This window comes from Aspergillus tubingensis (assembly GCF_013340325.1).
Source record: "Aspergillus tubingensis WU-2223L DNA, scaffold_7, whole genome shotgun sequence".
Lineage (NCBI taxonomy): Eukaryota > Fungi > Ascomycota > Eurotiomycetes > Eurotiales > Aspergillaceae > Aspergillus > Aspergillus tubingensis.
In genome coordinates, this window is record NW_023336281.1 from 445983 (window position 1) to 1254004 (window position 808022).

Sequence of the window (808022 nt, forward strand, 5' to 3'; positions counted from 1 at the left end):
GATTCAAAACCTGGATGAGAGACCACAACGTGTGTAATCGTACCTTATTCCGTGGAATTGATCTTAGTACTACGAGCAGCATCGGAATATTATTTATTGCAATGGAACACAAGTCTCCATACATATTTGAATTCTCTATCGACTACACTGATTATAAGGATATAACTGTGTTAGTATCGCTATTCACATCCACAAATCTCAACATTCCGTCGGAAGAACACACTCGTCGTCCTGGAGCTATGTTAGCTGGAAGTATACCAAACAATAGTACTGTATAACCCACATCGTTCAGGATATACCCTGTGATGCATTGACACCCCGCGGCGCATTCAAGTCGGCAGGATGGAGTCAGGTTAGTACATGTTACAGGACAGGGTGTACCGCATTCCGTATATTCCTGATTGGTTCCCTGGATAAAACTTCTTAGCCTTGTGATTGACATGATATGAGGGTATCAGGTTCATACACATTGGCTTTGGGCAGCAGCCAGGAGTGGGGTGCCTAGAAGGCTAAGGGCAAAGAGGAATGAAAATTTCTTCATAATGAATCATGGGTCTTGCGTCAAAGGGTCTTCGGATTTCTGATGAGCGTACTTCAGGATAAAAAGATTAACCTAGCAGAGCATGGGGAATGTCGGCTGTATTTATATGTTTGGAAGCGCCATGCCCAGCATGACGTACTTAGTCTGGGTATACTAGTATGGTTCTCAGAAATCTACTATATGTAACTACATAAACGGTGCGTAAAGATCGTCAGCGTTGTCAGTGGACCTTCGATTTCTGTTAGCCTACTAATAATCTAGGATATTCCTACTTGCTTGAAAAGATGCAGTAGTGCTCGTCACATATTTGCCACGAGTGAACCAATAGATGGTACTAAACATCTTTTCGCACTCAGCTAAACTATATTGAGAATCTGAGACGATGCGTATCTAAGGGTTGTTGGTTCTATTAGTGCACCTCCGATATCAGCCAGCCCACTACGCACAATAGATTAATATCCAATATACAAAGTACCCCACCAATTTCAGGCGCTGGATAACCTCAGCTTGGGGGAAATAATACGAAAGTGGGCAGTCTCACATGCGGCGGGCATAGATATCAGTGCGGGAAATATTCTGCTGAGGCCCATCGGGTGATATATCCGACTAGATTTTGGGAAGCCGACCCAAGGATTTTGAACATTGGTTAGCCATGAGATCTATTATTTTAGGGTACTTAAGGTTTCGGCGATCGTCCGTAAACCTTTATCTTATTTCCAAAGCACTCCCTTTTATTACTTGCAGAGCCGACGAGTATCAGGATATTAAGAGATCATGTGTATGAGGTCAGTCTGCGTCAGGATGACTCTAACAATATCTTATCTGACCTATTTTTCCATCTCCGGTTCGACACTGCTGCACTAAATTCTGACTCCGGTACTCAGGTAATTTTTGAATCCTAATGCAGCTGATGACTCTTAGCCGGAACACCTCTGTGATAGTGTCTATAGTATACTTGCCACAAGTGGGTGCATGTGTGGCAATCAATACGTGGACACAGGCTATTCGAATTTTCTTGAGATTAGCCAAGACTGCCAAAGTCGTTCATTGGCAGGAATATATTATGAGAGGGGTCGAAGCTGAAGCCGTGGGGCCGGAGCTGAAGGTGCGGAGTGTGAGCTGAAAGATTGTGGGGCAACCGGGGCAAATATTGCCCACTATTATTCTCACTACCAACCCCTGACCACCAGTCTTACTATTAATTATCTTGTTAGCTAGGATTTACTCAGTCAATCACTTACTAGTGATTTCAAGTATGATGATGTCTGATAGTGAGTAAATTATACATATGGACACATATTTCTGGATGTTTTCGTCTCTATTACCTCCGCCACAAAACCCCTAACATGTGGCGAGCTTTTTCATCTACTTTCTGAGTCTACTAGTGATGTTACTGCCAGGAATGCTCCCTAGGTGTATAAACCCTTAAAGATTAATATATATCAATAAACTATGGTTTATAGAGATATATTGCCACTAATGCAATATGGCTAGTATAATATATGTATACCTTGGTTTGTTTCAACACTCTGATAGAAGAACACATTGACCACTTTGGTGATTTTAGCTTGGAAGACATATATCAGGAATACTGTAGAACTTACATTATTTAGAAAATAGCTTTTGCTACGTTGAGACTTCCGAGAAAACCAAAGGACACATGATTGGATTCGGGTCAGAATTACAAGATCGGCCTGCCCTGGCACTTGACTGGGTCTCTGGTGCCTTTTGTGAAACACTTTTCGCCTGCTCAGCACACTACATATTTGAAATGCAGACTTCAGCATAGCTATATGTTTAACGTGGAGGGTAGATTATAAGAGATAATTGTGATCACACAATTAACCAATCTAGGAATAGCTTCCGGCTACAGTATTCAGTACACTAGCTCGCCTCAATCCTATAACAGTATAGGCCCTCAGCTTCTAACATTGCGATGGAAGAATGCATGCACCAGCCTGGACAAGGTTAGTTGAGATAATGTATATCAATGGTAGGGGACTCACATCATTCAAGACATAGCCTTGGATACACTCGCATCCGATCACACATTGAAAAGTACAGTCAACCTCCGGTCCAGAAGTGCATGTCTGGGGACATGCAGAACCACACGTAGTATACTTAGAGTTCACTGGCTACATAAAATTCAGCTTTCAGAACAGAATTATCCAAGGGTGTAAGGTTCAAACACAAGGGATTTGTGCGACAGCAGTCGGAAGTAGAGTACCTAGAAGTCCAAGGGCGAAGAGTAATGAAAAGTTCTTCATAATGATATATCTTATATCACACGATCTTTGTACCGTTCTTCAAATAATATGCCAGTGTCCCGGTATGGCCTGGCGGAAATTGTCAGTTTTTATATCTTTGTTAGACATGATAACAGCATCAGCATTATACGACCCGGTCAACATAACTCACCCCTTCGGGAATGCATGTACAAGCTGATGAGGTTTATCACATTCCTCCACTTGTAACCAGGACAATTGAGCTGCGAAGGCATCAACTAACGAGATGAGAGCTTACAGAAGGCTTGAGCATGTCGCGTGATAAGACCTGATAATGTGATAGGAGGTGCCTTTGCAGTTTGCTAGCTTGTCGAATAGCAACAAAACAACACTACGGGCTGAAAGTGAACATCATTGTGCATAACCCATCTTCCCGGGTGAATGGAAATATGCGTTCTGGGAAGTACGAAGTCACAAGGAATCTGCTAGCTCGAGGAGGCTGGGTACCCAAGGATGAGTCTGCTGCACCTGGTTATAGACTAGTGGCATCTGTACAACATGCCTCTGATGATCAACAGAATACCCACCCCAATGACGAGACTTTGTCACAAAGAAGAAAACACTTACTTGATAGCTGGTCTCCTCAGACCTGAAGAAGGCCAATGGACTCTTGATAAGTGGAGAGCTTTTGTTTTGTATGATAGTGATGCAGTGTTGCTTACATGAGAAAGCTCGAGAATGAACCAGGCCCTTATCTGGGACCTCCTAGCAAAACCAATGAAGTCAAACCAGGAGTGACGAGTAAGGAGATCCCACCAGTAGCGTATGAAGAATGGTAGCCAGTCGTTCATTGCCCCTGTTGTGTGACATTCTTATAACAAAAAGAAACGATAGCCGAGATATGTGCACCCGTGACAGAGTTCAATTGCTTTTCCTACCCCGCTCCTTATCACACCGCCGCTATAACAGGAACAAATAAGACCACTTGTGTAATCGTCGGATAATATATCCGATCGAGAGAATAGATTACTCTCTCCTCTCACCCTCGAAGTTCAATCGATATTCAAAATTGGTGCAGCATTTTGGACAGAAGAATTACTATCACAAAACAACCAAATGCGAGAACCTCCCACTCAACCTTCTTCCCCACCACCTTCCCCAATTCCCCCATCACGATCTCAGCAATGCTCAACACCGACGTCGCCAAATCCATCAAGGTCAAAAACGGGACTTCCACACCTATCGAACTGAATATATACTGTCTTAGCTCCGCCAACAACATACCATTAATGCCATACCCACTCAATGGCAACTTCAAATCCAACTTTCGTAGCGGTAATAGAATAATTTTTGACATCTTCTTCGCCACTGCTCAAACCACCGCTTCGCGTAGTTGCTTCTCGTCGCCTGACGCCAGTACAGTTTGAACTACCACGTAGGGGTGTTGCTTCCGTCTTCGGACTGGGATGCCTGGCGCTGCAGAGCGTTGATGAGTACCGAGAAGCGGATGTTGTCTAGATTGTGCCAGAAACCTGTAAGCCTCGTTTGCGGTGATCTTGAAGTCCGGTTTTTTCGAGGCCATTTAGAATGTGGCATTGTGCGAGACGATACCGAGGGACGGTTTGTTCTTGATCGATCTCGAAAAAGAGGGCGAAGTCGATGGCTTGGAGGGCTTCATTCTCAGGGAGTGGGCGGATGCCCTTGCGAAGGAGGAGCTCGCCGATTTCGCTGTGCCCATGGAGGTATCCGAGCTCAGATATAGCGCACAATCCGAGGTAGATGGCGAACAGCCCTAGACTCCGGCGATAGCTAACAAACACGTCCAAAAGTGGTTTTCAGCACAATATTTGCCTTAAGCGGCTGTGCCAATCTCTCCAGCGACGGAGCTAATCAAAAGCAAGAATCCAGAGCCGACTCGTACTTGAGTTTGCTCAGGGTTTTGGTGAATGTTCCATGTTCCATGTTCCACGCACTTCGGCCTGCGTGCCTGTGAGCTAGTGCGCGCGAGGCATGTGCTCGAAGATGGCTTCGTGGAGGCTCATAGCCGCCTGAATCACTCCCCCTAGAGGCGCATCAGCAACTGCTGCCGCTACTACACGCTCGACGTCTTCGTACACAATGTCGTCGCCGGTTACGACGGTACAGCGTCCACCAGTCTCTTTCAGCTCCTGGACAATTTGCCTGGCAGCTGGCTTGGCTAGACCTGTGCGGCCAAGGAATACGAAGCAACGGGCTCCGCGGCTCACCATCCACTGTGATAGACTTCTACTGAGGCGGCGTAGACAGCCGACCATTGGGTAGGATTTGTTTGAGTGAGGACGGTAGTGTAGAGCTCAGGGACCATGGAAACGATTTTGGTCTGGCCTCAAGGAAAATACGATCTTACCTATCCGGTAGGCGTTATTGAAGTGGTTACAGGCGGCACTTAGTTTTGAGATGGGGAATCCAAGGGCTCCTGGACGGGGTGAATATGTCCGGCGCATATCAATGGCATTTACAACGTCTACTCGTCTATACATTGAAATGTTGGTTCCGCGCAGTCATAGGAATGGGTTAGGGGTGATGATGGTATCGGAACTTCGGACTCACCCATCAGCTGAAGTATCAGAGGCATGGCAGATAGATGTTAGCCACAGGAACCCGCCCTGGGATACTGTGGCATGTCGCTCGGGAGACTGAATCAGGTTGATATGTACTATGGTGGCTGAATCGCACTCGTTATTCTGTAATGCAGTACAAGCAAGGTCGAGTGTGTAGGAAGGGGATGAATAACCTGTGTCTACTTTATAGCTTTGCCCTTGGGGGTTGAAGACATAACTGATGCGGTTCCCGAGGATAGTGGCGTCTATTTCCAGGTTACTATACTGTGTTAAGCTCCCTGGGTCTTTGTCTGTATGGCAATGTAATATGGTGTGACTGATGCCCCTGTACTTATGGTAAGCAACTTGAGTCTTGATTAAGTCAATTATAAGGCAGGTGATGTACTATAAACTCCCGCATTGGCAACGCATAGTTCATCTAAGGCTCCGACGGCACTATCAAAGGTCCCAAATATTATCTCTAGTATTTTTCTCCGCGGAGTGCTCATAACAACTGCATCGCCATTATTGATTCCGAAGAACTGTTCATCGAATTTACGATTGTCATCGAGGATAAGGTTCGTCTAATAGGGTAGTTGTGCCCGGCTTATCCTTCTTGCCCCTATAGCCATGGGTGTTGAAATGATTATTAGAGACCCACCCAAATTAGAGCGGGTTTCTCTCATGAATTCCCAAAGCTGAGCGGGATTAGAAACATCGCGGGGAAGCTGGCGGCCTGAATAATTCTGATGTAAGATTTGTTCAATTGCCGGGTTTTATCGACGATGATGATAAGGTTGGTATTTACTAGTACCGCCGGCGGTAATAGTCATGCCTGTTTGCCGCGCACCGGCAGGAGTACCTGGCAGTCCTGAAACTGCGTCGATGTCTGGCAATTGCATGGTAATATTCAGGTCTCTGCGACGTCATGCACACTATATAGCGTTTTTGAAAGGGATACATTCGAGTTGCTGTCTAGGCACCTCAGAATTGAGGTACATATACAGCACTGTGACTCCAGTTCATAAAATGAGTATATTAGATAACTACTACGGCATTACATCTAGAAGTTCGGGGTTATTTTTCGAGACATTGATCGGGTTTCAAGACATTTGGAGAAGGTTCCCGGAGCTAGAAGGGACCTGCCCACTGTCAATTGTCTACGTGGGGTAGTGGAAGCAGGTTGTTAGTGCAAGGGACGCAGCCGTGGTTTGTGGGTTGTCAGTGAGAGGGCGCTTAATGGAGACCTGGAGACCCAATTGGGCTGCGCAATTAGCTCAATACCATCCAGATAGTACGGAGTATGAATTCCGGAATGAGTTCATCTATTACTGCACTTAAACACCGGCAGTAGTGCGACAGAATGTGAGGTTCTATAATCTAGGCGCGGCAGCACCCGCGCACGCCCCCTCCTCCAGCCGCCGTATTATCCGAACTCCTGTCTCATGAGGATGGCAACAAATTTAATAGTTCCCTAGCTTAGATTATCACTGGCTACGGCGGTTAATAGCGGCCATCGGGCAAATGTGTTGAAGTCCCTTCACCGCTCTGCATACCGCACCCGAATTAGAATTTTATGATACTCTGTAGGATGCTGGAATAATAAATAATAATAAATAATAATAAATAAAAATAAATAAAAATAAATAATCATAAATAATTATAAATAATTATAAATAATCATAAATAATTATAAATAATTATAAATAATCATAAATAATTATAAATAATTATAAATAATCATAAATAATCATAAATAATCATAAATAATCATAAATAATCATAAATAATCATAAATAATCATAAATAATCATAAATAATAATTAAATTATATTTAATTATTAATTTAATTAATTCAAGGGCCAATATTCAATTAAAAATCCTAATTTAATATATATAATTAAATAAATTATTTTTTAATAAATTATAAATTTAATATAAATCTTATTAATAATTATATTAAATATTTAAATTTAAATTATATTCTAACCTGCTCCTAGAATATTTTAGAATTAAATTATTTAATTATTTAAATATTAATAATAAATTAAAATACTGAATTAAAAGACTTATTATTTATTATTTATAAATTTAAATTTATTATATTATTTAATTTTAAAATTGGTTATTATATAATTAATATAAAATAATAATTAAAAATAAATTATAATTATATAATTTATTAATGATTAAATTTACTTGTCATGATAAAAAATTTATTAATTAAATAAAAATTAATTATTAAATATTAAAAATATTATAGCAGATCCGCTGGCTTATTATAATTTATTTTTTATATTATATTTTATTAGTATTCTTAATAATATAAAAATTAATAATTAGTTTCTGTGATAGTGAATAATATAATTTTTATTTATTTATTAATTATATATAATTTAATTTATTTATTTTTATTATTTATATATATAATTAAATTTATTATATTTTTTATATTATTTTTTATAAAAATCATAAAATTTTTATTATTAATAATAATTCTATAATTCTTATAATTATTATAATATATTATTTTAATAATATTACTTTTAATCATTCTAATAATTTAATTATTTTATTAACTTATTAAATAATATTATATATAGAATATTTTTTATTCTTAAATTTTAATTTTTAGAAATTAAATAATTTTATCTTAAAAGAATAAATTATAATAATAAAAATTTAATAAATAAATATTATTTTATTGATTATATATCTATATCTATATTATAATATATAAATAGTTTTAAATTTTTAAAAATATTAGTTTCTACTTTCTAACCAGAAAAATTATACATATAATAATTAAATTTTATATATATATATATAAATATATATTAATAATAATTATAAAAATATAATATTGATTCAATTTTATTTATTTTATATAAATAAAAATTTATATAATAGTTAATTCTATGATTAAAAAATATAATAAATTAGAAATTATAAAAAATATATATTTTAAGTCTAGTAACTTAGAATTCTAGTTTTTTATTATATATTTTACTTCTATATTATAGAATAAATTAAGAAAATTATATATATAAGATTAAAAAGATTATTATTACCTGCAGTTATCTGTAAATCTTTAGAATCCTGTCTATATAAATATATATATACAGGAGTAGGTGGTTGTTACTACTAGTCTATTTATATTCTGAAGTATACCAGGAGCGGATCATGATAAATTCTGCCGGCAGTAAACAGCAAAAATTGGATTTGCCCGATGGCCGCTATTAACTGCCGTACACTGGCCGACCCCTACCTATCATTCATCCAGTCTATCGACGTACTTCAGCTACTTGGTTGATAAAGCTTGCAGCAATTATAAAGACCGAAAGGGGATGTAGCTATAGTTCATATATATCTGGTATGATTATGTTTTAGAACAGCATTTCTAGCTCTATACGTGAGTAAATTGACTCAATCTTATGCGAGCTTGTTCTGAATACAGCAGGGCCTCGCTGCTAGACTTTAGAAATAACAATGCAAACTTCATGTAACATATCTCTGCAGAATGTTCAGGGGGCCTCAATGTAAACCGCTATATCCTGTCATTCTGCTTATCTCGTCTTGACAAACCCTATACTATATAGCTCGCACTAACTCCGCCCCCATAGTGGAGCGAACCCTCCCCCTTCACTTCTCACTTTTCTGCCTCTCACCCTCCACCACAATCCCCTCCTCCCCAGGAAACCTAGGCGGTCCACCCAAACTACACAGAACCGCCTCCCCATCCGCCGTCAACCCATCCAAAACTCCCAACTCCTCCGATCCAAACCACCTCGGCATAACCCACACCCGGAATGGAATCAACCCTATAATCAGAATTGGGAACCCTATGGCCGCAATAGTCTGAGAGATAGCCACGCACGCCGCGACCCCCACAATCTGGCACATCACATATAGTATAATCTTCCGCTTGGGAACACGGAGTAATTTCTCATCCCGCGGGATGAACCGATCCTCCCGAAGTAGAAAAATGATCTTTTGCAGGATACCGTTCGATTCAATGGAGCCCCAACCTACTATGAAGAAGACACCTGCGAAGACGGCAGCGGGCATGGTGTGTAGGACTATCAAGAGGGGACCTGTCATGGTGCCTATTATGGCCAGGCCCATGAGGAAGTGGGAGATGCGTTGCTCGATCACGGCTATGGGGGTGGTTATGGGGTGGCGGAGTTCAGTACCCTCGGGGTTATCTGGGTCGGAGGTGGGGATGATGTGGAGGGTTGTTTCGGTGACGGCTAGGGAGGTGGTGTGTACAGGGGCCTGGGTTGGTAGGTTGTTTTAGTATGGGGTTTATGTGCGTGGGGGAAAAGTGAGTTGGGGGGTTGTACCTGTGGGACGAGGCCGTTGGGCATTGGGATGCCGGTGATTCCGGCGATGAAGGTGGTGCAGCCTAAGAGGAAGAAGTCCCAGTGGAACCCGGCTGGCTTTTTCAGGGGGTATTGTCTACCTTGAGCACCCAGGCTGCTGACGTTCTGCTCGGTGTTAGTATGTCAACCAAGGTAAAATGCTAGTCGTGCTGACTGGTGGCGATGGAACCACTTACATGGTCATAATAGAAGAGCAGCATGACCAAGAACCCGAAAGGTAGGGCTGCAAAGACCCATTTTGTCTCCAATTCCCAGAAGTGAATCAGCCAACCACGCGGCTGTGTTGGATAAAATGCCCGAGTAATGGGCACGAATGAAATACCAGTCTCCTTGAGGTTGCCGGGGATATGTGCAAATCCTACCCAGAAGATGGTTCCGATCTGATGAACAGTAAGTCGAAGGGATCAAAGTTTTGCAGGAGTTCGAAGGACGTGATCTTACCACATAAGCATAATCAGCCAATAGTCCACGAAGCCATGGTCGACAGATGGTGCTGGAACCCAACAGCTCTAGGCCGTAGATCGTGAAGAAGTACAGAATAGCGATCATGCAACTCATGAATCCTGCGGTTGGCCCGTAGACAGTGAACTCATTCACGAGCTCTTCGACGCCCTTTACTGCTTGACTTAGTACTAATCCCTGCAAGAAACTATTCTCTATCAGACTTACTACAATAGATAATCCCAACATATGCACCAAATGACTCAGATGAAAAGTCGGTCACATAGCGCATATAGTCGCAGAGGTTGCACACAGCAACAATCCAATGAAAGATCGCCGCCCAGATAGCAGTCCAGCACATGAAGTTAGCGTATATGGCAGGCTTGTATATGACTACAATATCATATATGGTGTAGTCGAACAGCGATATGAGTCCAGTGATACCGACAATAGTAAGTGGTTGTGCGCCTAGGACGCTGAACACCATAGCTGCGAGTGCCGAGGAAAACAGCGCTTCGTTAATGCCGTAGAACTCTCCTGTTCGGCGATACATATCCAATGTGTAGGCGATGGCAGGGAGAATACTGATTACGTTAGAGAAAACAATACAGAAGTGGTGTACTCAGGGACCTAGGACCTACTTAATGAAGTAAATGCGAATGGTACTTGCAATGGTTCGATAAGTGAGCGCATCTCGAATATCACTCCAGTAGTAGGGTAGTCGCCGACGGACATCGTGATACATGCCTCTGCATGGATTCAGGACACGAAAGCGTCTCCATCCTGTCCGGTTGTCATAAGAGTAAGTATATGGACTCTGCCTACTGAGGTATTTGGTGTCGGGCATGATGGTTTGGATGTGTGTCATGTATAGGAAGGGGACGGTACGAAGAGAGTGTCTCTTATTTATACTAACAATAATTGGGCCTGTACCAGACCTAAAACCCTTTCGCCTCTACACATATCCCAACCGACCTAGCCGTTTTTGTAGGGCCGAAATGGAAAGCTCTCATGTTGGGGTGGACGGTCAACTCCCCTTGAAGGATGCGTCAACACAACATACTGCTCGCACCCCTGGAGAGAAAAATACCTGATTCTAATATTACCTACTCTCTAGCACAAGAATTCCATATATATACTTTTAACCTGCCTAACTTGCCAGATCAAAGAACGATCTTGATAACTGGGTTGAGCGATGAGAAGGAAATTAGTCAGCAATTCTGCCCGAGCAGAATCTGCCCTTCTTGGCATCCCAGAGGTAGCCGATAGCCGAGTAAGACCCTATTCATGATAGTATGCTCTCAATATCTTCAGTAATAAGCTATTGTTGAGGTATAATGGATGCTATAGCACTAGCACTTGTCTCACAGTTGTCGAGCATTCTTCAGAACCCAACATTTCCGGCGCATCTTCAGTCGGCCGTACAGGCTATGCGGCAGAGTGTGAATAAGAAGCAGAAGAGTGCAAGTAAGGACGGTGGCTCGAAAGAAAATGGCGACTCACAGCTCTACCTGAAGATGGAAGCTTCAGTAGTCAATAAGGAGATGACGGAAAGAAGCGGTTTGACTTTGGTAATTATCGGTTTTCCACCTACGATTCCCACCCTTGCCTGACTTTGCCTAGGGATACATTGATCTTCAAAGTGGTCAGGCAGTGCCATTGCCACCCACCCCGGTCTCAACGCCTGACTCTAGGGTAGGTTTACTGGTGCCCAATAGCAGAATAGTACAAGTAACAGGTTTTACAGATTAGCACTGAATATGCTACTACCACCATTGACTCCAACAAATGCCGTGATAACGAGGACGCTCAGAGCTACCCCAACAAGCGGCGCAAGACCATAAGCAATCTTCGACCAGCAAAGGCGACCACCATTCATCCAGGCAGATCACTTGATGCTGAGTACGAAAGCTTATCCTCGGCAGCCGCTGCCGATTCCAGTGGATCCAAGCCTTCTGTGCGACAGGTGCACAGTGACACCCGCTTTCCGCAACGAAAGAACCCACGGCAGGAGTATTCGTTGCCTGTGCTGGAACCGACCTCGGCCGATAAGCTTATAGCAGGGATATGGCGACAGTTACATTCGCCTGTAAAGCTGAGTCGTCTGCCTTCGGTATGATTCCCTTATGAAAGGAAGTACGATTCATTCACTAACAGAACCAGATCATACAATCAAATACAGACATCCGAACCGGTGTTAGTCTTGAGGTAACTGTCCCGAGAGCATTAACATGAGCTTGACTAATATGAGAAGGTATTTCGCGAGATCAACACCCTATGCTTGAAATACTACAACCAAAGCCAATCCTCTCGTGCTCTGGAAATGATCGTCCAAGCATACTGGGTAGAATGTTTTGAAGCACGCGTAGCCGTTATCCGACTAGAGAAGCCTCAATCATCAATGACAGATGCGCGAATGATGGCTCTGAAGGAGGCTTGTGTGGTGCTCAATTGGAAGGAAAAAGATCTTCGTAATCGAATGTACTGCTTTCGCCTCTCCCATTGTCCGATTGCATGACTAACATAGACATAGGGCAATCTGGCGCGGTTACAAAGAAATCAAAGATACAGGCGGTTGGGCGTGCCTCATATTCGCCAGTACCGGTATATATCGATTCTGCAAGTATCGCACGGAGTTCGGGGAAGGATTGTTTACCCGCCTACGACATCTGCGATCCAGCTTCGAGGTAGCGGCCGACACTCTTCACCCGGGATGGCGGGACCTGCTGCAAGTTATCAGGCAAGATACCTCGATCGCCTATCACGGCCATCCGCATGAGTGGGTAACCTTGTCTGAGGGTCCAGCTGTCCCTCTAGCTTCAACATACGCGCATCTTGACCTTCCTCAAGGATTTCAGTACCAGTTCATTGACCAGAGTGTGCTAGATACTGCTGCCTTTGGGACACAGGATCCACGTCGTGTACCGGAGCTAGATCTCGATGTGTGTCTGGTATGCAAAGCAAGACAGTCAGATGAGATTGAGAAGAATCAATGCTTGTGCTTCCCGGCGCTATTTGGTGGTGTTAATCATCCGGTGCCGGTTCAGGTATTTCGGACGTCGACTGGGAAGAACAATGGTGTCATTGCGCGCTGTGTGAGTTAGCTTGTTTTATTTGCCGAGCATCGTGCTCTTCTTGTTTTTAGTCAGGTTACTGACGCAGAAGTAGAGCTTCGATCGCGGAACCGTCATAGGGGAATTCACCGGCCTCATCACAAACGGCATAGAAGGAGTAGACGTGATGCTAGGTGGATCGCGCGGTCGAACCTACCAAATATATCAGGGGCAGATGGGCAATTTTACCCGATTCATCAACCACTCGTGTCGACCGAACAGCCAGTTCCAACGGTTCTACTGGAGGGGCATGGAGCGCATAATAGTGGTCTCACGGGGCATTATGGCAGGGACTGAAATCACTATCGACTATTCAGATAATTATTGGCGCCAGTTGAGCAAGAAGTGTCTTTGTGGGGAGTCGTGTTGTCGATTTGCTGGGAGGGAGGGATAATATTCTCTACATGGGGCATGCTTGCTATGAGTTGGGGGGTGTATATGGTCGGCACCGATCCCTTTATGGGAGTCTGGACGGGATGCGGATGCCTGCTGGAGACCCTATTCATACTTCCCCTTCATTAACTAATGTCATTCACGAAATCATATGTGGTTAGAGCATTTCATATGCCCTGGTCCATGTCGCATTAGACTCTCCTTATCTGTTTGGGCCAAAGTGATTGTTGGGTACGGCATGACTGGCTCAATATCCAACCCGCTTTGAATTCTAGTAATAGAAGACCATCTAGACGCTTCATGGGGTAATGACGTTTTAGTCTCAGATTTTGAAAATAGCAGAGAACGTTTATAACAGGCTACAGTGCCTCGGAAGAAAGTCCTAAAAGCGGGGAGGGGGGTTCAAGATACGCGTTCGCAAGCTGAGCAGCAAACTGACCGATAGCATGAGAAGGAACGCACGCGCCACGACGTTATCTGTACCATGTCCTTTTATAGCCTCTCGTTTGATTGGCTTACGAGAATAGGCACTTCTTACGGGAGTTCTTGTTGGTCCAGTAACCGCAACTGCTCAGCAACCCCAATCCGGCCAAACGCAGATTTTTAGACCTTAGTATATGAGTTATAAGTATTTTTGTCTCTTGCTATCTATCTCAGCAAAAAGGATCGGTGTGTTTCTAGCGGGAAGCCGACTATTGCACCCTACTGTTCAACAGAATCCCCTCAACGACTCAAACGTTGACACGCCATTTTACGTACGGTACCACTTGCACGGTTCCACTGAGGCCTGTGTCGACGGGCTCCGGCAAGTGCCCGGGATCGGTGAGGCTAATAAGCGGTGGATAACCTGCCATTACGATGCGACCAAAGATGCTTCGAATACAATTCCACATTACGGTGGGAACCTCAATCACGACTTCGTTTCGTCCCTTCTGCAAATAAGAGCCGATATCTAGCTTGGGTGCATTGTAGTCGGGTGGTGGTATTTGGTGGCCGTTGACTTTCACGCGAAGAGTATGCAGGACCTTAGGGAGCAGGATATATGCGCCGTCTGCCGAGCCCGTATGGGGTGGCCAATCGAAGCCGGTACTGTAATACCCCAGTCCAGATGCATTCGTGAGGCTTGGTATCTGAGTCCATGGGACGAGGGCGTCCAAGTGGTGGGTGGTGTTAAACTTATAAGCGATCCGGGAGGCATCAGACAAGTTGGCCGGAGAGGCCCAGTGCTCCGCCGTGAGGGACCAGTTGCCGAGGCTGAAACTCTTTGCTACTCTCTCGCCAGGAGGGAAGGTGTAGTTTCGGCCATTGGAGAGGACAAGAGGCCGGTCAATCGGTCCAGCGGTGGCATGAAGCTCAAGTGAGTCGGAGGAGTTTCTTTCAAATTCGTACCCTTGGATCGTGGAAGGGGCCTGAATGGCGTGAATCTTCGGTGCACGTAACCACTGAACGGAAGGCCCGCTAAAAGCGATCAAAGTAGTCTGATTTGCCTCAAGCGCGAGAGGAATGATGGTTTTGCCGTCAGCCTGATGGTACTCAAGTACCGGCTTACAAAGCCCAGTCCACATGTCAAGAAGATGTGGGGTTTTGTCGCTGGACACCACAAGGTGTCCAGTGCTGGCCTCACCGTCATTATAGACGAATGCGAACTGGACATCTTCCCTGACTGACTCACGCCAGGTCGTGTACCAGGTGCTGTTGGTTTGTACTCGAATTTGAGGATCCAGGTTGAGAGAAGCTAACCTTCCAATCAGCTCGCCTTCGGAGACCGCAAAGACGTTCTTGGTGTGTTTCAGCTCAGATATAGCCTCTGTGAATATTGCGTGACTAGGAGCGCTAGCAGTGGCGTATTGGGGCGGATCCCCACCAACTAAGATGACCGGTAATCCGCCTCTGCGAATTGTCGAATCTTACTGATGGAATCGTATGTCACATTTGACGTGCCGTAAATAAGTAGGGCCTTGTAAGCTGGGCTGTCTGGTCCAAGGGTCATGTTCCCGACATATGCTTGCTCAAGGTTCAAGTTTTCAGGGGATAGGTAGTTGTAACTATAGCCTACGACAAAAATGTCAGCTAAGGTGAATGGGCAGCTGATAAGGGACAAAGAGGCCTCGCTTACCTGCATCAATCAGCCCAGTCATATTTCCTGCGTGCCAGCGGAAGCTAGGGTCCGTGGCAGACTGCTTGTTGTAGACAGCGATATCCGTCTTCAGAGGACCTGCTTGTTGACTGAATTGAAGCCGGCTCACGTATTCCAGGAAGTCGGCGAAGCCATGATCCCAGGCCGGCTGTTTATTCGACCACAATTCACCGTAGAAATATGAGAATGCGGTATAGCCTGGCCATGTTGTTGCCCAGTAGTTCCCAGTATAGGACAGACCATGAATGACAAACTGATTGACGCCTCCCACAACCGCGCGGTTGATAGACCACAATAGACTAGAGATCTTATACCGGAATGCAGCCATGGACACGGCGCCCATTTCGTTGGATACGATCCTCTTGCCCGCCAATATAGCCGGTCCAGAGAACTGCCTGTAACCATCAATATTGTCCTGGAATCCAAGGCTCTCGTATTCGGGTGCGTTCACTACGGGAACAGTCGCCTCCATATCCATGGGAAGGTTGTAGGCGGGCTGTACTGACATCTGTAGACCGAGATCTCTCGTCGCCCATTCTGTCAGTCTCTGTAAATACTTACTGTATCCCTCCACCAGTGCTTCGCGAAAATCGTTGACGTAGCGAATCCCTTCGTCGAGCGCGTCCGTAACGCACTGGACGGGCCCCGGATTGCTTGACTGGATGGCAATATTATTATTGTCAAACATTATCAAGGGCAAATATTTGATGAGACTGTATCCATGCTTCTGCTCAAACAGGTTCGGAAGGGACCTGGACCAGGAGATATTCGATTTGATTTCGATGCTGTCCTCCCAGGCTATAAAGCATGTTAGACAGGATTTAGAGGAGTCATTCTACCTTGGGCCCGTCTTACCATAGTTTCCCACTTCAGCAAGCAGGGATCTCACATTCTCATTGAGGACGTATTTATCCCAGAAATCGATCACCGTTTCGGCGCCCCGGGAACTAAAATGATCAACCATATATGCTCCGTTTTCAACAATCGCATCCGTTTCATTCGACGTGAATATTAAATTTTGATCCTGGGTCAACCGTTGATAGAATGCGAACAGCCAGTATGTGCGTTGGCTGGAGCTTGTGGGATAGGTGATAGACAGATGTCCAGTGGAAGACACCTCATCAGTTCGATCCGTGAGCGAAGATTCTTTGACAACGAGACGAGTGTGGGGAACATGAGCAGAGGACAACGCAGTTGAATTATCAATTCTTTCCAACACTTCGGCTGAAATGACTGCAAGTAGTTCACTGGTCCCCCATCCCGGAATGATCCCAGCAAAGGTTCCATTGGCAGGAATCGCTGTCGAGAATGGTATCTGATGGAAAGAGAAAAGAAGGCGGGAACGTCAGCTCACAATTCAAGGTAGATGACCTCTTTTCGCCGCAGGGAAAAGAGGAAAAAATGAGGATATTGTGATAAAGCTTTTCAATCTTTTACCACTTCTCGTAGACGTACCAAGTCCCACTGCAGGCCTTCGTCATTGGGATCCGCCGGTACACCCTGCTCTTGATTGGGTCCGATGGCAAAGTCCATCACTGTACCAGCATCCCGATGGGCTTCTAGAGCAGTCTGAAACAGTCTGTTAAATGCGGGTGTGCCAACTCCGTATCTGCCCCAGTCGTCCCCTGGAGGAGCAGGACCAAGGAAGCCGCCGGCGTTATACCAAGGCAAGTATTCCACGCCTCCAGCTCCCACATTTGCGGCTGACTTTATGTCGTCTCTCATGGTCTGCTCATCAACGCTGGGATCAGGAAGCCAGTATCGAAATCGAGGCCGTGTGACCGCTGATGGGCTTAGGAATGTTCCGGGATCAATGTCGCCGGAGAATTGGTCATTGCTGCCAGCCCTTGAGCAGCATACTGTAGAAGTCAGAGCAAGAACTGCCCATAGGCTGGATCGAAACATAAACATCAGGCCGTGGGGGATATATTCGAACGGTTTGACTCCTTATAATGTGAGATGAGGGGGGTGTCAACCCATCATTTAAATAGGCGATAGGGAAGATCCGTCTAAACAGGCATCTTTAGGACGCCACATGGCACCGCTGATTGAGGATACTGATTCACATTATTATCGTATTCGTGTTCGTAATAGCGCTGAGAATTCTGCCCTTGTACCGATGACGACCCCAGAGAACATCGGTTTTCCACCCTGAACCAGGGTGATCATTACCATGGGTTTGCTACCCAGTCTCTCCCAGGGTGCCTAATCTGTATTGTTGCGTACTCGGGGTCACTCTGACTCTTTGACCTTGCTGGTGATAAGTCCCTTGGCTTTGGATCCCTTTCCTCTAAACATATTCTAGGAAGGCAGAAAAGGCAGTCATATTGTCGCCACTGGCTGATCATCTAAACATTCATCAGGTACCACTGTAAATTCCACATATTGCCATCTCGTCGGTCGCAGCTATTTTATGTGCTTCGGTTTTCTATATAAGCGTATACCCCTTCTACCCAGTGCCATAGCGATATTTTCTGTCGCAGGGCTAACAGCTGCACCAAAACAACATATTCTGGCTGTTCGGCCAGCTGACGGAGGGATCTCCCCTAGCTTCTAATAATTTGTGTAGTGGTGTTCATAGAGTAAAGGCCAACTTGTTCCTGCTCATCAACATACTTGATTGATTTTCTCAGGCGCACTTTTTGCTTCTCTGCAAAGATTCTGCCGGGCAAATTGGTTTATGATGCATGAAGCGATTACTGTCGTGACATAATTGGCCGCACGATATACTTCAGTGCCCCCACGGAATTTGCAGATCGATCTGAGGATATAACAACGATACATATTGGCCGCGATAAGCAAGATTTTAATTATATAGATCAACTGCGGTTTAGATCCTCTGCCTTTCTGACACCTTGCATTCTGTGAAGGAGCCGGCATTCCGATTCGAAGCGAGCCAAATATGCACGTTGCGTCGCATATCTCGTGTAAACCCGATCCGAGGTCTACAACCTGTGACAGTATACTAAAAGTAGAAATAAATGTGGTTATCGGGTATCTAGTGTGTATAATTACAATATTCTCAAGTTGAATGTCATCGAGCTTTGCGCCGCTGTCGTCTAGTGCCTAGGATTGAAGGGCGATGTACTTCACTCTGCGAAGATCGAGAATATAATCAGGACTTTAATATGATGTCTCTATGATTATGTCGTTTACTTTACCAGAAAAGGAAAATTTAAAGCTAAAGATATCCGGCGGCCGGCTTGACGAGGCATTGTAGGGGAAGACGCATATCGTATTTCCAGATATGCGACCCAAAAGGGAAGTTTAATCTGAACGCTGTAACAAAGCATGTTAAATCCCGTTCCATAAGGCGATTCACAGGGAAACTATACTGCCAAACCTGGGCGGGAGCGCTGAGGAGGTGGAGAACTTGTCGTTCAGCAAAAGTAGCTTGGGATCGTGATTGAGAAGGCCACGCGGTTCCTTCATACTCTCTAATTTCGCGTGAGAATCTGCGTACGGTTCCATGTTACTGATGGACATTGTGAGTATGTAGGAATAGCCGGGTTCCAGAGGATCAGTGAAAAGTAGCTTCTGGGCGTATATTCACATCCAGGCCACAAATGGAGAAACATCGACCTCAGCTCAACAAGTGCGCGAATGTGAAAACTTCCCTGGCTAGTGCGAGAGAATGAGGACTTGGCACCGTTCGCCACGTGGTGGCCTGATAGAGAATGGAACCTGCGTGATAGCCATATTGACTAGCATAGAGCTCTGCGGATGTGATCAGTCTTCGGGGATTGTTGGTGGGGCGGTGGCCACACAGGATCCAACTGTGGTCATCGTAGCACGTTCCAAGCAAATCGAGGAACTGTCACTCTGCCAGCTCAACATTTGGGGCCTCATACTTCAAGCGGCCCAGTAATTAATTGTTTCTACCTTGCCTTTCGATGTTTTGTGTTGAACGCAAAAACAGGGGCAAAATCCACAACTGGCAAAGATCACCTCGATTTCTCTTGTTATATCTAAATTCCCAGTGGGGGACAGTATCCAGCTAAATAACGGGGTGGTTGTGGTACACCAATGATAGTAGTGGACGCCCTATTTCCATAGGATACGATAGCACAGAGAATTACATGTCCCCTCAATACGTTCTGGGTCAGATAAGAAACCGAAGGCATCGATGATCAAATACGTTCTACAGTTCCAATGGTATTCATGGCCAATCAGAGATAACAGAGCATGACTATTATGACCTGCTTCTTTTTTAAGTTTTGGGTCAGAGTTTGAGGCTAAGCCATTAATGCATTAGAGAACGAATACGGGCGGTCAGTGATTCCCGTTCCGGAAACGCAAAGAAATATCCACATACCGTGGTCAGCACAATTCTGCGTGAGCATCGCCCTCGGCATAAAGTTGAGTCTGATAATCTGCTGGGGACGCTTCAGAAGGAGCGGGTGGCAAATGCGTCTATCCGTCTGATATACCACACCTCGCCTAGGTGCCTTCAGAGCGTGGACTGACCTTAGAGTGTCTTTCCTATTCGCCTCAGTTATAAGGCGGAACGCTTGCCTTTTCTGCAGGAAGCTCCTCGACTAAAAATACCCCGAATTTTGAGGTAAACCGCCAGATACAGGACTGAATTATCTGATGTAGCTAGGGATGACTTCTAGGAGGTGCCACCGCCACATTTGTCAGGTTTCCTAAGGTGATCGAGAGAATTGATTCACATATTCAATTTCCCCTCTGGGAGCCAAAGATGGCCTGATTCGGTTAGTGTACGAATACCAGAGCTGAGAAGTTTTCTGGGCTCGGGCTTGAATGACCCGTACGGTTTTATTCCCAGGTACATAAGAATGTAACTGGAAAGTTAGGGATAGAACCTTGTGCTAAGAGACTAACTCGTAGAAAGTGGGTAACTATTGCATGGGTCTTGTGGGGAAGCGGTCGGGCTACAACATCTGCCGTTTCTTCCCTTTTAGGCAAAATCGCCAACCCTATAAATATAAGGATAAAATTAGGTTTTCTCTCGTTGATATCCTTCTCTTGCCCCCACTTGCTCCATTAGCGAGAAAATAGCAAAATGGGTACCTAGGACTTTGTTTGGGAAAGATGAGAATAAGATATTGACAGTGGAGAAGCAGAGTAGAAATAAGTTGAACAACTAGTCATACGAGTCCTACCGTGCAAGGCAGTATGGGTCTTCTGCTTGATTATCAGGCTACTCATCTCTCACATCGGACATTAGCCGTGGTTATCACACAAGAATGTAATAAGTCTTCCCATAACTCGCATGCCTGGACAACAGAGGTAATATGGGGAAGCGATACAGCCACACAGGCCTTGCTACCTATCAGAATTTCGGACACTTTGTGACGGGGAATCATACCTGCGATTTGTCCATAAAGTTTCTATGGGGATTCTCATGTGACTGAACAGATCATGTTAGGTCATGAAAGGCTAACGATTTATTGAGATAGCTTTGTGCAAGCCCACATTAGTAATTGACTCTGCTGAGTTCTGAACCATTTGTATTTTACGTAGTGAAGGCCATCATATTCTGGGTACTTATATAAGACATCGGTTAAATACTAGCATCTCTATGTTCGTTCAAGGATATTGTACATCACGCTGAAGCGAAGCACGTGTTCTAGGATTGACTCTTTTTCCCCGGCGGTCCTCTCAATTGCCACTTATTTTTTGTATCTTATGCTTTTTTTTCCTCCCACCGTTTCGCAGTAGCTTACACAAAGAACGGGCGCAAGCGGACACTGCTAGACTGGCCATTTGGCAAGATTGCCGTCTTTCCTATGGAGATCAGCTCACTCGGATGGCACATATTGTAGAGCAACATCTGCATGAACATGAGGACCCCGTCGAAGATGTAGAGAAAGACCTCGTGGCGGAGCAGGTAGCCGTTGTTCCCTTGAATATACTCAATAACGCGAAAGACTGACCGCGCCATAATAAGAAGACAGGCGGCGTACATCACTAGCAGGTTCTTTCGCCATGGAAGACCTGGGATAGTAAGCCGGGCAGCAGACTGGTTGCGCTGCATACGCCAAAGGAACACGGTAGCGGTGACTATGAACAGTCCAAAGAAGGCGATCTGGATGAACAGGCCGGCAATTACAACATCTTCACCCGTCCTCATCCCGTTCGCTCCGGTGACCATTATTCCGGCACCTGAATTCATTATAACGTCAGCATGCGCGTAACAGGACAGGCAGTGATACGTGAGCAAGGAAAAGTAGGATAAATTTAAAGGGAAAAGCAGATCAACCAAAGGCTTTTTCTTATGAAGAAACACAAGGAGCCATAGACTCACCGGCAGCTTGGACAAGGAAAGATATTACATCTCCGGAGACGAAGAATCTCGTCAACCATCGTGGTTTCACAATGGCATATTCTGGATGCTTAGTGATGAGAATAAGTCTCCCCAGCACCATATATATGGAAGCGGCGAACAAGGCAGGAGCAACGAGAATTAGAAGGCTTTGCAGTACATAAGGCCCCAAAGTCCAATTCGGTGTCTCATAATGTCCTAGAGCACGGCCAATGTATCCGACACACTCAACTAAAAGATATCAATCCATGATGGTCAGTTATCTAGTTCTCGAAGAGGCTCCACTCTCTCCACCCTTGAGGGTAATGAGAGAATTTGTGGGGATATGGACAGCATATTGCTCACAGTAGCCCCCTATAACATAAGGAATAAAGCACCAAGTGCGTGTACGCAGCATTTGAATCGTGTGAACCACCGAGCTTATGCCGAACAGAATCGTGAAGATCAAGGCCGCTGGTAATGAAGGATCATAGTGATAGTAGGTCCAAGTAGAGTCATCGTTGGACATGTTGAATGCTTTGCTTTCTGAATGGGATAGGTAATAGAAGAGGGTGTTGGTATTTCTGCTAGTCTAATGATCCCCCCTTTATAGTATTGGATTCAAAGGGCAAAAGAATCCTTCACACAGGGACCCGAGAATTCAATTGACCGTACTCGTATTATTTGTATCGCTCTAGGGAACTTTGGCGAAGGAATGGAAAGAGATATTTCTACGGATAGCTACAACTGACACGAACCAGGGAAATATATGCTGAAGAGTCTGTTGGGTCAATTTTTGGGTTGCTTCCACAAAACAAGCTTAAAAGGCACGTTCAATTCTGTGCCTTCTTTCCCTGATAAATTACGGTATCGTATTCGTATCTGGCATGTCTCTGGACACCTTTCTTACAAGCTCTACTCCACCCCACAATTGACCCTCGGATCGTTTAACCAGCCTTGTTGGTTGGTCCACAGTGGCTAGGGACGGTCTACCGCCACAATCCGAAATCCCACCTGGTGCATCCGGCGTAGACGAAGATGTGTACTCCATAATTTGATGTTGTTAGCAACGTCTGTCCAACCAATCAGGGTACCCTGCGTCAACTCTGTGTGGGTTAGTTCGGCGTGATGATAATGAAGTGCATTATACAAACATCAACTGCAAATGGCATGAAACTCAAGGCTGGATAAATCTGCTGCTAAGCATTGTTCACGGTATTTGAGGCACGATCTCCGCAGTCGTGACTTCAATCACATCACCATCAAATCCCTAACATCGGCATCCACTGTCTTCTATGAACCTGGTTTGTGACTTAGGTTGAGAATAGCTTGGCCTGAACGCTTTCTGAACATGAGCCCTCAAGATGCGCAGTCCCAGACACGGAACGATGATAGGCCCATGCTTTTGAGGCAGACGACCTGGTGTGACCTGTACCTGCGAATGATAACTGGTTTGCTGTAAGTAGTCCCTCGATTTACTTCATTTCTCCGCCCCCGCCTGGGCTGCTCTTTGTTCAGCCAATGGAAAGACATTGTGTGCAATGGATTGGAGATTATTCGTCCCTTCCTTCATTTAGTTTCGTACGTGAAGAATTTGGAGTCATCAATGGCTCGAACAGAAGTCCAGGTTAACATGTACTGGGAGCAGGACAAAAACGCTGTGGCCGATTAAGTTTTATTCTATAATAATTCTATAATGTAGCAAATCACGTAGAAGGGGATACCCGAGGGCTGAGGTTAAAGCTATTCTTGAATGACTGTTATCTCTGGATACATAGCTGGAGGTGATTTAGAAGCCATAAGACAAGGAAACGGTCACTTTATATATCTATGGATAGGGAGGAGGTGCCCCGCAGTATACAGGATATAGGGTACAGTATCATGCATATAAGAGAACAGTGTAGTTGCTATATGCCGAAAGCGCGCTCGGAACGCCGTTGGGGCGGATTCAGCCTTACCGCACGTGATAGTCCGGTACGGGAAGGGGTTGACCCCAAAGATGAAGATGGGAATGAGATCACCGACCGGCTCATGCCATCTCGCAAATGGTATTTTTTTTTTGTCTTTTCCCGCTTTTCTTTTCCCTCGCCGTTGGCTCTTGGCCTTGCCAGGATTTGCCATTGGTCGGTCTTCTACAATGCCATCGCGTCGGTCACATCGCAAGTCTCGTCATGGATGCATTGCCTGCAAAAGGCGAAGAGTCAAGGTACTGTCATGCTAGCTCCCCCTTGCCTCACTGCGCGTTCAGTATATGTTAGTTCAACCGTGTGTTGTAGCTCTGCTGTATTATATCCAGTCCCACGGTGTCTCACCAGTCTTCTTACTCACGTGCGCTTGCAGTGTGATGAGCGTCAGCCGGAATGCAGCAATTGTTTGAATCGCAGCACTGAATGTGTCTACGCTCCGAGGGATGAGTGCATGCAGCCTCCACAGACCGAGAACTCGTCTGGTCGCCGCAAATCACCCACTACGTCTTCGACTCCATCATCATTAGGCTGGATGGGCAGCAGCGATCCTCTTCCGCAAGCCCCCGAGCTAAATCTTAACAATATGGAACTGCTTTTGCAGTGGTGCTCTTCGACATACGCCACCATGGCCCACGACCAGCAGTTCGAAGATCTATACCGATGGGTGTTGCCAAAGGAGGGCTTAGAGTATCCATTTGTCCTGCACGGCTTACTAGCATTATCTGCTCTCCATATCGCTCGCACTAGCGATCCCGTCGCTAGGACCCGCTACTTCTCAATCGCATTGGAGCATCAAAACCGAGCACTCGCTTTATTCCGACCTGTCCTTCCTTCCATCAGCCGTGAAAATAGCCACCCCATCTTCTTATTTGCCAGTTTACTTCTGCAATTGGCGTTCGCCATTCCTCCTTGTTCTCCGCTCATGGCGAACCACGACTCTGTACAGGACCTCATCCAGGCATTTACACTATGCAGAGGGCTTCGAGAGATTCTGGGCGCATCATGGAACTGGGTCAGAGAAGGGAAGTTGGCGGATGTGTTCACCCAAGTGGATGACACCAAACATTGGCCTCTACCCGAAACCGTTGAGGTTGCCCTATCCCAGCTGAAGTCACTCAATGAGACTCGGGGCGGACAATTTGGGGACCATGACGTGGACTGCTACGATACGGCTATCAGTCATTTGAAAGACATGATGGAGATCTACCAAGATAAGCCGCGCCGTGTCGAATTGGCCCTGCGGTGGCCTTTCGGCCTTGAATCCAGATACCTGAAGCTTCTTAAAGAGAATGACCCAATGGCACTAGTGATACTAGCTCATTATTGCCTTGTACTTCATCATTTCAGGCACCATTGGTGGATGGAGGGTTGGAGCTTACGCGTCGCGCGCAGTATTTGGGATCACCTGCATGAGTCCTGGCGACCATATGTGTCCTGGGTCGTAAACGAGGTGGGCTTAGAGGTGTGAACGTGATTAGACCCACACAGGTGCTTCATCTCTTAACTTGTTCTCAATATTGCTTTGGGAAACCCCAAAATTTAAGCCTCAACTGCAGCTCGTGTGTCTGGGTCAGCATTGGGCTTCTAATGACCTGGGCCATGGTGAGTGACTCGCCTATGTGATGCCGTTTCTGGCAGTGTACAACTGCCCTGGATCCCTAGTCCAGGAGCTGTTCACGTTTTGGGCAATTCAACGTAAAGAGCACCTTGGTCCCAGAGAGTCACTAACCGCAAAATGTATGCAATTCCAGCATGGTTGACCATGACGGAAAATGGCAACCTTATATAACAAACCGCTCTCCCCCGGGGTCCCGGTCATGCACTAACTTTGATCGGAACTTCAACTCCATTGGTCTGCCATTTTTTGAAGTCACGGACAGTCCTGAGTCGGTCGCCAGATTCTCTCCCTGCTAAGGGAAAGGAGACAGTGTTGGTTTACCCTGCAAATGTCTTTTGACGGGTGAGCATGCGGGAGGACTCGGCCAGAAACAAACTCCTCCTTACCTCTGCACATGTGGCAATGCCAATAGTCTTTCATCTGGGTAGGGGCCTTTCAACACTCACCTTTTCGTGGCTTTGGAAACAGCCTTCCCGCTTCCTCTTCGCCGCCTTTACTTGATTACCCATTATCCGGGAATCGGCAACATACTATTCTTTGCGAATCATTGTCTCTGGGTGGACTTGCGCCAGCCATTTCTGGCTTTCCGTTCATAAGCCTGCTCCCATTATTGATTGTTCTCGTCCAAATTCCAGCCATGACTAGAGCGATTCATGATGCCCCGTTAGCCTATACTGCTCGACACCATATCTCACGTCCGTAGCAACTGTTAGGCGGATTTGACGGACTTCTGATTTGAAAGGCTAATTTTTGCTGATCCGTCTTACCAGTGAGAAAAAAAAAAAAAAAAAAAAAAAAAAAAAAAAGGGAGGGGGGGGAAGGGAAAGCCTCAGATCAGCGATCTTGGCTTTCAGGTTGCTGTTTGAGTCGTTTTGACTGATCGAAGACCGTTATGCTAGAAACATTGATGAGTAACTGAATGAAGCGTTACCAAGTCGGTAATACAGAAGTGGTCGCAATGAGCGGTTCTATGGAAACCAACTAGGGAGAAGCACGGGAACCACTGCTCCTCAAAATTCGGCAGCCGATCATGGAAATATCCATTGTCATTATAGACCTTGAAAATTTGATGGAGAAGTAACATGGGCATGCAGAACTTTCTTAGAGAATGCTATGGTAAATATGAAGACTATCCTCTGGATTCAACGCGTAGATAGCCTAGCTGGGCATTTGAAGAACGACAAGATGCTTAGACCAAGACATTCGTGGGTCCCAACGTGCCTATGTTTCGATATCCCGAGATCTATTCGTAAGCCAATATCTTAATAATAACTCTTAAGCTGACACGCAATTATGGTGAGGCTTCTGAACCGAGACTCGAAGAACACTAACAATAATATCTTGAATAGAGAGTAATGTGGAAGAGTGACATCAATAGAGCTACAGATATTATGAATGCGAACAATATGTCCTATTTCCATAACATACTGGTTTTCCTCCAACCTAGGCCAAAAATGATACTGAACTTCAAAGGAATTATAGCACATGGTCTTTGCACATTGGCCCTGCATTTTACTTTCGGCTCCACGTGTAAGTCCAGAGAAGAGCTGGCGCGCAATTTTAAGCTTACATTTCGTAAGCACTATACCCGAATTCAAATACATGTAGGAAGACACTATACTCAGGGGGCGTTTAACCATGGAACTCACAATGGACTGCGTAAACCAACAAGACCCGCTTATGCGAAGATCCCTTGCCTCTATTCGTCAATTTTACTTATAAGAATGTACTATTAAGGTGTAGTAGCCTTTATGGTCTTGCTCGTCGCCACGCACAGAATCATTTCCGTTTCATATCTTGCCTCGTACAGGCAAGCTAGAGCACACATACTGTACAGTGCAGTTAGTGGGCTATGCACTCAGACCAGTAACCTAGCGGGCTCTCTTGCAGTATTCTGATACTCTAAGGAGAAGGAATACTGTCAGAAATATTTACTTTTTAGGTCGAAGAATGGTCCGAAATTAGATTGACCCACTTACTAGACAAGCCAACCAGGGCGAGCCCCGGTCCTACAGTCAAGCTTTGCCATGCCTAGATTGTGTGATCGGACGAATTAGGTGTAGAATAATAGAGTACAGATAAAGTTTTAAGCCATGATCCAAACATTAGGATTCAATACTCCACCAAATAGCCGCCTGGTCAGCTCGTATTCGTTAACTAATGATATTCTTGATACTATGTACTCCGTTCACGATTGCACAGCTCCACAGTATTCTAGGCGCTACTATATTCATAAACTCTTATTGCCAGCCATACCCCTTATTACTGTTTGGCGCTTCGTCACATTATTTATTTTTCTCTGACAGACCAGGACTTTTGCTTCGTATGTTCTCATTTTGTCAGCGGCAGTCCCTACTACATGACAACATTCATTTGGCAATTTCAGACACTCAGTATCCGAGGAGAAATATTGGCAAACTTCAATCCTACGAATCGCTCCTCAGACAGCAACGTCAATGGCTGATAGTAACGATGGGTACTCGCTCTACAACTACAAGCCAAGTGTAGCGGCTAGTGTTGTTTTTGCACTGGTATTCGGAATCAGCGCAGGTCTCCATGTGTGGCAAGCATTCATTAGAGCCAGGGCCTGGTTCTTCACGGCCTTTATTGTTGGGTCATTCAGTACGTTCGAGTTTATCCCTGGGAAAACACAGGAAGAGTTGGCGAGTTTGAAGATGAGAAATGATCCTTGACTAACGTAGGAACGGAAAAAATAGTGATGACATTCGGATACATAAGCCGCGCCGTCTCTGCCACAGACCCCAATAGCCTCGGCCCCTACATCAGTCAATCCCTGTTGATTCTGCTCCCACCCTCACTCTACGCCGCCACTATTTACATGTGCTACGGACGAATTGTGAGGTGCACCCAACGACCAGAACTTTCTATAATCGCTCCGACAAAAGTGACCAAACTCTTTGTCATTGGGGATGTCCTCGCCTTCCTCCTACAGTGCAGCGGTGGAGGGATGATGGCGATAAACGGCCTGGGCGACATCGGTCAGAAGATTCTCGTCTTTGGCCTATTTATACAACTGCTCTTCTTCGGGTTCTTCTTATACGTGTCGGTCAAGTTCTCATTGCGGATCCGCAGCAGCCCGACCAGGGTGCCAGGTGGGCCGTGGAGGAATCTGCTCTACATCCTCTATATCATGGCCGCCCTCATCATCTTCAGATGTGTTTATCGAATTGTTGAGTTTCTGCAAGGTCATGACGGCTACCTTGTTTCGCATGAGATATATATGTATCTGTTCGATACCATCCCGATGCTGCTCGTGCAAGTTATCTTCCACCGATGGAAGCCGTACAACATGCTCTCGATGACCGAGACTGATTTAGGATGCGGTGAAAGCTACGTGAATCTCCAGGGGCTACGCTAGGGAAAGGGGTTGTTGGCCTTCCCTTGGTTATTTTGGAACCTCGTGGCGCGGAGATCGAGTATCTTGCCAATTTCGCATGCCATGATGGGTTGGCCATAGCTGCCGTCTTGAGTCCTAAGGGCCGTTCTAAAGAGAATAAAGGGTCGGTGCATTTCTTCTTCTGTACAAGTGAACTCTGCCTGCCTGTTAGAAGTCGCGTCGATGAACCAGGAGGTTACCTTGTAAAATGGAGATATGTATCATAGTGTTAGATAGCGTCCAAATTCGATCGGCTTCGAGGCACACATACTACCTTAGATCCTCTCAGTCGTGACCTACTTCGTGCCCTATTTTCTACTTTTATATGTCATGTTTAGCTATTCTTATATTAATTTACCTTTCTTTCGATTTCCTTTTAAGACCCTGTCCGATACGGTTTCCCCTCAAGCATTTTCTGCTGGACAAACCAAGGTCACTTACATTAAAATAACTCAATTCCCAACACTCGCCACCCCTATCTATACATTCTCCTCCTCTCATCAATCCCCGTCGTTCTAGACTAGACATGAAGCCCTGGTTAAAACGCCGCAAGTGCGGGTCGGGCTCGGGTGTTTCCGCCTGGCTCTCCTCGTATTCGTACGCTAAAGAAGACCAGAATCTTGTCAGTGTAAAGAAGCTGGCTATTTTGCCGATTAAGGAAATACTTCCCGCTGGGTCGATGCCCCACTACTCCCGAAAGATATTTGTCACAGACATAACGCAGAATTTTGGATGGGATTCGTCCGAGTGGCAATGTTTGTGGGCTCAGCATACCATTGGAGGACATCGATAATTAGAAGCAGGGGCAGGGACTGAATGGCCTGGCCTTCATTTGTAGCCAGGTCCGTTACTGAGATGTAGGAGATGAAAACCCAGTGAGAATCATTATCAGGACCTATCGCGCGGCCGTATAACAGAGCCAACATACAATATTTTGATTGGCATGCCATATCAACATCCCTCACATCTCGTTTTTTTCTGGTTGAATGTTTTTTCTTTCTTTCTTCTTTTCTTTTCTTTTCTTTTCTTTTCTTTTTTTTTTTTTTTTTTTTTTTTTTTTTTTTTTTTTTTTTTTTTTTTTTTTTTTTTTTTTTTTTTCCTTGATGGGAAAACATACACGGCGTTGGACTATAATGACTATAACCTGAAATCTCGTGTACGAATTTTAACTGGCTTCACAAGTCAAGTCCAACAACTCCTATCACGCATACCATTTATCTCAACCTCACTATCTGTTTCATTTCATTCTCACGTTCCCTCCCAACCCCCAACACCGCCCATATCATTTTCCGGTTTCAAACTATGAGCCCTAACAAACAGCGTAACCACCAACGCCAACCCCGCAAAAGCAACATACATAACCCAGACCATCCGCAGCGCCCGAAAACACGTCCCTCTGACAGCAACTTGTTCACTTTCCTCGAGACCACTAATCTTCTCCACATTCGACGCCGCATGGTCCCCATTAAACTCCCTCGCCAGCGCATTGTCACCACAAAGTCTATCGGCCAGTGCTCCTTAGCAGCCGTCGTCTTGTTCTGGAACACCACACCCCCAACTACTACTGCTATCGAGGTGACAAGCGAGCGGACGATGCCCATTGTTGCCGATGACCAGGGGTAGATTACATCGCCGAGGTCGAGGGCGAGGAGGATCATCAGTACGGGGCCGAGAATTCAGAGGATGCCGGTTCAGTCGATGGCTTTTAGGCCAATCGTTCGGGGTGTTCGGGGATTGAGGACGTGAAGGTAGAGAAGGAGGACGGCGAAGTCGAGGGCGCCGATGGGTACTGTTATCAGTTAGCTGTGGGTTGGTGGGTAAACAAGTGGGTGTAGACGTACAGTTGATCCAGAAACACCATCGCCAGCTGAGTTTCGTAAGAGATACACCACCGAGGACAGGTCCTACTGCGCTTCCAACCGCCCATACTAATGATGTGATGGCAAGATATAGACCCCTGTCTCATAGTGAAAATAGGTTGTTAATGATTATATCGACCATGATACTCATGCCTGGGCCACCAAGGCCCTGGAATACTCGGCCGGCGAGGACGTCCACATTCGGTGCTGCGGCGCACAGCTCACTACCCCCGGGAAATATAGCCATTGCGATCAGAATCACTGGCATCCGGCCCCATACGTCGGCGACGGTGCCTAGTATGTTACAGCGGCGTGTGCGAGAGTGTATGCGCCACCTATCCACGTGTAGCCGGTGGCGGAGTGGATTGTGCCTACTATAGCAGGGGTGGCGGTGGTGATGTTAGTGAGGTCAAGAGTAGAGGGAGAGCATTGTGCATGTTATGGTTGTTTTAGTGTTGATGGGTTGATTTATGTTCGGGGGAAGGTCAGTTGGCTGATCATTGTTAGCTGTAGATAGTTGTGGTTTGCTGGTAACATAAGGGCTGTCGGTGTTGTTCTGGGTCGTGGATACAGGTGCGGTTTCCATCTCCTGAGTTTTCGTTGTGAATGTCCTGGTATGAAAGGTGGTCAAGGGAGCTTAACGATACAGGCTAGAACTATGAAAGATCGTGGTTAGATAGAAGTGGTTAATGAAGTGTTGACGGGCGAACGAGCGAGGATTTGAATCCTTCTTTGTTCATTGCTGGACATATCAAGGACTACTGCATATAGGTAGAACTTGAAGCAACTTCATGAATGCGGTCGGACTTCTCATTTTACATGCGAGGAATCTAGAATCATCGACATATGTATAATTGAAAAATTCTGGACGTTGCTGGTTATATGGAGAGGCTTCACAAAGAAAGGAATATATATGTTCATAAAGTGTGTTAGAGCAACACAACACATCAGTAGAGATATGTACAGTCTAGTACAATCTATCTAAGTAAATCTATCGATCAAGCGATCTATCATAATCAATGATGATCATGAATACATGTACAACACCCTTACTCATCAAGGGCAAACCTATCCACGAAGCGGAAAGTGTAGAGTCCCTTCAAGACCTCCTTGGCGATGTTCTCGGTGGTCTCGCTCGAGCCAGTGTACACACCAGAGCGGGAGGTATCAATACCAGCGTTCTTAAGCGCAGCGCTACCGCTACCCACAGCAGCGACAGGCTTACCGTACCTGAAAGAGTCGACCAGGATCTGGTAAGGTCTAGCAGGAGGGTAGAGAGTAGAAGTGGCGGTAGAGTTCATCTGGTTGGCGAGGGAGGGAGAGGCAAAGAGGCTCTGGACACCATCGGCGATGATGAGAGCATCGAAGTCGATAGCGTCGGAGAGGGCGTAGGTGGTGTTGACACCATCGGCGTAGGCCTCGGTAACGATGTTCAGGTCGACTCCAGCAGCAGAGAACTGAGCGGCCATGGCCTGACCCTGCTTGATAGACTCGGGGTGGGAGTTGGAAGCGAGGAATCCAACCTGCAGACCTTCGATGCTGAGGAGGGGCTTGCCGAAGGTGCCGACGTTGGAGGTCTTGTTGGAGGTGTAGTAGGTAGGGTTGGGGGAGGGCTCGTCGAGACCAAGACCACGGGCGACACGGACGGCAAGGTTGTTGTTGACCATGTTCAGCTGGTTGACAACGTTCTTACGAACGTGAGGGCTGTTGACCTTGGAGTTCTCGAAGACAATGGCGTTGACAACCATCTGCTGCTCAGCGGGGATCAGAGAGTTCCAGAACATGGCGGGCTGGGACCAGTGGTCGTGGAAGGTCGGGCTGCGCTCGCGGATGAGGTGGCCAGAGGCGTAGCGGTAAGGGGAGGTGAAGAAGCCGTGACCGTGGGTCTGGTTGGCTTGCATGGGGTAGCCATTGCTCATGGTGTTGGGGGTGTAGGCCCAGTTGTTGGTAGGGATCTGCTGCTGACCGAAGCCGTCACGGTTGTTGTTGTGAACGGGCTTGCGAGGACGGTTGACGGGGATTTGCTCGAAGTTGGGACCACCGTGACGCGTCAACTGGGTGTCCAGGTAGGAGAACAGACGGCCTTGCAGCAGGGGGTCATCGGTGAAGTCAATGCCAGGAACGACGTGACCGGGTTGGAACTGCGAAAGTTAGATTGTGTCTGGTCATTATAGTTTGGGGATACATACACCAGCCTGTTCAACTTCAGCAAAGTAGTTGGTGGGGTTGGCGTTGAGCTCCATCATTCCGAGAGGAGTATAAGGGACAACCTCCTCAGGGACCAGCTTGGTGGGGTCCAGAAGGTCGAAACCAAACCGGAGCATGTCGGCTTCGTCCATGATCTGGGCTTGCAGCTAGAGGATTGTCAGCGACCGAAACTACGAGTGAAAGGGAGGACGATTGGGGACTAACCTCATATTTGGGGTAGTGACCGTTGGCGATCGCATTGTACAAATCCTGACGGTGGTAGTCGCTGTTCTTACCAGCAGCAGCCTGAGCTTCATCCCACACCAGACTGGCAACACCCTGCTGGGACTTCCAGCGGTAGCGAACCACCTTGGAAGTGCCATTGGCAGCGACAAAGCGGAAGCTGTGGACACCGTATCCATTCATGTGGCGGAAAGAACGAGGAATACCGTTACCAGACATCAGCCACAAGGCACTGTGGAGGGCAGTGCTCTGCTGGCTGAAGAAGTCCCAAGCGGAAGTGTGAGCAGTCGCGGCCTGAGGGATCTCATTGTTGGGCATAGGCTTGATAGCGTGAACAAGATCGGGGAACTGGATGGCATCCTGGATGAAGAAGGGGGCAAAGTTGATTCCGACGATGTCTAGAAGAGACATAATTGTTAGCATGTACAACAATCATTGTTATGTTGTGATATAGAGCATACCATAGTTACCCTCGTCAGTGTAGAACCGACAAGCATGACCGTGAACATCACGCGCGGTATCAACACTTCCACGGAAACCGACAACAGTAGAGAAGCGACAGAACATCGGAGTCTCCTTTTCATTGGCACTCAAGAAATCGGCAGCCGTGACGTTGGACCAGTCGGCATAGGACTTGAAAGTACCGTATGCACCAGCACCACGGGCGTGGACGACACGCTCGGGGACCTAATTGAATAAGAAAACATCGTCAATTGATTGTTACACACGGTGGCAGCTACTATACTTACACGCTCATGGTCGAACCGTTGGAGCTTCTGTCGGAAGATAAAGTCCTCCAACAGGGTAGGTCCACGGCGACCGGCCTTGAGACTGTACTGGTCGGAGATCGGAGTCCCAAAGTCGGTAGTCATGTAGCTACCAGTGTCATTGACATAGAGAGTGTTGTCAATGGTCTGTTCCGTGACCTCAATGGTATCGCCAGCATTGTCCTGCTCCTGGGTGAAACTCATTTCACCCGACAGGTATGGGCATTGAGCCCCAGCGATACCAGCAACAGCTGGCAAAAGCCAAAAATGACGCATGGCGGAGGAAACGAAGACGAAGAGAATTTAGAATGCTGGGATCTTCCGAGAAGCCTCACTAAGGGGAGTCCCCTCGGGTCCTTATATCGGCTTCCATGGCGAGGCCGGTAAACAGCCCACGCGTCTTAGTTAAGCTACGAATCCAGAATTTGAGTCGATTTACAGCCAAACGGTGTCGGGACTTGGTAATCCGGACCCTCCTGTTGGGGAGACGAAGGGGCTCCACCAGGGTCATGCAATGTTGATCACTCGATGTGATGAGACGAGGAACGCAATGGGCTCAATCAAGATAGATCACCACAACAAGTGACAAACTGGTACTCGGTGACAAGAACAAGTACCTTCTGCATGAGGCTAATCGGAAAGTACACCCACGTTGAGTTAGCACATGCGATTTCTATAGGCTACTAATGACTTCGCGTCATACCAATTTCGGAGATTTAGTGTTGTGCCTGCTGCAAGCCGAATAGAAATGCGCTGAGAGCGGGTGGCTTGCAGGCATGCCAAGGCCGTGGGTTAGGCGTGGGTTACTTCAGCAAGCGGTTCTGGACACGCGCTGCTTGGTAAGAGGCCAAGCCGATGAACATCATCATCTCCACCGACTTGGTTTCAAGAGGTTAGGGCTGGTGGCCCGATTGGTGCGGCTGCTTGGTAATCCCCGGAATCTGGATCGTTCCGCCGGTTCCATAGCCAGACCAGCTACCCAGACACCTCTATCTACATGTTGCGAACGAGGTTTCTGCACGTTTCTGAGCTCTGGACCTCTCCCAGTTATTAATCGGTCATCATCCCATGCCTTTAACCTAGTGCGTCATCGAGGGTGGGAGGATCGCCGATGGAAAGATGACAATTGTCAGAGAAAGGGCTGGTCAGGTCATCACCCGCCCACGTGATCGGGTCTGGAGCAGTGGGGGGTAAACGATGAATAATAACTGCTACTAATCAATGAATGTCGCTAATGAAGGGAACCCCCAGAGTTATGCAGAGGGTAGTTCGCTACGAGTGTCTTCACTAAACCTCCTTTGTAATACGGCCAGCCTGGAGGCATCTAGTTAGTCTACCATGACGCGCGACGTCGCACGGTCCTTCACTAGAGCACCAATCTGGCTCGAACTCTCTCAAATCCTCGATGCTGGCTGGCTCTCTCCCCGCACTTGCCACTCTTAGTCAGTTGCAGTTCTGCATCTCTGGCACCACCCAAACTTCCTCAATTCTCCAATCGTTCTGGCTACAATCCCTTGACTCAGCAGCCGATGACCAAGCACCTCCCCGGATTTGTAGATCCTTGCGGGGTGAGTAATCCGGCGAATTCGAGCTGCCGCAATCCGGGTGCTACGAGGGCGTGTGACCGGGCCATTTCGGGCCAGACAGAGAGGGGTTGATGAGGGGAAAGTGCAGAGGGGAAACCCTATATAAGGTGCATCCCAGGGACAGGCAAGGGTGTGACTGGAAAAGTTTATCGTGGCATCATCATTCTTGTCTGAGAACCATCATCCATCCCATCAGACATCTGCCATAGATATCACATCTCCGCATATCCACATCTAATATCCAACCATGGCCGAGGCTAAGTGTCCTTTTAGCCAAAGCAGGTCTAACGCCAACGTTGCTGGTGGAGGCACCCGCAACACTGACTGGTGGCCTGATCAGTTGAACCTGGGCATTCTTCGCCAGCATGCCCCGGCATCCAACCCTTACGAGCGGGACTTCGACTACACCGCCGCTTTCAATAGCCTCGACTACTATGCCGTCAAGAAAGACCTTCATGCCTTGATGACCGATTCGCAAGACTGGTGGCCTGCTGATTTCGGTCACTACGGCGGCTTGTTCATCCGCATGGCATGGCACAGTGCCGGTACCTACCGGGTCTTCGATGGCCGCGGTGGTGGAGGTCAGGGTCAACAACGGTTCGCTCCTCTCAACAGCTGGCCTGACAATGCTAGCTTGGACAAGGCTCGTCGCTTGCTGTGGCCTATCAAGCAGAAGTACGGAGCAAAGATTTCCTGGGCGGACCTGATGCTGCTGGCCGGTAATGTGGCCCTGGAGTCGATGGGCTTCAAAACATATGGATTTTCCGGTGGTCGTGCAGACACATGGGAGGCGGACGAGTCGGTCTACTGGGGAGGTGAGTCAACCTGGATGGGTAACGACGTACGTTACTCCGATGGCTTCCCGGGAGTCACCAAGCATGGTGCGCTCTCTGGGGACGAACCACCCCATCGCAACATTCACACCCGCGACCTGGAGAAGCCGCTGGCTGCATCGCACATGGGTTTGATCTACGTTAATCCCGAGGGTCCCGATGGCAACCCAGACCCGGTTGCCGCCGCACGCGACATCCGCACCACCTTCGGTCGCATGGGAATGAACGACGAAGAGACGGTCGCCCTGATCGCTGGTGGCCACAGTTTTGGCAAGACACACGGTGCCGCTCCATCTGATAATGTCGATGTTGAACCCGCTGCTGCTGGTCTCGAAAACCAAGGGTTGGGCTGGTCCAACCGCTACCAGTCCGGCAAAGGGCCACACGCCATCACCAGCGGTATCGAAGTGACCTGGACCAAGACTCCCACCAAGTGGAGCCATGCGTTCCTCGAATACTTGTTCCGCTTTGACTGGGAACTCACCAAGAGTCCTGCGGGCGCCAACCAGTGGCAGGCCAAGAACACCGAGGCCATCATTCCCGATGCCTATGACCCCTCCAAGAAGCACCTCCCTAAGATGCTGACAACCGATTTGTCGCTCCGTTACGATCCAACCTACGAGAAGATCTCCCGGCGCTTCTTGGAAAACCCTGACCAGTTCGCCGATGCTTTCTCTCGCGCTTGGTTCAAGCTTCTCCACCGTGACATGGGTCCCCGAACCCGGTACATTGGGCCTGAGGCACCAACCGAGGATCTGATCTGGCAGGATCCCATCCCGGCTGTCAACCACACTCTGGTTGATGCAAACGATATTGCTGCTCTGAAGCGCACTATCCTTGACACTGGATTAGACAAGTCCAAGTTTGTGTCCACAGCCTGGGCCTCCGCGTCGACCTTCCGCGGTACCGACAAGCGCGGTGGTGCGAATGGTGCCCGCATCCGCCTGACACCCCAGCGCCAGTGGGAGGTCAATAACCAGCCATGGCTGGAGGAGACCTTGTCCGCTCTCGAGAAGATCCAGAAGGACTTTAACGACCGGAATTCCTCAACTGGAAAGAAGATCTCCCTCGCCGATCTCATCGTCCTGGCTGGTTGCGCGGCTATTGAAAAGGCTGCGCAAGAGGCTGGCCAATCGATCACCGTTCCCTTCACCCCCGGCCGGATGGATGCCAGTCAAGAGCAGACCGAGGTGGAATCTTTCTCTCACCTCGAGCCTGTGGCTGATGGATTCCGCAACTATGGAAAGTCCTCGTCTCGGGTGCGCGCTGAACACTATCTCGTCGACAAGGCACACCTGTTGACGCTCACTGCGCCCGAGATGACCGTCCTGGTGGGTGGCCTGCGCGTCCTGAACACCAACTACGATGGATCGAAGCATGGTGTCTTCACCTCCACTCCTGGTCGCTTGACGAATGATTTCTTCACCAACGTCCTTGACATGAACACGGCCTGGAAGGCTAAGGATGGTGGTCGCGATCTGTACGAGGGTACGGATCGTAAGACGGGTCAGCCAAAGTGGACGGCGACACGGGCGGATCTGGTCTTTGGCTCGCATGCTGAGCTGCGCGCTCTGGCTGAGGTCTATGGCAGCTCGGATGGACAGGAAAAGTTTGTCAAGGACTTTGTTACCGCTTGGGATAAGGTCATGAATCTGGACCGGTTTGACCTGAAGACCTCGGGTATTGCACGCTCCAAGCTGTGAATAGTGCTTGCATCCGTTCAAATTGATTTAGTTAGCATGAGTAATGAAATAGTTAATGAATGACTCTTGGATCTCACCGTTTTTAATTGGTCAAACTTACCTTATCCAATGATGTTTTTAATGTAAATGAGTGCCATGTAGAGCTACTTTCATCCTAAGGTTGCACAGGTGCGCCTTCCCACCGATACTCTGTTGTCCCGGCGGGTTTCCAACTGGGCAGGTCACAAGCCACTCTCGGGTTATATTGTCGAGCTGTCGAGCCGTCAAGAGACTGACCAGGCCGGCCTGTTGAGACAAAGCTCAGATTTCTTGATCTCAGCAGATGATAATAACCGCAAAAGCCATGACTCTCCATCTCCTTATTCTACTCCTCATCTCCCTCTTCGCAGCAGCCTTCTCCGTCTCGGAAGTGGACGTTGCAATCATCGGCGCAGGCTTATCCGGCCTCTCCGCAGCCAAGGACATCGCCGCCGCTGGTAAAACCTTTGCCATACTTGAAGCCCGCGATCGTGTCGGTGGTCGTGTCCTGAACGTCGAATTTCCTGGCGGTATCGTCGAGGAAGTTGGGGCCGAGTTCGTGGGTCCCACGCAGGACCGAGTCCTAGCACTTGCAGCTGAACTGGGGCTAGCTACCTATCCAACCTATAACACAGGAAATTGCACTTTCCTGAGAAACGGTACAATTACCAATTATACATGTGAATTGGGTAGTGCTAGTCTTCCGCCCTTAGCCACTGAGGCTTTAATCGAGGTGGGAACACTCCAGCAGCAGCTTAATGCCCTCGCCGCCGAAATCGATGTGCGGGCACCATGGGACCATCCTAACGCCTCTATGTGGGATACCATGACTCTGGGGACCTTCTTCGCCTCGCAGCTTACCTTGTCTGATGCGAAGTTTCTTCTCAATACATTCGTTACTGGGGTTTTGGCTACCGAGACTAATGAGCCCTCGCTACTTTATACGCTCGCTTATATTGCCGCAAGTGGGAATGAGACGGAGGTGGGAACTCTGGATCGGCTTATTGATGTGGTTGGGGGGGCTCAGGAGAGTCGGATAGTTGGCGGGACCCAGCTGATAGCGTTGAGGTTGGCGGATAGATTGGGATTAGAGAACATTCACCTTTGCAGTGCTGTTCGGAGAGTGGAACACAACAACGGGCAATACATGATTATCTCAAATGAGACTCGGATCATAGCAAAGCGAGTCATCATCGCAATGTCCCCTCCTATGGCCTCACGCATCTCCTACGACCCACCCCTCCCCCCGGCACGAGACCAACTCACTCAGCGCATGGGCATGGGATCAATAGGCAAAGCAATAGCGATTTATCCGACACCTTGGTGGCGTGAGCAGGGACTGAATGCGCAAGCACTTGCCGATACCGGCATCATCCACATAACTTTCGACAACACCCCGGTTGATGAATCCGTTGGTGCTATTATGGGGTTCATCGTTGGTGATGACATGAGACTAGTGGACAAGATGAACGAGACAGAGATTGAAACAGCAGTTATTGACAGCTTCGTGGGTATGTTTGGTCCACAAGCCGCGCATCCCGACCATGTTATTGTTCAGCGCTGGGACTGGGAGGAATATTCCCGCGGTGGACCAGTCGCTTTTGCGCCTCCTAGTGTGCTCACTGATTATGGTGAGTATTTGAGAGAGTCGGTGGGTGGGATTTACTTTGCTGGTACGGAGGCGTCATACTATTGGACTGGGTATATGGATGGGGCTGTTCGGTCGGGAGAACATGTGGCGGCGGAGGTGTTGAGATCTTTGGAGTGACCAGCTATTCTTAGTTCCTTTGCTCAGAGGGTATTGAGGTATTATTATTATAGGGAAGGGGGTCGCCTATATGGTCCTGGCGACGAATGACAGTTGCTGCTTTCATAACTTCATGGTAGTTTCATGGAACAGTCAAGTGGTGGTCGACTCCACAGTAATATTACTATGAACTTCCTCAAACAACCTCCAATTTGAGCAGGACCGAGAATATATATTGCTCCATATGATGTGAGCTAACACAACCAGCCGTTCTGACCATTGAGTCACATGACTACACAACTGTGATAAACTGTCCCGGACAAGTGCAGGAACCTAGAAAATCACCCTGTGAACTGAACGGAGTCCGCAAGGTTCTGCTTCAATCCCATTGCTCCGGCGATCTGTTCGATGGGGCGTAAGCTGGCCACTTTTATAGCCCGGGCGGCTCCGTATCAAATCATAGCAAAGGAAGGCCCGCCAGACCCACCGCAAACAAAAGCACTGCTGCCCTACCATATATCAGCCTGGCAGCTGAGCTGAAAGTTGAGCAGTCATGTCTCGTGAGATTGTCACCTCTTTTTCCCTCTCTTTTTAACCACTTGGCACACATATTCCTCTCATCTATGCATGTAATACCTCCTGATTCCCGATCTGTGAGAACAAACCGTTCTAAACAAAGACAATGCGCTTGATAAACGCCAGAACCATCGAATTGGAGGAATTTGTTGGCCAGAATATTCCTAGATACGCTATCCTGTCTCATACGTGGGGAAAAGATGAAGTCACTTTTCAGGACATGCAGACACCGACAGTCACCGAGAAGTTGGGGTACGCCAAAATCAAGCATTCCTGCGAACGGGCTCTGCAAGATAGTCTAGGCTATGTATGGGTGGATACCTGCTGCATCGATAAAACGAGCAGTGCTGAACTTTCTGAAGCCATCAACTCTATGATGGCATGGTACGCGCAGTCCAAAATTTGCTATGCCCACCTAGCAGACGTACCTCCGATCACTGATCAAGGGCTTGATAAAGCTGCTTTTTCACGGAGTCGATGGTTCACTCGAGGATGGACTCTTCAGGAGCTCATTGCACCAGCAGAACTGGTATTTCTAGCTCAGGATTGGTCAGACCTATATGAGAGGGAGATTTTAGCTGGGCTTATAAGTGATATCACTGGTATCCACCACTCATTTTTAGATTGGAGGCTAGATAATTCGATGCTTGGATTCAGATTGAAGTCGACAAGTATCGCTGAAAGAATGAGCTGGGCTTCGAACCGTGAAACCACTCGAACTGAAGACATGGCATATTCCCTGTTGGGTTTACTTCAAGTCAACATGCCGCTCCTGTATGGGGAGGGCTCCGCTGCCTTTCGAAGACTACAAGAAGAAATCATCAAATATTCCGACGATCAGTCATTGTTTGCGTGGAGTTTCAGAGGACCAGAACATGATTTGAATCATAAACGACCATGGTCGATATCTCAGTCATTGCTCGAGAAAATAGTTTTTATCTTTAAAGACTATGAAACCCCTCCAGAATCTTCTGGAGCAATGCGAATAGACATCTCAGACATCTCGGAGATCCTCGCTGAGTCTCCAGCGGCATTTCGAGGTTGTGGCGACATAGTTCCATGCGACGTCAAAAAGCCGACCCCTCCTTTCTCGATGACCAATAAGGGTCTAAGCATAGAACTGCCACTTCTTGAGCTCTCAGACGGCTACTTCGCTCTCCTACAGTGTCAAACGAAGACAGACCCTACAAAGCTAATAGCCCTGCCATTACTGAAAATAGACGATACCTACTGCCGATCCAAACGGGGGAATTATGTGGCTAATCATGCAGCCTGGTTGAGATGGCCACGTGCTCAACTTTATTTCTTTCCCGACGAAGATTCAACCATTGCAGGTATCATGAATTGCCCCTGCTATTCTGTCGTTATAAAAACCCTTCCACCCAATCTTCGGATAGCAAAAGTGCTCCCATCTAGTCCATACTGGCAGCCCGATTCGATGGTCATATTCAAAAAGGCCCGAGACGTTTTCGACTCCGATGTTAAAGACGTTTTCGTACAATTCCAGGATATTGGTGATAACGGACAGACATTCATATTGGCTGTTCGTATGCAGCAAAATCTCTCCTGGCGGCCTAACGCCAAATGGCAGGATACTCTCACACCTTATCTATTTCTTCCTCCATCCGATAATATCAACGTGACGCTAAAGGACTTACAGAACGTGTTGCGACAGGAAAGTTTAAGACCAAAGCTGTCAGTCCCATACTACGTTGAAATAACTACACAAACATTGTCTCGGAGTGGCCTTTACATGGTTGATATTATACCCAAACGCCGTGCCAAAAGGGAGGGGAATAAAGAGATACATAACTTGAAATTCTGGACGGGTCTGCTGCGTCGAACTTTGATACGTGATTCGCTAGTAGAGCGCGTCTATGAAGACTGGCTTGATCACTTATGTGACCGAGGGCTTAGGTCTCTTCGGTTGCTCGCACTTTTATCCTTGTTTTTCGCTTTCCCCTTCGACCTCATACTCAAGGTGGTTGTGTCACTGACCACGCCAGTGCTATCGCACATTGCTTTCTATACAAAGTGTCTGACAGCTGCCAGTTATGAGAACCGTCTCACATCTGTGGTTCATGAAATGAGCCGGACAGTTATGGCCCATAAGTTCAGTATCGCAGCAGTTGTCTCGGCAAGTGGTCTACTACTAAGCAACACCGCTGCCATGCGCAAGATTTTCATCTGGGTTCTGAAGTATTCACGTTCCAAAGGTGTTTTGAAGATCCTTCTACTGTACATCATCTGCAAATGTATTCCACCGAGGACGCTCTTGTCTTTTGCTGGTGAAGAAGAAATCTATCATGAAGATTGAAGGACAGTGTTGTGGTCAGGCTGACATATACCATTGATTATCTTTCTTATTTTCTGTAGGCCGCGCAGTTGGTGTACGTCCGATCCAGCTGGCAGCGATACCCATTACCACTATGTCGAACTTTTCCACTCGCATTAAGGATATAGTGAAGAATTGACTATAATCCCAAATAGAAAAGGGAAGTAATGAGTTAGCACATCTACAGGATCTAACCAAAATAATATTTTGTGCCAGCACTATAGTACAAAACTCACACCTCGCCCTCCGAAACCTCTCTATACACCTTCAACTCAACCACACTACCAGCCTGCCTATCCAAAAGATCCCTCTCCGTATCATTCGACCCCCTCTCACCCCCTTCATTTTTTACCCCCCTTGCTTCCCCATCAACAGTATTGGCTCTCATCCTAGTACTTACATGAACCCCCACACCCCCCTCCTTAACCCACTTCCAACTCCAACTCCGACTCCTCCCAACACTCCAACTCCACGACCCCACCCCACTGCCACTCCTACTCCCACTTCCCCCCTTCCTCCCCCCACCACACCACACACTCCTCACAAAAACATTAACCCCGGGCAAACACGAACACCACACGGCAACATCCACCTCCAACATAGCAAGCACCCAGCAATACCAAACATCCCAACTTGCATCATAACTCACATAAAACATCCTATAAAGAAACCACACCCTCACCCCAGCTACAACAGCAGCCAAATACCCCAACCCAAACACCACCCCATTGAGCAATACCTTCTGCCTCAATCTCATCTGCAATCCCCAACACAACACAGCGGGTAGCGTTGTGGCCACAATATCCTGCACGAGACTTATAAACGTCGCGGCGATGAGATGAGCAGGTTCGTTGTAGCACGTGTATTTGTGCGTGGCGGTATACTCCGGGTCGACTTCCATCCAGTAGGCCGAGAAGGGACGACAGGCGACCCAGATTACGATGAAGAAGGCGAGCGTGTAGGCTGCTACGCTGGCGATGCTAATATAGATTATGTTGAGGAAGCGAGGGGAGATGGTCGTGCGGTGGCCCATGCGGCGGTAGAAGAGAAGGACAGAGATCTTAGTGAAGCATGAGGAGAGGATGTAGAAGAGCTCTTGTGCGATGGCAAGTTTGCGCGATTGGAGGAGTTGGGGGAGTGTGTTGTCCCAGACGTGGTGGTTTTCGCCGTAGATGTAGGCTCCTGGGTGGTTGGTTAGTACAGGTGAGTTGATGAGGAGACGGCTTGGGCAGTACCGAGGGGGAAGCTGATGTTGAGGCCTATGGCTGGGATCTGGGGGATGTTAGAAGGTATTGGGTTGTGATAGGAAGAGGTTGTCTTACTAGTGCTAATGCGATGAATATGTCGTCTAGTTTACCCTGTCGCTGAATTACACAGCGAGCCCATAGTCGAAGTATGACTGCTATGACTGCGATGGATCCGAAGATAACTGGGAGCACAATGGACGCTGCCCCATGGGTTTCCGGGTTGATGGTGTTGCGTGCAGGCCATGATTCCATGACCGAAAGCGGTGGATGCAGGCCCCCTGGCATGGTGAAGGAATGAATAGAGCTGACAGGATGATGACCTGCAGTCAAACTCTACGTGCAGCAAACCAGGAACCGCATCCTTTTACATACCTGCCACAGCAAGCATAATCTAAGCTCCAGTGTCTGTAAATTTAGCTCAACGCACAGAAAGATATGATCCACAAAGCAGGGCTCCCTATTATGGATACAAGTAGGAATTGACACGAACAAATTCTCCGAATCAATATAACCATAACACCAATGACTAGTTGGAGCCAATAAGGCCCCGAAGCTCAAAAATGGGACAGCCCGTTGTGGGGCGGCAACCCTAAATTGGCCGTCGATCTGGGGCGTTTCATGGTGAAACGCCCACACAAAGAAGAGCTGGTGGTCCTGGCACCTGTCAACTGGATTAGCCTGCAGGTGGATGTCACAGTGGCGTGAGGGCAGTGGACGTATCAATATTTCATCCCGGCTTGTGGTCTCCAGTCCCGGATTGATTAGACGGGCCGATTCTGACGTTGATGGATCAACAGGCACCTTCGGGATTCATTCTTTATCTTGCTTCTTATGGGAACCCGTCCATTAACATTATTCGCCGGTTATGGTTCCAGGATGTTGATCAAATCCCGATGTCCACGATAACTCTATTGGCTTTACCAGCCTTGCTTGGAGCTTTGATCGCACTTTAGTTTCGGCCGAAGGGGCTTGGTCACGTCCCCACTAGCATGATCCCAATTCGACGACCGAAAGACAATTTGAATTGCATTCTTCGCTAACTGCCTATAATATGATTTAATCCATAAGTCACGTCCATGTTACGGGTGTGAAGATGATCCATTATTTGAGGGTGCATATTAGCTCCCCGCCACTTCCCTCAGTTGGAGTGCCATAGGGCCAATCTCTGAACAATAACCTGGATCGGGTCTACTCCAACCGGGCGGCAAAAGCGTCAAGTCAAATTTTTGACTGGAAGTGTGGAGCCTTTCGGCATGTTATGGCAGGCCTTGCAGTTATTGCTCCGGATATGACAAGTTAGCAGTCCGGGTACCAGGCGAGTCATAGCTGCCAAGCCCTCTTTCACTGAGACATGCTTTGCCTGAGTACTCCTTTGCGCAAGACGAACTCCAACTGCACATTTTGTGTGAATTTCAACTGGAAAAGGTCGTTCGGGTCTAAAAGCTAACATGGCTGCGCTAGCCCTGCAGGCATCAGGAGAAATACCCGACCGTGCCTGTCTGGGACTGCGTGCCATCAGAATGGCATGCATTCATCCCCATCTGCAGCTCGTTGTTCCGCCAATCAGAGTTCATTCTGTTTCCGGCAATGCCCTATAAATGTCAAACAGTTCACAGCATCTATGAAGAGTATTGCATCATGTTCCTACGAGTACTGTCCGAACACACGCGGATATTAGCCAAGTCTAAGGTCCTCTGTCAATACATTGATGGCTGTTATGTCGGAGGCTGCTCCGTGATGAATCAGTCACGCAGCAACATCTGCCCCAAACCTCCTCATAATTAATCTATTCGGCTATTCGGTCCTTTCTCCGGATATATGTCCTCGTCCCTGCATCCACAGAATCAGATCATCCATTACTTCGCAGGTTACGATTCGTCCGTCTGACCACACAATGCCTTGGTCCGTTCCAGGTCAGGTATAGCATGTCCGTTCGAGTCACTAACGCAGGGCCAGCTGCATGTCACGCATGTGCTAACATCGTTGTTTGTAGAATTGTGCCTGAAGAACATTTCCGGCACTTGAACCTGCTGGATATATAAGCTTCATGCTCTCCCACATGGATTGACAATCTATCAGCAGCACCAGGATAATCACCAGTCGCAATGTGGCGTACAATCACAGCCCTGGCAGCAGGCTACTTGATTGACTCGGTCCAGGCAGCCGCTTCTCAGGAATATACCTGGAAGAATGTAGTCACAGGAGGTATGATTTATTTTTCGGCATAGGGAATGAACAAGCTAATGTTCTCAGGTGGCGGAGGCTTCACGCCGGGCATCGTGTTCAACCCTTCAGCCAAAGGTGTCGCGTATGCTCGCACCGACATCGGCGGTGCATACCGGTTGAACTCGGATGATACATGGACTCCCTTGATGGACTGGGCCAACAACTCCAATTGGTACGTAAGCCCCTCCTACGGTATGCTCGTGCTCACTGTTCAGGCACGACTGGGGCATTGATGCGATCGCGACCGATCCCGTTGATACCGACCGAGTGTATGTTGCAGTAGGCATGTACACCAACGATTGGGATCCCAATGACGGCTCAATCCTGCGGTCAACCGACCAGGGCGATACCTGGGAGGAGACAAAGCTTCCCTTCAAAGTTGGAGGGAATATGCCCGGTCGGGGCGTTGGCGAAGTATGGCCCATGTCTGTTTCTTGCAAGCATACACTGACCACTGCAGCGACTGGCCGTGGACCCGAATGACAACAGCATCTTGTACTTTGGAGCCCGCAGTGGCAATGGCTTGTGGAAGAGCACGGACTATGGCGCGACATGGGCGAACGTGACTGCCTTTAAGTGGACTGGCACTTATTTCCAAGACTCCAGCTCAACCTACACTTCTGATCCGGTGGGAATCGCCTGGGTCACGTTCGACTCGACCTCAGGGTCCAGTGGCTCTCCGACTCCGCGCATCTTTGTCGGTATGTTAGGGACTTCAGAACCTTCAGGATAGTTCATTGACAATTATAGGCGTGGTGGACACTGGAGAATCAGTCTTTGTTTCTGAAGATGCTGGTGAAACTTGTAAGCACCTCTAATCTTTTTCCACAAACATCATCTAACAAACACAGGGGCTTGGGTATCCGGAGAGCCATCGTATGGCTTCCTCCCTCACAAAGGTGTTCTGTCACCATCCGAGCACACTCTCTATATCTCCTACTCTAACGGCGCCGGCCCATATGACGGCACCAATGGCACTGTCCACAAATACAACATCACCAGCGGCACCTGGACCGACATCAGCCCGACCTCTATGGCGGACACCTACTATGGCTATGGTGGACTAGCAGTCGACCTCCAGGTCCCTGGCACCGTCATGGTAGCAGCTCTCAACTGCTGGTGGCCCGATGAGTTGATCTGGCGTAGTACAGATTCAGGGGCAACTTGGTCACCTATCTGGGCTTGGAATGGCTATCCCAGCATCAACTACTACTACTCGTATGACATCTCCAATGCCCCGTGGCTACAAGACGACACCTCAACGGACGAGTTCCCAGTCCGCGTCGGGTGGATGGTCGAAGCCCTCGCCATTGACCCCTTCGACTCTGACCATTGGCTTTACGGTACTGGTGCGACCATCTACGGCGGTCACGACCTCCAAAACTGGGACAGCACACACAATGTAACCATCGAATCTCTCGCCGTAGGTATTGAAGAAATGGCTGTCCTCGGTCTCATCACTCCCCCGGGCGGACCTGCCCTCCTGTCTGCGGTCGGCGACGACGGCGGCTTCTACCACACTTCCCTCACGACCGCCCCTTCACAATACTACCACACCCCAACCTACGGGTCAACCAACGGTATCGACTATGCCGGCAACAAGCCCGCCAACATCGTTCGTTCTGGATCCAGTGACTCCGATCCCACCCTCGCTTTATCCTCCAGCTTCGGTGAGTCCTGGTATGCCGACTACGCCGCCTCTTCCTCAACTGCGACCGGCCAAGTCGCCCTCTCCGCAGACGCCGACACCATCCTGCTCATGAACAGCGATGGCGCCTATCGTTCTCAAAGCTCAGCTACTCTCAGCGCAGTCTCTTCTCTCCCATCGGGAGCCGTCATTGCCTCTGACAAAGCGAACAACACCTACTTCTACGGAGCGTCCGGCTCCTCTTTCTACCTTTCATCTGACACCGCGGCGACCTTTACCGTCACCACCACCCTCGGCAGCAGCACAACCGCCAACGCCATCCGCGCGCATCCCTCCCTTGCTGGTGACGTCTGGGTCAGTACTGACACAGGCCTCTTCCACTCAACCAACTACGGCAAGTCCTTCACGCAGATCGGAAGCGGATGCACAGAGGGATGGAGCTTCGGATTCGGCAAGCCCTCTTCCGATAGTGATTACCCTGTGCTATTCGGCTTCTTCACCGTCGATGGCGTCACAGGTCTCTTCAAAACGGAAGATCAAGGTGTCAATTGGCAGATAATCTCCGACGCCGATCACGGGTTCGGGGCTGCATCGGCGAATGTCGTTAATGGTGATTTGCAGAACTATGGAAGGGTATTTGTCGGGACAAATGGACGGGGCATATTTTATGGTGATCCGAGTGGAAGTCTGCCGAGTGCGACTGCTACTGCATCTAGTGCTTCGTCGACAGCGGTGAAGACTTCGACCTCAACTTCGACTTCTAAGGTAGGTACGAGCACAACTATTTCGAGCACAAAGAGTACGGCTACAACTATCACTACGAGCAGTATTAAGTCGACGACCTTGACGACGACTACGAAGTCGAGTAGTTCGACTACTTCAACGACATCGACTGCTACTGGGACGGCGTCAGCGTATGGGCAGTGTGGTGGCAGCGGATATACGGGAGCGACGCAGTGTCCGAGTGGGTGGACGTGCACGTATGAGAATGAGTATTATTCGCAGTGTAAGTTATTCCTTGGTATTGGATACATGGAGACTGACTATTGCAGGTCTTGAGGGTTGAGTGGTTGTAGTAGGGGGTGAGGGGGGTTGATGAATACTACCAGATATCGAAAGTATATTTGACATTGATACTGAACCAATTCCTACTCTGAATTATGAAACTACTCTACTCTGTAAGGGCATCTAATAAGAGGTGCTTATCGACTATAGCCTAGTATGCGTTAGTCTACTACAATGCGCTGATTGATGACATTTCCATCCCTTTCATACCATATATATAACCCTCTTAACACACATCTACTCCCTTACCAAACACTCCCTATTCAAATCCTCCTTCCTCACACTCCTAATCCCCCCCAAATGCAACGACAACTGCAACTCACCCAACAAACTCCTCAACACATGCCTCACCCCCTCCTCCCCAGCAATCGCCAACCCATAAACATACGGCCTACCCACTAGCACCATCTTCGCCCCCAACGCCAGCGCCTTCATCACATCCGCACCACATCTCACCCCGGAATCAAATAACACCTCAATCTGCTCCCCCACGGCATCCACAATCCCCGGCAACACCGCCAACGACCCAACGCCCCCATCCATCTGCCTACCCCCATGATTCGAAACAACAATGCCCTGCATTCCACACTCCACCGCCCTCCTCGCATCCCCCACACTCTGCACCCCCTTCAACACAATCGGGCCCTCCCAATGCTCCTTCAAAAACGCCAAATCCTCCCACGAATGCGACACCCCGGGGAACACAATCTTCGTCCACTCCGCCGCAGCAGTGCCCTTATCCTCCTCCACCTCCTTCCCATATCTGTCCTTGAAATGCCTCCTAAACACCGGATCACTAAATCCCATCTCCACCCCGATACTATCCGCCCTCAGGAACGGATTATACCCATTATCCATATCCGTTGGCCTCCACCCCAAGATATACGTATCCAATGTGACAACCAACACATCATACCCGTTCTTCTTGGCCCGCTCTAACAAACTAACCGTTATATCATTATGCTCATTCCCAGGCCAATACAGCTGAAACCACCGCTTCCCATCCGCCCCGTTCGCTTCCGCTACATCCTCAGTAGAAGTCGCTGTCGCCGTGCTCAACGTATACGGCACATCCAGCTCCGCCGCGGCGCGCGCTACGGCACGTTCACCCTCTGGGTGGAAGATAGTTTGTACCCCTACGGGGGCGATGGCGATAGGCGAGGAGTAGGTTTTGCCGAAGAGGGTGGTGGATAGATCGGGGAACTTGGCCGAGGGGACCAGTCGGGAAGGTATTACGGACCAGCTCTGGAATGCGGTCCGGTTCTTGCGGTCGGTTTCGCCCGTCCCTGCCGACCCGTGCACGTAGCTGAAGCTGTTGGCGGAGAGGCGTGCTCGTGCGAGGTTCTCCCATTCGCTAGGGATGAAGGTTATAGCTGGTTTTTGGTCGCGGAGGCCGTGCGCGTACACTTCGGATTGGTAGGCGTAGGGTGAGGGTGACATTTTGCGTTGTGTTTTTGAGTTTGGGGATTTATTTATGTGAGAGCGTAGGTGGAAGTAAGGATTGTAGGGGTTTGATGAAGGGAAAAGAGTTATGGGAGTGTAAATGGGAGATATATGCGTCAAGAGCTGCTGCAATTCAGGTTTTTGACCAGGAGGTTTGATATCAGCGATGACGACATGGATGGAGCGGGTGGGGCGGATCCTCAGGCACCGACGCTGTGCAGCGGTTCATGCACTGAGTTCAGGGACATTTACCCTGGTAGAATAAAAGCACCATACTGAGCGACGCGATGGAAGGTAGGAGATCTATACTTGTGATATAGTAATCGCGTACGAGCTCGGGTGAGTCCTTGGCTTAGGGTCCCGCTGTGGTGTTCTCCTAAGAGGCATCTTACCCGTCTGCAACGCTTGTCTCGACTACCACTTTTCTCGGTCAGGTTAGGTATGTTATCTAACAACCCATTGGTCACTCCTTGTAGTTATTATGTTGTTCTGAGTAAATAATTTCCCTTTTAATGCACAAGGTACTATTGAACCCTTAACGCTCAGAGAGGAAATCGCTCCACTATACAGCAGCCTGCCGGACGGTTAAAAATGTGCATCGGATATGGTAAAAAGGGTTCATTACCATAGAAAGACATGGGAAATTTACCCTTTGCTAAGACCAATACTAGCAGCACAGTATAGGATGCCGTTGCTCTTCTGTTCGAGCACACTGACATCTCCCCTCCATGGTGCGATATCCACCCTCGTCGAACGGATAACTCTTGAGGACATCTGCCAGTGCAGTGCTTGTGGAGCGGTCAACGCTGTCAACGACACAACCACTACCATCCCACGAAAGGATCACACTGGTGCCAAACAGACCCTCTTAACTCCATCAACGAGATAACCAAATGGCCAGCAAGATAGTCCGGATGGTCCGTGGCACAGTGGGGCGATGTGGATCATCCGTGACTTGGCTCAAAGTTTTGATGCTCTAGAACGCCACTGGTGATCCACCCGTTAAGACTTTGTCTAGGCCTTCAAGGTCCCATTTATCGCCATCTCTCATCCTTCGGCCTTCTAGACTTTGGTAAACAAAGCCCTCACCGCCACCTCAACCTTATCTTTGCTACTTACTGTACCTCTCAGCTCCTACTAGCTGGAGATATCCACATCGCCGCTGCCGTCCAGGTGCCTTCCGCCCGTGTCCGGTCCGCTGCCCCGTTAGGGTATGGTGTCTTGACGAGAGCGTGGTGGAGATGGAGCCAGAGGCAACCAATTGAGCAGTGTGTTCTCGATAGCCGACTGCCAGTTGTTTATCCCTATGTTTACCTTAGTGTCTTGGATAATAGCTATTGACTGATCAGACCTGGTCTATGGAGAACTTACCTTACGGTAGATTGCGGGTCCTTGTACGGTCGCTTGGGCATGCTTCAGTTAATAGCGCGCTAGAAGCGGCCCTTTCTGCCATAAAATTCTCGTGAGAAAATAGTCACCCACGTCAATGACAAAAGTATCAGGGACACTCAGGTATATCGGACAATATCAGCCCCAGACAGCAAAAGCAGAAGGCGTAGCTTCCCGCCAGACATCCGGGGCCTGACAGTTCTGCCTAAACGCATACTCCATGATGAAGAATGATCACCAAACATGCATGCAATGAATGGACATAAAAGACATTGATCATCAATCAGACTGTCAGCCCAAGGGAGGAGGGGGGTGGGTGACGATTGAGATTAGCGTTTCAGCCATCACACTTATAACCAGATCTAGCATCACTTTGAAGCATGACCTCACAGTAGAGTACGTCACTACCATCCAATTTCGCTTCACTTGCTATAGTATAAAAACTGTCAGCCTGGAGAACCAGCCCTTTCAGTAGCGGCTTGGTGGGGCTTGTGATACACCACATCGAATTATTGGCAAGTCGACCTGGAAAGTTGGGGGCGCCCCTGGCATTGGAATCCGGGTTGTCTGTCGTCATCTCATTCAAGGGGAATCTGAGACATGGGGATTGTTGGTCAAAACAGGGTTATCTAGGCACCGTTTTCTTGGCCAATTGTTTCGTGGGCAAGTCTGCCGAGGATGGATTCCTGGCGATAACAGAACGATATGGATGGAATTCGACACGCTAGCTGATTTTCATTGCAGTACTTTGGTTGGTTGGTGAGGGAAATCTCTAGCTTCACTATCACCGCTACTATTGATATACTACGCTGACAGATTTATTTAGTTCTTTCTTTTTATTCTTTATGACCCGCCATCCATTCAACGTGGGCCAGTCAATGCGAGATTTACAACCACGCTGTCGAGCTGCATGGATTATATACTTCAATATCAATAGCTCCATAGCAATACAGTATCAGTAATCAACTAGTGGGAACTGCGATAACCCGTAGGGTTGTGTTGGTTGTAATGCTTCATTAATATAGTATACAGTTGTGGGTTCAACGGACATGTCGCTCCCTCTTGGCTAAAACGGTTGTTGCTTGAACTGCATACTATGGGGATCTGCCACCTCTCATTCTGATCTCTCCCCCTCTCAGCCCCTCCAAAGTACTGACAAAAAAGCCACCCTTGCGGGAATCAGTGGGTGATCATGGTGATCATGACGAATCCTCTGCATACTTACCTACCCCTGAGTACGCAATGTGCGGAGATTAACATGGCGGACATCAAAAAGCGGTCGCGCAACAGGGTCCTGATTTTACCGGATGCGGTCAGGGCGGTTAGGGTAATCATTCAGGGCCCGGTGGATTTGTTGTTGTCTCGGCCCGATAGTTTCGGCATTGAAGCTTCTCACTATTTGTCGATCGACCCAACGGGAGCGACGGCTTGGGTCTCGGGATGGAAGGCTAAGAAGGTAACGAAAAAGCAAGCAAGTAAGCAAGCAAGCAAGCAGTGGGAAAAAGGGACCGGATTAGCTTCCCGCCGCACACGGGTTCATCCGGACGGTGATCAGTGGCTAGGATAGAGATAGGGGTGCTACAGTAGGGATTCCAGACACACTCAAACTAAAGGAGCACGCAATCAGGTTTCGCTGACTGGTTGAATAATAATCCATTCCAAATTTTCAGAGCTGTTGTATTTTTTTTTTTCTTTCTAGGCTTAATCCACATCGCCGATCGATGAACAGCTGGTCACACAAGCTTTCCAAGCAATACTACTATCCATTCATGGACCCTTCACAGACCACATGTCAAGCGGCGATCGTGGAGCAGAAAGCATTGGATATCCACCCCGTAAATCCACTATCGATAGCATCGTTGTAACGATCCACTCTGTGGCGAGCATGTGAACAGTTACTCGACTCTGCTGGAGTCGTAACCCCCGTCTGGAAAAGGGAAGAGGAGAAGGATGGGGGTGGTAGTGTTATTCAGCAGGGAGGCGAATGAGAAATCACAGACCTGATCCACCAGAGACAATGTGGTCGCACTTCGCACTGCAGGGTGAGACTGGGGGAGACAGATAAGCCAGTAGACTATTAATAAACTAGCGATAATGCGATAAACGCAATGGCAGGGTCAACTGAACTATGCTGGACGCGCAATCGATGAAGAAATGCTGCAACACCAGAAATTAGGGCACGGAGCGCGACCGAAAAAGAAGTGTGGACGGAGAGAAAGTCTATCGATGCCACACCATCACTGCCTTCCCCCAGCTGAGAGAACCCACTTTTTCCTCAGATTCTTTACAGACTTTTTTTCCTTGCGCCCCGCCAATCTACTATTTAAAAAATGACCCGGCTGTCCCTGTCTCGTAGTTCCTCAATTCAGAATCTCTATCAAAATGGCCATCCTCGATCTTTTGCGAGGCCGCCGCGCGCAGGAGCAGCAGCAGCCGCAGCAGTTTGACGGCGATACTCCCTCCAAATTTCCCCAATTCACTATCTTTTCTCGTCCGGGCTCGTCGTTAGGTGATGACAGTAGCACGCCTTCATCGGGTATTGCCACCCCAATTGAAGAGAAGCAGCTCACGAAGCTGGGACCATGTCCCGAAATTGGTCGTCTGGCCTCGTGGAAAGGCGCCCTCATTCTGCTCGTCACCTCCGGCTCCCAATTCCTCGACAATGTCTTCATGACCAGTGCCAATGTCGCTTTGTCATCTATTCAAGAGAACTTTGACGTGTCGGACACCAATCTCCAATGGATGATCTCCGCATACACCCTTACGTTTGGTGGGTTCTTGCTCCTTGCGGGTGTTCTTTCCGACCGGTATGTACCATGTCCCCTTGAGACAATATCCTTCACCAAGCTAACTATAGACTTTCTCATCCAGGTATGGTCGCAAGTTGATCCTCTGTCTGGGTCTAAGCTGGCTCTCCCTCTGGACCCTGGCCATTGGCTTCGGCCAATCATTCATCCAACTCACAGTCTTCCGCGGTCTGCAGGGCATGGGAGCTGCGCTCACTGTGCCTTCAGCGATCGGAATCATCAGCTCCTACTTCAGTGGGCTTGATCGGACCCGCGCACTGTCCATCTACGCCTCCTCCGGAACTGTGGGGTTCTGCGTGGGTCTTATTTTTGGTGGCTTCCTTACTTCCTCTCTGGGATGGCGATACATCTTCTATTTCATCGTCATCATCACCGGTTCGCTAGGCATCCTGGGTGCTATTGTCCTGCCCAAGGACAACCTTGCTGGCAAGGAAAAGCCCAAGATGGACTATGTTGGCGCCATGCTCTCCACTGCGGGTCTTATTCTCCTCCAATTCGTGCTGTCCAGTGGTGGCTCCTATGGCTGGGGCACACCTTTCATCATTGTCCTGCTGGTGCTGGCCGTCGCCCTACTGGTGGCTTTTACTCTCTGGGAGAAGTTCATTTCGTACCCACTGATGCCTCTGGGCTTGTGGAAGCTCCCTAACTTTGCTGGTCTGTGGATCGCAGGATTCAGTGAGTTCCCCCACCCCTAATCTTCCTACATACAGAGAAACTAACAGACCCCTCCAGCCTGCTACGGCAGCTACCAAAACGTCATCTACTACATCGTCCTAATGGCCCAGGAAGTGGACAAGCTGTCCGCCGGCGACACCGCACTCCGCTTCCTCCCCATGGGAGTGATCGGGTTCATCGCCTCCATGGGCACCGGCAAGGCCCTGGAATACGTCAATGGGAAATACACCCTGCTGGCGGGGTTGATCCTGACTGTTCTCGCCCCAGTCCCGAGCGCTATCACATCCAGCCCAGAAACCAGTTTGTGCGTGACCCACTCTATCCCCTGAAAGAATGAATGCATGCTAATGATTTACATCCAGCTGGGTCAATGTCCTCCCCACCTCCCTGATCAGCATCACTGCCGTCTCCCTCATCTTCGTGACCACCAGCACTGCCATTCTCACTACTGTCCCTGTGCATGTGAAGAGTCTATGTGGTGGAATGGTAAGCTCCATCCCCTATCCCCTTTCTTACATCACATTGGAAACCCCAAACTAATGAAGGAAATAGCTCAACACAGCCTTCCAAATCGGCTCCGGCGTCGCCCTTGCCATCTCCGCGGCCGTCGCTGAAGAAGTAGACATCAAAAAGGGACATGATCTCGCGCATCAATACCGCACGGGATTGTGGTGCTCTGCCGGTCTAGCGGGTCTAGGCCTGATTATTGCATTCTTTACTGTGAGCAGGAGGGGCATTGGGCCGGGTGATAGGGATGATACTGTTTGCGCGATATAAATAGACTTTTCTTCTTCTTTCTCATCTTTTCTTTTGACTTCGATTCAGTTCTCTGGCCCCATTATTTGTTTTGCTTTTCGATGATTCCCTTCTTACTGGTTTTGATTTGAGATCTGTTGTGTTTGGTGTTGGTGAGAGGGTATTTCTTTACTTGCTTGCTTATTTCTTTCTTTCTTTTTCTCCCTAGATGGGATGGGATACAACGGGTTATAGATGGGAAGCAGCGGGACGGAAAAGTGGGCTATGCATTATCATTGGTTTTTTGGGATTTGATCTTCATCTTTCCTTCTTGCTAGATGATATGACATGTTATGACTGCTATGATATATAGATAGATAGATGGGGCGAATATACATACATACATATATTGATTATTGTGAACATCACTTGTTCACTTTTGTTCATGATACCAGTGAATGAAAAAAGTGAATGAGTATCTCCTGATCCATTAGATGAAATAGGAAAGTATCTCAACTGGGGTTGTAGCTCAGTGGTAGAGCGCTCGCTTTGCATGCGAGAGGTCAAGGGTTCGATCCCCTTCAGCTCCATTTTTTTGTTTTTTCCTTTCCCCTTCCCACCCCTTCCTCTCAAACTTTTTGCTACCCACCCATCAAAACTAGGTAGGTCGGTTTGGCACATTTAAAATTTTGCTTTTTGTGACTTAATGCGACACATTTCTATTAGTGATATGAACATAAATAGAGAAGAATAGAGTTTCACCAGAACAAAATCCTGCTTCTGGATCACTTCGCTTACAACTAGTACGGAGTAGATTGCAATGAGAAAAACTTTAATCTGGGCGGGTCCGGCAGACGGGAGGGAGGGGAACCATTACCCACCTCCATTCTACCCAGTATCCAGTGATAGTAATTTTCAGGGACTCGTGGGTGACTTGGACCATGTATGGGTGATTTGGATATTTGGTTTTGTTTATTAGGGGGTTTAAAGTGGCGAATTCTGTGAAGTTCGAACTGGGTGAGGTTTTTGTGGTTGGTTTCTAGGTCTAGTTCAGTTGCAGTCGTTCTCAGTAGCAGTAATATATATTTCTGCTAAACATCGACTTCACCACCAAGGTTCTCTGTGATGCACTCAAGTATGCATCAAAGGAGTGACATACTACCAGTAGCATTGACTACCAAAGATGATCGGTAAAATCAGTAGTACTATGTGGCATTCTCAACTCGCACTCCCCCACAACTTAACCTCCCCCATCATCCCTACAAATTCCTCCCCTATCCTCTGCACCGGTGCCTCGATCGCAATGGGCGCCCACACCGAGTACTCCCCATTTACTCCTAATCTCGCTAGAAATTCCATCTTCTCACCCCCGTCAACAGATAAAAATGTCTTATTTCCCTTTCCGATCAAGCTCACATCCGACCATTTTCCGACCGGGAGACTGTAGTTCAGTGTGTATGGGTTCCCGCCGCTCACAAGGGTGATATTACTGATTGACCCGTTGCCGTTGAGGAGGGTAGAGTCCCTCCCTGAGAATAAAGGTGACGGGTGAGTTGTGGAAGGATATACAGAGAAAGAGAGGGTATAGTCTCTTCCTTTGCTTTGGATAGGGGTGGTGAGGGTGCATGTTCCTGTGAATTTTATAGTTGAATTAAACGTATTGATGGGACAGGTGTGGTTTAATGTAGCGTGATAGTTGTTTCCAGATAAATCCGGGACAGTTGTCCCAGTGGTATTGGCGAAGTTGTAATGCAGAATCAGATCCGTCTTGCTCGGTACATGACGATCCAGGTTCTGGCCTGGGATCACAGCGTGGATTGTGTCGAACACATCATCGTATTCATCTTCCAGGATATCACCGCCCCATTGCTTGTCTGCTAGTGCGGGGAGAACGTCACGCCAGGAGTAATACGCCTCGAGATAGGTCGTTGCGTTGGGACCGTAGTCGTTCCAGAGGGCGGCGATGTGGCCGAGTACGTAGGGGTTATCTCTTGGAGGATTATCGGTTGCGTTAGTGGTAGAGAAGATGTTGGGGGCGTAGGGGCCGTTGTTTGCTGGATCGCCGTGGAAGACTCGCGTCTTGTTGAGATACTGAGGATAGCTTCCGGACCACTTTCCGACAATGTAGAAGGCGTCGTCGGAGTTAAGGACTGAGTAGTTGTTCTTGATGTAGTCGAAGTAGGGGTTGTCTTCGTAGAATTCCCAGTGCTGGATGGTCACGGCTTTGGAGACGTTGGCGCCTTGCGATGGAGTGAAGGTGCCCCAGATGCGGGTGTTCTTGTCGGATTGCTCGGCAATGTAAGTGTGCATGTCGTTGACGAAATCGGTATAGTCGGACACGTATGAGGAGGAGTATTCGTCTGCGCCGAGGTGGACGGTTTTGCTTTGGAACCAAGGAAGGAAGGTCTTCCAGATTGTTTTCATGGTCGGGATGGTGTCTGGATGGCTGATGTTGAGCATGCTGAGGTCTGTCAGGCCGAGTTCTGGTCGCCATTGCACGATGGCGAGGGCATGGCCGGGCGCTTCGATTTCAGGGATGATGGTGACACCACGACGGGCGCATTGGCGCTGGATGTGATCGAATTGGCTGCGCGTGTACGATTCGTTGGCTCGTTTGTTGAGCCCGGATAGGGCGGGGTCGTCGGACCAGGGCCGGAATGCTGCGTAGAGACCCAGAGATTCCTGGGTGGAGTAGAGATCGACGTTGTTGTAGAGATTGTCGCTCAGATGGAGGTGGAAGACGTTTTGCTTGAAGAAGGACAGATACGAGCACATTTCAATCAAGAAGTCGGGTGGGTAGTAGTGACGTCCGGTATCGAGCTTATCGGTTAGATGTATGGTCGTGTACAGGTGTTTGAGGGCTTACCATGACGCCTCGCGTCCCCCATCCTGGAGCATCGATGGCAGAGCCTTGAGGGAGGTTATGTTTACTAACCACAGCAGCCTGGATTAGCGAACGTGTTCCCCACCAAACGCCTAAGGGGCTTGCCCCAGAGATGGCAATTCCATGATTGTCGATGAGCAAGGCATATGCCTCCGCTGTGAAGCGTCCCGCAACATCGCGGAAGTCTGTGTCATTGGAGAGGGTCAGGAAAATTGCATGATCGCTAGAGGTACTACTGGTGACAAGCGGGAGGTCGATCCCAAGAGAAGAACGAAGGTCCTCTTGAAAGGTCGCGGCAAATTCTTTCAATGTCGGTGGAATCAATGTTTGGCCTTGAGTATCCACAGTACTGGCATGGCGAGTATCCACGACAATCTTGGTGAGTTGTGACAGTGCATAGGTGCCATTATTATCAGCAAAGGGAATAGTGGGGACCGTCACCAGACGGGCGAACCCTGTAATTGTAAGAAATTACATGAGCTATAATATGTCAAGGTGCATACCGCAGATGGTGAAGTCGAGAATAAAACCGACTGTGCCAAGTGTCCTCCACCGCATGGTGATACCTCAATATGTCTTGTCGTTTTGGAATGGGCGTGCGCCGCTGAATAAATAGCACCCTGGCAGACCCGCATGTAACCTACAGACACTAGAGAAGGCCTGCAGCACGATAGCAAGGTTGCAGCTCGGCTAGCAGGGTTATATTGACCGTTTCATGCGACTTGGAAACGATACCTAGAAGACATCCTTGATTGGTTATGATTGCCAAGTTGAGGGCTAAGTCGGAACCCCGCACGGAGTTGATATGCGCTTCACTCTGATAACCTATGAGGGGTCGGGTTATCATCGGATTGCCCCGACACTTGGATGCAGATCATATACTAGAGCATACTAGTAGTGTCACCTTCCCCTCATCATGTAACGTACCGTTGTGCAGAAGATACTGATAGATCGGAGATTCTTCAATGGGAGGATGTAACATATAGGCCATGGAAGGTCTGTGTTGAAGGAAACGATAAGCTAAAGCAGCACTAGATATGATGTAGTTGCTGATCAGGGTATACGTCAATCTACAAGGCGCATGATTCGATATTGCGAGTAGCCTTATCTACGTAGATGTACTGATATGTACTGATACCCGATGAAAATAAGAGGTAGAGCATAGGAGACCCACATTCAAGTTAATCATTATATCGGGAACAGCTAAAAGGTCCACAGTTTATATAATATGACACTATAATCCCAGAACACAGGAATGTGTATATCAGTTCAGCAGCAAGCTTCATATAGTAGTATCAATATGGTAAATCCAACCACCACACACCCACTTCCCATCCCAGATACAGACAGTCTATCCATCGGATCTACACTGAATCTATATCCTAGCCGAACAAAGTGTTAAAATCCTCCTTTTCAACCTCCACCTCGGAGCAGTCCGCATCCCCATCACTTTCCTGCACCTTAACCTTTGCTGGAGGTGACAAACCATGTTTCGGACTCTTCGTAACCGGACTCTTCACTGCATGATGCTGATGCTGATTCTGCCCACTTTCCTTCATCACTACCTTCTTCTCTCCCTGTGACGCCTCTTTCTCCTCAACTCCGAGAGCCTCCATGGTAGCCTCTCCCTGTGACGCCTCTTTCGCCTCAACATTGAGAGTCTCCAAGGTAGCCTCTACTTGTTCCAGTCCTCGGGCCAGTTGATCACGCAGTTCCTTGAGATTGGTTACCTGCAGTCCCAGACACTTGGAAATATCGTCCATGTAATCCAACAGTAAACTAGTCTGGGAAGATAAGAAGTAGTCGACTTCCTGAGACAGTCTTTCCTGTATCCTCTTCAAGTCTCTATCATGGCAATTCAGATCCTCGGGGTTGAATGATCTTGATGGGGAAGACATGGTGGTGAGGTTGCTGCTAATGCTGGGGGATGAGTATTGAACACGATACGTGGTGAGTGATGAGTGGTGAGTAAGTGACCAAGTTACACAATATGATCTCTACAACAGAAGAATCAGAAGAAAATAACAATCATATTTATGTTCCTCAAAGACATTGACCTAATATCATCCTAAATCCATAAATACCCCTATCCCCGGAACATTCCAATGCCCCCAATTTACCAATATCATATCAAACCACCAACCCCCAAACCCGGAACTTCCCACCAACCTCCAAACCCAACAAAGACCATTGCAATACTACCTACCCACCTACTACTCATCATCCCCCTCCCCGCCATCCAACCCACAAGAAAGTAAACTCTCCGCCTCACTCCCCCCATCACTCTCCACCAAACTCTCGGGATACTCCACGCGACAACAAGCGCACGCGCACGCACACCCAGACCTACACTCGCACTCACTCCCATCCAGACTCGGATCGATTTCCACCTCCGTTTCGGAATTGCTCTCCTCCTCACTTTCCGTCTCGGACTCGGTACTTCCCTCGTGGTGCTCCTTCTTCCCGTTTTCCTTCTTCTGGATTCCGTTTCGTTTGTCCGGAATGTAAAGTGGCTCCAGTTCCTTTCCATACCCATATGCAAACCCCATTCCAGAACATTCGGCATCTGCCTCGACAGCGTCATCGATCACTTGATCCCATATGTCTCTGCACTTGTCCTTCAGGGTGCGGGAACAGCCCTGCTCGGTCATCTTTGACATGTAGATTTTGCGCACTTGGCCGAGAGAGGAGGCCGAGATGGGGGGTTTATGGTGGTGTTTGTTGGTCATGGTGGTGATTGTGGTAGTTTTGGTGGGGGTGCGATGGGAGGGATGAATGGAGGTGGTAGGGTCGGAGGGGTGGTGTTGATTTGCGGACCCCCCCTTTTTTTTTTTTGCCTTTTTGTGGGTTTAGTTCAATGTCGTTGAAGTAGATAGAAGGAGAAAAGAGTCTCTAGAAAGGATCAAGATGGTATGAGGGCCAACGTGGCACCCGTGGAGTACGAAAGACTGACGGAGAGAGATGGAAGAGACACGGAACGTCAAAAGGGCGTCAGCTTGAGTTTCTCTGGATTGGGATTGTGTTGCTACCTAGCAGGGTGATTGAGGTACCTGTGATGATTGCTCGGCGGTAGTGAATGGGCTAATATTAGTCGTTATAGCGGGTCATTTTACAAGAGAAAAGTGCACGCTCAGGGGAAAAGGAAGATAGAGCTGCGTGAACGGATGCATAGTATTAAAATCTGACATCCCGACCACATCTAAAAAGCGGAACGCACCACCTCTCCAAGAAATTAAATGGCTCTAGCATACATCTGTAAGCGATGAACTGGAATCGTGCCAGAATCCCATCGCTATAGGACAATGTATAAGGAATTGGGAACCTCCGACGTCTGGCTGTCTCGATCGATGGACGGCTGTTGGCGTGAGCTCGAGTTCAGTAGCGCATAGGGCTGAACCGTATCGGGATGGTAGACGTTGAGAATATCATCTATAACGGATGATACCCCGTCCTATATCGACGTCTCTGGAAAATAAGCATGAAATAGTCGGAATTATCTTCTGGCGTTAGGGCAGGGGCACGTGCGGTAGTATACGCGGGGGTCTTGGCGAACGATTTGTCGAACCGTTGACGAACAGGCGCATGGGCATTGGGAGGTCTCCGATTGCCGCGTCGGGTCGTATCCATCATGCCACTCAAGGCTTCAAAGGGCCACAGCAAACAAACGAACAAGCATTCTCAACAGCAAGCACCAGGTAAAATCATTACTTGCAATAAATGCAAGAACTTTTGGAACAGTATATACAGAACAACGAGCAAGTCAACAATCTCCCACACCAGGCAGAACCTCATGTGAAGAGAAACCTTCCTACATATGGGCCACTAAACAAATTTCTGGTTGCTGGGGCATCGATCCGGTCGGTCCATTGTCGCAAGGGAAATTCGGCACACGCACGGGCTTCGGTTTGTTGCTACAGGGCTTCGTCCAACGGAGGTCGCTAAGGGATGGTATCGAAATGGGGGATTAGTAGTCACGTGGCGCAGGGAAAATCCAATACTCGCTGGGATGGCCGGTTGTCGCAAGGGATCCAATGGGTGGGTGAAGGGCTTCGTATGGGGATGTTATGTCGCTGGGTATATAACAGGTGCTGGGTATAGATCGCTGCGGGGCTCGCTTGGGTCGGCATACGGGCTGTCGCTCAAGGGATCGTTTCGTACACGGGCTTGTTGCAGGGGTTCGCTCGGGTATCATGTCGCGGGGGTAGATATAACAATGTGGGTGTGTCGAAGAGCGCCTCGGGCAAACATAATGGCCGTCCATCAGTTCTCTCGTCCGTCCTTATCCGATTTGGTGTCGCCGGGTAGGTTGCTTTCGGAGGCTGAATCTGCTACAACTGCTTCGGTAATAGGGCCATGGTAGAAGCGCTTGCCGCTGATGAACCAGTAAACCAGCGCAAACAGCAAGACAAACACCAGGAACACACAGGCATAGTTCATCTGAGGTAGGGTGATTTGGTCAGCCCAAAGAGAGCACGGGTATGTAATCATTTCCACTTACGTTGTCAGGGGTCACGGGACGATCCGTGGGAAGAACGAAAATGATGCTGACAAAGAGCGTCCAGAGGCAGGCCCAGACATTTACGAAGTTGCTGAAGATGCCCATGTGCCAAGGTCCGGGTCTGAATTGGCCAAACAGCAGTTTGCACAGAACGGGGATGCAATAGCTCCAGTCAAGAGCGATGGAGCAAAGGGTGAAGACGGCATCAACTGCCGTGTAGGAGCCCAGAGCGATAAGATTGATCGCAATGCAGAAGAACACGGAGATCCAGACCGCATAGAGGGGAGTGCCAGTCATGGGAGATACCTTGACCCAGACGTTGGAAAAGGGAAGCATGCGGTCACGGGAAAAGGCAAAGACAGTTCGGCCAAGCGACTGCATGGCTGTGAAGGTCACAAACTTGATAATGAGCAGAGCAGAAACGGTGAAGAAGATGGCACCACCCTTGCCAAGGCTGTTATAGAAGATCTGTGCAACTGGCTGTTCCATCTTGGAGTTAAGGATAGCGTTCGGGTCACCCATGCAGAAGCACAAAACGATGTTGAACAGGAAGCCAGCCAGATAAGTGAACAGCATAGCCATTGAAATCGCCCAAGGCGCCTTGATCTCAGGGTTGCTGATCTCTTCGGTAATATGAGCTGTGGCATCATAGTCTGTCATGGTCCAGCTGACAGACAGGAAGCCAAACAGCCAACTGAAACCGATAGGCTGCCAACCAGTGGTCGATTCGACATGGGTGAAGACATACGAGGCATCGTGTTTGTCGTCCGTCATGACCAGAAGAGCAATAGCACAAGCCACGAGGATGCAGACGTGAAAAATGACATAGAACTTGGTCATCTTTTCCATCCAGTATGTAGACAGAGAGTTAACTAGACCGGTGATGAAAGTCAAACCAGCCATCACACCAACGGTGGTTGTGGTTTTGATCTCGTAATTGTCCATCCCCTTGCACATCGAGACAATGGCCAGGAGCATTTGCGCACCACCATACTCAGATGAAGCCACACCGCAGATCTGGCCAAGAAAGTTTAACCAACCGGTCACCCTAAACAGTATCAACATTTATCCTCTGGAGCAAAATCATCAGTGTTTCCATACCAACTGATCGATGGAACCCAATCATGTGGAGCAAGTCTCGAGATCGTAAAATACCTATCGCCTAGGGTCAGCAGCCGTCGTCCCGAGCGAACAGTGACACCTACAGGCCTCCAGATGTCGGGTAGGCGGATACAAGCTCAGCAACCGAAAGCTGCAGTATGTCTCATCAGCCTCAGCAGAGCGCATTGTAATATCGGACTACCTACCGCGATACACATGCACCCGGCTCCCGAAACAAACCAACACCATACCACCGCGCTGCTTCCTCCCGCCTCGAGAGGATAGGACATGGTGGTCATGATGGTTGCAAACAGACCACTGATACTGACTGCGAACGAAAAAGTGGAGAGATAACCGAACTCTCGCTTGAAGACGGGCTTGTAACCAAACTCTGCGGCGAGTTGAGTGTCGGCCTGATTCGTACCGGCGATGCGGACTTTCTCGAGTTCGGCGCCGTCAGTCTCCATGGCTGGATTCGCAGCTGCTTTGATGTCTGCCATGATTGCTTGTCGATTATGCAGCGTGGTTGAGGCAGAATAGAAAGGACAGGCAGAGTTGGGAAGCGTTAACTGGCAGAAAACAAAGAGAACGAAAAAAAGTTTTAAGAGAAACCGAAAAGATTTTAAAGGTGCATGCAAGGCGTCAGCAACAATAAATTCGGTCTAAGATATATCCGGTTTAGTCCCATATCGGCAAGAGCAAGTTGCGCGTCGGTGGGACGAGTTATAACGAAGCTCAATGGTCAAGCGACGCAGCGACCTGGTAAGCTTCGCCGGCGGGTCGTATAGAAGGCCGCTACGGCGTACTGGCGTCCCGGAGTTGCCCCTCTATCTCCCTATTCCACGGAGACGAGGCACAGGAACATGGGCAAGTGGACTCGAGTGGATCACCATGACATCCCGTCTGCGATTCCTGGCTGTTTCGCGGGACAGCTTTCCTACACCCAGTTTAGCGGGTGCACCGGACCTTGAATCCAACGCCTCCCCAATGGCCAACCGTCCCCCGCCGGCGCTCATTTCCCAGAGGCTCTCCTCGTCTATCGGTGCCCCTGATTGGTGTTATCCGTTAGCCACGACGCCACGTGGGACCCCCGATACCGCTGATGTCATCGCACGGGCCTGGGGTCCTCTGGTGACTCGGCTAACATGCCTAGTGTGGTGATAATAGAAACCATTGGAAAGGCAGAGCAAATTGCATGTGCGAGGTGACTGAGTCGTATGAATCGTGGTTGCGAATTTACGTGATTCTCTCAGGTAACCTGGCTGAGAATAGGGGAGAGACGGAGGCAGTCTAGCGCAGCGAAGTCATTAATCGGGCCGAATGTCTTGGTGGGACACTGTTGGATTACCTAACTGGCTTATCTTGCAGCTGGGAAATGCCATTGGCGGACTCTCCGATAGGAGTGCGTCTTGGCTGCAGTGATGGAAAGGCTTGTCTTACTGGCCAGATAAGGTGTCGGGGCCGTATCTTTCCGATGCTGACAATGACTGACGGACACAGTAGGGATGAGCATTCCTCGAACCAGCTCTCCCCTGTCACGTGCAAGGGTACCGGATCAGGCAAGTTTTTCCAGGATGCCTGACCAGCCAGCCGTGGGTATAGTCCGGCCATATTATACCCTTACACTATCCCAACAACAGACTGGTCGATATTGTCTAAAGTTTCATCGACATAGTGTCTGGAAACTATCACTCTATTGGGAAGGATTAGCTATGGTCCATGATAGAACAGCAGTGCTTATCTGTAATTGCGCGGTCCGCGACCGTGCCTTCGACCCTCAGTCTATCAAGCCCCGACACTAGTCTGCAGGCCCATTGGTTGATACCAGCAATGAGCAGGTACTCGTATGATCAGCGGCCCGGCTAGATCGGTTTGCCTGCCCGTGTTCCGTCTGAAGCGCCTCAACATTTTGCGATGTACTCCACATGGGACGGTCCGTCGTCCCTGGCCAGGAGCGGGGACGGGGAAGCTTGCTGTATGGGACTTTGGTCGGAGATCTCGTAGATAACAAATATCGATTGAGAGATATCATTACAGATTAGAGATAGTATGGGAGGTGATTAGACGATGACAAATGTCTTGACAGACGATAGATTGGTAACGGTGGGTTGACGGGAAGATTAAGGATAGAGGAATGAAGTGAGGTGAAACTGGCAGGAACCCGGTCACCTGAGACGGTGTGACTTCTACAAACTCTCAAACCTCTACACGGTCCTCAAGCTCATTACTATACGCTGAAAGATCTTGTCCGACAGAAAGTTTTGCGAATATCATCGCCCAAGTTATGCTATCGTGGATGATTTGCGACCATATGAAAATGATATGTCTAGAGCAACCGCAGCCTCTTCGCAAGCAAGCAGCAAACCACGACGAATGCACACATGCACCCTATGATACCAAAGAACCATCCAAGATTCTCTACATTCTGTCCAGGCACCTCGACGTTCATACCAAACAACCCAGTGACCATATGCAAGGGCACAAAAATTGTCGCCAGGATGGTCACCTTACTCAAGACCGCATTGACATCGTAACTCAACCGGATATTGTTGACGCTGAGCTGCGCCAGGAAATTCGATTGCGACCGTCCCACAATCTCATCGAAATGTGACAAACTGGTCAACGTGGTCACGAGATGGTCTTGCACGTCGCCCAGGTACACCAAAAGATCGCCATCCGGGAACATTGGGTTTCTGTCCTTCGCCTGACAACGCTTGACGAAGCCATTTAAGACATCGTATTTACCGGTCAGGCAGCGGATGAGCTGAGTGATGCTTTTGCGGAGGCTATCGAGTTGAGGAATGAGCGCTTTGACGTCGTCGACGCGGGCGATGAACACTTGATCTTCGATCGCATCGGCTTCGCGCTCTGCTGCGCGCATGTACGGTTCGAAATCGTCGATGATCTCGTCACTATTGTTTGGTTTATCAGTAGTCGGGAGGATTGGAACAAGAAATAGCGGGCGTACATAAGAGCGTAGCAGATCCAATCACTCGATACGAGATGCGTGTCCTGTGTCCGACGGATTCGGTCCCGGACTCGGGCGATGTGGTGACAACCACTGGGAGAAAAGGTCACGGTGGCATTCTTGAATACCAGAATGTAGAACCCAGAGGAGCCGGGGATAGACGATGATGGCTTGAGGCTTCGAGAACTCTTGAGGTCGTCTGTTGGAAGCAAGGTTTGAAAGGATATCAAATAGTAGTTCCGAAATGCTTCAATCTTCTCGCGAGGTTCCCTGGTCGCAATGTCCTCTGCTGTCAGAGGGTGGATGGACAATGCCTGGCAGACAGTGCTGACCTCTTCCTCGGTGGCGTCGCAGATGTCAACCCACCATGTGTCCCGCTCCAAACCTTTGGTATCAGCAGACAAGGTGGACTGCTCGATGAGCAGGCCCTCCCAAGTGGACGAGGTGACGACCTGCTGGGACCGACAGGAAAAGTGGGAAAACCGGTGGAGTCCCTTCGCGTCCATTCTGTGAGTCCAGACTGAGCAGCCACCTCAGAGAGGGAGAAAGAGCGATACAAACAAGATTTGATACACCAACGGATGTAACCACAAGAAAAACGCGAAAGCCAGAAACGGGCAGAAAAGGCGTACACTCAGCCCATTCTATGATATAGACGCTTGTTGACTGATCGAACAAGCAAAACGTCAAAGATCGACACGATTCTCATCCGTGAGCGCCTGGGCCGGAATATGTAGAAAGCGAGTGATTTATTTTGCAAGAGAAAGCAGCAAGAAACAGGACATCCACGTTGCGCAAAGCCAGGGGTCAACTGATATTTCACAGAATCCAGCAGCAGCCTTGTAGGGCTGAGGGAGCGGGCCCCTTTCCCTCCCGAGAAGCCAATAGTGGAGCCCCCACGCAAGTTTTCCGGCTGCCCTGCCCAGTCAATTTTCGCATCTGGCGCAACTTGACCCAGCCAGCCCTCCTGGTTGGCCAGCTCTTGAGGACCCCGTGGACAGCTTACGGAAAGTCGGAAGGCAGGATTTGGTAGGATCATCGGGTTCAGGCAGCATTTTTCACCACTGGCCTTCCTGAATTGGATTAGACAATTCTATCTAAAGATCCAGCGTCTTTGGCGCGGTGCAACGTTTACCCACGCTGTTGTGGCTCGGACGAGACCCGTTGGAAATGACGATAGCAGGCTGCCACCTTGGCAATGGCGCAAGCAAATGAGATATAACCTTGACATAAGAGCCTTGGCTTGTTTTTCCCACCTTCCAGGATCATGCCTTGATTGTTTTGTTCATCATTGAACTTTGAAAGCCCTCTCCCTCAATACCACAAAGGCCCTTTGTTCGTTGAAAGAAAGAACGCCCACGACTAACGAGATGTCCTCCACCTCCACTCTCATGTAAGTTGCAGCAAGATTGCTAACTAACTTTGCTAGCGAGCTGACCTGATTCCCTACAGATCCGCAGTAGGGGTCGTGTGGAGATATGCCTGGTTTCTGGCGTTTCGTCCATTGGCCATCCTTGTGCTGACGGGTGCAACCATATCCCTTATTCGATCTGGTGTCTCACTTTGCAAGGATATCCCCTCTATGGCCTATGAGATGTAGGTATTTGCTTGACTTGAGATTGCGTTTTTGGCTAACCTTGATGCCCCAGATTCATGTGGTTCACCTCCTAATGGGATGGGAAGGGGGATGTGTTATTACCTGTATTACGTACTGAAGCAAAGGTATCTTGGCGTTGATGATTTGTCACGGTTGCATTGTGTGTCTTATGAAGCGATACTTGCATTGCATATGTACATTGTATTGTTTTTCCTGCCAGCATCTGCTGTTCAAACTATGTGTCATATTCATTGGAGTTCAGTGTGTGCAAAATAATTCAAGCTGCTATGTGTCCAAAACAAAAGACCTGTCATGTTGGGACTTGGAAATTTCATTGTTAAAAGGTATTAAAACCCGACATTCTTTGATTATCAAGCAATTTCAAAATAGAAGTCCTGTAGACCGATTTATTGATTGTATCACGACTGACAACAATGATTTGCATCGTGTGTGCCGGTTGAGGAGAACAGGGCAGGGAGAAGGCGACCGGAATTGACCGGTAATTGGAGGGGTCACATGACGCAAGTGTATTTCCAAAAATGGGTATTCCGACAAGGTTATCGAAGAAGGTACTGGATTGTTCACTTTTCTTGAAAGCATGGAAGATTAAGGAACCGCGTGAACAAGTCTCTAGCACATAGCACGGTTCACCGGGATTGGATTCAGCAGTCCGCCTGGGGATGACATACCAACTATCAGTGACTATAGCATAAACAGTCCATATATCTAACCTCATCACATTATTATGCGGATTAATAATCGCTGCCATACAAACCGGTCGCTGGCAGCCAAAACTGGACTTGAGAGAAGCATCCAAAACCAGCCAATCAGATGCGATGACTTTCGAAGCAAAGCGGCCACAATTCCGACCAATCATCAATCCCCGGCATTGAATCCGTTATAAGTCCCAGTCACCTGCCTGAGGCATCAATACACCCCGCCATCCAATCCAAGCTAATATCACCGATACCGCACCACCATCAATCCAACAATAACAACAACAACACCACCACCACAATGGATAGCCTCAACTTCCCCATCGAAGACCGCACCTTCTTGGAACCCCATCTCCCACCCAAAGATGGCAACCCATCATCGTCATCGCTCCCCTTCACCACCCTCACCTTCGCCACATCCCTCGACTCACAATTAGCTCTGGCCCCGGGCACGCGGACCGTGCTGTCCGGCCCGCAATCCAAAGCTATGACGCACTATCTACGCTCGCGCCATGACGCTATTCTTATCGGCGTAGGCACCGCCGTGGCTGATAACCCCGGCCTGAACTGTCGATTGGCAGGGGTAGGCGGATACGGCTCCGAAGGTTTGGCGGGCCAACCCCGACCAATCATCATCGACCCCTCAGCCAGATGGGAGTTTACGGCGCAGTCAAAGATCTTTGAGCTAGCGAGGAATGGGCGCGGCAGGGCTCCGTTTATCGTTACGGCTGCGGAGACGGCGCCTTCTGCGGCTCAGAAGGAGGTCCTGGAGAGTCATGGGGGCAAGTATATTGCGTTGCCGATGGGGGTGGGTTCGGATGGTGCGCATCGGATTGATTGGACTGCTTTGTTGGAGTGTCTTGTACAGGAGGGACTAAAGAGTGTGATGATTGAGGGAGGTGGTTCAATCATCAACTCGTTGCTTGAGCCGGGATGTCAGTCGTTGGTGGATTCGGTGATTGTTACGATTGCTCCGACTTGGTTGGGCCAGGGGGGCGTGGTGGTTTCACCGAAGAGGAGGGTCGAAGGGGGTGTGATTGTTCCGGCTTCGAGGCTGACCGGCGTGAAGTGGTATCCGTTTGGGGAGGATGTAGTGCTTTGTGGGAGGATTAAGGGGTCTGAGTAGGGGTGGTTGGGTTCGTCAAAACGCAGATTTCTCCATTCAGTATAGAATAGATTGTTCAGTTATGGTGCTTTAGTTTTGTTCAGACTCTGCCGTTATAGCATCTTCACTGTATTCAGTATAATATCCAGGCAGTTGAAGATATTCGTCTCCCCCAAGAAGTTTTCTTTGCTGGAAGGCCTCGAACCTTAAAGAACAGGTTTTTCGCAATCCTACATTACGAAAGGGTGTTGTTAACGCGGATACCTAATGCCATAGTAAATGCTCATGATAGAAAAGGAAAGGAGAGCAACAAGCATGGTATCTATGTAAGGTATGCGGCTCCATGACGGCACTAACGACAGGAAAGCGGGAATGCATTTCCGGGTCAATTAAGTGAACCTGCCGCCGGGTCCCGCATACATTTTTGACGTGTCGAATCTGAGAGCGCTATTCTGACTACGCCGAGGAGAGAGCGTCTTCAAGAATTTATTCAATCGGTCTCAGGGCGATACATCCATGGCGCAGATTACGGTTGAGTAATAGTCACCTTTCTTATGAGTGCATATCCTTACCAATACCTCTGCGAGGGTGTCACCGGGGCTATGGTTGGTTATTGCTTTGATTAGATGCACAGTTCTATCCTCTACACCATCCATGTCAGTCGTCCCTTTGTTACAGATGTATGAGTGGTGCTGCAATGGAGACAGATATGTTCCGTACCATCAGCCGTGATCCTTTTCTTTGTGCCCAGTAATCATAGAAAATAACTTTGCGGCACAGCACATTTACTTACAAGAAAAGTTTATTGGCGGTCCCATTATAGAGAATGAGGTCATAACCGTGAATTACTACCTTTTAGGCCCCGTGTGACTGACCTACGTGAATTTTTCCTCTCAAAATCTTGCTTTCTTTTCGGAGTCTTCCACAGCGCACTTTCCAGTGATGAAGTTCTTATTTCTGTGGCGTCTGGCACAAAGAATCCAGATTCTCACTTTTCCAGCATGTGAAGACTGAAGTACTCCACAAAATCAACAAGCCCTTTGTGGGCTTTCGGAACACGCCAGAAAATGTTGAAAAGCACCGGTTCCCAAAACGGTTCATTAGTAGGCTGGCTGGTACAGGATCAGCTTTCACATCTTACTGGATGGTAAGCAGGATATCCTCAAACCTACTAATCTCCCAGAATAATGCTATAATCGGGGATTTTCCAAGATCCCAAAAGTATTACTGACAACACAAAACCATGGTACCTTTATAAGGTGCTGTGATCCTATAGATGATTGAGCACATCTTGATATATCGCCACATGCCCATAGGCACTACGAAATCGGAAACGCAAGCATCAAATCGATCGCCACGATGTCTGACTTTTCTCTTATGGAAGATGTCTGGAATGAGATTTGCGAGTATCTCGAGACCGGAGACCTCAACAGCATTTGCTTGACATCCCGCACACTAAATCGTGTTGCCACTCGCTATCTCTATCGAAAGATTCAATGGGATTGGAATGACAAGATGTCTCGATACCGACTCATGTCGCTGTGGACAACTCTTGTCCGAAATAAGGACTCACGCAGCCGCCTGTGTGGCTTAATCCGAGAGGTGCACTTACTGGGGCGCAGTCCTCCCCAAAAGACTCAGATCTTTGAGAGTCCTGGGATCCAAGGGTGCAGTCCTGACCTGACCTCTATCATTAAGAATGATAAGATGCCCTTTTCCCAGGAACTCGACTATCTTCGATATATTGTGAGTTGTATCATAGAAAGCCGGAAGGACCGTTCAGATTGGTACAAGTCCATTGCAGCACGAAACGTCTACGCCATGGTGGCCCTCCTCCTACCTTTTCTCTATAATCTAAGGTCTCTCAAGCTCGATTACACCTTCCTTGTTAACGGCGGACTTCCTGGAGTGATAATTGAACGCCTCACTTCTGGTGAGAATTTATTTTCCGCAGAGTTGCGAAATAACTTTGACCACCTCGAAGAAATCGATTACGGAACCAACGCACTACAAAAAAGTCTTCCATGTATGCTTGATGACACACACGTTCCGAGTCGTTTTTCATCACAAGTGATCCCAATATTTCGGTTACAAAAGATCAAGCACCTCAAAGTCTGGCTACGTAGCCATCATGGTCTTCAGCTCGAGCGGGTTCCAGGTATTCAAATGGACTATACGGCACTCGAAACCCTTATCCTGGACCACGTTTCAATAATGGACTGCGCGCTCTTCAAGATCTTACAAGGAATGAAAAGCCTTCGAACTCTTCACCTTGGTATGAACAACGAAGAGGAAAGATTTTGGCATCAGTCTACACCCTCTTACGTTGATGGAGAATGCATTTTGAATGGACTGGAAGCATTATATGGGTGTCTGGAGCACCTCTCAATCAGCTTCTCTAGCACACCATTAGTCCTGGAGAATACCAGTGACATCGACATATGGGGTCCTTTATTCAGATCTATGATGCCTGGATTCTTTCAGGGGTTTACTCGGCTCAAAACACTCGAATTACCGGTCCAGCTGCTTAATGGATTCGAGAGGATAGAAATGTCTCGTATAAATCGAGGTTTACCAGTAACACTGGAAAGACTTGGCCTACGGTGGGACTTTCAATATGTGGGAAGGGCAAATGGGTTGACCTCCAATACAGTGCGCGTTCTCCAGGATGTGTTGGCGGATTTTCTTCGGTTGTCGGTCCGTCATCGGCGGGTGCCTCTATTGCAGGAAGTGATTATCCGTCTGTTCATAAGCGATGATGAGCCTGACATAACAGTGGAGGAATGTGACGACTTGATTGAGGACTTCAACATGTATGTTGGAGTTCGCTTTGACCATATGCGACCAGGACTCTGGACGAACGGACCTTGATGGTCGATTATGTGTCACTGGATATAGGCTTTTGATATCGTCTATCGAATCAACGCCAATGAAAGCCATATATACAGCCACCCCTTTAATTCTCCCTCCCGATACTTGAGATGTAAAATACGTTCTCTATACCAAGGATGCTGGGCGCGGTTTATTCTCCTGATTGTCGCCAGAATGGAAGACACATATTTCATCAAAAGTACATCTTTTCACAACATTTATATACTACACAAAACAAACAAGAATCAAGCCATCTACATACACCTACCAAATTCTCATCTTGATGCAACATTTTGTTCATGATTCATGATGCACCAATAATTCCCTCCTTTCATCAGACACTTCCAAAATGACTACACATCTATTAATTAGTGAGTAAAAGGATTGTTGGAATATGGAATCCCTGATAAATATCGTATTATGTTTGGTCCCATCAGCAAAGCTCATCGCATCATGAGACGTCCAAAGATCGACTTATTGCTGCCGACCCAGGATTATACTTTGAGCAAGGCAATCTTCATCTCCCCACTACAGTTATTCACCACCAGAATCCTTAGCAAACAATGAAATAGACTCAGAAACCCTGCAAATCACCACATCGCACATGCCTGCACCCGCAGCCTTGTATCTCGCTCAGCCAGTCAGCATAGCCACATCATACACACTGAGCCACGCAAACACGAGACGAGGCGGAGTTATCCGCATGACTACGCCCATCAGCAACCTCGTGCAACATAAACAAGGCTGAGGCTCTACGCACAATGTTTTATAACGATCTCTGTCCCTACTCAATTTACCGTGCCACAAGACATTTCACTTTCTACTTTATATAAAAAACTAAAGACATATATATCATTCCCGCGTTAGACAAGGCATCTTCCGACTCATTAAACTCCACACTCCACATACACAAACTCAACCATAACATAAATACCACCCACTAGCTCCACCAAATTTTTGCAAAATTAAAGACAATGTGCTTTACCTCATACTCTGACGAACCCGCTTCCCCGTACCGTCCTCGACCCACAACCACGTCTCGACCCGGTCAGGGAACATCCTCGTCCCGACAATCAAGAACAACAAGGAGACGAGGCGGACGATACTATGGAGGAGGCTATGTTCCTGGCGCAGCTTGTGGCGGAGGGGGAGGTGGGACAGGCTGTGGTGGTGGTGGAGGAGGTGGAGGAGGCGGCGGAGGGGGAGGCTGCGGAGGAGGTGGAGGGGGAAGCTGAAGATGCGTCTTGATGTTATTCATTTTGCTTGGGTGGTTGTTCTTCTGTTCCGTTGGACCATGGGGAAGAATTGGTAATTGGCTTGAGAGCGTAGATGTTCGGCTAGATTATTTTCAACATATTTAGGGTTAATTTGAGTTGCCTGTGGTATTGATATGAGATACTATAATCTATCTTTATTTCACGTTTTCCTTTAGCCTATACCAAGACATTAAATGGATGCGTCAAACGCTCTATAACAAAGTGACTCGGCTGAAACAAATATACACGAGTAGTAATCATCGAGTAGTCAGTGTGCTTATGAGATATATGCTAGTGTATTTGGATCACAAATTTCACTGCATTGGACAACCGAGCAATTTGAGCTCGCTCGGAAATCGGAATGGAAGCACACCCTGGGAGCCTCATTAGCAACCACAACATAGTCAAAACCCCACTCACTACCTAGCAAAATTTCATTTCCAGAATACTCTCATTATTAAAGTAAGCACGAAATCTTATCCTCTTATCTAAACCACCAAGAAGTACCCAAATGCATACAAACTCGGAAAGAAGCAATATCCGACAAATACCGCCGTTACCCGCGAAATATCCGTCAACACCCCCAATAGCACTGTTGTCCAACGCACATGATGCATGAGGAGCAATTTACCCGGACCCTGAATATATTAACTCATTCCTGGCGCAATATCAAGATCCATGAACAGCTTTCAAACGGTCCAAAAGCGTAGATCGGACGCCCTTTCCAAGACATGTCGGAACACCTTCGGAACCAATTCCGGCACCAACCCCACCGGCCTTGGCTTATCGATAAAAGAAATCCAGATCCTTATTCCTGCCTCCTCCGAACTCTCCGCTGAATTTCATTTCAGTCCTCACATCTGACTTGCTCAATTCCCCCTTGGATCAAGCCTGGGACTCTCATATCTATCCAATGGATCGCGAACAATTCCGGGAGGCCGCCCACTCGGCCATCGACGACAGTTAGTCTCTGTACCCAATCCCTGCACCCCGCACTTCTCCAATCCCCGCCCGCATCACCACAAACACGCACACACACACACGGAGAGAGAAACACAGCTAACCACCCCAACAACAACAGTAATTAAATACTTCGATGACCTCCCGAACCAGCGCGTCCTTCCCACCATCGAACCAGGCTACCTCCGCCCCTTAATCCCAACCTCACCCCCCGAGAACCCCGAACCATGGAGCGCCATCCAATCGGACATCGAAACCAAGATCAAGCCGGGCATCACGCACTGGCAATCCCCCAACTTCATGGCCTTCTTCCCCGCAGGCGTCACCTACCCCAGTATTCTAGGTGAAATGTACAGCGCAGCCTTCACAGCCCCCGCATTCAACTGGCTCTGCTCCCCGGCGTGCACGGAACTCGAGACCATTGTGATGGACTGGCTCGCTCAGGCGCTCGCATTGCCGGAATGTTTCCTCAGCACGTCGGAGAACCGCGGAGGAGGTGTGATCCAGGTTACGGCGAGTGACACGGTCGCGACGATGATGATTGCTGCAAGGGAAAGGCGCGTGACTGAGATCGTAGTCAGTGAGGGGTTCAAGCCTGATACAGTGGAGTATGAGGATCGGATGATGGAGTTGAGGAGTCGTTTGGTCGCATTGGCGAGTAACCAGGCGCATAGCAGTACGGCGAAGGGGGCGTTGTTGGCGGGAACGAGGTTTAGGAGTGTCGAGGCGAGGTTGGAGGATAACTTGGAGATGACTGGGGAGAGGTTGAGGGATGTTTTGGAGGGGTTGGATAGGAATAACCTGACGCCTTACTTCATTACCTTGGGTCTTGGTACGACGAATTCGTGCGCCGTTGACCGGTTCAGGGAGATTAAGGCTGTTCTGGCGGAGAAGGAGCATTGGAAGAGGATTTGGGTTCATATCGATGCTGCTTATGCGGGTGCGGCGCTGGTCGCAGATGAGTGGCAGTATCTGTCGAAGGAGTTCGCCGAGGGAGTCGACAGCTTCAATCTGAATATGCACAAGTGGCTGCTGGTTAACTTTGATGCTAGGTTTGTGCTTTCTCCATTCCTTTACGATCATATAAGTTGCTAACTGGCATAGTTGCCTCTTCATTCGCAACCGCGAAGACCTCACTAACGCCCTTGACATCACCCCTGCCTACCTGCGCAACCACTACTCCGACTCCGGCAAGGTGACCGACTACCGTAACTGGAGCATGTCTCTGGGCCGTCGGTTCCGTGCCCTGAAGATCTGGTTTGTCATGCGCAGCTACGGTCTCACCGGCATGAAGGACTATATCCGCAAGTCCATAGGACTGGGAGAGACCTTTGCGGGTCTGGTCCGCAGTCGGGCTGATCTTTTTGAGATCATCACCACTCCTGCATTCGGGTTGACTGTGTTCCGAATTAAGAGCCCCAAGTCGGGGTCGACGATGGTGGAAGCTGAGAATGGCGTTCTTGTTGCGCAGCCGGATGAGGCTGCCAACGAGTTGACCAAGGAGGTGTATGAATTGGTCAACTCTCGAGGAGAGATCTTTATTACTTCGACCGTTATTTGTAAGGTTTATGCTATTCGGGTTGTGAGTACGAACCCGGCGGCCGAGGAGAAGTATGTTAGGAGGGCATTTGAGATTTTGGTCGAGACGGCGGAGGAGGTCATTAAGCGGGGGTAGATGAGATGTTGGATACCATTTTTGAATGTTGTGAATACCTTTGATTCTGCCTGTAGATATGATATATGATATTGCATTCAGATAGTACTTTATGGGTCGTATGTGGCATAGCTCTCCCAGAACAATGGCCTTGGATGATTGGCAGCGAGTTCAGATATCACAAGACAATAGAGAAAGAAGCGAGCAAAAATCAACAAAGCAACATTCACGTATAGTGAAAGTCAAACAACTCCCATTAAGCGGATAATCCCATCCTTACCCATACGACAAAGAGTGGATACATTCTATATTTCAAAGCCATTGTTAACCTACAAAGTACAAAGGAAACACACCAGATATCAGTGAAGGTATTGTTGAGGTAGAAGTGAGGTCTTGATGAAGCAGCCGTTTTACCGAATCAAGTCTGACCACCAGTTCTTTCAGTAAACTGAACCTGACGATCCGTTCTAATAATCAGTCACCATGTTTGAGATAAATTTCAACGGGAACAAATTATCTCCGGCCCTCAATCACTTCATCATCCCGGGGTTGTTCGTCCTTTGGCACATTAACAAGCCCAAGCTTCTTCGAGTACAGACCTCTTCTACCCTTCTTGATCAGCGCGTCCAGAATATCTGGCCAAGATGTTGGTTTGGTGATTTGATGAGCATGCTCATCCATGATATTTCCAATGTAATATACGTTGTTAGACGAGAATGTAGAGAGGCTCTCCGGTCTCCGGGGTTGTTACCAGGACAGGAGACACATTCTTGAGGCCATGGTATCTGGCGGATTCTAAGTGGGACTTCAGTAGTCTAGATCGAACATCAATCATTTTGTTTTGCTGGGCGATGCTTGGCTGTACATTATCTCGACTTCCGGGGAGCTCCATCTCCTTGACTTCGTAAAAGGGGTTGGCGGAGTTTCGGATTGGCATGTCTATTATGGCGGTATCCGTGTCTGGGAGAAATGTTTTCTGGAAATTCAGATAAATTCAGCAACTGAACCAACAGTATGAAAGAAGACACATATCAATGAAGGAGAACTGCACATGAAGTCTCAGCGAAGTAGATACGCCATCTAGTTATGCAAATGGTCCAAGGGTACGACCCGGCAGAGTCAGTCATTAGTTTCTTAGATGTAGGATTATAATGACTGTTAAATCCCCTGCCAATCCCTACGATATAAAGAAGTACATCAAGCTAAACATTAAAGTTCACTTGTGACAAAAACATTTGCTTTCCACAACGCAGAGAAACCGCGAATGGCCGCCCACTCACGCAAGAAAGACCTTATGATGATAAAGTCATTGTAAAGCAGTGACAAAGCCACACTATGCATGCAATGGAAGATCCCACTGCAGACCGTACATTACATCGAAGGACTACCGTTTTGCTCAACGGAAACAATGCACCAACCACAATCTCTCGAAGACATCCGCAGATCATATAAGTACTTATCACCTCTTCAGAAACCCAGTTTTGGTCAACACGTTTCATCTATCACCCCCTATTCTTCCTGGCCTTTGTAATGCGCGCAGCCAGAGAAGGCAAACCCCATGCCATGCATTACCAGTACTATAGAGTAGCAAACCAACATGGATGTCTCCGAATCATGTTCCCCTGGACGAAAGATAAATAGGTGTACATGTACCGCTTGAACAGGGTGATGTATCGACTGCCAACCCTAGTTCCATCACCTGTCACTGCCAGCATCACTATATAAACGTCATTGGTCAACACACGCAAAATTTGAGGGAAAAAAAAACCCCATTTGTCGTTTGTCTATTCAAGATGCACCACGTCGAAGAACCAATCGCTCAGATGGAGGACTTCAACATGCTCAGTGATAGTGATATGGATATGGTTGATGGGTTGGTGCCAAATTCTGTCGCCTGTGGCTTTATCCCTACCTCCAACCCCGCTGATTTCAAGGAGAATATACCTCCTCCAGCAGAGGATGAAGGCACCATTGACGACGATGCTACCGATGTGGCTACTGAGGTAGCTACCGAGGTTGATCTCAACGAAGTCATGGAGGACTTGGACATCGATCATGACTATGAGGCGTCCGAGAGTGGGGATGATAGCGAGTACAGTGAGGAGGATATGGACCTTGCGGATGGTGATAGCGAGCAAGGTGTCGACAGCGACTGGGGGGATGATGAAGAACGGAGAGAAGATGAAGAAGATGAAGAAGAAGACTACGATCCTGAAAACGCGCCCATCAAGAAATCCAGTGTTGATCGCATCGAAGACACCTTCGATCATCTGTATGAAAATGAAACAAATCTATCATCTTCTCATCATGATGAGGATGATAGCATGGAAGATCTGGTCTACGGGGATAGCGAAAGCGATGACTCTGGATCAGATGAGTCTGATGATGGGGACATGGAGGATATCTCAACCGACGACCAGGATGAACCTGTCTGTTGCATCTGCTCGAAAATGGATATGTCAGACGATGACGATGAGAGTGAATCTGAGGATGAATCTGAGAATGATTCTGAGGATAATTCTGAGGATAATCCTGAGGATGATTCTGAATACGACGATGAACACGTCCACGACGATGAACACGTCCACGACGAGGATGACGCTGTGTGCTTCCCTGGATGCGACTATCTAGGATGGACCAACTATGTGGAAGGGCGCAAGAAGAAGCAGGGGATTATTCATGATCTGCGCCCGTACTCAAAGGATCCAACGGCGAAACTAGATGTGTTGATTAAAATCACAACTTACTGTCTACCTACCCTAATTCGCGTCCCCGTGAAGCCACTAGTCCTTTCATCCAGGGTCTTCGCCGAAATCTTCGGATATCAAGAAACCGACGACGCACAGCCTAACAACCAGGCTCACTGGGACGAGGATGAGCTTGTCTGGGTGAAAGATCTGTCATACGATTGGCCCAATCCCGCAGCTATGCTATGGGTTCTGCAAACCCTGAACAGGGGATGGGTCAATTGGCAAAAACCTGTTGAGCTTGTGTTTCTCAAGGACATCGCGGTTATTGTGGATAGATTCGAGCTACGAGATGCCATGAAGCCCCTTTCGGCTGCCTGGCTGGAAAACACCTGTGTGAGACCGGAAAGATATGTGCCCTCACACAAAGAGCTAGTTGACTGGGTGTTGTTCATTACTTGGGTATTTCAGTCTGGATCCGGACGGGATTTCCGATATGCTACGCGTGGTGTGATTATGGATTACACGTTCAAGTCCAAGCCAAAAGACGGACTTCTGCCCAGGGATATGTATGAAGCTATTTACCAGGCTCGATCGGAGCTGTATCAGAGCTTTGAGGAAATTATCCGGAAATACTTGAGTTTCACGCTTGATAACGAGCAGAAGATTTATCGGACTCCCTGTGAGCATCAATCATTGCATCCTTGGCTACTAATCTTTACGGCCGTGGAAAATCCAAGCGCGCACAAGGTGTCGCTGAGTCGTGTTCATCAGAAGATGAAATCGCTGGTGTTCAACCCCCTAAAACCTGAGACTTTATACTGTGCGTGGTGTGAGGGCACATGGAGAACCCTACAAGCCTGCGAAGATGAGATGCGACGGACACTGGGGATCGACTGTGATGGGAATCAGGTACAAGAGTCCGACAAATGCGAGAGTACGTGTTTGCATCTGCCGCAGTTCAACTTCGAGCGATGGTCCTGGCCTAGTCCAGACTGGGTGGGATGTAGGGCTGATACAAAGCCGTGCACGAAGGTCGATGGGTTTGACGCAAGTCCTGAAAAGGATGAAGACAGCAAAGTGTGTTTTTAGAAGGCGCCTTTCGCTGTGCCATACACGGGAATGGTCTCTGTTTAGGTTCAATCCACTCGGGGAATTTCCCCGCACTTACGCCATGAATGCATTATTAATGCAACTGTATCACATCAGCAATAACTAGTAAATATTTCTCCTCCTCTTTTGCTCGCTCTCTTTACTTGTTCCTTCAACATACAAGCACTAGTGCAACTCATCTTCCCCTCCCCCATAACCATGCCCCTCGCTAGAGCAACCTTCAACGACATCGTCCTCGCCGAATCCCCCACCTGGGAGACCGTGGAAGGGAACATCTACGTAAGCCCCTAACACTACAGCCTACATACCCGAACCGACTCACCACAATATCCAGTTCCCACCCACAGCAATCAAAGATAAATCACTCTTCGTCCCGATCGACAAGGCGACATATTGTCCGTGGAAAGGAGATGCATCGTATTACTCTCTTGTGATTGGACGTGAGGATCTCCCCACCCCATCTCTTCGTTTGTTTAAACTGCCCCCTACGGAGACAGAATGATTGTATCGTTGCTAACAGCTTGATATCCAGCCACGACAATCCCCGGTGCAGCGTGGTATTACCCCAACCCTTATGATGCTGCAAGCAATATCAAGGACCATGTGGCGTTTTGTATGCTTGACCTATTGATATCTTTCAGGCTGGGTGATATGAGCTAACGGCGCATGGGCTCAGACACAACAGACAGTATTAAAGTGACCTTGGAATGAATGGATAGTTGGGATTGATGTTGTGAGTGGCATGTTTGTAATGAGGATGGATGATTGATACAGAAGTACTAGGTGGATGTAACTCTCACGTTTAGCATTCCAGTACATTAAACCTATTATCAAAGAAAAAGCAAGCACGCCATACTCTCTACTTCCCTTCCTTCACAAGTCCATACTTCTCCTTCAAATGCTGAACAGCGGCTTCCGCCAACCTTCCAACCTTCCCGATCTTCGCAATCTCCACCATACTAATATCCCAATTGAGATCGCTTCGCAACCCGCGCTGAATCTCCACCGCCATAAGCGAGTCAATAGGCATCTCTACAATCTCCTCCGTGGACATCTCAGCAGCTCGCGGCATATGTCTTGCCAGGTGCTTGCTCAATTCGTATGTCAAATTGTTCTCCACCTCGGGCTCAATCAGCATGGCCGGGTTCTGGTCGACCCTCCGCAGGAGCTCTTTGATTGCTGCACCGCCGGCTGTTGCGCTCTGTCCTTCCTTCATCTCGATGTTGGCGTAGACGGAGAATCGTGAGTCGGAAGGCACCCACGCTGTCCGGACTGTAGGATCGCTGGTTGTACGGGTATTTCCGAGGCCGATTATACAAGCGTCTGATGTTATACCTTGATTGATAGAGGTTGGTGGAGAATTGCATTGGCGTATTGCCAGCTCTAGACCTTCCAGGAGCTCGTCCTCTCTGACAAGTCGTACGGAAGCTGCTTGCATTGCTTGCAGCAATTTTGCATCACGGCTGACGATACCACAGTCTTCCACTGCTCCAAGAGCAAGGGTAGCCGATGGGAGACCCAGGTGACGGCGGTAGCGCGTAAAGCTGTCGAGGAATGTATTGGCGGCGGCGTAGTTTGCCTGGCCGTGGTTGCCACAGATGCCGGCGATCGAACTGAAAACGACGAAGAAATCGAGCGGCTGGCCAGAGGCAGCGTGGTGAAGATTCCAAGTTCCCTGAACCTTTGTGGCAAGGCAGGTATTCCAGTCATCGTAGGTCATTTTGGCGAAACTCTGGTCTTTCAAAACCGCTGACAGTTGGAGAACCCCAGCCAGGGGTCGTGGACATCTAGCAATAGCCGACTCGACATCGGCAGCGGTGGCGACACTTCCTGCCACACGAATGACTTGACAGCCTTGTTCTTCGAGGTCGTGGATAAATGCCAGATCGGCATCGGACTGTCCAGCAGAACGGGACAGAATCACCAAATGTCGTGCACCACGCTGCGCCATCCATAGGGATACGGAACGGCCCACCCCACCCAGGCCACCCACGAGAAGATATGACTTGTCGGGCGAGAAGCTTACCGCAGGCTGGGAGGTCGGGGCCAGCTCCATTGGATCGGAGGGCATTCGGATTAATATCTTCCCCATGTGGGTGCCCTGCTGCATATACCGGAAGGCGTCGGTCACCTTCGGCGCCTCAAAGATTGTAACGGGTTGGATAGGCTTGATATGGCCACGATCGTACCAGTCCTGAAACTGTTGCAGCAGCCTAGAAAAGCCTCTGTTAGACTAAGAACCACAATACATTGTCTTCCGGCCCTGCATGCATGCGCTTACTGTTCATGTTCTGGGAGGTTCTGCTTGCCCATTTGGAAGAGGTCGAACCCGATATAGGACCGATTCTCAATAAACGGGGCCATGTCCAACTGGCCGTTGGCCAGAAAGTCTCGTTTCCCGACCTCGATGAACCGACCGAAAGGTGCCACACATTTCCACGAAGTGTGCAGTAGCTTCCCAGATAGCGAATTGAGAACGATGTCCACTCCACGGCCATGGGTCTCCGCCATCAGATTTGGGAGGAAGTCGCTGTTTCGGGAGCTGAAGATATGATTTCGCGGAATTCCAAACTCCTTGATCAAATACGCAACCTTATCCTCATTTCCGACCGTTGCGAAAATCTGCGGGCAATAACCCCATCGTCAGTCCAATTATGGGATGTACTTCAGGCCCAGTGTCTAAACCTACTTCTGCACCCACCGTCCGACAAACCTGGATGGCTGCAAGGCCCAGTCCGCCGCAAGCCGAATGGATTAACACGGACTACCGTATGAAGTATGAATGTCAGCAAAGATATAGGAAAGGAGGGGTGATCGCGCCGGGCCACTTACATCGCCCTCTCGGAGGCGCCCAAGGTGACAGAGGCAAAACATAGCAGTCATATAAACGGACGTCATCGTCGCTGCATCATCCATGGCCAAGCCTGCTGGGATCTTCAGGCAGAACCTAGCAGGCACGACTACGCGAGTACGAAAAAGCCCGCCGGATAACATCATGACTTCGTCCCCTGGTTGCAGACCCTTCACGTCGGATGCGACGCGGTTGACGACCCCAGTACCCTCAAGACCGAGCTCGTCGGGGTTCCCAAAGGCGCCCATTCCTACTAATATATCCTATATAAATAGGCCTTTGTTAGTCCCTATTTATTTGGTATGTGAGAAGCTCATATAGGGGAATGATGATGTTGATTAGAGGAAAGACGATATACCCTGAAGTTCAAGCCGACATAATGCATATCGACCTCGATTTGGCCTTTGCCCAAATCTCCTCGATGATCATTTACTGCCACCCAATGTGTCGTGTCTATCAGGCCAAACGAACCGACATCCAGCTTCCGCGGGGAGTGTGTTTTTGGCCGCGGTGAAATTTGCTCCGTATGCATCCAGTGGCATCTGCCGACGTGTATCGCACCCTGGAAGAAGGAATATTCGGACTCAGCCATTCCTGCATCAGAATATTGTCCTACGCGCTGCAGCTTCTCAAACACTTTGATTAGAGCCCCAGCTGCCGGTTGCGTGTAACAATCAGTCTCGAACAGAGAAAATCTGCCGGTCATCTCATGGCGGAGGGTACGCATCAGCCCCAGGATCAGCCCGAAGCGAGGGTCGACACAGTCGATCTGCGAGCTGTTTGTTACCCAGATTACGTGTGATTTGTCAGTTGCCAGCAAAAAGGATTTGAGAGAAACATAACGTTCCTCAGAAATATCATTCAGGAATGGACCGTCCAGGTCTAGAAGGGAGATGATCCAACGATTTTCTGGGGGAGTGTCTTGCAGCGTTACCCAATTTACGACGCAGCCCACCTCACGAAAGCGGGTTGCCACTTCGTTCGCCCATGGTCCGGGAGAGCCCATTATCAGCAGAGTTACTATCTCATACGTCTCAGTCTCAGGCTGCGGGAAAGGCACGCGAGAGAGCATGGAGAAGTAGGTCTGATATGGAGGCGGCACATCGTAGGCCATCCCTTCCGCGCCAACAAAGCCGGCATTTCGGAGCTCTGTATCCCATCGATCCGGCGATATATACGGTTTATTGTTTACTCTGAAGTCTTCCGCTGATGACCATTGAATGAGAGACCCCTATTTGGATTTTAGCCAGGAGGCAAATGGAATGCTGCAGACGTCAATGTTCAGATCGACTCACCATCAAGTACTCGGTGATCAGTGTTTCTATGACAGTTAGCGTATTGTTTGAAACAGGCTGGCTGTAATGGAGCTTCCAACATACCAGGGCAAAGTTCATGAAGTAACAATCGACCGTTCGGGGCTAGCAGCTGGCGTATATGCTGTAGGGCTGTCCCGAGTCGCGGCGTCGTGTACAACTACTCTCTTGGTTAACTAGGATCGACAAAAACACATGTCCGAAATCCAGGAGTCTGACATTAGAAGCAATAATCAAGTCATAGCTTTGCGGATCAAATCCTTGTGTCTCAGGCTGGACAGAGATATCGAGCAATGTATAGGTCATGCCTTCGTTATGCTCCAAGGTCTTCTGGACCGCCTTGAGGGACGCTTCGGATGTCTCCGTCACCGTGTATTGAGAATAATGCCGTATGCCTTCAGGAGAGCGAAGGTGTTGCAATATGGCTTTTGTTGAAGCTCCAGTCCCAGATCCGATCTCTAGCACGCGAATAGTCGGGTTTGAATGACCGAAGAGTGACAGAAAATAGGTCCAATCACACTGAGATTGCATCCATTCGTTGTATTCTTCGAGCCGACCCTCGACCTCGAGCACATCGAGGGCTGAAACCTCCCCAAGGACAATACTATCACAGTTTTCCATGATCTGGCCGATGCATTTGAACAGAATCGACTGAGTGCCTCTTGTATTCGCGTAGTCCGACAAGATTCGGGATATCGTCTCCTGCCGCGACCTCATGCTGGCACCTGTCTCTGACTCCGGCTGATCAGAATCATCCTGTTGACGCAGTCTGATGGCCTCGGCTGTGATCCATTGTTGCCATCTGCGCAGATGATCATTGACGGGGGTAACCTCTTTTAAACGTTCATACGTCTCCATGATACACAGCTCACACACTCTGTTGGCATCTTGCCACAGCTGATCCTGCTCAACATCCTGATCACCACGAAGCAAGGTATTCGGTGCGACCATATCAATATCTGGCATCCATCTGATTTGGGAGCATAGCTGTTGCGACGCCTCGAAGCCCTGGGTGAGGCTGAGGGGGAATCCCACGAGGCCGGAGACGGAGAAGAGTATCTTGTTTCTGGCAGTGCCAACGATATCCCCAAGGGATTGACCCGAGCTCGCTTTGGTAACTCCGCCCTCGAAGCTGAGCTGGGGTGCACTTCCTCCCACGTAGACCTCACTCATGACTGCCGGAATGATAGTTCCCATTGAGGAATTCTGGTCTTTGGCTGTGAGTATGTGGAACATCTGCAAGTGACTGTCCATAGTGGCTGGGTGGAGAGGGTAATTAGAGAGTTTATCGTCCATGTCTACTACTGTTCCTGATGCCCTAGGCTCTGTCGGATGGAGAGAAACGCTTCGAATGCCCCGGAAAATCTCGCCGTAAGCAAAGCCAAGCCGCTCAAACATCCTATAGCATCTGTCAACATCAACAGACCTGGCATACGGCTTGATCTCCCGAAATTTAGGTGCGTGTTCGACCCCGGCTCTGACCACCCCATGGCAATGTTTGACCCAACTGTCGTCCGTACTGTCGTGTGACATGATGGAAAACGTATACCATTCTGAGTCAGCGATATCAGAGATGCGTAACTGTTTCAGGGTCGTGAGGATTTCAATCTCGACTGAATCTCTCAATAATAAAGGGGTTTTGAGGATCAAATCCCGGATGGAGTAGCCCTCCTGGCTCGTATCGAGCTGTCTAACGGCCTCCCCGGCCATGGCAATGTAGCCAGCAGCTGGGAAGACAATATTTCCTTGGAGTATATGGTCTCCGATCCAGTGTACATCTTGCAAGCGTAGAATATTTCTCCAAGAAGGTTCCCAATCCGACGATTCTACAACACGGTCGCCGAGCAGTTCATGGTGCGGATGGTCTCGGAATCTCCACTTGCGAGTCAGACGGCTCTCATGCAGATATCTGGTGGTGTGCTGCCAGGGGTACAAGGGTAGATTAGTCAGGGTGACTCCTTCCCCGTTAATCGCTTGGAGGTCGACTGAAACCCCATTTGCATGCAGAAATCCAGCAGTCGTCAATAGCTGATCCCGTGCCTCCACAGCATTACGGATCAGTGTTGAAATATAAACTAATTTAGATTTAGCTTCTTCAGAGTGGAATGTTTGGCGGAGAGGCGCCGATAACGCTGAGTGAGGTCCAAGCTCTAGGAAAGCTCTGGCCGCGGGGCTAGAGGCAGCTAGGACTCCTCGGACAGCATCAGTAAAGAGCACGGGTGATTGTAGATTAGACCGCCAATAGGCTGCATTGAGCTCTGAAGGGCTTGTGATGCACGCTGCTGTGACGCTTGAATATAGAGGCAGCATGCTGTCCGTGGCCTCAATGTATGGCGAGATGCTCGCTTCATAGTTTTGCCCCAATTCATGCATATGGTCTTTAGCTTTTCTCAGCAGTGTCTCAAAAATGGTATTATTCTGAAAAGCACTTACGGGAGTGGTAGGCAATTGAGACCTTCAGTCGTCTACACAGAACGTCCGGTAAGTCTGACTTGATTTGGTTAATGACAAAATCCATGACAGGCGGGTCCCCGGATAGCGTGACGCTACTAGGGCTGTTGTGGCACGCAATAACTACTCCGTCTTGCAGATAGGGTTTGACGTCTTCGGGACTAAGACCGACTGCGGCCATGGCGCCCGTGCCATCTTGTCTTTTAGCGGCTAAGCCTCGATAGTACGCAATGATGATAGCTGATTGCGCGGTAATGGCACCAGCAGCATACGCTGCTGCAATCTCCCCGCTCGAGTGACCAACAACGGAGGATGGTCTGATTCCCCAGCTATGCAGAATATCAATCAGCGCAATCTGAAGAGCGGTACACAGCGGCTGCGAGAATTCGGCTGTATTGACTCGACTTTCTCTACCCTCCTTGCTCAATTCCTCTGTTCGCGTTAGCTAGGCTTCACATTATAAAGCTGCTAGGGATAGAGAAATGGACCAGTCACCTTGTAACGACCAGCTGGGCCCATCAGGCAGCTGCTGAAGCGTCGCTGTTAGCTTCGTGATGCAGTGTCTGGCAATGGAAAAGCTCTTGATCAACTCCTTCCCCATTCCAGCCCACTGTGCGCCCTGGCCTGTAAATACCCAAACCAACTCCGGAGCAACATCTGCCGCGGCCTGGAAATTGGATGAAGATATGGTCTCACTAAACTGAGCCACTGTGAACGCCCGATGTGAGAGATGTTCTCGTCGACAGCCAAGCGTGTATGCCAGGTCATGAAGTAAAGACTGGTTTTCATTGGCGTACTTTATAATCTGTTCGATCCGCTTCTGCAGACTCTCTGGATTTCTCGCGGATACAACAAGAAGGCGAGAGTTTCCATCTATAGACCCTTCCGGTGAGCTTGTATTTTCACCAAGGAAACCGCAACTGGAATCGAGAATAACGTGGCCATTTGCGCCGCCAATACCGAAAGAATTTACGCTGACCCGATGGCTGCGACCCTTCGGCCAAGGAATGGGGTCAAGGGGCACATGAAGCAATCCTTCTTTGAACGGAATATCGGGATTGGGAGTATCAAAGAACACATTTGGGAGGATCGTCTTGTTCTCGAGGGAGACAACGGCTTTGATAATGCCCGTGATTGCGGATGCCCCCTCACCATGACCCAGATTAGACTTCACCTGTTTCTTGTTAGCACGTTACGAAGGACGCTGGTAGAAGGAAGGAAGTACGAACAGCTCCAATGATTACTCCCTTACCCTTGAAAAGCTTCGCGACAGCCGAAGTTTCAGCGGTATCTCCAGCTACAGTTCCGGTTCCATGGCATTCAAAGAACCCAGTCTGGCATAAGTCGTCAATACCCGCTTTTTCATAGGCCCTTCTGACTAGTGCTTCTTGCGAGTGCGTGCCGGGAGTGGTGATACTGGGCGTTTTTCCATCCGAATTGGTGGTCGTTGCGCGGATAATCGCTCGGATGGGGTTTTTATCCCGTATAGCATCCTGGAGCGACTTGATATACAGTACATTGAATGCTTCAGCACGACCATAGCCATCGGCCTTTGCATCAAAGGTTTTGCATGTTCCAGTGTGAGACAAAACGCCGTTATCCGACATCGTGGCCGTCATTGTCGGTGCAACTATAAGATTTGTTCCTGCGACAATAGCCGCACAGCTGTCTCCGGAGTAAATCGATTGGCAGGCTTCGTGCAATCCTATCATCGACGCTGAACACCCCGTCTGTATGGTCATGCTACGTGCAAATCTCAGCCAAGGAGAAAAGCAGAAAGAGGCAATGATTTCTTACCTCGGACCTTGAAAATCATATTCATAGGAAAGTCGATTTGCTAAAGCAAACTGCCCCGTACCAAGGACGTGGTAGCGACTCGTGGCTTGGGGGTCCTTACTTGCAAGATCAAGCCAGTCCTCCCCATACACTCCAACATAGCAACCGATGTTCTTCCCCTTCCAGTTCGTTTCACCTGCGCTTTCCAGACATTCCCAAACAACTTCTAAAAGCTGTCGCTGCTGAGGATCCATGCGTTCGGCCTCGTAATCATTGATCGAAAAGAACGGTGCATCAAAAAGCATCGGGTCCTCCTGCAGGAAATAGCCATGGCGGGTTTTAACGCCCCCGGCGCTGCTAGGATTGTAGAACGAGTCGAGTGTATACCGGGTGCTTGGAACTTCGCACAAACCATCTTTTTTCTCGTGCAGGAATTTATATAGTTCTTCGGGTGAATTGACGCCGCCGGGAAGTCTGCATGCCATTCCCACGATGGCAATTGGAGGAGGGGTGCGGTTTGGTTTGCTGGCCTGCAATGTCGTTAGGCTATCAACAAGAGCTGGGACTTGTAGAACATGGTGCGCAGATGCGATTGGTACACACCTTGTGTCCATCCCCACACGATTGGCACCGCGAGGTATTTAGAGTGACTGGCTTCATCTCAGGCGTCTGTATCGGAGTTTGAGTACTGTGTAGGAGGCTATCCTCGCTATTTTGCTAACTGTAGAATTCGGCGTTATGTCCTTGGAATCCGGATTGGAGCATGAACGTATCCCAGGGTTCCATGAATTTTTGCCAGCTCAAGACGCTTCTCACTATGCGTTTATATTTAGAAAGGCTAAAAGACCGACCTTGTCTACTACTTACATCTTTCAGAAAGCCCAATGCGATGATCTCTGCAAGGAGCGGTCGTACTGTTCGGCAATCCAATCATGCAAGGACAGGCTATACCTGCCGAAACAAAGGAGCCCCGTATATGAAGAACCGAAACCTAAATTACCGGGCCCCTTGTCTCTATTTCACGAGATGGAGGCTGTTGGTCTTTAACAAAGTATTATGTATCCCGTTTGACTTTGGAGATAAACGCGCGGAGCACGAAACTGGTAGTTCTGGCGTGGTTGTGCCTGCACATCCTTGCGCACTAACGGTGCCAGGGTTATGCAAATGCCCCGTTCATGAAGTACTGATTCATTAGTCATTTCATATCTGAGTTACATGCGATATTTAAGCTGAACGTAGGGACAGGAAAATGGTGTGTCATATCAAACAACCCTGCAAATCCCATGTCTTCATCTGCTGTGTCAATATCCGCCCCTGTTTTTCCACCCGCGCTTTCGCATATTCTTCAAAGTCATGATTGGCGAGCGACAGGCCAATGGGGCCTTCAGTGACTTGAAAAGGTTGCGAGCGAGAGCAGTCGAAGAACCAACCACGGTGACCGCGACGCATTGTGTCGTAGGCCTGTCTGGCTAAAGCACCATTTTGTTCTTTATTCAGCCTGGCCATACGGAACTCCAAGTCTTTCGGTCCATACTTCTGCCATTGGAGTGTTAAGTCACTCAGAGTTCGAGGTATGTACAGTTGGCATCCGAGATGGACAATGCCACGGCTCCCGCAGGCAACGTGAAGGAGACATCCGTTAGCAGTGAGGTCGACTGGGATTTCATCGACTACTGTCTCTTGTGAAAACTTTTTCGTCTCGCTAAATGATCGGTAGACTCCACTTTGTGTAAAGAGATGAACAGCTGTATCAACGGGAGTGGAGCCGGGGACACCATATAGCGGATATGGATCTCGAATGGCAGGTCCAATGCTCGCTGGTCGAACCACCAGAACGGGAAAGGACTCTTCCTGGGCGAAGAGCAATCTCTCAGCGAGATATTTGGCCTGACTGTAGGAGGTCGGGAATCGGTCGGAATACGGCGATGAGTGTGTTGCCAGAATAGAAGCCACCTGTTCTTCGGGATCGGGCTCGTCCGCCGTTACCTTCATGAATTGTTCCTTAGCAGTTCCGTCCGAGAGCAACATGCAGACTGTGATGGAAGATATATACACAAAAGCCTGGAGGTGGGTCATTTGGCACGCGAGTTGGATCATGTTCGTCATGGACGAGCAATGTTGTTGGACTGCCTCGTGGAGCTCCTGAAACATGGATATGGAAGCCGCGCTGTGGATAATGACAGTGACTTCCTGCTGCAGTCTATCTCGATCGGCTTTCCTCAATCCCAGGTGTGGCTCGGTGGTATCGCCGATGATGCAGTGCACTTTGCCAGAGTCGAAGATCTCTTCCACCTGCTCCGGCATCGATGCCTCCCATTTCTCCATGGCCTGTTGGAAAGAGCGGCGACATAGTACGTAGACTTTTTTGGTGGGCAGCTGCACGGCCAATTTGTATAGGATACATCCTCCAAGATTGCCAGTGGCTCCGGTCAGGAAGACCACTTGATCGCGATACCAGTTGACATGGTCAAGACGGAGGAGATCGTCAGCCATAGTCGTCCTAGACTGTCCGGATATTGGAATGCAACGCTACTCAATGACCCTTTCGGTATAGCTAGAGGTGTATTTATTCCCATCATGATCCCCAAGGCATGCGACGTAAGGGCCAGTGTCGTGCTGCAAGGGATACTAGCGGACTGACCCTTGTCGCAGGTCTCCATGAAGTTAGTAGCCTACCCCTGGCATTCTTGCTTTCTCGAGATATGTACCCGAGTAAGGACAGCGTGTTTACCTACGCGTTTCTTCCCCGCCCCCAAGATCTCTCTATGAAGATCCCCAGAGAGGCCCAACACGTATGAAAATCACTACCTAATGAAGCGTCACCTCATGCATAAATAATGTGGACAAGCAGCAGTAGCAGCAGCATGCAATGGAATGCCCCTTACCTGGGCTTCCCATGTCTCATCTTGACTTTTTGGCGTCCGATACATTGACATCAAGACGAGTCATTTTATGATTGCAGCTGGTCGCAATAAATTGGGGAACTAAGAAAGTTAAATGTTGAAACCTTCTTCTCTTAGTTTTTGTTTCTCTTCGAACTGGATACCGTGTTCACCACCCAACCACCCAGGCATTGCCTTTCGGCCACCCACACAGCGCATAACAAGATCAGAGTATAGACTGCAACACAGTAATGACACCACCGATAGTCATTTTAAACGTTAACGGTCACTGATGGTCGAATTCACCTGCTGGAAGGCGCAATAGCTGCATGACGGATGAAGTAGGTTTATCGCTGACCTGGGCGGATTTCCTTCCCGCTGCCAGCCTTCTATAAAAACGCTGCTGGTTCTCTTGATTAGGCGGTGGAGACATTCGAGTCTCACCTCTGCTAACCCAGTCAACCTCTTTCTGTTCATTGATTCAGACGATTCCGGGTTTATTTTCCCAGGGTAATCCGGCCATCGTTGTGCACGAACGAGAATGCGGTATACCATCGGGAATGCTGGAGTCCGGCCATGGTTGTTCATGGCCCCCTGTCTTAGAGTAGGGGTATGCCAGGAGTAGTGCTCAAATTTTAAAGCCAATAAGTATATTTTCCAGTGTCCCTCCTTCCCTTTCCACAGAGTCAACGCCCATCCAAAACTCCATATTCATTACCCTGTCAACAGAATCGACAATAAGCATCATGCGCCTCCTCAATTTTGCCCCATTTCTGTGTCTGCTCGGATCCACCCTGGCCCTATCATTAGGCCAACGCTGTCTCGAAGCACTCAATACAATGAGCACCGTTCCCGGCCAATACATCGCAACCATCGAGCGGGATACATGCAGTTGGGGCTGCAAGCCTCGGCCAGAGGAATGGGATACCGCGTTCGAAGGGGTCATTCAAAAGGTTGTTGAAGATGGGGCGCGATACACTGGCATTGACGATCCCAAGGCCCAGGCTGCTTTCGCAAGCTACCTGAATGACGTCTTCCAAAATGTCAACAGCAAATGTGGTGATCGCCTCGGCGATGACAATCTGTGCAGCGATTCTCCCCAAACGGCGGCGCTGAAGCAATGCGTCGATGATAACGCCAAGTGGGCGGCAACGACAGCTGCCTTGCGACTTGTGGGCTATTTGTCCGAGGACAGGTGCGAGAAGGTATCGGACTACTTCAAGAGTGAGCAGCTGTGGAACAAGGATTTGCCGAACAGGTCGCAGGTCTATATTCAGAACTGTTAGGGGGTATAGACTTTGCCTGAGACGGTGGAGGGTTATAACGCGACCTCTATGGTCCACGGAGGGAAGAGGAATTGTCGCTTTCCGATGGGGTCAGACAAAAGACAAATGATCTGGCTGAAATGAAAGGAATAACTCGTGACGGATAATGGAAGAGCCATCTGGAAATAATCCTTTCGGAATCAATTTTCGCGGTGATCAGTAGGGCATGATGTTGGGCGGAAATGGGATCCGTGGCAGGAATTTGCGAAGATTAGCCAGGCGTCTATATACAATTGAGAAGCCAAGGGCTTAAAGTAGAGGTCGGCAAACTTGTACCTCTTGATAACGGCGTAGCATTGAGTAAATGTAAACCTTACTTGCATACTGGAACAGAGTGAAATGACGGGAGATGCTCTGGAGTATTACTGGGACTGCCTGCAAATGAAATGATCATCCCCGAGACAACTCCGGGTCTGTCAGCTCATTCAACAATACCGTCCAGTCTGCAGTGTCCAGAGCTAGGTCATTTCCTGTCTCGAGCATCTCCGTCCATATGTCCTCCAATTGCCTCTCTTGGGGAACATTGTCACCAGTGGCAGCTGGGGGATGTGGCGGGACATTGCTTAATTCAGTTCTGAGAGTTTGTGTGTAAGTCTGTGGGTGACCCGGCTGATAACGCGCTGCGTCATTCCCATGTGGAACAATAGGGGGGTTCTCGTCACTCCGCTGCAGCTTTCCGGTCCTCCAATGCTTTTGTAGTACACCCATCATGGCATTTATTCCTTCCCTGACCAGGGCAGACGACTCTTGCGCCTTGCTCAGCATGCGACAGGCATCCAGCACTTCTTCCTTTCGTTTCTCGGCTAGTATATCGTCCCAGTTGAAGCACACGTCCAGTAATAGTATCACGGCGGCAGCGAAGACATGATGCATAACTGACCAGACGACAGAATTTGGCGGAGTGTAGTTTGGTTCGTTTCCGTCCATGATCCTCTTGATCTCCAGTACCTTTCGGGCAGACTGTAGACAAATAACATGGGAGTAGGAGTATGCCGGTTCACGAGCTCCTCTGATGAAGAAGTCACGATGTAGACGGCACAAGCGTGAGAAGAAGCCCTGTTGCAGGAGACAGCCTTGCCAGGCAATGGTCGGGCGCTCCTCGTAGAGCGAAGCGAAACGTCGTCTGGACGATGGATCCAGGCGGAAGAAATCCGGGATTTCCGCCACAGCTTGATGGAACTTTCGGTCTAGCTCGAGTACTTTCTCGTATTGTGGCTCCAAGCCATGCAGGTGCTCGTATGATGTTGCATCAACTACCTCCCGGCTGACAGACGCTAGTTTCAGACGTTGGAGAAAGAAGGACATGTCTGTTGGTGTGGAACTTGGCAGTGATACCATGTCGTGGGACATGGCATTGTCATCGATGTTCAATGGCTGGTTGACGTTCATGTGGCGCGGCTGGATGAGATAGGTCCACTCTTGAGGGCCTGGGAGGAAGCCCAATAGCCTGCAACTTTGGTAAGCACTTGGCATTCATAGAGCTTTGGATAGTTCTTACCAGTCGAAAGACGTCAGATCCCACCAAATCCGTCTCTTGAGTTCCAGATCTACTGAATTGTAATCAACACCCTCCCTCTCATTCTGAAACCGTGGAGAGTCAATACAATGGAGCATAAGACTCTTTGCTTGGCTGACGATAGCACCGTGCACAAAGAGACCGCTCACAGACGGTGGAATGTTCCAGTTGGAGACATTATGCATGACCACCATGGTGGCCTGCAAGCCCACGAGCGTCGGAGACAGGGAGTAATGGCTCTGGATCAACGCGGCTCCAGTAAGAAAGGCAAACTCTCGGCTTCGATCTTCTACATCGGCGGATGCCACCACAGTTTGTTGCAGACATAGAGAGCTGGCTAGGATGCCGAAAAGAAGCGCCAAGTGGCTGAGATCTACGGGCTTGCCACTTTCGATGCAACAGTAGATGCCATCTATTTGGTCCTCCACGCGATCAGGCACAAGGATATGGTAGAGATAGTCGACGTAACGATGATAATATCGAAAGAGATCCAAAGCCTCCGACTTCGTGGGGATAAAGTCAATCAAATTAATCGACGCCGGATTCTCGTTAATGGCGGACCGATTCATGTATGGCATTGAGGGAAATGGTCTTGCAGGCCTTGTCTCCTGGTTCACGCTTAGGTTGCGCCCTCTTACCGAGTCGTCTAGTTCATCTCGAAACCATTTCGGGGTTGCTGTTGGCACCCGATCAGCCATGTGGATGTTCTCCAGCCAGTCCGCTGTGAGTAGCGACTCCCGATTGTTTGGCCGCAATGGAGCTTCAGTAGGTCCGGTAGAAACATTTTCGGCTCCCGGAGGTACACTTGAGCTACTCGCGGGTGGCGTCTGCATTGCGCCAGCCGGTGATGGGTTCGGAACCCTTGCGGCCTCTGGTCTCCCATAAATGCACGCCAACCGGCGCGCGGAGCAACTGCCGCATGGCTGCTGGCGATCGCATTTGATTTTCTTGTGCCGACAAGAGTCGCAAGACACGGGGTCCTGTCTGGGAGCGCGTCTGGAGGTATGCGGCAATTGTAATGCAGCCTTGCGCTTCATGATGAGATGAGATGCCGAGTTGATGACTTGACCGGAGGCGATTAATTTACCGAATCACGTGAGTGTCAGTCTCCGTTCTAGCAACCAGTCATTTCCCTTCTGCACTACAATCTTGTAGAGAGAAATATTTTGTGATGCTGAAAGAGTTGTTGTCGGTTGTTTCTTGCGGTGGTGTGGAATTGTTGAGCTTAATGGCTAACCTCCGCCGCCCGGAAGCTCCGCGGACAGTCCGAGCCGATCCATCAAGCTTTATACATACTATCACAACACCATGAACCATGTCCCCGGAGGCTCCGGGGTTACAACTACAATATGTATCCCCTTGCCACTGTATACAAATGATATATATGCGCTCGGAGGCTCTGGCTTCAAACATGTTCCATCAACCCAAAATAACATTGAGCCTCACTGGACACTATCTTCAGCTTCACCTCGTCAAACCTAACTAGCAACCATGGCTCACCCTAACGATGCTCCCTCCACCAAAACACCCTCCGAATACACGTACATCACCCATTTCCCTAAATAACAAGCACATCACTAACCACTCCAGACCCGTCGCAATAATGACCCTCCTCGGCTCATTCTGCGGCATGTTCTGCACCGTCGGCTTCGTCAACTCCTTCGGCCTCTTCCTCGAGTACTACAAGAAAGACCAACTCTCCAACCAACCCGAATCAACCATTGCATGGATAGCATCAATCGACATCTTCTTCATCTTCGGGGTGTCAGTCGTATCGGGGCCTCTCCTGGACACTCTCGGACCACGAGTGCGTATCCACCCCACACACATCCACACTATACACTCATAACTAACTAATGTAACAATCAAGCTCCTCCTCTGCATCGGCTCCCTCGGCACCATCTTCTCCATAATGATGACCTCTCTCTGTAAACAACTCTACCAATTCATCCTCGCGCAAGGCATCCTCCTCGGCATCTCCCTATCCCTACTCACCTGTCCCATGATCGCCCTCGTCGGCCAACACATCAAGATCAAGCGCGGCGCAGCAGTCGGCATCGTGATCGGGGGATCCTCCCTCGGCGGCGTCCTCTGGCCAATCATCGTCAACGAACTACTCAAGAAGCCGAACATCGGATTCGGATGGACCATGCGCATCGTGGGGTTTATCATGTTGCCGCTACTCACAGTGACTTGTTTCTGTTGTAGACCTGCTGCACCTACACCATCACTATCACCATTACAGGCGCACCCAGAACCAGAATCAGAGAAACCCTCCCCCCAACCTTCTTCTCCCTCCCCAAAAGAATCAGAATCAGATACACCACCCCTCCTCAAAAACCCAACCCTCCACCTAACCTGCCTCTCCTTCTTCATCATCTACTTCGGGATGTTCTCGCCCTTCTTCTACGTCTCCAGCTACGGCGTCGCGAAGGGCTTTTCCTCCTCATTATCATTCTACACGATCTCAATGCTGAATGGCGCGTCCCTGTTCGGGAGGATCATCGGGGGTATACTAGCTGACAAGTACGGACGGTTTAATGTCTGTATTGTGTTTACGATCCTCTCCGGGGTGGTTTGTCTCTGTTGGACGAAGGCGACGAGTGTGGCGGGGTTGGTGGTGTTTGCGGTGGCGTATGGGTTTGCTTCGGGGGTGAGTTTCTCCTCTATCTTTGAGTTGGTTATGGATATGAGGGCTAATGATGGCTGTGTATAGGCTATCCTCTCCCTCCAACAAGCATGTGCATTGCAGCTTGCTACGCCGAAGACGGTGGGGTTGGCGGTGGGGGTTGTTATGGGGGCTACGGCTTTGAGGTATGATCTATTATTTCATATGTGATTTGTGTTTGTTGTGATTGTGGTAGTTTGCTGATTATGTCTGGAATGTGATAGTGCTATGGCTGGGATACCTATCTCCGGGGCATTGGTGCAGAAGTATGGGTTTCTTGCGCTGTCGATATACGCCGGGGTGAGTTTGTTGGTGGGTGGGTTGTTGTTGGGTGTGGCGAGGGGGAAGCAGAGGTTGGAATTCTGGGCTGTTGTTTGAATACTTATATACTGGGGGTGTTGAGTGATAGATGGGATGTTGTGTGGTTCAGTTGTTGGTGTGGTATGGTATGCTGGGTAGACTAGAGGGTGATGGCGGTTATATAGATGTATTTCATGTTTAGATCCATCGATGCTGTATTAGTGCTAGTTAATTAGTCCTCTTCTAATAGGCCAGATATCTCCACTCATCTGCTACGCTACAACTAACATCCCCTAGGAAGAAGTGTACTCCCCCTCCGCATCCGACTAAACCCACCATCACTATAACCCGCTCCCTGTCCCAATCCTCTCTTCGCAAACCCCCTCCAAATCTCACATCGATTCTTTCCCCCGGTCAACACGATATCTGCGTCGAGGATCGCATCTCTCGCTTGCACGAAGTTCGGATTACATGGTTGTCTTCATTCAATCAATTATTAGTCAAGATACCACGGACACTCCGAAGGTTAAGAAAAAATAGAAAGTTATTCTGTGGATCACTTACAGCGCCATCCCATACACCACCAACTTCATCATCAAGTACTTCCCATCTGTCGGCACTCCATCTCTGAACACCGGTCTGGGACCATCATTCTTCCCGTACTTATCGATGAGATTCCACATCACCTCGTACAGCATAGTCGCCCAGACGGTTCCGATAGCGTGTACACCATTCATGGTATTCACGCTCGTGTAGTTCAGAGGGTTCTCGGCGAATGAAGTAGAATAGGGATATTCGCGGACACCGCGTATATCGTTATCTGCCCAGGCGCCCATTGTGTAGGACGTCCTGCGCGTATCGTTGGGTTTTATTCGGATGGCTGTGGCCATAAAGTCGCCCCAGCCTTCGCCCATACCGCCCGATTCGAGGGTGTTGAGACATCCGGCGTTGTGGGAGCCGCCGGTGAGGCGGTTCGAAACTGAGAGGTTAGAAGACTGAGTGAATTGGTCAATTGGTAAGGGGAGGCGGGGCTTACCGCCGTGAGTGTATTCGTGGATCACGATGCCCGCGTCGAAACTTCCGTCACGCGACGGGGTGGATTCAATCCAGATGTACATGCGCATACGACCGGGGATACCGTCGGGAGGAGTGGCAAAGTTTGCGTTGCTATATCCGGAGCCGTCTTGTGCGTTGAGGATCACGTAGTCTTTGTCGCGGCCGCCGCGGGCGCTGTTGTTCCATTGGAAGTTGCCGGCGGGTTCGGTGAAGCCCAGTGCGTAGAGGAGGTCGTGGTAGGTGTTTGCTGTGTAGAAGAGCTGGACGATGGAGGCGTTGATGTATGATCGGGGTGGGGACATGTTGGGGGAGTAGGGCCATTGGAAGTTCAAGTCTGGGTTGGAGGGACGTAGGTTGTAGAGATAGGAGCCACCGCCGGTTGGGTTCCAGTGCGCGATGGCGTTGTTGCCTCTGGTTGTGGTGTAGTTGTTTTGTCCGTCGCTGATCCAGGTGTATTCGGATGCGGATAGGTCCCACGGGTTGGTGAGGATGGTGCGATGTCCTTCTGTTGGATCGTTGGTGCCCCAGGGACTGTTTCTTAGCTTCGTTGTTAAATTGGTAGGGTCACTTACTAGACTTGATATGTCGCGTCTGCTACGTAGTCGACTACGCCATGGACAGTGGTGGTTTCTGCATCAATGTAGGTCAGTAGCCAGTGCTCGTACATGTCTGTTTCTACCCGCCATGTGAGTGCCAGGGTCCCATCTGGCTTGACGAGGTAGACTAGTTTGGCTCTGGGATCAGATACCGCTCCCGCTGCCTGTCTGAAGATGTACTCGTTTAGTCCATTAGCAGCTTCTGTAGAAACATTGTCAATAGTGAGTGGAAGCTGTAACGCGTCCCTTGCTCCTCTAAGAGCAGCTACGGGACTGGACAGGTTGGGGTTGTCCAGGTAGCTGCTCGGCAACACGCCTGTAAAGAATGAATGTCCGAAAGATAGAAGCTGTCCGTCTCTTCCAATCTGTGACTGTGAGCTTTTCTTTACCAGAGTTAGCGGGGAACATACATTAACATTAAAATCCGCGTTGTCAATGTCAATATCATGAGCCGTTTGGCGAAAGTATACATGCGCAACACCATTATCGCCAACATAGTGGTCATCGACAAGACGGAAGCTTGCTCCAGAAACAACGTTCTGAACTAGTCGAGCTGCTGTATTGGTATAGTGTTCTTCAGCGGATACTACCACTGATCGGTTTGCGTTCACATCGACTGAGTTAACATATTCCGTGTTAGAGGTCAAACGGAGGGAGTTCAAATCCACGGGTGCTGGAGTTGAGGCCGTGGGATATGCCAGGATGGCCAAAGACAATGCTGTTATGCTGCAGACTAGGCGCAGTCCATGCATGTTTGTTAATGGGTGGAGGGAATGAAAGATGATTTAGGATCATAGATAGACTAGAACATGGTTTATATATACTGCCATTTTGCTCAGGTACTATAAGAGGAGTCAGTACAGCCATAGCTACCCCTATCCTTCCCATTTCCCCATAGAATCCCCTCTCAAGGAAAGCTACTGTCCGACGTTGCATGGCTGTCCAACAATGGCGATGTACAACCTCTCCCCCTCCGATATCATTGGCCTACCGATGACTGACCTGCCGGGTTGTCTCACAAGCTAGCTTCAAGCTAGCATGCAGTTGTTAAAGGATCCCATAAGAATATATTCCTTCAACAACAATAGTCAAATCCAGTCTGTGTAATACTAAAGAAGTGCTGGTAGTACACATCCTGAGGACGGAAGATCGTCCCGCTGTGAGACGAGACAGACTTCCCAGAATTCGCCGGCACTAGTCAGCCACTTTAATACTAACGGATCACCAGTTGCCATGCAGATTACCGCCATTGTCTCTCATAGGAGACAGAGAGCTCCGCTGAGGAATCGCTTAGATAGAATTGTACGTTGCAAAGCAGCGGCTTTGGCAAGGGAATAAATCAGGGTCTGCTGAAGTCGAAGGGTATTTATTGTTGGTATTTAATATGCTTGCATGATGGAAATTATATCTTAGCAGACTGTTCCAGTTTCCGTGCCCGATCCTTTGCGATATCGCACATTGCCTGAAAGAGCCCATTGTCAGCACTGCTCCGTGGTTGGGTGGACAGCCATCTCACCTGTATAATCTCCTCCACTTCCTGATCGGCGTCACCCCGGTCGATTCGCGCCCGCATCTCTTCCATGATGACATCCCTGTTGCGGCCGTTGACGAAAGTACTATGCCACGGAGATGTGTTAGACCAACACAAGTCATTGGGTGATTGGGAACATACACAAATCGCAAGCCAGGGAACTTCTCCTCATATTCCGCATTCATACGCTTCAGCTTCTCTGCTTGTTCCTCTGCTCCGGTGTTCAGGTTTGCTTGTTCCTTCTTGCTCAGTTCGCTCAAGTGCTCCGTCGGGGCTCCCTTGGGCTGTCCCAGGCGGGGATGCGACCCCAAAATTCCCACCAGGATATCGCGATCTTTCGACGAGTTGGCAGCAGACAGGGCAGACATGCGACCGCCCACCGCATCAATCAGAGTGGAATAGGATGAGAATGTCTGGTTTGCGAGAACGGGAGCCATGAGGGTGTGCAGCTCCGGCGACGACTCGAACAGGGTATCCAGGACGCGGAATTGCTGCTCCTGCGGGAGTGATGTAATGGACGACGGAGCGGGGAGATCGGAGGACATGATGGCGGGGAGGGGAGGAGATTAATTGACAAGAACTATGAGCTGAAGGTGATGTTTTCGAATGAAAGTAACTGGATCGAATTTCTTTCAAGAAAAGCAACAGTGATAGTTAAAGTGGGGGGTAGTTGGGTATATGAATACTGCTTCGATGAGTCCCCGCATCGGCAGCCTCCGAGCGATGAAGAGGCAGCGGGCCGGAGACCTCCAGATGCGGACAGTTTCAACCACCCCCATACCCCATCACAATTGTGGATGAGATTGATCTCATTTGCAACGTGGGATCATTATTCACAGAAATTTGGACTGGGACTGAAGGTGCACGGACAAGAGCTGTAAAGCTAGAGCTAGAGCTTGAGTTTTAGCATCCGGTAGAATTACATTGCAGACTGACGACACGGTCGGACATGCTTAGAATTTCCGCAGGGGTTCTAGACCCCTGACCTTCCATACTGGATGAAATCTGGGGAGGGGGTAAAGCGATGACAAGAATCGGATTGTCCATCGATAGTGGCCATGTAAGGTGGGATAAAGTTTAAGTGGGCAACCAGATAGACTCCATCCAGGAGAATTTCTCAGCGATAGAGAGATAGATATTGGGGGCCTGGATAATTAGCAGTGGACGATCGCATGGCTATCCTGACCGATTTTGAGCCTAGCCGATACGTATTAAGTATTATTGACACCATACCGTCGTGTAGGACCTTGGTATCCTATCGGTAAAGTAAGTAACCGTCGCACGGCCCTGGCAGCGACCAGGTAAGCCACCTGCAGATGAAAAGCAAACCCGCATTATCATCCCTGCTGCTTCTTCTTGTTGTTCTTCCTCCTCCTCCCGTTCACGCCGGTTGTCGGATGCCGAGAGGAATTGAAACCACGAGCAACATGAGTCGTTCTCTAATAATTGTATTCCGCGACCGTGGAGAAGGGGTGTGAACTAGTACTAACCACTACTAAGTAAGTCAATCGGTACCTGAGAGTTCAGTCAATTGGAAATTGGTTCAACCAATAGTCCCACGGTCGGACTTCCTTCTGCGGCGTCATTATTGGATCCCCATCTGGTGTTGCCTTCAGGGACATAACTTCATCAAGTACTAGTAGTAGTCCACTTGTCAATGGCCTGATTAATGAGAGTGGGAGACCAGAGACAGACAGACACATTAATATAGGGATTAATCTACTTGACTTCCTTTCTTTTTTTCTTCTTCCTTCTTTCCCATTCTCTCCCTCAGTGAATGAATGAACTTATTCAAGTTATTTCGACTTGTGACTTGAAAGTGGAGAGAGAGAAAGGCACCCGGGCCAATCCACTTTTTCCACACCCATTATTATTAACCAACCAACCAACCATCACTCACCATCTTTCTCTCCCCCCATTTCTGCCCCTGAACGGTCTCAAGACCGGGCTGAACTCCTGAGAGGTTCGTGGGCACAAAGTCACCAACCAACTCGGTCCCCTCGGCCGTCTTTGCGGATGGATCAGCATTCTTGTTCACAAAAAAGGAATTAGTTATACATTGTATCTGATTCTCAATCCATCCCCCCGTTTAGTGTGTCCCGCCCGTCTTGATCTCGCTCCACCGCTGGTGTGTGTGTGTGTCTCGCTCTCGCTGCCATCACACATCGAGGACCGGCGCACTGCTTATGCTTTGCTTTGCTTCCTTACATCCTGAACCTTTCCGCTAGACCCTCCCTTTCCCCTCTTTTTTCTCCTCTCGCCCCTCCTCTTTCTTCTCTTCCCCTCCTCCCCCCAATCGTCCATCATCATCATCATCACTTGAATCGTGATCTGTGACGGTCCTGGGCATCTGCCTCCAATGCAGTTCCCGTCATGTCGCTCAATGGGCTAGATAATCCCACCGTCATCGATGCCTACCAGACCGCGCTCACCGAGGCCGGTGGATGGTAAGTACTTAGTCCGTGTGTCTCGGCTATACCCTGCAGCACCTTCGGGTCCTCCGTTGCAAGGGTGGCCATTGCAACCCAATCGCATCAACTGTCGCTAATGCGCATGGCTTGGGTCTCTTCTAGGTTTCTCCTCCGGTATGTATCAAGGGATGAAGTTGATCTCCTTGATCGCGGCACCGGCGGGGTGCCCGACGTGCGCAACGCGATCGACAGCTACGAGGAGAAGTCTCCGCTCTACGGCTTCCTACAATATCGGCGACGGAAAGTGGTCCTCAGCTATCTGCCAGAGGGCATGTCCCGTCTCGTTCAGGGTTCGTCCAGATATATGGTCCCGTCCTGACAATCTTGCATCCACTGACCTCGTCATCTCCCTGCAGCCCGAACGACCGTCCAATTCCAATCGATTCTAGACAAGTTCTCCCCGCATGATACGGTATTCTCGGTGACGCAGCCATCGGAACTTACAGAAAGCGCATTGTCCTCCGCATGCTTACTGCATACGGCTTCCGGTTCGATCACTTCCTCTTCCAGCTCCCTCCGCCGTCGCCGATTGAAAGAGATCGCGGAAGATGCCGAAGAGACTACCGTAGGCAAGGACGAGACCCAGGCGCAGTCCGCGGCCGATGGAATGCCGCGCCAGAGATCGTTCAGTCAGCTGTCCGAAGCCACAGTGGTTCCTCCATCCGTGGTGTCGAGTATCCAGCAATCACCAGTCGGGAACGAATCGACCCCGAAAAGTTCCGAAAACGCCTCCATTCGAGAGCGGTCGTCTTCCGTGGCCACATCGGAGCGGGCTCCTTCCTATAAGAGCTTTCGAGAAGACGCATCCTATGCTCCGTCGGAGCCCCGCCAATCTTCGCAATCCGCCAGGCCGTCCGTACGTGACCTGGAGCGTGCCGGATACAAAGCTAAGGTGAAGCTGGGCCCCCGCCCTTCAGTAGATGGCAGCGGACGCCCTCGCACTGCAGGCAACCTCTCTCGGAGCGCGGAGCGACGGCCGGTGGCATCTTTGCCTGCGGGCGTTCGATCATCGTCCCTGCGCAAGTCCAATCCCAGTCCTTCGCGACCTCGATCTTCTGGAGGCAACGGGACCCCCGTCGCCAGCAAAGTGCCGGCGGTGCCTCCGTTACTGGTGCCTCCCTTTTCCATGCCCATCTCGCGGCCCAAAATATCGCCCGGTGCCAAGTCACTGAGCGCGCTGTCTTCCTCCACCACGTCCAACGAGAAAGAGCGGTTGATGAAGGCGCTTCAAATGCGGAAAACGCAAATGGAGAAAAAAGCAAAGGAAGGGAAGAACAGTTCCGCGACAGATAAGGGAGAGACGTCCGGGCTGGATATGACCGAAAATAAGGAGAACATCGGTCATATACCAAGTAAAATGAAGCACGACGGGGGCGATGACCGAATGGCCCACTTGGCAGGGCCGAACAAGGAGCCCCTTTCCGAAACTCAGCCAAGCCTGCAGCCCACGCTCCGTCTTCAGGGGGCTGAAGAAGAAGACGGTCGTACTACTCCTAAATCCCCTGAGCCCTCGGGCGACCACCTCTCCCTTAGCCAACCGGCACACTTGAGCGACAGCAGTAATGAGTTTCAGGCGACAACACCCACTCGTTCGGGATCTGAAACGCAGGAGGGCGACAGGGACTTGGACGCATCCAATTCCGGAGGCGTCTCGGGTGGCCCCAGCTCCCCGACTAGGCTGCCTAGCGCCATCGCCGCTCCACTCGAGAACAATTCTGGAAAGGCTCCGGACGAAGAGATTGTTGGCCCCTCGCCACCAAAACCAGTCCCCCATCCTGTTGTTCCTGGCGAACAAGAGGTCCTCCCTCATCACCATCACCAACCCAGCACGCCAGACGTGACTGAGTCCGATCTATTCGAGTCGCCTGCTCGGCCCGATTCCCCCCACCATCTTCCAGCGGCCACCTTCACCCCCAAGTCCTTGTCGATCGCCGCTCCCCCTCCGACGGAGCCGCAGCATGACTTGACCCCTGAATCCTCGAATGTGGAGCGACAGCACAGCACGTCTCGAAAGGAGAAACGCAAACCCTACCTCGAACCTATTCAAGTCCCAACTCCCGACTACTCGGATGACGAGAACCTTCTTTCAGACGACTCCTTCATGGAAGAATTGACCAGTGCCACGGTTGAGGAGGCCAAGCCCATCTCCGTGGGCGTGTCACCCCTCTCGCCAGGCTACTCCAACAGCAGCAACGGCAACGTCTCGCCTGATGCGTGGAGGAATTCGCGTGCCGTTTCAAACCCCAGTGCCATTGGACACCAGTCCCCCAATATGTCGACCGTAGCCATGGGCCGCTCCGTCTCGACGACGGGTGCCGATTCTGGTTCCCAGAACGGGCCGGTCCTGGTGGCAAGGAAGATCAATGTGTCGTCGGGCATCTCCAGCCGCATCAAGGCATTGGAGAAGTTCTCCAGCAGTCGCGACGCCCCTTCGACGAACGGCCAAACCCTCGCCGCTCCCTCCGCTGCCTCCTTCGAGACTCTTCGCAAAGGCTACTCGGGACCTTCGATGCCCCGACCCCTCTCATACGCCCCTGAATCCTTCTCGCGCTCAGCAAGTGTGAGACGACCTAGCTCACAGGCGGGCCCTGGCCTCGCTGGTCCTGGCCTCTCGCGCTCTCCTAGCTCGGTCTCTGTGACTGCTCGCATTGTTCGCGATCCCACCGCTGCTGAAATCAACCCGAACGCCGACCCATCCGAGCCGGCCGCCCTCAATCTACAACCCAGCCAGATTACTGTCGAACAGGAAACTACACAGCTCCCTGTGTTGAGTCTGCAAACAGAACCTACCATCACTCCGTCGGAAGATGATACCTTGCCCCCGTCCTCTGCTGGATCCGACCAGCAATCCTCCGTCTCCATGCAGCGTCCGGAGAGCCGAATCTCTACTCCTACATCCATCAAAGAAGAAGAGGTAGCATCACCCGCCAAGTCGTCTGGTGATGCGCCCTCCTCCCCTGATGAGAAGAAAGAATCCCGTGCGACGCGACTCCTGCGCCGCATGTCCTCTATCACTTCGCGTAAGAGCGTTGTTGGTGTGCTGAATCCTATCAAGGGAGATGACCATGTGGTCCCCATCAAGCTTGAGGAACCCGAGAGGCCAGTCTCGAGGGCGACGGAGGTGGCTCCGGCGATTGATATTGGCGAGGTCAATGTGCAGTTTCCTGACACTCTCCTGTGGAAGCGTCGGTTTGTCCGAATTGATGACCAGGGATATCTGATCCTGACGCCTGGCAATCTGGACTCGACCAACCGCAACCTGGTCAAGCGGTATCATATGTCCGAGTTCCGCGCTCCTTGCCTGCCGGACGAAGACCGCCAGGAGCTGCCCAACAGCATCCTGCTGGATTTCCTGGACGGCAACACTCTTCAGTGCGCCTGCGAGTCGAGACAGGGGCAAACCTTTGTGCTTCAGAGTAAGTCGCCCGCCTTAATACGTTCAACGGATGGTAACTAACACAATGCAGCGCTGCTCGACGCTCACAACACCTACCAGACCGTCTCTCATTAGCCTTGATCTCCTGCATAGAGCTTGTGCCTTTCCTTCTCCTTGACCTGCATATATTGCGCATTCCTTCCTCCTTTCCTTCCTCATCCGGTGTTTTCAGCGGTATACCCCTCAAAACGGTTTCCTTCTACCCACTGTTTTGTATCCATCACATTCTACTCTTCTATCCCCTTTTGTTGGACTTGTTGGTGAGACAGGATGTTCTGTCGGCTTGCTCTGTAGGATGTGGGTCTTGGATTATTCGTGTCGACATTAGCAGCATTGGCGGTTGGTTCTTTAATAGCGTGGCGTGGTTGTCCAGACATTTAGATTGTTCTACTGTCAGCAGTGCGGTCCCGTTACGTCTTGGATTGTAGCCTTAGACTGTTGGTTGACTGGCTAGCTCCTGCTTGAGCAAAGTCGGAAGACTGTTCCCGACATGTTGGCAAACATTTACTCATCCTTCAACATCCAAGAATACATGCGAACATTTATTACATCTCCCAACGCCGACCTAGTAGCTACAGACTAATTCTGTTTCGGGGAACGCGGAGACGACGGCCGAGCCAGTCGCTTCTCCTCCCAGTCCTCAAGGAACTGTTGAACCTTGGGACCCCAGACCTCCTCGCCGGCCTCGAGGTCCTTGTACTCGAGCACCTTGTCCGGGTGAAGCTCGAACTGGGCCTGACGGGACCGGATGAGCGAGCTCATCAGACCGCAGCTTCCGACCGCCTTGCCCAGATCGTGCGCCAACGAGCGCACATAGAAACCAGACGACACCGTCATGGTGATCTTCACCGCAGCCGGCTGGGGCTGCGACTGGGGCTTGGACTCGGAGGCTTCCTCCTTAGCTTCCTCCTTGGTAGCCTCCGAAGACTCCTGCTCGGCCGGCTCAACAGGCGCAGCCTCACCCTCAGCAACCTTCTGCTTCTTAGCCGAGGGAGCAGACTCAGCATCATCACCCTCAACCTTCTCCTCCTTAGCATCCTCCGCAGGCGGGGACTTTCTCTTCGCAGAGGCCTCTCCTTCACCCTCACCCTCCCTTTCCACAACGGGCAACTGATCCTCCTTCGCCAACAACTTCTCCGCAACAGCCTTCTCCTCGCCCTCAGCCTCAACCTCAGGCCACTTAAACTCATGCGATCCAGGCTCATACCACTCCAGGATCCTCAAATCCGTGACCTCGACCGGCCTCTTCTGGATCTCAATCGGCGGCTCCTTACCTTCGCGCGCATACTCATAAAGCTTCTTTCCATTGACCCTGAGCGCCGAGAAGATCGGCGGCCGTTGCATGATCTTCCCGCGGAACTGCTCCAATGCCTTCTCGACCATCTCCCTCGTCACATGCTCGTAGGGCGCCTTGCGCACCACCTTTCCCAGTCGATCATAGGTATCTGTCTCGGCGCCGAACAGCACAACGGTCTCGTATTGCTTCGTGCATCCCAAAAACTCGTTCAGATGTTTCGTGCCCTTGCCGACGCCCGCGACGAGAACGCCGGTCGCCAGGGGGTCGAGGGTGCCTCCATGGCCGATCTTGACGTCGAGACGTTGCGTGCGACGACGCTTGCGCTGGAAGTTGCTTTCGCGGGCGCGACGGGCGCGCTCGTCGGCTAGCCAGGGGGCGAAGAGCTTGGAGGGGTTGAAGTGCGTTTGGAGGGTGCGGACGACGTCGGCGGAGGAGACGCCTTGGGGTTTGTGGACGGCTGTTCATTACCCATTGTTAGTTCACAGCTAGCATAGAGGGAGTAATAGTAATTGGGATATGGCTTACCGAATACGCCTTCGTAGATCTTTTCACCGGACATGGTGCGACGGAAGGGTCTGAGGGCTTGACGGAAGCTCATCGGCGAGCGATGAGGGTCGGAAGGTGAGTGAGGTTAATGGATAGCACAATTGATTGATCGACTAGCACAGCTCAGTGATGCGATCGTACACAAATATATATAAATATAGCCCAATAAAACCGAAGAAAATAGAGGTGCAACGAATACTACACCAAAAGTAGTAAGTAGTAAGTAGTTTGCAGTGAAGTTCGACCAAAATATATTTTCAGCTCCGCAAAGTTACAGACTTACCCGCAATGCAAGTTTCCCATTACGGGACCGAGTCTAGTCCAGTCTAGGCATGAAAGAAATCCCGCTGGTAAGTAGTAATTTACCACTCCAAATGCAGTAATTACCCGGTAAGCTTGCCCACCTCCGCACCAGTTCCCTGCATAATCAGTGGTGTAATTGTCTGGTATTTACCGGACTGTCCTCCGGCTGGCAGCGCAACAAGCAGCATCATCGCTGTGACTGCAGTCAGTCAGTCAGTCAGCTTCACCCCTCCGTCCCTCTACTACTACTATCCCTCACTTCAGTTACCACTCCTCACTCACTCTTTCATTCAATTTTCCCGTCACTTTACTACCTACCCACTACCTCATCCATTGCCTTTCTTAAATCTATCTAACCCCTCTCCAAACCGAGAGAAATCACTTAACAAAGCCCCCCTCCCGAGCATCGAAAGCAACATGCAGTCCCCACCATGACCTCCCGCGAAGATAGTGTCCTGGCCGCCAGAGACCCCTCCCTCACCGACGAAAACGACTGGGAAGAGTTCAGCCTGTCGGAAGTTCGAGTCCTGGTTCCGGGCAAATCCCGCTATGCGAATCTGTTGACTGCCTCGCCGGAGAATCCGGTCCAGGTGACGGGGTGTTTGGATGAGGTGGAGGAGGAGCAGGAGAAATTAGGTAAATCCCCTCGTTTTCTGTCTATGTAGCTACGGAGAGGGTGAGGTGCTAACTGATTACTGGCTAGTGCTCGACCCAGAATACTTGACGAAACGCATCGTCCTCGAAAACGTCACCCACTTCGCCTACGGACAACATAATGACGGGGAAGTCGGGTTCTGGGTGGCTGGGAAGGCGGGCTGGTTCTCGATATCTCCGGCGAAGGGATACAAGGCCATCTTTAATGATGTGGTGGAGGCGATTGATTTGTTGTATTTCCTGGCGGATCGTCATCAGTCCAAGAGGAGGAGGAAGAGAAGGAATTGGAATCCGAGTGTAGAGTATTTGTGTGAGGAGGTATGTCCTGTTTCTTTCTTCTGTGCTTTGGTGGATGTTGGTTGCTAATGATGTGGTTGGGTTGGGGTAGTATGTGAGCCATACGCATGGGATCTGCGAGGATGCGGATGACTCTGCAGAGGTGTTTTATAAACATCATGACTTTCTGCTGTCGAGGATGTTGAAGGGTGAGGAGGATGTGCAGTGGACCACTACGTGCATTTTCGAGCATCTGTGCGAGAAGTTTCCGGTATGTCGTCTGTTTTTTCTTAGGGGAGAGGTGGGAATGTGCTAATTGTGTAGGATGATTACGAGCAGATTAAAGCGCAGTACGAAGGGGCGAAGGAGGTAGAGTCGGAGGAGGAAGAGGAAGATGAACAAGAGGAAGACAAGGAAGAGGACGAGAAAGAGGACCAGGATGAGGCGGAAGCACAACCGGATACATCTGGACTATCGAAAGACCAGGCAGATGCTATTTACAAGGTCATTCTCGACCTCAAAGAAGCAGGATACCTGGCTAAGCGTCAATTGACGTTCGAACTTCTAATCAACACCCTCGTGGAGCGCTTCGCAATCGACAGTACCGACTACGCGCACGACCTTGTCGGTGCACGGGCCGAAGCTATTATAGAGATGATGGACGAGGCGAAAACATACAATTTTGACTGGTCTCGCAAGGTCATCTACCGCGAGCTCAAAGCCGCGGCCAAGAAAAACAGAGTTCAGCAAATTACGCTCACGCCGCTGCGGCCTCGCCCGACCGAGGACGATGAATCGTCCGAAGAGAGTGAGCATGAAGACCATCCCCGACTGCGAAGACGTAGGGTCCACAAGTCGGTTTTGCGACCGAAGAGCTCTGTTGCCACGAAGCAGACCGGCAAACGAACACGAAGTGCAGTGGATGACCAAGATGACGACTCGGACAACGACGACGATGCAATGAACGAGTTTGAGACTCCGAGCAAAGTCCGCGGACATGATCTCGTTCGCGACCCGTTGTCGACCCGCGCGAAGCGCAGGACGCGGTCGCTTCTGTACGATGCAACCCCCATCCAAAAGACACCATTGCAAGAGACGCTTCAGAGCCGGAACACGTCTGTTTCCGGAGCGGACCGTGAGACAAATGCGGATGCATCAGATTTGGAAGCCACCCATGAGGATGATATGATGTCCGATACTTGGACGTGTCAGGTTCGAGGCTGCGAAAAGGTTATCCACAAGAGCAATTCCAAACGTGGCAAGGAGCTGATCCAGGATCATGCTTTGGCTCATGCGGATGACACTAAAGCGAAGATCGATCTTGTCTTTGCTGAACAGAGACTCAACATTGGACTTCCTGTTGATAATCTCCTCAGTCGCATCAGAGAGTTGGGCGCATTTGATACCGAGCATCCGGTGGATGGCGCCTTCACTAATGGAGTGAAGACATAATCAGGCATCAATGCGATGCAACAATTTAGATACAATTTCTGTGCACAGATGATGTGCGTGTGCAGTCTACAAGGTATGTTGCTTATTGCTTCTATATTCAATGACATACTCACATTTCTCAGTAGTGTAGCTCGCAGCACTTACGGAGTCAGGTTAGCGGCGTTGAGTGGCATGATACATGGCGGGTGGGATTCTGCTTCTTGAGATATGATGTGATACCAGAGATACCAGCATAATGAAGTCCCCTACTCAGGTTCAGCTAGATAGACAGTCACCATTCCATGATTATCAATATACAAATCAAACTGTCTATGGAAACACTGCTTTTATAACCCGACCGGTATCCGACAAGCTAACAATAAAACAAACCGTAAAGAAATGTACAGCGAATGGAATCAAGAACGGCCCTTAGCAGCAGCCCTCCTGCTCTTGCCAGGCCTCTTCGCACCACCGCCCTTAGGACCACCCTTCATCTTCTTGACCGAGAAGTCACGCATATCACCACTCGAGACAGCATCACCACTCTTCGCAAAGCGCTTCTTACCACCGAAACCGAACTTCTCATTCTTCTTCTGACGCTTCATCGACGGACCACCCTCAGCATCACGACCGCGCTTGCGACCACCACCAGCCTGAGCCGCATCATCAATAGCGACATCGAACATGTTGGACGAATCATCCGTAGGACCGCCAGTCTCAGCCTTGCGCTCTGCACAAAACAGTTAGCCACTTAAACCAACCAACCCCAAAAGGAAAATGAAAATGGAATAGTAAGAACATACTCTTCTTCAACGCATTAATCTTCTCCAACGTCTCCCTCTTCTCCTTCGCCCTCTGCTGCAACTTCGCAACCTGCACCTGTTTACCAAACTTCTTCAAATCGCGCTGCTTTCTCGCCTCCGCAGCAGCCTTCTTCGCCGCCGCCTCATCATACAACTTCTTCTTGATCTTGCCCATGTGCTCATCCGTCTTCACCATCTCGGCAAAGTAATCGCCCGGTCGCGTAAACGGCACGCCTTCTTTCTTAAGCGTGCTCCGCGCCGTCATCGCCGCCGCTTGGCATACCTTGTAGAATGCCAGTTCGCGGTTCAGGTCGTCGTTGGCGTCGGGCACTTCAATGGGTTCCTGGGAGACAAGACTGTTGTGCTCGGAGAAAGGCGTCGCGGGAGTGAGGAAGGAAATGCGTTTCAGACTGCTGGTGATGGCGGCACTGTTGTTGATTGTGAGGCGCTGGTGCGTGACGACGTCTTCGCGCTCGTCGTCCTCCAGGTCGCTGAGGGGGATGTCGGATTCTTCTTCTTCTTCGTCTTCTTCTTCTTCTTCTTCTTCCTCATCTTCGGAGGGTTCTTCGGCGTCGGGGGTTTCTTCCTCTTCGGACTCTCCCGAAACTTCCTCCTTCTCCTCTTCCTTCTTCTCCTTCTTCTCTTCAACAACCGATTCCTTCACATCATCACCCTTGGTAGTAGCATTCTTCTTCTTCGCCGCCTTGACAAGCTTCTTCTGCTTCTCGGCCTCGTAGTCGCGACCGCGGTGCTCGTCCAGAGCCTGAAGGAGCTTGCTGCGCTTAGGCATGGTGAAATTGTATGATATGTGGTGTGGGTGGGATTGGGGTGTTGTTGGTATGAAAGCTGCCGGCTGGAACTTTGCTTGCTGCAAATCAATGGGAATATTTTTTTGGGGAGATTTGGTAGCGCTAAGAATGGATTGGGTTTAGTGTTGTGGGGTTGGGGGAGGAAGGTTGTTCCGTTATCGGCTTATCGATAAGGTGTGGTGAGGTGATAAGGGGGATGGGTGGATTGTTATGGAGAAGAGGAGTTGGTTATGATTGATGATTGCACAGTTCATGATTGGGACTTGAGTTGACTGTGATTGGTATTGTAATTAGGGAAATATGTAAAATGTGATTAAGATGGGGATTGGCAGTTTAGGAGCATGTCAACTTTCATCATCCATGAGAGAAGAAACATGTTACCCAACTACTACTAGTATATATATACATGATGGCTAGGGTAACCACCTCTTCTGCAGACTGGCCATTACTAGTACTTACTATTCCGAACTACTATGACAGCGCACGCAATAGGATATAATGAACATTCATAAACCCCCGGCATCAGTCCTGACCCTTGAATTTTTGATAACGGGAGAGGTGTCACTACTCGGTTCCCTTGAACAGCCAGGGAGTCCACAGGCATCAAGCATGGCATGTCCATGAACTTCCTGCTAGTCATATGGGACAAAATATAGTCCATCGTCGCTTGTCTAATTTGATCAGCAATAAGCTGAAATGTTAGACCAGCCCAGCCAGGCGACGGAGAGATATGTGTCCTAACCTACTTCTTATCGGCTTTTGAACGATTATGGTACCTCCTTCCTTTCTTGATGCTGGCGTGGTGGTAGTATTCCCATTCAGATATCCTATCCTCGAATCTGCAGACACTAGGAATACTCAAACAACTTCAACAAAGGCTGCGTCACAAATACCAGAGACAGCTACTCTTGGAGGTAATGTTCTCCAATGAATGGTTAGTGTGTCGAGGGTGCAGCATTAGCGCCGCACCATCAAATTTGGCGCACTCCGCACTTATTGACCCGAACGCAGCTCGTAAGAATACCTAATGACTACCCAAGCTACCGGGAATATCTGAGACTATTATACACTAGCACGACTGCTACCCCATCTCGAGCCTGTTACTTCCCAAGATGCCGTTATCATACAACAAGTTAGACCCCAGTGCCAAACAGATCCGTCTTTTGACTATCTTTCCCGATGAGAATGACGAGAATCCCATTCGAGCATCGCTCCATACCGTATCTCTCAACGATGCCTGCGACTTTGAGGCCCTGTCCTACGTATGGGGCGACACCTCTGTGACCGTTGACATCTCGGTTGATGACTGTATAGTCGGTGTAACACCGAATCTGCATGCTTTCTTGCGGGGACTTCGCCAGCCTAATACAGAACGCACGGTATGGGTTGATTATGTCTGCATCAATCAGAATGATATCTCGGAGCGGAACTCGCAGGTTGTTTTGATGTATCAAATCTATTCAACTGCCAGGTCGGTGGTTGCTTGGCTGGGAGATCTGCAGCCGGAAGCACTGGAGCTCATCGAGTGGTACCATGCCAACGAAGATGGGCTTTACATCGCAAGCACCGGCCTTGGTCCTTTGGAGTCTATACTGGTGCTCTGTGTAGCTGCTAAGGCACTATGTGCCGCGCAGTATTGGCATCGGCTATGGACATTCCAAGAGTGGCATCTCTCAAGAAATGCCGTTGTATGCATGCATGAAAAGACGACTTTTACCATAGGGAATATCTTCAAGCAATTATACCAGGAGATCTTCGTTGCCAGGATTTTTATTGCTTCAATGTTAGGGGATACATCATCGGTAGCAAATACATACGAGACGGAAAATCTTTACAAGAACATTCTCCTCCTCCGTGCAATGCAACAAGACCTCGACAGCCTCTTGAATAAGATCCCTCGGGATATTCTGCGCCTCAACCCAGGTACCCCGTGTCCATCTGGACTTGGAGACTTGCTATTGCTTACGGTTGACCGGCTTTGCAGTAATCGACTGGACAATGTATATGCGTTATATGGGCTTTCTCCCTCGGCTAGGGAAACATACCCTCCTGACTATCGAAAGACCATCAGTCAGGTCAGTCATGAAACAACGTCCTTTGTCTTGGGACACGAAGCCAATATGAGTATATTCAATGGCTTTGATTTTTCTTTCAACTCTTTTAACCAGGACGACTCACTCCCTTCATGGGTTGTGGACTTCACCACGACGGATCCGGAGCATCGAGCAAAGATGCAACAAAGCTTCTCCAAATCATTATATTTGAATAACGCTCCCTGGAAGCCAATTCAAGATCTTGCGCCTATAATCACAGATGATATGCAGACTCTCAAGCTCTGGTGTCAGAAAATAGGAGTTGCCTCTCCTCCAAAGTTGTTCGACTCACCTGCCTTGAACTGTGTAGGGCAGGTACAGGTGCTTGCGGAGAACGCCACAAGGCCCGATGATATCTTAAAAGCTACTTATTACTACACTGATTGCTCCGATTTTTTATGCTTGATACGTTCTTCGAAATCATGAAAATATCTATCTATGAATCTATCTATGAGGATGATGAGTTTTGGGAGGCAATGAGAGGTTCTATTCCAGGGCTTTGCTTCTCTTTTCGCAAACTTATAGGACAGCGATATTTCACCATAGCCACCTCAACTGGCAGCAGTATAGGTCTTACGGATTGTGGGCTTGAAGAGGGTGACTGTCTTGTCATCCCCTGTGGAATTGCTCAAGTGTTTGTTCTTCGTCCTATCCCAGACGAGCTGCTTGTGGATGGTGAAAAGGTTCATTGTTTCAAGGTCATAGGGCGGGCTTACGTCGAGGGAATATCAAATCGAGGGGAAACTGATCCGGATCCTCTTTGTTCCGAGATGGAGAAGACACCTCCTACACAGTTTTGTCTTCGATAAATTATTGTAAACAGGCTAGGCAGGGACACGCCTCACTGTTGCATGGTCTACACCCCTATGTTGGCGTGTACACAATAGAGACTGCAAGTTTGCTTTTTTCAAGAATTATAATATAGAGATACTGCCATGAGACTACCATAATAAGCATTGTATGCTAGTCTTGAATCAAGAATAGGCCACGCCTATCATTGATTCGATAGGACTATACGCGTATATAGCTTATTAGGATATGCAAACTGATTACCACATGACAATGTCTACTATCCAATATAGTAATAACTCTACATTTTCTTGCAATCACCTCCGGGGTAATCTGTGCTTACTTTGGAAGATTTGATGGATAAGGGAGGAATGGAATTAGTGTTAGGCATGATGCTAGGACTTGAGAGGGATGAGGAGAGGGCTAGTTGATGGGGGAGTTGAGTTGGTGTCTAGATAGATTGAAAAACGTCATACCACTATCTTCTTGAAATTCAATACCTTTGTTTCTTAGTGATTCTTTCTGCGCAAGGCAAATGTCTAATGAGACTACACATTACTCCAATCAGTCCATTAGCTATCATGCTGCTTCATCCCCTCCCACAACCACAAGAACGTTGCCACTAGACGTGAGGTTCTTTTTCCCTTGCTAGAGGCGTCTTCCAGATGCAGTCAACGACATCGAGTATGCCGGTTGACCCTACAGATCAACTAAAAGCCTAGATCGTTATGATGAAGCATCCCAGAAGAACATGTTGGGAACAGACTCACCCAGTGCATCAAACTCAAAGTAGTAATTGTACCACGATCATCTCGAAGAGGTCATAACCGACAGGATGTAGTTACACTAGGGCAAAAAGTCTGCTATACCTTACTGGCGGCGGCAATGAGGACAAACCTGGCCCTGCATAGGGCTGAATAAATTGACTCTTAATGCACCTGATTCTTTCCGGGTCATCCTATAGATAGAGGACGGATTGTCAGAACTCTAAACCCCTGACTGCAAGGGACACTACTATCACCGTTTTTGTGAGACGGAGTCTCCGCCTCTTATGCAGGACACCAAATCTCGTTCAAACTCTATTGCCTTCTACACATGCCATAGCCTTTTGTGGTAGGCGGACGGAAAGGCCGAGGATACTATGCTCTGCAAGGGGAGAAGATTTGACATGTTGTGACACTGGAACCATGAGCCAGAGAGGGTAGAGTGTTGAATTCAACGATGAAAGTGCAGGATGGTGACGGAAGGGTCTATCAATAGGATACTGCATAGGGCTGCATCGTGCGGGTTTTGTCCCATTTGGTAAATGGCATGTATACTTCGGTGATTCCGAGCTCGGAGCCAACCGTGTAGTATTACTACCTTTAGCAGGTATAGATGATGGATGCCTTGTAGAGATTTCAGTTAACCCAACAGTCCCAACACATCCATTACTTATCTAAGGATGTAATACACACAAGCTACTTCCCATTGCCAGACATATATAGCCCTAAGTTCATCACAATGCCGATAGCCATCCACCCAAGTCCAAACTACACCATCATCCACCTCACCACGACACTAAACAATCACCATCACAATGAAACACACAAACACAAATACAAACACAAACACCCCCCTCCACCTCCACCACATCCACCACCTCCCCACCCAAATTTGGCACTTCACCGAAAGCAACTTCCCAACCTTCGTCCTCCCCAACTCCGCCTTCGGCTTCCTAGGCGCCCTCTCCGGCCCAGCCCTAACCACCTCCCATACCACCCCCGACCTATCCACCCTCCTCCCCCGCCTGCCTCTAATCATCCTCTTCAACTGGGCCCTAGTCTTCATCTTCGACCTCGCCAACCAACGCCTCCCGGAATCCATCCAGGAAGACCACCTCAACAAACCCTGGCGCCCCCTCCCAACAAACCGCATAACAGCCGACCAAACCCGCCGTCCCCTTCTGGCTACCATCCCCATCGGCCTAGGCATCACCTACACGCTAGGCATATGGCAAGAAACCTGCCCGATTTTGATCCTCACCTGGATGTATAACGACCTGAAGGGGGGTGATGAACTCATCCGTGATGGGATTATCGCTGTTGCTTATGGGTTGTATAATATTGCTTCGTTGAAGATTGCCTGTACTGGGGACGAGGGGGAGATACAACCCTCCGAGAAGGGATATCTCTGGACCACCGTGATCAGCGGCGTTATCCTCACCACGATGCAGATTCAGGATCTGAAGGATGTGGCGGGGGATCGCACCCGCGGGAGACAGACGATTCCGCTGGCGTTCGGGGAGTGGTGGTCCAGGTGGTCTATTGCGGGGCTTGTTGTCGGGTGGAGTGTTATCTGTATGTGGTTTTGGGGGTTGGAGGGGTGGGTGTGGTATGTGGTTATTGGGGGTGTAGGGGGGTTGGTTGTGGGGAGGGTGTTGACGGTGGAAGGGGATGCGGCGGCGTGGAGGTTGTGGAGTGTGTGGTTGATGGTGTTGTATGGGTTGCCTTGGGTGGGGGGGTTGGAGTGGAGGGGTTTGGTGTAGGGGATTTATTATGTAAAATAGATTGAGGGAGGGAGGGTTGAGGGTAATTGGGCTTGAATGCTTGTTATAGATATTCGCAAATTATTTATTCATTAGCAGTCATTGGATGATGTACGAGTCTAGGGATTATTAGAGAATTGTCAGTATTCTCCGGAAAGGGGAATCACTCAATGCAATGTTTGTGATGCACAGACTTAAAACGATTAGAGTTAAAGAGTGCCAGAATCCAAAGAATAGGGACATGTCTGGGTGAGTCTAACATTAATAACATGGGTGGACGGACCAATGGTATCTGGATCAGGAACAGGGATGTCCCTGAGAACTGCTTACCTGTAAGCACTAGTAGCTTCTTTGTTCACTACCTATAGCCATGAGATGATAGAATAGATGAACTAGATTGTATACTGCCCTCTACTGCTACCTACAACAACAGCATCCAACAGTATCCGCTTCCCCAACTCTCACTCCCAATAACTCTCTAATACGTATACTTAAACCCAGCCAATCCCTCAATCGGCTTCCCCCCACGATCAACCCGCTTATTTGCTCGCCAGAACTTGAAGCTGAGTCCCGCCACAACCACGATAATCAGCGCGTTAGCGATCATCGTGGTCAATAGCCCGGGCCGGTAGTTCGGGGCATCTTGGGCCCTAAAGACTGTTGTGCCGATGATGCCTCCGATGCTACCCCCGCCGATGAGGGTGGCGGATGTGAAGGCGCGTTTCCATTGGCCGCGGACGTTGTTACTAGTTTGCTGCATTAGCCCTGAGATATCAGGTAGAGAGGGTAGTAATTATGGGGAGGGGCTTACCTTTGCCATGAGACCAATGCCGGACAGTTCGCGTTGGCTACCCATCCATCAGCATGACGATTATACAATCAAACAAAGGCTACTCACCAGCAATAGTCGCCAGAAAAACACCAAAATACCGCGGTCCCGACTCCTTGAGATACCCCAACAAGGCAAGCCCCAGCAATCCCATAGCAGCATTCGCGGCAATGATCGGCCCTCTGAGGTGCCATTTATCGGCATAAACCGCCTGGGTGTACATCACTATCGCCGCTGCAACATACGGCGGAGCCACGAGACACTGGGCCTTTGCTACCGAGAACCCCATACTGTCTTCCAGAATGATGGGAAGAAAGTAAGCGATGGAGTAGCTATTCGCTGTGGTGAGCATATACATGGCAGCGTATGCCCAGACCTTGCTATCTGCGCCGCTGCGGAGATAACTCTTCAATGTGAATGGCTCCATGTAGACGTCCGAGCGGTCATTCTCAATGGTAGCTACCACGTAGGCGGCCTCTGATTCGTTGAGGAAGTGCCATGACTTGGGGGATTGTTCGGGGAAGTCGACGAGGATCGCGTAAGAGCCGATGCCCATTACGCAGGTTAGGATGCCCTCGATCTGTGGTGGTCTGCATTAGTGTCTGTCTGTAGGGTCTGTGGGGTAGGGGCAGTACAATGAAGATCCATCTCCACCCGGACTTGCCGCCGAGTCCATCCATCTGCATCAGTCCATATGCGAGAATACCGCCGAATCCGGATGCCGTACTGCCAATCAGGTAGAAGAGGGCATTCCGCTTCTGTAGCTCGAAGCGAGGGTACCAGGTACTAAGGAGGTAGACGCAGCCTGGGTAGAAACCTGCTTCCAGGGCACCGAGGATGACCCGCAGTCCAGCCAGCACTGGCCATGTTGGCGAGAGGCCAAAGCCCTAGTTGTAATCAGTCAACACCTCCACTATCACCTCTAAACAGTATAACACCCCATAATCGTAAAACTTACGATCATCACGATTCCCCACATCAAAACGATAGCAGATAGAAACAGCCTCGGTCCAAGTTTCCGAATAATTACCGTCATGGGGGGCTGAAACACAGTATAGGTAATGAAGAAGACCAACGAGCTAATACTGTAACCATTATTCTTGGCATTCATCTTCAATTCTTCCTGCATCCTATCAGTACAACAAATTGAGTTAGCTTAATCTCTTGGCCAAGCCATGGCCTTGAAGCGGGGTTGAAAGAAGTCTGGAAAGCCCATACCCGGCAACCGAGGCAGCTCCCAAGTTGGTTCTATCCAGCAAACTGATGCAATATAGACAACCCAGTGGGATTACAAGACGAATGTCAATTCGTCTCGTGAGTCTTTTTTTCTCCTTGGGAGTAAAGTAGTCAAGGGATTCTCCGGGTTGAATGCTGTTCTTCTCGGCATCTTCAATGTGAGATGCCTCTAAGGACTTTTCTGTTTCCATTGCTGCGGGTACGGTGGATTCTTCTTTCATGCTTGAAGGCTTCGGGATGGAGGATTGGGATGCATTCTTTGACTGCTGTAATGGGATGGCATTATATAGCTGTCAAAGGGATAGACATAGACGAAAGTTTCCCCGCATGATGACCCCGCAGATCTATTACCCCGGATTTCGCCATCCCAGGCCAAGGTTAGTTATGACTCGAGGAGAGAGGATTGAGTTGTGGGTAGCGATAGGACACGTCACGAGTCCCGCAGCTGTACGGTAGATGGAAAGTCCACGGCAGGTCACTGTGTACTTGGCACCGAAGGGACAAGAGAATCAGTGGAAGAAATCGTTTGGGCCCTGTTCCGTGTGGCGAAGGACTCGTATAATACGACAGAATGGATCTTGGTTTTCCTATAGCCAGAGCCTGGATCATCTCTGGGTATATTAAAGTTATCAGTATCGTTCTCGAGTCTTTCGGCTCTCCCGAGGCAGACCGGGGAGGAGACTGATATGGGAATTTAGAGTTTGTTATCTCTATTCCAAGTCATGACATCAACATGTCCATGTGAGAGATGATTGAACAGTCTGATTTGGCAAGCTAATGGTCCAAAGTACCTGAACGGAAGTCTTTCCGCGATTCATCAGCATTTCATCAGCCGTCCGGGCTGCAAGTTCAGCCTGCGGGGGCTTCTTATAAGCTATTAATCCATGTAAATTGCATATTATATCAACTGGGGTCACACAAGAGGCTGTTGGCATATAGTCCTTGTTCATAAAAAGGAAAGATAATCATCTTTGATGAAAGTTTGTGAAGGTTGGGGAGATCGCTAAGGATATAAATGACATATTCCCGCCCAATGCAAGATGAATCACCGATGATATCCGTGTCTAAGCATCACGGCTGATGGTACCAAAACATAAACCTCACAACTCTAGTGGTATCTAAACAAATCCCTTCCATAAATCAAACCAGCCAAGCCACAACGCCAGCAGAAATATAGAGACAGCTACACAGTTAAAAACCCCCAAAAGGATAATGGCTAATGGAACGATGTGGCGCAACATAGTAATCCTGGTATGGATGATTCTCCATCGAGAAGTCCGCAGTCGCCATGAGCGGATTGATCACCCCAGCTGGCACCTTGGGCCGGGCAGGAGTATGATCCGCGGCCAAAGGATGGTCACTATTAAACAACGCCAGGATATCTTCCGACATATGCATTGGAGGACCGTGAGAGTCACTCCAGCCCCAGGCTTCCTGGAGCTCCTGCTTCACGTGCTCTGCCTTCCAGCCCGTCTGCTTTATAATGTCCTCGAGGATGCCCAAGGCCTCTTGCTGAGCTTCCCTAGTCGCCAGACACTCTGCGGCAATAGCGAGGAAACGTATTGATAGACTTGCGACTCCGCTGCTTCACATTAGCCATTGATTCAGTTATACGCATACTGACAACGTACCGATCCCTGGAGTGTGCCACGATGCCGCAGATATCCCTTGCATGGCTTTGCTGGACAGTCTGCATCTCGGCACTGTACTCTGACTCGACAGGATTTGTCTTCGTAAGCAGGATGCGTGCAGTATGGTATAGTAGTCGAGCGATGATCGTGGAACGCTTGATCAGCCTATAAATGTTAATATGGCATGTGCGAATAGATCAACCGATGCTCACCATATCTGTGGAAAGACGGATTTAGAGTTTGTCTGCCACGATTGAATATATCCCAGAGGCATCATGGACCGCGGTACAGCTCGAGCCCACTGATCGCACCACTCATTATAAGTGCACCATTCCTGATAACGTTGGCTAATCCGCGCGTCGTTGGCAGCCTCCAGTGCCGGCGGTTGGGCTAACGATCGAAAGTTGGCAATTTTGGCGCAAATAAAGACCATCTGATGCGTCCAGGCTTCTTCATTGCCCGCAACACTTGGCTGTGCATGATTCAGATCCAGTTCAACGCCCCACGTGTCCGGGTCCCAGGAAAGCGTCCAATTGAAATGCAAACAGCTGAGTAGTTCCATGCTTACATTCAACCAGAAACAAGCACCTCCCAGTCCCGGCGTTTTGGCATTCCAGTGACACTCTTTGATTAAAGCTCGCGCACCGGCAATGTGGCTCATGCCTTGAATTGGCCGGCCAGACATTAACTCGTAGATGTTCAGAAGAATCGCCGTAGTTGCGCATAGAGCCGAGTCACGATCAGGGTCTTGTAATGAGCGAAGAAGATATTGTGAGGCGATATTGTGATGTTCTGCGGCCTTCTCCTCCCCGTATGAGGCGTCCACGTGGAAAAGATGCCTCGCACCGCATGCCAACAGGGCTTTGAGAAGCATAGGTTCTTCGAGCGCATGGAATGGCAGAATATGCGTGAACTATGGAAATAAGCAACTGACGACACGTCGCAAGGATCGACAACTTACATGTTTCACCGCATCCATCGAATCCATCCATAGTCCAACCTCTTCAACAAATACCTGTAGCAGGTATACTTCTTCTGGGTTGTTGAGACAAGTATGGTTGGTAGCATTGATATGACCATCTTTTGTGGACCTGAACGGAGCAAAGGATGCACTTTGGTCGTAAAAAGCAGGGGCATTTGGTGGGCCGCTAAACGGTCCTGCCAGACTCCCGGACTGGGGCGTCCCGAAGCCATGTACGAACGAGGCACTCAGACTAGGAGTCAGACAAGGCCCTGTCGCATTCCCCTTCTCCAACGAAGGTTCCGCCACTTCGGGAGGATATCTCTCAATCCCGCCCACATATTCAGACGCTATAAGCCGCGACTCATCCCGAAAAGTCACACCCGTCGCTGGTATACGGACTACGCAGTGCGGGGGTGTCGATTTCTGAATATCTATGAAGTTTAAGCGAATTCCACGCCTGCATACTCTGCCCGACTTCCGGCAATTTTGGCATCGGTGCAAAGCCTCGTCGCACTTCAGGTGACGTTCCCGACATGTTAAGCAGCCTGTCCGCACTCGCCTCGGCTTCGCAAGGACAATCTTGCTTTTTCGCTTGGCGGCTGACGGGCGTGGCGCATCCAACGATGTGCTGTTTGGTGTTGAAACTCCGCCCTCGTCGGATGGGCTCGTGTCTTGTGTGATAGCCTCGGTCGTAACAGCCAAACTGTTTTCGTCGAGATCGAACTCGAGTATATCGGTGATCTGCCCTGAAGCGGTCAGGTCCAGTGAAAGATCCAGGTCCGACGGGACAGAGACATGGTCGCTGAGAGCTGACGCCATGTCAGGCTGCTTCAATCAACGATAACCCGTCGAGCCTGAATCACAGTATATCGTCCAGTCTTGGGTTATGATCATCAGCAAACCCCAGATTCAGCCCCCGAAACTGTCACTCCCGAGCATTCTGCCAACCACAAGATCTATAGCGCCGTCCGGCTTCCTAACGCAGCACCACTTCACATAGATATTCGGGGCCGATAAGATAAGTGACGTGGTTGACAGGGATGGCCAACTCTGATCGAAGATTTGCGCACGATTCGAAGGTTTTCAAGGTGACACCGAAATTTAAATGCATAGGCACCGGTATTTGGAAGCGATCTAAGGGTCGTTGATCTGCTCGAGATTGCTGTTAGCTTATGTATAGTAATATGAAATAGCGTGCAGTCACAGTCAGACCTTATGGATTAACAGCAGAAGGAGATAATGAAGTGTCGTCAACCAACTCACACTGGCAATAGAGACAGACCGGGGAATCTCAAAAGATCCGCGGGGAATCGTGACTCCGGGTAGGAGAGACTAGTCCCAGAATGGTCTAGGCGACCGATCAATACCGCGGCAGAACAAAGAAGCGATACGGTCCCGCTCAATTATTTCATTTCATAGTCTACTTGAAGTGGCATCTTTCACAAATTCGTATTTTCATTTATATGATTTGCTGTAAATTGTTCGCATCTCTTTATAAAAGCTCGCAATTTTGTTCAACATTACCTTTATCCATAACTTTTGGCATTGGGTCGTAAATCAATGAGGTCTTCAGCAACGTGCTGCTCAGATAGCAGCTGCAAGAGAGGTCTATGTTATCGCCGTCTACATTCCTTCGGTCAACACCAGGTACTGTAGCAGATCAGCAGCTCAAGTTCTTATGCTTTAGTTCCCAGTCTGGGGACTCGGACTCGAAGGTGCAGAATGAGCATAAGAGCACCCCAGATGGCAGCAGAGAAGAAAGTAGCGCGAAGGGCAGCAGCATACGCTCCGATCACTAGTCAAGGTTTAGTATCTCTAACTTCCACGGGTACATATATGCAACGCTTACCTTGTTGCTGATGCATTGAATCGAGTTTCGCGATTGCTTGGACGGATTTGCGAACAAGGAGGATGACATCCTCCTTGTTTGGTCCGGTGACCATCTCTTCGAGTTGATACACGAGGGTGTTCTGGAAGATCCAGCTGCTGGTTGCGACACCCATCACCGATCCGAGATTTCTCCACAAACCCAAGGTCGTCGTGGCCACGGCCTGGTCCTCTTGATCAGTAGTGGCAAGAACCGATACCATTAGCGAGGGGAAAGAGCATCCTTGTCCGAGACTGGAGAGCGAAACGCAAACCATCGCAAGCCAATCAGGCGTACCAACGCCCATGGAAGCGGCAGCGCAACCACCGAGCAGTAGAAAGATGTCGCCAAAGATGATGGTTGGCTTAAGCCGTTTAGTCCAAGTGATAATGAAGCCTGTCGACACACTGGAGATCGTCACCGCAAGAGTTGAGCCAATTAGCCTGAGACCCGAGTCAGTCGGAGTAGCTAGCTTGACTGCCTGAAAATACAGGGGCGCATTGAAGACCATAGTGTTAACGGAGATGGCGCCGAAGAAGTTTCCAAAGATAAGGCTGGCACGAGGCTCCTGTACCAATAGCGAAATTGGCATAACTCCCCGCTCCACGGTCCGCTCATAGCGAACAAAAACAATAGCTAAGATGAAGGATGAGATCAAGGACGTGATAACAATGGGGTGAGTCCAGCTCAACACATTACCACCCAGATTCAGTCCCATAATCAATGAAGTCACACCGACGACAAGTATGAACGAGCCGACAAGGTCAATGCTCTTGAGGAGCTGCATCAGACTCTTCCTCTCTGTTTTGGCCCTCTTCAAGCCCAGGTCGGCAGGGGTTGTCCAAGCTGCCACGATGAAGTAAACAAAGATGAAGGGCAATTGCACGAGGAACGCACCTCTCCACCCCACTTGGTCGCACAGGAACCCGCCGAATGCCAAACCAAGGCAACCACCAATGCCCAGACAGAGGTTGATGTAGGACTGATAGACGCCTCGGTATTCAAGGCGCACTAGATCACTGGAGAGAATCATGCCCATGGAGAACACACCACCAGCTCCGAGTCCGCAAAACGCTCGAGCAGCGATGAAGCTGAACATGCTTTGGGCGGCTGCGCACCATGCCGTTGTGACGAAAAAGATGGCAATGGCGAAAAGGTAGACTGGCTTCCTTCCAAATGTGTCAGAAATGCGCCCAAAAAGCGGGAGGAAAGCGGTAGATGTCAATAGGAATGCGGTCGATAGCCAAGATGCGGAGTTCGAAGCGTGGAAGTAGGAGGTAATGACCGGGTGACTCGAAGCCATCAAGGTGGAGTCAAAAAATCCGATCACGTATCCCATCATGATACCAGAGAAGATGAGCCAGAATCTCATGGGTGAGACATTGATGAACCGTGAAGCATAGCCAGTAGGCTCACCGGCAACTCCATCTTCAGCCTCTCCGGGCACTTGTTTCTGGCTCACTGGAGCAGAAGGGAGTCGCTCGAGATTGGGTTCAATATCGAGCCCTTGCGGGATTGAGGTGACTCTGGAGAGACTAAGCAACGCCGGGTCTTCCTCGGGGGCGAAGAGGGTTGAGGACAGGCTTGGATCAACATCCTTATCTACAGTCGTATCCTCTTGACTGGTGTATAATGATTGACGGGAAGATTGATGCAATAGTGGCGTAGACTCAGTAGCTTGGAGTGAAGATGGTGGCTTTCCATCTGTTGCATGGGGAGAAGTCATAATCGCAGTAGATGCGGTGAAAGAGATTGGATCAAATAATCACTCTAGAATACGACTTTGGAATAAACTTAAAGATCACAGAACATAGTATATGAAACTGAATATCTCCACTGAAACTTTGTTCATACAAAGAAGAAAGGATAATTGAGAAAGGAAAGGAAAGAGAGCAGCCTACAAAGGGAGGTGTAATTCAGACGGGGAGACTGGCTGAGACAAATTTTATAGAGGGATTTTCTGGTGAGTGGCACTAAAGAATGCACGCTGCGGCACGGTGGATTCCCTCCCGCACGGAACTATGGATATGACTCGACTCGGTCAGCCTTTGCCTCCTCGACTTTATTGCGCGGAAAGACCAACCCATTCTCCACCGATTTGGACAGCTGCATTGGTTGGTTCACAGGCACGAGGAGCCCAAAATTTGACCTACGTACCCGTCCAAGTTCTTCAAGATTCATGGTAGACGTGAAGCCAACGAACCCTGGAAGCTGTTTTGATAAGCGCAGATAGCGGCATTGCTGCCTCCAACCCCTCATCTTTTTAGTATGAATTTAGGATGCATGTGGACAGGATCCTTCTTGATGCAGGCAAATGAGTGTCTTGCTCGTGCTGCGATTTCGGCCCACTCCCAGAGCATCACGTGTGATTACTCTTGCTGATTGGCTCAACTGCAGTCATCGGACCCCAAACCGTGTATGCACCCTGCACAGTCTAACCCTAATAGGGATAGCGGTCCTCACAGCGATACCGGCAGAGTACATCTCGGTAAGGCATCAATACCGAGTGGACTATCCACTACTTTAGCACTTATCTATGGGGATGCAGTAGTCACCTGTGTCATCTGCGGAGCTGATGGCGTGCGAACTGTCAGGCCCAGGTACCATCATCTCTCTACCAATGGTTACTTTTCTCTTATGACATTGATCGGACCACTAGCCGAGCTCTGTCGTTTTCCGAAGCCAAGGATGAGTGATTTCTTTTAAACAGGTGAAGAGAATGAAGCCACCGGTACTGCACAAGTCAATGGATCAGCCTTAGCAGATGACACAGTGCTGTATGCACGCAGCTTGCATGTTCAGTTAATGCTGCTGAAAGAACCCTGCCACATTGCACCAACTAGTTGCAGGATTCAATCCCGACTGCATGCGGTGTGCAACTGGATACTTTGTATTCGTCTCTGCCCAATGCTTGAACAAGATTTACTCTTCAACCCTCCAATCACCTCCAATCCAGAAAGCAAGAGCCATCCGGTGGCCGCTTTGCTATGACATCCTCCCCGCATCAAGATGCAATGATCAACCACTACTTGCAAAATTTTAGTCAAGGCCATCCTATCAGGTGCACCGTGTATACTCCGTATCAAGAACACTGCATTGTCTTTGAGAGATTTTCAAGAGAGACATAAAACCTCTTGAATAAAAGACTTTGGATGGAATCGGTCCGAGCGGGAGGCACAGCCGAAGGAGGTGGCGGGACTGATAACAGACTAGCGCATTCGATAAGAGCATCCAACGGTGATTCATACACCAGATTTACCTGTCCAGGCCACCATTTCCGACACAGTCATTGCGCATACCCAACAAGCAGATTGAACCATAATCTGCGGACAGCTTGCATTGCAGCTAACTAACTTTTCAACCTGCTCCCGCAGCTGCTTTCCTCTCCGGCCTCCGCCTTCGAATCACCGGATTACCCCTCCCTCCACCACAATGCCCCCGCTTCGTATCGCCATCCTTGAATGCGACACCCCAGTCGAGAAAGTAAACAACAAATATGGAGGCTACCGCGGTGTATTCTCCCTCTTGCTCCGCGAAAGCGCTGCAGCACTAGGTCAGCCCGATAAGCTAGACCCAGAAACCGGCCTCGAGATTAGCGGCTGGGACGTGGTGACGGCGCAAGAATACCCCAACCTGGAGGACGTAGATGCAGTTGTTTTGTCCGGGTCCAGTAAGTTACTTTACCTTTCCACCTTTCCCCCGTACCCTTCCTTCCCTTATTCCCGCGCATCGTGCATCATGCACTCTCTCTGCAAGGCGCTCCCTGTGACTCATATGTCATCTAGAACATGATTCTTTCGAGAACCACCCATGGATCCTGAAGCTGGTTGAATTCACCAAGAAAGCTTTCGAAGACAAGCGCGTTAAGATATTCGCCATCTGCTTCGGCCATCAGATCCTGGCACGTGCTCTTGGCGCCAGGGTTGGTCGCAACACTGCAGGATGGGAAATTGCAGTGTGTGAGGTGGACTTGACGGAGACTGGAAAGGAGTTGTTCGGGAGGGATAAGCTTGTATGTCACCCACCCTTCTTTCCCACAATACTCAGAGCTCTCGTATAGCTTCTATGATGGAGTCCTGAACCTATGCTAACAAGTATGCTTACAGCGCATTCATCAAATGCACCAAGACATTGCATACGGATACCCGTCCGAGGTAGTGTCCCTGGGCGCCTCCCCGAGATGTGCAGTGCAGGGCATGTATGTCCCGGGGAAGTTGATTGCTCTCCAGGGCCATCCCGAGTTCAGAGAGGATATCATCTCCGAGATCATTAATATGCGGACTGCGTCTGGTCTCTTCTCGAAAGAACAATCAGAAGATGCCTTGAGTCGCGCAGGTCTCCCACACGACGGCATCGCGATTACCATGGCCTTCCTGAAGTTTTTGATCTGAGCAGACCTGACCATATAAAGCGATCCTATACTTTCTGCCAGGATTAATGGCTGATACACCTTCATAGAGCTAATAGCCTGGCTACCCGATAAACTTCACCTCATGCGACGCACATAGACAGATCAAGAATAGAAATCATATCTTTTATCCACTAAAGATGCAAATGGTTAAAACCTCAAACCCAAGCGCATCTAGCCAGATGACCATAAACGATGGGTATAGAGCGACCTATGAAATCAGAGACACCGAATTTAATAAACCACCGAAATGCAAGCGCTCAAAATCGACAAACCCTCCGAACTAAGCAATGAATCCAAATCAACCAAGCACAACCCAAAACCTCCCCCAGATCAACCCGAAGCCGACGGATCCTCCCTCTCCAAAAACGTCGGATCCATCTCAACCTTCCTCTCAAACTTCGTCCACCAATCGCGGAAAGTCTTCAAAGGAACAGTTTCCTGTCCTCTATTACTGGGATCCTCAGACGCAAAACTAGCCAAGAAATTAAACGCATTGCCAATAATCCTCTGCGCCAGCACCTTCGTAGTAATTTCCTTCTGCTGGCGGTTATGTCGTACCAACTCCAGCGACTGCCCCGCGCCACCACCACCAGCTTGCTCCGCCTCCAGCGCAGCAACCTGCGGTGCAACAGCCTGAACAGGTTCAAGCGAGATCCCCAACGTCACCATTGGCGCTGCGCCGCCCATCGCATTGCCATTCTGCAATCCTGGGATTTGCGGCGCCTGGACTTTAAGAATCGCAGAGGGTCTTTCATTCGCTAGCGCTCCGATAAACTTAAACTGGGGCGCATTGTTGTTCGGATCAGGGAATTGAATGTAAATAGCAGCGGCGGTATCAGGCGGGAGGACAGTGCCGGGGAGGAAGAAGACGACGAGTTCGGTGAGTTTGGGCGGGAGAGGGAAATTGAAGGCGAATTTTGTGGTTTGGCCGTTTGGTTGTGTTTCGACGGCGACGATGTCTGTGAGGCAGGGGTGGTCTGGTATGATGACGGAGAACATGGTGGGCAATTAATGATGATGATGACGACTTAGGAGTGTTGTATTGTATAGAGCATGTAGATCAGGTCTCGATCTGGTTGGAGTGGTTTAAATCTTAATGGTGAATTGTTATAGCTGGACTAGAACAGATCGGAGGGAATTGCGACGCATGGCTTAAAAGAGTGGTTTCTTTGGAGCTTCTCCGGGAGGTGGAGAAAGTAAGCTAGCTAGGCCAGCCTTTTGAAGAATTTCCTGGCGCGTTCCATGATGGAATCTCAAAGAAAGACTCGGTGACGAAATACCCGTCTTCTGGCTATTGCCCTTATCGATAAGGGTTCCCTTCCCGCCCGCCGTTGCTCTAGGCTGGTTGAGGAACATCCCGTTGGTAGGGGGGGCATCCCCGCGGCTGACTTTTGTGATTGTTGTTGTTGGTGATAGACTCACTAGACTACGAGTTTTGTATATATACGTCCTTTATTGATACATTGTTTTGGCATCATGGGCAAGTCAAATCTTGAATTGGTTATTGAGTGCGATAGGTAATTATTTCTCTTTCCTCCGTCCCCATCGCTTGGATTCTAATCGTCAGATCCGCATGGCAGATTTCCGTACTACCAAGATAGCCCCGCATCCTATCTTGAACATCTGAAGAACTACCATGTTTTCAAGGTCGCCGGCTGCGATGCTACTCTCGGATATATTCTGAACTCGACAGTAGAGCGGTTCGACTTGCCCTCGGAATGGTGGGCAATTGACTCCGACAACCGGAGCGTCACCCTCCTCGCTTCGGCCGATGCGACTCCCCAACAGCGCAGCGAGATTATGGCCAAGACATTGAATAAGGCCGTGGAGCTGGGAACATTTGACATTCTCAAAGGATGGCGCAATGAGATGTATCCTATCTATGGACCAGGTGGTAAATTCCTCCTGGAGATGGAGCGATCTGCTACCCCGCTATTCGGTGTCGTTTCGTACGGCGTGCACTCGACCGTCTACGTGGAGGACGAGAATGGTCTACGCATCTGGGTACCCAGGCGCTCGAGAACCAAGCAGACATACCCCGGTATGCTTGATAACTCCGTGGCGGGTGGAATGAGCACCACAGAGCACCCGTTTGAATGTCTTGTCCGTGAGGCGATGGAGGAAGCCTCTCTGCCGGAGGACGTTGTCAGGGCTAATGCCACTCCGGCCGGATGTGTCACGTACACGTATGTCCGGAGTGCAAAGGCTGGAGGCGAAACGGACCTGGTGCAGCCGGAGGTCGAGTATATCTTCGATGTTAAGGTCGGGGCCGATATCATCCCCAAGCCGTGCGACACCGAAGTCGAAGAGTTCAAGCTTTTCACTATCGAAGAGACGAAGCAGGCATTGGCTAATGGGGAGTTCAAGCCCAACTGTGCCGTTGTCTTGATCGATTTCTTCGTTCGGCACGGTATTTTGACACCGGAGAACGAGCCGGACTATCTTGAAATCATCGCACGGATGCATCGGCGCTTGGAGTTCCCGACCGCATCACACGTGACGGTATGAGCTACAGCTGACTCGCATATATGGAATCAGAAATGTGTTGAGAAGCAAGATTTAATGTTCTATTTGATATACCCTATCACCAATCAAACGCCGGCGCTGCAATCAAAGTACCCCAAGCATGCAAAAGACTTTTCTGACTATCCGAGACAGAACGGGCCAACGCCTCAGACCTTCTGAACACTATATGTGATGGTCGTGAAAGTTCTTTTTTGTCTATTTCTTCAGGAGCAGATACACGTAGTCGATCCTCAAGGGTGCCAGCTTCTTGTAAGGACCTTCGAGGTAAAGCAAAAGACCACCGAAAGAGATGAAAACGGCCCTAGACACGAATTTAGTCAGATGTTGTACAAAAAACGATCGATCTCCGTCACACGGCGAAGAAGTCCGCAGCAGACCGCGATCCGCGACACATGGGATGATCTTACATGTTACCCTGGCTGGAGCCTTCCTCAAAGCGGTAAACCTTGCCGTGGCAGACATAATCGTAGTCATTAGCCAAAGTCTGCTCGCCCATTCCGACCTCTCTCCAGCCCTTCGAACCGGAGTCGTCCTTGCCATCCAGAGAAAGCGTCGAGGCCAGAGCCATGTTCAGCGACTCGTTAACAACGCAAGGGTAAAGCTCGGAGTTGACATCGAGAGTGAAGTGCGAAAGGGTGTCGGTAGAGTTGCAGCTCAGACGCGAAACACGGTCATATTTCTGGGAGTTGATCGCGGTGATCGTGAAGGTGTCTTCGAAGAGTAACGGGTCGGACATGGTTGCGATGGTGGCTTCGAGCGTTCAATTGAATCGCAAAATATGTAGGGTATCGGATTTTACGCGACAGACGGTAATCGGGGGGAGAGACAAGACGTGCGCTGGCAACAAGCTGATGTGGTGGTCGTGGTAGCGCCAGAAAGAGGTGAAAGCGAAGAAGTCGAGGGCGGACAGCTTTTTTGCTCGACTTTTAGCGCGGCGCCGCTTTTACTTTCCCGGAGCTGCCCCGCAGCAAATCTTCAAAGTATTCCCGTTCGGTTCATTGCGTTCCAATCATTCTACCAACTTACACGATGTCTTTTCGCAAGAGAAATATTGGTCTTTCGGCAGGCGCTGATCGCACTGGTGCTGTTAATGCTAATGCACAGCCGCAACAGCCTTCTGCGACGCCAGAATTGACTCCCGGTGTTCGCCCCTCCCCCGACGATGGGCGGCCAACTACTTCCACTGGTACTCCGTCGCTGGATAACCTTTTGGCTGGGCATGGAGGTCTTCCCATAGGGAAGACGCTACTGATTGAGGAGAATGGGACTACGGACTTTGCGGGTGCATTGCTAAGATACTATGCGGCAGAGGGTGTGGTGCAAGATCAAAAGATTCACGTCGTGGGAATGCCTGAACAATGGGGAAGGAGTCTTCCGGGCTTGTTAGGTCCGGCTGATGCTGTTGATGACAAGCAAGATAAACGGAAAGGAGAGCGCATGAAGATCGCTTGGCGATATGAGCGTCTGGGCGAGTTTGGAGCAGGGATTGCTGGTTCAAGAGGTATACACCTTGTCATATTGTCATATTGTCACTGCAACAGTTTAGGGTAGTGTGCTAACAGACGCGATTATGCAGCGCCCTCAGGAGACCAGAGCCAATCTGCCACTGATCCAAACGTGGACAAGCGACCAGCATTCTGCCATGCTTTTGACCTCACGAAACGCCTCACTCATCCATCCATCGCCAATGTGAACTATATACCCCTCGCCCCATCGAACGAGCCCTTATTCGTGTCGATTCATAAACGACTTCAAACCGCAATAGCCTCTTGTCCACCAAATACTGTCCATCGTATCCTCATTCCTTCCTTGCTGAACCCCACGATATACCCGCCCGATTCCTGCCAGCCTGACAACCTTCTGCCGTTCCTACACTCTCTCAGAGCTTTGATGAGCGCGCAGGGTGCGCGAGTGACGGCGATGATCACGTTGCCCTTATCTCTTTTCCCCCGCGCCACAGGACTTGTGCGATGGATGGAATTATTGAGTGACGGTGTCATTGAGTTGTGTCCTTTCCCGCACTCCTCCGACGCTCTCGCAACCTCAGGTGCCGCTACTTCTCAGGAGGAACCACCACAGGGCATGCTGAAAGTCCATCGTCTGCCAGTACTGCACGAACGTGGCGGTGGTAGCGATCAGAACATCGGACAGGATTGGGCTTTCACGCTGAGCCGTAAGAGGTTCGAGATCAAGCCATTCAGCTTACCGCCAGCTGAAGGAGACAAGGAAGGGCAGGATGCAGCGGTGACGGGTGCAATGCCAAAAAAGGCGGATCTTGAGTTCTAAGTTTCACGATGGGTTGGGATAGCCAAAATCAGACCACAATCACTCCTCGTGATCCGAACCGTCCAACATATTCTGCAGCTCGATCTGCTCGGACATGGCGGACCCAGTGTTGACCATTGATCGGAGGTAGTGTCTTCCGTATGAGTCAAGCCCCGGTCCAGCAGGTGATGCTGAGAAATGAGACCGAAGACGAGGTGCGATGAATCTCGAGAAGCCTAGATATGCTTCGAGCTGTCAGCAGCTGTCATTAGAGATAGGCGAGTCGTGGTACCTAGGAGTAGCAGAAAGGGTGCAAAGAACACCAGGAACAGTAGGGACAAGAAGCTCATTTTGACTCGTGGCAATAGAGCCACTTGAACAGCTTCAGATAATGATTATACGACTCTTATTATCTAGTGGTAGCTTCCAGCATTCGCCGAAGAGCATCAACTCTCCCACATAACATTACTAAGCACATACAATCCACTAGCTTGAATAGGAAAGGCGTACTTCCAGCGCAGCTCTTTAAGAGCTTCCACCCCACCGAATATTTTTTCTCGCTTCCATCCTCATCGCTCATTCAACGACAATCTGGATTTGCTGGCCAAGTCCACGAGCCTCATTCTTCAATTCGATACTCTATAATGCTGAGTTGTATTGATGGTAAGCAGTGATCCTATCCTTCTGCGCAATTGTCCCTTGCTTGCATGATTATACAAATACTATAATCTGTCAATCCCCTGAAGCTCATTAAATAATCTCATTAAAACGAGCATATGTGATTGAGAAACGTATCGAAAATGAATAGCATTTTCTTGCGCTTTTACATTTCATCCATACCATTCATTGGAATCTGAACGCTAACGTTCATATTCAGTCGCAGCAGCAGATCCCTTGATAAATTGAATTGTGCCCCTTAGTCGCTAAAAAATGGATATCGAACCCACCCTTCCTATTCCGATCTCGTATATTGGGGGTAGCTACTTTCTCTTCTCAATTGATGCAGTTACGTATGTGAGACGCGAGCATCACATTTGCGGCGTCTTAAGCGGCACATTGCCTCAAATCCCACAACAGAATGTCTTCCTGGGCTTGCCCTTGAAGCTAATGCCGGAAGAGGCCCGGTTGCTCGTGGAGAAAGGTGTAGCATGCATTGTAGACGAGGTAAAAGTCCAAAAGGACGGAATGCGAGCCCTCATGGAGGAGGATCGCAAGAAGTATCTCCGTGAGCTAGAATCTCAAGGCCAGCATGCTATGCGATTACAACACGACCGGAAGGAGCAGCAACGCGAGAAGGCTTTAAAGAAAATAGAAGAAAAGAAGGCTGCCAAGGCCAAAAAGTCTGCTGAAAAGCAGCAGCAGGAGGAGCAGCCTGACCCTGTTAATAATGAGGCTGCTGCTAAGGACCCGGTTGTTGACTTGTTCGCACACGACCAGCAGTCGTCGCGCCGTTCTTCGACCGCCACTGCTGTTGCTGCTCCCTTTGGCACTGCCATGGGAGTCACGCCTGCTACGTCTTATCCGCCTCTTCCGTATGAGTGGTCTGCTGAGCAAAAGCTACCGCTTCCTGATGTGCCTTCCTCATATCCTTTGTTCGCTCACCTTCACTCTGAAGGATACTACCTGTCTCCTGGGTTGCGATTCGGGTGTCAGTATCTTGCCTATCCTGGTGATCCTTTGCGGTTCCATTCTCACTTCTTGAGTGTGTCTGCTGAATGGGATGAAGAGTTGGATTTGATGAGCATTGTTGCGGGAGGTCGACTAGGTACTGGTGTGAAGAAGGGTTTCATGATTGGAGGAGCTGAAAAGAAGCTCGAGGGATCGGACGCTGGGGATCCCAGTAGTGTGAGGACTTTCAGCATTGAATGGGGTGGAATGTGATGTGATGCGAACCATATTCGACGTTCTCTTCGGTCTTATTGATCGTCTCTGAGCTGAGCCCCGCATACTGCGCGCGCAGCTTGCAGCATATTCCATTGCTGCTTTTCTCCTCGGTGGAGTAGAAGCGCAATGTCGGAGGGAGCTGTGCAGCGCTGCAAACTGCACTTGAACGCTCTCTCAAGTCCAGCAGAAATGCATACGGACTTGATGGCAGCAGCCAATCCTCGAAACAGCCGGTAGAGCTGTTACCTGACAAGGTTAGGAGAATACTCTACAACTGTCGATTCTCCAGCACACCCAGGCAGCGCAGTCCGACGTAAAGGACTCTATTGGAGGGTATCACAACCTTGAATATCATGCTATGGCTAAATAGCAAACATGGAATCAAATGAAATCATTCTTCAACTATACAATTCAATCTATCTCCGCGTACACTTGTAGTTGCTACCAAATCATCAGGTCTCGGCCTCTTATGCACAAGGGCACGCCTCGAAAGCCTTGGGATATCCTGCTGGACCGTGCTGACAAGGCAATCGGTCTTGGTTCACTCCAAGGACTCGGCAGCAAGACTCGTTCAATTCGTGAGGAGCATCAATCCCTTCATCGATAATCAAATGCTGGTGCGAAGGCTGAGTACCTCGTGTCTTTGTAGGAGCTGCCCCCTCATAACACCATATGGATTAAAATCTCCGTAGCGGCCCGTGCCTGCTTGATGCGAAGCCTGTCAGATGTCCTGCAGACGGCGGTACTCTCGATGGTGCATCTCCTGGCGCGTCAGCCTCGAGTAGTCTGCCACGACTATGGTCAGACTGTACTCGGGTTCCAAGCTCTGCAGGATAGTCTCCCTGGCCGAACCCTCACCCTGTCCACCATCAAGCGATCTAACGATCATTTCCAATAAAAGTCTTCCACCGTCCCAGCAGCCTAAATATAATCCACATTCCGCCACTTGAACTTCTTATTCGCTCTGTCCACCGGACGATTCTGGAACTGACTACCATGAAGCTCAAACACGAGCTCCTCCTTCTTCTCAGAATGAGCACTCGCCTCCCCAGCCACCGCCGCCCCATCAGCATCATCCGCCTGAGGCAAAGGCACACTAAACCGGAAAATAGTCTGCTCCTTAGGAATAGCTAAACCAAGAACCACGTTAGCAACACACACAACCCAAACTTCATCAATCATCAAAAGCAAAGAAAAAAAAGAAGGGGAAACACATACTCTTAACCTCATCCCCCCTCGTAACCACCACAAACGTAAACTTCGTATCCCTCACCACAATCCCCCGAACCCCAACCCTCCCCTCACACCGACTCCTGACCACCTCGACCTCCGCCCCATGAAAATCCGCACTGGAGAGTTTACTCCCATGCGACAACGGCGTCATGGGCGGCTTGAATTTCTTCTCCCCCAAGTCCAACATATCCTGCATATACCGCACCCACATGCCATGCAGTTCCTGGAAAACCGCATACTTGCATTCTTCCTTGGGGAGGTCGTACAGTCCCGAGGCGCGCTTCTGGCGCGCGGATAAAGGCTGCGGCTTTTGTTTGCGCAGGAAGTATTCTTTCTTGCGCAGGCGGTGGAGGCGACGCCGTGAGCGGTTGTCGGCGGGTGTTGGGGATGTTGGTCGCACGTAGAGTGGCTTTTGTTTTATGCGCTCGGTGAAGAGTTGGGTTGCTGTGTCGGGGGAGTGGGCGCGTGAGAGGAGGGTGTGGGCGATGTGGGGTTTGGGGGTTGTCATTTTTCTCGATGGGTCTGGTTCGGTGGTGAGGGGGGTGTTTGTTGGGAATTGGGATGGGGGAGGTATGGAGTGGTGGCTTGCTGGTGGTGGTGACGGGGTGATGGTGATGGTGTTGGTGATGGAAAATTGGTGGTTATCGGAGTTGCCGATAAGATCACATGCTGATTGGGTTGGGTCCACTGGTTGGATATGTATGCTACTTAGACTCTTGCATTCAGCATCAATTCATCGGGAATAGATTCGCATGTGAATTTTTCCATTTGTATGAATTGATGAAGTTACAGTATCGTCAATGGGAGGAGATTGATTAGTTTGAAGCAACTTCAGCGCCAATTGTGACTTGATGAAGCTAAGCCAAGGCCTCGCCTACGAATTGATTGCCATAGCGAATAGCTTGATTGTGACGACACTATAGTGATTGATAATCTAAAGACGATTTCTACATCAGGAATGCTACAAGCGTTCTCAATTTGGCTCACAAAAAGGATTACACATATGTACATTCATATACAGTCCCCGCATCTGGTCTTGTCTGTCAATTTACGCCTCCACAACATCAACCTATGCGGTAATGAAGTCCTCAGATCAGATATAGAGCACGATGTATCGCTCAGATAAAATGAGAGCATGATTATCATACAATATATGCTGTATGTCTGAATGTTCGCCTCTTTTACAAATCACATTATGGTTGCCGATCATCCCTCGGCATGAAAGTCTTCCCCGCATATCACAAACTATATATACTACCAAGTGTTGATGGGACATTTCCACCAGAATGCGCATCCAACATCAATCAAAATGTCCGATCCAACCAGCCTACCTCCATTCCCCTCCTCCGTCCCTACAGCCCCTCTCCTCCGTCTCTCACTTTCCAAATTACAAGCCCACGATGCCACCGAAACCCACAACCTCCTACAAGCCTGCAAAGACATAGGGTTCTTCTACCTCGATCTCCGCGACGCCGACGAGGGCATTGCCCTCTTAAACAACGCAGACAAGCTCTTTCCAATCGGCGAACGTCTATTCGACCTTCCCCTGGACGAGAAGAAGAAATACGACCTCGCCAGCCAGAACTCCTATTACGGATACAAAGCGCAAGGCGCCATGATAGCAGACAGACACGGCAACCTAGACGGGAACGAATTCTACAATGTCCGACACCATCCCCACTACACCCTCCTACTACACACACTTCAACCACATACTAACACTCACCTACATAGGTCTCCAAAGACGACATCCTGAACCTCACAACCCCCCTCCCAACCCCCCAAATCCTCCAAGACTCCCGCCCCCTCCTCTCATCATTCATCCAAACCTCCCACAACATCGTAACCCTCCTCCTCTCAATCCTAAGCACCAGTCTCTCCCTCCCCTCCTCAACAGCCCTTCCCAACCTCCACCGCCTAACCTCCCCCAGCGGGGACCAAATCCGCTTCATCAAGGCCCCTCCTACCGCTACCCAGAACCCCACCCTAGGCGAACACACCGACTTCGGCAGCGTCACCATCCTCTTCAACCGCCTCGGAGGCCTCCAGGTCCTCCCTCCCGGAGCGGATGCAGAATGGACGTACGTCCGCCCCTTACCCGGCCATGCTATAATCAATCTCGGTGATGCGATGGTGAAGTTCACGAACGGGCTGTTTCGATCGAATATCCATCGCGTGGTTGCGCCTCCGGGACAGCAGGCGGGGTTCACGCGGTATAGTCTGGTGTATTTTGCGAGGCCGGAGGATGAGGTTCCTTTGCGGCGGTTGGAGTCGGATAGGATTCCGGCGTTGGGGGAGGGCGTCGTTGAGGAGGAGATTAGTAGTAAGGAGTGGGTGATTAGGAGGGCGTTGGGGAGGAGGGTGGATTTGGGAAGGCCGGTGGATTATGAGAAGGCGGCTGGGACGGAGGGGGTGAGTAGGAGGTTGGGAGTGTAGAGTTGGGAGTTTGCAGTATGTTCACAATGATTTTCGTCTGTGGGAGTGGTGGTTACAGGAGCGTTGGGGTACATGGAGAGGTTTCTTATATGATTCCTCTTGGGAGGGGTATACTAGATGATTATGTTGATCTTAAAAGTAGCCAGTATCTAGTGCCTGTAATTTATATGATGAAAATCTGGTAAACGATAGTCAGAGCCTTTGGAGCATTACTATTTCGTTTCTTCAATTGCTGTAGACTTTTCGCGTGCAATTAGACACTAAACTCACAACACAGTCAACGAGCTACCACATTACTCAAAATCATCAGGATAATCATCCTCATCATCGTATGGCAGACCGTGCGAATCCGACATGCCGCGTCCAGTAGACTCCTGAATCTTCTGCATCTGATGCCTCGACTGAGACTGATACATAGCCATTTCATCAAAGTCATCACGTCTATCAACTTGCCACTGCTGAGCACCTATAGTTCGAGGAGATCCTCCAACTCCACCCGCACCACCTACAAAATCATTCGCGCGACCACCACCACGACGCCGATTCCTCGGTGGCGACATAACCTCCTCAGAAGCCCTCATAGACTGCTGGTTATAGCCAGAAAAGAATCTATGCAAAGGCCGATCCCCCGACATATTAGGCAACCAGTCATCTGACCGTAACCGTTCAACAAAGGCGCGATGCGCCATATCAGCTCCGAGGACCCGCGAGACATAGTCATAGAATTCCTTGGACGCAGCTGCAACTTGCTGGACGTGCTTAACCTGCAAGAAAACCGGCTTGGACGTTTCCTCGGCCTCGAATTCCGCCAGCGCGATGGCCGTTTGACATCCGTTGCGAATCTGTCGCCCGTTCCAGCGGGTTCTGGATTTACTGTTCTGCTCCCAGTTTGCGTCAGCCCACTCTAGGATGGGGCCGGTGTCGATGGTTAGTGATGTCTTTCGAGACTTGGCTTTTTCTAGATTCATCTCCCAGATGGCGTGGTTCTGGCCTTTGTTGAGCCCCGGGTAGTAGAGAGCTAGGTGGATGCGAGAGACGAAGGCTTCGTCGAAGGATCCTACTCGGTTGGTGGTCAGGAATAGTAGGCCTTTGTAGTATTCTAGTACTCGTAGGAAGACTTTTCGTTTGGAACGTCAATGTCAGTAAGGATGGAAGACCCTGTCAAATAGAGTAGAAGGGGGATATGCTCACCTGATACAATTGCGTTCCTTTCCAACTCCGTTTTGCTGCGCGCCGCAAGGAAGACGTCGGCTTCGTCTAGTAGTAGGACGCAATTCCACGCCTCAGCCTGGGCGGATATACGATTCAGCTTGTCCTCCACTACTTCCGCGCTTGTCCCCAAGTCACCGCAGGTGATCGGATACAGTGGTCTTTCAAGCCAAGCCGCCATACATTCAGCAGTCGAGGTCTTGCCTACACCCGGCTCACCGTGGAGCAAGATAATAAGACCTTCTCCTTTTCCTCTGACCACATCCGGATCAATTTGTTGGCTTTCTCCGTCCTCTTTCGACTTTCTATCTGCAAAATGGCGCTTCACCTGCGCGTAGAGCATTCTCTTGTGACCCGGCCGCAATTTGAGATTCTTCCAGCCATCGTCGGTAGGAACAGGACGCATGCGTTCGAGGTCGCAAAGTGCCCAGCGGCGGCGATGGAGATCCCAAGCGCAAGCACGGTCGGGCATCATAACGAGCTCATCATTGCTCCAGAATTCCTTCCTGGGTACTTGCTGTTCCGGGGCAGACTCTTGCCGAGCCAGGAAGGCATCGTCGCGGATGAAGTCCTTGGTTAACTCTGCGTCCACCCAGTCGTCGTCGTAGATCGTTTCGGAAGACGATCGAATATATTCCTTAGACTCGCGGTTTGCTAGTACTTGGATATACAAAGATTCGGATACTTCGCTTCCTGATCCTCCCATGGTACTGGGAATCGACAAGCTGGGCACCCACTCCTGGTCTTCGTTGCGGGCTGTTTTGAAATCAACAATGATATTACCCTTTATGTAGTCGGTTCGTCTGTTAAAGCTTCCCGGGCAGGATGCGCCATCCATGTGGCATGTTAGGGTGGACCCCGAATAGAAACGATGTTGTGGGGTAGCGAAAGTAGCAAAGAGTTCGCCCTGCTTCAATAACTTATCGCGCAGCGCTGGGTAATCGCCCACAAACTGAGTCGGAACTATGCCCAAAGTCCGAATCGGGCGCTCTCCACTGAAGTGAGGAAGATGAAAGTCTCGTGAAAGCACGCCGAATTGCTCTCCATCGTATCCAATCTTATAAAGTCGGATGATGAAAGGGTTAACCCGTCCGGAGTAGCTGGAGTCCAGGACTGGTCGTCCCTCAGAAACCTGCAGCACTTTCCATATACTTGGACGATTGGTTGGCTGGACATGTGGTGCACTTTGCTCCGGAGTGAACCAACAAACCACCTGCATACCTGGGTGGAATAGATACCATAGATTGCTGAAAGAGATTGCTGGGTCAATTGTCGATGGGCTTGGAGTGAAGTTATTCAGTAGAGCACGATGGCGGCTTATTACCGGACTGAGATGACGATCCATGAAACTGACAAGGCAGTCGAGCGCGCGAAAGGCCTGACGAGAATTAATTGGCTCTTTGCCTGGTTCTAGAGGTGCAGGGTCATCGAGCTCCTCATGCCCACTTGCTATTTGCCATCTAGCAGCTAGCTGTCGATGCCGCTCGCGTATCTCCTCGTCATATCCGACGAGTACTTTGTATGGGCGTAAGACGACAAATGGGGCAGGCTGGTCAATCTTGGAAACAATATCCCTCAGAACGGACGCTAAAAGACTGGAGTTGATTCGAATACGCTCAGGGAGATCGTCTTCGGCGCCGCCGGTATCTAATTTGGGCTTTGGATCTCCTTCTGATTTCTTTTCGTTCTCCTCAGCCCTTATCAGGGCAAGGATTCCGAAGCGGCGGATGCTTCTCTCGGTTTGCTGCCAGCAGTATTGCGCAGGGCCCTCCAAGACATCGATGACGTGACGTTTTTCCTCAGCATACATGGTCTTAAATTCATTCCATTTCACGTAACGGAGATCCATGATAACATCATCGGAATCATCGCATGGGTAATGCCTGGACTCTTCGTCTTCCGTACCGATGGAAACAGAGCCATCACGGCTGTGGTTGTCATCTTCCTTATCATTTGCAGCTTGCTCGGGAATCTTAGCATGGTTTTCTTCGAGATTTTGTATTCTAGCGCGAAGGTCCTGCAACTCTTTCAACAGCTCCAGAGTGGCGTCCTGGTTCAATAATTTCGTAGGGGTATCGACCGGGATCTCCAGTACCGGTTCTTCAGTGATGGTCACCATGCTGGGATGATATTTTCAAGTGTAGATCAGATCGACTGGCGAACTTTCATTCGAAGCGAAGACACCACACTGAAGGGCCAAAGACCATGATTCGTGTAGCGCTCTTCTGAGTGTGGCTTTATATGCCTGTAGGCTCAGCACATCTCCATTGAGACAGTTGAGAGACGCGCGCTCTAGCCAGGAAAGACATAGCACTGCACATGTAACCCATAACGAAGCTAATTGTAGTTCGGACCCCCGGAAATGAAATCTGGCAAATGAGAAGCTGAGGATGGTGGTAAATACGAACTATCCCTGTCTAGGGTCGGAGCCTCGGGCTACCGTGCATGAACTACATGGCGAGACCGTGTCCAACATGCAACACTCGTTCAGATTTGGGGGAAGGAGTTCTTCATGAGCCGTCATTGTATGAGACAAACGGTATCCAACCACTCCTAATCCAGAAGAGCTAAGAGTGGCTGGCCGAACAGCCTGGAGATAGCATCTGGCACAAATAACAGCGTGAGTAATCCCGCAAGTGCACGGCTTCCCCGCTTGTTAACCCACATGGAAGGATCGATCTGCACGTTAGCGTATCTATAGCAGTAGGGAATGCTGTCATACTTCTCCGCGGGCTGGACTTTGCTTGCTAGTCAGTTTGACCTTCTCGTACGGGGAAGTCCGTGGATAATTAGAGATCCAGCCTCTCAAATGTCGATAAAGGCTAAAAATGTCAGGCCGTAAGTCTCGTTTACGGCATCCAATCTACGTACTTTACCGCGCGAGAATGCCAAGCGCGAAAGTCACCCACCTATAGGTCAGCAAGGAAGTGATTCGACTGCACCTGTCTTTGTGGCTGAACTATGCGTGCTAGCCAACCTGGCCTGATCACGCGGGGGTCATATAGCCGTCTGTAAGACGAATGAGGCCCACATATCTATACTGGTAAGCCAGATAACGAAGGCAAGAGTAGCTCTGAGGAAGGCAGTAAAACCATCATAGCCGCAGGCAAAATGGAGCCATCTCTGATGCCTAGAATGAGTCCGGAGCAAGAAACTCACATGGCAAAAAGCTGGCTTAGAGGACATGGCTATCGACTCCGGTTACCGCTTACCCACAAGACCCAGCCACAGCCGTCAGCCCCGATCGAACTCGCAGACACCCAGCAAGATCTTAAGGAAGAGTGAGGCGATATGATGCTCCTGTTCCACCATGTTCTGACCCTTTTATTTTAGTGTCGACGAGGTAGATGAGTTTTGCCAAGTTATCCAATGCTATTCGAACGAGACAAAGAGTAGTAGTGAGCATAATGCTGGCCAAGGGGGCGTAAGGTTTGATATATATGGCGCGCACAGCTGGAAAGAGGTGGTTAGTATCGTCCAAGCGGTCGAGAAAGATTACAAGCACAGCGCCACTGGCTGGAAGGGGGCTGCGAGATGGGCCTTTCGCAAGCTCGGTGAGCATGCAGAGGACTTCAACCCTTGGTTGGACCTTTTGCCGGATGACAAGTATTTTAGCATTGCTTGTGGCGGGCTCAAGATAATACTCGGTGTTAGTACGCTTTGTGTCGCTGGCTTCATGCATACTGATCCAAGTAGATGGCAGCGCGAAGAAGCGAACAGCGGGAGGTTATTCTTGCATTCTTTGCTGAAATTCCAGAAATTATCTTCTGGACCGATCGCTACCATTCTCTTTTCCAGGATGAGGAGGGTTTGAAATCCTACCTGTACGAGTTTTATCTCGCTCTCCTGGCCAGAATTCAAGGCATGATTGCAGCGTTGGTGGATGTATCTCTGTGTAGGTGTCGTCGGCTTTTAGCTCCAGCGGAGATGACACAAATCCAGTCCTGTACTAACATGCATATTTGAATCAGGGAGAAAGATTATCTCTGGTCTGCGTGTCAAAAATGCAGACAAATCGCTTGGACACGTCAACCAACGCTTCTCGCGGGCCAGGACCCAGCTCGACAAACATCTCCAATTCGTGCGCGATCGGCTACAAGTGGATACAAATCAACGAGTCGTTTATATAAAGCCGATCGTGGACGATCTTGCAACAGGGCAGAAAGAAGTGATTCAGCAAAATTCAGATTTGCGAAATGACATGCGCGAGGGCATAAATCGACTGGAAAGGCGGTTGAAACCATGGGGCATTGTCGCGGAGCAGATGGAGCAGGTCCTTCAAAATGAGTTGCAGAAAGCGCAGTGTAGGTTCTTAGTGCTATTTCTATTTAACTCAGACATTGACCTTGCACTTCAGGGCGAATTAACCGGGAGAATATACAACGAGAGAATCGGCAGTGGCAGATTATGCGCCAAGGGTATCCCAGAAGCGACCTCTACTTCTTCCTTCGTTTGGATGAGCAGGACGTGCGGCGGCAGCTTATTCAAGATCTCGATGATACGGGTCGCGATGGACAAGATATTGATATGGCTGCTCAAACCCACGCTCAACAACTTCTCCGTATGCCACAATTTCAGGATTGGATCCGGTCTGACCAGCCAGACATGCTCCACGTCGACGGAAACTGTGACAACTATGCTATGGCGAGATGTTCTCCATTCAGTCTCCTTTGTTGCGTACTTGCCAATGAGCTACTACAGCAACCGCAAGCCCAGGTTCTATTCTTCTTCTGTGGACTGCACAACCTTGCTGGGGAGCCCATGGCAGGGCCGGTAGGTCTTGTCAAATCGCTCATCATACAACTGCTCCTGGATAGGGACGACAAATATGATCTCCTTTTTCTGACCATTGGGCGGAGAGAAGAAGCGTTGTATCAAGATGATCTTCCCTCTCTATGTGAGACATTTAGGGAAATGCTGGTCCAAAACCCCTCCGCTGCTCTTTTCTGTATCATCGACGGTGCATCGCTCTTCGAGGTGCGAGAATGGCATGAAGAGATGGAGTATGTTGTTCAGCAGTTGTTCAACCTAACGACTGATCCGGACATTGCAACGGTGTTCAAGGTACTTATTACGAGCCCGGGTATTAGCCGACTCGCAAGTGGTGTGCCTCAAAACTGTCGCTTGTATGTGCCAGAAAGCAACGAGAGAATATCAGACGCTGGCTTCCGGAGCCCAGAGGCATTCCAAGACGAAGTCTATCGTCGTCGAGATGACTTGGCAGATACTGCGGGAAAATATGAGGTCAACCCCTATGAGGCAATGTACAAGGTGGACATGTACAGTGAAGAATATGAGTAGAAAGTGAGAAGCACTATTAAGTATGACCGATCATGGTGATGAATTAAGATAGCGACAATCCTTTCGACGAATCTAAGTTGTAGAGTTGAAAGATATACCACAGTTGCAGTAGTACTTACACAGTTCTCCATACTATGTTGCTCTTTGATATTCTATGTCCACACAATATTAATGAATACGTAATGCAATGTGCCTTCGAGCCTATTTCCATCATCGTCTCTTGCCACGACTAAATCTTTACTAGCACATAAGCAAATTTACCACTCGCTCACCTCATCTACCTGGCTATATTGACCCTTAATATGGCTACTTACAACATAAACAAAAAAGACAACAAACATAACAATACCAAACCAGTGAAAACCACAATACACCGACTCAGGATACCAGCGAATACTCCGTACAACCCTACGTAAGTAACAAACGTAGGCTGCCTAATAACCCGCCAAGAAGGCAACTACGCATACATGCATGCACAAAAGGAATGAGTCAGAAAGAAGCAAAATCAAACCCAGCCCACTGGCACATTTCTTTTTTTTTTTCATTGCTTTTTCTTACAAGGATGAACTCCTATTCGGTTCCGGTCTGTTGGGTCGCCATACATGAAAAAGAAATGTCCACATTGATCATCTGAGTTTTGCTTTCTTTCTTTTGTTCTTGTTTTTGCTTTTGTTCAGAGTTTGGGGGCTTGGCTCGGTGAAGACATACATAGCAAATAACTTTTCTGAGTGGGAGTATCTGTGGGTTCGGTCTTGGTTACTCTCTTGGGAGGGATGCGTTAGGTGGCTTTTTCTTTTGTTTTGTTGTCAGTCTTATATTATGTTTATCATATGTTACTGTGGTGGGTTATGTGGTCATGCTACTCTGTATAAATGGCATGATAAGAGCTAGGAATGAAATTCTACTCCGCTGTATGTATTGACCAAACATGAGAAAACCAAAACCAACAAATTCGAATCCCGTGTATTCCGTATCAATAGAGTTTACCAGGATCTTCAATCCCAAGTAACCCTGACCCGACATGCCAAGAAAATGATCGATGCAATGCATGGATTGCCCTGTTTCTGGTTGATGGTCAGTCGACAAATCGCCAGATACTTCCGGTAGGCAGGGTGGCTGCAAGAGAACCCTTCCACCGGAGCGGTGACGATTCTTTCAAGCAAGCAACTGGTCATTATGCGAGGGTAAGCGGAGAAAAAGTAAACATGATGGCTGGGAATGACGCAAGTGGGCGGATGAAAGCGGTTATATACATGACGAGGCTTTACTTGGGATTTGTCATTGAGTTGGTTTTTGTATGTCTTCAATGTGATTATTTTCAGCTTCGTTGTGTTTATGGCTGTATATGATCTCCATGCTAGGGAGTCGCTCTCCTTGGATTTCTCATCAGATTTATCCAAATTAGGATACTCTTGAGCATTGTAAATATGTATAAAACTATATTACAGCAAGTAGCATACGATGAAAGGTAAGGGTCAAAGGAATGAGGATATCATCCAAGGTACTCAGTAGTTATCCGCAATTCTCCGGCGGGTCGTCGACGGACCGGACCGTTTGGAATGGCCCATGGTAACTGAATGTATTTCCATGTATACCTCAAGGTATGATACAGTGACAGTATGAGGAAATATGTATATAGATAAGGCATGCCATGATCATCACCAGGATGACGCTCCACGACTCGGAAGATCGGCCAATTTAAAAGAAGCAAGAATTATCTAGCCCCCTTGATCGACGTAAGGGGCTAGTATCTCACTAATTGTCGTCTTGATTAAAAATTTGTCATCATCATGATGATAAAGTAAAGTTACACAAGATTGTCAAAAATCCTTCCGTAAGTATACACCGGATTTTGTCAGGAGTATACACACCTTACACTCATTCCGTTCCCTCTCTGTGTCGACAATTATTGGGCTGCTTTACCAACAAAGCCAAGCTATCGCGCCAAGAGGCAATATCATGAAGCCTTGAAGTTCGGTCTACTATCGATCATTGAAGATGCGAATTGCTCGAACATAAATTAACCACTTTTTTGAGTTTATTCCTAGACACGGACTTCCAGACTGTCTGCTAGCAGTCATCGGAAGAGGAGCTTTGCACATCACACCTAGCTCTCTCCAGGCTATTGCACAGCCTTTCAACTAAGCATATAGTGTTCATCAAGTCATTGCACAGCTTATCCACATACTGATTCTCCTCTCTTGGAATCCATACATATTGCACATCTCCCTTCTGCTTAAGCCGGCTATCGAGAACCACTGCTTTTTCGAGGAGATCTCGGTTTGCTACCTCAACTCCTTTACGATTTATCCATCCGTTTTTGATCCATTTGTTGATCCACTTCTCCATGCAGCTCACTGCATATGTCGAGTCGGAGTATATCGTGACATCCAGCCGAGGGTCAGAACTTAGTTGCTTAGATTTGTTCAAGGCCATCTCTAGACCGAGGATAATGGAGGTGATCTCGGCTCGTTGATTCGTCGGGGCGGTATATGAAAGCAAATGTTCTGTTTTCTCGCCATAGAATTTGCCGGACGCGCCTTTGAAAGCAGCGGCTGCAGCACCGATCGAGCCTGGCTGGCCGTTGGCTCTACAGCCACCGTCAACATGAACCTTCATGATGTAAACCATGGTGTGATGGGTGGTTTTAGAGGAGGCGGCTCAGGTCTTTGACTACTGCGGATACGCAAGCCTTCTTGTAGGCGCCTCCAGGCATCTTAAGCGCGCCTTTCCGCGGATATTTCCACCGGCTGTATAGTTTCAATTTTCAGAAGCTTGCCTGGGTCCTACATAAGATCTTTGCAAGTTGGTGCTTCATGTGTTTGAATGGGCAGTTCCCGGCAGTTTCCCTGTACCCACGAAGCGTGTTTAACTGTCAGCTCTACCCTTTCTCTGTGGTTTCTGAGCAGATTCTCTTCAAGGCTTTTGGCAAGTCTCAGGATAGCAATGCAACATGCATAAGTAATCTTGAGTTCACGTCTGCTCTGTCTCCATTGCTACCTCCCAGTCACATGAGCATGATATATAATGTCAGTACAGTCACGATGTCTTTCCAAACACCACGATATATCCTTTGTGTTGTCGTTAGTATCTTTGCTCTATTATTGGATAGATATGCTGATAGATAGTTTTCATGGATCTGAGAGAATTACCTAGTTGTCAACGCTATCTATGCTGTGATTGAGACGGTTTCATGCTTTTGAGGTATATATCAACTGGATGAGAAGTAAGAGACCAATGCCTTAGTGAGTAATCAGTAGAATGATAATATACAATACCGTTATCAGCTATCACACTATCATTACTTTCCTACCATATTGATTCTCCTTGGCCGGGATGATTATACTACTAGTCAACCCTGGCTTTTGTGTGCCTCTTCCACCTCTATTTCAATCTTTGCTTCCGCTCCTCCAAACGCTTGCTTTTGCGCGTCTCTTCTATCTTTATTTTAATCTTTGCTTCCGCTCTTTTAAATACTTGTTTTTATATATCTTTTTCATCTTTGTTTTTATTTTCATTTCTGTTTTTTCTAATATTCATTTTCATTTTTATATTTATTTTTGCTTTTGCTTTTGCTTTTCTAAATACTTTATTTTTATTGTTTTTCTCTTTTTAATTAAATATTTACTTCCACTCTTTCGAATATTTATTTTTATATATTTTCTATTTTTATCAACCTTATTTGAAGTAAGCCCCTGAAATGCTGAGGTTCCACTTAGTTCAGTGGAGCAATTATTTACTGATTACATTGAGCCGCGGCAGTATCAGTAATCAAGGAGGGCACAGCAAAGCTTACGCAAGGCAGATAATATTGAGATAATTAAGTAGCTCCGTTTAATCCGAACCAGAACGGAATAAATATCAGCTTAGGGCAGATAGGTGTGGGTATTCAAATGACCACGATCTTCCCAGGTATCTTGTTTTTTTAATATGGCACGCTACGTCTACAAAAGAGGGGCTATGCAGCAAGAATATCGGGCTTGGCTTCCTAATGAGCTCATCCTGCACGTATTATCATACAGTGATCCCTATGATTTACTGAATTTCCTACGTGCCAACCCTAAGATCTCTTGGTTAGTGACCTCTCGACATACTTTACGTCGGGATGAGCTGGGAAACAATATACTACACCTGCTCATATTAGAGGAGGAGACCGACTTAATTATGCCTCTACTGTCTAAGGGCATTCAGATGGATTCAGTTGACAAGAGTGGCCGTACCCCCCTATTACACGCGGCAATGAGAGGAAACGAACTCGTTGTACGGGAGCTGGTAGGCAAAGACAGTGTTGTGGTGAATATGCCGGATCATTTTGGGCGTACACCACTCTCCTATGCAGCTGCGAATGGACATGAAGCAGTCGTGAAACAGCTGCTGAGGCATGATGGTGTAGCACCAGACTTGAAGGATCTTCTAAGCCGAACACCCCTATCATATGCGGCTGGCAACGGACACCAAGCCATTGTGAAGCTTTTATTGGAACGACATGACGTTGAGGCCGATTCTAGGGATCATCGCAGCAGAACACCACTGTCTCATGCAGCTGGTAATGGATTTGAAGAGGTGGTAAAGCTCTTCCTTGCGCGACACGACGTTGAGGTGGACTTTCCGGATTGCGCTAACCAGACACCATTATCTTGGGCGGCCGAGCGAGGATATGAGGGAGTTGTGAGGATATTGATCCAGCGAGGAGACGTACAGACTAACCTCATTGATAACTCTGGTCGGACACCACTATCCTATGCGGCGGGAAACGGTTACGAAGGGATTGTGAAGCTCCTGGTACAGCACGGCGATGTCGACATTAACTCCAAGGATCACCAGGATCTGACGCCGCTGTCGTGGGCGGCAGCAGCTGGCTGCGAAGGGGTGGTACAAATCCTCACGCAGCAAGATGGCATTGAACTTGACTCAACTGATGTTTTCGGACGAACACCAATGTTATTAGCAACCTTTGGTGGATACGAACGAGTCTTAAAACTGCTCTTGAGATAATCTAGGTTGGCAATAGTCACTAAGACAACTAGGTTCAAAAAGCTGAGAAAAGTGTTAACCTAGACATGGGCAAAGGAGCTTGTTCAAAACGGAACAAAAATGGGGTTACTAAGTATTCTATAGCCCTCGTAATTCTACAAGCTTTGGCTATTTCAGGATATGTAGATAGCCCGGCTAACTTTTATAGTCTGTTCTGTGGCTCTCTCTCCCGCTTGAGAGTTCCACCAGCGGTGCAATAGCAAATCTTAGGCTTTCCTGGATATGGTGCTTTAGAGGACTCAACATCTACTGCATTTGGGCAGCTCTCTCCTACAGACCATACAAACGGTCAGCGTCAAGCATGTTAATCTACAACTGAAGCCCACAGGAAATAAGACAAAGTAGAATGGAAATTTAGGTAAAAAGACTCTCAAGACAAACAAAAAGAGATTGTGGTTATCCATTCCTCCTAGTATCTTCCGTCAGAATAAATAGAAAGACTCGTGTGACCATCCGCCCTGGTGATGCAACCCCTAGCGCATACACAATGACCCTTTCCGTCCGTCTTCAGCTACTTTCAAAATTGGCCGCATTTTCCCTGGCTGTACTCTTTCCTATAGCATGTAGACTCGCTATTGTAATCTCTGCTACGATAACCAAGCTCGCTCGAATATGCCTCGAAGGTATATAGATTCTTGTTGTAGTCTATAGCTAAGTTCACCACCCTAGCAACTGGCGTTTTAATGAGATGCATATAAGCCAGTTTAAATTCGGCAGTCTTCCTCGCTGAATATCTGAATTACTCTATCCGCTTGCCATTGTAAAGTTATTAATAACCTCCCAAATATCCTCCCGAGCTATCTTGTGAGGTACGAGCCCCGAATAATATTCAGCTGCACTGGATAAGATAAGCTCTGCATCTACCCCAGTTACCTCGCAACTCATTTCAAGATCCGCCTACGCAACTGACCGCCTACAGATGTGCATAGATTTAGGATGTCTTTGTGTGTATGTTATCTATAACCTTGCACCACTGTGCAATCTACTTGGATGACTGCAGTCTGGAATTATTTCCGTAAAATTATCTATTGAATATCTGGAATTAATAGAATAATATATCAAATATTTTGTTTGTGTATCGGAAAGAAAAATACAGACTATGATTAGCACATTTTCCGTTAATTATAAGGCATTTTACTGTTTGGATCTCATAGTTCTAAACTGGAAAGCTGAAGAGAGAGAGGATAGTATCTGCCGACGTTTCCGGCAGCAAAAAGAGCATGACCTAATAAACTATCCAGTCAGTCAGACAATGTCCCACAGCGAACACCGCCAACTCATTGCGGGCAAGCTAAATCCACAGATTACTGAGCCAAGTGCCGATCCAGGGGTCGCAAATTCCGTCCCAATGGTCAGGCCGTAAGGAAGCTTGAGGGTACTATAGGCGTCAACCAAGGCTGGCGCCTCCCGTCCCTAAAAGGGGGCTGCCGAAGGATCCTTCGAGGAACCCGAGCACCGGAAGTCTTGCGAAATTCTTGATGAGCACAGTGGAAATATTGAGGATGACGAATAACCCAATCGTAAGGATGTACGACGGGTGCCGTCCGCCATTGTATCTCGATTACACAGTACTAGTACACAAGAATATGCGTTGTATGACTTCATAGAACTAATTTTGTAACCCATTGCACATTAGCGCCTTGACAATATGGTCTGGAGATGACCCCGTTTTATAATGCCTGCGTCTGAAATACTGCGTATAATACCGCTTAATCTGAACGATTGCAAGGACTCAAAGTCATCTAAATCGTTCAAGGATGATGGGGTATATTCATGATCAATCTTGACCGCTGGTTTCGGACTTCGGATGTTGAAATCTGTGTCGTCAAGCGTAGTGTAGGGGCAGTTCGCTCTACCTAGCAATAGCTGTCAGTCGTTGGAATCCTCTGTACTTAGATCCACCCTGAGTCTCAGACATTGATCACTAATCGTGCGGAGGCATACGTAAGTGATATAGATCACTAATCATCAGTTGCTAAATGACAATCAACCTTCTTCTTTTTTTTTTTTTTTTTTTTTTTCTTTTTGTTTTCGCGAAGAAGTGAGAGATATTTATATCCCGGATTACCTCCGGACTCGCTATCAGAGTACCTCCCAGTTTTGAAATTCGTACAACAGTCTCTGTTACATACTTCTGTCTACGTCAAATCGATCTCGCTATGCCGGCTTGGAGAATCTACCACCCGACTGGGACATTCACCGAACCCAGTCACAGAGAGGAACTTTCAGAGGCGATTACTTCGATATATACACGTGCTGGAATCCCACCCTTCTATGTTGTTGTCTTATTCATGGAGATGCCTGCTGGCACTATGTACCGAGGCGGAGTTTCATGTGTAAGTATACGAAGATCACGGTAGTCTTCAGTCTGCTGATAGTATCCACTCGGGTAGTCGACAGAAGGTGTGAAGCCTTTTATTAGGCTTATATTTAGCCATATCGCCAGGCACTTTCCTCCTGGCGAGAGTCCGGAGAGGACTCGTTTTATGAATACCGTCCACGAGACCTTGAAGCCGCACATTGCAGACAAAGGTTACAAATGGGAGGTCAGTGGTGAGGAACTTGAGCGCGAATTTCTGCGTATCGATGGTTTCACGATTCCTCCTACCGGCTCTGAGGATGAGAAGAAGTGGTTCCGTGACAATGAAGCATCTCCTTGGGGGCCTTATCTCACAGACTAGTCAGGTAGCTTATGACTGCTCAAGCGAGTTCCTGCCTGGTCATGCACTCAAGTTCAGGAACAACACCGCCTTCCGAGGTCGCACTATTGGATATACCTCGAAATATCAAGAGTAATAGCACCTGTCATTCCCATCTAAAGCAGCTTGTGATACCGTATTATACACAGTTTGTCATGTTATGTAAATGTACTATGGCCACTCAGCAGCTGGATCATATCTGGCATGCTATTAATAAGACAATTCGCGTAAAGGGACTTGACCGTCCTTACTAAATGCTAAGAATCTGGAACTCCGTACCCAGTCTGCGGCCTGGGCTGATTTGCAATCCCAGTTTCAAAATATGGGACCGCACTGTTAACCACGAATATGTCCACGAGGGCCGATTTCTAATAAAGATGTCGTGTCGGGGTACAGCTGGGGTTGTGAAATTCTGCCAGGCTCTGTACGGAATCGTAGGAGGGTGGGAGTAGCTAGGGGTATTTCATGAAGCGCTATACCTCCTAATTGGGTCATGTGGAACACTATAACACCATCATGGCTACTCTGAATTGAACTCATTGACAAAAACCCCCCGATACCTGCTGAGCAAGCTCTTTCCCCGTCTCAAGACCATCACCCATCCCCATGATGCCAATGACGCCACCCTGATGTTGATTCCAAACCACCTTGCCCCGGAGAATCTGCGTCGAGGCCTGTTGAACTCGGTATCCTCTAACGGAGTGCAATCAGAATCATAATACAGTATAGAATTTCCTGAACTAATCGGACTCATTGCGCTTCCTTCCCACTGGCGGCAACCTGCTAACGTGTAGGATAAAAAATGACTAAATCTGCATCGAACCCAGGAACAAAATAGAGAGGTTCCACTTTCGTTGCAGTTGCTTTCACCTAAAGCCAAGAACTCGGAGTTCCGTTAGTAATGCAATTCAAGCAATAGTCGTAGAGATGCATAAAACTGCACTGTCGTAAGGATTCAGTGGACGTAGACAGAACATGGGAAAATGGACTATTGGGAGTATGCAGGGTGATGCAAGACGTGGAGAGGCGGCAGAAGAGGAGGTGTGCGGTTATCAGTGGTGCGTGATTGTGCCTATTTGGGTAGTTCAGCCAACCTTTAGGTTATCGTCAATCAACCCCGCCCTAAAGAACTTCCTTCCTGGACTGACTCTTTGGGTATTAAGCAGTGAACTCGTTCGCAAAACAAACACTACTGCACTACCTCAGCATTCCATCCATCATCTGCATTTTGTCGTATAGCCGCAATGTCCACCTACGAAGCCAAGCTCTCCAAAGACGGCCATGTCTACACAAAGAGAGACGGTCTAGTCGGGGGTCTTAATACTTATGCTGTCATTCAACCCCACAGGAAAGTTCGCTCCGTCGATGAAGATAGTGTCTGGGAGGCCATCGTTATTGGTGCAGGCTACGCTGGATTAGTTGCTTCCCGAGATCTGGTCAAAGTTGGTGAGTGAGAGTCATTCAGATAATAGCAGGATAATTCCCCTAATACCCCTTAGGGAAGAAGACTTTGCTTGTTGAAGCCCGTGATCGTATAGGTGGTCGAACTTGGAGTGCGGAAGTCGATGGAACGACATACGAGATGGGCGGTACCTGGGTTTCGCATGTTCATGGCCGTCTGTTCGCAGAGATGCAGCGTTACGGCCTCCAAGACCAAGTGATGACGACGCGTACTGAGGATGGCGGATGCTCCTACTTCACTCTCGATACCGGCTCAGGAACGCGCAAGTTCAGCCTTCAGGAGGCCGCGGAGATGACAGCCCGAGCCTGGCGAATTTTTATCAACATTGACGGTAATGAGGGACGAGGCATCTGCCCACTACCTCACTCCTCTCTCGGAAACGTCCGTGTCTCTTTCGACCAGATCAAAGCAGTCGATCAGCTATCGTGCCGTGATCGTATCGACCAAATCCGGCATCTCCTGACAGCCGATGAGCTAGCCTTGATCGAGTCTCTGGTTCCTCATTGTGGCGGTGGCTCGGTCGAGAGTATTAGCTTCCTAGAAATGATTCGTTCGCAGGCTCTCCAGGGCTACAGCCCCGAGACCTTCGAAGATATTTGGACTCTCTACAAGGTTCGCGGGGGCCAGTCCACACTCGCCCGTCGTATCTTTGACGATGCAGTCAAACATGGTCTTCAGTACGCATTCGAAACTCCGATCAAGTCGATCAGAGAGAAGGACAGCATGGTGTCCCTCACCACAGTCAGTGGCAAAATCTATCGTGCTCAGCGCGTCATCAACACTATCCCGATCGCTGTCCTTCCCACGATCTCATTTGACCCTCCTCTCTCACCTCTCCGCCGAGAGGCCCTCGAAATCAACCAGGTCTGCTACCTTACTAAGATCCATGCGGAAGCTGAGGGTGACCTTCGTGGCCTCAGGGGATGCACCTGGCCCGGAGACTTTCTCTACATCTACGGCGATGGTTTCTGCGCCGGCGGCAGGTCGACACGCATCACCTCGTTTGCCGGTGATAATCGCGGTGTCCTCGACCCTCTTAAGGAACCAGAGCGGCTGGAGACTGCCCTACAACGATTCCACCCCATGAATATCAAGAAGGTCGTATTCCACGACTGGGTCAGCGACCCTTATGCGAAAGCTGGGGCCGCCTGGTATCCCGCTGGCTTTCTCACAAAGTACCTGGCTGAGCTGCAGAAGCGCCATGGGAATGTCCTCATGGCTAGCGCCGACTGGGCACACGGATGGAGATCTTTCATCGAAGGTGCCGTCGAGCAAGGTGCCCTTGCCGCCAACGTGGTTATGGAAGAACTTGGTGTTCTGGGTGCGAATCCCCCTCCTGGAACATTAGCAAAGATATAAGGACATCATAAGGATTTAGTTAGATTTCACAATCTGGTTCGATCGGAAGACAGGGATAGAACATAATTTGACACAGAGCTGGATCAGGAGGAGGCTATGGCTAGTCAGTGGTAGTATTTTGGACGATGGGCGCATTTGTAAGAGGATGCCGATCCTCTGTTTGTAGGTGGTAACCTGCATATAAGACCTTTAAATCTCATTGCATTCATGTAGGGATATGCGGTGAATTTATCACAGCGCTATATTGTATGATCGTGGCAGGGGGAGCACACGAGGGGAGGCGTGTTGAGACTAGTATTGAGTCACCACCCTGGAGACTACCTACAGCCCCGAGCAGGAAGTGCCTTGGCAAAACAACAAGTGGCCGTATTGTTCGTGTACAGTATTGAACAGCACAGAGTTTCCAGATCAGGTAAATTCCCCAGCAGCCCCTACCAATGAGCCGAAGCGGCTACCAGATAATTACTCCACTCTTCAGCTAGGCCTCAACAGATTCCAGTCAATATATGGGCCCTCGAAGTTTTTCCGTCCTATAGCGAACCACAGGAGATTGATAAGAAGAAAGACCGCAATTAAAATAATACAGATATAGTTCATCGATCCGGTGGTGACGGGGAGATTTGGAGGCATGCATATCAGAACAGCAAGCAGGACAATCCACAAGACTGAGAAAGCATTACACATGTAGCCAGTGAAATTTAGTTTCAGGTACCTCTGCGGCAGAAGTGATCTGCCACGGACTAAGAGAATTGCTTGCGGGACAGTGTATGTGATGTTGAGAAACAGAACAGCTGACGTAATGATCGAGTTGAAGGCAGTCGTTGAGGCGAGGTAGAGGAGACCATACAGGCAGCTGAAGATGACAGCTGCGACGGTCGTGCGAACAGGGAAGTCGAAGCTGGTGCTAACCTGGGCAAAGAAGGCAGAAAAAGGGGTTCCATTCTTCAAGAGAGAGAGTCAGCCACGCAATGTGAAAGAATAGGGAACGACTTTGGCCTCATGGCATCCACGCACATCACGAGCAAATGCCCACGCGATTCGACCGGATCCAACCCACTGAGACGGCAAACACGCTTGAAAATTTTATCTCATTAGTGATACTCAAAAGGAAAACAGCAGTGGGACAGTTACACATGTATATAATCAACAGAAGGATGAATAATCCCAAGGTCACGTTCCTATTTCTGGTTCTGCATTCTCCGCGTTAGAAGCAAGACTCGCGGCAATTCTCCACCTACTCACATTTGGTAGACCAGCTCCAGGCTGGGTAAGGGTGCTTCTCGAATGGCATCCATATCGTCGATAAATATCATGAGCATGACGAATAGCGACAAGGACGTAACAATCCCAATAATCATCGTCACGATCATGACTTGTGGCACGCGCTTACCCGGTCGTGGCATCTCTTCAGAGATATGAATCACTATAGAAATGAGCTGTAAGCATTGTTCAAGAGACTGAAGGCCACAGAACGTACCGCCGTCAGTGCCCCCAAATGCATACATGGAATTGCTGATTGCTAACAACCACGCTGTGCTTCCATTCCAGCCACTATTGCCTTGACCGGACTCCAGGATAAAGGACTGAGGCTGCACGTTGCCGTGCATGATCAATGGAACAATGAAGAAAATCAAATACCCAGAGAGTGTGAGATACAGGGCAATCTGCATCACCCATGAGATCCTCTTGGGGACTAGGAATACGGGGAGGCCTGGTCGAACGTAGTTTTCAGTGAAAGTAGATTGAAGGAGGGGGGCACTCCTGGGCCCACGTACTAGTCACAACAGAAACAGCAACGTATGTGAGGTACGTCTGCCACTGATTTGCTGTATATTCTGGGACACAAAAGTGTACAATTCCATTGAGGACAAGGGTCGCTAGGGAGATTCCGGAGCACCTTGTACTTGTATCAGCTCTGGAGGCACCATCATGATTAGCAAACTCCACGAACGTACGTCACAATCCACCAAGCCAAAACAGAGAGCCATCCGACCATATATGCACTGTATCTTTTGGTATTATCTGAGCTGAGGATATAGCAGAAATGATATTGGCCTCCACTCGACTGAAGTAGCGTTAGCGACCGGTCGAGAAGATCATATCCAAGGTCCCAATGGATACACTCACCGGAAAGGCCGACCCTAACTCTGCAAGACCTGTGGTGACGGCAAGTTGAACGACGAAGGCAACTACCAGACTGAATATACAGGCCTGTGCACCCCCGTAGATAAGGTTCTGTCCGAAGCAGCTCTGTCCATGGCGAGTTTCAGTCACAGCGTTGTACCGATAATGGATTCAATTCATCAGATGTTTATACCAAATATCCAATCCATGAGTTTGTGATTGAGAAACCTAGGCCAAGAGCAGATACCCAATTAAATTGGCGAGGCATTGAATGATCGTGGCCGTTGGCCCTCAGGATAACATTGTCTTCGTTCTCATATGCCTGGATGGTTTGGACAGTGCCAGGGCCAACATCTTGGAGATCAACGGGAGCGGTTTCCTTGTCGGAGATCCGTTTATCTGTTTCTGTTCGGGGCATTTTGAGGATGCAGGAATGTCAAGTGTGTTGTTATTCTGGGAGAATGGGGATCCTGGAGCAAAGTCTGAGGATGAAGGGGTTATCCTTCGATCTCTTCCTCTTGGTCTTTATAGCAAGGGTTATCCCTAGCTTATCACTGTCTCGGTCATACTGTATACAGAGTCCAAGAATGGCCATAAACACGTCTTCACGCTACCCCAGCCCTATAGCAAAAATTACTACATATCAGGACCAGTTGATATCGACTGGTGGCGAATGTACCCATACTGTCCCGTTTGCCCCACGAACTTAAAACCCCCAAGTGTCCGGTCGAAGAAATCCATTGGCTTGTCTGGCCTGGTGATAAGCTTGGGAGGACGGGCAAGGTGATCGAAACGTTCATTTGGATTAGTACATTCCATAATTCGGTTTCCTCGTATTGTCTGAGTTACTAGACTGCTGCTGTTTTTGCCACTTTCGACATCAACCCCACCATCTTTGAGCGCGACCAATACCACAACAAGCATTGAACATATATCTGTCGATCCAAAGCTATGGTCGTGAGTCCCCGCAACTCCCATTGGAAAGGGGTACTGTTATCTTCAAAGTGTGCCAAGTTTTGGTGTGGGGAAAAGGGAGGGGCTGGACTTCAACAAGGGATATGCACAGTGATGTACCACATCAGGTAGATTGCTCAACTAAGTACGCTGAAAAGAATACTTGTCAAATACAGCGCCCGCTGAGACGCATTTACTGTGTACTATCTCACGGAACCCGACTGCAGACCTCGGATTTCACATGGTGTGATCCCTACCCGATTCAGTCCATTAATGCACGACGGTGGTGCGGATATTTTCCATAGCAGTATCTAGAGCTGCCTAAGGGTGCATAGTAGATACGACTTCTTTGGGCACCACAAGAATGATTTCTAGCGTCATCATGTGCAAGGAGGAGGGCGGGAGGTGCATGAGTTCACACAGGTTCGCATTTATGCCAAAGTAGGCAATTCAACGCGCAGAGGAATAGCGTTCTGTTGTTTTCGCTTATCGGACCACGAAAGCCATCAAGTTCTTTTTTGGGAATTGAAGATTTCCCAACGGTCTTTTGCTACTATCAACTCCATCACAAGGATTAATTCCCTGTCCGTGCGGGGAAAATGCCGTTGCTTGTATCTACAACCAACCTAGCATGGAAGCCCCATCGCAGCGCAGCCGAGACTGTTCCCTCTTTGGAAATTCGTTCAACATACCCTTGAAGGGACCTTGATCTCCAAACAAGGGCAACGGCGCAACTCTTGCTAGATTCATCCAGCAAGTTGGGTATAGTGGAGATCCCGCATTCGCGGCACCAACATCTCTATGGACGGTATAAAGCTATAGGTCTGCAACTTGAATGCCACGAGTATCTCTTCCAACCTGCAACACAGAGATATCGCCTTATCTACTTCTTAGTGGTACTGTTCTTTGTTTTCAATATGTTCCACCCTCTAGATCCTCTTTCGCCCGCCGAGCACCGCAAGGCGTCCCAGATCCTGAGGAACTACCATGCACCGGTTCCCGTCCGCTTTAAGGCCATTGACTTGCTGGAAGCGCCCAAGCAGGATCTTCTGGCGTATCTGCAGGATGGGAAGTTCGAGCTGCAGCCGCCGCCCCGCAAAGCCTACTCGTACTATCACAGGAACGACGATGGGACCCTTCGCAAGGCGACGATCAATCTCGCGACCGAGACGATTGAATCAGATACGGAACATCCCGAAAGTCAGGGCCCAGCTGATATCGATGAAATTGATCGAATCTACAATTTGTGCAATGCACATCCTGCGATCCAAGAGGAGATCAAGAAACTTAAGTTGCCAGACGGGTATGCCACCCCATCTCCACATTTGGAGGAATTGGTTAGCTAACTGCTTCATAGGGCTTACGTGACAAATGACCCTTGGACATATGGCACGGATGATCCGAACGAACGCCGTCGGTTGTACCAATGCTACATGTACATTGTTCTGAAGGACGATCCTGAAGCAAACCACTACTCCCTCCCGGCGCCGTTTGCGCCCATTTTCGAAGCTAATACGTTCGAACTTCTTAAAATCCAAAGGCTTCCGCTTGGAGTTGATGCGCAACTGGATGAAGAAATGAAGCCCTGGGATCCCGTCAAGCCTGTCGAATATAGCGCATCACTGCTAGGTGACTCATACTTTCGCAGGGACCTCAAGCCCTTGCATATAGTCCAGCCACAGGGGCCTTCATTTCAAATCGATGGCCGGCATGTTTCCTGGCAGAAATGGACATTCCACATGGGCTGGACAGTTCGTGAAGGACCTGTGCTGAACAATGTGTTTTATGATGGAAGGTCCCTTTTCCACCGCGTGTCTATGAGTGAAATGACCGTCCCATATGGCGATCCACGCTCACCCTATCACCGCAAACAGGCGTTTGATTTGGGTGATTCGGGATTCGGAATTACTTCCAATACTCTGACACTGGGTTGTGACTGCCTCGGCCACATCGCCTACTTCGATGGGATTCGCACATCTGGTTCTGGAGAGCCAGTAGTCATGAAGAATGTTATCTGCATGCACGAGGTGGATAATGGAATTGGCTGGAAGCACACCAACTTCCGCAACAACAAGGCATCCATGGTCCGGAACCGCCAACTAGTTATTCAGTGCACCGCAACAGTCATGAATTACGAGTATGTCCTCGCTTTTGTTCTGGATCAAGCTGCCAACCTTCATATCGAGGTCAAGGCCACCGGTATTGTCTCGACGATGCCAATCCGTCAGAACACGTATTCTCCTTGGGGAACTGTCGTTGCCCCTGGCGTACTAGCCGCGAACCATCAGCACCTTTTCTGCCTGCGAATCGATCCGGCCCTTGACGGAGTACAGAACAGTGTCGTTTATGACGACCTGGTCCCTGTCCGTGGGGAGCCCGACCTTGACCCCTTCGGATGCGCCTTTCGGGTCCAAACTGTCAATATCACTCAGCCGGGCGGGTATGACCTGGACGTCAGTCGGTCCCGGACGTACCGAATTATCAATCCCAAGCACATCAATCCTGTTTCAGGCCAGCCAGTCTCCTACAAGCTACATGCAGCGCCAAGCCAGATGCTCATGATGGGCAAACAAACCTTCAACTACAAGCGGGGAGTTTTCTCTTCCCGACCAATCTGGGTGACGAAGTATCGAGATGGAGAGCTCTGGGCTGCCGGTGAATTCACAAACCAGAGTCGCAAGGATACTGGTATGGAGATCTGGGCAAACCGCAAGGAATCTGTCGAGAATGAAGATGTTGTCCTGTGGCATACTTTCGGTGTCACGCATGTTACTCGACCTGAAGGTAATGCATCGTCTCCGTGAAATTTGCTCCCAGGTGTACTAAATTGAGATAGATTTCCCCGTCATGCCGGTCGAGGTGATGAATGTCTCACTGAAGCCAAGCAGCTTCTTTGAGCTCAATCCCTCCAATGATGTACCACGTTCCAGCCAGAGCCATAACCAGTCCACTATGGTTGAACATGAGGAGGTTAGCCTGGCTGGCTGCGGAAAGTGCTGTCTATAAATCGTGCATGCTCCGAAGGCTCCGTCTTCTACAGTGTACAATAGCCAGTGAACTTTGCTCGGCACAGTGACCCTACAATATGCCTCTTTTCGGGCCAAGATCGACTTTGCCGTAGTATCTCTTGAAAAGGGATTTCTTTGCACAATTTCTCGGCAAAGTTGTTGATACTTTTGCCAGTACGGGCAGAGACCTCATTTCTAGACTGTGAGTTCGAGGTTTGCCGTCCCTTGCGTTATTGGACCAATATCCACAGCCAAGAAATTGAAAATGAATTATGGACTAAGGATGATCCCAGAGCCCGGCAGGGGGGGGGGGGCTGCTGGGCGTACGTAGAAACGGTGACGATAAAGAAGAGTTGAGTACAGTGATCTTCGGCTGCACCTCCTATCTCACGTTTATGTACGGTAGCCACACAGCTGATCTTGCCTGCCTGTGTTTATCCTGCGGCAGAGACAATCGTTCGGGGAAGGTGGTGCGATGGAACGCAACAGCCTATCGGAGTATGTGGGGCTGAGCTTAGTCGGTTGGCAGTTTTGCCCGATTGGGCTAGTTCGTTTCGCCTTGGCGTTTCTGGCTATCGACACAGTGATGGCATAAAGACGATGCTCTCGACAGTTTTGCAGAGTAAACTGACGGTGCAGAGAGTCGCCAGCTTAGACAATCATATCACGTGGCGGGTTATACAGAGTCAATAGGCCCTTACGTTCATATTGATTGCTGCGAATAGCGGTTGAGGGTCATAGAACTCCTACGATACTGTCTGGGCCAGGCCAATACAATGATACTTCATTGCGAGCTCATCCTGCCTTAACTAGCTACCCGTTAGTAGTAACTTATGTCGTCAGACAACCCTGGCCCTATCCGGATTCTCCTTCACGCAAATTAGTCTTTTTATCCAGCTTTGTCAATGATTTCCCTAGGAATCCTGCTTGATCACGTCTGAGACGTACTCCGCAATGGCGTAGATATTAGCTGTGGGATGGCCACATAACTGCAACGGTTGAATAGAGGCATCAACAACTCGGACATTCTTGGTTCCATAGACCTTCAATCGATCATTTACAACACCACCCATATCGTGAGGCAACATCGAGGTCGTTCCAATGGCATGGTAGTTTGGCGTGTCTAAAGCGACGTAGGTGAGCACACAGAAGTTGATATGAAGGACATCATGAAAGAGAATCCACTTACATTGTCCCTCGATCCAACTCTTCCAGGTCTCGTCCGACGCATCTTCTTGAACAGTCACAAACCCAGGCAGAGTCTCATTAATACCGAGATTCTTGAGGTCTCCGGTCTGATACATCCGTCGAAGGAATTTTGACATCGCGATCTGGACTTCGATATCCCAATAAAGCATACCGTAGTTCGGGTTAACCTTCGGTGGGGCCATTGGGTTGGAAGAGTTAATATGGACACTTCCTCGCGCGAAGGGAAGAAGACCCCAATAACCAGTGTGGATCTGATGGGGGCTCTCCAGGATAAAGACAAATTCGGCGACTGGCACTCGTTTCTTGAACATCAAGTCATACTGAAGGTTGTATAATTTCTCCAGCACGTCCTTCTCCATACCTCCGTTAGTTCCGTTTGCTGTAGCCTCAGCATACTGCGGTAACTGTGCTTTGACCCGCGCGGCAATTGACTCGCTTGTTGGCCCGAATATGTCAGCGACAGTGGCAAATGCAACCGTTCTTGTACCTGAGACGGGAGTATCTGTAGACACAACAAGTGAGGTATTAAGCTGGTCCTGCAGGTTCTCCCCAACGCTCGGGAGGTCGATCTTGACCGTAATCCCATATTGTTCCAAGATTCTATCATTGTGTAAATTAGCACCCATATATACTCCCACTAGGTCAATAATCAGATTGACCGTACCTTGGATTACCGACGCCGGAAAGCTCCAGGATAAGAGGGGTGCGTAACGCACCTGCGGCTAAAATAACTTCCCTCCGAGCGTTGATATTGAACTTTTGTCGGTCGCCTCCACCCTGTTCGAGGGTCTCCACACCCTTAGCAACCACTCCGTCCTCGCTGTCCTCGTCACTCCATAAAATCCGAGTGACAAAGGAATTCAATTTCACTTGGAGATTCGGTCTCTTGGCATAGGGCCAATAGTACGCTCGGGCTGCATCACTGCGGATATTTGTTGCATCGATGGTATACGGATGGAGGGTGAATCCTCTCATGTGCCCGGAATTCAGGTCCTGATTCCAGGGAATTCCCATCGATGCGAGAGTTCGATTCATAGATTCTGTGAGGTCGTTCTCACCTTTTCGCATATCCATGAAGCCAACATTGACGGGCCCACCGACACCATGGTACATAGGCAGAGTAGAGGCCCCCGCTGCCGCCTGTGTCAAATTCGCAGCGGTAAGGTTCTCACTCTTCATGTAGTAGGGCAAAAGTCTGTTCCACTCCCATCCATGAATACCGATATCTCGCAAGGCGTCAAATTGCACCTTTTCTGCTCGTGCGTACGCGGCCCCTATCACGGTGTAAATACTCCTGAATAGAAAAAGCCGCTCTAGTTAGAAACACCCACCATTCATGACACTGGTGCCTCCGAGAGCTTTGCCAGCTCGCATAACCTGGGGCCGGTCTCCAAAGCTTTGCTTTGTGGTTTGGTAAGCCCAGTCGATGGGGCTGTCGTATGTATATGGCAGATTGCTGATATCCGTAACGTTCTCATTGTCGAACACCGCCGATCCAGCCTCAACAACAAGCACAGATACCGCCGGATCTTGAGATAGGCGATTCGCGACGGTTAGGCCACTTGTTCCCCCGCCGACAATAATGTAGTCGTGTTCGGAGGCCAGGGCACCTCCTATAAGGAGAAGCACGGAAGGTATGACGAGCATGTTGATATCTTTCAGTCCCGGCATCGCCACTGACTGCTAAACTATTGTTTGTATAGTAGTCTTTCGTGGCGGGTTCACTGCGTTCACGTTCACAATTCGCGGGTACAATGCGGTTTAATAGCATGGAAGAGTACCCAGTTGGGGTAGAAGGCTGCTCACAAAAGCACAACGCAATGTAGGCGGTTTCGACCGTGCTTGCTGGGTATGCCGGCAGCAAACGTACAGTTGCTGCACCGGGACAGGGTAGAGTATTTCCCCGCATGCAGAGACACCCCATAGTCGGAATTGATTGACGTTACCAGTTGGGATCAAGTATCTTCGGGCATGCAACTCCTTGCTGATAATAACGAATAGTTCTTGGCTGCTGGCTATTTTACCTATTTGGGATCACCCCGCTGTCCATCCCGGGTTTTGCCGAGGTTTTGCCGGCGTTCCAATCAAACAGCAACGTGGAATGGACGTGTCCTTGCACTCACGATATCGGTACCATTATGCAGTTATTCAGGAACGGTAGTTACTCGATATGTGCTACTAGACTGGCGGATAATCGGGCCGCTACTTCCAGGAAGGTGCAGGGCTCTGCCGGCCGTGGAACCCGGCCAGGCCGCCGCTGGTGAGGCCGCTCCCGTTGAGGAGACACCCCCTTCTCCCGGCGTGTTGATTTAAAGCACCAGTAACTTCTTCGTTCCTAGCTAGCTGGAGTACTGATCGGCTATCAATCACCTGAACATACGCTTTTCTGCCGTACAGCCACGTCAATCGACCACCATGGGGTCAGCCACTTCGGATGAGTATTCTTGGAGAGAAGTCAGACCGCGTCGATGGGAACGGAACATTGATGAGGCAGAGCAGTTCTACACCTCGCTAGCCAAGGCATACGAGGGCACCGGGAGAACCTTTTTTGCTATCACTGGTGCGATTTCCCTGGCTATCCCAGCGGATGGCAAGTTATCTCCACGGGAGACCGAGGAGAGGTCTGTCGCGGCACTGCGAGCTGCTTGGGTCCAAATGAGATATCACCATCCCACGATTGCTTCGAGGGTGGAATATAATGTCGACGAGAAAAGGTGCAAAAAGGTTTACGAGACCTTTCCTGGACCTTCATCCATACGAGAATGGACTGACGAGACATTCCGAGTTATGTCGAACGGAATGACCGCCATCGAATGGTGCAATGCCGACCCTCCTGTGCCGAAGTTACCAACTCTTTTCCTTTTGAGGGTGCCCTCAGGCGATGGCACATTCCGAGCGGATCTTGTACTTCGTGCGCATCATGATATAATCGATGGAATGGGAACGCTGCTCCTCTTCAAGAATCTGTTCACCCATGCTGCACTGGCCTATACACAGGACATGGGGTACTCTCTCCCCAACTTCGGAAGCGAATGGCACAATCTGAGTCCCGCTTTTCGTGTTGCCGCTGCAATTCCCGACTCTTTATCCACAACTCAGCATGATAGGATGCAACAGATCTTGAATTTCAACGCCTCGGCCAAGGAAGACGTTGAAATTGCTAGTCCACCGTTCAAAAAGGAGAATGATTTGCCAGGAAAGCATCAGCGCATCGCGATTACTCTTTCTCCAGAGCAGACCAAGCGACTTCTGGACAGATGTCACGCAGCGGACCTTAGTGTCACGCAGGCGTACCATACTGCGATTGCGCTTGCTGTGCGAGATAAACAGGAATGTCGTGGAGAGGCACGCAAAGTCCGCTACATGAGCTACTGCCTGATAAATGAACGACCGCATTGCAAACTACCGTACAGTACCCCATCGCATCCTGCATCGGTATACCATTCTGTTTCGGGACGATGCTTGGCAATCGATATGATTGTCCCAGCATTGTCCAGCACAGTCGAAACTGCCATTGACAGTTGTGGTTTCAAATTTGAATTCTCAGATATTGCGAGATCAGTTCGGAACTTTTACCTTTCCATCCGAGACGACAACGAGCACATCTTTCTTGCCCCGTCTTATTGGGCAATGTCTACCATTCCATACACATCTGATGGGTCTACCCAATCGATTCCGGCACGAAACAATGCGCCGTCCGTTTCTATCTCCAGCATGGGTGTCCTGGATAAGGTAATACACCATGAATATGGGCCATTTCAACTGGATGACCCATGGGTTACCGGAGAAGAACTAGGGACGGGGATTGGAGTGTTTCTGAGCAGTTGGAAAGGCAGACTGACCTTGAGTGCCGCATACAATGATGCTTGGCATGATCAGAGGGAGGTGATGGATTTCTTAGAGTGCTGCAACCGCAGCGTATTCGCGGGACTTGAGGTGACGGGATGAACGTGACACAGGGAAATAGTTAGCCATTAGCATGCGCTATATTCTGCCGGTGATATACCCGGTTTGAGACAAGAGAAGCCGCCGTTCCCTTGTTTCCTGATGTGAATATCAACTATCCCACCCGATTGTTTTGTCTTCGGCATAGCGGCCCGTTGAAGGATCATAGCATGCTCCTATTAAGAATTAAACCAAAACTTACCACGAAGAGGAACAATAAAGAAAGCCCACGACTGTTCAAAATGGGGAAGAGGAAGTGTGTTGGAAGTTTTGCGGCAGTAGATGCTACGCAAACTAACTAATCTGCAACACTCCAACCCCTCCACGACCCCAGTTGCATCAGATGGAGCCTGGTACACTTTCATAATATTTACTATTGTATTTTTGCTAAGTAGGCATTGAACCTGCCTTTCATCTGTCTCCTGGGTCAAATTTGTTCCCTACTCTGAAGTAGATCCTATTACCATGATTACCTTGCTGTGACAGAGACGTCGTTTGTGAAGCCTAGAGAGGTTAAGTTGTTAAAAAGGGTCGGAGAACCGTTTATGATGACTAAGAAGTCATTAGGGGGGGTTTTCTGGAGTGAATGAATTAGGCTGGCATTGTGCTGTAGCTAGGGGGAAGGAAGGAGGTAGTAGTAGAGCTAGTATGCTATGATTATTTCACCGACTATCTGCGAAATACAATCAGAGGTGCGCCACATTCTGTGTCTGCGCCACCTTCTCATATACAATCTCAAAGCTATAAGCAGGATCATAATGCATAGCCCAATAAGTATCCCAGATCTTCTTCGTGATCGGCCCAACCTTGCCATCCTTCACCGGCCGATCATCCAAACTAGTGATGGGCATAATCCCACCAGCAGTCGTAGACATGAAAATCTCATCTGCATCATATGCCAATTGCACAGGGACAACTTCAACGCGGATCTCCAACCCATTCACCCGCACAGCATCAATTACACTCTTCCGCGTAATACCTTCCAGAACCCCGCGCGAAGGCGTGTAAAGCACGCCATCCTTCACCAGTACAATATTGAATCCAGACCCCTCAGTCAAGTTCGTATCACCATCAGTAAGGAAAGGATAAGTAGCTCCCCGATCAGACGCCTCGAACAACCCACGGATCAGATCACCCCATTGCAGATTCTTAACCGTCGGGTCCATCGATCCAGGAGGGTTGCGACGCACAGTCCGCGCGATAATAGCACTGCCGCCGACAGGCTGCACTTCGGGCTCCATCACCCAAACGTAAGGCTGAATGAACATATAGATACGGTTGACGATATCTTTGGGGTCAGTGCCTCGGACACCCTTCAGTCCGCGAGTGACAATGATCTCCACGAAGGCATCGCGGATGCCTGATTTGGAAACCATGTCGACGAGGGTACGCTTTATCTCCTCGCGTGGTAGAGGAAGCTTCAGTCGCAACTTGTCGCAGCTAGCGTCAAGTCGGGCAATGTGGTCGTCTAGGCGGAAGAAGCGCCCATCCCAGACTGAGGGAACATCGTAGGTGAGATCGCTGTGCATGAAGCCTTGGTCTAGGATGGGGATGCGCGCTTCATGGAGAGGAGCTAGTTCGCCGTCAATCCAGGCGACGCCTTGGGCGTAGGGATTTGTGCTGGCTGCGAGCGCTGCTTGGCGCTTTTGGTAGGCAGAGAAGACTTGTTGCATGGTAGCCATGATGAAGTCGTGATAAAGAGATGGGTTGATTGGAGAAATTGTAGAAGCAGTCCGGATGATAGCTGATGACTACAGGCGAATGTCGAAGTACCTATAGATATTTATGAGTACGGAATATTGTAATCAATGTTTCGTCGACTAAAGAGGTTAGAAAACATGTTCGAGTCTTTACTTTCCCGAAGCGGAATATTTTCACCTTCCCGCAAGGGAAGGAGGAGGAGATAACTTATTCATATCACATCCTTGTGCATGTGATGGATATTGCCCTTGAATCTTGGATCATACTAGTTTGTCCTCATGCAAATGATCTTTTGTTGTACAGTCTGATCCGTGAAGGAGTCACCTTCAGAAACAGTATTTCCGTCATGCCTGCGAAGAATGTGGTCGTTATTGGGTATGTACTTTACTGAGAAGTAGGATTGACACTCTAGGCTAAGTTTTCTACAGAGCCGGAGTGGCCGGGCTGACAACAGCACTCCTGCTGTCAAAGAAGCCGGGATACAGAATTCTCGTTGCTGCCAAATATATGCCCGGAGACTACGATATCGAGTACGCGTCTCCCTGGGCAGGCGCCAACTACATGCCGTATGTAATGCAAATATGGCATACCATTGAAATTGCAGTGCTAATATAGTCTCAGCGTTTCTGTCGCCGGTACAGATGCAGCGGATTGGGATAAGAATACATGGGGACCATTAGCCGATCTTGCAGCGAACTATCCGGAGGCTGGCGTTCACTTTCAGGGTATGTTCTGCCCTATAACCCTAGCTGCCCAAGATGTAGCAGGTTGCTGATCTAAAATGAAGAATGTGAGATATATACCCGCGAAGAAGACAAGGGTTCTACAACTGCAGACTGGTTTTCTGAGCTTCTGTCGTCCAATCCATGGTTTGCAAAGGTCGTTCCGAACGTAAGTACAGGACACAGGAATCAGATCATCGTTGGCTGATACTCACAAACGGTAGTTTCGGAGCTTGCCAAAGGATTCCCTTGCGCCTGGGATTGACTCTACAACATCGTTTACTTCTGTGTGCATTAACACCGCCATCTACCTTCCTTGGCTTGTTTCGCAGTGCCTATCTAACGGTGTAGTCTTCAAACGGGCACACTTTAAGCACATTCTCGATGCTGCGAACGACCACTTTCACCCACATGGCAAAGTCGACTTGGTAGTAAATTGCACTGGACTAATGGCATCCAAGCTAGGAGGAGTGCAGGATTCATCGGTGGTTCCTGCCCGAGGACAGATAGTGATAGTGAGAAATGAAGCGGGCAAGATGCTGAGTGTGTCTGGCACGGATGACGGCGATGACGAGGCTTGCTATGTGATGACACGCGCCGCCGGCGGAGGAACAATTCTGGGAGGCTCATACCAAAAAGGAAACTGGGAGTCTCAGCCAGATCCGAATCTGGCAATCCGGATCATGAAGCGGGCTGTGAAGATATGCCCATCTTTGACTGGTGGCAAAGGTATTGAGCACCTGGATGTTATCAGACATGCAGTCGGTCTTCGTCCTGTCCGAGAAGGGGGCACTCGAATTGAAAAGGAGAAGATCGGGGGAGTTTGGGTTATTCATAACTACGGTGCTGGAGGTGCTGGATATCAATCGTCGTATGGATGCGCGCAGGCGGCAGTGGATCTGGTTGAAGATGCCCTTGCTCCCTTTGCTAGACTATGATCGAATCTGAACAATATCGATGGAGTTTTAGGTCTCAGTGCCTAGTAGAAATCTACAAAATCCACAATATAAGGGTGTATCGCAGTATGCCCATGTATTATGGTATCTATTCGGTTCGTATTGGTCGTTGGATTCTCATTACTCGTAGTTACCGACAGATACTTCTCTCTTATCCGAGTTATCGGAAGGCGATTGGCTGTCCTGCCCAAATAAGAGAATTCCCCAATGCGGACATACCATGTGGGGTGCGGCGGGGCATTCCAACTCGGTTTCCCCATTAGGCAAACCTGCTATCGCTTCTTGCCCCTTTGGGAAGCTAAGAATGAACAGGTGACAAATTTACCCCTCAGCAAAGGGGATTACGAGGCCCTGTAGCAGACGGATATATAGATTTGATAGCCTCTGGTGACTTGCAGGAATGCGATAACAAGTTCTTAAGTGTCCAGTGTCTTCTAGCTGTATCTCCATTACTACATCATCAACACAATGTCCGATTTCTCAGGTCTGTCTCTGAAAGGAAAAACGGCCATTGTCACCGGAGCTTCCAGGTAAGGAACTGTATGAAAAAGGAGACGAATATAGCCGGATCTAGCTAATGAAAAGTACTGCTCTAGGGGTCTCGGGGCCGGTATTGCTACCCTTCTCGCTAAGCGCGGAGCGAACGTGGTTGTCAACTACGTCTCCGATAGCAGCCAGAAAAGAGCCCAAGAGGTAGTAGATAAGATAACCGAGATTGGAACAAAAGCTATTTTGTGCCAGGCTAGCGTCAGCAATCTGGATGAGATTCCAAGATTGGTTGAGGCAGCGCTGAAGATCAGCGAGACTGGGAAAATTGATATCCTGATCCACAAGTACGTAACTAAGCCGCGCAGGATAAATGTACGGATGTGACTGGAATTTAGCTAATCCCTGATAGTGCCGCACAAGGGCTCGAGGCAAACCTCATAGACACCACACCTGAGTTCTACAATGTTCACTTCGACTGCAATGTGCGCGGTCCTATTTTCCTTACCAAGGCGGTTGTACCTCACTTGCCCCGGGGCGGTCGTATTGTTTTCATTTCGTCGGCAGGTGCACGCTTGGGTGTAGCTGGACAGACCGTGTATGCTGCCACTAAGGCGGCGAACGAGGCACTTGTTCGTGTTTGGGCAAAGGAACTTGGTCACTCACACGGTATCACCGTGAATTGTGTGAATCCTGGGCCGATTGCAACTGGTAAGCTGTGCACATGACTCCACGCGGCGATTTTGCGCTAAATCCATTATCATCCAGATCAATGGTTCCAGAGCGATGAACAGTTCCTCAAGGACATGCAGCCCTTGATCGAATCCACCCCGGCGGCACCACGGGTAGGTGAGGTCGACGATGTCGCTCCGTTGGTTGCTTTCCTATGCAGCGAGGATGCGAAGTGGACGACTGGATCATGCCTCTCTGCCAACGGTGGTCTTTACAACTAGAGCTTTAGGCTATCTACGTAGCAAAATATAAGCACTCTGCGTCTTTGTGTTGAATAGAGCCGACAGGAAAGTGCCCGTTAGGACGCTATATCACACTGATAAGGGATTTCTCAATTTGACCAATTCCACTTTCTAGTAAGAGAGTCGCGTAAGCCCAACGTATAAAAGTCACTTCATGACCCTCGAGACAGCTTTGTGCTTCTCCCCATCCACGTCTCCTCCACGACCGACACAATGGCGGGACGGACTCTGGACCCTTGGTCTCATCTTCTTAAAGTGCTTTCATCTGTTAAATACAACAAATATGAACCGTTCTATATCATTAACACTGAGTACAAGTCCTTTGGCCAGACTAGTGCAGGGATCGACGTCGACATTCTTATTCCTCGAGCCCTCTCGGCAGAAAGAGGATTGCTGACATGCCCGATCATAGTGCGCATCCACGGGGGATTCTTGGTAGTGCAATCCTACTACTGGTTCCGTTTGTTCTTCACTGACAGATTTATCTACCTTGCAGATCACCGGTTCCAGTCTCTATCCCCCGTGGTTTTCAAACTGGATCTTGGACTATGCCACCCAGAATGGAGCCATAATTGTATCCCCTAACTACCGACTCCTCCCTGAGGCAACTGGAGAAGATATTCTGGAGGACATATACGACTTCTGGACCTGGCTGCAGGGCGACAGTCTGAGCCATGCGGTCAAGGATGCTGGCTATCCACGTATCAAGCCGGCGACCGACAAGACCCTTATTGTGGGAGAGAGCGCAGGTACGTCACCTTGCTTATATCGCCTGCTTCCCCTAGTCAAAAAGAAACCTGACCCTTTAATTCACACTGACGTTGAAAAGGTGGATATCTGGCTATGCAATTAGCTCTCACCTACCCGTCTGAAATTCGTGCCGTTATTGGGGCCTACCCGATCTTGGACCCTAAAGCCAGGTTCTACACTGAAGCATATCAGAAGCCAATTCTTCGGGTTCCGAACATGCCCAATGATATCATTGAGCAACATGTGGCTTCCCTGAGAGCATCCCAACCAGGAAGAATCGTCACCGCTGCGGAATCCCCTGAGAGACTGAAGCTAGCATTCGCTGTCTTTCAGAACGGACGTCTACTGGAATTCTTAGGGTCTCAGAATCCGGAGTTGTTCCCAATAGAAAGAGTCGAAAGGCTTGCGGCTGTCGGGCGGCTGAGGTTGCCTCCATTATTCATTTTCCACGGGGAGCAGGATTCTGCTGTTCCCTCTGCGGGCACAAGAAGATTTGCGGAGCTGTTGCACGAGAAAGGTAATGCTGGGCAAGTGAGTGTGTATATCCAGGATGGTGATCATGGCTTCGATTTTGATGCGACGTTGCAGACACCTTGGTTGAGGAAGGGGCTGGAAATGATATCTAAAGCTTGGATGGACTCCAATCATGGTACTCTGCATTTGTAAACTGTCATAAGTCAGAATTCTAATGGGATTGGCAAGCCTGATCCTCTCGCTGGCTCTCTAAGCTTCAATTCATTGCATCCTAGAAATAATAGAGAAACGCACAGTTTAACGATCTAACATTGCCAACTTCGACTTTCTCTGCCAGGAATACCTCTGCTAGGCTACTTCAGGCTGCTTCATGGACATTGCTTACGTACATTACTATTTCCCTATGCCAATGTGCTACATGTCATAGCCTCCAACAAGCTTTACTGATTACCCACTGAATGGGATTCTCCCAGGGCTCGAAGCATAACTGTGCAGGGCGGGAACAGGGAGATCCGATGCCAGAATCACCTATTTAGGAAGGTGAGAATTATTGACTGCAATCCAGGAAAGGCAACTTAATTGGCAAATAGATGGTTTCCCCATCACCATTCTGTTTGCTACTCCGCGATCCGGGGTAATGCATGGTGGAGTATCTTCATACTGTCCAATGTCCGGCGAGAGATAATGTGTTATCACAAACAAGGTTTCTTTATCTCTTCATGTGCTGATAGGATATCTTCTAGTGCCACGTCAATGAGTGCTATTCGTTCGGCGCAAGGGATAGAAGGGGTTAATTGCGATAGGTGAACAAGCATGCCTACAACAGTCAGAGTACTTAAGCCATTCTTATAAATGGGTCTGTGCCTCACAGCATGGTCCTATTCCATTTCTATCGGCAAATCAGTATCCCTCTTCACTCTCAAAGTAATCAGTATCATGAAAGACCATATACCTCAACATGACCTTGAAGTATGCCCCGACAGTCAAGGGGATGCCAAGGGTCTCGGTCAAGCCTTTGACCTTGATGAAGCCATCCTGCGGGCTCAAGGCCGTGAGGCAGAGTTGACACGGTCCTTTTCTTGGGTTGGTGCTCTCGGTTTGGCGTTCAGGTCCGCACTCCCCGCTTGCATCCATGATGATACGCTTGAACTCATTCATTGTCAAGTATCGTCAATTCCTGGTTAACCTACGCTTCCTGCTTTGGCGTAGCGTATAGCTATGGGGGAGGCCAGATTGCTACCTTCAGTCCCCTTCTTTCAGCACTGACACAGTTGGTTATGCTTCAAGGTGTTGCGGAGCTTGCATCTGCCTTTCCTTCGTCTGGTGTAAGTCGAAGCGCGAAACATATTGACGGACCGTCAGGGGACGGAGTGACTAATATATACCGCCTTTTGAGCAGGGACAATATCACTACACGTATATCATTGCACCTAAGCGATTCAAGAACTTTGCCGCCTACGTTGTGGGAATGATCAACGTCATTGCTTGGTGGATCAACACAGCCTCTGGCACTATATACACGGCCATCTCTGCTTTTGGAATCTGTAGATTCTTGATTCCTGGCTTTGTGGGCGCACAGTGGCAGGTTTATCTATGCTACCTCCTTGTTATTCTCCTTACTTGTGAGACAACCAACCAACACTGGTCCAAGGCAGAGGAAGCAAGAAGCTCACATTGATAGTGCTCCCTATCTTCATTATCCCCCAACACCGAGTCGACACAATGACCCAGAGCTCCATGTTTCTATCCATTCTGGGATTCTTTCTGGTCATGATTGTCTGCCTCGTTATGGGCAAGGGAACATACCGTCCCAGCAGCCTGGTCGAATACCAGCCTAGAAGCGGCTGGGCCCCAGGGCCAGCATGGCTTCTGGGAATAGGGAACGGAGAATACGCATTCGTTGCAGCAGGAGCCTGTGTGCATATATCCGAGGAGATCCCGAAACCGAGTCGTAGGATTCCACTCGTAATGTCCGTTCTCCCCATACTACCTCCTCTGTATATATATACATTTCTAACAATTGCCTTACAACAGCAATCTAACAATTCTCATCGGTGTGCTCACCCTCATGCCTTGGATCATTGCAATGACATGCGTTATACAAGACATCGACAGTGTGCAGAATTCTTTCCTCCCCAGTCTGGAGCTCTTCTATCAAGCCACGAACAGCAAGGCCGCTGCTGCTGTTCTCCAGGTGTATCTTACTATTTTGTACTACAGTAAGTAGCCACACCCCTTCACACAATTCCGCTCTCAGTAAACTATACATCACTAACACCTACAACACTCAGCGTGTGTCCCCAGCCAATGGATCACCAGCAGCCGAATGACATGGGCGTTCTCGCGCGACGTGAGTCACCCTTCCTACACCTCATCCTACTCCCAAAATATCACCATCAACCTAACCACAAATCCACATCAACAGAACGGCCTCCCCTTCTCAACGCACTGGTCCAAGGTCGACTCGAAACGAGGTATCCCAGTTCGAGCAACGCTACTCTCCGCCGGCTTCTGCGCCGTCTACGGCCTCCTCTACATCGCCAGCACACAAGCATTCAACTCGATCATCAATACCGCTATCCTCATGCTGAATATCACGTATACAGTTCCCCAAGGGATCCTGGCTTCCGGTAGACGCGATAGGCTTCCTGCTCGATATTATAATTTGGGCCGGGTTCCGGGGTACGCAGTTAACTTCTTTTCGGTGGGATGGTTGGTTGTCAGTGGGGTGTTCTTTTGCTTTCCGACGACGAGGACGCCAACGATTGGGGATATGAATTAGTAAGTGTCTGCCTTGAATAAATTTGCTAGAGGAAGGGCTTCTTGTTAACTCTAATATTTTTGTTTATTTCTAGCAATTCGATTGTTATTTGTGGGATTTTTGCCATTATCTTGCTGTGTTGGTTGGAGCGACGGACGAAGTTCTCTGGTCCAACGATTAACTGGGAGGCTCTGAACGCTGCGCAGGCTGTGCATGGTTGATGATGGCTTCAAAGCATTGACGGACTTGATCGAGATTATCGATTTGGCTTATTTTCCGGAGATCTCTAATTGCATTTTGTTCTCACCCTATATATCTCACCCAAATAGCAACTGCTCAGGAGCCTTTCCCATGCCAGGTGTTGGCGATTTCGTCCTACTATCAATGACAGCACCCCACCACTTCTTCTTAGCCCATATCTCATCCAACAGCGCCGGAACAGAGTGAAACATATTATACCGGCTCTTATCACCCCAATACGAGCAGTAATCCTTAACAAACCCCCTCATCTCCTCATCCGAAGTTTCACTTCCCGCCAGGAAGATCGGCAGAAGCAGCTGCTTCTGGGTTTGAGATGATCGTCGACAGCATCGAATATGGTCTAGAGTCCGGCGACTCAGCCTGTTAATGGCTGGCTGTCGTTTGATTCTGTCACTTTTGAATACGCGCTCGATGTATAGAAGTAGAGCGCAGCGCCAGGCTTCGGCACAGTGGTACCGGTCTCGTTGCTCGTGGTCCTGCTTTTCGATATCGGTGTCAGAAACATCCATTTCTTGCTCCTTATGTCTTGAAAATGATCCTTCTTCGTTATACCACTGTATCAGTTGTTGTTCTATGTCCATTACTGGTGCGACGTTGAAGGATAGCCATTCCATGGACATTGCAATTTCACTTTGTCGGGCTAGCTCTGTTAAGAAGAAGAGATGGGCGAATAGGTCGCGAGGGCAGCCAGTTAGGTCGAAAAATGACCATTCGTCTTGCTTTTCCCAGCGTACGAGGAATTCTAGGTATGAGCGATGCATGACAGTTCCTTGTCGGGATATCAGAGCGAGAGTCGCATCCCACCTACGTAATTGGTTATTTATAGGCTTTGATGGAGCGGAAGTATGTCCTTACCAGAGCAGCATGCCAACTTGGGATCGTACTCGAGGTGTCGTAAGAGCACTGGGGCCACCACACGCTTGAAGGAGCGAATGTGCACGGTTGAGGTGGGTCGTCCACGATCCGGCAGCGGACAGGGCGCACTAGATACGTGGTTAGACATCTAGGTTCGAAATACAGGGTTCAGGTTGCATACATCAAGCGTAAAAAGAATAAGTATTGGCTCTAGCAGGTGAAATTGATTGTTGGCTTGTTTGCTCTGCAGCACCCCTTCAAGCAACTGAAGAGCCTTGCGCCGATGTTCCTCTGCTTCAGCTGACCAACTGCCCGTAAGGCGTTTCAAGTGCTGGCAACATAGTGCCAATATGGAATGGAAGAGTATGTGCGACCCCTGCGGTAACTGGCGCTGACAGCGAAATGGGTTGACTGAAATATCTGACGTCAACGGCAAGACACAAAACTCAGAATCGTCTGGCGGTGAATGTTAGTAGCCCCCAAGGCGTATGTCTCAAAGCGCTGCCAAGAGCCTTACACAAATCCAAAAGGAGATCATGGTCCTGCGGTGATGGCTCAGAGATTGTGGACTTTCTAGGAAGAAAAGAGGGGCCTTGTGGAATGGAACACCTCGAGTTATTGAGATCAAGGTCCTCACATCGGAGGTTTTGGATAGACTCAAAAGGTGTGGAACCCAGCGTCTGGATTACGAGCTGGTCTTGGGGTGAGTCTTCGGCAGGCATTGATTCATTAAATTCGTCAATGCCAGAAAACGGGTTCGATTGGGCTAGTAAGGAGGGGAGACCCGGGGAATCCGTCATCAATGGCTCCTGTAGACCAAAATCAAGATGTGGTACCGACTCAAAGATGTTCGGCGCGAAGGAGTCGTTTAAAGTGAAGTCCTCCCATAGCCTGCCGTCGAATATCTCTGATAGTAAATAACACTTTCTGTAAGTTTATCCCCAGAGTCACAGTCATACCGAATACCCTTACCTGGTTCATGGTTGGCCAGATCTTCCCCAGATTGGGCATCTCCTGTCCTAAACGTGTCCTCCTCACTTACCCCTTCGGGAAGTATCTCGGCATCCGTTCCAGTCACAGCCTCATCACGATACTCCACTGCTTGGCTCTCTACCGTTCTAGTCCCCCCGTCGTTGCGGGTTCTCCGGCGCTTCCTTGGCTTGGACCCAGCTGTGACGAAACGGAAGGGCCGACGCGGTGCTGGCATAGTACTATTACTATTAAGACCTGATGTGGCCGAGTCCGGTTGACTGGTCACGAATGCAGCAGAATTATTTTTTGTATTCTCCCCACTTGGGGTGTCATCATGGGTTGCTGAAAAAGTCTTGGTCCACATCCGTCTGGAGTCCCAGGATAGAGGAGTCGCAAACCCGCCACACTTTCGGCCTAACGAGAGGCAGGTTGAACATTGCGGGCGGCGGCGATCACAATGCTCCCCAGTTGATGTGCAAGTATGACAATCTGACTGGGCAAATGCAAGGGAGTTCGTCCTCTTTCCTTGATTGGCAGAGGCAGTAATTGTATCTGGTCGCATTCTGTGTGCAGACAGTGGAATACGGCGTGTGAACAGCGTGTGGATGAACAAGAAGCAAGCGTGGGTGAAAGCTGTTCTTCTATATGAAGAGTAGGAAAGATACCTGCTCGATGAGGTGCCGGGAACTTTCACGGGAATATATCGGAATGACTCCACACAAGTCATGTACTATTTCCCACAAACTTGGTTCAGCCAGCAACCGAAGATTCATTGTGGTGTAGATACTACTAACTACACCTAGTTCGTATCTCCCCGCCCCCAATTCTAAGTTTACACCCCCCACTCCATATCCCAGCTATGACAGGACAGCCAATATTTATTCATAACATGATTTACATAAACACAGGCTATCTATCTTTGGACTATCCTACCGGTCCTCACGAACCAAGTTCCGGTACGGGTTATTTGGGTCCTGCGCCTCTTCCTCCGGGGACTGGATGGTCTTCCTGACGCGGCAAGGGCTACCAACGGCAACAGAGTACGGTGGAATATCCTTGGTTACGATAGATCCGGCACCAATCGTCGACCCCTTGCCGATTCGAACTCCGGGAAGAATCACCACGTTTCCGCCGATCCAGCAATCATCTTCGATGAAGATCGGATGTCCAAACTCCACGAACTTCTGACGTGAAAGTACGCTCGTATCGTGACCAGCGCTGAAAATACTCACATTGGGTCCGATCTGCACCCGGTCTCCGATAACAACAAGACTTGTGTCCAGGACAGTCAAGCTAGCACACAGTCAGCCTGCCGATACTCTCTGGTTCGGCACGTATACTACTCAGTAGTACTCACTTCCAATTAATGAAGCAATTGCTTCCAATGATGATATTGCAACCGTAGTCTGGCAGAAATGGCGGCTCCACAAAGGTGCCCTCGCCTACCCTGCCCACCACTTTGCGAAGTAATTCTAGTCTCTTGTTGAATATTTGGTCGTACGATACGGTCCTTGTGTCCAGATTATTATAGTCTGCGGCCAGACCGCGGCAACGATGACGTGCTTCGAGCAATTCTGGTTTATTCGGGTTGTACCTGACATTCGTCATTAAGCATCACTATATCCCCGGCTCTGTGAGTTAACCTACATCATGCCTGAAATCATGCGCTCGTAGTCTTCACATTGTGGGATACCCCGCAATCCACGGGAGAGTTCGATAATCTCGGGGCGCTTTTCTGTTGCCGCCATTTCGAATGGCCACTAAGATGGTCGGATATGAAATATTTGTGAGAGAAGAATTGAAGATAAGCAAGGTAAAGAAGGTGCCAGATAAGTATCTAGCAAGGAATAATCAAAAGTAACTTATGGTCCATCCCGCTTTATATCGATGCAACCAATCCAGGCAACTGAAGCGGGTCGCTGCCTTGGCTGCCTATTCGGGTAATAATGCCAGCCCCGAAGTTTCAACGAGCAGTAGTCGCATCTTCCCCCCGCCTTCCGGTTAGGGTATATCTTACGGTAGAATAGGTGAATCCTACTTTTGTTGAATTCCTGTGTGGCCGTTGCCTTATGCCGAGGTAATTAGACGTTTTGTTTGTTTGTTGAGCTAGGCCTCATATTGATACGATCTGGACAACCGGTCCATTCCGATGCTAGGGATCCGCCAATTTGCCATGGATGGCAATCAAGCCGGGAAAATCCCATCGGTTGTGAGGCAAGAATGTCCTCTCACATTTGCAACCAAGATGGCTACCGAGGAATGCTTATTGGTAATTAAGGATTGGGTTACTACTCCGTAATTGGGCCAATATTCGTAGGAAAGCGGGACGATATGGGATGAGCCTTCGCGTGAGAGGGTGGATAACCGCCCTCGCTGGAAATGAGTCGAAAAACATCCGCCCATATCTCGTCTAGAACTTAGCCTTGATAGTGGTCTTGGCTTTTGGCTCGATCTCCGCGGCGATGTCCTGCGCTGCTAAACAGCCCTGTTCCAAAGCCCCGTCAATCGCGGCTCTCCAACCATGAGCCCAGTCTGCCGAAGCGAAAAGCACATTCCCATGACGACTCTGTAATTCTTCCTGGTACTTTGTCATATATTCTGGCCGCCACCAGGCTGGTCCACCAAACGACCAAGGATCCGTAATCCAATTGTGGAATATCTGACCAGTATTAGCCATGTGGTAGATTAGTGTCGAGACAAGATCTTCACTCACCATCTTTTTCACTTCCATTGGATGTAGGTTCTTGAATGCGTCAACAGTCCGCTCAGGCTCACGCTCGGGGACGTAGTTTGCCCTCTCATCCTTTCCAAAACCAACAATATGTGCATTTCCGTTCTCGGTAACCCCATCGCCGTAGCCAAACATGAGCAGATTGGGATACCGCATTCCGTTCCAAGATGCCAGACCTGAGCCTTCCACCTCTGCATGGATCTTGGTCATGAAGTTGACATGTCCGATTTCAAGAGCTTCCCTTCGCTTCGAAGACAACGGGGGGCTGAACTGGATAGTATGAAGGACGTTGAGAGGAATAGTGGACACGAGTCGCTGCGCCCGGTAGACCGTTCCAGCAGTTGTCTGCACTTCAACTATGTTCCCAATGTCACGTATCGCTTGTACTGGAGTCTGGAAAGAATAATCAAGCTCATGAGCCACAGCGTCGTCGAACATTCGCTTCGCCAGCTCTGACTGGCCCTCACGGAGCTTAAAGGTCGTCCAGATGGGCCCAAAATTCTCAGAACTATGCGACATGAGAGCATGAGAGCGGATCATATCCCACAGACTAGAGTTTTCCATGCTCCCACCCGAGATGTGAAGGAGCATGGCAACCAGAACCCCGGCTTCCTCGGCCGTGAGCAAGTGTTTGATTTCCTCGAAGCGGTCACGGCAGGAGATTTTATCGTAGAGCTCAACCTCCTTTCGGTCTGTGAGGATGTTCTCTAGCTGTGCGTGTGGCAGCGGGCAGATCCGACGACAGTTTGCGCCATCCACGTTGACGAAGATGTCCCATGCTCGGGAGGCGATCTTTCCCCCTTCTTCGTGGGTTAATTTGCGGGGAGCAGCACCTACATCAACATGTAAGTCGTTGCCATCCAAAACAATCACTAGACAGAATGTAGAAAGTACCTGGGACATTCAGAGTGTAGTAGTCATTCTCATACTCGCGGTGGTGGGTCAGGAGAAGATCACGATCCATTTTGTACCTAACCATCTCCTTGAATAAGTAGGCCATGTGATGGGTGACCCAAGTTCCACCCATTTCGTACTTTATTCCTGTCTGCAGTTAGCCCTATAAGTTGACACCAGCTAGTTATATTTACCATCTGCTTCCACTGTATACGTGCGACCGCCAACCCGGTCGCGGGCCTCGAGCATTAGCACCGAATGGCCTATTACAACATGAGTTCTGACCTCTCACAGAGAGCCTGTATTCACCTTGAACATACCACGGTCTGTCAAGTCACGAGCAGCCATAAGACCGGCATAGCCCGCGCCAATAACGATTGCATCGTAACTGTGCCCGGCGGGAGTGATTTTCTTGTATCGAGGCTCCACCACGCCTCTACAGACAAGGTCCCCTTTTCGCATTCCCGTCGCACGGGTCCAAGAATATCCATCTTGGGTTTTCCTTACTGGGAACGACATAGTGGCTAGGGATGTTAGAACCAAGAGAAGTGCTATACTATGTGTCGAATTGCACTTGGGGATGGCAAGCGGAAGATCCACACGGGCGAGTAACTTATTTAATCCTTAGCTGTCATTTTCTTGGTTTTTTACCCAAAGAGGCAACCGAGACTGGTACAACTGTATCTTTTGTATTATATATCATATTCTAGTAGCCTTGTGGTAGATGTCATATGTATAAATCAATTCAACATGTTGCTCTTCCCATGCCTACGTTTCATATACTATTCGTCAGTTCCCCCTTAACTATATATTCAAGTCTCACAACAACTGTACCCAACATCATCCCATCATTCAACTAGAATGTCCTCTCCAACAATTACATACAAAAACCTCCCAGGTCCAGTAGGAGACTGCCTCAAGCCCTCCTCCCTCTCAACAACCGCCACCGTGCCCGTCTCACCCACAACCTCCCTCGTCTTCACTACCGGCCATATCGGTCTCGATTTGAAAACCGGTGCTCTCGTCAACAGTTCCCCTGAAGCCGAGTTCGAAGCTATATTCAACTGTCTCGATGAAGCATTGAAGCATGCGGGAATCACAACCGGACTCTGCCAGGCGTATAAATTCGTCAGCTATTTGACAAGCGCCCAGGATGAAGCTGTCATGCAGCGTATTTTCCATCAGAGGTTTCCCGATGCTACCCCTACTTGGGCTACTGCTATTGTGAAGGAGATAAATGTGCTTGGTATGCGTGCGGAGATTGTTGCGGAGGCAGTGCTGTTTAATGATGCCTGAGTTTGGTGGTGGGATGCGGGTGAAGGCTGCAGTTGCTTCTCTATTCCGTCAATAATCGTTGCAGGATGAGGTGGGCTTGTGGTTTGGCTCTGCAGGTGCTCACTTCTTTATTCCATCACTACTGTAACCGTCCGTTATGTTATTGAGCTCTAATCCTAGTTAGGTGATACCATTACATTCTAGTCTGGAATGGTTTAAAACTTCGAGCATCTTGAGACAGTTGTATAAGGTTGAAGAGGGGATGAAGTGCAATCTTGAGATACAAACTGTTTATATAATTATTCATATAATATAAACTTATTTTCTAAAGCTGGTATACAAAATGTATATTTTCAATATATATGATTTATCCAACTCATATACATACCTTTTTTAAATGTCCTGGTCTATATACATTCCTAACCCTGGTTGTTTTATAATTATTTTTCTTTTTCATCTTTGGGAGGAGGCGGGGGGGTTGAAGAGAAATGTATTCAATGATAAGCAAAGCCTTTTTATGATACTGAGGTAGACTGATCTAGTCTGTAGTGAAGTAAATTCAGGAATGGGTTAACGATCGCTCTTTACAGCAGTCTTCTTATAAGATGAAATTTCTATACGAAACATTAACACCCTCGTGTCGGAGTTTTCGAACAGCGTCTTCTCTTCCTATAGCCGTCAAGGACGAGGCGCCCTCTTCACGCCCCGAGAAAAAGCTTGAATAACGTCGTTGACAATTCCCGGATCAGCCAGCTGGACATGTTAGCACCTTCACCGGAAATAGTATTCAACTGAACATACCGTTGAGGTATCGCCAAAATCAGTATCGCCACTCGCTATCTTCCTCAGGATACGGCGAACATTTTTGCCGCTTCTTGTCTTCGGAAGCTCGCGAACAATGATCACCTTCTTTGGGACAGCAAAGGGACCAATCAATCGTCTAATCTGAAGCACTAAATCGTTCTCAATTTCTGGTGGTTTGTCTAAGGTCTTGAGCGACACGAATGCATTGATTGCTTGGCCCGTCAGGTCATCCGCGACACCGATTACAGCGATTTCCGCCACAGCTCCTGGACCAATGATTCATCAGTTGTCTGCTGGCATTGCGTCCACTCAATTTACCAACGTATGGGTTGTGAGTCACTTACCGTGTTCGATAGCTGCACTTTCGATCTCTGACGTGGACAACCGGTGGCCAGAGACATTGATAACATCGTCGATACGGCCTCTAATCCACAAGTGGCCGTCGAAATCACGAAACGCGCCGTCTCCGGTGAACTTTGAAACTCATTAGTAACATTCTTGACGTCGTACTTATTTGTGAGTATTCATGTACATAGTAACCCTTGTAAACGTCAAGATAGCTCTCCATGTATCGCCTGTGGTCCCCACGAATGGTTCGGGCCATACTAGGCCAAGGTTGCTTAATAGCCAGAACACCCTCCACTGGGTACCCCTCTAGTTCCTTTCCGCTTACCGGGTCAATAATAGCTGCGTCGATCCCAAAACACGGTAGGGAGGCGCACCCTGGTTTCATTGGAGTGACACCAGCCATGGCTGCTATGATGTGGGAGCCTGTTTCAGTTTGCCAGTATGTCTGAAAGTAGCATGCTGTCAGAATACAGTCGCAGATTATAATTAGCTTTAGAGGGCCAGAACTCACATCGGTAATATAAGCCTTAGCATTTCCCATGAAGTCAGAGTACCATTTCCAGACCTCAGGAGCAATTGGCTCGCCAACTGACCCAAGTACGCGCAACGACGACGTGTCAAATCCTGCTACATCTTCCTTGCTGACTGACCTCTTCAACAACCGTAGGGCTGTGGGTGCAGCATAAAAATGTGTCACGGCATGCTTGGCAATTATCTCCCAGTATCGCGTGTAGCTTGGATAGGCAGGGGTTCCTTCGAACATAACTGTCGTGCAACCAAGCAATAAAGGCGCGTATGCCACGTATGTGTGGCCAGTGATCCACCCAATATCTCCAGCACAAAAGAATATGTCGTCTTTGTGAACGTCGAAAACGTATTTCCCCGTCACTGCAGCCCCTAATAGATATCCTGCCGTGCTATGAAGGACACCTTTCGGTTTGCCAGTTGAACCGGACGTATAAAGCATGAAGAGGTAGTCTTCCGAGTCCATAGGTTCTGGCGAGATATACGTAGGGAATTTTTTAACCTCTTCATTCCACCAGAAATCTCTGCCAGTGACACAAGGCACTTGGCTACCCGTCCGCTCGTAGATTAATACAGTTGAAACACAAGGGCAGTTCTTGAGTGCTTCATCAACAATGTGCTTTGTTGGAATTGATTTTCCACCGCGGCGGCCTTCATCAGCTGTTATAACGACCTTTGAATTGGCATCTACGATGCGGTCCCGTAAGGCCGCCGCTGAGAATCCTGCAAAAACAACCGAATGAACGGCTCCAATCCGAGCACAGGCGAGGAGGGAATAGATAACCTCCGGGACCATTGACATGTATATTGTGACGATGTCGCCCTTTTTCACTCCTTGAGAACGCAGGAAACCAGCCAGTTTTGAGACATGGCCGAGGAGCTCTCCGTATGTCACTCGTTTAACAACCTGGTTAGGGTCGTCTGGCTCGTATATGATGGCAACGCGGTCCGGATCGTCAATCATATGTCGATCAATGCAGTTGAAGGAAGCATTTAGTTGGCCCCCAAGGAACCAGGCGTTATACCCGTCCTCAAATGAACCAATATGAGGGGTATGAAAATCTTGAGTAAACCACAGAAGCTCACGGGCCTGGTTTGACCAGAATTGCGACGGTGATTCGATGGACTGCTTGTAAAGATCATGGTATTGGAGCATATTGCCAAGGTGTGGTTGGCTGGGATGTCTTTCCCGCCATTCGAAGGCGACAGTCATGACATCGGAGGCCATGTTTCGATAAATGAAGGTAGCTTAACGTCAGTTCACTGACAGTTGAGATAAAGGAATTTATATCCGCTATTATCAGCCTCACCTTACGACTATATCCTCATCGGAAGCCTTTGGCACAGACTAAAACGGGAATGATGTGACTGCCGGCCCACCTTCCTCGTTAGGTATATTTTGTTCGGGAGTCACGCACTCACAATTGAGGATAATTTGTACTCTCCATCCGGCAGGAACATCCCTCAAAGAAGAGCATGCCACAGTAATCCCATTCGGAGACTCAATCTCGTCAATAGTAGCCATGCAACTTTTGGCAGCCGCTGATGTTGCTGCTCGCGCCGAAATAGACAGTCGAACCGATGGTGTCTCCCCACAAATCCCCGGGCTTGTATACTGTGCTGTGAACAGGGCTGGAAACACGATTTTCAGTCATGCTTCTGGCAAAACATCTCTGGATGGAAACTCTCCTATGACCATGGACACCATCTTTTGGCTTGCATCCTGCACTAAGCTCGTCACCAGCATTGCATGCATGCAGCTGGTAGAGCGCGGAACACTCGAGCTAGACAATAGTGCTCAGCTTGAGTCACTTGCACCCGAGCTCAGAAATGTTCAAGTGCTTGAACGTACTGCAGACGGCAAGTTTCACTTGGTGCCGAAGCAACGGAGCATTACTCTGCGAATGCTTCTGAATCATACATGTAGGATAAGCGCATTTCTTCCATTTCTCCCATTGACAATCTCCCGCTAACGTTTTCGTCATGAATCCGACAGCTGGTTTTGGATATGCTTTTGAAGATCTCAAATTACGTGACTGGTCACGGCCAGTCGGGCTCGATGACTTTTCCGGCAATGTGAGTGATGTGCTTCATCGCCCGTTAATCAATCAGCCTGGTACGAAGTTCCAATACGGAGTTGGTTTAGACTGGGCCGGCGTTATTGTCGAACGAGCCTCTGGTTTATCACTCGAGGACTATTTTCAATTATTTATTTACCAGCCACTGGGTATCAAAGACATCAGCTTCTTTCCCACGACTGAAATGAAACTTTCTCTTGCTGCTATGCATCAACGGGCCAAGGATGGGACGTTGAGCGTCAGGGATCACCTCTATAGATATCCGTTACTCCCTCCAAATCCAGGCGGGGAGGAAGACCGCTTTTGCATGGGAGGAGCGGGTTGTTTCGGGAAACCACTTGAGTTCTGCAGTACGTATATCTACTCCTTTTTGACTTGGGCGTTGCTGGGGGCTCACCGTGTATGCCTGTCCCCTCAAATAGGAATCGTCGCAGCACTTCTTAACGATGGAACAAGCCCTCATACGGGCGCAGAAATTGTTACTTCGGAAACAGTAGAAGGTAGGATCAGGATTCCCTCATGTCTGGTCCTATCTACTAACCGAATGTTCATAGAAATGTTCACAGACCAAATCCCCACAATGCCACGATACTGCAACGAGTACACACCGTCGGGTAAACCGGAACTCGCGAACCCTTGTCCGCTAATCCCCTGTTCAGAAGACCTCACAGAGGGCTGGGGCCTATCCTTCTCATTAAGCCACACCGAAAGTCCCACTGGAAGGGCTGCAGGATCAGGTTCTTGGGAGGGACTAGCAAATCTCTTCTGGTTTGCCGATCGTACGAATGGAATCGGCGGCATTATCGCATCTCAGATTCTTCCTTATGGAGGTAAGTGACGGGCTATTTCAGGCGAGCTGGAACCTTATATACTAAAGGTTGACTATTAGATCTTGAGGTCATCAATTGTTCTGAAAGTGTGGAGAAGATTATCTATAACGGGCTTTCTAACAAAGAAGATGGAGGGTGCCATTGATAAGGTGCCTGTTTTGGATAATTTGATATATGGACACTGATCGCTGTTTTTACTCATGTTATCCTATTGAAGTCGATGGTTAGAGTAGGCTCGCGACAAAGTACATTCATGGATAAAATAACTTTCAAACTGAAATCATAGTTGGAGTAAACTGGGTTTTCTTGGTTCCAGATGTTCAGGCACCTAGCCTCTGATTGACATAATTATGTTTGTCTACCTTGAAACATGTATTCTTCTAGTGCTACTTAGTACTACATACCATCACAATATTGGTGAATGAGAAACAACGTAATACAGTTTCTGATAGCAAAGGTGAAGCTTTTATGTAGCTAGTACTCAATCAAGCCAGCTGTTTTCTACTTATACTATCTACAAAGAGCTTTATAAACTCATTAGAACAGCACTTTCAACCTAACATCCCAGCATAAGTTGATAGTATATTTTCCCACGAGATGTATATAAGCAGTAGTAGTTGTGCTACACCGCGAGCACTTTTATTTGACAACCTTAAAAAAAAAAAAAAAAAAAGCTTTTACAGATCTGGAAACCCAATGCTTTATCATCCATCAAGCTCACAAACCAACTCTACACAGCATTGCTATCATCACTAAACGCGACAGTGACTTTTCTCAGCCACTATCTCAGAAAGCTGTCCCAGCAGTATGATATTCTCCATCAAATCAAAAACAGCTAGCTATACTTGCACTAATCTCTTTATCAAACTAGTGCTTAAAATATATTATATTAAATAAATCCTTTCTATACATGTGTACAGGCTTAAAGAGATTCATATTGAAAATTAAGAATCTTAATATATAAATAATCTTAGCTACTATTGACCCAATAATCTGATTTATTTATTTCTCTATAAAAGAAAGTATCTTTGAATTGCTATCCTACCTCTAGGTACTAAGTACTAAGTACTTTAGGTATCAGCGATAGCGTAGATCGCCAAATCGCTAATACCACTAGAGAAGTATTCTGTCTCCTCCCAGGGCCTCTAACGAGTCATGACATGACATGACATGTTAATATCGGAAAAGAAGGAAGAATAGGGAAAGAGATCGGGGGTGTGTGGGAGTGGAGGGAAGATCAGCATTTGGGATTGGGGATTTATCCTGTTCGGGGTAAGCGTAACGGCTGGTAGTCTGTTACCTTTTTGGGAAGGGAGGGTATACAGTAGGGTGGGTGTGGGGGGATATGACAGCTGGATCATGACTGAGTTGGATTCATGGATTACCTGGTACTTATTACCCTACTAGTACTAAGGAGGATGAAAGCGGTAAAGTAATACTATTTGTAGAGAATTGAGTACTGGTATAAGTTATGAATTACATCTGCACCATACATTAATTCAATTAATGCAAAAGCAACATCAATCCCTACTAGTACTTGATTTGAAAATACACTTTTCCATACAACCTCTCTTTTCTAAATCGTTTTGAAAGATGTAAGTATAATAATAAAACCCGGAATATAACCTACAGACCAGACCAGCACAATGCCGAAATAGTAAGTACTCTGCTGTTGCTGTTGGTGGCACAACACCCCCTCACTCACTCACACCACACACACCACACCACACTACACACCAGGCCACGCCAACAACCCAACCCAACCCAACGGGTCACTCGATTCCATCACTTTGGACTCATCCATCCCGGTAACTTAACATACCGTCTTATGCATCGGCATTCCGCATTGGGTCCTTGGCACAGCGAGACTACCGTCTACCTGCATTTTTGTGGGGAATAAATAGTAGACCCTATTCCTGGTTTAATATGATGATAGTATCCTACCTAAAGAGAAGAAGTACCTATACAGTATACACATATATTTCTTTGTCCTGTGGTTATACCGTATTTATCTACCTATCTACAGAGGTGAGAGTGAGTGAGTGAGTGAGTGCCAAGACCCACTTCCTTCCTTCCCTCCTACTGTGTACACTGTACACTACACAGTACACAACTGTAGGATAGCTGAAATCTACTCACATTAATTAACAAAATGAATAATCTTCATAATATATGTAAGCACTATAACCCCTCCCCTCCAACAGCCTACCTGGTACCTACTACTAACTAGCACCACACTACTACTACCATCCCACCAAACGTCCATGAATGATCCGTGCATGAACATCCGCTATCCGGCCGAATCCTCCTCTCCTTACGGGATTTGGTCGGCGTTTGCACAATCGACACCAAAAAAAATTCTACTCCGTATCTGCGCGAGTCAGGGGTAACACATCGCCAGCCTCATTGGCAGTACATACGTATCGAATAATTTATTTTAGTGCGTAGGGGCTATTTAAATTTTTTAATTTATCGGGTTTCCGGTTTGCTGGGACCGGGAAATTGGATCAACTTGATGGAGTATCAGGTTAGTAAGTAGTTAGTAGATACTAGACACATCGCGTGAGGGATGTGATGTGGGCAGTCTCTGCATCCATCCATCAGTCCTCATGCACAGTGCTCGGAAGAGGATAACCAAGTCACCGGGAGTTGGAGTGACAGGAAAAAGTACTTCCTGCCCAATGGACAATTCCAATCAAGCCAAGAGAGCTTTGCTGTCATACACACTGTTACAGACTTACTATAGGAGAATTTACCCCCCGTGCATCATGCGATGTGCAGTCAACTTGCCGGATGAGAAGAAGAAAGACAACGCCAAAGCGCCCGGGAACCGGACCCGGCCAACATCAATCATTCTTGCGGGGCAGTGGAGCTAGCTGGGTACTCCCTGGAAGGATTCAGGAGGCCAAGCTGATGTTTGCTCGATCCCACGCCAGCCATCATTTTCATCGGGGGGGTCTGGATCCCTCAACCTAAGGCCAGGGTACGGAGTATACCGTTACTGCTGCTGGTTATTGGTTGATAACGGCCATTTAACATACGCAGCGGGGCGTACCGATTCCCACCGTGCCATTTAAGTTGGGACCACAAGTGGCTCCGGTTGACCCGTGGCTTTGGCCTTTCCCGACCAGCTGGCTGACTAGTGGCTCCTGCTCAGCTTAGTTTGCAGGGCATTGTGCCACCGTTCAGCTGGTTCGCCACGGCGTCCAAACTAAGCATAACAAGAGGATTACACAACAGGGAGTAACCAGGAAAGAATCGGGTGCCACAGAGTAACATCAGGATTCAAACAATGCTAGGTCCGCCAACCATCGTTGCATTTCAGTGCCTTGTGGCACTCGAGCTGCAAAGGTAAAGCTTGCTGAACTGCTATTCTTGTCGGGAGTGCGAGCACGTAAGTGAACAGACGCAGCTTGGCAGCCAGTGTAGGCCTGACTTGCCATTTGCGCTGCAAAACGAAGTAGATTGATTGTATACCAGCCAACTATCTACCCAGTACTGATCCTGACCTTTGCCAATCGCTCTTCAACCCGTCGAACAATCTCGGGGTCTGGTTTCGGTTTGTCTCGGCGGGGTCTGTGATGTATTAGTAACTGCGGGAGACACTTGAGCAAATGTATAACTTACGGATCTCGTATTGTTTCAGGTCCCTTCTCTTGCCCGCAACCGGAGCAATTCCTCTCTCCCGATCGGTACAATGTCGAACACTTGTGGCATGTATAGCGTACTCGCTGCCGCGCCTTCTTCCACGTCCGTGCAGGAGGTTCTGCGGGAGCATCGACATCTCCAGGATAGCCATGCGGGTATTTGCCGAGTTTAGGTCTGAGTTCATTAGTACAGACGCCTTCAACAAATGCAATTGATGTGGGGTGGACGCACGGGTCGCGAGGGCACATTGTGCACCGAATATGCTGGCAAGTACTGCATTCCGTAGCATCCGGAGCGAACACAGTGCTACACTGATGACATGTACGGCGGACTCGTTGTCGGGTCGGGTGGTGGATGACATCCTGGCCGCCGGTGCGCGAGGGCAGCGTGAGAGGAGGTTGCTTGGGTTTATGCTGCACAGGGACAGTTTTGTGCAGTTTCTGCGCGACAATGGCCTGGAGTGCAGCTTGGGTGTCGTCCCGGTGGTCGTTGGTCTTGGTGGAGGGGTGGTGAGGGCAGCTCTTGCAGCGGACGTGTTGGCAGTTGACGCAAACTTTGTTCGGGCCAAAGGTGGTCTGGCAGCGATGGCAGGTACGGCGCACTCGCATCCGAATAGGTCTGACAACACGCTGGACGGTCGTATCGCTAGGGGACCTCCATTCTCCAGGCTCAAGGGTCAATCCGTATTTCGCAAATAGAGCCCGTGCCTTCTCTTCTTGAATGGCGCCCCAGTTGGTGAAAACGGTCGCATCGGGTGTAGCTTTGACGGTAGGAGCCTGCGGGATACGTTGAGGACTGTAACGCAAGTCAGTGCCACAAAGTAACCAGAATTACTCGGCGATGAACATACGCGGGAGCTTGGCTTGGCTCGGGCTCTCTTGATTTCTGCATGACGGGCGAGGTGGTCCGGACAGTCGAGCTCCTCCTCAAAGCCATCTTCATGCGCTTAACATATTTGGACAAGCCATCGTGCTTGCCTTCATTGGAAGGGTTGGGATCCTGTTGAGTCGACATTTCTCCGGTAATATAGTCGATCTTTATTATTGCTTGCCGGTCGTATTTAAATCAGATCATGTGTGGCGTCGCACGACATCGACAAGGCGGGTGACGGTTTTGGCGGTGTCGGAAAAGGTCGAACAGTGTAAAGACACTTTTGGTGTGGGCGCGATTAATTCATACCAGCTGGAATCGGAAGGGATGGTGTTGAGTAATTATGGCGGTGGTGGATGGAATCTTGGGAAGCAAAAGCGCCGAAGAGCGACTACCCAGATTGGGGGGGGTAACGACAAAGTGGGTGGAATAAGGTGGGAAACGAGGGAGCCACCGGTTAAGTATGGCAGGTCGCACGGGCGTGTACCGTAACCGTAGGCTTGGGACAACCCGACAAGACGGTGAGATGGGTGAGAAAACCCAACAGGAAGGGTCGCAGGGAATTGGAACAGCCTGGGGGGAAATCCAACGGGTGATTGGCTGAAGGGCGGTCAGATCCTGTGGACCGGGCGTGGATGAGATGTCCGATGTAAAGTATAAGGTGTGTAAAGTATGTAGGGGAAAGGGAGGTGACGTTGTGAAAGGATGGGTTGCAGTGGTTGCAGTGGTGGTTGCAGTGGAGAGGTGGTGGATTTGCACGCTGGGAGCGGAATAAAAGTCACCGGCCAAGATGGTGGAAAACTGAAGATTCACGACTGACTGACTGACGGGGAGGAGAGGAAGATAAAAAGAAGGCAACGACCAGCGCGAGCCGAACGTCAAATAGAAGCCGAACAGACTTTCTGGGGGAACCGGACGAGCGAGAGGGGGGTGGGTAAGGAAGTTGTATGTAAAGTAACAGTCAGTAAGTAAAAGTATGAGTGGCAGGCGCCTAAAGTAGTAACAAAGTAATGGCACATGGCTTCTCACCCGACACTCTTTTCTATACCGTTGTGGTTATTTTCAGTTTATTTAATTTCCCTTTCCTCTTTTCAATTTTTATTCTCTTATTTTTATCTTTATTTTCCTTTCTTCTCCCCTTCTTGCATTGAGATGTACCTTCTAGATTTCACCTCTGCTTTATTAAGGACACCAACGGACCAAACATTGACATGAACCGGAGCCTCTACTAACAAAGTCAAAACTATGGATTAATTCCCCCCCACCCACTTATAGCCACCCAGTCTATTCTCACTAGAAAGACTCCATACCCAGCTCCTATCGAAAATCAACTGTCCGTTCTCCGTGAAGAAACCAACGATCAATTACCATGGCAGGAAGCAGCACGATCCGAGCGGGAAACAAAGGAAGTAAAGTAAAAGAAGTAGCAGAAACGCTAGAATCAAGAATCAAGACCGATTAGGCAAAGCCGTGCGTCTCTGTTTTGCCGATAGGCCAATCTAGTCAGGAGCTGGTTGGTTGATATACGCCTCTACATCCTCATGCAGCATGATGACCAGCAACTAGCGGGCGAACCGATGCGACGGGGCGCTTTGGGGGGGAGGGAAGATGGAGTCTAATGCCGTGGCACCCTACCCACTCTGGAACAATGCCCGAACCCACCGCGTCTCGCCCGCGGGTCTGAAGAAGGTCGCGCCGGAGGGGGTGTTGTTTTGTGTTTTGCTGATCCGGAAATATTATCAGCTTGATGCTCCTGATCTTGAGTAATTAATAACAGATAGGAATAAATATGAACATGACATCCTTTCATATCCGCGTGGTCGGAATCGGATGCTGCTGCTGCTGCTGATGATGTCAGCTGGAAAAAGTGAGCGGTTACCAAACATAACCATCGCGTATTTTCCGGGATATGCTTCAGTCAACCAAAGCCCGTGTGTTTTACAGTTTGTCACATAACCCCAACAGCCACGAAGCTGCAAGAAGACGATAGTGATGGGAATAATAGCAACGCTCTAAGTACAGAGTACATAGTGGTCAGTTATTAACGGTCCAAGGCTACCAAAAACGTTTCTGTGCATGGACTGGAGAGGATGGCAACTGATTTCCAGCAAATAGAGAAAGAAGCCTTACGTAGATGGCGGTGCCGCCTAGATCAGACAACCTGCTGCAGGCAACATGATGAAATGAATCATTGGGGGATGCTTTTCCCTCGATTTCACGCCAGAATAGCGATACGCCGTTCAATCAGGAAGCCCCATGGATGATGGAACTACCTCCTGAGCTGAGACTCAACTCACTTCGACCGAAGATCCGGCCGAAGGACAGACAACTTCTTCTAAGGAGCGAAGCCTACCAATTTATATTATATTAACTGTACCCGGGAACCGATTCCTAGTGAGAACTCTAAGGAATTGCAGTGTCATCATAGTGTCTGTCTCGACTGGTGTTGTTCATAACCGACTATCCCAACTTATTCAACCATTCATGCATTAATTCTGGTGTGACAATGGCTTCGGACATTCCTCAGGAAGGAAATAAGGATTAACTTACAATTTTTATTCTCATTTTCTAGTTACCTTAACTACTAAAGAGTAAACCCCAATATTATAGAAATCTCTAACTATCTAACTTACCTCAATCACAACGAACTAACCCACAAAGTACTAATTACCCTCCCGGAAATTCTAGACTCCCTGACCAACAACTCACCACACAACGCTGAAACCATAGTACATACATACATCTCCATACCGAGGTATCCCGACAGACTGGTCTAGTTATTTACTCTGTGTAAATACAGCATTCCATCCCATCTCATCCATACAGCTAGACCATGCATTGCATAATGCATGACACCACACCACACCACGATTCCTACCCTACCAGAGAGAAAAAAAAAGAAAAAAGAAAATAAATTAGAAACGGCAACGGCTTCATGCAGCCTGTCTTGTTCTGCTGCAGTGTAGGCGCCAACTCAACACGCTAGATAAGTACTTACCTGCCATTCATTCCTTTGCAAAGTAATCAACACCGGCCCTGTAAGTATGTGTGTATGTGTATGTATATATGTATGTAATATATCCAAGCGGAAAAAGTTAATAGTAGCACGTAAATATAAGAATTTGTCAGTAGTGAAGAATTAAAAACATGAAGCAACGGAAGAACTTTAACTTGCAGCTGAGAGCGCCTGACGGAGTAGATCGGAGAAATATGAACCTACCGGGTTGCGTGAACTTGGAGGGTTGGGTTTGCTCCACTGGTTTGTTTTGTACAGATACTCTACTTTACTTTTAAGTAGTTGGAGGGTGGGTTTGTGTTGGGTGGGTAAAGTAAATAAGTAAGGATTATCTTTGTTGTTGTGGACACATGGTTTGATAGTGATGATAATGATGATGGTGGTGTTGTTATGCTTATTGTTGGAACCGTGGTTCTGGTTCATTATTGCTCCTTGCTTTTGAGGGAGGAGCTTTTTGTTGTTGATTCGGGAAAGCCGACCGGGAGGTACGTAGTAGCTAAGTAACAATCGAGTACTTAGGTAGTAAGTAGATAGGTTAGAAAGATAGCCGACCGTCAACTATCAACTACAAAGTAGATATTACTCACTCTCTACTCAGCATCGTACCAAATATCCGGAAACAAACAATAAAACGATGGACCCCGGTGCCAAACACCCGGGTACACTGGACTCGATCTATCAGACAATCAGCACTTCACTTCACAGTCAGCCAGCCAGCCAACTACCTGACTTAGTAACCCGTAATCTGCAGGGCTGAATAATTAATTAATATAACTACAACAAGAAAAAAGAAGCAATCATGCTGAACACCACACCACACCCCCTCAGTAATCAATCAATCAGTAAGTAAGCTTCACACATAGCTGACCGACCACCAATCTCCGTCTGGGTCAGTCAGTCAGTCACGGAGTAAGAAAAAGAGGGGGAAGTGGAAGGGGGTAGGAAAGGGGAAGAGCATGGGCCCAATCATAATTCAGTTTTCTATGTATGGCCGGGATATCCAGTCCCAGCGCCGCGGAGAGCACCCAACACAACTGAACTGGAACCTAAAGAATGTCGAGGGGGCTGTCAGAACTCCTGCCTTTAGTGGAATGGTGAGATGTTGGTGTAGTGGAGATCCACTGGGTGTGTGGGGGCTGGGTATGGAGCTAGTATTGATGGTGTTATTCATGTATGTTTGTATGTATGGGGTTTTACGAGGTAGCTATGTACTACTAGTTAGCTTTGGAGAAGGGTAGATTGGGATCATTGGAGGAAGTAGAAGACGTATGGAAGGTTCTATGCCCGGCTTCGATTGATTAAATAATTGATTGATTGAATGATGAGTCTTAGGTAAGTAGAGATACCTTTGTGTTAAGTATCTCGTGATCATATGTCTGTGTTCTATGTTACATTGCATGCAATTATCATTTCTACTGGTCTACCTTTGTACCTATAGTAGTTCTACTACATCTCATTTAACCGGAAAAGATATCCCAACAATATGTTCAACCTGTTTCCACTTTATATCATGATTATAGGAGTATAGGATGAGATAATTTTCTTCATCCAACCAAGACACGCTCGATTTAACACCTACCTCCTAACCATTATACACCCCTCCCCCGATATCACCATCATCACCCATCAACTGATAAAGATCAAGCAAAGACAACATCTACTCCGCACCCCCCCAAACAACCCCACACACTACACTACAGTAGATTTACTGCAGACAATCCCCAAGTAAAAAAGTAGATAGATAGCCCCAACAAACCAAAACAAGAAAACAAAAAAATAAATAAATAAGAAAGAAACAAGGTTCAAGGCGCATATTTGCCCGAGTGGATCCCCCATCCAACCCAGCCCAACACACCAGTTGGTTTCAGTTTAAACTACTAACTTACTCCCAGGATAGAACATGTCAAACAGTCAACCCTGGAAAAGGATTCCGGTCTCATGTTTGTGAGTACTTCTATCTAGGTGGTTCTTCGCCATGTGTGTATGTGTATATCATGGTGAGGCGATTTTATCGATAGTCATGCAAGGGATTATAAGAGTAGGTAATGACAAATTCTGTCGGGGAATTTGTGATTGCTTATGAATCGTTTTGGGTAGTAGCCGGCTGTGCTGTATGCCTCGGTTTGGTTTCTAATGAGTACTGTGGTGTAGTGTTTAGTGGTATAAGACTTCTCAGCTCCTATTGAGGTATCCGAATCTAACCTGATCATGTATACAATGCCAGCACTATAATTATAATGTAAACGCGTAGGCGTCATGAATGACCAATATGTAGGCCTCAGAGCCTACCACACGGTAGTACGACTAATCCGCACTTTGCAGCTTCGACTCGATCGAGATGATATCATCCTCCTCATATACCTCAATCACCCGGTTAACCTCCGCCGTATTGCGCATCAACTCGACAGCGCCCGCATACATCATGCGCTGATTCGGGTTGCAGTTCTCGGGGAGGTAGTAGAGCATAACGTAAGGAACCGAAGGACGGCCGGAAGTCCGATGCCAGAATCATACGTTAGGTCTATTTCAAATGTCTGGGTGATATAAGTATAATACTCACCAAGGTCAGAGGATAGCTGAGTAGGATAAACCGAGGAGACGATTCCGGAAGCTCATCGGCTACATCCTCCATCTTGGAGTAAACCTCGCCATCTTCAGGTCGAATCTCCTGGGTCTTGTTGTCGATGATATCTGTCAACCTGTTGTCAACCACCCATTGTTCTGATGTCCGACGTGAAGCGAACAAGTTCGCGCGACAGCTGTGACGGTTGTGTTCGTGATAGATAGGTAGGTAGAAAGCGGGGCTATGGAGGGACGACAGGAGACGGGATCCTACAAATAATGGCCTGCGGATCCTTGGCGCGGGAGGTTCCCAAGCGGAACTTGCGAAGCTTTTCTTTGGTCTCGGGGGAGAAGGAGTATAGTCGTGATTCAGACTGCATGGAGAGAAGCTCAGGTTAGCAGGGGGGAGGAAGCGGGCACGCGATGCGGGGCAGTCCAACCACTTACCATGTTGTGAATGGGTGATGCGACAGTAAGGCGGAAGCAGAAACAGGATATCGGAAGTGCGCTAGAAGCAAGAGGAGTAAAAATCGGTAAACCCCCAGACGGGATGTGAGCGGGGATGGACGGGGGAGCTATCTGGTTGGGGATGAATTTGACCGAAGAGACGAAGGAGGAACAAGCAAGTGGTGGTTGCTCCGCGTTTTCGGCCCGGTGGGATGAAAGGCGCGGCACTTACTCCACCTCCTCCTCGCTCTCCTTTCACTTCCATTCAATAATTCTCCTCCCCGCCCGCGCTTGTTTGTTACTCCGCCATTCCTCTCCTCCTCCCTTCTCCCTCATGTTCAGTCGTCTCGGTCAAGTCGCCCGCCATCTCACTCGACCGTCACTTAACCTCTCTTCCACGTCTACCTTCACTCCGCCCTCTCTGACCCCGCCCCTGCTTCGTACACCATCCCCCAAAATGACATCATCCGTCCTCCCGAAGAACAAGAGGACCATTCACACAGCGGCATGCCTGATCATTGGTGACGAGGTCCTTGGTGGAAAGGTAAGAAGCGAATGAGCTGTCTGTTGTTCAATTCTATATTCCCTTAAGCATCGTGCATACCACATCCTTGGCTTGGACTGACGATTTCCGATATCCCAGACCATCGACACCAACTCCGCCTTTTTCGCCAAGTTCTGCTTCTCCCTCGGCATCCAACTGAAGCGCATCGAAGTGATTGCCGACGATGAGAGCGAGATCATTGAGGCAGTGCGACGTATGAGCGACCGCTATGACTTCGTCGTCACCAGTGGAGGCATTGGCCCAACGTCCGTACACCCCCCACATCGATTTAATAAAACCCCCACGCGATATGAATACTGCATGTGGCTTGAAAAGCTGACTGATATATGATGTGAATCGCAAAAGCCACGACGACATCACCTATGAATCCATAGCCAAGGCCTTTGGTCTGAACCTAAAGCTCCACCAAGCCGCCTTCGAGCGTATGAAGAAGCTCTCCAAGCCCCATCCTATGCAACCAAACTTCGATTGGGACACACCCTCCCCTAGTCTGACGGCGAAGCTGCGCATGGTCGAGATCCCTCACGACGAGTCTGTGCCTCTGGAGGAACAGGCTGTGTTTGTTGCGGATGATATGTGGGTGCCCATTGCTATCGTCAACGGCAACGTCCATATCCTTCCTGGTGTTCCTCGTCTCTTCGAAAGGCTGCTCGAGCACCTGAAGCCGAATCTGTTGCCTCGCTTGGTCAACCCGGAGGGAAAGGGCATCTATCGCTACCTGTTCAGCACACCACTCCCGGAGAGTACGGTCGCCCCTTACCTGACGGAACTTGCTACTCGTGTGGCTTCGAAGAACATCAAAGTTGGCAGTTACCCCCGGTGGGGTAATAAGCGCAACACTGTGACTCTGGTCGGCACTGACAAGGAGTTTATGGACTCGCTTATCGCAGAGGTGGAGCAGAATGTCGAGGGAACCAAGGTAACTCGGGAGGATGAGCTTGACCCTCCCTCGGACGCTGAGGAGGGCAAATAAGTGGAACGTTGGCGGTCATAATATGCCTTTGCAAACAAGACTTGCTAGATATGTAGACAATGACACGCTATTCCGAATATGTCATGATAGCAGTGGGTGTATGGACGTTAAAATTCATGAACCTGCGTAGATGCGTTATCTTCGACAGTGTCCATCCACATCTGCCATTAGGAACGTGTGCTGTTCAAACAACGTACCACTCACCACTCAGATGTTGTTGTTAAGGTTTGAAGACCAGCCACTAAATCCCCAAGACATCACTAAGTAACCCACTATAAGATACTAACCACAGAGGTAAAGAATGAAAGCTTATTCTCAAAGACCAAAATTCCTGAATCAAATAAAATTACCCAATAGTTCAAGTGTATACATGAAGGAAGAAAACCAGACAGACTAAGATAGAGATGCTTATGGCGCGCCGCTGCTGAGTGCAGAATAGGGGAAATGAAACCAAGGATAGACCAAGATGAAAGAGGGGAAGAGGGGGAGAAGGAAAACGGGCAGAGACGTTAGGTGGCACAATGATATCGCAACGTCTAAACACCTGACAGACGGAAGTATCAACGTGCAGTCCATCTCGCCGAAAAAGGTTCAGCAGGTGAGATCCTGCCCGACAGAGTGCAAAGTTGGTAAATGAAAGAAAGGACCAAACGTATCCCGGATGCATATAGGAAAGAGATCAATGAAGATGAAAGTAAAGACAGATAGTTAAGATGATCAGCGGCTGCTGAATGTGCAAAAGATCTGAATTGCTCGTCCAGCGTGACCGACAAGACGAAAAGGAAGGATGATTCTGCAGCTCCGGATAGTACCACATATGCGGACCGCGACAATAGCGTACCTATATTAATGCACAGATCTATTGACAGGCTCCGTTCTCGTCCTTTCAAAGATCGAGAAATCGTCAAAGAAAATCAATCTTCCAAAAAAGAGGTAATAATAATAAACAAAATAGAGGAACAAAGGGGGAATCGAACGTTCATGGAGACGATGGCGGCATTAGGGTGTGAGAGCAGACATCATCTGAGAGTGAGGCTCGTATGGTATAATGATCACAAAATCAAAACGCGTTGACAAGCCACATGTTGCAGCAAGGCAAGTGGCCCGTCTCTGTTGCTGACCTCTCTTTCCAACCGGGGGTGACTGTATGTGTTTTTGCTTTCCTTCCGTATCTCGACCTGTATGTATTTCTTTTAGATCCAACGCCTGTCCCATTACATAATTATACATTTTCCACAGCAGCCAGCGTCATCGCCAGGCTCGCTGACGTCCATCTTTCCTTCCGGGGCGCGTGAGCCGCCACCCGCGCCAGACGGGTACGATGACATCTCTTTGTTGAACCGACGAATCTCGCGCACCAGGTCGTAGAAGGCGTTCTCAACGTTGATACGGGACTTGGCGGATGTCTCGATGAACTTGCAGCCAAACTGCCGTGCTAGAGCCTCACCCTCTGTAGAGATAAAATCGTCAGCCAAAACCTCCCGCGACAAGCAGATGCTAGGCCGGAGAACCCACCTTCTTCAGAAACAGCCCTCTCCTTTTCCAAATCGCACTTGTTGCCGACCACGATAATGGGGAAGTAGTCCTTGTCCTTGACTCGCAGGATCTGTTGTTGGAAAGTCATAATTTCCTCGAATGATTGGCGCGACGTTATCGAGTAGACGAGAAGGAAACCTTCGCCGGTTCGCATGTACTGTTCACGCATCGCCGAGTATTCTTCCTGTCCGGCAGTATCTAGAACGTCCAACAATGCCACCTCCTCATCGATGACGCACTGCTTGCGGTAGGAATCTGTTCAAACACGAATCGAAAGATAAGCCACACGGTCGGAAAGGTACAGCAGAGCTCAGCGCCCACCTTCAATTGTCGGGTCATATTCATCCACGAAGTGGCTCTGGATCAATTGGATGGTCAAGCATGACTTTCCGACACCACCACCACCGACGACGACGAGTTTGTATTCTCTTAAAAACTATATGCGACCGAGAGGTGAGCGATTCGTCATGTTTCCGGGAGGGGGGCGAGGGAGTTCGGAGATCATGGAGAGAAAGTGAAAGTCGGGAAGGGAGGTGACAGGAGGCACATGGAAGCTAATGACGGAAAGTGGAAAGCGCAGCGACAAGGCTTACCTTTGAAGCCATTCTGGTAGGTTCTGGCTTGGTATTATGCTGTGAGGGAGGGAAGGGAAAGAGGGGGAGAGAAAGAGAAGCGGTTAATCGAAGCTATCCCAACAGGAGCTGTGACAGCGGGTCGAAGGAGCAGCAACACAAATTTCTTTTGCAGAAAAGAGACAAGACGAACAAGAGTCGGGGCCCAGGTCGTCGGGGGTTTCGCGCAAAGCAAAGGCGCCTAAAGGGCAGTCCACAGCAACGGCGGGTCTAATTGATTAGGCCAAGCTTAAAGCAGCAGACTGGGGGGTAGTAGTAGTAGTAGAAGCAGAAGTGCGTGTGGGAAGCAGGATCCAGGGGGGGGGTCGTGGAACTTTGCAGGCAGGCGGGAATTGAAAGGCGAACAGGCAGGGTTTCTGCGTAGTCTGCAGTTCGTCTTGACCCAATTCGTTCTAAGCGACCAGGGAATATGGAAAAGTCAAAGGGAACTACTTAGAACACCTTCGAGAATCAGGGTGGATTCAAGGAGGAGAAGAAGAAGAAAGAATAAAAAAAAGAAAGTAAAAAGAAAAAGAGGGAAAAGGGAAAGAGAATGGGGTGGAGAGACTTGGGGAGGGGAAAGGGGAGAGAGGGAGACACAGAGAGAGAGGATGATGATTAAGGAGAGTTAAGCCAACTGAGGAACGGAGGTGGGGATAGGCAGAGCAGCCCAGAAAGGAGGGAGAGTCTAGATAGTCAACTACTGAATACTAACTAATTAGTGGTGGACAGAACAGACAGTCCAGTAGTAAGTAGTATAATTGGAGAGGAATTTCTTCCCAGAGAACACAAGCCAAAGTCACAAAATGAAATATGTAAATAATAATTATTAACCGCGGGATAAGCGCCTTGATTGGTGTGGAACATCCCTACCGACGCAGTGAAAAGAGCGCACTTCCATGGAGAAATTGATATGATGCGGCTGCTGATTGGAAGGAAGGGGATTTCGAAGGTTCGCCAGAATTAATCTTACCATAATCACTAATGATATGATAATCCTCCTAGTGCAGGAGTCGGTTAAGTACAAAGGTCCTAGTCTTATCTGACTACTGCTGGTCTTAAAACAACAATTTGCCTCCGGTTAGTGGACAATAAATATGAGTACTGAATTGAAAGGGGGGAAGAAGGGTAGGGGAGAGACAGAGACAGAGAGAAAGAGAAAGAGATGAGCAGTGGGTGTGGCATTAACCGGCAACGCGTGTGGATTCCCACCAATCCAGCCAACTGTTTAATTTCACTGGTCCCGGTTGGGCCCACCCGCCGATAATTAACCTCAATCGTCCGATCGCAAGATATGAAATGAACCTGAACAGCCAGCAGTCAGTCAGTCAGAAGTAGTAGATTCCCCAGACAGACAGACGGCCTAGTAATTAAAATGGTTCTGTCAATCCTAGTACTACTTATCTTCACTCAGTCTGATCATCCTTGATAGGCTACTGCAACGGTATTGGAACAAAAATGAGTCAGTCAGTGGGTGGGAGGAGGAGAGAGGGAAAATGGTTGCATAGTGAGGTAGCCTGAAAAAAGGGGCCGGGGATCGAATTCCCAGGGCACACCCAAGATTAATGATCCATTGGGTCTAGTCTCTCGCTGTCCCTCTCTCTCTCTCTCTCTCTCTCTTCCTCTCTTTTCTCTTTCTCTCTTACTGCCAATACCCGTAAGAATTTGGTGGTTAATGGTTAAATAATACGAAGAAAAATAAATTAGTTCCCTAGTACTACCTAGTTACTATCTGGTTCACTTACTTAGTATAATATAATGGATTTCATTTCGTATTGATGATCTGACCCAGCAGATACATACCACCACCACAACTGCAGCACTCAATAAATGGTGACTTTATTTATTAGGCTGGCACACAACAATATAATCCCCGACTCAACTAGCAGTTATTATGCAACATGATTCGACTACATGACTTGTGAGACCATTCCATTCATCATACTATCTATCTCTCTCCCAGATTAATCTTCACCAAGATCCACCCACTTTTTTTTAGCGTCGGTCGTTAATGCTTCTAAATCGTCCAGTGTGTCTCCATCCCAACTTTTCCCCCCCTGAGGGTCCTTTTTCCCCCCCTGCTCACCTTACGCAACACAGTAAACGAACGAATAGCTTCCGGACTCCAAGCCAATCACCGTGAATCCTACTGGGTGGATGCGCTCCTCTCTTGACTCTGCGTCCCGCTCCGGTTCCTTGAACAAGTGAACTCCTTCGGTCCCAAGGGTGCAGTCTTACTTACGCAAGCACGGTAAGAAGATGCAACAAAACGAACACCCATTGCTAATAAGTTTCCCGTCCGACTCAGTCAAAACTCGGAACGATCCATTGAACTAAAGGCCCTGGCCGTTACGATTTAATAGAAAAAAACGGGGGCGGATTTCCCGAGAGGAAGTTCTACTGGATGTGAGTTCCTTACTGTGGGCGCGTGGAGAGGAAAAGAAAAAAAGAGGGTAAATGTGTGAGAGAGAGACAGCATTCATCCGAGAGGTTCTTGTCCTTTCCCGGCAACCGTTTTCCTTCTAGAAGGGTAGAAACCCATTCTCAGCCTTAACAGATGCTACATGACAGCTCCGATTTGACACACCGAATTACATCATGATTCGAAATATTGAGTCTGAGTTTGGCTTCGGTTTGGCTTCGACAGCGTCATGGAATTTGTGTCCCTGAGGGGGGGAAGGGAACCCGAGTCCAATGGAGGGAGTCGTGCTCGACTAGTCCAGAAGAAGCCTAAAATAGCCCCAGAGACCGAGTTCAGGATGTTCTCCACGCCTCCACTTTGCCAAAGGTGATATATTGGTCTGTGAGACCGTCCGATCCCATAGCCCAAGTTGCTGCTCAATCAACCATTGGCGAATGAGGCGGCGACATCGATACAACTCCTTGCTCCTCCTTCGGTGATGAGCGGAGTAAATCCCGGATGATACCCTCGAGTTGTCAAAAGATGACGTCCCGCAAATTTTAACCCCGGAAGTTCTGAACACATTTTTGCATCCTTGCATCCCAGCTGCAGCTGGGGAGATTTTGCCTTGCTCCCGTAATACCACCACTACTTCCTGTAGTGTCGTGCGTTGATCCTTTCCAACCACATGCGCTTCTCATTGAGTCTCTCCAGGGTCGTCTTATCTTCTGTTTCTGCTCCTACCACTACTACCCTAGAGCGAAACTAAACCCACCCGTGTTCCCGAGCCATGGCACCTAAGCCACCGACTCAAGTCACATTGCCTGATTCTGCGCACAACTGCTGATCACGGAAATCTCTTCCATTCTACCGACTCGTCACATTGACAGAGCCATGGGCTTAATTTGGAGGCTACCCAAGTCTGGGCAACCGACCGCTTCAGGGAACAAAGATACGGCGGCGTCCCTGCGCCATACCTGCGGGGTCGTCCGGGCATGCGACCGAGATCGGTACCTGTCACCTAACCTGACTATCGTACCAGTCATACTCCAGACCTCAATCCATGTGCCTGGATGCCCAAATCATGATCAAACATTCTCCTGCAGCAACTACCAGCCCAGCAGAGCACTAATTTAGCTGCGAAGATACCCTAACCGAAGCACATCTCCACCGCCCTCCGATGTGCGGTCTGCGTGTGCGTGCTTGCTTTATCTTCGAGCAACGAGATGGCCAGACCGAAACTTCAATGACTAGACAGCCATCAAACACGTCCATGACGTGGCCACACAAGAAACGGCATGCAGCATCAAGCCATCACATTGAGACTTGCAGTAGGCAGTGTACCTAGGCCACACCCAGTTCAACTACCTGAGTGGGGTCAGTCACTTCAGTCAATCTTCTCTCTCCCCTCTGTGACACATCCAACGCCTCCAACTATGTTGTCAAACGTCAACAATAACTTTGTTCCATGACTGGGCGCATATCAGAATGATCTGCGGGGTACCAAGACCCAGATAGGCGTCGCTTAATCCATCACAACTGACTTTTAGCTGACACAAAAACCCTGAGCCACAAAGGGGTCATAGCTAAATACTGCCCCCTTTTCGGATCTCGGATATTTACCTACCTTTTCTATATTGGCTATCAGCATGTAAGTACAGTGACAGTATTTAGGAATTGGCACATTCCAAATCAGCAGCCATTTATCGTAAGAAAGACCAAACCAATTATCATGTTTGAATTTCAAATCATACATAATTCTTCAGTCGTCCCTTTCGGCCCCCAATTGATAATATGCAGGGGTATGTAGATAGTCTACTTAAGCTTGGGGGCCGGCCGGGGGTCTCCGCCTTGCCCTCTCTGTCTATCTCCTGGAGAAACTTCAGTGGAGAAGGAGAGGAAAGGACCATGATATTTCCAAACTAGCGATTGGCTGCATACGCTCTTTATACTTTCAATGCTTTTCGTGTCCAGCTTAAGCGATGCGCGGTTAAAAGCCCCCTCATAACTATTCTAGAGTAGTCGTCTGCAAGCGACCACTCAATATACCAATATAGATATGCCTCATTAATTGAGATGCGATGTGAAGCTTACTTATTATTCCCTCTCTGGAGAGTACTATAGTACACAGCTATCTCGATATGTTCATGTTCATTGTATTGATTCAATGTCTTCGCTACGTACATGCCCGACTAGACTTCCTTATCTTGCTTTTTGGTTTTCTTTTTTTAGAATAGACCTTCTGGGACTTCCCTTCTCTTCTCTCCTCAAAATAGAAAAAGAAACATGTTATGAAGTTTTCTTGTTAAAGTGAAGTAAAAGAAACAAAGAAATTCGTAGTGAGACGTCATCATATCATATCATCCATGCATGGGTACTTAACATTGCCCCAGTAGTATGAAAGAGCATCCAGGATCCTAAAGTGACCATTATCAAGAGATCAAACCGGTATTGAACCCAAGGTGAAAATCACAGTCAGCATGGAAATCCCGAATGCAACAAGAAAAGAACCGGTTCTTCTCCAGCCGGCTCCCAAGTCAGAGTCGTAGTGAAGGTATCGTAAAAGACAACGTCTCCGTGTTCCCAGGTATGCCAATAGCAAACCCTACGGTCGTAGAGAAGAGGATTCAGAACATTGCATAGTCTGTTTGAGTCAGCGTCTGAAATGTCCTTGATGGCGTAGGTAGGTTCCGAGGTGATGTTGCTTTGAGAGAGGAGTGGGTGGTAACGGAAGCAGGGCCGGCCATGCGAGAAGTGAGGTATGATTAAGGGCAGACTGTTAGTTTTAGTCTTGGTGTTGGTGGATGAGCTCGAGCTCGATGCTTTCCAGGAGAACTGCTGGAGCATTTCGACGGTGTAGCTTGCTGGGAGGTGAGAGAAGAACAGAGATGATGCCGAGAAGAGACTGCGTCGGGTTTTCTCTGAGATGGGGACAGTGGCGGTGATTATTTGGTATCTGAGTTGGGAGAGGGGTTTATGTGAGTGGGAAGTTATGAGGTTTGAGTGAGAGGAAGGAAGGCTTACTTGGATGGAGATGAAGTTGTGGACTGCTTCGTGTTGTTGGCGTCTTTTTCCTCATTTGGTCCATCGAAGGGCACCCAACCTACCCGGATAAGCTCTTCTAGCTCCTGTGAATCACTGTCTTCGGCTTCTTCTTCTATATCGAAGTCGGATGCCGAAAGGTGAGAAGCGTCCATACTCTCGGCTTTCTGCGCGATAAGCTCATGGTCATGAGTGTTTGTGATACCGCGGAGGACGATAGGTGAGTTCTCGTGTGCTAGAGCCTGCACTTTCTCCTTGTCGATTTCGCTAATTGAGGTTGAATTGACAGGAGTAATCATCATGCCGCAGGGATAGATGGGGTCGACTGTCACCGGCGAAGACCAGTTATACAGCTCAGATTTAAACCGGTAGCACCATGGACGTCCGTTCTTGTGAACCAACTCCATTTCTGGATCCGCGTCGAAAATCTCGCGCCATAAATACATGAAGCCGCCGTCAACAGTATAGCAAAGTGCTGAATGCCATGGTGTGACTGGCGTTGGAGTTCTTGGCAGAACGTTTATGGAGATCTTGGTTAATCCATTTGAGGGGTGGATTGAAAGACGAATGTAACCTGGGAAGTTCTTTAATATAGCTTCGGCGAAGGCCTACAGTGAAACCACACGTGTTAGTGACAGTCAATACTGTGCATGCTTGGTTAGCGTCAGGGCTCTGGGTGAATTATCCCACTCACCGCGCCTCGTTCGATCATGGATTTAGCGACATCTCCCAGATGTTTCTTATGCGACTTGCGAGATTTGGTACCATCATCTACATGAAGATGTTCCAAGTCCTTGGTCAAGAACTTGATATATCCTCGGTACGTGGTACAGATGTTTTCATCGGACTTGATCTTAACAGCGGCGTCAAATCCTTCCGGTGTGTACCTTTTAATCAGCTCCTGACGAAACTCTGGGGCCAATTTCTCGTATGTCTCGCCATCAAGGCTGACGTCCTCATGAATGTGAACAAGATTGCGCAGTCTGGCGAACTCGATATGGTCGTACTTGTTTTCGACTACCATTTCCCTCAGTGCATGGCTATACTCCCAGACGTCTCTGTCCGACACGCCCAAGATATCTATCAACAGTCAGTTTCTATCTGAGCATACAAGATTATGAGTATCGTCTTCTCGACTTACCGTTATACACGAGGCCATCAGACACGATGGTGAGCTTAGCTCCATATTCATAGACGTCACCAATAGCAGCGCAGAGTCCACTAAGGTGCGCGAGAGAAATCTCTTCGCCTTTATCAGGAAGGCTTCCCAAGACCTTATTCTCCCGGTTCGGAGATTTGAAGGGGAAAGCCGGTAAGATCATTTGGATCGGCTGTTTGTCGCGTATCTGATTACACATCTTGGATAGAAACATGATGTTTCCATCGCTTGTGTGGTCTCTTGCCGTTGCTGGCACCACGCTACGATACCGACCGATGACTTCCATGACTTTGAAGGCCTTGAGCAGTGGATCATCATCGTACTTGTATTCTGAGGCTTGTGGGTCGATGGTGGACTTGTCCAACTCCATATGGAAGATGCCTTGGTCCTTATTGAAAGGGTCTGCCTCCATATGGGGGGTATATGATCCCATATGGGGATGGTCTGACTTCACAGGAAGGGTGTTTGACTCCATAGGATTGACATCCGACTCCATAGGGAGACCGTCTGACACCATATGGACAGGGTCTGATTCCATAGGGAAGGCATCCGCGTTCACAGGGAGCACCTCTGACTCCGTATAGATGGTATCTGATTTCATGAGGACCATATCCGTCCCCAAAGAGACGATATCTGATCCGAGTTTGGGAGTGTCGTCCATATTGGCGCAGTTGAGATCCAAGTATGGGCAGGTGTGTTGTGTGCATCTCAGAAGACTGAGACGTGGAGGAGTACACGTCCAGATAACACGGTGTGAGACTGCACTTCACTGGCGACACGACGACTAAGCGACGCAAACTCATGTTCGACTCTGGCTTGAGCTCGGCGTGAACCGTTCAGGGCTCAGGGACCGTGATGTCAATCACGGAAATCAACATTGCTCGGTGCCGGATGCAGTAATGCATGTACCCGCCGGAACCAGACGATGATAGCCCCATTCGTGGACCCTCATCATCCACTATCATTCTCAGGGTGACAGGTGGGTGCAATGTCTTGCTGGCATTATCTGCAGAATGCGTATAACTCGTTCAGCCACTTCGAAACGAGATGCCTTAAGGGTGGTGCGAACAAGAGAGAGAATGGGTTGAATAGTACTCTACCCTAGAAAAGTTATATACAATGAGCCGGCAGGGATAATGCAGATCGATTGTTTCCTCGGGTCGCGAAAATGTCACCGTTGCATCGGCACCAAATCAAGAGATTTAACGGTAGATTGGGAGTGCGGTTATATATACCCGGTCGTAGATCCACTTCGCGACATGGCAAAATTCTACTTACGAACATTTCGCAAACCAAAATTGCTGGTTGTCCATGTTATGGGCAAAGGTATTGGAAAGATATATTTCATCAACGTATGACCGATGATACCGGATATAGTTGGCAAAGGCGGACTCGGTAGCATCACGTCGCTCCCTTCACATGGCGGAGTTAATGCAATACGGCTACTTAGATCCAGATATGTACTCTCATCATGTAATATCATTTGACCATATTATCTAGATCTACCCAAACCAAGCCAATTCTAATGTCGCTGCACAACGAGTGCTTCTACAAGCCCACAAATCAGATATGCGTATACACTAAGCCTTGCGGTGCATGGAAGTCGGCGATGCCTAAGAGACGATGTCATCAGCTATACTGTTAGAGTTTGTATGCGAGTGACTCACCTGGTGGCTAGGGAAGATCAATGTATCCGCAATCACAACATTCTCGCGCCGACCGGCGGCAAATACAACCACCTCAGCAATGTCATCGGGTGTAAGTGGCTCGCAGCCGCTGTAGTACCCATTGTGGTCAGTATATGTCCATGTGCCTTTAGTCTGCTGAGAGTAATATAGAAGGGGTCCTCACGCATAAACTGCATCTGCCTTGGCCTTGTCACCGTAGAATCGTACAACGGAGAATTCCTATCGAAAAACATGCATTAGGTAGGGCCATGCGATTCACATATGCGAAGTCTTACAGTCTCAACCTGGCCGGGATCGATCTCAATGATACGGATTCTTGTGGCAATAAGCTCCTTCCTCAGAGCATCGGTGAAGGATCTGATAGCCGCCTTCGTGGCGCAGTAGATGCTACCACCAGGGTATGCCTCACGGCCAGCGATACTGCCAATGTTGATGATATCTCCTCGGCCACCATCAGCCCTCTTCTTGAAGATGGGAAGGATGGCCTGAGTCATGTTGATCAGTCCCGTAACGTTGGTCGAGAACATGATGTTGATGTCTTCAGCTTCAATTTCTGGGGCCTTTGCAACACCCTTAACGAGGCCTCTGTATTCTTCTTAGTACGGACCTGGGATGGACCATGGAACAAAGTTGTGACTCACGCATTGTTGACCAAGACATCAATCTCCTTGAACTCCTCGGGCAGAGAAGGCACGAATTTCTTGATATCTTCCGGGTTGCTCACATCCAGTTGCACAGGCAGCACCTTCACACCCTCACCAACTTCCTCCTTGATCTCCTTGGCCAGCTCCTGCAGAGAATCGATCCGTCTGGCAGTCACGATGATCTTCAGGTCCTTGGGAGAAGTGCGAGCGAATTCCTTGGCAGTGCTTCGTCCAATACCGGAAGAAGCACCAGTCACGAGGATGGTCTTGCCTTCAAGACGCTTTGCCATTGCTGTAGCCATTGTGCGTTTGATGAATGCTGGCCTGATCGCAGCACGAAACGGAAGTGGGGTGGATGCGGAGAATGTCCCGGATGAAGGGGAGAGCTGTCGCAGGGATCTGATAGAGCTGTGACACGCTTGTAAAAGCCGCATAAAGAGCCTGTCAGCTGGCGTTGGTGACGGTTAAGTTAAGGAGAAAAGGATTCAAATCGGACGAGAGGACAGGGGCTATTGGTGGTTTCTTATGAATCACAGGCCGAAGGTCGGGATGGCGTGCGGGGATCCGGCGAGGCCATTTCGTGCTCGGCGGGGGGGCCTGGCCTCGGCTGATGGTTATGCCGGTCGGACTGGCTTCCGATGGCTGCTTTACATTCTTCCAGCTTCTGCTTCTCCCCCTACTTTACGTCTGCTGGGATGGATGGCTCATTGGCGATAAGCTCACCCCTTTATTCGACACAAAGCGCTACCAGCTTCTCAAAGTACACGTTTGAGTCATTGATCAACATGAGTACCTTGACTCGACCTTTAAAATCTGTCAATATATGTCTCTTGAAAACTTCATGACTCACCCGTTGAGTGAACTCGCTCGTTTTCCGATTGCCGGAAACACCACGGGATAACCAGTCATACAGAGACAATTTTCAAGGCCATTAGCAGAGGGGGTCATGTTTATGCTTAAACAGAGCTTTCCTCATCCAAGCATACCATCTTGCATGGTTGGCTAGGCCCGACGAAAGCATTATCCGCACTCATGCAAAGATTATACTGACACTGCTGATAGACCACCGCACATGATCTTCACAGAACAATCTATATAACTATCGCATATATATTTCCTTCTGTTATTGGCGCCAGTGTGGGAATTTCCGTTATTGGCAGATACCCTCATACGACATGGACGTATTGTTTCAGTTGGCGATAGCTTAACAGCGGGAAATCTTCGAAGAAGGAGAAATCAAATCCATTTTTCCACAGCGTTCCGGATGATGAATCTGGCAATTCATGTCACGATGATGGGGAAGGCAGTTCATTCGCGATCTTGACCTCTTAGCGACCTTGACCTTTTAGCGATCTGATGACCGCGAGATAGTCTTATTGCCTGCGCAATGAGCGGCCACGAAACCAAAATCCCCGATGAGCGGGCTTTGCTTTTCAGAACGCAGAATACGCCAAGGCTTCCATGCATTTCTAGGTAAATAGCTGTGCATGACTATGCACAACTAGCCTATTGGGCTGGATCAAGATATATGCTACCTGTCTGCGAAAATTAACTACAAAGACGAAATCGGACATAATTACCTGTTGGGTCTGTTGGACACGGCGTTATTGCATTAACTTCAATAAAGATGTACGCCAAAAGGCACAAAGCCACGGGTCCGTGAGGAAAGCTACCTATTCGCCTTGATAATGGCGACATGAAAGGATCAGTGCGAGGCGACAGCTATAAAAAGCCACTGGGCATATGATAAAGAAGATCTTCCTTCGGATACTTTGATGTGCGAGTTCCAGTATTGGTCTGGTGCTGGCGATCGTTTGTTACCGAACGTGCTAGCAAAGAGCTCAAGAGTTCAGGCCGCGTTCGTACAGTCCATCCAGTGCATCCACTATGATGAAAGACAAGACAGCCTAGTTTGAACGAACCACGGACTTTAGGGATCTGCAAACTCCAAGCGAAGAGATCGTCATCCCGGTTTTCAACCTTAAGATCATGTGCTCGGGCACGATAGGCACGCTCTCTGGTTGTAGCGCGTGTATGAGGTGCCGGGCACTATGAATGCTCATAACGTTGACACCTCAATATTCGTGGATTTCACATCAGTAGGACTGAACTGACATAGTATCTACCAAGTCACGATTTAGCACGAAAATAGAAACAACGAGGTTATGAGGTAACAGAATCTGCGAGCATAAAGTAGGAAATCAATTACGGGTACCAAGCCAGCAAGTCTAAAGCCCGAAAACCGAAGTCAATTAGTGGAGTGTATTCCTTTTTCGGCGAATGGCCGGCGCTCCGAGGGGCGTTGATTGCGGGATTCGGAACTCATGGTGGTTAAGAGGTTAACACCAGGTAATCAGGTCCGACGTGGTAAGTACTTAGTCTTCGGGATCCTCAGCCCTATTGGAGGAATCACAATTTGTAAACAAAAATGTCTATAGGAGATTAAGGTTGGGGTCGAAGAATCAAGGAATTTTGGACTATTCTTCAGCCATGTATGTAGACTTTGAGCCCGGAAGTGATTCCGATGCTCGTGCAGTGTTTGACAAAAGTCTGAGGCCATGACTTGGACAGTCCGTCATCTGAAGGTAACTATTGAAATGGTCTTGGTATCTCCTTGTCGAAGTACCTGACAATTGCTTTGAAATTGGGGTTTGGGGGCAGTGGATCGTCAGGGATAGTGGCTGGTCACTCGCTCTTTGACCGCTTCGGTGCCTCCTTTCCCTTTTCCCTCTCCGGCCGACGATCATCGCTAGCTTTTGACACTCCTCCAGAGCCCCAGAGTCAAGACATCTGTGCCAATGAGAAAGGCCTCATGTTCCAGGAAAGTTCGACGGGCTATTTCCGTGGGCCAAAATGACATTATTGACATTTGACACAGGTCTATTCCACTGTTGACACCTCCCTCGTCCGTCGATCTTTCGCACCTTGACTACAGCCTTCACTCCAAAGCATTCGATGTGCACGTCAGTTGCGACCTACCCCGTTGCACGTACCCCATGGTATCTATCGTGCAACTGAGAACTGCCCCTTTTGTGACACCTGGAACTTCGCATGGGATGGTGCCTTGAGAGGACCATGGTGGGGACTTATCCACCCATTAGTTGGCACCAATGAACGAAACGCCACCACGCATAGGCTCAAAGACAAATACCCAGCTATCGAGACCAAGCTTCAGAGTCAAAAGGCATTTAGTCATCGGGTTGCATGGCAAGAAATTCAAATAGAACGTCGGGCAGCTTCCCCGAACTTCCGTAAAAGGTCTCTGCTGCGTTTCTTTTACTATTCAATGGTGGCGCTCTACCAACTGGCTGGTAGTGGACATCCTTTGCCGCTTAGAGCTTACCCGGCGCAGCAATAGCGCCGCGCTATCCAGCCTCGTCCTCCCCATCTCCTTTGGACCTGCATGAGGGACCCATCGTCTATTGATGATCATAGCCACATTCTCGCAGCTGCACCGCTGAATTGGGATGAGAATTTGCAACAGCCGTAAGACAATCGAACCCCGAGTCTTCCTTCGGGTTCCATTCCCCCGGAATCATGTATGTCATTTGAATTATCGAGCCACGAGGAGCAACAATGGAAAGCACGCCCCTGTTCTATGCAGACTCGATGCGAGGGTTGTACAGCATTCTCCACATGCAAGCTCGGATTCCACAGCTTTGATGCAGCCAAGCATGGCAACGGCTGCTGGCTTGCGACCTGGACTCGTATGGTCCCTGGAGGCACGAGTCATGCGAAACAAACAATATCTCCGCTCACAATACACGCTACCTTGTGGAAAAGTAGCTAATATCTTCTGCCTTTGTCTAGACATCCGCGGTTTCAGTGTTTCTTCCATTTATGAAAAAGGTGGCACAGTATTTAGTGTCCAGGCAAATCATGCAATTTCAAATCCCAACCTGGTCAAACTTCGGCCATGGTGTGCTCTTTGAATTGATGTGATCGACGGTTACAGGTGAGAAAAACGGAAATAGAAGACTATGACTACTAGTAGTTGTCGCTTGCCGGCCAAGGTTGTGAGGAGACAGGGACCTGCGTGGACAATAGCACGAAGCGCGGACACGCTGCCTATCGAGCACTCGAGCCTACGTCAAAGACTTCCCCAAATATGCCGATCAATCACTGAGCAGATAGCGATCTATCGTTTTAGGAATTTTCCGACCAGTGATGAATGATAAGTAAGAAACCATGGTTGCTGTTGTCCACGTTTGACCAGAACGGGTGAACGCAGAGGATAAATGTAAGAAACTGGCGAACGCTAAGAGAATATCTGCTCCACAGCGAAGCTGATTGTGCGAACTGTTGTTGACTTTCTTTACGACAGCCCACAATCTTAATATGCAAGTTTAGCTTTTATCGAGGCGCGAAACCTTGTTGGGGAGGAGCCATCCGGGGTCTTCCGCTAATCGGGGTCTGGTGATGGCCATCTTTTGCCCTGCTATGCATGCTCTTCATGTCCTTGTTGCCTTGGACGTACCTTGAATCAGTCAATTGCCAGTGTTAGCCAGAACCCAGGCTCCCAGAAAGGAACTAGTTCATGCAAGGCATTGGACTAGAGATCTCGTGTTTCTCCTCGCTTGGTGACCCACCGCCACGCTGAAGGGCAGATCATTTCTTATCCTGACCTATTCGCAGGGACAGAATGACATGGACGAGCGAATGAGTGCTCGAAATCGTGCCATACACGTTTTAGTCTGCCTAGTGCCAGAAGACTTCTATGCCGCTTTAGGATTGTGTGCCTCCACCGACACTATCCACACCAGCACGGTCGTGGCCGAGTCCCATCAATTTGAAACCCGTGGAAGAACATTCTTCAACATTATCTAAGCCAGATTGAGAAAGCCACCCGGCGTTCTCCATGTGGCTATTGATCCTGGTCTTATTTTGCAGCACCCCGGGGACTTTGCTTGCGGTCACTTAAGGGGCACAAGATGAGCTGGGGATACACGAGCCAGAAGGTTGAAACGGGCATTTTGTGTTTTGAACTTCCCTCCTCTTTGGTGGAGCCAATCTAGCCGAATCAACGGTACCGTACGAGGGATATTGCCGAGTCCGTACCAGCCAAGTCGAAAAAAGCACTATACTCCAGGAGGGAAGTTCTCAAGACACCATTGTGGCGTCCCATGGATCGACCATCGGAGAGAGACTCCAGTGACAGGGCGTTGGGTGCCATTCTGGGTCTCGCTCTACAGGCCGCCGTCTTGATTGACTAATGTCTCCCCTACAAGCGCATCCACTCTGCCGTCTGCCCACGACACCAGTGGAGACCAACAGCTTAGTGCCATAGATCATTACTGCAATTTGGAAGGAGTCCGGGTCATGTAGCCACACTGTGCCGGGCAACACCGAGCTGAAATTGTCTACTACGTATGCTATGACTCTCCATCCAGGGCTCCCCAGCAGTCTAGCGGCCTTCGCACGCTATTAACTACTATCAAACTTTGAGCTATTGCGGGGGGTATTCGGGCTTAATTCGCTGGACTGTTAAAAGCAGGACCCCCGATACTTTTCTTTTCCCTCTTTTACCCCGGTGCAAGATTCTAAAAAGCAACCCTACTTCAAGAGTTGGCGTTAGCCCACACATTCCCTTCTTGAAAGCTTGTCGGTGCATATTCGACCCATGTGGTAAAACACGTTCCGGCCTCTAGGTTTAAGAACCTGGAGACTGTACATCTACGCAGATCGATCTACTGACCGCAAACCAATGCAATAACAACAACCTACGCTTCATCGTTTACATCCACAAATTACACGCTCTTTTGTGCAACACTTATCTGCTCAACTGGCCCACTCCTTTGCCATGCTGAACGAAATGATGGGAAGCATGCTGCTTCCCCGGACTACGGATGATGGTACAGCTCGCGGACAGCGAGCCCTGGTAGTGACAGCCGTGCTTACCGCAATCTCAATCGTCATCGTCGCTATGCGAATGTATGCGCGAATCGGGATAATGAAATTGACTGGTCGTGAAGATTATACGATTCTCATTTCTTTGGTACGTATCCTAGTCAGAGGATTTGAGTGCTTGCTGGTGATGTAGCGTATATTGACATTGGTTGCATGTAGGTGTTAGCATGCACGTATCTCGGTCTTGTTGCTGCTGGTAAGTTGTGGCCATCCGCCAGCTACTTAGAACATCTCTCTTACATGCTGCAGAGGTACATTTTGGACTCGGAAAACATGACGACGATTTGTCCGATGTGGTTGTGAAAGAACAATTAAAGGTAACACTTCCCAAGAATACTCAGTCTCTAAACCTATACTGATCCTCTCTGTTATGAAGCGACTCTGGGCTGCTATCCCTTTCTATAATGCCAGCTTGATCTTTACCAAATTTTCCATTCTTTTCCAGTATCTTCGAATTTTCCCCGACCGTCGCTTCCGGCTTGCTTGCTGGATCGTATTTGGTATTGTGGCTACTTACGGAACATGGGCAGTAGTCAGTGGTTTCTTGAACTGTGTCCCAGTGGCCAAATTCTGGGACCGCAAAATCTCCGGCTACTGCCTTAGTTTCGAGGCAGTCTGGTTTTTCAACGCATCAATGAACATCGCTACAGACACGACCCTGTTGATCCTGCCGATGCCTCTTCTGTCGCAATTACAACTTCCGCGCATGCAGAAATTGGCCCTTATGGGTGTCTTTGCTGTCGGTGGACTGTAAGTCATGGCGAACGCCAAGTTGTCCAATACATGCTAATCGCTACGCTCCAGGGTTGTAATCACAAGTATCCTCCGTCTATCCAGTCTACGGAGCGTAGCTCAGAGCACCGACACCTCTTGTATGTACACTTCCGCCGCGTATCTTCTATGGGATTCAGACTGACAAACGAATCAGACAGCAACGTCGGCGCTGCCTATTGGACCGCTGCAGAGTGCAACGTCGCCATCATCTGTGCATGTCTACCATTCCTTCGTCCGATCGTCAGCCGCCTCTTCCCTCGCTTCCTTTCGACCAACAGCTACAATCGCTACACCCGCAACCCCACCATGTCAGCCAGTCGCATGACCGCCACTCGGATGACCGCGCGCTCGCACCGGCAAAAGGTCGAGCTTTACTCCCAAGACCGTGACTACGGCATGTACACCATTGACGTCAAGTCCGGTGAAGCGAGCCACGATGGCGCGCTAGACGGAATCGCAGTCACAACGACGACAATGATTCAGGAGACATCGAGAAACAACGACGAGTCGACCAGTCAGCGTCGACTAGTTGTGGATGTCTAATGATCATTTTGTCTCTGACCTTTCTCGATTTTGCACACACTCATTACTTCCCATATATTCACGAACTTACTTTCTTCTGATACCACGATGCATGATATATGACGCTGCATCTTCAACATTACCCCTTCTTTTTTATATACTCTTTGATCCTGATATCCCACACCTGCACTTTGTTTTACGCATACCTACCTACCGATCCACCTTCGTGTACATTCTTCTCATTCTTCGGATGTCTAATCATCGACGACTTAATGACCATGCTACAAGCTAAACCCCTATGTACATCCATTTCCCCCTTCTTTCGCTCATCTAACGAGCTCCTCAAATAATCTCTCTGTACAACAAACACTTAATAGATAGTAGACGGAGAAAACCGGCAACAAAGTAAATAAATAGATAGACAGATAGATAGACAAAAAAAAAATCAAACACCACTAATAAACCAACCTAGCGTCCCGGATAAATAGAAACCCGCCCTCCCTACGGAGTATTTATCTACCTACCCACCCAAATCTAAGATTAATAATTCTCACACGGTCAGAATCTCTACCCCCCCTCCCCTCCCCCTCTCTAATCTTAATCTTATCAATCGCATCACATCATACCATATCTCAATTGGTAGTGAAATTCGCCAGATCTAGAACAACACCCCCTCTCACTCTCCCCTGTACCCCTCCTTCACAGCACAGCACAGTAGATAGATAGATAGATATTGTTGTTATACACAAGTAGAGCGATACAGTAGGGAAGGTCATTACCGGACTAATTTCACTCACTTAGGTAGCAACCTACCGCTAGTCCACACAATCCGAATCAATCGAGATGATAAACGCCTATAGCATACTCGAAGTATACTCATTATCCTATAACTTGTTCCCACCACTTCCCAGTTTACAATCCGCTCAAGAATAAGAAATTTCACCACACCATCCCATAAAAAACCCCCCACACATCCACCCAAAAACCCAAGCTTTACTAGCATCCAAGCTTTACTAACATCCAGCCCATATTCATGAATCAGAACTCTGATGATCATAATAAGCGATGATCCTCCGAAATTAGCCGAGCCAGTCAATCAATTTACATTCCCTGCGTAAAATGTACGTAGTAAACTAACCAGACGTATGCTTGTTTACACTCAATTATCCCCAGACCAGACCGGAAAACCCGGACGTAGAATCTACTATTCACTACCGGTAGGGATGGGCAGGAAGAAGAACCCAGAAACAAGTATTTTACCTATAGATAGAGAGAACTAGTAGGTACCTACTCTCTATGAATATCCAATGACGCACAACCCACCTACCTGTATTATAGCTGCTTCTTGTTCTATACGTGTGAATATTTACGGTTCGCAGTGTGACAAAACAGCGATCGACTTGTTTTTGTTTTTGTTTTCGTAATGAAAGAAACAGAAAGAATTATCCCGAAGATCAAATCAAATCAGATCAAATCCCTTGCAGTGAGGGGTAAAATGTGTTAAACTAGACTAAACAATTGTGATGATATAATAACAATTACATGAGAATAATACTCTTAGCTGTAGGAGAGATTTTTGAGTACTGGAAAGGCCGAGGTCGGGCCGATCCGATCTAGTGAAAAGGAAATCTGGCAGTTAAGCTTATCAATCAGTCAATCTATGGTTGAGAGATAAAAAGACTGATTTAATCAAATTTATGGGGTTTCAGATAATCAATCGGTCGCTACAGGCTCGATCGAGCAAAGATCCTAGTGAACTAGTTTACTTTAGATCAATAACAGCCATCATATGATCTTGATAAGTCCCATATTACCGAAATCTATTCAGTTATTCCATGACCTTACGAACACAGTCATCTCACATCCGGTTATCCCGTGATTAATAGCCTTGTCCACACGTCCGTCCGCCGGTACAGATTTAAACAAGGTGAAGGGGAGAGTGAGAGAAGAAGAGAAAATAAAAGTGAAAAAAAACAAGCCTCCGTAATGTCTTTCTTTTGTAATCGCTTATCCCGCCAGCGCTTCAAACAAATTAATCCCAAGTAAAATAAATGAAATGTAGAGAACTTTTTTTCCCTTAATAGTGCACAAGTCCCGTGAAACTCATCGTGTTGCAAATGGTATCTCGTCAGAAAAAGTCTGCGCCAAATATGTGATTGGTGAAAGAGTAAAGGTAGAGAGCAATAGCAGCATACACAGTCCTTGGACAATTGGATCCATGATCATTGTTGTCCTAGTTCCGCTAGCTCTCGCTCCTTGGCTCGCAGCATCTCTCTCATCTCTTCCGCCTCTCGTTGCAACTTTAAGCGACGTTCTTCCCTGATGTTGTCGAACTCCGACACACCGGGCAGCAACTGTGAGGGAGGGGGCGCAAGAGGAGAAGCTTGGTGAGATGGATGGTGCTGACGGCTGAGGGCAGCGAGTGAGGGATCTAGGCGCGATTCGTCATGGCTGTTGGGGTTGAGGAGAGAAGAGATAGAACTGAGGCGGGCCGGAGGGGAAGGATTGACAGAAGACATGATCGGAGGAAGTTGGTTGGACCCGTTTTCCAAAGTGGTCGGGATAGACAACGCTTCTGCTGATGACGCGGTTTCTGCAAGGGTGCGTTTCTTCGGATTACCCGAGGGATTTGGCGAAAGAGACCGTCGACCAAACTGAGACACCGGAGAGTGGCTTGGAGCGTTGATGCGATCCGGCTCTAACAATCTTGGTGGCGGGGGATGGTGCGGTAAGGAGACGGGGCCGGAACTAAATCCGGTAAAATCGACAGGCGGGGGTGCAAAGCCAAATTGCTTGGGCGCGGCCGGTGAAATCCTGTCTCCGGACATCGGTCCATAGTGATCCACCGGCTCAGAGCTGTAGTAGCGGTAGTGATCGTCGTGGACGCGAGCCAACGTCGCTGGGGAGGCCTCTGGCGACGCAGAAGAGCCATTCGACGACTGCGTGGCAGCAGTCGGGGAGTGTTCCCGCAGCGCCGGCACAACGCGTTTTCGCCGCTTGATTATGGTCTTCTTCATCGTGGTGGGGCGATAGCACCCGTGGAGCTTGTAATATAGACCTAAAGGAATGTTAGCCGCTTCAGGGCTTGTTTTGATTCCCGAGATAAGGCAAAAGAACATACCACACGCATTGCAGATCGGATGACCATTCTCGTCTCGTCGCCAGAGCGGGGTCACAGTAGTTCCACAATTCTGACACGATACCAACATGTTTCCCTCGGCCGACGCACCACTTTTTCCGGGTACGTCCGGTTCCTGTGGTGGCAGAGGCTTTTCGCTATCTGGATTGGCGGGTCGACCCCAAGCGTGCACCGGCACTGTCCCTCGGGCAGAGGACTTGTACACGCGGTTGTTGTAAGCTGGGCACCCGTCACACCCCTCAGCACCCCCTGTGCCGTTACAGTTGCCCCCACCTGGGCAAGATCCTTTGGAGCCATGACAGCCTCCTTCGCTATGGGTGTGTGCCTCATGCTGGGGTGCTATTGATGGTGGCTGTTGCTGTGTCGGTTGGGGTTGGACAGGTTCCGTGCTGGACTGTATACGATTCCGCTTTGTGGGCCGGGCAACATTCCGTGCCTTCAAATACAGACCACAGGCATTGCAAATCATCGCTCCGGTCGGTGATCGTCGCCATAGCGGAGTGCTTTTCGTTCCACAGTTACTAAGTGTTACCAAGGAAGTCAGTACCGCCCAGGTAACAAACTAAGAGAGCCCAGGAAAACTCACCTGCAGGAATGTCCTAGAAAGGAAGTGTCCTTCTGAGACTTGGGTGATGTCCTTTCTGCGAGTGGGTTCGAAGCGGATTCGGTCGACGGCAGTGTAGGCCGTTCAGCATCGTAGGTAGGTGTATGTTTTCTCTCGTAGGCATCGTAGGTATCGTAGCCTCGAGCCACATCATCGTCGCGGGAACGGTCCACAAGGTGTTCTCGACCAGCCTGAGCAGATGAGATCAGCTGCTGAGCAGCGTCCAAGTCTTCCGCCGATGGATGCCGCGCAACCATATCCCGATTTCGAGGGAGCGATCGCACCGTCTCCATCTGGGGGATTGATGCCAGCATTGCCAACAAAAAAACGCCCGCAGAAGATATTCGCTTTCCTTCTCTATCTCCCAGCGACAAGGTCCCCAGATCAAGGCAACCTGTGAGAGTAGAGCGAGTCACTCAAGATAAGAGCGTGGTCGAAATAAGGAGAAGGCTTTGTCGTGAAGGAATGTCGCACCACAGTCGGGGGGGCAAAGTAATGTATCGTATCACAAAGTCAAAAGTCGGTCAAGATGACAGTGCAGGGGGAAGGGAGAAAAAAGAAAAGAAAAGTCTAGCGACAGCCTGACTGAGAGGCAGGTAACTGCAGCTAGTGAAACTCCCAGAGCCAACCAGGCGGAGCCGGAGAGACGACAGAACACTGATCCCTGACGGTGACCTAAGCGTACTAGGCAGAGATAGGGGGTTCTCGGAAAAGTTGAGCGATCGTAAAGTTAAAAGGCAAAGATCAAGTAAGCAGCAGTCAAACTGTATTGATGGGACAACAGATCTGCCACGAAACGCTCGTATGTTGGCCAATCCAGGACGGGATGGTGTGAGTGGCGATCCTGTCGTAACGGATAGTGTGCCCCGGAGTACTGGGTGCGGATGAACAGGTGAGGAAAGGGTTTAAAAAAAGAAACGAGAGATCAAAAAAAAAGAAAAGGGTCGATCTCAAATAGATTGGGGGTGGGAGGCAAAGGGGAAAAGTACGGGAATAGAGGAGGCTCGAGAGACAGAGAGAGAGTGAGAGAGAGAAAGAGAACGGTCTGGAGAAACGGGATGATAGATCGATCGTTGTTTGGTGGGAGGGGAGGACAGCGGCGACAGGACAAGAAAGATCGGCGGTAACAGGACGATCAAACAAGACGGATGGAATGTCGGATCAGATATGAATGAGGGGTGTTGAGAGAGTAGTAGAAGATGATGATGAAAGGGGGATGGAAGAAAAAGAAAGGGAGAGAGGATTAGGGGGGGCTGAGTGGATGGTGGAGAGAGTGGTGGTGAATGAGCAGGAAGGCGAGAGAGCCGAGGAAGAGATTGATAATAGAGGCAGGAAGTGGGTAAGTATGGAAATGGATGGTGGTGGTGGTGGTGGTGGTGATGATGATGATGATGAAGGTGAGGGTGACCAGATAACCACGGGCCAGACCTTTTTCGGACGGTTCTGTCATGAGACGGGCAAATAGAAAGTACCAGATTACTTACCAACACGCCTCTCGGTCTGTTTTTTTCACTCAACTATTTTTAATGCCCTCTCATTTTTATCTTTTTTTGGGATGTCTCTGCCTTTTCTTTTTGGGTTTTCTTAATTCGATTTTTTCTTTTTTTCGCTCCCTTCGCTTCTTCGCGTGCTCTGTCGGTCTGTCAACTTTTCCCAGCAGTATGGTCTTTTTGCTTATCAGGCAGCCCTTTCTGTTATCGATCTCCCAGGGGGATCTACGACCGGGGGCTATTCCTTTTCCTTCTTCTCGTCAGGGTTTTGCTTTTTCCTACTCTGCAATCTGTAGGTTCAAACCGATAGTTTGACACAATAAAAGTCTGAAAGTCTCTAAACTTCGTTTATCTTCTATTTTTTCCATCCGCTAAGGAAGGGTGTGGACAGATTTTTTGCGCGTGAGAGCTCGGTCGCGCAGTTCCCTCACCCTTTTTTTTCTTTGCCCTCTTTGCTGGCCAATTCCCATCCCATTTGCCTACGGCCTCCCCAGATCGAATCTCCCGGGCTCCACCGCTTCCTATTATGGTTTAGTAAACTGGGTCTAAGGGGCACTGCGCCTTCCCGAATCGTCCGTAGCGTGTCCGTTCACGAATAAGCGTTATTCATCGGCCTATCATTGGCGAACCAAATCCTGACGCTTCAGTCAGCGGCATTCTAGGCAACCACATTGGCTGCTTCGGAGATTCTATCACGATATCCCGAGCTTCCATGCTCCGCTCCGATGGTCACACTATGCACTCTTTCGTTCGGTAGTCGGCCATAACGAAGCACCGCCCTAGTGGTGCTAGCTGTTGGACTAGGTAACCAGACTGCATAAGATGAGCCCGAAGAGTCCCACTGGTCCCTATTTGGGACAATGTGGAAGCCCGTAAGGCTACTGCCTAAGCACACCGGAACAGGTTGTTATCTCTCCGACGGGCGGGCTGACGAAAGAGCCCGGTTTGATCTATCTCGCTCATGTGATTGGATTCTTATCCACCCAAGAACTGACAGCAACAACAAGAACAACAAAGTACCTCTCTTTATTTTCCCCTTCCGGATTGCCGATTCGCCCTGGCGTATGTAAACCATCATCTTCTAGACTTTTCATAACCTTCCGACACTGGCTGCACAAGGCGCAAGGCGCAAGGCGCAGCTGCGTCTGACTTTTTGACACTCTGACACGCCTCCTCTTTTTTTTTCCCTTCTCTCCCTGTTCCCACTCTTCTAAGCATGCCCACCGAATGGATCTGATAGGTAACATTCACAATAATTGGATGGTTGGATGATTGGATACTGAAGATGAGAGGAGAGGCAAAAGAGGGGGGGCCGAAAGTATCCATCCCAAACGCCGACCTCCTTATCGAAACGTTCGCTTATTTTGTCTCTCAACTTTCGGAAATAATCTATTTCTGACCGTTTCTACGGAGAAGTAACCCATTTTAAAAATCCATCGTCATTCCTCCGTACGGAGTACTCCGTAGTACTGTTAGTTACAATCAATCAATCAACCAAACCCAGCCGATTCATCCGACCTATCTAACCATGTATCAACTCTAGCCCGTAAACCAACTAATCTATCAATCAATCAATCAGTCGAATCAAATCAACCAACAGAATCAACTTAATCAAGCGCCACTAAGTACGTAGGTACGTAGGTAGTAGCCCACCACCCCCTTAGTCGATCGTGGCGTGATGTATGACCCCGATAACCTGACCACACACCCCCCTCTCCTCTCTCTTTCCCCCCAACCCGCCAGCCCGGCACAAAAATGGATACGATATGATATGATATGATATGATGTGAGATGGATATGATATGATCACAGCAGACTACTACGCTACTACCTAGTACCTACCTACCAGGCTTACTTACTTACTTGCTTACTTACCTGTACCGGTAAAGTCCCTAACCGATAACGCTAAAATCGGCAACCTGCGTCGATTTAGCTTTCGACACACCCTTTTTCTTTCTTTTTGCCCACCCCCTCATCAACGCGGATTTTAATTTGCCGCCCTACACCGACTCGGGGGTTCCAACGCGCGGATGTTCCGCAACTCCGGGATAACTTGTTGGTACTTGGGGAGGGTATCTAATTAATGCTGCATAAGTGTGTGTGTCCGTGTGTATGTGATGACGACCATCACATACATACATACATACATACATACATACATACATACATACATACATACATACATACATACATACATACATACATACATACATACATACATACATACATACATACATACATACATACATACATACATACATACATACATACATACATACATAGTCTACGCAAACGAATTAGGAAATTCATCGTCGAGTTAGTTTTGCCTTGCGTACGTAAATTAAAAATGGAAAACCCCCGGATATGGTCGGAAATGAATACTATTCGTCTGAGCGTGTCGCCTAGGATGTATACGAATGTTCACTTCATCGGTTATTGCTTTCGAGTTGAAAGGGAGGAAAGAGCGAGCGAGCAAATAACTCGGGCCCCCCTTCTCGCAAGGTGAGGCTGATTCTGGATCGATCCGTTGATTGATAAGTCGATATCAATTTCTTGGCAGGGCTTGGCAAGGGGCTTGGCGGTATAGCTGTGGACGGAATTCTTGAAAGAGGCGCGCGCGCGGATTTTGACTAGGCAGTCGGAGGGGCTCGGGAGTCGGGCTCGGGAGTAACGGTTTTACGCTACGATTAGGTTGATCTTGCGCGTTAGAATAGTGGAGGAAGGGAGGGGGAAGGGGGCAACGACAGCTGCAGTGATAGGCTCGCTCTGTGTGAGGTTCTACTGTCTAGTGTCTGGTCTAGACTAGTTGGTATTGGGCGAGGCATACGACAGGTGGGTTTATCGTTCCTCGATGATTGATAGCATTGTTAAACCGAGGAAATTTTTTTTATCTGATTCAACAGAATATTCCTCAGAGGGATGGGGGAAGCGTGTCCTCAACAAGTGAAAAGAAAAAGCCGAAAACATAGCCCCGTGACTCGAGTGGGACGGCGCAGAAGTTTACCGCATCCGGAACGAACACACAACGGCCCCATCTTGATAATCAGTCGACCTGGATAGGGTGAAGAAGGCCCTTCTGTAACACTTATCTCCGAGCTGGGGTATCGCCATCTCCGAATTCTGGGACCGGAAGATCATACCGAACCGGCCGCTCGTGCTTGTTGGTGTCAAACGTTCCTATGGAGCAGGTTTTGCCCGAGGCGATCTTCGAGTTGTTTGAAGCCCACGCCCCCCCCTTGGTCTACTTTCTACGTGTGGGGGCGTGGGATGGGGATGGCTTAGTTCTGGACTTGATCGAGCTAGTTCGAGTAGTTTGCATGTTGCCTGAGCGGCAAGCCGGATCAGATAACTCTACCCACACATGCTTAGCATGGGACTGTCCGTGGTGGCTGTCGTCGGAGAAGACGAGTCCATGTGTTTCCTTGTCCCACATGGGTAGCTTAAGACGGCGGGACGCCGCTGTTGTGGTGCTGTAGCATCGCTAGCTAGTACTCAGTTTGTATACTGTAGTGCTTGGCCATGATAGGCGATTCATGTGGTGTGATGTTCGTCTCGACACCCCATACTATACTAACTTACTAGCTGTTATCACGCCACGCGGCCATATCTGGACTGGCGGGTCCACGTCAGACTTCGGCTTAGGATTTATTATATATCATCTACTACTTATTATACAAAACTAATGGGCATGAAACAGCGCCATCCGGTACGAACGGACCACTGGCCCCACAGGACAGCCTATACCTTTAAAATTCTCGAATGCAAACATCCACCATTTGAGAAAAGAAAAAAAAAGATAACGTGATGTAGAATGATTCGGTGTCATCTTCTGGCCGGAAAACCCGGCCCAAACCTGATCGTTTTGTCTTTGCAACCACCATCACTTGAATCATCGCTGAGAATCAATCATCGCGCTCGTCGATCATCAAACATCGCATAAGAGTTATTTTCGCTTTCCCTGACTCTCACTCGTGCTTCGAACGCCTCGTTTGCAGCCACGGTGTCTTGTTGTACTTGTCAGCGAGAGGGATCGCAGACGATAACCAACTCTGAGAACACAAAGGATTATGCGTCATACACCATCACTCCGTTAACAAAGAACAGATTTTACACCGCGTTTAGACCTGCTCGGCACCCCAACCCTGGTCGTTCTCACGCATGTTGGAAGGGGGTTCGATGGAGGGAATGAACTCCAGGGCGAGGTAGCCCAGGCCGATGAATCCGATGATGGAGCCGGCAATGTACCGCAAAACGAGATCGTGCAGCAGGATAGATCCAACGAAGATGTAGACTACGCAAGTGGTCAACTTATTAGCAGGTGCCTACGGCGATCACGGATAGTGTGACTTACAAGCACCACGTCCCAGGAAAGAGAAAAGGAAGGACGCGTAGCGGTAAACGTAATCGGGAACGTTGGGCAGGAATTCCAATCCACCGACAACTAAGGCCATGGTGTAAGTATGCTGTCAGATGCGCTATACTGCTGCCTGGTCCGAGACTTACTGAGACCAAAGAGAATCACGTAGATGCCGACGATGATGGAGCTCATAGACGCAGGGAAGAACTGCGAGATACCACCGAGAACCATCAACACGCCGACGGCGATGTTAACAATTCGACTGCAGGTGTTGACGTTAGAGCATATTCCACCAAAACTACATGTGATGCGAGGCCATCCTCGACGTACAAGATGTTAGAAAGATCCATTTTGGCAAGTGTTGAGGCCTAAAGAGCTCTTCCTGCTAATATGCCGGTCGTCGAGATATAGATAGGGCGTTCAATGACGAAGATTGAGTATCGGAACGGGTAGAATGGGGTGAAATTCTGTAGTTCAACTGCGTTAGCCGGTTCATTCAACAGGATGAGACCAACGCCGGATTGGGCTCCGGCAGGTCAGCCAGAACAGCTACGTCAGCTATGGTCGCGCGAGTGATGGCCACTCCAAGGGATTGTGGGCAGCATTATAACGCAGCCAGGGGATGGAAGCTCACCTTGGAAGCCAAGCTTCTTTGACAGATACAAGTTGGAAGGAAGAGGGCGGAAGGGAAATCAAGGAGATGGAGAGGCTCAAGCATCAGTTGTCGCGCTGTCGCAAGCAGCGGGTCTGCCAAGCCGCTGAGTAGATGACTCAGCAAGTCTCGTCTCCGGAGCGCCCGCAAATACGCGAGATGAAAGACCCATTTCAGCTACTATTTCTGGATGTGCGAGGATAGCAATTCTACAACGGAGCTTTTATGCCGCATTAAGGTCAGGGGATGGGGCTAGATGCATTCCACAAATCTCATACTATTTTTTCGTTTGTCTCCAGTGTCTCTGGAAAGACATGTGCAGACTCATTGATCACGAGGGCCACTCATACGTCATATCTGATAGGCAGCTACGATCTGTCAAGGTATGACAGCTGTTGACAGGCATACTTTGCTTCGAACAGATGCCTGATGAACTCCCAAACATGTACCAGTGCCAGAAATTCCTACACTAGCCGTTTAGATCGCCATGAGATCTCCTTGCCTCTTCTCCAGTCTCACGGCCGACAATCCATTGGCTAGTCGGCTCATATTCATGGAGTCGCGTCCTAAATCGGCGTAGATAGCGTCCAAATCCGTACCAAGACCGACGTTATCAGCAGTTTCCAAACTGCGCCCATCAATGAAAGGTGCAAGGGAAGGCCACACAGCCTGGGCATTGTTGAAAAAGAGATCTACGCCCAGGTCGCCTAGTCCTTTGATCTCCTTGATCAGCTTCCTAGTTTCCTCTCGGTCGTTATGGGCCTTCTTCAGCAGATTATTGAGATCTCCGTCTGCAAGATGCAGTCAGTCACCGGCCAAAATCTTACATGACGCATTTCTGCAGTGAAACACACGTACCGTACTTCTCATTGACGAACTCTGCCAGATCGCCTAGATTCGTTGCACCTTGCTCCCGATAGCGATTATATCCCCCATCCTTGAGAACCATCGTTCTCTCCTCCCAGCTGCTCTCCCCTAGTTTCCGTATATCATGATACCCGACCTCAATAAGCTTATTGACTGCACGCTGTGTCAGGTCATGCGAGATGGGGCGCGACTTCAGCATCGCGTCCATGACCATAGCAAGTAGAGTGTCCGGAGAGCTCTCCAGGCCTTTCTCTGCGATTTCGGTGCCATACAAAGGCGGGCGACCAAATTCCTTGACGACCTTTTGCAGTTTGGGCTTGTTCGACGCACTTTCTGCTGCTTCTTCGTTGTCTTCCTCGCCTTCTGCGTCCTCATCTTCTTCCTCTTCACCACCTTGCTCTTTCACAAGGTCGACGTTCTCGTCATCTGCCTCGTCATATTCTTCCTCTTCATCGAGTTCTTCATTGTCTTCCTCGTCCTCTTCCTCGAAGTCTTCGTCCTTATACCCGGAGTCCTCCTGGATCAAGTCATCTTCTTCGGCAGTGTTTGCAGCTGACTTGGACGCTTTGGTAGGCGGCTGCTCCTTCTCTACCTCGAGACTTCCTTCACCGGTGTCGATACCAGGGTCTCGCTGATCGAGCTTGCGCTTGGGGGCATCAGCTGCGTCGGTTTCGCTTTCTACCTGGGGCGATTTGTACTTCATCTTGGCGGGAAGCTGCTAAAATGTGAACGAGATGGAAGTGGCATATATCACAATGAGAATTGTTATAATATAGAGCAATTGAGTTGAGATAGCGTGAGTTGTCGTAGGAGAAAGCTTTGATTGATAAGTAGTCTGGGGTAAATAGCAGATGGTTTCGCCGCGGCTATGGCGTCATGATGAATTCAGACGCTATGTCCGTCATTCATGGCTGGGTTCGAAACAGTTCTTGCATGTAACGTACCAGTAACCAGAGCGAAAGAACTACGCTTTTTAAGGTTAACATGCTAAACTTTATAGTCTGGCCCCGAATTAAATGCTATGTCTGCGTCTACAGCTTCGCTTTATCCTTGCGGCGCAACGTTTCCTGGACCAGCTTCACAGCATCCTCCGCACATCCAAATGACGCCTGATACCCAAAGCCACCATGGCCATAGTTATGCACAACGGACACACCATCGACCTTTTCCGCTTCAATACGCGGCCCGCCCTCACGGAGGGGGCGCAATCCAACGCCATGTCTGATAATATCCAGACCTTCAATACCCTGCCCCTTCTCGACCAGCTCCGGGCATAGAGCTATTGCCCGCTTCATAATTCGAACAGCCAAATTCGGATCAGGCAGCGGATCCCACTGGTTCTTTTGATACGAACCTCCAATGACAGTTCCACCACCCGCTGCACGGGTCATCATGTAAACGACCTCATCCTCGCCATCGTCGGTGCCAGAAATAGACACCATCTTTCCAGGGTCATTACGCACGACAACAATCTGACCGCGGGCAGGGTAGAGCTTGTCATCGAGCACACCACCCAACTTCTTGGACGAGAGTCCGGTGCAATTGACTACCACATCGGCTTTTTGGCCGGTGTGGTGACCCTTTGCTGCGTCTGCCACGTGCTTGAGAACGGCTCGTTTGAAGACGACGCCGTTTTTCCGGCATTGCCCGACTAGCCAGGGTAGGTAGACGGCGGTGTTGATGCACACTGATGTGAATTTGGATGCGTTGTCGATGCCGGGGGCTAGCTGGTCGGCGGGGATATCTTGGAACTTGATGAGGTTAGGAGAGTGTTTGTGATAGTGAGTACATGTGTTTACTCACGTCAGGAACTACTTCCATATACCACGGGTCTTTCTGCACCAGTTCGGAGAACCATTCCCCGGTTGCTGACCCCTGATCCTTTGTACGGTTGTAAACAATAGTTTCTGATGAGGTATGATCAGTAGAGGTCTTCAATTAGAGCTTGGAGCGTACCTTGAAAATGAATGCCCGCTTCGGGGTGGTTCTTCGTGAGCTCCCTCAGGGTGGGCCAGGTGTTTCGTTCCCATCTCTCATGATCGCTTCCGGCCTTGCCCACACTTTGAGAGGTGAAGACTTTGCATTAGCCTTTGATACGGGCAGTGAGATGCACAGCTGAGGGCCTACCCTTGGAGGACATACGGAAGATAGTTGGCACCAGCCCAGGGAGAGGTATATTCGATGTCGTAGTCACCAGGCATGTGCTTGGCCAGAACAGTAATGCTGTTAGAGGCATCTTGGGACAGCAGATATGCGGTGGTGAGACCGGAGACACCAGCCCTGTTGATTCTCGAAATCAGCATACGCTGGTGACATGTGAGCTTGCGGGGAAGTAGTTCTTACCCCAGGATTACAATGCGGTTGTTCGCCATCTTGCGTTCGGCAATGGATTAGAGATTATTGAAAAGACGGTTCGCAAAAGACTCCAATGGCATAGACAGGCTTATAAGCAAGCACTCGGGCATAGAGATACAGAGATAGGAATAAACATGAGTCAAGCCAAGGAGAGGGGATGTTGAGACACGATCCCCGTCAGTCAAGTTAGTTATCGGAGGCCGATCCCGCCATTCTGATAAGACTTCGACTCCTCTTTTTCTGTCTTTTGCTCGGACCTCATTCGGCGATTACAGGTAAGGTACGGGCGGCTTCCGGTAACCACTAATGTATAATTGGTGTATATACGGTACAAAGTACTTACCCAACGGAACGCGTCCCGACCGCGGCTTACCATACGGACCGGTCGACACAGCCTTGCCCGGCGGTAAGTATAGACCAGATCTAGGACCCTGAATGAATTGTTGATTTAGTGGGTATGAGGAAGAGGGGATGATGATGTGCAGAAAGGCTGATCTGCCAAATTTGTTCAGGCCACTTCATCAGGTATGCCTGCATGTGCCGGAAAGATGTACCAGCAAAGCGCCAGGATCTGTCTGGCCTGACCGCTCCCGAACGGACAGATCCATTGTAAGCGCCGAGGCGACGGAGGGGAAAGGTCTTTCGTCATCGGTGACAACCTCACGCCCCCATTACAGCCAATCACAACTAACATATTAGCTCACCGCCTCGTCCTCGGTAAGGAACGGGGCTGTAAGAGGGTAAGTTTTTTCCTGGTAAGGTAAGTTAAGTAAGTTGATTCTGTAAGTAAACGGGGTTCCTCCGCACTCTCCGTCCGAACAAGAAAAGTCTCGCCTGTCTCTCTCGCGTGTAGATCGTGTGTTGCTTTTCTCTCCCTCCTTCCCCCCCAATTTATTCACTCTCTCCCCATTCTACTGCTCCAGAACACTCCGCTGTTCCTCTTTGACTATTGTGTGGCTCTCCACTTTTCCTATTGTCCCGCCTCTATTCTCCTCTGCTCGACGAGGCTCTTCTGTGTTCCCCTTGCGCCAAATGAGGGCCGTTCGTCGGGCAGGGCTATACATCAACCATGGCGGACGCTCCAAATGGTGGCAGAATCGTGCCTATAGTCACGACTGCCCGTCAACACTACTCCAGCTCTCCGACAGATGAAGCCATGGCCAAAACATCTTCGCAGACCTCTCAAAAGGCCAAGATGCCTCGCAATGCTCGCAACAAGAATGCAGAGGCGGAAACTCTGGAGATTCCTTGCCTCAATGCGCTAGGGCTCTATGCTCTCCCCACTGAGGGTGATGGTAACGTGGTCCCTGCCATTGGGCATCTAGCTTCAATTTAGACCTCAATTGGGTCAAAGAAGCATGCTCTCCAATCTATCTAACTCTGCATCGTAGGCAACTGCCTTTACTACGCGCTGTCGGATCAGACTTATGGGGATTTCACGCACGCCGACGAAATCCGTGATCGTCTTGCAGACCACATATCCGCCAACAAAGACTACTTCATGAGCTTCATAGCCGCGGCCGGTGGGGAGCGTCGAGCCCCTCGACGAGCTGCGGCTGCAGCCGCCCGACAATCTTATTGTTCCTCTTCGTCCGCTAGCCCGGCGCCTCCTTCAGCCAAGGATAAAGAGCGGAGCTTTGACTCCAAGGTGGCAGAGTCCCGGAAGAAGGGCGTTTGGGGAGGAGCAGAGGAAATCCAAGCTTTCTGCCAGGCCTTCAAGAAGGACGTTCGCGTCTATACCATGTACGGCATTCAGAATTTTCGTGACGTTCACGCCCCTGAAGGAGAGGAACGCGACATCATTCATATCGCATTCCACGTAAGATACATTGTGCTATGATATCACTGTACAGTTGTCTAACGGGCTTAGGATTTTCACCACTACTCCTCTGTGCGGCATAACGATGGGCCTCACACCGGTCTGCCTTGTATTCCCACAGTCGGTAAAGAGCAGGAAGCAGAGGCGTCAGCTGCTGAACCCACAGTTGTCGACATGGCTACCCCTTGGAAGATCTCTGCAATTCAGGAGGGTCTGGGTGGTAAGTATGATCAAGGCGCTATAGTAGAAATGCTACAGCAGTGCCGCGGCAATATTGACCGGGCATTTATGAATCTCCTCGGCGAGGATGGCAATACGTCTCTGGCAGACGCGCCCTCATCCAAGGCCATCATGAAGTCCCGCCTGCAAGCATCCTCGAGATCTTCTTCGCCTTTTAGCGTCGGCAGCAAACGTTCAGCAGATGAGAGTGACGCTGATGACAACCCTCAGCCAGCTGTCCGACGTACCCGGACTCGCGAGAGTAAAAGGCGTATCCTCCCTGATGTCATGGTCGGGATTGAATTTAGAGACGATCAGAATGATCTGGTCTCGTTGCGGTTGCGAGTCAGCCCAGACACTGTCGTTCCCAAGCCTGCAGTCCAGCCAAGCACCGAGCAGACTGAGGCCAGCTCTTTCGAGTCTGCAACGGATAGTCCCAGTCTTTTGCCGCAGGACAGGAAGCTCAGATTTCGGTCAAAAACCGTTTCAAGTGAAACTTCTAGCATTCCGAATGAGTCCAACGATGAGCGAAAGCCACCCCGACGAAGCCAGCGGATTTCCAGGACTCGTCCGGCGCCTAGAAGTGCTTGAAACAGCACCTTGTATCTTCCCTTACTCTCATCTACACCGTATGAGAACATCAATTTCGATTCACCACAAATTCCTCTACGCATACGACATAACGACTCATCCTTCACCTTCGCTTTATTGCTTTCCTGATCATTGCATTACGAGCGCGTTGGGTGTTGATCATACTTTCCCGCTTTACCGTTAGAGCATCTGTCGACATTCACATTTCTCTTCTTTCCATACCACCGGCGACTTGGAGCACTTACGACCCAAACCATTTTCATCCCGCATATTTTCACCATCTCCAAAGACATAGTCAATGACGACTTTTTGACTTGACTTACACGCGAAGCATACGACACACATACCATTTACATCTTCATGAGGCGTTATTGGACGGTTGCACATTGCATAAATCCCGTGAGATTTCTAACTTGCATACTTGCATTGGGTCGGTGCGCCTTTCGGAAAAGTTACCTTCTCATCCATTGATTGGCCTGGCGGTCTTCTGGAGAACACTTTCACATCAGGATGATTCTGCTAGTTATACTGCTGCACGGATTACAATGTCTATGATAGAAGGAATGTTTGTCTGCCAAACACACTATCTTGCTTGATATCACCGGCTATTGCAGAATAGACTGGTAGAAGTCCACTATTTCTTATTCCTGGACTGTTTTGTGGCTAGTTAGCTATTCTACTAGCGATGATTGAGCCGATGAGACTCATTTGCCACGAAAATAAAGGCACAATACTCGACCATAGCATTTCAGTTCCACTTCTAGTACGTAGACTTGTAGACAGTATCAAGTATACCACAACAGAGTCAATAGTTCACATCGTATAGGATACCTGGTAGTAAGCTAACGCTACAAAATAATCCACATACTCACACGAGCAAGAACAGAACCAAACCAAAACTCTTCATTCTCAATAAACATCAAGCAAACAAAATGCAATGCAATGCGATCGTTAACCAACGTTACCCAACCCGACAAAGTACCTTAGCCATACAGCCCATACTAGACCTACCTACATCTGAAGCCCAAATGAACCCAACTCACCATACATGATATAATGACAGACAATTCATCAGGCACCAAACCAAACCCCGCCCTCCTCTCTCATTTCCTCAAACATGCACACACACCACCTAGTAATTTCTCCCAACCAACCATTTAATCCTACAATAACCCCTCCCTATCGAGTGTTCACAGCTATGCTATCAATTACACATAATAATCAAAATTACCCCTCCTTCTCCTCCACTATCCCCACCACCATTACTAGTACTTAGTCAGAGTATAGGTGACCGACCGACTGACCAATAACCAGCTAGGCATAACAAACCCGTTATTTCTCTACTTGTGCCTTTTGTTGATTTATATAGCATATTATAAAAAAGTTATCCTATCAATTCCTCGATGGTCTAACGGTCATGATTTCCGCTTGTCAATCCCACTTTGGGAACAAGCGCGGGAGACCTGGGTTCGACTCCCAGTCGGGGAGATTTTCTTTTGTTTTTTACTCTTCTTTTTTACTTGGGGATATTCTAGGTTAGCTTTGGTATGTATGTATTGTGGTTTATTTTTTGGTTCGTAGTTATTTGTGGGTATTTGATATGGAGGAGGTTGGTTGATGATTGTTTTCTCGATTGAGAAAGCTGGGGAGAATTATGTTGAGCGTAGTTGATGGTATTTTGAACAATCATGCGCTGGGAGGCAGGTGGGTTGTTAATGAATGCTTAGGTGTGATTATGGGGAAAGTCTTAGTTTATGTCGCTCATTGTATGATTAACGTATGTATAGGATAGTAGATACTGTCTATATGTACATGACGGGAATGACGCCAGAGTGGGTTGCTTCAATTCGCTAGTATATGGATGTCAGGTAAGAAAAAGGGAGAGAGAGACATGTAATCTGCTTGCTGAGTGTGAGGACATTGCGATACGATGTGATCGTTTGACGGGCGTGAAGTCGTGAAGAGATGTGTGCATAGCCGTATTGCCTGCAGGTCCATGCTATGGCCTTCTGGCCAACCCTTTATAATCTGTTTCGTGGGGTGGACGGCTCTGCTCTTTTGCAGCCGGATGTCTCCAAAGGCCGCGTGCAGGCTAACTCTTTTCTGGGTGCACATCTGGCGCACACTGTATCTGATGGAGGACCTATTCTCCAAGGTTTGGTGTATTCCTCTTCTGGGTGAGAGTCAGGCATCTGGCTCAGGACGGTGTTTGAGAGTAGGATAGTTCCACTCATGCTCATCCTGTGGCCACTGAGCTCCGGGCCATCGAACTCCGAGTAATGGCTGTATTTGGTCGCAGGCGAACACCAGGTGAATAGCAAAGATTATAGAGTTCATCCACATAACTGCTGGTAGCCAGGTCACCAGCAACAACGGTGGCGTGCGAAGCATGTTTGGTAGATTCCAGTGATCGCGTGGATAGCTTAGCGACGTCCACCTTAACCTCCTTGCGAACCATGATATCGCCCAACTGCGAAAGCTCCGTCAGCGTTTCCTGGGAGAGATCCCCGTGGGTGGGATCCATATGCCTGCGTGGCCAGAGTTTCAGAACAGAACGGATGGAAGGTGTAATGTCAGCTTCCGTTGCGGAGCTGCTGCGTGCGTTTGAATAGTACAGTTCCCTGCCCAGTTCTTTTGCAAACCCGTCGCCTCCGATGTTCGTGTCGTTGAGTTGCTGCTGTGCGCGGAAGAGGCGTAGAGGCATGAAGGTAAAGTCTGGGTTTGAGACTTGAGTATCCAGGTTTCCAACAGCGCAGAACGGTAGTAGAATAGAGTTTGACACATCAGAATCAGATAAAGCCCGGCAAGGGGCAATAAGAGGTTTGGCGGAGAACTTCGAGGCCATGTTGATATCGGGAGGAAGTGCGCTTGCAAGCGATGTCATTGCATGGATCAGTTGCTCGCGGAAGTCATCGATATCCCTGTTTGACTGTGCCGCTTCGGATTTCAGCCAAGACAAGCAGGTCGATATGGTCCATCCTTCCATGTGTGAGATCAAATCGAGGTGCTGAATGTTGATCCGTTTGATCGGTAATGTTGATGAAGGCAATGGGTTCCCGGTTCCCTTCGCTGTTAGTACCTCAAAGTGGTCGGAAATAGTAGGGCGCATAACAAAGGACACGAGGTGGACGCCCGGCTCATAATTGCGGCCTCCGGTCGCGTAATCTCGCATGTCTTTAAGATGCTCGCCCAACACAGGCAGCGGAATGTGCATTCGGCTCGACAAAGCTGATGTGACATTTTCGATCGTGGTGAAACGGAAACCTGCGGCGGCCAGTCGATTCGCTTCCTGCTTGTCCAGATGGCGCACTGTGAAAAGCATCTGACCCTTGCTATTGTTTAACCGAGAGTATCCCATTGCCCGAGAGAAGCGCGAAGTGGGAGCAGTCGTAATCAGTACGTCGTCGTATAGCTTTCCGAGCGCCGGCAGAGGCTGTCGAACCTCATCGGCGAGATCCTGAGCGGTAACGCAAAAGTGTCGCTTGAAGAGCTCGTCGAAATCGTTCTGCAGCTCATTCTCCTGATCCAGGGCCTCTCCCTTGGCAAGGAAGTGCTCCGCCGCCTCTTTGTCAGTCTCGATCCGACTCCTCATGAAAGGAACGACATCCTTGACCAGATTCCAGTGTCTACTCGCTCGGTACGCCCAAAGGAAAGCGGGATGGCTTCGGGTAAGATCATCATCGTTGAACGTCTATCGAGTCGGGGAAGAATCCTGCATCAGCACAAGTCGAAAGTGGACTAGCTTGTGAACATACCTTGCCAACATAACGATCGACAATCTTCCGGCTAGGAAGCAGCGCGTGAGGAGTGACCATGATCCGTCCGGACTGGTCAAAGAAGGCACAAGTCAAAACGAGCTGTCGAGCTTGTATGTTCAGCCTTCTCCGGTTTCCACCAGCAACTACGGCACACGCCGTCAGAACTCCGCAAGCAGCGCATGCCTATAATCCGTTAACATCCGCCAAATTCGGTACCTCCTGGACTTCAACCTACCAAAACAGAACTGATAATGACAACTTGGCTCCGCGAAAGCTGACCATTATGCTTCATGGTTGTGTCATGATTGTAGTAGTATGTGCCGACTGCAGCAGTCCAATGCATGCCAGAGACAGCAAGAGCAAGGACACAGCCGCAAATACCACGTCGCCACCAACTATCTGTCCAAGTGGCCCTCCACCGAAAGAAGACCGTCAACGCAACAGTACTAGCAAACACCGCAATGATGGTGGCACCGATGATGTTTGCAATACGGTAGCTACAGCGGTAGTTGCTGATACCGAGCTGGCCGATATAATGCATACCACATACTGCACCACCTGTGAGGACACCACCCGTCAGGATTCGGAGATAACCGGCTTTCTCGCTGGCTCCTATGCTGTAGAAGGCAACGAGCAAGACGACAACCGGGAGCACGAAAGATACGCCTGTAAACGTCATGCTATAAATGATCTGAAGTTGCGCATCCCCGTTTCCTAGGACAATGGCACGATTTCCAATGTAATGCATACACCAGATACCGACACCACCCATTGTTATGGAGGAGGTGAGCAGTAAATACCTATACATACGGTCAGACGGATGCTTGTTGTTATCAGGGCAGTGTGGATATCGTACCAGTTGTACAGACCAGACCTCGATGTCCGTCGGTGCAGAAGCTCCAAAGTGGTTGTACATCCCATCACACTGACTACGTAAGCCAGAAAGATGAACCCTCCCATGTAAGACACATGGACATTGTCCCCGTGGGGGGCCCTGTCCGTGAGCAACATTCTCGGCGTGAGAAGCTTGTTAAAACCAGATATTACCCGCAAGACATCGGCATGGAGAGGATGATAAAAGAGCCCTCACTGCATTTGCGAACATACAAGACTGGGGAGGTTACACAACAGCAGCAACGCGGCGTTGCATGAGGGGGGCAAAAACAGAGTAAGCCTGACAGGAGCAGGCTTAACTAGTATCACGCGGGAATTCTTTTTAATATAACAATGGCATTCAGCTTCCAGGGACTCCACGCGGCTGGCCCGTACTACGTACTAGCCACGATTCTCCAGGTACCAGATTGACGGACCGTAATGCAATTAAGGACGTTAATTTATCGAGCAGACTAAAAGGTGTTATGTCCGAGTGGGAACCGCTTATTGCCCTTCGGTGGCCGCAGACCCTTCATTTTTCACATTGGTTGTACGCGTCCAATTTGTGGACGAGGGCCCCAGAATGAGGGTCTGGCGCTCTTCCAGCGTTCACATTGGGCAATGTAAATTGAAATGTCCAGTCTCCTTCCAAGATGTATCAGCGTTTGTCCGTGTTTGATTGGATCAGAACCATCGATCGAGGTTGCACCAGGAACCATGGGGCATTGAGTTTACCGGATCGGTTCCAGACTTGCAGCCTTGGTTGGCGAGTCAGAAACATGACTGAAGGGCCGAAGGCTATGATCAGATTAGTCCAGGAAACTAAAATTCTTCCCATCTGTCAAAGTCGGTTATTACTTGTCGACCAGATGGGTCTACATTTGTGGTTCTCGGCGGATAAGGACCGCTAAAGCCAACCCTGGCGGACAAGGGCCAAGAAGGTTCAGCTGCGCCGTCTGGCTGAACCTTCGCTCTTCTCCGAAGATAAACATGCTTTGCACTGTAGGTGAGCCATGCAGGACAATTTCATAGCTCTGAAAAAGACTATTAAGAAATTGGAAGATAATTACGTATCAGGATACCAAGCGTCTAAACTTCCCCTAATGGCGAGAAGACCGTCAGCACGTCCTCTGGAACTCCGTCGGCTAAACCATCCTCGAGCCACCAATACGTCACGAGTCCTCAACTTAGGTAGCAACTATCCAAACTCCAGAGGGGCATGTTGTACCGTCAGCAGATGAAACTCAAGGCGGAACCAGACAATCAGAACCGAGCATCATGACTGATGGTACACTCCAAGTTGAGATTTTCAACGGGATCTAAAGAGCAGATTTTCGCCAATTGCCAGCATCCACGCGATTGACAAAGACCCTGAGTGGTCAATGGACGCAGTGGCGGGCTTAGCTCGGGGCACGTCCATTGGGAATCATGCGATTCACAGGCGTGGGTAAGACAATCAATCTCTAGCAGTGGAACTGAGAAGGGTGAGCTGGAACCCGACGGATGGGACCAAATGGAGACGAGAGACCATCGGTAGCACGTTTTGAAACCTGAGTCTTGGACCGTTGGATAAGCTGAACGTGGCCGAGTGGGAAGGAAGAGAGGGGAGGATCCAGACAGAGGGTCGGAGATGCACTCCCGTTGGACCATCACGCGCTCACTAGCCCTGTTCGGGGTTAGGCCGCTGCCCCGTGACTCAGATCGTGGGTTCCATCTCTCGATTGGCCAATCCCGATCTGGCTAGCTGGCCGAGCATGATTCCGCTAGTCTGTTTGTGGTCACCACCCACTCGCGCTGAGAGATCCTCTTCTGTAAAATCTGTAAGCGATGCCATCTCCTCTCTGGCACTCAAATCAATATATGCAAGTCGGGCCGAGGAAGAAACTGGGAAGTGTCAAACTCTAAAGAATGTATTTCCTCTTTTTTAGGGCCAGAATCCTTGGTAGGATACTATAAAGTTAAACGGACGGAGTGCCCAACCCTTTCAGGTCAACAATGATGCGAGATACTACCTAGTTTTAGTCCAGGCTGAACTCTAATAGAGTCAGTTGAAGTAGTAGGTAAGGTACTTTTGCCTCCGTGGAAATAGCAACAAATCAATATGGATCCAGCTTGCGAGCGTCTTATCCCGTCAGCAGCAGTACGTAGCAGCAAGAGAACGCAACAACCAATTGATTGTCCGCCAAATCCTTCCGGCTAACCCCTGCCGGATATTCCCCCTGCTAACCTTACTGCGTAAGCGTCAGAACTCAATGGTCGATTCGCCCCTTGTGTTGACTATCTACACGGTATACATCAGGATGAATTTCTGTTCTCAAGAATTCCAACGCAAATTTTCTTTATAACCGAGCCAGAAATCAAAAGCCCACTTAAGTTCGGATTTCACGGGAAGTAAATTATCCTCCCGAACGACCCGCGAAAAAAAAAAAATAAAAGAGAGAACCAAACAATCAAGTGATTGATAACCATGGAAGGCAATGTTTCCAATTCCATAACCATTCCATAGAAAGCCCTGACCCACTGTAAGCATATCAACACAGTACACACAGTAGCACAAGCATGAGCCTGCAGCAGCCAGATTAAATGAATTCGTCACCCTTTCCGGCTTGTGCTGACAGCACTGGCGTTGCCGCCCAAGTGATCGGATCCTTTTACTCCTCCATCGCATTCGTAGACATACTATTGAGATATCCAGGAAGATCCTCCATCCTTCTACAGCCCCCAAGAATCATATTCAGGATGCGGAACACCGGAAACAGCCCCATACCACATATATCCTTTTCTCTCCGCGATCAACACACGCTTCGATCATGCAATCCTGCGTATTCCGGAATACCTCGGCCTCACTCCTATGCGGTACAGCCGAGCTGCAACTGGGCTAGCCAGGTCCATGACTAGATTAATTCATATGACAGCCAATATCACCTAATTAATTCATAGGGCACGGGCCTCATTAGAGCTCTTTTCTGTTGCATAATAAATAGGGTGTAGCCGCGGTATGTATTCCGCGGTTTCAGGGGATAAACAATAGAGACGAGCACAACAGTACAGCACCGCATAACCCAGGAGGGCAGTGAAGATGTAGTCATTAGAGAAGTGGCTGTGCGCACAGTGCAGGTGTAGCTGAATGATGGAGCCGTGAGCCGTGTTGAGGTGGTACTCTGGCCCACTCCCCTGGAAATCCTTTGGTGTGCCGAAAGATGTCCGCACTCGGACGGGGCTAATGCGGTAGTTAAGCCTGATAAGGTAGATGAAGTAGCAATCTTCGAAGAGTTTTGGTCGGAGGTGTTTCTGATGGGAAAGGAGTTGGAATGATAATATTTTCCGCGTAGCTGAGAAAAACGATAGTATTTTCCGTAGACGCACACCCACTTGTGACATCTGCACGTGTTAATTGCCTTGTCAATGCGTCTAGCCGGTACCTTGCATGAATTCTCTGCATTGACTATTTGCAGCCTTGGATAAGCTTCTGATATATCTCAAACCATCGCTATAATATAGTATCTGTGTATTATATGTGGTACCCCCAGTCGATAATAATATGGTTCTTGGATCCAGTCTTGACCAAATGCTTGGGAGACCTGCAACTGACTCGAAGACCCAGTTTTTGATCAGACCGCTTCTTTGGCTATGATTAATCGGTGAGGCCAGTTTCGATGGGAACTATCTCATCTAATCGGGGTTTTTATCCATTGCATTGTACAGTACTGAGGGGTAGAGCCTACACTGCATTTTTGGTCGAGTGTCAAATCGATAACAGCAACTGACCAATCCCTCTCTATGTCCGTTTGGGGGCTGCCCAGTAGCCGATAACAGTGGAATCATCTCATTCCGAGTATTACGTGGACGTAGTAGAGCTTTAGGGGGCCCTTGCTTAGCTTGACTGTTCTTGGTAGGCAACCACAATGTTGGTGTCACAGAAACAAGCTTCGATTTTTAGTGCCGACAATAGACCAAGGAGTATGTACCACCTTATCAACAGCCGGGTTTGACACCTAGCTCATAGGCCCATGAGACATACTTGTCGACACTATGCTACTCTTCTCCCCAATGATATAAATTCTTTCCTGGGAGTCAATTAAGATAATAATGCCTCTGATAAGAGCATCATCTACGCCACGCCCACTACAATTAATTGCTATCAACTGACTAGTGGTATACTGCTGTTCTCTGACGCCACAAATAGATACGCCATGTTTAATGCTTACCATTTGAGGGTAAACCAAAGCTTCACCGAGTATATACTCTACCTGACCTGGGTTGTTAGTCATCGAGATCTATCTGCAGCCACCTTCCTCAATATCCAGATTCTATCGTACTCACATGCTTACTATTTAGCCTCATCAGATCTATTACACTTCTAGTTGAGCTGTTTTGGGAAGCAAAAACAGCAAAATAGAAGATTTCAACCACAATCTTCTCCATAAGTAGGGCCCGGAAGGTTGTAGATGAGTTGACTAGGCAGAGTAACAACACTTGTGCAACTTATGATCATGAAACAGACTAGAAATTAAAGGAGGATTCCATGTATTTCGGTTGGAAATACATCTAGTAAAGACTTCTGCTCTCATTTGGTATAACGGAACGTGAATGACATATAGAATTGCAGCTCACTGGCACACATTTTGAGCAGGTTGCGGCCCGCCAACTATAACCAAAATCACCAATGGGACCAATTAGTAGTGTATGTCGATAAATGTGGCCGGGTATATGTTCATTCCAACTGATTATTATTACATAGATACCTAAATAATATTCAACGCAGCATTCGGTTAGTTTCCTCATTCCAGAACTGGAGGTAATACAGTCACGGAGCTACAAGGAAAATATTTGAGCAACATAGTTGCCAATAGTCTGCAAGGACTAAGTACTATAAATTAAAGCTATTCAATTCGGGAAAAGAGGAGTCTAGTCTCACTTCAGATATAATATAAAGCTGTCTCCAACTCAAGTCTGACTTATATAAAGCAGTTATCCATATCTCACCATGTCAGGTTAACAGGTATGTCTGTCAAGTTAGCTATTGTTAGAATATCAGAGGCGAATTATAGAAAAGCTTAGGATGAATATCCGGCTTACATTGGAGCTTGACCAGAAATGATCAAGCCAGAATAATGAATGAGATGCTACTAGTACTATATTATGCAGGAGTGATATGACCTAATACAGCTGTGTGTGACATAGCTAAGCTACTCCAGTGAATGTCTACGATAATTAAACTATGTCTGAATGTTTATGTTTATATCATTTACTTGCACGGAAAGCAGTATCAGAATTGGATAGTTACGCTAAGGATAGTTTACCAGTTCGATATGCATCACATATATCATCCATTCAAGTACTACCACGTCTAACTACTACACATGAAGGGGGTTAGTTCGCAAGCTTGGAGTTTCCTGGCCTATTTGCCCCAGAATGGTATCATACTACTATACAAATTCAATATACAAAAGGTCCAGCAGATGGGGAAAGTCTCCCTATGAATGATTGACGATGCTTCTCGAATGGAACAACTGGTGTAATAAGTAGCATCTGTCTGCCTTAAAGGGATGATATCACTTTCAGTGTGTTGCGAGTACTACTCACTGTATGGTGCTTGTTGTAGTTACTATCCAATAACTATGTGGTGGGAGATGTACGACAGACTGGATATATATGGATTTGTTGAAGGTATTGTCATAAATGTATTGGTCCAAAAGACCTAGTCAAAAGTAGTGGGAGACTCAGATCATGTTGTCGAGCGGTTTAGTTTACTGTGATGTCTGATCAGAGTGTAAAGTGTCAGGCAAGCCTGATGTCATCTTACATTAGCGTATGATGTGGTTCGATGACAATAAATGATCAAAGTACCTGCATAGTGATGAAGGTCTTAATACAACGGCTACTATGGTCCAGGAATACGGTCATGACTACATCTACAACAAATATTACCATCGACTCATATGGATCGTCGCGTGTGTGTGTGTGCGGGGTAAGAAGCCCATCAATTAGATTTCATCTGTAACTAGCATAACCATCAAGGTATCCCCTCATTATCGTCTATCGACGGGGAATTTATGCAAGCAGAGCCTTGATCTTCTCCTCCAGACCCTTGGGGTTGGCACCGGTGAGGTCGTCGAACTTCTGGCCGTTCTTGAAGAGAAGGAAAGTGGGCATGGCACGGATACCGAGCTCGGCAGCAACCTCGGACAGCTCGTCGACGTCGATCTTGTAGAACTTGGCGTTGGGGTACTCGTTGCTGAACTGCTCGACCTTGGGGGAGATGGCCTTGCAAGGACCGCACCAGGTAGCGAAGCAGTCAACGACGACGGGGCCGGTGGACTCGCCAAGGACCTTCTCGTTGAATTCGGCCTTACTGTAGAGACAGATAAGTTAATTAAGGTCTCAAGAAAAGAGGGAAGGGTAAGGCGTGAGGAGAAGAAGAAGGGCGGATGTTATCTGAAGGTGAGACGATAAACGTCAAGGGGAGGAAGGGATTGCACATACGACGTGATGTCGACAACCTTGTGAGACATGTTGGAGGATGTGTGAGAGAAAGCGCGACGGCTGTGGATAAACGGAGTTGAACGGAGGAAAGAGGGCGCTACTGCGGTTCTAGTGGAGGACTGGATAGAGAATCTAGCGGAGGAGGAAGAGAGAAGGCGTCGGGAGGCCAGAGTGGATGGTTTAAAACTATGGGAAGGTTGAGACGATGATTAGCTCCGAATGAGGGGCAGCCCAGCAACGGAGGGGCACAAATCGAATTTGTAGTGGAGAGTTGAGTGGCTGACACACAACCCCGAACAGTGACGTTGCACCGCCGCCTGACTAATCGCTCGGGGCGTCGAAGCCTCTCGGTCACAGTCGAAGGCCAGGGTCGCTTCTGGGCAATATGGGCTTACCAAGAGACACCTCGTGCAAGACGAAGGCGCGATTGATTTGTCAGGCTAACAGCAGACATTCTGGCTGCAATTGAATAAGTAGTAATAGGCAATATATGGAATGATATAATCAACAGTAAATTACGGGCCGGTTGGGCAACTTGGTTGGTGGAAGAGAAAGGGGAAGGAGATGCACGAAACGGTGAAGGAAGAAACCAAAGGCAAATGACGTGCTCCCGTCGCTTATGAATCGCGACCGGTCTGGACAGGCGCTGTTGGCCTGAGGCAGCAGCAGCAACAGCCGCCATCGGCGAGTCTCTCCGATCACCTGATCCGAGTGCGGAATAACATGGCAGTATCGTTTATGGGTGCAGTTGCGCAGAGGATTAAGGAGTCAGTCATATCAAGTCGGGTAGTTTATTGTCTAGGGCGTGGGAAAATTCCCTCTGGTGATATTTACAGGCAATGGGCAAGCGGGCCATGATGTCATCCATCTCTCGAAAGATAACGAGCCGCAATACTCGAGCATATAGTACAGTCAAGACATTAAACAATAGCACGGGTGGTAATCGTAATAAGGAAAGGTGAACAGGTAGAACTTGTGTCACAATATGTGCATTGAACTGAAGAACGAGAATGCTTCGAGTCTATCAAAAACGCGTAAGTGCCCGCGATCACCACAAGACAGTGATCGGGGCAAACTCATTCAAACTTCCGCTGATGTGGGGGTATCAACAAATTCGAGAACTAACAATGCCCACCGACAAGACAAGAGCACGGACAAGACCTGTGCTTGACCCGGTGAGAGCGTTGGAGAAATATAAGCATGGCTACATCCAGCGCCATGAACCCTGAGGAAATCCGCCGGGGAAGTGGGAGGGGAAGGTGAGGGGGATCTGGAAGGAAAAGGAGCGACATAGGAAAGGTTTTAACGAGCGACTGGGGTATATACGGGAAATATTAGATAAATGCACCATGCTGACATCAGAATAATCTCAACACGCGCAATTATTCCTCATGGTAGCAAGGGCGTCACTGGTTGATCCAAGCAACGTTGCGCACAAGGTTGTGCGCTGGCAACCGGGCTCAATTTGGGCGCCCATTTGCGTGGTGGTCAGACGTTTCGAGCTCAAACTCGGCAGAATGCTCTTCGATGGGGCTGAACTCTTCTTCGGCACAGAACGACTGGACATTCTTCAGGAGTCCTTCGTTGGACTTTGGACGGATTGCTGGTGTCACAAGTACAGGTCGCCGGGCGATTTGATCATGCCAGGTCTCCTCGGCTTGCTCTGGTACGCTATCCATAGGCGTATCCTTGTCAGGTGACGCACCACCTACATCAGGACCAGATTTGGGACTCTCATCCTGGTTGGTCCCAAATCTGACAAGAGGTTCGCTAACTGGGGCCTCATCTCCATGGGAGGATCCCTCACGGCCCTCTTCCATGATGTTTCGCGATGAACTGAGGCTGGTGCGCAGTGGATTGCTCGCCTTTTTCTGAGATATGCGGCGTAGAAATTGTCCCGACATCCATGACCCTTCGGAGTCAATCGATGCTAACGATTGGGACAAAGGAAGATTATCCGGGTCACCTTCCCAGCTTTCGCCTGTCCAAGAATGGTGAGGATTTCTCGGGATGTCCTGTGGTTCTGATCCAGAACTGGGGATGGGATACTGGGTCCCCATGTTGATATCTGACATCTCGTCCTCTCTCTCAAACTCATCCAACACCTCTGGAATATCGGGTGATTGAAGCCGTGAGTCAGGTGGAGAAAGGGGCTCGTCACCGAAATGTTCGGTAAACTTAGACTGCGACCGCTTGATGGTACCTGACCCTAGGAATGTCCGAGGAGCAGCAACGAATGAAGGAGGTGGTCCAGACGATTGCGTCTGGACCTTGAAGAAAGATTCATGAGACGGATTCGAGTGCTCAGGGCTGCGTTCATGGAAACGTTCACGATAGCTGCGTTTAAGCCGCGAGCTACCACGTCTGAAAATGGAAGTAAGCGTATTAACACGTCCGCTACCGTGGTCAGACAAGCGCCGGTCTGAGTCAATGGTTCGCGAAATATCGGATGTAGATTCTCGGCCTATGCCATAGAGTTGCGAAGAAGTTGGGCTATACAGTTCACGCCTCGACGGCGAATGAGACAGACTGCTGCCGGACATGCCCATGTCTTGCGAGGGAGCAAAGCTGCGACGCATCACAAGCTTTGGTTCCCGAATGGAACTATCGTCGATGTTACCAATGACATGCACACTATCAACGGACTCGTGGCCACGTCGCTCTGTGTCTTTGGAAGCACCTCTCAGCCAAGATCCAGAAGTATTACCGCCCAGGAAGGCATTGGTTTCATTTGTCCGAGGGGCATATTCTTTTGACCGATCAGAGACAGCCCGGCTCTCCGCGCCCGGCCGACCACGTCGAGCTAAAGATGTGTCTTCAGCCTCGCTGGATGGTTCTTGGGGAACGGCATCGGCTTCTGCTTCTACTTCTGCTTGCCGTTGTTGTTCCGCAGCGCGTTCTAACTTCCGGTGGAGTCTGGCTTGATCTTCAAGTTGCTTCCTCTCCCTGCGCCGACGGTCCCTTTCGAGCAATTCCCTTAGGGCAGCGGCATCCAGGTCGTCGGCCAGCTTGTCTACTCTCTTCTTAGAACGCGAGTGCTCGTTGTGTGTGGCATAAGCAGGGGTCTTATCCTTCCGAATTGAAGGCTCAGACGGTCTTTGACTCTTAGCTGTCGGCACCCGAGGAGTTTCCACATAGCGTATGACCGGACGAGGCGTCCATGCAGCAAAGGTGTTAACCTTGAACGTATAGGATTCGAAAATATCCGAGAGTGAGGATGCAGCGGAGTCACGCATAGAAAGGCTGGTATCAGAACAATGCCGGTCGGAGCGTCGACTCTGGGCCCCATTAGCCCGGCGTGTCTCAATGGAAAACCGCTCCGCGGGTAGCGGAGAGTGACGGCGAGGAATATCGATGGGAGCAGAAGCCAGCATCCGTATTTCCCGTTCCCTGGCAATCTCGTATGCCTTGCGCTTACTCAGCTTCTTCTTTAACACTGCCGGACCATTTTCGTTACGCTTGGATTTCAACAACGATGCAGAGCGAGACAAAGAGGGTTGTTCGTGGCTCATGGTGGAGTAAGTAGTGTAGGCGTCGGAATGCTGACCAGCTCGGGAGACCGGGGCCCGGTTTTCTTTGATCGGGGTCGGCTGCTCACTGTGTGACGTAGGTGGAGGGTACTGGACGACAGGGGAAGACGTCGGATGAGAAGCATCGTGCAAAAAGCTCGGGACGACTTCAACAGGCTGGGCGTGTCTGTTCTTCTGACGTTTGGAGTGCTTGCGGGACAGTCTGCCGAGCTTGCCGTCATCGAAGCTGTGGCGAGACTCTTGCGACGACTGGACATCCGCCACAGCAGGTGCATCCAGTTGGATTGTATGCCGCTTGTTCTTACGACCAAACGGCCATATCGCCATGGCGTCTGGTTGATGATACCTCGTCCCGTCTGACCAGTCAAACGTGGACACTGAAACTATCGGAGGTGACGTTGGACCGGGTGACTGGACTCATCAGGAAGGACCGAGGGGGAGAAGGATTAGACACGCGACCAGCAGGCGAATCTAGAGCAGATAGCAAGGCACGGGGAACAGCCTGAAATAAACAAAGCACCAGACAAACAGGGTGGTGACAGAAGAAAAGAAGAGGAGGAACAATCCGAGGTAGCAGTTTGTCTGGAGATGGAGGCGAACCGAGACATGCAAAGCGGTGGGAAGGGACTAGGGTGCAGCGGAGCGTGTGGGTTGTTGTAAGTAGTAAGTAGTGTGTGTGTGTGTGTGAGTGAGTAGGCAGTGGAAAGTAGTAAGTGCAAGGATGATCCAGGCGCTGGTAATTGGCTACCTGAGTAGTGTAGGTATGGAGACCGGGGCGAGGATCAGAAGGGGTCGTAGCAGGTGACTATTGGTTTAGAACGAACGGGTAATCGTAGTCAGGAAAAGTAGTGGGAATTCGGTTTAGTAGCAATAGTGAGACCTGGAGCCACGCCACATGGGGTGGCGGAAAATCAGAGATACAGAGGGGTGGAAATCTCGTTTTCCGGTCACAAACAAAACAAGGAGTTTAGAAAGGAGAAGAGAAACAGAAAGGAGTGGAAAAGATGGGAAAGGGGGAGGGGAGGAGGGGAGAAGAGGAAAAGCGAAAGAGAGAGAGAGACCCCGATGAGATGAGAAAGCGAGGAAGATGAAGAAAGGAGAAAAAAGAGAGGGAAAAGAGGAGAAAGGGAGACAAGACGACGAAGATGTAGAAAGATGGTAAGTAACGAGCGAGACGAGACGAGCAAAGAAGGGTAAGCAAAGCAAGCAAGTACCAGGTGATGAGCCCAACGAGGAGCGACAAGCTGCCTATCTTTCGCAGTGGATTTTCCTACTTGACAGCCAGAAGAGAAGCAAAGCAAAGCAAAGCAAAGCCAAAGCTATTCTGCCTACCTCCTAGTTTACCGACTAGTACCAACTTACTATGACTACTTTACCTAGTAAGTACCTACACAAAACGGTCCCAAGTCGAGAGCGAGGGACTGAGAGGGCCGAGACACAAACAAACCCGCCCGTTTCTGAACCAGGGGATCTTCTCGGTTGGTTAGTGGTTACACACCGTCGACCCTCCCCGGGGCCGGCCGTCACAGCAGAACCACTTGGAACCAGTCCCAAATAATCCACCACCGGGACGCTTGATTTTTTATTTTCTTCATTGAATTATTTTCTTCTGGTTATTATCATGGATCAATTTATTATTATTATTATCATTATTATTGTTATTATGAGTTTTTTTTTTTTTATTATAGTCATTAACAGAAGGAGATTAGTTCATTACCGACTTACTTACTTACATCCTCCATACATACAGCTCTCGCTCTCTCTTTCTCCTCTCTCCCTCTCTCCCTCTCTTTACGCTGCTGTTCAGGTGATGGATTATATGCATCAACCCGTTCTTTCTAATTGACCACCCCCTCCCCTCCCCTCCCCTTTCTTTTCCCTTACCCACCCAGATGTTCCTTCGTCTAGTAATACTAGTGGATAAAGATCCGACCCATTTTAGGGTCATTAAGAGATAATGTCCAGCACATACCTGCAGATGCCGCCTCTTAACTCTCCAACGGTGATCCGTTGGCTCTCTTTCTGTGTGGTCCTTATTTGGTACGTATCTAGCTAGTGCTAACCCAGGAGAGAGATCATAACCTGAATGGTAAGGAGAAAATGAACCACGGAAGACACAAAAATCAATTGTCGAAAAAAATTTCTTCCAAATGTGGAGAAAAGACCACTAGTGGCACCTAAACTGCCAGATTGCAACCCAATCCGATTATTGTTACCAGAAACTAGGGGCAACTTCATTGGTACCTGCCTTAGGGACTGCCTAGCCAGTGAATGACCCATGGTATCTGCCGTACTCCACACTCCATACTTAGAAACCCACTAAACCACAGCAGCTAGTAATTTATCCGGATATTGTTACTGCACAACGCAGCCCACTTTACAACACACTCGGTATGTGCGAGCTCCGTCAGTACCACCTCAAAACAAGGCGCCAATCGATACAGCCTCAGCTCCTCCCGGGGAGGGGGGGGGGAGCCTTTCGGGGCAGGAGGCAAGGCGTTTTCTCCCTTGAAGATCATATTATCTCCTAGAACATACCTAGCCAGATACTGTTGTTCTCTGAGATCATTCTTTACTTAACTTCGTGAGATCTGCTAACTAAGACGGATTGTATAGCCAATGATGTCATGCTAAAGCTTACTATACTCTTCCAACTACACTCACAGACGAGATCTATGCAACCTGATCGGAATTGAGTTTATCGTGATAAGAGAAAGGAAGCTTCTCTGAGAATGTGTAGGCAGCTGCTGCTTAGCCTTTTCGGCCGATGCCAAGGCAGTCTCCTCTTAGTTACCGAGGGCGCGCGCCTACTATGACATATATTCAGTGAGCTCGACATGACCTGTAGATGTGGTCACCACCGCGGAAAGTACCGTGCAAGACCTTTTCAGACCTACCTACAGGAGCCGGATGCACGCCCAATACCCCCGCTCATCTTACCGACGGCAATAACCGCTCCTCATTCACAAAGTACCCTGGAATACTGAGAGCCATGCATGATTGCTCCCCATGCCTACTTGGTGGCTTCGCAGTATCTAAGCGATCACACTTACAAAATACAGTAAGCACGATGAAAGATTTTCATGTTCCGCGCCCCGGCCTTAGCTAAGCAGTTAGGCCCCATCCTCGCGACATGAGGAATGCTTAGAGGGGGCGAGATGACGGTCCAACGGGCTTCTTGGGGTGGGGAGACACCGTCCACAGGAGCCATAACCGCGATGCGAAAATCTTAGCTTGGCTTCAACCGAGTTTGTTAGAGCCGATGACAATTTTACCAGCCGATACGATCAAAGATCCAGACCAGCAGAGATGCAGTGTAGAAGTTTGGTGGGTGGGTTGTGTTCGTTCCTAGTCTGGCGGGCTAGGGATTGGTACTTGACCACTGATATCCGATAGGTATCTCTGCTGGTTGATCGTATGAAGTAATCCTACTCAGCAGTGTCTTACTCACCTGATACTACTTATCTCCATCGGTCGGACATGGCTGACTTTTCACTCTTCTGCACTCTTCCATCACCTGAAAACCACTCTGACACATTTTAGTCAGGTACCTCCCACATCAAACAGGGGTGGATGGAGTACCACGATGGGAGTTCATGTTAAACTTCCCGCTCCCAGCCCATCCAATTTCCGCTGGCCACAAGCTAATAAATTGACAATTTTGACAGCCATTGACAGGTCGAGTATGCATTGGCCAAAGCGTGCAGCACCCATCACAATAACGTAAACCGCCCGTAACCCGTAACGGTCGAATCTCCATTGTCAGTTAGGGAGCTGCTGCTCGCAATTACAGTGGGGCCTCTTTTTTCCGACTAAAAAACCTTAGGGTCCAAAGGTTGAGAACTCCAAAACATCAGATTCAGTGCGATGTCCGTCGATCACCGTGATTTTGATCCGGTCGTATGTTCGAAATGAGAAAGTCGCAGGCCTGGGCAGTATCGACCTGCGTCAGTGGCTCACTCTAGTCAGCTGCTATCAGACTGGGAGCGGTTCGACTCTCCCGAGTTTGAGTGACCTGAGTCATCACCACGCCGAACCCCCGGCAACGGAAATAATCTCCTGTTGTTTACTTTGGTCCTTGCAGATTGCTTAGGCGGGCCCGACTCTCCCTAGTCCCTACAAAACAATTGAGAACAAGCGAGTTGGTGTCTAGCCCACTCGAGTCTTCAGTTGGTTCGTACTCGACCCGAAATGCCGAAGCCAGGCCCATGCGAGCCCACTTACGCGCGTGCTGCATTAGAGCTGGAAGAGCGCAGAGTAGTCGCGGAATTTTACTACTGACCTTGATACTATCTAGTTACTACACAATATTGCTGGCATCCTGTCAAGCTCCCGATTTAGGTAAACGTTAACGATCTCTCTCATCGTTACCTATCTCGTGCTTAGAGCCTGTGATTGTCATGACATCTGCTGGCCCGGCGCATCATCGGACTACTAGTTACCGATACGCTCCTACTAGTCTCAAGCTTGTCAGTTTGTCTACTTCGTGACTTCGTCCATTGAGTTCGGCCCATCACCCCCTCGCGATATACCCATAGGTTTGAAGGGTCATCCAGCGCAAATCAGTGGACCAATGTTCCTGATTACTTGGAGACCCGGCTAGATCTCAGTGTAATGAGAGGCACAAGATGGGAGAGTGAGACATTCCGTCTGACTAACATCCGCCGGAGCACACAAAGCAGCGGCTAGCTTTTCCTGCCTTGCATGTACTGAGGCGAGAGCAGGTGGCCGTCAACCCCTGTTAATGGGGTTTCACTCGGAGAGTTCAGCGTGGCTTAACTCTGTGTACAGCATTCGGGTAGGCAGGGAAAGGTAGCCAACTCTCCCAGTACCATGGTTTTAGGGCAGCTCTAATTAAACGCACAGGACGCCCAGAGTTTTCTTGGTATCAGTAGTATGTTTTGTCCAGTGCCGGCGTCCCCCTCGTTCTAGATAGACAGATAACTACTCGTGCGCGCTCCGCTACCTATGCATGTCATGCTCCATCGGCCATATGGAGCTTCCATATTGTGGGTTTTCGTAATCAGTATTCAGTCACTAGTAAATTATCACCGAACAGTCTCGGTGTAAACGCCCTTGTTGATAGGCGGATTAATTTCCCATCTATGAGGGGGTGTGGGTCTTCCTAACATTAAGAAGCCGTTGTGTATCCAACCATTTTTGGTACCTGACTCCCCAACTTATTAGGATAACCGGGTGCGTTACCCTTCGCATTTTGTGTTACCTGCTGGGCTACAGAGTATTTTACAGAGCTGCTGAAGTGTCATAGGCAACGGAGTATGTTTAATGATAAGTATGAGTGAGGAGAACCATGCAGCAATGCGCTGCAATATAAATGTCCATTCCAGTACGCTGTGCTGCAGTGTGGATGGGCACTGCATTCAATACGTCCATGCACTCTGCACTCCATACAGAATAGTAATACTAGTACTTCATCCTTGCGTCGATTCTTTTACTCTTTTCTGAAGTATATACCATCCTACATACATGCAGAAGCATATGCTGCTGTTGGATTGCCCTGGCGACAGTCTATACAACTCAACACACCGGCGTAATAACACCTACTACTCCCAGGAGACTTCTACCCAATATCTCATTATGCCAGTTCACACCATCTATATGATGTCTAACTAGTCTTCTCACACAAGAACATTACATGTCCTAGCTCCTTCCTATAATAGCTAAAATCACTAATGTGGTTTCCCCGAACAGACCTCCGTCAACTGCACTATGCTGTCGATTCGATATTTATATATAGAATCGAACAAATAATACTTCAATTGCAGCATCAATCAACACCATCCATGTAAGAAAACACATCCACTCGATCCAACATATGCACAATCGGAATGCCGCGGAATCTACCACTGACTCGACAACAAAGTCATGATCAAATCATGGAAGACCGCAACACACCCCAATATTTCTACCAGTGCAGTATATAGACCACCAGCACGAGGCGCCTAGACCACAAAGCCAGCAACCAGATGCAACTACTACAATTTATAATTCAAACGCACATCGCTAATATCAACCAGAACACAAACCCGATATGACATATCCGACTGTCAAGGCAACCAGACATTTGCATCTACATACATATACACACATATATACATACATGCTATAACGTCCAAGCATTAAACTCAAACTCAACTGCCAGCGATTTAGCCAGTCCACTCCACCTCCAACGAACCTTGAAAGAAAGAAAGAAGAAAAATCTTGTTTTGGTTTCCCTTGGCACGGAGCTAACGTGAAGCCCGGGACGTGTTGTAAGGCACCACGTCGGATTGAGCTGGCAGGCAGGCCAGCAGGCAGACAGAACTTACAATCTCTGTGTGCGTGCATGCATGCATGCATAAGTGCTTTTCTACGACATCTATCCGCCAACATTTTACTACTACTATCATTTCATGATTCTTTGCTGCGTGGTTCGCATGCTCACTATACCCATCCACCATTAAAACACCTAAGCAGGCAAATACCGACATTACATGTGGCATCACCAAAACGCATCGAGATGGATGGGATGGTGTCTTGGACTCGACTCGACTCGAGCTTGGTCATCGTTCCACACCAAAGCCCCCGACCCAAGTCCACCGAACTACGGACGATGTGAGACATGAAAAGAAGTCTAGATTCGACCAGACCCGTTTAGTCTCTAACGGACGTGCGCGCCACGTTGTTAGGAGGGGGACTGACTGACTCCACAAAATCTTGGTCCCATTGCCCATGTCCGACGGCTTCCTGCGCCCAATATAATTTCCATCAATATCTGTCGTCGGGATAACACCGGAGTTCGGGCAGTTCATTTGGGAGATACGGTGCGATGGGGATATTTGGTTAGTACCAACGCCAAGATCCGAGATAAAAATAAAAATCAGAGGAGCCATGGTACAGGTCTGGATGGAAATGGGTAAAGTAAATGATAGTCTAGGACAGGAAGGAGAAAAATGCAATTTATGAGAGTGGAAAAAAAAAATAATAATCACTCCGTCGTCCTGACCCATCCATTCATTCCAATGATCCTTGGGACAGAGAGAAGATGATCGTGACATTGGAACCAGGAGGCAGGAAGAGACACCCGCCCACTGATAAGCGTACATGATAGTAGTCCAATAAAAGAAACAAAATAACGTGGGAGGAAATTTCCTGCGGGTGCCGATAGTAGATAGTAATACCCACCAACCATTCCGCGGTTGGGCTTTGAGCGGAATCCGTGGGAATGAATGGTAGTACAACACCAGTAGTAGTACGTACTAGTAAACAGAGGAGGGGATAACGATGGTTCTAGCCATCGATCTGAGCAATCGAAGTATAGCAAAAATATACTATGAAACCCCCAGTACCATAACGATAGTAATAACGACAGGCATCATCACAATAATAAACAACCAGAACAAAATCACAACCCATGTCCAAAGTGATCAGTCGATAGATAAATACATTCACACCCCATTCCCATATCTTCATTTCATTTCATCTCATTTCCAATCAATAAATACAAAATCACTACTGAGTAAACCTCTTCCTCAACCGATTCGGCTCACGTTCCAGAACCCGATAATATCGACGAGTACTAACATGTCTCCTCAGAAACTTCTTTAACGACCAGGACTCGTCGCGGCTTTTCTCCGCTGTCTGTTTAGTTTTGGTAGTATTGTTATTATTGTTCGTAGTGTAGCCAGTTACATGGCCGAAGAAAGACGACGCTCGTCGTTTGTTGTAAGGTTCAGGATTACAACTCAAATCCACATCCTCTTGGTCTGTGTGATGGCGTCGGAGTGAGGTTGTCATTGACTCTGTGCTCATTTCTTCTCTTTCTTTTTTTCTTCTTTCCGCACTGGGTGCAGGGTATGCGTGCTTGCACGCGGCGGCGAGACTAATGGAATGGATGTGGTCCGTGGGCCTGGTTTTTTATTTGATGGACAGCCACTGACATACACAGTCACACACACACACACACCCCTGTACGCCACTAGATGGGTGGATAGATCAAATGGATATATTTATCTGCCTGGTTTTTGGTTTGGGCAATAATAGATCTTAGGGTATATAGCCTGGCTGGCTGGCTATCTGGCTGGCTGTTGGCTGGTGGTGCCGCTGGGGCTGGCTGCGTGTGTATGATGTTTCCGGGGTCTTGATGCGGATTCAGGCCGAGAGATGGAACAGGTAGTAGACAGGCAACGAAGATTGTGAAGGCGGGGTTGGTTGGTTTGGTTTGGTTCGTTCGATGGATGATTGAATGAATGAATGCGTGATGAGTGGTGGGTGATCGGATCGGTTTGTTGCGGTTATGCAGGTATGGATCTGTGTCTTGTATATTGCTAATTTAAACAAGGGTTGTAGTTAAAGAACAGTTTGGCAAATCCGAGGATTATTTGTTTTGGACTGGCGTTAAGTTCCTATTTGGTAGGTAACTAGATACGTATCATGTACGAAGACGCAAAACGGCAATAAAGAGGGCATATGTCAGTTTTACGATTATCAGTAATACGGAGGAGACAGTCAGTAGGTTTAGTTAGTCAAGTTGTTCGAAGTGTGAGACTAACAAGCTACATTGGGAAATGGGAACTTTCACTTGCGCGGGCACAGGCAGCATGGTTACTTAGTCTGTCTAGTGTCTACTGACTACTCAGTGTGATTGTTCCGGGTCCCTCGGAGGGGCGGCGGGAATGAAAGAGGGACTTGATCCATGGTTTGCCGACCCGGACTGAGAGCCAGTAGTGAAGCAGCGTGGTGGATGATCCAGTGTTGGGACCGGTATTCTGCGAGAAAAAAAAAAAAATGCACGTGTTTTTCAAATTGATTATTTACCCCACCTATAGGTGACAGATGTGGTACTTCGCGATCGATTGTTTTGCTTCTAGAAGTGTTCGATTATCAGTATTTGCTCTCGTTTGTTCCTGGGGAAGTTCGTGATGGTATGATCCCCTAGTAACTATGCTATGAGCATGGAGAGAGCCTGAAAGATCATAACGATCGATTGATTGATTGCATGTCTTACAGCCGGCTGATTCGTCTCTTCGGAATTCGTTCGTATCCGATGGTATCGTTAATTGATAAGCTTACAGGGATCCATCGGCTGACGTGGAAGAGCTCCAGTGAGGACGGCTTGGCTGAATGTTTGTCCGTTAGTTGCTTGCTACTCTTCGCTGTCCAGAATTATACACTCAGACTGAAGCTGCTGAGAACCACGGTTCAAGGAAGGACAAAAATAGTTGACATGGTATGTTCCGTAATTTCCTTTGCGATGGTAACGAAAGTTGGAGTTCGATGATCATGTTGATCTGTTGGGTTGTCAGTGCTGTGGGCCATGACAAAGATATACTATCGGGCTCGGTTGGTTGCACTTCACCGCCAGGTTCAGTACTATATGACCGGATAAACGTATCAGGTTCATTGTTTGGCTTACACCGCCAGGTGGATGGGAAGTAAAAGGCCCTGCCTCTACCGATGTATCATTTGATGATCCTATTCAGTAAGATATCTTGGGCTCTGTGGGCTCCTTCGAGAAGCTGTACATAGTAGTGTTTGGTAGTAGTACTAGGCCTAAGAGAGGAATATATAACTACTGTGTTCTAGTGTAGCAATCTTCCTATATACCTTCAGTTTATGCATATCAGCAGTTACTAGAGGGCAGTAACTTTCTGACCAGATTTGATGTGTTCATGTGTCGCACAATATATATAGGTCAGACCATTTGATTGACATTTTCCTTGAGCGCCTCATAAAGTAACTAAGTTTAGGCTTGGGATATAATATATAAACTGGATGAGCATTACAACAACCCAAGCATGTTAGCTCAGGGGAAGAGCGCCGGGCTCATAACCCGGAGGTCCCTGGATCGAAACCAGGACATGCTATCTGATCTCTTTTTTTGTTTTTTCCCCCTCATTACTTATCCTCAGTTTTGATGATCTTTATTATTTTGATTGTTTGATTCCTAGTTCAAGTACATTCTGACGCCCGCAAATAAATTATATACCCGCTTTCCAAAGCTCGAAAGGGTTCATGATATACTTGCTCGTTGCTAGCTTTACTCTCCGTGATTAAGCTCACCGTGCCAGCACGTGATGCGCCGGCCGCCCTTGAGGGATGCCAAGCCGGCCAACTCGCAAAGGACGGGCGAGGCTCTCGACGACCTCGTTGCTGCTGCTGCATCCGACCATTACTCCCTGACCCCGTCATTCTTATTTCCTCCATATCACCGACCTCCGGATTGCGCAGACTGGTCTCTTCGCATCCGTTCTTTTTCTCCGACCCTCCCCTTTACGTCGATCCTCTCCCTTCTTTTCACCTCCCCGTCCGGGGGTCCTTGTGGCCGCCATGGCATCCCGTAGGTGTCCTTGTGTTGAACCCTCCCCCACATTGCTATACTGCTCCCATGCCCCTGTCCCCGGAATTCGATCGCTAACTGTCGCCCCCTCTCCCGCCTATCATGTTTAGTCAAGCAGTTTATCCGAAATGTGCGGTCTGCCAAAACAATCGCCGATGAACGAGCAGTCATTCAAAAGGAGAGTGCGGCCATCCGTGCGTCTTTCAGGGAAGAGAGCCATGATTCGGGCATCCGGTTAGCATTGGCACCGCCAACCTCTACAACCCCTCGAACCCGCCGCTTACTTCTTTGCGCAGGAGAAACAATGTGGCCAAGCTTCTCTATTTATTCACACTCGGTGAACGGACACACTTTGGTCAAATTGAATGTCTGAAGCTACTGGCCTCCCACCGTTTCGCCGACAAGCGCCTGGGATACTTGGGGACGATGCTGTTACTGGATGAGAACCAAGAAGTTTTGACGCTGGTAACGAACTCATTGAAGAAGTGAGTTTCGTAAACAAGATCGGCATGAATTTCCTGGCTGATGTCTTGCAGTGACCTTAATCACTCCAACCAATACATCGTCGGCTTGGCCCTCTGCGCCCTGGGCAATATCGCCTCCGTCGAAATGTCCCGAGACCTTTTCCCCGAAGTCGAAAACCTAATGTCTACTGCAAACCCTTATATTCGGAGGAAGGCGGCACTGTGTGCCATGCGTGTATGTCGCAAGGTTCCCGACCTGCAGGAGCATTTCCTGGAAAAGGCAAAGACTCTTCTGTCGGACAGGAACCACGGTGTTCTGCTGTGCGGTTTAACACTTGCGATTGATATGTGTGAAGCTGAGGAAGCGGAAGAAGGACAGGAGGGTGTGATCGAGATGTTCCGGCCGTTGGCTGGAGGTCTTGTGCGCTCCCTAAAGGGGTTGACCACCTCGGGATACGCCCCAGAACATGACGTCTCCGGTATCACCGATCCCTTCCTTCAAGTGAAGATACTGCGCCTTCTCAGAGTACTAGGAAGAGGGGATGCGGCGACCAGCGAAATGATCAACGACATTTTGGCCCAGGTGGCCACCAACACTGATTCGACGAAGAACGTCGGCAACGCTATTCTCTACGAGGCTGTCCTGACCATTCTCGATATCGAAGCAGATTCTGGACTGAGGGTGCTGGGTGTTAACATTCTTGGAAAGTTCCTGACCAACAAGGACAACAATATTCGTTACGTTGCTCTTAACACGCTGAACAAAGTTGTTGCAATTGAGCCCAACGCCGTTCAGCGGCACCGCAACACCATCCTGGAGTGTCTCCGCGACCCGGACATCAGTATCAGAAGGCGTGCCCTTGATCTCAGTTTCATGCTGATCAATGAGAGTAACGTGCGCGTTCTCGTTCGCGAGCTGCTCGCCTTCCTGGAAGTGGCCGACAACGAGTTCAAGCCAGCCATGACTACTCAAATTGGTATCGCTGCTGACCGATATGCCCCCAACAAACGCTGGCATGTTGATACGATTCTCCGTGTACTCAAGCTTGCCGGTGCCTATGTTAAGGAGCAGATCCTCTCGTCTTTTGTTCGCCTCATCGCCACCACACCAGAGCTGCAGACCTACTCTGTGCAGAAGCTTTATCTCTCGCTGAAAGAAGACATCTCGCAAGAAGGTCTTACCCTTGCGGCTACCTGGGTCATTGGCGAGTACGGTGACAACCTTCTCCGTGGCGGTCAGTATGAGGAAGAGGAGCTGGTCAAAGAGGTCAGGGAGAGCGACATTGTTGACCTATTCACCAACATCCTCAATAGCACATACGCCACGCAAACAGTGGTGGAGTACATCACTACGGCCTCTATGAAGCTCACCGTGCGCATGACCGATGCAGCACAGGTTGAGCGGCTCCGTCGCTTCCTCAGCAGCCGGACTGCCGATCTGAGTGTTGAGATTCAACAGCGGGCTGTCGAGTATGTCAACCTGTTCGGCTACGACCAGATTCGTCGTGGAGTTCTCGAACGCATGCCCCCGCCTGAGATTCGCGAAGAACAAAGAGTGTTGGGTGCACCGACCAAGAAGCGCCAGAGCAAGATTCTGAAAGATAAATCCAAGAAGCCTGCTAAACAGGCCGAGCAGGACATGCTTCTGGACCTCATGGGCGGCGACGCCCCACCGACCAGCCCAACTACCAACGGTTCCCAGAATACGGCTGATCTCCTTGCCGATATCCTCGGCGGCGACTCCAGCTTATCCTCACCTTCTCCTCAACCCGCACAGAAGCCTGCAGGATCTGCCAGTACCAGCGCTATCATGGACCTGTTCAACACGAACGGAAGCACGCCGTCTCCCAAACCTGCCGAGCCTGCATCTTCTCTGGATCTCCTAGCAGGCCTGGGATCTTCTGCCTCGCCCGCACCCGCTCCTGCCCCTTCGGCGGCTCCTGCTCACACGGCCTTCAACAAGAACGACCTCTCCCTTGCCCTCCAGGTCCAACGTGGCAGCGGTGGGAGTGCGCAGATTCAGGCTCGTTTCCGCAACACTTCAAGCTTTGGCCGCTTCTCCAATGTTGGATTGCAAGCAGCCGTGCCCAAGAGTCAGAAGCTACAGCTCAGCGCGATCAACAAGGCTGATCTCGATGCTGGTGACGAAGGTATCCAGATGCTCAAAGTTGCAGCACTCACTGGGGTAAGTGACAACCAACCGCGACATTTTTGCTTGCTTTTGACTAAAGTTCTTTCAGGCCCTCCCACCTAAGCTCCGCCTTCGTCTCCGTATCACGTATGCCAAGGACGGTTCCGATCCCGTAACAGACCAGGTGGACTGGACCGAGCCGTGAACGGTCACCAGGGCCGTTCTTTCATAAACCCTTATATTCACCTTACAAGAACCTTTTAGACCGCCCATCTAATCTTACTTTATCAACCCAATTATTGTATCAGGAGGGAGGATGGAAGCAAGCAAGCCAACCCTTGGGAGAAGTCTACCTACTTGACCATTCATAGTTCCTCACATTACATACATGCATGTTCATACATACCCGGTCCGTTTCTAGCTCTCCATTTTCATCATCTCTTCCCTTCGCTGTCATGTGTTCCCTTTGCCTTCTATGTAAATGCTTGGTATGTTGCTGAGGCGGCCTAGGAGTGGCCGGTTTTCCCATATGTGGGGTCTAAAATGAAAATGTTCCTCTTCACTTCACCACGGACTTCTACTGTAGTGATTAGTATATATCTCGGAGTTAGGAGATTTGCGACTGCGGCGTTAACAACAAGTGCCCGGTGATCGCACGGTCGTTTGTTTGCGCTTCAGTGATGCTTTGCAATCCCCAAACCACCAAGATTGTGACTATGACTACCCAAAACCGGGTGAGACAAAGAATCAGAAGTTCCACACGTCATCGATAACAGAATGAGGCAAATCGACAGGGACCGGTGTTCTACCAAAGACAGCTGCGGCCTCCGATGCACTCGTGCCTAATGAGCAGTGCCGGGTCGAGGAAGATTTCATCAGTCTGAAATGCGAGAAGTGAGACATTAAGCTTTTGTTTGATGATGCCGGTCGGGAATTTAATGGTTGATTTATATGATAGCTATTAGCAGTGATCTTCATTCTTGCATGGTGTCGAGGCCTTCCTTATCATCTTCTTTATTGATCTCTTCTTCTATTGACTCAGGTTTGGCTTTCCGGCGGGTTTTTCCAAGGGCGCGTATATTGACCAATTCGCTCGAGGCGCTTATGCGTCGAAGGGGAGGGGTGTGGCTCGGGTGAGCTGGCTTCAGTGGGACAAGGCGTCTAAGCTGCAGCCGACCGGATTAAGGCTGCTTGCTTTCGCCCAAGTTTGATCTACTCTACTGGTCACATTGTCCAGGCACAAGGACGCCTGTAGCTATTCTGACTGGCTGCTTCATGATAGCCTCAGGCCGCTTTGTATGTAGATAAGTGATTGTGATGTGATACTTGGAGGTCATGGCTCCTGAGTCCTGGGCTAAGATCCTACCCTCCTTGTAACCTTTATAAATCAACAAGTAGTGGTGGTGGTGACTGTTGGGTATGAATCTGCAAACTTAATGATAACGTGAATGAAGCACTTGGTGGATGGGTGCCTTTGTCCCTTATCCCCACCATCTTCGAGCGTTGGGCTGCAGAGGTTCCACTTAGTAGTCTCGCCTGATGACAACCATAAAGTAGGCTGTTTCACACTTGAAGAGAGGAATCCTCAAGATGGTGGTGTGGACAGTGGTTACTACTACTTGTTTATCAGCAGCTTCCATGCGGTCATCCTTGACTGCTTTGTTTGACGATTTGGGTATAAGATTGAAGGATCCATTTATACATTGGTGCCTGATATGACACCTGCTATCCGGTCCACACTTTAGCCAGGATTCTACATCCATGCATGAACTCGGTACATTTGACCATGCAGTCTCAGCCAGGGTAGCAACGCCTCTTATTTCAGTCTGCTCAAGATGTGGACTCTAGATCGGCCAGAAATTTGCCCATAGTGCAAGCTCATGGGATGTCAGACCAGAGAGATGCAGGATACAGATCAACGGGGGCCATAGCCTCGATTATGGGGAAAGCTTGCGCTCGAGACGGATGAGCTCGGAGATAGCCAAATCTGAAACTTACTATACTGCAGATGCTCCGTAATATATTCGCGACAGAGTGACCCGAGAAGATGTATCCCAATTGTCGATCGCATGGTTCATCTCTGGCAAACTTGATGATGACGATGTCAGGCCGACATCACGTGTAATACCGTATTGTGACACCCCTCATCTCCCCTCACCCGCAATTGAGGGTCTGCACCTTTCCGAAAACAGACCAATACACAAGGATACCGCGTAAGGGGAGCGTAATAGAGTCCTGAGGCCATCAGCAGCGTCGCGCGTTTCCTCGTCCTTTCTGTCTCTCACTCTCTCGCGCTCTCTCTCTCTTCCCTCTTCTCTCTCTTTCTCATCTATCTCTTGAGAGTGAGCAAGCATTCAACGCTCATCAATCGCGATTCCATTAAATCTAGCATCATCATCAATTTCATCTATCAAGTCCCCTCCGTTGGAAAACCACCGTTTATATCTAGATCTCCGTCCGATCTCATTGGTGTCGGGGGACTTTCTCGCAACAACCAGTGATCGTTGCTCGTCTTGCCAGGGACTTCTGGTTCGCCAATTGATTGCTGCGCGCATCGCGGCCGTCCCCAGTAATACCTGCCCTACGACCATTTGCCTGCTCTCTACTGGACGGTAAGCCATTAACTCTACACGCCCCATCCATCCCCCAGCGTCGTGGGCCACCGGAATTTGATCCAATCGCCTGGTCGGTTGCTCCCTCTTTAATTGTTGGTTTTGCTGCTTTTCCCAGCTGCGCAACGTGCCACACTGCCAGTCTGACCCACGGTTACTTCCGTGTTGCATTACCCGCGTCACATCCCGCCCCGACTTGTTCCCAGATCTTCCGGGCTGCTGGAAACTGTCAAGTGCGCATGGCTTGCTGACGTGACCACTCCTGCAGTCGCGCGTGCGCTGCCCTCTAAACCTCCCTCCACACTGAGCCACAGGGGCTTTGCCAAAAAAAGAGTTTCCAGGTTTCTGGTGCTGTATTCATCTTTACTCTGGCTAATCAAATCAGATCTTTCCATTTAGAAGAAGAAAGACATTAAATCAAAAAAGAAAGAAAAAAGAAATACGAAAAAGAAAACGCGCTGGAAATCCCAAAAAGACAGACAGGCAAGACAGATTTAAAGTACCTTAGAAAACAATAACAAACAGAAACGCCTGCTGCGACCAAACACACAACCCACCCCCCTCCCTCCACCCTCCTCGTCGAATAATAGATCCCGCCGGTCCTTGCTCACGACGCTAAAGCAGGACTATCGCAGAAGCATTGCCAATCCCCCACACGCGCAACTACGCCCGTCTTTCCCCGTTCAGGCTGTCGTGAAGCGAATCGCTGCCCAGCCAGACGCACCCTCGTTGTCCTTGGCGCGGCTGTATCATAGCGCGCGAGTTCGAGAATCCACCGCGTGCTGCACGCAGCTCTGACGTGGTTTGCCAACAGAGCAGTTAGAGACAAGCCCCCGTTCTAAATCCAGTATCTCTGCACGTTCTCAGAACAGCTAAAAATCATGTCGTCGACCTCTCCCTCGAAGGAACCGGAGGTGGAACCCGAAGTTCAATCGGGTGAAGACCAGGAACAAATGGATAAGGACCAACAAGACACTCAGGCGCAGGGTCAGGGAGAGTTCGAGGTAAAGGAGCAGGATAGATGGCTGCCAATTGCAAATGGTTAGTTGCGTTCCCTTGCAGCTTTCTCTTTTTCCTGATTTGCGCGTACCTTACGTTTATCTGCTGGTCAACCGCCTCTTGCCCTACTATGATGGTTCACCCACCCCCCTCAACCGCACACCCCCGTTGCCTTTATTTGGTCCTAACCGCCAGTCCTTTTGTATGTTTTGTGACTTGAGTTTTCATGGCTTGGATAACGCCTCTCCGTGCTCTTCCCTCATTCGTCTCTTGGTTGTTCGCGCATTCCCCATCATATAAGCCCGCCTACCCTCCTAATGTCTGGAAGTAAAAGACGCCTGAACACTTTCATTCATGCCTGCGACCCCCGCATATATCACAGTTGATACCAGGTCAGGATACTAATGTTGCAAATTAAGTGGCCCGTATCATGAAGCTGGCTTTGCCTGAAAATGCCAAAATCGCAAAGGAGGCCAAGGAGTGTATGCAAGAATGTGTGAGCGAGTTTATCTCATTCATCACTAGCGAAGGTTGGTGCGACCACACCTGCTCTACAAGCTCATTCACTGACGGAGTCTTACCCATTTGTCCGTAGCCTCCGAGAAATGCCAGCAGGAAAAGCGCAAGACCGTCAACGGGGAGGACATTCTATTCGCCATGACCTCCCTCGGGTTTGAAAACTATGCAGAGGCCCTTAAGATTTACCTGTCCAAGTATCGCGAGGTGAGACCTGTGCAACCGTCCCCATTCATGTTGCCTTCCCTCGTAACAGGCGACATTGAGTTTCATGACGTATCCGGACGCTAATTATTCCTCTAGACCCAATCCGCAAGAGGCGAGCACCAGAACCGTCCAACAAGCAGTGGATATGGTGCTGGCGCGCCCGTAGGGGCCCCCGGGCCTGCCGGTCCTGGTGGCCGTCCAATGGGACCTGGTGCAGGGTTTCCTGATGCTGCTGATAGCGCCAACAATATCATGAACCAAAGCTTGGACCCGTCTGAGCAGGACACTTCCGCTTATGGCTACCCCCCGATGGTCGGCCAGCCGCACAACGGCACCACCGGTGAATCTTATTAGTATGCTACTGTGCGGGAGAACCATCCGCTGGACTTGACGACTATCCTGCAGCAAGGGGCTTCTTCGGAATCGGACAAGCAGAGACTCGAACATCAGCCCCCCTTCAACCCTGCAGAGGCTGAATGCCCCTCGTCTCCAGCATGAAAGGCGGCTGGGATCACAGGCCCAAGCGACGAACGTTTCCGGATGTTACTCCCTGTACAGCGATCCTAATTACGCGGTACGATACAATGGGTTACTTACGGGATATTAACGGAACGAACACGAATCAAGCAATACGACAGAAACAACGGAGCCGAGAGATAGTTTTTCCCCCATGATTTGGTTTTATTTTGCTTCTGATTCTTCATCTTCTCTTCTACAACCGGCTGGAGCACTAGCCGACCCTGCCAGGCCCACTTGGCGTTCTCAGTCACCTCCATATAACCAAAGCAACTCACCTCTCAACATCAAGCCAACCAAAAGAGAGAGAAATTGCCCATATATTTTCATGCCTACGAGTACAATATTCATCTGCGCGTTATGGTTGACCAGAGAAAAAGGGGTACCCACACCCGATTGCTAGGGGGCCAGTTACATGTAATTATTGTCTGAGTTGAGTATCTATTATTTGCGTGTGTATGTGTGTCTTTGTCATTATTTATTGCAGAGTATGGGATACTGTTCAGAAGGAGGAAGAAGAAGAAGAAGAAGACAACAGGAACCTGACAAATAGAACACGGATTGGACTTCACTGTCCCCTGACAGCCAAAAAAAATCACGTGGTTGCATTTCAAACCGTACAGTAGAAGCCAAGTCTTATGGTTACCGCTAGATAACTTCTGTACGACGGGAAATAGTTCATGAACGGCTTGCGCGGTGTAACGTGAATCCCCCTAATTGCGTACGTACTCAAGAGAAGAACGGGCTAAATGTCCATCATATAAACAACGGGACGAGCGATAGACAGAAACAAATTGAAACGAGATGTCATCATCATAGTCATCATCATAAGAATAAAATGCCAATCTAACCAAACCAGAATGAAGATACCACGACTCGCTAAATTAACAGGAAAACAACCATAGATCCAGACACCTGGGGTACGAGATATTTATCCATGCATCCACCCTCCATCTAACAAAAGATCCGACATCGGAGTCTCCTGCCAGTAGATCTGACGCCACTCATCCTCTAACTCGGGTAGTCCTTCCATGGCCATTGGTAGCACGGGTTGGTCCAGATCCGTGAAGGAGAAGAGTTGGCGCCAGTCGAGGGATTCGCGGGGTGCGTCGGCGTCGATGGCGTCGACGACGGGGGTCATGGTGGCGGAGGGTGGAGGTGGGGGGATCCAGGCGTCTAGATGATGATGGTGAGGTTGTTGTTGTTGGGGCTGAGGTTGAGGGTGGTTGTGGTGTGGGCTTGTTGGGAGGTGGTTCGTGGAGGAGTCTGGGGTGGGAACTTCGAAGGGAAGGGGGCGGTCTGTGGGGTTTGGGTTAGTGGTTCGTGTTGTTTGCATTGTTGTGGGTGCGGAAGTGGAAGTGGAAGTAGTGGAGTGTAGGGTGGTTTTGAGTTGGTCTTGAGGGTTGCTGAAGCGGCGGGGTGGTCGTTCGCTGGTGGCCATTCGGAGGTCTTCTTGAAGCCGCCTGGAGTCTTCGAAGAGGCGGAGGATGGTGTTGGCGTGGAACCAGTAGCTTGCTAGCTCGCGGAGGGAGTAGGAGGCTGAATCAAAGCGGCGGAGAGCGTTGATGGCTAGGACGGGGTTGGAGAAGCGGAGTTCGACGCGGACTTGGATCATGGCTGTGAAGAGGGTGTGCACGCCGGAGTACCAGAGGAACTTGAGGCGGTCGTTTAATCGGAGTTCTTCGAAGATGGAGGTGATGACTCCTGCGGCTGCACTGCAGATTTCGGCATCGTGTGGCCCGTAGTCATCTGAGTAGGCGGATGCTCGGGGGTGTGGGCGGTGGAGGAGGATCAGGAAGTTGTTGTAGGTGAGATGGAGCATGGCGGACCAGGGGTCCATGTCGGATGCTCGGAGACGTAATTTATCGGGCAGTTTCAGAGACCAATTGGCAAGGGCTTCGTCGGCTTCGAGGAGGACGGCTTTGCGGCGCTCTGGACTCACTCGTAGTCCGAAGCGGCTTCGAACGATGTACGAGATCATCACTGAGAGTTCAGAGAAATGGATCACATAGTCGGATTGAACACGAGGTCCGCAGCCTTCAAAGTCGGAGATTGTCAATGGAGACACATCGGAGTCTTCGAGATTGCTGTGTATAAAGTAAGCAACCAATTGGAAAGGAGAGGAGGGATATCTGCTTACATTGCCTGCGGTCGACCATAGGAAAGTGATACCATAACGTCAAATTGCACTATGATGTACCATAGCCTCCTCCACATTCGGCGATCACGGGAGACAAACCGGCTGGAGATAGGATTTCGGTGCATTCCAAGACCAGTAGCAATCCTGGCAGCCACACCCACCCAATAGTGCGCATTCGCTGCAACATCATCGTCGGCACCATCTGAGTGCCAAGTCAAGAGGAGGGCAGCTTGCACCAGAATGTCGCGATTACGCTCAATACGGGAATCAAACAGCCACTTGGCACGACGGAAGAAAATGTCCTTGAGGGCATCGCGTTCTGCTTTGGGACGAGTGACATGGGCTCCCACGAGTAGGATGGCTTGTAGCAGCAATATTGGGGGAGGATCAGCGGGGTCCCGATTGCGATACTGCGCCATGAACAGGTCCTCGTCAATGATAGGATACCCCGGGTTGACGTGGTCGAAGTAAGCTTGCACCAGCTCATCTGCTAGGGCCGGCTCAGGCAAAGTGAGAGCATCCATGAGCAGCTGATCATGTCCGGTCCTTAACTGTCGTCGCGGAATCTCATTGCCTGCAAAGTGATACACGTCGTCATCCTTGTCACGTTGCTGACGGATCAAGAAAGACATGTTCGACAGCTCATGGCCCACATATATAGCTCGCACACCCCGACGAATCTCCCGACTGCCCGATTCTTCCTCATCGATCAGCTTCACTAGTCGTTTCTCCAAGTCCGCGTGTGAGTCTGATTCGGCCGAGACATCCTGGCCCGGAGGACGGTTATATGTCGGAGATTCTGAAGCTGACCCGGTGCCATTATGGGGAGGGTGGTGATTAACATTATGATTAAGCGTTTGATGAAGGTTATGTAGGCTTGAGGTGGGAGGTGCGACAGGCGTTGTCACTTCCGGTTGGACGCCGCGGAAGGTGGTGGTGAAAGCGTCAGGCGGGGTTGTAGCCGTGAGGGGCAAAGAGTGTCTGTGTGTAGGCTCAGAAGAAGCAGGAGGTGGTCGACAGCGGATTGGAACAGGGTCGAGAATTGATCGCACAGCCAGACGCTTCTTCTTTTCATGAATCCGACAATCCGTCTTTCCCGCGGAACGGCAATTGGAGCATGGGAGACCGACGATGCGGGCATCGCATCGGACTTTGCGCCGATGGCAGTGGACGCAGGCCGCGGAGCCTAGATGGGAACCTTCATTAGAACCATGAGAGGAATAGCAGAGATATGCAGAGTCCTTGATAACATTGCAGAGCGTACCTGACTTGCGCTTAGTCACCCCATTCCCGGCGGGTGGATGACTGCTGTGCGCTGCGGAGGTCATTGCCGAAACATCGACACAGATCCAAGGGTCCGGAGACTCGCTAATTCGTCATCCCTTATCCGAGAGATCTGAGGGATAGAGCATAAGGTCAGATCAGGACATGATCTACCCACGAACAGAAGGATTGGAGAGGAGAATGAAGCAGACGGGAAGAAGAAGAGAGAGAAGGAGGAGGAGAAATGGCAGACCTGAAGAGGAGAAAAGGCGGGAAAGTCGAATTGCTTTGCTCGGCATGGTTGTGATTGGTCGATAACGGGCAATCGGGTGGGGCCCATACAGGGCGGGTCTGGGGGAGTCACGTGGCGGGGTGCTGATCGATTCCCTTGAATTTAGTCAGACCTTCGATGCTTTTTCTCCTCGTCTTCTGGAAGCCTGTCATTGCCCGCCGTTTGAATGCTACCATCCTGCCCATGGTTAGTTTAGAGCATACCTAGTTTACTACCCACGCTCAGGACCCCTCCCATTATCCTGCCCTGCATCTGTGTGACAGCCGGTGTCTTCCTCCGTGCGCTTATCCACCATGGGATCCACTCCTGGCGTCAGCTCCGTTATCAGTCCGCCTATCGTCCATTCCTTCTCTCTCACTGGACCGTTGGTAAAATTCCTTATCAATATACTACATTCTCGAGATAAAGTGTTTGACAAAAATGTACGGCTAACCGGATCCATGGTACTCATACCGGATTCTCCTGCATCGCAGACAGGTCCTGAATTCACGCCAATTCGCACTCTATCAAGCTCTCCACTCCCTTTTCCACCGTCCAGATCTTGACTACTTTCAACCCCGCCGATTCAATCAACGTAGTCCAGTGCTTCTCCGTCCGTTCCCCGGAGGCAATTGACATCATGATCATGTCAAGGCTTGTCGTCTCGAAATGCGCGTCGAGACTGGGGACAACATACTCGTTGATCAACAGCTTACTGTACCCCGGTTTCATGGCTGGGATAAGGTTGGACAGGATCTGACCGCACACATCATCAGGCCAGTCATGTAGAACCGAATGCATAAAGTACACCCGTGCCCCTGAACCTTGTCAGCCCTATCTATCAATCGCTAAAAGTAACCGTTTCAAGCCTTACCTTTCACCGGCTGTTCCGTAAAGAAATTATGCGCCATTGGGTCAATGGACACATGCACGTCCTTCACAGTTTCTATAACCTGAGGGAGATCCTGCACCACAAGACGCCCAGGCACTTCCGGCCACTTGCGACGGAATTCAGACACATCGTGCCCGGTGCTACCACCCACATCAACCAAGAAGACGTCCTTCTCGCTCAGCTCAGTACCCTCAATTAACCGCTCCTGGACTGGATAGAAGCCCTTGTCCATCCAGCTCGGTCGTCCCTGATGGTACGCCGACATGTGATTGCCGAATTGTTTGGCAAGGGTCGGGTTCTTTTGTACCAATTCGAAGAAGTGTTCGTCGACACGCTGTCCCAGCTGATATGGGGACTTGGTGGGATCGGTTGGATTGCGGAATCCGTTTTGTTTAAGGAAGGCTGGGATAGCGTAGATACCTGGGTATAACCAACCTGAGCTGGGATTTGTAAAAATAATATTAGTACCTTAACCTTTTCATTGGCATTCTGGGTGTCACCTACAGGGCAGGGAAAGCATCTCCATATCGCTCCACACTCAGTGTGATCGAGAGATTCGTTGCGATGTACTCGTCCGGTCCCGCTTCAGTGATTACGGTCATAGATGCCAGATGCTTCATGATGCGCGCTGGGAGGCGTAAGTAAAACACAACTCGACCTGAGAAATACATGCCAGAATTGCAGGTTGATTAGTGAATACTTACACAACAAGACCGGATCACTTTGTGTAGTCACCGCAAGCTCTGCGACAGACTTGGGTTTGTCCCGAGATAACTCGCTGAACACACCTATAGCTAGAGCTGTTTCAATAGCAGCGTGCAGAGTAGCCTACAGCCGAAACCGTTAGTTAGATCTCAGCCTGAATACACATCGCAAAACATCTTCTAAAATCCAACTAAAAGACAAGGACTTACTGTAGTCCAGCACTGTCTAACAATCGTTTCTCGCGGGGTCTCCAGCGCATTCGCTAAGGATCTCGCAGCATCTCGCAGTCTTAGTCTTTCTTGTGAATCCTCCAGAGAGATGGATTTGTGGGATGCGATCTGGTCGATAAGAGCCGGAACAGCGTCTGGTGCATTGGGTGTAATGGCAATCGTGTCCACGCTCACGTTCGATGTGGACGGCACATGGCCGTTGGACTGGGTGCCTTTCGTATGGTGTCCATTGGTGTGATTGCCATTGGTGTGATCTCCGTTGTTATAATGTTCAATGACTGTTGAGCCGTTTTTATGAGGCATTTTGTAGTTATTTTGGGTATGCTTTCGGAATGGGTTACCAGAGCTATGTAAGAATGTCTATTTGGATGGCGCCTTCTACTACTTAATATGGGTCGGGAGCCAGACGGAATGAGCAGCCTATGTAGGCTTCTCGCCTTGCGCGCTTCCATAGTACTGCAATATAGCCCGCACTAGAATACTTTATCCATGATACTTAGAGCGATATAGTTAGCCTCCATTCCCCACCGTGCCCACCGAGGATTTAAATCAAGGAGACAAGCCTGATACTGCAACCTCCACTGGTCATTGATCTCAAGTCTGCCCACTCTGGCGACCTGCAGTAGGGTCGCTAATGTAACGGCGACGCCTTAGTGACTCCACTCCTTGGAGAGGGGTAGTAATGACCCTGGTTGGTTGCTTGTACTGCCCTTGGCAGATAATGAAAGTTCATACCAATGGTCCGGCTAGGTCAAAGACGCGTGTGACATTAACGCAGGCTCCATATCGCTAGATGCAATGGCGGAAGACAGACAGGGTTTACAGAGCTCCTTCTCCATGTTCTCTCTGTGATTAGCTGGCACCGTGGGTAACTAGACATGATGGTTTGAAACGGAGAATTAGTTTAGAGGATCCGCACGAGTGAGGTGGCAGCGGCAATATGACATTGTGTTAGTCTCTCCGCCGATTTCTGGTGGGTGTTCGAGACTGGATGGTCTAGCTTTCTTAGTGCGGCACCCTCACTAATAAGATCACGGAAATAGCAGTATAATTAGTTCTGGATCAGAGATAGACGGGGTTCGAGGACGGGCGTCCGCTCATGACATAGAGTCCGGCCCCGACGGCTTCGCACCAAAAGCATTTAGCGCACTTTTATAGAGTGCCACTGCTGCGCCGTATTCTGGGACTAGTCTATCTCAATTAACAGGCGCCAAACGGGATTCGCGAGATAGGTGCCGTGTAAGTACAAGGGTTCATACCAATAGATCCTACAATCGCAAGAATCGAAGTACCAGGGGTAATTCTGTCATCTTGAGCCAGGAGTAGCTGGCATCAGCGAAATGATTATACTTGTGCCACGCGTTTCAGTGAGCGTAGTGAAGTTTGTCTATGCCAGTGCTGTTAGAAGCATCCGTGTCTCAGTAACAAAAGCAGAGGTACCCCTGAGACGGACAAGGGTTGCTTTCAATAAATTATCACCGCGCAAACCGCACTGCTGGCTTGCAGGGATACTCGGATAGCGCATGACACTACACTTCGCGCCATTGACATCCATAGGCCCGGGCCTGCATCGTACTTTTGAACTGCCCATGTGTTACTAGTCTATAGTGGGACATCCGATGGATAATTTAATATCAATAGGAGATGGTTAAATGTTAGCACTATGGTACGACCCTGTAGCGACGGTGTACTTGGCTGTTGGGGAACTCTGCGGTGCCAAGAACATGGTGGATCGTCCAGGTAAGACAAGCAATATAGGCTCATGATGTTCAGCCTTAAATGGTGCTGTAGGGGAAAGTGACATTCAGCCACATGTACTCAGTGTTCGGGAGCGCTTTTGAAGTTGCGCACAAGCACTATCTTTTGATCGTCTATCACAAAAGAGGATTGCAATCTAAAAAATCACCGATTAGCTGGAAATACTTGAATGTATAGCAGCAATTTTTATTATCAATCTAAATTGCGGGCAGTGGCGTCCAAAAGGACAAAGAAAGCAGCGTACGTAACTCACTAAGGCATTGCACTATAGTACGCTAGGGATAGAACGGTGTGAGATGGTGCGTTACGCCGGCGCCGGCACCGTCGCTGGTGGTACCGGACTCCAGGCAGAAGCTCGTTCGGAAGTCGGAACTGTGGGAAGGTCAAGAAGCTCGGTTAATATTGGGACCTTTCATTTCATGTGCTCTTTGCCTTCCTTGATCGATCCCAACTATTCCGTAGTAGCGTCCAATCCACTAATCTCGATCTAGCAATGACCGTCTCCTGCTTATTCCAACACGGACAGTGTGTTGAACCCTGGAATGTCGGGCATGTTACCTCGGCCGACAATATGATCGAGGCTCGGCTCTAGGCCGAAAGTGATTTCACGTCATTAAATGATGTTTATGAGGGTGCCACGTTTCTGTGCCGCTATTGGTTTGCTTGCCTGGGGATTTACTGGACGGCTTCGATGCTATCGTTTGTGTCAGACAGTAGTAGATCGCACATTATTCCTGGTCAGAGTTTTAATGAATTTACATTATTCTGGATCTAGGTGTCTCGGCTCCAGAGCCTAGAACCAAAATAATATAAAGGTTGAAGGCAAAAGATTCTCCATGAAACTCTAAGGCGACTTCGGATGCACGAGATGGTCCGTAATCGGCCTTCCAAGAGACAGGGATTATGTTGCACAGCTAGTGCACTGATTGGCACTAGAGGAAAAGCAAATCCTGTCAAAGTACAATGAAAGGATTGTACGTAAACCCCTTAGATGGATCTCTGGAAAGCCTGAGTCGCGAATTGAACTCTTTGCTGGAATCACATCAACGGAGGACTGTTTGATATTTGCGGAATTCGACTTATCCATGTCCAACCAAAGCTGTGGATGCTGGATACGAAGCGATGGCTGCTGTATCTCCAGAATATGCCCACCAGACTAAGGGCCCACGAATATTGGCTGTCTTTTGGGCCATGACCAGTCTTGCAATTCTAGCTGTGGCAGCCAGGCTCTTCATCCGCATTAAAGTCTTGCGCAACCCAGGTGCAGATGACTGGCTGATCGCAGCGTCAATGGTGAGTCAATTACACTTTTCCTCAGGTCCGACTGCCACAATTGTCCTTTTGCCGTAAATTCTGACGATCAATTTAGGTTTTCAGCATATCATATTCTGTAGTAACAACGGTCGACGTCGCTCTAGGTTACGGAAAACATGCAATCGTCATAGCAGATAGACTAGAACTCGTTTTGCTAGTCAACTATATCAACTTCGCCTTGGGTATAATATCCTTCGCCTTACCCAAATTAGCCGTGGCAGCCCTGCTAAGCCGTTTCCTGAACCCGACAACTATACAACGTGCGATCTTGTGGGGACTGACGGGGTTCGTGGCACTGGTGTCGTGCATCTGCATCTTGGTGCTATTTACCATGTGCGATCCAGCGAGAGCTCTTTGGGACACGTCCCTTCTGTCGAAGGGCGCACATTGCCGGAGCTCGTGGATCCTTGTGGACTATGCCATCTTCACTGGAGGTAGGTGCGACCCTAATTGAATGAAGCCGAGCTTAAACAATGATAGCCGTATCTGCTTTTACGGATCTCTATTTGGCAATTTATCCGACAATCATTTTGCTGAAACTCAATATGTCGCTGCGAAAACGATTGGCATTGTGTACAGCGTTGGGCCTGAGTGCGGTGTAAGCAAGAACTCGGAAAGCTCATTGTCATCAGTAATCGCTAACAAACAAAAATATAGCGCTTGTGCAATGGCAATCATTAAGTGCATGCAGCTGCCGGGCCTTGCTGATCTCAGCGATACGACATGTAAGTTGCTTTTAACGGAACCCCGTATGACCGGAGTCCGACTGACACTATAGCAGATGCCACAGCAGATCTTGTGATCTGGACAAGGTAAGCCAATTTGTGTTACTCTGTGGCACCAAGCCGTTGTTGGGAGAAAATCCCGGACATTGACAATATTCTCGACAGTATCGAATCGAACGTCGTGATCCTAGCCTCATGTATCCCCACGTTACAACCGCTTCTCGAAATAATTCTCGGAAAGCGCAGTCTGAGAAGTACCAGCAGATATCAGTACAAAGAGAGCAGTGCACAACTGCCCGAGTCCAACAAATGGAGCAGCAAGCGGTCTGCACACCGGAAAAGCAAAGGCAATATGATGGTCGCAGATGTTGGCAGCCAGGACAGCATTTTGCAGACAGTTAACGATCACGGGGACGAGAGCCATTATATGGGGCACATCCGTCGTACAGATAACATCACCATTGTGTACGAAAGCGTGACGCCACACTCGGGTGGTGCTGATAATACAAATTACCATGTAAAATAGGAGGGCTACACTGACGACGTCTCTAGCATGTTATTGTCTTTTCTGCCTTCTTTTTGGGTTGGTCTATAATAACGTAAATGTCGTTTCCCCATTGTCTAGACGCAATTTCATACGAGTGCTTCTAGACATCCTGGAGAATTGGAGTATTATAACTAGTTTGGGTTCGAATGCTTGCTAGGTTGGGAAGTTAGCGTGATGGTCCAGCACTATAGGCTGAATGTTGCGTTGCTTCCATACCTTCAGATCGCTGGCACAACGCAAATCTTTCAGTATGCGATTATGTACGTATGCCGGCTCTGGACTACTAGCTTTGCATGTGCCTGATATCCCGCAGTTGGATGTATCATCCAAAAACGAACCGTTTCCAGTTTTCAGCGAGCTGTTGAACGCCTTGATGTAAATCCCATCCGCGGATATCGCAGATCTGTCGAGCGATTTCCTCAAGCAGGTCATCCATTTGTTGCCCCGCCGTATGCAGATCGCTCTCAATGAGTACCCTATCATCAGGCAAAGCCTTGATAACGTCGATGACCTTCTTTGACGAAGGTCCACCGAAGTTTATCACAGAAGAGAAGGAGAAGTAGACGTCTGATGGATTGGATTGATGCAGGAATTGCTTCAATGGCTCCACCGGTCCGGAGTAAGAATGCATGCAGATCCGTGGTGGGAATGGGAGAGACTTTTCTTCTGGCTTTGCAGGCTCCTGTTGCTTTCGTTCGTCCTCTGCGTCGCTCTCTGCATGCGCATCTGCAACGCTATATCGTCGGCGTCTCTCCCGCCGTGAGGCGCTCTTCCGCTCATGCCCAGACCAAAGGGCCTTGAAAAGGTCAAAGACCGCCCCATGAGCTTGAACGCTGTGCACAGAAACTGGTCGTTGAAGTTCTCCAGCTAGGCGCAGCTGAGCCTCCAAGACGGCTTTTTGATGCGCCAACTGAACGCGATACGGCGAGAGCTGTCTACCTTCGCGCGACCCGGGGGTCATTCGCTCATCCCGAGTTTCTTTTTCCTCCTCGGTCCACGCCTTGGGAAGCCTAAAAGCACGATCAAGGCCTACCTCACCCACAAGAGAACGGGGATACGCCAGCAACCGTGCTCGAGATTCCGACAGCAACTCTGACAGCGGCTTCGGATCAGGTAACGACAGGATGAAGTCATCATCTGGCTCTGGAGTAAGGACCTTTTTATAGTGCAGCTTCTTCCGCTCAATTGGTGAGGTATTATCATTGGTATCGGGTGAACCAGTCACATCGTCGATGATTTGATGCGAGAACCATGGGTGCCAGCCAAAGCACGGAAGCACAGGCCCTGTTGTCGAACTTTGGCCGGACTCCTGACCCTGGGTCAAGGATGTGGCGGTCTGAAGCACCAAGTCTTGGTCCTCTCCGCGAGTGGACATGACTGTCAATGTTGATACTTTCATTTGGGGGATTTCCGCAATGGATGACATGGTGTCAGTGGGGTGACAATGGGCGTCAAACACCCCCAAGTGCCAAGGGAATGCATCATTCTGATCGGTCTCCGACATGGTGCATGTGAAAAGAAAATGCCAAAGAGCCGAGGAGGAGTTCGAGTGTCAAGGCAAAAAGAATAATGTTTCCAGAGGTAGCTTGGGGATGTGTTGATTGACAAACGATGGATGATGAGTGAATGGAGAGCGAAGCTGTGACGTAAGGAAAAGCCAGCTGATACGAACGCGATACGCGGTGTACTGATGCCTGGGGCAGACAGCGGATATGGAGCATCACATGCTTCTTCATTGTCTGCTTCTCCGCATTTTAGATCTGAGGATGCAATCATGATTGCTATATTCCCTGCATGGACACTGCAGGACTATTCCTTCCTACTATAATCATGCCACTTGCTTCTCATATATCTAGTAAGGAAACATATATTCCCATGTATTCAACATCCTCCTTCCACCTTCTATAGCCCGCTCTATAGCTGCCCTAGTCCCCTCATCTTCATGTCCTCTATCTCCGCCTTCGTGACTCTTCCCCTCCTCACTCTCTTCTCCCTTCCTCTCGCACTGTTCGCATGCTTTACCACCTTCATTTCCATCGTATTTCTTATCCTCCGCTTCTCTGTCATATATATCGAACTATGTCTTGCCATAATCACAAATTACTTTGTCATCCCAACAGCTGCCAACACCTCCCTCCTCAACTTCTCCGCATCTGAGCCCACCACTCCAGCAGCCTCCACAACGCCCAAGCGTCGCTCCGTCGACCACAGCTTAAACAACGGGCTCCTCACTGCCCTTGCAACATATCGTCCAGGCCCCAATGCTCCTCGCCGAACAAACAGTTTGACCACTACAGCCTCCACGTCCTCAACCCAAGACACCAGCACTGTTCCACTCTATCGCAAAGATGAACCCCCAAGAAACACACCCCCACGCCACTCCGCCCCCTCCGCCCTTTTAACCCTCATCAGTGGCGACGAAGGCCGCGACTTCGAAGGTCTAGGTGGCTGGCGCTGTGCAACCACAACAGCAGCAGCAACAACAGCAACAACCACCACCACCGCCGCCACAACGATAAGATATCCAAGCCATCATCTCCTCTCTGACACCGCCTCCCCCTCACCAAATCTCACCAGTACCGACCACGACGAAAGAGCATGGCTATCCATCAACGAGCGACTAGAACTTCCCTCTCAACCACTACTCTCCATCCGAAACAACAGCAACAGCAGCAGCACCAACAGCGAACCCTTCGAAGCCCTCCCCTGGAGACATCGACAAATGGCTTCAACCAGCCCTCCCCCCGGAGGCAACAGTAGCATCCCCCGCCATCACCATCGCTCCGCAACCACCTCCTTACTATCCACTAGCCTGTCCCCGAAATCCTCACTGCCGGATGCTCCAGATCATCCACAACGTAGGGCTACCTCGCCACCACTATCACAGCAACAACAGAACAGAAACACGCTCTTCTGCACCCCCTCACCTACCGAGAGGTTTCCAGGCGCATCGATCCCTCGAGTATCGAGTCCGACTGATGGATCGGGGGGATATTTCTCCTTCCGACCCGGTAGCACAAGCAGCACAAGCGGGTCAACGACACCAGGTGAAGAGCGACGATCACCTAGACCCTCGGCCAAGTCTATGGTGCATTACCCCGCTGGGGTGAGATATCGGAGGAGAAGTATGTCGGGGCCGAATAGTGGGGTGAAGTTGACCAGGGCGTCGTCGGGGACGGAGCGGGCGTTATAGTTAATCGTTATGATTGTGATTATGGCCATGTAAACGCTCGTTTGGTGGCGTTGTTTTGTGGGATGTCTGGATAATGTGCTATCTAAGTAGTATTTTCCGACTGGATATGACAGGGTTAGATTTACAGTTTCCTAGCGATTACCAATCATGATACACGACTCTTCTTATATGTTCTATACTTCGATGCTATCTTTTCACATTCCTACTTCTACCGTTAAGGTATTTACATTCCACGTAGTCCATGACCGACAGATACCTGTTGAGACAAGACATCGCCCGATCTATGAATAAACGAACCCATCATGTATTTACTGATTCCACAAGAAAACAAAAGAACAAAACCCGCTATTTAGTGACCCAACATATCGTGAACACCTCTTGAAACAAAAATGAAAGTTCTGACCTTTGGTTGATCAGACTAGACTGCATAGACATGCAGAGCTCTATGAAGATCGATTAGCTCTCTCCTTCTCAGCCACCTGCTCCATCTCAGCCAAGACAATTCGGTTGAATTCTTCCCATCCGTCTAGATAGATATGATGGCCTGCCCTCTTGATGATAACCACCTTGGCTGAGCCATTGTCCGTTTCGCGTTCCTCTACCGTCGCGTTCTGCAGAATACGCTCCTTCTCTTGGTCCAGCTTAGCCTTCGCGGCTATTCCGCCCTTCACGTCCATCCAGTCGTGGTCGCCATACATGAAGATGATGGGGAGACCGTTTTCGCGCTTGGATGTCGTTGAGGGGGGCTGGGAGGGGGCAGAGTTGGTAGAGGAGGATTCGGAAGTAGATTGGGAGGTGGTCGTTGCAGCTGCGGCCTTCGCAGACTCAAGGACAGCAGATGCGGGGGATGGGTTTTGCTGGATGTATTGACGACCGACGCCCTCGATGCGGCGGATTAGCGGACTGCGGGCGAATGCGCCCGGGGCGAGAATGTACGATAGAGCGTATTCGCCGCTGCCGCGCATGCTAAAGATCGAATACGAATAGTCATGCAGAGCCTTGGCCTCCTCTGCCGGGAGATGGGAGAAGCGCCGGGATGTCCACCCGGAGACCAGGCGCGGACCAAGCGGACCCGCCCATCGCACCAAACTGAAGGGGGAGATGTTGGCATCCCAAAGGTAGGCGAACCACTTGGGGACCATGCGCCGGGGCGGCTGGTCCGGGGAAGCACCACTATTTGTAGGGGAACCCTTCAGCAGAATATTGTTGTCGCCTTTCTGAAGCTCAGCCGGGGGAACCGAAGAGGCGGATTCGGTGATATTGCGCTGGTTCTGGGTGAACTCATTCGCCATAGTCGACTCGTTTGGCGCAGGCATTTCTGCCCGCACAGCATATGGATCCTCTGGGATTCCCACGGGGGAAGCTAGGATAAGCTTGTTGAGTCGTCCCGGATATTTGAGAGCGTATGCCACGGCCATGTAGCCTCCCAAACTATGGCCGAGGAGTGTGAAACGGTCGATGTTGCGCTTGACTCGCCATTCTTCTAGCGCATCCACGAACCATGCCTCTGCCTCTTCGATGGCCTGCTCACGCTCCTTGGCCTTGATGCGAAAGGGCGGTCGCGTACTGCGGCCCATGCCCAGGAGGTCCAGCGCATGGAGTTGCCACCCTTTCAGGCGACTAAGCGGCTCGAAATTTTTGTAGAAGAACCCCAGACCAGCACCGTACCCATGAAGCATGACCAGATGCTGATCTGCTTCTTCACCAATCCGTTCGACTGAGAACTCGTTCAGAGCCCGATTTTTCCCGCTCAGCTCCACCATGCTAGAGCGCCACATTCGAGGGCCGTACGGGTCATTGGTAGAACTGGCTGATACCTCGCCCTGTTGGGTTTGATCGGCGGACTGGAGACTGCCTGTCCCTCCGGAAACATTGCTCGTTTTACCGGTCTGGAGGTGGGTTGGGGGTTGATGCTGGAGATAAGGGAGGTGGGAAAGAACTCTGTGTTCGGCTGTGGCGGCGGGTAAAGACGCCCACTGGAAGAAAACCCAGTCTCAGTCACCCATGCGACAATTGACTTTGTTCCTCAGTAAAGAAACGTACCCATTGACTAAAGCCTTCCCTGTAGCCTAGGGGAAACCAGGCCAAGGGAGGAGGCGTTGCGCTGGCTCCGCGCGCTGCATGTGGCGTACTCTCTCGGCCAGAAGCCACGGGTTCCTGGCTGCGGCCGCGGAACTGGCCGCTGGGCGAGTTGAGCGACTCGGAGGCCATCGTAGATGTAGACGACGAGCGTCTAGATTCCGTCGGTCGGGAAGAAGAGGAGATGTATCGAGCGCTTTCAAACGAGGTCCAGGAACGTGAGACTGGGACCTGAAAAGAAAGCGAAGGGAATCGCGCGATCGACACTTTGTCGCCAGGAAAGACGGAGTGACAGAGGGAAAAGCTCTGTCACTCTCTCGGGCTGCAACGGAGAAGAAGGGGGTATTTAAAGACAGCGAGTGGAAAATAGATTAACTTCTGTTTTTAGGAGGGCGCAGTGGAGAGAGTAAGAAACTGGTCAGTGGAACAAAACGAGAAACGGTTGAGGACAACGCCTAAGACCGTTAACCCCGATCCGAGATGGAGTTAAGGAATATGGTAGTTTGTAAGTTAGGCAACCAGAGATGATGACGCTGAAGATAATAAATGAGTCAGCAGTACCTAACCTGCACAATTAAAGACTCTGAATGTCAAAGACAGCACATGCATGCAAAAGAGAGGCAGCAGATTGGAACAAAAGAGGGGGAAGAGGAGAAGGCACAAAGTTGAGAAAAGGAACAGCTGAAAGTCCAGCGGAAGTGGAGCCTCAACCAAGTGTTGGCCGATTGGAATGAATGGATGACGATGCTTCACTCTTTCTTGTCCTTTCCTTCTCCCTCTCTCCCTCTCCCCATACCTTTTTCCTGTCTTCCTCGAAACCTCTTCTTTTTCTTCTTCCATGCGATGAGATAGCGCTGGGCCGCAAAGGCCAAAAATTCACCTCCGTGTTATTTACTTTTCTCTGCGATCTGAGCCTCGGAGCTTAATTCTGGTCCATCTATTCTTTTCCGTCCTGACGAACCCGATCTCCCTGGCCTTCCCTCGTCTTTCCTCTTTCTCTGGCTTCCACTCCAGAGCTCATCATGGCCTCAGCAAGCCTAGACCAACTGGTCAAGGGCTCTCCAGCACCCAACAATCGTCTTGCATCTTCTGCGACATCCTCCTCCGAATCATTGGCGCCTGCATTTCACTCCCAAGCTCCCTCGAGCGATCCCTCTTCCCCGCCACGGTCATCAACTCCCGATCCACTGTCGACCCTCCCCTCTTCCCCACCCCAGATATACCTCAATCTCCTGATTCTCGAGAGCTCTCTGCGAGCTCAGTATCTGGCTCTCCGCGAACGCCGCCGTCAAAATACCTTTTTCCTTCTCTTGCTTGCCGCCTGGATCGCCTACTTTGCCTACGCGCTCTTTCTCCGCCCGCGCGAAGATGGCCGCGGTGTCGGAGGATCGGTCTATTGGGTAGTCGAAATGGGAGAAAAGGTCGCCCTGATGGGTGGCGTGGTCACTGCCCTCCTGGTCTGGGGAACAGGGCAATGGGAACGGGGAGTTCGTTGGCCGCGGCGCTGGCTCGCCGTAGCCAACCGCGGCCTCCGCACCATGAACACCAAGATCGTGGTCATCCGAGGTCCCTGGTGGCAGGAACTGTTCTCCTACCTCTCTTTTCTCTTTCCCTTCTCTGCGCCCTTTTTCCCGTCCCCCGTGGGCGATTTCCACTACGTCGAGCGCCCTGCGTCCGAAAGACGTGGTAGTCGGCAGCACTACCAGCAGTACTACAACCACGACGCGGAATCCGGTCTGGTACAGGAAGACCTCAGCCCGGGAGGGGACTACATTCGACTTCTTCTACTGCCGAAGTCATTCTCGCCCGAGTTTCGCGAGAATTGGGATGAATACCGCAGCGAATTCTGGGATAAGGAGAATGATCGTCGTGCTCAGCTGCGCCAGAAGCTGCGCCAAAGGGAGCGTCAGCTCGCCCAGCAGGATGGCGGCTGGTTCTGGTGGTTCGGATTGAGTTGGAAGGCGTCGCAACGCCGACGAGTCGCTGCCGCAACGATCAGCCGACCCGGCGATGCTGACAAGATCCCACATCGTCCTCATCACCACCACCATTCGTCCAGTATCTCAAAGCTTGTCCATGAATCCAAGTCGCCCTTGCGACGCGGCGGACCACGCTCCGAATCCCACTCCCGCACGCCATCACGCAGTACTACCCCCGTTGACACTGACGACCGACCCCCGTCCAGGTCTTCGGTCAGTGGCCGTCCCCGCCGCGGAAGCACAAGTCCAAGCACAGAACAACAGATTCAGCAATCACGAAAGAAGAAGGCATCCAAAGCCGCCACTCGTGGTCTGTCTCCTCTGACGCAGGCCCAAATCCGAGAGGGCGTGCGCACCCCATCCTTTTCATCCGACGATTCCTCCTTTATGGGCACTCCCAGCGAAAAAGAGAAACCCAGGGAAGATGGTCCTGAATAGAAATTCTCTCCGGTCCTTGGTCTCTCAAACCAACACCTATTCTGGTCTAATCTACCAATTATCCCCCGTATGTCCATCGCCAATATTATACCCTCTGAATTGCACACTACACACAAACACAAACAAATACTATCTCACCTCGATGTACTTACCGCCGTCGTCGTAGGGTGTGTGTCGAAATAAAGCTCTTCTCTTCTCTTCTCCCTCCCCTTTCTCTGCATTGCCGATTTTTGTCTCATACATTTCGGTATTTCCGTTTTCTACCCCATATCCGATGGATTTCTTCTCTTTTTAATACCCCTCATATTCTATCATATCTACGGTGCATTTTTACTTTACTTTTCCCGTTTTTGGCATCAGGGGGTATGGTATAATTATGCGACTGAACTTACGTCCCTTAGAAAAAGATTCGAAAAAAGATTAGATCAGAATCAGTTTAGTCCTTGGTCTGGATAGTATATACGCATACATATATGACTCACTCTCTTCTCTTGTCCTTTTGGTTTTTTGGGGGGTACTGCGTAGTAGATACACTGAGTAGTGAGTGGGACAGACTAGACTAGCCTAAGTAGTAAGTACGAAGTGGGCAAACTCAAATCCAGGGCTGTTCCTGCGCCTCGGATGTAAGGGGTATGCATGATAAAGGGGCAAACTACTGTAGTAGTGAAAAAAAAGCAATGAAAGGGAAGGACTATCTACTAGACTAGGGGAGGGGTTGAAAAAGGAAGTATAGTTAGTACTCCGTAGTCTAGTATCTAAGTTTAGTCTCTCAAGAACCTTATTCCGGCCTATCATATCATGTTATATCAATGTATATCAGGAAGCCCTAAAGTCCGGGCTTCGGTAGATAGTTAGCTTGTAGACATTGGTGTGTGGAGAATATGATGGATTGCATTTCAATTAAACAAGAGATGCATGCACATGGAGGATGAAGTAGAAGATTAGAAGCCAAGTAATATAGATGATCAGTTTCCGAGACGCCGAACTATCCGTAACAACAGGTGTATGTATTCAGGCAACATAGGTGTGAAAGAGTTCATGCGCGTGATGGTATCCATCCCATTTATCTAGGTCGTATAACGTTGTAATATGAGTTCCAGTGGTTTTTTGTTTATTTTTGATTAGATTCTGTAGACGGTTTCGTCATCCTCAAGGTACCTGTTTCGCAGAATTCATTAGCACTTGTATCATGTTACGGGGACAACGGTTAGGGAGCTTACATCAATTCGTTCCTCTCATTCATAGCCCTCAGGGCTTGGATCGCTTCTCCGCGCTGGAAGACGTGCGATTCGCCGAGGGAAGGCGTGTTGCGCAGCGCAGTGTTCACAGCTCCGATGAGCGATTCGACGTCGGCGGTGTCACCGTGGGTGAACAGTCGTGTGCCCATCAGAGGACCCAGTGCTTGCCTGAAGACAGTCAAGCGAGCGGGCTGGATCAGCTCAGATGAAGCAGTCGTGTTCTGCGACTGCGAGTTGTCTGTCTGGGACTCGACTAGCTGCGATGCGGGTCGAGATGAAGCCACAGACATCCGGGACTGGCTTTGTGTTTGTGTCTGCGTGCGGGATGTTTGGCTAGAGCGGAGTCGTTGTCCGCGGGGACTAGAATTGTACAAGCCATCGCCATCCTCGGAGACAGCATCTCCGTCCGCATCCATCTCTGTGTCCTCGTTGGTGGCCGAACGAGCGTTGGCTGCACGGGATCGGAGACCGCCTCTCCTGGATGATCTGGGGGTGGCGCTGGATGTTTGCGCAGGAGTGTTATCGTCGTCAGAGTCAGAGTCGCTACTGTCTGAATCTTCGTCAAACGAAGCGACCTTTCTCCTCTTGCGGCGCTCATCTTCAACGAGTTCCTTGAACATGGCGAACCGGAGGATAGACTCTGCGACCTTGGCGTCGCGCTCCTCGACTCTGTTGGAGAGGCGTGACTTGGCGTGGGCGGTGGATAGACGGATCAAGGTTTCCAAGGTACGAGCAGTAATGGGCGATGTTCTGCGCTGGTTACCAGACAGTTCGTCGTTTCTCAGAGCAGAATATGTTGCGACAATGTGGTCGGCGGCACCCTTGGTCAAGACGGGCTTGACACGAGACTTGGCGTATTGAATGTATTTCTTGATGAAGGGAATGCTCAAGATTTCAATGTTCTTGCTCTTGGACCGGCTCATGTGGGCCATGCCGGCGTGAAGCATGACATTGAACTTCTCGTAAACATCTGTAGGCTGGTTCGAGTCTTGCGTATCCTCGAGGCCGACACCAAGCGTTTGGTGAAGCTGTTCGCGGACAGGAGCACCCTCCTCAGTACCGGGCTGGCGGTAGCGATGCATACGGAGGACGTGCTCTGACACCATTCTGTCCCTTGAATCCTCAATGTCATCGGTCACGACGAAGAGCAAATCGAAACGCGACAATAGAGAGTCCGGAAGGGCAATGTTCTTGTGGGGGTCTTTGTGGGGGTCGTATTGTCCGTAGATCGGATTGGCGGCGGCCAGGACACTGCATCGGGCGTTCAAACTCGTGTGAATACCGGCCTTCGCAATGGTGACAGTCTGCTGCTCCATGACTTCGTGGATAGCCACACGATCGACATCGCTCATCTTGTCGAACTCATCAATACAGACCACACCGCGATCACCCAGAACCATGGCACCAGCTTCAAGTCTCCGCTCGCCAGTTTCCTTGTCAGACGTGACGGCAGCCGTAAGACCGACACCGGAAGATCCTCGACCTGTCGTGGCAATCGCAAGCGGGGCGGTGTTCAAAACGAAACGAAGCAGTTGAGACTTGGCGGTCGAAGGGTCACCGACCATGAGAATGTTGATATCACCACGCAGATGAGTGCCGTTGTCCAGGTTCTTCTCCATACCACCGAGCAGCATGAGCAGGATGGCCTTCTTGATGTAATCATGTCCATAGATACTGGGCGCGAGCGAGTGCGACAAGAGCTCAAAAACGCCCTTCTTCTTGGAGACTTTGTTGATGTTACGGATGTCGGTGTCGGTAATGGTGGCCTGCGCGATTCCTCCACCGGATTTCGAAGACAGTTGGATAATGTTATTCGCAAGGACAAGCGTGCGGAATGTAGCAGACGTAGATGAAGCGTTTCTGTTACCCAGAGAGCGGTAAACTCCGACCAACTGGATTCTGTCTCCTGGCTTAGCCCGATCAACCAGATCATCGTCAACAATCACATCCACACTCCGAGGCAGCTGGCCAGCCGGGGCTCTCTCAGGCATTTCTTGGATCGAGATAGTCTGGTGGTCCATATACGTGGAGAAACCGTATTCTGTGACAAGCTAATATGACGAAAAGTATTAGCCTCAGGATATAGGTACTGTACCAAGCAAACATACCGGATTCTTCTCCTCGTCTTCCTGGGGATAGATGCTCATGCTCGTGGCACCACTGGCCGTCATCGTCGCATCGATGTACTTTCTTGTAAGGAACTTCTGACCGCGCTCGCTCCAATGCACACTCTGAATAATCTTGGGTCGGACCAAAGAGCACTTCGTGACGATACCCTCGAGGGAGATCATTCGGTTTAGGTGGGAGGAGCCGAGCGTCCTAGGGTTGCAGGAATATTCTCCGAATGCGCCAACAAAGCCGCAATGGTAGTTCTAGATACTGTTAGAAGCCAAACGAGCATCGTGGAGGTGCCCTGTTTCCCATACCACATCGTCTCCCGTTTCCCTCGATGGCCTATTCGGCAAAGTCTTGATGATCTCTTTGAGAGCCTTTTCGAAGGCATCAGAGTATTCATATGGTGACGTGAGAAGGCTGTAAGCGATTAGCCAAGGCATTTGTATGAGGGAGCGAGTGTTTCATACCCATCGGCCATCTCACGGTTATGCGCTCGGATCTCATCGATGCTAACCTGCGCAACGTATGGCATTAGCTTCGGGAACCCATATGCTATGTCCAATGTATGAGGTTATATGCATACTATCAATCGACGCAATCCCCGATTCAACATCAACAAAATATCAGCCCGGTAACTAGTCGCTGGTTAGCGTCTGCCATGGCGTGGTCATCCATAGTTGTTGGATATAGGTTGGTGAGCAACGGACCTGCGCGCTCTCGCATCACCTATATTAGAATCGAGTTAGCATATTGCAATCCATTGGAGCAAGTCTGTCCGGGCTTACTGGGGTCAAGAAACTCGACGGCGGCACGCACTCGATCCTGTGCGGCGTCGTCAAACTGTCCCTCCATGGCGGCGGACTTTCCCACGGACTGCTAGTAAAGAAGAAAATAATGGGTATCTTGCGAGAATTGGCAATGAAGCGTGAAAACAGAAAGCAGCTAGAAGGGTGGGGTCCAGTGGGAGAAAAGCAAGCGGGGAGAAATGTCGAGGTGATTTTTGATGCTCGTTGATGGGGAAGAAAGGGTGGGTTGCCGGGAGGATCTTTCAGGTTGCCATACGCGACAGCTCAATCGGGTAATATTGGAGCGCGTCCGCCAGAAGGACGCGTGCTACCGTGTCAATGTATTAGATTAGTCAGCCATACATAACGAATGCATATAATACGTGCATACTAGGACTTGCGCTCTAACAATTACCTACGCCGTACAACAGCACTAGTAATACCTTTGTATATTCCTCCTAATATCTTCCTTTACTTCCAAAATACTTGCATATGTTTACATGAAAAAGAAACATCTCTCAAGCCTCATTCACAGCGCTACAATCATAAAGCACTCCTAAAGGAACTGCCGCTTCCGAATGATTATAGCCCAAGTTCAACGCCATAATCTGTCCCACGGCGACCCCATAGTAAGTAGCAAAGTCTTGCAGGGTGCCATAGCCCAGAGTAAACTGTGTCATGGTACATGCAGTGTTGTCACAGATGGGAATCTTCACTGTCTCGCCTGTCTGAAGGATATCATAAGGGCCAGGGTTCAAGGCGGCAATATACCCAGTTTGAGCGGTCTGGTTTAGAACGGACTCGACCGTGATGTTAAATCGTTCGTTGGCAATCTTCTGAATGGTATCTCCAGGCATGATTGTATACACGTGTGGACCACTATCGATACAGGTGTTCGTGGCCTCGGTGTTGTTGGTGCTGAAGCAACTCATATCATCTGGGAAGGTCGGTTGAGCAGGGATGCGAAGCACCTCGCCAGCATAGATGAAGTTGGGATCAGCAAGGATATTCAACCTGGCGAGATCACAGGTTCCCACGCCGTATTTGGCGGCAATGGCCGACAAAGTGTCGTTCTCTTGAACAGTATAGGTCTCGTTCAAGGCGGTAATATCTAGGTTTATCACAGTCCCCGTGGTTGGGAGGGCTGTAGGTAGTGTGAAGAGTTAGTGTAGAAATTGAACTGAGACAGAAAAGATAACGGACCATCATAAGTGGATGCTGGGAGAGCGGCAGCGACTGCTGTCAGGCTGAGAAGTGTGGCGGCGAGCATAGTTATGAACTTTAGCGCTCTAACTTTTTCTTAGATGAAATGGGTTGGCATACAGCTCTGACTCCCTCTGGTGCAGTAGAGTCGCCCTTTATATAAGCCAAAAAACCAAGTCAGAAAATTTTCGAAATCAACCCACCGCGAGGCCAAAGACATCACTATCCAGTTTTGGTGTCCATGACCGACTCGAGATAGCCGTGCTCCGTGAAACCTTGGTCATTGGGCACCTTTCTCGCTTTTTCTTACTCGGACTAGCATAGCTTCAACACTAAATGCAAGCAGACTGAAGCCATAGCATGGACTTTCGAGAGTCGTGCCATTCCCACATACCCCAGAGCATGGATGTCATGCGGGGACTTCCCCACAATGACCGGAGGAACTATCGGACAAATGGAAATTCGCCAGCCCCATCCGGAGCATGGATGAGTGTGGCCTAGTGTAGATAGTGTAGTGGTGTTACTGTTTATGCGACTGGATGTTTCGGGGGTCGGAGGCAATTGTAACATCCGATCTCCGTCGGCTTTGGGTTAAGGCTTGTCCTTGACTGGGCTTAGCCAAGCAAGGTCCTTTCATGAGAGCGAAGCTAATAGTGCGTCTGATGTCACACATGCAAGAGACATCCAAGAACTTCATCAAGGCAGCCTCATGACTGAGTCAGTAGTTGTAATTTGATAGAAAATAGGTTATATGTGCTGAAATTGAAGAAGAGAATAGGCAACACGGTCAGATCTTTCACAGTTCTTATAATACAGATTGTATCGAAGTGATTTGGAATGGATAACATGCGTTTCCTCAATCGCCGTTCCATACGAAGTTGGATCCGGTCCTAGAAAACCCCAGAACACGCACATGTCATCCTTGGCTACCTCTTCGTTTGGCTCCCTAATATATAGGCGTAAGGTAAGCGCTCAACTTCCAGAGCATGGCCTGGATAGAAGTTGCGTTCTGTTCGCAGATCATGGTGTTGTTGTCAGTCCAGTATGGGCGCGACGGCCAAGTGCAAAGCTCTTGGACCTCGCCCGCATGCTCTCCAGAAGTAACGGTGGCATTGATTGTCGTGGGCACCACACCTTCTTCCACCCACTTGACCATGTGGGCAAAATTGTCCCGAGGGAAGCCAGCATTGGGTTGCTCATCGTTGGTCGCGCAGTGGGCTGCACCAGGGACGAGATAGAACCGATACCAGTCGTTGAGTTTCTCATTACCATCAGCAAAAGAGAGGTCAGGGTACATGATCTTGCGAACCGATTCGTGGTAGTGAATAGATCCGGTCGGGGGCACACTGCTATCGGCCTCCCCGTGGTAGTGAAGCAGACGGCCTCCCTTGGAGTGAAAGGGGGTCAGGTCAGGAAGCGTGGTCTGAAGAGAGTCCATGTATTTGGTCATTCCTTCGATCATCCATGCCTTTAGGTCATCGTTGGTGACTCCCCACATGTCCATTTCTGTGACATTCTGCCAGTTTAGGAACTTGGTAATCCATTCTCCGTTGGAGTTAGGAGAAGTGATCGTCCAAGAATCCGTGGTGCTGTCGTAGACAGTAGTGTCTCCAAAGCCGGCAGTAGGCTGAAAAGGAAAGTATACGAGGTCACCGTTCGAATCTTTCTGTTGTTTGGAAACCAGGTCAGCAGTCTGAAGGCAAAGGAGCGCAGGTGTTGGGAAATGGTTCATACCAGTCCAGTCAGAAGATCCTCGATCACCTCGATATCTTTGGCGTTGATAGTTCCATTCTGCGCGGGAGTGGCTGAGGTCGTCTGTCTCTTGCTCCTCTTTCCGTATCCCAAGCCAAGGCTGCTGGTCGAACCAGCCTCGCAGTAGTAAGATTTACCCAGCATTGAGGAGACGTTGAAATTCTGGAAACAGAGATCGCTACGAGCAACCACCCCATCAACCTTGCCATCCATGCCATCACAGGCATTAATCGTTGCGTTAATCACCGTATCGAACACGCAAGAAGGCGGATAATATCCAATGGTCTGAATCTGGATGGGAGGAGCGATGTGGTTCACCTGCTGCTGGCCGTATCGCATAGCAGGGGCACCCGCAACGATGCCATCGTATAATTCGGGGGCACGCTGGGCTTGACTCATGGCCTCCCGTCCACCTTCAGAGCAACCGATGAAGTAGGTGTACAACTTGGTAGCGTTACTCCCAACGTTGAAGAAGTTGTTGGTAAAAGCCTTTCCAATCTGGGTCATCTCGGCGATGGCCTGATATCCCCAGTTATAGATGGCAGGCCAATTGGCAGTTCCATTTCCGAGAATGACAACATCATCGAAGTCAGTGCCACCCCAGTAAGGGAATCCACCGTCCGTGTAGCCAGTGGCGGCCCCAAAGGCGACCCCTCCAGCGACATCACCCCCTCCTGAGCCGTTGTTGATCTCATACGCGGAACCACCTGTAGCGAGAAATCTGTTCTGGAATGTGTCTGGGCTCGGCATCCAATACTGGACAACTACGCGGTCGTCACCGTTCTGGTGGCTGTAGGCAAAAGATACCTCGCAGAAGTTGATGGTCAAGTCCTCCCAGAAAATAGAATCGGTGAGGGAATAGTTGCGATAGATACTGGCAGATACAGAGCTGGTATCGATGGTAATTCCAGATGGAATGTCATCGCTCGCAGTGGGCAGAACGGACGTGACATAGTCGGACGTACACACACTGTTCAGCGATGCTGCAGATGCGACACCGACAAGTATGGCAGCAGCCAGGCTGTACATTGCAAATGAAGAGAAGGGACGGGTCTTTGACCCTAGAAAGAGCGATAGGATATAGAACAAAAGAAATTGAATGGTTGCAATTGTGGAAACAGAGTAGACAGAACTGAGATTGACGACATTATTATACCATTGGATCCTACAGTGGTGGCTCACTTGCATCGAATCTTTGAACCACTTACTCTTTAGCACAACCAAGACACTTACGTATGTTTCTAGATACTAATTTGACGGCCTGCAACATGGGATGTTGATCATTTAGTAGCGTGTCTGGAATAGAAGATTGAGAGTCTCCGTGCCTGCGCAAATTCCCGAGAATCTTATCTTATCAATGAGCTTAAATGCGAGATCTTGGAGAATCGAAACACTTGACCACCTGTGAGTGGCTGATCAAGCCCCCAAGCGCCGAGATTTCGGGTCAAACAACATCGGTCTTCGGTCATTGCCAGTCGGAGATTCGGCTTCACTTGCCTCAATAGGTCGATTTTGCGAGCATCAGGTAGGAGACCCATTCCGCAGGCCGCGGCAGCTCGGCTCTATGCGATGTAACTAACGTACGCATAGGGCACTGGTAAGGTTATGGGGTGAAGAAGTTTAATTATTAGTCTGATTTGCCATTGGGGGACTTGTTAGCTAGATATGGCCACCAGCCCACAACAGACACAACCTTGAATCCGTCGTGGCAAGGTAGGAAAGAAGGCCTACCGAAAATAAGTAGGAGGTTATAGAAAAATGAGAAATTACTTTTAACTGCAATTGCCTCTCAATCTTCATAAGTGCAAACACAAAGCGAGACCAATGTATCTCTTTCCAGTACTGCCATCTTTGGGGACAACAGCAGCATCCTGATATTAACCACCTGCTCGTACAGTTCAATTTCCACACCAGCTGGTAAAACGCAATCGCCGTGTGGGTAAGCGAGAGCCTCATTATTAGGGCACTGGACAAACCCTTTGGTGCCCATGTTCGGGGAGTGTGAGTCTCACTGTGCAGGAGTTCATGTTGGTGACCTTGGGGAGACTTTGATGTAGCGATAGATGGGAAATTGGTGAAGGTGTATGAGAGATATATGGGAGAAAATGATCCTGAGGAAAGACGGGTTTCAAGAAGCAAGTTATACCACTGAGCATACAGAAGGATATGAAGCCGTGTCCTGACTACTAACGAAGTATAGCACTCGGCTGGATTGGTAGGGTCTTAGTTCACATCTACATAATAGCATAGAGCAGGTGTGATTAGCCTTCCGGATGATTTTGCAGCTACCTATTGACTTCGAAGTCGGCAGTCTGAGTTCTAGACAAGCCCTACCATGTGATCCAAAGGCTGACGATTCACTGCTGCTTTGGTATGCCATTCACTCAGATGTGTATATTTTGTCGGTCGTCGGTAAACTGCCTCTTCAACAACAATAGCATTCTATTACAGACCAGCATGGTATGTAGGAAAAAACAGCACCCCAAGCAGAGTTGAAGCTTCTTCATTCAAAAAGCCCAGGAGGCACACACCGTCAAGATGGAGTTGGCATCATCAAATCATCTTACAGGCGCCGATATAATAAGTCCACTCCTGGATATGATTTGCAACACTCTGCATCTCGATCCTCTCATCGTGGTGAACTTGGGACTCCTTGTAATTGGCATCATAACTTCCCTCCACTCGACTGGAAATATCGTCTACAGCTACGCCGCAAAGACATGTCTGTCAACCGTTCACGTAAAAGTCGATGATCCTCTCTATCACGACATCATCCGCTGGATGGCAGACCATGTATTCCAGCATCGCAATTTCCTCTCCGTTCTAGCGCACACCGCAAACAATTCCGACGCAAGAAGAATCACAAGGCTTTCACGAATGCAGGAAATCATTCACACTAATGAAATGTTCTCTCCCGGCAAAGAGGATGCCAGAGGATCGTCAATCGAACTGAAGCCATTCCATGGGTCTCGACTTTTTCGCTTCAACCAGACATGGATTTACTTCCATCATAGATCCAACAGCCTCAGTTACTCCAACCCCCTGATGGACAGGGAAGACAATACCCACTTGACCCTACAATGTCTCAGTCTATCCCTCTCACCACTCAAGGCCTTCCTCGAAGAAGTCCGTGCCTATTCTTGCAAGGTCTCCGAATCCACCATCTTAATTTACCGCACCCAACCCTTCTATCGGGATATCCGCTGGATGCCCATCGCGACTCGCCCACTCCAAGATATCTCCACCATCATCCTGAACGAGAGCAAGAAAAAAAGGATCCTCCAGGATATATCCGAATACCTACACCCCAAAACCAGACAATGGTACGCCAATCACGGTATCCCTTATCGACGCGGATACTTCTTTTCCGGACCTCCAGGCACAGGTAAGACTAGCCTTGCGTCCGCCCTCGCCGGAGTCTTCGGTCTAGACATCTACGTCCTAAGCTTGCGAGATCCAACGATGGAGGAGCCAGATTTTATCCGCATGTTTTCGGCTGTCCCGAGGCAGTGTGTCGTGTTGTTGGAAGGTGTTGACGCCGCAGGGCTGAACAGAAATGAACCCATGGTCCCTACTACCACCAACACAAGTAATAGCACCTACCCAGATGATATTCCAAAGACACCAGGACAAGTGAGAGCACCAGAACCAATTCCATATACAGCAAACTCATCCGCAATCTCCCTATCTGGTTTACTCAACGCAATTGACAGCGTCTCTTCCCACGAGGGCCGCATCCTGATCATGACAACCATCATGCCGCAGGAGCTAGACCGCGCATTGATACGCCCGGGACGCGTGGACTTGCATATTCGATTTGAGCTTCCGTCTCGTGAGGAGCTGAAGAACTTCTTCTAAAGTCTATACAGCTGTGACGATGAGGGTGATCAGGAAAAGCAAGCGTTCGAGAATGAGAAAGAGAAACTGGAAGCCCTTGCGGAGCAGTTTTCGGAAAACCTTCCTGAGGCTCGGTTCAGTATTGCTGATGTTCAGGGGTTTCTGTTGCAGTATAAACGGGAGCCTAAAAAAGCGTGTGAGAATGTTGCTGGTTGGGTGGAGGAGGAACTGGGTGTTGAGGATGAACGAACTACTAATACTGAGTAGGTCTGTGATAAATAGAAGAGGGGGAGGATTTTCAATCGAGAATACATTGCAGTCAATCCTGATGTGGTTGTTGAAGGGGAAAAATCGGTCTTTTAAAGGATACAAAAATTGGTTTTTACTTGGCGTTTTTGTATTTCAAGGATCGCCCTGTGCTCGAGGAATAATAAACCTCGTATCACTATTAAATAGTTGATTGTAGCTGAGCATAATAAGAATACAACTTGAGGAATTCTAAGGACAAAGTAGCATATCTTCCTCAAACAAATGTAAAGTTCGCGCACAATTATGTCTTAGGACTTCGTTTTTCGGCATATTAATAACAAAACAAGGATGACTGCCTCGCAACTTGTACCAGTACAGTATTGACATCGACCTAAGTTGAACTCCTCAGTATCCGGTCGTCGTATCCTTCATCTGACCCTACTCTAATCTTAGCAATCCACAGCATGTACCGGGTAAACGCTGGGTTCAGCGCTCAGCCGCAAATGTCCACGCCAAGTGCCTCCATGACTGAACTGACAGCATCCCACAGTGGTACCACTGTTGTGCAGAGTAGTCACACATTTCTCGACAGCGGCCAGGATGGTCTTTTTCTCTGCGGTCGTATCGCAGTTGGACCCCGTCGTCGTCGCCTTGTACGCATAGCCCAGCACCTTCTCCCCGCTGACATCTGTACCGTAGGTCAAGGTGCACGAGTCCGCGTCCGACTTCGACTTGATGAGACCCGCCAAGAACTCCCAGATTTCAAGCCCGGCCTTGACTGTAAAGATCACATGGGAGGAGACTTTCGCGGTAGTCACAATTTTCTGGATCGTGATGCCCGTTCTTTTCTCCAAGTCTGTCGTGTCGGATGTGACATTCGCCCATTGCCAGGCGTAGTCGGCGTTGATGACCTTCAATGTCGCAGTCATGTTGCCAAGGCCATCGTCCCAGTCTGCAACGATTGGTGTGGTGATCACATCATATGTTGTTTCATTGTCTCCAGCAATACATGGATCAATAAACCCGCATGCGAGAACGCCACACAGGACCTTGCTGAACTTGACCATTCTCCGTCGGTGTAGCGGTGATATAGAGCACAGAGGTCAATGATGATGAGACAAGTAAGTTGCAGGAGGTTCATGCACACTAAAGAGCGTTTCTTGATCAGTACTTAGTCATAGGGTTAGGGCACATTGGAAGTGACGCTTCCATACCTGGTGATGGGTGCTGAAAAGAACGAGGCAAGGACAGTGAGAGATTTGAGCGATGAGTTGATGAAAGATACAGGAAGGCTCAGGGACTTGGGCCCTTTATATACCTTTGCAGCCTGGAGGAGACCAGTCCTGCCAATACTCGCTTGAAAGTTTCTAATCTTCAGAGGTGTATATCAGAAGGCTCTTCAGATGGTTTGTTCACGCTAGCGAAGCAAAGGATCAGCTAGCTAGCTTAATTTGTATAGCAGGATCTGACGAGAGGATTCCTGCTGTCAGCTTTACCAGCGAGAAAAGATAAGAGGAGAGCATTCTCCACCTCATTAAAGGCCGTGTTAATCGATTTTGCTGCATATCTTCTACATTCTACTCACGTTAGCTATGTGAGTTGGGCCTAAGGGCAATCAATCATGATATTGCATATTAAGATGTTACTGTAGATCATACAGCCTATGAATGCCGCAGGAGAAAGAAAAAGGAACTGACCTGAGTAGACAAATCTGAAGCGATACACAAGTCCCAGTTTGGAGGACCGACAATTGGAAGGTACGGCCCTGATTACCGATCCGGAAAGAGCTCATATCTCCCTTCTGCCTAAAGATACAGTATCTAGTCCCAAAGCATGATGATGGCCGGTGAACATGTGCTAGTTTCTGTCTGGTGACGCGGCTTTATGAGTCTAAAAAGGATAAGCTTCTGGTCTGGATGGATAGACGGAGAAATTCCGGGATAATGGAACAGCCTCAATGGCTACTAGCAGTAGGGCAAGAGTCAGTCCCTAAGGTCAAAGTGGATTAGTTCAATTTGTATAAGCCTCCTTCCTTCATGAATCCCCGCTTTTTGGCCCCCACGTGGCTACTTACTCGCATGCTTGAGGAAATACGTAACATGTGAAAGTCAATTCATCTGGGTTATCGACTGGATGACATGCCATGTGCACTTGAGCCTGTTGTTAGCGCTGACATGGAACTATCGCACTTCGCAAAATATTGCTGTCACCTGATGTGGGTTGCAATCAAGTTAGTAGCTCCCTAGAATGATACAGTGAAAGATATGAGGAAATCGATGGTCAGTATTCCAGGACTAGTTGACGGTGATTTGCAAATAGGCTCTAAGCAGAATTGAGGGCAAAGAAACCAAGCTGTCACGGAACTCGTCATCAATAGTGTACAATTTCAATAATGATCAGGTGCTATGCTTTGACTATACTACTATACATTCAGATCTCTTTATACATATATACATACTCGCCCAACTTGAACATCACACCCCGTCTGGGGTACATCCTAGAAATACACTTTCAACTCAACGAGTCTCACCCTCGCCTAGAGGGGTTTGTCCCTCGTTTTGGGGCTCATATATGTCCTGTTCTTCGGCATCAGAAACATCTTCTCCTTCTTCTGCCTCCTCTGCCACCCATTCTTCTTCCTCTCCTTCATTTTCTCCTTCTTCTTCGGCCTCCATGTCCTCCTCCAGATCGTCGAACTCATCTTCATCATCTTCCACGAGACTTTCATCGTCCATCAATTCCTCCTTCGTTCCGAGTTCTTTGTCTCTTTCCTCGAGCAGCGTCTCGGCCTCCATGTCATATTCATCGGGGTAGTCGAGGGTATTTCTGAACGGCGAGGGCGCAACATCGGAATCTTGCTCATCATCGTCCAACTCGGAGATACCAACATTGATTGGAGGCTCATCAGTTGGCTCAGAAGTGGTATCTTGTGCTTCGACTCGAATATTGCTACTGTCTTGTCCCGCCTTTTCAGCAGTCGGTTCATTCCGTGACTTAGACCTAGTCAGGCCGCCCACACCAAGAATACCGCCTGTCCACACATAACGATCACGTCCAAGTTCATCAACCATCTCGCCTTTCTCCTGCCGACGCCGGAGGAGCACACCCTGGAACTTCTCACGGAGGTAAGGAAGTCTAGCAACTGCTGCGATCGTCTTAGGCGCCGCATCGTATATAGCTTGAAGATCCGTGCCTCCCTCGTGAATGCTCCGTTCGCGAAGTCGCCTCAATGCAGCAGCCAGATATACCATGGACACGTACGTGGGCTGCATGAAGTCCGGCTGGATCTTGCTCCAGTAGCGCCGGCCCAATCTGCCCAGTACATTAGGTGGCTTTGCCCGTTTAGGATTCTCCATCGCATCAATGGTTGAAGGCACCCCCGGAGGTCGTGCACCATATCCTCGACGAAGATTATCCCACCCAGGGAAGTTGGGCATGAACTTATGTTCAAAGACAGTAAAAGCTTCAATCTGATCAGACAACCTGTCGGAGGACGCAAGCATCTGCACAAAAGTGGACCAATTGAAGGTTGTCATGGAGAAGCCTGCCTCCACATACTTTGCTATGACCTCGGAGATCTTCGAAACCTCGTTTCCATAAGCCAAAGAACGCAGATACAGTGAAAGAGGGCGAGATAGCATGAAGCGGTACGCTGGTAGAATCGGGTCCTTCTTTGTCGTAGCTGACTCGGATGGTCTAGCTTGGGAGTCGTCGGGATTCACCAAGAGCTCGGCATGAGATGGTAAGGGCGGTGTACCTGGGTTGAGTTGACGACTAAGCCACTCATCAATCTCAGGAGAAGTGGGACTGGCTATCTTCAATGCACGAGTGAAAGCCAGGTTCCAGCATTCTTCCACCTGTTGGTACTGTTCAGCCTTCAGATGCGCGAGCATCAAAGCAGACAGCAAACGAAGAGGCGCGATGTCATGGTAATTCTCTTCATCAGAGTCTTTGGGTGGATGACTAGCGGTATAGTCATCGAAAAGCCTCCGAGCCGACAGATAAGCCCCCTTCATACCATAGGCAGAGATCATATATTCGTAATAAACAGCAGGGAATCCCTTCCTGGCAGACATCCTACCAGAACCCAGCAAGGGGTACTTCGTCGCCAACTTGGTAGAGTGGTAATCTGCAAGAGTCTCTGCGAGGAATTTCTCGGAGTTTTCGAGACGAATATTTGCGTGGTTGCCGACCTGACCGCCCTGTGCCAAAAGTTGCAAATCTCGCTGGATCTGACTCTTGAGCACAAGGAGTCTCGAGCCAAGTCCCGGTTGATTGAATCTGTCTTTGATTTCGCGGAAAATGATGTGCACCATGTCCCGATTGCGGTCCTTCAGGTAGCCATACAGGATGACTGCGTAGTGAAATTCAGTGGCGTAAACGCGGCGACCTCGGTGGAGTGCCCTCAGGATGCGACGGGCAGAATCCGTCTGGCCTATAAGCACAAGACTGAGCATGAGAGCAGAATAGGTCATATCATCGGGCTCCAGTCCTGATGCATCCATCCGCGAGCGTATCCTTGATATAGCTTCCAGATCCATCCGGAAAGCATAATTCCATAGCAAGATATTCCACATTCTTACGCGAGAACCCTTGACGTCGAGGCCGAGGCAAGTCTCCGCAACGTGCTCAGCCATCTCCCACTCTGAGTTGTTGCAATAAGCCTCCACAACTGTATCAATCATGGGGGCTGTTATCTGCACGTTATGTTGTTGGGCTAGGCTGAGCAGATCACGGACATGAGTAACATCGCCCCGGTTAGCACAAAGACCCATCATTATACCAAAAGTGTGCGAGGTGGGCTCAACACCCTCTTCCATCATCTTCTTGAACATGGCGAAGGTCCCTGAGAGATCTCCCGCTTTGGAATAAGCTGTAAGCAGGATGTTCCAACATATGTCATTCGGTTGAAGGTTAAACTCTTCCGAAATTCTTCGGAACTGACGCGTGGTCTGTTCAACATCGCCAATTCTGGCGTAGACATAGAGAAGTGGAGCCACGATTTTGCGGCTTCGTGGCTTTCCGTGGTCCGAAAGGAACCTCTCGAATACATGCTGGACATTCTCCACATCACCGGCTCTCGAAAAAACAATAAGCGCCTGCCTGTAGACGTCCTCTGTCGGTTTGCGATGGAAGTGAGAAATCTCATCGAGAAAGTATAAGATACCGGTCGTGATCTCGAAAGAAGCGAGACGCTTCAACAGCTTAGCCAGAAGCTTTCGGGGTGGAGTCTCTTCCTCCATCTGCCAACGGAAATTCCGATAAACCACGATAGATCGAACAAACGTCGATCGGTGCTCTGATTCTTGAAGGGTGTTGATAAGATCAAGATAATTCCGCGAAGTGATCAAGTCCAGATGGTTGAACTTTTGCAGTAGTGCTAGAAGGGTCTCCGTCGCAGTAGCTTCGGCAAACTCCGTGCTAGAAAATACATTATTGAGTATGAAGCGAGCAGCAAGACGTACTGGACTGTTGAGACTCTGGTCTTGTAAGTAATCAGCAAGTGCTAACAACGGCTTATGCACGGAAGACACCTGTAGCCAAGGGGCGACAGTGTGCCACAGCGACTTGTCGCCCAACGGCCTCGATCTCCAAATATCCTGCACATAATCCCATTGTTCAGAGTTCACAAACTGTGCAAAACAGTATGCCCAACATAAGACGCCGCGGCTGTATGAGATTGCTTCCTGACATATCCCATCCACATCCGAAAGATTCCCCGTAGCAATACAGGACTTGGTCATGTGCAAATAATCATCAGAAGTTCGGGACTCGATAGGCAGGGAGTTGAGAAGTCGCCTGGCTCTTCTGTTATCAACGTCACGATCAGAGCTGCCTAGCCTCGCCAGCAATGCAGAAGTCAGGTCGAGAGGGTGACCAGCCTTTGAGAAAAGGCTCCATAATTTATCGGAATCTTCGATCTCCTCCTTATCCAATAACGCTCTAAGTTCGGTCTTGGCAGTGTCGCGGTCCTCATCGGCAATTATTTCAGCAGAGTCGTCAAGCATGTGAGCCTCAGCGTCCACCCTGCGGTCTAGGCTAACAGCCTCTGACGAGTAATTCCTGGAAACGCCAGGGACGGCCTTCCTTCTCCGTCGCGGGACAATCCTTCTTGGCGAACGTATCAAGCATGTCGCTATAAACTCCTGTGTGCGAGGGGGGTAGAGAAACTCGAGAACGGGGGCCCGCGGGTCCGTGGCTGTCCTTCCGGTTGTCGAGGTGGCGGTTGAAGTATTCGACGCGGATCTTTGCGGTGCCTGCAGGAAAACCAAAAGCTCCGCCCCCGCGCTACTGAATTGCCCAAGAGTTGAATAGATCGAACCCCGACCTCGAATGGCGCCATTGGGATCCCGGAAGAAACGCCGTCCCGCGTTCTCAAGACATCCGGCAGCCCGTTCCAGCATTACCTCGAGAAATTGCGGTGCCAAACCCTGAATTTCACCGAAACTTGACTGCGATGCATAACATATCGGGATCAAACTGTATTCGATGCCAATTGAGGTCAGCGAGCTGGGCATGCAGGAATGTGCAGAGTGCTAAGGGAGTCAGGCCATACCACGCAAAGCAATCTTGTGCACGAAGCTCACAGCCTGCCGTTAGATGGCTGCTCCTCCTGGAGAGATTTAAGAAAGGATCCGGCTTCAGAGAAGACAGAACCGACAGCTCCAAGCAAGAAAGCCAAGGGGTGTGGGTTGATGGCCGGGAGGTTGACGTGGGATAATTTTCGAGATGGCCGAGCAGCAAGCTTTCCCGATGCTGGAAAAGAGAATCCCGCGAAATCAGCCGGGGATTTGTTTGGCCGAGTCCTGACCACCTCAGCCCGCACTCATTCGGGTGGGAACACCACCATCGCCCCGAGCTCCCCCAGTCGTCGAATATTGCTGGCAAAATGGAGATCACCGATTTTATTTTCTCCCAGAGGGAGGAGAGTCTCTTGACGGGAAACTACAACGCTTATCGAGCGCACACGACCCGCAAGTTGCACAGCGCCCGCCAGCGACTTGGACAGACAACCCCCAAACGCAGCAAGTACATTGCCAAACGACCTGTGACGGCGGAAGATGTGAACAGTAATGTGGAGTATGTTCCTAAAGTCGTGTTTGACATCTTTCTACGAACAACGCTATGGCTGAGTCCGCTATAAGAATTATACTAACACTCCGAGTATCTTAGATATGTCCACACCCTACTCATCAGCGCCGAACGGGCATGGGCGAACGCAATGCACATGAAGACCACTCACTCGGCAGACCCTTCGGCCAAGGGAATTAGCGGTACGACCAGGGGTCACATTATTTCAAAACTCCGGAAGGCGGTTACATATGCGAAGCAATTGGTGCTCGTTCTCGAGGATCAGGAAACTTCTGGGGCTACGGACACTGATGTCCTCGAAGCTCGTGCATACCTGGCATCCCTCTTGGGGGCATTCTTCTTGGAGAAGCGCAATTGGGAGCAGTGTCTTCAAAACTACTCCGTATCCAGAGTCGTCTATGCAGCTCTGGGTCAGCAAGTCAAGAAGGACGCCTTCCGAGACCTTCTTTCCGGCACTGTCGACCCCAGTATAAGATACGCAGCATATCAACTGAAGCTTCCGCGGTCAAAGCCCATCCCGTCTTTGGCTCTTAGCTATTTCCCATCGGACGCGACCATCAGGTCCGAGGTTGAGAAGTTGGACCCCAACTGTCTGAAGGAGGATGCAGCGGGCACACGGAGGACCGCTGACGGGGAGGTGCAGCAACTCCCTGGAAGCATCACATGGAGATCGCATACAGTTGGTTTGGAAGATGCCGCAATCTCACAGGCTCTCGCTTCCGCAGCGGCAGCTGAATCTCGTCTTAGTACGTGGCTTGCGGAAGACGAGGGTAAAATTGCCTCTTCGAAAGATAAAGCCGCTGCATACGATAACGTTATCATCGCCAGTCAAGATGCCGTCGATGCTACAAAGACTGCAATCGATGATCTCGCCGGAGAGGGAGTTGACCCGAGTGATAAGAGGATGCAGGCTCTGCAAATAACGCGGACTGCTGTTAACTATGATTTGGTTGGGTGGAGAATCGGACGTAACCGTGTTCTTTGCGGAGACAACGACGGCGTTTCTTTCGAATTTGTCCCGACCAAGCTACCCAAGGGTGCCAAGGCTTCTGACGATGCCACCGGTAAGAAGCTGGCACGGCTGCGCGAAAGAGTCGTCCTGTACGATTCTACCCTTCAAAGTATCGAATTCATTCTTGAGCTTCCTGGAGTTGCAGCGGACACGGCGTTTGTCCGGGAGTTAGATGCCAAGCGGCGGTATTTCCGTGCTCTAAGGTACAGCAGCGCAGCCCTTCAGTGCCAACATAACATGCTAACTGGAGACTTCTTAGATGTCTGACCATTGGAAGATCACACGGAATCCTGGGCAAGTCCACCAATGCCCTCGCCCTGTTTGCGCAGGCTTTGGCCCTTGTCACGGAGACCGCACGGTCGCCGCAATCCTTGACTGAAACGGAGGGGCCACCAAAGCTGGATATCTCCCGTAGCCAGGTCCAGACTTTGGAATCCACCTTGAAGGGTCTTGTTGCGCAATACCGCGGTTTGGTGACTCTGGAGAAGATGTCCGCTGAAGCACAGTCGAACTCCGTGGCTCAGCGCCCCGCAATTGAGCGTCTACACGATTACGCCGGTGATGCTCTGGATCTGACCAACATTGTTCCTTATCCCCCTCAGATGCAACCGATCCCAGTGAAACCTTTGTTCCTCGATGTGGCTTGGAACTACATCGACTACCCTCGCCAAGGCGCGCCTGCTGCAGACAGGGCCCAGGCTCAACCGGAACCGCAACCGGAAGAGAAGAAGGGTGGACGACGCGGCTGGTTCGGCTTTGGTCGGTAGCCTGCTGATTTTTCAGGCTGCGAAAGGGTATTTAACTCTCCACCGGCTCCATTGCCATGATATAGTGTGTAATGTGCTATTGCATGTCAGCACCCACCAGGTGTATCTAGCGTACATAGTAAATCTGATGATGATGATACTGCGACCAACGAATTTGACAGAATAAGTTTTGACTACATATTTCAGATAACCTATTACTATTCTATCCAATTTTGTGCTGATTTCAATCTCAAAGATATACATAAGAGTGTGTAGCTGTGCCTTTATCTCAGTACTTTGTGCTGGCAGCGGCGCACTGAGGGACACTTTTTTCTGCCACCGCCTAAGCTTCCAGTTTTCTCAGTCAATCTCTACGGTCTGTATATTCTTAAATCCGCTTAAATCCGGGATTTTACCAGCGAGGTTCGCTAGGTTCTGCCGCTTAAAGCGGTCTACAAGGCGGTGGGCTGCGAGGCACAATCGCTTTGTAAGGTCCAATCAGTTTGTAGTAGCATAGATGTCTAGAACTTCTACAAACGAGATCTCCCCATACAATACATTGAAGCAGCCAATATTTCATCCTCGATACTGTACTGATAGGCGGAGTATCGTCCGGACGTCTCCGACTACATCCACACATCATATTGTCAACTGTCAAAGATGCTCAGTTCCCCGTGGAAACCGCACGGGCCAATTCTCCGGATAAGCCGAGCCAACATCCACTCGGAAGTTTGACAGCCGGATCACCTTTTGTGTGTCCAACAAATGGTACGATAGCAATTTGTATTGCTTGGCTACCAGTAAACTGCGTCGTCATTCAAATTCTATGGGCTGGTTAGTGGCCGGCTCCTCCGGGCATTCATTTCATTGTACCGAAGGTTTGGTGAGGTGACTGATGTGGCGTTAATAATTTGTGGTTTGCAGATTGTCTGGGGGTGCTTTATGCGGTCTAGATTATCAGAGTTTGTTGTGAGGTTAATGGTACGGATACGATGATGTAGCTTGTCTTTGTCTAGAATGGTATCGCTTGCTCCCTGGTGCTATAGTAACTTTTTATTCTTATTGGACTTTCGAGAAGATAGAAGTGTATTCAGTGGTGGTGAATCACCACTAGTAGTACGGGATATATATTCTATGCAAGCACGGTGACTTGAAATTTTAATCCACAGGCACGTGCCTCATATACTATGGCCATGAAACTGTGGAGATGACTACATCACAGCCAGGACCACATATTAATAAATTGTCCTATTATTTTCACAACCATCTAAGAGATGACGGAACATCGAACACACGACATCCCCAGGGTTCGTAATACAATTGCCATCCAGTTAATATGGGTTTGGACCGTTCTGACTATTGAGCGGGAATGGCACCCGCCTCCCCTTTACAAGATCGGTACCTGGTGCTAGTGATTCGAGCTAGCCGTAACCTGCCTAGCGACTGCTCAAAGGAGCAAGCGCCGTCCGACAATTGGCTGCAGCGCATGTGGGATGTTGCCAAACGAGCCATTCTCGTCAGAATCGGGACACGGATGTACGGCGTGGAAATACGCGCGGATACGAGCGATCATCCAGGGGCAGTTGGATTGTCTCCTCCACATCAGCCATCCTCCCGTGCAGATTTGATTCCTTCTTACTCCGTACAAGGGTTTTTTGCTTAAGATTCCCACGTAAGCCCACAAATTGCAGGGTGTCGGTCACGAAAAATATTATAATTTGACGAGCTATTCTATATTACTAGATTCCTACGATTGACTACAGTATACTCTTGTTTACTTCAAAATCTGTTCTGCGCTGTGGAAAACAAAGACTTTAATCATAATATTTTGCCGATCCTGCACATCGGGGGCTTCCTGCGTCGCCGTACTGTCAGCGTCCGGCGTTCCGGCCAATCCAGAGCGAGTTTGTCTGCCCTCGCCAATAATTCTGCCCCGAAATTAGAGTTGCGTCTCCCCTGGATTCGCTTTCCTCTTCTTTTCCCTCCGCCGTCGCCGCTCTCCTCCTCCTCCTCCTCCTCCCTCCTCTCCTTCCCTACCCCGTTGGAGACCGTTATACCGTCTCAATTGATCAATCAGATCATCCGACATGGCCTCTGTCAACGGGAGCTTCGTCTCCCCCTCGGCTGATGCCGTCGTCTCCCCCAGGCTCTTTGAGCCCACCGGTCTGGTCGCCTCCGTCCTCGAGGGCTTCACCGTTTGGAAGGCCTTGTTGACTCTGTTTGTTGCCGCTGTCATCTACGACCAATGTACGTCTTTTCTCTACGCCAGTTCCTGAGATTCCGGGGAAATCACGTCTCAATTCTAACCGTTCATATAGTCCGTTATCTCTGGCTCAAGGGCTCCATTGTCGGCCCAGCATGGAAGTTGCCTTTCATGGGACCTTTCCTGCAGTCGGTGAACCCCAAGTTCCACGAATACAAGGCCAAATGGGACAGCGGTGAACTGAGCTGTGTCTCCGTCTTCCACAAGTAAGTAATCCTTTGCGACATGTTCCGGGTGTGTCGCGAGGCGCATGGCTGGAAGAGGCCAGATTCTAATTTATCTGCTTACAGGTTCGTTGTTATCGCATCCACTCGCGACATGTCGCGCAAGATCTTCAACTCGCCTACCTACGTCAAGCCTTGTGTTGTGGACGTTGCGCACAAGCTTCTTGGTGCCGACAACTGGGTCTTCTTGGACGGCAAAGACCACGTTGAATTCCGTAAGGGTCTCAACGGTCTTTTCACTCGCCAGGCTCTTTCCTTCTACCTCCCTCGCATGGAAGAGGTTTACAACGAGTACTACGCCCGTTTCTTGCGCATCTCGAAGGAGAACAACTTCAAGCCTACTCCTTGGATGCCCGAATTCCGTGAGCTCATGTGCGCCGTGTCCTGCCGTACTTTCGTCGGCCACTACATCACCGAAGAAGCTATCCAGAAGATCGCCGATGACTACTACATGATCACTGCTGCCCTGGAGCTGGTCAACTTCCCCTTCATCCTGCCTTACACCAAGGCTTGGTACGGCAAGAAGGCCGCTGACATGGTTCTGGCCGAGTTCTCCAACTGTGCTGCCAAGAGTAAGGCTCGCATGGCTGCTGGCGGAGAAATCTCCTGTATCATGGACGCGTGGGTCAAGGCTCAGCAGGACTCCGCCAAGTACCGTGAGAAGATCGCTCAGGGTATCCAAGTCGATGCCAGTGAAAAGCCCGCCCAGGTTCTACGTGACTTCACCGATTACGAAATCGCCCAGACCGTCTTCACCTTCCTGTTCGCCTCCCAGGATGCCACTAGTGCTGCCTCTACCTGGCTGTTCCAGCTCATGGCCGACCGCCCCGATGTTCTTGACAAGGTCCGCGAGGAGAACTTGGCCGTTCGCAACGGTGATATTAAGGCCCCTCTGACCATGGAGCTGCTTGACCAGCTGCCCTACACTCGTGCTGTCGTCAAGGAGACTCTGCGTTACCGCCCTCCCGTTATCATGGTTCCCTACCTGGTCAAGAAGGACTTCCCCATTAGCGAGAACGTCACCGTGAGCAAGGGCTCCATGATCATTCCCTCGGTGTGGCCCGCCTGCCACGATGAGGAGGCTTACCCCAACGCCGACTCTTTCGACCCTGACCGCTGGATCACTGGTACCGCCGAGCAGCAGACCAAGAACTGGCTCGTTTTCGGTACCGGTCCCCACTACTGCCTTGGTCAGACCTACGCCCAGCTGAACCTGATGGCCATGATTGGTAAGGCCAGTATGGAGATGGACTGGGAGCACACTCCCACTCCCGAGTCGGAAGACATCAAGGTCTTTGCCACGATCTTCCCTCAGGTATGTTTCCTTGCGCTATACCGAAACGAATTGAAAGCTAACAAAATCCAGGATGATTGCCTGCTTGCATTCCGTCCCCGCCCTTGAGCGTTTCTGCCGTCTTCGCTAAAGCACTAAAGACGTCAGGCGCTGCAACGTCAGTTATGCCGGATTCTCCTGCCTTGCTGAAAAAAGCAAGCGCCTGCTTCGTGACTACGGGCACCCTCTTCTGTCCTGGTGATAGAATGGCTGCAGGCATTTTTTTCTTTTGCCTTTCTGAAATGTAACTACTTGTAGTATTGTTTTTCCTTTTTCCAATCCCTTCTGAACATTTTGGATGGGAGTTGCGGACGGTCGACCTTTGAGGTACGGCCACTGGCCTCTGTCTGTTGGAGGCACCGACACCGCGGACAGGGTGTCTGGAGTAACATGATATTGAAACGATCCATCTGCGGTCGTCCGCTCCCGCGATGAGCGACGCATTGAAGGACATGTCATTTTTAGACCACGCTACCTAGAATTAATAATAATAATGTGACATCTGAGCTGCTAGCCAGGGAATAGAATACCATCACTAGCCCTATGTGAAAGATGTAGTTGAATAGGTTTATTCCCACCAGTCCTTCAATAACCGTGTCTGGATTCACATCCAGCCCTTGCCGCCACCACCACAACCCTTCACCAAACCATAGTTATCGTGGTATATAAAGCCCATCTCTCCACCCACAAGACTCTCTCTACTCCAACAACCCAATCTTGGTACAACATCTATATATACACTGCCCAACTCTGCAAGAACAATGCAGGCATCTCTAAGCATACATCCACCTAACTCATCTATATTAACCAAAAAGTCCTCTGGCGATAGCAGTCTCTCCATTCAAACCCTACATCAGACAAAGATGCTTTCTCACTAACCACTACTGCCTACAAATCACCGACTCTCTTCAACAAACCTATATACAACATACAGTATATAAAAGACAAACCAACCGGCATGCTATCGCTGCCGTCTGCCGTCTGCCCTTTAATGCCACACCCAGAACTGGAAGAACACAAAGAAGGCATGTTAGCCACCCCCCCACCCCCCCAGCCCCCCAGTGGCCACTATGCTTGAGGCAACTACCGAATAAATCTACACATTGTTCGTCCAAACAACCAACACAACCCTGCCAGAAATGCCGGTTATCTGGACGGGTGCATCTCTACCAGCTAGTATTAGCTACTAGGCTAGTTGGAAGTGGAAGGGAAGCACATGTGGTTCCTGTTTCAAGCACATACTGTTCAGCGATGGCTGGGATAGAACAAAAGCATGGCCAAGAAATGTTTTTGAAGCTTGTTGGGTGGCTGTCGATATTACCACGAGCTGATAGCATTACATATTGGGAGATAGCATAGGACACCACATGTGGATGGCTAAGAGACGGTGGACGACGATATATTCTATATACGCAATGGCTTGCAAGAGGACAAGATTCTGATGAGTCTTTGACACTTTTACTTTTTTTGTCCCATATTTACCTACAACACGGTGATTGTTTTAATGTAACAGTGATGTCGGACTTGTATACCATGGGACTACTATTACATCACGACGGGATTCAAGTGCGCATTTATGCGGTTCTTATATCTGGTATAGACGAGATGGAAAAAGACCCGACCGCCGATGGAGATTCAGAAGTGGACGCGCATACATACCTGTGCATCGATTTCAAGAATCGCTGCGATAATAAAGACACCAGGCGTCAACGGTGATGCTAATGTCGACAGTGAACATGGTATTCTCGGTTATAGCAGTGATGTCGATGATAGCTGCAAGCATTGCCAAAGAGTATACTCCAATCACTCAAAGTAGAGTGATTCCTCTGTCGTCCTCATTGTTGGAGGCACTAGGAGAACAATCTTTCCAGAGAGATTGGGGAGGAGGCAGGTCCATGATTTCACCCCTAAAGTGTTGTTCCTTGACATCACTACTTAGATTCTGGACATCTCATCGACTTGAAGATATGCTGCCTACTGGTAAAATGGGAAACTGTGGTCTTGACACTACGTACAAGCAAGTCATCGCAATTATCGAAGGATCAGCAGAGTTGACGAAATATTTGAAACTCGTGTGAGCTAAAATACCATCGGATACTATCACTGAACGTTGGGCCGGCTCATTTATGCCAGTGTTCTGTCCTTGTTCCTTTTCTTTCATTTAAAAGTGGTATATCGATGATCATTCTGGTACAAAGCGATACTTTCGGTAGACTTGTCAATCCTAGCCAAACCCGCTAAGAATACTTTACCAAAATAGCAAGTCTTATCTACCGCTCGGAGGCCAGAACTAGCGTCGTTAAAATTGAAACGTTCAACGGCATACAGCAAATGCCTGTGGACAGACTTCCAGATCTGGTAAGCGAAGAATGTTATAGGACGCAGAGGGTCGGGGGTTCGGAGTTCCTCTTAGGGCTGGGCGGCTCCTTGAATGGCCAGGCTTCGCGGGGGAGGTGAAGCAACGAGTCAAGCCTTATATACTGACTATATATCTGCTCCCACTAGGCTACTGCGTGGAGGAGCCCATTGGGTATAAGGCATACTAAAGTCATATACTACCTCGATAATATCTCCCTTTTGGAAAGTACACCATCGCGGATAGTTTCACCACATATCAAAAACTATACTCTACCTTAGTACCGGTCTCGGAGACTCTTCTCTCTTTCTCAATATCTACAGGTACACATCAACCCTGAAAAACTCGAGTCTCTTTATGCAGTTGGCCTTCCTGCCATACAGTTCATCAGACCATGAAGAAGGAGAGACCACTACAGAAGCTCAACCATCACTCACCGGGGCGGATACTGGGCGGTGACTTCGAAATTCATGCCAAAGGCGAATGCTTGCACTCTGGCAACATTAGAAACAGGCACGTTCTCTGCATCCAGGTGCACAGAATGCGCGGTTTGCAGAAGATCAAACTTCCCGTCATACAACTGGCGGCCGATACAGGCGGGCAAGAAGCCAAGGCCCATTGGGCGTGGTGGTCGCTGGAGATATTGAATAGTCTATTCTACCTATGGTCTATTTATCTTCCACCATCACCACTACCATCACCATGTCCACCACGTCTACGGTAGCATCACCATGACCAGTGGTCCACATCCACCACATCCACGCAACATAGTCGTCTAAACACGTGAGAACATCTGACTGATGATGACGCGAAGATTGGACATGAAATGGATTCTCCATGGTATTATAAATTGCCATCGAGAACACTCTGTTCGGTGTCAATGAAGTGTCTTTGAATGTCCTGTAGAGTCCTAAGAGACACTATAACCCATTAATATTTATTTTCTCAATAACAATATGTTTAACCCAAAAGCAGATGAAGCCAAAAATCACCTGAATGGGCGCTGTGAGATTGGTGGTGAAGTCGGGAATCTGATCAGCCGACTATTAATTCGAAATGCGCGAATCGACTGGGCAAAATATGATCTGCGTAACCGATAGTTTCTAGAAAGAAAGAAGAAGATTAGCACGCTCTCTCATTATACCCTTTGGGCTTTAACTTTCACATTCAAGTCTATCATTGCTAAAATTCTCTCATCTGCCATTATGGCGTTCGGAATAGCAGACCGAATTGAAAACCTTGTAATTGAGATCCTCGATATTAGGGGTGTCCAGAGGCCACAGCACTCCGAACAAACAGTATAGGTATTCCCAACTAGGATGCCAGATATCTCTAGAGCAACTGTCATTACCTACCATTTCAAATCGTGTTATGCTATCCATGCTAGAATAAACAAAGCATCACAGACAGACCATGGTGGGGCCCTATGGTCAGCTACATAGTTGCTACATATGTGACTGCTATATCTCTTGGCCTTATGGTCTGGTGGTGGTTACCTAACCGGAATTGGTGGGTACAAACTGATGATATGATACTTGACCCGTGCATGCGAAGGATTACTAGCTATTACTGCGAGCTTCCATAGATGTCGGGATTCAGAGGTCTCTTCCCAGCTACTGTGCATATAGCGGCGCAGATATCTCCCCTGGACATCCTCACTGCGTCTGAAAAACCACTTCAGAAGACAGTCGAAGCAAGCACCTGTAAGTTGAGATTGCGTGATTAACTAAGGACATCGATAATGGCATTCTCGATGATGATCCTTACAAATCTCTCGGTGGCTAAAGATCTCTGGGCCACCTCGAAGGCACTAGTACTGGTGCCATATGTCGAATTAAGGTTTTGAGATTCCGGCCACTGTGTCTCCCATCAAAGATACCCTCATGGAAGTCACACCTGCTAATATTAATCGCTTGCGGGAACAGCAAAAGTGGCTAGATAACGAGGAGTTCCAAGTGAACTGTACTGACGAACAGCTCGCGGAAATAGGTATTAGGAACAGCCAGAATCCCCGTAGCCCTAAATGGTGAAGAAGTCTCCACAAAGCCTACTCTGATTGTGGTACAACCAGAGAGATTATTTGAAGCAGTGGTCATCAGAGCCTCGAAAACCGAGTAATAAACTGGACATGTGCCATCTACAAAAGAAAAGTATTGGCGGGTTGTATCAGTCGCTCACGTACATGAGCCTATATTTACACGTTGAGCCTGAAAAACACCCCCCGGCTGAACGACATGCTGCGTGGCACGGCGTTGAAGTTCTGGCAAACCGTTTGTATAAACCGAGCGGCCGAGATAATGGTCTGGGACTTAGTGATGGGTACTATGATTGCTGAAGTTGCCAGTGTGAGAAAGATATGTATTGCACATGAACACCTTTTCAGGATATTGCCAAAGGCCTTCGAATAGATTGTTTAGATCTTCAAATATATCTAAAACATGTAGTATAGATACATCTCTAGGGAAACTATAAATGGAAGGCGGTCAGCACTGCAACTGACATCACCCGAAGCCGGACTTCGATCCGTCGGATATCGGCTGTCGAACTTACTCTATCAGCTCGACGACTTTCTCGACTTGCTCATATCTCTAACCCAGACATATCAAGTCATCTTTCTCTGGGGTAAGTACTTCTCTACACACAGATCCCATTTGTGTCATACAGCCGAAACCGCCAAATATCAAACCACACACTAACTTCCGCAGACCACCCCCAACTACCGTCCCCATCCGCAACCGCATCAGCAACACCAACAACCTCATCTCCAACCTAGAGCTCAAAGCCAACAACAACAATGGCCTCTCTCCTCCCCCTCCGCCGGGCACCCACGTCCCTCCTCACCTCCACCTCCAAGCCATCCACCCACCTCGCCCGTTCCCTCCTCACCAGCACCACCATCCCCTCCACTCGGACCTTCACAACCAGATCCTCCACCCTCCTCCCCAACACCATCACCAAAAGAGCCACTACCACTACCACTACCACCAGCAGCAACCTCATCCTCTCCCACCCTAACCTTCGCTCCATCCGCCAAAAAAGCACCAAAGACAACGACGCCCCCACCTTCCGCCAATGGGGCTTTGAAGACGTACGTCCCTACCTACCTACCTACCTACCTACCACCACAACCCCCACCCACCCACCCAACCAAACTAACAAACAAAATGAATAGATAACCGCCTCCCTCCCCAGCAACACCCCCAACAGCCCGACCCAAAAACCCATTATTCTAATCGACGTGCGCGAGCCCGCCGAGCTCTCCTCCACGGGCATCATCCCCTCGGCCGTGAGCGTGCCGCTAGCATCCCAGCCTGACGCGTTGTTCCTGACCCCGGAGGAATTCGAGACGAGGTTTGGGTTCCCCAAGCCTGGTGTGAAGGGGGAGGAAGAGGACGCGGAGATCGTGTTTTATTGTAAGGCTGGGGTGAGGGCGCGCGCGGCGGCGCAGTTGGCGGAGCAGGCGGGGTATGAGGCGAGTCGGCTGGGGGTTTATGATGGGAGTTGGTTGGATTGGGCGAAGAGGGGGGGTAGAGTTGAGAGGTGGGAGGGGGATGATAATTAATTGATTCTTAGGTTTATATGTAAGTGGTGGTTGTGTGGGCAGTAGATGAAGGCTGGGGTGTATATACTACCGTGTATCATGTGAAGTTGGATGAACTACTATAGTTGTGGCCTATGTACTAGTATCAGTACTTATGTTCTGGGAAAAAGTCGAACAAACAATCAATTCAACTAGAGATCCATGATTATCATTAACAGAAAAACAAAAACCTAGGTATCGACCACGCTTCACTTTTCCAACCACCTCTTCTCTTGTCCCCATCTCTCTCTCCACTCCCCCTTTCATGTCATGTACAGGCATCTTGCTTTTGATTGAAAGTCGTAGTCATTTCTCATGCAATGCTCTTTTACTTTTCTTCGTCAAATCCAAAGAATGCACCTATCATTTCCTTTCATTCTTCTCGCATAAAGCAGCACATGTCTCATCAACACGGCAATGGAACTTGAAACCGCTGTACAATACCACGTTAATGGCATGCTGGAACCCGTTACCAAACGCCATAACCCCGCCAGGCTGTACTCAAGTGAGCGCCCAGGGTCTGTGATCGATGGGCCATGCGTAGGGCTGGGTTCGGCATCCGGGCTACAGATGGAACGGGTAAGGCGATCATGGGATGTCAAAGACAGGCTTGAGCTTCTTGACGAGACCCCATTCCTCCATGGAGACGTCGGAGCGGTAGAACTCCTTGAGGGTGTCGATACTGGCACGAGAGATGTGCGAGTACAGGGTGTCCTTGTCTTCGAGCTGACGACCGTACATGGGCTGGTTGCTTCCCTCGATCTTGACGGCCACGGAGGGTTGACCCCTCTTGCAGACCTGGATGGGCTTGTGATCACGCTCAATCGAGACACTGTATGCGTAATTAGTAATTGTAAGGTGGGGATAAAAGGGACAAAAACTTACACTCTACCAAGGTCAATGATTTCCTTAGCGCCAGTCTCAGGGTTAGCCTTGACAGCCGCAACAGGAGTGTGCAGACGCAGACTTCCTTCCGCGACATCAACACCAATGACGATGGGGTCCTTCTTGTTGAACACAGCCACGGTCTTGAGCACGCAGGGGAAGACAGCAAGCATCTTGCTCTCCTCCTTGCGGCGCTCCGTCAGCTCAGCCATGTGCTTGGTGAAGTCATCGAACAGGTGGTAGATGATGTCGGCAGTGAAAATCTTGACGCCAACTTCATCAGCATAGGCAGCTGCTTCCTTGTCCACCTTGACATCGAAACACAGCATAACGGCGTACTCCTTAGCCTTCTCCAACATGGTACCGGCCATCATGACATCACGCTTGTACACAGGACCGATAGAAATGTTGGCGACGGGAATCTTGGAGACACGGAGGAACTCGAGCAGAGCTTCCAGAGATCCAAGAGTGGAGGCCTGCACGCTGACACCACGCTGGTCCCTGGAGACCTTGCTGAGCAGGTTCTCCAGATCGGACATGACCTCCTCCTCAATGTCCTCCTCGTCGTCATCGGGTCCGACAACCATCAAACGAGAACCGGCAATGGCCTGTTCAAGGTCGTTCGCGGCAATCTTAACACCAAGGGCAGCCTTGACCTCCTTGTTGTGCACGTACTGCGACTTAAGACGCAGTTCCTTGAGAGGAGCCGGCGTCAGCAACGCTCGAATATTCGTTGATATAGGCCCGTTTAGACCACACAACACGATTCGATCACCCTCGCGGAGGATACCGTTCGACAAAACAACGTCAATGGTAGTACCGAGACCCTCAATGACCTTAACTTCAAGAACAGTACACTCAACCTCGGACAGGTACATCAGAGAGTTGGTCATACGTTCCTGGGTCAGAGTGGTCAACAGCTTGAGCATGTCAGGGATACCTTCACCGGTGTGGGCGGAGGTGGGCACGAGAGAGACGTTGCGGGCCATGGACTTGTTCTCGTAGAACAGCTCCGAGTTGAAACCCTGCTCAGCGAACAAGACCTTGGTGCGCTCCAAACGGGTGCGGAACTCGTTCTGAACGCCCTTGTTCTGCAAGGCCAAACTCTCCTGGAAGCCGTTGTTGTCGATCTTCTTCCAGCCGTACAGACGATCGATCTTGTTCAGAGCGACGATGAAAGGAGTACGGCGATCACGGAGCAATCTCATGGACTCAAGAGTCTGGGGCTCAAGACCGTGCATGATATCGACAACCAGAATGGCAATGTTACAAAGGGAAGAACCTCTCGAACGCAAGTTGGAGAAGGACTCGTGACCAGGGGTATCAATGATGAGCAGACCAGGGATCTTGAAGTCAAACTGGCCATCCTTGTTCACAACAGCAGTCTTCTGACGCAGAGCATCGACAGGGAAGTAAGTAGCACCAATCTGCTGCGTGATACCACCAGCTTCACCTTCCTGGACGTTTGTCTGACGAATCTTATCCAGCAACTTGGTCTTACCGGTATCGACGTGACCCAGAATACAGCAAATAGGAGAACGGAGGTTGTCCTTGGAGCGCGCGGCCATAGCCTCCTCGTGCTGCTTCTTTCTCCGCTCGGCGGCCTCGGCCTTGCGCTGAGCAATAGCCTTCTGTGCCGCGGACTGCTCCTCGTCCTCAGAGTCCTCGTCAGAGGACTCATCGGAATCTTCCTCACTCTCGTCTTCCTCAGCCTGCTTGCCGGCAGGCTTTCCGTCAGCCTTGCCATTGGTGGCGGGCTTCTCCTCTTCCTCGTCGCTAGGAGCATCCCAGCTGTCCTTCACTTCCTCGGCATCGGCAGCCTTCTCCCAGTCGTCGAGTTCGCTCTCCTCTCCGCCAGCGGCGGCGGCAGCGGCAGCAGCCTCAGCCTCAGCCTTGGCCTTCTTCTCTTCCTCCTCCTTTCTTCTGCGCTCCTCTTCAGCTTCACGCTGGGCCTTGGCGCGGGCAGCAGCAGCTTCCAGATCATCCTCCTGCTTCTTGGGTCCACGCTTCTTCCGGTTCTCGTAAACAGGGCGCTTCTTCTCGGCCTGGCCCTCTTCCAGACCAGCAACCTTACCGATACCAGCTGCAAGCATCTGCTGCATGCGCCGCTCATTGCGCTCCTTGGCTTCTCTCTGGGCCTTGGTGAGCAGCTTACCCTCCTTACGAAGCTGCTCCTTCTTCTCCTTCTCCTTCTCCTTCTTCTTTTGGCGGGCCTCTTCCCGCTTCTTCTCCTCTTCCTCTTCAAGACGGAGTCTCTCCTCCTCAGCGGCTTGCGCCTCGGCTAACAGGCGCTCCTCCTCTTCACGCTGCTTGCGGAGAGCCTCCTGTTGCTTCTGGATAGCCAGCAGGTGTGCAGGGATCTTCTTCTTCTTGCCACCGGTTTCCGGAACGGGGGCAGCAGCGGGGGCGGGGGCAACCTCTTCCTTCTTCTCAGGCTCGGCCTTAGCGGGCTGAGCCTTCTCAGCGGGGGCGGTGGTCTTCTTCTTGGCAGCCTAGAAATGAAATAGACCTATTAGTTCCACACGATCACGGAATGATGTAAGGGCTGCAAAAGCGCAAGAAACATACCTGCTCCCTCTTACGCTGCTTCTCACGCTCCTTCTTCTCACGCTCCTTCTCCTTCTTAGACTTCACACGGAAGCCACCCTCCTCCTCCTCAGCGGGCTTGGGTTCAGGCGCAGCAGCAGCCTTCTTAGGCTTAGCCTTTCCAGCGAACACATCGTCGTCATCGAAGGTACCCTCCTCAGGCTGCTTGCTAGCGAAATCGGCATCGCCGTTGGCCTCCTGAGTGGCATCCTCACCCTCAACGAAGTCGTTGGCCGGCTTTCCCTTCTTCGCCTTCTTGTTCTTGTTCTTCCTCAAAGCGGCGAGCAAACCACCACCGCCCATGCCAGCATCCTCGTCGGCAGCACCTTCTTCAGCAGCGGGAGCTTCGGCCTCGCCACCGGGAGCAGGGACGGACTCTCCGAGCTCAGCTTCCCAGTCCTCCTCTTGCCTCTTGTTTCCCTTCTTCTTGGGCGCCATATTGATAGGTGGAGGATTCGGTCGACCTCGCTTTTATTCCTTTAAACGGATATGTAGATGGAATTACCCTATATAGAAAGATTTAAACCGTTAGTCAAGTGAATATAACACGGTATTATGTGACCGAGCGACGTCGGCAGGCAATGAGGATGAATGGAGGTTGATGGTGGTAGTGCGCACTAACAATGAGGTATCAGCTTTCTCCGGCCCGCGCGATCTGCGGAAGGCAAAGAGTGGCGAAAGATAAGCCCGAAAAGAAAAAAATCCTTCCAAAGGGATCGTGAAGAATGGAAAGAAAAAGAAAGAGCGAAAAACAAGCAACCGTTTTCCCCCCTGGTGGTCGATAAAGATCCAAAGGTTGGAGACTCGATGAGGCGGGAAGGACGAGTTGCCTTTGGGGTAATAAGAATTTTGGGCCGGGCGTTTGGTGGGGACAATCGCCGGATTATTATGCGAGAGGCCGCCGGTGGCCCGCGCTCTTATTGTTCACGACTGGCACACAATAATCACCTTCGTACTATTAACTTGCTGGCTGCATTCAATTTGCGTCAAAAATTAAGCATCTATGTACACAGTACAATTCTATATATAGCATGCTGCCAAATTTTGTCCTTCACAACAGAAATTGTAGATAATCCCTAGACATCCACCGGGAGAATCCGCTGTAGCCATCTCATAACGCTCGCAACAGCATCGCTTGTTTCTCCCAGTACGTGTCTTGTCAATTCCGCAAATTGCTCGGGGACTCCCTGCTCTGAGCGGATTCCTGCAGCTGCCGGACCACCGAACGTCTCCTTACTTAGCATCTGCATTAGATAGCTAGACCCACGTATGAGCAAGCGGCTGAGAATGTCACCGTCAATATGCATTTGAGATGGCTGAGGGTCCATCAGCCCGACTGGGTTGCGCTGTCTTCTCCTCTTGGGAACGAATGGGCAAATAATAGGATCACGGATGCATAGGTCCTGCAGCAAGCGTAGAAGGCGCCACTCCTTCTCACCAATAGTCAAGAAACGATAAATTGTGCCATTCATCGCAGTACCATAGAATACCTGAGAGCTAGTGGAAAGCGGTGACTTATCAGAGCCAGAACTGAGCCTCATCACCGACGAGGGGAGGTGTGCTTCACACAGAGCTGTGGGTAGCATCTTGTTGGTCTCTGTCACACTATTCTCCGTCAAAAGGCTCACCCGCCCACCTCTGCTGGAGCATAGAATAAGGTTCAGCTTTCCTCCAATATAAACATGAGCGAGACCATCATGCTTTTGACGATCATAAGCATGAAGCGTTAGTTTGTCTTCTGTGGCCTTGAGCACCATAAGTGACTCCCTTGACGTGGTCATGTAGAGGTACGGCTCCCTGGCGGTTATGAGGACCGCCGGAGACAGGACGGAGTATCTAGCCGCTCGGACCCATCGAGTCTGCGAGAATTTTGGCTCCAGTGGCACGATTTCATGACCCGTCGATACCATCAAGGTGAACGCACCGTATGGTGCAATTGCGAAAACCGGACCCTCAAACTTGTGGATATATTTGACAGAGCATTCAATCCGAGACGGTTTCGATGGATCGCGGTATGCTTGTAGAAATATGACTCGGCCACGCTCTTGCTGATTTTTGCGAGAAGTCCCGATGACAATGAAATGATATTCCTCGTCACCTTTCCTGGGCGTCCACTCCAGTATGCAGCTGATCTTTTCTCCTGCTGCACCTTGAGGTCTCCACGGGTGGGGATCGTCATCCAAAGGATTTTCGAGGGAATCGATAAGCGAGTGTTGCATGTCAGGGTCGACAAACTCGATGAAGGGCCGCGTGTAGCGCTTGATGGGGTCTGCATCAGTGTCGTATTCTGTCTGGGAATAAACCACTATCAAGCTTTTGAGATATCGTGAATAAGCTAGTCTGCTAGCGCTACCGGGCAAGTCGATCCTCCTTGGAACAGTCTTCGTCCCCTGCTCCAAGGTACATATCATGAGCTGTCCGTCGGCGACGCAGAAAAGCGTGTTGGAAAGTCCATCCATTTCTTGACTACCAGAACTCGAGATAGAAAAGCTATGTATGCTTTTTGGGTGGTATGCAGGCTAAAGGGTGTTAGTATTAATGGTTGAGTTGACGAGCTCATGATACTCACATTATTCTGGTCGGTGACCCATATTCTCTGAAGAGAGTAATCGGCTTGTCCGCCGTTGCAAGATGCTTGCCAGAACCCTTGTCCACAGGTCAATAATGCAAACTCCCCCTTTCCCTGCACTTTCACCGATGTATGGCCTAGCTGTTGCGGCGTTACCTGGGTTAATGCTGCATACCAATGTGATCAGCATAGGGAACACGAATGTGTGTGACAGATCAATCCTCACCAATGGGGGCGTCAGGGTTCTCCCTGTCAAGCAACAGCCCGAATGGAACCAGGATACCGCTTCGCAAACCGCATAGAATAGTGCACATTCTCGGTGAAACTTTATCGGCCTTTCTAATGATAGCAATACTATCAATTGCTCTCGATATGTCGTTCTCACTCCCGACGTTGACAGTGGCTTCCAGTAAGAAAGAGATGCTTTCGGAGATGCGATACACCAAGACCCTTCCGTTGCTCGTGCCTAGAAACAGAAATAGGGACGAGTCAAGATTCTCCATGGTCATACAAACCGGCTCATGTTGAATTAACGAGGGTGGAGCTAGATCAAGCAACTGATGCTGGCCATCTGATGTGAGTTTCTTCACGTGAAGGTGTACTTCATCTTGTGTCCTAACAACAGCAGCGATGAGTGAGGCCGGTCCATCAACCGCAGCTACCGCAATAGTCTGGCCAGGATCGACCTCAAAGCGATAGCCCGGCATCTCTGGGGTTGTGCCAACGCAAATTGTCTTGTCTGTCACTTGTAAGATAGCTCCCAATACAGTGCATCCTGCTGCCAAGGTCTGTGTGCTAGAGTCAAGCCCGGACTCTGCCTCATCGATAGCACAAAGTTCTTCCCCGAAGTCAGCAGGCAAGTACAATAAAAGTGAGGACATAGGGTCAGATGTTAGAACAAAAACACCTCCGGTCGTGCCGTCTGGCATGGTCCATATATCTCTGGTTCCAGACAACTCCTCCAGCGCAACAATGAGCCCGATTTGTGCTTCAACTCCGTGCCGCAACTCAACTACTGCACCTCGTGAGAACGAAGAAGCAGAGCAAACAAAAAGGCGATCAGTTGCAATATCTGAGGGCACCGTGTCCTCACTTTTCACAACAACAGAGTCGGTGACAGGGGTCCAGTTCATAAACTTCTGCACACACCGCGGATGGTCGCGAGCCTTCTGGACAAATAGCCCTCCATCACCGGTGGTGCCCGCTGCAAGAAGTAGGTCACCACCTTCGTAGCCAATATCCAGAATGTCAAATGCTGCATCAACGTCACAGCACAGCTGGCCTAAATGTGCCTGATTCTCGAGCTCGCCGTCAGTGCCAATTCCTAAGTATGTTATTTCACCGTCTTCGCGACAGAGGTAAATGTCATCATGTTTCTGATTGTATAGCCAATTGCGCAATGGCCTTGCCCATCTGGTCCAGAGAGGTGACTTTTGAGATTCTTTCTCATAGACAGGGAGCGGGTATCTGCTGGGGAGTCTCTGAGGGTCAAGCTTATTTTGGTATACCGTTATCGACGTCGTCGTGACGAGCATGAATGAAGAAGTCTTAGTCAAGGGAATCAACATAGTGGGAAGCCTATCCTCCAGCGGCAATACTTTTTTGGTCACCCGTGGGGTAGCCTGGCGTAAAGACTCGTTCGCGTCCCATTCGTAGCAAACAGCTTGTGTCAACTGATCTTGAGCAATCAATAGTAGTAAAGTGATCTTGTCCCCGTCTTCAGATTTGGGATACAGAAATTCCATGGCAATTATATCGCCTTCAACGCGGAAGAAGCGCTCCTACATAAGTGACCACACAGGTTAGTCGCATTCAGTATCTAGAAGTAACCAGAACATACCTCTGCTATAGGGTCAAGTCTGTTTTGGGTCATCTGTGCTTGGATGACCGGCGGCCTCTTCAAGACGAAGATCCCAAAATAGTCACTTGAAGCACTAACTGCTACCGCACGAGACCTGCAACAACTCTCAGCCTATGATCATCATGGAAAGGTTCCTCAAGAGGCATACCTTGGTTCCACAGCAATATTCCGGCCGAATCGTTCAAAAGCACTGACATCGTTCGGCAGCGGCCGACGATGGTAGACAAATTGGCCACTCGCGTTCGAAAAGTACAAAAATACTAGCTCTTTCGAAGCAAGGCTAAGAACCAATATTTGTGGAGGAAGATCCTGGCGCAAGTCCGAGCTCGCGCGCAGTGTCGAATTGCTCGCCGCGAGCTTCATCTCCTCTTCCCAAGGCAATTCGGTGCTGACATTAATGACTTTTGCTGCCATGATACACGAGTCAAAGTCATTTTTGGTAGTGACCTCCTCCAGATGAACCCCAGATACTGCTTCTTTGATTTGCAAATGGCGCTCACCCACGAAGACGACATCGTTTTGGTCTTTGCTTCTGAGATGCGCAGGGAGAATCCATTGAATAATAGGACTTGATACTAGAGTATGCGACAATAGTCCGATTTTTGCCTGGGATGCAGAATGTATGCTTTCTGTCTCGATTTCCATCGAATCCCCACCTCCACCTGCAACGGTCGCTGAATTGTTTGCGGCTAATGCTGCACCGCTTCCTGATGTAGCCATGATAGCTTCTCTGATTGACTGTGAAAAAGAGGGCCCGTAAAACCACAGAGAGTGGTCCCTTGCCAAACGAAAGGATGGCTAGAGGACACGAAATGAGTAGAAAGAGAGGCGCGGAAAGAGAAAAGGAAAACGAAACGAAAGAGTAGAATAGCTGATCAACGGTGTCCGCAGCAGCTTTTCGAAGGATACCGGGTCCTACCTCCGTGGCGCTGAAATATTAGAGAAGAATGGGAGGGAAGGTCTCTCAAGAATATGGCTCATGAATTTTCATGCTTGGAGTAATATGAGAAAGCAATTTCATGACAGGAAAGTGCTGAGACACCAGAGGCGAAGGGAACACAGAGCGCAGTGCTACCATGCGAGTACAGATCAAAGAGGAATACCGTCTGTAGATTTAGACACCGCTATGCAAAACAGAAACCTAGTTGGAGCATTAGCAAAATATAATTTGTGGAAGACTTGTCACAGGACAAAGGATTTGGGACTTACACTCCAGTGATATCTTATGAAAACGCTTGCGGTGGTGCGAGCAATAAATACTGAGATGGTTTCTCAAAATACACAAACACCCTTTGGTTGTCCAGAAGCTTGTGCCTGACAACGAAACGCGTTCATGGGACATAGACAGCGGGGAAGTAGTATGTCGTATTAAACACGATTTCCGGCAGTGGAACCCAGCGGTTCGCGGGAAGGTCAATTGAATATGTTTGGTTTTAGTATGATGCCATCGGCCCACTATGAGGTTGCAGCATTGTCTGCAGCTATCTTTGTGAACCAGCAGAATTTATTTTGAATAAGACAGTTTTAGTTGCCTGCGAATCAATCAACAGCGGCTCCGGGACTCGTGAGGACCTCAGCCAGCCATGTAGGAAGTCTGGAGGGGCAGTGGATCGATCATCAAAGCCTCGCCTGCTCGTTCGGGCGGTCGGCGATACAGATCAAACCAAGCAAATCACAGATCACGGGACACAGACCTGATGTGTGGCCTGAGGCGGCTACGCGTCCGTTTTGGGTTTGGCCATGGCCGCAATCACCTCCGGCTTTGCATATCGCCTATGCTATCCCATAGGTATTTTGTTGCCTAGATTGCGGTCCTGTCGGTGAATCTGGAGAAGCCAGGGCTGGACTGGATCTCATAACCGGATTTTGAGATCCCCAAACGCAAGCTCTGATCCTGGCAAGAGGCTCGTTCATCCGTTGCATCCAAGTATAGACCACTCATTGTTAACGCTATACATCGGGATACAAATAAAAATTATATCGTCCAGTTGTTCATTTGGCCAAAATTGGGAACACGCAGGTTTTCACAGACAATTTCTTTGGAGTATACTGCCCGCCTCAACGATGGATCAGCCATCTGAGAATAACGAACCAGAGCACGTCACGGAGACAAATCTGGAAACAGAGCAGAAGACCGCCGCCGAGGCCGAGGCCCTAGAGGCAGAGAAACTCAAGAATGCGGAGCTCGAAAATCTCAGAGCCGAAAAAGAAACGGCAATTCGCCAAGCATGCGACTTGCGTGATATTGATGCATTAGTCTCATACGCTACCTCAGAAGGTGGCTTCCTCAATGATGATGTCCGGCGAACAGCCTGTGAGCGCTACCTTATACCAGTTATATACATTATCTGACGTTCGATAAGGGCCTATTCTTCTACAGTGTGATCGACGAGGACCCAATTTCGATTTCACGGGATGGGAACGTCTACCTGCACATATTGACGAAGAACAAGTTCAGCTTGATGTGAACAGGTCATTTGTCTACTACCCTGAATGTAAGTCATCCATTCAGTTGTTTTGGCGATTGGTGATGTCTAACTTGACTAGGCTCTGACCAGGAGCTCTCTATCAAGAAGGATGAGCTCTCCAAGTTGATCAAGCAAGTCCTGCGGTGCTTTCCCATGCTCTGCTACTTTCAGGGCTATCATGATATCGTTCAAGTCCTACTACTAGTGCTCGGTGGACAAAATAGCGCTGCTGCCGTGGCACAAATATCTCTTCTTCGGATAAGAGATTACATGTTGCCGTCACTTTCGCCAGCGCTGAAACATCTAGAGCTGATCCCTGCGATCATTGAGAAGGCAGACCCTGCATTACGACGTCACCTCGCCGAAATCAAACCATTCTTTGCACTCGCCGCAACTTTGACGATGTACTCTCACGACATCCAAGAATATAGCGACATTGCACGTCTTTTCGATTTTCTGCTGGCCCAGGAACCAGTAGTCTCCATATACCTCTTTGCAGCCATCATTCTCTCCCGCAAGAAAGAATTGCTTGAATTTTCAGTCGATGAAACCGATATGCTGCATTTTACCCTATCCAAGCTTCCAAACCCTTTGGATCTTGAGGGTTTGATATCCCGCGCGATGCAGCTTTTCGAAGCTCACCCGCCGGAAAGTCTACCATTTGGAGCCTGGAAGCGCATTCCAGAGTGTAGTGTGCTGAAATCTTCAAGGGATCTCGTCAGGATCCAAGGACCCGATGAAACAGTCGACCTCTTCGCGAAACAAGTACGGCATCTACGTTGGGAAGAGCGGAAGGAGAAGACCGTCGCTTTCTTGTGGAATCACAGACGGACCATCGGCTCTGTGGCTGTGACAATGTTCATTGGTGCTATGTCGTTCTGGATCAAGAAGAGGGGATTTGACAATACGATATGGGCGTATGTCAGTAGGTTCCATGGGGCTTTGCAGGCCCGAGGCTATCTTTAATCTTATGTGACCATTGGGAAAGACAAAAAGGCACCGGTTCAGAAATAGGGCTTGGGATTTTATGTACAAATATTAAAGACATGTTTAAAAAACATGCTAATAAGGAGAAAGTTAGTTTTACGAGACAAAGAACAGCTTCAGCACACAGAATAGACAGTAGAGGCGGACGCACAAAATGCGAAACACAGCCCGCGTCAGCCCGTGTTGAATAGATGGACAGTCTCCACATGGTGGCTAGTGCGTGGCTTTCCCGGCAGCCGCTGAGGTGTACTCTTGCATTCCCGCATCTCCCAGGAACCGAGAGCTCAACAACCACCCTTAAAAACGAACGTGAGCTGCCCAAGATGGCGAACCAGGGCTATGATGTGGTAGTGGACGTTGACGCCGAGGTAAGTCTCCAATAATAGTTAGCATCTCCGATCGCAGTATACTAACATCAATTTCCAGGGCGATCTCGGCCATACCGACCTCCAAGAAGACCTCGAATTCCACCGTTCCAGTAAGCTAGCTGGCCTTGAGCACAACCACCACCTCATCCCAACGCACACCTACTTACCTCCCCTTCTCAGACTTCGAAAACGACCAACGCAACGCCAAAGCCCAACAAGACTCTGCCCCCTTCCTCGGCGGCGGTTCATCGCGCGGCCGTGACCGATCCCCCGGCGGTACCCCCTCCAAGCTCAACTGGTGGTCAATCCACTACTACTCGCAATTCTTCGATGTAGACACGAACGAAGTCCTCCGCCGCTGCGTCGCAGCCATCTACCCGCGTAGCAACTTCCTCGACGTCCTGGAAGGAAACCCGGACCTCTACGGACCCTTCTGGATCGCAACCACCGTCGTCGTCATCCTCTTCCTAACCGGTACCATCTCGCAATGGCTCTCCAACAATGACGACGAGCACTTCGAATACGACTTTACTTTGCTATCCGGTGCCGCGGGCTTAGTTTACGGATATACAGGCATCATTCCCATTGCGCTGTGGGGTGCGCTGAAGTGGTTCGGCAGCTCCAGCGCGGACTTGGTTGAGTCGTGGGCGCTCTATGGGTACTCGAACCTGGTTTGGATTGCGGTCGCACTGGTTAGCTGGAGTCCTTTGACGGCGTTGAACTGGGCTCTGGTGGGTGTTGGCTTCGGGTGGACGGTCTTCTTCCTCCTGCGCAATCTGTACCCGGTGCTTAGTGCTACGGATGCGAAGGCTAGTAAGATCTTGCTGATTCTGGTCATTGTTCTGCATGCTGGGTTTGCGTTGGCGATTAAGATCTTGTTCTTTGCGTACGTGGTTCCCTCTTATTTCACCTCTTGTGGGATTATCTTACTGCGAAGGGTTGTGACTAATATGGGCTTATGTGCAGACATGGAAGTCCCGTTTCGAAGAAAAACAAGGACCACGATGACGACGATGACCACGACGACGACGACAAGCGACGGATGTTTGGTGGTTGGTAGAAAAGGTGCTAGATGTCGTTGCTGGTATCGGTGTGGTTCCCTCCGGTTGTTATACTCTTCAGTTGCTGTCTTTCCCCTGCGAGGGACCATGACATTTGCTCCGGCAGCATTATGTCATGTCATATCATGTGTCGACTTGCTGGTTTATGTTCTCAAGTGTTGTTATTTCTGATGTCGTTCCTGCCGTTTTGTCTGTTGAACGTTTTCCTTCCCACCAAGCCGTGCTGCATGTGTGTATGTGTATCTACTAAGAATGCGACGAGAGCTTTTTTTGAATTTTACAGGTTGTGCTTTGATTGCAACTTCTTCCCGAGGAGTCAACTATAGACATTTGACTTCGGCTATAAGTAATGATTCATCATTCCAACGCCATGTAGAAAATCTCCCACGTTGCAATCGTATCGTAACCCCAGCAGCACTTTTCCCCAGCAACGCAGAAAAACCGTAATAAGATAATCGTCTATTTGAGCTTCTTCTTGGGGCGGAGCTGGTTGGTGTGACCACACTTCTTCTTGCGGCAGTTGGTGGCACGGGGGGGAAGGCGGGCCTAATCGGGTTATCAATGTTAGTGGGGGATTTTTCGCTAGCCGGGACTCAAAAGAGGGGCGGGATCGAGTCGAGGGGTAAGGAAGTAGTATGGATGGATGGATGGACGTACGTAGCACTTGCGGCAGATGGACTTCTCGCAGTTGTACTTGGAGGCAAGAGCCTTAAGGGAGGGCTCGATGATACCACCACGCAGACGGAGGACCAGGTGAAGGGTGGACTCCTATAGTCGAGAAGATAACCCGTCAGTCAAACTATATCCCGAGTGATTGATGTCGCGTCGGATGCCGATAGTCGTGAAACGTCCATGAATGCGACCGTGCCGATGGAACTATCCCCCCTCCTCAAAACCTAGTTGCGTGTTGTGGTGCCCCAACCGACCCAAATCGCATCATGTTCGTAACCGACTATCCGAGCAGACGAATTCGACGTATAAGATATTTCGCGGAACCGGTTCATTTCATACCTTCTGGATGTTGTAGTCGCTCAGGGTGCGGCCATCCTCAAGCTGCTTACCAGCGAAGATAAGACGCTGCTGATCCGGGGGGATACCCTCCTTGTCCTGGATCTTGGTCTTGACGTTGTCGATGGTGTCGCTCGACTCGACGTCGAGGGTAATGGTCTTACCCGTGAGGGTCTTGACGAAACTATTGATCGGAAAGAAGTCTGGGTCAGTTTCCTTGTTTCATTCTCGATGATATTATTCGTGCCATCTCTTTCGGATTTCGGGCTGGGATTCGACGGGTGGTTGCCAGGGAACTTGGAATGACCTACATCTGCACTGCAAAGACGCGGAAAAAACGACATGTTAGCTTGCGACTTCAGAGGACACGCATTTCGCATTCACGAACGAAAAGGGTATACGTACTGGCTGCGGTTTTCGTTGTTGCTGGCTGACGATCGGCTGACAAGGTCGGTCGGATGAGGCGATGTCAATTTCACGATTTCTCGCTTAGCAAAGGTGGAACGGACCGCACGTGATCAGGGTTTAGGGCAGTCCGGCCGCGTTCGGGGCCTCTCCGCAGTCTCCATAATTAGTCCGTAGACTACTACTACTTTTACATCATCCATTTAGCATCATCCATACGTTGGAGGCTGCCCGTGGTCCGTGGTCCGCGGTCCGCGTTTGGTTATGCTTTTATGATGCTCGACCCGACATCAGTGCTCAATGATGCAAATCAGCCTTCCTTCAAATAATGTTAATTTGCAGGGAAAATATAACCTCAAGGACTAACAGTATAGGATGTTTCTATTTTTGATACTTATATACTACTTCAAAGACGGGACCCAATTGGCTCAGTTCCCTAGTATATATGATCGCCAAGCTCAACTTAAGTCACCATCCTCCAGCTCAGACATGCTCTCTTCATCATTGTCTGGATCCGCACTGGAGTCCCGAGTGAATTCCATGCCCATCGATCCAAAGTACTCAACCCGCCGCTGCTCTTCAAGCCAGCGGTTGATTTTATTTTCTGCTTGTGATACAGCCCTAATCAATGTAGATAGGGAAACACCGGCTACCTTGGCAGCTGTCTCGTAGAAGGACCTCGCAGTATCCGGAAGGTCAGATTCGGTCCGATACCGCGTGTAGGAGCATCCCGGCCGTGGGGTCTCCAGGTCATTATCTGCAATGACCTGTCTTGATCTCAATTGGCTGGTGGACGCCTTGATCAATCCATCAAGAGCTTCCTCATCTGTTATGTCTGGAGTAGGAGCTGTGGTCTGGCTGTCTCCAGCACTTGGACCAGTCGGAAAGAGATCTGCGAGGGGATTTGATACTGGAACATTGTTCAGCACTGAGAAGGGAAAAATGTGGCATTGTTCATACCTTTACTTGGATCGAGCCAGCTATTCTCGTACCAGTTCATATACTCGTCGAGCTGGGATGGCGTCATGCTGAAGACGTCTCTCTCAGTCACCAATATCTCCTTTCCCTTGCCAAGCTGACCCGCAGGCGTCTCTCGATTGTCATAATGCCTTTGTATTTGTGACCAAAGATTCCAGTCGATCACTTGCACTGTGGGCTCTTCAACAGTTGTGGGATATCGTTCAACATCGTCAAACGGGAACAGAAGCTTGGTGGTGATGACAACCAGAGCGACTAGTTGCAGCTCGGGCAGTTGGAGTGGCCTCCTCCTTCCAGATATGCTTGTAGGGTATTCAAAGTCAAACCCTAGAAGATGCTGCAACTTCTTCGCGGCGGGGTGAATATCCACTGCAAGTAGGTTAACGAATAGGCATGATTGAAGACGGGGGCGTCGCATACGAGGAAGCGCAAGTCTCTTGACATATTTATATAACAGGACTGGCCAGTTCAAAGATGGGAATTGCATGTTGAATTTGTTATGATAAAGCAGCAGAAGGTCTGAGACAGCGCCATGAAGGTGCTCGGCTTGGAGTAGCCTCTATCATATAGTCAGACACGACCATCTCTTCCTAACTTATCATAGGCACTCACCGTTGTCTCAAGTATCGAAATAAACTCTTGTGGCAGTTTATCCCTCATATCTCGAGGGATAATCTTAACAATCCTGATGAAAGGAACATCACCACGCATTACCATTCTAAACATTCACTTAGCCCTTGCAAGATCCAAAGTGGTTCATACTTGACTACTCACCCATAGATATCCCCAACACCCACTGGGAGCCTCATTAACAGGGCGCCTAGATAGCACAAAGCAATGCTATCAATAAGGCGAGGCCATGTCGCCTGCCTTCCTCTGAACCTGGTGTCGTCGGATCCATCCAGGCCCGAGGTTACCTGCGAGCTGAAGAACTCAGGCTCCTCATCCTGTTCTGAAGGATCATTGATCTTCTCGGCATACGTCTCCAATCGGAGCGCCCAAAGATCGCGAACGACAGACTATGCGTGCATCAGTGAGCCATTCATTAGTGGTTTGCCCAAGGGGGGCTATGTCATGCATACCTCCAGCTCGGACGGAAAGCCGCGGTGATGGACCAGCGCGTGACATTGCTTCCAGAGGATCAATTGGTAGACTTGCAGAAATAGACTATAGGCCTGGCGTCCCCGGTATGCTGCCTGATATTAGCCGATGTGGAGAGCGCGTCACCTCCAAACCATGATGGTAGTATGATGGTGGTGGTTGTAGTTATAGTAGGTTGGAGGCTCTCTTACTCTTTTGAGACTTCTCCGCTGCAGCCTTCTTTACGCGACTTGTCCGGCCTTGTGTGTTAAAGTCTTCGGGATCTTCTTCGACTTGACGTCCCTACGCGACAAATGGAGAATGAGTGGGCTGATCGGTCGCGTGCGTAGAATGAGTGAGGGGCGGGAGAGAGGGGGAAGATCAGACCTCTTGTTGATGACCCCGCCTGCAGAACCAGAGGCCATTATCCAGATAATACCGTCGTTCACGGCACCCTTCCTGCCCGCAAACCCCTCGGGTGATGTACTCCATCCAGGGCAGCGCTCTTCATTCTTCCTTGTCCAAAGGTTGTGGAGGAACAGAAGGCCTGGGTCTTCCGGAGCGGGTCAACGCAGCTACCAGAGATTTGTTACCAGTCAGATTTTTCTACCGTTGATGCAGGACCCCGAAAAAGTAATATCCGCATGCGCCTTATCGCCCACTGCGTAGCCTTTAATTCTTGCGATAAGGTTGGTACTTCATTGTTTCCGTAGATTTCATGCAGGCGTCTCTCAGAATATCGAATCTACACTGCTACGCTGCTTATCTCGTCTACGAATGACATTTGGACATGATAGGTTGGGAGAAAGGTAGTTAATTTTTTATTCGTCAAACTATCGTGAAAGTGCTGAACTCAAGAACTGTTTCTCTGACAAGGCAGGATTTATGCTGCCAAATTAACGTGACCATCATGGCCAGCTCAGCGTATACCCAAGGCTAAACAGACGGATATAAGAGTACGTGGCGCCGCAGCTGCCCAAAAGGCCGTATCATCCACCTGACCAAGGGCAAAGCCGAGCGAGGCTCTTCAAATACACCATGGATGACAGAGCAGTTAACGGTCCATAGACACAATAATTTAGTTGCCCTTGGGAGCCTCCTTGACATCCATGCAGACCTGCTCGCCCATGGAGGACAGGATGGTGACGTCTGGAAAGGAAATTCGTCAGTAACCATGCCAACAGCCACTAATCCAAGATGAACGGGTGTTACTCACTGCAGTCCTTCTCCTCGTCGTGGAACATGCGGCGGATACGGTCGCCAACCTCACCCTCGGGGACCTTGACGTCGTCCTTGGTGTTACCGGCCTCATCCATCAGGGAAAGGAAGTCGTCGTCAGTAACGTCAAGCTATAGCTGTGTTAGCGTGTCAAGTTCATCAAGACCGTACATGTTCCGAACTACTCACGAGCTGGTATTCCTTGCGGTAGACGTTGGGGACATCCATGTTGTGGGTGGAGGGGGACAGATCCTCAAGCTTCTTCTGGGTGAAGATATCGATGGCGACGATGTGGACCTTGGCGTGACCGTGCTTGCCAGTCTTGGAGGTGGACATCTCAACGATCTTGCAGGGGCGGCCCTTGATGACAACGTGACCGTTCTTGCGCAGAGCAGAGCACTGCATGGGGTAGGTGGCCGAGGCGCCGGCATCGGCGGACTCGAAGGTCTCGTGCTATTGAGTGTGAAGATTAGCGAACTAGCCCATGATCAAGATGACAGACGATGGTCCAAGAGTGTAGCGAAATATACAATGTCTGCAGGAACGAGGGGGGTTGGGTGGGGGGCAGCGATCGAGATGCGAGGCCCCGAAAACACCCAACCCAACCGAGCAAGCAGGACGAAGATAGGCCGCAACTGAGTAGACCGGGGAGTTCGCAGAAGGAGAGTTAGCACCTACCTCGTCAGCCATGGTGATGGATTTTAGGGGGTATGAGGTAAAAGGTGAAAGGGAGAGGTGAGGAGGATGTTGGAATTGAGGAGGAGATTAGAGGAAAAGGAAGAGAAAAAAGCGAAGGAAGGACGAAGAGGGGGACACAGGCGAAAAGAAATCGACAAATGGACTGCGAAAAAAAGGCACTGGTTGTGGCGGGGTTTTGTGGTCGCTAGTCCCAGTCCGGTCTAGTCTCGGACAAACCACGTCCGCGGTTGCTGTAGTTCGCCGTAGCATCTCGGCCTGCTATTCCACGTATACTCCTAATCACTATAGTAGTAAGTAGTAGCTATCTACTAGTTATCCTCTTGTCAACTTATCAGCCTGGTTACGGTCTTCACCTTCGTCTTCTCGAATGTACGCAGCCGTATAATATCTCCCAGTACCCACCTGTGTTCTGGGAGAACTTCCCTCACCTCTCCACTTCACCCCTCGATGAACCCGGGGAGCTCTCCGCTATCCGCACGCTTCTCCGTGTCGGCCTCCCAAGATGTGGCTAGACCGCATTTCGGGTCATGCGACGCCCTCCGGTCCCCAATTCGATAGTCGCAGCAGCTCTCCCTTGCCTCGAAGGACCTCATCTCGCTTGGCTCCGACTCAGAACAATCGCCCCGCCTCCAGTCGCCAAGGTTCGGCGTTGTCTCTCTTGTCGACTCCGAACGACTCATCTACTTCCCTCGCTGCGACTGCGCGTGAAGGCTCCTCGCCTAAACCGAGTGCTGCACGACCCCGCCCATCCGATGTTGCTGATCCGCTCGAGGTTTTGAATGGGATCATTGGAAAACAAGGCAAAACAAGAGATAGCTCTCCAGCGTCCGTCGCGGAAGTGAAACCCTCGGAGCTTGTGGAGGACATTGATTTCCATGGACTCAGCCTGGAAGACTTTATCGCGGAAGAAGAACAACCTAGAAGAGCCTGGCAAAGTGATGTCGGCGCCCAGACCATCCAGCAGTTCGAGAAGGAAAGGGACAAATTCCAGGACCTGCACTCGGCAATCACTGGCTGCGATGACGTCTCCAAGTCAGTTGAAATGTACTTGAATGACTTTCAGAATGAATTGGGAGCCGTATCAGCAGAAATAGAGAGTTTGCAATCTCGTTCGATACAGCTGAATGCGATGCTAGAGAACCGACGGAATGTTGAACAGCTGCTTGGACCTGCTGTGGAGGAAATCAGCTTGTCTCCGAAGACCGTGCGATTAGTGGCGGAGGGACCTATTGATGAGAACTGGGTCAAGGCTCTGAACGAGATCGAGACTCGGACGGCTAGCATCGAAGCCAAGGCCTCAGGCACCAATAGTAGCAAGTCTATCGAAGATGTGCGGCCTCTGCTGGGTGATATCAAGAAGAAGGTACTGCTTCCGGTATAAATTTACTTTACAGATTGACTAACAGACATGCAGGCAGTGGAGCGGATCCGGGACTACCTGGTGTCTCAAATTCGAGCCCTGCGATCTCCGAACATCAATGCACAGATCATCCAGCAGCAGCGACTGGTTAAGTTCAAGGACTTGTACGGCTACATATCACGAGCCCACCCCACTCTCACGGGAGAAATCACCCAGGCCTACATCAATACGATGCGATGGTATTACCTGTCGCATTTCACAAGGTATCACCAAGCACTCGAAAAAATCAAGGTCTATCCGAGCGATCGGAATGAGGTATTAGGAGGGGATCCATCCTCACATAAAACAGGTGTGTTTGGGCTTGCTGCTCAGTGCATGATTTGACTGATACTGACTAGCACAGGTAATATTGTTCCCGGCGGCCGAGCTGGTTCTGCGGCGCACGACCCCTTCTCTCTCGGCAGGAGAGTCGACATACTTAGGGCAGGTAATCAAATGGCAATATCTTCCTACTTGGCAGAGGAGGACAATGCTTTCCACGGACTCGAAGTCCCTTTCCGAAACTTCAACCTTGCTCTCCTAGATAATGTTTCCGCCGAATACTCGTTCATGACCGAGATGTTCTCCACATTGGGCTTCCAACAGATATCTCGCAAGGCCGTTGAGATCTTCGAACCAGTCTTCACCCTTGGACAGGCCCTGACCAAGCACCTGATCGAGCAGACTACAGATGCGCTCGGAGTTCTGATCTGCGTGCGATTAAACCAGCAAGCCGCTTTCGAATTGCAGCGGCGCAAGGTACCGGTGGCCGACTCCTATGTCAACGGAACCAACATGCAATTGTGGCCTCGGTTCCAAGTCATCATGGACACGCAGTGCGAGTCCCTGAAACGGGTAGCAGCGAACACCGGCCGTAGTGCGGTCTCCGCATTGTCTCTTGCCGGAGGAGACGATCTCAACAAATCATCTGCACCTCATTTTCTCACTCAGCGTTTTGGACAACTCCTGCACGGCATTTTGGTGCTGAGCAGTGAAGCCGGGGATGACGAGCCAGTGGCCAATAGTCTGGGCCGATTGACCACAGAGTTTGACAATCTTCTAGCAAAGCTTAGCCGGGTTGGCGGCGACGCCAAACGGAGGGAGAGGTTTCTTTACAATAATTACTCACTTGTTCTGGCTATTATTAGTGTAAGTCGATGTGGTCCGCTGCGAATGCTGGTGCTGACCGATGCAGGATACCCATGGCAAACTAGCCACCGAACAGAAACAGGTACGTGCCACATTGCCAATTCAAAGGATCGAACTAACAGCATGCAGCATTTAGAAGACATGCTCAAGAACGTAGGCAAGCGTGGCTAATCGATCGACATTCGTCGATAGACCCGCTGGGTTGGTCTGAATCTGCCACTGTATATTCCATAGCCTGAGATGGCACGCCCAAATAGTCTACTGTACGATAATATGATCCATAGAGGCGACCACCCCATATAGTTAGAACATAAAGTATTTCAATCAGATACCCCTGAATCAGCATACGAAATCCATGTTCCAATCTTCACCAACCAAGTATCGGGCCAGGAACATCCCCGAAGATAACGATAATAGCAGAGCTTATCGGCATCGGCACCGACGCCGACTCCGCCCGTCGTGGGGAACAACCACCACTCAAATGCTCCTCCTCACCCCAACAACCCACCCCCGTACAATGCAGGCATTGTCTAAATGATCCCACGGAGTCACACAACCCCAATGGCCACTCGTATTCTCCGTTCCATTCCCAATGGCCGCCTTCTATCGCGGCGCGCCTTCTCCAGTACTGCCGCCTCCAGGGCCGACGTCACACATGCGGTAACCAATCCCTACCAACACCATCTATCTACGTCCTTGCAGGAAACACAAACAGCAATCTAACACACTACTGTCAAGGTTATAGGCGCAGGGGTCGTCGGACTGGCAGTTGCGCGCCAACTAGCCATGAAAGAGGGCACATCGACGATTCTACTAGAGAGACATGACGCGCCGGGGACGGAGACGAGTAGTCGCAATTCAGAGGTAGCTTTCCAGACCCCAATTACACCAATGCAATTATACTCTCAAGAACAAAGCTAAGTGATGATCTCACAATGATAGGTCATCCATGCAGGCCTCTACTACGGCGCCGACACCCTGAAAACCTCCCTCTGCATCAAGGGCAAAGAGCTCCTGTACGCACTCTGCGCCCAACACAACATCCCACACCGCAACACCAAAAAATGGATCGTCGCCCAAACCCCAGAACAATGGGAAGCCTGTCTGCGCGTGCACGAACACGCCAAACGCATCGGCGTCCCCACACGCATCCTGGGCCAGGAAGAAGCACAGCGGCGCGAACCCGAAGTGCGCGCCCTGGCTGGCATCGTGGAGAGCCCGACAACCGGCATCATCGACAGCCATTCCTTAATGACCTATCTACAAGGAGATTTCGAAGATCGCGGCGGAGACTGTGCGTTCATGACACAGGTGACGGGCATTGAACCCCTCCCTGCTAGTGAGGGCGGCGGATACCGGATCAGCGCTGTGTCAGCGGACGGGAGCGAGACGACCATCACAGCGGAGACGGTGATCAACAGTGCAGGCAATGGGGCCTGTGCGATCAATAACATGGTGATGCCGGCTGAGCGGCATCGAAAAGCTTATTTCGCCAAGGGGACGTACTTCTCTTACTCGGCTTCCACGCCGAAGACCTCGGTGCTGGTGTATCCGACTACGTTGCCGGGGACGGGCGGGCTAGGGACCCATTTGACCCTTGATATGGGCGGTAGGATCCGGTTTGGGCCGGATGTCGAGTGGGTGGAGGATCCAAGTGATTTGAGGCCCAGTCCGGCAAGGTTGCAGCAGGCGTTGCCGGAGATTAGGGCGTATTTGCCTAATGTGGATGTTGAGGCGATCGCTTTGGATTATTGTGGGATTCGGCCTAAGTTGGGGAAGGGAGGGGCGGTGAATACGGGGAAAGGGTTTCAGGATTTTGTGATTCAGGAGGAGGAAGGGTTTCCTGGGTTTGTGAATTTGTTGGGCATTGAGAGTCCTGGGTTGACGAGTTGTTTGGCCATTGGGGAGAGGGTGAGGGATATTTTGTATGCTTAGATAGTTACTACTACTTTCATGTATATAGTAGATGCAGACTTGGGTTGCGTACATACTACGGAGGATATACATAGTTTGTATATCGGAGTGGAGCATGAGTATGAAACACGCAGACAAAGAATACCACACAAAGTCTAGACAAGCCTACAAGGCGAACTTGGCAGTCCATCATCGAACAAAAGACCTCACATAACCAAGGTCGATCAAGTCTTGTTCCGCAGGCTTAGCATGGCTGGAACTCCATCAAGGACGACGCGTTGGACTCCACCTCTGATTAAGCTTCTCCATCGGCTACGTCAAGACTTGTGGCAGATAGATACATACCCTTCAGACATAGCATATTTTGCACAGTATTCCAAGTAGAAAAACATTATTTTATTTCAAGGGAGAAGAGTGTACCTGGACTGACAGATCACATTATGTTTCTATTTCAGTCAAAAATAGTAGAATGATGGGGAAATGTGAAAGAATCTAGAATGAACAATCAGCGAGGAGTTACCCGATACGGAAGGGCGGGTTGGGAGGTTGTTTGCCACGCCTTTTGCCAGCAGATCCCCGATCCCCTCAAAGTCCAGACCCGGACTTGGATCGACGGTTACGCGTGTTCGATACTCTGAGTACTTATATGATATGATATTCTTTCCTTGGTCATTTTGTAGTTCGATCTATATTATCATGCTTTGTTTTACACTACGTGAAAGTTGGAACTGTCTACTTTCTTTACTTACTTCATACTTCTCTCTTCACCTATACTTCTTTTTCATCAAGTACTACATCTACTGATATCTACCTACTATATACTACACGCTCATCCAATATGACCACCCATCTACAACACCCACCATATTCTCACCATCACACCTCTTACAACCCCTACCACCCCTACACTATCCCCAACCACGCCAACACCCACACCCACACCCAAACCAAGAAACAACGCTCACGTCCAAACCGACGCCAACGCCAACACCCCACCCCTTCTTCTTCATCCTCATCCAAAAGCAGCAACAGCAACCGCTGCTTCACCTGGCTCCTCCTCCCCCGACAAAGCAACACACACATCGCCAAAAACCGCTCTTCATTCAGCAGCTACCGGCGAGCACCATGCAAGATCGCGAACCAGCGGGTGCTAGGCGTAGGAACAGTGCAGCTCCGGGTGCAACGGGCACCGGACGATTCGCGCACGAATACCCTTGTGCTGCATGACGTGCTGCATATGCCAAATGCCAGGTGTAATGGGATTAGTGTGGCGAAGTATACGGGGGAGAGTGAGGAGGAGACGGCGTCGGAGGGGGGCAGTAGTGCTGGGGAGAGGGCGGTTGTGGAAGAGGTTGAGAATGGGGGTGTTGTGAAGGTGAAGAGTGAGAGGGAGGATGGGGAGGGGTTGTGGTTTGCGAGGGGGAGGAATTTGAATAATGAAGGTGAAGATGGGGATGGGGATGATGGGTTGAGGGTTGTGTTGGCGGGGGAGAGGAGGGATGATGCTGGTGCTGCTGGGGAGGGTGCTGCTCGTGGTAAAGGGATCATGGGAGTGGTTGCGTCGAAGGAGGAGTTGGAAATGTTGAATGAAAGGGTTAGGAATCGGTCGTGGGTATAACCTAGTACCCTATTCGTGGGTTATCATATTGTACATATATTGGTATACATGCTGTCGTATTCATAAATGAGATCGTAACGCAGTTGATGGCTTCACTTCTGGTGTAGTGGTCATTCCACATCCATTAGCACATCGCTCATGATATGCAGCACATACGAAAACTTTCGTACGCTCCACTTCCCTGTATCCTTTAGCAGTCCTGCGTAGTCGAGTAGAACGCGGCGGGCTGCTTGATAGCCTCCCTGGATGGGAACACCGCGTAGGTATATCGTGCCGCCGTTCCGAATAAAATTCATCGCAGGTTCTTCAGACGGCGGAAAAGATTGGCCTTCTTGAGGCTCCATGAAGCTGGTGAACCCCTCAATGCCCACCTTTTGCCAATCAATATCATCGAAAAGCTCGATGGAGTGTCCACCTTGCTGCATCTCAGAGGTACTTGGCACCATGAAGACGTAAAGACCCAGCACTAGTGCTGCGTAGAAAAGGGAGAATACAGAATGGAACATTGTATGGTCTGATGCCTTCCTATTCGTCATGGCTCGGTAGATGTGTGCTGCATGCAAGCAAGCTCGTCTGGCAGCCGGTGTTTGCGACCATGCTGCAATGTCATCGAGTGCTTTTCGGGCAGGGCCTGGGCCAGAACGGCCAGCTGCCATGTCGAAGATTTGGGTGTCTGCTGTTAGCGTCATGCACATATTGTGCCACATGACGGCTGCGTTTGGATTGAGCCGGTCCAGCACATCGCCATATTTGCTTGTTAGCTGGAGCTGAAGTGATGGCAGACATCTTGCACGCCCGTCCATGGCATATGTATTGCAGGGGGCGAAGGGGTAGCTGGCACGATTTGAAAGAAGTCGATAGTATGCTTCTGAAAGCCTCGACTGAACCATTGCTAGTACTGCATACATGCAGAAATCATCTATCGGGCTGCGAAGTGTTGGAATGTCGACATTCTCCGATGGCATCAGTATCGTAGGCATCAAGCTGACTTTGTCACTACCGCTTAGCTGCATCCAGCGCGTGGAAGTTGTAGCTCGAAAGAGCGCTTCATCACACGGCAGTATCAGTTGAACAGAGTCTGGCACAATAATCGGACTCGTAGACATGAACGATGAGTACCAAGAGTCGAGCAGCAGTAGTCCAGTTATGAGCCTGTGATATCAGCGGATGCTCTTCTGAGATTTTGTGCAACTCACCGTTTTACTGATTCTACCTTGCTCCAGGCTTTCCACCGAGTCTCAGTATTAGGGATAGCGTCGAACAGGTGCGTGTCAAGCACCTGCCCTTCCCTAGCCGCGAAGAGTCCGTGCCGCTGTGCGATCTAATGAAGTGTCAGCCGTATTCTATGGCTCTGGTTGAATGGCATACCGATATGAGATTAACATAGAGCATTTGGCACTTTTCGAGATGTTCCTTTTCCTACAGAAATTAGTATAACTCAATTTCTTTCTCAATTAAAACTTACTCCTGTCATGGCAGCCAAATTCAAAAACAGAAATGCAGCTGCAAAAGTGGACACGGTGGACAAAGAACCCTCGACTCCAACTGAACACTTGGCTAATTCTGCTGTAATACTTCCAAGCGTGGACTATAGCATATTAGCAACGCACACTGCACATAAGACCTGATCATACCGAGAAGTTGTTGACAACGAAGCTTAACGTGCCTTTGGTTCCCAACAGGACCATGCCAATGAGACACATGGCATAGAGCAAGGATGGACGGGCGTCTTTTGCAGAGAATGTTGGGATGTGGATAAACGGCACCAGTGGGTGAAAGTCGCGGAAGAACAGATCTAGTGCCATATCCAGAATTTCCGCAGGAGGAAAATTGGAATTGCGATGTGGTTGGGTAAAGGGCGAGACTGCAGTAACCTCAGAAGAACGCATCTGAGATTGACCTTGGCTCTGGTTGAACATTGTGTAAAGACGCTGCCTGCACTCTTCATCGACGCCGTACCTCGACCCCTGCAGGTAACCCGACGGGGCGCTGGAAGAGTGGGTTGGCCTGAAAGCGAACACATTGTCCTGTTCGCTGTAGGCTACATCATGCCATAAGCTGTTCATGAGCCGCCCAGTGTTGTTGGATGGAGCAAGCCAATAGCGCTGAACACGGGCAAACCGTTCAGTTGGAATACTACTTCCAGAGCTCAAGCTCATGCTATCAATAGATGGTCGTGGTTGCTCTGAAGAAGCAACGGTCTCCCCTAAAATGCCGAGATTAGAATTCCCCCTGAGGTCGATTGATCCTTGCTGCGAGATCGAGTCCCCTTGCGGCTCCAGCCATAATTGCAGTATGTCGTTGTGCAATGGATCAAGAACTGTCCCTCTGTAGCATTGCTGGTCCGGAACAGGCACGTCATTCCAGCCAAGGTAACCTTGATGCTCATTTGCCATGATCTGACTAGCTACTGGTTCAGTGCGAGGTTGATGAGCAGATACGTTGGCAAGAAAGTCCAAGGAAGTCGACTGCTGATCGAGAGCCGCGGACATTGTAAAATTGTGAGGTGCCGACGAACCATGCTGGAGCGGGCGAGCACTCTCCGCACCCATACCAAGGACGTAGTTCTGATTTCCCGCTGTCATAGTTGATGGTCGATGAGCAGGAGCTTGATTGGTAGGTGTGGCAGGAATACCAGCACCTGGTTCAACCGCTGCATTGGCAGCTGGTTGATTATGACCCCTGGCATGGCGGCTTAGGACATCACTGCAACAGTGTTAGCACGTGCAGGAGTGAAAATAGCCCACAGCTTCGATACCTTCGTGAAAATCGCTTATGACAGACACTACATTCATAGGGCTTCTCCTTGGTATCTACTAGTCGTCAGCAGGATGCAACCATATGCAGGTCGGTTGACTTACGTGAGCGTTCGTGGCGCTTAAAATGTTCCGTTTTCTTGAACCGTCGATCGCATATGGTGCACTTTCGCAACACCATTATGGTGTTATTGAGGTTTTTGGCAGAAAAGAAGAAATAAGCCGTTAATATTTAGCTGGACATGGTGTGGTCTCTCACTATTTCTTAGAAGAAGAAGAAGAAGAACGGTGATGTGAGGGGAGTGCATCGCAAACATAACCGGCTACCTGCAGCCCCGGTCTGGCTTAAGCCCCGATCGGGTAAGGCGTGGGTGCCGAACTGCCGGAGCCGTGGGGTAGCCGTACGGATACCAGATTGATACACAGTGCAGCCAATGAGAGACACCCGATTATTGTTAGTCATCGCATCTGGGAATCCTGGGGTAATCGCTCGTATTGCATTCAGTGGAAGTTGTTAAGGGTTCATGAAGCACTTGGATCAGAAACCCTTTGTGGAAGAATTACTTTCAAAAACCTGGTGAGAGGTAATCCTATTTCGCTAACCCACCCACAGATACAATCATCTCCAGTTAAGAGGCATCAGATCGACTCTGAAAGTTTGTACTAGGTCTGTATATGGGTGTACCAAATGATGCCTTGAAGGCTTTTGCATGACCAACAACGGAGGTTCAAAGAGAATCCCCCCTTTATTATAGGAGTCTCTATAGGGAATTTCCAAATTACAGGTGTACATATCGAGTCAATTGTTCGTCTTGCTGCCATTAGAAACAGGTAGAACCGTAGTATTCTGGCATTATCACCTCTGATCGTTCCTTGGATTATGGCGACATCTGGAGCTCGTCTAGATCGACCTCAGTCAGCACTGGCATAGAATTCAGTATCGTCGAGATCTCTTGAGCTCCACATGCTGGTCATAGACAGCACATGATGCAGCCCGCTTCTCCTTCTGCAAGTGTACTGACCCCGTCGGAGCTTCTAACCGTGATGGGACTCGGACGGCGAACTCATGAGCGCTTTCGCGCATATGAGACAGGAAAAATTTGGCGTAAGCAGCCGCTGAGGCAGCGGCATACTCCTGCCACTGATCGTTCTTATGTGAGTCGGCATAATCGCATATGCCCCGAATGACAAGGCAGTCAGTGGTGGTTCTCATGACTCCTGCCGCCTCCATCTCAACACAGATCACATTTTCCTGGCCCAGGCGGTCTCGGTATCTTGCATCTCGAACGAGCTGATTACCAGATGCGATAAGACCGTAGTAAACGCTTGGGCCGTCATGCTGTCGAGTCCTTGGACGTCGGCTGCCGATGCACTTGTCACAATTTGGTTCCGTCTCAACGTGCACGTCACCTGCGTCGAATAGCATGTCTTTGTCTGCGCCTGGGTATAAGTATTTCGATTGCATTGAGGCAATCAGATCAAGATCGACAAGGAGCGGGTTCAAAGCGGACTCAAAGGAGATGAGGCCATTGGACTGGATTTTCGTGATGACTGCTCGTAAATAGGGCGGTGGTTGTTGTTTCTGCGCCGTCATCTTAAATTCGGAGTTCTGGATCCATTTCCCCATATCACCTTGTATCACCCCAGTACCGACGACGACATCACCAAGCCGTATGTCCCGGTTTGCGGAAGGTACCCCCCCTCCAATTCCAACGACCAGGCAGAACTTCACTCGCGGGAAAGTTCGGATCAAATGAGAAGCAACATTTGTGGCGGAATTCGTGCCATAATCATCGTGTGGGAGACCAGCAGCAACCACATTGAATCCTTTCATCCGTCCGAGACAATAGCAATTAGGGTCATTTCGGTCTTTTTCGAGGTCAGGGTGGGTTGAATCGAACAATGCGCGGACGGCAAGAAGTTCTTTGGACAGCGCACACACAATGCCTACCTCGTAGTCCTCGTGAGTAATACCTCCAGACGGGGACCTTGACAATGACAGTCTCCTGGAACCATCGGCATTGGGAGGAGCCAAGCTTGTTCCAAGTCCTGAGTCTTGGAAGTCGCCGTCTGAATCGGACCCCGAATCATCTGAGCATGACAAGACGTCTTTCTGTTCAGGGAAACCGGTGTCGTTCCAGGTCCATCGCAAGTCTTTGTTGTAACCAAATAATATCGCGCCATGGCCCCAACCGCTTGGTCGAACGGAATTTAGCTTAGGTATTCTCCTTTTGAAGTGTGACGGCAGGATTACTTGTGCCAGTTCGGAATGTTCTGTCTGTTCCGGGAGTCCAATGCACTTGCAAGCTTGGGGGCCATTGTCTAGGCAGTTGCACCAAATCAAATTGCGGGTCAGTCGGACCGGTCTACTATGTGGATTTCCAAACCGATCGATGATATTTGTAAGATCATACCCACTGACTGCAAGGTAAGATTTACCTTCTGGCAATGTGCTCCAATATGGGCATAGTTGGTCGTTATCAACCGGGCGAAGAATCTCACCAAACCCCGTCCCAAATAGCACTGCCGCACGAATATCTCTAGTAAAGTCAACCCAGCTTTTCCCTCTGATCCCCAACTTACAAAGCCGAGGATACAGCGGGTCTTCCTGGGTCGCTAAATCCTTGAAATCCCATCCTTCCAGGTTTCCCCTGGACATATTGAGTGACGCTCCGCCACCTGCCCCCATGATCTCTGCTTGATGATCCATGATCTTCTCGAGCATGTTATACAAACGATTGACTCTATCTCGAATCTGTACTGGAGGTAAAGTTGCCTCACTTGGTTGGCTCTGTTTCGCGTGGTACAGTTTCAGACTAAGGTTATCATGGTTCAACAAGACTTCCATTGCTGAGCTGGGGTTGAATGTGTTCTCTGGGACTTTGATGTCGGTAAGATCTAACTGGAATGCAAAGCTGAGTGGATCAGTTCTGTTGAAATATAGGGAAGCAAATAGAAGGTGCAAAAGAGCGCAGGCCCCATTCACCAACCACCCCCTTTTGGCTCCGGCATCCCACATTACCACGTATTGTCTGGCAATCCACGAGAGCTTTTCAATGTACTCATCCCTAATTAGTCGATACGGTATGTCTCTGTTGCCATATATTGCTGGGTCACCGCCTGTGATTAGCCTGCCTGCCGTGATCAATATGTTGTTTAAGCTGCAGCGAGCGGACGGTGGCCCCAACCAAGACCGATTGATCGAATAACTAGCATCTGTCGCTCCTTGTGGCAAGTCAGCTTGTGAAACCCTTTTCCACCCCTAGAATCATGCTATGACATACCGGCATAGAACTTTGCGTCTGAACACCAACCAAGAATATGTCGGCTCGACTCCAAATCGGCTAGTGTGATGTGTCCGACATGAGCCCCAATGCCATCCAGATACGAAATGCGATCTCTATGCACATTATAACGTAGGTGCCACATCATCTGATCCTGATCTCGGATGTACTCTGTCGGGATCAATAAGCTAGAGAATCCTTTGATGAATAGCTTATCACTAAAGACATCCACCTGCGTTGCTTGGGCTAGACCCGCCAAGATGTTGAGCGGGATTTCAAGGCCAGTATTTTGTCTGGAGCGGTATGGTATTGGGAAGCCCATCACCACTGTGGGGTTCCGGAACAAGTGATGCCAGCATTGTCCCAGGGGCGGCGACGAGCTCGCTTGCTCCTGATCCTCACACTTGAAATCAATACCGCATAATACCCGTGTGATAGCTGCTGCTTGTGGATTTGGGTTTGCTGCATCTTGATAACTCATACCCGGATATTCCTGTCTACTAGGCCGGGCGAGCTGATGCTTCATCAAAGCTTGAATCTCTTGTATATCTTGTTCCAACGCCATAGCCCGAATGCGCCTCCTCTCCAGCTGTTCGGCAGATAGCGACGTCACATTACGAGTCCCAGCACGGGACTCGCGCTTTTTGGCCTGGGGGGGTTCTGGAGAAGGGCTGGCGCTGTTGATGAACGGTGTGCAGTACAATATCCTAGAGTCGTGGGGCGAGGAACGGAGAGCAGAGCCTAGCCACGCAAGTTGTTCCCCAATCTCTGTAATCGAACTCTCTATTCCAGTGACTTCAACTAGAAACTCCTTTTCATTCGTCCAAGCCGCGAGTTGTGTATTGTCTGGCAGTGTACCTATAGACATGATAAGCATCCGCGGGTACCAATGGGGGGAAAGCGTACAGCTGTGTTTATAGTCACGCTCACTAAGCAGTGTAGCCTCGACTAGCTGAAGGATATCGGCACCATATGAATGCCATGTTTGCTGAAGGTATTGCAAGCAAGTCATTGCTTGAGCATCCTGACCGGACCCTGTAATCGTGATAATCTTCCCAAGGAAGCCTTCTTTACTTGTGTCATACTCCTGTTCTGCGATGAAAGACGCGGGATCCCAATTGAGAAGGAATTCTACCTGATATATTGTTGGCTGGTCATATCGACTGACTCTTCGGGATGACGGGAGGGTCTCCAGGATTCGGTCGCGAATAGCATCTTGAACATTTGGCTCTGCTGGTTGCAGGTGAAGTTTCCTCCGGAGACTTCCAAGTAGCCATTCATACACTGGGCTACTGGTGATCAGGCTCCAAAATTCCGTGTGTTCAGGGAGGTTTTCATCACCGTCTTCAATCGGGATATCATCGTCCACGTCTAAATGCTCTGCCCCACTGTCGAATTGTGCGGTGGCAAGCTCACCATCTGCATCCTCCAGATTTTGGTCCCAGAGATCCATGATATCGCCTAATTTTATTTTGGTGTCATCATGCGTTGACACATAGGTTTCAGTCTGATTTTCTAGGTATTTTATTCTCAGCCCATTCGCAATTTCACTGTCAGGATGCTTTATCAGTCTCTGCATGGAGGCGACGCCAAGTCTTGGGAAACAACGAACTCTCTGTGTCGACGGATAAACACCATAATATCCCTGTTTATCTGAGTCGAGCCAGCTTGACCAAATCTTAATGCAAAAGCTTTCAGATGTTGAGGAAGAATGTCGTGTATTCTTTCCGGAAGTTTCTGGGCATATTGGCCACACTGGACTTTATTGAACAAATCATCTACCAGTTCGGAAATATAGCTCTGCTTATCCGAAAAAGAAATGCTAGACTTAGTTGTATAGATAGATTCAGTGTCTTCGCCGTGGTCGTCTTGTGCTTTACTCGGGCTAGCTGCCGCCGGAGAAGAAGGGGATCTCACTCCGGCAAACACTATGCCTTGAACATTATGAACATGTTCTGTGTGGTATTCATCTCGGCGTGGGATCTTTTGGTGGGTAGTAGATGCGTATCCAGAATCTGTTGACGGCTCAGGGGGGGTACTTTCCCTTAGTCCACTCCATTCCGGGGTTGGATTGCCATCTCCACTCTTATTGATGCCTCTTGCTTGAGGTTGCGGAACCATCAATAGAAGCTCCTTTGCATAGGCTGCTGCCGCAGCTGCTGCATATTGGTGCCATGCCTTGTTTGTGTGAGAGTCTGCATAGTCACAGATGCCCCGAATGACCAGGCATGGAAAGATACCCATGAGACCTGGGGTCCCCACATCGACACAGAGGACTCCTAGTTCCTGGCCTATATGATCTCGAAGTTGGCTATTTTTCATCATTTGATCCCCAGACGCAATGGATCCATAGTGGATGACAGGCTCATCCTGCTCTCGTTCAGGTCGTATTACCCGCTTGGATCGATCGCAATTCGCACACGAACCAGGTGCGATATGTTCATATTCAGCTTGAAATAGACAGTCCTCTTCTGGTCTCAAGGACTTGCCAAAAGTAGATATTTTTCTTTGAATATCAGCCATATTTTTGGCGATTTGACGCCTCATAAGCCCTCTAAGGCCGTGATCGGTTTGGAGGGTAGCTAAAGCATTTGACAGATATTCAGGGATCTCACTCAGCGATCCGGTCCAGTGGTGGGAATAGACCCTGCTTGATGTTTTATCAAGATCGTACCTGATCACACCTCCAGATTTGCCTGTTAGCTGGCTCACTACAACATCGCCTAGTCGAATATCGGCGCTGCTCCTTGGTACGCCACCTCCAATACCGACTGCAAGAGAAAAGCGGATGGCAGGAAAAGTCGAGAACATCTCCCTTTCCAAAGCTGCAATTGCCTGAGTATCACCGCACCTGCTAAGCGGTAAACGAGCAATAACGATGTTGTAAACTCCAATTCCTCCGAGGATAACCTGATCTATAGCCGAAAACTTTTGCGACATCTGTGGATGTCTCTCATCCAACATCATTGACGCAACTACTATATCCAGAGGCGAGCCGCATATCCACCCGACGGTGTACTCATCGTGACGTGGGGTTATTTCGTGGTCCTGTTGATGGCGAGAATGCACGTCGCTTTTTGATGAGTTTGTGGGCATCTTCTGTACGGCGGATGGCTGTCAGACCGCGAAGCACAAGCGAGGAGAGAGTCAGGAAGGATAGATGGATCAGTTTATCTCTTTCCTCTTCTAGTCTCACTTGGGAGATAGGATTGTATTAATAAGAAGGGGAGGAAGATGGGCTGTACAATGATCCGACTCTTGACATAGAAGAGGCTACAACGGAAGAGGTGATGGAATGGTCGTCACTTTGGGCAAGAGTGGGCGGGGTTGATGGCGAGGCTGAGCTTTACCCCCGCGACATATCTGCCTGATTTCCTCCAAGGCTGAAAGAGATGAGACATCCTATTTAAACCGAACTGACATTCTGCATACACAAATCAACGAACTTTCATGGGATAGTCCTCGCCTGGATTTTCCTGTACTAAATACCGCTTTCACATCGTCTCCAATATCTCTGCGATGCTACTTCGTACTGCCGCTTCCCTTTTGCATCCTGGAAGCTGGTCTTGCTGCTTGGCGCCTCGCGCGCAGAACACCAGCCAGCTACCAGTAGCGCCTCCCAAAATGAATGATTCAGAGCTGACTGTCTCAGCCTTGCAGAAACACGCACACATTTGTTTACCTAGCTAAGCTTGGTCGTGGTCCTTGTACATTTCTGCCAGCCAATCATCATCATAATACGCTTCGAGTTGCTTCTTCCATGCTTCTTTATCGGACCTGACTTGACTGAGAATCTTCTTGATGTTTGGGTACGCGGAGAATTTGTCCTACAAAGATTATCAGCTCTGCTCCAACCAGCGTGGAGACCAAAGACGTACAGGTAAAGCATCCCATACTTTGGGATCTGGACCTTGGCTCTTAAACGTTCCACAGCCACTTCGCGCATACTCGGTGAACAGGAACGACCGGCTACTTTCAACCATAATTGTCATTTGATCTATGCCGTCAGCAATCTATTACAATGATGTTGATGTCTCATGTCATTGTCTTACTTTCTAAGATTCTCCGTGGCTCGTTCATCTGGTTGCGCATTTCACGCACATATTCATCGCTGAAGTTGCCATGTGGCGTATGGCTGACCTCAACACTACCTCCACCTGGCAAGAACTCCTCAGAGCGTCCGAGTCCGCTTCCATATAGACACGCAAGAAATTCTGTTGCCGAGTTGCGGTGGAAATACGGAGGACGGAGCGTGTTGGACGCCACATCCCATCGTGGCCCAAACCATAGAAAGTCGGCTAATGGTGTGACTGGATCTCTAGATGGGGCAGTCAATACGCAGTTCACGGACGGGTCAGTGTGATCGATAGATGTTGCATTTTGGGAAGCAAATTTGGTCAGGTCGTACTGTAAGACAGTCAGTATCTACATCATCATAATAGCCACAGAATAATTGCTGCATACCTTGTAGGGAACGGCATTCCCATGCCATGCCACCAAATCGAATGGGCTGTGATCCTGCCCAATGACACTATATCGGCCATTTGCTTTGTTGACAATCTCCCAGTCTTCATGGAGATTCTCGTCAATGTGGGCCACAGGGTGGAGAAAGTCTCGCGGATTCGCTAATCCATGGCCACCTAAGGGACCCAAATCAGGTAACTCCCAACGAGATCCCCATATTTCGACGATGTACCCACGGGCAACATTGTGCTTGGAGCCCAACCGGATAGCGAAGCGAACTCCACGCGGGATCACACAGATTTCACCTGGTTGCAAGAATAGCATCCCCATCTCCGTTTGTATATGGAGGATTCCTTGCTGAGCCACAATCAGAAAGTCACCGTCCGTATTACAATATGCTCGGTGGTCCATATTTGCATTTATCATGAAGACATAGAGTGCAATGCCTTCTCGCAGATTTGGATCTCCACTTCCCCCCAGGGTGTGCAAACCATCTACAAAGTCAATCTTCTCGTTATCGTTGGGAAGAGGAAACGGTGTCCATTCAGCCTGACCAGCAAGCGTTGTCACCTTGGGATTAAGTGTAAGGAAACAGTTCTCGATATCTGATTTGTGTTCATAATCTTTCCTATAGCCATCTTCACAACGTTAGGAACACCAGCTTGGCTTGGAAACAGAGAGAAATACATACTGTGTGCAGCTGCTGGCCTCACCCGATACATATAAGTACTAAAGTTGGCATGCCTTGAGGCTGTAAAGGCAGAGTACGTAAGACCTTCAGTGTATAGACCAAACCGCGGCTCTTGTGGGTTGTTTTGACCAGCTGGTAAGGTCCCTGGGATGACTTCTGACTGAAAGCGGTTTCCAAACCCAGCCATGTATTCGTATGGATCATTGTCGCGGGTAGGCTTCCGAGTCTTGGTGTCTGTGTAGTGGAACACTTTGGTCAGGTCTTTGATGGGCTTTTGTTGGTTGGATATGGGTGCCTGCATTATGGAAGAAGTATGGAACCTGAAGAAGCTAAAAAGTTGTATTAACGAGTAAATGGATTAAGGCTTCCGTGACTGAAGTTGTGTAGATACAACAGCAACAACAGAGAGTCTTTAAGTATATGATGGCAATAGTAGCTGATTAACATGATCGAGACATACGTCAATGCATAACCTGAGGGTTTGAATGGGCCCCTCATGATCCCATGATAGCTGTCGACGTACAATGATGGAGCATGTGGAGCAAGTAGGCATGTTCAGGGCTAGTTGATGAGGTATGGGTATCCCTTACTCTTGAGGAAAGACCCACATGGCTGACAGCGAGGTGAAAGCAGTTTCATGGTGATATGAGAGTGTTGAAGGTCCCATGATAATCTCATGGTATTTACTATCAGCAGACCTCGCATGAAGGGAAGCTTCTCCCCCCACAATCCATTCCTCCTCCAAGGCGGGGCTACCGATTATGTATGTGGAGCCATTCCACGATGGCATCTGGGGTTATGGGACCGTACCAATTAAGCTTATTTTTGGTAGAAGGTGTTATAGGGCATAACTACAGGTGTTTATTGCATGGCGCGTAGTCTATGCCAGAGCTATGATTCAGATAGTAATACATATGGACTGAAGGATACGCCTCTATTCGACAGCAAGGACATCTTCCACCATTCTCAGCGACGCGCCCAAGTAATTGACGGATCACATAGTTGGCACAGATGTTCTTCACTCATTTTTGAGGTCACCTCAGCTCTTTCATTAAGCACTCAAGCAAAAACTGGTTCGCCTCGAAGCTCTCCCGGCAAGCCTCGTAGACAATGTCATGTGCCTGTATGAGTAGCCGAGTCGTCCCTGTGGATTGAGCGGAGGTACCTGAAATTCCCCATGCATGCTTAAGGCTAGCCCCGCAAGAAATGTGGGGTTCCACATTTGCCCTCATGCCTTCCCCCTTCAGTCTCTCGGTTTCCGTGACCGATATATAGTACTATAGTGCAACATACGGTCTGATGGAAGATTTATCTAACATTACGAAACCTATTTCATGAGGATTAAATTATTTTCGTGGTTGACAAACCCTCCATAATGATGCGGGTCCGGAAGCAACCGTAATGCATGGCAGTAGGTAATAGAAATCTGGCGAGCACTGACATGTTTGCTTGCACAGCATGACAATAACAGGAATTTTGATTATTGTGGATTTTCAAATTGCTATTGTGTTCTTCAGCCAATCAAATGCTTTTTCTTATCAGGATGGCATGGTTTCTCGCGCGAAGTCACATGTGCGGGGTCATACAATAATGTTTCGTGATGAAAACAACATGGTCTACGATGGTATTCTCTCGAGCTACGCAGTCAATTGAGTACCAGATACAACAATGGTCAAACCTCAGATATACCAATTGTCGGTGGCCGCCGCATTTGACGGTTTGAGCCCACAGGAAAAGCTCTATGCTCATCACATGACGAAGTAATACATGTCTCCCACCCACAAACGCGCAGCAATAACTTCTGACATGTTGCATACAAGGGCTGCCTGGAATGGCACGCGAATCATTTTCCGCCAAGTATCTCCAGAGGCTAATGGTATTTTCGACTTTATAATGGCCCTTTACCATAGCTGTGACGGGAATTGGGAACAACTTGCCACCGAAACTGGGGTCAGCGTTCAAGAACTAGAGAATTTCCTGGAATATGCCGCTACATTTTTATCCAATATTGGCAATTACTTTGTAAGGGTAAACTGGCCTCCTGCGTGAACATTTCCTCATTCGTCTAGGGCTCCGGTGACCAGAAATTTACGCCTGATGTATCCGAGGAGGCTCTTACCTCTCTAGCATCAGTATCTTCGTCGGCATGTGAACTCCTTAAGCAGATCAAAGACCCAATGATCAGTCTTCTTCCGAGCAGTCTAGGCCACCCTGGACCATTTACCCAATCATCATATTATCTAGGTGAGGACTGCCTTGAGTCTTCAGAGGATATTGCCATGATATCAAAACTCATGGAGGATCAATCAATCTTGCCTGAAAATACTCGACTAAAGGCATATCAGAATTCTAATACTCGTTGCTATGATATCATGCAAGCATCTGTGGCAGAGGACAAGGTGGAATTGGAAGGATTTGGTGGATCGGGAGCGTCCGATAAGAAGGTATTTCTGGTGAAAGGAGACCACAAGGAAGAATTGAAACGGGTTTGTGATTGTTTGCAACAAGCCATCCCATACGCATCAAATGCTGCTCAAGTGGAAATGTTGCGGCAGATAATTGATAGCTTCCAGACTGGAAGCCTCGAAGCATACCGCGAATCACTGAGGATATGGGTGAATGACAAGGCCCCTTCGGTTGAAACAGTCATAGGCTTTGTCGAGCCATATCGCGATCCATTAGGTGTTCGTGCAGAGTTTGAAGGGATAGTCGGAATACCGGATGCTGCCGAAACCAAGATATTGAATACGCTCGCAACCAGAGCAAATCAATTGGTCTACAAACTTCCCTGGGTTGAAAATACCGGTGACAGCAAGGGCCCTTACGAAAAGGAATTATTTGAGCCACCTGATTTCTCAAGCATCAACAGTGAGCTTTCCTGTGCTTAACCATACCTGGAAGCTGACACATCTAGGTCTTGTATATTGCTCAAGTATCATTTTCCCGGGCATCAATCTTCCAAACGTTAGTAACCCGGAAATAGAGAAAATTGCTTGTCGCTAAATTCTAGCAGTATAATGATATCAGACAAGATACAGGTTACAAGAACATCATCTTCAGTAACCGCATGGTGTCTGAGAGTAGTCGATCTCGCGGTTTACACATGGTGGATGCATCAGAACAAGACACTTTCAAGAAGCATCGGTTCCATGCCTACTACATCTGGGTCGTGCTGCATGAAATTTTCGGACATGGCACGGGAAGATTCTTGACTGAATCTTCTGATGGTGGTCTCAACTTCGACATTGGAAATCCGCCCCTGGATCCCTTTACTGGAAAACCCGTAGAAAGCTGGTATCGGGCTGGGCAAACATGGACGGGGGTGTTCAATGACCTTGCAACAACAGTGGACGAATGCAGAGCAGAACTCGTCGGCGCTTATTTGGTCGACGATCTAGAAATACTAAGCATTTTTGGCTACACAGGCCAAAGCGAGGTCAAACCTGATGACAGTGAGTCCCCTTGTAGAAGCCAGAAGACTAAAGCTCATTCAGTTACTTACAGTCGCCTACAACATGTATCTTCAGCTGGGCGTCGATGGACTTCGAGGCCTTGAGAATTATGATCCCACCACCCAAGTAAGTTAAGACATGACGGATATTGAAGGTAGTGCTAAACGATGACAGAAATGGGGACAAGCACATAGTCAAGTAAGTCTAGTTTACAATCTTGCCATGTTAACGCTCCCCTAACTCCAATTAAGGCACACTATGCCATGTTTCGGCACCTCCTCCGCGACAGTGGCGGTCTCTATAACGTTACGAGCAATCTGGAGAAGAATAGCTTGACGGTCAAAGTTGACCGATCGCGAGTAATCTCTCATGGCAAGCCATCACTGGGTCGCATGCTCCTGAAACTTCATATTTATCGTTGCACCGCTGACGTCTCCAACTGTCGCCGTTTCTATGAGGGTTTATCGCATGTTGACGATGAAGCTCTGAAATGGAGAGATATTGTTGTCTCCAAGAAGGATCCCCCTCTGGTGTTTAGCCAGGCCAATACTTACCTTGTCGGTGATGATGTAAAGATGAAGGAGTACGAGCCCACAGCTCGAGGAGTTGTGCAAAGCTGGGCGGAAAGAAGTATCGAATAGTACTACCCACTTGACATATTACTACACAGCCAGAGAACAATTGTACAGAAAGCCCTGGAATAATCGCAAACGTCCCGATTGAACCCACCAAATACACCCTGCTGAACAAATTTCTGAGCAGACTGCAAAACTACCTACAAAATTTTAACCAACTCGCAGCCTCCCTCCCTTCCCTCCAAAGCTGAACCCACGTGCGAGGTGTCGTGGAAGCTAACTGCCTCTGCAAAACGGCAATGCGATATTTCAAAAGCGGCAAGTCCCACGGACGATAATATGTCTCCTTCTAAACAAGCCCAGCCAAAGCAAAACGCTCTCTCTTTCCACGCAATGCCATCAATAGCGGGCATGCCAGCGATTAGTAGGCTGGAATATACTTGGAGTTGGCACATGTACTGCTGGCAGTAAGACGGTCAATTCCGTTTGTTAGATGAGCTTCAAGGCCGTTTGGCTTCTACAGTGACGTTAGCAGAGTCATTGTTAGATCATTGACTATCCCCACATGACAAAAAAGCTAACAGATTGCTAGTCTTTGTACATACAGGAATTTTCTATATGAAAATATCCGTAACTATCATGTAAGTTACAACCATTACTTCCGAATCGACACAAAGATTAACCAGATGTAGTGCAGTACAAACATAACATTTTGCAAAACAAAAAGAATGAAAGTTTAAACATCTTGTGTCGTTATACTGATATTTTTGGAAGATTCCAATTCGCTGCAAATGCCGTATATCCCTGCCTACGCAGGATTGGGGACATTCCACAAAGGCAACATAATCAAGTATGTGCCTACGCATATAAATTAAACTTATAATCCTGTCGTCTACCTGTCAAGATCATAAACTATCCGATCAAGGCCTTTGTTCGTTTGTTAACATCTTCTCACCCATCTCGACATTATTGAAGACAATATCTCTAGATATACACCGGACAACACCCAACCCCGACCGAATCAAAATCATGCCGTACTACGCTTATCTCCAAGAGCACGTCGTCGACGGGGTGCAGGAACCCGTCCTACAAAGATACTACCTGGTAACTGCTGCCAATGCCATTGCGGCCAGTGATTTCTTTGTCGGACTGGGCAAATATGCTGAGACAAAGAACGGTCGGGTGTATAGTACTACGGCCGAGACCATGGAGTGGTGGAACTGTACGGTTAGATCAGCCGGTGACATCCGATGGATCTACAACGAAATCATGGCCCATAGGCCTGAGAATTACAACAATGTGGAAGAGTTGGCCGATTGCCGTGGTAAAATCATTCTCTGCGAGTTGAACATAACGAATTGGCCAATTATTCCTGTCACTCAGAACACTTCGCTTGATTATAGGGATCACCAGATCTAATAAATCAGCCAGTTTCATCATATGACGAGGATACATTGACTGATCGGAATGCTGATGGTTGATGGAGTCTTTGTCTTGGGGGACCCAGAATGGTTTGTGTTTACGGTCACGTGGTTGTCGGTTTCCCGAACCTCTTAGCAGAAGCATGTATCAAGTATGACCAGAATGCGAAATAATTATGTCTTTGATCTTAAGTGGCCATAGTAGTCCATCTTCACCCTCCATCATAATGTAAAATCCAGCAAAAAGTTGTTGTAAAGCAGGGGAATGTGCTACCCCAGATCGAGACCCCACAAGATCTCCCGATTCGGAGGGAAAGTCGGCAGAGTCAAGGCTTGCCAGGAACCCCGGCGAGTTCACCCGATTTGTCTTGCCGACGCCCGTCCCGCTATCGGAATCGTAAAATACACCCGTCGTTGTGACGGGTTCGCCCCATTGGCGCGCTTATCTAATCAATCATCACTGCCGGAGGACCCTGAATTGACTGACGGACAAGCAGAAAGTGACTAATAAAACAATCCGTGCATTGGGGGATACCGGTAAAATCGGAGAATGTTTGACAAGGCCATCCCGCTCCGATCGCGTGCCTCAAATAGTGCTTTTGAGGGGAAAGACTGGGGTGATTCAAACAAGGGGGTTGTGGACACCCCGCAGGCAGAACGTTTCTCCCCCCACAAGTGTACGAGGCAATACGACCCCAGCGGTCAGGCAGTGGGGTCGGCTTCGGAAGGCGGCAAAGCGATGCTGAAAGTCGGCGGCGGATAATCGCTTTTGTCGGCTGCGCCATCATGTTCACTAGCCGAACGGCGAGCTACGCGATGCTGCAAGAGCCGGTCTGGCCTAGGCTGAGCTTCTTTTTTATCGCTGGCGTTGTCCTTCCCTCTCTCTTTCTCTTCTTTTCTTTCTTTCTTTTCCCCAGGTTTTTGACTCCCTCCGCAGATCTCAATTCTTTTGTTTAAGGCTGGTCGACAATCATGTCGCGGCCTGTTCCTGCGGTGTTCCGCCCCATCTGGAGGCGGAATTTCTCCGTCTCAACTGCCAAGCGCGCAATCGATAAACTATGCCCGTCCGCTCAGGAAGCGATCAAGGATATGAAGGGTTCTTCGACCCTTCTCGTCGGTGGTTTCGGTTTCGCTGGTGTCCCTACTACGTTGATTGATGCCGTCCGTGACCGTCCGGACATCAAGGATCTGACTGTCGTCTCCAACAATGCTGGAATGCCCGGCGTTGGTCTCGGTAGGTTGAGCTACACTGCAATGCAGTAAAGATTGCAATTGGTCTAACAGACGACGATAATAGGCCAGCTGCTGGAAAGCAAGCAGATCAGCAAGATGATCGCCTCTTTCATCGGTGAAAACAAGGTCTTCGAGAAAATGTATCTCACTGGTGACCTCTCTCTGGAATTGACCCCCCAGGGTACCATTGCGGAAAAGTGTGCCGCTGGTGCCGCTGGTGTCCCTGCCTTCTATACCCCTGCTGCTTACGGAACTATTGGTACGCATACTTCAATGGCTGTCTATGTCCCGGACTTAGACTAATCATTTGGTTGTATAGTGCAATCTGGTGAACTCCCCGTTCGTTACAACAAGGACGGTAGCGTCGCTATCAAGAACGCCCCCAAGGAAGAACGCGAATTCAACGGCAAGAAATACATCCTGGAAGAATCGATTTTCGGTGACTACGCCCTGGTTAAGGTCCACAAGGCCGACAAGCTCGGTAACTGCCAGTTCCGCAAGTCCATGAACAACTTCAACGAGGCCATGGCCAAGAACGCCAAGTACACCATCGTCGAGGCCGACCACATCGTCGAAGTTGGCGAGATCGACCCCGAGAGCATCCACCTCCAGGGCATCTACGTCAACAAGGTCATCCAGAGCACCGGCGAGAAGAAGATCGAGAAGCTCACTTTCGCCAAGGACCCCAACGAGATGCTCCAGGCTGGTCAGTACCCAGTTCAAGCCCCGATTTCATAGCGCAAATTTGCTAACATGTGTCGGTGTTGTAGGTTCCGGTGAGGCCACTATCCGTCGTGAACGTATCGTCAAGCGTGCCGCCAAGGAATTCAAGGACGGCATGTACGTCAACCTTGGTATCGGAATGCCCCTGATTGCTCCCGCCTACGTCGAGGAGGGTGTTGAGGTCGTCCTCCAGGCCGAGAACGGTATCCTGGGTCTGGGTGGCTACCCCAAGCCCGGTGAGGAGGACCCCGACTTGATCAACCCCGGCAAGGAGACCGTCACCCTGGGTCGCGGTGCTTCTGTTTTCGGTTCCCACGAGAGTTTCGGTATGATCCGCTCTGGCCGCATTGACCTGACCATGCTTGGTGCTCTCCAGGTCAGCCAGTACGGAGGTAAGCTCAGCACCTTTCACCACAAACTCATAATGAACAATATTTACTAACCCTTTAATCCAGATCTCGCCAACTTCATGCTTCCCGGTAAGGTCAAGGGTATGGGCGGAGCCATGGACCTCGTTTCCAACCCCGAGAAGACCAAGGTCGTCGTCACCATGGTGAGTCACCCCTCTACTTATACCACCCCACATACATTTGAATGTCCACCACTAACATAGTTTGAACAGGAACACACCGACAAGAAGGGCAACCCCAAGATCCTCCCCGAGTGCAGCTTCCCCCTGACCGGACCCCGCTGCGTGTGGAAGATCATCACCGATCTGGCCGTCTTCGAAGTCAGCCCCACCGAGGGTCTGACTCTTGCCGAGTACGCCGAGGGCGTGACCGTCGAGGAGATCCGCAGCAAGACTGCCGCTCCTTTCAAGGTTTCTGCTGATCTGAAGCCTATGCTGTAAATTTATTATTATACCACTTTTTTTTGATGCATAAGTATGATGGTTGTTTATAGATTGTGATCGTTGTATATAACATTGATGTTGATGTTGATGACTGGTTTGGTTGGATAAAAAGGGAAATTCAAAAACTAGATTCATGATATACACTACACTCATTATTCCTTTAACACATAAAACATACACATACCCCCAATACAATACAATACATCACCCATGACTCACGAAAGAGAAAGAGAAAGAGAGAGAGATATATCAATGCGTCGTCTTCGACCTATTAACCGACCCCGTCGTGCCCTTCCGCGTCCCCTCAACAGGATTCGGCGCAGTACCGGTATTCATCCTCCTTGCGGCAGCGACATTCGGGGCCTTGAAGGCAATATCATTCTGCTCGCGGTATTCCTCTTCCTCTTCTTCTTGCTGTTCGTGCCAGGCATTCTCGTAGTCGTCGATGGGGAGGTCGTCGTCGCGGACTGCGCCGTGAACTTTCTTCGGTTGAGGTGGTGGGGAGGCGACTGGTTTGGAGGGCATTTTGGATGAGCAGAGGATTGACTGGATTGGATTGGTTTATTGGAGGTGATTCTTTGTTTGTAAAGGATGTTCTGTAGAGTCGTGATTGCGAGTTGGAGTTGGGATGTGATGGATTTGGAATGGGGGAAAGGGTTGGTTTAAATAGCCAGGTATATCAGGAGTACTGGGTAGCGTAGGTTTGAAGGAGCGTTATGATGAGGTCATGCATTATAAAGTATCATTGTATATGGTATGATTGAATCTAGTTCGAATGGTTCCACAAAAGATGCAGGTTTGTGTACATGATTGCTTGGGTGATATGCTGTGTGGTAATGGTACTGTGTTTAGTTGGCGGCGAATATACTTCGTCCTAGTATTAATTGGTTGATGGCGTCATGGCGATGTAAGTCGCGCAGTGTTTGAGATACTTGCAGGATACCATGTGCTGAGCTATCTGTAGAGCATATTCCTGCAGGTATTTCTCAGGTCTCAGGTATCATATGGAAAGCTTTCGATGGAATGGATGGATGCTGCGGCTGATATGGGTTAGTTGTGGGGACGGGCGGATAGATTCATCATTTCCCGATTAGGAAACATATCACGAGAATCTTATCCCACCAGTTTTACAGGTAATTTTGTTATGCATATTTTTTATTACTAAAATTTTGAGAGGTATGGTTTGAGAGACTCCCGATATAGTACTCGTTTGGTCATACTAAAGACAAATAGTATATGACTAGGCCATTGTATATACAGCACACAGGTCCCCTTTAACCAGTAGACCCAAGGACTCCTCCATAATAAAATAAACATTCTTTCATAAAGACACAACGGGAAGATATAAAGTTGTGACGTCCCAGCGACGGACCAGTTTTATCGTCAACAATCTCTTGTATGCCCCGTATATCTCTTGTCCGATGGACTACCAAAGAAATTGCTGTTGAAAGCTCACAGGAGGTGCACCCCTCCACAGACTCGGTTTCTGCAAACTAGGAAATTCATGGACCGCTTCCGCTCGAGCGCGTTGATACTGTATCGCTTCAAAAACAGGATCCATTCGTGGACGATTCTCCCTGGCCTCACCATCTAATGCGCTGCTATACTGAACTTTAGCCGAGGATAAACCGGCATCCATCGGGCTATTGGGTATATCAATCTGGTGTATCCGTGGTAGCGTAGGCATTTCGCGAAATCCTTGGAATTCAGGCATCTGGTCCTTTGGAGATCCAGTCTCCGGTTGGTATTCAGGGTGTGAGACAGAAGGACGCTCAGCGGCTTCAGATCCCGAAGAGTGTCGTGACGAACCATCTCCTTCATTGCTCAAACAGTCATTCTGCCAGTCCCGGATTTCCTGTACTGTGTGTAGAGGAAACTTCTTCCAATAGTCGGTGCCTCGCTTTCCAAGGCGGGAAGATGACGAGTATGTCTGAGGCGGACTGCCGCTCTTCCGATGCCTGCTTGAACAATCTTGGCGTCCCTGAACACTGGCAGAGAGCTGAGAGTCCGGGATCTGGGCGAGAAGATTCAAAAGAAGACTCTCTGTTTCATGAAGACGGTGTTCCAAGGCTTCTATGTAACCTTTTGCCGGCCCACTAAGACGTATAAGCTTGGGCACTTTCAAGTCCAGCAGCTAGCGTAGCTTACCGTTTCAACTGTTCGGGCCAGTCGCACGACCGATTGTGCTGGTCGCATTGAGTGCAAATTGGCCTTTCGGATTGAATTGCATGAGTAAAAGATGGAACTAAAAGCGAAGAATTTCCTACTTACTTATTCCCGCTGCACTAGAAACACATGGACTGTTAGATGCGAAGAAACATGAAGAATAGAATAATCTCACCTTCTGTTTCCGGAACCGGCAGGAATTACAAGCCACTGTGATGCGCGACACTTTGTTCGGCTTTGCAGGCGCCATTGTTGACCGGTTAATAGTTTGAACGAAGGGCGACGCAGTAAAGTATGCAGTAGATTGACCGGCTCCGCTCGGGGATCATCGTAGTACAAAGTATCAGCCAGAGGGCAGGATTAAGAGGGCGCTCGAGGAAAAGCGTTATGGAGCAGCGGACTGCCGCCATAGAAAGGCTAAGCAATTCGGGTCGATCGTGATTGCCACTTCGGGATAAGCGCAGGGTCGGTGGGACTTCCACGGCTGAACGCTTAGCCGACGCGTGGCTCCTTCTCTGTGCAGTGCCTGTGCCTGTTCTTCAGGGATCAACAATCACCCTGCTCTGCCCATCTGATCATCTACTCAGCAGCTATACACTATAAACGTTGGTGGTTGTGGCATACTTAGCCAGTCCATTGCAGAACGGCACATGGAGATCAGTAGGAAGCCGGCCTGTGCGGTTGCCACTAATTCGGTATAGGCTGGATTAGATAAGCGCAGCAGTATCCATCTTTGCCTCCAAACTATACTGGCTCCAAACATTCAAGAGCCAACGAAAATAAATTACTACTGGTTATAGTAGATACTAGAAGGTGAAATTACGAGACATAAATAAAGTTGCATGCGGCGAAATTATGGCGACATGCGCAGGACAAACCTTCAGCCTGAATAATAACCGGAGCGGGGAAGTATATAGAGCTTCAAGATGCGGGGATCATAATACTGACATCCAGAGAGTCGTTCCTCGCCTCAATTCTTACTAGTACCGTGTTTCGGTCTTGCAAAAACACAATGGCTACCGAGAAACCTACTTATCGCATCGCATCCATTCCCGGTGACGGCATTGGCGAGGAAGTGGTGCGAGCAACCATTGAAGTGGTCAACAAGCTCGCTCAGACGTTGAACACATTCAACATTGAATTTACGCATCTCCCATGGGGCACTGAATACTACAAGCAACATGGTCGGTACGTGTCTGAAGGTTACTTGGACACTCTGCGGAAATTCGACGCAGGCTTGTTTGGCTCTGTAGGACATCCAGGTATGCATATTCGATCCCGATCAGACAGTCAATTGCAATTCACCCACTAACGAATTTAGACGTGCCCGACCACGTCTCCTTATGGGGCCTGCTACTAGCACTCCGCAGTCCATTGCAACTATATGCCAACGTCCGTCCTGTGCGCACCTTTCCCGGAACCAAGTCACCTCTGACCACAGCTGTGAATGGCATCGATTGGGTCCTTGTGCGAGAGAATTCTGAGGGAGAGTACTGTGGTCAAGGTGGGCGCAGCCACACGGGTCAGCCATGGGAAGCTGCGACAGAGGTGGCCATCTTCACACGGGTTGGTGTCGAGAGGATTATGCGCTTTGCCTTCGAAACAGCACGCTCCAGACCACGTCGCCACCTGACCGTCGTCACCAAGAGTAATGCCATGCGCCATGGAATGGTCCTCTGGGATGAGGTCGCTGAGGCGGTCGCGAAAGACTTCCCGGATGTCACCTGGGATAAGATGTTGGTGGACGCCATGACCCTCCGCATGATTTCGAAGCCGGATTCGCTGGATACTATCGTGGGAACCAATTTGCATATGGACATTCTATCTGACCTTGCAGCTGGTTTGGCTGGTTCCATCGGTGTGGCACCATCCAGCAACCTCGACCCTACCCGCAAGAACCCCTCGCTGTTCGAGCCGGTTCATGGAAGTGCTTTCGATATCATGGGTAAGGGCCTCGCCAATCCGGTGGCTACCTTCTGGTCCGCTGCGGAGATGCTCTCATGGCTGGGTGAAAAAGATGCTTCCAAAAAGTTGATGGACTGTGTCGAAAAGGTGTGCGCTGCTGGGGTTTTGACACCGGATCTCGGGGGTTCGGCGAATACGCAGGGAGTTGTGGATGCAGTTTGCAAAGAAATTGAGCAGCAGTTGGCTTCATCTTAAGAAAAGATGCGGCAAGGTCTCCTTGCATTGTGTGTTGGTGTTGGGAAAGACGCGAAATAGAGATACTTCCTCTCCTGTCAAGCATAGCATCGAGTAAAGGTTCCACATCCAATTGCATTATCATTAGTCCTAGTTCCCATCCGTTGAGTAGGCAATATATTCTTGATAAACAGTGTTATTTCGATTGATTACCTGGAGCTAACTAAACTCCTGGCTTGCCCTTCTCTATTCCCTACTTCTTTTGGCGGATTTCGCAAGCAGTATAGACTGGCTAGCAATAGGCGTCAACATCTTTGAAGTCAATTCACCCTCTGACGATTAGAAATTGCATGTGAGTAATAGGTTTTTAAAAATAACCAATTGCTCTAGGTTAAATTACTATATCTGCAAAACTTGACGCTCAGTAGTAGTTAGAAATGAAATGGAAATGGTTGAAGTTGTCGTCCATGACTAAGCAGGCACCCGGATTTGCGACTCGCAGTTCAGTCCGAGAATCTGACTTTAACGCCATCTTTTCTTCCATGCTCTCTCCTTATCCTCGACGGCAGCATCATGATCCCACCAGAATGGAGCCTCCGGACCTTACCAATGGCCCATCCGAGATTGGTTCCCTGACCGCGCATTCCAAGGATGAGAGTCAGTTTGTCGGTAGCTCCAGTGGCGTCTACTTCATCAATACCGTCCGACGGGCTTTCTCCGAAAGTTTAGATCCGAGTGGTTCATCGCCTGCACAAGACTTCCCCCAGCCGGAGGATACCCTGGTAGGCAGTGATGCCTCGCAGAAAACGACCCCGGCTGCGCTGCAGGATGATCAGTTTCCGAGCCAATGGGCATATAATCCCGCAGTGGCAGCAGTCTTGGGGAATGCTCCCCCGCTTGATACAGCTCGGGAACTCATGATGATGTACTTCAAAGTTTGGCATCCTCTATTCCCGTTTCTGCATGGCCCTACTTTCTTGCAGGCCATGGAGGGCCTCTACTCAGAAGACCGCCAGGAGCCAACTGGTAATGCTCCAATGGCGGATCACCGGCATGTATGCTGGACAACAATCTTTCAGTGTATTTTCAATCTAGCCAATGCTGTTCATCCGGAGATTCAACTCCCACTGGGGTCTCGGATAGAATCGCCCAGTAACATGCATTCTCTCCTCGGCACGCTAACTAGTAAGCACGATATGTTGTCCTTGCAGGCACTTCTTGCTTGCCAACTATATTTGCTTGCAAAAATGTCCCTCCGGACAGCCTCCACCGTAGGTGGCTGCATGCTCCGTTCCATGCTGCACGCAGGTCTCCATCGCTGTCCATACCGATACAAGGAGCTCACAACCCACGACAGACAGCTGCGCAAGAGGATATTCTGGTGTGCATACGCCATTGACCGATACCTAAGCCAGGCACTTGGACTGCCTCTAGGCGTACAAGACTCGGATATCGATGTCTGTTCGCCCAATACTCCTGAGATCCATATACCAGGAATGTACAATAGATCGCATTTCGCCCGAGCTACTTCGTATCCTGAGCAAAGGGGACACCGCCCCCAGCTCACAAGCAACCAACACCACGAAAACACTTCATTACGTACCTTCTCAGCCCACAGCAGCTCCTCGGCCGAAGAAGCCCAGCAAAACCGCCGCGAACTCGCCTTTGCAAGCTACGTCGAGTCCGGCACCTTAACAGGACGAGCCCTCGAGCTCTTCCATAAATCCATTACAGTGCGCTCTGTCCCACGCAGCTCCGTACTATTCCTCATTACAGACGTCCACAAATGGTGGAACAATCTCTCCATCGAAACACTCCAAGGCCAACAACACCAACAATCATCCACCGACCAACCCTCATCATCATCCCCCGCAGCAACAACGACAACCGCATTCAACTTCGCACCCTTCTTCACCGTCCTCTACCAACATCTCATCCTCCTCATCAACCGTCCCTCCCTCTCCCTCAGCCCATCCACCCCCGAATTCTGCTCCGGGCTCCAAACCTGCATCAACGCCGCAAGGGAGATCATCTCCGCTCTAACGACGCAGCAAGAAAGCGGCCAATCATTCTTCTGGCCCGGTTTCCTCTCTGCTGCCTGGATGTCAGGTCTCGTCCTTGCATTTGCATGCCAACTCCGCCAATACGTCTTATCCAAGGGAGCTCAGTACGTTGCATAACCCCCTCCCCAGCTCTTCGTCCTGCACACCTTGTCTCACAGAAATCCCCCTAACCTGCATGCACCCCACATCCGCCCCAACCTACCTACCTACCTACCCACCTTACTAACATCACCCAAAACAGGGAAATCACCAAATGTCTCACAATACTGCACACCATGTCCACGCAATGGGAAGCAGCCAAACACTGCCACAGGGCACTTTCCCTTCTATCTCGGACTATCCAGGAATCAGGCACCAACACCAACACCACCGCAGGTGAAGGATCACCCAATAAACGACGGAAAGTAGCCGTGGATCCTCACCACACCGCCTTCTTCACTCCCATCAACTCGCTATCTTCGACGAATATGGATGATGAATATGCACGAGGACGAGCAGGGAGGAGGACTTCTACTGCTGCTGCTGCTGCTGCTGCTGCTGCCGCGACAACATCTGGTCTGCATGAACATGCTAATACTAGTAGCGGCCATGTACATCTGTCTCATGAGGAGAGGTTATTCTCTGCCGAGGGGGTTAGTACTAATACTAATGATAATAATAATGGAGATGCGGTGGGAGAGTTTGATTTTGGGATCGTGGATCTGCTCCAGGGGAGTAATTTTGATGATTTGGCGGATATGTTTGGGCAGCAGTATCCTTCTTTTTGAGTTAGTACTTATTCCATCATGGATTGGTATATATGGGAAGGGGAGGGTGTATGATAGTGCATATTACGAAATACAAGGACCGTGTAAATACAACAAGTTACGTCTACGAATGGAAATAATATCTACATATACGTATAATACGTGAGAAAGATCCCGTGAGGAAGTCATAAGTCTATATTACACTCGTGTCATATCGTAGGATACGAGGTAGGTAGTATGGCGGGGATAGGAAGAGAAGACGTCACAACTTCCTCCCTCTCGTGACATGAAATAAGAGAACCATGGCATCCGAACAACTTTTCATCTCCGTTCCCAGAATTGGCCCGCCTTCCTTTGCCCATCGCCCTCTTGCATCACGTGCTAACATTGCCAGGGAACAAACCCCAAAGCGCTATTCAAGAGGAAGGAGAAAGAAAAAGAGACGGGAGATCCGGTAAAGGTGATGTCGCTCGCTAATCATGGACCGATGACACCACTAACAAAGAACTTTTGGGAACCGAGGGATATCAGGACCAGGAGGGAAGGAGAAGAGAGGGATAAAAAAAAAAAAAAAAAAGTGGAAAGGTTGAGGGGTGGGTAAAATGGAAAGGAGGTGTCGGATAGGAGGAAAATAAGAGGTGAAATCGTTAATTCGAGTAGAAGAGGTAGAAGAGGTCATCAAAAATAGGTGGGAGTCAAAAAAAATTCGACATGGCAGACTGCTGAAATCAAACCACCGGTGCAGGAGATGAGACGCGAATTTACGCCTTGTTCTCCTCAGTCGAGGCCTCCTTCTCCGCCTCGGGCTTGGCAGCCTCAGCGGCAGGAGCCTCGGACTCGGTGCCCTTGTTCTTCATGTACTCATCGTAAACGCTAAGGGCCTCGTCGACCTTGGCGCGAAGGGCTTCCTCGTCCTCAAGCCTACAATAATGTATTAGCAACTAGAAGTAACAGTGTAAAGAGTAGAAGGGAAATACTCACAGGCTGAGCAACTCGGTGTTGTCCATCTCCAGAAGCATACCAGTGATCTTACCAGCCAGCTCAGGTTGCTGGGCCTGGATCTTAGGGTAGAGAGCCTCACCGAGCATCTGCTTCTGCTGGGCCGGGGGAGCGGCACCGAGAGTCTGAGCGTTAACACCACCAGCGGCACCTTCCTGAGGACCGGCGGGAGCAGCAGCGTTCTGTCCGCGACCACCCTGGCCAGGGCGGATCTGACCCTGCTGAACAGGAACACCACCACGGCCCTGGCCGTAACCGGGACCGCCACGCATACCCTGACCCATGGGCATTCCGGGGACCTGACCACGGCCACCAGCGCCGCGTCCGAACTGCACCTGAGCCATCTGGGGGTAACCCATGCCGTTAGGGATGGCACCAGGGCCCTGCATGCCCATGGGGATACCCTGAGCAAAGTTGGGGGGGATCTGCTGGTTGGGGCCCATGCCGCGACCACCCTGCTGGCCAGGGAAGGGACCGGGGTACTGGCCGGGGCGTCCACCGGGGATACCCATCACCATACCGGGCTGAGGGGGGAAGGCCATGCCGCGCTGACCACCAGGGATGAAACCCTGCTGGCCGGGGCCGTAGAAGACAGCGGGCTGCATGTAAGGCTGGGGCATACCAGCGGCAGCGGCGGCCTGCTGCTGTCTGATGGTGTTGCGAGCCTGGATGCTGGCCTCAAGCTGGCTGCGGCGGACATCCTTGCGCTGGGCAAGGGCAACGTAGAGGGGCTTGCCGTTGACCATTCTCTGGTTCATCTCGGTGACAGCCTTGGAAGCCTCATCGGGGCTGCTGAAGCAGACGAAACCGAAACCCTTGCTCTTACCGAAGGGCTTCTTGTCAGACTTCTTGGCCTCCTTGTCCTTCTCCTCGGAGGACTCGGCGGGCTTCTCCTCGGCCTTCTCCTCGGCCTTCTCAGCCTCGGGGGTGGCCTCCTTGTCGTTCTCCTTGTTAGCCTCCTTCTCCTTACCAGCAGATTCGGGAGACGATTCGCGCTCGACGTTGGTGTCACGCATAACCTTGGCAGAGGTGATGGTGCCGTAAGGTCCGAAGAGCTCACGGAGCTTCTCATCATCAATGTCGTCGGTCAGGTTCTTCACGTAGAGGTTGACACCCTGGTACTTGGAAGCCTTCTCCAGGCGGGCGGCCTCGTACTGCTTGCGCAGCTCCTCCTCACGCTCGTGCTTCTTCTGGGCACGACCGACGTAGAGCTTCTGGCTGCGGATCTCCTTGTCGTTCATCTCCTCGACGGCGGCCTGCGCGCTCTCGTGGGTAGAGAAGTTGACAAAACCGAAGCCACGGCTCTTGCCCTCCTGGTCACGGCTGAGGGTGGCGGAGGTGATCTCACCGAACTTCTCGAACATCTTGCGGAACTCATCGTCATCAATCTCAGAGTCGAGGTTCTTGATGTAGACGTTGGTGAAGTTGGCCTTCATCTCCTCGAACTTGCTCTGGCGGTCCTTCTTGGAGATGTGGTGACCGACGAAGACCTTCTTGTCGTTCAGCAGCATGCCGTTGACGTGCTTGATGGCGTTGTTGGCAGCCTCAGCAGTCTCGTAGTGGACGAAACCGTATCCCTTGGAGTTGCCGAACTCATCCTGAGCGACCTTGCAGCTGAGAATGTTGCCGAAGGCGGCGAAGGTGTCGTGGAGAGCCTTGTTGTCAATGGCGCTGTCCAGGTTCTTGATGAAGACGTTGCCCTGGCCAGTCTTGCGGAGAGCGGGGTCACGCTGGGACCACATGATACGGCAGGGCTTGCCCTTGATCAGAGTGTAGTTGAGGTCTTCCAGAGCACGCTCACCATCGGCGGTGTTGTTGTAGTTGACGTAGGCGTATCCAAGAGAGCGTCTGGTGACAGCATCACGGCAGACACGGATGGAAGCAACCTGGCCGATGGAAGAGAACAGCTCGTAGAGCATGGCCTCGGTCACGGAGGGGTCGAGTTCACCGACATAGAGGGAAGCCGAGTGAGGCTGGTTGGCAGCGGGAGCCGGAGTAGAGTTCTCAACGGCAGTGACCTCGGGGGTGGTGGCACTGGGGGCAGCAGCAGCAGGGCTGGCCTCAGCGGCGCCGTTGACGTTCTCGGCAGCGGGGGTGGTAGAGACGTCGGCAGACATTTTTGTGGTGTTACTGTTGGACAAGAGGTAAAGATGTTAGCACAGGTATCGACGAAGAGGATACGAGAGAGTAAGTGGGTAGGGGGGGAGAGGGACAAGCTGTAACAGGCGATGGAATTGGAGGATTGGAACAAAGCTCTCAAGCAACAATGAACGAGAACAATCACAAGACAAAGAATAAGAGACGAATGATGACAGCGGGAAGATGAGCAAGGGGATGAGATAAGAAAAGAGGCAGTGTGGGCTTGTCTGATGGAGACGGGGATTTCCTTCCCAGGCGGTCACACTATCACCGTGATAGAAGGCAGGCAAGGGAAGGTCGACAAGAGATGGAGGGGGGATAGTGGAGGAGGAATGACGATCCACGCAGCAAAAGTACAACCTCAAATTAGACACCGGGAAACACCGTCAAGACAACGGCTGCTGGTATGAAAAGAAGGCTGGGGAAGTGAAGCGAAAAAGACGATCACGAGGGATGAAGAATATGCGGTAGAGGGAAAACTTCCAGATGCACGCACAAAACACGCGCGCCCACACACACACACACCGCACAACTTTTCGGAGACAGTGGGAAAAAGTCACAGTAGGGCCCCAACACGAACACGAAATTTTGATGGACGGGGGAGGGAGTATTTACTTTGGTTTTTTTGGTCTTTTTTCCGGGTTTTTTTAGGGGATTTTTTTCGAGGAGTTTTCGAAAAAGGGAGATATGAAAAAGGAGGAAGAAGAGAAAAGGATGCTGGGGATAGACAGCAAAGAAGGGTTTTATGGATTTTTTGGGGAAGGAAGAAAGAAGGAAGAAGAGCGGATGGAGGAGGAAGAGGAAGAGACGGCGAAGAATGAAAATCGCCCCGAGAAAGACCTTTCTCTGACTGTGACTGACTGAAATTCTGCCTGCCTTCCTTTTTTTTCTTTTTTTTTTATCTGAAAAAAACTCAAAACGATAAAATTTTCTTTTGCTCTCTTTGGGTCGGCAGGTGGCGCTAAACCTTATTAGGGTATGGTCCTCGCTGCTTGAACGGCGCTTCACGGAATGGTGGATTCCTTTTCGGCCTTTAAACTCGAGCGGCAAAAAAAAAAAAAAGGAAAAAGACCAAACTAACATTTGAAGGATCTTAAGTTACATGTGCCTCAGGCATTAAAACGGAGCTAGGCCACCATCAGGCAGTCAATCAAGAATATCACCAGCAATCGATTATCCATCCAATTCTTTCATTCACCATCCATTCATGGTTTTATTGGTATGGGAGCTTGGAACGGCAGCCACAGTGTTCGTGCAGAGGCCGGGCCTTTAATCAACAAAGGATCTCTAACAAAGCGAACCATTTTCAAACAAATATTGATGAAAGCTATCTATCTGGTTGGTCGAAGCTACCCCTCGCCATACGAACAAAGCCCCGAGACGAAAGCAAGTGTAGTAGATACTAGGACTCGAGCTAGAAATAGCACCCATCCTCGGTAAAATAGACACACAATGAAACGCGTTATCAACAACCACAATAACAACAAGAAAAGGAACACATGGATCACCAGGACGCCTAGCTATGCTACTCATAATTATTCACTAAATGCGCTGCAGGTATAATTGCATTGACCGATCCATGTCATGCAAACTCTCCATTTTTTCCTCAGCTCAGATCAAATCCAGCTCCGGAATTGACCGCATACAAAAGCTTCTCCCGGAGGGTATTGGCGTTGGTATACCGGGGCAGCTTGAGAAGATTCACGCAGGTGCTCGTACTGGGGAGTCGTTCTTGATCCTCGCTCGAGTCTCGAATGCTGAAACGAGGATTGAGATGGCTGAAACCTAATAAAGGAGCCCGCGGGGTCGACGTCACAAATCGAAGCACTTTCTGTCTTTCTTCGTTGGACATCTTCTCCATCACATCCCAGAACAGCTTGACGGTGGGGTGCTCTTCTTTGTCATCACCGATCGTGTATACTCCTCCGTAAAGCGTATTGCGTCGCAAATCGGCTACATCAATGTCTCCTGAATCACCACTCACAAGGGTCTGCAGCTCCGTCTGGTTGAACATCGACAGCCACGACGGCTGGATGATTTGTCCCAGACCCTGAAGGAAAGCGTTGGTCTGCAGAGCAGGCTGGACTTGAAGCCGGTAGCGAGCAATGTAAGAGATATAAACCAACCGATTCTGATTCGTAACAGGTATGTCTGACCCGTGGCTTTTCAAGTCCCGGGTAGTCGTGCGGTTACCCCCGTCGGGAAGCGGTATCGTATCAGTGACGGTGAAGTTCAACGAGAAGTCCTCCACATCACCAGGATAGTTCTTCAGTTGCAACTGTAGCATGGGTTAGCAGCTAGCACACAGTGCTAAAGAGCAACACGCTTCACTTACCAATCCCTGGTACAGTCCCTGGTCAAGATCCTTCAGATCATTCAGGTTGGCGCGGTAGGCTGTCTCACGCTGGGCCGAACCCGTGCCGCCCGTCAAAGCCCACTTCAGCAGAAAGAACGGGGCAAAGTTGACATCCACCAAGATGCCCTCATATAGACATTTTCCGATGATGCGGCCCAGGAATTCATAGCGCCTAAGTAGGTCACGGACGTTCTCGTTCCATTCCGCAGTGTTCTCAACAAAGCCGAGTTGTCGTAGAAGCTCCCGCCGCTGCTCGACTGCAGCAGGGTTTGGATAGAGCAGGTGCTGGTCGTTCTCTTCGAATAGATTCAAATCACTTGTCGATTTGAAAGCTTCACTAGTCACGCTCGTGAGGAACTCTTTGGTAACACCACCGCCATCGATACCAGCTTCGGTTGTATTGAACTTGTCAATGAACGTGATCTGAATGGGCTCCTTCAACCCATCCCCCAGCTCGTAGAACTCATCAAAGGCGTCCTTGAAGATGCTCTCGCGCCTGATATTGGCATGGTGCCGGCTCAGTATATCTTGTACAGCAGGACGTCCATCAATCAAACGGCCCATTGAGGCCTGCGCCACAGACATGCGCCAGGCATCCGGGTCGATATACCCCTGTCTTCGGCGCATTTGATCCCGATAAATGAATTCGCGGAATATCTGGACTCTCGTCGGGAAAGGTATGAAGAAAGGCATGTTGCGGAGAATTTCCATCCTCGGGGCCACGGCCTCCAGCTGCTTCCTGCGAGCGGCCTGTTGTTGGCGGCGTCTTAATGCCTCGATACGGCGTGTTTGTTGAGCGCGGCCAGTACCAATCAGGCCTGGGGAAGGCTCAAATAAGGAATCATTCATTAAATCATCCTGTTCTTCCTCCTCATCCTCATCCTGGAGCTGATGCCTATTCTCCTCTTCTGCTACAACGGCAGGGATGAAGCCTTCCATGTCGAAGCGACTTGTCATCAACCAGTGCCCGTCTGGAAGGAATTTCCGTCTTGAATCTCGCTCATGGATCATCCGCAAGAGGCCAGTGACCAGACCCTTGAAATAGTCGAGCGGAATTCCCGTAACGCCGGGAAGCCCTTTCTCTTTGTTCTTCATCTCAATGTCCCTCACGCTTGCAATAGCATCCGGTGGCGCTGCAGATGAGCTAAAGTAGCTTCGAATGCCCCCGGTGTCTTGGGTTGCTTCTTTTTCACTCAGATCTGCCGAGTTCCAATACAGTGTGAAACCTAGGTTTTTGAGAAAGATTGTCATATCCTTGATGTCTTTCAGGGGAAGAGCGCTCTCCTTGGTCCAGGAAACTCTTGTGTTCGAGGAAGCGGTGAAAGACGACTCGCTGGAAAAGAACTCCTCATCATCCATCACTTTCAGAACGAAAGTATAAAGCTCGAGGAATAGAAGTATGATTGTCCATTCTTCATCCCTTTCCATTTGAGATATTTCCGGATACCTAGTACCCTGCGATTCCTCGGCCGGTTTCAGCAGAGGCAACACTTTCGTCGAATCTTGACTAATGGCAGCGAAGATCCTGCTGGCCTTGGATGCTTGCCAGAAATATTTTATCGCGGGTATTCTTGAGCCTTGCTGGCCTGTCAGCTGGTCACTCGAAGTCGCCGATCCCAAATACAACCACATCCGGATGTCATCACCCCGGCGGGGAAATACTCTCAGCAGCGTCAGAGCGTATGTTGCGAGAATCTTGGCTTCTTTAGATGCATCCGATTGAGCATTTGCCAACTCCCCTTGAGAGAGATGCGTAGTGTGTAGTTGAGAAAGAAGCCCCGTGATGTTGCTTTGATTCACAAGGCTAACTAGCTGCTCCTTGATGAAGGGGTGCAGTGGCGTTTGCTCAGGAGCCTCATCGTAGTCGTTAGAATCTTCCGACTCTAGGCGTCGAGATATATGCACAGCGGTAGAGTTCAGCAGCTCCGATACCACCTTCACAAAACCCGGTTCTGGCGCCGGACGACCTGTCTGGCCTCCCAGAGCGCAACGGTGGAAGAAGATAAAGTAGGCAAGCAGCCAAAGACGGGCATCCACGTCTTCTTCACTCTTCGGTCGGTCTCCAAACAGCGTTTGTAACGGCCCCAAGGCGGAGGTCAGCAACTTATAATTGATATTATTTGCTAACCCGTCCAGACTTCCAATGTATTCCGGGAGGTTGGGAATGGTTAGATATATCTTCGCAAACCATTCATAGGCTGTAAGGGTCTCGGACGTAATGGGTCGAAGCAAAGCAAGCACACTCTCAGTAAGGCTATCCCTGGAGAGCTTATACTTTGTAGATATTGATTCAAAGTCCTTTGTGAGAATCACCATGACCGAGTAGTATTCTTTAGCTAGTCGTGCCATGTGCTTCGGTATCAGCCCCGTAAGAAAGACGAGTAGCTGAAGGAGATGTCGGACCGCAAAAACCGGCACCGTTGGCGACGTCACAGACCGCAAGACACGGAGAGTCAAACCCGCCAGTTTCTTCAGCGGCGTGGTCCATTCCCCTTCGGTCGCGATTGAGGGGACTTCATGCAATGTCCTCTGGAACGCCTCGGAGAAGTATACCAGCCGAGCAACATCCCCACTGTCCCACGGTTCCAGAAACTGGACCAGCAAACGAAGCTGCGATAAGCAGTCCGCAGCTGTTCCGTATCGGAGGGAAGGTTGCAGAACAACATCAGACTGTTGGGCGAGGATGACAAAGGAGGGGAGATGATCTTTGCCCTGCTTCTTCTCTATGGTATCCCACTCGGTGCGCCACGTCCTGCGCGTTATCTTCCGGCTCCGATAACCCCTCCATGTCCGTTGGACGAGTCGGCTCGCCGTCAACCGCTCTCTTTCCTGCTGCCTCGCAAGCCGTTCCTGTTGGGCAATCGCAAGTGTATTCTGGGGGCCTGCGCCGTGAGGGTTTTGTCGACCGGAGGGATATGCGGCGAAAGGGTTCGTATTGCGGCCCCCGAGGTTAACCTGCCGTGGACGGCGGGAGTTCCCCGTAAATGACTGGAACATAGCTTCGTCTTAGACGATCACGCTGAGATTAAAGTCTGTCGACGACAAGACTCGGGCAGACAAATGTGAAGGTCACTGTAGAGATGAACAGCATCAGTCAAGCGTCTCCATAACGCAGCCCACGGATGAGCAGCCTAAACACGCAGTGAAGCGGAGGTGGGTGGAGGATGGATTGAGCATTGCAGCTGTCTCTTTGCTGTCTCGTCCTGCACGCACTCCGGGATCGCCGCTGATTGCTTCTTACGGCCACGCACCGTTTACCACATAATCTGCTTATTGCCACTCACTTTGCCGCCACGCTGCCGATATCACGCTTAATAATGGTCCAATTGCTCTATCTAGATGATGCTGGAATTCTTCATCTGCATGCTAAGAACTGAGTGTTTGTCCATAGAGGCTGTCTATCATCTCGTCGCTATTTGGAAGATGCTGGTGATTTAAAGGTGAGAAATATCCATTTCAATATTCTTTAGTATTTTATGACAAGTGTGAGCCGGCTACTACTCCGAGAAACAGTTTATATATATATCTATCCAACAGTAGCCATGAAACCAGAAAAGCGAAGACTGCAGACGGTACTTATGTGATACAGTAATAGACCAGAACCCCCAACACCCCCTTCTTGAGTACTAAGTAATGTGCTTCGAGATGAATAGTAAATCGTAGGGCGGTTCTTATGCTTTGATTATTCGAAAGGTGCCGTTCTACTAGTTTAGAAGGCCCCTAGTAATACTAGGGCTGGATCTGCCATATATCCCAGCTTGTATCACCAACTCTAACTTGATATGCGTCCCTCCACAATCCAAACTGCAGGGAAGTAACCTTAAAACCTAATGCATACCGCATCGCAAATTTAGACCGGATTGTACCAGTATTTCCGAACCTCATGAAATCTGTAATTGGTGAAATCTAAACCATTTGCTAATATGCAATGATAAACCCAGAGATGCGCCGCGAACCAATATATGTACCAAGCAAGGTAAGACCAAAGCTACACGCTCTGTCGTCTCAACCGCTTGATACCTAGGTAGTCCTGTATAAAACTGTGCCCTCAACATCAAATCCCACAGCTACTGTACATAGAATACAGTCCACGCAAGCCGGACCGGCAAATAAAGCATGCAGAGCCGATGAACTTGAGCGACCGCTCCCCAAAGAGCAACACCACCACAATAGCCGACTCAACTCCGGCGCCGCGTCATTTCATGCCTGATGTAACCGCCAAACTGTGCATGGACGAAGGGGGGTATGTATGATATGCCTCATCATGTCCGAAAAATCCGAATGTGTTTCCCTCTCGAGAAGTGCGATGACCGCGATGTCGCTTATTGACGAGCAGGCTGAGTAGTCGATGATGTTTCCGCTGCGGCCTCCGAGTCCAGACGCTCCTGCTCCAGAACTTCCTGACCATTGTCCGAGGCCCACATATCGAGGTAGTCCTTTCCGCTGAAAGCCCGCTGGAGGGTGACGATCCTTCCGTCCTTCTCGATTTCTTTCGTGTACTTGGATTTCGTGGGAGGCATACGCTTGGTCACGAAGGGGGTCAACTATGTCATACATATCCGTATTAGTATCCCAATCCATGGCCAACGGTCAATTGCACATTATTTAAGGTATAATCCCACCTTGAACTGATCCAGGTTCTCAGGCACAGCGAAAGTGCGGACTTTTTTCCAATCGATCACATATGACCCGTTCTTCGCAAAGTAACCCATCGATCCGGTCCGGTTACCCTTGTAGTAGCCACCAAGGACCTGTTTCGTGGTCAGGCGCAAGCGCGCCATCATGGGCTGCGAGGGCTTGAACATGGTGGGCAGGCAGGGAGGCAATTGACGGTCGGTGGGTTGCGGAGGTAACAAGACGGAGGAGCGTTGGACAAGATGTTCGGGGAAGAGACGATAGGAAGGCTCTTTCCGGGCGGCGCTAGAGAGAAGTAGCTCCGCCCCGCCAAGAACTTTTTTCGTGGTCCGCATCGGAAAAGTAAAAAAATCAACGGCTGCATCTTGACAACTTCCTGCGGTGCGTGGTCGCCATTCAAGCTGTTGTTTCTTTCATTTGAATCTTCTGGAATTTATTTGAATAGAATTTTTATTTACATTGATCACAGCTCAGGAGCTGCGACACACGCCCATCATGCCTCGCAGGCAAACGCAAATGCGCGGTCCTAAAGACCGGGACCAGTCCCTGCAGAAGTCGAAGCAGCCCGCACCCAAAAACAAGAAGTCCGGCAACTACCTGAATGCTTTTGCTATCGCAGAGAGCGAAAACCCCGGAAAGCTGGGAGTTAAGCGCACCCGTCTGGGCAAGCAAGACGAACCGTTCAAACGCAGGCGACACAACCCTCAAGATGACGACGATTCGGACGGCCCGGACTACAGCAAGCGCCGTCGCACTGAAGACGATGAGGCGGAAATGGACTCGAATGCTGGTAGCGATGGCGAAGGACACCGGTGGAGGATTGGTGAGGTCGGTAGTGACGATGACAGCGAGTTGGACAGTGACGAAGCCATGGGTTCTAGTGATGAGGAAAGGTTCGAGGGTTTCACGTTCCGCGGAAGTTCTACGATGAAGAATAAGCCGAAGCAGAAGGCCCCCGAACGCAAGAAGCGCACTCGCGATATCAACTTGTCCGAGGATGCTGAAGTATCGGAGGAGGACGATTTTGAAGACGACTCTGACGACCTCGGAGAAGATGCGATAGATTTGACTACGGCTTGGGATATGAACATGGCAGAGGAGGAAGAGGAAAAGGCTAAGAAGGCCAAGTCTAAGTCTAAGCAATCGGCTGAAAGCGATGAATCGGAAGAATACGACTCTGAAAGCGAGGACAGCGACTCCGACGACAATGACGATGAACTGCCGTTATCGGGAGACGAAATGGACGAGAATGAGGTGGATGAGCATGGTCTTTCCAAGCTACAGGACTTTGTCAATGCTATGAACACCGAGGGTACCACAAAGACGGCTCGAAAGACAGGCGGAAAACAGGAACATGGGGCCCCTACGGAGTTCGGTCTGACTTCTACGAAAAAACTCACTATTGCCGATCTTTTGCCTTCTATTACAGATTCTCGCCTGAAGAGTTCCCTCAAGCATGTCGACGCTGCTACAACCTCAAACAAAAAGACGTCCGGTGTTCCTGGCAAGCTGGATGCGCCTCTTGCAAAACGCCAACAGGATCGGCTGGACCGAGCGGCCGCATATGAGAAGAGCAAAGAGACTCTTGACCGCTGGCTGGAGACTGTCAAGGCCAACCGCCGAGCCGAGCACCTTATGTTCCCTTTGCCTGATCCCGAAGCAAACCAGACACACCGTATGGGCGCTGCTGAGCCTCGAACCGACCTTGAAAGCACCATTCAAAATATTCTTCAGGAGAGTGGACTTACTGAAAACAACGGAAAGTCGGCTGAAGAACAAGTGCAGGAGTTTGAAGAACTCCAGGCGCGGAAATTGCCTATTGAGGAGATCAGGGCCCGCAGGGCGGAACTACGGAAGCGTCGTGATCTGCTCTTCCGGGAGGAAGTGCGCGCCAAGCGCATTAAGAAGATTAAGAGCAAGTCGTACCGTCGTGTGCACCGCAAGGAGAGAGAGAGGCTTGAGCAACAGGAACGCCAGGCTCTCCTAGAAGCCGGCGTGGACCTGGATGAAGAGGAGAAGGAGAAGAACGATCGTCTAAGAGCGGAGGCCAGAATGGGTTCGAAGCACAAGGAGAGCAAGTGGGCGAAGAGCCTGAAGCAGACTGGTCGGACCGCCTGGGATGAGGACGCTCGACATGGCACACAAGATCTTGCTCTACGGGAGGAAGAACTACGGAAGAGGATCGAAGGAAAACGTGTCACCAACGGTGATGACGACTACCTTGGCTCGTCCAGTTCTGAGTCCGAAGACGAGGACCCATGGGATGAAGAGGCTGGGTCAGATGCTGAGAAGCGCAAGATCCGCCAGAAGCTTAGCCAGCTGGAAGGCGACGATGATGCTGACGCAGAGTTCAAGGGACCTCATGCCAAGCTCCTTTCCATGAAGTTCATGCAGAATGCGGACGCTGCGCGTAAAGCAGAGAATGATGCTGAAATTCGACGTCTCAACCGGGAGCTGCACGGTGAAGAATCGCAGTCTGAGGCGGAATCCGAAGTCGGTCGGCGAAAGTTCGGTCACAACAAGGAGGAGGCGAAGACAGCAAAGGAAACCAAAGCGAAGCTGCCTCGGAATGAATTCGAAGAGGCACCGGGTTCTGACGATGAGGATCAGCGAGAGGCGGATCAAGAGGTCGACATTGTTGTTGACCGTCCCGCAAAGAAGGGACCGGCCGTCTCCCAAAACAAGTCCCGTGGTCGTCCTCAAAAGGAAGTCGCAGAAGAAGATGGGGAAGATGCTGCCGCGGAGGAGGAGAACCCGTGGCTCGTGCAGACGAATCGCAATAACCGTCGCGCCAACGTGAACGACTCACAGCAAACTGTTGACATCACGCTAGATGACGCGAATGTCAGCAGTGGTAAATCGAAGAGTGCTCCCAAACCCCAAAAGGCATCGGCACCGAGCAAAAAGAAGGTTGATGCCGAGGTGTACGGTAGCGATGAGGAGGAGAGCGTGCCAGTGCTTCTCAAGAATCATGATCTGGTGAAGAGGGCTTTCGCGGGCGACGAAGTCGTGCAGGACTTTGAGCAAGAGAAGTTCGACACCATCAAGGAGGAAGACGATCAAGTGATTGACAACACCCTCCCCGGCTGGGGTAGCTGGGCCGGTGATGGCATCAGCAAGAAACAGCAAAAGCGCCAGAAACGGTTCCTCACCAAGGTTGAGGGAGTGAAGCCGGAAGACCGGAAGGATGCCAAGCTCTCCCGGGTCATCATCAACGAGAAACGGGTCAAGAAGGTAAGAACGACGATCAGTCGGGCTCTAGCGCGTGTGATCCTTAATTTGTGCATGATGAACTAACGCCTGCTGTTTTGTCTAGAACACCAAGTACATGGCCACGCAACTCCCTCACCCCTTCGAAACGAAGCAGCAGTACGAGAGATCGCTCCGTCTGCCAATCGGTCCTGAGTGGTCTACTAAGGAGACTTTCCAAAATGCAACCAAGCCACGCGTGATGATCAAGCAAGGTGTCATCAAACCGATGGAAAAGCCCATGGTTTAATGTATGTGGTGGTCTGGCTACTACGAGTTGGCAGTCATGATGGGTATCTGGATAGACGAGAGCAAGGCATCTTGCCTGTCTGGGGTCTTTTGGTGGCGTTGTTGTAGAATTAAGTTTTGGTCATGATACCAAGTCATTTCAAGAGTTCTCCGAACGATGGGTTTATTGGTTTAGAGGCTGCGACTAGAGGGTTGTCAAGGTGATGATTTTGTGTCATCCCCGCATCAACCGGATTGTTCGTAGCTTCCGATCTGCAGACCAGCACTGGTTTCAAGTTATTTTAGTGCTGGACCCTTTGTGCAGGGCATTAGTCTCCGGGGTTGGTCACCCCCCCTATAAGGTTGTCGAATAAGCAGTGTTTTGGATCCAAGATGATCAGGTCTGGTGAGTCCCTGCACTGTGATACTCTCTTCTCCCAATGCGGAGTGGTGTTTCCTTGAATGCAGGCCACATGGACATCGAGATTCGGTCCGACTTGGATCCATGGAAAGGAGCAAGCCACTCAGAGAGTGAGTTGCGTCCCTTGCAACGACGACTGACAGGGCGGAATGCCACGACGAGCGTTGGCTGGGAAAAATCAGAGATCGAGCATTCAACAATCAAACTAACGAAATTTACTTTAACCTTGGCGTATGGGTACATTCCTTGATGCCTAGGGAGCATACGCCTCTCAGACTAGGTCTAAGAAAGGTAACCGTGATATGGAGAGAAAGCCACAGAGTCAAGTCAAGGACCATGAGACACTCGAAGTCCGGTCGCAAAGCTGGTCGGATAGTATTCAACTTTGTCCTTTGGTCAGAAGGCGAAGGAGGAGAAAGTACGTAGTTCTTGGGGAAGTATATGAGGCATGGGGGGATGCAGCAGTAAACCATCGGATGCTCCACTTGTTCTTTCTGGTTTACCCGCATCTTACAAACAGAACAGCGACAAGCAACTCAACAACTACCATCACCCGTCCTTCCACTCTCCCTCTTCTCTTCTCTACCTTCAAAACCAACTACTAGTTTTCATCTGTTCACACTAGTAATTCTCGTCCACGACACCATCAACAATCAATCAATCAATCATTTGGCCCTCCATCGGTTAATGCAAATTAATTTCAATTAATCAATCTGCACCCCCCTTCATCAGCTGTCTTAATCATCCGGCTGCAGTAAGCTTCCATCTCCCCTGCACATACCCGCCCGACTTCAGGCAGATGGCGCTCTGCATGCACCACGGCTTGCAGAGCCCGAGGATGGTGCATTCCACCCCCCTCAACCCTACATTCCCCGTGCTATGTTTCCGTTATGCCTCGAAGTCTGGGATCAGACACCACAACATTGACCATTGTGCAGATCGACGCCTCGTAATACCTCCGTTGGCACTTGTTCCAGCCCGCCAGTGTTCGTCTGGTATCCATCTGCACCGGGGCCGGAGTTTTGCCCGGGCCTGAGATTCCTACTGGCTGAGACCGGAATCTATACTCGACCTAGGTGAGTTATTTCACTGCTATTTGAAAAATGTCTTCTCCCGCTCGATCTTCTCCTGTTGTTTACTATCCTTTCCCATCCCTTCCTCATATACTGGAGCCTGTCTCTTGAGTGTTTCGTACACTCAGATATTATTATATACGAAAGGAGATTTGGGTGATCCAAACTTGGATCGTTTCTCCGTCTCTGGCTTCTATATTATATTCTTCTTCTTAATGACCCCTTCGCGGTCATTGGTACTGTCTTGTTGCATGTTTTTGATCCCTCCTCCAACCAAGTCCACTGGCTGGTCACTTCGATACATATAAGCCTTTTGTCCTTGGGACGCGTGGAGGAAGTTGGACCTTCTACTACACCTTTAATTTCTATATTTTGTCCGAAAAATACGGCACAGATCTTCACAATGGAGAGGAAACACAGATGGGGCTCTTCATTTTTACTAATGTGGCTTCTAGCTGCAGAAGGAGTGTACGCGGCGCCGAGACAAACTTCTTCAGCTGCGTCTTCGAAAACGCAATTTCCACCGGGTGCTGAAACTGAAAGAGTACTAGCGGGTACAAAAGGCGTAAGTGCCTAATGGCCAAACTATCATGGAGTTCGTTCTAATATCCAATTAGTTCTATCCGACCAGCCTTGAGCGCGAGGGCCATCCGGTGCGCCCAACCCCGACATCCACAGGCAAGGGCAAAGACCCCTTGGGGCTTGATGGGCTGTTTGATGCCCTGGGAGATACTGCAAACCTCCCAAACGAATTATTGAGCGAGTTTCTACCGGGTTGGGATAAGAATTTCCCAGTGACCGTACCCGTATCAGCATATAAACCGGCTAGTGCGGATTCAACTACTTCAGCTACAAAATCACAAACGGAGGCAGAGACTTCTGAGACCTCCACAGCGGAAGCTCCTAGTCAGAACGCCCCAGAGGCTACAACCGCCACATCTCAGACCAGTAGTCAAGCTTCGAGTACAACTAGCGTGACCCAGTCTTCAAGCTCAAGCTCAGCGAGCCAGGCCCAGCCTTCAAGCTCAGCAAGTCTGAGCACGACCGCAAGTCAAACAACGCAAGCGGAGAATTCTATCACTTCATCAGTTGTTCAAGGTAAGTATTCCACTGGGTAAATGTCTTATAATGTCTAACATGCCTTGCCTTAGCCTCAGTTACATCAATGTCTGGTCAGGACGTCTTTGTGCCATTGGCGACAGGTCCAATTCCGCAAACAATTACAGCGCGGAACGATCATCCTGTGCCTAAGAAGGGGATTGTATGTCTTTTCGTGATCAAGATGTCATAACTTTGCTAACGACTACAGGAAAATGTCACGACACCGATCGAGACAAACAAGTTCTACGCTGGACTGTTCCTAGGTTCGCAGACCAATACTACTTTTACCCATCCCTATGGTCTGTCATGGGCGAAAGGAAGCGGGAATGCCCAAAGTTATGGAATGGCCATTTCCCACAACGAGGTTAATGTCGTTGCAAATGGCCCCACCAACACCAACATTCCTGGAAATCCCATCCAGTACTACATCAACCCTATTGGCATTCAGCATATGATTTTGTCGGCCACAGAACTGAATACCTCGACTGTGCTGACCGCGGAAAATCTTCTGCCATTCTCCGCTGATGCTGTTCTGAGTCCCACTCCCGGTTCAAGCCAAAGAATTACCATCCCTCTGGTGCAGGGAATGGGCTTCGTCACGGGCATGTACAACAACCTACAACCCCTGATCCAGAGTGGTGTTTTCTTTAGCAAAGTCGTCACGGCTTCCTCGCCCCGGATTGGCATCTACAAATACAAGGTCTCTCTGGCGGATGGAACAGAGTGGATTGTTTATGCCATTCCTCAGGATGGAAAGGACCCGGATTTCCGCCTGGAATCTAACACTAACTTCCGTGGCCCAAGCGGCTGGTCTGGAACCATTCAGATCACCAAGAACCCAGCAGGTGCCTCTGGGGAGAAGCTGTTGGACGGCTCTAGCGGCGTCTTTGCTTTGGAAGCTGCTGTATCCGGGTCGGTTCTAAACGGTGCTGGTACATACAATCTGGCATTCGCCAAGACAGGGAAGCAGCTACAAGAGACACCACTGCTCATGTATGCCCTGCCCCATCACGTCGAATCTTTTGACAACACTACCAAGAGCCGTATGACCAGTATCTCGCTTCGGACAACGACAAAGGGTAATGCAACTGCTGTTGTAGGAGAAACCTGGACGATGCTTGAGCCGAACCTTCCGACCCAAATGGGCTTCGACCCGTGGACTGTATCGTCCGGTAACGTCAACAATCTGAGCGCTGCTGCCAAACAAGTCATCCTCTCTGTGGCGCCCACCGAGCTCAACCAAAGCATCGACCAACAGTCAGACCTGAATAGCATGTACTACAGTGGAAAGGCATTGAGCAAATTCGCGACCCTTGTTTACACAGTGAATAAGCTAGGAGGTAACCCTGACCTGGCAGCCTCGGCCTTGCAGAACCTCAAGACCGCCTTTTCTCGCTTCGTCGACAACAAGCAACAGTTCCCCTTGGTGTATGACAGCGTATGGAGGGGAGTGGTGTCCTCTGCCAGCTACGGAGGCGATTCTGGTGCTGACTTTGGAAACACTTACTACAATGACCACCACTTCCACTATGGATATTTTATCCATGCTGCTGCCATTATTGGGTCGCTTGATTCGACATGGCTCACGGATTCCAACAAGGCCTGGGTGAACATGCTTGTTCGCGACGCTGGAAACTCGGCCGCAAACGACCCGTACTTCCCCTTCTCGCGCTCATTCGATTGGTACCATGGGCACTCGTGGGCCAAGGGTTTGTTCGAGTCGTTTGACGGAAAGGATGAGGAATCAACATCGGAAGATACAATGTTCGCATATGCTCTGAAGATGTGGGGAAAGACGATTGGCGATGCTAGCATGGAAGCCCGCGGCAACCTGATGCTGGGAATCCTCCGACGAAGCTTGCACAACTACTTCCTCATGGAGAGTGACAACAAGAATCAGCCTGCGAACTTTATCGCCAACAAGGTGACTGGCATTGTAAGTTCGGGCCTGCCCTTTCACTTTGATCGTTAGTAACTGACATGTGTTAAAGCTGTTTGAGAACAAGGTTGATCATACTACTTACTTCGGTAACAACCTGGAGTACATCCAAGGGTATGCATGTCCTCAATGCGTCTATTCGTGCATCATGCTAATCTAGTCAAAGTATCCACATGCTGCCCCTTCTGCCTTCGTCTCCATATGTTCGAAGCCAGAACTTTGTTCGCGAGGAGTGGAATGCACTCTTTTCGGCCAATGCGACCGACCCTGCGTCGAACGTCACCGGAGGATGGAAGGGTGTCTTGTACGCCAACCTGGCCCTGATTGACCCTGCATCTTCGTGGAACTTCTTCGCACAGTCCAGCTTCGATTACAGCTGGATTGATGGTGGAGCGTCACGTACATGGTATCTTGCATTTGCAGCGGGTCAGTATATCCCTCCAGATTCTTGAATGAAGAAATTGCTAACAACCTCGCAGGCTTGGGCGGAGGTCCTGCTTAAGGACGCAGCATAGCGATGATGCATTTGATATATTTAGTTTGGCATTTTTGATTGTCCAGGACTTCTTTCCTGGAAGATATGCAGCATGTGTTGCTGATATGTTTTGGCTGGCGCCGTCTACTATACCTGTTCATATATCCGACTATCCTGTGGACGTAGTGATATAGATGTTTATTAATGACTTGATCTACATTGGCATCGATAGCAAATAAAAATATTATTCTTGATTCTTAGCATCGTTGGAAGTTGTACCTCTAATCCCGACCGTAACATTTAACCCCGACTATCCCAACACCGCCACTCAGCCGCGAAGCATAGCCCCGAACACCTTCCAAGGCTGTACAGCCTCATAACAAGCTTATCTCTCGCGAACACAAAGTGAGACGTATCCCAATCACTCGGGATTTATCGACCCGGCACGTGGTGGGCTGCGTGACCTAGCCTAATAACTAGTACTCAAGTAGTTCTTATGCTAGGCTGAGTGACCGGGGGAGGGGGAAGCTTGGATACGTATGATCTGATAAGTGAGACACCAAATAATCGCCGTGGCTTATGCATCTATCCTAGATAAGTACATACATAAAGTTTGCTAAGAAGGCTGCCTGATGCGGAAAAGAAATACCATACATACCATTCTTTTGTTTCCTGTGGCTCAGCTTATTTGAGGAATGCTACTTGAACAAGCCACGGTTACTTATCTTATTATGAAATTCCGAGGGTTTGGGTAGTAGCTCCATCATTCTGTATACCTAACCCAATCTATGCTATTTAGACTATTAATTCAAATAAGTAACTAACTAACTAGTCGACACCTTCACTCCATCTCGATAGACTACTACGTAGTAGTATAGTGAGAATCGAACAAAGTGCAAACACAGTAATCTGATTGGTAACTGCACCTCAACCGGTAAGTGAAAGTGGGTCAAACAGCAAGGGACGGGGACGGGAAAAAGGAGTGCACGGATCAAGTTGGGTCTTGCTCTAAGTACTAAGTTCCGTGATCCATCTGGCAACAACATAATTCTTCGAGGCTTGAAGTTTAAATTCATTTCTTTTAGTTTGAAGTAGTGAGTTAGTTAGTTATCGTGGCTGGATGGATGTCTCAGCCGCTTATTGATTCTGAATACTACAAGTGACTGTGTATGTGGCTGTAGTACCCAATCGGAGGGAAGTGCCGTTGGTCGGTACTACTTACTTGCTAGTACTTTGTAAATAGCTGTTGTAAATGGTAGGCTACCATGTTGTATACGAGCATCACAGTTACTGAGAAGGGAAGTGATTAGTAGTTAGTTAGTTACCTGACGCTGTGGTAATGTCATAGTTGGTGTATTGTTTGCTGGCTGTCACTCTTTGTCAAGAATATCTCCGGTTTTCCAATATTAGCAAATCCGGCAGCATGTCATGTTGGATGTTAGCAACGTGTTGCGACTCTGTGGGATGATCGATCGATCCATATTGACTACTGAAGTCAGGATTTTGTTGTTAAAATCTCCCAATCTTCAAACCCCGACAACCAACTCATAAATTTTAAACGCAGTCAAAACCAGCTACTTCATGGTCCAGAACTTTGTAACGAACGAATGAGCATGTTACGTCAAAGGGGGGCCATTCCCCTGAGGGTGGGGCCTGATCGTGGCAGTGCAAAATGCATAGTTGAACTAGTGAGTGGGTTTTTCCACCATCATCCGGTGTCACGGCAGTCCCAGGAACATGGTATGTTTGATCAGTAATTTATTTATTCATGATGAGGGACTCTGGCATAGTGGGGATTATTTATTGAGGAGGGATGCTATGTAAGTAGGTAAAATTAATGCTGACCTCTTTCTTAATTTATTAAACTGCATTAGGTATCAACATGAGATTGAAAGATTAAAATTCAAGTGATTGAAGGTGGCTGGAGCTGGAAGCATCAGACCCACCCGGATTAGTCCGGGAGCTCGAGTCTCGTCACAAACAGCCGATTCCTGCTGCTGCTTTCTCATCCTGCATCGGGTGGGAAAGAAAAAAAGCTCAGGCTCTATCGATCTATCCTCTGCATTAGTCTACATCACCATTACCCGGCATGGAGAAGCTGGTCCGCACGCTGGTGTCTATTACTCTTTCCACCCAGTAAACACCCAATAATCCCAACTTTTCAGTCCTTCTTTTCCAAACTTTCCTTCTTAAGTACTACTACTACTTACTCTTCCCCCCCCAAATCCCATTCCCCGGTCGGCTTCGGGCAGTATCCTCTGGTCCCAATTGTCTCCCGCGAAGTGGTCAACGTCATCGTCATCCAACTCCCATCATTCTCTCGTTTAAAAGTACCCTTCCTGCCCAGAGAGTCAAGTTAAAAAAGATTTCTAACCCGTCCCAGGTAGCATTACGACTGTCAGTCACTACGAGTAACTACTTACTTTATTACTCTTCCTCAACTTAGCTCCCCACACCCTGCCACAATCACACTGGGCAGCTTTCCACACTTTTCCCCCCCTCCATCAATCCCTGGAACGTTGGATGATCTGGATTGAGGCTGTGCAGCTGCCTCCCTCCTTTTGGTCCATCCCCTCAGTCTTTGGTCCACCAGAATTTCTTCATCAACCAATTACCACCGCCAGTGGAACATCCGGAATCGTGATCACTGCTTAGCGACTCTTTCGGCTACCACTAGGATCTGTACGGGTTGGAGTACGTAGCCACCATCTCTTGGCCCCTGTACCTTGCAAAACTCCCTTTCTTTGGTTCATTCATCACCCTGGGGAGAAAGCTCAACGTGTGCACGCGTCGCACGGTTCTAGCCATTCCTGATTCGCCGTGTCCAAGCCTGCAAGGTGGCTTGTGCTGTGATAATCCTTTGCTAAGCACAAGCAAAGTTCAGAAGAAAGCCTACCCACGCGACAAGCCACAACATCAGACTTGCTCCATCCGATCACGGGGTGCTACATTGGCAACCGACTGTTCAATTCGATTAAGCCCCGTTTCCAAGAGTCGACTGGAAAAAAAACTTTAGATCAGAAGACCCAGTCGCTCATATCGCTTATATCTCTCAACCCCCGTTTGTTGTGGTTCCAGATTGTCGCCACAGGACTGACATTTCCCAATGGGTAAGTGTTAGAGAGAGAACCATCGTTCCTTAGCACTCCTCATCCATGTTTCGAGTCCTGCTCCTACCTAATTCTTAATTTCGTTTCCCCACCTCAAGTTTCTTCACATTTACGTCCCTCTTATTCAGGTATCATTGTCCTTCCATTCGTTTGCTTTTACCTTTTGCTTTTTCACTCTCTCTTGCTGGCTGGCTATGATCGGCACGGCTTGTTGTTTCTTCACGCACACTTAGTTCAGTATACTCTGTGGCAGTATATCCGGTCGTTCATAAGCTTTACACTTTCCCCACTCTTTTGTTCGTTTAAACTGCTTTGTCGTGTCAACTCGCCTTCCTTTCCTATTTGTTATTCTCACAACACCATCCGTGGCGAATGACGACCTTTGCCAGCCTTTGTCTCATCTTTTCACATCTACCCGCCTCGTCCTATTAGGTGCTACGCTCGGTAGACTGGGCTAACAAATTTTCCAACGTGCTTTTACAGCGACCAACAATATCTTCAAGTCGTTTAGACGCTACTCCTGGGGCCCCAAACGGAGAATGACGGGCCTATCATCTGAAAATGGTTCCACGGAGCCTGATGAGAGAGCAGCATTGCTCGGCGACATTGCTCGCAGTAACTCCGGCCTCCGTCCGCGACAGCAGAAGCAGCACTGGTCTCACTGGCCGAGGCGTGTGGCTCATTTGACCTGGTCGACTCTCGTTCGCGATTATGTCAATGTTCTGCTCATTTTCGTGCCACTCGGTATCGTCTCCGGTGCTCTCCATTGGGACAGCACGGTCATTTTCACCTTGAACTTTCTAGCAATCATCCCTCTGGCCTCTCTTCTGAGTTTCGCGACTGAAGAACTGGCAGCCACCATGGGCCAAGCCCTGGGAGGCTTGATGAATGCCACGTTTGGCAATGCCGTGGAGTTGATCGTATGTATATCTCAAACTCTTGTCTAATGAGTGGTTATGACCCGGCGCTGACAAGCATTGCACGGATAGGTCAGCATCATTGCGCTGAAAGACAACCAAATCCGCGTGGTCCAAGCCAGTATGCTTGGTAGCATCCTGTCCAACATTCTGCTCGTTCTCGGCTGCTGCTTCTTCGTTGGTGGTCTTAAGTACTCGCAGCAGTCTTTCAATAGCACAGTAGCGTCGACCATGTCATCCCTGATGACGGTTTCGTCTGCTTCGCTGATCATCCCCGCCACCCTTTACGCCTCTTTGAGTGGCTCCAATGATAAGGAGCAAAGACGTGACAACATCCTGATCCTCTCGCACGGAACTGCCATCATCCTTTTGGTTCTCTATGTGATGTACCTCTACTTCCAGCTCAAGTCGCATGCGGAGCTCTTCGAAGCAGCCAACGATGAGCTCAATGATACAGAGAACCAGGGCGGCGAAGTAGAAGAGGCTGAGGAGGAGGAGCACTTGCTCAGTCCGTGGGCGGCCACTGTTGCATTGATTGTCGTCACGGTCTTGGTTGCTATCTGCGCCGACTATCTGGTTGGAAGTATTGACAGCATTGTGACGAAGACTGGCATGAGTCGCACGTTCATCGGTCTGGTTCTCATTCCCATTGTTGGAAATGCCGCAGAGCATGTGACCGCTGTTGTTGTCGCCTGGAAAGGAAAAATGGATCTTGCCATTGGTGTTGCCATCGGAAGCAGTCTTCAGATCGCTCTGTTTGTCACGCCATTCCTGGTCATTCTTGGATGGATTATGAACGTGGATATGACCCTTCATTTCCATATCTTCGAGACCATGGCCTTCTTCATCTCTGGACTGGTCGTGACATTCCTGATCCAGGACGGAAAGTCGAATTACCTCGAGGGTGGACTGTGCTTGGGAATGTAAGTTGCTCTTATACTACTATATTTTCACCCGCCTAGGAGCTTTTACTAACCCGCCACAGGTATCTAATTCTGGCAATTGCCTTCTACATCTACCCAGACGATGTCAACGAAGACGCCCTGTTCAACCACTAATATGTTGTTTAATGGGTTGGGCACTTATTGAGCTGCTGCCTACCAGCATCTCCGCTCACTTTTCTCATTTTCTACCTTTACTTCTTCGTCGTCTCTCCTTAATCTTGTTTAACTCGAGTATGCCGTTGTAACAAGCGAGCTAGCTGCCTCGGTTGGGCTTTGTACAGACATGCCCGGATGCTGTTCTGGGCATTTTTCACGTTTTACTATGGGAGGTGCTTTTGTGTTTCATTCAAGCTGCGGGTCAGTACCACTGTATGCCAGACGGGCTACAATTATGTATTTCAATAGGCCAAGAGCCGAGTTTTCAAAAGTCGCCAATGACTTGTGTCTGTGCTGCAGACCGGAAAACGGGTTAATCAGGAATACTAAAACGCTTTTGTCAGATTTGCAACCATAGATAGGACATTTAACTTAACCTGTCATAAGATGCAGATTTCCCGTATGAGTTCGTAGTAGATAAAGCAATAGAAATCGTCACCCCGTCATCATCACTGTGGAGGCATTCCATCATGTCTGCAATCCAAGGAAATTCTTGGCGCGGTGGATGACTCAGCCGCGGATGTGGAGAGGAAAATCGTTCGCCGGCCTCCAAGGCAAGAGAGCCAGATTCGGGTCGATGTGACTTCCTCACCTGCCATCCTCCTTGACATTGATTGTTCATTGAGGGCCTTTATCACACCATGCCGCCGCGTCTCAACCTTTTCACCGCACGGGCGGTCCCCGTTCTTCGTCAGTCCGCCAACAGCTCGGCTGCTTCCCGACGCAGTTTTGCGACCATCCTCAACACCAACCGGCCTTGCGCGGCCTCGACTGGCCATGGCTTGAAGTCCGGCCTGTCGGCTTCCGTTCGGACGCAGAGGAGGTGCAACTCCTCGGGCTCTGATGGTCAGGACAGACCCAAGGGCCCGACCGAGGACCCTTTGCCCCATGTTAGCGAAGAGGCCGCGGAGGTCAGCAAGATCATGGATAAGAAGTGCGATGGTACCCCGGCCAGTCCTGAATTGGAACAGGGAACGCCTATTTCTGAGGTGCGTTGATCCATCTGGGATGCCGTGTTGTAGCTGTTGCTACTGCGGCTGCTTCTCCCGCGGTATCTGGGTCCTTTATATTGACCATTATCTCCGCATAGATCCTGCAACGTGATAAAGAGGCCTTGAAGCACATGCCCAAGGTCATGCAAGACCAGATGAAGCGCCCCTCCGGTAGCCGTTCATTCTCGACGTCCGCTCGCCGCCTGCAGCCAGAACTTCAGGGAAAGGAATTCGATGATGCCTCGGCGTCGGTCGTTGCCAACATGATCTCCCAGGTCAACCAGCAGGCCACAGAACTCCACCCTGGACTCAAGTTCGAAGCGCCCGAGAACCTTCCCAAGACTGAGAACTTCCGCAAGAGATACGAGACGATAGTGGAGCAGTTCACTAAGCTGCTTATGCAAGATGGCAAGCTGAGCAAGGCTCAGAACGTATGTTTACTCTGCAGAAGGGCTTTCTTATTTGAGAGGATTGATACTGACGGTTTTTTGGGTTAGACTATGGCATTCATTTTGGATCACTTGCGCACTGCTCCTCCCCCGAACATCAACCCCCGGCGCCGCTTGCTCCCGGGCCCTCCCGCTCCTCAGCTCCCTCTCAACCCCGTCCTCTATCTCACCTTGATTGTCGACTCTGTCGCACCTTTGCTCAAGCTCCGTCAACAGAAGGGTATCGTTGGTGGTGGTGTGTCTGTGCAGGTCCCTTCTCCTCTCGCTCTGAGACAGCGCCGGAGAACCGCGATCAAGTGGATCATTGATGCCTCTGACAAGCGTAAGGATAGTCTGTTTGGCCAGCGCGTGGCTAACGAGCTGGTTGCTGTTGCTGAGGGCCGCAGTGGAGTGTGGGAGAAGAGAGAGCAGGTGCACAAGCTTGGTGTGGCTGGCCGTTCTAACCTCGGATTGGTTGCGCGCCGGAGGTAATGTACTTATTCTAGTTTACTTGCGTGAGGATGGAGAGAGAGTCCCATTTCTACTGTGATGATATCAGAGGGCGTTCGGCTACATTGTACCTATGATGGTATGCAGTAGGGGAGCTAGAGAGATGGATGGTTGGATGGTGTTGTATATTATTTGAAACCTGTACCTCATTTTCTTTGACCGTTTTGAAAGCATTCTGGATTAGAAAATTTACGCATAATTGATTCAAAGGAAATATCTGACTACTAGTTACTACTGCTAGTTTATAGCCTAGCTAAAGTGTGAGGGAGTGATGCGACTAATGAAGTCCTCGACTTTGGCCACGAGCCAATGGCACGGGCGATGACTAACAGCGCTAGTCGCAGCTGGGACCCTCTCCAATTCTGGCCAATTCTGGTCCCCGGAAAGCAGCTTATCTGTAGCTTCACCGATCCGCATTGCCTGCCTCCTCGCGATCTGTAGGATGCACTTCATCTCCTACAGACATCTTTCCATTGGCGTGCTAAGCGGTATGCTTCATTGACAGCTGGATCGGGTGCAATCCCTGTTCTAGACGCGTGGGGAAGGAAAGTCTGACGCCGATCGGGTATAGTACTAACTACTAACTATTCCTGCTGGCGTCCCGTGCTTCATTATTCGTCCTCCCGATAACGACCAACGCACTGCAGATAACTACCAGGCTAGTATACACGACCATCAACTAGCTAGCGTTAGCGGCACGACTTGAGAACGTGGAACGTCGCCCATCCAACACCCTCGCACAAATACGCTGGACAGTTCTCCGGCCGCTGTCTCTGCTGCCCCGCTCTTCCCTGCCTCTTTTCCTTCCTGTCCAACACCGTGTCGTCGAATGCCGGCGATCGAACCTGGGCACGCATCGCTTCTGCGAGGGGTGCCTCTCCCGACGATAACGACGTAACCCCAAGCGGCCAGTCCTTCGAACTCGGCCAGTATCCTGACACACCTGCCACAACTGCCCGCCAGTCTCACGCGACTCTTCCTCCTACCCAGCTGACTGACCCGGGGTCTGAATTCCCTCCCTACCATCGTACAGACCACCGGGAAGGTCATCCTCAGAAGCCTACACCGCGGGACAAACCGGTTATCATCAAATATTGGATAGAAGCTCTTCGTCGTCACCCTCACCGCCACCAGACTAGCGGTTCCGCCGACAAGATGAAGTTCTCACATAGCATTCAGTTCAATGCGGTGCCGGACTGGAGTGCTTATTATCTGGCTTACAGCAATCTCAAGAAACTGTACGTCTACCCTCTCTGTCTCTCTCTCTTGTCCTCCGCCGGGGGAATTCTCTTCCTATATTGCGAATGTCACATTACACTCCGAGAGTGCATGTTACATTGGCGGAAATTCTCTCTGTTGAATGGATCCCTCTAACTGTTGTCCAATGTTCAGGATTTACTCCTTAGAACAGGAAGTGCATCGATCGGCCGGACATGACCATGTAGATGTTGAACAAGCGCCATTGTTAGATGGCGGCAGTCTGAACACTGATGCGATATTTCGTCGGGCTCTGGATGCAGAGTTGGAGAAGATCTGCTCATTTTATCAATCCAAGGAGGCGGAGATTTTTACAGAGGTCGAGGACGTCCTCAGGGATGCCGAGGAATATGCGCATAGGGCCGATACGATGAATGTCGATCCCATGAGTGATGCCATGATCAAGGGTCGCACAGCCAGTTCAAGCTCCAGACAGCGGCCTGGGAGCATTGTTCGTCCGGTGCCATCGAACCAGGAACGGCGTCATAGCGCATTCAGTGAAACACTGGCCGATGATGACGATGACGATGCAGACAGTGACGACGAGCCCGCGCATCAGTATCGACCGCAGTCGCATGGCGCCGAGTCTAGCAATCCGGATGGTAGTCGTACGGACGACATGAGGGATTCTGTGCTCTGGGGTGCCGATTCTCGGATTCTGGGCTACAGCGGTCCGTCCACGCACCGCGGGGGTGCACACGACGAGCACTTTTCAGATCCAATTGTCGTAGATCTCTACAATTCCGGGCTCTCGCTGAAGAAGCGGGCTGTTGCGACTTATGTTTCCATCTGTGGACTCAAGTCGTACATTCAGCTTAACAAGACCGGATTCTCCAAGGCGCTGAAGAAGTACGATAAGATCCTTGACCGCAATCTGCGTCGGGAGTACATGAATTCCGTCGTGTCTTTGACGTATCCCTTCAAAGACTCTACCATGGAAAAGGTGGATGACAACATTCGCAAAGTCGAAGAGGTCTACGCGAATGTCGTCACCACCGGTAACATCCCCCTCGCCAAACGTGAACTCCGCCTGCACCTCAGGGAACATGTTGTTTGGGAGCGAAACACGGTCTGGAGAGAGATGATTGGTATCGAAAGGAAGGCTCAGGCTGCGAACGTCGGTATTCGCAGGACGCTTCTGGGCGGAGACGAGGATCCTTCCAGAGCTCGACGCCAAGGGGACGAGCAGGATGTGGTGTCCAAGATGCTCAGGACGCCATTTGGAGTCATCCGAATTCCGCAGTGGCTCTGCAGTCTGAGTCTCGTCACCCTCGTTCTCATCTTGCTTGTCTTTGGCATTTTGTTGTCTGTCCCGATAATGGAGAAGCCGGAACAGCAGAATTGTCTGGCCATGCTTGTTTTTGTCAGCTTGCTGTGGGCTACAGAGGTCGGTTCATTCCCTACATCCTTCTTCAATAGCTAACCTTGGTCGTCGCTGCAGGTTATTCCTCTATTCGTCACATCGCTACTCATTCCCTTCCTCGTCGTGATGCTCCGTATCATGTTGTCCGACAACAAGCCCCACGAACGCTTAGGCGCGAAGGAAGCCACCGCCGCTGCTTTCAGCGCCATGTGGACACCAGTCATCATGCTGTTGCTTGGAGGCTTCACCATCGCTGCCGCGCTGTCCAAGTACGATATTGCTCGTCGTATGGCCATGTTCGTCCTGAGTAAAGCCGGGTCCAATCCCAACATCTTGCTGCTCACCAACATGTTTGTGAGCATGTTTCTGAGTATGTGGATCAGCAACGTCGCCTCGCCGGTGCTCTGCTACTCGATCATCCAGCCTCTGTTGCGTAATTTGGCGCCCGATTCCAGCTTTGCCAAGTCCCTTGTCCTAGGTATTGCTTTGGCCGCCAACGTGGGCGGTGCCGCGTCGCCAATCGCATCGCCTCAAAACATCATCGCTTTGCAGAATATTTATCCGAGCATGAGCTGGGGGACCTGGTTCTTCATCTCACTGCCAGTGTGCATTCTCTCCATTGTCGCGATCTGGATGCTTCTAATGCTTACCTTCAAGCCTGGTCGCGAGACAGCCGTCGCCATCCGTCCCTTGAAAGACAGGTTCACAGGAGTTCAGTGGTTCATCAGTATTGTCACGCTGTCAACCATTGCGTTGTGGTGTGGCAGTCACCAACTCGAACATATTTTCGGAGACATGGGCGTTATCGCCATTATTCCGATGGTCCTGTTCTTCGGCACGGGTATCCTTAATAAAGAGGATTTCAACAACTTCCTCTGGACGATCATCATTCTGGCCGCCGGTGGTCTCTGCCTCGGAAAGGCCGTCACGTCCTCGGGTCTCCTTCACACCCTTGCGAATGCCATCCGCTTGCGGGTGGAGCATCTGAGTCTTTATGGTGTGCTGCTTGTGTTCTCCGCCCTCATCCTGGTCATTGCCACGTTCATCTCCCACACCGTGGCCGCCCTGATCATGCTCCCGCTTGTGCGACAGATCGGACTCGGCATGGATGACCCGCACCCGAACCTGCTCGTGATGGCGAGCGCATTGATGTGCTCGGTAGCCATGGCTCTGCCTACAAGTGGCTTCCCTAACATGAGTAAGTCGCCCTCCACTGACAATACCAGATATGTATGTATGTACTGACAACTCGCAGCGGCCATCATGACCGAGGTACCCCAGACGGGTCAACGGTATCTGCAAGTTCGTCATTTCTTCACCCGCGGTATCCCCGCCAGCTTGATGTCCTTTGCCGTGATAGTAACGGTAGGATACGGGTTGATGTACATTGCTGGACTGTGAGCTGTTGTTACAACATCTTACACTAATTGCTTTGCTTTGCTTTGCTTTATTACTGGTTTACCTTATATGTGGTGGAACGCGAAAGATAATAGGCCTGATCCGAGCTGATTTAGCCACGCGGCGCAATCTGGTCTGGGCATGCTTATTTAGAGAGTGCGTTTTTATGGTGGATGTTGCTTATGGTTATACTCGATGGTGATGGTACCGATTTACTTTCTTTTTTTCTTCTCGTTTGGCTAGATGATGAACGATAGAAATATACCAGATTGAAGCTATAGAATTAGGGGATGTAGGCTATAGACTCAATTCATTATCCTGTACTAGGAACTACTGACCATGAAATAGAAATGGTAGTATGATGGAAAGTACAGGTCTGTACAGCACACAACGAAGCAACTGAACCCATGGAAGCAGAAAGCAGCTCCTGCACCAGCTCATGCATAACACAAGAAAGAAAAGAAAGAAAGAAAGAAAGAAGTAAGCAATATCATCATTCATCAATCGCGTTATGAAATAAAAAGACAACCACAACCAGATCTAGACCGTAGCAAGCAACAGTTGATCATGAACATAACATAACATGACATAACATAGTAACATATGTATGATGAAGAAAAACCACAAGTCGGTCAAGTAGTAGTAGTAAGTTGTAGTAAGACGAAGGTATCGTATCAAAGCATCATCATCGAAGACAAATGAACAGGAAAGAAAGAGTATAGCAGACACCGCGGTGAGACAACACGAGCGGGATAGTAACTAATAACATCCAACGAGACTGACTTTTTCCCAACAAGAAAATCCCAGTACTCTTTCCCCATCTTCAACACACTCAGTTCCTATCCGCACGAATTAGTCACGTATGTCCCAATATATAATATGTATGTATGTATGTGTGTAGTGTAGTGTAGTAGTGTAGCGCTCGCTCGATGTCACGAACTGAGGTATATCAGATAAATCATAATAGGTGAGGGACAACAATCTTTTCTTCCTTCCATCCAGGAAAGGAATCAAGAAAATGGGGAAATCCAAGGGGGAAAAGGAAACAGGGGAGGGAAAGGAAGAAGGGATAAACATACAACAACCCAAGGGTAAGATCACCATGAATCTTAGCCTTCAACTGCACCTCAATATCCAAATTGAGATCAAGTCTCAACCTCAACTGCTCATCCTTGCCTTCCTTTTCATCCCCGCCGCCGCCTCCGCCGAGGATCCCGCCTACAGCTTTGCCCGCACTGCCTGTTACTCCGTTCAGTGCGTTGCCTGCTGTGTTTTGCACGAGATCGCCGGCTTGGCCCACGCCGGGGAGGCCGCCCAATGGTCCGCCGTCCTGGCCTTGTTGTTGCTGTTGGGGACGCTGGCGGCGCTGGCGGCGGGGGCGGTCTACTTGTTGGTTGTTGTTGTCCATGTCGGAGTAGTCGTCTCTTTGGCGGAGTTTCTGGGGTGGTCGGGAGCGACGTTTACGGTCTTGGTTGTTGTTGTTGGTGGGTTGGGGGGCGCGTTGTTCTGGTTCTGGCTCTGGTTCTGGTTCGGAGTCGGAGGATTGGGGTTCTTGTTTGGGGGGTTTGGTGTCTTCTTCTTTGTCTTCTTGTTTGGGTTGGGGTTCTGGTTCTTCTTCTTCTTGAGGTTCTTGTTTAGGTTGAGGGTCTTCTTCTTCTTTGTCCTCTTCCTTGGGTTTGTCTTCTGTGTCGTTGTTGTTGTTGTCGTCGGTGTTATCCTCAGGCTTCTGTTCTTGTTCTTCCTGATCACCAGTAGGAGGGTTCTCTTGTTGAGGGGAGGAAGGGGAAGAAGTAGGGTTGTTGTTCTCTCCTTCTTGGGAAGGGTTATTGGTAGAAGAAGACTCAGGCTGCTTGGACTGATCAGACATGATGAAAGAAAGAGAAAGAGAAGAGGAGGAAGAAGGAAATCAACGAGATCTAATACTTCAGCGGCGGTCTGGGGCACGGGGACGTACACTATATAGGGCTCGGCTGGACCGTCCAATGGCCGGGCAATATTTATAGATGCAGGCTGAAACTTACCCGCGGAAATACGCAAGGGAGAGAGAAGTAGAGAGCAGAGTGAAAGTAAAGATGAGTGAGGGGGGTGGAGGCGACGTCAGTCGATGTATGGAAAATAAAAAGAAAAAAGAAAAAATATGGGGGGGAGGATCAAGCCAGTATGTCATTTGTGCCACTCATCCTCCACCTTGCAGGCAAGATGAATGAATGATGGATGACGATGATGATGATGACGTCGCGTGGCTGGAGTCCCTACTACATCTTACTTACTACTAGTATCTTTTACTTTTATTTTAGTACATCGGAGAATTATTGGAGAGATCGTCGCACTTCGGCCGGGATCGCTAAAGGGCATCGTAATCTTCCTGGGATCATCTTCATCTTCTTGTCTGTGACTGGGCTGGATCCACTATACGACGTCAGTGCACTGACTGGGTTTAGTTGGTCCACCTGAAAGCCTGTCAGACTTTACTTGGTCCCCCTCTATTATACTCTTTTACTAGTTTAGTCTACAGTAACTATCTAATAGGTATTTTCTTTGTCTTCTTCTGCCTTCAAGTTCATGGCAAAGAAATATCCCGGTATATGGCGACTCGGATACAGTTGCCGCGAGACTTTCAAGGGATAACCGTGGATGCTGGCGGGAGGTTTCTTGGATCACACGTTCGGCCGGCGGCAATGCAGACGAGGGTTCCATGGTCCAAATGTATCACAATCAGGGAATGAGTATCCGAAGTGTCGCGATGGAGGCACGTTATTGATGGTGACACAGACACAACACCTACAGAGACAGAATAGAAAATAGAAAAATAGAAAAAAAAAGAGGGCCCGGGCAACGTGGACATCGATGACGATCACTGGCTCGACCGTCATCGGCTGACTTGAGGATCCTCTCAGACACAATGCCGTTGACGATGATGATGATGCAGTCATGGTGAAAGTCTTCAATTTTAATTAAAATGAAGGGCCGAGCATCATTGGTGAAGGAGTAGTCGCCCAGCCGCTCCCTCCCTGCGCCCACAACGTCATCCTCCCATCCTCCAGCCCTGCACGTTCATTTCTCCACACCTCCAAACAAACGGCCATACATCATTTTCTGGTTTTCGTTTTCTTTTTGTTCTAGAGTTTAGGTTTTTCCCTTCGTTTCCCTCCGGAGTGTACTCCCTTTTTCCAATTTTTGCATGTTCAATTTACTACTATTTTATTCTCACTGACTGTCTGTCTGTTGTGTCCGCACTCCGGCCGACTGACGAATTGCCCCATCCAGCAATCCTAACGAAGACTGACCACTACTTACTTCCCTCTCTTCTTCGCCTCCCGCATTCGGGGTCCCTTTTGTATGTAAACCAAGTCATGCCGCTCTGCCCGCTTTCTGCAAATCTAACAGTCACTTCGGGCTGGTAGGAAATTATATCAATCCCATCCATTACATCTCTCTCACCAGTCACCACAACCCCGCCATCCCATCTTCTGTCCCGTTTACTACTCCATCCCCCACAATCTACTACTAGTTCAATATGGCTACCGCTCAGGCCGAGAAACCAGCCACCAAAACCTTTGCTAATGATCCTGATGATGTCTCCGACTACGATTCCGAGGATGACTATTCTGACGACGACACCCAACAAAAGCCTCAACAACAGCAACAACAACAACAACGCCGTCGTCGTCGTCCCCGGCAGCAAGACCCCAACGATGAAGACGATACCTACTACTCTGATGAGTACTCGGATGACTACGATGACTACGACGACGAAGATGATGACTATTACGACGACGAGGAAGAAGAAGTCCAGGCCATGGAACGCTACCAGCCCACCACCATCAGCAGCCGCGACAATGTGCCGGCACAACCGATCGCAAACGGCGGTATGCAAGAAGCGGAAGGTAAAACCGGCGATGACTGGGAGGATCAAGACGGAATGAAATTGAAATTGGAATTGAACTTGGATATTGAAGTCGAACTAAAGGCTCATATTCATGGTGACTTGACGTTGTCGTTGCTGTAAGTACTCCCCTTTTTTCTGCTTCTGATTGATCACATTGATTGCGGCGGCGGGGAATCTGGCCTGCGTGCGGACCAAATGCATGCAATGCAATCAATCAAATCACTTAATCTCGTTCGCTACTAGTACTTGATCGAGATCCGATGGTTGACATGATACCCCTTCTCTTTTCCAGCGCATGATTTCGCCTCTCGCCTCTTGCCTCTTTGCCTCCACCACCGCTGCATTTCTATCATGTTCACCCGTTTTTTCTCCGTCGCCGAATCCCGAGCGTGTTCGGTCGTCGTCGAATAGAACCAAATCAATCTTCCGGCCGAATTAGTTCATGGTTCGTTCGAAAAATTCCCGGGGTTAAGAATGGGTTTCTTTTCTTTTTCTCTTTTCGCCACATTGCTGGCGCGTGTGTGGTTGACGGTCGGTCGGTCGGTCGGGTTCCTGGCGATCGTTGCACTTTTCGTCCATTTCGGCCGGCGCTCGCAAAATCCACTTCATTCCATTCCGTTCCGTTTCCGTTATGACGTTTACGAAAGGACTTTCCTCGGTGCTTTTCTTCTTCTCTCAACAATAGCGGTTGTTATTTTGCAATGAATTGCCTTGTATTCTTTTTTTCTACATTGCCATTGTTCGGATAGAAGTGGCGACTGCACTTGGGTACTGATGTATGCGATGTTTCTTACGTATCTATGGTGATGCTGATGCCGATGCTTATTTTGACCCATCTACTCCATATTTCAGTGTCTGTGCGCACTTATACCTTTGTTGGTATGGTTTGCTTGATCTTTATTTGCAGCTATCATAACGAAGGACATACTTTCTCTCCGAATATATACTATAATGTCGATTGGTTAGTAGTGCTTTGTAGATTCCTTCTGCATATCATGTGCCTCGGAAACGCCGACCGTAGTATACAATATCACAATAGTCAGAGTATAGCCTTATTCGCAAGACACAACGATAGCCATCAATCTGACGTACGCCAATGCCCTAGACTGGAACTACTGCAGAGCAACTGGACTCACCCAACGTATATACCAAATCACAATATGCATCGCATACATCTGTACTCAACACTGACCTACCAGATGGTGCCTAAACGAAGTAATCATGAGTAACTGAACATGTCCATATAATACGCTTGCCTATACGAGCCAGAGAACCCGACGAAAATGTATAATATCTATTTTAAATCCAGATATGCATATGTCGTCGCCACCATACCCTTGCGGAGTGGTACACTGCATGGAGGAGATATCTATAGAATTCTTATCTGCTGTAGAACAAGAGAACGTGGTTCATGCTTTGCTTGATATGATGCAGTTCTGCGTATTAATCAAAGCAGTACATCACATCTTCTGGATATTCGCCGTAGAAGTTCGGGTCTGAAGAAAATCATCTGTATGATAAGTAAATTATGTTAGGATTCGTGATTCTTAGTGGGTCTCGTAATAGGTATAGATGCTACTTACTAGTTCTTCTATATCTCAGAGATAGGTACTTGAGTCTTTGGTGGTATGAGCTGGATACATGATATACTTTGAATACCTCACATAGTTTCTATCCGTTGTGGATAATTATGGACTGTAGGTGCTCTTTCTAGTAAATTATCTCAATAATTTCACTACTCAATTGGCGCTACCAGATTTTGAACGTCAGATGTCGAGACATCCAGTCTGTCAGTTTGCCTATTTTTCTTATCAGAGATACCACTGGGCTATCATGGCCAACACATTCCTGCGAGTAGTATTAAAGACTTGGTAAGATAACTGTTTTTGGCGCATTAATGGTCAAACATTGCGCGAACAACTGTCCAATTAATACTTACCGCTATTGTTGTGGACTGATCTAAGTGTTTAGTTGATTGTAGTATACTTCTGTTTAGTTCGAAGATCCAAACCCTATAGGGTGGGGGGATATAGTCTAGCTATATGATATACTACTGAGATTCTAGGAAATAGTCTCTGCTCCATGTTAGAGCTTGTAGCCTATCTTAGCTACTCGTGCTGAAGAACATTGGAGTAGCGAGCTAGTAATTGCTTGGAATATAGTATCAACTACTACTAACAATATTAATGTCAATATTGATATAGGAACAACGATATTATTTGTGACTCAACGCTACTTTTCTGCGATAAGGCGACAAGAATGCGTCATTGGTCGATATAAGGTAGAAATGCAAGCGCATTCGACCGATTTGCGATACTTTTCCAGAGTGTACATATATCTTGGTCAGTCAGTGGCTACACAGGATAATATTGCATGTTTGTACTTGCATTGAGGCTGTCAAGACATGGGATTCGCCGTTTAAAGTGTGCTGTTCTTGGGGAACCCTTTCTTCGATTATAGCTAGGTGAAATTAGTTGGGCCTTGACTCAGTATTCTTAACTATACATCAATACAGCTGGGAGTAATCGCTATACTGTATTGTTCAGTTAGGTAACATCCCAGCGTCGACTGGGTGTGAACTACACTTGAAGTTCAGTTTTATACTGGACCTTGTGATAGATGATGACTCAAAGAAGTGCTAATACTATTAGTAGCTTTTAACTGTCGTGTTCAAACTTTCAGATTTATGAGTGGCTGCAATGCAGAGAAAATGTGCTAATTCACCAGCAGAATGAGCAGGGTGCTCAGAATATATAGTGAGACTTTTATTGCATGGTTCAGCAGTTCTAGCACTGAGATGACACCAACATTCGCTAGATCCCATATTAAATATATATACGCAATATACAACGATATTGATATAGTAGAACTCAGAGCAGACAACTTCACGTGTGGCCTCAATATTGCGGAGTGCCAGTTCCTCGGGAAGGGTGAGCCCATCATGAAAGTGACGATCCCGAGGTACTCTTGGCGGGATCAAAAAGGAGTCTCGCAAACTGCCACCACTTGATCGCCTAAACCCGCGCATACCAGCAGCCATTTCCTAACTACTCAACATATATCAACCGCCAAATCCCACCCAATACAAAAAAGGAAGCAAAACGGAAAAACAGCAGACAAGAAGCAAAAATGGCACCAGACCGCTCCAACATTTCCTTCACCATCACCCACATGAACGCCAACCACCAAGACTCCCTAGCAGCCTATCTCCAAGTCTACTGCCACGTCTCCGCGCGCGAAGCCAAATCCGCCCGCCTTGAAGACATCAGCTTATCCGATCTCGTCATCAGCGCCAATGGCACACGCTACACCGTGCCCATCGACCCAGCAATGGGAAGTTTCTCCGAGTCGCGATCCCGCCTGGTAGCCATGCACCAGGAATGTCTTGCGCGACTGGGTCGGTCGGACATCACCATCAAGGAGTATCGGCGGCCAGAGGGGATTGAAATCTTTCTCTTCTTCGTGTTTGCAACGGCATTGGTGGCATTCTCTCGACGCAGTAACTTCCTACCTGGGTCGTTGTTCTACGAAACGGTTGGACTGGGAGCGGTTCCGCCACTGGCGCAACTGTTTTACAAGACCCAGCCGTTTGTGCTTACGGTGATGGCCGGGTCGCATGTGGTGGAGGCGAGTTTGCTCACGGTGAAGAGGTTGAGGCGGCACGGAGTGCCGGTGTTGTCGTTGGTGTGGTGCGCTTGGGTGCTGTCGAATTTGATTGAGGGGTATACGGTGTGGATGAGGTTTGATCGGATGGTGAGGGAGGAGGGGGCGAAGAAGGAGCATCGGAAGTAGTCAGATACATTGTATGTAATTCAGAAGAACAAACATGTCTATCTACCGGATTAATGAACCACAACACATTGAGACACATTGAACTACTACTATTAGACTAGTGTCTCCTGCTCTATTGCGCAGTGGCTTATCGCTTATCGGCTAGTTAGCGGGCATCGACTAGCGGCTTACTCATCACATCACGGGACCACACTAAACCAATCCAAGACTAGGGTAGTAGGGCAACTTCCACAAGCGAGCCACAGTGCGAAATTCAACGGAAGCCGACGACAAGCACTCAACTCCTTACGACCAACCCAACGACCCTTGCCCGCTGCGTTCCTGGTGAAGGGCTGCAGGATTAGAGGTGAGTTTGTTGCAATTAATCCGTCGTGATTTCGATCCCTCTCGATTTTTCCCGGTGTCGTCGACGGTCGGTGTGCGCGTGCAATCTACGATCGGTCTCGAATTGAAGAATACATTCCGGGGTATATCGAAGAGAAGAAGAACAAGAAGAGAAAGATTATCAGAGCAGGTGTTTGGTGCAAGGGAAATATTAGCGGCGGCGACGACGACGATTGAAAAGAAAGAACAACTCAAAGAAAGATTTTTTTTTCTTCGCTTTCTCGTCCATACCCGAATTCGCACACATTTCCAGCATCGAGCATCGCCACACACAACACACTACAAAATAATTTAATACAAATCGACTCGACAATCGCACGAACAACCATCGACGCATTGGGACAGATTTTTCGAAAGAGGGATTGACAATCATCGACAACAGTCTACTACTGCTATTGCTACTAGCGAGCAATCCCGCTAATACTTCTGCCATCTACAGTCCCCTCGAACAGCAAACATGGGTATCTCACGCGACTCTCGTCACAAGCGCTCGGCTACCGGCGCGAAGAGGGCCACCTACCGCAAGAAGAGGTATGCATGAGTTCCTACTGTCTCTATTCCAGTACATCACACTACGAAAAGAATACGACTGACGCACGGCAATCCAACAGGGCGTTCGAGAAGGGTCGCCAGCCCTCCAACACCCGTATCGGAACCAAGAGAATCCACCTGGTCCGCACCCGTGGTGGTAACCAGAAGTTCCGTGCCCTTCGTCTCGAATCCGGCAACTTCTCGTGGGGTTCTGAGGGTATCTCCCGCAAGACCCGTGTCATCGTTGTTGCCTACCACCCCTCCAACAACGAGCTCGTCCGCACCAACACCCTGACCAAGTCGGCCGTCGTTCAGATCGATGCTGCTCCTTTCCGTCAATGGTACGAGGCTCACTACGGCCAGCCCATCGGCCGTCGTCGCCAGCAGAAGACCGAGACCACCGAGGAGAAGAAGTCCAACAGCGTTGTGAAGAAGCAGGCTGCTCGCTTTGCTGAGCAGGGCAAGGTCGAGTCTGCTGTTGAGCGTCAGTTCGAGTCCGGTCGTCTGTACGCTGTTGTGTCGTCCCGCCCCGGCCAGAGCGGCCGCGTGGACGGATACATCCTGGAGGGTGATGAGCTGGCTTTCTACCAGCGTGCTATCCGCAAGTAAAGAAATCCAATACACAAAAGCGAATAGTTCACGTTGTGTGGTTGTTAAGTTAAAAGGGCTGGATGGATCGGAGTTAGCATTTTCCAGAAAATTAGCTCTGAATTGATGGATGAATCAGATGTTCACACTTCTATCCAGATTAAATATCACTGTAGTGTACTCCGTAGTGTAGTTCATACCAACCTAAGTCACTAGTTACCTTGTTATCCGATGACGAAACCTCCTACCTCCTACCTCCTCCCTCCCTCCTAACTAACTTAGTTAATTAACCCCTCATACCTACCTACCCACCTACCATTGATGTAACCGCACCTTCATATACCCCATACCCTCCCACTTCACCCTATCTCACCACCACCAACACAACCACACCACCCAACAATGACCACACCAAAGACAGTGAAAACCTCAATCCTCCTCCTAAGCGACACCCACACCCTCACCCCCTCCCCTCCCTCCCACCCCCCCTCCAACACTCCCTACCGCCACCCCCTCCCCCCCACCGACCTCCTCATCCACGCCGGCGACCTCACAAAAGTCGGGCACAAGCACGAGCACCTCACGACACTCTCCTTCCTCAAACTCGCCCCAGCACCCCTAAAACTCATCATCCCAGGCAACCACGACATAACCCTCGACGAGCCATACTACAAGCGTATCGGCCACTACCGCCACCGCTACCGCACCGACCACACAGCGCCCTCCGCCACCAGTGGAAGCGATAACGTCTCCGCGGGGAAACTCACGCCCGGTAGGGGCCTCTCCGATGAAGAGTTACGGGAGATAAAGGACCTGTATACGGGGCAAGAGGCACAGGATGCGGGGATTAGGTATTTGGAGGAAGGGATGCATGTGTTTAGGTTGGGGAATGGGGCTGTGCTGAGGGTTTATGCGAGTCCGTATACGCCGGAGTTTTGTCAGTGGGGGTTTGCGTACCCCCGAGATATGGACAGGTATAATCCTCCGGAGGAGGGGGAGGGGGAAGGGGAAGGGGAAAGGGGGATAAGGAAGGTAGTGCCGGATTACCCCGGGGTGGATGTGATGATTACGCATGGACCGCCGTATGGGGTGTTGGATCAGGTAGTGCCGAATCATATGAGTGTGGGGTGTGAGCATTTGTATCGGGCTGTGAAGAGGGCGAGGCCGAGATTACATGTGTTTGGACATATTCATGAGGGGTATGGGGCGACGAGGAGGGAGTGGAGTTCGGGGAATGAGAGTGTGATTCAGTGTGATAAGGAGAGGACGTTGGAGGAACGGTGTGCGAGGGTGGATGTTAGTGGGGAAGGGGGCAATGGGTTGAGGGTTGGGGAGGAGACGTTGTTTGTTAATGCGAGTGTGGTGACGGTGCAGTATCATCCTCTTAATGCGCCGTGGGTGGTGGAGATGGATTTACCGGCTGAGTAGGATCCTATTAGATATGGAGTTTGGGAGGTGCCTTGATGGTACTTGGGTTGTCTATGGAATAGAGGTACAGTATATAGTTATTTATTTATTTTCAATGGCTGTCACTTATGTCTGTGACAGGTAGTTACTCAACACTGTTAATATTAATGTTACACTGATGCTGTTCATTGCAATGCAGCTACCTGTACAATCACCGATATGGCTTAATAATATACATGTACAGTCCAACAAACGAGATGTCCAACAGAAGGGAGAGAAGTGAAGTAGGTATCTCACTAAAAATGTATATCATGCCTGGATATGTCAAGAAATGAAAGTGCTTTAAAATGTAATAATGTCCAACCAGAGAAGTGAAGTATAATGACTGTGCAACCGGCCGGATTCCACGCTGCAATGCAAGACAATGCCGATGTCGACGCTGAATGAAATAGAATGCAAAAATGATGAATGTCCAGACATTATCAGGAAGAAAGAAAGAAGTCCGCGAGGTATCACTCCTCGCGCACGGGCGTCTCCGTCCGGAAATCTAAGCGGCTACCCTTGCGACTGACTCCTTTTAGCAGACTGAACCGCTTGAACACGGAGTCGCGCATGCCGCCGCTCTGGCTGACCGGACTCATCAATTCAGGGCTGCGAACAGAATTGACACTGCTCCGCGTCACCGGCCGGGGGTAGTCGGTGATCGAAGGAATCGTCGACCATCCGCCCTTATGGCTGCTCACGGATGGCCGATCATCCGCAGATGTCCCATTGGTGTGGGAGGTGGTCCGACTCACGCTATCGTGCGACTTGCCTGCCGTGTCGCGAGAAGCACTTCTTGTCCGTTGCTTCTTCTGGCTCTGGCTCTCTTCAGTCGCGCTGGCGCTTATCGACAATGACGATGCGTGCTTGTGTAGCACATCGCCTAGTCGGCTCCGTCTTTTGTGATGGGTGTCTCGCGACTGAGTAGTCGTCCGGCTGTGAATGGTGGCTGCATCATCCTGGTCGACCTCCCCGTTGACGTGCTCCTCTGTGGTTGTGCCATTGGCCTTGGCATCCGACTGCGGCTTTGGGTCTTCTTGCACCGTAGACACCGAATTGCTCGCCGCGTGATTGCCGCGCTTGAAAGGGTTCATGACACTGATCCGGTGACTGACAGACTGCTTGGCAGAGTGCTTGCGACTATGGTTCTTCCGCGAAGAGCGAATCAATTCCTGCTCGGGACTAAGCGCCCGCGACGCAGGCGGCTTCTGGCGTTCCTTGATGGACTCCGGAGTGCTACGCCGAGGCCACTGAGGCGTCTGTTCAATTTCTGCCGGACGGAGCGAAGAGATTTCCGGCCCAAATGCCTCTTCGAAACGGCGCGTCAACTCGGCTTGCGTAGCCTGATGCGCCGGCCGGTGGTACAAGGCCAGCGCTTGCTTGATAGCCAAGGCATGGTCAATGAGGGCCACTGCCAGTGCATTCTTCATTGGGTCGACCGGCTTCGGTGTCACTAGACCACCCTCCTCCTCTTCATGCGCATCAGACAAGAACGGGCGATAAGCAGCAACGCAGTTGGGGGTGGCTGCGTGAAGGTCGAGCAACTGTTCCAAAGCCTCGCTGAGGTTGTTAAAGCCTGTGTCCTCCCCAGAGGCCGCCCGACGCTGCAACATGGACAGCTCATGTGTCTTGCGCCACGTCCGTTCGAGCGCCGTATGCAAAGGCGACAATGCGACTTCCTTCACCTCGATCACCTCGCTTCTGCGGAGGATGTTCGGGAAAGGCTCTGCAGTGGTGTAAACCGTCTTCTCAACCCACTGCTCCTTGACATCCACGTCACGAACGTGCTTTCGTAAGGTTGAGCTGAAGTGACAGGGCTCCGACACCAGAAGATGGTCTCGAACGGACTGCGGAATCTTCGATCGTTGGTAGACCGGATGATCCACATCGCGATGAACACTGACAGGATTGATGTGCAGATACTGGCCCTCGTAATCATGTACTTCTCCGGAAGACACGACCTGCGCAGCCGGGTGCTCCCGCTGCATACGGTCAATGAAAGAGACCATACGCTCCGTCGGTGCACACTCGATGATGAATTGCTTGTCACGAAGAGTGGTAGGGAACCCGAGTCCCTTGTATTGCACACGGAAGTACCGCGGGAACTGCTTGCTGTCCTTCGAGATGAGATCGTAAATCTTGGCCATAGAGCCATGTGCTCGTGAGAGCTTGGCAAAATCCACCACAATGTCTTCGTACTGCTGCGCGAGTTCCTTATAGCACACCAGTGCATGTGCCCAGGCTTTGGCGTCCTCAAAGTGTTGAATAACCGCAAAGTAAAGGGCTTCCTTTCTCTCGAAAGAAGTCTGCTCTGGGAAAGGCGGGTTGAGCAGCTCAGGCAACATCCGCTTCGGATCCCAATCATATAGATCGGCATGGAATTGAAGGGCCAGGCCGGCTTCGGTGAAGTTTCCTGCTGCGGCCTGCACCTGAGCGAGCTCGTGAACGTAGCGAATGAAGATATCTTCACGACCCATGTCTTTCATGTACTTCATCAACCGAAGAGTGTGAAGGCTCTCGGCCATCGAACCTCCCTGAGAGGCCACGAAGAGGTCGAGCAGCTCATCCACAGTCGCGATCAGGGCCTTGACTGCATTGGATAGGTCTTCGTCGTAGTCTGCGGAGCTTTCAAAATGATCTGACAGTTCAGCGATGAATAGTTTCTGCACAACACTTTCGCTCATGTTCTTCCTCTTGAAGAGGTTATCCAAGCTGGAAATAACCTCCGTTTCGATTATAGAGAGATCCTGGTTCAGACCCCATTCGCTCAGAATCATCGTCCGTAGGATGTCGACGGCCACGTGCCGTAGTCCTTCGTGGACACTGAGACAAAGCTCAATTATGGGTGCTACCAGGCCAGGAACATACTGCACTTGATAGCCGCCCAACCGACTCAACCCGTACTGTTCTTTCTCCTCATCAGTGGTTTCCCAGCCGATTGATTCCCAGCTAGAGTGTAGCAAGTCCGCACCCTGTTCCCGGACATCGCCCGCGATCTTCCAGATGGCGCGTCGCTTCTGCTCGGGGTAGGTCTCAAGAGCAAGAGCATCACTTGAGACAACCTTGAGCAAAGTCATGAAGAATGTCTCCCATAGTCTCGTATCGAACGTTTCCGCATCATCCGGGGATGGAAGGAATTTATTGGTCAAGATGGTTGCTAGATACTCCAGACTCTTGACAGTCGCCCGGTGGTTGTAGACATGAACGCTGAACCAGCTTTCAGGATACGCTTCGCAGTTGAGGATCGAAGTGTGTACTTCGAATGCCTGTGTAAGGAAACTGGAGAGCTCTAGGCCCTTCAGCCGGGGCCGCTTGGGGTTGGGTATTGTCGCCGCTCCAGCCAGAACTGCGGACAGCTCCACCAGCGCTTCGTCGAATTTCTGAGAGTGCTTGGAGGATTTCACCTGGAACGGGAATGATTTGCTGAAGAGCAAAGAAAGGTAGGTCGTCTCCTCAACACCGTCAGGGATGATGGAATAGTATGAGGACACAATCTTCGGCACAAACTCGTACAGGTACGGGTCTGGTTGCTTCAACAGCTCCGCCACGATCGCACAACACAGCCGGACCTGGTCGCGGTAGAGGTCCGATACAGAACCTGTCGCACCCCAGTAGGGTGCCAACCAGCTGATACAGCTGGACACCAGGCTCTTTCGCTCCGATCCTGAGCCGAATATCTCTAGCCGTGTGTAGTGTTGGATGAGAACCAGCTTATAGAGAATCAGCATGCCCGTGACATCCTTGCATGAGTCGATGAAGCTGAGTGCGATCATGATCGCCTCATCACGACTGAGTACTTTCGAGAGCTCCGGAAGCCAGGTGTGGAAATGCTGAACCACGAGGGTTTTGTTCCCCACCATCGCAGGCGAAGGGTTTTTCATCAGGGCCTCGAGCGACTTGAAAATTGTATGCAGATCCCGGTTGAACGTCGACTGTACTCTAGTGATGCCAATACCTTCCTCTTTCTCTTTCTGCTGCAGACGGGCATTGATGATGAACTTAAGGACATGGCGTCCTACCTTGAACGTTGCACGGAGATTCCGCGACTGCTGAGCATCGGAACTGGCCTGAAGGAGACGTAGATAGCTTCTGACGAGACACGGCGTAGCGAAGGGGAAGTTGAATTGATTATCGGCGTAGTGATCAACTAACGGGCCCAAGTTGAACCGTCGGTCGTGAACAATACCAAGAACCGTCACGAGATCGTTGAAAATCAAGTCCTCGTACTCTTCATTGCCTGCATTTTCCACCAAGATCCCGAAAAGGGAGTCCAAGACGCTGCGAAGCTGCTTCACAATCTCGATCTCCGGGACAAAAAGGACACGCTTAAGGGTATCTAATACTTCGTTCACAGGTCGTTCCTTCCAGTTCAAAAGGCTGAGTATCACCTGATCCTGTGAATATTCCGTGCTGCAGAGATGTGTATCTAATCGCAGGGTAGCCAAAGGGCCGGTGATTGCCTCGTCTTTCGCTGACTCATTTTTGCCCAGCGAACTCCATGGTAGAGAGAGATAGGCTCCCTTGCCATTCTCGATATGCGACGTATACTTATCGTAGGCATGCAACAGGAGCGAATGAGGGCCGTCGCGCATGAAGGCCTGGTTGTCCCACAGTGGCATCCAGGCAAGCGCAAAGGGAAACTCGGGCGCATCTGCAATACTCATGATCAAATGCGATCCAGGGATCTGGTCGGTGGGGATGTTGAGACGAATGGTTTGGTTCCAAGGCGCACCCCGATCGGCTACTGTGGTGCGCCATGCTGTCTGTGCTGCATGGTTGGACGCGGGGAGAACGCACCGATCAACGCGCGCCCCCGACGATGTGCGGACCTCCAGAGTTAGTTGCAGGTTACGGAGTCCTGTATGCCCTGGAACCGGAACTTGACCGGATTGCGGATGCGAAAGCAGTGCTTCTGGAGGAAACGTCGCGTGGGAGATCGTCACATAAATATCCGACCGAGGTTTTGTTGGGGCCTGAGAGAAGCCCATCCTCCTCGTCTGAACAACATTGTGCAACGATGTGGGATTTTTCCGGACCAGGCTATCTGCGTCGGGGTCCACATAGGGGTAGAGGTGGAAATGCAGACGAGCAGCTCGTTGAGAGCGCACATACTTGCCAGTAGGGCTTGGAAGTAATGTGCGAACAACGCCATCGAAACCATCATCCCGTCCCTCTTTATCCTCGCCGTCCTCAGATGGAGACCAGATATTGATCACCTGCTCCGCGTCCTTTTCCTGACGCAGGATCTGAGAAACTTCCAGGAAACCCACTCCTACCGTCCGAAGCTGAGTCGATTCTTTAACCGGCTGGCCGCTAGACTTTTCCTTGGCACTTGCATTACTTCCAGATGACGGAGGCGGAGCTTTACTCGGCTCCTTTCCTTGTTCGGGACTTGTGATACCGCGTGGCTTCGAGGTCCACATCATACTGCGGCGAGTCCTGAGACTCCCCTTGACTGACTGGTTAATCCCATTTTGCTGCTTGGTACCAGGAGAGCTGTCCCGCGAAATAGACGTCCTCGGCTGGGCGGCGGCGCTGACGACTGATGCAGTTTCTGGGGCGCGAACCATGACGACCATGTAGAGTCTCGGGCCGTTTGCAGTGCTGTCGCCAATATCCGTGCTGCTCAAGTCGGTGAACAGCGTTTTCAGTTTGGCGCTCTGTCCCATACTTGCAAACTTCTCTGGCGAAGGAATGTCCAAGATGTACGTCTCAGAAAGGGGTGTAAGAGCTCCCGTCTCCGACTGCGAGCACAAGTAGACAGCCAACGTTACTGGCCCGGGCGCATGTCCAGAGACGGCATTGACTTCGAGCATCAAATGATGGAGCGCAGCGGCGTCTGATTGCTGCATGGGGCTGCTGTCGAGCATGCTCATTTCGGATTGTAGCCGAGCCAGTTCTACGGCCGAATCCTCCCCAGTGAGCAGACGCCCTCTTTGCTGAGGATCTCTCACAATGATCTCACCACCCAGCGCTTTGTTTCCGCGAACGAGTTTCCAGACCACTTCCTGCCGCAGCGCATCCTTCTCTTGTGCGGTGAGCACATTATACAGCAGCTGGCGCCTTGCGAAATCGAGTTCCTCGACGATCTTCGTCATCTCCTCTACCGTAACATACTGGCGGGAGAGCAATAACTGATGTAGATTAGTGGAATGCCATTCGCGTAGGCAGGAAGCAATCTCGTCGACGAGTGGCTCGGAGAGCGAGGTGGGTGTTTCATCGCCAATTTTGAGCATTGGCACAGGCGCGGCTGGTTTGGGTGCGTCGGGGTCGCGAGGGGCCACGTTGATGGGGGCGAGCGGCATCGAATTCGTCCGTAGGAAGTTCTGAGGGGAGCGCGGACTGGCTGGGCTTCCGCGCCCATCTTCGTCCAGCCTCTGGATGAAAATCTGAGACGGCTTTCCTTTTTTCGCGATTACAACGTTGGATACTTCCCCGAACGCGTGGTCATCATCTTGGAAGGAGGCCATGCTATGGCGCACATCTCCCTCCGGAACCGTGAAGGCGACACTCGACCGGTCGCCATTGGTAATTGTCTTCTCTCCATCGCCTAGCACTTCACGGATCTCGACACAATTCCGGGGAAAGATTCCAGAGAATACCCTCGCCTCAAGGGTTTGACCCTTGGAGCTCGTCAAGCCCGCCAACAAGGATGGCGGCGCGACGAGGTAACCACGACACCATTCCCCATTGGCGCCACCTTGTTCAATTATATACAGCTCATCACCAAGCTCCAGAGGCAGATCGGCCGGGGTAGTCGGCTGAAATGGGTAGATAGCGACAGCGAAAGCGATTCGAGGCAGAGGCCGCCAGGGCATATCTGCGATCGAGGCGGCACTCCAGAGCACACCCCGCCGCGGCGTTCGTCACAATGGGCGTTCCGAGGAATGAAGGAGTACCGATGAAGCGGGGCCGAAGGGGGGAGGGGTTCAGATCTGACAGTTCCTTCTGTTGATTGATTGAGGGGCGCTACATGCAGGTATGGTATGATGAGAAAGGGAGGAATGTAGACGGGGTTTTCGAGAAGCGGAAGCGCGAATTCGAGGTGTGCCTTGCGGAATTGGTGTCTTGTTAATTGGAATAAAGGGGGATATGGAGCGACAACTAGATGGCCATCACCAAATGTGCGGTTAGCGAGAGATAGATTCCAGTAAGCGAAACGTAGGCGTGCTTTGTTGGCGTGTCAAAGTTAGAGAGAGGGTCATGATAAGCGGAGGAGCAAAAGCCATCCAGGAGCGGGTGTCGCAAAGGGTCTCAGTGACCGGAACACCGCTGCAATTGGGGCCAGCGGATTCTTTAGTGAAGGTACTAGTGACCGTAGCTAAAGTAAGAACCGAGACGAGGAGAGCACCAGTAAATTGATTCCCTCCAGCTTCAGGCCTCCAACAATTTTGGTGGCATGCCCCCTAGCAGTGGAATGGGAGTGGAGCCGAGGGAGTTGTTCACTTGGCAGGAACTGTGGAGAAGGCACACAGATGAAACGAAGGGAGGGGGTTTTAAAGGAGGAGGGGAGAGGAAGAGGAGGGAGCTTACCCAAAGCTAAAAGGGAATGTAGGAGAGGGAGGGTAGAAAGGAAGGGGGGGAAGAGGAGAGATGAAATTGGATGCGTGGGAGAAGAGGGACGATAGTAAGAGCCACAGAAAAGAAGGAGAAGGGGAGAGGAAGAAGAAGAAGAAGAAGACTGATGATCACAGGGCCGATTATGGGATGCTTTCCATTGAGCAGGAGAGCCTGAGGATCGGGGCGGGAGGCGGAGAGGGAGGCAAGTGTTGCCAGTAACAGCCTGAGGCTAGAACATTGCTTCAAGGGTAACTCGACTAGCGATTCCCCGAGCAGGTTGATTAACTTTAATTGATCGTTATATTGGCCTCGTCATTACTGATCTCATACTTCCCAACCATCGGTAGGTCCAGAGAAAATTGAAATTGAGCTTGTCTGATACTAACTACTGTACAGATATTCCACATATCCCGCGCCCTCCTTTTGGGGTTTGTGTCCAACGTTGCTAAGTTGTGCCTGGTCCATCCAGCAAACGGATCTGGCACACTATTCCAGCTCACCCATGGGTCCAATTCCGACCGATTGAGTGCAAGCCAGTGAAAGTGGAGAGGAGGCTGCGTGTATCCAAGTTTCACCAGCACGTTTCCTTCCCTCGAATTTATTTTCTTTTTCTTTTTTTTTTCTTTCTAGGAACGTCCACCCCGTCAGAGGAAGAGCAAAAGCAAGGGGAGACAATCCGCCCTTCCTTCCACCATTGAGGTCCGTGAACTTTCCAATAGCTGTGGGATATACTTAGACTAGATTGTAGTAGGTAAGACTTATACTTGGGACCTGTCCATGTGTCCAGACCGGCCCCGACCGTCAATAGATGGTTGTCTTAATCCTTCTCTTATTATCCATCTTATATTTAGATGATCAACTCGCTGATTACTTGTTACAAAGTAGATACTAGTTAGCTAGCTAGGCACGGAGCCAGGCTGACATGTTAATACATCCAGCACAGACCCAGCGCGTGGTCCCCCTGAATCCAGGGCTATAAAACCCAACTAAACTAACAACTAGATAAGTACTAAAAAAGGTTTGAGATGGAGTCGGAGCATCTGCCCGCTGACTGGTCTATCCGGCTGGGCCGCTAAATTGGTCTCCCTCGCTTTTCTTTTTTGAGAGGCGTTTCTCTGTCCCTCTTGGGTGATGATCTGCCGGTTGCCAGTATCGGTTCCTTCATCGTTCATCATTACTCTCTACACTGATGTAGAGTAGACTAGCTAGCTAACGTTACTCCACGCTCCGGTTATCCCCCAATATTATAGATGCCAATCTTATGGGCCATCCCTTCATATGCAATGGGGTTCTCTTTCTATTCTTTCGCCTCACTTGACAACCGGTACAGCGCCCGCGCTGGATCGTAATCTTCTTAACGCTGCTTCCCGTTCCTCTCTCAACGTCGTTTACTCTTTCGTCCCACCAGAGCAAATGCAGTGCGACCTTAGCAGTCAGGTTACCAATTACCTTCCTCCCCTTCATTGATCACGGGCTATAGATACATCAACTGGTATAGGTACTTAAGACAGAAAGCAAGAAGTGAAGAACACAGAAAAAAAAAATGCAAATATCCAACCCATGCGCCCGTCTTATGATGCGCAAAAAGAACAAAAGTCCTATCATATCCACTTCATCCAGACAACCTTGCCTTTGATAGGCGGTCGTCATGATGCGGGGATAGACCCTGAAAGGGACTCTGGCCACACGAGTCAGACAAGGAAAGAGACACCGCTCTTCACCTCTGGAACATGGCAATGGCGTCCTCCTTGCGCCATTCGAGCTCCAACTGGCCTTCGTACACCGCATCAACAACGCGCCGGGTCCGATCGTACGCTTCCCCATACCGACCCTCGCACTCCCGGAGTACCTTCAACACCAAGCTCCGACTCAGGCCGGGGTCGTCCGCGTCACCGAAATGCTTCTCGACCCGCTTCTTCAACATTTCAATCCCTCGCCGAATTTCCTTGGCATCATATGTCGCCAACACCTTCTTCGCCACCGATCGGGAGTGGCTAGGTCGGCTGGCAATATCGGCGGGGTTGATGCCCGTCGCCACTAGATTCTCCACTGACTCAATAAACTCTAGCAGCTTGCCCAGTGGTCGGTGAATGATGGAGTCGAGGTAGAGTTTCATATGCTCCTGCATGTCTTGGTGCGCCCGATCGCGCCACCGCTCCAGGACGGGGAGGCTCCGGACATCGACCTCCTCGATGTAGTGGTTCATGTTCTCAATGAGGAGAATGTGGTAATTTAAGATTTCCTTATCTTCCGGGTCTCCCGAAGTCGCAGCCGCTCCCGTGGGTTGGCCCGGCGCCTCCTTGGCGATGAACTTGAGCGACTCCCACATGGCGCGGTTGATGCGATCGTAGGCTTCGTTTACGTTGACGCGGATGTCGTAGAACTCTTGCGAAAGCATGTTCTCCACGGCCGTGGAGAAGTGGGGGAAGACACGCATAAATGAGATCACTCCTTTACGCTTGTTCACCTTGACCTTGGTCTCCTCGATGCCTCGAATCTGCTCGTCGACAAACCGATTGAAGAGGCCAAGCAACCGGGAATGGAGTTTTTGAAGAGAGTGGATAATAAAGTCCTGGTTGGTGTCATCAAACTCGGAAATAGCCTTCTCAATGGCCAGCAATATTCCAATTCCTTGTCTACATGATAAAGTCAGTCTGTAGTCTTTTGACAAGCGCACAGGAGTCAACTTACAGTGGGTCAGCTCTGATGGCCCAGTCCACAAGGTTTTGCATATCGGTCGGCCAAAACGCGAAAAGTTCGTCCATGATCTGCTCAACTTTCTTGGCCATCGCTCGGTCGGGGTCGTGCAGCTGTTTGGAGCCGAAACTGGGTATCCTGCGCTCATCCGGAGCGCCTGACATAACCAGGTCTGGAAAGTCGACCGTTGAAAGCGAGTTGAGATGGAAGAAGTAGACGATAAAATTCTGCTCTTCCGAGATCATATGCAGGGTCTCTTGAAGCGTCCCCCCAAAAGCTTCGAATGGCTCCAGCTTGCCATGTTGCTTTTCCCCTGAGGGAAGCCTAAGACCTGCTGCAGCTCTAATGGTCTTGCCTCGTCGCACGGTGAGTTTGCGCGCCGCCATGGTGATTCCTTCAGACTCCTTCTCCTTCTCTTGGTGAGTAAAGAGGAGTTCCTGCTCCTCTCCACTAGGCTTCCTCGCCGCCTTCTTCCAAGCCAGGTTGTTGTCTCGGAAATCATTTTGGTAAGGGTGTTTGGCCTGCTGTTCATACAGGTTGATGAGCGCGTGCCACTCCCCAGAACTAACTTCCCGAGCGAAGAGGATTACAGCATGATACTGCCACAATTCACGACGGCAGTAGCCACGGGCTTCGCTGTCGAGCTTCAGGGGGTCCTTTCGACCATTGGCAGCCGCATCAATCCTCTTTTGTTCCGCAACCTTGTATGCAATAGCCATGAATTGCTTCAGTCGTTGCAAGAACACACGAGCATGTGTGCGATACTCTTCCTTCTTTTCTTTAATCGCACGCATTTGGCCGATTTCTGTGTCGGCATACACGCCCAGGCTGCCATGGTCTCCAGCCGCATCGGCAAGCCGCCTCTTGTTATGCCAGATGTCAGAATCAATCATCAACATCGCTTTGTACAACGTAGATAAGGCGAGTTCGGTGTCTCGGAGGCCATCGGGATTGCTCAATGACGACTCCTTCAAGGCACGAACGTCGTCTGAGGAAATGGAAAGAGTCTTGAGTAGGTTTTGTAGCTCGTTCTGAAGCAGTTTTTGATTGGCTGTTTGCACCTGTAGACCCTGGGATTGCGTTTCGATATAAGCCACGTCATCGTTGAGAGTCTGTTACCTCCGTTAGCATACAACCGAAGTGGCCGAGGCGATGGAATAGGGCCAGGAAAGGCCTGCAAACTTACGTTGAGCTCATGGGAATACAAAGTAAGGAGATTGTCCAGCTCTTCACACTCCACGATCGTCTTGTCGATGAGTTTTGCAAGTTGGTCGATCTTGCCCTCCTGCTGTTCGAGGTTACCAAGCCAGCTGGTAGCCTCTACACGGCCAATCTCTCGGCGGATGTCTGCCTCCAAATCTTCAATCTTCTTTTCGTCTCCTAGTCGTCCGTTCCAGCCTAGGTCAGTCAAGATATCGTCAAAGTCAATGCCACGCCCTTCAAGAACACTAGGGTTGAGTCCGAGCGCTTGACAGTACTTGATCGTGTTATCCTCATGACGCCTGCGGCGGCGATCATGGGGCGAAGGAGACACGGATCTCGATCTTTCTGTATCAACTTTTACAGAAGCTCTTGATGTATCTCTTGGCTCTGCGAGTACCTCAGTCGAACCGACCGTAGGTTCTTCGGGCGCAGGTTGAGTCACTTCAACTGCGGGTGGCTCCATCCTGGGGGGTTCGGAAGGAGGCTGCACAGCTGGCGCTGCTGGCGGTGCCAGTGGCGCTGGCGGTTGCACCTCCTTCTCAGGGGATGAAGATACAACTGGGGGAGTCTCTGCTTCCGGTGTCGCAGGAGAAGTCACCGTATTCTCGCTGTTAGTCCGAAGCAAAAACGGAGCAGGCACCACGCTGGTAATCCCATCCGGCTCATCAGCGGCAGCCTTCTGCTTTTTCGCAGCTGCTAGAAGCCTCTCACCAGCACCACCAGGCCTCGGCTTGAAGGCCCCATGAGCAGTGGCAGCTTTGCGGAATGCGCTTGCAACATCCTTAGTCTGCTTCTTCTTGATCATCGGGCCAAGCCCAGGACGGTGTGCATCGGGATCATTTTCTTCCACAGGCTCAGTGGCCTCCAGATCACTAGGAGGCGGTGGTACTGCAGCTGCAGCAGTCTCTGCTATCGGCTGAATCGGCTCTGGATCCTTTGTCAAAACTGGCAGTGTCGGAGCTGTGGGCACCGGCGCCTCAGCAGACTCGACGGTTGGTGGGGGTTTGCTAAATCCTGAAGAGCCTGGCGTGAGTGCTGCTGGAACCTCGACGGCGGGGGTATTGATGGGGTTGCTCGGGGGCTCAGGCTCCTGTCGCTCTGCTCGTGCGGGCGAGCCAATGGGCTTTTCGGCTGCTTCCCTCAAGGGCGATCTGGGGCCCACGCTGCTACCCGGACTATGCATGAAAGTGAGATTTTCTCCAGAAACCGACCCAGGTGTAGTCGGACGAAGACCGTCTGTACTGCGGCTGGGATGGAGATCCTGGGTACGAAGCGTAGGTCTGGACTCAGGACCTTTCCGCCCGTCGCGTGAGGATGGTGGTCGGGAGTCAGGGAGGGGACTCCCCGACCTGGCGTCTTCAAAATTGCCATTCGACCGTTCCCGCTGACCGGCAACAGGAGCGGCCTGCAAACTAGAGGGATAGTCCCTATTCCTCGGTTCCGGGGGAGATATTATGGGCACCTTGGGCACTCTGGGATCCGCGGCAAGACGTTCGGCTGCACGAGGAGGTGGCTGTTCGCGCTGGTCAGGAGGCATTGGCGGGGCGTGTTGAGGCGGACTAAACGGAGGAGTACCGCTTTTACCAGACTGGCCAGTAGACGGTCTCCCCATCTGATCACGACTTCTTTGCGCTCGTAGGGCATGTTCCTCAGATGGTGGTGGCGGTGGTCGTCGTGGTCCATCGCGACTGGGCGCACGGCTGGAATACGGCGACTGAGGCCGGCTGCCTTGTGAAGAGGGAGGCCGCGGGGGAGGCAGGGTCACATCGGGACGCGGAGGACCAGGAGGAGGGCCTTTCGGGGCTGGCGGACCTGCAGCTGATGCACCAGCAAGCAGCTGTCGTTCACGCTCATCGAAGCCGATCAGAGTCGGTACCTTGCCGCCAGTGTATTTTCTGTAGATCTTAACGAGGCTGCCTATGAAAAAATCCTTCTCTTTGGAGGTCCGTGCATGCCAGTAATAAGGCTTTCCAACAGTGACGATGAATCCAACATTGGCAGCCCACTGCTTGTGTTGTTGTTCTAACGGCGTGCTCGGGACCAAGGCGTTGTAAGACTGGATGGAGGAGAGGTCATCCAACATCCATGTCTTGCCGATAGAGAACGAGCCATCATTGTTCTCGCGCGCCTTGTGCATGCGCACTCTTCCTGACCGTCTCACAGCGACAATGATCACACGAGGTTTCTTGTTCTCGGGCGGCGAATTGGGTGGAGCGGGGGTGGACGGGTATGCCGCATCTTCCAAAATGCGGACATGTGTTATGTAGGACTCGACCACTAGAAGGAAGGAGTAAGGGAAAGAAGTCAACACCGGACACCTTTTTAGAAGAGGAGCGCGAGAGAAATGTTCATACACGAGCCATCGCTGTCTTTCTTGCCAAAACAGCTATGAATGATCCGCCGCTTCTCATCCTCGAATTTCTCGGCCCTCGACATCGAGGCATCCCCGGGGCCGGCGTTACCGCCATTGCGACTATCACCAGCTCGACGAGGATCTCTTTGAGGGGGCATCTCGCCGGGCGGGGGACCCCGCATGCGGTCACGACTACTCATGGTTGCTAATCGATCTCCGAAAGCCTGGATCACTCAGGAGGTGTTCGGGAATCAAGTGGACATGATCGGGAAGACGGGGGCAGGGATCACACGGGGCGCGCGCCGTGGGCGAGGACTGGGATGGTCAGTCAATCGATAGGCTCCAACGAGCAAGATCGTGATTCATTCAAAAAGCAAGTAGATCGGTAGAAGGCGACGCCATACACGATTTGGCGCAGAACCGAGTTCCAAAACCGACGGAAGGTGGAGGAGGAGGGAACCAGAGAGGTGGGATTAGGTCATTCCTTAGCCACTAAGCTACCGTTAACTTGGGAGGGTGTGAGAGCATGGGCTGGCGGCTGCGGATACGGCACGGAACTTAGTCTCGGCGGAGGTGGCAGTGGTTACGATGCAATTGTAGTCGCACTCCTCTCTAGGATCGATGATGCGAAAAGTGGGCTAGCTATATGCTAGGATTATTGACTGTAGTTCTGCAATTAGGAGAGTTACAGGGATTCCTCCTGAGTAGATCCCCTATATGCCATCCGACAACTTTTGAGCTCGTACAACATAATTATGTAAGCACATAGAGGCGTTTGCATTAAGCGGGCACGATCCACTCCGGTTGCCTGTGCATAAGCAACTGTCTTACTGTCATGCAGGGTGGTCGAGTCCAATTTTGGATCCAGTTTAACCTCACTTCTCGTCTCAAGGAATCAATTGCGAGAATTGCCCATCTGCAGTACTGACTTCAAAATGCTTCATATATAGGTATCTAAGATACTAATGATGGTAGCAAGCACAGGAGATCGAATATCACTGCAATTCTGTATATAGATTGGCTCTCTAACAACAGGCTGGTATTATACAGTCTTCCTTATACAGCTCAGTTACACTATTTCACTCATCAGGCACTCGTGCCATCCCAGTCTGTCCGTCATGAAGAAATTCAATTTCCTGTGGTAGAGCAACAACGAAGTTTGTCAGCGGACTAAACCCACTACATGAACGGAGAAGGAACTAAGAATTACATACCGGACCGGTGAACGTCCTCCTCTTTCCTCCCCACCACCCAAGAGCAATCAAAGCAACAAACCCTGCGAGTACTACACTCACATAATTCATGTCGTGCACCGTGGTAGGTAATCGGAGAGGAAGACAAAAGAACACCAATATGACTGCCACCCAGAGAACAGCAACCGCATTGCAGAAGGGTCCAATGTACTTTCCCAATGCGAAAGTTCTTCTCGGAAGCACAGCTTCACGTCCACGAAGCAGCACAATTCCTTGCGGGATAACATAGCAAATGTTAAGTGCAATAATGACTATCGATATAAGGCTGTTGAATGCTGATGCTGAGCCAATGTATATCAGTCCGTATAGGCAGATGAACACACAACAACCCAGTGTGGCGTTCAACGGCATCTCGTTCGTGATCCTAACGAAGAATGAGGAATAAGGAAGACCGCCAGCTCGGGCAAACGTGTATGCAAGTCGTCCCGCTGTCAGTATACAAGAAAATTCGGCCGCGCAATAGAAGAATATAACCCATGCAGTGAAAAGAGTGGCCACAGCTGCACTGGATGTTGCTTGCAAGTATGCCGTATAGATGGGGATTGAAGAAGATGCAACGGCACTAAGATCGTTTGTGCAGAAAAGAATGGTGATTGAGTATGGAATACAGGTTACCATGCCAGTCAGCACGGTAGACATCATCGCCCGGGGGATATTGCGACCTGGCTCTGGGACTTCCTTTTCGATGACCAACCGTTAGCAGCGAGCTGCAGAACGTAGCCATATGGCAGCAGAGAAACTCACATCGGCTATCTGGGTAATGCTATCGACTGTTATGTATGCGTACATGCAAGTCCCAGCTCCTATCATGAAGGCTGTCCCGTCACTCCAGCCTGTATTATTTTCATAGACAAAGGATATAGTGTGCGCGGACTGTTTGTGATCTTGCATTGCTAACACCGTTATGAAACTGGCACTGAATGTGAGCAAGCTTAAGGTGAGGATAGAGTCCTCTATTAAAGGAATAACACGAGGCAGAAAACACACAACCATAGTTGAGAGGAGAACGATCAGAAGATAGATGAGGTAGATTGTCCAGGCAGCTTCTGTGAAGCTTGGATGGTGGACAGTCACCAGACCACTGATCATTTGTGCTTCTCAACAGATTTTTCAGCGATCATACCTAGAAGAATTCATGTGAAGGAAGGAGGGACGACTTACCACAGACTATTCCGTTGGATGTAGACACCGTGCACCAGGAAATCATAGTCAACCAGCCAACAACGAAGGAAACCACGGCACGGTGCTTGGGCGCCGAAGCCATGAAAGCAAAATGGAATGGCCCTCCGCTAGTGGGAAATGCAGACGCCAACTCCGCAAGGCCAGCAGCTATGGACGGACAGGATATTAATGCCTTTCTCATTAATAGGGCAGGGCGGGTTTACTGATAAAACAACAAGCTATCGAAGCAACAACAAGGCCAAAGAAAGCCGTTGGGCTCCCTCCCATCACCAAAGGTATCGATAGGATACCCGCGTAACCAGCCCATGAGTTGGTAATGCTGTATCCCAAGGCCAAGGTTGACAAAAAAGAGAATTGACGAGGAAGTTCGGCACGGGCAGTGCCAGGGCTCTCGATATGAGACATCTCGGCAGCTGCATTCTGAACCCCAATGGAGAAGAATCAGCAAAGAAATCTTTCGTGCTATGATATAGGCAGAATCTAAGGAACACCACATGACTAAATAGATCGTAAGTATACATATAAGGTTCATTTTAAGTTAGAGTAACGACTAGTTACAGGTAATGCACTTACCCGTGGTACGCAACCCGAACTGCAGAGGCAGTTGTCCACCCGCTAACGAACAAAACGGAGGTTATTATGTTCTAAGCATTGAAACTGCCCGCACATCACAGTAAAGATCTTTGAACAGAATGTGGCAGTGATTGACGTGTTTAATGTATTACGTTTGGGTTCGTCGCACGGACAGGCATGCAGCTTACTTTGCCTGCGTATTTCCTATTCCCTTACTGGGAACCGTAAACAGACTGAAGATAAGCCTCCACTCGTTCCTTATAACACGGAGTTCCTAAAGATTTTGGTCATTGTCTTCACGCGGGAATAGAAAATCTCCGAAGTCGCACCTCGGAGCTTACCGTCTAGGGCACGTGTACTGTGTGGTGAGATTAATTTCGCAATGTCGCACATTACATCGATGTACCTTAGTGTTGATTGAACGGAATCCAGTCAAATTACGTTCATGGTAAGGGTAATATAAGAGGAAAGATTTATTGGAATAGTCAAAGCGTAGACACTGAGATCCAAGAAGCAAGTATCAGATTACAACCCCCACACCAACAGTGAAACCAGAAGACAAACCAAGCCCAACACACATATAGACTAATCCGTCAACGAAAATCGCGCGACTTCTTCTTTCGTAGAGGCAACATTCCTTACAGTCCAATCCCACAAGTCATCCTGCTTGCTCAGATTATAACTCTCCTCACTCGAGCGGATCTGCTCCCTCCCCTCATAATAAACCCCACTACTCAACAAAGCCTCCTTACCACTAGCCAACCAAGCCAACGTAGCCCCCGACACCTGTGGCAACCTGATATTCGGTGTTCCCAGCAACACACGCAGAAGCGGAATGACGCGAGGGAGAATCACATGCCAGAGAAAGCGCACGACTGGGTTCGCTTCACGGACCAGCCCAGTCCCAGGCATAAGACCAGGATCAAACGCAACAACGGTCCACGAATTAATCCTTGCATCTTTCGACTCATTGAGACGCCGATGCAGCGCGTACACCCAAAGAACGTTTGCAAGCTTGCTGGTTGAGTAACGCTGGCGGCCGGGATTCTGGGCTGTGATTTTGGTCGGATGAGCGAGCTCCTCCGCACTGGTGTACTTTGCGTCGGGCAGGCCGGTCTTTTGTGCGGGATCGTGTGTGCCGCTGGAGGTAACTACTATCCTTGCGGTGTGGGCGAGGTGGGGGACCAGCAGTGAGAATAATAGGGCGTGGCCGATGTGGTTGATCGCGAAGGTTTTTTCGTATCCATCTACTGTGTATTCGACGGGTCCGGGGAACTGTAGGCCTGCGTTGAGGAGGAGGTACTGGATGGGAGGGTATTTGTTGGTTTCCCATTGTTGGACGAAGGATCGGATCTGGGATAGGTCGGAGAGGTCGAGTCGGAGGTAGTTGACGTTGTTTTGGCCCAGGAGTTTGTTGATAGAGCCGGTGGCATCTTGAGAGTCGGATCGAGATGCGATTATTACTTGATAGTTGGGGAACTGGCGCGCGAGTTCTATGGTGCAGTAGTAGCCTAGACCGGCGGTACCTCCGGTGATGAGGATACTGCGTGAATAGGACATGATTGTGGATAGGAGGGATGAGTTTGGTCTCTTTTCGTAACGAGACGGGCTGAAGCCATATTTATGTCCCAATATCTCGGTGTTAGGAACGGAGATATGCAATCCATGCCTTTTGCACTATGATCCTTCTAGGGTTGGATGAGGCAGCAATGTTCCGCTTCGGGAATAGCGGGAACGGCACCGTCGATATCTCGAGGCGCCAGTCTGGACCGGCCAGTCATCTATAAGAAGGCCATGAATGAAAGGATCAGGGGAAAATCGTCGCTGCCGTTCCATGCTAGTTGCTCGTGACAGCTGTGGCCGAGATGGGCTTGGATGCAAACATTGTATCTCCGTCTCAGCCGGATGACCCTGACCCGTCCCAGCTGCTGCACTATCTTCCGGATTACGAGGTTGTCATTTGCAGTACCTGCCGATATGCCGTCCAGCCTCATGGGATCTTGCGTCATCTGAAAGAGATTCATCGAATCCTCCGTGGCCGCCGGCGGAAGTATTCTCATTACGTTGCCAGCTTGTGCCTTAGAGAGCCAAACGACGTCGTACCTCCCAGTGGTGCTGATAAGTTTCCGGTCCCGCACCTACCGGTCGAGCCCGGTCTTCGATGCCAGGCAGCTGGCTGCATGTATCTATGTGCTTCTAACAAGCGCATGCAGTCCCACTGGAGGACTGTGCATGGACGAAAAGGCGATTGCACCACAGACTGGCGTCCGGTTCCCCTGCAGACTTTCTTCCGTGGCAATCACCTACGGTATTTCACTTCTGTGGGCGCAAAGTCGAATAATGAATTGATAGGAGATAAGCTCCATGCAGGCCTGGACTCCATGGATTCTGCCCTTCTGGACCACTACCTCCAACACACATACCATAGTTTCACCACCAACGAAGAAACAGATAGGATATGGCGCTCGATTGTCCCGGGGCTAGCACACCAGAATGTGTTCCTTCTGCATGGCCTGCTAGCCTGCACAAGCTTGCACAGAGCACACATGAGCTCTGGGCATGCGGACCAGGAAAAGGCATTTCTTCTAAGAGCCTACCACCATCAGGGCATTGCTCTCCCGCAGTTTCGGTACGCTATCAAGCATCCTAAGGCGGACAATTGCCATGCCATTCTGGTATTTGCATATCTGCTAGTGGTATATTCTTTTGCCGCTGATCAACCTGGGTGCTCAGACTCAAACTTGAGCGAGGACTCGTTGCTTCTAGTGGATCGGAATGATGGCGAAGGCACCGAGCCTGATAGCATTCTTTGCAAGTGGCTATACTTTCTTCGCGCTGGTTGCTCTATGCTGTGTGAGGTATGGGAGCAGTTGAACGAGGGACCCGTCAGAGCACTTTCGGAGGCCTGGGACATTGATTTGGGTTACGACCCAGAACCCTCATATTTGACACTTCTCTTGTCAGTGATCCCAAATAAGGCAACCGCCACACAAAGCACTGGCGATACAAATGAGACGACTCTCGTTTGGCCCGAAGATGTGACAGCCATTTATCAAGAGGCTGCCATTGTTTTGTGCCGATCATTTGCGTACGTGCGTGCCCACCGCGGACTACTTACTACCTGGGACGTTCTCCGCATATGGCCCATGGAAGTGTCGCTAGAATACATGGCTCTTCTCCACCAACGGCACCCTGGCGCACTTATATTGCTAGCGTACTATTGTGTCCTGTTGAAGCAGATGGAGAGACACTGGTACTTCGAAGGGCGCGCGGCAATGCTAATTCGCGCCATTCAGAGACACTTGAAGCCGGAGTGGCATATTTTTATCCGGGAGCCATTGCATATGGTTGTAGGAGTACCTGATGGTGGCCATTTCCTTGAGAAGATTTAGCTATCTCTACAGGCAATTCGGGGAGCATTCCGTGTCGGACAACGTAGTAGTTTCGGTATTGCTTCCACCAGCGGATTATACCGTTCACAGGACGAGCCGCTGAGGAGCCATATGGAAGGTTAGCACATCAGGATTTACCCTCCCGGCGAGTCAATACATCGACTTGACTTTGACTTCATTATCAATGAGTATACTTGAGAGAATCAATCCAGCCTTTGGTCCAGAATCTCCAGTGCCTGGCACGTGACCGTATTGTCTCACGGAACCATAATCACGTGAGCCCCACGTAAAAAGTCAGCCGAGCAATCACGGACCGCGCCCGACTGACCGCCTTTGATGTCTTTGTGCTGTTTTTTCCTTCCTTTTTTTTTTCTGCCTTCGCCGATAAAGGGAAACTCGAAAACATCCAAGTCAATCTTTTCATTTTCACAGTTTGCAGCGTTTGTGCCAGACAATCATCATGGCCGGTCAGAAATCCAAGCAGGCGAAGCCCGCCAAGGTGTCCAAGAGCAAGGAGACTGTAAGGCAAACCGACCGACATTCTTACTGTATAGATAGGCAATACTGACCAAGTTCATGAATCAACCAGCCTGCTCCTCCCGCTCAACTCGTCGCCGCGATCAGCGCTTTCCTGAGCGAATCTGGTCTGTCCAAGACCAAGGACGCTTTCACCAAAGAACTCTCCAGCAAGTCGATCGACTCTGATGCGAAGAACGTGCCGTCCCTGCTCGAACTCTACCAGTCTTGGGAAAAGTCCTCCGAGAAGTCCTCCGGTTCTAGCTCTTCGGACAGCGAGAGCGACAGTGAGAGTGAGAGTGGAAGCGAGAGCGATAGCGAGAGCAGTGATAGCAGCTCCGACGAGTCCAGCGATTCTGATGTCGAGATGAACGACAAGTCCGAGTCCGACAGCGACAGCGACTCCGACGAGGAGGAGGAGAAGAAGAAGCCCGCTGCCCCTGCTGCCAAGTCCCAGGGCACCAAGCGCAAGGCCGAGTCCAGCTCCTCCGAGTCTGATTCCGAATCTGAGTCTGACGAGGCCCCGAAGTCGAAGAAGACCAAGGTGACTTCCGCCAAGGAGGAGTCTTCTGACTCGGACTCCTCTGACTCTGAATCCGACTCTTCCTCTTCCTCTTCCGAGTCTGAAGTGTCCTCCGACTCCGACTCCTCTAGCGATGACTCCAGCTCCTCTTCTGAGTCTGATTCCGACTCCGACTCTGATTCGGACTCTGACTCTTCCTCCGACGAGGACGACAAGAAGGCCGACAAGAAGGCCCTGAAGGCTGCTACCAAGACCCCTCTGCCTCCGTCCGACTCTAGCTCCAGCGGCTCTTCCTCGTCTTCCTCCTCCGACTCCGACACCACCGGAACCGTCAGCAACTCCGACTCTGCCGCCAAAGAGCAGTCCCAGTCTGCCCAGACTTCCGCATCTAGCAGCGCCAGCCCTGCTCCCGGCAACGCCCCCCAGAAGAAGAAGCACACCGGTGCTCGCCCCACTCCTCTGGCGCAGCTGAGCGAGGGTCCCACCGACCACTACCTCTCGAACGACTACGTTCCCTACGCCTACGCCGAGAAGGCCTGGCAGGATCTGTCGGTCACCCGCGGCAAGGGCTTCACCAAGGAGAAGAACAAGAAGAAGCGCGGCTCTTACCGTGGTGGTCCCATCGACATCTCGGGCGGCAAGTCTTTCAAGTTCGATGACTAGATCCGCGATACTATCTTAGAGATGGAGACCAGTCTTGCCTCTTAATATAGGGGACCACTCAAGCATACCTACAGCTTTTACATGCTCGAAACAAAATGGGTATTCAAAAAGTTCTATTCGCTTATGATTCCATCCATATAGACCTATATGCAGCCTAGATGGGTCATTGAATCATTTTCTACAGCAAGGCGCTACTGGAGCCCGGTCGGATTGCTTTTCTTGCAGCTTTTCTTTTGCTTTTTGCTTCACGCTTCTTCACCTGTATGTACTATCTACTTGCATCATCTAGATCTTAGAGATGTTATAAACATGTATTCAGATATCCTTGCTTTTCAATTTTAACCCTAGCCTTTGAAGTAATCGTACATGCTGGTAGGTCGTAAATAGCCTCTTGCTATGCTCAATTCAAATTTATCCTGGAATCCTGCCATGCAATCAGTCCCCAAATCCAGCTGAAGGACCCGTAACCAGTCCAAATGCATAGCTCATGCGAATCTAGTTAAACCAGTCGCCTTTTGAAACGTCTCCAAACAACCCAACACCGGTAAACAACATTCAGTACACACCACACCATAGACAAGCCCTATTGTCCCTTCCTCTCACTTTTTACCCAACACCCTCTCCATACCACCAACTACTCAACCAAATCATCAACCCGTCTCCAGGACCCCGACTTCTCCAACCTCTCCCACCTGCGATCCCACCCCGTAACCTCCTCCGCAAGACGATCCTCCACCCCGACGGACCCAAACGGCTGCTGCTTGCGCAAAGTGATAGAAGACGTGGTATCCTCAGGGCGCTCGTAGCCCGATAACTCAAGAACTTTATCCGCGGCACGGGTGTGCGCAACAGTGCTGTCGAGACCTACGTCGTTAGAGAGCAGGAGTGGGTCCCGATACCAGTCCTGACAAGGGCCGAAGAGGTCATCCGTGGAGGCGAAGTCAAGGCGAACGACGCCGTCCGCGACACCGGTGTAGATGGTTGGTGAAGAGGGGGAGGGAGAACTCATGCTGTAGATTGCGCCGCGGTAGGAACGGGTGTTGTGGCGGCGACGGCCTTGGGTGCGGCTAGATGGTGGGTGGGCGGAGAGGAAGATGGAGATGTCTTTGCGGGGAAAGGTGATGCTATTGTTGGTGGAAGTGAGGGAGAGGTTTGAGAGGCTGTTTACGATTGGTTTGTTGTTGTTGGGAAGGGTTTGAGAAGGGCGGGCATCGCGGTAGCTGTATGTTTCGTTCTTTGGCATACGCAGGTCAAAGATCTTGACTAGAGCGTCACCGCCGGAGCCGACGACGAAGCGGTCGTGTCCGAAGGGGTGGACACAGTAGATGGGGTTTTGGTCTGTGGTATCACGGTAAACCTTTTCGTATTCGTCGTTTGAACGGAGGTCGTGCAGTCTGAGCTTGTTAGCATAAGGGTGGAATGATGGGAGTGGATGTGATTGTACCTGACGGCTCTATCGCCCCAGGCTGCGAGGAAGACTTGGCCGGTGGGATCTAGGGGAGAAATGGCGTTGACATTGGGTCTGATGGGCCTATGAAGATTGACTCGCTCGAAGTCCACTAACTCCGCATCGAGCTCACGAATGGGTGATAGACCTTGCGGTGTAATGGTGGAGATAATCACCGCTTCGTGGGCGCTTCCTGTGCCGACTGCGAAGAGTGTAGGTGAAAGGAACTTGTGGTACGTGTGGCGAGAACTTATGCTTGAATCGTCGCCAGTGTCGGCATTGAGACGAGCGAATGGCTGGACTATCTCTTCTCCCGAAGTGGTAGTGAAGAAAGATATCGACCCGTCGCTCAGATGGGCAGATAAGATTGGGTCCTTTCCGTCACTCATATCTGTTCGCTCAATGCCTAGTCCGGAGGTCATGAACCGCTGCTTGTATACATGAGACGCGCTATTAGGGTCGATCGAGAGATGGAAAAGCTCTCCGCGCACTCGTGCAACGACTATATGTTCAGTCTCGGGGTCCTTGGAAGGGTGCTCAGGACGTAGAAGATGGACACCACATATGTCATCATGGCTGCTGATGTCGTCGAGATCGTTGAAGACAACCCATTTCCCTTTCGAATTGGGACCAGGTTCGGCAATGCGCAGAACTAGTTCGTCTGCCGCGCCCCATGCAAGGACCTCCTTTCGATCATTCCACGAAGGGCTATTCCAGACTTCATACGAGTCCAGAGCAGGGCGATATCCATGAGTAGGGTTGTCCCCTCGTGTGGAACTATGGGATCCGACCTTGACTGCTTCTGCGGCTGGAACGACGAATCTACCGATAACTGCATGTTTGTCTAATGCTCTAGACCGAGATGTGAGTGCCTGGGCTGCTTCTCTCCAGGTTTCGGGAGTTTCCACTCCAGGGAACTTGGTCTCAACAAAGGTTCTAAATATGCGCCAGTCTTGAGCACCGACAACATGTCGCAAACGCCAACAGGTCATTGATAGGTTCACCAACGCGCTGGCAGATGGCAAATAGCTTGCAATAAGCTGTATGATTTCTGGAGGAAGCTGAGCAAGCATGTTGAGGGTCAGGATGTCAGATTAAGACTGTCTTATATGCTCAAGTAGATGATTCACAGGGATGACGTAAAAATCTCTGGCGTCACACGTGTCAGTTAAGTGAGTTGCTAAGATTCACGAGAATGTAAAGGAAGATTCACACATTTAGTGATCTAAACAACAACAAGGGAATGCTCTAGGAAAGGCGAGGTGGTGGTGGTGGCATGAAGGATTCGCCATGGCGATTCAAGACATTGTGCGCCCCGTCCGATCTATCGCCGCGGTAATCTGCAGAGTGCGTGAGGCCATCAACGTGACCTGTGTATCAACATTCTTTGTTGTATATATGTTCGCTAAGCCTGGGAATAGGCCAGTGAAAAGTTGACACCCCAAATATGAATTCTAGAAGCTATGCTGTGGTAGATGGCACAGAATATTTGATGTGGATGGTGGAGGAACAGTGGCTGGAGAGCCTTATGTCATCCGGTACTTATCTTATCGGCTCCTCGGCTCTTCCTTTGGTACTTATCGGCAATCCAGACTTTCTGAGTGGTGGAAGCCAATTATCTTCATGAGGAGTTGGAGAAGCTGGAGATAGACGATGTTACCCCATCATTCGGTGACTCAGGCTCTTCGGCTATATATCTGGGCCTATCCAGGGCTTCGGTATGCCTCTTCCATCTATTCTGGTGCTTGTTCCTCCTCTGCGTGGCGTACACCTCTACCCTAGTCCTGTGGCTCCTTTATAGTAGCTCTTTATTGACCATTTGCCTGGTACGCCAGGCATTGGGATTGCGGAGTTGTCCGAAACTTACTTTGTTGCTCATATGACATCTTGTGGATTTCGGAATCTTTCAGCTCGGCGTTGAGGATATTTACATCCTCCACTTGTGCATCAGCTCAAACAATCATATCTTGACGCACTAGGCAACATGGCGGTCTCTGCCGTTACTCTCGCGGCAACCAGCTTTTGTATCCTACTACTGGCATACAAACTGATTATATACCCAGTCTTTCTCTCCCCATTGTCGAAGATACCCAATGCACACTGGTCAGCTCCAATCTCGCCGGTATGGATTATCTGGAGACGGTATAGGGCACAGAATAACCGGACCATCCAATCCGCACATGAAAGACTAGGACCTATTGTCCGGCTTGCACCATCGGAAGTTTCCGTCAACTGCGTCGATGGGGGCATCAAGTCTATCTACACGGGTGGGTATGAGAAACACGAATGGTACCCTCGTGTCTTTGGCTCTTTTGGGTAAGCGTAGCCCCTACAGCGACTGCATGCGACGACTATACTGACATGTGTAATCTGCATAATGGTAGAACCGTTAGCATGTTCACCATGACAAACAACAAATCCCACTCCACCCGCAAAAGGATGCTGTCCAACATATACAGCAAGTCATTCTTGCAGTCCTCACCCCATATCCACCTCATCTCCGAGACAATCCTGCTTGATCGCCTCCTCCCCATCATCCAAGATGCCGCCTCCTCAGGCTCGCCCATTGAAATGCACGACCTCGACCAGGGCATCACAATGGACTTCGTCTCCGCCTATCTCTACGGCCTAGCCAACGGGACCAACTTCCTTCAAGACGAAGCTTTCCGCCGCAAGACTCTCCGCCTTTACCAAAGCAGGAAGCCCTTCGAATTTTACCACCAAGAAGTCCCCAACCTCGTCTCATGGGCCAAGCGTCTCGGCCTCCGCTTAATCCCCAAATGGTGCGACGAAGCTAACGAAGTCCTCGACGCCTGGGGTCTATCCTTCTGCGACAAAGCAGACGAATGCCTCACCTCGACCCAGCTCAACACAGAACCCATGGTCTACAAGCAACTCAAACAAAGCATATCCAAACAGCTCCCGCCCAAAGAATCATCGTCCTACTCCAAGCTCATCGAGCAACAACGCCTCGACATCGCCTGCGAACTCTACGACCACCTCACAGCCGGCCACGAAACCAGCGCCGTAGCCCTGACCTACCTCTTCTGGGAACTCTCCAAGCACCCGGACCTCCAGTCCTCTCTCCGCAAGGAGCTTCACACCCTAGAACCTAAGATCCTGTACCCCCGTCCATCATCCTCTCGAGACCTCCCCACCCCCAAATCCATCGACTCTTTACTCCTCCTCGACGCTATCGTAACAGAGACCCTACGCCTGCATGCGCCAATCCCCGGTATCCAGCCCCGAGTCACCCCGTCCTCCGGATGCACACTAGTCGGGTATAGCGATATCCCCGGAAACACGCGGGTCAGTGCGCAGGCGTACTCGCTTCATCGCAACCCGGAGGTCTTTCCGGAGCCGGAGACGTGGCAGCCGAAGCGGTGGCTGAAGGATTGTAATTCGTCGGAGGAGTTGGAGGAAAGAAGACGCTGGTTTTGGGCGTTTGGGAGTGGGGGGAGAATGTGCGTGGGAAGTAATTTGGCTTTGCAGGGTATGTATACCGTTTATGGAGTGGTTGATGAGATGAAGCTGACCAGTTATTCTACAGAGATGAAATTGGTAGTCGCGGCGATCTATACCAATTATACGACGGCTATCATTGATGAAGAGGATATTGAGGCTATTGATGCGTATACTGTCAAGCCGAAGGGAGAGAAGCTGGTCTTGAAGTTTGAGTCTGTTGCGTAGGTTCTATGTTTTCTTTCCGGTAGCTATTCTAGTATATAGTTTATGATCATCCTGTTTTACTTCATTATTATTCTGCAACCCCAATAGTCAAAACTACCGAGCATTATACGATACCACCAAAATAACCTCGAAAATGATTGATAACATACAACATCCACATAATAATATACAAAAAAAAACGAACCCTCCCGCCTACCCTCAACACAGAATCAAAACTGATGCGGTAGGTAGTCGATATTACAAACCCAAAACTCCAAATAATAAAAACAATTTTCTCTCTCTCCCCTCCGCGAAGAAATTCTTCACTTCCATACCACCCCACCGTCTACTCATCCATCATATCAGGCCAGACAAGACAAAGAGCGAGAGTTCGACGACGGTAGGTAGTAGGTAAATCATATGCCCGTATGCAACCGCTCGAAATATGGTATTGAATCACACGCAAATAATGTAGTGTATATATGGTTTGGCAATTTAACCCAACACACCGTCCTTCTTCTTGGGACCGACGACCTTGGGGAACATTCTCATGAGGTGGTAGTTGATGGGGTTGCGCTTCTGGGACTTGGGTTTCTATGTGGTGGAAAAGGTATGGTTAGCACGGTCCAGAATCCATATTATGATCCAACATCGAGATATTTCCAGCGGAAAAGAGTGGTAAAGAGTGGAGGGAACGTACAGGAGCATCCATGCAAGATCTCAATTGTTGTTCGAGAACGGCGCATCCCTCGTGGGTGTAGCCCTGGGATGCCCAGCAGCCTGATCGAGTTCATATAATATTAGCCATATGCTTTAAACCACACCGATCTCCGTAGGGAATGTTGCATAACTCACTCAGCATAGACGACATCACCGCAACGCAGGTATTCGGCTCATTGGTGTTCGGACGCCGGACGCGCAGGTGAGGGATGGACTGCAGACGGACCGGGTTAAGGCGGGTAGAGACAGCTTTCGCGGGCATGGTTGCAATTGGTATCTTTAAATTCTCTCAAAAACAAAAAGGTACAAGGAAGGGAGGGGGGGAGATAGCGACAACGGCAGCCGAGTGACGATGCGGACAAACCAAAAGTTGACTGAAGGCTTCGGAGGTGCCAAGACTTTTTCGGCGATTTGCCCGCCGCGGAAGTTGTCTGGCTGATGTAATCACCGCGGCGAGTTCACGCTGATAACTAACCTGGTTTGCCTCTGCTTCTTCAGCTTTTACTATATTGGAAGATTGCTTTTGAAACGCTGATCGGAGACAGAAATGAGCAGAAGGCATGTGAGCGCTTTTTACACTAATACGGTCGCTCCGGTATGTGCGCCGAAACGTCAGGTTATACCCTCATCGAGATGCTTCTCTGTTGGGAGCGTGCGGCGAACTGCGGCAGGTTCGAAATCGGAAGAACAACATGAGGATACAAGGGCACAGGAAGGGAAGAAAGATGATGAAGAACAAGGGGCTATGGCGCGGCGACTGTCGGAAATGACAGAGCAGGCTATGCTGGAAGGAGGTCGGTCCGCGCAGAGGAACATGCAACAGGCGGGGTTCTCGGACGAGCTGAAGCAACAGCTGGAGGAGAGGGTGGCGGCGGCAGCTTTCAAGAATGAGTACGCGGCCGCGCACTCTATCGTTGATATGCCGGTATGCTTGCTATACACGTATCGCAGTTTTGATGGCAATCGGTTACTGACAAGTCTCAGTCAAGCGCAGGTCAAGGAACACGAGACATCGCAAGCGCCCAGGCATGGACCGGAACAGAAACCACCCACGACATCACATTACGAATGTTGGACGACTCCAAGAAACGCATACGCACACCATACAAGATCCCCCAGCCAAACCCGGTCGACATGCGAATCAGCCCGAAGCCCAAAGATTCCACTGGCGTGCGTCTAGCGAAAGCCCGAGAGCGCACGGCAACATATTCTCTGAGCCAGAGTGAGGGGATCTCCGAGGATGAACGCGAAGCTATGCGCCGAGAGATGCGGGAACGGTTCTCCCCCGGGGCACGACCTATGCCGGCCACGCTGCAGGGGTTATCGGCGCTTGCGAACGAGCGGATCGAGGATGCGATGGCGCGTGGTCAGTTCAACAGGATAAAGAGGGGCAAGGGTGTGAATACGGAGACGGATCACCGAGCCAATAGTCCGTTCATCGATACGACCGAGTACTTCATGAACAAGATGATCCAGAAGCAGGAGATCGTGCCGCCGTGGATCGAGAAACAACAGGACCTAGCTAGGGAGGTTGATCGGTTCCGGTCACGTCTAAGGGCAGAGTGGCGACGACATGCAGCCCGGCTGATCGCCAGCGAAGGAGGGTCTCTGGATGTGCAGATGAGACGGGCAGATGCATATGCCGCAGCGGAGGCTCGACTGGCAGAAAGGGCCAAGATAGAGAAGATGTTCCGCGAGAGCGATAGTGCGAGTGATGCTGGAGGGCTGGACTCTTCAGACGGAGCTACGCAGAGCTCTGATAGTGCGGTATCAGAGCCGCAAGAGGATAAAGAGCCTGTGCCCTATGTTACGCCTCTGCGTGATCCGCAATATATGAACACGGAGCGTTCGTTTCTTGAACTGACAATCAAGAATCTCAATGCACTTACTCGGACTTACAATCTTCAGGCTCCTCCGGTGGCACAGAAGCCATACCTCAACCTTGAGCGTGAGCTAGCTGCATGTTATGCGGAAGTGGCTCCAAGCTTGGCGGAGGAAATCAAGCGGCGTGCAACTGAACGAGCTCGTCCAAGGAACTCGGGGCCTCAAGCGGCGAACATCTTGGAGTCTCTGAGCACATCGAGTAAGGTGCGTGTATATGAGGAGGATCAGGCAAAGGGCTATGGGTTCAAAGAATTCTGGCGCGATCTGTTCTCGAAGAAGGAATAGACAGTCAGGGGCCGGCCTTGTATATAATAAAGACGATGCGCTGTGTATGATACTACCTGCATAATAGATACTATGAATGATTCCTATGACCAAAAGACAAGGTATCTATCTAACGCGACGTTATCCATTCCAGCTAACAATATCCCACGATTCAACCAATACCAAGCATCAAAGTCCCCGTCTCAACACTTACTACAAGACTGCTACTTATAAATGTCATCACAGCATCATCGTCAACGACCCCATCCAACCCAAGTCTTCAAAGGCGGCGGCAGCGCCAATTTCTTAACCTGTACCTCAAGCGCCACACCGTGTACAACCCAAAAATCCAGACGATCGCCAACAACACATCAATCGCTGTCTCGAGAATCCTCAGTACCAATAATATTTGACCATACCACCAGGACTGCATCGCGTGATGTCTAAGATAAAGTCCCAGTAGCCAAGAAGCAAAGCTGCATACGAGTGCGACTGTTGAGACGAGGAGAGCATCTCTAAACCAGTCTTCCCTCGTCGAATGGTATATTCCCTCTGGTGTGCGGAGTACCCGATGCAAAGGCAACTTCATTCCATACCAAGCGCTAGCGTAGCAGAACATGATGAATATCATTAGTAGTACGGCGCCCAGCTCATCGCGTGTGCTTCTCCGCGGCGAGTTGGCCAGTGCGCGCTTTGTGATTGTGGTGTTGGTCTCGAACGACCGCTTGAGTAGTGATGTGTTTCGGTTTAGTGGTGTTGTGAAGTCGGACCAGGAGGTATTGAAATGGCCTTGGGGTTCTGCTGCTTGGGCCATATCGGAATGAGTGATGGGGATGATGCTGCTCAGGTAGGTCTCGGTAATTGTGTTGCTGGGTGAATGGTAAGTACCTCTTTGACTAGCGCTAGGACAGTATGTTCTTTAGGTATTATGGATATTGATCTCGAAAGAGTGTGTGGCTATGTTTCAGCGATGTGCGCCAACGATAATATGATGGAGAAGAGAAATTTGTCCCTGTCACGGATAAGTATGCACAAAACGCACATTACTGACCATCATGGGGAGTAGCCAGCAAGTTGCGCCTTCCCAATATGAGCTGAGCATAGAAATTGGCTTGAGTAGGACCAACGCGTATGATGATGCTGCCCCAAACGATAGATATAGGCTATGTGACTTCATTTATCGCCATCATAGCTTCCGCCAATTGACCTCGCCTGGTCCCGCTGGACATGATCGGTCAGTACCAAATGTGGTGAGTTGTTGTTGCTCATGCTCAACTGTCGAGACTAGACTTAGAGCCTTTGATGACTGCTTTTCCAGCTTTCAATACTATCAGAAGCATGTTTTGAGAATAGATGGTATCCACGGGTCTTAGGGGGGATAGTGTGCGAGGGGAGGGAGGAGAAAGAAAGTGAGAGACAAGACCACAAGACCAGTCCTTAGAACTCTCAGTAGGTCGATAACCTCGTTCTCAATCTTGGTCTATCATCACTCACGAGGGTCTCTGTTAACTTCTGACTAAGAGCATACTAAAACTGCGCTCTTAGGGCTCATCTACACGACAGTGACCCCCATACTATACATCTGGTTGACTGAAACATGCGTTCAACATGTCGCAAGACCAGTAGCCCACTCGGCTTCAATACAAAACACGAAAGTACCAATGGCGACGTTTGTAATATCCTTTTTACCAGTCAGAGCAACTTCAGAAATTACTTAGTGGAGAACATCTCGTCAGCAACATGAAGCTGCCGTTGCAATTCGCACGTCCACGGGCTGATCAAACCGACAACCAACCATCGAGTGGTGATTATTTGCATTTAGCAAGGGCTTTTAGGTTTGCTAGAATCCGTTCTCAAAGCAGCTTGTCTGATAAGGTAGTCAGCGGAAATGACTCGGACTTGGTTCAAGCTGTGACTCGACAGCAGTGATGCTTGCATACAGCGGGATGTGCTTGAAACAGACCCTGTAGTTTGCTCCGGGCACAGACAAACCCTATCCAATACATGCCGCTACCGTCTGTCACAAAGCGCTAAATTAGCGGGAATTGATTCGAGCATAACTGCCAGTAGTCAACCGCCCGATGTGATGGAGTGTGCCGTGCATGCAGGGCCGGCGCGTAAATTGACCAACGACCGACGAGGGACGGCCGTCGCAGCAGATCACCTCTTCACACCATCACATCAACTCCCCCAGGCCTCTCAATATACCGCTCCTCCCCTCTTTTCCTCCATCATGTCTCTTCCATTGCGCAAGGATTTGCAGCCTCCAGACCAGATTCGATATGTCTGCAGGTGCTACTTAATCGTCACCTTGTCTGCAGTCACAAAGCTTCATCTCGGCCTCAAATAATGCCCTATCTGCTATTCTTTGCGCTCCTTCCCCGCCTCATTACTGCTGGCTCAGTATCAAAGGAGCAGTTGAACCCTGTCCGTCGAAACAGCTATCCCATCACTCCAGCCGTGGACGAGTCGCTCCTGGCCATCCAGATCGGAGGCATCGTCGGTGCATACGTGATCTTCGTTGCTGTACTTCTTTCGCTGCTCCTCTTCGTGGGCCGCCGTCTGCGACGAGCCGTCCTCTCCTCCAACTACTCGCTCCACGTCGAGATGATGAAGCCTGTGAAGCCACCTCCCAGCATGGACCCCAGTCCCGTCACCCCGATCTCCGTCAACCTGCCCAGCCCGGGCCCTCGAAGCTTCAGCCGGTCCTGGAGTAGCCTCGGCAAGGGCTCTCGCTCCCACGCCTCAGGGACCACCACCAGCGTCGCCACGATCGACGAATCCGTCGTAGCAACTGACCGCCAGCGTGCTCAGGAGGACTTGGAGATGCTCTATGCCGCCGTGATGGAGCATGACGCACAGAAAGAAGCTGCCGCCGCAGCTCGGGGTGCCAACCAGGACTCCTCCGATGGAGACGAAGCTGTAGCAGAAGCAGCAGCAGAGAAAGAGATCCCCTCTCCAGACAGCATCCCCACGAATCCATTCACAGATCGCTCCTCTCACGTCTCCTCCAACAACTCCCCACTGAGCCCGCGGTCCAGCGGCCGGCTATCCCGCATCTCCTCCCTTTCGCTGTTCAACCTCAAGTCGCAGAACCAGCAGCAATCATCAAGCAGCAACAGCAGCAAACTGCGTTCTCCACGACCCTTCCCTCTTCGCAAACTCTCGATCTCCTCCCCTGTCGCCTCCCCATCCTACCAGGCCGATCAACCCCCCTTAACCCCAAGACACTACAATCCTCCACCCCGACCCCCTGCACCTCCTCTCCCAGTAGCAACACCTGCAATGACTGCACAAAAGCAGCAACAACCATCCCTACCCCAAATCAACACCCAACCTCCTCCCCTCCCAACTCCCCGTCTCGAGCCACCCCGCGCCAAAGAAAGATCCCCCCGCGGGCCCGTTCCTCCTCCCCTAACCCTAACCACGCCGACGGGGAGCAACACAACCCACCACGGACGCAGTCCATCATCATCGCTACCCTTCCGTGATGCTTACCCGCTACAGAGCGCGCCAGCCACGAAACTCACGGTGCTGGAGAGGCCGATGAAACAGCTGAATGGGCCGAGGACGGGCATGCCGACGCCGTATAGTCCGTACATGCCATTTACGCCGGTGACGCCGTTGACACCCAGCTCGATGATTACGAAGAGGCAAAGACGAAGGGCGGAGAAGGAGAGCGGGTTGAAAGTGTTGAATGAGGATGATTTGGTCAGGGATGACGGGGATATGTGGGGGTATTAGCTTCTTCTATTCATTTTTCTCTGATTGGGTTCTTCCTGTGATTCTTTTCTCTTATGACTATAGGGTGAGTGGGGTATACGGTGATGATGTTCCGGGAATTATACTGCTTCTCTGGTTATGTGGTATGTGGTTATGCTTGGTTTATGAATATACGAGTATTTATTCGATTTATGTTGAATGGTCATGTTATCATTATTTGGATGGTCAAATTGCCTGCTTGATAGGAGAAAGAAAGGTGGCCGGCTCGCCCGTGGGTCACCGCACCACACCTCTCCTTCCGTTGATGGCACAGTAGTAGTAAAAGAAACTGACTTCCATCCTCCTTTCAAACACTTGACTCACTGCCCATATTCTAGCAACTCTCAATTAACTCAGCTCAGGATTTCAAAATATTTTATCTCTTGTAGGCTTTTACAGTACATAAGAGAGAATCATTCGATTTCTGCAGGAATCCACCACAGTAGTAAGATCAAGTAGAGGTAGATGATCCACATCGCAACCATATCCATAACCATACCATAACCATAACCCTAATTAGATGCAAATGCCAAACACCGTTGGAAAGAAGAGAAGAGTTGCTTCTAGAAAAGGTAGTACAAGTGATCGTCTATACAACTCCCGCTCTGCACCCCATCTCGGTTTCCTTTCTTTTTCACTACATAGAGTATCTTACTCTTAACTGATTTTTTTCTCTTTGTGTATGCAACACGGTTCCTGCTGGCTGATTAGTATTGACGATACATCAATCCTGATTCTGTTGAATTATCTAACCTTTGTCGTAACCACCATTCTTTAACTAACACCTCTTGAGTAATCGGAAACTAAATAGCAGGACACTCCCAGGTATCTCGCTTAATCTTCATCAAAGCCGACTGTTTATGTGGGAACGAAACCTCGCCTTCCTTGTAGAAGCCTGCTTCTTGGAGGTACGTAATCAACCTATTCACTCGTTAGTATCTCTACCTGCATCTTCCTCCATTGAGTGATGGTAGAATAGTGGGGACATACTTGAAGTTATCCACCCTCGGCTCCAACATAACCGTTTGGGTTCTCGAATCCGCCAAAAAGCAGTAATGCACCAATGCACTCAGCCAGATCTGCACGCGGTGGGGACCACGGTACTCCTGCTCGCCAATTAACAGGTGAATACCTCGATCATAGTTGTCGGCGCCGCCAATCAACGGCCCCAGCCGGTCTTCCTTCACCCAGTACAGCTCGAAGTAGCCGAATGGCTTGCCATCCCAGCAGCCGATAACGGGGAAACTGTGCTTGCTGCTGAGGTTGGTGCGCAGAAATTTCTCCTGATGTTCGATGGGACCAGCTTCGCCCCAGGAGGCGTTGACGCGGGGGTCGTTCATCCATTTGTGCAGCAGGTCGAGGTCCGACGGCCCTGCGGTTAAGGGCTGGTCGAGACTGCTGGTGGAGTGGCTTGCGGACTGGCTGGGCGTGGGGTTGTTGGGGCGTGGGGCGGGGTTTTTCTGAGATGGGGGGATGTAGGGGATGCGGAAGGAGAGGTACTGTTGCACGCTGGGGATGTAACGGATGTAGAAGACGTCGCCCTGGTGTGGGGGTTTGGGGCGGATGGGGTGTCGGATGCCGTTGGTGAAGGTGTATTGGGTAGGGGGTGGAGGGAAGTATGTGGGTAGATGGCTGGTAGAAGCAAAGGGACCCTCGTTGGGGACGTAATGTGCGACATCTTGGCCGGCTGTGTGAGCGAGGTTGAAGCTCTCGTGCGACGGCGAGGCCACGCGCTGGACAAACGGGGAGCCGGACACCGACTGGGGGATGGCCTGCGGGCTCATGGTGAAGACGAACAGCCGGGGGTCGATCTGCCAGAAGCTGCGACGGCTGACGAACATGTTGGCCCAGGATTGCGGGTCATAGGGCTCAGCGCCAACGGACGAGTCCTCGGAGGCAATGAGGCCCATGCGCTCGAGTTTCTGTAGCAGCGTGCGACCCTTGAAGAAGCCTTCGCGCTTGATGTTAACGCGCCAGTCACCTCTGGGCTGGCCAGAAGGCGGGGTATTGGCGGAGGCGTCAGTCTGCAGACGACGGTCGGGCTGGGGTTCGTGGAAGTACCACCACAGCGTGACCCAGAGCATCATGGCGATCTGGCGAGTGGGGGAGCTGACCGGCTTGTAGTCACTGCTGGGTGGGTCGACAATGTAGGAGATGTAGAGGGAGTCATCGCGCAGGGTGGGGGTGGTGAAACGAGTTAGGCGGGCACGTTGCTCATCATCGCCAGTCCCGCGAGTTCGACCACGCTCTTCATCGTTGGTGTCTGTGGTGTCGGGGTCTGGACGGTTTGTCGCGAGAACGATACTCCAGCCAGGAGGCACGATGGACTGGCTGGAGTTGACATCGTTGGATTTGAAGGTGAAGCCACCGAAGACGGGGGAGACTGTGAAGCTCAGCCCGTTGGGCAGATGGCACACGTGATGGCGCATAGTTGCTGACTGGACCTGACTTTGAGCAGGAAAGTGGAGTGAAGAGAAAGCAGGAAGAGAAAGCAAGAGGCAGGGAAGAAGAAAGAGTAAATAGTCACTAGTAAATCGTAGTATCTACACAGTGGGGGGCAAAGAATGAGCTTGTGTGGGATGATGCGCAGTTGCCCCTCACTGGGTTTTTGACGATCGCGCGGCGCCTGCAGGAAACTCACTTTTGCTTTCACCGGCGCTGCAGGAAATAGATCAGCCCAGTTCGGGTGCTGTCCGACTGGGTGGCCACATGTTCCTGGGGTGCCAATGGATCCCCGCGGCAGCACGAGAGATGCAGAAGTTGCAGTGAGCTGAGGCAGATGAAGCAGAACAAGAAATGAAGCTCAAAGAAAAGAAAAGAGAGACGATGGTTGATGTCATGTTCCGGGCGGTCAGCAAATTAGTTGAAATTGGGAGAGTTGATTGGCTGGGAGTCCATTCCTTACCCTATTTTCTCTGATTTACTTCTAATTTACTTGATATTATTATGAGCATTCAAGGAAGAGGATGAACAATAGGATAGAATAAAGATAGAATGAATGATTGTATTGAATATGGATATCATAGTCCAGCAATTACCTCCTTCCCGGTGCCCGCATCGTGAGTTTCAAGTAATTACTACATGAAAAGAAAGACAAGCAATCAAAATTCCTCCAGTGTCGTGCCCACTCCCTTCTCCCGCGCCAGCCGCACCAGATCGCCGCCCGTCACCAGATCCATCAAGCCCATCCCCACGCTCTTGAAGATCACATTGCCGCGCTCCACCCAGTCCCGAAGACTCTTGCCATCCTCACTGTTGTCGCCCTCCCCGCGCGACGCATCCCGAACAATCAGCAGCTCTCCCAATTCCACCACCTGATGTGGCCGAATGCCCGCCTGCACAATCTCGCCGGCTTCCTTCAGCGCTGCATCCAAACTGTCCACCACCACCACGCCACTACGTCGCACATGCTTGTGGAAATGCCGATGCGAGCTGTGCACCGTCACCTCGTCGCGCAGCAACTCAGGTGGCAGCTCCGTCATGTGTGGCCGGTATGATCCAATCGCGCTGATCAGACGGCCCTTTCGGCGTCCGTCGCGCGACGTGAGGATGTGTGCAGGGAAGAGGGGTTCCGTCGAGGGCGTACAGCAGAAAATCGCATCTGCCTTGAGCAGCGCATCGTGCAGGATGCGGTCGTACTCCACAAAGTCCGTGCTGACAGCGGAGAATTTCACATCGCCGCGCCAGCTGGCGTTCTCGGGGCTGTAGATATCACGCAGCAGCTGGGCAGCACGGTCAAAGGATCGGTTGATAATATACACTCGTTTGATGCCCTCTCCACGCAGGATCAGCGCCAGCCGAATGTGCCAGTATGCCTGCTTGCCCGCTCCGAATACCACCACGGTCCGCACGCGCTTGCGTTTGTTGAGGGTCATGGTGGCGGTCAGGGCAGTGCGGAAGGGGGTGAGTTCGTGGGCGTTGATCAGTCCAAAGGGTAAGCTCGTCTCGTCGATCAGTGTCACCGTCCCTTGCGGGGAGGTATCGCGGGAGCCGGCGGCGGGCCAGGCCCCCATGGTGTTGGACAAACCGGTGTCGATGGGTTGTTGGTTCACGCAGCCGGGGGTCAGGGATTTGCTGCTGGAGGAGGGAGATGAGGAGGTATGGTCGTCGTCCTCTTGGGAGGACATGGATTGTTCACTGCCTTCGGAGGAGATGGAGGACATGGACTTGCGCTGGTTGACTCGGCTGGAGGAGGAAGTCCGGGAGGCTGTGGAGGACAAGTCTAAAGCAGGATCGACGGAGCAGCCGGCCTGACCATTATCTTGTAAGGAGATCATCTTCATGCCCAGGGTGTTGCCCGTGCTGGCGGGCATGAACAGAGTGGTGCAACCATTCTGACGGGTAATGGCCGTGCGCGTGGGCTGGTAGGCGGCCGCACAGCCCTTTTCTTGGCTACCGGTGGAGTAGTCCCTCAGAGCATTGGAAAGGTTCTGCTGGAGGTCGATAATCTGGTCGCGCGAGAGCGACAGGAGGAGAGAGCGGAGTTGTGTTTGAGAGAGGATGGTGAGTGGCATGATAAGCAGTTGATAAGAAAGAGGAAGAGGGAGGGGAGAGTAGGAGAGTAGAGGAGGGAGGGATAGGATGGGGGATGGAGGAGAGGTGGAGAAAAACGAGCAGGGCAAGGGACAGTCCGGGAACAGCGGAGACGATGGGGGAGTTAATATATTAATTAGTATCTGAGTACATGCGATAAAGACACGGACAGAGAGAGAAAGAAAGTCGCGAAGACGCAAGCGGGCGGGTTCACTTTTCTGGGCGGGCGGACCGGATGACGACAATCTCTCAGCCTCGGCGGGGCGCTGGACAATACCGATTGTCTTATTTCCCTTTGAAAAAGGAAGATTATACTGTAGAATAATTCAAGGTGATATCCCAAGTATACACACCCACAAGTAATTGATAGTCCGGTCCATCAATTCCTATCCCTGATGGAAGGGTAGAAGTGATCATCGGAAAGGAAGCCACTCGGGGAATTTGCTCGTGCGTCTATACCTTGTAGTACTTTTAGTCCAGTAAGTAGTAGTGATGATACACCCTCCACCATCCATTATCATCCCAAAACTCTCTCCTTTGTTGGATTGGTTTGTTAATTGCCCAGCATTGGCATCTCCAACTATCTGATACATACATAATTCCCCAATTACACACTTCGAGGCAATTCTGGCGAATTCGATACTATAAATACCATACGAACTGGTAATCCCCTCTTCCCTTCCCCTTGGCACCCATCCACCACCACTGGCAACTAGTCCTAATCCAGTAAGTATCTGGTGGGGGGGAAGGATGGGTGGGGTGGAGCCCAGACACTAAACTAGGAAATCCTCCTCCCCACCACCCAATCCATCCGCAACGGGAAGGGGAAATAATCAGCAGAAAAAAGAATGGAAAAAGCAATTGTCATTTCCATAAATTTAAGACAAGATTCGATAGTTTCTGCCGTTGTGTTGCTTGTTCCTCAATAATTCATCCACTAGTTGGTGGTTCTACTTGTCATAATGGGTAATGGGGTTTGCTGTCATATCATTTCGCGATACCATTAATTGCTAATTGCTAACTACATACTGTAATGCAACCATGTTGGTTGGTTTGTGTCTGACATACGTATACCAGCATAGGGAATTATGATCTCCATGGCATGAAGTACGTACTTGCATACATAACTATAACTCCTACGGAGTACCTGTTACTAGACATCCGTGGTGATGGCTGAAACATCTTGCAACAGGCAGATGCATAAGCCAGTATAGAGTACAGATTGTCTGCCTATCTACTCTCCATCCATCCGATTACGCATCATTCATTCCAATTCCACGTAAGTCCATCCCACCCTCTCTCTACCCCAGATAAGCATTGTTGAAAATATTCCCACATTCCTATCTTCTCCGCGCGTACCATGCACAAAGGTACATTCCTCATTCCTCGCTGTCAATCAATCAACCCTCCCCTCTCGCCACCCTTACTCCTCCACGGCTACTATCGGCCCTGCACTCTGCCATCTCATTGCTCGCACGGATACCATTTCCTTCTGTCCAGATGATCAAGCACAATACCCTAGTCAATAATACTCATGTATGAATAATAATGATAATAATCATAATAATACTATGCTATTATACCATAAGTAGGGCGCAAATCTACCGTGCTTGTACATACAGATCCAGGTAATAATATCAATGTCATCATCAAAGGGGTCAGTTGGGCAATCTGGGACGGAAATATGGATAGAAAAAATAAAGATTCACCGACGCGGAAGCATCCAAAATGAATAAATCAAGAATGAACAAAAAGCAAAATACACATGGAAGAAAAATCAATATCCAATGAATCCAGTATCAACGCCGCTGTGCAATGCATATTCAATCACCATCACGGGATTCGAGTGTAAGTACTATCTTCTTGTAGATCAAGGGAAGAGATAGGGGTAGAGGGTATTGGGTCGACTGCTTTTATCGTCACACGGTAAGATAGAGAAAAGAAATTCATCAATTATCCCAAAATTCGGGATGATAAAGGGAAGAGGAAAAGCAAAAAAAGCAATGCAGGTGTTAGAAGACAATCGTCCGAAACTCATCAAGTCCAGCTTGATGATCCCGCCCTAATGCCGGCGGCCTCCCATGTACGACCCTGCCGCGGATGCCAGGAACCGCGCCACGAACCCCGGGTGGGTTTGTCCGGGTCCGTGTGCGTGACTCAGGGAGTGTCGGGCTTTCTTATTCGGCTGCGACAGCTCCTCCACCTTCGTGCCGCCCATCGAGACATAGCCGTTGCTCACCGATGGGCTGCGACTGCCATCCACCACGTGCACCTCGTTCATACTGGCTATCGAGCTGGAGGTGCGCAGACTAGCGGGCGTGTCGCCCCGTGAGCTGGGTGCGATGCTGGAAGCACGCGAGCTCAGTGAGGGAAGCGTTTCAGCACGTGATAGGCCTGGGACATCCTGCAAAGCTGGCGGAGAAGAGACAGACGCATGGCTGCGGGTCGAGGGACGTCGACGAGGTGGGTACGGGCGGTACCGCTCCGACTCGGCCACGGACGCTGGAGAGGCGCAGTAGGAGCTGCCTGAGGAGACGGAAGAAAGGGAAGCTGACGATGCTGGGCTGGGGGGCAGACGTCTCCGTGTGGGAGACTCGCCAGGCAGACGGCGACCCTCGGCCTTCTGACGGTGAAGGCGAGCAGCAAACAGATCGGCAGAGGCATGGAAGCGACGCCATTCACGGGGCTGACGCAGCTGAGCCTCGCGCTGTCGCTGCTCCTGGAGCTGGAGACGGCGACGGATGGGCATGAGGAACGGCTCCAGGTGGTGCAGGAGGTCGGCCTCGTCGACACGGATGTCCCAGTCCAGCAGGAAGAGCAGCTGACGCTCCATCAGGTTGACTTCGGGCAGCGAGAACCCAAAGCCCTCGTAGCCGCGGACGGAGGTGTACCGGGCCCAGTGCTTGTTCTTTGGACTGGAGTCGTTGAGGTTCTTGGCTGCCAGAATCAGGGAAGCCAGGAAGATGCGATGCACTGTGCAGCGCATGCCCTTGGCGACGGGGGGCAGGCGAGCCCGCAACCGGGCCAGGTAGACCAGCGAGGTCATCAGCGTCGGCACCTGCACCTGCGAGCGGAGCACTAGCGAGGTAATAAAGGTAGTGACAGATGGTAGAGGAGGCAGGTCTGCATCCAAGGGCGGCGTGCTGGGGGGAGTGGGCTGGCCATGCGCGTGATGCGCTGTCACATGCGGTTCGCAGCGGATGACCTGCATCGCTTGTTGAGCCAGATGAGAGATCATGTCCCGCGAGACGGGCTGCATGATGAACTCATGCAGCGCCGCCCGATCGAAATCCATGATGCCGGTGGTGGTGTTGGTGGTGGGGGATGCAAAGTTGGTGTAAGGAGAGTAGGGATGGACAGCCATGGTACTTTGCAGGATGCAGGGGAAGAAAAAGAGGAGAGACGAGAGAGCGAGAGCCGGCAAACAAAAAAGAAAGCGAGCAAGACGCAGGATATAGAGATGGCTTGATTAGACAAGTGAAGAATGTGAATCCTGCCAGCAGGAAAGGGTAAGGAATGTGTTGTCGTGTCAACCTCCGTGATGAATGGGCTTAAGATAGTAGTGAGACAGTCACTTGAGACAAGTGATAAGATCGGTTAATTGCCACTTGAGGGGGAGGGAAGATCGTTCCAATATTAAATAGAGCAGAGACAAGACTTGTCAACGAGTTAATGATAATAAATAAAAATAGTATATTGTATAATAAGTAGAAGTGGTGGTGGTGGGGAAATAAAAATAACCACACGATGCTATGATGGCGGAGTAAGTTGTTGTTGATTATGATGTTTGTGTTGGTATAGTTAAATAACTTCCCTCGTGAAGAATGAATGACCGACCAGAAAAAAACAGCGACGAAACGACGGATCATCCAAGCCTGATATAACACCAACAGCGAAGGCTGGACAGGAGCTGCAAGGACAGGAGGGCACCCGACGCGCATTGCATTACATGCATTCAAATCCATCCATTCAACCCCATCCAGGTTGGGACCTGACAAGCAACCCTAGACAAGAACGAACTAACCACCAGTCCTGCAGGGGCCGATCGATGGATGATCGCTGGATGTAGGTTTGGCGCGCGCGACAGCCCGAGACCACCAGTAGCCAAGCATAACGGGAAGATGGGATGATTGGATGACAGGATTGGAAGGGAAGAAGGGCACAAAAATGGAACTGGAATTATGTGTAAGTTGTCTGTGTCTGTGTGTCCTGGGGTGGGTTTGGGGGCGCGCGCCAAAAGAATGCCCGAGACACGAGATGCAGGAATGAATCAAGGAGCGTGGCGGGAAATGGTGGAAAAAAGGCAAAAAAAAAGTGAGAGGCCCAGCTGAGCGCGTCGCCAGCACGAAGTCTCCCATCACGATCCTGGAACGCGTGAGAGATACTTGGCCAGCCTGATGTGATTTCTAATTATACTCAAGGAGGATTTTTTTACAGCATGTGTTAGTTACTTTTCCCTCCATTCCAGTCTGATTGATTGATTGATGCTACCCCTCTCTTTTCCTCCCTGTCAGCACTTTAGGGCTGCTGCACTTAAGCGCCCGGATGCAAGCGCCGCAATTGATGATCGTGCATAAGTTGGCAAGCTAGCTAAAATAGCTGGATGTGATTGTGCTTGCCCCTCATGCTGATGCTTCTATTCTTGTTACTTCACCTGGCTAGCTGCTACACTGGCTACTGCTGCCTGTCTTGCATTGGCTCTGCTTGACATCCCTCTCTGCTCCACCTCCGCGGTTAGGTCTCAACGTGGGTGACGATGGTTATATTTAGCAATCTTGATGGAATTCCTCCATGATTATCAACCCAACGGGGCTCCAGGACTATGTACATATGATGATTCGACCGTCGCCTCGTCGCCCCGGCGCGTCATCAAACCATCAACTCCTGCTTGCCACCTCGAGTAACCCCCCCTTCTTCAGGAAAACAACCCCCCCCTCGTCCTATAACTATGTCCCTCCGGTATCCTGCCTAGGGAGCTGAAACACGGCGCCTACATTCTCATCCTCCGCTCCTAACAATCCCTTTTTGAAATCATTAGTATGTATCCTGCCACACTCGGTGTTTGTGAATTTAATTACTCGATGGAAACGGAGTACTCGGACACCTTCAGCTCGGCGTTGCTACCGGTGAAGGGCTCGGTACCCGCCTCAAGGGTGGTCAGGTACAGGCTGTCGGAGACACCCTCGTTGTCGACCAGGTAGGTGAAGAAGTCGTTCAGGTCACCGGAGAAGTCCTCGGTGGTCGACTGGGCGACGAAGCTGTAGACGGTGGTGTCGCCGTTGGGGCCGGTGTACAGGTCCCAGGTCACGCCGTTGATCGTCGGGGTGGCAATGGTGGAGCCGGTCGACGAGATGGGGCCAGCACCGCCGAGAGCAGCAAGCCAGACCATGATCTCGTACTCATCGGAAGAGGCGTCGGCGGTCGAGCCCAGGAACATGTCGTAGGCCACGTCGGCCACGATATCGGAGCCAGAGTAACTATTCCCAAAGAGTCAGCATGCGTCCTGATGGTCGGTCGGAAGGTCTAGGCTGCAACATACGTCCACTTCCAGGTGGAGGGGATGCTAGAGATGGAGCTCAGCTGAGTACCAGTGAACTGCAGAGCAGCGTTGGCGTAGCTCTTGACGTCACTGCTGCCACCCTCCCAGGACCAGCTGGTGTGCCAGGCGATCTCGCTGCCGCTGGCCGAGTCGACGCCAGTGCACTGGGAGCCGCTGGAGGCGTTGTCTTCACCCCAGAGGTCGTTGTACAGGATGAAGTCACCGGCGGTGGCGGTATCCCATTGGCCGCAGAAGTCGCTGCGGCGGCTGATAGAGGCGGCCGAAGCCAAAGAAAGAAGAGCGGAAAGAGCGAGAACCTTCATGATGATGGTGATTGTTGGTCAAAGGAAAGACGATTGGTCGGGTAAAGTATTGATATTGGTGCAATGTGCGATCAACGTCCACTGACCCAGAGAATTATAGTGAATGAGCTGCTGAAGAAAAATCCATCTTCCTCCGACCGGGCTGCCTTCTTATAGCCATGGGTGTGCCGTCTAGGTCTTCTCGAACAGGATAAAATTAGGCATAGCCCTCATCAAGCAGAAACAGCCGGGGCGATTTAGCCTATGGACCTGCTGAGCTTAGTCCTCATGGCCGTTGAGACATGTGCACTCAGAGTCAACGAAGGTTCTTGGAAATTCCGTCGCCGAATGGATCCTGACCCCGAGTGGACCAGGAGGGAGAAGGCCGATAGGATGAGTGTGGTGCTTGTTCCTGGTTTCGAAACGGTCCCACGGAATGCCCCGTGCAGGATGGAGGTCAACCAAACTCACGGACACGGTGGAAATATCCAGAGGAAGTTTAGATCAGGGGAATATCAGTGGATTCGTCATCTCGAGACGGTATAATGTCCCGGATGAGAGGGGGCAGCCACGGAGATGGTCCGTTTCGGATTAGATAACAGGATGCCGTTTAAATGAATGTCTAGGACGCCCGAGGGGGGCGTGGCTCGTCCGCAGGGTTCCAAAAGGTGGACAGCTTTATTAATCGATCGGACTAATCCCCAATCGGGCTCCGTCGAGACACATGGTGCTGTCAGAACAAGCTATTTTTGTGGACGGATTAATTTGACGTTGGAGATGAATAAAGTAGAGTTGGTACTACGGAGTAACTAACAGACTAGTTAGTGAGTTGACTCGGGGAAATGAATAATCACGGGATGATCAGAATGATAGTTTTGGCGTGTTTGACAGCCAGGCAAACACGGCCAAAAGCTGCTGTCTGCTGCTGACTCAGCCGGACCATCCTGGTAGCCTTCCCGGATCAGGCAACCCTGGAATTGAATATCCTCAATCCATCAATCAGAACAATAAAGAATAATCACCCCATCCTTTCCACACCCTCTCCTCTCTTTCTCCTTCCCACGCCCTCCCCCCCTTCCCCACCACCCATTAGCTCTCTTGCGCTTCTGTTTTTCCGGCCAATTGCTTTCCCATCCGGAACAGTTCGTCATCATGCGCTGCGCTAGCTTCGCCGTGGCCCTCCTGGCCCTTTTTACCGGTCTCTACAGCTACCTGAACGCGCGGCTGGAGCAGTTCTACATCTTCGATCCTTCCCACTTGCACGACCTGTCGCAGCGCGCCATTGCTGCTCACGGTAATGACACTCGCTCGGTCGTGAACTTCATCGTCTCCGAGCTGGGCGAGAAGGTCACCGACACGCACCTGAACCTGGACGAGGAATGGGTGTTCAACAACGCCGGTGGTGCGATGGGGGCAATGTATATTATTCATGCTAGTGGGTCCCCTCTTTTGCTCCATACCACCTCTATATTTATCCATAGTGTCTGTGCTAAGCTTTATTTTCCCTATAGGTATCACGGAGTACTTGATCATTTTCGGTATGGCTTCCCCTGTCTTCCGGGTATTTTTATGCCCTTGATTGCACGTGCTAATACTCTCTCCTTATGCATTAGGCACCGCTATTGGTACTGAGGGCCACACTGGCCGTCACACGGCCGACGACTACTTCAACATCCTCCAGGGCACCCAGCTCGCCTACGTTCCTGGATCCTACGAGCCCGAGGTTTACCCCCAGGGTAGCGTGCACCACCTCCGCCGCGGTGAGGTCAAGCAGTACAAGATGGATGAGTCCTGCTTTGCTCTGGAGTACGCCCGTGGCTGGATCCCCCCGATGCTCTTCTTCGGATACGCCGATACCTTCTCCAGCACTCTCGACTTCCCGACCCTGTGGGCGACGTCGAGAATCACTGGTCGCGAGATGATCTCCAACCTGCTCAAGGGCAAGATGTAAACGATAGATGGCGAGATGATGGGTATATATATAATACTATTACTATTCTCACTACATTAGATAGACGACGACGTTGTCCGATAGAATACACTACCATTTAATAACGCTACCACAATTCATCCTTTCACCCCCTTACCTCTTTCTCTTCTCCGTTGTGCCTGTTTATTTTTCACCCTTCCCGGGGAACTACCCACACAAACACTGCAAACACACCCACACCCTGACTCATCCAATCCCTTATCGATAAGCCAACATCCAGGCCCGCGAAATCAGTTTATCAAAAATTGCTCCCCTCATCGCCTCCACCATCACCCACTATACCCTTACCCTCAACCCAGAACCACACCCACAAACCACCACCATGCCCCCCTCCCCTTGCGCCCGCTGCCACGACCAACGGGCAGTAATCATCCGCCCTAAGAACCGGCAAAAGCTGTGCCGCACGTGCTTCCTACACGTCTTCGAAACCGAAGTCCACGAAACCATCACCTCGACCTCTCTCTTCTACCCTGGTGAACGAGTCGCCATCGGCGCCAGCGGCGGCAAAGACAGCACCGTCCTGGCCGCCGTTCTCAAGACCCTCAACGAACGCTACAACTACGGCCTCGACCTATGTCTCCTCTCCATCGACGAAGGCATCAAGGGCTACCGCGACGACAGTCTGGAGACCGTGAAACGCAATGCCCAACAATACAACATGCCACTCGTAATCGTCAGCTACGGCGATCTATACGGCTGGACCATGGACCAGGTCGTAGCGCAGGTCGGCAAAAAGGGAAACTGCACATACTGCGGGGTATTTCGGCGGCAGGCGCTGGATCGCGGGGCCGCAAAGCTGGGCATTAAGCATGTGGTGACAGGTCATAATGCAGATGATGTGGCGGAGACGGTGATGATGAATCTGCTGAGAGGAGATTTACCGCGCTTGTCGAGGGGTACGAGTATCGTGACGGGGTCTGCGGCTAGTGATATCAAGAGGAGTAAGCCGTTGAAGTATGCTTACGAGAAGGAGATTGTGCTGTATGCGCATCATCGCCAGTTGGATTATTTCTCCACGGAGTGTATTTACTCGCCGGAGGCGTTTCGGGGCAGTGCGAGGACGTTGATCAAGGATTTGGAGAAGATTAGGCCGTCTTCGATTTTGGATATCGTTAAGTCTGGGGAGGATATGGCGCTTTTGGTGCCCGCTGAGGTCAGAGGGAAGGGGGGTGAGGATGAGGAGGGTGGCGGTGGTGGTGGGTGTGGGAGTCAGAATGGGAGGACGAGGGGTGGGGAGATGGCGGAGATGGAGAGGAAGCTGAAGGAGGATGAGGCTGCCAAGGATAGGGAGATGGAGATTACTTCTGATAGCGTGCCTAAGAAGCAGCAGCAGTCAGAGCAGGTGCAGACGCCAGCACAGAAGAAGGTCAAGTCGCAGGTACTGGGGACGTGTGAGCGCTGCGGGTATATCTCCAGTCAGCGCGTGTGCAAGGCTTGTACGCTGCTGGAGGGATTGAATAAGAATCGGCCCAAGACGGCGATTGAGATGGAGGTAGGCTTGGAGGATGAGGAGAGCAGCTCGACGTTGCGCCGGCAGATGGAGAAAGTTGAGCTGGGAGGTGTTTGAAGATATATATTATGCCCGTTATACATATACCCATGATACAAGTTATATTATTAGAAGCAAAGTTCAGCATCGGCCATCAGACTGGTTATTAAAGTTCTCTACTATAAATATAAATAAAAGAACAATCTGAAAGAGGATCACCAGTACCAATCACTGAAAGCACATCATCATCATCTCACTACTACTAACATAATATACTATCCGTCCTATGGGACAATCACCTACCTACTAGTACATGCCTGCCATGTCTATACACCAGCCCATTCAGTCAGAGAAGACATCATGTTCAAAGTAATACAATTAATAATGAACTTTACAACATAGAACCTCCTCAACCCTCCTCTGAAAAAGACCCTCCAATAATTCATCACAGTTATCTATAATACAACCCTCCCCCCAAACATATCATACATACAAAATATCATACAAACCCCCCAATTCCAAGCACAAAAGCCACAAATGAATCAGAAATCTAGAAAAAAACTATACACCCAAAACTCCACCCATGACATATTTTATCCACCCTCCCATCTCCTCCCCTTCCGCCATCTATCCACACATCCCCCCAGCCCAATCTCTATCCCCCCCAAACCCATAAGTCTCTGTATTTATTTATTCACTCATCCTTCTCCTTCCCCGCCTCAACAGGCAAATCCCACCCGACCCGTCTAGCCGTCAACCGAATCCTCTCCTCCTCATCGAGGGTAGTACCGGGGTTATATCTCTCGACGAGCTCGGCATACACGCGCTGGGCTTTAGCGTAGATAGCGAACTGGTTTGCCTGGTCGAGACGATGTTGGCGGAGGGATTCTTGTGTGTCTGCGTTCACAACACCTTGTTGGTTGTTGTTGTTGTTGTTGCTGATGTACATGTCGCGGAGGCGGTGTTGGAGAGGAGTAGGAGTGGAGAGGGTCCGGCGGGGGAGTTCGCGGAGGAGGGCGCGGTAGGTTGTGGTTGTTTTCGCGGCTGTGGACATTTTGATTTCTTTTCTCCCTTTGGGATGGAGGAGGTGTTTGGTTTAGTTGGGTGGTATAGGTTTGGTGGTGGGTTTGATGGTGGGTGTGGATGGATGGCTACGGATAAGTTTACGGAGGATGCGGTGGTGTATATCACGTGATTTCACATTTCTTTCTTTCTCTAAGTTTGTAGCAAAGATATGGATGGGGTTTGTGTGTAGTAGAAAACTACATTATGTACATCATCATCAATCAAATGACGATCATCATTCATTGTACTCGTCAGCTTGGTGGTTGCTGTTGCTGTTGCAGACTCTGCTGCAACTAGTCATAACTCTCCCTCTCTCTCGTCTCTCACGACCGTAACCAGCCGAACTTCTTGCGTCCGGTGTCGCCGCCTGCCGAGGGTTCGACTTGCATACTGCGCGAATACAAGTCCTGGTGATTGTCAGCATCATAGAAATGGTATGGTTATGGTGGAAAGAGGAAGATAGCGTACCTCGTCATCCCCCGACAGCTTAATCTCTAATATCAACCGTTCTACCTCCTCGTACTTGGACATATGCGGATACGGTGTCTTCTGGCTGCGCTGGATTCCCAGAACCACCTCTCCCATTACCTCGAACTTGCGCCAGTTGATGCGGTTCTTGTTGTCGCCCACAAACGTCTTGTTGCCCTCCTCCGCTGACACCAGATCGCGTCGGTGCAACGGCAGGAACGGGATGCGCTCCGCAAAGGAATTGTCCCATGCGAGACGATATGCAAAATGACTCTTCTGTGTCCCCATGAGGATGACCAGCCTCATAAAGTCTTTTTGTGTCTGCACCGGGACCAGGTCCCGTGTCTGGGACAGTCGGTGCACCGGGGTTCCGTTGATGCCGGCGATCACGGCCCCGAGAGAATTGTAATTGTTAAGTCGGCGGAGTTTCTGCGGCTGTCAGACAATGTCTCGGCGCTATTCTTCCGAGTCAGACTTACCAATGCTATGTTCATGAATTTCTCAAGCGCCTTGGCCCGATGCTTGGGCTTGTCCCGAAGTAGGATCACGCTGGCTACGAAGAATGCGACATGGTTGAACTGCTTGATCATCCGGTTGACGTGCTTCAAGCTCAAAATCTTATCCTTCTCCACGCCGGAGATGCTGACATGTCGCACAAGGTCTCGCGGTCGGAAAGAATTGAACATGATCCAGTCCATGCGCGTCAGCTCCCGTGCGAAATCCTCATCCGGGATCTCCATCAGCTGGCGCCATTGAATTTTCGTTAGCGGGATGCGTGGCGTGAGATCCAGGTTATGTGCCTCGCGTTGCGCAGCTTCGGTGCTTAGGAATGTGAACGACTGGCTGGCAATGGTCCCGGGCTTTTCGGAGGTAAACGAATTCGACATCGACCCCGACAGTCTCGACGCAGGCTCGGCTGCACCCTCGCTAAGGTCCAAAGCGCTCATATTGTAGATAGGATCTTCTTCCTCTTCCTCGCCTTCATCGCCAAGCGGCGGCGCCCCAAGGAAGATTGATGGTGAGCTGCGCCCGGAAAACTGGAACGGAGGGTCGGCGGTGTCAGGTTCTTCCATGTCGCCATCCCTATACGGCCATCCGATATTATCGTCATCTGCATTCCCCTCCAGATACGATCCGATCTCCTTGGCGGCAAACATGTAAAAGTGGCTCTTCTCCAGCGTCGTGACGAAATCGGTGATTCGCTTGCGAGTCTTCGGGTACGCCAAGTCGCCCGGATATTCAGAAACCCACTGCGCCATCACTCCCAGCAGCCTCAGCTGAACTGCGATGCGGTCGAGCTGGTCCGTCATGTCGTTCTCATTCCGTTCGAATCGGTTAATCAGAGCATTCAGCAAGGTGCACGGCGCGGCGAATTTGCGATAGAGACACAAAAAGATAGACGCGAACTTCGAATCTTGCTTTGACATCGGTTGTGCGACCAGACGATCTACTAGCTCGTCAAAGGTGAAGCCTGCATCATTCGATGAGCTCTCGCTAGGCGTCTGGTCCTTGCTTCCCGGGCTCGACGGAGCACTCCGGGGCCCATCGAAGTCCTCCCCCATCTCTAAAAAGTTGCTGAACGCATCTGACCCGCCGCTGTTGCGCCAGGCCGTGTGAAGTCGATGTTGTCGGTTGAGATCCTTACTTGGCGACGACTCCCCGGATACAGACTGTTTGCGCGAGGCCAGCCGGGACCCCGAAGGAGGCGTATGCGGTCGCACCGGATGCGAGTTGCTCCGGGCGTAACGAAAGGCCTGGCCATTGGAAGCCAGGTTGGCAGAGGTGGCCGGGTCGGTGGGTTGCCGGTCTACACCGTACCCATCGACAGCTGGATCAAGAGGTCCTGTGATTGGGCTGCCTGCGGCTCCGGATAATACAGCGGTGGGGGTCTCTGAGTTGGTGCGGCTGTGATGCCAGTCTGGGGTGGCGGATGAGTTGGAGGGGAAATCGATGAAGTCTAAAAGAGGAGCCGTTAGCATCCACGTGTGAACCAGACCAACGGGAAAATAACGGCCACAGGAATTGGGTGGTCCAGCTGCGGTCCAGCTGCTCTTGCGCTGGACCCGAGCTGGACCCGAGGGATCGGCGGGTCCTGAAAACCACTGCACCACGAGATACGCGAACGCTAAACACACGCCGCGCCGCAAACTAGCGCGAAACCCAGTGGGCCATCACTCTAAGGAATGGGCTATAGCCGGGGGGCGACGCAATGCGTTGGGTGATGCGAGCAGACAGATGGCCACCGAGGCAGTGGACCGTTCCGCCCTGTTCTTTGGCTTTCCTCGCCTCTCGCGTATCCACATGGCAATCGCATAGGTCAGCTTGTCCACTTACCATATTTACGGTTGATCACAGAGCGCAGAACTAAGGCAATGCACATCTTCTGCGACCGTGGTGAGTCAGGTGAGGTCCGGTGGATTTCATAGCCACCCAATATTGGCTCCACAGGGCTGTCAGGGGGTTGTATGTCGCATTTGCTGGCCACCAGCGTAAAGGGTATGTCAGAAGCGGTTAAGGAGTCTGCAGTCCATCAGCCCACATCCTAGAGTTAAATTGCGCAGCGACCCCGGCCGCTGCAGAACCGGCAATGCGACCAACCTAGTAGTTCGGTAAATTCAGGGAAACTGGCCGGTTGAGTCATATCCAGTAGAACCAGCACCCCATCCACTGTAGGAGGCGAGTCGCTACCCAGTAAGGGCCAGTTGACCTCGCCATTGCTCCCAATCGTAATCTCCAATGTATCTATCTCCATCAGGCGAACCAAGTACACCGTCCCGTCCAGGGACATCTTCTTTGTAGTCGATCGGGAAGTAAGCGGATGCTTCATGTCCAAGGCGGTTTCAATGAATGTCGATTTTCCGACATGGTCAGGACCGACCACCGCGATGCTCACATGGGGGAAACTCGGCTTCGGCGTTGTCTGCGGTACACGCACGGGGGTCAGAAAAACAATGCGCTCGCCAAGGGTCCAATGACATGAGTTTGGATTAGCCATACCTCCTCACGGGTTGATGATGACACCCTATCCCCTCCGGCCGATGGTGGGTTCTCATCCTCCTCCAGAAGTGTCCGGTCGACCTTATTCCCCGATTCCATTGCCGTTCTAGCCGAATCAAGTCGGTACAATCCTCCGACGGGAGCAGAAATCGTTCGACTGGGAAGGCCCGGTCGTTGTGGGAATGGCGCAGCATCGGCTTTATCGCTAGATGCTCGTTCTCTTCGCAAGGGTTGGGAGGCCATGGTGACGATGTGGCTTTACTTTCTTTTTCTTCTTCTGCGCGAACGGATGGGCGGTGCTGTGGCGCGAGTAAGGTCCGGTCGAACAAACAAGGTGCGACAGCGCAGGGTCCAACAGCTACGTAAGTGAGTGAGGCGGACACGACAGCTCATCCATTGTCGCTTGGGTGGAAAACGTAGAAAAGGTCCAGGCTTCGTCGGGTTCACCGCAATCGAAAGATTTCCAAGAGGCTGCTCGAATCAGCTCGGGGGGGGGGGTTAATGTTCCCCTTTTATCTTCGGTTGTTTGTGGTGGTCAAATTTCGATGATGATTAGCTGAGTGGTTATTTTTTATGGTCGTCTGCCTCGTTTTTCTTCTTTCTTTTCTTTTTCTCCGTCTTTTCTTTTCCTGCTTTTTCTCGACTATCGTGGATCTCGTGGGCTGAGGCAGGTTACCGGAGCTGGACACAGGTAGAACCCAAGTTAGCAACAGAAACAACAATGGTACCGGCAAGAGGGTCGCACAAGTCTTACGAGAACTCGTCCGGGTTGGCAAATCGACCAGGGGGGCAGTAAGAGCTATGAGTGGCAGCGAAGAAACAGAGGGGGTGTCAGGGAGAGAGCAGCTTGAGGGAGTGCCGCCAGTTGCAGGCGGGAAGATGTCACTCGACCGAAAAATTGAGCCCCCAAAGAGTCAGTCGGAAGTTGGGGCAGTTTTGGGGTGGAGGCTGCGGGCGGGGAGATTTGGAAAGTAAGTCTGGTTTGGTTTTAACCCTCTCTCTCCAACGGCAGGATGATAATTATTATTATGGTTATGCTTTTGTGTTTTGAAATTCTTATTATTAGAAACACCGGGGCACTTCTATGGGTCAATCCGGCAGAATCCCTAGCGGAGCAACACAATGGCAGGACATCCCAGGCCAACTGGGGAGGATTGTGATCTTACTAAAATCGGTCGTGTTCACCACCGGATGGTCCTTGTGTGTCCCGCCGCCGCCTTTCTCTCCTCACGCTTTCCCTTCCTCCTCCCCAAACTCTCCGGCCAACGATCCAGAACCCCAATCGCTACTGCTTGTCAGCAAGGGAGTCGGTCGTCAAAAGCTAACTCGCCTAAACAGCGCGGCAAGTTACGTTGCATCCAACAATAGCAATGCGTTGAATTCAATTCACCCAGTTGATTGTTCCCCAGAGTGTCTCCAAGCATACAGTAACATCACAGGCAAACGGTCCATGTCTCTTTCCTCCCCGGAATTTCCCATTGACATGAGCGGGCGGAGGTGCTCGGGACGAATAACATCGCAGTTCGTCAAAACTTAGCCAGTGTTCCAAGACGGGGAGATCGGTAACTAACTCAAGTAGTCTGGAGGCGTTTACGAATCACAACAAGGCAAATCCTAAGGTTAAGGCCAATTGCTCAAATCCCCGTTGTTCGGGCATCTCGTTGGTAGACATCAGATGTGATGAGGCACGGTGATGGACGATTGGCGGCATTTGGAGGAATCCTTTCGAACGGGTCACATTTCCCCGCCATTTCCCCCCCTCATGGGGCGTGGAGAGATAGTACGGAGTAGACAGATAGCATACATTGCCTAGGTTGAAAGGCTCTCATGAAGATCTGCGACGTTGAGGTCGCTCGCTTCAGTTCGGCTGGGGATGCAGGTGGATGATTTAACCCAAACCATTCTCGTGCTTCCGCCATGGACAAGGGACCCCCCAAATCTTGCCATGCTGAAAGTCAAACTCTGAAACATGGCTTGACCAGGTTTCGATGCACATAGCGACTGCTACTGGTTTCAATGCTTGGTCCACGATGGCGCCGTCTTCGTTCGTTCTTTGGCCCCTGGATTTGTTTTGACTTTAGTCACATGTTAGCATAAGAGTTACTTACAGATGATCTCTTGCCGCGCATCATTTCCAGTAGGCCTGTCTGAAAACTAGATGGGGTAGTGGTGGAGTATACACTAAAAGTCTTATGCTACATGCTGCACGATGACATCTCTGTCTTCCGTTGGAGACTTTCAGTAACCGTTGAGATAGATGTTTTGATGCCTTAGGCCTTAAAGTGGCCAACCGTCACATTTAATATCGCGCTACATTATGATATGTCGATGTCAGCATCGACTTGAATGGTCTTGATTTCTCAAGTCTACTTTGGCGCATTGTTATCTCGTCAAACAGGTCAGATGGCATAACACAGTCTGGCTTAGGTATATATTAGACTCTTTGGCTTCTCGCAGGAGGAGAATCCGGTTCATGCACCTCATGCTTACATGGCGTTGTGCAGATGGGTGGCATGCACACTTGCGGGAACCTGAAGACACGTCGGAGACTCGGTGATACTGTTGAAACTTGGTGGCGGTGTATGCTGTGAAGCCAGGCAAAAGTACCGAGCTTCAGCTAGACCGCATATTGGGAAAGTGAACGCTATTTCGGCCTGCCACACCTCTGTCCAGGCTCGAAAAATGCCGACAGCAGACAGCTAATAGTTACTACTCTGTATTGGGGAAATTTCATTTGTTCCTGGTAGTATCATGGCTTCCGAATGATGGATCAACCGCGGTCGGTGATAGTTGTGGTTGAGCGAGTTAACGGACTACTATATATTTTCATATGCATCCTCGGAATGTACTTGAACATCCGTCTTTCAGTTATCACTGAGGCCTTATCAACCTTCCTCATCCTCATGACTTTCGGACCGCACTAGCATGCAAATACACACATCCTCGGCAGATTTCATCGTAGAGTGCGCAACCGGGAAGTACCCAGGCATGAATGCCGGCAGCGTTGGGTCCTGCGAAGTCGCAACTATTATGGGGTCCCTTACATGCCCTCGTGTGGAAGCTCATTACCAGTGACCAGGGACGTGAAGCGCACGAACCCCTCCGCTTTCTTCCCAGTCTCCAGACCCTCCTCGCATCTTTCCCGTAGCTTCCTCACCCTTCCCACTCCTCGGTTGAAGCCCTTCTCACGGGTCCACGGTCCGTTATGACGGTGCGGTCCTTTGCCTCTCCCATGGTGTCGACCCCGACCTCCAAAGCGCTGAGTCTCCACCCATGCTTCCTCCAGAGTAGTCTTGTAGATATCGTACAGCTCCTCACGAAGCGAAGGAAACCGATCGAGTAAATCTTTGAGTTCGGCCGAGCTCCCTAGGGATTTGATATCGAGGCCGTTCTGAGCCTTGGGTGCTACCTCGCTGGTCGCATGCTCGTTCGATTCGCTGGGAGGCTGTTGAGCGTCGACGGTCAGACCGGTCGGTTTTGGTGACGGTGCTTTAGGTGCGCAGTAGATTTTATGGGACTGAGTGCATGCCAGGGAGCAACTAGAACGACGACAATTAGCACGGGTATGTTCTTTCTTTCCCAGAGAAAAATGGATTGAAGCATAAACATACCTCATGAGCCCACATGTTGGGCATCGGTACTTCGAAGGCTCCGAGACGCAAACCTCACAAGTGCCGGGCATTTTATCGCCAGCGTCCCATCCAAACCTTGTGCCAACTGCGCGACAATCAAGCTCTGTAGGACATTGTCTTGCTTCGGCCGGTCGCAAGGGTCGTATGAAGCGAGCGCGATGGCGTGTGGACCAAGGATGAGGTACCTTAAGTCCTACAGAATTGAAGGTTTCTGCAAAGAAAAAGTGATGATAAAAGAATGACAGCCGATAAGGAACCGTCAGGGACGATCGTCTAGCGGACCGAAAAAAGAAACAAACTCAGCCCAATAATGGGGGCTCACGTGAAGTGGCGCGGTCCATGACGACAATCGATCCCCATCCTCTCCTCAGATACGTATCTACTAGTACCTGGAATACCTACAAGTGCCTCGCTAGATTTCCTCGTCAATTATTCGTCGTACGGGATCACTGATGCGGTCTTGACAATGCTACGAAAGCCCGAATGATCATAGTCATCTTCCTACAGCGAGCGGTTCTCCGTCTGCAGTCTGCCCGCCCTAAATCTTATCAATCGTGGCAGACGGCTTGTGAGACGAAATAATCGGCTATGGGAGGCATTCCTTTTCGATCAACCGGATGCAATACGTGCCGGCGACGAAAGGTCAAGGTAAGACCAATCATGCAAGGCCCGAACAGGCTTGATTGCCCTCGGAGACAGAACAGGAACGGTCATCTAAACTATGACTCTGTGTGTAGTGTGACGAGGCAAAGCCGGAATGCAATCGATGCATCAAGAATGGCCATATTTGTACCGGCTATGAACGGAAAAGGGTCTTTATCCACAAATCATCCGAGATCATAGATGATGGAGAACTGAAGCTCGCCCGTCGCCCGAAGTCGACCTCCGGGAAGATTCCCGACCGTCAATTAACACGAGTGGAGCCAGGCCTTCCCCGTTTGAATATCAATGCGGAGGTCCGATCACAGTTGCTCGCCTCCTTTGTGGGGGGCTTTCTTCCTTCGTCACGGCATTTGCAAGATGGTAAAGAGTCAAACATCCTCAAAACGCTCCCTGAACTATGTGGAAATAGCCCTCTGCTGGACAGAGCGCTTCTATCGCTTTCTTCTGCTTTTCTTGCGAAACAACACAAGGACGATCGGTTACTCGGGTATAGTACGAAGCTCTATAACAATTCGATGGAGATCATGCATGGCAAGATCAAATCCGGCAGAGGCCTAGGCCAAGATGTCCTATACACAACAGTCATTTTCCAGTTATATGAAGTCAGTGCTCCTAATTTCATCACCTTACGCCTTTTCTTCGCGAGTGGCCTAACATTTCACAAAGTTAATCCACTCGTCACCCCCGGGATTTATGGCCTGGATAGCGCATGTGCAAGGCAGTAACGCGATCATTAACCAGTGCAGCGTCCGCAAAAAAGAGACTATTGCTGAGAAGTTGTTCCACCGTCAACTTAAATTTGTTACTGTCAGTCTCCTTGGCTTCGGATTGATCAACCAGCTGATCCTCGTAACAACTGAGTGTTGCTGACATCGAATCGCCCAGTTATGTGATGCGGTGGGGAGACGCAAGGCCGCCACCCTCTATGAAGTTTTGACTACGCAACAACGCTTATCCCAAGGCTCAACGGAACTTGAGCCAATCGATGAACTGACGGACCTTCTGGCTGAGTGCTCTGCTCTCATAGAACACGTAGACATTTTCATCGAGCAACTCCCTGCTAGCCCTAATGGTGACAAGAACGACGGCGAGAAGTTACTGGGTTCTTGCCTATCGCTAGAAGGAAGACTACACCAGACATGTCTCAGGATGCAGGAGAAACTTGGGACGCCGTCGACTGGCCTTCATGACGTTCCCTTACGGGAAGACATGAGAGCACACCTTGCCACCTCTTTATTCCCCGATCCCTTCCAATTCGCCTCCCTGGCCTGCGCCGAATCGCACCTCATCTATTGGGCCACCTTGATAATACTGTACCCGCTAGTTGATGAGCTTCTCGACGTCCTTGGCTATCGCAGAAATGACGTTACACCCTCGCAGTCCTGTGCCACTCATCCCCCGACGGGTGAACAGCGTTCCTTGGACTTGGATGTGACAACAGATTTCACAGCGCTGGCGGAGCATTATGCAGACGAGATTTGTCGATCCGTTATGTACTGTACACAGTCTGATATGAATACGCTGGGCGCGCAACACTTGCTTGCTCCTCTCAGCCAATCTGCGCAATTCTTTCAGGTCCACGAAGTAGCGCAAAAATACAGGTGGTGTCAGGGGGTGTTTGTGCTCCTTGACTCGCTAGGTCTGGGAATAGCTCCGCTGCTGAAGGACATGGTTTGGCCCCAATACCGCTCCGCTCGTCTACGTCGGTCTTTGTCATCCACGGGAAAGGTCTCATGATGAGCTTTGGCCTGTTCAACGCGATTTCGGTGCCAAGGTGGCAGGTCGCAGTTGAGCATGTCGGAATCACGCTTGGAAGCACGGGAACTACACCGAGTACATCTTGAACGGCTACCAGTGACCAACCAACATAATTGCAACCTAGGATCGCCAACCAACATGATGTTTATTTCATGACTAGGCACAAAGCAAGCGAGTCGATGCGAGTAGCAGCAGCTCATTGTTCGGTCTTGGTGCAGGACAAAGTACCGAGCCGCGAGCGACATGTCACCACATGTCTCTCTACACCAAACAAATCGGTCTTAACGCTCCCTAGCCAGACAATTTCAGGAAAGGCCGGGTTAACCGCGATATGTTCACCAAGTAGCAGGCCCAAGCATATGGCCTCTTGCACAACGCAGGTATAACCGAAGCGGAACTCGGCTGAGAGGCATTTCTGTTACACCCATAATATATAGTGCTTAGTACTACGGGCATTTAGGCCCACCAGTCAGATAGTCTACATTACACTGTACGAGTAACAAGCAGAAGAATGAATGCCGAACAATTCCTGGGGCAGCGATGCCAAACTGCCGGCAGTTGATTGGTGGATTCCGTTCTTCATTTGTCAGCATTTTGCTGTCGGGAAGATCACGTGCAGTCACATTGCGTCAGAGGGAATCGAGTTTCCCATCGGCATTTCTGGTCGCTTTTCTTCTGAACAGGAACGAGTTTGATACCTTCCACTCTCCCCTCTTATCATCACAGCGTCAATATGTCTGTCAGCTCAGCGTCTGGAAATATGCTTAGGCGCACTCTCTTCAGCGTCAGATTGACTACGCAGCAACTGAATGCTGCGGAGTGCTCCTCCCGGATCGCCAAACCCGCGGTGTTCGGATCATACAGGAATGTCCACCGTTCGGCACGAGTGCCTGCTATCACCGCCTCAGAGGCTCGTCGCCGGCCGACCTTGAAGCCTCACCAGCACTCGCTCGTGCAGGCTCGCGTAAATGGACCTTCGCCGTCCAGCAAGCGCACGATATTCATTCAGACAGAAAACACCCCGAACCCTGATGTAAGGCTTCCCGTGGCACACCAGCATGGAGATCCCAATGAAAGAACAAGCATCTGACCCTTGTATGCGGAACCCAACAGGCATTGAAGTTCATCCCTAACCACCGTGTCCTCCCCGAGAATTTCCCGACCACCTTCCTCGAATACCTGTCCCCCCGCTCTACCCTCGCTCCTCCGCACCCCTCTCCCTTGGCAGCAAGCTTGCTCAATGTCGACGGTGTCACCTCTGTATTTTACGGGCCTGACTTCATCACCGTAACCAAGGCGACCGACTCCAACTGGGCGCACATCAAGCCCGAGATCTTCAGTCTCATCACTCAGGCCGTGACCTCGGGCGAGGCGATCGTGAACACCGTTGCCAAGACTGGTGAGAGTGGCCAGGAAGGTGGCGAGTCGGAGTCCCTGGCCTACGAGGAAGAGGAAGACGAGGTGATTGGCATGATCAAGGAGCTTTTGGACACAAGGATCCGTCCTGCCATTCAGGAAGACGGTGGCGACATTGAGTTCCGCGGCTTTGAGAACGGTATTGTCTTGTTGAAGCTGCGCGGTGCTTGCCGGACCTGCGATTCGAGTACCGTGACGCTGCGTAACGGTATTGAGTCCATGCTCATGCACTATGTGAGTATCACACTACCTGCATGCATATTGAAAATAGAGTTTGACTGATTGTGTGTCTTTTGCCTACAGATCGAAGAGGTCCAAGGAGTCGAGCAAGTGCTAGACCAAGAAGAGGAGATTTCGATGCACGAGTTCGCCAGATTCGAGGAAAAGCTGCGCCAGCAGAAGGGTGCTGCCGCTACTGCCTCGACGGGCGGCAAGGGAACGTTGGATTCGGCCCCTTGAACACCCTCCTATCTCACCTATCATATTTAATAACTTCCATTTCATGTGTATTGTATTTTGACGTCAGATATACTACCATCTGGGTTACGGTCCATAGAAAGCTTTGCCAGACAATGCTCAATCTCCCCTCTACCAGTATACCACCTGAATAAAATGAATCCGTAGTGCTCCCACATCGGAATTAAATTACGGGTATTAGCATGCTCAATATCCAAAACCCAGTGTTCCCTATGATCAACTGAATAAAACCCACTCGCCACCCCAAAACACCTTTCCCCCTAACCCCCGAAGTCCGAGACACCACTGCAGGGAAAGGGAAAGACCTCAACCGAGCCGAGGATATCACATTCACACACACACTCCGTACAGAACTACCGAAATCCAACCTGCATCTGTGCGTAGCCCAGCCCAGCCCACAGTAGTATTATGTGTGTGTGTGCGTGCGCGCGACAAACCTAACTAACTTACCAACCCACCAGACTATACACTAGCTACATACTAAGTGAACACTAACAGTGGAACTGGACTACTCTTAGTAGCGGCAGAGATCATCGGCTCGGGGAGATCGGGATATGGAGACAGGATTATAACTGAAATCTGTTTGGAACGGTTTGGTTAGTTTATTCGGACTTGGTGCATCGGATCAGATGGGGTTTATGTTGAAGGGGGGATGTTAGTGGGTAGCAGGGGAGAGGGTTGTTGAAGGTGTTATTTCTCTATATAGTGGTAGTTAACTACTAGGACTAGTATGTGGTATTAAGAAGGACTAAGGGATTACTGTATGCTGTATGTGGTTCATGGTATTATTGGTAAAATGAGTAGGATAGTATGAGGACTGAGTAGTTAGTAATAAAGGGAAATATCTGAGTGACTCTAGTTAGTAGATACCATGTATTTCTAGAATAGAACTGGTAGCAAATGGTCCCGGTGTCAAGTATTGGAATTGATGGTATACCTGAAAGGTTTATAGGACTCGCAGGGAAAACTGCAGACTCCTCAAGCTATATATATCAAAGGTACCATTTCAGTTAGTAGCAGCTCATTACTCACCTGGATCGTTATATTCTTGATGTACTGTCACTAACAGTGGCTAATATCACCCTCCGGTAATGAAGTATGGGTTTCTATAACTTGCGCACAACCCTTCTCATCAGGCTATAGCAGATCATGTATGCTTGAGCAATGCGTTATACTTTCCCTCCGAGATTATCAAACTCGGGCTATATGCCGAGATCGGTCCGAAACGCGTCATAGATCTTCATATAAGATGTATTAAGGTCAGCGTCTAAGAAGAATGCCGACTAAGCATACTAGGCTACAACTATTTGGGGAAGGCTTGTTGGTGGCTTAGTAGAAGATCGATGGGCTGACTGGTCGTGTGGTACAAACTTTCTGAAACGGATGAATGTATTGCATGTAGGAATCAGTCAGGTTGCGGATGTATGATATTTGGTGAGGGAACTTCTACAAGAAGAGGCCGGAGTCGCAGGATAGCATTGCTAGCAGCTACCTTGCGCTCATTCAGAGAAAGGGCAAGAATAGACAACTGGATGAGGGAATGCGAGAGTTGTAGTATGAGGTGCGGAATGCATGCCGTAAGTGGAAGTAGAGCGTCGGTGGGAAGTGAGATAAGAGAATCCGAATGAAGAAAAAGAAAAGATCAACTTCCAAAAGCAAAAGAAAAGGACGATACATGGAAAATGTGTTGGAAGGTAATCTCCAGTCTCCCAGAGGTAAGGGAGCGACCAAGTGATGAGATACAAATCACCTGATACTAGGGACATGAATCAGCCATGATGCTTACTGTCTGTACCCCAGTTCTCTTACTCTTCTACTAATCAGCACAAGTTGGATATGCAAGGTGGTTCAACTGCCTCAGTCTTACGGGTGATGCCACGCAGTCAACCAGACATCTCATGACGGCAGCCTCCCTAGCCCACGCGAGCATAGCACTGCAGGATGTACAGACTGATGGAAGAAGATTAGATCGGCACTCTTCGGCGAAAGGCATTTCGGACAATATGTCCACCTGGTCAGCAAAACCGAACTGGAATGGGCTGGACTTGCTCTAGGCTCTTCGATAACCCTGGATAAGGAAGAGCTGTCAGGGTCGGACTCCTGACACGACGCAACCTTAATCGAGGCATCTTCCTAGTCCGTTAAGAAAAGACGACACTTATGACAGTTCGGGAGCAGCCAGACAATAGATCCATCCCTCTGGGGTAATATACCATAGTAGGAAACATGTCCAACTTGCACACAATGGAAGGCGATATGTTCTGCTCTTCGGAACCGAGATACGAAGAGCCACGCATCAGTGCCACAGCTAGTGGTGGGGTATGAGGGGGGGGGAGAAGATGTTAGTGAACTCCGCTGTGGCTGTAGCCCAATCGGACATGCAGACAAGTCAGATGAGGATATCCCCGAGTCCCGCTAATCATGTTGGTCCCTTTAGCGCAAGTCTAGAGTGATCCGTGGGCCGGGGTTCAAGCCTCATCGCTTACGGGAGAAGGGGGTCTATGATTAATGGGGACTGGACCCGGATATCGTTCCCTGGGAGTGTCGCATCTTACTCGCGAGGTTCAAGAGTAATTTACGATCGGACATTCCATGTGCGGATTCCGAGCGGAATCCGAGTTGACTATTCTGCATATCGGTGTGTATGTGAGAGAGAGAGTGTGTGTGTGTGTGTGGTGAAGAAAGTTCAAGGGGGGATGGGGGAGGGCGAAGTTACAATAACAACAATAGCAGAAAATGGCAGGGCAGACGAGACAGAAGAGACAGGGTTGGCTGGCAACCGAACGCGGGAAAGCTCTCTCCGCAATTTCCAACGGAGACGATCCTGCAAAAGGAATGGACTCCATGGCAGAATGAGGTATTGATTGGATCGCCATCCCTTGCCTCCCAGTTAGTTCAGTTCTTCCCCCGCAGTCAGGTGCATGGCTGTTTTTCCTTCTTCTTCTATTGTATTGGAGGGGAGGCGGAAGAGGAGGGGGAGAAGACAGGGAGATGTTCCCATTCGAGTACTAACCTAGGGAGGAGAAGAAGGAAGAGGAGAAATGGGGATGAGCATGTTCGGTCAGACTAAGACAGAGTCTACTACATACTACTTGCATTTGCTGCAAGACCAATGTATGGAGGGTCATCATTACCTTTTTGCCCATCGTTCAGGTTCAAGGTACGTGCAGCAACCGGGAGGGGAAGAGAGAAGGAGAAGCGAACTAAGGTTGAGGGTGATCGCGTTGATTCGCGTTGGTTTGGACCCGCGGCCAGGATTGCCGTGTAACCTAACGCCAGTATGACGTTGACGAATTCCCAGTGCGGAATGACACAAAGAAACTTACTAGGAAAAATCCATCCATGCATGAAAGAAAATAAAAAGAGAAGAAGAAGGGAAAAAAAAAATACTTTGGCATGAGAAACTGTGCCAAGGGGGAGAGAAGAGCGAAACCATTATGAAATGGAAATTATGGTATATTATTCTGTGTAGTCAGTGTCTCTTGAATATTTCCGGAATTCATTAATATTTTCTTGATTTTTTTTGCTATAGCTCTTCCCACCCCCGTATGGTATACACAGCAATAAGAAGTACAATACCCCTACTCTCCCCTGCTACTCTCGTGGCGTTTCTGCCGTCACTTTCGACCCTGGATAGCTGTGTATGATTGTCGACTAAACATACTATCAGCATATAAACCCTGCCAATCATGTCCTCGTTGGCGGTCGCATGATCACCACCTAACCCTGGGAATTGAGGATTGGATTTCGGGGGTTTCATGGTGCACCGTTGTTTGGAACCGCTACGGCCGTGTAATCCCTCCAATTCTCCTTCGGGGATTCAACAGGGCTCTGGCAGGATAGCCCAACAGCCTGATCCTCCCCGTTCATCCCTCTTTCTGGGTTGCGCCCAAGCTCCTTCAGTGTTCCAGTCTTTCCCCTCCCCTCTCCCCAGCCTCCACAGCCCCATCGCGGGTTGGATCGGGCGATTCCTCAACAAGATTCTAACCCCCAGGTTCTTGAACCCGATAGGGTTTGAACGGCATTGCGTTCCCTCTATCTAGATAGTTGATCTTGTTGAAGGAAGTAGCAGAAGTTTAGTCCATTTTGTACCTGATCTGTCAAAATTAATTTTAGTTGGTTAGCTCCTATAGGCTAAATTCTATCAGGGTAGTATTTGTCTTAGTGGTAGTAGCTCCGTGAGTAGAAGAAGAAGAAATTAAAGAAAAGCCCCGCTTCAGGGTCAACGGGGAAAAGAGGAGAAGAGGGAGAAAAAAAAAAAAAAAAGGAAATGGACCAGGCCGCCAGTCGCAAATCCGGCGATGCTCAGAGGGCGACCGGGGCATTTTTGTCTAGGCCAGTCAGAAAGCGCGGAGGATCTTCGACTTGACCTCCAGAGGCCCGCCCGGCCCACTCACGGGCGTTCCATCGACGGCCGACTGGTTCTTGCTGCTCTACTCTCCTCCTTTGCTGCTGGTCGCCTGCTGCCTGTCATACTGCTCCTGCTGCTGCTGTTGCTGCTGCTTGCTGCTGCTTGCTGCTACATACGGACTTTCAATCACTACTATGTACAGTAAGAACCCCCTTCCTCAATTTCTTCTTCCCCCCCTCCTCTTGCCCCAGTTTTTTATTTCCTGGATTTAATAATATTCTTTTTCCCTTTTCTAAACTCTTCAGGGTAGTCAAATTGAAAGTTGTGCAGGAGTTGAGAGTCTATTACCCCGTCAATCCTCCCCGGTTGTCTCTTTTCTCTCCTCTTCGTCCTTTTTTGTTGTGTTGAAGCACTCGAGAATCCTTTCCCCATCTTGCGGCCTATGGTTCCGTACCGTATCTAGACTCACGTCGATTTTCTTACCCCGCCTTGGAGCGATAAATTGATCGTATGCTCCAGGTACGTAGTCGCCCCCCTTAGCCGTGGTTAGTGTGGATGGAGGTAAAAGGTACCGGGCCACAATCGTTCACTTGTACTTTGCTTTCACCACGGACTTGAAGGTTGGCACTGCTGGTAAGGACCAGGATAAAAAGAACCACAACCACGACCACTTCCTCCTCTTTCCCTCCAATCCCTTTCTCCCCTTCCCCCAAAAAACTAAAGTTGCTCGGTCATAGCTCAACCTTTCACACTCTCGACACCAACCTTCAACCCGCGCCACTGCTGCTCGGTGCTCCGACCCGTGGCTCGCTGTTTTCTCCTCCTGGCTCGTCTCGTCCAGTGGCCTGAGGTCGACTTTGAACTAGTCCAGAGCTACCTCCCTTAGCTTGCATTAATATTATCCTCCTACGCAACTTACGACTGTACAACCTTGCCTTCTCCTCTTTCCTTCTACCACCGTGCTAACTCTCGGTCCTGATCATCATCTCTTCTTCTCTCTTTCCCCTTCTTCTCTTCCCTCATCCACCACAAACTACTACTTAATTGTCACTCTCACTACTTCCCACTACTATCCTCCCTATTGCTCCTTGCCGCCTTTCTGTCTCCCTTCCTCTTGGCCCACTCTCGATAAGGCTTGCGATCACACCACACCCCATCCCCGGCTGAAGATCGTCATCGGTCAAGCAACGTTGCAGAAGCCACACTGCCACTCCTGTCTGTCTCTGCGACCTGCGCCGCTCTGCGATCCGCACACACACACACATACTCTCTCACTCTTTCTTTTACGCCCGCGTCCCCCAATCCACCCTTCTTGCGCCGTGACAAGCTCGGCATTAATAAGGGGCCTAACTGTCAACCTAATTCGCTTTGGTCGGGTCGCAGAATAATTTCTGGCCTTCGACGGGCTCTCTCGCTCCCCTTGCTGCTGTGATCGTCGCTCGTCAGTCTCAAGATGCGCTGCTCTTGACGAGATCTGCCCATAGTTACTGGTGCCATTTTGCCTACCAACGTTATCCGTCTATGGTCACGCTGCCGTCTCCCCATCCCGCACCCCTCTTGATCCCTTTCATCGCGACTCGACATACAGTGAGGTCATAGGTCTTCTTGAGCGACATACCGCGAACAACCCCTCCGAATTACCACCACCATCACTCCCCCCCAAAAAAGTTATAACAGGAAACGGAAAGAACAAACATATTCTTCTGTTGGTCTGGTGGGATTGCCCCTCTAGGCTCGCCTCAATTCTCGCCTTTCGACTGGTCGCAAAGCGCCATTTTACACAATACCTTCTTTGATTAGACAGAAGCCTGGTCGCTTCGCCTGGAGAACAATCTCCAGTTACAACTGGGACGGAATTTACGATCGGGTCGATTGCTTGTGTTTTATGTTGGATAGACGGTACAAAAAGTTGCGTTTTATTCTCTGTTAGATTGGTAAGTGAATCCTCATGCTCCATGCCTAATGCCGCTCGTCCGGGGACAATGTGCTGACCACACGGGGTGGCGCAAACAGACGCGATCACGATTTTCTGCGATTTCTACTTGTCTGGGACGATCGGCGATACCCAAGTTTCTATACTGGTTCCGGGCTTGACCTGAATTTGTACTTTTTCCCCAAGGTACGTATATATTTTTCGGTATCTATTTGTGTGGTTTGCGTTGCGATCGGGGTCCGTGGCCTGGCCTTCCCCGCAATTTCCCCGGAGAGCTATCTACTATATGGTTCCTCGACTGTTCCATTTGTCACCGCTGCCCTCGAGCAAGCGTATGACACGAAGCTCTTAGCTCATCCGAAATAAGTACGGACGAACGGGCAGTTGTGTGCTTTTTCTAGCCTCAGGTTCAGTGGCTCCTCTAAGAGAATTTCCCCGGGAAGTTTCTGAACCAGGACAGCCCCTGGAATCCAGGCATGAAAATAGCATGATCCCATTGAGCGCATGTGAAACGGGATTCTACTGGGTTTTCTGGGCTTTGATCATATGATCCGCAGGAAGCTCCTGAGGCTGGCGTTTTCCAGGCCCATGGGTGGCTGCCCGTCTCGCCACCCACAGCTGCTTCCCCCAAACTTACTCAGCATACACGAGCTACACCTGGGCTTGTCAGGCTTCCATGACTCTTATTTCCTTTTGCTCGGCGAATCCCATTCCCCGGTCGAATCTCCTCGTCCCTCTTACACTTTGACTTTTATATTCCTCCCTCCAGCATTGGGCTGTCCCAGCTTTTGTGCATCTGCCTCAACAACCATCAGCCTGGGCTAACTTATCATGCCGCAAGCAACAGCTTATACCTCTAGGAGCTCTTATTTCAAACGGAATAATTCACTCCAGACACGGTGGTTTCTGATTTACTATTAGAGTGTTTTTGCCTCGTTGATTTTCGCCCACTCGATTTTAATCGAAGGTAATTACTCCTCTTGGCTATTATTTGCCGTGCGGTACTTACCGGCTTCGAGTGAATATCCCGGACTTTTTATTGTATTCCGAAGAGGTCAAGCGTTCGTTACACGGATCGAGTCATTCACGATCTAATATCCTCTGACGTCAGTTGTCTCTGTAAGTGAACCCCAAGAATGGCTCTATATATCTTGATCTTATCTCTTCCATCTTGCTCTTCTCTCCGCCTTGCGACGTCCACTTTCTTACTCTCAAACATTTCTTCAAACGACTCCTCTTCATCTCAGCCCATGTTGACTTTTCTATCACTTGGAAAATACTGACAACTTCATGGCCAGTGTACTTTGCGACTTGCTATACGCCGTCTTCCAGTTCTTATCAAAACATCATGGCTGCGCCACCCGGCAAATCCACTGCGCAGGCGGCCAAGCCTGTCACTTCGTCGACTCCGACCAGTAACGTGTCCGCTAGGCTAGAGAAAACCCACCCTGGCGTTCGCCGATCCACCCCTGATTCCGAGGCTTTGGCGTCCTCTGATGACGATGGAGACCATTCACAGCATGTCGCCACATCTACGAGCATGCCAGCGCCCAAACCTGCTCGCCGTACGTCATGGCTAAATGAAATTCCAGCTACCGCGACCAGAAAGGCATCATTGACCACTAGTGGTCCCTTGTCCACTGGAGCCTCTAACCCAAGCAGTCCTGCTACCGACCAAGCTGGATGGCCGAACACGAGTCCTGGTATCGGTAGCTCCATGCCCTGGAACCATGTAGGGAACCCTTCCTTTCCCTGGGGCACTGGTATCTGGAATACCGAGTCTCGGAAGGAGCCTCCGCCGCGGCTTGCGGAAATCGTCCCATCTCCGACCATGTCCAACCCCTCTACTGCGAGCAATTATTTCACGGAGGAAATACTGAGCCCTACGACTCGTACGACCGCTGGCGAATCGGCTATCCCATTCTCAATTCCTCTGCATCCGACTCCTAAAACCTATCGGTCGCAGTCATACTCGGTAGGTCAGTTGGATCCTGAGTTCCTGAGCTTCATGGCGAACAAGTCGTCAACACCTTACTCTGGCGGTCGTCCTCGTAACGGCAGCCAATTCTCCGCCTTACAGCATCGGTCATCGCGGCCTAGTCTTCTGGGGGAGTTGGGTCACGACCCCGCTACGCTCGGACGTGTGCGCGAGGATGATGACGATGACGCTGGCAGCCCAGATGGTTCGGACGGTAGCTTTAGCAACTATGCAGCCAACCAAGCCCGGACCATCGAACAGCTGTCAAGGGAAAATGCTCTTCTACGCCAAGCAGCAGGACAGATGGACAACCCTATGAGAGATCGTACCATGTCGTCTGCATCCGCAGCTAGCGGATATGCCATCGGAAGTGGCATCCATAATTTGCACCGTATTCGCGGCAGTGTTCCCGAGGAGACCGACCTGGCGGTAGAAGATCTTGACGAGGTTGGCGATATCCCTGGTTACAATAACATTCATAGTAGCGGTCGGAGAAGACTCTCCGAGCATTCAGCAAACCTCGAGAAGCAGCTCCCCCCTTACACGTCGTTCCAAAACCGTACTCTGGAAAACGTCCGCAAGGCTCATTGGCAAACTTCTCTTGACTTTGGTAGCATTGCGGATATCCCTCAGAGTCGACGTCACTCCTTTGCGGACATTCCTATGCGACACGCTTCTGTCTCAGGGGAGACCCAGGCAGCCCCCAGTACTAGGGCTGGAATGGGTGATAGAGAAGAGGACTATGCGAGCATTGTTGACGGCCCTCTTTCGAATGTTCAAGGCCAGAATCGTGAGTATCCTCGTTTTCATGTGGCCCCTCGTCCCGAGGAACATGAAATGGAGACGGAGTATTTACGAGCTCGTCGATTTGCAGAAGCCTATTTTGCTCGCGACCCAGTTCTCCGCGCCGCCGACGGCCCCGCTTCGATGGCCACGTCCCTCCACCAGGCATACACGATGCCGAACGCCTACGGCCGCCACCAGCCTGGCCTCGCCCATTCGCACCAAAACCAGCTCCTGTATATCGTTACATTCAAATGCCATCGGGCGGATGTCTTCTATATCCAGGAAGATACTGGTCTCCAGGTGAAACCCGGTGACCTCGTCATCGTCGAAGCCGACCGCGGTACAGATCTTGGCACTATACAGCACGCTAACGTGTCTATGCAAAGAGCCCGGGAGCTGAAACAGCAGTATGCCGAGGAACACTACAAGTGTTTGATGATGTTCTCTAGACAGGGCCAGAATGGGGCCGCGAATGTGGCCAATGCTTCTAGTGGTGTACCCGGCTTGAATAACAGAAGCGCCATTGGTGGCATGGGTCCACATGGTCCGCATGGAATGCAGGACTCTGCTGCCGACATCAAGCCTAAACTAATCAAGAGGCTTGCCCAGAATCATGAAATCCTAACTCTACGTGAAAAGGAAGGAAATGAAGCGAAGGCAAAGCGGGTCTGCCAGCAGAAGGTTACCGAGCATCGGCTGAATATGGAAATCCTTGATGCCGAATTCCAAATGTAAGTTCACTTGTGTCGTTCGGCACAGTCAATCACATGCTAAACAGGCCTTTTTCACTAGGGACTGGAAGAAGCTCACCTTCTATTACTTTGCGGACTCCTACATCAATTTCAATTCGCTTGTTACCGATCTTTTCAAAATCTATAAGACCCGCATCTGGATGTCGGCTATCAATCCAGCGTCATTTGTGACGCCCCCCAGTGCTGGCTTGTCGGCTCCAAATCCTCTAGCTTACAATCACGATGCGCAAGCGGATCGCCCCCTTGACGGCCGAATCTACGGTCATCCTCGTGACGCCATGGGCACAGGACGAGACATCGGCGCCAACCAGATGGGGATGTTGCGCAACGCTTATGCCGACTCCTATCAGCCGTTCAGCCAAACTTCTCGCCAAACAGAGCTAGGTGGACTCGCTTCTGTGGATCCTTTTTCACCCTACTCGGCGAACAACTATGGCTCTTTGGAATCTGGATACGTTGATTACGGCGCAGGTACGGGCGCAAGCTCTGGACCCTCCCGCCTACATGCTGCCCCCAGCGAATGGATAAACAACCGTTTCCAGGGGCTGTCCCTGAATTCCTGAGGAATACCATGCGATTTCTCTGTACAAATTGATTCAATACCGCTGTACATCGAGAGCAGCTTTTCTTTCTATCGTCTTCTTCCGCCACCTATGCAAAACTTATCCCCCTGTCTCCCAAACCCTAAAGAGGGACCACCCGCTCCGCTTTCATGTATTCAGAATTCACTTTTCTTGTCGTTTTCTCGCTGACTTCGCTCTTTTACACCATCACTACATCTCTCTTTTCTAATGTGTTTCTTACAAGAGATTAGAAATCATGTGCAACGGATCAAAAGGAAAGACTCATGACCTGTCGTTAGTGCTGATACTTAATCATAGACTTTGGCTTTGATGCTAGAGGCTTGAGCATGTCCGTCTCGGGCTATGCTGCAAGCCATCAGATCATTGCCAATTAAATGGATCGGTTTTCTTCTATTGTCTCCTAATTGCTAATTGTGTATTATGTTATTGCCTAATTGGCCCTATATTTACCATCTGCGTGGCTGTGAAGTCTCCATTTATAGGCTTGTCAAGATGGGGTTAAGGCTCGTTGCTGTTTACTTTCACGCGAGCATGCCAATTTCAACTCTCATTGATGGGTCCTTGACGATAGAATCAATCTCGTTTGTTTCTGGGCGGTGCATGAGCCAGATATAGGTAGCTTATAATCATTAGAAAGGGTACAACGTTTATGTCTTTCATTTTCAATGCCTATGGTATCACGTAAGAAGAGGAATGGGTCTATCGCAAGTTGCTGAGGTCCAACAGCAAGGATGAGTGTCTGAAGTGGTTGCCTTGTCGCCTTACGGTCGCAAAAAGCGAAGAAAAAAAAGGCTAGTAGCAATAAGGCAGGCGGTGTATCATAATAACCTCAGGCATTAAAAAGAGACAAAAGAGACATAGTGCGGAAGTTGATTGGTTGGAGTGGGGGCTCGCCTAATTCTCTAGCGTCCCACACACAAGGTCGTTGAAGAGACTACTATCTTTGCTCCTCCAACTTTTCAGCTGTGACAACCGACGACAATCGACGACCTGCCACGCCGACAAGGTACGTTTTATCGCGCCCTTTCGCTGTGATTCCTGCTGCGATACAACGAATCGCTCTGCAGCCATCGAGAAAAAGAAAATTGAGCACGAGAGACTGATATTCCGATTTTCGTCCAGATGGGTGCCCTCAAGTACGTGGAAGAGATCCAGAAGAAGAAGCAGTCCGACGTGATTCGCTTCCTGCTGCGTGTCCGTTGCTGGGAGGTGAGAATTCCCCCCTATATTGCGATCACTTAACATCCCGCCGGGTGCTCGTGTAGTTTGCCATAGGATGCCCTTCTTGAATAGAGAAATGGTGTTACTGGGCGGCTCGAAACGAACTTTTTTCCCTTCGCCGGCGGATGGATGTGGCACAAACAGAGAGACTTGAGAGAAGCCTCATGTGTCTTGCTATACACTCGTTGAACTTTGCTGAGAGTGCATCAATATAGCTCCGTCAACTGAACGCTATCCACCGTGCTTCCCGCCCCTCTCGCCCCGACAAGGCTCGTCGTCTCGGCTACAAGGCCAAGCAGGGCTATGTTGTCTACCGTATCCGTGTGAGACGCGGTGGTCGTAAGAGACCCGCTCCTAAGGGTGCCACCTACGGTATGTATATTCTTCGTCTTGGATCAATGGGGGTCGGATTGAGGCTAATTCGTGTGCAACTACAGGCAAGCCCACCAACATGGGTATCAACCAGCTCAAGTACCAGCGCGCTCTCCGTGCTACCGCTGAGGAGCGTGTTGGCCGTCGCTGCGCCAACCTGCGTGTCCTGAACTCCTACTGGATCAACCAGGACTCCACCTACAAGTACTTCGAGGTCATCCTCGTCGACCCCCAGCACAAGGCCATCCGCCGCGATGCTCGCATCAACTGGATCTGCAACGCGGTCCACAAGGTACGTTATGAATGCTCTTGGGAAGTTCCCCTTGTTTACATGTTACTGACCTGGAATGTGTTTTATAGCACCGCGAGGCCCGTGGTCTTACCGCCACCGGCAAGAAGTCCCGTGGTATCAACAAGGGCCACCGCTACAACAACACCCGCTCTGGTCGCCGCCACACCTGGAAGCGCCAGAACACCCAGAGCTACTGGCGTTACCGTTAAATGTAGATGGGGTGTTTATGGGGGTTGTTGGTTATGGGAAAAATTTGATCCTGTGGATGTCACTATTTCGATCAAAACTCGCATCTACGGTGCCGTTCTGGAACTGCTGGGGTGCGAGCATAATGCAACAGATCTTCTGGATCGGATGTTAGCCAAAATACCTTTTTTCACTTTTCTCGGTTCAACTGTATTGTTCACCTTAACGAAGTATGACGACCACTTTTACCTTTGTTCAACGATCTGCAGCACGTAGGGCGTAGCTAAGGGTATGAGGTGGACTGATCCATGTAGACCGGTTTTTTGCTTCTGCCGATCAGTGCCTGGTGCCTTGGCATGCGATTGAGTTGGGAAAGGGACGGCGCTACGCTGTGACTGCACTATAGCCCTGTCTGGGAACCTGCGGGGGGGACATTGTTGAGTGGTGATGTATGGTCTGTATTGCAGGACCTCCAAGTCCACCTGGCAGCAAGAGTCTTAGACCCCAGTCGACCAGTGTCGCTGGTTGCAAACCAGTAGGATGGATCCCAAGAAGAATAAAAATAGTAGCGTTGGCGTTTGTCCCAAAGGCCAGTGAAACCCCGACCGGCGCCCGACGTTGCCTTGAAGCCCACACAATTCAAGGCCCGTGGTTCGTCCAGTCAGCGCCTATGCTAGCCGGCCTCAGGCAGCCAAGTCTCGTGCGCCCATCGCAGCTTGCGCATCCGCCGGGCTAAACTGGGTAACTTCCCCCCCCTCAAAGGTGGGAAGTCAAACCCACTTCCTTACCAGGACTCATTTCTTGCTCCATCCCTCGTTTTCTCATCTCCCTTGCCCTGACGTCTTTCCTTCTAATTCATCCCCTGTTTGACTTCTTTCCGCTTTTGTTCCAGGGGCGCTCTCCATTTCCTCGTCCTCGACCAAGCTCCACGTTACATCCCCCTCCTCTCCTCACGTTACATACTACTACCCCCGAAACTCCCCTCGATACCTTACTCATCAGGTGTTTCTACAATTAGCTACACGCTCTTTCTTTCTTCCTGTTAAAACGGTCTCGACTTAAACAAATCTCCTTGCCACGAACTCCTTAGCAGAAAACTTGCCTCGTGACACTGAACCGGGATTTACTTATCGTCCACGAACAACGAAGCCCTATCTACCCCTGCTTATCGCAGACCGTACCCTGAGATCTATACATTTTCTTCGCCTTTTACCACACCCCCAATTCGCGTGGCACAACCAGACACAACTTCAAAAACTAAATCCCCTCGAATTACCGAAAGCTGGGGACAGCAAATGTGCCCATATGCCGTCTCGGACCCCATATAACCCATCCTATCCCCCGACCTCCGGCTCCCCGTCTAGTCATATCCGTTCGGCTGCAATTCCCTTCCCGGCAGAAGGGAACTCGCCTCATCGGATACCGCAAGATGGTTCAGGTCTATCGTCCATGACTGGAAATCCAGCAACTTCACCCCCTCATCGTCGGGGACATTCTCGTTCCGTCAGCCATCCGTTCCCCTCTCCCTTCGGCGGTATGACGAAGCGGCGCAATCGGTCGATCTCGAAGAAGGATAACTTTTTGTTCGATTCCGATGATGAAGATGACGATGAGGTTACATACTTGCCGGACCCAAACTCGTCTAGTCCTCGTAAAGGGGCCGCGCGTCCGACTCCGTCTGATGAGATGACCTCGGGGAAGTGCATGGTTTGTAACAGTACAGTGCGCTGGCCGCGGAATCTCAAAGTTTTCCGGTGCACGGAATGTTTGACTGTGAATGACTTGGAGCTGTTTGTGGATTCTGGCAAGGCTGGCGGTAATGGCCTTTCGGGGAGTGATGGAAAGGCACCCACCCCTACGGTGCCCCGTAAAGGTATAGATTATTCCCCGCTAGGCCTGCTTACGGGACAAATAGTGAGCTGACTGTGTTTAGCTATGCCACTTTCTATCGAGCGAACAAAAACGATCCTAGATGATTGTCTTTCCAGGTATCTCCGACAGCTCCTGGAACCACAGCAGCCCAATTCTACACCAGAGAATCATAGCGGAAAGTACTTGGATGTCGCGCAGGATGAGAATTTATCACAGTCTCCAACTCAGTCGTCCGGGTACTTGTCTGAACCGCGACCTTTGGTGGATCCCCGGGGCCGCAGTTCCTCTACATCCAGTAAGACTGGCAAAACGGAGGGAGTAAGCGGCGTACCGAACTACTCGAAGCCCAACTTGACTCCTTTCTTTGCGCACGGAGAGAGAAAGGGCTCCGAGATGAGGACCCGAGACGCTCAAAACGCCCCGAGACGTGATCGCTCGCCTCGGAATGCTGCCAGATCAAACGGTCCAGAAGCTAGAGGTCCTACTAGTCGTCCGTACATCTTCAGATCGCTTGAGGAATATATCATCACATCATTCAAAGGCTGTGACTGTCTGAACAGCTCCTTTACCACAGCACAGCCGGCCCCGCGGAATGCTGTTAACAGCAGCCCACCAAAGCAGAAAGCGGAACCAAGCTCTGCTCAGGCCCCCAGTGAGGTAACATTTGAACCCGATCCGAAGCTACTGCTTCTTGGAGACATTGCAGAGAATTCCTCCTGGTGGATGAACGAAGTAGAACAGATTAGTAGCTCTCATCGGTCCCGCTCGAAAGAGCGCCGGGAGAAGACCTCTAGTTCATCTAGGCCTGTTTCTTCTAGGAGCCCTCGGATTAATTGGGCAGAACTTGCACAGTGGAACCACCTGATCATGACGGCGGGAACGTCATGGGTGGAGCTGTGGTCAACAATGAAGCCTACAGAGATGAAAAGGGAAGAAGACGCCGTTATAGCCCAGAAGTGGTCTACCACCGACCTGGCTATGGTTGACAGAGAGATTACAGAGTCGCGCTTACATTTACACCGAACGCTCTTGAAGGCGACCGAGAACCTGCTAAAACGGCCCAGACGGCCATTAAAGAGGCCCGAGGATACCAGATTCCTACTGATGCTATTGACGAACCCGTTGATTTACCCATCCAGTTCATCGTTCGCATCTTACAGTCTGGCGCCTTCGGCGGCCCGTGGTGACCGGAGGCCCTCGCACCCGAAAGATGGCACTCCAAGACCAGCTCCTCGGAATCCAAAGCCTCCTCCAAAATCCCGCAGCAATGGCCCGGGGCATCATTATGGCATTGTCAAGCGGATATTGGGGCTTTTGGCCAATTTACCGAATGACTGTCATCACTACTTGGTGTCCTGGTTCTCGCGGTTCTCTGCTGGGCAATTTGAGAAGATCGTGGACCTTGTTGGGGGGTTTGTTACTCATCGGTTAATGCGCCAACATGGGAGGAAGCGCAGCGAGTCGACTCAGCACGATGATGACTTGGTGCCCAGCTTCTCTAGTGCCGCGGGCCATACTCCGGCCGAGCTGCATGCGGCGATCAATGGCAGAAGCCCCAACAAAGCAAATGAGCAGCGCGACCAGCCCGTGGTCTACACTGATGACTGGCAGGTGCGAGCTGCGGCGCGAGTGATGTCTCTGCTCTTCACGGCGAACAATGCGAACGTTTCCCGAAAGCCGGACGGCATCCTTGGCCAAGATGCGAGTTCTGTGGCTAGAAGTCAGGCCAGCCGGCGGGGGCATATGATTCCGATCAGTTCCTTTTACAATACACTGCTAGACTATTCCGACCTTGTCGCCGACTTTGAGGCCTGGGAGTCGAAGACGACCAAGTTCTCCTTCTGCCAATACCCTTTCTTCCTGAGCATCTGGGCCAAGATCCATATCCTGGAACACGATGCACGCCGGCAGATGGAAGTCAAAGCTCGCGAAGCGTTCTTTAACAGCATCATGAGTCGCACGGCGATCAGCCAGTATCTTGTGCTGAAGGTGCGCCGCGACTGCTTAGTGGAAGACAGTCTGCGGGGAGTCAGTGAAGTCGTTGGCTCTAGCCAGGAGGAGATCAAGAAGGGACTACGCATCGAATTCCTCGGTGAAGAGGGCGTTGATGCGGGAGGTCTCCGCAAGGAATGGTTCCTGCTCCTTGTCCGGGAAGTCTTTGATCCTCACCACGGTAAGTACACGTTGATTGTCAGTTAAAACATGCAATGAGCCAGTTAATTGATTTTCTTATAGGGCTATTCATCTATGATGACGACTCGCAATACTGTTATTTCAATCCATACTGCTTCGAGTCCTCGGAGCAGTTCTTCCTGGTCGGCGTCCTACTGGGACTGGCCATTTACAATTCGACCATCCTCGACATTGCGCTGCCACCGTTTGCCTTCAAGAAGCTCCTGGCTGCGGCACCGCTGTCGTCAATTACGCGGCCTACGTACAAGTGCGGCCTGGATGATCTGGCGGAGCTCCGCCCGGCGCTTGCCAAGGGTCTACGGGCGCTGCTTGACTACGAAGGGGACGTTGCGGAGATGTTCTGCTACGACTTTGTTGCGCAGGTAGATCGCTACGGCGAAACAGTGTCGGTGCCCCTTTGCGCTGGAGGGGAGAATCGGCCTGTGACCAACGCGAATCGCCGGGAGTTCGTGGACCTATATGTGCACTTTCTCCTAGACACGGCGGTCACACGGCAGTTCGAGCCGTTCAAACGGGGTTTCTTCACGGTCTGCGGCGGCAATGCACTCTCTTTGTTCCGTCCGGAAGAGATCGAGCTACTGGTGCGCGGTTCGGACGAGCCGCTGGACGTGGCGTCCCTGCGGGCAGTTGCCACGTATGACAACTGGTCCAATGCACGGCCAGAGACAGAGCCGGTGGTCCGGTGGTTCTGGGATTTCTTCGAACAGACACAGCCGCAGGCACAGCGGAAGATCCTGTCGTTTGTGACGGGAAGCGACCGCATCCCCGCTATGGGGGCGACAAGCCTGTCGATCCGGCTGGTGTGTCTTGGGGATGAGACGAGCCGATTCCCGACGGCGCGGACGTGTTTCAACCAGCTGGGACTGTATAAGTATGAGACGCGGGAGAAATTGGAGCGCATGCTTTGGGATGCGGTGTTGAATAGCGAGGGGTTCGGGCTGAAGTAGAGACGGGAGCAGGACTCCCTTCAATTGCGAGCCTTGGCACTGGCGTCTGGGACATCATTCGGGGCATCGGGCATTAACAGCATTAGCACTAGTTTTATTTTTGAGTATTGGGGCGTTTTCTTATTTCGATTCTTGTACGAGGTTTTGGGGGTGGTGAGATTCGTCCGGGGTGCATTTGGTAGACGGGGCTGGACCGGGTTGATGGCCTGCGGGGGAAGACGAGATGCATCCGCGGTGTACGGTTGACAAGGCACCGATACGAGCTGTCGGCGGCGGTCATGAGACGGCAGCCACGTAAGTTGAGCAGCAAAGCCAGTCGGACCGGGAGGAGACGGTACAGTGTCGGGCCATAGCCAAGGGGAATCGGACCGAGAGAGAGAGAGAGAGTGATGTACATAGCAGTTGCCCGAAGATAAGTTAGAAAGGGTCCCGATGTGGATAGATCGTTGGGCGACCAAATGAAAGCGGTAATTACTCGAATGATGCAGGAGGCAGGAGGCGGTAGACAGTACGAAGTAGACGGTCTAGTGTTAGTGCCTCCTCTCGACCTTGGTCAAGAAATTGACAGAGAGAGAGGAGGTGCATGCATGAGAAACAGCGCTAGTCGTGCCGCATGTAGCGAGTGGGGCAGCGGTGAGTTTGTTTTGTTTCGCGCTGGAAGAGAAGAAGAGCAATTTCGAGGAGCGATCGTCGGTGTCAGAAGGGAATTTGCATACCCCTCGATCATGAAGTCATTCAATTCATTGATTCCATTCATTCCTCAATAGTACGTAGTAGAACAGAAATACCACCAGGAACCACACCATCTATCTATCTCTGTATAATGGATACAGATAGATTCCCGTCCCTGGTTCCTGATCCAGTTCTCTCTAGAGTCGGAAAATCAAGGCCACTCGGGAAGATACCACGTTGAAGTGGGTGGGGGGAAATGAAGTCATGCGGATCGTAAGTAGTTAGTTAGTTACATGTACCTAGGCTTGTGGGGGTAGATTAGGCGCCCTTTTCTTTATTTTTTTTTTCGTGTCGCCCTTAACTCGTTGTAGAATAGAGAGGTTCTGGCGGTTTCTGTGATGAAGTCATAGGTTTTGGGTTGCTGGGTTGGTTTCTGGTTCTTGATTCTCTTGGGTTCGATTTCTATGTGGGTGGTAGACTGGATGGGACCCACTTGTAAGGTAGCTAGCTACTAGTACTATCTAGCTTCCAGTCTGGGTCCTGGACTTGGACTCTGTTGTAGTAGTTGTTGGTGTTGCTGTTGGTGGTGGTGGTTGGTGTAGATGGTGTCGATGGTAATTGCGGGGGATTATTCATGGTTTGTGTCTGTCTCACTGTGTCTTTGCTTACCTTGGTACTACTAGTAGTAGGAATAGTCAGTTGTGACTGGATAGTAAGTAAGTTTGTTAGGTTGGGGGTGGGAGGGGGGTCACGTACAAGGGTGATAGTAGTGCTATACCCTATGGGTTGAGTGCATGAGTGTTTCATAGACGGGATGGAAGGGAATGGAATTGGTCCATGTCTCTCCCGTCGTAGTAGTAAGTAGTGAAGCCGTAGGAGGACAGATCCCCGGAGAGGAACAACAACATCAGGCCATCCCCACTGGGGATTAGTCCGATTTCCCTTACGTAGTATGGGTAAGGAAGTTATTCCTGGTTTGGATCCTGGTATAGAATAATATTAGTTAGTTAGTTAACTTTAGTATTTTACCCCTCGAATGGCTGCCATTCAAATAGCCTCGTCTTTCCCTCCTTCTTCTTTCTCGTCTTCATCTTTTATCTTTTATTCTTAACACTTTTCCTCATAACTCACTCTTCCACGCTTACTCTCTCTCTCTCTCTCTCTCTCCCACTTTGCTGTTCCTCTCATTCATTGTCGTTGATATTCTGTATGTTGTTTCTTGTCTCTTTCTGAGAATCTTGCTTGGGGTTTTGTTGGTTCTTTGCTGACAGTGTCGGTCCCTGTAGTAGATTATCATTATCATCATGGGTTCCACGCTTCCTCAGACTATGAAGGCTCTTCGGTATGCATCTTGTTCCTGTGTCTAATGGTTAGTCGGGATGTGGCTAACATAGGTACCAGCTATGAGAAGCCAGAGTCGCACAGCATCGTCGATGTCCCGTTGCCTGAGCTCCGTGACAACGATGTCCTGGTATGTCCTTCCCTCCTCTTCCATACATATACATATCATGTACCTCTAACCACTCCCATTCCCTTCACAGATCAAAGTCAAGGCCTGCGGTGTCTGCGGAACCGACCTGCACATCCACGAGGGTGAATTCATCGCAAAGGTACCATAACCCCCCTACCCTCCCACACCCCCTCACGCAACCCACTAACAATAGTGGATAAACAGTTCCCCCTCGTCCCCGGTCACGAAACAGTTGGTGTCGTCGCCGCCGTCGGCCCCAAAGTCAAGGGCTTCGACATCGGTGACCGCGTCGTCGCCGACAACTCCGAGCTCTGCGGCGAGTGCTTCTACTGCCGTCGCGGCGATGAGCTGTTCTGCGAACACTTCGAGGCCCACGGCGTCACCATGAACGGTGGCTTTGCTGAATACTGCGCATACCCTGCTGGCAGGGTATTCAAGATCAAGAACCTTTCCGATGTTGATGCCACGTTGTTGGAGCCGGCCAGCTGTGCCGCGCATGGTTTGGATAAGATTGCGCCCAAGATGGGGTCGTCGGTGTTGTTGTTTGGAGCTGGGCCGACTGGTTTGGTATGTCCCTTCCTCTCTCTCTATGTTTGGTGGGAAGGTATGAATTGGCACTAACGGGTGAGTGTGTAGATCCTGGCTCAATTGCTCCGCCAATGCGGTGGCTGCCGCGTGGTGGTTGTCGCTCCTGAGGGATTGAAGATGGATCTGGCCAAGTCGCTGGAGGCAGGCGACGAGTACGTTGCGCTGTCGCGACAGGATCCTAGCGCGCAGTTCCAGAAGCTGAAGGAGGAGAACCCCTACGGGTTTGACATTGTTGTTGAGGCCACGGGTAGTGTTAAGATCCTGGAAGACTCGATTAACTATGTCCGCAGAGGTGGTAAGTTGGTCGTGTATGGTGTTTATTCCAACAAGGACCGTGTATCTTGGCCTCCTAGCAAGATCTGTGAGTATCCCTCTATTCCTCTAAGTCGTGAGGTGGACGTGTACTGATGACGGTGGTAGTCGGTGATGAGATTACCATCCTGGGTAGCTTCTCCGAAGTGTACAAGTTCCCCGCGGCGATTGATTACCTTGACTCCGGCAAGGTCAAGGTCAAGGGCATTGTCAACAAGACGTTCAAGATCGATCAGTGGGAGGAGTGTCTGGCAGCGATGAAGAACAAGACGGCCATTAAGGCTGCGATTACTTTCGATTAAGTTAGTGCTGGTCACTAGGTGTATATAGTAATGAGTTATGTTTGATATGAAGCTGTACCAGTTGATACTAGTAGTAATAAGTCCTTTTGAAGAGATTCCAGTTGGTATTCATGTAGGTTCACCAGGTATATATATGGGGTGAGTACCCGGGGAGTCATTCTGACGTAGATCTCCACCAGGACTGTATTTAAACCAAACCAGGATAACGAGGACCTTGAGGCCAGAATAGACGTAAGTTTATATGAATTATTTGCAATAACTAGCTAGTACAGTAGCTATAGCTATAGCTAGGTTCAACTCCCGGTTGAACCGCCAGCCGATAAAACCAAAGCGCAACTTATCGATAAGAAAGATTCTCCACACCAAGCTCTCCTCTCCTCTCCCATCCATCCATCACCTCACAACTTACCTCCATACCACCTCCTCAACACACACCTAAACCACACCCCAATTTCAATCCCCACCATTGAAAATGGTCAAACCCTTAACCTTCAAAGGCGACAAGCCCAAGAAACGCAAACACACATCCACCTCCACCACCACCACCGATGGCTCCCACCCATCCAAAAAACAATCCACATCCACCAGCCTCACAACCCAACAAGAAGACCCCTCTGCCACCGAACACCACGACGAAAACACCCTCTCAGACCAATCCTGGGTATCCGCCGACACGAGCAGCGACATCTCAGGCCCGATCCTCCTCATCCTGCGCACTACACCACCCACGTGCCTCGCGACCGACGCGCACGGCACCGTCTTCGCCTCTCCACTCGAGAACATGATCGAGGGGGATCCTCGGACCGCGGAACCGCATGATGTACGACAAGTTTGGATCGCGAGTAAGATTGCGGGCATTGAGGGGTGGAGTTTGAAGGGGTCGAATGGGCGGTATGCAGACCCTTTTCCCTACATCGTTCTGTTTGATTGTTGTGGATAATGGGATCAGCTAATGATATATCTGTGTGAATAGGTACCTGACCAGTGACAAACACGGCATCATGTCCGCCAATGCATCAGCCATCTCGCAGCATGAGATATATACGATTAATGAGAGTGGGGTTGGGGGTGGAGGATTCTTTGTTTTTGGGACGGGGACGGGGGCTTCCTCGTCGTCTGCTGCGCAGGGGGGTGATGGTGTGGATGATAAGGAGAAGAAGGAGAAGAAGCAGACGTATATTGTTGCGCGGACTGTTACGTCGAAGACGACCGCTTCTGGGACGAAGGTGGAGGTTCGTGGGGATGAGACTAATCTCGATGATGGGGAGGAGGGTGGCGGGGGGACGAATATCCGGGTGCGCATGCAGGCGCGCTTCAAACCGCGCATTCAAGCGAGTAAGGAGATCAAGGCGCGGGAGAAGATTGGGAGGAAGGAGTTGGAGGGTATTGTGGGGAGACGGTTGGATGATGATGAAGTGAAGAGGTTGAGGAAGGCGAGGAAGGAGGGTGATTTTCATGAGGTCGTGTTGGATGTTAGAGTCCGGGGGAAACATGATAAGTTTGCTTGAGCTTTTCTATTTTTCTATAGATGGTTGGTTGGGTTTTGTCATGTACAGTCTATTCTATTTAATGTGTTATGTAAGTCTAGGGTTGTGGAATGTCTATCTAATGAGGTTGTAGCCATGGGTCTTCCGGTGGGAATCTGAACCAGCTGCTTGGGAGCACGCTTTTCTTGCACAGTGGACAGAGACTGCTGCTCTGCGTTAGGGATGTGTCGATGCATGGTGGGTGGTAGATGTGTCCGCACGGCAGCTCGCGCACTGCTGATAAATCCCGCTCAAAATCATCCAGGCAGATCGCGCACGTCGTCTGCTGTCGGCTGAGTCGGTTCTTGTGTTGCACATAGGCATCTGGCTGACCTGCTATTGTCGCCTGAGAGGGTCGTCTGATGGACTCGCCGTCTATTGCTTTTTCCGCCTCATCATCCGTCTCACGAATTGCGACGGTGGGGGTCTTAGGGTCCTTGTCTTCAGCAGCATGTTCAGTGATTCGTGGTAGATGCCCCGGCGTGGAGTTCTCATTGATCGATTCGTCGTCGTCACCACCGCCCATGTAGATGTAAATGGGCATCGTCTCCAAAAATTCTGGTGGAACCTTGATATGAAGTTGAGCTAGCTGCTCCAGGTCTGCTTCTCCGGCTTCTAGGCGGCGCTGGAGCTCCCGCTGGTGCCGCCTGTGCACCAGTTGGTAGAATAAAAGAAGTATAATAGTAAGGACGAGAACAGTTCCCAGAATGGCGAGAATGAACCCCCATATACTGGGCATCTTCTTTCCGCCACTATCTGCGGAGCATGTCAGCTTCTTACTTGAACGGCATGACAACCAAGCCTACCTATATCTATGACCGCAAATAGTCGGGAAGTCCCTAACGACGATAATGGAGTCAGATTGTCTGGGTCATCGGGATTTGGCACACTCCCGTCGCGTGACAGCTGTTCCATCAAGGTAGCACCCGCCGCGCCGGGGATTCCGTACACCGGAAAGTTGCTCTGCGATTGCCAATTAGTGCTGCCTCCCAGCTGCCAGGCCGGGTCATTTGCCGATGGCGGTTTTGTGTCATCGTTGGACGGCAGAAAAAAGAGCAGCGCGTCCGGCACGGTGCCCTGCGAGACATCTAGAAACGCCCGCGAACATTCGTCGCTTATCCAAGGTGCCAGCCCGATCACACGGCCGTCGAAAGGCGTGACGCCTTGTAGGCGGGTGACATTGGCCGGGATATACGGTTCAGTGGCATTGTTGCACGGATCTTGAGTTCCGAGGCTGGGAACAAAGAGAAGACCCTGAATTGAGCCTTTGTCCGGGGCTTTTTGTTTCGACAGGGTCTGAACGGTGCCGTCAAGCTTGAGAGAAAAGATCGCACTCTCCTAAGGGGCACAGTCAGCTTCTCGTACACGACTTTCACGGTGTCTGACGCACGTTCAGAGCGATGGTGGTGTTGGACGGATCAGCAAAGAGCGTCGCAACCGTGGTGAGCGATTTGGCAGCTAGATAAGAGGCATATCAGCGATCGCTCAGATATGGACATGAGACATCCACGGAAGGATGAACAGGCAGCACGATCGAAGGAATGTGCAGCATTCTCTGAAGCAAGGGGAGCATACTCATGGTGTGACACGGTCGTGCGACCAGCACGAGACCCGTGGACAAGAGGAATCCAGCAGTTTAAAATCCAAGTCCAGGGAGCATCGTCATCCGCATTCCGATCCGATCAAGGTGAGAGTCGACGTCAGACGTACGATGTCTACTGCAATGGGAGAGTGTGCGAACAGAGGCAATCTATTATCTCGTCTATGGGACTTGTGGGAAGAATGCTGACAGGTCAGGTCCATTCGACTGCCTGTCGCGGATAATTGCGGCGGCCACCTGTACCAAGGCCACGACCATGCAGAAAAATCTGCAGTTTGCTGTGGTACTGCTTCTGAGCTGGCTCTTCGCAGATCAAATTTGCTTGTCCTGGCCATCTTGGGTCGCCTGTATGCCGTTTGCAGTGAATGCGACGTTTGCGGTATGAACCGAGCAGGGTTACTCTTGAGGGTCTAAAAATAGCCAAAATGAAGATAGATGGTGATGCTTAGATGCAAGCATCCTACCCAAAGCAGCCATGGTATTACCATTGGTTCTGCCAATGGTGAAAAGTCAAGGAAGGGCCCAGCTATAGTCTGTACTACCTCGCTGTGTCAAGAGTAGAGGCGATCACTGCAGTGCGATGGAGTAAACTACGGTTAGCATGTATACCTTGTAGATCCTCCACTTCTCCATGTCGGTGGATCCGAGTTGGGTTTAGCGTTTCACCTCTAAATAGTTTGTTTACTATGCATCGTTTGCACCTTTTGTATTTGAGTCATGTGATATGGTACCCACGTGAGATCACATGTCCTCTCACGTGGAGACGGGCATCTCGAGATCAGCATCTCCAGCATCATCATCAACAACAACAATCAAACTACTACTCAATTGAGACGGTGCTGAGCTCGTCTGCAAAGACAGGAACGATAGTTCTGAATCTGCGTGCTTGAGTGAGCGCGTTGACCGCAGGCCCCCGATCCGAGCATGAACACTATGAGCTATTAGTCCACGCGATTCCAGACCACATCAGACTGCCAATCCCTCCGCGCATCGCATATCGTCCAACAGCTTTCTACCTAACTCACACCTCAAATATGCCCTCCGCAAACAAAGGCAAAGGCAAAGGCCGCGAGGCTCGCCCCTCCCGAAGTCGCAATACTACCCCGAACTCCAGCTTCAGCGCCGGCCCGACCGCCTCCGCCCCGCTCCACAGCTACCTCGACAACGATGTCTCCAAGCTGATGATGACTGGCTCGACCATCCAGTATGGAGAATTGCTCGAGCGCATGGGTGGAGTTGGCCCGATCCCCGATTCCAAGTCACTCGAGTTGTTGATGGAACACCTCAAGACCCTGAGCCAGCTAGCCGAAACGCGAGGTGACGCATGCAATGCCGGCATCAGAGAGCTATCACAGAAGCGCAAGGAGGTCGTTGAAGAGCAAGAGTCAGCCGAGCGCGAAGGGACCGATCGAGTGAAGATGAAGCGAGAAGCCGATGACGAGGAGGAAGAGAAGGTACTAAAGGGAGGCAAGCTAAAGAGGCGCAAGGAACGCGGAAGCAGTTCCAAGGAGGAACGTCCGCTGACTCACGGTGCCCATGATGTTGCGCGACAAGACGGTGCTGAGACGAAGGTGGAAGGTGGTGAGTCTATCATCCACTCCGTATTTGCGATGAAGTGTAGCGTTTCAAGTCTACTCATCATGCGCCTCGATCCTATGCTAACTCATATAGCCGCATCCCCAGCTTCCAAAAAGTCCAAGAACGCTGCTTCCGAAGAGGCCTCGTCTCTATCCCCCACATCGCGAAAATCTCCCCAACCAGCGGCCGATGAAGCGGCCGAGGATGCAGGGTCGCCCGGATCGGACGATAGCTCCGAGTCACACCAACCTGAGCCCGCGCCGGCCGTGCCACAGGTGCAAGTGTTCGGTCCCAACCCGCTCAAATTCGATGACCCCACCATATATCACATCCGGGAGGTTACTCCAGATATGACCGATGAGGAGAAAAAGGCCATTTACAGCGTCGCCCGCTTCCCCTGGAGTGATTTGAGCCATCTGATGGCAGGTTCCCCTCCGGATCGCGATTTCAGCAGCTCCAAGCCCGCGAGTCAAGTCAACGCCAACACATTTCTCGCCTATATCGATCCATACGTCCGCCCCTTGACAGAAGAAGACATAGCGTTCCTTAAAGAGAAGGTGAGCTCTCCAATCGACCTCGCCAAGGCCCATCGCTCACCCACCCAGGGCGATCGCACGACCCCCTTCATCATGCCTCGACGCGGAAAGAAACACTACACCGAAGTATGGGCCGAGGACGATGGGCTCATGAACGTCGACCAACCCAACGGCGACAAAGAGCGGCTACCGCTCAACCAAGGCCGAGGAAACATCGACCAAGTGACCGACGAGACCGTCGAAACCGACAAAGTCTCCGTCGGCCCTCTCGTCAGCCGTCTCTACTCACTACTCCGCTACGAGCATCGAGCTCTCCCCGATGAATCCGCCCCCAACGCCAACGGCTCCGTCAACGGCGACATGGCGAACGGCCCCCTGAACCCCGACTCTATGGACATCGACCACCCAACCGGCGAGACCTCCAACGAAACCAAGCCCCTCCCCTCCGCAACCGCCTTCCCTGACTCCTCCCCGAACAACTTCAAAGTCCCCGCCGCCAAGCTCGACCACTCGCAGCTAGACGAGCGCCTGAAAGCCGAACTCCGCCACGTCGGTTTCCTCGGCCCAGACGACAACCCCGACTACGACGCCCACTACGACGATGACATCGCCCAACGCCTCCGTCTGCTCCAAAGCGAGCTCAAAAAACAAATGATCATCAACAGCGCCCGCAAGACCCGTCTCCTCGACATCGCCCGCGAACGCATGGCCTACCAAGAGTACATGACCATCCACGACGACCTGGACTCCCAGGTCCAACAGGCCTACCTGAAACGCACCCGCACCCTCGGAAAAAGCAAAAAGGGCTCCCAGGCCAAACACCGTCCCGGTGGCGCCGGCGGCGGCAGCCATGTCGTCAGTGCTGCAGGCGTTGGCCGTCCCGCGATTGGTGATGTTGCCCGCACGCTTATGGATCGACGTAAGCGGTGGCGCGATTGCATCGGTCTGGTCTTCAAGGATAGTAAGACTAGTGTTCCTGGGAAGAATGAGTCGGTCTTTGAGCCGTCATTGATGGCGGAGGTTGAGAAGGCCGAGGTGGAGGGCTGGGATGAGGAACAGGAATGATTGATCGATGCATCCATTCCTTGCTTGCTTGTCCTTCCTGCCCGTTTATTCCGGTTTTCGCTTCGATGTACATATTGCGTTTGTTTTGTTTGATTCCTTCTTTGGCTGATATCTTAGCGATGATTGAGTAGGGGATTTTACCTTTTGGTTTAGCTTTGGGTTATGGCGTTGGGGAGGGATGAATGATTGGATGGATGGATGGATGGATATGATCGAGATGTTTTACTTGTGAGGTAACATATAGTCAGTGTATCAGCTGGGAAGATACATGGATCTTTATATACAGCCTGTTAGGTAACGAAGATTAATACCACTCTACTTACTTTATTACTGTAATTATGCTATGTGACTCGAAATGATTACTGATATAGGTGTATTTAATGTATATTGGTGGGTAATAATTTAGCAAATCGGGTATCAACATAAACGAAGCAGGCTAAGAAAGGAGTAGAGGTAGTAATTATCGATGCAATATGAGCACCTCCCCCGGGAACCTCTTCAACCGCGCTGTCAACTCCCTCTCGCTGATCTCCAACTCTGTACAGATCTGATCGAAACAATGCATCCCATCGAGATACTTCGACAGCGTCTTGTCATCAATATCATCTTCCTCTTCCTCCCCTTCGAGAGTCACGATCGTGGCCGGCCGACTTCCACTGTAAACTGATGTTGAGTGATGGCTGGGCCCACCATCGTGCTGTGCAATCGGAGCCGGGTCGTCTCCCGCACTAGTGGCGTAAGGACTGTTCGTGCCTGTGCCGGGCCCCCGCGAAGATGGACCGCTGGGTGGATGTAATGAGGGCGAGCTGTGGTGATGATAGTGAGAGGATTTCGAGGGTGGTGCTGGGTTTCCGGTTGCTATGGCGTATTTGTGTACACGGTAGATGAAGCCCTTGATGACGCCGAAAGTAATGAAGCGGCGGATGTCAATGTGGGCGAGTTGTCGACTGTGTTGGAGGTACCATTGTTTGACGCTTTGGCCTTGCTTGAGACTGGCGTAGAGTTCAACGAGGCCGACGCCGTCGACGAGCTGGGGCTCGGTGGGATGTGTGTCTGTGGTAGTGGCGGTGTCGTCGTCGGTGACTGTTCCTGGAGCCGGCGACGTGGTTCTGCTGCTGCTGGCTTGGATGGTGCCGGCGCTAGGACTTGGGCTAGGGGTTCGACTAGGGCTGCGGCTGGAGATCGTGATCTCGCTGGCGCTACTGGCTGTGAGAGGTTGACCGACTGGGGGCCAGACGGTGTCGGGATCGTAATGCGGGGGATACCCCGGGGTCAGGGCGGCCGAGGCAGCGGTGATTGGAGAGGCAAAGACGGTGTTGACGTAACGGGCGCATTCCTGCTGCATTTCTTCGTCCGTGGCAATTGTGGAGCTGAATTGGGCGGTTGGGGCATAGATGGCTGAGAAAGAGAAAATGTCGAGGAGGAACAAGCAGCCGTAGTAGAGCAGGTGACGAATGGCGCGGCAGGTTAGGGAGAAGTCTGTATCGGCAAGAATGGAAATAATCCGAACGCTATTGACGCCATTGATGTGGGGGACGATCTGGAGGGGAAGTTCAGCTTGCTGCGATGCAGCGAGAGGCGTAGGTATGAACGTACTCGTTGCATGGTCAGATCCCAGTTCTCATCCATGAAGGTCTGGTAGCGGACCGTGAACAGCGGCACATGCCATGCCTTGACAGGCGGCGGGGCGGGATAGATGGGGAATAGCTTGATGTTAAGGGTGTTCAGCTCGTCTGGGATCTCCCGGGTTAGCAGCTGAGATTTGGGCAGACGCGCAGTGGACTGAAAGGGTAGGCGTTACCGATTGGGATCATGCACTCGCAGTAATTGTTCAGATCCTCCATCAGCGTCTCACACAGGCTGTATACCTTCCCCTCACCGGATTTGGAATGATCTCGCGAAAGGAAGCCATTCTGCTCCTCCAATCCATGCATCAAATCGGCCAGCTTCTGCACAACACTCTTGTAGGTGCTGAAATCCTCATCCTCCGACAGCACCACGCAGAAATTGAAGATGAATTCATTCCGGTCGTATCGCAGGGACTTCATGCAGATCGGATAACCCAGAATGCGGTAGCCATTGGTGCAGACCTGGATCAGGTTCCCACACAGCTCCTGCCGGGGAATAACGAAGAAGGAGATGTCGGAGAAAGTGAGGAAGAGGGGCTGCGAGGGGGCAGTTGCGGAGGGGACAATCGCGCCATCGGGGACTTGGTGGACGACCTTGGGCCCTGAAGCAGTCAGCAAATGACATTGCATAAAACCTTTAATAAGACTGGAGCTGCTTACCTTCCTGTGTGTCGAATTTGCTGTAGAAGATGGCTTTGATCATGGTGGAATGGGAGACATCGAGAAGGAAGGGGAGGGGGGGAAAGACAGACAAGTTCGCGGGGAGCTGCGGGGAGCTTCCAGCCCAACGCGGAGTTTCCAGCAAATAAGCATCCATCCGCCGACCGCTAACTGTTAATCGCCCCCTCACTCTTTGGGATATTCACAACGCTCTCAGATCATATCATATGATTATATAAAATTATTCTCTATTGTGTGTTACCGCATTCTTCTAATCTGCAATTTATTTCGACTTTAAAGAAAAGACGATCAACGAAGGCGCATCTATGTGCAAATGGTGCCGCATGTGGCTCAAAGGGGGTATTACAACTGTAGAAAGTGAAAAAAGGAGGACGCGCAGAGTCACGGGAAATCTATACGGTCGAAAGAGGAATCGGAGATGTGAGAAGCAGAGCAATGAGCAATATCGCCAAGGAAGATATCCACCGAGGATGCGCCGCAAATGCATGAATCAGAGTAGCCGGACCCATTTCGCTAAATGTTGAACCTCGCAAGGAAAGGAAACCGCAGTCGACTGCCGTTCTATCGGGCTGTCCGTGACGACGAATGAGCATAACGATGGATACCCCGGCTCGACAGCATGGACGGGGTGGGGAGAACGAATGGCTCTGAAAGTGAGGCAGATGATCGACCGCCGACCCTTCCGACGGGCGGCATTGGAGGAGACGTATCGTATAGGTAACCCAGTGGCTGACCCATCCGGATCGCACTGAGCACGTCGGTGTAGCTCCCTCGCTCCCCGGCTTCCTTCAGCCACTGCTCCCAATCCTCGTCCAGTGACACGTCTGCCCCCTGCTCGCGGGCCGCGGTCGCCGCTATGAGGCGATGGTTCAGCTCGACTCCGCAGCTTTCCATTTCGTCGTCGCTTGAATCTTCCTCCTCTTTCTCTTCCACAATGCAATCGATCCCCCGGTCATCGATCAAGCTGCTGGTAGAGCGCACGGTCTCGAATGTCACCACCGGGTATTCCGGTTCTGGCAAGAGTTCATCCTCTTCCTCCTCCGTCTCATCCTCGTAGTGGACCTCGATCGATGGGAGGGGAGAAGGAGAAGCGGGTCGAATATTGTCTGCCGTAGTATCGCGGACTTTGACTCCCTCTTCCTTCTCGTAACGCTCACGAGCCGATTTGGTGCCCTCCCAGCGGCAGAGGGAAGAGATCTCAGTCTCCGTAAGACCGAGCTCGTCAAACGCCCGGAACAGTCTTCGGTGCCATGGAAAACGACCGAGCCTCATGCGGTGTGGACCGTAGGAATAGTCAAGTCCCGGATACTGAGCCTCGGGGCAGTCAAGCGATCCATAGAATGTGGATGTTTCGACTCGAACTTCGGGGACCAGGTTGCGGGTAATATGTGCTGAGAATGTAGCCGGATCACTCGCGCGCGGGCGCGGAAATAATGTGCTGTGCACTATTTGGGCCAGTGAAGGCTTATGCATGGTGATGGTGATGGCGGTGTTGACAGTAAGAGTTGGAGACGGGGAGCGTTGATAAGGGACGGAGGTATGTAGTAGTATACCAAGGAGAAGTATAGAACAACTCGGAAAGAAAGGGATGTTGATTAAAAGATGGGGGTGAAACTTGGAATGTGGAAAGGAGGGGAAGGGAACAAGTGAAGACTAGTAACAATAAAATAAATGAGAGTTTGGTCGTTCAATAGCGGAAAGGCAAGGAATGAATCGAGGGCAGGAGATGCAAAAAAGGGACTGTGAATGCAAATAGATCTGGTTCCGGACGGGGGGCCGTTGGGGATCGTCGGGCAATAGTGGAAAACGGGGACGGGCTAGAAAAGGAGATATGCCGCGATGCAGTCGTCAGATCTCGCCACGGTTTCAGCCACGGCCCGCATTCAAATATGAATTAGTGAAACGGTCGTTAAGGCGGGTAGTTATGATTGCTTAAGGGGAAGGCCGACGCAGAAAAGGCATGCCTCCACCAGATCAACACATGGAAACCCGGTCCACACGTGGGTTCAAATTGAAGATGAAGATGAGGGTGGGTATGGGACGCTGATGACGATGACCCCCAGACTCTATTTATCCTCCTTATCGGTTCGACTTTGGGATCGTTGGGCTCTTGGTGAGAGGTGTTGTAACACGCCAAATGTCTTGACTTCAGGTACCGTTAGGACCCAAAGCCTAATGCGTCAGTTCTTGTCACTTAAGAAGCCTAGTAAGAATGGCCCATGGTGATGACGATGATGATGATCGCTGTCGTCCGTAGGGCTGTTCCCGATCCAGGGAAAAGCAGGGAAAAGAAAGCGTTAGTGATGATTTCCAGAAAAGAAAATCAAGCCCGGGTTGGGAAAAGCGAAGGATGGAGGTGATCATGTTTATATATCAGGCCAGGAGTCTTTTGGTGCCAGTCGGGTGACACACACTGGGACAGACCGGACCACGCATGCAAATGACCAGCGCATAGGGGACGAACTGCGTGGAGTCGTGAGTTAGCCAACCTAAATCCGTGACAACAGGAGAGATCCATCGAAGGACGAGTTGTCCGCCTCTCCCAATAAAGTCGAGCCATGAATGGCACCGAAACCTGTGCTGGCGAGCGGGTCTTGACGCCCACTCGCCTCACAGTCATTGCCTGCAAGGCCACTTGGTCGCGGGCAGGGCTTTCTCTGCCCGTTGGCTTTCACGCCGGGGCCATGTAGGTACTTGCCCTGGAGAGCCCCGGATTATACCATGATAGGATCAGGACAATTTTTCTCACTCGTGGGAGGGAAGGCCTAGACAAGGGGTGAGCAGCTGCCTGTTGATCCATCAGTAACGGGCCGCGGATGGGCTGGTCAGTGAGTTTCTTGGTGTGCAGAGAGATAGAAGGAAATCCTCTTGTCTGGCTGCTTAAGACTAGGGTCCGGGCAAGTGGCGGTAAGATTCAGTAGCAGTAGTACTTAGTAGATCGGGCAGGCACAGCAACCTCATCATCATCGTCATCCAATGGTGCCAATGAGAAAACAAATCATCTCCTCCGTCACACTTCGAGTTGTTTTCTACTTCAACCATCGAGTTGTTCACCGTTTCGTAATATTTGTCGGTCACGTGTATACACGCTCCCGATTGGGAAACCACGGTCACCACAACTGCCTCTTCTTTTTGCCATCTTCTCGTCTCTCCTTCCAACTCATCATCATTATTGTCATCGTCATCATTTCACATGCCGCTTTTGTCGACGGTACAATTCTATCGTCCCAGGATGAATTAAGTTGCGTGCCGCTCCAGCCTCCGTCCATTGTGACGCAACCACGTCTAATTAATGTCGACCTTCGATGGGTTTGTCCGGGGTAGGTGTATACTTCCGATCCCTCGATAAGCTAAGTCTGTTCTCTAATGCACTGTAGAATTTCCCTCCATTCAGAGTAAGAACTTGGTAAACTCCCGATAGGTGAATATCAACTCTAAAAAAGTCATGCAGTTGACTACTTCCGCAAGAACCCAGACAGGCCGCCTCCGCTCGCCTGTTTTCTCAGCCATGTTCACAGTGACCATCTTCAAGGGCTGGAGTCATTTAGAACTCCGTTTATATACTGCTCTGCAGCGACTCGAGAGGTGCTTATCATTCTAAATCCTGCCGTAGCACAAGCTCATCTTCTCCCAGATGCTCCTGCGTATCGAAAAGTATCCTCATCGTATGAACTTTAGCAAAGGGATCCTAGAGTCCCGGAAGCTGCATTATAAGCATCTGTCTAAGCTTCTGGTATGTATTCTAAACCCTTTTCATTATAGTAAACTCACTGGCACAGAGGCCAATCCCGTTGAACACGCCAACGGAGCTGGATCTCACCCCACGGCTGTCAATCAGAGTCACTCTGTTCGATGCAAATCACTGCACAGGCGCAGTAATGTTTCTGATAGAGGGGAATGGAAAGGCTATACTGTATACTGGCGATATTCGCGGTATGTAGTCTCTTCACTAGCTTCCGCAAGCTTATTTCCCTGCTAATGGACTGTAGCTGAACCCTGGTGGGTTAACAGCATTATCCGGAATCCCGTTCTCGTCCCCTATACCCTGGGAATCAAGCAGCTAGACAACATATACATTGACAACACCTTTGCCCGTCCGTCGCATGTATGTCATACCTTTCCATCAAAGGCAGAGGGCTTGAAAGAACTTCTGAACAAAGTCCAAGCGTATCCAGACAGCACTACATTCTATCTTCGGGCTTGGACCTTTGGCTACGAAGAAGTCTGGATGGCACTGTCAGCTGCCCTCGATTCGAAGGTGCGTATTGTTTTCTACAACAACCAAGCTGTTGTGCTGATACAACCAGATCCACGTGGACCGATACCAAATGGATCTATACAGGTCACTAGCCGCACGCGGTGTGAACGACGCTCCTTTCCTCTGTGGATATGAACTCGGTAATCGGTTCGTTCCAGGCTGCCTTAGCGAGGATGAGAATTCCCGCATCCATAGCTGCGAGCCAGGCGTCCACTGCTCCGCGGCTGCGTCTCAAGACACCGTCCGCATCACGCCAATTGTGACCCGCACAAATGATGGCTCAGAGATGCCCGAGATCGGGGCTGGTGGGGGAGGCGGTGATCTATACCAAGTCCATGAACTCGAGCTCCCGGACCAGTCGGCACTGGAACAGTTAGAAAAGCTCTGTTCCGAGCGCATTCAAGATACTAGTGCACTCTCTCAGACGAGACAGGCTCTTACCGACGCGTTCCGATCAAAAACCAAAGCACTATCTCTTGACAACTACGGAATGAAAGAAGCACATGACTTGCCTCTAGAAGACCTCGTGGGCATACTGAGTCGTGGCCGTCCTGATGACGATACTACATCGAGCAAAATGAATCAGCACACACATCTACGAGACAGACAAGGCAAATCCCTCCCCAAGAGCATTGTACGTATTCATCATAAACCTCTGCCCTTAAATACTCTCTAACGTCCATAGCACTTCCCCTACTCCCGCCACTCCTCATACTCCGAGTTGTGCCATCTCGTTTCCGCATTCAAGCCCAAAGATGTACACCCTTGCACAGTCGATCCTGTGAGCTGGGACGAGGAAGTATCCATGCAAACCCTATTCGGGCACCTCTGCAGCGCGAGTGGATTCGCCCACGACCAGCAGATGCGGGACCTAACAGCAAACGATCCAGAGATACGAGCAAGAAAACGAGCCCGCTACGAAGGTTCCTTTACAACACAGTCCAGCCAACAAACATCCAGCATGGTAGACAGCAGTATACCAGAACCATTCCAACCAAGCCACCCTCCACCCCCCGCAGCCATCTCTGATCTACTGTCCTCCTCAGATCGAATCCCCCTTCCATCGTCCCTTGAGCCAATCGAAGAGCCCACCCCAGTACCCACGAACCATCCTCTCGTCATCCCCACCCCATCCCCAGAAACCGCAAAGGCACGCCGCGACGAGATCCGCCGTGCCTGGCACATGCTCAACAACGCCGTGCCCTCCGAACGAGCACTCTACCAGCTCGACTCCCTCCCTTCTTCTTTGGCCGAGAAAGAATTCGAACTACCTAAGTCTGAAATCGCTCCAACCCCGCATCCTCCACTAGACAACCCACCTCATACTACAATAACGGCCAAACACATCTCATCAATACAAACACAAACATCCTCTTCCATTATCAACACCAACCCAGACCCCCAACATTCAATAACATACACTCAGCCCTCAGCCACACCACCACCACACTCAGATGACAATGAGAACCAAACCCAACCCCAATCCAACAGCCAATCCAGCGAACCGCTCTCCTTAGCATCATCAACATTCGAGTCCCAGGAACAGGAGACAAGCATCGAGCAACAACGACAACAGGATGAAGAAAGTATAATACCCAATTATGACGGCACAGCAGACCATATCACTCCTCATTATCGTCATCGCCACCGACAGCAAAGTCTTCGACGATCGGTATCAGCCCAAATCCGCCGGGACGCATATCTAGCCGCGCGAGCAGATAGCTTTGAAGCGTGGGCGGCAGTTTCGCTCATATCAACTGGGGATAATCATACCGAAGAAGAGATTGAGCTCTGATTAGGTCAGTCATGCGGTCTACATACATATCATAATGCTTCATGTACTATAAGGAAATAAGAGAAATAAATGCAATTCATATCATGCATGGCTCATCACGTAAGTCAGGTCAGGTCAGGTTACTATATACAATCCTCCTTCCTTCCCTCCTTCCATCTCATGCATTAATCCTACCTACCCCCTTCAAACAACCCACCTAAAGCCTTTCATAAAATATCGTAAAAAGAAGAGAAAAGAAAAGTCTATACATAAGAAGAAAAGCAAACAACCCAAAACATCCACCCGAAGAGATATCTTTGCTTAATAAACGAAGTAATCCTGTGTCAAGGGCAGACTGCCTGCCGGTTCGGCATCGCAGAGCACACCATCCGCCTCGACACGGTAACTTTCCGGGTCGACGTGCATTTTGGGCATGATGTCGTTGAATTTCATGTCGGCTTTGCCGATGTTGCGGCAGTTTTTGACGGCTTCGACGCGTTTTTGCAGGTTGTAGGATTGGACCACGCCTGCGTCGAGGGAGGCTTGGGAGACGAAGGTGATGGATGTGGAGGGGACGAGGGCCTGAGTATTCTGGTTAGTGGTGAGGGATTAGATTGCGATGGTGGTGATGACTTACGCCGAATTGGGGACGCATGATGACGGGTTGGACGGTGGGAATGGATGCGTTGGGGTCACCCTGGTTTTCATTAGCATGTGCGTTTTTAGGAGTAAATTTATAGGAGGGGGGACGTACCATCACTGACACGGCGATCATGCCGCTCTTCACCACTTGCGTTGGCTTCACACCAAACGCGCTGGGCGTCCACAGGACAAGATCGGCGATCTTGCCGACCTCGATACTGCCGATCATATGGGACATACCCTGCGCGATGGCCGGGTTGATGGTGTACTTGCTGACGTAGCGTTTCACGCGGAAGTTGTCGGCACCGGTGCCTTCATCCTCGGGCAGCGGGCCACGCTGCTCCTTGTTCTTGTGTGCGGTGTTCCACGTCCGCAGGATGACTTCACCGCAACGACCCATAGCCTGGGAGTCGGAGGACATCATGCTAATAGCGCCAAGGTCGTGAAGGACATCTTCAGCCGCAATGGTTTCGGCACGGATACGAGACTCGGCGAAGGCAACGTCCTCGGCAATGTTCTTGGACAGATGGTGGCAGACCATGAGCATGTCCAGATGTTCATCGAGGGTGTTGAGAGTGAAGGGACGAGTTGGGTTGGTACTACTGGGGAGGACATTGGGGTGCTCCACGACCGAGATGATGTCCGGAGCGTGACCACCTCCGGCACCTTCGGTGTGGTAAGTGTGGATAGTGCGGTTCTTGAATGATTCAATGGTTTGCTCAACAAATCCGGATTCGTTCAGAGTGTCGGTATGAATCATGCACTGGACGTCGAACTTGTCGCACAGGTCGAGGCAGCTGTCGATAGCGGCGGGCGTAGAACCCCAATCTTCGTGCAGCTTCAATCCGGCGGCACCAGCGTAGATCTGCTCCTCGATGCTTACGCCACCGCAGTCGTTACCTTTACCGGTGATACCAACGTTGATGGGCAGACGGTCGCAGGCTTGGAGCATCTGGCGCATGTGAACGGGACCAGGCGTGCAAGTTGTGGCATTGGAGCCAGTCGAAGGACCGGTTCCTCCTCCCAAGAACGTTGTGATACCAGAGGCGAGCGCCTCATCCACCTGCTGGGGGCAAATGAAGTGGATATGAGTGTCGAAACCACCAGCTGTGACGATCTTGTTTTCACCTGCAATAACATCGGTTGAGGAGCCGATAGTCATGCCCGGGGTGACACCATCCATGATATCAGGGTTTCCAGCTTTACCAATGCCCACAATGAGCCCATCCTTGATTCCAATATCAGCCTTGAAGATACCAGTCCAGTCGATGATCAGAGCGTTCGTGACAACGGTGTCCAGAGCATGCTCCGTAGACTTTTCCGAAGATTGGCCCATGCCATCTCGAATAGACTTGCCACCGCCGAATGTACACTCGTCTCCATAAGATGTGTAGTCCTTCTCCACACGAACCCAGAGGTTGGTCAGACCCAGACGCACGAGATCACCAGTAGTAGGGCCAAACATGCGCGCATAGGCCTCACGATCCATCGAGAATGGTGTAGGTACCAGCGCGCTATCGGCAGTAGGTTCGGGAACATGGGCGAAGTTCTGCACTTGCAGACGGGCCATGATCTCCTCAGCACGAGCAAGATCGACCTTGCCGGACGCGATGCAGTTACCTCCACGGATAACCTGGTGGCCTCCAATTTCCACGAGCGTAACCACCTTGGTGTCTCCGGGTTCGAATCGTACCGACGTACCAGCGGGAATGTCGAGTCGATATCCATAGGATCGAAGGCGGTCGAAGTGCAGCTGCGGGTTGGTTTCGATGAAGTGATAGTGCGAACCGACCTGGATAGGACGGTCACCCCTGCTCATTACCTTGAGCTTGATTCGCCTCCTTCCCTCGTTTAGGACGATACGTTCGTTCTTCACGGGTATTATGGCTCCGGGCGTCTTCTCGGGTTCGTAGTCATCCGGGTCGGGGTCGGGGAAGGCATCTGCCGGGGGAATGGGGAGGAAACTGCCGTAAAGAGCCTTTTCAAGGTCTCCATCGTCGCTACTGATAGGGTTGTGTACGGTCACGAGATAGGTACCGGTGGTGAATGTTCCTTCTACCTGTAATTCGTACAGGGTAGAAACGACGGAGGGGAGAACGTGCCGGCGACCCAGCATGCTCTTTCCGATAGACATGAGATCGGCTACGGAGTATTGTCCATCGCGGATCAGCTGTAATCGGGGAACAGGAGTTAACAGGGATGATCAAGGTGATTTTCTCGGAGTGGTGGGCTGTTTACCTCCTGCAGGTTGGACGAGATCAACGCCTACCAAAGATCGTCAGTCATGTTTCCAGCAAATCACGATGCGCATGAAATGGAGCTAATATGCAACATACCGCAGCTTCGGCATGGTTGAGACGAATACCGCGAGCCAGTCGACGCTGAGCCAGGAAGCCCAGCTGAGAGATAACGAGCTTGTCAAGCTGGAGAGAAGAGCAGAAAGTCAGTCACTCCACCTAATTCGAGTAGTTTAGTGCGGCAAATGTCGCAGCATACCTCCTTGGGACTCAAATGCATGCTGGGCTGGCAGTGAAAATGCCCTTGACTTCGAAATCACAGACGTCCTCGCGGGACCAAGAATGAAGCAGCGGACCCAACCTCCGACGCAAGGCGGGTTTTCTGGGGGTGGAAGAGGTGGGCGGGCAACAATATGAGATGTCAGATAGCGAACGCGGACTTTGTTGTTATTTTGGAGAAGTTGACAGGCCAGAATGGACCAGGGACGCAGGCTCGGGAGAGGAATTTAAACGCCACGGCCGGGGGAGAAAAGGCGCGCCGGATCGGGAGGTAAAAGTGGAAAAGGTGGGGATATCTAGACATTCCATCTTTGGCATCCTCATACTTTCGCGAAACGAGCGAAGCCATTGCCCGATAAGCGGTCGGCAGCTGCTGATAAGCATGACATCGACCTATGGCAGCCCGGCTTGGACCAGGTGACTAACGGCTTGCAGTCAATCGGGAAACTTCGCTTGGAGTTTTGGAACTGAACATCGGCACTCGCCGGCCACTGCAGCCTCCACTTCTTTCCCCTTTCAGTCTAGTCGCTATCAGTTCGCTTCAGCCCAATATGTACCCCGGGGAATGATACCACCACCGTAACATCTATTTGAGCTAGTATCTACATTCTACATGCTGCTACTGGACTAGTCAATGTATAAGCTGTCATTTAGGTTGAAAACAAGCTTTTTCTTTTTCCTTTTTATTCCTTTTTTTTGTCTTCCATTCAAATTGAACTACCAATGACCCAGCCCCAACTGCATAACACCCCGCAAAGCGCAAAACAGTCAAGACGCCAACAGGCCCTAGGAACGTAAAAAAGATAACACAGCAACCCCAATAGCAATGGCTCCCAACAAATCAATCCGCAATATGCTACACACACAAAGAGTAGTCATATAAAGGGACAAAATTTACATCATGTAGCAACTACCAGTGGCAGTAGACAGGCGCCCAATTCCAATTTGAACACCATACCTTCTCCAGATCAAGACCACCAATCGCCTCATACTGGTCATACTTACTCCTCAGCACCGGCCTCGCTCTTGCGCTTCTTCTTGGTGGCGCGCTTGTTCTCGCCACCTGCAGCCTTGCGAGCAGGGGTCTCTTCCTGCTCCTTCTCCTTGCGAGCAGCAGCGCCACGCTTCTTCTTCTCGGGAGACTCCTTCTTCTTCTCGCTGGGGGTCGGTGCCTCCTTGGCAGCAGGCTTGCCCTCGCTGCGACGACGCTTGGTGCTGCGCGGGGGAGTGGGCTCCTTGACCGGCTCGGGAGAAGACTCCTCCTCGGACTCTTCCTCGGATTCCTGCTCCTCATCTTCAGACGCCTCGGTGGCCTCGGCGCCCTCAATACCCTGGTGCAGCTGGCTGGCAGCCTTGGCATCGTCCGAGTAAGGGAGGCCAGCCTTGTAGGCCTTCACCTTCTCCTTGTAGATGGCAAGGTTGTCCGCATACAGCTTCTTCCAGACCTGTGCGCGAATTAGCAACGGTGCTTTTCGTGATCAAAAGTGCAAGTCGACATACCTCCTTCTGGGGTTCAGGCATCTCAGCCCAACGGCGAGTACCCTCGTCAGAAACCTCCTTGGGCTTGGCATTGGGACCCAGCTCCTCAGCAATACGGGAGCGGTTGTGCTGCATGTAAAGGAAGAAGGGAGTCAAGGCGCGCTTGGGAGCGTTGGGGTCCGGGGGAGCACGCTTGCGCTTCTTCTTCTCGCCCACTTCGGACTTGGCGCCAGGGCTGGTAGCGCGCGCACCAAGCAGACCAGACTCATACAGGGAGCTGGTGATGCCGGTGATGCTACTGATGTCCAGAGCAGTGGGGGTGCGACCCAGGACAGTGTCGGCATGGTTGAGGTAGGCCTTGGTCAGCTCAGAGACCGCGGCCGACAGTTGCACTAGGCTGGAGACAACCTGCGAATGAATTAGTGGGGCTTGTTGGGGAGCAGCATGGGCGACGGTGCGGATGCCGGAAGTGATGGTATGGATGGCAACGGTAGCACGGGAAATGGGCGCCACCAGCGCCGGGGCAGGCGCTGCTGATGGCGCCCGCTCTGGAGATGAGCGTCCGCGCCGGGCCATGGGGAGTGGGAAAGGCGTGGCGCGAAACCAAGGAAACGCGCGGTGCGATTACAGAAGCGAATAAGAGGGCAAACAAAGGGAAATCAAAGCTGAAAAGCCAGCTGCAAAGGAAATAAAGCCAGAGGATTCAAATGCGAACACCCAAGGAATGGTACAAAGCTGGGTTGAGAGGGGAAATGAAAGCCAAAGGCGTCGCGCAGAGCCCGTCGGGGCGGCCTTTTGTTTACGGACGCGTGGTGGTGAATTTTGGGGGGTGCGAGGCCAGCGCAGCGCCCGTCCACCGTAGCTTAAGGGAAGCAGTCGGCAGGCCGCGCGCGCGCCGGAGGGCAAAACGACGGAAAGAAAAGATACATCAGAAAACCAAAATTAACTTACACTGTCGCGAGTGCGGGTAAAATCTTCAACGTTAACGGTGACAGTGTCATCCCTAGCCTTGGAATCTTCGCGGCGAGACATGATGGAATGAGCAGACGGCGGGGGGCGGGCAACCACACCGAAACGATTAATGGATGAGATATGGGGGGGGGCGGCGAACACAAGTAATGTTAAGGAAGAAGGGAAAGAGAGGGAAGGGCGATGACGGGAAGAAAAGAAGATTTTTCGCTCGCTAGCGGGGTCCAGTTTAGCGGGACGAGGCCTCCTAAATACTGCCCCGTTCGCCGCTGGCCTCCCCTCGCTGTTTTGGGCTTAGGGAACTCTTCTTCTCTTTCTTCGGGCTGATCGTCCCTCCCTAATCATAGTGGCCTTTAGGGGGTCTGCCTTCCCTAAACCTGGGCTACTGTCCTCCCCCCCTCCCGGTGTCTCTAGAAGGCCTTTCCCGCTAATTCTCTCAAGGAGGAGGGGCCTTCCTGGTCTTTCCACTCTTTTGCTGCTGCTGCTGCTGCTGCTGCAGGGCCCCCCTTGGCACCCGGGCCTAACCTGTTAACCTGAGCAACCCCTCCTCCCACAAACCATCGCCCTGAAACTCGCTGAAACCCACTACTGTACTGTAGCCCGCCACCACCTGCCCATCTTCCCCCGAACCCTTCCGGCACAGCAAGCAAACAATCCCATCCCCCTCTCTCAGAACCTATGTACCCAACCTTGACAATCCCATTGAAGAATCACCGATTCCAACAACATAGAATTCAAAGATAGGTTAAAAATAACTGCGCATTTGTCGCATAAACTCACACTACTCACAAAACTCATCAACAACCATCCCAACACATATATATATCCAATCGCAACCCTGAAAATGTAGATGACAGTACTTACTCCTCATGCTGGTCAGCCACCCCACACCCGGCGCATCCGCGTAGCTGCGCACCTACACAGTAGTAGTAGTAGATGGTCCATCCCACGCAACCACCCCCAAACCCTGGCAAGTTACTTAGCAGCAACAAACGAGTCTACTGCTGTGGCTACCCCGCGCGCGCTGCCGCACCAGCACTCTTCAATCTTCTTTTCCCCCGAGCAACGGGAAGAAATTTTGCATCTTTCTGCAGCCTGCTGCTGCTGTTTATCTACCATGATGACACGCGGGCGCGCATCTTATGATACATCATATTATCATCATGTGGGGTTTATTTTTGTGTGTTCAGATATTAAAATATTAATCTTCAATCTGATGTACTTTTTGATCTGATTGTTTCAGTCAATTCATTTCAATTCTAGTAGATACTATCTCAGTTTGTAGTTGATCTCATTGTTGGGGGGTTTATGGAAATATATTTCAGTTACTACTAGTAGTACGGCATGAATACTGAAGTTAGTTGATTGTGATGGCGCGACAACTCTTTGATCAAACAATATGTAAATCGTACTATCTGTAACTACAACCGCAATACTATATGCCAGAGATATATATCACTATCGAGATCCCGAGAAATTATTATAATCATATCATTGTAGCTAGTACTATTGATCATACAGGTGTGAAGGAAAAGGTTTCTTAAACATAGTAATCTCGTCAATGGCATTGCTCAGGTAAAGATGAAATAAGTAGTAATGTGTAACTGATCAATATTGTGCAGCGATTGATTCAGCACACAATGGTTTTATCATCCATTTGGTGTTTTGCTGGATTTCTTTCTTTGTTCTTGCGGGGCAGGGTCTTGTTTACTTTTCTGCGTAAGCGCATGGGACGCCTTGGTGCTTGTGCTTGTGCTTAGTAGGTCCCCTGCTTATCGTGGTAGTGAGGGGCTGCTTACTCCCCCGGAGATACCTCTCGCGCGCTATTTGACCGACCAGGCGTGGCATCTATGTCTTGTAGAACACTGTTTGAATTTTTGTGTTTATCGCAAGTAGGTATACATTCTACACGCTCAAATCGTTCTATAATGACATGGCATGTTCTTTCTTTCCTATCAATGAATTTATCTCTCCTCATGTACACCCCGTCTAGAACTTGAAGACCTGCTCCTTAGAGTAGCCCAGCTCCTTCAGGATACCGGACAGCTCGCCCTGGTCAGTAGGGCTGTTCTTGGTGCCACTGATGGCCTTGTACATGCCGGGGGGACCGCAGACAAAGATCTTGATGTTCTCCTCCTTGGGCTCGGGGAGGACGGTCTTCAGGAGCTCCTTGTTGATGTAGCCCTTGCCGCCGGTCCACTCCTTGGGAGGGTTGTCCAGGACGTAGAAGGCACGGAAGCGGCGGGGGTAGGTGTTCTCGAGCTCCTCGAATTCCTTCTTCAGGAGGATGTCCTCCTCCTTGACGTTACCGAAGACCAGGGTGACCTTGGTCTGATCCTCGGGGTTCTTGAAGATCTCACGGGCAAGCTGGTACATGGGGGTGATACCGGTACCACCAGCAATCAGGCAGATGTGGTTGTGCTTGTTGGTCTCCCAGGGGTACTTGACGATGGGGCCCTTGAAGTCCAGGCGCTGGCCGACGTTCATGCTGTGCAGGTGCTCGGACATGGGTCCGTTGGGGTAAACCTTGACGACAAGGTCGATGTAGCCGGGTGTTTCTGCGCCGAGTCAGTGAATGTCAAAAAGTGTTCGAGGCTGAATTGTGAGAGCATACCCTCATCGCTGGTGGGGGTGTAAGGGCGGATGACAGCCTTGGCGTCGGCGGGCTTGAACTTGGTCAGGAGGGCAGCTGCGCGTTCATGAGTAAGGAGTCCGGGTGGTTGTTTCAGAGCAAGGCAACATACAGGCAACCTGGAGGCCGGAGACAGCTTCCTTGTCCTCGAACTCGAAGCGCAGGCGCTTGGTGTTGTGGTTCAGGACCTCGATCTCGGACAGCTTCAGGTCAAACCATCCTTGGTCACCACCCTTGAAGACCTTGGGGCGGTCGACAACAGCGGGGGCCTCAGCGGTGGCCGAGTTGTAGCGGTAGAGACCGACAGCGACACCGGTGATACCAACGGCGGCGTAGATGGGGGCCAGGGAAGACTTGCCCTTGGGCGCTTCCGTGGAGTACTTGCGGAAGCCCTGTGGTAAGCCGGAATTAGCACAAAATTCGGTCGTCGGTAGAGATCGGGAAGGGCGAAAAGGGTAGGAAAATAACAGCGCTCAGGTGAAGAGGGATGAAGCATACCTGCTTGAGGGGCTGAGCGCAGCGGAAAGCTTGACGAGCGAACATTTTGAATGAATGACAGACACCAATGCGTGCTCAATGGGTGGTGAGAGGAAGAGGGAAGGTCAAGGGAGCAAGAGCGGAGGGAAGAGGACCTTCGGCAAAGGTAATTACTAGTCTCAAGCTCCTCCCTCTCGGACTCCGAGACGCCGTTTCCGCACATGACGCAATGGGGCCGCTCGCGTGCCTGGCGTTTTACTAATTACGAACTGACATTTGATATACATCTCCATCTTTATGTAACTCTCGTCGATGGTTTTTAAGAACGAAAATGCTCTATACTGGGGTTATATATCTGGCCTTGTGAACCGCACACTATTATAAAAGTCTCCTGAAATGACCCCAGACAGCCCGATGGCCGCCTGTCTTACTGGCCTCCCTTACAGAACATATACTACCTGCAATATGGCCGAGCGCCAGCGGATAAATTCATACCTGGAATCGAACCCAGTTTCTGTAGATACTTGACAGAATCCCTGCTTAGCTGTCTTTATTTCAGAAACGACAGTTTAGAACGCAAAAATAATTCCTGTACTGTATGTACGCCATATGCCTAGCAGGATCTGTTGTCCACAAGCCGTCGTTCTACAGGCCAGATTGTCAAGGGTTTCTTGTGGAATGACTTGGCCCTGATCAAATGAATAGACTGGACACAAGTAGTGTCACAAATACCTGGAGGAGAACGAAGTCATTGAGGCAAGAAGCCATGATGTCAAGCGTGTTATATGTTTTCCCACTGCCACCCTCGACATCCGACGGATATACATGGCTAAACCCGAGCCAGCCAGAAACGCCACCGCGACTAGGCTCTGTCAACGTCCCACAAATATACCCATAATATTGGGACAAAAAAATAACGTTCCGCATGCTAGCCTATATTTGCAGGTATTAGATAAACCCAACTGGCAAACAATCTGGGAAGCATGAATAGATGATTGTTGCATACATATATCGAAAACCCCCAAATTGTGGGTTCCGGATGTAGATTATGGTAAGAATTTCGATCCTCGTGGAATAGTAGGACCAGCACTACGCAAAGCGTTCTACGATGTCTACAGTACGCTATGCCCCGTCCAAGAATAAACAGAAACAATACCCCGGTATTTTTTGATATAACTTGAAAGGGTCGCTGCAGAGGACTTAAAGAGACATAAAAACCATCCGTCCCATTACCTGGGTTGAGGAAACACGCCCTGTCCGCGTGCTCCGTGTCCTTCGTGCATGCTATGGCCATAACATAGTCATTCATCCACACACTCCGATCACCCAAACCCAAAACGTCACATTTACGCGAAAGTAGAGGGACGAGAGTAAGCGAACACCTTCTTGCTGTTGGCAGCACGGTGGGGCAGGGGGAACTTGAGGTTCTTGGAGAGGAGCTGCTTGATGTAGGGGCGGCGGATGCTGTCGGCGTTCTCGATCTCAACAACCTTGAGGATCTGTAGGAACGTAGTTAGATCGCAATGTTCCTGGGTCAAAGAGGATAGGAATCTCAACGTACGTGGATGGAGCCGAAGCGGGCACGGTGACGGGCAGCCATGTCCTGGTAGAGAGCCTCAACAGCCTCGGTGCGGCTCATCTCACGGAACTCCTTGTACATGTTGTGGGTGCCGGAGCGGGAGTCGTAGCGGAGCCAGATACCGAAGTTCTTGACCTTGGTAGGGCGCTTCTCGCTGATCTATCGAGGGAAAAAAAGACAGGTGTCAGCCAACACTGCCAACTTGTCGCTTCATGACGGCCACACATACCACATTGATGCTGACGATCTCACCGTTGGCCTTCTTGACCTTGCGGAGCTGGGTCAGGAAGTACCAGAACCGGGACTTAGCGACAACAGTGTTGGGCGCGAAGATGCGCATGCGGTACAGCTTGGGCGTGGGGTTAGCCTCGGTGGGCAGGTGACGCCCAATGACCTGGTACTCGGTGAGACGCCCTATGGATCCCAGTCAGCCATGTCCTCCCATCCGATGAGAACTGCCTCGTGCAATGGTTTCAGTCGTTGCGTATATTCCGTGCGAAACGTTGTTGACAGTTGTGCGAGTTGCCGATACTTCTGCGATTATTTCATGTGTGCGCCACGATATCGAAAATTTCGTCCTCCCATATCAGTCGTCCAAAGTTGAAGATTCCACCCATCATTCTTGCTTCCGATCGATTCCAATCCAATTTCAATCAAGATTTTATGACCCGATGTCGCCGAGATAGAATGATGCCGTAAAAAAGTCGTTCAACGATCGCAGGGGGAACATCGCAATAGCCGATCCACCATTGGGAGACAATATTGGAATTCTGGAAAATTTCACTCACCCATCTGGTAAATTCAGTCAGTAACAATTTCAATATGTCGATGAGCAGATCAAAAAGGTAGGGCTTACTTTGATTGTTGACGCTGTAGTGGTTAGTCGACGAGAGGTGTGCCGGCTGCTGGACTCGTCGCGGAAAGGAGGATTTTTGGAACAGTTGATTGTGAGCTAGGTTTAGCCCTGCTTAGGGCTAAGCGACCGTGTGGCTTGGTAGCCCACCTTGCCTGTTTTGGAACACTAGCCACAGCCAAGGTGGCAGCAGTGATTAGATAAGACGGATTCCCTGAGCGGCGCCGCAGTTTCCCCACCTTCCTCCGATCGCGTCCGCGGCTGGCTTCATGGACCTGGAACTCCTTCTGTCAGTGACGCCGATTGTTGGTCTCCGTGGCTCGGACGTACGATCGCCGTGAATGCATGTCCGCTGTTGAACCCTTCCCCTCCTTCCCCGCGACCCATCTCTACATCCTTGCAGTCATCAACCATGTCCAACATCTTCGATGATTTCAAGGAAGGCCAGAAGATCGGCTCTGGTGCCCGCCTGGCGGCATCTCTCTCCCCAGTCGCGACTGCGGAGTACCCCGACCGTCTGAAGTCATTCTACTACTTTTCTAACGCCGTACATGTTTCCGCCGACCTCCGATACTCGCTCTTTCAAGCAAATGGCCTGAAGCTTCCCAAGCAAGAACAGAACTCGTGGGTCGACATCTTTACCGCTTATTGGAAAGCCGTGGGGGAGATTGTTCGATTCGACGACTCCCCCAGACATGCTAGCTGGGTGAAAGTATTTGATGCGTGGAAGGATACGGCAAATCAATTGATTAGGGGCTACTCAACAGGCAGTCTGCAAGCCTGGACGGTGCCATGCTTGTACTCTGTCGGAAGATATTTGCGGGCCTTCGCCATGAAGGCCGATGCTGAGCTTTCTGCCCAAGACTCCGTCACTTTCGACGATCGCTTTCAAGATGATGCGACGGATGCCAAGAATCCAAAGCTGGAGGAAGCTACACGGGTGCTTAACAGGATGTTTACTTTGTGTCTAAGTGACCGGTAAGCTACATTCGGAAGTGTTGTGGATATATCATGCTAAGGTTGTTTAGGGCACCAATCGAGGAATCGCGAAAATGGGGCATCTACGACACTACAAACCTGCTGTTCAAGACATACTTCAAACTCAACACCGTTGGCCTTTCTAAGAACTTGCTGCGTGCCCTCAATGCCTCGTCTGCCGACCTTCCCAGCTTGGACGCCTTTCCCAAGTCTCACATCGTCACCTTTGAGTACTACGTCGGTGTCATACACTTTCTGGATGAGAATTATGCGGAAGTATGTGCTTCAGTCACCTATTTTAGGTTCTGTTGCTAATAACTGGGTTTATTAGGCTGAAGAGCATCTGTCGTACGCATGGAGGATGTGCAACAAATCTGCGACGAAGAATAGAGAGTCAGTACTGTACATGTCGTCTTCGTGCTATATTGCTGACTACTTCCAGGTTGATTCTCACCTACCTCGTTCCCTGCCATCTTGTCACCACACACACTTTGCCCAGCAAAAAGCTTCTTGCACCGTTCCCTCGTGTAGAGAAGCTCTTCCGTCCATTGTGCGACTGTATCAAAAAGGGAGACCTGCGCGGGTTTGATGCCGCGATGACAGCTGGAGAGGAAGAATTCGTCAAGAGGCGCATATACTTACCCCTGGAAAGGGGACGCGATATCGCTCTACGGAACCTCTTCCGCAAGGTCTTCATCGCCGGTGGATTCGACGAACCCAAGGAAGGACAGCCTCCTATTCGTCGCACACGGGTTCCCGTTGCCGAGTTCGCAGCGGCGTTAAGGATCGGTACTCATGCTGACGATCGGTCCCGCGTAGACATTGATGAGGTTGAATGTCTGCTGTCAAACCTTATCTACAAGGTGCGCATTGAGATGCCCGTACGCCATCGAAACATTGAGCTGACAAGAGTTATAGGGACTAATGAAAGGATACATTGCCCGTGAACGCGGCATGGTTGTATTGAGCAAAGGTGGCACCGCATTCCCTGGAACGGGGGTTTAGCTCTGCTATCATCCGTCATCGCATCTTCGATGACGGCCTATCACACTTATCGAACAATATCAGGTCACCAGTATACCATCGCCCGAAAGGCATTACCCGAGAGCCTTCAAGAATACGGCTTTGGCAGGGACGTCTGCATCGCTTGCCAATTACATGCGCTACAACAGGCCTTTGAGCAGCTCCCATGCAGCATGTATATCATAGATGACCGCTTACAGGACCCATACCTCCAACAGCGCTGGTACATGAATGGACGGTATGCCCCGCAGTTACGCAAGTCGTACAGTTAGTGCTGGTGACATGCCTCAACTGCCTGGCTCAAGCTGAAAACGCTGTAATCTATACCATGATAGACCAGTTATAAATACAACATGACCTCATGACAGATACAATCTCGCATTTCTGTATAAATCCCCATAACAGACACATTACTATACAAACATCGCATCAAGCAATACATAGCATACACTAACCATCCATCCCAACACAACCATGCCATCCCCTCCCAATACATTATACCTAATAGAACAATCCGCCCAAACCAGCCGGGCTGCATATATCACTAACACGTCCCTTCACCCCTCGCCGCTTCCTCAAGATCATCCTACAGTCGATCACCATAAATTAGCCACTCTCCGCACATCCTCCATTTCAAGAAAGGGCGGACTTAAAACTCACCATATGATTACACATCGCCACAAACAAATCAAAAAACAACTTCCCCCCACGTTCCATCTCCATCTGCATCGTCCCACTCCGCTTAAACGTTCCCCGACTGCGTATAATCAGCGCCAGATAATGCGCCCGCAGCTTACTCTCCGTATCCGGCGTGTGCATGTACGCATACCGCGCACTACTCAGGATTATGTGGCAGGGGATGTTGGAGTGGAGGCCTTGCTTTTTCAACGAGAGGCGTTTGAGATGCTCGAGGGAGTATTTCTCGGCTGCGCAGCTATATAGTACATGACTGTGTTAGTATGGGATGGAGTTTTTTATTGTCTATTTGTTTGGAGAGGAAAGGGGTTGACATGACATACTATACTGCGGTGTCGCGGAGGATTTCTGCTCCTACGGCTGGGTGGAAGATGATGGCGCTGGGGTCGGTGGTGTCTTTGGTATTAGTGGTAGTATGATTTCTGGTATTAGGAGTAGAGGATGAGGAGGAGGGGGTTGTTTCCAAGTCCCATGTGTTGGTGGATTTGTCGTGGCGGAGACGGGGGTAGTAGTCGCCGCGGTAGAGGTATTCGAGGACGCAGGAGAAGATTTCGGGTTGTTCGTCGGGGAGGTCGATTGGTTTCATGGATTTGGTAGGGCTGGGTGAGGAGGAAGGGGAAGAAGAGGGGGAGGAAGAAGAGGAGCTGTCATTGCTGGGAGGATTGCAGAGGGCTGCGAAGTAGGGCGAGACGCAGAGGATGTCTTTGTGTGCGGCGAAGAGGCGTTTGGTTGGGCCGATGGTGAGAGTTATTACGCCGTGGGAGAGGGAGGAGTTGCTATTTGGTGGAATTGGGGTCTTATGGTTAGTGGGTGGTTTTGATTTTTACTGAGATAGGATAGGGAGAGAGAGGGGTGTAAGAACCTTCCATCTGGGGGTGTGTCGGGGGTGTGTCTGCTGCGATGCAGACGACGTGATGCGACGACTGATTGTTCGCGAGATCGCGGTTTGGCCTTGCCGGCTCGGTATCTGGAGGAGAAGCTATCTGGGTGGTGGGAATGTAGGCGTTTTGTGGAGAGGATTCTGGGGCTAGGGCGATGGAGGCCCTGCTGCTGCTGTGGTTGTTGCTGTTGGGAGAGCATTGTGAGGGAAGGGATTCGGGGGGAGATGGGATGGAATAGTAGCTGGGGAGAAAGAAATTGACCCTGGAGATGGAAATCAGGGGGTCCTTGCGATTATAAAACTAGTAGTAGTAGTACTGTAGGATACTAGGTGGTAGAAAGAGATGGTAAGAACTGGACAGATACATGTATGTTTGACCTCTCCTATTTGGAGTGCCTTCTTTGTCTCTGGAAAGGGGTTGCTGAACCACAAGCACAGGCCATCCTTTACTCCTCGCAGAGGAAAGGGAACGAGGGAAAGTCCCTAGCCATTTTATCTCCAGATCCTGGTCGAATTTGACGCATTATAGATCAACTCGACCAGGATGCATGTTCCTCTCTGTGCAGGAGGGGACACGGAGAGGGGAAGAGCAGCGAACGCGTAACGGCAGGTACTGCTAGTAATGGACGCGTAAAGTGGTTTTTTGTGCATCGCCAAATGATCGCGCAGTCACGGGAGAGCCATTGGCCAATGATGGCTTCAAGGGGGGGGATTGGGAGGTGGGGACTTGGAGACGCCAGAGCGAATCAGCCCGGCATTCTTCGTTCCGTCCACACCCGCGATCGGCGCAGAGACTCGATGCATCCAAGTTTGTGGATAGCTATGGTTTGTATGGCCAGCGGGGACAGGGTTCTTCCTGGTCATTACTACTCGTTGACTAAACGCAAAAGCATGGCTCGTCGTGTCCAGTTGGTGCGGATGGGCGGAATCCACCATCCGTGACTCACGGGTCCATCTAGGAATTATTTGTCTGTCATACCGTCGTACCGGTTGCATCAACAGCCGCTCCTTGAGAATACACACGATACCGTAAGACAGTTAAATTTCGCATGCAGGGACCCGCTTGCATCTCCTGAAGACAGCCTTTCACTGTGAGATTGTTAGTCTTGTCCTTTCTAAGCTGGAAGGCGTTTAACCTTCGAAGTTGATAGCTCAGATTCCTACCCCGCCGACACACTGGGCGATAAAACGCTGATAATATTATATCCTTTCAAGCATAGTAACGAAACGTTGCGTTATGTACAACCATGTACAACCCAGGTCCTGAGCCTGCCCAACCCATGTACGCCCATACCATAACGCCTGCTTGCAAATTGTGTAACCGACGCCCATTGCGGTGTGGAGATGTGCCTGCACTTATGTCCGCTATATCTGCTGAACTGACCCTGTCGGTCCAACTAGAGGAATACCTTTCTCGCCTCCCGAGGGTGACTCTCACTCGGGCAGTAAGGGCACTTGAACCGGCTACCCTTGCACAACCGTTTGAGTGACTCCTCCGCGATAACATGCCCACAGGGCATCATCATGGGGGGATTCTCATCCGTAGTTTGCTCCTTTGACACGGGACATACAAAGATAGAATGGAAGAGATACGACGGGGGTAGCGGGATCTCGACCTATATGGCGCACCAGTCAGCTCACGAACCGTCAGGCATGTCCGCATCGACTTGACTTACCGGGAGCTCGTTCTCCGTGGTCCACTCGGTTCGTTTGGCTTTCATGATAGTCTGTAACTTCAACAGCGTCGGCAGCGCAATGGCACCAGCAGTAGCAGCAACATATAGGGGCGAATCTGCCGACAATCCGAGTAGCGAGCAAAACTCTCGCGTGAATGAGTGTGCCACATCGGACCATGCCGACGGGTTGTTGAAGATATGGTTGTACGGGGAGTCTCGCAGATTGGGGCAAAAGGCCATTGCACCCATGAGCTGCTGGACCTCGCGTAGATACCTGGGCAAGAATGTGTGGAATTCACGCCTGCCATATTCCAAAGCTGCCTGCCGCCCACCCGGACTGGGACCTTGCTGATGTTGTCCGCCGTAGAAAAGCCAGACGAATTGCAGCCTGCACAATTCAAACTCAAGGTTACTACCCCTCGCCTCCAAAGCCTCCTTGTTCTCCCTGGACCACTGTATTGCCGGCAGCAGGTTATTGTTTTCCTTCAGCTCATGAAGAATATGGTACATAGTGTGGAACTGTTGCCGTACTTCGCCCGGCGGAACTTCGTCGAGATCTAAGAGCGAGGCCGCATCGTCTATAGCCCCAATATCTCCTTCTTGTTGCTTCTTGATCGCTTTCTTTTGTGCCATTTCGTTCAGGAACTCTGATGCAACGGAAAACTGTCCTTCTCGGAGAAGGTGCATAGCGATAGCTCTGTTGATAAGATGTTCTTGGGAGGAAAGGACATCATGTTCGGTGCTCGGCAAAGGCCGGTCTTTGAATAACTGCGACAGTGAAGTAGTTAACATATGCCATTCACCATAGGAGCCGGACGCGTGCTACCTTATCTAACGACTTGGAGTATTTGTTGAGACCACTGTGTGTTTCCTTAAGACTATCATTGATGGAATCGAAAGACGATTTGACGGGATTCTGGAGCTTAGCCAGTGTAATGGATGCTTGACTGGGATCTGGGATTGTCCGCGTGATCAGTATAGTTCCAGGGTCAGACCCGCGCAACGTCCGACGAGGCACACGCACCTGCAGCAATTGCATCTCGTGCCGACTGAAGCAAATCTATGGTGGACTGCACATTCTTGATACCTTGACCGGCCTTGATCTTCTTGGAAAGCCGGTCGTGCTCTTTCTGCACCAGCTCCATGACGGGGCAGACGGGAAAGCGGTGTCCGACAGTTACCGCACCTTCACTAGGCAATCGTTGCAGCCATATGTAGGTGATTCTGATGGTTGTGCTGCTCACCGCAAGATCTGAAATAAGAATGTGAAGCTCGACAACGAAATTGTGAGGGAAATACTCGAATAGAATAGAGTCGCCTTCTTCTCCAGGTCATCGGAGCATATGGGCAGGTGAGGAGGAGAACGGAGCGGCAACCAGCCCAATTACGACATGAACCATCACGTGCAACTATCGGGGTGCCCCGCCCGCAGCCCGTTTGCAGTCAACTTTGCCCAATGACATGATCTAGATCACTCCAATGCAATCTATAACTGATTGCTGTCTACTTAACAAAGGTCATTCGTGAATCCTAGTATCCCTCTTAAGACGCTAAGCTTCTGGCTGTCACTGAACTTCAACAATGATTTGAATAATGGACTCGCAATGAGTGCGGCCTCGGATTGCCAGTCACACTCTGGAATTGCTTTTCCCCTCACTAATGCAGTGAGATGCCGCCTTACGTTGCCAGCTCACAAGTAGCTAACCAACCAACGAGTCAAGAAGGAAACCAGAGTCACTGAGCAAGTAGGTATCCGTGCCTTACCCGAACAGCCTGTATGAATGCCTCTGCTCCACTTGTCAGAGACCATGCTGGAATCATACTGGACGCTTCCCACTCACTCAGTCTTTCAGGCCCTCTTTGTCCTGCGGCATCGGGTATTCGAAGCACACGCTCGCTAACCATGCTGGTCCGCTTCGTTTTTAGAGCCCTAGCGGGTACCTGTCGACTGGATTGCCAAGATCCATGGGAATAGGATCTCCGTGTCTTCGAATCAGAATTTACTACCAACTGCGAATTGGGTGTGAGGCATTTAGAAGGGATCACAACAAAGGTGCCATTCTATACGCCTTATCTGTCAAGATGACGTCTCTCCTCTGAGGCCCTTGGTCTTGGATGAACTTGCGGATGTATAGCGAGAACGAGTGATAAGCCTAGGAAAGTCTCACTTTTTGTCGCGGTAAAGTAGCTCTACCCGCGCCGAAGGATCCCTATCCACGACTGTTGTATGAACTGGATGTCCACCACAGCATAGCACTCACTGTGTGTACGAATGCCTTGGTGCAGCAAAATGTACGGCTCGGTCAAAGATGCCAACTCAAAGCGCAATCACTTTATCGTAGTTATCAAGCCATCCAACCAAGCTCGTTGTGTTCGGGAATATGACTGGGTCCGGTAGTAGTAGTTCCAAGGTGACAGTAGTGGGTTTCCCGTATGGCAGAACATGGCTTAGACATCGACGGACTGCACCCGACTCGCTCAGGAACCCACATACACCACTTTTGACTCTATCAGCGGATATTGCCAGAATTACCAGACTTAGAAATATGGATTACTCCTTTAAGTGTGTGACAGGGTGTCGGTAACTCCCTGGTGAAGCAGAATAGTCACTGTAGGATCATACAGGCAGCTTCTGACCAATCACAGCCAAACATGGAACCTCGCTTACGCTAGCTCACCCGGTGGGTCCCCGCCGCGGCACTATATAAGCTCAGCGCACCCGCCCTTCTTTTGGACTTTTTCTTTCTTTCTTTCTCCATCCTGGTGCACGGGTTTTACACGTGTCAGTGAGGAGACATCCGAGACCGTGTTTTTGCTAGTTGAAAACTACCTAGTTTGACCGCTCTCCTTGGTCTTCGGATCGGGGAGGAATTTTTGAAAAAAAAGATGCCATGTCTCCAAAATTTGGAGACGGTTTAAGAGTACGTAGACAGCGCTGCTGTTGCCCTTCTGTTAGATCATTTGGGTAGTACTCGAGATTGGTCTTCTTTTCACTGCTGTTGTCTCCCTTGAGGAGGCCTGGAGAGAAGAGAGCCTAATCACCTGTAATAAAATCCTACATCCAGTAGATGATACGCTAGACACCCATGCTACCTGCTACATGTGAATCCAATTGTTCGCTGCACATGCGCGACTCGGGCCGGATCACTGGGTACTTAGGCTGACGGACGCGTCCAGTGTGTGCCTACTCGCCACGGCTTCTCCCATAGGGCTCTTGTGGCAGTGCTGAGGAACGATTGAGTTGTGGCTGAATGCACCTAGGCAGCTGCGTTTCATGCAGAATTGATTGGTCTAGATGTAGAGTAGTGTTCTAGAATGGTAACAGCGCTCTCACGCTTACCCTCAGGGATCGTAAGACTAACCAAATACCGTCGCGTTATTCTGTATCTATCTTAATGGCATTGGGACACCTGCTAGTTTCGGATATACACTGTCTATTCCGTGGGGTCTGTTGGACCAAAGTGGCCCCAAAAAGTCAGGGCGATGATGGCTTAGCCGCTCACCGCTCCAGGTCTGGTGGGAATCCCTTGTGACGTCGCCAACTGAAGTCGCTGCACATGCCGGTAACAACAACCACCTCTCGGCCAGGCTTGTGCTTCTACTTTCTCCTTCAATGATTTGACATGACATGGACAGCCCTTAGCCCGGCTTGTCACATCCGTGCTTGACATTTTAAAGCTCTTAGCTCCTTCAACCTCGGATATGTTACGGTTCTTCTTCACCTCTGTACAATACGATAAGACCCCCGGAGGGTCAACGCTTCTGTCTCTTTCGCCTTTATTTGAGCACGGCCTCCTGATTTCCTCTTCTTCAGCTTTCTTGAACTCACGCCCACTCCCATAGTGGAAACACCATATATACAGCCCTTATGTGCTAAGGAATTGCCCGTCTTAACCATGCCACCTCCCGCAACGCAGACAGGTGGCCAAGCACAGCCTCCTACGTCGGCCCCCCGCGAGTTGGCAAAACACTCCATCAACACGAAAGATGTACCGTCTACGCAGCTCAGTTCTCCTGAGGGACAGTCGCCACAGCATGGCCACCAGAGACTCGTATTCACCGATCCAGTTGCCCTCAGATATCTCGAAGAGGATAAATCAGCAGTTGTGCTAGGTCGACGATTGACTTTGGAAGGATATGAGACTTTCATTGTTGAACAATGGGCCTGCACGCGCATACACCCTACCTTCATAATAACCACCTATACTGGGGATCCTTCGCACAAGGTCGTGGTGGGGGTGCTGAGCGTCCCCACAGACGAGTCTACGTGGTCGCCCCGTATGAAGATGTATTTCGGCGCAGTCACGCAATGCCAAGCGCGGAAAAAGGAAACGCCATTGGGAACACTTATGGTTACCGATCTGAACGTGTTCCCATTGGCACTGACTCTCATTCCGGTACCCGACGGTGATGTTCTAAAACACAAGGATGATTTCATCGTGAATGAAAACCTGAAACGGTTGGGCTGTTCAGGCCGCTCTGGTTTAAAGCTACAGCCACCCTCGCCCGCCACCGAGGGGAAGTTCCATCACCTTTACCGGACGAGCGAGAAGGTGCCTCTATATACTGCCGTCATAGAGCTTGTGAAGCAATGTCAGATCGCCCTGATGATGTTTGGCAATCTTGCCCCAGAGTACGTTGATGGACTGCTGTGCGATGTCACAGAAGCGGCCATAAATGATTGGTGGACCGAGACGGGTATGGATTTATACAACATTGAACCGAGTGATTCTATGTTGGGCCCCATCTCAGTAGCCGCCCTGCTGGGTACTCTCATGGGGGCGCGAAACCGGCTACATGCCTTCGGCGCTCCGGTTGGGAAGGATGCGTTTGATATTGATAACCTAAAGAAAGGCATTGGAAGCTTTCAAAAATCACAGAAGCTGAAACGTACCCGAAGGTTAGATCGACAGACCTTGGATCGCCTGCACCGGGTGACAGCAAAAGCTGCGAATGCAGAAGGCTGGACCGATGCCGTAAAATCAACCATGGCAGAACTAAGCGGACACGGGGGAGAGATGGTTATGGGAATGGTCCGCGGCCGCGAAAAAGGCGGGATAGCTGATATCGAGACCCTCGATATTGACAACTTCGCACACCTGGTCACCGGTGAACGGGCCAAATGGCTGTGGCGGGGAAAGCCGCGGAAGGGCGGAATTGACGACGGTTTTTCTGGCAGTGCGCAGAGTGCAGATATGGTATTCACTACAGACGATCAGGGTGGCCATATTTGGACAAGTCGAAAACGATCTTCGCACGAAGATTTAGTGGCGGACCGCGCTCTGCAAAGCTCAGAACGTCCATCGAGGCCGCCAGAATCAGCATCGTCCTTAGATGAGAAAGACCAGAATCTGGGCCGGTTAGTTCGAAAAGGTGTGAGCGGGAAAGTATCAGATGCGCGGGCGGGGTTTGGCCGGTTCAAGGATGCAGTAGGCCTCCGGTCCCATCCGCAGAAGCATTCGAGGGATGACATAGACCTTGGCGGTGACCCTGCTCATTTGCCTCCCATTGATAGCGACACGGAGGTGTCTCAGTCGAAGAGATCCGATGGTGCTCCAGTCGGATCCGTGGACGTGCAGGACCTTGAAGGCCAGGCCCCGAAGGATGACTTGCAGATTGAGTCTCCTCCAAGGACAATATTACCGCAATCACCCAAATCAAGAGCGCCAGCCATAACCGTAGAAACGGTTCCATCCCAGGCAGATTCAGAGTCGTCGCGTAAGGTGTCAGTACCCAGAGCAGATGACGAAGCGCAGGACCTTGAGCGCTGGAGGACACGCTCCACCGACATTACTGTCGACCCTCGGGAGCAGACGTCTGAAGTTGGTATTATGCTCCTGCGTCGACCGCAAAGCTGTACCGAACTGAATATGGAGAGGGACTCCAGTCGTCTTGATAACTACTGGCCCCGCCATCTGTCCTTCAGCACTGTCGAAGAGGTCGTGCTGGGATGGAATGACTTGGGAGGTGAGGCTTTCAAAGAGAAGCCCGATACCTTTCTGGAAGAGGCCATCATGCAAGAAGACATTCTAGCCTCAGATGCACGAATCTTCAGCTCACGTATCCAAGAGCTTAGTGAGCATACTGTACCTTGGGTTGAACAGCAAGTATCTTCTGTGGATGACCTCAGTCGGTGCTTACACGAGAGTCACGAAAAGGTCAACGCCGCCTACCTGGAACGGCTGTCGACATTTGAACAGATGAGAGCTAAATCGAGCGACCTGTTGACGGAAGAGCACAGCCAGCTCACCGATTACATGAGGAGGGTTGAACTAATGGGCGCGAAGCTGGACTACGAGCTCCATGTTCTAGATTCCCGTGTCGAGGATGTCGAAACCAACCTCGACGAGTTCGAACGGCATGTAAATGCCATCGAAAACAGGGTCAAGCTGCTGATACGGGGCGAGCACGAAAAGCAGGACAGTTCCTGGTTCTCCTGGTTGGGGAGAATTACCGGATGCTCAACACAGTGACTGCGAATTCTCTTTTCCCAGAAAGAAGCCTTGTAGACATATATCATTTCTAATGTACATAATTTCCGAGATAGACTTGCGCAGTTCGCGTTGACCGTGCAATGCCAAAGACCCAGCCTTCGCTAACAGCAAACCCCCATCCCAGAACCAAACAACCCTGTATATCCATGTCCGAGCGGAAGTCATCCATCCCAATTAGCATAAAACCCAGGCCTTCCGCTCCTGTTCAGTCATGCCATAAGAGAGACCAAAGGAAAACAAGCCATCCAGAAGAGCAAGCATGACAGATCTGAAAACCCGAATAGATTATACACGATTTATGAAAGAACAGCAAAAGATCCAATTAGATGAACAATCGTTTCGTTGACCTCGCACTTTACATGCCGAAACCACCCATGCCGCCCTTCTGGTTCGCCTCACCCTGCATCTTCTCGCTGACCTTCATGTTGACTTCGAAGAACTTGCCGACACAGCGGTCAATGCAGACGGACTCGCCCTTGTTGAGGTCGCCTTCGCGGTAGTCGTTGGGAATGCACTTCTTGATGCAGGACTCGGTGAGACTGGTGGTCATGAATGGGTTAGTTCAAGTATATAAGGTGTCGGTAAAACAGGTGTGGTGTTGGGAAGGGGAAGATGAATATAGATTTCAAAGCAATTGGATAGGATGATAGAAGCTTACCGGCTGAACATGTCGGTGACCATCTCAACTTCCGTCTCAGCCGCAGCAATCTTCTGTTCCGAGGAAAGCTTGGGGGCGCCGCCGAAGAGGAAAGACATGATGACGATGTGTAGTGAGGGTGGTGTTGTTTAGCTGAGGTCAGTCAATTAGTAGCTGGTTTCAGTATAACACGGGCAATTCCAGGAGTAAATCGGTCACTCACAAGTGATAACAGAGTTGATCAATGAGTGTTAGAAGGAGTATGATGTGAATGCGCTGAATTGAGCTGCCGGAGCAGACCTGAAGTTGCCGGGATTCGAAGCTGGCCCTGCCGCTGCCGTTCCTCACCGCCTTAGGAATTTTCGCCGGATGTGCAAACGCGTATTTCCCGCACAACTTGACTCTTTCTTTTTCTCTTTTCCTTCCTTTTCTCAATATGTGAGCACGTAGTAGTTCTCTTTTCACTCTCAATGCAACCAATTCGCCCGTTGAGGGCGTCGTCGTTGCGGGTTGGAGGTCTTTTGTCTAGGTAAGCAGTTTTATGTTTTTGCTGTGTTTTCCCCAATGGATCCTCTTTATCCTGCAACTTGCATGATGAGACATACCCTTCCAATTACAGAACCGCTGCATTGAAGCTTGGGGGTTTATCTTCCAAGTTATGAGTAACAGGAAGCTTTATGTCTTCTGATTTATCTTGTCTCTGTTATTATATTGTATGGCTTGTGTCTGTTAGACAGTTTGCTAACGGCATGTTCAGGACAGGACTTCCGATTTCCCGTACATCGCAGGCTTTCCAGACTTCTGGCAGGCTTGCTCGAGTAATACAGCACACTCATGCACCTCTGGTACAGACAAGGCGGAACAGCGTCGATGCGTATCCTGAGAAGGCGTTCAAGAGGCGTGTGCAACTGATCGAAGAGGCTGTTGCTGAGCCGTATCCCCGGCTCGCGTCAAACAAGAACACGGTAAGCTGTGCGGAATTTCGTGGCCGCTACAGCCATCTAGCAGATAATGAAATAGTAGAGGATGATACAGTTGTTATTAATGGTAGGTCCTAGTTTCTAGCCTAGCTGGCTTCTACCATGTCGTCTCGTACTTAAATCAGTAGGTAGGGTACGTACCTTAAGACTTGTTGGAGGCAATTTGATATTCTTCGACTTGCTTCATGATGGCCATAAAATTCAAGTTATGTGCAATCGTCGTCGATTGAAGGATATCCCTCCGGCGACCTTCAAGCAGTTCTACCGGATGCTTCGGCGTGGCGATGCCTTCTGTATGTTTCACCAGCCGTCCTTAGTATCCTGCTTAGACTGAACGATATCCTATAGCCGTAACGGGTAATCCTCACCGGACTGAACGAGGCGAGCTTACGCTCCTGGCGACTGAATTGCCACAGCTGCTGTCCCCCTGTCTGCATGATATTCCGGTTGATGCCCAGGGGCAGGAGAACTCGCCGTATCCCCGACATGTTCAGTTCCTCGCGGACCCGGAGACAGTAAATGTTATCAGAGCTAGATCGGCAGTTGTCCAGTATCTTCGCCAGTTCTTTGTCGACCGGTCTTTTATGGAGGTTAATACGCCTATTATCGAGGCGGTTGCTGGCGGTGCAATTGCTCGTCCATTTCATACTACAGCCACCGAGTTCCCGGATCGTCAATTGTCGCTACGGATTGCGCCAGAACTCTGGCTGAAGAGGTTGGTGGTAGGAGGATTTGACCGGGTCTTTGAGATCGGACCTTCGTTCCGCAATGAAGGTATTAGTTGTCAGTCGAAGTGCTTGAACGAATACTGACAAGCTGCAACAGGCCTCGACAAAACCCACAATCCCGAGTTCACCACTTGCGAGTTCTACCATGCCTACGCCAATCTGGAGGATCTCATGACCACGACCGAGCAGCTACTTTCAGGCCTGGCTGAACACCTTACTGCTTTCCACAAATCGTCCCCCTTCAAAAAGCCTCGCCAGGAAGACACACCTCTACTGTTCTCCCATCTCAACTTCTCTGCGCCCTTCCGCCGACTCGACTTCATCACCTCTATCGAGCAGAGCATCGAGCAGAAACTGCCTGACCTCACGTCTCCCGATGCTCTAGACCAGGTGAAGGCGATCTTCCGTGACCGCAACCACGCACTTCCCGACAAAGTGACCCTCCCCCGACTGCTGGACGAGCTCTGCAGCATCTACGTCGAACCCCAGTGCATCGACCCGACCTTCATCGTCAACCCGCCCGAGTGCTTATCCCCTCTATCCAAGTCCTTCATCCACCCCACTACCAATCAGCGCGTCGCCGCCCGCGGAGAGCTTTTCATCGAGGGCCGCGAAGTCGTGAACACATACGAGGAGGAAAACTCGCCGTTCGAGCAGCGCCGCAAGTTCGAAGATCAGGTCCGGTACAGCAAGCAGGCGGATGAGACGGAAGAGATCGATGAGAGCTACTTGAAGGCGCTGGAATGGGGTCTCCCTCCGACTGGCGGCTGGGGATGTGGAATCGACCGTCTCTGCATGTTGTTTACTGGAATAACGAGAATCGGGGACATTTTGCCTTTTGGCAACTTGCGCAAAGTGACCACCCGTGCTGATGCAGCGGCTGAGGGCCAGGCTGCTGAAGGGAAGGAGATCTAGACAGCGCTCAGTGAATGGGAGACACGATGACGCGTCTTGCGGCGGCACTCTCATTGGTCCGTTGCAGGCGAGTGGATTTTCGCGATTGTTGCAAGATCTCGCCATGAGTGTCGCTCGACGTTCACAGTCTTGCCAGACTGCTGCGCTGCTCGACTGCTGAACTGGAAATTCAAATGGAGTCAGAAAGGCTCCAACTGCAGCTATGCAGCAAGCTGCCTGTACATTACATGAACCTTATGTTATAGTAACCACACAATCCACCTCTCCAATGTACATACCCACAATCCAGATATCACAACTCTTAACTCAATCCAACACACCACTTTACATTCTCTCAATTAATTCCATTCAGCCGGCCGATGCCATCCGATAAGAAGCGCCGATAAGCACAATTGACCGGCGCGGGCCGAGGCCCTCCATCATCCCACCTGCAATCTTTTCCCCTCATTATCTCCTCTTTCCACCCACACTCAACAACAACAACCACAACACCACCACAAACACCAACACCACAATGGCTCTCGACGACATACCCGTAGCGCAAGCCGTCACGGTCACCCTGCAAGACCTAATCGACGGTACGTCCCCCAACCCTACCCAAAACAACCAAAACCACTATCTTCCATCCCACCAAACTAACACCACACACAAAAACAGGAACCATCCCCCCCTCAACCCTAACAGAAGCCTTCGGCCCCTCCTCCCTAGGCATAATCCTGGTCAAGAACCTCCCGCCAACCTTCCCCCACCTACGCGCCCAAGTCCTCTCCAACGCCTCATACCTCGCCTCGCTGCCCCCCTCCACGCTGGACTCCCTCACCTGCGCCTCCGCCAAATACCTCATCGGCTGGTCCCTAGGCAAAGAAACCCTCCGCGACGGACACTACGACACCCACAAGGGCTCGTACTACCTGAACTGCGCGTTCTACAACGACCCGTCCCTGCAAGGCGCGCCGTCCATCGACGCAGAATTCCCCGAATACACCTCCCCCAATATCTGGCCGAGCGAGAAAGATCTCCCCACCTTCCGGAGCAGCTTCGAGCAGCTCTGCACACTGATTATTGATACGGCGGCGTTGGTGGCGCGCGCGTGTGATCGCTTCGCGGTGGAAAGTGTCGATGGGTATAAGGCGGGGTATTTGGAGAAGGTCGTGAGGGGGAGTTTTACCACTAAGGCGAGGTTGTTGCATTATTTTCCTACTGGAGGTTCCTCCTCTTCTTCTTCGGAGGGAGGGCAGAAAGAAGAAAGTGAGGGTGGTGATGATGACGACTGGTGCGCAACCCACCTCGACCACGGCTGTCTAACGGGTCTTACGTCCGCGATGTTCGTCGATGAGGAGGCGCATGATCCCTCCTCCTCCACTATGGAAGATAAATCCTCCCCCTTGCCGGAACTTGCGACTTCGCCGGATCCTAAGGCCGGGTTGTATATCCGCTCCAGGACGGGCCAGGTTGTTAAGGTCAATATACCGAAGGATTGTCTTGCGTTTCAGACGGGTGAGGCGCTGCAGCTTATTACGAGGGGGCAGTTCCGTGCTGTGCCGCATTTCGTGAAGGGGGCTAGAGGGGTTGGGAAGGTGGCGAGGAATACGTTGGCGGTGTTTACGCAGCCGAATTTGGAGGAGGAAGTACAAGATGGGGTTACATTTGGGGATTTTGCTAGGGGCGTGGTGGAGAAGACGTCGAAGTAGGATGCCATGTCATTATTTGATGGGTGTGGGGTGTGTAGTTTGTTTGTATAGCTTCTGGTATCATCTTGAATATAGTACATTCCAGCTCAATCATCATGTCTTACTCGCTTCCGTTCCCTCTCCTTATCAGGCACATAGTCCCCTTCTTCTGTTTCCTCTGTCCCGCCGCGCAGCTGATCCATACGGAGCGTGAAATCTTCCTCCTCCTCTTCCTCTTCTTCTTCTTCTTCTTCTTCCTCCTCCTCCTCATCATCATCCTCATCACCAACAGACAACCGACTCGTCCCCTCCTCCGCCTCACTAACAGAATTACTCAAATCCGCACCCCCCAATCCCGTACTAACAAGCTTACTGAGCTTCCCCACCTTGGCGAAATTCGACCTGGACTTTGTCGACGGCCGTCCCACATCGCCCGGTATCTTGGCCTCCCTGAAATCCGCCGCTTTGGCCACCCCATCCAACACACGAAGATTTGCCCTCCACATCTTCATATCCCTGGCGTCGCTATAATGTCCCACGTCCTCGCCATTCAGCGAGTCAATCGCAAGCGTCTGCGTGCGGAAATCGCCCCAGAACCATTTCTGCCCCTCTGGAATGCGCTCGTCCGCTTGGCGGGAGTACTCACGTCCGCGGAGCACACCGTCCAGATCATATCCGAGGGATAGGGATCCGAACATGAGTTGCAGGGCGTCGGGCTCGTAGAGTCGGCCGAGAATCATGTCCTGGGATACGTCGACCATGGCGCCGGGGTGCATGCGGTACCAGTCGCCGTAGCCGCTCATGCCGACGTAGTGGAAGGCGGAGACGACTTCGTCTGGGTTGAGGGGTTTGATAGGGTGGAGGGTGTTGCTGGTGAGGTAGATGCGGCGGTCGCTGGGGGTGTAGATCTTGCCGCGGATGCGGATGGTGTATTTCTCTGCGAGGTGCTTGGATTTGCGGTCTGAGTCGCAGTTTTTCAGGTCCAGGCGGATCTCTTCGATTACCATTATGTCGGTGACGGTTGGTGAGGGAGTGGGTTGGGGGTCTCTGGGGTTGTAGTTCTGGGGTTTTAGGCGGACGGCGTCGCCGATGGTCAGGAGCTCGGCGCCGATGAAGATCCCCCGGCTGTATATGGATGCGTCGGGCCAGATGCCTTTGAAGTGGTGTTTGTCTAGGAGGCTGAAGGAGGACATGATGGTCATAGCGTATTCGATGGAGGGGTGGAGGTTCTCGCGAGGGATGTTTTGGAGGAAGTGTTCGTAGGCGTTGAAAGGTTTGATGGATTTTAGGTAGACGTATTTGTAGTGCAGAGAGTAGCTCTTGTCAGGGCTGTGAGGGTCAGGGAAGGTTTCGACGCGGAAGCCTGAGTAGTTGATGCTCTGTTTTTTGGGGGATGTCTGGACGATGTCTTGGAAGATGGTGTCTTCTTCTGGGACCTGACTGACGATACCGGCTCGCCATTCTGGGGTGCCCGACCATCGCTTTTCGCTGGGGAAATATACTTGAATCTGGTTATGTTCAGGGTTCCAGGCGAGTTCGCCTTCGAAATCTGGCGTCCAGAGCACGACTTCTCCAGCACGGGGCAGAAAGGACGGTTGCATGTCCAGCTTTTGGATGTATTCGTCGAGTGGTGAGCGCTCTGCGCGCCAGTCCATGCTTCCAGGCTCTGTGATGTCCTTCTCCTGTAACCCCTGTAGCTCGAGCTGCATAACGGCCATCTTGAACACGTCTGGTGTCCCCTCGTTATCTGTACAAGGGCATGTCGCCGACGAAAGCTTTCCTGGAGGCCTGCCTGGAGGTCGGCCAGGGGGCCTACCAGGGGGTCGTCCTGGCCTTCCTGGTGGTCTTCCCGGTGGCCTTCCGGGTGGTTTGCTTGCGCTTGATCCGGGAGGCCGACCAGGCGGCCTCCCCGGTGGCCTACCAGGGGTTCGAATCGGCGTTCCAGTCCCAGGAGGTCTCCCCCGAGGCCTTCCAGGACCTCGTCTTTCTGAGCCGCCTTCTGTAAATTACTGTCAGTATTGCATAGGCAGTCCGAATACTGGTCGCGACATACCTTGTATTCTCTTCGACATTTTCTCGCAAAGAACACAGGTGCATGGCTCTTGGCCGCCTGTCATAAGATAGTAGAAGTGCGGAAAGAACTGCTTCGTGGAGTTGAAATACACATCTGTCGGATGGCCATAGAGGAAACGATCGTACTGCTGAGAGTCAGGGATATGAATGCACCCAGAAGTAAAGGGCTAAAAACCTACAATGTCGGGGTTTGCAATACGCGGCCTGTCAAATAGAGCATAACCATCAGGCAGACTGTCCAGGATGTATTCCACTCCTAAAAGCAGGGTTAGTGAGGTGGAATAAATGCGAATATATATTCAGTATGCTAGCGTGCAGCGACATGTCTCTTCTCCTTTCTGAACAAAGAACAGCAACTACCATTGGCCTTCACATAACGGTACAATAAGGTACACGATGCGCCAAACATCTCAATATGGATCTGAAGTACAGAGTCCGAAGGGAGTAATGGATAGATAAATCACAAACAACCTCCAAAGCAACCGTGCAAAGGTGTAGAGCATCAACTGAAGTAGAATAAGATCAAAGTAAGTCATGCAATCAACGTACCACGCTCGTAAGCCCCCGTTTTCTGCAGCCACATGGAGGCCAGCTTTTCTCGATAGTAACTATCGTCTGGTCTCAGGAATTTCTCATCTTTGGGCCAGTTGTCCTGGGTGCCGTCGCTGAATGTCCGGTTGATTGGTATTACGACCATTTTTTGGTAGTCTGGTGAAGACGAGTCTTCCATAATGATTGACATTATAGTAGAAGGGGCGTGTTCCCCCTGCAGTAGTTAAATTTAGATAAGATTTGAATAAGAGATGGAAGTAAGCTGGGATTAGTCTGCACGCAAAATGCACATTTTGGGATAGAAATTAACACGTGACTTGATTACTGAATAAAAGAAGAGGGAAAAGTGAAGGGTAAAGATTCAAGAGGCAGGAAGACAAGAACAGAGCTATGCAGCATTGATGATAGTTGAATGCATGGGACAAGAACAGGATCCGCTCTGCCGCCGTGGGTGATGGTCATGTGACTCTACAGATGGGTAAATCATCAGGTTAATCTATTTGCATCATCCAAAAGTCCAGGTACAGATTCACTCGGACACTAAGTCAACATGAATAGAAAATGAAACAATGGTCACAGCGTCGGCTTGTTTGACCTGCAGTGGATGAGAGCCTACTGCTGATCATCCTGTACCTCCACTGCTTCCGATTCAGATTCATAGGGTGGTGGAGAAAGCTCTCCTTCTTCCACCCAGACCTTGCGCAGCTCGTTCTCAATATCCTCCCGACGCTGTTTCCATTCTTCCACCTTGTCAAGCCGCTTCCGTATCTCCTGCAACTCCTTCTCAACTCCCAGCTTCTCCTTGGCGGTGCCGATCCTCTCAAACTCCCATTGCTCGCCCCCTTCGCCAATACTAATGCTAAGGTTGTATGTGTGGTACTTCTTGAGCGATGCGCGTGTGGAGATCGTAATCACGGTGATTCCCCGCTCCTTTGCCCGCTGGTACAGCAGGCCCTCGACATCAGACGAGACCGCTGAGGTTCCTTCATCAAGGAAGGCATAGCGAGGCTCGTGATAGTAAATTCGTGCCAATGCCATGCGTTGCTTCTCTCCTCCACTCAGGACATCCTTCCACTCCTTTCGAGTGTCCCATCCGCCTTCGCGCCCAGGGAGGTAGCCTAGGTGAGCGTCGTCCAGAATTTTCTGCAGTGCAGCATCGGTTACACCTGCCTCGTGCATGTCGATTGCAGTGTGGGGGTAGATTACTTGATCGCGGAGAGTCCCCACGCTGAGATAGGGCCGCTGGGGAAGGAACATGATGCCGTCAAGCCCAAACCCTCTGGGGCGACTGACCAACCCGCGGTACACTGGCCACAGCCCTGATACAACCCGGGCAATGGCAGTCTTGCCGACCCCATTCGGTCCAGATATCAGGAGGTGGTCGCCGGAGTGCACGACGAATGACAGTGACTCGATCAGATCATCGCCACCCCGGGGATATATTGAAGGCGCGACGATGGGAACTTGTTCGAGACGAACACCATCGAAGCCGTTATGAATAGTCCCTTGTACATCCGCGAGAGAGTATAGCTCCGCATGAGAATTGCGTGGGGGGTAGTATGCACTCGCATGCACTCGGTGAAGGGTGGATATCAAGCTGTAGACTCGAGACGTGTACCCAGCCAACTCCGAGATGTCTTTGATACTATACATCATCCGGCCACCTGCATCCGCCAGAGATAGCATCAAACGTTTGTTCGTGATGAACTCCTTCATGCGATCGCGTTCTCGACCAGTCTCCTTCGGCACGTCCACAAGCTCCAGGGCACCACCCATGCCGCCCCAGGCTGGAAGAAATATTGGCAGTGATGTGATCAGGTAGCCAAACGCAGACCAAGCGTATTTCAGAATGACGTCTTCGAGCATGTTGTAGCGGATCTTGAGGCTATAGATACCCTCCATCCAGCGCTGAAGGTCTTTGAAGCTTCTCATAAGGAAAACACGTTCGATGTCCGCGCCGCCATAGAAAGAGATTTCCTCAGCATTGGCGAGCAACCGTGAATGTAGACCCCGGAAGTCACCCTCTTTCTTTCCCTCCACAGCCTTTAGCTTTCCAAACGGTGGTGAAAGCTTCCTCAGAACTGCTGCGGTACTGAAGTAGCCCGTGAGGATACCGGTAAGGGCCAAAGGCCCGAGAGAACGATACAGTTGATAGTTAAACACAAATAGGTCCATCATGGGCTTCCCCATGGACGAGTATAACGCTGCTGCTGCAGAACAGAAGAGAGTAAGGTCCTGGGTAATGAATTGGTCTGGTCCTTGGCCAACACCGCCATCCAAATTCATCAACTTGTAGTAGTTGTTATCGCCAGTAAGATAGAGATCGTGAATATACCTCGTTAATCGGGTCCGGAACGCAATAGACACCTTCGATTGAAGGAACTTGATCATGGCATTGGTGTAGGAAGCCAGTGTGCCAATCCCGCACCATTTGAGAATGCCCCAAGCGAAAGCGCGCCCTTTGCCCGCAACAAGATCTCTTACAATCTCGCCATCAAGCCGTGCGATCAACAGAGACAAGTACGTCCGCAAGAGCAAGAAAACCCCATGGCCCATTAATAACCCAGTTTCTTTGCTACCCCATCTCGGGACCATGATACTCCCTAGGCTGAGAAATTGATGAAGGAATGCAAGGTTGATCCCGGGCTTTGTGGTTGGCGGCGGTATTTGATTCACTGATTCACCGTCGCCGACACGGGCGGCAGCAGGTGGATTCAAGAACAACCGCCGATGCGCATCGAAAGTCGTTTGTTTGGTCGGATGAATCACAACCTTAGAGGTCATGGAGCCCTTATAGGGCACATAGATGGTACGAGTGCCATCCTTGCCTCGAATCCCGGAATTCCGACGCAGCAGCCGTCTTCCTCGCGCACGTTCTTTGGCCCTTTCGCTGAACCATTTGTAGCCTCCATAACCGGAACCCAAAATAGATAGAATCAGTGCAATAGTGGCGATGATTTGGGTGGTCTTTGATGAACGCTTGATCCGGGAGCGAACGAGACTGGTGTATTTGTTGTACAGCGCCACGAGAGGATCTTCTCGACGACGAAGCGTTGAATGAGCGGCCATTATGCTTCATGTATAGCCACAGAACCACTTCTAACACAATCTGTGGGCACCTTGTAGGACAGTGCCCTCACGGCAGCTGGCATTCTTAGGCCAGACTGTCGAAGGCCATCAGGAGATGGGGAGAAGCGTCCGCAGGGATGACGCGTTCTATATCGGTCTGTGGTGATATTTCGAGGTCGGATATGCTGTAAGCAAGAAATATGAGTAAGAATAGGTGTGGTTGTGAGACAGTTGTTAGCGGACAACTCACTCAGGAGCTCACATTATGGTTGAAGCTGACAATGTTGTTGAGAGTTAATGCATGTGAAGACCTCGGGCCAACATTGCGGAGGGGCGGAGGCGCACCTCACGTGCGGAGTCCCCAGACCTTCATTACATCAAGTATCAGTAGCCACAAGTTTTAGCCTTCACAGAGACCTGCTCGCTATTTTAGGAGATTGCCTATGAGCCTAATCTCCGAAATGTGGTGTCGATGGCTCTTTAGTTGCTTTTAGATGTTCAAGTAACTAATGAAGCCGTTGACATCATTCGGTCGATGTCGGAGTAGTTAGTGAATCGCTTGATTTCACAGATCTTGTACCACAAATACTACTACTAATTGAGCCATCCAAAATTGCATCAAATAATCGGCAGTAATTGGCTGTGATAATTGTCTGCGTTATTGAGATTTGCAGGTCCATCCTCTGGCAGTCTTACTATGTAGGCCCTTAAGCGCCCAACTTCCTAAAAGGGACCCAGGCACTGCGACCAAGACCGGCCGGATAGTGCAGGTAGTCGTTACGAGGTTGGTGGTATTATCTGATAGAAGTAGTTGTTATCTGTATCATTTAGTTGATCTGGTGCCGGTCGATTAAGCTTCAATAGCGGGAGGTTGATGGTAAAATACAAGGTCTACCAATATCGCACGAGGCACCTAAACTTGAGGTCAGTGCTGGTCCGCTAGACTTTAATCGAAGAACCATATGGCTGGCCGGCACTTTGGCAACCAGGGAAGCCCGGGAAGATAACGCAAATGTGGATCGTTCTCAGACTTGAACATGGTATTCCTTGATTCCGATATTGTGGCCTAGCTCTCCCATTTGTCCTCGATCGTATGACTTGAAAGCCAGAAAGCGAAGGCATGAACATGAATGAATTATCTCGAAGAACAAAAATAGCATCCGAAGGCTGCAGTCTCGCACTTGATGCGGGGGTTGGATACAAGAGTGGGGATGGCATGGAGATCAGGTATTACGGGGTAAATTACCAGCTCTTTCTCTAGCTGCTGAAGCTGAAAGATGGTATACAATCCAAACAGTGTCCGCATACCTGTCTGAAACCAAAACTTGACAATCACTTGGATCTCAAGACAAGCAAAGTATTTCGTAGAATGCGCCATCCCTTGTGTGTCAATGATCAACCAGGAAGGATACTGGAATGTATCACCCAGACAGAAATGTTGTGTGTTATTGGGGTTGTTGCTTAACTCCTACTTAGCAGCCCCCCGCAAACTATGGATGGCTGCAGTGGCATCTTCTTTGGCAGGGATGACTATCACCATTTGAAGCAGACTGTTATTTACGAAGGCAGGGTAACACAGACGAATGAAAAGGGAGGTTGATACCTACAGCGTATAGAATATTGAGACTAGGTATGTGTGCAGGTATGCAAGCATGGGTAGGTGGCTAGATAGGATGATCGACTCTTCTTTCGACAACTGCACGGGCCTATTCCTGTTGAGAAACATCTGATTCGCAGGCAGTTCCAAGTAGATGCATGGAATGACGCCCCGGGCGCATTATCCGCCAGCCATGGTGATGAGCCTTTCTAGATTAGAGCATGTTAATGTTTTTGGAAGATGACCTCTAGATTTCTGAAAAGCTTGCTACGGACGGCGACCTTGGTCCCAGCGAAGGAGGAATTAGATTTAGATTGACGGGCGACGACATGGGAGACCTGAGCAGTACTAGCTGAGGCCGATCACGGTCGGTGATAGATGGCCAATGGTAGGACTTATTCTCAACGGACAATAATTGATGCATGTCTTGATTGACCCAATAAAATACCAGAGGGGCTGAAGATATTAGATGTGAGCGGAGTCGTGGTACTGTCTAAGGCATGCGGTTTTTTAGGCTGGAAGGCTAGCAGGACGAGAAGCGAATGAAGATAGTGACTTCTTCGGAGTGGAGGTGCCCGTCCAGAATCTCAATCCCAGAAGTCGGTAATTTCGACTCGATCCTGTATCATGAGGTACTGATCACCCACAATAGCTGTAACTTATTCCTGAGCCTTGCCTACTTTAGTAGTGGTGCTGCTCGCTTGGCTGAGCAGATGGCCGTCGTCACCTGGAACTGTTTCCAGGGTCTTGAAGAGGATGGAGGGAGGGCCAGGGTGTAGGTCTCCCATGATTGTTGTGGACTTGTGGTCATGAGGGACGAGAAGCTGCAGGTTCAGTGAAGGTGGTGTGCACCATGAATTGATCCGACTCGGGCAGTGCAGGTTGTTACGGAAGAGAGATGCTGTGGCTACAGAAACCACGGCCCCCTCCCAAGAGACACCATGAAATGGGAGCAGATATGCATGACTTTGAAAGGACTATTGAGCTGCCAGATATACGCCAGCCTCACCTTGTCACTGGTGATTGAGACCACCTTTAAGTCTTGGCTACCTCCGATTCGTCCTGGAAGCGCCCACGGAACAAAAGACGAGCGAGATCCCTGCACCAAGCCTTCTCGGGGTAACAATGATAGCACTTACTTTCGGGGTTTGCTATGCGATCCGTGAAAGAAAATAATTGAAAATAAAATAATCGGACTTTCATGACTTCTCCCATTTTTATTGATATTTTGGATGGGTGCGACCGCTATAGTTATACTCACGACGACATGAGCCCATTCTCGAGTCGGAACTTGTTCCGGATGACCTCGAGTCGAAGGCTAGTTACTACAGAGGACTACTTACTTCTACCGGGGGCCGGGCTGCTGTGGGTAGGCGTGTAACTCACTAGCTTCTGCCTATGCATGAATTACATCAGTCTGGATCAAATGAAGTATGGGGGGGGTCCTGCTGGTATCCTTATCGTCCACATGTCTGTGCAATAGTTAATTTGAATCTTTTGGAAAGCGTGGCTCACCATGGTGCTCATGGTAAGTTGATTTACCGGTTCCAATGGGAGGTAATCAGGGCGTGCAAACTTCAAGGTACGGGGCATCTCCCGTCAAATCAGGCCCGAACCTGCTGCAAATGGAGACTGAACCTCCGTCTCCAATGCTGGACCAGCCAGTCGCAGCAGTTCTGAGGGTGTCTGGCCCCAATTCTGCAGCCCTGCATCTTTTGGTCCAGACCAGACTTGGCCTGTGTTCTCCCGCTTTTTCTTTTTCCATTTTTCGTTCCTTTTTTCATTCGCCTTTTTCTCCTGGGGCCCGTACTAATTTCTCATGCGGGTTCCGATGTCTGCTTGCTGCTTTTCCTTTTACCCCTTGCCCCCCAAGGCACATCCGAGCATTCATCCACCACCATCAACGTCCCTACTTACTACTTACTAGTACTTAACAGTACCAGTTAATTTAAGGTCATCACCTCCGTAAAAGTCAGCGCATAGCAACACGAATGGAGTAATTTTAAATTATTTTATTTTATTATTATCATTCATGTATTATTATTATTATTGCGATGATAATGTTAATTTTGGTTTTATTACTATCATCATTGCTGTATTCGCCCACCCACTTCCACCTCCCTCCTCCCCCTCCCCTCCCTTCTCCTCTCTCTCTCTCTCTCTCTCTCTCTCCCCCCTCGGGCTCTACGTATTCTTTTGCTATTTCCCTCTCTTTCTCGGTTCTCTTTTCACTCTAGTTTCCTCCCCCTTTCCCCTTCCTCTTCCTCTTCCTGCTTAAACCGGTTAGCCGCCAGTCAAGGAGCTAAGGAATAAGCCACTCTCCACTATCATCAACCGGCTTGCTTGACCATATCAAAGCACCACCGCACCTGGGCTGATTCCCCTTGGACTTCCGTGCTCCCCTGTCGCTCATCCCGACTGTAGAAAACCGTCATCAGACCGTGTCCAACTAGTGGGACAAAAAGGTCTCTCTTAGCCGCTGGCTACACTTTTGACACTTCCTTTGCCCATCGACTAAGCGAAAGGGACGAACCCACAGCACAAGAATCCGATCATCAACCGCCGATCAGATTACTTTCGGGGGGGTCCTCTTTTAGAGTTCCTTTTCACCTTAACTTCCCTCCCGCTGGCCAACAACCCGTCAGCCCCAGTGCAACAAGCGATCATACCCTAGATCGTTTACGTTACAGCTATTATTCTTCTCCAACTAACTAACTAACTCAACTAACTACCGGGCTGTCTGGCCGGTGACCTTTGCCTTAACCTTGCCTGAACCTTTTATCATTATTACCTACAACCAACTACTTCGTACCACTTAGAAACAAAAGAGGTCACCAAACGAGTCAAGAGGAGCTGCTTGCGCCCTGGCTCAACCACGTGATCCCCTACGTTCAAACAGTCCTGCACTTCACACGCTCGAACCCTTCCATTCCTGCGATCATCCCCAGACTTGACTTCCAGATCGTGCCGGTCGCATATGCTTTTCTGCTCGCCTGCCGCCCTGTATTCTGGACATTGGAGTGCGGATTGATTGGATCTGCTCATTGCGAACGAGTCTTTTAGTGCTGCGCACTAGCCTTATTCAAGGCGGTGGTCCGGGTCCCAGAGCTAAGCAACTTACTGGTACTACCACCTTAGTAACCTGCCTCCATCCCATCCATTCAGTACGTGCGAAGAGCCAGGAGGCGTGACTGCACCCTCTCTCTCTCTCCTCTTCTTCTTCCTTGCCGGCGCAACCCCCCTCCCTCCCCTTCTCGGCGGTAACCCTGGTGGTAATTGTCCTCCGACTCCTCTCTATCTCTCTCTCGCTCTCTCTTTTCTTCTCTCGTCACTCTTCTCTCCCTTCGTTTTTTTTTGGTTTCCCCGTCGGCTTAAGTGAACCTCGCTCTGCTACCCTCAATGCTCGGAGGGAGCTTAGAGCGAGATTCTTCACCATCAAACTCAAAACCGACCACTGGAGAAGCGCTCATGCCTATCGCGACGAGTCCCCCCGACTCCAGTAAGTTTTCAACTCCGTTTGTTCCTGGCTTCGCAATCAAATTCTCCGATGCGCTTGGGTTGGTTCCGAGTGCCGTTACTGATATCTCCTTTGTTAGATCCTGAACCGCCGCCTCAGGACCAGCCCGCCACCACCGATGCGTCGCCTCCGTCGAACCATGTAGAGCCCGTCAATGCGGCTCAAGAGTCCGTCGCACCGACCCAGGGCTCGGTAGAGGACTCTGCAGCCACGTCTGCTGACGCACCGAAGAAACATCATCTACTGTTGCCCATCCCGTCGCGTGCATCCTTAAAAGCGGATCGACAATCTACGCTGGACAAGAGTCAAGACACCGCTCACGATGACTCCGAGAATACTCTTCGCGGTTCGAAAAGAAGCATATTCAAGGGTCGTAGGGACCGGAGCAGAGGTAGCAGTATGAGGTCGCGTCGGCAAAACCAGGAGGGGGCGAGTATGGAGGAAGACAAGTCGGCAAGCCCTGACTTGCGTGATCCGGCCAAGCCAGAGAGGAGAAGCAAGGTCTCGTATAGGTTGTTCGCCTTCTTGAGCTGTTGTTCCTCGCCCAGCGATGATTCGGAGGACCCTGCCATCCCAGCGAAGAGGACATCCAGACAGCCATCGGTTCCCCACACCCAGGCCACTCCGGAGAAGGCTGACACCAATGCTGGTGATTCGAGCACCGCGGAATCCAAAGACCCCAGCTACTACCGGGATGAGAAACCCAACATGACTGTGACGTCGAACCAGTCCATGTCTCAAGTGGACGAAGAGCGCACTGTGACTACTTCCGAGCAGGGCGCTCAGCTTGATGGTGCAACGGTACCTTCGGGTGCGGCAGAGACAGAGAAAGTACCGACTTTGCCACAGGACAGTGCTGAATCACAGGGGCTTGGTGTAGGCCAGAGTACTCAACCTTCCACTACGACCGCCGAAGCAAGCGCTGTTGCCAGCGAAGCGGAGGAACCCGCTCAGAAAATAGAGGAACAAGCGATCTCTCCCCTCACTGAAAAGTCTCAGGATGCTCCGACTGCTCCTATAGAGCTGGATGAATTGCCTAAGCCCCCGGCGTCCGAAAATAGCTATGACGACGAGAAGTATACTTCACACGACGAGGAGGCGACAGTAATTCCAGCTGAATTGCCTCCGCCGACGGGCCCATCTGGACACCACGCCGATACAATGCTAGAGGAGACGCAACAGCAATTCCTCTTGCCGCCACCTCTTCCCCATCTGCGGGACAGGAAATGCTTGGTTCTCGATTTGGACGAGACGTTGGTTCACAGTAGTTTCAAGGTCCGCCATCCTCAGTTTCTCATCAACCCAGTGTTAGACTAACCTGTGTTCAGGTTCTTGAACGCGCGGATTTTACCATTCCCGTGGAGATTGAAGGTCAATATCACAACATCTACGTTATAAAAAGACCTGGTGTCGACCAATTCATGAAAAGGGTGGGTGAGTTGTATGAAGTGGTTGTCTTTACTGCTTCTGTGTCGAAGGTGAGTTATTCCAAAATAAGAATTATCGGCTACGCATTTGCTCATGCTTCATTAGTACGGTGATCCTCTGCTGGATCAGCTAGATATTCACAACGTTGTCCACCACCGACTGTTCAGGGATAGTTGCTATAACCATCAAGGCAACTATGTCAAGGTTTGTTCCACTCAGTGTACATTGTCTTGCGTGTATTGTTTGCTGATCCCTGGTTAGGATCTCTCTCAAGTAGGCCGCGACCTACGAGATACGATTATCATCGATAATTCCCCAACTTCGTATATCTTCCACCCTCAACATGCGATACCCATCAGCAGCTGGTTCTCTGACGCCCACGATAACGAGCTTCTCGATCTGATTCCCGTCCTCGAAGACCTTGCCGGGGCACAAGTGAAAGACGTTAGTCTGGTTCTCGACATTACATTGTGATGCCTGTAACTCTAGTTTTTCTGGCATTTGCATTACAGCATGCTTATCTTCACCTTGCGGGTCCACTCGGTTTTCAAAAGAAAGAGTCATCTGATTTTTGATCAACTATACGCATGAAACGTCTGCCGTGTCGAGCAGCCAGACCGTCCCGGCAGCTCAATCCAGCTTCGTCTGGGATCTGAACGCTCGCGGCAGTTCCACAGTGAAGATGTGTTTTCCTTAACTTTTTCCTCCCCATCATCATCTTTTTGCCTTTATCCCCATGTCATTCGCACCGTTTTTTCTTCCGAGCACCGGCCATGTTCTTGCGCTCCCAGCGAGCAGATACCAGATTACCCCCGCCAGTCTTGTTTCCTAGTGTTTAAAGTTTTCTTTCCTGTTGCATACCGCAGGCGTCAGTCTTGGTCATCAGCCAAAATTTTGCTGATCTCATGTATACGCTCCCCGATTTACATTCCCTCTTTTCTTTCATCTGTCTCCTTCTACTTTTGATTCCTTTCATCGTCCACATTTTGTTCTTTTTGCTTAACATGCAGCCCATAAGAGGCTCGACCCGCCGTCCTGGTTATTTTCCTAGTCTCTTTGTGCCCGAAGATGTGAACCCCAAAACCCAGCGTTGTTTTTGTCATTGGTTCGCCATGGTCTATTTTTTGGAGACTCCCCAGCGCGTGGCATTTTGATTCATGTCTCAAGCGCCTGTCGCTGCTTCTGGTACACGCATAGTTTGAACGGTTCCAGACTTACATGGGATCGGACTTTGCAATGTATATGTACTGATTGGGCGTGCGTGCTGTACATAAAAGCGTCCGCCTCCACCATCCAGCTTGTCCCGTGTTTAAGTAGTTTTGAATTGACCATTTCACGAGACGGCCGAGTTCCAGAGTCGTATAGATCAGAAGTAACGAGTAAAACAGGCGGTAACGTATAATGGACAGAATTATTGGCGATATATCGAGCATCTAAACTACAGCGTAGAGTGGATCGCCTCTTAACGGGCGAAGGCGGGCTGAGATCACGCCGCGGCAATAATGACCGATCGGTCGGTCATCTCCAAATCTTCCATCGCATCCCGCTTTTGTCCGCACTACATCGTGTCAGCTCATGTGAGTATTCCCCGATTAGCCCCGTCCTGAACTCTTTCCTACATATATACATACATAATTCCCCTGCAAGGCTGTGTCCGCTTCCTTGAGCCTCCATCCAAAGCTCCGACGATCTCCTGATATTTCTTGGCAGCGTCATACCCAATCTCCCCGCCTCCAACTGCATCACCACCAAACCACTTTTTTTCCCAGGACCACCCTACACACACACACGCCCACACCCCATCGCTCAACATGAAGGACAAAAACGGCTGGGACGGAAAGCTACGGGTCGAACCGAAAGCCACGATCACGAACCCGGAAGCACTAGAAGACCCCGATTACTCGGACTCGGATGCGCCGCCTGTGGAGGAGATCGAGGCCGATGAGGGTATGTCGATCAACATCCATGAATACCGGGATGCTGTGCTGTAGTATACCGGTGATACAAAGGACAATATACTGATGGTTGGGTTTTGTGTGCAGATCTATTGGAGGACGAGGACCCGGAAGCAGAGGTATACGCTGATACTTCTTCCGACGCGACGCGTTCGTTGATTGATGGACACAGCCAGTTAGCTAACACGCCTCGCATCAGGAAATCGACCTCGTTCACTGTCGCATAACTTCGCTTCCGGCGTTGCGGTTGGAGCGGTTTCCCAAGGTGAAGGTATGGCAGGGTTACCCAGTATTTGTGTGGTCGCGCGATACAGTGCTAATTGAACGGTGGATGATGTAGAGATTATGTTTCCGACAGAATCAAATCACACGAATCGAATTCCCCACGGAAGTTGCCAAGTCGTTGACGGAACTCGATCTCTACGATAACCTGATATCGCATGTGAAGGGACTTGATGAGTTCGAGAATTTGACCAGCTTGGATCTTAGCTTCAATAAGATTAAGCATGTTAAGAATATTTCGCATTTGGTCAAGTTGACGGATCTGTATTTTGTGCAGAATAAGATCTCGAAGATAGAGGGGGTGGAGACGTTTACGTCGTTGAGGAATCTGGAGCTGGGGGCAAATAGGATTCGGGTAGGTTTTGGATGTGCTTAAGGTGATTTTTGGGGTATCGTTCTGACTGCTTGCAGGAGATTGAGAATCTGGATAATCTGAAGGCGTTGGAGGAGCTGTGGTTGGGGAAGAATAAGATCACGGAATTGAAGGTACGTGGGTTGCGTTGCGAGTCTTGGGTGTAACGTGCGTTGGCTGACTGACTACGGTGATGATAGAACCTCGATGGCCTCTCCAACCTGCGCATCCTCTCTATCCAGTCGAACCGTCTCACGAGTATCAGTGGGCTCTCGAAGCTGAAGAACCTGGAGGAACTCTATGTGTCCCATAATGCGATCACCGACCTTAGCGGTCTCGAGGAGAACACCTCGCTGCGCGTGCTGGACTTTTCCAACAACCAGGTGTCCAAGCTGGAACATGTGTCTCATCTGAAGAATCTGGAGGAGCTGTGGGCGTCCAACAACCAACTGTCGAGCTTCGATGAAGTGGAGCGCGAACTCCGGGACAAGGAGAAACTCCAGACGGTGTACTTTGAGGGCAACCCGCTACAGACGAGGGCGCCGGCATTGTATCGGAATAAGGTGCGGTTGGCGATACCGCATATCATGCAGGTTGACGCGAGTAAGTCTCCTTTCTCTACTTGTCGATGCTTAAAGATGCTAACGAAACGTAGCGTATATCCGCGTTGTGTAAGGGAACGATTTCTTCATCTTACATGCCATCAACCTCATCCATAGCTCTTAATGTACCCGCCCACCTACCCATCACCTATTAGAATTACAATAAACGAAGTGACGTACGTAGCCCGCTATACATACATGTACAATCCAACCGACCCACCCTGTTATACAGAGAGAAAAAAAAAGGAAACAAATCATACAATCATCATCCCAACATTCCTCTTCACCTCACTTCGTCCCCTCTCCCTCTCCCTCCCCATCCTTCCTCTCCCTCTCCCCTTGCCCTTCCATCCCATTCCCACTCTCACTCTCACTCTCCACCCCAAACCGATACAACCCCATCAAACTCTTCCCCCCAAACCTCCACACATCCCGATCCAGCATCCTCTTCACCCGCTCCGGCACATGCGCCTTCCTCCTCATCGGCCCATCCGCCAAATAATCCAACGGTATGCCACTCTTCACCAGATCCTTATACATATGGCTGTCCTTATCCACGTAGAAGAATGTATGGTATGGGTTACGCGTCATCGCCGAGACGTGGTTATGTCGTGAGGGTTGGATCGTGCATGTTAGGGTCGGTCCTTGGGGTTGTGATGGTGATGGTGATGGTGATGGTGTGGAGTGTGTAGCTGTATGCGAGGGAGATTCATTTTTTCCCTCTAGACTCTGGCTTTGCGATTGACTTGGTGTTTGTGTTTGAACTTGTACAGGGATAGTAATCGGCGACGCCGCAATAGCTGAAGACGCCGCGGCCGCGGACTCGAAGATAGCGATGGTATTGTGGGCGGATTTGGGGGATGTGTTTGTGGGGTCGTACTATATCCACCATTATTTTATTTAGCATTGTTTTGGTAAACGAGGGAGAGGGGAGAGGGGAAAATGGAGGGGGGTTACTTTTAGATTTCGAAATGTCACGACTTCGCCGAATTTCTGGAGTGCGGAGAGAATGAGTTTGCTTTCGGAGAGGGAGCGCGGGGCTGGGTGCGTTTTGATGTGGATGCTGCTGGTTAGGGGTTTTAGGGTCATTTTGTTTTTTACTTATTGGGATTGGGGTTGGTGGTGTGGTGGTGATGGGTTCATGGTATTGAATGGGTGGATGTTAAGGTGAGTGGATGATGGGAGATGGATGGATGGGATGGAGAAATGTTGGTTATCGCGATGCGGTGGTCTTGGCGGGTTTATCTTATCTATTATCTACGACCATGTCACATGCATCAAGTTATAACATCTACAAGATTGGTATGTATTCATATATCGTATGTACACTCATAGCTGGGTCGTTTAGAAAATAGGGGCGTAGAGTCCGTACTGCGATTCCAAGTTAGTAACCAATTCCACATAATGATACAATGGAAGAAAAAGGGAATAAAACTCACTCCCAGAGGATCATTGAACCGCAACCCGCGATCCAACTGAGCAATGTCCCGAATCTCGTTCTCCTCCAAATCCCACCCGGTAACATCCAGGTTGTGCTTCAACCGCTGAGGATTATTACTCTTAGGAATAACCGCCACGCCCCTCTGCGTCGCCCACCTCAACAACACCTGCGCCGGCGTGCGTCCATGCTTCTCCGCAATGCCCTGAACAAGCGGGTGCTCGAACAACGGCGGCGTATTCACTGCATTCTGCACACTCAACTCAAGGAAACTCAACGGTCCAAAAGAACTGTACGCCGTAACTGTCAAACCCTCCTTCTGAGCATACTCAACCAGTCTCGTCTGCGTGAGGTAGGGATGATGCTCGATCTGCAGCGTAGCAGGACGGATGCGCGCATACCGCAGCAGATCCATGACCAGCTGCGCAGAGAAGTTACTAATACCGATACTGCGAGCGAGCTTCTTATCCACGAGCGACTCCATCGCAGTCCAGGTCTCTTGGATCGTGGCGTTGCCGAACTCCAGCTTGCCGTTCTCGGACATCCACCCCGGCGGGTAGCGAACCGCAGGGTCGACGTATTTCAGCGCGATGGGGAAGTGCACGATGTACAGGTCGAAGTAGTCGATGCCCCAGTCGTCGAGCTGCTTGCGGCAGATGGGTTCTACGCGGTCGCCGTCGTGGAAGCTGTTCCATAGCTTGGAGACAATGAAGAGCTCTTCACGCTTGACGAGACCATCTTTGATGGCCCGCGCGACGCCTTGGCCGGCTTCAACTTCGTTTCCGTAGTCTATGTTTCATGTGTTAGTTTGGAAATATTGGTGGTGTTTTATGGGGGGAGCAGTACCGCAGGCGCCGTCAAACAGACGGTATCCTTCCTTGATGGCCTCGTAGATCTGGTCAGCGCAGGTGTCGTTGTTCACCTTCCAGAGACCGAAGCCCACGAGGGGCATGTCGTAGCCGCTGTTTAGCTTGACGGTGGGAGAGGCCATGGTGATTGAAGGAGTAACAAGGTCGTGTTGAGACAAGGTATAGAGACGCGGTCGAAGTAGGATCAGGGGGGATGAAGGGAGAGAAAGGGAAGGTTTGGAGGGGTAATAAGTAACTGCCCCTCGGTCATGGCATTATGAACTCAAATCCATTGCGCGTATCCACTGGAGGCGCCATACACGGCACAGATAGCGGCATTGGAGGCTAAATGAATTTGTGGCGGCTGTATTAAATTGGGGTAGTAACTTATCCAAGGGCTGGCCGGATGCCATCCAAAGTCGGGCCCGGCTAAATGCATCCATCTGCCGGCTAAATGCCGCCACTTGACCCTAATTTTGGTTCTGCCACTACGGAGTACTGTGTTTACAACTTGGGGAATAATACTTACTACGTAGTTCTAGGTGTAAATGAAGGTATTGGGTTAAGAAGAAATAATGAATAAACATTGTAAAAAGGTATCCTGCCATTATTTTACACTGCATATGAATCGAAGATTAACCGGCCCATCACATTATTAAGAATACTTTTTTCGCCATAATTATCATTAAGTAGTCTCGCTCGGCCTGTCATTAAACGGCCTGTACTGTATTACTCGCGGTGTAAGAGTGCGCGTGCTCATGCGCTCCTCCATTCATATCGGTCGGCAGGCTGCTCGGCCACTTATCGAGCTCCTCGGGCATAAAGTCATAGCTGTGGCTTGGATTTGGCTCACGGGGCACCGCAACGTGGTGCTCGGATGACGGGAAGCCAATGTGCGGGTAGTGGCTGCCGGGGATGTCCCCGGACATTGCAGTGGTTGGTGGCATCCAGGATGCCTGGCTGTTGTTCATATCGTCGATAGACTGTGCGCTCGTCACCAGCATGCCGTTCAGCAGGGCGTTGTTGTCGTGCACATTGACCCCAAGTGGCTGGCTGTGGACATAGTGGCTATCATGCTCAAGGCTGTATGGACCATGAGAGGAATGCGACAAAGGAACCTCTGGCATGCTAAGAATGCTTGTGCCACTGTTGGGCCCGTTGAGGCTGGTTGGCTGGCTGATATCATGTGATTGGAGGCTTGGGAAGCCATCCAGACCCAAGGTCACAGCGATCTTATCATTAAGGCGGTCTTCTTGCTTGGGAAGGGGGCTCATAAAATCAAAAGGTGCATTGAACATTTGTGCAACGCTCTCCTGGCCTGTCGAATACAGAGGCCAAGGGTTTTGGGAAACTCCATTGTTGTGAAGGAGTTCGTGCGGCTGGGGTTGATGGTAAACGTTAGGGCCCGGCCGGTTCAGGAGTATGGAGTCAGCAAGCGACATTGGGGGAGGGAGATCGATGCCCGTCGCTGCTTTGGGGCTTGCATGAGGGATTCGATCCGACGAGACCACTCTACGCCATGTTGTAGTGCCAACTACGTCGCGGGGCAGCGTCTGTCGGAATTTCCAGAGAATGATTGCCACCCTCTTTTTCTCACTCACGGAATGTCCAGAGTAGGGGTTGGACATTCTCCGCGAGCTGTAGGGTGTCATAGCTCGAATCTCCTGAACTACGGTCAGGTGGCGGAGGAACTCCCGAGCTTGCTCGTGGCCATGGTGTCCAGCATCCTCGGCCAGCTTTTGATCTTGCGTGAGCTTGGTGAAGCGATTCGCCCACCATTTGGATTCAAAGTGAGGCTTCACCTTGGTGTGCGTCGCGGTGTGCGTTGGCCTCGCAACTTCTTGCCGGCCTTGATAGATCTCTTGGCCATTTTCATACATGTAGATCTTGGAGGACCAATTCTCCATCTCACTAAGGATCGGCACTCCAGCCGCACTAGCCTGGGCGAAGTCTAACTCCAAGTGAATGCCGAGTTTAGAGCGAGCAGCCGGGAAGTCATCCATCAACTTCAGGTTGGATTCGATTAGGATAATGTCGCAGTCCAATGATCCATTGGAATTCGCCATCAGCGAATTGAGGTAAGGAAAGGATGTTTGCCAGTTTCTGATCTCATTCAAAGAGATCGGCGCTACCGGGTGCCGCTGGTCGTCTTGAAGGCGACTGTAGATATGGCTCGCGTCCTCAATACGATCGTTCTTGTCTGGCTCGTTTACCCACATACCGAACCCGAGGCCTTGGATAGTACTGAAGTTGCTCTCGGGCCAGCTGGCGTTCATGGAAAATGGGGTAGGAGGCAGTTCTCCATAGGCCTGCCTCATAGGGTCATGATAGGTGGGGTGGAGGTGAGTGCCATAATGACTTGACAAGGGAGGATCCATGGCAGGCCCCCATCTTGGACCAGCGGGCGGATGTTGGTTGTTCGAGCGGACGTTCGCCTCTTCTCGTACGAGTCGCTCCCCTAGATACTTATATTAGCTCGGTCCGACTTTAGTATACTTGGCTTTGTCACTTACAATCGGGGTCTCCTTTGAGGAACGAGTCGAGGACTTGGAGGTGGCTGGAGACTTGCTTTCGAGTTCTTCGTTTACCAGTTTTTTTGTAGATGAACTCAGCAATGAGCTCATTTCGACCATATGACTTTCCTCGCTCTGACCATTTCCGTCTGCCCATTGGCGGATTCGCCTCGAGAGCTATCACAACATTAGTACTCATATGTCGTGCAGCTAATGGATTGTTTTTCTCACCTTGTTGAAACGCGTCTTCAAGCTCGTCCGACCATACCGGTTCCCCATCTTTGCCAGTGTCTCGACGTGGACGGGACCTGTACTCCAGATACTTGCTGGACCTGAGATAGCTTCTGGGCCTGCTACGAGGACCGATTAGGCTGGGCCCAAATGAATGCAGGCGCCGGAGCTTCTTGCTCTGGAGCCGGAGGTTCTGAGGGGGCTGAAGGGTGGTGGGAACAGTGGGCACTGGATGTGTTGGAACTGGGGGTTGAGGATACTTGAAGGCAAGTTGCTGCAGCTGGTCGTCACGACCAACAGTGCTGCTGTCGGCTAGGTTGTCAGAGTATGTCTGGACGTTCCCAGAGGTGTTCTGCAGGGCCCTGTCCGTATGGGCACCGATGCTCTCAAGAGCTGACTGGTGTTGAGGCACAATACACCCCGTTTGCCAGTGCGCCATCGAGCGGACCACCGGAGAGGATTGACTCTGGGAAAGAATGACAGAGAATGCCAAAGAGGAGGGTGATGGAGGACAGCAAAATGCTTACTACCGCCGTACCAAAGAACCCAGTAGTCACAAACCAGCGATCAAGAACGTAGATGCTTGGAGAGAATGTAAGAATTGGGAGAGAGAATGTGGGAGCGAAGAGCATGGTGTTTATAGGAAACCACTACTCTCCCTGGAGAGGGAGGCCTAGTGGCATAGCTGAATCACGCTGCTCGTTGATACACCACCCCTCCAAGGGCTATGTCAACTGTTCAAGGCGGGGAAAGGAATCTCCTCCCAAGCTTCACGCGTCCAGGTCGAGCTATGAACGAAGGAAGATCCTGTGTCCGAGCAAATCAGGAGGAAAGGAACTGCACGATGGGAACAAGCGGAAGACCCATGCAAGGGATGCTCCCTGAGCACGAACCAGTAAGCTGCTCCTCGGAGGTTTTAGTGCACGAGACAAGCAGTGACTGCTAATTTGAGATACGTTTTGGAGCAGCTAGACGTCCAAGTCCGTGGCAATGGCCATTCTCTGGAATGAGCAGTGGCCAACGACATCGTCCAGTGCCACGGGAGTGGAATGTAAGAGGTGGTTACGTAGATCATGTTGGAATGTATGGCCTGGACAAATTGGACAATCCCAGGACCAACTAGTCTTCACTTGGATATCCAGGGTTCGAGCAACTAGGTGTATAAGGAGTTAAGGGTAAGAAGCCTTGAATCGGCGAGGATAAAGGAACCCGGGATGGGATGACAGGAATAGACTCGGATGAAAGACTTCACTGCACGAGCGGACGGGTAACTCTGCAGGACGCGCGCGTATGTACGTGTTGACAGCCGCAGGAACGTGTTTAACCTGCGTCCGCAGTCCATGCTCAGTGTCCGAGACGCAAGGGATATAAACATCAAAATCGTACCATTGCTATTGTCTGTCCCTACTAACAGGGAGAAAGAGCAGGGACTTAGTCCTCTTCGCCGTCCTGGGCCCCTACAGTGAACTTCTTGCGCCCAGGCCCGGCAAGCTTTTGTAGCTTGACCCTGTCCATCTGTTCCCCTACTTTCTTTTCGATCTGCTTGATTTCTTCCTCGGCATCGATCGCCTCCTCGTTTGCAAATTCCAGGACCAGCTTTCTGCCCAGAAGATGGGTATTCTTCAACGCGTCCATAGCGTTTTCCGCTTCGCGAGCGCTTACAAAATCCGCAAAACCGAAACCGCGAGCCGATCTGTCAAACTTCTTAGGAACCCGCACAGAGCGCAGTTGCCCATAGGCTCCAAAGAGTGACCGAACGTCCTTCTTGGTGGCCTGGAACGGCAAGTTCTTAATGATGATCTTCGTCCTTCTGGCCGCAACCTTCTTCGCGGTATCTTCACGCCTCCGCTCTTCAGCCGCATCCATTCCACGGTGAGACACCCTAACTACCAGTTCATGCTGATCAAGCTTGTAGCCATTCATGGCGGCAAGCGCAGATTGGGCCTGAGCCTTCGACCTGAATTCCACGAAACCGAAACCCATGCTGAGCGTTTGTCCGGGATGCTTAGGGTCGGGCTTAGTCTTGATCTTAGCAGACACAAAGCCATCCAGTGGCCGGAATAAGTCCACAAAACTCTGTGTCGTAGTAGCAAAGTTGAGGTTCTTTACGAAGAGGGTTGTAGTGGGCGTAAGGTCATCAACCTCATCTGCCGCGAAAGTGTCAGCGGTGGAGAAGCCTTGAGAGACGGCCTTAGTCTCTATGGTTGCCTTCTGTGGCACGGCTGCAGCATCAAACAGATCCTTGGGAGCCTTCTCCAGGAATAGGATAGAGTCTCCGAGTTTCCGGTAGGCAAGTCCCTTGAAAGCTTTCTGGGCCTCATCTGGTCTCGAAAACTCAACGATAGCTATCGTTCCACTAGGGGGCATGAGTAACCTCGTTATTTGCCCGAATGGTTCGAACATTTTCCTGAGCTCATCAGTCTTGACGCCGTACGAAAAGTTCTTTACAAGGATAGCAGTGTTTCCACGCTCCCGCTGCTTGAAGGCTTCAATATTAACCCCATTAGCTGAGAAGTAAGCTTTCGTTTCTTGAATTACGTGAGTTTCAGCGTGAGCCTGCTTCACAGCAGCGTCAGATGAAGTAGGATCCAAGAGATCTGCTTTGGAAACACCAAGTCGCTCAGCTACTGAAGACATAACGGCATCGGTCTGCAATTTATTAGCGGATGGTACTGGCGGCTATTGTGCGAGCTACTCACATTCATGTAAAGAGAGTTCCAGCTGAACGTGGAAGACGAGGCATCCATCTTCTTTTTGATTTGCTTTTGCTTTTTCAAAGGCAGTTTCGCCAGCTCAGCATCATCAATCTTGTAAGTCTTCTTCGCGGCTGCTGGCAGAATATGCATCAAGCGGCCTTGGAAGTGCTTTCCGTCGAGATTCTTGTAGGCCTCTACGGCTGCATCTGCGTCGAGGTACTGGATGTAGGCAAACCCCTTGCTGGTGTTAACCCTGGTATCGAAAGCCACATGGATCTAGGCACATTAGCATAATTCAAATAACTAATGAGTGAATCAAGCAGCAATATTAAGGTGTGTAGCTCTTCAGATAACAAGAGGCATCTACTAAAATACTCTTTCCTGGTAACATCATGTGCTTTGCATCTGATGTCCCTATCAGGACGATCATCATTGAGCTGGGTAGGGGGTCGTGGATGGCAAGAAACAAAACTCATGGATTTACTAACCTCTTCAATTCGTCCGAAAGGAGAAAATAGCGGTTCGAGATCTGACTCTGAGGTGTCGTAAGCAAGGTTCCGCACGAACAGACGTGCAGATAAACGAATGCTCTCGATATTCGTGTCGACCTGCGGCTCCTGAACCGTCTTGGCTTCAGTCGCGGCAGGAGCGACAATCTGGGCATCCCTAGAGTCAGCAGCCGGATCCTCTGCTTCTTCTGGAGCTGCAGACTCCTTATGCTGCGCAGCAGCGTCGAAATCTGCTTGCTCTTCCTCATCAAGCAGACCCAGAAGGCGACTTGTCTTGGAGCGGAGCCAGTCCGCATCCGAAACAGCTGGCGCCTCGGTCTCGGCGACAGTATCATCCTGCTCTGCCGGTGCCTCGGCGTTGCCCTCCCCACTGTGGTCTACCACCATGGGTTCGGGTGATCCATGAGCTTCGCGATCAGCTGTGTGCATCTCCTGAGAGTGATCATGGTCATCGCCAAGCTTTGCCTTCTTCCTTTGTGCATAGGTAAGCTCCTGAGGTTGCTCCTCTACTTCAGCGGGTTGTTCTGCAGGTGAGTCAAGCTCCGGCGGTCTGGGCACATCATCATTTGCCCATGTCTTGGTCTTAGAATGTTGCATTACAGAGAGATACTCTTGCAAGCGAGCGTCTTGCGGGGCGTTTTCGCCATCCCGTTTACGCTTGAGGGAAGCATCTGCGGCATCGCCGGCAGAGATCCTGTCATGTTTTCCAGCTTTGCGAGTGGGTTCGGCATCGATCTACAAGATTACTGGTCAGTCACAAGACCACCTTGACTGTCAGCGGGGAAAACAAAAGAAACAAAGCAAGTGTGGATAGGGAGTAGAGCACATACCGGCTTAGCAATGTCTACTGAGATTTTGGACATCTTCATGTAAGTCTTATTGAAGTAAGACACAGCCTGCTGGGCCGCCTCATGGTTCTTGAAGCCCACGAAGCCAATCCTGCGCTTAGGCAATACATGAGCGTCTGTGACTTGGAAGCGAGTAGCAAAGTGCTTCCTCAATTGATCATCAGATAAGGTTGGCGGAAGGCCAGAGACAAATACTCTGGTGCTCTCCATGATTGTGACAATGTGTGCCACTGAAATAGTTTGGAAAGAAAAAGTTCGAAAAATTTTTGGTGGAATGTTTTTTTTGCTTCCTTATAGTGCCGAGGGCGGTGAGGAGGGCGGCCTGGCCCGTGCGTGATCCGGGCGGCGTCCATTGCGCGCAGCCGGCAATGTTGATTCCCAATACTTCCATTGGGCTTCGTGGGACGTCTTTGTACACTAAATTTATAGTGGTTGATCCGTGTCTTGAATCCTTGCTCATTTTACCTATCACTACATTCCTCATCGACGTCCAGCAAAATGGCTAGCGAAAAGAAGGATAAGCTTGAGGGTAAGTCCCCGAACGCGGCATCGTCAAACGATGGCTAACATGACCGTTCAGCGCAGATCAAGTCCGTCGATATGGTAAGAGGAATTGCTGGAGGTAAATAAGAATTGTGCTCACAGCATGGCAGACGGAGGATATGCAGCAGGAGGCTGTTGAAGTTGGTATGGTCAGCCCTACGGGTCACCTGGAAAAGGAGAGCTAATACGATGGATAGCAATTGAGGCAATGGACAAGTACCACATTGAGAAGGTAGGTTCGGCGTTTTCTGTTTGCTACCATTGCTGACGACGATAGGATATTGCTCAATACATCAAGCGAGAGGTCAGCACTGCGCACTGTATGCGAATCACAGCTCATTGCTCACAATCCACAGTTCGATTCGCGCAAGGGTGCGACATGGCACTGTGTCGTCGGGAGGAACTTTGGCAGCTTCGTCACGCATGGTGAGTGACGTTGCCAGGGCATCAGGAGTAAGGGCTAACTTTTGAGCAGAGACGAAACACTTCATCTACTTCTACCTCGGGCACTGCGCCATTCTCCTTTTCAAGACTCAATGAACATACGACCACAGACACCGGTCTGATTCGCCCAAGCGAAGTCTATAACCTTTTTCGGATAATTCAAGCAGAAGTAACGTGCAGTGAAAGGTCCCATGCAAGCGCTGGAAGGAAATGCAGGCATATGGTCCCGAACAAAATGCTGCGGGGTTTGCCTAGAGGGCACAACGCGGCGGTGATTCTTCCGCGCATCTACCTACTACTTGATTCCAATTCTTTGTTAATCATTTCAAAATATCCTAGTAGTGAATACAAGTTGATCCAATCGCAGAACTACTGCAGTGCTGCACCGTAGACACGTAGGCTTTCCAGCATGCAGGATACACTGCCAACCATCACTACTACTAAATATATAATGCACACCCAGCAACGCAACGACACCGCCGAGTGCGGAACGCCAAGTGCCAACCCGCGCCAAGCCACAGCGCCACACGTCAGCCCCAACCAGTCTATTATATGGCTGCCTCCCCCTTCCCATTAACTTGGGCTGCTGCCAATGTTATCCCTCTACACGTCGCATTACATGATCCAACGCGATCCCGATTCCTTGTCATTTATTACCTCCTTAGTTAGAATAAACCAACCCACCCTTTGTTCATCCTGAGAGCACCCCAAAGCCGTAAACATGGCCATCTGCATCACCTTCGGAACACATGGTATGTGACTTATCTACTCCCTTCCCTCCTACTCCACCGACCGAGGCGACGACCCTTATGGTTATGAATTCCACCACACCTAACAAGAACCCACCACACCCAACCAACAATAAAGATGCCAAAACTAAGACCAAAGGAATTCAGAGTTCACTTCTATGCTAGAAGGATACGAGAATGTCCGCGCATTTTGCTATAACTGTATGAGTCCCCTGGACCCTGACAATCATGACTGCTAATTTTAGCTCTGGTTCCTGACCCAACCAGTAATTTACTCGATTATTGACTGACCCGTCTTACTCCTTTGAATCTAGGCCAACATTGGAATGGTCATTGTTTGACGAGATGGTAAGCTTATACCTCACTAATTCCTTTAGTTGAGGATATGTTTGGGGTTGTATGCTAATGTATGATGATGATCAACTAGGCCGTGGTTCACCGTCTGCTTCATTGTAATTATGTCCCCCGTCCGTCCGCATGACGCCGGACTCTACTGACCGTATATCTCCATATAGCCTGTCATCCCTCTCGCAACACATAAGTATAAGGTATGTTGATATATCATTTTTCATCCTAACATATATACATTTCGGGGTGTATCTAATGTCATCATAGGAAGTAACCTGCTACACATGCCGCTTTACGCAGGATCTACGGTAACCCCATCCCAACATAATCCAGTAAAAAAGGAAGGGAAGGTAAAGAAACTAATACATAGTCACAGCGACCGTCCTGATATCACACCAGAAACGAGACCACCTCCGGGTGTCGTACCAGGCCAATTACCACAGGCGTACTATGGCGGCGGTGCACCTTTCTATCCCCCACAGCAGGCATCAGGCCCACCTCCACAGGCGTCCGGGGGTGTGGTAGCGCCGCCGCAGCAGCAGGCAGAGCAGCAGAACCATGTGTATAAGTGATGATATTCTCTGATGAAATTTCGTTGATGATGTATTATGATGGGTTGAGGGTCTGTTGTCTGTACTTATCGAATACCTCTTGCTTGCTTGCTTGCTTGTTGCCCTTGTGTCTGGTGGTTAGCTTACTAGCTATCGCGCATGTATTGTATCAAATCCGATTTATCCACTCTATTGCGGTGTGCAGTATATCATATGAAATCATATTATCATAGTACTATTTGAACTCAACATTATACAGTAACGAATGGGGTATATATCCAAACCGATGAAGAAATCCAATCATAACCATCCCAGACCCAACATTTCCAGACATCAAGCACATATCTCATCAACAGAATAACCGATTCCTCGCAACATAATAATCTACTTCTCCAAAACCTCCTTCTTCTCCATCACAGGCGTCTGCACCCCAGAAACGTCCCCACTCGTCATCTCCCCCACAATCATTCCCTTTCTTCTTCCCCTCTTCCCCGTAATGTCCAACGCCATCATCCTCACCGTCCTCACAATACTCTCCCGACCCTCATACAGCGGGAAAATAACCACGCCGAAAGTGGTACAGAACAGCCAAATCAGACCGACAACGACCCAACCCGTAAAGAACTTCTTGCTGAAGACATACGAGCTGCCGTACATAGGGATGGGCCAGAGGATGAGGAAGCAGAGAACCATGAAGATGGTCAAGGTGCGGGAGTAGAGAGCAGCGCGGTTGAGTTTGCGCGTTTCTTCCTCCTCCTGGGCGGCAGACTGGGTGTTGATCTCGCCGGGGATGAGTTCGATGTCGATGTGAGCGGCAGCGGCAACGTCGGCGTCGTCGACGCGGCGGATGGCGCGCATGGTGCCGTAGTCGTAGTTTTGAGAGCCGAAGATGAGGGTGAGGATCGGAGAGAAGACGACGGGACTGAGGAGGGCGGCGACGTTGCCGGCGAGCATTGGGTAGCTGGTGCGGGAGATTTGTTAGTTGGTTGTTTGGAGGGAGAAAATGTTGGGGTGGACTCACTTTGCGCCTGTTGTGGTGACGGTCAGGATGCCGTATTGTTTCTTGGTTGTCACGAGCCACGCGATAAGGGAGACGGCGAGGCCGAGGGGTGGCGAGGCGGCTGCTGCAATCCAGTTCTGGTGCTTCCAGATGAGGGACATGGCGCCGGGGAAGACTGCAGAGGAGATGATCACGCCCATCAACAGGTAGAGATAACCCATTCCAATACCAGCGTAGTAAAGACCGGTGGAGAAGCCGGCCATGGCGATGGCCCAGAACACACAGGTCATGTGCGAGACCCAGACGAGACGCTTGCCCTTGGCGGATGGGTCGATGTAGGCCTGGTAGATATCGTAGGTGAAGATGGATGAAACGGCAATCAACTGGGCGGAGAAAGCGGAGGTGACTGCCATGAAGATCATGATTGTCGTGCAAACTGCGCCGCTGTAGCCGAGAAGCTTGACGGCAGCAAAGGGCAGCACAAGACCGGCTGTGACGTCGTCGGAGCTCAAGCGTTGAGTGCCCTCCAAGGAGAGAGCAGTCATGCCCAAAGTGCTGGCGCACAGCCAGGGAATCGCGAACCAGCAAAGACCACCAATGACATATCCGGGGAAAGCGTGCACGGGGCTCGCGGCAATGGCTTTGTTGTAGTAGCCGTTGTCGAGGAAGACGGTACTGTTACATTCATTAGCAAGCAATCGATGCGGAAGTGTGGTGGCTAACGTACCCAAAGTTGCCGACCAGGTTGATAATCCAGAAGATGCCACCCTCCTTTGACCTCATGGTCAGATAGCTTCCCTCAGCATTGCCGTCAACTGGGTGGAGCTTTGATGCTGCTACTAGTGCATCATAGACGGCTCCGGGAGATCCAAGCTTGTCGCTAGTCGCATAGGCAGAGAATGCGAAGATGAAGATGACGACAATGATCACGACGGTGTGCATGTAGTCCGTGATGAACGTCGCCTTAATACCACCGAATAGGGTATAGAGCACGACACCAATCGGCAGGAGGAAACAGGCAGCAACTGTATTAACCCCCGTGAGAGATGTCAAGACGGCAGAACCACCAGTCAGCAGCATGGCGGTAACGAGAATGTTGGTCATCAGGCAGAAGACGATGAAAACAACATGCACAACGGTTCCATATCGAGCACGAAGAGCTTCGAGGAAGGTATGCGCATTTGGAGCCCTCCGCTTCAGCTCAATGGCCAGGGTAGCGAACAAGATGATTTGGACCGTAGCACCTGTATCACCTAGTCAGAATGTCTTCAGAGTGTTGTTGCTGGCTGTAGATACCTGATGCGTAGAAGAAAGGACCCGAGATGCCATATTCGTAGGCCACTGTGGTCGATTGAAGAAGAGTCGCAGCCCATGTCCAACTACTGACGACTGCCGCAGCAACCAAACCCGACTTGACTGATCTTCCAGCCGTTGAGAACATCTCCGATGTCTGCACTTCATTCTGGTATCTATGTAAGACCCGTTAGTCTCGCGATCCAATGCTTGAAGAAAAGCCATCTTTGGAAAGGGATTAGACTACATACCGCTTCAAAGCCCAGGTGATGAAGATCATAAGCAGGGCAAAGGCAAAGCCCAGACCAATGATGATGCCATAGCCAAACCCTTGCGAGAGAGGCGCTGTGAATGTGACTGTGTCTGAAGACATGTTGGCAGTGTTTGAACACGCGAAACGATGCCTTGCTATGGCTGGACAATGACTGATAGAGACAAGGCCCTGAGCATGGCGGCAGAGGCAAGAACATATAAGGCACGGGACCCTCGAGAAATCTCCGACCTCGCAGACACGCTGGTGATCGGCGGGAAAGCCATATTGAATGAATCACTACCGATCCAATATCATTGGATCCGAGGCGTCAGGCCTGGGGAAGTGAATGGCTGATAAGAGCAACTCCTGGTGGCCGTTTCGTAATGTGCTTTCATCAGATGGGGGTGTAACATCAATGGCAGTGGACTAGCTGCAGGTGAGTTTAGTACCGAGTCATCGAGTAAGTGCCATCGTTCCACAGTTCCATAAGCATACACATGGATTATCCCATGCCCTCTCCACTTTCTTTGCAACAAAATCAACAGCCGAACCCCAAGTGGGTTATCAACGTATCGGCTCCGGGCAGCTTATTGGCGAGGCGGAAATGCTTCTTATCAGCGGAGGTCAGCGCAATGACGCCCATTGGTCCGAGTTGGGAGCGGACGATGATAAGAAACCGTAGACTATCAGATAAGGATGTCAGCGAAGTCATGGATTGGTGTGTTGGTGCAGCCTTTTTCTTTGCCAAGAGTTTATGGCTTTATAGGGAGCAGCCTTGATGATAGCGCTCTATCAGTTACTTAGTTTACTTACTCGATCCTGCCACTAATGCTTTGGGGGTCTTCCCCACTGCTCGTGGTTTTGGAAGCCGGGGAATTTCCATCATACTTCGATTCCTGTAATTGGTGGGTGCTTGAGTAAGAACAACTGATCTTGCTTTTATCTGATGTATGCCAGATCTCAGTACTGCGTACTGCGTAGGGCAGGCCTTGCTTGTGGATATGTCACCCACGTGTGCTTCACCTTAGGCCATTGGGTTCTCGGTATGTGGATTGGCCCACGAATATATATCAATTGTCTGTGTTCGTCGTCCTTTAGTTAGATGTGTGCACAATATATACATTATCGCCTAGTATGTTATTGAATAGCCATCTCAATGTTGTACCTGTGACATTACTACTTTACCTCATCCCGGTGTCACAACTACTATCTAGAGTCTACACCACTACCTAGTAAATACTATATATACATGATCACCTGGGCTCCTAAGTACTAACCCACCAAGACCGGCACTACTGCAGTGATCTAATTATCTCACCACCGTACAATACTACTAGCTGGTATTGTTCCTAGCCATGACTCACGCCATTTCAAGCCAATATACATCAGCACTAGCAACTTAACACCTAACTCCCATCAGGGTTTCATATACTAAACACCCACAGCCCACCACACCCAGAACCAAACCATCTACCACACCAAAACCACCATGACCACCGAAATCCACCGCACCAACGACCTAACCATCAGCCTCTCCCACACACCAACAACCCCAGGCCACACACTCGCAACCCTAACCACCACCACTACCACCCTCTTCTCCCTCCCCAAATCCACCTTCACCACCACCCTCCTCACCCTCCGCACCATAACCCCCGCCCTAAACCAAACGTACCACACCCCCCGCATCGCCCTAATAACCTCCGGCAACAGGACCATCTCCCTCCTCCCCCTCCACGGCCTCCCCTCACCAAATACCTGGACGCCCATACTAAGTCCCGAAACGTCCTTCCACGACCCCCAAACCACCACCTCCCAACCCAACTACATAACATCCAAATCCGGCCCCCGCATGCCCTCGGCCCAACTAACCCACCTAGCCAACACCATCACAACCCATACCAAATCCACCCCAAACTACACCTTCCACGGCCCCTCCACAGACACCAACCTCTTCGCGAACATAATCCGCGGCACGGAGCACCCCCAATGGCGCATCTGGGAAGATGAGTCCCATGTGGCGTTCCTCACGCCATACCCGAACACCCCCGGGTTCACGGTGTTAGTGCCGCGGAGGCATTTGGGAAGTGATATATTTGCGATTGGGGAGGAGGAATATAAGGGTTTGGTGGGGGCGGCGTGGACGGTTGGACGGGTGTTGATGGAGGCGTTGGGGGTGGGGAGGTGTGGGATGGTGTTTGAGGGGTTGGAGGTGGATTATGCGCATGTTAAGTTGGTTCCGGTTTATGGGGAGGGGGAGGAGGATGGGGGTGGGGAGAAGGAGGTGTTTCGGGAGGTGTGTTCTGGGTATGTGAGTTCTTTGCCTGGGCCGGAGGTAGGGGTGGAGGATGTGGAGGAGTTGGTGAGGAGGGCTGGGGAGATTCGGGGGGTGATTGCTGCGCGGGGAGTATGAGGGATATGGAGAGTGGTTGTAAGGATTATAAGACAGGGGTTGGGACAGGGTTCGCTTCGACGAGTCTCGTATTTCATTGACAAGCACTATATTACACAAAAACGCATTTCTTCACGGAACTAGGCTCTCCATTTATTGTTGATGGGCACAAGTGCACGGCATGTTTTTATAGCGATGATTGTTCCATCCTATACTGCAGATAGATTTGGACCAATTGTAGAAGCACAAGATCGGCATGTGCCTTCCCCACTACCAGCACACACAAGAAAGAGGCAAGGGACACCAGGGGTATATGTATCGAAGGGCAAAAGGTTGGATGGTGGATTCGCTGGCCTCGCTTGATCCTCGCGCTGCTGATCTCGCGCGCGACCCCGAATCATTCGACACGAGCCAGACATATCACGTATTATAGAATCAGGAGACAGCAACAAGATGAGAGTACAAGTCGCATTTCAGCGGCTTATGCGGAGAACTTGCGGGTGATCTTGGCAATGACTGGATATGCGCGTTAGAGATCGTTGAGTCACCCAAGGACTGTCCAGGAAGAACACTTACCGTGGAGACCAACGACGGAGAAGATGAAGCCCAGACTGAGAACCAGGACAACGACGGGGTCGACCCTCAGACCGGGGCTCTCGTCAGTGTAGAGCTTGAGCATCGTGCCGGAGGAGCCACCAGCACCGGCGGCGCGAGTCGAGCTGGGTCTGGCATTGCGGAGGGACTCCTTGTGGTCAGCGGCCGCGCGACGACGCAGAGCAGCCCGGGGACCACCAGGAGGAGTGGGAGAGGAAGGGCGGTTGACGGAGGAGACAGCAGAGGCGCCGGTGCCAGCGCCAGCAGACTTGGAGTCGGGACCGGACTCAGCACCGGAGGTCATGGGGGAAGCAGCACGGGGAGAGGCCTGAAGAGAATAGAGACGTTAGATGAGGTTGCACTTAGTTTAATTGACTGAAGTTGTCATATCTCGTCGATGGTTTGGTCCAATTCGCTTGGGAGAGACAACGATAGCCACCAAGAGGATCGGCAGGACAAGGGTGCTCACCATTTTGAAGAATATGGAGATTCAAGAAGATAAGAATCAAAGAAAGTGAAGCTGAATTAAACAATAATGACAACAAGAAGCACGGAAGCAATTGGCCGATGAAGAGGGAAGGAGTCGGCTGAGAAGTAGAAGAGGAGGAGATACTGGTAGGAGGTCCGGGAGGTGAGGTCGCGAGATGCCAGAAAGAGGCCACGCTCACGATTTCCAGCTGGCGGAAGGTACCGTCATTTACGGTAATGCCAAGAGCTATACCCAGAGTAAGTAGATTATATAACATAAGTTGGGTGCTTCTTTCACAACAAGTCCGATGTGGTGTAACGGCTAACATCGCCGTCTTTCACACGGCAGCTCGGGGTTCGATTCCCCGCATCGGAGTTCTCTTTTTCAACTTCTCTTTTTTGTCTTCTTTCCTTCCTTCCTTTTTAACTTCTCATGTGTGCTGGATGTCTGTCTATCTGACTCTCTGCCACATAACATAATTTTTACTGATAGCTAAGCTAGTCTCTGGCATCAGTATTTTCTTCGACTTCCAAACTACTATGTAGCTTGATCAATTACGGAATAAGGCTCTGAGCCACTGGCCTACGGTTCCCTCCATTCCATCGCTCTCCACTGCAAGTTCTAGACCTTGAAGCTGCTAGGTTGTGACGATCCAAGGTCCGAAGTTTGTAAGACTGCTAGATACATTGTGCGCCATCCAGAACCTTGGATCCGATCTTGACTCCACTCCACAATCAGGCAGGTCAGCTCCGACAAAGTGATGCTTTAGGGACGGATAGTCTAGTCTACGGCTAAAAGGGGCAAAACCACGAGCCCTATGCGTGTCCCTGAAAACACTGTGGAGCAGTTCAGTCTCGCGCGGTTGAATTATCCATTCTTGCGGAGCAGACTCGTTTGTCTACCCGCCACTCACGTGGAAGGTTCACTCTTAAGTTGAACCGGCAGAGATCCGGCCCATGGATGCCATTCCAGGACCGCTGGCAGGCAGCCACATAGACGCGACAGCCGTTGGAAGAGTTCTCCTGGCATGACAACCAATTAGAACGGATTCTTCACTCGGCCGGTTAGAGTGTATAAGCTGTAAAGCGTAGAGAAGACTCGGACCTTCAATGACCTGTGTCGCCATAGCAATACTGCAAATCTGTGACGGCGGAAGATCTTGGGTACTTCCCACAATGCCGTTGTTTCACCGAGGCGCACTAAGCACGTCGAATGGCACATGGAGCAAGCAGCAAGGGGAAGCGAAATGCGCACTAAAATAGCCACACGCCACTAACTTAGAAGACTTGATGGGCTCACAGACCTGTGGCTTTCAGCACCTTGGTTTGAGAACTGCATTGGTGCTTGTGCTTGCATTATGGTGAGACCGGAGTCTCCGGAATAATTCAATGAGGTTCCCAGGTAGATGGAGTATTTGTGCTCCGTCTCTGCTCTTTGAAGATACACGTTATCAAGTCTAGCTAATTCGTCGGTTTGGCGTCCACCCCGACAATAAGGTTAGATGGGTACGTAACCCGGCGTGAGAAGAGGCTTAAATGTCGTTATGCGTCTGCCTAAGGCAAAATTCTGTCGACCTGGATCTCTTCCAGATGGTTCATGGTTCATGGTTCATGCAGAAGCAAGGCAGAGATGCCTACTTCTTTCTCTTGATTACCTGGCTGAACCATGCATTGCTGACCCTGCAGAGGCTGCCATGCACACACGAGTGACACCGCACATTGTACTAGGTTCAGGAAGCTGAGCCACGGATCTGGTCTGATCTGAGCCGGCCACCACAATTTTTGGCCCCAATTCTGGCCCCGTTCCATCTCCGGGGCAAAGGGAAGCCCGTCTGACGCGCGCTAGTCTCGATGGGGAGGTAGTTCAATGCAGTGTTTATCTAGTCTGCACACTGTTGACTGTGGTAGATAACTAATTGGTAAACAGTGGAATGGTTGCCTAAGACATCCTAGTCCTAGATCTTTTGGAAGCGGGATCTTTCTGGCTTGTATAGTGAACAAAAAAAAAAAAAAAAAAAAAAAAACCTCACATATGGTGAATATTTTTTTATAATGAATTTTGGTCAAAGAAATCGTACAGTGGGCATGTGTACCAACATGAAATGATCGTGGATTATTCTCATGTAGATCGCATTCTACGTGCCTTCTTTCTTATAGATATGGATCTCCTGCCGCCCCCGATTCCAATGCTTGCCTTTTTTATACTTTCTTGCGAGCCGTTGGTTTGCAGCTCTTCCGCCACTTGTGAACTTTGACAATCCCCCACATCCATTGCCATGGTGTGTATACGGTATAGAACTGCTGCACTCTGCTAATAGTACATTTAATCTTTGGACAGATCTGATACCTTGAAGCATCAAGATAATTTAATGATTGGGTAGGAAATTCTCCCCGAATCAATGCGATCTTTGAATGCCCCAACAAATTGGAAATAACTGTTCTATCGGTATCTCGGCAAGCAGCGTGATAGTTAACTACGATGGACTGTGTATAGCTCGGATGCGCCGCCCGTTTGGGGCAAGATGCGAGTAAGTGCACACAGAAATTCTGGAGCTACGATAGTCAAGTAATAATAGGGCTTGAGAATTAGAGGTAACGCGCGGCATTTTACTAGAGGGTTAATAATATCGTAATCGGGAACCCAGTTTCAAAAGGCAGCCGGTCCATGGGTCCGACCCACTGCGACGCGACGAATTCAGGAGACAATCGAGTCTAGTTCCTTTCTCTGTCGAGTTTAGCCCAGGCACGGGATCCAGTTCTGAGACCCGGAATAACGAATAACAACAAATCAACAACAACACCGAATTGAAGGATTTAATTTATCACCACAACAAACACTCATCGCTCCTCCGTAAGCAGAAGCAGTCAGTGCCCAGGAGGGGGAAAAGGAACAGAGAAGATAATCAGCCACAGCAAAAGCAATCCGAAGACGATATTCTTTTGATCTTCAGGACTGAGGAAGAAGAGTACCGTAGTAATTCCCATGAATGGTTCCAGGTGCTCCCGTAATTACCGTGGGTAGATTAAAAGCTTCTTGGCTCATTGGGGAGGATAGACTAATCCCGCGTATAAGCCGAACGCCATGATAAAACCCATCATAAAATTAGAAGAAGAAAATTGGGGCCCAGGACGGACGGAGTCTGGCACATTTGGGTGAACCCCAACGCAACTTGCTCTGCCGTTAAACCGTCGCTTATATGCTTGACTGCGACTAAACCTGGGTTGTCATGTAAGGTGTGGGTTTAGTCTAGTCTTGAGCATCGTCCAACCCTCCTCTGATTTTTGTGATCATCACTTGCCTTTTCCCGCTTTTTTTCCCTTCCATTGCTGCGTCTGGACTTTCCAGCTGAACCCTGGATGCCACATACGCCTCCCCCGACCGGAAAGCAGCCCCCTCCTCCTGCTCCTCCTCTTCTCCTCCTCCAAAAAGTGCGTGAGTAATCAATCCGTTTGGTATTGTCTTCTTCTGTCAGTTGGTTCACTACTATTCACATCTCGGGCTTAGCTTGACAGCAGCCTCCGTTTTTTCCCTCTCTCTCCCCCATTCCACTCATCATCTTCCATCGTTCTTCTCCCAGCCTTTCTTTTCCACCTCTCACATTCATACTTCCTCCTTCCCCCCCCGACACTCGTTTTTCTTCCCCTTTCACTACTTACAGCATTTTTCTCCTTATTCCCTTTTCTTTCTTTTTCTCCTTCCCTCAGTCTCTCTCTCTCCCCTCCCTAACATCCTCTCCGACTGACACTGGGCCTTGATTTGGAGTCCGCAGGTGCTCAGCCTTACGCCAACAGACCTCCCCCCAATCCCGAACCATCGATCATCGGACTGAGCCTCCCCGCCCAAGGGTAACACACGACAATTCGCACCACCGCTTAACAATCCTACGGCCTCCCCCGAGACTTTCTCATCCTCCTCCTTCACCCTGCAGCGAGCCAGTCGCCGGGCGAAGATACCCTCCGCTCGCCCCGTTAGCCCGTCTTAAGTGTGGCTTGGTGTGGCTTATACGCTTGTCGTCAAGTGGTCGTCGTCGTCCTCCCAGAACCCGTCATCTTCGAGAACCCCGACCTCCTGAAATCCCCCTCCTGACAACCTCAAAAACAAGGCCCCGGCCGCAACCCGCACAGTTTGGGGTTGTCACCTCCCCGCTTCGCGAACCTGTATCCTTGATCCTCTACCTCTGCCATATTGTCGCGGCCGTCGGGTGGTCGAACCGTCATATTGTATCCCGATCCTGAGCCTCCGACGGACACTAGCTCCGTAACGGAGCACTTCGTCAAGATTTATTCCCACAATTCGCGGGCCTCCCTGCTCGGGGGCACTTTCGATCCATCTTTTAGACGCGGTTTCCGTGCCCGAGAAGGGTATACGAATGTTCCTCCGAATCCTCCAAAGCGACACAGGATGTATCGGCCAAACTCGCTCTGGACTTGGTCCTTTTGCATTGTTACCCTCGTCCAAACCATCATTACCCTTGCCCTCGAGTCGTAAGTGTGGCCTTCATAACCGTTGATTTGAATCTTTCCGAGTGCTTATGCTGACTACCGCACGAATAGTTATGTCTTCGCAAACTTCCAGATCCAACTGTTTCCCAAGGGTGAAGTCTCGACTGCATCAAAGACAGTAACAACCTTCTTGGCACTCTACTGTTTCGGTTTTATATATGAGTTGATCCTCGTTTACGATGCTCTACGCCTCAAGAATACCATTCAAGTCATCGGTCTGTGCGTGTGCAACCTCGGTCTTCTGATTTACGGAGCGGTGCAAGTCCAGCAGATCAAGGACTCCATCGAAATGCTTGTGGCCGAAAGCGCCATCACGGTAGACGTGTGGGGGGAAACGGAGCCTTTTCTGATTATCATTCCGTGCGTCGTTGCCATGGGCTCTGTCCTGATGATGATTATCGCTTGGAAGCTCTACGATGAATTTGCATGGTCGATCTACAAGCATATCAGCGCCGATCTGCGAATGAAGCGCCGGTATCTTACATATCAGGTACTTTTGCATGCCTGCCGAAGTGGGGACCCGAACCCAACTAACAAGCGTTTTAGATCTATATCGCTCTGCTGAAGTTCGATTTCTTCTTCTTCCTTGGTTTCACGGTCCAGTTCCTTGTCATTGTTACGAACAAGACGGATGTTGAATTCGGTCTCACAACGGCTGCCATTCCCGTTACGATTCTCATTCTTGTTTGCGCTGCGATCTTCGTCAAGCGAGAGAGCTCGATCGGAATGATCATCGTCATTGTACGTTATAGTATCCCTCATTGGGTCTGGATATCTTCTAACTGGTATCGCAGCTTCTATACTTCGCGGCTATGGCCTACTTCCTGTTCAAGCTGGTCCGCATGTACCAGCCTCAAACATATCAAGAGTACCTGCCCGCCCGGCGGTCTCTGACATTCTTCGCTGTGATCACACTTCTTTTGATCGTTTTGACGATCATCAATGCCTGCATTTGCATGCACAACTTCCACAGGGGTCTGAAGCAGCACGTGCATAAGAAGAAGTCCCGCGACAAGGATGAGAAGACAACTGAGTTGTCTTCCAACATCTCGGGCCAGGTGCCGAATCGCATGATGATTGACTGAGCGACTTCAGCCCCACGTTATGAACCAAACACAATAAAACGACCAAAAAAAGAGGAAGACTAAAAATAACAGCAAACCTGCAAATCGGGGGACTTTTTTCTTTTCCACATTTCTAACCACTGCACATTTATTCATGGAGCGATATATCGTTTTTAAAGGTTAGCGAGTTGTGCAAATAGTCCGCCAGTAGGTGGACCTACTGCTTGGATACTGAGATTGGGCGTGTTTCCGGGATTTACCATATGATACCTCCTACTGCGTTGCTCGGTTTTTCTTACGAACCTTCGACTGTCTTTCCTTGTTGATTTCCTCGGAGTTTTGTCTGAAGTGGCTGTTCATCCTCCCCCCGCATCACGCTCTTACTCAATGACGCGCCGAGTCGCGTCTCATCGATGAAATTCTTTTTTCCTTATATTTCCGTTTTGATCATCATTTCCCCCTTATATCTACATATCTCTACCCCCCGATTATGTGAATATCACGACTCTGCATTATGTACTGTAGTTATTAATTTGCCTTGTTGCTTGGAGATAATCAAAAGACACTACTCAAACCAGCCTACTGTCCTACACCCATTTATTAGCGATGAAATATCTGCAAACAGATAACTAAACTAACAGCAAGGCACCGGATAGTCGAGCGAGACAGTAAGTAGCTACGTACACACAATATAGACCAGAAGAAGACGAGCAAGCAGGGAGATCTCTCTAGATGAGAAGAATGAAAGAGAAAAAAAAAGATCACGAAAAAGATATCTCCGATGCGGGGAATCGAACCCCGAGCTGCCGTGTGAAAGACGGCGATGTTAGCCGTTACACCACATCGGATTATTGTTGAAGAAGGGACTGATCTTATCATCTAAGTAGAACAAGTCTAGCTCCCTACATCACAAAGAGAACTCCTAGTTATTTGATTCTATTATCTACTACTCCTACTACCCTTCATAATACCATTTCAATACATTCGATCTCGAGTCAATGAGAACATATGATAGAGAGGCATGTACAGTAGCGCGATAAATAATTCTGGGAGATAGAATAATTTGTCATATTGGTGTGAGGGGGGTTAAAGCAGCAGGGAGGGAGTAGTACTTATCGTTTTTACAATGAGGTATAGTTCAATAAAGCTACATGTGGTGGTGGCAGGGAGAACCTTACTGTGTGTATATCTGGATGGCTGCTGAGTAGGTAGCTATTGTCGGTGGTGCATCCGAGGGCGATATTATGGGATGAATAGAGGGGGTGAGGGAGTAAGGGACTGGGTATCCTGGCTGGGTGCGTAGGACGCGAGGTATACCCGGAAACTAGTACTTCCTCGTTACTGCTAGTACTTAATTATATCCCAAGTTGAATGGTAGATTATTACAAAGGTTGCATTAAAAAGGAGAAAAGTCGCTCATATGATTGATCCAACTATATAGCAGGCGATGTGGCTATCGACAGATTCGCTCGAGCAGCAGAAATATATGTATAAAAAAAAAAAAACGAGTATTAACAGGTAGAAATAGTAGTAAGAACCGAAACCAGCTATATGCATAAAGCAGCGAACGTATATATAGAGCAGTCGGTCGATATAGTCGAAAAAGAATGTCAGTTGGTTATTTTATTTCCCCTTTCCCCACTTCTTCACTCGGAAGACATAGTACAACATGACGGCGCCGGCAATGTTGAATACGAAATAGCACCAGAAAATTCCGTAGTCGCGCCAGCGGTCTTTCCAGTAGACCCACCGAAGAGCAAGATACTCATCAGCTATAGTCATGGAGCAGTACTCGCAGGCAGAGGTGGCGTTTGGATTGTACACCTGGCCTCCGGCGGCTTCGACATACTTCTGCATGTATTGTCCACAGGTGTAGTTGGATGGGGGGTCGAAAACACTGAGCTCGGAAGTACTGCACTCCACTGGGCGACCATGGAGGATTGAACTGCCGACTCCGGCCGTGTAGTACGTGAAAGGGGAGACACGGTACATGAAAATCCAGAATCCGGGTAGGTCTCCGGGTGGTTGCAGCATACCATTGAAGATGAACGCAAATGCGAACATGAGAACGGCCAATATGCCTGCAACCGGTGCCTGGGGGATCGCGGCAATCACGAAGTGAGCCATACTGGCCACATACAGATAGAATTGGACGATGTAGAGAAGGGCAAGGACGTGTCGCTCGGCATCTTGACCCGTGCCCATCACAGCCCAGTAAAACGATGCCCAAACACAAACTCCCAGAACAAAGTGGTAGGGGATTTCGACGAAGACGTTTGAGAGAATGAATACTTTCCATGAGTAGACCCTGGATGGCCGCTCCCGGACTTCATATAGCGCCCGCTGCGCAACGAATCTGGGCGTGATCTGGTTGACGAGGGTAGTGAAAACCGTGGCTAGGAGGAAGACACTGAAGAGAGCACACTGGAAACCCTGTTCGGTGTTGTTCGCTTTATAAAAGGAGAAACCGATGAACAATCCACACGCTATACCCAACGAGTACTTTGAAAACACATATTCCGGTTGGCGGTAGTATTGCTGAAACGCACGCTTCATGACGTGGTAGAGTTGGCTGGTGAAAGGCATAGCAAATTCCATATTGCTGCTATCGCCATCCCGGGCTCGTGGCTCGGGCTGTTGTTGCGGATCCTGAAGACGTTCGAGCTCTGCGAGGACCTCCCTGCGCTCAGGGCTATCGTTCCATCTCTGAACCCAGTCAATGCCTTCCGATGCTTCCCCCGCGACGATCTCAAGAATGTACTCCGCCGGATTTTCCATGTCCCCGCAGGGCCTAGCACCGCAGCGCTCAAAGTATTCCAATAGTACGTGGGATTGGTCTCCAATATCACCAAAGTAGACAGTTTTGCCTCCTTTGGCTAGGAACAACAAGCGATCGAAGGTCTGGAACAGCAGGGCACTCGGTTGGTGGATGGTGGCAAGGACTGCCTGACCGTGATCGGCAAGCCTTCTCAGAAGTGCGCAGATTGTCCAGGAACTCTGTGAGTCTAGACCGCTGGTTGGCTCGTCGAGGAATATTAACAATGTCGGTTTCGCAGCAAGTTCAACACCAATACTCAGCAACTTTCTCTGCTCCACGTTCAAGCCCTCTCCCAGAGAGCCCACAACAGCCTCCGCAAAGTCTTGCATGCGTAGAACCTTGATGACCTCTTCGACATATTCGTACTTCTCCTTTTCAGATACTGATGCGGGCTGACGGAGCATGGCACTGAAGCGGAGGGCCTCGCGTACCGTAGTTGTCTCCATATGAAGATCCTGCTGTTGAACATACCCGGTTTCTCGTGGAAAATTGGCCTTCAAAGCTCTTCCGTTCACTAAAACATCGCCGGTAACAACGCCGATAGATACCCTCTGGGCGAGGACATCCAAAAGTGTAGTTTTTCCGGCCCCAGAAACCCCCATCAGCGCGGTCAAAGTGCCTGGCTTAACCCATCCATTCACGTTATCGAGAAGTCGCCGGGTACCATCTTTGACGGGTATATCATAATTGAGGCCCTTCCACGAGAGGATATCTGTTTGCCGAGGAAGGTTAATAGCATCCACTTGGTCCCGCACTTCGGGCTTGTCTGGGGGCGCTTCTCCATCTTCGATCCCATCGGAGGATAGCAGATATTGTGGAACATGACCAGACCGGAAAACCAGGGTTTCTGCTTTGGATGTCTCACCCGAATTGTACTCGGAAAGAAACAAATAGAGGCCGGTGAATAATACCAGGTAGGCGACGAGAATACCGTAATTCCGCCAAACATGGCTGTAGTAGTATTGGTAACTCTGCTCCACATAAGCGTCCCCGGAGACGAACCGCTCTCCTGCAACGGCACCCACGGTTGAACAGATGAAGGATGAGCCAACAGCATAGCTTGGGATCACCGATGCACATTCAAAGTTCCTGCCATGGAACTCATTCGCTAAGATGGCCTCATACACATAGTAGATTGGGTTAACCCAGCGGATCCATGAAAGCCACGGGTGCATGTATGGTTGTGGCAAGACGAAGCCAGTGTATACCACAATGCATAAGATACAAACACCAGCCATCGCCATTGCCTGCGCGCTTGTCCTTGTAGCCGCAGCTAAGCTACGGAAAATCCCGGACATCGTCAAGACAGAAGTCAACAGAAACATGTAGCAAATGAAGAACTGTGATGGTTCTCGTCGAAGGTTGGACATCAGATAAAGAATCACACAAAAGAGAGTACCCCGTGTGAATTTGATAGGCAGATCCATGATCCAACTGGCCAAGGCCTCAGCGAAAGGATGCACAAACGCATAACCCGCTTGCTTCACAGCAATTGGCCGCTGGCTATATAGCTGAATAATCTCATTGAGGGCGATCAAGGCATTGAAAAGCACAGCGAAGTATAGCACAGCCCCTTTCTGGAAAAATGTGGCAGTGGTGGGCGCAGAATTGAAAAAAATAGAACCGATCACCAATGCGAGAATGGGTTGTGTCACTACCGTAACGATTACGGTCGGTAGGTCGTTCCGTAGTCGCTGAAAAGCCCGGCGCAGGCAGAGGCGGACTTGCATCGGAACAGAGAGGAGATATGGGCTGCGTGGCCGAGTATGGCGGGCCTGCTGCTGTTCATGATTGGCCTTGAATGCTTTGGCCTCGTCTGAATCCGGTGGATGAGCGCGTTGATACTCCTCTATCTGACCGCAGAGCTCCTGATACTCGGGGCTACGCTTCCAATATTCCTCGAACTCCTTCGCCGTGCGTGGTACTTTGTCGACCATGTCAGGACGGGCCTTTCGTTCGCCTGGGTTGGTAACTGAAGTCAGGAAGTCGCCGCTGACTTGGCGATCTGGTAATTCCCAGCCCATTTCCTCGAAGTAACGTACTGCACGATCGCGGCGACCGAAGTAGATCTGGCGACCTTCGTAGAGGACGACGACTTTGTCGACGAGATCGTACATCGACTGAGAAGCTTGATATGCAGCGATAGCATGACACGATCGACCCATGTCGGCAGAAAGACGTAATGCCCTGACAAATTTTAGAGCAGACGACGCATCGAGCCCTCGTGTGCTGTTATCCCAAGCTCCGATACGACACCTTGAGACGAACATCTCGGCGATACTGACCCTCTTCCTCTCACCACCGCTAACTCCTCGCACAAAATTGTCCCCTACCTTGGTGTGATAGGTATGTGAGAGGCCAAACACAGCCAAGACAACCTGAGTGAGGGTTTCAACATATTCGGAGCGTGTCAAGCCTTCAATTCGTTTCTGGGGGGTCCGCGCATGCGCTGCGAATGAAAGCGTTTGACCAACGGTAAGGTGTGGAAAGTGTTGATCGACTTCCTTGTTGTAAGCCACCTCTCCACGGTGGTGCTTGATCATATCCTCATATTCGATGCCTTGGTAATGAATGGTACTCTGAGGTTCGAGCGTCAGACCACCCAGGTGGCCACAAAGGGTTTTCAGGAATGTTGTACATCCACTTCCAGGGCGACCGAGAACGAGCAGGAGCTCTCCACTTTGGAGGAAGCCATCGAAGCTGTGGAGAATCTGCCTTGGTGGAGGGGACGCTCGTCTTGAAAGCGCATGCGCGGCAGCGCGGAAGGGAGCTGCCAACTGCGTAGCAATAGTCTTCTGGATCTGTAATGCTGAGCCTGATCCAGACACGCAAAGATTAGAAAAAACGACACCCTGCGTCTGCTGTACAATGCCTGACTGGTTCAGGGCCGTTAGAACAAGTTTTGCCCAGAGACGTTGATCGAACGCCGGATTGGCGGGGTCCAAACGGGGGTCATCCTTTTCAATGATCGTAGCAGCTTGGGAAATCCTTCGACCAGTTCGGGTAGAGGCGATTCGTGTCAGATTGTGAAGCTCTTGCTCCTCCTCGTCCGACGATGGGGTCTGCTCCTTATCCGATGGATACGGGTCGTGAGCGCTGGCGTCCTTTTCGTCCATGGTGCCAGTCAATGAGAGTTCCTAGATAGACCCGTTTCGAGAGCCTTCAGGTCACCAAGCGAGAGGAAAACTGGCAACGAGGGAGAGGCGGAATTCCGCCAGAGATAAGGCTTGAACAGAAGGTCCCGTATGTATGGGATACACCTAATCAATAAAGCCCACAGGGCAAACTATAGAAGGGCCAATTTCGAGTGTTAATGTTAGGAAGCGATCGCCCCGCTTCGTGTCCAGCCATTTTTCGATAATAAATTAGATCTCACTCCCTTCATCCGCATTAGTGCACACTTATGCCTTGTTTCTAGAATTATTTCAGCCATCAGCCATGTCTATTCCGTCAAGCACGGCCGGGCGGCCTGCTCCTTGGGGATGCATGATCTAGACGGCCCTAACTGCGGCCTGCAGCAGCTAGCGCAACAATAAGCCCCAACTAGAGCGTGGATTGATCAGCGCTATTATTACACATAGTCGATCGCTTCAGGCCACACCGGGTGGACCACCTTCAGCCTTGTCATTGACGATTCTGACTGGCGGAATTCAAAATACCATTGTTCTTAGCATCTTAATGTGTGTCGTTGCTGGACTGTATGTGGCGAGGCTGTCGACGGAGACTTGTGGCACGTACGTAACTGCATTTGTGTGGAGCTGGACACTGAATCTCAGCGTTGGACCTTAAGAAAGACCTAGCCGGAAGATGGAGGTGACGATCCCGTCGAGAATGCATGAAGCGGCTGTAGGTTTACTCCGTTAGGCCAAACAGTCATTGAAGGAGGGTCCGGAAAAATGCTACTCGCCTGTTTTGCCTGCTCGGGCGGAATTACGTGACTGATGGAAGGGGCCAGCAAAAGCAACCCAGCCATAAAACACGTCAACCTGTGACTTCCTATCAATGCCCTATCCCGGAACTTGTTCTATGGCCTACTATAATGAGAGCAGGGAAGGGAAATATTGACGGGACGCGACGCCCAAACCACCGACTCGGTCACGGCTGATCGGCCCTCCGACGCGCCGGTGATCAACTATCAATCCCGGATCTGGTATCCATATGGGCTCAAACTCAGCACCAAAGATACTCCGTGGCTCTGGGTTCGCCGGGAAATCTAAAGGGCAACCATGCTAGCACTTCAGTGTGGATACGGACCATCGTGGATTCAAAAATGCCGCCCCACGCATTAAAGACTGAGCAACAAGCACCTTGCGGTGAAGCTTACATTTCAGAAGACTGCACTGTGTACGGAGACTCCGTAAATTATCTCCTTTGTTCGATCTCCAACTCTCCTTACTGCATGTTGTTGCTTGTTCCGTAAATTGCTTCCAGGCGATTGTGACGTGTCTACTCCGTAACCCGTAGCAATCAAAGTATGATGATGTCTCTTCTCCTGAAACGAAAAATGAATAGCATTTGTTCCCTATGCAGCCAATCATGCCAGGAAACAGTTGCTTAAAGTCTAGTAACGCTCATTGGAGGTGGCTGGAGGCGAGGAACTGACTCCCCTGCTCACGACGCTCGGATGGAGGAAGGATTACAGCCATCGAAGGGCTGTTACTGCTCATCCCGCAACCGAAGTCTTTCCAAAGAGAGCAAAGTGTATCAATCCGAAACCCTCTTAGCCTCGAGGATGTCTGGAGTCCAAAGCGTGTCTTGGTAGACAGCCAAGTTGGACGTGGCGAACTCGAACTCGAACATGTGGGCCTTCGCACATGTAGCGTTGCTGTATCTGTTGCTTGTTACTGGAGCTTAGCATTTCGCAGACATCACATCGCAGATCTCAGGCAGCAGGCAGCGTATGCACTGGGCCCGCAACACAGGGCTCTTCAGCTTGATGGGGTGATTCCGAGCCATGCTAGAGATTAGCATCGCAAGCTTTACTGAACGCGGCTATGATCGTGATCTGACACGCATAGAAATGATGCAGTAGGGCCGTCGCTTGGTTCTAAAATGTCTCAGTAAGGAGTAGAAGAAAAGGAAGTATCTATGAATCGTTCAGGTGTATAAGGCTTTGTGCAGAATGGCCGGCGCCGAAGGGCTCTGAGATTGAGTAGCTGCTTCACGGCACCACGGTGACACAAAGGTGGGTTTTAAAGTTCAGAGCAGGACCAGAGCCCGACATGATACGCAAGTTAAATCAGCGTTGTGGGATTTATGGTAGACAAGAAATCCTGACAGCTCTTTCCGACAGGTTAGCCATGTAGACAGATGCAGCCAAGGCAACCGCAACGCCGGAAATATTCCAGAAGGTGTATCGTACAAAAATAAGCAATACCAACCACTAAGTAAAAGGCATGCCTAATCTTTTGAAGTCCCAGATGAATTCACAAGAAAGTTAAATGTACTCCGTACTGTAGAAACAGTTCATCCACCTCGATATCACAAACAAACAAAACAAACAAACACACCTCCCCGTACCAGCCTACCCAATCCAGTAAGCGGTCAAGCCCACCACCAGCACATCGCACCATAAAAAAACCCACGACAGCTAAGCTTGACTCACCTTCTCTTCTTCTCCCCCAAGCGCCATCCCCACCAATGCTGCGTTTCTTTGCTACACACGACAGAAAGACCTCCAGGTCTTCCTGTCCTCGGCTCTGATTTCCCTTTCCGGGGAAAATCATCCGAAACCCCCTTGCAAATGAGAAATTCGGAGGAATCTTCACCCTATGCACCCGCCATTTGGAAAATGAAATCATTTTCCAAATGGCCGGTACTGCCCTCAAGGGCCTGGTGTGACATCCTTGCACACACCTGCAATTGGCATCAGAAACATCGGGGGGAGGAAGGCGAAGGGATGTAAGGGTTCGCTCTTGCATTTCTTTTCCTTTTCTCTTTTTTCCCCATGGGAGAGTCGTTGCGAAGATTGTGTGTGCACTCGGCTTTGAACCGGGTGTGCGACACTTTAGTGCAATACGCAGCATGCCGTTTCCTGTTCTCCCCTCGCTGCTCACCACCCTTATGGGGGGTGGGTTAGAGGGGGAGGATGGGATTGGTATCATTCGATTCCGATTATTCTGGTGGGGGTGGCGCTTCACTTCTTTTTTTTCTGAGGTTAGTTGGAACCCCTGTTTTTATGGAATCTTGTGTCTTCGCGGTTAGAGAACTGGAAAGGACTTTTTTTTCCCCGGCTAATTGTTGGGTTTGGGGACCTGTATGGGTCCCTTTTTTAGGTTCTTGATGGCCTAGGGGGGTTGGGGATATACTGTATGGTTGAGGAGGAAGAGATGTGTTATGGGCATCTGTTTTAAGCTGCTATTGCAGGATAGTTATATATGTCTGTTGAGAATGCAGCTTCATTGCACAAATCCACTGCTTCGTACTTCATATATGACATGTAGAGAGACTGGACAGAATTATTGTAACCAATTGGACTTTGAACACGTTGGTCGCTTAGCATCTAGCTGGATATTATAGAAACAAAAATGAACACAGGCCCCCGAGAACATTCAGGATATTTTCCGAACATTAGAAGTTGAAAAGAAAAGAAAGAGAAATCGTTGCCTCCATGTTGCTCCCACTCGTCATTATGATCTCGCATGTATGTCCACTTACTCCTCATCGCCAATCTAGACATTATTAGTCAGTATAACTCTCAATAAAACTAAATGAGGAATCATCGTACCTTAGGAGCCAGGTAGAATCTCAGATGACCGCTGCCAAGGCCATACTCAACGAGGAGCGGCACCTCCTGCGACAGGCACAGGGTGACCTTGTTCGACAGGTTGGTGGCCTTGCAGAAGTTGACGAGGTACTTGAGGGAGAAAGTGAGGGCGACGGGTTCGGTGAGGGAGATGGAAACGTTCTGTGCGGGGTTCTCGACGTTGGTGTGCTGACGGACGGTGACGGAGCCACTGCCAATGTCACCCTGGCAGGAGAACTTGACACCCTCCTTCGTGGCCTCAATGACGACTGGGAGAGGAATTAGTCGCGGATCGAACCCATTGCCAATGGAAAGAACAACATACCGGACTCAGAGAGAGCATTCAGATCCCTGCAGATACGCTGGAACTCTGCTGCCGGCATCTCTACCGTAGCAGCGTACTCTGTCTCCGGGATGGCCAGGTGCTCCTGGTCAATGTCCATCAACTTGATATCATACTCGCTAAGTCTATCCGTCTCGGCACTCTCGAACATCAGGTTGACGGCATCGGGAGAGTCCTCAGCCTTGAGAGTGAGGATATCTTCGTTTTGGGCGGCACGCAGGACCTTGGTCAGGGAGACCAGGTTGATACCGAGGGCAATGTTACGGTCGCAACGGTAGGGGGAGAATCCCTCGGCCTTGAGCATCATGGAGACAAGAGCGACATGGGAGTTGTCCATGGCCTGAAGTGAGATACCGGAGTCATTGCAGTCGAAGTTGCAGTCTTGGACCAGGTCCTTGATGGCGTCGACGACCTGGAGAAACCGAATGTCAGCAATCAAGCAGTGGCACGCAACAGTATATGATCGAGAGCTACTCACGCGCTTCAGGAGACTGGCTTGTTCTAGGCGAGCTTCAAGCACTGAAATAGTTGTTAGCATACAATCTTGAACCAGTTGAAGCTTGTGACGCTCACTTTTGATGTGATGGTATGTGAGTACGGTGAAAAGCTAATGAGAAGGAGAAGAGGAAGATGAGGAGAGGCTGAGCTAAGTAGGTGGTAGTTAGCAGGTGAAAGCAGGATCGTGAAGAATGAAAGTCGTAAAGAACTGACAGAAGGAATTGAGTGCGTAGGAAGGATAGCGGCGTGTCTTTCAGGTTGGGGTGAATTTATTGAGGGACCTGAAAGTGCAGCGAATTCGCGTTCGAGGGTTTCATTAGTGGGGAGGCACGCGTCCCAGTCGCGTCATTCCTTAGGCTGATATCACCCTTTGGGGTTAGTCTGCTGCTGCCTGAGGCTGGGCTATACCGCACCCGTCTCAAAGAAGCGTCACTACCACTTGTGACTAATCCAGCAACTGAAATATCTCTATAGAGTATGGGAAGTTATTTCTGTGTAGCCAGAGGCCTACAGGGTGGTGAAGTATGCTTTCTGCTAGGCAGGCAGTACTGAAACAGTGCGTGCCCGGTTCATTCAAGCATACCAGACTATTATCGTGCGCATTTGAATAACAACCCAGTGCCTGTAGGTCGCGGGTAATACTTGACTATAGAATGATGTTTAACAGTTATTGGGTCTCAATGATAATGACATCGGCGTAGTACTGGCCACTAACCACACTATTAATCCTCATAATAAATTACTTCTTAGTCACAATGATAACTCAGCAACGCATCACGTCACAACTACTAGGATCATGCTGTATATTACTAGCCCTGCAATATGACCAGGGAACTGCAGGGAAGTAGTTGATATATGGATATTCAATTGGTCTTGAGTGAGGGACAGGTGGAGAAAAGCGGAATATGGATTCCTTATGACAGTCCTCTTCCGCGGTAATGGCTGGATTACAAATGCAATTAGTATGGAGATGATGACAGGCATTTGAACAACCCAGAGGGTAATAGTACATACATCACAAATTACTGAGCTATAGAGTCTAGTATATAAAGATCAGGATCAGCTGTTAACTTGTCCGAACGATCCATTTTCTCCTTCTCATAGTGACAGTGGAGTAACATTCCAACGCAAACCTATTCTAAATATGACCACAGTATTCATGTCAGTCGCTCATCCAAAAGCCAAAGCACTTTAGTAGTATACGCATTGCAAGAAAAGCTCACACAAGCCACAGAACAGGAGCCAGCGGCTACATCGGCGGCGACCTTCTATCAGTACTTGTATCGAAGTACCCAGACCTGCACTACCGCTTACTGGTCCGAAGCCGCGATAATGGGCAGAAGATCAAGGCGCAATATCCTAATGTCGAGATTGTACATGGCGGTCTCGATGATTCAGAGACCCTGGTAGCAGAAAGTGCTAGGGCTGATATCATCATCCGTTAGTAGACGCATCCATTCATTGTCACATATTATCCATCATAGGGGAAGAGTACCCGCTGACATCACCGGCCTAAAAGACACAGCTGATGCTGCTGACCACCTCGGAGCAGCTAAGGCAATAGCTCAGGGTGCTCTAGAAGGGCACACCGAAGAACGCCCTGTCTATTGGTTGCATACCAGTGGTGCCGGGATCTTCTCGTTCTCAGACACTGAGAACAAGGTATATGGGGAGAAAGGCGAGAAGATCTATGATGATGTGCAAGACATTCACGAGATTGTCAGCTTTCCTGACCATGCGTTCCATCGAGATGTGGACAAAGCGGTGTTGGAGGCTGGATCGGTGCGTCCAGGTGTCCTGAAGACTGCTATCGTATCCCCGGTTACTGTTTACGGTAGGCTTCAATAACGACCAACACGTAAGAAAATGAAAATAACTAAATCGCTGCCATGTCATAGGTCGTGGCCGAGGACCCTGCTCCCAACGCAGCAGACAGATATACGAGCTAGCCAAACTGACCATCCAACGCCAGAAAGTTCCCATTATCGGCCGGGGCCTCTCATTCGCGACCGATATTCACATTCAAGATCTGACTAGTTTATATGTCATTCTCTTCGAAAAGGCCCTTTCAAAGCAAGATGACGGGCTTTGGGGTCCGGAGGCATACTACCTCAGTGAGAATGGGGAGCATTGCTGGGGTGAGCTGGCCCGTTCAATTGGACAGATCTGTGTAGCGGAAGGATTCATCCCAAACGCCGAAGAGGAGGCTTTTGGCTTTGAGGACGCTCGGAAATGGGCAGGCTATGAGGCTGCTAGTTGGGGGTTAAATGTACGGTGTCGGGCCAGTCGTGCTCGTCAATTACTGGGGTGGCAGCCGTCTGCGCCATCGCTGGAATCCGAGCTTCGGGATATCGTGAAAGGGGAATATCGCCGTCTGCAGGAGGGGGAAAGCAGTGCATGAAGCTCCGCTAAGATGTTGATTATGAATCTGATACAAATAAATTGCAAGGAATTGGCCGACTTACAGTCGGGCAAGCCATAGTAACCGAAGATTGAAGTTCCTTCAGTGGTACTACGCAAATTACAACAATCTATATCATCAAATACACCTAATCAATGGAGTAAGACATCATACTTCAGACATAATTGAATACTGGCTCAATACAAATAATTACGCTAGAATGTAGGATATGTACACAAGGCTGATGATACAGAACAAACGAGATCAAGCGGAAGCCGCCAGCATTGCTTCGGCAAGCATAGTGAGTATACAGGAAGACGAAGGGACGAGTCAAGAAAAAAGTACATGATATACAGTATCAACGATTGTAAGGCCCAAGGGTGTCCGCCAGGGGAAAGAGGTAATAATAAGTAACCGGGCTGAGATAGAATGCAAAACTGCCTTAACGCCGCTGACACCGGACCGCTCTATACATTTCTGGGTATCAATCTGCAAAGGTTGCTAGGAAGAGTCGGCTTCCAGCTCGAGGTAGAGTAAAGCTTAGGTTATAATATGCGGGGAGGGGGAAGGGGAAAGGAATTCGGGTATCGAGGTGGCGGTAGAGGGATAGGGTTGGAGGAATGCCGTCGAATGATGGCGGAATCAGATGCTTGTGACACGTTTCGCAGCTATCGTGGTACGAGGTCGTTGCTTGATTACCATTTCTAGCTCCTTGAGCATGTTTGTATTGGCATCAGTGCGCTCCCGAGCGGCTGCTTGTCGTGCTCTATCTTCTTTGACTCGCGCGATTCGTTCCTCTCGGGTTAATGACATCCTCTTGTTCCGAGCCGGAAGAGCTACAGCTTCAAAAATTTCCTCCTCATCATCTAGTGTATGAACGATGCTGGGATCTGTGTTTTCGCCAGTCAACGCTCGAAGGGCGTCTGCAGGGCTGCCCTCGACTGCAGTAGAGCCCCCAAGGCTGGGTGTGGGTGACAGGGGTGTTTTCAAAAAGCTCGAGGGTCGCGAAAATTCCGGATTTGCGGGTTTTCCCAGACTACTCATCAATGCGGATTTGCCCGATTCCCACTCCTGGAGAAGGCTTCTAATGTCCGCTCCAATCGATTCATACTGGGGCAAGAGGCTCGCCTCAAATTCACCAGCATCCGGTCGCTCGAGATTAGAGCTAGATGCCTCCTTGAGGATATGCATCTTTGCGTGAAGCGCACGAATTCCTTGGGAGAGCGAATTGATGTTTCGGTATTGTGCACGGAGATTGTCCTTGTTAGGCGAAGCTGTTGGTAGCGGAGAAGGCGGGATGACATCACCTGGCACCATGATTAGCTCTGGCGTGGATTCTGTTGAGGAGTGGTACTTACGATCGTCCTCGTTGAGGATGTTGGTCATCTTGTGGATATTCTCGCCGGTCACATGGGCCAGGTCCCGCATCTGCTCGACTGCCGTGGTCCATCTAGCAATATCGGACCCGCCGCCGTCCGCGCCGAGCGCGAGAAGACAACAGAGGATACTCTTTCTCACGATGTAAAGCCTTCCGAAAAGTGTGCGAAGGGCGCGTAGAGAGTACTGGTCTTCGGTGGCTCGCTCATCGAACGCTGCCTGGGCCTCCATAAGCTCCTCCTCTGATATATCGTAGATGTCGTAATACTTGGCGAGGTTGGTGGCATCGGTAAGTGGGCGTAGGGTATGTTGTGCCCGGATGTATTGGCCTAGCATGAGATAGAACGACTCCGACACAGTTCGGCGCAGTCTCAGACATCGTCGCGTTTGCGTCTGATCTTCGAGTCGGCTTACTGGGGGCAACGGTGTGCTTCTACTCGATGGATTAGTGCCCTTTGTCAGCTAAGCTAGAAGTCAGAGCAACTTACATGCGGTAGCCTCTTGAGACCAGCTCAACCTCCTGTATGAATACAACCGATGCGGAAGCGGCAGAGTCAAACCCTTGAGCGTTGCTGATAAAAGTCACAGCTGCGTCAACAGCTTGATGACGCAAATATTTCAGCCACTGTCGCTTGGCGAATGCATAAAACAAAACCCCAATTACAGGCACGAGAACCAACAAAACTCCGACTTTCCGAGGGTTAAGACCAGACGAGGTTCGAGACCGGCTCCAATGTAACAACCAAGCTACGGAGAAAGAAGTCGAGGCCGTGACAACAGCACCTTGTATGCCAAACGTGGTGGAGATAGACGGAAGGTCTGCTGGAAGAGCTGTAGACATCACATCTGCAGCTGATGTGTAAGAGGGCGCCGAGTGTTCGTTCAGCAGCTGAGACGCAACGATGACATAGCCGAACTGTTCCAGGAATCTTTCGTTGTCGCTTCGTCCAACGCGGGAGTTCAGAGCAGACTGGACAGAGAGCTTCGTCAGTATTGACCGGAGCTAAGGCAATAGGTGGGGTGTTCGTACCGTGCAGACATCATAGAGTCGACCCAGAGCTGCGCGCTGTCGCGAGACTTTCCGTTCAAGGGGCTTGGGTAGTTTATTCCGAATACGCTCCTGGAATTTCGAAACTCCTCGTGGGGCAAAATCCGCAGCCGTCGAGTCGGAGAAATCATCGCTATGGTCTGTCTCCTTGACAGGCCAGTTTGGGTCGTGTTCGCCTTCCCCTGACGTATGACCAGATAAGACTTTGTAATTCCCCCAACATATGAACCGGGATAACTCACCCTGGAGGTAGTCCGCCAAAGGCGAGTTCTCATAGACGAGCGATTCCATGACCAGTGAACATTCCGTAATGGTGGCGATGAGAGAGGAGTCGGGGAGAAACACGGATGCTGTAAGGCTAGGAAGGGGAAACAAGGATCAAGGCGGGAAAGGTCGAGCAATGGAGTTGAGACAGGTGTAAGATTCAAGCGCGTTCAGTTGCGAATTATCGCAAACCCATCTCCGCGACAGTCCAATGGGGCGCGTGGGAAAGTCGACTCAAGGAGAGGGCAATGAAGTGGAGGAGCGAGTTAGTCGTATCGAATGGGAACGGGGGGGAAGAAGGGCGACGAGCTAGAGACTAAAGCAAGTTGACTAGTTGTTGAAATCCGAGGCCCGGCGGGTTGTAAGGGAGGGCGAGTGGATACGCAAGAGGAGTTATGAGGAGTTATAGTAAGCGGGTTTAAGGCCGGCGCAGGATATACATAGCAATCTACCCCTGGCAGATGGAGACACTCTGGGTTGAGGAACAAAGAGGAAGCCCGAACGACGGTGCCTGTGCAGCGGCCACGTTGAAGATCAGACCATGTGTGTGTCTGGGGAACTGGATTGCCTGCGCTTTCTCTTTTGTCTGCTCGAATCGGAGCTGGCGCTGCTCCGACGCCCGCCCGGCCTTGTCCGTTTCCTTTTTCTCTCTTTACCCTGCAAACCAGAAATCCCTAACTAAGAATAGGCGCCCCCCACCGTTTCGGTGGGCTTTTTTTCCCCCTTGTGCGAATCAATCAGCTCGATTCGATCTGGCCGATTATTCCTACAGGGCACTGCTAATCTCTTTTTCCATCCAGTGAGCGCTCGCGATGGGTTACACCCCCAGGCTTTCTCAACGGACTCAACCGGTGATCACACAAGTTAGTTTGCGAGGGGATGATGATCGCAAGTCTGTGCTTTGACTGTTCCCCTCATCAACCAAAACTTGGGTGGAACTGACGTCTTGTGAACTACGGCAGACCGAGGTTTCAGCATCGAGCATATGTTGGAGCCCGCGTGGGATCTCGGATGTCACCATGATTACCCTCGGGGTACACATTCAGACGGCTTGTTTCATGTTGCTCGGATTTGAGGCAGCCTCGGAGCATGGCTCTTTATGGCTAATACCAAGAACTCAAACATTGGCACAGGATTTATTGATGCTGCATTGAGGTTGTTTCAAGTGGCTTATTACTTTTCGACGATAGACACGCCTATTCATCACTACAGGCTGGCACTGGATCTGTAGAAGAAAATGACAAGGTAAGACAGAGACAGAGGCGGCAAAGTCGTCTCTCACTGCAGCCTACTGCACATTGCCACATATATCTTTTCAACTACCATGTCTCCTTGCCATCTGCACATGCACCGTGCCTAATGAGGATCCTGGTCGGACCCTACAGCATACAGGGGGCAATTTCGCTGTGGCGCAAGTAGTTATATGCAGCTTTACGTCTCCTTGCACTATCAATTTCGCTCTCTTCGCCATCGGGATAGTAATTCTCCATAGATTAAATATCTACTACTCTGTACATGAGGATGTTAAACGAATACGAGGGGATGTTGTTTGTGCAGCAACAATTTATTTAGTTACTCCTCAGTGGACACCGTTGGGGCTTTGTATGTGATCGACATCTAACCTAAAAGAGACTAAAATAGTATTCTAGAAAAGTAGTCGGTGGTCGCATCGGACCTTGAAGAATGTGGAGGACTACCTTGAGTAGCACCCACAGCGAGTCACCTAGTGAAGGACGTTCAATGACCTTGACTAGGCAGAAGTTACTGTGATTGAAGGTGTCTCGATTTGCCATCCACGATGGATGCCTAAGGTGTCAACTCCCTTCCCGTTGCACGGGCAACGCAGCGTCAACATCGCGTCTCCATACCTCAGACCCATCCTCGACCAAACTTTCTATGACTTAGCCTCGATCTCGCCCCCGAAGCTTGACAGGTCATCCCATCATATAACTTGAAGGCCTTCTTCTACTTTTAATGTCGACTGAATATTAACTCCTATCCGACAATTGAACCTGACACGCCATACAGTAGTCGGGAAAGTTATTTACGAGTTATCCCCATGGAATAGAGGCACTGCTTAAACCTCAAGACTACTTTAGAAGGATTCTACTTGCATGATTCTCAATATGTCCGGCTTTCTGTACGAAGCCACGACCCCTTGCCCTTCAAGGACGAGCACTTCAATCTTCAGCCGAGGCAGCAACAGAAGCTCGTCCGACAGCATGTGGGAAGATAGTCTAGGCAACTGGGAGGATACTGCTAACATCGAGTTCACGACCGAGATTAAACAGTCTGTACTTACAGGGGCCAAGCCCAGACGAAGAACCAAGACAAGTACATCCTTTGCTATCCACGAAGACTATGGAGAGAATCCTACACAGCCGGCATACAAGGCGAAGCGGGATTCGAGCATAGCAGCACCGACCACGAGCCGCAAAACATCCTTACTTGCGCAGCCAGCTCAGAGATTTCGTCCCAAAATCAGCTTCGGCCCGAGCCCAGACACGCAGTCGCGTCAAGAAGGATTAGCTCACAAGTCAACAAGTAAGAGAACGGACACAGAGAAAAACAACGCGCTTTTAATGCGCATCAATGGAGCAGATGGCCAGGAGAAGGCAAAAAATAGCCTGAAGACGGATGTACGCCGTAACACGGTTTATATTCCCCCGGATGACGGTACAGTGGCCAGTGTATTTATGGGTCTCTTCAGCCCGCCCAAGTCGGACAATTTGGACAAGTGTATCAATGAAGATACTCAAGTCAACAGCTTGGAGTCACAGATTGCTAAGAAGCGACAAGCCAAACGATCTCTCGCATCGTCTGCCCAACGAGCTCCATTGAAGCCAAGCTCTAAAGTAATGCAGGAGTCCTGCATTCATCACGACATTGCCGGGAAGAATGGCGGAAAGGAGAATGTGCCTCCAGGAACAGTTATCGCTGAAGGCAAGAAAATACATCAGGCCCTGAAAGCCAAGGAGGATTCGGGAAACCGCCTAAATGCTCCTCCGATGGCAGCTAGAAGAGCTGGTGCTACAAATGCCTCTGCAAAGCCTACATCCAAGCCTCTATCTACCAAGACGAGCAACACTCGGCAGAGGAGCAATGTACTGAGCAACAGCCAAAACACCACTAAAGCACGACAGAACAAATCTGAACACAATAGCACCATGAAGCCAAATTTGACATCAGACTACAACCGAAACGCTTCTATGCGAACCTCAAATCTATCTACGTCACAGAAGCCATCAAAAACAAGCATAGTATCCAAATCGACTACATCGCGTAACAACACGAAGCCTATTGCGAAGGATTGTCCAGTTATTTCAGACAACATCACAAACCCGGCACTGTACGAAGAGAATTGGCTCTCGCACCAGGAAGTGGCAATAACACAGTTGGTCAATGAAATGTTCCAATGTACTTGTGAGGAGCCAGAAATCGACAACCACGCCATGCTTCGACATGAGCTCCTCACCTTGTACCAGGGAGCATCTTTCGCACACCTCCACAAACGTCTTCAAGCATCATTGTTATACGGCGCTTTGAGCATACCAAAAGACGTGCTCACGCGCAGTAGCCGTCTTTACAACGATCTGGGCTTGAAACGAAAGTTCTTGGATATTTGGATCAAGACCTACGACTTACGAGCATTGCGAGCCGCGGTGGAAGCAATCATTGGAAGGAAGATACCCACCTCTAAGTTGGTTCATGGAGGCGATGCCTCGGATAATGACAAGGCGATGAAACGAAAGTTGGAAGGATTCCTGGAAGCATTCTTGTTACGAAACCAGGATATTGACCCTCAAGAAAAGATCGCTGTGGGAGAGAATGGCGGTGTAGCTGGCCAGGCATACCGTCGGACTGTTCTTCGAAGCATAATGATGGTTGTCCTTCTGGACAAAGCGAGAATGTGCCATGGGACAGCCGTTCCGCGACGCCTTTTCCTCTCTTCGTCGCCTGTCAAGTCCTCTAGTGCGGTACTCCAGGCACTGGGTCGTTTCCTACTTCCATCGTGCGGAGACATCATCAAAGCATTGAGCCACTTGGAGTGCGAATTGAGTTTTGAGCAGCATCCATTGGAAGAATATGACTACCGGGTTGACAATCTTGCTGTAGATCTCCGGGACGGTGTGAGGTTGACAAGGATTGTGGAATTGTTATTCTATCGTTCAACCTCATCCGGTGAAGTGTCGAACGGAAGTTTGCCGCTTTCGAGTCATCTGAAGTTCCCATGCAGGAGCCGCACGGTAAAGCTTTTTAACATTCAGATTGCCTTGGATGCGCTGGCTTCTGCCCAAGAGACAAGGAAGCTCGCGAAAGACATACGCGCAGAAGATATCGTCGACGGACATCGCGAGAAGACTATTGCGTTGTTGTGGAAGCTGGTCAGCACATGGGGCCTTGCTGGGCTAGTAGACTGGGGGGACGTCAAAAAGGAGATTGAAAGACTGAGGCAGAAAGTTGCTTTCCAGGCTGGTGAGGATGGCATGCCATTGAACGGGAATGATGAGAGCGACGAACCAACCTTGCTGCTCAAGCAATGGGCATCTACCCTTGCACATCTCAAGGGCGTACCGGTTGACAACCTGAGCACGAGCTTCAGCGATGGCAAGGTATACGAAAGTATTGTTGACGAATACGACGGATATCTCGTGGAGCATGCCGAGGATCATAGCAGAACAGCATCTCTGGAATCGCGTCTGCGGGCATTGGGATGCAGTGCAGAATTCGGTGAGTTTACCAATGACATTACTCCCTCCATAGCGACTAACATAGACCAGCCAAACTCGTGTCTCCTTCTTCAAAGACTCATATCGTCGACAGCGACTTTACAATCGGAGCACTCGCGTTCCTCTGTTCGCGGCTTCTGCCAGCTACGAAGCGCGCGCGAGCTGCGACAGTACTCCAGACAGCATGGCGACAGATCCTGACGCGTCGAGATGATAAGCGCCGAGCCATCGCAAGGGATATTGCCAGACAATGCGCTGCAGTTGTACAAACACAAAACCGAATTCTCTGGGCGAAGGAGGTGATTGTGCGGTGGTGGAGGCTGACTCGAGCTCAACAGCATGGTCGAGTAGTTGCTGCATATGCCTACGAGGACAACCAATATCTATGAACGCGAGTCACCATATGGGGATAGAGATTGTTGCACCATCCAGATAGTTTCTACAGCTCAGAAGGTCCAAATGCAGCACTACCGTTTAGTTTGTGTATTCAGACAATAATTCATAATTCATAATTCCAATCACGCAGCATCACCCCCCAAATAGTGGAAAGACACTTAGTCGCTACGTAACATCCCCTGCCCCCTCGCATCATAGCCCTTTAGCCAGATCATCACCCAACTAGTACCTAAACACTATCTATGATATTCATTACACATGGGCATCCAACACCCAACCACACACCCCCCTCCCCCCCAACTAAGAAGCCTTATCTACCTCCCACGACAACTACAAAGAAGCAAATAAAGAACTACAGATACGAGAATGCTATCATTATCCAACATGATTATGTACATGGAATATAGATAATTAGTTAGTGGGGGGTGTTGATAGAACCGATCATATCACAACTACTGTCTGAAGTAAAGTACTTTACTTGCTTTTTATCATATATACCCAACCAAGTCACTACTACTACCTATTGACCCAACTATATCCTAACTACTTACCTACGCCCCTTGCTTATTTATTTGTTGTAAGTTTTGTAACTAAGAGCAGAGCAAGGTAATGGGTTAGTTTGATAATCTGTCTTATGTACATAGGGGATTATGTATGCGTTATGCGGTATGCAATATGATGGTGAAGAAGAAGAAAGCCAGAAGGATGTGAACAGCGATCATGACGATATGTCTGCAGCGATATACATCATACTAATTACTGAGTAGTTAGTAAACTGTATGATGATGATGGTGATAAAAATAAATTCATACTATATATAAATAAATGATGCTATAATATATGCATCTGCCTATTTGCTCTACTCCTTGGCAACTACCATAGTTACAACTTGTACATATCTGGGATCAACCATGCAATCAAATCAACATATAAATTACTAGTATTAGGCAGTAAAATAAAATATTGAAATCAAAATGAATTATTACTTACTTACATACATGCTTATTTAGGTGAAATTAGTTACTTAGTAAGTAATAGTAATAATAATGATAATAATAATAATCATGATGAAAGTAAGATTTCCTACGATGATATGCTTATGCTTCATGTTACACAAACTGTTACAGTTGTAGGTACTAGGGTGTACCTACCTATTTTGTCAGTTTAGCCAGTAGTAGTAAAGGTATCGCTTACGTGGGAGAGATCAGCCATCCATCGTAATAATAATAATCATCATCCCACACACACACGGGAGGAGATGGAGGGAGAGAGAGTTTGTCGAGGTGAATTCGTATGATGTCACTGGTTTTTTGTTTTGTTGCAGCTGACGAGGAACAACTACTACGTACAAAGTAACGACTTACTAACTGTACTGTAGTTGGCTGAAGTAATGATTTGTTCACGACTGATGTTATTCACTATTCATTAATTTATTTACCAATATTTAATTAATCTGTCTCTTGTCAGTGGTTTCAGTGGTTGAGATATTTAAAGAAATGACGTCGGTTTGAGCATCTGCCACCTGCCAGCTGAAGCGGCCGATCGCATTTCCCCCTCCCTCCTCTACGAAGTATGACCGAGGTAGTATTGGGTATCCGCCTCGATGATATAATGCTTCCCGATGATCAGATGCTGTTCTGAATCATAACGACGAATCCGGAGAGTTGAGAGTAGCAGCAGCCCTGCGGGGAAGAGAAACCACAGACGTTCGAGAAGATTACTGGAAGCGGCAATACACGCCTCCTCTTTTCTTATTCTTTCTCGTCTCTCTCTCTCCACCTTTCCCTTGTCCGATGACCAGATCGATCGCCAACGGGCTTTGACTTCCCTCCCTTACGCCGTACAGTAGTCTCGCTGCAAAGGGCCCTGCAGTGCATTGGTACCGGCCTGCTGGTTGGAGTCCCGGTAGTCTATATGTACCTGTGCTGGCGTGAACGAACTTTAATCGTGGGGTTGTTATTGGCAGAACGGCCGGTCCGCCATCAGGAGATTCCCATTCTGGCAGCCCTTCCTGAGAAAAGAGCGGTCGATCGCCGGCTCGGAGGGAATCGCGAGATGCTCTTTGCTGGCCGGAGTTGCTATTCTTCCGGATCAGCGGAGAGGAAAGATGAAAAGGGGTATCTTAAAACTTAGTCCGTATTGCAATGAGGCTTAGACAGACACACACTCTGTCTCTTGGTATCGACTTGCTCCCGTGGACAATCTGTGATGTGCAGACAGACGTGTCCGAGGACCTGGACAGCTTGTCTTCTTCCAAGCCCCCTTAATTGGGTACGTCTAATCGATTCAAGCTGCAACATAGCCTAGTCGCTCTCTCTTTCCCCCTGAGCAAACTTCGACGTGGTCATGCTTGGTATTCGTTCGCCAAGAATTTGTCCTGCAATATAGGAGCAGATGATCGACGAAGATCTCCCACCTTCCGGGGGGTGATACTCCTTTTCAGACCGGCCAGTATCTACTTGGTGCTCTTGAGATGCTTCCCCCCATCCTCCTCCATCCCACAGCCGCAGTCATTCGCCCAAGTATTTGGAATGGCGCTTGGCATCCTTGGCCGGTCACCAACTCAACGCGGGATCCTCTTGGACCAGTTGCACCGGGGAGGCAAGGAGGAGGAGGAATGTGTCGACGGCGGACAGTAGGTCGGTCGCTGTAGCTCCGGACTCCGGGGAAGACCGGGGACCGACCACTCTCCCACGCCGATGGGGGGTTCTAGCCAGAAGCTCATTCCACCGCAACAGACGTCGTTCGCAACTTGGCTGTGATCATCTTGGCGGCAATTCTCCGTCGTACCGGGGGCAAGGTCACAGGACGTTGCCAAGAACTGCAGTGGAATGTCCAGAGGGGAGGGATGAGCACTGAGCAAGGGGCAGTCGAAACGGGGACCACTCGGTTTTTCAACTCCGCCTCTCAAGTGAAGGGATCCCCCATCTTCATGGTTGCATGGGGTGAAATGTATATGCCTTGGCCATCTTGGCGGCCCTCTTGGCCGTCTCAGTCGGAATCATGACTCTCCCAAGAGGCTGTGATGTCTGTGATGTTGAAGGTTTCGGGTGATCCGCTGTGTTTCCCCAACCCAGTGTGGTATGTCGATCATGCGCTCAATGATGAGAGCATTGCCATCCCTTTGAAGAACTGGGCTCGATGCTGCCACTGACACATTCTAGACGTTTGCCTACCACGGTAAGATTTCGACGTGCAGGCCGGCCCGTCCTGGAGTACTTGGGTTCTGGATCTTCATCCACCTTTGCAATGGCTCTGTTCTTTGTTGTCTCTTCTTTTCTTCATCGTGACTGAAGCAAGGGCGTACCCCCCATGTGCGACTAGATTACTGCATTAGCGACCATCTTATCTTCCGTGTACCCGATACCTGGTATACGGGAGGTATGGTAATTGTGGTTACCTGAATCAAAGCGAGGAGGAGTAGGCTGATTAACGTCGACGACGTTCTGAATCCTTCCATGACTGACCATGCCATGCGCTCAGTCATGGGCTCGGAGTGTGGGAGGCGCACTTGCATATGTCATGACGGCAGCCTCGTTTTTATCCGCATAAAAGCCATGGATGGGATGTCTGATGTCCGGGGGTGGGTTTAGCTCAACAGCCAGGGGAGTCGACGATGATTTGCCAATTGACCGAGTCCAAGACCCCGATCCATCAATCACGATGGTTGTACGGGGTACAGATGGACAATGCCGGGTCGGCGGAAATGAAGCTGGCTGTCGCACGGCTAGCTGACCATGAGACAGGCAAAAGGCACCTTGTTGCCGTGCCGGACTGGCGAGTCGCTGGGACTTTTTTTCTGGGGCATGGATTACTCGATTGGGTGCGTCGTGCATCGCAACTTGAAGCCGGCGCGAATCCAAGCGCGAGTCCCGTGCTGGTGGAGAGGGCAAGAGGAGGAGAAAGCCATCGACGGTCCAGTCAGCGTCGTTAGGGCATCGACCTAGGGAGAATAAAATCCCTCATACAAACCGCTCTTAGGCCGACGTCGGCCATTAAGGTACAAGGCTCTAACTCTTAGTCGCCTTAGCTGCAGGCCAATGACACCACCGCAGCAGGACTTTTGATCCTGGGCGCGGAGGTCGATAAGCGGACGTATTAATCCTTAATCCTAATCCTGGGTAGCTCAGTCGGTGTTTGTTAGGTTAATGCTATTCTTATCCGGCGTTGATCCCGGCGTCTGTCTGCCTGTCAACCTCTCACAGTAGCAGTAGCAGTTATACCATAGCACCGCGCCGAAAAAAGTGGCCCTGAGGCATCCGCCCACCAAAGAGACAATCCCATTCATGCTCTCTGGTCTGTTCGTCTCCATAATCGATCTCATGGCGGTCCACTCGCACGCGCGACAGTTCAGAATCTCCACCAGGTGCTGCTGGTGGTTCGATCATCAATATGCAAGCTAGCATAGTAGCCATCCTATCCCAGAAAAGGCTGGGGGAGGAAGAACTGGATGGGGTTGAGGACGGTTGTTCGTATGCCACATAGCATTTCCTCTTCCGGGTGGCCGGTGACCATCGTGGTGGCAGACTCTTACCTGCCTACTGTACAAACTTCTTGTTTCCCTTCTCCTCCTGTAAGAGTCGCCTTTGGAGGTTTGGGTTTCAATTAAGATTTTATTTTATTTTTTCCCCTTCCTCTTTATTTCCTTTTTCTTCGGGTTTTGCTTGCCTCCCCTCGGCCATGCCGTTCAGCTAGAGATCTTCAGCTCTTCAATGAGGATCGAAAGTTTGCACGCTGTTCACGAGTACTTGGAAAAAATGATTGTATATAGTTTATATTTCTTATTCTGTTTTTCCTTTCCGTCGCCGGTCGGAGTTTAATTGCGGAAACTCTGTTTCAATCTTGGCTTCTAGGCCGCGTAGCACATAGACCATATGTATTCGGAACATAAGTATACATAAGTCGCATGTACCTTGTATCTTGTTCTCGATCCCAAGTGCGGAGAGTCCGTGTTGGCGGCCATGGATGAGGATCCTTCAGAGGGACTGAGTGTGCGTGTGAGTGTGGTAGCCAAGCATGGGGTCGCTAAAAGGTCGCATTTCCTTCCTTCCCCCCCCAAACAGCGGCATATGCAATGTGTAACGGGGGTGAAACTTGCGCTTCAACCCACGCCGTAAGCAACAATAACAACCAGCATACTTAGTTGAATGAACCAGGGCCGGAATGCCCAAAAGGGCAATTGGAGTCGTAAGACTTCACGAGGTAACGAAGGATCGTGTAAATGGGCCGACCCCGTTGGTTCGTGAAAGCAGTAAGTTAGTACTACTAATTCCAAGGACTGCCAGTGCCGATAGTTAGTCTAGTTAGTACTTCCCCAGCAGTTTTTTTTTTTCTTCCTATTCCCATGACTGGCTGAGATTTGGATCGAACCTGATTGCTGGGATCGAGGATAAAAGCGGGCAAAAACAGCAAAAGAAAAGTACTCCCGAGACGCGCAGATTGGCTGCTGCGATTGTGGGAAGCTGCATCTCCCGGAGCAGCCATGGCACTGAGTGGGGGTTATCCCTGAATCGCATGAAGCTTGTCCCAGCACTTCAAGGCTTCGTAAATCGTGAGGCGTTTGGTAGTAGTCTAGCTGGGCCCCCCATCCTCAGCGACCGTGAATTGTGCAGGTTTCTGATTGTAAGCCCGTTGGTGTAGAAGTGGATGGGGGTGGGATTAGCCCGCTCGATGGTCTCCGCTTTGGAGATCGCTACCGTGGTTCTGAGCTCGGTGAACCGCCGCCCGGCTGTCAGTCATTAGAGAGAAAAGTGATGCAGTTTGGGTCTCTACTCTGTAGTTCTCTGGTTCTGGCGCTGACCGCTTCTCTCAGCCCTTTGCCATCGGGCATAGATCTGGTCATCATCACTATACTGCTTTTTTCCCATCTTCCCTGTCTCCATTCTTCCGGAGATACTCTATCCACAACTCAATCCAGTCTGGGAAAGACGGCACGATCGCCTGAAGGGAAGGATGGGATCTGAGATGCAGTTTTGATCGTTTCCAGTCCGGATTTGGGGGTGGTTTTGGCACGGGTCTCGTATGTACGGCGTATGTATGAGCATCGGTCTGTATGTATGGATACCAGGCCGATCCCGATGGGTTTTTCCTTCTTCCTCTTGCGCTCTCCCCTTCCCATCACTGCCACCCGCGCTGAGTTTGCTGAGCCTTTCTTGTCGGACATGCCTAATTCTAAACTTAGTGGCCCCCAAGGCTGAGATCCTAGAGATAAACGGACAAGTTGCTGGATGAGACGAAACTCTATCTCCAGAATTGGCTGCTACCTGGGTGACCATCCCTGGGATGATCACTGTGGAGTTACCCGGGGGAAAGACAAGAACTCGGCTGTCAAACCACCCAGCGACAAACTATCCCAAGATCGTGCTATTGTTTGAGGAATCCATTGAACAATGAGCCATGACTACTAGTTCCAGTCCTTATTTGCATAGTTCAGATCTAATCTGGTTATTTCTGGCAACACTGGTCCGATCATCTTGAGTCCAAATATGTTGTACAGCCAAGAGCCAACTATTCCCGCCCAGACCGACTGTCACTCCCAGCTGTTGTCAATCAGGTGGCGGTGCTTCTAGTCAACAACATACTTGGGAGTTCTGTAGCATGGCTTGAGCTTCCCATATACTACTCATCATTCTCATTTGGACCGATCTAGGTACCAGCTTTCCTGGGTACGGTTATCGGAACCAACCTTGAGAGCTGAGCGTGGCAGATCGAAGACATGGAAACCACCTGCTTGTCCCATTGCCAGTCGCTGTAACCTCAAGCAAACTTTCCGGGACTCGAGAGCGTCATGATCGATCCCGGTCACAGTCGGGGAATTTTTATTCTCTTGGTTCTATTGATGTGGTAGCCGTTGTAATGTAGTACTCTGGGGTAGAGTTGGTGCAACTGAAGAGTTGTTCAATTTAATTCACCTCGTCATAGCAGGGGGATAGGGGTCTAGTCGGTCCGAGAAACTGGGATAGAATCGTCCAGACTTCTCTCGCAGTTGGTTCGCAGTTCCCAGTGATGTCTGTAGCAAGCAAGCAAGTTTGTCGTTCTGGCCCGCATCATCGGCATCGCACAAGTTTCTCCTACTACTGCTTCAGACTGAGATAACCTTCAAGACTGCCGTGACACAGCATGACTAGGGGGAAACCTTACGTCACAGGGCCAAGACCATCGCTTTCCGGATCAGGAACCACCAGATTTAAGCCCAGCTAGGGAAAGTCTCGGCAAATGCAATAGTGAGCAATGACAAGAAATACCAAGCATTGTTATTGGGATTGTAAAACAATAATGGCGACCAGCAGGGGGGAAAAGGGAGGCAGTGTTTTGAAGGACTTGAATTGTTGTCACTTTGTCTAGTCTTTGAGAATGAGGCGTGGTGCCAAGCACCACATTGGTAGCACTATAATGGTGATTGTCTTCTTGAGTATTATCTTGGCCTCCTTAACGAAATTACCATAGTAAGTCTACTTTTGGTGTGCTGTGTGTGTATGGAGTAGATAGGTAGGGTGGGTGGTAATGCGCTCCTGGAGCTGCGACCGACCGAATCAGTCGGAAGAGGTAGCTACGCCGAGGAACCTAGTACCTTAAGTAACCACTTTCACGCATAAGCAGCGCATAAGTGAGCCGGCTGATGGGGGTTGATGCTAGGCTTAAATCAATGCTAGATGCAATATTTATGTGTGGCCATTCAAAGCTCAAGGGTTACTGTGTATTAAGCCCAACAAAAGCGCAGCGCCCGCTGAAACGGCTTCGGCGCGACTCCGACGGGGTTCGTTTTGGTCCTCCCACGGTCAAGTTGTCGGGTCTGCTTGCCGTGGTCACCCTCGTAATTACCCTGGCATTACCCGCCCCGACGGTCGGTAGGGCAACTTTCCCACACTCAACAGTCGCAGCTCGTGCCGCTATGATGCCTGTCCTGGCTCCTGCGCTGTCTTGTCCTCGTGGGGGTTCATTCTTTCTCATTGAGTAGCCGCCCTCCCTTGTCTGACAGCCTTTCTTTGCTCTGGACCTTCCGTTATTCGCTGTCTTGTCTTGAACCCTTGAGATTTGTACGACATTCCGATCAGATAAAATATCCCTCTTCGCTGAATATGTTCTAGAAGACAAAGAATGGATCACCCCCTTACTTTTCAGTCTCTGGTTCTTCGGCCACTACTATAGTTTTCCAAGACTCTTAGTGTAGATGGAGGGGGGGCGATGTTTTTTGGGTGGCAGCTTTTCCCAATTAAGACTACACACAGTAAGTTATGGTCTGGGATGATTTCTTACTGACCGGGTTAGTAAGATCGAGGTTAGCCCGCCTTGGTAGCCAACCTCCAAAATGCCTCATAGTCTTTCTTGCTTTTTGTACTTCGGTGCTGGCTTGCCCACCATGGATGAAACCGGCTCGTTACAAAACCGGTGACTCCTGAATCAGGTCAAAGGAACAACAGTCATCTCGCAGATCATAGCAGACAATGAGATCCGTGATCCTCAGCTAGAGATTCCTTTGAATGACTCTTCTCCAATCCTTTATGACTCTAAGCCTCTTCCCTCCATGATGAGTCCTTTTGCTTGACGGTAACTACCCTCTAGTAAGTACCCTGACAGGTGTGTATTGACGGGCGTGCGAAGATTACCACGGTATTGGTACTGGCCAGCGTCACGTAGCCGCAGGAACCGAAGCATGCATGGATTTGGCGAGGAAAACGACAGGGTGGGTCTGGGCTTGGCGGGGTTGGTTGGACCGAGCGCCTCTCGTCCGCCTGCAGAAGGAAGGAAAAGAAGCCCCAGAGAAGATCCGAAATTGTAATCGTGGGTAATGGGCGTGGTGCTCTTTTTTGTTTTTCCACCATTTTTCCCTGCCCTCCTTCGGCCTTGCCCTGCCGTGCCAGAGTGTGGCGACCACTCCTGACCACCCTAACCCGGTCACTCGCTCCCAAACCTGGCGCCGCTCTCCCGCCTCTTTTACCCTGCGAATCGTCATTTACTACTCGCTGACACTGCGCCTTTTTACCCGCCCTCCTTTTCGCTGGTGACTCTCTAATACCCCGTTCATACGCAGTACTGAGGGTATGGTAACAATACCACGGCGACAACCCCCGAGGATTTCCTTGGGATTTTGATTTTTGATTTTCGATTTTTCTTTTAATAATAAATTTTCGATTTTTGAATTTTTAGTTTTTTATTTTTTATTTTCGCCTTTCCGCAAACCACTTCCCCCCCCCCTCCCTTAATTACATTTTTATTTTCCGATCATCTCTACATTCCTCCTTCTCTCCATCTCAATCCCACCTAGCACTGCCAACACATTGCACCTGCGAAACTCTTTCGACGCGTCTTCTTCTTCTGGCGCTCTTTGAGCTGCCAATCTTTGAAGAAGGCGTAAGTCCATCTCTTGGCCGCATACCTGACGCTCTTCTCCTTTTCTTGGACCTACTAAACTACTATACTACGCCTCTTTCCTACTACTACACCATGTGTTCTATATCATGACAATCATCGTCCTACTAAGGACACCCTTCATTTCCGCCCTCTGGGTCGATCAGTAGTACTATTGATCGATAACGAGAGTGCATCTTCTATTTTACTCTTTTGATTGATGCAATTATTCTTCATTCTTCTCTTCCCTATCAACCAATACGTCTGAATACCCTCATAATAACTACTTACCGCCACCATTCCGTCGAGTCACACTATACTACCGCCAACCCTCCCACCTAACCTCTTGACACAACCTCTCACCTACTCGTTCCTGTCTTCCCTCTCACTATTAATATACCTAATCTTCGAAGGGATGGCGCACTTGCGTGGTGGTGAACGAACATTTGCCTCAATACATAACCTACTGAAGATGCTACTCTCACCTCATCAGTCCAGCAAGTCTGCCCCTCAAGAAGCTGACATGGTTGAGGACATTGATGAGCCCCCTGATCATCGGTTCTTGAATACCTCGATGAACAACATGGACGACGGTGTCGTTTACGTCAAGGCCCCCGCCGCCATGACTGACCGCAAGGAGTCCCTCCTCACCCGCGCCCTCAAGAACACCCCCCCACAAAGCCCAGCCGACCGTCATTCACCATCTCAGGAGCACTCCTTCTACCGCTCCTACACCTATACCAACATTAGCGGCATCTCTACAGCCGAGTTGACCAGCGATGGTGGCCTCACAAGCCCTTCTCTATCCAACACGCCCAGCCCGCCTCTGCCCTCTCACTTGACCAACACCACGTCTTCGATGGGTGATAAAAGGAAGGCGGAGGCTGTGGAAGTTGGCGAGTCGGCCGTCGAGGCGAACCTGGGACGCAAGCGGTGTATCAGCTTCGCCTGCGGACGCAAAGCTCAGGAGCAGAAGCCACAAACTCCTTCACCACAGCGACCTGTCACGAAGATCAATGACGCCAGCGTTACACCAACTGAGCCCAAGCGGAGGACCGTTCTCACCTTTGTTTGCCCGGCACGGGATCCCGAGACTCGCCGGGAGCGGTCGCCACTTCGCAGTGGCTGCAGGCCGCGTCCCCGCGGATCACCTGCTCCCATGGCGCGCAAGGCCTCTCCGGAGAAGGCTGCTCCCTCACCGGTGAGCAAGGCTCCCCAGGAGCAGAAGATCGATCGCCGCGGTGTCCCGACCAAGGGGTTGGGTAAGTTCGAAGAGTCCGAGGCTACTCGCTTTCACGAATTCGCCAGCTCCGTTGAGGAGGATGACGAATGGGTAACGAAGTCTGGAGAGTACCCGGAGAAGATTACTCTCAATGATTGTATGAAGAAGGAAAATGCCATTAGAAAGCTTGGAGAGGAAGCGGAGGAAGAGGCGCTCGAAGAAGATGACGAAGATGACGTCGAGGATTCTGATGACGATTCGACCGTTCACGACTTCTCTTCTGACGATGGAAATGAATCGGATAATGAAGCCGGCTTTGCGGAGTCAGACGAGAGCGATGATGGTTCGGAATACGATTTTTGGGCTCCGACCAGCACTACTGCTGCCACTAGCCCTCAAAACATCGACATTGCTCGCCACCCCTTCAGTCGTCGCGACTCGAACACGTCTTTCGATTCTGCCAACGATGTGCAGCAGCAGCAACGATGGTCACCTGTCTTAGCTGCTAAGACAACTAGCCGATCGCCCATGAAGATTCCAAAGCTGCGTCCTGGCACACCTAACCTTCCTGACAGTACGGACTTCGTCTGCGGAACTTTCGACGAAGACCGGCCTCTGGAGGCTGCCTACAAGTCTTGCATCGAGCAGCGCCGTCTTTCCAAGCAGATTGTCATCCCTCAAGATATCGATCCCAGCTTTCCCACTTCGGATCCCGAGGATGAGGAGGATGAGGAGGATGATGTCGAGGAATCTGTCATGGATGAAGGACCTCGGGGACGGACTGGTAGAGACTCTGCGCAGAAGCCTTCTCCTCGTACGTCTCCCAGACGCATGATTTCACCTCCGCCTCGCCGTCAAGGCCGTTCCTCGCCAAAGCGTCTTCGCTCTCCGCCGCCGCCGATGAAGCTGCGGTCTTCGAAGGATGACCTGGCATCTGCAGACGAGGCTCCTACTGTCCCCTCGCGGGGACTGAACATCAGTGAACTGGTGCAACGGCCCGCGATGTCTCGTACCAAGTCCTTGCCTCGGACGCCCAACCCTTTCTTTACTAGCCTGGACAAGTCTCACCGCTGGTCTGGCATTGTCCCCGTTTACGAATCGCCGGAGCGCGAGTCGTCACGCACCCGTGAGGTGCACACCAGAGGCCCCATTGATATTGTTGAGGGTCTCGAGAAAAAACGCCAGAAACGCAAGGAGAAGTTCTGGCGTCAGCATTGCCGCAAAGCTGCCAAGGAGCAGATGGTACGGCGACCGATCCCCGGAAAAGGTGCTGAACGGATGAAGGAGCTTGGCCTCGAAGTTGCAGAGAGGTGCAGAGCTTACGGCGTTGGAGAGAACGCCCAGCTCGTCCTATCTGTTTAGACCTCAGATTCCGCACGGGATTCGATAAATTCTTGTACATAGTTCGAATTTTTCTTATCACCCTTTCAGTCGTCCACTTTCATGACCAGTGGATCGACGAGGTGTACAAATCCCAATTGAGCGTTGTTCGCTACACCCTTGTCTTCGATGTTACTATTCTTGTCCTCACAACGTGTCCATCGGATTCCTATTCGCACGGAGGGTCCCGTCTGCATTTTACAGGGGTGGCTACCTTTGATTCTTTATTTTCGCCTGTCCCCCTTTCTCTTCGCCCTTCCCACTATACATAGCTTGTTTATTCCTTCTTTTCTTCATTTTCTTCATTGTTCACCTCCGCGCTGCTGAGCGGCGGATTTGACTTTCGGTCGGCATTATTGCTCTGTTAGCCCGGGTTGCATGGAGGCGGTTTGCTACGCGTATACCCCGTTTGCTTTCGTTATCGAATTTGTAGATACTGAGCGAATGACTTTGTCATTGAATATGCCAACGTATGATGAACTTGTCCTGCGTAACTTGACGATAGTGTAAAAAAAAGAAATGTAATTCATAGTAGTTGTTCCAACGACTCGATCGGGGCGGATGATCTCCCGGCGGCTGAGTTGGCTTAAGCGCTCGGCTAGGCGTCCGGGCAAGCGAAAGTCCAACGTCAACTGTCGGCCACCGCAACCTGGCTCCTTCTCCTGCTCTTATCTCCAGCCTAGCCGTTCACCACCGCCATTTGGCCCATTTTGCACCTGCCTCGTGCTGCTATCCGATTCACAAATCCATAGTCTGAGGTTCTGAGTCGATTTCCACCATGTGGCTCATTAACTGGTGTAGGTAGTCCCCTGTTTTGCCATCCGCCGACTTGGCCCCGATCATCAGGTGGTCTGCAGACCTGCCCTCCCACGCCATGTTGGATCCATTGATTCTCCATCGTCTTTCCTCTTGCTCTCTGGGTCTCTTGTGTGCCAAGTTGCTGATATACTATTCTCGAATAGTCTACGATATTCTGGCCTCCCTTGGCCTGCTCAACAAGCACGCCAAGCTCCTGTTCCTCGGTCTCGATAATGCCGGAAAGACGACCCTCCTGCACATGCTGAAGGTATACGAGCTCCATTGCTTTCGCGAGCGAGCCTCGCTTTGGTGGCGACGACGGTGGATATGACAACGCATGGGATGGACTTCAATCAGAAGGGATTGCCACCACGGCAGGGATAGGGCCACGAAAGAGCTGAACGATAAGCTAACATCTGTGTTCGATAATAGAACGACCGGGTTGCCATCCTCCAGCCCACTGCTCACCCGAGTACGTATTGCCTACATGACCATGCTAGCGAGAGACTATGCGACAGCGACCGAAGGAAACTGGATATCGCGGACAAGGGCTAACCGCACTCCTTTCAATACAGCATCCGAAGAGCTCGCCATCGGCAACAACCGTTTCACGACCTTTGACCTGGGTGGTCACCAGCAGGGTGAGTAACATACCTCGTAGCCCCGTGTTATAGAGCAAAACCAGAAAACTAAATGTAGCGATTTATCCTAAATAGCTCGTCGCCTGTGGAAGGACTACTTCCCCGAAGTTAGCGGTATCGTCTTCCTCGTTGACGCCAAGGACCACGAGCGTTTCCCCGAGTCCAAGGCCGAGCTCGACGCCCTCCTTGCCATGGAGGAGCTGGCCAAGGTTCCCTTCCTGATCCTCGGAAACAAGATCGACCACCCCGATGCTGTTAGCGAGGACGAGCTTCGCCACCAGCTTGGATTGTACCAGACCACGGGTAAGGGCAAGGTTCCTCTTGAGGGAATCCGGCCCATTGAGGTGTTCATGTGCAGTGTCGTCATGAGACAGGGTGAGTGGAATTCTCGAAGTCCTAGTCGATGTCAACCAGGAGCTAATCGTTCTATGCTATGTAGGATACGGTGAAGGTATCAGATGGCTGTCTCAGTACGTCTAAGCTAGCCAGCCAGCCAGCTGTTGACTTTATTGTTGCGATATATCCCGACTACTCTTTTTTGTTCCCCTATCCACCTATTCTCGATGACTCTGTCCTAAACGAAATCTCCTCAGTCTCCCTCCGAACCCTCTTTAGGGGGTGTAGGATCTCCATATATCCCAATCCAATCCAATCCAATGCAGTTCAATGAAATGAACTCTACTCCGTCCAATCAGACAGGTCATCACAACTGCCTGGAAGAAAGTACTCGCTACTAGGCATAATAGTTCCCATGACCCATCCATCTACAATATATCTCGATTGTTCAAACCATCTGATGTTCATTTCTTCCTACATTGATTCATACTATGAATGTCGTGTGTGTTTCGTCGGAGTTTGATCTGATCCCTTTGATGTTTTCGACCAGTTTCTTGGTACTTACTTCCATCACGTTTGTCCCTTTCATCTCGTTGTAGCCACCTTTCCTCTTATTCTCTCTGCCTTTCGCCTACCAAGACCAGACAATCAATCAACAAAGCAAAATAAAAACAAAGACAGATTCTACCCCACACCTCATCTCTTTAACCCTCCTCTCCTTGTACTGTAACAATTTAGTTCAGTCACACCCACCACCCCCTCACCAACTCTTCCTCTGTTTTGCACGCTTGCTTGCTTGCTTCTGTTCTCTAGATAGTATGACCGAATACGCAGAAATGAGAATAATCATAGCTTCACCCATATAGTTAATTAATATTACTATCGACAACACACCGAAAACCCCCAAATACAATTTTCTTCACACACGTTACTACGCTATACTATATAGTATAAACGCTTTCTTTCGTCTTCATCCATCATCTACCACACCAGTTTCCTGTATAGATTTGCGACGCCTCAAGAAGGTAAAAATGACTACAAACATTGGATATAGTTAGTACTTGGAGGTGGATATACCAAGGTCAATAATTCAACTGCTACAGAATCAAAATAGAAAGAAGACAAGGTAAAATATGATAGGATAGATAATACAAATAATACACACACATACACACACCACATATATGCACACGATGTCACACGAGACGGATACAGTACCCCTAGGGGGGCAAGAGAGAGAGTAGAAAAACGACGTCACTCAGGCACCACAATAAAAACAACAACAAAACCCCTTTCCCGTTCTGTGCATTCCATACATCCTTCCATACCATACCATACTATTCCGGTTTGGTTTGGTTTGGGTTGTATCATTCTCCCCGCTTTCCCGCATAATGAGTTCCTTCCACTTCTGCGATAAGTAGGTAGTAGTTTGGACGTTGGGTTGGTGGATTGTCGTTTGTGTGTCGATTGCATTGAATTCCATTGACAAGCTAGCTGAATGCATTTCCACGGATCGGTGTCTGCTGGGTAGGGTGGGGGTATAGACAATGTGGCTAGATGGGCGAAGGGAAAAGGAAGGAAGAGGACGGGGAGAGCAGAATCTTGGTTTTGGACGCTCGAAAGACACGGGCGTGTCGTTGCTTATTTGGTTGGCATTACACTCACAGGAAGATTTTGAATAAAAAACGCACTTGGAAAACACCAGATGCAGCCCGTCGCTTCCCCTTCCTGTCAAATGAATTCAAACAACACAAGTCGGACAATGGGAAGGGAAAAAAAAGGTAAAGGAAAAAGGAAGTTGAAAATGAAGATCAACAAGAATGAGAAAACACCAACCCCTACTTGGAGCAGAAACTACCTTCCATATAGAAATGAAACACATTCAGCGGGAAATCAATGACTGGGGGAGTCGCTGGAGTCTGGTATGCGCGGAGGGAAAATTGAGACGTTCTGCGTGTCGTGAGGTTCTCGGGCGGCTGGGGTGTACTGCTGCTGCCGATCGTCTAATGTGTGGCCATCGAATGTCGTTGGGGATTTGGGTCTCTCGTTGTAGTGTGACATTGTGTGGGACTTATGACGTTCTTATCTCCGCCCGAACCTGCTGCACATGGAAAAGCTCGTATGATTCCTTACTTCTTCTTTTGCTTTCGCGGAGGAGTGATGGGCCTGCCTGAGCTCATGCCCCCGTAAACGTACTTTTGTTTCTTTTCTGCTGGCTTCAAGATCTAATGCGAGGAAAATACCCGTTAGTTTCAAGAACGCTCCCCTCATTCGAGTACGGATTGGTTTGTGGTGGCCTACCTGGAAGGAACAAAGTAGGCTCTCGTCGACGCTCATCATCGCACCAGCGTTGTCGAACTCGCCACAGTAGTTGGGAGCACTGAATAGCGTAACCAGCTGTCTCTTGGAGAAAAACTCATAGCCATCCTCGACGACTTGGTGTGCGCGACATATCAGGTCCATATCATGCTTCTGAAGGAACCGCGACACGACGTCCGGACCGAATGTGAAGGATACACCCCGATCGTTCTCGCTCCAGCCAGTGATGTCCTTATCGGGATCGGACCAGAGCAAGTCGCAAAGAAGACCGCAGTCGGGAATCTATCGTCGTTAGCAGGCGAAGCTCAAGGCTTCAGGGAGCCCGGAAAGGATTGTTTCATCGCTCCCAGGACCCTTAAGTCAACAAATGAAAAAGGGTCTGGTCTTCGTCTTTTCACAAAAGGCGAGGAAAAGACCCCACAATATTGATAGGAAAGAGCACTTACATCAGTGGGGCGCATAACACGACGGATCTGTTCCATCGAGTTCAAGTCGGGACTCAGACCTCCGTGCATGGTGAAGATCTTCTCATCGATGATAGCCGCAATGGGGAGGCAGTTGAAGCAATCCGTGAAGGTCTTCCACAGCTTAATGTTGTACCGCCGCTTGCACTCATCGTAGAAACCATAGATACGGTTGATGGACGCACACTCGTGGTTACCACGGAGAACGAAGAAGTTCTCGGGGTATTTGATCTTGTAAGCCAAAAGGAGGCAGATGGTCTCAAGCGACTGCTTGCCACGGTCGACGTAGTCACCCAGGAACAGGTAGTTGGCCTCGGGCGGGAAGCCACCGTATTCGAAAAGACGCAGAAGATCGTAGTACTGGCCGTGGATATCACCGCAGATCTGATAATAAGCGCCACCGGGTTAGTTTCCGCGAAAGATAGACGCGATGACCCGATCTCGACCGGGACAAATGAGGGATGGCGTTTTTACCTTGATGGGTGCCTCCAATTCCAGCAGTATGGGCTGGGAGATGAAGATTTCCCGAGCCTTGGTGCAAAGATAACGAATCTCCGACTCCAGAAGCTGAACCTGCTTGCCAGGCCGGCTGCCCCTCACCTCCAACAATCTATCAATGATCGAGTCCAAATCCACGTCTTGATCGGCCATGTTTGAGCGACTCCAACGAGAGACGACGCAAAAGAAAACGAAAAAAAAAAGTGCGAACCGAAAAAAGAACGAAAAAAAGAAAAGAAAGAGAAAGAGAAAAAAGGATCAATTAACACAAGTGTTGGACAACGGAAGAAGAGAAGGGCGCGAAAAGGGTAGCTTTGCGGAGGGCTCGGTAGGCGATACGATTGATGACGCGGCGTCTATAGGCTGTAGCAGCGAAAATATGAAAGTTAGAGATAGTCCAGAGAGAGCAGGGCAGACTATGGAATGAGGTGCAGCAGGAGGCGAGGAAAGAAACGCGTGATCAATGCGCCCGGGAAATTTTTTTTTTCTTCAAGCTGGGTTGAACTTGGATGGCGGGTGAAACGGGGCGACGGGGAGAGGAGGGGTGAGAAGTAGTCAAAAGTAGTAAGAAGTCGGCTTACCAAACAGAATCTAAAAGAGACAAGGGAAGTTAAAAGCGGCAACAGGCCAAATGGCCTTGGGGACACTGAGAAGATCCGACAGCGATGCCAGATATTGATGGAGAAAAGAAGCAAGCGGCCTTGGTAAATTTTTCACACGGGAGGGAGGATGAAGGCGAAGCGCGTTGATAACGGCGAGATGCGGCTAGCAAGGTTTTGAGCGTAAGAAGATATCGCTGGGCGAGAAGACTGCTTCTGGACGGGGCGGTTGCAAAAAATAGCAGCCGGCGGCGGGAGAGAAACGGGGGTGGGTTGGGGAGAAAAACAAGGGCCAACAAGCGAAGCCGAGATTGGAGGCGAGCTCTTGTTCGAAGATGGGGTGGGAGGAAGAGTCCTTCTTCTTTACTCCTTCTGTACCTGGTGTGTGTGGCGTGAGGGGTGTGTAAAAGAACCGATCAAGAAAGTCACGTAGAAGGGGGGAAGATGGAAAGAGGGAGAGAGAAAGAGAGAGAGGGAGGGAGAGAGAGAAGTTTGTAAGAGGGTGGTGAGTGAGGGTGTCAGTGACAAGAGAGAGAGAAAGGGCGCGCGCAAGTAGTTGGGATTGATTGTGTTTGGTTGCCGGCAATCAAGGGATCGATCGATCTCTTCTTTCTCTTTTTGCAAGGCTTTTCTGAGAAAACCGTTCGAGGCTGAAAAGGCTTTCGCCAAATTCCACGAGAAACAGGAGAAGCACGAGCGAAACAGAATGCGAAGAAGCAAGATAGATAGATAGATGATAGCAAGATTCTGGGGGGGGTGTGGGAAGAGGTGGGAAGGGGCAGAGAGGATGGCAGTAACGAAGGAGGACAAGCTCACCACTTGAGACGCGCGCGAGAGGAGCAGCAGAGAAACCTGGACTGGGCGAGAGAGTGAGAGTGAGAGAGTGAGAGAGAGGGAAGAAGAGAGAGATCAAAGCAAAGCAAAGCCAAAGTAACGCAACGCAGCGTTAAGCAAAGCAAAGCAAAGCAAAGGGAGGAGGAACTCTTGATTGACTGCCTGCCTGCCTGAGACTCCCGGATGGCAAAACGGAAAGGGCCCCGGCCTCGTGTTTATTCCATCTGATTGGTCCATCGCCCGGGCGGCGGGCGGCGCGCCATTCATTAAACAGTAAAGCGCTTCATGGGTGTGTCTTCTACTAGTAATACTATTCCTAACTGTTGATACTAAACTCTCGCCCTCCAACGGTCTGTCAACGTCTCGACTCTCTTCTCTCAACTCTCTTTACCCATACCCCTCCTTCTTCAGGGGACTGCATTTCCGCTTCATCCTCCTTCGTACTTTTGTCAAAAACTCTACAAATTTACTAACTAATTACTGGCCTTCAACCCCAGATCATCTCTTCCCCGACCTCGACCCTCACTCACTCTGCGGCACTACCCCCTGCTGCAAGGGAGCGCCGCCAATCGATGCCGCATTTCCCCCCCTCTTTGCAGCAGTCCAGCTTCTTCTACCCCCTCAAACAAAGATCCCCACGGTGCTGAAACCGTGTGTGGATTGTCGACATGCCTGCCGGTGATCTACCTACTTGATGTACATATACATCATGTACATCCATACCTCGGACCTACTTACGTATGCCCATGACCTTCCCCCTCCTTATGGTCGCACGAGCGCTTGCATGCTTTGCTTTAACGCCTCAATGTCCCTTGGCTCCTTCATTCTATTGAAAATCCCCGGGGAGGTACCTGACAAGCACTTATCTACGGCATATCTACCTTGGATTCTACTCCCAGTGGGGATGTTCCTTCTGTTCTCCCCCACCACCCTTTTCAACTCTACGTGTGATGCACCTGATCCGAAAGCGCCCATGGCGCATTGCATTTCAACTATTGGCGCTACCGCGGGGAAGAGAGAACATCTGATCTGACTCGTCACAACATCTTCGTGTCTCATGCATTAGGTCCGAATCTCATCATGGGCCATGGTGGTCCCAGAAAATAATCCGTAGAAAACGGCAGCACGCCAAAAAAAAAGAAAAAGAAGAAAAGAAAACGAGAAGAGAAGCAACTCAGTATACATCCTGAAGGATCATCGCATGCGCGGAACGTCATGTGCAAGCAGTAGAAACGGGAAACACTCAAGACACAACGAGCAGTACCGAAAAAGCGAAACATCACGTCGTATATAAATCAAGACACCAGTTGAACTCCTGGACACCAGCACTCCTGCCCCAAAATACAATACAAGCCGTCTAGAACAAATAAAAACAAAAAAAGTAATCCTATCAGATGGACCAGCCGGGAACGGTCGGATGCGGGCCGTAGGTGGTGTATAACTGCGGCGAAGCAAGAGAGGAGTGGGAGAGGGAGGAGAAAGACGAAGGAGGAATGAAGAATCATTCATGTGTTCCACGCATCCGGGCCGTAAGCTCTGAAAGATCACCTAACGCCGTGAATGATGCAGTTCGACAACCAGCTGCCGTAAGCATGTCGTTAAAAGGTTTGCGTGTATAAGGTTGAGTATAGTCAAAAACCGGAAGGTATCGTGGAAGAACTGCGTTTTTCGAAGCCAAACCGAACTTTTCTCTGGGGGTGTGAAAGGTATAAACCGAAATTCCAGACTTAGGAACGACCATGGATGAGGTCAAGATGTTCTTTGCTCCCTTGTTCCTTCAATCTCTCTCCTTGTCCTCTTGTCTTTTCTTTCCTATTTTTCTCTTCGTTGTTTTTTCAACTTTTTTTTCCATTTGATTTTTTTTTCTTTATTTCATTTGCCCTTGTCGACTGGAGTCTTTCCACGCAGTCAACTTAGGGCATGGCCACCGCTTAGGATGACCTGGGGATTCACCCTGGTCAGGGGGTCCACTGGGATCCTCGTCGGATCAGAATAATCAGCTGCAGTGCAAGACACATTGATGTCCGTCTGCACATCCTTCCACCTGTGTTCCTCGAGCGTCCTGAGCCAGCTATTCCCAAGTTCTTGCCTAAGAGCCTCTAGTTGCCGTTTGTAGAAATCTCCGTCTACATTCCAGTCTTTACCCTGGAGTGCACGCTGGAGGCCAAGTTGGTCTTGGGTCTGAAGAGCGGATGAATCGCGTTTAATCTCAGTCCTTTCCGGGATTTTGGGACTTGCGGGTCTGGCCTGAGGTCCACCATCAGATTTCCATTGACGGTCGGGGATTGCCGTGACAAACGGATCAACAGGTAATTGCACAGGCTGAACAGAAGGAATAGAAGGCACCACCGCACCTGATTCACGATTAACATCAGCGGAAGGCTTATCTTTTGGGCGATCGGCAATCTTCCGCCGTGTACCCTTCTTTCGACGAGTAGACCCAACATCGATTCCATTTTGGCCCACTCGTCCGACTGGTCCAATTTGCTCGTAAGGCAGCGAAGGCTCCTGAGGAACTGTGTGCAGGGGCTTGCTGACAACGGTAGAAAGATCTGCCGCAGCGGATCGTATGACAGGTGCAGCCTCGGGTTCCGCAGCTCGCTCCACCAGTTGCTTCCGCTCGGTGTATCCTGGTCCCGACCCATCTATGATGATGTCCTCTGAGTAACCTGGGGTGCGTCGGAACAAGTTGAAAATCACAACACGGTAGTTTGGATGTGTTTTCACAAAGGGGTTGCCAGAAACCCAGATCTCCCGTATCTCAGGGAGATTGGTGAGCCTAGCAATCTCAGTAGGATCCGTAAGGTTGTTGTCTCGGAGGTCCAGCCGTTCCAACGAAAGCAGCCTCTCAATTCCCGCGAGAGAACGGAGACGGTTCCCGCGGAGGTTGAGTGCGGTTATGGCGGGAAGAGGGTTGCGTGACAAGGAGTGGAGAGATTCGATCATGCAATGAGAGAGGTTCAAAGCTCTCAAGGCAACCAGGGACGCGAGACTGTCGGGTACTTCGGTGAAAAGATTCGACGATAGATCGAGCGATTGTAGGGTGTTGGCCACTGGAGCAAGGCCGGCGGCAGTGATGGAGGTCAAGGAGTTGTCAGGGAGGCCAAGGTGTCGCAAGAACCGCCACTTGTGTGCTGGCAAAACACCGGAGAGTAGATTTGAAGAGCTTGCGCTGCGGTGACCCGAGGTTTCGCTAGAGTTGGAACTGCCAGAGCCAGTGCGTCTTATCCGGGAGGCGGTTCCACGGCCATGACGGTAAGTCGAGTGTTTCGAGCTGGTGGGACGTGTGGGAGAAATGCTTCCGGTGCGTGGTCGAGCTTTAGAACCCTCAGATGCCATTCTAATCATCGAAGCTGCTTGGGGGCTAGCACTGGATCCAAAGGGTGCATCAGCAACCGGCGACCCGGGAGCAGAGAGCGAACCAGACAGTTCGGACTTGTTGACTGGCTGGGGGTTTGCATTCCCACTCCACCCCATCATGGGTGAGTGATGATGTTTTGACGAACGCCGCCGACGTTTGTCAATGTCATCCAGCACAATGCCCGTGAGCAATTCTGCTGGGTCCTCGATATTAGCCCTCTTGACTGTCAGCGTCCGCAACTGCTCGGACAGCCTATCCCAGCCGAAGAACGAGCGATAGTCTATATCAATAATCTCTAACGCGCTCAAATTCTTAAAGGAATGCAATGGAACGGCAGTGTCAAAAGGGAATTCTTCGTAACCACGGATCAACCGGGCACGGCGGTCAGGGGCTAAACGCAGGCAGGGGATCTTGGTAAAGGCAGAGTATAGGTATTTGGTATCCGCTTCTAGAGCTGCTTTGGCCTTCTCGGATTTGGAAGCCGAGTCTTTGGAAACCAAACCAAATGAAGACCAAAGTGAACTCATACCAGACATGACGCTACGGACACTGGACACGGAGTGGATAGAGTCCCGGTCACCCCTGGATCGCTGAGGCTTATTCAGGAATGACACATAGGACTGCGATCCATCCGTGTGAATATTCTCCAGCCTAACATTCAGGGGACCGACGGCAATAGAAAGTTCTTCAAAACGGGACAAGAGGTAAAACAGGTGATGGGGAGTGAGGGTGAGTTTGGCAGGTTTAACATTCTGCGAAGTGAATTTCAGTGCCCCGAAGGACAGGGCCGCTGCAAGAGTGGAGGAAGCCGAGCTCGACGAGCCCGACTGGGTATGGGAGGATTGCGCATTTTTGGTAGGTTGGCGCTTTAATTGCAGCGCGTTTGCAAGGGCCTTTTCGTGTGTACGAACAAAACTAGCGAGATTCTAGACGAAGAGGTTAGAGTTAGCAAGCAAGCAAAGTCGATTAGGGAGGAGAGAGACAGGTCAAGACGAATAAATGTATGAGGGGGCGCACGAACTTTTATGAAGAGCTGTCCATCTTCAGTGTTCAGCTTCTCCATTACGGAAATTGCTTCGCCCAACGAGACAAAAGTCTATCTGGTTAGGCGGACTCTGAAGAGGAACGCTCAAGTACTCGCAGCAGGGACGGCGAGAGTCGACATCTTGCTGGCAAGACAAAAAGCGAAAGAAGAAGAGGACCTGCAGGATAGTAGAGTGGATGAGAGTTAGCCGTGACTCACAACAAAAAAAAACGACTCAAGATAGATAGCTAAGCCCAAGGCGCTATGCCTCGTAACTATTGTCGAAAGGAAGGAGACAAGGCTGGGATGTACCTCGAAGATATAGGGGGGTTGCACAATAACGATAAACTAATCGTCGAACAGAATCACGAAGCCGCCCACCACAACTATGCTAGACACGAGGAAGAGGAGGGATGGAGTGGTTGGAGACGAAAGGGAAGGTCTCCAATGTCAGTTGAGAAGAGAAGCCTGTCACCGGGACGAAGCTGAGGGAGGAGGAAGAGGCGAGCTGAAGCAGGAGTGATCACCGAAAAAGGAGAAGATGGATGGGCTGGATAGAAAAAGAAAAGGACCGGGGGGAGCTAATATGCAAAGCACCACGGACCTTCGACTAGTGGACGATACGTGACGGGGGGTTTGTAGTGGAGGATTGAGAGAGGGAGGGAGGAGTGGGTATGGATGAGCACCGGAGCAATCAGCTGAGGGGGGGAGGGGCGTAGGGGGGTGTGGGTGGTAGTAGTAAGTGTGGTAAGCCCGGGTTCAAGTAGTAAATTATTGTTGGCTGACAAGGTATGCCTTCAAATTAACTACTGTCGGGATGAAGAGGGAGGGGGGTGGGAAAGCGCGGTCAGAAGAGAAATAAAGAAAAACCACAAGACAATGCGACGCAGTCTCGAGATAAGTGCAGGTGTTTTGTTGCTGGGTTGAGCAAGAATATGTCACTTCTGGGAGAGACGGAGGGAAAGGAGGGAAGAGGCAAAAAAAGGACGGGCTGGCGATACTGGGACTAATATAATTTATTATCATATAGAAATCTTCGCCTGTTATCTTGTCCTGCTCTCCCTTTGGTCAGGGAGCCGCTGCACCGGGCGTCGTCCAGAGGTACATGCGTACTTGCATACGTATCGTACGGTACGCTAAGACCACGGCGGGTACGGGATTACCACCCCATAGTCAGACTCAGGTAAAAAGAAGTAGTAAGTAATACTAGACTTCTGTGTCTTTTTTGACTTTCGATTCGCCTTAATTTTGTCCTCATTATTGTTTTGGCCCTTTTTACATCCATCAAATCATCGTTGTATCCATAAACCAGTCGGTGGCGACCGTCGGGAAAGGTCCGTTGTTAAAATCCAGTTGTTCGTCAACTCAGCTTCGTTCCCTTGTCTACCGGATCCTATCAAGAAAGAACTGAAAGCGCCCAGATACAATTGATAAATACGGACCCATACCTCAAATGACTGGTTAGCCTTCTCCGGAAACTCTATCTAGCGGGGTACTCTGGATTACTCAGTTGGACAAGGCCATGATGAATTGATAAGCGATCTCTCAAAATTTTGGCATTCCTCATAGTAGGAATAGATAGTTGTTATCGCGTTTCCCCTCTCAGTACCAATGGTTGTCCCAAAGTTACTTCATTGATATCAATCAAGATCGGTTTCAGGATGGAAGCATACACACAATACAGTATTACTACAACGGTCAAACGAAGGACTGCCATTCTTCGGCTCTGGCAAAGAGTGGAGCAATCTTTCCGAATCCCTCGAAGCGGGTATCCCGATCGCCGACCCTTGGACTTGGCTGATGCAGTAACGGAGGACTAGTAGTATGCAACTACAACAATAATAGTAATAATAATGTTTAAGTAAGAAAGGAAAACTCCGTACGCACATACTTTTTGTTTGAAGGGCGGAAGGATTTCTGGACCAATCTGGAGGGTGTAGAACGCACACACCATGTTGATCAAATTTGCCAAGTAACTAGGAAACGTAAGTAGGCCATGCTATTTTTTTTATTTCTTTTCTTTTCTTTTCTTATTTTTCCTTGACCAATTCGAAGCCGCTGCAAGCCCGGCTCCAGTATGCTGCAGGTCGGGTGAAAAGTTTTTTATTTCTGTTGTGTATGTTGGATGGAGGAAGGAGGGGGGTAAGAAACGGAATGAAGCGCAGTGTTTGGTTGAACCGGGCGGTGCTTAGAGAGAGACCCGCCTCTTAGGCGGATGCAACTGTGCCGGCGGTAACTGGACGGACGATGTCAAGTCGCCCCGTGATTGGCGGTGGGTCCCCAAACGTGCAGCTGATAGCGCCCTGGCGGACATTCATGTACTTGCCTTTTCAACGAATCACAGGCGTTTCTCCAGCACCTGCATGACGCTTTACTCGAGAAGCTCTAGAGGATGGATTTTTAGCGACATCCTCGAGGGCCAAAAGGGAAGCAAAAGGACACCGGCGAGAGCCAAAATAACATCACGGACATTTCTAGGGGGCTCTCTACTTTCTAGGATGTTACTAAAAGTATTCCGACCGGGATGAGGCAGCTTTAGATACCTACTAAATACTTACTAAAACTTCGTACCTGGAACTATACGTATATACCAGAAATGACCGTACAGTAGCGGCTTCGAGATAATTAAAAAGAGGGAATCGGACACATCGCAACTTTTGGAAACTTCTCGCCTTGTCCGGATGGGGACTCGCCCTGCATCCATCCATTCATCCCATCCATCCATCCTTTCGGTCATTGCCTGAAACTCGGAAAGACATCTCCCCTCGTTCCGAGGCAGACAGAATGATTATATCTCAAAAGAATAATCTCTCTATCTATCTACATGAATAGTTACTCCCTTCAGTAAGTCTACCAACTATGACGATTGGTACTATGTAGATACTTTGTGCTTAACTTTTAGTCTGGTATTCATCAACCTACGTACCTGGTTTATCTCGCACTGACCTTTAACATTCTTGAGAGGCTCAAGTGGAGGTCTCAGTCTCATCTTTATGATCAACTGACCACCACCCATACTCCATACCGTCTACTGGATGATCGGGTCATCGGTCATCGGCCATGGCGAAGTGATCGCTCGACTTGCTTCTTCGTAGACCAACCTGCCCTCCCCCCAGCGAATCATGCTCCCACATTCCTGAGCTTCGGGAAACACTACGCGTACATAAAGCTGCTGGGGCGATGATGTACTGTGTGGTTATCTCGATTGCGATACCTAAACCTCCGTTGTGTCGCCTACAGAGTTCCAGTTCCAATTCAAGTTCCCATTTCACTGCATCCCTACTACCCTCCTCCCTTCCCGCTGTCAGTCACACCGCTTACCGACCATGGTCCATCATCACACCACATTCTTTCTCCCGGTGCCCACTCCCCAACCCTCCTTTGCAATAACATCATTCGATCCATGGTTACCCTGCCCCTCTGGCTATCTAGGCGGGTTTCATTATTTGCCGGCCTCGTCTATGCATCCATACAGAATGCCCACGTTCCTGTGATCTCCGACAATATCGATCGCGACGAGGGGTAAAAAAGTCTTTGAACTCTGTTCGATGACGTCCATGGTAGTGGACCAGATGGTCCGTGATCGTTGCCTTAAAACTGATAGCCATAAAATTTTGGCAGACGGTTTGCCGTGCCGTGGAAGAAATTTCTCCAATTTCTTCCAATACACAATGACACCACCTGGGTACGTATCTCCATGACAGCGGGGGATAGGGGAAAAAGAGAGAGAATCTTCGGTAGCGAGTCCCTGTTTCATGATAATACATTTGCGACGCCTCCGTTCCTTACTTTCGTCGCAAATTACTGTTGAGGGTCGGGACCTTTTCTTTTCTCTGTCTCTTCTTGGCTTCTAGTGTCTCGCCCCCCGATCGATTTAGATGACAAGGCACCGTCATTGCAGTAGCAGGATTACACGCAGATGCCTACATGGAAAGAAATCTCCAGGTGCGTCCTAGATCGGACGTTGTTTATTCTGCCGCCTATAGATGAAAGGAGCGGTATTGCCAATCAGAAACTTTCTTTCCTCGGCGTTGTGGGCGAAGGCCGCATGCTTCTTCAATTTGCCATGCGCTTGGAAAACGCATGCTAGGAGTAGTGTTCCAGGTCTTGTTCACATTTTGTTTTTTTTCTGATCGATTATCATGCGAGGAGTAGTGGAAGTGGCTCATCCTTGTTTACCCGTATCCCTGCTTGAATGGTGTCTCACATACTGGGGTAGAACCCTCTCGGCGACAACGTTACTTACAGGGCAAAACATCCGAGCAGGCTCCGATGTAGGAATGCTAGGCTGGGGTGTTTTTTTGTTTCCTTCGGGAGGCAAATATTGTGTACTGGGTGCTGTAGATGGTTGGAATGGAGACCCAGGTTTGGTGTTTATTGCGGACCTCCAATGAAATTCAACAATGGGGGAGTGCACATGACCTTTATGACATCTGATCTGCCCGCTTGCTGGTGGAGGAATGGAGTCATTGCTTAGTCTGAATTATGGAGGCCGTTCCTTTCAATCCATTGAATGATTGATAGTACTGTAGTCTAGCAACGAGAAACAAAAGCCCGGGCCGGGAGTGGAAAACCGAGTGTGGATACGGGGGGGGAACAGACAACTCCAGTGGGATCTGACGACTCGAAAGGCGGGTCTCCACTGCAGTCAACCGCTCGAATGATCAGCAGTCGTTCGCGATTGTCGTCGCCAATCAAAGCCGACATCGCTGTTCCATTTGGCAAATTTTGCCTTCCCCGGTAACTTTGTATACTAGTGACTAACCAACTGCAGGGAGAGGAACGCCAAGGATGAGGGAGAGAGACAGGAAGAAAGAAATGATGTCTGTCTGTCTATCCCGTCTCTGCGGGCTCTCCGTAAGTACTTACGTACCGCACTACATCCTGTATGTATGGTGCATACAGGACCAAGGAAGTAAAAAACCACCGAGGCGCGATCTTCATGCATTAGTTGAAAAAAAGGTGGGAAGAAGAAACACGGGCGCAACTGGGTGGTTGAGTTCAGTTATGGAATGATGGTGGAAATTTTAGGATTGACCCTGATGCATCCCACCATTTCGGGAAACCTAAGCATCAACTGGGTTAATGATAGATAGAAGGACAAACGGCAGAGGCTTAGTTCATGAACCGTGGACGATACTCGCTAGAGGGATAGTTTGTTGTGGCTAAGGTTCAACGTTAACCGGATCCCAGTCTCCCAAGGGCGGAAAAGCGGCTACCGCGCAACGGGAGAAAAATAATAACAATAAAAACATCAGCTACTAGTTATCTATCTATCTATCTATCTATCGCTGTTGCGTTGCCCTGTTCAGCTGAAGAATTCCGGTTTCGTGGTGAACAAGATGCATGATGTATAAAAGGTGTGGAAGCAAACCTGATGCTGTCTGCTGGACAGAAGCAACAAGAACAATCGAAAGGAAAAAGCAAGTTACGTATGTAGGTGGGTGGGTTTAGTCCTCATGGCATGATGCGATCGGAGGATGTGAGGGCATGAATGTGATACTCAAAGCGAGTTGGCTAAATTCAGCATCCAAACCCACCACTAGTACGACACCAGATCAGCAACATGCAAGAAGAACCTTCCAAGTGCTGGCTAAACCCTACGAAGTTTCTACAACATTGGCGGGGTACTCTTTACGACTAGGAAGGTTTAGTCCATAGCGCCAACCAGTATAATCCGCAGTATCTGCAAATCATTCGTTCTACTGGATTCCTCCAGCCTCCGTATCAGCCGTGGTTGGTGGTGATAACCAATTATCTACCACGATGCCGCCGCCCCCTTTGACCAACCCCAGCATTCTCACAGACCACCCGGTAGAAGTCTCCGATTGTTGTTGAACACTTGGAGAGTCGGTAAATTTACCCCGCAATGTCGAGTTGCGAACGCCATCACATCAGGAATGCCGGCCAGGGTTGTTCTGCGAATAGCACTCCAATCAAACCCATGCTTAGAGCCATGCCTCGTGCCCCTTGTCACACCGATAATTCACATCCAGACGGGCGACAACATTGAGATTCAGGCGGCTAATGTAGGTAGGACTGTGCTCATGGAGGGGAGGGGCGACGGTACACTCTCCGGCTGGTGGACAGGCAGAAACCTATCTTGGAGCTACGGGCGCGCAGCTGAGCGACTCAGCTTCGCAAGACTACTGACCACCTATGCCACACGTATCGGTGACCTGTTTATATCATAGTCCTGCGATAGGTTATGAGGAGCAATTACCTTTGCCCTTCCCTCCCTCCAAGTCATGCCGACAGTCTGTTCTTGCTTGCCGATCCCGCGTGTTCTTCCAGCGCGTGCGTGCGCGATACACATTCCAATGCTCCCCAGATTTAAGCGGCAGGGTATGGCTCATGGCAGCCATCTTATCACGTAATCCGGTGTTTATCCTATCCGATGATCATAGTCACTTGGGAAGTGATTTGCAGGCTTCTTCGTCTGCAATGTCGATCTATCAACACTACACGGGCCACCGGGACGAAGAAGACAGATAGATAGACTTCAACAAACGCTTGCTGCAATGAAGGTGTGCTGGCACTTTGGTGATTGCGTGTCCTAAGTGCATGTGTAAGTACGCAGCACAGTGTACACAGTGGACGTATAGCTAGTTAAGCTGATGCTTTCTGACATAACAATATGACGGAGCAGATATTGCTTCTCACGCAGTATGGTTTAGCTTCAGCCCAATTTTAGGCCTCAACGAGTCAGCTTCTTTGCGCTATATTCGTGACTGCCATAAGCAATATGGTAGTGCTTGAGCCCTACATCCCTGGCAATAGTATGCCGCCAATAAAGTATGCAGGCTTGTCATTTGGACCACCGGTGAGGCTGGAAGCAAGCAAGCAAACAAGCAAGCAAGCACCACGAGGTTGCTCAGAGAGAATGCCGTCGGGAACTCTCCGCCATGACTATTCCCCAGATAGGACTAGTGGTATCACTTATCCTTGATTCCTGAGGCTAGTCTCCATTGGGAAGCCTGGTCAAAGTGCCCCAGCCCCACAGCCCCAGCCACATCCACTCGACGTCACGGGGCCCAACAAAGTAATTAGTGGCGCCGGAGACTTGAGGCGGTGTCAACTCAACTCTCTGACGTCGATGTCTTGTCCAGTGCGCGTCACTGATTCTTGTCACAAGGATTATCTTTACTCCCCCACACCACACATATCCCCGATCTCTAACCCAACATGCATTATTATCATCAATCATGAACGGGGCGGAGAAGTCTGCAGCTGGTGACACCTACGATCCCAGTACGATACCGGATTACGACCGAGAATTCATCAATCCCGATGACTTGCGCCAATTCGAGCTTGCCTTGACGGACCAGGGCGCGTCACCGCTCGTTGCCCTCAACGACTGGCGCCCCATCTACCAACGGGTCAGGCGCGAACGTGGGCGCCGCAAAGAGCCTAGGCGGACCAAGGATGAGACCAGAGAAGGTGTGCTATACACAGTTTTGAAGTGGCCCTTTTTGTTCACCGTCTTTGGTTGGATCACGGCCCTCGCCTTTGCCTACACACTCACCCGTGTCTACATCTTCCTGTACGAGCAGTGGGTAACATGGCGGGGCAGAAGGCAAAGCCTCAGAAGACAGTTACGCGCCCAAACGAATTACCCCGATTGGCAAAAAGCCGCCCGAGCGCTCGACGATCATCTGGGGAATCAGAGATGGAAGGAGATCGACGAATACGCCTACTACGATCATCTTACGATTAGCAACCTAGTGAAGCAGCTGAAGAAGGTGAGACGGGAGGTGGAGCGTGAAAGGCGTGAGAAACGTCGCGGCTCAGGCCAGTCACCTGCAGCTGAAGAATTATGCACACTACTGGAAGCGTGTGTCAAGAACAACTTCGCTGGGGTGGAGAATCCCCGACTTTACAGTGAGGCTTACTCTGGTACCAAAAACTTGGTACAGGAATACATTGACGAGCTGCATGCGTGCATACAATTGGTCGCAGACTCGAAGGGAATCGGTAGCGAGGAGAAATTACAGCATTTCAAGCATTTGGACACCAACTTTGGTCGAACCGCCCTCTGCCTGTCTGGAGGCGCTACATTCGCCTATTACCACTTTGGAGTAGTGCGAGCGCTACTGGATAATGGGGTTCTGCCGGAAATAATTACGGGCACGTCAGGAGGAGCGCTGGTCGCTGCGTTAGTTGCTACGAGGACCGACGAGGAGTTGAAGCAGTTACTGGTGCCTGCTCTAGCGCATCGGATCAGGGCATGCCAGGAGGGCTTCCCGACTTGGGTATGGCGATGGTGGCGGACAGGAGCGAGATTTGATACTCTTGAGTGGGCCCGACAATGTAGCTGGTTCTGCAGGGGCTCAACTACGTTTCGGGAGGCATACGAACGAACAGGGCGCATCCTGAATGTATCTTGTGTGCCATCTGACCCTCATTCGCCTACAATTTTGGCCAACTACCTAACTTCACCTAATTGCGTAATATGGAGCGCAGTGCTCGCGTCTGCAGCAGTCCCTGGCATCCTGAACCCAGTCGTCTTGATGACGAAGAAACGCGACGGCACCCTGGCGCCGTACTCGTTCGGACACAAGTGGAAGGATGGCAGCTTGCGCACCGATATTCCCATCAAAGCATTGAATCTTCACTTCAACGTCAACTTTACCATCGTTTCACAGGTAGAACCTCCTCTCATTTTACCCAACATTGAGCACACTGGACTAACACCACCCCTCCCTATTAGGTAAACCCACACATCAACCTCTTCTTTTTCAGCTCCCGAGGCACCGTAGGCCGACCAGTCACACACCGCAAAGGTCGCGGCTGGCGTGGAGGCTTCCTGGGCTCCGCGATAGAACAATACATCAAACTAGACATGAACAAATGGCTCCGAGTCCTGCGGCACCTCGAACTCCTACCTCGGCCCATGGGCCAAGATTGGAGCGAGATCTGGCTGCAAAAATTCAGCGGCACAGTGACCATTTGGCCCAAGACCGTCCCCTCGGACTTCTTTCACATCCTCTCGGACCCCAACCCGGAGCGCCTCGCCCGCATGCTCCGCGTGGGTCAACAAAGCGCATTCCCCAAGCTCCAATTTATCAAAAACAGACTAAAGATCGAAATCGCCGTCGTCAAAAGCCTACAGAAATTCGCGCATGCCGGCGGCAGACCGATCTCTCCGGCGCCATCTCGCTGGCGCCAAAATAACGACCCGGATAACCACTACAATCCCAGCCCCCGCACTGCCACCGATCCCCTGAACGAACGCCTGGACCACAACCTTCCCGGACGACGCGGGGACAACGTTAACATCACATTCGGTGAAGGCGGCGGCAGCGGAGAAGACGCGCATTTACTGGACGGATCGCTGTCGGAGAATTCATCGAACGAATCTGCTGGGCGACCGACTTCTTCGGCTTCGTCTTCTCGGTTGCTGCGGGTCCCGGAACACCGTCGGGGTAGTACGGGGAGTAGTATCTTTGAGGAGATGAGACGGCAGTCGGCGGTCTTCTTTGATGATGTGGATATGTACGGGGATGATGAGGCGCTTAGGCCCGGATGAGAGAAGACGTTCTTTTTCTTATCTCTGTCTGTCTGTCTGTCTGCCTGGTGTGGTACTTTTTGATGCGCTTCTTTAGCTAGCTTGCTATTTATCTATCTTCTAGTAATTTCTTTTGATCCTGTTGGGGAAGATTTAGATATTAATACTACTTGTACTCTATTACATTACAATCACTTACTAGTACTAGGTATGAAAGGTGGTGGTGCCAGTAATTTCCGCTCGAGTTGCTAATGCATGTCAGATGAGGGTAATACCATCAGCACAGACTGCTTAGTGGTACTAATATACATTATATGAGGTGTTTTACTCTAATATTCGTCTGCTTGTTTCATTAATCATGAGAGTAATTGTAAGTGATTCCAAAAACCGAGAGACACGTTAATTTGACTAATTTATATCCGGCTCGATCACTCAATATATCCCAACAGTAACGCACACCCCCGCTTCCATCATTCCCCCTTCTCAGAACTACTTCAACTAGTATGCACTTTCATATTATCCACATAAATCCATGCCTCCCACATCAATACTAAGTATACATTAAATAGTATACACCCCCCTCATCTATCCACCACCCCTCATATCCCCAATCAGCTTACAAAATAACTTGAAGCTCAAGACACACTCATTACTCCCTACCGCCCGAACCCAAACCCCGCGCTAACAGCTCCATAAATTCCACCAAATCATCAGACACATATGAAAAGAGGTCTGGTCCCAAAGTCTGGAATCCAAGCCAAGAAAGTCTCAATATGATGCACAGTGCATCCCAATCGTAGCAGGACCTTGCTGCCCGCTTGGGAGGGGTAGCGCTGTATTGCTGCTGCTGCTGTCCTTGTTTATTATTATTCTTATGATGATGATAATGATTACTGATATGGTGACAAGTCGCCTCAAGTTGTGCCCTAATTGAGAACGGGATATAGGGGGCCATTTGGTTATTCGGTAGGTTTGCATAATGTCGTTGGCAAGATCTTGCGGAGGAAGCAGGGACAAGATCGGCCATTCCGGTCTCCAAATGCCCGTCTGGTTATTATGCCATTGCTCCCTCTGTTAGTTGGGTTTTGTCGTCGATCAGGGAAAAGGGTGAGCTTCATCATAACAGGATGAGGTGGTTGGGATATTCGAGGAGGTTAGGGATGATTACTGGAGAATTACTACCATGTTACCTACCTTCTGGTCTGGCGGACTAGATTCCGATTAGCTAAGTATCATTTTCCGTTCTATGAATGATTGCCCGGTTATAAGTATTAATCCCCCTGGCTAGTAAGTAGTATATCTTGTGTGGATTGTATACAGCTCATGAATGACCGTGAAGGGGTAGTATTAGGAATAAATAGAACAACTGACTCGACAATATTATAGATGTCTACTGTCCAAAGCAGTTATAAATTGAGGCTACTTAAATTGTAGCATCGTTGGATGTCATTTAAAAAAGATAACACTGCTGATCTTTGACCACCAAGACGTATCTGTGGACATCTTAGAAAGCGTGATACTACTATGTACTACACCGTCGAAACTATTCCTATGCTAGATAAGAGAGTGATAGTGCAAGAAAAATACTACTATGGTATTATCATTCATTCTAAGGTATAAAACTAATCTGTTAATAGGGTAGTAAGTAGATAGTGCTAGTGGATATCATAGGGAACTCATACATCAAAGAACCCTAAATATATTTATACTACATCCCCACGCTCACAATATTGTAGACAGCTATTATATACTTACTACCTATACACAGGTACCCAAAACCAGCTACGCAGTATTACCTGATACTCGAGACAGTCCATTAAATACATACGAAGCGTAATAATCAAGCTTCTCTTTCCCTTCATAATTCCAAGTACCGATATATACTCCTACTCGATGTAACAACCAAGACAGTCACAGGACCCTGTCTGTTTTAACTTAAGCTTCATGTCAAAATCAAAATCAAATGTCGCCACGCAGACACAAACAAACAAACAAAAGAAAACAAACCCACGTTGCTGCCAATGCTGCCACTGATGATGTTACTCTGCATATAAGGTACATCATACATAACAATGCAATCATGTGTGAGTGTGGCGGGTCCCCCCCTCCCCACCCCTGCTGCTTGTGCCCCTGCCTGTCATGTTCGCCTCTTATGTCATGGTGCATATGCTGCATATATGATGATCATTACACAATAACAAATAACAGTAAAGTAACTATGTAGCTAGTAGGTTGCCACATGATATGACAGGAAGCGGGGAAGTACTAATATGTACCACGTACGTAAGTACCCTTGGAGTAAACTATGCTTTACTTGGCAGAGTAAGAAATGGTCATTTGCGCAGATACATAATTACTAATTACTTGCATGTAGGTCATGGGGTGTTCTCTTTCAAAAGTAGCTGGTAGTAGCTAAGGAGGGACAAAGTACGTGCATAAGCTGATGGAGGTCTGAGTCCTAGGTACTCATATCCGGGTCCTGAGCGTGCATTAGCAGAGCATCCACCCATCCATCCCACTTTGCTTCGCGGCATTAGTAGTTGAACTAAAGGATTAGTTGAATCGTTATGTACAGTCAGTAGGTATTGGTACACAGTACAGGTGACCCCGGAATCGATGATTCGCCACCAAAATTGATTGACTAAATTACCAGCCATTTGGCCGTGACCTTCTGGGCCGATTGATAATCGCCGTTTAGGGCATAGATAATCTGCAGCGCTACCGCAGCTTCCCGCGAAAAGTCCTCCACGTAGGGAGCTTGCGCTCCTAGCCCTGTATCGCCCATGACGACATCGCCGCCATCCTTATGGTGCGAGTCCGTTTGTTGGGATTGCGCTTGGATCTGTGCGCCGAGATCTAGCACAAGCTGGTAGCCTTCTATTGCTAGATGAGCGATTCCTAAGCTATGCCAGACGCGCGCAAAGTTGAATTCCATCTCTTGCCGCTCTGAAAGAGAACTTCCTGGTCGTTCACGGACGCGTCGATATTCCTGCAAAAATGAAAGCCCCTGCATGATGAGGTAGTGACGGTTTTCGGACTGGCGCTTGAGTGAGTGGTGGATATAGCAGAGGCCGATGGAGAGCAGGACGGCTGGATTCTGATCGTCCAGTGCATAGGCGCGGAACAAGTAGTTCAGGGCTGGGTAGAAACTGTTTCCCGAGTAAAGGATGTGGCCGTACAGCACAAGGAGGGCAACGTCCATTTCATCTGCCGGAATAGCTTCGCCCGTTGTCTCGTCTCGTGTAGACAAGGATGCGCGTTCCTTGTAAGCCGACTCACGCACGAACCGATTGGGTCGCTCCCCTGTAACCTCATCCGGTATAGTAAAGTCCATAGCCTTGATCTGACGCAGCATAAACTTCATGTTTGGTGACGAGTGGAACAAAGACCGGTGAGGATCACCGACGAGCCGGCTCAACATGGCAAACAAGCGATAGGTGTCAGTCACGAATTGGTACTCCTTGATAAACCATCGTGCTTCATTTGCTAGCGTCTCTTCGTCCTGCATCCGGAGCGCACAAGCTAGGAAGGTCAGTATCCCATGCAGAATATGATACAATAGATACTCACTGAACCAGCAAACATGAATCATGCGGGTGTCTGCTTTGGAGTGATACCAGACGCTGGCATCCGCAGCGGCTGCGAGCGTGTCGTACGCTTCGTCGGATTCTCCTTGCGCCGCCACAGTGAGAGCATACTGCAGGAAGAGGTCGAGCCATTCATTGAAGCTGATTCCATAGTAGTCAGTCGGTATAGCCCCTTGAAGAGGCTCGTCAGGAATACTCCCTAGATAACGATTAGCTATGCCCCAATGTCACAGAAGGACGTCCATTACCTAAAGACTCTTGGAGACGCCCAGCCATTTCTTGCATCTCATCGATGAAGTTGCGCCCCTTGTGCCTCCCCGCCTTTCTCTGTGCTTCACGCGAATAGCCTAAGAAGGTTATGTTGCGTTGATTAGGGTAGAATACTCGATTTGACCGGAATTCGCGCAGTAAAGCGTCTGCGATATCCAGCCAGTCCTCCGTGGCTTCTGCGTTGCCTTCTTTCGCTTGCGGAAGCAGCTGCATCAACTTGCCATAGAGATATTGCACATTTGCTATCCTTTGCTCTTCATTCATCTCCGTGTCCTTTGCAGCTGGTGCAGTAGTAGTCAGAGCAGTCGGCAGGTCAGCGCTTGAGGGCTGAGGCGCGATTGACCTCAGGGCAGCGTCTTCACGAGCCGCATCGGCGGTCTTAAATTCCACAGCGAGCTGTTCCAGCCGTGTGTCCTTGCGCCGGCGGTTACTACGGCTCTCCTGCCTTCCTAGCAGGACCGCTTCGTTGACGTATTTTAGAGCCTCTTCCGACATACCAATGCCCTCATAAAGCTTTGCCAGCTGCACGCGGGATTCCACGTGCCGTGCATCGTGCTCCGCAACCGTAAGAAAGCAGTTCTCGGCATCTTCAAGCTTGCCCAATACACTGCAACACTCTCCCATTGCCATGAAAAAGCCGACATCTGCGTACTCGTTTGTTTGTTGGAGTGGCATGTAGAACCGCAGTGCCTCTTCGAAAAGCCCGACGTCCTTGAGCGCATCAGCGGCCTCTCGGAAAAGGTCGCCATAATCGTACAACCGGGCATGTTCGGATGTGTCCTCCGGATTTAGCCATTCGAGGTGGTGCTTAGTTCCTGCGTCAGAAATAGGCCGGCTACTAATCATGTACTGAAAAACTTACCAGAGCTTCGTCCTTGTGCTCGTAGCCCATTCGCAAACGAAAGAGTGCCAGCTTAATCCGCAACTCCAGTGGTAGACCAAGACCGTACGAATCTCGAGGCCACCTTCGAGGTTCGTATCCATCAGCCTTGATGCGTCGAGGGGAGTCATCCGCATCCCATTCCCGGTCATCCTCATGAAATTCCTCCCACATCGTATCGTCCTTTCGGCCTAGGAGCCATCGAGAGACAGACTTGAGGGCCTTGAGGCCTTCGAAGGGCCGGCCCAAATAGCTGTACAGCTCGGCGTAAATGTTGGCATCGGACCAAGAGAACTCAGGAGCATCTTCCGGTTCTAAAGACGTAAAGTATTTCACGCTCACCCGCCACTGGTCCACGGCTTTCTGGACCTCATTGAGGTCGATGTAAGTTTCTGCAAGGTGTCGAAGCGCCCTAGCATTGTGTGGGACTTCTTTCAAGATACGCTCATACTCTGTCGCTGCTCGTCCATTGTAGCCCAATTCTCTGTAAATCGCTGCTCGTTGGAATCGAGTATTGTAATTTTTCGGATCCAACTCGATGATACGGCTATAGCAGTAGATAACGTCATTCAGTGCACCTTGACGTTCCTCCCCGGCGCGTTCAAGGATCATCCTTGCTACTTTCGCCCATACAGTAGGATCTTTGGGCCGCGTGTGAGCGCCGCTGAACAACGCGGTCAACGCTTTGTCTTTCTCGCCTTGGGCCAGGAAGATTTCGGACAAGAGCGAATGTGCCGCGAACATCTCGGGGTTTACCTGAATGGCACGCTTTGTGAGATCAATGGCACGGTCATAGTCACCATCGATGAAGGCAGAGGTTGCCTCCGAATGCAATATCTTGAACTCGGGGCTCGGTTCTAGTGGTTTGCGCGGTCCTCTCCGGATGCCCTTTCCGCCGCGAGCACCATATCGACCAGAGAAGGGGCCTGTGCCCCTGCGACGTCTCCGACCGTAGCCATCGTCGTCTTCCTCGGCCTGGTTAGAGAATTCTTCCTCACTGGGTGCGGTCAGCGACAGACAGCAAGATTAGGGTACTGGCATGAAGTCGTGATACTAACCTGCTCTCCTCTGAAGACAACGTATAGAGGGACTCGTCCGAATCGTCTGCTTCTTGATACGCCTCTGCATCCTCTTCAAAGGAAGCCTCATCTTGCACCTGCGAGGCGTTACCTGTGAAAAGGTCCTTATACAGGCGCGGGTCTAGGACGGAGTGAATGGAGGCCTCTCCTTGCGTGGTTGGCTGGCTTCCCTGCCATGGGTAATGTACCGTCTCATCAATATCGGGATAGACGTACTCCTGCGAGGGAGGTGGGTGATGTGGGTGATGGTCGTCCGGGTAATCCATTTTGGGATACAATTATTCAGGTGACTTTACTAATACGGACTTTGTGTAGCAGGACTTTGCCGGCCACTGGCCCCTAGAGTGCAAAGACTGGCTGGAAACTAAACATAGACCTCCCTTGAGGCGCAGATCACTAAGTAAGCAGACAGACTAGCCGAGGTGTCGTCTCAGTCGTCTCAAAGATATCGGGGAGTGTTGTGTAAGACTATGCGACAAAGAAGCGATCATCATTGGGTTATGGTGGAGCCACAGCAAACGGACAAGCAATTGGGGCTTGAGTCCAAAATCACGGTTGGATGGCGTTGCAATAGCGTCTAGAGAAGGCAGTTTAGAAACATTCGAGAACCCAAGGGAGGCGCACAAGACAAAGGGTAAGGCGGAGCGATAAAGGAAGGTCGGATCACGGACCTGGAGGGTTTATTCATAGCAACATGTAAGCGCCGCCAATCCCAAACTAAACTTGCCGATGCAGAAAACCGGCCAGACCGGCCGACTGGGACGCGTCGGAGGCAGTGGGATATAGAAGTAAGATAGGTCAGATGGAAGGAGAAGATATGACCAGATCTTGAACGATGAAATTGTCGATATAGTCAATGTTACAAAAGATATAGAATGTCGATGATGATTGAAGTCCTGGAGTATCTGGACAGCCGAAGAAGAAGAAGCAAGTAAAGAAGAAGAGGTTCGTTCGGCGGAGAACAAATCAAGCCAAACACAACCCAAACCAGCCAATCCGGTGACTTTTTCTTACGCCCGCCACGGCAAAGTGTCGTTTTTTCGTTTCGCTTCTTGTTTCTTTCGTTCTTGACTTGTTCTGTTGCTTCTCTCCATCTTCTTTTCCGCCTTTCTTCGACTCCCTCTGTGTCTCGGTCTTATTCTCCCTCTTCCCTTCTCCCCCCCCCCATCCATCTAACTCTCTCTTTCTCTTCCTCCTCCTCCCCCCCATCTTCCCTCACCTCCCTCGCCCATCAGGTTTCTGCTTCTTCGCTTCCCCCCCTTTTTTTCTTCTTTTTACTTTCCTTTTTATTTGATGTTCTAGGTATCTTGCTTGCTGTGTTTGACACACTATTGCAGATAACCCTGACATCCTTTCGTTAAAAAAGAAGAAAAAAAAGAAAAAGAAAAGTCAAAAAAAAAGCGCAACCCACACTTCCCCTACACTAATTCCACCCGGGAAGTCGCCGCGTTTTTCACTCGCCATCCACCGAGGATTTTCTTCCGGCCATCTGTCTTTTCTCGTTCTCTCTCCAATCGATTGATCGAAACACCTCCTTTGATGCTCTTGCGATTCGCTTGATTCCTCATCCTAGAATCCGAATCGGGCAGTGCAGCCACTGGACTGGTCTGTGCCCCAAACGTCATTGTCCAGAACCAACACAGTTGGGTTTCTCACCACTTCCAACCGAAAAAAAAGTGTCTCCGTCCTTAGAGAGATTTCTCGCTTTTGATCCTTTGTCTCCTGGGTGATTCGCTATCTCCCAGCCTGCGACCAAAATAAGAAAGACCTCCTGTTCCGACCAACCCTCACGACACGCAAACTCAGCAGGTGCTGCAGGTGTTTTGCAGTAATTCTTCTCTTTCTGTATTTATTTTTCATCCGGGCCTCGCGTAAAGGGAGACCGATTTGAAGGGAAAAGACACTCAGAAAAGAAAGTCCTATTCCGAGACTTTCCTTTGACCCTCCTTGTTCCAGAATCCTACCCTCATTCAATCCCTACTTATGGCCAGCCATATCATCGGCAACCGCAACAGCACGCCTGAAGCCTCCAAGTCCAGTCTTCGTCCTCCATCGTCGTCTCGGAATCTAGGATCGCACCAGCTTCGTGCATCGGCCGATATGTCGGGCTTCCCGTCTCCTCTGTCATCCCGCAGTATCCGTCCTTCCTCGGAAGTGTACTTCAATCAACAGTCTCAGGCGTCGAACAACGCGGAGGATCCGTTGGACCGTGCGGCTCAGCAGTGGCTCGCGGATATTGATCAGTACGAGACTACATTGGAAGAGATGGCCGCTGCCACGCTGGACCAGGATTTCAAGGATGAGCTTAGCGCCATCGAGCAGTGGTTCCGGGTCCTCAGCGAGGCGGAGAGGACTGCTGCCCTTTATGCTCTGCTGCAGCAGACCACTCAGGTGCAGATTCGTTTCTTCATCCAGGTTTTGCAGCAGATGGCCAAGAGCCATCCCATGTCGGGACTGTTGTCTCCAGCCAACTTTGGTGAGAAGGGTAAGTTGCATACCAAAACAGGCAAGCGTGGCAGGTACTAACAATAATCTTTCGACAGATGCCATGTCTAACCGCCTGAACGATGCCATGTCCAAGTTGAACGTGGACAGCTCCCGGAGCTCTCTCGGTCGCCCCCCGCCGTCCCCGGGTGCCAAGCGCAACTCCGGCCTCGACTCGTCCACCATCAATGCCATGTTCCCTGATGCCGCGGCGGCAATCGCGAAGAAGAAGGCTGAGTTCACCCAGCAAACGGGCAATGCTCCGCCCTCGAACCGCAACAGCGCTGTCTTCGATCGGACTTCCTTTGTGGCACCCACCATTTCCGCTCCGGACAACAGCAACGACACCTTGGGCCAGCCTCCGGTTTCGCCCTGGGCCCAGCGCGGATCTGAGCCGCAACCCCCTATCGCTCGTCCTAAGTCCTCGTCCGGCCATCAGCCCATGGGCCAATTCAGCCAGACTCCTTCGAGCCTGCGCTCTCCGCTCCCTACCCAAACCGCCACGATTCCTGCCCCCGAGATTGATGCTCCCTTGCTCTCGCCGTACAATGTTGGAAATGCCAGCTGGGCCTCCATGACCAACACCCCCATGACGGCGACCTTTGGCCAGCAATCGCAGCAGCCCCAGCAGAACTCGCAGGCCGATATGGTGGCCAACGCGACTGCGATGAAGCTGGCCGCACTGTCGACCGTCAACAACCGCATTGCACTTGATGATGCTCGCAAGTACCGTCGGGCTCGCTCCAACGATGGCCAGGGTAAGAACTCGGCCAACGCCGGCCACGGCATGTCTCATGGTGGCCTGGCTAGCCCGGGCCTCCCGGGCCACAATCACTTGGTTGCCGGACAGCTGTTGAACACTCAGCAGCTGGCGGCTTTGCAGGCACAGCAGCAGGCCGCGATGGCGGGTCGTCGCTCCCGCCCGACGTCGCCTGGAATCGCCATGCAGGGTGCTGGCGGACTTGGTCCGATGGGCTTCACTTCGCCGCAGAACAACGGCTTCTTGGCGGCATATGACCCGAACAACCCGCTCATGGGTAACGGCCTGGGTGCACTCGGCATCGGGCAGTTTGGCCTGGGAGGTCCGGAGGGCTACCTCTCGGACCACTCGGAAGTGGCTCGCGGCCGGTCCCCGCGTGGTCGTCGCGGTAGCTCGAAGCCGCCGGAGGACCCCACGGACCCCAACCTGTTGAAGGATATTCCCAGCTGGCTGAGATCGCTGCGGCTGCACAAGTACACGGAAAACCTGAAGGACTTGAAGTGGACGGAGCTTGTCGAATTGAACGACAAGGCGCTGGAAGACCGCGGCGTCAATGCTCTGGGTGCCAGAAACAAGATGCTCAAGGTGAGTCATATAGAAGATTTCCCAGATGGTTAGGGTTATGCTAATTTCTGTAGGTTTTCGAACAAGTCAGAGAAGCCAAAGCCGAGGGCAAGCTCGACAACATCGCGTGACGAAGTGCAGCCATTCATTCATCGTCTTGACTTAACGTTTCTGCTTACATTCTCTCTATTGCATTAATTGACTAGATTGGCTTTGGGCATAAGTGGCAGGATCCGAAATGAACCTATGAGCGATCTCATCGGAAATGAATCTTGGGAGGAAGTTGTCTAGTAATGGGATTCGAACGCCATTGGGGCAGTTGGATGAGTGACCGACTTGACTGACTTATTGACTTATTGTTTGTATGGATGTATTCACATGTTCATGTAGACGTGCGTGGGGCTGTGTCTCAGCATGTCGTGTTATGACGGCTAGGATGTTAATGGTATAATCATCATGGCTTTGGTAAATATAATTGTTGCAATTACAGAAGAACACAGTAGACACTTCAAGCATCCAGAACCTTAGTAACTTAGTAGTCTACCAATCTCCAAACTCCGTAGTAACTAACATTGAAAAGAAGAGTACTAGAACCTCCAAAGGCGGAACCAACCGGCAATATCCCCAACTCCAACATCATATCACAGCTACCTACCTAGCTATCTACCTACTTCCCACAACCAACATCAACCAACCACCCATCCACCCCCAACCCTCCAAACCAAAAGCAACATAATAGAAGATTCAAAATGCCACCCACAAAACAAGAACTCTCTCTCCTCATCAACCCCCTCGTCCCCGAATCCCTCCAACACAACAACAGGGTACGCATCCCCACAACCACCAACCTCCCACTAAACCATACATACATACCAATCTAACCAAATAACAATCATATAGACACTATCCTCCCTCCACTCCCTCACCTCCTTCCTCCTGGGTCTCACAGCCGGAATCCTCTCCCTCCAATCCGCCACGGGATTCCTCTTCTACCTCCTGGGAACGGTCTTCGTGTCCGCGCTATTCCACGCCCTGTTACTCTATCGCTCGGGGGGACTCGGTGCGGGGATGTATTTTGCTGGCGCGAATGGGGAAATCGAGGGTATGGACGAGAGGGGCGTCGTTGGTGGTCGTAAGGGTACTAAGGGTGGGGGCATGATGAGACGTGCGGCTTGGAGGGATGTTTGGTTTGGGGGTGGGGTGTTGAGCGAGGCGCTTAGTGGGTTTGTGCTTGGGTGGGCGGGTGTTGGGGGGGTTTTGAGGTGATTCTTTTTTGTTTTTTGTTTTTTTGCTTGGTGGAAGGTATGGGGAGATGGGAGATGGAGGGGTGTGAGAAGGGGGTTGATAGGTGGTGGTTTGGATGGTGTATTTATTGATGTGTGTTATGTATACATGTATAATTCTATGGGTCTATGCTATCTAGGGTGTTTATGTGGTGTTGTGATGTAGGGTGGGTTGGGGGTGTGGTGGTGGTGATGAGATGGGCTTGCTGATGCGCTTGTGGGTGGTTATGGTGCCCTGTGGGGTTTGGTTTGTTAGTCTTTTCTCTGGTAGGGAAGGAAGAGGAGGCGATGTACCTTGGCAAGAGCCCATAGATACGGAACGTGGATGACCTCGCTTCGTCCATCTTCGATATTGTTGCCTCCGGTATGCTCTCCGTCTTCCTTTGCTCGGACGTTCACCCAGACGTTGCCCATGATTGTTGTCGTTATGAGACTCAATCCTATTATCGGGATGATCGAGATGAATGCCCACATGATGGCATCCTTGGCAACCATGTGAACGCTGTCTTGCACGGCTGCGGGCAGGTTGTCGAGAAATGCTAACGAGTTGGTATCGTGGACGTTCAGCGAGCTGCCCGTGCCCTCCAGGCCCGTTATGGCAGAGGAGCGGCCGAATTTGTTGTTGAATACACTTGTCATGATGGTCAAGCCGAGCGTGCCCCCAAAGGGAAGCGAAACCTGCATCAAGGACATGGCTGGTGCTATCCGCTCTGGCCAAATGCCTACCGTGTGGAGCGATGAGGGCATCAGGCGCAGTCCGACTCCTGCGCCGGTGATGACTACCATTCCGCTTAGCAGGCTGGTCTTTTGTGCGCTGATGGCATAGGCCACTACGGAGAGACCGACAGTGCTAAGCACAGCGCCCAGGAGGAGAGGGAAGAATGTTTGGCGAGGAAACCCGTTGCAGAAGTAGATTGCTAGATAGACACCAGCTATACGCATGTTAACCAGTGACTTGCAGGTCTCCGTTGGCAAGTGTCTTACCTCCTAGTCCGGGGATGTAGTATAAGAGATCTAGGCCTGCCTTTGAGGGAGAGTAGCCTGCTACCAAGATGTAGTAGATGCTGACAAAGTAAAAGATGGAGTATGAAGCTAAGGCAGTCAGCGGCTGTGAGAGTGTAGCATGGATGGATGTGTCACTTACCTACGCCAGTGGAAAAGTTCACTATAGCAAGCCAGATTGTGTCCCTTCGTTCGAACAGGCTGTATGGGAGCATAGCCACATGCTTCGGGAAGATGCGTGCGAACAATTTACCTGGCTCAAGGAGGTACTCGTACACGAAGAATGCAATGAAGCAGATGGCACCGATGATCAATGGCGCCAGCACCTGAGGAGACGACCAGGGATAAGTGGCGCCACCCCATGTAGTGGCCAGGATGATAAGACCAACACCGAATATGAAAAGGACCGATCCCCCGAGATCTATGGTAGCAAGAGCCGGAAGTATCGAGGACCATCTTGAGCCCTTTTTGAACATGGTTCCATCGACAAGGTCGTTCCGCAACAGCACAAAGATCATGATGTGACTGAGGACAGCGATCTTATAATAGTGAGCCTTTGTATAGGGTAAAGATCCGCCAGACTTACAGGAATAGGCACAACGAAGCAATACCGCCAATTGCTCTGTCATTTCGTCAGCAAAAGTATACATCGGCATACAACCAAGCTACCCACATCAGTAAGATACCTATGCAGTCATTAGTGGTGTTCATATCATCCTTAGACGAACACTTACCCTCCGATAACCGGGCCCACGGCATATCCCACTCCTCCAAAAATGGTGAATAGAGACTTGTTCCTTGCATTCTCCTTCAAAGACACCTTATCGGCCAGAACAATCATGATGATATTGTTCAGACCTGCAGAGCCTATACCCTGCAAAGCCCTACCGAGCAGCAGCATACCCCATGTCTGCGCAGCTGCACACAAGACACTTCCAATAAGCATGAGAAACAATGCCGTCTGTAGTATAATGTGACGCCCGAAAACATCGGCAAGCTGACCGAATATGGGAATGAAGGTGGTCGATGTGAGACTAAAGGCGGTAATGATCCAGTTCAGCTCGTCGAATTGGTCTAGAAATAACGTACATGGTCAGCAAGAAAAAGTTAAACACAAGTGTCTGACTCACTAAAGTGAGATGCGATAGTCGAGGTCGCAGTAGCAACAATGGTCAAGTCCAGTGTGGAGAGAGTAAACGGCAGTGTGAGGCCAGCAATGAGTTTGACGCGGTACACTCGCGCATTATGCTTTTGCTCCTTGCACAGGCCGCATTTCTCGATGTCTGTGACAGGACTCAGTTCTTTTGTGGAGCCAGACCTAGGCCTTCCCAAAGACTCAGAATCTTCGCGGTTCCTCGACTCTAATTGGTACCATTGCGAGCGATGTGCACAAAGTGGCTTTGGTGCGAGGGACTTGGAGTCTTTCGTCTTCTGCGATATGTACTTGTAAGCTTTAATCATATCGGTAGCCCGTTAGTCTAGAAGTAGATTCAATAGAATATAGTATGATGATGGTGAGAGATGCCTGATATAGAAAAGGCTGCACGGGCTGCTGATAGAATCAAGGTACTACAGGATGCCATTGTGTAGTTATATATGAAGAATCCAACTCAGCCTCGTATGCCCAGTCGAATGCAACTGAGGCTGTGTGGTCTAGACAATATATCTCCTTCGAGCCATCAGTGCGAGGCACAAAGGATGTCAACATGATTGATGTCAAGAGCATCCCAGTCAAATGTAGGGCCGTTTCGAGCAAGTAATGCGTGCCCGTCTGATTGGCCGGAATGGTACTATGCGCAAGCCCTACCGAATGCGGTATGGATTGCGAGGAGTCAGCCAACACAGCCTCTTAACTAACGTTATATTGTAACACAATGAATCTTGAGCTCAACAAATATCTTCTAGGAATCTATTCTATAGGACGTGGTTCGCACAGCATGAACGCATTAAACAATATATGTACGTCTTGAACGAGTCTATCTATATACACATAGCGAGACATCAGGGGTATAGCTTCAATCGACAGTAAATAAAATCGTAAATCCGACTCGCTCCAAAGCAAAACCCCAGGTAAGAAAAAACCATGAAATATAATCATCTCGAAGCTCCAGCCAGGGAGGATCGTTCATCTTCTATACCGATCGCGGATCGACTCATGCGCTTGGCTCCTCAATAGGCTCTTCCGGAGGCGAGTTGGCCAAGGCACTCTCGAGCGCACTCGTCAAGTCAATGTGGAAGAATGGCCGGTTGATGCCCTGCACCACCGCCGCCTTGCGTCGATTGCGGTATGCCTTACTGTCCTTGAGATCGCGCGCCAGCTTGTCGTCCGGCGTGCTGCTGTTGTCGGACGACGCTTCAATATCAATTCCGGACGCCTCGCGCTCGGTCATGTGGGTTTCATGTTTGAGTCCCTCCTCGAGGTCACGCTTGACGGCGTTCTGGTGGGCATGCTCATTGTTAACCATCTCCGCATGAGCCGCAGCAGACGCCCGTCCTTCGATCTCAGCCACACTGAAGATCGGCTTCCACCGGTGGAACCCGTCATCAGAAGCAGGAGTCGGGTAACCGAAACCTGCGGCTGCCAGTGCTCGTTTCGTCCAGCGGTTGTTAATATGAGCGAAGTGCCACTGCACAGTGCGAGGAGAGGCATAGAGATCGAGCTGGTTGCGAACATCGATCAGGTTTTGGATGGAAGTCACATCAACATTATTAACCGACGAGAAATCGAGGATGATGGAGCGGAGGATGGGCCGTTGCGAGCGGCTCTCTTCCTTGCCCTTGCGAGAGCCAGGGTCGTTCCAAGGCCGATCACCGGGACGAGCGTAAGAGAACGGGTTGGTGCGACGCGTTTGGCGGAAGATTGCCTGAACCAGGTAGTCGGTGTAGTGGTTCGCGTTGGGGTAGTTAAAGCCCTCAGAGAAACGGTAAATGAAGATACCGGGGTATGGTTGTTCCACCTCAACCTCGGGGTTTGAGCCATCGGTATGGTTAAGAGGAAGGAAGATAGACCGACGGGATTCGCCCTCATTGTCGGGGGCATCGGGGAAACCACCAGGTCCATACTTGCCATCTCCTTGGATCAGATGATCGCCAACAACGGAGTGAATGGTAACGCGGCCCAGGAACTGACCGCGGGCCTTGGCAACGCGGAAAAGCAGGACAGCCACGGACACGCAGATAGTGCAGTAGATGCCATCCTCGATCGAGGTGAAGACAGTTACGATGACACCGATGAAGAAGATGATTGCATCAAGGGGTGAGACGCGCCAGAATTGGTACACAGTGTTTGGGGGCGTGATCAAATCGCCGACTGCGTGGATAATAACACCGGAAAGGGCGGCTTGGGGGATATAAAAGAAGACGGCGGTCAGGGCGTAGATGGCGAGCAACACAACAATGGCGGTGATACAGCCGGCCAAGGGAGTCCGAACACCTGCCTTCGACTTGATGGCAGTCCGGGAAAAGGATCCGGTGGCAGGGTACGCGCCCAGAAAAGGGCCGAGAAGGTTGGTCACACCAATTCCGACCAATTCTTGAGACGGCTCGATGGTATAGTTGTTGACACGGCCAAAGGACTTGGAGATTGCGATATGCTCGATAAGGAGGACGATAACGCAGGCAGGGAGCTGACTGGCAAAGACCTTGATGATCCTGGCGTTGACAACAGGGACAGCGGCATCTTGGAAACCTGAAGTGCACACATGTAAAGTTAGTTGACTACCCTCAAAAAATAAATATATCAAATATCATCAAACGCACCTCTTGGTACACTGCCCAGAAGATCAAACATCGGGTTATCCTTGCGGTGAAGGTTGACTGCCGCACTGATCATGGTGTAGAAGAGGATGACAAAGACAGTGCGCAGAGTCGACGCGAAGAACCACACTTTAGCCTGGCGAGGGTACTTGCGAGCACCATAGTTGCAAACCGAGCGGATAATATACAGCATGGCCAAGGCTGTCACACCAAGGGCAGCATCAATACCCGCAGTAGGAAGATACTTCAACGAGTTGATAATGATCATGTAGGTTGAGCCTCTGGTGGAGAAGTCGGCCGATTCTCCAAGGAGCTTCTTGACTTGACCGGCAGCGATATTGAGAGCGGATCCCGTCATGAATGCCGAAATTGCAGGAAGGGGAATGAAGTCAACGATGAAGCCGAGCCGAAGAAGACCGAGGGCACAGACGATGGCACCGCAGATGATAGCCAGGCAAGACGCCACAATATGTCCTGGAACATCCGGAATCTCTTGCTCAGCCTGGAGCACGATTGTTCCGACCAGCGTGGACATTACAGCAACAGGCTAGACGAAAAGTTAGAAAGTGTGGCTCGATAGCGGCAAATATTGGAAAAGGGCACCTACCCCGATAGTGATATCCTTGGATGTGGCAAAGAACCAATAAACCAGTACACCCATGAACGATGAGTAGAGACCATATTGCACTGGTAGTTCGGCGAGTTTGGCATAGGCCATTCCTTGAGGGACAACAACAGCACCGACAGTTACACCTGATGAGTCAAGTAAGATACATTGGCCACACATATATACAGCATCAGGACCAGATGTGGCGACTTACCGGCGACAAGATCACCGAAAAACCATTGCAGGTTATACTTCGTGATCCAAGAAAGGAAGGGGAACAAGTTGTAAAAGTACATAAGGACATCGTGCCAGGTTGGACAGATCTCTTTAAGCCATTCGGCAGTGGTAGGTTCCGGTTCGAGATAAGAGTATGTCTCAACGGTGCCGTATGAAAAGGTCGATTCGCCGCGAGTGACGGGGTCGGAGTGAGCTCCAAGGGGATCCCGATAAGGCAATTTGATACCCAGAACTTTGGCCAGGCCGTGGCCAGTCTTGGTCATGAGGTCTTGCGACATGGTTGTCGGGGAGGCCTCTGATGGTAGGAAAGGACTGTTTCTAGGGCAAGATGGTGCCCCGAGCCACTTGGAAAGTGGAAATTTGGCGTTGACGACCGGAGCTGCTCAACAACAATTCTCGAGTGATGGGAAAAAAGAATTGCAGTCCTCCAAGGTAATATATCTTCCAGGGGTGTATTTAGGCAAGCCCCATGGCAAGGTTGATGGCAAACGATATAAAAGTGGAGGCGGGAGGATAGTGCGGATTTAAAATGAATATCCGAAGCCAAGCGCCGATGTCGTGATCGGGAGCTATGAACGCGAAATATCAAAATGCCCACTCGACCCTCTTTTCAACGTCAGGATCCAGGCTACACGAGCAAGTTGAACTCAAAAGATCTATCAGATAAAAATGATAAAAAGTAGATGAGGGAACAAAAGTCCAAGAAAAGCACACGCGGCTTTTTGGGTTTCGCTAGGAGATAATGTAGATGTGGCGCACGGGGAAAATTGTGGTCGAGCGGAAGATGAGACCAGCAGATCCGTCCCACGCAAGTGTTTCAACAACACAAATAGCCACAGAAGCAAAAATGGGAAGAAGGAAAATAATGAACAAGCAGTGAAAGTAGTTCGAGGGAAGTCAGTCCAGAGAGTTTTAAAGTGATTAGTCTTGTCAGAAGAAGTAAGGTGACACGGGTCTCCGTGGGGAGAGCGGACGTCGCAACGGGAGTTGATGCAAGCCGATCAATGTGTATTCTTGCGCCAAAATGGCATTGACAACGACGACCATGATACGACTATTATTAACCGGGAAGGGAGCATCAGCAAGAAACGCGCAGTGATGGGGCAGCTGATCCACCAGGGATCGTCAAGGGCAAAAAGCACGCCGTCTGGAATATTCACAAGCCCGTCGTCAACACGCAGCTAAGAAAAAATTCCCTAGCCTGCAGGGAGGGCCAAGCTCGTCAGAGAAAGCTGGCGTAAGAGCGCCGTTTAGGTGGGTTTGGCCGGGGTCTGGAAGCGAAAGATGACGATGAGCCGTGGAGCAGGTGCCCGCCCACCGGCTGGGCCCATGGTTTGCGATTTGCATGGGAAGGAGGGAGTAGTGTATCAAGTGTGTAGTTGAGCATCCAGGACAGGATTAACCTCCGGCCAACCACTGAACAGGATTCAACACCCTGATGATTATATGGTTCACTACTCAAAAGAGCCGAACAGATGGAGTTCATTCTCGGTAGTCGTAACCCACCATGACGATTGCAAGAGGAAATGTTCCTCTTCGTGATGGATCCAGCATTTGTCCGACGTTCGCAGAGGGGGAGGAGCCAAAAGGGAAAGTAAGTTGAGTGGACTCCATCCGCCATATTGCCAAGGCACACCGCCCACCGGAATTGGGTCAAGACCAGGGTATGGACCAATGAGAATGGTCCCTGGCTACTGGAGAGCAGCATCCGCGGCGGGCAGGCGGCGGCCAATGGGAATAGTGCGAGAACACGCCATCGCTCCGACTGATGGTGAAAGATGGCCGGTCCACGTGTGGGCGGCGCGGTTTCGTCCAAGTATCGGCTGGGCCGTTCTGTGCTCTTCCTCCCCCCCCTTGTTGAGAAGATGGAAGTTCTCCGTAACTACGAGGTCCCTGGTACCTCCCCCCCGTTTTTCCCTACTATTTGCCTCCTGGACTGACTTGCCGCCAATACTAATCTCCCTTTCTTTCCCACTTTATCTACTTAGTACTCTATCTCCGATGCCCGGATGACGAGTACATATCTCGTATCGGCCTGGACTGCCAGAATCGGGTTCTCCCTGAGGAGCTACTCTGCAGATCTGGATAAATTTATTTATTTATTTCAGGGTCATTAAACATTCTGCTGTGTTATTATTGTAATCTGGTATAAATGAAAATCGATTTCCACATGTGCATGGCAACAATATATCTGGGTGTCACGAACATACAGCTAAGCAAGCGGCAGTAGTACAAGCGGACGGGACAGTCTTGACTACGTACCACCGTTTATTTCCTCTGTAACTGTGGATGCAACAGATTTGTAAGACCAAGATTGCCTTTCAGCTTTTCCAACGAGACTTTGCCGATGTGGCTTGGCACCGTCAGTAGTCATGGAACTGCTGGAAAACAAACTTCTTTCCCATCAGATAAACATGGAAGCCCGTCAAGACAGCTTCCCTGCTACTTGCTGATCTACAATCCCAGAGTCCATCTAGCACGGCTCACCCAACCCCAAATGGAAAGAGATATTCTGTTCTCTAACAGGTCATGTTGACGGCGGCTTCAGGCCGTAAGCACCACCGCTTCTAAACCTTGTTGATTTTCTCCATTCCATTACCAACTGCTTTGGCTCAACAACTACTTAGTATCCAACCCAACGCTGCATCTATACATTTTTATGCGACCAGGATGTCTCCTCGGAGCAGCCACTACCTTCCATCCAATCAGACAGACCGTGCTGACCAGGGAGTGTCTCAGAAGGATTGCCCGGCGTAGCCGGTGCATATGTACCTAAAAAATAGTTGCGAGCTAAGCAGGTTCCCCAGAATTGCGCCATCGATCTTATCACTGCGTGATGCGGCTGTTCAGGGACATCATTGGAAGATTAATTCGATGTGGTTTGATGTATGCCTACGAAGTATAGACATCGAACGATTCGGTGAGAAGCACGACCTTCGGCCCGACCGTGTCCAGATTGAATGAGCCACTTTCGTAGATTAATCTCTCATTCTTCTGACTAACAGCGGGTTCCTCTTCCGCAATAGTTGCCATGTTCGCTTGGCTGCGCGGAGATACCACACCTTTTTCCGTCCATCTCTACTAGTCTACTACACCCCTGCAGCTGTGGCATCCCCGTGGTATAGACAATCATCCATCGAATGATGAGTCCCCAACCCATCACATTCCTACCCTGATCGTATTCCGATGCTTCCTTTTCCTCGCAGACCTATCAGCGCGAGGACATGTCAGACAGAACCCCGCCGCAAATCCTACCTACCAAAACACTTCAACATATTCGACGTTCTCGTGGCCGTACTTGATCAACAGAAAGTCCGGTCTGCTGACAAGAACTATACAGCACATGCGAACATTAGAGCCTCCTCTATCTAGCAGGAATGCGCTCATCGTACATCAAATCTATCCAGTCGCCTCTTAGGAACACCCATAGAAGGAACTAAGCGAGACATACGGTTCTGGCACAGACCCAGACTAACTGCCAACAACAGTGATCTGCAAACCTTGATATCTATCCATCGAAGTCATCCATCTAAAGTTCAATAAATGTCTTATGTGACAGCCGTCAGTCAACCTTACCTCAACCGAGTTGCCATAACCCTACTACCATGGGTTCAGTAGCTTAACGTGCTTGAACTGTCCCTGTGACAATATACTGCATTAATCTGAATCACTTCTAACATATCTCTCTGAGAGTCTGGCGTCTCACTGCAGCAAAGGTCACGAGATACAAGCGACCTGCAAGTGCTTTGTTGTCCGCGTCCTTGCAGAGCACATGACCGAGCTTGGGTGTGCCCCTCCACTGAAGTATACTAACATTACGCTCGAGTTAATCTGGCATCCCACAAGTCATCTAACCAGCAATCCGCTTATATACGATACTAACCGACGTCATCTACGTATAGCTTCTCACTTGGGTCGATCTTTTCTCTCATCATCTGCTCAACAATAAGCAACTACAGATGAAATGGAGTGCACAGCTTATGCTTTTCACAATACCATCCTGCACCTAGAGGATGCTGCTGGAGGGTTACAGTGCAGATTACCATGCTGTGAGAGGCTCTAGCAGCATCATCTGCCGTATGATGCAGCCCGGTTCTGAATCTCTGACTCTTGACTTTCGTAGAGTACCTCAGCACATCTATCTCGTTACGCTAGTCAAATGGTGTATGAGGGGAGATGAAGAGCTCGCTTAGTTAGATATACTTTGAAGTGAACCTCACGGGCTCAAACATTGAAAAGAATTTTCTTATGCACGAAGAAATTGTCATTAAATTGTGTATAATGAATGATGTAGTGATCAATGTCGCCATGACAGAGGTGAACATCGAAGCATTAGGAATGATGCTAAAGTGAGTGTCCATGATATAGAACACATAGTACCTACTAATTCTACGTTTTCTGTGGTGCTACTGTATGACTACTAGCTCATGGCTCTACGGGTCACCGCTTCATTGCTGATTGTAGGAAAGAAATGATAAAAAGTGAATTGCATAGACGCTAGCAAAAGCATTCCAATAACTCGTTGACGGTTGACAGGTATATACATTCCTCGCGACGAGTATACTATTATCTATTCGCAAAAGACCAAACTTTTTTACTCTATTTCCCCTTTTCACTCATCTTCACCCTTCCTCTTCCGAAGATGTCCCAATCCATATAGCGAGTCGTTCAGTTCCTTCCGTTGCTTCTCCTCCGTGGTGGCTGGGACTTCTTCCGTACCGGTGGAGTTGATCTTATCGGTCACAGACGCCGCGGTCGGCTCCCATTCCAAGTTGTCGTTGCCGCTCTTGACGTGGAATGCTTCAACCAGGGTGGAGGGGGAGGCGGGGCTGGCTCTCCATTCTTGAGTGGAGTCAGACTGGCGGATAGAGTCGACGGAGACAAGGATAGTGTTGTCTTTCTCGACGGGGGTGAGGTCGAGGACGTTGCCGGAGAGTTGGATCGAGGCTTGTGTTTTCAGGGTACCGTCGGATTCCAGCGTGAAGCATTGCAGACGGGAGGATCTACTCCGGTTAGAACATGTACTTAGTAGTAATTAGATGGGAGGTGTAAGAAAACTCACCCGTGAAGCGCGACGAGGATGATACGCAGGTCTCCAAGGGTCGTCGCCCAGATACCCTGCACTGCAACCTCTGTAGCTTCCGATGCCTCGTCTACCAGGGAAACCTTCTGGAGAATACGGCCTTCAGCCCAGTTCCAAACGAGCAGGTAGTTGTCGCCTCCGCCAGAAACGAGATACTGGGGTGCCCACTGAGGCACACAAAGCTTGCTGATGAATGAAGTATGGCCCAAGCAGTAGTTCTCAATGACATGGGCTTGAGGAGGACCACGGGAGACACGGATATGTTCATCTCGGTCGGCGGTCAGGATGTAGCTGCGCTTCTTGTTCTCATCCACCGGAAGCGAGACATAAGCCATGTCCGTGAGCAGCGACACATGGCCAAGCAAGACTTTGTGTTCGAAAGTCGGGCCAGAGGACTTCTCATCCCTCTTTCCTTCGCTGGCTAGACGCAATTGTTGTTCCAAGGCTCGTAAGTTGCCCTTCGTATGCACGGTCAGGTTTGTTGCCGCCGGATGGCTAAGTTTTGCGCTTCTGAGGGCTTTCGTAACGACAGGAATCTTGTCGCCTGGGATCAGTGGCAACGAGTAGACATCTCCAAATTTGTCACCACACAGGATAGTGTTGTCGTCATCAGTGAGGGTAATGGCGGAGGGTCGCTTGGGCATGGCTCTGTATAAAGTATGAGTTTCCAGATCTTGAGCCAGGATTGATGGAGCAGATATTCACTCACCTCTCGCTCAGCTGAACAAAAGAACCATCTTCCTGAAGCTGGAAGACACGGACGCACTTGTCTTCAGCGGTAAGCGCAACTATGTGCTCGCCGTTCGAAGTGCCAGTTACTATGGGGATGTTTGACCAGGCAGGCTTGCCAATTGATTGAGGTTCTGACGATGAGACCTTCCGCTTCTTCTCTGGGGGTCCCTGCTCGGGAGTGGACTCTGCGTCAACAGGGTTGGTTTCATTCGAAGCGACATCTGCTGGCCAAACCGCCAGTCGCTGGCCAGTTTCTGCGGAGTAGGAGTACAGCTTGGAGCCCGCTGACCCTATCAGAATGTTCGTAGGCGACCTCTGCACCAAGCGGAGGCATTGCAAGGGATGTTGGAATTGCGCAGACATTTTGGAAGAATTGACTGAGAGTGTAAACGAACGAAATATAGAAGCACGAAGTAAGGCCTCTTCTCCGCCGTCGCAGTAGATCGCCGTAAAAAGTCGATGTCCCGCCGCATCATGGCCGCATCTCCGCGCGCCCGACCGCCTTCCCAACTGGGCCGGAGGAAAGCGGGGCCCACGTGACTGGGAAACAAGCGAGGCCACAACTAAGAATTTCCCAAAATCGACGCGACCTTCCGTACTTTTCGAACTTCATCGTCACGATTCAGATCGGACAACCACGAAAGTCGAAACATTTCACTTGCCCTTAAACATCCTATCTTCAGCGAATTAAGGAGACATGGGGGGCAAGTCTGCTACCAAGGCCGCTTACTTCGAGAAGCTCAAGGCCCTTCTCGATGAGTACAAGACGGTCTTCATTGTCGGTGTCGACAATGTCAGCTCTCAGCAGATGCACGAGATTCGTCTGAGTCTCCGTGGCGAGGGTGTCGTCCTGATGGGTAAGAACACCATGGTATGTGATCCTCTGAAATCACCGGTGCTTGATTTGCATGCTGATGAGTTTTTTAGGTTCGCCGTGCCATCAAGGGCTTTGTCAACGACAACCCCGAGTACGAGCGTCTGCTCCCCTTCGTTAAGGGTAAGTGAAATTGCTTCCAGAGTATGCAATGATGTCAATTGGCTAACTTTCGCTCTCTTTTACAGGTAACGTTGGTTTCATCTTCACCAACGGTGACCTCAAGTCCACCAAGGAGAAGATCCTGGCCAACCGTGTCGCTGCTCCCGCTCGTGCCGGTGCCATCGCCCCTGGCGATGTCTGGATTCCCGCCGGTAACACCGGTATGGAACCCGGTAAGACCTCTTTCTTCCAGGCTCTCGGTGTCCCCACCAAGATTGCTCGTGGTACCATTGAAATTACCACCGACCTCAAGCTCGTTGAGGCTGGAAGCAAGGTCGGTCCCTCTGAGGCCACCCTGTTGAACATGCTCAACATCTCTCCCTTCACCTATGGTATGACCATCCAGCAGGTCTACGACCAGGGTCAGTGCTTCAGCTCTGCTGTTCTGGACATTGAGGAGTCTCAGCTCCTTGAGGCCTTCTCCAGCGCCATTAACACCATCACCACCATCTCCCTGGCTGTTAACTACCCCACTCTCCCCGCTGTCATGCACTCCCTGGTCAACAGCTACAAGAAGGTTCTTGCCGTTGCTGTTGAGACCGAGTACAGCTGGCCCGAGATTGAGGAGCTCAAGGACCGTATCGCCAACCCTGACGCTTACGCCTCCGCTGCTCCTGCCGCTGCCGCTGCCCCTGCTGCCGGTGGTGCTCCCGCCGCTGAGGCTCCCAAGGAGGAAGAGGAGGAGTCCGACGAGGACATGGGCTTCGGCCTCTTCGACTAAACGTCTCGTGTCAATGCTTCACGGGATACGAATGCCATGTATTAGATACTTTTCTTGCCGGTCTTGACGATTGGGTAAATGAAAATGATTGTCATGGTCATGAAACAATGATCTTCTTTCATCTAGATAGGGACGTAGTAACGTTCCCTGATCTGATGAACTGAAAAAGGTGAGCTTTCAACAATTCTTTGGTTTTTCTTGCTTCGCATACATGCCCACTCCCCGGTGATATGATGATACATTTTTAACCCAGAGCTACTTGCTTTGACGAACAAAAACAGCAACAACAAACACTCTAATTTTTTGCTGACACCATCTCTTCAATTTGCCATTTTGTCACACATTACCTTTAATGGTCCGATAGCTAACAGCTTTCTCAGGTTCACAGATCAAATGTAGCCCGGACGTAAGGCCGTCGCGCTGTTCGTTACCCCAGAGGCTTGCTCTGTGGTTGTGTACAAGTAGCGGCTAGAAGAGCGTAGTACATGAGGCTGTTGTTGGCTGTGAAGGATTCCATGGGCATTGTATTGGTCGCCGCTGTCAGGGCGCGTGGGAGGAATATCTTAAATACATATAGCATATTACAATGAAAGCAACATCACATCGCTGCATAGCTATTTTCAAATTGCGTAACATATTCCAATTGAAGTAGATTAAGCAGGTGTTCCAGGCTTTCGAACAGATTGAAGCTTACCTGAGCCACGGAGGACGAGTCGATTTCCGGCCCGAGGCCGCGAACGGTGGCAGGACTTGCATGTCGCAAGCCCCTCCTCCGCAAGGTCCCCTCCATCACTCCCACATCCCACATCAAAATGCAGCATCAATTCGAGCCATTGAAGAACGACCTCTTGCTGAGGGCAGCTAGGGGTAATTTTGATCTCAAACCATTATATTCGAAGAGATGGGACTGATATCATTGTAGGCGAGAAAGTCCAGCGTCCTCCGATATGGGTTATGCGGCAAGGTACGCCTCTCTCTAAAAACTCCTCATTTTGCACTCTTTCGACACTCGAGTAAATTATGCCTCTCTGATAACTGACCATGCTGTGCTTCTTATATAGCTGGCCGTTACCTCCCCGAGTACCATGAAGCCAAGGCTGGCCGCGACTTTTTCGAATGCTGCCGCGATCCCGAAGTCGCATCGACGTTGACGCTCCAGCCCATCGACCGCTACGCTGGACTCATCGATGCCGCGATCATCTTCTCCGATATCCTGGTCATTCCCCAGGCCATGGGAATGCAGGTCGAAATGGTCGACAAGAAGGGCCCCCATTTCCCTGAACCGCTCCAGTCGCCCGATGACGGACAGTACGAGAAAGTGATGCAGAAGGAGGTGGATGTCAAGTCGGAGCTCGACTACGTCTACAAGGCTATTACCCTCACCCGCCACAAGCTGCAGGGTCGTGTGCCGTTGATCGGCTTTTGCGGTGCCCCGTGGACTCTGCTGTGCTACATGGTAGAGGGAGGCGGTACGAAGTTGTTCGTTCAGTCGAAGAAGTGGATCTACAAGTACCCCAAGGAGTCGCAGGCTCTCCTGCAGAAGATCGCCGAGATCTGTGTCGAATACCTGGCGCTTCAGGTTGCTGCTGGTGCTCAGCTGGTACAGGTCTTCGACTCCTGGGCGGGTGAGCTGTCTCCGGCCGCCTTCAAGTCGTTCTCTCTTCCCTACTTGCGTCACATTTCGGCGAACCTGCCTAAGAAGTTGAGGGAGATGGGACTGGAGCCTGTCCCCATGACGGTCTTCGCGAAGGGTGCGTGGTTCGGCCTTGAGGATCTCTGCGAGTCGGGCTACAACGTTGTTGGTTTGGACTGGCTGCATGACCCCGCTGAGGCTAGACGCATTGCCAACGGTCGTGTGACGATCCAGGGTAACGCTGACCCCGGTGTTCTCTATGGAGGTCGCGAGGCTATCACGGAGGCTGTGGAGACCATGGCTCGGGGCTTCGAGAAGGGCAAGCAAGGCTGGATCGCCAACTTGGGTCACGGTAAGCACCTCCACCAACTGGGCGAGTTGCTACGATGCTAATGTTACACAGGTGTGACTCCTTTCGTCAACCCGGATGATCTCAAGTTCTTCTTCGAGGAGATACACCGTCTGACGGTGTAGATTGGGGCTCAATGCGACCAGAACTAGCTTCCAATTCTTGATTATGTACATGAGAGCCTAGCCAGCAATGTCGTTGACACCTTCACGAAATTCTAAAAATCAGACGGAAATATCCTCGTTCCTGCAAAGACGTCTCACAGTCAGCTTACGTTCCAACAAAAATCTAGACCATTCCAATGAGATGCATGGGAAACCTACCAAAGCTCCGGCTTCTCCTTCATAAACTTCTCCATCAGCTGCTTACACTCTGCGTTGTCCAAAACCACAACCTCCTTCCCGCGGCTCTTAAGGTAGTCTTCACCACCCATGAAGCTCTTGTTCTCGCCCACAACAACGCGCTTAACCTTGTAGAGGATGCAAGCACCGGTGCACATGTCGCACGGCGACAGGGTAGTGTACATAGTAGCGCCCTCGTAGGCCGAAGCGGGCAAACGACCGGAGTTCTCGAGCGCGGACATCTCAGCCTATGATCGTAGGAATTAGAATGAGTCAGAGCCAAAATAACTACTTGAAAAGGGAATGGGCTCAACGAACATGCAACACCGGACTACCCTTCTGAACGCGCATATTGTGACCGCGGCCTAGAATTTTGCCATCCTTGGAGACCAAACAAGCTCCAATGGGCACACCACCCTCAGCAGCGCCCTGCTTGGCTTCTTCCACAGCAGCAATGAATCCGGCGTCAGACTCCATGATGGTTTGTGTTTGATATACAATAATTGGAATATGGATTATAGAGCGATTGGAGGGGTAATGGGAGGGAGAGAGATAGATAGAAAAAGATGGGGTAGCATCAAGCCGGAGCAAACTCTGTGTGGTTAACTGCCGGACTGACCCGCATCGGGCTGGACGTGCGGAGCTCCATGATAATGAGAAGGGAGATAGTAGGTGCTGTCATTGAGATAGGGGATATTGATACATTCGTACTTGATAACAAATTCATTGATTATGTGTGCATGTGATAGACTTTCTTGGGTTATGGTCATGCATAAGGTGCTTTTCGAGGGTGCTTGGGGATCGACATGCATAAGCGCAAGCCAGATGCTTGACATTTCATGTCTCGTATATAACTATAACTCAATGTGGTATGAGTTGATTGTATGAGACATTTGATCTAGATCTATACAGACTGATTGTAAAGTCCTTCTTGTAATCATTCATTCACACTAATTAATAAGTTAGAGAATCAAACTAGCAGTGGTTGATAACCTCGGGGTCATCCCGCGCAAACCCCATGCCAGTCATATCTGCTAGTAGTATCTCCTCTTATCGCAGAGATCAATCTCTGATCCTTTGCTCCACCGTCATGGCAAGAACCATAGAATTGACTTTATTCCTTGGTGGTCTGGTACCCGGGACAATGAATTGCCTCTACACCAGAAGAAACCGTAGAGTATACGTACCAGGCATTTTCCAATTAATCCGAAGCCCACCGGCAATTAGCGATCGCGAGGAATAATGAATAGTAATCTCCAGGTGGGGAAATTCCCGACAGGCTTTTTCTTCCCCTCCTTCCGCATCGGGCTAATCGCCTCTCCTTATCGATAAGCCGACAATCAGCCACCGCCCGCCACAATCCCGGTGCCTGAGGCAAAAGAAAAGAATCTGACCTGGAGACAAGACAAGGCAGATCCGGGCGGCTACGTCAAAGTTTAATTTTGCAGTTTCCTTTTTTTTTTTTTTTTTCTTTCTTGGATTTTACCCATTGTATTATACTGGGTAGGTATTTTTTACATGTAAGATGGGAGTGTTAAGTAGTAAGTGAGTATGGATGGAGGGATGCTACACAATACACAGCATTTAGTACTTAGTGTGAAGATCCTCGTGAACTATGTATAATTGGACTGTAATACCCAGGCAGACCCTGTCGCATACTACCGACTTGTGGAATAAGGACCAGCTTACTTTAGGACCACCCCTCCATGTTGTAGTAGTATCGAACGAGATAGAAAGGAAAGTCCCGGTGATACATACACTTTTGGTCAAACACCCAGAAAATAGATGCAACCAACGCTCTCTCCACGGTCACGAACCGGTAATTACCAGGGCGATTGTCAGCGATGGAAAGGCTGCGAAAGCGGTGGAAGGACACAGAATCGCATCGAAGCAGTCGGAAGGCGCGCTCGGGCCATGAAGGCTGCGGGTGACGGGGCTTGTCGAAGCAAAGAGAACAACTCCATTCAGCCTGAGACGTTGTCATCGTGGTCATGACAATTTGTTCAAAAGCATCCGACGATCTCTCCTTTCGTGTTAAGATCTGATCCTTTCAGATTTCTATCTCATCCCCCCCATCTTCTTATTTAACTCCAGTTCCGGCCAGTTGAAGCGCAGTTCGCTCATCTTCTCCAGCATTTCTATACTTCCCGGAGTTTCGCCCCATCGTATCTCCGGTATTTGATACACAAATCTCGAAACTCTTGGCGGGACTTCACTGTGCTCGTGCGGCAAATCAAAGGTCGATTGGTGCCTGGTCCTGGTAATCAGATTACACATACAATACCCTCTCACTGTGTCTCAGCCGCCGCCCTGTCGCCGCTTTCTCTCTTCTCTGGCTCTCTCTCCTGGCTTTGATTATCACCCGGACGGACCCTCTCTCTCTCCAACTCTTCCTTTCCTTCCACCTCTCACTTATCCCCCTCACGCCTTCGAGACTCCTCTCCCCTCGTCTCTTCCACTCCTCCCTCTTTTTCAAGGACTTCTCTACACTCCTTGGTTTTGTGCCCTCTTTGTTTCAACCTGTTCCATACCCCGGTGTAAGGTTTTCTAGGATCGGATTGTTCCGTTTCGTCCCTCCGAAAAGTTCTTGATTCTTCTTTATTTTCCCTCGGCTTCTCCTCGTCGCCCAACTTTTCTCTTCCGAAATTTTTCTCTTCTAGACACAGATCACAATGGTCAAGGAAACTAAGTTTTACGATATCTTGGGGGTATGTTCTGGGTTTTCGCCAACTTTGGCTGGTTTTGCACGTCACAGAAACTAACGGTGAGGCGGTTAGGTTGCCCCGACGGCTTCTGAGGCCCAACTGAAGTCCGCCTACAAGAAGGGTGCTCTGAAGTACCACCCTGGTAAGTACGAACTTGAATCGCGAGAGCGGTGCTTTTCACGAAATATCTAGGGGTGTTTACTAACGCGACATCTTCACATAGACAAGAACACGAACAACCCCGAGGCCGCTGAGAAGTTCAAGGAATTGTCTCACGCTTACGAAACCCTCTCCGACCCCCAGAAGCGTAGCCTCTACGACCAGCTCGGTGAGGAGGGTCTTGAGCATGGCGGTGCTGGCGGTGGTATGGGCGCCGAGGACCTCTTCGCTCAGTTCTTCGGCGGCGGTGGTGGTTTCGGTGGCATGTTCGGTGGTGGTATGCGTGAACAGGGCCCCAAGAAGGCTCGCACCATCCACCACGTTCACAAGGTCAACCTCGAGGATATCTACCGCGGTAAGGTCTCGAAGCTGGCCCTTCAGAAGTCCGTCATCTGCCCGGGTTGTGATGGCCGCGGTGGTAAGGAGGGTGCTGTCAAGTCGTGTACCGGCTGCAATGGTTCCGGTATGAAGACCATGATGCGCCAGATGGGTCCCATGATCCAGCGATTCCAGACCGTTTGCCCCGACTGCAATGGCGAGGGTGAGATCATCCGTGAGAAGGACCGCTGCAAGCGCTGTAACGGCAAGAAGACCACCGTGGAGCGCAAGGTTCTCCACGTCCACGTTGACCGTGGTGTGAAGAACGGCCACAAGATTGAGTTCCGCGGCGAGGGTGACCAGATGCCCGGTGTTCTGCCCGGCGACGTCGTTTTCGAGATCGAGCAGAAGCCCCACCCTCGCTTCCAGCGCAAGGACGACGACCTCTTCTACCAGGCCGAGATCGACCTGCTCACTGCTCTTGGCGGTGGTACCATCAACATTGAGCATCTTGATGACCGGTGGTTGACCGTGACCGTCGCTCCGGGCGAGGTCATCACTCCTGGTATGTGCTTCCCCTTTCCAGCCTCGACTTTGGCGCATCAGTCTAACGTTGTCTCTGCAGGTGCTATCAAGGTTATCAAGGGCCAGGGTATGCCTTCCTACCGCCACCACGACTTCGGTAACCTCTACATCCAATTCGATGTGAAGTTCCCCGAGAAGGATCAGCTCAAGAACCTCGAGTTGCTCGAGCAGGTCCTGCCTCCTCGTATGGAGCAGTCCCAGCCCCCACAGGACGCCATGATCGAGGACTTCGAGCTGGAGGACATCGATGGCAGCGAGACCTCTCAGGCGCGCGCACACGGTGCCGCCAACTCCATGGACGAGGATGACGATGATGTTCCTCCTGGCGCTGAGCGTGTGCAGTGCGCATCGCAGTAAACGGGGAGATAAGATGAGGAGTGATGATGTTGTGCTGGGGCTTGATGAAATTCGCTTATGATACCATGTGAGGGGTTTCGGCCCCGGTACTGCTCGGTTCTGTTATGTTCGTGCGATGACTTATTTCTGCGATGGCGTTTGCACTAAGATTCGGAGATGAAATGGAGATTTCTTTTCTTTTCGTTGGATGCGTTTTCCACCATCCTCACCGCCATCACGCAGTGGTTTCCCATGCTATAATGTTCTCTTTTCCTTTTTCTTTCATTGGGAATGGGGGCCTCTGGGATTTGATGAGTGGATGAGAGACGATGTTATATGAGTCAGCTTCTTTTCTCCTTGACTCCGGGGAAACATGTCGGAGGGTTGAGCGTTTCTTAGTTTATAGACTACACAGCACGGCTTGGGTATATCATGCTTCTGGGTTCAAACGTCCATGTAGCGATAGAGTAATCTTATGGCTATGCCTTCAACCTCTGGGAGTACATATACTTACGACAAACCCGATACGTTAGATAATAATCACACCATCCTAACTCCTTCGCCTTACCTCCTCCCAATCCTTCCTACTCAAGTACCATAGTATAAAAAAAATGACAAAAAAGAGAGAGAATAACCCCCGACGCACAGCCACTCAACACCCAACACAGTCCAACATAATTTACTTCGTAGTACTTACCCACATATCTCGGCCCGCAAACACCCCCCACCGCACCCCTCCACAACGAAACCACAAAAACAAAAAGCAAAGGAGAAAAGAAAACAAAAAGAAATGTCCTCAGGGAGGTTCGAACTCCCGGCCTTGGGATATCCAGGAAATTGAGATGTTTCCTAGTCATATTCAAGAATGTGATATGAGACCCACGTGATAACCAACTACACCATGAAGACATGTTGTTATGTCAGCGGGGAGGGAAATAGAGTATATAACTATCCATATCCCGGAAGGGAGGATGTGTATGTATGCATTGAAGTAAGGCTAACTGTGTGGAATGAATGGGGTTAACAGCTACTAGCTACGTACTTAGTAGTAAGTTACTTTGTAGTATTTTATAATGAGTTTGGAGGAGGACCTGGGTGATTGTTAGTTTGGGTTTTTGGTGGTATCTTGGTGAAGTGAGAGTATATGTTTGTTGGTAGGGGTTGATTTGTTTATTCAATTTAGGTTCTAGTGGTGGGTAAGTATAGATATATGGCTCGGTGTAATACTAGTGGTAGTGATCTATAGTCTGGGTCGGACTTTGTCGTTCATGAAAGGTATCGGCGTAGTTAAGATAAAGCTACAGGTTTAGCGAATAATATAATACAAACAATGGTCAATACACAGGATATATGCTATTCGCTAAGACGGTTGTAAAATATACATAAAATAGTAGTAGTATCAACTGCCATCATCACCACTCCGTCCAAACCTGCCTCCGAATCCACCCAGATCCCGACGGAAGAATTTTCCAATGTTCTTCAGATTCTCGTTCAGGTTGCCTGCAGCGGTGCTGCCTTCTCCGCCTTGCGTTTGTGTCTGCCCCAACGGTCCAGGAGTGGAAGCCGGGCTGGTCAAGGCGCCGGATATGGCGCCACCACCTGGGGTCAGGTTAGTCGTGTTGGCTGAGCTCATTGGCGTCCCGAATCGATCTACACCGTCTTTGGCGGCGGAGATGATGGCGGATCCGAGCATGGTAGGGTCGAAGCGGGTGGAGGCGCCGATGGATGCTGCGGCGGTGCCGAGACCGAGACCCTGCGAGACGGTGCCGGAGGATGGTGTCACGGAGGCCTGCATGGCGGACAAGATGGGGTTGCTCTGCTGGAGGTTCGCTGCGTAGCGATCAGATGCTCGATGGATTTGGAAGAGTTCTAAGAGGTGGTTTTGTTCCTGGCGACTGCGGATGCCCTTGATGTCGAGGATCTTGCGGAAGTTGGCGTTGTTTTGGTCGGCGATGTGGACCAGGTAGGCCTGGACCAGGGCCTCAGGAGGAGACGGTTGAACTTGGAGAGTCTTGAGGAGGGCTTCGATCTTCGCAAAGCTGGCGTTGACGCGCTTTACGAAACCTGCTGGCGCGGGGCTGGGGAGGAGCGACGAGAGGCCAGTCTTGAGGGTGTAGGCATCCAGAAGCATCTGATAACATCCGTTAGTTCCAATAAACGTTACAATATAAGCTGAGACAGTGAACCTACCTGCTCCGCACCGGTCTCCGCGATCGGCTTGCACTGGAAGACAGTCGCAATGAACACGTTCGATATCAGCTCCACAACATGGTCTGCAAATGCGCGGGCATACTGTTGCTTATGCAGCAGCTGCAACAATTCAGAGCATCTTGTCTGCGTCTTGGACATTAGCTCGCCGACATAGGAGCTTTGATCGCTTACGCCCTCCAGCCGGTTCCAGGGTGTGTTGCGCATCTCCCGCCAGCAGGGCTCCAGGTCAATCTCGACCTTACGCACCAGTCCTCGAACAGCTGCAGAAGCAATGCCCATGAACGAGTCCGCTTGACTTTGTAGGTCCACCGACTGTTTGAGGTTTTTGTCGAGCCTACCCTTGATCTTTTCCTCTAATTGATTACAGGTCGTATAGCAATAGTCCGCAGTGTTGAGCACTAGGATAAGTTCCTCGGTACCTGGTACCTTCGAGGGAGTGTGACCCGTGGGCCTTTCACTGATGTAATAGAGCAAGACCTGTGCATATTGATCGAGATACTTCGCGAATACCTTCGCAAGCTCCGCAAGGCTAGCGCCAGTAGATAGCTTCGCGCATTGCTGCAACGAATGCCGGTAGAACGTGAAAAGGTCGGTGGAAGAGGATATAACAATGTGCGAGTCAAATTCTTCATCCGGTGGCTTCACGGGTTGTTGGCGGTATTTAGGGATAAGCGCAGCCAGCTGCTTGTCCTGGGCCTCAACCCAGACGCTCAGGTAGGGCTCGAACGCCTCTGAGATGGCTTGACCAAAGACTGGTGCCTCACTCGAAGCGAACGTATCCGTCGAAGGCCGAGATGGACTGACAAACCGCCGTTCAAGGGAATGCTCAAAGTCCAGCGTCTCTTGTAGACAGGACAGTAGCAGGTTGACGTCAATCGTCTGGCCATTGCGCACCGATCGGGAGAGAATGCCCTTGAAGTCCTCCCGCGTACCTTCGCAGAAAACATTCGCCAGAATCTCGTTGACCCTCCAGGAGGCGGGAAAGATGGGCGCATAATCCTCGTCGTAGTTCTTCAGGATCCGCCTAAACCAGGCATACCGCCGCGAGATGTTGTCCAGTGAGCCGGCCTCTTCGTTGTTCCTAAAAACCTGGCGATATTCACGTAGCTGGAAGTTGCAATACCAGGTCACCAACCTAGACTTTGCGTGATCACCGAGCGCATCCATGACCAAGCAGCCCTCCGAGAGCACGTGCCTCTTTTGGCCAACTTCCCCTTTCGCGAACGCCAACTCGAAGTCCTCGCAGACTTGCTCCAGAAGCTCCCGTTGTATATCCGCAACGTTCCGACTGAGCAGCGCAATCTGATCGATCGAGCGATACGACTTGAAGTGCGCCATCAACTGTATGACCGCCTGTAGCAGCTGAGCACAGTCGCGGTACTGCCGCGTCCGGCCCAGAGAACGTAGTTGGTCGTAGGCTGTCGTTAGCATCTGCAGTCTCTTCAGGACCGTCATCGACAGCGTGAGGTTCTGCTTCGCATTGTCCAGCTGCTTGATATCCGCCGTCATCTCCGTAATGGCCAGCTCCGTCCTGGACGCGCGGTCGCGCACATCGTCAATCTTCTTGAACAGCTCCGTCAAGTCGGCCTTGGCGGCCTGGATGCGCTCGACACTCTCCGCATTGGATGTGACCTGGTCTTCGACCAGTGCGCCGATATCGTTGTCGAGCTCATCCTCATATTCGCGGAGGGACTGGGAGACCTGGGACACCGACGACAAGGTGGAGGGGTGGGAAAAGATTGAGTTCAAGTGGTCGATCGGATCGTAGTCCGCTGCGAAGTTGAATCTATTAGCAAGCTCCCTGCTGGGGTAGGTCGTCAATGGCAGCCCTCACCTGCGTCCAAAGGATCGAGGGGGCCCTCCCCGTTGGAGGGCATTTGGCCGGGGGTGGTGGTAGTAGTGGCGGACATTCCATTAGCTCCTGAGCGTCAACGCCAGACACATGCTGCAATGCCAGCTAGGGGGCATCCGCCAATTCAACATGTAAGCATAAACCCAAGAGCGAAGGCTACCAAAGGAGTGAACAGAACCCGAAAACAACAAGCTGTAAGGACCGCGGGGGAGGGTGTTGATGCCGGAGCCGCAGGTCGGGAAGTTGGCGACAACTCAGCCCGGCTCCGTCAATCAGTCAGTCACGGGCAGCTCTTAGTCTTAGCGCTTTGCCCGCGCCGCCGGGCCTCGTCATCGCCTCTTGTCCGTTCGTCGGAAACAGGACAGGGCGCATGATAATCCCACGTTTAAATTCTTCTTCTATGAAGGTCAATTCTACAAGCTATTCAGAGAGATAGATGGATACGTCAAGTCGCATCGACCTGGAAGTCATTGCCCCCAGAATCGATCCTAGGTTTCTGGTTTGATTGAACCACCCCTTGTACCGCAGGTCTCGTCTATATGGACATGAAAATCATCGTGGTCTTTTAGTATACATCGAAGGAAAATTAAAGCAATTGTAACGAGCTCCGAAGCCATTCGCCCAAGCCATGCATCAGCAAATCACAAATAAAGAGACAGTCGACTCCGATCAAACACCACCAGGAACCTCCCGACGAAAGCCGGGGATGCGAAGACCAGACTAAGTCTGGAGGAGAATCGCTCGAAAAGTTGTTCCTCATTCATTTGGTATATCTTCTTCTTCGTTTTCCTTTTTCATTTTTTCTTTTAAGGATTGGCCCTTCCCTCCTTGGTCAAATTACACTGCTGCAGGTAGAAAAGCATCCGGAGGCAGTGTTCCCTGCGCCTGCAAAAGCTTATTAGCGCATGGTTGTATGTAAAGAACACACTCTAGACTCACCTTAAGTTCCTCGAAGTTCTTCAGTGCAGCCTCCATATTCCAGCCGTTTCCAGACAAAGCCATCTCAGAGTACTGAAGGGTCATCCGAGTATTAGAGCTCATCTGAAGTACTAGCTGCTCTTGCTGGACTTGTGTGTCTGCTTTCCCAGGCGCCGGCATGCCGTAGCCTTCGGGGGCACCCGGAATAGCTACTGGTAGTGCTGCAGGTGCCGCAGGAGCTGCGGGTACAGCCGCAACTGCTGGAGGTGCTGCTTGGGGAACGGCTGGTGGAACCTCTGGAATCCATGCCTCGTGTCCACCATAGGCTCGCAAGCAGAGAAGATCACTGACAACCCTAATTCCGCCCATACCACCACCGGGCCCGATGATGAATGTTCGATCGAAACTGCGCGTTTCAACCTTGGCCCCGTTTATCTCGTCGAACTTTCCGTGCACCATGATGAGAAGACCACCAACACCCGTGGAGCTCTGTCCAGAAATATCAGGAAGACCTGGGATGGGGTAGCACTCGATAAGCCATTCTTCCGGGTGCGTCGCAATGTCAGGATGTCTTGTCGCTGGAAGACTGGTCCATAACTCGCGGATCTTCTCCGCACCGGTGTATACCCTAGACATGCGTGCAGGAAGATGGCTGATCTTGAGAAGGTTTCTGCTTTTCTTGATATACGCATCCCAGGGCGCTGTTTCTGTTTGTTGGGCCCTGGGAGCCGATGTGTTCACATTGAGAGTGAACGTAGTGTGGTTGTCGTAGACACTGCTGAGAATGCCGCTTCGGTCGTTGTCGTAGCCCGCGAAGAAAGCCCGGACGAAGTTCTCTGCGATCTGAGAGTCGTCCTGGAAGTGTGGTGGCTGCACTGGAATCGGAGTCTTCTTCTGCGCCGCTATTTCTTCTGCGGTGCGGACTTCGACATTATTCAGGAACCGGAGCTTGGGATACCACTTCAGCATAGTATCCTTGAAAGTAGGGTCGGCGCTAAAAGGAGTGTTTGATAGGTCGAGAAATTCGAGGTTCCGGAATTTCCAGCGCCATCCAATCAAGGACTGCGCATCTTTGAATTCATTGTTGGATAGGTCCAGATTTTTCAGGTCGGGAATTGTCGATGCTAGTGTCGTCACAGCTGTAATGTTGGCAAGCTGGTTATGAGCGAGACTGACACTCTCCACTGCCTCTCGGCGCGCCGTGGCATTGTCGAAATTCAGCTCCCAAACCTTCATCAGTGCCGGGAAAAATTTTGACTCGGTAGAGGTGCTGCCAAAGATTCCCATAGCCAACAGATCCGGATCGGTTCCCAATTTCGAAAGATCGAGTAACTTTGTTTGCTGGGTGTAGCGCTTGCCGAGGATAGTCGTCATTTTCGCCTTGGTCTCGGCAGCAGAGGATGTGCCGCCATTTTGTGCCATAGCAGACAGCATAGGCTGGTCCAACAATCCGCCAGTAGACGGATCATACTTTTCGGTGGTAAGAGGGGCACCTGCAAAACTAAACCCATTGAGCTGAAGCATCCTTTCCAACAACTCTGGCCGAATAGAGACGATAAGAGCGTCGCCTTCAACCCGCGACTAATGAACGTTAGTAAGGCATAAGGGACCTTGCGAGCCGCGCCATTCATCCAAAAGAACAAACGCCAGGAGAGACTAAGAAAGTGCCGATCGTCGTTCTGAACGCACCACCCCTGCAAACGAGAGCACATCGGAGAGGACGAAGCTGATAATTGATGTCGGTGACCGCCAGTTCTGGTGTTGCACATACCTTTGTAATCCTTGCGCGTGTGCCAGCTTTCGAGTCGGGTGGGCTGAGTTTTTTCTCGAGGAAGGCGATGAGGGATTCGAGACCGCCGTCACGGTTGGAAGCTGCCTTGCTTTGCTTCCAGCCACGAACAAGAACCTGTTCCAGACCACTTCCCCGTCCTCCTTGTCGGATGTTCGCTTGAGTGTCTGAGTTACTGGAGATGGCCTTTTGGATCGCATCCATGGCTTTGTTCGCTGCTTGCGACCGGCCAGAATCGCCACGACCCTTCTTTCCACGGTTTCGTGCAGAGCCAGCGTCCATCATCAGATCACCTTCTCGATCGACCCGTGTCGCAGCACCCCGCTTGCGAATGCCTCCACGATCCGAACCCCCCGAGCGACCGCGAGAACCTTTTCCGCCCTTCATGTTGATAGAGACGATAGTTTTCGTAGTAATCTTTCGTATGAGGAGAGAGGGCGAAGGAGGAGATGGTAGACGTTGAGTGTTGTGGAGGCGAAACGAGCGCTGCTCGCCTTTAGTAGTTCGAGATCGGATCAATAGACATACAACGATCGATTCGAAGAGGTTTTGTAGGAAGGAGGAGGAAAATGCGAAGTAGCGAAAGAAATACCCGATGCGATACTTGTGAGAGGTCGAGGACGGTTCAAGTTAAGCAACCGCGAACCTCGATGTGGGGGAGGAGTGTTATGAGAGGGGAGGAAGAGAAGCAAGAAGACGGAGTCAGCGCAGAAAAAGTGACGTTGAACCACCAAAAGCAGTGCCCGCGAAGCTGTGCAGAGTCACGTGGGCGGCCGGGCGCAGGCCCTCCACGTGATTGTGCACCAGGCACAGGGCGATTGGCCAATCAGAGGCTGTAGTCTGTCCTTTGGCACGGACGGTAATACACAATACCGATGCACCAAAGTGAGCAGAGGTTATTACGCGGCTAGTCCCGATCTGGTAGTGGCATCCATCGGAGGAGTGGCTGTTTCTCCGCTTCATCAACAGGACAGCTGGAGCTTCCATCGGCCTGCTTCCCCAAGGACTGTCTGCTTGTTGATCGTCCTCAGTCGTGCGCAAATCGCGACTTCCCGTGCTTATCCAATCTTTTTATCCGACTTGGTTCGCGTAAGGTTGCCCCCGTCTTCAATCCTCTGCATTCATTGATCCTTCCTCGAACTATTCAGCTTACATACGGTTCTCTCCAACAGGCTTCATTCCCGCGGGCACTAGCTGGTCTTTAGTCGGACCAACGCTCCTTTGTCTATATCCCCAAACACTCCTTCGTATTCATGTCGATCAATTAGAGAAATGCCGGCGAAATCGCGTTTCACAAGGCTAGATGCCTTTGCTAAAACAGTGGAGGATGCGCGCGTCCGTACCACCTCCGGAGGTGTCATCACCATAGCCTCGTTGCTGGTCATCCTGTGGCTTGTGTGGGGTGAATGGGTGGATTACAGGCGGGTGGTTGTTATGCCCGAACTGGTGGTAGATAAGTCAAGAGGTATAATAGCTTAGTGATTGCTGGACGGCCAGTCATGACTTGATTGCTGATGAACCCTTCGAACAGGCGAGAAGATGGAGATTCACCTGAACATAACCTTCCCCCGTCTTCCCTGTGAGCTCCTGACTTTGGACGTCATGGATGTCTCTGGCGAGCAACAGACCGGTGTTGTCCACGGTATCAACAAGGTGCGCCTTACTTCTGCCGCAGAAGGAGGCCGCGTCATCGACGTTAAGGCCCTTGAGCTGTAAGTTGCAACTCCAAACCGGCTCCTGCCAACGCCAATTGCACTGCTAACTATAAACTCTCCTAGTCACTCCAAGGAAGAGAGCGCCAAGCATCTCGACCCTGATTACTGCGGTGAATGTTACGGCGCGACTGCTCCCGCGGGTGCGAGCAAACCTGGATGCTGCAACACCTGCGACGAAGTCCGTGAGGCCTATGCACAGCAACAATGGGCATTCGGAAAGGGCGAGAACGTTGAGCAGTGCGAGCTTGAGGGCTACGCGGAGCGCATCGATGCGCAACGCCGTGAGGGCTGCCGCCTTGAGGGTGTCCTCCGTGTGAACAAGGTGGTCGGTAACTTCCACATCGCTCCGGGTCGCAGTTTCACCAGCGGAAACATGCACGTCCACGACCTCGCAACCTTCTTCGACGCCGAATTGCCCGAATCTGAGAGACACACCATGACTCACGAGATCCACCAGCTGCGGTTCGGACCTCAACTTCCCGACGAGCTCTCTGATCGCTGGCAATGGACTGACCACCACCACACCAACCCTCTGGACAACACCAAGCAGGAGACAAACGAGCCCGGCTACAACTACATGTACTTCGTCAAGGTGGTGTCGACCTCTTACCTTCCCCTGGGTTGGGATCCGTTGTTCTCGTCCTCCATCCACTCCGCGTATGAGCAGGCCCCTCTTGGCTCCCACGGAATTGCATACGGTGCCGAGGGCAGCATCGAGACGCACCAGTACTCTGTGACGTCGCACAAGCGCTCGCTGATGGGCGGAGACGCCTCCGACGAGGGCCACAAGGAGCGTCTGCATGCCGCCAACGGCATTCCTGGAGTCTTCGTTAACTACGACATCTCCCCAATGAAGGTCATCAACCGGGAGGCCCGCCCCAAGACCTTCACCGGTTTCTTGACTGGTATGTGCGCCATCATCGGTGGTACCCTGACCGTCGCGGCAGCCCTAGACCGTGGTCTCTACGAGGGTGTCAGCAGGATGAAGAAGCTCCACTCGAACTGAGCGTAAAGCAAGCAAAAATCCGAAAAGAATTGAAAAAGTAAACAGAACAACCAAAGCCACAACCCACTAAACAGAAACGAAAATACAAACACACAAAGTAAAACAGAAAAGAAAACAAACAGACCCCATGGAGAGCGTTTTATGGAGTATAGGGGCAGGAAGACAGACAGACAGACAGACACGGGGAGCGAAAGAGCAAGAAAGGACGGATGAAAGGGAGAACTCCGGAAGTTCAGGCGTTACATCTATTACTCACCTACATTGATTGCATTTCTGATCCATTTTGATCTTGGTCGGGGGAAAACACATTGATACACCTATTATTTTGCCTTCTATATCATTGGTACTATTATTTTGGTTTACTTGTTTTTGTTTCCATAAGACACATAGCACGTTCAATAGCCTTTGCATGGGTACTACCTGCCTACAGACAGTGTATTGATTGATTGATTGATTGATTGAGAAGTTGCTAGGATGTTGGTCCTTCGTAAACGCCACTACACTAAACAACGTACTAGCTTTAGCCATTGTTGCATTTGATTGGTTCTGGTTGACTACTAGTACGACTTAGTGCCATTTTGCCCTAAGACCATTGTTAGTGTTCAGATCTTGAAGTAATTCTACTACAATCAAAGGGATTATACTTTATGTTCATTGGTCGGGTCAATCCGTTCTACTTATGTTTTCTTCGATATAATCGTTGGGCACCTGCTTGAGATAGAAAAAGAAAAAGATTCTTGATTCGAGGAAGAGATATGGCCACCCAATGCCAGGAGTGCAACTGCACTCTTTAAAAAGCAATAAATACTACCTCACTATGCCATGCTTGCAAGACAAAAACAAGGAACATTCCCGAAGATACTCCGTAAACCCAATGAAAATGATCGCTTTCACCCAATCAAGTCCAAAATATAGAGCAGGTAGCCTTTGAGGCGTTGAAACGTCTAACTCTAATATGTAGAGAAAGCTCACGGGGCTAATGCAAAGTGAAGTAAAGCAAAGAAGGGTTTAGATCTTGAATTTACGCAAAGGAGAGGAAGTTGAAGTAGGATAGACATAAGGAGATGGGATGTGAAGGAGGGGATGAAAATGACAGGTTTAGTAATGCAGGGTGCTAGCATTACCAGAGTAGCCTGGATGTTGGCCATAAGGCGGGTTTTGCTGGTAGATTGGAGGAGTTTGCGCCTGCTGTGATGCGAATTGTCCGTACCAAGACTGGCGCCGGGGTTCATCTGGCCGGTATGGCTGGTTGAGGGCATCCCACGTGCGGCTCGCCGTGGGCATATTGTAAAGACTATAGTGACTGCCCGGATTGTAGGCAGCCGCGGAAGCGTTGGAAGCCATCTGCTGTTGTTGCCAATTTTGCTGGCGTTGCACGATCGCATGCTGTACCATTTGGTTGGACAGGCCTTCACGGATGGTTTTCTTCTCGCGCTCACGAGCATCAATCGCTCCCACCAGACCCATGGGGTTTACCGGGGTCGGCTGGGCTTTGTTGACATTGGATATGTCGAGTAGAGGCGCACCAGTCATACGAGCCACGTGTTCCTGTTCACGAGCTGAAAGATGAGACGACAGTTCATTGTAGTTCATGATGCTGTTGGCGCCGCGGGAACGTGGGCGAGGCGGTGCATCTCGATTGCCAGACAAGTGCGATTGGGGCCGAGAATTATTGGTCCAGTCCCCGGAAGCAGGGCGAGGGGGCGGTGGTGTAGAGGAAAGAGTTCGGTTATGGGTGGTGATTGGGGGACTTGGGGCTGATCGTTGTTGCACGAATTGCTCCGCTGTAAGCCTGCCTGGAGTGGTCGGACGGGGTGCAGTCATACCCGGCTGCCACATCATGTTATTACTCGGAGACCTTGAATGCTGTCGTTCTGCCTGATAAGAGAACTGCTTTTCTGTTGAATTTGAGTCGCTCCTCTGGTGCGTGGATTTCTTCAGAGTATCGCCCGTACTGGGACGCCCAGTCGTAGGTAGATAAGTTAAGGTCGGCCCAAAGTCGATGCTGGGGATATCGGCACTGGGTTCCAGTTTTGGTTCGTCAACGGTGTAATGTGCATCACCGATGACCAAGTCTTGTCTCGGGGGACCAGATCCCACGGTTTTCATGACTCCCATTCTGGGCCTAGTGACTGACCTAACCGAGCGCTTGCTGTAGATAGACCCCCGAGTACTGGCATAATCGGGAGAAGTTGCAGACGCGTCATCATATATGCTTTCCTCATCTTGGTGGCTCTCTTTATCAGGAGAAGTGAGCGAGAATTGGCGGGAGCCGACCCAGTTCAGGACCTCTTCATCAACAGTATGGCGCAGGTCCTCGTAGCTAGGCTCTCCTGCAACACTTGCGGCATCGGATTCTCGGATCTGATGCGCAGGCAGAGGCTTCCGTTTTACGGCCTTTGTTGTATCTAAACGAAGACTTGCTCTCTTCGGCAAAGTGAGGGGCGGGCCGAAGTTACTTGGACGATCTTCAGGCGTCGGTGGCCCTTGTTCCTGGAGAGTAGCTCTCTTCTCGCTTGTATTTGATAAGAGCGATGGCGCACCCTGCTGATCAGAGCTAGTGTTTGGAGTTAGCGGACTAGGTTGGTTGGACTCCTTGATCGTTTCATGGCTGCCCGAAGGGAAGGAAGCGCCAAGCAGATTCATGCTTCCAGAGGCAGCGAGAAGCTGTGTCAAAGTGGCGTCAGACATCCTATTAGTCGCTTTTCTCAAATCCGGTGAAGGCTGAGGTCGCATTGCGGGCATTTCTCCCGGTGCGTGTGTGAAGGCCGGTGGCAGGACTACAGGAGATGGAGGGGATGTTGAACGGAAGTGATGTCCAAGCGGCTCATCGTCGGGGTCGAGTTGCTGATGCCTGTCGCTCCCGGTGCTTCTGTGGTCGTCTACCCCGCTAGTACCAGGGCGCTCACTGCCACGTGCCACAAGTTCCTGATCGGAGGATGCTGGGGATGCTTCAGCGGCTTGCGCTTGTCTTCTGATGGAAGCAAATCCAGCCGTGTCCGAAGAGCCCCTACTATGATGAATTGGAGAGATGGAAACATCACTGGGGGCACCAGGCGCAACAGCATCGTTGGACTGGTTAGAATCTAGCCGGTTCACCGGGGAAGTGCAGTTGCGTTGATGCGTCATGGTGCGGCCGTTGGATTGTCTGTTCGGCATTGTGGACCTGAAGCGTAGCTTACTTGCAGAGATGCTGCTCGTCCTGCTTCCAGCAGCCGCCATGCGACGCGCTGTAGCCTCCTTGAGTTGCTGTCTCCATTCCGCCTCGCTCCAATCCTGACTTCCCGGTGTCTGCATGAGACTGGAGATATCCAAAATATCAAGATAGCCATAGCGCCTTTGGTTCGGAAAGGCAAACATAATGCTTTTGATATGGTTGGTGGCGGCAATAAGGCGAGTGGGCCGCCCATAAAGGTTGAACGTGTCAAATGTAGGGACGAGAAACCGGAGCATCATCTCAAACCCAGAAACCGCTGGATGGACTTCGGGCATGACGAAGACAAACCCGTCGGTTGTCGACTCTGTTTGTGAGTGAACCGTAATCTTTCCTTCGATCTTGACCAGGGTCGACTGTTCGATCAACGCCCTCGACTGGGGATAGATGGCGTAAGCGGCGTATGCATCCGTGATGGTCGCAATAGGCCTCGCTTTCTTGGTCTTCTTCGTATCATAGAATTTGATGTCGCCAGTTATCAGTCGGGGTGCTCGATCATACGCCGACTTCTTCTTTATTGACTTCTGCGCTTTCTGGAATTCCTTCTCATTCGGAGGCGTGACAACAAACCAGCACCGTCGCCAAGGCGTGCCTGCCCCGAATCTCACACGGGCCCAATCCTCGTGTTTGTAACGGTGGCGATCCAGAATGGTTTTAATACTGTTGAGACCTTTACCCTTGCCCGCAATGATCGAACCCGTATATGCCTCATATAAGGACGTGTGTTCGAACAAAGCGAGTCGTATGGCTGCGGTCCACTGCGTCAGAGAGTGGAAGGAATTGAAATGCAAAAGGTATCTATTTTGACCAGCGGAACATATACTCAAGATGTTCTTCAGGGACTGCGCTCCTTGGTTTCTCGTTGGCAGAGTCTCAAGCTAGACCAGCGACAGTTAATAATCAGAATCAAGAGCTGCAACATCCGAGATTGCATCATCTTACCATCTTTATTGAAGCATCAGCCAGGTTAATGAAAGTAGGGCAGACGTCTTCCGACTCTTCTGCGGCGTCCAGCGCTGCGGCATCCCATAACGAAAGAGCGGTCCCGACAAGCTGCGCATAGCATTCCACCCATTGGCGATCAGCACAGGGACGGCCATCTGCGATATACTGTAATTAGTACCACATTGGACGATAACAAACTCTCGGGATACCCACGAATGTCCAGATCGTTCAACTTAAGGAAATATCCTTCGTGGTATAGCTTGTTGGCATGGCTGTTCAGATATCCAAAGATTGGTTGGAGCTCTGGAGGGGTATCCTGCGAGAACTCCAGCAGCGGAGGATTGTGAGAGAACAGCGTCGACTCCGGCCGCGATGTTACCCGTCGTTCGACATGTGGAGTCCCGCTTATCGGCGAAGCATCGAGAGGCGAGGGGGTATCCGAAGAAGGTGTGTCTACTCTTCGCGGAGGATTGTTCAGTGTGAGCGAGGCCGACGATGTCCGGTGATGCTGGCTGAGGTTGTCTTTACGGGACGATCCCCCGAAAACCGACATAAGAGAAAGCACTGGGAGCGCAAGGGGTGTCAATCACGGTCATCTGCATTTTGTATGGGAAGTATAAGAGGATATGCTAATGACCTACCACGCGAGCGACCCATGATGGCCAAACTGGGGTTTTAGCCCAAAGAGACAATAGAACTGAAGAAGACCGGCTTCCAGCTCAATCGAAAAAGTAGGGTTTGTGTTACACAAGGAACATGCAGATTGCGCCGAAAGGTTGGGGCCGAGTAGTGCCGCTACGGGAATAAATGGGGAGAGAACGAGAGGCGAAAGAGTCGGCGAAGAAGAAGAAAGAAGAAGTGTGTACTGAGTCCAGCTCCTCCGCACGGAGATAGCGACAATGTGTCCGGACCCGCCAATACTAGATCAGGAAGTTTGATTCCATCAAGTTTCCGGTGGGAACTGGGGGGAGGCGCCCAAACGAAAGACAGGAGCGGAAGGGCAAATAAGACCGCGGCAATGCTGGAACAAGTGCCAAGATGGCGGATGATGGCGCAAAGTCAGCTTTGCAAGCGCCTGACTAGGCCACTTGATGTCTCAGGTTTCGATGGCGGAGAAAGCGGAAGCGAATGAGTCGGAAAGTGAAGGAAAGGAGAGGCAGGGGAAGAGAGGAGATATAGATAGAGCGAGTGAGGCGACAGAGAGGGAAATAAAATGAGGGAGAAAAAGGGCAAAGCTGGACAGAAGGAAGCATAGAGGATCAGTGAGAGGAAGCACAAGCCGACGAGCGTTGAAGGACGATCAACTTACTTACCCAGCCTAAGGCGTGGGTCTTGAATGTTGTGAGTGTAACAAGTGTTACCGGACTTATAGTAGGGTCGGCTTGTTGTTTTCTCTTTCCTCCATTGAGGTAGATTTGACGGAGAGTGGATCTGGGGAGTTATTTGTTGTTATTTGTTTGTTAACATTCCGAATGGAGAGACTGTAAGTAAGAAGTAGATGTCACATAGAATAGAATATTCTCGTAGTAACGAACAGTGTATAGCAAGTGACGGGGAGAGAGAAAAGAAGTGAAGACAAAGCCGCAGATACCCATCCGTCATGCTGGATGGACCTGCGGGTCAATACTGGGTAAGTTATGGTGTGTGTTGTGTGTTACGGTACCGCAAAAGTGGTTCTGGCCCGGCTTGTCTGCCTGGCGGCTGGCGTCATCGCATGTGGCTACAAATCGAACTTGAAACTAATGTGCCTCCTTTAGACTAAAGATGGTCCCAGACGGACGGGCCACCAGTCTCGCATTTCCTTTTTGCTGCCCTTTTCTTTTCTTCTTCTATTTTTTCTTTTTTTAAACTCCGATCCCCTGCCCCTGCTGCTTGAATCCCCCCCAAAAGTCATTCCAATGAGATCGGCATGGATCATAAGAACTAACTGCAGGTCAACTAACGAAGTACGGGGTAATACCCGGGATATTAGTTGTTGCCTGGCTTGCTGCAAGAGATGAAATTGACAATAAATGGGTCGCTAGTAGATAGGACAGGCGAACCGAATTCGCTAGTAATCAAAGAGAAACAGTCCTAATAAAATGACACTATAGTAATATACATAATAAAAAAAAATAATAAAAATAAATAACAGTCATCAGAAAAGAAGTACTAAACTAAGTAATGGACACCTATGTGGTATTAATGAGTAAAGTATTTACTGTCATTCCCCCCGTGGACAAGCCCCAACCGGGTCAGTCAGTCAGCCATCCGAGCAACCCATGGATGGCCGGGTGGATTATCCAGTCTATCCCACTAAAAAAGCACGCCCCCCGCGTAACTGACTCTAGCACTGCCTCCAATCAGCTCATGCCGTGAATCAAAATAAGAAGTCAGTCCTATGGTTGCATCCCACCATCTCGCCAAAATTAGAAACGCAGTCCTGCATGTCTTAATTGCGACTGCCACTTCCCAGCCAATTCCACCGGTCATCCTTTGTTTTTGCCTCTGCTCATCAATCCATGTTTCTCACCCACGAGGTGAGGAGAGGAGACAACGTATCACGCCAAGTGCAGCCTAACCAGTCATCGTAACCGCTGGTCTCTTATCTAGCAGTCAGAAGAAAACTTAGACTGACCCTCGTAATGCGAAGTACTAGACTAGATGTATCATGGTACGATTGGATGGAAGAATGGAGGTGGATGGAGAAAGGAAAGGCGTCGTCGTGTCCCTTGTCCCTTATGGACGGAAGAATGCAAGGCGACAGTCAGAAAGAGGAATGGTCCGGGAGTCAATAATCCACTGGCGCACTGCCACAGGCCCGCCGTGCCACACGGCATCAGATGATCTTGGCGGGTAGCTTCACTGAATACTAGACTGCTACTTGCATCTTTTAGCAACTAATAGATAGTTCGCTGTGCTCCTTGTTTCCCAACTTGACTTCTCTCACCACTATAAATAACCGGAATACCATAAATGTCCATTATTCACCCGAAATGATCGGACTGGATCTCCAGTTTCAGCTCGGCCCAAGCCCATCGAGACAGGAATAGTTCCGAAAGCCTATACCCCTGCTAAGGTCCGAGGCTAAGAATAAGAACCTGTTTAGTTCGAATCTAAAATTATAAGCGGCTGGGGTTGCTGCGTTGGTACGTATCGTTAGTCGTTTGTCGGTAACCTGCTATCCGAGCAAAGTAATCAATTAGCAAGGGTCCTTCTCTCTGTGTCTTAGTTAGTGCGATGCTGGGGACACTGCAGAGCAGCTATCCGCAATTCTAGCCTCACCTAAAGTGGCTGCGGCATTTGCTCTTATCAGACTGGGTTGAACAGAGAGCATCAACTTTATTCATGATGCTGCAGGTTATGTAACCTTAACTCAGGCGGTAAATCAGGATGTGCCCCGTTTATAAGACGCCTACTATTGCTCAGCATCCTCTCCCCTCGACCAAAGCCACCGATGATTCGTTGTTAACTGTGGCTGGTCAGCATAACAAGCGATCAAATCACATCTTTTTCTAGAAGCACGTACTTTCATACTTTGAGATGTTCGACAGGGTGTACGCACTCCGTAGTGCAAACCCCAGCCCGCGACCCACCGGCCAGGGTGTTTCCCCTCTTAGTCTGCTAAGGCTGCGGAGCTCTCCAAAGATGATCGCAGGCTTGACGCGCAAACTCCTAGCAGCGATCGTTGCTGGTTAAGAGATAATGTCGGCAGCATGACCTCAGCTGTAGGGTCCAGCGCGGGAAAGCTTCTCTTACCACGTAGGCATGTCCTGCGTTCGATAATTTTCTTGAAGATCCAACCAGTCTCCTCCGTCCTGTTTCTCCGCTTACGAATTTTACTCGCTTGATCGTCGCTCCCTTGAAGCATTTCATTGGGACACGATTGCAGGATCAGCCTTGCGGTTGTCATGATGCAATCAATCCTTGCTTGTGAGGTATGACAGCTTTTTTTTCCCCTTTCGCCTTACGGCAAGCTAAGACTCAGTACTTTTTGAGGAGGGGTGGTACAATCGACAGAGTAGGATATAATACTGGAAGAGAGATGACACTCAAGTCCTAAGCGATCTTCTGCCACATGAGTCTTGTTGTGTTTCACCTCTGATGGAGTCCCTCTCTGTCTCCACTTGCTTTAGCACACCCCCTACTTTGTGGAGTCAGCTGCAATTGAGTTTCGGCTTGAGGACAAGCTCAGTGATAGGTTTACCCTCGATGACCGTGTATCGCGTGTAGTCATCTTAACAAACTTCGGTTACTTTATATCAATATCATATCTACGAGCATACCTCTGAGGGCACACAGTACGAGCCCCACTCAGGGGGAGGGGCGCCTGTACCTGACCTTTCGCAGACATCAGACATCCTGCAGGGTCCCTCGACCTGGAATGAACGTCGGAACCCCAAACATTGATTATCAAACGGTGATATTGCTATGCTTCTCATACTGTCAAATATCCGTGCCTGCCAAGACCATAGCTGTCGGCTGTCATGTGCCTTGAAGTGTTCTCATGGGTCAAAGGGTCTTCTGACCTACGGCTTCGTAATATAACCCTGGCGACATGACATGTCTAGGCAAATGCATTTCCACATTTCTCAAATTCATCCCATTTTTACGTTGACTGGATGCAAATTTCATCGGTCTTCAAGTTTGACCCTCCCCGGTATCGGACGCATAAGGCTACATGAGCCTTCCGCAAAATGTAAATACCAGAAAAACACTTTGTTGTGTTTACCGAGCTAAACAAATCGATATTTTGCAAGCTAAAAATCGGAGGGGCTAGTCTGAGTACCTGATCACCCTAAGTGTTCTCCCGTATCTGCCATCTGGTCATCTGCCCATCATGTCTCATACCCCGGTGACTCGTGGGTATGGTTCAACTGTGCTGAATATGTCGTGAAGACTATCTTTGCTGTAACTTCATGTCACCTTAGGCATTAAATGCCACCGGGTCGTGGACTGAGATTGCAGTCAGCTTCGAATACTAGCGTCAGGTCCAATTTCGTGACTTGAAGATGTTGACTCTTCGATTTAGTTTGTCACTCTTCATGTTCATGTGGATTCGCACAAGCTTCCCTGCTCGAACCTAGTTGTGGATGCACTTACCAGGGATATCCCGTGATATGAAGGATACTCGGCACAAGTTGTAGGGTGTCATTCGTAAGTACACACTCCACTGACCGGCCGGGACGGTGAGGTTCGTGGGAGTCCATCGAAATCTTTCTCTAGCACTGTATGGCTGTCTGCAAATAATTTTGTTTCATCTGCAAAATTCCCAAGAGAAGGTATACCGGTCTGGTTTTCTAAGATGACACAGCTAAAAAGGAAGGAGAGGGGTTGAATATATCATGTCCTTCATGGTATTCTATGACTATAGCATTCCTGAATTTTGGTAAGCTGGCACTGATATTGACCAAATCAAAAGCAACCTTGTACATCATCTCAGATTGATGGCACTATTGGGGCTAAGTGATGGGCAGAATGTGTCTTTCCCTACCATTAATGCAAGTTTCTGGTTTTCACTGGGCCTTTCATTCACCACGCGTGCCAGAACTTGCTTCTACTCCCATTCACTCCCCTCTCGCTTACTCTGTGTTGGCTTGTATACTTCCTACTCAAACCTTCTTTCTCTTCTCTTGTGAATCCTTCTGAGACCAACTTTTGAGATTCCACAATCGCGTCTTCATCCCTCCCAGCATACCTGAGGTCTGTGAATACTTTCAGAAAGCACCCCCCCTTGGTCTGCGGGGTAGGTTGCCAGAGGATTGGAAAGTTCGCAGCACCTTCGACAATAACAGGTAGCCTCCTGGTGTGTTGTTCTGCCTTCTTTTTATAGTCTCTTCCAAGTTTAAATCTAACCAACGCAGAATATAAGGTCAAATCTGGTATGTCTTGATCGGACTGTCGCCATGGATATCACCTGTTCTTCTCCGTTTGTCTCTGCACCGATTCAGGAGATGGTCGGCGAGCCGATCGACATCGTACTTGATGAGCCCACCGATACCTGCGCGATGGTGGAAGAGAAAGCCGAGGAGATCATCGAGGCCGAGAATGAGAGCCTTGACCAACTGATGATAGAGTTTACCAGAGGGTTTGATCCTGGAAGCTTTGTGGATGAGGTCTCTAACTCACTCCCTCGTATTCTCAAAGATATCTTCCCAGGTTCATACGAGCATCTTTTGAGCATGCTGTTTGAAAGCGATGACAAAATGCACGCCACCCAGATGAAGCTAGAGGAATGGCTTCTGAAAAGATACCCTCAGATTCTCAACAAGATCGATACCGAACGCCAAGAGACGAACATAACCGATGAGACGTATTTTGGGGCTGAGATAGAGGTCTTAAGAAAGATGGTAGCATTCTTGCGCAAGGAATCTGATAAACCAGTCTTCTGGCTCAATGCTCGGCGTGCAAGTCCTATCAAAGCTCGTGAGCAGCTTGAAGCATCTATCCGGGTCATCGAACTGTTCAAAAGCGATGTCATGATTGCGATGAAAATGGACACGGAGGATAGTGAGTGGCAATCCCAACTTGAAACTGCAAGAAGTCCATCAGCCTAACGCAGCATAGGAAAAATTTACAATTCTCTCCCCGTCTCCACGGAACGCACCGCTCTTCTGAGTATCAAACAACTTCGGATTGACGCATGCAAGGCATCACTTTCTTGGGAAGGTTATATGGACTCTGCTATCGTGTTCACCTCTTTCTTCCATGCCTACAAGGCTTATACCTGCGTGCACAAGCCAGACAAAGCCCGTGCATGGGGCTGGCTCCCACCACAGGGACTTGCACCTCCACGCTTGTCTGCAGAGATAGCCCAGGTGGGCGATTTGGTAAAATGGGACTTTGAGCATGAAAACGGCGCATTCGATCTGCTACTCAAGACGGCCCTTTGGCTAGGTATGGCGAGAGGTCTCCCAGCTGTGCATCTATTCTGTGACGTCGCTCGACTTTTCACGACGCACAAGCCCTCCCCAACGGCAAACGAGCCATATATCCGATTTCTGCGCCATCTGGCCCAAACAAGAGTCTCCATTGCCGGAATTAAGTCCACTCCGCCCACGCCTGTTCCATTCAAGGGGTCCGACGAAAATACCAACCGTGGTTACTTCGAAGACGTATTCGATTCAGACAAGATCTTGGAGAAGGACCTAACCAAGACCCTTTCGTTGCTCGCCATGAATACCAATGACTTCAAGCTATCTGCCACGCCTCCAAAATACTCGTTTCGCAAGAAGGCGAAGATGATCGAGCAGGCTTGTGTTGTGGAAGAGAATCACACGGAGAAGTGGTCTCAGAAAGATCCGGCAAGTCAAGGAAATTCCTTTGATAGGTCATTTTGTATCCCTTTGCTAACATCGTGTCCTCCTAGCACCCTGTGAAACCTCCTTCTCCAATTCCTGAGGAACCTGAACCGGCCTCACCCCCGCAGGAGACGGAACCTGACTTTCTTGATCAAATCGAATACGTCTCAGTCTGTCCTTGGTGATTGAATATCTTGAGCTTTCAGGATTTACGAGGCATATCAGAACAGCTTCACCCATATGTCAGCTGCGATTTGAACAACATACTTTACGAACGTCTCTGATTGATCTCAAGATGAAAATCAAAACGAAAGAAAATCTCTCCACTCTGTCGAAAGCAAGAAGGTATGCCAACCCAAGCTCACCCCATTGATTGGCGATTGTGAGCCGTACTTCAGGGAAATTACAAAGCCCCTCACTCAGTTGTTACAATTTCCCTTCTATTACCTTCAGTTGCCATCCCAGTCTCCAGGGTGCACCAGTTTCGACACTATGACACTCACCGTACGCCCATGTCATTGCCAAACCGCTCTAACTCTGGTAGTCAAGAGCAGTAGGCGAAGACTGTGGGCCGGAGAAGCTGACATTACCGTCGAAACAGGATCCAATCCAGGATCGATCTAGGAAGATGCAAACTCGCTATTACTTCTTCAACCTCACTCTTATGTATTAGGCAAAATGACAGAAACAAAAAAGAAAAGTCATCTCATCTCACCTCACCGCACAGTGGTCCGACCCTAACCAGGGGAAAAGACCATGAAGTTCATTTGTTGACGTTTTCCCCAATTCACACACTATTCACACCACTCACCTTCTGTATGTGCAAACGTAAGCTGACTTTACTATCTACAGGGCAACCCTCTTTTTTTCTCCTCCTTGTGAGATCGCCGCGGCAGCCGTGCAACGTTTGTGAAAAGCATTCGATGACATCGTCCAGGACCCGCCTCTCTATTGTTCTTGTTCGTGATTGTATTACTCTGATTTATTCTATTCATTGCCTTGCTGGTTCAAGGTGCTTGCACGCATTCACTGTTATGTATACTACTGACTACTTTTTTCTTCCTTGGCTTCCTACTTGAAAATATTATCTCTTGTCACGATAATGCCGCTTCGCTGGCTGGCTGGTTGATTATACATGATATTGACGACACTGATGATATTGCATGGAATGTGTTCCCCTGTCTTGCATTTTCCTTGTCTATTATGCATGTGGCAACTGGTGCTGCGCACCTTGGGGGCCTGATGGTGTGGGAAACATGTTGCATTTCGCATTTAACTCATCTAGAGACACTACCTAGCTAGAGGCTCGATTGATCGATCGAGACAAAATCATGAAAAGAGAGAAGGGTAGGAGTCAAAGAGAGAGGGAAAGAGAGATAAAAACAAAAATAGACGCTAGAGACGATTCATTATGTTTACTTTTGAGTATCTTTTGATCATGAATCAACATTATGTAACCCGAAATCGTGTCAAACAAATGTAAGTAGACCAGATAAGGTAGTAAGAAAAGAGTTTCCCCTATGAATCCGCCATATTATACGCCAACAAAGGATCAATCATCGCCATATCATCAGCACTGGGTATCTTAGAAGAAGAAGAAGAAGCAGCAGCAGCAGAAGGAAGAACATCGACATCGACATCTTGAATCATAGCATCAGCAAAGTTGCTGGGGAAGTCGCCGGGGTTATTTTCATTAGTTGTAGGGTCACCACCATTGCCCATCGTATATAGACCAGGTTTTGCATCCGCATGCAAGATATACGGTTCATATGGGGCGGAAGAGTCATCGTTATCGAACTCGAGTCCATAAATACCAAACATGTCGCCGGTCACGGGCTCATTGCTATCCGCCAGTAGAGCGCGCTGCATGAACATATCGCGGATTTCGTCCTCGGTGCATCCGTGTTTACTGCCCATATGGACCCACAAATCGTAGTTCCGGTGGAACCGGTGTGGACAGCCTTCGATGAAGCAGGTGATCTGTCGGCCGGTTTCTTCGGCATAACCCTCCCCTGTGAGAGCGGCCAATGCGGATGGACCGGTTTGGTGAGGGTCTGGTGTCTTGTTCAGACCTAGACGCTGTCGGCGCTCGGCTTTGGCGTTGGGGAAGCCGAGATGTGCGGTGCGAATGTGCTCCTCCAGGGCGAGTTTACTTCCGTAGCGCTTTCCGCAGCCGTCGGCGCCTGTCCAGCCGACGACTCGTTTGGACATGGACAGGTCGGTCTCGCCGCAGACGAAGCGCTTTTCGCCTTGGTGAACGGTGCGGATATGCACGGTTAGGTTGCCCTTCTTGGTGAAGCTGCTGTCGCAACCGGGTATGGTGCAGGGGAAGACTTTTCGCTCTTCTAGACTCACGTTGCCGTGGCTGACTTCCAGGTGACGGCGGAGCTCTCGGGCTGTGGAACAGTTCAGGTTGCAATTGGGACATTGTGGGGGGTGGACAGTTCGGATGTGGGCTTGGAGGAGGGCGTAGGTCGGGAATGTTGATGTGGTGGGAGCGGGAGTCTCGGATGATGATGGGTTGGCCTGCTCGGCCTGCTGGGTACACTCCGTGCAGGTGAATCGTTTCTCGGTGTGTATGCGACTTTCATGAGCTCGAAGGTGTCCTGCGGTGTCAAATGCCATTGGGCATTTCTGGCCGGTAGTCGGGTCGATGTGCGGGCAAGAGAAGGGTTTCTGTTTCAAATGCACGCTCATGATGTGTTTTTGGAGCGTCGAGTGTTTCCGGAAGGTCTCATCGCAGGGCGGAAACTCTGTGCAGCGGTACTTGTCTCTGCCATCATGAGCAGCTATGTGTCGACGAAGCCGTGAGCCAGTTACGAAGCTCTTCCCACATCCGGGACGATCGCATACGTAGTCTCTGATTCCGGTATGGGCGCTTTTGATATGATGGCTCAGATGCGATGCTCGAAGAAACGTCTTATCGCAATCGTCGTGGGTACAGCGGAATAGTCGTTCATTGTTGTGTGAGCGCAAATGTTCCTGTAGTCGTGCTGGACGGTTGAAGGCCTTCGTGCAACCTTCGAAAGGGCAGCGGTGAGTTTTCAGCTCTGAAGGATATCTAGCGGAGATAGTCGACATCGGAGTAGCTGGTGTCTCGTGAAGACTACCGCTGGCGACACTGGAGTCATCCGAAAAGTCATACTCGGGGTCTGAGTGTTTTTCTTCATATATTGGGTCTGAAGAGACATTTAGTATCAGACGGAATCTAGACTCGGCCTCTAGGCATATCTTACCGACATCGTCCAGCGTTGTCCGGCTTTGTAGCCGCTTCGCGTTGGGGAGATCCCCCGAGGCTTTTCGCTTCTGAGCCATAGCTCCGCGGCCCTCTAGACCATCCAAGCCTGATTAATGAGCACTGGACTGGCGACAGGAAGGAAAGAGAATTCAAGATGAAAGTGATGGCTGCTCGACGACATCCAGAAATTTTGCCGAGGCGGTGAACAGCGGCACCCAAAGGAGTCTAGCGCCGGACGAGCAACAGGAACTTTTTCCGGGTTCTGAGAGTCGCGACTTCGATTTCTTCACGAGGAAGAAAAGCCCGTCGCAACAGTTCATCGTCTCGTCCCCAACCCGGCCCGGTCGCGGTGCTGTCATTGTTTTCGTTGCTGCCATATTCGATTGGTGTTTCGTCCCAATTTAGCCCTACTTAATCCGCCACCATGTCTGACTACGGAGATCACGACGCTGAGGAAACGTAAGAGACCGGCGCCCCATGAGAGCTTGCGCAGGCCAATGCTGCGCGTCTGCGTTGCCTGTCGATAGTCGTCATGTCTGCTAGGTGAAAGTTTCGATGTTCTGACTAGGATTGTCTTATAGTTACGACTACGAGCCGGAGCAGGAGTACGATGACAACGAGCCCGAAGATTTCCTAAACCCCGAGGATGTCGATGTCGCAGAAGGAGGCGCCGATGAATATGGCGAAGGCTCATACGCGCCTGCTGTCAACGGAAACCACATTGTCGCTTCAGGCGACCCGAATGCGGGGTATGCGGGCAAGGTCATGGAGCAGACGCGGGAGAAGAAGGTCCCGAACGACCAGCGCCAGACAACTCCATACATGACCAAGTACGAGCGCGCGCGTGTCCTGGGTACTCGAGCCTTGCAGATCAGGTTCGTTTTGGCAATCGATGCGGCGTCAAGGATGGGTTGAGAAGCGCAATCGGATGCTGACCATGTCTCTAGTATGAACGCCCCGGTGCTCGTCGATCTCGAGGGCGAGACGGATCCTCTACAGATCGCCATCAAGGAGTTGAACCAGAAGAAGATCCCACTTATTGTGCGGAGATATCTTCCCGACGGATGGTAAGCGGGCCTTCTCCATGTGGGTTTGACAATTTGACGTATTCGATCTAATCATTATTTTTGTGATACAGGTACGAGGACTGGACTTGCGAAGAATTACTCTAGACGCGGAGACGACAGGTGGTTGTATTTTTTTCCAAATGGCTTCTTGGTACTTTATTGTGTATGTGTTTGGTCTAAGGATCTTTCCCTCTGGGCAGCATAGCGTTTGGAGTTTCGGAGTAGGGTAGCGGGCCATACTGGCCTAGGCAGCCACTGGGACACTGGGAAGACAAAGAAAACTCAAAAGAATAACGCACTGCAGTCTATATATTAGTAAAATTCAAAAAAGTTTGATGTTGACTGCTTTCGTTTGGCATAATCTAGGCCTTTCTGTTCGCAATCTACTGCTCTCCAGAGGCAATGTCATCTTCACAATTGAGCCAGGCAGAGCGCTTCACAGAAGTAAACTCAGATGTAAACCCAACATTGACGGCCCGAGGTCTGCTTTTGGTCCTGATACGGATGACGACCCCAATTTGGAGATGTATGAAGTAGCAGACAAGGTACTTTGTGACTGGCACTGTTGCAGATGGATACTCTGGGCCTCTGATGCAACTGCAAGTATGGCGTCAACTCCTCACATGGCATTGTTCCCACATTCCCGGTAGATAAGCGCGAGCATTCCTTTTCTGAGATATGACATGCTTCAGATGCTCACGTCAAGCTGCGACGAGTCTAGGAAATGATGGCCTTTCCTCTATCTTTTCCATTCTTAGCGACCACGTCATAAACTCGTTTGACCCATCAAATGCTTCGACATGCTTGCTCTTGAGAGCCTCCACAGAACACGTAGGAGTCATAACAGAGATGTTGCGTTCAATGTATTGCTCATGAATACTAGCTAAGAGTCATCAATGAGTGGATCTAGGCGACACAAATGCCTCATTCGGAGTATAATCTGGACGAGTAAGATAAGTTGATTCATTGACTTTGCCGTACGGACTTCGGTCCGCGCTTCTCTGACCGCCAGTGAATAGACTGAAACAGCCGAGTCGGAGAGCACAATTTGAACGTCGTGGCTTGTCTCGCATTGCCGAACTGCACGGAAAACACTAATGCAAGATGACATACCGTGATTGGCGGCATGTGGTCAACCCATTATTGAGGAACATAACTTCTCTCTTCTGCTCAGTCTCAAGGCATGGATAGCCTGGTTTGAAAACTCCTCATACTTTGTCGAGTCGGTCAGCCACCTTTTCTTGTACAATCACAGGCTGTAGTCTATGTATCAAGCAAATCAGCAAGTGTTCACCGATCCGTGGTTTGGTCACCTTTTTTTTTTCTGCCAGCCGATCTTCATCGGCGATGAGACCGTCTTGTTTCGGGAAACAAACTCGGAACGAAGACCGATATCTCCGAAGAATTTCAATCCCGCATTTTCTGGCTTACGAATAAGCGCTCGAGGGTCTCGAATGTAGCATCCTTCTTATTGCTGCTGATACTTTTCGGCGAGTTAGTTCAGCGTGCAGTAGGCCCTGCTATCGCTATGTTCTCTGTCGCCAGTTACACTGTTCGTTCTAGGAGGATCGGGCTCAAGATGGACGGACCGTTCCTTGACCTGTCAAGCCTGGACAATGTGATTCATTCTTGTGTCTCCAGAGTTCGAGCCAGCGTCGCATTCGCCAAGAATAAGTAGGTCAACAGACCAGGTACAATATGGACTAAAAAGAAGTGATATGCAGTTCGGCCCCCGCCTGGATAAATCGGCACGCTGTCATCCTCCCAAACACACTAAAAGTCCACTATCTGCAGTCATCCTCCAATCGTGCTTATGCAGAGCATACCTTCAATAACCGCAGTTGTGAAGCGCAGGGCGTACCCTTTCCTTCCCCAATTACCCATGCTCGTGTTACAACTTCTCCAACTTCTCCCCGACAACACATCATAGACATGTTCCTGGGGAAAGAATGGGCTCGGTGGCTCCGTCCCTCGGCAAGTGACTCCATCGCTTACCCGGAACCCGCTCATTGCTGGTCCAGTAGGCTCTCTTCCCACGATGGGGCATCAGCCAGAGCCTGGTTCCCTTGACTGTCTCCATTCCCACTCCCAGGGGATCAGTCAACATGAATGGCCACCGACGAGTGGATCCTCTTACTCAGTCTTGGTTGAGTCTGCTTTTCTAGCTCCCAAGCTTAGTCTTAGCCGGGGCTTGGAGGCACTACCTTAATAAATTTTTACTGTGTGCCGCTATGATTCATTTCTAATCACAGTATATAGTGTGAGCCTGACCTCCACCTGGGGTCGCCCTCCTCTCTGCATTTAGTCCCCCGGTCCTGAGAAACATATCTTAAGTGGTGATTTAAGCTCTCAGTGAGTGCTGTTTGGGCTGTGTTCACGTCGACTGCTACTAGGGTTATCTGATCCGCTGTCTGTTTCGCCCTCCAACCCTTACCTTTATCGTCCACTCCACCAGACGGTCCGTCTGATCGCTTATTATTGGAGTGGAAAATGGGGACCAATGCTGATTACGACGAGAAGGCTGTTGCGGGATCCCTCACTGCAAACAACAATGGCGACTGCCATGAACTTCCTACTCCGTCAGAGGAGAAACCCTCAGAGGAACCGATCTTCGATACCGGCTTTAAGTCATGGATCCAAGTGCTAGGCTCTTTCTTCCTCTTCTTCAACTCATGGTATGTGAGGCCCTCTACTCTGGTACCATGTAGGTCATCAACTAACGAAAGATGACGGCCAGGGGTGTCATTAACACCTGGGGTGCTTTCCAAACGTATTATGAGCAGGACTTGTTGTCCGACATGTCATCGTCCAACATCGCCTGGATTGGCTCACTCCAAGCTTTCCTGCTCATGCTCTTTGGTGTGGTAACAGGACCTCTTTTCGATGCAGGCTACTTCCGTGCCCTGCTCACATTTGGAAGCATCATGCTCCCCTTTGGGTTGATGATGACCAGTCTTGCTACCAAGTTCTGGCAGCTGATCCTGGCCCAAGGTATCGTTATTGGTCTGTCTGCCGGATGTCTGTTCGTCCCATCCGTCGCCATTCTGCCTCAGTACTTTAAGAAGAGACGCGGTCTGGCCAACGGTCTTGCCGCTTCGGGCAGCAGTATCGGAGGTGTGATCTACCCGATCATGTTTGACCAGCTGCAGCACAAGGTCGGCTTTCCCTGGGCGACGAGAGCTATCGGCTTCCTCTGTTTCGGAACCTGCTGCATCTCATACAGCATCATGCGTATGCGCTTCCAGCCGACAGAGAAGCGCAAGCTGGTCCAGTTGGCTGCTTTCAAGGAGCCACATTTCGTGATGTTTTGCATTGGCATGTTCCTGGGTTTCCTTGGATTCTACAACTTCCTCTTCTATATCCAATCCTATGCTATCGACACCGGAATTGTTGGGTCCACCCTCGGATTCTATCTGCTCTCCATGCTGAATGCGGGGTCCACCATTGGACGTATCTGTCCGAACTTCATCGCAGACCACACGGGTCCCCTGAACGTCCTCACTCCTGCAGCTACCGCTACCGCTATTCTTGCCTTCGCTTGGATCGGAGTCCACAATGCGCCAGGCATCATCGTTCTCTCCGTACTGTATGGTCTCTGCTCCGGCGGTTTCGTGTCACTTCCGCCGGTCGTGATGGTGACTCTGACCAAGGACATCCGGGACCTGGGAACTCGTCTAGGCATGGTGTTCGCAATCACCTCTGTCGGACTGCTGATCGGTACACCTATCGGCGGAGCCATCTTGAGCAACTCGGGCAGCTACCTGGGAGTGCAGCTCTTCACAGCCTGCTGTCTCATCACATCTGCCTCCGTCTTTGCCGCGCTGAGATTCTCTCGCTCGAGTATGAGACTTATCGCGCGTGTGTGAGCGCGGCCTGACAACAAACACACCAACTCCTATTCCCACTTCAATCAACTACGCTGCGACTGCATCAACTCACCTCGATGAGAACTGATACCTTAATACTTGATGACCCAAAAAAGTTGCATATTCCATCCAAGCATTTGCATTTGCATCATGCATCATTGGAGAACCGGTGTTTTTTTGGGATGATAAAAGTTTGATCTTTTGATTACGATAGATAAGATTCAAGACTAGATTAGAACATATTGCTTAATGTATTACGATTCAAATTGATTGATTTAATATAATGCACAGCATAGATACCATTTCAAGCCTGTATTGTTTCAATGAGTTCTAGTCTCATTAGACTTCTATTCAAGCCGTCCTTAGTCCACTCAGCATGCATGGCATGACACGTCCGTTCATCAACCCAGAACAGTAACAATAATAGTAACGGAAACGCCCAAACACCAAATGCTAGAAACAAAACAACTGACCAGCCACTTTTCTCTTATGCTATGCACCACCCTCCTTTGCTGCTGTCCTCACACCATCATATGTATATATACCTAGACCCGTCCGATCCATCCCTCATCATCACCGCCCGAACGAAGCGTCCTACGAAACATGAATCGGATCCACCAAGAACTCCTCCCCATTCTCCCGAATATGCTGAAGTTTCTTATCGCGACTGCACGGTTTGCGCATATCAAAGGCATCTTCACCTGAATCCGAGAAGCCTGTTGGATCGTCGCTGTAGTAGTTTACTACTCGGCGGAAGACGGAGTATCTGCGTGAAACACCCCTATTAGCATCATCATATTACTTTTTGCGGGGAACCGAGTGAAACCACAAAGGCTCGGACAGGAAAAGCGAGAAAATGAATGTAGAAAAAAGAGGGTATAAACTCACCCCATGCCCTTATACATCCCCACGGCAACTTTATTCCCCGCTCGCACATAGAGATCGACAAACCAGGCATCGTTGATATCGGAGCCCTGTTCCAGACGTTCGGTGAGACGACGCGCGTGGCCGAGACGGCGCCATGCGGGCGCAACGGTTAAAACGGTAATGTGGCCGTGCCAGGGCGTGTAGTGTTCGGAATGGCGCATCGAGGCGGGTTGTTCTTCGAGCTTGCCCATGACTGATGACGCGCATTAGTGGTGATTACTACTACTCGAAGGGTGGTGGGAAAGAAACTCACTGTAACCCACGATGCCTTCCTGGCGATCCTGAACGCTGCTAAAGAGGGAGGGCCATCGCATGAGGTAATTGAGGTAGAATCCGAGGTCGTAGTTTTCAGTCAATGGGTCGAGGTTGGTGAGGTTGAGGGACAGGAGGTCCGTTGGGGACATGCGCCGGATGGAGCTCATTGTTGGTGTGTGTTTATCCTTTGGGGGAGGGAAGGTTGAGCGGTGGTTCTCAAGAAGATAGTTTAATAGATGGAGGGGAAAGATGAAGCAATTTGGGGAGTTGATCGGCGAGTCAATCGGGGCTTGGGCGGTCACGGGGAGGAGATCTTTTTGAGGGTCGGGCTTCTTTCTCCCTCTCCTTCTGTGCCCCCCTCATTAGTTATATTATTATTATTGTTCCTCTCTCCTTCTCTCTCTCTCTTTCTCTCTCCGGCTCATTCTCTATTTCATTTTCGAATCTTTCTTTCTCGTGATAGCCGGTCTCGACTTCTTCGTTCCTTTACTCTTTTCCCTCTTTCCCTCCCGTCCTTTTCAACTGGCTGCGTGGAAAAGCATCCTGGTGATGCGGTCGGCGATCCACCATTGACTTCCGTTCCCCTGTTCGTTATTTACTTCGCGGCAGCCACTTACGATTTGCAAAGAATCTACAACAAACAACCCCTGTTTCCCTTGTTTAGACCGTCAGGTTTTCCACGCCACACTATCTCCTTGACCCTTCAAAGCCATACCGCATCCTCGTCTTTCTCTCTCTTCCCCTCCTTTAATCCTGCAACATGCCGTCCATCCCACCTCCCCTGACTATATCTCACCGCCATACTCGGAGTCGCTCCTCCAACATCGACATCGACCCCATTTCTCCTGGTACCTACGCTCCCAACGGCTTTTCCTACCGGTCGCCTCGGTCGCCTCATACGCCTCGTTCATCCATCCCCTCTTCTCCGGTGGACGTCCGCCCTCACCACACTCAATCATTCAATGGCTCCCATAGAATGTCGGGCGACTTCGGCGGTGCTGCCAACGAAGGCGGCGGACTAGGAAACTTGGCCGATGAGCTCGCGGATGCATGGGAGGAGGAAGAAGGTGGTTACGGATACACGTCGGGCCAGGATGCCGGGGCCCCTGACGCACAGTATGTGGATCGCAGTGACGATGAAGATGCATACCACCGCATGGGCACCGGGGCCCGCACACCCTCATCGGGCTACTCGTCGGAACGGAATTCTTCTCTGCAGCCTCCGAAGCCCAAGACCCGTAATGGTGCCCATCGACACCGGCGGCACGAGTCGCAATATGATGGGTCCGATTATGGAAACGATTCGGATTTCGAGGAAGCGGATATGCCGCCTAGCCTGGAGATGCAGATGGCGGAGATTGAGAGTCTGGCTCGTCGCGGACTAGAGAACAATGGCAGTGAGAATGACTTTGTGATTCAACGCGCGGTGGAAGCTCTCCGGGATCTTGGCGGGCAGAGTGGGATTGAAAACAACGCCATGAGGTAGGTGGATCTGTTGTTGTCTGTGACTTGGCAGGGTGTCTTGGTCTGCTCGGAATAATGACTGGCTAACACAACTTTCGAAATCTAGACTCATCACTGCACACTCGTCCATCACCTCACATCTTACCCATCAGACGCGGGCACTTCAGACCCTCACCCACCCTCTCCTTTTCTCGCCATTCCCGCTCCTTTCCTCAGATGCTATAGATGCGCTCATTCCTCTCATCGACGAAGAACTCCTGCCTAACCTCCCCTATCCTTTCCCGGAACAGCCACGTCACTCTTCAAGACCCACTACCCCCTCCCAGTCACCGGCCCTGAACCCTCTCGTCTCCCTGCAGACCCTTGTGTCGCAGACATCCGACATCACCCTGTCGCTCCGGGGCCTGAGCGATACGCTGTATGAGTCGCGCCAGCTTACGTCCACGGCATCGCGACGACTCCGGTCTGCTCGCGAACTTGTAGCCGACCTCCGCCGTGAGGAAGAAGGCGTCGAGGAGGGGACCCGGTGGATCGAACGAGGCGACTGGGACCGCCGACTCCGGGATCGCGAAGCCGGCCGAGTCTGCGGAGACGTAGTCAGTGGCTTCGAGGCGGTGTGCGGTGAATGGCGAGAGAAGCTCTTCGGGGCAGCCGCTGGAGCGGAAGTGGCTGCTGCTTGAGATGATGACTACTTCCTTCAGGTAAAAGGGGAGGGATAATGGATATAGACAAGGACGGATGCTACCAGTTTCTTCTTCTTCTCACGGGATAAATTTCTTTTTTTGTCTTCCTCTTTTTTTGCCCTTGACATCCCAGACATATTGTCTCGAGTACTACTGCCAGAGATAGCGGCCATACCCCCTTTTGCAAATTTCCTTTCTAGTATATAGATTATTCATCTGGGTTCGTCCATCCATCAATCTGTTTATTTTCACCCACCCACATATTCCACAATTGCTATGCATTCATTCATTCCACCAAATTTAAGCAAAGTATGACCTCGTTCAGTTTGTCCTGTCAGAATCTCTCACCGATATCCAAATATCCATGACCCACACATCCACAACCTCCAACTTTCCAATTCGACATCATAGAAGCACATACATACATTCAATGCATAGACCACTCACTGTCTTTTGCATCCTTTTCAATACTACAAACGATCAAGGCTAGATAGACCTCAAAATAACTGATCCATTCAATACTCTACACTTTCCCCTATATTCATAAAGTATTTGACAGTAGGCACTGGTAGTACTCAATCGTAACGGAATTCAAACCCTAGCCTAACGAGTGAGTCCCTGAGAAAATCTGTCACAGGTACAGTTTCACCAAATGTTTGGTCTGTTTCAGGTTATCGTATTGGAGACGACGAGACAGATACAGAGTTATTACTTACTAGATAGTAAGTAGCACATTCCTTGCCCTTCCCTGTGTACCTACTTATCTACCTTTCATGGTTGGAAGAAGAAAAAAGAAAAAAGAGAGGTTGTCTGGAACATGGTATGCAAATTACACACACAGTCATATTGAGGGAGGAACTTAGTTAAGAGGGGAACATAGTTTACATACAGAATAGAAGGGCTTGTACTCCGTAGTAAGTAGTGTTTCCTTCCCCCTTTATGACTTCGGGCTGTTTTTCTGGTATGGATACTGACTAGTAAATCTCATGGAAAATACACACTATGCAAACTTTTTGTCTTGGAATTGAAACAAGTGGATGTGATATACCGGTGGTTTCAAGCCGATCATACTCTATCTATCTACTTGAGTGTTAAGTGATTGATGTCTACGACTCAGGTAATAAATGTAAAGGAACGAAAGAAAATACTATGCATTTGGTAAAAAAGACCATGAGATCGGGTAATGTAGGAAAAAATCAATCAATCAATTGACATGGCATGCCCAGAAAAAGAAAAATTAAATCAAGCAGTTGGCGGTTGGGGGGGAGGCAAAGAGCTTTAACTACAACCTCATGGTGTGAATAACCCCCGATATCTATCTCTCTCTCTCACACCTCGCAAAGGTTCATACCTCATCAACTAAAAGAACTAAAAGACGTAGTAGGAACAGTATGGAGGTAGAAAAAAAAAGAAGAATCGTACCGGGTTTGAGGCTAAGGAAGGAGACAAAAAAGGTACTATGCGAACATGAAGATGGGGAGGCGGGGCGGAAAAGTGTTTGAAGGTGGATGAGAGTTGTGTCTTTATACAACACAAGGATGAAAGAGAGAGAGAAAAAAGAGAAAAGAGGAAGGTTGACTCATATCACACGCCCTTTCATCAAACATCCAAAGAACTTTTTCATGTCATCATGCGATTTACTGGCCACCCTGTTGCTGCTTCCATCTGGGCACCCACTTGCCAGCGGCAGGCTTGGACTCCTCGGTCTTGTCGGAGCTGGAGCCGGGGGTCTGCGTGCGGGAGGGGGGCTGGGAAGAGCCGGCCTCACGCATGGCACGGGGAACGTAGCGCTCCGTGGAAGGAGCAGGAGCAGCACGCTCGGGAGCAGCAGGGGTAGCACTGGCACCCGAGCGCAGGTGAGGAGGCACGTAGCCTCTGCGCACGGGAGCGGGCTCCTCACGGGCAGGCTCGGGAGCAGCACGCTCAGGAGCAGCAGCAGGAGCGCCACCAGTAGCCTCCTTGGCAGCCTGGCGCTCTCTCCAGCTGGGACCACCACCAGTGCGAGGAGCCAGGTTGAGACGAGGAGCAATGCGTTCCGTAGGAGCAGCACGCTCAGGAGCCGGCGCAGCTTCGCGCTCAACACCACCGGTCCGGCGAGCGGCACGGCGAGCTTCGGCTTCCTCTTCACGCTGTTTCTGCTTGATAGCAAGTTCATCGAGTCTCCTGTAAGGCGGGTTAGCAATTAGTGGTCTCTGACGAATTGGGCGACGGGGGTTTTCAATGGGGGATACTGACTTTCTCTCTTCCTCACGCTTGGCCTTCTCCTCAGCCAGGACACGGCGGCGCTCCTCCTCCTTGGCGGTTCTCTCCTCCTCCTCGCGACGAATGCGCTCCTCCTCTTCCTTGCGGCGGCGCTCTTCCTCCTCACGCTCGGCCCGCTCACGGCGTCTGCGCTCCTGGACCTCCTTGATACGCTGCTTCTTCTTGGCCTCGAAGTCGCGCTCAGCGGCCTTGCGGCGCTTCTCGAACTCCTCGTGGCGCTTCTCGGACACCTCCTTGCGGAAGCTGTTGAACTGGGGCACCAGGCGGCTGAGACGGTGCTTGAGGGCAACGGCCTCCTTGTGCTTGTCCTCGGCCTCCTTGAGAGCCTCGGCCTTGGTGGCCTCGTAGATCTCCATGTCGCGCTGCTTCTGCTTCTCATAGTCCTCGGGGATGTGCTTCAGTTCCTCACGACGGAAGGCACGCTCCAGGTGGTCAATGCGCTTGGCGGTGGTGCGGATGCGGTCGTTAAGCTCGTTCTTCTCCTTCTCCAGCTGAGCCAGCTTCATGGCACGGAGGCGGTTGGCATCGAGCTCGTTCAGGTCAAGCTCGCTGATGTCAATGCCCTTGACGCCAGTCTTGAGCTCCTCCAGCTGCTTCTTCAGCTCCTGCTGGCGGATGCGGTCCTGCTCATCCTTGATGCGCTTCTTCTCACGCTCGCGGTGCTCATCCGCCAGACGCTGCTTCTCGGCTTCCTGAAGCTGCTGGGTGCGGATGCGCTTGCGAGTCTCCTCCTCGCGCTGCTTGCGCTGCAGAGCATCGGTGGCGGCCTCCTTCTTCTTCTCAATGACGACGCGGCGAGCCAGAGTCTCCTCGTGCTCCTTGGCGGCACCAGCCTCGGCGCGAGCAAGGGCGGCACGCTTGGCCTGCAGGCGGGCCTCGGTGTACGAGGGGTCGACGTACATGCAGGTCACATGCAGGGTCTTGGCCAGGCGGGTGAGCTGCAGGCGGGCAATCTCAGCGGGGGTGTTCTGCAGGCGCTGGACGGAGCCAACCTCGCTCTCGGCGGAGCCGGCGGCGCTGCCAGGGTGCAGAGCCTTGGCGGAAGAGAAGACGTCGGTGTCGAAGGTGAGGACACCGGAGATGTGGTCGACACGGATGGCGAGGTCGCCCTTCTTGCAGCCGTTCATGATGAACTTCTCGATCATGGAGGGGGTGATCTGGAAGGGGTCGGGGAACTGAGCCAGCTCGTAGACGAACTTGAGCTCGACGGACTCGTAGACCTGAGACAGCTGCTGGAAGAGACGGGTCAGGATGACCTGCTGCAGAGGCAGGACGTACTTCTCCATCTCAGGGTCGGCACCGATCTGCTTGAGGATGGGGGTGATCTTCTTGCAGATGGACAGGGGGTGGAAGTCCACCTCGAGGATGTTGTAGAGGTCACGGATCTCGGGGCGGGCGCGCTTGAGCAGACCCTTGTTGAGGGCATCCTTGAACAGCACCGCACGAGTGGGGGGAGTAGCCATACCCAGCAGGTTGGTGAGACGGGTGTTCTTGTTCTTGCGGACCTCATCCACATCGACCAGGGCACCGCGGGAGCGGGAAGTGCTGATGACGGGGATGGAGAGGGCGGACAGCAGGACAAAGGAGGCGGCCTTGGTCATGTCGGCCTCAGTGACGGAGGGGTTCTCCTTCTTGGTACCCTGGCCAGCAGCCAGAGTGGCGGCGGACTGGCGGAGAAGGTTGTAGTAACGGCTGAAGGCCGCGGCGTGGAAGAGGTAGTTCTCGCTGACCAGGAAGATACGGGCCAGCTTCTCGTAGTAGTTGGCCATCATGACGTTCTTGGCGGGACGCTTGCTGAGGCTGAGGAGGGTGTGGATGTCCTCAATGCTGCGGAAGGCCTCCTGCCACAGCTCCAGCTCGACGGCAACGTTCAGCTGCTGGAAACGGGTGTCCAGGTGGCGCTGGAGGGTATCCGGGTCGCTGAGGTTGATGGCGTGCATCTGAGCGGAGTACTTGGCGGCATTCTGGACGTGGTTACGGAGCAGCTCGCACAGACGGCGGAACTCAGTCTTGCGGGTGTACTTGAGACAGAACTGGAAGGCCTGCAGGGCGGTGGTCTGGTACATAACCTCAAGGCGGGCATTGTTCTTGAGGATTTCGAGCACGGTGCGGTAGGTCTCCCAGAGGAACTTGAGCCAGGGAGTGACAACAGCACGGTCCGTGCGGTCGCGGGACTGCTCACCGGAGACGGTGGCGAGCAGGATGGTCTCGGGGGTCTCGATGGCTTCCAGATCCTCGACGTTGGAGGAAGGGGCGGCGGACTCGAGAGAAGACTGGATCTCATCGGCCTTGGCCTGAGCCTCGGTGACCTTCTTCTCGGCGAGTTCGATGAACTTCTTGAGAACAACCTATACCGGTGAATGGTTAGATACTGCGGTTGGGGGAGGGATGTAGTGTATGAAAGGGGGAAAAAAAATCCTCCTACCTCGATCGTTCCGACGTTGGTGTTCTGGGCGATGTTCTTGTACTGGTAGAGACCATCCTTGGCGGCCTTGCCCTTGCGAAGATCAACACAGAGCTCGACGAAGAGGAGCATCACCGGCTCCAGAGAGGCGATGGGGCTGCTGCGCGTCCGCTTGGAGGTGACATGTTCGTGAAGGACGTTGAGGGCGGCGGGGGCCTGACCCACGGCGATGAGTTCCTGAGCCCTCTGCGGACAAGATACCGGTCAGCATGAATTTTTCCATCACCACATGTTTCCTTTCCCATCCCACGACATAACATTCCGACGATATAATCGAATAATATTCGGGACAAGTAACCGGACTGGCGTACCTTGAGGACATTTTCAGGCTTGATGTGAGGCGGAGGCGGCATGGTGGGCGACGATAGCGGCTGGGATAAGCGATCACAATAGGGTGGATGAAGACGACGATGCTATCCTTCGACTGGGAGAAGGTCGAAAGGGAAGAAAAGGCACGTCGGATCGCACAACGACAGGCGGGCAGCAGGGAGTCGAGGGCGTTAAGGAGGAGCCTGAAGATAGAAAGGCTGCCACGCGACGGTCGGCGAGAAAGACCCAGACAAGAGAACGTCAGGCAGTCAATCTTGTTGAGAAAGACAGACAAGGGCAACTCTCTCTTCTCTCTCTTCTCGCTCTCTGACTCTCTCGTTGTGCGAACCGCGAAAATTCCGGCCGCCGGCGTTCCCACTTTGGGTTAAGCGATGCGGGTCACGTGTTTATCCCCGTGTTTATGGCTTGGGGATTGCAGGGAATTGTCCCCATGGGAATGATTTATTGTACATCATATATTTCTTTTCCATTTATTCCGTTCATTCCAATGAAGACCTACCTTTATTCTGCCAATATTTCCACCATTTTGGAAATGGCTGTTCTCATTCCTCCCTCCTCTCCCGGGTGGACTGTGTTTGGCCCGTTTGAGACGAGACGATCACTTGCAGTGAAATAAGAACATGCTGTCATGAACGCGTCCAAGCTTCTGAACTATGGACTAGTGTGTCTAGATGGAAAATAAAATATACGATTGACAGGGTTTGCGATAGCAAACAAGAGTGTTGCTGCTACTGTTGCTGTTGCTGCTGATGAAGGGGGCGGGAATACTCGGTATAATTAGTAGCTTAGTAGTATGGGGATTGGGGAGGGAAGAGGAGAGACTGAGGGCAACAGTGCTCAGGGGATGAATTGATTGGATAGGATGGGGATCAAGCAGTGATCCATCCACGTGAGGCTCATCAGCCTCCTCCAGAAATAATCAATGCTACAACAAACAATTCAATTCATGGAAACTATATCTATAATAAGAATTAGAATAGCAAAAAGAGGGCTTCTGCATGAGGGAGGGTACAACCTGACGCAAAACGGAAAAACGCCTGCTAGACAGCCTTTTTTTTTGTGCTGACTGCATCCGAGCTATCCAGTCGAACTAAATCGACTAAACTGAACTAGTTAAGTTCACCAACTTCCTCTCCTCACTCTCAGGGGGAGGGAAAGAAGAATTATGGATTCCAGTGGGAAATGAACGGATTGCCCCTGCGACTCACAGACCACCTCTTCTCTCTTCTTTCTTCTACCCCCGATTATACTGCTAGTTAGTAGTTACTGCCAGTAATTCTGCTAACTAAACTCAACTAATACCAAGACTAAAGTTCCCATTTTCCCTCTCTATTTCCCTCCCTCTTTTCCCCCCCTCTTTTTTTCCCTTTTTTCCCTTTTTCCTCCTCTTGGTCCAGCAGTAGTCGTTCGCTTTCCTTTTTGCCCAGCCAAATCCTCCTGGTTCTTCCTGCTCTCCCTAATCTTATTCTTCTTCCTCTTCTTCTTCTTTTTACTCCTTCGTCTGATTCTTACTCACGTTCAATATATCGTGAAGTCGAGTTCAGCCTCTCCTCCTCCTCCCCTCCCCCCCTTCCATTCATTCTTTAGAAATCAATTCCTCGGAGGAACCCCCCTCTTTCTCTCTTCTTCCCCCGGTCGCTGTTCCCACTTACATTCCCTCTTCCCTCCCTCCCTCACTCATAATCGTCTCCATCCTCTCCCCCAAAGTTCCTCCTCCTCCCACCTCTTCCCTCCCTCCCTTTTCGCGTCCGCCCGCCGTTCCCGCCCGGCTTTGCTTTTCCCCTTACTTTCCTGCCGGCTCGACGCGCAAAAAAAAAGAACCTTAAGCTTGAGCCGCCCGACCGATCCTGCTGAATCCACCATCTTCCATCCAACACATCACATTGCTTCCTCTCCACCTCCACCTCCAGGCACATCCACCCCCAACGTCTCTTCCACTTCCGCTGCGACTGCTGCTGCTGCTACTGCCGCCGCCGCCCGATCTCATCGTCGCGCTTACGTCTCCAACTTAATTCGATTAACTTCCCGGGTTTCGCACGTTTCGTCCCCGCTCCAACCGTCGTCAAAATGCCTGCCTACGAGCTCCGATCGGGTGGTGATGTCAAGAACAAGAAGCAGAGTGTGGCCGATCTCAAGTACCGTCGTTTGACTGAGCTCAATGCTCGGCTGAAGGAGGACCTCGACCGGCCTCGTGTCAAGGTGTCCGAGGCTGCTCTGTCGTAAGTTTCCCCCGGCTGTCGTGCTCCGCCCCCCGTCCAGCCACCGCGTGATACTTACCCCATCGCGTTTTATCCAGGTTGATCAACTACTGCAACAACACGCGCGATTTCATGGTACCATCCGTATGGGGTCAGGTATGCGACATTCTTTCTCCACTTGCTTCGGGTTATGCAGCAATGACAGCAGGTTACTGACGGTCGCGCAGGTCGACAAGCGTGAGGACCCATACGCCCCTCAGCAGCAGGGAGGATGCTGCACGGTCATGTAATGGTCTCATGACATTTCCACGTCTTTTGATTCGGACGGACTGAGGGTCGCCGTCAGTCCGTCGGCGCTTTTATATCCCCTCTTGCGATGACAATTACTTTTTCTCACCACTTCTTTTTTTAACTTCTCAACCCTTTCTTTTTCTTTCTATATCTAATTCTCTGTCACCATACCTTGGACCTATGGACAGCCCATCCGCCTTGTTGCTCCGAATGGTGAGCATTGTCAGCGACAAAAAGAAAAGAGAGACCACGGAGAAGCGGATGCGAGGCTCTGGCCCTCGAGGGAGCGCGCTGGACCTGCATGAACTGGGAGGGACTGAGCGGTCGCACCATTGGACTAGTTCATGATCTGATTTTCACCTTGAAACGCGACACACGGCTCCCCGCGGGCTTCCAGTTACACCTTTTTTCTCTTTATTTTCTCATTTTGTGTTGGGCGTGAGAGTGTGCTCGACAGGAGTCATTTCCCTTCTAGTGATTTTATTGGACATCTTTCCTTTGTGTTAGCAGTGATATTGGAAACGGGATGGGGAAAACAAAATCGGACGCCCGGTTTGTAGTATAGATGGGCTAGTTAATATAGTTGAAGCAACTGCTCATACCTACACAGTATTTCAGATAAGCAGCGAAGTAAAGAAAAAGGCAGATCACAGAATGGATCATATGCAACAACCCGGACTTCGGAGAATACTTTTTTAAAATTAATTGACACCTGCACTGGCCGTACATGAGACAGTTAGGCTAAATTCTATACTATAGTTAACATTAGCCAAATTGTTATTTACTTAAAGTAGTCAACTAGTTAACTCAAGAGAACCCACCACCACCCACCCGCTGACATCATCCAATCATCCCCTCCAACTTAGCTACTACTAACTACTCTTCACACAATTACTTACCCGTTCTTCTTTCACTACCATCACCTAAACCTCACCACCAAAGATACAAAGCATCCGATAGAAAGAAAAGAAAAATGACTTCACCCCTCCCACCCCTCACCCAACCCACAACCACAACTACCACAACCAAACCCAAAGGAACAAACAACATGCACAACCACCTCCCCCGCATCACCATCAAATACTGCACTCAATGTAAATGGTTACTGCGCGCTGCATATGTAAGTCACCTACCTCCCTCATTCCCTATACATACATACACACATTTATACATACACATACACATACTCCTAACATAACTAATCATTTAACAATGGTATTAATTTGGAAACAGTTCGCCCAAGAACTCCTCTCCACATTCAGCACCCAACTCGGCGAAGTAGCTCTCGTTCCTGCGACGGGGGGTGTGTTTACTGTTACGATGTATCATTCTTCTTCTACTACATCCACCTCTGGTTCTTCTGCGGGTACAGCACAAGGTGAAGAGGTACCAGTACCAGTAGTAGTAGCAGGTACTGGGAATGGGAATGAGGAGGAGGATGATGATGTCACTGAGATAATTCTCTGGGATAGGAAGACGAATGGGGGGTTTCCTGGTATGTTATTATTATCCTTCCTTCTCTTCCATTTCTTTATTTCTGTATTTCTTTATTTCTTTTTTCTGGTGCATGGGTGTAGAGCTGCGATGGGATGATTGCTAATTGGCTTTTGGCTTCGTAGAAGTCAAAGTGTTGAAAAGTCTGGTGAGAAATGTCGTCGATCCCAGTAGGGATTTGGGACATACGGATCGGGCCTTGAGGGCTGCGAATGTGCCGGTGCAGAGTCAGGAAGGGGGTGAGATGAAGGTTGTGGGGAAGAGTGAGGAGCAGGGTTCTACTACTGCTACTACTACGAAAGAAGGTGACAAGTGTGAGGAGTGTCAGTGATCATCTACTCAACAATAGAATCATCATGTAAATGCAAACAAGCATATATGCTCAAGTCCATTTAAAAGGAATAAACCCATACAAAATATCAAGTACAGTCCTGCCTGAGCCACCTCCAGAACGCCAGTCCACGCCCCGTCTCTAGTTGCCCCGTCCTGCCCGCCTCTGTATGGTGACAAATGAAAATGAAATGGTCAATGTGTAAAATGGATAATGGGAAGTGAAAGAAGAGAGAAAAGATCGGAAGAAGAGGAAGAAAAAAAAAGAGTATCGAAGAAGTAAAGTGCCATGCCAGCCAGACCAGCGCAATGTCTGGCTGAGCATCATCGTCAAAAGCTCAGATATAGCTATATCCACCGAGCCGGTCGTCAAATCATGCAATTCCATCATAAAATCCAGAGTCGTCACCAGAATGTTTCCCATTCATATGTGCCCATGTAATCCCAACCCTCGTTTTGCTCACTCGCGAAAATCCAACCCGCCAGGAACACCGTGAATCATTCCAAACGAGAAAACAAGAGAAAACTGAAATCCAATCAACTTTCCGGGCCATCACGTCTCCCCGCTCAGCTCGTGCTGATGCGAGTGATGTGTGCGCCGCTTCCAGAACGCCAACCGCAGTCGGCTTCGTCGCTTCGGCAGCTTGCGCGGTGGTGCGTGCTCCTTGGACCCGTGCTCGTCCCACCGGGGCCCACGCCCATCGTTTTTCATGCTTCCAGTCGTCGTCGTCGATTGTGCCGAGCTGCTCGTTCCATTCCCCACCGGCGACGTCACCTTGGCAGCATCGTAATTGTGCGGATCGGAAGCCCGGCGAGTGCTCGGGTATGCAGCGCTGACCTGTGGGTGGTTCGATGTGGCCGGTCGCGTGTACGCCCGGTCCCATTCGCCGTCACTCCGACTGATGCTTTCGCGGGGGAAGCCCTTGTCATCGCTGTCCACGCTGAGGAAACTAGTGGCATTCGTAGACGGAGAGATCGGTGTCATGTTGTTGCTGTAGGTGCTGACGCTGTGCGTGCGAGTGCAACTGTTCCGCTGTGAATTCGAGGGCCCCGATGTGCGCCCCGACGAGGCTGTATTCGCGTGCTGGCGTCGACCACTAGGCGGCCCATGTCGCGAGCTACTCGGTCTCCCTTCCACGGAGCTGTTACGAGCACTGGAGCGACCCGATGTGTCGCCGTTGCCTGCAGCAGAGCCATTGGCAAACAGGACAGCCGCCAGAACGGTGGGGTCACTCGAAGCACGAATTGCGTCGGAGCAACCGTCCATATTGTCGCTCAGACGAGCAGAAGGCGTGTTGGCCTGCCCCTCAGGGATAACCCCAGAAGATCTGCGAGAGGCTGCCTCATCTGGCGATGGCATCGAACACCCGGTGATGTCCATAGACGGGCCCGGCGTGTCCGGCGAAACAACGGGACTAATAGTGTTCTCATTATAGTCGCTAGGCGCATCGTCCGAGCCCAGCGGGGTAGGAGCGGTACCAAAGTAATCATCTGGGGTTGACCGCCGACTCGCAGGTTCACTGGTCGGAAGGGCTGGTTTGATGGGGGTTTTCGGACTATTGATGGCTAGCGGCGCGTGGAGGCCCCTCAAACTTGGGATGGGACTCTGAGTGCGGGGCGACACCAAGTCGTCCGGACGAAGATCAGTCTGCAAGGTTTGCCGATTCTTCTCCATGTCGGCGAGGAAATGCCATTTCGACTGGTTGCTGCGGATGTGCTCGACCGTGAACTTCAGGTCGGGCAGAATGTCGGACACGCCCTCGAACAGCGGCAAAGCGAAAATCGACATGAATCCAATCTGGCCGGTGGCGAGCTTGTAAATATTCCCTAATTCCGGTGGGCCGCCGAATAGTGCAGTCTCCATCCCAACCTCCTTCTCCATCTCGCCCTGATTGGCGAATTCCTCCTGCAGGATCTGGGTCCACTTCTCCGCAACATCCCACGGGCGCGCCACGTTACTGATATCAGCGCATTTGATCAGCAGCCCACACAGCAGTGTCTTATAAAGCTCCAAGTCTTGGGGTTTCCACCCATCCACAGTCCGGTTGTTTTCGTGGAACTTCTCCTGGAGCGACCCCAGCCGTTCCATGAATTTCTGGTGCACTCCCATGTCCGTGGCGAGAATAGAGCTGATCAGAAGCTTGCGAAGTTGTCGATCCTTGAATGCGGTCGGCCAGTAGCGGCGCAGGATCTGGGAGAAGGCAGCACAGTGGAATGCCTCCAAGACTGAATTGTCGTTGTATAGCTGTGCCAGCGGGGCATTCAGCTTGACCAGGAAGAAGTTGTTCACGCCCGGATGGCCGACGTCGTGGCCAATGGCGGAGATCAGAAGGGTAAGGGTATCGAACGGAGTGAGGAGGGATGCGATCGGACATTTGTCGCCGACCGTCGGGCTATTAGGTCCATAGGGGGGAAGAGCGCCGATGTGCAACAGGAAGCAGAAGACCGATTGCAACACATCGATCGCGTGTCGGAAGTTATGGTAGAGGACAAAGGAATTATATGAGGCGCGACAGGCGAGAAGAAACGTCCGGAGTTCACCTAGAAGAGAGAGTCCCGTCGTCAGTTGACCTACACTAAACCAATTTATGCGGCAATTTACTTACCTGGTGTCAGCTGCCACTGCTCCAGTTCCGGGTACTGCAGAGCATGCTGCAGCATTTCGAATGCAGCCAAGACCAATTCGTCGTCCGAAAATTCATGGGCGGTAAAACCCCATTGTGCAATGTGTTCTCTTACAAAATCCGCGCGGTCCGGACGAACGTCCAGTTCCCGGTCCTGGAACTCCTCAATAACCTCTTCGGGATTGCAGATGCCTCGCATGAGCTTGGAGACCATGGCTTCTCGAAGATACGCATAGGGCTGCTCGTCATTGACGCCCACCCACGAGTGTTTCCGCAATTTCTTTCGGGAGAGGAAGCGCGACTGTTCCCGGAGAGCCGTTTTACGAGTCCGGTACGCCTGGACAACCAGAGCTTGAGCTCTACAGCTATCCAACGGGGTTACTAACACGTCCACGGCACCAGCATCCAGGCACTTGGAGATATGCTGAGGATCCGGGAAAGACGGAATACGGGGTTGGTCGGCCGGGGAGGCGCTAGTGGGGTCGGCGAAGGGAGGGCGCAGAACAGCGACCGGAACGATCACGTTGGGGCCATCTTGAACCTGGATGTCCGCGGACAACCCTGACAGCAACTTCAGGTCGTACGCCCCTTCCCATTGTGAGGTGAATGTAAAACCGCGACGCAGGGACGCCGGCGACGGAGGCGATACATCGGGCCACGAACCACGGCTCGCTCGGCGGCGCTGCAAAGCGGCCTCCTCGCCGTGTATATCAATGTCGAAGAAAACGAAGATAGGTGTGCAGCGACTCTGAGCCCCGTCGCTTATCTCTGCTAACTTGTTTGCGATAGCGGTGCCGACCTGACAGAGATAGATGCGTTTACAAACTCCTAACAGAACTTGAACGTCGGCCGACAACGATTCCGGTTCCTCGATTGTTCCCGAATCCGACTCCGCGCCTGCCGGTGCCTCCGGAGTACCTTGATACACCCAGCGTTCTGATCGGACACGGTGGTCGATATAAATTGCAGAGCATTCGATGCCATCCATGGTGTCGGTTGGATTTGAAACACCCATCATCTAGGGGGGTCTCCACTCCGGAATGTCAAGTCTCAGGACAATAACAGATGTGAGAGGAGAATATATAGCAGCCTAGCCGGTCCGAACTCGGGTTCATATGGTTGATGGATATAGTAGTACAGGTGGTGTGGGAGGGTCGAGAAATCTCAAGGAGGAACGAACGGCCGGTACACGGTACAAAGAGGAGCGAAGGAGCGTTGAGAAAGTCGAAGTGAAAAAGGAGAGACTTGCGATCGGTGACGTTATACAGTTGGGTTCTAAATTGGTTTCTAGACTGGGTCAGCGAGGGTCAGAGACTGGACGCAACGGTCTGCAGAATATGCGAGCGCCGACAGGAGCAGGCGACAAAAAGAGAAAGAAGAGTGTGCAGCGACCAGCGAAGCAGATGAGCGACGGCGACAAGCCGCCGTCGAGGGGGGTGCGCGCAGTTGAACAATGAGTTTGTTGGCTGCAGCTGTCCAGCAGGAGAATGAGCGATAATCCTTCGACCCTGTGGGGGGTAAGAGGAATGATGGTAACGTGCAGGACCAGCCAAAACCCATTCTGAGACAACCGGGTTCTTTTGCACCGGCACCGCATGCACGCCTCCAGACGGCGGTTGGCTGCGATCGCCACACCTGCATACACAGGCAGTTGCCCACGCAAACACATAGGATTGTTTCACTCACAGGTGTGGAAGAGAGTCGACAGAGGTAAGAAGGAAATTTAAAAGGCGAAGAGAATGGTAGGAATTCGGTCAATGGTGAGAGAGGTGGGAGTGGTAGTAGTGGTGGTGTGTAGTGGTGAGGGTAGTTGTGGTGGTGGTGTGTAGTCAGTTCGTCACCCACGGGGGGGAGGAAGATGGCGCCCGAGTGAAATCGACCCAACGGGGGAAGTCAGAGAGATCGCGACACATGCGAGAATTCGGCTAGATGAAAGCGACGAAATTCGCGACCCAGAGAGAACCAAAGGCTTAGGGCGTCATGGTGGGCCACCGTGAAGACCAGACGGAGAAAAGATGACACGAGACTTTGAGGAAAGAAGAAGGGTGGAGAGGGAAAAGAAGATCGATCGGGAGGAGAGGGCGAAGGGGCCGCACGGGTGGGCGAAGGTTGGCTTGGGTGGATGGTTCGACCGGGTCGGGTCTGGGCTGGGATGTGGGTTGTGGCAGAGTAAAAAAAAAAAAAAAAAAAAGAATAAGAGTCGATGGATTAGGTAAAAGTAAAAAAGGGTAAAATAAGTGATAAATATATAAAATAAAATAAGAGATATTTTAAGGGATCTGTAATTTTTAATCCCCAGTGAACCACTTCTCGGAAATCGAGGGAGGGGGGGGAGGAGAAAAACGGGGAATAAAATATGAAATCAGTAGATCGTGGTGGTGGTGGTCGTGGGGAAATCAAGGGGAAAAGGGACCCAAGGGTCAGAGAGTGAGAGAGTTGGAGATAAGAGAGGATGTCAAGAGAGGAGACACGGATGATGTCAAGAAAACAGTGGATGAAGTGGAAGCTTTTTTTTGAGTTATGTAAGAAAGAGTTTTAGGAATGATAAGAAAAGGGTGAAAAGAAAAAGAGAAAGAGGGAGAAAGAGAGACAAGAGAAAGAAGGAGAGAGATGAGGGAATGACCGGGGTGGTAAGTAAGTGGTGGTGGTGCTGGTGGTGAGGAACCGAGCAGGAAGGAAAGAAGACCGAGAGGGAAGAGAAAGAAGAGGAGAGAGAGAGGAGAGGAGAGGAGACAGAGAGGAAGAGGAAGAAGGAAGACCTTAGAGACTAGAGGGAAAAGAGGTTCGTGGACAATGCGGGCAGAAGATGGAGAATTGGAATCACTAGCAGAATTCCCCAGATGAACCCAAGATGAAGTCTTGATTGACAGTCAAGATGAAGAGAAACCAGACACACTTTTTTGACTGACAGGCTATTGACATGACATTTCTTCATTTACTCACTACAAATAAACTAGTAGTAAACCACAAATAAGCAGAGAGTTCTTCGACAGCAACTTAACCACCACAAGCTCAACAAGGTTCGTACTTCCTGCTGCTGGGGATTCCTGCGGATTCTGCCAGTCTTCCAGAAGCTCTGCGGCACGGCAGGCTTGCGTCGTCGTCGTCAGATCCAATTGAAGGCTGTGGGTGGGTATCCCGTATGGTAATGTGATTACAGATCCGATACACACACACACACACACACACTTACACACAGGCCAACCAACAATAACAATAATAATAACAACAACAACAACAATCACCAAAGTGACCAAACAGCCTCGACTCTGCCACTCAGCCTACTATCTGTCTGGGTGTCTGAGTGTCTGTCTGTCTCCTCCGACTTCGTTCCCCTCGAGGGTTTCAGGTTTCCGATAGGATGGGGACGATCTGACCATGCAATCGACTCCTCCGACTAGTGACGGGCGTGCCTCGGAGCTGAACAGATTAATCCCGGGTTAGATACTTACTTTGTTACTAGAGTCGAGTCTTGACCTGAGTCAAGTCTAAGCTAGATAGGTACGATCGGCTGTGTGTTCCTCCCCACTTCCCTGCTCTTTCTCTCGCTCGCTCGCTCGCTCGCTCTCTTTCTTGGTGGTGCATCTGGACTCCTCGTTTGTTGCCTGTATTCGGCTGACCGATGTAAGGAATTCGACTAGAACCTCGATGGAAGTTGCCAGGATGCAGATTCATTGCAGGAGTGTGTGACTTGCCAATGCACCACCCAGGGATTTCCACCTTCATTAATCAACCTAATGAGGACAATAAAAGAAAAAAAAAAAAAAAAAAAATAAGATAAATTGATAAATTTAGTATTTATTCAGGCATTATTATGCCCGATGAGTATTATAATAATGATCATACTAATACTAATAATAATAACTATTATGATTACTATGATTCAATTGCCCTGAATGAAGAAACCACAAGAACCAGTGGAGAGATTAAGGACACAGGATACGTAAACACCCCCCTCAGTTGCTGCCCGTCCAGAACCAAAGGAACCACAAATGACAGTACAGGGAAAAAGAAAAAGAACAGGCAACCCGAAAAGAGATAGAGTGAGCGGAGAGAAGGTAAGAAAACAGAAAGAGCGAGAAAAGAAAAAAGTGGAGAAAGATGACGCTTAAGCAAGCGATCTCATTAGCTCCAGGCTGGACTCTGTTGGTTTTCTAGAATTTCCCGGGCGGGGCTTGGCGCCTTAGCCGGGCGCTGGAAGGAGGGATGATTTAATTTCCCTGCGCTGGTTGTTATTATTATTATTATTATTCAATCACTTGGTGCACGCTCACTACACTAACTTGTACTGGTTAAACATACTTGTCCTCTCCATCTTCTTCATCGTCATCATCATCACCGGGGAGGAAATGTTTCGGCCATCCCAAATTACTCCTGCTATCTTAATATCATTTTCGAGGGTCTAGATTAGATACCGGCTAAAATGACGATGAGCGGGTTTGATCCAAAGTGGCTCTAATTCAACCCTGGAAACTGAAACTGAGCAAATGACATCAACAAGTCGGTTTCCCCATTTTCCCCATCATCTTGGGTTGAGGTACGTACTACTGTGCAATTTATTTTACTTAACTGTTTGAATCCACACAATAATATTATTTTTTTTTCTAGATGTCGTACTAAGAAGTACTTCCCTTTTACCCTCACCGTTAAACTCTTAAACTCACGAACCCTGGGGGAGAGAAGGGTTCATGTCCCGTCGATCGCCAGCCACAAAGCGACACGACGGCAGATACTCAACAAGTACAGGTTTCCCAGCAAGAAAAGCACCGACAACGAGTCAGTGTAACAGCCTAACCACCTACCTTAATAGTGACTAGTTTACTGGTTAGTAGGTGGTCAGTGAGGAATGAATGGATGTGGATTGCTGTTCTGGCCGCCCTGCCCGCCCGCTTCCTTCCTTCCTTCCTTCCCTTCCTTCGGCAGACACTGACTGACTGACTGACTGAACTGAACTGAACTGACTTGACTCCCTTCCCTCGCGCACACACATCATCTTTTTTTATTTTTTTTCTAGAACTTCCATCCTATCCCGTCTGTCCGCCCGATCCTTCCGTTCATCCACACATCTCCCACACACTCTCTCACCCCCCATCCATTCATTCCCACATGGCGGTCTACTCTCAGCTCTCAGCTTGCAGACTGCAGAGTGCAGCCTAGTCTACTGGTCTTGGCACTGTCGGTATTGCACTTTTTATGCCTTTTATCCAACTTAAAAGTATATATTATAATTTCTTCTTTTCTTAAATAGGTGATCTATTCCGTGGTCACAGTACAGCATGTCTTATGTAGTTGTGATTACACCATCTATACATGCGGATTTGGTCACAAAAAGCCAAAGGGGATGAGTTCATCCCTCCCTTAGCCTACTACCCACCTCCTCCTCCCCTCCAAGTGGCAACTGGACAATTGGCACAGCACAGCAGCAGTCAGCCACAGGTGACGTCGACTCTTCCCTCCTTTCCTAGCTATGGTTAGTTAGTTAGAAGGGGGCGTTATTGAGTCACACTGCTTACTTACTAACCACGCCATAAAATGGAATGGATGGATGATGTGATGGCTGACCCATGGTTGAGGGAAATGAGAACCCTGTGCGGCAGGCTACGTACGAGAAATGGCGGAAGCCTCTTACGATTGTACGATATCAGAGTTAATAACTAAGGGTATTATTGATGATGACTTAATGAATGTATTACTATCTTTATTATTTCCTAGATTCTAACTCTATGTTATTAACTTACATCCAGACGATAGATACAACTAAGTCCAACAGATAACTTAGTTAAGTACAAAGTGGTCAACTGATGATTACTAATACTCAAACTGAAGGAATGCAAATCCCGCCTTGCCGATTCGTTCGCGAATCCCACCAATCAGAATGCCTGCATACAGCCGTTCAAAGTTCCCCGACCGGACGGGCTGGCCGGGGAAAGTTGGAAGATCACGGGTCAATCCTCAGTTACTAAGTAGTAACTTATCTACTACACATGCAAGGAGGAAACATTCGCCTCGGTAGTTTTCATTTGCAATTATCTATCCAAGATTTGAGATAAGATATACCATAGAATAATCATGGAATTTTCGCTCGGAGGTTATTACCTCTGTCTATTACTACTACTCACTACACTACAGACTAAATATAGGATGCGATATATATATATATATATATATATATTTTAACTGTGGAATGGAAATATACTTCCGAAATGATGTATATAGGTACCACCATAATGATAAAGGTACTTCTATGCAATCCACCTCACCTACGCATATATATCACACTACACTATACTACTACCACCATCGTCATAATCATCATGATACTACATACATATCTCCACTCCAACAATGGAAACCAAAGTACTAACTCACTCCCCCCCCGCAGCATACTCAACGACCACCAACTATATCCGACAATCATCTCTGCTTCAATACTCTAAATAATAGTACTAGTACTAATGCATTACACAGCCACACACAACACATCCACCACCAACCAATCCCCTAACAGAATCAATCCATCATTCCCAATGACTCAAAGTTAAGAAAGACCAAGTACTAGACAAAACAAGACATGCCGTGTCAACCCTGCAGCTAAACCATCAGCCTCGGCAGTAGTAGTAGTAGTAGTAGCAGCGGTAGGCAGCAGGAAAATCAGGAAAATCAGTGTCTTACATCAGGATCTAAATAACCAGTAGAAGCTACTTACCCCGCATTAACCTACCTACTAGATTAATACCTTGAAACCCAGGTACATGTTAGTTATTCTGCCTTGATAGGCAGCAGCAGCAGCAGCAGTCCTTGCCACTGCATGCATGCATGACTACTATCGACCTGGATGGGATTGGTCAATGGGTCATGAGTCGCGGTGCTGGGGGTTGGCTGCAGGATCTGAGTCAGTCAACCAGTGGTTAATAGCTAACTAGCCACTTAGTTACTACTAACTACTTTAGAGCATATCAGGCTAGTATACTAGTATAGCTATAGTAGAGTGTATTAATGAACATGTGATGGATGGATTTGGTATATTATTATGATAGTATTCGATTGTATTGAGTATTTCTTATCATGCAATATGCGATCCTGGTTATAGCCACGGCATTCAAAAAACATTTCGAGTATGCGCCTTCTCATGATTATCAAAAACATACAAGAGACGACTTTGGAAAAAGCCAGATGATAGATAGATAGATGGTGGACAGAAGGAAAAGAGAAAAAGAAATTGAATGACACAAAGAGACAACCGCACTTCATAAGTGGAAATCTAAAATCACGCTGATGAGAAAGCTCATAATATCCCAATCCCCATTTTTAACCATGCCATGACAGAAACAGACCCCAAATCAAGAAGCAATAAGAGAATGATGCAAAAGGTTAAAGAAATGGGAACAGAAAAAGGAAAAAAAAGAAAGCGCTATAATACACGGAGTGAGTATTCTATACCAGTGGCAGGTAAGAAATGTTCGCGTCCTAGGAAAGCAAATTCTTCAAAGACGGACTCGCACTAGCCCCTGACCCGCCATTCGTCCCGCTGGCCGTGGTATGCCTGGCGGCGCTAGGTATAACCGGTGTGTCTTCTGGCTTAACCGGAGGCGTCGGTCCTCGTGGATCCATATGTGCCTGCGAGACGGGCGGCGACTGTGCTGGCGCCCCAAGCACGCGATCCACAGAGTAGACACGTGGCGGGGGCCCACCATTCAATGCGCTTAGCGAATGTTGAGGCGAGTGCCGGACCATTGTCGCCTGTACATCCGGAGGCGATGCCGACGGAGCATATGGGCGAGGGCCTGTCGCATGGGAAAGATGAGGCGAGGGCATTGACACAGGTCCATACGGGCTCTGGTGCGTGGGGAATGGCTGGGGAGGGGCGTGGGATCCCGGAGGGTAATGGGATAGCGGTGGAGCATGATGAGAGGGGGTGGGCGGAAATCCGTTCATATGGTGTGCGGGCGGTGGTGGCGGCGGTGGTGCTGCTGCCCGATAGCCAGGGACAGGTAATCCGTTGCGCAGCTTGCTGTCACCAAAATCCGCCGGACGCTGTTCATAGCCGGGGTGCCATTCGGAGCCGCCGTGAGGGAGCCCCATCGGTCTAGGAAGCACACCAGATTGCGGCGGATGGCCATGGTGATTGCCAAACGGGTGGTTGTGGTACTCGGTGAGCTTGGGCGCAGGCAGGACCGGGCGTTGTGCCGAGTAGGGAGATGGACGAGGCTCGGGCGATGGCTGGGGTTGGGCCACCGGCTTCTTAAGATGGCACTTGTGGCACTCGTACAAAGTCTGCGATCCTTCGCTGTTGACCGCCGATAAAGCAGTCTTCTCTGGACTGTACTCCCCGTTCAGACGCGGCAGACCATGTTGGGATGGAGTCTGATGGAGATATGGAGGGCTTGCAGAGGCCGTGCTGAACCGAGACCCCACAGGGTCATTCAGACCAACCCCGTTAAGCAGAGGCGTCCGGTGGTCGACTCCGGTCGTGCGTCGCGACTTATCCAGAGGCCACCATCTGGGGCTGAAGGAACTCGAGCAGCGCGCACACTTTCTCGTCACATCAGTATCAGTGACAGGCCGGGGGGCATGATTTTCAGAATCGATCACCATCTCATCCGGAGCATCCTCTGGTGTTTTGTGATTGTCCTTTGGCGTTGTCGAAGCTGCTGGTGCTGCTGGAGCCGCTGAGACCACCGGGGGTGCCGTGACACTGTGAACAGAGGAGACTCGGCGGTTTGCGGAAGGTGTCGCAGTCTGATGTGAGACATTGACCAATTGTTGCACATATGCCGCCTTTCTAATGGTTCCCGTCAAGGTCAGGTCGGCTTGCTTGTATGCCTCGGCATACCGCCGCAGGGCGTTGACACCCTCTTCTTCTGTAGGCTCGCCGATCTCATGGATCGTCGCCGACACTGGATGATGAGGGCACCAGATCCCCGCCGAGGCCGATCCAACCTCTTCTCCTAGCCGTACACTGTTCACAGTATCCCTTCTAGAGCTTTTGATGGGGGTAATGTCAAACCCAAACTTGTACTGCGCTTGGAATGCACAACCGACGTGGAAACGGGCGTTGCAGTTGTTAAAATGGCACGGCACACATGCGCCTTTATCGCTCTTGCAGATCTTGCACACATCGCGCCACCTATCCCTTGGGATCAGACTGAATCCCTCAGCTGGCTCGAGCTCCTTTGCGTTGCCGAATTTGATCTCTGGCGTCCACATGGCACACGTAACATGCACCCAGTTGTTGCCGGCCGTTCGCTTCAATGGCTCTCGAGGACCGATGGGCTTGCCCACGGCCTCTTGCCTTTGCCGGTAGAGTTTGATAGCTTCATTGACCATCTCCTTTTCCAGCCGCTCCTTCTCCCGGTCTCGTTCAGTCTTCTTCTTGTGCGTCGACCTCGGCGCCTCCATCAATTCATGCTCCGTCCAGGTCACCGGACACAGGACACATTCATACGTGGTCGAGATCATGGGGTCGCGATCGTTCGAGCACATATCGCAAAGCCACTTGACGCAGTTCCGCGACGGGCTGACACCGTAGCAGCTTCTGTGCACGGTCAGGCGGCAGTCACGGCAAGACAGATGCTGGTCGCCTTCCGGCTCCATCTTGTTGCAGATGGAGCATGGGAGCGTTTTGGCCCTAGGGGGATCGGGAACGATTGGTGGAGGTTCAGGGATGCGGTCCGCAGCGACTTTCTTCTTTGGAGCTGGCTCCACGGAAGTGGCTGTCGATGTCGCAGCGCTGTCTTTCTCGGTGGTCCGCCCCCCCTTCTTCTTTGTAGTCTCCTGCTGCACCTGTGGGTTAGCGTTCACCGGGACGCCGATTGAAGCCGCAGTCGCTGCAGTCGCGCTGTTAATACTGATGGGAGTCTCGGTGGAGACGAGGAGTTGAGTCAGAAGCTCCTCATCCACTCGGCGACGCCAGGACTTGTTACCACTTTGCGCGATCTTTTTGGCCACTTCATCGACGCTTTCCCACTGGATACCGTACTTCCTCCATAGCAATGCACAGCGCAAGCACAGGGCCACAGTCAGTTGTGATCCCTTATCTTTTTGCTTCGACGCAGGCTCGCTCGAGGTAGTAGTGCCTGGCGCAGTACCTGGGGCGCGCCGCCACTGACGGGAGGTTCGCGTCGAGCAGAACTTGCACTGGAACCCACGCTTCTTTTCGACGGCTTTGTCGTTATCAAATGCCGAGTCATCATGATCGTCGGCCACATCGTCCACTAGCTTCGCCGCACTGCTTCGCTTCGCTTCCTTCTTGCCCCGTCTGCCTTCATAGGCGCCCCAGATTTGACGACCACGCGGCGTTTTCTTCCACATGTAGTAGAACCTCACAATCTGGTAGTGAGGCACAGTACCCACGTACTTGGTAATATTCCGCCACTCCGACCCAAACTTGGAAACTGCCTGTTCGAAGAGTTTCAGTTCTTCTGGGCGTAGATGCGGCTCTTTGAGATCCTTGTACTTGTTCATCGTCTTCAACTTAGCCAGAGCCGCGTCGGCATTGAAGCTATTAGAGTAAAGTAGTTCGAGAGCCTTGTCGAGGAAATTAGTAGCGTATTTCTCTTCCCCAAGTTGGGGAGCCAACGCCTTGGCGCGTTCCATGTAATCGTCCACGAACTTTTCCCGCTCGGCGAGGCTGAGATGGGAGCCAGGCGCGTCGTCTTCGCCCCGAGAGGATGGAACCTGGTCTGCAGTGGGCATTTTGAACATTGGCTCTGCAGTGCGGACTTGCTTCCCACCCACAGTGACTGGTTCGTCTTCGCCGCGCCGCACGTACCCTAGGGGCTCGTCCATGACCCACTTCGGTCGGTTGGCCTTTTCCTGTTTGGCGGCTTCGATGGCGGCAACAGTTTCCTTGGAAAGCTTCGAATCTTTGCGACCTCCGGATCCTCGCATATACTTTTTCTTGATGTCGATAGGCTTGACATACTCCACCGGCTTTCCAGGCCAGGCATTCACCATGGCCTGATGCCGAGGACCCAACCGCGAACTGGCGCGCGGGTAAATGCGGTCGTCATAATCGAGGGCGTCTTCGACACGGCAGTGAATTCCCAAATAGCGATAGGGCCACATTCTGGCTTGCGCAACCTGTTCTTCTGTAGCCGGACGCACCTCTTCTTCCACAGGTGCCGGAGTGCTGCTTGTGGTGCCATTCGTCGCGCCATGGGGTTCTTCCTCCTCCTCTTCGACCATCTCCTCATCAGCTTCCGGCTGATTCTCACCCAATATCGGAGTATTCCGTGCCTCGAGCTTTCGTTCTTGAGCGCGACTGCACGCTGCGCAAGCCCAAGCAAAGCCACGGGCCGGCTTCTTCGTCAGTACCGGTCGAACACAGTACATATGATAAGTGCTGTGACAGACGGCACAATCAACCGAGTCATTGCTATTCCAATGTTAGTATGATTGAATCAGCCCATCATAGAGAGTATGGATCGGTATACCTTGCGGCGTACAAGCTACAGCGCTTGCAGGTCTTCACGGCGCTGGTGAGCTCCTTCCGTCGGCCGATCTCGACCAGAACGAACTTCCAGCGCTCGTCCAAAACCTTTTTGACGTTGCCCGGGACGTTGATGACCTTGCTGGTTGGGATTACGTCGTAGTAGCGGTGGATGTATCGGTCAAACATCTTGTCGTACCAGAAACAATCCCGGGTCTTGCGGTACGTGTCGATGTCGGTGATCTCCGACAGGTGCTGGATCTGGCATTTTCCGCGTAGGGATGTGAGAGGACATGTGTCGGAGTGCATGGAGGCAAAGACCAAACGCGTGTCGGCGACCTTGCGCTGGATGTCACGTGGGCGATAATACCAGTTCACCCGCAGTGCCTCGATCGGGCCGGAGGGCGCATCTTTGGAGGGCAGAAATTCCATGATCCGTGCCAGATAGTACGGTTCCCCCGGCGGTTCACAGATCAGGTAGACGTGGTCTAGATGAGAATACTCAGTATAATTTTATGTCACAGCAGCAAGGTTATCAAGTAAAAACATAATAGATAAATAGAGAAAAATCAAGGAGGTGAATCTCACCATTAACGGCGTAGGTTGTGCCGTCATCGGCTCTGAGTTTGCCATCTTTTAGATAGGCACCGCGGCTTTCGAAACTGACCATGTTGGTTTCGGCCGGGTTGTACGCTAGTCCTGGGGCCGTCGTAAAGATCTTCTTGGCTGCATTCCCACTCGCAGCATTAGAGGTGGTGGAACTGGCCGGCTGTTTCCGTTTCCTGGACGAAGAGTTGGCTGAGGTCGGTGCCGCCCCCTCCTCGAACTTGGCGGAAAATGAAGAAGTGCCAGGAATCAAGTCTTTGGCAGCAGCCGCGCCATTGGCACCATTGACCGCCGTTAGACTCTTCCGCGACGTTGCCGATGAGACGGGCTCCTCACTGTCGGCTTTGACGCCATTGACGAAGCTGCCGGAAACACCGCTACTCCGTTTGGCGGACTTGGAAACTGGTTGGGCGATCTCCAGGTCGACGTCGATGTCGCGATCTTCCGCATAATTGGGGCGGGGAGCGGCATTGCGACCTCTGGAGCGAGTCCCATACGGCGCCGGGGTGGTCGACGCGCTGGGAGGTTCCGTCGCGGTGACGTCTGAAGCAGACGCGCTGACAGCCATGGGTTGAGAAGTGAGGTCGTTGCCGGTGGCGGCACTTTGGGGGGTGGGCGCCTCTACCGACCCCGTTCGGGAAGTCTGGCCAGGGGTGGGCATTCGACGGGATGTGCCAGATGGCGACGATGAGTTGGGTTTCCCGGGATTAAGAGGGGCCTTTTGGGATGGTGACCTGTCCGGGGCCATGGCCAACCCTCTAGTGGAATTCCCAAAATAGCCTCAAGTAAGAGGAGATGTATAATACCAAGAAAAAGGGTAGCGTTGTTGGGGGGGAGTAAGAGAAAAAGAAGTGGGCGATGCACCTCCGGCGTGGTTGGTTGGCGTTTGAATGTCCACAGGATAGAAAGAGTAAAGGGAACACCAAACTGGATGGGGACGACGCGGAGATGCAAAGCTCAGCAACGGGCCGGGACGGAGAGTCGATCCCTCATGAGATGGGGAACTCTGCAGCCGGGTGGAAGGGAGAGAGAAAGAGAGAAAAAAGGGAACACGAAAAAAAAAGAGAAGAGGAAAAAGGGAAAATGGATCAGGCCTCGCACTGCAAATATTTGCCCGAAGCAACTGGGGAACCGTCAATCAATGGTACCCGCCAAAACCCAGAAAGCGTAATGTAATGGAGAAGTGGCAGCAGCTTTGCTTGTCGGGACCGATTCACTTTAGTTTCTCCCGCAAGGGCGCCGAAAGGGTCAAGATTGGTGGGTGTTTAAAAGGGCAAAAATTGGAAAACGCCCACAGGGTGCGGAATATCAAGATCGACAGGCTTCCGGAAAGTGATAAGAACAACACCAACCCGAACGGGGCGGAAGGATTACAGAGGAACAACAAGAAGAAGCAGGAATAAAGCAGACCGGCGGGGAGGAGAGACTACCGAACTGCATGAACGATGAGGCGAAAAGGAGAAGAGGGAAGAAAGAAAGAATGTAGGAGGGAGGAGGGAAAAGAGACAAGAGACGAAAGAGGAGGAGGAAGAGGAAGAGAGAAAGGGAAAAGCAAGTGAAAGTGAGAGAGAGAGAGAGAAGTGAGTGAGGGAAGAAAGAAAGAAGGGAAAGGGTCGCTGGAAACGTCGGAGTAGTAAAATGAAGGTTAGCGGCGGTGGAAGCCAAACAAGCAGTAGAGCCACTTAGGGCGTTGGGAGACTCGTGGGGTGAGCACAGGATAAGATCAGTACTTGCACCACCAGCCAGTCAGATCTCTCCAGTCGGCGGAGGTGGCAGAAAAGTACGACCACAGGAAGTTATGGGAGTCAGTCAGTCCGTAATGTGTTGTAGGGGCAGGCAAGTAGCGAAGCTAGATACAAGAGCCGTCGTTTAATCGGCACTAGTAGGGACCTGATTGATTGATTGATGGAGGATGATGTATGCTGGACCGGGACTACCCAAGCATGGAAGTAAAGCACAAATCCATACAGATGGGATGGGGGATGACGTTGTGATGAGAGAGGAAATTGTAGGAGTAATATGAGAAGCAGTTGTGTCGTAAAAGCGTAATTTGATCGGAAGGGGGAGGGGGGATAGATAGATAGTTTGGAGGGATTGGGAGGGAAGAAAGGGAAGAGGGAAGAGGGAAGAAGATGGATGGATGGGTGTGAATGTCGGAGAGAGACAGAGAGAAAGAGAGGGGAGGCGAAGATAGTAGCCAGCAGCAATAGTAACCAAACTGGCACTTCTTTCGTGACCCGGAAGGAAACGCGAGTCAAAAGTCAGAAAGGGAAAAGGACAGGCAAATGGGAAATGCAACAGCAGCAAGTAGTAGTAGTAGGAGTGGAAGAGGAAGAAAGCGAGAGAGCGAGAGAGCGCGCGCGAGAGAGAGAGACAGAGACCAGAAAGAATCAGGAAAGCCGTCGAGGATCCCGACCAGTCCACGTCCTCGCCCCTAGTCCCGATGTGTTAATATGACGGATCCTCCATCCACTCCCATGAACCAGATGAATAGTTGCTTTCCCTTCCTCCCTCTCGCTTTTCCTCTCTGGCACATAACTTGCTCTATCGGCTCTTCGTCCTATCTGCACATCCCCATCCCGGCCATTTCTACTCATGCTGGCCCCAGCCGGTCTTGATACCTAGCTCGGACAGTACCCAGGTTTCCCTCCCTTCGCTCGCTTTACTTTTTGCCTCCCGCTCTGTTCAAAAAAAATATCCATGAGTTTGACCTACTCCAACAGTCTACAATGGATGTATTATGTAGAATACATGGTTGTATGGATGTATGTATGAATGGATATCCGTGTCTGGGCTTCGGGGTTTATTTTTATAGCACCTTGCTCCCCTTGCTCGTCCAGGCGGCGGCGTGTTTGACCCGTTGGGTGATCTACGTCGGGACGCTGGGTTTTTAGTGGATTTACTTTCGTACTAGTAAAAGATCTCTCCCTCGGATATTAGTCGCTGGCCCTTGGAGGGGGGAAGAGAGAGAAAGGGATTGTGTGGGCCGAAAGACCCGAATGCGAAAGAATGATGATGATATCGGGAGAGAGGGGCCATGGCGATTGAAGAACGGGGGGAGAAGAGAAAGAGAGGGAGAGAGTATTGGGAATGGAAGGGAAGGGGAATTGGGGAGGGACCTGGAAACCTAAAATTAAGCAGCAGGGGAAAAATGGAAGTAAAAAGGAAAAAGGGTAAAATTGAAAAGAAAAATAAAAATAATCAAAATACAGAGGACATGAGACGGACAAAGGGGAGAAGGGCAACGGGGGGGAGAGAACCGAAGGAAAATGATCAAGAGAAAAGATAATAATAATCATAATAATAATAATAATAATAACAATAATGATAAAGACGGGTCAAACGATCTTTGCATTCATTCATATTTCACGCATCCACATATCCAGTCATGCATTCATTCATTCATTATCATTATTATACTCTGGATCTATGCATGTCCTTCTCCTTCCCTCCATTATTACTTACATTCGGGCAGTCAATACACAGTTAAAAGTAAGATGGATAGCATGGGAAAAAGACACTGCAGGTAGGAGATGAGGCGTGGCCAGGAGAACCAGCGAGAGGGCATGTCGAATCTGTGGCAGGAATGTTGTCACGTAGGGCAGCGCATGCGCGTTGGATCTGAAATCCAGAGCGCCAAGTCCTTGTGCAGTGAGTGCCGAGTGGACAGATGGACCCATCCGTCCCATCCATGCCATCGAAGGCGCAGCGGATATCGTCTGTTTCAGTCTAGGACAACGGAAACGGCGTCAGCATCGTAACCAGGAGAAGGGTCGGCTGGACAAGAAAAGAAATGGTTCAAGGTTCTTCTTCTCGCAGTTCAATTTTCCCCCTTTCTAATTTTTTTTTTGTATTCCTTTTGTTCATATGGAGAACGATTATCTTTGAACTTGTCATGTAAAATCTCAAGTTGAAAAGTGGGCGGGGGATTGTTGGAGAGTAAAGGCATGGTATGGGAGGTCGTTCGTGGCAGTGATACCGCATTGTTACGGGGTGTTCTGGAACTACGTACTAATCAGGGCCTCCTATTTGCAGAACACCCAACCCCCTCCTCCAAAGTTAGTGAATCACTCTGTGGAGTTGTATAGGAAGATATAATAACAACGATAAACATCGGAAATGAAATCGCGTGAACTTGAATAAATTCTTTGTCTAAAATAGATTAGTTACTTTAGATATAGCGGCTGATCTATGGTGTTAGTGGCAGCAGCAGCAGCAGCAACAGCAACAGCAACAGCATCATGTATGAAATCTCGTAGGCGGAGAGCATTTACTACATCAGCAGCAGAGGCGACTCGACGGTAATTAGCAAGCAGGTGGCCAGCCAGAAGGCGATCGAGGTTAAAACATGGTACCGGACTCGCCTTTTTCACCGTCTTTGAGTTTGGACCGACGGTCCATGCTGAGAGAGATTTTCCCGGGGGTGGTTTCTTACTGACTGACCTAAGGGAAGGGGAGGGGCAAGTTGGCGCAAAGAAGTGGTCCTGTACGACCGGAGACTGGAGGCATGGATACGTGCTGGAAATGCTAAGCCATTTTAGCTTAGGCGGACAACCGAAAACTCGGTTCAGCGACAAGACAGAAAAGGGTGAGGGAGGGAGGGTGCCAGTTCCATGGCTCCCTTCGACCTGCAATGCTAATTGACTAGTGGTGATTAGCAGCGACACAAAGTCGATCCTCAGGCAGGCCCGGGGCCTTCTTATGTGAACCTACCCACTCTCGGCCACTGAACTGACGGCCCCCTCCGGTGCGGAAATTCACTCCTATCACTTCCGTGTGATCCTAGCCTGCGAGGCCAGTCTTGCCGGGAGAAGCCGTTCAAGAACGCGCGGGAGAGGGAGAAATGATATCCAGTTGACGGCGGTTGTCGCTGTGCTGCAAAAGAAGCAGGAGTGGGCGCATGTGGTCCAGCTGCGGCTATGAGGTGATGATAACAGTAATCCGTCCACCAGAGCGGGAACTTGGCCCAACCCTTAGCGCCTGGTCTAGGGTATAATAATAATAATGATACCACTTCAACTCGCCTTCCTAATCCTAGCAAGCCAACAACTCCTTAAAGTAGTAAGGTACTTACTCCTTATCTCATGGTTCACTATGGATCTCCCCCCCGCGCGACGGCGGATCGTTTGGGTGCGAGGATTTTTTTTTTTTTCCTTTTCGATTGTCTTGGCTCATCCGAAGGGACGTTCCGGCCGGATGGCAGCAGGTTAGGTAGATATTTCGGATGATGACCAGTGCTCCGGGGAATTCTGTCCCAATCATCTGGATTTCCCCAAGTGCCTGGAGGAATGATAATCACTATTCCCGTACTTTACGAGGTCGATCAATTTGAAGCCGGCCTAAGTTACATCATCACCATCACCCCGATAAGCCCAGCAGGAAGGCATCCCAGGTCTCCGGGCGACCAACGGACCTTGGAAACTCCTGGGATCAGAAACCGCCAGTCAACCTGGTCCAATGAGACTGCGACTTGGTTGCCGCGCTGGACGTCCTGATTCTGTTGCCACATTACAGCCCTCAGCAAGGCTGGCACTTACCCTTCCTTTTAACCCAAGCAACATGTAAATGGTTTGCACCCCGCATCTGCGAGGTGGCCATAAAGTAGTTTCCATCCAAGTATTGATGGTATCTTCAGATAGGACCTGGTATTCAAATAGCAAGCAATAACTAGGTACGGTGGATGGTCTTGTGGCTTGGAGATGATAGTCTTTCCCCGTCAAAGGTAGATTGACCGGGGTTGGTCGGCTCTGGTGTTTCAAATGCCAAAACCGACAGCTACTACAGTGTAGTACCAAGCCGGACGCACTATCCTGTCACCACTCTCTCACATCTTACTAGAATTGATATAATAGTTGTCGATACCTGGGGGGCTAATTTAAATCGCAGTCGATCCTTGAACCAGAGACATTGGGGATTTACAGTTTGAAGGTCCCAGTGATTTGATTCCTCATGATCATCATCTGATGACCGGAAACACCACCCCCAATTATAATGCTCGGCTGCCTCTGCTCAACCCAACCGACCGTCCAAAAACGTGTAAGATGTAGACGCGGCAAAGTGACTCGATCGTCCGATGCTAAAGAGCGCGCTACTGTGATGGGGACGGTATGAAGGAGTCTGGCACCTCGGAACTGACTAGTGCCTGCAGAGGGCCCTAGGAAGGAACGAACTAATGTGTTACGATGTACACATGAACAACAAGATCAGGTTCAGCTCAGGTAAGCCCTCGTGGACTTAATGTGTGATAGCTGAGTTTTTGCGCCGAATTCTCCTTCAACTAAGAGCACTCCAAATTGCTCAAAACAAAACTCGTAAAGGTGTGAGGAAGAACCACCCTAATTGTCATGAATAATGATGATACGGTGTACGGGGAATGTAAGTCTGATCAAGTCTGCTTAAGCGTGAGTGGCCACATGTGGGTGGATCACTTGGGGGGTGTGGGCTTCTTCCCTCTTTGCTCTTTTTTTTCCCTCGTTTCTTTTCCTTTTTTTCACCCTTCCTTTTCTTTTTCGGGCCCATAGCCCTCCGGTTCAATAATGTTGAAGAAGAATGGCACTTTGGCCCGAGGTATCCGTCTACCTGGGACACTCTGGCCACTTCAGCGTAAACGACCATGTACAGTGTAGATAGAGCTGAGCCGGAGCATTCCCAGGATAAAATTTGAGGAGTTAAGTTGATGTCCACGGCAATTCACTATTATACATGGCATGGTAGGTTCATGGGAATGATGACTGTACACAAGAGGCTCACAACGCGGGATGTGAGGAGAGGGTGCACATGAACCAACCCATGAAGGGGCGTGTCAATAATGAGAAAAAAAAATAATACTCGGTAAGCCAGACTCGTGTTGCGCAGGTCCGCATTTTAGCACTCCGTATGGAGTCGGAGGCTGCCTGGCCTTACCTTAGTTCTTCCGTAGCCAAAAGGCTGTTATGATCCTAATCGTCAGGTGACCCCAGGCAGCCAGCCCGCACGAGACAATCGTGTTGCTCAGAGAGAAATATTGTCATATTAATGCGGTAAGTTCCATAGTAAAAGTTTGTTTCTTGGAGGCAGGTTTGATGCAGTTCCCACTCTCCCAGAAGAGTATCCCGATGCTTGTCGGAAGGTATGTATGAAAGAGGGGGGTGAACATGAAGTTCAACTAGCGATCAATAATAAATGTTGGGTTCTGATAGCCGGGCTTCTTCTCCGGCCACCCTTGCTTACTCACCTACCTTTAGTCTGCAGAGCGCGCGCGGGACAAGAAGGAATAGCGTGGCAGCTGGATTCTTTCTAACGTCTGTGCCCCCCAACTGGGTCGCAGGGTGGAATTGCCCGGGTTAGTGAACACTGGACACCTACTTACTGACTGATCGAAGTACATACGAAATTCGTGGTGATCAATGCGATCGCCGTTGTCTTCATTTCATATTGCTGCTTCTGATATTTTGGCTGCCGGACTCGTTACTTCAGTTCCCTCGCCTGTACGGGGAGGAATAATCATATCCGGGGACGCTGCTAGGCACCATATGGCCAGTGCCACTTGCCCACGGAAGATGCATGCCGCTATTGACTAGCACACGACCAACCTCCGTTGGGTAAGTCATTCCTTTCGACTGGCGGATCAGCAGGGCTCCGATTAGCGGGTGAGCCGATCCAGGAACGTTTCCGCACGGGAACAGAAAAATAAAAGAGCCCATCACACCTACTACTATCAATATTAATTGTCGCTATGATATTATCATTGGTTTATCGTACCCTGGGTATGAACTTTATGCTATTTATCCATTCCTCATTTCACAGCAGAATAACTCAGGCCTATCAGGCTTTGCAGGATGTAGTATGTAGTGGTGTACGTAAGTACCACCTAGCGGCCTTAGGCTCGCCGAGAAGGCAGTTCGGGGTTGTGGTGCCTGAGGCCGATAGGTCACCCACATCTTTACTTAGTTACTGGATGGGATGCAGTTTCCCGAAACGAGCGCGTTGCACCCGCGTTCCTGCCAGAACCATCACCACCACAAACAGGTCTCGCCAAGGTTCTGGCATGGTTGCTGCCATCATCACCATCATCAGTACTATCATATCTGGTCTGGCTGAGTATTTAACACGCTTGGATATCTATTCCTCTCATTTCTGTTGTCTTTCGTTTATATCAAGCTAGTTCTTGTCCCACCGGGATTAGCCATCCTTCCAATGTTGCCTGGGCACTCTCCGACCATATTATACTTTCCATGAATCTCATTGCGTATGGGAGCCCCACGAGAGCCGCCATAGCTGTACAGAGGTCTAAACGTCGACCCAGGTATGTCTGCACCACCTGGGCAGCCATTTCAGACCTATGGCTTTCAGACATCCGTCGATATTGCCCGCCAGCGGACGTTCGAGGTAGTCCCATTGGCTGGAAACAAGCGACCCCCGGACCCTACTGCAGACGATGATCACAGGCCAGTGGGAGTCAGACATCCTACGACTGTTTCTAGTGCGGTTGGCCGGTCGGTAGATCTTATCCGCCCCTCGTTCATCCTTCCCAAGGCCCGTCTGGTCGCCAGTGACATCTATCCGGTTGCTGAGACGCCGCCGGCGTGTCGTGGTCAACAGCTGAATGTGTTCCCTACCGACCAGGATCCGGCACACAATCCTTATTTGTCCTTGAATCACCCCACGTATGGCTTGCCTCCAGGACTGGTGGCTAACTTTGCCGCAGCTGGGCTTCGCAGTATCTACCAGTGGCAGGCGTCATGCCTTCTAGCGCCAGGCCTCCTCAAGGGCGACCGACATTTAGTCTACACAGCCCCCACGGGCGGGGGGAAGTCTCTCGTCGCCGATGTTTTGATGCTTAAGCGTATCATTGAGAACCCCGGACGCAAGGCTATCCTTGTCCTTCCTTATGTTGCCCTGGTACAAGAAAAGCTCAAGTGGCTCAGACGCATCGTACAGGATGTCGAGAAAATCACCCATGATGCTGATGACCAAGCAGCCAATGAAAAACCGTACCACAACCGGTGGAACAAGCTCCAGCGATCAATCCGTGTCACTGGGTACTATGGTGGAAGCAGGACTGCTGCATCCTGGGCAGACACGGACGTAGCTGTCTGCACGATTGAGAAGGTGCTTTATCTCTTTGTCCTCGAGGTCACGAATCATCTCTGATAGTTGTCACATAGGCGAACTCTTTAATCAATTCCGCCATTGAAGAATGCAGCATTGGCGACTTGGGTGTAGTCGTTTTGGACGAGCTACATATGCTGGATGATGAACATCGCGGGTATTTGTTAGAACTCATGGTCACCAAACTACTCCTCTTGCGACAGAAGACCCAAATCATTGGCATGAGTGCCACCCTATCGGTATGATCTTAGACTCGGTTCGCAAGCCTTAAGGCGATCTTTCTGACGACTCCAAGAACACAGAAATGCTTGCTGAGTGGATGAATGCCGCTTACTTTGTGTCGACATACCGACCAATCCCGATTGATGATTACCTGGTTTATGAGAATGCAATCTATCCCGCAGCAACCTCGAGGCAGCTTTTCCAAACGATCTCTAAGCTAAAGTCGATGTCCAACGCAACTCTCATGGAATGCATGCCTCCAGATCGTGTTATTCGCCCCTCAACCTTCCGCGAGCTTGCAAATCCCATGACGAATTCGACTGTAGCTCTGGCAATCGACACAGCCGACGCCGGGCATGGCGCCTTGGTGTTCTGCGGTAGTCGGCATATGTGCCAGACCCAAGCAGCTGTTATAAGCGAAGCAATGCCAGCACCTGCGGAGAACACAGATGAACTCAGCAAGCGTTTGGATTTGCTTGCTGATCTACGCAGTCTACCTAGCGGCTTGGACCCGGTTCTCGAAAAGACGCTCGTGAGAGGAGTAGGGTTCCACCGTAAGTACCATTCGCATCGATTCCACGCATATGCTAAGCTATCGTATAGATGCAGGAATGACAGCAGAGGAGCGCGAACTGATAGCGCAGGCATACGACCAAGGTGTCTTGCGTATACTCATAGCGACCTGCAGTCTTGCGGCTGGAGTCAATCTCCCTGCACGGAGGGTTATTATCAATGGAGCACGCATGGGCAGGGAACTTGTAGGGCCCGCAATGCTGTAAGGTGCCTTTGTAGTGAAAATAGTGTGCTATCGGCTAATATTCGCGAAGGCGACAGATGTGTGGAAGAGCTGGCCGCAAAGGGAAAGATGAGGCGGGTGAGACATACCTGATATGTGGGGATAGCGACCTACAAGCGGTCTGCGACCTCTTAGAAGCAGAAATGCCCGCCATCGAAAGTTGCCTAGCCCCGGAAAAGAGGGGACTCAAGAGGTGAGTTCTCAACTCCTTCTTTCTGAGGAATGGATCGCTCACCTCCCACAAGGGCACTATTGGAAGCTATTGCGACCGGGCTTGTCTCCGGTCACGATGCTATCAAGGAATACGTTAGATGTACCCTTCTGTACCTGACGGTGGATAAAAGGGTAGCCTACGGTATCATGGGTTCCGCGCTGCAAGAACTAGCCACCGAGGGGCTTGTACAATTGAACGACGACGAATCGTACTCATCAACACAACTTGGCCAAGCGGTAGTGGCTTCGGCGTTTGCGCCCGAAGACGGTCTCTTTGTCTACGAGGAGCTGAGAAGGGCGTTGCAAGCATTCGTTATGGATGGCGATATGCACATCTTCTACTTGTTCACGCCCCTGCAAGCAGCCACGGCCACCCCGATCGATTGGCTTATATTTCGCGATCAGTTGGACAGCCTCGATGAGAGTGGGCTACGCGCATTGCAGTTCGTTGGTGTCAGTCCAGGTTTCGTGAATACGATGTATTTTGCCTCACAACCCCTTTGATCGTTCATGAAGGCGCTAACGGTTTCGCAGGGCGCAAAGTGGGGCATCGCTCAAGGAGAACACGCCAGAACAGATTAACCAGGCCAGGATCTATCGCAGAGCGTACACGGCCTTTCAACTTCGGGACTTGAGTAACGAAGTGCCATTGTCGGCAGTAGCCAATCGCTATCGGATTCCGCGGGGAGCAGTCCAAACCTTGGCACAACAATGTCATGGCTTTGCTGCGGGTATAGTGAAATTTTGCCAGCGAATGAACTGGGGCATGCTTGCGGCAGTCTTGGATCATATGCGAGATCGTCTGGAGGCTGGGGCGCGCGCTGATCTGCTGGAAATGGCTCAGGTTACCTTCGTGAAGGGATGGACGGCCAGGTTACTCCGAGAAAATGGTTTCCGCAATCTAAGAGCATTGGCAGAGGCTGATGCAAAGGACCTTGTCCCTATACTTATGATGGTATGACAAGCTTTGATAGCAAAGTGTAATGAGGCTGTGCTAACCAAAAATTACAGGTAAACCCGCGGAAGACCCAGAAAAACCAGCTGCACCCGGCGGAGGCCGAGCGTTATGCGAAGAAGTTGCTTGCTAAGGCAGAAGTCATTATTGCGTCGGCCAACAGGATTTGGGGTACGTATGGAAGATTCTGCTACCTGCTACTGTTCCAGCCCGGCATTTCTAACCTAGATATCCCAAAATTATAACAGAACGCGAGATGCAGATTGAATTAGACGAGTGAACAATTTCGAAGTGTCTTGGAAGTTAAAGTGGGGCGGTTTGGCGCTATCTGCTCGACATTTTGGACTAAAGGACTTCGTCTAAACGATAGATCTATACGTTCCCTCGCAGTGTGAGGTCTGGCCTCGTTTGGACTTTACAGATGAGCAGAACGGCATTCATTATACTCCGAATGGTAAGATACTTGATAGAACACTGCTAGATTTACATAGCATGCCAATGAGGTTGGTAAATCCGGAGCCACGCTGCTCGGAAGGATGACAATAAGCGTTCTAGACACCATTCAGTTCATTCTGAGCCGCAATCGGCTCACCCAAATCGACAAAATCCAGGAGGATGAAGTTGGGCAAGCGGCTGTATATGGAGTAGCACAGATCTGCCTGGGCTCCAATGCTCCCAGACCCCGACACTGCGTTGGTGTCGGATGCATGGTCCTTATCGGGAATGAGAATCCCCAAGATGTCGACATCCAAAAAATGATTGACAATATACATCCGTCCAGAGGCCGACGCACCAGCGGGCCGGTCAATGCTGCAGTCGGGAAAGGTCGCATTCGTCACGTCATAAGGGGTCTCGAAGAAGTACGCAAACTCGTCGAGGATGTATGGAACGGTCGAAGTATCGGCGCCATAATCTGGAAACCTGGTCAAACAAGCCTCTCAGGACACGCCTGCCTGGCTACTGCTTACCAAGAAAAGACACCAGCCGCGTGCCATTTCCGATCAGTTCTCGTAGGGTCGGCCATTCATCCATGGCCAAAGTGTTTGGAGACGAACTCGGCACGAATGCATAGTCTGAAATACCGGAGCTGTTGAAGACATCGCCGAACTGTGAGACCGATAAACTATCACCGTTCGTAAGAAGGAGGGTCACCACCTCATCCGGGTTGCTGTCCATCCAGGTTTTGACTGTAGTTAAGAATGAATCTAGGCTGCCCGCGTCCTCCAGCAGGCACGACGTGTGGCAAAGGAGGATGGTATCGTCCAGTGCAGACTTGTGGGTCTGGCCCTGGAGGAAGCGGATTCCCAGGTCCAGCTGCTGGGTGACACTGAGATCTTGGTTATCGGAGAGCAGCGATCCAACGAAGGGGCTGTCGTGGGCGCCGACCTGGGTAACATTGGAATAGCGGCGATCACAGTAGTCAGCCTGGCCGTTGCAGGTAGACTGCGCGACGGTTGGCACAATGGATGCTATGCCCACCGCTAGGCCGAAGAGGATGGGTGGGGGGAACCTCATCATGCAAGAGCGCTTCAGGTCCTTCAGACGCAGTTATTGCTGTGTTCGACAGGGGCGCTGCCGTAACAGGCAGGGAGGACGCCGATGAATGAGGAATGCGCCGGCTTTATTTATACCCTGGCCCTTGTTGTACGATGTCCACCCAATATCCCATCCTCTGCTAAAGTGACCGCGCCAACCATGGCTGATGAATTCAGTAGTGGCTTGTTGGAGCCATTTGCCAGCTTGTGACCTGCACGGGTGATGATGAGGGATAGTGTGATAACCCCAACCCGGACACCAACCGACAGGGCAATCACGGCTAAGCATCATGATAGGACGGGCGGGAGAGCAGTCAATAGTTAATACTAGTACTCTACGCTCTAAGCCCATGAGCTAACTCCCCGAGTGCAGAACTAGTGAATGCTGACCATGCCACTGCAATCCAATCAAGCGGGGGGGTTGTAAAGGAGACAACGAGTGGTTGGTTCGGAGCCAGGCGGTTGAATATATTGGCAGATCCTTAGCCTAGCCTTCGGGGGCGCTAACTGTAAGTTCCTGGGTGGGAGTAATTGCTGACTGTTGGAAACATGATGGGATATGTATGACCATTCTCCCTGCATTCCCTTAGAAAGACCTGATGAGGGGAAAATAGAGAGGGACTGTTGTCACATGAAACCCGTCACCATGCAGGTCAGAAGCTTGACAGCGACGCACCGTGTTGGTTCATGATGGGACGTAAGGGGGAAAGAATATCCCCGTGATCCTCACCATCTCATGTTGTTTCCTTTGTGATAGGTGTTTCTGGTGCTGAACTAACTCAGAGAGGAGAGTTCCCTCGTCTGGGGGTGGTAGATGCCTAAGGCATAGAAAAGGGTCCCCCATGTTTACCTCGGCTTTGCAACACTTGAATCTCCAGCCACAGAGTCGATCCCAGCGATAAGTGCGCGGAGTATTAAGTATTGGGCACTGGGAGGATGTGACATCTCCGATGAAGTGATGAATTGGATGTCTCTTCCGAAACCGTCCACGTGGAATAGGCATCAATCGTGAGAGAGGATTGTTTTGCTGTCCAAGCACTCAAGAGGGGGAATCTCTAGGTCTTGTGGAACTTATTAGGTAAATATACTACCAAGATGTAAGAAATAAGAAAGAAAATGCACTGTATCTGTCCAACTCTATTTTTGATCTGTAAGTTATCGAGACAATGGCCATTCATGCATCCCAGGCACCCAGGCATCCATGGTCAACATTGAACTTTCTCCCCCTTTCCGGATTGGGACTAGATCGCGTAACGGTAACCGTACCAAGATACCCCGATACCAACTCCTCCTCCTTCGCCGGTGGGTATCTCCGGTATCTCTGCCTGGTCTCTGCCTGGCCGGGTCCTTCTCCATTGCGTCCTCCAGTCCAGTCCAGTTCAACCCAAGCTTGTCGCAGCCTCTACTTCTTCCCCCAGATCATTCCTCACCCCACTCGGCATCATAGTTATCTTACCTGAAAAGCTCGTGCGTCTCCTCGCCGTGCTCTCTCCCAGTGTCTACCGCCGCCCTGAACCTGACATCCAGCCCCCCGTTGATCCCGGCCAGCCTCCACTTTTATTGCCCCGTTCGAGCTTCGTGACATCGAGTGTTGAGACCATCGGCGCCTCACCGTACAGCTTCCATTCAACATCCCCTTGCGATCATTGTTACTCTTAGACAAGACAGTTGGAGCGATGGTCATTCGAACATCCCGCCGATGAGCTCCATGATCGAGACCAGTAATGACTGGGCACGAGAGGATGAGCTCGACTTGGGCCAGGAAGACGATGAACACTCCCCGCCCGCCCACAACGGCGTCTCCGATCATGCCAACGCTCAGCAACCACCGGAACATGGCTCAATGGCTTACTTCGAGGAGGATCTCCCCGGCGTAGCCAGCGAAAATCATGTTTCGGGAAAACCAAGCCCTCCTGTTGACGCCGATACCACCGACCTGCCATCCTCGCCGCAGTCCGGGCAGCCCGGCGCTCCCGGTAGCATGGATGAGACCCTCTCGACGCCAGATGATACCCCTTCTTTGCATGTTGGTCGCGACCATGTTTGTTCCGCCCTGACTCCCCACTGATGAGAATAGGGCTCTGTTCTATCGTCGCGAAGCAGCAGCGCGTTAGCCTTCCGCGGCTCTCCTCACCTCAGCCCCAGTCCTTCCCATCGCCCTTTCGATCGTCGTTTCCAGTCAAGACTCTCCTCTGCATCGCCAGTCAGTTTCCGACCGTCATCCCCATTTCTAGCCCAAATTCACTCCCGAAAATCTTCCCTTACTAGCCATCTTTCGCCCGGGACCGTGGACTCGGGCGCGGACACCCCTCTGGGCCCGTGGGATGTTGTGCAATGGACTAGATTGAGGAAGCTCAATGGGCAGGCATTCTCGGAAGTTGGTAAACGGAACTTTGGACATCCCACCTGCATGGTCGTTTCGACGTCCATCGTGGTTGGTACGTCCAAGGGCATCATCCTGGTATTTGACTATCAGCAGAACCTGAAGACCATCATTGGACTTGGGACAAAGGGTACGTCTGATACTGAGCTCATCTTAGGTCCCTGCTGCTGACTTGGGCACAATATAGCAATTGAATGTGGCGCGATCACGTCGTTAGCGCTGTCAGCAGACCACTCAACGGTTGCTGGAGGCCACACTTCGGGCGACATATTCACCTGGGAGATCTCGCGGTCAGCACGGCCTTTCCTCCATATTCCCCCCTTACCTGTTAGTCAGATTGAGACTCGAACATCGGACGGCCATATCGCGGGTGCGCCGGTCATCCATGTGGGCTTTCTGGGAACGCGACGGACGGCACTCGTATCTGCAGATAAGCGAGGAATGGCCTTCTCACACCTTGCTACTAGAGGAATGGGCGCAATGGGACGGACGGTAAAGACTACTCGGATTCTGGGTCGCTATCCTCAGGTTTTCGCGGAAGGCAGCCGACCGCGAAAGCCCAGCTCGGTCCTGGCATTCTCGCCGCTCCCGCTCGGCAATGTCGAGCAATCCACCGACTCGCTAGGTTTGGTCGCCATGCTTACACCGTATCTCCTCGTCATTGTGTCGACGACGCCTGTCGCACAGACACAACACAAGTCGCCCCGTCCGAAAGAAGTTACAGCTCACGGCGCCATGACTGGAGCCCTTGCCTGGTTCCCCGCCATCAGGCTCAAGGGCAAAGATTCGGAGATTTCCAAGACGAAGCTTGTATATTGTTGGTCCAATGTGCTGACGGTTATGGATGTCTCGGAGGTGGAAACCGACGAGTCGCCGAGCCGTGATCGCCCTCCAAGCCTATCCTTCAGACCCAGGAGCCGATGGAAGGCCGACGAGGCGATTGTTGCCGTGCAATGGCTGAGCCGCTCAGTGCTGGCAGTGCTCACTATCACACAGCAGTTGCTTATACTGGAGGACCACACCATGCGTGTTACGGAGGCTGTTGACCTCCTCAACCGGCACATCTACCACGTGGATTTGTTCTCCGCGCAGCTGCATAACTTGGTCGAGCAGTTCAATGAAGAGGATACATCGATGCATGGAGTGGTGGCAGACGCCTTTTATATGAGCTTCCGTTCTTACAAAGGGCGCCTGTTTCTCTTGGGCTTCAACGAGATGCTGATCGGAAGCCTGTCGAACTGGGCGGATCGGTTGTTGGCCCTCATGGAAGCCGGTGACTTTATCGGTGCGATCCAGCTGGCGACATCATACTATCAAGGTAGCGCCGAGAAGCTGACCATTGGATTACCGGAGGAGGATGCACTGAGGCAGCCATTGGTTCGAGAGAAACTCCTGGAAATGATCTCGGCTTCGCTGAAGTATGCCTTTGGGCGGAATACAGAAGCGAATAGCGGAAGACTGGGGAACGGACAGCTTGAGAAACTAGCCGAGGTGTCCATCGCGGCGTGCGTCTGTATGTCCGAGGAGGACTTCCTTTGGGACGAGGTGTTTACCTGGTACGAGGAGAGTGGCTCACCGGGGATATTTCTGGATGCGCTCGAACCGTATATCGTGGAGGGGACCGTCCGCTCTCTTCCTCCGACTGCCGTGAAGGCCCTGATCAATCACTTCGCGACGAACCACAGCGTTAGCCGGTTGGAAGAGATCATCTGCCTGTTGGATACCGCCACGATGGACATTGACCAGACCACTTCGCTGTGCAAGCATCATAATCTGTACGACGCATTTATCTACGTCTGGAACCGCTGCCTGGGAGACTACGTGGGCCCGTTGCAGGAGCTCTTGCAGCTCATTCCGACACCGGAGGCGCTCGTCAATGGGGAGTCAGTGGATGGGCTCAAGCGGTATACTAATGCGATGAAGATGTTCCCTTATCTTTCCTTCGTTTTTACTGGGCGTGTCTATCCTACCGGGGCAGACATGGACGACGCCGAGGCGACCCGAGCCAAAGCAACCTTGTACGATTACTTGTTCTCTGGCAAACCGTCTGGCACCAAAGCCGGGGCTCGAGCTCAGCCAGGCGGGTCGTTTCCCGAGCTCCAGGCCATGCTGCGATTCGACACATCCAGTTTCATGAGTATGATGAACGAGGCGTTTGAGGACAGCTTTTTGAATGAGCAAGAACCCGATGAGACTCCTGTCCGGGGAGTGTCCATTAACCGACAATATCTCATCAGCATTCTTTTACAGGTTATGACTCAGTCCTTCGATGCATCTGATACCATTTATTTAGATATGTTCCTTGCGCGCAACCTTCCTAAATATCCACAATATATTCTCCTCCCGGGCAGCACTCTTCACCAGGTCTTGGAGCGGCTGTGCCGATATCCGAGCCTGGATATGGCCGACGATTGCGAATTGAGCGCCGAGTACCTGTTGTCTTTCTACCATCCCCCCAACGTCCAGGGCATGATCCCGCTCTACAAGGAAGCACGCTTTTTCCGGATTCTGAAAGCTACCTACCGCTCTGAAAAGCAGTACCCTGAGTTAGTGCGCACATACCTTGAAGATCCGAATGAGCAGGAGGCCATCTTTACCTGTCTCCATGACTGCCTTCGTCCTGGCTCAGGGCTGGGTAAGAAGCAGCGACGTGATGTTGTCGACGTGGTCAAAGAGCATGCTGGCCAGCTGGTCGCCATCGATGTGGAGAAGACCGCCCAGACGATGCATGGGCTCGCACCGGAACTCCACGGGACCTTCCTTAACATCCTCAAAGACGACACTGGCCGGCAGTACCAGTACTTAGGCGTTGTGGTGCGCATGTCTTTGCAGTCTGTGGCGGAGGGACGACAGGGCAAGCCCATCGAGAACTGGATGGTCGAGCGATATGTGCAGCTGCTCTGCAAGTATAACCCGTCTCGCGTTGCCGACTTTGTAGATGATCTACGGGTCGGAGACGTCCGGCTGGAGGAACTGCTGCCATCCATGGAGGAGAGTGGGGTGGTGGATGCGGCCGTGATATTGCTGGCTCGACAAGGTCAAGTGCGGGCCGCGATGGATCGTCTCATCACACACCTGGGGACTCTTGAGTCAGGGCTGGTAGGCATTCTACAGAACCTGCACGATAGCCCCGACTCCGCCAGTACGACGGAGGCGATCGACCATCTCGTTGAGTCCCTTGACAAGTTTACGCGAGTGGGAACCTGGCTTTGCCAGGGGCAAAGCAAGACGGCAAAGAATTCACGTGCGGTGGAATGGAATGGCACGGGTAAGGGTAATCTGGAGCAACCTCTTTCCTTCGACGAAAGCCTTTGGCTAGATCTTATCGAGGCCGTCGTGCGGACGGCCAGCAGCGTGTTTGGCTTGGTGCAGCAAGAGCGTGCAGCCCCAGTGACTCCGGCAACCAGCCACTTGATGTCGGCGTTCCGCGCCCTGGTGCAGCAGGTGTTCACGTCGCTGCTGTCCAGTACGGTGCGGGTTGGTGGATCATCAAGCAGCGAGCGGAGCGACATGAGCTTTCTCCGCATTCTGCGGGCGTTCCTCACGCGGGCGGCCAGCTGGTCGCCCTCCCTGTTGGAACTACGGGCGGTACTGGCATCAATATTCTCGGCCTACACGTATGAGAAATCCCTATTAGCACTGGCCAACGGCATGCTGGACCGGGACCTGTTTGTGCATGTGGACGAGGTGACGCGACTACGGCAGCGGGGATGGCGACCACGCGGGCAGGTCTGTGAAATCTGCCGGCAGCGCATCTGGGGACCTGGGGTTGGACCCCAGTATTGGCAGGCGTGGGAGCAGAAACAGGAAAAGACGCACGAGCAGCGTCTTCAGAAACGACTTCATGCACAACATGATCCGGCGACCGCGCGGGGGAAGGGCAAGGCCGCCGATGCAGGTCAGCCGCTCCCGCTGATGGATGGGCATGCGGCCGCAGCAGATGGTGAGGGTGTGAATGGTGAGAACGCGACGGTGGCTGCTGGGCCGGTCGTGATCTTTTCCTGCCGGCATCTGTACCACCGGCGATGTCTGTTGGAGGTCGACTCTTCGACTACTGCGCACCCTGCGCATCCCCAGCACCGACACCATCATCAGTATCAGCATCAGCATCGTGGAGGACCGTTTCACCGAGGAGGATCGGAGTGGGAGGAGTTGTTGGCATGCCCGATGTGTCCTGTACATAATGAACCAGCGATGGCAGCGTGACGACGATGTCCTAATAGCATTTTCTTCTAATTCTTTACCTTCATCTCTACTATCTCCTTATTGTCTTAGTCAATTTTTTTTTTCTGTATCTTAATGAATCTAACAGGATCGGCTGACCGAGGGAGGCAAATTCCCGCGAGCTGTCAAAAGGCCATTCAAATTGACAGAAAACAAAATAACGTTGGTGAGTGGCATTCCAGTTGCTGCATCCGGGCGGGGATTTCATCTGCTGATGCTGCCGGCTATTTCCTATTTTCCTCCCTGTCAGGCCCTCTTGATTGGACTTTCCGATGCATCGCGTGGCCCTGTCCTAATCTCGGGTTATGGGCTGCAAGCCTGCATCTGCTTGCGGAATCCTTCCCATCTCGGGACTGATCTTCATCCTCCGCGCGGTTTGACTAGACGCCCAGCCTGCAGCAACTTTCATTCAAAATGGTGTTCTACACGCCTTTATTGGCCAAACCCTCAACTCCGGAATGTGCCCGATCGCCTGTCACTGGCGCATTTGATTTTCTAGCTTACCCGTTTTCATGCCCTATATTGGCCCGCGGATTAATTAACGGTCTCGACTCAATCAATCAATCAATCCACATGGGCCTCGCAGCTGGCCGACTGGTCCTGCGCTCTGGTCCGGTGGGCTGGCTGTGGATTGTTCATAGTCGGCGCCACTCAGATCGTTAGTGTCTGTGTCTGAAAGGCTTGACCAAACCCGGAGGGGAGGCCCGAGGGCCCCCTATCTCGGCGTTTTGTCTCTACACTCCTCTCTCTTGACTAAACTTTCTACGCTCTCTCTCTCTCGCGCGCGTCGCGCCATATATAAATCCTGTTCACGGCCATGGCTCGACGAATTCAGATACCTCGTCTCTAGACCAACATTCCTTTGCCTATTTCTGCTGCAGCTGCTACGATTGAGCTGCGGCTCCATTCCTTAGATCTCGCATACTACTAACACGTTATACGCATTCATATATAAATATCTACTTCTTTTCATTCCTTTCTCACGATCACCTTTTTCTGCAGAGGAAGAAAACATCATTCTAGCTGGTCTATAGTTCAAACTTCTCCTCTACCTCTCCTTGAAAAGAAAAACAAAATATACTCTTCAGTTCATCGCGATGCGACGCACCGCGACTCTTCTTTCGGCCTTAGGCCTCACGGCGCAGCTCAGCTCTGCAGCCTACACTTTACAAGACGATTACTCGGGCGATAGCTTCTTCGATGGCTTCACTTTCTTCACCGGCGCTGACCCTACCAATGGCTTCGTCGACTACGTCGATGAAGCCACCGCCCAGAGCAATGGCTATATCTCCACCTCTGGCGACGCCCCCGTCTACATGGGCGTCGACCACACCAATATCGCTGGCAGCAGCGGTCGTCAAAGCGTCCGCATCAGCAGCGATGCTACCTACAACCATGGTCTCTTCATCCTTGACCTTGGACACATGCCCGGAGGTGTCTGCGGTACCTGGCCTGCCTTGTAAGCGCCCCCCCCCACCCATTCCCCATACATACACCACCCCTCCTAACCGAAAACCACAGCTGGCTCGTCGGCGCCGACTGGCCCAACAACGGCGAAATCGACATCATCGAAGGCGTGAACCAACAATCCGGCAACGACATGACCCTGCACACCAGCGACGGGTGCAGCGTCTCCTCTTCCGCAGACTTCACCGGCTCCATGACCACCAGCAACTGCTACGTCTCCGCCGCAGGCCAATCCAATAACGCCGGGTGCGGTATCACCGACCCCGACGGTACCTCGTACGGAACCGCCTTCAATGCCAATAACGGCGGTGTCTTCGCGACAGAATGGACTTCAGATGCTATTAGTATCTGGTTCTTTGAACGCGGAAGTATCCCTGATGATATTGATTCGGGCAATCCCGACCCGGATTCTTGGGGTTCGCCGGTTGCGAGGTTCCAAGGGGATTGTGATATTGATGCCCATTTTGATAATTTGCAGATTGTATGTTCCTCCCCCCCGAAACACTTCACTATTTCTCTATTATGTTGCTGCTGCTGTTGTTTGTGTTATTGGATTGTGATTATATGAAGGCTAATATGCTGGTATGGTATAGATCTTCGATACTACCTTCTGCGGCGACTGGGCTGGTAATGTCTGGGGTTCAGGCAGTTGTGCGTCCGTCGCTAGCTCATGTAGTGATTATGTGGCGAATAATCCGGAGGCTTTTGCCGATGCTTATTGGATTATTAATTCGTTGAAGGTTTATCAGGATGATGGTGATGATGATGATACTGTTGCTGGGTTGGTTGATTATGGGGATGATGAAGATGATGAAGATGATCAGGACGACGACAACGATGATGATGATTCGGATGATGACGATGATTCAGACGATAATGATGATGATTCTGATTCTGATGATGATTCAGACGATGAGGACGACGACGACGACGACGACGACGATGATTCAGACGACGACGATGACGATGAGTCTCGTCCCTGGAGAGGAGGTGGAGGAGGAAGAAACCGTCATGGTTCGAAGCTGTACGCGTCGACGTCAACCTCCTCGTTCCCTAGTCCGTCGTTTATGAGAAAGGCAAAGTGGGAGAGGAGGAATCCGATGGCGGGGATGATTTTCTAGTTTCCTCGCTCATCTCGTCTCGCCTCGTCTGATTGATTGATTGCGGTCATTCGTTTTGTATGCTTGGTCGGTTGACTGTTGTTTTGGTTTCACTCTTTCGGTGCATTCATGCATGCATGCATGTATAGATCTGGATCTATACGTGCATAAGCTACATCATAGTACTGACTTCCTTTCCTGGGGTATGTACTAGTCGCTCGCTTCATCACTACTACTTACTATACCCGTCACTCGTTAGAATTTATTTACTCCAATTGAAGATCATATTTCCTTCTTTCCATTATCCCTTCTAGTACAACTGCTCCGAAAGACAACCCCATAGACATGGTATATAAACAAAACAAGCATCATCAATCATTACATATCCAGTCGATATCCCAACACATCTCGCTGATCATCAGTTATTCGGCCCCATTCAAGCAATAACCGGAAGAAATAAATCTCCATATCCTCCTTGCGAATCACCCGGTTCGCCCATTTCCGCCCCTCCTCCGCAATCCAAGTCCCCTCGATATCGTGCGGCGGCATGTGGACGTGTCGTGTGGCGCCATTTACGGTGAGAGTTGTGTCCACGCCGGCGAAATACGCCAGAGTGCTCCATAGCCCGTGTAGACGGAGGTCGATCGGCACGAAGTGTAGCCAAGGGGTGATGCGTGAGTCGAACCATTGGCGGAACAGACCGGTCTTGAATGGGAGGCTGTGGCTCTGCATGAAGGGGAGGAAGCGGCCGCTGAAGCCGGCGCCGTCCGAGTCGAATAAGTAGCGGTATTGCCAGTGGGATTGGAAGTCGACGCGGGAGGCGGCGCCGAGTTCTTTGCTTTGGTCGTCGCAGTCTTCTCTGCGGCAGCGGACGATGGGGTCGATGACGTTGACGGAGGTGTCGAGGTGGAGGATGTCGGAGGGGGCGCGACCGTTGAGGACTTCGTACATGTAGGTGTCTGTTTCGTTGGTGGGGAGGAAGACGGAGACGCTGTTTAGGGTGTTGTTGTTCACGAGGTGGGCGAGGCGTTGGCGTGGTATGCCTTTCCATTCGCCGTGGTTGCTCACGCCTTCGGAGGTGCTGCCGATCCAGAAGAGGGTGTTGGCTTTGTCGGTGTAGTTTGCGTCGGGGTGTTCTTCTGATGGCTTGTATTCGATCTTGTCGACGTAATTCCAGGGACTGGGGAAGATGATGTCGTTGAAGCCGGCGATTGTGCTCTGGCTGAAGACGGGGGTCAAGTCTTGTGTGACTTTGAAGGATGCTGGGGATAGGAAGAACCCGTGCAGAGAGGCAAGGTCGGGCTGGTGGCAGATGTCTGTCGCTGCCGCCCAGTCGGATGGGAATTCTCCCAGCGAGTGGGGACGGACACAGCTGAGGCAGATGTGTCGACGGTCCCAGATGCGCTGACTGCGAGCTTTGGAGGAGGGTGGGCAGGTGGAGCTCACGTAGCGGTCGAAGATGTGTTTGAAGGAGTTGTCCACAAACATGGTTTCTGTCGTCTGGTCGGCCGGCTCGATTGGTCCCCATTGAGCACCGCGATCAGTCGACCATTCGGTCCTGATGCTGTCCTCCGGGGGTAGACCGTAAGACCTCGCTTGGTGGCGCAGGACTGAGACTTTCTCCCAGGGAACTGAAACCCGCGGCTCATCGTTCAGGTTGAATGCGAGATCCATATCGGGGAGGAACTCGGCGAATTTCTCGATCATCTTGGAAGCGCTAATCACCATCCACGCATGCGTGGGCTTGATACCTTCCTGCACTCGAGCTTTGCCGTCGCGGATGCTGATCGCACCAACCTCATTGTAAGGATTTGTGGCCAGCTTCTGCGTCATGTCTCGGATTTGCGCAGGTGGCAATGCACGGAAGGGTAGAAGGTCGTTGTATATTTGGTCGAACTCATCGATGACTAGGGAAGATCGGTTGACAGCATATTCGTACCACTTATCAAAGTTCCTGGTTTAGTTAGCATTAGCTGGAATATGCAATGGTGGGACGACGCACGGTGGTGGATGTTGATTGTATTGGGCGCGGTACTTCCTCACAGCATCGGCGAGAGTTTGACTGCTGTTGGCCTGCGCAAGCCATTGATTATGGTGCTGTCTCCCGTCGTACACAAGCAAATCAATAGGATGCAGATGCGCCGCGCTATGCTGCTGGTGCACCAGAATGAGGCCGATTGCAGCGAGAAAAGCGAAAGCAATTCGCATAGCCAGGTTGAATCGATATAGGAATTGCGCTTCATCTTCTGAAGCCGTTCGAGCATAAAGGAAGGCTACGGCTCCCGCAAAAATGAAGAAAAGGGCCGCGAAAGCGCGGGAGGCGAAAATCAATGGAAATGGATGTTGTCCGTTAAACAGAGTAGACGCCCAAGTGAAGTAGAGCGTGACGAAGCCAGCCAGCACAGCAAGCCCAGCGATACCATAGTACGCAACCTAAGCAGTCAGCATATGGCCACAATACACGGCTTCCCAGACTTACCAATTGGGACGCCGCAGCGACCACACAAGTCACCAGCACTGCTTGACCCACCGCACTGCGTAGATATTGAGTGCTGATGAAGCGGTCGTCGCCGTCGGAAGTAGCGACGAGAATGATCACAACAATGGTGTAGAAAATAGCCACTCCCTTCAGACCATGGTCAGTTTAGTTCGAGAAACATGCCACATTGACGCACCAGTAGGCTGTAGGCCCAGGAAGCCAAAGGCGGCTTCCTGATGCTCTCCCCCGGCCGGGATCCTTCGCTCGCCAATTCAGCCGCACCAATCAAGATCAACGAGTCGAGAATGAGGCTGAAGATCGTGAAGACACGCATGCGCGTATGTAGACTAGAGGTATTGGGGCAGATGTATGTTGACTGCAAGCCACGATTGAACGTTACGGTGATATATCCGCCTGTCAGGAGAAAAAATGCCGCTATGACATATCTCAGGCGGCTCTGAAAAAGGAAATTGTGCATGCGACTGGCAAAGGTAGCTATGGCACGCAGATGCGCATTCTGCGGGCGCTCTGGGGCGGACCATTTCGCAACCGGTCGATTGCGTTGATTGCGCCAGTAGTCATAGAGGGCCAATAAGAAAGGTATGGTGTACTGCGCAAGAAGTCGAGTTAGCGCTATCGCCTAAGATCTAGCTTTTGGCTATTTACCGCGTATCCATCCGGCGCGCATTCAGTATGAAAAGTGAGGTCGCGATACAAAGCGATCCGGACGCATCCAAGGACCGAGAGTAAACCTAGTTTGATCCATCGCGCCGAACTGCGCGAGCGAGTGAGGGCAAAACTACTGTTGCTGTCCAAGCTGATCGGCGAGAATGGCTCTTCGAGAGATTGGTCGCGTTCTGTGAGTGGGATGGAGGAGTATTTAGGTGCAGACGATGCGATCTTCGGTATGCGATGGATGAATCGGCTCAGGATTAAAAGACAGATTCCCGCAAAGTAGCAGGCCAGTACGGCTGTGATGAGAGGGTGATCTAGGGTAGGGCGTAATTAGCCTTAAGGATTAAGACCGTACGAACCGGCAGCCTACCGAAAGCGAATGTAGTCTTGTAAGACGTCGAAATAAAGGTACAGCTTAATAAGAATACCCTGTGCGTTGCGTCAGGTCGCTCCGTTGAGTAACAGAGATGGGCATACTTGGTGGTATAACGGGTATGCTTATACTCACCCTATCGCGGCCTTGAGGCCGGTCTCAGCAGAGAGAAATACCATGACGCCAAAGGAAAGTTATGGGTAGAGAAAGCTAATAGCCATCATGGTTTGAATGACATTCACATCATGCAGCGCACAGGCAAATTCCGGCGCAAGAAGAAAGATCCGTAAGGGAGTAAGCAACTGTGGTGCCTGGCTGGGGATGCCGCAAGGAGGTGGAGCCGTCAGTTTAACGTCCTGGCTAGGGCCATAGGGGGAAGATACACTTCCAGTAGAATGAATGGCGTGTGCCCTCCGTAGTTTGTGTTTGAAAGGTGTGGAGGAGAGAAAGAAGGGGGAGAGAAGAGGAATGACAAAGGGAACGACAACAACAACCAAGAACATTTCCTTAGAGAATATCATTCCCAGCAAGAGATAAGGGGAATTACTGTGTATGTCCGGGATTCGAGGGGATTGCGTCAACGAAGGGGTCTGGCCCACGGCTCGCGTCCATCATGGCCATCCTCATTCCACCACACGGGAGGAACTTGTCTTTTAGTGTCCAGATAGCTGCACTGCCCATTGCCTTGCTCGAGCACGTCAGCACTCCGTCTGTCTCTATCCCACGACGATCATCTTTCTGGTCGAATGACAGGCCAAGAGTTACCGCTCAGTCCTTCAGGTCTATCAGAGGTGGTGTTACTGAATACGTACTCCATGTAGATGCGCAAGACACACACAATGAAACGGTCAGGCAATCCTGAAAGGAACCGAAAAAAAAGACATGGCAGGTTGCAGCGCTTAGCGTCAGGGTCCAGCCATTCCATGATCCATCTTTGGTTCCATCTTAAGGGATGATCCTCTCCCCGATCGGGCAATCTCCCCTCCCGTGTGCCCCTCTGCATGGCATCATCAATCCTGAAAACTCTGGATCTCCAGGGAATCCAAGAGTCAAACTTGAGTCAACGCATCCAGTCAACGTTGGCAGGGACTGCGCGATATCCTGGCGGGCGGGTAAAGCGTGGAGACTCCGTGGGGACTCGAGCTGAGACGGATTGAGAGTTGAGAGCGATCTTCCTGCCTGCCCTGTCTGCCTTCTTCCGGTGAGGAAATTTCACCCTTCCACCATGAGACCCTAGAAGAACAAAGTCCTACATGAGATGTAGGTTTACTATTAATACTAACAGCATTGGTTCCTCGATAACTACACAATACGAGAAGGGGTCTTTAGAGTAAGTTATTGTAGAACAAACAAGAACCAATCGCCTCGCTTGCAAACAAAATATAAACACTTCCCAGCTACCTAGATAGTCAATGTAGATATCTGCAGTTTCAGGAATGCAATAGCGACTCTGTTAACATATTCAATGCTCCTATTAGGCATAAGATCGCGTGCTATACTTGAATGTTATGATCAACTGGTCAATAATAATGGTAACCTCCCTGTCCCTGTCAAATGACTATCACGTGATACAACGCGAGTCAGGAACCACAATTTATCTGCCTCAGGCAGCATAGTAGGCGGTATCCCAAACAGAAAGCGGTCCCTAGCGGCAATTCTGATTTTCGGCGATAACTTTTTTTTGTCGGCGAGAAGAATCGCTGAGTACATCGGCAGTGTGAGTTTCAGATTCTCTACCTGGCCGTCCGTTTCTCCTGTTGTTTGAGGGCCTGGTCTCTGTCTTCTTGTTTCGCAATTCAAGTGGTGTTCCTGTATAACCACTGCAAACCCACGATCTGTGGTCCCCGCCGCCGTCTACGAATTTTCGTTCGCGGGCCATCGACACCTTTCTGCGAGCGCTCTCTTTAATACCCAAGTCAACCCCCTCCCCTCTCCAGGGTCACAGGAATCAGCATACAACATGCCCCGCAAAGCGATTGATTCCCGAATTCCGGCCCTCATTCGAAATGGCGTGCAGGAGAAGAAGCGGAGCTTCTTCGTCGTCGTTGGCGACCGCGCAAAGGATGTCATCGTCCACCTTCACTATATCATGTCGAGCGTCGACGTCAAGCAGAACAAGTCCGTGCTGTGGGCCTACAAGAAGGATTTGTTAGGATTCACGAGTCACCGGAAGAAGCGTGAGGCCAAGATCAAGAAGGAGGTCAAGCGCGGCATCAGAGAACCCAACCAGGAGGATCCGTTCGAGCTGTTCATCACCCTCAACCAGATCCGCTACGTCTACTACAAGGAGACCGAGAAGATTCTCGGTAACACCTACGGAATGTGCGTGCTCCAGGACTTCGAGGCCATGACCCCGAACCTGCTCGCCCGGACTGTTGAGACCGTCGAAGGTGGTGGTATCGTCCTGCTGCTGCTGAAGGGCATGAACAGCTTGAAGCAGCTGTACACATTGTCCATGGATATCCACTCGAGATACCGCACCGAGGCCCACGACGATGTCACCGCCAGATTCAACGAGCGCTTCATCCTGTCTCTTGGTAGCTGCGATTCCTGCCTGGTCGTGGATGACGAGTTGAACGTCCTGCCCATCTCCGGCGGAAAAAGCGTGAAGCCGCTGCCTCCGCCGGAGTCGATCGACGATACCAACACTGGCACAAAGAAGGAGCTGAAGGAGATTAAGGAGAGCTTGGCAGAGTCTCAGCCTATTGGCTCGCTGGTTAACTTGGCTCGCACCGTCGACCAAGCGAAGGCGCTCTTGACGTTCGCCGATGCGATCGCTGAGAAGACCCTTCGCAGCACTGTCGCTTTGACCGCTGCCAGAGGTCGCGGTAAATCCGCAGCTCTTGGTGTGGCCATTGCGGCCGCCGTCGCGCACGGCTACAGCAACATCTTCATCACCTCGCCCAGCCCCGAGAACTTGAAGACCCTCTTCGAGTTCGTGTTCAAGGGCTTTGACGCTCTCGGCTACCTCGACCATGTTGACTACACCATCCTTCAATCGACCAACCCGGATTTCAACAAGGCCATCGTCCGTGTCAACATCCATCGCCAGCACCGTCAGACCATCCAGTACATTCAGCCCCAGGATGCCCACGTCTTGGGTCAGGCTGAGCTGCTGGTGATTGATGAAGCCGCCGCCATCCCTCTTCCTCTGGTCCGCAAGCTGATGGGACCGTACTTGGTCTTCATGGCCTCTACCATTAACGGTTACGAAGGAACGGGCCGCTCCCTCTCCCTGAAGCTGATCCAGCAGCTTCGCGAGCAGTCCCGGGGAGGCGTCAAGGTCAGTGGTGAAGATGATATTGACGTCGCCGATCGTGCCACAGGCAAGGCCGCCAAGAACATTGATAAGAGCCTGGCTGGACGTTCTTTGAGAGAAATCACCCTCTCGGAACCCATCAGATACGCACCGGGTGATTCGGTGGAGAAGTGGTTGAACAAGGTCCTTTGCCTGGACGCGACCCTGCCCAAGTCTCGCATGAACACTCAGGGCACCCCCCACCCCTCGCAGTGCCAATTGCTGCAAGTCAACCGTGATACCCTGTTCTCCTTCCACCCTGTTTCCGAAAAGTTCCTTCAGCAGATGATGGCTCTCTACGTTGCCAGCCACTACAAGAACACTCCTAATGATCTTCAGCTCATGAGCGATGCGCCCGCGCACCAGCTGTTTGTTCTCGTTCCCCCGATTGACGAAGAAGCCACCAAGCTCCCCGAACCCCTCTGTGTCATTCAGGTTGCCCTGGAAGGTCGCATCAGCCGACAGAGTGTCCTCAACAGCCTGAGCCGCGGCCAGCGGGCGGGCGGTGATCTGATCCCTTGGCTGGTCAGCCAGCAATACCAAGATGAGGACTTCGCCGGTCTTTCGGGTGCCCGAATTGTCCGTATCGCCACGAACCCAGAGTATCTGAGCATGGGATACGGTTCTCGTGCTCTTGAGCTGCTCATTGACTTCTACGAGGGCAAGTTCACCAGCCTTTCGGAGGATATCCCCGAGGTGCAGGATGAGATGGTCCGGGTGACGGACGAGGAGCTGACCAACTCCAACCTCCTGGACGACAACGTTAAGGTCCGCGATATCCACACCATGCCCCCATTGTTCGGCAAACTGTCCGAGCGTCGCCCCGACGCTCTAGACTACGTTGGCGTCAGCTTCGGTCTCACCCCCTCTCTGCACAAGTTCTGGAAGCGCTCGTCCTTCTCTCCCGTCTACCTCCGCCAGACCCCCAACGACCTGACCGGCGAGCACTCCTGCGTAATGCTGCGCACCCTGACCACCGGCTCCAACGATGCCGCCTGGCTGGGCGCCTTCTCGCGTGACTTCCACAAGCGTTTCTCGTCTTTGCTGTCGTACCAGTTCCGCGAGTTCCCCTCCGTGCTGTCTCTCAGCATCTGCGAGTCCGCCAACTCCGGCGCCAAACTCGACCCCTCCATCTCCCAGAACCCCTTGACCAAGGCCGAGCTCGATGCCGCCTTCTCGCCCTTCGACCTTAAGCGTCTCGACAGCTACGCCAACAACCTCCTCGACTACCACGTCATCCTCGACATGGTTCCCATTATCGCCGAGTACTACTTCTCCGGCCGCCTCAGCGGCAAGGTCAGCCTGTCCGGCGTGCAGCAATCCATCCTGCTCGCCATTGGTCTGCAGCGCAAGAACCTTGACACAATCGAGAAGGAGCTCACCCTCCCCTCGTCTCAGCTCCTCGCCATGTTCCTCAAGATCATCCGCAAGGTCTCCACTTACTTCCGCAACCTGATCGAAGGTGCCGTTGCCGAGACCATGCCCGCAGAGAAGGCTCCCTCCGCTCGGGTCACCACCGAGGCGCATGACGAACTTCCCGACGAGCGCTTCAAGCCCCTGGAGACCAGCCTGGACGACGAACTCCGTGAAGGTGGCCAAGAAGTCAACGAGGAGCTTCGCGAGAAGCAGCGCGCGTTGATTGACGCTCTCCCTCTTGACAAGTTAGTCCCCCTTTCTCCTCACCCCCACTTGCCTAATAAATAGTCAATCATAATCATTGAATGACAATAACTGATTTACAGTCTCCAGATACGAGATCAACCACGGTAGTGCGGCATGGGAAGAAGCCGAGAAGCAGATCCGCGCCGGCGGTGCTTCCACCGTCAGCGTCAAGACCAGCAAGCAGACCAAGCGCAAGAAGGGCGAGTCGGCTCGGGAGATCTACGACCAGGAGATCGATTCCAAGAGACAGAAGATCATTAAGAAGGGAACGGAGGGAAAGAAGAAGAAGCATTAGTTATTTGCTTTCTTCGTTTACACTTCTTTCTTACCTTCATTTTATTCTATATTTGGTCTGTCTCAAGTGGATGTGTCTCTCTTATGCATTGATTAGATCATGGTGTTATGTGTGTGTGATTTCTTGTTGAAACTTTGAATGAGGTATAGTTGTATTGTACATACGTGGCTGGGTTTGAAAAAGTCTTAATTGAATATTTTAGAGAGCTTGTTTCTACATAAGAGTTTTTTTTTTTTTTTTAGGGAAGTTTTACGCACACCAGTGATTGTGGATAGCTGACAGTAGACAATATGTATGCTATTGATGCTTAATATGAGAAACCAGCTAGTAGTAACTTAGTAGCAGGCTCCGTCCGAATTACATATGTGACCTAATAAACACCTGTGCTAATAATAAACAAATTCATGCACTCCATACGGATCATGTGTTTTACAATTCGTCGTGGTCGACCGCCGGCTTCTCCTCAACGGGTTCTTCGACTACTTCCTCGACCTTCTCTTCAACCTTCTCCTCAACCACCTCCTCAACGACAACACCCTCAGGCAACTTCTGCTTCTCGCCCTCACCCAGCCTAATCGCATCAATCCAAGCCTCGACACGCTCCTGGCCGTACTCCGCGCCCTCAACCGAGTCATACCTGCGCCACCAGCCACGACGTCCATTCAAAGCAACGATCTCCACAGAGTTATCCTCCGGCAGACCGAGCCCAGCGCGGAGGGTCTTAGCTCCGCTATTGATAGCCGGGACACTGTAGAACGGGAAGAGCTTGCTCTTACGAACGGCATGCTTGTGTGAGATCTCAGCCAGACTGAGGAGGGCATCCTTGGCCGGAGCGGGGAGGTCTGCGTCGGGGTCACTCGGTTCAGGGAGGAGAGCCAGCACGCAGGTACCGGATTTCGGCATCAGACAGGCAGCCTCGAGGGCTTCCGCGGTGGGGAGGGTATCAATGGGAGGGGCCGGGATGGGCACACTGGCGGGTTTGATGTCGTCGTCCTGGGCGACCTTGGGCTCTGGAGCAGATTCGGTGGATTTCTTCTTGTTGTTATCGCGGGGCGCGGTGGTGCCCTTAGGGGCAGGATCCGGATTAGGAGCGGCGGCTTGGCTGAGGAATTCGACCATGGGCTTCTTCTTCAGCTCGCCGTCGTAGATGATGGGGTCTTGGCCGTTTCCTGGGAGGAGGACGAAGGTCGGGAACTCGGTGATGCCGAATTTCTCGACGGCTTCGGTTTCCTTGTTGCGGACTTGGGCGACTTGGATGGAGCCGAGGAAGTCGATGGCCAGGGCGCGAAGAAGAGGGCTGGTGGTGCCTTTCTCCGTGAAGAGGATGGCCTTGGGCGACTCTTCGTCCTGCGCGAGCCAGGTGTTCAGGTCCTTGTCTGTTGCGCGCTTCACGTGGTTGGGGATTCGGTCGACGACTGCTTCGACGATCGCTTTGGCGCTCCGCGCGCCCTTGTAGTCTTCCACGCGGGGCTTGCCGGGTTTCTTGCCGGGGGTGACGATCTTGAGGGTTGGGAAGCCCTGGACGCCCATGCGGCCGCAGAAGGGTTTGTTGTCGTCATCGTCGCAATTGACGGCTGCGACTTTGGCCAGGCCGTCGAGGTTGGTTGCGGCCTTTTCGTAGGCGGGTTTCAGGTTCTGGCAGTGGCCGCACCAGGGAGCGTAGAATCTGGAGGAGAGCGGGGAGGTTTAGGATTGTGGGAGGTAGATGGGTAGGGTGGTAGATGGCTTACTCTACGATCTAAGAGAGCTTTGTTAGCTTTGTTTGTAGGCAATTGATAATACTCTGCGCGGCTGTACTCACCGAAGTATGATTGGAGTTTGCAATCAACTGGTCATAGTTCTTCTGGTTGACCTGCAAGACGGGGGATTTCTTCGTATACAATCCATCAGCGTTGACAGGCAACGCCGCCAGAAGCGACGTGACGAAAAGCAATGCAGAGCTGGGCTGCAGCATGATTGCGGGCGAGGAAGAAGCGAGAGGGGATTCAGGAGTAGCAGCTAAAGCATCACCCAGCGGGGATGAGTTTGAGGAGAAGAAAAAGGGAGAAGAGAGGACAAAAAGAAGTAGATAGAAGCAAGGTGTCCTGAAGCTCTTGGCATGTGACGCGAAATGTCTTAAGAAAGTAATATTGAATTGTATGGATTTGGAATGGCGGCGGATCCGTCCGTTCGATGTTCCCCGCCGTCAAATCAATCAGTCATTCCATTGTTCATCCCCCATGACTTTGCATCCATAATTCAGTCAAATATTCTGACATTTCCATGGCCATCGGCAATCCTGTTCTGTCCTCCGGGCAAAAAGCCTCGATGAGCACAAAGCTCCGTAGCTCCGGGCCCATAAGATCCTTTGTTTATGCGGAGCCCATACTATTATCTCCTTAAGAGTTAGACAGTCTTGGACTAGACTAATTAGTTACCATCTGCTACTAATCGAGGGTCTCTTTTCTTTAGTGCTCGGAATCCCCCAGGCACTTTCCCCGCCTTACCAATTCTCAAAAATCATAACGACCATGTCCAATGCATCCCCATCTGAAGGCAAGGGCATGGCCCTCCTGCCCCGGGAGATCTTCTGGCTTATACTGAAGCGTCTCGAGCCGGGCGATGTCCTCCGTTGCCGACGAGTCTGCAAGTCATGGAACGAAGCCTTTCGCATTGGCGCCAACCTGCTTCCAATGTTAAAGAAACGATACCCCTTAGCCAGAGAAGTGCGACAGCTAGCCTCTGAAAGCGCAGAAACGCTCGAATCACCAGAATACGACACTCACATATCCAAGATCTTCGACCATGTCACAGCCAAATATGACTATCTAAGTCGACTAACGTACCGAACAATGCACAAGTTCAAGCTCAGCAATGACTTCGGCATCACAGGCCAGAAGAACTGGTTCTCGGTCCCGCCATGGGAACACCACGCCAGCCATCTCATGCAGCGCGTCGACCGATCATTCGGCGAGACCTTCTGGACCTACGACGACGGGCTCCTAGTATTCCCAAGTGCAGAGCATTCATGTCTCGTCCTAATGGACATGGAAACCGACAGAAAATTCATGGTCCCATTCATCATCGTCGGGCGAATAATCCGCCGAGTCCGTCTGCAGAAACGGGTCCTCATCATCGAATGGGCAGAATACATACCCTACCACTGGCTCAACGACAGCGACGGTGTCCACCGACACTTCGCGACCTCCTTCGACGTGAACCGTAAGGAAGATGGCTGGAGCGTCAACTTCCGAAATGAATGGAAGATCATGTTCCTCGGCCATCCTCTCAGCGAACGAGATCGGTTCTACTCCACCCACACCAGCACCCATTATGCCATCTACATCTGGCAACCCAACCGCAGCCTCTACACCGCAGACGAGGACGCCCCCATCGAGTCCCTCTCCGTATGGGACATTTCCAAGCCCTCGGATTACCGACCTTCCCTAGACCCGACAGGTCGCCTGCGATTCGAGTCCGAAGGAGGAGAAGAAGACCTCGGACCGACCATCATCACTCGCCTCGGGTTCCGAGAACTAGACTTCTACGGCATCCGTCAGCGAGGTCTCCCAATGATACAATCCCTCAGCATCACCGACGACGATCAGTCCATAGAGATCCTCGAGGGTACGTGCGCGGGCCGTTCACCGCAGGTTCTCATCCCTGATGCATGGGAGTCTGAGGTGTGGGTGACGACTATCCCCATCGTCGGTGAGGGTCCGCGCCGGCGACAACGCGCCGACTTTGCGTTGCCGCCATATCGAGGGAATTGTAGCTTGCAGACTAAGCCTATTACTTTTGCGATCTGCGATGAGCCGTGGCATTCCATTGTTTGTGAGTCTTTTGATGAGCAGTCGCAGACGGGTTATTGTCTTTACTATGAGAAACAGGAATGGCCGATTGAAATGGCTCTGTTTCTCGCTGTTGCCTCACCTGAGTACGCTCCTGAACCGGCAATTGTCTTGCCTGGGAGCATGGTAACGGAGTTCATTGGGATGGGGAAGGTTTGTGGGACGGAGGACTATATAATAGGGCAGAACCGCGATCGTGAGCTTGTTATATTTAGGTTTGATAGATGAGGTGATTCTTCAATTATCACTGAGGAATACTGCATTGCATACTTAAGCTCACTAGATTAGGTTTTCATGAATAGTAAACGAACTGAAACAAAGCGTCAAAAAAAATAACAAAGTCTCAAGTAATATCAGATGAAACGTAGACCAGACCACGATCTTCACCTCCTTTGAGAGAAAATCAAAAGAAAAGAAAAGAAAACAATCGGCTCCTACCAGCCCAGCGCAGTAGCATCCCATCCCCTCAGCAAATCCCCCACCCCCTCCCCCTTACCCGCAGCAGCAGCAGAGGTCAACCTGCACCCCCCGCACTTCTCAATCCCGCATCCCGGGCAAGTGAGCATAAAAAGCGGCTGCCGAAGCTGGCACCCGTCACACTTGTCCCGGCCAAAACTCTTCTTCCAGCCGCCCAGATGGAGACAAGCCGGGGCATCTTGCTTCTCCTTGCTGAGCGGCTTCGCCCCCGGGAAGGTGAGGCGGACACCTTCCAACCAACCGCAGTACACGTCGAAGACCATGCCAGTTAGCTCGAAAAGGAAGTCCTGGCTGGTGTAGCTGTTGGCTGGGCCGCTGAGCTTGGAGCAGAAATGGAAGAGGAGCGGGTCGCCATTGTCGATATTAGCGGTGGCGTTGGGTTTGATGGCGGGGGAGGGGAGGGAGGGCGTGACAGAAGGGAGAGAAGGAGGGTTGACGGCGGGAGAGAAGATGCTCGAGTCGGTGGGCTGGGGCACATTGCTCATAGTGAGACAGACACCGCCAGCTTCATCCAAGACAGATTCAGCGTCCGATCCTCTAGCACATTCGGCAGTGACGTACTCTGTGCTCTCGGAGAAGTTCGAGGCAGGCTGCTCGCTCGTAGTGTGAGAAAAGCTGAAAAAGTAGATGTCTGCTCCATTGTTATTGCCGCCATCTCCGTATAGATCATCTTCCTCATCGGAATGATAGTATCCATCGTCTTCGTAGCGATCCGCATCATAAAAATTGTCGTGGTACTGAGTAGGTGCTCCTCCTCCTGAGCCTTGGGGCTGCTCATCGTCTTCGTCCTCATTCTCAGGATCATCATTCTGGTTCTCTCCACGGCGGCTGTCTTCGTCTTCTTCATTGTCGTCGTCATCCCCCTCCTCGTCCTCCTCCTCGTCTTCCTCGTCGTCTTCTTCATCGCCTTCATCATCGCCTTCATCCTCGTCTCCACCGTAGTAGACGGCCTCTTCTTCGTTGTGATAAAAGTTCTCGTGCCACTCTCTGGGGACATCGGACCCAGCCTCCTTAGATCTCCAGCAATGTTCATTACCGTAGCCACGAGTAAACCCTTTCTCGTCATGGTCGAGCTCATCTTCCTCCCCATTCTTCAGCCTCTCCTCATCCTTCTCAACATTAGCCCTCATGGCCTTTCTTCTCTTCTCAATACTCTCAGCTTCCTGATTGCGAAGATACTCCAGGATGTCCTGAAAATGCTGAGGTTTGTTAAACAAAACGCCACCGTCATCAACCCCTTCATCCTCCTCACCATCATCATCTCCATTCTCACTTCCCATACCATCCGCAGCCGCAGCCCGTGCTGCCGCCGCCGCCGCAGCCGCAGCCTCTCTCTCCAACTGCTCACCTACTCTGATCTCGATCTCCACACGAGCTTTCTCAACCAGAGACTCAGGAGCGAACGGGTCCATATGAACACTATTGCCGTACTTGTATCTGTACAGCTCCATGGGGTCACTGAAATCTTCGTAGCGCTTCCAGCTCATAGGTCTCCAAGATCCTTCTGGCCAGTCTTCGTACTCGTCGTCAGAGCCAAACGGGGTGGAGTGGAAGTAGTAGCCAGCTCGACGGAGTATATCGTCGTGCTCTTGCTTCCGGATGGGATCGCGGAGGGTCTCGATGGCTTCTTGGATCTGAGATAATGTGAGGTTCAGCTTGCTTTATCGCTTACAAGATTGTGCGGTGATGATGGTCATCGGAGAAGATGAGTGAGGGGCTCGATTGTGAGGTTCATATAATCTTTCCTTTTATTCACTCACCTTCTGAAACTCGTCGTTGGAGACATCTGCATTACCGGTGCCTTGCTTGTCCGGATGATGCTTCAGTGCGAGCTTCTTGTACGCGCTATTGATGTCCTTTAGAGACGAATTGTGAGAAATTCCCAGAATCGAGTAGTAATTAGTCACACGTGTAGCGGAATACATCTTGATGGAATGACTTGATTCCTAAAGTTTGGAGTAGATGTGGCGATGTGCAGTATGGGAGATACAAGATGGCGTAGGCGTGAGGGGAAAGTGATGGGCGTTGCAAGTAGGTGCAGGAAGAGAAGGAAACAAACGCCGAGAGGGGATTGTTGACAAGTCCGGACACATCTGTCAAGGCAAGCAGTGAATGGAAGGGACTTCCCCTGAATACGTGAAATTCAGCCCGTGAATGCAAACGTGAAGTGACGGGAAGTTCCCGTTTGATATTCCCGCCTATGTTGTGTAATGACAGCGGCATTCCCTCCACGCTACCAATTGGTCATGAGAACACAAGAAAACAATGACAAAGAAAAGATAGTGATAGATTTTACAGGCTGACAAGCATCTAGGTATTTATGAGTAAGTCTACACACATGGCGACTCCTCCCCACACAAGCTTCATGGAAGCTTTTACATGTCCGCACTGGCGGTGGCACCAGTGATAATCTCAACCAGTTCACCGGTAATGGCGGCTTGACGCTGACGGTTGTACAAGATCTGGAACCTGCATGATATTAGCCTTGATCAGTGAAGTCGGGTTAACTTTGAGACTTACTTGTTGATCATCTCACCAGCGTTCTTGGAGGCGTTCTGTAGAACATGGTTAGTCTGGGTTAATTTCGAACATCTGAATGATACTTGCCTCCATGGCGTTACGACGAGCCTGTAATCACATTAGCTTGTTATTCCAAATCAAAGGTTATTTTAAGCGGGAGAACTTACGGAGATTTCGCAAGCGTGACCCTCAGCCATAGCCCAGAAGAGGTTGTTGGCAAGGGCGTATTCACGGAGGTGGGCCAGAGTCTGGTCATCAGTCTCGAAAGTAGAGAGGTTGGCTAGAGCAGAGAGTTCAGTCCCGATACGCGCAAAACACATTACATCTGATATAACTCACGAGACTGGGTGATAGCCTCCTCAGAGTAAGCCTCAACGGTACCGGCCTCGTAGGACTGGGCGTTGATGAACTGGTTGTAGATGATCTTGACGCTGGCGTAGTCGGTGGGCAGCTGAGAGATCTGGTCGGCGATGGACTGAGCATCGTTGAAGGTGGGGATGTCCTTGCAGACGTTGGCGAAGCTCAGGACGATGGCGTTGGGGTTGGTACGAGACAGCTGAGCCTTGGCCTTCTCACCGAGGACGACGATGTCGGCATCGGGGTGCTGCTGGAGCATGCGACGAGTAGCCTTGCTGAGACCGGAGTGGATACCACCGCAAAGACCCTTGTCGGAGCTGGCGACGACGAGCAGAGTCTTCTTGTCCTCGAGAGGCTTGGTCTCGGCGTTCTCGAAAACGGTGTTGGAGGTCTGACCGTAGGTGCGAGAGTCCTCCATGGCCTTCTGGGCGCGAGTAAGACGGGTGGAGGCGATGACCTTCATGGTGTTGGTGATCTTCTCGATGTTCTTGATGGACTTGAGACGGCCCTCGATTTCACGCAGAGTCGCGAAGTTGGCGGCATTGGGAGGAGCAGTGCTTCGAAAAAATCAGCCATTGAACCACTCGGTTGGTCTGCTTGTAGCTCCATCTCCTCGTTTTCCTGAAGGTTAAAGGTTTGGTGGTTTGGGGGGTGGGAGCGAGCTGGGACAGCCTAGCTGGGGTGTGGGAGGGAAACGAAAAGGCGACGGACGGGCGGGTGTTGTGGACATTCCGGAAGAGAAGAAGAACTTACCGGGAGACCGCAATGCTACCAGCCCTCACAGCCGGACGAACAGCACGGGAGAACATATTGCAAAGAAGCCGTACGGTCGAAAAGACCAACGATAAACAATCGTAGAGGGGATAGTGTGGGGAGAGGGGGGAGGAGGGAGAGGGTAGAGGAATCCTCGTAGGCTGGCGGTTGAGAAGTCGGTGGTTGAAGTTGGACTCCTGTTTCTGTTCTTCCGACAGCCGGCAGCACGGGACCCAACCGCGCTAGACCCAAACGAGTAGTCTGGTGGTGAAATGGCTGGTGGTCCGGGTGTCCGGGTGTCCACAGCGACCATCCGTGCAACCCGGCCGGGCGTGCACAGCACTAATCCTAAACGGGCAGCTCTCGAGTTGCCGGACATATCAGGTGACCTGGCTGCGCGCAGGCTTACGTCGGCTGAGTCAGCAGCGCCACTCAGGCATGCAGGCACCGAGGCGCCCGGAATTGAAATGGAGTCGTCATAATTTCCATACAAACTTCCAGACCCGGCAGCCTTGGCACCTCAGGCTGCCAGCCTCCTCGCACGGCGAGTGGCTGACGGTCCGGAGAAACGTGAAGATCGCCTCAGGCCCCAAAAGACGGCCTCGTTTTCCATTCCATTCCTTCTCTTCTTCCTCTCTTTCCTCTCTCTCTCTCTCTCTCTCTTCTCTCTTCCCTTCCCTTTCCTTTTCCCTCTCGTCATCTTTGGCTCTGCTGTCTCTTTTCTCTCTTCTTCCCCTCTCCCCCCTTCAGCTTCTTCTCCTCTCCGCTCCTCCCGCTCGAGTCTCTTTCCACCCTCCCCTCTCCGGTTTCTCGTTTTCCTTCCGTCTTTCCCTATTCGGTCTATGTCTGTCTCTCCCTTTTAGTAGACGCATTCTCGTTGCCATCAGCCTTCCCATTGGCCAGGCTGCCGTTGCTTTCATCACTCCTTCAAGCGCCAGCTCCGGTCCGCAGACTCGCCCTCTCTCGCGCGCGCCCCTGCGCTCTCCCACCCCGGTTTTGCCTATCTACTCGCTCCTTGGGCCCACGCGCTTTTTCCATCAATCGCCTGGCAACCATGAGCTCTTCGGAAGACGATACCCCGCTTGTCAAGGCAAATGGTCGCCGTACCAGTGAGTGTTACTTTCCTCTCTTTGCTCTCACATGACCCTTTCCCGCCTCTCTTTCACGCCTCAGTTACCCATCACTTCCCTTTGTTTGGAGTCAAAATTCGCGACTCAATTACCTCTTTTTGCGCATTGGTCTCCTTGACCCCTTATGAATGCGATAAGTCTTACACTTTCTCTTGTTTTTTAAGGTTCCCACACGGACTCGAAAATGCGCGACGCGACGGAGACAAATGGCCATGTTGATCCAGGCGTATCCATCCGCTTTGGTCCCGTTCAGGCTGAAAATGATGTGGACATGGCCGATGCCGACGCTGCCGCCGTTCCCAAGCGGAAGTCGCGCTCAAGCGTCGGTCAGAGAAAGTCTTACGCCGAACCTGAGAGCAGTGAGGATGATCAACCTTTGGTACGCCGATTACCTCCACGCCAGTTCCTTCGTTCCCCCTACTCTCGCGACGCTATTGCTGTCGCTGTTCGTTCCAGCGGCTGACCAGTCGACAGAGCAAGCGACGCCGCACTTCCGTGAAGCACGAGGACCCCGAAACGGACGATGACGTACCTCTGGCGCTTAATGGAAGAAAGCTTCCCAAGGCGTCGGAGACGGCTATAGGTGAAGAATCCGATTCCGATGTGCCCATCGAAAGAAAACTCGCCTCGCAGAAGAAGAAGATACAGCAGAAGGCAGAGAAGGATGCGAAAGCGACCCGCAAGCAAGCCCCCCCGAAGACTACGAAGGCCACAGCAACCAAGAGACAGGCCAATGGCGTGAAAAAAGAGCCCGAGGACGTGAAGCCTTCGACCGTCAAGAAGACGGCCAAGCCAACCAAGGCCAGTGAGAAGGCTGCGTTGCCTTCGCATGTGAAGCGGGCTGCCTCTAGCGCCAAGTCGACCCCTGTCAAAAAGGAAGAAAGCGAGGAGGCTGAAGACGCCGAGGAAGAAGAGTACAGATGGTGGGAAGACCCGACCAAGGGTGATGGCACGATCAAGTGGACGACCCTTGAACATAACGGCGTGGTTTTCCCTCCTCCGTACGAGCCACTTCCCAAGAACGTCAAGATGAAGTATGATGGCGTCCCCGTCACTCTTCATCCTGATGCTGAAGAGGTGGCTGGCTTCTTCGGCGGCATGCTCAATGCGACTCAGCATGTTGAGAACCCCACCTTCCAGAAAAACTTCTTCATGGATTTCCGAGATATCCTTAAGAAGACTGGTGGCGCAAAGGATCCCAAGGGCAATAAAGTGGACATCAAAGATTTTCACAAGTGCGACTTTCAGCCAATCTTTGCCTACTACGATAATCAACGGCAAGAGAAAAAGGCTTTGCCGCCGGCTGAGAAGAAGCGTTTGAAGGCTGAAAAGGACGCTCAAGAGGCCCCTTACATGTATTGTATGTGGGACGGACGGAAGCAGAAAGTGGGCAACTTCCGAGTGGAACCGCCAGCTCTCTTCCGTGGACGTGGTGAGCATCCCAAAACTGGCCGTGTGAAGTCTCGTGTGCAGCCGGAACAGATCACCATCAATATCGGCAAAGATGCGCCTGTTCCGCCTCCTCCGGAGGGCCACAAGTGGAAAGAGGTCAAGCACGATCAAGAAGGCACCTGGCTTGCAATGTGGCAGGAAAACATCAATGGAAACTACAAGTATGTTATGCTTGCGGCCAATTCTGATGTGAAGGGTCAGAGTGATTACAAGAAGTTCGAGAAGGCTCGTGAATTGAAGCATCACATTGATCGGATCCGCAAAGATTATCAGAAGAACCTCAAGCACGAGCTGATGGTCGAGCGGCAAAAGGCGACGGCAGTATACCTTATTGACCAGTTTGCTCTTCGTGCTGGTAACGAGAAGGGTGAAGACGAAGCTGAGACTGTGGGATGCTGCTCTCTCAAGTATGAGAACGTTACTCTCAAGCCTCCAAACAAGGTTGTCTTTGATTTCTTGGGTAAGGACAGTATCCGCTTCTATGATGAAGTCGAGGTCGACACCCAGGTTTTCAAGAACTTGAAGATCTTCAAGAAAGCGCCCAAGAAGGAGGGCGACGAAATCTTTGATAGACTGACGGTATGTACTTCGACTGGCTCTTGGATTGCACCGCTAATTGACGCACGTAGACCTCCGCCCTCAACAAGCACTTGTCGGCCTACATGCAAGGATTGACTGCAAAGGTGTTCCGTACCTACAACGCTTCCCACACTATGTCCACGCTGCTGAAGGACATGAAGGCGACGGGTAACATTGCAGAGAAGGTGAAGGCGTACAATGACGCCAACCGCAGGGTCGCCATTCTTTGTAACCATAAGCGAACTGTCGCTGCATCCCATGCCAATCAAATGGAGAAGATGAGTGAAAGGGTATGTTGACCAGTGGTGAACACTATAGTTGGGCCGCATTGCTAATACTTATTCGCAATATTTTTTAGATCAAGGGACTACGGTACCAAAGATGGCGTCTAAAGCAACAGATGCTCGATCTCGAGCCTAGTCTAAAGAAGAAGAAAGGCGCCAAGTACTTCGAAATGGACGAAGACATGGACATGGAATGGGTGAAGGAGCACCAGGCCTACCTTGTGGAAGAGCAGCGCCAGAAAATTCAGAAGAAGTTCGAAAAGGACAATGAGAAGCTCGCTGCAGAAGGCGAGAAGGAAATGAAGGCCACTGAGCTGGAGAGCCGTCTCCAGGCAGCAAAAGATATGGAGAAGAAATTCAACAAGGAGAACAAAACCGGAAAGGTGGAAGCCGAAGGCAAGTCCCCGACGGTTGATAAGCTCGAGGCAGCGATCACCAAGCTCGAGCAGCGCATTGAAACGATGGAGCTTCAAGCTCAGGATAAGGAAGAGAACAAGGAGGTCGCTCTAGGAACCTCGAAGATCGTAAGTTCCTGTCCCTTGCTATGGCTGATGGTTCTTGATTGACTAACACCACATAGAACTACATCGACCCTCGTCTTACTGTGGTTTTCAGCAAGAAGTTTGATGTTCCTATTGAGAAGTTTTTCTCCAAGTCCCTCCGGGAGAAGTTCGAATGGGCCATCAAGTCGGTCGACGAGGATTGGGAATTCTAAGATTCCCTCGACCGCGTCGCACCTTGATTTTGCGAATCCTCCCCGCTCGGTCCATTGAGCCTGACTCCGGATGCAGAGTGTTTCCTTGTTTTATTTTCCTCTACTATATTCTTTGCCTACACCGGTGGTAAAACGGATTGTCTTACGCATAATGCATTCTTGGAGCCTTATATTATTGTTCTTTCTCTAACTTTTTTTTTCTCTTTTTCCTTGCTTGCCACATCTCTCTCCCAAAAGCCACCCCTGCCTTCTTGTCGCTGTACACCCCGCTTCAATCTACTGTCTCGATTCATTACGATGAACATGCAAGAGGGCTTATCTTCAGCATCACCAGTTTACTTGCCCACCTCTGGTCTTGGTTCTCGCTACGTCTTGGACATTTCTCCCCCTTCGTTTCAAGTTTTAGCCCTCCATTGACCCTACAGATGAAGATAAGAAGAATAAAGAAAAAGAAAAAGAGTTATACATCCGGGAAACTCGATACAGCTATCAATATATCATCAATATATACAGATTCACATAAGGCATCTGAACGTTATACAGTGGTAACATGAAATCACGAGTCTATAACTCGCTTGATAGCTTAGTGCTTATTAGTAATCTTTGTAGGAACTGACAACCAAAACCGCGTCATGATTGGTGTAATTCTTAGCTTGGTTTTAAACCTTTTGAGAATCATACTAGTATTCCTATGATCAAATCATTAGTGTTTGTATGCTGCAGTGGCAGTGTTTATAAGTTCGTCCGGAGCTAGCCAGTATGATAGTCTGATAGTTGGCGAACAAGCTTAGTCTAAATCAGAACTGCTACAAAGTTACCATGCTACTAAAGTGGCCTGTTGCAAATCATGTGATGCAAGAAGGATATGGTACGGAGTAGATATATGATGACGCTATATTCCAGTTTCTGAACGCCAAATTTTCAAAATTGAGGGGTTCTGGGCCCTAGCGATCGGCATACCACACTTATAGCTGACATTAAGAGTTCTGTCATGCATCGTGAAAGTGGAGAAGAAAATTGAAGGGATTTATTGGAGTAAAGGGTGAGAGGGGAGTGAGTGGGCATGTATCCAAAGTACGCAGACTGAGACAAGCTGGATTATGTAAATGATGGTAAAAGACGGCCATGAGGGATGGCGGCCTGAGGTTAACATTCAAGGACAAGGCTCAACCTATCCGTAGTGTATGTAGTGCAACAAATAAAAGAAGAAAGATAGAAGTAGTCTAAGATGTGCATGATGTTCATAATCAAAAGGGCACACCATCCAGCCCCAGCCAGTGACAGAAGAATGTATAAATGCAAGAAGGATATAGAACATACCAGTTGCTCAAGAACGGAAACCCAGAGACCCAAACAGAATATTACAGATTACATGCAGAAACGGTCCGTGGTATACAACATGCGAACTTGAGATGAGTGGATGCGGATGCGACAGGTCTATGTGCTTTTTGCCCGAGGATAAGGTCGAGTTGGTGTGTTCTGAGAGGGCAATGCGTGGTCATGCACGGTGGGAGTAGGAATAGCTCTCATATGCGTCATCAACCTCGCTGTTATGCTCGTGTAGAGGCCGGGTCGAGAACATGAAAACAGGAATATCACGTGTGGGGTCGTCTATGGCCACCAGCCCATTCGCTTGTAACTTTCAACCATGTCTCGTACGGCATCGGCGTCGAAGCGCTCTCGGGATGGCTTCCATCCAGTGGTCGTCTCGAATAGCGTCCCATCCAGACACATGTCTTGGTCCTTCAGTACATCCTTCTCCAGGAATGGGCCAATGGGTCCAGGCCGTTCGATCTTCTTCTCTTCGAGCAAGTCAGCCCATCCCTGTAAGCATTCCTCGTTCATGTCATCCACAACATCATCAAGGTTCAGCTTCGCGAATTGGGAAGCTAAAGAGCCCAAGAAGTCACACTTGAGCTTGAAAACTTCAGAGAGAGCCTTTGCGATATCTTCCTGGCGAGTATCGCCGTGGTCGACCACGTTGAATGCAAGGGGCGCTGAACCGTCCGTGGGGGCGTTTGCTCTCCACTCAGCCGCTTTCCACAAGGCGCTGGCTGCGTCCCTGACATATACGGTGTTGATCTTCAGATCCTTAGTATAAAGAAGCTCCAGATCCTTCTCGAGCTCCAGGTGAACGCGAGCAAGGCATATTCCCATTGCGAAGTAGCCCGAGTCATATTCTCCGTAGACGTGGGGCAGACGAAGCAAGCAATAGTTGAGACCGGGGATCTTTTGCAGCTCCTCGCTGGCCTTCATCTTCCACTTGGCCAGCTTGTGCCACGGCTGCAGTTTATCATCTTCCTTACGCGGACTCGAGCCGCCTTTGTAGACGTGAGCGGTTGAGCACTCAACGAAAGAGCGGATACCTCGGCGGGCGACTTCGCGACCCAAGGCGACTGTGAGGGCGTAGCTGCGGACTTCGTAGACGTCATCGGGTTGCGAATGCCTGGTCTCACCTCCACAGTTGATCACATAATCAAATTGTTCGCCATTGGCACGGTCAAAGATACGAGGGAAGTGCTCTGAGTTTCGGAGACGCAGGTCAGTAAGACTATTGTCCTGGTCGCCTATGACATAAAAAAAAAAAGGTGTATGGGCACTCACGTTCACGGCTGGCATCAGCCTGGACGAATTTATCTTTTGAGCAAGCTTCCTGGAACTCAGGGGCCAACCAGGCCAGCTGAGGCAGGACTTTATCAACTAGTCGAACTTCCGAAGCCAAGTTATTTTCATGCAGGTAAAGAGCGAGATGGCGACCGATAAATCCTATAAGATGGGAATTAGTATGTTAGCTAGAATAATCGGGTATCGGGAAGAGGGAGGGGAGGGGTGATGCATACCTAAACCACCAACGATCAGGACGGCCGGCTTTTTGCTCTGTTCGTCGGCCATTGTGGGAGGATAATGATAAAGTAAAGAGATTGAAACCAAGATAGGACCACTCTGTGGTACTTTTCACTTCAAGTAGCCTCGATGCGATCTGTGGACTGCTGGCTGTGTTGACACCCCGCACCCGAGCGCGAACAAAATCGAAGAATGCGGGGAGGAAAAGGGGGAGGGGAAGCAGAGAGAGGATCACCAAGTAAGGGACAAAAAGGAGCTCGATGACAGTTAATCAGATGTAGTATTTACCGACGGCAAGAAGTCACCGAAAGGTTTGAGTTAAATTCCACAGGAGGTGTTAAAAGGGGAGGAAGAAAAGGAGGAAGCGGAAGGAAGAATGGGAAGAACGTAAGAAGAAGAGGAGGAGGAGGAGAAGGAGGAGGAGAAGGAGGAGGAGCAGGAGGAGCACAGGATGATCCTTTTCCGGGATTAAAAACCATTTATCAGAATCACCTGCTCTCGCTCAGATCAACTTCAGTCCCAGGCCCAGTTTCAGTCCACTTCTCCTCCTCCTCCTTCAGGAATCTCGTCATACACTCAACTCAAAGCTAGATAGATAAAGAAACGAGCTAATAATTCATAGTCATACCCTTAAGACTGTCATGGCTTGACCATGGCTGCACTACACTGTCCACTATCGTCCCCGACTGAGACAGCTGCCCTCTTTTGACAACATTCGGAAATAGTGATGTTCTTGTTGCTGATGCCCAATCTCACTTCTCTCGTCTGACGGCTAGAATGGTCTTCCAACCCTCAAAAGAGAAAACCTAGACCTCACCGAGGATGCCCAGATGGCGAATGCATTGCACTTACAGACTATAACTGGCCTCAGATAACCCCTCCAAACACACTACTATTTTTCCAAAGGCAATAATCCAGCGTTAGCCCTTGGCAAACTCCTCTTTAACTACAATCAAGCTCCATCCTTCATTATTATCGTCACCCTATGATTTCCCGGAGGCCGAGAAACACAATTACCGCGGATAACGCTGGACGACCGGAAGCTCAAGTGAAAGTCTCTCTCATTCTCTTACGAACCCAAGCGTATGCCGAACGAACTCCGCTAGCGCTGCGTCTAGAAATTTCGCCAGCACGGTGGATGTTCCCGCTGGATTATTCCCTCGTACAGTAGTGGGAAATTTAGAGTCCTCGGGAGACCCGACCAGAGCCGACAAATTAATTATTCATCTCCTCCCCTGCCAAGCGCGCGTTGTGGGACGTTTTCCGTTCTTCAGGGACACCGTCCGATCATAGTCCCGCCGCTTAAGTGGGTAGCAGCAGGCCTAACCGCCTAAGAGGCTTAGAGGCTAGGGGGGTTGGTGGAGGAACAAAGAGGGAGGGGGTCGCACAATGAGATGGGGACTGCAGGAAGAATCGAAGAAGACGCGAATCCCTTCGGAACATGAAAGGTCCAGAATAAGCAGACGATCACTCGCCACCACAACAAGGCGAACGTATCATTCCTAAACCCCGAAAAGCGATCGCGACACGGCCAGACGGGAGCAGCGCGAAGGCAAGTGTGTGATCACCTACAGGGAATAATCAAATGATCTGCGTCTCATATTACGAGTCAGGGCTGGTGGGGAATCGTTCCAAGATCATTAATATTATTGTGCGTCGCGCAGTTAGTGTTTCTTTTCCTGCGCATAGCTTCGGCATCTGACTTCTAGCAACGCACTCTGGCGGATTGAGAAAGGCCAAAGCCCAAGCCGCTCACTGTCACCTCCAGACTCCAGAGAAGCATCTAAGCAACTACTTTCCTTCCACCATTCATTGCCGGCGATTATTCCCGACAGTGACAAGCCCGATGGTGGAAAGGTAAACGCGGACGCTATTGACTTTGATTCCAAGTTTTACGGATAACAGGTGGTCTAGTCGGCGCGCGATTCCGAATGCGCTTCGTGCTTTCGTCTGCTAATGGATCTTTTTACTCGACGGGGTTATCATGGCTCGCCCCATATCCTACCGAATCAAGACAGCCAAGCTCTACGGTAATGCTGGCCTATTTCGTTTCTAGCATGGCATCTGTTACAACGCCGCCAATAATGATGCTGAAGATGATGCGAATGGTTCTACATGTCATTGCCGACAATGCAGTCGGTGTACACTGTCCACGTAAACCCCCCCAATCCTTCAGAAAGGATCGGAGATGCCTCGGCATTTGCAAATACTTACTTATTTAGTCAAAAAAGAAATTAAGGAAGGAAAGGAATTGACGTCAAAAGCCTGCCGTTAATTCTCCGACCTTTTCCTTTTTCCTTTTCCCCAGGCGATGTGCTTCGCTGTACCATGGACCGTGGCCGATCGTCAGCCCGTGGTTCGTGCTGGACTTAGCTATCCTACACTACTGCCGTGCACTTCATGCAACTAGAGAAGTAGCTGGAACTTTATACACAGTAAGAAATTGAAACTGGTCACCACACCATCCTTACGCTCTGCACATTGTTGCCTACCCGCTTCCAGACTAAACCCTCTTTTCTTGCCACTAATCTATCCGTACTACTATGCCCTCTAAAAGGACAATAACATGTGACAAACAATGTGCTACCGGAAAATTCATCCAGACCAATACCATGAAACACCTGGTGACACTGAAATTAGTACGTAAGTAACTCTGGGGTAAGTTATATTCAGTAAGTACGGAGTAGTAGTGGTGAAATCAAATCATACCAAGTTCACAATTGTACCCACGACGGGATAAAAAAAGTTCTCTATCTTTGCCTAGAGCCTGTACTGCAAGGCGGTTTATCATTTCTACTTTCGAGTAGTAGTTGCCACAATCAAGCCCTACACGGGGTTTGATACTATCTCTATACGGGATTTGGACCGGCCTCTTAACTCAGGTTCTAGATTCAAGTTCTACAAGACAGGGACTGTAAAGTTTACTAAAGCCTAGCCTAGTTCTACCATACTGTGAATACAAGAACTTTCCTCAACTATGCCCAACTGTAAACAATAGCCCTATCCAGACAAAAGAACATGCCAACTAACCCAACCCCAGTATGTAAGAAAGGTAGATAGATAGATACCAACAGAAGAAGAAGTAGAAGTACAATCAGGAAGTCCCCACATGAAGCATCACTCTAATCTTAAAGACCGCTCCGGAGGAAGAAGCTTCATCCTGTGCATTCGCTTCAGCCTGCCAGGCGTTATCCAATTCCTGCAACATAATGAGCAGATCCTCATTACATTCGCGACGCACACGAATCTCAAAGTCCGACCAGTCAAACCTGACCGACGCAGCGAAAACCTGAGGCGACATGGAATCCCATTTCAACTGCGCTGAGGGGCTCCACTCCATCACGTTGCACTGTTCCGCCATGTGCTCTAGGAAGTCCGTGGCCTGAGCAGCGAAATCCGTGAATGGTAGCCACACGGGAGCCATTCCGACTTGGTTGCTTGCCGTGACGAGGAACTTGGTATCCTTTGCATACTCAGACATAGTCATATTGATCTGGTTGTTGCTTTCTGTAATAGGGGATTTGGTGTTCTTCGTCTGAGGATACTGAGGAGCAGCGTCAGTCATGTTAATATGGTTGCTGTTGCTCTCTGTGGTGGGGTCCTTTGTGTAGTGAGGAGCAGCACGGTGCACGAATGTTCCCTTAACTGGGGCAGATATACTCTCTTTCCCTTTGGGAGGTTTCAATTGAACCTCTGGGGTTCCCTTGTAGCGGTTAGCTAGAGAAGTGCGCTGTTTCTTGGACTTCTTCGCCGTATTGTTTTGGATTTCGGCCTCGGGCTCAGAGTCAGAGACGATTGCCTTGAATGGCCGAATGGTGTTTGGGGTACTGCGGGTCCGCGCCTTGTATGCAGGCTTGTCGGTGTCGTCCTCGTCCGTCTCCTTGACAGTAGATTTTCTCTTTTTGGTACTAGCCATTTCAAAGGGTGATTTGACTGGTTGCAATGGCTAAACGTTCCATGAAATGTGTTAGTACTGAATGGAATATGAACATGAAACAAAAGAGCAGACCTTTGCCTTCTCTTGACTTAGTCTGGAATAGTTCTTCGCCTTCCTAAGTAGCAGAATGGCAATTGTTCGAGCGATCCTATATAATAATTAGCACAGTCAACTCATTCGGGAGCATCCGTGTCAAAGTAAGATAGAGAGAAAGAAGGAACGAAGAATGGATGGAAGGTAAACAAAGAAGAAGAGAAAAACTTACTCCTCACTCTGAGCCGGATAAGTGCAAAGCGTCTTCTCATCCGCAAGGGATTCTTCCTGTAGATACTTCTTTCTGTTCGCTGGAGTTCCCCAGTACTTCAGACCGTACTCTTCGACGAAACTCTTAGCGCAGTTGTGTCGCTCGTCCTCAGAGTTGAGGATCTCTGTCCATTCAAATTCGCTCTGCTCAACATGATCCTTCACCAGACCAAGAAACTCACGGCCGTACTCTTCCTTGAGGTCCAGGAAATGAATGAATTGTTTGTCTCTCCAGGATGCCTTGACCTCACCACGGTCTAGAAGTTCTTTCATTGTTTCGGCATCACTGCTGGAGCCGGCAGGGCTTGAGGCAGAAGACATTATGATGTTGGTACTTGGGTCTGGGGTACGGTCCCGGTAGGAGTACTTGAAGGGGTTGGCTGGAAGAGAGCGAAACATGAGGTGTCAGTGTGTATGTTCGAGGTAGAGGCAAAGAGAAGAAGACGCGGGGAGGATAGGATGGGGGAGAGAAGGTAGGGAAGAAGAGGCGAGCTCTTGCCATGCTTATATAGTATCTGGTGTTGAGGGGCGAAGTGAATGTGAGTGAAAAGTCGTCGCTATAGCGATGTGAGGGGCTTGGTGCTTGTTGGGAAGCAGAGGTGAGAGTGAGAGGTATTTGATTGGAGAATGAAGTGAACATAGAAGAATTCAGTGCTTAGAGAACTCATAACGTGATCGGGTGCATGTTGTAGAACAGGTACGATCATTGTCAATCATGCTGCAGATAGGCCTGTTTGGCAATTGAGCCATGTTGGACTAGACTCTGAACTGATTATCAACCTCGGCTAGGAAGACGTAGGCTTATGGACTATGGTAATGGACGCTGAAGACACTGAAGACATTGGTAGAAGACATATCAGAAACAACAGGCAAGTAGAAAGCAGGAGGTACTAGTTGAAGAACGAAGATGCGATATTGTAGAAGAGGAACTACTTTGAATGATAGGAACAAATACGTCAACATTACTGTATACTGTCAGATTTGAAGTAGCATGAGTTCTTGTCATAAGATGGTCTTGATATTCATAGCTCAGTCAGGTTGGATGTTTTTTCTATGCTTTTCAGCGTGCAAATTGCAAATCCCAGGCACTCGTCCAACATCATTTCATTCTGCGCCGAGATAGCGAAGTGAATTCTTTAGCTCTTTAATCGCTGTATTAACATCGTCAAAGGTCAAGGCTGACACGGCCCAACGGGCATGCTTCTGCGCAAGAGCTATGGCCTGATCGTCAAGTGACTGAGGGTTCACCCCACTGGAACCAGAAGCGGCAGGTGCAGGTGGAGGTGGTGTGGATGACGGGAAACTTTGAGGAGTAGGACGAGAAACTACAGGCACTGTCGCAGAGGAAGACTGTACAAACGGTGGAGGCGGAGCGACACTGCTTGTCGGTTTGGAGTAAAACGAGCTTGCGTCGTGAGATGCTGCCGACGGGCTCGAAGGCGGGATGGATGACGGTGGAGGGAAGGAGTGGAACGAGTCAGCACGAGCTTGCGGAGGCTTTGCACCAATATCCGCGGGCGTATCTGGAAGGTTGGGTACTGAGGGAGCAGCAGGTGAAGTGAAAGTCTCTGGAGCAGAGGGGAGATTCAGCGGTGCGCCTGACTCCGCATCGCCCTCCTCGTTCGAAGTAGACATCGGGTCCGCTCCGGAGTGAGCAGCCGGAACATCGGCAAACGTGGTCGGAGGTTGCGGGAGACTGAGAGGTGATTGTGAAGGTTGCATAGACTCATCAGGGACCTCTTCAACAGAAGGCTGCCCAGGTTGTGCGGCTGACGATCCCACGATGGCCTGCACTTCGGGATCGTCCTGCTTGGCCTCCATTCCCCTAAGTTCACTTTCAAGTTCATCTTCCTCAGTAGGCGCCGGGTTGGACGCATTAGGATCCTCTCCCGCCTTGATAGCCTTTATGATCCTCACCGCATGGTACTTGCAGAACTTGATCTTCGCGGCGATCTCAGGTTCCGGAGGGTTGGTCCAAATTTGACACAATTCGAGGAACGTAGCAGCAGCTTGGAACGTATCGGCCGTCTGTCTAATACCGGGTCAGCTTTGGTGCGGGTATTAATTCACGAAAACAACCCACTTGGTCACTTTATTGGCTTTCATTGTCGCCTCCGCACGGCCAAGGACCTCCAATCCGAACTGCTCCACGTACGCATTGGCTGCCACCGCATCGGTTACCGCATCATTATCGACATTTTCACTCTTGAACTGAATTCAGACGGGATATGTGTAAGTCTTTGGGAAGTGCGCGCCATCGTAGCGGGGGTGTCCTGCGCCCGACGTACCTGCTCCAGCTTGTCCACCAGGTCCGTTGTGTATAGCTTGACATCGTCGTCGGAAGTGTGTAGTCCCCGTCCGATGATCTGATTAACAATCCAGAAGTTACCTGTAATCGAGAAGCGAACATTAGTCAGTTTATGTGGCCTTCCATTTGAGCAGCAACATGCGCAATCAACAGCACTTACACCAGTAGGCAACAACGGGCTTCGCGCGTTCGAGCTGAGCCGCCCGCAACGCGTACCGCCCAATGTCGGCGGATCTCAAACTAGCGGGGATATTGCTCGCCATGGGGTTGGGTGGGACGCTGACGTCCAGGAGGTCAGAGCTGCAACGGTCAGGATGCAGGAGGAAGATGCACGATGCAGGGCGGGGATGACGTTGGAGGTGGAACTGCGCCAAGCTGGTCTCGGGTCGGCCTAGCGTTCCTGACTTCGGCCTCGGCCCATAGTTGTACTATATACTACATTGTTTACCACAACATGTAAATCAAAGATTACCTCAACCACATAGATCATGTTATTTTCCTGGTCAGAGTATGTAGCTAATTGTCAAAGCTAGATATTGCAAGACTTCACGCCGTTTCCCACGCCGGTTAACCCATGCTAGTCCTGCAAAGAACCCTCCGCCAAAGTTAAGAGAATTATCAATCAATCATGCATCCTCAACGATCCATTCGCCGATATCCACCCGCTCCTCGGCCAAAGCTTCGACTTCAAAGTGGTCCTCAACTTGTCCCCCAGGTCCTCCAATTCTCTCAATGACTATCCAGGCTCCACCCTGATCTGCGAGATCCGGATGCAGATCGAAGTCCTCAATTCGTACTCCAGATATCGCATCACTATGGTTCCCATCTTCAGAAGTAGCCAGTATCTCCTTGTACGGCCCTTGACCAAGCTCTACTGTCATCAACATTGGAGACGGGCCAACGGCGCGATTTCCGATCGTAGACATTCTGCTCCGTCCTATCAGCTTAATGCGGGTCAAGCGATTGGTCTCCAAGGATGCCAGCATCCGATCTTTCCCAGGAGTCAAGACCCCGATATCAGATATGACCGCTCGTCGCCCTGCTGCCTCTGGTGCAAGCGGCTTCACGTCGCACGGTAGTGCCGACGAAATCCAGAGTGTGAACCGTCCAAGTTGGTCCGGGGCGAAGGTTGAGCAGACGAGCGTGTAGACTCCTTCGCCGAGTCTCTTCTTTTCCGCAAGAGACCCGCCACGCCGGTAATCACCGCTATCGGTTATGATATCGCGGTTCCGAACCCTAGTCACACGCTGTCCATTGGACCAGAACAACTTGACATGCGTAGCGAGCTCCGGCTCCGATGGTTCCAGCAGAATTGATATATCTGTATCGTCATGAACCTCGAGTCGGAACTGAGGATTAAACGGGTAGCGGGCAGATTCGGCGTTTCCTCCTGCCGTGGAAGGCATCCACATTCCCTGAGTTTTTGTCAGGCAAGCGTATCGGTTCTGGGCAGGCGCCAAGAGCAAGGGATTGTCGGACAGAGCCGACAATGTGAAGTTCTGGCTGACAGCGGGTAATGACTGCTCAGAAACCGCGACAGTGTAGGTCGTGCCTGGAGGCATTTCCAGTCTCATGAGGGTATTTGGCGAGTCAACGTATGGACCGCGGTGAAGGGCTCCTTCACTTAATGCCACTCGTTTTCCATTTGCGTTGAACACGTAGATGCTAATGAATCCTGGTTCCAGATCGTCTTGGGGCACTTGGTTTTGCTCATCATGATGAATCGACCTGAAATGCTTCCCAAGCAGTAGCCAGACATTACCGCCAATCTCAGAGGTAATAGCAAACTGGGGGTTTTTCGCGAAGCAGCCAGCCACCCCTTTGGCAGTTGAAAGGTCCCATGTAAAGTGAATGTCTTCCCGATAGCGAAAGATTCCCGGATTCCAGTTCAAATACAGGTTCTCAAAGTTTTGTAAGACACTCTCACAATCCATCCAGTAGGTCCTTGGTAAGGAGGACGCAGGGGTGTGAGATGTATGTCCAAGTCCGAAACTGTCTGCGATATCTCCGGTGGTGGCATCGTCACCTGCCCATGGGTTCTTTACAAGCATTTGGCGACGATCTCTCTGCTCTCTCATATCCAAGATAGCGTAGTCATGTTCGCTCGCTAAGCCTAGTTCTTTCTGCTCCCTCTCGGTTAATTTGCCCGTACCTATCGTCAGTAGGACATCGCCATGCCGGAAGCGCTTGAATAGCCGCCTCCAGAGTTGCTCTGCAGTTACATCATCTTGATGGAGGAAGACCTGCTCGGGAATCCAGCCTGTCAAGACCCACAAGTCTGTACCAGAATTGCTCCCAGGAAAGTCATAGCCCCCGCGAAGCTTCAGATACGCCTTTTCTACAAAGGCCGGCCACAGAAAGTTAGGATTATTTCGATCAACAACATGAAGTGATCTTGTTGTTTTTGACGCCGGCAAGCGATCATCAATGACAACTTTTCTGAAACATCCATTAAAATAAAAGCGGAATATGTATTTTCCTGAAGGGGAAATCATTGGATTTACCTGCCCGTATTCGCAGGGGAAAACGATGGGAAGATGGTGCTGTAATTGTTAGGAGCATGTTCCTTGCAGGAGTGTCATGTTGAAGAGCATCATACCTTATCTAGACCACGCTCCGACCTTGATGTAGCAGCACAGAGACTGGCAACGACGGAGCAGTCGGTCAACATATCTTGGACGAGATCTGTAGTGCCTGAAACCGACATCACAGGCATTCTTGATTTCAGGCCATGTATGCTGTTTGCATGCTTAGACAACAGCTCAGAGGGACGCTCCCAGCCTGCCAGAATGCGCCTTTGCTGTTTGGACAGGTGGAGGTCTGGCTTGTCACTGGACCCAGTCAGCATCTGGAAATCAACATTTGACGATGCCTCCAATATCAGGGACTAGATAGACGTACGTAAAAAGCCCTTCAACTCCCTTCTCAAAATCTTCGGGGCCCGGGGCATTTTTCCATGGAGGAAAGATAAAGCCATTGAGCTTTGCGCTCTCAAGCAGAATAATCTCCTCACGTGTGGTAAGTTTACGTGTGGATTTGGGAAATCGCGCCGTGAGACCGCTTTTCTCTTGAATCTGGACAACGGCCTGCCAGTCCTTGTTCTGTTTGATCTTTTCTGCCCGTGTGAGCCATTCCTTACATTTCGCATCAAGAGCCTGTCTATCCTTTGATTCGGTTGTCAGACTCAACGCCTTCATGTAATTTTCGGCGGCGTCGATAGCAGACTCAAGGGCCTGGCCTTGAGTAACAGCACTAGATGCATCTCGCTCAGCTTTCTGGCTACTGGTTAGTCCGAAGAACCTCTATGGTGGTGATCGACACCGAGCTGGAAGTAGAAAAGAGTAGAATAGTTACCAAGGCCTGGTTGACTAAGAACTTTGTAGATGCAGCGTTCGGTCTAGACATACTGCTGAACCAGCCTCTCTGCAACTACTGCAGATTCGGCTAGCACCTATCAGATGTGAGGCAGTAATACACTACTTGATGATCATGCCGAAGGGGACCTAGTATCTCCGATGATGACATCCGAGGTCCACTACCTTAAGGAATGTGCCAGACCCAAAGCAATAATAGACAAGGGGAACGTGCACTTCCAGATAACCCAAAGATAAGGAAACTTTAGATGGGTTAGTCAGGAAGATGAAACACCAAAGAAAAGGTCGGCAGATGAAGTGTGAATGGTGGCAGGCGAACTGGTGAATGGTGGTACTAGATAGTATGGAGTTGGTAACCGTCGCGTGTCGGTGGGGAGAGACGGCAGTGGGCAGGAAACAGTGGGTGACCCAAAGCGATAACGATCAACAGGCCGGCCATCGGACCGAGGCTCGTTTCGTCATGCGCGCCATCGCTGCGCCGAGGTTCATCTGCCTTGACTTGCTTGTTCGGAGTATCCCTGCCCTCATAGTGCTTCTTGCCGGGCTTCTGGTTTTGTCAGTCACTGACCAGTCCCTGAAACCAGGCACTCAACACCACTTCGCCTGTGATCGCTTCAAACTGTGAACACTACGGTCGCCAGAGTTCTTTCGCACAGCCCAGACATTCTCTTCTGTCACCCTCCGATCATTCCACCCTGTGAGCTGCTAGGCTCTCCTGGGAGTCCCCGCTCCGAAATATCGCCAATTATTATTCCGCACCGCCATATTATTCTCAGGTAATAAGTCCGATACTGGCATTTCGGTTAAAGTGTTTCAATAAACGGCTTGGGACGCTGGTCGATATTCTTCTCGCATTTCACGTTACGCCAAATATCTCATCCATTCAATCTACCAACTAATTCATCTCGTCACAATAATGGCCGGCCAGTCGAAGCCCGCACTTTCCCCTTGGGGAAGTGCCGTCGCGGGTGCTACAGGTGCAGTTCTAGCAAACGCTTTGGTCTACCCTCTTGATCTGTATGCAAGTACCTGTTGTCGCTTTAAACCCCGAAAAGGAGAATTTACGCTAATAAGCATGCGTCAATGCACAGTGTCAAGACGAAACTCCAAGTACAAGTCAAGACAAGCGACTCGAAAGACGAGAATTCCGAAACAGTTCACTATAAATCGACATTAGATGCGATCACCAAGATTGTCGAGAAGGAAGGAATCGAAGGCCTATACTCCGGAATCGCCGGCTCTCTCATCGGTGTGGCGTCCACCAACTTCGCCTACTTCTACTGGTACACCGTTGTGAGGGCCTTCTACATGGCATCCAACAAGGTTCCTAAACCTCCTGGAACTGCCATTGAACTTTCCCTCGGTGCCGTGGCGGGCGCGGTCGCCCAGATCTTCACTATTCCCGTTGCCGTAATCACCACACGGCAACAGACACAAGACAAGAGCGAGAGGAAGGGCTTGATTGAAACTGGAAAGGAGATTGTCGATAGTGAAGATGGTTGGACTGGTCTATGGAGAGGACTCAAAGCTAGTTTGATCCTGGTGGTCAACCCGGCAATCACATACGGCGCCTATCAGCGCCTCAAAGATATCATCTTCCCAGGGAAGAACAACCTGAAGCCTTGGGAAGCTTTCCGTAAGTATATCTATCACCACCTATATGGCGTGAGCTAATCCGATTACTTTTGCAGTCCTCGGCGCTCTCTCCAAGGCGCTAGCTACTATTGCGACGCAACCATTGATTGTGGCCAAGGTCGGCCTTCAGTCTCGCCCACCTCCGGGTCGCGAAGGAAAGCCTTTCAAAACATTCGGCGAGGTCATGCGATATATTGTGCAGAATGAGGGTCTCCTGTCCCTCTTCAAGGGAATTGGACCCCAGATCATGAAGGGACTCCTGGTACAAGGCTTTTTGATGATGACTAAGGAGAGGTATGTTTAGTCTGGATGAAGAGGCGCAATCACATGCTGACAGCGACCAGGGTTGAACTCATTTTCGTTCTTCTTTTCGCGTACTTGCGGAAGATTAGAGAGCAGAAGCTCAAGAAGCTGGCGGACTCCGCTGCATCGACAGCAAAGACCAGTCTTCCCGCGACCCTCAAATAGACGTTTGATTGATTGATTTATGGCACGGTAACTACCATTCTCTTTTTGTACGAATTTGTTTCTTCTCACTGCGGCGCACTGGTTGTGGGATTTCGTCTGTCTTGTCAGTTTCTGGTATGACCGAAGATACTACTGCAGTTGTCTATAGATAATAACAGCTCAATATCTAGAACATACAATAGCATCAAAAGGATCTACGCATTGCGAATAAAGGTGCTGACAGGTTGCGCTGTACCCCAAAACCATATTAGGGGTACCAGTGAACTTTCGTAAGACCAATAATTTAGATTCTCTAAACGTAGATAACTACCATATGCAGCCACCACTCCTCCGCCCCCGGGGTAAAAGGAGCTCACTGACCGCCAAACTTTCACCTCGGCAACAGCTCATCATCGTACGGCCCGAATAAACATCAAACCGGAGACTCTCCTCTCCCTAAGCCTAATTCCCCCAATACCAAATACACACCCAATTCCCATACTCACCTCCAAACCGGCGCTTTACCGCGCAACCCCCACACCAAAAATAGGAAGCAGAAGTCCTAGCATGAGCCGTCATGCGATGGCCGCCATGGACTTCCAACGCGCAAGCCACCAACAATGACCACCCCACCACCACAGACAACAAAACCGACCCCAAGAACCTCCTCGACTGGAGCGCCTACACCGAACTCCGCACCCTCATCCCAACACTAGTCCTCACAACCGGCATCCTCAGCGCCTTCACCCTGCACCGGACCTACCTCCGTCGATTCCCCACAGCCGTCAACATCACGCCCGCATATTACCGTCGGCGGAGTATCCTGGGAAAAGTAACCAGCGTGGGCGATGGCGACAACTTCCGCATCTATCATACACCTGGTGGTAGACTCGCAGGTTGGGGTTGGGTACCCTGGAAGAAGGTTCCCACGACGCGGAAGGAATTGAGGGATCAGACTGTATGCCCTTATACTATTTACATGTATACCATAGGGGAGTGGTCTGTAGCTAACATGACACTGGTATTGGAATAGATCCACGTCCGCCTAGCCGGCGTCGACGCCCCCGAACAAGCGCATTTCGGACGCCCCGCGCAACCCTTCGGTAAAGAAGCCCACGAGTGGTTAACGGGGTACTTGACAGGCCGGCGCGTGCGGATCTATGTGCACCGACAGGACCAGTATCAGCGGGTGGTGGCGACGGTGTTTGTGCGACGGGCGCTGGATTTCCCGATTCCGTTTCGGAGGCGCGATGTCGGATATGAGATGTTGAGGAAGGGGTTGGCGACGGTGTATGAGGCGAAGGTTGGGGCGGAGTTTGGGGGTGAGGTGATGGAGAAGAAGTATCGCAGTGCGGAGTGGTGGGCGAAGGCGAGGGGGTTGGGGCTGTGGAAGGGGTTTAAGAAGGATAGGGATACGTGGGAGAGTCCGAGGGAGTTTAAGACTAGGACGGGGATGGAGGATGGGGGGCAGGGGAAGAAGTAGGCCCGGTGGGGGTTTTACTTGTTCTTGTTAATGATTGTGTTGTGCTTGCGGTTCGCAATGGGGGCGTTTGTGTACTTTGGGGTGTGTTTGCATGATGTACAAGTTTTGATGATGATACGGCTGATACTGATAGATATCCCCGTCGTTATGTGTCTCTCTGCATTGCGCAGCTGATCTTTTGGTTGTATATTTGGGATAATATAGACGAATATCTGGTCATCCATTATCATTGCGGCACTCATTAACATCGTTAGACTGATCATTAGGTTTAACTCGTCCACGAAAAGATGCCAGCTGTGTCTGTGTGTAAAGAAGTGGTACAAAAATAGCAGTGTCCCCATCTGCTGCCCTTCTAGGACTGCAGGGATGCGACGCCAACAAGCATAGAGTCAGAATATAACCGATATATAGTACAAGAAGGTATATAGGACCGGGTTGAGGTTGGGAAACCATCAGGTGGAGAAACTCTAGCAGAACTGCCGCTCAATCTCTGCGAAAAGCTTCGGACTGATCTCGTCGCTTGTGTCGCCCTCGACACGCCATAGACAGCCCTTGCGCTGGTAGTGTTCTAACAATGCCTTGCTCGTTTCTTCAAACTTGTGCAAGCGCTGCTTCCACGTATCGATCGAGTCATCTTCTCTTTGAGTCAGAGGCTCCCCTGTGACATCATCCTTGCCAGGAACTTTAGGCGCATTGAAATCGGTATTGTAAACCCTCCCGGATGGCTCGTGTACCCAGCGCGACGCGATCCGAGAGAGAATGACGGAAGGAGGTGTGACGAGGTGGACGACGAAGTTCACGGGAACGATGGTTTCTAGGCTTGAAGCCTGGGTCGCAGTGCGCGGAAAGCCGTCAAGGATAAAAGATGCAGAGGGAATTATTGATGAACTTGGCGCTGACGAGAGCCAGCCGCGTGATTTGAATTCAGAGGATATGAGGTCGAGGATCATCGAGTCGGGGACAAGGTTGCCGGACTGCATTGTGGCTTCTGCTTGAAGGCCTGAGTGCGGAATCCGTTAGACAGATCCTGCCTCCCAAGCATCTTGCAAACTCAAGGTCACTTACCTAGAGGGGTCTTTCTGCGGACATTCTCGCGCAGAAGGTCGCCGGAGCTAATAGAGGCGAGCTCTGGATATCTGGCGAGGAGCCGCTCAGTTTGCGTACCTTTGCCGACTCCAGGAGCACCGACGAGAATGATTCGGGCTGCTTTTCTGAGCTGCCGGATTGTAGCGGTCATTTCGCGCGCTATTCAGTTATGAGGTTTGCGATATAGTCTCGGGGTTGGAGGCAATTCGGTGCTCTGGTGCAGCCGTCGTTGAGTATTTGAAGGTAGGGAGAAAGGCGGGTACCTCAACAATTAGTTTGGGGAAAATGGAGGAACGGCGGGCAGACTATATTATCTCCATTGCGGCTCAGGGAGACAGTTGAGAGAGTGTAGGCAGGGATGCAGGACTGGTAGAGGAAGATAATAGTTTGCACAGCTTATCGGGCCAGGTCGGTGCTCAGCTGATACGTCGACAAATCTCAAGCCGGGGAAAGCACGCCCTTCCGTGGGGTTTGTAGATGGTTGCCCATTTAGGAAATCGGTGAGCGGAGATCGGAGCGTTTACCGACACATGGAAATGTCGGCTTTTGGCGTTGCAATTGACTTAACTATGAATTCGGACGAAGACAAGTACCATGCAGAGGGTCAGACCATGTTTACTGTCTCACATGCTACGTTGTCGAGCTAATTTTGGAAGTAGAGTACGGAGTATAGGGTGTCTCTACAGTGAGCCTCGGCTTTTATTTTCACAGTGATTCCGTCCATTAAGCGTAGCAACTATGGTATGTAGGAGAGGACTACTGCATACAGATACTAGATACCTAGTAGCTGGCAGAGGGAAAGAGAATGATGCTGGCTGTCCCGACCATATGGCTTTATTTCTTAGCTTGTAGTGACACTACCGGCGAAGTCCAGCAATATATCCCACATGCGTGTATCATACTAGAGCTTGCTTCAAGTGGTACATTTGAGACGCAGCTCAGTAGTAGTACACACTTCCTTGTGGTCTTTACCCCATCAATTAGCCCGGTATTCCTGCTGCACCACTGCGGTGTTGACATGTCCCAATCGAGCATTACATTAAGTTATGTATCACGTGATCGTGGCGCGTCTTGCCCGCGTTTCGCGTCCGTCGCGCGATGGGCCATCCAGTAGTAGGTGTTGCTGAACTGCAGCAGATCAAGCAACGACCAAACACCTCAATAGCGTCCAAATCGCTGTTAGAAAGCAAGATGATCCGGCAAGATTTTCGCCGAATTGACCCAAAGAGAAGGGCAACCCTCGACCACAAAAAGAAACAATTCGCGACTCCGGTCTTCAAGCAACAGGACTATCCGCATCGCTTAAACTTCTATGAAATACCCCCGACCGACGAGATCACCCTCGAACAATTCGAGCAATGGGCCATTGATCGATTGAAAGGTTCTTCAATTTACAATCCCAGTATACTATAAATACTCACAATCCTTGACAGTCTTGGCTGAAATCGAAGCCTGTTCTTATCGAAACAAGTCGCCGGCAGAGACCGAAGCGCATATCACACCTCACCTCCAAAAATACCTCCCTCTATCCTCCAACACATCCTCCTCCAACGGTGCGGCAGATCAACGACTGAAAAATGAACGCCAGAAAGATCACTACTCCCACTTCATCTTACGCCTCGCCTTTTCGGCCACAGAAGAACTCCGTCGGCGTTTCGTGAGAGCAGAAACTATGCTTTTCAGATTCCGCTTCCAACGCGACGACACCAGAGAACGACGCGCTTTCATTGAAAGTCTCAATCTCGACTGGGAGCCTGTGGATGATGAGGAGAAACAAAGGCTGGCAGAACAATTGCTCGCCGCCTCCCCGGGTCTACGTCGCATTGACGATGAGACCTGGTACAAGGTGGACTGGGAGAAAGTCCCCGAGTTGGTAGAGAAACGGGCTGTTTTCCTATCCAAGGGAAAAGCGTACGTGCCTGGTAGGGAGCAACTCAGCATGATCATAGCAGAGTTTACGGCTCGATTGGAGCGTGCTCTTGAGGTATGTGAAAACGGTGGCTATGGACTGCTATATGGCACTGACGTCTGCTAGCTTACAAGCCGGGCGTTGCCGCGCTTGGATGAAGATGATCGCCTCACCCCGATTCTCAATCACCTCTCGAAGAACTTTGGAAGCGCCGAGTCGGTGTACACGGAGAACGAAGGATTTGTTGATGGCGCCCCGATTACTGCGAACAACATCGACCGACTATCTCAGCATTTTCCACTATGTATGCGCAGTCTTCACATGAACCTACGCAAGAACAACCACTTGAAGCATTACGGACGACTGCAATATACCCTCTTCCTCAAGGGAATTGGATTGTCGCTGGAAGAGTGTATTGTGTTTTGGCGTCAAGGCTTCAAAGGGCTCACCGACGACGAATTCAACTCGCGGTACAAGTACAATATCCGCCACGCTTACGGCGATGTGGGTGGTGATCAGAACCGCAGAGGCCGGGGATACCCTCCGTACTCCTGCCAAAAGATCCTGGGTGATTCAAATCCGGGAGTTGGACAGACCCATGGCTGCCCGTACCGCCACTTTTCTGTCGACAATTTGATCGGTCTTCTTCAGTCTACAGGAGTCAATGACAGAGACGTCCTACGTGGAGTGCGAGAGGATGTCGACAAAATGCGGTTCCATATCGCTTGCAACAGGGTCTTCGAACATACCCACAAAGCAGATATTAAGAGAGTCAAGGAAGACGGTACATGGAACCAAACTGACCTTGACACCATCGTGCACCCCAATACCTACTTCAAGCGCAGCTATCTCTTGAAGCAAATGGGAAAGGCACCCAAGGATGCCTAACGTCATTGTGATAGGTCCACGAAGCCACGTTCCTTTCTTGCATTTTGGCTGTCGGTTTGCGAATATTCCACCATACGGGCGTTCCGGGTCAGGCTTTTTTTGGAAATGGGAGGATGCGTTTGGTCACATTTTAGGTAGATAGTTTATGTAAATTTAAGAGCATGGAATGCACCGAGACAATTCATTCAAAGCGCACATCAATGGCTCTTTTTACGAGTATATCTACTACAGTAACGGTGATTGATAGAAGGGCATGTGACCACAGCTGATTCCCAAATTATCCAAAAGGAACAAAACGTCCTTTCAAAGCCAGGTGCCCAGCAACGGGTCTAATTTACTCTTCGCTCGACACTTTAGACAAAATCACCAACTGAGTGGATGGAAGCTGCCATAGAGAAGGAAAGGAGTCGGCGTTGTGAAGAATATATGGAAAGAAAAAGAAAGAAAAACTGTTGTGGAGGAAGATGAGCGGGTATTTAAAACACACTAGCGCGGTGTACGGGTGCCCGCAGCGACCAGTGATGCTGCAACCTGGCCTTATGGCAACAGGTGCCGCTTCACACAACAGTCTCCTGATCCCCGCATAGTCTCCGGACAACAGCTGCTGGCGTTGCCCATTCCGTGACTGGGTTGTGATATAGGAGGGACCTCCTGCAAACCGGTCTGCGTTGTCTATATTTGTTATTTCTGGCCCTGTTCCTGCCCGATTAGATCTCCCCTCGTTATCTTCCAGTTACGGAATCCCCGTTCCCCCCAGGCCGCCAACATGGACTACGAAGCGTTGAAGGACCAATGGAGTGATGTCGAGGATCGCGATGGCATCAGACTCAGCTGGAACACGTTTCCGAGTTCTCGCATGGTTCGTCTGCTCTATGGGACCCTCTTGCCCATTTCTGCTAACTTATGCTTCGACAGGAAGCATCCCGCCTTGTTGTCCCCATCGGTGCCGTCTACACACCCCTCAAGGAGAAGCCAGACTCTCCGTTGCTACAATATGAGCCCGTCACTTGCAAGGCACCTTGTCGGGCGGTGCTGAATCCTTATGCGTATGGCTTCCTCTCAACTGTTAGCAGGCATGGCAACATGAACGACTTGGCTGACATCGCATAGCAACGTTGACGTTCGGGCCCGCATCTGGATATGCCCCTTCTGCCTTATGCGCAACCCCCTGCCCCCTCACTACAAGGATATCACGGAGAGCACGATACCCCCAGAGCTTCACCCCATGAGCACGACAATCGAGTACCAATTGGCACGCCCCGCCCCTGCTCCCCCTATCTTCGTCTATGTTGTCGATACCTGCCAGGACGATGACAGTCTGAAGGCCCTGAAGGACTCTCTGATCATGAGTCTGTCATTGCTGCCTGTGAACGCGTTGGTTGGTCTGATCACATACGGTACAATGGTAGGGATATACAACCATCTATCTACATTTGGTTCATGTTAGGATGTGTTGTTGACCGTGAACTACAGGCACAAGTACATGAGCTCGGCTACACCGAGTGCGCCAAGTCCTATGTGTTCCGCGGCAGCAAGGAATACGCCGCGAAGCAGGTCCAGGAGATGCTTGGTCTTGCTTCCGGAGTTCGCCCGAACATGCCCCAGCAACCCGCGCGTCCCCCGCTTGGCCCTGCGGCACGGTTCCTCCTTCCCGTTCAGCAGGCCGAGTTCCAGATCACCAACGTGCTCGAACAGCTCCAACGTGACCCGTGGCCTGTTGCCAACGACAAGCGACCTCTCAGATGCACTGGTGTTGCTCTCAGCGTCGCCGTGGGTCTGCTCGAGACCTCCTTCCAGAATGCTGGTGGCCGCATTATGGTCTTCACCAGCGGACCGGCCACTGAGGGTCCCGGTCACGTCGTCGGTCCTGAGCTGAAGGAACCCATCCGTTCACACCACGATATTGACCGCGATAACATCAAATATTACAAGAAGGCTGTTAAGGTGCGTGCTGATCCGACTTCGTTTAAATGCTTTCACAGTATTAATGATGTATCCAGTTCTATGACAACATGGCTAAGCGTGCTGCCAACAACGGACATATTGTTGATGTCTTTGCCGGCTGTCTCGATCAGGTCGGTATGCTGGAGATGAAGAACCTTGCCAACTACACCGGCGGACATATTCTTCTCACAGACAGCTTCACCTCCTCACAATTCAAGCAGTCCTTCGTCAGGATATTCGACAAGGATGCCAACGACAACCTACTCATGGGCTTCAACGCATCTCTTGAGGTGCTAACTACCAAGGAGCTCAAGGTCACCGGTCTTATCGGTCACGCTGTTTCCCTGAACAAGAAGTCGAGCTCTGTCGGCGAAACGGAATGTGGTATCGGTAACACTTGCGCATGGAAGATGTGTGGAATTGACCCTGCCTCAAGTTACGGCGTCTACTTCGAAATAGCAAACCAGGGTGGACCTGCAGCAGTGCAACCAGGCCCTCAGAGAGGAATGATGCAATTCCTCACATACTACCAGCACTCGTCGGGTCACTACCACCTTCGGGTCACGACGGTCGCGCGGCCCCTCAGCGGTCCTGCCGGTGACCCTACACTGGCGCAGTCTTTCGACCAGGAAGCAGCTGCCGTGTTGATGGCCCGCATCGCTGTCTTCAAGGCTGAAGTTGACGATGGCCCTGATGTGCTCAGATGGGTTGACCGGATGCTCATCAGACTCTGCTCTCGTTTCGCCGACTACCGGAAAGATGACCCGACGTCTTTCCGGTTGGAGAAGAACTTCACTCTCTACCCTCAATTTATGTTCCATCTGCGCCGAAGCCAGTTCTTGCAGGTATTCAACAACTCGCCTGACGAGACTGCTTTCTACCGGCATGTGCTTAACCACGAAGATGTTGGCGACTCTCTTGTTATGATTCAGCCAACTCTGGATTCCTACTCCCTTGAACACGAAGGAAGCCAGCCTGTGCTCTTGGATTCGGCTTCTATCCAGCCCGCTCACATCCTTCTTCTGGACACTTTCTTCCACATCCTGATCTTCCACGGCGAGACCATCGCGGAATGGAGGAAGGCTGGTTACCAGGATCAGGAGGGCTACGAGAACCTGAAGGTGCTCCTTGAGCAACCAAAGGAAGACGCTAGGGTTAGTTCCATGCAATATCGAACTTGTCGAGATACACGCTAACTAGTCTACACAGGAATTGATTTCCGACCGTTTCCCACTGCCCCGTTTCATCGTTTGCGATGCTGGTGGCTCCCAGGCTCGTTTCCTTTTGTCCAAGCTGAACCCATCTACCACCCACACGACAGGAGGATACGGCGGAGGTGTGACGTCGCAGACCATCTTCACTGATGATGTCTCGTTGCAGACTTTCATGGACCATCTCATGAAGTAAGTCCTTATTTAATCAACACACACATCAAAGCAGTTGCTAACCTGTACCCTAGGCTTGCTGTTTCCGGAACCAGCTAGATTTGACGAGGTAATGGCCATGACGAGAGCAAGGGGCGGTTTGCGCCAGTCCTCGGGTCGTTTGTATCTTTAGCGGTTATTGATTTTTGTTCGTTACCCTGGAATATAGCAACTACCTAGATTCACCAATTGAATACAAACAAAATATCGTAATATGAGTGGATCAAGAAGTGGATCATTTAGCATCATTTTGACATTTAGTGCTACGTATCTAGTAGTTACTATCTAATATAGATAGTAGTTACCGCTTCGGGAAGACAGCCATTGTCCTGATTGAGGTCACGTGATGGATTGGGTTGAGCCCTACCAGACTTACCGCTTCTGGGTCTCGCTTAGCGCAGGCGCAACGGCAGCTAAATAACCTTCCGGCCTCGACAGCTTTTTTCTTTCCTTCTTCGTACCAACCATCCCGACACCTTCCAAGGACGATTGACGACCTTTCGCACTCGCCATGCGTAAGTATCATCTCCTTGGTGAAATCGAATAGGCGAACTAATATGTATCCCATTGGGCAGCTCCCAAGTTCGACCCCAATGAGGTGAAGATCATGTAAGTTGCAAATCTTGAAGAGTTATCACTCGGCGCATTATTTTGATCAGCTGCTAACGATTTTACTAGCCACCTGAGAGTGACTGGTGGTGAGGTCGGTGCCCAGTCTGCTCTGGCCCCCAAGATTGGTCCTCTCGGTCTGTCCCCCAAGAAGATCGGTGAAGATATCGCCAAGAACACTGGTGACTGGGTAAGCGCGGCGTCCGGAGCGAGTATAGGAGGTTACAGTGCTAACGGCATCTTTTTGGGTATTATAGAAGGGTCTCCGTGTCACCGTCCGCCTGACCATCCAGAACCGTCAGGCCGCTGTCTCCGTTGTTCCCTCCGCCTCTTCCCTGGTCATCAAGGCCCTCAAGGAGCCTCCCCGTGACCGCAAGAAGGAGAAGAACATCAAGCACAGCAAGTCCATCCCTCTGGACGAGATCATCGAGATCGCCCGCAAGATGCGCCACCGCTCTCTTGCTAAGGAGCTCAAGGGTACCGTCCTCGAGATCCTCGGTACCGCTTTCTCTGTCGGTTGCCAGGTCGATGGCCGCAGCCCCAAGGACGTCTCCGACGACGTCAAGGCTGGCGAGATCGACAGTATGTCCACCTCCATACCATATCATCCGAGACTTTGGCACTAACTGTTTCGCAGTCCCCTCCGAGTAAATGATTCAAATTCGCGGCGGTCGTGGTTTCTTACCGGCATGCTAGTTACGGAATATGATCATCTTATTCGAAACAAAAATGTTTTATGAGACATGACTTTAGATTCCCCATTTCTGTTCTTTCGAATTCGATAAGTGTTTTCACTCGACGTTTCCGTTGAGATGCCCCTTTTCTCTTCCTCCCGTCTCACATATGGTTTACTTGCTATCTATGCAAGCTGGATCATAATGAGTCCCACCCCAGATGACCTTTGCAACACTCTGGCCCTTACCGTCTTTTCCCGCCTTCGGGCCTGGAATTGTCATATCACAACGTGGTATAGGCTTATTTTAAGCAAAGAAGAGCAAACCGACCTGCTACTCACCGCGGTATCTTCGAGGGGAGCCTTGTGCTTCTTTCTGTGGATACAGTGGTCCATTTAACGGTCAAAATCACCAATTTAGACCCAGACATTTTCACATGTCTGATGATCGTAGACAATCAAATCAATTCAAACAATGCAATTTACTCCTCTCCAATCCTTCAAGTTTCGTGTAGCCACTATACCTCGGCAATTCCATCAAATCCATCAAGACCGCGTGAACATATCGATTCACAAGTACTACCGACTGAACGATCGACACCTCCCATGCACATACTAGCCACAACTATTGCCGTCTCGCGCCTGAGGATGGATACCTACGCCCCATCCATAGCCCACTTCATGCATATAATTTTGGTGAAGCATCGACAGTCGCCAAACAGCAACAGCAACTATCTACGTAGGCTGGGAATCTGATGGGGCCGCGCCCGGACACACCGAGAGCCCGAAGATTCCATGAGCTTTCCCCACTCACCGGGGACTTTTAAGTACAGTACCACTAAACTACTGGGATGGTTCAATTGGCGGCGTTCCTGATACGCGCCCGGAGCTGCAGGTGCCGCCTGGGCCCTCCTCTCCCCCCCCCCCTTTAACGAAGACCGATCCCGGGTAACGGTACTCCGTCTGTAGGCAGAAAGAGAAGATGATCAAAGAATGAACAAATGAGTGAGTGAGGGAGTGAGTGAATAATGAAAAGAGAGGCAGGTCCATGGATGGGGCAAGTAAGTGTCTCCATCGGAAGGGGCGATGACTGCGACTCAGAATGCAAGTTGTTGTTGTGATAGGCACAGACAGGCGCACCGACATGCATAAGACTGCATCCATCCCACTTTAGTTGAGTTGATGGAATGGAAAAGTTATCTTTTTTTCTCGTGACTCACAATCTTGGCTGAGTCAGCCAGGCAGGCAGGCAGTCAAGTTCAGGCCGTGATCATCATCGATCTTTTTTATTTTTGTGGCCAGCTCAGCATGATGGAATGAAGTAAAAATGCTGTGTTCTTTTGGGAGAAGTGAAACATGGCGGGAGGATTGATGGGGTGGGTGGTGGATGTGTTCGATTCCGCCTCCATACGAATTGGATGGATTTGGCTATGTATAATGCTAACTTAACTAGCAACTAACCGAGATACTCTCCTAAGTATCTATAGCGAAAGAGATTTAGTTATTTATTAAAACAATGGCCACAAGAAGAAGAAGACGAAGATTAATGAATTTGACTTTGGCCAGTTCAATTTCTCTTTCCCCCTCCTTTTCTCTCCTCTCCTTCCTCCTAGCTAGTTAGTTAGCCTAGACTACTACTACTACTACTACTACTACTACTACTACTACTACTACTACTACTACTACTACTACTACTACTACTACTACTACTACTACTACTACTACTACTAAATGTAGTACTTACTGTACAACTATCCTCTACTAGACAGACCAGAAACCCCCCTCTTCTAAGCGCCTACGGGAGTGGAGAGGCAGGAAGAGCCACAGCGCAGCAAAGTTTGCCGATCCTCATCGCCAGACCGCTCGTGACATGGCCCATGGATTATCACAGCCTACTCTTCTTTTATTATTATTATTATTTTAATTCGTTTTTGGACTCCCAGGGCGGCCCCGGTCCCGCTGCCCCTCGTTGATCCCCGTCCCTACTTACTAAAAAGTATCTGCTTTTTACATTGTTTTTTTATTACTGTGTCCAGTCTGGACGAACGACGGAGATGACCGTACCGTTGGGATAGCACAGAGAGGAAGGGAAGGGTGAAAACTTGGAAACTCCGGTAACACTTAGATCTGTGGTCAATGACGATGGCTGGAATGGTCTTGTCTGAGTGGATGGGATACAGGAAACGGGGGGCTTGAAACTAAGGTAGGTTTCATGGATCCCTCCTCCATTCCCGAGACCTAGATTTTGAGTTACGCCCGGGGGAAAAATAAATTTGGGGAGAAAGGGGAGAAGGGTGGGATTTCGAAACTATAATAATAATGCAGCATGTTGTTGTTTGTTGTGTTGATGTTGTTGGTTACAGAATGGGGAAGGGGAGGCCTGATGAATGACATGAATATCTGACATCTTCAAATCATATCCACGATAACTCCTCATGTATGGTGTGTAGGGGAAATATGGATTGGCTAAGAAATACATTTAGGCACGGATCAAAGCGACAGAAAACGCTCAGCAGTTGCTGTCACAAGAGGGAAGGCGGCCTATCAGAATTCCATCGACAATCATCTCCTTTATAACAACACCGCACTCTGTACCACATAGTGCATACTTCTCATACATATTGACATACCTGAGTTATCTATCCTATGGCAATGATTCGGCCATCTTTTCCACCCGATCGGACGCGGCATGCGTCTAAGTTGGGATTTTCTTTTCAGCCTCTGAATGCCTCCAGGGCTGCAGAATGATGCTGGCCTTGGGCTTGTGGCCAGGTGTCTCAGCCTCGCGGCGATGTATACGACTTCTACTACTACTTACTTACTAGTACATCGGATGGATACTGCTAATTCAATCTTGCTTCTTTTCCTTGCGAAATTCTCCTATTTGACTAAAACTTACTAGTTGACAAGTCTTCTAAGATAATATCCCTACATATTAATCGGCACTGCTAAGTAGAATGGGTTACGAAATCAATATCGATATAACATACCAATAAAACTCTCCTTTATATACTATATATACTCCGGGATATACAAAGTAGTAATATGATACTTATAAGATATTCACAATATTGATTGATTTTTCATTTAAATCTCAAAATTATGAAACCCACCTTTTCTAATTTCATTCCACCCATCCAAGGCCAGCTCGCAGGCCAATCCTTGACGGACTCCACTCGAACCCACCGAAGGTGCCAGATCGCCCTTCCGCGCTCACCAAACAAACCCTCCCAAACTCCAACTTCCAAGAGGCCCCCAAGGCCCCAAGGCTTGACCACTGCGGGCGCCACTTGCGACCGGGGGGGCCATGGCTGCTGGTCCACTGACGTTAGACAGGCCTGGATTCGTTGCCTGCGCCCAAGTGGCTAGCGCCGGTCCATCCTGGCCGTTGGATCGTAGTATCCTCGGGTGGGACTGAAATGTGATGGATGTTCGTGTTTCCCTTGTTTCGCGGTTTTCAGGTGGGGGTTGAGGGAAATGGAAGAAAAGATTCTTTAGTTATGATTATTATTTAGGTTGAGGATTTGGGAGGATTTGCTTGCCTCTCCCTTGGATCGGTCGCATATCTGCGTCTTGAGGCAACACAACCCTTTCAAGCCACCGCGTGTTATACCTTTGTGCCACTTACCAAATTTTCCGCATTAATTTGGTACTGTACCTACAGAGGGGTCATCAATGAGTAAGATAGTAAGTACTACGTAGTAGTATCCGCTCAGAGTAAACCAATTTGCACACTTATATGCATGTACCTTTCTATTTTATTTTTTCTTCTCTTCGTTATTTCTACATAAAATATATTTCTTTCCTTTTCCAATGTGAATTTCATATTTTTTTTTCTGCTTTTCATTTCCCTTCCCCCCCTTCCTCTCTTCTCATTTGGTCCCAAGCCACCACCAAGTAATCAACCTGGACGCCCAAACCCACCCGCGTCCCAACTCAGTAACCTCCTCTCCACTCCACCCTGGTCCAGGCCAGCGCCTATTGGCTCCACTCCCGCTGGTCCATCCTCAGAACCCACTCAGGCTGCCCTCCCCCCACCCCAAAAAAGGAACCACCCTAGAACAAAACGGGAGCTATAGGCTGCCGCCGCCCACTGCTTGCGTTTAGGAAGCTCCGCTCTGTCATGATGCGCGTCCCGCTTGATGGAGACTCTGGCTCGTCGATGACTCTTTGTCTGCTACATTAGTGAGTTAGTTCGTAGTAGCTCACTGCCCGTATGGATATCTTTCTGTGAAAGTAAGTAAAGGTTGGCCTTTTTGGTTTTTTTTAATTTGAATTTTTCCCTTCAAGGCTTTCAATTCCATCTTCTTCCACCTCAATCGGAATTCCTTATCGAATTTTTTTTATCCTTTTCTTTTATTTTCCCTCCCGTTGGTCGCATACCTCTGTTTCTCTCTTTCTTTCTTCACGGTCTTGGCCAGTCCTACCCCGGACTCAACTAATAATTTTCTTTTCAATCTCTTCGGGGAATCATCAGCGTTTCCTTGCGCCTGTTTCTCATATTATTCCCCTGTTGATTGTTGACCTCTCCGCCCGCCGTTGAATCTTCTCCGCTTTGAACAGCCAGCCCTGCGGTGCCTTGGATCTGAGGCATCACAGTTTGGAGTACTTCGGTCCAATCAGCTCTTCCCCATCCTGTGAGGGAAAAAAGAGATCGTCAAAAGACGAGAATAATAAGACACGAAAAGAATAAAAAGAAAAGAGAAAAAGAAAAACAAAAAATCATTAATTTTTTTTTCTCTTTCCCATATCAAAAGACAAGAGGACAGAGAAACATCCCGACACACTAAAGTTGTTGTGATTGCCATCAGCTAGTGGTGCCATGTTCAACCTTTCCCCTACACTATCGTTTCCCTGATTCGGATTTCGTCGGTCGTGACATCGGGGCAGATCTGGGTCCCCGGGCTCTCTAATCCTCCCTCTCTATTCATCTTGCCAATTCTTCCTATTCTTTCCCTACCACACTTGCGTTAGCCATTATCCTATCCTTCAACTAAACATCCGTTTGTTCGGTCAGCCTACCTGCCGGTCACTCTCTTTTTCCCTTTTTCCCTTTCCCCCTCTTTCGCACTCCACTCACACCTCCCCCCAAAGTACAGCATTTCTGCCAAGCGCAGGATTGCCTAGTGGTTGATCGCGTCGTGCGGACACCTGCGTCAGTGTGGGCGCTCTAGCAAGCTGACTAGGGCTGTGATTCTCTCTCATCGATCCCTTTCCCTCCCTTGCATCGTTTCTTCACCCACCTGTCTCTCACGCAGCAAATAGCGTTGTCGGAGCGGATCGCCTGCGTGTCTCTTTGATCTTCTGGAATCCAGCGGCTTCGTGAATGGTATCTTCGCCCCGGACTCAGCCTCCATTCGATTTCCTTTCCTCCTCTTCCTCCTCCTTCATCACTTTCGCCGCTCCCGCACTTGCGTCTTCTGTCATTGCCGGCCACAATCAGCGTTCATGTCGAGCCCAGGGTCAAGCGGTGGGCGCCTTCGCTGAGTGTCAACTGAGCCGGCTCATGCCCAGGATGAGGTGTAGGAAACGTTTCAAGGAGGATGCTTGTTGATAATACATCGAGAGTGATAACCCCGTCGACCATCACTGTCTGATTTCGATCGCCCCGAACCGCCTCGACGAGATTCCTGCATTGCTTTTCCCTTTACTCGACAATCCGAGTCCCTATACGTCTCCGTCGCGGTCTCCCCCTCTCTCCCTCTCTCTCACATACTCTCTTTCTTTCTTTCTTTCTTTCTTTCTTTCTCCTCTCTTTCTCCGACTTTCGACCTTGATCTTGCATATATTTATATAATTACGGCGGAAGAAGACGGTGCTCACACTGATTGAGGTCAAGATGTTGCCCTCAGTAGCACCGTTCCCGCCAGTCCAGCCGCACCACCTTAATTATCGGCACGGTGCCGACGCTACAAATGGACCTTACGACCGCAATACATCATTTCTCACGTCTCTCCCCCGCAGCGATTTCGGCAAAGGCTCGTTCCAGTCCGTAGCTCGATCTCGGCTGCAATATCCGCATCCTATACAACGCCTCGAGGTACCCGATGCCACGGGTCTGGTGCCTAGTCCGAAGAGTGCTGGCGAGCATGCATTACGAAGGAAAACACCGAACGGGACACTGGCGGCTGGGTATGATGGCACACCAGGGGATACTACCCTTCAGCCCGCGAGCAAGCACCTCTTGGTCTCGCCGATCGATTCGGGCCACCTGGTACCGCCTCATACAGGATTCCCAATGGAGACTTGGCAACAGGCCAATCTGGATCAGTCTTCGGCCGGAAAGCACCTGAATTTCCCGCCGGTATATCGAAATGATTCGAGCCGAACTAATGCAGGCCCAGCAGAGTTGACACAAGGAGTGAATGGCACCAGTTGGGTTCGTTCATTGAACTATGTTCCAGGAATGGACTCCATGCTGAATCAATCACTTCCAATGCAGCCTTCGCAGCAGCGATTTTATTGGCACAATGGCGCCTATGTTCCCACGGTTCTACCAGCGACACTTCAGCCCTGTGTCGGTCCCACCGCATCGGCCGGAACGGGACCATACGGTCCATATTGGCCTGATGGTGTGTATATTCCGTATCGCCCAGCGGCGTTTCGAGATGCCCGGTTCGACTCGCCCACTCCTTTTGCAAAGGCGACGAACCCACCCGCCCTTCAATTATTCGACGCAGGCCAACAGGCCTTCAGCCGGGGCGCTATATCCTCGGGAAGTCATCCCGACCCGGGCCTGGCGTGGAATCAGGCCCCTGCTGGAATGGTCAACTCTGAGTTGTCCATGAAAAACAACTTTCCTCGGCGTCATTCGGAGCACAAAGTTGCTGGTCTTTCAAGCGGCCAGCGGACATTGCCGTATCATACGCGCCAACCTAATCCTACCCCTGGCTTCTCGCATCAACCGGCTCACGAGACAGGTCCGTCTTGGTCGGGCCCTCCAAGTACTCAAGGGCCCCAACTGGGCTCTACCGCAAGCCCACAGGCAACAAATGTGGAGTTTAAGGAGAAGGTGCTGACATGGGCTCATGGTGTTTACGTTGACCTACTGGCATCGATTCACCAAGCACGACGGAATAGTATCTCGAATGCGGCTGCTGAGGGACAAAGTCAGAGATTCTTGAAACCAAGTATATACCCGAAACCGCCGCGTCAGCCTGGTCTGGATTTTTCCAGCACCAATGCTCTTGAATCGAGTCGTCACAATAACTACTCTACGGGCCAGTATGACCATGTTCAGAGGAACAACACCATTGGCAACTTAGGCCAGAACGATACTGCCAGCTTTCAAACTGGCCGTCGGTATGAACGTGCTTCACTGTCCCAGTTCCCGCAAGCTGCAACCGATGTACAGATGCTCGACCGGCTCCGCCACACTGGACGGTTTACTGCATCAACGGCAACGGCTCGTTTCGGTGCCGCACCGTTGAACGAGGGTTCTATCACAGCGAATGCTGTATCCTCTTTGGAGATGTTATCCCATCTCTGTGCGGAAAGTGGTTGGGAGTGGATTGATGGCATGCTTCTTGGAGGCTGTCTCGCTTATGGGCTTGGGGATTATCATAAGGCCATGCGTTGGTATACTAGAATCATCGCTCGAGATGCAACGTGAGTATGCGATTGTCTGTAAGTAGCTGAGTTGTCTAACCAAGCACAGGCATGTGGAGGCGATATCCAACCTTGCGGCCACGCTCCTGGCGCTGGATCGCCGAGAAGAGGCGCTGCAACATTGGCTTCGTGCCGTCAAGCTCCGCCCGAGTTTCTTTGAAGCGGTAGAACACCTGATCGGTCTTTTGTGCAGCAGCCAACGCGGCAAGGAAGCAGTCAACATCATTGAGTTCGTACAGAATTCCATACGCTCCCCTAAGAACGGCGATTGTTTCGCGTCCGACGAACACGCGAGTGAACCCGAGAGCGATGCGGAGAGCAGAGCGTCGAGTGCGTCCGATCTAGGTTCCTACGAGAAAGCGTCCTTTGATTACGATGACGACTTTGGTAGGTCGGTTGCCGCAAATCGGGGCTCGGCAGATGTTGGGTCAGCTGGATTTGGTTCCAGCGGCTACGCCATACCTGGCTGTGATAATGGCAGAATGCTGGCTCTCGTCCACGCCAAGGGAAACATGCTATATGCTCTGGGCGACAATGCTGCAGCTGCCGTGGCCTTTGAAGATGCGATTCTGATCGCAGCTGGAAGAAGGCGCCATGGGATCCAAAGCCTGATTAAACAGATATTCTCCGCCTTCACGCAGGGTACGCATCACGGTTACCCCGGCCCAGAGCAGCGTGGGCAGCAGGAGACCATTCTCCTGTATCCAGACCATGCTCTGCAGACCGCAAAGCTGGTCTTTGCTCCCTGCGGAACACCCCCGGGGATCAAATATGTGCCAGAAGGTCTGGCACGGAAGGCCGCCATCTCCACTACCAGCAATTCGTTGCTCTCTCTAGCTAAGATATACCAAGACGGCATGTCTAATATTTCCAGCTCCGGTGTTCCCAGAGCTGCTCCAGGCGTTCGCGATATTCTGGCACTTTACTATCTTTCTCTTTCTCTTCAGCCAAGTCCGTCCACCGCGAATAATGTGGGTATCTTGCTGGCTGGCATCCAAAACAATGCGCCCAAGAAAGTTCTCCCCCGTCCAAGCGGAGAGATGCAGCATCCCGAGATACCTGGTGTGGTTCCCGGTACGGGAATATCGTTGGCTCTTGCGTATTACAACTACGGTCTACACCTTGATTCGCGACATGCCCATCTTTACACGAATCTCGGAAGCCTTCTCAAGGATATTGGCCAGTTGCAAGCGGCTATCCGAATGTACGAACAAGCTGTTCATTGCGATAGTAACTTTGACATTGCGCTGGCGAACCTGGCGAACGCAGTCAAAGATGCCGGCCGCGTCAACGATGCTATCGTCTATTACAAGCGTGCCGTCAAGGTGAATCCTGAATTCGCCGAGGCAGTGTGTGGCCTAGCCAACGCCCTGAATTCTGTGTGCAATTGGGTTGGCCGCGGTGGCATTGGCAACGGCTATGGATTCCGAGACCGGTGGCATGTCGATGAACAGGGTATGATCCGCGACGCATACACCATTGAAACCGGGACTGGCTGGATCAAACGAGTTGTTGAAATCGTTGACCGTCAACTCAAAGAAGGGGAAGCTTGGGGTCGTGGTTTGCTTACTTCCAACGTGATCGAGCAGTTGTGCGCGCAACTGGCTCCCGCGGCCGGTTCGCGCGGCCATGTCGCTTTTGGCACTCTGGCTGAGATTCTACAGTCGTGGTCAGGTCAGCGGTGGGAGGGCTCTAGGATTGTCAGGATCGTGGAGCGTGCCATCAGGGCGATTACCTGGCAGTGGTATCAGGATCGGTACGTTTATGGCAAGGAATACCCTCTGACCAAATATCGGCGTCCACAGCTTCCCTCTGGCCTGACAGCGCCAAATGCACCGACAGTTCTGCCTTTCCATACCTTCACCTGCCCGCTGTCGGCGAAGCAAATTCGGCAAATCTCGCAGCGGAATGGGCTTCGTATCTCTTGTTCCACCTTGCGTTCGCCGTGGCTGCCTGCTACTGTTTTCCCTCCGCCCCCCCCTCCGCACCCTTACATCAAGGTAGGGTATGTATCATCAGACTTCAACAACCACCCGCTTGCCCATCTGATGCAGTCCGTCTTTGGATTGCACAATCCTTCGCGGGTGAAAGCATACTGCTACGCTACGACTGTGAGCGACAAGTCGATCCATCGGCAGCAAATCGAGAAAGAAGCACCGGTCTTCCACGATGCTAGTGGTTGGCCCGTCGATCGACTTGTCAGGCAGATCGTTGAAGACGGAATCCATATTCTCATCAACCTGAATGGATACACCCGCGGTGCCCGGAATGAGGTCTTTGCTGCTAGGCCCGCTCCAATTCACATGTCTTTCATGGGCTTTGCAGGGACTCTTGGGGCGGAATGGTGTGACTACATCCTTGCGGACGAACTTTCTATTCCCCCTGAGACCCTCTCACCCGGGCGGCGCAACGTACGGATGGAGGACCGGCTACTGGAGGAAGACCACGGTGAGGATCTTGAGAACTGGGTGTATGGTGAGAAGATTGTCTATACCCGCGACACATTCTTCTGCTGTGATCATCGGCAAAGCGCTCCCGATGCTCAAGATCCCCGCCTTGCTTGGGATCAGGAGCAGACCCGACGATGGCGCATGCGAAAGGAATTGTTTCCAAATCTCAGCGATGACACCATCATACTTGGGAACTTCAACCAGTTGTACAAGGTAAGTGCAGCACAGGAAAGTAAATCGGCTCGTACTAACATTCTGTCAGATTGAACCCACGACTTTCCGCACTTGGCTACGCATCTTGGCACGAATCCCTAATGCCGTCCTCTGGCTCCTCCGCTTTCCCGACCTCGGCGAACAGAACCTTCGGGAGACAGCCGTTGCCTGGGCTGGGGAAGAGACGGCATCTCGGATAATCTTCACCGACGTTGCGCCCAAGAATACGCACATCTCGCGAGCAAAGATCCTGGATCTGTTCCTCGACACGCCTGAATGCAATGCTCATACAACAGCGACCGATGTGTTGTGGAGCGGCACGCCCCTCTTGACACTTCCTCGGTACAAGTACAAGATGTGCTCGCGTATGGCAAGCAGCATTCTGAGCAGTGCTCTGCCGAAGTCTGACGCAGGCCGCGAGGCTCAGTCGGATTTGATCGCCATGTCGGACGAAGACTATGAGGACAAGGCCATTCGCCTGTGTCACAGTCTGAAGTACCAGCCTGGAGGACAGGGACGTGCGACGGGCAGGTTAGCCGACCTGCGCCGGATGCTGTTCGAGGAGCGGTGGTCCAGCAGGCTATTCGATACGAAGCGTTGGGTTCGAGATCTTGAGGACGCCTACGAACGAGTTTGGCAAAGATGGGTGAATGGCGAAGAAGGCGATATCTGGTTATGATGTGCACATCAGAATATACCCCTTGAGCGATTTTGTTTCTTGTTGGACATGGTGTGATGTTTATTTATATTTATTTCTCTCTTGATCTTCGGCATGTAGGTCTATGTCTGTGCATATGACCCTTTTTGGTCTGTCAATTTTGGGTATTTTGATCTTGTGTGCGTGGAATTTTTGCATACTGGCGTTGGATGTGTGTGTGTGTCTAAGGAATGGATCAATGATGATGACATCCCGGAGGCTGTATGATTGTGTATCAGCAGCTTGGCGGGCATTTGTTTTGGGTTTATGACCGTGATTGATATCTTGGGTAGGCGTTGTGGTTGCGATGATGTCTGGGACTCCCCGAACCTGTCGGGTTGAGTATTATGATAGAGCGAGTGGTGACTTTGGACATGATTCATATGCCGTATTTATATTTACTTCCCTGTATTGGATCGATAAGGTGCTGTTCAGGTAGTCAGACTTATGCATGATAGAGTTGCAGCTGGTTATCAGAAGTTGTGCATATGCAGTATCATGACTGGAGCTTTAAATACTGCCGTAATTGCTAACTCTATATGTCGAATATCTACACTTACTCCACCAGAGGGATGCCCCTCTTCTTCCTCATCAATACAATCGTCATATTCATAATCTCGCATCACAAGATGCTACAGAGTATCTGAAAGCAGCGCGCAGAATTTGCCCTGGGCTATAATATAAACCAAAGTACTACCATACAATAACGCTCACTGAAAAAACAAAGCTCACTATGAACATTCGAAAATTTCTTCAAGCTGCCTGTCGGTAGCTAAGGCAAATAAAGCATTCAGAGTGTCTCCGTCCTTCGCCATAATATTTTTCATTATGTCGGTATATCGTTGAACCTCGACTGGGCCAAAGTCACGGTAGATTCTTCGAACCCCTTGTCGCATTGTTGCTATGGGAAGGAGCTTGCGTTTCTTGAGAGTTAATAGCACCAGTGCTATATCAAGCGCATCGAAACCATTGAAGCACTCTCTGGCCACATTGACTGCATATTGTATGTCGAGCTGGGTTGTTATATGCTCATAGGACCATGCTGAACGAAGAAACCCAACACGTTTTGCCCATAAGTTCCTCGCAGAATCGTCCGCAAATTCAGGATAGAGATCATATAATCCCGCCTGCATGAGCTGCTTCAACGACACCACACTAGACCGTCCAGCATGATGCAGAATTCCTTGCGACAGATACTCCCCATTGTCATAGTATGGGTATCCTAAACGAAAAGCAAAAAAGCTCCGCATACTCTGATCAAGTTCAGGAGCATCACGATACGCTCGAAGTAACGACTTGTCCCGAGCGAACTGTCCACGAGGAAACTTCCTCGTGTCGACTATGCATATGTAGACTTCAGCGGGGTCACAGCATCGTTTGTTGCATTTCCAGATTGCGTACTGGATGACATACAGTAGAGAACCACTCCATGACATCAGATTGTCGGCATCCTCAGATGTAAACCACTTCAGATGATTGTATAGCATTCGGGTTGATTCTCTTGGAGGTCGAGAGAGGAGATCGGTTCTGCTGCGCTCTGATTCCGCGGAAATGCTTTCGGCGGAAGCTACAACATGGTGGTCACTCCGGCCAGAGCTTTCCTCGTCAAATGCCCTAAACAAGTATCGCGGAACCTCTGCAAGATGGCAATTGGGGAGACGACTCGCTGGCGGATAAAATAGCGTGGTGGGCTCATCAGGACATTTACTTAATGCGCGAACCCAAAACCCGATCCACTCTTCCCTTTGCTGCTCCTTCCTCTCAGCTTTACGCTCGCATTGCACGCGATAGGCATCAGCATCGCTATCGTCGATAGCAAGTCGATTTTCATGCTCATAGTATTCCTCGCTTTCGAAGTCAGGGTCACCCGGCTCTTCAGAGCTGGTTTCTTCTAGGGATTCAAAGTACTCATCAGAATGCAGAGTCCCAGAAGTACAAAGAGCCTGAGCATAGCACTCCTCCAAAATTATTCGCAGAACACTGCGCTCGTCGGTGGTTTCATCATCAAGTACATTGCCAGCAATCCTCTTCACTTCATCACTAAAATGTGATAGCATTTTCTGCTCCAGTGTCCATGGGCTAGCAAGCGATGTGAGGTATGCCATGATGTAGTTTTCAGTGGCATCGCTGAACTTCTTCCTGGCCTTCGCAAGGGCAACGGCTTCTCTTCTCAGGGTGCTTAATCTTGCAATGTTCTCGCCGCTAGGGGTCTGTGTGCCTTCGATCACGGTCCTGACATGTGCTGCATTCGCTGAGGTGGATTGGCACGATGTTTTCAGGTCCCAAATCGTCTTCAGGAGATCTTGAGTCGGATCTGAGCGGCTTGGAGTTGATCTATCGGCAAAGTTCATTCCTCCGAATGTATTAACAAGGCTGGTAAACTGTTCGGCCATGCTTGCAATGCCAGACAATACACGTACTCAGCACAGTGGGGTCAGCGAGCTAGAAATGGTCGCAGCTGCGTTGCAGGGATAGGCAAAGATAAATGGGGATTCTGTTTTCTGATCGTGAAAGCAAAACTGATCTCTAGTTATATGCATATTTATATCTCATGGTCGTCTTGTTGGGATTGCTAGACAGCCTCGTTTCCATCCTGTGCCAGGCACCAGTCGCGGCTGGCTTCAAGCCTTATGGCAATCATGTCCATGTGACTGGGGCGCAGTAGTGGAAGTGTTGGAAAAATGTCCTCTCTCCATTCTCTCATGGCTATGGCTAACATGGATAAACGAGACAACAATTAAGATAGAGGGAGGTCATGGTGCACTTACTGCCGTACAGGCTAAGCATAAAAATGACCGGTAATGTATCGGCTACGTATGTACCATGGTGGAGATACAAACATCAACAAGTCGGCTGGATGGTGTAGTTGGTTATCACGTATGCTTCACACGCATAAGGTCCTGGGATCGAGCCCCAGTCTAGTCACTTCTTTTTGCATTTTTTTATTTGACCTTGACAGTTTTCTATCTATTAGAAAATGTGTTTAGAGTGTGCTTTCGGACTCTGGTTGATTGATTGTGTCTTTTTTTTTTTCAAGTTGTGTCATGCTATGTGGGTAGTTGGGTTGGGTTGGGTTGGGTTGGTTATCTGGCGCTGTACATGATTTTGTTACTATCATCATGAAGGTCTTAGTATATATCTACGCGGACCGTAGATTAGTAAAATCATATCGAAAAGATTATTTTTCTTGCAACCAAAGTAAAATTACACCGCAAGTTCCATCATCCCCTCATCTAACATGATCTCCCATCGCTCCCCAAATAACAAAACCCTACCATTAATCCACCCCTTTCAGCGATATGCCCACATTTAGCAGCCGCTACCACCTCTCGCTTCATGCTGTGCCGATTGTTGTCTCCAATTAAGGTATTCCTCCCCCTCTAAATATAATAATTCATTATAAAATGAGGGACTTATTGTGATATGCCGCCGACGGTGTACTGAAATGACACAGAAGAGAGGATTTACCGGAGCAATGCACTCGTTGATCACCTCATCTCAGCAAAGGCGAATGACAGTCTCCCATCGTGCATGTCCGCAACATAAGAAAAAGCATTTGCTCTGCCTTATTCTCATAAGTTATGTCTTAGCATCATGATATCAAATTCGTGTCGAGAAATCATGGGAATAGGCGCATGTAGAAAACACGACAAGCGCCGGCAGCTGCGAAGAGATGACAAGGAGACCAGTTGTATTCGAGGTGACATACTTCTTTCTGCCTTGCTTCCGAAGGAGTGTGTTCTGATTCCACATGTATACTACCTGTTGGCTTTTCACGGGGAGAGACAGGCTTGGAATGTAGATATGATGTTGTTATTGTAGTTAAGAGGCTGCGCGTGTTTCTCCGTACATCATGTACCTGACGATGTGGATGTATCGCAGATGTTATACCATTGCAGCATGTTATGGGTCATTTTGCATAACTTGCAGGCCGCTGAGTCTGCCACTTTGCCACGCAGACGAATGGTCGGAAAGTCGACGACTCTTGCTAGACACCCAGACGCTGATCTGGAGCAAACCCCAATGACAGTCGCTATACTATTTTCTCCCCATCTTGCATTACATTCAATGCTGTGGGATCAACACCGGAAACATATTTGGCGCAGTTGTAGACATCCCTAGACCAATGGTTAATGTCATCAAGAACATAGTATTGGACCTCTTATGTGCCGAAGACTTCCCGCGAAGATGGTTCTGGCTTGGTAGTGAAAGCCACAAGCCTCGGAATCCTGCTGGGTGTATTTGACGTGACAGGTGTCCGATTAATTCGTCTCTGGCAGACTTCTGATTGAGACGAGGTAATTCAGGCAACAAGATGATCCTATATGGATATCGCAGCAGACATCGCAGCACATAGCGCAGGTGACATCGCTAGGTATGCTATGTACTTATTCGTGGATACACTGTCGCTTGCCATCAATAAAAAGAGCGTGATCAAAGATTAGTTCTGTTTTCTTTCAACGGCCCCTGAACCTCTCTAGGAACTCCCAGTAGGAACAACTGCAGGATAAATTTACTGCCATGAGTCGTTAGCCAATAAATGCTGAGACATACTCCCCGTCTGACTCGGATGTCCATGATAATCGTTTTGGCCCACTTGGCAAAGATATGACATGTATAAGCACCAGCGAAGGTTCAAGTGCTTGAATTATGTTCACAATTGCGTGCGGTTCGCAATTCAGTGTACCATGTAGTCGTTGAAGTTGATGAAATATTTCCTTGTAACCCAGGGAGAATAACATATTCCACTTCAACTGGTAGCTAGATTAGGTTAAGGAATCATACCAGAGAGTACACGATAGCTAGCTGTCATGATAGGGCTAGATGTAGAACAGCAAAGTGCCTATGATATCGGCCATTAACAAGTCACACGATGACCTGGTGAGCTACTACAATGTTATCAACGATTGATGTAGCTTAGGGCCCGAGGCATGCGTCTGGAGGTCTCTGCCGTGGCATGGAGTATCCTATGTCCACTAGACCATAATCTTTCCAAGAAGTGGATAGGATGCCCAGCTCCAATAGCGCCATGCTTCGATATGATATTTTATCTCAGTATGTCCAGGCTTGTAGGTCATGAACGACCCTAATTCCTTCCCATGTATCACACGAAGTTCCTCATATGCTGATTATGGATCGTGGTAGTCGTACCCTAAGCCGGGCTAGGATTCTGTCTGTGGATAGCGAAGGACGGAGGGAGACTGGGCCGTATCGGCGCATGTGCAGGATCAGCTGTCATGGGAGATGGATAACCGCATGGAGTAAGAGGACCGGTATGAGTGTCGAACATAGTTGCTGTGATAGATAATTAGCAGCCTATGTGTGACCAGTGCAGACTGGCCCTTATCTGTATAGATAAGCAAAACGCGTTCCCGGTATGCTCACCCATAAGACCTCTTCAAACGCATATGCTGGGCATGAGTTATCGGCCATAAGTTGTTTGCAAACGAGGTTTGCAGAACAAGAGTTGAACGATGAAGAGGACTTGCCCGCTCAGTGCTCGCAGAGCTAGCTGCTAGGATATACTGGTAGTGGAAGTAAGAGGATAAAACCAAGTGGTATGTCCTGACCGATGCGTTCGCTGAATCGTAGGATAGAGCTATGCGTTAACATGTCTCTTCAAATAATATCTGCAGTAAAGTGTCCATTTCTACTGGAAGGTCCAGGTTCTTGTGACACCCTAGATGGTCTTGATTCGGATATAGCTTCCTAACTCATTAATGACTAGATCTCTTTGTCTAAAGCACATGTCGATATATGAAACAACCCACTTATCCTCATCATGCCCTTTCAGAAGAGCTTTGTATTAGCTCGCCTCTGGAAATGAATGAAGCCAGATGCTTCAAGATCCGGTGAACCCCAGAGACGGTGTTTTTGTTTGGAGCCATTGTGCTATTGCCCTTGCATGTAAGCCGTCGCAGACCTCGCAGCAGCTTCTATTCCGACCCAGTAGCTGTATCTGTGGCTATCCTCCAACGGTAGACGCATCTTTAGAGCCGGTAGGAGTTTGCTCTGGGTCGTACTAGGATAATCAAAAAATGCCATGACATCTTCTGTGGTCTAGTGTAAGCATCGGCGCCATTACCGTGTTTGAACATGTCTTCTATGGTTGTTTGATGTTCCTGAACAACGAGGATTCGAAGACTCTGGATGTGTACAGACGTTGCTGACGGGTTGGGGGCGGGGAGGGGAGAGGGTCAGGTATTGTTCGTCTCTTCTAGAGTCTGCAATGTTGAGAACTAGCTTTAGTATGGGATGAATATTCTGCTATGATTATAGAGATATTTGGAACTGCAATATCTAAGACATAAAGAGGATATATGACATTGTTGGTAATAGGAATAGCCCTGCCGTGCGATATGGGGGAAAGGATAGACTTAGTATCAGCGCTTTAAGATAGACAGCACTTGCTTGTATCTCTATAGAAGTATACAACGGGAGTAAAGAGAGAAGAAGAGATAGAAGCAGCAGAGCTGAGAATTAATACAGACTCATTCTATCACTGCGAAGCATAATTCACCATATAGTTGTCAATATCAACATCATTCAAGCCCTTCATTGACCACATCAACGCCTATACTCACTCCAAGCAGTGACTACTTAATACTGAATCATGCATAAGCATCATTAACTGATCACAAGGCTGCACCAACACCCCTCTCCCTCCCAGACACCCAAATCCCATCATTCGCCACTTCTGACCTATCCAGCACCATCCATCCACCACCTCCCAAACCGTACTTTCATCCTTCGACCACTAGATAGATAACACCGCGTGGGACAAGAACCCGGTGGCATCACATGCAGCCCTCAACGGGGAATTCCAAATCGCATACCTTGCTGCAAAGGTGCGGTTTCCAACCCGCGTGCAGGGATAGTCAACGACCGTCGAGCCAGCATGAGCACCTACCTCCTCCTTCTCCTCTCCTTCAAGAGCAGCAAGGATGGCGTATGTATGACAATGACCAGCATTCCAATCCTTCGACGCAAAAGCAAGCGGCTTCAACAGGTAATCCCCACTAGTTTAGCTAGCGGAGGGATGGGGAATGGGGAATGGGGATGGGATGGTTGCGTGGCTCGGGATCGGGGACCTTTTCTCCTCGCCTTCGGGGTTTATCATCGTTGGTTTTAGTTTGGGTTATCTGTCAAACAGGCTGGTCGTGATGTCAGCTAGCCAGCCTCACTAGCTAATCAGCTAACTACCCCGACCTGAGTCTGAGTCGGAGTCTTCATGGATGAGTCGAGTGGCACTAGTCAAGAAAGATTTTTGGGTTCGGTTAGCTCGTCTATTACCTACATAAGTGAGTAAGACTAGTAAATGGATGGCAGAGGAGTACCCAGCTGAAGTCTTGACAATCCATCTGTGTTGAGCAGCGTAGTTATTGAATCTAGATCATACAAAGAAGGTGAATAATTAACCACCATCTCTTTTTTCATCACTACGCACATGGCATTCACGCTTGGTCAGCGATCGATAATCATCCAGAACAAAGCGATCACAGAGTAAAGCAGAAAAAAACAGGGATTGTTCTCAACGGCACTATAGACTTTTTTGTATTTTTTTTTTTCCCTTTTGACTTAATTGATGGCTTACAGCAGTAGGGGTCACGCGAACCCAGGATCCCGGTTCGTCTTCCTTCCTTCCTTCGTTCCCTCACGACGATCTGTCGTAGTACAGAAATCCCTCCCTCTTGAATTGATGTCCTAATGAGTACTAGTTGGCAGCCACTCTCGCATCAATTCTCCTCTTTTTCGCGTCTCGAGGCTGGATCGTGCGCCCCCCCCAAACTATGCCAACTGGTTGGTCAACTATCCTCCGTACTATCGGTGGCTCCTCATGCAGCCAATATCTCCTAGTCTGAATTGACCCCATCCTGTAGTGGAGTGAAGCTAAGCGGAGTCAGACAATCCATCCTACATACAGGGAAAGCGTGGAGGATGATACCGGCAGGGATGGTTGGGTGCTAGTTAGCCTTGTGCATATGATCTGGAGACAGACAGACAGCAGACAGGACAGGACAGGTTGTGCTATTCGGGTGTCATTCTTATCCTCCTTCCGTATCTATCTACATCTACATATACCGATACATCATGCATAATATTCCTAAATCGTAGGCCCATTTAGTCAGGGGTAACTGGACAACCAGGTAGAACCACACAGACACACGATAGATAGATACTATCTATCCAAGAAATACCTGAAACCCGCCCCCTACCTTAACACATCTACTATGATCCTCCCATCTCCATACGATAATATCCCATCAAGCGATTAATCAATCCCACACACGATCACCCTCACTCTAGAACACCCCGTCGAACTTCGAAACAAAGCAAAAAATAGACACAACACAAACACAAACACATACCCCTGCCCTATTTGCCTTCCTCCCCGATGTTTATCCTTCCCCCTTAATGATTTGAAAAACGCGAGTCATGAAACATCCTCTTTAGGAAGACGGATGAGAATCTCTGCCTAAGTGCATACATACATACATGCCATACTTAACCTTACAAACTAACTAAACCAACTAGTCAGTCAATGAGTTAGTTAGTAAGTTTGAAAGAGTTCACCTTAGTAAGTGAGCAAGTATGTCGGCGCCTCCGATCGATCAGATCGTGTGGCTTAGGTTACACACGTCCTACTTTACTTTTCCCGTGGTATGGAATGTTGTATGTAAAAGAGGCGTAGCTGCCATCTCCAACCCATTACAGTAGGTATGTACATGAATAAATCAAATAACATTAGGGAAAAAAAACACACTAAAACTCAAATTCATCTCCCAGCAAGGAGAAAGACTGGAGTGACTGCGTGGCACAGGGGGATGGGAGGGACAATCAATAAGTCCGATCTAATCCGTCCGTCAGCCTCGCTGCCAAAAACCGTTGTTAGCAACAGCATCACTGTAAGCAGGAAGAGAACTTGCCCCTAGACAAAGGGGGTTGGATTGAGTTTACCACATAACTTACTTAGAGAGACATGAATATAGTCATGGATAGATGGATGGAGATGGAGATATGGTGGATGGAGCTGAGCTACTTCGCCCCCTCGTTCATCCATTACGCTCATACATAACAAACAAACACTGTAATACAAACAAAACACAAGCAGAGTAGTGTTGGTATCAATACAATACGAAACCATACACCCGCAACGGCTTGTATCTGACAAGCGCATCTCCACGTGGTTTAGCAGGAACCCCTTACGCAGAAGGGGTTTGTGCATTGGGCGCTTGTCCCTGGTCGTATTGCGTATTTGGTTGGCGGCCTCCTCCCCCCCTTGTATCTGTGTATGCGGTTACCAAGAGGAAAACAAAACAAGCTAATACACACTATACAAGGGTATGTTACATACCCGCACTAACTAAGTAACTTTTTAGTGTCATACGGAGTATACCGGGAGGGACCCACCCAGTTGACAAATACTTGTCAATGGTGTGTGCCTTGGCTTGATTTCGCACAAATTCGAATTGGGAAAGTGGTCTGTGTGAGTGTGTGTGTGTGCGGTAAGTGTGTCGTCGACTGTCGACTGTCTATCCATCAACAAGGTAAACTATCTACTTAGCGTTTATTATTTTTTTTTTCGGGGGTCCCTGCGCTCGGGGAGCATTGATGCCGCTTTGCTTGCTTGCTGTTTCGCTTTTTATGTACAGATTGGGAATATAATCATCATCATGACTTTTATTATGATTCTTACATGAGAAAACGAAACTGAAATAGTCTAATTCCATATATACCATCTCCTTCAGGTAACCAAAAATGACACCTCATATTACCCAAAGCCCATCCTTCCTCAGTAAAAGTAGTAGCTCCGCGTAGCGTTACAGAATACGAAGCTAACCTATTACTATAACTACGATTTAAGAAAAAAGAAAAAATCCCAGATTAGTTAACTGCCTTTTTTGCTTGCCGATCACGGGCGGACCGGCAAGGCGGGTACCCTAATCCTAACCAGGCCAAGTCGATCATCGATCACCCACTCACCTTTCCCACACCGAGATCCTCCGACATCCAATCAAATGGTGGAAATCGGGCTCGAATCTCAACGTCGAGACTGTGCTTGCGCTAACTTAGTTTTCTTCTGGTGGTCAGTTTTTTGAGGGTTCCACTTCTTGGTTCCAGGGGGGTGGTGTTGCTGCTACTTAGTGCTATCTAGTTAGTTGGTTAGTGTGACTCCGTAGTTGAAGCTGAAGGATTAGTAGAGGAATAATACTAAAATACGGAGTGGGATTGATGGATTGGATGGATAGGTCGGCGGCGTCGTCATGACCCTGACGTACTATTGGGGTGGTTGATGGAGTCGTAGACCCTGAAGTGGGAGTATCTACTCCGTAGGTATCTGTGAGGAGAATTATGCAGTGGCGTGGATAAATAGTACGGAGTACGGAGTAGAGATATCTACATCATGACAGTAATGCATGCAGTGTCTATTTCCATGTAATAAGTACTATCCCAATACGATAGAATAGAATAATAATAATAAGTACCAACTTCAACCCCCCCGGAACAATCAAATCAGAGATACCCATGCACTCCGTAATAAGACTAAGTATCACCCCTCCGCTATAGCCGCAAGCGCAACTACAACATCCCAGTCCCAACAGACGAATAAAACCACCCGGAAATGCGGGCAAGACTTAACTCCTAAGCTACTACCTAGCTAGTAGCTTACCCATTAAAGCAACGGACACACTCCGCACTTGCACATTCATCTAACCTCAATGGGTATATGCAAAGGGCAGCAATTAATTTATTCTTAAACCATGTTTCCTTTCCCCTCAGTAATAATAGATATGAGGAAAGTAGTCAGACCAATTAGCGCGGGATGTCCGATGTTTCCTCTCTCTTTCAGCCCGCACTAGTAACTAAGCACCACCACTCTCCAGGACCCCGTAGTACTTACTTATGGACTAGGCAGGGCAGGGCAGAGTTTCAACGACGCGGAAAGCTCAGATTAGTAAAGAATCCAAGAATCCGCCAGGTTCCAGAGTCCAGACACACAAATCCCACCCCATCCCGTCCCATCCCAAGCTAGATACTACGTATGTACTATGCTATCCTAGGAAGGCTCAAGAGCTGAAGGAGGACCAATTTTTCAGATTCTTCAAATCAGGTAGGTGGTTTGGGTGGAAGTTTTCCATCGCTATCGGATATACCCGCCGCTATGCTAAGCTGCCTGCCAGTGGGCAAAGAAAATTACCTATGCTCGGAACCACCGGGCAAATTCTACGTTCCGCTTAGCATTACTACTTACTATGTATGTGTAGTATCTTCGGAGTACCTCGCAACGAGAAAACTCAGGGAAAGGTTCACGGAACGGTAAAAAAAGTCAATTTTAGTGAATTAAAAAAGGGGTTGTGAAGCTTAAACAAGAATAAACGGTAGGAAGTTTACCTGTGGTTGGTGCCCCATCAAGACATAGCTAGCTACTAACTTACTTTTACTATATTATATTATACTAAACTAAACTATACTCTACTGAGTATGCTGTGCGGTTACTCCGTAGAGAACTAATCTATATCAGCCACTATTAAGCTTGGGCACTACTTATCAATCTGGATAAAACTGGCGAGACAAGGGAGGGGATGGGGGGGTTGTTGTGTCATGTCATGTCATGCTGTCTGCTGCACTCCTGTTTAGGGTCAGGTTAGGCAGTAGGGGGCCAGATTGGAAGAAAGGAAGAAAGAAAGAAAGAAACGAAAAGGGTGAGTTGAGACCCACTCACTCACCTTTTTTTTTTTTCCCTCCGGCTGTCTTGTCCTATGGGGGTTTACCATCCCAGGATACATTATCATCGTCAGTAGCAGTAGCAGCGGCGGCGGCGGCGGCTGTTTTTACCGCCTACGAGAGCAAGCTTGTACAGAATAAGGTAGGCGTGTGCGTATATCCTATCCTATCCTACCCACAAGTACGGGACACGGAGACAGTAGATAGATATTCTTCCGAAAGTCCCGTTCCCGATCCCTTATCCGAAGGAAAGGAAAGTTGAAAAGCCAAAAAAGTCAAAAATCAACAACTCCGATATCGAAGCCCACCTAAAGAGGAAAGTTCATCAGAAAAAACCCGTCGGATAGGGGGGTGGGAAAGTCAAAAATATCCTCATAAGGAGGACAATAATACCACCAAATCGAGAAATAAAAACGTGTATACTGTATACTATGGAGTAAGAAGTGAACGATCTCCAGCCTCGTCCCTCGTAGCGAACAAAGCTCCACTGCGACCGACCATCCAAACCCATCGCATCGCATCGCATCGCATCGCATCGATCACGTTTCGTTTCCGATTTCAGGTTCTCCAGATTCGAATCCATCCACCCATCCAGTCATCCATCCCGTTCAATTCAGGAGAAAGAAAGAGAGAAAGAGAGGTGGGGGAGGGACTCAGGGTGGAAACTGTGCTCTCTCTAACCGAATGCAAATCGTGGGCACAGCGCCTCGCGCGACCGTTTCACATAAACAACAGCAACTCCGACTAAACTGAATACCAACCCTTGGTTCTGGGTCGGTCGCTTGGAGAAGAAGGACGTTTTTTAACCGCGCCGACCGGCGGTAAGTTAGTCAGTAAGTGAGTCTTCCTCGCAGGGACCGCGGGAAGATCACTACTCACGGGCTGCTGAGGGGGGGATTACCTAGAGGTTGTGAGTGGTCGGAAGTAGATGATTACGGAGAAGCGACTAGAATCTTGACGAGAGGGATTGGGCCGGTGGGAGGTTGGAGATCAAACCAAAGTGTGGGTGGGATGGATATGGATGGATGGATGGATGGATCCATGGATGATGATGGGATGGGATGGGATGGATCGGGGAAAATCAATCAAATCGTTGGGCGGGCGGAGCGGGCGGGTTAGTAGTGATGTTGAGCTTTTTCCGTTTAAGGAAATCGGCTAGGGTTGATTTGATTCGATCAGATCGGGGGGTGGTTTTTTGGAGATAGCAGTATCGTAGATTTTATTTTATTTTAATTTTCATTTGAATTTAGTTTGGGGGTTGTTTCTGGCTCTGGTTTCTGTTTTCGCCCCCATCTTCCCCCCTTCTAGTCAGGTATCGGAAGTAGATGGATGTTGGGCGTTAATGGTAATAACAAACGTCTGTTATGGGATAGGGTTGTTGAGTGTATGGTGTATGGGGATCATACGAGCTCAGCTGAATGGTGTCTGCGCCGCCCCCTGAGGCATTCCGGGGGATGATAGTTAGGAGGGCGCAGCACCCAGCGACTATTGGAGTGGCAATATTTGGAGCTGGATGAGGAGGCGGAGAAGGAGAGAAAGAAAGCTGTTATAAACAATCTATTTGGAACAATAGAGCTCCCCCATCCATGCATAAATCTGCATAGCTGACGATCAAACCGGGTGCGGGAAGAAGGGAAAATCAAACCGTAAATCTGAGAATAGCTAGTCAAGCTCCTCCGTAGGTTGGTTCTGGTAGAAGGGAAAAAAGGGAATTTCGCACCTCAACGCTTCAGCTACACATCCACACCACTAGTACAAAATAAGATCTATGGGGGGAAGTAACAGAATAATACTAATAATATCGGATACTAATGTCGCATCATTTGGGCAGAAGACAGGGGGTGTGGGATGAATGAAGAGGCGCACCAATGGTTCAACATCATTCTCTGTTTTCTCTCTTTGGCTGAACGCACTAATCCCCACAGTCGTATATTAAGGTCCCCGAAACAACCGCATCGGTTCTGTTGGGCATGCGACCATATGGTCGATAGAGTCGGCAGGGGGTTGGTGATGGAGATGGGGATAGACGAGACAGCTTTAAAAATAAACCTGACAGAGCTTTGTAGATTGCTTCACTAAATTGTAATGTTGGAGGTGGATTGTTTCAGCTGTCAGGATGCTATACCCGGCGGCAGTAGTAGTTAGAGAATGCAATATAATACAAATTAACCATAATCAATTTTAAATGCATCCATACATTTGACTGAGCGTTGTGCGTGTGTGCCTGGGGCTTAATCAATTTCGAGCATTAATTGTTAATATTGACGATCGCTTGACTGGGCTCGTCTGCCTGCTTGGCAAACTGACGTACCCCGTATCTTGGGTCGTGGTCAGAGGGGGATCCATGGATGCGCTGTTGGAACTTTAGTTGCTCTATCTGCAGCATCCGCAGCAGGTTCGGATGCTGGAACCTCATTCGATGCTTCCACCAGAATAATATGCCATCGTGGAGATTGTGTAACGGTCGCCCAGGGCTCCACTGCCAAGCCCTTCATCCTTGACCAATGGATCGGAAAAGCGGAACATGCTCGAGCCAGAACAGGAGGTAGGGGAAAAACTTGGATGAGTGGTAACGAGATGAACACAGATCGGTTGTCGTTCACCACACGCCCCCATAATGCGAAGGGCGTAAATCTCCTAATTAGTCCGTCTGTCAAATCAGGATGCATGATCGGGGATGGAACTGAGGGTACGTCACGGTGTGCATGTCGCGAGTGGACGGAAGTGGATTAGCGGGGCGCTAACAACCAGAATTCCAAATCAGATGTAAAAAAAGATCAGCGGTAGTTAATTAATGCGAGAATCTCTTGGCCGGCAGGGCTCCAGATCCATTGCGCCGACGGTGACTGGTTTCTGCTGCTGCTGCTTCTTCTTCGTTTCCTCACTAGGCCATTGTTGGTTTTGGTGTTGGCATTGTCGTCTACTCCGTATTGTCGAACTCCTTTAGTTCACTGGAGTATTGGGTTTCCCCATGGTGCGACTGGCACGGATGTAGAATGTCTTGTTTCATGCTATATTTGTTCTGGAACTTGGTAAGCGATTCAACGTCACAAGAAAGTCCCAAATTTGGTCCTGTGTAACCCCCGGAGCCTTGTGTCAGAATATGCCCAACCTGGTAGGTGTGTATGGGTATGAGTATGTACTGATGTGTAACCCATGCGTCTGAGAGATATCTACATAGTCATGCGTACTTGATACGAAGCGTAGGATGTCCCCTACCGGCCAACGGCCGTCAGAGAGGGTCACTGGCGAGCCAACGTCCTCCAGGACGAGCTGCATCATCCTTTCCTCACCCTTGAACTTGACTCCACCCAACCTTGACCCCAGCTGAATCTGCACCGCCTACCGGTAGGCGAGCAGGAGCTGGTATGCTCATGCACGCATGGCAGCGCAACAGTGGTGCGTGTGAGATGTTAGATTGGCTGAAACAGACCACCAGTCGTGGGTATGCAGTGCGTCGAGCACTGGAGACACTCCATGAGTGCCAGTGCATACATAATACACCACACAGAGTGGATTACAGCTCCTGCGTTCGGTGACCCCGCCGATGCCTTCATTCTTGATCAGTCATGGTGATTGCCTGATCGGCATACGTGCAGCACCGTCCCCTTCACTGGGTGTGGCTTGGTATCCGTTGCGAGTGTGGCGAGTCAGGTTGGGAAGGAGAAGCCATGTCTCCGAACAGCACGTCACGATTGGGATAGCCCAAAAAGCCACTAGTGAGTTGGACACCCAAGTCCAGACCAGGAAGGTCGTAGTGGCACACATCTCGAGGAAAATGGTGGCGGGAATGGAGGGGAAAATAGGAAAGGCTGCTCCATCGTCCTTATCGTTCGTCCTTTTGCGCTTCCCTTAATTTTTTCTTTTTTTCTTTTTCACTTTTGTCTTTTCTTTTCTTTTCTTTTTTTTTCTGCTTTCCTTCTGCCTGTTCTCTACTATAGGCTGCTTTGAAGCCCGCTTCTTCGGGGACCGCTCGATTGCTGACATGACAAGAAAGCCATTGGGGAGAATGAAGCCCGTCGGATTCCCCATCCCCCATAACTCTCTCGTACCGCGGATGGGTCCCAAATGAGACAGGCGGTTGTTCAATTTCCAACAAGCTTACTTACCTTCTCCAGGCTGAATGCTTGCGCAAAGGTAAAAACAACACAATAAAAATAAAAGTAAATAAATAAATGTATCAAAACAAAAATCAAAAATACAAAACGGGACAGCCCTGCTTCGAGACCGTTAGCGACATGTGCGTAAACGAGTAAAGAAAGGGAGGGTAGAAAAGGAAAGGGAGGGGTGCTGGCGAATCAACCCAGTCAAATCGGAATCCACCAAGTCCCTGGGATAAACTTTGTCTGGCTATCAACCTTACCTCCCAACTGGGGCCAAGTTAACGTAGTACTTCAGTGAGAGGAGGAGGTGATGGTGCTGGTGCTGGTAGTGGAGGGGGGAGAAAGGGTAAAGCCTTCCGGCCATTGAGAGCACTTCCATTGACATTGGCCGTTATGCATGAACCATCACGACTTCCATTATCCACCCCCCATTCATTCGCCATGCCAATCCCGAAACTCCAAGTGGAAGGATTGGATCAGACAGTCGTCAGCTGTATTCCTAATGGACCTATCCATTTCACCTTTCCCGTGGAGATGGTCGGCCATGCGCCAACGACGGTTGGTGGATGCTGTCCGGTGTTGCTGCTGCTGTGTCTCTGTTCAGCCAACCTTGTATGTATGTATGTATGTATGTATGTATGTGTGTATGTAGTATGTGGTGGTAGTTTCCACTCCCTTCAATGTGAATTCGGAAATCATTCTTCTTTTCTTTTCCAATGACCCATATTCCATTTTAGGCCTTTTTCATTTTCATAATTTCTGAAATCCCGGGTTTTCTCGGTCTCTTCAAACCCAGTAATGGCGCTGTCACGCTGCCTTCTCTCCTTGAACCTGCTCGTGTCTCTCCCATGCAGTCTCGCCTCGTAACTTTGGGTCGCCCCTTGCGTTCTGAACCTCAGATTCCGCGGCTTTCACGGGAAGACAGGAGCTGATGACAGCCAGCCACAGTCACGGAGGATATGCGGCGTTGTTCCAGTGGATCCTCGCCCCCTATCATCCTCCTGGGCTCGTCCATGGGCGCAACGGTCAAGCCTGGCTGGCGCCCAAAAAAATAAGCCTGCCAGATCCGGAAATAACATCCCCCATCCAGAATGGGTGGGTGGAGGTTGGCCGTGTCGAGAGAAAATTTAGTCAAAGAAACGGTAATCGGAATTTACGACTTAAGGAACAGAAGAGAGGAGTTATTTGAGTGGGAAATATTATTAATGTATCATTAAACGATCATCTGGTCGATAGCGCAATGTAACAACCAACAGTCATGGGGTATTATTAGATCCAAGCTCACAGTACTTTCCAAAAGTCTCCAAAACCCAACCATATACATGCAAAACAATGGACAGCACTCCTCAATCTCCTCTATACACAATGATTAACCCCATACCCAGTAAGCCAAATGATGAGCGACAAAGAAAATAAGGGAAGGGAACACAATAACTATGACAAAAGGAGATCCCGAATGCTTTTTTTGGTACCGTAAGGAAACCGGGCCGTATCCACGTGACCCGCAGTGGAAATAGCCGAGCCGAACCATCCAAAAAGACAATATACATGAGGTGATGATATAAGTACAAAGGAAATTATGCCAAACAAAGGAGTGACGAGGGTCGGGAGGTCATGTACATAAAATTTCCCATAGAAAATCGATGACAGAAGAAAAGTTCGTTGATCATATCCAGCAATGGTCGCTATCGTCGTTTAGTTGAGCAAGTTCTGAAGACCCATCCGCGAGTCGCGCGGGGCTTCTGTCTTGTCTTCGATCGGAGCAGACCATGTGGGAGATAGCGGAGAGTGCTGGTTCCATTGCTGGTGATCGGAGATCCACCGTTGCTTCAACGAGAGATCGTGGTAGGCATAGATCTCATCCGAAGTGCTCTGCCTGCGGAAGTCGCCGTATTGCTGTCTCATGTCCACCGGAAGGGGAAGAAGCTGTGGCGAGGCGATGGTCCTGGGAGAGGAGGAAGAGACGGAGTTGTGGTCCGAGATCATGGAGGGAGGTTCCATGGAAGAAGCTTCCGAGAAGGCAGGCGAGGTGAGAGGAGTTTCGACAGGGCGGTTGAGAGCAGGAAGTGTGTAGATCGGGGTCAACTGGCGGGGGCAGTCGATGGAAGAGGCGGAGAAGGAATCCCTCCGAGATGAAGGAGACTTGGTCCAGGAAGTGAGAGGTCGGTCGTTGGAGATGGAAGAGTAGCGAGAACGGCTGATGGGGCTGCTCAAGCCCAGAGAGGCCCGCGCATATGGGGCCTCGACCCGTCCGTGCATCGTGCGTCCGGCGTGAGGCGAGCTGGAGGTAGGGAGACCTCTTCTCTTGCGGTTCATGCTGCCGTTCCACCAGTTCTTAACTGCATTGTCGCTGCGGTTTCCAAGGCGTCGTGCAATCTCGGCCCAGCGCTTGCCCATTTCGTTGACCATCCGCTCGATCATCAAGCCCTCCTCAGCAGAGATGGGCTCACGGTTCAAAGAGGGCTTGAGGTTCTGGTGGAAGCGCTCCCGGCATTGCTTGGGCGAGCGGTAGTGCATGTGCTGAGAGATGCGGACCCAGTTGTTGGGGCCTTGTTCGCGAACCAACTGAAGGAGCAACTGGTCCTCTTCGGGAACCCAGGGTCCACGACGATGAGTGGGAGCCATTGCAAGTAGTTGACAAGGAAGAATTAATCCGAGTGATTGATGGAAAGAATTTGGGGAGTTGTAAATCTAAGGATGTAATGTTAGACTCCAGCCAGGAGGTCGGAGAGTTTTTAAAGAGAGTTGGGGACAGTCGAAGGGGGGCGCCGACAAAGTTCAGGTACTATGCGTGGGCGGGGAGGGTTGACGTCTTTAAAGGGAACAGGGCTTCTTACCGTGGGGTTGGCTGTGTGGGAGGTTTAGTGTACCCGGAGCGGACTAGACCAGACACACACACACACAAGTGTTGTAATAGACACACGCGGGTGATGGATAAGGGACGAGAGTAGGGTAGATAGACAAGCAAGGAGGGAGGAGCAATGACCACGCAACCGAGCTGTTGGGTTATGTAGGAAGTAAGAGTGGGAAGTTGGGGAGTGAGAGTTTGTTTGATGATGGAGAAAGAATAAGGTTCAAAGGTGCGTCGTCGAGGTGGTAGATATATAGGAAGAGAGGTGAGACCCGGAAGGGGGAATTGGAATTAGAGAAAGGGCGATAGACAATAGTCGTGTCAAGGAGTGATGGAGATGAAGGTTACGATCATCTATTATAACAACAAGCAGCAGCAGCAGAATACAATGACCAGGGAGACGGGTCAGAGAAAAATGGCTACTGCTCCACACTTAGAGCACGCTATAGGAGAAGATCTGATCCAAGATCTCGGAGCTGACAGTTGTGTCGGAGGAATAAATTTAATAATAATAAATGCCAAATATTATTGATTTTTTTTGGAATTGGATTTTTTAATTTTTTGTGTTGTGATGATTTTATTTTTTCCTAAATTGATTTTCTGATTTTCGATTTTCTGACCCCCCCTCCTCTTTTTTTTTTATTTTTTATTTTCCTGACGCCCCAGTCAGTACCCGCTCGGTATGTATGGTATTCTCCGTATAGTTTACTTTTAGTACCGCAGTATGCGTGTAAATTACACTAGTCACTGGTAGTAGTAACAGGTAGTCCTTAGTAGGGGGGAAGCTAGGTATTAGGCAGGTACCACCTCAGGTAGCCTTCCTCAAGGAGGCAGAGCTAGCCTAGGGGCACAGACCTACTAGGCTAGTCCATTTGATTAATTTAGATTGACCTCCATCCATAGCTCTACTACTACTGCCCTTTTGACGCCCCAGGCTGTAACTATATGGGAGGCACTGCGGGTGCGGGCTATATGATGACAAAAAAGAAAATAAGAAATAAAAATTAATTCAATGTGTCTGGACTATAACCGATCTTTGGAGGTCAAAGTGGGGAAATGTGAGGTTGACGGACAACTTCTTGCAGTATCTCTTTTGGGTAATTCAGACCCATCAATTGACAGGGGGGTGGAAGAGAAGGAAAGAATTGCAAAGCAACCACACGACCAACGGAGGGGCTGGAAAAAAGGAAACAGGGCAGCTATCAGGATCAGTTGCAGCAGTCTCAGAAGCTGGCGTTTCCAGATCGTGGGGAGAGGATTTGCCACTATCCAATACCTACTATAGGTGCTAACCTAGTAGTGACTGATTACTTACCAGAGGATCGGTGTTGCAGCAGGGATCATGGATGATACTATTCTTACTGGCGTGGTGAGGCATAGAGATGGATACTCTACAGTCGACTTGATCCTTTTTCCTGCAACTAATTTGCCCCCGTTCCTCTCTTTTGTCAAGGAACTGCGGTATCGAAGAACATTGTGTAAGAGACAAGAAGCAGGCTGAGACGTCCAGGGGAACCCATTCCATGAATCGTATCTGTGGCAAGGCTACCCTGGTTGACACGAGTGCCATCTTCTTACGGTGTGCCACACAGGGCATCTAGCAAGCATGCTATCCAGAATGTGATTTTTTTTTACTACGGCGTTTCTCGGACATCACATCCTGGGCGGTTGATCTACCCATCCATCGTTGATAGTTTAATCCTGTTGGTGACAAAACCCTCTCGATAGAGACTAATTGCCTTGACCGGAAAGAATAGTAATGGAATAGATGGATGAGAAATTCCAACTTTCCGCATCAGCCCAGCTGATCCGACAGATAGGCGCGATGAAACGGTACAATAATAGCAGCACGACAGGGAGAATTAATTAAAAATTTGTGGATGCTTTTCAAAACACAAGAGGGAGAAAAAGTGCGAGCAAGTCTACGGTACCGATCAGTCGGGCGTCGACTAAACGGGAAGATCCCAAGCCTAGTTGGTTAGTTCACGGCCCTTTTCCGCTTCTTATGGCAGACTGCAGACCATGGGCGATCTATCCACCAGATCCAGTTTCGACTGCTACTACGTACTAGGTAAGTATGGGTACGTATGGACTGGCCCATGCTCGTCAAAGTTCAGGCCCTGACAGGAAAACGGGAGCGGCAGAAACG

General features: G+C 50.2%; 254 protein-coding genes and 7 non-coding genes across 261 annotated transcripts; 130 read left to right on the top strand and 131 right to left on the bottom strand.

Annotated features, from left to right (window-relative positions):
- Positions 1-4760: 4760 nt before the first annotated feature.
- AtWU_05118 (ketoacyl-synt-domain-containing protein) lies at positions 4761-5060 on the bottom strand (the record flags this gene model as incomplete). The annotated part of the gene is made up of 1 exon (XM_035500228.1): positions 4761-5060. One exon carries the CDS (start codon positions 5058-5060, stop codon positions 4761-4763), a length of 300 nt encoding a protein of 99 aa, XP_035356121.1.
- Positions 5061-8987: 3927 nt separating this feature from the next.
- AtWU_05119 (anion exchange family protein) lies at positions 8988-11015 on the bottom strand (the record flags this gene model as incomplete). The annotated part of the gene is made up of 6 exons (XM_035500229.1): positions 8988-9620; positions 9689-9832; positions 9904-10107; positions 10169-10344; positions 10397-10752; positions 10810-11015. The coding sequence occupies 6 exons, from the start codon at positions 11013-11015 to the stop codon at positions 8988-8990; spliced, it is 1719 nt and encodes a 572-aa protein (XP_035356122.1).
- Positions 11016-11505: 490 nt separating this feature from the next.
- AtWU_05120 (SET domain-containing protein) lies at positions 11506-13675 on the top strand (the record flags this gene model as incomplete). Its single annotated transcript, XM_035500230.1, has 7 exons — positions 11506-11739; positions 11792-11863; positions 11916-12281; positions 12332-12376; positions 12423-12649; positions 12702-13263; positions 13337-13675. The coding sequence occupies 7 exons, from the start codon at positions 11506-11508 to the stop codon at positions 13673-13675; spliced, it is 1845 nt and encodes a 614-aa protein (XP_035356123.1).
- Positions 13676-14405: 730 nt separating this feature from the next.
- Positions 14406-17722, bottom strand: AtWU_05121 (putative beta-galactosidase A; the record flags this gene model as incomplete). The annotated part of the gene is made up of 5 exons (XM_035500231.1): positions 14406-15541; positions 15586-15726; positions 15791-16609; positions 16667-17126; positions 17267-17722. The coding sequence occupies 5 exons, from the start codon at positions 17720-17722 to the stop codon at positions 14406-14408; spliced, it is 3012 nt and encodes a 1003-aa protein (XP_035356124.1).
- Positions 17723-21497: 3775 nt separating this feature from the next.
- On the bottom strand, positions 21498-22608 carry AtWU_05122 (RTA1 domain-containing protein; the record flags this gene model as incomplete). The annotated part of the gene is made up of 3 exons (XM_035500232.1): positions 21498-21940; positions 22083-22331; positions 22446-22608. 3 exons carry the CDS (start codon positions 22606-22608, stop codon positions 21498-21500), a joined length of 855 nt encoding a protein of 284 aa, XP_035356125.1.
- Positions 22609-24216: 1608 nt separating this feature from the next.
- AtWU_05123 (Zn(II)2Cys6 transcription factor domain-containing protein) lies at positions 24217-25514 on the top strand (the record flags this gene model as incomplete). Its single annotated transcript, XM_035500233.1, has 2 exons — positions 24217-24285; positions 24420-25514. The coding sequence occupies 2 exons, from the start codon at positions 24217-24219 to the stop codon at positions 25512-25514; spliced, it is 1164 nt and encodes a 387-aa protein (XP_035356126.1).
- A 2869-nt stretch (positions 25515-28383) lies between these two features.
- Positions 28384-29043, top strand: AtWU_05124 (RTA1 domain-containing protein; the record flags this gene model as incomplete). Its single annotated transcript, XM_035500234.1, has 1 exon — positions 28384-29043. One exon carries the CDS (start codon positions 28384-28386, stop codon positions 29041-29043), a length of 660 nt encoding a protein of 219 aa, XP_035356127.1.
- A 2926-nt stretch (positions 29044-31969) lies between these two features.
- On the bottom strand, positions 31970-34393 carry AtWU_05125 (catalase R; the record flags this gene model as incomplete). The annotated part of the gene is made up of 5 exons (XM_035500235.1): positions 31970-33061; positions 33110-33274; positions 33333-33748; positions 33812-34037; positions 34100-34393. The coding sequence occupies 5 exons, from the start codon at positions 34391-34393 to the stop codon at positions 31970-31972; spliced, it is 2193 nt and encodes a 730-aa protein (XP_035356128.1).
- Positions 34394-35950: 1557 nt separating this feature from the next.
- Positions 35951-38239, top strand: AtWU_05126 (catalase/peroxidase; the record flags this gene model as incomplete). Its single annotated transcript, XM_035500236.1, has 1 exon — positions 35951-38239. One exon carries the CDS (start codon positions 35951-35953, stop codon positions 38237-38239), a length of 2289 nt encoding a protein of 762 aa, XP_035356129.1.
- Positions 38240-38582: 343 nt separating this feature from the next.
- Positions 38583-40025, top strand: AtWU_05127 (flavin monoamine oxidase family protein; the record flags this gene model as incomplete). The annotated part of the gene is made up of 1 exon (XM_035500237.1): positions 38583-40025. One exon carries the CDS (start codon positions 38583-38585, stop codon positions 40023-40025), a length of 1443 nt encoding a protein of 480 aa, XP_035356130.1.
- Positions 40026-40686: 661 nt separating this feature from the next.
- AtWU_05128 (HET domain-containing protein) lies at positions 40687-42897 on the top strand (the record flags this gene model as incomplete). The annotated part of the gene is made up of 1 exon (XM_035500238.1): positions 40687-42897. The coding sequence occupies one exon, from the start codon at positions 40687-40689 to the stop codon at positions 42895-42897; it is 2211 nt and encodes a 736-aa protein (XP_035356131.1).
- A 199-nt stretch (positions 42898-43096) lies between these two features.
- AtWU_05129 (uncharacterized protein) lies at positions 43097-44447 on the bottom strand (the record flags this gene model as incomplete). The annotated part of the gene is made up of 4 exons (XM_035500239.1): positions 43097-43105; positions 43598-44097; positions 44151-44187; positions 44238-44447. 4 exons carry the CDS (start codon positions 44445-44447, stop codon positions 43097-43099), a joined length of 756 nt encoding a protein of 251 aa, XP_035356132.1.
- Positions 44448-46267: 1820 nt separating this feature from the next.
- AtWU_05130 (putative endoglucanase) lies at positions 46268-49102 on the top strand (the record flags this gene model as incomplete). The annotated part of the gene is made up of 7 exons (XM_035500240.1): positions 46268-46367; positions 46416-46560; positions 46604-46802; positions 46849-47089; positions 47139-47192; positions 47240-49042; positions 49089-49102. 7 exons carry the CDS (start codon positions 46268-46270, stop codon positions 49100-49102), a joined length of 2556 nt encoding a protein of 851 aa, XP_035356133.1.
- Positions 49103-49338: 236 nt separating this feature from the next.
- On the bottom strand, positions 49339-50541 carry AtWU_05131 (FMN dependent dehydrogenase; the record flags this gene model as incomplete). The annotated part of the gene is made up of 1 exon (XM_035500241.1): positions 49339-50541. The coding sequence occupies one exon, from the start codon at positions 50539-50541 to the stop codon at positions 49339-49341; it is 1203 nt and encodes a 400-aa protein (XP_035356134.1).
- A 3774-nt stretch (positions 50542-54315) lies between these two features.
- On the top strand, positions 54316-56192 carry AtWU_05132 (MFS transporter; the record flags this gene model as incomplete). Its single annotated transcript, XM_035500242.1, has 5 exons — positions 54316-54740; positions 54805-55415; positions 55473-55719; positions 55778-55901; positions 55968-56192. 5 exons carry the CDS (start codon positions 54316-54318, stop codon positions 56190-56192), a joined length of 1632 nt encoding a protein of 543 aa, XP_035356135.1.
- Positions 56193-56668: 476 nt separating this feature from the next.
- AtWU_t131 lies at positions 56669-56740 on the top strand. The gene has a single exon. It is a non-coding gene; the product is annotated as a tRNA-Ala (tRNA).
- Positions 56741-57368: 628 nt separating this feature from the next.
- AtWU_05133 (beta-hexosaminidase) lies at positions 57369-59592 on the bottom strand (the record flags this gene model as incomplete). Its single annotated transcript, XM_035500243.1, has 3 exons — positions 57369-58970; positions 59017-59489; positions 59538-59592. The coding sequence occupies 3 exons, from the start codon at positions 59590-59592 to the stop codon at positions 57369-57371; spliced, it is 2130 nt and encodes a 709-aa protein (XP_035356136.1).
- An 824-nt stretch (positions 59593-60416) lies between these two features.
- On the bottom strand, positions 60417-60932 carry AtWU_05134 (catalase B; the record flags this gene model as incomplete). Its single annotated transcript, XM_035500244.1, has 1 exon — positions 60417-60932. One exon carries the CDS (start codon positions 60930-60932, stop codon positions 60417-60419), a length of 516 nt encoding a protein of 171 aa, XP_035356137.1.
- Positions 60933-61247: 315 nt separating this feature from the next.
- Positions 61248-61763, bottom strand: AtWU_05135 (uncharacterized protein; the record flags this gene model as incomplete). The annotated part of the gene is made up of 1 exon (XM_035500245.1): positions 61248-61763. One exon carries the CDS (start codon positions 61761-61763, stop codon positions 61248-61250), a length of 516 nt encoding a protein of 171 aa, XP_035356138.1.
- A 1531-nt stretch (positions 61764-63294) lies between these two features.
- AtWU_05136 (amino acid transporter) lies at positions 63295-65133 on the bottom strand (the record flags this gene model as incomplete). The annotated part of the gene is made up of 5 exons (XM_035500246.1): positions 63295-63471; positions 63533-64580; positions 64634-64687; positions 64738-64784; positions 64840-65133. The coding sequence occupies 5 exons, from the start codon at positions 65131-65133 to the stop codon at positions 63295-63297; spliced, it is 1620 nt and encodes a 539-aa protein (XP_035356139.1).
- A 238-nt stretch (positions 65134-65371) lies between these two features.
- Positions 65372-65794, top strand: AtWU_05137 (PQ loop repeat protein; the record flags this gene model as incomplete). Its single annotated transcript, XM_035500247.1, has 1 exon — positions 65372-65794. The coding sequence occupies one exon, from the start codon at positions 65372-65374 to the stop codon at positions 65792-65794; it is 423 nt and encodes a 140-aa protein (XP_035356140.1).
- Positions 65795-66959: 1165 nt separating this feature from the next.
- AtWU_05138 (magnesium transporter CorA family protein) lies at positions 66960-68107 on the bottom strand (the record flags this gene model as incomplete). The annotated part of the gene is made up of 2 exons (XM_035500248.1): positions 66960-67545; positions 67602-68107. 2 exons carry the CDS (start codon positions 68105-68107, stop codon positions 66960-66962), a joined length of 1092 nt encoding a protein of 363 aa, XP_035356141.1.
- Positions 68108-70215: 2108 nt separating this feature from the next.
- On the top strand, positions 70216-71040 carry AtWU_05139 (RibD family protein; the record flags this gene model as incomplete). Its single annotated transcript, XM_035500249.1, has 1 exon — positions 70216-71040. One exon carries the CDS (start codon positions 70216-70218, stop codon positions 71038-71040), a length of 825 nt encoding a protein of 274 aa, XP_035356142.1.
- Positions 71041-72378: 1338 nt separating this feature from the next.
- On the top strand, positions 72379-73890 carry AtWU_05140 (aromatic-L-amino-acid decarboxylase; the record flags this gene model as incomplete). The annotated part of the gene is made up of 1 exon (XM_035500250.1): positions 72379-73890. The coding sequence occupies one exon, from the start codon at positions 72379-72381 to the stop codon at positions 73888-73890; it is 1512 nt and encodes a 503-aa protein (XP_035356143.1).
- Positions 73891-76059: 2169 nt separating this feature from the next.
- On the top strand, positions 76060-77781 carry AtWU_05141 (putative aromatic-L-amino-acid decarboxylase; the record flags this gene model as incomplete). Its single annotated transcript, XM_035500251.1, has 3 exons — positions 76060-76108; positions 76228-77158; positions 77211-77781. 3 exons carry the CDS (start codon positions 76060-76062, stop codon positions 77779-77781), a joined length of 1551 nt encoding a protein of 516 aa, XP_035356144.1.
- Positions 77782-79553: 1772 nt separating this feature from the next.
- Positions 79554-81539, top strand: AtWU_05142 (DUF427-domain-containing protein; the record flags this gene model as incomplete). The annotated part of the gene is made up of 1 exon (XM_035500252.1): positions 79554-81539. The coding sequence occupies one exon, from the start codon at positions 79554-79556 to the stop codon at positions 81537-81539; it is 1986 nt and encodes a 661-aa protein (XP_035356145.1).
- Positions 81540-81758: 219 nt separating this feature from the next.
- On the top strand, positions 81759-82271 carry AtWU_05143 (DUF427 domain-containing protein; the record flags this gene model as incomplete). The annotated part of the gene is made up of 4 exons (XM_035500253.1): positions 81759-81839; positions 81895-82000; positions 82093-82173; positions 82237-82271. The coding sequence occupies 4 exons, from the start codon at positions 81759-81761 to the stop codon at positions 82269-82271; spliced, it is 303 nt and encodes a 100-aa protein (XP_035356146.1).
- A 148-nt stretch (positions 82272-82419) lies between these two features.
- On the bottom strand, positions 82420-87434 carry AtWU_05144 (KR-domain-containing protein; the record flags this gene model as incomplete). The annotated part of the gene is made up of 8 exons (XM_035500254.1): positions 82420-83773; positions 83842-84182; positions 84250-84324; positions 84393-84674; positions 84770-85642; positions 85707-85732; positions 85791-85884; positions 85944-87434. 8 exons carry the CDS (start codon positions 87432-87434, stop codon positions 82420-82422), a joined length of 4536 nt encoding a protein of 1511 aa, XP_035356147.1.
- A 3774-nt stretch (positions 87435-91208) lies between these two features.
- AtWU_05145 (male sterility protein-domain-containing protein) lies at positions 91209-92444 on the bottom strand (the record flags this gene model as incomplete). The annotated part of the gene is made up of 1 exon (XM_035500255.1): positions 91209-92444. The coding sequence occupies one exon, from the start codon at positions 92442-92444 to the stop codon at positions 91209-91211; it is 1236 nt and encodes a 411-aa protein (XP_035356148.1).
- A 1135-nt stretch (positions 92445-93579) lies between these two features.
- On the top strand, positions 93580-94119 carry AtWU_05146 (peptidase C1-like family protein; the record flags this gene model as incomplete). The annotated part of the gene is made up of 1 exon (XM_035500256.1): positions 93580-94119. One exon carries the CDS (start codon positions 93580-93582, stop codon positions 94117-94119), a length of 540 nt encoding a protein of 179 aa, XP_035356149.1.
- A 429-nt stretch (positions 94120-94548) lies between these two features.
- AtWU_05147 (C6 zinc finger domain protein) lies at positions 94549-96711 on the bottom strand (the record flags this gene model as incomplete). Its single annotated transcript, XM_035500257.1, has 2 exons — positions 94549-95605; positions 95657-96711. The coding sequence occupies 2 exons, from the start codon at positions 96709-96711 to the stop codon at positions 94549-94551; spliced, it is 2112 nt and encodes a 703-aa protein (XP_035356150.1).
- Positions 96712-97165: 454 nt separating this feature from the next.
- AtWU_05148 (putative MFS monocarboxylate transporter) lies at positions 97166-98720 on the top strand (the record flags this gene model as incomplete). Its single annotated transcript, XM_035500258.1, has 5 exons — positions 97166-97215; positions 97265-97481; positions 97545-98327; positions 98391-98488; positions 98567-98720. 5 exons carry the CDS (start codon positions 97166-97168, stop codon positions 98718-98720), a joined length of 1302 nt encoding a protein of 433 aa, XP_035356151.1.
- A 482-nt stretch (positions 98721-99202) lies between these two features.
- On the bottom strand, positions 99203-101046 carry AtWU_05149 (extracellular metalloproteinase; the record flags this gene model as incomplete). The annotated part of the gene is made up of 4 exons (XM_035500259.1): positions 99203-99621; positions 99679-100229; positions 100271-100641; positions 100705-101046. 4 exons carry the CDS (start codon positions 101044-101046, stop codon positions 99203-99205), a joined length of 1683 nt encoding a protein of 560 aa, XP_035356152.1.
- Positions 101047-101696: 650 nt separating this feature from the next.
- AtWU_05150 (2-oxo-4-hydroxy-4-carboxy-5-ureidoimidazoline decarboxylase) lies at positions 101697-102370 on the bottom strand (the record flags this gene model as incomplete). Its single annotated transcript, XM_035500260.1, has 3 exons — positions 101697-101756; positions 101811-101910; positions 101967-102370. 3 exons carry the CDS (start codon positions 102368-102370, stop codon positions 101697-101699), a joined length of 564 nt encoding a protein of 187 aa, XP_035356153.1.
- Positions 102371-104198: 1828 nt separating this feature from the next.
- Positions 104199-107807, top strand: AtWU_05151 (putative GPI-anchored cell surface glycoprotein; the record flags this gene model as incomplete). Its single annotated transcript, XM_035500261.1, has 4 exons — positions 104199-104272; positions 104399-104586; positions 104653-107712; positions 107764-107807. 4 exons carry the CDS (start codon positions 104199-104201, stop codon positions 107805-107807), a joined length of 3366 nt encoding a protein of 1121 aa, XP_035356154.1.
- A 504-nt stretch (positions 107808-108311) lies between these two features.
- On the bottom strand, positions 108312-109588 carry AtWU_05152 (pseudouridine synthase PUS4; the record flags this gene model as incomplete). Its single annotated transcript, XM_035500262.1, has 2 exons — positions 108312-109486; positions 109555-109588. The coding sequence occupies 2 exons, from the start codon at positions 109586-109588 to the stop codon at positions 108312-108314; spliced, it is 1209 nt and encodes a 402-aa protein (XP_035356155.1).
- Positions 109589-110309: 721 nt separating this feature from the next.
- Positions 110310-112260, top strand: AtWU_05153 (uncharacterized protein; the record flags this gene model as incomplete). The annotated part of the gene is made up of 4 exons (XM_035500263.1): positions 110310-110514; positions 110582-110850; positions 110921-111079; positions 111133-112260. 4 exons carry the CDS (start codon positions 110310-110312, stop codon positions 112258-112260), a joined length of 1761 nt encoding a protein of 586 aa, XP_035356156.1.
- Positions 112261-112655: 395 nt separating this feature from the next.
- On the bottom strand, positions 112656-113832 carry AtWU_05154 (EBP2 family rRNA-processing protein; the record flags this gene model as incomplete). Its single annotated transcript, XM_035500264.1, has 2 exons — positions 112656-112969; positions 113043-113832. The coding sequence occupies 2 exons, from the start codon at positions 113830-113832 to the stop codon at positions 112656-112658; spliced, it is 1104 nt and encodes a 367-aa protein (XP_035356157.1).
- A 1131-nt stretch (positions 113833-114963) lies between these two features.
- On the top strand, positions 114964-116370 carry AtWU_05155 (HET domain-containing protein; the record flags this gene model as incomplete). Its single annotated transcript, XM_035500265.1, has 1 exon — positions 114964-116370. The coding sequence occupies one exon, from the start codon at positions 114964-114966 to the stop codon at positions 116368-116370; it is 1407 nt and encodes a 468-aa protein (XP_035356158.1).
- A 1942-nt stretch (positions 116371-118312) lies between these two features.
- On the top strand, positions 118313-119260 carry AtWU_05156 (UbiA family prenyltransferase; the record flags this gene model as incomplete). Its single annotated transcript, XM_035500266.1, has 1 exon — positions 118313-119260. The coding sequence occupies one exon, from the start codon at positions 118313-118315 to the stop codon at positions 119258-119260; it is 948 nt and encodes a 315-aa protein (XP_035356159.1).
- A 478-nt stretch (positions 119261-119738) lies between these two features.
- On the bottom strand, positions 119739-121546 carry AtWU_05157 (phthalate transporter; the record flags this gene model as incomplete). The annotated part of the gene is made up of 6 exons (XM_035500267.1): positions 119739-120006; positions 120072-120108; positions 120159-120669; positions 120725-120976; positions 121048-121219; positions 121308-121546. The coding sequence occupies 6 exons, from the start codon at positions 121544-121546 to the stop codon at positions 119739-119741; spliced, it is 1479 nt and encodes a 492-aa protein (XP_035356160.1).
- Positions 121547-122516: 970 nt separating this feature from the next.
- AtWU_05158 (Zn(II)2Cys6 transcription factor) lies at positions 122517-124739 on the bottom strand (the record flags this gene model as incomplete). The annotated part of the gene is made up of 4 exons (XM_035500268.1): positions 122517-122907; positions 122957-123121; positions 123169-123869; positions 123918-124739. The coding sequence occupies 4 exons, from the start codon at positions 124737-124739 to the stop codon at positions 122517-122519; spliced, it is 2079 nt and encodes a 692-aa protein (XP_035356161.1).
- An 857-nt stretch (positions 124740-125596) lies between these two features.
- Positions 125597-127513, bottom strand: AtWU_05159 (putative MFS multidrug transporter; the record flags this gene model as incomplete). Its single annotated transcript, XM_035500269.1, has 2 exons — positions 125597-125715; positions 125770-127513. The coding sequence occupies 2 exons, from the start codon at positions 127511-127513 to the stop codon at positions 125597-125599; spliced, it is 1863 nt and encodes a 620-aa protein (XP_035356162.1).
- A 1706-nt stretch (positions 127514-129219) lies between these two features.
- On the top strand, positions 129220-130178 carry AtWU_05160 (type 1 glutamine amidotransferase; the record flags this gene model as incomplete). Its single annotated transcript, XM_035500270.1, has 3 exons — positions 129220-129457; positions 129573-129799; positions 129894-130178. The coding sequence occupies 3 exons, from the start codon at positions 129220-129222 to the stop codon at positions 130176-130178; spliced, it is 750 nt and encodes a 249-aa protein (XP_035356163.1).
- A 350-nt stretch (positions 130179-130528) lies between these two features.
- Positions 130529-131197, bottom strand: AtWU_05161 (OPI10 family protein; the record flags this gene model as incomplete). Its single annotated transcript, XM_035500271.1, has 1 exon — positions 130529-131197. One exon carries the CDS (start codon positions 131195-131197, stop codon positions 130529-130531), a length of 669 nt encoding a protein of 222 aa, XP_035356164.1.
- A 477-nt stretch (positions 131198-131674) lies between these two features.
- On the top strand, positions 131675-132706 carry AtWU_05162 (thiamine pyrophosphokinase-related protein; the record flags this gene model as incomplete). Its single annotated transcript, XM_035500272.1, has 2 exons — positions 131675-131715; positions 131779-132706. 2 exons carry the CDS (start codon positions 131675-131677, stop codon positions 132704-132706), a joined length of 969 nt encoding a protein of 322 aa, XP_035356165.1.
- Positions 132707-132919: 213 nt separating this feature from the next.
- Positions 132920-133460, bottom strand: AtWU_05163 (DNA-directed RNA polymerase core subunit RPB8; the record flags this gene model as incomplete). The annotated part of the gene is made up of 2 exons (XM_035500273.1): positions 132920-133025; positions 133132-133460. 2 exons carry the CDS (start codon positions 133458-133460, stop codon positions 132920-132922), a joined length of 435 nt encoding a protein of 144 aa, XP_035356166.1.
- A 293-nt stretch (positions 133461-133753) lies between these two features.
- Positions 133754-135010, top strand: AtWU_05164 (elongator complex protein 4; the record flags this gene model as incomplete). The annotated part of the gene is made up of 2 exons (XM_035500274.1): positions 133754-134225; positions 134301-135010. 2 exons carry the CDS (start codon positions 133754-133756, stop codon positions 135008-135010), a joined length of 1182 nt encoding a protein of 393 aa, XP_035356167.1.
- A 39-nt stretch (positions 135011-135049) lies between these two features.
- AtWU_05165 (class V myosin) lies at positions 135050-135339 on the bottom strand (the record flags this gene model as incomplete). The annotated part of the gene is made up of 2 exons (XM_035500275.1): positions 135050-135234; positions 135282-135339. 2 exons carry the CDS (start codon positions 135337-135339, stop codon positions 135050-135052), a joined length of 243 nt encoding a protein of 80 aa, XP_035356168.1.
- Positions 135340-135919: 580 nt separating this feature from the next.
- On the top strand, positions 135920-136870 carry AtWU_05166 (tRNA splicing endonuclease subunit SEN34; the record flags this gene model as incomplete). Its single annotated transcript, XM_035500276.1, has 1 exon — positions 135920-136870. One exon carries the CDS (start codon positions 135920-135922, stop codon positions 136868-136870), a length of 951 nt encoding a protein of 316 aa, XP_035356169.1.
- A 924-nt stretch (positions 136871-137794) lies between these two features.
- On the bottom strand, positions 137795-138614 carry AtWU_05167 (RNase P/RNase MRP complex subunit; the record flags this gene model as incomplete). Its single annotated transcript, XM_035500277.1, has 2 exons — positions 137795-138003; positions 138092-138614. The coding sequence occupies 2 exons, from the start codon at positions 138612-138614 to the stop codon at positions 137795-137797; spliced, it is 732 nt and encodes a 243-aa protein (XP_035356170.1).
- Positions 138615-139415: 801 nt separating this feature from the next.
- AtWU_05168 (putative oxidoreductase, 2OG-Fe(II) oxygenase family) lies at positions 139416-140542 on the top strand (the record flags this gene model as incomplete). Its single annotated transcript, XM_035500278.1, has 2 exons — positions 139416-139769; positions 139841-140542. 2 exons carry the CDS (start codon positions 139416-139418, stop codon positions 140540-140542), a joined length of 1056 nt encoding a protein of 351 aa, XP_035356171.1.
- A 293-nt stretch (positions 140543-140835) lies between these two features.
- AtWU_05169 (AAA family ATPase) lies at positions 140836-143870 on the bottom strand (the record flags this gene model as incomplete). The annotated part of the gene is made up of 2 exons (XM_035500279.1): positions 140836-141659; positions 141734-143870. 2 exons carry the CDS (start codon positions 143868-143870, stop codon positions 140836-140838), a joined length of 2961 nt encoding a protein of 986 aa, XP_035356172.1.
- Positions 143871-144862: 992 nt separating this feature from the next.
- Positions 144863-147052, top strand: AtWU_05170 (similar to An01g02260; the record flags this gene model as incomplete). Its single annotated transcript, XM_035500280.1, has 5 exons — positions 144863-145032; positions 145085-145400; positions 145448-145646; positions 145723-146055; positions 146109-147052. 5 exons carry the CDS (start codon positions 144863-144865, stop codon positions 147050-147052), a joined length of 1962 nt encoding a protein of 653 aa, XP_035356173.1.
- Positions 147053-149122: 2070 nt separating this feature from the next.
- Positions 149123-149683, bottom strand: AtWU_05171 (ribonuclease H1; the record flags this gene model as incomplete). The annotated part of the gene is made up of 1 exon (XM_035500281.1): positions 149123-149683. The coding sequence occupies one exon, from the start codon at positions 149681-149683 to the stop codon at positions 149123-149125; it is 561 nt and encodes a 186-aa protein (XP_035356174.1).
- A 1329-nt stretch (positions 149684-151012) lies between these two features.
- On the top strand, positions 151013-152047 carry AtWU_05172 (ankyrin repeat-containing protein; the record flags this gene model as incomplete). Its single annotated transcript, XM_035500282.1, has 1 exon — positions 151013-152047. One exon carries the CDS (start codon positions 151013-151015, stop codon positions 152045-152047), a length of 1035 nt encoding a protein of 344 aa, XP_035356175.1.
- Positions 152048-154245: 2198 nt separating this feature from the next.
- Positions 154246-154767, top strand: AtWU_05173 (tautomerase family protein; the record flags this gene model as incomplete). The annotated part of the gene is made up of 2 exons (XM_035500283.1): positions 154246-154422; positions 154480-154767. 2 exons carry the CDS (start codon positions 154246-154248, stop codon positions 154765-154767), a joined length of 465 nt encoding a protein of 154 aa, XP_035356176.1.
- A 1262-nt stretch (positions 154768-156029) lies between these two features.
- AtWU_05174 (flavin monoamine oxidase family protein) lies at positions 156030-157606 on the top strand (the record flags this gene model as incomplete). Its single annotated transcript, XM_035500284.1, has 2 exons — positions 156030-156231; positions 156285-157606. The coding sequence occupies 2 exons, from the start codon at positions 156030-156032 to the stop codon at positions 157604-157606; spliced, it is 1524 nt and encodes a 507-aa protein (XP_035356177.1).
- Positions 157607-158080: 474 nt separating this feature from the next.
- AtWU_05175 (choline transporter) lies at positions 158081-160148 on the bottom strand (the record flags this gene model as incomplete). The annotated part of the gene is made up of 9 exons (XM_035500285.1): positions 158081-158548; positions 158621-158679; positions 158738-158796; positions 158849-159029; positions 159084-159317; positions 159382-159503; positions 159562-159671; positions 159734-159856; positions 159924-160148. 9 exons carry the CDS (start codon positions 160146-160148, stop codon positions 158081-158083), a joined length of 1581 nt encoding a protein of 526 aa, XP_035356178.1.
- Positions 160149-161601: 1453 nt separating this feature from the next.
- AtWU_05176 (copper amine oxidase, N2-terminal) lies at positions 161602-163690 on the top strand (the record flags this gene model as incomplete). The annotated part of the gene is made up of 3 exons (XM_035500286.1): positions 161602-161987; positions 162042-163468; positions 163521-163690. The coding sequence occupies 3 exons, from the start codon at positions 161602-161604 to the stop codon at positions 163688-163690; spliced, it is 1983 nt and encodes a 660-aa protein (XP_035356179.1).
- A 916-nt stretch (positions 163691-164606) lies between these two features.
- AtWU_05177 (GMC family oxidoreductase) lies at positions 164607-166548 on the bottom strand (the record flags this gene model as incomplete). Its single annotated transcript, XM_035500287.1, has 4 exons — positions 164607-164815; positions 164882-165501; positions 165566-166175; positions 166233-166548. 4 exons carry the CDS (start codon positions 166546-166548, stop codon positions 164607-164609), a joined length of 1755 nt encoding a protein of 584 aa, XP_035356180.1.
- Positions 166549-167316: 768 nt separating this feature from the next.
- Positions 167317-168849, top strand: AtWU_05178 (uncharacterized protein; the record flags this gene model as incomplete). Its single annotated transcript, XM_035500288.1, has 1 exon — positions 167317-168849. The coding sequence occupies one exon, from the start codon at positions 167317-167319 to the stop codon at positions 168847-168849; it is 1533 nt and encodes a 510-aa protein (XP_035356181.1).
- Positions 168850-169532: 683 nt separating this feature from the next.
- AtWU_05179 (aminotransferase class IV) lies at positions 169533-170528 on the bottom strand (the record flags this gene model as incomplete). The annotated part of the gene is made up of 1 exon (XM_035500289.1): positions 169533-170528. One exon carries the CDS (start codon positions 170526-170528, stop codon positions 169533-169535), a length of 996 nt encoding a protein of 331 aa, XP_035356182.1.
- Positions 170529-170893: 365 nt separating this feature from the next.
- Positions 170894-172207, top strand: AtWU_05180 (FAD-dependent oxidoreductase; the record flags this gene model as incomplete). Its single annotated transcript, XM_035500290.1, has 5 exons — positions 170894-170922; positions 170976-171113; positions 171169-171272; positions 171335-171438; positions 171494-172207. The coding sequence occupies 5 exons, from the start codon at positions 170894-170896 to the stop codon at positions 172205-172207; spliced, it is 1089 nt and encodes a 362-aa protein (XP_035356183.1).
- Positions 172208-172693: 486 nt separating this feature from the next.
- Positions 172694-173664, top strand: AtWU_05181 (SDR family NAD(P)-dependent oxidoreductase; the record flags this gene model as incomplete). Its single annotated transcript, XM_035500291.1, has 4 exons — positions 172694-172755; positions 172822-173058; positions 173124-173422; positions 173480-173664. 4 exons carry the CDS (start codon positions 172694-172696, stop codon positions 173662-173664), a joined length of 783 nt encoding a protein of 260 aa, XP_035356184.1.
- A 234-nt stretch (positions 173665-173898) lies between these two features.
- Positions 173899-175101, top strand: AtWU_05182 (alpha/beta hydrolase; the record flags this gene model as incomplete). Its single annotated transcript, XM_035500292.1, has 3 exons — positions 173899-174096; positions 174182-174434; positions 174515-175101. 3 exons carry the CDS (start codon positions 173899-173901, stop codon positions 175099-175101), a joined length of 1038 nt encoding a protein of 345 aa, XP_035356185.1.
- A 744-nt stretch (positions 175102-175845) lies between these two features.
- AtWU_05183 (amino acid transporter) lies at positions 175846-177891 on the top strand (the record flags this gene model as incomplete). The annotated part of the gene is made up of 8 exons (XM_035500293.1): positions 175846-176018; positions 176075-176234; positions 176309-176531; positions 176591-176879; positions 176944-177128; positions 177201-177259; positions 177335-177690; positions 177765-177891. The coding sequence occupies 8 exons, from the start codon at positions 175846-175848 to the stop codon at positions 177889-177891; spliced, it is 1572 nt and encodes a 523-aa protein (XP_035356186.1).
- Positions 177892-177987: 96 nt separating this feature from the next.
- On the bottom strand, positions 177988-179993 carry AtWU_05184 (uncharacterized protein; the record flags this gene model as incomplete). Its single annotated transcript, XM_035500294.1, has 5 exons — positions 177988-178735; positions 178787-178914; positions 178968-179242; positions 179304-179693; positions 179759-179993. 5 exons carry the CDS (start codon positions 179991-179993, stop codon positions 177988-177990), a joined length of 1776 nt encoding a protein of 591 aa, XP_035356187.1.
- A 694-nt stretch (positions 179994-180687) lies between these two features.
- On the bottom strand, positions 180688-181506 carry AtWU_05185 (sugar O-acetyltransferase; the record flags this gene model as incomplete). The annotated part of the gene is made up of 3 exons (XM_035500295.1): positions 180688-181051; positions 181116-181352; positions 181406-181506. The coding sequence occupies 3 exons, from the start codon at positions 181504-181506 to the stop codon at positions 180688-180690; spliced, it is 702 nt and encodes a 233-aa protein (XP_035356188.1).
- Positions 181507-182168: 662 nt separating this feature from the next.
- On the bottom strand, positions 182169-183902 carry AtWU_05186 (flavin monoamine oxidase family protein; the record flags this gene model as incomplete). The annotated part of the gene is made up of 5 exons (XM_035500296.1): positions 182169-182417; positions 182472-183322; positions 183384-183530; positions 183578-183646; positions 183704-183902. The coding sequence occupies 5 exons, from the start codon at positions 183900-183902 to the stop codon at positions 182169-182171; spliced, it is 1515 nt and encodes a 504-aa protein (XP_035356189.1).
- A 342-nt stretch (positions 183903-184244) lies between these two features.
- On the top strand, positions 184245-184679 carry AtWU_05187 (RidA family protein; the record flags this gene model as incomplete). The annotated part of the gene is made up of 1 exon (XM_035500297.1): positions 184245-184679. The coding sequence occupies one exon, from the start codon at positions 184245-184247 to the stop codon at positions 184677-184679; it is 435 nt and encodes a 144-aa protein (XP_035356190.1).
- Positions 184680-185336: 657 nt separating this feature from the next.
- AtWU_05188 (acetate--CoA ligase) lies at positions 185337-187563 on the bottom strand (the record flags this gene model as incomplete). Its single annotated transcript, XM_035500298.1, has 5 exons — positions 185337-185411; positions 185460-185728; positions 185807-185936; positions 185995-186255; positions 186322-187563. 5 exons carry the CDS (start codon positions 187561-187563, stop codon positions 185337-185339), a joined length of 1977 nt encoding a protein of 658 aa, XP_035356191.1.
- A 295-nt stretch (positions 187564-187858) lies between these two features.
- AtWU_05189 (serine hydrolase domain-containing protein) lies at positions 187859-189388 on the top strand (the record flags this gene model as incomplete). The annotated part of the gene is made up of 5 exons (XM_035500299.1): positions 187859-188258; positions 188332-188763; positions 188836-188913; positions 188968-189243; positions 189303-189388. 5 exons carry the CDS (start codon positions 187859-187861, stop codon positions 189386-189388), a joined length of 1272 nt encoding a protein of 423 aa, XP_035356192.1.
- A 3150-nt stretch (positions 189389-192538) lies between these two features.
- Positions 192539-193905, bottom strand: AtWU_05190 (uncharacterized protein; the record flags this gene model as incomplete). Its single annotated transcript, XM_035500300.1, has 5 exons — positions 192539-192691; positions 192753-192819; positions 192871-193065; positions 193123-193686; positions 193742-193905. The coding sequence occupies 5 exons, from the start codon at positions 193903-193905 to the stop codon at positions 192539-192541; spliced, it is 1143 nt and encodes a 380-aa protein (XP_035356193.1).
- A 5176-nt stretch (positions 193906-199081) lies between these two features.
- Positions 199082-199789, bottom strand: AtWU_05191 (GMF family protein; the record flags this gene model as incomplete). The annotated part of the gene is made up of 4 exons (XM_035500301.1): positions 199082-199204; positions 199338-199468; positions 199614-199713; positions 199787-199789. 4 exons carry the CDS (start codon positions 199787-199789, stop codon positions 199082-199084), a joined length of 357 nt encoding a protein of 118 aa, XP_035356194.1.
- A 454-nt stretch (positions 199790-200243) lies between these two features.
- On the top strand, positions 200244-201324 carry AtWU_05192 (flavin adenine dinucleotide pyrophosphatase; the record flags this gene model as incomplete). Its single annotated transcript, XM_035500302.1, has 3 exons — positions 200244-200330; positions 200430-200596; positions 200697-201324. The coding sequence occupies 3 exons, from the start codon at positions 200244-200246 to the stop codon at positions 201322-201324; spliced, it is 882 nt and encodes a 293-aa protein (XP_035356195.1).
- A 1214-nt stretch (positions 201325-202538) lies between these two features.
- Positions 202539-203465, bottom strand: AtWU_05193 (Ras family protein; the record flags this gene model as incomplete). The annotated part of the gene is made up of 4 exons (XM_035500303.1): positions 202539-202774; positions 202840-203115; positions 203182-203296; positions 203454-203465. 4 exons carry the CDS (start codon positions 203463-203465, stop codon positions 202539-202541), a joined length of 639 nt encoding a protein of 212 aa, XP_035356196.1.
- Positions 203466-208347: 4882 nt separating this feature from the next.
- AtWU_05194 (isocyanide synthase family protein) lies at positions 208348-210734 on the bottom strand (the record flags this gene model as incomplete). The annotated part of the gene is made up of 4 exons (XM_035500304.1): positions 208348-208828; positions 208897-209522; positions 209609-209994; positions 210056-210734. 4 exons carry the CDS (start codon positions 210732-210734, stop codon positions 208348-208350), a joined length of 2172 nt encoding a protein of 723 aa, XP_035356197.1.
- A 919-nt stretch (positions 210735-211653) lies between these two features.
- Positions 211654-212707, bottom strand: AtWU_05195 (oxidoreductase, short chain dehydrogenase/reductase family; the record flags this gene model as incomplete). The annotated part of the gene is made up of 5 exons (XM_035500305.1): positions 211654-211686; positions 211741-211849; positions 211925-211980; positions 212037-212346; positions 212403-212707. 5 exons carry the CDS (start codon positions 212705-212707, stop codon positions 211654-211656), a joined length of 813 nt encoding a protein of 270 aa, XP_035356198.1.
- Positions 212708-218205: 5498 nt separating this feature from the next.
- AtWU_05196 (PTH11-like integral membrane protein) lies at positions 218206-219629 on the top strand (the record flags this gene model as incomplete). The annotated part of the gene is made up of 6 exons (XM_035500306.1): positions 218206-218400; positions 218472-218508; positions 218562-218629; positions 218689-219062; positions 219117-219184; positions 219241-219629. 6 exons carry the CDS (start codon positions 218206-218208, stop codon positions 219627-219629), a joined length of 1131 nt encoding a protein of 376 aa, XP_035356199.1.
- Positions 219630-221830: 2201 nt separating this feature from the next.
- On the bottom strand, positions 221831-223665 carry sreA (siderophore transcription factor SreA; the record flags this gene model as incomplete). The annotated part of the gene is made up of 3 exons (XM_035500307.1): positions 221831-222666; positions 222730-223268; positions 223334-223665. 3 exons carry the CDS (start codon positions 223663-223665, stop codon positions 221831-221833), a joined length of 1707 nt encoding a protein of 568 aa, XP_035356200.1.
- A 5294-nt stretch (positions 223666-228959) lies between these two features.
- Positions 228960-229548, bottom strand: AtWU_05198 (TVP15 family protein; the record flags this gene model as incomplete). Its single annotated transcript, XM_035500308.1, has 4 exons — positions 228960-229132; positions 229193-229282; positions 229345-229460; positions 229529-229548. 4 exons carry the CDS (start codon positions 229546-229548, stop codon positions 228960-228962), a joined length of 399 nt encoding a protein of 132 aa, XP_035356201.1.
- A 779-nt stretch (positions 229549-230327) lies between these two features.
- On the bottom strand, positions 230328-231420 carry AtWU_05199 (uncharacterized protein; the record flags this gene model as incomplete). The annotated part of the gene is made up of 2 exons (XM_035500309.1): positions 230328-230641; positions 230709-231420. 2 exons carry the CDS (start codon positions 231418-231420, stop codon positions 230328-230330), a joined length of 1026 nt encoding a protein of 341 aa, XP_035356202.1.
- Positions 231421-231748: 328 nt separating this feature from the next.
- AtWU_05200 (FAD-dependent oxidoreductase) lies at positions 231749-233089 on the bottom strand (the record flags this gene model as incomplete). The annotated part of the gene is made up of 5 exons (XM_035500310.1): positions 231749-232468; positions 232521-232624; positions 232674-232777; positions 232845-232997; positions 233061-233089. The coding sequence occupies 5 exons, from the start codon at positions 233087-233089 to the stop codon at positions 231749-231751; spliced, it is 1110 nt and encodes a 369-aa protein (XP_035356203.1).
- Positions 233090-234141: 1052 nt separating this feature from the next.
- Positions 234142-235701, top strand: AtWU_05201 (OTU domain-containing protein; the record flags this gene model as incomplete). Its single annotated transcript, XM_035500311.1, has 3 exons — positions 234142-234367; positions 234464-234891; positions 234943-235701. 3 exons carry the CDS (start codon positions 234142-234144, stop codon positions 235699-235701), a joined length of 1413 nt encoding a protein of 470 aa, XP_035356204.1.
- A 1397-nt stretch (positions 235702-237098) lies between these two features.
- Positions 237099-237189, top strand: AtWU_t132. The gene is given in 2 exon segments: positions 237099-237135; positions 237155-237189. It is a non-coding gene; the product is annotated as a tRNA-Asp (tRNA).
- A 748-nt stretch (positions 237190-237937) lies between these two features.
- On the bottom strand, positions 237938-240470 carry AtWU_05202 (MHYT domain signaling protein; the record flags this gene model as incomplete). Its single annotated transcript, XM_035500312.1, has 4 exons — positions 237938-239392; positions 239457-239642; positions 239695-240259; positions 240316-240470. 4 exons carry the CDS (start codon positions 240468-240470, stop codon positions 237938-237940), a joined length of 2361 nt encoding a protein of 786 aa, XP_035356205.1.
- A 5916-nt stretch (positions 240471-246386) lies between these two features.
- On the bottom strand, positions 246387-247272 carry AtWU_05203 (thioredoxin family protein; the record flags this gene model as incomplete). The annotated part of the gene is made up of 3 exons (XM_035500313.1): positions 246387-246687; positions 246819-247004; positions 247214-247272. The coding sequence occupies 3 exons, from the start codon at positions 247270-247272 to the stop codon at positions 246387-246389; spliced, it is 546 nt and encodes a 181-aa protein (XP_035356206.1).
- A 1006-nt stretch (positions 247273-248278) lies between these two features.
- Positions 248279-250675, bottom strand: AtWU_05204 (uncharacterized protein; the record flags this gene model as incomplete). The annotated part of the gene is made up of 1 exon (XM_035500314.1): positions 248279-250675. One exon carries the CDS (start codon positions 250673-250675, stop codon positions 248279-248281), a length of 2397 nt encoding a protein of 798 aa, XP_035356207.1.
- A 9467-nt stretch (positions 250676-260142) lies between these two features.
- AtWU_t133 lies at positions 260143-260214 on the top strand. Its single transcript has one exon. It is a non-coding gene; the product is annotated as a tRNA-Met (tRNA).
- A 463-nt stretch (positions 260215-260677) lies between these two features.
- On the top strand, positions 260678-263487 carry AtWU_05205 (AP-1 complex subunit gamma; the record flags this gene model as incomplete). The annotated part of the gene is made up of 5 exons (XM_035500315.1): positions 260678-260687; positions 260798-260921; positions 260984-261172; positions 261224-263336; positions 263392-263487. The coding sequence occupies 5 exons, from the start codon at positions 260678-260680 to the stop codon at positions 263485-263487; spliced, it is 2532 nt and encodes an 843-aa protein (XP_035356208.1).
- A 3288-nt stretch (positions 263488-266775) lies between these two features.
- AtWU_05206 (nuclear transcription factor Y subunit beta) lies at positions 266776-268223 on the top strand (the record flags this gene model as incomplete). The annotated part of the gene is made up of 5 exons (XM_035500316.1): positions 266776-266935; positions 267313-267423; positions 267489-267616; positions 267713-267969; positions 268022-268223. The coding sequence occupies 5 exons, from the start codon at positions 266776-266778 to the stop codon at positions 268221-268223; spliced, it is 858 nt and encodes a 285-aa protein (XP_035356209.1).
- An 840-nt stretch (positions 268224-269063) lies between these two features.
- On the bottom strand, positions 269064-271600 carry AtWU_05207 (C6 transcription factor; the record flags this gene model as incomplete). Its single annotated transcript, XM_035500317.1, has 3 exons — positions 269064-270219; positions 270273-271458; positions 271537-271600. 3 exons carry the CDS (start codon positions 271598-271600, stop codon positions 269064-269066), a joined length of 2406 nt encoding a protein of 801 aa, XP_035356210.1.
- Positions 271601-272313: 713 nt separating this feature from the next.
- Positions 272314-273936, bottom strand: AtWU_05208 (o-methyltransferase; the record flags this gene model as incomplete). Its single annotated transcript, XM_035500318.1, has 5 exons — positions 272314-272624; positions 272681-273138; positions 273203-273326; positions 273403-273526; positions 273613-273936. The coding sequence occupies 5 exons, from the start codon at positions 273934-273936 to the stop codon at positions 272314-272316; spliced, it is 1341 nt and encodes a 446-aa protein (XP_035356211.1).
- A 2577-nt stretch (positions 273937-276513) lies between these two features.
- Positions 276514-277956, top strand: AtWU_05209 (PAXNEB family protein; the record flags this gene model as incomplete). The annotated part of the gene is made up of 6 exons (XM_035500319.1): positions 276514-276684; positions 276761-277139; positions 277186-277303; positions 277363-277430; positions 277487-277517; positions 277596-277956. 6 exons carry the CDS (start codon positions 276514-276516, stop codon positions 277954-277956), a joined length of 1128 nt encoding a protein of 375 aa, XP_035356212.1.
- Positions 277957-278077: 121 nt separating this feature from the next.
- Positions 278078-279481, bottom strand: AtWU_05210 (TatD family hydrolase; the record flags this gene model as incomplete). The annotated part of the gene is made up of 3 exons (XM_035500320.1): positions 278078-278130; positions 278194-278219; positions 278316-279481. 3 exons carry the CDS (start codon positions 279479-279481, stop codon positions 278078-278080), a joined length of 1245 nt encoding a protein of 414 aa, XP_035356213.1.
- Positions 279482-279919: 438 nt separating this feature from the next.
- Positions 279920-281170, top strand: AtWU_05211 (uncharacterized protein; the record flags this gene model as incomplete). The annotated part of the gene is made up of 1 exon (XM_035500321.1): positions 279920-281170. One exon carries the CDS (start codon positions 279920-279922, stop codon positions 281168-281170), a length of 1251 nt encoding a protein of 416 aa, XP_035356214.1.
- Positions 281171-281613: 443 nt separating this feature from the next.
- AtWU_05212 (putative alpha/beta hydrolase) lies at positions 281614-283381 on the bottom strand (the record flags this gene model as incomplete). Its single annotated transcript, XM_035500322.1, has 2 exons — positions 281614-283146; positions 283214-283381. The coding sequence occupies 2 exons, from the start codon at positions 283379-283381 to the stop codon at positions 281614-281616; spliced, it is 1701 nt and encodes a 566-aa protein (XP_035356215.1).
- Positions 283382-284271: 890 nt separating this feature from the next.
- On the top strand, positions 284272-285666 carry AtWU_05213 (Spo7-like protein; the record flags this gene model as incomplete). Its single annotated transcript, XM_035500323.1, has 1 exon — positions 284272-285666. The coding sequence occupies one exon, from the start codon at positions 284272-284274 to the stop codon at positions 285664-285666; it is 1395 nt and encodes a 464-aa protein (XP_035356216.1).
- A 1121-nt stretch (positions 285667-286787) lies between these two features.
- AtWU_05214 (MCM DNA helicase complex subunit MCM3) lies at positions 286788-289871 on the bottom strand (the record flags this gene model as incomplete). Its single annotated transcript, XM_035500324.1, has 8 exons — positions 286788-286824; positions 286887-288955; positions 289013-289276; positions 289331-289436; positions 289487-289533; positions 289603-289654; positions 289727-289745; positions 289805-289871. The coding sequence occupies 8 exons, from the start codon at positions 289869-289871 to the stop codon at positions 286788-286790; spliced, it is 2661 nt and encodes an 886-aa protein (XP_035356217.1).
- A 451-nt stretch (positions 289872-290322) lies between these two features.
- Positions 290323-291074, bottom strand: AtWU_05215 (LysM-domain-containing protein; the record flags this gene model as incomplete). The annotated part of the gene is made up of 2 exons (XM_035500325.1): positions 290323-290948; positions 291008-291074. 2 exons carry the CDS (start codon positions 291072-291074, stop codon positions 290323-290325), a joined length of 693 nt encoding a protein of 230 aa, XP_035356218.1.
- An 879-nt stretch (positions 291075-291953) lies between these two features.
- On the bottom strand, positions 291954-293788 carry AtWU_05216 (tannase/feruloyl esterase; the record flags this gene model as incomplete). Its single annotated transcript, XM_035500326.1, has 2 exons — positions 291954-292673; positions 292742-293788. 2 exons carry the CDS (start codon positions 293786-293788, stop codon positions 291954-291956), a joined length of 1767 nt encoding a protein of 588 aa, XP_035356219.1.
- Positions 293789-295297: 1509 nt separating this feature from the next.
- Positions 295298-296863, top strand: AtWU_05217 (BCS1 and AAA domain-containing protein; the record flags this gene model as incomplete). The annotated part of the gene is made up of 2 exons (XM_035500327.1): positions 295298-296586; positions 296629-296863. 2 exons carry the CDS (start codon positions 295298-295300, stop codon positions 296861-296863), a joined length of 1524 nt encoding a protein of 507 aa, XP_035356220.1.
- A 431-nt stretch (positions 296864-297294) lies between these two features.
- On the bottom strand, positions 297295-297912 carry AtWU_05218 (uncharacterized protein; the record flags this gene model as incomplete). The annotated part of the gene is made up of 1 exon (XM_035500328.1): positions 297295-297912. The coding sequence occupies one exon, from the start codon at positions 297910-297912 to the stop codon at positions 297295-297297; it is 618 nt and encodes a 205-aa protein (XP_035356221.1).
- Positions 297913-299361: 1449 nt separating this feature from the next.
- On the bottom strand, positions 299362-303363 carry AtWU_05219 (putative translation regulator (Cya5); the record flags this gene model as incomplete). The annotated part of the gene is made up of 1 exon (XM_035500329.1): positions 299362-303363. One exon carries the CDS (start codon positions 303361-303363, stop codon positions 299362-299364), a length of 4002 nt encoding a protein of 1333 aa, XP_035356222.1.
- A 371-nt stretch (positions 303364-303734) lies between these two features.
- On the top strand, positions 303735-305716 carry AtWU_05220 (signal recognition particle subunit SRP68; the record flags this gene model as incomplete). Its single annotated transcript, XM_035500330.1, has 3 exons — positions 303735-303925; positions 304019-305152; positions 305209-305716. 3 exons carry the CDS (start codon positions 303735-303737, stop codon positions 305714-305716), a joined length of 1833 nt encoding a protein of 610 aa, XP_035356223.1.
- A 2066-nt stretch (positions 305717-307782) lies between these two features.
- erg5 (C-22 sterol desaturase erg5) lies at positions 307783-309584 on the top strand (the record flags this gene model as incomplete). The annotated part of the gene is made up of 4 exons (XM_035500331.1): positions 307783-307942; positions 308014-308164; positions 308249-309497; positions 309549-309584. 4 exons carry the CDS (start codon positions 307783-307785, stop codon positions 309582-309584), a joined length of 1596 nt encoding a protein of 531 aa, XP_035356224.1.
- A 5081-nt stretch (positions 309585-314665) lies between these two features.
- Positions 314666-315433, top strand: AtWU_05222 (rhodanese-like domain-containing protein; the record flags this gene model as incomplete). Its single annotated transcript, XM_035500332.1, has 2 exons — positions 314666-314959; positions 315044-315433. 2 exons carry the CDS (start codon positions 314666-314668, stop codon positions 315431-315433), a joined length of 684 nt encoding a protein of 227 aa, XP_035356225.1.
- A 606-nt stretch (positions 315434-316039) lies between these two features.
- AtWU_05223 (putative mitochondrial translation initiation factor IF-2) lies at positions 316040-319360 on the bottom strand (the record flags this gene model as incomplete). The annotated part of the gene is made up of 3 exons (XM_035500333.1): positions 316040-316283; positions 316337-318828; positions 318905-319360. 3 exons carry the CDS (start codon positions 319358-319360, stop codon positions 316040-316042), a joined length of 3192 nt encoding a protein of 1063 aa, XP_035356226.1.
- Positions 319361-319998: 638 nt separating this feature from the next.
- On the bottom strand, positions 319999-324072 carry thtA (the record flags this gene model as incomplete). Its single annotated transcript, XM_035500334.1, has 5 exons — positions 319999-321441; positions 321492-321658; positions 321718-323272; positions 323332-323446; positions 323501-324072. The coding sequence occupies 5 exons, from the start codon at positions 324070-324072 to the stop codon at positions 319999-320001; spliced, it is 3852 nt and encodes a 1283-aa protein (XP_035356227.1).
- Positions 324073-325416: 1344 nt separating this feature from the next.
- Positions 325417-326786, top strand: AtWU_05225 (TBC domain-containing protein; the record flags this gene model as incomplete). Its single annotated transcript, XM_035500335.1, has 3 exons — positions 325417-325666; positions 325716-325847; positions 325900-326786. 3 exons carry the CDS (start codon positions 325417-325419, stop codon positions 326784-326786), a joined length of 1269 nt encoding a protein of 422 aa, XP_035356228.1.
- Positions 326787-327130: 344 nt separating this feature from the next.
- On the top strand, positions 327131-328235 carry AtWU_05226 (Yip1 family protein; the record flags this gene model as incomplete). The annotated part of the gene is made up of 4 exons (XM_035500336.1): positions 327131-327175; positions 327234-327285; positions 327356-328061; positions 328142-328235. 4 exons carry the CDS (start codon positions 327131-327133, stop codon positions 328233-328235), a joined length of 897 nt encoding a protein of 298 aa, XP_035356229.1.
- A 460-nt stretch (positions 328236-328695) lies between these two features.
- AtWU_05227 (RNA polymerase I-specific transcription initiation factor Rrn7) lies at positions 328696-332199 on the bottom strand (the record flags this gene model as incomplete). Its single annotated transcript, XM_035500337.1, has 13 exons — positions 328696-328782; positions 328894-329004; positions 329248-329428; positions 329556-329562; positions 329650-329685; positions 330122-330559; positions 330610-330996; positions 331048-331186; positions 331240-331345; positions 331402-331646; positions 331710-331819; positions 331920-332010; positions 332095-332199. 13 exons carry the CDS (start codon positions 332197-332199, stop codon positions 328696-328698), a joined length of 2043 nt encoding a protein of 680 aa, XP_035356230.1.
- Positions 332200-332785: 586 nt separating this feature from the next.
- On the bottom strand, positions 332786-333615 carry AtWU_05228 (Eukaryotic translation initiation factor eIF-5A; the record flags this gene model as incomplete). The annotated part of the gene is made up of 4 exons (XM_035500338.1): positions 332786-332856; positions 332924-333056; positions 333115-333378; positions 333604-333615. The coding sequence occupies 4 exons, from the start codon at positions 333613-333615 to the stop codon at positions 332786-332788; spliced, it is 480 nt and encodes a 159-aa protein (XP_035356231.1).
- A 511-nt stretch (positions 333616-334126) lies between these two features.
- AtWU_05229 (putative GARP complex subunit (Sac2)) lies at positions 334127-336343 on the top strand (the record flags this gene model as incomplete). The annotated part of the gene is made up of 5 exons (XM_035500339.1): positions 334127-334987; positions 335039-335333; positions 335388-336172; positions 336219-336254; positions 336302-336343. The coding sequence occupies 5 exons, from the start codon at positions 334127-334129 to the stop codon at positions 336341-336343; spliced, it is 2019 nt and encodes a 672-aa protein (XP_035356232.1).
- Positions 336344-336733: 390 nt separating this feature from the next.
- On the top strand, positions 336734-338107 carry AtWU_05230 (NAD(P)/FAD-dependent oxidoreductase; the record flags this gene model as incomplete). The annotated part of the gene is made up of 3 exons (XM_035500340.1): positions 336734-336832; positions 336911-337036; positions 337115-338107. The coding sequence occupies 3 exons, from the start codon at positions 336734-336736 to the stop codon at positions 338105-338107; spliced, it is 1218 nt and encodes a 405-aa protein (XP_035356233.1).
- An 817-nt stretch (positions 338108-338924) lies between these two features.
- AtWU_05231 (uncharacterized protein) lies at positions 338925-339704 on the top strand (the record flags this gene model as incomplete). The annotated part of the gene is made up of 1 exon (XM_035500341.1): positions 338925-339704. One exon carries the CDS (start codon positions 338925-338927, stop codon positions 339702-339704), a length of 780 nt encoding a protein of 259 aa, XP_035356234.1.
- Positions 339705-339814: 110 nt separating this feature from the next.
- On the bottom strand, positions 339815-342641 carry AtWU_05232 (FTFMHR domain-containing protein; the record flags this gene model as incomplete). Its single annotated transcript, XM_035500342.1, has 7 exons — positions 339815-340856; positions 340901-341025; positions 341073-341123; positions 341170-341292; positions 341339-342410; positions 342463-342517; positions 342566-342641. 7 exons carry the CDS (start codon positions 342639-342641, stop codon positions 339815-339817), a joined length of 2544 nt encoding a protein of 847 aa, XP_035356235.1.
- A 753-nt stretch (positions 342642-343394) lies between these two features.
- On the bottom strand, positions 343395-347197 carry AtWU_05233 (Pfs domain protein; the record flags this gene model as incomplete). Its single annotated transcript, XM_035500343.1, has 3 exons — positions 343395-345685; positions 345745-346602; positions 346651-347197. The coding sequence occupies 3 exons, from the start codon at positions 347195-347197 to the stop codon at positions 343395-343397; spliced, it is 3696 nt and encodes a 1231-aa protein (XP_035356236.1).
- Positions 347198-349430: 2233 nt separating this feature from the next.
- Positions 349431-351200, bottom strand: AtWU_05234 (homogentisate 1,2-dioxygenase; the record flags this gene model as incomplete). Its single annotated transcript, XM_035500344.1, has 5 exons — positions 349431-349571; positions 349623-349741; positions 349797-350151; positions 350209-350846; positions 350900-351200. 5 exons carry the CDS (start codon positions 351198-351200, stop codon positions 349431-349433), a joined length of 1554 nt encoding a protein of 517 aa, XP_035356237.1.
- A 1367-nt stretch (positions 351201-352567) lies between these two features.
- AtWU_05235 (dipeptidyl peptidase III) lies at positions 352568-354992 on the top strand (the record flags this gene model as incomplete). The annotated part of the gene is made up of 8 exons (XM_035500345.1): positions 352568-352659; positions 352720-352921; positions 352969-353767; positions 353814-353863; positions 353913-354351; positions 354404-354477; positions 354526-354549; positions 354603-354992. The coding sequence occupies 8 exons, from the start codon at positions 352568-352570 to the stop codon at positions 354990-354992; spliced, it is 2070 nt and encodes a 689-aa protein (XP_035356238.1).
- Positions 354993-355955: 963 nt separating this feature from the next.
- Positions 355956-356345, top strand: AtWU_05236 (TatD related DNase family protein; the record flags this gene model as incomplete). The annotated part of the gene is made up of 1 exon (XM_035500346.1): positions 355956-356345. The coding sequence occupies one exon, from the start codon at positions 355956-355958 to the stop codon at positions 356343-356345; it is 390 nt and encodes a 129-aa protein (XP_035356239.1).
- Positions 356346-357319: 974 nt separating this feature from the next.
- Positions 357320-359153, top strand: AtWU_05237 (3-oxoacid CoA-transferase; the record flags this gene model as incomplete). The annotated part of the gene is made up of 6 exons (XM_035500347.1): positions 357320-357581; positions 357645-357839; positions 357900-358286; positions 358351-358695; positions 358759-358856; positions 358926-359153. The coding sequence occupies 6 exons, from the start codon at positions 357320-357322 to the stop codon at positions 359151-359153; spliced, it is 1515 nt and encodes a 504-aa protein (XP_035356240.1).
- Positions 359154-359405: 252 nt separating this feature from the next.
- AtWU_05238 (uncharacterized protein) lies at positions 359406-359681 on the bottom strand (the record flags this gene model as incomplete). The annotated part of the gene is made up of 1 exon (XM_035500348.1): positions 359406-359681. One exon carries the CDS (start codon positions 359679-359681, stop codon positions 359406-359408), a length of 276 nt encoding a protein of 91 aa, XP_035356241.1.
- Positions 359682-360582: 901 nt separating this feature from the next.
- AtWU_05239 (Zn(II)2Cys6 transcription factor domain-containing protein) lies at positions 360583-361572 on the bottom strand (the record flags this gene model as incomplete). The annotated part of the gene is made up of 4 exons (XM_035500349.1): positions 360583-361252; positions 361305-361367; positions 361428-361441; positions 361498-361572. The coding sequence occupies 4 exons, from the start codon at positions 361570-361572 to the stop codon at positions 360583-360585; spliced, it is 822 nt and encodes a 273-aa protein (XP_035356242.1).
- A 762-nt stretch (positions 361573-362334) lies between these two features.
- AtWU_05240 (isocitrate/isopropylmalate dehydrogenase family protein) lies at positions 362335-363482 on the top strand (the record flags this gene model as incomplete). Its single annotated transcript, XM_035500350.1, has 2 exons — positions 362335-362584; positions 362644-363482. The coding sequence occupies 2 exons, from the start codon at positions 362335-362337 to the stop codon at positions 363480-363482; spliced, it is 1089 nt and encodes a 362-aa protein (XP_035356243.1).
- A 566-nt stretch (positions 363483-364048) lies between these two features.
- Positions 364049-366291, top strand: AtWU_05241 (transcription factor domain-containing protein; the record flags this gene model as incomplete). The annotated part of the gene is made up of 2 exons (XM_035500351.1): positions 364049-365628; positions 365766-366291. 2 exons carry the CDS (start codon positions 364049-364051, stop codon positions 366289-366291), a joined length of 2106 nt encoding a protein of 701 aa, XP_035356244.1.
- Positions 366292-367031: 740 nt separating this feature from the next.
- pab1 (polyadenylate-binding protein) lies at positions 367032-369386 on the bottom strand (the record flags this gene model as incomplete). The annotated part of the gene is made up of 2 exons (XM_035500352.1): positions 367032-367191; positions 367252-369386. 2 exons carry the CDS (start codon positions 369384-369386, stop codon positions 367032-367034), a joined length of 2295 nt encoding a protein of 764 aa, XP_035356245.1.
- A 1628-nt stretch (positions 369387-371014) lies between these two features.
- AtWU_05243 (IQ and HECT domain protein) lies at positions 371015-374761 on the bottom strand (the record flags this gene model as incomplete). Its single annotated transcript, XM_035500353.1, has 2 exons — positions 371015-371686; positions 371744-374761. 2 exons carry the CDS (start codon positions 374759-374761, stop codon positions 371015-371017), a joined length of 3690 nt encoding a protein of 1229 aa, XP_035356246.1.
- A 1325-nt stretch (positions 374762-376086) lies between these two features.
- AtWU_05244 (mitochondrial 54S ribosomal protein mL41) lies at positions 376087-376569 on the bottom strand (the record flags this gene model as incomplete). Its single annotated transcript, XM_035500354.1, has 2 exons — positions 376087-376308; positions 376387-376569. 2 exons carry the CDS (start codon positions 376567-376569, stop codon positions 376087-376089), a joined length of 405 nt encoding a protein of 134 aa, XP_035356247.1.
- A 325-nt stretch (positions 376570-376894) lies between these two features.
- On the top strand, positions 376895-379898 carry AtWU_05245 (UTP14 family protein; the record flags this gene model as incomplete). The annotated part of the gene is made up of 2 exons (XM_035500355.1): positions 376895-379633; positions 379716-379898. The coding sequence occupies 2 exons, from the start codon at positions 376895-376897 to the stop codon at positions 379896-379898; spliced, it is 2922 nt and encodes a 973-aa protein (XP_035356248.1).
- A 1875-nt stretch (positions 379899-381773) lies between these two features.
- On the top strand, positions 381774-384912 carry AtWU_05246 (glucan endo-1,3-beta-D-glucosidase; the record flags this gene model as incomplete). Its single annotated transcript, XM_035500356.1, has 7 exons — positions 381774-381935; positions 381988-382468; positions 382522-382631; positions 382680-384407; positions 384463-384524; positions 384577-384836; positions 384890-384912. 7 exons carry the CDS (start codon positions 381774-381776, stop codon positions 384910-384912), a joined length of 2826 nt encoding a protein of 941 aa, XP_035356249.1.
- A 3079-nt stretch (positions 384913-387991) lies between these two features.
- Positions 387992-389970, top strand: AtWU_05247 (calcium/proton exchanger; the record flags this gene model as incomplete). The annotated part of the gene is made up of 4 exons (XM_035500357.1): positions 387992-387995; positions 388479-388915; positions 388985-389835; positions 389898-389970. The coding sequence occupies 4 exons, from the start codon at positions 387992-387994 to the stop codon at positions 389968-389970; spliced, it is 1365 nt and encodes a 454-aa protein (XP_035356250.1).
- Positions 389971-390653: 683 nt separating this feature from the next.
- On the top strand, positions 390654-391924 carry AtWU_05248 (mitochondrial 37S ribosomal protein uS7m; the record flags this gene model as incomplete). Its single annotated transcript, XM_035500358.1, has 3 exons — positions 390654-391001; positions 391103-391435; positions 391502-391924. 3 exons carry the CDS (start codon positions 390654-390656, stop codon positions 391922-391924), a joined length of 1104 nt encoding a protein of 367 aa, XP_035356251.1.
- A 1173-nt stretch (positions 391925-393097) lies between these two features.
- On the top strand, positions 393098-395963 carry AtWU_05249 (putative plasma membrane phosphate transporter Pho87; the record flags this gene model as incomplete). The annotated part of the gene is made up of 4 exons (XM_035500359.1): positions 393098-393180; positions 393335-394586; positions 394641-395760; positions 395818-395963. 4 exons carry the CDS (start codon positions 393098-393100, stop codon positions 395961-395963), a joined length of 2601 nt encoding a protein of 866 aa, XP_035356252.1.
- An 829-nt stretch (positions 395964-396792) lies between these two features.
- Positions 396793-397827, bottom strand: AtWU_05250 (uncharacterized protein; the record flags this gene model as incomplete). Its single annotated transcript, XM_035500360.1, has 2 exons — positions 396793-396799; positions 397040-397827. The coding sequence occupies 2 exons, from the start codon at positions 397825-397827 to the stop codon at positions 396793-396795; spliced, it is 795 nt and encodes a 264-aa protein (XP_035356253.1).
- A 1650-nt stretch (positions 397828-399477) lies between these two features.
- On the top strand, positions 399478-400148 carry AtWU_05251 (uncharacterized protein; the record flags this gene model as incomplete). The annotated part of the gene is made up of 2 exons (XM_035500361.1): positions 399478-399965; positions 400142-400148. The coding sequence occupies 2 exons, from the start codon at positions 399478-399480 to the stop codon at positions 400146-400148; spliced, it is 495 nt and encodes a 164-aa protein (XP_035356254.1).
- Positions 400149-402978: 2830 nt separating this feature from the next.
- AtWU_05252 (DUF2470 domain-containing protein) lies at positions 402979-403641 on the top strand (the record flags this gene model as incomplete). The annotated part of the gene is made up of 1 exon (XM_035500362.1): positions 402979-403641. One exon carries the CDS (start codon positions 402979-402981, stop codon positions 403639-403641), a length of 663 nt encoding a protein of 220 aa, XP_035356255.1.
- An 841-nt stretch (positions 403642-404482) lies between these two features.
- AtWU_05253 (40S ribosomal protein eS8) lies at positions 404483-405165 on the top strand (the record flags this gene model as incomplete). The annotated part of the gene is made up of 2 exons (XM_035500363.1): positions 404483-404556; positions 404637-405165. 2 exons carry the CDS (start codon positions 404483-404485, stop codon positions 405163-405165), a joined length of 603 nt encoding a protein of 200 aa, XP_035356256.1.
- A 381-nt stretch (positions 405166-405546) lies between these two features.
- AtWU_05254 (Ser/Thr protein phosphatase family protein) lies at positions 405547-406572 on the top strand (the record flags this gene model as incomplete). Its single annotated transcript, XM_035500364.1, has 1 exon — positions 405547-406572. One exon carries the CDS (start codon positions 405547-405549, stop codon positions 406570-406572), a length of 1026 nt encoding a protein of 341 aa, XP_035356257.1.
- A 491-nt stretch (positions 406573-407063) lies between these two features.
- Positions 407064-413411, bottom strand: AtWU_05255 (DOCK family protein; the record flags this gene model as incomplete). The annotated part of the gene is made up of 1 exon (XM_035500365.1): positions 407064-413411. One exon carries the CDS (start codon positions 413409-413411, stop codon positions 407064-407066), a length of 6348 nt encoding a protein of 2115 aa, XP_035356258.1.
- A 2459-nt stretch (positions 413412-415870) lies between these two features.
- Positions 415871-420606, bottom strand: AtWU_05256 (GTP-Rho binding exocyst subunit SEC3; the record flags this gene model as incomplete). The annotated part of the gene is made up of 4 exons (XM_035500366.1): positions 415871-416789; positions 416845-417962; positions 418037-420330; positions 420408-420606. The coding sequence occupies 4 exons, from the start codon at positions 420604-420606 to the stop codon at positions 415871-415873; spliced, it is 4530 nt and encodes a 1509-aa protein (XP_035356259.1).
- A 3393-nt stretch (positions 420607-423999) lies between these two features.
- AtWU_05257 (short-chain dehydrogenase) lies at positions 424000-424974 on the bottom strand (the record flags this gene model as incomplete). The annotated part of the gene is made up of 1 exon (XM_035500367.1): positions 424000-424974. The coding sequence occupies one exon, from the start codon at positions 424972-424974 to the stop codon at positions 424000-424002; it is 975 nt and encodes a 324-aa protein (XP_035356260.1).
- A 305-nt stretch (positions 424975-425279) lies between these two features.
- On the top strand, positions 425280-426806 carry AtWU_05258 (Yip1 domain family protein; the record flags this gene model as incomplete). The annotated part of the gene is made up of 1 exon (XM_035500368.1): positions 425280-426806. One exon carries the CDS (start codon positions 425280-425282, stop codon positions 426804-426806), a length of 1527 nt encoding a protein of 508 aa, XP_035356261.1.
- A 460-nt stretch (positions 426807-427266) lies between these two features.
- Positions 427267-428508, top strand: AtWU_05259 (nucleolar and coiled-body phosphoprotein 1 family protein; the record flags this gene model as incomplete). The annotated part of the gene is made up of 2 exons (XM_035500369.1): positions 427267-427326; positions 427396-428508. The coding sequence occupies 2 exons, from the start codon at positions 427267-427269 to the stop codon at positions 428506-428508; spliced, it is 1173 nt and encodes a 390-aa protein (XP_035356262.1).
- Positions 428509-429142: 634 nt separating this feature from the next.
- AtWU_05260 (F-box/WD repeat-containing protein) lies at positions 429143-431028 on the bottom strand (the record flags this gene model as incomplete). The annotated part of the gene is made up of 2 exons (XM_035500370.1): positions 429143-429902; positions 429953-431028. 2 exons carry the CDS (start codon positions 431026-431028, stop codon positions 429143-429145), a joined length of 1836 nt encoding a protein of 611 aa, XP_035356263.1.
- Positions 431029-431939: 911 nt separating this feature from the next.
- AtWU_05261 (cytochrome P450) lies at positions 431940-433645 on the top strand (the record flags this gene model as incomplete). Its single annotated transcript, XM_035500371.1, has 3 exons — positions 431940-432271; positions 432340-433448; positions 433506-433645. The coding sequence occupies 3 exons, from the start codon at positions 431940-431942 to the stop codon at positions 433643-433645; spliced, it is 1581 nt and encodes a 526-aa protein (XP_035356264.1).
- A 474-nt stretch (positions 433646-434119) lies between these two features.
- On the bottom strand, positions 434120-434606 carry AtWU_05262 (mitochondrial 37S ribosomal protein mS37; the record flags this gene model as incomplete). The annotated part of the gene is made up of 3 exons (XM_035500372.1): positions 434120-434218; positions 434325-434404; positions 434480-434606. The coding sequence occupies 3 exons, from the start codon at positions 434604-434606 to the stop codon at positions 434120-434122; spliced, it is 306 nt and encodes a 101-aa protein (XP_035356265.1).
- Positions 434607-435110: 504 nt separating this feature from the next.
- Positions 435111-436513, top strand: AtWU_05263 (DnaJ family domain-containing protein; the record flags this gene model as incomplete). The annotated part of the gene is made up of 2 exons (XM_035500373.1): positions 435111-435269; positions 435329-436513. The coding sequence occupies 2 exons, from the start codon at positions 435111-435113 to the stop codon at positions 436511-436513; spliced, it is 1344 nt and encodes a 447-aa protein (XP_035356266.1).
- Positions 436514-438841: 2328 nt separating this feature from the next.
- AtWU_05264 (uncharacterized protein) lies at positions 438842-440236 on the top strand (the record flags this gene model as incomplete). The annotated part of the gene is made up of 1 exon (XM_035500374.1): positions 438842-440236. One exon carries the CDS (start codon positions 438842-438844, stop codon positions 440234-440236), a length of 1395 nt encoding a protein of 464 aa, XP_035356267.1.
- Positions 440237-441057: 821 nt separating this feature from the next.
- AtWU_05265 (GNAT family N-acetyltransferase) lies at positions 441058-442683 on the bottom strand (the record flags this gene model as incomplete). Its single annotated transcript, XM_035500375.1, has 2 exons — positions 441058-441175; positions 441245-442683. 2 exons carry the CDS (start codon positions 442681-442683, stop codon positions 441058-441060), a joined length of 1557 nt encoding a protein of 518 aa, XP_035356268.1.
- A 672-nt stretch (positions 442684-443355) lies between these two features.
- Positions 443356-444768, bottom strand: AtWU_05266 (putative proline utilization protein PrnX-like; the record flags this gene model as incomplete). Its single annotated transcript, XM_035500376.1, has 1 exon — positions 443356-444768. One exon carries the CDS (start codon positions 444766-444768, stop codon positions 443356-443358), a length of 1413 nt encoding a protein of 470 aa, XP_035356269.1.
- A 2081-nt stretch (positions 444769-446849) lies between these two features.
- Positions 446850-448151, bottom strand: AtWU_05267 (cyclin family protein; the record flags this gene model as incomplete). The annotated part of the gene is made up of 1 exon (XM_035500377.1): positions 446850-448151. The coding sequence occupies one exon, from the start codon at positions 448149-448151 to the stop codon at positions 446850-446852; it is 1302 nt and encodes a 433-aa protein (XP_035356270.1).
- A 1647-nt stretch (positions 448152-449798) lies between these two features.
- On the bottom strand, positions 449799-450649 carry xgeA (putative endoglucanase; the record flags this gene model as incomplete). The annotated part of the gene is made up of 3 exons (XM_035500378.1): positions 449799-449808; positions 449866-450264; positions 450327-450649. 3 exons carry the CDS (start codon positions 450647-450649, stop codon positions 449799-449801), a joined length of 732 nt encoding a protein of 243 aa, XP_035356271.1.
- A 1131-nt stretch (positions 450650-451780) lies between these two features.
- Positions 451781-452579, top strand: erg2 (C-8 sterol isomerase ERG2; the record flags this gene model as incomplete). Its single annotated transcript, XM_035500379.1, has 3 exons — positions 451781-452063; positions 452140-452166; positions 452242-452579. 3 exons carry the CDS (start codon positions 451781-451783, stop codon positions 452577-452579), a joined length of 648 nt encoding a protein of 215 aa, XP_035356272.1.
- Positions 452580-452940: 361 nt separating this feature from the next.
- On the top strand, positions 452941-454185 carry AtWU_05270 (putative PP-loop ATPase superfamily protein; the record flags this gene model as incomplete). The annotated part of the gene is made up of 1 exon (XM_035500380.1): positions 452941-454185. One exon carries the CDS (start codon positions 452941-452943, stop codon positions 454183-454185), a length of 1245 nt encoding a protein of 414 aa, XP_035356273.1.
- A 616-nt stretch (positions 454186-454801) lies between these two features.
- Positions 454802-455161, bottom strand: AtWU_05271 (LYR motif-containing protein; the record flags this gene model as incomplete). Its single annotated transcript, XM_035500381.1, has 1 exon — positions 454802-455161. The coding sequence occupies one exon, from the start codon at positions 455159-455161 to the stop codon at positions 454802-454804; it is 360 nt and encodes a 119-aa protein (XP_035356274.1).
- A 334-nt stretch (positions 455162-455495) lies between these two features.
- Positions 455496-458880, bottom strand: AtWU_05272 (putative Ras guanyl-nucleotide exchange factor RasGEF; the record flags this gene model as incomplete). Its single annotated transcript, XM_035500382.1, has 6 exons — positions 455496-455579; positions 455641-456069; positions 456120-457597; positions 457975-458160; positions 458239-458560; positions 458638-458880. 6 exons carry the CDS (start codon positions 458878-458880, stop codon positions 455496-455498), a joined length of 2742 nt encoding a protein of 913 aa, XP_035356275.1.
- A 558-nt stretch (positions 458881-459438) lies between these two features.
- AtWU_05273 (uncharacterized protein) lies at positions 459439-459797 on the top strand (the record flags this gene model as incomplete). Its single annotated transcript, XM_035500383.1, has 2 exons — positions 459439-459608; positions 459704-459797. The coding sequence occupies 2 exons, from the start codon at positions 459439-459441 to the stop codon at positions 459795-459797; spliced, it is 264 nt and encodes an 87-aa protein (XP_035356276.1).
- A 1880-nt stretch (positions 459798-461677) lies between these two features.
- On the bottom strand, positions 461678-462319 carry AtWU_05274 (zinc finger HIT domain-containing protein; the record flags this gene model as incomplete). The annotated part of the gene is made up of 2 exons (XM_035500384.1): positions 461678-462176; positions 462249-462319. The coding sequence occupies 2 exons, from the start codon at positions 462317-462319 to the stop codon at positions 461678-461680; spliced, it is 570 nt and encodes a 189-aa protein (XP_035356277.1).
- Positions 462320-462857: 538 nt separating this feature from the next.
- AtWU_05275 (Zn(II)2Cys6 transcription factor domain-containing protein) lies at positions 462858-464669 on the top strand (the record flags this gene model as incomplete). Its single annotated transcript, XM_035500385.1, has 4 exons — positions 462858-462917; positions 463007-463534; positions 463599-463739; positions 463818-464669. 4 exons carry the CDS (start codon positions 462858-462860, stop codon positions 464667-464669), a joined length of 1581 nt encoding a protein of 526 aa, XP_035356278.1.
- A 754-nt stretch (positions 464670-465423) lies between these two features.
- Positions 465424-466565, top strand: AtWU_05276 (NifU family protein; the record flags this gene model as incomplete). Its single annotated transcript, XM_035500386.1, has 3 exons — positions 465424-465723; positions 465804-466340; positions 466410-466565. 3 exons carry the CDS (start codon positions 465424-465426, stop codon positions 466563-466565), a joined length of 993 nt encoding a protein of 330 aa, XP_035356279.1.
- Positions 466566-474215: 7650 nt separating this feature from the next.
- On the top strand, positions 474216-476946 carry AtWU_05277 (PSP1 domain protein; the record flags this gene model as incomplete). Its single annotated transcript, XM_035500387.1, has 2 exons — positions 474216-476362; positions 476424-476946. 2 exons carry the CDS (start codon positions 474216-474218, stop codon positions 476944-476946), a joined length of 2670 nt encoding a protein of 889 aa, XP_035356280.1.
- Positions 476947-478089: 1143 nt separating this feature from the next.
- AtWU_05278 (60S ribosomal protein eL15) lies at positions 478090-479061 on the top strand (the record flags this gene model as incomplete). Its single annotated transcript, XM_035500388.1, has 4 exons — positions 478090-478176; positions 478404-478560; positions 478626-478852; positions 478921-479061. 4 exons carry the CDS (start codon positions 478090-478092, stop codon positions 479059-479061), a joined length of 612 nt encoding a protein of 203 aa, XP_035356281.1.
- Positions 479062-480343: 1282 nt separating this feature from the next.
- Positions 480344-484050, top strand: AtWU_05279 (HECT-type E3 ubiquitin-protein ligase; the record flags this gene model as incomplete). The annotated part of the gene is made up of 3 exons (XM_035500389.1): positions 480344-480911; positions 480972-483083; positions 483146-484050. The coding sequence occupies 3 exons, from the start codon at positions 480344-480346 to the stop codon at positions 484048-484050; spliced, it is 3585 nt and encodes a 1194-aa protein (XP_035356282.1).
- A 1976-nt stretch (positions 484051-486026) lies between these two features.
- Positions 486027-487395, top strand: AtWU_05280 (zinc-dependent alcohol dehydrogenase family protein; the record flags this gene model as incomplete). The annotated part of the gene is made up of 6 exons (XM_035500390.1): positions 486027-486064; positions 486124-486193; positions 486264-486332; positions 486398-486760; positions 486830-487142; positions 487202-487395. 6 exons carry the CDS (start codon positions 486027-486029, stop codon positions 487393-487395), a joined length of 1047 nt encoding a protein of 348 aa, XP_035356283.1.
- Positions 487396-487867: 472 nt separating this feature from the next.
- Positions 487868-488903, top strand: AtWU_05281 (uncharacterized protein; the record flags this gene model as incomplete). The annotated part of the gene is made up of 2 exons (XM_035500391.1): positions 487868-488286; positions 488369-488903. The coding sequence occupies 2 exons, from the start codon at positions 487868-487870 to the stop codon at positions 488901-488903; spliced, it is 954 nt and encodes a 317-aa protein (XP_035356284.1).
- Positions 488904-489000: 97 nt separating this feature from the next.
- Positions 489001-490500, bottom strand: AtWU_05282 (RING-H2 finger protein; the record flags this gene model as incomplete). The annotated part of the gene is made up of 4 exons (XM_035500392.1): positions 489001-489677; positions 489728-490259; positions 490312-490379; positions 490497-490500. 4 exons carry the CDS (start codon positions 490498-490500, stop codon positions 489001-489003), a joined length of 1281 nt encoding a protein of 426 aa, XP_035356285.1.
- A 1055-nt stretch (positions 490501-491555) lies between these two features.
- AtWU_05283 (histone acetyltransferase NGG1) lies at positions 491556-493700 on the top strand (the record flags this gene model as incomplete). The annotated part of the gene is made up of 3 exons (XM_035500393.1): positions 491556-492102; positions 492193-492656; positions 492705-493700. 3 exons carry the CDS (start codon positions 491556-491558, stop codon positions 493698-493700), a joined length of 2007 nt encoding a protein of 668 aa, XP_035356286.1.
- A 460-nt stretch (positions 493701-494160) lies between these two features.
- AtWU_05284 (nitrogen permease regulating protein NPR2) lies at positions 494161-496031 on the bottom strand (the record flags this gene model as incomplete). The annotated part of the gene is made up of 4 exons (XM_035500394.1): positions 494161-495240; positions 495297-495433; positions 495502-495930; positions 495989-496031. 4 exons carry the CDS (start codon positions 496029-496031, stop codon positions 494161-494163), a joined length of 1689 nt encoding a protein of 562 aa, XP_035356287.1.
- Positions 496032-496570: 539 nt separating this feature from the next.
- Positions 496571-497482, bottom strand: AtWU_05285 (uncharacterized protein; the record flags this gene model as incomplete). The annotated part of the gene is made up of 1 exon (XM_035500395.1): positions 496571-497482. The coding sequence occupies one exon, from the start codon at positions 497480-497482 to the stop codon at positions 496571-496573; it is 912 nt and encodes a 303-aa protein (XP_035356288.1).
- A 1819-nt stretch (positions 497483-499301) lies between these two features.
- Positions 499302-502062, top strand: AtWU_05286 (putative DNA repair protein; the record flags this gene model as incomplete). Its single annotated transcript, XM_035500396.1, has 8 exons — positions 499302-499329; positions 499387-499404; positions 499461-499594; positions 499644-499742; positions 499789-499942; positions 499999-500267; positions 500317-500901; positions 500953-502062. 8 exons carry the CDS (start codon positions 499302-499304, stop codon positions 502060-502062), a joined length of 2397 nt encoding a protein of 798 aa, XP_035356289.1.
- A 300-nt stretch (positions 502063-502362) lies between these two features.
- Positions 502363-505200, bottom strand: AtWU_05287 (urease Ure; the record flags this gene model as incomplete). The annotated part of the gene is made up of 6 exons (XM_035500397.1): positions 502363-502623; positions 502679-502738; positions 502796-504853; positions 504922-504948; positions 505020-505106; positions 505180-505200. The coding sequence occupies 6 exons, from the start codon at positions 505198-505200 to the stop codon at positions 502363-502365; spliced, it is 2514 nt and encodes an 837-aa protein (XP_035356290.1).
- Positions 505201-506200: 1000 nt separating this feature from the next.
- AtWU_05288 (HMG-box) lies at positions 506201-507710 on the bottom strand (the record flags this gene model as incomplete). The annotated part of the gene is made up of 3 exons (XM_035500398.1): positions 506201-506644; positions 506700-507086; positions 507630-507710. 3 exons carry the CDS (start codon positions 507708-507710, stop codon positions 506201-506203), a joined length of 912 nt encoding a protein of 303 aa, XP_035356291.1.
- Positions 507711-509636: 1926 nt separating this feature from the next.
- On the bottom strand, positions 509637-510822 carry AtWU_05289 (cytochrome b5 reductase family protein; the record flags this gene model as incomplete). Its single annotated transcript, XM_035500399.1, has 4 exons — positions 509637-510205; positions 510262-510336; positions 510392-510671; positions 510778-510822. 4 exons carry the CDS (start codon positions 510820-510822, stop codon positions 509637-509639), a joined length of 969 nt encoding a protein of 322 aa, XP_035356292.1.
- Positions 510823-512102: 1280 nt separating this feature from the next.
- AtWU_05290 (60S ribosomal protein eL20) lies at positions 512103-513127 on the bottom strand (the record flags this gene model as incomplete). The annotated part of the gene is made up of 4 exons (XM_035500400.1): positions 512103-512255; positions 512318-512494; positions 512565-512749; positions 513124-513127. The coding sequence occupies 4 exons, from the start codon at positions 513125-513127 to the stop codon at positions 512103-512105; spliced, it is 519 nt and encodes a 172-aa protein (XP_035356293.1).
- Positions 513128-513600: 473 nt separating this feature from the next.
- Positions 513601-515171, top strand: csn12 (the record flags this gene model as incomplete). The annotated part of the gene is made up of 5 exons (XM_035500401.1): positions 513601-514166; positions 514217-514442; positions 514498-514559; positions 514609-515029; positions 515085-515171. 5 exons carry the CDS (start codon positions 513601-513603, stop codon positions 515169-515171), a joined length of 1362 nt encoding a protein of 453 aa, XP_035356294.1.
- Positions 515172-515733: 562 nt separating this feature from the next.
- Positions 515734-516965, bottom strand: AtWU_05292 (BTB/POZ domain-containing protein; the record flags this gene model as incomplete). Its single annotated transcript, XM_035500402.1, has 4 exons — positions 515734-515775; positions 515850-516123; positions 516209-516661; positions 516748-516965. The coding sequence occupies 4 exons, from the start codon at positions 516963-516965 to the stop codon at positions 515734-515736; spliced, it is 987 nt and encodes a 328-aa protein (XP_035356295.1).
- Positions 516966-518162: 1197 nt separating this feature from the next.
- AtWU_05293 (ubiquitin-protein ligase RMD5) lies at positions 518163-519586 on the bottom strand (the record flags this gene model as incomplete). Its single annotated transcript, XM_035500403.1, has 4 exons — positions 518163-518381; positions 518442-519209; positions 519268-519395; positions 519466-519586. 4 exons carry the CDS (start codon positions 519584-519586, stop codon positions 518163-518165), a joined length of 1236 nt encoding a protein of 411 aa, XP_035356296.1.
- A 2751-nt stretch (positions 519587-522337) lies between these two features.
- Positions 522338-524914, top strand: AtWU_05294 (putative Sin3 complex subunit (Stb2); the record flags this gene model as incomplete). The annotated part of the gene is made up of 1 exon (XM_035500404.1): positions 522338-524914. One exon carries the CDS (start codon positions 522338-522340, stop codon positions 524912-524914), a length of 2577 nt encoding a protein of 858 aa, XP_035356297.1.
- Positions 524915-525290: 376 nt separating this feature from the next.
- AtWU_05295 (Tim10/DDP family zinc finger protein) lies at positions 525291-525691 on the bottom strand (the record flags this gene model as incomplete). Its single annotated transcript, XM_035500405.1, has 2 exons — positions 525291-525474; positions 525594-525691. 2 exons carry the CDS (start codon positions 525689-525691, stop codon positions 525291-525293), a joined length of 282 nt encoding a protein of 93 aa, XP_035356298.1.
- Positions 525692-526042: 351 nt separating this feature from the next.
- Positions 526043-528195, top strand: AtWU_05296 (putative lysyl-tRNA synthetase; the record flags this gene model as incomplete). The annotated part of the gene is made up of 5 exons (XM_035500406.1): positions 526043-526101; positions 526330-526619; positions 526681-526845; positions 526901-527326; positions 527378-528195. The coding sequence occupies 5 exons, from the start codon at positions 526043-526045 to the stop codon at positions 528193-528195; spliced, it is 1758 nt and encodes a 585-aa protein (XP_035356299.1).
- Positions 528196-528709: 514 nt separating this feature from the next.
- On the top strand, positions 528710-529886 carry AtWU_05297 (uncharacterized protein; the record flags this gene model as incomplete). Its single annotated transcript, XM_035500407.1, has 2 exons — positions 528710-528773; positions 528853-529886. 2 exons carry the CDS (start codon positions 528710-528712, stop codon positions 529884-529886), a joined length of 1098 nt encoding a protein of 365 aa, XP_035356300.1.
- An 86-nt stretch (positions 529887-529972) lies between these two features.
- Positions 529973-532635, bottom strand: AtWU_05298 (uncharacterized protein; the record flags this gene model as incomplete). The annotated part of the gene is made up of 4 exons (XM_035500408.1): positions 529973-531864; positions 531919-532063; positions 532118-532194; positions 532488-532635. The coding sequence occupies 4 exons, from the start codon at positions 532633-532635 to the stop codon at positions 529973-529975; spliced, it is 2262 nt and encodes a 753-aa protein (XP_035356301.1).
- Positions 532636-533102: 467 nt separating this feature from the next.
- pxa1 (putative peroxisomal ABC transporter (PXA1)) lies at positions 533103-535559 on the bottom strand (the record flags this gene model as incomplete). Its single annotated transcript, XM_035500409.1, has 1 exon — positions 533103-535559. The coding sequence occupies one exon, from the start codon at positions 535557-535559 to the stop codon at positions 533103-533105; it is 2457 nt and encodes an 818-aa protein (XP_035356302.1).
- Positions 535560-540555: 4996 nt separating this feature from the next.
- On the top strand, positions 540556-542575 carry psrA (putative general stress response phosphoprotein phosphatase Psr1/2; the record flags this gene model as incomplete). The annotated part of the gene is made up of 5 exons (XM_035500410.1): positions 540556-540655; positions 540753-541948; positions 542002-542151; positions 542207-542305; positions 542363-542575. The coding sequence occupies 5 exons, from the start codon at positions 540556-540558 to the stop codon at positions 542573-542575; spliced, it is 1758 nt and encodes a 585-aa protein (XP_035356303.1).
- A 1337-nt stretch (positions 542576-543912) lies between these two features.
- On the top strand, positions 543913-545365 carry AtWU_05301 (putative protein phosphatase PP1 regulatory subunit Sds22; the record flags this gene model as incomplete). The annotated part of the gene is made up of 7 exons (XM_035500411.1): positions 543913-544048; positions 544144-544175; positions 544256-544327; positions 544397-544693; positions 544750-544824; positions 544891-545293; positions 545346-545365. The coding sequence occupies 7 exons, from the start codon at positions 543913-543915 to the stop codon at positions 545363-545365; spliced, it is 1035 nt and encodes a 344-aa protein (XP_035356304.1).
- Positions 545366-545580: 215 nt separating this feature from the next.
- On the bottom strand, positions 545581-546381 carry AtWU_05302 (uncharacterized protein; the record flags this gene model as incomplete). Its single annotated transcript, XM_035500412.1, has 2 exons — positions 545581-546171; positions 546250-546381. The coding sequence occupies 2 exons, from the start codon at positions 546379-546381 to the stop codon at positions 545581-545583; spliced, it is 723 nt and encodes a 240-aa protein (XP_035356305.1).
- A 255-nt stretch (positions 546382-546636) lies between these two features.
- AtWU_05303 (aldo/keto reductase) lies at positions 546637-547721 on the bottom strand (the record flags this gene model as incomplete). Its single annotated transcript, XM_035500413.1, has 3 exons — positions 546637-546663; positions 546732-547519; positions 547577-547721. The coding sequence occupies 3 exons, from the start codon at positions 547719-547721 to the stop codon at positions 546637-546639; spliced, it is 960 nt and encodes a 319-aa protein (XP_035356306.1).
- Positions 547722-548288: 567 nt separating this feature from the next.
- abaA (transcription factor AbaA) lies at positions 548289-550954 on the bottom strand (the record flags this gene model as incomplete). The annotated part of the gene is made up of 4 exons (XM_035500414.1): positions 548289-550036; positions 550092-550268; positions 550323-550788; positions 550850-550954. 4 exons carry the CDS (start codon positions 550952-550954, stop codon positions 548289-548291), a joined length of 2496 nt encoding a protein of 831 aa, XP_035356307.1.
- Positions 550955-551753: 799 nt separating this feature from the next.
- Positions 551754-554585, bottom strand: mrd1 (RNA-binding ribosome biosynthesis protein MRD1; the record flags this gene model as incomplete). The annotated part of the gene is made up of 4 exons (XM_035500415.1): positions 551754-552971; positions 553022-553294; positions 553507-554262; positions 554358-554585. 4 exons carry the CDS (start codon positions 554583-554585, stop codon positions 551754-551756), a joined length of 2475 nt encoding a protein of 824 aa, XP_035356308.1.
- Positions 554586-554873: 288 nt separating this feature from the next.
- AtWU_05306 (dynein light chain DYN2) lies at positions 554874-555458 on the top strand (the record flags this gene model as incomplete). The annotated part of the gene is made up of 7 exons (XM_035500416.1): positions 554874-554904; positions 554956-554978; positions 555029-555062; positions 555116-555150; positions 555196-555222; positions 555275-555344; positions 555394-555458. The coding sequence occupies 7 exons, from the start codon at positions 554874-554876 to the stop codon at positions 555456-555458; spliced, it is 285 nt and encodes a 94-aa protein (XP_035356309.1).
- A 625-nt stretch (positions 555459-556083) lies between these two features.
- AtWU_05307 (rhodopsin family protein) lies at positions 556084-557031 on the top strand (the record flags this gene model as incomplete). The annotated part of the gene is made up of 7 exons (XM_035500417.1): positions 556084-556114; positions 556259-556312; positions 556426-556459; positions 556539-556563; positions 556627-556659; positions 556727-556767; positions 556836-557031. The coding sequence occupies 7 exons, from the start codon at positions 556084-556086 to the stop codon at positions 557029-557031; spliced, it is 414 nt and encodes a 137-aa protein (XP_035356310.1).
- A 363-nt stretch (positions 557032-557394) lies between these two features.
- On the bottom strand, positions 557395-559676 carry AtWU_05308 (sodium:solute symporter family protein; the record flags this gene model as incomplete). Its single annotated transcript, XM_035500418.1, has 5 exons — positions 557395-557971; positions 558032-558685; positions 558738-559254; positions 559307-559479; positions 559555-559676. 5 exons carry the CDS (start codon positions 559674-559676, stop codon positions 557395-557397), a joined length of 2043 nt encoding a protein of 680 aa, XP_035356311.1.
- A 1369-nt stretch (positions 559677-561045) lies between these two features.
- On the top strand, positions 561046-561969 carry AtWU_05309 (HIT family protein; the record flags this gene model as incomplete). The annotated part of the gene is made up of 1 exon (XM_035500419.1): positions 561046-561969. One exon carries the CDS (start codon positions 561046-561048, stop codon positions 561967-561969), a length of 924 nt encoding a protein of 307 aa, XP_035356312.1.
- A 460-nt stretch (positions 561970-562429) lies between these two features.
- Positions 562430-563014, bottom strand: AtWU_05310 (SEC61-beta family protein; the record flags this gene model as incomplete). Its single annotated transcript, XM_035500420.1, has 3 exons — positions 562430-562464; positions 562525-562870; positions 563012-563014. 3 exons carry the CDS (start codon positions 563012-563014, stop codon positions 562430-562432), a joined length of 384 nt encoding a protein of 127 aa, XP_035356313.1.
- Positions 563015-563314: 300 nt separating this feature from the next.
- Positions 563315-563386, top strand: AtWU_t134. The gene has a single exon. It is a non-coding gene; the product is annotated as a tRNA-Glu (tRNA).
- Positions 563387-567412: 4026 nt separating this feature from the next.
- Positions 567413-568598, top strand: AtWU_05311 (uncharacterized protein; the record flags this gene model as incomplete). Its single annotated transcript, XM_035500421.1, has 4 exons — positions 567413-567495; positions 567565-568003; positions 568060-568254; positions 568308-568598. 4 exons carry the CDS (start codon positions 567413-567415, stop codon positions 568596-568598), a joined length of 1008 nt encoding a protein of 335 aa, XP_035356314.1.
- A 755-nt stretch (positions 568599-569353) lies between these two features.
- AtWU_t135 lies at positions 569354-569425 on the bottom strand. Its single transcript has one exon. It is a non-coding gene; the product is annotated as a tRNA-Glu (tRNA).
- A 775-nt stretch (positions 569426-570200) lies between these two features.
- Positions 570201-574511, bottom strand: AtWU_05312 (ABC multidrug transporter; the record flags this gene model as incomplete). Its single annotated transcript, XM_035500422.1, has 1 exon — positions 570201-574511. One exon carries the CDS (start codon positions 574509-574511, stop codon positions 570201-570203), a length of 4311 nt encoding a protein of 1436 aa, XP_035356315.1.
- A 3537-nt stretch (positions 574512-578048) lies between these two features.
- On the bottom strand, positions 578049-579298 carry AtWU_05313 (proliferating cell nuclear antigen; the record flags this gene model as incomplete). The annotated part of the gene is made up of 6 exons (XM_035500423.1): positions 578049-578066; positions 578123-578409; positions 578466-578895; positions 578962-579002; positions 579057-579090; positions 579263-579298. The coding sequence occupies 6 exons, from the start codon at positions 579296-579298 to the stop codon at positions 578049-578051; spliced, it is 846 nt and encodes a 281-aa protein (XP_035356316.1).
- Positions 579299-580125: 827 nt separating this feature from the next.
- AtWU_05314 (nucleoside-diphosphate-sugar epimerase) lies at positions 580126-581382 on the top strand (the record flags this gene model as incomplete). The annotated part of the gene is made up of 4 exons (XM_035500424.1): positions 580126-580142; positions 580216-580421; positions 580501-580815; positions 580880-581382. 4 exons carry the CDS (start codon positions 580126-580128, stop codon positions 581380-581382), a joined length of 1041 nt encoding a protein of 346 aa, XP_035356317.1.
- Positions 581383-582024: 642 nt separating this feature from the next.
- On the bottom strand, positions 582025-584098 carry AtWU_05315 (vezatin family protein; the record flags this gene model as incomplete). The annotated part of the gene is made up of 4 exons (XM_035500425.1): positions 582025-582689; positions 582741-583192; positions 583248-583729; positions 583790-584098. 4 exons carry the CDS (start codon positions 584096-584098, stop codon positions 582025-582027), a joined length of 1908 nt encoding a protein of 635 aa, XP_035356318.1.
- A 2195-nt stretch (positions 584099-586293) lies between these two features.
- On the top strand, positions 586294-589190 carry sha1 (putative calmodulin-binding protein Sha1; the record flags this gene model as incomplete). The annotated part of the gene is made up of 2 exons (XM_035500426.1): positions 586294-588802; positions 588853-589190. The coding sequence occupies 2 exons, from the start codon at positions 586294-586296 to the stop codon at positions 589188-589190; spliced, it is 2847 nt and encodes a 948-aa protein (XP_035356319.1).
- A 3670-nt stretch (positions 589191-592860) lies between these two features.
- On the top strand, positions 592861-593299 carry AtWU_05317 (chitin biosynthesis protein; the record flags this gene model as incomplete). Its single annotated transcript, XM_035500427.1, has 3 exons — positions 592861-592866; positions 592944-593126; positions 593228-593299. The coding sequence occupies 3 exons, from the start codon at positions 592861-592863 to the stop codon at positions 593297-593299; spliced, it is 261 nt and encodes an 86-aa protein (XP_035356320.1).
- Positions 593300-599017: 5718 nt separating this feature from the next.
- AtWU_05318 (DUF2457 domain-containing protein) lies at positions 599018-601129 on the top strand (the record flags this gene model as incomplete). The annotated part of the gene is made up of 1 exon (XM_035500428.1): positions 599018-601129. The coding sequence occupies one exon, from the start codon at positions 599018-599020 to the stop codon at positions 601127-601129; it is 2112 nt and encodes a 703-aa protein (XP_035356321.1).
- Positions 601130-601925: 796 nt separating this feature from the next.
- On the top strand, positions 601926-603066 carry sar1 (Arf family GTPase SAR1; the record flags this gene model as incomplete). The annotated part of the gene is made up of 6 exons (XM_035500429.1): positions 601926-601944; positions 602110-602213; positions 602378-602417; positions 602521-602586; positions 602662-602961; positions 603026-603066. 6 exons carry the CDS (start codon positions 601926-601928, stop codon positions 603064-603066), a joined length of 570 nt encoding a protein of 189 aa, XP_035356322.1.
- Positions 603067-605051: 1985 nt separating this feature from the next.
- On the bottom strand, positions 605052-606356 carry glcA (type 1 serine/threonine-protein phosphatase catalytic subunit GLC7; the record flags this gene model as incomplete). Its single annotated transcript, XM_035500430.1, has 4 exons — positions 605052-605147; positions 605224-605523; positions 605688-606089; positions 606180-606356. The coding sequence occupies 4 exons, from the start codon at positions 606354-606356 to the stop codon at positions 605052-605054; spliced, it is 975 nt and encodes a 324-aa protein (XP_035356323.1).
- A 3188-nt stretch (positions 606357-609544) lies between these two features.
- Positions 609545-612060, bottom strand: AtWU_05321 (leucine-rich repeat domain-containing protein; the record flags this gene model as incomplete). Its single annotated transcript, XM_035500431.1, has 2 exons — positions 609545-611923; positions 612019-612060. 2 exons carry the CDS (start codon positions 612058-612060, stop codon positions 609545-609547), a joined length of 2421 nt encoding a protein of 806 aa, XP_035356324.1.
- Positions 612061-619226: 7166 nt separating this feature from the next.
- Positions 619227-621550, top strand: AtWU_05322 (patatin-like phospholipase domain-containing protein; the record flags this gene model as incomplete). Its single annotated transcript, XM_035500432.1, has 2 exons — positions 619227-620666; positions 620732-621550. 2 exons carry the CDS (start codon positions 619227-619229, stop codon positions 621548-621550), a joined length of 2259 nt encoding a protein of 752 aa, XP_035356325.1.
- A 2620-nt stretch (positions 621551-624170) lies between these two features.
- On the bottom strand, positions 624171-627611 carry AtWU_05323 (TPR-like protein; the record flags this gene model as incomplete). The annotated part of the gene is made up of 5 exons (XM_035500433.1): positions 624171-625051; positions 625100-625315; positions 625365-626193; positions 626249-627263; positions 627325-627611. 5 exons carry the CDS (start codon positions 627609-627611, stop codon positions 624171-624173), a joined length of 3228 nt encoding a protein of 1075 aa, XP_035356326.1.
- A 1717-nt stretch (positions 627612-629328) lies between these two features.
- Positions 629329-631284, top strand: AtWU_05324 (protein VTS1; the record flags this gene model as incomplete). Its single annotated transcript, XM_035500434.1, has 3 exons — positions 629329-629830; positions 629889-631174; positions 631228-631284. The coding sequence occupies 3 exons, from the start codon at positions 629329-629331 to the stop codon at positions 631282-631284; spliced, it is 1845 nt and encodes a 614-aa protein (XP_035356327.1).
- Positions 631285-631902: 618 nt separating this feature from the next.
- AtWU_05325 (EMC6 family protein) lies at positions 631903-632419 on the top strand (the record flags this gene model as incomplete). The annotated part of the gene is made up of 2 exons (XM_035500435.1): positions 631903-631977; positions 632054-632419. The coding sequence occupies 2 exons, from the start codon at positions 631903-631905 to the stop codon at positions 632417-632419; spliced, it is 441 nt and encodes a 146-aa protein (XP_035356328.1).
- Positions 632420-632581: 162 nt separating this feature from the next.
- On the bottom strand, positions 632582-634899 carry mfs56 (putative MFS multidrug transporter; the record flags this gene model as incomplete). Its single annotated transcript, XM_035500436.1, has 8 exons — positions 632582-632671; positions 632731-633368; positions 633421-633528; positions 633581-633977; positions 634025-634060; positions 634112-634124; positions 634173-634512; positions 634569-634899. 8 exons carry the CDS (start codon positions 634897-634899, stop codon positions 632582-632584), a joined length of 1953 nt encoding a protein of 650 aa, XP_035356329.1.
- A 692-nt stretch (positions 634900-635591) lies between these two features.
- Positions 635592-638316, bottom strand: AtWU_05327 (SLC26/SulP family anion transporter; the record flags this gene model as incomplete). The annotated part of the gene is made up of 4 exons (XM_035500437.1): positions 635592-637126; positions 637198-637741; positions 637802-637947; positions 638016-638316. The coding sequence occupies 4 exons, from the start codon at positions 638314-638316 to the stop codon at positions 635592-635594; spliced, it is 2526 nt and encodes an 841-aa protein (XP_035356330.1).
- Positions 638317-642650: 4334 nt separating this feature from the next.
- On the bottom strand, positions 642651-644216 carry trm82 (putative tRNA methyltransferase; the record flags this gene model as incomplete). Its single annotated transcript, XM_035500438.1, has 3 exons — positions 642651-643041; positions 643101-643769; positions 643831-644216. 3 exons carry the CDS (start codon positions 644214-644216, stop codon positions 642651-642653), a joined length of 1446 nt encoding a protein of 481 aa, XP_035356331.1.
- Positions 644217-644550: 334 nt separating this feature from the next.
- On the top strand, positions 644551-645610 carry AtWU_05329 (60S ribosomal protein uL10; the record flags this gene model as incomplete). The annotated part of the gene is made up of 3 exons (XM_035500439.1): positions 644551-644724; positions 644781-644850; positions 644916-645610. The coding sequence occupies 3 exons, from the start codon at positions 644551-644553 to the stop codon at positions 645608-645610; spliced, it is 939 nt and encodes a 312-aa protein (XP_035356332.1).
- An 812-nt stretch (positions 645611-646422) lies between these two features.
- On the top strand, positions 646423-647717 carry AtWU_05330 (uroporphyrinogen decarboxylase HEM12; the record flags this gene model as incomplete). Its single annotated transcript, XM_035500440.1, has 4 exons — positions 646423-646477; positions 646533-646574; positions 646672-647595; positions 647647-647717. 4 exons carry the CDS (start codon positions 646423-646425, stop codon positions 647715-647717), a joined length of 1092 nt encoding a protein of 363 aa, XP_035356333.1.
- Positions 647718-647816: 99 nt separating this feature from the next.
- On the bottom strand, positions 647817-648410 carry AtWU_05331 (cytosine deaminase; the record flags this gene model as incomplete). The annotated part of the gene is made up of 3 exons (XM_035500441.1): positions 647817-647838; positions 647916-648181; positions 648252-648410. 3 exons carry the CDS (start codon positions 648408-648410, stop codon positions 647817-647819), a joined length of 447 nt encoding a protein of 148 aa, XP_035356334.1.
- Positions 648411-650605: 2195 nt separating this feature from the next.
- AtWU_05332 (type I HSP40 co-chaperone YDJ1) lies at positions 650606-652057 on the top strand (the record flags this gene model as incomplete). Its single annotated transcript, XM_035500442.1, has 4 exons — positions 650606-650641; positions 650711-650780; positions 650862-651680; positions 651741-652057. 4 exons carry the CDS (start codon positions 650606-650608, stop codon positions 652055-652057), a joined length of 1242 nt encoding a protein of 413 aa, XP_035356335.1.
- A 770-nt stretch (positions 652058-652827) lies between these two features.
- On the bottom strand, positions 652828-652945 carry AtWU_t136. The gene is made up of 2 exons: positions 652908-652945; positions 652828-652863 (listed from the first exon to the last, which is right to left on the bottom strand). It is a non-coding gene; the product is annotated as a tRNA-Met (tRNA).
- A 490-nt stretch (positions 652946-653435) lies between these two features.
- Positions 653436-656157, bottom strand: AtWU_05333 (putative GARP complex subunit Vps53; the record flags this gene model as incomplete). The annotated part of the gene is made up of 3 exons (XM_035500443.1): positions 653436-654167; positions 654227-656019; positions 656082-656157. 3 exons carry the CDS (start codon positions 656155-656157, stop codon positions 653436-653438), a joined length of 2601 nt encoding a protein of 866 aa, XP_035356336.1.
- Positions 656158-656936: 779 nt separating this feature from the next.
- On the bottom strand, positions 656937-659193 carry AtWU_05334 (mRNA export factor mexA; the record flags this gene model as incomplete). Its single annotated transcript, XM_035500444.1, has 3 exons — positions 656937-656984; positions 657039-658598; positions 658789-659193. 3 exons carry the CDS (start codon positions 659191-659193, stop codon positions 656937-656939), a joined length of 2013 nt encoding a protein of 670 aa, XP_035356337.1.
- Positions 659194-660078: 885 nt separating this feature from the next.
- Positions 660079-661527, top strand: AtWU_05335 (retrograde cargo receptor ERV46; the record flags this gene model as incomplete). Its single annotated transcript, XM_035500445.1, has 3 exons — positions 660079-660271; positions 660338-660518; positions 660585-661527. 3 exons carry the CDS (start codon positions 660079-660081, stop codon positions 661525-661527), a joined length of 1317 nt encoding a protein of 438 aa, XP_035356338.1.
- Positions 661528-662625: 1098 nt separating this feature from the next.
- On the bottom strand, positions 662626-666343 carry AtWU_05336 (PH domain protein; the record flags this gene model as incomplete). Its single annotated transcript, XM_035500446.1, has 4 exons — positions 662626-665619; positions 665684-665841; positions 665900-666250; positions 666328-666343. The coding sequence occupies 4 exons, from the start codon at positions 666341-666343 to the stop codon at positions 662626-662628; spliced, it is 3519 nt and encodes a 1172-aa protein (XP_035356339.1).
- A 5228-nt stretch (positions 666344-671571) lies between these two features.
- On the top strand, positions 671572-673151 carry AtWU_05337 (uncharacterized protein; the record flags this gene model as incomplete). The annotated part of the gene is made up of 3 exons (XM_035500447.1): positions 671572-672175; positions 672233-672969; positions 673035-673151. The coding sequence occupies 3 exons, from the start codon at positions 671572-671574 to the stop codon at positions 673149-673151; spliced, it is 1458 nt and encodes a 485-aa protein (XP_035356340.1).
- A 1333-nt stretch (positions 673152-674484) lies between these two features.
- AtWU_05338 (C2H2-type zinc finger protein) lies at positions 674485-676281 on the bottom strand (the record flags this gene model as incomplete). Its single annotated transcript, XM_035500448.1, has 2 exons — positions 674485-676145; positions 676203-676281. The coding sequence occupies 2 exons, from the start codon at positions 676279-676281 to the stop codon at positions 674485-674487; spliced, it is 1740 nt and encodes a 579-aa protein (XP_035356341.1).
- A 347-nt stretch (positions 676282-676628) lies between these two features.
- AtWU_05339 (DNA-directed RNA polymerase core subunit RPO26) lies at positions 676629-677376 on the top strand (the record flags this gene model as incomplete). Its single annotated transcript, XM_035500449.1, has 4 exons — positions 676629-676663; positions 676786-677079; positions 677152-677271; positions 677343-677376. 4 exons carry the CDS (start codon positions 676629-676631, stop codon positions 677374-677376), a joined length of 483 nt encoding a protein of 160 aa, XP_035356342.1.
- A 2385-nt stretch (positions 677377-679761) lies between these two features.
- On the top strand, positions 679762-681137 carry AtWU_05340 (MCT family MFS transporter; the record flags this gene model as incomplete). The annotated part of the gene is made up of 2 exons (XM_035500450.1): positions 679762-679946; positions 680009-681137. 2 exons carry the CDS (start codon positions 679762-679764, stop codon positions 681135-681137), a joined length of 1314 nt encoding a protein of 437 aa, XP_035356343.1.
- A 594-nt stretch (positions 681138-681731) lies between these two features.
- Positions 681732-682486, bottom strand: AtWU_05341 (peptide alpha-N-acetyltransferase complex B subunit NAT3; the record flags this gene model as incomplete). Its single annotated transcript, XM_035500451.1, has 3 exons — positions 681732-681903; positions 682026-682257; positions 682318-682486. The coding sequence occupies 3 exons, from the start codon at positions 682484-682486 to the stop codon at positions 681732-681734; spliced, it is 573 nt and encodes a 190-aa protein (XP_035356344.1).
- Positions 682487-683079: 593 nt separating this feature from the next.
- Positions 683080-684463, top strand: AtWU_05342 (uncharacterized protein; the record flags this gene model as incomplete). The annotated part of the gene is made up of 2 exons (XM_035500452.1): positions 683080-683801; positions 683890-684463. 2 exons carry the CDS (start codon positions 683080-683082, stop codon positions 684461-684463), a joined length of 1296 nt encoding a protein of 431 aa, XP_035356345.1.
- A 1640-nt stretch (positions 684464-686103) lies between these two features.
- On the bottom strand, positions 686104-689545 carry tif32 (putative eukaryotic translation initiation factor 3 subunit EifCa; the record flags this gene model as incomplete). Its single annotated transcript, XM_035500453.1, has 4 exons — positions 686104-686629; positions 686702-689076; positions 689154-689378; positions 689504-689545. The coding sequence occupies 4 exons, from the start codon at positions 689543-689545 to the stop codon at positions 686104-686106; spliced, it is 3168 nt and encodes a 1055-aa protein (XP_035356346.1).
- Positions 689546-691589: 2044 nt separating this feature from the next.
- Positions 691590-692010, top strand: AtWU_05344 (guanine nucleotide-binding protein subunit gamma; the record flags this gene model as incomplete). Its single annotated transcript, XM_035500454.1, has 3 exons — positions 691590-691741; positions 691819-691876; positions 691948-692010. The coding sequence occupies 3 exons, from the start codon at positions 691590-691592 to the stop codon at positions 692008-692010; spliced, it is 273 nt and encodes a 90-aa protein (XP_035356347.1).
- A 1049-nt stretch (positions 692011-693059) lies between these two features.
- Positions 693060-693836, top strand: AtWU_05345 (SelT/SelW/SelH family protein; the record flags this gene model as incomplete). Its single annotated transcript, XM_035500455.1, has 3 exons — positions 693060-693131; positions 693245-693506; positions 693631-693836. 3 exons carry the CDS (start codon positions 693060-693062, stop codon positions 693834-693836), a joined length of 540 nt encoding a protein of 179 aa, XP_035356348.1.
- A 552-nt stretch (positions 693837-694388) lies between these two features.
- On the bottom strand, positions 694389-697447 carry pdeB (3',5'-cyclic-nucleotide phosphodiesterase PDE2; the record flags this gene model as incomplete). The annotated part of the gene is made up of 2 exons (XM_035500456.1): positions 694389-696376; positions 696442-697447. 2 exons carry the CDS (start codon positions 697445-697447, stop codon positions 694389-694391), a joined length of 2994 nt encoding a protein of 997 aa, XP_035356349.1.
- A 6479-nt stretch (positions 697448-703926) lies between these two features.
- AtWU_05347 (DNA-binding E3 ubiquitin-protein ligase SNT2) lies at positions 703927-709244 on the bottom strand (the record flags this gene model as incomplete). The annotated part of the gene is made up of 3 exons (XM_035500457.1): positions 703927-707836; positions 707895-708378; positions 708479-709244. 3 exons carry the CDS (start codon positions 709242-709244, stop codon positions 703927-703929), a joined length of 5160 nt encoding a protein of 1719 aa, XP_035356350.1.
- Positions 709245-716782: 7538 nt separating this feature from the next.
- AtWU_05348 (DEAD/DEAH box helicase) lies at positions 716783-720052 on the top strand (the record flags this gene model as incomplete). The annotated part of the gene is made up of 9 exons (XM_035500458.1): positions 716783-717586; positions 717643-717825; positions 717882-718362; positions 718412-718583; positions 718636-718797; positions 718850-719296; positions 719352-719772; positions 719829-719943; positions 720021-720052. The coding sequence occupies 9 exons, from the start codon at positions 716783-716785 to the stop codon at positions 720050-720052; spliced, it is 2817 nt and encodes a 938-aa protein (XP_035356351.1).
- A 271-nt stretch (positions 720053-720323) lies between these two features.
- On the bottom strand, positions 720324-721287 carry AtWU_05349 (uncharacterized protein; the record flags this gene model as incomplete). The annotated part of the gene is made up of 2 exons (XM_035500459.1): positions 720324-720685; positions 720741-721287. The coding sequence occupies 2 exons, from the start codon at positions 721285-721287 to the stop codon at positions 720324-720326; spliced, it is 909 nt and encodes a 302-aa protein (XP_035356352.1).
- A 1719-nt stretch (positions 721288-723006) lies between these two features.
- On the top strand, positions 723007-727896 carry AtWU_05350 (CORVET complex membrane-binding subunit VPS8; the record flags this gene model as incomplete). The annotated part of the gene is made up of 3 exons (XM_035500460.1): positions 723007-723333; positions 723385-723820; positions 723878-727896. 3 exons carry the CDS (start codon positions 723007-723009, stop codon positions 727894-727896), a joined length of 4782 nt encoding a protein of 1593 aa, XP_035356353.1.
- A 1115-nt stretch (positions 727897-729011) lies between these two features.
- AtWU_05351 (glycoside hydrolase family 16 protein) lies at positions 729012-730502 on the top strand (the record flags this gene model as incomplete). Its single annotated transcript, XM_035500461.1, has 3 exons — positions 729012-729373; positions 729436-729862; positions 729975-730502. 3 exons carry the CDS (start codon positions 729012-729014, stop codon positions 730500-730502), a joined length of 1317 nt encoding a protein of 438 aa, XP_035356354.1.
- Positions 730503-730859: 357 nt separating this feature from the next.
- Positions 730860-734187, bottom strand: AtWU_05352 (putative capsular associated protein; the record flags this gene model as incomplete). Its single annotated transcript, XM_035500462.1, has 7 exons — positions 730860-732435; positions 732484-732914; positions 732961-733107; positions 733157-733570; positions 733627-733949; positions 734006-734064; positions 734144-734187. 7 exons carry the CDS (start codon positions 734185-734187, stop codon positions 730860-730862), a joined length of 2994 nt encoding a protein of 997 aa, XP_035356355.1.
- A 1781-nt stretch (positions 734188-735968) lies between these two features.
- AtWU_05353 (ribosome biosynthesis protein KRE33) lies at positions 735969-739263 on the top strand (the record flags this gene model as incomplete). The annotated part of the gene is made up of 2 exons (XM_035500463.1): positions 735969-738967; positions 739056-739263. The coding sequence occupies 2 exons, from the start codon at positions 735969-735971 to the stop codon at positions 739261-739263; spliced, it is 3207 nt and encodes a 1068-aa protein (XP_035356356.1).
- Positions 739264-739692: 429 nt separating this feature from the next.
- AtWU_05354 (putative disulfide isomerase) lies at positions 739693-741217 on the bottom strand (the record flags this gene model as incomplete). Its single annotated transcript, XM_035500464.1, has 3 exons — positions 739693-740929; positions 740994-741001; positions 741065-741217. 3 exons carry the CDS (start codon positions 741215-741217, stop codon positions 739693-739695), a joined length of 1398 nt encoding a protein of 465 aa, XP_035356357.1.
- A 556-nt stretch (positions 741218-741773) lies between these two features.
- AtWU_05355 (F-box protein) lies at positions 741774-743321 on the top strand (the record flags this gene model as incomplete). Its single annotated transcript, XM_035500465.1, has 1 exon — positions 741774-743321. The coding sequence occupies one exon, from the start codon at positions 741774-741776 to the stop codon at positions 743319-743321; it is 1548 nt and encodes a 515-aa protein (XP_035356358.1).
- Positions 743322-743527: 206 nt separating this feature from the next.
- On the bottom strand, positions 743528-745495 carry AtWU_05356 (DnaJ domain protein; the record flags this gene model as incomplete). The annotated part of the gene is made up of 2 exons (XM_035500466.1): positions 743528-745204; positions 745331-745495. The coding sequence occupies 2 exons, from the start codon at positions 745493-745495 to the stop codon at positions 743528-743530; spliced, it is 1842 nt and encodes a 613-aa protein (XP_035356359.1).
- Positions 745496-745945: 450 nt separating this feature from the next.
- On the bottom strand, positions 745946-747256 carry AtWU_05357 (F1F0 ATP synthase subunit gamma; the record flags this gene model as incomplete). Its single annotated transcript, XM_035500467.1, has 6 exons — positions 745946-746039; positions 746091-746125; positions 746178-746198; positions 746258-746370; positions 746430-747004; positions 747201-747256. 6 exons carry the CDS (start codon positions 747254-747256, stop codon positions 745946-745948), a joined length of 894 nt encoding a protein of 297 aa, XP_035356360.1.
- A 998-nt stretch (positions 747257-748254) lies between these two features.
- Positions 748255-751360, top strand: AtWU_05358 (DNA topoisomerase 1; the record flags this gene model as incomplete). Its single annotated transcript, XM_035500468.1, has 6 exons — positions 748255-748309; positions 748495-748709; positions 748805-750361; positions 750412-750651; positions 750720-751169; positions 751226-751360. The coding sequence occupies 6 exons, from the start codon at positions 748255-748257 to the stop codon at positions 751358-751360; spliced, it is 2652 nt and encodes an 883-aa protein (XP_035356361.1).
- A 1611-nt stretch (positions 751361-752971) lies between these two features.
- On the bottom strand, positions 752972-754252 carry AtWU_05359 (NAD-dependent epimerase/dehydratase family protein; the record flags this gene model as incomplete). Its single annotated transcript, XM_035500469.1, has 3 exons — positions 752972-753882; positions 753965-754126; positions 754201-754252. The coding sequence occupies 3 exons, from the start codon at positions 754250-754252 to the stop codon at positions 752972-752974; spliced, it is 1125 nt and encodes a 374-aa protein (XP_035356362.1).
- A 3046-nt stretch (positions 754253-757298) lies between these two features.
- Positions 757299-758843, bottom strand: AtWU_05360 (uncharacterized protein; the record flags this gene model as incomplete). The annotated part of the gene is made up of 3 exons (XM_035500470.1): positions 757299-758150; positions 758214-758289; positions 758407-758843. 3 exons carry the CDS (start codon positions 758841-758843, stop codon positions 757299-757301), a joined length of 1365 nt encoding a protein of 454 aa, XP_035356363.1.
- Positions 758844-759548: 705 nt separating this feature from the next.
- AtWU_05361 (uncharacterized protein) lies at positions 759549-761015 on the bottom strand (the record flags this gene model as incomplete). The annotated part of the gene is made up of 4 exons (XM_035500471.1): positions 759549-760476; positions 760528-760655; positions 760733-760833; positions 760913-761015. The coding sequence occupies 4 exons, from the start codon at positions 761013-761015 to the stop codon at positions 759549-759551; spliced, it is 1260 nt and encodes a 419-aa protein (XP_035356364.1).
- Positions 761016-761378: 363 nt separating this feature from the next.
- On the bottom strand, positions 761379-764157 carry AtWU_05362 (calpain-like protease PalBory; the record flags this gene model as incomplete). The annotated part of the gene is made up of 4 exons (XM_035500472.1): positions 761379-763295; positions 763352-763583; positions 763654-764027; positions 764107-764157. 4 exons carry the CDS (start codon positions 764155-764157, stop codon positions 761379-761381), a joined length of 2574 nt encoding a protein of 857 aa, XP_035356365.1.
- An 885-nt stretch (positions 764158-765042) lies between these two features.
- On the top strand, positions 765043-766229 carry AtWU_05363 (putative peroxisomal carrier protein; the record flags this gene model as incomplete). The annotated part of the gene is made up of 4 exons (XM_035500473.1): positions 765043-765143; positions 765218-765762; positions 765818-766055; positions 766106-766229. 4 exons carry the CDS (start codon positions 765043-765045, stop codon positions 766227-766229), a joined length of 1008 nt encoding a protein of 335 aa, XP_035356366.1.
- Positions 766230-766785: 556 nt separating this feature from the next.
- On the top strand, positions 766786-767691 carry AtWU_05364 (thermonuclease family protein; the record flags this gene model as incomplete). Its single annotated transcript, XM_035500474.1, has 2 exons — positions 766786-767166; positions 767242-767691. The coding sequence occupies 2 exons, from the start codon at positions 766786-766788 to the stop codon at positions 767689-767691; spliced, it is 831 nt and encodes a 276-aa protein (XP_035356367.1).
- Positions 767692-768158: 467 nt separating this feature from the next.
- On the bottom strand, positions 768159-768928 carry AtWU_05365 (adenylate kinase ADK2; the record flags this gene model as incomplete). The annotated part of the gene is made up of 2 exons (XM_035500475.1): positions 768159-768691; positions 768757-768928. 2 exons carry the CDS (start codon positions 768926-768928, stop codon positions 768159-768161), a joined length of 705 nt encoding a protein of 234 aa, XP_035356368.1.
- A 947-nt stretch (positions 768929-769875) lies between these two features.
- Positions 769876-771574, top strand: AtWU_05366 (DNA primase subunit PRI2; the record flags this gene model as incomplete). Its single annotated transcript, XM_035500476.1, has 3 exons — positions 769876-770158; positions 770211-770761; positions 770813-771574. The coding sequence occupies 3 exons, from the start codon at positions 769876-769878 to the stop codon at positions 771572-771574; spliced, it is 1596 nt and encodes a 531-aa protein (XP_035356369.1).
- A 766-nt stretch (positions 771575-772340) lies between these two features.
- Positions 772341-775002, top strand: sec23 (GTPase-activating protein SEC23; the record flags this gene model as incomplete). The annotated part of the gene is made up of 7 exons (XM_035500477.1): positions 772341-772433; positions 772490-772620; positions 772685-772979; positions 773048-773518; positions 773575-774672; positions 774728-774921; positions 774978-775002. 7 exons carry the CDS (start codon positions 772341-772343, stop codon positions 775000-775002), a joined length of 2307 nt encoding a protein of 768 aa, XP_035356370.1.
- A 451-nt stretch (positions 775003-775453) lies between these two features.
- AtWU_05368 (60S ribosomal protein uL11) lies at positions 775454-776202 on the top strand (the record flags this gene model as incomplete). Its single annotated transcript, XM_035500478.1, has 5 exons — positions 775454-775457; positions 775518-775551; positions 775621-775741; positions 775809-776133; positions 776189-776202. The coding sequence occupies 5 exons, from the start codon at positions 775454-775456 to the stop codon at positions 776200-776202; spliced, it is 498 nt and encodes a 165-aa protein (XP_035356371.1).
- Positions 776203-782063: 5861 nt separating this feature from the next.
- On the top strand, positions 782064-787174 carry AtWU_05369 (UDP-N-acetylglucosaminyltransferase; the record flags this gene model as incomplete). Its single annotated transcript, XM_035500479.1, has 3 exons — positions 782064-783832; positions 783882-786495; positions 786545-787174. 3 exons carry the CDS (start codon positions 782064-782066, stop codon positions 787172-787174), a joined length of 5013 nt encoding a protein of 1670 aa, XP_035356372.1.
- A 749-nt stretch (positions 787175-787923) lies between these two features.
- AtWU_05370 (RNA polymerase Rpb6 family protein) lies at positions 787924-789585 on the bottom strand (the record flags this gene model as incomplete). The annotated part of the gene is made up of 1 exon (XM_035500480.1): positions 787924-789585. One exon carries the CDS (start codon positions 789583-789585, stop codon positions 787924-787926), a length of 1662 nt encoding a protein of 553 aa, XP_035356373.1.
- Positions 789586-790043: 458 nt separating this feature from the next.
- Positions 790044-790117, top strand: AtWU_t137. The gene has a single exon. It is a non-coding gene; the product is annotated as a tRNA-Val (tRNA).
- Positions 790118-804717: 14600 nt separating this feature from the next.
- Positions 804718-805647, bottom strand: flbD (putative MYB family conidiophore development protein FlbD; the record flags this gene model as incomplete). Its single annotated transcript, XM_035500481.1, has 1 exon — positions 804718-805647. The coding sequence occupies one exon, from the start codon at positions 805645-805647 to the stop codon at positions 804718-804720; it is 930 nt and encodes a 309-aa protein (XP_035356374.1).
- Positions 805648-808022: the final 2375 nt, after the last annotated feature.